This window comes from Gobio gobio, assembly GCF_949357685.1.
Source record: "Gobio gobio genome assembly, chromosome: 18".
NCBI classification, from domain to species: domain Eukaryota; kingdom Metazoa; phylum Chordata; class Actinopteri; order Cypriniformes; family Gobionidae; genus Gobio; species Gobio gobio.
This window is the reverse complement of record NC_137111.1, coordinates 23,530,563-24,683,995: the sequence shown is the minus strand read 5'-3', so window position 1 is coordinate 24,683,995 and position 1,153,433 is coordinate 23,530,563. Positions and strand designations below refer to the sequence as shown.

General features: G+C 38.6%; 19 protein-coding genes across 25 annotated transcripts; 7 read left to right on the top strand and 12 right to left on the bottom strand.

The window, feature by feature from the left end:
* Positions 1-17,448: 17,448 nt before the first annotated feature.
* Positions 17,449-65,473, top strand: jag2a (jagged canonical Notch ligand 2a). 2 transcript variants are annotated; one of them, XM_079842159.1, is made up of 26 exons: positions 17,449-17,703; positions 18,208-18,528; positions 33,194-33,254; positions 42,254-42,508; positions 44,128-44,188; positions 45,340-45,470; positions 46,462-46,581; positions 46,724-46,837; positions 46,932-47,045; positions 48,951-49,064; positions 49,596-49,642; positions 50,467-50,640; positions 50,729-50,879; positions 51,100-51,264; positions 51,358-51,471; positions 54,065-54,178; positions 54,258-54,371; positions 54,447-54,563; positions 54,789-54,816; positions 55,104-55,189; positions 56,155-56,268; positions 57,016-57,131; positions 57,365-57,619; positions 57,748-57,879; positions 60,412-60,565; positions 62,241-65,473. In XM_079842159.1, exons 1-26 carry the CDS (start codon positions 17,641-17,643, stop codon positions 62,705-62,707), a joined length of 3,702 nt encoding a protein of 1,233 aa, XP_079698285.1. In that variant the 5' UTR covers positions 17,449-17,640; the 3' UTR covers positions 62,708-65,473. The 2 variants fall into 2 exon arrangements, with proteins under 2 accessions (XP_079698285.1, XP_079698286.1); XM_079842160.1 differs by lacking the exon at positions 48,951-49,064.
* Positions 65,474-100,064: 34,591 nt separating this feature from the next.
* LOC307142320 (uncharacterized protein) lies at positions 100,065-105,209 on the top strand. Of its 2 annotated transcripts, none has more exons than XR_013818455.1 (7): positions 100,065-100,154; positions 103,057-103,130; positions 103,335-103,382; positions 103,466-103,549; positions 103,706-103,905; positions 104,073-104,232; positions 104,323-105,209. XR_013818455.1 is itself a non-coding variant. In XM_079843029.1 (7 exons), the coding sequence occupies exons 1-5, from the start codon at positions 100,737-100,739 to the stop codon at positions 103,873-103,875; spliced, it is 393 nt and encodes a 130-aa protein (XP_079699155.1). In that variant the 5' UTR covers positions 100,434-100,736; the 3' UTR covers positions 103,876-103,905; positions 104,073-104,232; positions 104,323-105,209. The 2 variants fall into 2 exon arrangements, 1 of the variants encoding a protein (XP_079699155.1); XM_079843029.1 differs by lacking the exon at positions 100,065-100,154 and adding an exon at positions 100,434-100,753.
* Positions 105,210-115,905: 10,696 nt separating this feature from the next.
* cfl1l (cofilin 1 (non-muscle), like) lies at positions 115,906-118,998 on the top strand. Its single transcript, XM_079842346.1, has 4 exons — positions 115,906-116,189; positions 117,437-117,735; positions 118,326-118,402; positions 118,559-118,998. Exons 1-4 carry the CDS (start codon positions 116,187-116,189, stop codon positions 118,669-118,671), a joined length of 492 nt encoding a protein of 163 aa, XP_079698472.1. The 5' UTR covers positions 115,906-116,186; the 3' UTR covers positions 118,672-118,998.
* A 1-nt stretch (position 118,999) lies between these two features.
* rrbp1a (ribosome binding protein 1a) lies at positions 119,000-141,915 on the bottom strand. The gene is made up of 30 exons (XM_079842345.1): positions 141,708-141,915; positions 138,420-140,093; positions 135,545-135,699; positions 135,311-135,433; positions 134,743-134,895; positions 134,284-134,402; positions 132,289-132,442; positions 130,616-130,754; positions 130,207-130,358; positions 129,609-129,643; positions 129,242-129,317; positions 129,106-129,143; positions 128,919-129,000; positions 128,800-128,837; positions 128,630-128,705; positions 127,741-127,781; positions 127,530-127,617; positions 126,462-126,554; positions 125,673-125,765; positions 125,464-125,553; positions 125,293-125,385; positions 124,896-124,967; positions 123,953-124,048; positions 123,619-123,702; positions 123,399-123,479; positions 121,955-122,038; positions 121,779-121,874; positions 121,462-121,605; positions 120,647-121,374; positions 119,000-119,306 (listed from the first exon to the last, which is right to left on the bottom strand). The coding sequence occupies exons 2-29, from the start codon at positions 140,074-140,076 to the stop codon at positions 121,336-121,338; spliced, it is 4,191 nt and encodes a 1,396-aa protein (XP_079698471.1). The 5' UTR covers positions 140,077-140,093; positions 141,708-141,915; the 3' UTR covers positions 119,000-119,306; positions 120,647-121,335.
* A 6,910-nt stretch (positions 141,916-148,825) lies between these two features.
* On the bottom strand, positions 148,826-162,860 carry snx5 (sorting nexin 5). The gene is made up of 13 exons (XM_079843085.1): positions 162,705-162,860; positions 161,847-161,951; positions 161,536-161,646; positions 161,205-161,326; positions 160,980-161,103; positions 160,462-160,557; positions 160,245-160,350; positions 160,078-160,153; positions 159,742-159,781; positions 159,551-159,637; positions 154,886-155,045; positions 154,537-154,622; positions 148,826-150,279 (listed from the first exon to the last, which is right to left on the bottom strand). The coding sequence occupies exons 1-13, from the start codon at positions 162,738-162,740 to the stop codon at positions 150,229-150,231; spliced, it is 1,200 nt and encodes a 399-aa protein (XP_079699211.1). The 5' UTR covers positions 162,741-162,860; the 3' UTR covers positions 148,826-150,228.
* Positions 162,861-163,306: 446 nt separating this feature from the next.
* mgme1 (mitochondrial genome maintenance exonuclease 1) lies at positions 163,307-167,339 on the top strand. The gene is made up of 4 exons (XM_079842362.1): positions 163,307-163,983; positions 164,059-164,281; positions 164,496-164,628; positions 167,037-167,339. The coding sequence occupies exons 1-4, from the start codon at positions 163,458-163,460 to the stop codon at positions 167,166-167,168; spliced, it is 1,014 nt and encodes a 337-aa protein (XP_079698488.1). The 5' UTR covers positions 163,307-163,457; the 3' UTR covers positions 167,169-167,339.
* On the bottom strand, positions 167,339-173,736 carry LOC307141800 (uncharacterized protein). The gene is made up of 10 exons (XM_079842254.1): positions 173,528-173,736; positions 173,324-173,431; positions 173,110-173,230; positions 172,854-172,983; positions 172,358-172,752; positions 170,564-170,718; positions 170,111-170,227; positions 169,915-170,023; positions 169,689-169,815; positions 167,339-167,863 (listed from the first exon to the last, which is right to left on the bottom strand). Exons 1-10 carry the CDS (start codon positions 173,600-173,602, stop codon positions 167,467-167,469), a joined length of 1,734 nt encoding a protein of 577 aa, XP_079698380.1. The 5' UTR covers positions 173,603-173,736; the 3' UTR covers positions 167,339-167,466.
* A 9,754-nt stretch (positions 173,737-183,490) lies between these two features.
* cst3 (cystatin C (amyloid angiopathy and cerebral hemorrhage)) lies at positions 183,491-185,754 on the bottom strand. Its single transcript, XM_079843030.1, has 3 exons — positions 185,389-185,754; positions 184,204-184,308; positions 183,491-184,112 (listed from the first exon to the last, which is right to left on the bottom strand). Exons 1-3 carry the CDS (start codon positions 185,629-185,631, stop codon positions 184,035-184,037), a joined length of 426 nt encoding a protein of 141 aa, XP_079699156.1. The 5' UTR covers positions 185,632-185,754; the 3' UTR covers positions 183,491-184,034.
* A 21,529-nt stretch (positions 185,755-207,283) lies between these two features.
* Positions 207,284-215,305, top strand: ephx5 (epoxide hydrolase 5). The gene is made up of 9 exons (XM_079842194.1): positions 207,284-207,497; positions 208,595-208,805; positions 208,948-209,128; positions 209,335-209,544; positions 212,825-212,954; positions 213,129-213,343; positions 213,453-213,561; positions 214,090-214,215; positions 214,368-215,305. Exons 1-9 carry the CDS (start codon positions 207,454-207,456, stop codon positions 214,576-214,578), a joined length of 1,437 nt encoding a protein of 478 aa, XP_079698320.1. The 5' UTR covers positions 207,284-207,453; the 3' UTR covers positions 214,579-215,305.
* Positions 214,622-218,724, bottom strand: mad2l1bp (MAD2L1 binding protein). The gene is made up of 3 exons (XM_079842195.1): positions 218,317-218,724; positions 217,605-217,879; positions 214,622-215,949 (listed from the first exon to the last, which is right to left on the bottom strand). The coding sequence occupies exons 1-3, from the start codon at positions 218,690-218,692 to the stop codon at positions 215,419-215,421; spliced, it is 1,182 nt and encodes a 393-aa protein (XP_079698321.1). The 5' UTR covers positions 218,693-218,724; the 3' UTR covers positions 214,622-215,418.
* Positions 218,725-220,369: 1,645 nt separating this feature from the next.
* Positions 220,370-881,996, top strand: macrod2 (mono-ADP ribosylhydrolase 2). Of its 4 annotated transcripts, none has more exons than XM_079842113.1 (20): positions 220,370-220,611; positions 222,664-222,768; positions 232,935-233,033; positions 384,440-384,469; positions 455,455-455,571; positions 654,120-654,241; positions 706,410-706,440; positions 733,819-733,892; positions 823,911-823,992; positions 837,466-837,510; positions 839,884-839,940; positions 847,036-847,068; positions 847,739-847,783; positions 851,155-851,214; positions 855,761-855,856; positions 858,685-858,759; positions 868,528-868,584; positions 877,254-877,298; positions 878,132-878,206; positions 880,518-881,996. In XM_079842113.1, exons 1-20 carry the CDS (start codon positions 220,575-220,577, stop codon positions 880,547-880,549), a joined length of 1,317 nt encoding a protein of 438 aa, XP_079698239.1. In that variant the 5' UTR covers positions 220,370-220,574; the 3' UTR covers positions 880,550-881,996. The 4 variants fall into 4 exon arrangements, with proteins under 4 accessions (XP_079698239.1, XP_079698238.1, XP_079698237.1 ...); XM_079842112.1 differs by having other exon boundaries at positions 851,155-851,220; positions 868,531-868,584; XM_079842111.1 differs by having other exon boundaries at positions 851,155-851,220.
* Positions 323,594-333,419, bottom strand: flrt3 (fibronectin leucine rich transmembrane 3). Its single transcript, XM_079842110.1, has 3 exons — positions 333,104-333,419; positions 326,729-327,456; positions 323,594-325,867 (listed from the first exon to the last, which is right to left on the bottom strand). The coding sequence occupies exon 3, from the start codon at positions 325,837-325,839 to the stop codon at positions 323,890-323,892; it is 1,950 nt and encodes a 649-aa protein (XP_079698236.1). The 5' UTR covers positions 325,840-325,867; positions 326,729-327,456; positions 333,104-333,419; the 3' UTR covers positions 323,594-323,889.
* LOC307141718 (uncharacterized protein) lies at positions 552,444-557,335 on the bottom strand. Its single transcript, XM_079842115.1, has 2 exons — positions 555,971-557,335; positions 552,444-552,662 (listed from the first exon to the last, which is right to left on the bottom strand). Exons 1-2 carry the CDS (start codon positions 557,075-557,077, stop codon positions 552,660-552,662), a joined length of 1,110 nt encoding a protein of 369 aa, XP_079698241.1. The 5' UTR covers positions 557,078-557,335; the 3' UTR covers positions 552,444-552,659.
* A 95,723-nt stretch (positions 881,997-977,719) lies between the features above and the next one.
* Positions 977,720-979,425, bottom strand: LOC307141799 (zona pellucida sperm-binding protein 3-like; the record flags this gene model as incomplete). The annotated part of the gene is made up of 8 exons (XM_079842253.1): positions 977,720-977,787; positions 977,857-977,945; positions 978,018-978,100; positions 978,168-978,285; positions 978,358-978,535; positions 978,605-978,708; positions 978,795-978,916; positions 979,003-979,425. 8 exons carry the CDS (start codon positions 979,423-979,425, stop codon positions 977,720-977,722), a joined length of 1,185 nt encoding a protein of 394 aa, XP_079698379.1.
* An 8,313-nt stretch (positions 979,426-987,738) lies between these two features.
* On the bottom strand, positions 987,739-989,433 carry LOC307141798 (zona pellucida sperm-binding protein 3-like; the record flags this gene model as incomplete). The annotated part of the gene is made up of 8 exons (XM_079842252.1): positions 987,739-987,806; positions 987,876-987,964; positions 988,037-988,119; positions 988,187-988,304; positions 988,377-988,554; positions 988,624-988,727; positions 988,814-988,935; positions 989,023-989,433. The coding sequence occupies 8 exons, from the start codon at positions 989,431-989,433 to the stop codon at positions 987,739-987,741; spliced, it is 1,173 nt and encodes a 390-aa protein (XP_079698378.1).
* Positions 989,434-1,012,332: 22,899 nt separating this feature from the next.
* LOC307141797 (zona pellucida sperm-binding protein 3-like) lies at positions 1,012,333-1,014,040 on the bottom strand (the record flags this gene model as incomplete). Its single annotated transcript, XM_079842251.1, has 8 exons — positions 1,012,333-1,012,400; positions 1,012,472-1,012,560; positions 1,012,633-1,012,715; positions 1,012,783-1,012,900; positions 1,012,973-1,013,150; positions 1,013,220-1,013,323; positions 1,013,410-1,013,531; positions 1,013,618-1,014,040. 8 exons carry the CDS (start codon positions 1,014,038-1,014,040, stop codon positions 1,012,333-1,012,335), a joined length of 1,185 nt encoding a protein of 394 aa, XP_079698377.1.
* Positions 1,014,041-1,028,559: 14,519 nt separating this feature from the next.
* Positions 1,028,560-1,079,592, top strand: tasp1 (taspase, threonine aspartase, 1). The gene is made up of 14 exons (XM_079843672.1): positions 1,028,560-1,028,748; positions 1,029,216-1,029,409; positions 1,030,338-1,030,405; positions 1,031,112-1,031,180; positions 1,034,560-1,034,680; positions 1,035,654-1,035,738; positions 1,037,829-1,037,908; positions 1,039,220-1,039,311; positions 1,051,277-1,051,450; positions 1,052,063-1,052,141; positions 1,057,499-1,057,609; positions 1,063,885-1,063,992; positions 1,066,560-1,066,633; positions 1,077,636-1,079,592. The coding sequence occupies exons 2-14, from the start codon at positions 1,029,286-1,029,288 to the stop codon at positions 1,077,726-1,077,728; spliced, it is 1,278 nt and encodes a 425-aa protein (XP_079699798.1). The 5' UTR covers positions 1,028,560-1,028,748; positions 1,029,216-1,029,285; the 3' UTR covers positions 1,077,729-1,079,592.
* Positions 1,079,593-1,091,758: 12,166 nt separating this feature from the next.
* Positions 1,091,759-1,114,582, bottom strand: ism1 (isthmin 1). Its single transcript, XM_079842604.1, has 7 exons — positions 1,114,473-1,114,582; positions 1,113,704-1,113,983; positions 1,100,571-1,100,786; positions 1,098,166-1,098,439; positions 1,096,377-1,096,520; positions 1,096,160-1,096,249; positions 1,091,759-1,092,961 (listed from the first exon to the last, which is right to left on the bottom strand). The coding sequence occupies exons 1-7, from the start codon at positions 1,114,508-1,114,510 to the stop codon at positions 1,092,444-1,092,446; spliced, it is 1,560 nt and encodes a 519-aa protein (XP_079698730.1). The 5' UTR covers positions 1,114,511-1,114,582; the 3' UTR covers positions 1,091,759-1,092,443.
* Positions 1,114,583-1,119,970: 5,388 nt separating this feature from the next.
* On the bottom strand, positions 1,119,971-1,153,178 carry sptlc3 (serine palmitoyltransferase, long chain base subunit 3). 2 transcript variants are annotated; one of them, XM_079842562.1, is made up of 13 exons: positions 1,152,652-1,152,918; positions 1,151,548-1,151,751; positions 1,149,859-1,150,013; positions 1,148,888-1,149,036; positions 1,141,763-1,141,887; positions 1,139,390-1,139,483; positions 1,135,578-1,135,683; positions 1,134,310-1,134,529; positions 1,132,045-1,132,171; positions 1,124,288-1,124,423; positions 1,122,876-1,123,005; positions 1,120,571-1,120,698; positions 1,119,971-1,120,368 (listed from the first exon to the last, which is right to left on the bottom strand). In XM_079842562.1, exons 1-12 carry the CDS (start codon positions 1,152,760-1,152,762, stop codon positions 1,120,585-1,120,587), a joined length of 1,671 nt encoding a protein of 556 aa, XP_079698688.1. In that variant the 5' UTR covers positions 1,152,763-1,152,918; the 3' UTR covers positions 1,119,971-1,120,368; positions 1,120,571-1,120,584. The 2 variants fall into 2 exon arrangements, with proteins under 2 accessions (XP_079698688.1, XP_079698687.1); XM_079842561.1 differs by lacking the exon at positions 1,119,971-1,120,368 and having other exon boundaries at positions 1,120,526-1,120,698; positions 1,152,652-1,153,178.
* Between the last annotated feature and the right edge of the window lie 255 nt (positions 1,153,179-1,153,433).

The window sequence follows — 1,153,433 nt, the reverse complement described above, 5'->3', positions numbered from 1 at the left end:
CATGAAATCATGATATTATTTATCATACAGACAGTGATTTACATCGTAACACTGCATTATTATGTGGTCAGGTAATAATTGGCTTCTAGCGTAAAACACTGACCGTAATACTGCGTTATGGAGCCAGACAATTTAAAATCCTACTTAAAAGACACTTCTCTGTTCACACACACTATTAAGTTAATCCATATCCAGACGTGCAGACGCACATACACACATTCTGGAGGCAAAACAGCCCTATTATTGCAATACCCACCTTCACAGATCTCTCTAAGCACAGAGAGACACTGCGTCTGTTATCGTGAGGTTTTAATGAATGATACTGTAGTTCAATGGATGTATAGGTGGTGAGTGCGTGTCTTTGATGCAGTGTGGAGACATAATGTCTAGCAGTGTTGAAGACCAGTAATGCTCAGGTAAAGGTTGTATCACCGTCATCAACCTGTCCAGTGTGTCATATACACCTAAAAGAAAAGAAAATGATCCCTACAGACAGCAGATCTGAGAAAGCCCTGGACAATTATAAAAAAAGATTGATTTATATCAGTGGTTCTAAACTGGTGGTTACTGGTGATAAACGATGCTACATGCAAAAATAATAAAATGACGTATTAATGTATGGTTAAGATGGCAAAATAAGGCTTATCACATAAAACACTTTCTATATTGATGTTTACTCACTGTAAAAAATATATTTTTTTTTAAAGTTGCTGCATTAAAAGTATACATTTGGTGGTTTAAGTCCTTTCAACTTAAATCACATTAAACTGCCTTTAAAAATGAGTTGAATCTTGTATAACTAAAAAACTTGAAAATTGCTTAATTTATTTTGATGACAAAGCAATGTAAAAACATATGTTGTCATAACTTATTGATCATTTAATTTGTTAAAGTGCTTCAACAGATCTGTTTTCAATCAAACCATAAGGTATGTTCATCAAAATAATCTATCACTTGAAAATGCATTATTCAGCACAGGATTTGTTCAACCTTGTAAATAAATATTATAGAATTGACAATATTTCCATTCAGCATATCCACTCACCTAAAGGATTATTGGGAACACCTGTTCAATTTCTCATTATTGCAATTATCTAATTAACCAATCACATGGCAGTTGCTTCAATGCATTTAGGGGTGTGGTCCTGGTCAAGACAATCTCCTGAACTCCAAACTGAATGTCAGAATGGGAAAGAAAGGTGATTTAAGCAATTTTGAGCGTGTCATGGTTGTTGGTGCCAGACGGGCCGGTCTGAGTATTTCACCTTCTGCTCAGTTACTGGGATTTTCTCTCACAACCATTTCTAGGGTTTACAAAGAATGGTGTGAAATGGGAAAAACATCCAGTATGCAGCAGTCCTGTAGGCAAAAATGCCTTGTTGATGCTAGAGGTCAGAGGAGAATGGGCCGACTGATTCAAGCTGATAGAAGAGCAACTTTGACTGAAATAACCTCTCGTTACAACCGAGGTATGCAGCAAAGCATTTGTGAAGCTACAACACGAACAACCTTGAGGCGGATGGGCTACAACAGCAGAAGACCCCACCGGGTACCACTCATCTCCACTACAAATAGAAAAAAAGAGGTTACAATTTGCTCGAGTTCACCAAAATTGGACAGTTGAAGACTGGAAAAATGTTGCCTGGTCTGATGAGTCTTGATTTCTGTTGAGACATTCAGATGGTAGAGTCAGAATTTGGCGTGAACAGAATGAGAACATGGATCCATCATGCCTTGTTACCACTGTGCAGGCTGGTGGTGGTGGTGTAATGGTGTGGGGGATGTTTTCTTGGCACACTTTAGGCCCCTTAGTGCCAATTGGGCATCGTTTAAATACCACGGCCTACCTGAGCATTGTTTCTGACCATGTCCATCCCTTTATGACCACCATGTACCCATCCTCTGATGGCTACTTCCAGCAGGATAATGCACCATGTCACAAAGCTCGAATCATTTCAAATTGGTTTCTTGAACATGACAATGAGTTCACTATACTAAAATGGCCCCCACAGTCACCAGATCTCAACCCAATTGAGCATCTTTGGGATGTGGTGGAACGGGAGCTTCGTGCACTGGATGTGCATCCCACAAATCTCCATCAACTGCAAGATTCTATCTTATCAATATGGGCCAACATTTCTAAAGAATGCTTTCAGCACCTTGTTGAATCAATGCCACGTAGAATTAAGGCAGTTCTGAAGGCGAAAGGGGGTCAAACACAGTTTTAGTATGGTGTTCCTAAAAATCCTTTAGGTGAGTGTATGTCATGTCAATCATTTTGCATATTTTTTTGGCCAATGTACAACAAAACAAGAATTGTGTTGAAATTTTGTTACAATTTTGTTTTGTAAAAGGTTTTTTTTTTTTTTTGAATTTTATTAAAACATGCTTTTTCAAAATTGTAAATAAAACAAAGATAATTGTAGTATATTTTCCAAGAAAATAAATTTCAGTTTTTCTACTCAAAGCTCGACATTAAAGGGTTAGTTCACCCAAAAAATTAAATTCTGTCATTAATTACTCACCCTCATGTCGTTCGACACCCGTAAGACCTCCGTTCATATTCGGAACACAAATGAAGATATTTTTGTTGAAAGCTGATGGCTGAAAAAGGCTTCAGATAGGCCTCCATTGGCATTCAGTACATTTCGCGGGGTTGTAAAAGGTAGTAAAAGGTAGTAAATGAAATTAGCCAAAATTAAGGCCATTAAAAAGTAGTAAACGTCATCTGACGAGGTATTACATTTTTAGAGCCACATTTTTTTTTAGATACATTTTCAATTTGTGTTAAGTACAGGCCTTTTTTTCTAAAATTCGCGTGGATTTATTTATATGTTGAGAGTAGATATCATGATATCATGTGAGGTGGTGTTCGTTCGCGCGCGCGCGCTGGCTTGCTGCCAAACATGTAACTTACGCGAGCTCGCTTCCATTCAGTAAGTAAAGCATGGGGAAATGCAAGTTCTCGGACCTCTGGCTGGAGGACTCACGATTTAAAGTCTGGCTTAGGCCAGTAGTTTGCAACAGCCGCGAGGCTTATTGCCACATCTGCAAGAAGACAATAACTTGGGTGTGAATGGCGTCAAATCGCATATGTAAGTTAATCAAATAGCCAAGATGCGTGGACGTAGCGAGCAGCTTCCCATATCAATGTTCTGCGCTACGGATGCATCAACGACCTCAACCTCCACTGCTTAGCCCTCAACCCCGACTGCTCTCCCGATTCAAACCACTGCAGTTAGCAGTAGCCTAACGTTAGTCCTAGCAGCATCATCAACAGGTGCGTGACAGACAGCAGACGCTATGCCCGATCACCACCACTACATTGCGAGCTGAGGTGTTTAGATCCTTGCAACTAAACACGACTCTCAATTTGAACGATGGCACTGAAGAGCTGTTTTGAAATATGCAAGTTGCTTAAAGCTGGGCATACACTTTGCGATTTCAGCAAGGTTACCTACTCACACTGTACGAGTAGATCGCATGCGATGTAAAGCCAAAGCTCACGGTTTATGTGCTTTATTTTTTTACGGTCTATGGCTCACACCATGGCTCGGATCGTCGAGCGCGACTTCTGCTCACTGTATGAGTGAAATATGTGGAAAAACCTATAATAGAGACATAGCCTATCAAATGCATCAGCTATCGATATCAAGAGGATTTAGCATTTACAATTTATGTATATAAATTATTATTATTATTAGGGTAGGCCTACTTTTATTATTAAATTGATATTACATTTAATTTGCCCACGTGATAATTTCATAATGCATCAATGGATAACCGACACGCTGCATAATAAAAGAATAGATAGATTAGCTTGCTCCTCATTATTTAAATACATTTTGCCCAATTAAACAAGGAATTATAGGCCTATAATTAAAATGATTATCAGTCTATAATATGTCAGAACTCTACAATAATATCAGTATTATCAGAAAGTAAGAGCAGCTTTATTTCAACATATTTCAACAATTTGTTTAACACGAAATGGGCCTATACTTCTCTTCTTATTTGTTTCACAATATGGGCCACAAGAGAAATATTAAGAAAATATAAATTCAGACAGTTATAGGCTATACGTTATCAGCATTAAAGCAGATTTATATAAATAAAGAGATATCTCTTGTCTCTGTGAGAATATGCACCGAAAGATTTTACTTTCACTTTCTGTAGTGAATAATTGACTAGGTTTGAGACTTCACCGACTCTCGCGCACATTGCGTTTTTGTGTGATGTCCACTGACTGGCCTTCATGATTTAACCCTCTGGTCCTCTTCGTTTAGGGGTCACACTTGTCTCCTTCGCGGTCAAAAGTGACCGAAGCCTTAAAATGTCACTCTTTTTTTCTTCAGGAAAACCAGTGTAATATATTTTTGTTCAATAATATTTTTTGATAATTATTTAGAATTTTGAAGGGATTCTATGGTACTATGCAATAATTATACAATTTTAATGAGCAATTTTTTCCATTAGAATTAATATTTAATTTTTAGTTTTTTTTTCCAAAAATGGAATTACAATAGACATTACAATAGAGTGCAGGCCTTTAAAATCAATTTTTTTTAAAAGTGAGAGTGCATTTGAGCGAGAGAGTCACTTTTGTATTTTTTTTTTCATTTATTGATTTTATTTAGCATATTCTTAAAGAGCACCTATCATGGCATTTAAAATGTTCCAAATATTGTTTTAGAAGTCCCCAACAACAGTTTTGCATGCATGCAATGACAAAAAAGACTTTAGTTTTCTTATAATATGCATTTATTTTTACCTGTTTTGACAGCGATTCTCAAATGATTCCTTTAGTGATTCACTTTTCAAAACCCTGCCTTTACGTGACGCTAATCTGCGGTGATTCGTCAGATGACCCAGTCAGTTGTGATTGGTATAGTCTGTGCAGATATTTTCGGAAACGGAACGCCCATCAAAGTCTTATAGTGACAGTAATTTGTTAATATGTGTCATGAGTTATGAATATGAAAACCGCGTCGGTACTGTTTGATTGTAATATGAGCCTCAGCTGATCTCATTCATAAAAAAAACTCCTCTATTCTCCTCACGAAGACTCGCGACAAATCAACATCCCTCAGGGCTTTTAGTTCAAAAGTGTGCAGATGAGGAGACATATTGATAGATTCTCATATGTCTGTGTCAAATTTCTAAACAGAGGAGTATTTTTTATTCAATACTTCCTCAAAATGGGCAGTTATAGCCTAATCATGAGCGATTGAGTCTCTTGTGTGTTGTTTTCAATTCATACTGGCAGCCGGAGGGCGCTCTGTGCACATGTAGTCCATGTACAGACAGACGAAGAAGAACCATGTGTCATAATAGAAGTCCATAATAAAAGCTTCCTGAGATCGCGAAACATACATTTGACGACTAATAAACACACAATCGCGACGATGTATGGTTTGTCTTCAAGCCACTTAGTCTTCAAATGCTCATCCTTGGGCAGATGAAAAAAAGTTTGCTTTTGAGTGGCACTTCAGAACACAGCGTCTCGTCGCCATGATGTTTTCTAGTTTTCACTGGCGTCTTAGAGCGCAATAAGTGGGCGTATCGTATTCAAATAACTTGACAAGTTGACGTCATCTAGTCAGAGAAAAAGCTTCGGTCTTCTAACGATTCTTAAAAATGACTCCGAGTCGACTCTTACTTTTGAAAGAAAATAACTATATATACGGTGCACTGTCATATTTCAAGCTATCACAGGATGTTTTTGTTCACTTAGATCTATGTTACACACTACATGAAAGGTAAATTTCTAAATTCCATGATAGGTGCTCTTTAAAATTTGCTGCTGCAGTCTTACCTGTTCATTACTGTGTGTGTGTGTGTGTGGGAGTGTGGGTGTCTAATTTGCACTCTTGACATTTTAGAGTGTCACCCTTTCATTGCTGTGCACTTTTTTTCTGCACAGTGGCTGATTTGTAGTTTGTACCACCAAAAGTTTCTCTGAGTTTTCGTATTTTTGCGTATTTCCCATTAATTTCCTAAGTCAGTCTTTTTTGACTGCGAAGGAGACAACTGTGACAAATTTTTTTACGACCCTTTAACATATCCGAATCATCTCCTTGATTTTTTTTGTGTGCTCACATAGCTAATGCAACAAAAGTCACCAAGTGTCATCCCATTCCGATAAGGCAAAAAAATGAAACATTTCAAAACGTAAAAGTTTTCTGTCATTTTTGACCGAAGAGGACCAGAGGGTTAAAATGAAAAAGAAAAAAAATCTTTATTGCGGCGTGAAAATTGCTCTCGTTTCCCTCTGTACACTGCACGAACTATGAAGATGTCTCCTTCCTCTTCTGTCTTTATTTCTATTCTCATCTCTGTGGGCAGTTGATGTTAAGTTATAATGACCTCGTTACATTGTGATGCAATATGTTATTCCATTTGGAAAGATATTTAATTTACGCTACTATAGTTGCAGCTTGAAGTCGCGCTGGTATTAAAAAATATTTTGAAGGTATTAAAAAGGTAGTAAAAGGTATTAAATTCAACTTAAGAAGTTCTGTATATACCCTGATTTACACTCCCAAGACCCATAAAAGGCACTTAAAACGTCGTTACAAAGTCCATCTCACCACAGTGACTCTACAATAATTTTACGATGCGACGACAATAGTTTTTGTGCGCAAAAAAAATCTAAATAACACCTTTATCCAACTTGTTATTGTATTCCGTGTGTGCCTCCACGACGCATGCGCGGGAATATGACGCAGATCCGGCGTTCGGACACATGACCCAGAAGCGATTTGTTTACAAGCAGAGGAAGACACGCGTGTCTAAGCTGTTGAATTCTACATTGATCGTGCTTTAGGTCTCGGTGTAGTTCTCAAAATGGGGTTAAAGTGTGCATTTCATGGATTCCCGAACGCTGGCGCTACGTCATATTCTCGCGCATGCGTCGTGGAGGCACACACGGAAGACAAGAACAAGTTGGATAAAGGTGTTATTTTGATTTTTTGCGCACAAAAACTATTGTCGTCGCATCGTAAAATTATTGTAGAGTCACTGTGGTGAGATGGACTTTGTAACGACGTTTTAAGTGCCTTTTATGGGTCTTGGGAGTATAAATGTACTGAATGCCAATGGAGGCCTATCTGAAGCATTTTCTCAGCCATCATCTTTCAACTAAAATATCTTAATTTGTGTTCCGAAGATGAACGGAGGTCTTACGGGTGTCGAACAACATGAGGGTGAGTAATTAATGACAGAATTTTCATTTTTGGGTGAACTAACCCGTTAAAAGCAGGTTCACGTGCTTGTCCTTCGGACAAGTAAATCTGTTACTCACTTGTCCGAGTAAAACATTTGCTTGTCCGGATTATTATTATTATTTTTTGTAAATATAATTTCTTCTGAAGCAATATTCTCACCAGTGTTCAATCAGCTTTGACATATTTATGATATGCATATTTGTGATATTTTTACCTTTTATAAAGGGCATTTTTTCCATAATCTTATTAAATATAGAATATGCTTAAGCTTTTTTACTTTGATCTAGAAATTAATTCAGACCAAGACACTATAGGGCTGTTACCAATCAAATTGAATATTTTACACAAAAAAAATTACAACTGCATTAAATAATGTAATGAGATTGTTTAAAATATGTTTGAATATACGAATAAGAAATAAACTAAACCACCAGTAGGTGGCAGCAGGTGACCTTTTTAATGAGTGAGTTATTGAGTCATTAATTTAAACGATTCATTCAAACGGATGATTCATTCAAGAATGAGGCAGTCGTTTACGAATAGGTAATTGAATCTTTGATTCAACCGATTCATTCAAAACACTGAATCAGTCAGTAACACTGTTGCTGTGAGAAGTGGTATGGTTCTGCTGTGATCTTTGTTTGGAACTATTTTTGCTGCTGAAATCGAACAAAAACAGTGAATATTGCATCTAAATGTAAGTAACATAATGTTAATTAATTGTTTATGGAACTGTCATATGAAATCAGTGTCATTTTCAGTCGTGATTGTATTCAGGAAAACAGCTAACGTTAGCACTCTTGGTTCTGTGATGTTTCTTAACTGTAGGCTATAATATATTATAAATATAAAAACTCGGCAATTTGTGATTTTAACCGTGTATGTTAACTGACTTTCTTTGTATGAGCTGCGCTCATTTGTTGTGATTTTTCCTCGAGAGGCTGCGCTAGCGTCAACAGGACAACCTTGTTACGTCAATTCATTATACATTATATATTATTATTCACTATCGATCACCAATTACACTAAATTAATGCTGAATTATTGTTGCATTTTGGTGATTCCCTAGCTTTTGTTATTTTATTTTTTTATGTTTTAATCAGCTTGTCCGGTCGGGCAAGTTCAATTCTCTTTCACTTGCACCTTCAAAAAATCCACTTGTCCCGGACAAGCGTTAATGTCGAGCCCTGCTACTTATTTGTTGTTTTATTTGCTCCTTCTTTGTAATTATTTGTGAAATTTACAAGCGATTTCTGAGTGAAAATAGTTTTTTAAAGTAAATCCCACATCAGTGTAGTTCATGGTAACATACATTTCAATATATTTGATGAGATGTCCAAAGGAAAATTTGGGTCATGAAACAAAACTAGTTAACTACAGTTTTTACATGAATAGAATAGAATAGAATAGAATATAACAATATAACAAGAGATGTAGCAACAAATTACCTTATCTTAAATACCTGTAGTTACAAAGTGTTTTTATCTGCTGCATTAAACTGTGTGATGAAAGCATAGCACATCATGATAAATATTCTGACTGAATGATGCGTTAATGATATTTATATCAAAACATCAGTGTGTTTTATACTAGATGAAAGTATGTAGACTGACACCACACCCATACATACTTGCTGAATATTTTCTTTCAAAACCATCATCTTAAAACCATCATTTTGCTGCTATAACAGCTTCCTCACTTCTGGGAAGGCTTTTCACTGCGTGTCGGAACACAGCTGTGGGTTTTGCTACTATTTAGACACAAGAGCATCTAGAGAGCTTAGGCGGTGATGTTGGGCGGTGAGGCCTGGTTCGCACTGTTCACCGGGCTTCAGATCTGAGCTTTAAAATGTTCTTTCAGATTCAGTAAATAATTTCTTTATGGACCACGATTGGTGCATAGGGTGAAAATTAGATGAACTCTCCTCTAACTTCTGCAGCAAAGTTGGAAGCACAGAATACAGATTCTTTTAAGGTAGCTGGTTATTTCGATCATGACATCACAGCGCTCTTTTGGCATGACACCACTAAGTTGACACATTAACATCACAGTTCATATGACAATTAGAAATGATCAATCACAGACCAACGTGTTTATCTTATGAGAGGCAAGATCCTCCCGGGAGCTTCTGAAATACAAACCACCGTGAATCTGAGCAGCGCCAAAGATCTGAGGCGTCAAAGGCAAACAGATCAGGCCCTTTAAACTCTTAACTGTCAACAAAGTTGACTCCATTTAGAACCGAATCCAGAACCCAGAGCTGTGATGTCACAAAGAGCCCTCGGAGAACTCTGGAGTGTTCTGTGCTTACAGTAAACAAAGATAAGAGCCATTCTCATCTTCTCTTGTTTGACTAGAGTTCTGTTCTGCTTTGATTGATAAGATCTGCCCAGGCATTATTTTTGGCATTGGGACAAATGTGAGTGTGCACTTTGTAGTCTTCTTGACATGTAGAGGCCAGACTTTCCTCTTCTCTAAAGCTTTCTGTCTCCGTTTCTTGGAAAATTAATACCAGAATCCTGCACATGAAAGGATTATTGCCCCACATATAAAGGTTTGCCCTTCAACATCGTGTCAAGGTTCAGGAATTTATATCATTCATGCAAAAACTTGGAATGTGATTTGGCATGGGATTGTACAGGCTGAGATTTACCGTGGAAGAGGGAGAGATATGACCTTGAGTCATGATGTGTGTTTTTCCTGTGCTGCTAAACTGAGCTGTGAAGTGTTTAGGGACAGACTGGAATGTCTTTGGAATTCCCCTCGAATCCCCTGCTGCATCATGCAGTACCTTTGATAGATTTCGCTACAAGGAAGTCTCTCGACCCTGTTCTCCTCACTTTTTTCTCTCATTCTCTCACTATTGCAGGAAATGTTACCTCATATAGAAAAATACCTCTGTGTGAAACACAATTGCACAGGATCTCTCCCTCCCCAAGAACAATTCCCTTGTTCCTACTCGAAAAAACTCGAGGACATGGAGGAGTGCACAAGTCATTAAAAAATCTTAACAAGTCTTAACAAGAGAGGAAAACATGTTTAAACACCAGGTAATAAGTGAAAGTACATGGCCTTTAAATACACGTCAAGGCTGAAGAGGAACTTAATTCGGTCTATAGATCTCAAAATAAGAATATCTCGAATATTCATGATATTTGAACCAACATGAATGTGAGTGTGATATTGCAACACACTCTCATGGCAATTCGTAACTATTTTACATTTTAACAAATTGGCGGCTAATTTGTATAAGTTTGTACAATCTCATTCGTATTTTTTTCGTGCAAACTTCCATTGATGGTTAGGTTTAGGGGGTGGGCTTTCATGTTTACATTTTTTCCTTATAAATCACATCGTACAAATTGATCCGAAATCGCATACATTTTAGACACAATATTGTCAACTTTGTCTAATTTGAGAAAAAAGTTTCAAAGGAAGCCAAAGCAGAATTAGCCGCCATGTCTTTGTTGAACACATAATAATGGTGTTCCTAAATAAATCCATGTTTTGGAAAATTTTTTGAATAAATTATTCAATTACTCACTCATAAAGACAGTCCTTTGTCCTCACCTACTGGTAAAATGATTTAACCTGCAGAAAGTCGCTGAAAAACAGTGGCCCTTAACCTTTTTTTGCCCCCTGCTGTCCAACACAATATTCCAAGGTCACCTCCCCACATATAAATTCACACAGAAAAAAATAGGTTCTTCAGCGGTTCTTTGGGGTGGTTAAAGGGTTAGTTCACCCAAAAATGAAAATTCTGTCATTAATTACTCACCCTCATGTCGTTCGACACCCGTAAGACCTCCGTTCATATTCGGAACACAAATGAAGATATTTTTGTTGAAAGCTGATGGCTGAGAAAGGCTTCAGATAGGCCTCCATTGGCATTCAGTACATTTACACTCCCAAGACCCATAAAAGGTACTTAAAACGTTGTTACAAAGTCCATCTCACCACAGTGACTCTACAATAATTTTACGATGCGACGGCAATAGTTTTTGTGCGAAAAAAAAAAATCTAAATAACACCTTTATCCAACTTGTTCTTGTCTTCCGTGTGTGCCTCCACGACGCATGCGCAAGAATATGACGTAGCGCCGGGGTTCAGGAATCCATGAAATGCACACTTTAACCCCATTTTGAGAACTACGCCGAGACCTAAAGCACGATCAATGTAGAATTCAACAGCTTAGATACGCGCGTCTTCCACTGCTTGTAAACAAATCGCTTCTGGGTCATGTGTCCGAACGCCGGATCTGCGTCATATTCTCACGCATGCGTCGTGGAGGCACACACGGAAGACAAGAACAAGTTGGATAAAGGTGTTATTTTGATTTTTTTTTGCGCACAAAAACTATTGTCGTCGCATCGTAAAATTATTGTAGAGTCACTGTGGTGAGATGGACTTTGTAACGACGTTTTAAGTGCCTTTTATGGGCCTTGGGAGTGTAAATGTACTGATTGCCAATGGAGGCCTATCTGAAGCCTTTCTCAGCCATCAGCTTTCAACAAAAATATCTTCATTTGTGTTCCGAATATGAACGGAGGTCTTACGGGTGTCGAACGACATGAGGGTGAGTAATTAATGACAGAATTTTCATTTTTGGGTGAACTAACCCTTTAAGGTGCTATATAGCACCACTGCCATACAAATAACCAGTTAAGCCCCTGTATCGTTTTTTAAATGTTCTCTAACTCTCTCTTAGTCTCTTAGTTTAGTTGGCGAAAGGATTAAAACAACATTAAAATACAATATATTTCCTGATGATAACATGGTTCTCAACATTTTTGCGCCCAAGGTCGCCCTATAAGGAAATATTCCAGGGCCCCCACACGAGACCTTTTGACCTCGGAAAAGCATAAAAGTGATTCAAATCAGATTTTGCCATTGTTGTAAATTCTCATTCAATTTATGAAAGTGGAGTAACATATCTAAAATCTAAGGAGGACAATGGGGTGGTATGCAACAAGACAGTTTGAATATTGAGAGCTGTCAGTTGCAGTTTAAATTGTGGAATACAATTGGAGGATGAGAAAAATATGGTGATTGTCTGTAGTCTTTGAATAAATGTACCTCTTATGATATAGCACCATTTGACAAAGGTTCTGTATAATAGCTCTGCCCCCTTTAAAAATAGTTGCTATAGCACTTAAAGTGGTTCCCCTATGATTACAAGCCAATTAACCACTTTTAATGCTATAAGGACCATTTTTATTTAGAGTGTATTATTGGTATTATTGACCCTTATTTTCAGACTTTTTTATTAAAAGAAACTGGGAGTATTGATATTTAGCCATGATTACTTTTGTGATTTCAGAAGTTTTAGGTTGGCCTACTGCATGTTCTTTAAAGGTATGTTATGGCAATTCTGGAGCGGCTAGAAGTCATTAAAATCATTAAAATAGAGTCATTAAAATCATTGATCCATATTGGCGGAAGTGAGAGGCTGTAAGTTTTGAATTTATATCGTCTATGTGGATTTTATACAACTCTGCATAGCCTTACGGAACCCGCTGATGACGTGATGTCTGTGCGAGCAGCATGCACGTAGGTATGGAAATACATACGTTGACAGGCTGGTAGGACATTGTATTGTATTTTATGGTCCTATGCCTTCCACAGAAGATATATACAGTGGGGAGAACAAGTATTAAATACACTGCCGATTTTGCAGGTTTGCCCACTGACAAAGCATGTAGAAAGTCTGTAATTTTTATCAAAGGTACTCTTCAACTGTGAGTGATGGAATCCAAAACAAAAATCCAGAAAATCACATTGTATGATTTTTAAGTAATTAATTTGCATTTTATTGCATGACATAAGTATTTGATCACATACCAACCAGTAAGAATTCCGGCTCTCACAGACCTGTTTGTTTTTCTTTAAGAAGCCCTCCTGTTCTCCACTCATTACCTGTATTAACTGCACCTGTTTGAACTCGTTATCTGTATAAAAGACACCTGTCCACACACTCAATCAAACAGACTCCAACCTCTCCACAATGGCCAAGACCAGAGAGCTGTGTAAGGACATCAGGGATAAAATTGTAGACCTGCACAAGGCTGGGATGGGCTACAGGACAATAGGCAAGCTGCTTGGTGAGAAGGCAACAACTGTTGGTGCAATTATTAGAAAATGGAAGAAGTTCAAGATGACGGTCAATCTCCCTCGGTCTGGGGCACCATTCAAGATCTCACCTCGTGGGGCATCAATGATCATGAGGAAGGTGAGGGATCAGCCCAGAACTACACGGCAGGACCTGGTCAATGACCTGAAGAGAGCTGGGACCACAGTCCCAAAGAAAACCATTAGTAACACACTACGCCGTCATGGATTAAAATCCTGCAGCGCACGCAAGGTCCCAAGCCAGCGCATGTCCAGGCCCGTCTGAAGTTTGCTAATGACCATCTGGAGGATCAAGAGGAGGAATGGGAGAAGGTCATGTGGTCTGATGAGACAAAAATAGAGCTTTTTGGTCTAAACTCCACTCGCCGTGTTTGGAGGAAGAAGAAGGATGAGTACAACCCCAAGAACACCATCCCAACTGTGAAGCATGGAGGTGGAAACATCATTCTTTGGGGATGCTTTGCTGCAAAGGGGACAGGACGACTGCACCATATTGAGGGGAGGATGGATGGGGCCATGTATCACTCACAGTTGAAGAGTACCTATGATAAAAATTACAGACTTCTACATGCTTTGTAAGTGGGAAAACCTGCAAAATCGGCAGTGTATCAAATACTTGTTCTCCCCACTGTATTTATATAAATATATTTAGACCTCTTAATGATTGCTATCAGGATATGAAGAGACTTTCAACCAGTTTAATGGAAAATCACCTACACTGCCTTTAATAATAATAAAAAAGACTTTATTTGAAGTTTTATTATTTTGATATATTAATAATAATTTATTAAAGTTACGTCATCCTGTGGCCCTCTTGCTGAGGTCCACTAGTGGGCCCTGGCGCCCTGCTTGCTGTAAAAGCTCCACCACTAATGCACCGACCGTCTGTCTTAAACTATCAAACAGAGACAGGTGGAGTGATAAAAACAGTGAAAAGTCCCAGTCAGTTGTATATATAATACATTATATGCACCCCCCACCCATCAAAAACACACAATAGAGAATATTCTCATGTGTAGAAGGTCACAGTCACACACAAGGGGTCCTTAGGGATTTCTCTGAGAAACACATAATCCAAGCTCAACCAGCCCTGCCTATCTCCTTCTATTCAGCACTGTATATAAGCAACACAATGTCTCATTGTGTGTGCGTGTGTATGTGAGTGTGTACTCCTCCCTCTCTTACAGCACACTAATGCAATGAATGATTGGCACAGCTGACTGAGCTGATAACAGCTCCATCCTTTACATACCCACCCACTGCTAGGCACGCACATACCCGCCTGAGGTTAACCCTCGTGGGCCGCAGACCTAAACACCGCCTGGCATCTATTCCCAGAAGCCTGGATCAAAACCACAGCTGGGCTTCAAAAAATGGCCTATGTGGCGGGGTCACATAGCTGTCTAATTACCAGCGGTTTACAGTCTCAGGCTGGATCTTGTGAAAAAAAACGTTCAGTTCAACATTCAGACATTATTTCAATTTTATTAATTGAAGGTGAAGTGTGTAATTTTTGTCACTAGCGGCACTAAACTGAATTGCAGTCTGAGCGCCCTGATAAGGCAGACATATCACTGGCTCAACTTCTGCAGTAAGTTTGGGGTGGAAACTGTCTCTTAATTTGGTTTAGTTCCACTCGTCACAGAAATTACCATAACCACAAACTTTGGTTAATTTGCTTACAAGCTGTATCAAAGTTTAGAAGAGTTTGCCAGTTCTCTCTTTGAAATACTTTAAATATATATTTCTATGATAGGCTACTTCCATAATGATGCTTCAACTCATTTTTAAAAGGATGTTTTGACTTTCTGTTTTCAGTGAAACACAAAATGTGGAACAAACCTCTGTTCATTCAAAAGTAAATGGGGACATGGGGCTCCAAAAAGGACAAAACCTGACATAAATTTAGACGACATTTAGATGACTTTTTTTTATGTACTGAAATCTTCATTCACTGAAAATCTTGCAGGGGGGAATCATAACCTTTATGCAGAACGGGTTTGCGTTTAAAAACGGGAGATAGAAAAGCTCGCAATGCTTGTCCCGCCCCCTTTGTCTTCTGATCGGTCTGCTGTTTTGCACTGTGTGCCAATTTAAATAGTGCTTTTTTTAACTGGACGCGGCGTCAGTCCGTATGTTTTCATGAGACAAATATTTACCTGAGTACACACGACATGTAGGCCTAAGTACAAATCAAGATATGCCCTGTAAAAGAGTAAACAAAAGGGATCTAAACCGTTTCAGTGCAGTCACCTCTTTAAAGAACCACAATTGGTTTCCAGAGATCAATCAGAACAGGGCAAGCTGAGGTGAGCTGTAAGATGCCTGTTCTGAAGATGACGTATCCAGGTCAGCCCATTGACATGTCGCACCCCTCCACTGACCCTAAAAGAGGCGTAGAGTGCAAACACTGAGGGAATCTGCATTAGCTGTAATAGAAGTCTGCCTTGAGGTCAGAGGTTAAGCACTCTCACACTCCATCACTGACATTTATAAACCTGAGACAGAATTTCACACCTCCCAATGACACACCTGCTTGCTAACTCTTCTGCACTTCTGTGTCTCTCTGCATCTTCAATAGGAAGCAGAGAGAACAAGATGAAGATAGACTAAATGCATATATATTTGGCCACTTAAGATATGCTTAAAATAATAGTTAGGGCCACTGCATGTATGAATGTGTTTTTACATGTGAGGTAATCTCTCATTAACAGACAAAGCTTTAATCTTTTATATCATCCTGCAACCAAACAAATCAATCAACAACAACACTGTATCAAAACCTACAATTATATTTTTAACCTCAGGCCTTATATTTGCATAGAGCAACAACTCTTTCAATTAGTCATACACTCTCAGAACCAAATAATGTGTGCATCTGTGGTGTATATATTATTCCATGTGCATTCACTGGAAAACATAACTATTTCAAAGTTTCCCACCCCCTCCCCAATCTGTACATGTTCTGTGAGCTTAACAGAATGCAGGTGCCTTTCTTTCTATCAGAGCTGCAGTGTGTCACATCCTCAGAGTGCAGCGAGCATTGTTCCCATCTAACTCCTCTGCATGTAGCTCTCGGGCTGACTTCCTTTCTTTATTCCTTTATTCTGGCTGCGGACCGGCAATAGAGGAAAGCAGGATGGAGTCTTACGGCAAGATTAGGACAGCGTCACCCATTTCCTAAAGAGAGCGAGAGAGCAGAGAAAGGACAGAGAAAGACATGGATTAACAAATAGCAGGATGTGACACAACCATACAGTAAATCTGTGATATCATCTCGTTTAGTGTATTACTAACAAACTAAGAGCAAAAGTTCAGGTCTGGCATCACAGCTCAGCTCTAAAAAACATAACAGTCCCATGTCAGGCACAAAAATTACATCAAATAATAGAGATTTCAGAGTTATATGCAAATACTAAATGCACGGTGAACACACGCAAACAGACATGTTGGTACATATCAATGAACAAAACACACAAAAAGCAGGATGTTGGCTGTTGTATGAGCCTTTCAAATTGTGCTTATTTGCCTACTTCAAATGTCCTCACAAGTTGTAGGCCTATCCTATTTATGAGGGAATTAAACAAAAACTTATTGGATTATGGTGGAATTTTGAAGGTAAAAAAAGTATCACACAACATACAAAAAAGCTTAACTCCTAGTAATCGATCACTAGAGGGCGCTCTGTATCTGTAACCCACAAAAAGTGTCAATTTGGATGGGAAAGAGTGCAAGCAGAAAAAAAATGCCCAAAAAATGCTTTAAAAAATGCTTACTGCGTAATAATCGTTTGCAAAATGTCACCATACTTCTACCAATAGCTAATTATATAACCATTCAACTGTCAAATATTATAGAATTATTCCTTTTGTGAATGATTAAAATGGATTAAATGATAACAGTACTTGTTTGAAAAATACTGAAAATCTCAACAATCTTTGTTGTTTTACTCTACAAACTAAGTCAATAATCCTGTCAGATCTATCGTTTATAGGGAGGCCCCGCCCTCTGACTATCCGATTGGCTGCCGCAGATGTTCTACTACAGCTGATGACTTGCCAATGGTTTATTGAACTGTCAGTCAAGTCCGTTCATACGTCTAATAGTTGACTGATATAGTGAGGGCAGCGCGCCGGAGAACTGAGTGGATGTATGTGTGTGACTTTCATCTCATCTTCTGGAGGTCTTGCGGAGAAAAGAATCACTTTGTATGGCTGGATTTTTGTGGATGATGCATATATTGGTTTTCTTTTTTTAACCATGTCGTATTAACTTCATAGGAGTCATGCATAACTATTTTGGAGCTTGTTTCTCAATAGTGTTACTCATTTTGACGTTTTGGACTGAGGTGAGTTAAACTTCTTTAAGCCTTTTTTTAAATCCACTTTTTCCCTTCACTGTCTATAAAGTCCATAGATTAAACAACCGCTTTACATTGCACTGAAACGAATTCACTTTTGTCAAATTAGATTTTGGGATTCTTGTCCTAATAGAATTATCCCCCTGTCAGTGGAATCATGTGATCCTCAAAGTATAAAAGCGTTTTAAAACCAGTCCGCGTTCACTGTAATGTACCGACTTTGAAACTTTAAGCATTGCCTAAATTAATAATACTAAGGCTTTTCATTATTGCACGAGCCTGTTTATTCGCGTTTGCTGCGAGTGCATTGGTAGGTATTTCTGCAATACCTGTAGAACCACAAAATCATTTCTCAAACACAAATGTAATGCACTAAATCCGCTATATTATTTTGTGTTGCATGTGCTGGAACCAGACAAATTATTCTGTGCAATCATATAAAGCCAATCTGTGTGTAATTCATATTTTAACTACTGTTTATGTTATTTTTAGGTGTGCCAGTCGTCGGGTTATTTAGAGCTCCAGTTGATCAGCGTGGAGAATGACAAGGGTGAGCTCGCGAATGGAAACTGCTGTGACGGCGCGCGGAGCGCACGAGACGGTCTGTGCGACCGGGACGAATGTGACACATATTTGAGAGTGTGTCTAAAGGAATACCAGGTGGAGGTCACCACATCTGGCTTGTGTACGTACGGCACTGGAAGCTCGAGCGTGATCGGAGGGAATACATTTCAGTTGAAAGGATTCAATGGAAACCCAAACAAGGCCAATGACCTCGGGACCGTTATCATCCCCTTTCAATTCGCCTGGCCGGTAGGTGTTTACCGATACGCTCTTTCATCAGCTCTTTAACAACAAACACTTTTTTTGGAAACACTTTTTACCTACGTGATGATATAGCCTATACAGTTATTTGTAATAGCCTACTTTATATGCTATAAACTGTTAAAAATATGCTCTTGAATGAACTTGAATTTTATTCAAAGGTGTCAGAAAGTGCAGTGAACTTGCTGGTTGTAACTTTGATTAAACTTTTTTTTTTTTAAACCTAAAGGTTGAACTTAAGGTTGAATATTTTTTTTAAGTAGGCCTATGAAGTTGTTCACGTTGTAATTGAAAACACATGATAGGCTGACAACATGACATTTGGTGAGGCTATATGTGAAAATGTCGCTGGTCTAAAATGATTAGGTTATTAGGTAGGCTAATCTATAAGCTAGCTTGACCACATTGAGGTTGTATAACCAGCTGGTAGTTTGTTTATTGTTGGTCCAATATGATCTACTACCCTTGCACTAGCTAACGACCAGTTTAGACCTGCTAGAAACCAGTTACCATGTTCCATGAATTTAAAGCAGATGGCCAAGACGCTCAAGCGAATCATGCTTGGTCTTAACAGCACCAACTGGTAGCCTGCGCATTAAACACTCATTGCAAAGCAAATGTTTGACTCGGTGGAAAGAGGAGAGCTCGGTGTCACCGTGGTCACTGGCGTTAATCGTAGAGATGATGAGTAGGGCATCTCCGGTTACGGCGCGCGTTTGGCTGCGTGAGCGGCGGCTGGTGCGTGTCTCTCTCGCGCGCTCAGTATACAGTTACACGCGTAACTGGTGGTGTTATATTTATAGGACGTAGTGTGTTTTACTTCATGCGGACAGGGCTGCAAAGTATAAAAGGAAGAAAATAGACATTCATGCGTTGTGCTTTTCTATCTATCTATCTATCTATCTATCTATCTATCTATCTATCTATCTATCTATCTATCTATCTATCTATCTATCTATCTATCTATCTATCTATCTATCTATGATGGGTCTAGCTGAGAAGTGGCCCTCTAAAACCAGTCACCTGATCAGGCTAACTTAAGTTGATTAAGGAATCATTAATGAACCTGCCATTTTTCAATAAAACACGTCTTTGCAGCATCTTAGCATATTTTTATTCAAGAATCATTAGCTATGGTGAAGGGCCACTGTTGCGTGAGTTTACAAGAATGCTGTTTTGGGCAAAAATTAGATAGTATTTTTTTTCTTTTTTGAGAAAGGCACGATTTACACAAGACAGAGTTCTTGACTAGAGCTGGCATGCTCATGGAGTTATATCACATCTGAAGAGATAGAGAAGAGAAAGAGAGAGGCAGTGGGAGTTGTCTAAACGATCATGTTTCAGATAGCAGCATTGTCGCTAAATAGACCAGAAGAGATAGATTGTAAGATAACGCAAGGCACATTACTGTGGGTAAAACATTTAACTCAAACCACACAGCGCTTACATCAGTGTGAGTTTGTTGTTGTTTTTTTTAAACCTGGTAAATCTGTTTTGTAAGTAGTGAAAAACGCTGAATCACTGCATTTGAGTCTTGTTTGCCTCCAGATTTCATTTCAGCCAACAGTAGTGTTGTGGTGAGAGCTGCCTGTGTTCTTATGTAATGTACACATGTCTTGTAAAGTGGCTTTGTTTTAAACACAGTAATCGCCCAATTGAAGATAAAACACAGTAATGTACGGAGTTGTTTTGGGACTGTACTTGAATGTTTCTATATCTCTGTGGTGATTACAGTTATTTTTATTTGGAATGTTGATCTTGGAAGAATCTGACCAGGACAGAACTTAAGACATAGGCTATTACCTAAATTGTTCAATTGGGTTGGTTTTCGTTCTATCTATCGTTCTGTTTATAGTTCTAGCTAGCATGCTCAAAGTAGTTGTTTATTTTATTTGGTTTATTTGCTTTTCTCGTATGCTGAGGAACATTTGCATTTTTGTTTCACATGTGAAACTTCGGTTTAGTTTTAGGTCTAAGCTGTGTCTCAGAACCGTTATCTGGTCACCTGCTAACGAATAGGGCTGTAAGTGCTGTTTCAGCAGTTTGGCAGGTGAGTCATTTGAGCAACAGATTTCACATTCAGCTGGTGCACATTTGAAGATTCTTCTCTGCTGTAACTGTTGAAGTCCGTGAAGTCTGCAGTCTTGTGTTAATACTGGTGAAGACAGCCCATAGTAGGAAGGAAATCCTCCAGCTGTGATGTTTAATAGTTATTTCTGGAACTGGCAAACCACAAAAATAAACACTTACTAATGGGAATAATCCTCCCATAATGTTCTTCTCTGCAGCTTGTCTGCCTTAAAGTCTTCAACAATGAATAGTAATGATGGTAGACTGCTTGATACAGTTGCTTCAACTAACTCTGCACATCATTGATATTCATATCAACATCAGCTGATTTGAAATCTGAAAAGACACTTGCATCTGCCACTGTCCATAGTTTCTTAGCGAATCGGGTGTGCCCAGGGGAGGGACGCAGTTTACGGAAGGTGATGTTTATGGACCTTATAAGTCCTGCTGTGCCTGACGTCCTACAGCTGTGAGATCTTTGATTCTCTTCCAGCATACCATCTTTTGTTTTTGGATTAAAAAAAAATCTCGTCCCACTGAGCACGCACACACATACCACAATTTGTTTTATTTAAGCTTTTCCATGTAAGAGCTCCCAAGTTCATGTTCTGTTTCACGATTAAGATGTTTTCAGTCTTTAATCTAAACCCTGAATACACAGTCAAGAAAAGAGAACTATTTACAAACCAAACAGGAATGTACAATAACAATGTATCTTTACCAAAGATAATATTAGATCTTTTTAAAGCAGTCAGTGTATCTGGTTTTTTTAGAGATATGGAGTCAGGCCACTGAAATTACTGTCTTTATCATTTATGTCTCTGTTTTATATCGCATAAATTTGGACCTGCCAAGAAGCTGCATTGAAAGTTTTACTGAAAGCGAGATGGGTGCTACTGACAAACACACTTGATTCTGTCATTCTTGACAGCTAAAACAGTTATGAGGGCCCGCATGACTTTATACTTGATCTCCTCTACTTTTTCCTTTTATTTTTGTTGTTTATTTTCAGATCTTCCCTGTCCTGCTTTCACCCCATCCTGCTTTCTTTAAATCTTGGATGAGTGTTGGGTCTCTTGTTTCACGACTGTTTCTTTCTCCTATTTTCTATGAGTGCTCAGTAGTTGGCTGAGCGTTAGATAACAGGTGTTTGATGCAGACCTGCCTTGTGACTGTGATGGCGTCTGCTGGTTACAGGACTGATAATAGTTGATATTTGACTATCAGCTTCATGTTGCTAGTTGAATGTTTCATGCAAATAACGTAAAATAATAAATAGATATTTCTGGTTCTATCTAGAAGAATAGCTTACTGTGATTATTGAAAAAGATTTGGTCATCATTTACATCTCTCACCTTGATGTCATTCCGAACGCACTTGACACTTCCAAGCTCCAAAATGACATAAAACACACTACAAATGATTTGTACACCATGTTACATGTATTCTATCTATCTGTCTGATCCCTGTCCACACCTGCGTTTTCAAGCTTTTTACAAAAGTTGCTCATCCACATTGAAACATCTGAAAATGCTTAAATCACCTTACTGCACATGCATAAAACATACTAAAAGTTCACAAAATCATACAGAGAGAGAGAGAGCAGGCATAATACAATTCTCACACTATTCTTCTGGCAGGATAATTATATTAGCAAAATATCACACCACTCAGGTTGCACTCAAAATCGCATTTTCAATCATCTTAGCAGGAATGCAATATGAAAACTGTACAAAGAAACATTTCTCTTTAGCAACACTATGAATGTACATAGTTGGCACAACAATGCCGGTATAACTATATATCTATGGGTACAAGATGCGTCACATAACTAAACATGCGTCATCGTTTTCAAATACTTCAGTTTTCAAAGTCCAGACTACAACGCGAAAACAGTGTTTTCAAATGTATCCACTTTGGAGAGTTTTTTTTCAAAAAGCTCTGTCTTCGTTGACATAAACGCTGAGGAAAGAAAGCCAAAACAGAGAGAAAAAGATGATGTATTCACGAGGTCACACTTACATCAAATTACAGTTTTTCTCAGTTGCTTTGGTACATTTGTCGAATCATACTCGACATTTGCAAAATAGTAAGTGCATTTCTCAAAACAATTCGTACAAATAGCAAAACACCATGGATTACCTGCAAAAGCCAGTCTCTTGCTCAAAATCGTCTCGGTTACGTATGGTAACCCTCGTACGTGGTAATCGACGTACCGACGAATTGGGATCACTTCAGGGAGCCCCTATCAGCTTCGAGATATAGAGAACAGGCCAATGGGCCATTGGCGTGCGAGATTTGCATCTCGCGCTCCGCCCCGCGCCGCGGGGATAAACAGGAAGCGAGAGCGAATGCACGCTGTTTTTCACTGAGGAGCCGAACTTAGTGGCTCAACCTGCAGTGATGGTACAGCAACTGTGGCGACGGGACGTACGTCTCCGTTCCCTCCTTCAGGGAACGAGGGTTACCATACGTAACCGAGACGTTCCCATTCAGTCTGTCACGTTCGACGTAAGTCGGACGTACCGACGAATTGGGATCCCCTATGGAAAACGCCACAGTTACTACCACTTCCAGCGCCCAGCGATGAGCCCCTCAGACCCCGATCTGATGCGGGCGGGAAAGTTCACGCAGGGAGAGTCCAAGCTGCTGTTCCGCAAGACCCATTCAGCTGACTGTATTGGATAACGCTGGGAAAGCGTGCCTGTGAAGGCAGCTGCGGAAGCCACATCATGCCCAGAGGGAGTTAATATGTGGAGAATACACGTATGGGCTGGCCGTGGGCAGCACAACATACGGAAGTCCCAGGGGTGGCCCCGGCCATTTCGTGGAGGGGGACAACACGTACCTGGGACGGCAGAGGACACTCTGCCGAGGGAAAGACACGGGCTCGCCGTAGGGAGCCGTACCGTGGAAGAATACACACATGGGACCGCCGTGGGGGTCACTACATATGGAACCCAGCCTAACACAAGTTCCACCAATGCATACGAGTGTTAGACCTGGCGTCGAACGCTCCGCCACGTCCGACTGCCGCGGGTTGCGGAGGACTCAACAGGGTTCGCCTATCCGGGGAACTCGACTGGAGCAGAATAAGCGCACGCATCCGTCTACCATAGGGGAGGGAATGGCGCAGCAAGCCGACACTAGAACGGGCACTTCGGTGTTACTGACTATGGGAAGTGAGCACACAGGAAGAAACCGGCTCTGCATGGAGGCTATAGAATCTAGCGAACGTGTTAGGTGTCGCCCAGCCCGCAGCTCTACAAATATCTGTCAGCGAGGCGCCACGAGCCAGCGCCCAGGAAGAGGCAACACCCCTAGAGGAGTGGGCTCTTAACCCGAGCGGGCAGGGCACATCTTGGGACTGATAAGCCAAGACGATGGCATCCACTATCCAGTGGGCCATCCTCTGCTTGGAGACAGCCTTTCCCTTCTGCTGTCCTCCGTAACAGACGAAGAACTGCTCTGAGGTCCTGAAGCTTTGCGTTCTATCCACGTAAGTCCGGAGAGCACGGACGGGACAGAGAAAAGCTAGGGCTGGGTCTGCCTCCTCCGAAGGCAGCGCTTGCAGGCTCACCACTTGGTCCCGGAAGGGAGTAGTGGGAACCTTGGGCACATATCCAGGCCGGGGTCTCATGATCACATGAGAGTTACCGGGCCCGAATTCCAGGCACGATTCGTCAACCGAAAATGCCTGCAGGTCCCCTACCCTCTTGATGGAGGCCAACGCAATCAGGAGTATTGTCTTTAACGACAGAATTTTCAACTCAGCTGACTGCAGAGGCTCAAAGGGTTCTCTCTGTAGTGCAGTTAGCACCAGAGTTAAGTCCCAAGAGGGTATGGAGGGAGGACGAGGCGGATTTAACCTCCTCGCCCCCCTAAGGAACCTGTCGACCAGATCGTGCTTACCTAGAGATTTTCCATCTACTAGCTCATGATTAGCGGCGATAGCGGCAACATAGACTTTGAGGGTGGAGGGAGACAGCCTTCGCTCCAACCCATCTTGTAGAAAGGCAAGCACAGATCCGATCGAACATCTTCGGGGGTCTTCTCGGCGAGAAGAGCACCAATCGACGAACAGGTTCCACTTCAACGCATAGAGGCGCCTCGTAGGGGGGCTCTAGCGGAAGTGATGGTGTCAACTACCGCTTGCGGTAGGTCACCTAGAACCTCTGCGTCCCGTCCAGGGACCAGACATGGAATTTCCAGAGGTCTGGACACAGGAGCCATAGGGTGCCCCGTCTCTGAGTCAGGAGGTCCTTCCTCAGAGGAATGGGCCAGGGAGGTGCTGTCGCAAGGAGCACTAGTTCCGGGAACCAAGTCCGGTTGGGCCAATATAGAGCGACCAACAGGACTTGCTCCTTGTCCTCCCTGACTTTGCACAGTGTCTGCGCAAGAAGGCTCACTGGGGGAAACGCATACTTGCGTTCTTCCCGGGGCCAGCTGTGGGCCAGGGCATCCGACCCGAGGGTTCCCTCGGTCAAGGAATAAAACCACTGACAGTGGGTCGTCTCTGGGGAGGCAAACAGGTCTACCTGTGCGGCCCCGAAACGACTCCAGATTAGCTGGACCGCCTGGGGATGGAGTCGCCATTCTCCCGGAAGCACCGGCTGACGTGACAGCTCGTCGGCTGCACGATTGAGCAGGCCCGGAAAGTGAATGGCACGAAGCGACCTCAGATGCTTCTGACTCCATAAGGGGAGATGGCGGGCGAGTTGTGATATGCGACGAGAGCGTAGACCACCCTGTTTTTTGACGTACGCAACGGTCGCAGTGTTGTCCGTACGGACCAGAACGTGCTTGCCTCTGAGCGGAACTTTGAAGCGGCTGAGTGCAAGACGAACTGCTAACAACTCGAGGCAATTGATATGCCATTGCAGTTGAGGCCCCGTCCACAGACCCGAAACTGCAAGCCCGTTGTACGTGGCACCCCAACCCATGGATGAGGCATCCGTGGAGACAACGGAGTGCCTGGACACTTGTTCTAGGGGAACTCCCGCCCGTAGAAACAAAGGGTCCGACCATGGGCCGAAGGTTTGGCGGCACCTCTGAGTCACTTGGACACGGAGGGAACCGCTGTGCCACGCCCATCTCAGGACTCGATCGTGTAGCCAGCGTTAAAGAGGTCTCATATAAAGCAATCCGAGCGGCGTTACTGTGGCTGCGGATGCCATATGCCCCAGGAGCCTCTGAAAATGTTTCAGTGGTACCGCTGTCCTGCCTTTGAACGAATTCAAGCAGTTCAACACTGACTGGACGCGCGCTCGGTGAGGCGCGCTGTCATGGCGACCGAGTCTATCTCCATACCTAGAAAAGAGATCCTCTGTGTGGGACAGAGTTTGCTCTTCTCCCAGTTGACCCGAAGTCCCAACTGGCTGAGGTGACTGAGCACCTTGTCCCTGTGTTCGCACAACTGCTCTCACGACTGGGCAAGGATCAGCCAGTCGTCGAGGTAGTTGAGAATGCGAACACCATGCTCTCTCATGGGGGCAATGGCCACCTCCGCAACCTTCGTAAAGACGCGGGCGACAGTGACAGGCCGAAGGGCAAGACGCGGTACTGACATGCCCGTCCCTCGAACACGAAGCGCAGAAAGGACCGGTCGAGGGGAAACGAGAATGAAAGTACGCGTCCTTCAGGTCGATCGCTGCAAACCAATCTTGGGGACGGACGCACCTGAAGATGTGCTTCTGCGTTAGCATTCTGAACGGCAGCCTGTGAAGGGACCGGTTCAAGAATCGCAGGTCCAAGACCGGCCATAACCCGCCGCCTTTCTTGGGTACAATGAAGTACGGGCTGTAGAACCTGGACCTCATATCGGCTGGAGGGACCGGCTCCATCGCGTCCTTCGCCAGTAGGACTGCGATCTCCGCCCGGAGCACGGGGGTATTCTCCTTCGCTACTGGAAAGTGAACGCCCCCAAACTTAGGGGGACGCCTGACGAACTGAATCGCATAGCCGAGTCTGATGGTACGGCCCCGAGACTGGCTGGGAAGCTCTAGCCAGGCTTCCAGACACCGAGCAAGGGGATTAACCACAGACGTACCCGCAGCGGGGCAGCGACGCGGAATGCAGGGATCCGACTCGGACGGCATGGAGCGGCCCGAAGTGGGATCTGAGTGTGCTGTGCAACACTTACCTGCGTCCGCGGAGGGGGCGTGCGAGTGTGGGGAGGCCGCTTGAGTGCGTTCCCACAGCCGGCGCCCCCTGCTGGCGAAGGGAGAGGCGTCTGAGGGTGGCGAGGCATGGGAGCGTCGACCACCGCCAAGCGCGCTCCCAAATGAAGGAGGGGCTGAGCGTGGCAAGGCTTTGTGGCATTGCGCACGGTGTGCCTCACCTCCTTCCTCAGCGGGGAACAAGAGTGGCGAGGCATAGCGTTGCGCACTGTTGTCCACGCACCGCTGAGAAGAGGGGAATGAGAGTGGCGAGGCTTTGTAGCGTCACACACTGCCATTCTCGCCCTCTTGTGGGGAGGGGAATGAAAGCGGCGAGGCTCTGTAGCGTCACACGCTGCCATTCCTGAACTCCCGAGACCCAGAGGTATTGGAACTGCTCTTTTTTTTTTTTTTTTTTTTTGGGTACCACTGGCTGTTTTTAACATCAGTGTTACTAATGGTTTTCCACCCGGCCCTTCTCCGGGGAAGAACAGTTCCAGACCAAATCCGGGTCAATTGTGTTTCTGGACCAGGGTGGACATCGTCTAGCCAAGGGCCAGCGCTGTGCGCAGCTCAACCTCGGCTCAGAACTACCCTCGTGCACTAAGCAGGGTGGAGGTGGCCTGCCAGTGGCACTGCCACCCCACCGATGAGGGTAGTGAGAGAGAGGAAAACTTTATACAGATTATGGCCCTATTGGTGTTCCATATTTTGGCACCAATAGTTCCAATATGCCAAAGCCTTCCAATGCACATTCGAAAAAAGGCAAGGGGCAGGCAAGGCGATTTACGCGTTGCACTATGCCTCAGCCATCCGGGAAAGCATGGCTGTCAAGTATGAATCTGATTCAGCACGAGCGCCCACTATTACGGTGGGAATCTCAGCATCATCTTCATTTTCAACACATAACAGCCCTCTCTCCGATGCAGCGATTGACATCTGTCTTCTGCTAGAGCCCCAAATGAAAAGCTAGGTCCCCTTTCAAGGACCAGCAATCCCATCTGTAAGCTACCAGCAGACACGTGAGACAGTGAACGTACGTCGAACGTGACCGACTGAATGGGAACCTTAGTTCATCTCTCAAAAGTAAATATCTGTGTCAATGAACATGTCAGTGCCATCAGAATGACAAGTCATTGTGTACGGATAAGACAGTCAAATTGCTTAGTCATGTCAATATAACAGTGTACTCTGGAGGGATGTTCTGATGTAAACTAAAGTTTTGATGACAATTATTGTAAAATTGTAGGTTACACTTTAGTGTATGTGGGAGTTTGATTGCAAGAGACTGGACAAGATTCACATTTACACTTTTACTGTTTGTACTGTAATTTGTTGACAGACCATGTCATTGCGATACAGAAAGGAAAAGACAGCACTGCATAGCACAAAGAAAAAACAAAACAAAAGTGTAAATGTGAACATAGGACAGTCTCCTTAGGGAAAACTGTGCAGTGCTGTAGGAATTAGTGCAGTCTTCCTACACCTACTCACGTTCCTGTCTGTTGGGCCACAAATTCTCATCCACATCACAACGAATATCTTTAGAAAAAAAGTCTAATGGAAATGTATGGAAATATGCTTGACACATTATGACAACTTTTTGCATGTAAAGACTTGCTATGCTATGAACTAATGCCTAAATGTTGTGGGGGGTGAGACTATTCAACAGAGACCCATTATAATACATTTTGATCAAGATGACATAAGCAATTGATAATGTAGGAAACATGATTTAATTGTAGAATAGAATTGTACATAATAATTGTAGATAATCATTTGCATGGATGTACCAAAGCATTTGCAACTTGTTCAAAGAAATGAGAAACTGCTTTTTTGATGTGCACATGTGACACAATGATGTGAAGATTGAACAGGTAGTTTTGAGAATTTCAATTCTGATCTGAGAAATGTACCAAAGCAACTGAGAAAAACTGTAAATAGAGGAAAGATTATGCATATTTGGCATGCTGCAAGGGCTCCGGGCTCGGAATTTTGGCCAGAACCCAGAGAATATAGTCGATATCAGGGCTCGATAATATTTTTTATAATAAGATAGTGATGATATTTTGTTGTTGACCAGTAGTCATTAGAATTTTGATTTATTTACAACCTTCAATCTCTACCCTGTTAACCCTGACATACACATTAAATGTTTTCTGAAGAGTTTTGCAAACTTTACGTATCAGTTGTAGCCTGTGTATATACATGTAAAAATTAACATATATAAATGTCAATGAAATGCCTTTTTTTTTCGGTTAACAGTGCAGCTTTTAGTTTTCTGTGAAATATTCCTTTTAAAAGATAAGATCATATCTTAACCATGGTAAAATTAAGTACACAACTTACCTTGGCTTATTGCTAATAAACAAACCACCACCTCTTTCATTGAAAATTGCATACAATGGGATTGCATTGTTAATTTTGTGCCACAGAAACCCAAGCACATTGAGTATGAAGTGAATTTAGAACACAGGTGTGTTATCAACCTGCACATATCACATTCAGCTTTCAGGTGGAACAGTGTGTGTTTGTGTGTGTTACTGTGCATTGATTTGCATTTGACCTGAATCCATATAGAGGTGTGTTCACACCTGGTGCGAGTGTGTGTATGTTAATGCAAGGTACATTAAGGCTAGATTCTCGCAATATACAGTACAGTACACTCCCTCCCCCCAACCCACTGTCCTCAGATGTGCAAAAACTGTGGCACTGCCTGCTCAGTGTCACTTAGGAAGTGTAATATATTCATTGCCTGTGTGTGCGTGTGTTCTGTATCTGCTGGCATGTGTATATGCATGTGGGTGTCTTATTTCCCTCTAACCAAGGAAGATAAAATCTTCCCCTCTCCTGCTACTCCCTGGACTGGTGGTTGGTGTCTGATGGCTGTCTATGGAGATTAGTAACTGTGTTACGCCACTGACCAGGTGTTTACATTAATAAACTCATGCTGCTAACTAATGCTACACAAAACCTTTCCCTTTCATTAGTGTACTGACACTGATTCCTCAATATCTCAATATTTAATGGGGTTTGGATTTTGTCCTGGATATTATAAGCAGTACACAACTCCTAGGGGGTCTGTGGCAGGGTCCGCCAATTATTGTTTCATGTCAAACTAAATGTTTGTGAAAAATATTCAATATGCATTAAAGAAAAATACAATATTAAGTTTACTTCAATCAAAGATAAGTAAAAAAACTAGTTTCATTGTCGTTCCTACAGTAATCATTTTTTTAATTGCATTGTAATGTAAGCATCATGACAAAGTATTTAAATACATTACAGTAATATTGCAGTATTGCATATACATAGTTTATATTGTAAGATGATTATGATAGTGTGTTAACACATTTTTATCAAAATAAAAAAAATGATCCAAATTGACATTGCCAAAAGTTTTGGGATGCCTGCCTTTACACGTCCATGAACTTTAATAACATCCCATTCTTAATCCGTAGGGTTTAATATGGAGTTGGCTCATCCTTTGCAGCTATAACAGCTTCAGCTCTTTTGGGAAGGCTTTCCACAAGGTTTAGGAGTGTGTTTATGGGAATTTTTGACCATTCTTTTAGAAGTGCATTTGTGAGGTCAGGCACTGATGTTGAACGAGATGGCTCGCAGTCTCTGCTCTAATTCATCCCAAAGGTGTTCTATCGGGTTGAGGTGAGGACTCTGTGCAGGCCAGTCAACTTCCTTCACACCAAACTTGCTCATCCATGTCTTTATGGACCTTGCTTTGTGAGCTGGTGCGCAGTCATGTTGGAACAGAAATGGGCCATCCCCAAACTGTTCCCACAAAGTTGTGAGCATGAAATTGTCCAAAATGTCTTGGTATGCTGAAGCATTAAGAGTTCCTTTCACTGGAACTAAGAGGCCAAGCCCAACCCCTGAAAAACAACCCCACACCATAAGCCCCCCTCCACCAAACCTTACACTTGGCACAATGCAGACAGGCAAGGACCGTTCTCCTGGCAACTGCCAAACCCAGACTTGTCCATCGGATTGCCAGGCAGAGAAGCGTGATTGGTCACTCCGGATAACACATCTCCACTGCTCTAGAGTCCAGTGGCGGCGTGCTTTACACCACTGCATCTGACGCTTTGCATTGCACTTTGTGATGTAAGGCTTCGATGCAGCTGCTGGGCCATGGAAACCCATTCTATGAAGCTCTCTACGCATTGTTCTTGAGCTAATCTGAAGGCCACACGAAGTTTGGACCTCTCTAGCTATTGACTCTGCTGAAAGTTGGCTATTTCAGCACACTGTGCACCTCAGCATGCGCTGACCCCGCTCTGTGATTTTACGCGGGCTACCACTTTGTGGCTGAGTCGCTGTTGTTCCCAATTGCTTCCACTTTGTTATAATACCACTAACAGTTGACCCTAGAATATTTAGTAGTGAGGAAATTTCACGAATGGACTTATTATTAATTCAATGATTTGGAGGGGTGTCACAATACTTTTGGCAATATAGTGTATTATGTTGCATAATATTTATTTCAAATAAATTCTGTTCTTTCGAAATTCATCAAAAAAATATTTCTACAAAAATATTTGAAGTGTCATGATCAATAAATCAAAAAGTCAAGAATGGAGTTTGTTTGAAGTTTTCAGTAGGATGTGATGATTGCAAAGAGCTCCAGGCCAAATCAAACGAACTATGAAATATTTTCGAGAAACAAAACACAGAAGATCTGGCTCAATATTAATGTAAATTCTTTTTTAAAAAGCATAGCCCTGTACACCTTTCACAATGTTCTGATTCATTTGCTAATTTCTCTAAGACATTGAAATTATGTCACAGTTATTGTCTTGCTGGCTACTTATTTTTAGGAGGGCATTCGCCCACAGGCACAGAGCATAGTTTATATAAGTTTATATAACAGGACTTGATAATATTTTTATATTTTTTATATTATGATGATGATGGTGTTTTGTAGATGACCAGTAGTTGTCCATTTACAGTGTTAAAAATTTTCCTAATAAACATTCTTCAATCTCTACCCCCGTTATAGTTTTGCATACTTTATGTATTTGTTGTAGCCTTTCTATATGCATGTAAAAATTTACATATATAAATGTCAATGAAATGGCAAAAAGATAATAAGGATTCCTGAATAGTGCTTACTGCTTAGAGGTTTAGTGAAATATTTGAAAGGTTTGAAGCCATGCCTGCATCAGGAGTCTTTCCTTCTTACCATTTACTGCATGCACCTACAAGTTTGAGCGTTTTGGCTTCACTGATGTTAGCGTGCTGATTCATGCTTCCAGAGAAAAGATGCATGAGTGTCAGCACACAAATCAATGGGCATATTTCTCATGCCGTGCTCCCGCAGTAAACCTGATCTCTGCCCGAACCAAAAAAATAAAACCTTTCAGCCAAACATACCTGCTAAAAACACCTCTTCAGAAATGTCCTCTGTTTTCCACAGTGGCTCTTTGAAACATAAAAAAGCTGTTTCATTGCATTTGTTGTCTCAACATTTTTGGGAATCTGTTATTTTAAACCATTTGCAAGACATCTGTACGGACTTAAGCTGAAGGAAAAATCTCTTTTTACTACAGAAGCTTATTACACGTATGCTATTCAGTCTTATGTCTGTCCCAGAGATTTCTTCCTAATGTTTCAGACATTTCCTGAAACGTCCATCCAGGACAATGTTTGTAATCTCAAAAGCACTTAGGTTCTGTCAGATTAAAGGAAAGAAATGCTACTACGCCTTATTTGATAAAGAACATGACCTCTCCCTCACCTCACAGTAAAATACTGCTGGTTCAGGAACCATTTGAAGTCACGCTGTTAATCGACTTGTCTTCGCAAACCATTTTCCCACACAATGAATGAACTAAAGAACATTGAAGCATGTGTCTGTGTAGAAGAAAAAACATGCATGCATAAAAATCACACAATCATTTATGAATTTGTTGACTGCGGCAGTGACCTGATGCACACTCATACAAACATCCTTGCACCATCTCATCATTCATCTGGTTTATAACCGGGCTAATCAGTCACCAGACTGTGGGAACCAGCTTATTCACATTGCTGTTATGACTTGCATCCTGTTAAAAAGGTACACACGCAGATTCACATGCTATCTAAATGAGGACATAATAGATTTCCATTGTTGTATAATGGCTACAAACTAACCCAATCCCAATGGTTTTTATTATAGTTGAATATTTCTTTGAGGATGTCTCTGGATGCCCTTCTATGTTTGGTGATGTTAATGTGAATAAAATTTTTAAATCGTACTGACCCAAACTTTTGGATGGTAGTATAATCTTTCTTTTACTTTGAATCTGTAAGCACTGCATATTATTTCATTGATATTTGCTGTTTGTTTTTTGCATAGACTTTGACTGTGGACCCCTATATGTCCGTGTATATTACCTAACCACCTCTTTCTCTCTATCTCCTAGCTAGCGTACACTTTGATCGTGGAGGCTTGGGACTGGGACAACCAAACGATCACTGACAGCAGTGAGTAATGATTTCCCACCACCTTGACACACACCACCATGCATTACTGCATACACAATCTTTAAGCCATCAGCCCTGCAGTCCCTCTCTTGAGCATGTTCACCTCTAGAAATTACACAGAAAGTCAGATTTGTGCAGGCTGGCTTTGACATTTGACTGTATGAGAAACATACCAGGATGTATAACAGGGTAAACATTCTTTCTGGAGGGAGATACAAGATGTATCCATAAAGATAAAAGCCAGTTTAGATGTACTGATGCATTAGCTTGGGTTTTGCAGTAGGGTCTGATTTACGTGACTATTAAATTCTGATTCATAGGCAGAGGGTGAACCAACTCCAGAGTAAGGCTAAAGAGATACGCTTCCCTTTTAAAACATTTAAATAGGTTTCAACAACCTACACATCTCAGCATAAATACTCCCAATAAAGGATTTGTTATTAAAGCATCAAGTTCATAAACCACTGTTAATTTTAACAGAAAAGCAAGCATACTGCGTGATTTGGCATGGCAGAAAGCGTGCAAAGTGCGCTCCCTTCATAATCACTAAAAAGCTGTAACTTATTTTAGTTAATTGCTCACAAAGTTCCCTTAAATAGAACGAAGCTGACTGCGCAATTAATCTCTTATTTATATAATGTCAACGCTTTGTTTGTTATAATGAGAAGATTTCATGAGCTTGTAGAACTCCCCACGAGCTTGTAGTTTCTTCCAACATGCGGCTGTACCTTTCAACCCGCCTCAGCCATTGTAAGTTCATGATTGAGAACATGGTCCACAATAGTGGCACTTATTTCATCAGAAACATGTCTAATATTGGCCTCTTCTACCTCTTCCACTGTTTTGCCTCTGTAACCCTTTCACCACGCATCCTTACTCCTCTTCCTCTTCCCGGCTGTTGACCCTGTTTGTTTTCTTGTTCTTCCATTGTCAGAATTTGTAACACTGTGTTGTGCTCTGTCTATGTATGCTTGATAAATGAAGCTTCTTCTAGAGAACCGGTTCTTATGCTTTACATTTCCCTCACATTTACGTTAGTGAAATTCAAAATTCACCTCCGTAATTCATCAATTCGGGACACATTTACAAAAAGAAAAGGTCTAATAGAAATTTTGCTTGACAGTTTATGACATCTAGTTCAACCATTCTGCATTTAATGACTTATGCCTATATGTTTTGAGGGGTAAGACTATTAAACAGGGAACCAGCATAGTATATTTTGATCAACATGATATAATCAATTGATAATGTAGGAAACAGCAGACAATTGTACATAATCAATTGCATGAATGTACCAAAGCATCATGTTCAAAAGAATGAGAAATTGTGAATTTTATGATGTGCACATGTGACTTTTTGAGTAGCAAGTGACTACTTTTGAAACAAGTAGTTTTGAGAATTTCAGTCGTGATCTGAGAAATGCACTAATGTGAGAAAAACTAATAAAAAGAAAGCAGGTGGATAGGGTGGCCGGTTAGAGTATTAAGTCAGAGCTAGATTCCTGTGGTCTGATGTGTCTTTGAACCATAAAGTGTTACCGGCAGGCCCATGAAGAATGTGCATGCACAGAACTCAGCAGAAAATTACACAGGTTTCTGCAGAATTCAAATGCCATCATTCATTAAATTCCACATATCCTCACTAAAATGCTCATGTTTAAATATTTTGGCTAATGCGCTGTAGTCCACTGTGTGTGTGTTGTCTTACACAGATGTGTCCTGTTTTCATCTTCTCCTCCTGTGGTTCTCCTACGCTCCATAATAAAGGATGACTCTGACAGGAAGTACCATTAATGAAGGAATTCACGTTTTCATTGTTGGCTAATCATTTACAAGCAATGAACTCTATAAACCCTAACAAGCTGAATACACTCAAAGAATTTCAGTTATTTAATTATCTTGAAGATATTTAATTAAGATATAATTAAGATACACTACCTTTCAAATGTTTGGGGTCAGTAAGTGAAAAAAAAGAATAAAAAAAAGAAATTAATATATTTATTCAGCAAGGATGAATAAAATTGATCAGAAGTGACATTGAAGAAATTGATGTTATAAAAGATTTCAAATAAATGTTTACTTTGAACTTTCCATTCGTTAATATGTATCACAGCCCACAAAAATACTAAGCAGAACAACTGTTTTCAGCATTGATAATAATTTTTTAAGCATCAAATCAGCACATTAGAATGATTTCTGGAAGATTCTTTGGAAAACGGAAAAAATGGAAAACAAATTGAAATTGTGATAATAATAGTTCACAATATTTCTGTATTAATTTACTGTATTTTTGAGGGGTAAAAATGCAGCCTCGGTGAGAATAAGATGCTTCTTTCTCTTACTGAGCTCAAACGTTTGAACAGTAGTGTATATTAAAAAAAACATAATCAATAAGCTGTTCACCTAATGTGGTCTTCACAGTGAGAAGTGAAGTAAACAACAACTAGCATTAAAGTTAACTAGCTGCAAGTAGACTTAACTCTATACGTTTTTACTGAATTCAGAATTTCAACTGTATTGATTTTAACATCAAAAGCTAAGTATTACTGATAATGGACTGGAGATTCATGTATTCGACTGAAATTAAACTGTTATTTTACTTTTATGTGTTTTTGGGAAAAACAAGTGAAGTGGATTTCAGTCAGTGCTGTTAAGAGGTTACTGGTGTGGTGATGACTGGAGTCTGTGGTTTGGTCAGAAACAAGTTATTACAAAACTGCTCTATAATAAGAAAATCCTAATCCATTATATTTAATAATCTTAAATAGTCTTATTGTATGACCTATTATTATTTTAATAAGAACAAAGTCTAAAGTAGAAGAAACAGAGAATAAACGTATAAGCCCATGTCTCCTTCAGTTCTCAAGCACACAGCAGACATCTTTATAGACACTTTACAGCAGATTTGAGTATTTGTATAAGTTAGTTTATGTTTATTTGTGTATGAATATCTAGTGTGGCTGTTTGTGGTAGTGTGCTAGTGCCCTTAATGGGGAAGGGAGGTCGTTTTAACATGCAAATGGAAACTGTTTATATTCAGCATGTCATGTTTAAAGTCCCTGGAGAGAGCTTGGGCCTAAACAAAGAGTATGAGGTCATCTCCTTGTTAAGACATTAATTACTGTTACTGTTAGTGCCGCTCGTTATTTTCCACACATGTCTGAGCTAATTATTGTCTGAGCAGCTGCAATGCTACTATTCTTCACACACACAATACACACACACGTACAAGCAAATACACCACCGCCAATTAATCATAAAGCAAAGGGCTACTGACAGGACTGGCATGAGTATACACTCTCACAAATACACACAACACTAACAAGGCATTGGTATGTTCACATACAACTTCAGACTGTCAGACAATTGGCTTTGACAATTGAAACTTCTGAAACAAAGTGTAACTTGGCATTTGCTTCAAATTCAGACTAGATCTCACACATGTGATGACAAGATGTTGATGTTGAGACATCAACCGGTAAAGAGGCAGTAAGAGTTTGTGAATGTTCCTGATGCATTAGGAGTGGAGCGATGACAGGAATTGCTGAGTAATTCAGATGAGTACAAATAACTAGGAAATTCCTTGAAGGAATTGGACTTACTACCATTGTCTGCTAAAAAAAAATGTCTATGACATAGGCATTTTATTTAAATAATACAGCTTAATCTTTAATATTTATTATTATTTAATTACTTTCTATTTAATAATTAATTATATATTTCATTTTAAATTATATATTTAATGCCGTTTGTTATTTTGTATTGTTTTACAAAATATTTATATTTTTAACTATTTTTAATATAAATACTTTTTTTTTAATTCTGTAATATTTTTCATTAAAATGCCCCTATTATGCTTTTTTGAATATTACCTTTCATTCAGTGTGTAATATAACTGTTTGTGGATGTAAAAGGTCTTCACATTTTTACAGATAAAGGTGCACGACAAATAAAGTCATTTTCTACTAAACTTTTATGCACTTTAAAATGATGAGGACTTGCGCTAGAATTGATACAGGAAAAATATGACAGCATCATGCCTGTGTATCAAGTGCAGGGGAAGCATCCGGTGAAACCTCTCTTTCTTATTTTTGTGAAAGAACTTGAAAAATACCTATTTTCAATTAAATTATCTGAGAACAAAAAAGCCATAAAAACATTATCTGTTTGAAATTATTTTCTTTTTTTCAGTGTCATGTAATTCTCATAATTTATCAATAGGTATATATTATTTCCCCCATTTTTTTTGTTGTTGTTTTTTTGTATTCTGTTATTATTTTTTATAACTTGTGTATTGTTTTGAGCATCAATTAAAACTAAAATTTTAAAAAAAGGAAGCATCCGGAGCTAAAATTCATCCACACTAAGGCTACGTCTACATTAATCCGGTTACATTTGAAAACGGCATTTTCATTTTAAACCGCTCTCCGTCCACACTAGCGTTATCAAGTGTTTTCCAAACGTTTCTTATCCACACTGAAACGTCGGAAAACGCTAAATACACATTACTGTGCATGCGTTAAACCTCATAAAAGCTCACCGAGATGACAGACAGAACAAGACATTATCAAGTTATCACACAATTCTTCTGGTAGGATCATTTTATTAAGCAAAATATCTCACCTTTCTCTGATGCATCCAGGTCGCACTCCCTCACCATTATATGTTTGGTCTAAAACGCAACTGCTGTAATGTTTTGCCACAGGACAGCAATTGTGAGTAAATTTTGTGTCATCTTTGCAGGACTGTGATATGAAGAGTGCGCAAAGTAACATATTTTATACATAGCACATAACAGGCACAATAGCGGTATAAACATGAATACCTATTGGTACAATATGCGTCTCATGACTAAACATGCGTCATTGTTTTCAAATACCTCCATTTTCACAGTCCACACAACTCGAAGACAGCGTTTTCAAATTTCTCCGCTTTGGAGAGCGTTTTCAAAAAGCTACGTTTTCGTTGACTTAAAATGCTGTCTCAATGTGGACGGCCAAAAGGGAGAGAAAAATATAAGCTTTCAGACGAAAGCGTATTAGTGTGGACGTGGCCTAATACGTTTTCTTTGAAAACTCATCTTTTTCTCTCCGTTTTGGCTTTCCGTCCACATTGAGTTTTTTGTCCTATGAAAATGGAGCTTTTTGAAAATGCTCTCCCAAGTGAATAAATTAGTTTTTGCATCGTAGTGTGGACTGTGAAAGGCTTTTGCATTCCAAGCGGGTTTTTTTTAAACGATGACGCATGTTTGTATGTCATGTAACACATATTGTACCAATAGATATCTATGTTGTGCTATTCACTTTCACACTGTTGCTAAAGTACTTTGTACACTCTTCATATCACAGCCCTGCAAAGATGACAAAATGTAGGCTACGTGCAATTGCGGTCCTGCAGCAAAACATGAGGGCAGTGGTGTTTTAGACCAAAATATATAACGGGATTGCGTGCGACCTGAAAGCATCAGTGAATGGTGAGATATTTTGCTAAATAAAATGATCCTGCCTGAAGAATAGACCCTTTTCACAGACTGTTATAAGACTGACGCGGTTTAACAGTCATCAATATCGTAAATCCTGCTAAGTTTTTTGTATTTTCATTTTTTTTTTAAATGTATGTACATTTATAACACTAATACTTTGTATTATATTACTTTTCCATCAAATTACAAAAAACAAGTTACTGCTGCTGTGAGGGTGTTTCTAATACAGCGTCTATGGGAGTCATGGTAAAATTAACATTTTTCTCTCTTTTCACTGCCGTTATAAATTACACTCTATTTTTTCCCTCTTTTTGAAAGTTGTGAAATCACTATTGTTTTCTTTTGCTATTTGAGCAAATGGGGACACAAAAAAATATTATTATATATTTAATGTATACTCTCATTAACCGCTATAAAAGTTAACCCAACAATGAGAAACCGGGAAATGTGAAAAGGGTCTATAGCGTGAGAACTTGATTCTGTCTGTATCATCTGAGGGAGCTTTTATGCGGTTTTATGAGGTTCATGCTCAGTAAAGTGAATTTAGCGTTTTCCGTCATTTCAGTGTGGATAAGAAACTAAGAAACCGCTTGAAAATGTTATTTGCAGATATGTTAATAGGTAGATATGTAGGCGGTAGACTAATCAAAACAGACTGGGCCATCTGACCGATCAGAGCAGAGTAGGCTCTCGGAAAGGAGGGGTTTAGAGAGACTGAATCTTTGAATCTTTTCAGACTCTTTGAGAAATGAGGTGATGTGCAATGTATATTATGAGAAAATAACGTTTTTTTTTTATCTTTGATGCATGCAAACCTTTTGTAGGAGACCTCTAAAACAAAACTTGGAACAAAATAGGGGCACTTTAAGTAGAAAACTTTAGGTTGTGCAAAATTGCATGCTAATGTTATTGTTTTGAATACAATATAATCGATACATTTTTAATATAAATCATCATCATTGCGGCTTTTTTTCTGTTTATATCTGTTACTGTTTTTGTTTCCTGGACACCACACATATCTGCACTCTAAAAAATGCTGGGTTGTTTTAACCCAAATTTGGGTCAAATATGAACTAACCCATCTGTTGGGTTAAATTTTTACATTACATTTTAACCCAAATGTTGGGTTTGTCCATATTTGACCCAAATTTGGGTTAAAACAACCCAGCATTTTTTAGAGTGTGCTGTCAGCAGGAGATCAATTCATCATCATGGTGTCATACCTGCCTCACGGTTTCATTTGTTTTACAAGTCTTTTTTCTTGTCTAGTTAGCTCAAAGGTGTAAATCAGGCCTTGAAGTAATAAGTCTGGCTTTTAGATGCAAGCAGCCTGTTTTGCTGTTTGCAGGGCATCAGGTAGCGGAGGCCCTTTGGAGGAGAGGGTCCTGTGGGGCTGTTTACCTTTCAGGAAGTCCGTCTCTCCAACTCTGCGTTTGGATTCTAAACAGCTCTTTCTGGCCAGCAGGTCAACTGCATTGTTCATGTATCGTCAAGGGGGAGAGAAAGGGACGTTATTGTGTTTTACTTGTACTGTAGTGCTGGCTGGTAGATCGCTAGATGGTAATAAAGTGGATAAGTGAAAAAATGCAAAAAGGAAGTGGAAGTTAAGAAAGGTGGGGTACATTATCATGGAGGAAAACTTAGAAATGAGAGAGAGAGTTGTGTAGTTTATAAGGGAAATTATTTGGCCTTGTCCGATTCTTTTGGTCTATTGTTTGTGATCTGTTATCGCCGTGGTTATAGGGGCCAAATCGCACCCATTGTGCTGGAGGCAGTGAAACAGAGCAAACTGGAGACAGACTGATGGAGAGATGTAAATAGGACAGAAAGAAAATAATAGGAAAGAAAAGAAACTAAGAAAAGACGCTTTGTTTCTAAGCCTAACAGCCGCCATCATCTGCATTTCCTGAGGTTTTTCTTTATCTAAAGCTGTTGTTTTGAGTTAAAGAGAGCCTCTCAGATCAAGGCTGAAGTTCTAGTGTTGATTGAGCTCACAGGATAAATACGACTGATTACTTCGAGAGCTGTTCATCTGCTAACCTGTTTGATAGTTAGGGCTCTTATCCATGTGTGTGACTGTGTTCTTGAGCTGGCTTATCTTTAGGGTCTCTCTCTCTCTCTCTCTCTCACACACACACACACACACACACACACACACACTACTGTGACTCTACCCAGTAACAGTCTCTAAGTGTCTCCTTCAGCTTACGGAGAGGGAGGGATTGGTGTGTATTTTTATAACTAATTGCTGTAGATGAATTAGGAGATGAGTACTATTTTTTTTAGATTTATAAGTGGGGGGAGAGTGAGAGGGGGAAGAGAGTACGGCAAAAAGGGGGGATGGCACATTTGATATGAAAGAGCTCAACAAATTACTTTTTTTAGTCAGAAAGTAGGAAAGTATGTCATAGCTTTTGTTCCACTTCTGGAATCGTGTGTCCATTTAAGGAAGAGAGCAAGTGGACTGAGATGGGGCGAGTGGGGTGATTTCGGCTGTGAGGAAGGATTCGTGAGGGAATGTGCACAAGGACGATTTATAGAGCACCTTGGCTAGCGGTCAAATATAACGACCTGTCAGAAATAACACTGCTATCTGTGATACATCCTCAATTTTCTTTGGCTTTTTCAAATATTTTCTGCATTCCTGTGGGAGTTTCTATATATATTCAAATTCAAAAGTTTGTCATAGATAAAAGTCACTTATTGCTCACCATATATACAAAAACCTTTTTCAAATACAATCAATAATATAATTCTTATGTGTTTGTTATTAATTATTTATCCATGCATATCATTATTTGCTTTACATTAAAAAACAACATTATAATATACCATTTGATTTTCCATTTTCATTCTGAGATGTTTATCTCAAATATGTATATATATACGTGTTTCAAAATGACAATCAGTACATTATAATGGTGTGATGCTTAAATTCACTTTTACAGGTTAAAAAGATCCATTTCAGAAAAATAGTATTGATAGTTTAGTACAACCCATTGGTAAAATGCAATGATTCAGCCATATCCCTATCCCTGTCATATCCCTAGACGATGATATTGCTAATTTAATCAGGTGTGAATTTCTTGTTTGGAATGGAAAGTGCTGCAATGTGAGAATCTCAAGCCAACACCCACCTTCATGAACAGCACAGATTAGAATTGAATCATTGTTGAAGTTGTGTTCTCTCGCTCTTTAAGACGCTGTTTGTCTTTTTCCCACACACCTAGTCACCCACACACACCCACATGCAGACTTTCCCTCTCCCCTACATTGCGGCTGTAGTTGTTCGCAAGGTCACCATGTTTCTATTCGCTTCTCGAGAGGGAGTTTGGGTGTGTTTGTGTTTTCTTGGAGGTGGGGGGTTCTTCCTGGTCTGTTCCTGATTGTATTATTTCCTCACTGGCTCCCAAGCAGTCTGAGACAAGTGTGTGTGTTCCACTGAAGCAGGAAAACCGGCCGTTCTTTATAATTGACGCACACACACACATAAACCAATGTTTTTGTCTCTGTCACAGGTGATGATCTGTTGATCGAGAGGAGTGTTAATCGTGGAGAAATGAACCCCGGAGAGGAGCGAAGGATCATTCAGTACAAGGGCCAAACAGCCAACATCCAGTACAGCGTGCGCGTGCGCTGCGACCGCTTTTACTACGGCAACAAGTGCAACAAACAGTGTCGCCCCCGAGATGATTACTTTGGCCATTATACATGCGATCACTTCGGCAATCACCAGTGCATGGAGGGTTGGACTGGGCCAGACTGCAAGAAAGGTGTGCAAGTGTATACATGTGTTCATGAGTAAATTTTGGTACATAATGCATACAGAGAGAAAGAAAGGTGACGAAAGCAGCCATTGGTGTTGTGACGTGGTCAGCAATGCAACCGGGCTCTGTTAAAGTCACCATGAAATCATAGTTGACCTTTTTTTTTTTTTATGGAACATTGCAGTGTTTATTATAAATGATTTATCTGTGCACATCACTATTTTTCTATATATTTTATATTTTTCTTTAACTTAATAAACGTACCCTCCCCCAAACTAATCCTTTTTCGCGCTCGCAACTATTTGAAATATCAAGCATATCGTGCACTTTATTTACTCAATCATCCATGTATTAAAGGCTCACTGAAGTGCATTGAAACGCACAGCACGATGACGTATTTTCCACTGAAACAGGAAGACAGGGCGGGACAGATCAAATAGCCCCTCCCCCTTTTTAAATAGCCAATAGCATTTTGTTTATATCACAGATCAGCCAGATCCATTCAGCTGAGTACAGCCACAGTTTCTCGTCCTAATCTCTGCCATATCGCTTTAAAATATAGCATTTTGTGCAGACTTCAAATGGGTCCGATACGTTTTCTGGTCTGTGCCGACTCACTCATAGGATCCACTCTGTGCTGTCATGTCTCTGGAGCGGAGCAGACTTTGTGCACGCTGTGGCGGTTCGCGTGACACTAACGTGAAACCAGACTTAATTTGCCCCAATGGAAAGCACATTTACACTGTTTGAATCGTTCCCTGTCCCCTGTATAGTGCACTATGTGCCATTCACCATATAGAAAATAGTAAATGTGTGAACAAGTGTCAAAATCACTGATCCATATTGGTGGAAGTGAGAAACTGTAAGCTTTGAATGCTTATATCTTCTGTTTTGGAGCACACTAGCTTATAGATGAACATTAAGACTATTCATTCTAAAAGCCAAAACAAATTTTGATTTCATGGGGACTTTAACATATTAATAACTTCAAGCAGTTCTGTCCATTGAAGGTTGCACAGATATATTTACAGACCACAATATAAACAATATAGTAAAATCTCTTTCAATTGACACTTTATATCGTTAATTGACATTTATGATCAAATTGTCCAGTTAAGGTATCGGGCAGTAAAAACTACAACCAACAATACAACTGTAACGCTGTGGTGCTGAGTGAAGCGCACAAAGGTGTACAGGGAAAAAACAGTCTTTAATATCCACAACACAGAAATCTCAGGAGATAGCAGGGATAATTACTCAAACACAACTACGTACGCATCTAGAATAATGGACAAAGAACTAAGGAAACTCAGGGCTTAAATACAAGGCGAGTAATGAGGATACAAATTAGACAACAGGTGAATGAAATCAGTAACTATGGGAACAAACTAGTGGCTGGGAAATGAGAACAAAGGAAACAGGTACTGGACCTAAAACCAAAACACAATGAACATAACATAATCCTGACAACAACCTCTGGGTGACCTCCAGCAATAAAATCATTATACAGTATGTGTGAACACCTCATTAGTGCTGTCATCAGTCTCGGACTGTAAATCACATGTCTTAATGAAGGGAGAGCAAAGGAATATAATAAGGTTCATTCATACTTCTCTGTCTTTCAGCTATCTGTAAGCAAGGCTGCAGTGAGCTTCATGGAAGCTGTGACGCTCCAGGAGAATGTGTGTAAGTGTTAGTTGATCTCTCTCTATTCTCAGATCATGCATCCTGAAGAGATGAATGAGTCTGTTCGTTAGAGTAAAATTGTTTCACACACACAACACACACATTTGCTTGCGTGCACAGCAGCTTTAAATAGTCCTGAATGAGCTGAGCAGACAACTGAAGGATAATATGATAATATTAGCTCCGCCTTCCTTATGAATGTCTGAGTGGTTGGCTATTTTCAGAAGGGAATACTGTTTACTATTTTAGTCAAATGACCTTTCTATGTTTGTCACGTGATCTCTTCACATTTGCATGTTTATTATCATCTTGCATTTATTTATTTTTGTAATTAAAAGTAAAAAAAACTAAAACATTTGGCTGTTAAATTATCAGTAAAGAAAGATGTTCAAAATGGTAGTTCATATTGGTTCACCTGTCACACTGGAAAAAGTAGACTCTGATATAGTACACATGGTGGCAAATGTAGTAGTAGGTCAAATGAGTATTACTGTACAGTACATGCATACTAAAAGTTTACATAAAGTATGCTATACTACAGAAATAGCATAGTATTGTATTATGCTGTTTTGAAAATAACCACTTATCCCTATCTCGCAAGTGTTTCTGAGTGATGTTTCTTTTCCTCTGCGGTAATTCAGAAATCTTTTAAAGTATGTGAGGTGGAAATGACCTTTGACCAGCAGTCTGTCTGGAATTCAGTGCTGTCTAAGATTAGGAAAGAGACAGAGTTCACGACCTGTGTCTGCTACTGGAAAGAAGTTTACACTCCTCTCCTGGTGATACTCAGACTTCCCTCCCTCAGAGTTACTGGTGTGGTGTACATGTGCAATGTGTGACAACATTTTCTGTGTAAATTGAAAACTGGTGTAAACTTAAACACATAGTAAGTTGACATGATTTAATAGGTCTTACTGCTGTACCGTAAATGTGTTCATTAGTATAAATTCCGTTCAGGGAGGCTTTCTACATTTTCAAAAAAATAATTCTGTATATTTTATAAGCTGTATTCATCATGGGGACCAAAAATGTCCCCACAAGGACAAGGATTTCGTATATTGCCATCTTTTGTGGGGAGATTTTGTCCCATAATGTAGGGTTTACCAGAACCACACACACACACTCCTGATCATGCTCTACTGGTGTTGTAGGTGTAAGTACGGCTGGCAGGGCCCACTGTGCGATGAGTGTTTGCCGTACCCGGGGTGTATGCATGGCACCTGTGTGAAACCCTGGACGTGCACATGTGAGAAGAACTGGGGTGGACTTCTGTGTGACAAAGGTAGGTTGAATTACTTTCTTTTTTCAGCCAAAATAGATGGAATTAAAGGGATAATTCACCCAAAAATTAAAATGACCCCATAATTTACTTACCCTCAAAAGCCATCCTAGGTATATATGAGATTCTAGTTATATTAAAAATGTCCTGGCTAATCCTAGCTTTATAATGGCAGTGAATGGGAGCCCAAAATTTGAAGCCCAAAAAAGTGCATTCATACATTATAAAAGTACTCCACACGGCTCCGGGGGGTTAATAAAATCCTTCTGAAGCGAATCGATGGGTTTTTGTAAGAAAAATATCCATATTTAAAACTTCCGCCAGAAATATCTAGCTTTCCTTACAAAGAAAGTGCAACACCTATGCAGTTCAAATGCTGACCTCATACGTAGTGTCAGTTAAGTTTTTTTTTTCATAAGTTGAATACGGATGGCGGTCTGGTGGAAGCTAGATATTTTACTTTATAATGTGTTAAATGTGAATATTTCTCATAAACAAACGCATCGCTTCGCTTCAGAAGGCCTATATTAACCCCCCGGAGCCGTGTGGATTACTTTTATAATAGATAGATACACTTTTTTGGGCTTCAAATTTTGGGCTCCTATTCACTGCCATTATAAAGCTTGGATTAGCCAGAACCTTTTTTAATATAACTCTGATTGTATTCGTCTGAAAGAAGAAAGTCATATGCACAGAGGATGGCTTGAGGGTGAGTAAATCATGGGGTAATCCCTTTAGGCAGCATATTATGTAATTTAAAAAAAATATTAGTAATTTGGTTTCCACAAAAATATTAAGCATTGCAACTTTTTTAACATTGATAATAATTAGAAATGTTACCAAATCAGCATATTAGGATCATGCGACACCAAAGACTGTAATGATGTAATGAGTAATTTTAAAAGTAAAAAGTAAAATTAAGCTTTGCTATCACAGGAATACATTACATTTGAAAATATATTAAACATGTGTTTATTTGTTTGTGTCTGTACAGATCTAAATTACTGTGGCACACACAAGCCCTGTGTAAATGGAGGCACGTGTCTGAATACAGAGCCAGATGAATATTTCTGCTCTTGCCCTGAGGGTTACTCCGGCAAAAACTGCCATATCGGTAAGAAAGCTTTCTGATACCCTGACAAAAAAGTTGTTATATAATTCTCAAAACTATTCTTAATGGTTAAAAATACACTTGCAGTATGTTTGATTTTATCAAGGTTTACCAAAACATGTGTGTGTATATTTGTACCTTACAGCCGAGCATGCGTGCATGTCAAACCCATGTGCAAATGGCGGGACATGTCATGAGCTGGCATCAGGGTTTGAGTGCCAGTGTCCCCCAGGGTGGGATGGCCCAACTTGTGCTAAAGGTCAGAAGTCACTCGCTTTTTAACTAGTCTAGATGAAGCAGACTATACTCTCAATTATGTATATCTATTTACATTTTGTTTACGTGTGTTTCAGACAAAGATGAGTGCACGTCAAATCCGTGCGCTCATGGGGGGACCTGCTTTGATCTGGAGAATGGCTTTGACTGTTTATGCCCCCCACAGTGGACTGGCAAGACCTGTCAGATAGGTGAGACCTAGTATGTGTGTGTGTTAACTGGTAATCTGATTTTATACTCAAATCTTTTGGGGGGCCACAAAACAGTACAACTTTTAACTGGATCCTATCACGTCTAAATAGGGGGCAGCATGGCACCTCTCAAATATCAGTGGTTCTCTGAGTGTGCATAGTGCTTGTTTAATGTAATGAGGTGTGTAACTGAATGTCGCGTTTAGATCTTACATCACAAATTACTCACAGGTGATTGTATTACAGCGCGAGTGTACTGTATGCTTGCATCTTTGATTGTTTTTGTGAGTGCATGAGCGTGTGATATGCCTGTGTAACTATGTATATATGTTGGCATTGCGTGCTTGTATGTTTATTTAACCTGAGTTTGCGGGTATGTACTGTATGTGTGTGATACGGAATTTTGTCTGAGGCTGTATGGTCACGGCACATAGCTGAATATTATCTGTAACCAGACCCAGGTGATTTAAGTAAAGCTAAATATATCAACGGGCCTGGCAACTGCCAAGACGGGGACTAAATTTATCTTTTTGCGGGACTATATTAGAGTGATCATGGGGTGGAGAAAGAAGCTCAAAAGGGGTGTGATGGAAGTGTTTTACTCTGCTGCGGCTAGTGCGACAGGAAATGCGTTATAACCTGTAAACAAGTGCAGTGTGGAATTGTAGCTGTGGTGTCTGGTTATAGGGGGCGGGTCAGGTTTCCCCGGTAGTGTTCCGGTCTCAGGTGTGGAGCAGGCAGGGTTACCTGTGCAGGACTAAGGAGGGAGTTCGATTTCATCCAGGGCACAACATCGGTCCCATATAGCCACACAACTTTAATCTGCTCACTTAATACACACTGTAGACTCCTGTACACATTAAACACATTTTCGCTGTGAAAAGTGTATCAGAGTAAAGCATGCAGTGCATTTCTTTATAATTATCAATTTTAAATCAATTTAATCAGTTTTATATATTTTTTATAATAAAGTTGTAATTGTATTATAAGGGAAATATATTTCAGTTTTTTTTTATAATTACAGTAAAAAAAATAAAACTATTACTACTAATAATAATACATTTTAGCATTATTTTTGACATCAGAGAACCATGGATATGCAAATATATCATTTAAATGATTAAAATTTAAAATTGAAATGGGTACTTCTCAACAGGTACTTAAATATTTTCCATCTAAGGTAAATATTTACTTAAGTAAATATTTTACATCTAAGGGGTTTGACTAACAATAAAGTTTGGAAACCCCTGCTTAAGGTCAGTGTTTTTTTACTTCAAGGCTTCCCCATCGTCCACAACAATATTCAAAGGCCCCATAACTTTTTCAGTTGTTTGTGATTTGCTGATTTTTTTTAATATATATATTTTTATTCACAATTTCTATGTGATAAAATATTTTAGAGCTTGTCATAACTAGAAAATTATAAATTAATTAGAAATATGCCCATGAAGTTATAAGATTTAATTTATTTGACTTTTCCAGGTCTAGAAATCTAGAAATCACACATATACATATAAAAATGTTGAGTAGTGAATTAAAATACTAGATTTGAGTTGTTTTCACTTATTTTAATGTCATAATGAGGCCCTCTGGTTGAAAACCAATATTTTAGGGTGTCTGAATGCTTTTAAGACAGGACATGAACATTTAGATTAGTTTCACCTCCTTTTCATGAGCTTCTGGAACGTGTTTTGGAGGCGTAAGATCATTGATACTTTACAACACACACAGTGGAATTTAAATTGAAAGCTGTTTGCACAGAGGATGTGTACATGCCACAGTGCATCATAAGAATCTGAGTTTGTTTACTTGGCTTGACACAACTGAGATCTTGTGCTTGGTGGTGGGGCTTGATCTTCCATGCTATCTCTAGCTCCCCTCATCCTCCTTTTCTCTCTCACACAGATGTGAATGAGTGTACGAGGAAACCTTGTCTAAACGCTTATGCTTGTAAAAATCTAATTGGTGGATATCATTGCAACTGCTACCCGGGCTGGGCGGGACCGAACTGTAATATCAGTCAGTATAAAAACTCTACAAAGTCTACAAAGTCTATATCTCTCAAACTTTTCCCCTCTTTTTCTGCAAAGCAGCAAACTTTTGCTCTTTGCCCTGTTGTCTAACGCTAATTAAATCGGCTTTGCTTTTTATGAAGCAGAAAAACAGCTTTAAAGGAAAAGTGCACCCCAAAAAAATACAATTGTTATCATTTGATTATCCTATTTTTGATCCAAACCCATAAGAATTTTTCTGTTCCACTATACAATAGCTTTGAATGGTGAATGGTAAAAAAGGGACTAGCAGACCAGCAGACTTTTAAACAAACTGACATTTTTAAGAAAGCCATGAGCACATTGTAAAGGAAGTGATGTATTTTCTGTCTTCAGTTATTTTGTCTCTTAAAAGTTTTCTCCTAACTGTGCATGTGTTCTGTTATTCTGCCTGCTCTCGCATGTCTAACAGCTCTGAGCCGTTTTAATCTCTTTTTCTTTGTTTTTACACATATTGGACCAGAATATTATGCTGATTGTGTTGATGATTATTTCACAGATGTCAACAGCTGTTACGGTCAGTGTCAGAATGGAGGAACCTGTCAGGTGGGCATATTCTTGTTTTATTTGGCATTTCTTTTTAGACATTCTGGGTTGAATCGGTTGTACGGCTTTTGTGCACTGTATTTTGGTACAGAAACCTGGATCTTGTTCATTATTCATTCACAATCAACACTCAGAACAGTGTGTAGAACTGTTATCTGATTTACATAATTTAATTAGGTAAACAACGTCAGTGTGTGCAAGTAAATGATGCAATCAAGGGCCAGGTTCATTACTGAATATACTGTAGACGAGACATTGGTAAATTCCTCCCTTAGTGACTGTTGGTTTCTTAGCATTTCTGTTGTAGAGTGCATGTGTTATTCACTGTGGTTGTCATTGCTCTTGAAGTTGCTTGCTACTGTAAATCTAGAAGGTCATTAAGCATATTTGGGGGATGCAGTTATTCTAAAAGGGACAGTTACATGTATAGTTTCTTTTTCTTTTGTGGAACATAAAAGTAGATATTCTGAGAAATGTCTCTGTGTGTTTTGACCACACAAAGTCAGTGGTCTTCAAAACTTTTTGGTTTCCAACATTCTTCAAAAAATATATTTTTTTGTGTTTCACAGAAGAAAGTACGTCCCTTTTCTTTCTTTCTTTCTTTCTTTCTTTCTTTCTTTCTTTCTTTCTTTCTTTCTTTCTTTCCATTTTTCTTTCAGTTTTGGGTGAATTATGCCTTTAATAAAAAAAAAAACAGTGAAATGATCAGATATCAGAGTAGATCATAATTTCTTGGTAATATACTCCCTAACTTTTACAAGCTTGCTTGGGCCTCTGCCCTGCAACACCTGTGAATCATCTCCACCTCTGATTGTATTTGTTAGGATGGTCGTCATGGTTATGTGTGCCAGTGCCAGCCGGAATTCATGGGAAGACACTGTGAAGTGCAGCAGAGCAGGTGTGCAAGCTCCCCATGCCAAAATGGTGCACGGTGCCGTTCGCAAGCCATGGGATATGAGTGTGAGTGTCTGTACGGATACACTGGGACCAACTGTGAGGTGAGGTCAATAATTACATATGCACGCAAAAAAACTTTCTCTTTCTCAGTTGGTCATTTCCTCTCTCATTCTCTCACTCCCTCTTTAGGTGCAGGTGGATCTATGCAGTCCAAACCCGTGTCAGAATAAAGCCCAGTGTCACTCTCTGCAGGAAGATTTTTACTGCGCCTGCACAGATGAATATGAGGGGAAAACATGCAGTCAGCTACGAGACCACTGCAAGACCAGCACCTGCCAAGGTAGACAAATGACCTCACTGAAGGTCTGATCAAATTTATGTTATGATGTTCCTGTAGCTCAAGTAGTAGAGCGCGGCGCTGGCGACACAAAGATTATGTTTGTATTTAATTTAAGAATAATTTTTTATTTTACTTGATATGCTCTCTTTCAAAGATCCTGGTATTACACACAAAGATGAATGACAATCTTTGTTTGATCTTGTTTTGTTTTTCCTTTTAGTGATTGACAGCTGTACTATTGCCGTGACAACCAATGGCACAACAAACACGGTACGGCACATCTTATCAAATGCGTGTGGTCCTCATGGGCGCTGCATCAGCCAGTCTGGAGGAAACTTCACCTGTGCCTGCCAACCAGGATTCACTGGCACATACTGTCATGAGAGTGAGTAATATTACACACATGCACATACACACACCATTATTAAACCTTCAATAAAAACTTACATGCAACATTCTTTTCTGCTTTCTCTCTCAGATATAAATGACTGTGCATCAACTCCATGTCACAGTGGAGGAACATGCATTGATGACATTGACTCCTTCCGCTGTGTCTGTCCTGATGGCTTTGATGGGCAACTCTGTGAGCTGGGTAAAAATATCAGCTCTATATGCTTAACTATTGTCTCTTACAGTAGTGGAGTTCTAAACCCTTTAGTCCTATGAGAGAAATGTATTTAGTGATTTACATTTTTAAATTTATCATTTGTACACTACCATTTAAAAGTTTGGGGTTTGTATGATTTAAAAAAAATAATAACTGAATACTTTTATTCAGCAAGGACACATTTAATTAATCAAATATGACAGTAAAGACATTTATAATGATACACAATATCTATATTTCAAATAAACTTTCTATTCATCAAAAAATTCTTTACAAATGTATCAGGGTTTCCACAAAAATACCAAGTAGCACAACTGTTTTCAACATTGAAAATAATAAGAAATGTTTCAGCATAAACTTTAGAACTTTAGTGTTAAAATATTTAAAAAAGTAAATAAATAGATTTATTTAAAAGACACTTTTAATATGGCGATTAGTCTCATTTTAACTATGTTGTTTTATGCAACTTTATGCCAGTCAAACTCCCAGGAAGTACAAAAACATGTGGCAGCTCATTTTGGTGAGGCAAAAAAATATAATTGTTAAAAAACGGTTTGTGTCACATTCGGATATAATAGTGCATGAAGAAGGAGTGGAGAAACAAAACAGTCTTTGATAAATACAAAACAGAAAACTCAGGAGATTACAGGACAACTTACCGGACAAAGAACTTAACAAAACACAGAGCTTAAATTCATGGGGAATGTAATCAAGGTGAAAACGGAACAGGAACAGAGCAGATAGATTGACAAAACCAAAACTGAACATAACAGAATATATTCATTACAGTATGCCCCACCCCCGGGAAGGCATGTCCTCGCGGCGTAACAGACCAACTGAGGAGGGAGGGTAGTGAATTGCAGGAAACAAGAGAAGATGATGGCGGGAGAAACCAGGGTGGCGATGATGGTGCGAGGAGCCAGGAACAGGAAGAGCCAGATGCGGACCCATACTACAGCCAGGACGAAAGCTCATGGCGGGGTTGAGGGAGGGAGGAGCCATGGTGGTAATTGGGCTGCCGACACCAGGGGGTCGACTGATGGAGTCAATGGTGGTATAGACCAAAGCAAATACGGAGAGCAGATGGGACCAAACGACACTGATGGCTTAGGAGACCAAGGTGGAGCTGCAGCGAGGTGGAGCCAGGTTGCCAGAGGACCAAGGCAGATCTAGAAGGAATGTGGACCCTGACAGAGCCGAAGGGGTGGAGGGACGAAGTGTAGCTGAAGGCCCGTAAGTCTGTGGCACAGGCAGGATGATGTCTGACCAAGGTACCTGAGGGATGAGGGCACCAAGTGAAGCCGAAAGGACGATGGTATCTGGTGGAGCTGAGGGAGGGAGGAGCCAAGGCCAAGGTTGAGTGATGGGAATTATGGTTGGAGGCGGAGCCAGGGCATCCTCTTGACTGGGCGGAGCTGGAGACCGGAAGACCTGGGTGGATGGGTACTCTGAGACATAGGAGACTTCAAGCTGGGCAGAACCAGCAGGGGCACAAGAGACTTCAAGCTGGGTGGGACCAGCAGGGGCAAAGGAGACTTCAAGTTGGGTGGGACCAGCGGAGACACAGGAGACTTGAAGCTGGGCGAGAAAAGCTGGGATGGGTGAATCAGGGAAATATCCTCTTCCAAATCCTCAAAATGATATGCAGTGGCCAGCTGCAGCTCACTCTCAGCGTGAGAGTGTAGGCATGCTCTCATACTCCACAAGCAGTTTCACGGCGAGACACGGTGTTGCCAGCTCATGCACCTGATCAGACTCACTGTGGGACTTGGGCTCGGGAAATGGTTGGCTATCCTCTTATCTGTCTCGTGCATCGCTGCAGACTCGAGCTCTCCGTCTACAGTGGGCTCTGGCATTCTGTCTGTGCAGTGAGGTGATGGCTGGCTGGGCTCTGAGTTCGGATTGGGGCTGGGCATGTCCTCCGCTGGGCAGATGGTGAACGCTGATCCTTTGTTCACCAGCACCCACTCAACAAAAGCTCAGAAGGACCGTTTCTTGGGAGGCCGCACTATCTGGACCACTCGCTCTGCGTTTTTTCTATCACCAGCCTCAGCGAGCAGTCAGGATATTGCATTAAGAGGACAAAATCCCAAGAAATGGTGTGGTCCTCCAGGGAACAGTCCTTCTGCTCCAGGCATAGTAGGGTAGGCCCATTTGTGAGGGGGAGAGGAAAAAAGAAAGAAAAAAAGGTCCTAAACTAGGAATACTAGGTCCAGTATTCTGTTACGTTCGAGTGTGATAAAGCACACAAAGAAAGTATGGAGAAACAAAACAGAACTGAACAAAATACATGGCTTAAATACATGGAGAGTGTAATCAAGGACAAAACTAAACAGGTGTGGGACTAAACAGAACTAAGGCAGGAACAGGAACAGAACAAAAAGAGTGAAAATGAAACCAAAATGGAATACAACAGAATATACATGTTACGGTGTCTTTTGCTTGTTTTTGTACTGAGATTTGGCAATACTGATCCGAGTCTGCTTGAATTTAGCTGTATGTGTAATGTTCTATATATAATCTTATCTATATCTATATATAATCGTATATATATTAATTCTTCTAATTTTTCCTTCAGAGGTGAATGAGTGCAGTGGTGAGCCTTGTCTAAATGGAGGTTTTTGTATCGATCTGCTGAATGATTTCTACTGTCGCTGCAATGACAACTGGAAAGGAAAGACGTGTAACTCGCGTAAGTGAATGTATGAATGATTTTCATTTTAGGCATCTAATTGTCTGTGCTTGCACTCAAAGTGGATTTTTTGTTACAGGAGACAATCAGTGTGATTCCAGTACATGTGCTAATGGAGGAACATGCAAGGATCTTGGAGACTCGTTCCGATGTCTGTGTCCTGTCGGCTGGGGTGGCAGTACCTGTAACACGGGTGAGATAGAAACCAAAACACCTCCATGTTGAGCTCATTTATTCTGTATCTTTCTCACTATCGCTCTCTCTCTAGCCATGAACAGCTCGTGTGAATCTCGTCCATGTCTAAATGGCGGGACTTGTATTGGAGGGGGCAGCGTCTTCACCTGTGTCTGTAAGGAAGGATGGACGGGGCCTATCTGTGCTCAGGGTAAGACCACTCACACTTATCTGTTTCCCCCTAGCGTACTCACTTTTCCAAAAATATCCGCTAACTAAAACCTTGTGCATGTGTAATTGTGATTTACTCCCACGTATATAGCTTTGATCGGGCTTCAGGTGTGCTGGCAGGCTGTGATTTGCCCTGACAGGTCTAGTTCTGATATATCCTCTGGTAGTTCTGCCTTCATGAGATATGTTTTCATTCTGTTTACAGATGTCGATGACTGCAACCCTCATCCCTGGTAAGTGATGCAATAGATAAAGTAAGTGAAGAAAAGTACAGAAAGGAAAGCAAAAAAAAACATGACAATCACTCACGCAAACAACTGAGCTTGTCATTCACAAAACTTTGGCAGAACTTAGGGAAACTCTTAGGGAGAAAGTGATAGACTATAAATGTCTAAACTCCTACATTTAGCATGAGGGCCTACTAGTTAATGTGTCTATAGCATGTTTATCTTATTAAGCTGGTCATTTAAGATCAAGTATGTATTACTCAGATGCCGTCTCTCTGTCCATCTCTCTGTAGTTATAATGGGGGACAGTGTGTGGACGGGGCCAACTGGTTTCGTTGTGAGTGCGCACCTGGATTTGCAGGGCCTGACTGTCGCATCAGTGAGTAAATACATCTGCACATACTGTATCTGTAAACATGATTCAACAACACAGCAAGAACAATGAATATTCATGACAGGACAACATTCCTTAAAGTGTTTTATTGTTAAAAAATTGAGATAAAGTACTATATAAATATTAAATAGTAGTTAACTAATGGAATGTTTACAAGTTTGCAAGTCTGTCTCCTTATGCTCTGAAATACTTAAATATTTGCATAAATAAAATATTTTGCAGTAAACGTTAAATAAATTATAAATATATGTTTTATAAATATATGTTTTATCATGTTTTATTTGATTGTCATTCACAATACTTCATGGGATTGCAGTTCTTTCCATTAAGTACACAGTCTTGTACCTTTGTCGTCTTAATATTTTTTTGCTTCAAAATAAAAGTTTGTAATGTTGTGATTCACCTCATAGCTGGTAGGCATGGTTAATGGCTTACAACCCTTTAACAAAGACTTTTTAAAAAAAAAATCCCTATGGGAAAAATGTATCAAAAATTTCCACAACCAACACCGCTGAAAAAGTGGGCGTAGACAAATGCACTCTGTTTCATTTAGAGCAAAGAGTGGTGAAAAAAATCACACATTTAACCTTTAAAACTTCAAATGGATATTCTATTTTCATCTATTTTCTAATGCATCTATATTATCTCATTGTGAACAGTTCATCCATGCATTAGTTTAATTTTTTCAATTTCTTTTGTTAAGCTCATAATTTTTTATCAAAATGTCGGTCTTCCTGTAAAACGACAGACTTCTCTCTGGTGATGTTTGGAATTCTCCAGTCATATAGTCTGCATAAGACCTGTCCCTTTCGTACAATCGTCTGCAAGCTCGCACCATAAAATAAAAACTCAGATGTTTGTCACAGTACACAAAAAAAGATCTGTCACTACTTTAGTTACATTGCGACTTAAACACACTCTCTCTACTTCTGTCTCTCACTCGATCTCAGACATAGATGAGTGTCAGTCCTCTCCCTGTTCGTATGGAGCCACATGTGTGGATGAGATTAATGGATATCGCTGTCTGTGCCCAGTGGGACGAGCTGGACCGCGCTGCCAGGAGTGTGAGTTCCCACTGACAGACCACCCTACTTGTTTGCATTATGAGAAATGAAGTGTTGAAAAACTTTGCTGTCTACTCATGTTGTGTGAACACACCTTGACTTGAGCCAAACTAAACTGGACCAGACTAAATTGCCTGTTTCAACAGGATCTGTGGCAGTACTGCAGGGGCTTCGTCAACATGTGTGTGTGTGTGTGTGTGTGTGTGTGTGTGTGTGTGTGTGTGTGTGTGGGTTACATTCAGGGAAATGTTTCATTGTCCCTCCTACATTAAAATTCATTAAGTCAAATATTATGAATATTTATTCATTTAAATGATGCCATATTATTATATTATGCATATTATTATAAGCCACGCAACACTCAATTATGGACAATATATAACAGAGGTCCCCGGGTCAATTTATTTGATATAAAATACAGTTATTTAAGAGAAGCGTTTTCTATTTTAATATATTTTTTTAATGTAATTTATTCCTGTAATGGCAAAGCTGAATTTTCAGCATCATTATTCCAGTCTTCAGTGCTCGGTAAACATTTCTTATTATTATCATCAGTATTTAAAAGTTGTGCTGTTTAATATTTTTTACTGTCAAATTTGATCAAGTTAATGCATCCCTACTGAATATTCTATTAATTTTAGGGGGGGGGGGGGTGACTGACCCCAAACTTTTGAACAGTACTGTAAATTTCAGGATCTGATCTCTCTTTCTTTCTCTGTGTTCTTCTCCATCTCTTGTCATCTGTAGTCATTGGTGTTGGAAAGGCGTGCGATCGCTCTGGGTTGCAACTTCATCACGGTGATCGTTGGGAGGATGGGTGCAACAGCTGTCAGTGCATGAACGGAAACATCAGATGCACTAAAGTGAGTCCTATGATCTACCTCAGACTGTGCTACTGTGCCAGCCTAATACTTACAGTACAATTGTAGTCACATTTAGTATAAAATGTAAATGTTGGAAGGAGTTAAAAAAGGTGAAAATGCATCTCACAAACAAAATATGAAAATTATGCCTCTGTGTAGATTTTATTTTTATATAATTATTTTAATACATTGTTTATTTTTCATTCCTCATTATGTTTTTTTTATTGTGCCAGGTGCGTTGTGGTCGTCAGCCCTGCATGTTGCAGTCCGACTCTGGTGAGCCACAGCGCCCCCTCTGTCCACTAGGACAGGAGTGTGTAGCGCATCATTTCCTGTCTTGCCTCCGTCCACCCTGCAGTCAGCTGGGGATATGCTCCACCTCTGAACGTCTACAGCCCACCAGCATTCGGTGCTTACCCAACAACGGCTACCTAGATGATAACTGTGCTCATGTGACACTTGTATTTGACCCTGACAGCGTCCCGCAGGTAAGAGTTTATCATTTAGTAAATGCTAAATGTATTGAAAGACAGATACACTACTTATTATCTCAGATAAACATGATTTTCAATCCAAACAGCAACATTTGTGGCATGTCCGTGGGTTTGTTTAACAGGGCACAACTGCTGAAGGTGTTTGCACAGAGCTAACGTATCTGCCAATCACACGAACCCTGGCCAAAGACCACACCCTTTACATTCTTTGTGACCAATCACCGTCCAACCATAATGCTGTGGAGGTTGCTATGGTGAGCTCACTCTCTTCAACCATCAGTCTTTAATCCTATGAAATTACCTCACGAGTTGAAAACAAGCCTGGTACCCATGTTCAGTCTCAGCGCTGCTAAGAAAAAAAACTACGCATCTTGACATACAACATAAAAACACTGGTAAAGTGAAAAAAAGCTGATTAAAGATTTAACTCAAAATCTACATTAAAGTGCTCAAAATGATGCACTTTACTGTATCGTTTGCACTTTAACTGATGCTTTATCTGTTTTTTTGTCTTGTGTGCCACTAGTATGTCACTGCTTGATCACGATTGCACAAAATGCATCCAAACCAAATAGTACAGTTGACATTCACAATAAAAGCTTTTTATGATCAATTAGCATCTGCTATTAATGGACACGCCTCAAACTTGGAAAGTCGGGCCTCAAAGAAAATCCCAAGTTTCCTTCTGCTAAACACAACTGTGGTTAGATTTATGTGTACTCATCTCGTAAAAGCAATCACTCTGGCATAAAACAGTATGTATCAAAATACTGAATTGTTCATCCAATAACACAGTCTTCCTGAAACCATCACATCTGTTTTCCTTCACTTTGGAGTGTTTTTTTTCTCTCTTTCCATCTCGCTTCTGCTTTAAAACATTTCCCTGCTTGTTCTCCAGTTTGCACTCCTTCAAAAAAGGCACTTTAAATACGTCAAATGGTTTCAAAAGAGTGCTTGTAAAATTTGATTCCTTTTCTTTATCTAAATGTTTGTTTCACATAAAAAAATCCAGCTTTTCACCTTTAACATACCTCACCTGTCCTGCTCTACACCCTCTCATCTTTCTCTCTCTTTTTCTCCTTCACTCGCTCTGAGACCATTGCTGTAGTAATGCAGACTCTTGGGGAAAGGTCTGGCCCTCTACTTTAAGCCCTTAATGATCAGAATCTTAGTTCTACTCTTTCTGTGATGTTGTAATGCTCTTAAGATTTATGTTGTAACACTGAAAGATTTCCGGAAAAGGAGCGGTAACCTTTTATGGTGTAAGCTCTCATAAGACTTTTGCTTTGTGCTGATGTTATAAGCTCAGCACTGGGACGTCCCCTGTTGAATCCAGTGTGGTTATACCCTGAATATTACCACAGAAAAATTATATGTGGCTGGTCATGAAATTTAAGGGAAAGGTTAATAACTTGCTCAGTCAGGTCTAACTTCTTTCATTTCTGAATTGTTTTTTTCTCTAAATTCTTCTAAGCAATAAAACAGTGCCTATTTAATGCCATCTTTCTTCTTCAGTCATTCCAATTTCCAACACGTCTCCATCATTCCTTCTTCCCTTTTCTCTGATTGTACTTTTTTTCTAGTTTTTCAAGTCCCCCTGCAGTAATTTGATCCCTTAAAACTCATCTTTGATCACCAAAATTACATATTTAAATGTTTTTTTCCTGTGAAAGTCTTCATGCCTTAAAAGAGCTTGAATGTAACTCTACACCCTTGCTTCATTAAGTATACGTGGATCCATGAATATGCAAATTAGCCCCGCCTGCACTCATTCACATCAGAGACCCACTTGCTCAACTTTTAATTCAAGTATCTGTAGTAAACGCTGCACAAAGGTTTTGCTCTTTACAGCGTCGGACCCATAATGGTAATTAATATGATTAGCATTTTTATTTGACTACGATATCAAACAGCTAATAATGTGTTGCTAATGTTACACAAACCATGTTCCTGTCCATAAAATACTCGGCAATGGTGTTGATTGATGAATTTGCGCATGGTTTGTCTGAAAGTATATTAAAAACACCACATATACATATAAACCACATAAAAAACTTGATTTTCACCACAGGGGGTCTTTCTGTTAAAATTTTAGAGTGCTTTCTTATGAAAAGCAAAAAAATATATTATTACTTCATAAAACTTTATTTCCCGGTTCAAATGAGATTTTCCCTTTTTAGTTATCTTAATAGAAAAGGGAGTTTTTAGTTGCGTGCTACATAATCAAATTTGTGTTTTATCGGTTTTATTTGTGGTTGAACTTTTCCTGGATGTCTCAATCTGTATTCTTATGGCAGTTATGTTTTCCTGTGTAAGATTGTGTCTGCTAAATCTGTACCTTGACAATGTGGCACTTGTTGTTGTTGTTGTTGTTTTCTTTTATGTGACTGTTTCTGAAATCGGAACCGCATACTAGCATACTACTTTTACTATTTCTGCCATAGAAAGATGTGGTAAAAGTAGTATGAGTAGTATACTAGTATGCAGTTCTGAATTCAGCCTGTGTAAATATAGTCTACCATTTTGTATACTGTCTGTTTTGGGCCAAATAGCATTACACTGACTCTGTTGTTGTTTTTGAGTTTCCCAACAAGTGAGATAGTTGTTTAATTAGTATTGTAATTTGGTTCTAATTAGTTTGACAATACTGTTTCCTTCCAAAGTGTAAGCGTGTTGGGGATTAGTGGATTTCCAAGTAAAACATCAGGACTAAAGCTGAGAGAAAGGACTTGAGTTTGCACATTTTCATTTGCTCTTTTTCATTCTCTCTCTTTTGTTTTCTTCAGTCATATGAGCAAAACACCTTTGTAGAGGGACGAGCTCAGATACAGGATGTTGTCCGCTCCATCATTGATGTTCTGTCCAAACCTCACAACAGCACGTTACTGTTGGCTGTGAGAGAGGTCAGAGTTGACACTCAGGACCCGCGCCCCCAAGTTGGTGAGTGAGATGTGTGTCCTTTCTCTATTCACCTGCTCATCCTTTCTTACTCTTTCAATCCTCTTTCTGATGTTGCCATTTAAACGTTTGGGGTCAGTAGGTAGAGTGGGGTAAGATGGGACATTTTTTACTTATGTGGTTCTCAAGATAAGAGAAAATAAGGCAGAAGTAAAATTAAAGTATTTAAAATAATTTCAGGATGTTTGCTATCATTTTAAATGATCAGAATACATCTATGACAAAGGGTTCAAAAAATATGGCGTTCAAGTGGCTCAGTTTACCCCAGGTTAGGGGTAAGTTGCACCATCTGGGTGTGGACCATCTAACTGAATCTGAATCAAATCCATGTGAAATTGTAAAGATAATTTACCTCTTTTAAAAACATATTCAATAATGAAATTTCCTTTTACAAATAGTCATATCTATTTTCTTAAAGCTAACTTAAACAACATAAAACTAACCAATTGAAGTTGAAATTTCAATATCTTTGCTTGCATTTCTTGCAATATGTTGAACACCAAAGTTGTAACCTTCCCAAAAACAGAGTAAACAGAGTTTGTTGAGTAAAAATCATATTTAAAATCAATAAAATAAAAACTGAATTAGAATGAATGAATAAATGTCATTGAAACTAATAAACATTTTAGTCAAAAGGTTCTTGGCATGGTATATTTTCTGCAATATCGAACATGTTAGGCCATTAGGAAGTACAGATGGAAAGACATATATGATTAAGCATCTTCTGGGTCTTATCAGAGAAGGATTTGATGTACTTGTACATTCTTCCTATCAAATAAACTCAAACAAACAAAAAAAAGTGAGAAAATTATCAAATAAACCAGTTGTGTAACAAATTATATCAGTTTATACTTCAGAGATTTAACTTAACAACAGTGCCTTATGGTGGGGTAACGATGTTAAAACTCGTTAAAATGTTGGCCCAATTTACCCCACAGCATGTGGCTCACTTTGCCTCATAGCTGCCATTTTGGATAAAACTAGCTTGCTTACCAATTCAGGCTAATATTTAGCTTAATGATTTGCATGGTTTTATACATTGCTAAATCCCCAGTATGGATCATAAATATTTTAGACCATATATATATACAAATTTGCTTTGATGCAATAGCCATTACATCTGTTATGCTATACAATTTTTTTCTACAAAGTTTTTAAAGTAAATGGTTGCCTTCCACAACTCCCATGTGCTTCTCATTTTCACAGTCTGGCAGAAATGAGAGGTTCCAAAAGATATGGTCACATGACAATAAAAGTGTACAGTAGATAAACGGGGTGGGTCAACTTACCCCCCCCCCCCCCCCCCATGTGTTTTCTTTATACAGAAGCAATGCATTAAATTGGTAAAAAGTGATAAGGACAATGTCACAAATGTTTTCAATGTTGAAAATGATAAGAAATTTCTTGACCACCAAATCAGCATATTAGAATGATTTCTGCAGGATCATGTGACAAAAAAATAAAAGACAAAACAAAACTCTGGTTATCAGCTTTGTAATGATGCTGAAAATTCAGCTTTGCCATCACAGGAATAAATTACATTTTAAAATATGTTAATATAAAAAAAGTGTTAATTTAAATGGGAATAATATTTCACAATATTACTGTTTTGACTGTATTTGTTGATGAAATAAGTGATTTTTGTCTCTCTCTACAGGTTACCTCATCCCGTTGCTGTGTGTGTTGTTTGTGGTTTTATGGATCTCATGTGTCATCGTGTGCGTGTGGTGGTTCCGAAGACGCAGGAAAGCAAGACAAAGAGAGAACACGCAGATGGAGGAGAACATCAACAACCAGCGCGGGACACTACTGAGCGCTCGCACTCCTCACAAAGACAACACGGACCCGCTGCAGGAGAACAAGAACCTGCTTTACCCTCTGGATCGGGTTGGAGATGGAGCCGAGAGAGAGGAAGAGGAGGAAGAGGGGGACGAAGAGAGCGACAGAGGGGTAGTTCTGCATAAGTGCTCATCTCTTGCGTACTCTAAAGGGGATGCAGTGTACACTATTCACACTACAGCCCAAAATCAGCCACACAGGACACAGTACAGCAGCAAAGACAACCGCTGCAAGAACAATGTGAACGAGCGCTTAAGCGAGCACGTGAAAGATCATTATGTATGAAAGAGCCAGACAAACTGGAAAAAAACACAAGTATTTTTTTTTTTTCACCGACCGATCTGAAAGCATCTGGGGCTTGTGCGATTGGTGTCGTGTAGTCAAATGAAACAGGGATTTGTGTCACATAAATGCAGCAATCAGACTTTCAAAGAATGGTTTTCAAAATCCTTTTCTTTTGTTTACACTTGCACTCACTTTCCTTAAAAAGAAGGACATTTTTACGCGAGGCTGAACTTTGAGATTATGTCTGTGAACTGTGGCGAGACCTTCGACCCTTGGGGATGAGGAGAAATCAGCGATAGGCAGCTTTAAAGTGTTTTTGATTTTGTCCAGACCTGCCCAAAGTCAAGTGTTAGGAGCCATTAAATCTTCCAGAGGTATATATATATATATATTCAAGTGCCTCATTGAACCTTCACGATAGTTCTTACACCTTTTATATACATTTTTAATGATGATACTCAGATGTTGGTTCTTATTGTTTTTGTTAAGAAATGCTACATACACACTTAAAGGGTTAGATCCCCCCCAAAAAAGGAAGATTCTGTCACCATTTACTCACCTTTGTGTCATTCTAAACCTGTATGAAAACCTTCTTTCTTCTGAGTAACACAAACATTTACATAAGAGTGTAGTTAGTCACTCAGGAACTAGAGCTTTCAAGCTGTTAGTAAATCTGGCCCCCAAGTCTTTTGGAGCCATATGTTCAATTTTGGTCTGTTCGTCACACAAAGCCAAGTCATTCACTAATATCTTGCGTCCCGTTGGGCTGTTAACTGTTGTCAATGAGTTTGAGACCAGATGAACAAATCATTCAGAGCAGTTTAACCGATTCACTGAAAAGATCAAACTCAAAACATGAATCAGACAATCTCTACTTCTCTTACCGAGGAGGGCGGATGTCAAGATATTCATTGAATAACAACTGAAGTTAGTCCCTCACACAACTCTGTTGCATGACTTCAGAAGACTTAAAAGATAAAAATTTTAACAGCCTCAATGCTCGTTCACTTTCAATGTACAGAAAAGAGAAAGAATGACATTTGGAATGACATAAGGGGGAGTAAATGATGATAGAACTATCCCTTTAAGACTGTTAAGATAAAAGGTTTACTTTTTTTATTGAAATTCACCTTTTTTGGGAATTGGTACTTGTAGTCCAGACAGTAAAAGAGTATTCTGACTGATACACTCTCATTCAGCTCTTGATAGGTGAAACTTCAGCTCATTCTTTGTGTTCTTTCACATGACAGCCATATAAACAGAACAGTCGTAATTTAAAAAAAACAAAACAAGGGCCACTTCTCTCAGCGGACTATTTTGTTGTCCCAAAACAGTTGGCTTTTTGGTCACACAGTAGGGGGAAATGATTTTAGTTCTTTAATCACTAAGATATAATTCATTATAATGACAAAATATGCATATGTACATAATGTAAATAGTGAAAAAAGACAGCTGTGTATATTTGAGTTTAGTAAGTTATGTGACACCTTTTTATTGTTGTCGTTCTTAGAATTATGACTTTTTCTTATTCTCTCCTTCAGTCGCTCTCTTTTTCAACAATGTCATTCCTTTTATTTATGTTGGTCAGAAAATGTTTTATATATAAATATGTAAAATGGCCGCAGGCTGTTACCCTGTGGGGACTCTTTAAGAAATACTCGAAACATTAGATGATCTGTCTTCATGTTATAATGGATTACCTGTTCTTTTTTATGACTTTCCTAATGAATGTCGACTAGGGATTGGACGCATTGACCATGCTGAAAGTAAAAATCAACAACAAATGTTGTCACTGATCACTACTTCCGAAGGTCTAAAGTACTTCATTGGAGAAAGACTAAACAATATGCTGTGTGTCCGAGTGGTCTCCTTGGAACATCTGCATTTTCAAGCCAATGTCAGTCATGATATAATGATGTGTTATATTAGTGTTGAAGACTGTCTGGTTTTTAAGTTGGATGTTGGAAGACTTTGGAAGATTTTATTTTTAATTATTCTTATTCTTAAATGTTTTCAGAACATCATTGCTTGGTATTATGCTACTATTCAAACCGAACCACAAACGGACCAGAGTCTCTTCATGAAACGACCCATGTCAAGAACAGAAAACACTTGAGTTTAAAGTGTATCTTCTGTCTGAGTATAGTGTTGAATATCAGATTTTATATATAAAAATGGTACTATATTACTATAATGCCATTTTACAAAATAATACTATGAGTAAAGATTTAATTATGCTACATAAAATCCTCCATTATTTGGGGTATATTTTTCCCTCCTTTATTTATGAGCTGTTGAGTCAAATCATATACAATTATTCAAGGTTTCTGGAAGGTTAGGAAATTTGTATCAGTGCATGTTGCTGTGGCTGAATGAAGGGAACAATTTATGTTTTTTCATTGTCACGTTTCATTTGGTGTCTTTAATACCGAGAAAATATTACAGTTGAATACAGAAATACCTGGATAATGCAAACTGACAGTAATTCAGATTTATTCACGTTTTGAATCATGCCACTCCTTCATTAAAGTTTCATTATTACAATATAAAAGAATCGAAACACTCTCCTTACATGAAAAAACAAACAAACTCAAAACTCCAAAAGTCCATTACATTACTGGCTGTGATTATTGTACATGCACTGATGCTCGTTCTGAATCTGGCATTTCATTTGTTACATCTGTTTGATTTTCCCAACAAGTATTTATTAAAGATTTTTTTACCTATGAGGTTTACACTTTCATTTCAATTGTAGCATCTTTCCATAAATAAAAAAAAAGACCAAAATAACAAGCTAAGGACTCATCTGTCAGCTGCTGACATCATGCATGACAGTGAAATCCAAAGCTGGAGAAGAATCCTCAAAGCTGAAGAGGCTGATAACAAGAGTTTTGTTTTGACTCAGTCAGAGTAACGATGTGTATCACCTCTTTTAAACATTAACCTGCTCTAACTCATCCTGGGACTCACGGCTTTAATTTCCCATGAAGAAAAAAAAAAGACACACCCACATTTCAATTTCTTTTCAGAAACATTCACCTCGGATTATCAAATCCTTCTGGAGGATGAAGATGTAAAGGGTTTTTTAAGGTGAACGAGGGCTTCAAAGATTTGGAATGTGTTGCATTAGGAGTTAGGAGTCATTAGGAGAACCAGTAAAGATATCTACTACCTCTATAAAGATATAGGGTCAGTAAGGATGTATTAAATCAATCAAAAGTGATTTTTTTTTATCAATAAAAACAATTAGATTTTAAATAAATGCTGTTTATTTCAACGTTCTATTCATCAAAGAATCCTGAAAAAATTAAGTTTCCCCCCCCCCAAAAAAGGGAATAACATATTAATATAACAATTATATAGAGTTTTTTTAACTGTATATTTATCAAATAAATTTGCAGCCTTTGTGAGCATAAGAGACTTTCTTACAAACACGTGAAAAAATCTTAATGACAAACTTTTGAATGGTAGGTATATTTTGTCATGTTTGTTATATGTGACCCTGGACTACAAAACCAATCATAAGTCACACAAGAATATTTGTGGCAATAGCAATAACAATATGGGTCAAAATTGTCAATTTTTCTTTTATGTCAAAAATTCATTAGGATATTAAGTAAAGATCATGTTCCATGAAGATATTTTGTAAATTTCCTACTGTAAATATATAAAACATTTATTATTAGTAGTAGTAGTAATATGTGTTGATAAGGACTGTATTTGGACAACTTTAAATGTAGAATTTTTTTTCACCCTCAGATTCCAGATTTTCAAATAGTTGTATCTCAGCCAAATATTGTTCTATCCTAATAAACCACATCAATGGAAAGCGTATACATCTCAATTTCAAAATTACCCTTATGACTGGTTTTGTGGTCCAGTGTCACATATGATCTCTTCCATGGAAAAAATACGCTGATTATGTTAATAATGAAAGTGACTGGGATGGTTGAGCTCTGAGCTCTAAAAAATATATTTGAGAGCTATTTTAATTATGGAGCCTGTATGAGAAAACAGCATGTATCATTTGTTTAAATTGTATATTTATATATTATATTTTCCTTTAACTCTTAATGGGCAGTCAGAGTGTAAGATTATACCCACTTAAAAAGTTAAACCCTTAAACCCTTGAAAATCCCATTCTTATTTTTATTTCCAATCAACCCATAATCCTCTACATCAGGGCTCTTAAACCCCAGTCCTGGAGGGCCAGTGTCTTTCTCAGTTTAGCTCTAACCCTAACCAAACACAGCAGAAGTTTATCAAGGTGTTCAGAATGACAGGTGGGTTAAAGGAACACACCGACTTTTTGGGACTTATTCACCGTATCCCCCAGAGTCTGTAAAGTCCATACATACCATTCTCATCTATTTTCAGGCACTGCGTGATATCATTGCGTCGCTGCACCAATTGTACGGCAGCAAAGTTCCTTGATTATTACGCAGGAATGAGAGAATAGTTCCTAGCCATATCAGTCTAGAAAATCTTTTCATTTTCTGTCGGTCTTAGTACACGATGTAACTACACACATCACAACATGTAAATAGGAAAATGTTGGCGTTATTTTGTCACTTATTGAGCAGTAGGCTAGATGGAGCCGTTTACCTCCAGTCTTTGTGCTAAGCTAGGCTAGCGGTGGGTGCGTGTTAAAGTCTTAAAGTCTAAAGTCTGCAGGACACTGGCCCTCCACCCTTACGAAAATTAACCATGGTTTTATTATAGTAAAAGCGTAGTAACCATGTTTTTTGCTAATTGATTACCATTTATATAACCACAGTTTTACCACAAATACCATGGTTAAAATATGGTTAGAGTAGCAAAACCATGGTTCATTTGTTGTTACCAGGGTTTAACTACAATAACCATTATTTTTTGGTTTTATTTGTAGTAAAACCATGGTTCATTTTCGTAAGGGCAGGACTGGAGTTGAAGAGCCTATCCCGATAGAACCTCGCAATCTCCGCTCTAATTCATCCCAAAAGTGTTCTATCGGGCTGAAGATGCTCTACATCTATGATATCAAACACCACAAATGGCTACAATCAACCATTCAATAGCTAATCAAAAGACTGGGTTTCAATCATGTTTCCTTTGTGGAAAAAAAACCAGGATTCGCTTAACAAAAAGATTGTCCCGTGATAAACACTGTCTTTGGTTTTTGGTTCTTTGGTTCTGGTGCCCTTGGTCTGAACTCTGGGCTTAAATGACTTTATCCTGTGGCTTTCTGTTGCACGTTTGTGGTAGTGGAAAGGCATCTATTTTAGGAGAGTGTTTTTCTCAGCGTACTGTAATATATACTTTATTGGGAGAGCAGGTGCTGGTAAGCTTACTGTATGGTGGGACAGTAAGTGTACTTGATTTTCTAATGTCAACAGTAGTCGGTTTACGTGTACTGTACGTACTTCTGCATGTGTATGAGTGAGCAAGCTTTGATTTGTTGTATGTTAGCTCTGTGCTAAGCTGTAGTATTATTGCTGTGTCAGCAGTGGTATCAGATTCACAATCCGAGCTGCATGCACAGACATAAAGAAAATAATTTAGCGAACACATTTGTTCTGCCAACAGAGGAAGCTGCCAACAGGCATCTGGCAGCTTGGACTTCAGTACCTGAAACCTGAGGTAAACCTCACATTCCGGTTTTATAAGCAGAGAGAATGGCAAAAAGAGAAAAACTAAATCAGACACTATGCTGTAAAAGGTGATCTTGCTCTTTAGTTGTCTGCACTCAAAGTTAATTTCAATATTAAACAGTCAGTACAAGTGAAGTTGTTGAGAGAACATGAATGCATTCAAATGTTAAAGTTCTCTCACCTGTTGTCTTAATAATTGTCCTAAATAACACTTATTTTTTGTCAATTTGAATTTGATTCTTTTGTTCAAGTCATAACACAAAAATAACCAAAACAACAACTAAATTTAAATTAAGTAAACAAACAAACAAAAAAAAACATAATCCTATAACAGTAACCACATCATTTATTTATGCTGCAATGCATGATGAGAAACCTATATTTTTTTCAATATGAAAATCTTTAAAACGTTGACTAGTTGAGACAGCATTTGGGAAAGTTCTGTAGGTCTAAGATGGGTTTTTAAAGGTTCAAATAATTCACGTTTCTTTGTGTTTGTGAATCAAAAGTTCCTACTGGAAAATACACTATATTACCAAAAGTTTTGGGACGGCTGCCTTTACATGCACAGGAACTTTAATGACATCCCATTCTTAATCCGTAGGGTTCAATATTGAGTTGGCCCACCCTTTGCTGCTATACAAAGCTTCAACTCTTCTGGGAAGGCTTTCCACAAGGTTTAGGAGTGTGTTTATGGGAATTTTTGACCATTCTTCTAGAAGCACATTTGTGAGGTCAGGCACTGATGTTGGACGAGAAGTCCTGGCTCGCAGTCTCCGCTCTAATTCATCCCAAAGGTGTTGGCTTGAGCTGAGGATTCTGTGCAGGCCAGTCAAGTTCTTCCACACCAAACTCGCTCATCCGTGTCTTTATGGACCTTGCTTTGTGCACTGGTGCGCAGTCATGTTGGAACAGGAAGGGGCCATCCCCAAACTGTTCCCACAAAGTTGAGAGCATTAAATTGTCCAAAATGTCTTGATGTGCTGAAGCATTAAGAGTTCCTTTCACTGGAACTAAAGGGCCAAGCCCAACCACTGAAAAAACAACCCCACACCATAAGCCCCCCCACACCAAACACATGGCACCAAACACTTACACACTGCACAATGCAGTCAGGCAAGTACCATTCTTCTGGCAACCGCCAGACTTGTCCATCGGATTGCCAGACAGAGAAGTGTGATTGGTCACTCTAGTCTAGAGAACACGTCTCCACTGCTCTAGAGTCCAGTGGCGGCGTGCTTTACACCACTGCATCCGACGGTTTGCATTGCACTTGGTGATGTAAGGCTTGGATGCAGCTGCTCAGCCATGGAAACCCATTCCATGAAGCTCTCTACGCACTGTTCTTGCGATGACAACGCTCTGTGTTTTTACGCGGGCTACCACTTCGTGGCTGAGTCGCTGTTGTTCCCAATTGCTTCCACTTTGTTATAATACCACTAACAGTTGACCGTAGAATATTTAGTAGTGAGGAAATTTCACAAATGGACTTATTGCACAGATGGCCACCTTTTTTTACATTGTGCAACTTAAACAAACAAAAAAACAGTATTGCCATTTTTGTATTATGTTGCTATGGTGGTTTACATGCATTCATCCTTCATTTTAATTGTTGATTGTAATTATTAATAAAATACAAATACACAGTATAAAAAATAAACATTTCACATCAAGTCAATGCAAATCTCTATAAGTGGAAGGAACCAATCGCTTTTTACAGAGTACTTTTATCAGCCTTTGTGTTGAGGCTGTTAAAATGTTGGACATTTTAAATGCAGACCAGTTTATAAAACACTGAGGGATCCATTCTTGGATTTCCAAGACTAAAGATGTGTCAAAGCCTGTATTTCACTTGTCTCAATACCTTAATTGTTTGTGGAAACAGCTGCTAAAGACCCTCTGCGAGTTTAAGACTCCATGTTGGCATTGAACACATCCCAGAATTCCTCTTGCTCTCAACTGAACTTCATTCATCTAGTGCTGGCAAAAAACTACAGCAGCTGCCAACCGAAACTCATCTTGTCCTAAAACTTTCATTCCTATCTGTGGTTTTACCACATACTGCAAACTTGTTGAATTATCATCCACAAAAAAAAAACAAAAAAACACCATTTGCTTCAAGCAAATAGTTGGGCATTTAAGGCGTGAGTTTCTGAGAAACTGAATGGACAATGATTATATTATTATGCTGATTAATCATTAAATTCCTGCTCTGCATTCTTGGGCATGTTTTGATCTGCCCTCTTAACTTGTGCCATATATGAAGAGCTGTGCGGGTCTACATTAAACATTCTTGAGGACTATTAAAGAAGACACCACTAACATTTCTAGCATATATCAACACTTTATCACGTCACAGAGTACAGCGATTTAGAAGCAGCCCAAGACGCTGGCATAAAGCAAGACATATAAGAGTTTTAGATTTACAGAACGGGTGCACACACACACAGATATCGAAACATAGAGATATCTTAAAACTGAATAACAACATCTGTGGATGAAATCTAGCTCTGGTTTTATCAGGTTGAGTTATGAGCTTAAACTTTGCAAACGCATCTGAGAATGTGTGTGTTCAAATGATCTTTGCTAACAAAAGTCATGTAGCGGCATGGATCACATTTTACACACGCACACTCACATACACGCCACACCCAAAATTAAATCTCTATTTGGGAAAAAGGCTGCTGGAGTGATTTTCATTTGATGTTAGGACAAGAAAAGACCTGTGTTATTCCGGGCCCTGACACAGAGGGTGTTACGTTCACTGCTCTACTGACGCGATTAAGATCTCATGTCCAGAGCTAAGCAATTCTTCCTCTTCTTTTTTCCATTTTAGGGTGGATCCATCTTCACGGTAGTGCAGAAAAGAAAAGCACTGAACACCATTTTTAACCAGTTGAGACCATTATAGGCAGGTATTTTCAATTGTATAAATAACAGAATGGAAAATAAATCCCAACATAATTGGACATTAAACACTAGTCTTGCTTAAAAACATAAAATAACACAATAAACATTTACACTCCCTATCAAGTCCCATTCAAAGCATGCGGGGAACTAAAAATGCCCAGCCTAGTTTCAGCCAAAAACGTTATTAATGTAGTCCCATTAACACAATAAAAGCTAACATGACAAAATTATCATAAAAGTAAATTGAACAACCATTTTTCCATTGTTACCATCTCTGGCCCTGCTTATTGCCACTTGTCTCCACTTACTTACTCTGAATGCTGATAGTACAACCACAACAGTCTCTAACACAGGTCGATTCCATCAAAGGTCACTTCCTAAATGAGGCCTGCACAGTTGCCAAATGTGTAATGGAGAAGATTAGCTACATAATGGGAAAAACTGATCCAAGATCAGCTCTTAATTGAAGCTCTACTCATAACAGATTGCTAAACATATACCACTCTATCTTCACTCTATCAGTGGGCTGTGTCTGAATCTGTGTGATTCAAGGCCAGGTATAGAAGTTACTCACAGATGATGTTGTGTAATGCTCAAGCTTGAGGATATTTATGGAACATGCCATTGTTCTGAAAAAAAAAATTCAAACTTTCAGATAAATCCTTCACTCTACATTTAAAAATATTGGTAACACTTTACAATAAGGTCTCGTTTGTTAACATTAGTTAATGTATGAACTAACATGAACTAATCATGAGCAATACATCTGTTAATGTATTTGTTCATCTTTGTTAACGTTAGTTATTAAAAATACAGTTGTTCATGGTATGTTCATGTTAGTTCACAGTGCATTAACTAATGCTAACAAGCTTTTAATAATGTATTAGTAAATGTTGAAATTAACATTAACAAAGAGAAATAAATGCTTTATAAGTGCAATTCATTATTAGTTCATGTTAACTAACTAATGAACCGTATTGTAAGTGTTACCAAAATATTGTTCAATGTAATAATATTGAGGGAAATGTTTCCATTGCAATACATTTATCTTCTATATCTTCATTATAACTTCTTGGCTAGAAGTAGTTCATTCAAACAGTTTTGTTGAACTAATCTGATCAATTTTAAGTTCTTAGTAAATTTATTAATATACATAATGTATGAGATCAGCACTCAATATTTGCATTAGCAAAGCTACTGTTCATAGGTGAAGCAACCACCACAGTTGTCATTCCCCCTTATGAAAAAGAAGTACACTTCAAGTTTATTTTATGAAGTATATTTTTAAGTGTACTTGATGTAGTAAGTATACTAATATTAATGTGTACTAGTAGTAAACTTGTAAGTGTACTATTTCAATACTGCTTGGGACTATATTGACCCACTTTTAGTATATAAAAGTATACGTTTAAGTGTAGCCTACTATAAGTGTAACAGTAGTAAACTTTAAGTGCACAACTAGGTTTCTCATTTGTACTACAAGTGAATTTATAAGAATAGGCTACTAGTAGTTAACTGTTTTAATACAAGTAGTATTTATAGTTTATGAAAGTACAATTTGAAACTACTAGTTTTTTAAAGTTTTCTTTAAGTGAACATAACATTATACTTATAGTTTACAATTTATATATTATTTTTGCACTTTCAGTAGGCCTATACTACTATGTTCAAATGTAGATATTATTTTTTTATACTTGAAATATACCTCTACTTTAACACATTTTTAAAACATTTTATAATAGCTTCGTGCATCCTTTTTTATCAGTACTTGAATGTGGGTAAGTTTTAAAAAGAAAGGCAGCATTTTAAACAAAAAGTTGAAAAAAATATATATCAAAAATGCGGTTTGTTTGGTTTTCTTTTTTCAAAAAAAGGAGTAATGCCTGATCAAGAACGATGATCAAAACAGATGCGGTAGATTGAATCCATCAACACCCCCAAACCTTCACAGTAGTTTCTTCTTCATGGGTTCGACATTTCATTTGGTAACATTAGGCAGTTTTGATTTACATGCTGTTTAATGTTTGATGATCACACTATTTTACATTTGCATGTGCAATCTTCCACTTGTTTCAGCTTCTTCAGCTTAATTCTCCGGAAATAAAAAAATAAAAATAAATAACGACTTTATTCAACAAGTGCTTTTCTTTCGTCTAGGCCTCAGACGTGAACTCACGAAGCAACGAAAGAATGTGCGAGAGTAGAGCCAGCGTTCTGACACATGACCGGGAAGAGAGGAGCTTTGTTTACAAGCAGAGGAAGATGCGCTGTATCTCCATCCATCCATCCATCCATCCATCATCTTCCGCTTATCCAGGGCCGGGTGGGGGCAACAGTCTAAGCAGAGACGCCCAGACTTCCCTCTCCCTAGCCACTTCCTCCAGCTCTTCCGGGGGAACCCCGAGGCGTTCCCAGGCCAGCCGGGAGACATAATCCCTCCAGCGTGTCCTAGGTCTTCCCCGGGGCCTCCTCCCAGTGGGACGTGCCTGGAACACCTCCCTGGGAAGGCGTCCAGGAGGCATCCGAAATAGATGCCTGAGCTACCTCAGCTGGCTCCTCTCGATGTGGAGGAGCAACGGCTCTACTCTGAGCTCCTCCCGAGTGACCGAGCTTCTCACCCTATCTCTAAGGGAGCAGCCAGCCACCCTACGGAGAAAGCTCATTTTGGCCACCTGTATCCGGGATCTTTTCCTTTACCCACAGCTCATGACCATAGGTGAGAGTAGGAATGTAGATCGACCGGTAAATCGAGAGCTTTGCCTTACAGCTCAGCTCCTTCTTTACCACGACAGACCGGTACATCGACTGCATTACTGCAGAAGCTGCACCGATCCATCTGTCAATCTCCCGTTCCATCCTTCCCTCACTCGTGAACAAGACCCCAAGATACCTGAAGTCCTCCACTTGAGGCAGGAACTCTCCACCAACCTGAAGTGGGCTATCCACCCTTTTCCGACTGAGAACCATGGCCTCGGACTTGGAGAAGCTGATTCTCATCCCAGCCGCTTCACACTCGGCTGCAAACCACCCCAGTGCGCACTGAAGGTCCTGGTCTGAGGAGGCCAACACGACAACATCATCCGCAAAAAGCAGCGACGAAATCATATGGTCCCCAAACCGGACACTCTCCGGCCCTTGGCTGCGCCTAGATATTCTGTCCATAAAAATTATGAACAGAACCGGTGACAAAGGGCAGCCCTGCCGGAGTCCAACATGCACCGGGAACAGGTCTGACTTACTGCCGGCAATGCGAACCAAGCTCTTGCTCCGGTTGTACAGGGACCGAACAGCCCTAAGCAGGGGGCCGCCGACCCCATACTCCCAGACAACCCTCCACAGGATGCCATGAGGAACACAGTCGAATGCCTTCTCCAAATCCACAAAACTGTGGACTGATTGGGCAAACTCCCATGAACCCTCCAGCACCCTGGAAAGGGTATAGAGCTGGTCCAGTGTTCCACGACCGGGACGAAAACTACACTGTTCCTCCTGAATCCGAGGTTCCAATATTGGCCGAATTCTCCTCTCCAGTACCCTGACATAGACTTTCCCGGGGAGGCTGAGAAGTGTGATCCCCTTATAGTTGGAACACACTCTCCGGTCCCCCTTCTTGAAAAGAGGGACCACCACCCCGGTCTGCCAGTCCAGAGGTACTGTCCCCGACCGCCATGCGATGTTGCAGAGGCGTGTCAGCCAAGACAGCCCCACAACATCCAGAGACTTGAGGTACTCAGGGCGGATCTCATCCACCCCCGGTGCCTTGCCACCGAGGAGCTTTTTAACTACCTCGATGACTTCAGCTCGGGTGATGGACGAGTCCTCCTCCGAGTCCTCAGCCACTGCTTCCTCAATGGAAGACATGTCGGTGGGATTGAGGAGATCCTCGAAGTATTCCTTCCACCGCCCGACGATATCCCCAGTTGAGGTCAACAGCTGCCCATCTCCACTGTAAACAGTGTTGGTAAGGCACTGCTTCCCCCTCCTGAGGCGTTGAATGGTTTGCCAGAATCTCTTCGAGGCCAACCGATAGTTTTTCTCCATGGCCTCACCGAACTTCTCCCAGGCACGATTTTTGCCTCCACGACTACCCGGGCTGCAGTCCGCTTGGCCTGCCGGTACGTGTCAGCTGCCTCCGGAGTCCCACAAGCCAGCCAGGCCAGATAAGACTCCTTCTTCAGCTTGACGGCATCCCTTACTTCCGGTGTCCACCACCGGGTTCGGGGATTGCCGCCTCGACAGGCACCAGGGACCTTACAGCCACAGCTCCGAGCGGCCGCATCGACAATGGAGGTGGAGAACATGGTCCACTCGGACTCAATATCTCCAGACTCCCTCGGGATCCGGTCGAAGCTCCGCCGGAGGTGGGAGTTGAAGATCTCTCTGACAGGCTTGGCCAAACGTTCCCAACAGACCCTCACAGTACGTTTGAGTCTGCCGAGTCTGTCCAGCTTCCTCCCCCGCCATCGGATCCAACTCACCACCAGGTGGTGATCAGTTGACAGCTCCACCCCTCTCTTCACCCGAGTGTCCAAGACATATGGCCGAAGGTCTGATGAGATGACCACAAAGTCGATCATCAACCTCCGGTCTAGGGTGTCCTGGTGCCACGTGCACTGATGGACACCCTTATGCTTGAATATGGTGTTCGTTATGGACAAACCGTGGCTAGCACAGAAATCCAATAACAGAACACCGCTCAGGTTTAGATCAGGGGGGCCGTTCCTCCCAATCACGCCCCTCCAGGTGTCACTGTCACTGCCCACGTGGGCGTTGAAGTCCCCCAGTAGAACAACAGAGTCTCCAGTCGTAGCACTTTCCAGAACCCCTCCCAGAGACTCCAAAAGGGCCGGGTACTCCGCACTGCCGTTCGGCCCGTAGGCACACACGACAGTGAGAGACCTACCCTCTCGTTCAATGAGGTGAACTCCAACAAATGGCGGCTGAGCTGGGGGGCTATTAGCAAACCCACTCCAGCTCTCCGCCTCTCACCATGGGCAACTCAAGAGTGGTAGAGAGTCCAGCCTCTCTCAAGAAATGTGGTTCCAGAGCCCAAGCTGTGCGTGGAGGTGAGCCCGACTATCTCTTGTCGGTACCTCTCGACCTCCCGCACAAGCTCAGGCTCCTTCCCTGCCAACGAGGTGACATTCCACGTCCCTAAAGCCAGATTCCGTGTCCAGAGATCGGGCCGTCGGGGGCCTCGCCTTCGACTGTCGCCCAATCCACTTTGCACCGGCCCCTTACGCTCCCTCCTGCAGGTGGTGAGCTCACAGGAGAGTGGCCCCACGTCACTCCTTCGGGCTGAGCCCGGCCCGGCCACATGGGGGGAGGCCCGGCCACCAGGCGCTTGCATAAGAGCCCCAACCCCGGGCCTGACTCCAGGGTGGGGCCCCGGCTGCGCCATGCCGGGCGACGTCTCGGTCCTTGTTTTAATTGTCATGAAGGCTTTGTGAACTGTTCTTAGTCTGGCCCGTCACCAAGGACCTGTTTGCCTTAGGAGACCCTACCAGGGGCATATAGCCCCAGACAACATAGCTCCCAGGATCATTCGGGTACTCAAACCTCTCCACCACGATAAGGTGACAGTTCAAGGGGAGACGCGCCGTTTCTAAGCTGTTGAATTCTACATTGATCGTGCTTTAGGTCTTGGTGTAGTGGTCAAAATGGGGCTAAAGTGTGCATTTCCTGGATGCCCGAACGCTGGCGCAACATCATATTCTTGCGCATGCGTCGTGGTGCTTTGTGAGTTCACGTCTGAGGCCTAGACGGAAGACAAGCACTTGTTGAATAAAGTCGTTATTTAGATTTTTTTTTCGCACAAAAACTATTCTGGTCGCTTCATAAAATGATTGTAGAACCACTGTAGTGAGATGGAGTTTGTAACAACGTCTTTAGTACCTTTTATGGGTCTTGTGAGTGCAAAATACATTGCTGCCAATGGAGGCCTTTCTGAGCCATCGGATTTCAACAAAAATATCTTAATTTGTGTTCCGAAGATGAACAAAGGTCTTACTGGTCTCAAACGACGTGAGGGTTAAGTAATTAATGACAGAATTTTCATTTTTGGGTGAACTAACCCTTTAAATGCTTGCGAGTTAAATTTTATTGTTCACACATTTATAAATATATATTGAAATTTTAGTTTAGAGGATATCATTCACAAATTATCCTAATTTAGTATCTTTAAAAACCAAAGTGTAAAAAAATTGCTAGAGGCAAACACGCATTTGAACTTTTGACTAGTTTTAGAAAAAACACTTTTGTGACAGCTAGCCCCATGCACCAAATTGCCCCTTATTGTATGATAAGGTGCATGTTTGTTTTTATAAACCCAACACAGTAAAAATCAGCGTCCATGAGCACATACATGTGTCTGAGCGATCGTTCAGCTGTCTTTCCCAACGCAGCTGTCCGTCGTCGTACAGGCAGCTGCCACCGTCAACCTATCAATGAATCATTACTCCTTTACATAAACAAACCATGAGTGTGTGTGCTTTTTCAAATACAAGTATTGTGTTACAGCAAATGTTAAGATTGCCTGTTCTCCTTCCTTTGGTCTGTGTGTCTGTATGTGAGTTATTTAACATATTTATGGATAATGATGGATGCATTGTAATGCATCCTTGTAACTTTGTGTGGGCTGCAGGTTCAGAATCAAAAATTAGTTTGAGAAGCTATATTGCATCTCAATTGCCTTTGTGAGAAGTACTGAACTACTGAATGCTCCAGGCTACTTTCATTTTAGTGTCAAGTGTGAAGCAATGAGAATGCAGCAGGGTAAATGGTTTCTCACAGATACAAGGTGCTCAAGAACACTTTGCACATGCATTTGTGTAAGCTGAATTCACCAGAAAAGAGACAGACCAGGGATTGAGTCAATGGTGCATCTCATTACACGCTGGCAGCTTTGCCTCCGTACAGACATGCGCACCTACAGTGCACACACAAGCATCTGTGGTAGGAGGTCTCTCTGAAACTGAAATCAGATAGTGTGTGTACAGTAACCCCACCAACGCTGAACATTTAGCTGTGGCCATTGAAGCTGTTACTATGCTATTGTAATAAGATATTTAAAAGTGAGAAAATATATTTGGAAATAAGTGTGCATGTTGTAGATCTATAACCTTACAGTGTGATAGTGTGTGACTGTACGTTAGTGTTCACTCATATCTCTGGCAATAGTTAAGTTGCAGCTGTTACTCTCAGATGAGTCCAGTCATTCCTCAGCTGTCTCACTTCTGATCACTGAACATATGCATGTGTGTGTTTCTTCAAAGGAAACTCACTAACCTCACTAAGCCACTGAAATATAGGTAAAGTTATTAACTGATATTATAGACAAATATGTTTATTCTACACACACACACACACACACACACACACACACACACACACACACACACAGCGATTAATAATGACATTTGGCATTGACTAAGTGTATCAATTTCATGTTTCAGTGACTAGTTTCACTCTGACAGCTTGGCTCTTGAGATGTAAAGTTCCTCCCACTCACTTTACCTAAACACCTTTGGGAAAAACTGTAGAAATGTTACATGGGAAAGACTCCAAAGAGATGTGCAATAACTCATCTTCACCCAAGCTGATTGGCCACTATACGGAAAGGATTGTTCTGGGGAAAAAATGGGTATGTTTGATTGTATGTGTCTGTACGTGCAATGCGCTTATTAGAACTGATAAGAACTACTAAAAAAATGTAAATTAGAAATGTTGCTTGACTGAAATCAAATAAGTTTAAATTGAAGTACTAAAATAACTAAAACTGAAAAAAATAAATAATAATAATTGAGCCAAATGGAAATATTAATATTAAATATTAATTATTTAATTAAATATTATTATTAAATATGAAATTAATTGTTTTTAGAATTAAAGCAAATGGAAATATTAAAAAATAATAATAAACTGCAAAAGTTTAGATTTTCCAAAACTTAAAAATAAAATGAAAACTGTGCAAAGTTGTACAGTTCAAATAACCCACATTGAAGGTAGACGAATGTGTGCATGCAGGTATACACACACACACACACACACACACACACACACACACACACACACACATTGATGTGTGATGTCATTGCTTACACATGTATTTTTCCCTGCAGCCGTGGAAGTGTGTGTAAGGCATGTAACTGTGCATCTCAGATGAGAATATTATGATGGTTTATTGATTTATTGTGAGTCTTCAGTTAGTCAAATCTTTATTAGGGTCTGTCATTAACCAGCTTCTGTAAGATGGAAACACACTGGCAGAGTCTGGGAACTGGCCCTAGGCTGTGGGGTGTAGCCTGGGATTGTGTGTATGTGTGTGTGTATGCGCGTGTGTGTGTGTTAATGGGTGTGGCAGACTACTGTCTCCCTCAATGAGACGCAGACTTTTCCCAGCCTTGGTAATGGAGCCAGTCCTAAAATAAACCATCTAACACACACAGATAAACACACACTGCAGCGTGTATTATTACTAGTAACTGCAGAATGCGGCACCTGAGACTGGATCCAGACAGTTCAAAGGAAACTGACCCATTCAAGTGACCACTAATAGTTGGCCGCTGTGACATTAATATAGTGTCACACTGACTGTTCCATCTGAAATGTTGCCACTCCTCACTTGTTTCTGTTACGTATTACAATGTCACATTTTGCCATCCAATCAACATTTAACAAACTCAAATAACAAAACGAGCATCATGTAAACGTTGTGTGCAATATATGCAGAGAAAAAGAGGAAAAAAAGCAAAACGTTTTGGGGCCTGGTCAAGGACATTTTCAGCACATATAGGAGGTGAGGAGATCTTTTGTCACTGCCAAGGACATAAACGAACCCCACTCACCAACAGTCACCAATAATATTCATTGTTCCCAGAGGGTGCAAAGAAAGTTAGAAAGGCCATTAACTCAGCAGGGAGTTGAGCTGGCGGTCAACAACTGACAGACATGATCGCACACACCATCTCTGGTTGTTCGAAAGGATGGTAACACTTTACAATAAGGTTCATTAGTTAACATTAGTTAACTACATTAGTTAACATGAACTAATCTGCACTTATAAAGCTATATATTCTTTGTAAATGTTGATTTCGACATTCATTTTAGTCAAATCTTGTTAGTTAATGCACTGTGAACTAATATTAACAAACCTTGAACAGCTATTTTTATTAACTAACGTTAACAAAGATTAACTAATGCTGAACAGAGGTGTTGTTCATGGTTAGTTAATGTTAACTATTGCATTAACTAATGTTAACTAATACAACCTTATTGTAAAGTGTTACCGAGAGGATTATGTAAATGAGGCTAATGACTGAAAATGCGTATAAAAATCTGTTATCTTTGAGCAAAGCTTTTAATTTGAGACTCAATATCCATATATTCTGAGACTAACAAAAAATAACAAAAGATTGTCAGCTTGTGCTTTTGTAAACACTTTGCATGCAAGTAGGGAGTGTATGAGAAAGAGAAGTGCGTCATGAGAGGAACTTTACCTTAAGATGACTGGTCCTCAGGGCGTGACGTTCCATCGGAACTGTATTCATAACAATAAGCGATAGAAGGCAAATAAATAGGGGTTATGAATCTAAAAAGGGTTTGTTTTTGTTTTGTTTTTTAAAGGATGTTTATTAAAAAAGTAAAACTGTATGTGATTCAAAAGTTAAATCTCTAGCTTTGGGAAAATACTTACTTAACTACTTAATTCAGAGAGAATTTACAATCAGCCCAATATAAAAACATTAAACTCAAGCTCCTGCGAGCAGCAGTGAAGTAAGTAACATAAATCTGGTCTTTGCAATACTTTGTTTTCTGATTTGTTCTTTTTGCTAAGAGGCTAGGATCATCTCTTCAAACTAATGCACTCTTTGGCAAGGAGCCAAGAATCAAGACGTCTCTAAAACATGACATTGATGTCTCAGAATTTCACTGCTTAGGATTTCAAATCAGCACTTGATATCTTATCAACGAATGCATTGGTTCTTTCATTCTTACCCACTTCCAGTTTTTTTCAGAGGACTATATGCAACTTGAGAACATAGTGCTAGGAGACCTATGACATATTTGCAATATTAGTAGAATTGTTTACAGGATTGGAAGGCGTTTACAGTGCAGGTGAGTTTTTGGTAATGTTGGGTAGAACTGCTGAAAAGTCAATGTGGCTTTTGTCTCCTTGAGGTTTTTATTTTTATTTAAAAGCAAAGGGCTCTATCACCAGCTTTCATTATGTGTTGTACTGCTTTGCATTGTAAAGTATGAGAAAATGGCACCATATCATCACAATACTTGATGACTCTAATCACGTAAGCAAGAATGTCATACCGTAATCCTTATAGTCCAGTCAAGTCAACTTTATTTATATAGCGCTTTTTACAATGTAGATTATTTTAAAGCAGCTTCACAGTGTTAAACAGGAAAATAATGCAACAGAATTTTATTCGGCCGTACAGCCGCTCCGGAGAAAACGGTGATGTCATCTAGCTCATTTCAACTATCATACAGTGACAATGTGGGCAGATCAGTAATTTAGTTGATATGGTTAATTTTGTTTACTTCATTAGATTTATTTGGATATTTAGTTGAAAATTTAGTGTCCCCAACTGAGCAAGCCAAGCCAAAGGCTACAGTGGCAAGGAAACCAAAACTCCATCAGGTGACCTAATGGAGAAAAATAAACCTTGGGAGAAACCAGGCTCAGTCGGGGTGCCAGTTCTCCTCTGGCCAATTAACAAACAGCGTATGATTATTATTCTGGCAACTTTACAGGTCGGGGATCATATTAGATCGGATGATCGATTCATATTAGATTCATCGGTCATATTAGATCGGAATATTAAAAAGATTGGAGGCAACGCGGCAGAAACGGGTTTATTGAGGACGACGTATTGATTAAACAATTATTAAATTGCAATATTCTAAAAATCTGAGTCATCACACCGGAGACGGGTTTATTGAGGATGACAAATCGATTAAATAATTATTACATCCGAAAAATCTGAGTCATCACGTCGGAGACGGGTTTATTGAGGATGACATATTGATTAAATAATTATTAAATAGGAATATTCAAACGATCGGAGTCATCACGCCGGAGACGGGTTTATTGAGGATGCCGTGTAGATGAGGCAATTTCAGGGGGAGTCTAATTGACACGGTCTCTGCAGACACTTCAGGGTCATTGGTTGGTCATGTCTGGGCGCAGGTCCACCATCTGATCTCGATACGGCCCGGATCCGGCTGACTGCATTATCCCTTGGGATAAAACAGAGAGATTAAAAGTAGAGTAGATGCCTTTCTTCTGATGATGTAACAAGTACATCAGGTGTTATGGGAAGTGTTCCCGGTTCCGGCTGACCTAGCTAATGCAGCCTAACAATCATTTAATTGAAAAAAGGGTTTTATGTGTCTGCCATAGTAAAGAGATGTGTTTTTAGTCTAGATTTAAACGGACAGAGTGTGTCTGCTTCCCGAACAATGCTAGGAAGACTGTTCCAGAGTTTAGGTGCTAAATAGGAAAAGGATCGACCTCCTGCAGTTGATTTCAATATTTTCTGTATTATCAGCTGGCCAGAATTTTGAGACTGCAGTAGACGTGATGGAGTATATTATGTTAAGAGCTCGCTCAAGTACTGGGGAGCTAAACCATTAAGTGCTTTGTAAGTAATAAGGAAGATTTTAAAATGTATGCAATGTTTAATAGGGAGCCAGTGCAGTGTTGACAGAACTGGGCTAATATGGTCATACTTCTTGGTTCTAGTAAGAACTCGAGCTGCTGCGTTTTGGACCAGCTGGAGTTTGTTTATTAAGCGAGCAGGGCAACCACCCAGTAGAGCATTACAATAATCTAGCCTTGAGGTCAGGAACGCATGAACTAACTGTTCAGCATTTTGCATTGAGAGCATGTCCCGTAATTTAGATATATTTTTAAGATGGTAGAATGCAGTTTTACAGATGCTAGAAACGTGGCTTTCAAATGAGAGATTGGTATCAAAGAACACCCAGGTTCCTAACTGACGACGAAGACTTGACAGAGCAGCCATCAAGTGTTATATAGTCATAATGTTCACCCACCGTAAGTCTTACCACTGCAAAAGCGGCAGCATAAGCTTTTTTACATTAGCAACTGCGGGATCGTTTTCTTTGAGATTGACCCAAGCACAAAACACCTGGAGTCTTTTAAAGAGCTATGCATTCTCATCTCAAATCTATTCAATATGATCGAGGGCTTCTTTAGAGCCCTCAAAATATCTATTTGAATCTAGGGCACATCTGCAATGCAGCTGTGATGATGCTTCATTCAACACTAGTCTATTGGATTAATCTAGAATGGCAGGTGACAGTTGGTGGGACATCACTGAAAGACTGTGACACAAACACTGACCTTTTGCCGTTTGAGTTTACATTCCATATTTTCATAGTCCTCCCCGTCCACTGCCTGGCCAATAATATTTTACAGGCATTGTTTCTCAGTGCTCAAGGTTTGGTAGTTTGTTATATTCGGTAGTTAGAGATGCAAACAGTGAAAAGTACCTCTATATGGACTAAAGATCAAACAGACCATTTCTGTATCTATGAGTAATTGGGGCAAGTTGTCACACAAGGAAGTTGTGCTATATAGAAGTAACTATAAAGTTTTGATTCTACCTACTCAAATATTTGTTTTCTAATCATTTCAGATGTGAATGAAATGGATGCTGCATCTCTCGTGTCAGTTAATACAGTAACTTCTGTCTGAATCTCTGTATTAATTATTTGTAAATGTTTGAAAATGTTTTGCCATTTTTTTTAATATGATATCCTAATAATTGTTAGATATATGCAATCCAACTGTAATGCAGCTAGACCATACACACACACATACACACACACGTTTTATGGGGACATTCCATAGGCGTAATGGTTTTTAAACCTGTATATTCAATCCCCCTACACTAACCCTACCCCTAAACCTACCCATTACAGAAAACTTTCAGCGATTTTAAATTTCAAAAAAGATAATTCCGTTTTGATCATTCTGTTATTTATAAGCTTATTTTCACATGGGGACCAAAAAAAAATGTCCCACAGAGTCAAAACCTACTGGTATTGCCATCTTTGTGCAATACCTCCCCCAAACCCGCACACACATCTTTCAATAGCTACTGAATCGTTACAGTAGTAATCAGTAAAGGTGTAATTATCTCTGTCTGTCTCTGCTGTCTATTATTTTAGGGTTCTGCTGCTTGTCTGAGAAGGGGTCAAAGTTGACCATGAGAAGAGGCCTACACAACCCCCTCTATTTCTTTCTTTCTCTCTAATTGGCTCACGTACATACAAACACACACACATCCTCTCTTTTGACATTGCTGTGTGTGTGTGTGTGTGTGTGTGTGTGTGTGTGTGTGTGTGTGTGTGTGTGTGTGTGTGTGTGTGTGTGTGTTTCAACAGCTGTTTTCAGCAGTTGCTTGTCACTTTGTCTTTGTTTTTTTCATAGTGATTTTCTCTCAGGACCGTGACCATGAATGACACACAACCAGTCACTGCACACAACTACTTGTGTGTGTAAAGTATATATAAGATTAAATACCTATTTAGCAATTCCTCTGTACACACTTAATCTGATGAAACACACATGTTTATGCTGGATGCTTTTTTGCAAATATATATTATATGTCGTGCAAAAAGTGGTAACCTGCAGTTGTTACCATAATGAGCTTTCTACCAGATTTAGCCCATAAAAATTAGTTTTGTTGGTTGAAATTAATATATTTGGTTGATTCAGTAATCAATTCAGTTTCAATCAATTCTCAACACTGGGACATTTTAGAGTCTTATGGTTCAAGTGTGTTTTTTACAGTCCTGTCACTAATGAGTGATTGCTTTATATTTTATTTTGTATCTAGTTATTATTAATTATATTCGATTTTACGTTTTAATTAATGTTTTAATTGGGTCCAAAAAACATAGTGCAGATACAGTGCAGAATTTTTTGCAAATTCACACTCCATTTGCTTGCACCAAATCAGCTTGTCTTGAATGTTCTGTTGAATCACGTTTCTGCTTTAATAATGCCGCTAGGTTGAGGCAACTTTCCAATGAATCAAAAGACATATCCGCTTTGTGTTTCATGCATTCCTTGAGATTTCTGACCTGGGTCAGCCAGCAAGTCTGGACATGCACTTCTCAGATCACACAAGCGCACACACATGTATGCACTTACACTAAAAGCACCCATAAAAAGGAGTACCTGTGTCCTTTGCCTGTTTCCTGCACATGAACCCTGCAGGTGACCAATCAGAGTCTATATGGGCTCATTCTGTGAAATTTATGTGAATATAAAACATCAGGAAAATCCCATCACGCACATCTGCGTGGGGAACACAGAACCTGCCTGAACTTTTAGAAACATGTTTTCTGTTGCATTGGTCATTGCATTAGGCTGCAAATGTACACCCTGTGCAATACGGGTTTCTTAGCAAGGGTGAATCCATGCATGATCTCTCTCTGGGAGCTCTTCGGTCTGTGTGTGTTCGTACCTGTCTGCCCGTCTGCGCTCAGTTAAGGTGTATTGTGTGTAATGGAAGCTTGGCCATTAATCTGAGTCTCAGACACTCTGTCATAAACACGTATTACTTAGCCAGAGGCTATACTTATCGAATGGGCAGTGTGTACAAATGTGTATCTGCAAGAGTGTGTATGTGTGTGTCACGCCCAGTCATAAACTCTGACTTTGGGTGCCTTCGGGCTATGCTTTTTTGTCTTTTTAATCCCAGTGTGGCGTCTTCTTGTTATTCCCTGCATCTGCACCTGCACAATTTCTCTGGCAACACTGCCTCCTGCTGGACAGGAGGGGTTTGAACGGCCATTGCTTAATGAGATTACTTTTCCAATTAGACCCCTGGCACTAAAAGACACAGACATCTTATACACCTGTTGTGTGGTCCCAGGGAGAAGTTGGCTCAGTTTATGTATTTTCCTCATGGATAGAAGAATGTGTGCCTGTGTCCATACAGAAGTGCTCTCTGTTTCTAACTGATTTCCGTGCCACACAGCTGTCAAAAGACGGCTCTAAAATCTCAAGAATTTATTAGCAACTTCTAATGCTGATGCACATTGGGGTCCTGCAGGGGATAATGTTTATCTGCTGTATTTGGTCACTTTTGTACTTGCTGCTGTCGAGTTCATTCAGAGTGAATGTTCTTGAGTGTGTTCAACATGTAGCCTATGTACGTTTTTTCCTTCTGTTCTTTTTAAATGTGCTGAGATAAAATATTAAGGTGACTCCATGGAAAAATTGCCAGCAATAAGATATGATAACAAATTTAGACACCTTTAAATCACTTGGTGAACGGGTTTTGTTTGGTGTTAAACTACTCTTCAGAAGGTTTCATGTTGCCTAACATCATTGTTCACTCAGAACTCACAAGGAGTCTTTTGTCTTCAATAAAAGCTGAATGGTTTGGTCTGGCCTACATAGCAAAACCATAAGAGACAGTAGAACACAGAACTCTGTTTGACGCAAAGTAACTGGGTGTGGATGCAAAATTCAGTCCGACATACTGGAGGAACAAAACCTCAGAGGTGGAACTGTGTCGCTTACAAGAATGACCATTCACCCCACAATGCATCAGTCAATGAGACCGCCACACTCTGAAACGATCACCTGTTATCAAGATAAGAGTATCATTTTAACATGCACTATTTCAGTGTTTTGTTTGCACTGCCAGTGAGCGATGGTGTTTGATATATATGTTTTACAGTATTTTTCATGTGGATTTATGCACAGAAACATATCATTCTTGCAAAATAACATAAACAAATCTCATTTTAAAATGTGTATACATTCTAATACATCAAATACAATGTTTTCTTTTATTTTTGTGTTTTAACTTTGCATTTTCTATATGATAAATGTTTTATTCTTTTTGTGCAAATCATTTTAATAATATCATATTTAAAACTTTACCCATAGCCCTCAAAAAACAAACTATGGCATGATGTATTGCTGTGTTGATTCCATTTGTATGCATTCAACTGGAAAAAAAACTTTTAAAAGACCATCAGATGCCGGAAGGTAAATTAGATTATTGTGCCATCACTGGAAGATTGACAGAACCGGAACCAGAGGAAAGAAATGTGACAGAAATGTGGTCATAAAAAGCGTCAGGTTATTTTATTAAGATCTATGACACACAGCTCAGCACTCAGATCTCTGAAGTTGTACAGGATGCATGTAAAGATCCCCATGCTTTGCCCTCATCCTTTCTCTGTGTATATATGTGTGTGTTTATATCCTGGGGGCTTGTTACCACATCAAGGTTCAGGAACAATGGACCCAGAGCGGATATCCTCCATATGGACAGGTGTGGTGTGAAAAACCTCAAACCCTCTTTTTCTCTCTTCCTCTTTCGGTCTTCCTCTCCATCTTTCCCTTTTGTATCTCTTTATTTCTCAGTGCATCATATCTCACCTACGATCCTTTATCACTCATCTCCGACCAACAGTTCTGTACTCCCTTTAGCTAAAGCAACCACTGTCTATTATTAGGCTCAATGTGATTCATTTTTCTATTTGTTCAATAATCTACTTGTGGAAGACTAAGGGAGGGGTAAGACAGAGCTGATGGACAGATGAGGTTTGATTGTGAAGTCAGACAGGTGGGATGTAAACTGATATTTTTGTGCCCTCAACTGCTCTCAACAGTTTCTTATCAGTTGCTGTTTTGTGGGGGAGAGGAGTGCATGTGAGCACATTTGCATGAAATAAAAGAGAATGTGTTTGGCTTACTCAGTAGTCCGGGGGCAATTTTGTGAGTTAAATCTGATGCAACTGTCCTTTGGGAATATTCAGGGGAAATTTCAATCTGAAAAATAAATATATATTTCAGGGTAACTTTTAATACAATAGTTCAAGTCCTCAAGTTTTGTATACATAGTTAGACCAGTATGGTGTGACCGTCTTGATAGGTCAGTCACGTCATTAAAGGGATAGTTCACCCAAAAACGAAAATTAGCCCATAATTTACTCACCCTCAAGTCATCCTAGGTGTATATGAAATTCTTCTTTCAGACGAATAAAATCTAAGGTATATTACAAAAGTCCAGGCTAATCCGAAGCATTAGAATAGGATTCATAGTTGCTCTTTTTTTGAAGTCCATAAAAAGTTCATCTGCCCATCAAATAACGTGCTCCACGCGGCTCTGGGGTGTTAATAAAGGCCTTCTGAAGCGAATCGATGCGTTTGTGTAAGAAAAATATCCATATTTAAAACTTTTTCAAGTAAACTTTCGGCCGACGCCTTCCCTGTTCAATTTATGGAAAAATTGTTGAAAGTTCCTCTGCCGATCGAAAGACTAACGCGACCAGGTACGCTCGTCATGACATCACGTACGCATCTTGAGTTGAATGTTGAGTTTCACTTTCAACATTCAACACTTTTCCAAGGAAATCCATCGGCTGGAACTCTACTTGATAAAGTTTTAAATATGAATATTTTTCTTACACAAACGCGTCGATTCGCTTCAGAAGACCTTTATTAACACCCCAGAGCCGCGTGGAGCACGCTACTTGACGGACAGATGCACTTTTTATGGACTTCAAAAACAGAGCAACTATGAATCCAATTCTAATTCTTGGATTAGCCTGGACTTTTGTAATATACCTCCGATTTTATTCGTCTGAAAGAAGAATGTTATATACACCTAGGATGACTTGAGGGTGAGTAAATTATGGGCTAATTTTCATTCTTGGGTGAACTATCCCTTTAATTTAACTGATTAGTTAAAAAACATTGATCCATTCTGGAACTACTGTCATCATGAGTGAATCATTGAACCAATCTCTCATCCGATTGGTTCAACCACATAGATTCATTCAAGAAAGAAACACCTGTTTGTTGCTCAAAGCCATGCTTTTTTTCCAATAGTATCCAGGCTGTTCATCTCAAGATTACTTTTTGTAAATGTTTATGTCACTCTGCATCATAATGATTTCACGAGTTCACACTACATCAAATTAAATAGAGTAAAGATTATGCGTATATGGCATGCTGTCCGGGGGAGGGCTCCAAGAGTTTTGGCCCGAACCCAGAGTATCCCCCCGTGATAGAGATAGTCTAGAACTAGACTGCATTATATTATGGATTGTGTTGACGTCTAATAAGGGTTTATTAAATCAAAGTGAGGAGTTATGCGAAAAAGCTGTCAACAAAAAGGAGGTAAATCTGCAGTATATACACCTCTTATCGTTGATTAAATTGATTAACTTTATGTGCTCCACTCGTGTTTAGTTAGGTTTAATTATCTGAATGTGCTCCTCCCGAAATGTGTTAATAAAACATCACTTGATTTAAAGCTTTGTGAACGGCTTTCAGTGGCAACTAGGATGTTTTCAACTCTCAGATGAAAAGAGCTGACTGGTGAACTCCAACGTTATTACAGACCCTTATAACAACTTTTAAAAGGCCCACTGATTTTATACTCTCAGAGTTTCTTTGCCCGTCGCAAAGGCTTTTTTTTTCAAGAGCATCCACAAGAAAGTAAGCTAGAAGAGAAAGAAGAAAAGAACAAGAGAGAAGTGGAATTACTTGGGGTTCATTGGTGGCACCAGCATCCCTTCATGTTGTTTTCCATGACACTTTTAAACAGCTCTCTGCTCTCCTTTTATGAAGTCATAAATCATTATCTGACTGCAGTGAAATAATTTTGCCGCCTCTCTGCTTTGTAACCATAGCAGCTGGTCAATAAACTGCAACTTAAACACACACACTGTGTGTGTGTGTGTGTATTCTTCATGGTAACTTGAGATTCACTCATTCACAGCTTTAAAAGTGAGGCTGTTTTTCCTTTTTACAACCTAAAATCAAATGCGGGCAGCATTAATAATATATGCTTGGATTTAGTGGCTAAAAGTTACTCACGCACACATTTCGTGTAATCTTCATCTTCAAAACTGACATTGTTAAACAACACTGTCATTTCATTTAGGGATTTTCAGCCACAAAACTGACTTCATATAACCACAACCCCCAAAGAATGTGTATGCACTGCCATTTTCAGAATAATACCATAACATAACACAGTTCCAGTGTATAACACTGTCGAGGGGAGATGTTTCCAAAGCCATCAGAAGCCAGAAATGTTCTCACATGGAGCTGGATATTTGTCATCATCTTTAATTGTTGCATATGTTGGAAATGAGCTAGGAGGGGCAAAAACAGTTGTGTTGAAATAACCTTTAACCTCTTCCCCCCTGCACTAGCTCGGGTTATGGAGTTCATAGTAGCAGATCTGTCCATAGACATGCAAACACACACACACAAATTAATGCACAGAGCTGAGGTTGATTTTGCTGGCATATTAACACACACACACACACACTAGTACTCATAGGATTGGGAAAATGTGTTGGTCACGTACAGTAGGACCCAATGGACATCAAGCCTGTTGTGTAAGCTCACAAGAGACCCCTGAACTAACAGGGTTCAAAGAGAACATCTCTTTCTGCACCAGATGAGTATCCGCCCCCTTCTCAGGAGCCAATCAGACTTTGACAATCTCTTTTATACCAACGATCCAAACGCTTCTACACAGAGTCTTTTGAGCAATCGCCACGCTTGCTTCATCTGCACGCTGTGTGTAATTCCATTTTAACAGTCACTTCGGCACAGACCTACAGAGCAACGGTTCCGTAACATAAAGACATTTTAAATTAGCATTGCAAAACTGCATAACCACACACTTACATAAGTGCACAACAAGAGAACAATTACAGTGCTGAAACTTTGAGATGATGCACAGCAAAGAAGCATTGCTCGATGCAAGTACAGTTTACAACAGGTTTCTCTGAAATAAGTTTCTTTGTCCGTTTACACAAATAATTTTCTGGTTCATATTCTGGTTAAACCTCTATAATGAAAAATACATTTTCATACTTCACGGTACATATATGTACTCAGTATAATCCAAAGAAAAAGACATGCATGGTCTTTTCTTGCTATCCTGTTGCAGGAGTACTAGTGACTGGTCTTGCCATCAATTTATTACTTTTTGTGCAATTTTGCACAGCAACTAATTTCTGACTCTGACAACAGCCCACAAAAAAAAAAAATGTATTTGCAAAAAGTAGGACACAATGAGGTGCTTATGAACGTGATTTCACAAAGTAGAACATGTTCCCGAATCAACATCCTTGTTGATCCTGGAACAATGTTCCAATCAATAAATCAGATTTAAGGGGCAAGTTTACAGTTAATGTAAATTTTAAACTTTCAACAAGGGTTAGGGGCTTCTATACCATTATTATTCACCTATCATTTCCCTCTGATTTTAGGGATAAGTTATGGGAAGGTTTTAGATTTAGGGGCGAGGACAGGGTTTGGGTTAAAAGGTTAGTTCACCCAAAAATGAAAATTCTGTCATTAATTACTCACCCTCATGTCGTTCAACACCCGTAAGACCTCCGTTCATATTCGGAACACAAATGAAGATATTTTTGTTGAAAGCTGATGGCTTAGAAATGCTTCAGATAGGCCTCCATTGGCATTCAGTACATTTACACTCCCACGACCCATAAAAGGCACTTAAAACGTCGTTACAAAGTCCATCTCACCACAGTGACTCTACAATAATTTTACGATGCGAAGCATGCGCGAGAATATGACGCAGATCCGGCGTTCGGACTCATGACCCAGAAGCGATTTGTTTACAAGCAGAGGAAGACGCGCGTATCTAAGCTGTTGGATTCTACATTGATCGTGCTTTAGGTATTGGCGTAGTTCTCAAAATGGGGTTAAAGTGTGCATTTCAGGGATTCCCGAACCCCGGCGCTACGTCATATTCTCGCGCATGCGTCGTGGAGGCACACACAGAAGACAAGAACAAGTTGGATAAAGGTGTAATTTTGATTTTTTTTTGCCCACAAAAACTATTGTCGTCGCATCGTAAAATTATTGTAGAGTCACTGTGGTGAGATAGACTTTGTAACGACGTTTTAAGTGCCTTTTATGGGTCTTGGGAGTGTAAATGTACTGAATGCCAATGGAGGCCTATCTGAAGCCTTTCTCAGCCATCAGCTTTCAACTAAAATATCTTCATTTGTGTTCCGAATATGAACGGAGGTCTTACGGGTGTCGAACGACATGAGGGTGAGTAATTAATGACAGAATTTTCATTTTTGGGTGAACTAACCCTTTAAGGCTATGTTTTTGAACAGGAATGTCGTTCCAGGAGCATGTCTTACTGCTTACACCTATCTTACTTACTTCATTATTAGACTTCTTCTAATGTTTGAAGAAAAATGCTCTCCAGAAATTAATTTCTTTAATAGATTGAGTTTACACAACTACCTGTATCATATAATTGCTTTAAAATAATATTCCTTTAATATTCATATGGTGTGTTTTGCATGCAAAATGTCATTTTGGTCACATTTTGGTCCTTATAAATTAAACAAGTGATGTTTTTTTGAAAATGTAAAAATGCAGAACGTTTTCTGTGATGGAAGGATTAGGCGTAGGTTTAGGGGACAGAATATAGTTTGCACAGTATAAAAATCATTATGTCCATTATGCCACTATTTAAGATAGCCCGTTGGCAGGCCGGGCTTACGTTTTGGTGGCCTGTCTGAAAAACACATAGGCCCGGGACGTTGGGCTTTGCGAGCCCTGGCCCATAACGAAGTCTGAGTCTGATCACGAATGAACCAATAACACCTCAAATAAAGGATTCTCCAGCCTGTGACAGCGTGCTATGACATAGTTCGAATTACACCCCCAAAGGGACAGAAATATCAGTTTTGGGGGGGTCCAAGCCATCATTAATGTTAAACGAACGAAAAAACGAAAACTAGGTGGGAAAAAACATTGTCGTTAACTGAAAAAAAAAAAAAAAACGAGGCATATATATATAAAAACCGATAACTAACTAAAACTGTAATGTGTGTTTGGCAAAACTAACTAAAATAAAATAAAATTATAGAGTAAATATCCTTAGTTTTCGTCTTTGTCAAGGTCTTTCATTTTTTAACGCTATTTAAAACACCTGTGGAAACATAAAAAGAGCCAAGTAGCCTAGGCTAAAAAGTACATGCTAGTATTTGATTTTGTTTTGAATTGGTTAGTATTGTTTTTACATTCTATTATTTCATATTTTTAGTTCGATAAATATAGTTTCATCTGAGAACATTAATACTATCTTAATAAAACTAGGATTTGATTTTATTCACAGAGACACTATGAGGAAAAGGAATGGGCACACAGACATCAGGCACTTTTTTGGTGCTAAAAGAGTAAGCAGGAAATATTAGCACTAAGATCTACAAACAATGGTAGATTGTGCGGTTAGGTTTTATACACTGAATATGTGTTAAGGAAAGGGGTGCCCAGCAGACAGGAGAGGCACCGGATGAAAGTTGCACTTGGCGATCACGGTGGGGATTGATATGGTAGTGGACCATGATGGTCATAGAAGAAGTTAAGGAGCAGTACCCCCCCAATTATGGTGGGGTAATTCGCACTCTGTGCTAAGGTATGTTAAGCTAGACACGTACACATAATCAATACGATCTGTAACAATGCAATACTATCACATATTAAAAAAAAACATGTTTTACTCACATAAGTGTGTTGCACCATTCCTGTCGGATCCAATATAGAAGGCACAGCGTTGTGTTTTAATCTCAGTATGTCTGCAAATCCAGTCTCGACCTGTATCTTGTTTACAAACGATTCCACGGTGAAATGAAGCGAACAAACGCGTAATGTCTTGCACACGTGAGCTGGAACCGGCATGTTTATTGCTCGGTAGCGCGATCCATTTAGCTCCATGAGTCGGTGGGCAGGGCTACAGAAGCAGGCGTACATATTTATCTGTTGAGGCGGCGTTTCTGCATTCTATGACCTCAATGGTCGACATATTCTGAGATTGAGCGTTTTCTGGGCCTGGTGTCAATAAAAGCTTTTCTTTGACTAACAAGGAAACTTGCAGGATATTCTTATATCACAATGAACTTTTATATATCAAAGTCTCCAGGGAAAGTTGATTTCTCAATTCATCTGAGTAATGAGAGACAGGTGTGTTGGTAGTGGGGAAGCACACAGTTTTTGACCGCACTGCAGAGTAGCGTGCAAGGTGGATTATGATTGTATTCAGTATCTACAAGGTATGGACTTGTGATTTGTATTCTGGGAACTTGAAAGAATGACACCACAGGAAGCTAACTGGAAGCAATTGTTTAATCATTTGATGCACAATAAACAAAGAAACTGTTTGCATTTTACCTCTGTCTGCATGGACTCTGTTTGTACGCTTTCTAAACTTGCTCACTCCTATTACCAACAAACGGCTTAATGGAAAGCCGCTACAGTCCCCATAAAACATGAAAACCCAATGTGTGTGTGTATGTGTGAGCGTGTGTGTGTGTGTGTGTGTGTGTGTGTGTGTGTGTGTGTGTGTGTTCAGAGTGAACTGGGGGTTATTTCATGGTTATAAAACACACTTCTTTAGTGACATTGTTGATTTTGTGGTCTAAAACAAAATGACAAATCTTTCTCGAGCAGGTCCTGTGCATCCTTGAGATGTTTCTACAACTTGATTGGAGTCCACCTGCGGTAAATTCAGTTGATTGGACATGATTTGGAAAGGCACACACCTGTCTATATATCAGTTAAAGGGTTACTTCAGCGATTTAGCATTATGCATTGCATCAGAAGAAACCCGGTAGTATATTCAAATGTTGGTACTTTCCCCCCTCATATCCCCCTATGACGAGAGAATTATGCATTTTATTTCTGGAAAAAATCCTCCGGTGACACAAATATCGTCATTTTGCGTCATCTGAGGATTTTTTGGCCAGAGGCTAAAGACTACAGCCACTAGATGGAGCTGTTCCGCATGTTATCAACCCGCTCACAGGGGAGAGATCTCACTCACAGAATGTAAATGCGTTTGGATCGGGCATTAATAACGGAGCGGTGCGGAGCAAAGTGAGTGTTTCAACTTTTCAATGAATTCCAATGAAAGTTTAGCTTCCACATACAATCTGATAACGCGCCAGACTGGACACGCGCCGTGAATGACTGCCGCGCTTACCTCAGCTCTGCTCAGCTCTTCGTCTCGTGATGAATGAGATCTGACTTTCGTTCGGCTCACTCACACTTTATTGAAAAGACACGTTTAGTTTTTAATTGTAGTGTTTATTCTCTAAATGAACGAAATTATTTTATTGCAATGAAGATCAAAACGACAGTGGGGCGGTGTGGCCTCGTAGGGCAGTGAAGCAAGTGCATTCTGGGAGTTGTTGTCTTTCATTCACATGAGACAAAAATACATTTTCTTTCTTTTCTCAGTCTAGAAGGCACCAAATTCAAAAATAATTTCACATTTCTCCTACATAAATGACCCAGTTTAAATACACATTTATCTTCCCAGCGCTGAAGTGCCTTTAACAGTGCATGTCAGAGCACAAACCCAGCCATGAAGTCCGGGGAATTGTCTGTAGACCTCAGAGACAGGATTGTATGAAGGCACAGATCTGGTGAAGGGTACAGAAAAATATCTGCAGCATTGAAGGTCCCAATGAGGACAGTGGCCTCCATCATCCATAAATGGAATAAATTTGGAACCACCAGGACTCTTCCTTGAGCTGGCCGCCCGGCCAAACTGAGCAATCGGGGGAGAAGGGCCTTAGTCAGGGAGGAGACCAAGAACCCGATGGTCACTCTGACAAAGCTCCAGCGTTTCTCTGTGGAGAGAGGAGAACCTTCCAGAAGAACAACCATCTCTGCAGCACTCCACAAATCAGGCCTGTATGGTAGAGTGGCCAGACGGAAGCAAAGGGCACATGAAAGCCCTCCTGGAGTTTGCCAAAAGGCACCTGAAGGACTCTCAGGCCATGAGAAAAGAAAATTCTCTGGTCTGATGAAACAAAGAATTCAAAGCATCATATCTGGAGGAAACCAGGCACCGCTCATCACCTGGCCAATCCTGGCCTAACCTTGTTACCGTCAGTAGCCTACGTTATACATTATATATTATTATCCACCATCGATCGCCACTTACACTAAATGAATGCAGAATCATTCTTGCATTTTGGTGAGTTATTTTACGCTAGTTATTTTTTGTTATTGAGGTTTTAATCAGGATAGGCCTACTTCTCCATCGGGCAAGTAAAATTCTCTTTCACTTGCCCCTTTAAAAAATCCTCTTGTCCCGGACAAGCGTTAATGTCGAGCCCTGCTTAAAGGCCCACTGAAGTGCTTTGAAACGTGCAGCATTATTCAATGTTTTGACGTAATTTCCACTGAAACGGCTCCAGCTGTTAGCAGCTCCTCCCCTTTTTTAAAACAGCCAATGGCGTTTCGTTAATACCACAGTTTGACTAGAGACTTTCTGTTTGGTAAAGCCAGTTTCCTCCTAATCTTTAACCATTTATCATCATATTCTCCTCCATATCGCTTTGAAATACAGCATTCTGTGCAGAATTTAAATGGGTCTGATAATTTTTTTGTCTGCACCGACTCGCGCATATGATCCGCGCTTCACTCTCGAGTATCTAACGTTAGTCTAACTTTAGACCAGAGCCGTTGGTGTGTGTGTAAAGTTATGCGTGTGCGGTGCATGTGAAACTAACGTGAAACAAAACCAGACTTCATTCGCTTCAACTGAAAGCATTACATGTCTCAATCATTTCCTATCGCATGTACAGTGCACTATGTGCCATTCTCCATGTAGAAATTAGAAAATGTGTGAACAACTGACCGATTTCAGACGCAGCTTGGGAGTCTATTTATAGTGTAGGGGGCGGGACACTTCAGATTCTAGAGAGCATTTGATTGGACAGAAGATGTGATGAGAAGATGAAGTCTGCGATGAGGTCATCAAAATCTGTGATTCATTTTAACTGAAGTGAGAGACTGTAAGTTTTGAATGCTTATATCTCCTAAATGCAAATTTTGTCATTGTTTTGTAACACACCAGCTTATTCCTAACCTTAAGGCTAACATACTAAAAGCTAAGAAACTTCAATTTTGATTTCAGGGGGCCTTTAAGAAATCCCTTGATACATTCTGGTATTAGGTCAGTAATTCTGAATTAAATTCCCACTGAAATGCCTTGAAAAGCACAGCATCTGAAGAAATTCCACACACATAATGTCTAGTGTAACCTCGGCTTTAGGGCTTTAAAATACAGCATTCTCTGTAGATTTCAAATGAGTCTGCTACACATTTGTGTGACACTGGCACAAAACCTGGCTTCATTCACCCAAACTGAAAGCATATTTACACTGCTTCAATCCTTCACTGTTGTTTCCCCTTCATTAACGGTTAATAATGTAGGGGAGGGATGCTTCAGATTCTAGAGAGTATTTGATTTGACAGAAAATCTAATGAGAAGCTGATGTGTGTAATGATGTAATCAAAATGTATTATCCGTATTGGTGGCGGGGAGAAACTGTTCATTCAATGTATAAATATCTTTTAAATGCGAATTTTGTCATGGTTTTGGAGCACACTAGCTTATACAATAGATAATATTAAGGCTAACACATTCAAACTAACTGTAAAAAAAACCTTCAGGTTTTATTTCATGGGGACTTTAACGCACTACAATTAAAGGCTTTTTAGGTAGGCTACACTGCCCTCTTCTGACTATGTGTCATAATTTTCCTTTACCTTAGAATTGGGTATCCAACTGACCTTTACACGTTTTATACATTTTATCATGTAGACTCAAATATAATTTTGATTTTCCTTTAGCTTTGTACTTCGTTAAATACATTTTTTTCCAGATTTTTTGTTTGTTGGTCTTATTTGGAAAGAAAGGAACATTCCATTTCAGAGATTGAGACAATACAATTATAAATATATTATTATTATCTAGGTGGGGAAAAAATAGTTTTCCCCACAATCCAAAGATATGCAGCATATGTGTCTTGGACACCAAATTGTCTGTGTGTAATTAATAATTGTTGAGGTAATGGAAGAGAAACCAGTTCAATGCAGTTTTTATGGCGGTGAAGTAGCGCCATCTAGTGAATAAAGTGTTATTACTGATTACTATTAATTTGAGTGACTTTCCATTAATTGCCAAATACGGTTAACATAATCGCTGTCTGTATCCCCTGAAAAGTTCCCCAAAGAGAATGTTGGTATCAAATCTCAATAGAAACATGCATCATATCAGAAACAGCTGTTGTCATAGTCATTATATATTTTCAAGAAGTGAAAGTCTCAGTGGAGTAATATCAGCATGCTGTTTCTCCAAACAAATGGCGCTAACTATAGAAAATGTAATATTAGTTAATTTGCACCTTTACAGTACGAGTGTAGAGGATATGTCTTTATCATGACTGCACATGCACACACATTCCTCCATGAGCAGAGAACCTGTCCCATCATGCTCAACTGGACCTGGTTTCAGACTTAAAAACAATGCAGAGAATTCTAGGTGTGTCGTCAGTCCCTCTAAACTTACAGAGCAAACGTGTTTACAAATTAAATACAGGTATTACGGCCTTCCATTAAGCGGCAGGTCGGTGGCAGAAGTAAAAAGCAAGTAAAATACACGTGCAAATGAAATACACACCGATGTTAAAGGGTTCGTTCACCCCAAAATGAAAATAATGTAATTTCCCAGATAGCAAAAAATATCGGCACGGCTTCTTTTTGCCGCCGGCCCTAAGCTGTCGGCTATAGGTGCGTCCCGCTGGCGGTGATGAAACGTTTGCCGCCGAATACGTCACTCCCATTTCTTGCGAGATGCCGCGGCCGACTAGCCGGCGGGCCGCCGGCTTCATTTTCTCTGGCGGTTGCCTCCGCCTAATGGACCGCGGCCGGCTGGCGGCAAGCCGCTGTGAAATACAAGGATTTCTACTCTCAAATTCGACCAGCCACGTTGGCTATGTTTGGCTTGTTGGGAAATAGAGTGGAACTGACAGCATTTTAACTAGTTCTCACATTTGAAGCGATTATAAAATCATAATAGCCTATATGTGAATTATATCAAATATTAGTTTTTTTTGCTCCAAAGCCATTAGGGTTTATAACAGATTCTTGACTCTTGATTCCATGATAAGGTTAGGTTTAGGAAATTACATTTAAATTTTCACTTGATTATTTGCATGTCGAGTGTGTTTAAACAGTGTTGGTCAATTTGACCCATAATGGATGTAATAGGCCTACTTTTTTTTTTTTTTTTAGCATAATAGGAGGGTTAAGAAAGTTTGAAAGTTCATTTTAGGATAACACTTATTTTTGTATTGCCCTTTTTTCTATTTCTTTTTGGACTGACTTTAAAATAGACATGACAAAAAATTAGAACTAACTTCATGACATTTTACTTTGTTTTCAAAACCCATATTTTTCTGAAAAACAAAAATATATTATTAATTATTTAGGAAAAATTCTACATTCATAAGACAAGAATAACTCAAAAGAAGCCCTCTAATATTACCTCTTATAAAGCTGATTTTTACAATATTTGAAACCCTCTCAAACATGAGGTCGCAAAACAAAAAGCTTACAAAAACAGAAACCTGAAAGCTTTTCAATTTCATGTGACTGCCTTAATATTATAAAGTATTTTCTATCTCAGAATTCTTATTTTTATTATTTATTTTATATACAGTGTTACATTTGTTGTTATTCTTTGTTCTACATATTCGGAACTGTACCACAATGCTTTATTATTTTTATTTTTCTCTCATTGTACTTTTTGTATTGTACTTGTCTATACATGTACTAATTTAAATAAAAATAAAATAAAAAAAAACAGAGAAGTACCTCCACCGGCCGAGAGGGGCAGTATACCTAAAAAAGGCGGAAGACAAACCGGTAAAACATACAGATTTACCAACAGCGGCCGCTCATCACATGGTTTTAGTATTTGAAGAGAGGAGATCAGAAAATATCCTCGACTACGAGCGTTTAAGTAAGTACATGTTTCCTTTTTGTGTCACACAATATTATGTTCATTTTTGATGTATATACCGGTAGGTTGTTTTAATTAGTTTGTTCAGACACGCACGCTGATATAGTGCACAATACACAGTGTTGGCTAACACGCAGGGCCGGATTAACATAAGGGCTAGGTGGGGCTGAAGCCCCAGGGCCCGAGCACGGAGGGGGCCCGTGATTGGCCGAGAAAATGATTGACAATCGATCGGGAGCACCTAAAGTTTTCCTGTTGGGCCGCTCGCAAAACCACACCACGCCCCCACAAATTAAGCGCTGTTATTTAGGCTACTGGAGTGCTGCGAGTGCATGGGAAAATCAAAAGCCAGGTGAAGAAACGGCGCTACCTGAATAAACCGCACGCGCATCCAGCAGTGGCAGCGCGAGAACAGCTGAGTCGTCGCTGACAAACTCGTTCGGCGCTTTCGCCGCTCCATTGAAGTCATAACGAGCGCCAGGCAGTCGTTTTATCCATTTGAATTTGATACAAGCTCAACATCATGTGTACAGTAAAGGCTCTGTGGCGAAATTGGCTGAACCAGACTGAAAAGCTCCGACCATGTCTGAAGTGTTGAGGTAAATATAGACTACACGATGGCCGTAGCCAGCTATGAGGTCTCCGAGGTCCGGACCGCTGTATTTTTCCGAGGTGTAGGCTACATAGCTAATAAATGTTGTGAAATAATTGACCACCAATAGAGTGCTTTATGTACACATAAGCTGCTGCGCGAGTCACGCGACGCTTCAGTAAACGGTGTGAGATGTAAGTAGCCTATACATTATAGCCAAACTAAACATTTCATATTTCAAACAACGTTCAATGTTAAACAACGAACAGACTATCAGCCAGAGCTCAGCTTTAGGAGGGGAAGAGACAGGGCAAGAGAAGGAAACTGAGAGAAAAAGAATGAGAGAGTGATGAAATGAGGAGAGAGCAGGTATGACCAGTGTTGCCAACTCTGGCAAGACAAATAAGCAACCACAGCTTCAAAAACAAGCCCAATATTATTATATTATTTATTATCATCAATATAATTTATTATCAGTTATTTTGTTATCAATAAATGAGCCTGCAACATTTTAAACTGAAACCTCTCTGAGTTTGAAAAGCAAAAACAGATGTGATTTTACAAAAAATCATCAAATTGCAATAAAGGGCATGAAATATCCTCCAATCAGCAGTGAACAGAAGAGGTTTGGAGATGGAAAAAGTGACGTGAAGGCCAATTTAGTCGGAGTTAGTGCACACATATTAGGTGCAGAGTAGTTAACACGCACTACAAACTGTGAAAAAGACAAGCCCTGCATCTCAATCTGATACTATCTGCCCTAAATAGTATTGAAAATTACTAATGTCACATGCTATTTAGGATGGATAGTATGCACATTGGGATGTATGCAAGCACTAAGGGAGTGCTGCAATATAGCCACATATTTATTATAAATTAATTGGGAACCATACCTACTGTTAGTATACTAGTTTTTATTTTTATTATAGCCTGTAATGATAAATATGTTATACAAATATTTTTTTTAATTAAATGAGGTGCCTGTCCTCCCTGTTTCCTCTCCATCTCTGTTCATCTCTGCTGGTGGCATTGTTTGTGGAAATGTATACGTCTATTTACGTCTACTAACTATCATTACGTGCATTTATAATGTCACATTGAATGCAATTTTTCTTCAATGAGGGGGAGAAGGAGGCGGGATGTGAGAACTAATTACTACAGCATTTGTATCATAGCACTGATTGGCTATTAGCTTTGAGAAGACAGTGTCAGTCAATGTATTGGACAAAACAGCGACCATAAATGTAAAGAAATGAAGTTGCTTGTCATATTTCCCTAACAAGCAAACACATTTTTTAAAATAAGCCCAAAAAACTGCAACACGTGTTTTTTTTTACACGACCTGCCATAAAAAGAAGCCCAAAGTCGCGTGTTATACTATGGGTATGACAATCTACTGCCCACCTGCATGGTTTTGAAAGCTTATTATTAAAAAAAATTTAGCCTTCAAACATCTTAAAATGCACATATATAGATCAGAGAAATCAAAATTTTCTTGGGGGACCATGCCCCCAAACCCCCCAAAATACCTCAAATTTGGGACCTCACAGGTTTTAAAACTCCTTAAGGCAGTTGTATATACTCAAAAGTTGTTGCTTTTTCTGGAAACCGGTTTGCTTTGACCTCATATCTGGAGTTAATGCATTTATGCATTTAAGGCCTACCGAATATTAAAATGGAAAATTCAGACAGTATATACTCATTGTATCTCTGTGCTTTGAAGATTTAGTTTTTAAAAAATACTAATTATTTCTGTGGTAGAAAACGTTGTGGCACTAAGATCGGCTACTATGGGGGCCCTTGGGTTTGTCATAGCCCCAGGGCCCTACATGTTCTTAATCCGGGCCTGCTAACACGTGCTGTTTCGCCTTTTTTACACACTGAGTTCAAGCATGTTCTACATGTTAAAATGTATCTAGCTACTGTAGGTAAGTTAGCCAAAGCTTTACATCTAGAAAGACTTAAGTTTAACTTTTGGTGTTTTCTAACAAAACAGAATGATGTATATAGGTTATTTAAATTATTTTGTTAGTCCGAACAAGCATGCTGCTAGGTCAGTTTTAGCAAGTGTTAGCTAACATGTGCTGTGTTGCTACTGTTCTTCTAGCATTTAAGGTCATTTATGAGTTATTTCTCTGAACTGCTGTACTTATTATGTTTGAGGACAATGCAGTTTACTTGAATCACTACACTGAATGAATACATTTTACTGTTCCACATTTGGCTGACCAGTTTTTCCCCCCACAGCATAGCTACTGTATATTCTGTATTTAACGTTAACAATGCGGTTTTGTTCACATTTTCTTGCAGATACCTTGACCAGAGCACAATCGGTTATCTTCATCCAAGAGACCTACTATTGGACAATCGTTTCGGCTTTCAAGGTAAATAAATTGTTAGTCACAATGTCTAGTTACTGGGCTATAAGGAGAAGAATATTGAAAGGAGTTGAGATGGACAAACAGGAAATTGCAGATGTTGGAAACTTTAACAGTATGGAAAATTGTGCCTGTAGTTGTTGTTTTATTTATATATATATATATATATATATATATATATATAATTAAAATAAAATATTTTTTATGTAGATTTCCAGAATGAGAACCAAGCCCTGAGGGAAAGCAATGCACGAGCAGGTGAGAACATGCACTCTTTCTTAAATTTTACTTTTTTGACTGTGATGTAGGTCCAAAATTACCAAATGCCTTTCATTTTGTAGCTTCGGATGACAGCGGCTCACTTCATGAGCAGGTGAAGCAAGTTGGGACAATGTTGACGACGTTTGCTCGTACTGGGCAATCAGGTACAACTTGCAAACAACACCTGTGGTTGTTGGTTTAATTCCCACTGGGGCCACCTGTACATGTAGTAGACCTAGTTGTAAATGTCATAGTTTAGTAGTTGAGGGACCAGGACTGACTGCTTTATTCTTTTATTCTGTGAACCCCTGTTGGTGCAGATCAGACTCTAATGCTGCGATGTCTTGGAGAGTTTGGCGATGTTGTGCGTAGCATGGACAACAAAATGGACACTATGCTGCAACATTTCAGTGCCAATGTGTCTTTTGGAGAGTTATCCCTGCCAGGGGGTCTGTTTCTCCCCCTAGACAACCCATTTGGCGTTGCTTGACAACAGTTTGAGGCAGGATAAAGAGCTCCAGTAAGTGTGCTGATTTTGTTTATAATGCTGTAGGGTAATCTAAAAAGTAAAATTTAAGATTGTACACTGCATATTCTACAGTCTGAATCACAGCCTGTCACATTTTTATATTTATGTATGAGAAGCTTCAGAGATATGTAATTTGTAACACTTTTTTGTATTTTCAGCTTCGGTTTTTGGCAATCAAATGTGGGAGGGACCTAAAGACAACCGTGTGGCGAATGCTTTAGAGTATCTTCTCTAATCACCTTTCCATTAATACAACCTGGACGGGTGTAGGGGATAAAGCATGTTTTAGAGACATGTTCCTGAAGACCATTGTTCAAAGTAATATATATATAAATTTGTTATATATTTAAGTAGATGTGTGTGGCCTTATGACATTCACATGGAATGACAGATCTGTATTTTCTACAGGAGCCATCCGGAAGAACCCGGCAACCCAGGATGCCACTGATGAGGCGGTCCAGGTTAGCGCTATGCGTTACCTGAAAGGAGCATCTGATCGTGAAGGTGGAAAAAGACGCCGCACAGCTGAGAGGGACCCACAGCCGACCTCTTATACCTAGGCTGACTACTGACACCTGGAACCCTTTCTTTATCCTGCAGTCAGTAACATCAAGACCCCTAAAGAAGCCAGAAGTTTCAGGCTACACTCACCCAATCCACACTGTTCACTGTGGAAATTACTTTTTTTTTATTCCCTGTGACCCTGCCTTGAAGGCAGCTCCTTGGATAGATATGGGATGGCAAGGTTGTTTGTCCTTTATATAGGCGCACAAGAAATCACTGAAGATAAGCCAATTTGCGCTGCCTCATTCTGGAGGTCGGGGAAAACCGGAGAACCCATAGTCAGGCTTGTTATAATGTTCTGTTCTACTACTGTTCTATTCTTCTCCAGAGCTTTACTCTAAATTATTACCATTTATGCTATTGTTAGAAATGGCTTGTTAAATGTGATGTTATACCTCGATTTATTTGGTATCCTGCACATTCTTTGGTACCAAATATCCTCATTATTTGATATAATATTTAATGGTAATTCTTTTCATCCCAGAGCTGACCTATTTGTTATTAACAAATATTGTAAGTGTTATAATTTGCTTGTAAGGCTGTTTTTTTTTTTTTTTTTTTTTAAACCAAAATTTAATTGGAAACATGCAGGTTCTTTAGTAAAAATGTTTTTTGTTATTTATAGGCCTATTTAAGCTTATTTATTGTCTGTTATATTTAATTTATATTATCTTGTATCATTGACAGTTAATGTACTTTGAAATGTGGAATAAAAATGCCAAATGGGAATTTATCTGGTTTGTTCAATTATTATCCATCATAAACTGCATGTTACAAATATATGAATAATAAATAAATATATATATTATTTATTACACAATAAGCGGAGGCAGATCGTTCGAAAAAAGCGTTTGCCTCCGCCGGGCCGCCTTCTGGTATAAAGGCGGCGGAACGGCGGTTTGCCTGCGGGCCGGCGGCGGTACGAAGGCGGTAGGAAGCGGCAGCCGCCGGCGGTGCGCCGTCAAACGTGTTTGCGATTACGCAATTCTGACGCTTCTACAGCCGCCGGATCACCGCCGGTGGTCCGCCGACTCATTGCTATCTGGGTTATTACTCACCCTCAGGCCGTTCACCAGTAAGACCTTCGTTAATCTTCGGAACACAAATAAAGATATTTCTGTTGAAATCGCTGGCTCAGCGAGGCCTGCATAGCCATTTAAATCAGTTCATGTGAGTACAGCTGTTCAATATTAATATTATAAAGCGACTAGAATATTTTTGGTGCGCCAAAAAATCTAAGCCACTTCAATGTTTGTAAACATCGAAAACCGGGGGCCTGTACCATGAAGGTAGTTGAACAAACTCAGGGTTACAGGATTGGTTTTGAGTTGACAAAACCAAACCGATGCAATCAAGCTTTATTGGTACCATGACGCAGCTCATCAACTTTCTCTGTCAACTCAGGCTTTGATCCTGAGTTTAGGATTTTAGCTGTGACATCAGTACTGAACAGCCAATCACATGCTGTGGATCAGTGAAACTGACATCTACTTCTCGCGAGAGAAGCAGCGAAATTGATTTATCTCTTCTGCAGAATATTACATGATTGAAAATATTAAGAATTTAAACAAATGTACACAGGAAGAAGAAAAGAGCTGTCTATGAAAGCTGTCAACTTTAAGAAAAATCTTACTTAGTCAGTACAAGTAAAAGTTATGAAGTTAGTTTAGTTGATATATAGAGAGAATTGAACATTTAAACTCGCATGTAGTAATTTTTATAGCTTTATTTATTGATTTTAAAGCTTATTTGTATGACCTTTATATAGGCTATTTATATTAATTTTAACTATGTGCCTATTAATGATTGATTAACTAAAATGATACATGTGTAAGTGATTAAGGGTATAATAATTACTTAAATGATATCTAAGTCATTCAAAATTATTATTATAATAAATAAGCATTGTTAAAAGCCAGACACTTTAGTCTTTTAAAACCATTTGCTATGTAGTGACCTTTAATTTGGAGTAGAAACAGGGGGAGTGACTTCATTGCATCAGAGGTGTGTCACTTTGCTCGCAGCTGGGGCCTGTACCATGATGGTAGTTTAACAAACTCAGGGTTACAGGATTAGATTCGAGTTGACAAAACCAAACCAATCTATTCAGGCTTTGTTGGTCCCATGATGCTGATCATCAACTTTCTCTGTCAACTCAGGCTTTGATCCTGAGTTTAGGAGTTTAGCTATGACATCAGCAGTGAACAGCCAATCACAGGCTGTGGATCAGTAAAACTGAGATTCACTTCTCACGAGAGAAGCAGTGTGATCCACTTCACTCTTCTGCAGAATATACATGATTGAAAAATATTAAGAATTTAAACAAATTTACACACAAGAAAAGAGCTGTCGAGGACAACTTTAAGAAAAATCTTTTACGTCAATGCAAGTAAAAGTTGTGAAGTTAGTTTAGTTGATATATAGAGAGAATTGAACATTTATGCTCACATGTAATTTTTTATAGATTTAGTTATTGAATCCAAAGCTCATTTGTATGACCTTTATATAGGCTATTTATTTTAATATTAACAAAATGCATATTAATGATTGATTTACTAAAATTATACATGTGTAATTGATTAAGGGTATAATAATTCCATAAATTATTTTTAAATAATTCAAAATTATTATTATTATAAATAAGCATTGTTAAAAGCCAGAGGCTTAAGTCTTTAATAGCCATTAGCTATGTAGTGACTTTAATTTGGAGTAGAAAAAGGGGGAGTGACTTTATTGCATCAGATATGTGTCACCTTGCTCACAGCTGATTGGTCCAATTTCAGTTTGAGATCTCTTATCCAGAACATAACCTGCCCTGGAGCAGGTTAGCTGTGGAGCGTAAGTTACTATGGAGATGAACACAGCTAAAAGCCAAACCACTTTAATGGTACCTTAAACCCAGGATTGGCACAAACTAAGCTTAAACATATCTGGCTAGCCAGCTAAACCGGCTTCATGGTATAGGCCCCCGATGGTCTAATTTCAGTTTGAGATCTCTTATCCAGAACATAACCTGCCCTGGAGCAGGTTAGCCGGGGAGCGTAAGTTACTATGGAGATGAACACTGCTAAAAGCCAAACCACTTTAATGGTACCTAAACCCCAGGATTGGCACAAACTAAGCTTAAACATATCTGGCTAGCCAGCTAAACCGGCTTCATGGTATAGGCCCCTGGTTGCGCGCAGCATGGGGTCAGAAAAACAACGCGATCTACTCTTGTTATAGTGAAAGCGCTAATGTAAAGATAGTCTGTAACTTAGCATTCCCCGGGTCACAATTATTGCCAGATATCAAACTTCACCTAACTATTAAATCAGTCTACAGTTTACAGAAACATTTTATTTACTTGCATGGCTTAACTCCACCGTTGGCACTAACACTTCGCTCTTTTTACCTTGGCTTACCTTTACCTACCGTCACTGAATTTCAGAGCACCAGGTAATGGACCAGAAGGTTCGCTGCAGAAGGCAAGTATGTATAAGGCACATATAAAACACAGAAAATGACTAGAAATATACCAATTTATGTTGTTTGTGCAGGATTAAATTACTATGCAAAAGCATCATTAGCCAAAAGTCACGAATTCAGCAGTTTGGCGGTTTGACATGCGATCAAAATCATGATTCGACACGATGATTCATAACGCTTCAAAGCTTCATGAAGCAGTGTTTTGAAATCGGCTTGAAATCACTATTCGGTTGTTAAGTCTGACGTCACGCGGCAGCGCTTCCGGGGGCCTGTACCATGATGGTAGTTTAACAAACTCAGGGTTACAGGATTAGTTTCGAGTTGACAAAACCAAACCAATCTATTCAGGCTTTGTTGGTCCCATGATGCTGATCATCAGCTTTCTCTGTCAACTCAGGCTTTGATCCTGAGTTTAGCTGTGACATCAGCAGTGAACAGCCAATCACACGCTGTGGATCAGTAAAACTGAGATTCACTTCTCACAAGAGAAGCAGTGTGATTCACTTCACTCTTCTGCAGAATATCTACATGATTGAAAAATATTAAGAATTTAAACAAATTTACACAGAAGAAAAGAGCTGTTGAGGACAACTTTAAGAAAAATCTTATACATCAATGCAAGTAAAAGTTATGAAGTTAGTTTAGTTGATATATAGAGAGAATTGAACATTTATGCTCACATGTAATTTTTTATAGATTTAGTTATTGAATTTAAAGCTTATTTGTATGACCTTTATATAGGCTATTTATTTTAATATTAACAAAATGCATATTAATGATTGATTTACTAAAATTATACATGTGTAATTGATTAAGGGTATAATAATTACATAAATTATTTTAAATAATTCAAAATTATTATTATTATAAATAAGCATTGTTAAAAGCCAGAGGTTTAAGTCTTTAATAGCCATTTGCTATGTAGTGACCTTTAATTTGGAGTAGAAAAAGGGGGAGTGACTTTATTGCATCAGATATGTGTCACTTTGCTCACAGCTGATTGGTCCAATTTCAGTTTGGAGCAGGTTAGCTGTGGAGCGTAAGTTACTATGGAGATGAACACAGCTAAAAGCCAAACCACTTTAATGGTACCTTAAACCCAGGATTGGCACAAACTAGCTTAAACATTTCAGGCTAGCCAGCTAAACTGGCTTCATGATATAGGCCCCGGGTCTCATACCACAAGAAAAACAACAAACAGTGCTAATATACACACACAATGTGGTGTAATAGCGTACTACAAAGAAAATTATAATCATAACCTTTTTGTCCATACCAAAATTCCAGATGGCCAGACAGTAATTAATCTTTTATAAATCGTTAAAATATTAATGTCTGTGACACTGTGAGCACAAAGACTGTTGTGTAGACTGTAAGTATTTAAAATATTTAACTTTTTAAAATGTTTGATGTTTAATATGAATAAATTGCGCTCATAAACGGCCATTGATGGCATTCTCAAGTGAAACGAGTTGAGGCTTGGACCCAGAAATGGCGTTCCTTATGTCACGACTTAACAAGTGGATATAATTCGTTATTTATTTATTTTTTTTCACACCATAAATAATTCTCATCGCTTTATAATATTAATATTAATTAATATTGAACCACTGTACTCACATGAACTGATTTAAATATGTTTTTAGTACATTAATGGATCTTGAGAGAGGAAATGTCATTGCTGGCTATGCAGGCCTCGCTGAGCCATAGGATTTCAACTAAATATTTTCATTTGCGTTCTGAAGATTAACAAAGGTCTTACGGGTGTGGAACGGCATGAGGGTGTGTAATAAATTACATTATTTTCATTTTTGGGTGAACTAACCCTTAAAATGCAAACTGTGTCTCTTTATTTTATTCCAATCAACAATCGCTTCAAATTAACTTCCTGTGAGCTCTCGTTCTTTACTGTTCATGATACACGAGCATAAAGTTTGTGAAGTTCATACCTTGCTACCAGAACAAACACTTTGTCCATAATCCATTGACACAGTCAGTAAGCACCCATCTGTGCGTTAAAGCACGGTCAAACTGTTTGCCTTCCTGCCACCAAACACACCTGTCGTCTCATTAACCCAGTGCATTACATATACAGCGTTACTAGAACGAGACCCAATGGACAAAACACGCATTACTTTACAATGGCTCCTACAACAGGCTGCAATTAATGAGTGATAAAATGAATGAATGTCCACACACTGCCAATATGCAACAACAGATAAATTAGGCAAGAAAACAGACATGTTTTTGTAAAAATTGTTATAAATTGAATGACTATTCTGCCTTGCAATCATCATCATCATCATCATCATCATGGTGTAACATTGATCCACTGGAGGCAAGCTTTAAGAACCCATGTGCAGTTTATTTACCAGTGAACAAAAACAAACAAGGACTTGACTTGAACAGACTCACCAACAGTGGTACAGGGAATAAACACAATACTATAGACCTCCTAAAATGAACCCAGCAGTTTGTCTGCTTAGCCTCTATCAAGGGGTTCGCTATATAGAGGACTATGTGGAGGAATTCTGCAGACTCTGTCACCTGGTTAATTTTAACGATGTGGCGTTAAAGGACATTTTTAGAAATGCTTTAAACAAACCCGTGCATTCTCAACTGCCTGGGGTGGAAATTAATTTCTCCCTTGAACAATACATTGACCATGCCCTTCTGTTGTGTGGCTTATCGTTTACTGTGGGTTTTGCGGACGAGGAGCCCCGCCATCCCACAGTACCCGCCAAACCAGAGTGTCTCTGTCTAGTCTGGGTTTGTTCACGTCATGCCTGCCAAGCCACAATCTGTCCATGTCCAGAGTCCAGCGACGTCTCTTGTCCACGTCCAGAGTCCAGCGACGTCTCCAGCCCGTGACCAGCACCACCGCCATGGTCCCCTGAACTTCCTGCACCGACATGGCTTCCTGAACTTCCTGCACCTTTATGGTCCCTTGACTTCCTGCGCCTCCATGGCTTCCTGAACTGCCTGGTTCGCCCATGCTTCACGGCCCAGGCCCGTCTCTGCCTTGCCAGGGTCCATGGCTTGCCATCCTTCCCCCAAGACCGCCCTCCTACACATTTGTTTGTTTTGGTGATGCTCTGTTGGGTGTCAGGAGGGGGAAATCTGTAATGTCTAGTGTCTAGTGTTTTGTTTTATGTTCATGTTTCATGTTCTTATTTTGTTATGTTCAATGTCATGTTTCCTTTTGTCATGTGATTCCATTGTGCCCATGTGTGATCATGGCATGTGCTTCTCTAGTCTCTTGTGTCATAGTAGCTGTGTCTCATTTCATTTCAAAGGCTGCGTCCTCCGGAGGACACATCCTGTGAAGGATGTGGTACACGGAGTGCCCTCAATCAGAATTAAACAAGACGTCCTTCGTTGGACACATTGGCAGAAAAGGAAACCGGAAGTATCACATTGCTATGCCATTGAGTTACGGAGTATGGCCCCAACAGTGCTCACTGGAACATTCAGAAGTTTTGAAATCCTTCTGTAACCAGTGCCATCAGTATGTTTTGCAACAATAAGGTTGCGAAGGTCTTGAGAGAGCTCTTTGCTTTTACCCATCATGAGTTGGGACTGAACCAGCTGATATTAATTTGCATTGACAAGGGGCAGGATTGCTTTCTAATTACTGAATGTCTTGGCTTTCCATGCCTTTTTGGACCTCCCTTTCTTCGTGTTCAATACTTTTTCCCTGTAACATTGTTACACGTTATGTATGGACATATATGGTTTGATTTCTTTGCATTTATGGATTACATGGGTTGTTACCAACATCTGGTGAAAATGTCATGTCAAAAGCACCTTTAGAAATATATTTACTGAGAAAAATGGTGACATGTTCAATACTTATTTTACCCGCTGTATATAACTGTATATATACGAAGTATACGATTTCAGACGTAGCCTCTGTCTACGGGTGTTTCTCAAACGGAGGGCTGCATCCTACCGAGACTGCGTCCATTCCTAGTCCAGTTCTTCAGAGGCTTGTAGTCTAGTGTCCTCCTCAGCAATTAAACGCTAGAATGAGACACTCTAGTAAGTGTGCAAGGCTACGTCACACATGTTCCCGCCCACACGGTAACGGCATGAAAATACTATTAAAACTTTAGATACAAATCTTTAGATTAACTGGCTTTCTATTAATGCAATGAAGGTACAGTGAAGGACAGCCCTCTGCAGTCTCCCAGTGGCTTACATCATTGTCAGTTTAGTGTTAGTGATTAATTCACAGCAAAACAAAAGATAAAATCTGATTTCATATACGAAAACATTCTTTTTGTCTTATATTTCATTATAAACTCAGACCCGCTCAGTACTGACTCATTTTCCGTCAGTTTATTTTCGTGAAATTGAATGCATCCAAAGGATTGTGGGTGATTTAAGCCTGCAAAGGATACATCCAACGTATCCTTCAAAACAGGGCGAATGTAGGACGTGAAACAAAGGCTGCCTAACGAGGATCCTTCAAATTGAGATGGCCTTCAGCGACGTTTGATGACGTGGCAGCCGAGGTATGCAGCCTTCATAGGACGCAGCCTTCCGTTTGAGAAACACCCAATAACTCTGCATAGCCATACGGAGTGTGCTGATGACGTGTGAGGTCTGCACAAGCAGCGTGCGTTGAGGTATAAAAATACATACGTGACAGGCAGGTAGGACATCATATGCAATTGTTTGATGAACATTTTTCGGTCCTGAGACTAGAAGAGAGTTTCAACCAGAATACCAAAAAGAGTTTATGAAAAAAATAGCTTACTCTACCTTTAAATTAAACTTGAATTTACATTTGCTTTTATTGTTTGAGAAAAGGTCAGGGTGAAGAAAAATAAAATGACTCCACATTTTTTTATGCTGAAAAATGTAAACAGTAAACAATTTTCAAAAATTCAGTGTCAAGCAGAAAATCTTGTAGTTTTTGGTCTTTTGACTATGGATGGTCAACTCTGATTTGTTTTGCTTTAAAATGAACACTAGATATACAGATGCTGGTCATATAATTAGAATATCATCAAAAAGTTGATTTATTTCACTAATTTCATTCAAAAAGTTAAACTTGTATATTATATTAATTCATTACATACAGACTGATATATTTCAAATTATTATTTCTTTTAATTTTGATGATTATAACTGACAACTAAGGAAAATCCCAAATTCAGTATTTCAGAAAATTTGAATATTACTTAAGACCGATATAAAGTAAGGATTTTTAGAAATCTTGGCCAACTGAAAAGTATGAACATGAAAAGTATGAGCATTTACAGCACTCAGTACTTAGCTGGGGCTCCTTTTGCCTGAATTACTGCAGCAATGCGGTGTGACATGCTTGATCAGTCTGTGGCACTGCTCAGGTGTTATGAGAGCCCAGGTTGCTCTGATAAAGGCCTTCAGCTCTTCTGCATTGTTGGGTCTGGCATATCGCATCTTCCTCTTCACAATACCCCATAGATTTTCTATGGGGTTAAGGTCAGGCGAGTTTGCTGGCCAATTAAGAACAGGGATACCATGGTCCTTAAACCAGGTACTGGTGCTTTGGCACTGTGTACAGGTGCCAAGTCCTGTTGGAAAAGGAAATCTGCATCTCCATAAATTTGGTCAGAGCAGGAAGCATTAAAGTGCTCTAAAACTTCCTGGTACACGGCTGCGTTGACCTTGGACCTCAGAAAACACAGTGGACCAACAACAGCAGATGACATGGCACCCCAAACCATCACTAACTGTGGAAACTTTACAAGCAACGTGGATTGTTTGCCTCTCCTCTCTTCCTCCAGACTCTGGGACCCTGATTTCCAAAGGAAATACAAAATGTACTTTCATCAGAGAACATAACTTTGGACCACTCAGCAGCAGTCCAGTCCTTTTAGTCTTTAGCCCAGGCGAGACGCTTCTGATGCTGTCTGTTGTTCAAGAGTGGCTTGACACAAGGAATGCGACAGCTGAAACCCATGTCTTGCAAACGTCTGTGCGTAGTGGTTCTTGAAGCACTGACTCCAGCTGCAGTCCATTCATTGTGAATCTCCCCCACATTTTTTAAAGGGTAACTAAACCCCTGCTCAGAGCTTAAGAGCTCCACCCACTGGCAATTTTTGAAAAATGCTGGACAAGTGGGCAGAGCCCAGCGGAGACAGAGGGGACGAACCGAGTGCGGGGCTGTGCGGAGGGTGTGCACCTGAGACCCGCAGTGACGGGTTGATTGACAGCTGTCAGACTCGCGAGTCACAAAGATAAGAATGGAGTGACGCCAGCTTTGCAACAGAGCGGTCATTCTCCTACCTTCACCTGAAGAGGGTGAAAGGTCTGTAGACACAGACCCGGAGCCTTATCAATGCGAGCCGCTGGCTTAAACTGCGTTAACTCCTGATGCAGACGATGCTAGTGAAGCAGCAGCGCAAGAGAACTGACCTAATCTATGAACAGTCAAATCCTTACACTGAATGCCACTAAAAATAGATCAGATATCTGATATATATACGATGTATTTTCATTCAAATTAACTGAATCCATAAGTTCAGACCTAAAAGCCTATTATAAACGGATATCCTCAAATAAGTTAGACTATATAAGCCAGCACGTAACGGTATTGTTGTTCGTTACTGAGGCAACCACTTGCGTGACAGGGTTTGAAGGCGCGTTTCATGTATGAAAATGATCTGTACACATGACGGGCGGCAATAATATCGCAAGAAAAGCCTGACGTGTACTGACAACTGCATTATTTAACCGCATTTTCTTCATTACAATGTGAAAGCAAGTGTCGGTCAGTTTCATTCATAATGTTTCTACTTCATGTAACATGACAGTTCATACTGGAGTGAAGCCGTTCTCATCATGTGATTGGGGAAAACATTTCTGAGGGCGTGGTGAGCTCGTGCCAGGGGCGCGGATAGTGAGCCGTTGGAGGTACCATCCTACGTCACGATGTACCACAACGTCCAATAGGAAAATTCAACTGCAGTAGCCACCGTTCAACCTTAAGAGGGCAGCACTTTGGTGGTTTTACACCATGTTTTATAGAATTAAAACACTTTATACTCAAATGTCAAAACATTTACTCGAATCAATGAACAGCATTAATAAAGCCCCAGTATTACAGATCATTGACTAAAAAAAGTTGGTTTAGGGTTTAGTTACCCTTTAATGGGTTTCGTTTCACAATCCTCTCCAGGGTGCGGTTATCCCTATTGCTTGTACACTTTTTTCTACCACATCTTTTCCTTCCCATCACCTCTCTATTACTGTGCTTAGACACAGAGCTCTGTGAACAGCCAGCCTCCTTTGCGATGACCTTTTGTGTCTTGCCCTCCTTGTGCAAGGTGTCAATGGTCGTCTTTTGGACAACTGTCAAGTCAGCAGTCTTTCCCATGATTGTGTAGCCTACAGAACTAGAGGCCTTTGCAGGTGTTTTGAGTTAATTAGCTGATTAGAGTGTGACATCAGGTGTCTTCAATATTGAACCTTTTTTCCTTTTCACAATATTCAATTTTTCTGAGATACTGAATTTGGGATTTTCCTTAGTTGTCAGTTATAATCATCAAAATTAAAAGAAATAAACATTTGAAATATATCAGTCTGTGTAATGAATGAATATAATATACAAGTTTCACTTTTTGAAAGGAATTAGTTAAATAAATCAACTTTTTGATGATATTCTAATTATACGACTTGCACCTGTATTGTTCAAAAACATCACGCCCCATGCCATGAGTAGCCTAACTGAGCAGTTAAATAGAACTTAATCATTAACATGAAGCATTATAAACATTTGCTGGTCTATAATAATCGTCATGATCCTACGTCAAGTGTCGTACATTTTACACCTGGATCCTCCCATCCATGCGAATGCAAATGTAATATTTGTGCCCCTCTCGCCAAATAAGGATTTTTGTAAGGCTTTCTGTCAAGATTCTGTCTTCCTTATAAGGGCGTTTTGTTCGGTCTCCACCTCCAAACTGCGTCTGAATCACCTGAACTCTTTCATGTGCCATACACACGTATCACTTTTATCTGACTTTCTTATCACAAGTACAAAATATAAATAACTGGGCGACAACAGGACACAATCATCCTGTAATTAGAGGTGTTTGCAGTTGCGGACAACAGGTGGAAAGTCGGGTCATTCGGGACTGTTCTGACTGTTCTGAAGTGGGCGTGACATCCGCGCACTCCCGAGTCTCTTCTTTACTGTTGAGAGCAACTACGCACTTCTCTCTTCCGTCTCAGAACAAGCGGCAGGCATGGTAAGTCCTCAGACTGGAGCAGTTTTCTTTCAGTGTGCATTTTGCATGCCGTTAAACCATTTGGTAAAACTGTCTCTTGTTAATGCAATGATTTGCATTAAACCCGTAGGCTACAGTGTGCTAAACCTGTGCTACAATGTGATATAGACTGCTAAACTCAGTCTATAACTATTTGAAACGGCATTATGCTACTTCCTGCTTGTGGTTTTTTTTTAATGGTCTCTTATTGATTAAAGAACTACGTGGTACATTTATTTATTTAAAAACTAAATCTGAATGAACTAGTGAAGGAATAAGGCGGTTTATGCATTTTTATTTATTAATAGTAATAATAATGATAATAAATTGTCAGGTTGGTGAAACTGGGTGGGAAAGTAATTTTTAGTGACTATAGTGATTTTTACTTATTTATTGCAATGATTACAATTTTTGGGCCACACCTTACATCAAAGTGTTCATATGTCATAAGGTCTGAGTAATGCTTATGAATTATGCAAGACCTACTGAATGTGGTATTATTTTGTGATTACAATTTCAGATTGTTCTTATTACTAGTGTTTTCAAAAAGGGGTCTGTGGTCCCTTGGATGTCCACCAAGTTACAGGGGGCATGTGGACAAAATATAGCAAATAGAACTTGAGATTTCATGACATTTAAAACTATATCCTGACATTCTAACGAATAATCGTTTGATTGTTATATAATGTAGTAATGGTAGTAAAATAAAGTTTTTTTTTTATAGTTATACTAGTGGTTCCTGGGTGAGCTGAAAGTATGACTGGGTCTACTAAGGTGGAAAACTAATACTATTGTTGCATGTAAAATTATAAACATGGACACTGTAATGGAAAGTGTTACCTAAATATTATTTAGATACATTCCTGAGTTTACTTAACCCACAGTGTCTTGAGGTGTAACCTGGCTTCTTGTTTCAACTTGTTTGTAAAGGAATGGAATGTGAAGGCCGCAAACTGGTTCAGATTTCCATCTCTTACCTTAAACTAAAGCATATATAAAGATGGGCAATACCTATCGAATGTAGATTAAAAAGAAAACAAACGTGGTTGTCCTGTGTCTGCCTAATCTAATGTAGATAATTTTATGAGGTTCATAAAATGGTCTGCTTTGTGTTTCAGTTGTGACTTCCTCAAAAGTAATCTGGAAGAAAATGGAATCCTACTTAACTGTCACAATTGTATGGTTATCACTGATGCATGTTTTATCATTCTTTCCCTTATGTCACCCAGGCCTCAGGTGTAGCCATCGATGATGAGGTGATAACCTTCTATAACTCAATCAAGGTGCGCTCCCAGGATACCCGAGCGCAAGAGAGGTTAAAACTTGTGCTCATGCGTGTTAGTGAAGATCAAAAGAGCATCATCGTGGACCAGCAAAACTGCCTGAAAGTCAAAGATGTGGAGAACTCGGGGGACATCTTCAAGATGATCATCAGTAAGCTTCCTCCCAAAGAGTGCCGCTACGCCCTGTACGACTGCAGCTATGAGAACAAGGAGAGCGTGAAGGAGGACCTGATCTTCATCAATTCGTAAGAGGCCCTTGTAACTCACTGATCAATCTTTTGCAGGCTTGTGTTCTGTGTGGCTGTGCTAAGAATATTAGTGATGTTAGTAAGAATAGTGAATGATGCCATTTCGATGAGCTACTCTTACAATAAGTGGACATATTCATTCTGTAGCTTTGTCAATTGTCAAGAATGTCTCTTAGGAATGGGCTGAAAAAATGCTGCCGAAGTCTAGCCTATGCTTCCCTTGGCAGTACATGCGCATTGTTGACATTTGAAATTGAGTTTTGTGAGCACCCAACAGAAACGCACCGAAATATAACATCAGCTCATTCTGTCATTCAGTTCACACAATGATTTTTTTCTTTTAAAAAGTCTAGCCATTGCACAATTTTATTACACTGCTAATTAATTGAATACATATAAATATATCAAATGTGGGGCTCATGCAGGACATGGGGCAACAGTCAATGGAGTCCATCTGGCACACATTTTTATAGAAAAAATATTTAAAAGCAACACAATGCATTTTGTGTGAAGCAGCCATTAGGACAGCACTTTTTCCTAACTCTTTTTTTCTCTTTCAAAATGTCACCATTTGTGTATCTTTACAGTGCCCCTGAGGACGCCCCCATGAGGAATAAAATGCTCTATGCAAGTTCAAAGAGTGCTCTCAGGGCCAAATTGCCAGGTTGGTTATTGTCCTTTTAATGTTATAATGAATATTTCAATTTATTTTAAACTTATAATATATATATATAGACTCATAATATTTCTTACAATACACATGGTTCCAAATCATAACATATGTTCATTGTTGATTTTTTGTTATTTTTATCCCCCACAGGTTTGAAATTTGAGTGGCAAATTAATGACAACGCAGACAGGGACGTATCAAGCCTTGTGGAGAAACTAGGTGGGCGGGGTGTAGTCAAATCTTTGGAGGGGAAAAGTGTGTAAAATTACACCAATAAGACTACTGACAAAACACCCCCATTATCAGTCTTTTGGTCAAAATTAAAGACTTTACCTTGGTGAAATGTGTTTTTAGGTAATAATTAGCCACTAAACTCTATTTCATTGGAACCAGTATCCGTATGTCATTTGACCAAGTGAGAACTCATTTTTATCCATATAAATTAATTATCATTATTCAGAAAATACCAACACACGACAAACCATCAAATACAGTATAGTAACAGCCAAAATGCCATGCAAGAAATTACAATTGGGCTGTTACCTAAAGCAACGTGTACTTGAAAAATAAAATCATGTGATTTTCAAAAATGTTGTCTCTCATTTTTAAAAAAAAAAGTGGGTCTCCTAATTTATTTTATTTTTTTTTCACAAAAGATACCGAAAACTTTAATGCAGTTACGGTCATATTGTTGTCTGGCTATCACCAGACCCAGCTCAATTTAAGATTGAACATTGGTATGGGGAGTCTGCTATGTATTTTCTACTGCACAAGAGGCGTGATAAACAAGCATAAATTAAATGACTATGCAATTGGATAGTCCTTCAACCATTCAGACCAGAAGAGGTGTGATCAACGGGCAATGACCCATCGCTTCTCTATCCGTCATCGCGTTAAACTAGGGCTGCTCGATTATGGAAAAAATCATAATCACGATTATTTTGGTCAATATTGAAATCACGATTATGTAACACGATTATTTCACATGACTTTGGGAATGTGTTGTATTTATTAAAAATACACCTTTCAACAATTCAATTGAAATTGTAACATTTGTTGTACTTTTTGAACTATTAAAATAAATAATATAACATATATTCGAATCAAAGTATAAAAGTATTCACGTAAAAATGATAACCACAAATAAATAAGATCAACAATATGGTTCGGCTATGCTTTTCATGTACGTCTAACATTAGTTTTCAGGTACAGAAATGTATCAAATGTAAAATAACATTGCATATTTGAGTGCATAAATTAAAGATTAATCCTATTAAACTTACAAAAGCTATTCAATCAAGAGCGGTGAGTGATGTCCTTGTCTTTTGTTGTTTGACATTAAACAGACAGCAGTAAAGGATACTGCCCCTTTAAGACCTCGCGTCTTCTTTATCGACTGTATAAAGTTCACTTAAGGCATATACAGACTATGTCTGCTAAGATACTCATCAAGATGGACATGTTGACATACGTTTTGTGTGAGTTTGTCCGTTTAAGAGCAAGACTTGAAAGAGAACTCAATATTTGCGCGCTGAGAGACGTGTGCGCGCTCTCGGATGAACGCACAGAGACACATTTTCTCACAGCGCGCGCGGCTTCTCATTCTAAACCTAAACCCTAAAGCACTAAACCCGGGTGATGACGGTGAAAACGACTGGTCATATTCGAAAATATGGCAGCACTCGCAATCTCGCATGCATTGAACAAAGTTTACAAAGAGAGAATTATTTGAAAAATATGAAGGAAAAAAAGGACGTTTACACGGCTCCCCTGCTCTCGTCAGTTTTTGTTTCTTTATTAGATTGTCATAGGTCACTCTGTTTAATTTTCAAGTGGTTAAACAAATTCGTGGTGTTGCCTTGCGTTGCAGCCACTACCATGTAGCAAATCTTGCACGAAACATATTTCTGCTATCGTCTGATTCCTCGAAGCCAAAATGTTCCCAGACAACGGAGTTGGTTTTGCCTTTTTTGCTCACCAAACGCTGCTGTAACTGCCCTCCTTCTGCCATCTTTACTCGCGCCGAGTTTTTAAATTCCAGCGGATGATATGCACACGAGACTCACGATCTGAGAGAGATTTGTGGGTTCGGGAGGGGCGGATGTGCGCGTGCGCGTTTCATTCAGAATGCAAGGCAAAATAATCGTTTTTTCTCGATTGTACTATTTTGGTGATCGTTGGGAGGCAAAATCGAAATCGAAATCGAAATTCGATTAATTGCACAGCCCTACGTTAAACCCGCCAATAGTGCGCCAGGTGGATAAGCCAGTCTGTGATTAGTTCCCGCAAAAGTGTAACAGAAGCAGTAGAAATTAATGTACAGGTTTCCAGACTGAGTTGGAGGGCGAAATCAAATCGCCAGCAGATCAGGCTGGGTTTACCCAGACTAGTCATATTGGGCATTATACAATGTTTTTCCGAAGTATTTTTTAAATTCATAATCCAGATGCACCCATGCCGAAATAAACAGCCTTTTTTGAAACACTGAAAGCCATGTTGCTATTTATTATTTATTATCAAACTTATACAGTGGTGCTGAAGCCAGCTACAGAGAGCATTCCAAATGCTGTACCCATGTACCATACAATTATGCATACTCATTCACTTACAAGTAATTAATTGCACTAGTTGATGTACGAATAACGTACATACAGTTTCCCTTTTAACACTGACATCAGAAGGAGAGATGCGAGAACACTTATAATAAGGCAGTTGAGGAATAATTTCTGACATAGTCAGAAGGTTTAAGATGGAATGTAAAGTGAAAATAGGTCCAGCACACCTCCAAAATAGTTTAGATTTCTCCAAAAGTCTTCATACAATTACTCCCAAGACTTGAATGGCAAAAAAAGGGAAGAAAATAAAAAGTTTGGAATGCTTCATTTTGGTCTTCTTAAGGCAATTTTTGGCAAAATGTTTTTTCCACCTCAAACGGAAGTGCCTTGCTTCAGCTCTCCATCACCCTCCTGGAAATCAAAGCATATAAACAACATTAATATAGACATGCAGCTATTCGTGCTACTGTACAACTTTATTTTGTGTGATGTTTTTACCTTGTCTTGGAATTGATCCTGCAGGGTTCTGACTTTCTCTTTCTCTTTGGCAAGTTGGTCCTGACTGTTTCTCAGCAGCTGCTGGAGTTTGGTGGCTGCCTGGCCCAAATCTTTGGTCATCTTCCGCTCCTTCTCTAGACACTCCTAAAACACCAAGTCACATGCATTATTTTCATGTCAGCATTTAAGGCTACATTCAAAAGTAAAAGTTCCATCCTTTGAGAGTAATTTCACACGCAACGTCAAATTCTCGAACTTGTGAACGTAAAATGAACAAAAACAGATAATGCTTATCATTTAGTCAAAATGTAGAGTACCTTCAGCTGAACAACATCACCCATGGCTGCAGTGTCTTCAGCTTCCTTCATCTGTTCTAGATGGCTCTGAAGCTGTCTTTTTAGCGTCTCCTGAGCCTAAAAGGGATGGAATAAGGAGTTGAATGAATAACAGGCTCAATAATCAAGAAAAAACAAGGTCATGTACACTGCTGTACCTGCTCCACTTCTGCAGAGAGCTGCTGGTTTAGAGCCTGTTCACCCTGCAGTTTTTCCAATGTTTGTTCCAGCTGAGCCTGGACCTGACCAAGCCAACAAAACAGTACCACGTCAGCTAACCCATGATAACTACTGCAAAACCTTTCCATGCCATCCAACACAAGAGCTGCATTAGTGCACACTGCATTCAAAAATTAGAGTGAAAACAAGCATAAAATACTCAGAAAGATGTGAGTTTCAAATACAAAAGACAAATATTAGTGGTTAAAAAGGTGAGTGTGAGAGAAAACCCAAGAGTGGAGAGATTCAGAGGTAAAAACAGGCGCCTTGGTTAACAGAAGCTGCTGAAACAAAATGCTGAAATATGAACGGTTAGAATTATGAGCATAACATCTCCTCACTGGCAGTACTGGATAGGGCAAATATGTATATGGTACATAATTATAGCCTCTAGTATAGGGGAAAATTATCCTCAAAACCCCAAAATAATACATGGTAAACTATTTGAAACAAAATATGACCAAATTTGAGACATATTAACACTGACTTTTTGTAAATAATAATAACAACATTTGGCCATTGATACAGACCGTCTCAAAACGTAGTCAGCAAATAATTTTTAAACATTAACATTTTGAGACAGCCATAGTAGAGCTGCACGATTCTGGACAAATTGAGAATCACAATTTTTTGGTTTAAAATTGAGATTGCGATTCTCCCATGATTCTGAAGAAAAAAACCTTAGAAAACTAAAACAAAATACCACAAGAGGTTGTGACAATGTCCATTGCTTCAGTCTATTTAAAAAATACATTAATTTGAACGAAATCATACATTTTTTTATTTGAATGAATAAAGGAGGAGTCATGTCTCATTCATAAAGGATTGTTTCATTATTGGATGAATCAGTATTTGTGAATGAATCTCTTGAGTCTTGAATGAATGATTCAATGACAAACACTTTGTTAAACAGTCTCTTGTCGCGACCTCCTGGCGTAATAAGCATTGACTTGAATGTATTAATACATACATGTGTCAACTCAAAATGCTTTCAAAAAGGTGATTTGAATTTTGCAGTGCGTACTTTAAAAGGGCAACCAAAGTCTTTGGTTTAAAGCCTGTTTCTCTTCACGTGTCAGCGGAGAGCGAGCAGCGCATATTTTTTTTGCTGCCCGTATCAATGAATGGCAGACTCTCTCATTCATTAACATGGGCAGCGAAAAAATATGCGCTGCTCACGGTCCGCTGACATGTATGAAGTGAAACAGCCATGGTAAAAGACATAGCGGAATCGTTGTCATTTTGAAATAAGATCTCGTGGGTATTTGAATCGAGATTGGAATCTTTTAACGATTAATCGTGCAACTCAAAGCCATAGTATTGAACAGTCTATCTAATACTGCCAAGTGAGGTGCAGGGTGCCTTTCTGCGTCGCACCCTAACCTGAAACTCCTCCGCCTCAGGCTGCCCATTCTCCGTCACTCCCTGAGCTCGCTTTGTCACGTCACTCAGTTGCTGCCTGACCTGGAAAAGGAAGCTGTCACTCAACAAAACCAACAGCTTGTTTCTTTGCAAAGCCTCGTTTTTGGCACAGGATTGAGAGTAAACAAAGCATAATGGGTGTAAACCCTTAGCAAATGTTTGGATTTCAAAGGATACCAACCTGTGAAAGTTCCTCCCTCTGTGTCTGTGCCTCCATCGTGGCCACACTCAACTGTCTTTCAGATTCTGCTAAAACCTGCTTCAACTGAAAACAAACAAAAAACCTGTTAAATGGCAGGGCAGAGCAGAACGAGCCACAAGTAGGTCATACGTTACGCATCAGAAACTTAAGACCTATTCACAATGTCAGATGAAATGTCGATCAACTCATTCACACAAACAAATTCTTATTTCTAAGAAATTGTATAATGGAATGAATGACTAAGAAGACTGTTTTGCTTTCTTGTCTCATTGTGTTTTAGTGAATAGGCCTTTCGGCAGGAGTGTGCGCTCACGTGCGTCATCTCTTCAGATTGACTCTGGTTGTCAGTTGAAGCTGACTGCAGCTGTTTCTCCAACTGGGCCTCAAGTAATGCCACTTTCTCCTCCAGCTGCACACATGGAAAAAACATGGAAAGATAAGGGTACAGATTCAATGACAAATTGAGCGCGGTTATAAATGTAATTCTTTATATACACAATTGGTTCAAACTACTCAAGTAGCATAAACCGAAACATTAGCTTGTTTCATGCAGGGTATCTGCGGGGTCTTTAAAATCAAATTTACCTGCACAAATAAGATATAGAGTGTGTATAATAAATAAATAAATTTATATTTTTTATATTATATATATATATATATATATATATATATATATATATATATATATATATATATATATATATATATATATATATATATATATATATATATATATATATATATATATATATATATATATATATATATATTTATTTTTTTTTTTATTATATATATATATATATATATATATATATATATATATATATATATATATATATATATATATATATATATATATATATATATATATATATATATATATATATATATATATATATATATATATATATATATATATATATATAGCACTCTTACAACCATCTAAAACATATTACAATAAAAACACCATAATGTAAACATTGTCATAATTCATGAACAGTATATCATAAGAAATCGCTTAGCGTGTGAACTGCACTGGAGCCACAAGCCAATAGAACGTTTGATGATTAATAATCATGTTTTAAATTTAATAGGCTGTATCGGGCCTGTATGCGGTTTTCCATTTAAGATATTAAAGACTTTATATGACCTCAAATTTTAACAATGCGAGTTAGTTAGTTGAATCCTAATATTAAATACAACAATAATACTTTACAGGGATGCACCAATATGAACATTTTGGCCTATATTTATACCTGTTGGGTGCTCTGGTTTGCCGCTCTCAAGCTCTCTGTTGTCTCTTCTAATTCCTGCACCTTTTTGAGTGCCTATGAAAACACAACATGACAGATTAAAACTTTCACACTCACTGTCCCTTGGTGGTAGAATGATCTTCCAAACTTCCGCTGAAAAGTTATCCATAAACACAGCTTGTCCGAGAAACGTTGAATAACAAAATCATAACCAAACATAAGATATTTTATATAATCAAAGAAAACTCTTCCTCTGTGTCTACAGAATTATGTGTGTGTGTGTGTGTGTGTGTGTGTGTGTGTGTGTGTGTGTGTGTGTGTGTGTGTGTGTGTGTGTGTGTGTGTGTGTGTGTGTGTGTGTGTGTGTGTGTGTGTGTGTGTGTGTGGTGTATAGACCCACCATCTTCAGTTTATCCTCTGACTCCATTATCTGGGTCCTCCACACACTCTCCTCCTCCTCTACACTCTTCTGAAGTGTTTTCAACATCCCCTCCTATAGTATAAGATGAAACAAATATGGCTCAATATCATTCCCATTAAGCTAAAACAGATTGTTAGTGTATAATCTCACCGTCTCAGCCAGTACGCTCCTGTACTGTTCACACTCAGACTGTAGTGTGCATTGACTCTCCTGGGCTGCCTGTAGTTTCCCCATTAACCCCTATATAAGAATAAAAACAGCATTGTAAAAACTACAACTATACCTTACATGTCCACTAGGGGGCGAAGAAGAGCCACTTAAAGATAATAGCACAAGGCCAGAAACTGCAGCATGCTCACCTCCATTTCTGTGCTTTGCTGGGATTCTTGGCTCTGTTGCCCCTGATTTAGCACCGCTTGTGCTTTTACAGCAAAGTCCTGCAGCCATTTGGTCTGAAGGAAAAGAAAGAGACTGATTAGATATCATTTGAGGGTGTGACTAGAGGAAGATATGTGCATCCATTTCTTAATGAAGTGACTCCACTAAATGTTAATGACATGATTAAATACACTACCATTTGGGGTAACTAAGATTTTTTGTTAGAAAGAAATTAATACTTTTAATCAGCAACGATGCATTTAATTGCTCAAAAGTGACAGTAAAGACCTTTCTGACATTACAAAAGATTTCTGTTCTTTTCAACTTTCTATTCATCAAAGAATCCTGAATAAAAATGTATCATGGTTTCCACAAAATATATTAACCAGCAAAACGGTTTTCAACATTGACAATAAAACATTTCTTGAGCAGCAAATCAGCATAATAGAATGATTTCTGTAGGATCATGTGACTGAAGACTAGAGTAATGATCCTGTCATCACAGGAATAAACTACATTTTAAAAGATATTAAAATAGAAAACAATTATTTTAAATCGTAATAATATTTAACATATGATAGTTTTTACTGTATTTTGATAACAAATGCATCCTTGGTGAGCATAAAAGGTTCAACCCCAAACTTTTGTTGTGTACGTATAGAGGGACTGAAGTTCCATGTATTTGCATTTCAAAAACAACTCAATATTACTAGTGAATCCAAAAACAAAACTGAGAAATGAAACCACAAGATAACTGAAATCCTAGACACCTGTGCTGTCTCTATGTTGAGGTGTGGAAAAAGAGAGTGAAGAACTTCTTTGGTCTCAGCCTGGAAAGATTTCAGCATACCCTCCAAACTCTCCTGCAATGACATTATATGCTCAGTGACAACTGAACGCAATATTTACATCAACAGCACAACCTCTTAAACTTGACACATCTTCTGTCTTAAGCTGGGTTCACACTGTATGATTTTGGCCACGATTTGGTCGTCTGAGACCAATTTTGAAAAGATTTCTCTGATCCTAGGCTAAAATCTGTAGTTATGTTCACCAACAGACGATTAATGACCATTGCGATCAAATTTTACCTCAGACAAAATTCTGTCAGTGTCAGAAGATTTGGCACACAGTCCTGCAGTGTGACTTCTACGACGACTGTCAAAGTGACTTGTTTTTCATGATAAGCCATGATTAAAAATAACGCTAAAGATTTCTTTGTAAGCCACCACTTCAGTCCCACGCGTAATGCAGCCCACACTCACTGAACGTGAATGGGTTGATGATGTAAAACTCAGGACAAGTTTTTAACGCCTCTTGACTGTTGTGTAGTCTGACATTAATGATAGCTGAGATCCCACAGAGTGACATGAGGATCATGTTTATACAGTCTGACAAGCAACAATCGTAAAGGTCTATTATAAAATGGTACAGTGTGCGATTAAGAGCTGAAACAGCCGAGACTCTTAGCACAACTAAACCCTGACTAAACCAAAAGAAACTAAAATAGTGATATAACAGGAAAACAATTATTTGAGTTTTCTTTGAAACTAAAAACTGTGGTGTAAAATGATAACACTTCCTTGATCAGTGTCACTATTTTCAATACCAGTAGTATGGGTCACATTAACACACACAGAAAGACCTATATATGGTATTATGTCAACAGCAACACTCCTGAAATGGAAATGCAAGATCACTGCAACAATCTGCTTTATACAGCAAGGCAAGGCCATATACCCAGCTGACATGATGAGGTGTGCCTACGCATATATTTTTTATGAATCACTGTGTACATGCAAGATAATGACACGTCCACAAAAGCCTCGGGTACTTACGTAACTCTCGCCTTGTGACTGATTTAGTTCCTTAAGCTGCTGCACTTCCTGTTGTAGTGATGTCACTAGGCTCTCTTTTTCAGATGCACTGAAAAACATCATAAAAACCACTCAACATGTGGAGGAAGACACTTATCAAAGAATGATCTTAATGTGGGTGGCTGACAGGAACATAAATATGCAGTGGCCTTCAGTAATACTGAATATGTACCTTTGATGTAGTGACTCCAGTTTGGCTGTGCTGTCTGTCAGCTGTAAATGAAGAGTGCGTTTATAGAAATGGTCCAAAACACTTTTTCAAAGGGGACCTATTATGCCCTTTTCAAAGTCTTCATATAGTTTTTAAGGTCTACTAGAATAGGTTTTTATGCTAGAATGTTCAAAAAAACACCTTAATTTTTTAAAATATTTTACATTGTTGCAGCACCTCACTTCCCAGTCTGTCTGGAACGATCTGGCTGCATCCAAAAACGTGTTATCTTGAGGAAGTTCTTACTTTAAAAAAATATGTTATATATAGTATGAATGTAATCTGGACACTACATTTGCCATGTTGACTAACTACTAGCATCAGTTGCGTCACTTCACCACCATTCACAAATCCTCTCCCATGGCCTCTCATATGCACACTTCAGAATCTCGCCGGAAGTAGTAGTTCATCTGGGTACTTTGACTATTTTATGAGTACTGTGAATTCAGATATGCTTCTTTTGTCACATACTGTTTTTCACCTTCAATATAGTAGGGAAGTACGTGATTTGGGATGTACCCTCTGTTTAGTTCCAGTCTCTTTGAAGCTCCTCCTTCCGAAAGCACAATGTGCTCTGATTAGTCCAGTATGTTGTGATTAGTCAATCGAATCAAGCGTGTTTCGGACATGTTTCATGGAGTTCAGAAACAGTGCTTACTGATATAGAGAATAACTCCCTCTGAAGTGGACTTTGTGCTTTGTAACGTTGCAGAACTTTTTCTTGTTCAAACTAAAACATTACACACTAAAGAAAGTTGAAAAAGTAAAAAAGCATAATAGGACCCCTTTAAACTAACAAATTATACACTTATACACTAAAAGTCAAACACAACAGCAGAGTCTCACTTACTTTAGTGTTGTACTGTTCTTTACACTGCCTCATCTCTTCTTCAAACAAAACCACCTGAGACTCTTTTTCTTTCAAACTACAGGGACAGGAAAGAGAACACATGGCATTAAATCTTAACAGAATGTGAAAGAAAAACCTGAATTTGAAGCTGTTACACAAATTATGCATACCTGTTTTGTAGCTTTTCCAGCATTTCTGTGTTTTCAAGCTATGAATAATTAAAAGAAATGGCATAAATGCTTAAGTCTGAATTAAATTGTTGTTTGAGGTTTGCATATGATAAACTTACTGTGTTGAGGTCTGAACTTTTTTCTTTAACCTGTTGGAGTTCTCCCTGAAGAGTTGCTATTTGCTCCTCCTTTTCTTTTATGCTTAAATTCAAATGAATAGATACAATAAACAGATTAAAATCATTCAAAATAACCAAGCACTACTGAAATGTACTAGTGAAGCAGCAGAAAACATCCTCAATTTACCTGTGCTGCAATTGCTGCATCTCTGTTGTGCTATCCACCTGAAGAGGACATAATAGGTTCAAATAGGGCAATACAATAAACTTTTTTTTTTTTTTTTAAACATGCATTACACATTACAAGTCAAATTTACAGGCACCTGATTGGTGATGGTGCTTTTGAGTTGGGTCAGCTCTTCTTCAAGAGATGAAACTGTACTTTCTTTCTCCTTCAGGCTAGAGATAAAGGGGTTCATATGATTTCATGGTCAACAATGTGCAAAGTTGATACAAATGTATTAATGTACAAAAATTGTGTGAAGTTTATGATAAAGACAATAAAATGTCAATGAAAAAAACCTAAATCCATTGTCATCTGAAAACAAGTTTTATTTTCTGCGTCTCAAGTAAATGCCCTGTCTCAAGTTAAAGTCCTGTTTTAAGGATATTTAGATATTTTTCTTGGAACACAAGACAAAACGTTGATTAAAATAAATACACAGCACATACACAGATGGTAAATCGTACCTGCTCTTTGCTTGCTCCAGTTCAGCGATCAAAGCCTGTAATGATGGTAAATGCAAATGCTTATGAAACTACTGCTCCACCATATATTCATACATCTGCATCTCACTTGTTGTATAACGCATTTGTAAGTAGCTTTAGATCAGGAGTGTCCAAACGTGGTCCTGGAGGGCAACTGTCCAGCAGAGTTTAGCTCCAACGTGCCTTAGTTTCTAGTATGCCTAGTAAGACCTTGATTAGCTGTTCAGGTGTGTTTGACTGGGGTTGAAACTAAACTTTGCAGGACTGTGGCCCTCCAGAGGCAGGATTGGACAACACTGTTTCAGATAAAAGCATCTGCTAAATTAATAAATGTAACTGAAATTATATAGACTGATAAAGATGAACAGTTATTATAAGGGATGTCAAAACTAGCGAGTTAACATGCAAATAACCAAATATTTAACTAATTTTAACCCATTTATTCAATTGGACATCTACAAATCATTTGATGAGATTTTTATATAAGGTCAATTTGAATGATTGATACACATAACATCATACATGACTATTATACAGTGACCAAGATAAATGTATTGGTACATGGAAAGTGGAGTGTCACCTCTGAATTGTGGTTTTGTTCTTTATCCTGGCTCGCCTCCAGTTGCTGCTCTCTCTCCGCCTGTATCTGTTTCAGCTGGCTTTGCAGACTCTCCAACTGTCCGGTTCTCTCTTTCAATTCCGCCTCCACACTGGCCACATGAGCTTGAGTCTCTGAAACAGTGCAGTTAGGAAGAGAACAATTATTTCTTATTATTAATTCATCATATAGCTGATGTTTTTGTCCAAAGCAACCTGAGGTTAAGTGTTTTGTTTAAGGCCACATTGGTATCACATCATGCAGGATTTGATGCTCACATAGAACCATTATCTTCCTTTTCCGGTTATACAGAAACGTTTTTGAAGCAATCTGGATCCATATTGTGGTTATACAATGTGCTTCTTTGCTTAAGAACAAAGTGGGTGCTGACCTGCTTGAGCAGTGGTGCCTTTCTGAGCTTGCTCAAGTTGTGTCTGAAGGCTGTTTCTGCTGCTCTGGGTCTGTCTGAGCTCCTCACTCACTTCCTCCAGACGCTTCTGCAGGGCCTGTTCACTGCTTACCCAGTTCGCCTGCAGGGGACAAACCATGAGAACACATTAAACACAAGTCAAGTTTGATCGCATAATTCTGCTGAATTCAGAGTCTTAATGAACAAAGCAGGTTTGATCATGTTAGTCAAGTATTTTCATACCTGCCCTCTTATGCATTACAGAATGGAGTATAACCACTTAAATGTTTAAAATCCCACTAGCTGGAAATATTACATTTACATTACATTTTATAACAAAACATCAAACCAAGTGACATCTGGGTCATTCGTTGTCAACTCAACTAGAGGTCCCCGGCAGTAAATTGTGATTTTGATATTTTTTTTCTGGTGAAAGATATACATAAATGAAGAAAGCCAAAATATTGAATGTCATGGATGGATGTATATTTACTTCGTAGAGGGGGGTCAAAATGACAGTTTATAGAAAATAAAAAGATACATTTCTGGCTTTAATATTATTAGTTCTTCAGATATTCCTCTTTAAAAGAAAAAAAAAGTATCAGCTACATGCAAAATGACCCACATTTGGTTTTTGACCACTGAAAATATGTACAATTTACTCATTGAGATCCCAATATCTCTGGGATTGAACAATATTGGGTCTTAAATTAAGATACCAAAAGAAAAGTTTGTTAAGAATCAGAATCTAAAAGGATATTAAGAGACCTTTAATACTTCTTGAGTTACAGGCATGAAAAACTTCACCGTTGGCATATATAGTAACAAAGATTGCTAAAGTCAACAGATTGTACTAATAGACCCATCAATCTCTGTGTAAAAATAAAATGATGCTGCCATCTTTCTAAAGTCATTTTAACAAATCAACATAACATGGGAACATTGACTCACTCTCCAGACATTACCCATGTCTCTCCCATGCCAGTATATCGTCAGATGCTCAAAATGAGCTCAGGAAACACTTCAACAAAAGGCTGCTTTTTATCCAGGAGCCTTTGATTTGCAGCAGTGGATTAGCGAAGAAATGCAGTTTGTTCTCAAACCTAAAGCCATTTTATCTGTGCTTCCAGTATGAATAATCAGATACTTCTGTCTGAAACTGTACTGTTTAGGCAGGCTCGCATTCCAAATCGTGCAAAGAAGTGCTTCCCTGTAGCTTGGGCCATGTTCCAACCCACGAAGCACTGCTGAGCGATCAAACTGGCAATCAAATGTTCTGCCAGCATGTGAACAATCCCATTAGTAGAGGCACCAGCACTGGGGGGTCAAAGTCTGAGCTGAGCTTTACCAGCAAGCCTAATCAAGCTTCTTTAATACACACACACACACAGATTGCAAGAAACTAAGCTTGCCTACCTGCGGATGTGCAAGGCTAAACAGCAAGTGGTAGCAGAATGCTCTAATGAGGCCAGTGCTCATGCTGGGAGAGGTTTTATAAGAATTAGAGTGGCATTTTGAACTCCTTCATAAGAGGCACTGCTTGGGCTCTTGTTGTTCAGCTCTTTGGTATAAAACTAACTATAATTCAGCAAACTAAACAGGAATGATTGGTGTCTGTGGTGCACAAAATGGTTTAAGAAGGACGGGCTTCTGACCTGCAGCTGGGTCAATTGTTTCTCAGCAGTGGTAGCTTTAGATTCCAGATTTTTTCTGAGCTGTTCTTCAGCCTGCAAGACATCATTCTTCTCCACCAGTTCCTTATTCAGCCGAATGCAGTCCTGATGCAGTTTGGCCAATTCAGCATTTTGTCTGTTTAATGGAAAGAGAGAGAGATGGAGAGGGAGAGAGAGAGAGAGAGAGAGAGAGAGAGAGAGAGAGAGAGAGAGAGAGAGAGAGACATTTTTTTTTTTAATCACCATTCTGAAGTATAGTATTAAAGTCAAAATGAAACACCATTCGCAACACATTTTACTATTGTAATCTGATATCCATCTGGAATCCATCAAAATGTATGCTATGTATCAGAATGGTGCCAGGGACTTAAATAATAAAATAAATACTAACAAGACTTTTTTAAAAAAAATATTAAATCACTGATGAATCCTGTTAAAATACAAAAGTGGAAAAAAAAGTTTGACCAATTCAGCATTTTGTCTAGACCAATAAAAAAAAAAAAAAAAAAAAAAAAAACCTTTTTTTGAACGTCATTATATTTGATAATTTATGAAGACAATTAAAAAAAATTGGAATGAGTTATGAAGAGTAGCACACACAAAGATCAGGAGTGTGCAAGTTTAAACTCAGTAGAAAACCACGGCTGCTTGGTTCCTATATTTGATATGTCATGTCAGGTTAGGGCTGTACGATTAATCGAAAAATAATTCCGGTTATTTCGGTTTTCACCTGACTCCGCCCCATCAGTCACATCAAGTGCAGTCTGCAGGCACACGGAGAGATGCAAGAGCAGTTATCTGTGTTTATAGATGCCCAGAATTACTATATTAACTGCATGTTTTACACAGTTTATATAAAGGTCAGTTAATCGCCGTTCTTATAGCCTATACGCGCTGCCATACACCCACACACACACACGGCGCGCGCAAGCCCCGAAGCCAGATCGCTTTCACTTTCGTGCTCATAAAGTTTGTCAAGTAAATGCGTTTAAAGGCTTGCCAGTTTCAACATTTAAAGCGATTGTGCACTATTAAAAAACAACAATACGTATCCGTTCAGTGCTCAGCTTCTTTCTGTGACACAGAGAGCCGAGCCGTGTCGCGTCTCTGACAACGAGCGCGCGCGCGCCCTGAAGGCAGACCTCTTTCACCTGCGTCCTCACAAAGCTTTGTCATTTGTATGTTTTTTAAGCCCTGCCAGTTTGAACATTAAAGCGAGTTTAGACCATAAGATGTGTATTATGTTGAACTAATGCCTGATATATTGTAACACGCTCAGACAGAAGCTCGCACATCACGTGAAGATCGCGCGCAGAGAGGAGCGCAGAAACACAGTGTCAACACTGTCCTGCTGTGACTAAAGTAAAGTCACTAAAGGAGCTTAGAAACTCAACCGTTATAGCATATATTTGAAGTACTTTGAAGTAAGTACAAACCACAGCTTCATAATGAATAGAGACGGTATGAGTAATTCACACACACAATCACTCTCATTAATGCATTCAAATAAATGTAATGTATGCCTACTGTGTCAATTTATCTGTATCTGATGTACAACAAACAGAAATCTGCCCCTTAGACAATAACTGCTGAAAGAGAACCGTTTCCTTCAAGTGTTTTAAAATCACAAAGAAATGCACTTTCATTAGAAAAAAAAAATTCCACCTTTAATAGTAGAAAATATTTACAGTAAAAACCTTATCAGGAACTTAATCAAAAACCTTACGAAGGAAAAAAAAAAGCAAAATAATCGTTCATTAATCGTAATCGAGGTAAAATGTTCAATTAATCGAGGTTTTTAATTTTGGTCAAATCGTTACAGCCCTATGTCAGGTAGTCTGTTGCAATGTCATTGGTAAAAAGTTTTAAACATCAAGGTGTGGTCTCTGTCTGATATTAAGCAATGTTTGTCACTATTGTGAAAATTATAAATTAAGCAAGACATTTTTGGGTTTGGCAGAAGCTGTAGGTTCATACTTGCTCTCCGTCTGACTGGTGGCTTGGTTAAGCGCATCTCTGAGGATGGAGTTCTCTTGCTGTACACGGGCCAGCTGAGCATTAGGGCCTTTCTCCAACTGGTCCTGGACAGCCAAGATCTGAGAATGAACAGAAAAGGCTTAGGCGTGTCACGTAAATATTACAGCTGCCAAAGCTCACTAATGTGATTAATTAAAAGCATCTAATCCTGTTAAATTGAATACATTTACCTAGATTGACATTACAACTAATGTTAATGACAAAACCACCATTGCTTGTACAATCTACTACAAATAATAAAAAATGATTTAACTACTCATACTTAAGCCAGTTCATTGAGGTTATCATGTTATTTACCCAAATTACTGTTCAATTATTTTAATTTACTCTCCTATTAAATAATTTTGCCCTTTCGCTACCATGCAGGTGTACAGTAGAGAACCTGAGCTGAATTCTCACTTTGGCATTAAGCTGCTGAGTCTCAGCGAGGTGGTCTTGATAACTGGCCTGCATGCGTGCTTGCAGGGCGATAATGTCCTGCTCTCGCTTGCTCAGCTGAGAGCTCAGCCTGGTCTCTACAGATGCCACCTTTGACTTCTCCATAGACAGCTCCTACACACAAACACAAACCAAACACTGCCATGAAAATAGGCCATCACTTCTTGTTCACTTCTTGTTTCTTGAGCACCAAATCAGCATATTAGAATGTTTTTAAAAGGATTATGTGACACTAAAGACTGCAGTAACTCTGCTCAAAAATTCAGCATTAGCATCACTGGAATAAATGACATTTTAAAATAGATAATAGTTGTAAACATAATTTCACAATATTACCGTTTTTGCTGTATTATTGATCACATAAATCCTGCCTTAGTGAGCGCATAGACTTCTTTCAAAAAAATTACAAAATCTTACAGACCACTAACTTTTGAATGGTATTGTAGGTTCAAACCTTGCAATTCAGAATAAATAAAAACAATTTTCAAAGGACTGTCCAATTATTCATAATTTTTTTTTCAGGCCTCACTTTAGTCAAATCCCTCAGTCGACATTTAGCAGCTGCTGAATCCTCCTGCTCAGCTGCCAGCTGCTTGTCTCGTTCCTCCAGCTGTTTCTTCAGCACAACTACCGGATCACCCTTCTGTGTGGCCTATAAACATGCACAAAACACCATTTAGACAAACTTCCTGCTTGAGTTTTAATAAAGTGATGGGTATAAGAATTCTCATTTAAAATATAAACTTTAGGAAATTGGCCATACCTTGTGCCATGTGTCTTGAATAATCCCAGTCTTATTAGACAGAATCTCAATGAGCTTCTGGGCCTCTTCTTCACTGAACACCATACTCTTCACCGTGGAAAGCAGAGCCTTATAGGGCAGGTAAAGTGGACTGTCTGCGAGGTCTGCAGCCACCGCTAGAGAGAAAGAAACAAAAACGGATTGATTATTATGGTTATGTGCGAGTAAGTCACTGTGGATGGAGATAACTTCCAACCACTGAGAAGATACAGTTGCCCCCTTCTGGAGTGCCAGTATGTGGATTTGACAGCAAATCAGAAAGTTAAGAGCAGCTTTGCAGCAGATCTGGTCGCAGCACAGTGTCTACTAAACTCTTTGTTTTTAAGAGTGATTTCTCCAATCCATTTATTACACTCCTAAACACCGACAGTATGATCAGCATCCAATTCAGATCAGCACAGTAATAAAAACAAAACAGACAGCCCCAAACAAGTGCATCTTCAAGGGAATGATGTGTAAAAAACAGTTAACTGGACTCATACAGTGGTGTGTGCATGTGCTAACATGTTCTTTATTGACTCACTGTTTTATTTAGACAGTGCCAGCATGGCATGAGTGCAGTGTGGCACCATGGTGAGATGGCACCCAGGACTTGCGATAAACTCCTATTGTCCAGTCACTAAAGGCCTTTGTGTGCTCCCCTAATGGAGCAGCCGAGGCAAAAGTATTGTTTGAACAGGGCCAAGAGGGCTGAGCTTCGTAGAGAGGCGTGGAATTATGAGTGCATTTGGAATCCCACCTGTGAGCTTCCGCAAAACTCTCTACATTTTCCCATGGTCAAAGCAGTACAACACCTCATCAAGTTTGAGATAGAATGTTTGACAAAAACTATTATTTTAGTTTCATTAATATAATATTACAGTATTTAAATTTTTATTTTATATTTTCCATTTTACTTAAAGTTTACTTATAATAAATAATTTATATATAAATAAATATATATAATTACTATTCTAACAATAGATTACCTAATGAGTGAGGTTGAGTAATTCATCTAGATGTTTTTGTGGTATTGCTTTACTTTATGCCAATTTTAACTGTAGTTTTGCACATCTGTGCAAAATGGAGACAAAATAAAGTCAAACTTCTGCATAACAGCATGAGAATCAAGGACATGGTCAGAATGTGAAACCATTCTTAAATGAAACTCAAGCCATCTCATGCGCCTAAAAGCCTGTGAACTAGCACACACGGGCATGAAATCCAGCACATGAGCAGAAGAATGCAGCTCACTGCCTCCATTCCCCTGTGAGTAGCACTTCAGACATAAACCCACTCTGAGCTCTCTGCAACCAATCAGAGCCAACATCAGCAAATAAGGACTAGTGCTATTCCAACACCCCGCCCACAAAGGAAATAGAGCACATCAGTGCTATTTGTCAGAAGAGACAATCCAGACGGTACTCGGAATTAAATGAATGACATCAGGAAGTAACACACATGCAGTATATACTTCTGAGTCAGCCACTTCACATACACCATATATTCAGGCTGTCCGGGCTCATGGAGGTTTATTACATGTAGAGGTCATCTGTGTGGTCTAGCCAAAACAGTTTTATCTCTGTGTATTAAGGGTCTGGCAAACCAATCAGAAGTATCCTGTTATTGCCTACTGAAGACAAACTTCCTTTAAGACATACCTGGGTCCTACACAAACATTTAGACTGGCTTTTATTCCATTTCCGGGTCTAAAATTAGCATCTAGTACAGTTCCAAAAATGACACTGCATCATTAACCTGATAAAGAGAACGATGATCCTGATGCAAATGTAAAATAACATAATACATTCAAATCAATATATTTATTAACTAAAGATATGAAAAACAATAAAGAGTATCTTTTTTTTTTATGGACCTAATATGGTCCACATTCAAGCATTTCATTCAATGGGCTTAAACAGCTTGCTATTTTCCTGACAGTCATGACCTAAATAGGATTTTAATTTACAATGATAAATCCTGAAATTCTGTATTAGTGATTTATTTATTTTTTTCTTTGCGCTATCAGTCACGCACATTCAAGCTCCTAGGATCTCCTATTCTTGTGAAATATTCCATTCTTCACTGCTATCGCGTCTCGGAGCAGAGACAATTTCTTCAGTACAAAATAACGAGGAACAACATATTTTTATGAAATGCGGTGGGAATGGGATATTATGCTTTGGAATGTAGTGAAGTAAAAAGAAAGTTATATTATAAAAGAGGTTGTTCTGCTATTACAAGTGTTATTTTCTTCCCAAATGTGCATAGGATATTGTGCATATTACAGAACATTTGCAATAAATAAAAAAACTCAAACTTTTACTCAATCTCCATAACATTTCGCTTGAATTTTATCGGAGCTGGAGATATTTACCTTCATTTATAAATGATCTTTCTGGTAGTTCTTAATGTATTGACATTTTAGTAATTCTTTACTTTAATAAATTTATTCAATGACAGATATTATCTTTTTCAAATAAACATATATTTTCATGAACACAGGCTATACATTTCCCCATGATATCCCATAACGCTACAGCCTAATTTAGTTTCATTAACTAAAGTGTGGTTGCTTAATTTTTTCCTTGAGTGTCCGATGCACGTGTTTTGCTTATGAGCCGGCATGCACCTCAAAAATACACACTCTAATCTTACCAATTAAAAAGGCAATTAATTGATAATTGATTAATCAATAGCATCCCTAATGCTAATTAAGTTAAATGCCTTGTTAAAAAATGTGAGTTTCAACAAGGACCAGGAGGGGGCAGCCTCCTCTACTTCCATCCGGTCTGTGTATCCTGCCTAATAATTATCTGACCACTTAACATGGGTTTTTATGGAGATAACAGCATACCTGGCTCTGCCTTTTTCTTGGATCCTGCTTTCTTCTTGGGTGGAGCATCCTGTTTGTCCTCTTCTGCTTTGGCTGGCAAAGCAGTCACTGGGGCAGCTTTAGGAGTGCCCACTGGAGGCACTGCCATAACAGGAACCTTTTTGGTAACCACCTCCAATGGAGCCACTGATTTGGGCTGAACCTCAGCAGAAACAGACTCAGCTTTGACTTTCTTCTTCCTCTTATCTTTAGGAGGTGGGGCATCTTCAGGAGTAGGATGGGATGCAGCAGGGGTAGCACCTGCAGCAACCTTTTGGGATGGGGCCGGGACAGGTGGACTGGGTTTTTGATCAGGTGGAGTGGATTTCTGGGCTGGGGCAGGTGGAGCAGCATTCTGGGCTGGTAGAGAGGATTTCTGGGCTGGAGCATTTGAAGCAGACTTCTTGGATTGTGCAGTTAGAGAGGATTTCTGGTCCGGAGCATTTGGAACAGCCTTTTGGGCTTGGGCAGATTTTTGTGTGGGGGCAGGTGGGGCAGCTTTCTGGGCTGAGGTGGGTGGAGCAGCTTTCTGGGCTGGAGCATTTGAAGCAGACTTCTGTACAGGAGCAGCTGGAATTGACTTTTGGGCTGGGGCAGGTGACACAGATTTTTGAGCAGGTGGAGGTGAAGAGGATTTCTGGACAGGAGCTTGGGAGGGTTTCTGGGCAGGAGGAGCTTGGGAGGGTTTCTGGGCAGGAGGAGCTTGGGAGGGTTTCTGGGCAGGAGGAGCTTGGGAGGGTTTCTGGGCAGGAGGAGCTTGGGAGGGTTTCTGGGCAGGAGGAGCTTGGGAGGGTTTCTGGGCAGGAGGAGCTTGGGAGGGTTTCTGGGCAGGAGGACCTTGGGAGGGTTTCTGGGCTGGAGGACCTTGGGAGGATTTCTGGGCAGGAGGACCTTGGGAGGGTTTCTGGGCAGGAGGAGCTTGGGAGGATTTCTGGGCAGGAGGACCTTGCGAGGGTTTCTGGGCAGGAGGAGCTTGGGAGGGTTTCTGGGCAGGAGGAGCTTGGGAGGGTTTCTGGGCAGGAGGAGCTTGGGAGGGTTTCTGGGCAGGAGGAGCTTGGGAGGGTTTCTGGGCAGGAGGAGCTGGAGAGGATTTCTGAGCAGGAGGAGCTGGAGAGGATTTCTGAGCAGGAGGAGCTGGGGAGGATTTCTGAGCAGGAGTTGGAGAAGACTTTTGAATCGGTGAAGCAGATTTCTGGCCCAAAGCAGGTGGAGCCAACTTCTGGGCTGGGGCAGGTGGAGTGGGCTTTTGAGAATGGGTCGGTTGGCGGGCCTGAGCTGGGGCATCTTGTTTAGGTGCCGGTGCAGCAACTTGTTCCAGGACTGGATTAATTAGAGGTCTGGGCTCGGCTGATACTTCTGAAACCTCAGGGGTGGCCTCTGACTCCAGGAGCTTCCCGTTGGGCTTATCATCCTTTTTCTTGCCACGAATTTTCTTCTCAGCTGTCTTGTCCTTTTTCTTCTTGTCTGATCGTTGACCGGATTGAGTCTTCCCTAGCTCCCTCCGCTGCTTGGCTATAGCTTCTTCATACGAGGTCTCCTTCATGGAAAATGTTGAGACAAGAGCAATCCCAATAGCTGAGAAAACCATGAAGCCACCAAACACCACTATTCCAAGGGTCTGAGGATCATAGATGTCCATGGCTTCTAGTGTACTTTCTAAAAAAAAAATGGGGGGGGGGGGTGAGGTTTGTGGCAGTTTTATATCAAATAATATTATGTTTTATATATTCAATTAAAGTTCCACATAAAGACTTTTTAACACATGAGTGGCACCTTAAGCGCTAACAATGTCCCAGTTAGGTGAAGCCATTTTACCGTAGGATTTCCTAGATTATCTTTATCAAACACATATTTTTCGCTTTACTATTTAACAATTTATTCTAGGGACATAAAAGATGGCTTTTGAATGTTGGCCTGGAGGCAAGAAAGAAAAAGCATCATCTATACCAGTGGGTCTCAAACCTATCCTGGAGTAGGCCTACCACCAGCCCTGCACATTATGTCTCCCTATATCTTACACACCCCTTTCAGGTCTTGCAGTCTCTACTAATGAGCTCATGAGTTGAATCAGGTGTGATAGATGAGAGAGACATACAAAATGTGCACGGCTGGTGGTACTCCAGGGCTGAATCCGAAATCGCCCCCTAAACCCTCATTCACTATTCCCTACGTTAGTCCACTAATATAGTTCACTTGAAGGAGTGAATGAAAACGAGTGTGTAAAGTCGGACAGCCGTTGAGTGTACATCGCCTGAAAACTCTATATCGCGGCTCAATGTGGGATTGAATGAGTGCACTCAATAACGTCCACTATGGGATCGGACACCACTACAAATGGCTGTCCCCTCAAATAATGCCCTATTTGAGAGTATAGGGGGTGATTTCGGATTCAGCCCAGGACAGCTTTGAGAACCGCTGATCTATACAATATGCAAACACTGCACTTGGTAGAAGACTGAGTTATGCAACAGAGTTTTCCATTCCACCATGTACTGCTTTCTACCAAAGCAAATTTCTATACTCTGCTGCTTCCACGGGATTCTCATTCTTGCCATACCAATCTCACACTTCAAATGTGCACCAAAACACGAAAGCATGGCCAAAAAAAACCCTCCATATTCCATATTCATCTAAATAGCCTTCAGGGAACAATACATACAATAAAGAGGTTTAGTGGCCATCTGTAACTGAACGATCCTAAGGAAATTGGCACATAAACTGCTCTATTTCGCACAGCCCTTGACTATGTTTTCCATTTTATATGTATGCTAATAAATATTAGCTGGAACAGTGTTTGTTTGTACTCCATTCGCTTGGAGGTATCTGTTGAATGAATATACAATAAGAAATCAAAAAGGTGGGAGTTTCTAAACTCAAAGGCTGTAACTTACGTTACTTTTCTCCCTGAAACGTGAACGAGCAACCAAAATTGTATTTAAACAGTTTTCGGATAATTCTTACAGACATTAAAGCAGTTATATGAGCTGAAATGTGTTATTTAATGGACCGTTTTCTATGCTAGCTCACAAAGGAAAAGCTGATATTAACTGCCTACAGCGGAGCATCACCCAAATCAAAATGTGAAACCACTTATTATAGTCATGCCATTCGCTTCGTAACTGCAATAAGATGTCTTTAACCCACCCGAGTTACGAGCAAGTTAAAGAGGAGAGTGAATAAATGGGAGAGATCAAAGTTTACGTCTAATTGCTACTGAGAATCTTGTAAGCTTTTAATGAATAACGCCATAACAAAAGCTTTAAATCTCACCTTCTCTCGCGGCAGATTTCCGTTGGATGAATAAGTTCAGGAAGAGTTTAAACAGAAGTGATTATTTCGATCTAACTGCCTTACCGCTCCAGCAAAAAAACAAACAAAACAAAAAACAAAAAAATCTAATTCCCAGTTTGAGGAGTCAGTCGATGACTGTGTGGAGTCGTGGCACTTTCTCGAGCTGGCATTACGCCGGTCAGTGGCCCACATTCCGTCCATGCAGGGGACAGCTGATTGGCTAGAGTAGAGTCAGTCAAACAGCTGCTAACCAATAGAATTTTGTCACCATAAAAGGAGGCCGATCTTTTTGACTTGATTGGGAGTTGTAGTTTTTTTTACTCGTTTTTTAACAAGGCTTTCAAAAATTACCGTCACAGACTTCATGTGACTACCAAACAATTAAATTTGGAAACCTTCTACATTATCAGTCTGATTGCTTGTCTGAATTTTAACCATTCATTTTATTTGTTTATTAATTATAGATAGATAGATATTTTAAATATTATTCTTGAAATATTCAGAAACATAGGCCTTCAATAATGTATTATTTGCAGATAAAACATGAAATATAAATGTATTTTCTTTCAAATACAGCTTTTGTTTTTACTCATTTGTTTCTCCCATGAAAATAACATTTAAATGATTGAAAGTAATAATTTCTTAAAGAAAATTAAATTAAGAAATAATACATTGCTGAATATTGCTATAAAAGAAAGTCCATATGGACACTTGTTAGACTAATGATTTACCATTTTTATCATTCTTGCAGGACCTTGTTATAGGCTAGCTATATAAGATGGACAAACAAAATGAACGTGTAAAGCAAGGTGTGAATTATTTATTGCTAAAAGTCAATGTCCTTACAGATCAATAGCATCAGTCTTTATTTGCCTTAAGCTTATATCATGATAGTCAGTTATGGAGCTGTTTATTGAATGGAGACTATCAAAAAAAAATCTTAATTTACTTTTGAAAGGTTACTCTTTGGTGTGGTGTGGTTGTGTTGGGTGTGTGGTGTCACATTCATTTGTTTAGCAGAGGGTGTGGTTTCCATCTGCAAGAACGTGGCATATTAAATTAGTGGAAATCTTTAAACATATTATTTTATATTATAAAGACGTTATTTAATTATAATTAAGAAATTCTGTACAAAGCAGAATAAAAATAACTATGAGGACAGATTCATATTTATCGAACTAAAGTTTATGGAGTGGATGCATACATTCCACATTCATTTCTTTATTGTGTGGTAGAATGGTGTAACACTACTCACATCAAGTTGAGTGCGTTGAAAAAACAAAACACAGGAGAGCAGATTGACCTGAATGTAAGTCCAAACCTTCGTGCCTATCCTTAGAAACACCTCTCAAGTAATTTCCCCTACACTCTAAAAAAAAGGCTCGTAATCATACACTCTAAAAAAAAAAGGTTCTATATTGCACCAAAAATGGTTCTTGGCTCGTAATCATAGGGGAACCTTTTTTAGTGCTATATAGCACCAATTTTGGTTCTTCAGCGGTTCTTCAGAGGTTTTTCAGAGGTTCTTCACCGGTTCTTCAGAGGTTCTTCACCGGTTCTTTGACTAAGGTGCTATATAGCACCTCTGAAGAACCGCTGAAGAACCACTGAAGCACCAAAATTGGTGCTATATAGCACTAAAAAAGGTTCCCCTATGATTACGAGCCTTTTTTTAGAGTGTAGGGGAACCTTTTTTAGTGCTATATAGCACCAATTTTGGTGCTTCAGTGGTTCTTCAGAGGTGCTATATAGCACCTTAGTCAAAGAACCGGTGAAGAACCTCTGAAGAACCGCTGAAGAACCACTGAAGCACCAAAATTGGTGCTATATAGCACTTAAAAAGGTTCCCCTATGATTACGAGCCAAGAACCATTTTTGGTGCCATATAGAACCTTTTTTTTTTTAGAGTGTATGTGTTACAGATCATACACGCTTGCAAAATGTATACTGTGAGATATAGAAGATAAAAACATTATCCTTAATAATCAAATCAATGTACATAATACTTCCAAATGTTTATTCACCCTTAGGATAAAAAAAACTGTGCCCGCCGAATGTTTCATAATCATCTTGAGTTTTACAACAGGTCCCATATGCATGTAAATGTAAGAAATATCTGGCATGAAATTGTTGACTCAGATTTATCGGTCAGCCATTCGAGGTCAAGTCAACGTGGTCTGTTTGCTTAGTGAGAGAGTCAGAGTTGCAGTAGCACATGGTCTAGAAAAGTATATGCCAAAGGAGTATTTTTAATTAATTGCAATATTGCCAAACTCTAACCTATGAATACGAAAGAATATTAACATTAAATGTTACCATTGTTTTATATTCAGAAATGCTTTCAATCCAGAAATCAAGTTGAAAGCAAAAATGTAAGAAATAAGACATTTTTGCATTTAAACATACAGTTCACCATTTAAAAGTCTTGTGCTTTGTTCTCTAGTCTAGAGCAGATGGAGGCCAGAACGTTATATAACCTATAAATGACAGCATGGCAGTGTCTCAGCTGTTACTGCAGTGTTTGATGTCTGTTCAGAGTAAACAAAACTGCTTTTCTATAATTTTATCAAGAGAAGTGGACAAACTGGTCTGCTTATTGAAGCTATATAGAAAAAGCCATATACAACAACAAATCAAGAAAAGTTGGGACATTTTGCAAAATGCAATAAAATCATCTGCGATTTGTTAATTTCCTTTCAAATGTATTTAACTGACAACAGTGCGAAGAAAAGATTTCCAATGCGTAACCTGCACGGGGCTTGTCAGAAGTGCGCATCGAGGGCGCATATTGACCTCATAGGGGGCGCTGAGCCCCCTTCTGAGACCTAAAATGACAAATGGACTTAACGGACACGCGCACGCAGCGGCCATTGTAAGTCCACAAGACCGAAAGTGCACATGAAGTGTGCCATTTGGGACAGGGCCTAAGGTGTAGAGTAGGGATTCTCAAACCTGGTCCTTGAGAACCACTGTCTTGCAGAGTTTAGCTCCAACCTTGATCAAACTCACCTGCCTGTAGCTTTCTAGTAATCCTGAAGAGCTTGATTAGCTGGTTCAGGTGTGTTTGATTAGAGTTGGAGTGCTAAACTCTGCAGGACAGTGGCCCTTGAGGACCTGGGTTGAGAACCCCTTGTGTAGAGTGTCTACTAAGGCCCTGTCCACACGAACACGGGTATTTTCAAAACCGCAGCTTTTTCTACGCGGTTTGGCTGTTCGTCCACACGCAAACGCAGTATCCGGTTACTGAAACCTGACTTTTTTGAAAACTCCGGCCAGGGTGAACTTTTTTAGAAACTCCGGTTACAGCATTGTCGTGTAGACGGTGAAACCGGAGATTTCGGCTTGTTAAGTCGAAATGTGCGCCGTTATCGCTTTTGTTTATACATGAGTGGAGTCTATGCAATGGCGGACGTAACTTTTAATAACTCTGCTAACAGCACTTATTACATATATAGATACATGCGCAGTTATCTCATTGTATTGCAGAACAGAGGCACCAGAATACAATAATACAACATAGTAAGGCAAGTGTGTGAAGCTTCATTCCACTTGAGCCCTGCCCCTGTGTATATACAGTTACCTGTCACTGAGTCCAAAGTTAACTTGTAGAAGGGGTTCACTGAGCCCATGGCATCCCTCAGTGCATCAGTGCCGTGGATGGGACCCATGTGGAAATCAAGCAGCCAATCATAGCGCGGTTTTGCGTTTTCATGTGGACGGAGATTTTTTTAAAACCGTGCTTATGTGGACGCGATTTTTTTTTTAAACGGAGGAGGAAAAACATGTAGCACATGCTGGAATTTTCTTGCTTCTCAGGAAAGATGTCATATTGATGCCCATAAATGTCTCCGTACAATCCCAATGTGCACCTTCATGTCAATACACCCCAATATACAGCTCATGCCTCCATGGTACCTTCACACACATGCAGTCACCCATGCCGTTTGCACTGATGCACCCCCATACCATGACAGATGTTTGTTTTCGCACCAGTCGCTGATGAAAGTCTGGATGGTCCTTTTCGACTGAGAACGCAATGTCCATTTTTTTCCTAAAACAACCTGCCCACAGCATACATTTCCACTGTGTTTTGGATAATCTGAGATGAGCTTGGTTCAAGTTCCATTTCTTGATGCAGCAGCAGACTGTGTTAAGTGACAATGGTTTTCTAAAGTACTCCCGAGCCCATGTGGCTATATTTAACACAGTATAATAGTTTCTCAATCAGTGCCATCTGAGGGCTCAAAGGTCACGCACATTCAACAGAGGTGTCCTGCTTTGATCAACATGTACTGGGATTTCTCTGGTCTTTTCACAATATTATGTATGTTTGATGGTGAAAGACCTACATTCTTTGCAATCTTGCATTGAGAAATATGATTTTTGAATTGTTTGACAATTCTCGTGATATTTGGCACAAAGTGATGAGTCATGACCCATCTTTGCTTTCAAAGACTGAGATGCTCCTCCTATTCACCTGCTTATTATGGACTTTTTCAAGATTTTAACTCGGATAGCCTATTCCTATACTTTTCACTTTTATTTTGCCTCTGTCCCAACTTTTTTGTGTGTAGCAGTCATCAAAATCAAAATGTGTTTATAGTTACAAAATACAATGAAGTTGTTCAGTGAAAACATTGGAAATAATTTATTTGTTCTTTTGTCAGTTAAATAAAGTTTATTCTCTGGTTTACAGCGATATTTTGTCTGTCAGTTAGGTCAAGATTATCAGTCAAAAGTAGCCCAAAAATTGGGCTGTTGAATTCTCCACTGAAATCAACCCACAAAATGTACAGCCTCTATCTCTCTCTCTCTCTCTCTCTCTCTCTCTCTCTCTCTCTCTCTCTCTCTCTCTCTCTCTCTCTCTCTCTCTCTCTCTCTCTCTCTCTCTCTTAATGCTATCAAAAGTCATTGAGGTTGGGGAACCCATTTTGCCCGTGCTGTCTCCTATTTTGTGCAGGAGCAGTCATTTTGACATAGGCTGAGACACTCTGACCCAGAATTCTGACATGTGATTAGATAGCCGAATATAAAGACAATATTTAAATTATGTAGTAAAGTAGGTCTTTAAAATGATTTTTAGATTGTGGTTAAGAGAAAACTAGGACAGAAGTAGCCTATATAAAGATTTAATGGCATCGTAAGTGCACAATGAAGGTCTATAGGTGGTGGGTGGAATTGTATTGGATGACCCACTTAACGTCTTATATTTCTGTTTCAGCTGCTCAGCTTTGCATTGTATATGTAAGGGAGAATGTAAATTCAGTCCGTGCACTTCCCTTCAGGGTCCTGATCATACTGTGGGGGTTTGCTCTGCTATTATGATCGACAGACTGACATTATTCCACTTTTTATATAATCAAATAAATAAATGGACATTCTATTTCTTTTCAAATTTTATTTCTGAAATTGTTTTTATTATGTATTGACCGCTGAATAACACGAAATACATTAAACTAGCACATCCGTTTAGGGACATTATACAAAATTATTTGGCACTGAATATCATTTTTGATCAGAATATGTAAGCTACTCCAAACAGACTTTTAAGCATATTATTTTTTAAGAGCCAAACATAATATATGTAAAACGTCAGAATGAATTATAGGAGTAGATAAAGTCTGGGGGGAAAAGTACACTAGGTTTGGTCTTTCATTATTATTTGGTGTTCAAAGTTTCGATTATGCTTTAGGGTCAAAGCACAACATTGGATAGTAAAAAAGACCATAAAACTGCATTGAGTGCTACTAGGTTGTTCCTTATTGAATTTCACATCTGATCTAATAGTCACTGGATAGCCTCCAGATATACAGCAGATGAGGAACTCTACACTTATGTACAACAATTCAAATGTAAAACCACTACATTTCCACCTCAACTGCTGACATCAACCATATCTATTGTGTGGTTTGGAAGAGCTGACCCACATCCTGACTGAAATGACAACATTTTCCAACTTGTTTGAGAATCCAGCTTCCCTTATCATTGATTTAACAAATGAAGGGGCAGAGCATGGCGCGGTGGTCTGCAATGAAATTCTTGCATCAGGACATGGACGGTTGGCCAGTCATGATGAGTCACGGGCTGTACATTACATCACTATACCACCATATGATCAACATAATGGAAAAAATAGATCCTGCAACTATAAACTGATGAAGTCAAATATGTGGAATGTCTTGTGGAAAGACCCTCCCCTGTAGTCGTTTAATATTAATGAGCTAAGCCATCAACATTTAGCAACGTCACAGCATGTTGCTGCAAATACTTTCATCATGAGACAAATACTAGTTTTTTTGTTCTTGTTTTTTTTTTTTTACATATATTAAATATGCTACTGGGAACATTAGCTAAACAATATAATTAACCAAAAATAATTAACCATGAAGTCTAAATTAAGGCCTGCAGACCTAAAGTTCACAGGCCAATGACAGGGAAACAATCACATTATGGAGAAGTAACCACTTCCTCTTTCATCGACAGAAAAATATGAATCAGTGGATAATGTTATGAGCCCAGTCCAAAAATGGCCAGCAACTCCAGCTCTAAATGCAAGGAACAAGAAGACACTGGGGAAAACTTCAATCAGTGTGCTTTTGGCAAAAGGGAATGAGGAAGTCAATGCAGTAATTGTGACTGGTAACTTTTGTGTCTGGTAAAATTGCAGCCAGGTGTGGTGGAATGTATAAAATATAATAAAGCTTCCTCCAAAGCCATCGGTAAAGGGCTATTGCTTCTTTTTAGCTGCAAGAGTGAGTCCTAACTTTTCTATCTCAGCTATGATGTTTGATATTTAGCATTCCTCACAGCAAGCAACAGATAGCCTAAGTGACACGTTATTGAAATACACAAGCAATGACACCCTCTGGTGGAAAACAAGGCTAAATTAAAACATTAATAACTGATGTTTAAAATTGCCAAATGAACATGGATTCAATTCAACATGGAGAATGAAATGTGAGAATATGTAGGTTTGTAACCACATAACATCAAGGTAAATTTTCATATCGAATTTTAGACCACTCAACATCTCATATATAAAATCGCACATTTACATAAGCATAATAAAGGAAGAATGGAAAGACATACTATTGACAAAATGGCAAAGCAGGGCATATTTATTTTCATTATTGCAAGCTTTCATACAAATGATGATACTCCATATGAAAACACTTTTTTCATCTATACAATCATTTATAAAATTGGTCGTCTTTTACAAAACAAAATCTCCATAATTAGAACAGCACAGTTACATATTTTTGTGGATTTTACATAAAACCAAACTTTGCACATGTATTGGTCCACTGAATTGAAATGAAGCAAATCTTAAACTGTTAGTAACAACATCAAGAGAAAACATTTAGTCAAGTAAAAAAATACATTTGAATAAGGAATGCTGATTTATATTTGATAGAGAAATAGTGTGGATACAAACTAAATAAACAAATTTAAACTTAAATCAGAGGCATTTTCTCACATGACTACAGGATCTGACTTCAGTCATCAGAAAAGGACGAGTTCATGGAAAACATGCAGCTTGAGGAAAACGTATATGGAAGCACAATCTTATTCATGGCTGCATAACCTTTACCACAAACAACTCTGGATTCCACAAACTACTAATAGTAACAAACAAAAAAAGTTGTGAGATTCACCCACACACACACACCAAATGGGGACATCAGAGTCAGTCTGCAATTTTACAGTCCGTCCTTAACGTTTAACATAAAACTACCCACATGCAATACAAAAAAGTGCTGTTTTTGACCCTGGCAAAGTGTAATTTGACAGAATTTGAATGTAAATTAATGTCAACATTCCATTGGTGCATTGTCTATTAATCTATGACAAATTGGGTTGTGTCTTTGGATGAATCTCAATTGAATAGAAAAATGTACTGAAGATATCTGAAGAATTCCATGTCACATAACACTTCTGAGGTTTATACTGCTGTGTTTGTCATCACACGTCATGATTTATGTAATAGTTTATGATTAGTATGCATGAGCTTTCCAGTGTGACAGCAAAAAGCAGATTAATCACATTTAAAGGTACAAAATTGCAGTCAAAAACAAAACAAGAAAATCACGTCATGCACTTTTGTTTCTTCTGTCAGTGTGGTGGTTTATAACTGTCAGTATAATCTGAGCTAAAACATCTCAGCTATTACTTGCAAGACCTGGAATACTTAAAGAAAGGGAGGCTAACGCAGCAATTGTGTTATTAAACTCAAATAAATGGGAGAGCTTAGGGTGATATCATGTTCACTGACATCTGTTTGGTGGCAAGACTCTGGCAGTAAAAACGGGCATGACAGAAAACAATAGATAAAGTGTAAACATGGTAGAGACATTGCTGGTGGTGGCTCTTTTCTTTTTACATTTTAGAGTGGTATTGAACCACATTAAGGACATTTGAAGTAGGTGCATCCAGGTTCCCCTCTAGTGGGTTGGTAACCATGCAAGGAGCTCAAGATGGTCCAGTGACCTCATCGCGTGGGTCAGTTGCTTTTGAGCATCTCAATGCTGCCTTGCAGAAGGGACACACTGTTCTGTAGTGAGTGTACAGAAGAGAGAACATAACAGAGAAAAAGAGGGAGAGAGAACAGATGGAAGAAAGTCAACATGTTGGGTCAAACCACGTTAAAAATCAAGGTTCTCACACCTTTTGATTACTATATTTTAAGGATTTTTTAAATCCTAGAAAGATGTACACAACCATTCAAAGGTTTGGGGTCAGTAAGGTTTTTAACATTTTTGAAAGAAGTCTCTTATGCTCAACAAGGCTGCATTTATTTGATCAAAAATACAATAAAATGTTTTGTAAAACATATTACTACAATTTGAAATAACTGTTTTCTATATTAATATACATTTCAAAATGTAATGTATCTCTGTGATGGCAAAGCTGAATTTTCAGCATCATCATTTGGGTCACATGATCCTTCAGAAATCATTCTAATATTTGGTGCACATGAAACATTTCTTATTATTAATAATATTAATTTATGTTAAAAACAGCTGTTCTGCTTAATATCTTAATGGAAACTGTCATCTTTTTTTTTTTTTTTTTACTATTTGATTAATAGAAAGTTCACAAAGAACAGCATTTACCTGAAATAGAAAACCTTTGGAACATTATACACTATTGTTCAAAAGTTTCGGGTCAGTAAGAAAATTCCTTTGTGAATAAAAGTATATATTTCTTTAAAAAATCGTATTTTTTCCAAAACTTTTGAACGGTAGTGTATAATTAATATAGACATTACCAGGCCTGGGCCGGTTGCATGAAAGCCCTTAAGTTAAGAAAACCCTTAGTTACAAGGTTAAGGGTACCCTTAGTGAAACATGGGTTGCAAGAAAAAACTCTAAGGGTCCACTTAAGCCTTTAAGGGAAATACTTAGTAACAGCCTTAAGATTCCTTAAGTTTTCCCTTAAGTTCTGTTATGTGTTGCAACAAAGTCCTTAGTAACCATTTAGCCCTTAAAAAATGAAGGGATCAAAATAGGTCCCTTAAGTCATCTGCTGAACTCAAACGCGATGGATGATTTCATGTTAATTGAGAAAGAATGTGCCGATGTGCATTTTTACCAATCAATTAAAATAAGCCTGTTGAAAGTATGACGTGACACGGTGTATATTGATTAAATAAACATTCAACACCAAAGTTTTCATGTTTTTTTCATTACTTCCATTGTGCACTTGAATTCATTATTTCATGGCAGGATTTCATCTTGGGTGCAAGAGTGACTGATTATAGTGGCAGGCTTGGGTGTTTTTCCCCAGTCTTAAAAAAAATGCTGTTTGTCCTTGGTCCAGTTTGTTTTAGATTTTTTTGTTTCCATTACTGTAAAGCCGGTTAGCACACGTTGCGTCTAGGACACAGAATGCGTCATTCAGTGAATAATCACCAAACTGAAGTTGTGAACAAAGTGGCGTTGATGCGTGAGTAGTACAATAACAACGAGTTGGGCATATATATAAAGTAATTTAATGGAAAACAATGCGAGTGGCGCAGCAGGATTTTGAACATCCTCCGGTCAGGTGTCATAGCTGGACTCATAAAAACAATGTGCTCGAGGACGCTCTGTGTCGTCCGTTAGACCACCTTTAATATTCTTCATAACTCAAATATTGTAGTACAGCTGTATAGTTTAGTAAATGTCAAACTTTTTAAAAAGTCAGTGGTCCGTCATGTTCTGTTTATTGCGTGAGAATCGCTTCTCCATTGCCGTGTTTTGCCAGAAACTATCGTGAAAAACTTAACATAAACACTTAGGTAAGGGTGACGGTTAAGACATTTGTTGCAACGCTCTCAAAGAAATCCCTTGCCTCAGAGATTTTTCCCCCTTAAGGCCTGTTCACACTGGGACGAATTTTGCGCGCGTTTATTGCCGACGTTTAACGCCTCGTGACTAAACAATGGGCGCCGATGTGAGTGTGCACACCGATGCGCAAAACGGCAGGCGTAAAAGCGTCATTTAAAAAATAAAAAAAAAACGCCTCGGGTTTATTTATTTTGACGCGGCGCGTTAAAAACTGTCCGACCAATGAGATCACTGCTTTTGTTCACGTGCCTGGAGCTGCTGAAGTTACAGTAAAACATGACTTGGTGGCGCTCAAGCACAAAACGGTCTTGCCGAGCACACATTGATACGACGAAGAAGCAATAAGTAGACAAAGAAGAAGATGAGCTGCTAATCCTGTTTGCCAGTTAGCAAAAAGTGTGTGAATTGTTTTGGCTATAGACATAATATGTCTATGGTTTTTGGCAACCACGTAAATACTGTCTCTCTTCTTCTTCTGACAAGCGAGTGTCAGAAACGTAAAGTGCCGCAGCACCACCTTGTGTACCGGGAGCGCCATCTACTAAATTTGCACGTTCACTCGGCGCATCGCCAAGATCGCTTGGGTGTGAACACTCAAGACGCGCCGAAAAATGACACAAAAAACGCTGGAGATAAGCGTGCACGATATTCGTCCCGGTGTGTACAGGCCTTTAGGGATACAACCACTTAAGAGGTTTCATGCAACCGGGCCTGGGGCCTCATTTATAAACGTTGCGTACGCACAAAAGAAGGCGTACGCCACTCTCTACGCAATAATTGGTATTTATAAAAAGCAAACTTGACGGGAAAATGTGCGGTCCTTCACGCAAGCTCTGACCCAGGCGTACGCACAAAAACGGGTGAAATGAGAAATGGCGACACCGTCGGCAGATGGAAGAAACACGAGAGAGTGTGTGAAACTGTAGACCGTTGTGTAAAAGAAATGGCAATACTGCCTCTCATAAATAACTTGAAGACTTCACAAAGCAAGTATTACAATTAACAGCCACAAACACCCGTTTGATCGATCTGCAGTGTAAAACAAACAAAATCAAACGAAAATTACAACAGAAATGCAAAAAAAAAACAAAAAGTGAAATATGTTCTGCAACAATATTGGCATGTTATGCAATTCATCCTCATAAATAATATGGTAAACAGAACGAAATAATGTACAAAACTGATATTCTCGTCAATGTGTCCGTCTGGCGGAGCAGATATAGATGCAATTAGATAGACAGATAGATAGATAATTAGGGAGATATATAGATAAATAGATAGATGTATTAATTGTCCACTGGGGAAAGTTGTTTTCATAGTAAAAATTTCTTCATCAGCTACGGAATCATGGTATTCATGCAAATGCCTTTAGTTTGTTTTATTTTCGATAAAATAACATATGACGTATGTCTCAACCATTCAGAAAGCGGCAAGAAATTACATTTGCACTGAACTATTTCCCATTTCCACGTAGATAATAGGGATAGGGATTAATAGGGATTCCCCAATAATTGCCGCCAGTCTCTCATCAAGAGGGGTCAGCTCCGGTGTCCCCTCTCCCCCACCCGTGGCAGACACACTCTGGTGATGGAGCGCTAGACGCTTTTTTGCCTCGACTTTGATGTCCGATCATTTCTTTTTTTTTCGGCCACGGTCCGAGGTTGTGATGCTACAGCATTTACGGCGTCTGCAACCTTTTGCCACTCAAGTGCCTTTTTGGCATTAGTAGGCTAATGCCCACACTGTGCCCTCCAAAAAATATTTTCTCCTCTTTTCCACCTCGCCAACGATAATTTCTACTTCACATTGAGTGAAGTTACGTTTTTTTGATTTCCTCTCTGTATTTGCCATGATTTCGCAATCGATAAATATTAACTTGTGGGCGTTTCACAGACTATTTATGGGCAACTATGGGCGTGACATGAAGCCGCAAAAGCTGCGCTACATTTAGAATTGATTGTGATTTATTAAGGGAAAACTGCGTAGGATGTGCGTGCGCACGGTTTTATAAATCCGAATATTTCTGTGCGTACGCATGTCCTATGTTTCATCCGTATGCCACTTCTGACGCAAATCCTGCGCAAAGTTTTATAAATGAGGCCCCTGGTAACCACAACTTTAAAATGATCTGATTTACCCAACGCTATCTCACAACCAATTCATACATATTTGTACGAGGTGGCTAATTCGTACGACCTCACTCATATGAATTCGTACGATTTGTCGACAGGTAGGTTTAGGGGCTTGGTTTCAGGTTAGGTCATTGGTACAAAATCATACGAATTGGGCAACTCCTCAAATATGTACGATTTAGCAAAAATCGTACAAATACCTACGAGTGAGCTCGTACAAAATCGTACGAATTAGTCACCTTGTAAAATACGTACGAACTGCTGTGAGATCGGGTTGGATTTACCTGGTTTTCCATGACAGTAGGAACACATGTGCCACCTGGACACATGACATTTTATCATCCTCACCTTGGCATGTTTTATTTCCAGCTCAGTCATCTCGATAAAGTTCTTACGAAAGGCTACTACACGCCTTGCCTTGAAGCTGGTGAGCTCTACAAACACATGAAATCAATGTTAGTAAGTAATTAGTCACTTAAAAGGAAGTTCACCCAATATTTGACCTCTTTTATGATATTTTTTAGATAGTTTCTAATCATAGACTGCTTGTAGACATCAAACTTACATTCTATTGGCTACCAGCCCAGATCTATAAACACCATATAACTCTTTATATATTATAAACTCAGACCATCAGAGTAATTCATTAAGGTTATTAAACAGTTAAATAAAAAGATGTTTTGATTGTACAACACACCTTTCTTGCCAGACTCGGAGAGCTTGTCAAACTTTTGCAGACACTGCTTCTGGTTCTCCTCAGCCTGTGCGATGTCCTTACCCTTCAGACGAGCCTTGTCAAGAGCTTTATTGGTATTCTCGTAATCGGCAAGAGCCCGTGCACGTCTATACAAAAGGTCCTAAAGGAAGAAATTGAATGATATATTGATAAAGATACATTTGTTTGAGTTTTGTTGGTGAACAATGACCCAAGGTGGTCAGCCAAATGCAGGTACTCTTTATTAGGGGTGTGACAAGACAATTAGGATGTGTTTACACCTGCACAAAAAAAAAAAAAAAATCTGATTTTTTTTTTACTCACATCAGACACAGATCGGAATTTATTGCACAGGTGAAAACACAAAAATCCACACGAGATCCGATTTTTACGCATCTGTTCAGAGCCAATTCCAAATGTGGTTTGAAATCAGATACATATTCAATATCCGGACATCCAACCTACATCTAAACACGAATATCCGATTTCCGTTTGAATTCCAAGCCACCACAAGGCGAGGGCGGCACACATTTTCCCACAAAGATAGCGTTTTAATGTTGTATTATGAAGCAGACGTGCATGTATGCGCTCGCTCGCAGCTTTTTTGAGGTGTACACTTTATAAAGAAAAGAAATTGCATGCGCACACAAACATTCAGGAGCTGATTTTCAACCTCTGCCCCGTGAGTTTAGAAATAAAACAGCTACACTATACTGAAAGCAACATTATATTTCTCAGTAAAGAGGTGATAACTTTGCTGTAATTAAACCAACAAGCGTCACTATTAGGCTACTCAGTCATGTGGGCTCTCGCTCTCTCTCGTTAATTCATTAAAATTTATTCTTAAGAGCTGTAGATAACAAACACAAATTATTTATTTTATTTGAGTTATTTTCCTGTCCGTTCGGTCAGATTTTGCGCTGCAAAACATCCATAACAGCTGTTATCTTGTCCATGCTGGCAAATAATCATGAATTATACAAATAATTTTAATAGGATGGCCATTCAAAACCAGAGGGTCTACCATGTGCACATTAAAGCGATCACAACAATCATTTTGAACGGGAATTCATGTAAACCCAGATATCGGATACCAGTTATTATGTCTAAAGTGAATGTAAACAGGCGAGCCCAAAAAAACCCGGATATGGTCAAAAGATCGGATCTGTGCATTATGACTTGCAGGGTAAATGCAGCCTTAGCTCACAAGACGAGATGAGACGAGAAAGATTTTTGCCCAGTATTTTTAAGAAATCCTCAATGAAAAAATTAATGACTGGAAAAATAGTCTGCAGGTGCATTCTGAAGTGTTTTAACTAATCATCATTATTTCAGTTCTACATTTTGAGTATTAATTATCATATGCATTGAAAGACAAAAATAATAAAGCACTGTAAAAGTTTTGCCACAAACTCAACTGACTGTCTTCTCTCCTGTATGATTTCACACAAGTCTCTTCAGACCTTAAATACATTAATTATGAGCTTCTTCCAGAACTTCTGACTGAGGCTGTGTGTGACCTCCTAATTGGAGTCCATTCCACAAATTGAACAAAGAAATAAAAACAGTATAAATAACAGTCTTATTAAGTGCAAACAATAAGTGCAACCATAATCAAAGTACTGTCTCAAAGGGCAAACAGAGACCAAAAAAGAGACCAGAGCTAAGAGGTGGTTACAACTACACAGACCAACCGAAGATACGTTTGATATTTGGAGCCAGGTTATTGTATGTAGACTACTTTGCATGCTTCAGTTCTTCGAATTTGCGATCGCACATACTCTGTGTATAGGGAGCAGCGGTGCTGAGCGCGCGCACTCTACAAGATAATATGATAGACATTTATCAGATGCGTAGGCTCTGTTGCGTAACAATTCTCCGCCATGGTATTGTCATTCATCTCGCCTTACTCTCATCAAGTGATCAGTGAACTGTGATACCTGCGGCACTGTGTGCGACTGCAGCGCGTGCTAAATGAGCAGAGCAGACGTTTACAATAGAAGCAAACTTTATCCAACTGAATTAAATGGTTTTTATTTCTATAAAAGCAAAACGACAGTGGAGGATGTAAACGTAGCGGTGGCATATTCCATGCTAATTTCACCCTCATGCTCTGTCATGGCGATATCACAAGACAGATTTTCACACGACAAGAGATCTCATAACACCCCAACTCTGTTTACACAGTGGTGGGCAAGCAACAGTATAAGATTTATCAAGTAAAAAATGTGTATGTCTGACTGACTGGCAAAAAAACCTAGGCAGGTCTGGTGGGCAAAAATGTGAATTTCCACCCTACAATGAACCCATTCTGGAAATAATAATGAAACATACATGAATCTAATATACCTTTTTTTTAGTGGTGGGCATAGAATAATTTTTTTAATCTAGATTAAATCTCACTGTAATCCTGGAATTAATCTAGATTAAAATGGCTCATTTGAATTCTGCCGAAGGCATTCAGAATATGTGTGCTGGTAAGTGATCGTTTGTCTTTTTGAAGTTTGAATAATAAATAACTTCTGTCCCTTTAAGACCTGACGCACGCATGGATCCCACTGTTCCTGTTAGCTGGTTACGACTGTGTTTACGTTAAAACTCACCAGGATGGGCATTGAGACATTTTTTAGTGTATTTGACCATTAATAAACTGGTTAATTGAGCTAATTTTTGCACCTGTATGTCAGAGGCGGGCTATGTGTGTGTGCGCTTCAGATGCGAGTGCGAAATCTGCGGGAATTAGTAGAATTAACGTTATGTGCAACCCCACGCGAAATTCAGACCGGTCACACCAATACTAACACGCTAAAGAAAAATCCAGCAGAACACCCGTTCGCAATGTTCAGAGGATTAACTGGACTGAATGAGAGGAGGCGGATGCGTGTCAACTCGCTGTCGGTCGGAGAGGAGAGCGCAGCTGATATACTGTAGAAAATGAGTATCGTATCGTTTCAGATATTTCAGTATCGATACATAGCGAAATATGGATATTTTTGACAACACTAGTAGGAATACACACAGGTTCATTCTCTCGCCCCCTACAGTGCAATTCGGCTAGGTACACATCCAGGGGCGTAAATCGCGGGGGGGACAGGACCCCCCCAATCTGAGGGCTGCCCCCCCCCTAAAAACCATGCTGAGTATTGTAAATAATATAATGATATACAATTAAAATAAATGTGTAAGTAGTAAAACAATACAAATGCAAACGGGACAAAAAATTTGTTTTAAGTTTAGAAACATTTTGAGTCCCCCCCCTTTGCCCCATAGTAGTTCGATCCACCGCGCACCTCAACTAACGTTACCCATAGACCGTAAAAAACTACCACACAAGTGTGGGGAGAGAACAAAGCTCTTCAGACAGCAGTTGTGAAACACCAGTTAGCTGTCAAAGCTATTTTATTCACTTTAAACATCAGATGAAGTGATTATTTTCTCTTTAATACAGATTAGGCAAAACACTGTTAACATCACTTGCCCACTGTGGCATTTCCCCGGCCGGGCCACCGTCGTTTTCACTTTTATAGTAATAAAATAATTTAGTTAGAGAACAGACACAACAATTAAAAACTGAATGTGTCTGCTCAATACAGCACGAGCCGAACGGGCAAACAGCTGACAGACAAGATGATCGCGGAAGATTTGGTTTCAAAGCGAAATGTAAAAGCGCCTATTTAAGGGAGTGTCATTGTACTGTTTTCTTGTTGTGTTTTTCATTAAGAATAATAGTCTAATGAACCCAAAATTCAACCAGCCCCCGAATTAGCGCTAATTAAACCGAAAGTATGCGCACGGTCGCTCCGTCAGATCTGTGTTGGGTTTTGCTCAATATGATCATAAGTGGCAGATCAGAGGGCTTGCTGCAGTTGAATATCTAAAGATCTGAATATAGTATAAAATACTATGTGGAGGACGCAAGATAATTTAATAATTATAAATAATATGACTGGGTAGTGAACCTTAATCGTATTAAATGCACAGATCCTAAACGGTTGTAGTTCATGCGTGTTATTTGTGGAATACAGACGTGCATCTCGTTTTAAACGGGACACTCAGAAAAAGTTATAAAAGTTTTCGTAAACAACTATCACTTTGTGTTGTTGGTCAGATAAAATGACAGAGAAAAGAAAAATGGACATTACATAATTTTTCAGTGCACCAAAACCCCAAATAAGTTTTTTTTTTTTTTTGGTACACATATCCTTACAAGTACGATTTTGGCTGTATTATTTGTGTCCCCTTCAAAAATTGCTCTTGAGAAATGTCATGTTTATTGTCCCCCCTAACTGTTAGATGAAATTTACGCCCCTGTATACATCCCCACTAAAATATCAAGGTGAAAGACATCATAGCTTGCGTAGTATAGACCCAACTCCCAACCCAACCCAACCCAACTTTGAGAATAGATTAACGGCGATATTTTTTTTTATCGCACGATAAAGAGTCTCACATTAACGCAGCACGTTAAAGCCGATAACGGCCCACCACTACTTTTTATATATATAAACATTCATAGTTGTTGAAATATTTTATAACTGAGTATATCTAAAAAGATGTGCTTTGACATACTAATACTTAATACTTGATTCAATTATGCAATCTATATAATATACAACTGATGTAACACAAACAGAGGGAAGGTTTCACCTTAGCAGCCTGGATGTCCCTTGTGTAGTATCTCAACAATTCTGTCAGCTTGAGCTCTTGATCTGATGCCACCCGGTCCTCAACTTTCTGCAAAACACAAACATGCCATAGCATGTTACTTATGATCTTATGAACAACATGGCAACAGTCGGATGGTAAGTTGGTAAGATAAATCCTACAGAGATACTCACTCGAAGCTTTTCAAACACATCAGCACATTTTTCCAAATGCCTGGAAGGTGAACAAAGATTTGGTAAAAATTCTAAATATTCAACACGTTTTGTGGGATGTATCTGTTTCAGATTTTCAGCTGATTTAAATGTTTAAATGTAAATAATATTAAAATAGTGAAAATGTTGGCAGGGCAAGTGAAAACAAAAACCCTCTAAAAAAATGCAACTACTAACTTTATTAGTTTCACTTGCATATCAATTAATTATGCTACGTGGCTTAATGTATAAGACATTTATTACTGTTCTTTGATAATGCTGTTTAATACAGCAAGCAAGATTAAATACATTTCTCACTTTTTAAAGGCAGAGTTGTTGTCTGCAGTATTGCTGTTCAGAGCCCCAGAAATGTGGTTATAATCATCAGCAACATCTAAAAAAGAAAGAGAATATTTTTGTGATTATGAATATCTCCAAGCATAAACAAATAGCCAAAATGTTTTCAGCCAGATGATCCATCTTACTTTTGTGTGAACGGGTCATTTTCTCAGCCTTAGCAGTGGCATCTTTGATTTTACCGGAATAATCCAACAGAAAAGTCTTCTCCTGTTCAAAAAACTCATCAACCTCCTGCAAAAAGAAAAGAATAAAACAACTGGCATATCATGACAAGACAAAACACTGCTGCCTGTTGTTCTAATAATAAAAAGACACCCACGGAGAGTTGATTGGCACACTGACCTTGACCCCAGAGATGAGGACCTCATCAGCAGTCTTTACCATGTTCTTAAAGAACCCACCAAACATTTCCTTGGCATTTTTCCTCCTTACGGTGAGCTAAACAACAAACAAACAGAGGATTACAAAGTCAAGCACAATATGAACCAAACAGAAGGCAGAACCATAGTGTACACTCTTTATCACCACTGGCTGAGATCCAAGGTCACGTGTCTTTGTTATCAGTATAAGTGACACTTATCAGTGCAGTACAAGACATACAGGTTATGACTGAGACCTTTTCTCTATATATAAGAAATAGCAAAAACAGTCAGAAAGTTGTGCTGAACTAAGCAGGAAGTCCCTCCCCTCTCCTCCCCCTTTATCTTCCGCACGCATCCTTCAACCTCTCTCCATCTGAGTGTAAACTGCCAACATTGCAGCTTCGCAGGAAATAAGCAATGCCAACAGTCCGTCTCACTGTCTCACTGTTTCCTGGTCGGGGAAGAACAGGACTGGCCTAGAGAAAGCGGAAGACTCACATCCTGGTCGTATTCCAGGAATATCTGGAAGTTTCTGTCCTTGCTGAAGGCTGGGTGGGAGGAGAGTCGCTGAAGAAAAACTTCATGGACCTGCACGGTCTTCTTAAAAACAGCGAGATATTCTCTGAAACGATACACTGATTTAAATATACACATTTAAATCTCAGTAATTCCACAACCTATGTGCAAAAAAAGAGGAAAAATATGATGCCGAATTTGACTTACGCCTCAAGTTCCTGCTTCATTTTGGCATATTCTTCCTTTGACATGCTCGATTCCCCCTCTCCCAATTTATGCATCTTCTCCCGGGGACCCTCGAAGTCAGGTTTTGGCGGGGCAGGAGGGATCTAAGGAATATCGAGAAGGGAGGAAGGAGGAAAGTACACTGTAAAAGCAAGCCAATTCCATTAGAGACTACTTGGCTAATGGCTATTCCAACCATGTACAATGCAAACTGATGGTCAGTAGAGAAACTCTGTGGTTTGCATGTTGGCCAACAGCAGCATTCTGTTGCTTTCATAAATCTAGACAATATGAATATGGGTTTTAAACTTACAATAAGTCCAGCATAATCCTCAGTCTCAACAATTGTGTCATGGAGCCAGATGAAATCTTCATGCTGTCGTGGCACAGAAAATTCTGGCTTCTGAAAGGAACTAAGTGTGGTCTGAGAGGAAGTGAAGAGAAAACTGACAGTATGAGTTCTAAAATAGCAGAAACTACATCAAATGTATTTAACAAAACAATCACTGAAAAACGGTCAAAGAACAAATATAGATCATGGTAAGTTACACTAAATAATACATAATGTGTGTAAGCTACTCAAGCAACGACTTATTAAATTATAAATTTGGTCTGTTGGCTCACCTTGGTGTGGACGGTAAATTTGACTTTGTCACGTTCACAGAGGGCATCAGGGATATCAATGAGGAGAGATGCATCATGGTTCAAGTCGACTGATACAGAACGCAACTATATAAAACATGATTTGTTAAAAACTCAGTTATCTTGTAATAAATCAAGAAGAGAGCTTCAAATAAAGACTGAGAACTGTAGTTATGTCTTGTCTCCTGAAGTATGAATTTTGGGGAACATTCACGGTCTATGCTTATGAAACCATGTTAGTAAAGAAAAGATGTTATTCAGTCACCTATCCATAATCCAACAAACTATTCTGTAGTTTACTAGCTACATAAACAGTGTCGTTTACTACAGTGTAGTGTACGCCATAGAGTTCGGTAGATACACTTCCTCAAATTATTTCTACAGAAAAAAAGACTATAGAATAATAATATACATCATTCAACCATTCGTTTTTACCTATTGACAAAACAAACATAACTAATGACGCATTGGCTAATATCACTACAATATAATTACACTGCCAGCTACAATATTATCATTAGTAACAGACAGACAGATGATAGATAGACAGACAGATGATAGATAGATAGATAGATAGACAGATAGATAGATAGATAGATAGATAGATAGATAGATAGATAGATAGATAGATAGATAGATAGATAGATAGATAGATAGATAGATAGATTTTACTGTTATTACTGGGGAAAGCAGCTAGTAAGAGCGACAAACGTGCGATTAAGTTACTCACTATAAAGTACAAAGCAGAGCTGGGCGGCTATTAAGCAACCGACCAAGACGAGTGCTTAAAAACAATCTTCAAACTTTGACTCTACAATAGAGAGATACGGCAACACTTACCTTCTCCTTATCACTGTCCTCTGATATAGATGTCATGTTCAGAAGATATTTCACTTATTTTATCGTCTCTTGGTTGCACATTAAACTGTACTTTTAACTTTCCAACTGCAGCTCGCGCTCCTTACTTTCCGCTCTCGCCTGTCACTGTGGACATCCGGCTGGTTATTTTTCTGGCAACACGTCAAAATAAAAGTCTTTAAAATATTGACATACCGTGGACACAATTGTTTAGTGTTTTTACGTGTAGTTACAAGCTTCGAGTGTGTGTATGTATGTATGTATGTATGTATGTATGTATGTATGTATGTATGTATGTATGTATGTATGTATATATGTATATATATGTATATATATATATATATATATATATATATATATATATATATATATATATATATATATATATATATATATATATATATATATATATATATATATATATATATATATATATATATATATATATATATATATATATATATATAAAATCTCAAAACCTAGTCCTAAAAGTTGCATAGTGGGAAATGCTGTTTTATGGGAACGTGTTCAACTTTTTTTCGATGAAGTTCAAACTACAATACCCATAATTCCCCAGTAGATCCAGTTCAAACTGCGCTCCATTTGAAAAAGGAATGTAGCAACATCGTGATCACTAACTTTTTAGTTTATTAGTTTGTGTCTATCTATCCGTTTTCCAAAGCATGCGAAAGTAGATGTAAACATTCCCATAGAAACAGGATAAGAACATTGCGTATGGCGCTTACAATGCATGTATTGAAGCTATTGATACAATGCAAGTGTGCGAGATCAATGGGCTTTTCCTCTGGTCAGTTCTCGCGTGTGAACAACTTTTCAACCAGCTGTCAATGGCGAGCACGCAAAAAGGTCAGTCAGTACAGCACAGTGGACACAGAGCGCTACTCATCTCTGGTGCGCGCGGTGTTGTCCTCAAAAACCAGCTCCCAGACTCCTGCGAGCATCGAGGATGAGGACTGTCAGCTGTACGGACCTGTAATAAGATCCAGACCGCCTTCAAAACAGCCCAAAGTACCTAAAAACCTGCATCCACTGTTAAATAAAGCCAAAGGTCAATCGGAGTATGTGCCGGGATCTTTGGCTCGTATAACATTACAGAGGAATTCTAATACGACATCTGTGCCCAGTGTGACCCGAATCCTCCAGAAGACCATGCCACCTGATCAAGCCTTTTACCTGGAGAGGTGGAAGAGAAGGATGATTGCTGAACTCGGAGAGGAAGGTTTTAAGGAATACAGCTTGAGTAAGAATATGTATTTATTTTCTTTAATTGAATATTAAAAGAACTTCCTCCTAATTAATATGTGTTGTGTTTTAGACCTTTTCAGACAAGGGAAGCTTTTCCATGCTGCCATTGAGGACAATTTCACCCAGGAAACCCCTTCTACAGAGGACCCTGGACACCCATTGGAGGTGTCCGGATATTTAGAGAGTGCATCTCATGTGCTGAATGATATAACAGGAGTGAGAGCTCTTGAGAGTGCTGTGCATCATTCTTCATTACAGTACCTGGGCATTGTAGATTGTGTTGCCCAATACAGGTAAGAATTATTCATTTGAATCAAAAAGTCATATAATAATTCATAATCAAGTTCAACATGTACTCTTTAATGTATCTGAATCCTGGATCATTTTAGAAAAATCATGTATTCTCGATGCGTTCTTACAAACATTGACATTGCTATTCAATCCTTGTTTATACATTGGTCATGTTGAATCGTCCCCTAAAACTAAAGCTCATCTGCTCTCATACAGAGGTTCATTGTGTGTCATTGACTGGAAGACCTCAGAAAAGCCTAAGCCCTTGCTTCGCCATACTTATGACAATCCATTGCAAGTAGCTGCATACATTGGAGCCTTGAACAGTGACAACAACTACAGCTACCAGGTAAACATTACTATGACTCCATTTACACCTGGGGCCCATACCATGAAGCTGGTTTAGGTGGTTAGACAGGCATGTTTCAGTTTTGTTTGTGCCAACTTTGGGTTTTAGGCACCATGAAAGTGGCTGGGCTTTTAAAAAAAAGCATGAAAGCGTACCACCCATAGGCGCGACCATTGCTAACCAAGCCATCACCTGCTGTTAGCATCCCATTGACTCCCATTCATTTTGGCCTCACTTTGACAGTGCATATCTTTACATCTGAGGCGTTTAAAGACTCCATTTGTCCATTGTTTATTTCTAAACAAACACTACAATGTATAAAAGGCTCCATTACCTTGTATCTTACACTATCGCCCTGTTGAAGCTGTTTTTGTAAAAAATAGGCTAACGATTGCGTCATAACCACGCGACTGTGTCGCGCTGTTGAGCAAATTACCGTATAGACCCGAGGAGAAGCTTGTAGGCAATCTTTTACTGTCTATGAGGCAATCGGGGGACTTGGAGGCATAAACGCAGATAGAGATGTTGCAGATCCTGCTTCATTCATCAAAAGTTGCTCCTGCTCACCCTCTCTGTCTCTGCAAGATTCGGTGATTCAGATTTTACGTTGCACAACTACTAGAAGACTTGCCACTGTCGGACAGGCTGATCACGTCACATCTACGTCGTCAAGCTCAGTCTGAGTCTGCGCAGTACGCTCAGCCATCAGGAAGTGAGTGCTTCTACCTGACTTCAATTCTCCCCGTTGAAGTCTATGGAGTCGCTCTGTCCATTTCTTTTACTGTCTATGTAATTTACCCCACAGCTAATCTGCCCCGGGGCAGACTTTTCAAACCCAAATTGAACCAATCAGCTGTGAGCAAAGTTACACATGTCTGATGCAATAAAGTCACTCCCCCTGTTTTTTCCTCCAAATTAAAGGTCATTACATAGCAAATTATTTTTAAAGACAAAATGTTCTTTTAGCCATGCTTATTTATAATAATAATTTTGTATATTTTTAATATGATTTAGATAGATATTATATTATTATTATTATTATTATACCCTTAATCCATTACACATGTACAACTTTAGTTCATCAATTATTATTATTATTAAGCTCTTAGTTTAAATGAATATAGATAAAGGCAATATAAATAAGCTTTAGAATCAATAGATAAAGCTATAAAAATGACTAACGTATGAATAAATGTTGAGATTTATAACAAAATTCAAAGTTTGTGGTCAGTAAGATATATTTCTTAAATTAAATAGTACACATCAAGTAAGATTTGTTTCAAATAAATTGTTCTTTTGAAATTTCTATTCATCAAAGAATCTTGAAAAAATGTTTCTCAACAATATTAATCAGCACAAGTGTTTTCAACATTGATTAAAATAAGAAATGTTTCTTGAGCAGCAAATCAGCATATTAGGAACAGGATGATTTCTGAAGGATCATGTGACACGGAAGATTGGAATGGCTGCTGAAAATTCAGCTTTGCCATCTCAGGAATAAATGCATTGTTGCCAACTGTCTGTAAAGTAACTAAAGCTTGCTTAAAAATGAGCTAAATGTCGCTAGATGACGTAATGCGTCAACTATCAGCACATCTGTTTTCTCTCCTAATCCATGCTCACGTACTGTATTTTTAACTCCATATATAGCCAGATGTCCAAAAAAATCTGTTCTCATTTTCATATTTTCTGTCAAACTATAAAAAGAGTATTAGTGACTGACAGAGGCGGACAGTAGTGAAGTATTCTTACTTTCCAAGTAATTTTATTTTTCAAGTATATGTACTTTATCAGTGATTTTCTTTGGAAAACTTTTGGTTCACAACATTCCAAAACATAATTTTTACTGCACTACGTTTTATATTGAATATCATTTAATACTTAATTACATAAAAAATGTAGTACTGCATACTTTTACTCAAGTAAAAGTAATTCAAAGGTTTACTTGAGTACAAGTAAGAAAGTACTACATTTTTTGTGTAATTAAGTATTAAAGGGAAAAAAAAAAAACCATTAATTTATTAAATGTAGTGCGGTAAAAAGTACGACAGATTTGTTGCTAGTCATTTCAAACCAAAAAAAGCCGCTAAAGAGGTCTGAAAAGTCACTAAAGGGAATAGACAAGTTATTTTGAATTGTAATATTTCACAAAATCAAATAAATGAAGTTTTGATGAGCATAAGAGACTTCCTGCGACATTTACAAACAGTAGTGTAATCGTTCCCCTTAAAAATGATTCAAAAGTGGTCACCTGTTATTGTTAATACCCTGTGTAAACAGTCTTGTCCGACTACTTGTGAACAGATAATCTGAGATGGATATTATTACCAGGTATAAACAGGGCCTAAAGGCATTTACTCTTTAAATGGCTTGTTTTAAGTTTTCCATCATGTTCTGTTTGTGCACAGGTAGAAAACGGTTTAATTGTGGTGGCCTACAAAGACGGATCACCCGCACATGCCCACTTCCTGAACTCGCAGCAGATCATGCCCTTCTGGGAGAAATGGCTACTTCGACTAGAAGAGTATGCAGAAAAATAAAGTGGTTTTAACTAGTATAACAGATCAAGCTGATGCTACACTGTGTGTAGTTTAACTGTAAAGGTTTGTTTTACATTTGATACAAAGAATAAATAGTTGTTGTTTTTGTACACATTTTATTAATGTAATGGTTTCCTTATTTAAATAAATCTCTCTTTTTTTTTGGTTGTTGATGTGGCCTTGTGGTAGTTTTTTAAAGTTGTATGCACATTATATCAGAAAACAGCTTTAGATAACAATACATAGCATCTCAGACAGAAGCTAAACAATTCTGATTGGTTGCTCTGATGTGGCCCAATTAAAAATCATTAAATACAAACCAGGCTGCCCTGTAATCTGGTTCCTCTTTGAAACCCAGGCTTGTGAAGAGCCTGTAGGATAAATGGTTCTCCTCCTCTATAAAACAGTACACTGGATAACCTTGAGAGTGGAGTCTCTTCGACATAATGGTGATCAGTGCTTTTGCATAGCCTTTTCCTCTATGTTCTGGAACCGTGTACAGCATTCCCAGAGCACAGGAGGGATAAGTTAATATCCAAGCTACTGGTTGATCATCTGCATCCAGGACACAACAAGAGGGAAAGTTCAAAATCATATTCTTAATCATTCGTTTGCTGTGTTCACAGCCAAACTTCCAGCTACTGTTGACTAGCGCCAGATGAGACTCGCTGAGAGAAGACAGCTTCAGTGATAAACTGCAGGAAAAAGAAAACAAATTTTAGTTTAACCTGATATTCCTCACTTTGGAGTCACACTTGCAATCCTTAAAATAAGTGTAACATTTGTTTTTACAAAATTATTGTAGTATATTTTGTTTAATATGTTGTAATTTGAGGGGATTTCATGGTACTAGATAACATAACCTCTAACTGATGCACAATGTATTTCTTTTTAAAATAGCACAAATATTAGGAAAAAAATTATGTTGGCTAGTCAGAAAGTTTGTAGTTGTTTAAAAAGCTTGAAGTTTCAAGTAGTTTTAGTTTGTTAAAGCAGCACTAGGTAACTTTTCAACCTTTATAATATATTTTCAAACCTCTTGTGATGATACATCGACTTACAATAGGTTGAATGACACGTCTGCCAAAGCCTGACGGGGTCTGTATCGTTTTTAATCGTACTTTTAAACTTCGGGTTTCGGGTAGTAACCCGAGAAAAAAAAGAACTACAAAATTCGCCTGCTTTACAGCATATACATCACTTCCACCACCACCCCCACTTCCTTAAATTCGGACGTGTGAGCCAAACTATCATTTGTTTGCCGAATGTTATAGTCATGGCCGAAGCAGCACAGAAAAATAAGAAAGCAAAGGTTTTGTCGGAGGAAAGCAAAAAGAAGAAACGAGAAAGTGATCGGATTAAAGGCAGGACGAGGATCAACATTGGGCCAGCGTTTGCTCGTTGGCGTGAGCTGGAGGAGGAGGGGCTACATTCTTGCAAGAAAATACATATAAGACGTACAAAATCATATTTTAGGATACCTAACATGTCTGTGATATTGGTTTATTTGTCTTGCCTCAAGCTATAATGCAAATCGATTTTTCAAATTTGCAGATTCATCTAGGGTAGCTTGATATTATAATATTGACGATATATGGTTATTACCTACCACTCAAACATTGAATTGAAGTATCATATAGATTCCGTAAAACGGTAACCAATAGACTAGGCTACTATAATGACGCTGGCTTGTAAACGTGAGCATCGCGATCATTTGGCGTTTGAAAAAAATAAAACCCATGAAATTATATTCATATGACATGCTGAAACATATGCCACTGTACCTGGGATGAAGACATTTCACACACAACGCAAGCAGAACACCTGAATGTGAACTCCTGCAGTGTTCAGGGCTATCATAGTTGTCATGTCAACAAATGCTCGTGCGATGCATCCCCTGATGTAGAATGACAGTTTACGACAGTAGTAGAGGACAATACTGTTTCCCAACTGTAGGGGGACCCCGAGAGCAAAAACTACCTAGTGCTGCTTTAAAAAGGCATTTATAAATCCAATGCATGGAAGGCAGATTGGTGTCATCTGGTGAGAAACATAAATAATTTTTTATTAGGTTATGCATTTGGATGTATATTTTAGATGTTATCAAATAAGACTACTTCATTGTGGCTTATTTGTAGATTGTACTGAAAAATTGCTCTGTATTTCAGATCAAATGTGTGACAATTTAAGACCATTAGCCTTTTCTAATCATGTCCACACATTTTTTGCGTTCATATAGCAAGTGGCACAAGTTTCGTACCATTTCGATAAAGTGAATTTTTTTTTTAAATGTTAAACTTAAACTTTTAAGTCTAAAATGACTGAAGACCAACAGAGGATTAAGAGTGAGATACAATGATGTTGACAACAACCAAAGTTCCATTAAAAGGTTACATGATTCGGTTACAGTGCCTGTACTCAGTGACATATTACTGCAACATAGCTTGACTTAAACTATGAACTGCCATAAAATTGTATATCTGAAGTGCGGTGTTAATGATTACAGCTGATATATTTCACCTATCAGCTTGTGACCGTTTTGATGGCTCTCGAAGAACCAACATGCGACACACTGCTTCTTTCTTCACAGGTACACCTCTGTTTATTGCCACGACTTCCAGCATCTTCTCATGATGAAGCTCAGCGGCTTGAGACAAGGGTTTAAATGGAAAAAGTGTTTGAGACCTTCAACATTTTCAGTGATTTATACTAATGTAAAGAAACTAGCAAAAAGAGATGCAAGTACCTAAGCAAATATACATTTTCCAGTCAATAACATCTGTCTGTGCCAGCAGGTCTCTGAGGTTGACATCTTTTTTTGAAAACACGGTCAAGTCTTTGAAAAGGTCTCCTGTCTGTAGAAAAAAAGGAAACGGTTCTATTGATATCCTAAAACTATTGTGTAATATCGAATCACTTATATTTCGCAATGTTCCTGATACCTCATGAAATTCTGGTTTAATGAGTAAAACTCTGAAGTCTGGCCACAGGTCAACAAACACACTAACAGGATCAGCTCTCTGTCCAGTTCTGTTGAGTTGGAAAATATATCCATATACCTGTATATATCCAGGACAAAGTAAAATATATAAACACACACATGTATGGCAGTTCTTGTCATATTTTATTACCATTTTCTAAACTATAGCGAATAAACTCTGATAATGAGAGGAAATGTTGAAGGTGTCAATAAAATTTGGTTTGACTATAGGCCTATATATATATAGTATATGTAGCCTATAGCAAGACCTAAAAATTAAAGGTTTGTACTTCTAATTTTAGTCATTTTAAGTTTGGTAGAAAACATGCTGATATTATTTGAAGGTGAGCTACTTTATTACTACTACTTTAGTAGTTATATTAGCTTGAATTACTGTATTAGCTCAATTTCAAACCTGAAGAGACTGTGGAAAGTAGTTTTTAAATAGGTCTACTTCCAGGGTCTTCAAATCCTCTGTAGTCAGTTGACGCATTGCGAGGGGTCTTCGCGCTTTGCTCGGCGCCAGCGTGTCACAGAAGAGTAGACCCAGTTCCAGGGTTGCCAAGTCCACTGTGTTCCCGCGGAAATGGGATACTTCTAAACTGTAGCCTCCGGTTGATTTTTTTTTTTTTTTTTTTTTAAGGTTTGACATATTGCATAAATGATATTTGACTGTAATATTCATTATATTCTACCAATGATACAACTGTGCTAGATGTTATGTTTTGTGAAGTAGGGCCACTGCTACCTTTGAGTTGTGTTTATTATCATACGATTTCATTTTATATAACATTGACCGTAAAATATGTATTTGCAGGTATGGGAATGACATATTTTGACATTTGGAATGTGGTCTTTGGGATAGCTTTTTTTTGATTGGCCTTTGGTCTAATATTGTAACACAGAGCTGGCAACCCTGCCCAGTATGTACTAGGTAGGCAGGAAGTGGTTGCTGTTTATGGTTTTGTAAAAGTCAAGTTAAGAGTTCACAAGTGCTAATACAATGCATAAAAACTACAGCGCCCCCGTGCCGGGACCATCATTTATTTCCTTTAGTAAGCAATATCTAATTAGAACAGTTTTATGAAATATATAGCCTACATATAGGTTAAAATTCATTGAGATCAAGTTGCACATGAGAAAATTGATCATTATGTGCATGTCTAAACGTCATGCTTATTAGTAAATTGTCAGTGCTGAACCATTTGTATATTTCACTAAAGATTAGCAATAAATGATCAAATAAAATGGATTTCCACCTAAATTAGCTGTGGGGTAAGTGTGGGTTCACTAATAGCGATATTTGTCTCTAAATGCAGGAAATATTATTTCACTGGTACCTTTGGTGAAAAAAATGTTAAGAGTAGGCCTAATCTGAGGGAGCCCTAGCCCTTTATAAATAAAACTAAAAACTTTCAAATGTCCTCCACAAAATTATGTATGCTACTCCAGTTTTTGCAACAGAGATTTGTTTTTGAGAATTATTTCACATCATTAAAATATCTCCTTCTTATTACTGGCTGGTTTACACACACGCATATATATATAATCGAGCAAAGGACTTTATGAAGAAGGTGACTCTGATGTATATATATATACACACATACATACAAGACACTATATAATTTACAAAACATTTGTGTAAATTTATTTATGTTAATTATTTTATTATTTTGCTCAAGCATTCTCCAATGACTCAACATGACACAGGCTTTCACAAACATGAGGATTGTCATTACACCATGCATGCATAATCCTCAATTCTGATTTTCAAACATAAGTTTGGTGGTTTGACCTTCATTCATAAAACATTTTTTGTGAAAGTTCTAAAAACACAATGTAATCATCAATATATATATATATATATATATATATATATATATATATATATATATATATATATATATATATATATATATATATATATATATATATATAAATTGAACTGTGTATAAAATAGATATTTTGGTATGTGACTGCACCTTAATGTAATAAGAGTTGCAAGGGGAAGGGAAAGTTAATGTTTTTGATAAAAGATTACAAGGACACACATTTTTAAAAATAATGAAACATGAATAGATCATTCATAATCAACACTGAAGTTTTTATAATAGACACTTCCATTAAAAAAAGAGGATTGTCAATTTTGATTTGATTGATGACTTTCAAGGAGGGTTTTTGGTGAGAAATGGTAAGTATTCACTCTAACAAATGAATTCGTACCAGGCAGCCCTATAAGAGGAGTCCTCTGTAAAACCAAGGTTGGTAAAAAGTTTGTAGGAAAGTTGATTGCATTCTTCAATGAAACAGTAAACAGGATAGCCTTGAGAATGGAGCTTCTTTGCCATTGTAGTGACCAGGGCTTTGGCATATCCCTTCCCACGATGCTCTGGTAGAGTGTACAACATTCCTATGGCACAGTAATCATACAACAGTACCCAGGACACCGGCTGGTTGTTCTCATCAGTAATGCAACATGTGGGGAAATGGCTGATGAGATTCAGGATGTTCCTGTAACCTTTTTCATCCCCACCAAATTTCCAAGTCTTGTTAACTACATCTGCATGTGACTCATTCAGGTCAGACACTCTGGTCTCAAGGTCACTTAGGAAGGAAGCGAAGAAACAAGGGAAATTTAAATGCATCGTAATGAAACACAATTGGATATTTATGAGTTCATTGACAACCTTAAAAAAAAATCTAACCTAGTAATGAGCTCAGGTAAATTAGTGGGATCAGATAATATCATTAGGTGCACTAAGGAGAACCCTTTCATATCGACACCCCGAGAAGCAGCAATTTCCTTCAGCATTGGTGAATGACGTAGATCACATCCTAGCATGAAGGAAATTAAGTCGCATTAATAATATAATAAATATAATATAATATAATATAATATAATATAATATAATATAATATAATATAATATAATATAATATAATATAGGGGGGAAAGACATACCTCCTACTAAGAAGTATGTGCTCCAGTCAATTGCATTTTCCACAGTCAGCATTCTTCTCAGGACTTCTTCATCTGTACTGTATAGAGTCACCTTCTTCATAAAGTCCTTTGCTCGACTATTCTAATGATTTCAGACAAACATTAGTGATGTTGACATGAATGTGGTTTATTTGGACAAAGTTTTGGATAGTCAATATAAACAACGCAATCTCACATTTGGATCTGGTCGAACAATGATAGTGGTAAAAGCTGGCCACGTATCCACCAATACTTCCAAAGTGTGTGGTTTCCGTCTGTTTATAGCAAAGACAAACCCATACACCTAAAAAAGCAGTGTATTAGATTAAATGCGACAGTAAAAGCATTTACGGTTTGCTGTGACATAAAATAAACATAGTAGGCTAATAACTTAACTTACCTTTATGGATTTGGGCAGATGAGCAAATAAAGTAGTCTCAGCTATTTTTAACTCATCTGAATTTAAAATTTGCATGTTTCATAGTAAATTCAGTCTCTCAATTATTTGAAACTGATTTTGCCAGAGGTGGCAAATATGTCTTATCCGAACAAAGACAGTCTTAAAAGACGGAAGCTTGGTGAAATGTGTAGGCTAATATTTAACCTAGGGTGACCAGACGTCGGTCACTGTTTTCTCGGGACAATCCTGGTTTTTGGTGTCCTGTCCCCGACTAGAGCAGTTTCCGTAAATATCCACGCTCGACAACATGTACAAAACACCCAGCAAATACACTGCAAATCCTGACGAACACTGTCTGCTGCTGGTTACCAGAGCAATGGTGCATATTTATTTTCACCAACAGAGGGGGCTGCAAGCTACACTAATGACGTGGTCGCAACGTTGGCCATGAAGCTGGATGAGCACTCATAAGTTATCAAAAGAGACACATGCTGCGTTCCAGTTCATTTTTATTATGCCCTTCACTTGCTAACTTCCCTCCGTCTCGTTCACTCGGATGTGCGTCTGCGTCATTGCTTACGTTGCATGAGTGCCCACTACTGGCGGAACCTTTGCATTGGACTTTGCAAGCCCCTGATCACTTCGAATCCGAGTTGATTTATTATTTATTTTTTTCCTTTACGAAATTGTTTAATGCAGCATTCTATATGTATATAGGTGTGTTTGGGTTGTTTTAAATCTTTAAAAAAGACGTATGGATGTGTAGTGGGATTGCCCTTTTAAGAGTGGGGTTTGCGCTAGTAGTAGGATGGCCCCTTTAAGAACGGTACTGCGCGGCGGGTTGTTACGTCAGGCAATCACGCACCTATATAGACACAGGTGTGATTAGTCTTCTCATGGCAGTTTACTGATGTGACCTGTTTGTGTCATGGCATTGCACTGATGTGACCTGTTCGTGTAGGTCTTGTATCTCCTTCACTCCTCTGGAAAGGTATGTTTTGTTAACGTTTGGGCTCATGGATGGGAGGGGAATTATAAATTTGTAATGTGGGTGTTTGTGGGATTTTAATTTAATTCACTCTTGATTAATGTGGTTGTTTGTCTAATTTTAGATTAGTCGGGTACGTCCAGGCATTGTTAGTGAGTATGTAAGTGTTGGGTACACAAGGTAATTTAATTTATTTTTGCCCTACCATATTGTGTGATAAAATGTTTGACAGAAGAGGAGTGGGGAGGGAGAAGAGTGCAAACGAAAATGTGTATTTGTTGTTTTGCAGAAGTTACCAGCTGCTGCTTTGCTGTACCTTAAATAGCGGTTCCATTGCTGGGACGCTGGATGTTGTGCCTTGCACGCGATATCATTGAATATCTTCAGTGCGTTAGTGCCTGGGCACCGTTACCTCGGATGCGCTGTGAAAGCAAGACCTTTGGTTCTGGCGCCACCTAGTGCTTATTGGTGCAATTTCATTGTGAATTCGCAGTCGTTCATTTGTTGGTGTACGTTGTTTAAAGCTACACTGTGTAACTTTTTTAGTCTATTCTTAACTAAAAACACTTAGTTCTTTCAAAAATATATGTGCTCATTAATGTATATTTACTTCTTTCAAGTAATAAAGTATTCTCGTAAGTTTATAATATGCCATTGAAAATACATAAGGTAATGGGATCTAACGGTGGTCGCCATGTTGCCCCTCCATCTTGAAAGTACATTAGCCAAAGAGGGACATACCCGTAAATTCAAGCTTCGCTTTTCGCGTTTTAACCGGTTTTAATACTCGATGGCACTGTACAAAATTCTCTGCCTCGCGCATGTGCGCGTCAACTTGTTCAGACTTGTCTGGTGCATGCACAGAGAGTTTTCATCTCAGCAGCGTCCAGTAACAGAGTTATACAGAGTTTTCCTGGCTTGTTTATTCCTCAAAAGTGTTTTTCCTTGTGTGGTATTTCTGTGCGTTAATAACTCCGTAAGTAATAATAGTTATTGTCATTGTAGATGTGTTTCAGAGTGTCATCGCGTAATTCAGTTGATGTCACCTCAGAAGTATTTTTGTGTCAACATACAATAGTGTAATGCTCACCTATTTGAATAATCATTCAGTTATTTTGTTATCAACAATGTTTATTCATTTATAGCAAATATTTTCTTGTAATGTATGTTGATGGAAATGTGTATCAGGTCTGATCGGCATATTAACAATTGTTATACAGAGCGCACTGCAGAGCTAACGTTAAAGCGGCGCACACACTTTTGTAACCGGACACCGCTTGTTAGCAGCGGCAGCTCCGCTCCTTTTAATGCAGCTGCCTTTAGCGCCTATATATGGTACAATAAGCTCTGGTTTACGGTTACATTATACAAATGTAACTTATAATTATAGTTATACAGTTCTTAACTGTGTATGTATATTTACCATCCTTATTTGTTCTCTCACAGAAACCACATTTATGTACATATCCACGCAAACCTGTTTATGCCTTGCAATTGGATGACTGAATAAACATTACTATCATCAAAGTTCACTCTGGATTAGCTGCAGTTCTTTCTAGCCGAATTAGGCCAGTTGATTTCCAACCATCCCACTGCGCACAGAATATCAGGCACCGTGTGGAATGTGGACGAGGTCGAACTGGAAACCATGTTAATCTTGGACTAAATCGGCCACCGTAGGAGTTGAAACGAAATCGGAATTGAGAGGAACAGAAACTTAAATTCACTGGATGGTCATATACCTTTTCACCACTAGATGGGGGAAAATATCACACAGTGTAGCTTTAAGTGTGTGTGTGTGCATTTGAGTTCGATTTAAGTTTTATTTTCTTTGTTTATTGTAATATCCTGATTAGGTTTTGTTAAAGTTATTGTTTCATGTTTTGTTTCTATTTTGTTATTTGGGTTGGTTGTATACAATTTCCTGGTCTGGTTTTACATTGATACTCAATTAAGGAGCAAGGAATTTGTGGTTTGTTTGGGTGTTTTGTTTTCTCTTTTCTTTTCCTTTTGATTGGTGTATTGTGTGGAGTGGTTTAAAATAATTATTGTATTTTTGGGTTTGTTTGGTTGGTTTGATTCTTTTCTACATATTTTGGTTCATAATTTGGGTGGTCTGTGTTGTACAACAGACATAACATCAAGGAAAGGAACAACCTTTATTTTGTATTCCCTTGTTTTGTGATTGTTTTGTTGCTTTCATTGATTGTTATTTTGTTTTCATCTTTGTTACCATTTTGTTTGGCCAGCATATGGGTGACCGATCCATGTGGTCCTACTAAACGAAGTCCATTGGACTGATGTATGTACTGTGAGTTAAGGACCTGCATATTCCACATGCGTGTTTTGGCCATAAATGCCAAAGACCGTGGGCTTGGGCTCATGCCTACTGGGTAATTTTTATACGTGAAGTGTTTTAGCATTTTTGATGTTGAGCTCAATGTTTTAGTTATTATTTGACAACAATAAACTTGTGGTTTGTGGTATTTACGTCTCTGCTTGTCCCTTTTCATTTAGTTGAAAGCTTGTTTTTGGGGAGGCTCGAAATTGGGGAGTTCACTAATATGAGCTTTATTAGTGTAAGTTGATCGGGCCCCGGTCACGGATGGATGGATGGATATATATATATATTTTTTTTTTTTTTTTTAAAGATTTATATATTTATATATCAGAGTTGTTTGTGGTGGGTAAATTAAATGCGATTTGCTGTGACGTCACATTCGTGTTGCATTGGTATATGAAGCTGTCTGAAGTGTAGATTTGAAGTAAACTCACTCCCTCGGTCAAAATCAAGGGAGCGAGGGTCTGTCCATATAAACTTAACTCGTCCATGGAACTCACTTCAAAATGGCGGCAGGGATTCCCCCGTGGGGAAGTGCTTAGGGAAGTTTGCAAGTGCGTATCTAAAACTGGAGTGGAACATTTTGTCAAAATGACAAAGTAATTAATCAGAATACTTATCAAAAGTTGCCCCTGCTCACGCTCTCCGTCTCTGCAAGATTCTGTGATTCAGATTTCACTTAGCACAACTACTAGAAGACTTACAACTGTCAGACAGGTTGCTCACATCTACGTCAACAAGCTCAGTCTGAGGCTGCGCAGTCCGCTCAGCCAGAGTCCTGCACGGGTCCGATTTTGAAAACCTGCAGTGCTTAAACCCGCATCCTACCCGTTTTCCGACAACAGCACTAAATAAAATCCGCACCCGACCCGACTCGCTTAAAATAGAACCGACACCCGACCCGCATCCGCAATAAAATCAGTTTAGCATATCACCTTACACACTTACAAAAATGTTTATTGCCAGCATACAGAAGTTATAACACAACCATTAACACAAGGACAACTTCAGCCGGGAGCTTATCGTGGCTTAATGTACTAAGACACTGTTATTAAGAGACCAAACTCAGTAAACCTAATACTAATAACGTATACTATGTACAAAAAAATCAGATGAGCCCAGAATATGAACGCAATGCGTTTAATTACACGTTAAACGTTTTCTTCCCATAGAAAACATTATTAAAAAATGCTTAACGTGGCTTAATGCACTAAGACAGTGTTACTAAGAGACCAAACTCAGGAAACATAACAAAAATACTGTTCAATAGAACTGCTTGTGCTTGGTTTGTTACCACAGTTATCTGCGTGCTTCCTCAGCGACGAAGTTCCACATTTCCGGCTATCTTTTCTTCAACTCCTAATGATCCATCCTGACGACTGCAGTGCAGGCAGATCGCCCGCGCGCGGTTGTGATTCTTCTCGCGCGCGCCACACGGCCACAGATAAACTGATATGGATTTGAAATTATTTTATCAACTTGGAATACAGGCAAGGCATATTTTTGTATATGCATATTTTTAGGAACACATCTACAAAATACATGCATATATTTTTATATATAGGCCTATATTCGTTTGCACGTGACTGTTTAAAACCAGTGTTTAGACCCGTGTTTCTCCCTTGTCCGACCCGACCCGCACCCGTATCTGACACAGTAGGATGTTTTTCACCCGTTTCAGCAATATTCGCGGGTCACCCGTCGGGTACCCGTGCAGGACTCTGCGCTCAGCCATCAGGAAGTGAGTGCTTCTAATTGACTTCACTTTTCTGCGTTGAAGTCTATGGGTCGCTGTGTCCATTTCTTTTACTGTCTATGGTTTATATGTACTATATAAACAGAAAGTAACATTTGAAAAGTTAAAAAGTTGTCACATTTTGAGTTTGTATATACCACAATGCAACACGAATGTGACGTCACTGCATATCGCGTTTAATTTACCCCACCACAAACTCTATGATATTTTAATTATTTTTAAAAAACATTTAAAACAACCCAAACACACCTATATACATATAGAATGCTGCATTAAACAATTTCTTAAAGGAAAAAAAATTATAATAAATCAACTCCATAGTGGATTCCAAGTGAACAAAGGCTTAGGACGTTCCAATTCAGTCCATTGAAAATGTTCCGCCAGTAGTGGGCACTCATGCAACGTAAGGAATGACACACATCCGAGTGAATGAGACGGAGGGAAGTTAGCAAGTGACTACCAGCGCCGCCGCTCCCACCACGTGCAGGGCACCAAGTGCTGAGGGGGGCACCAAAAGAAGACCCATCCAATTCAGTCTGATCATGGTCCTGTATTGTTTTGCGTTGATGGTTATGTGGTTGTTTTATTTCCTAGTTATTCTTCTGTTCCTTGTTTGAAGTAAGAATGAAACATTATTCCAGATGTCCCATTTCCATTCATATGTTTGTTTTTATTAAACCCAGCCCGATCTGCCTGCGATTTGATTTCGCCCTGCAGTTCAGGCTGGAAACCTGTACATATTTCTAACCTGCTTCTGTTTTTGTTTTTAAATTTTCGGGGACCAATCACAAACCGGCTTATCCACCTGGTGCACTATTGGCTGGGGCAATATTGGCGGGTTTAACACAATGACGGATTGAGAAGCGATGGATCGTGGGTCTGATTGGTTGAAGGACGATCCAATTACGTACAGAGTTATTTGAACTATGCCTGTTAATCACGCCTCTTGTGGTCTGATTGGTTGAAGGACTATCCAAGTTCGTACAGAGTCATTTGAACTATGCCAATTGATCATTGAAGTTTTTATTGCCATTCCAACATCTATATGGCTATTTTCATGGTGTCACAGTTATGTTCAGTTTTGAGTTTGTTTTCTGTCAATTCTGTTTTCCTCCGAACTGTGCTTCTGATTGCTCTCCGACTGTGCCTACCACCATTGGCTGCGTCTTCATCTGTCATCCCCATAGCTTCGTCAAGGAGATCTCTACCAGGACTCTTCCCTCCCTCGACTCGCCGTAGGACGCCATCCAGGCTAGACTCTGGTGTAGGGGAATTTACAGTTAAAGACCCAAGGACCACATACACTATATTGCCAAAAGTTTTGGGACGCCATTCTTCTAGAAACACATTTGTAAGGTCAGGCACTGATGTTGGACGAGAAGGCCTGGCTCGCAGTCTCCGCTCTAATTCATCCCAAAGGTGTTCTATTGTAGCCACTGGCAGGGCTCAATCCGAGGGGTGGGATAAACGGTTGTCTTTCAAATTCCCTCTGCACACAATAGGATAGTGCTACAACCAACCAGAACAACGAAGAAGGTGAAGCAGAGCTAGTTGATAGATTAAACTTTTGCCGTATCCGGTCGGCAAAACTCCGAACACATCTTCCTTTCTTAAGAATGACTTCAGTGCCCTTCTTTGTTCTTTTCTCAAAGAAAAGCTTAACAACAAGTCTTCCAGAGTCACTGCCAAAGCCGATTCGAAAGACCGCTGTTCGCCAGCTTCTTTGTTTACGAGTAGCATGCGGAACTGCCGCAACTCTGCCGTCATTATGTTAAGCCCGCCCACCGACTCTATACACAATGTGATTGGCCTGACCAGAGTTTGGTTTGTCCAGCTCGCAAGCCAATGGAGAGTTGCTAGACTACCCTGGCTGCAAATTAGATTTGCTGCCGCTAGGGTGCGTCTAGATTTCTAGGCTAGTTCTATTGGGTTGAGGTCAGGACTCTGTGCAGGCCAGTCAAGTTCCCCCGCAACAAACTCGCTCATCCATGTCTTTATGGACCTTGCTTTGTGCACTGGTGCACAGTCATGTTGGAACAGGAAGGGGCCATCCCCAAACTGTTCCCACAAAGTTGGGAGCATGAAATTGTCCAAAATATGATTTTACGCGGCCTACCACTTCGTGGCTGAGTTGCTTTTGCTCCAAGTTGCTTCCACTTTGTTATAATACCACTAACAGTTGACTGTGAAATATTTAGTAGTGAGGAAATTTCACGAATGGACTTATTGCACAGGTAGCAACCTATTACAGTACCACGACAGAATTCACTGAGCTCCTGAGAGCGACCCATTCTTTCACAAATGTTTGTAGAAGCCGTCTGCATGCCTAGGTGCTTGATTTTATACACCTGTGGCCATGGAAGTGATTGGAACACCTGAATTCAATGATTTGGAGGGGTGTCCCAATACTTTTGGTAATATAATGTATGATGAATGAAGACCAGGAGTTAGAAGTTCAATTAATATAAGAACATTTTAGTGAAAAATATTTTGCAGTTTCATCAGCAGAAGTCAGATTCAACACTCACAAGGAGTTTGTAGGCCGCTGTACTTACATTACATTTTCCTCCACAATTATACCTTACATCTATCATTACTTCAGGTTGAATGATTCTGATTGGCTAAGAAATAGATAAACACTGAAATTTTCCTTGAACTAAGAATTGGTCATGTAAGTGACAGGCTGAAGTGACCCCAGTGTCCTCCACTGTCTTGGTCAGCTAGAAGAGTAAATATATGTTTTAACATGAGGAGAGCATATTACATTTAACTCTATCCCCCGGTTTCACAGACAAGGCTTAAGCTAGTCCCAGACTAAAATGCATGTTTGAGCTGTTCTAACTGAAAGCAACTTGCACTGAAATATCTTAAACTGTCAGTGCCATTGTTTTGTCTCAAGACGCACATCAGTAATGTTTTTTCAAAGGCACATTTATAAACCTTTCTAAAATGTCCTAATTAAACTTAGACCTAATCCTGGCTTAATCTAAGCCCTTTATGTGAAACCAGGCCTAAAACTAAGTAAATCTCATAAGCTTGAAGAAATCCTTTAATATGTAGAAGGATAAATATGTATTATTGATTAATACCTTGATTATAAATCACTCAAAAGATATACATTGAAGCGGCAGTGGATTTCGGAATCGAACCCTTCGCTGCACCATCTGACTCCTGCTTCGGGCTCCTCCCACCATCATCAATACTCTGGTCTCTCCTTCTTTCATCTTCCCTGGCTTCCTCCTCCCTTATTTGGACTGTTGGTACAAGGTCGCGCCTTCCAGGATGGGGCGTAATGTCAGTTATGTTAAGCTTTGAGTTTGTTTTCAGTCATTTGTTTTCCTTCCTACCTGAGATCGTTATTAGTTACTATGATTACTCATTTGATAAGTCATGCTGTTCAGCTGTTGCCTAACAAGTTCCCTTTTTTTGTTCCCTTGTTTTGTTAGTGAATTGTCCAGTCTTGCCAATGTATACGTGTTGTTGCAATTTACCTGCCTTCATCTGTGTTTGACTTGTAGATTAAATATTAGACTTTATTGGAGATTCATCTTCTTCATCGTGTGTGTATATACAACCCAATTGTGACACATGGCAAGATCAATGTATTTTAAAAGAAGCAGAGTAATAACATACAGTAGTAATGAAAAACAACAATTTGCATCATTACTGAGTACTAACTAAGCTGTGCTGAAATTAAAATAATATTATGCTGCTATATACTTTACATCGCTACGGTGTAATTAGTATCAACTTTGGCCTTTATCGGAGTGTCTATTTATTTTACACCAAGTGCAAATAGCGTGCCTTGTTGGCAAGTGCTATTCGCACTAGCTCTGCCTAACCATGTCTGTTTGGGAAAAACAGATAAAAAAAATAACGGCCGTATTCGCAGTGAGTCAGTAAAGCTTAAAGGGATAGTTCACCCAAAAAAGAAAATTCTGTCATTTACTCACCCTCACTGAGTTTCTTTCTTCTGCTGAACACAAAAAAATATATTTTGAAGAATGTTTGTAACAAAGTAGATAGAGCAAACATTGACTACCATAGTATTTTTTCCCCTACTATGTTAGTCAATGGTTGCTCTATCTGCTTGGTTACAAACATTCTTCAAAATATCTTTTTTTTTGTGTTCAGCAGAAGAAAGAAACTCATACAAGTTTGGAACAACTTGAGGGTGAGTAAATGATGACAGAATTTTCATTTTTGGGTGAACTATCCCTTTAAGGCTTAAAGATCTAGGTTTTGATGTATTGACCCGGGTTCAAAACCACTTTTTTCAGAGCTCGCTCTTCTCTCTTTTCATATCACATATCACATCAGATAGGCATTTACTTTCAATAAAAATTGAGAAAATGTTCTATAAATGGAAATAAAGTGCCTAACGAAATGTTTAATAATAATAATAAAACATTTATTGGGTAGGGTTAGGTGTAGGGAGGGCTTTTATTGTCCCATTAAGGTGGCATCCATTTAATAATTTTAATAAATATAATCATTTACACTTTATTATTGCATCCTGTTTATGTACAATACAAATAGTTTGTATCTGTAAAAATGAAGTGTCCTAAATAGCATCTAATTACTATTTAAACATATTGCAAAGAACTACTTTTACATGGTGTAAATAGAATATATCACTATTTATATCACTTAGTAAAAAGCATCTACAGCTATTTGCGCTTAGTGTAAATATCATCTATCACTAAGAAAGTATGTTATTTTCAGAATCTAGTTGCTATTTACACTTTTTGTAAATACGCCATAGGGATTATTGGAACATGATAAAAAATACATTCTCATTTTTATGAGGGGAAGAAATACAAAACACTTTAAAGCTGATCAAACTCTGGCTGTGGCAAAAGAAAAGTTTCAACCCTTGTATCAATGCAGTAATTCTGCAAAGGTTTATTTCATATTCAGAGAAAAGGTGTGAATGCAAGATTGAGGGATTTATAAAACTGTAAACATTCCATTTAAATCACATACATATATCAGTTCTGGTACTTGCACTCCTATAACTTGGATTATTGTTTTCTTTATGTATACATACCACAAAATGATACACAGCATTCTCAATCCTCCAAATCAGTATGACTCCCAAAATGCATTTAACCAAAATCGCATCTCATTCAATCATGTTTTAATAAGTAAAGGACGACCAAATATCAGAAAATGTGGTTTATTATTTAGAAATTCTTACAAATTGTAGACTTTTTCAGAGTCTAATGAGAGTGTATATTATTATTGTGTTAGTAAAGCATTTTTATATCATGATTTGTTGTTGACATCAAAGGATATCATGACAAATACAATTTAGACTTCTAGTAAAGTAGCAAAGACTTCTACTTCCCCATAATTAGCAATAACAAGTACATTGTATTGCTGCATGTTAGAAAGCCCCAGAGTGCATTAGTAACATGCACTACATGCAGGTGTATTCAGTCACTTTCATAGAGTTCAACCATGGCTGGCTCCAGACTGTTATTTTGCACCGAGTGACCTAAAGGAAAAGAAAAGTCAATCTCTTTTAATATGAAAATTGAGAAATGCAAACAGGTAAGTGCAATACTGTAAATTAGACCGTGCCTTACCTGTTTTGGGGCCAGATGAATGACACACAGGTTCCCAACTGCACCCTTTCTGCAGCCGGTTCTGGCCATAATCACAGTGAAGAAGTAATTCATGCCCGAGACAACCTAGAACAACCAGAAACATGTTCCGACACAGTTGAGTCAATCCTAATGTAATGTGTCACAAAACCTACATTAAAAACATAACTTTTTAAAAGATATTTCTTACCATAAACATACCGTGATATGACCACAGAGGACATTTAAAGCAGTACATTTTCAAAAAATATTGGTCATACTTCAAGTACTCCAATACAGTTCAAAACGTCACATCTCAAGGGTTCTGAAAATGTGTTTTTTGTTTTTTACATATTAATTTTTTCATTATTATTATATTCCTTCATTATTCTTAGTATATTTTCCAACTTCTCTAGTAACTTATCATTAGATACTTAGTAATTCCTCATACCTGTGTTAATTTCTTTGCTGCAAATGTAACAATATTGACAAGTAGCCTACCTTATTCCATTACTAACAATTGTTTGCCATTAAATTCCATAGGCATGTGGAATTACAACTTAAACTGAAAAATATACTAGTCGCTACTGGATTACTATTAATAAAAAAACAGTAACATAAAATAACTAGGCTACTAGTTAGTTTTTAAGAAATAAATATTGACACAGCTATTGGTTATACAATTCTTTGTATGCAGTTAATTTGTCACACCTTTGTGACTAAAGAGGCTTATGTCAAATAAATCAGGTTTGATGACACAGTCATCGATTCAGTCATCATGACGCAGAACCTGAGTAGTATAACATGTTCCAGGATCAGCATCTTTATTGATCCTGGAACAACCTTCCAATCTCCCAATCAGATTTGCCTGAGGTTTACAGTAAATGTCAAGTGTACGTTTACAACCAAGGTTAGATGCTTCTATGCCATTCTTATCCACCTATCTTTGATTAGCTCTGACTTTAGGGATAACTAAAGGGTTGGGGTTAGGGGTATTGATATAGTTAGGAATACATTTTTGTTCCAGGATCAACAAAATATGTTGATACAATAAGGACTTGCCACCCTGACAGCGTTCTAGGAAAAAAAGTACGTTTATCACTGGGTGTGATTTAGCTAACTTACGTTCCGAGTGTGCAAGATGACAGAACAAACGTTTAAACTAACGTTAACTTTTACTTAACTTACTTGTGTTTGAACCTTGATGACTTTGGAAACCCGATACACAAACGCATCATTGCTTTGCCTGTTGTACTCGGCCACTGCGAACTGTAACGCATTCCGAGCTCCTTCGTCCATTTTTGCATCAACAACACCTCCAGCCGGACCTCCAACACCTCCAACCGGCCCTCCAACCGGCCCTCCAACCGGCCCAGCGCTATCCACGGCCAAAATCACCGCCAAAAACGGCACAATCATCTTAAGAGACATGTTCAAGTTGTATTAATTGACTCGGTGATTCTCTTGATTCTCCTTTATGTCGCCAAGTCGAAACCGTCTTGATCATGATGGAACCAAAATGCTGTCAGAGATTATATTGATCTAAAGCGCTGCGAATTGGGGCGGGGCCTCGCGCATCCACCAATCGCAGTTATAGGGAAGGACAACGGGTTTGAAAGAAAAAAAAAACAATAATTTTTTCAGCATCTCATTTTTTTTTATTTACTTTTTTAGTCTGCTTCACAATGATTTGACATCGTTTTGCTGATGATCTTTTTTTTAAACATTGGAATTACTTAATTTCTTTTTATAAGTAGGCCTATTGTATTTAATTTATTTATTTTTGTTTGTTTTCTCCTGTTGTGGTTATTTATTCAGGTATTTGCTCCACCTTGCTGAGGTGTTTGTCATAGTATTTTGATGCTTTGTTGGTTGTACATTTGAATGTTTTTTTTTTAATATTTGAACAAAACTTTATTAACTTGAAAAAATATACTTTTTAAGATAATTAATTGAACCCTAATTGAATTATCTCTACCATTCAAACTGGCCTGCCTGCTTCAGCAACTGTCAGCTGGGTTTTAATTTTTGTTTCTTAAAGTAGGAGCAAAGTAACACAAAATGACAGTCTCTGGTTCCTTCTATAACCCTTTGGGACCCAGGAATAGACTTTTGTCCACTGTAGTGGAAATTATATTTTAATGACTTTCTCTGACATCATACATGCCACAGTTTTAAAAAGAGCACAATGTTTGGAGGTTTCACCTGGACAACAACTTCTTGGTCTTTAAAAACGGCTGACATTAATGTTTAGCACTCTTATGGAAATATGATAATATTTTGCGATTATAATTTAAATCGGATTAATTTTCAAATAGTTTGTTATAAATAAACATCTCAGGAATGTTTCTAATCTAAATATGATTTTCTGTTACAAAACAGGGCATTGATTTCATAAATGTTCACTGTAGTGGACGCCAGGATTTAAATCATGTTTATCAGGCATTTTGGAGACACAAGTGAATAGGGAAAAAAATTACATATCAATATTCCTATGAAATCTTAGATATTATTATGAAAATTTTGCCAATTATTACTCCCATTATTACACTTCTATTTTCATTACGTTGCACCAAGAACACATTAATAGGCAAATTAGATGCAGTGTACTTTAGATACATTGTATTGAATGGGAAAATCCAAGTATGGCCATTTTACCCATATTGCATAAAGTAAAATGGTATATCAATGCATTCCGTTATATTTTTCATAACATAGTTCAGCATCATCTTTAAACAAAGTTTGTTTAAAAAAAATCCTGAAACCTAAAAATTGATCGGTGAATTAAAAATAAATGCCATTGTTGCCTATAGGCTACATGCAATTTCATGTCATTTTATTTTTTTAACAACTGAATCCTGGTGTCATGGAGTGATTTTTTTGCAATAATTAAACAAACAAATCCAGAATTTTGCAAACAAACACGATCTGCTTTGCAAAGGAAAACTCAACTCGCAAACAAACAGAAAGCGATGTGCAAATACAAAGGTCAGTTTGAGCGAAAACGCAGAGGAGTAAAAAATATATGTAGCCATATTGTGTTTTGCAAATAATAAATAAGTGGGCGTAAGTTACATCATATTTCACAAATAAATACAAACGATGCTACAAATTGCATGTAACCTTTGAACAAATACCAAATCTAGTCCATACAAATACCTGTCTTTTAAAATTTCTCAGTTTAATTTTCTCTCAAATGCAGTTCGCGCAGATTTTCTCACAAATGCAGTTGAGCAACTGCCTCTTCCAAAACAGCAGATTTCAGTAATAATTCACTCATCTCACATTGAGTTTGATACACAATACTGATCTTGCAATACAGTACAATACACCCACACTACTTTGAACAAATCCAAAATAGTTCAAATGGTAGGCTATAGTTTTTCATTATTACTTTTAACACAGTTAAAGTGCTAAATTTGATATTGCATCAGAGGTGAACTTAGGCTGGGCTTGGTCCTACTCCCCCATGCACAGGGAAATGGTGACAGCAGAAAATAAATATTCTTGATTCTGCTTATAATATATAGCCTACTCTGCTTAAAATATATTTTATTTTTAATTTATTAAAAATATTTATTAAAAATGGAAGCTCAAATGTGTGCCCTTCAGGATTTACCATATTTTATGTGACATTAAAATATCTCATTCAAAACTAAATCTGTCTAAACTTTAATCCACAATACATATTGTTGCATTTTTGTATTGCAATATATTGTGACACGATACACCCTTACATTATTTTGCATGTTCTTTGCGACAAAAATCTTATCATCATATGTACAAATTACATCAAAGTAAATTATTTTTTATAGGCTACACTGCAATGGATAAATGGTATGGAGGATGGATGGATGCATTTTAATGCACTGATCGGTCACAATAATATCTTCAAATGATTGTGATTTTTTTATATTGAAATAGGGTTGGCATATAATCTCAAAAAGATTAATAAACTGCATTTGTGAGAAAATCTGCCCAAACTGCATTTGTGAGAAAATCTGCCCAAACTGCATTTGTGAGATAATTAAGCTGAGAGATCGCAACAGACAGAAATGCATTTGTATTGACTATTTGTTCTAAGGTTAGCTACATGCAATTTGTAGGATGGTTGGTATTTATTTGTGAAATATGATGTACACTCACTCATTTATTATTGCAAAACACAACAGGCCTATATATTTGTTACTCCTCTGCTTTTTCGCTCAAACAGACCTTTGTATTTGCACATCGCTTTCTGTTTGTTTGCGAGTCGAGTTATCCTTTGCAAAGTAGAGCGGGTTTGTTTGCAAAATGTTGGATTTGTATTTTTAATTATGGCTCAAAATTCACTCCATATTTGGTGTCAACTACAGAATAACATATGAATAAAATATAATTCCCCCATTTGTTTCTTATGCTCTAAACAATGTAATGACATGAAAAAATACTAAATAAAAAATTTATGAAAAACATGTCTGGGTCCCAGGAGGATAAAACAAAATCCAGTGTAAAATACAATGTAAAAATAACCACTTTTTCTAAGTGGCCCCATAATTTGTCAAGTGTCAAAGTGGTGCCAGTCGCTGTAACTCTTAGGAATCTCATACAGAGTCATTCATATTTTAACTCACTGAGTAAACATGCAGGCAAAACTCATGCAAAGTCACAGTGAGTCCACAATGATTATTACAGTAAGTCTTTGGCCTGGGATTTTTTTAACCACAGTTTTTATGTTCTAAAAGAAGTAAAGTAAAACTGCTGCTCTAACTTTGTACTGTTGTATTTTTTTAATGTATTGTTTTTAAGTCACATTTGTTAAATGTTTTGTCTCAGCATACTAAATGACTAAAATAACTATATTTAATCAGTGCATTGCGTGAAATAGCCTAATGATTGATTCCTAATCTAAACTAATCACTGTTATTTGCGGAAAGTACGCCTATGAAAGAGGGAATGTGCCTGCAGTTTCCTTCCGCAGATGATCTATGATAATCTGGTAACCAGGCAAACATTGACATCGACAATCCTTTTTTGAAACAATGTGATGGTTGGAACAAACTGCTTAAGAAATCACTTACTGTAGCTATAATTGTTCAGGTATGTATAATCATTAAGATTGTTAAGCAACTGGCTGCTGTCTGAAAGATTAAGTAGATTTTAGATCAGTGTTTCCAAAAACTTTGCCCTGGAGCGCCCAGTGTCTTCAAACCCTTGAGGGGTGCGGATTCTGAAATTTACTGCTGCTTCAATATATATATCCATCCATCCATCTTCTTCCGCTTTATCCAGGGCCGGGTCGCGGGGGCAGCAGTCTAAGCAGAGATGCCCAGACTTCCCTCTCCCTAGACACTTCCTCTAGCTCTTCCGGGGGTACACAGAGGCGTTCCCAGGCCAGCCGGAAGACATAGTACCTCCAGCGTCTCCTTGGTCTTCCCCCGGGCCTCCTCCTTGAACTGCCACCTTAACGTGGTGGAGGAGTTTGAGTACCCGAATGAACCTAGGAGCTACGTTGTCCGGGGCTATATGCCCCTGGTAGGGTCTCCCAAGGCAAACAGGTCCTAGGTGACGGGTCAGACTAAGAGCAGTTCAAAAACCCCTTATGATGACCAAAAAAAGGAGGACCGTGACGTTGCCCGGTACAGCGCAGCCGGGGCCCCACCCTGGAGCCAGGCCTGGGGTTGGGGCTCGTATGCGAGCGCCTGGTGGCCGGGCCTTCCCCCACGGGGTCCGGCCGGGCTCAGCCCAAAGGAGCAACGTGGGGACACCTTCCCGTGGGCCCACCACTCACAGGAGGGACCGTAAGGGGCCGGTGCAGAGAAAATCGGGCAGCAGTCGAAGGCAGGAGCCTAGACAACCCGATCCCTGGACATGGAAACTGGCTATTGGGACATGGAATGTCACCTCACTGGCGGGGAAGGAGCCTGAGATTGTGCGTGAGGTTGAGAGGTTCCGACTAGAGATAGTCGGAATCACCTCTACGCACGGCTTGGGCTCTGGAACCACACTCCTCGAGAGAGGATGGACTCTTCACCACTCCCGAGTTGCCCATGGTGAGAGGCGGCGGGCTGGTGTGGGTTTGCTTATAGCCCCCCAGCTCTGCCGCCATGTGTTGGAGTTTACCCCGGTGAACGAAAGGGTCGTTTCCCTGCGGCTTCGGCTCAGGGATAGGTCTCTCACTGTTGTTTGTGCCTACGGGCCGAACGGCAGTGCAGAGTACCCGGCCTTCTTGGTGTCCCTGGGAGGGGTGCTGGAAAGTGCTCCGACTGGGGACTCCGTCTTTCTACTGGGGGACTTCAACGCCCACGTGGGCAATGACAGTGACACCTGGAGGGGCGTGATTGGGAGGAACGGCCCCCCTGATCTGAACCCGAGTGGTGTTCAGTTATTGGACTTCTGTGCTAGTTACAGTTTGTCCATAACGAACACCATGTTCAGGCATAAGAGTGTCCATCAGTGCACATGGCACAGGACACTCTAGGTCGTAGGTCAATGATTGACTTTGTGGTCGTTTCATCTGACCTGCGGCCGTATGTCTTGGACACTCGGGTGAAGAGAGGGGCGGAGCTGTCAACTGATCACCACCTGGTGGTGAGTTGGATCCGATGGTGGGGGAGGAAGCTGGACAGACTCGGTAGACCCAAGCGTACTGTAAGGGTCCCCTGGGAACGTTTGGCCGAGTCTCCTGTCAGAGAGATCTTCAACTCCTACCTCCGGCAGAACTTCGACCGGATCCCGAGGGAGGCTGGAGATATTGAGTCCGAAGGGACCATGTTCTCCACCTCCATTGTCAAAGCGGCCGCTCGGAGCTGTGGCCAAAAGGTCTCCGGTCCATGTCGAGGCGGCAATCCCCGAACCCGGTGGTGGACACCGGAAGTAAGGGATGCCGTCAAGCTGAAGAAGGAGTCCTATCGGGCCTGGTTGGCTTGTGGGACTCCTGAGGCAGCTGACACGTACCAGCAGGCTAAGCGGACTGCAGCCCGGGTGGTTGTGGAGGCAAAAACTCGGGCCTGGGAGGAGTTTGGTGAGGCCATGGAAAAGGATTGTCGGCTTGCGTCGAAGAGATTCTGGCAAACCGTCCGGCGCCTCAGGAGGGGGAAGCAGTGCCCTACCAACGCTGTTTACAGTGGCGATGGGCGGCTGTTGACCTCAACTGGGGATGTCGTCGGACGGTGGAAGGAATACTTCGAGGATCTCCTCAATCCCGCCATCACGTCTTCCATTGAGGAAGCAGAGGCTGGGGACTCAGAGGAGGACTCGTCCATCACCCAAGCTGAAGTCACCGAGGTGGTCAAGAAACTCCTCGGTGGCAAGGCACCGGGGGTGGATGAGATCCTCCAGAGACTTTGAGTACCTCAAGTCTCTGGATGTTGTGGGGCTGTCTTGGCTGACACGCCTCTGCAGCATCGTGTGGCGGTCGGGGACAGTGCCTCTGGGATGGCAGACCGGGGTGGTGGTCCCTCTTTTTAAGAAGGGGGACCGGAGGGTGTGTTCCAACTACAGGGGGATCACACTTCTCAGCCTCCCCGGGAAAGTCTATGCCAGGGTACTGGAGAGGAGAATACGGCCGATAGTAGAACCTCGGATTCAGGAGGAACAGTCTGGTTTTCGTCCGGGCCGTGGTACACTGGACCAGCTCTATACCCTCTACAGGGTGCTGGAGGGTTCATGGGAGTTTGCCCAACCAGTCCACATGTGTTTTGTGGATTTGGAGAAGGCATTCGACTGTGTCCCTCGCGGCATCCTGTGGAGGGTGCTCGGGGAGTATGGGGTCCGGGGTGCTTTGCTAAGGGCTGTCCGGTCCCTGTACGTAGTTTGGTCCGCATTGCCGGCAGTAAGTCAGACTTGTTCCCGGTGCATGTTGGACTCCGGCAGGGCTGCCCTTTGTCGCCGGTTCTGTTCATAATTTTTATGCACAGAATTTCTAGGCGCAGCCAGGGGCCGGAGGGTGTCAGGTTTGGGGACCACGTGGTTTCGTCTCTGCTCTTTGTGGATGACGTTGTCGTGTTGGCCCCTTCTAACCAGGACCTTCAGCATGCACTGGGACGGTTTGCAGCCGAGTGTGAAGCGGCTGGGATGAGGATCAGCACCTCCAAATCCGAGGCCATGGTCCTCAGTCGGAAAAGGGTGGTTTGCCCACTTCAGGTTGGTGGAGAGTTCCTGCCTCAAGTGGAGGAGTTCAAGTATCTAGGGGTCTTGTTCACGAGTGAGGGGAGGATGGAACGGGATATTGACAGACGGATCGGTGCAGCTTCTGCAGTATTGCGGTCGATGTACCGGTCTGTTGTGGTGAAGAAAGAGCTAAGCCGTAAGGCGAAGCTCTCGATTTACCGGTCAATCTACGTTCCTACTCTCACCTATGGTCATGAGCTTTGGGTCATGACCGAAAGGACAAGATCCCGGATACAGGCGGCCGAAATGAGCTTTCTCCGCAGGGTGGCTGGGCGCTCCCTTAGAGATAGGGTGAGAAGCTCAGTCACTCGGGAGGAACTCGGAGTAGAGCCGCTGCTCCTCCACATCGAGAGGGGTCAGCTGAGGTGGCTCGGGCATCTGTTCCGGATGCCTCCTGAACGCCTTCCCGGGAAGGTGTTTCGGGCATGTCCAATATATATATATATATATATATATATCCTAATTAAATTTATAATCAAAGCATTAATCAATATTTATCCTCCTATATTATTATAATGATTTTTCATGATTCTTTCCAGATATTACTTAAGAAAACAGTGCTTACTCACTTAGTCCGGCTGCCAGAGATGAAATATGGATTTGTCTTTCATTTTATATTATACCTTATTCATTTTATATTATTTCCGTTTACTGAAACACTAAAGAATCAAGATGAATATTGCCTGTACTATTGCCTGTACTTCTCTATGAGGAGAAGAACATGTTATCTGTATGTTTTGGAGAACTTTGCTTTCAGATGACACTCCAACTCCAACATTGGAGAAACTGTGTGTGTGTGCGTAGGATTCTGTTACAGATCAGCATTGAAGGTGTACAACGGGCATATAGGGAGAGTGACAGTATGTTGTTCTGGACAAGCTGGCACCTGCTGCAGACCTGGAAGGTCATTATTTCCGGAGTGAAAGCGTCAACAAGTGATCTATGGAGACGCAAATCTGATTAACTGACAATGTGTGGAAATGTACTATGACTATCTATCTATTTTTCTCTTAGCCAATCAGAATCCTTCGACTTGAAGTAATGACGTAGCTAGACCTTGAAAAGAGTATGAAGAATATATGAAGACACAACTTATATGAAGAAACAATAAACAATCAGTGGTTCTCTTGATTAAGTAATATCATAACTGAAAGATTCATTAAAAATCATTATAATAATATCAGAGGATAAATATTGATTAATGCTTTGATTATAAATGTAATATATATATATATATATATATATATATATATATATATATATATATATATATATATATATATATATATATATATATATATATATATATATATATATATATATATATATATATATATATATATCCAACTGTAAGAATGGATTTAATCTAAGACTGGACTCAAGAAATATAACCTGCAAAAAAACCAATAAACTTCACTCATCTGACACCCCCTCCTGACCCCTCTCACCCTTTCATTCCCCTCAGGGCCCAGACAATCATGCAAATTTCACAGATACTGCCACAAGCTGTTTGCTGGTAAAGAGGTTTCATTCCCACATCAGTAGAACAGGTCAGAATAAAGAAAACCAGAGCTTGTTCTCCTGGTGTGGGAGATGCCTCAATAAAGAGCTTTGATAACCATTTGCTGTCATACCCCAAAGCTAGGCGTGACCATTTGGGCTTGAGAAAAGGTTCAACAAAAAGCTTCATAAATATTTGGGTGCTATATGTTTTTTGTTATTTTATCCTATTTGAGTATTTAAAGGGAATTGGCAAACCACATCAGGAAGCAAGAGAGTACAAAAGGCACTATGATTCAAAATTTGACTGATTTATGGCCCTCATAAAAATACCACACCCACCCCTCCCACCGGACTGGACACCTGGGCTCCGTTTCAGAAAGGAGGTTAAGTGAAAACTCTGAGTATATTAACCCTGAAATGAGGGGAACTCTGGGTTTTCTGTTTCAGAATGGGAGGTATGTTAAACCCGGTTCTCCGGGAAAAAAAAGGCATTTGGGGGGTAAAATATGTGTTATTTTGGCAGGGCTGGCAGCTAAAATTCACATTCCTGGGTCTGTATATCACATAATTGGGGTCGCTTCAACCCGCGGACTTGGCAACACAGTGCAGTTGAGTTCTGTTGACATTTGACAACTAACGTTCTGCATCGCTCGGTCGCTCCGCTGCTCTGATTGGTTGTAGGTCTATCCAATTGAGGTCTTTCCTGGTTCGGTTGAAACACGCCCCATAATCACAGCCCAACGGAGCAGAATCAGACTCATATTCTGACTAGAATTGAGTATGACGACGTCAGGCTAGGTTTTCTTTGGTAAACCCAGAGTTTCTTTCGGTCTCCTCCCCCTTTTTAAAGTGCTAGCTGTGTTTAAATACTTAATTCATTCATTCACGCTGCACAAATGCTTTTCATACTGATTATTCTTTCTTACCCTATTGGCAGATTCAAAATCAGAAAAATGCTCTTAATTAGCTTTTTTTTCTCCTAGGAAACAAGACTAAGTACTTTTGTTTTTTCTCTTACGTAGAAAATGCACATTGATTTAAGAATCTTTAGATATTTTGACTGGAAATTACAAGACAAAATAAAAACTTTTTTTGCAGTGCAGGTACATTCATTCACTGCGAATATTTTCATCAAGAGGAAACCCGTCAAAGTGACAAAAATAGCATACTGTAGATGAGGAGGCTGCAATCATTTGTAGGGAGTTACATTCCTGTCAGGAGAGGATTTTCTTTGCTTGCTATATCCACATGCATATTTACATTTACATTTACATTTAGTCATTTAGCAGACACTTTTATCCAAAGCGACTTACAAATGAGAGCAATAGAAGCAACTACAACAGTCAGAGGCTACAGTATGCAAGTGCTGTAACAAGTCTCAGTTAATCTAACACAGAACACACAGGATTTTTTATTTTTTTTATTTTTTTATTTTTTATTTATTTATTTGAACAGTACCATGTTTTAATGATAGTTTTCTATATAATATCAGGGGTGCAGAGCATATTAGTAAGGCCGCTGTATGCAGAGAGGTAAGGAAAGTTTACCTCACTCTCACGTGAGCTCTTTCTGAATATGTTTGTGTTGTTTCCTGGGCACAAGAACTCATGAAAGAGGAGTTTCACAGGATTGCAGGTAAGTGGTGTAGAAATCAGGTTAAATGATGTTCATTTGATATCTTGCTGCAACCTCTGGAAGTAACCTAATAATTAGAATTTCCTTTAGGATTTCCAATGTGGTTGGAGGAATATTCCAATCTCACCTTCCGAAAATGAAACAGATTACTATATGGAATGGAAGAATACCAGATGGAAGTGTAGTCTGAAATACATGCCATACACCACAGGTGTTAAATGAACAAATATTATTCACAATTCTTTTGCTCATCTTTATAAATACAAAAGCATCAGTTCTTATTTTCCTGTTGGATTTTAATATTCTTCCTCCATCTCCTCTTCTTCTGTCAGTGGTGCTAGTGCAAGGTCCTACCTTCATTTTGTGAGCCTCTGCCTTCTTGCTGTTGGCTGAGCAGAAGTCAAATGTTAATTTCATTATCCTAATTCATAAATGTAACAGGTTGGATTAGAGAACATTATGTGAAAAGATCATTAGACTGAGGAAAAGCTGCTGCACATTGAAAAAGACACTGAATTATATTTATTTAATATGTCAAAAGTTTGTAAAATCATGAAATCTACACCCATGAACCTTTTATGCTTAAAGCTTTACCTGATTTAATTATGTTTTTATACTTAATTTTTAGCTGTTACCACATTCTTTTTTATTCTTTTTTTTGGCTGTGGGATGCATGAAAATGAATACTAGTTCAATAACTTGCCGTTCTGCCAGTTTTCACCACTGATATTATAACAAGGATTAAGAATTAAACTTACGTTTTACCCGGAAGTATGCAGACGTCTTTTTGTTGGGTGCTGTTGCCATGGTGAATCGTAATTTCGGAGCTCCATTGATCGTGTCTTTTCATAGTCATGCAGGCACTTAGGCCTAAAGCTGGGCATACACTGTGCGATTTTCGTCCGATTTCGAGCAGAATTCTGACTTGTGCGACTCTTTTTTGGGTCGGGCCGATTTTCTGCTTTGTCGTGCGTCGTTTGTCGTGTTCGTGCAGTGTACAGAGAGAAACGAGAGATGACAAACCTCTCGCGATCGGCAATCGGATGGTCGGATGAATTTCTGGCATGTCAGAAATTATGGTCGCTAGTCGTGAGGTTATCTCACAGCTGAAGCAGAGCTACGAACTGATTGCTCTGTTTCTCATCACTGCGCCTGCGCGAAAGCAGAAGTTAAACCATTTCATCTTTAAAGGTCCCATGGCATGGCATTTTTCTATTATTTTAATGTTTCCTGAGGTGTACTTATATTGTTAGCATGATTTTTACATCATAAAATGTCATAATTTAGAAATAAAAGGCATTTTTTTCAATACTGATGTTTGCCCTGTGGCTGAATGCCCTGTTTCAAGGGACGTGTCTGCTTTGAGACTTCAGTAAAAACGCCCACTGTTGTGATTGGCTGACATCTTTGCATTTGAAGTCGGCACCAATAGCCTCATGGGCAGTGCGCTGACATATAGCGCTGATGCGCTTCGGGCGACCCGAGTTCGAGTCCTGGCTCGTGGACCTTTCCCGATCCCGTCCCCCTCTCTCTCCCACTTTGCTTCCTGTCTACCTACTGTCCTATCATAATAATAATAAAAAAAAAAAAATCTTTGCATTTGAAATGAGCAGAGGGGGCGTGGTTTAACGAGGTCTACCAGGCACGAGCAGGCACGAGCTGCTGCCAGAGAGACGGATGGACCTGAGTTCACTTCTCATCAGTTCATCGAACTGTTGTAGTTACTAGCATATACTTCAGGTTATTCGTTTATTTCTAGTCGGAGGGGCTGTCACTCATGTCAGAAAGTTAGTAACTTTAGTAAATGATGGATCAGCGCAGACTCGAGACGCGAACCATTTAGAACGATTCAGTCCGATTTGGTGAACTGATTCGGTTCACTAAAAAGAACCAGTTCAAAAGAATGATTCGTTCGAGAACCGGACATCACTAATGTACCAGAGACTGAGCGATTGCTAACAAAGTTATTTATAGTAACTACTGAGTTGTGAGAGCGCTGAGAGTTCTGAATAAACACGAGTCCCAGTCACACCGAGTCCGTCTTCATCATTATTCTACCAACTTTGTAACACATGCAATGTACCATTACAGCTGTCGAGATGAACGAGTAAGTGTTGATTATAGCAGTATTTTTAGATATGTTCCTATCATATGAAATGTGTCAGTGATGCGCATTGAGTACACAGCGCAAAAAAGACACAACAGCAGTAATCGAATGTAATCCAGTTTATTGTGGGGAAAGCTGCCTAGCCGGATACGCTCGCGCTTACTCCCCTTCTGCTTAATCTCGCGCCGCGTAAGGCGCCTTCGCTGTGGGGCAGATGCAGTACTGGGGGTCGGGGATGTTGAAGACATCCGGTCAGTGCAGCCCGAGCTTCGGCGTGCGTGAGGTTTATCTCTAAAGATGTCACTCTGCTGATGTTGAGCAGAAACGACTGTATGCAAATTTTAGAACAGATAGACGCGACGAGGACGTACAAAAACACTGCCTCACAAGATAGAAAACACGAAAACACCGTTCTGTCGGGAGAGAGAGAAGCCGCAGCGTGTGCACGAATAATAAATAATTACCTGCACATACGAAATCACTGATCACAGATCAGAAGGAACTGAAAAAAGACTTCTGTTTTCATTTGTACATCCAAACACTGAGAAACTGCCAGCATTCACTCGTTCACAAGCCATGATCTCTCGAGGACAAATATGGCGCTTGCTTGGGCGAGCCAAATTCTCTGGGCGGAGGAAAGGGAGGTAACCGCTCCTGTTCTGATGTCAAAACAGGAGACTTCAGGATTGGCTCGTTTGTTCTGTCATTTTCTCAAGGGCAGAGAAAGACAGCCAGAACTCGGTTTTACACTGATCAACATTTCTATCCACTTGTTCCAATATTCAGGCTAGGGGAACTCATATTAATGTTGAAAAACCTCATAAAATGAAAATTTCATGCCATGGGACCTTTAATGCAGCAAGAAAGAAAACGAAAATAGGGAGATCTTTTAGTTCTGTAGGCAGCTATCAAATAGCAAAAATTGAGCAAACTGTTGTGCCTCCAGTTCGTGTCATAAAATGGATAATCTAAGTCTTTCAAACCACCGTGAAGCCTACAGCGCCTCTTTTATTAGCCTAATTCAGCTACTTGATCATTCATTTACTTGTTTTACTTTTCACTTTATTTAGCCTACTCATTTATTTAATATCAACTTAATTTTATTATCACGGGAAAATGTGAACCGTTGTCCATCATTTGGCAATTGACATCATTTGACAGAAAAATGTCACATCGCAATATTGAAATTAATTTTTTCGTTTTAAATCATGAAGGCAGGTCAGTGGATTCACTACAGAAAGTGAAAGTAAAATCTGACGAGCTCTTGGCACATATTCTCAGAAAGAGATGAACTACTTCAAACATGTTTAACTGTCTTAATTTATTTTCTTGTGTCCCATATAGCCTAGCCTATACAAATGAGAAGAAAAATAGGCCTTTCTTGTTAAACAAGTTGTTTTTGAAGTTGCTACTTTTCATTGACACTGATATTATTGCAGTGTTCTTCTGACATAAAGACAATCATTTTAATTATATGCCTTTAATTAATTGAATAATCGGCCTAAATGTTTTTAAATAATTTAATTTTGATGAGGACGAGTAAGCTAATCTAATCTTTTATTATGCAGCGTCAGTTATGCATTGATGCGTTATGAAATTGTTGCGGGGCAAATTAAATGTAATATCAATTTAATAAAAAAGTAGGCTATAATATTAGTAATAATAATTTAATGCATAAATTATAAATGATAAATCCTTTTGATATCGATAGGCTATTTGATAGGCTATCTCTCTATAGACTGCATGGTCTATCACAGGGGCTTTATCGAGCATATTTCACTCGTACAGTGTGAGCAGACAAGTCGCGCTCGATGATCGGACCGCACAGTGTGAGAACATAAATCGTGAGCTTTGGCTTTACATCGCATGCGATCTACTCGTACAGTGTGAGTAGGTAACCTTGCTGAAATCGCACAGAAATCGCACAGTGTATGCCCAGCTTCAGTCTACTCATGAGTTGATTGAACTACCTCAATTCAGCTGTTCTGAAACACAAAACTCACAGTTTCCCATCTCAGTAAGTCAACTCAGAGTTTAAACTCAGGGTTGGTTGAACCTCCTTATTGAAACAGGCCCCAGGAGAACCACCTTGCCTAACTAACTACCACACCTGTAAATATACCCAACTCCCAGTGAAGTGCCACACCTAGTGCAATACTCCCCCCAGAGGCTAAAATAAGTAATAACTAAATGAACCTGTCTAAAGGTGAATATAAATGGCTCCTACTATAATAAATACACAAAATCCATTCGTGAGTAATTGTGAAAGTTTGTAAATGTGGTTTTTTAAATTATGTTTTTATTACTCCCCTAGTACAAAAAAAAATAATCTAGTTCAGAATGCAGATGACACTTCACATTTGTGTGTTGGACTGTATGTGTTTTTTAGGTGAAGACTCTTTTTGAGAGCTGTCAACATTCAGTGTTTATAGGAATAAATACAAATAAAAAATGAAGAATTTAAGTGATAGTCTTTCTTCCCTCATTCAAAATCGTAACATGAAGCTAGAAGCAACCAAAAGGTAAACATTAAACATTTAATTTATATAAAAGTATATTTGAAGATTTTTATAAGACATGTCTGGACACAAACTGAGAAAGAAGGAAACTAAAGACAGGAAAGACAAAACCACACGAACAAAAGTGTAACCACAACTAATCATGTGTTGTGTAAGTTACAGTAGTGGCCAAAAGTGATGTCCGAAGGGGATATATGATTTTAATAACCCTACAACTGTGATTAATCATTCAAAATTTGAGGGAAATATTTTATATTTAAAGGGGTGATTAACTGCGTTTTTGTTTTGTTTTATGATGTTTCCTGGGGTGCACTTATAATGTTAGAATGTTTTTTTACATCAAAAATTGTCATTATTTATAAATAAAAGGCATTTTTTCTACCCTTATTTTAGCTTTCTGCTCTGAACGCTCCCATTAGACTTCAGCGCAAACACCCACTTCTGTGATTAGCTAACATCTTTGCATTTGAAATAGTATTACTCCCTCTTTTAGCTCGTTTTTATAATTACAGCTCTCATGGTTAACTAATCATGAAAAGTGTTGCATTACATTTAGATCTATGGCATTTTATTAAAGGGGTGGTAAAACACATTCTTTCGAAGGCTTGATTGTGTTTGTGGGAGTGCACTGTAACATGTGTTCATGCTTCGTTTTTAAAACATTTCATTATTTTTCATATATTTTACCTTTATTCTACACTGCTCTGTCCCTTCTTGTAAAAACGGTCTGATGGTTTCCGGGTTCTATGAAGCAGGTCCCTCAAAAATACGCAATGGGCTCAGATTGGTTAGCTGGCCAAGTGTGTTGTGATTCGCTAAACGCCTAGAGCACGTTTTTCAGAAACGTCACGCCCCTTACCTTTACCGGTAGACTGTGCTAATGGCGTCTATAAAACCATACCAATTTGAGCCCGAATCGGACCCAGAACATTTTAGTGAAGATGATCGAGCAGAACCTGTTCAACCTGTTCAGTCCTCAAGAGTAAAGACTGCGGATCTATAGTGACCGCAACTGAATGAACGATTATTTTTAGAACGATTATAGCCAAATATCTGTCGCAAGAACTATTAACCCAAAACGATCACTATTGGCTTTACTATAGTAACCAAATCAAACACAGAACCATGTTTAGCATGCCAGTAGATAAACAAGCATGTAGATAAACAATACATAAAAGCTCTAATTAAAGAATAATTTACACTAATTACAAGTTCGCTGTTGAGATTTTAAAAGTTTGTAACGTTAGGTGTTTGTCGGATAACGTTAAGTATGAATGAGCATTTAACAAACTGGTTTGCAGAGCCAAACAGCGTTGTCATTTGTTTACTTCCTTGCTACTACAACGTACAATTAACAATATGAACTATTACAGGAAAACACATCGAAATTTGCAGCGGGAGCCGCGCGCGCCCGTTGTGCATTCACACACTAGCAACGTTTGAACCGCGGCTTGTGTATTGCAAATACAGACGAATATTGTCCATTATGTCACATTTTCCGGTCTTCTCCTCCGACCCCTGTCTGTCTCGTGCTTTGATTTATGATGGGCAGCATACCTATATCTGCTGCAAATGCGACCGTGTTCCCCTCTGTCTCATACACACATGCATATAACATGTTGTATGTTAAACGCACTGCAACGCACCCCCGTCCCTAGGAAGGCTGAACAAAGTGGACCTGCAATCTGGATGAAAATAACAGCGTTTCGTTGGACATTGCGGCAGCAACACTCCAGCCTACTAACTATACCACAACAACTCTTCCCCACAGCAATACAAAATGGCCTCGCCCCCCCTTATTTAATATTCTCCGAGGAGGGTAGTCCCTACTGGCCGTTTGCTGTAGTCCTTAGAAATTGATTTCTTTAAAAGCAATTATCTTCCTTTGCTTTAAACTTTGAACGTTGTAACTTTGCAGATGTTGTTTATGCTCAAACAGCAACATTACACAATAGCTAAAGTTAGAAAAGTGAAATTGTGTTTTACCACCCCTTTAAGAACGTGGCATGAAAGCTTGCAGTGATGATCATTGTAGCCGATCACACATATGCTGAGTGTATGAAAGCAGTGATCTCATCATTGCAACTCAGTTTCTGTACACTAACGAATGTACATAGACAGTAAAAAAATATGGACGACGCGACTTCATTGGCTTCCGCTGAAGTAACGTCTCGGTTATGTATGTAACCTTGGTTCCCTGAGTAAGGAACGAGACACTGCGAGACCGTCGCCATGGGAACGGTGTGTGTGTGTGTGACCAATGTCTGAAGCCCTTATACCATCACACCAATTTATTGGCTAACGACGCTTAGCGCCGCCTTTAGAAATACGTCATGTATGCTTATATGCGCGAGCTAGGCGTCATCTCATCAGATTATACGATGAAGGAAGCTACCGCTTGAAGAAGGGAATGGCCGGAATTGTAGTGTCTCGTTCACTACTCAGGGAACCAAGGTTACATACGTAACCGAGACATTCCCTTTCATAGGTTCTCTCGACAGTAGTAGCTGGAAGACCGTGGAAAGCGTCCGCTCAAGCAGATAAAACCTGCGAGCTAGGAGCCATCTTCACGTCCAGGCCATAGAACTTGACAAAGATGTTTGGAGAGGACCACCCTGCCGCAACACAAATATCTTCCAAAGAAGAGCCTTTAAAGAGGGCCTGAGAAGACGCCATTCCTCTGGTTGAATGAGCGTGAACCCCTAGAGGTGAAGTGAGCCCACGTGCCTCATAGGGCTGTCAAAATTGCTCAAAAATGACGTTCGAATATACCCTCTAAAAAAAGCACGAATATTCGAACTATTCGAACATCTGGTTGCGCATTTTATCAATGACGCGCATTACGTCAATAACAGGACAAATGAATACAAAGACACATAACTACTTATATAGGTAGTCTATTTAAGTTTAAACATATTTGACAACGTATTACCTACATAAAAACAAGTAAATCAACTAATGGCTAAAGACCGCAAACCTCACTCTCTCTCGCCCTCACGCTCTCTGCTCATAACGGCTTAAATGAACAAACACATTTTGAGAGCTGATCAAGAGTTTTGTGCAAGCAATTTAAGGTCTCGACTCTTGTCCCAAATATAGCAGGCTTCATTCAGTGATTGAAACAAATATTAATATAAGTTTTACAGCATATTATTGAACGCTCCGAGCGAGCTGTGCTGTGGTAAACATGGAACTTTTCCTTGACATGAAACGGTAAATAATCAAACCAGTGGAAGCAGTGCATTTATCCTTCATTCATGCAATATCTATTCAGTCAGTACCTGTTCCATTGCTTGAGAGAACTCCCTGAAGCCTGCCCCATCCACGACACTGATCGCTCTCATGTCCTTACAAATGAACAAAATTAATTTCTCCGTTATGGCCTCTTGTCGTGTTGCAGACAAGGAGCTTGTGGCGGGCGATGCAAAGTAAGGGTGGTCCAGTTTGCACATACAAATTAGTTGCTTATATTTACAAAACGAGCCTACAAAAGCATAAAAAAGCCCGTTTAATAAAGAAAAGTTCACGAAACTAAGTGAAAACTCACTAAAGTGTTTAGTGAAATTAGGAAACATTTAGATATCATAAATTAAGTTGAATAAGTTAACGTTACATTTCTACATACATTTTGTTCTCATGTCACAAGTAATATCAAGGTTTATTTTGATCTGTTTTACATGATTCTTTTGTAGTGTGGTTTTCGGTGAAGTGTACTAAAATAAATATCGTCACCTGTGTACATTAGCCCACTTCTTCTCAACGCTTTTCCTGATAGTTTATAGAACAATTACTCCGAGTCGCCACCTGTCGTTTCAAAGAAAAGCACAATGCCGAGCGCGTCAAATATAAACACCTCGTCCGTTTGGGGAGGAGCGCGCGCAGTCAGCGTGTGTTCGCGCTCTGGAGACGGGCCAAAGTACACAAGGCTTCAGGCGCGCTAGCGCGCCCACTCGCAAAGCAGACAGCCACGACTCTACTACCGCGGGCGTTTTTTCCCCCACATTTTTTTATTTATTCGAATATTAATTTTCACCTTCGAAATTCGTTTCCTAAAAACTATTCGAATATATATTCGAATTTAGAATATTCGTTGACAGCCCTAGTGCCTCATAGGCTGCTGAAATAGCCTCAACTACCCAGTAACACATTCTCTGCTTGGTGATGGCAGCTCCTCTGTTTTTACCACCAAAGCACACAAATAATTGTTCCGATCTACGCCACTGGGCTGTACGGTCGACGTAGATCTTTAACGTCCATACCGGGCAAAGACCAGGGGGTCGTTCGTCGCTCCCAACCTCTGTGTCAGGAGGGGAAAAAGCCTCCAAAACTACCTACTGGGAACGAAAAGGGGTCGATGCAACCTTAGGAATATTGCCTGGCCTTGGTCACTGCACAACTCTGACCAACCCCGGAACAAACTCCATACAAGAGGGACTAACAGACAGGATCTGCAGGTCCCCTATTCTCTTCAGAGAGGACAACGCCATTAAAAGAACGGTCTTAAGGGTCAGAAACTTCTCTGCCACCAGTTCCAAAGGCTCAAAAAGATCCCCTGTTAGTCCTTCCAGGACGACAGAGAGATCCCATGAAGGAATTCGTGCAGGGCGGAAAGGCCTAAGCCGAAAGCGTGAAACCAGAGGGTAACGTCCAACTGAAGCACCCTCTATCTGTACATGCTCAGCAGATATAGCTGCTACATAAAGTTTCCAAGTGGCTGGGGCCACCCCTGTTGAAAATCGACTCTGTAAAAACATCAGTATCAAACCAATGGGGCAACTAACTGGGTCCAGATTACATAATGTACACCAAGAGGTGAAAAGTTTCCATTTGAGGGCATAAAGACGCCTCGTGGAGGGGGCTCTCGAGTTAAGAATAATATCAGTAATCTCCTCGGAGAGACCGGTACGTCTTAATGCGCCCCGCTCAGGGGCCACACCCACAACTTCCACAAGTCCGGACGGGGGTGCCGGATCATTCCCTGAGCTTGAGTCAACAGGTCTAGTCTGAGGGGAACCTCCCATGGAGGGCCGACTAACAAACTGACCAGGTCTGAGAACCATATCTGAGTGGGCCAATGAGGACCCACCAGCAATAGACGTTTCACCTTGTTCAATCGCACTCTGAGCAGTACCGCTGGCAGCAAGCGAATCGGTGGAAAAGCAAAGAGACTGGTTCTGGGCCATGAGTGGGCCAGAGCATCTATCCCCAGAGGGGACGGTGGTGACAGGGAAAACCAGAGCAGGCAGTGTGTAGTTGTGCTCGATGCAAATACGTCTACCTCTGCTTGACCAAACCTCTGCCATATTAGGTCTACCACCTGAGGATGCAACCTCCAGGCCCCGGGATCCAAGCCCTGCCTCGAGAGCAAGTCTGCTCCGAGGTTCAAGCGGCCCGGAATGGAAGAATTTTTCATGGAGAAAAAGTGAAGTCAAGTAGAAGCACTCACTTCCAGATGGCTGAGCGTATTGCACAGCCTCAGACTGAGCTTGACGACGTAGATGAGACATGAGCAACCTGTCTGACAGTGGCAAGTCTTCTAGTAGTTGTGCAAAGTCAAATCTGAATCACGTTGTTGAAATATTTTGTCCCGTTACTTTTGGCTCTCTATGGGCTTCTCCACATGCTTCTCCCTTAAAGGAGCTTTATGTAGGACTGTGGCCAAAACTGGTACTGCAATCACTTTCAAATTACGAAGAACGAATGAGGAATAATTTTTACCGAGGTACATTAGGCAACTGTCTCAAATACGTTTTCACATTGCAATAATAAGCGTGCTAATGTTGTTTTCCTCACCGTCCCAGCATAATGAGAGAGAAACGGGCTCTGATAATGCATTACTAATGTTAGCAATGACGACTCGCCGGTTTTATTTACCAAACAATTCTACCTTTTCAATTCAATGACCCACCTCCTCCATCTGCGCTAACCTAACGTTACTTTGCACGAACATGCATAACTTTGTTCGACTGTCATGAATATTTGAAATGTCCATTTACATTAAGTACAAGTTAGCCAAACATAGGTTAACCTTACCTGTCCAGGAGAAAATTAGCAACGTTGGCATCAGTCTTCAAATTATTCTCCGTTTTCAGCCGTCTCCATTTTTCAAAGGCATCTCTTATACAAATCCTTGTTTTATTTCGGACACTGTCACAACGTTTTTCTGATTCATAACGAGGTCGTTTAGGTTTCGTAAAGTTAGACATTGTTTATCCAAAAAGTTTGTAGCTGCAGCTGTGGTAACTAGAGCAGAGCTGGCAACCTGAATGCAGAAACACTACTGACTTCGTGATTGGTAGATAGGTGGAGGGTGGCGCTTCAGGCCAAAACACAACATGTCAACATCAACATCAGTTGAGGGCTGCAACTTCACTTTTAAAATAACAATATCTTGGCCGGACAACCGTTGTCAGTGATATAAGTATTTGAAATTAACATGATTTCTTAATGTCTAGTGACATATCAGGGCCATTTTATGATTAATTGAAATACATTTCTTACATACAGTTCCTTTAACTTTATCGGACTTTATGCCTCCACGTCCAAAATATTGCCTGCGAGCTTCTTCTTGGGTCTATACGGTAATTTCTCTAATGCGCGCCGAGAGTTTCGTGGTTATGACGCAATCGTTAGCTTATTTTTTACATAAACGGCTTCTACGGGTCGATAGTGTAAGATACAAGGTAATGGAGCCTTTTATACATTGTCGTGTTTCTTTAGAAATAAACAATGGACAAATGGAGTCTTTAAACGCCTCAGATGCAAAGTTATTTGCTGTCAAAGTGACACCAAAATGAATGGGAGTCAATGGAATGCTAACAGCAGGTGATGGCTTGGTTAGCAATGGTTATGGAAAGTACGCTTTCCGGGTGCTGGATTACCCCCTTGGCTGCCACCTACTTGTGGTTTAGTTTCATGTTTTCTTTCAAACATTTCTTATTTGTATATTGAAAAATATTTAAAACAATCTCATAACATTTTTCAGTGTAAATTATTTAATTTGATTGGCAACAGCCTAGTGTCTTATTCTAATTTAATTTATAGATCAAATTTAAGAATATAAAATGATAGAAGCATATAGCCTTTATTTAATAAGATTATGGAAAAATTTCCAAGGTAAAAATATCAAAAATATGCAGATTTAAATGTAGTTGCTATGGCGTTTCTTGAAATAGGCGTGGCTTGTAGTCTTGCCGGACGCAGACAGACCTTTCTCTCGTTTGGGGTAAAAAACAAACCGCCCCCCTTCTTTCGTGTCTTTGCACTTTGGACGTTACTATTATTTGTCAAGTTCGCAACACAGCTTTGTCTGGAAAAGGCACGGCTACAAAACATACGATGGGTTTTGAGGACTCCATTATGCAGACAGTTGAATGCATCAAGTGAGTAAAACATGGAATGTTTTACTTAGTTTAGAAATGCTAGCGCAGTCTCATGCGGTTAAACCATTTCCGTCGGTGTGCAAACTTTCCTAGTCATTTCGAGGTCATTTCATGCACTTTACCCGATTACTGCAACTCCACCACAGATCGTCTGTATAATCATGTAGCTGAGTTTTCATTGCATGTAAAACATGTATTTGCATAGCTAGTTTGAGTTTCGTTCATTCACTTAATTGTTTTAAATAATATTCATGATATTTCCATGACTTAACGTAATTGTAACTCAAGCAAATTAATTTCTTTATTTTCATATCATTCAATATAATGTGCGTTGCCTCATGAAGAGCAGAGTACTCCTCATTGTAGACCTTAAAATACAATTTTAATAGAGTAACAAACTCATCCTGACAACACCTTACTAAATGTGGGGACAAAATCAACAGCAATGTAATGAAAACTGACAAATGGTCAAACAATGCACCCATATTAAGTATTACTGCCCCAGTGCATGGTGGGAAGAGGATAGGGCCAAATCACACCAATGGGGTCAGATTTTGGGCAGTCAGAGTTGACAGATTTCACCGAAAGTGTATGATGGACACAGATTCCAAATTATTTCCATTCCATCCATTCAGATCAAACATGTTTGATATTTTGAGCCGATTTTAGAACACATGTTGTTTTGGTTTGACATGTGTCTCCCAGCAATGAGGCGGATGTTTTTGTGTAACTTTGAAATGACTAAAGTCTGTTGTATGACGCACAGTTTTTCTCTGTAACCATGTACAAAGTCGACAAGTGTATGATACCTACCTCTTGTTTCACAGACAAGGCTTAAGATAGTCCCCAGTTGTAACTGAAAGCAACTTGCACTGACATCATCTTCTATTGTTTTGTCTGAAGGCATGCTTATAAAAGCTACTTAAATGTCCAAATTAAACAAAGGTATAATCCTGGCTTAATCTAAACCCTGTTTGTGAAAACCGGCCCAAGTGTTTTAAAATCTCTTCAGATTGGTAAATCAGGAGTGTATTCCAGCCTTAAATCTTTGGTTATTTTTTCAACATTATTTGTCAACTAACTTTCTTCACGTTTAGAGAGACCCTTGGCAACCTTGATCGGTCTAAACTACAGCTCCTAGCACTCTCTTCTGCTGGAGTTGGAACTCTTTTGTGCTACTTGGCATGGAAGCAAAGCCCCAAAACGATACCAATGGGAGACGGCTGGTGGGGAGCTGGGGAGAAGCCTTTAACTGAGGACAAAATCATTCACAGATTTGAAGTGAAGACCTCGGTGGAAGAGATAGAGGTGGGTGCACACACAACCACCTAAACATAAATAATGTTTTATTCAAGTGCGTAGTGCAAAGCAGCATCTTTTGGGTGAAGAATGGCACGTGGATCAACAGTTTCAGAATCAAATAATAGGTTTTTCACACTGTTTTCCTCAGGATCTGCACAGGCGCATTGATCAAACGCGCTTCACGGATCCACTGGAGGATTCCCGGTTTCATTATGGATTTAACTCGTCTTACCTGAAACGGGTGGTCTCTTATTGGAGACAGGAGTTTGACTGGGAGAAGCAGGTGAAGGTGATTAACCAGCATCCTCATTTCAAAACCAAAATTGAGGGTAAGCACATAACACTTTTAAAGGATATAATTTACCTGACTAGATAATAACCTGTTGTAACAAAGTATGCAATTTTCACTATATCTTTCAAGTCTCACATCATGCATTCACAAAATGTGTTTAGGTGTTTTCCAAGCTGTTCTAGATTCTAGATAGAATTGTTTGTTTCTTAGAACATTTTCGTGAAATTCTGTACTGCTTCTCAGGTATAGATGTGCATTTCGTTCATGTGAGGCCTGTTCCGAAGTCTGGACAGACAGTTCTCCCTCTCATGATGGTTCACGGCTGGCCTGGTTCCTTTTATGAGTTTTACGGGATTCTGCCCCTGCTCACTAAGACCGATTCAGATGTGGTCTTTGAGGTCATCTGTCCCTCCATTCCAGGCTACGGCTACTCTGAAGCGCCACATAAAAAAGGTAAGTCTAAAAACATGCAACGGGTATCAAGAACTAATTCTACTAGACATTAGAGTGGAACAGTGCCTGTCCCCTTTTTCAGCAGAGCTGGTTGCGGAAGTATTTTTACCATTCAGTTTTCCCATAGGGATGTTTAAAAACCAAGCCATTCAGATACGAGATGAAATGCAACACTATAAACTTTGATCTGATGCAAAAGTTTTTGAAATACAAACAAAAAGACAAAGGTACTAGACTGTGTACTTGACGGCTTTAGTAGGAAAGAACTACAATCCCATGAAGCATTGCGAACATGTATGTGTGTGTATATATATAATATTTGAAGTGTATTGAAAATTATGCATATATACAAGCATGTAGGGATGTCACTGTACCAAAATTCCAGTAGTCGGTACCAATACCATAACAATTTTTACGGTACTCGGTACCAATTTCGGTACCACAGCTAAATGTTTTATTTATTTTTATTTAACTATTTAAAAAATAATTAATTAAATGTATTAAGTTTATTATTTATGATGATAATCATTATAAGTAAATAATACATAAACATTTAAAGGCTGTATGCTGCTGTTTAAAAGTAAACATTGTTTATAAAAAAAGATAAAGTGAAAAATAATCAACCATCTAGGCATTATTATTAATTATTATTAGTAGAGACAAATTATTATTACATAGAGACATAGCTAAATCTACTGTAGGCTGCAACAGTAGCCTAATATTTTGTCAATACAATTTTTTTTTAAACCAAACTTTTATTTTGACGGGTTGCCGTGAAGACCTTGAGTGTCTGTGTTCATGATATGACAGTTTTCTCAAATGGAACGGTAAATTCTCATGAAGTGATGGTTTATACGCGTTCGTGTCCTCAAGACAGCGAGCAAGTGTCGCTCGATTGCGCGTGTGTGCGCGCACCCGCGCATCTGTGGTTACACAGAGACGCAGAACATGCAGGAGTAATATTTAAATAGTATTTTGCAGTTTAATATTCACAGACACTAGTATATATTCGGCTACAGTCTGGAGCCCTGCGCTTAGATAACACGGAAGCGACTGAATGCAGCTGCGGGTACCGAATATACTCTGGAGTCGTCGACTTGGTACCGAAGTACCGGTACTTGTGACATCACTACAAGCATGTAAGTATTTTGAGAGCTTAGTGAGATCGACTCAGATTATGTAATTTGCTGTGGGTGGAGCTAAAAAACTATTTCCACATATTTTGCTTTTTCCGACTGATTGGTGTAATTTTCATAGCATCATGGGTAATGTAGGTTTTCACCAGGAATTATGCTGTTAAACACAATTATTTAAAAAATGAGCTGAAATAATGCGGGCTTACAGTTTCAGCAGAAGCAAATACCATGAATGAACAACCTCGTACTACCTCGTACTTTCACCCTGGGATTAGGCACGTATACCCCTTTTCCACCAAGGCAGTGCTAGAGCTAATTCAGAGCCAGAGCTAGTCCCAGTTCATAGTTGGTTCGACTGAGGAGCCTTCTAAGAACCGTTTGCTTTTCCACATGCTGAGAGCCACAACAGAGCCAGGTCTTACGTCACTGTATACGTCTCATCTTTTCTCAGCAACGCTAGCGAGGCAGCGGCAGTGTTGCCAAGTCCGTGGTTTTGCCGCGGGCTGTTTTTTCATGTCCGCGGGATAAAGCGACCCCAATTATGTGATATTTAGCCCCGGGAATGCGAATTTTAGTAGGCAACCATGCCAAAAAACACATATTTTACCCCCAAATGTGATTTTTACCGGGGAAGCCCCCTGAAACGCGATTGGGCTTGTTTTGAGTAGCAATTGGGTGGGTTTTGTTGTGAAAACCTGGCAACCCTGGGCAGCGGGGAAACACAAACACACCAGGCTTGTTTGAGATGCATCGGCACTGCGCAGACCAATCCACGTATGATATATATATATATATATATATATATATATATATATATATATATATATATATATATATATATATAAAACGCATGAGTGAATCAAAAGCATAAGGAGTCATATGCTCTCGCTGGACTCGTTATCATACGGCGATCGGTCTGCACAGCGCCGCTGCGAACAAGCCTTCCATCAACAATGCAAACGTTGCGTTACTATTGATTCACATGGCTTTACGATCCTACATCGGCATCAAAACACAACAAAAACACAGCGAATCCAACGCATTCATGCAGTTCGCCTTAATTTGTATAGACGGAGATCACAAACGAGCAGCAGCTGTTAGCTCCATTAGCTGCTATTTCAAACATGGCGGATCTCAAGTTTGTGTTGGCCTTGTTGACCCCGCCCCCAGCGCCTGACATAATCGGTTCTTACTTCTAGCCCTGTTCTAGCCCAGCAATGTTTTGGTGCTACTTAAGAACCACTTTTCCTGGCTCGGAGCTGGGGCTTTGGGTGTGGAAACACAAAGAACCGATTTGAAACTAGGCTCTGGCTCCGATCTAGCTCTAGCTCTGCCTTGGTGGAAAAGGGGTAGTAGTGACCTTCAAGATCTGGAGTAGGCGCCAGCTTGTCCAGAACAACATGCTATCACTCTCCCTAAGATTCCTGTTGTTCACCTTCAATACTGATCTGTAACACAGAAGACTGCACACATACACAGATACACAGATACAGTTTCTTCAAGGTTGGAGTTGGTTGAGCTCCAGTTCTGACCTGACAGTTTCCCAAAACATACTGATAACATGTGCTTTCTCTCAGTAAGAGGTACTGTCAGTATTTACCATAATTCTTTAGTGTTTCAGTAACAGGAAATAATATAAAATTAATAAAATATAATATTAAATGAAAGACAAATCCAATCCATATTTCATCTCTGGAAGCCGGGCTAAGTGAGTAAGCACTCTTACTGCACTCCTGGCATGGCCAGACCCTCAGTCACTCCTCAGAGACCAAACACAAACTTTAGAAAACATGTATGGAGAAACAGCGGTTCTATCAATTAAGTAATATCATAACTGGAAAGAATAATTAAAAATCATGATAAATATTCATTAATGCTTTGATTATAAATTGAATTGGTGTATATGGTGTATATATATAATATTAATTTTCAGAATCCGCACCCTTGAGATTTATAAATTATTATTCAAAATCTGTTTCCCTATGGAGAAAATGAATGGAGTTTTTACTTCCAGGACCCGACTGTTACACTCTGACCTGGATAACATGTTACAGACAAACAAATGGCATACAGATAATATACATCTTTAACTAGATGGAAAATGTAGAGCAGACCTGCTATTCTTTCTATTATTTCACATGAAGGTTTTAACACTATGGAGGCTGCCCGCATCTTCCATAAGCTGATGGAAAGACTGGGGTTCACAGAGTTTTATGTGCAGGGAGGAGACTGGGGAGCCTTCATTACCAACAACATGGCCCAGATGAAGCCAGAGTAGGAGTTTCACACCCTTTACTATCCTAATCGCTGTCCTTTTTACAACATGTCATGAATTCTGTCACTATATTATTTGTCACTTTTTCAATGTTTAATTAATACAGAGCAAAACATTTTATAATAGTGTTTATTGCAAATTAAAAAGTTGCCTATTGCTCTCTTTAAAATAAGGTGTGTTCGTGGTCTGCACTTGAACATGGTCCTTGCCAGGACAGACAGCCTTGGACAGCTCCTCTCCTTAGTCATTGGTCGCTACCTGCCATTCCTGGTGGGCTTCACAAAGGAAGATGTCAGACGACTCTATCCTTACATGGAGAAGAATATATTTGACATAATGAGAGAAACTGGCTATTTACACATTCAAGCCACTAAACCGGACACAGCAGGTAATGCGTGGCACATATTATACTATGCTTTGGTGTTGTCAAATTAACACTTAATTAAGCACTTAATTTATCTAAAAATATTTTTTTGTGCATTTTGTCGTTCCTGCAGGATGTGGACTGAATGACTCTCCAGTCGGATTGGCTGCCTATATCTTGGAGAAATTCTCCTCCTGGACAGACTTGGACAACAGAGACTTGGAAGATGGAGGTTTGGAGAGGTAAAGAGATATTAATTACATACAGGTGCAGTTATTTTCACACAGATATAAATATACACTACCGTTCAAAAGTTTGGGGTCGGTAAGATGTTTTTGAAATAAATACTTTATGCTTACCAAGTGCATTTATTTGATCAAAAGCACAGTAAAAAAACACAATATTACAATTTAAAATAACTCTTTTCTATTTAGAGGTCCTTTTATTTTTTTTAAAGAGTGTCACATGATCCTTCAGAAATCATTCAATTATGCTGATTTGCTGCTCAAAATTTATTTTTTTATTATCAACATTAACGGTTGTACTGTGGAATATTTTTGTGAAAAGCTGACATTTTTTAAGATTCTTTGATTAAGAGAGTTCAAAAGAAAGCACTTGAAAATACAATAGATTTGTAACATGCCCTTACTGTAATTTTTGATCCAATTTAATCCATCCATTCAATATTGAACTTGGATGAATAACTAGCAAAATCTAAAAATAAAAGGGTTTCATTAAATTTTATTTCAGTTATTTTTGTTCCATTGTAGAAAGTTCAGTCTAGACGATCTCCTTACAAATGTCATGATCTACTGGACCACATGTTCCATCATTCCCTCAATGCGTTTCTACAAAGAGAACCTGAAGAAAGACTTCAAGACGAGGGTGGACCGAGTGTAAGTTCAGAAATCTTTATAGAAACCCGAAGTGAATACTTATCATTAAAGGATGGTCAAAATGTTTGCTATAATGTTGATTTGATTTTTCAACATAAAAAATATTGCAGCCTATTAAAAAAAAAATAAAAAAATTCCCCTTTCCCTTAAAGGACAAGTGTGTTTGTGCCCACTGGCTTGGCTGCCTTTCCTGATGAGTTACTCCACTGTCCTAGAGCCTGGGCCAGCTCACGGTTTACAGATGTGCGTTCTTTCACCTACATGAGCCGAGGCGGACACTTCGCTGCTCTTGAAGAACCCCAGCTTTTGGCTAATGACATCATTCAGTTTGTGGAGAAAGTGGAGAGCAAAGTCCACAAATAACAGCTGTATTCCAGTATCTTAAGAAAAAATAATGAAGAGTTCTGATCACTTGTTTAATGTTAGAAATGCAAGGTTTATCAGTGAACCAAATTAAGGTATGTAAAGATGTTCTGTAAAATATAATTTTGTAAAAAAAATTTTGGCATATTTTGTGCATAACTCTATAGACATTCTTTTTGCTATTAAAGTCAGTAAACATTTCTGAAGTTTCAAAAGCTGAAATCTGCTTGCTAAAGAGAAACCTGATCGCATTACAATCATCACTACACTACAATCACTAATCAGTTTGATGAACCCTGACCTTAAGATGGAATGTTCTGTTGTAAGTTAATGGAAATGCAAATAAAAGCAGACAGTACAAAGATATAGCACCAAATGGAAAGTGAAGTGTTAAATTGCATTATTTTCATTAACATACATACTGACAGACTTGAAAGCCCCAAAACACATAATTCATTTTAAGTGAATTAAAAGCATGTACATTCATCAGTTTACAGAAGCTATTATTTAGCAGATGGTTTTAATTCAAAGTGACTTAAATTGGTACAAATGGTCTTAAAGTGAGTAGCAGCCCAGGTTATTAAACTACAGAAAACCACCACGATATACTGTAAAATAATGTTAGACATAGATGGATTAGCTGATAATGTAAACATGGCATAAATAATCTGAGGTTTTAAAACATTAAAGTTGACAGAATTCCTGAATAAAGCATATAAAAATCATTAAAAAAACAAAACAATAGCCCATATACTTTCTGGCCATTCATAAAGTGATCCCTGAGAATGGAGTGAATTGTATTCCAACATTCCCTGAAATCTGTTACTCTTTATTCCCTCATCATTTACAGAATCCTTTCACAGTGACAGGGGCCTGAAACCATATATAGTCCTCCAGGTCTCTCTTACTTTTTTGTAGTTCCCCGGCAAGTGACAAATCACTTGCTATAGAGATGACTTGCCTTTTCACTTTTGTGGGAAATTTAAAATCCACCTTGGGTTTAAACCCTGTCACACCACAATCCCGGTGCCCCAGAGCCATGACCGTGGTGCTCATAAGACGCACAGACTTGGCATCCGACAACAGGTCGGCCACAAATAGTGTCCGGAAAAGCTGTCTTAGACAGCTTGAGGTCCTTAAACTGTTTTCCCCAGCCCCAATAGCCAACACTTCCATGTTGACCTCATACAGCTCGGTGGGAAGAATGGTAGACCCACCCAGCAGGAAAAGCACGCGGGGAACATGACTAAGAGAGAATAAAGCCTCGAGGTGAGCCAGCACCTCATCCAGCTCCTGCAACGTCCGCTGGCATCGGCGCCAGTCCAAGCCCCCTGATGTCTTTGCAGACCTTCGGTTCACCATGTCCTCGGTCTGTGAAAAAGATAAACACTGATTCAACAAAGTTATTTTGCTTGCCTTTATGTTTAATACAGGGTTCGTACAGATACTGTAAAATGAAATCTTTCAATGACTTTTCAAGCTCAAATGTTTTGGTTTTCAAGGGCTACAATCAGATCTTACTTATCAAATAATTTCTTTATTATCTTTCAAATTAAAAACAAAATAAAGTACAAATAAAGTGCAGCAACCACTAAAAGGATACTATGACAAATATATTACGCTCATGAATATACGATTGACCTGAAGAATGAAAGTTGTATCGTATGAACAATATCACTCTCATAGCCATGCAAAATTGCTCTATATCTAATCTATATCAGACGGGCTGCAGCATTAACTTTGCAAGAAAAGATTGTTTTAGCAATCAAATTTCACATATAATGTATTTCAATAATTCAAGCACTTTTCAAAAGGTACTTATGAAAGCATGAATGCAATGTTGTGCAAACAGCAACTCGGAATGATGTTGCATTTTGGGTATAAATGGAAAAGATAAGATGACTGAGCAATAGTTATGAAATTGAGTTAGATACTTTTGTAATCAATCAAAAAAGGTTAACGAGAAGACACACAGAGGTGAAGAGAACACGCTGCAACCTCAAGTGGAGGTGAGCCAGACAAACACTTCATTGAAGAAGAGGAAGACTAGTCATGGACAGAGGAAGGACATCCGACTTAGTAAGCAAGAGATAGAGACTGATACGCCTACAGCAGGAATATTGGATCATACAGGACATTGATGAATTGATGACTAATATGGAAGTGGACTTTCCCATAAAGTAGTATAAAGGGGCGCTTAACAGCATCTCCAATATTGTTGGTTAGAGTTTGACTAGAGTTTTTAGCTTAAAGTAGTTCACTTTAAAATTAAAGTTACCCCATGATTTACTCACCCTCAAGCCATCCTAGGTGTATATGACTTCCTTCTTTCTGATTAACCCAAATTAGAGTAATATTAATAAATATCCTGACGCTTCCCAACTTTATAATGGCAGTGACGGGGGTTCATAGAGTTTAAAGCTCAAAAAAGTGCACCCATCCATTATAAAAGTACTCCACATGGCTCTGGGGGTTAAGGCCTTCTGAAACGAATCGATGGTGTTTTGTAAGAAAAATATCCATATTTAAAACTTTAATCGCAGCTTCCGGCAGACCGCCTTCCATATTCAGCTTTAAAAAAAAAAAACGTAACTGGTGCGACACATCACTAAAACGTAGCGGGAGCGTTTTGAACTGCAAGAGGCGTTACACTTTCTGCGCAAGTTGAATAAATCATGGAGTAATTTTCATTTTAAAGTGAACTACTCCTTTAAGCTGATTTAAGTTTTTTTTTATTTTATTTTGCATTAACTTCTTTGTATTGTAACCAATAAAATAAGTATTTTTATTGGTACTATTGCCGTCTGTGAGACTTTACTTAGAACTACAAACTGAACCTCAAAAAAGAACCACCACAAGGGAGTCTTCTATGTCATTCCTGAAGGACGCCAACCTGCTGGCTGGTGAGTACTTTATGGATTAGGCTAGATTTTACTAACCTTACCCTAACTGAATAATCATATGGTTAAAGGTGTAAGAAGAAAGGACAAACCAACTAACAACACATATGAGGCCTTCTGTAATACCTGAGTGGTATTATGCTGCTGTTTCTGGAGGAACACCATTTGGTCATATGTCATGGGAATCTGTTGCCGCTGGTAAAGGACACACTTCAGAAGCTCGCAAACTAATCTACAGCAAGCGTCCTGGGTGATGTGCCCAGGGAAGACGACATTCACTTGTCCTTCCTCTCTCGCTCTTCTGAATATTTCCTCATCTTCATCAACATGGTGTGCAGACATTTCACTAGATTCCCTCCGACTGCCAGAAGAACTGGCCAAAGCATGGGTCTGCTGGCAACCTTGAAATAAGACATTTACATGACATTATTAACTTAACTAAAAGAAAATTAGAAGAATTTCAGAGATTTGATCTGTTTAGTCTAAGGCGAATACTAGAATAGACAGACATAAGGGATCAATGACGCAACACATTTTTTGTCCAAATATAGGAATTGTTATTAAAAAACATTTTAACTATCACAATTATATACATTTTGTTTAGGTCATATGACAAGACTAATTCATGATATTTGCAAAGTAATAATAAATAAGCAAAAACACACATGAACTGATGTCGGTATATATTTATATACTTTTTTGAATCCTTCTCATTTGTAATCATCTTATTATTTATAAATGCCTCTTATTTAACTGACGGTGTTTGATTTTCTATCAGTTAAGTTATGTGAAGCATACACCGGAACATGTGAAGCATTAACCGTTTGCCGCTACTTACCTAACGTTACATCATGATCGTCATCTCTATGTTCTGTTCTTGCATGTGTGGGGCTACTTCTATTTTCTTTGTCCTCTGATGGGTTAAAAGACTCCACACAAACCCTGTCTCTGTCAGTCTCACCAATGTTGTCCAGCAGGCACATATTTTCCACCTGAGAACGAGGGGAGGATTCAGGATCATCGACATGGCACAAAATGTTCCTTTCCGTTTCTTCGTCAGATGAAACCTTTGTTTCTTCTTCGTGAGATGTGCATTGATTTGTGTGAATACGTTTTTCATTGTAGCTGTTGTTAGAAGTTTCGTTGGTGTTGCTGTGTTTGGTGACAGTCATGTTTGCACACTCAAACGCTCTCCTCCTCGATCCCTCTTCCATTTCTACTGTGTTTGAATTTACCCACTGGGCACGGCATCATGGGAAACACAGGAAGCGGAAATCACGGGAAATGTAATAAGAGTCTCGTTCTTTTTTATATATTTTTTTTATTTCACATTTTTATATTAAAAATGTTTCTATTAAAATGTTATTGGCAGAGCCAAATTCTAAAAATTATATTGATCTATTTTCTGTATGTCCCTGTAAATGTTTAGTTTTCTCTACGGGTTTCAAATAAGCGGTTCATTGACGCCCTCTGCAGGTTGACTTTTTCAAACAATCCTGTCAGGACCATTAGGTTATTTGACAGTAATGTAGTTTTTTTTATTGTAGTTTAAATTTTTTTTTGCATCTAGCAACATTATGTATTCTAGCCAGGAGTCCCGAACAGACTAACGTTACATTGTGGGACTTTATAGACTTTTATGTGACTAAATCATGTCTTGTCGAATAAACCTTTTTATCAATCAAATATTTACAGAGAATATGAACATGTTTTGTGTATTTTTGGAATATGCTAAGGCATTATCACCCTATGGCAAAATAAGATTTCTTGTTGACACAATTTCTTCCAACAAGACATGCAGCACACATTTTGAGCACTCAATAGTTATAAAAGAATTACACTTCTTTATAGTCAGTTACTACCTTAATAAACGGATTCTGAATGTTTCCTTATTATATCTAAAGTCATTGAACACGCTCCTCACGAGAACAGATCAATGTGTCTCATTGTATGCATTTGGGTTAAAGGCATTTGTTCAAATTCAACAAACATGTAGCTACAGAACGCAACATTTACAACCAGTTAATCGCCAATATCATTCGATTTATTACTAGATAGAGCTATGGGAACCTAAATTAGACCCAAAATAATGTTTCATCTTGTGCAGTGGAAGCAATAATTGACCCAAATGTTACAAAGTATGTTTGTATGGATTTCAAAAGTTCCAATAATTATACAAGTTAGATTACAAGTTTGTTAAAGCATGTAACTTACACCAGTCGCTAAAACGCCAACGAAACAGAAGTTGCGTTCACCAGGGGAGGTAACCATAGCAACAGTATCCCGCTCGCACGTTTTCCATTGCCATCGATTTCTGGCGGTACGCTGATAAAGGATGGCAAGTACTGGAATTTGTTTCACTTTATCAGACTAGACAGACAGACAGACAGGCAGACAGACAGACAGACAGACAGACAGACAGACAGACAGACAGACAGACAGACAGACAGACAGACAGACAGACAGACAGACAGACAGACAGACAGACAGACAGACAGACAGACAGACAGACAGATAGATAGATAGATAGATAGATAGATAGATAGATAGATAGATAGATAGATAGATAGATAGATAGATAGATAGATAGATAGATATAATATTTTATAAGTTAAATCTGGGGGGAAAGTGAGTTGATAAAGTTGCACATCACTATACAATTGTGTATCAAATATGTTCTACATCCCTGCATTACTACCACGCACGGCGCTCCAGTCTTTTAAAGCTCTTTTACTCGCTCCCCACGGTTGCTACCCTACCAGCCCTACAACGCTTTGACGCTCAACCTAGCGCACGTCAAGCGTATGCGCATTTTATCTGACTGCCGCATGAAACAATCCAATCACAACCCCACTTCCGCGTACGAATCGACCAATCGCCGAGCGCCATTTTCCACGCAGCCTCCACGGGTAGCGCTAAGATAGGTTGCGTCCCTGCACAGTCTCCCCACCAACTACAATTTGACAGTTTCTCAGGTGAGGCGTCACGCTACCGGAGCTCTTTCACTTTCTCTTGAGTTTCAGCGTGCATATCACTGTGAGCCTGGGGTTGTTTAACTCAAAAACCATTTACCAAAAGCCCTCACACCACGGCACCATGAGCAAAAAGAAAAAGGAGTGGAGAGCGGAGAAAGGTAAGGCTCTTTTGGACTCTGGTCGTGTCTCTTCCGTTTAAAGACAGTATTCATAACTGTAGTGTCAGTCTAGGTTTTGACATCCAACCGGTTGTACATGCGGTCACGTCACGTACGTGGCGGGAGAAATGTCTTCTTATACACGCTCTGCCCCTTGAATCAACAGCATGGACAGATGCACACCTTCAGATGCAGGTGGAGCATCAGTACATGATGCTGTGATCAAGGCCCTCATATGTCCAGCGTTAAATTATGTTTAAATGCAAATAAAATTCACGAATTAGTGTTTATTCTTTGTTTAAATGAACTGGCACGTGCGTTTGCTTGCTGCAGCCAGTGAAACACCGTATGATAACAAAATATCCAACAAGATGCATTCCATGAACCATTGTACCTATGACACTTTTTCTGCCCTTGATCAAGACGCCAAATGACTGTATGACTGACTCTGTGTACTGTAAGTCAGTTTATAAAATGCACAAGTTGAATTACAAATTAGAAGGGCTGTTTATGGTATAAAACAGTATCATGCAGGCATGCACTTTGCAGTGGCTCAGTCCAGGATATCCACCTTCATAAGTAGTTTAGTTCTACAACTATCGCCTACATTTTTACTTTCCAAACTGAACTCTGGTAGTATGTTTGGAGGTTCTGCACTGTCTATGCCGGTTTGATACATTAATATTTTAGCTTGATTTGATGTCAGTGCCTTAATGATTATGTTACACCAGACACTTTATCATTGGAACTTTAATTATCATTAGGTAATGACATCATTCGATTCATTTATAATAATTTTAAGTGCACAAGCACTGCCTTTCCTATCTTGACAAAAATCACTCACGGTGTGACCTGAAGTTCACGACAGCATCACAGAACGGAACAGTGTTTTCCGATTGTGTCATATGAAGTTGTAAGAGTGTAAATCATTAGGTTGACAGTGGTGCTACTTTACACACATTAATGGTATCGTTAATCAGATGCATAATAATATGATATATTATATATGATGAGAGCTGTTGAATTGTGGCCTAGTGTAATACAGTGGATTGTAGTGAACGAACATAAAATGTTTCCTTTATAATATCTTTTTTTGGTGATTTGATGAAATTAATCAGTGCTGTTGTCATGTACTATTTTAAAATACACATTGTGCTCATAAAGTAGCCCTTGTGAAAGTTATCTTCATACGTGTAGCAATAGGGAGTGCTGAAGGATAAAAACAGAAAAAATAAATTAATAAAGATGGTTGGTTATGTACATGTTAACTTCTTATCTTGCCATATAATAAATAGTAAAGCCATTACAATTTACTTTATTGAACCGATGTCTAGAAACACCAAATGTCTTTATTGAAATGCATTGCTTCAAGTAAAAAAGCATTATTAAACAGTTTTTGGAAACATTTATTTATAATAACAACAAGAAACAAAAAAAAGAAGCATTTTCTCAATTTTAACTCTTTGAAATACAAATATTTAACTCTTTCTCACTTTGAAATACAGAATTATGGTAAATAAATTTGCTGCCACATTTTTTTTTATTACTGTCCATTCTATGAAAACACCTTTACATGTTATTTAGTACAGTACTGGAGAAACAAAAGTGAAACTGAAATTGTAGGAACAAAGTTGTCAACTTGTGGATGGAGAATGAAAAGAGAAACTAGGATATAGATTGTAATCAGAAACCAACTGTGTAAACTTAAGTCTACTGCAATGAAATCAAATTCTTGTCACTTAAATATATGGAAATTTTAAAAATATTTTGTCCATGAATGCTAGATAGAACTGATCACACTCAGTTTGGTTGCATGTCAGGCCTGCAGCTGTATGCTGAACAGTGTACCCTCATTAGCCTGTCACTGCCTTCTCACACATACTTACATGGCTGCCACAATTACCACACCAAAGAGTACCACTCTGACACGATGCATAGAGCTAGTCGCAGATGTTCCTTTATGAACCCCTCTGATTCAAACTGATTAGCTTTGCTTCACAAGACATAATCTTGTCTATATACTTTGACAGTAATGTTTCTTCTGTTCCACAGAGCGCTTACTCAATCTTGGTCTTGAGGATAGGCGCAAAGATTACCGGGGAAACTATGTGGAATTGGACAAGATACCCACCTGGGCAAATCATGACAATAATACAGGTAAATTCCAAAGCCTTTCTGACGTATCTGTTTTTGACCACTAGCAGATGGAGTGGGGGTGCTTGGGAAAGCTGTTTGAAAATGATTTGTGGTTTGTTTTGATGCTAGTGGTGCAGAACACACTTTACAATTAAGTAGCCCACAAGCTTCAACAATAGTTAATTGAATACACTACCATTTAAATAAATAAATTAACAACTGACCCCAAACTTTTTAAGACATTTAATGCTTTTATTCAGCAAGGATCCATTAAACTGATCAAAAGTAACAGTGAAGACAGTTATATTGTTACAAAAGATTTATATTTCAAATAAGTGCTGTTCTTTTGATGTTTGTTATAATCTAAGGATTCTGAAAAGAATTTATCACAGTTTACACAAAATTATAAAGCAGTTTTTTTAACTATTGATAAATGATAATAAATGTTTCTTGAGCATCATATCAGCCTTTTAGAATGATTTCTGTAGGGTCATGTGACACTATGCTGTATGTAATGATGTTGAAAATTTAGCTGGCCATTACATGACTTTATTCAATTTATTTTAAATGTTAATATTATTTCACAATATTAATGTGTTTTTTTTTTTTACTGTGTTTTGATCAACAATGTGCAGCTTTATTGGTGAACATACGAGACTTGTTTCAAAAAATCTTTTCAACTATAGTGTGTCTTTTCTATTGTATAGCTTTTTCTATTGTATGGAAGTTGCAAAGTCATTCTGGAAGATGGTACTGGTTGTTTCATGTCCTTCTCTGCCAGCAGACATGATAGTCACTCTGCATGCAAGTGACTTGCTGCCCTTTTAAACGAAAAGGACACATGGATCAGTGTGACCCTGACAGCTCAGATATCATTGCTTATTTATGGATAAACCTTCCAACATTTTGAAAAGGTGTCAGCCACAATCCCTTTCATAGCATTTGGTTGTGCAGGATTGCTAATGCTAAGATAGTTGAGCTACTCTGAATCTAAGCTTATTTTTTTAATAGATTTACATATAGCAAATACATGTGATAAATAGAACAGAAAGACATAGATGGTGTTAAAGTTTTTCAATGTAGCTTTAATGCTGTTATGCACCCCCCCCCCCCCCCCCCCCACACACACACACACAATTATCTGGTCACTAAAACCCACATAGAGAAGTCTTAGAATATCAAGCATCTGAAACTATTGTTTCCTGTTTTGAGACCAGAGGTATGTTGCATAACATAGATTGGTCTACAAAAGACTAACTCTTAAAGGGATGTTCACCATAGAAAGAAAATTAAGTCATTTACTCACCACGGTGATGTTCTAATTCCATATGTCCTTTCTTTTATGGACCACAAAAGGAGAATTTGTAAAATAAAAAAATGTCCCGCTCACGCTTGTCCATATAATGGCAGTGAATAGCAATCAGAATCAAACTTTTAAAAAAACATACAACAAACATTTTTTGTTAAATAATACATTACATTTTGATTTATTTTTCACCAAACCCCGTCGTATACACCCAGAACACTTGGAAGATATGGCATGGGATCATTCTGTGAAACTTCTTCAACTTAAAAAAAGTGCTGGTCACTATTCACTGCCATTATATGAATGAGCACTACTGGGACATTAAAAAAATAAATAAATACAATGCTCCTTTTGTGGCTTTAAAGGGTTAGTTCACTCAAAAATGAAAACACCCTTTAAGGCCACAAAAGAAGAATTTTTAAAAATGTCCTCTGACCCGACATATGATGTAGGATCAGGATGTAGGAGTAGCGTAGACTTGGGTGAGAGTAGACGCCTCTCAGTTCAAACAAATAGGACTGGGCAACAAACTCAAGCTCATCTTCTCATTTCTCTTTAAAAATTCTCATTTTAGACCAGGATATTTTGTAATATAACTCTGATTGTATTCGTCTGAAAGATGAAAATCATATACAACTAGGATGGCTTGAGAGAGTAAATAATGGGATAATTTTCATTAATGGGTAAACTAACCCTTAACATAATGGCTGTGTTTATGCAACTGGCCCCAGAAGATCAGGTATTATTTTACAGGGGATGTTCACCCAGAAAAGTAAATTGACATTTACTTACTCTCGTGCCTAAACCTAACTAGTTTTGTGAAACAACAGAGAGAACGGCATCAGCACTGGTAATATAATTTAGTCTTGCTGTTTTTAAATGAAGACAACTGTGTGTTGAGCTTCAGGATGTATGGAATGCCAAAATTAAAAATAAATAAATGCATAAATAAATATACAAATAAAAATGTAAAAAAGCACAAATAAATAAATAAATAAATAAATAAATAAATATACATAGAAAAGCAAAAAAACTAAAATAAATAATTATTTATACATTTATTTCCTTATTTATGTATATATATATTTTTTCCACATTTATTTTTTTATTTCCACATTTATTTATTTATACATTTATTTATTTCACATAATCTTATAACCCGTGATATAAGACTTTAGCCATATACCTATCCAAGTCATTCATCACAGACAGCATCAACGTCAGTAGGCTATACTTATTGTATTTCGGCCACACCACAAGGTGTCACTGTGGCCCCAACGCTTCGCCCTCGTCTACTCTGAGCTCGATTGCTATGTCTGAGGTAAACCACGCCCTCCTCATTACCCTACGGACAAAGAAATGTAGAAATAAATAAATGTGGAAATAAATAAAAATAGAAATGAATAAATAAGTGTGGAAAAAAATATATACTTAAGGAAATGTATAAATAATTATTTATTTTAGTTTTTTTGCTTTTCTATGTATATTTATTTATTTATTTTTGCTTTTTTAACATTTCTTTGTATATTTCTTTATTTCTTTATTTTTAATTTTGACAGACTTCGCATTCCATACGGATGCGACACTGAACACTGAACTGAACATATACATTTGCGGCAGTTCATACATCTCGTACAGAGATACGAGCAACACATGAAGCAACCAGCATGAATGGAGTTTGCACATGCATCACCGTCATTGTGATGTGTATGTGAAATGTTTAATGGGCCTTCATATAGACTAGATATCTCCGTAATACACCATTAAAATGTTCTCAAAGCTAATCACAACAAATAGCAGAACCTAACTGTTGTGAGCGCACCTAAGTGAGCTGCATGCTTTCATTGATTTGCGTAATTTAAATCTCACAATTATCATATTTATAGGTCCTAACTTGTAAAAAAACAAGCTTTGTTACTATGATGAATGATTCGCTCAAAATGTAGATCTGTATGTGCGATGTACTTAATCTGAATTAACAGGTTTAATTTACAATTAACAGTTCCTTTGTTTTTGTTTTTTACTGTATCCTAGGGGTTTCTTAATTTTAGACTAGTTGACCTGCACACATATGCAACCTCTCCCCAGGTTGGCAAAAAAAGCATCTCAAAATGCATCAGATTGATGCTTTAAAATATGGAATATTTAAAATTTTCTTACGGGGGAGCATGCCCCCAGACCCCCCTAGAGGAGTAATATCCTTCTCACCTTTTTCACCCCTGACCCGTTTTCATGCCTGTAAGTTGCACAACAATGGATGTTTTTAGGCGTTATTATTATTATTTATATTACTATTATTTTGTTTTATAGGTTGTAGGTTTACTTTTAGGTTGTACTATGTCTTACCTTTTTAAAGTAATTTGAAATGCATTTTTATATTTTTATATATGATTTGTTTTGTATATATTTGTATTTGCATTTTGAATATAATATGGCTATTGAATGCACTCAATTGGATTTTTTTTTTTACAGATATTAATGTATGCAATTTCAGCAGTAAAGCTTAACATTTTTCTAAAAACGAATCAAATTGTAATATACGTGTCTTATGTTCTCAGTACTCTTATATTTAGTACTGCTCTTCAATAAATAAAAAGTTATTCTTATCCGATTAATCGATGGAATAATCGGTAGAATACTCGATTACTAAAATAATCGCTAGCTGCAGCCCTAGTACAGTAGCCTTTTATAGTGCTATGTTTGCATTTTAGGGGTTAAACAAAGCGTAGTTGATCCCTGGTCTGTATATATAAATAAAATAAAAACATACATACATACATACACACATATATATATATGTATGTATGTATGTATGTGTGTATATATATATATATATATATATATATATATATATATATATATATATATATATATATATATATATATATATATATATATATATATATATATATATATATATTTTACTATTGGTCAGTTTACACTACTTCCCCTCCAAACTCATGCCATTTTACGGTGTTCTTCTGGATGGGATGCTCAAAAAGTTGAGACCGTTTGATGGTATATTGTTCTACACTCTTTTGGTGGGAATCAACCTACAAATAATCTGAGCTTTGTTTAACATATTTATGCAGTTTAAATCCATTCTGTACAATTCTATCACTTTTTGTCTAAAATCAGCTGTGAAAATCATCAGATTCTGCCTGAGCCTATTATTTCCTAAAAAGTGCCCCTTTAAATAATGGATGTTTTTTTTAAAGAAATACTAAAAAAATCTGTCAAAGTCCTCAGGCCATTTTCATCTTAGTTCTGTAGTGAGAGAATGTCGGAAATGCTAAATGGAACACTTCCGTTGCCTTGGATGAGGTTTGTTCATCGCACATCCTGTGTGTGCTCCACCAAATGGCTATGCCCCATGCCAGCAGACCTGTAGATGAACTGACAGGAGCAGGTCCTTTCACATACTAATCGAAGAGGGCCATCTGTAGGATGCGCTTTATGCAATTATTCAAATAAGCGTAATGAACACTGCTTCTTTTAGCTTGCAAATGTTCATGTATTTTTTTTGTTGCATATAATTTTTCTTCAGCCTTTATGGCATTAAATAGAGCTGACTGACTGGCCAATGCCAGCAGTTTGAGGCCTGATGGTTTGGATGCTCTTTTTGTTGGATTGCTATCTGTTCTGTTAACCCATATGCATAGTGTTACATGCCAGTGCTTTAACCAGCCAGATCTGATTTCATTGCTTTTTCTACTCCGTTCTGGGAGCTTGTACAAAGCTACTTGAAAAGGGGATGTATTTGTAGATTTATATACTAACAAAATATATTTACAAATGTGTTAAAATGTGCAGTGTTCTTTCAGGTTTGGCATTTGATGCCAAAAGGAAGAATGGAGATTATAGAGTCAAAAAGCATTAAACAAAACTATCTTGGAAAGTGCATGAGATGTATGCTTATTAAATAGTGTATGTACAGGCGTTGGACAATGAAACTAAAACGTGTTTTTTTTCCCTCCCAAACCAGTTCAATGGAAACTATGCTCTGCAGCTAATTCTTAAGATTTTATTGGTTATGTTAATCACAGTATTGTTTGCCTACACAAAACACTGATTCCTAAACCTACCTGTCACTGTAACCTTAAATTGAGTCCAGAGAAAATCATTTTTTTTTTTTCTGAAATCCAGAGAAATCAGCATTTTTAAGCAGGACACGGACCGTGTCCGTGCGTCGCTTGTCAATAACGTCATATCCGCACTACCCTTGAATTCCGTAGAAATCATGGAAACACCAAAGACACTTTAATATATTATGTGTTTTATTAGACAGGTGAGCAACTGTTTGGATACATTTAAATTAGTTAAAAGAACACTCCACTTTTTTTTTTTTAACTTTTAGCATGGCTTAGCATAGATCATTGAATCTGATTAGACCGTTAGCATCTTGCTCAAAAATTACCAAAGAGTTTCAATATTTTTCCAATTTAAAACTTGACACTTCTGTAGTTACATCGTGTACTAAGACCAACGAAAAATGAAAAGTTGTGATTTTTCTAGGCCGATATGGCTAGGAACTATACTCTCATTCCTGTGTAATAATGAAGAAACTTTGCTGTACCATGGGTGCAGCGGCACAATGATATTACGCAGTGCCTGAAAATAGGCTAACTTCCGTAAACATATAACCAACGTGACAAACTGCTTGCACAGAGAGCGTGCTGGGGACTTTTTTCAGGTGCTGCGAAATATAATTGCGCCACTGCACCCATGGTACGGCAGCGAAGTTCCTTGATTATTACGCAGGAATGAGAGTACAGTTCTTAGCCACAACAGCCACAGAGCGAACACACAAAGTAATATTAAAACATACATTTCACCACACTCTTTAGATTAGATTAGATTAGATTAGATTAGATTCAACTTTATTGTCATTACACAAGTACAAGTACAAGGCAACGAAATGCAGTTTAGGTCTAACCAGAAGTGCAATAGCAGCAAGTGCAGGATATACAACGTTTGCATAAGTGCAGGACATGGATATGTACTGAGTATATATAAATATATAGTAGTGTAGTGGTTGACCGATATATCGCCACGGACGATATTTGGCTTCATAAGCAGTGTTTCAGAACAAGCTGTTCTCAGATTCTCTGCAGTGTGACATCACACTGCAAAGGCCTGCCCACAAGGTTTGACTGACACTGCCATTTTAACACAGGAGAGATGTATATGCTACGCCCTCTTCTAAAGACAGGGTGGGGATATGCAGCTCATTTACATTTAAAGCAGTACACACCAAAACAGCGCTTTTTATAAACAGGCCTCAAAATGACATTTTCAACACGTTATAATAAATGATATGTGGGGTATTTTGGGCTGAAACTTCAGACACATTTTGGGGACACCCAAGACCAATATGACATCTTGTAAAAAGGGGCATAATAGGTGCCCTTTAATACATTTGCTCATCCATGAACATGATTTCTGCCTGGCTGTGGAGCTGAAGACAACAACTCCCATGATCCCACGCTCATTCATAGTATCATTAAGCTACACCTTTGTTATGAATAAGTGACCTCTAGTGGCGAAAACCTACATACTGTGCCTTTTAAAGGGGTGATGAATTGAGAAATCAACTTTCATTTGAGTCTTTGATATATAAAATCTCACCGTGATATAAGAATATCCTGTAAGTTTCGGAGCTGAAAACTTCCTTGTTAGTCAAAGAGAAGCTTTTATTGACACCAGGCCCAGAAAACGAGAGATCTCAGAATATGTGGACCATTGACGTCATAGAATGCAGAAGCGCCGCCTCAAGCCTGCCCACTGACTCGTGGAGCTAAACGGGTCGCGCTACCGAGCAATAAACATGCCAGTTCCAGCTCACGTGTGTAACACATTGCACATTTGTTCGCTTTATTTCACTGCGGAATCGACTGTAAACAAGATACAGGTCTAGACTGGATTTGCAGACATATTGAGATTAAAACACAATACTGTGCCTTCTATATTGGATCCGACAGGAATGGTGAATAACGTTATGGGCCAAAACGTATCACCGGCCTGCCGACAGGCTATATTAACTCCCTCGATCGGCTCGCTTTTTTTCTTATCAGTGCCAAAAGAGACGCAAATAACTGTTTTTTTTTTTTTATCATTCAGGCAAGTGTTATACATCATTATAATCTGTTAAGTTTAAATTTTTTGTGTACACTCACAATAAAAACAAAATGTTTTGCTTTTTGCAAATTAAAAAAAACAAACATGATGCGCGATCTGCAGCCTCTCAAAGACGTTCATTCAGATAGTCTTCAGAAAAGGAACTCTAGCTTCGTGAATACAGGGAGTGCAGAATTATTAGGCACGTTGATTTTCTGATCATATTTTTTTTCCAGGCACATTTGACCAATTCCAAACCACAGTAATCCTAATAACTACTATTGATTTAGTATTTAATAATGTATAAGTGATATATAATTGTTCATGAAGGCTGGAAATGAAAATCACCTTATATTCAGGTGTGCAGAATTATTAGGCATGTTTTCTTTTACAGATAAATTGAGCCAAAAAAGAGATTTAACTCAGACTGAAAAGTCAAAAAGTATTAAATGCCCATGAGAAGGATGCAATACTAATGCAATACTAGACATTGCAGTTAAGGCATGACCATTGGACAGTGAAATGCTCGTTGGGTCAGCAGGATCTGACAAAAACAGGTGGTGAAGAAAAGACACCTGTTAACTGCAAAAGAATTAAGAATTAAGGTGAAGAATTAAGGGTGAAACCATCAGGAACCCTTTAGTCTCCAGCGCCACCATTTTCCAAAGCTGCAACCTACCTGGAGTCTCCAGAAGTGCAAGGTGTCAGGATCTCAGAGACTTCAGTTAGGTAAAGAATCCTAAAAAATGACCCCCGCTAGATAAGAATCACAAGCTGAAGTGTTGTAAAATACATGAAGAAGGTTTTTTATAGGCTTTATGGACAGATAGGTTGAGAGTGACTCTTGAAGGACCAGCACCACATCCTCTAGTACCACTGTTTGAAGAATTCATCTTCCAGAATCTGGCAGTACGTTTTGGGAGTTCATTTTTAGTCCATCTCTGCAAAACGGACATAGGATGGACTAAAATGAACTCCCAAAACGTACTGCCAGATTCTGGAAGATGAATTCTTCAAACAGTGGTACAGCAAATATTTTTGGTGTATGGAGAGCTGTGGTATCCAGGGTAATTATTTTGAAATGTCTGCACCTTACAGTTGCAGGAGCTCATTCAAGTTCAGGAGATAAAATATGCATTGTTACAACCGTCTAAAACATATAACTATATAAACATGGTAAAGTAAACATTGTCATTATTCATCAGCATTAGTTCATAAACAATTGCCTGGCATAAATGTGCGCTATTCATTGATTGTGAGCCGCTCTGAGCGCTGGATTGAGCCTGTAGAGAAACAGCGCCGTGTTTTCCAGCGGTTATAAATGTGTGCATCTGTTACACAGGACATCAGTTCTGACTGGATCTCTTCCCTAATCGTCCCTCCCTAACATTTTCATCTCGCTTTTATTTGTTGACGAAAATGACAGTTGATTTTCGTCATAGTTTTTGTCATCCAACACTATTTTTTATTTAGTTATTGTCTCGTTTTCGTCAGTGAAAAAAGGTCTTATTAACACTGGTTCCAGCGCTTAAATATTTACATTGGCACTGCCGTCAACTGTACAGAGTGTTGTTCGGGTTTGTTCACGTTCATGTTGTCACAACATTGCATTTTTAGAATTAAACATTTTTTTACCGGCCAGCTGGCGACTGACACAGCTAATTTTTACTCTTATTTGGCACTTGGCGAGTGTTAATTTTAGGCCCTGGTTCAAACAATGCAGCATGAAGGGGGTGCCGTGTATCAGTATGATAATGCATCAATTCACACAGCAAGACTTGTAAAAGTGAAGTTTAAGATCTCCCATGGCCTGCACAGTCATCAGATCTAAATATTTTTGAGCCACTTTGGGGTGTTTTGGAGGAGCAAGTCAGAAAACATTTTCCTCCCAGCATCACAGTGACTGACCTGGCCTCTGTTCTGGAAGAGGAATGGCTCAAAATCCCTCTGGCCACTGTGAAGGACTTGTATGTGTCATTCCCAAGACGTATTGATGCTGTATTGGCCGCAAAATGAAGCCATACACCATGCTAATAAATTATTTAATATTTATTTAAACCGGGTGTTTCAGTTTCATTGTCCAACCCCTGTATATGTGTGTACACTTTGACAGCTGTTTAAAGTTTGACATCTGTAGAGATTTTATTGTTTTTGAGAAGTCTCTTATGCTCACCAAAGCTACATTTATTTGATTAAAAATACAGTAAAAACAATAATATTGTAACTGTTATTATACATTTCTATTTTAATACATTTTAAGATGTAATTTATTCCTGTGATTGCAAAGCTGAATTTTTTAGCATTCATTACTCCAGTCTTCAGTGTCACATGATCCTTCAGAAAATTATCAGTTGAAACCTGTTATGCTGCTTGATATTATTGTGAAAACCATGATGCTTTTATATACAGTACATGGTCACAATTGATATTAAACAAATCAGTCAAATTTGTCCAAATGTTCTGCTGGTCGTATAGTTTTGCACTGAAGGTGCCTGTTCCTGAGAGGTTTTTATTTTCTTGTCTCTGACTTTGTTTTTGACCAGGGGCCACAGTGTCTCTACCACTTCTCAATTTATATAATTTAGTCCTGTTCCATCTTTCAAAACTAGTTTTGACTTTTGAGTGATTACAGATGAATGTTGGTCAGTATAGTTTTGTAAGACCTTTGATTAACCTGTTTTTTTCTGATCAATAATGAGAATCAACATGCAGTTGAAATGGTAGCTCTTGTGTAAGTTAACTTTACTTTATCTTTACTGTACAGCTACTGAGGAAGAACATCCGTCTGTCTCCATTGCTGACAAAGTGTCTCTGTACAAAGGTGACATCACCATCTTGGAATTGGATGCCATAGTGAATGCTGGTGAGTTTGCTGTTTTGGATCAATTTGAGTATCGCAGCTTTAGTACACTAGCAAGGCTATTACTGCACAAGTGTTTCTTATTTCAAGTTTAGCCTAAAGGTTTGCATAGTCTTTTATGCACTTGCATTTGTTGTGCTTGCCTGACCTCTAGTGTCTATAAGTGGTACAGACATGACTAGTTTTTTTTTTTTTTTTTCTTGTTTGTGCTGATGCAATTTACAGGATGTGATGAGATTTCTGCTTATGTATATTTATGTCTGTACAGTTCTTGTTTCTCTCTACAGTGGATTTTCCTGTTTATAACAGTTCTGTATTGATATGCCGTGAATGTTCTTGCACAGGGATGTTGCGTTTCCTTTTCAGGATGAAACAGGATACCAAGGAACAAACTTGTAAAAATGACTTTTCCTTTTGTTTGCATGGTTGGATGCTAGCTAGCTGTCTCTCTAGCTTGTTATTTGTCTTGTCATGTTGCAAAAATCTCCATTTACTTTGTGCCCATTATTGAGCTTTATTTTAGGGGCTGTCTTAAATCTATCAGTTTGTTATGAATTAAAAGGAGCAGTTCTATAGTAGATGTTCTGCACAAATGGATGCGTGTTAATTAGGTTCTGCTGCAGTGAGGGAGCAGATAGATAGCACTGTCATAGTTTACCTCAAGTCAAGGAAACTGGCAATAAAGAGAGAAATGGGAACTTCAAGTGCTTACAGGACTTTAGTATTTAGTACACTCTATATTGTGTGGGAGATTTGCCATTGATTAGATGTGTTCACTCATTGAGATGAATAGTTTAAAATTCCACTCACAAATAGTGTTGCGGTTCATGTCTGAAACTGCTGTCTGTTATAAATATTTACATTTTCATTTACTATCTGACACTTTGTAAAGTCAGGGTTGCATTATGTTGTGAATATTTGTATCCTTTTTTTTTTTTTTTGGCTGGAATTTGTGCCTACTTTTATGAAAAAATTAAGTATTTTTGGTGTTTGGAACGAAGGGCTGTTGTTTTCAGAAGTCCGGGACAGAATCGTGGATCCAGACGCAAGACTTTACCACAGAGGATCTTTAAGTTTGACTCCTCAAAGACCCTGAGAGAGTTTTCGTGTTTGTCCCTCCCTGACAACTGCTTTTGTTTACGAGACAACTTTCCCCTTAAAAACTTTCTGCAAGGTTGCAGTAAGGTCAGTCAGCAAGGAAAACAGGAAATGAGAAAGCAGGCTGAGTAGAACGCTGGTCTAATCTTGTGGTCTGACGCAATCATACCGATGTGAAACTGCAACAGTAAGCAAAATGAATCAAAATGAATCATGCATTCAGTTGCACTGTGGTTGAGTTTCTCTCTGTGCTTATTTCAACAAGTTTGTTGGCACATTCTTCATATCAGTGGTCGCTTAAAATAATACGAAATGTTTTGTAGGGTTTGTGGCATTGAATTATAAAAGTAATTGGTTTAAAGGAATATGAAGGAGACGACTTATCATGCAGACGACTGGCTGTTCATCCATCAAAGGCCAGTGGCTCAGGCTAGGAAAGTAATCGTATTATTGCAACCATGCTTTCGACTGATTCTTAAAGCCCCATTTGCTCCAGTGTTTTTGAGTTTAGATTCCTGGAATGATGTTTCCATCTCAAAGCTATAATACAATGATAAGAACAATCAGAAAGAATCTCTGCGATTGCGGGGAATTGTCTTTTAGTTTCCAGCAGTCATGCTGGAAATGGATACAGCATTGTGCTCTTGAGAAAAAACAGTTGCTGGGGAGTTTTTCAAAATTTTCCCTCCAATGTTTTAACTTGCTGTTATTTTTAAACTCAGAAATACATCAGATTACATTAAGGGTGTGAACCTACACTGGTCTCACGGTTCGGTTCGATTACGAATATCATGCCATCGATTTGGTTCAATTCAATATCACGATGCATCACAATGCATCACAATGCATTGACGATACACTGCATCCCACACTGTACACTGTATACAATTTTGTCAGTCAGTTATATGAACTTAACCTTTAATTTTACCTGCTCAAAGAAATCACGCTTCTTGCATGTATCAAACATCAAACAAAACTCAAGAACAAATACACAAAATACTAAAAGCCAGTTCACGAGGTGGTCTGGGCCGCATTACAATCAAAACTAAAGTCTAAATGCATCTGGTTGTTGAAACCAAATAATTTTATTCCTTGCAATAATGCAAAAAAAAATTACGTGTGAGAGCGTGTTATGGGCTATATGACATAGCCAGATATGACAGCGCTACTGAAGCACGCACCGCCGCAGACGAGCAGCTGCGTAGGCTATCTATCTCCAGCCAGCACACAAACTATCGAAAGTAAAGTCGTAGGTGCTCAACATACAATCATCTTCATTAAAAGTAAAGAAACTGAATGATCTTACCAAATGCTGTTGCTGCGCTCTCTCCCATTGCATTCTTTGATCTTGAAATTAGCTGGTGATCAATAAAATGCAGCTCATATCTGTTGTTTTCGGTGACGTGAACTCCAATAAATCTGCATATAATGTGGGAATTGAAGATCGAATTCATATCTGTTTTGCGGAGATACATTTATGTGCCCAAGTGTAAATAAAATAGTTTTGCTAAATCAGATACTGCGCGTGTTCTCCAGGTCGTGCTTACCAGGTCGTTCATAAAAGCCGAAATGTGCCCAGATGTCGGCTTTTAAAGTAGTCAGAGCATTTTAATTACTCGCACTCGCCTCCCTCTGCCATTGTATGCTACCGCGACAAAACACGTATGTGACAAATGAAAATTATCAGTACATTATAATCGGTTATAGTCTCTTTCTGAACCGATACAAATCGTCCTCGTCTGCATCACGATGCATCTTAGAAATATAATTTCGACACCCCTAGATTACATAAAATGGATTGTAAACACTTTACATGTTTCACTTTGTCCAATACAATCATTATTAGGTTGGATTAGTGATACATCTCGATCCTTTTCTGCAGTATTGATACACCAATACCAGCAGGAGTTCTCACTCTTTCTTCTCTCTGACTGCGAATTGACAGTTTGACACATTCCTGCCTCCTCTCACTCACTCGTCTAGACGTCTATAGGTCTTGAATTTCAGTGCAGGGTTGCGGGTGTTGTGCATTTGATTTATTCCCACTGGTTTCGCACTCAAACGCATGTGCTCCCTCTGTAAGTCTTACCATCCTGAGACCTTTCCCTCTGAGCAGACATTGAAATCTCAGACTATTTTGCCTTCCGTATTCAGTTTATGGAAAAAGTGTTGAAAGTGCCTCTGCAGTTCAAAATGCTTACACTACCAGTTACGTTCGTCAGCTATAAGCATATTGAACTGCGAGAGGCACTTTCAACACTTTTTCCACGGAAGGCGATTGGCCGGAACTTTTTACTTTATAAAGTTTTAAATATGGTTATTTTTCTTACACAAACACATCGATTTGCTTCAGAAGGCCTTTATTAACCCCCCAGAGTCGTGTGGAGCACGTTATTTGATGGACAGATAATTTTTTTTATTGACTTCAAAAACAGAGCAACAATTACTGCCATTATAAATTTTGGATTAGCCGGGACTTTTTTAATATAACTCCGATTTTATTAGTCGGAAAGAAGAATGTCATATACACCTAGGATGACTTGAAGGTGAGTAAATCATGGGTTAATTTTCATTTTTGGGTGAACTATCCCTTTAAGTCCCGTTCACACCAAGAACAATAAACTATAAAGATAACTTTAACAATAACTATATTACCGACCACACCAGTGGACGATATTGTTCTATTTATATTATCTATTATAAGCGTGCACTGCAGTTTTGTCGTCTGCTGCTTTGAATGCTCGAGTTCGTTAAAGCAAGATTGATTCTGATTTGCTGCCATTGTTTTTTTTTTATCATCCATCAGCTGTGGAAAAAACTTTCTGAAAGGGATTCCAACAATATCGTTCTTCTGTGCCATCATTTTTATTGTTGTGGTGTGAACTCTGCTATTCTTTTGCATTTATAACGATTTTTAGAACTACGTCTTTATCGTTCTCGTTATAGTTATTGCTCTTTTATAGTGTGAACAGACCTTTAGACTCTGCTTTCTCCTGCATTTAGTCTGAATACCAAATCCCCCCCCCCCAGTGTGTAGTTTTCATCATTTATTTTCCCGCACTTAGAAATCGAACACACCACGATGAGCCTGATTTCCGCTGTCCTTGCAGTCTTCTCTTCTGGCCCTTGCAAAGAAAAAAAACGTCATAAAAACTCTAAGAAAGGAGTGAAATTGACTGATTTATCATGGTTATTCTCCTAATTATGCAGAGAGGTTGGTGCAAGGACCGCCCAGTCATCATCATAAACTTTTTTTTTTTTTCCTCTTCTGATTATAAACGTTTTTACTCCTCTCCAGCGCTTTTATTGCTTTTAGCGTTGAGGAATATTACTGTAATAAAGAAACCTCTTGAGGTCCTTGCTCAAAAGGCCTACTTCAGATCATGTAATATTATATTTCATAACTTGAGTTTGAGGATTTTATTGGTGAGCAGGATTAGTTCATCCGGTGTTTATGTTCTTTCTGTATTAGAAAGGTGTGGCTGCTGACTGGCATAATTTTTTATTTAATGCTCTTAGTCTTTTCTAATAATGACTAGAAAAGCATGAAAAAGGCCAAAAAGCACCATAAAATTGGTTCATACAACTTCTTCTGAAGGCAAAAGATTTATTTATTTAGACAGAGACTAATATTTAAGATGTTCTTCACTGAAACTTTTTTTTTGTACTTCATGATGGACATTTTGGGAGTGTTTCCTGTAAAAATTTAGATATCGCAAAAATGAGACCAAGATGTGATTGCAAAGTCTGTGTACATACCACGACGGTTTACTTGTATTACTATGAATAGGAGAGAAACTACAATGCAATATGGCAAAATAATTCCCACCTTCTAAATAAAAAAAGGCCAATGGCCAATTGGTAAAGTAATCCTGTCACAGTAGCTTCCATTAGAAGCTCCGGTTCCCATCAGTGCCCACCAGTCAGTGTCCAGCGATTCGTGCATGGGGCTACACATGCACATTGGCCCAACCTCACATCTGCTCAAACAGAGTTAGAAAAGCGTATAAGAAACAACATATATGGGATAATTATTGTGAGATTTTTATTGCTGATTTGATTTTTTTTTTAATTTATGTAAATTTGTCAATAAGTTTTTGATATTTCAATATTTCCACATGCAAATAGTTATGAAATGCCTGTCTGGAGGCAGCGTCATTCTCCTTCGTTGTATTCACTCTTTTTGATTCATTTTCTGAGGAGTCTTGGAGAAATCTTTGAAATAGATCTGAAAATAAATTAACTATCAATGGTTATCCCCTTTAAATGCATGTTTATTTTAAGCCATTCATTTAATGGTTTCTGATGATTTTTGAGGTTTTCTTTTATGTAAAGGGATAGTTCATTCAATTTAAAATTGTCATTTTAAATCATTTACTGACCTTCATGATGTTCTAAACCTGTATTACTCCTTTTCTCAACTCAAAAGAAGGGGTGCGCTGTCTCTTAAAGTACACTAAATACTGTGATGATATGATGATTTATTTTCTTTTTAAAAGAATTGTACTGTAAAGATTAGCTCTACCAATCTAGCATCTAATTCTGGAGATCTCCTTGTGAGTGTTTTGTTGCCTTCACATTCATTTGAGTCACTGAAAACAAAAAACTAGTTTTAATACAGCAATATTAGTTAATAAAGTGTGTTGGTTTTACACTCAGGCCCTGTAGAGTTTGCATTGGAAATGTCAGGCAGCATGAAATTAAATGGCAACAGTAATTAATTTTGGGCGGCTTCATGCTGCATGCTGAGAGAGGTGAGGCTGTAAGCATGTTAAATGGGTTTTTAAATCACTCTCTGGATGGCCAATTATTTTTTCATAGAAATAAATTTCTTGTCAGAGCTGCTAATTGAAATAGCAACTGACATCAGGGTCGTGATAGGTGCAGACATTTTAATTGCTCTCTTGTTTTCACACAAGGTGTCGGTTCGCAAAGCAAGCAAAACAAACTCTGAATAAAAAAAATGCTGTCTGACAGAGCGGTCAGATGGTGAAGCTGTTAAATATAGCGTTGAAACTCATGCCAAAAATATCTGTCTGGCAAAAAATGAGAACAAGCAGTCAACTTAAAACTTAAACTAAAAATAAAAGTGTAAAAAAAAAACTAACCTTGAGTTGTGTGAAGCATACGGTTGAGCTCTTCACCATTTGAAAATGTCGTGCAGGCTTTGTGCTCAGGAGGGGAGAGTGTCGTTTTGTGATTATGGGAGCTGTTCAGAAAGAAACAGAAAGCTGTGTCTTTTGCCCTGTAGCCTGGTGAGACGTAGCCACAGATGAATGCAGTAATGGAGTCTAATGCACTCTGCACATTAAATGTTCTTTGAGTCACAAAGCTGAATGGAGAACCCTTGCATGTTTAACCGAAGACGGGCCTCTGCTCTTTTGTAATTGACTGCTGAAAGTGGGACTCGTGCACTGTCATCATCAAAAAAAGGGCCCTTAGAAGTAAACCGGAGCTTATGTTGCTAAAAGCACTAGAGGTATCTTTTGATTTGATAAAGTAAATTCACATTCATAAATACACTTTTACCTGTAGAACTCCTAACACTCACAAAATTCTACACATACCCCTCTCCATGCATGTTAGTTTAAAGGGGTTTTTGATTTATGATTTCACTTTTTAAACTTTAGTTAGTGTGTAATGTTGCTGTTGGAGCATAAACAATACCTGCAAAGTTACGATGCTCAAAGTTCAAAGCAAAGGGAGATATTTTCTTTTACAGAAATCACTTTTGAGGGACTACAACAAACGGCTGTTAGGGACTACACAAGCTTTCTCCCGGGTTAGTGACATCACTAACCCTGAAATGTACATAAACCCTGCCCCTGGGAACACAACAAAGGGGGTGAGATCATTCAGAAACGTTCTGTTGCATTCTACATGTTGTCACTTCTTCTCGAGTCTCTCCATCATTGTCCAACTCCGTTTTGAACATAAAAAAGGCTGAACGGTTTAATTGCCTGTCTGCATGAGGTTATCAGAGCTGTTAACCGCAGTTATTGAAGCTCCGTCCCATGAGCAGCAGCTCATTTGCATTTAAAGAGACACAAATACGGCACATGTTTTGTTTTGCTCACCCTCAAAAAAAGTGAGAATTTTAACATGCTATAAAAAAAAATCTGTAGGGTATTTTGAGCTAACATACACACTCTGGGGACATCAGAGACTTATTTTACATATTGTAAAAAGGGGTAATCAACCACCCCTTTAAATATGTGAGCAAATATCATAATATTTTCAGATACCTGTAAATAAGGCTGGGCAATATTCTTCAGTAGGACTATATCACAATACAAAAGTTAGTTTTTTTTAATACAGTAAAATACAGCAAAATGGTAATATTATGATATATTATTATAATTTAAAATGACTTTAAATGGGGGGGGGGGGGGGGTTGCGCATCAGAGATGACTTTAACACATCTCTGAATGCACAACACTGTCTGAACGTTCTTTCACAAGGAGGGATGGCACAATTACTCATGTTCTTTAGGACATGCTGTTTAGGAAACTTAATGGCCAGAGAAAACATGCATTAATCATTATGATATTCACAATATCGCTTCTTTTATATTGCCAACAAAATCATTGCAATCATATTGATAATATTTGGTATGTCACACGGCACCAGTGTTGTGATCTCAGTTCAATTTAACATGTTTTTACTAATTTTATTATTACTATTACTAATGCCTCTATGCAAAATAATTTCATAAGTCAAAAACTTTGGTCAGGCTTCTCAACTCACAATAAAGCATGTCTTGCAGAAGTTCAGTAACAGCAGACCTTGTTTCAAGGATGTTTTTCTTTTGATGTCTGTGATTGTTTTAGGGCAAGAGAGCTTGGGCAATTTAAAGACTTCAAGTCTAAGTAATTTTCAGTAGTATTGATTCTGCAGTGTTGTGAGCAAGAGAAAGAGTGTGTGTTAGAGAGTGCTTGCTGCATTGAGGAGGTGGTGGGGAGGACTGTATGTGTTTGGGCTGCAACTAACGATTATTTTTTCAATTAATTGGATGAAAAATCTAAAAATTATTATACATTATTATATTTTTTAAAATCAATCCATTATATTTCAAGTTATTTCACATCCTGTCCAGTGCTGTCCTCCAAACAATGTAATGTATAAAGCCTATGAAAACAAATATAATGAATGTATCCATGTAGGCTATTCTGATTATAAGCAAAAAAAGGGTTAAAACATTGAATTCTAAATTTAAAAACAAGTGATTGCTTAGTATTTTAAAGCAGATATGAAAATGACTAAATTAAAACTGATGATAAACAACAACAAAAGCACAAAATAGGCGCTTGTTTACTGAAGTACGTGACGTTTACCAAGACGCTTGTTGTGAGGAGAAGGGCCTGCAAATTAGTAAAACATAAAATTAATTATACAACCAGATTAATACACTCATGGTAATAACTAAATAACCTACACCCCAACCCTAAACCTTGCCCTAAACCTACTATTTCATAAAATTAAAATTTACTGTAGAATTTCAGATTTAAAATAAACACTGGGGAAAACAGGATGATTTATGTTATACGATCTATATGACTTATCACTAGGTGGTGATAGTGAAGCTTAAAAAGTGAGGAAAGTAAAGCAGAAGCAGAGCAGTACTAGTGATGACATCAGCGAATCCAGAGGGAGGGACTCTGATGACATCACACTTTTCTCAATAGGGGGCATAACTTGAGGTTGGGGGTGTAATTTGTATGGGTACTGTATGCTAAAAGGAAATTTTAAAGGCATATCCTTATCTGTAAATGTTAGAAAGACCCATGAGTAAGTTATGCGCTGAGGAAAACACTTGTTCGAGGCAGTAAACTGCACACGCATCTGTCAAAGCACGAGAGTATAAGACGTGGTAAATGCTTATGCTTTTGTTTGAAGTGCTTCTAAATACAAAGCATTCTCATTTTTCGGACAACGTGAATCATATGCCTTTTTCCGCAACAGCTTACTGTCCTCCTCTATTTTCCACATGCATTTTGCCCTTTAGAAATGGGTTAAAGTGACAGACTGGCGAATGGTTTCACGGGTACAGTGCACAGACACGACTAATCGATAATCAAATTGGTTGACGATTATTTTCATTATCGATAACGATAATAATCTATTTTTATCAGTTGTTTTGGCCCTGTGTTAGACTGGATGAAGGGACATTTTGGTTTGGTATTTCTGGTCAAGGCTTTAGCACTTAATAAAATCAGTTTTTGAAATAATGCCCTACTGACATCCGCTCTCAAGCTTATATTGATCACACACATACACACACACACACACACACACACACACACACACACACACACACACACACACACACACACACACACACACACACACACACACACACAGACACAGTTCAAATCTAAGTCCACAGTTCAGGCTGGACAGTAGAAAGTGAGTTGATGTGCAAACTTGTGATTGTTGCAATGTTGCATCAGGAATGAAAATCGATGGCCACTGCCCATGGCAGTTGCTGCTCTAATGAACAGTGAAATAACTGTGTGTGTGTGTGTGTGTGTGTGTGTGTGTGAGAGAGAGAGAGAGCGAGAGAGAGCAAGAACAGAACCAAATTCCCTTTTAAAAAGCCCTGTTAATACTGTCAGCATGATGGGATTCAGGCTCAGAGCTTTCTGTAATACTACACGCACATATTCTCTCGCTTGCCTTTTTCCACCAAATTTGCATTGCTGATTGCAAATGGAAATGAAACTGACCTCAATTGTGAAACTGTCTCGCACTCTTTGCAGATTTGTGGCTTGACCTTTTAACCTTTGAAAGCAAAAGTGCAGGGATTGTCTCAGGTATTTTCAGGATCCTTTAGGAGGCTTAGCCTTATTGTTGAAGAATTGAGTGTCATAATGTCCAAGAGGAACTTGTCAGCTCAACCTAATCTTGCGCATGTTAAATAGGGATGTCAGGAAATTCAAACAGTGCAAACTTTTACTTTTTACTTGCACTCTGTGTAACTTAACAACAGCTCCAGGGCTCCAGGCTAACTTTTGTCACTAGGAGCACAGTGGCCCCCAACTGAAAATTTTAGGGGCACAACCAGAAATTTTAGGGGCGCACACCGTAAATCAACATGCTAACCAAATCTACTAATTTCCACTGTATTACTAATAGGGATCGGTATCGTTAAGGTTTTAATGGTATTACTACTCTTACCGATACTGCTTATCGATTCGGTACTTTAACAGTATTCTTACCGGTTCTTTTTATTATAGCCTACTTTATTTTATTTTTTTTATAAGAAAAGTAAGAAAAGTAAATTATCTATAGCAAAAGAAACCCAAAGTTTGAACACAAATATAAAACATCTATTTGTAAATGGACCAGTGTGCAGGTATTTGGAAGGTCTGCTAACATTAATATTACAGTAAAGAACAAACCTACAAAGAAATCTAATAAAGTAATGAAATGTAAAATAACACTGCATAGTTTTCACTGTATAAATTGATAGATCGATGCTTATAAAAGCTAAAGTTGTTAATTCAAGAGATGTGAATATTTTCTATTTGTATTTTGTTCGATTCGAATTAATGGCTCAATCGTCAGCAGGTTTATCAGACGCTGCCCCTTTAAGACCATATAATAATAATACCATATTCTCCTATTTCTCCAAACTATTTACGCCCATTTAAGATATAAACTGTTAAAATAACTACTCTCCAATCCGGTCATTTTGACACCGGCTATTTGTTGTTTATTTGATGGTTTAGGCTTCGCACACGAAACCTAAAATATTAAGTGCAAGTCGGTCCATTTCGCAGCACACACACATAAGCCGCCTTGAAGTTTGAAACAGCGTCTCTTGCGCGGATTATTGTGCATTTAATAGCTCTTTATTATCAAACACATCCCGCAGTTTAGCAACAGTAGAGACTGCAGTTTACAACAATCACTGAATCTGACGTTTAGTTTAGGTTTAAGGAGAAATGACAGCGCAAGGCTGTGAAGGGAAGGATGTCGCGCTCGACTGAACACGGCACTGAACACTGAACATGGAATAGTTTTACCTCATACCATCTTTTTATAATTCTTGGAAGCCAAAATCGAAAATAAAATTAGATTAATATCACAGCACATCCCTAAAGTTTAAGCAGAAAAACTTATGTGTAGTTCTCTTGGCCATCGTCACTCATTAAGCTGACTGTGGTGTTGTGTTCGCTGTAGCTCCACGTGAGAGAGCTCGCTTTCTCGCTCTTCTGGATTGCGAATGGCAAAAATGCATCACGGACAAATGGTTTAATATTATCTCATATAGAAACGGCTGGCAAAGATAGAATTTGCCAGACATAACGTCTATCAATTATAATTAGTAAGTGTATTTTCTTAATTTCTCCAGTACCGACAGGCAGCAGGCAAATTTACTGGTCGCACATGTGCGACTGGATGTAAAATTCAGTCGCACACTCTCAAATTTTAGTCGCAAAATGCGACCATTTAGTCGCACTCTGGAGCCCTGAGCTCTCTGAATGTGGATTTGGTGGTCCTCCCAAACACCAGCAATGATTCTGTTTTCTCTGAATGGACCAGTCTATCTTTTACACAGTTTTTTTGTGGAAGTGTAGAGGGCTGTTTGCCCTTTCAGTATTTCCAGTTTAAGGGATAGTTCACCCAAAAATGAAAATTACCCCATGATTTACTCACCCTCAAGCCATCCTAGGTGTACATGACATTATTCTTTCAGAAGAATACAGAGTTATATAAAAAAATGTCCTGGCTCTTCCAAGCTTTATAATGGCTGAGCAAAACAAAACTTGTTTTTTGAGTCAACTAGCATATTCTCACCGGAACATCCTACGTCATATGCAACTCCAGTCATATGCAACTCTTGTAAACACACGCGTACGACAGTTTGAGATTACAGTTTGTAAAGTTTTAAATATGGATATTTTTCTTACACAAATGCATCGCTTCGCTTCAGAAGGCCTTCATTAACCCCCCCGGAGCCGTGTGGAGCAGTTATATGATGGATAGATGCACTTTTTTACTTCAAAACAAAAACGTCCATTTACTCCCATTATAAAGCTTGCCTTTAAAAGTAGCCTTTTATTCTAATAAAATGATGAAAATGCTCATTAGGGGTTCTCTTAGATCAGCTCTGCAAATGTTCATGTCCAAATATGGTTTGTGAGACAGAGATGTTAAAAACACCATGAGTATCACGCGTACTTGAGTATGTAGTACACAACACAGCACTGTTCATTCACATATAGACAGAAAAAGCAGATCATATATTTATATAGCAGTGTTTTGTGCTTTAATATTCACAGACCATGTCGTTAGTTGATTTTATTGTACAGCTCTACTTTCGATTTATTCATTCATCCATCAGTTTGCATGTTTTACGGAACATCTGTGTTATACAGTAAATTAAATTGTCATGACTAGATTCCGGGATTCCCTCTGCGTCACAGAAATAATTCGGCTTTAAGTTATAAACATACCTTTATCTGCACAGAGGGATGTGTTCCCGAACATGTTCTATGTCTTTCCTAATTTGCATTAGCATTTTTTGCAAATTGGATATCCTCTAGGACAACACCACGCTATTTTTTTTTTCTATATCCAAAGTTTTTCCAAACTAGCCAGGGGTTTACAACGGCGTTTGGCTTTCAAATATGGATGAGTTATAGAACATTTCTATTTCCCAGCATGATGATTGGATAATAATTGTATTAAGTAATTAAATAAGTGATTGAGCATTAGTGATGAACACCTGATGATAATGAGCAGAATCACGGAAGGACAACTGCCTTCAGCCACAGCCTTAGATGAAATCAACTGTAGATTAAAAGAAGACATTAAGGGTGTTTTCACTCTAGCAGTTTTGGTGCGCACCCGGGTTTGATTGACACCAGACTTCGGTACGCTTGAATGATGTGAACGCGGTCTTCCGACCTCGGGGTGTGCGGTAAAAAGGGTGGTCTGGGGTACGGTTCATGTGAACTCTGCTATGGCTTGCTGCTGATGTGAATGCAATCGTACTAAATCGCGGAAGTTAACCGCTATTAATGATGTATGATTTGATTAAAAAAAGTGTGTTTGTGTGCGTTTCACTCATTTTCCTGGCGAGTGTGACTGACGTACCGCAAGCAGAGAGCTGTAGATCTCATTTCTGCTCGGCTTCAGCATTCTTTTGCGCATTGCAGTACATTCGCGGCAGATAGATGCAAGTGCCATGACGTACTGAAGCTTTGGAGACAAAACCAACAGTTAAAAAACAAAAATATAAAAGTGAGGTGAGCAACGCTATGCATTTTGCCGCCTTCACGCTCAGTGTCGTTATTAAGCAACCGGGTAAACAGCTGCTGCTTTAATGACGTAAACGCACCCCGGTTCGGACACAAATAATATAATATGAACACAGTTCAGCGGGGGCAGGGGGAGGGGGGAGCAATCGAACTCGGGTTCGGTCCAGGCAATCGAACCAAGTGTGAAAGCACCCTTAATCTCTGAAGATCTCAGCAGAGGAGGATTAAACAACTCCACAAACAGCATTACCAGCTTAATGCATTACTAACCAGATTGACTTTATTTCTGTAATTTATCTTTTAAAGTCCTCATGAAATCAAAATCGATCTTATTTACTTTGTTAGCCCACATTACAGGTCTTAGGGTGAACAATTAATCCGTGCAAGTTAAAGCACATAAAAAAATAGTTTGCCGTGGTAATCTTTAATTAAAATCTGAAAAGTAACTTCCGGTCTGGAATGGCGTTCCCTTTCCGATGACGACTGTGTGACGGCTAGGGTTTGAATATCCTTAACCACTCCTCTCCAACCGTTAGTCTGCTATGAGCGAGAGATGGAGAAGAGGAGCGCTGAAGTGAATCCCTGCCCTCTATTCAATATTCCGGTTCACTTGGAAATACGTCACAGCACTGAAATAAAATCAGTTGCAATTTCCGGTTCACTGGGACTTTAATGAAAATAATAGTTTCAATGTTTGCTTTATTTGGGCTATTGACCCTTTCCTTTTTAGATAAAATTTTTTTCTGCCTGCTTTAACTGTGTGTTTATAAAGCCCATTTGTTATGGCAAGAAAAGCCAAGAGAAAATGTGATCAGGTGATGTTGGTTGTTTATTGCTGATGATATAATCATCATGTAGTGGCCTAAATCACTGATCTCATTCGGAGTCAACAAAACAGTTAAATCTATGATTTCTTATCATCAAATCTTTTAGTGGGGCCCAGCTTTTTGTAGATCATTTTTTAAATGTAGTCAAGTTAAGTAACTCATTTACTGATAAACCGATGTGTAGAATTCTTTGAATAAAAAGTTCAGAAGAATATTTATTTGAAATAGAAAAATCTTCTGTAACATTCTTTATTGTAAATTTTGATCAATTTAAAGCATCCTTGCTGATTTAAAAGTATTGAAACAATTTTAAAGATGTATAATTTCCTCTGAATTTGATGTTTACATTGTCTGTAGTGCAAATACGGTATTTACCAGGGATTTATCAGAGAGAGAGAAAGAGCATTTTGTCCAGCACAAATTATTGTGGCAACCTTACTTGGTAACTATATATAAAAAACACTAATATTCTGACCTTTTTTATTTGTTTTCTGAATACAGTGTGAATACTAAAGGAAAGTTTTGCAAATTAAAAAAAAAAGCAAAATGTGAAAGTGGAACATGCCAAATACTCGTAGTTTGTAAAATGCTAAGTGCAAGTATCACGTCTAACTTCACTACAATCTGAACTGGATCAGCTGGGCAGTTTGACACTTTGGCCTAAAGGGGGCACTGTGCATCCACAAGAAACCTGACCCTGACTGCAACCTGGGAAAACAGCTCAGACCTCTCCTGCAAACTGCCAGTGCTCATCTCTGTTGTTTTGACCAAATCCACAGCACTTGTTTGGATAGCTGCTTGTATTCCAGGGTTGTGACGGATGGCTCTCGTCTTTCTTTAGTCTCAGGTTACCGAGATGAGGGGATGTAGCTTGCTGTGTATATTTGTACATGTGGGCAGTTGTAGACATGGAGTTGGTTTTCTACTAAAATAAAAATAAAATTTAAACCATTTTGAAGAGAAGAAAAAAGTTAATCTCTTCAGACCTGTTCAGTCTTACAAAGGGAAGAGAGAGAAAACAGAGCATCAATCAAAACATCGTAACATCAATTTGGTTTTTTAGCGGTTTGGTGAGTGGGAACATGCTCGAGCAAAGAGAAAAACATGGCAAAAGAAGCACAGAGCGATGATGTATTCATTGCTTACCGACAGCATCCCATTCCTTCTCGTGGAAAATCATTTTCCCAGAAGTTAGTTTAGCCCAGCCACCTGCTGGTTGCCGTTGTCTGTGCCACTGCTTTGCTGCGAATTTCCCCAGATGTGTCTATGTCTTCTGTATTTTTTCCTGTCATTTTGTACATTTTTATGACTAAGCGTTAGTTTTTCAGACGTTCATTGAAGTCTGTCTTCCGAGCGACAAGACTATGGGAAACTGTGTGCCTTAGCAGAAATGCTTATTAGGTGCTTGGTTACATGCCCACGGTGGGAATATTTGCAGTAATGGCCCCTCTGAACATTTTCATAATGGCCCGTTCAGCGCTCCACAAATACAGATTTCATAAAGCATGTGCTGTTCTTGAAGGAGGTTGTTTGCAGAACGGAAGGCTTTCTTCTTCTCTTTGAAAAAGACATGTCGGTTAATGTAGACCACCAATGGGCTTATCAGAGTTATGCCTTCCAGTAATACCCCTAAAGGCCAATTTAAGGCCAATTTATACTTCTGCGTCGAGTGCACGCAGAGGGTACGGCGTACCCTACGCATAGACGCGTTGGATACGCCGTACCCTACGCCGTAGCCTGACGCGCACCTCTCCAAAAATGTAACAACGCGTCAATTCTACGCGGACCGCAAGCGCTGTGATTGGTCTGCCAGAACCCCTCCCTCAGGTCAATCAATAAATAAAAAATCTGCGATAGGAGTGTGTGTGTGTGTGTGTCAAGAAATGGGATGATAGTTCCTTACGACTGCTATAACACAATATTTTGCAGTCCAGCGATTCTTTATGGTAGTAAATAAATACATAGATCCGCTGAGTATAGTTTATTTATTTTCTCATTAAAACCAAAGATGTTAATCAGTAATTGTATACCATGAACAGGGACACATTAGGGTATATTTCGTGAATGAAGTCTCCGAAACAGCAATCGATTGCTCGAGCCACCGCTGCTGAAAACAGCGGCCACGAGCTCTGCATGATTTCACAAACACATTCCAGCGCCAGATCGCCTTATTTAACTTTACTAATCAACTAGAGATGCTTAATTTGTATTAGATACAACAACTCAAGCTGCAAGAAAAGACGCTCTCTCACTGCTGCTGATACTCCGACATGAATGCACACAGCAACAAACTGCTTCTTCTTCGGCTGTTGTCTTGATTACACCAACATGCCCGAGGACACTGCCTACTAGCTCCTGCATGTGGAATTGCACATTGACGCAGACAACAGCGCAGAAGTATAAATGCTCACGACGGCGTCGGCTACGCGCGTAGCCTACGGCGTACACTACGGCGTACTCTCGACGCAGAAGTATAAATGGGCCTTTATACTTCTGCGTCGAGTGCACGCAGAGGGTACGGCGTACCCTACGCATAGACGCGTTGGATACGCCGTACCCTACGCCGTAGCCTGACGCGCACCTCTCCAAAAATGTAACAACGCGTCAATTCTACGTGGACCGCAAGCGCTGTGATTGGTCTGCCAGAACCCTTCCCTCAGGTCAATAAATAAATAAAAAATCTGCGATAGGAGTGTGTGTGTGTATGTGTGTGTCAAGAAATGAGATGATAGTTCCTTACGACTGCTATAACACAATATTTTGCAGTCCAGCGATTCTTTATGGTAGTAAATAAATACATAGATCCGCTGAGTATAGTTTATTTATTTTCTCATTAAAACCAAAGATGTTAATCAGTAATTGTATACCATGAACAGGGACACATTAGGGTATATTTCGTGAATGAAGTCTCCGCAACAGCAATCGATTGCTCGAGCCACCGCTGCTGAAAACAGACACAATAGTGATTGATTTCACAAACACATTCCAGGGCCAGATCGCCTTATTTAACTTTACTAATCAACTAGAGATGCTTAATTTGTATTAGATACAACAACTCAAGCTGCAAGAAAAGACGCTCTCTCACTGCTGCTGATACTCCGACATGAATGCACAGCAACAAACTGCTTCTTCTTCGGCTGTTGTCTTGATTACACCAACATGCCCGAGGACACTGCCTACTAGCTCCTGCATGTGGAATTGCACATTGACGCAGACAACAGCGCAGAAGTATATGCTCACGACGGCGTCGGCTATGCGCGTAGCCTACGGCGTACACTACGGCGTACTCTCGACGCAGAAGTATAAATGGGCCTTAAGCCTGGGATACAATTGGATTTTCTTCCCCCCTTCTCCATAAAGGACCTCTCCCAATGTTCGTCGCTCATTTCATAACAGTCACTCATTCCCTCTGCTCACTCTGCTTTGTAATCAGCCTGAGAATATTTGATCTGTTGCCCATTCGTGAAACTCTTTGCAAAGTGAGCTGTTTTACACTGAAGCTCCTTCAAGTGCCTGCAATGAATTCTGGGATAAATGCAGTTGAATTGAACTTTAATTAACAGCCCATAATTATAAATCACTCAGCATTGAGCAGCATTAATGGGTAGAATTTAGACCTGATGTTTAAATTGAAAGGCGGCTGCACTTTCCTTGCGTTAGCGCGTAACTTTATCTGCGCTTCTGTGTGCGATTGCAGATCAAATGGTGGTATGAGGAAATTGATTTTGATGGTGGTGTAGCTGTCCTGCACTTTAACAGATGGAATTGAATGGATCTGTGCTTCATGGCTGTTCTCTCGTTCTCCTTCATCTGTATGCTAATACCAGACAAATGGCGTTTGTTAGAAAATGAGTTTCAATTGACTTGACAGGAGTTATATTATTGTTCTCATTGCACAACCACATAAGCCAACCTCACTTTTCAGCTTAGCACACTGAAGTTTAATGCTGTTATGGGCAGATAACATTTCAAAAGCCTGACTAATAATTCTTTGTAATCAAATCCAGGAAGTATTGCATGAAAGCAGGTCGGAAAGCACATGATGACAGGCTCTTTACACTAGATGTACGGATCTCTGCTTTAGGTGACTACAGAGGAGTGTTTGAAGTAGTTGGTGGAATTATGATCTTTAAGTATTACTAGCTTATAGGGGTGTAACGGTACACAAACCTGACGGTTTTTGTAGTACCTCGGGGGAGCGAAAACTAAATATAAAATAGCTTTTTTTTATTAAACAGTGGTTTACTGAACAAATTGCGCCTGTTCTTAAATGAACTCAATTATAGGCTAACTAAAAGTTTCTTAAAGATAAAAAAAATATCTCTGCTGCTAATGCTGTAAAGTGTTAACTATATAGGGAGCCTCTACTTGCTCATTACATAATATAACAACAGAGGCCAAATTAGCCTAAATTCAGTTGCTATTTATTTTTAGATAACCAACACATTGTATGCAAACATGTAAACTTCACATAGGCATTTTTGCATTAACTCCTAAATCTAATTATACAATTATTTCAATTATAATCCAATTTGTTGTTGAAATATAATAATTTATACAGCAGGCTGTCGTTTTAATGACAGATTTATTTAAACATATATTAAATAATCAAGACATCACTAACAGGTTAAGTAGAAAATAATGAATAAATAAGCTAATATAATGCAGATATTTAGCAAAATAATTAATTTCTCTAGTGAACTAACCAGGTTAACACTGAATGACTTGCCTGAGGTAAATGTAATGCTTCGTGACATTGTTTACAAGCTGTTTTATTGACGTCTTTCCGCCGTTAAAACACTGATTGCGCTATTACATGACATATGATACAGTTTCAGTAAGTTATAATGTATCCTTCAACATACCTTTTAGATGTTAATTCATAAGTTAGTTAATTAATTCATAGTGTTTATTCTTTGACTAGAAAGAGATGATAGCATTCACTTGCGTGCCACACTGCCGCGCCTATACAGGGATCTCTCACACCACATCAAATAGTGTCAAAACGGCATTTATCTTTTGAATTTCATGATAAAATGGACATAATACTTAATAGTTTCGTGTGGGAACTCGGATTGAAGTATGTTCTGCGTGTGAAACAATCCTACTGTTAATTGTAAAAGATTGCATGCGGTACACACGTGTCCTGTACCGAAACGGTTACTAGTTTATGCAAACATTGACGTTTTTTTAATCCGCTTCACTGCGAATGTATATGGGTTGTTCCTAAGTTAAGGGAACTTTTCTGTCCCCTAGGATGGTTTTTAATTTAAATGTTTTAAAATGCTCTAGTTTAGAAGTAGATATTATTATAACTTTAAGCATTTTTTTAACTACCTGATTTCTTGCTTGTTTTTAAAGAATGTTGAAATGTTCAATTTACAGATTTTTATTTTATTTGAACTTTTTAAAGTTTTTATTCTAATATTTTGGATTTAATTTAAAACAAAGAATTTTTGTCCACAATACTATGATCATTACCAATACCATCCAAGCATTTTAAAGAAAAATTCCCAAACTATTTTTCCAACCTATTTATGATAGAAATTAGAAGTGACAGGGCAACATTTGTCTGCCACAGCGAAGTGATAGTTTGAGGATCAGATTTTTATTTATTTATTTAAAAAAATATTTTTTACATCATGATCATAGTTTATTTGGTGATCTGAGAGTATAATTTCCAAATTGGTCAGTATTTGAAAATGTTGGTTGTTTTTATAGGCCATGAAAAGAGCCTCATTCAGTGATGCATGTTATAATGCATATAACAGAATATATTTATTTTTTCAAGATGTCAAAAGTGATTTGAAGAATCCCTATGTATCATGAAAATACACATATATGCGTAAAACATACAGTGTTTTACTTTTTATTAGAAGTTCAAAATTCATCAACACCACCTCTGTCAATTGTTTTATCAGGACATTCCATAGACACAATGATTTTTATTCTGTACAAACTATATTCTGTCCCCTAACCCTAAACCTACCCATCACAGAAAACTTTCTGAATTTTTACATTTTCAAAAAGCATAATTTTAGTCTGATTTATAAGCTGTTTTCCTCATGGGGACCAAAAATATCCCCACAAGGACAAAGATTTTGGATATTGTAATCTTTGTGGGGACTTTTTGTCCTCATAATGTAGGGTTTATCTCTCTTTATCTCTCTCGTAGGTAAAGACAAGACAGAGAGAGCTAAAGGGAAAGCATTGGTTTTCTTGTTTACAATGGGCAATGCCTGTTTTGTGTTCTGGTAGCACTATTCTTCTGTTTATTGGTTTTCTCAACTGGCCCTTCATTGAACCCACAATAACCCATGTCTTAATATCTTTTCCATGTGTTAACTGCAGGATTTTGGAAGGCACAATATCCAATAATTGAATTTCCTTAAATGGTTTCAGTTTCTTACTTTTATCACCTGGGCTGATTTGGATATTTTTAAATGAATATTAATCCTAGGATCTTTGTAAACAGGCTTGATTACTTAAATGAATTGGCCCTATGGAGACTATGGCTGAACTGTCTGAAGTACATGTGAGTGACAGTGAGAGACATGTGTAAAGTCTCTAGATCACAGGGTCATGTAGAGGAGATGCAGAAATTATGTTGATTTGCAGCACAATCCAGGAGACCTAAAGCAAGGACCACACCAAACCGACGCCGACCAACTAGTGGCAATGACTGAAAGCAGACTGCTGAGTTTGGCTCACGTTGGCTCACGTCGGCAGCTTCTGGGTCCAAAGTTGCCCTGACACACCAAGCAGACACTCGACATCCGACAGCCAAGTAGCATGTCCGTTCTGCGCCTACGTAAGAGTAAATAGCTTTCTGTACCAGCTGGTGGTGTTTTCGTTATACAAAGCGGGAAACCGGAAGAGCTACAGGGATGTAAACAAAGCACCTCATAGTCTCGCGCACCACAGACGATCACTTCTGCGTTTTTTTTCGCTAGCTGAACAACCAATCAGAATGATCAGATGGCCCGACTGACCGACAAGCGCCGACGGCGATTCAACATGTCGAATCGGCTGAAATATTGCCGACGAGGACCAACGTCAGCTGACGGTGCGGAACACACCGAGAAAACTTGGTTGGCCGATGCACGAAAACTGCCCGACGGCCGACCGTCGGCTTGGTGTGTTCCAGGCTTTACGCAAACTGCATTTGTTTAACCTCCTCTGGCTCTTCTGCACATAATGGGATGATGGCTTCTACCATTACCATGATGAAATGAGCAAATAAGTGACTTAAGCGTAGCCTCATAAGCAGCAAAGCTTGTCGGCATGCTGTTTTGATGCCCTTTGATGGTATGGTTGGCAAGCCCGTCAGATTAAGGCTGCCAATGTGACAGGAACAAGTCTTTTAAGTACTGCGGAATTATAAAAAATGTCCAACGCTCCCGTTTTGACATGCTATAAGACACAAAGGAATGTGAAAATGTCTCAGCAGATTTTTAGTGATTTGCTGTTGGACATTTTTTTTAAACTAGTTCAGAACTGGAACTGTAAACCTCACAAGACTATTGCAGATCAATCTGCTTTTTGTACTTCAGCTTTAATGTAGCCTTCTCAAATCAACAATGGCATCAGATGGGGGCACACAAGACACAAGAAACCCTGACATAAAGGATAAATTCTACGTGTTGGATAATTATAAAGGATAAATTCTACATGCTGGATAATTATTCGAGATCAATGCAAATGAAGATGCAAATTCTATGTAAAGATGCAAAACCATCACATGCTTCCTTGTTTTCTGTCAGCTCGCTGTAAGCAGTAGCCAAAACTAATAGCCCTGTTTGTTTTGAGAAAATGTGTGGCAGTAGGGCAAACAATTATTTTGACCGAGAGGGAAAAGAGCTTTTAATCAGAGCAGATAAAGATTATCCTGTAAAATGGATGAAAAAATAAGGGCAATATGGTGATTGTATTTTTTTTTGTGTTGTACATAAAGATATGAATTGGGTGATGATAAAAAGTTTAAAGGGGTCATGAACTGAGTTTAAAAAAAAAATAGTTTTATGATGTTTCCTGGGGTGCACTTATAATGTTAGAATGCTTTTTACAAAAAAAATTGTCATAATTTATAAATAAAATGAATTTTTCCTACCCTGATTTTAGCTTTCTGCTCTGAACGCTCCGTTTTAAGGGTCGTGTCCGCTGGAAGACTTCAGTGTAAACACCCACTGCTGTGATTGGCTAACGTCTTTCCATTTGAAATAGCATTACTCCCTCTTTTAGCTCGTTTTTACAATTACAGCTCTCATGGTTAACTAATCATGACAAGTGTTGCATTACATTTAGATCTATGGCATTATATTTAGATCAATGGCATTATACACTCACCTAAAGGATTATTAGGAACACCATACTAATACTGTGTTTGACCCCCTTTCGCCTTCAGAACTGCCTTAATTCTATGTGGCATTGATTCAACAAGGTGCTGAAAGCATTCTTTAGAAATGTTGGCCCATATTGATAAGATAGCATCTTGTAGTTGATGGAGATTTGTGGGATGCACATCCAGGGCACGAAGCTCCCGTTCCACCACATCCCAAAGATGCTCTATTGGGTTGAGATCTGGTGACTGTGGGGGCCATTTTAATACAGTGAACTCATTGTCATGTTCAAGAAACCAATTTGAAATGATTCGAGCTTTGTGACATGGTGCATTATCCTGCTGGAAGTAGCCATCAGAGGATGGGTACATGATGGTCATAAAGGGATGGACATGGTCAGAAACAATGCTCAGGTAGGCCGTGGCATTTAAACGATGCCCTATTGGCACTAAGGGGCCTAAAGTGTGCCAAGAAAACATCCCCCACACCATTACACCACCACCACCAGCCTGCACAGTGGTAACAAGGCATGATGGATCCATGTTCTCATTCTGTTTACGCCAAATTCTGACTCTACCATCTGAATGTCTCAACAGAAATCGAGACTCATCAGACCAGGCAACATTTTTCCAGTCTTCAACTGTCCAATTTTGGTGAGCTCGTGCAAATTGTTGCCTCTTTTTCCAAGTTGCAGTGGAGATGAGTGGTACCCGGTGGGGTCTTCTGCTGTTGTAGCCCATCCGCCTCAAGGTTGTGCGTGTTGTGGCTTCACAAATGCTTTGCTGCATACCTCGGTTGTAACGAGAGGTTATTTCAGTCAAAGTTGCTCTTCTATCAGCTTGAATCAGTCGGCCCATTCTCCTCTGACCTCTAGCCTCAACAAGGCATTTTCGCCCACAGGACTGCCGCATACTGGATGTTTTTCCCTTTTCACACCATTCTTTGTAATCCCTAGAAATGGTTGTCCGTGAAAATCCCAGTAACTGAGCAGATTGTGAAATACTCAGACCGGCCCGTCTGGCACCAACAACCATGCCATGCTCAAAATTGCTTAAATCACCTTTCTTTCCCATTCTGACATTCAGTTTGGAGTTCAGGAGATTGTCTTGACCAGGACCACACCCCTAAATGCATTGAAGCAACTGCTATGTGAGTGGTTGATTAGATAATTGCATTAACAGGGCTCCAGACTAACTTTTTTCACTAGGAGCACAGTGACCCCCAACTGAAAATTTTAGGGGCACAACCAGAAATTTTAGGGGCGCACACCGTAAATCAACATGCTAACCAAATCTACTAATTTCCACTGTATTACTAATAGGGATCGGTATCGTTAAGGTTTTAATGGTATTACTACTGGTAAAGTTATTAATTCAAGAGATGTGAATATTTTCTATTTGCCTTTTGTTCGATTCGAATTAATGGCTCAATCGTCAGCAGGTTTATTAGACGCTGCCCCTTTAAGACCGATTGAATGTATAACTAATATCATATTCTCCTATTTCTCCAAACTATTTACGCCCATTTAAGATATAAACTGTTAAAATAACTACTCTCCAATACGGTCATTTTGACACCGGCTATTTGTTGTTTATTTGATGGTTTAGGCTTTTCACACAAAGCCTAAAATATTAAGTGCAAGTCGGTCCATTTCGCAGCACACACACATAAGCCGCCTTGAAGTTGGAAACAGCGTCTCTTGCGCGGATTATTGTGCATTTAATAGCTCTTTATTATCAAACACATCCTGCAGTTTAGCAACAGTAGAGACTGCAGTTTACAACGATCACTGAATCTGACGTTTAGTTTAGGTTTAGGGAGAAATGACAGCGCAGCTGTGAAGGGAAGAATGTCGCGCTCGACTGAACACGGCACTGAACACGGAATCGTTTTACCTCATACCATCTTTTTATAATTCTTGGAAGCCAAAATCGAAAATAAAATTAGATTAATATCACAGCACATCCCTAAAGTTTAAGCAGACTAAACTTTAGTTCTTGGCCATCGTCACTCATTAAGCTGACTGTGGTGTTGTGTTCGCTGTAGCTCCACGGGAGAGAGCGCTCGCTTTCTCTCTCTTCTGGATTGCGAATGGCAAAAATGCATCACGGACAAATGGTTTAATATTATCTCATATAGAAACGGCTGGCAAAGATAGAATTTGCCAGAATAACGTCTATCAATTATAATTAGTAAGTGTATTTTCTTAATTTCTCCAGTACCGACAGCAGGCAAATTAACTGGTCACACATGTGCGACTGGATGTAAAATTCAGTCGCACACTCTCAAATTTTAGTCGCTAAATGCGACCATTTAGTCGCACTCTGGAGCCCTGATTAATGAGAAATTTAACAGGTGTTTCTAATAATCCTTTTGATGAGTGTATATAAGGCTGTGTTCACATTGCAGGGCTTAATGCTCAATTCCGATTTTTTGGAAAAAATGCGATTTTTTTTGTAAGGCCTTTCACATTTCCAATTAAATGCGACCTTTTGTGATCTCCTGTGTGAACGTGAAATGACCCAGAAGTGACCCGCATGCGCAGAAGAGTACTCAACGGTCAACGACGTCACTTGTTGTTTACGGAAGTAGCCAAATATGGGTGTCAGCATTGGAGTTCGTTCGTGCGGAGTCGCAGCCAGGAGTGGTGGGATACTGATGTGAGTGGCTTTACTGATACCGAATTCGTCAGTAACTTCAGAATGACCAGATCCACCTTCAATTATGTTTGCGAGCGCCTTCAACTAACTTTGTCACGGGAAGAGACACGTCTGCGGCGGCCCATAACAGTGCAGAAACGCGTTGGAGTTGGAGTGTATTGGCTAGCAATTGTGCCGGTAAACGGTAATACGATATACCGCAATAATGAACATGCACAATATTGTTATCGTGGGCACTTCAAAATACCGTGAATAATTATGTATTACGAATTATTCAGATTTTTAGAATGTATTTTAAGAATACTTTACCCATCAACCATTTAAAATGAACAACGCGTCAAAGAGGAACGCGCACTGATGTAAACAGACCGTTCATGAGCCGAGCACATGGCGGAAGGCGTGAAGACACACTGAAGTGCACATTCACTTTCAGACAGCAGAGGGCGCTGATGGAACAGCAGAAATACAGCCGTTTCCCCAGTAATCACAATCCGGTGCTCGTCATCACATAACCTAATACTTAAAGACTTAAAGTCATTTTCAAACTTAATTTTTTTTTTTAAATTACATGCCCTAGATATTGTTTGAATATGTTCTGACTGTTGTTCAATCACACACTTTACAATATGGCTCCATTATTTAACATTAGTTCATTCATTAACAAACTGAAAATGAAAAATACTTCTAAATTAATCTTAGTTAAAATGTACATTTCAGCATTTAATAACACATTATTAAAATCAAAAGTTGTAACTATTATTTAATGGACCTGAGCTTACACTAAACAGTTGCTTTTTTAAACTAACATTATCAAAGAAGAATAACTTCTGTAAAAATTTAGCTATTCGCTCTTTGTTAATGTTAATGCATTAACTGGCGAGACATTATTGTAAAGTGTTACCTATTGTTCTTTATAATTCTTCAGCACTTTAATCTTCAAATATTTGTTTACTTTATACATTTTTGTGTATTGCTTTATTGTATTTAAATGTTTGGTTCTTTTGTTATAAGAAAGTTTTTAAACCTGTTATAGTATGACAACACTTTTTTTGCAACTTTTTTTTTTTAAATATCGTGATAATACCGTATACCGTGATAAAAGCTTCAGCAATTAATCGCAACATGAAAATTTGATACCGGCACATGCCTACTAGCAACAGGTGCGTACTTCTTCTTTTATTGGCGGTTAGCAACTATTTCTTGTGCATTACCGCCACCACTGGACTGGAGTAAGGAACGGGAGTTACAATGATGACGTTTGTCGCGTATCAACGACGTGCGGGTCGGATACATGTGACCTGGCAGTTCAGACTGAAGACGCATTTCAAAAGATCGGATATGTATCGGATTTGGACCACATACCCAAGTGGCCTGAGTCGCATTTGAAAAGATCGGATCTGTGTCGTTCAGACTGTCATGAAAAGATCAGATACAGGTCGCATAAGGGCAAAAAAATCGGAATTGGGTCGTTTCAGCCTGCAGTGTGAACGCAGCCTAAGATCGTGGCATGAAAGGTTGCAGTGATGATCATTGTAGCCGATTACACACATGCTGAGCGCATGAAAGCAGCGATCTCATCATAGCAACTCAGTTTCTGTACACTAACGAATGCTTTCATCTTCACTTACAGTGCAAATGTGATATAGTTAAGAGATTCGTTGAATAAAACGGGAGTCACTGATAAACTCGTCACTGATAAACTCTCCTGTTTGATTGACAGGTTCAGCATGCGCTGCTCAAGCGATTGCAAAGGGAGCTTTCTTTGATCACTTTCTTTATAGAGTTGAATCACTGTTAAATAACAGATTATTTTCATCATACTTAGAGAAACAACGCAAGTTGATGTTTAGTCACTGTCTGATTTACTGATACACAGACAAAAAACATCTGACTGTACATGAATCATCACATTTCAGATCAGGCATTAGAATGAACACAGGCATTGGGACTACACAAGGGCTTAAAGAACACATTTTTGTGTGAACCTCAATTTCGACCAAAATTTACTTTTTTTCCCCACTTGTTTTGCCTCTAGCTCGAAATTAGCCTGTGCGCATTCCGACTCATTTTGCCAGCACAGGTCACATCACATATGTCTTTTTATGTATTTGCTCTGTAATTAGTTAAGAGAATAGTTAACCCAACAATGAAAAATTCTGTCAAGATTTACTCACCTATTATTTTTATATTTTTTGTCCATAGAACGAATGTCAATGGGCTCCAGGGCTGATTGAACCCTAGCATTCTTTAAAATATTTTCCAGTATAGAGTAAAATATATTTTGTGTTATACAGTTATATAGGTTTGAAATGACATGAGAGCAAGTAAATGACAATATTGTACTATCCTTTAAAATGATATATAGCAAATATCTAGTTAAAAAAAAATGTTTTTTTTTTTAAATTGACTATGAACTGATTCATGAACATGATGGTGTTTAAATATCTTTTAAAGCTGTTGTGAAATGTGAAATAAGAAAGGATTTGTAAAACTAGTCTAATGATGCTGTCTTTAGGAAAAGGGAAGTATATCATAAATATTTGATGTCACACACTAAACATTAATTTTAGAATTTCATGTTTAGATCATTGTCTTAACATGATTTTTTTCTTTAATTGTAATTTCTGAGTAAATGCATTCATGCAGCTTTAAACGGTGTAAATACTTGTTGTGCCATATATGCCACTTCAGATGCTGTTCCACTGCTGCTTTTGTACTTTAAAGACAGCAAATGTCAACAGTGCATCCATCATTATCACTGAATGAACCCCTGATAAGTTAATCTGAACCCTGAGGAGCATCGAGTAGAAGTGTTTGTATTAAATAATTTGACAGGAAATTATAATACCAGATTCACTGATCACACACAATGACCAATTTGTATGCTGATACCAAATTTCTGGGATTGTTTAGCTCAAAGCCTTTTATCTCCATAGCTAAGACTGTATGTCACTGCGTTAATTATCTCCAGTCATCTCCTGAGTTAAACATGCCATGAAACATCAGAGGCTCCATTCTTAACAACCCAACAGATACTCTCAAATGTCTCAACTCTAATGAAACAGCAAGCAGACTTGCACATTCCTCAACGCTCTCTCTCTCGCTCGCTCTCTCTCTGTCTCTCTTTCACTCCTATTCTCTGTCTCTTTTGCTTTCTCAATCCTTCCGGCAAGCAGGTGTTGATTGATCTGAAAGAATGTCATTCGCCGTTTTAATGTGAGAGCGGAAAAAAAAGGAGGGGGGAGGGGGAAGAAAGAGACTGAATAAATGTCTCCGGCGTTATTGTCGTTTGGTGGTGTTTTTTTCTTCTTCATCGTGGATTCTGTTACTTTGACAAACAGGAAGACAAGGTGTCTTTGCCTCATAGGGAAAATGTATTTTTAGTGCCATTCTCTGAAATAGCAGAAGCACGAAGAGCAAATGGAGACGTTGTTTTCCAGTCATGAGAACTTAATTGCATGGTTGTTGTGTCCACTTGCAGTTGGCGGAGCGGACCAGAGTCTAATATCGTTTGTAAAACTCGCTTTGGTGTGCATTCTGAATGAAGTGGTTTACTTCAATGATTAATTAACATAGTGTTAAGTTTAAGCAGGTGGATGGTTTAACAGGAAGTGACAAGGCTACTCTGCTGCCATCATCTTGACACATGTATGAAGCATTACTTGTCTCATCTTATTTCTGTTCTCCACTTTCACCCCATTTCTGCCTACGCCTCCACATTGCTCTTTACAAGGAACTTTGCTCAGAGCCCTCGCTGTTCACATTTGTACGGTATGGCAACAATCCCGACAGAACAAGCCCTGAATGTGAGCATCTGAGTGATGACAGTGGCCGAAGGGCTGCCGAGTGGACAGTTTAATTGAAAGCGAAGCTGTGATGCATTGGTAGTGAATAGACAGCAATGTGAGATCAAGAAGCAGGGGAAAAATTCCTCCGAGTAATTTACACCGGCTAAGAGCAGGCCCTATCGTGGAAAGCCTCTGTCACGTCGGCTTTTTTGCAGCGTCAGTTAGCAGCGAGGGGTAGACATGGAATAATTGCTCGAGGTCGCTTCTGCTTTTAAAGGCCACAATATGCCTTCACCTACCATGAGTGCAGGGCTCTGAGGATGGTGCGGGCACACCAAAATGTTTGGCACAGAAGAAGGGGACGCTTGAAGGTAGTAAGAGGGCCATAGCTCATACATTTTAGCTCATAGCTCAATTCCCCAAGGTGGCTATATAATAATAATAATGATGATGATGATGATGATGATGGTTATGTTAATAATAAAAAAATAATGCAATTAAATATTATATTTTACATAATAATAATATTTAATGTATTATTATTATTATTATGAATAATATTATTACCACCACCAGGAAGGTGTTTTAAATGTAAATTTCCTTTATAATTACTTGTATTTTAATAAAATGTAGTATTACTATTGTTGTTGTTATAAGAAAAGTATTTTAACAATTTAAATATGGGCTTGGATCTTCATGAACCGACAGAAGCTTTAATGTAAACATGCGCTAGCCGGACGCCTTTAACCTTTGCAGCGTCTTGCACATAACACGGCATTTGAGTCGTGCGTAGAACACAAAACTGAGGGGAGCTGCTCTGGTGGAGGACAGTGACTGGATCTAGAACCTTCTGATGACACACAGCTCATACCTCCATCGCTGTAAGTTAACGAATGTGTCGCATCGAACTGTGTGATGTGACAGACAGGTATAGTTGTCCAGTGCGGTTCCGTTCACACAGCTCAGGTTTTCAGAGAATGCGGTTGTGAGTCTTGAAAATGTACGTGTGTGAGTTTGGTTATAGAATGCGTTTGTCTCTCCCGTAAGTAAACCGTACCATTTGACCGTAACATTAAAGGGTTAGTTCACCCAAAAATGAAAATTTTGTCATTAATTACCCTCATGTCGTTCGACACCCGTAAGACCTCCGTTCATATTCGGAACACAAATGAAGATATTTTTGTTGAAAGCTGATGGCTGAGAAAGGCTTCAGATAGGCCTCCATTGGCATTCAGTACATTTACACTCCCAAGACCCATAAAAGGCACTTAAAACGTCGTTACAAAGTCCATCTCACCACAGTGACTCTACAATAATTTTATGATGCGACGACAATAGTTTTTGTGCGCAAAAAAAAATCAAAATAACACCTTTATCCAACTTGTTCTCGACTTCCGTGTATGCCTCCACGACGCAAGCCGCTCCGATATTTACCCCTCTTTTTACTTCGGGCTCAATCAAATTTTTTGTTTTGTCTTTTTTTATCATCGTCATCTGTCTTTTTCCGTTTACCCGTCTTTTTTTATGAGCAGGTTGCCACTCAAGGAATTGGCAGTTTGGATTGTTTGTCCGCCATAAGCAAAGCTGCGGCACACCGGTAATCTTGAATTTGAACGCCTGTACGCGCTGTGCATGAGAGGGGTGTGATCAGCGCGCACACAAGCTTTATTGACACTGTCAAGACACTCCTCCTGGCTCTGATTGGTTGTTTCTTACCGGGAGCGGTGTATTTCTGCAAATGGCAGTAGGACCACTGGGAGGAGCCAGAGGATCTTGATTTTTTTCACAGATTATCTGTCTCATATTCTACTGTCAGGACCAAGCGGCAACCTCCCGCAGTTTCTCTTGAAGCCAATACGGAAGTGCCTCAAACTGCAATTCATCGACTGGCCGCTAGGGACAGGATCCAGAAGGGAGCAGAATCTTATTGAGCCCCATGTTAAAATGGCCAACTTTAGAGCAGAATAAAACATGTTTACAGCCTGGTACAAATTGTGCTTTTGGTCTATACGGCTCCTTTTGCCCTTCATGACAACTGTGAGGGGGGTGAATTTTTTTATAACTCATTCGTTTACATTATATAAAGCCTTAAAATTCGGAATAATTAAGGGCGTGGCCATTTCGAGTGACAGGTGGATAGCCATTTATCTGCTGTCTGTTAGTCATCGCGTCACTTAAGCTCCGCCCACGTCCCGCCTTTTTGCCCATTTTCTGTTATCCGGGAGTGACGCGCGATGACGCGCTGCCAAGATGGCGCGTCCCTACTTTGCGCTTCAGAACGGCTCATCAGAATCCTATGGGTGACGTCCCGGACACTACGTCCATATTTTTTTACAGTCTATGGTCAGGACATAATGACAGGTTTAACAAATATGTAAAAAATTAATTTTTACAAAAGTTACCAACTGCAGCTTTAATACTGTAAATGACTTGTGATTGATTACTCTGTACTGGAACTCATTACAGCAGATACGGAAACATACTTCCGTCTTGTTTTTTATTTAATTTGTTACGTTGCATTTGAATAGCAGTCAATGCTCTTATATCACAGCATCTACCAGCTGCAGCTAATTGTTGAAACTATCCACCCAAACGTTGACCCCTTGGATGCAGAAAACATTGCTGCGGACATTTCCAGCACGGGGCAGTCGTGGCCTAATGGTTAGAGAGTCGGACTTGTAACCGGAAGGTTGCGGGTTCGAGTCTCTGGTCCGGCAGGAATTGTTGGTGTGGCGAGTGAATAACCAGCACCCTTCTCCCACGACTGCGGTGAGACCCTTGAGCAAGGCATCGAACCGGGCTCCCCGGGCGCCGCAGCAATATGGCTGCCCAGGAAACCTCACTGTAAGAGTAAACTGCAGATATTCTCTGTAATCATGCATTTGTTTTAACAATGAAAGCTTTGTATGCTGTTTTTTTTTTAAAGGTTTTAATTCACTCACATCCTGGTACATATCTTAATTAAGTTAAAAGCAGGTCATTAATTATAATTTTTTTTTTTACAATGCATCCCTTCAAGAGTGTGTCAACTCTAACTTCCAACCACAGTAACTTTTTTATAACATAGGCTATTATTTTTTACATTTTGTGCACAGTTTCTCTGCTCCAAACCCCCCCCCCCCCCCCCCAAACAAAACACTGTATAAAGTTTCAGAAAAATAACATGTCCTCCTAAACTTGCCAGAATCACACTTTGAGGAGAAGCAGTTATTTCACTCTGGAAGAGAGGAGCGTCAGCTATCTCCAAGGGTTTGTAATGCCTAGCGCATTGCAGAGAGGATTTCTGAATGGAATTGACTGACACCATCACACTGCCTTGTCTCCAGAGTCTCATCAATGTCAGGCACAGCAGCAGACCTGCCTGTCATCTCTGATATAGAAGCTGTCATTTGCTGTAAATCGAGCACTTGGCCCAGGCCGGTGGTTGGCCCTACGGAGGTGTAAAAAAACAAAAAGAAGCACAAACTAAACAAAATGGAGGATGGCTGTAGGTCAAAAGCAGACAGGACTGCTCCCTATTGACTATCAGTCTTTCAAGAGTCAAACCTCACAAACTCACAAACGCCAGCTGCCGTTTCAATTACAGTGTTCTGCTGTGCAATTTTAACATGGATCAACAGACTGCTGTTTGGGTTTGCCAAGTGAATCTTGGATGCAGTGGGAAGTGAATTCCTTTTTAAGTTTAGAATTTTTTGGAGTCTGTTTGCTGTTGTCTTTCTCTTGGTTTCCAAACTCTGTGATATCAGCAGTTGGCATTGCAAGTCTAGCTAATATTGAAATGAGAACTGGAACATTTCAGCTAGACAATATTATTTAGTTAAGCAGGATTGCCATATTCCAGGTCTGAAATCTGATTCCAATTGAATTATTGAACAGCAAATATATTCATGCATGTGACTACACACAGGGTCCAAAGTTAGCACTTGCCATGTGCCAAACAGTCTAATAAGTTTATTAGAAACTGCATTGTGCATCTTCTAAAAACATTAAACCTTTTTTGGAAAATGTTTCATCAAGTTTATCTAGGATGCCTTATTTTTTTCTCTCTCTCTTATTAGATCTGTGTGACACACTTAATTGTCTTTGAATTCAGCCAAAAAAACCCCCCAAACATATGAGGAACAAAATCAGGATGTGTTTTTGTGACTGGTGCAGTTTTACTAGTGTGCACTGTCACAAATATTCAAAAACCGCTGAATAGCTTTGTTTTGCAATGTTTTATTCTACATACATTTATACAAAATAGTGTCAAATTTTCATTTCAGCCATTTATTGGTAATTATACAGATTTTGTAATATCTTTGTGTCCCTATTTGGTTCACATTGATTGGTTTAACTTAAAATTAATTATCTAAGTTGATTTAACAAATGATAAAAAGTTGTGATAACATATCATGAAAGTAATTTTTACAGTGCACAGGCTAACACCACTGTATGCTTATGCATTCAGTTTACTCAGATTAACATCAGCCAAATGATGAATCATGCAGCCTTTATTTCTCTCCTTACACAAGGGCATCATGAGAGTCTGTGACAGCCAAGACAGGTTATGCAGGAAAATCAACATGCCCCCCTTTGAGCTCCCATTTCTAAAGATGAAGACCTGGTTTCCACTTATCTATTCATGTATTCCTTGTCGGGCCTTAATAAATGCAGCCTTTCTCTCCATCTCATTTTTTCCTCAAAACGTTGTCTGTCTGGTTGCATGGCTTCCGTTTTGGGGGGAGTTGGTTGGGGGCGTGAAGGATGTGCTTTTACTGTGCTCTTCTGTAATGGGTTTTCAGAGAAACTGTAGGGGCAAGAAAAAAATCAAAGACGTGAGGGTATTAATCATTATAAAAAGCCAACAGCACCGTGTCACGCATAGATCTAAAAATGGGAGATAAAGAACACATCTGAGTGAAATCAAAATGGTTGAGATATGTTACAGTGTCCTCCAAGTCTCATTATCAACTGCATCTACATGTCCACCAGAAACCTCAACTCGACCTCAATTGCTCAAGCACCCTTCCAAATGTCTGATATGTGTCTGGATCAAATTGAAAAATGAAGTTGGAGGCCTTGATTCGGGAAGAGAGCCTAAGTGCACAGTGACAATCTGAGCAGGAGCTGGAGTGGCTGTTAATGAAATGTTTTGAGGTTTAATGGAGTGGTCCAAGATTTGATCTTCATCCTTCAAGTGCCCCACTTGCTGCCAAACAACCACAAGGTTATTTCTTAATGGCACCGCACGTTCTCCTCACTTGACCATGTATGGACGGGTAATTGAATGCGATATTTTTGTGGTTCTTTTTCCGACAGGGACCGTCAGCGTAAAGCAGTAATTTTACTATCCAACTTGGTGTCATTTTCTTTTACGCTTCTGCTCATTCTCTCACCTCTTACCCAAAACATACGTGCTCACGGACCATTTGAACGCATTCCAGGAGGCTTTGATTTTCGGCATAAGCTGTTATGTCTGGTTTTCATTATGGAAATGCTCTGATTATAATTAGCGGTTAACAGATTACCCTGAACGTTACCCTCTGATTACGTTGTTTTGTTAAAAAGGCAAGATGGATAGAGTTTCATTTCGTGCCTTTTTTCAGTTTGGGCTGTTGGCTGGGTTTATGGAGGCAAACGTTTTTGAAAATACTGTAGTTGAGGGATTTTACTCTGGGAGAATTCATTCAGCTCTCTTAATTGTAATCAAGTTTTTTTTTTTTTTCAAGGATCTTGGCTTAATAGCTAACAGTGGTATTCAAAGATCTTAGTCATATGTTAGAGTTCAAGATTGTTATTCATATTTGTGTATGGTATATGAAAAAAATAGGCACACAAATTCAAATTAAGAATAAAGACTGTCTGTCCACTGAAGTCGAAGAAAGTTTTCATTTCTGAACCAGAATGGCTTACGTTCCACTGTGGCTGAAGTTGAGCTGATTTACACCACCGCTCACTGCCACAGAGTGTGTCTGCCTTACAGAGGCAGCACTGACTTCAAAAGACATTTCTCGGGGATAAATTGCCATTTGCAGGAAGAGGTGTTGACTGACTGGAGATTTTATTCATTCATATATGCATTTATGACTGCTAGGCTTGTCTTTGGAGCCTGGGCCTTGCGAAAAAGAGCATGAGGCCAAAGATGAATACCTGATAGCTTCTCTCCCCAGACATTGTTAAACGAGCAAATGGGCAGTTTACAGCGCTGCCACGGCCAAACCTGCATATTTTATAAATGAGCATTCTCAGGCATAGAGGAATATCCCCTCTCCCTCAAAATGGAGCACTATCCTGCCTATTTGATTTTAACAGCCACTTATGGGCTCTTATTACTCACTTTTTCTCTGCATTTGCTTCTGTTTCTTCAAAAACGTCCATTACGAAGGGCGGAAAAGCTTATAAAGTCTTAAACACAGCAACCTGTGATTAAATGTCATGACTTTTATTTCACAGGCCACCTGGATGGTTCTTTTGCAGAGATGGAGAGTAAAAATTAGCGTTTCCTTCACTTCTGCACTTATGAGATTGCCAAGCAGTAATAACTATTTCTGTGCTAGCGCTATTTTCATGACCTTCACTTTCACTCCAACCTCAATTATGGCTTTGTATGAGCACCGGTGTGGAGGTATGCATATGGGCTGTGTGTGTTTTATTAGTATATCTACAGTATCTTTTACTAGTCTACGTTTTGTGTGCAAATACATTTTTTAAATAATTGCAGTGTCATTATTGTGAATGTGACGGGTAATACACAGTGTCCTTAGTAATTTTTTAATTATTGATGTATATTAGAAGTGCACTTTATTTTATTTTGTTTTTACCTCAGTGGTCTTGAACTTTAAAGACATTTATATACTTCATAGAATATATGTGAGCTTCCATTGACTTCTCTTTTAGAATATGGGTTCTACCTCAATTCGACTATACCTTTCTTTATTTTCCTCAATACCTCTCTTAGGTCCTGGAGAGCCGCTTGCTGGTCTTTCTTTAGTGTGAAGCCTCTACGCGACACAATACTTGGGTCAGGGAGCCTACAGATTGCGTGTCAAGCGCTCAAGTCTCGATTAATCTCTCAGGCAGCTGTTATGGGGGCCAGGTGTCGCCCTCCTGTCGTTAAGGGTGGATGAACCTGGGGAAGAGGCGTAGACTGAAGAAATACTTTACAAAGGACTTTCAAGTTTCCAATTAACACTAGCTCCTTCTACCCCTGGTGGTAACCTGAAACCCCTCCCCAGAACACCACGGCTCTCTTCACAACATGTTCCTCACTTGAGAAATCTCTCACACTATTCTTTCCCCTACAAGCTGACCCACAGACTAAGGTCATCTCTCCGAGACAAAAACGATTCTTATCTCTGCAGTCCTGCCACACTCACTGCCGTCTCACTGTCCCTGTAGACTGAACGATGGCCCCCTCTGAAAATGGATATCAGTGATATAATCTAGGTGATGCTTTGTACGGTTTTTGAGTGGAGCCGCTCTGGCCAGCTCAGACATTCAGCCTCTGGGCTCTTAGTTTGTGTGCATGCATTTAAAAAATATATATTATTAATATTATATTTTTTTTTTTTATGTTTTAAAACTTTTTTCGTCCTATTTCCAATTCAGGAATTGTCTCATAAGCTTGTATACTCTTACTTGAAGAATTTAGCTAGATTAGAGTTTATGACCCTTATACATGACCGCAAAAGTAGTGAAGAATTTAGTTATTTATTTGCACAATCTGTTTAATGTCGTGGTGATTCATAAACGACAATGGGCGTTAGGAAGCAAGAATCTATAATTTTATCTCATATAGTGTGTCATAGTGGACGATGGTAAGAGAGACGATGGTATTGGTGATGCTAGGTGGAATTATGAAATGGAGGAATGGTTTGTGGAGCTATGGCAACAATACTTCTGCCTTTATGATGCTTCCTTAAAGGAACTAACAAAGAGTGAAAAAAGATTAATCCTGGTGAACGATAGCGGAGGTGCTTCGGTAACCCGGTGAGCACTGGGATTAGCATTTATTCGTAAAAGGCGGCAAGCGGTGATTGGTCGGAGAGCAACATGTATTCTGACTAGTGTTGTCAAAAATATCGATATTTCGATATGTATCGATACTGAAATATCGGAAATGATACCAATGCTCCTTTCTACAGCATCGATAGACCGATACCAGCTGCGCTTGCTCTCCTCTCCGACTGACAGCGAGTTGACGCGCACCTGCCTCCTCTCTTCACTCTGGTTAAATAGTGTTGGTGTGACCGGTCTGAATTTCACGTGGGATTGCACATAATTCTACTCATTCCCGCAGATTTCACGCACACATCTAAAGCGCACACACATACCGTAATAAAGCCGCCTCTGACATTCAAGTGCAAAAATGAGCTACTTTTCCCAGCTTAGGAATGGTCAAATACATTCAAAAATAATGTCACAATGCCCATCTTGGTGAGTATTAACGTAAACTCAGTCGTAAACCGTTCAGGAAGAATGTGTAAAAGGGAACAGTATTTTGGATCCATGCATGCGTCAGGTCTTAAAGGGACAGCAGCCAAATAAATATACCACTCTATGTTGTTAATGTTATTCAAACTACAAAAAGACAAACAATCACTTACTGCTCTTGAATGATTAACTTGTGTAACTTTAATGGATTAATCTGTATTTATTTTTTTACAATGAAGATTATCCAATGTTATTTTAAAATTTTAATTCAGTTTATCCTGAATACTCTTAGACCTACCTGAAAAATAAAGCAGTCCATTTAATTTGTATCTTTATTCTATTGTATTTGTGTTATTGCTAGTAATTTTTTATTTGTTCTTATTTTATTACTGTTTACTTGTCTTTTACTTGTCAATTTACCATTTGAAATCAAGCGTCCTTGTGCTGTGTGTAAGCTATTGCATTGTTTAATTATTTTGGTTGCAATTATTAAGCGCTCTATAAATAATCTTTACATACTTACTTAAAGTGATCTCTTCAGAAAATTTTGATTGGCTAGACTTTCAATAGATGGACAAAAAAATAAATAATATTAAAAATATCTATTTGACAGTATATGCAGCATTTTTTCCCCGGTGGCATCAAAATTGGTATTGAATATTGATACTTTTCCAGGTATCGCATCGAAGTTAGAAATTCCAGTATCGTGACAACACTAAGTCTATAATGTTTTTGTCCTCAACACAATACGAATTTAGGAGTCACAATCGCATAATCTGACACAGTGACTCTTGTAACAGACAAAATTTTGTCTAGTCTGAACCCCTCATTAGTATGTGTAATTTTTTTTTTTTTAGCTATATAGCTATATATTAGTGCACTCAGTACTACTACTACTACTAATACTAATAATAATAATCTTCATCATTGTCACGACTGGTATTTTTTACGACAGTATTTTTTATTTAGTGTATATATTGTTTAAATATTTTATTTTATTCAATATTTTAAAAAAAAAACATTTATTTAAGTATTTTTAGATCTGCTTTTTTCTTAATAGTTGTTAGTGCCAAATAAGTTTGTGTCACCCCCAGTCCTGGGAAAGGATCAAAATTCATTTAGTGGACAAACATGCCTACTAGTGTTGTGGTGAAGATGGATTTAAAGGGGTCCTGTTGTCCTCGTCATCTCCCTTTTAGTGACTTAAGTCTCTTCTTTGTCCAGAATCTTTTGTTAGGCCTTGGGTTAAACCACAGCTCAAAGCAGGGGAGCTGCTGTGCTTATTCCCTCCTTATAATGACAGAGCGAAGGAGGCCAAAGGGAATAATTGTATTTGTCTGTCGGCAGTAATACTGGTGCTTCTGAGATGTTGCTTAGTGTGGATGGAGATGTTAAGATGCAGGTCAGAGATGAAACTGACAGAGTTAAATGAAGAAATTAAAAGAAGTCTTTTGAAACGTTTAGGTTTCAGCTGCAAAATATTGAAGGTCATATAAATTTGTAGAACAATAACTTTTGTTCGAGGCTCAACTAAGCCCTCAGCTATCTTTTAAAGGATCATCGATCTCTTCTTAACTGCAATTTTGTCTTTTTGGCCAAAACACTACAGGAGCATGATTAAATATTCATTGAACACTCAATTGACCCTTCTCCCCTGTCATTTCTGATCAGTCAAATCAATGACAGATCTTTCAAAAGTGCTTAGAATTAGACTCCTCTGCAGTAGAAAGATCAGTGCGGGCCATTGTCTCAAGACCTTCTAATCAATTAAGTCGATCCCTATCCAACTATTTAGGGCACTTCAGATCAGACAATCTATCCTGAATGCTCAGGTTAATTCAGTCTTCGCACAGCAAGCGTCAGTCAGAAATTTCACCATGGTATCAGCTTTTTGTTCACGTGCAGCACACTGCATGCCTGGATCATCACCGAGCTGTCACCCCCCGTCCCTCATCCGCCTTATCTCTGTAGGTGTTAATACATCTGAGAGTAGAGAAAGAAGGGACAGCTGTGTCTTTCTTGCGGAATGAAGAAGATGGAAAGGTGAATGGGGAGGGAAAAGAATCAAAGAGAGGACTACAACGCTCCTGTGGCTACGGGCGCAGGGATAATAGAGTAAAATTGCACAGCCCTGACTCTGGGCAAGCCTGGCTTCCTCCCCATCCCATTGTGTCCTCAGCATGGCGGTCTTTGTGGCGACTCCTGTGTTCTGGTAATGAACATGGCAGCCCGCATGCCTGCTCCACTCAGTCTGAGAGGGTCGGGTGCAGGGAGGGGTGTGGACGAGAGCTGGTTTCATTAGCTGAGGAGAATGGGCAAATTTCAGGGCTCTGATCAAGCGTGACATGGAGGGCTAACTTTTCTTCTTTTTTGACAGACATGGTCTGAAGTTTGTGGAACTAAAGCTGTCGTTCATCCAGATGGGGTCTGCGAGCCAATGATTACGCCCTTGCCTCACAAACAATATTCTTCTTCCTCCTCCTCCTCCTCCTCCTCCTCCTCCACCTGGTCTCCACTCCCACCCCTGGACATCAGGAAGCCTCCTTGAAGTCATTTAGGACATAACATGATGTAATCTCTTCTTTTGCCACAGAGTCTTTTCTGCTTGTATGTGATACGCATAAAACCTGTCAGCCTCCCTGTAGTCACAAATGAGAATGGTGAATTTGCATTCTCTGTACTGGCATATTTTGGTGCGTTTACATTCTCTTTAAAGGTTTAATTTTCAGTTGGACTAACAGAGTGATTTGTCTTTTTAAAATGATGGTCGTGCACAATTCAGAACTTAATTTAGAACACTTTAAATTCCAAATAAGATTTTTGAATTTGAATTGAGGCAGAAAGTTGCAGTCATTACCCACCTATAGCATCAAATTTGCTATACTTCCTGTGGGGCATTTTAATTGAATTCTAATTATTTTAGTCTTTAGTCTGACTGAAATCAAACCAGTCTTTAGATAATGCGCTTGTACATTTGCTTCATCCAGCATGTAAACAATAATTCGGCTAAAATTGTCCAACACTAAAAGTGTTGTGCACTTGCTCCGAAAGACGAAAGGGAATGTGTGGCGTGTTGTATTCAGATATTTGATTGTGTTTTGTGTCATGTATACTTTGACCGATTGTACCTTGGCTACGCAAAAACCTGCTGTAGCTTGAAATATAACTGCATATGTAAATGTACTTGTGAGGTTTCTGTTCACTGAAGGGTCTTAACATGGTTTGTTGTAATAGAGTTTATGGTGCAACATACAGCAACCTCAATTTGACTGAGCGACCTCATTAAGAAGTAGCAAATAGAAAAAACAAGAAAACATCAAGCAGATAATGTGCCTGAACAGGAGAGCACTAAATTAAACCAGGATGGGAGGGTTTTAAGCTTATTCAAGTTTGTTGATTTGCTCAAGAAGTGCATTTACACGCACTGTTACAATTGAGATAAAGCAAATTTATTTGTGTAGTTGAACTATAGTCTGTCCAAATGACACAATGTATAATCGAATATGTGAAGAATTAAATTCATCACATTTGTCTTTTGGAACAAGCGCACAGAGTCCAATTGTACTCTGATTAACGTGTCAATGCTGGAAGAGGCCGAGTTACAATTGCATTTTTGAAATGGTACTAGTCCACAACTCCACATGTAGTTTTTGTGTGGCATGTAAAGATGAACTTGTGTAACTTAAATCAAACTTTTAATGTAAACATTTGTACCCCACATGTGTATTTGCAAATGGCAGTCACTCTTTTTGGCCAGGGATTCAATATGGAGTCCAGTTGCCTTCTACAGACACAGTTGACTAACTTGAAGAACTCTAGTCTCTTATCTCATGCATTCTTTTGTTTCACCTCCTTAATACTTGTGGTTCAGTCTGGGTATCTTGATCCCTGGGCTGAATCGCCTCTTACACAAATTGTCCTTTGTTGGAGGCCTTGGAAGCATGTGTGCTGCAGATGGTACAAATCTCCTGTTTAGCTTCAGGATTTAAGTATCTTATTTACTTTCACAGGTATATCCTTTGTTTTCCTTGCCCTCTTTTGTGACTGCTCTGAGCAGCATGTGAGGGAGTGTCCCAGCTTTTTGTCCTGACTTAGTTTGACTCAGCTCTTGGATATGGGCCATATGTTTGAGAGCGAGTCTTTCTTTTAAAATGTGTGACTCCTTCTCTTTATGTAAATGCCAGACCATCACTTGCCTGGTAGGAGAAGGGCCAAGCCATGATCGATTTCCTCAACGGGGACATACGAGCCAAGCCGTCCTCAGAAGGGCTGCTTATTAGCTGTGGGTTCAGCTCGTAGGTGTGGAAGAGCTTTCATGCTGCCTGCACTTGATGAAAAACCCAAAGGCTTGTGAGTGGGTTTCATATGCACGGACTGGTGCTCACACATTTCTTTTCTTTTTTCAGTCACTCCCCCTCTCTCTGTGGCCACTTGTCAATCACAGGGTAGAACAGCTGCAAGTCTGGTGGTGGGAGCATGAGAGAAACCGATGGAGCGATTGGAGCATGCATTGATGGACATTAGGAGATGAGCTCGGAGGCATCAGCTTTAACGAAACTAGTAATTTGTCATCAATAATCATGATTACTTTCTTGACCCTTTAGCCCAAAGGTCAGTGAGACCATCCCTGAGGTATCACAGGACAAGAAGCCTTTCATCCTTTGTTGAAGAGACATCAGAGCCTCCACAATCCCACTTCTTACATGATCCGTCATGCGTTATTTGCGTGCGATCATGCATCTAAATAACAGTCGAAGAATGTTGATGTCAGTCAAGTCACGGCAGTTGATTATTGCAGAATGCCACTGGGAATGACAGAGGAATAATCTCCCTTGAAAGAGTGTAAAATTCACACCTGGGTGACAAATGTCAAGCCATCCTAGCTGCAACCATGAATTTGCTGAAGCGAAAGTGAAGGGTTTCCTGGAAAGGCCAGAGCTGAACCACTTAGATGACATTTCGTCATTTTTAAGTTGCGTGCAATTGTCTGCCTGCAGTATTTGAAGACCAAAGGTTTAAAAACAAAAGGAGCGAGGTGATGGAAAAATCTGCATACATTTGCATGTATTTTCAAATGAGCGTTAATTTACAGACATTTTCCAGAACTGTGCTTGCTTATGATCTGTCTGGATAGATAATACCCTCACAGACTCAAAGTTTCTATGACTATATAAAGGTCTAGTGCTTATAGCCACGCTGAAAAAGACGCTAACATCACCCACGCAGATTCTTTGTTCTGTCTGTTCTAAATTGTATCCTAACTCCTCTCTGATTATTGTTCATTGACGCATAGCTATCAATGCCTGTGGATCTACACAAGAGAACTCATCACCAGATGCAGAGAGAGCAATCATTTATTCTCAAGGAGATATTCAGCCTCCACACCTCCATTCAGAGTCCAGAATTTAAGTAATAATGCTAGAGTTAAGCCTGTGGTGTGCTTTATTTTTGAGTCGTTACGTCTCATGCACGGTCGAGTGTTCTGGCTTTATAAAGGACTCGCCATTGACTGGACACGTTTGAAGCTACGACTGTGATACTAAGGCCACGTGTCCACCAAAGTGTTTTTTCACGCGGCTGGCTGGTGTATTCAATTGTTTTTATTTATAGAACGCCAGGAGCGTAACGAGGCACTGAGCGAGTATTTCACGCTCAAGCGCTCCGCGTTTTTTACTGGTCGGTGAGAGTTGAAGAATGTTCAACTTTGAGCAAAACGCAGAGCTCATCACTGTCACTTTTCACCCAGCCGTCCAATAACAGTGGAGGAGGGGCGGGACAAATACAACACCGACCAACTGCCACATTCTGTGTGTACAACGTCAACAGATGAAAACAAGCAGTATAATAACGGAACAAAATCATTTAATTGAGCCAGAGCAAATACTTTACATTGTATCAGCATTTTTATATAGAATCGATACAGAAACAAACTATCTGTGAAATGAAATACTAGTAACACTTCAGCGGATATTCCGTATCAAAACAAGCAAATAGTCTCAACTGAAAAAAACGCTGCGCTGCCAAAACGCTCTCAAGCGCTCACAGCGAGAGGTGGACACGCGGTCTAAGTGAATTTTCAAACTACAGTACTTCTGGCCTCCTTGTGCACAAGACAAAATGACAAGACAAAGGTGAAAACTACAACAAGTACAACATCTTGTTGCAGTTTCCACCTTTGTCTTGTGTTGGGCGGCAATGGCTCAGTGTTTCATGTAGGTTGACTACAAACCGGAAGGCCATGGATCTGTTGAAAGCGCTATATAAATGCAGTCCAGTTACCATTTTGTTTATTTTAGTTTTGGGATTTTAAGGATCAATATCGAAATCATTCGGTTGAACATCACGAATTAATCAGATAATCCAAATTTTTTGTAGCCTACCACATCAACTTCAAGAGGTTATTGACTAATGACTGATATCTTGTATGCAACCTGTAAACCTTTTTTAATGGGCACATTAAAACCACAGTTCAACATGGTCACATTTGCATCATCAGTGGAATGTTGCCAGTTGAATCCCTCGCAAGAATACGCCTACCCAGAAACAGCAAAATTTTCACCTATTCCTCTGGCCCATTACCTTGTTCGGCTAAATTAGAAAGGGGAGAGATTACAGCAGGTGCTATTTCTCCAGGCTCTGCAAATGAAGGCACCCATTTATTCTGCTTCCAGTGAGGTTTATTCTCAAGGCCACTGATAAGTCTGCCATGTTCCCTCTTTCAAACAGAGCTGCACATCCAGTCCTGATTGGGTAATGGGCTCAGACATAACGTATTGACCTACCCGATTGATGCTCATTGCAGGCTCAGGTTTTTTTAGGATCTTTTGGATCAGCTATGACTACTTCGATTGGAAGTACAGTCGGTAATGCCTCAATTGACTGGAAATTGCTGTACCCCATTGTGCTTGTGAGTAAAGTCTATCCTAAATGTGCACAAAAGCCCAAATACTATATTGCACAGACCAGAACACTCAATATGACAGCATTTGAGAAGTCAAACCACAGAATTTTCTACACTGCCTTCGGCCATTTATGTTAAATTTGTTTTACTCCATTTATCTTAGCACTTGCCAGGATACACTGTGACAAGCTATGAGGCTTTATTTTAGCTCTCGTCTTCTGACTTCGAAGTTTAATGACCACTTACCGCTCAGTTGATGCTGAATGACCTGTCATTGTATTCGATACCCTTTGGAAATAAGGGAATTTGATCACTTAGACATGTTATCTGAAAGTCACTGCAGGTCCAGACACAATTTTCTACAGAAAAAGTAGTCTCCTTCCCCATGATAACCTGAAAACTTGGTCTAAATTACCTCTTTCTGGGGAAAAAGTGTCTTTCTAAAAGAAAAGAAAAATCTATTTCTTAATTTTTCGGAGACTCGGTTCAACTCAGAAAATTAAGGCCATTATTCAGACCTGGACTTGTAATTTAATATAATTGTGGATTTTCTTTTATTCTCTCTCCCCTTATCCTCTGGTCTGTGGCGACATTCAATAATCGTAGAAAAGGAGGATGGTAGTGATGTTAATTAATCTAAATGTTGCTTTTTTCCCTCTCATCAGAGGCTGTTTAAAGTAATTGTTGGGAGCCTCTGTATGTGGTCCTGAGGGAGGGTGGGGGGCGAAATTGCAAGCACCTCACACGCCTCTGCAATCTGATCCTATTATCTGACAGTGCTCTAAAATCTGCTTCAATCACTACGTTTAGTGAGACACTGTGCCTTCCACCTTTCCATTTGTCTCCTCCTCTTTCATCTTTCTTTGTCCTCATATACACTGTAAAAAATGTCAGGCCTCTCCAATTCAAAATTTTCTAGTGACTGGTCACATCTAAATTTTTCAATTGGCCAAATTGAATTTCTGTGAATTGAATTTTATCTATTATGCACTCTAAAAAAAAAAAAGGTTCTATATGGCACCAAAAATGGTTCTTGGCTCGTAATCATCGGGGAACCTTTTTAAGTGCTATATAACACCAATTGTGGTGCTTCAGTGGTTCTTCAGCAGTTCTTTGACTAAGGTGCTATATAGCACCGCTACCATATACAGAACATGTTAAGATATGGTGCTATATAGCACCAAAAGTGGTTCCCCTATGATTACGACAAATAACCACTTTTGGTGCCATATAGAACCTTTTTTTTTTTTTAGAGTGTGCCAACAGTCTATTAACATGGGCTCAATCGAAATATGTTGAGCCAATGGAAAAATGTAATTTACCTAACTGTGAGGTTGCTCCAATTAAATATTTTAAATTGTAGTAACAATTGTTTATTTCTCACTGTCCCAAAAGACAAAAATTACTTAAAACATAAATATATTAAGCAAAATACAGAACACAGACAACAAGGTTGACATTTTATCACATTACTTTATTAACAAGTCAATTCCAACATAGGATATTTGGTGAAAATACATTATTTTCAAAAAACTCTGAATACATTTAAGAAGTCTTAATGTGGTGTAGAAAACTTGATGTGGTGAAGAAAAAGCGGCACTGCATTTGCTAAAAACCTACAAATAAAAATAACATCTCAACATAACATTAATGACAAAGTTCCCCTGTATCACATCTGGCAAGTGACAGAACAGAAGTTACATATATATAATGAGGATGAGACGAATGAATGGATGAATAAGAAAATCACGAGCTTGACGCGTTCAATATTAAAAGGCAATAAGCCCTGAAAGAGGCCAACGGCAATCTAATGGCACCGTGTTCAATGGTCGCACGGCGCATAGCCTATATCACACAAATGACTTAATTTACTTGTTACCATAATATTTTAGACATATAAGACATGAGGAAAAAAAAAAAATGGCTACCATTAAATAATTATGTGGTAACCGAGAACACACTCATGTAACCAATGAATGCATTTGAACTCGTGATTCTACAAAATGTTTTTTAAACTTCATACCGGGTCATAAGGCAAAACTCTGGACAATATTTTCAGTGCTTAATACTCACCAACGTCTTGTGACGATGAAAATCTCTATTCTCTTGGGAATGTTTGTTTCAGTCTTCAGCACCGGCTGGTTTGGCTCTGCTCGCTCTCCCGCGCATCCACATTTGAAATCTCCATACGAACGTTTTTTTCTCAGGCGAATTTTGCGCATACATTTTTTTGGATGTAGGACTTGTTCATCCAACATGGATTTTTCACTTCAACTTCATAGATTGACTGAGCACAATTAAATATGTTCGGTGAATACCTTAAGCTATAATGCATCTTTTTGCATGGGGATAATTATTTGGAAGTCATTTATTGGACCAATATGTAATTATCAATTTCCACAACAAAATTTTTCATTAAATGTTTTTTTTTTTTACATTGTAGTCTGGTGAAGAAAAGTCACTTTTTTGTCACATGGGTAGAGTTGGCAAGCTTGACATGAAGGAAGTTCTCTTTGTCTGTGGAGTGTACAGCCTCTATCCCTCCACTTACTTACCTCCAAGAACATTCTCGAAATGCTGTGTCAGAATATAATGAGCAATTTTTCCTGAGAAGTTTGACATAATTGCACTTTGTAAGACTGAAGTGCATACTGATTAAACACGATGAGTGTTGTGTTTTTTAAGTGCCTGCTGATGAGTAAATAATTGCCAGATAAATCACAATTCAAGTTATTCCTACACAAACTTTTCGAATAGCTGTTAATGAAAGAAACTGGATATTTGTTGACAGGTTGGCATGGTTTATGGCACAGTTTAGCATTTTTTTCTTAATCAAATTGTTCAGACTTTTGTTGTTTGTTACCGTTACGAGGACACTACTAAGTGTTAACTAAGCAACAACAGTTGCGTTGATTGAATTAAAAGCTAGTAATATTTGAAAACTGAAACGAATCCCAAATGCATTGTTTTATGACTGGTTTATTCATTAAAAAAAAAAAAATTGTTCATTGACTTTGTTGTTATTCAGCATTAAAATGTAAAATCAGCATTACATCCTTGACTTCAAATCACGTGAAATCATGTTTTAAAAAAGCTAATTTCTGGTCTAGCATGTTGCTTGGAGGTTAAAGAAAGTCCAATATCCTCAGCACCTGTATTGAGAGAGCTTACTGAGCACAGGCACTTAAGAAGGGTTTAGACAAATTGACCCGCTGGAAATCTAAGTGCGCGATCAGCCACCAACTCTATTCTGAAGGAGTGGGCCGTAATTACATTTGACTTGCTCTGATGGGAGGATTAATCCGTGGTCAGTCCGAACAATGGCAGGAAGAGAGTCTTATTCCACCCCACTCCCTCGCAGTCTAGCTTTAAATAATATTCATACCCTGATATTACAGAGTTTCAGATGTGACATTTTCTTGGCTGGTTCATGGCAGTGTTATTATTCGCTTTTCACAACTTGGATGTGCATTTTAAATGGCCTAGGTTTAGGTCACCAGTTTCCAAAGTAATCATTTCAGTTTAATAATAGATTTAGCAGCTTTTGGCAGTGTTCCTTATGTTTTCTTCTGAAGTCCAAGGTGCAGGCGAAAGCACAGAGCTTGATTTACATCATCTGATACTTCAGTCTCCCTCCCCACCCATTTTATTACACTTCACGTACTAATTCTATTGGATCTGAAAGATGGAATACTTAACTCTGACAAAGGTTTTAATCTCTCTTATAAAAGACAGCATTTTTCAGGTAGGTTGTCATGGAAATGGTTTTCCCTTGCATGAGGTGTCTGTCTGTATACAGGGAGAGCTTCATCAGAACGGTAATTAAGTTATTTTTCCAGCAAGCGGGAACAGGGAGTTGGAGAGCTAGAGAAGAATCAATAATGATATTGTGCTGCATGAGTCTGCCATATAATACTCCATGGTACTGGAAGTGCTTAATTTGGCTAGCGATCTGCCTATCCACCCATTGTCTGAGAATACCTGCACCCTCAATAGTGTAGAAAAGAATGGAAAATTAGAGAACTTTGTCTGTAAACAAAAAAGTTAGTCTGCTACAATGTACTGTATGTCAAGCTGCCACCTTGCTCTGTGAGACGGTGACGTATCCAAGGGATGCTTTTAATGTGTCTACTACACACCGACTTGAGTTACACCTTCAGCAGTACTGCTGGAATGTAAATAACCACTAATGGATATGGGGCCGTAAAAGTACCCGCATATATGATGGCAAAGGTTTTGCACCACCTGAATTCAAGAGCTGAAAAGATCAAACATGAGTGCCCTGGACACCTCTCACTTCTCAGAGTAGAAGATCTGGTATCTTTCACGGTTCCACTTTCATGATGGTTCATGACCGGTACACTGTACCAAACAGAGGCAGGAAGTAATCATCACATTTCAAAGTAATGTAGCTTGGATGTAACCAGACACAATATCAAAATGTATGAGCTCTTTTTTTTTGTGGCTGTTTGTTTTAAGATGGGGGTTTACTGTAATCACAAGGGCATGTATTTACCCTCCTTATCTAAAAGTTTAGCGATAAGAGATTCGTAGACAGCAGAAAAGACAGAAGTATTAGTGTTAATGTCAGACATCCATGACATTTAAGCCAAATGAAACAAAAACAATTTTGTCTCTAGATTCACTAGTATATACATGGGTTAGGTAAACTTGTGTGTGTGTGTGTGTGTGTATGTGTAAATGCAATTTATTTCATTTTCTGTAAAGGCAAAGCTGAATTTTCAGCAGTCATTACTACGGTCATCAGTGTCACATGATCCTTCAGAAATAATTCTAATATGCGGATTTGGTGCTTATTATTTTTATCAGTGTTAAAAAACAGTTGTGCTGCTTAATTTTTTTGTGGAAACCAGATATGATACACTTTTTTTTTCCAGCGTAACGTTACATAATATAATATAAAGGTACGCTGACATCAGGGTCAGGAACATTTTGAATCCCCCCTCTCTTGCCTCACAGTGGTTTGGTCTAGCACGCACTTCACCTACAAGTCCGGTTGGAAAGTACAAAGTAGTCTGTTAAGGTTATTTACTTTAAACATCGGATGAAGTGATTATTTACTCTTTAATACAGACGATGCTGAGTTATTAATAAATTAGCAATGACAAAAAAAGTCCGATATTTTTACTGATTATTGTTTGGTAGCTTGTTGTAAGTCACTCACTACAACTAACACGGCAATAAGCCTATGTGCTGTGAACTGACATTAGGCTAATATTGTAGATTTACTGCGGTGTTGGGTTTTGCTCCGTAATATGTGAAAAAAGCAAGATCATTTCATAACTGTATTACCGTGTAGTGAACTATAATAACTCCTATTTAAGCAACTAATACTTTGTGTTGCTGGCCAGATAAAATGACAGAGAATAGAAAAACGGACTTAAGATAATTTTTCAGTGCACCAAAACGCCACACGTATACTTACAAGTACAATTTTGGCTGTATTATTTGTGTCCCCTTCAAAAATTGCCTTTGAGATATTTTTTGTTTACCCCCCCCCCCCCCCCCCCCTAATTGTTAGATGAAATTAACGCACATGATATTGCCAGTAGTCACAACTTTTAAGATCAAAGAGCGTGGTCACTTTTCTACATATGGTGAGTGTGGCAGGCATTACAAAGTTCTCCCCAGTCCACCAGCCTTCCAGGCAATATCTTCAGCCAGCGTTTTAGCCTGGGGTCCTACAAAGCTCTCATCTTGTCCTCTCTATGGCCAGTCAACCAATGAGATGTGAATAGGATTAGAGCAGAGTCTGCCATGCATGATGGAACAGCTTTGATAGGCGCTCTGCCCTGCTCCCTGTACTCTGCTCTCAGAAGAACACATTTTTGATGTCACGTCTTGAGAAATGAAGGCTTCAGCTGATGGTTTTGAAATAATACAGAATGTGACAGGCACTGTGTTTGATTCTTTCTTGCTATGGCTTTTTAGATGCTGAATGAAGAAAAAAAAAACACTTGAATATAATATTCAAGTTCTTCATTCAGTATCTAAAAAGCCATAGTAGAAAAGATGTACGTTAAAATGAACCTAAACAGATCGTCCAGATTGTTTCACTTGTTTCATGAATCACTGGTGTAGTAGTATTCCACATTTGTAAGATGCTTTGGCTAAAAGCATCTGCTAAGTAAATGTAAATGTAGTGCTTTTAATAGGAAATGTCTTTCTATTCACATCACACACATTTTTAAGAAATTCTTGCTGTTGTTTAAGCGATAAAAGGCTTGTGTAAAGAATCTTGAATGCTCATCCATGTTTTTGTCTTGAGTTAGGCAGGTTTTCTGTAAATGGAGATGGCCCTCCTTCCCATTAGTGCGGCTCTGTTTCAGTCTGCACCGGGCTCTTGCCAATGTGTCAAGGTGGCGTAATAATGAATCAAATGGGTGGATGAGAAAAGAGCCAGGACTGAATACAGCCTATCGCAGAGTGCCAGGTCCTCTTCTAAACTCTGCCTAGGGAGAAGGTTCAGCTGCCTGCCATGAAAGATCACGTCTTTTTCTTTTCCTCTAACCCGCTCCTTCTTTCCAGCTTGCACGCTTTCATCTTTTCCCTCTTTCTCGTTCTCCATAGCTTAGTGAGTTTGTGAATTTGGGTCAAGAAAGACTGGCAGCCCACCTTTAGCAGCTATTAAACCCTCCTTCTGCAGATAAAGACTTCTGTGGACAGACTTTTTCGGTAAAGTTGGAGAAAAATGTTCTTTGGTTACTCAGTTACAGGAATAGTTCTGGGAACCAACTTTTTCTGGGGTCCAGCTGATTACAAAGAACAGAACACAGGTTTGAAACCAGTGTGTGAACTAATCAATATTATGCCATGTCGCGGCAAGAGGCTTTCTAAAAGCACCAGTAGCACTGCCTTTGAACTGCCTCTCAATATGTTAACTGAAATAATCAAAACTAATTAAAGGTCCCGTTCTTCGTGTTTTTTTGAAGCTTTGATTGTGTTTACAGTGTGCAATATAACATGTGTTCATGTTTCGCGTGTAAAAAAAAAATGTATTTTTAACACAATTTATTTATCTGTACACCGCTGTTTTCACTGTCCTACAAACGACTGAAGACTTCCTTTATTCTATGAAGTCCCTCCTTCAGAAACACGTAACGAGTTCTGATTGTGTCAGCGGTTCCCGTGTTGCGATTTGACAGCAGCTTAGCGAACGTAGCACGGTCCTGTGTTGTGATTCGACAGCAGCTTAGCGCACGTGGAAAGGTCACGCCTCTTAACGGGAGATATATACGCGCTTAATAATCTCTACAGCGTCCCTGGGAAAGCCAAACAAAGGTGATTTGACTCCGGGATGAAAATAACAGCGTCTCGACGACATGGCGACAAACACACTGAAACGCAGCACTTCCTTTTCTCCACGCGACGTCCTCTTCTTCTCCACGTGGGACAGCAACAAGACCACGCCCCCTTTTTTTCGCGTTTTCTTGTGGGCGGAGGTTAGTCTGTTCTACTGCTCTACTGACGTAATTAAAGCAGGAAATACCAGGATGTAGTCCTAACCAGCCGTTCGCTGTAGGCTTTGAAAGGGAACTTCTATTAAATAAAATATCTCGCTTGGCATTGAACTTTGAGCTTTATCATTTTACAGGTATTATTTATGCTCTAGCAGCAACATTACACACTAACTAAAGTTTGAACAATGGGATCACGAAGAACAGGACCTTTAAAGTGATCAATTAATTCCTTTCACTTATGCCACGAAACTGACATAATCCACAAAACTGACAATTCATCTATTATGGCCAAAAAATGTATCACAATAACATTTTTCATATCAGTCAATATCGATAATTATCATGATAAATGTAAAATCTTTATTTCTTTTTAAACATTTAATATAAGTTTAAAGGCATATTTTTGCTTCTAAGTGAAAACCAGACTGCTTTAATCTACTCTATACTGTCAGAACATGACAATCACTTCACATTTTTTAATTTTACACCGTGTTCTAACTACACATGACACGACGCCGCGGCACGCGATAAAAGGTATCTTTTCCATGTTAATTATTAATTAATTAATTAGAGTTTTTGTCCTAACCAGCCATGGTGGCGACATGCAATGATTCTATTTTAGAAATAGTCTCTATTTCTGCTACGTCGTAGCTGGAACAACAACACAAAACATAATGACATCGTGACTTTGAATATCATTTAGTGCTCCCAGCTTTGTAACGCAGTCGTACTAAAAGCAACAATGGATAATTCACCTCAGATCTTGAAATTAAACAAATTGAACCAAGAATGTTCAAACAAGTATATTCTATAACAAAGATTTATTTTTATCTATAGTAACTTTAATATTTGTGAATTTGATTATGTACTTCCATTTCTTTGCGAGTGCCGTCAAGATTAATCTCTGGTGCCGTACACTTGCTGCGAGAGCCCGCCCACACGCTGTTCTGATTGGCTGTGGTTTTTGATTGATTTGTTGCATGTTGTAGTCGCATCGCGTCTGGTGTGGACAAATAAATAGCTTGACGCTGGAATCTTATCGAATCGCGTGTAGTTGCTTTTCCAGTAATTTTTTCTTAACAAAATAAACATCTTAATAGAAAAATTTATTTCTTAGTTTTTGCATATGCTAACGGCAAGGCAGCATTGCCAACTTCATCTTTGCAGCCATACTGACTCATAAAGCACTAGTTTATTAATACATTTAAATGTCTCCTCTCCTTTTCTGACACATCCATAATCATAACATTGCTTTGCGGCAAGCTTTATGCATGCGATTTAGTGCAGAACATTATTACGTTATACACATTATTACGCCTATATATCAACTATTCTGTTAATTTGTACCAAAAAAAAAAAGAGGACAAAAAATACACATGGAATGAGAATTCTTAGTTTTAGGCCCTTGATAACTGAAAGATAACAGAAAATAACACCACATCATTCTCACTGATCTATCTGCCAATAAACCTCTTCACTTCAATTTAAAAACATCACATTACACCTGTGTAGACGTCCTTCTGAGCACTCTTTATTGAATTGTATTTCATGGGTGTCCAAACCACTATATGCTATTCCTTCATTGAGCTCCAAGTCCAGCTCTCCATAGAGGCCCAGGTGTCCACCCAGAGGACTGGTACTTCCTCCATCTCCTCCAGGCCTGCTATGAACCACACTGCTCCTAGCTGAACCTCAATTTATCTCTCTGCTGCCATCTCCCTCTTTATTATCAGTCTGGGTAGTGGGAGGAGAGGTTCCTTATTCCCTGTGGTCAGATTTACATACATGACTTATTTTGCATGAGTGGATTTCTTAACACTTCATGAGTCTTGGCTCCTATCATTTTACTCTGTCAAATACATTCCCTCCAACGCTTTTCATTAGTTGTGCTTGCTAAAGTAAGCATCACTATTACTATTACTCATACTATTACTTCAAAACCCCTAATCCAAAATACGAAACTTTGGCATGCATTTTGTCCTGCACTGCTTGTGCTATGGACATGCATAATACCTCAAATCATATGTTTCGTACCTCTTTTCCACATTGAAGGAGGGAACAGAGCCATATCTAGGGATCAGAATATCATAGAGACTTGTAGGTGGACTCTTTTGACTTTTGCTAGCAAGCAACCTTCCAGAACACCATAGCAACCACATAGCAACATGATAAATCCACTTAGAACACCTTCGCAACCTCATAGCAATGCCTGGGCAACCACCCACAAAACCCAAACATTGTGGCGGCAGCTTTTGCAATGGCAAGCACTACTTGCAATGTTTTTCAGAAAATGTTGTCTTCAGCTTATTGTTTGTTGTATCCCACAAATCCTCAGCACCAGGATGCAGAGAAGCAAACTAGTGTTCACAAACAGGATGCTGGCCTGTGAGTCTAAACAATATGTGCAGGTGATGTGGCTAAATGGAGATTAGAGGGTTCCTGACAAAAAGCTTTAATTAAACAGAAAGGTGGGATCCTCAGAAGATCTGCCAAAGCCAAAATGACGGAAGATTGCACAGACTTCCTGAGTAAACAGGTTGAGCTTTTATAACTAGCAGTACACAAAAATGAAAGGCATGTGTAATGCTACAAAATATCTTTATTTCAAATAATTGTGGTTCTTTTGAAATTTTTATTCATCAAAGAATCTTAAAAAAGGCATCACGGTTGGTTTTCGGAAAAAAATATTAAGCAGCATAATAACAAGAAATGTTTCTTGAGCTCTAAATCAGCATATTGAAATGATTTCTGAAGGATCACTTGACACTGAAGACTGAGAAGTGGCTGCTGAAAATTCAGCTTTGCCATCACAGGAATAAATATGTTGAAATTATATTAAAATGTAAAGAGTTATTTAAAATTCTGATATTTCACAATATTAATTTATTAAACCAATGCAGCCTTGATTAGTATAAGAGACTTCTTTAATAAACATTTAAAAAATCTTAACAGACCTTTTATGGAACTTTTTTAACTCCTATATTAACTAAAAACCTCTTCCACAAAGTGCCCACTTTAAATCATTAAATTAAGTTTTTGAATATTGAATATCTATATTGAATATCTTTTTAGTCAAATACATGAACTCATTATGAATGGCCGATTTTACTTTCATAGTTTTAAGATGTGTAGCCAACACACCGTTTTGAGGCTCTTCACAAATGTTTTGTTCACAGCACACGCGGCATGACGCAAAGAAACGTGTTGTGTTAGGTCATGACCATAAACTCAGCATTAGTCAGAGCCCTCGATTGTATGTCCATAGCTCTCGCAGATGGCTTCTGAAACATTTCAGTCACACGGGAGGGTGTCAGTAGTGGAAGAATCAACTCTCTCTGCTCAACATGGGTGGCGCTTGTATTTTCACAGCTGGCTGTACATGCTGGAATCAGCCATACGATGGAAGAGCCCTGAAGCTGAAGACAAGGCCTTCAAAACCCAGCAGGGCTAACAAGGGATAGCTTGTAACCTTCACCAGGCCACGCACACAGAAATACTCTCTCCCACAGGAGAGCTCGCCGTTACCGAGCAGCCCTTTGGGACTACCAAACAAGCCCTTCACAGTCTGTTCATCTGCCCCTCCGCTAGATAAACAGCTCCAACCATGCTGGTTGTTCTGCTGCTCTGAGATTCGGCAGTCTAAATACAATTCCCTGGAGAGAGGTAAAAATAGGAACCACACAAAAAGATTGACAATAATGGTGGCCATTGTTGAAGCGCATTCTCAAGACACAGTTTCCTTATCAGTATAGCATTCATCTTTTGTGATTTTGCACATGCAAAATTACTGTATTTATTTCAAACTTCCATGAAACATCAATCACCGTTCCTTAGTGAATTTCAGGAATTCAGAGAATTCTGAAGTTCTAGTGCTTTACAAACCAGGTGACTTCTTGCTTTGACTTTTCATTTGCATATTTGTTTTCTCTAAGAATAACTTCCAGGTGAGATGATTTAGCTTATTGTTTAAAGCAGTGTGAAACAAACAATGGCAAAAACAACCTGAGTGCTTTGAATGACATATGATTACTTCTCACATTTAAATGTGCAAATTAACTTAACGCATTTGTTTTTGTGCTGCCGCTCTCGGCCGTAAGCATGCGGCATGAATTCAGACAAGGTAAACATGTCTTTTGGGAGAAATTTTTGTCATAAATGCCATTTTTGCACCAGATTTAGTGATGCACTAGCAAAGTCTCTTTGCATCTTGCTACTCTTGCCAACAGAGGCAGTTCAGTATTTAGCAGTGTGTCTTTTTAAGCACATCTTCGCGCTTTCTTTTCTCTTTTCGGCTACTTTGGCCCAGCTTGGCAGGGGGAGTTAAAGACGATGAGCTCATAAAGGATTAAAATTTACTTTATTTGATTGTCTCTTCCTTGTGGGGTTCGGAGACTGTTAGGACTCCAGGAGAAGGGCACAGAGAGGGGCCTGGCCCCTAATCCGCGGATATTGAGCGGGATTCCTGGGACGCGACTGCTTTCCGCTCCTTTGCTTCTTGAGGTGTGACGGGAGATGCTGGGGAGACCGAGGATGGGTGATTTTTCTTTTTTTTGGGGGGGGAGGATGGGAGTTTCGGGAGGATTCCTCCGTATCTTTTGTTGAGACAAGTTTTCACAGTTTTGGGGCTGAGTAGTTGAGAATTGTGTGTCCAGTGGAGTGCGTCTGGAGAGGGGAGGAGGACGGCAGGGGCCTCAGAGGATTAGTCTCTCAGAGAATAATCACAGGATCAGTTCATACTGCTCAGGAGGGGGCCGCACTGAATGCATAGACAATCCTGAGAGAATGAGAGAGAGGAGAGGGAGGTTGTGATGTAACCGTGACGTAATGTGCCTGCAGTTCTTTATAAAGATTAATATTATACTAATGTCTTTAGGTAGTTGATGTCAAATTTGAAGAATTGATAGCTGTTAGATTTTAAGCAAGATTTTTAAATAGGCAGTGAGAAATGCTGTGCAAACTTTAACCCTGTATATTTTAAAGGGTTAATGTATAATTCTTGTAATATAATTATACCAGGTTATTATACAATCAGCTTTTATGACTTGCGTTATTTTAGAGTACATGGAATATGTACTTTTTAAATTAAATAAACAAAAAAAAAAAACATAATTTATTCACTATTTAAATCAATTACAGAAACATTTAAAAGACTCTTTTATATATGTAAACTTCAACCAATTAATCTTTTTAACTACCCCGTGCCTAACTTTTCGTTTATTATTTTGTGCATTACATTTACAGAAAGGTGGCCAACGTGTGTTTATGTTTCATAATACCCTTTATCAGAAGTTATGCAACTAAAAAACTTTGTAAAAAGTTTTTAAAATTAGTATTTTAGTTTGAGCCTTTGATGTAATTCAGGGAGCATTTCTTTGAGCCAGCCATTATGCATTTTTCATTTGAATACCAAAGCCAGAAGCTTCTGTAATCTGGTTTCTGTTGGCAGTAATTGGCTGATACAATAGATCTGGTGTTCTAATCCCTAATTCACTGCTATCAATATGTTGAGTGTTTAATCTAAACATGGTTGTTTTAATCTGAATGTTTGCTTTTGAGGGATTTGTTGTTGAGAGATTTAGACCTGCGTAAGCTGATACTGTAAAATCTGTGAATTATTCATGGAAGGGCTTCAGACTAGCATATGAGCATAGGAGAGCGATGGCACTGGTTACACCAAGTTCTACAGATGGTAGAAACTGATTTGGTAGCACTGGTGTGAGGCTTTTAACATGAAAAATAATAATTATGACCAATAAGTACAGTTAACAATATTACACATTTTGTCCCATAGAAACACAGACTTGACTTTTAGTTGGGATACAATATAAATGTTCTGATGTTATCAATACACATCTGTAAAAACATAATTATCACATAACTTATTTGTGCTTTTTATAGGACTAATTATTGCAGAGTTAAAATATTCTGACAGTGGGACTGAGCTGGTATTCCTTAACCAGACATTGTTTTCTTTTCTTTAGGCTCTTGGAATCTGATGGCAAACAAGGTTGTTTTTCTACAATCAGAGATAATTTAAACAAAACACAGAACAAACCTGATCTGTCTTTCATGGAGGCTTTAAAGGCCACAGGGAGTTATTGCCTGGTGTCCATACTTTATCTCTAGTGTTTGTAGTAAAACTGTTCATGGTCCCTCATTTCCATGATTGGTTGGATCTGTAGTTTCTATAAAACAAACAATGTCATTCAAATAATTTAATATTTTGCATTTATATTGTCTGTAGTAACAGACTGACAAAAAAAAAAAAAAAGAGGAAAACGTCCACACCAAATACCGAAAAGGTTTGTAAATGATAAATGGGGAAAAAAAGATTATTATCAAGTTTAACAACAAGAGGAACTCGCACACATAATCAGAAAATTGCTTATGAGGCCATAAAATTGAAAATAAAAAAAGTGCAGCATGCTTAGTGCAAAGAGATTTACATTGGCATGAGTATCACAATAGCACACCTGATTATAGAGAAAAATTAAGCCTTTATCTAATGAAATTGACTTAAAGTGAGGTTAACTTAATGCTGATATTCTCAGTGATATAAAGCATTAATTTGTCTTAACATTCATAGACATACAAAAGCTATTACTGCGTAACAATAACTTTAGGAAGAATATCAAAACCTTTTTACAAAAAAATTGTAGTCATTACATATCTGTAAGAGAATGATTTATCTAATCTGTTATCCACGCGTCATGCAAACTGATGTCATACAAAAAGTATTCCATAAAAAAATTACTTTCCAAAAATGTTCCATAATATTTATCTACGTAATATAATAGTCTTGTTTATACAAATCAAAATCAAATCAAATGGAATACGTAGATTATTATTATTTTTTAAACACATATTTCCACCCCTGCGAGGATGCTTAACTTGTTCAGTAACCAAAAAAGTCAAAGTCTAGAACAATTTCTTTACAATAACTATTTCATATTTGAGAATCGTAAGTATCTCCAAAAACAGGGTGCTGCAATGGGTTCCAAATTCTCTCCAGATTATGCCTGTCTTTTTATGGGTTATATGGTAATGCACGTTTATTTGGAATGAACTCCTTAGTTGTTACAGTTAATGTTACTATATTCAATCTATGGGCAATTTATGAAAGAATGGTGGTGTGTATTGAAAAGGTGTTCCACTTTTCAGGTTTTTGATACGTAGCAGAAAATGGTAGCATGTAACCAAAAAGAAGGGTGTAATTTAGTTGCACTGGCAGGAAAAATTGTCAAATGTTGTTGCGGTGTAGAGCCTTGTACAGCAGTGATTTTTGTGATTTATGCATGCTTATATGGCTGTGTTTAGATGTTCTATGAATTTAAAGCGATTGCAGATTGCTACCTAAAGCCAGGTTAATTTAGTCTTGAACTTCACTGATCGAAATGAGAAAACCAGAGGTGCTCCGTTGCCTTCAAATAGAATTGTATATCCTTTATGAATTGTTCCCTCTCTTCCTGGCTGCTGTGGTCACCTTGACGTTCTCAAGAATGAGATTACTGTATGGCTGGCAAAGGCAGATGCCAAGCTGAATGAGCCACATCTGTTCTTCTCATTCCCTTGATGTCTATTATACTAACAGGACAAAACCCGGAGAAACACATGGAAATTAGTTCTGCAGGCTTTTCTTTTGACAATACAGGATGATGATGGTCTAAACCTGCCAGAGCTGGCAACACCAATCAAGTGGTGCAAATACCTTGGGTGTGTAACGGACGTTTCTCCTCTCCTAAAGGTCTATCCATTGTGTAGGATGTATATCTTTTCAGCCAATCTTATATATCATTGTATCCATGAATAGGGCTGAATCATAATTTTTCTTTCGCCATTCATTAGTCTACAGTCTTTTAGATGTTGTGCTGACCTGCACGCATGCACATGCTTTCAACAGCACCAGTATTAACCCAATTAGATGTCGTCTCGTCTTATATGTTTGATTAGAATTAATGTTACATTTTTTGAGAAATATAAAACATTTGCAGTTTGATTGCAATAAGAATATTCCTACTGTTACTGTATATGCTTTATACTGTATAAGCTTGGTAACAAATAAAACAATATTATTATAATGTTTTATATATTTTGGACTATATACTTAGAATTGTCTTCTGAGACCACATGACTACTTTTTAGAGCTCTTTTAAGGACTTTTTTGGGGGGGGGGGCTGTGTGTAGATTCATCTGAATTGTCTTTTTGTTGTTGTTGTTGTTGTTGTTTTTTAAACGTTAAACGTGATGTATATTTAGTTCTCAGTAATGCACACTCCATCCTGTTTTGGGTAAAACATAGGAAAAATAATACTTTTTATTCTAGAAATGTATATGATAATCCATGTTTTTCTCCTGGATACAGGAGTTTTTTTCCCCCATAGTGAATGCATTAGAGGCTCATAGTTTATATGAAAAGACAAAGACTCTGTTTTTGATTTTTGCATACCTCCTGACAAAAAATAAGATTTATTGCCACAGATTTGTTATCACAATAGTATAATATTTTATAAGAAATCCATAGACCATTCTAATAATTTATAGTCAGCCTGCCTGCATGTTAACAGCTAACCCTGCAGTTTTTGGTGAAATGTTTTCTGTAAAATAAAAATATAATTATTATTTTCTTATTATTATATTCTTATATTTATTCTCAAATACTCCATTTCTTTTTTTAATCATGAAAGTGTTATTACAATACTAGTCTCGCGTAGCCAGACCTTCAGACTGACGGCAGAAAATCTGGACTCTATCACAGCTTTCATTGGTCAAGGACCGCCCAAGAGGACATTTGATTGACATGTGACGCAACCAATCACAGTTCGTTTTGTTCCGCATCATGTTTAGGGGCGTGAAAATGTAAAGTCCATGTCCCTGAAATAACAGACTGGCGTGCATCTGTAAATTATTCATTCAAGAACTTTTTGCACGTTTACTGCAACAATGGAGCCGCAAACTTCACATACTTTTGAAAATCCCGCATTTAGTTGATCCTGGTAAGCGCTCATTGTCATGGTTGTAAACATGACGCCGTTCTTCTTTCACGAAGGAGTTTGGCGACACGACATTTGTTTCTAGGCGGACCGTTAAAGAACGCAACACACTCGCCTCACGGACATCCTGTAGAATTCAACCAATCAGATGACGACTTCAAAAATCCTGAAGTGTTTCCAGATAAGTGTGCCATATGCATCAGACGTTCAGTCTGTGGGCGTGACGTCTGAGGCTGAGATACTGATGCTGAGATGCTGAGATGCCTATCTTCATCATCATCGGACTAGAACATGATAGACAGAATGTTAATTATTACTTTAAAGTCACTCAGAAAGGGAGTGTTTTAAAAAGTAAGTGGGTTTCATGACGTCAGCCAAAAGGAATGTTGTTTAAGAAGCAGAGAAAGGGATTACATTTTGCTAGTGGATAAATTGATGAATGGTGCCTATATTAGAATGAGTGCATCATTCCACTGTGATTTCACCATCAACATCAATTCATATCACTGTGGGTCACTCAGGAGTTTTGTTTTACTGTACTGTTTACTATCAGTAAATAAATGTTGACTATGCACATACAACCTTAGGTGCAATTGTCCCCAGAGTTTGTAGATAAAAAGAGGGTGACTTTTCCCATCATGCCTTGCATTCCTGGTGACCCAGTCTGTATAAATGGGATTTTGAAGCTCATCTGAGCATTCCGATAATGGAAGGGTGCAGGAGCCAGACCTGACAATCCCTCATGTTCGTGCAGCCTCAATTGATCACCGATCCAATTGCTAACTGCAGTAAATTGAATTTTGAGTCCTAACATTGTTCGTTAACCACAGTGCCGAAGAGATAGCGATACAGATTAATGATAATGCTGGGCCCGGGATGGCTCTCTCTCACAGTCGGCGCGATTTGATTAGCCTCAGACGGCCATGGAGACGGAGATTGGCCCTCCTCGGCTGTTACGGGGAAGCACTTAATGAAAGGCTTGTATGGAGGACTAATCGGGAAATGTTTGTCTGGCTGTCCACTTACTGTAGATGTCTGATGTCGTAGACGAGGCGTGCTAGTACATGTGTGTCACTGTACGCACACACGCTCTACCAATGAGTAATGTCCTTGAGGATAGCTGTTTATTACGCTCTCGATGTTAGTCTGTTCGCATTCAAGCCGTCTGTGATGATGTGCTGAAGGATGTTTTGTGGCTTTTAGACTCCGGGTGTCGTGAGCACATCTCTGTGTGAACATGTGCGCTGTGAATTAACTTGTCATTGACGCATCTCGTCATATTTGGGTCATTTACTCCGAGTTGCGTCTAAACTGACCGTGTTATTTGCGAACATCGTAGTGCTAATTAGTAAGCAGTTAAACATGCAGAGTGATACTTCTGTAGTGCGAGATGAATCTGTCATTACTAGAACAAGCTGGCTAAAAAAACGCATACACTTGAAACGAGATACAAGCTCTGTTCCAAAACCTTGTGAGCTGCCTACAAAGGGAGCAATTTAAGGCATCACTTCTGACACAAAGCCTAGTCCATTGTGCTACCTAAGATACCTTGGTTTGGTCGGGTTGCATTGCATGCTTTCTTTGTGGAGGTGAGATAAATGTTGGGTAAAAATTTTAAAAAATAAAGGTTTTTAACAATAGATAATGCATTAGGTACCATTAACTAACAATGAACATTATATCTGTATATACCATTCAAAAGGTCTGGGTCAGTACCGTTTTTTTTTATTGTAATATTTCACAATATAACTTTATTTTATTGCATTTCTATCAAATAAATGCAACCTTGGTGAGCATAAGATGTTTCAAAAACATTAAAACATTTTACTGACAAACGTTTGAACAGTTACGTGTGTGTATGTATAATCTGAAAGGTTAAAAATGATTTATTATATTTAGATATGAACATTTAAGGTTAATAAATGCTATAAAAGTACTGTAATTTTTATTATTTCTTGTTAGCTATTGCATTAATTGTTAGCATATATTGCCATATATTGATTATATACTGTGGTGCGTTCAGACTTTTTCAGATTTTCAGATTTGCCCTCTCCTACACTCTTAAAAATAAAGGTTCTTTGGCGAGGTGTGTGGTTCCATGAAGAACCGTGAAATATCCAAAGAACCCTTCCATTGCACAAAAAGGTTCTTTATAGCGAAGAAAGGTTCTTTAGACTATAAAATGGTTAGAAAAAAATGGTTTGTTAAAGAACCTTTCCCAAAACGGTTCTTCAGGGAACCAAAAATGGTTCTTCTGTGGCATCGCAGTGAAAACCCCTTTTTGGTTCTTCCTGGCACCTTTATATTTAAGAGTGTACACGATGCTTATCAGGCTATTTATTTGTTTTATCTATTTTCAACAGTGTGCTTAGCTTAACCACGATTGCAAATATTTTATATAGTCGCACGGAATTACTGAACATCGCATGAAGCTGCGAAGAACATGGTTTTAGCCGCCTCAATAACTATGTTTCCATCCAAAGTTGCAAAATTTAACTTGTGCAAAATTGGAATATCCCACATTTTGGAAAAATGGAAGTTGCTGCAGTAGTAGAAGCCAATGTATATAATAAATTACACTTGCCTTAGAGCGCGCAGACAAAACGCAATAAAGACCGTTCTGGTAGGTAATTATACTGAACCACTTTGACGATGCAATGCAATGAGATCGGTCTGCTGGTTAGTCCAGTTATGCCATCCCATCGCAAAGTCATGTCTTTTTTGATGCAAATTGAGGAATTTATACGGTAAATGTTTTCAATCATAATTTATGTGCATGTTTTCGTATTGGATAAAAAGTTTGTCCGACTCAATTGAACGCATTTTTAGAATTTACGCACAGTTTGGCATTTCCATCCAATGTTTTCTTCATGCAATATTCCAAAATGCGCATAAAAATAGGTGGACAGAAACATAGCTAATGACCTTTTTTAGCAACATGCTAACGTCCTATTCTATTTAATTCAGTTGGTAGTAAGTCAACCATGCAAAACTATTTTTATATGGTGTGCAGCATACTGCCTCTGTGTAAAGGATTTCAAATCGGCCACTTGCATGGTTCCATGATGCTTCCATAGGCATTGAGATAGCTACTATGCTTGGAACAGAGCTACAGTGGTTTCTTTGTCTGTGTTCTAATTCCACAACATCCTGCAGGTCAGTCCGATTTTTTTCAAAAACAAATTTAAATGCTGTATCACAACATTGAGTTTCTGGGACAGTTGGCATGCTTAAAAAAAAAAAAAAAAAACTCTAACCAACTGGCTTAGAGCATCTGTGAGATTACAGAGCGTGCTTCGGAAAATCTTTCACTTTTCCTCCCTGCAGCTTAGAGAATGTTTGGTCTGATTTCTCACAGACGAGCCCTCGCACAACTTGCACATATTTTAGTCTGTGTGTGTTAGGCATAGTATTTAAATAACTGTGTAAGCAAACCTTAAGACTTGCCACTCAATAGCCTACAGTTTGTTCTGTCTGAACCTGTGTGAACCTACTGACACAATGAGAGAAATTCAAGTTTGAAAAGAATTCTAGTGAGATGTCCTGTGTCTGTCGGCATATGGAGTATGACAGTATTTTCCATAAAGTTGAACCTCGTAACTCCATTGATTTTCATGTCATGGATCATGAAAACATACTGGTCAAAGGACAATGCCAACATGGTGCACTGTAGCATTGTCCAGAAATGTAGTTATACTACTACACACTTGTATACCTTAAGGTTGTACATGATCAAGGGATGATTTCATGATTTTGTGAATATGTTTCATCATTTTCAGTACCTACCCAGAAAGTACTGGAATTTAAATGCATAATCAGAGTTGATTTCAGTAGTTTGACATTAGCATGTTGGTAAGTGAATTACCTGATGCTCTAATAAGCGCAGACATGCTTGAAACACACAAATATTGTATGAAATAATTTTTATTTATTTTTTAAGTACAGAATATTCTTTCATATTTTAGAATATTTTTTTCATATATTTTTTTTTCATTTCATATGTATACATTTTATTCTATCAATCAGACTTTTTATTACAGAATGTTTATTTTTTACATTTCTTTCACTATCAATCAATACTATTTTTAAAAAAATATTTTTTAAACTTGTTTCTTTTTTTTTAATGTATAGTTTAGCTGTCTTGCGTAGAACTTGCAGTGCATTCTGGGACTGTTTTGTGACAGTACCAGTTTTGTCAGAAACCGGTATCTTATAAGAACCTTATGTTGCCTAGGTGGGCAGCTTGAGTAGCAAAGCTGGCAATGAGTAGCAAAGTCAGCCTGGGTTATTTACTAGCATGTTATATTTTATGATTCAATGAATTTTACTGTACACACACATGCACACTCAAATAGAAAGTGACCGTGACATTGAACATTGCACTGTTTTTGAGGGAAATATGCTTTCCCAGCAGCAATGCTGCATGACACTTTGACCTGAGGTTGTTGCGAAACAGGATTTGTTCCTGTTGGATATTAATTGTCTTGTTTAATTACAGCTTAGTAATTAGAGGGGGGCGAGACACGAATTCCCTGTTGCTAAGTCCTTGTTAATGTTTGCGTTTTCAAAGTCAAAGCTGTATGTTCTCAAGGATATGGCAACCCCCCCCCCAAACTGCCAGTTAATGGACAGAGACGAGGCTGGAGTCAGCACCTCCTTGGTGGGGGTGTGTACAGTATGTGTGTGTGCTGACATTGCAAACATTTCTGTGTTGAGAAGCAGAGAGATGTGTTGGTTAAGAACCCCACTGGTATTAACACCTGAAGATGAATGATTCCTTAACCGCTGCCCACCAGTCATGTGATCTCACCTAGACCGATTGCAACCCTGCAGACCACAACATGATTTACCTACATGTAAACATTTCTATTGAAGGAAAGCAACTTAAACCAGCCGTAGGTAGCCATCTGGTCTCCCAGACTGGACTGTTTTATTGGTTTTAAAGGTTTTTTTTGTGCACTTTTCCATCATGGTCAGGCTGGGAGGCCAGCTATCATCCTAAACCATGTTAGGCTAATTTTTAGTTAAAAAATAAACAAAAATAAATTAGCTTATACATCTGACACCTCAGCAAGCACTCAAACTAGGTTTTCTCTTATTAAGGCAAGAAATCATATATATATTATGGAAGCAAAAACTAAAAACTGATCTGTGCATGAAAAAACAATGGTTTTGCTTGTATTGTCTTGCCTTAAAATGCCTCTAATAAAAAAAAAAAAACATACCAAAAGCCAACAGTACACAACATGGTCATATGCATCTCAGTGGATGTCTGCGTGATTGTGTTTTCACTACGGCATAAACCCAATCCCTGCTTAAGCAGAGGACACGGACTATGTGTTTGTACATCTGGCTTAGTACATTGAGGCTTTTTACCCATGCAGTCACACAGAGCGATGTCATGCATTTAGCCTCAGTCTCGCGTTAGTTGTCCAGTGTCCGTCTCAGTGAGCCGTGGGCTTCCTGCAGTATTGCCGTGGGATGCAAGTTGCTGTGTTGAGATAACGGGCCCAACCCAGCTGCGTTATCACGGTCTCCCTTCCCGTTAATCGGCTTTCAGCCTAGCGCAAATAAAGTTTTAGTGTTTCTCTGCGTGATGGGGCTAGCCTGCTTAGTTAAGAGAATGCAAATGGCAGGCCAGGCAGGGTTAATTTACTCAGAGCTAGTCTCAGGGCAAACCATCCGTCATTGGCTCTAAACGCCGCTCACGTCCGCAGATTTGCTCTAGCGTGAATATAAAGACTTATTATGAACTGTTAAAAAGATCCCTGAGCCTGAAATCTGGGGTTTATTTATACAGTAGTAAGTAGAAAACAACAGCACGGTTTATGGATGCAATTTGTTATTCGTTTTTTTAGCACTGCTGTTTATTCTTCCAGAATATTCTATGCACTTTTAAGATAATTTTTACACTTTTGAAAGCTCCCTAACCCTCTTCTCTGGAGATGCCAATGAAGCGAGATGCAGACACAACTTGATTAAGTACACATAATTGTCAAAGAGCACCATAAACAGAAGTTGCTCATCAGCGCTCATGAATATGCAGCAAATATTTATAGGATTCTGCTGTTGTGTAGAACAATAAGAGCAGGGCTCATGGCAATCTGGGAAAAGGTTAATGACTCAATGAGGGAATCCAGCCATTACCTTCTTTTTTTTTTCCCTCCTAAAGCGGATCCTGACCTTTTCCGGCCCGTAACGCCGCGCTTCTGCTATCAGCGTTTCACGTGCGGCCCTCTCTTCACACTTATCAGCTGCACTTTTGCACAGAGACAAAGATATAAACACTTCAGCTTTACAGTGGTGGATAAAAATGTGTGAGAATGTTTTCACTTTCCAGTCATTAAGTGTGCCATTTAAGTAATATCACTGAAGCAAGAGTGCTGTTCGTTCAAAGGTATTTACAGCCGATCCTGTAGCCAGGGAAATCACATTAACTATGGCACAAACAAACAAAAAACAAACAAACAAAAATGATCTACTCTGCTTTCACTCAACACATTTATCACACGTATAATAATTTTAAAATAATTAATAGATTTATAATTTTTTATTTATATTATTTAGTATTTATAATAATAAATATATAAATACAAATGTTTTATTTATGTATTGGATCTGATGTAATAGTTAGAGAACCAGAGCCAATTAATAAGAATGTATGAATGAATGAAATATAACCTTATATAACAATATATATATATTTTTTTATTGGGACCTCTAATTTGATTTGAATATAAATATCTAACAGTTGAAACGCACGCTGTAAACAAAACAACCATCGCAAAAAAAAAAAATATAGTAATACAAACAATGTAGAACAGCTTGTTTACAGCGTGCGTCTCCCTCAGACTACAAACGAAGCTCTGTCGCACCAGATAACACGTCACAGCGTCTTACGTCAGCAGCGTCACTGTGGCGTCGTGAACGCGGATTCAAACAAAACCGGAAGAGAAGACAATGCTTAATAAAGTCTTAGTTTTTGTTATTTTTGGACCAAAATGTATTGTCGACGCTTCAAAAGAGTCTAACTAACCAAATGATGTCACATATGGACTACTTTGATGATGTTTTCATTACCTTTCTGGACGTGGACAGCAAAGTGTGCATACACTTACATTCAAAGGACTGAAAGCCCTTGGACTAAATCTAAAATATCTTAAACTGTGTTCCGAGGATGAACGGAGGTCTTACGGGTGTGGAAAAACATTGGGGTGAGTCATTAATGGAAGAAATTTCATTTTTGGAACTAAACCTTTAAGCATTTCCCCCTCTCTATCTTTATCTTGAGGCCCAGCAGCAAGCTTGGTTTACGGCAAATGTCTTTACGGGTACTGACTGAGGAAGTTGCCAGTGCGCTCTTCTTTACCCAGAGATTTCGAGGTGTCTGCATAAATTGACAGCACCAGAAAGAAAGTTGCTGCAGTGGATTTGGTTTGTCGTCTTTTCAAAGCAAAGTCACACAAATATGGGCCTCAATTCATCGTCAGGGGAAGAATGTTGCTATGCATCGCTTAACAAGCTAGTGTTCAAACAGAGCTTCCTCTGATTTAATGCTGATGGGGGAATGTGATTAATGCTCCCTTTTAAAACCCTTGTACTTTAGTATGTGTCGCAGCCCTACCCATTATTCCCAGGACAGCACATTATTTCAACGTTTCATGTCAGATGGCGAATCTTAGATGGTTTATAATTCTCTCGCATGATCTCCAGCCACAACAAAGTGTTTTAATTTGTAAATAAAGCAGGACAGTTTGTATCTACAGATTTTTAACTTAATTTTAAAATATTTAAATATTGTTTACATTAACATTCACGTGCTTGTTTTCTGTAAAATATGAATTCTTGATGAGAGTGATGCAATATTAGATGAAAATTATTTGCCAGCTGTGATCAGCCCCAATTCTGTCAAGGTTATTCTGTGAATTATATACACCGGCCAGATGATGTTTTGACAGATTTGACAGTTGTAGAATTTTGACAAATAAAAGCTGCCAATCCTGGAATTCACAGTTGTTCATGGTGTTGCTTGATTTTATATCATTTCTTTTGTTTAACTCATGCAAGATCTGTGCAAGAAATATGAACGTTAGCACACATCCATTGAACGCAACCTCCCACTGTGATCTAAACAAACAAGCTATTTTGCATTACCATAGGTCATTCCCATCTCTGTCTTTATCACGCTGAGTGGTTGCCGATAACTTGCCAGTGGTTTCCACTAGTTCCACTGTAAAGTTCTCATACCTTTTTAACCCCCCCCCCCCACACACACACACACACACACACACATCTGAAAGCTATATCTATGTAATTAGCATGTGAGTTGCGTGAAATGTTTTGATTTTTCCAGTTGACATTCCCATGTTTTTCAGTCTTGTAGGAGGCCCCTAACGCCGTAGCATTTTTTGCAGTAGTTTTGAGGTAAAATGGCTGCTACTATGCTTAATTCATAAGTACTGCAAGCATGCTGAGGTTAAGTGATTATGCTCCCTATCTAAGATAGTCAAGAATGCTTTATGTGAGGTCTCTCTGTCATATTTTTTCAAGGTGGGTTCCTTCTCTCCTCTCTCCATTAGCAGGCCATTAATCTGAGGGCCTGAACTCAAGTCCTGACACTAGGGCTGTTTGTATTTTCAGTCAACCTCTTTCTCTTTGTAATGACCTCCCTCCTGCCACCACTCTAATGGCTTAAATGATCTCTCTCTCTACAATATTATATGCTTTTATATATATATTATTATAGATTTAAATGTTTAGTGTACAGTTATTCAAAACTGATATTTTATATATATATATATATATATATATATATATATATATATATATATATATATATATATATATATATATATATATATATATATATATATATATATATATATATATATATATATATATATATATATATATATATATATATATATATATATAATACAAATTTTACACCAGCTGCACATATCCTTTGTGAAGACAGTCCCAGTTTCAATTAATGCATTGTGCGGATTATTTATTCAATATTTCTGTGCACTTTGTGTTTTTATGCTTATTACAATATTGTGGAGTTTGCTTAGAAGCATGCTATCATTCAACTCTATTGGAATCCATTTTAAGTCGAGTTTCCTGTGTACTTCTGGCTCTGTAGAGCATTAAAGTCTGTTGCAGAAATGTTGTAATTTATCCTGTCCAAAGCTTGTGAGAATGTAAATCGAGAACAAAAGCGACTTATTCCTAATTTACACTCGCACAACAAAAAAGTAAACAAAGTACAAAGTAACTTCAATCCTGTTTTGTTTTGTTGCGCTCTGCAGCAAATGCAGACCGACATGTTCTCCGCCTCGTTTTATCCTAGCCGCCAGACTTCTTTCCCCTCCATACCTTACCAAACTTGCAGTTTCACTCCTTTTCAAACTAATTGACTTTAATTTGCCTTTTCTTCCCTCCTTAATTATGGTCTGAATCTCCGTGTCACAGCAAGTGCCATTTTAAAAGGTATTGGCCAATAAAAAACATGAGTGTGACTGATGTTAATTAATATTCATGCTTTATGATGTGTGATACTGGTCCTTGGTGGCTCACGATACCCTTCGGCCATTTAGCATCATACGGTAAGCACCGATCTACTGACCGGGGCTAACGAGCCTTGTCCCTTGAAATGGAGCCCGGTAAGGAAATGGACCTGAGGGGTACATTATCTTAACACAATGAGTGCGTTTATACGTCCGGTGCTGAGGAACATTTTAAAGGGAATTTCATTTCCCTTCGTTAATATGTTTAGCTCAGTATTTAGAGTCTTTCGTTTTCCAAATGACTCATTAGAGGTTACATTATGACCTGCTTTATAGACAATATTTGCAGGCTTTTATTTCAGGACAGCTTAATCAATGGTACTTTGTTGCAATTTATCCTTCTTCGATTTGTCCTTTTTACTTGATTTTTTTCTTTGTTGATTAAATAATGATTATTAAATTCTGTGCAATAATACTTTTGTTGTTTCCACAAGGAAAATCTAGCATCCTCCAGAATGGGAGAGGATGTTAATTAAATCACTGCCGCTGAATCTAGCTAATTTTTGTAATGGAGCTGTATTATTTAAACGCTCCAGTCTGTGGCGTTGCAGGGCAAACAATAACCTCTTGCCGCAACCCCATATTTAAATGAGGCTTTCATAAAACCTTTCCTGGTTTACTCTTGTTCTCTGATTTCAAATGTGGAGTCGCACTTACAGTATCTGATGTTGTGGTAATTTAGGTCTGGGGTAAGAGTGCTTCTGATGCAAATGGAATCTCCAGGACCTCGGCAGACAGACAGCCGTAGTCAACTGCCTGTACTAGTGCAATTACCTGGAAACTTTGCCTGTCTTTTCACCCCTCTTGTTTCTTTATGTCAGTCACTATGGAATATTTAAGTTGCGAAATTCGCTCAAAGATTAAGTGCAGTTCACTGTCGAGTTGCCTCATCTTTTTTAATAACACAAGGAGGTCGTGAAGGCAGTCCATTTGTCCTATTTCTCCCTGCCTTGGAAAACCAGCTCAAGGTTGCTGTTTGAAATGCACATCTCCAGGCTGTGTAAATAAATTGCCTTTGAAAGTATATTCTCCGTGCTTGGGTTTAAAGACCGGGCTTTGTGCTGGTGATTTGCATTTTTCACGTGGGGAATTCTGTACGTGGTCATCAGGTTGATGATTTAAATTAATTGATTAGTACAAATCTACAGAATTCGCATTCCATCTCGTCCCAGGAATCTTAGGAACAGTGAAACTTTTAAATAACCTGTCTCCAGTGTTTTGCTCTGTTGGAGGACGAACCCCTTTCTTGTTCCATTGTCAAATCGATACGGATTACCCTGGGAGAGATTGTGAATACCAGATCTGTTCAGTAGCAACCGTTCTGCACTTCTACCCGGTGTTTATCTATTATGAACTGAAATTGAGTTTGTTCACCTGAATGGAGTTTTATTAGCCCTGTTTTACTAAAATGCGTCGCACTCAATGTTGCTTGCTTAAAATTCTGCCCTGCTGTGTGTTTTCGCATCAGAGCTTATCAAAAGTCCACTGAAATTGGAAGAGAAGTGAGTTTACCATTTTACAAGGTCACAAATCTATGAAATGCTGTTACTCATGTCTTTCCTGTTTATTTGTTCTCATAAACTGTGAAGCCTTTGCCTCTTTTGTCTGTTTTAGGCAAGTTTTTTCTTGTTTTTCAGAAATTGTCCAGTTAACAAGCTGGATCACATTGACCTGTCTAAATTTTACCCAACCCCCTCAGTCAACCTTTCTTTTATAGATGCCATAATAAAAGTGAAAACAAGGCTGTAAGGGGTAGACGTACAGTATTTATTGAGTTGACATTTTTGAAACACTTAAAATACAGTGGGGACCATGGAGAATATAACGGAGAATAAAGAAAAAAAATGGGTGACCACACAGAATATGTTAAAATGTTTTGGGAAATAAAGGGAATTTTGCTTTCACTCAAATTGTAATTTTAACCCGTGATTTTTAATAATTTTTAAAATAATGTTAGGCAAATACAAAATAGAATATTTTTCAGTAGTGTTCTCATTTGCAAAAGGGTGTTTGACTGTGGTTTTCAACTGCACACTTTTAATGACTGGCAGTGAGAGCATTATGAGGTCATGTTTTGATCCCTTCCTCTCAAAGGAAAATATTTGAGGTCTAGTCTTCCTCTCAGTAATGTACTTTTGAAACGAGTGCAATTAATGATTTTCCTAATGCATAAATATTCACGATCAAAGTATTGTGATAGAAGAAGCCAGAGCTTTAAAACTTACGGCGGTACTTTTATCAACAAAGCCAGATCTGCTTTTAAAAATACTTTTCCATTTAAATTATGTTTTAATCAATTCTATTAGCATCTCACAGGCCGTACCTTTTCTTTCAAGGGCTTTAATAATGACTGCACTGGCAAACATTAAGCTATTGACTTATGTCCTCTGGAAGCCTTTGGAATGGGCTTTTAATGGGAAATATCTGCTCTGAGGGTGTATCGGGCCTAAATCATCATTGCAGTTTGAAGTAAAGCTCTTTGTTTAGTAGTAATTGTATGAGTTTCCGAGGGCCTCCCCAGCCATAAATTAGTGATGACGGTGTTTGCAGAAACGGATTTCAGATGGATGTTGCAGTAACTGATCTCACAGCCTTTTGGTAGGGTGGGGGACGAACACGGCTAGGAGACACTTGCACTCCTTCTGCGCTTTTGCTCCTCTCTGGCAGCCTAATGGATCACAAAGCCCTTGAATATGGCACTGTGCGAACCTCCCCAGGAGGCCTTTTGATGGAAAACATCCTTGCGAGGCCACAGTTGGCGCCTGGGCATCAGGAGCCTCTCAGACGCCACAGATTTACCACCGCCTTTTAACAAAACCTTTTAATGGAGTTATAGAGTGTGTTAGTGAAGGTGTTGGATCTGATGTTTGAGCATTAACTGGTCTAGAAGAAGATTTATGAGTTTTTGAGGGAGTTGAAAGGTCTTATGTTATTCTGTATGGTGGTTTTTCATTTGTAAACATTGTTTACTGTAAATACTGAGTATTAATGACTATCTATAACAATCCAGTGGATTAAGGGGGAAATAGAGAACTTTCTGAAATGAAGTTAGCACATTTGCCTCAACTTTTTTTTTTTATTCTGATATTTCCCAGGACTCTGTCTCGCAGTCCCACCACTGGCTCTTTCTTTCAACAACTCTAACGTGCTTTAAACACATCAGGCACCTTGTCATCTCTCCCATCTGCACACTTTGTTATTTCCTGCCCTCTGTTGCTGTTGTTGGCTCCAGTGTCTGTTCCCAACTCGCTACATCTGTTGTCATTCTCTCACCCCTAGCAAAGTGTGACCTCACACTCCTGTTTGTGTGGAACGAGGTGTTTTTAAAGAGTCCTCACGCTCCCATTGGTTGTCGCTGTCAGGTAACGCCCCATGGTGCCGGTTTGTTGGTAGCTGTTCGTTCCCGAAGATGCTCTCCGTAGAAGCCCGGAAATGTCGAACAGTTAAGGTTGAATGTTCCAGTATGGAGATGGTTCTGGCCTGCCAATGGCAGTCGAATTGAGAATTTATGACCCTTTTTTGTGCTTCTTTTTAACAAATGACTCATTTTGATCATTTTCATTAGTGTCTGTGTAGTCTGTTCAGTTCCCTCAATGTACGTTATCTTGTTCAAAACAAGCTAATGGGCACATTCTAATGAAACACATCTGTTCAAATGGCTTCCTCACTGTTTGATCAATTCTAAAGCTGTTAATTAAAGTGATGGGAAAGCCTGGACGTCTTGCAAGCTCTGCTGCTGATTTCGACGCAATCGATTTCTGCAGCATTGATGAGCGGATCGAGTGTCTTGTCAATCTGTCCATTCACGCTGTGAACAGTAATTGTATGCAACGCTTACAACTGAATTTCTTTTTTTACTCAAGGCTGCACGCACTTGAATTAGAGGTCAGTGTCAGTCAGCTTCAAAGGAGAAAAGAGTGAGATGTAGCCTTTTCTCATCTGAAGTCTGTCGCTAGAGTTCACCTTCAGCCTGTTTAGTATGCCAAAGACATATAGGTGAATGCAGAGCTGGTCAGCTTCTATTTTCTCACCAGGTTGTACAGTCTGCCTCATGAAACCAGACATAGCTGTAAAACAGAGGTGACTGGACAAGGTTTTAAAGATTTAATTTGATCACTGTGGAAAATATGAACCGTTTCTGTGAATTTATTTCAATTTGATCCTACTTAAGATTCAAATTAAATACACACAGCTGCACAGAATTAGATATTTTATCTCTGATAATTTGGGGATCCAGACAAAAAAGTGACACAGGTGTCATTAGCTACTAAAATGAGAGATTTAGGTTAAAAAGATTTAGGAGGCAAATTACTTTTTTAGATGACAAATTACAGAATCGGTTGATAAAGGTGGTTCTTTTTTCAATGCTTAAGATAAAAGTCCATAACCTTTTTTTTTTTTTTTTTTTAGCTTTTAAAAAAAAAAGGGAAAAAAAGCTTTTTTAAGTATGACTGTGTGCTGTCATGATGAGACATACATTATATGTGTGTGTGTACAGTACATACATACATACAGTTTGACAAGGACCAATTTGTGATCGCTAGATGACTGGGTCAAAGCATCTCCAAAACTGCAGCTCTTGTGGGGTGTTCCTGGTCTGCAGTGGTCAGTATCTATCAAAAGTGGTCCAAGGAAGGAACAGTGGTGAACTGGCAATAGGGTCATGGGCGCAAGGCTCATTCATGCACGTGGGGAATGAAGGCTGGCCCACGTGGTCCGATCAAACAATTTGCTCAAGAAGTTAATGCTGCTTCTGATAGAAAGGTGTAAGAATGCACAGTGCATCGCAGTTTGTTGCGTATTGGGCTGCCTAGCCGCAGACCAGTCAGGGTGCCCATGCTGACCCCTGTCCAATGCCGAAAGCACCAACAGTGGTGCAGTGAGCATCAGAACTGGACAACGGAGCAATGGAAGAAAAGAAGGTGGCCTGGTCTAATGAATCACGTTTTTTTTACATCACGTGGATGGCGGGCTGCGTGTTACTAGTTTCATGAAATTGTGAGCCCTGTAATCATTTTCAATCTGTCAAATACACTCACTGTACTCAAAGGTACCCAAATGAAAAGTGTTTCATGTTTTAAGAGACTTGATTGATACGTTACTCTCTGTTCTTCCAGCTGTCCTTTTATTTGACAGTGGAGAAATGCATGCGTGAGTTGCCCTCATAAATCCAAAAAACCCTCGCCTCCCACACTTTTCGTCTGTGCGGCTTCTGGACCCTGTTGGACACTCTGGCATTCCACCCTCATCAGTGTTCCCCCGCCTCCTCTCACCTGCTATCGTCCTCTCTGTCATCGAAGGGATAATTAAGTCGATCCCCAGTTAGGGTCCAGAGGCCCCGCAGGACCGACCGTGTGCCAAAGCACGATGCCTGCTGACCTAGGAGACTTATTTCCCCACCTCCGGCCCCGTTGATAGATGGATGAATCCGTTTTGAATGGAACTGCATATTTGCTCTTTTTGTGCGTTATCTAATAATGGATTGGCCATGCATATATGTGAGGAATTACTTATGCTTGGCTAAGTGAATTAGCCCAAAACCATGGCCATCTGGCTTATGAAAATGAGCAAGGAGGGAGGGAGAAGTGCAGGAGTTAGAAACTAGATTTACATGATCAATTTGCATAGTGCTTTCTTTTTGTTTGGCACCAATGTCCACAACAAAAAGTTACTGACTACCCACACATAATCTGGCATAATTTCCATCTCCTTTTTTTTTTAGCGGGGACCTCTGGAGGTCTTGGCCTCCTATACAATTGCTAAACGAATTTGGTGCCTTATGCTCTCTTGGCTTTTTGACATAATTCGATTAGTGACCTGGTAAGCATTATTGTGAACGGACCTCTTCATACAGGTTCAAAGGCCTTTGGTGGGACGGCCCGCGTCACGTTAGACACCACCCACCGCCCCCTCAGTCTCCCACTGTTGTTGTGTCTCCACACATAGGAAAGGCATGATTAATGACCAAGCTCATGGAGACATTGTCAGCCACGAGGACAAAATAGACACCCCGTCACGTTAACCTCTTTCTCCAGAAGCGGTCGGCTGGGTGGAGGGACACAAAGTATTGTATCGAGGTTCCTCACAGGAAACTGAAGTTTAGAGATGTCGCTTGTAGACAGGAAAAATATAAAATGGGTTTTATTAGAGATGTTTCCTTACAGGAACATGGAAGGGCAGGGACACAGGGCGAGGGCTTTGACTTTTATAGGGTAAGAAAAAAATGTAAATGATCTATTGTTAGACTGACACTAGATTTGTAACCCCGCTCATCTCTCCTTAGGCAGTTCAGGCAAACATTTATAGAACCTTACTCAAGTTTTGGATCACCTCATTGATCAAACCTGTGCCTTCAAATCCCGTTCCACACAAATCACGGCCGTTTCCATTTCCAACTGACGTTTTAGAGCTTTATCTTGTGAGCAGATATTTAATGTTTCATTACAACGCAGACGCCATTAATACAAAGCCAGTTTTCCTTCCTGCTAATAATAGTAGGGCTTATTAATTGAAAATGAAGAACGGGCCTGCCAGGCAACCCGGCAGAGTTTTCCAAAACTGAGGAGAGCAGAACTTCATCTTCGTTTGTGTTTAAATGAAACGTCTGCATACTAGAGCAGGGAAATAATTAGCAACTAAGGGGGAAAAAAATCTGGGGGAAATTTTCATCCTAATCCCCCGACAGGATTTGTATTGTTGTCATGTTCTCACTGGTTGAGAAAAGAGGGCGGGAGAAAAATGCTAATGTGGGCAGAACAGAAAGGAGATTTTTTTTTTTCTTCAAGAAAATTTGAAAGGTGCTTGCCTTTGCAGGTCTTGCTGCCATGATATATCGATGTGTGTGTATGTATATATTATCAATATGTTATCAAACTGTATTATTATAATTGTACATATAAGAACACTTATAAAACCCATACATGCATAATACATGCATGAAGTATGTCTTCGCTCCCAGTGTCCCTAGAGAGAAATACCCTTCAGGAAAAAGAAGAAATTTCTCTTGTGCAGGATGAAAGTGAGTTGTAGACTGAATGCTTTGCCACTTCCTGTCGTTCCATAATCCTTTTCTTATCAGCACAGCTGTCAGCCCCTAAATGAAGTCAGGCTCCTGAACTCATTTACAACTGTGACACTCAAAACCTTCACTACTTCCTCTCACTGCATGTCACACACTGACAAGATTTTCATGTTTCATATGGTTACACCAGTGTTAGCAACATAATTCTGTTCAGACTTTTATGTTTGGGTTTTATTTTAATGATACTACCATTTATTGGAACAAAACTCTTTTGTGAATGTGTATTTGCATATATATATATATATGGACTGCATTTATATTTATATAGCGCTTTTAACAGACCTACGGCCATCCAAAGCGCTTTACATTTTGCCTCACATTCACCCATTCACACACTCATTCACACACCGACGATATATGAACGTCGATATATGAACATTACTACCAGTGTATCCCTAATGTTGTCTATTTATTGTCTCTTTGACACCTGCTATATTTAGCTATATCACATTTGCCTGCAGTGATACATGAAATATAACTGTAACTGCAAGTTGGCAATGGAAAGATTTGCGTCTAGAAACAGAGACCTTTTGTCTTTTTACTGCATCACTAGTGATGCACCGATCATGATTTTTCATGGGCGATTCCGATACCGATTTTTTACAAGCAAACTGGCTGATTCCGATACCGATTTCCGATTTTATTTTATTTAAGCAACCAACAAGAAAGAATGGAAGTATACATAAACAAGATGTTTATTTGGTATTTAACAGGCCAAACTGGCTATTGAAAACAATAACTGTAACCATCTGAAATTAACGGCACACTCAAAAAAAAGATTTTTCAGTTTTGTTCACTTTACCTGAACAATTCATGTTGAATTAATGCCATTTTGGCTATTTTTCATTTCAACATGATTGTGTCATGTTAAACTGACTTAAAACTGTCACTCGTTGGTTAAACATAAAGTTTTCATTTTGAAATAACATGTTTCAATCAAGTAACCCAAAGAAATAAGACTTTCACTACCCATCATGCTTTGCAAAGGGGCTGAATTCGGAGAGTAAATGTTTAAATAAAGTGCAATTTGATGCATTTTTAACAAGATGAGAAAATGGAGAGACTTTTTAATGCTTAATGTTTTGTTATGTTGGTGTTTAAAAGTTTGTTATGTTAGTGTTTTTGGAGGTTACCATTGTGGTGAAGTGTAGAGCATGTGCTTGGGGTGAGGACCTGCTAAATCTATTAAAGTTGTTTTAATAATATAAAGCAAGTTAATCATGTGGAAATACTTTCCATGATTTTTTTATGTTCATTCAAAGAGTAATTTTTTTGAGTGTATTTGCTGCCTCCGTAGTCATCATTGAATTATGGGGAAAACGGGTGATATTCATTAATTTATAACATAGTAGTAACTTGACTAAATGGGATTCATTGGAAGTGTTGTAAACATATCGGCTTAGCATCAAGGATTACATTTAAGATAGCATGATTAATTGAAGTTCAATAAAAAACATTAATTCAAGTTAAAAATAAGTATTTAAATCATGTTTAGTGAATGTTATCTGTTCATGTTAAATGAACACAAATATTTCAAGCTGGTTGAACATCATCCATTGTTGTTAAGATAATGTGGTGTAATCACGTGGAACCACTGTCCACGATTAAATCATGTTCAACCAATGTGCTATTTTTTTGAGTGCAGTAACTGCGAATTAAGCACATTCAATATAGATACTGACATTTAGCATCAGCATTTAGCTTTTGTTTTTAATTTGGGTTAACGTTTAAAGTACATAAAACTAGCCTTAAATTTAAACATTAACTGTAACCTTGTGTTCTGCAACCCAAACAACACAATCATCACACATTCAACAATCCAAACAAATATGTTAGGCTACTTAATCAGCATTCATTCCGCATTTTTTAAATTTTTTATTTGGTGTAAAGAAAAAAGGTCTTTACCAGTGAAACTAAATAAAACCTAAATAAATAAATTATTCCAAAAATGTTGAATCAAATAATGTGTAGTGCAACGAGTAAAACAAATATGCTACAGCAGATTCTTTTTCAATTAAATTAACTAAAATTAAATTAAAATAAAAATGTTCATATTATACAGAGATTTAGCCTACTTCTAGCTTTTCAAAACTGCATCCAAGTTCTTCTTTACAAAAATAAGCATTTCAGCTTGGTCTCAAATTAGTCTGTTTTGATTCTCATCCAACACGTGAGAAGCTGAGCTGAACAAACGTTCACTGTCTACGCTTGTGCAGGGCGCAGACAGGTTCACGAGCGACTGAAATTACAAAAATGACTTGTTCGCGAATGATAATGTAGTCTGTCGGCTGAAAATACAAAAATCAGATTTATGATCGGTCAACTGGTGCATCCCTATCCAGAATCTCAGCAGGTCCATCCTTTTATCTTACCACCCATTCTAGTAGTGTCCGAGAACTTTTGTGAGTTTTTTGGGGGGGTTAATGCCACAGATGGAAATGCTTTTGTGGTCATTATAATGTCTATTTATAGATTAACAGTCCTTATTGTATTAAATCACAAATCATTTTGCTTTTATCATGATTGGTATCTTTATGGCTCAATGTTCAGTGTGCGTTTCATTCTACTGCAATCTTTTCATGGTCTTCATTGGGACTCAGAGAAAGTATTTGACGGTCAACATCAAAGAGTCAAATTGCATGCCACTGGCTTTGTCCATGACCAAATGATCCCAAAGAGATTTGTAATGGAGTTCTTTTTTTGCCAGCTAGCGGCGCCTCATTTCCTGTCATCTCCTCACATTCATTTGACAGTGGCCTTCCGAGCGAGTGTATGTGCGTGTGTGTTTAATAATGGGTAGACAGACCACAAGAATGCCACGGTAAACCGTCATCTGTCACTTTAAGCCATATGTGTGTCCATTTAGGGACTGTCCTGACTCTCTGAGGCTTGTCATCTGGGATAGGCAGTCATAGGAAGGTCTTAAGCAGCTGAGAGACGTGGATTAGACCAGCTTATTTCCTTAGACTTTTCTAGTGGATCATTGGATTGCAGTAGCTTTCTAGATTTTTTTTCTTCATTTGAGAAATTGAAAATGAAATTTCTGTAGTGTTATTTCGCAAACACACAGATTAACCTCATTCTCATAATATTTATCGCTTAGTGGAAAATAATTGGTTTGTTGTTTGGTGTGATACAATAGCACTTAAACCTTCCTGCAGCTTAGTGTGACATACAGTAGCATCTGCTCGACCAGGCAGTCTATATTAATGCTCATGGGAAAATTTTCAGCGCCTAGAATTGTGCGACATAAAACCTAAAGTGCATAAATATGCAATCATACATGTACAGTGTGATATATAATTGACATATGGATATATAAACTACCGTTCAAACATTTGGATTTAACCGTTTTTTAAAAGTTTTTTTTTTTTAAGAAATTAATACTTTTATTAAGCAAGGAGGCATTTAATTGACTGTATCTGTAGTGTTAAAAAAATTAAATCACCAGCTGCCTACATAACACATTAGTGAACAATCTTGTTACGTTTTATAGGTAGGGCAGCACGAGTATGTCGTTTCAGCATCGACATCGCAATGTGCGAAAATCGTAGTTGATCCATGTTGGAACGGACCAGGCCCCATAGTTTGGTGTGATTTGTGGATTAATTGCAAAGTTTAACCATAGATGAACTGAAACATACGGCGCAAAAAAATTATGCCAAAATGCTCATCTCTGTAAGTATTCTCATCGCTAATGCCACTTAGTGAACGTAAACAATTGTGAAAGAATATAATTATATTAGATCCATGCATTAGGTCTTAAAGGGGACCTATTATTTTTGTTTAGAAACATAATTTATGAGACAAATGTCAGATTTATGTATGATTTATGGGGATTCAAAAAAGAGGAGTGTGGGGATTTTTACCATTTATAGGGTGGTTGTGAACACACACTGCCGTCACACATTTATGTTTAAACACCTTGTAAAAGTGAATTTTGCATAATAGGTCCCCTTTAAAGTGACAGAAGCTTAACGTACCTGTTGCCGTCTGTGTCATTAATATTAATAAAACAACAAAAGACAAAGAAAAAAAAATCACTTTTTTTAGCTGTTAACAAAGATTGATTATATTTAATTTATACAGTTAAGACTATGCAATGTTATTTTACCAATGTCAGTCTACCTGACTGCTTGTAATTTGTTTATTATTTTCTATACGGATGCACTCAAATAACCCTAGATCACCACATTTTCATATTTCGTTTATCTGCAATATAAACTGCAATAGCGCAATATATCAGTTTTTTTTCCGTTATTGTGCTGTCCTAATGCTGTAACTCTTCACATTGACCTTTATCAAGCTCCTCAGAGCTAATGCAGTACACAACCACCCATCTCTCCTCACCTAAAGCACAGGCAGTGATATAAAGACCTTGAGGCGTCGATTTGACAACGCCGATGTTCAGATAAATGGTGACAGCCAGTATTTAGAGCCTGCTGACACCACTGATTGTCCAGGAGTCGTAGTGGAGGCAGCCAGACCTACTTCCACATCGTCCCAAAGAGAGACTCAGAGGCCTTGGGGGGAGACAGGCCTGTGTTGTGGTTAAGTGTAAGTGTATTGATGCCGACTGAAATGTTGTGTAAGAAGCACCGTAGGGAGGTGGTGTTAGTCTCACAGTTCCTGCAGAAGGTCAGACTGTCACAGGCCGCATGGCACTTTTTCTTCCAGTTGTACAATTCCCTCTGAACCTGGTTTTTGTTTCTAAAAGCACTCAAAGTTCTCATTTATATGTCATCAAGGACAGAAATGGAGTAAAGAGGTTCATATGATACAAGCGAATACATGATGAGGCTGTTTATTTAAGTGTCCAGGTTTGTGATCAACAATGATTTTCTTTATCCTGAATTTTCTTTAGAATGTCTTGAGTGGAATGACTCAGTACATTGAGTCAGAACTCAGGGGCGTCATGCATCTTTTTTTGAGGGGGCGTTCTTGACTCGTTTAGTGCCCTAGGTGAGATGAGATGTAAGCAGGCCCACATGGAATCTACAACCGCAGAATTCCGACAGAGTCTAGGCAGATTTCAGCAGAATTTGATTAGATGTCATTCATAAAAGTGCATTAAATTGTTTAGTAACACTGTTCAATATGATCAATTAATTGACGTTTAATTAATGCATTTGGTATCACAAACTAGCAATGAACAATTATCATATTATTATCAATATTATTATCTATATATAATTGTTCGTTTATTCTTGTTTGTTCATAATGTTTGTAAAATTTTCATTTTACTTAATATTACCTAAATATTGAAATATTAAAATGTTTTATTACATGTGAAATTAATATTAACCTAAAATAATAAATGCAGTAAAATAATTGTTCATTGTGCATGATAACCAATGCATTAGCTAATTGATCCTTACTGTAAAGTATTTTAAATAAATTAAATGTTTTGCCAATTTTTAAGCTACCAAAAGGAGTGTAGTAATTTCAGCTCCACATTTTACTATGAATATGAATTTTTCTTCCCAATAAACAACACCAAAACAATTAGCTGGTTCCATTCAGGCCTGGACATGACCAAAGAAATGTGGCCAAAAAAACCCAACAATAGTTGTATACATGTTAGTTTAGTGGTACAGTATTGACAGGTTTCAATTGTTTCCTTTTTTTTTTATTTTATTATTTTTTTTTATAAATTGCAACTGGTATGATTGGCAGACAACTTCCAAGGCTCTTATTTTCTGAAAGGTGTATGTTTTTAACATCACATTGGCTTAGCTTGGGTGTGAACATTTAATTGAAGCTAGAAGATGTAATATGTTTCTCTCTTAAAGATAGTTTTGTTGTTTCTTGACTTATGGTTATTAGATCAATCCCCTGAAATCTTTCTGACTATCTAACATTTAGAAGTTCAAAATCAGCTTCTGGAAGGTGTTTGCAACTTCTCTCACTCTTTTGATGCTGAATAATGACCGTCACCTTTCTGATATTATTATCGTGCTTGAGTATCAAGACCAAGTCACCTTTAGCAGGTCTTTTATTTATGATGGTTGTCTTAAAATCTAAAGAGAACTCCTATTGACTAGTCCTTTTTTAGAAAATCTCCCACTGGCAGTCGCTAGGCTGTCTGACGGCATTTCACTTTCATCTGTAGATTTTAAGTGAATGCTTTGGTGTTATTTGTTGTAACAAAAATACTTCTCTATTTCCATACCAATTACACATTGACATTTATACTAAACCTTATTTGTGTCTAAATAATCTGATTGCATCTCCCTCTTGCGGGTCATATCAGAAGGCTACATCAAATCAGCATACATAACACCAATGCACCAGTTGGCATTACAGCATGTCTTCACCATCTGTCAGTTGCGTATATCTGGCGGGTCGCCTTACCGGCATGCAGATACGCCATTGACATTTAAACCTTGGCCCTTGCGCAAACGGGAATGCTAACCAGATCGAATCTGGGCCCGACACGGTCCTCAGAGGCCTAAAGGACGATTGTACCACACGGGAACTTTCCGAGGGAATGCAATGATTATTCCCAACAAGAGCAGACATTCTGGACAAATACCCCGGTGGGTTGATGCAGCGGCAGAGAACGGGCCGCACGAATTTGCTAAAGGGCACAGGAAGATATATCACCTTTTAAAAGATCATTTAAGCGAGTTAATGGATGACGTGAATTAATGTCTCTCATCTAGTAAAGTCAATTAAATGGACGTTCTCAAAACATATGATGCTCTACATCAAATTATCATACCCAGCACTCGCCTGCAGGAATCGGTCGTTGTCGCTTGTTATTGCATTAACAGATGCTGGCTGGAGGTAGGAATCCACTTCACTGCAGTTGTAAGTCATTTTCCCTGTTCAATAATTCAACCTGCTCCGTCGGCAAAGTGTCGCTGCTGTTGCCACCTTAACAGACGAGCCTTTGTTAACTTGTATTAATGTCAGATGATTTTAAGGGGAGATAGATGTATGCACGCTGTGTGCTGTCAAGCAAAAAATTGGATTCATTTAGATGATGGGAGATTGTAGTTGTTGCAGCCTTAGAGTTTCAGGTCGTTGGTCGTAATGAGGAGAAATACTAAGTCTTGTGTTTGAGAACTTAAAGGAACATAGGGAGGACTTTAGAAGATGGGGAAGAAAATGGATCGAGAGTTTGAGAGGGACATTTAAGGATGGGGAAAAAGGATAGGCCCCATTTACACTCAACATTAAGATCCGTCTCAGGTGATCCGATCAGAAGTGGTCCACTGAGACAGACACATTGCTGTTTGTACCTGGCAGGAACGTGTCTCAAATACATCTCCTGTGTTCACTTGTTTCTGTATTTCTACTTAGGACAGGTTTGAAGGCCTTAAAATATGAGAAGCATGTAGGGCTGGTTATAGAATTACTTATTAAAAATGTTATGTACACACTAGCTATGGTTCCATCCACCTATTTTTATGCGCATTTTGGGATATCGCATCAAAAAATGCTGAATGGAAACACCAAGATACGCATAAATTCTAAAAATGCGCATAAAAAAATTTATGTGCTCGTTTGAGTCGGATAAATGTTCTATCTGATATAAAAACTTGCGCATAAACTACGAAGGAAATGCATTATCGAATAAATTCCTTGATGCGCATAAAAAAAAATCATGTGACTTTCGCGATGTAACCGCATAACTGTACTAACCAGCGGGAAAATCTTGTTTGCAAAACATCTGAAATGCTGTTTTGGTCATTCAGAAGTCTGTTGTCAAAGATACTCTGTATATTTCCCTCCTGTCTTACATGACTGCGTTCCCGAACAGCAGCATCTGCCTCTGAAAGCATGACAAGTTTCTCTGAGACGCATGTAAAGACAATGTATGTAAAGTAAGTAAAGTTTTTAACTTTACATTAAAAAACAAATTTGGAATCGTTGTAGTTTTTGATTCAATAAAGAAATAGACAGGCTTATTAGAATCATTTGCACTGTGATATTTTCTCACAGCCACTAAAAACATGCATAGCCTAGCCATAAAGTAAAATATTTTAAGAAATAAGATCAGGAATGTTCAAATGAAGATTATTAATTAAGATGTAAATGAATTAATTGGAAAAAATATATTTTTACCCAGCCCTAAAGCGAAGGTATCTCAGCATTTTAGACTTTGTCATATTTTAGTTTTTTACGGTTTTCTTTATTTTTTGGACATTATCTTATGTTTGGTTCTTTAAACATTTGCTTTGACTCCTTGTATTTGTTTCACCACATGACCGTGGTGACAGCAGAGCACATGTGGCCGTGGCTCCACGCCCAGACCGCAGCTGTCTCTTCAAGACATGCAAAAGTTATGTTTTGGTTTCCATCTCTATTGGAACTTACAAAAAAGGGGAATGTATCTGTTTTTTTAAAACCGGTCTGTCCTTCTTTGGTTTGCAGTGCTTGTAATAAGAAGTGTATGAATGGATGTAAACAGTGAAAGGTCACAGAGATCTTTGATGATTAATAAGGGCTCTTCAAACCTCAAGCCTATACAAACGGAAGCACAAGCAAATGCACATGCGTAGTTTTGCACGCTCTGAAGATATACATTAGTCTGTATCATTTGTATTGATATGATTTATAAACATGCTTTGTCTGGAGTCCAGGCATGTGGGAAGCCACATTGGTGCCCAAGGTCTGACATTTTGACCTCGATTTCTCTCTCTCTCTTTTTTTTAAAGACACTCAGTGAGGGGTCTTAGCTTTGATGTGCAAGATGTCTTGGACTGAATACAAGGTGCGGAAGAAGAACAGAAAGCAAATGGCTCATTAGGAGGAATTTTTGCTATTTTATTTTGGAAAATTTTGCGCTGAGCTGTTGGAAAATGTTTTGCAGTGAACGCGAGCCCAGGCAGAATGGGAGCAAACACATCACACACTTGGGAATAGATATGCTAGAAGTTGATGACTACATCTTCCTGCAAGGTGAAACAAAATGAGATCAGAATAAGATGGTGCTTTTAAAGTCAGCTCCCTTATGGCTCTTTTGGTAAATTAAACTCTAAAAATAATTGAATGACATGTGGCTTCTGCATTTGCCAGTAATTGCCTTTCTTGTCAAAAGCAACTCTCATTACCTTATTTTAGTTGCTCTTATAAATGTTTTATGATCCAAAAAAAAAAGAAAAGAAAAAAGCAGAGCAGCTGCATTATCTTTTACACAATTCATTGTTTTAAAGAGCTAGGGGTCTGTCATTGTCCATGATAACAATGCATGACCTGATCTCTACTGTTCCCTTGCTTAAGAAATTGAGGTCAAAAGTCCAAAAAGATGAAAAATGTTCATCAGTTGCTTTACAATGGGGTCAAAAGTTGAAAAGATGAAAAATGTCTTCCAATTGGAAAAAAGGGGGGTCAAAGGTCTAAATAGATGCCAAATGTGTACCGTTTGCTTAAAAAGGGTCATATGTCTAAAAAGATGAAAAATGTTTGCTAATTGCTTTTTTATAAAAAGGGGGTCAAACATCCAGATTATCCAGCAATCTTTCATTTTTTTGGCTTGTGACCCTTGTTTCACCTGCTTTTATCTGAACTCCGATCAGTCATCGCTTTCTTTGACCACAGCAAAAGAGATGATTGAACAATTGATTGATTGATTGATCCAATTTCTTAAAGTATATTACTTAAAGCCGGATATTTTCAAGCTCCACATCATTATGTCCAAAGTTTAAGTTTTTGTTTAGAGAATTTTGTCTTGAATCTCAAGTGAAGTGCCCTATTCAAGGTAGAATTTCAAGTGTGCACCGGCCTCATGGACATCAGACCTGATCAATGGCGTTCCCTGGGCGAATGAGGTCATCTGTAAGCTCCAACAATGTGCTGACAAAGATGCCAGAGGTGAGGTCATTGTGTTAAAAGGGTCACCACAGGTCACCCTCAGTAGCAGCCGCTCATCTCGCCCTCCCCCAATACTTAAGGTTTGTGTTCAGAATAGATCATTTTAACTGGAGAATACAAATTGCTGTTTGCACTCTTGTCCAGCTGATTTGCTTTCACCATGCAGCGCATGATATTAATATTTCAAGCCGTTTTGCTCGTAGCTCAAGCGGTAAATTCTGATGGTGTTAGGAAACTGGAGATTGATTTACTGCATGCAGAACGTCCATAAAAGGAATGTGTACGCTCAAACACACTCGCACACCTGTGCTTTTTGATAATCAAAACTGCTGTGATCTCATTTCTGCTTGATACTGCTTTATACCTTCAGTTCTGGCCGACATCTTATCTCCAGAATGAATGATTTGCAAGTTACAGCAGCTGGTGTGAGTGTTGAGTTAATATGCAGAAGAGTATTACAAATTTGAATAGAGAATAGGATTTAAGGGAGAGATGAGAAATAATGAATAATAATTCTGTAATTCAGTTGTTTGAATGCATTTGATTAGACATACTGTAACACAGTATTTTGGCTATGAATTCAAGTTTAAATGTTAGGTTTTTTTTATTTATACCAAACGCAGTTTACTTTCTTACGTCTGCATTTTACATTCTTTTCCGAGGTAAAATCAATAGTACAAATGCATCCTTGATCAGACAAAGGTTAATTTGAAATAAAATGGCTCATAAAGAAAAAGCCTTCAGATTTAAAAGGAAGTGAATGAAACTTAGCAAAACCAACACTTGGCATTTGAAAAATCGCTAATACTGTGAGTCAGGGAACCACATAAACAAATGACAAGGCAAGTTGTGGAACATCAACAACATTCACATATGTGGACCCTTGCTGTACCATATGCTCACAGAGAGTGTTTACTTTAATTTCTAGCTGATACATTATATTTAGTACACACGACTGTTGAAGTATACTTAAGGTTTGGATCAGACATGCTGTTTTTAGAGGCGCCCCTGGACTGTAATTATATCTCAGGGTGTGTGCATCTATGTGTATTCATCTGTGTGCGTGCGCACACTCATGGCCCACATATATGTTGTGTAGATGAGTACACATGTACACATGCGAGCCACCTGTGTGATTCCAACTGTGATTTGGGCTGTGCCATCTACCTAATGCTATATAGTCATTAGATACATACATCTACCCCTGTGGTCGCGAGACGCATCAAAATCCAGCACAGCATCTCTCCAACGGCTTCATTTAGCTTCTGTGCTGCACTCACTGATATTTCCCACTTGGGCCAATCAGATAAGTCATACGTGGCTTAACCACACAAAAGAGCACTTGGAACCCCAAGCGGATGCTGCACTAGTATGAAGCCTCAGTATGTTTTAGATCAGTGGTTCCCTAACTTTTAACAGTGGCGTACCCCCTGAGGCATTTAACATCCTTCTGCGTATCCCTTCTTTTCCATTTAGAATGCAGTTACACCTTTTCCAATAAGGGACAATATATTTGCCCCCTTGTATCCAAAAGAGTTTGAGTCTTAAATTGTTCAAGTCCAGATTAAGTCTGTTTTTATATTTGTTTTTAAGGTACATTGAATTGTGTTTATTTTGAATAAAATTAATAATTGAAATATAGCTACGTTGAGATTTAAATATTATTCAAATGATCAGTGATTTTCTTTCTCACCTTTGACGTTGTTGCCTCTTCCATTTACATCAATTTCTGATTCTGACTGATCTAACTCTTGTTGCTTGTTGCGCTATCCTGATTAGTATTAGAAGTTCCATCTTTGGGATTTCTTTTGATCAGAAACACCATCAGCTTTACTCTGATGAAAATATGCTTGACTGTCTTTTTGACATTTTGACGACAGCATTAACTTATTTTTATTAGAATAATTTCTCAGGTATATACACTCTCCAAACTTTACACTACTCTCCAAACTTTGTTCTACTGCGTGCAAAACAATTAGCAGTAAGCTCCAACTAGTGAGAGTGATTTTGAACTTAAGAAAGCTGATTGCAAAACAACCTACAAATACATCTGCATAAACCTGTGCTCGCTTTGTCTTTCACACGCACACACTTTCACCATTTAATGCACTTGTTAATTTGATTGGATGTCATGTATTTGCCCTTTTTCATGTTTTACACTAGTCGCATTTTTCCTGTTAGCAATACAGGCTCTCTTTTAATGTTATTTTAAGTTGGGCTAGAATTAAATGAACGTCAAAATGCAGCATTTTGTTCGCATACCCCTTCTATCACCTCATGTACCCCCAGGGGTACGCGTACCTCAGTTTAGGCACCACTGCTTTAGATTAAAATTTTTGAGGACTGGAATGGAGTATGCAAAGCTTAGAGGGATTAAAAATAAATAGAAAGTATCCTTTTGGGGAAAAGGAGACCATCGAGTTGGGGTTTTATCCACTTTTATTTTGCAATATGACCAATATCCTATCATATTCAAGTGTGTATGAAAAAAGTTAAGTCACCGATTTATTTTTTTGAAAAAGCTAAATACAATAAGCATTGGATCAAGGCACATACAAGACTGGCCAAAGGGCATTCAATGCACTTTGGTCTTCAGTTGTAAAGAACAATTTAACTGTGGCAACATAAAAGTGGCTTGAATTAGAAAACAAAAATACAAATAAGAATTATATGAACAAAAAAATAGTTGACACTTTATATTCCAAATAGAAAAGAGCCCAAATGTGTTTCTTGCCATATTTTTTCTGCCCACAATATATTCCTTTTGCAGGGCAACGTTTACATGACGTGGTTAACTGTACTGAGGGATATGGTAAATGCTATTTCCCTTTGCCCAAACGAGCGATATTTAGTTCTATTCTCGTGTTTTTGCCCATCTGCTTTGATTTTACTGCAAAGTAACCTCTCATTTGATCTGTGTGCTTCGTTTGCAAAGAATTTAGGATTCTGTGCTGTGTTGCTTCCTCTTCCAGGGCAGAGAGGAATTATCTAGATATCTGCTTCCTAAACGTTGCAGTGATGTAAAGCCTGGCAGCGTTCTGAAACGGGCAACCAGGATTCCTAAAGAAACCCAGTGGTTTCTGTGACACCGGAGAAAGTCTGTGCCCGCCCTCCTTAAAATTAACAAAACACTTGTCTTTATTTCCTTAGATCAACTGTGCCCTATATTCCCGCAGCCTTGTTTTTTGTTGTATTTTTTTTTCACTGACAGCAACATAGCAATAGTTTTGACCTGTGCTTATACTACATGGTTTTCTAATATCTGATTGTTCAACACAGCAATGAAAACCCACTTTCACAGTTGACAAGTCATCATATCTCAGTAGAGCACAATGTTTTTTTAATTGGTCTAAAACCATAAGTAAAGGAAGTACAGTACAAATGACTACAAATATCTAAAATATAGAATTGCAGTTTGTGGCAGCATACACTGACGGTTCAGTGATGGCCTGCAATCGGAACCTTTTTCCTTTTAATAAATCGTCCTTAAATATAAATTATATGGCAAATGTACATAATGATGCTTTCTCAGTCTTTTCAATCCAGTGTTTTGCAAAAGACCAAGCAGCCTCCGAGTCACTCTTTAGCAATAAAATGTCTTTGTAATCCGCGCACACTATCATGAATGAGAATAGTCTGAATCTGGTATTCCACTGTCTCTGTAGCTTCTGTTGTTGATGCTGTTTTCACTGTGTGGACTCTTGTAAAGACTTAAGCCATTGGGAGGAAAAATTGTGTGTATCACAAACTCCTCCTTTGAAACAGGCATGTGATTTATGGGAATCATTTGAAAAGAGGTCTCTCTAATCTCCAAGATGGAGTTGTCCTTCTTTGTTCCAGCTTCAGCGTAATCGTCCTTCCGCCTGCGCCCTTTGTTGTATGTGCAGTTCCTGGAAAATAAGGAACCATTCCTGTGGATGTACCAGCACACCAGGGCCAGCATGATGATGGCCAAAAGGGCCACTGCTCCTCCGATGATAGCAGCTAAAGGCAGATTGGAATTTTTATAAGGCTCTTTCTCCTGCTCTCTATTCAAGGTTGTGGTGGGATTGTATGATTTCAGGGAACCAGTTTCTGTCTCTATGCAAACAGGTGTCTCGTCTGACAGGTAAATGTTACTAGTTTCCATGGGAACCATGCATATCCGATAAGAGGATTCGGGTTCCAGAGCTGTGAGCAGGTACTCGGTTCTCTCCCCTTGGACAATGGTCTCAGTTATGGATCCGAATGCAGGACTGTGGCCCAGCTTTAGCCAACTGAGCCTCAGGGCCGTCATGGGCTGAGATACTCTCCAAGATATGTGCACCGTCTCAGCACTACTGGATTTAATGCTTATTGTAATGATCTTACGACTGGACGGTGTTGTGCTACGATAGTTTCTTCCAAGGTCTGGACCCTTAACAACAGGTCTTTTAGTTACGTACAAGGGCCACTGGGGTCGGGAGGGTGGCAAAGTGTTTGAGACCGTGCTGGTCTCAAATGTGGGTGGAATCTCGGTGTCCGAGCAGCCAAACAGTTCTGTGGATAGGTCTTTGATGGCCATCCCTTTGACCTTATCGGGACCCTGGCACATGAAGCCACGCACATTAACCTTAGATGGAAGAGTGCGCAGCCAGTCACGTACCCACTTCATCTTGCAGTTGCAGTGCCAGGGATTGTTGCGCAAGAGCAGCTGGGTAAGGTTATCCAGGTCATCAAACACCCCCATGGGAAGACTGCTCAAGTTGTTGCCTGACAGATCCAAACGGTACAGCTGTCGCAGAAAAGCAAAGGCACCTGCTGGCACGTGATTGATGTGGTTGTCTTGAAGATTTAGCTTCTCCAGGCTTGTGCCCGGCAGGTTGGAGGGTGGGGATGTCAGGGAGTTTCGTACCAACGAGAGCTCGGTCAGATTGACTAAGTTCATCAAGGCCGTCTCCCCAATGCCCCTGTTGTTCAATAGGTTGCCATCCAGAACCAGTCGCTTCAGGTTTATAAGATCCTGCAGGGATGCCTCTGAGATGGACGAGATGCGGTTGTCGTCGAAGCGAAGCTCCTCAATAGTCATTGGCAGACCGGAAGGTATGGTGCTGAGATGGTTCCGGGACAAGAAGAGCAGCCTCAAATGGTTGCTGTCCCGGAACGCACCCTCTTCAATGCTGACAGCTGACACGGAATTGTCATCAAGGTGTAATTCCTCAATAAAGGGAATCTGTGCCAGGGAGGCAAGGGTGATAGTCCGGATATTGTTCTCCTGCAAATGAAGTTCCTTGACATTCAGCGGCAAGTTGGTGGGGAACTCATCAAGATTGTTGCAGTACAGGTAGATCTTTTCGACATTGTTTAGCCGTCGTAGATCCGTAGGGATTCCTGCACTTTTGATGCGGTTGTTCTGGAGAAAAAGGACTGTAGCATCCTCTGGGATGCCCGAAGGGATGGAAGTCAAATCCCGGTCATTGCAGTATATGAAAGTCCCGTCGCAACGGCACTGCGAGGGACAGGAGGCTGAGGTCACCAATGGATTGGCCAGGCCAAGCAAAAGCCCAGCTCTGATGAAGAAGACAAAGAAGGACTTGTAATTGCTTGCCATCGCTAATGTCCTCTTTGCGGTTGTTGCCCTGAGAGGAAAAAGAAGGGGAAAAGTCAAATTCATGCAGTCTGAAGAAAAGGCAATGTCCTGCTCTAATTGCTGTTTTATGTACAGTGCCTGCAGCACCTCTTTCATTGTAAATGATTAAATTTAAGAAAAATACTACTATATGTCTGCTGTTGAATTAATGAAAAAAGGCTATTAACATTTCCAATGACATGAACAAGTGAAAAAACCATGGTAGGGAAACATGCCTGGGGTGTTTATCTTGATTTAAATAATTTTTATATAAAAGAAAATACAAAGTAGGGAAAAAGAAAGGGGGATTAGCGAGGAAAATAAGAGGAAAAGGAGAGGTTCAGAAGCAAGTCTAATTTAAGTGGAAGGATATTCCCAATCAGCTGTGGATGTAGATAACAAATCCTTAAACCTCCTAGCTTTCCTTGAATGAGATGCCTGTGTGTGAGAGGTTTTATCTTTTGCTGTGTGTAATGTAATCTCTGGCTCTTGTTGTTTTACACATTTCTGCTGTTAGCCAGTGCATTTCAAGACTGCATTTCATTGCTGAAAACTGGTGGTAGAACAAAGTCAGGCCTTGTTGATTAAACGTAAAATCGGCTTGTCTTTTGCAAGATAGTTTGCAAAAGGTTTAAGGCTTGTAACTTGGAAGAAAATTAAAAGCAAATTATTCCAACCAAAATAATACTTTCAGATGCTATTAGAATATTTTTTTTTATAATAAACTTTATTATATAATTTCCGTAGGCAATTAAAGTGTGAACTTTTTTATTTATTTATTACTTTCATTTCACATTTTCCTCATTACCTCTGTTTGTGCACATGGATGGTAGAAGATAGGGCATAGCAAGAACATCCATATTTGTCATACCTGATTTAGAAATGCCAGTTAATCCTCTGCTGCCACCCAAAATCCAATGAGGCTTTAAACCTTCTTTTCTATTCTTTCAGGAGATGTTTGTCCGTCTTGTCAAAGGGGTATCTTTGGTTATATCCTGACCAGGCTGGTATTTGCTGAACTGATCCTTGTTTGTACCGCTGACCTCCTTTCTTGTATAGCAGCGTCCACAGTTCATGCAATCAAAGGCTTTGCCATGGTAGATAAACCTATAAAGCAAGCAGCTCCACTTCCAGACAGACCTCAGGCAGCCTTTCCCTGTGCAGGCATGCAGTTTCAGTAATTTAATTACAAAAAAGTACTAAAACAAAAAAAAAAGGAAATAAAAAACAGAGCAGAATCCTTTTATTTTAAGTTGCGATTCCTAATCAGACCCTTTTGTGTGTAACAGAAAGTCCTCTTTGAGAAGTGAACTGCTCCCGTCTCTCCCGAAGCAGACTGGTCATGGCGTTAAGACCACTGTCCGTCTGCAGTACGCTGGGCTCAAATCCAGGGTGGTTCGGTTCTAAAGTCAGGCTCCAAAGTTAGCCCCGAATCCTGTAGTCTCACTCCCGGCAGGAGCATGAATAAAGTATCCAGCCTCGTGGCTCGATAGCAGAATCTCCTGTGCTGCTGTAGCACTCTGGCTCCCTGGATCTCGTTTCACAAACCTGTGCCTGACGTGCAGACACCCACTCCCTTTCACATGCTGAACTTCCTACCTTGAAGGATGGAGAGAAAAGAAAAGGAAATAAGTATAAGATCAGATCCTTTTGTTATTGACGGCATGTGACATCTGGATACGTCATGACACAGGAAAAGCTACGTGGCCTCGTTGAGAATGAGTTATTGACTTTGTGTAATATGCTGTTAGGCAGCATTTATTTAATTCAGAGATGATGGTGCCAAGGCTGAGATTGAGTCAGACAGTGATGCAGCCAGCTGCAGTTGGCCACTGTCCTTCAAACAGACAGTTTCACATTGCCATCGACAATACATTGACGTAAAACGATAGCTCTTTAACTTCTGTTTTCAAGGTTTGCACCTAACATAAAAAGTACACCACAATGGATTGGATTTTCATGGATTGTTATGGCCTGTAGATCGCTTCACTGCATTTGAGACTTATCAGATTGAAGTGAGGGAAAAATAAGAGGAGTGTGTGGTTGAGATGAGATTTTGAAAGTCCCTTAAGCTTATTGGGTTTCTGTATATCAGGGGATTTCTTTGCCTCTGGGTAAATGACCACAGAGAAAAGCCCTAGGCTGCAGTCCTTTGATAGTGGACACTGTTTGTGAAACCTGGATTAGTGGAGATGTTGTGTGGATTTTTATAAAAACCTTTCTTTTTCCTCGCCATAAGCCTGTGCTGCCAGGATAGCCATGTTCATTGTTCTGTCTGCCACTAACCCTAACACCCCCCCCTCTAGTGTTCTCTATGGTGATGGCTGAAAAGAATTCCTTTGCATAAGAAAAGCGACCACGGTTTGGGCCCTGCGACAATGGCCAAAGAGCGCTCCCTCCTGCCTGGCGACGTTCTACACTGAGCTTTGCTTTCAGAGTGGCTGAAGACACTCTGGAAGGAGAAGGTGATTGTAAAAATAAGAGTCACGGTGAAGCATATTGCTGCTGAGGTGTCGAGGAGCCACCAAAGGTCCCTCGGGCTGCCTCGACAGCGCCTGAACACAACGCCCTCGCACTGCTCAAAAATGTACATGTGAGATGAACACGTTTTATGTCTTGCAAACTCATGAATACCCAAATGGGATCTTCATGCAAGTCACCTCCAGTGGCCCAAAAGAGACGTCCGTGCTGCACCTTCCATGCTCTAATTTCCCACGGTACATCTTTCCTGTTACATAGACTGACAATATACATTTCTCCAACTGACAGCCATCACCGCGGTTTGTGCCCTTGCCTGAAACCCTTCTGCTGACCTGCGGATGGTAACCTTGCTGTAAAACATGTTGGGGTATGCCAGGCAACTTTGAAACAGTTGTAGGCAGTGACAAGGAGAGATTAGGGAATTGAAGGCCCTGTAACTTAATAACAGGTCTCACCAACACGGCCTAATAGTACATCCCATCCTTATGTTGAGCCTAAGTGCTCCATGTGCCTACTATTGTATTAGTAGATAAACGAAGGCTCAGAAACAGCAGCTGTGACCCTACTTTAAGAGCAGGTGATGTTTGACAGCAAGCTTTCAGTATGCTGGCAGAGACTAAGTTGCTTCCTTTTTTGTTAAATCCTGAAACATTTGCCTCATGATTGTCAGATTTATTGAAGAGGAAAATAAGTACTTGCAGGAATGGTGAATGGTTGGTTAGTGATCGGTATGCAATTTTTCAACTGTTCTGAGGAAATGTATTGATTTAGAGAATTGCGTGTAGAGTAGCTTGCCAGAAATAACAGACTGCGAAATTGTGGAGATGGAATTGCTCTTGCTTTATGTACTATACTCAATGTAAATGACTTCTTGGCACAGGAGCGGGCAAAAGGAAGTTGGTGAAACACAAGCCGCTTTTGGGAAGAAGAAGATACTACTTTGAAAATGTAAGGGTTCACTCACAGGTGGCTGTTTATTCCATGATATTTCAACTGAGATCTTACCCAGGAGACCTTGATAAAAGCACCGGTATCTTGGGAAATATATGTGGGCCAGTATTGTGTTATGGTCGTAAAGGCCAAACAGAAAAGAAGGAAGGACATCTACCTTATACGCTTCATCTAAGCTTGTCATGCCAGCTGTCTCAATGGGTCATGCAAACCTTGATCTGGCTGGATGATTGGCTGCATTATCATTTCTTCTCCCCCCCCCCTGCTCCTCAGATTTCAATGAAGTGGCAGTGGTCCATTGTTCATTACAAGTTAAGCATAAGGGCCCCAGCCTTCGCTCTTCTGCTTTACTGAACTTCTTTCACTTAGAATTATTAGCTTTTTCACATTTGGTTAAATCTTCCAGCCCCTATCCAGCCCACTGCTCATAGCCAGAGAGAAAAGGCCACTGAATGTGACGGGCACCTCTCACTATCGTTCTAATAGGCCACATTTCCCGTTAAGAGATCGTCCTAATGGCCAGGCCTGCTTCTGCTCCATTGCTCTGCTCGAAGTGATGTTCAATCGAGCATCCTGGTTAAAATGGCCACAGCCAACTACCTTTTGCCCGTTTAGCGTCTTGAGATCAGAACACTAGGGTTGGGGAACTGAGAAATGGGTTAAAGCATTTAAGGGAAAAGGTCATATTTTAATGTGATTATGCAACATTAAAGTGCAGAAAAAGTTTTCCGGGATATTGAATAATTTTATATTTTAATACATATGAAAACTGGAATATTAAATACAGATATTTGACATTATTATAATGACAATGCTTTGCTTTTATATGTGAATGTTTCAGCATTTTTAGAGTAATTAGGCTAAACCATAAGATGGCAAACGTTGCATTATGCATCATTTTTAATTTTAGAACTGATGTTTTCTATTAGTTCCCAAAAACTGCTGTCACATTTGATCAGTGCCCATGCATGAACAGAGGCATTTAGGATGAAATTAAATTTGCACTACAGTCTTCGTTGGTAGGTCCTGGGCTATGATTATGAAAAGCAGCTCTTGTTTTCAATAGATAATAGATTCTAAACCCGAGGCAGGATTTAAGCTAAATGCCTCTTTTTGTTATGTGTTATGTCCATGAATCCATATCATGCCTCTTTTAGTGGGCCGAGAGATGAAACATTTCTGCTTACATATTTGGAAATGAGAAGATCGGTTTTAGGCACGGCTTTAACGTTAATTTAAGAGCAGGCTATTGTGTTAGTGGCTCCCCACTGTGTGCGGTTTTGGGGCAGATGATCCGCAGGTTTGTCCCTGGCTGACAGTGAGAGTGGATTCTAGGGGAGACCGGGGGTCTTTTTCTTTTGTACTGCACTGAAAAGAGAGTGGTCTGTGGCAGCTGCACTGTTTTCCCCACTTGGGGGTGGTAGGTGCTTCTGTATCAGGCCTGTGCATGCAGATACACAGACACATGGAGGCTGAACCAGCGCTTTAATTACCACATATGTACCCCCTGCCTGGATACAGAGGGCAGCAGTTGCTGGACAAGGGCAAAAAGGGATGGGTTGATTTACTGCACTGTACTTTTTTGTTTCCACTCCAAATGGGGTACATTTTATCCGTAATAAAGCTAAAATTTAAGCCCAATTTTTCTGTTTGTTACATAATTTGTCCTCAGAAAAGTATATTGCCGCTAAAGCAATAGAAAAATCTGAAAATTAACTTCTAGGCTTGTTTTTAGAAGGTACATTTTATAGAATGGCCTCACTGAGGTCAGAGGTTGGCTGCCGACATGAGGAGAATTCTACTAGACGATTTGTTTTTGTCTTCGGCACAAAGGGTGACCAGACTTTTTTCTTTAGGCCTGAAAGACATGACCATTTCATGTTGACTCTGAGTGACTGCCACGGACCACTGGATTTAGCCTCCGGCATTCATGGCTTGAAACAAAGAGTGCTATCTGCCTGCCTGCCACTAAACATACACTGGATGCTTAGATTTTTGTGTTAAAATATAGAAAGTTGGTTAATTTGCATTGCTGTGTATTAGAAAGGGAGACTGGTATTTACATCTTAAAAGCTCGGGAGGTGTATTTGTGAATCACTTGATACAAATTGTTTATGCTAGCGAAAAAGACTGCCACAGAGTGCTTTGACACGTTCAACAAAGAACAATGGGTTAGTTAATTTTATCACCCTCCTTACAAAGTCAAAACAGACCATTTGTGTATCTCTGCTATTATTGTGCTAAGAAACTAGCCTCTCTGAATACACAGTCTTTTAGGGCATTTGCACAGATGAAGCTCAAAGCTAGGGAAAACAACTTGCACTTAAAAGTATATTAGGGATTTAAAAAGAGGTTGTGTTCAATTTTTGGCATACTTGTCTAATGTGAATTTGTCTTATAAACTGATTTAATCAGCTCTGACTGAAGGCTTTGGCTCTTATCATCATCTCACAGTACCTCTTTCTTTATCTGCACAAAACTATTATTTCAATCTTGACTTTTTCTGCCTAACAGATATGAAAGCTTATCTATCAGATAACTTGGGAGGCTTAAAAGAAGGGAAATTCGTTTGATGGGAAAATCCTGAAGCAGCTGACAGCCTCAGATCTCTTTACTCCGCCACACACTCGCTCTCTCACTGAAAAGCACATTTATTGCGCGCCAATGTAATAGTCTTTTGAGTTTTCGTTAGTATTCTAAATTAGAACGCGACCCTCATAATCAACGAAGCTGTCTGCGCTTCCAGCGGCTTCTATAATGGGAGAGTTCTAGTTTTGTCGCGTCGCGCGCAGTGTACATGGAGTGTACGCGCCGCATCCCCGATTCGCCCATTCTTTATTCCAATCACTCTCTCCACACGCTTCCAGAGCAGAGGTTGCCTATTATTAATATATATATATTCTCATTTTTAATCGACGTCTGTTCGTTTCATTTAGCGATAAGCCTCTCACACAAGAACAGATTTAAGACGCACCGCGTGAAGTTTATATGTTCCTGTTGACTGCAGGCGGTAAAAAAAACAATCTGCATTGCGTTTTTTTCCCTTCTAAACGATGTTTTAAAGATCGTTATAGCAGGCGAACTGATATAGAGTGCTGATGGTGAGAATACAATGCAAGTTGTGCATCCTTAGTGCGTTTATTCTCGGCAGCGGAATGGAGACTTAAAGGGATAGTTCACCCAAAAATGAAAATGAAAATTCGTTCGTTTTCTCGCCTCCAAGTTGTTCCAAACCTATAATGACTTGTAAAATGTGATGTTAGACAGAATGTCAGCCTCGTTCGCCATTCACATTCTTTAGCCTATATGAAAAAAAGATGCATTGAAAGTGAATAGTGACTGAGCCTGTACATTTCTCCTTTACATGTCGTATTGTGTTTGAGGAAAGAAAGTCATAAAGATTTGAAACAACATACAGTTTATTAAATTATACCAGTATTTTTTAAGCGAACTATTGTTTTTGGACATTGAATTCTTAATGGCAAATTAAGGACTATATAGGCTATATGGATTTCATGACTACTGTACTTGTGAGTTTAAATTGCTATTGCACTCCCTTCAAATCTCTAAGGGTCTGCCTACATTTGAAATAAAATGCCTTTTCCTCATTGCAAACAAATGACTGGATCTGAAAGTTTACAAGTAAAGTCTACAATGTGAAGGTTTGTGAGTGACTGGAATGTAAGGGATAGATGCTAATTTTCTCTATGCATGTGTTGAAGGTATTTGATAACCTCAGGGTGATGAAATACATAAGGGAAAGGGTTAAAAATAGCCCAAGAATGAGGGGAAACCCAGAACAAAATACACTTACCTGCCAAAGCAATAATTCAAAAAGGAAAATCAAAAAGAATATCCTCAAAGAATAAAGTCAGTCCGTAGGATAAATCCAATACGATGGAAGATGATTTCAATCCCCAAAAAGAGCCCAGTGTCAGAAAGGCTCAGTAGCAGCAATGGTGCGAATAGCAGGGTGTGTTTTTATTTCCACACACACTTGTTCACATACACACACACTCCTTTGGGTCAGAGAGAGACAAGATAGAGAAGTTGGCAGAGCTGGTCAGCTGCCTGGAGCTCACTACAAGTGTGAGGTTGCATCTGCCTCCAGCTCTGCTTCAACACAGCACTGATGTCATCTGGGGGTGGAGCTTGTGGCTTCCTCCTCTCTCCCTCTCTCTCTCTCCTCTCTCTCTCTCTCTCTCTCTCTCTCTCTCTCTCTCTCTCTCTCTCTCTCATCATGCTGTACTTACTGTGGACGCTAGGGGGAGCAGGAGAAAGAAAGATGACTATTGAGCAGTCTTGAAATAGGCAGCTTGAGTAGGCATTTCATGTGTTTGTGTTGAAGGCTGCCTAAGAGTTATTTAGATGAGCTTTCCGTGTGTGTCTAAGAATTAAGTAATGGAGTTTATATGTTAGAGATGCCGAGAAAAGGCAAGGCAATTGATTAGCCCTGGTATGTGTTGTTATTTAAATAAGTGCAATGAGCTTTCTTTATTTTAGTGGTCTGTGTCTGTTAGAGAGTGTGCTGTTAGTGCCATCTAAGTTTCACAGCACATTATGAATTTTTAAGATCGGAAGTCAGGCGTTATGTTCAGCCTCATTATGCTTATTAAGTATTAAAGTGGCTCCAAATGGTGAATTTGCTCCCTCATAAACCAGCTGTACAGTCTCTGTGTGTGTCATCATCTCCGAAGGGCTTTTGAAGACCTTTGTACAGTCGGGTCTGTTCCTGACCTGAGCAGACCCTTTTGGATGAGCGGTTATTGTGTTTTGCCTCTCATGGTTCTCCCACCCTTATTGTTAAAGGGATAGTTCACCCAGGAATGAAAATTCTGTCATTAATTACTCACCCTCATGTCGTTCCAAACACATTAGACTTTATTGTTGTGCTCATGTTTACTGTGTGTAATGTGACTGGCATTTAATAGTAATAATAATACATAAAGACTTTCGTTCATCTTCAGAACACAAATGAAGATCTTTTTGATGAAATCTGAGAGCTTTCTGTTCCTCCATAGACAGCTAAATTTTTTTGGGAACCATCCCTTTAAGGATAAAGTTAATCCAAGTCATTATTTGCTAACCCTCATCAAAGTAAACTTTTTTTAAGGGAATTTTTAGGCCACTCTTTTTCATATAGTGGAAGTGAATGAGGATTGGGCTTGTCAACCTACAAAATAAAATAAAAAAAGCAACATAACACCATGGGGCATTTCTGTCATTCAGTTGCCATTATAATGAAAAGGGTGGCCAGTAAATTCTTTTAAAAAATCTGTTTCACAGAAGAAAGAAAGGCATACAGGTTTGCAATTACATTTATAGTGAGATAACAAAATAATTTTTTGCTCTAATATCTCCATCATGCAGTTTTTTTTTTCATTTGAAAAGTGAATATATTCCTCTACTATTCTGACCTTTTTTTATTGTTCAAATTATTAACACTGTTTAATTAACTACATGGAACTCTTCCAGCATACTTTACCTGCTTGTTTGATGATCTTTTACATATTTGTTTTTCTCATAAAGGAACTGATATACTGATAGAATATCAACTGATAGAATTTGGGTCTGTCACTGATTAAATGCTGGTGGCCTTTGGTAGAATAGATATGGTTGACCTGCTTTCACTACTGTGTGACTTGACTGCAAAGGTTTTGGACAGACATGAAGGTTAGCCATTTGCCCTTCACCAAGAACTGTTATATATAGTCACACTATTAATGTAATTACTAAAAATGTATGTAAAAATAATACTTTTAACAATATAACATATCAATACATATTTTTTAAATGTATTTTATTGATTATATACACTCAATTATTAATACAATATAATTATTAATATATATTTTACAATACATTATAATAATTCTTTACATTTTATATGCGCTTTTCTGTGTACTCAAAGCGCTTTACATATATAAGGGGGTAAATCTCCTCAACCACCACCAATATAACATTGTTATATCATTAATAAACCACATCTTGTTGTATAGCTTTACAAGTATTCATTGGAAGATTAAGCATCTGAATAATGTCCTATTTACCCTCTGCTTTTACAGCAGGTCTAGGTGTCTTGTTTTTAGGGTCAGAGGTGGAGAAGCAGGGCACAGTCGTAGGTGACAAGAGGTCAGTGCCGGTCATCATGGGCAGAGGCCCGTCTGTCCCCCCGCCTCGGGATGGATCATGACTCCGGCCTCTGCATCGACCCTTCCGGCACTTTTTCTCCTAAATCTGACTAGGCTTTGTCTGTCATCGGCCCTTGATTGACTCTTAAACGTACAAAGAGCCCCAGTTGAGGGCCCCAAGAGGGTCCGATTACCACTATTTCAATACAGTTGGGGGAGTCTATGGCTGGGGTCATCTGTTGTTTGGAAGGATGAGTGTTCCTCATCTTTCCAAAAGATGCCATTTATTTTATCTCTACCATCTCAATGTGTTTTGACAACAGACATGACTTTGATGGAGCTCAAGCCCTTCTCCTCCTGCTGCCCTGCTCTCGTTCGTTGTAGTTGGGGGGTGGAGATGAGCATAGCTAAGTTTATTAAAGCACTTGATGTGGTTAAGTGCAAACAAGAGAAGTTTTTTAGTTCAGGCTTTATGCTTGAAGAATGTCTGACCTCTGTTTTCAGGGATTTTCACGGTACATTCTTTCCGTGACAAGCAAATAAGTTGCATTAAATCGGGCTTTTATTCACTGACGCGTGTTTCTTATATGCCGCTCTTCACTTGAATGGAATTTACAGCAAGAGTGTGTCAAAATCAAAGCCATACCTAAAGTCACTCTTTTCAAAGACTTGTTGAAGGGTTTGTCATTCTGATCTTTACACCTCGAGTGTATATTTCATCCCCCTGGCCCATTCTCAAACAAACAATCCTGAGCTCAGCGCTGTGCTGTCCAGCTCCAGGAGATTTGTGGAATATTTTTTTAGTGTCTCCACTGACTCCACTTACACACATTCTCATGTTTACCTAGCTAGATTGGGGACATACCATAGACTTCAGTCATTTTAAATGAGCTAATTATCATTACTGCAGACAAACCCAAACCCCAACCATAGAACGAAGGAATGTTTCATAAAATTGTTTTTATTTTAAAGAATAAAAATAATGATAGCCATTTAACATTATAGTATATTTGAAAGGCACAATTTTTAACATTTTAATTGGCTTTAAAATATACAACAACTTAAAATTTTAATTAATGTCACATTTAAATGTTCCCTTAATATAGCAGGTCTCAACACTAAGGATTTTTTTCTACAAAAAAGTTATTGTTTTCATTGTTTTTGACACTTTGTATTTTAACTTTGTAACTTTAATAAAATATTTTAATAAATAAGGCTATGATACCAACACCTGACAATTCTCGATTATAATTTTTATACCACAGCAAAAACTGTTAGCCTAACAAATATAAAGTTCAAACATTTCAAGTCATTAATACAATAAGAATGAGAAGAATAAGAAGAAAAATAAACAAATTACAAGTGATAGCACAAACAAATGCAATACATTTATCAATACATCAATTCCAAATGTTTACATTTGCAAGGCATAAAAACTGATGTACAAGATGTACAACCAATGTAAGTGTCAATGCAAAACTGACCTTTCTTTTAGATTAAGATAGAGTAAGATAACTTTTGTGGTTATTCTTTCATAGCAGTTTATGATTTATTTATTTGAAAACAAATTTAGCAAAGTATTGCCACACACACACGCACACACACGCACACAATCTAGAATACATAGTTGCAGGGCTTTCTAATTGTTTGAACTCATGCCCAGTTAAAGGCAACTTGGAAAAACTTGTGCCAAATATCTGCTTAGCGTCTTATTCTTCCTATATAAACTTCTGGTTCATTTCCATAATCATTCACCACAGGCAATTAGCAGTGATCTCTGTGCTGCTGACTTCTCATCCTCCCTGCCACTTCCACAGAGACCTCCGCAGTATGGCAGAATGTGAATTGGAGGATGGGGTCTTTATGTATAAGTGTTCATGCTCATGGCAGCATGATAGAGTGGAGATGAATTATTTCCTGCCCTTTCCTGTACCGTATGACCAGCCCCATTCTGAGATGGGACTTTGCCTTACATGACAAGTCAATACTGTCTCCTCCTAACCCCTTACCCTTTCTTTTTTTAAATGCAGATCCCAGATGTTTAGCATTAACTTCCTTGGTCCCTGGAGACTAGGAATCTCCTAAACAGCAACAACAGTCTCACCAAGCTGACTTCCTGCTGTTCAAACCCGAACCAAAGGTCTGAGTCAGCGGTCAGCACTCTTGTGTATTTGTGAGGAATGAGCAAATCCTCACAAATCGCCCTCTGGGCTGTCTTCTCCGCTTTCCCCTTTGTGTCTGTCGCTTGTTTTTTCAAGGACCTTCTTGTGTTGGCCGCAGGGATGGGGGGTGGGTTTGGGTTGACTTGTCAACTGTGTGGAAACCTCTGGACCCCCCAGTGGTAAAGGAGCCTCAAAACAATGGTCTCTGATCAGATTATATAGCCCACCCCTTTAACCCCTCTCAGCCCAAACTACTCCGTTAGGCCTATCAGTATTGCAAGAGATAAAAGATGCCATCAGCACACAATGAATCCACAGTCTCACGACTCCGGCACTCTAATGTTGCTTACTCAAGCACCTCGCTCTCTTCCTCTTCAACGGTTTACTGTTTCAGCCCTAAATCTGTAATTAGCCAAATAACAATCTTCTCACTCCTTTTCAAATATAGAAGCCTCCCCGTCTTCACAGTAGGATTTTAACTGTGCAATTGAAAGTCTCTTGAGGACTTTCTCTTTTGTTTGAAACACACTCGTTTTCAAAAAGTTTACAATAGGCCTGCAGCAAACAACAATTTTTTTCTTCAATTAATATTTATCAGTTAGTTATTGCAGCCCTAATCTCCACAACTAATCTATAGGCTTGCTGCGATAGTCTGTGTTGAAAGTTACATCACTTGCCCACCGCGGCACCGCTCCCACCACAGTTGGTTAATGGCACAATCGTTTTCAGTTGCCTCAAAATAGCAACGTGCCAACAATCTGCCTGAACACACCTCGTTTTCAGACCAGCACACCCATGGGCGAACAGATGGGAACGAGTGCATTTGCTATTTAAACAATGTGGCACTGGACGTGAAAATAATGGGTGCGTCTCAATCAGTTCCCTAGCTCCCAAGCTTGTGAATCAGTATATCGTGTACACGAATTCGGGCACTGGTAAGTACAGTAAAGGACGCTGACTCACTACACATTGGGACACTGATGACTCCATTTCCAGCGACTTGATAACGTCCTCATTGTACAGCAGCAGAGCTGATATCTTTTTGACATTACTTGTAGTGTTATTTAAAGTACATTATGATAAATACTTTGCTTGTTACATATATGTGCAACATTTCAGCCTTAAATAAATTATAAATGATAGCTAGATTGTGTTCATGTCCTGTCTAACGATGTATGTTTATGCTGAAATATAATAAAATAATGGTTTCTATTTAAAAAAAAAAGCTTCAGAACTTCTATTAAGGGAGCATAGTGAGCATCGATGCACCCTGGGTTTTGCAGTGCATTGTGGGACTTTTTAGGGAGCGCACATTTCAGTGCACTGGAAGGATTCTGCGATTTGAGCAAAATGTAAAAGTGCCCATTAAAGCGAGTCATTGTACTGTTTTGTTGTAGGAATAATAGGCTAATGAACCTACCATTCAAGCAATCCGCCCCCGAATTGGCACTAATCTGAAAGCGAAAGTAAAATGTGCACGCCCACATGGGCATTCTTAACGATGCGTGCCTACTGTCGCGGAGCGAGCAGAGCAGAGCGAGCATTTTCAGTTCATTTCTATGGAAGCTTAACTTCCATAGGAAGTTGCTCCGCACTGTTATGAATGTTATGAGGTTCGCATTTTACTTTAGCTTTCAAATTGATTGATTTAAAAGCCCCCGCCCCTTGATACCAGTATCATCCATCCATCCATCCCATTCATCCGGTTTTTGTTAGTTTCGCTCCTCAGAGAGGAAGCAATGCTTAATGACATTAAAGGTTTGCTGACACAAACAGTAGAACAAATTGTAGATAAGCTTGATAAAGCAACATTCTTACTCATTACAGACCTGTCTACTTACGCTGATTTTGTTAGATTTCAGGAAGTTTTATTTGAGTGCACAAAAAGAGTTACACAATGATTAAAGCTGTTGAAGTTTATTATTTAGTATACTAGGTGCTATAACAGTCCCTCCAGGATTTCGTGATTTTTTTTTTGTGATTTTTGTGATCAAAAAGACTGATTTTGTGGTGGTAATTTCCAGAAATTTGATTTAATTAATCAAGTAAACAGTCTAATAAACTAATGACAATATAACCAGTAAATAGTACAACATAAAGATACAGATAGCCTACAAACAGTGCTTTAAGTTTGAATAGGCTACTGTTTGTTTTCCCCCTGTTGTTGTTAGATTAACATTAATGACACAGACAGGAGCGAGTATGGGCTACATTAGGTTGCTTTCACTTTAAGACCTACAGTAATGCACAGATTCAAAACTGACAGACACGTTCCAAACTTGTTCACTCAAGACATAACCGCCAAGATGGACATTTAGGCATAATTATGTGTGTATTTGTTCGTACAAAGGGCAATGAGCCTATAAATAGAACCCATTTCGATATACTTAGGCCTACGTGAGCGCTGATAGGCGGCAAACGCATGCACAGAATCCGCAGCCAGTCTGACATTGGTCCATGTGTCAGTAGCGAATTGAGTTTGTGGTATACAGCACTTTTATTAACTCTTTTTTTTTTAGTGCTATCCGGCATATCATACTTTTGTTTGGTCATTCATCCATTTTCAGTAAAAACTTCGCCGGGTCCTTGGCGTGAGACTCGCTTTCGCTTTCACACAGACCATACTGTGCAAGCACGACATCTGTAAGCTCATGAAAACAATGCATTAAAGCTTTAAATAAATTAGTCAATTAGATAATATAATTTCTATTGATCATTAAAATAATAATAATAATAATAAAAAAGCTAAATTTTGTTGATTTTGCGTTGTATTCAGCGATCGCGGAAAACTGGAGGGACTGCTATAACAGTTCATGCCTTTTGTTCCTTTGGCGTTCACTTTTATGGAGCAAGAAGAATGTAAATAGTTTTTATTTGAATCAATTTTTAATCAGTGTTGCAAATACATTTTTTCTTTAAAAACTTGCTGCTATTATGAGTAACATATACTAAGAACTTTACAGCACTTTAAAGAATTCACATCTGCTGTGAATCAGTGTGCCGGAGTAAGACAAGAATGAGCCCATTGTGTTTTCATGTTCTCCAAACGAAGCTCAAACAATGCTATGTGAGCTATGTGCTTTTACAATCACCTCCCATTGACTTATGTTGCATCTACGGGGGGGCTACATGTTTGCGTTCAGTTCCAGTCGCCTCCCTCCCCTTTTAAATAATTTAGCAGTGTTTGTAATGGAGGAAAATCATTATTGGTAATGAACATTGAATGACTGAATACTAAGTGGCTTCAGCAGAACCGTAGAAATTTAACTCTTGAGCTTCAAGCACAGTGAATTTAGGTCATCAGGCCATTGTACTGTTTACATAAAGTTGTTAATTTGCATAAAGTTAAAATTTTCTTTGTCAGTTCGCTGGTCAAGGCCACAAACTCTCTTTTAACAAACAACTTTTCGTCCTTAAAGTCATTGAAGGATAACCCTGACTTCTTCGCCCATCACTTGTTGTAGTACTTGTGAAAAGGAAGTAGGATATTACAGACTAGCGTCTCTCTCTTCTAACTCAAGTGTGTAAGACCTTGGCTTTGAACCTTCCCATAGTGAAACTTGAGTCCTTCTGTCAGATTTAGAGGTGTTTTTCTTAACACCTCAGAAGCATCTGTGTGCCTCAGCATTCTTGAGCGCTGGTGTGAGCGATGTATCAGATGTACCCCATGTCTTTGTGAAGAACGGCTCAAGAGCGGACAGGAATGGAATGATGACAGGTAAATGAGGGGAACGGTTTGTGTACACGTCTTACTTGAGCCCCAACCCCCCCCCCCCCCCCCCCTCCATTAGCGACCGTTGTTCCCAAAGTGAACTGGCAATTTGTCGCTGGTGTTTGGGACGATGAAAGCTGAGGATTAAAGAAACCGGAGAAGGTTTCTCTCTGTTGCTCTTTGTCCTTGAGTGAGGAGTTTCATTATTACGATTATTTGCGCCGTTTATCATTGCTTTGAGACCATATGTGGTTGTCTGACCTATGCTTTGTGTTGAATTTTGGCTGCAGAGATTTTTTTTTAAATTAAATTAAAAGTGACAGTAAAGACATTTTTATAATGTTACAAAATATTTCCATTATAAATAAATGCTGTTTTTTTTCTTTTTTTCTTCATTAAAGAATCCTGAAAGAAAAATCTCACAATTTTTGTTTTCCACCAAAATATTAAGCAGCGCAACTGTTTTTAACAACGTTAATAATAAATGTTTCTTGAGCACCAAATCAGTATTAGAGTGACTTCACTGTTTTTACTGTATTTTTGATCGAATTAATCCTAAAGTTATTTCATTATTAGTTTTTTTTATTACAAGTAGAAACCCTAGAGTGTGACATCATATCTTGTCCCCTGTGTCCATCATGTTCATGTTCTAGTCTGAAATAGTCTCACAAATAGCCACATTAAAGAGCTTTTTCTTTTTATTGAACGATTTTCAAACTTGAACAAGAATTTTTTTTTTTTTTTACCTTCAACATGCACTGTAAAGCAGAAACTCCCGCTAGCTTTGCCTTCAAATTGAAGGTCAGTCTAATAATGTGAGGATGACATTTCAGCCTCTCTCCTACAGTATGTGAATTACTATCCTGCTGAGATCAGCTGTGATGAAGGAAGTGAAATCACTCGTCTTTGTGCGAGGATGTCGGCCTGTGTCTGTGTGTGTGTGTGTGAGAGTGAGTGACAATGTGTGGCGCCCACCAGTCTTTGCAGGAACAATGTCTGGTTCTGTCAGTCTGTTGTTTTTACATATTCCTCACGCTGTTTTACATGTCTTAGCCTCGGCTAAAAAGGACCCATTTGCATCAGACCCACAGTGCTGAGCTCGTGCTGCAGAAACCTGGTCAGTGAGAGATGGATGAGCAGGCATGCAGAGCCCCTTTGAGGTGAAGAGGAAAGACGGATGGTGGTGGTGCTGGTGTTGATGGGAGGAGAGGAGGATGGAGGCGCCTCTGCAGTGTTGATGTATTCTCCTCTAGGGCTCTGATCGTTTCCTTTCTGTTGCTGACTCAGTGCTGTCTGGGCCCCCACCATCCCCTGCGGCCACAACCTGGTCTCTGTGTGTGTGTGTGTGTGTGTGTGTGTGTGTGTGTGTGTGTGTGTGTGTGTGACTATAGGGGCTTCACTGGAGGAACCTTTTCATAGTTCCTAGAACTAATGGCAGAAGTACCCGCTTTTTGGCGTGTTCGCACTGCAGGAACTGGGAACGATTTTAGTTCTAGGAATGCCTTTTGGGGAAACTAAATTAGCTACTCAGAGTAGGTTCTAACCCAGCACAATAGGAATGACCAGTGACGTAAGTGTACGCTGATTGGCCGAACACATACAAACCACCAGCACCCGCTATTTAAAAAGTTTATAGCCTATATACTTGCTCCACAAACTAACTTTACGAACATGGAAAATAGTGATAGATGGACCTCTCAACCTTTACACTAGGGAGAAAATCCGACCTGACTTTGAGGGGGCCAATCGAAACATTGTATTTGCTCAACTAGTGACAATGGGCTAGCCTGACAAGCCAGACCCACATCAAGATGTTGGGTCTGGGAACACACCATTGGCAGGGCTCAATCCGTGGGGCGGGATAAACGGTTGTCTTTCAAATTCCCTCTGCACGCAATAGGATAGCGCTACAACCAACCAGAGCAATGAAGAAGGTGAAGCAGAGCTAGTTGATAGATTAAACTTTCGCCGTGTCCGGTCGGCAAAACTCTGAACACATCTTCCTTTTTTTAAGAATGACTTCAGTGCCGTTCGTTGTTCTTTTCTCAAAGAAAAGCTTAACTCCAAGTCTTCCAGAGTCATGGCCAAAGCCGATTTGAAAGAACGCTGTTCACCAGCTTCTTCGTTTACAAGTAGCACGCGGAACCGCGGCAACTCTGCCGTCATTATGTTAAGCCCGCCCACCGACTCTATACACAATGTGATTGGCCTGACTAGAGTTTGTTTTTTCCAGCTTGTAAGCCAACGGAGAGTTGCTAGACGCCCTGGCAGCAAATTATATTTGCTGCTGCTAGGGTGCGTCTAGATTTCTAGGCTAACATTGGGCATCAACCAAATGGCAAACGCTAATACTTTTTCATATACTGTTTACTAGTGTTGTCACGATACTGGAAATTCTAACTTCGATGCGATACCTGGAAAAGTATTGATATTCAATACCATTTTCGATACCATGGGGGAAAAACGCTGAATATTCTGTCAAATAGATATTTTTTATATTATTTATTTTTTTGCCCATCTTTTGTCAAGTCTAGGCAATCAAACATTTCTTCTGAAGATATCACTTTATATGATAAAGCTTTTAAGCTTTTTTTTCATGTGTAAACCTTGATCAATTACCATTGCAATTATCTCACAAATATTTGCTAACTCAATGTATTTTTTACAATGGGGTAATTTTGTTGCAATAGCTTACACACAGCACAAGGACGCTTGATTTCAAATGGTAAATTGAATTTAAAAAGTAAACAGTAATAAAATAAGAACAAATAAACAAATTACTAACAAAAGCACAACTACATACAATAGAATAAAGATACAAATGAAATGGACTGCTTTATTTTTTTCAGGTAGGTCTAACAGTATTCAGGTAAGAAACTGAATACAATTTTACATTTTAATCTTCATTGTAAACAATTAAATACAGATGAATTTAATTAAACGATTAAACGATTAGACGATTAAAGTTACACAAGTTAATCATTCAAGAGCAGTAAGCGATTGTTTGTCTTTTTGTAGTTTGAAGAACATTAACAACATAGAGAGTGACACGTTTATTTGGCTGCTGTCCCTTTAAGACCTGACGCATGCATGGATCAAAAATACTGTTCCCTTTTACACATTCTTCCTGAACTGTTTACAACTGAGTTTACGTTAATACTCACCAAGATGGGCATTGTGACATTATTTTTGAGTGTATTTGACCATTACTTAGCTGGGAAAAGTAGCTCATTTTTGCACTTAAATGTCAGAGGCGGCTTTATTAAGGTATGCGTGTGAGCTTCAGATGTGAGCGTGAAATCTGCAGGAATGAGTAGAATTATGTGCAACTGCAATCCCATGTGAAATTCAGACCGTCACACCAGCACTATTTAACCGGAGTGAATGAGAGGAGGCAGTTGCGTGTCAACTCGCTGTCGGTCGGAGAGAAGAGGAGAGCAAGAAAGCGCAGCTGGGATCGGTGTATCGATACTGTAGAAAGGAGTATCGGTATCGTTTCAGATATTTCAGTATTGATACATATCAAAATATCGATATTTTTGACAACACTACTGTTTACTTTCTTTGTATAACGGTTCTATCTAATAATGTATTAAACAGGACTGGTAAACAGAACGTAAACTAATGAAGAGCGCTGTGTACTCAGGCTCTGGCATTATCAGCAGCGTCAAAATAAAAGTCACAGCAAGCACGTCTTATGTCACTTCAGATTTCCTACTGGCGGTGCTAATGCAACCAGGAAAATTGCCCTAGGGGGAACATTTAGTTCTCTGGGAACCATGCTGGTGGCTAGTTCCAATAAATACCCTGTGCGAAAGCCCCTTATGAGACTAAAACTCTAGTCTAATAAAGGTTCTTTATTGGACTTGATGGTTCCATAAAGAACCATTATCATCCATGCATTGGCATGCTACCTTTCCATTCCACAAGGTTCTTTATAATAGAAAAAGGTCTCTTTAGATTATTAAGAACTGTTATGATAATTATTCTTAATTATTTAAGAACTGTTCACTGAAAGGTTCTTTGGGGAACCAAAAATGGTTCTTCATTACATCACTGCGAAACATCAAATACAACAGCCCAAAAACTGCGTATAGTCAAACAAAGTCTTAACAGAGCCTTGATGTGTTAAAACTAGATGTGTTAAATCGTACAGCTTCATCATGGTGCCTGCATAAAAATAATGGCTGGGGTGTACAGAGAAGTGTATTCTTCTATTATGTGCACCGTAACTGAATTAAAGGCATTAAATCTGCCAGGCGCTGTACTTTTGAACTGTAATAACAGCAAGCAATAGTATCTACATTCCCTTTTTATTAGTGCAGCTCGTAAGGTTGTTGTCCAAAATTCTGGAACCACTATAGTGAAAAATATATTATATTATATTATTATGTTATGTTAGTTATGTTATGTTATGTTATGTTATGTTATGTTATGTTATGTTATGTTATGTTATGTTATGTTATGTTATGTTATGTTATGTTATGTTATGTTATGTTATGTTATGTTATGTTATGTTATGTTATGTTATGTTATGTTATGTTATGTTATGTTATGTTATGTTATGTTATGTTATGTTATGTTATGTTATGTTATGTTAAAGGGGCTATATGCAACTTTTTCCCCAAAATAAACGTAACAATAGCCTTTTTATTTTACCATTTATGACTCAAACATCTCCTGATGAGCATACTGACACCTTGTCCGCTCACAGTGGGTGCACCTATAAGCCTGTCTCCTATTTTTCCTATTTTCTGGCGGGTCGTCTTTTCCCGCGCTGTCTGCGGATGTGACGTCACCACCGCTGCGAGAGCGAGCAGAAAATGAGAGCAGTTCTGTTTTTTGGCCACAAGTGTCAGTCGCGAGTTTAAATTTCAGAAAAACGCATATAGCCCCTTTAATGTTATGTTATGTTATGTTATGTTATGTTATGTTATGTTATGTTATGTTATGTTATGTTATGTTATGTTATGTTATGTTATGTTATGTTATGTTATGTTATGTTATGTTATGTTATGTTATGTTATGTTATGTTATGTTATGTTATGTTATGTTATGTTATGTTATGTTATGTTATGTTATGTTATGTTATGTTATGTTATGTTATGTATGTTAAATTATATTCTTATTTTAATTTTAGTATAGTAATTATTTTATATTAATTATAAAGTGAATCAAGAATATCCAAAGGGATTTTGAGATTTTTTTTATTGGCCTAGAAATAATGCAGAAACGTAAATATTGTTATTAGTGCTGTCAAACGATGACATTTTTTTAACAAATGAATCACACCCTTTTCTGTGATTAATCACACATCTTTCTGTAATTAATCGTGATTAATCGTGCCTAACATTTATAGTTTTTACTATCTTTTTTTTTTATGTAGTAATACTGTTGTAATGATGGGATCTTTTTACTAGGCACTATGAATGAAGGCCAGTATCACTGATGCCAATACTGATGTCTCTATTACATGGATTTTTCCCCCTCAATTTTAGCCATTAATTATAGCCATTTAACATTGTATAATTGAAATTACACAAGTATAATTGAAAGCTATCGATTTTAACATTTAATAGGCTTTAAAACAATAGGCTAATGGGCTTTAACAACATTTAAGTGTAATGAATGTCACATAAAGGCTGTGCCTTTAATATATATATATTTTTCCAGGTGGGACAGTTCAGATTTTTTTTAACCTGCCTTGCTAAAATGCACAAAAAGCTATTGTTTTCATTGTTTTTGACCCATTTACTTTGTAAACAGTGCTTTAAGATTTTCAGGTAGGTTTAACAGGTAGCAAATATAAAGAAAATGGATAAAGTTATCTAACACTTCACAGTTTTCTCTGCATAAAAGTTAAAAATTAAATATAGATTCATCCTTATTAAAGCTACAAACATTATTCAGTCAAGAGCATTGAGTGATTTTTCTCTTTGTCTTTTGTTCTTTGATTAATATTAGCTAATCACAGATATAGTTCATTAGGTTGCTTTCACTTTAAGACCTTCCGCTCATGACACAAATCTGACAACTCTTTGTGTTCATTTAACACTTTTTCACTAATTTAAGACTGTGCTGCTTACGAGGATACTCAACAAAATGTTATGTATCATTTTGTGTGTTTTTGTACGTTTAAAGCGCGAAAGAGAACTACCGTGCTGTCGGAAGCGTCATTCTGTGCACGTGTTTTGGGTGTTTGTTCACAGAGAGCCATTTCATGGACATGCACCAGTAAATATTTGAGTTATTTTTTGCATCCTATCGCACTAGAATGGTTTAATTACACTTGAATAAATGATAGCATGAACATATACTGTAGCACCGAATGGTGACCGAAAGGATGACTGAAAAAAACAAACAGATGCTCAGTTAATTGCGTAAAATATTTCTAACACGTTAAACTGAAGAAAAAAAAATCACATGCATTAACACGCTCATTTTGACAGCACTAACTTGTATTCGTTTTCTGTCAAAACATTCCCCCCGTTTGGTTTATTTCCAGGTTTAAATCATATTATAAGTACCAAATATTTCAGTGTGTTCTCAAACTTTTGAAATGTGTATGTGAAAGAGCCACTATGTTAGTCTGTCTTGGGACATCACAACCTCTAGATGCCTTCACAGTGCTTAAGATGGCTGATTGCAAATTTTCAGCTTTGCACATACAGTGGCCATTTACAAGCCAATGTCTGGCAGCTGGCTTTGTTGTGTGTGTGGGTGGGTAAAGGTGTGTTTGTGTCGTGGCCTGCAAAAGCTCCGCACAGCTTTTCTCAGCTGTGTAAAGGTCATCTCTCCCATGCAAAAATGTCAGCTTTCTCTTTTTGGAAGCTTTTAGCAACTAAATTGTATTGCACGGTATAACCTCACAGTGCTGAAAACAATTGCATGTTAATGCTTTTCTCTCATCCTGTCACCTTATATAACCCACAGCTGAGTTAAATGAGACTTTTGTCATTTTTGAATAAGTCCACAAACTGATATGTTAATCAGACTTGAGGAACTTACAAAAAAAGTTAACATTTCAATTATCGGTTATTCCCTAATGCGAACGTAACTATTACTATTGCTCATTAGGGTGAAGGATTTAAAATTTGTCCCACACCATTTGAGATACAGATGTGAATAAGCACAACCTGTAAAATTGCAGCTGTAAAAATCCCATTCATTTTTCCCCATAGAGAAACTAATTTTTTTAATGATTCTGTATACACCTTTGAAGACTAATATACCATTAATTATTAATGTCAGAGCTCATGTTATGTTTCTGTTGAAGCCATCAGTTAGCATAACTTTTAACTTTAACTTAAAACATTTAACCGTCAAATGTGAAGAACTAAGCCCCCTATGAATAAGAAAGATCTACCAATCAGAGATTGGCAAACAAATCAGGATGAAAGACATCCACATTGAACACCCACTCCCATGAAGCATGTGTGAATGGTGTGAGCAATTATCCCGACACCCTTTATATGCAATGATTCCTACACTTTTGATATGTTTTTGTAGATACACTACCATTCAAAAGTTTCTTATTTTATTTAATGCTCACAAAAGCTTTATTTACTTAATCAAAAATACAGTAAAACAGTTATATTTTAATATACCCCCCACCCACATGAAAGATGATACTTTTGAAGAATGTAAGTTACCAAACCGATTCGGTTCATTGACTTCCATTGTATGGACTAAATTACAATGAAAGTCAATGGGAGAAGAAACTGTTTGGTAACCAACATTCTTCGAAATATCTTTTTTCTTGCTCCACAGAAAAAAGAAAATGCATACAAGTTTAGAACGACATGAAGGTAAATGAATGACAGATTTTTTGGATTTGACCACCCCTTTATATTCATACTCTTCACAATTTTTTTTTTTCAACCACATTTTCATAAAGTATTTGAGTTATTCAAGCCCAAGCAAGTCTGCTTTTAGTGCTGTGAACTGCAGTGGAACACGATTCAGAGTTTTAGAGTCCTGAGTCTCCGTTCTTGACTCGTATAAAGGAGTGCACAGGAACAGAAAGAGTGGAGGGGATTCCACTTAACCTCTGCAGGATTAGTCCTCATGCCTGCTTTAGCAAGGCTAAGAGGGAAATGTCTCAACACACTCAGTCGATATGGGCTACCCTCAGTCTACTGAGATCAACTTAAGCCCAACTTTAGACATCAAGCTGGTCTCAACTTGCCAAAAAGGGTTGATAGGCCTCTAACGGAGTGATCCGCCACTAAACCTGCTGTTACCATTCAAGTCAGGATTTAAGAATTAGCTTCAGATTGAGTGTGCGTGTGTATGTTTGTACGCCTGCCATTCCCTACCATAGCATTTGACCCCTGAAGGCATGCGGGTCGAACTACGGAGACGACCGTAGTCGAGTTGTGTTGACTCAAGACGGTCGTTGACATTCCCCCACCGTGTTTGGCTTGGCTTTCGTCAGTTTTTTTTTTTTAAACATGCCAGCAACTGCTAAAACACACACTCGCACAGGATGCCAACAGGTGAGGCCCCATTAAGCCAGTCGGAAGAGACTTTGTGTGTGTGTGCACTTACTCTCTAAGCCCCTCGGCTCATAATGCTGTCATTCACATTTAGAGTGTGAGCATGCTGTACTCTATAACAATGTTTAGTCTTGATCTCCCTCCCCGTGCGCAGTCTTTCCATGCTGTTGTGGATAGATGTGGCTCGTTGTTTGTAGTTAATGTTTATTTCAGGTGTTGTGGCACTGATATGACAGCAGAATGGGGTTTATGGATTCACAGCGCCCGAGGAAGGGGCAACCAGAACAGCTGCGCTTGTGTATTCATTCATATCCATCTCATCATCGCCCTCCCAATCACAACCCTCCGAGCCATTAATCAGACCCCAGTCAAGCCGCCACGAGTGTAGTGTCTCTGCCTCTCACTTTTTCTCTCTCCTTTTAACAATGTGGATGTCTGCCCAGAGACGCCATGTTGTGAAATTTCACACCTGTAGTGTCACTCTCGAGAAAAGAGGGTGGCGGAGGAGTGGTATATGAGAAAACAAAAGTGACGTGTCATAGTAGGCGAGAATTTAATCCGCTAAAACACCGCTGAATCTTGGAAGACTGATTTTTTCCCCCGTACGAGACCAGGTGCAGTACACCTGCAAAAGTTGTGTGTGTGTGTGTGCGTGTGCTTTCCACCTCTCTTAATTGGAGTGCGCTATCTTCACTAATGAATATTCTCTCCTCACCTCAATGTGGGTGGGAGAGGCTCGTCTGGGAATTAGCACAATCCCAGCATGCCCCCCTGAGAGTTGGAGCCGCTTTCAGTCCTTCAAGCGCTCACTCGATCCTTCTTGACCACATTATCTCAAAAGAGCCTGCTAGCAATTTCCCCGAGCCGTTTGAAATTGTGTCGGAGTCGCGTGTGAAAGCGCGAACGTTTGTTCCTGTGGAGTTTGAAATGCGCTTTCGGCGAACTGTCATAATAAAAAAGTTCTGCAGTACAGTATGTAAGGAAGGTTTTGTGATTGTGATAAGGCCAGGGGGAATTCTGGGAGAGAAATCCCTTACTTTCCCTCATATGGTGACAAGCCACATGAAAGCCTCATGAAAAATTCTCTCCCTTTCTTTTGACTTCTTGTCTTTAGGGTACGGCTTGGGGATTTTGCGTCTAGCGGGACTTGATATGTTAGGTTGATAGGTTACCGCTCGCATGAAGTACAGCATCAAAACTGCAGTAATGGGGCTTAAAGTAAAGTGTACAAATATTCAGGGTGGTCCACCTAATCCTTACCTACTCACTGTCTTTTACCTGACCCTGAAATGCCCTGTCAGAACATGTCAGTTTTGCTGGTGTGTGTGTGTGTGTGTGTGTGTGTGTATGACAACGTATACAACTGCTTATATGTGTAGGAGGAAACCCATTGTCATTATGTGTGTGTGCGTATCAGGGTTGTTCACCTTTTATAAAAAATAAGAAATATTTCTAATTAGAATTTTAGAATTTCTGGAGAATCATGTGACTATGAAGACTGAGTAATGATGCTGAAAATTCAGCTTTGGAATCACAGGAATAAATTAGATTTTATCATATAAAAACAGCTATTTTAAATTGTCATATTTCAGAATGTTTATTACTGTATTTAAAAGTAACTTCTTTCAAACACATATAAAAAGTTTTGTCAAGAAAAACCTTTGAACATACTTTGAGCAGGGTTTTGGACCAATAAGATTTTGTTAGCTTTTATTGCTGTATGAATGTGCGTGGCTGTTTAGTTGTTTGTCTGTGTGTGTTTGATTGAACATACTAAAGTCTGCCTCAGAGTTAGGAAAAAAATAGAAAGGTAATTTTGACAGTTTAAAAATGACGTGTTCACTTTATAAAATATATAATGTGACACTGTGAGATATAAAGTTACAACTGTTAAAAAAGCAATTATCATCATCAATTATTATTATTATTTATTTTTTGCTTCCATAAAATATGTACCCTTCTTTCCAACAAAATCCACTCTACTAATGTGGACATTGTGTTGTAGCCACTCTCACTCATGACACTTCCTGTCTGCGAGTAGAGCCTTTAGCCTCTGTGTTTAGTAAACGACCGTGTCCCTTTATTCACCCAGGGTTTCCCTGGAGAACTTTAGTGTGAACCCAAAGTAGAGGCAGTTTGTGTTTGTGTCATGTACGTGTCGCAGTCATATGAGAGATCAAAGCGTCATGGTTTACAGAGTTATAATGGTGCCAAGCACATTTTCATGTGCACCTCCCTATGGTGTGCTTAGATTTACGAACAAAAGTTCAGGCTGCTCACACATAATTCTGATTTACGAAGACATCTTTTGAAAGTTTGGCTCTCTGTGAATATTGTGCTACAATGCTAACACATCTAGCATGGTATCACATGGTACGTGGTGCGTTGGATAACATCGCTACGTCATTTGACTTTGGGTTTGGGAGTCCATCTGCTTGTTGTGTAAGACTGTAGCCAGACACAGCAGTTAGCCACGGCCTCATGGTGCTCTTTCTTGGTCTCCTGCTGTAAAGGCCTCTGACAACAAAACAAAACCTAACAAACAAAAAGGACAAAGATGGTGGTCTAGTAATCCTGCTGTGGCTTTTTTGGAGGGATTTTTGGAGCAGTTCCCTCCTCGCTTTCCTTCTTTTATGTCCTAAATCATAAATCACCTTTTGAATGAAGCCATTAACCCAGAGGATGATTCATTTGAGATTCGTTTTGATTCTCAAACGAGTTTCTATGATTTCTGCCAAGGAAAGAGCTGCAAAGTTCTGAGGAAGATGATTAGAAGTTTGAATATTAGTGTTCTGCACAACTGCTTGGGATGGGTGATATGACCACAACTTTATAACAGTATCTCTATATAGTTCATTTTTCAGGAAATTCATGAAGATAATAGTTTATATTTCAATAGTCCCGTGGTAATGTGTTTTTTGATAATACAATAAATGAAATACTTCACAGAATGAAAGGTATTTAATTTCATTTAATTTGTAGCCTAAAGAGCTGTTCACACCAAGAACGATAACTAAATAAAACGTTTTAACAATCATTCTAATTTTATGAGAATAGTGAAGTCCACACAACAGCTATGACAATAACAACACAGATGATCAATATTGTTGGAATCATGTTTGTAACGATTTTTTTTCCAGCTGATGAATGATAATAAAACATTAACAGCCATTTAGAATCAACCCCAAGATTGTTTTCAATAAAATTATATCAATAAAGTTGACTGACATAAAATGATTAAAACACATTATGAAAAAGTCATGTGACCGTTAGTCAAAACTAAAATAAAACTGAGATTCAATTAAATTCAAGTTTAAAATATTAATTTGACCTTTTTCTCTTCAATAGTGTTTATATTAATCTATTAGGCTATATACATTATATTTTATTTTATAGTATAGTATAGTATAGTATAGTATAGTATAGTATAGTATAGTATAGTATAGTATAGTATAGTATAGTATAGTATAGTATAGTATAGTATAACATAGCCTATTATATTATTTGCATTGTACCTCTGCTTTTGTCATCAATAAGTATTTCTTGTACATCAAATTGGTTACTAAATCATGTGGTGTTTGTTTTTTTTCCTGGCCTGAGATGCTGTTCATGTGAACCGCCAGTTGAGACTTTTATTTTTACGCTCTTAACTGTCGTTGTACACCATGTTTCTCATTAGTTTTTTGGGGTGTTATGCGGTGCTTAACAAGCTATTTGTTTATGTAGCTTCAGCAGGTGTGTCTCTGGGTTCACAAGCCGCAATGGCAAGATTGGTTTGTGTGACTGTAATTACTAATTTAGGGAAAGTGCGGCAAAAACAAACAGCGGTGGAGGGAGAAAACGCTGCTTGATTGAAGGGTAGAGAGGGAGAACGGCTTTCTCCAGCTGCCTTCAGCTCCAGTTCTGCACAGGTAATTCCTTTCAAAGCCATCGAATCAGCTCAGACGATTGAATTTCAATGCGCCTGGAAACAACAGCCCCTCTCTGCGCACTCAGCTGATTGTTGAGCTGCCGCTCTCTTAAAATGACATCTGCCCCGAGGGTGACGTCCTGCCTGTTTTTTCTTATGCCATATTTTAGATTTAAGAGGGTTCTCTCTCAATGCTCAGCAGTAATCACGTTTTTAATGTTCAGTCACAACTTCACCTTCTCAGCTTAAACCAATTCCACGTCTTGACTGACGGACATCATCACTCATATCAGCCGACTTTCCACGGTTCTCCTGAAATGTGTTTAGATTTTGCATTAGTGGAGCTGTTGACACAAACCCTTTGAGTTTACCAGCACTTGTGTGCATGTGCGCACCCTGCATCCATTTGTGAGGTCCTTTTATCAGTTTAAGACCAACAACTTCACCGCATGTGCTTACGCGGTTCACAGTGTCCTGGATTATACGTGGAAGATGACTGATTTTATCACCCCTTCTGCATCCTTTATTAGAATGCAAAGTGTCTGCCAAATTTTACACCTCTCTGAGGCTAGTAGCTCCCTCATGTTTATGCAGCAGCGGTCAGGAGCGATAAAGCTTTTCAGCGGTACTGGCTCCAGCACTTCTGATGCTGAATTTGTACCATGTCTTTAAACACGACCTACAATCCATGGTCAGTCAAACATATGAAAACCACTGAAGAGTATGAAGCTAAGCTTTAGTGTGTTTTGTGTGTCATGAATTTCGTTGTTGCTGACCTCCAACGTAATATCGGTCTAATTTATCTAGTTTTGCATCCTGTTTGGTGCTTCAGTTGAAATTAAATTCCATTTAAGGATTGGAATTGGAATTTAAAAATGCATTCTCTCTTCCATTCTGAATGGTTAACAAACCTGACAACATTCTTCTTTCTGTTTGTCATTGATTGGCTTTCAAGGAAGAAAGCAAAGGCTTTGTTCTATATCCGCTGCATTCTCTTTAACGACTACAATGTATTGTTTAGGAAACATCTGTGTTCTGCTAAATCTTTATAGTGGAACTTGATACCTAGTGTGTATCCGCATACCCTCCACTGTCGTGTGAAACAATGCTAGCTCATTAGCACACACTCACCTTTTGTGCCGTTTCCTCTGAGAATCAGAAGTGTGCATGAGGATATTGCTGACGAGGTGTCGACTGTAATCTCACTTACAAGCCCTTTTACATTCCCATCACACTTACCTCCCCCATACACTTTCTAACTTCTGTAATACCTTAGCCAAGTCTTTGAGAGATCTCTAAATGCTTATTCAACAGGTTGTTTGCTTACTTTTATCATATTGTTTACTGGTATTTGTTTATTTCGAAAAGGATAGTTCACCCAAAAATGAAAATTCTGTCATTATTTACTCACCCTAATTGTGTTCCATCACTTGCATTCTTCAGCAAAATACAATATGAGATATCTCGAAGAAATGTTTTGTCTGTTGGACCCCTTTGAACTGCAAAAAAAAAGTTTGGCTTGGTTTATTGGCCTTACAGACAGATAGAACTCTAGCGTTGTAGACAGAAAGACAGAAATGCCACCTGTAGAAATCTTTATTTAGCTTATATATTTCCTCATATTTTATTAGAACGACATTTTCAGTGAACTTTTCCTTTAGCCCAACTAAAGCACCAGACCTCGTCGCCCTTAATTGCAATGTCACTTTACAGATCAGACTACCACGACTTGTTGAGACAAGCAGGAAAGCTGACTTTTAGCCGGTCCGTGATAGCAACTGTTGAGGATGTATCACCCACTTATTAATTGAGTACATAATCAAAAGCTCAACTCTGAAATGTAATTGGATCTCCACTATGAGTGGCAGGCTCATTTATTAGGCCTTCGTGTTTACATACAGAGCTGCATTTACAGTGCTAGCATTCAGTTCCCTCGGCTATGATGAGTCAAATAGAGAGATGATGAGAGCATCTCTAATTGGCATCCAGGGTGGGATTTGATCTTCCGCAGTCAGCAGGTCTGAGGCCATTGAAGGGAATTTCGTGGCATACACAAGTTCCGTTTTGAAGGCGCACTTTTAAGAAGTCACCCGTTTGCTGATGCCTCTCACTGTACACTTTAATTTGTTCCTAAGGCTTCATCCATATTTAATGCACGATCCCTTTCGGGCACCTCGTGTTCTTAGCATTTAGTCTGATCCGCATTTATGCCAGGAGTCAATAAGATCCAACACTGTTCCCACAACTTCTCCAAGGCATTTTTCTCAAAGATCCTTTGTCTTATTCTAGATGCTTATCTACCAATTACTTAATGGTGTGTTCTAGAGCTGTGATCTTGCTTTAGTGACCAGTTGTCATAATATGGATGGAAAGAGGAGGATTTTGTGGAGTTAAAAGCTTATTGTCTCAAATGACAAAGAACAGGATTAGAGGGCAACACTGGTGACTGTTTGAGCTCTTTTACTCCGTGCCAGTAAGTTCAGCTCTCCTGATCCAGGGTCTAATCCCTGTTCTCCAGGGCTAGCGGGCTCGCTGGGAAGTAGCAAGGCTCCCGCCGTTTCTCCATAGAGGAAAAATGCTATGTGTGTCATCATTAGCTTTTCTCCTCCCTCCTCCCTCCGCCATGAAGTTAGTCAGGCCTGGACTGCTCTTTTCCAGGGCAACCACCTTTTCCACATGCATTAGTCTCCGCAGCCACTGGGCCACGTCCTAATACCTCCATTTTAGGAAAAGCTCTAATCCTCATCTGAAAAGAAGCAGAGGTTGGATTTGCAGATGGGGATGCACTCCCTAGTGTGCCTGGAAGCACATGTGGAGCGGTAAGAACTTCCTAAACTGTAATAGTTATGCTTAAGATTTGCAGCTTGTCTGAAATACTTTTTTTAGTTTATTTTTTAAATATGGTTCAGTGAAATTACACATCAGATTTACTTGACCAAACTCTTGACAATCCGACTTTTGGGTTCCGCCAAGGCTGCTTCGACTTGCAAACTATAAAACTTGCAGTCAAAGAGAGTCACTGAGCAAGGTTTTTAGTCAAACTGCATTCAAATAAATTAATTTGCTTGTCCAGTCGTTTACAGTGAAACATTGCCTTCTGTGGCTGTACATGTAGTTCTCAATGTCCAAGAGGTTTTCTTTGTGTTCTCTAGAATATAATCGCTGGTTTCATGTCTTAAACCCCCAGGCAAAAAGTGTGAATGACATTCTGATGGCCACTGCATGGCGCATTGTCCCTGTGGAGTTAGACTCCATCCTTCAGATGGAGAAGATTAGGTACGTTGTGGCATTTGGGGGCCAGAAGGATCAGTTCCAGAGATTCCACATCGCTAGCACTGCTTAAGCACCGAGTTAGTTATGGGTTATTTCATCTGCTAATTCTGCCTCATTACCTTGTAGAAATAAAAGCATCTGAAATCTCAACAAAATTCAGTGGAGATAAGAAATAGCTGACAAGTTGTCTTGAGATTATTCAAAAAGTAAATTCTGAAACATTGTTTCACCACTTAATGCTTGATACAGCATCTTGTACACTCTAAAATTGGGATTGAAACAGATCATTTTATTTGTAAGTTTCCATGTTTTCATACATTTTGTCATTACCAATAAACTGATAATTATTTTCATGTTATGGCTGATATTTAAATTCTGTACTATTTAAGTAAATTATACTAAAATAAATCTTTGCAAATGCTTCAAGAAAGGCCAGACAGCATTGTAATCAATTTTCATTTCTAAATTTTCAAAAGATTCAAGATTTAAATGTTAATTTTAGTGAATGCTTAAAGGTGCACATGTGACCATCCGCTAGAGGTCATCTGTTCAAAACAAAAGCGTAGTTTGATGACGTCCCGTTTGAGTGCAGAGTCTTGGGACGTGTGGTCTTCACCTCATAGTCGGTGGAAAAAGAATCTGAATAGGATTCGGGCAGAAATCATGTTCATGGATGGGATTTTTAATGTAACTGTAGTATGAAGCAGAGCGTCCCGAGTGTTGTGGAGCTGCGCAAGGCTGCTGGAGCGATTGTTAATAAGATGAACGCAGCACACGCCTCGCGAGTAGCGGGACTTTTATTATGACACAGTTGCCGGCTCCACTTCCGTTTTTCCGGTCATGAGTATGAGGTAACACAGCTCTGTTTATCATATTGGATACATCTGAGTGTGTTGAAAATTATGTTATGACATTACTCTGTGCGTTCACTCGGCGGCTGCTATGACACTTGTTCACACTGCAGTGTGAGAGTAAAGCGTTTCTGCAAAATAAAACCAGAAACCGAGGGGAACGCAGATATGATGCAATTGACAGGTGACTTACTCACACGTCCCGGTTTTACAAATAGTTGGAAACATTAGGGATATTGTAAGTACTCAACTGAACAAAATATATAACACTGGCCTAGTGGTTTTTGGATATTTTACTGCAAAAATGTTACATAGTGCACCTTTAATGATGAATAATAACAAAAATATAAAAATAGAATGCACAATTATATATGTAATATCAGTGTATATGTTTAATGTATATTAGTTATATATTACATAATATATATTTATACATTTCCTTGAATGCATGCTATTTTTCATTTATTTTATATAAAATATATATATAATGTATAAAATAAATGTATAAATATATATTTTGTATATGTGTGTTTAATGTAGATGGGATATATGACCAGCATGTAGCATCTCAGAACCATTATCAATGCTCATTCTCTGCAGCAAAAGTATAATTGCCAATATAAATTAGATTTCAGAGGGACACAAAGATGTTCTCTCTGGGCTATTAGGACAACAGCCAAGCAAAATGTCCTCCTTGATCATTTAGAGTCAGTTTAAACCACTCACTCTTCCTGTGGAAGGCCATTTTGCTTATTCTAAAGAGCCTACAAGTTGCTCTCATTGCTTTACAATTGGCTAGCCTTATTATCTAACACTTATGCTAAGCTAAATGGAACTGTAAATCTTCATACCACCGCCCTGGAGTAATGGACTACACCTCATTCCACAATTGAGTTAGTGCATTTAATTCTACAAATGGGCATTTGAAAATATTGCATATTTAAAAGTCAAGTCCATGCCAATCTTTGATTTATTTTGTCCATGTTCACTCACAGTATAAGCAAGGAATTATAAAATGTCATGGGCCTTCATAAAAGGTAAATTTGAACCCTGATATTGACTAAACGTTCATCACAATACTTTGTTACGGTCATGTTTGCGCCGGGTGTTAGCCTATGGTCACTTTAGCTCAATACCAAGCTTTTTTGTTGTGCAGATCTCAAGCTGAGAGCGCACTTTTTGTTTCTGAAAGGAATGGCACATTGCCTGGAGTGAGTGAAAGGAGGCTGTTTATGTAACAGCCATTTGGGAGATAAGAAAGCAAAGCATGTAGGTGTTGTTGCAGTATACCCTTCTGAGTCAGATAAAAATGCTTTTCATATTAACCATTTATGGTTTCTCATGTCATATCAGCTTGCATCACCACATCATGGGAATGACACAACATGTCTACATTGCACTTATGTATTTTAGCAGCCGTTTCTCACTCATAATCGTCTATCATGAAATGTTGTGTGTTCAGGAATATTTCAGGTGTTGTATTGCATGTTCAAAAACATAAAAAGACTGTCCATGTGACGTAAACCGCTCTGGATTTCATATTAATTTGGTTGCTAACACATTACGGCCATAAATTAGAGTATATTTGGGCATTTAATGCCCATTTTAGACCAATTTTCTTATAATGGTTTGTACAGTGAAAGATGGTCTTAGAACTCGGCACACAAGGCACAGCTTTTATTGTGAGTATTTAAATGACCTGATGAAAGGAAGAGATATGGAGAGGTCATGTGACCTAAAAATGATGCATGCAAATCAGAGATGCAATGCAAATAAGAGAGGAAACACACATCAGAGCTTTGTGTGTAGTGTGTGTTGTCTCTGTTTTCTCTCATGTTTATATTAAACCTGCAGTCTTTTGTGTTGTTGCATACAATGCAATGGAGAGTAGACGTGTCAGTTTGAATGTGAACTTTCGTTTTCTTTGTATGGTTTCCCCTAAAGTTACATCAGCACTATTAAAAAGACTGAAAGAGGAGACCGCTGATGTCACAATGAGATGCAGTCAGTGTTGTAGCAGACAAATCCCTCTCTTATTAATTAATGGGATAGTTCACCCAAAAATGAAAATTCTGCCATCATTTACTCACCCTCAAGTTGTTCCAAACCTGTATGAGTTTTTTGTTCTGCTAAACACAAAATAATATATTTTGAAGAATGTGTGTAACCAAGCATATAGAGCAGTGGTCGGGAACCTATGGCTCGCGAGCCACACCTGGCTCTTTGACAAAAATAATGTGGCTCATCTCTCACCCTGTAAATGATCGATAAAAAAAAATTAGACACATCAACAGAGATCCGCTCTCTGCAGAAAAAAAGCAGCCAATTACAATTCCCTTGTTGTACAGCCAACCGAAGTTAATGAAACGTATGATAATAACTAATATTCAAGTTGTACCGGCCGCGCACGTTCAGTGCTGTTAGCGAGTGTCGCGAGTCGCGAGTCTCGCGACAGCAAACAATAACCACTTGCGTTTCTGTGGTAACAGCTTCTGCTCTGGGATTCAAGCAGCTGTGGCTTGTTTAAGGTAACCGAAAACCATTTTTAGAACAGCAGCGAAAATATAAAAGTAGGCTATACAAACTTTAATATATCCTTTTATTGAAACTGGTGGTCTGTTGTGGAAAGAGACATTTCGAAATATTTCACCCGCGGGTACTTTCGCTTTTGCCGCAGCTAGAGACCCTTGTGATAAATAAATGTGTATTTATGATAATCCACGCAGATTTCAGTTGACGAAAATGAATGATAAAAGCGTGATAAGTCACGAAAGACAATTGAATTACTGACAGGATGTTGTGCACGCGCTCCGAGCGCAACACGGACAAGCACAGCTTTGTCCTCGGCTGCACGTCAGATTAATAGACTACAGAAATATATCAAAATGCCAAGTCGAGTATTCACGTAAACACAGTAGATGTTCACACACACAAAGAGGATTTATAACTCAACCTCACAAAGCCCTGCACAATTAATTCCATATTGCAATTTATTTATTGTTTTCTGCATATGTGTTTTTTTTAGTTATGGACCTAATAATTACTATTGTTGAAATTTTATTGGGGGAAAAAAGCATGTTTTTTAATAATAATTTAATATTATTTTTTTCTGTGGCTCTTTTGGAAAAATGCATTAACCAAAAATGAAAAAATGGCTCTTTGGTCAAAAAAGGTTCCCGACCCCTGATATAGAGCAACCATTGACTACCATAGTTGGGGAAAAAATACTATGGTAGTCAATGGTTGCTCTGTCTGCTTTGTTACAAACATCCTTCAAAATATTTGATTTTGTGTTCAGCAGAACAAAGAAACTCATACAGGTTTGGAACAACTTGAGGGTGAGTAAATGATGACAGATTTTTCATTTTTGGGTGAACTATCCCTTTAAAGACTAGTCTGCTTTTGTCTGTCCCTCTCCTACTCCGTAACTTTTCATATTGAATTTTTTGTTCGTTCATAAATGTACATTTATTTTTATGTTAGCTCTATGCTGTTTGTTTGCTTGGTAACATGTAGCGTTCATTAAAGGTATTTATGACTTGTATTTGTTCATAAACATAACAGTTTTCTGATAAATCAGTTTTTATTTATTCATTTATGGCCTGTTTTGTACGTTCTCATGTGTCACCATAATTTATGTCCTGTTCTACATACAGAGCTTTATTCTCACACTTTATTCTGATCTCAATCTACACAGTCAAGCAACCAGTTCCTTCTATTTAATGTTTCAAAGCCTTAAGTGCTTTGAAAACAGTTCTGTTTTTTTATTCATAGTTCCACATAACCCCTGAATGAATGTGTGTGCTTACTGGAACTACTTGACGTTCTTGAATCTTATGTTAGTTATAATGTTATGGTGATTTGGGAAGGGGGAAGTTCATTTTTGATACATTTTTAATCTTCTTTATAAGTTTGGCAAGTTTGGGGTTTGGTAAGATTTTTTTGTTTGTTTGTCTGTTTTTGTTGTTTCATACTGAACTCGCCAAGGCTGCATTTATTTGAAAATGCTGCAAAAAAAAACCCCCAGTAAAAACAGTAATATTACAATTTAAAATTAATATTGTCTGTCTTAACATTGTAAATACATTTTAAAATGTAATGTATTACTTAGCTGAATTCTTAAAATCAAATCCAGTGATTAACTTAATCAGTAAGCATTAATTGACTGCGTATAATGAGAGAGAGGACATTCAGTGCACATTCACGAATAGCAGAGCTATTTTAAGCAAATACGTCTCCATCAAAGAATATTAAACAGAGATACAAGCAGTGCTTTCACAGAGTTAAATACAGGCTACAGTTTTTGCTGACGTAGCAATGTTTCTCCATTAGGTAAGATGGACTGCCAGCTTACTGCGGGAGGTTGTGATGCTGATAGAGTCCTCAAGGAAATCATATTTTCATGTTTAAATTAGACGAGCGGTCTATTATTTTGAAATTGTGGGTTTTATTAACATTTGATAACATATTATAGCATGTCGGCTATAATATGCCAATGCAGAAATCTCAGAATAAGATACTGAATTAGAGAAATTGAGAAAACTTGTATGAGCAAGAAACAGTGCGAGGGAAGAGAAATTATATTTCATCACAGTACAAAAAGATTTTCCAGCACAGCAGACCGTAATCAGCATGGCATTGTAATTTGTAGCAGACAGGAAGGAGTAACCTGATTTCAAATAATAGAGACCGAGAGAGAGAGGAGAGATCGGGGTCGTCGCTGACTCAACTGTGAGTGGGCTTTTGCACTGCTGTCCTCTGTCTTTGCTGTACAGACACAATTTTACAATCACTCCAGATGGTCGGGTCTATGTATGCGTTAGCCGCGACTGCGCTCCCTATAAAACTCCCCGAAAAGCAGATGCTCTGCTTAAATGAGACTTCTGACATTAAAAACTGTTTGCCCTTTCCTAAGAGGCCTTTCTCCTCCAGCTGTTTAGGGGCTATTTCTCTCTTTAATTGGGATGGGAGAGATCATAGATAACATCAGCGCAGTAGCATCAGTCGGCTCCCTAGGCATGTCGTCCGAGCAGCGGACGTGTAAACGGGCTCCTGCTTTATCATTCCCCTTAAAAACACTCTGTTCTTCTAACTGATATGTATTTGGGTTAAGCTGATTTGTATTGCGTTTTGTGAAGTTTTCATACTGTACCCTTGCGACTAGAATCCAGAGCATGAGAGATTGTTCGTTTTTTTTTTCTTATTCAACATTTAAAGGGGAAATCTGATGCTTTAGAAGTCCAGGCAGACACTAAAGTCCATTTCATTTTATTTTCATTGCAGCAGCCGATTCTCTGAATCAATCATCTGTATCAATTCCCATTGAAATGTTCTCCCAACTGAATTTGTGTAATTGTATTTAGGTTATGACGTTTGGATATAAGAAACATTCATAATTTTTTTTTTTTTTAAATGAAACTTTTTTGTGAGGTGTCTCACACCCTTGTGACTGGAATCCAGAGCACGAAATAATGTTTTAGTCTTCTGGAATTTTTTTTTTTTGTAACCTATTTTTCATCCAGAATGGAAGCTAACTGCAAAACGAGATGCAGAGAACGCAGAGATTGAAAGATATTCATCCTCCCCCTCCTTGATTTTCCTGGAGATCTCCATGCTAGTTGTCTAGACTGTTTGATGGTAACATATCCTTGCCGTCTGGCCAGCAGTGACATATCATATATTTGCAGGAGACAATCCCCTTATTTATATATGAGTTAAATATGCCTCAGGGACCCGATCGGAGATTGCATATCTGCAACCCGAGTGCTTGCCAAGATTGACAGAGGCCTGTTACTCGATTCAAACTTGATTAAGTCCAATTGAAGAATGAATGGGTTCCACTCAGGATGGAGGGGAGAGCACGACGATGGCGACATTACATTTCCTTGAAACAGGCCCTGCAAGAAGAGAAAAACCTGGCTGCTGGGAGAGGCACTCGAGGGAACATTTGTCCAGTATAGTACTAGACTGTGCCTTTTATTCCCGTCTGGATAAAATAGTGAGGTGACATTTGATCCAGTCACTCAGGGCTCGACTTAAACTGCTCCCCTTTCACGCTGCCCGTCACATCTGCGTCTGCCCCCGTCCAACTGAAGTTCTCGCATAACTGCGGGCGCACAGGTGACCGCAGGGGGGTCCTTGAATTTGAAGGGCGATCCATTTCACTTAAGCGCGAAGGGCTTGGGGAGGTTAATCCAAGACTAGCAGCGGCCTGCTCGGGTTTCCAGGCCAGTACATGTGGAGCATTGCACGCTTTGTCATTTATGCGATATTGCTGTTTTTTTTCTTTATTTAACCAAAACCTCAAAACATCCTGATCTTCTGCGATCCATGCAGTTAACTGTAACCACAGATCTAATCGAGGGCACGTTTTAATGGGTTGTGCTTTACAGAGACATCAAGCTAAAGTGGAAGGCCAGTGCTTTAAAAGTCAGGGCAGACCACAAAGTCCTTCCTCGAACCTATTTCCACTGCCTTTTTTAATTAAAAATGGAAGTGCATTATATTCCACATCCTGAAATGCCTAGAATTGTTAGCTGTGAGTTTTATTGAATGGACCCATATTTTTATTCGGTTGGAATCTGAAACACTTTGGATTTTGTAAGGTGTCTCATACCACAACGACTGGAATCCATGACATATTGCTGTGGTCTTCTGGAAAGTTTTTCACTTTCATTTTGTCATTATGTTCCCCCGAGTGCCTCTCCCAGCTGCCAGGTTTTGCTCTGCTACCTGTTTCGAGGAAATGTAACGTCGCCGCCGTCACTCTCTCTTCTTCAATATGTTAGATGTTAGTTTCATTGAATAGCCCATCTTTTATTTTATTGGAATCTGGCCATTTTATTTTTTGTATATATACATAATTTAATCTTTTTTGCAATTTCATATTGCTTCCATTACATTTTTTTGTTAATTATTTTTAGTCATTATTTCATTTCATTATTTTATTTAAATTTTCTAGCAGCCAATCACCAGGCACCTCTATAACATGCCAGCCATCCTTGGAGGTATCGGATTGGACCATCATACTGAACAAAAATACCTTTGGGGTTTTCCTGTCACCCTGACAAGAACCTTAGCAGAGCCCAGACAGATTTCCTCCTTCAGGTCTGGCACTGGCTGATAGGACTTCACATGAAAGTGTGTCGGGAGATTTGAGGAAGAGAGGCGCTCTGGGAGTTCAATACACCAGTTTGATGGATCCACCTCAAGAACAAACAGGGTGTGCCGCCTTCTCCAGAGCTTTAGATATATGTAAACTATTTCATGTTGAATCCCTTGCTGTGTGTGGCATGCCCACATTACAGGAAGACAGAAATTAAGATGAAAGCTGAAGAGATGAGCTATAGGCTACATTTCTGCGTGTCTTAGTTAAAGAAAATGTTGAGTCTGTTTCTGTTTGTGTGTGGGAGTGAGCCTACACTCAGAGTTGAAGTGGAAGAGGGTGTAAAATATGTTTTGTGTCACTTTAGAAAAGTGAATAATATTTTACAACATAAGTCAGATCGTCTTTTCTGAGTGAGCAGTGCTCACTTGTGTATGAAAAAGGACTTTCTTGAAAAAGGAGTCTTTATCATCTATAGGTGCAGAGAGATGCCAATGAGGCACTTTTTTGAACCAAAGTTGTGCATCGTGAATGATGAGAGCTCTGGTGCATCCTCAGTAATTAGGATGTCCATTAATGATCACAAAGTCCCACTGCTTTGAAGTTCTCTTCTAATCCTACCAATGTCACATTCTTTTAGTCTGCTCAGGGAGAAATATCATAAAGAGCTTAATCTGATGCCAAATCCCAATTTAGCAGTGGTGCATCTATTATATCAAGCTGTAGGCTCTCGCTGGGCCTTTTAAATTGAATACTGAGATTGGTGGGACGAGAGCAGCATATCTAGCCTCGGGTTTAAGCGGCTTGCAGTAACATCTTACAGTCGACTAAGACTCTGCTACTGAGGTTTTGTGAATACTTGTATGAAAACAGCATTGAAGAAAAAAGTTTTAACATGCATGGTTGGTTGATAGTTTTATTTTTTGTGTGAGGAGTGTGATGCGTTTGATTTAATTGTATTATTTATATATATAACAGACAGATGACACAATATAAGTCATATTTATAAGATCAGTAACAGTAAAGGCACAGTTGGTATAGCACATTATTACTATGTTCATAGGAGCATATGTGTGTTCTTCATACCTCGTAGAAATTAACATTTTGTGCTTTTGTTGTTGTTTATTATCATTTTTAATTTAGTCGTTTTAATTTTAAATAGCAAGCAATCATTTGTTTTTGGATTTAAGTATAATGTTTTAACTCTTTTTTTGCTTATAATGTGCAGCATAGCCTACATGGATACATTCACTATATTATTACACATTGTTTGGAGGACAGCCTTGGACAGGATGTGGAACAACCTTGTTTAAAATAATGGATTAAAATGAATTTTTTATTAAAATGAATTTTTTTTAACGTGTAATAATTTTTAGACTTTTCATCCGATCAATCGATTAATCAGAAAAATAATTGACCGATTAATTGATTTATCAAAATAATCGTTAGTTATACATACTGTATATATACATTTTGATGCTTGATTTTTAAAACGATTGAGGTGTGCTAATTATTTTAGGTGAAAAGTTTAGAGTTCAACAATACATTCAGCAAGACGATGACTATAGCAATAGTAGTGCAGAATGTTAAGGTCATACGGTCCGCCCCCTGAGGAAGATGTTTATCAAGATCATGTCCAACATGGAGGCCATTTTTCACTCAGCTGCAAGTAAAGCATCCAAAAGTAATGATGACTGAATAAACTACTGAACAGATGGAGACTTTCCATGATGTTTTTATCTTGCTTTGAGAGCGAGCGAGAGAGGAAGTCAAAGAGACAGAAAGGGAGACATTTCCGACAGGTGTAGCATAAAGCTCTGGATAGTTTGGTCTACCTGCGTATGAGACATACTCTGCTCCAGAAGCCCTAATTGCATTGAGCTTTAATCACATATGCATTCAACCCATCTGTTGCTTCACTTTAATTTGCCCTCAGCCTTCTTGACTAAATGCATGTGTGGACACAAACAAAGGTGGAGGGTCACCTTAGCAGGTGACAGGTGCACCGTAGGGTCCTGACGTGTCTGAGCTTGGCGCTTGCCAGGATGTGACACTAATATTTACAGCCCCTATTCCAAAAGCCCCTAATTAATCAACAGGGATCATGGGGCTTTTTTGGCAAATGGAATCTTTCGAAATGCACTTTATTCACCCGCATCTGGTTAAGGAAAAGAAGATCAAACAAGACAGCAAACAAGCAGGCTGGGTTTTTAGAACAAGGGGCCTGTCTCGGCATGTCTAAACTGATTGGTCACTGACAGAAGAGCCAAGTTGAGTTAAGCATGTGCTGAAATGAATGCTGTGACATTCAATGCATTTCAAATGGAGTGTCCTTGAGATGCAAGGTCATGGAGGTGTACTGGTTAAAGACAGAGGCGATTCTTTCTGGGCAGCCTAAACACACAATTTTCTTGAGCTGTGATGTTTGTCCGGTAGAAATGTAGGGCAATGGAACATCTTTTCGTTCTGTCGTCAACCGTTATCACAGAGAATTCATTTGTAGAGAGCTTCACAATCTCTAGAAGAGACCGATGGTGTTTTTCATCAGAAGGAAGCAGCTAGTTTTGACTTGTCCTTATTCTCACTATTCGCATCCATCTAATGGAACCTGCCTGAAAGTGTTTCTCTTATTTGTGCCATGCTTAGCCAGTGAAGGTTTGAAAGAGGTGTTTTTCATCGGATCTTCATTTTCTGTCTGCCAGACATTTAGATTAGCATTTTGTGATCTAGACATTGAGGTTTATTTGCAGAGATACAGGACCTTATCAATGTAGGGACACTTGAACCACACTATTTATAAAAAAAAAAATGTAAACATTATTTCTTGTTTTATTTTATATTATTCTATTTCATTTATTTGAATGTATTACTATCTCACATCCTGATTCCAGCAGTTATCAGCAGGATGCCAGGATGGCATTCTTGTGAAACGGGATCTGCTTGAGCAAAAATACGTTTAGGGTTTGTCTTTTCTGTCAATGGTGATTTACAATCTGCTGTTGATATATAAAATATGCAATACATCAATTGCTAATGCCGTAGACTCTCCATAATTGAGCATAATGCTACCGTTTTAATTAATATTGTACCATTTCATTATATAGATGCTGAAGCAGTCCAAAAATATCTGGCTCCCATGTTTAGCGGCTAGAGCGAACAACATCAGGATTAGTGCTTGCGCTCTTCCTGGAGAACAGGAGGGAGTCGAATCTTGTGTCTTACTTAACCCCCACGCATATTCAAGCTCGTTATCACTTATTCTCCAATAACAATTTACTGTTTCCTGTCAGTGGCTTCTGAAAATGAATTCTGCCAGATGCTGTGGCAGCGTGATGCAAAGACGTTAGTCGTTATTTGGCCTGCGTCGGAGTTGTGGAGTTCTGAGAGGAATAAAAAGCTCATGAGACGTAAGCCAATTATCCACACTGTGGGAATTCCATTGCCGAATGCAAACTATCATTTATGTAACACACTCATATACACACACTCTCAAATGCGCTTGAACCCTTTCTAGCTTGATATTAACATTGTTTTAGAGAAGAAAATGGTCCTAAATGATTTCATCAGGCTCTCTAGATTTGGGTTGACTAGCAATGCGAGACAACTCTCCATTGTAGAGACGTTTAGATGTAGAAGGCAATGTGAAGTCAATGAAGTGAATTTTTGTTTTTCAAAAGATGAGTAAAAGGAGATGCTTAACATTCAGAAAATGTTCATTGTCATCTCCCATGGTCTCATGGTTTTATTTTATTTTCAGTTTGTGTTTACCTTTTATGCAACCCTGTTAATAAATAAACAGGGACATTTTAAAACCTTAATATTTGTGTGAATTTTAGTCACTTTATATAAGATATAGTAAGTATAATAGTAGCCAAAAGTGATTTCTGGCCTTGGAAAATTGACATCTTCAACCTTTTAATTCAAATATTATTAAAACTTTGTTTAACATTTTGTAAGCATATTGCGTAGTTGTACTTGAAGTCATTTTTTATTTGTGATAATGCAATGAAACATGCCAAATTGTACAGACATTATTTTTAGCCAGGATGTCATACAAAAGAATTATAAACACAGGCAAAAATCAGTCTACACTATTTCCTGTGATCTTTTAGTTTTTCTGTACATCTTTTTAGATCAAACCTTTTGCTGTAGTTAGCCTTTTTTGCCAAATAATACTGTCAGATATAGTACGTTAACCAAATGTAGTGTTTTGCTCTTACTTCATATTTAAAATATTTTCCTCATATTTTGATGGCTTAATTGAACTTGTAGGGTCATTAAAAACATATATGCCCTCCGGGCATCACTTTTGGCCACTACTCTACATTTAAATATTAGAATACCAAATTATGTTTTTATTTGCTGGATACTGTTGAAAAGGCCATGACGTCTTATAATCCAAAATCCAACAATAAGCATGAGATTTCTGCCTCTAATGCAGTGTTTTCTTCCAAGTGAGATACCAAAGTGTACCATTTGTTGAGTTCAGTCCTGTGTGTCATGATAAAGGAGACAGGAAGCCACTGTGAAAGCAGGATACAAATTCTTGTTCTGTGGTTGAAGCATCTGATATCTGAGTGTTTTACAAATCATTTTATCAATACAAAAGAAATCTAAGTACTACTGTACCCATAATATTCTGTTGTTTAGTGTAGTATTTTGATTGAATATTAAGAAGGGGGGAAAGCCTGCACCTGACATTTTAATAAGGCTTTCTTTTTATTTATTTATTTATTTACTTTTTATGTTCACTCGATGTAGGCTGTCAAAAATATAACCTCTCCTACTTCCATTTAGATGCCATTCAAATTCAAATAGAAGCTTATGCAAATCTCTGTCGTTAATATTCGGACTGATTGCCTTTTACTTGGCCTCCAAACTTTCCCTTTGCTTATCTCAGGCATAACATGCATCCCTCCCTCAAATACTTTCTTAACTACACTCAACTTAAAACGTGCATTTCTGAACTAAAAAAAAAAAAAAAAAACGTCATCAATGAGCTGAAGTATGTATTATCAGTGATTTTTGTGCTTGTGATTTTCTTTTTAACCCAACATACTACTTCATAAAGATTCCATATTGGCCTTCAAAAGGCCCCTTTTGAAAAAATGATTTGAAATGTCATTTGGTTCAGTCGAAACATCTGTGAAGATCTAAAGGAAGTAATCAGATCTTTTGTTTCCAGATGGAAGAGCTGGTTTCTGTTAACACTTTTTTTGTTGTTGTCTCCCCTCACTTTTTTTGTATATAATTAAAGACATCTTCAGGTTTGTTTTCACATTTCCTTAAAATTTTTAGTTTTTCCGGTCATAATCTACTTAATACGGTTACAATTACCTTGGTATTATTTTATGTTTTAAAAAGTTGCATGTTGTCTTTATTTGGTGCTCATTAAGTTTCTAAAGATAAAACTGTATGAGCTGCATGTGCTTTCGAAGTTCGCCGATGTTTCTGAATAGCGCACTGTTAATAGATGCAGAAATAAACAGGCACTACTTTCCCCTTGATGGTTTTGCATTCAGGTGAATGCTGCTGTAAGCACTCAGTGCCCATGATGCTCTGATATCGCCTTTATTTGTGTGTGGCCCTGGGCACTAATGATAGCATGCAGGTTTAGGTAATAACCTTGTTTATCTCCTCTTTATGGCTCAGCGAGTAACAGTGGGTGCCGTCAGTGTGCATTTTTAACCCAAGCATGACGCTTTTCCCTTTGAGGTGTAAAATCCAGCCTTATAGTTGTAACTTAACTTCAAGTGGCAGGAACATATAAAAATGTTTTGAAGTGAATACCAGTTTCACTGAACTCCCTACGATTGTCTTTTTTTTAATGACCCAAAATGACTATTAATACCAGAAAGAGTACAAAGCAAACTTCTTTATCCTTTAGTTTAGCTTTCATCGTGAGTTTAATGTCCTCTATGTTGGACCCCCTATTGGATTTCTTTTAACCGGGCAGCTGCGATTATTTTGCATAAAAGTTGAGATGCCTATCATGCATATGATACTTGCTTATTAAGGGATTGTTCACTGAATAATGCAAAGCTGCTGTTTTTCATACACAGCTGGTTCTTATGCACTTTCTTTATGGACATAAAGCTTAATATCTCCTCTTCCACAGTAGATAGAGATTGAGTAAATGGGTTAATGATAACATTACATTTGTGGATAATTTATATTCAAACAATTGTGTAGACTGTGGAGTATTAGTATGGCAGGTCAATGCTCTTGTTCAATTTTACAATGAAAACAGTAAAATATTTTATATTGTGTGTGTGTGTGTGTGTGTGTATAATAATATATAAATAAATATATATATATATATATATATATATATATATATATATATATATACACACACACACCGATCAGGCATAACATTATGACCACTGACAGGTGAAGTGAATAACACTGATTATCTCTTCATCACAGCATCTGTTAGTGGGTGGGATATATTAGGCAGCAAGTGAACATTTTGTCCTCAAAGTTGATGTGTTATAAGCAGGAAAAATGGGCAAGCGTAAGGATTTGAGCGAGTTTGACAAGGGCCAAATTGTGATGCCAGATGACTGGGTCCGAGCATCTCCAAAACTGCAGCTCTTGTGGGGTATTCCCGGTCTGCAGTGGTCAGGAAGGAACAGTGGTGAACCGGAGACAGGGTCATGGGCGGCCATGGCTCATTGATACACGTGGGGAGCGAAGGCTGGCCCATGTGGTCCAATCAAACAGACGAGCTACTGTAGCTCAAATTGCTCAAGAGGTTAATGCTGGTTTTGATAGAAAAGTGTCAGAATACACAGTGCATCGCAGTTTGTTGCGTATGGGGATGCATAGCCGTAGACCAGTCAGGGTGCCCATGCTGACCCCTGTCCACCACCGAAAGGGCCAACAGTGGGCACGTGAGCATCAGAACTGGACCATGGAGCAATGGAAGAAGGTGGCCTTGTCGGATGAATCACATTTTCTTTTACATCACATGGTTGGCCGGGTGCATGTGCGTCATTTACCTGGGGAACACATGGCACCAGGGTGCACTATGGAAAGAAGGCAAGCCGGTGGTGGCAGTGTGATGCTTTGGTCAAAGTTCTGCTGGGAAACCTTGGGTCCTGCCATCCATGTGGATGTTACTTTGTAGGTACCTTAAGTAGGTACCACCTACTTAAGCATTGTGCCAGACCATGTACACCCTTTCATGGAAACGGTATTCCCTGGTGGTCCCCTCGCAACTTGCGAGACTGGAAGGACCTGCTGCTAACATCTTAGTGCCAGATACCACAGCAATCCTTCAGGGGAGGCCTTGCCTCGACGGGTCCAGGCTGTTTTGGCTGCAAAATGGGGAGCAACACAATAATAGGACATAATGTTATACCTGATCGGTGTATATATACATACTTGGGTAAAGTTTATTACATTGCAACATAATTACCAATTATTATTTAAAACATTTATATACAATAAATCCAGGAATGCAATCGCCTATAGAAGCAAAGTTGATCTCAGTAAACAACAAATTGGCTAAATACAACACCAGAAAGTTTGACATTTTATGGTGCTTGTGAGCATGTGGCCATGATAGTATGTGGCTCACATAAAAGCATTTGCCTTGATTCAGGTTGCATTTTCTGCACCGTTTCTCTTATTTCTGCAGGTCCTCATGAGGTCATTTTAATCAAACTCATTTTACAATCAAAACAATAACTGCAAGTTTCACAATCTGTCTCGGCAATATATTAGCAGTAGATCTTTTCTCGTACTCATGCCTTCATGATACTAAACAAATAATTTTTTGATGAGTCTGTTCTCTTGCAGTCTTGACCCATTTCCTGCATCTTATATAAGTATTCTACATTACCTCTTTTTGAATCAACTATAATGTTGTTTCAGGGTACAAGGATAGAAGTCATTTAGGCCAGACTAACTGAAAGAGACTGTCTGTTTTTTTGTCCCTGTTATTTTATCCTATTTATTTATATATTTTTGTCTCGGATGATGAATCATAACACCTTGCAGAATGCATTAGTCCATCTTTGCATTCACCAGCCGGATCATCATTATTTTTCACCATTATTATTTGTTATTGCTTTCCCTTCTGCACATCAAATCTAAGGATCGGAAAGGGGTGCAGGAAAGATGGAAGGTGAGAATGAATTAAGCCATTGTGATGAGAAGACTATAAAGAGGTGGAAAAGAGATGATTTCAGAGATCTACAGACACAAATATACTGTAGGGATTTTTATTTTGGTCCTTTTTCTTGGTAACATTTAACACAGGTTGGCTTTAGCAAACCCTGAGCCCCCTGCGGAGTGCAGACAGAAAAAAAAACTGCTCACCGAAAATCACTCTATCCTGAACCGCTGGTCTGAACACTTCCACACCCTTTTCAGTGCTATCCTGTACAGTGCTGAGTCCTGGGTCACGTACCATCATCATCTGAGACTCCTCGAGTGTTTCTACCAGCGTTGCCTCCGCACACTCCTCAACATTTGTTGGAGTGACTTTGTCGCCAACACTGAAGTCCTCGAGTCAGAGGAGGTCATTAGCATCAAGGCCATGGTCCTCAAGATACAACTCCGCTGGGGAGGGCACATCTCCAGGATGGAGAATCACCGCTTACCAATGATCGTGCTGTACGGGGAGTTGTCCTCTGGTTACCGCAACTTTGGGGCACCACGAAAACGGTACAAAGACTCCCTGAAGAAGTCCCTCACTGCTTGCTGCACCGTCAGTGGGCAACACAAGCAGCTGATCACGACCATCAGGCCACCTCCCTCTTTGAAGATACCCGTAGGGCCACTATAGAGGACACAAGGAAACTAAGGAAGAACCGTGTCCCCTCAGTACCCATCCTGGACCAGACCTTGACCTGCAGCCGCTATGGCAGGACCTGCCTGTCCCGCATAGGCCTTGTCAGCCACCAGCGTGCCTGTAGAAGACGTGGATGTCCTTCCTAAATCTTTCGCGAATCCAAGCCATGATGATTGCAACTGAGATTTTTAATAATATTAGTTAAAGACACTATGAAGTTTAAAGTTGATTTATTTTACAGTACATGCACTTACAGTACGTGCCCTTACAATATACTTACCTAAGAAAGTACTGGGTAATGTAATGGCTCATTTCCAGCGAGCAGTACGGTTCAGTACAGTTCAGTACGGTACACTTTTTGTTGTGAATGGTACCCTAATTCCGAACCGTACCGCACCACTTTTTTTGGCAACCTTCCGCTGGGATACTTGGCCAAGTAGTCTGGTACTAAAGGGTGGAGCTAGACTCAGAGCGTTGATTGGTTGACAGAGAATCATCTCTTGCGTGTGCTTTTTCGGCTGTGTTTTTACTTGCAGCCTGCAGCATTGGCTCAAACAAAGCGTGTCTTCTTGTGACAAACAACCACATGCCGAGAAGCAAGAACAAGATCTACTGTATGTCGTCCAATGTTGTTTACTGTGTCGCTTTCTTCTTTGCGCGAGAATGCCGTTGATCGCTACACTACACCTATCATAAGCGTACTGTTGCTGGTGGAAACGCAAGCCAGATAAGGGTTAATGGTCCCGAATCTTACTGTACTGAACCGTACCGCACCACTCGGTGGAAACAAGCCATAAGATAACTACATGGGTTAAGGTTAGGTTTAGGGGTGGTACCTAGTTATTACCCAGTTATTGTAATAACTATAAGAAGTATAAAGTATGTACATGGGTGCCACTCTATATGCTAATGTTCCTTATAGTTGTCAAAATACTACTCCATAAGACCCTTTATTTTCAAAAAGTTTGTTTATTTAATGACATCTTCAATATCCCACCTCAGTTTTCTGTTTCAATAGGATATATATATCAACACAAGAACAAATTAACACAAGAACAGCATGGTTGACATGAAGACTAATCTAATGTAGGCGCACATTTCTGAATGCATCCAGTTTTACAGGATTATATTGGCTCCACCATTTTTGTATTTTTTTTCTTTTTAAAGAAATTCATATTACTCTGGTCTTTAGAGAAAAAGTAAGAGCTGCTCTCCTTCATAAAAGCACTTTTTCTTGTCCTTCAGAGGAAAACTCCAAGTTAAGAGTGGCATGAAAATTGTGCAGCTTGATGAATTATGTAGCCTAGTTTTCTCTCCCTGTGCTTTTGATGAGCACAGAGAAATGTTTCTTCACCAGGCATGGCCACCCATAATGCTTCTGACACATTTAAAAAAATAAAAAAATATAAAATGAAGCAAAGAAGGCGTTTCTATAGGCGTTCCACGTAACCATCGATGCTGCCATTATCATTTCTGAAGCCATGCCTCAGTGTTGGGTCTGCTAATTGTCTTCATTATAATATATTAATAACATAACATAACATTACTCAAATGACATTAAATGTCAATTTAACATTAAATGAACTGATCTCTTGGTTTAACTTTCTGTTGAGAAGAACATATGCTGTGGGCCATTTATTTATGAGAATGGGAAATAATGTTCTTTGATAAGTTATAAAAACAAATGTTGACCCTTGTGTAGATAGAAGAGCCTTGAAACCAGAACAACAAAAAGTATATTTTGTGCTCATTAATAGAAGTTTAAAGGTCAGTTAAGCATCGAGCAGTAGTTTGGCTTGTTATCGGCAACTGTTGTGATTGATATTGTTTATCAAGGGGTGCCTGGGTGCTTAGAAGCTTTCCTAGAGCTATGTGACCCAACCCTCTGAAACTGTGGGTTACTTGCAGTATAAAGCCATTATATCAGGGTCATCTTTAGATGTTTGTCTCATTGCCAGATTCAGACTCATGTTTAATACTATAGTATTGAAAATATCAATATTGTCACATTCATTCCCTTCAGTCAGTTTTATTTAAATGGTACAGTATCTAATTTTAGTCTATGAAAATGGTTCAGTTGACGTGAAAGTGCAAGTGTTTATGCTTTAGATATTGATTGTCAATGTTTTAGTGCGTTATGGCAAGAACGTATTTACGACATGACTAAAACGTTATTTGCATTTGCATCTGTTTGACTATGATTGGATTATTTATCAACATCAACTCCTGAACTGTGTGGAGAGGGGACTGCACACAGCAGCTCATTTGCATTTAAAGGCACATGCACAAACACAGTCTGTTTTTGACTGTAGTCAGAAATGGGTATTTACAAGATGGATTTATAAATTATTTGTGAGGTATTTTAAGCTGAACCTTCATAGACACATTCTGGGGACACCTGAGACTTAAAAATTTTCATTAATTACTAACCCTAATGTCGTTCGACACCCGTAAGACCTTTGTTCATCTTCGGAACACAAATTAAGATATTTTTGTTGAAATCCGATGGCTTGGAAAGGCCTCCATTGGCAGCAATGTATTTTGCAATCACAAGACCCATAAAAGGTACTAAAGACGTTGTCACAAAGTCCATCTCACTACAGTGGTTCTACAATAATTGTATGAAGCGACAAGAATAGTTTTGGTGCGCAAAAAACTAAACAAAATAACGACTTTATTCAACAAATGCTTGTCTTCCGTCTTGGCCTCAGACGTGAACTCACGAAGCACCACGACGCATGCGCGAGAATATGACATAGCGCCGGTGTTCGGGCATCCAGGAAATGCACACTTTAGACCCATTTTGACCACTACGCCAAGACCTAAAGCACAATCAATGTAGAATTCAACAGCTTAGATACGGCGTGTCTTCCTCTGCTTGTAAACTAAGCTCCTCGCTTCCGTGTCATGTGTCAGAACGGCGGCTCTATTCTCGCGCATGCGTCGTGGTGCTTTGTGAGTTCACGTCTGAGGCCTAGACGAAAGACAGAATCTTGTTGAATAAAGTCGTTATTTTGTTTGTTTTTTTGTGCACAAAAAATTCTCGTCGCTTCATTAAATTATTGTAGAACTACTGTAGTGAGATGGACTTTGTAACGACGTCTTTAGTACCTTTTATGGGTCTTGTGAGTGCAAAATACATTGCTGCCAATGGAGGCCTTTCTGAGCCATCGGATTTCGGAAAAAATATCTTAATTTGTGTTACGAAGATGAACAAAGGTCTTATGGGTGCGCACATCAACCAGAGCGAGAGCAAGGGCATGCAAATCAGCGAGCTTTGCTCGGGTTACAGAAGCCGTCGACAGCACTGCCATTTTGTTTTAGACCATGAAATCAATAATGTCACTAAAGAAACAATCGTTTCAAAACCTCAAAACTTTTCAAAACTGGTTTGAGCTGGCTTTGGGAGTTATGATTAATGATCTTTGGATCATCATATACTAGGATATCCAGAAGATTGAGTGTTCCTCCTTGAACAGTTGTTACAGCCAGAGATGCAGGACTGTATTGGTTTGCCTGGTGAACGGACCTCACTGATGTGGAGAAGAGGGGCTTTGATCAAGAGTGGTATGGCACTCAGTGCTTTCGGCCCTTTCCTCCCTTGACTGCTATATAACTGTACGCGTACAGAGAGAGAGAAAGAGAGACAGAGAGTGAGATGAGAGATCTGTTCTGGTCCCATACTCTCTGATTCTGCTTGTCCTGCTCTGGTGCTCAGCAGTTGCAGACGTATTCCACCGGGAATGCTAGGCGCAATAAAGAACCAAAGAGCCGAGTAGAGTTATCACACTATGCTGCGTCTGGGTCAGGCAAAACCACATGTATTTTTAATGTGCTGCAAATAAGAAATACAGCTTAGTTTTTTTCTCTCTTTCTCTTTTTCTCTCTGTCTCAGTGGCTAATAAAGAGCCTTATCATTACCCACAAGACTTGGTTCAATTTAACGCCGAGCTTTGCTGACATGAGATGGGTTCTCCCTGATATTTTCTGCCTTCAGCGATTTCGCAGGGCACTTTGTGAGTGTGTGTGTGTGTGTGTGTGTGTGTGTGTGTGTGTTGATCTACAACCCATTGCTTACTGCACTAATGACTTCACCCTAAAATTCTGGGCTGACTGGCAGACCTAGTTAAGCTGTCTTGTGGAGTGGAAAAGTCCGGTGTGTGTAAACTGAAGGGTGATTCACCTATTATCCTTATTTTGAGGTTTGCAAGCTTATTTTCACATGGCTGAACATTTGAAGTACTGAATTCCCCACTGCTGTAACTTGTTTATTCTGATCGATGCCCAGATTATTGAAAGTGGAATGTACTCTGGAATCCAGTTTTTAGCCTCCTTTATTATAAAAAGCAAATTATTTCAGTGAGATACTTGCATATTCAGTATATATGGCAGCTAAATATAGCGGCTTCATTTCTTCTGTCGACAAGCTTCTAGTTTAATTTTGTAGGAAGGTTCAAAATTATAAGAAGATTATATTGGTGTTTTGAACTTGGCATCATGAATGTAAAAAAGCTGAAGATTTGGTGTTCATCTAAAAGCAAACGCCAGGGAAAAAAAGGGGTATAAAGCCAGAGAAGAAAATCAAGTTGTTTTCCAGTAAAGCATTTTAGCTTGGTTCATTTGAGGTCCTGGCAGATCATTTTTTTTTCGTTTAGCCTCAGGTTAATGCAGACTGTGTACTTGCTTTACTCTTGCATCTTCATTCTGTTTGCCAGACGGAGTTAGTCAGTTTATCACATATTCTGATATTGTGCAACTGAGAAGAATGTGGATGAAAATGTGAAAAGTTCTGTAAGCTTGCAAAGGTTGAAAGGTTCTTATAAAATAGATTAATTAAAAAATGCAATTTCTGTTTAGAATGCTAATGGTGTACATAATGTATCTGTATCTGAAATGTACTGTACACCTTAGGGGTTGCACAGACTAGTCGACTCTAATGCTCTGCCATGGCGCTTTAAGCTTGACATCGACTAGTCGCTGATCATGGCCTATAGAGGCAGTAACAGGATAAGAATTCACTTTCACAATTGAAGTCCACTTTTACGCTCCGTTTCCAAACAGTTAAAATTACAAATAAATGCATACCCAGAGAGCGCTCCACAAGACATATTTGATTATACCATCTGGATGCTCAAAATTGATTGGGTCAATGCACGTTTTAAACAGCTTATTGTACACATAAGTTAATTGCCCTTCTGCGCTGCTGCATTGTAACGCACACTGACAGTGCGCAGATCGCACAGAAACACACAGAAACATTATCTAGAAATGTATCTGCAACACTGTTCTGTGAAAAATAAATTAGAAACTGAGAAGTTCTAGCATATATTTCTTAGTAACTTAAACCCACAGCTTCACTATTAGAGAGACGCTGCCAGGTAGAATTAATTCACATGCAATCGCTCTCTCACTAATGCATTATAAATTGAATCTGTACTGTAATCTTTACCTTATCTGTATGATTTACAATGAGCAGAAATCTGTGAGAAATATAACGACCCAATGACAAAAGAACTGATTAAATTAAGCCGTTATGTAGGAGCAGTAGCCTTGTGGGCAGCGCTGTGTCATATGCCATACCTGTGCACAAGGCAACACATGTTCGAGGTTCAGGCTTATTTGTTCATTAAAGCTACACTATGTAACTTTTCCGTCCACTAGAGGTCGCCTGTTCAAAACAAAGACGTAGTTTGATGACGCCACGTTTGAGCACAGAATCTCGGGACATGTGGTCTTCACCTCACAGCCGATGGGAAACAGTCAGGATAGGACTCGGGCAGAAATCATGTTCATGGATGCGATTATTAACATTACTGTAGTGAAGCAGAGCAGGAGCGAGTGTTGTGGAGCTGAGCAAGGCCGCTGGAGCGATTGAAGAGCGGGACTGTTATTATGTTATAGTCGCCGGCGGGACTTTTATTATGACACGGTTGCCGGCGGCACTTCCTCTTCTCCAGTGCTGAGTGTGAGGTATTAACGCAGCTCTGTTTATCGTATTAGATATATCTGAGTGTGATGAAAAGGAAGTTATGATGTTCGCTCGGCGGCTGCTATGACACTTGTTCACAATGCAGTGAGAGTAAAGTGTTTCACTGAATAAAACCGGAAACCGAGGGTGACGCAGATATGACGCAATCAACAGGCGACTCCCTCAAACGCATAGCTCACACGTCCCGGCTCCTTGGTTAAAATAGCAATTTTCTCACGATTAACAAATAGTTGAAAACATTTGGGATATTCTAAGTACTCAACTGAACAAAATATATAACACTGGCCTAGTGATTTCTGGATGTTTTACTGCAAAAATCCTACATAGTTCACCTTTAATGCGTCAACAGCGACTAGTCGACTCCTTGTCGTTCAACCCCTAGTACACTTACACTATTGTATCAGAACTACAAACTATAATGGCAATCCGTAACTATTTTATGTTTCGGCCAATTGGAGCTAATTCATATGAATCTGTACATTTTCATACAATCTGGCTACACCCTAAACAATGTATGCATATCGAGATTGTGTATATACATATATATATATATATATATATATATATATATATATATATATATATATATATATATATATATATATATATATATATATATATATATATATATATATATATATATATATATATATATATATATATATATATATATATATATATATATATATATATCTCGAGTAGATAAAGTATCCAGCATTTAAAACGGTTCATCATTATCATCTGAGTAATAGCAGTATATTATACTTCTTGTAATTGCATTAAATTACTTATCATATTCAGTGTGAACACAACATTAATTGCATCAATTACACTGCAACATGATGCTGAATAGTGTGAAATGGGAAAGAGCAACTGATAGTATTATGGGTTTTAGTTAATTATTGTTTATTTGCTTTTATTTGTCTCTTTATTGAAGGGATGTGCTTATCCATACATTTTATTTGGTCAGAAATTCCCATTGAGATTAGTTTTACTTAAGAGAGATGTACCTATATTGAAAAGGCACAGGATTCAATAGTAGTGTAATTTAAAATGCCTAATCATGACTTCAGGTCACTACAGGGGGCACTGTCCCATCAGTGTACTTTAGGATGCCTCTACTTAATGATTAATTAATTTACAGGTGAACTCTTCAGTGTTTGCCCTCCATATTTAGACATGTTCCAGTCTTTGTTGCATGTCTTCATTTTTTGCAGTCTGCCAAAAGTGTGAATTTTCTGTGATGTATTAAAACAGAATGTTTCTCTTTTTCTCTGGTGTTTTTTTTCTTTTCTGGGGGACATGCGCTATTTCCCTATGGGCCTGACAGGAAAGTGTGAGCAGCTTTTAGCTCCTTGGTATCAACCCAGAGTGCAAAAGGAAAAACACAGGAAAGATGCGATTGTGTGTGTGGAAGTGTGGGAATGTGTGAGGATGTCGTCACCGTGGAGGCCGGCGTCTGTGTTGTTTTCTGACACTAACTAATGACCGGCACAATGTCGGTGTTTCTGTATTGTTAGATTTATGAGCTTAGCGGGACGCCCACCGCTGTGAGTCCTACTGGCCCCCGTCCGTTCTCGAAGAGAGAGCAGGAAGCTTTGACTGGGATTTATGACCCAAACAGGACAGAAAAAAAACTTAATGTACAGACGGAGCTTTGTCTTTGTCTATTGAGTGTTGTAGTCTTATCAGGGGTGGACACCAAGCGGAGCAAAGGTCTAGGATGACACAGGAAGTAGCACATGTTGTCTTCCTGTCTGCTTTCTGGCAGTGTTGGTGGTTTGCTTGGTGCGTTTCACTTTTTCTTTTTCTTTTTTTTTTTCTTCTTTCAGGCAAATTCTGTGAGGCGAAAAGCACATGAGAAAAAAAGAAATGTGCGGCAGTCAGTTGTATTAATGTACAATTATCAATAAATGTGTCTTAAGTGCAATATTAGCCTATTATGGTTTCATTTTTCATTCAATCAGGTCAATCAGGTTCAATCATGACATTATATTTTGTTGACAGCCATAGATTGTAACAGTAAAAACATCAAAACCCAATCTGTATATAGTGTATGTGTGTGTGTGTGTATGTGTGTGTATATATGCATGTTTCTTATACTCACCATGGCTACATTTAGACAAAAAAAAGAAAGAAAAAAACATACAGTAAAATAGTAATTCTTAACTATTTTAAAGACAATATGTACGATTTTTGGATTCAAATATCCAAACACCACTAGAACAATGTTATATATTTTGTTGACTTGTGTACTTACAGTATCCCAAATGTTTCCAAGAATGTTTAAATCCAGAGAAACAAGCTATTTTAATCAGGACACAGACCGTATCCGTGCGTCGTCTATCATACCTGCGTTACCCTCAATTTCGGGTTTTATTTTGTAGAAACCATGGAAACACAACGCTTTATTAGACAGGTGAGCAACTGTTTGGATACATTCTTCGACAGAAGATGAAGGATTGTTATATAGTTCAACACAGTTAGTCTTATTGTTTCAATCTCCAAATACCGTGTTTTAAAATGCATAATATCGATCTAGCTTACTGTAGTGTGCAACAAGGTTAAAGACTAGAAGGGATACAGCTACGGCCACTGGGCATGCACACATCAATATTGCATCATTTAATTATTGTATTTGCATCCTTGTAAGGGAAGGTTTAGGGTTAGGGTATGACGCTGAGTAAACGCACAGAGTAGCTTTATAACATAACTTTCAACACACTCAAATGTAGCTAATATGACAAAACAGCGCTGCGTTACCCCACATACACATGACCGGAAGAAGCGATGCATTTCAGCATCATTACTCCACTCTTCAGTGTCACATGATCCTTCAGAAATCATTGTAATATGCTGATTTGGTGCTCAAACATTTCTTATTATCTGTGTTGAAAGCAGTGGTGCTGCTCAATGTTTTAGTGGAAATAGTATAAATAATGGAATGGAAATGGAAATGGAAATATGATTTTGCCTCTGGTGTGGATTTCTGTTTAGATTTTGTCTGTGGCCTGTTTGGACTCAAGTTCCTGTCACTTTTTGGATTATACTGCGAGTAACCAGTTCCACAGAACACAGCAGCACTGAGATATTCTTCTGAGAGTGCGCACGTTTTCTCTTTTACGTCTACACAGCAGCTGTTCTCCATTTGTTCTCCTGCTCGCTGTCTTATGATAAGAGATTGTTAAGAAAAAGTCCCCATCCATTTTGAGGATTTTAATGTCTCCCTTGATATCGGTTGCTGAGGGGTTAGTCTTGTTGTCGATCTCCGTGGAGGTAGCAGGTTTTTTTCATGCTTACCTAGACGTGTATTCTCTAAGAAAAAGAGCAGGAGCGAGGGGAAGAGAGATCAGAAGAATCCCACAGAGAGACTTGCTACACAAAGGGAAAGAAACATTTAAGAAAGTAAAAATAAAAGGGCCCTCGTGGGTCATTATTCTCAACTTTCTCTGCGTCCCCACTGGGATATGAAATGCCGTGCTGTCGTTGTTGGGAAAGCTCAGACAGAAGCACACAGTCGCACTATTAGGACCTTTCTCTGCTGTTAAAATGCTGATGTATATCTTAGTATTCTTTCTGAACAGTGCAGATATGTGATGTATAATTAACATAACACCATAACATTTATATGGGTGTGTATGTGTGTGTGTGTGTGTGTGTGTGTACATATCTTTTTCTTTTCCAAATCATAAGAATAAGCATTTTAATAATTTAACTTTTTTTTTTTTTTTTATCAGAATAAGATTTTGGATTTATTATTTTTTGTATTCTTTTTGATCATTGATTGATAATTTTTATCTATAGCAGATATAATCCTAGTAATTTTTAAATATTTCATTAACCCCTCTTTTTTTCTCTAATGAAACCTCTTATTAGCTTACCACTTGTAGAATAGAATAGCAGAGAAAAGGGGGGTAACACTTTATTTTACAGTGCCATTGTTACATGTAGGGTAAATACACTTTTTGCCATTGAGATGACTTGAAAAAAGGGTCCCAATTACCCCGAATTCACCCTACTTACCATAGTAATAACATTAAATTCTTCATAATTGCATGCAACTAACCCTCAACCAAACCCTAATTAATTAATTAATATTACTCAGTACTTAAATATATAATTACACTGTAACAATGTCACCGTAAAATAAAGTGCAACCAAAGGGTGTATCTGTCAGTTGTGGTGCCTCACTCTATTGTGTGGCTGATTGTTCCATTTAAGTAAAGAGGAGTGGAATATAGTTTTACTCCATCTGTTTTTAGCACTCTTATCCGGGCGGCAGGAGAGATTTCTTAGACAGGCCTCGACCCCGGGCCGCCCACTGATCGGAGATCAGAAACATGGCATCAAAGAAACACCCGGGCCCCCGCCGCTTCTGCTTAAACTCACCACAGCAGCTCTATGTGTAGCCCACTTGGCTCTGACAGGAAACACGCAGCCTAGGCGTTTAGCGCTCAATGGCGTTCATTTAGAAGTGTAATCATAGCATTCTGCAGTATGGCTGCCAGCTTACTGGTGCCTCAAACCTCTGTTCAGTGCAAACGTCTGGCTTTGGAGTGTTCTTGACCTTCAGGTTCTACATCTCTTTTGGCTCTCATCTGAATGATAGTGTGCTCTGCTTTGAGCTAAAGTGCTTCTTTTGAATGTATTCTTTCACATACTCACATACTAATTCACATACTCATGTTGTTTTTCTCTCTTTTGTTTCCTCTACAGCAAACTCTTCTCTGCTCGGCGGTGGAGGAGGTAAGTGTCTTATCTTGCTACGTTTTCACTGTGACATCATTTTGAGATTTTAGGTGGTTTCTCCATGGATTCGACAGCAGAAAACGTATCGCCGTCCACTGGCGGATGGAATCAGAGGTGTCCAACCATGTCTGGGGTTACCCGTGTGGGCGGTTGATGGCGCAACACTACCCAGGCCCTCATTTGGAAACATTTTTGCACATGCCTTGATGTGATTGAAGTAATTGCCCACAAAGTATGAGACATGGGGTAGAGAAGTGTCAGGGGTGTGGGGTCTTGAATCAAACCAATTACATCTGGAATTTTGACACACCTCACTTTTACAGAGGAATCTGTTTAGTCCCCAGATAATGAATGTAGGTCAGTCGTGTGCCCCCATTCGCATGATCCATTGTTTATCCATCTGTGCCACAGTGTCAGGGAGGGTCCCTCTCCCCTGCCACATCTCGGGAGCCGACGGCGCTTGATTGGGTCCCTCGTGAGGAAGCGATTACCACTTGTGATACACTATCCGTCTCGCATCACACTCTCCTTAGTATGGTTCTTATGTTATCTGATGTGTACTAAAAGCCCACAAACCCCCGTCTTTCTTCACCATAGCTCCAGAATAGACCCTTATCAGCCACTGTGACCGATTTCCCTGATTGGAGAAGTGGCAAAAAAAAAAAAAAAAAAGCCTGATTAAGGTTAGAGGTCACACGTCTGTGACAAAACTACTTACCACAGCACTTGTCAGTGAATCAGTGTGACCCCCACGACTGGGAGTCAAACGCTTCTGTGGCTCCGTGCTTTATTGGCACCTCGTTGTATGTCATCATGGTCCTTTTATTGATTTGTCACGATGCGAAACGTCTTGAGGGCAATTTGGTTTCTTCATTATTTTGCCGTAATTGGCTTTTGATATTGGTGTGCGTGCGCGCGTGTGTGTGTGTCAGGGAGACTATTAGAGGATGTTCATCAGCAGCGGCAGGTGAACGAAGTCTGATGTAACGCTCTGTGGGAATATTTTTGTACCTGAAAAAGATCTGTGAAAGGAAATATGCCTGTTAGCATTGCATCTGGAGGTGTTTTTTCCCCAAACATGTCAGCCTGCAAACAAAACTTGCATCCCTGATTTTAAAAAAAGAGCTCATTGTCGTGTTCAGCACTGAAGGGAGTTTAATCAAAGCCCATATCAAGAGTATTGTCTCCCCTAATTGCCATCTCCAGATGCGAGTGCTAGAAAACCAATTAACCCGTAACTATAAGACATTTGGTGTAGTGTCAAAGAAGAAAACAAAAATGCTAATCCAAGGCTGGCATAAGAAAAACTCAAAAAACAGGGGGAAGCAGTTACACTAGTTTGGGATTGCCACTGTTATGATTGGCTAATGTCATTGCATAGGAAAAAGTGTCAACATCCCCTTGCTATTGCACAAGTGTTTTGAAAACATTATCCATATAAAACTGTCATTTACTTACAGACAAACCATTGAGAAATTGTTTACTTATGATTTGGGATGTAGTTGCTGTCAGATCCAGTAGAGTTGGCTGCTTTATCTTTCAACAAAAGTTTCCTTGCAAATTCCCCATTACTGTGTCTCGTTTACAAAACGATCTTGAGTCAAATATTCCAAACAAACATATAATCCTCTGATGCGATCCGAGATGCCATTAAAAATAAGCTATCCACTTGTTCCTGACACTGAGGTCTTTTTAAAGTCTGTACATAGATGCAAACAAGCTGTTTAAACAGGACGCACCAAAGCAAATATTCTTTTACTCTTCCATTTGTCTTGTTGATGGTAGACTGAAGACTCAAGTTTGTCAGAAATCAAACAGGCGACTGTATGTTGTATCCAACATAGACAGCATTAGTAATTATTATGGGTTCTATTTTTTTTGGACGCAATGTGACTCATGTTCGGTAGGGCTTCTCATTTTTATGAAACGATATCGATTTTTAAATCCCAATAATTGATTAGTCATCCTGTTTTCAGTTGATGAATGAACAGAACTTTGTAGAGCCCCTCCCATCCAAAAAAATCGCAATAATCATTGTGCTTTGTTACTTTTGATATGAAACACAGTCTCAGACTTCAAATTACGTCCATTTTATTACGAAATGTGACGCAGCTCACGTGAACCGATCATCTCCTCCGCTTTAATACCAGTTACAGCGCAAAAAAACATTAATGAACGTCTGAAGTTATGTTGTAAGACGGAGTAGGCCTACAACTTACCAACATCCGTATCATGTCTCATGTAATCGCTCCATCAGTGCTTCAACCGCGGAAAGATATCAATAAAACAGCTTGTAAACAATGTTACATAACGTCACATTTATCTCAGAAAAACCATATTCAGTCACCATAAACTCGTTAGTCAGCTAGAAAATGAACTCTAGAGATGAGCATTTTGATAAATATAGGCACCACACTACATATTCATTATAGTTTTTAATGTTCTTTAATATTAATGCATGTTTGAATAAATCCGTCAAATTTTTATGACTGCCACCATTTAAATGTTTATATTTCAAAAAAACTAATTGGAGAAGAAATATGATTATGTAATTGTAAAGCTAGTATTATAATTGTATTAATATATTAAAAAAAACATCCTTGATTGTAATTCATGTTTGTATTTAATTTAAATCAGTTAATTTTAACCTTCAATATTAATCTAGTACCAACTGACTACCATGTATAGTGTACAGCATTAGTTGAGATTTTTTTTTCCTTAAAGGGTTAGTTCACCCAAAAATGAAAATTCTGTCATTAATTACTTACCCTCATGTCGTTCGACACCCGTAAGACCTCCGTTCATCTTCGGAACACAAATGAAGATATTTTAGTTGAAATCTGATGGCTGAAAGGCCTCCATTGGCACAATGCACGGGACACTCTCAAGACCCTTAAAAGGTACTAAAGACGTTGTTACAAAGTCCATCTCTTCGAAGCGTTATGAATCAGTGAGTTGATTCAGCAGTTTGGATCGCCAAATTTCAGCAGTTTGGCGGTTTGACACGCGATCCGAATCATGATTCGACTCACTGATTCATACCGCTTCGAAGCTTCATGATGCCGTGTTTTTTAGTCGTTATTTAGGGTTTTTTTGCACACAAAAACTATTCTCGTCACTCCATAAAGTTATTGTAGAACCACTGTAGTGAGATGGACTTTGTAACGACGTCTTTAGTACCTTTTAAGGGTCTTGAGTGTACCGTGCATTGTGCCAATGGAGGCCTTTCAGAGCCATCAGATTTCAACTAAAATATCTTAATTTGTGTTCTGAAGATGAACGGAGGTCTTACGGGTGTCGAACGACATGAGGGTAAGTAATTAATGACAGAATTTTTTGACATTTTTGGGTGAACTAACCCTTTAAGCTGGGCCTATTGTCCGATTATGTAAAACTATTCATCAGTGTCTTGCTGTATAGACAGTCATATGTAAATGTATAGCATCCCTCTGAAAACGATAATAGTCTAAATACGCATATACAGTTAAATATCTAGAATTGTCAAATAAATTGGTAATATTAACTGATACGATAAATTTAATTTCTGTTGGCTGATATATTGTGCATCTTTATCAAAAAAGAGTGCATTTGAACACTTCTTTAGAATACATTGTGCACTAAAAAAAACAATAACAACAAAAAACAACTATACTTGACATCTGAGCTTTTTTTCTGCTCAACTTAAAAAAAATGAAACTGATTTGAATAGGATGCACCAAAAATTCAGATTTTTGCTGCCTGTCTGAACAAAGCCGAGTGTAATCCTGTAGAAATAATTGCAAAACTGAAGCAAAAGCAAACTGACATGAGATCATTCAATGGATGATGATCTAGGCAGCAAGCAATCTTTGGCTTTTATCTTTGAGACTTCAATCTAAAGGTGACCCAACCCACCCCCTCTTTTTTAAAATCCGTCTCTCCTGTTTCACTCGAGACAAAGCTCTTCATTTTTTTCTCACTCTTTCCAGTCTTGTATGTCCTGGGTGGCTTTATCTTTTGACCCTACAATATCAGCAATGGGGCGGCAGATACACAAACTTGTTTTCTTTTCTCCCCCTTTCCTACCGCCTATCGTTTATCGAGGTGAGGACCTCCATCTGTGACGAGTTGAGCTCACTTGCTACCCTTAAGAAAGAAAGACGCAGGCTTCCTCTTATCTCTTGAAGGTTTTCTTGCTCTTGTTTTGCTTTCTAATGACCTAAGATCTGGCAGAAAAGCTAACTATTTAATGTAAATAGAAGGGAAAGTTTCTACTGCATCAGGCTTTGAACTCTGGGTGGGGCAAAAGGTCACAATCATTTAATTTTTCTTGTAAACTGTTCTGCCGCTTTAGCTTACCAGTATCCCACCCAGTTTTTGACTCCCACAGGGTTTCATAGCTGCGGTCGAGTGGTTTCCTGTTGTTGAGCCACAAACGCAACACACAACAAACTCAATCAAAATTAAATTGGTGTGGTCAGCAAAGCATGTTCTTTAGTTGCCACTTTAGCTATACTTATTAAATAAAAAAAATTCGACTTCATAACCTGATCGCAGTATCTTAATGTTTGCTTTCTAGTAAATAAGGCAGTTCAGAGATGCATCTGATTATATAAATGGTTTGGGGTTGTTTAGTTGGCTGGGTGTTGATGGACTACGCCTGATGTAAATAAGTCCTTATGTCTATCAGTCTGGTTGTTGGTGTAAAACATAATGATTGTGCTTTTTACTTTGATGTTATCTTTCAATGGGGGATATTGGCTCGTTTACATTCTTATCAAAATGATTTAGCCTGTTTAGCACTGAGGTTAAAATTAGACCACCCAGACTAATCACAGCATTTTAGGTGATGTTTCGTCTTAGTAAGTTTGTGCGAAACCAGAGTATGTGAGTGGAGTAGAAGTGAGAGCAGTTACCCTTCCTGCTCAAAGTATTCTTGAATCACTCTGCTATAATTCCACTCAAGAGTTTTCCAAAATTAGCACTGTTACTGCTGTTCCACTTTGAATAGTTCTTAATTGTTTTGGCATAGGACATTTTAAAAGTACATATACAATTGTGGAATTGTGGAATATACAATTTCCATATGTGAATGAAACGAAATATATTATTAGAATTTCATTAAGTGAAGTTCCAGATTCTCCTTGCTGGATGTCATGTTCCATACTTGAATTATGTCGTCTCATTCTAAGCTGTGGAGCAGTAGGTCACTTGACCTTGCAAAAAGCAATTAAGAGCGTGTGTGTTGCCAGCAACATCCGTTAGCCTACGGGCATTAATCGTTTTATTTTTTGGGGGTGGGTGGGGGGGTGTGAATGTGACTCCATTGACTGAACACAACCATTGGATAGCTTTTTAAATTGCTTTTTCACACTTTAAAGTAGCCTATTGATACCTGGCGGTTTGCACAAGCGCCATGTTGGGATTTGCATACTGTTTTAGTTTGTGAATTCATGTGTGTGGATGTGTACAGTATGTTTTGCAAATTGGCTGCAAGACACGTACTGTATAGAGCTTCTATTTTGGTCACATTCAGTACATGTTGTTATTGTTTCATCACGTATATCTCCACGGAGCCTGTACCAGCTGTACATTCTGCTTATTTTCAAAGATTATGTTTTTGCAATACAATCACAACTGAAGGGTTTGCTTTAGTCGGATTTCAGACGAATTGTTTGGGCAAAACCCCAGTTGTGCAACCTATTCACAGGCTATTGGGTCGACTATTTCTAAAATTCAAATAGACGTGTTGTGGATGTGGAAATATCTAAAAAATGCATAATGATCACTTTTACCAAGATGTGACAAAAAAAAAATGTGTTCATTGTCTGTTGATGATACCTTATCTGACCTAAGCGTGAAATAGAAGACCCGGAGTGGGTTTGGACCTTGTGATTTGAGAATTCTTTAAGTGGGGAGGGGGAAATCTCTGTCATTCCACATATTCGGCCTCAAATTCCCCAACCTTTCAACCGTTTCACAGTCTCTCTCGTTTTCAAAGGGCAGTTTAGATTGTACACATTTGTAAAAACTCTCCTTTGAATCTTTCTGGTGCAGAATGCAACCAACCGTGGGTTTTTCAGTTCATAGGGATGAAGCTGACGGTCTCTCTCCTTGCACAATTCATCCGTCCTTTCATCTTTGCTATTAATACAGAACATCATGAATCACACTTCATCTTCAGGTTACCTCAGTATTGCTTTGTAGCTAATACATCATCAGTGCTTAAAACGGTTTCATCCGTGCACCTGCTCTCATCCATACTGAGCTCACAGGCACTGGAACAAAAGCATCACACCTGCCACTTTAGCTACGACCACATCCATGCTCGAATTAACACCTGAAATGATGCAAAACCCATCCTTTTGTCCTAACTCTTACCAAAACATCCTCCACATGTGACTGTCAAAAGGCGAACGATGTGGATCTAATGGATCTCAACAAGGCCATTTTACTCTTTGATAGAGATGCTTGTTACACAAGCACATGAATGTGTATTCTTTTGGATGGTGGAGTTTTACCCATAATCCCTCACTGCATGCTTGTTCACAGGTTTTTGTAGGAGGGATCCTGAAATAGACTCTGCTATCACACTCTGGCCCAATCAGCAGTGATGGATGGACTAATTGATAGGAAATTATCACACCATTAGTGTTTGGGCTACTTTAGTGAGCTCTGTATTTAGATGTGCTGATGTGTTATGGTGACTTGGAGAGCTCTAAGAATGTAATAAAATATGTATAATATTAGTATTATTATTTACACATATACTGTATAGCATTACATATTAGTTTGGCACAAAAAAATAAATGTTGAAAATTAAAAATAAAACATAAATACAGTATAATCATTCTTATAACTATTACTATTTTAAAGTTTATGAAAACATCAAATGTGCGTGTCCATATAAGTGTCACTGATTGGTTGTGTGGTTGTAGTGGTTTTCTGGTTGTAATGAGTGTTTTTTTTTTTTTCCTATTTGTTATGTGGTTGCCTAGGGTCTTATGGATACTTGCTAGGCTAAATAGGACACCCTCAAGTCATATTTTCAAGATACTCTAGTTCCTTGAAATGGCTCGTGTTCATCCTTTAGGATACATTAATTGGCAAGTAAAAGAAATACATTAGCAAATACCACTAAATATACATACACACACACTATACATATATAAAGATGAACAAAGAGCAAGGCACCCTCCACACTACCAAAGCTTCATAAAGGACACATTAATGCAGGTGTCGGACAAGGTGGCAGGTCTACTGTCACATCTCGGTTAAAGTGTGTGGATTCTGCCGTCGATGCTGGGCTCAATGTTCGCATCACTGTTCCTTAGACCTGATGAATCATTCATCTGTGTCTCCCCACATAAATCTCCCCACTGTCATCCCATCCCCATCGGCAACCATGCCATTAGTTAGTCAATGGCATCGCTTGGGCTCTGCCTGTGTGCACAATGCCAGGAAAGTGTTTTAACTTTTACCAGCAAATTACTGTCTGCACACATGAATGCATTACTCCTGAACCCTTTCATTTAGTGAAGAAAAATAAGGATAAAATATTGGAATCCTCTGTATTTACTGGTTACAGGTGCAGGGTTTTTAGATTTATAGACGGTTGTGGATGTGCAGTATTTAGCTTTTCAGAGTAAATGTCAACAGACACTCTGACATTCCTGTGCAGCTTACATCTTCCAGTAAACACCTGAACAAACTACTTCACTGGAGCCCTTCATTCCCATGGGAATAACCCTGTTGGGGCTTGTAAATGGTTTTCCCTTCACGCATTCACAGTAAACAGTGATGATCCCAGGAAATCATGATCCGAGTAATGATGTTTGTGGAAAGCCTGAGTCATTTGTTTGATATACACCAACAGTATACACAGTTTTTTTTGTTTCTCGTCTTATTTCTGATGTTCGCACTTTTGCTACGCACCCTTTCTGTGCTGATGTGTGTAAATCTGTTATTTGCTCTGTTATTAGACACCTGAAACTTCCAGCACAATAGAGAAAAACTGTCACAGCTATCTATAATTTTATGTCTGTGCTTGTGGAGAAAATATCCTCGAGGTAATATCTTCCTCCCATTTGACCTGTGACAACATATTATTTGAGAAAGAGATGCACATGACTCCAGGTAACAGATTTCAAAGCATGTGTTACTCATAGATGGGCGTTTTACCATGTCATGAAATATGTTTTGAGAAACGGGTCAAAAAAAGCTGTGGTTATTGTTCCTCAGTGACACATCAGAAAAGTCAAGTGCAGGAGCGAGGACGTCCTCCCTCCCCTTCCGCATTATTCTGGGTCAATCGCTCAGATTTCAGACAAAGCCGAACATTCCCTTTCTGAGTGTCACTTTAGATTTGGGTCTGGAAACCCTCGTGTTTGGTGCTGCGGTCGCTGAGCCTCGCTGGCTGTGCCCACTGGGAGCCATACTTGTTTGGAAGATGAGTTGTCCTGTCAGTTTACTCATTGGTCAGTTTTTGCATCCTTTAGCCATGGGCTGTGGACAAAATTCATCCTGACAGTTTTAGGAGCAATGAGGAACAGCCCCCACAAGAACACCATAGTCTCACTAACAGGCCACTTTATAGACCTAGCATTCAAATCACCCACGATCCCTTTAACGCTGGTTTGATCTGTCAAATCAGTGGCCGCTTTTAACATCGCAAATCAGATTGAATTATATTACTTTGTCCGACACTCCAGAAAGAAGTGGTTTGCACAAGGGAAGCACATTTTAGTGATTTTTCATCAAAATTTGAGGTATTTAGCCAATAAAATTAATAGTGAGATTTTAGATAGATGGATAGATAGATAGATAGATAGATAGATAGATAGATAGATAGATAGATAGATAGATAGATAGATAGATAGATAGATAGATAGATAGATAGATAGATAGATAGATAGATAGATAGATAGATAGATAGATAGATAGATAGATAGATAGATAGATAGATAGATAGATAGATATTGGGTGCTCTTTTGTTTAAAATTGTACCTTTTTCAATTTGTGCGTTTCCCCTCCAATAGAGGTTTATTTGCAATTAAACCCTTGTGTATATAGACCATCAAAGAAACTTGAATTCGTTATCATTATTATTTATTAGAATGCATGTTCTCCTGAAATTAATTTAACACTATAATCAGAAGATATAGTGCTGGTGGCTAATAGATGGCTAAATAGATAAGCTGATGTGCCCATATACTCACTGAGCATTTATGTGATCTTTATCACCTAGATGAACATTAGCTCGTCTGGAGCACAAAGCATTAACTCAAGCATGGGATTAAATAGATTTGGGACAGAAACGATTAGGTTCAGTACTATTAGCTTTTAATGGGCTAGAGTTAGCCACAGAGCTATGGAGTATGAAGCAGGATACTTTCACTAAAGTGAAAAAGACTCAGAAGGTTTTAGTAATTACTACAAATTAATTCAATTTTAAATGGAATTTACTAAAGACAATTTTCAAGTGAAGTGTGAACTGAAGCAGACCACATTATCCAGGCAGGCTGGGATCACTGAAGGGGTGTATTTGGATGCTCCTAATGATGGCAATACAAAAGAAAACATTAGCTTTCGCTAAAACCATGCAATCCCAGTCTTGTAAAATGCCAGCGTCCATAGGAAGCAATTAGTTACTAGAGTGAAACAATGTTTGGATGTATCTGTGTGCGTGTATGTAGGTTTACATGGACACACAACATCACAACAGTGTTTCAAGTCAAAATGTCAATTCTTCTGTCATAATTGCAGCCTTTGTACTTTCACAGATGTCAAAATGGTCTTAAAAAGTTCCTAGCTTCCTAGAATAAAGGCTCATGAAGGAATATTATCCAAGACCCTTGATATTTACACAGACTGACTCACGGCAAAAGTGCGTCTTTTCTCTAAATAGACAGGACCCCCCCACCCCACAGTGTCTGTTATGTCTGTCTGTTTATGCCGTGATATTAGCAAGAAAATACAGAAGGGATTGGATAAATTGGGGTTTGGGGGTGTTAGGCAATGAAGGGGGTTGTGGGTTCAACATTGTGACACTCTTGGCACCTCCAATGAGCACACGCAGACCCGGAGTCGTGCCCTTTAGCCAAACCGTAACTGACTGTCAGCCTTTCGGTGTGTCTCAAGAGGCTGTGCTAGTTAGCGCTATCTGTCAGGTTGTGCTCTCGCCAACAAATGCCGTGTTTCTGCCCTGAGATGGAGCTGAGGAGAGAAGGGGAGCTCCAGAGAGAAGCTGTCATCTTTTTTTCACTCTCTCTCTTTCCTCTGTTACCGAAGCGAGCGAGAGAGAGCATCTTTCCTTCTGGATATTCAGCTGGTGAAGGCTGTCCTGGAGAATGCCGCATCTGTCTAGAGAGTGTCACTCAAGCAAAACAGAGACAGCTCCCACGGGGCAGAATGAATTCATTCATGCCGTTAACCCCACGGTACCGCCAGCCCTCCTGTCTGGAGCCAACATGTTACACACACACATGCGTGCACATGCACCCGTGTCTGTGTGGGTCAAATCTAAGCCTCCCTGGCTAACTGTATAGCACCACAGCGCAATAAATATCAGTTTTAATTAAAATATATTTTATTTAAATAGCACTTAAACTTGCATATAGACATTCGGTCAGTAATTATACTGATTGTTGCACAAACTGTTTAACTATAGGATCCAGTGCATACCTAAAAGTTAATGAAAATATAATTTACTCATTGTCATATTTGATTTCTTTATTGCTGAATTACTTTCACAACTGTGAGTAAATAGATGACACTCTGCAAGATCTAGTATGAAAGGTACAGGTGCTTTGAGAGACAGGATAAGGGAATGAAGAGGAAGTGAGAAGAAAAGTCGAGGAAAGCAAAATACAGAGAAAAGAAACACTAAGGAAGTTGGTTATAAAATTGCAAAGTGGGAAGCTCACAGTGGCGGATGTTATCTTAGGCAGGGTGGAAAAGTAGGCCTGATAAACTGATTTTGTGAAGAATGAGGCGGCGAGGGCCAGTAGGGAGGAGGGAACAGTGTTTTTTGGGAGGTGAGCGGATTTATGAGCCGAAGAAGAGATATTAGGAGAAAAGAAATTTTCTTCAACAATACTATCTGCACCTCTTAGTCCTAATTGGCTCTTATCTCTCAGTATCTGTAAACAGTCCGCTCTGTGAACTACGAAATGGAGAAAGAAATGGGGAGAGCGCTCACTGAAATATTCTCCATAAATTAGATTTATATTCATTACATTTCCAGAGTGGCTGTTTTAATTTGTCAGTCACCAGGAACCTTATCGTTCAGACCATTAAAGGCCTTCAAATGGTGTCTGGATCCCAATAGCCAACGAAAACATAAAGACAATTTCTCTTCATGTTCCTCATAGCTAAGAAAATAAAACAGTTTCTGACCATTTATTTGATTCTCTCAGGAGAACAAATGAAATAAAAAATAAAAAGCAGTTTTAAAGGGGAATGATATCATTACGAACTAATTAAGACAAGGTTCGTGTTTGTAGAGCAAGTACGTAATGGTATGTCATTTTTTTTCTTTGTGTATGGAGTTCTTGTTACTGTGTATTTTTTGCTGTTTCAAGTTACCTTGCATTGTATGACATATCATTTAAATATTTTAATTATATTGAAATATTGAAAGTTTTTTGTCCCTTTTTATTTTTCTAATGGAATTTTAGGAGAAACATCTAAGAAAAAGTTATTTCAAAGAAACTCCATTAAATCTCTCAGCTATGAACAGGCAATCCTCTGGGTTTTGCTTCTGTCTCTTCTTTTTCCTGAGTTTTTAATCATTTATTGGCCACTAAAAATATCATACTTTAAAAAAAAATATTCTATCAGTTTATGAAATAATAATGGCCTATGGTATGTATCTATTTGTATTGATCAGACATGTTCAAATTTCTCTTGGTGTATATGGACACTTGTGATCAAAATTATTCATACCCTTAGTAAATCTGATCAAAGAAGGCTGTGCAAAGAAATTTGCACCGGTTTTCTTTTGATCTTTTATTAAAAAATCTAACCTTTCATTAGAGAGTAAGAATTTAAAATGGTGGGAAAATCTCATTATGAAATAAATGTTTTTCTCTAATACACGTTGGCCACAATTAATCATACCCTTTTATTAAATCATTTTTGTAATCTCCTTTTGCCAAGATAACAGCTCTGGGTCCTCTCCTATAATGCCTGATGAGTTTGGAGAACACCTGACAAGAGATCAGAGACCATTCCTTCATACAGAATCTCTCCAGATCCTTCAGATTCACAGCTCCATGTTGGTGCAACTTGTCTTCAGTTCACAACACAACACTCATTTTCTATAGGGTTCAGGTTAGGGGACTGAGATGGTCATGGCAGAAGCTTCATTTTGTGCTTTTTGTGCCCAGTTTTGTTTTGATTTTGATGTTTGTTTTTGGATCATTGTCCTGCTGGAAGATCCAACCACAGCCCATTGTAAGATTTCTAGCAGGGACGGTCAGGTTTTGATTTTTTTTTAAAAATCTATTGGTATTTGCTAGAATCCATGATACCATGTACCTGAGGATGATGTCCAGGACCTCTGGCAGAAAAATAGGCCCACAAAATTAAAGATACAGAAGTATATTTAATTTTACACATGGGGTACTTTTTTTTTATCCCTGTTTGCGCCAAACCCATCTTGAAGGTTTGTTGCTAAAAAGCTAATTATTTCTAGGGGTACCAATAATTTTGGCCATTGTGTATTAGAGAAAAATATTTATTTCATAATCAGATTTTCTTTTTCTTTTATTCCTCACTTTTTTAAATTAAATTAAAGGTTAAATTGTTTTTAACCCTTTCATGCATGAATTATGAAAAACATTGTCTAGATTTTTTAAAGATTCTTTTTATTACTTTAATATGGTGCTAAAATTGAAATCAATTTTCTTTTTTTTCAAAATTCAGTTTTATAAAAAAATTATTTAACTGTCCACGTATGTGGACACCATGCAACAGGCGTAAAATTGGACAAAAAGCCACAGATGACAATATGGAACATTGTGTTTTTATTATGTCATGTTATGCTATGTATATCAGCTCAGTTACTAAAAACATTAATATTACAATATAATAACGATAAAACACATATTGTAGGAACTATAACGGTAGGAAATATGGAAACCTAATAGCCATACGGACTGGGCTTTACTGGCACTTACTCTTCATCAATGCTGTCACTGTCACTTCCACTGTCATCTGGGATATTCTGTGCTTGACCTGTGCTGTCCCTATTTGGAAGGCAAAATGCAAATTTGTCTCGGTATGTATGTGTAAAGTTGCCATTTGATGCCGCAATATGTCATTTTGGATGATATATTTATGTTGATATATTTGTTAAATGTCTGTTTTATTACAATATAAGACAATCCAGAACATATTTGCAAAAATAGAACAGATGTACTAGCAGTTTACAGAAATCACACTTGCAATCTGACTCCACTGTTGCATGATGTCCACATACGTGGACAGTTCGTTTTTGGTGTATAAAAACTACATTTTACTCTAAATCTTAGTTTATAAAATACTAACATATTCATCATGCTTTACTGTACATACAAATATTATTATTTTTTTACCTGAATTTACCTTCTTGTATAAAACTTTTTCACAGATATGCCTGGGGCATTTGGCACATGGCTATCGCTGTCAGCCATCTTGGATTAATGATGTCATCAAGCAATGAATATTTAGAATACAACACAGTAGCCACTGTTACAATATTGCTGTCAATCTACTGACACTGCCCTCAAGTAGTTTGGAGAAAATTACCATGATAAATGAACCCTAAATGGAGTTAAATTAACTGTCCCCAAATGTGGACACCTTGTTAATGAAAGATCAAATGGATAAACAACGCATATTTATTTTCACAGCCGCCTTTGATCATATTTACCAACTTAAAATGATCATGTAATCTCAATTTATATATTTTTATTAGTGGAAGCTTGGCTAGCTTTAACTAACTAGCTAATTCTAGCATTACCATAGCATAGCAATTACTGAATGAGTACAGCAATATAGAACATTTAACATTCTGCATATCTTTTCTTAAACTAAGCTCATGCTCTACTCGTCACATAATTCTGTTAAGCTCACATAACACAAACTTTTCTTAATTTGGCATAGCAAAACATTAAACACTACTGAATCTCCCACTTAACATTAAACTTGCACAAACATTATTATGTAACACTTCATTTTATTTTACTCTCCCTTTCCAGTGTCGTGGCAAAGCATGCTGGGAAAGAAACCCCAGCCCAGTCTCAGTTAAATGTAATGTTTTCTAAATTAAAATTAACAAGTTCATAAGACTCTAAACAATGAAACAAATACGATTGCTTAAAGGGGTGGTAAACCACGATTTCACTATTCTAACTTTAGCTAGCGTGTAATGTTGCTGCTTGAGCATAAGCAACATCTGCAAAGTTACAACGTTCAAAGTTTAAAGCAAAGGGAGATATTTGCTTTTAAAGAAATCAGTTTCTAAGAACTACAGCAAACGGCCAGTAGGCGACTACACACATTCCTCCAGGGCTTGCTGACATCACCAGGCTCAATATTTACATAAACCCCTCCTCCGAGAATATTAAATAAGGGGGGGTGAGGCCATTTTGTATCGCGGCGCTGTTGTGGTTAGTAGGCTGGAGTGTTGTTGCCGCGATGCCGAGGAAACGCTGTTATATTCATCCGGATTGCAGGTCTGGGGTACTTGCTCTGTTCAGCCTTCATAGGGAGAGGGGTGCGTTGCAGAGCGTTTAACATACAGCATGTTATATGCACGTGTGTTTGAGTCAGCGGGGAATCAGGCGCGCGCAGGGCTCCCTGCAGAGGAGATCTAACATCTAAGCACATCTAACAGAGGAAAACATCCACCGTCTTCGCGATTTCAATGCCAGATTTGCACAACGTCAGCTGCGTGAAAAAAACACTGCCGGTGCGTGGATGCACGACGCGCGCGCTGCACATTTCACGGAGGACAACACAAACTTCCACAAACTTCGCGAGTTCAATACAGGATATGCACAACGGCTTGTCCTGAAAGCTGGATTTACAAACAGAAGCTGTTCACGGGCCACAACCTGTAAGTCTGATTTATATTTCATCGATGTGTTTTCCTGTAATAGGTTGTAGCAAGGAAGTAAACAGATGACAACGCTGTTCTGCACACCAGTCTGTTAAATGCTCATTCATACTTAACGTTATCCGACGAACACCTAACGTTACAAACATTAACGTTAAAATCTCAACAGCGAACCTGGCATTAGTGTAAATGATTCTTTGATTAGAGCTTTTATGTATTGTTTATCTACAGGCATGCTAAACATGGTTCTGTGTGTGATTTGGCTAACTTACTAAAGTCAGTGCTTAGTGTTCGTTTTGGGTTAACGTTAGTTCTTGCGACAGATATTTGGCTATAATCGTTCTAAAAATACAAAAGTTAAAGTGCCATTCAGTAGCGATCATTATAGATCCGCAGTCTTTACTCTCGAGGACTGAACAGGTTCTGCTCGATCATCTTCACTCAAATGTTCTGGGTCTGATTCGAGCTCATATGGTTTTATTGACGCCGTTGTTTCTAATACTGAACAGCCTCCGGTAAGGGGCGTGACGTTTCCGACGTGCACTGCGGTTAGCGAATCACAACACACTGGGCCAGCTAACCAATCTGAGCCCACTGCGTATTTTTGAGGGACTGGCTTCATACAACCCGGAAAGCATCAGCATCAGACCGTTTTACAAGGAGGGACAGAGCAGTGTAGAATAAAGGTCAAATATATGACAAATAAGGCAATTTTTTTTAAAACGAAGCATGAACACATGTTACAGTGCACCCCACAAACACAGCCAAGCCTTCAAAAGAATGTGTTTTACCACCCCTTTCAAAATTACATTTTTGTGAACTCAAACAAAAAAGTTCTAAATAATTTGTTTGAACTCATTGTTTAATTTAAGTTTACTCTACTCAAACCAATTAATTATTTTGATCATTAGGGTTTACACATAATGGTAACAATAAACATGTCATGGTCATGTAATATTAACAGGTAGTGATAAAATCGTATCCGATAATCATGAATGATTTCACTGGTCAATAAACAATCTTTAAGCTTGAATCGCCTAAATTATAGACTTCATTTAACTTTAAGTGATAGTATGAGCCTTTGCTATTTTATTTGTACTTATGAAATGTAAGATTATGTGATGTGAGATTACTCCCAAATAAATATGTGAAACTCTTCCATTGAATTGTATCGATGTGATGTCATCACAAAATTTGCATACTAAATTCTTTAACCCCTTTTAGGCTCCTTTACTGCACATATTCTAGACAGAAAACAAGATGCCCACTGTGTGTCAATGAGCTGTAAACTTTCTCACACACACACACACACACACACACACACACACACACACACACACACACACACACACACACACACACACACACACACACACACACACACACACACACACACACACACACACACACACACACACACACACACACACACACACACACACACACACACACACACACACACACACACATGTTTGTTTTTGTGAAATGTGAGGACATTCCATAGGCGTAATGGTTTTTATACTGTACAAACCGTATTTTCTATCCCCTTACACTGCCCCTGCCCCTAAACCTAACCCTCACAGGAGACTGTGCAGTTCACTTTCTGTGAAAAAAACCTCATTCTGTGTGATTTATAAGCATTTTGAAAAGTGAGGACATGGGGAACGTCCTCATATTTCACCCTCTTTTTGTAATACCTATGTCATACCCATGTCATTATACACATTTGTGTCCTGATATTTCACGAAAACATGCCCACACACACACACACACACACACACACACACACACACACACACACACACACACACACACACACACACACACACACACACACACACACACACACACACACACACACACACACACACACACACACACACACACACACACACACACACACACACACACACACACACACACACACACACACACACACACACACACTGCAAACTGTGGACTCAAACCAGGAGCAGTGGGCAGCCATTGGGGGTTAGGTACCTTGCTCAAGTAATTTCCTGCCGGTATTGAGAATCGAACCCACGATTCTCAAGTTTCCAGTCTGACTCTCTACCCATTAGGCCACAACTGCCCCCTTTCATTCGACTCGAACCAGAGTTAGTTTGGTTTTGTTATGTTTTGTTCGCCCCAGGGTTCGGATGGCAGCGTTCCTAATACTTTAAAGGGGTCCTTGATTATGATTTCACTTTTTTTTTTAACTTTAGTTAGTGTGTAATGTTGCTGTTTAAGCATAAACAACATCTGCAAAGTTACGACGTTCAATGCAAAGGGAGATATTTTCTTTTACAGAAAATGCTTTTTTTAAGGACTACAACAAACACCTGGTAGGGACTACAACAAGCTTCTTCCCAGGTTAGTGACGTCACAAAACCTAAAATTTACATAAACCCTGCCCCTGGGAACAGTCCATGTTGGGCTGAGTTGTTGTAGTAGAGTGTTGTTGCCATGCCGTCGAAACGCTGTTATTTCTGTTACACAGCTGCTAGAGCATCTATTCATAAAATGTGTCATCTATTTAAACATTATAGCTGTTCTGTGTTTGGCTGTACTAATAAACTTCCAGTGTCTGAAACACTGAGGATGCAGTGGATTAATTTAATTTGTGCACAAAAGTTGCTTCTGAAAGATGGATAAAATTCAACTTCATATCCAGAACACGCAAGTACTTCACGTTATAATGTGTGTGTTTGCAAATCGCTTTTCTGAATCTGCTAATGTGGCTAAAGCTATCATTGTCTCTTAATGTATTTACAGAGACCAAATCTTGCTCACCGCCTGTACAATTCAGAAGCTCCCTTTTATTACTTCTTAAAAATAAAACTGATGGCATAGCTCTTATCTCTGTGAATACAGAGACAATGGTATATTTAGCCACCATATAGTGTCTTAACCTGCACATTCACAAAGGCGATTTGCGTACATTCACAAAATATAATCTTTATATGTTAACTTACATGTTCTGAAAATGTTCTGAAAAACAGTTGGTATTTATCAAGCGGCAACCTCCCCCAGTTTCTCTTGAAGCCAATATGGAAGTGACTTAAACTGCAATTCATCAACTGGCCGCTAGAGACAGGTTCCAGAAAGGAGCAGAATCTCATTGAGACGCATGTTAAAATGCCCAACTTTACAGCGGAAAAAAATATGTTTACAGCCTGGTACAAATTTTGACTTGACGACAGGTTGCGCAAAATCGCCGACAAATGCCCGAAATCATAGGCAAATTGGTGCTTGTGCATGTGACTGACAATCACGCAGACGCCCGTGAGAGATTTGGCATGCTAAATATCTGGACCTGTCTGCGATTTAAATATCCTGCTGTGTGAAATGAGTTCTGGCAGAAAAGAACACCGGAGATGACCAGCAGCCAATGAGAGAGCAAGATACAGGGCAGCGGGAGGTTCGGGGAGAAGTTATAGACCAGAAAATTTGTATTTTAATAGATGTATTTACAATTATATCAAACAGAAACAAACATTTTCTTGACCAGGCGCAACAGCAGCACATTCCAACATTATTTATTTACCTCCAACTCTCTTTGCAGAATACAGTCCCTGCTCCCTGTGTCTCCCCAACCATTTCCCCCGCCATTATATATATTTTCTTTTTTTCCTTTCCACTGCAAATCAGTGCACAAACAATTTGGATCACAAAATTTCTGCAGTCCATTATTTTTAATAACAATTCCAGTCTATCGTGAGAATTCCGATCTGACGCACGTGTGATCTTGCGTTGTTTCCTTGTCACTTCTTGGTGTGTTTGCTTGCTGACCGGATTGAGTTGTCAGCGATTCTTCCTCTTGAAAAGTCATGCAGTGTGAAAACCCCTGTCACCGACCCATCGTGCAGTGTGAACACAGCAGCAACTGGATGCTACCGCAGTGATCCGACGAGTTTGAAAATCGTGCAGTGTGAACTCAGCATTAGTCATCATGTCACCTCGGCTCCAGCCACGTCCCGCCTCTTTGCCCATTTTCAGTTATCTGGGAGTGACACGCTGCCAAGATGGCAATGGCAGAGTTTACGCTTCAAAACTGCTCTTCAGAAACCTACGAGTGACGTCACGGACACTACGTCCATATTTTTTTTAACAGTCTATTTATATACAGTAAATAGAGTATTTTCTACAGTATTTATCCATCTTTGCAAATTCTACTCACTGTGTGAGGTTCTCCACACTCCAGTCATTGTTTTTGTTTATCCAAACAAGCACAAGCTGCAAAGGCTCCACCCTATTGAAAAGGGGGTGGAGAGCTGCAGCTCATTTGCATTTAAAGAGATACGAAAACAGCGTGTTTTTGCTGCCACCCAAATAGGGACTTTCAAAACATCCTATAATAAATAATCCTTGGTGTGTTTTGAGCTGAAACTTCACAGACACATTCTGGGGACACCTGAGATGTATATATCTTGTAAAAAAGGGCATTATAGGGCCCCTTTAACACTTATTTTGCTGCCTTTCAAGCACTAGTATTTTCTGTACAAAATGTAAGTATAGTCTTTAGTAACAATGTGAAATAAAACACACAATAATTGTGATTATTATCCCAGTTGAGCAGGTATAAAAGGATCATTAACAGAATTGCACAGGGAAGCTGTTGCATTATAAAGGTACTGTTTCTGCACACTGCTGTGTGAATAGGAGGTGAGCTGTGCTTGGTTTGGCCCTGCATCTCACTTTCATCCCTACCATGTGGCTAAATGAACTCCAGAGGTGGGCCACCATGCCTGTGTGAAATCTGCACTTACACCTGGGTCCTCGGCGAGCCCCTGTGGACCAAAGACCCCAGCTGGAGACTGGAGGCTTAGGAGGATATCAGTGTTTATGAGGTGGGCGGTACGGCCACGGTGGTCCTACTCCAGTGACCGAAGTGTCTCTCTGTATTTGTAGTGTGGACTTGTATACGTTTACACAGCTCTGTAACCTTGAAAGCGCGAGATCAACTGCCGCTGTCCCATCAGTGTTGTTTGAAGTACCGTGGTGTGTGTGTGTGTGTTTTTTTTTTGGCCCTGAAACACTCTTCAAAGGGCTTTGGCTGTGCCCCCTGATAGACTGCAGAGAAGCTGTTTACATTGCACAGAGTTTGAAGTCTCCGAGAATCTGTGTGAGCGATTGTTTGCTCTCAAGTGATTCTGCAGGACGTGACCAGTGACGAGAACGTGTCCCACAGTAGAGATAAATCTGCCTGTCATACATATGAAATTAAATTATACATACAATATAGATTAGATTAAATACATACTGTGCTTTATAATGCAATGAAAGTTGAGCTTTAAAATGCGTTGAGGCTTATATTTCAGTTTGGCACAAAATTAAATATCTGATATTTTTAATTGGAAGAAAATGCTTCTAGCTATCAATTCTATCAGCTAAACTTTATATTCTTAAATTATATGTTGTATGGATGCATAATTTCATTTTTTTGTTTTGTTTTAAATAAAGCCCGCCCTTTAGAGGACCCCATATATAAAAATTTCCAGTGTGGGTGTATCACATTTATCGACTTCAAAAGCATTTTGTCCAACAAATCACATCAAATATGAAGTCCTTGAGTGTTTGTGTGAGTGTGTCTGTGTCTATATGCTTTGTATTGATTTGTAGTGCTGCTTTTATTGTAGGACTATACTTGATTTATCAGTTTATTGTGCTTTATTGGCATGACAAAAACTATAGATTTCCAATCTGAAGTGCAGGCATTTTAGATACCTGCACAAAAACCATACAAAGCCATACAAAAAACAATAATACATTTTAGAACCATACAAAAACAATAATAAAATAGCACAAATGGAGAAAACAATTACTATTAACAAACACTTTTACACTTAATCATGGCTTTTGAGATCTTTGTTTGTTCTCAGTGTGTGTTTTTGTTCATTTTGCACTTTACCCCATGCATGTCAAACCTTGGTTTTGTGTTAATGAAGCTATCTTACTTATGGTAGGCTATTTGTTGAAATTGATTCAGGCAAAGGACTGCATTGCAGTTGTTAATATTTTATTAACTGAGCCCAGATGAGATAAGAACAATGACTGAGTAAAATATTTCCCTATCTTTGTCATTAGCTGGTCACCTCCCCTCTCCTCAGTTTGTAACTAAACACCTCCCTTGGCCTAAGGACACATAAAATTAGTTTAAAGTCTATAAAACGTGTCAATGGAGAAACAACACTTGCAAGATGTAGTTATACATACAGTTACAAAAAAGAAATGTGCTTTATTTTCTTGTTTGTATTGGTTTGAAATGACTCAGGGCTTATGTCTGTTGTAAAAGTGTTTTTCAGTATGCAGGGCTGTGAACTCTCAGTAGGAAGTGGCTGAGATCTCTGAAGGTAAACCGCCATGATGCGGATGGTCCCTTTGATCGCACAAAATGCACATTACGCCCAAGTCCGCTCCAGCAGAGAGCAGATGGCCATTAAATTTACCGTTTTATTTTTTACAGCCTTTTTTTAAACTTAAACGTGGCTTGAAGATTTATAAGTCCTTTTATCGCTGTCGTTTAGGAGGCTGAGCACGCTGATTAGAAACATTCAACTTGCAACAAGAAGAAGAGAAATGTTTCATAAATGCTTATCAGAATCACTCATCTTGTCTCTAATTCCCGCCACACTCAAACCCCTTCCCTGTTTGGAGTCCCAAGTCTGACAAAACAAAGTCCAGCAATGGACTGGCCGTGTGAATCTGATTAAACCTGATTTTCCGGGCTTTGAACTCGGGTGGGGAAATGTAAATAACATTGCCTATAATCTGTGCTTGATCCAGGCCGCGGTAGTTTATTGGAGAATAATGTGAGTCTTTGTTTGGTTATTTTGTGCAGGGGGTCATGGCTAGTGTGTTTATGAGCGCTTCATGAAAGAGAAAAACACATTTACAGCCGTGTTTAGTTACTGTAGCTCACAGTCTTGCTGGATTATAACACTCCGCTTCCACATGTCTGCTCAGACAACAAGCGGCGAATGTCACACCTCCATTCAAGCGTGCCGCAAATACTCGTTAATCTTCATGTCAGTCTACACAGGCGTGCGGGTCTAATTACCCCAACTTGATTAGTCACAACGTGGAAAGGGAAAAAAAAATCACTTTAATAATGTCTGCCCTGTGCTCGCCTTAGCGCTAACTGACCACCTGGGAGTAGGGATAAAAGGGAAAATACAATTAAAACCCCCACATATTTCTGTTTTGCACAAACAATTGAGTGACGAATAGCAAAAGAAAAAAGAAAACAAAGGTTAAAGCAAGCATCACAAAACACAAACCGTATAGCCTGACCTACTTTGTGTCTAGCTGTCTTTGATAACTTTTTAATTTACTGCAAGAATAAGAGTAGTTTATCCTCTTATTCCAAACAGAATATTATCAGACCATCGTTTGTGATAGAAACAGACCACATCTGCGATTTGCTTAACTACATGTTGCCATTGGAATATTATGAAGCTTTATTATGCAGAATGAATAGGATTCTTTTGGATTGTACCCAGCGCCGGGATTGCAGCCACAATTCCATGTCCACCAGATTTCTGCATCGCAGTATTATCTGTGAAAATACCCTGTGGAGTTTGTCCCTTTCTTCCCCTTGTCTGATGCCACAGTGGAATAAAATCTAATATATCATGAGTCAGTGGTCTATTGTTGTACTTGCTTTCCTTTCTCAGATGCATCTGTTGTCGATAAATGTTGTGGTTTGGAATCCATCACCCAGCCAGAGTTGAAAGAATCTTCAGCAAACGTGCACACACGTTCACCGGCATCAGCACATTTGTTGTTCAGGATGCCGTCTCTGAACTTTTATCTTCCCCTATTTAACAATGGGTGGCCATTTTGGGTCAAAGGGCATTACATTACGGGGGGAAAAAGGCCAAAGTTCCTGACAGGGCAATTTGAGATTCATTCTGTGAAGGGTTAGTCCTCACAATAGTGTCCCGTGAAGGGGATAGTGAGGCCTAGTTAGTCTAATGAGTATTAATCAGAACTCACTGGTGCCCTTCACACCTCACCTGCATCCACCAAATGCAATTAAGAGAGGTGAGAAGGACTATGTCACCGTGTGTCTTGTTTATAAATAGCTAAGATTCACATGCTAACGGTTGTACGGCATTATTAAGAGGGGTTTAATATTACCTGGCATTTTATTGCATATAGCTGCATATTCACCAGCGTCTGTCTCAGTCTTTCTTTGTTTACCATTCTGTTAATTCAGTGGCTAGACAGCAAAATTGATCAGATTCTGTTTTGTCTGCTTTTAAAGCAAAAAAAAAAATCACCACTGTAGTACAACCAAGGCATGTCCAATTTCATTTTGCATGGGTTCTTTAAAATTGTATACACATTTTGGATGTGTTCATGTTGCATTGCTCATTTGCTGTACAAAATGTTTCTGCATAACATTGTTTCTTTATTGGTGATATCATGGCAAATAATTGCAATCATAATGTACGGCTAAAAGAAATATAGCCTTCTTTTCTTTCAGGGTGTTGTTAAGTGAAATCTAAAGTAATACTTCAATTATGCTAATTCTCAAGAATAATTAGATTAGAGAGTCTTAGACTAGCGCAGAAATTCCAATCAATTATTGTTGGATTCCGAAACAAAACAAAAATGAATTAGAAATGAAAACCGAGAGCAGCTTAGTAGCCTTTTTTCTTATTATATCGTAAATAAGATAGGCTCAAAAGAACAGGAGTTTAACTGACATCCTGGGAGGAGGTTATTAAATTCTAATTATAAGGATGTTCCTCTGGTGGAAACAGAGAAGCTGAAAATTCTCATTATGGCGAAAAATGAAAGAGGCCTCAGTTTTACTGTTAGCTGATTAAGGATCAGCTTCAGAAACCTTGGCAAGCCAGTCATTGTATCTGTAGTAAATATCTGAAATAAAACAGTTCAGGATTATATAATGTGTCCAAATGTACATCTGGCGTCTTTCTGAAGACATAGTTATAGTTAAGCTTGATATGCTTTGACTGAAGAAAAGTTTTTGTTTTGTGGTAAATTTAATTTGATCAGTTACGAGCAGAATGTCACCAAAGTATAGGTATTTTTTACATTTTTATTTTAATGTCTTTGAAATAAATCTCTTGGGCTCACCAAGGCTGCTGTTATTTGATAAAAAAAAAAAAACAGTAAAAACAGTAATATTGCAACAAACAAAAAATGTTTTATATAAATTGTATTTAAGTTATATAGTTTTATCAATTTTAATAAGTAATTTATTCCTGTGATGGCAATGCTGGATTTTTATTATCATTACTCCAGTCTTCGGTGTCACATGATCCTTCTGAAATCATTCTAATATGCTAATTCGGTGCTCAATTAACATGTCTTATTATTATCCCAGTTGAAAACCCAGTTGTGTTGCTTAATTTTTGTGGGAACCATGATGGACTTTTTCAGGATTAATTAATTAATAGAAAGTTCAAAATAACAGCATGTATTTAAAATATAACTCTTTTCATTTATGTCTTTACTGTCACTTAAGGTCAATGTTATGCATCCTTGCTGATTAAAAGTATTAATTTATTTTTTTAATAGTTGAATGGTAGTGTGACGCAAAGTATGCTGTATAAAATGTATTTGGTTTATTTTTTTATTAAACTCACTATACAAAACTTACCTCCAAGATAGGGTGTTGTGGGTGTTTGCCACGCCATTGCTATGCAGCAACCCAAAATCTGACGCATGGTCAAGTGCCTTTCGCATCGCAATGAAGAAGCTAAAGGTGCCCCTAGGCGTCACTATATTGACGCGCAGGGTAATCCATAGATTTCAGTTGTTTGCCCCATGCGTCAGATCAAGACGCGTTTATTTCTTTGCATTTATTAATGCATTATTAATATTTATAGGCTACTTTTATATTTTGGAGCAACTAACCCTACTCCTACCCTAAACCTACCCACTTCTAAACAATATAAAACGCGTAACGGGCGAATAAAAGTACAGCCACAGGTATTTATTGCAAAAACTGACCAAAACAGTATAAAAGTATTAACTCATGTTGCATTCCAAGTCTTCTGAAGTCATTCGATATCTTTATGTAAAGAACAGAGTTGATCTTTGTTTTAATCACTGAAATGATCCAGCCGCTCCGTGAATGCACTCATTCATATCTCATTCAAATAATGCACATGACTCTTGAGCACGACTCAATCGGTCACAAGACACGCGAGAGCCAATGCCACTTTACAATCAAAGTTGACGTAATGACGCAATTGGTCACAAGACATACGAGAGCCAATGCAATTTCACTATAAAATCTGACGTAACGTTTCTTCGGGGGGCAATTTTTGAAATTTGAATGTGTGCATGACCTTCGTCGGATGGAGACGCTGATCGCTTTTGGGGATTTTCTTCACACAAATCAATCGTTTGGCCGTGGGACACTTGGAATATTTGAACTTTTTGAATAAATTGTGCATGCTGTCTTATCTGCCTGTTATATCCTGTATATTATATCATATAATACACAAATGGGTAGGTTTAGGGATGGGATGGGGTTGGGTTACATGTTCAAACGTGTCTAAATAGCGTAAATAAAATTATGCTGGCTGATTAAATTGAGAATCACCCTCCAACATGTCATAATGGAAAATCATAACCCAATATATAATTTTATCATGTCGATAACGTTCCCATGCCCAACACGTCTGTGTATGATGCCAAAGGTTTCTCATTGAAATAATAGAGCACCCTGCGCATCGAAAAATGACGCCTAGGGGCACCTTTAGCATCTTGACCGTGCTTCAAATTGTGATGCCTTGGGAGTGAGAACGGGTTGTATGCAGTTACTAAGGTGTTTTGAGTGGTTGTTCAGTGTGTTTCTATGCGGTCACAAAGGTGTTCAGAGTGGTTACGGTGTGTTGCTATGCAATTGAATAGTTGATATACTGTACCAATGATGGTTCATTTCTCAGCCTCACTGCATGTTTTCACAAAACATCTCCTGTGCTCCAACCCTGTATCAGAGACTTAAAACTGAAAAGACTGAGGTGAAAAACAAGCTTTTTGATGATTTCACTGCACATGGAAGGCTTCCTAGGTAAAATGAAAGAGATAAAAGAGTCAAGAAACTCAGATGTACACAATTACAGAGACATGCGTAGCTACCATGTTGGTTCGCTTTGAAGCCTTGAGCATATTTGTTGGCGAGATCAATAAAGGACCTCCTGGTAAACCTCATCAGACATCAGTGAAGTGAGAAATGAGAGAATGAAAAAATAGAAATAAATAAGGAGGAAATAAAGCGGGGTTGTTGTATATCAGCAGATCCATGGCATGGGAAGGAAGAGCACTTAATCCATACACACACCCTTTACTTGACATTATCCCCATTAGAATATGCAAACATCAGGCACAGGAAGAGGTCTTTCTCTGAACCAACGATTACATTTGAATAAAGTGCGAACTATTAAAGTTGATTAAAGTATTAAACCTGTCCATTTAACCCTCTTACACAGCCTTGCAGGGTGTTCTCTCTTGGCTATTGAGTTTTGTTAATTTGAGGAGCGGCAGTCAGAATTGATCCCTGACCGGCAGTAAGAGAAATTTTACTGGCTCTCAGCGCATGCTCAAAGCCCACTTTAATAAAGCTAGCCTGTCACAAGCCGTTAAAGTTGGAGGTGAGAGCCATAAACAAACACAGATTCTGTACACGCAATCGCCTTTCACAGCAACCTTCCAAAACCACAATGCAGAGAACTAAGCCACTCTCATCATAGTCTGTACACTGCTGTAAAACCCACAGCAATTAGGTGCGCTATAATTTACATAAGCAACGGATCATTAAAGGTCCTATTAGATGTCTTTTACAGGCATATCGACTATTTTGAGTGTGTGTGTGTGTGTGTGGGTGGGGGGGGGGGTACCTCACCTTTTTTAATTAGTAGTGCTTGCAATACCTACTATTGCTCATACTGAGGATTAGGAGTTTGAACTAATCCCAAAGACTGAGTACTATGCTTTGGCAGGTAACTGGTCCCTCGTCGTTTGTGCTGCAGACATAAATGATTCCTTACATCGAGCAGTTTGTTGAGAGATGGTGTGCTGTTAGTTTTTTCAAAGCGGTTAGACTGACGATTTTCCAGTTGGGCAATAAAACGAGACCAAGAAAACATGCAACACACTAATGATAACTCAGAACACATTAAACAATTACCAACACACTAAGAACCACTCAAAACATCTTAGAAACTGAATAGCAACACATTGGCAAGCACTCAGAATAATTTAGCAACCACATAGCAACACCCTGGCAACTACCCAGGATATTCTAGTATAACTATATTTATTTGTTTGATCAGTGCCGTTGTGGGTTTTGGTTCTTTGTATCGATTCAATTCAGTAAATCCCTTTCACTGGCCCCACCACAAAAAAAGTAATACATTAATAATATAGTTATTGTTTGTTGTTTTTGATACCACAACTAAAACTACCTACTAATATACATTTTGAATACTGTTAAAAACAAGTAAACAGTCATTAATAAAAATAAACAAATAATCAAACTACAAGCAATAGCACAAATAAATAAATACAATAGAACAAAGATACAAATGAAATAAACAGTGCTTTTCAGGTTTGTCAGGTAGGTTTTGCAGTAGAAATTTTTCGGAAATTAATAAATAAATAAAAAAAATAGATTCATGGCTTTTGAGAATCGATATCGAATTGACCACATTTTTTAAAAACGATTAATCGAAAAATCTATTTTTCTTAACTTTTGCTGTTGTAGGATTGAAGTAATTTGGCGAGGTGATATGGCATGTAATGCGGTAGGGATGTCACGCTACCAAATTTCCAGTAGTCGGTATTAATACCATCAAAATTTTATGGTACTCTGTACCAATTTCTGTACCACAGCTAAAAAATTTTTTTTTAACTATTTAATTTTTTTTTTTAATGCATTAAGTTTATTATTTATGATGATAATTATTATAAGTAGATAATACATAAACATTTAAAGGCTGTATGCTGTTTAAAAGTAAACATTGTTTATAAAAAAATATCAAGTGAAAAATAATCAACCATCTAGGCATTATTATTATTAGTAGAGACGTATTATTATTACATAGAGACGTAGCTAAATCTACTGTAGGCTACAACAGTAGCCAAATACATTGCCAATTTCATTTTTTTTAAACCAAGCTTTTATTTTGACGGGTTGCCGTGAACCCCTTTTGAGTGTGACAGATATATATATATATGACAGTTTTCTCAAATGAAATGGTAAATTATCATGAAGTGACGGTTTATGCGTTCGTGTCCTCATATAGTGACACACGGCAGAGACTACAAAGACAGCGAGGGAGTGTCACATGCGTGTGTGTGTGTGTGTGTCCGTGCATCGCCCGACCGCCCGTCATTCACACAGAGACGTATGCAGGAGTAATATTGAAATAGTATTTTGCAGTTTAATATTCACAGACACTAGTATATATTCGGCTACAGTCTGGAGCCCTGCGCGTAGATAAACGAGGAAGCGACTGAACGCAGCTGTGGGTACCGAATATACTCGGGAGTCGGTACTACCGGTACTACAGAAATGCTGGTATCGTCACATTTTTATCATTTCAGTACCTACTTGGTACCGAAGTACCGGTACTTGTGACATCCCTATAATGCGGTCAAGACCTGCCTGGAACTACTTTAGTTTTCAGTTTCCCTGAAAATAATTGCCCACCTTAGAACGTTCGCCAACCAGTCAGATTCAAGGATTCAACAGCCCTGTAGTATAAATTCAATTAAAATGTAGTTTAATTCTGAAATTGCGAAACGTTGCAGTGTGAATATGAGAGGAACTGTGTTGTGGCCTCCGCAACATTGTTAGTGGTTGATGAAAGGTTGGCCTGGTCTATGCAGATAGGCCTTATCGACAGCAGAGGTGGATGAGATCTGCTCCCAGACGTGCCAGGTGAGGAGACACTGTCATGGATCAGACACTCCCACCGGTTACACAATACCACTGCACTTTATATTCAGCCTGTGAAGAATGGAGCGGAATTTCCCGAGACAGTCAATGAGGTGTTTTTCAAAAAAAAAAAAACTATAATTCTCGTGCTGTCACAACAGCGCAGAGATAGCCTTCAGCTCTGGGATTTCTCTTGTGCTTCCTGTGCGTCCGGTGATGGGGAAAAAGGATCCGTCTTCAGAAGGAACGATCTGAAATTGAATCTTCTTAACTATGGCTCTCTTGGCTGCCAGATCTGAATGTATCTCTCTTCCCATCGTTTTATTCTGTAGCTGAAATGCTGGGAAGTGTTTGTGGCACAAGTATCTGTATTCGGTTCTTTCAGTGGACACGAATGGAATGGTTTGATTTATGAGACCCTGGAGTTAATGATCAACAAGATGCCCACAGCGTCAAGGACACAGTTACTAGCTTTGAGGTTTTAACAGGAAATTGAGTCAAAACATCTGTAGGAAAATAGGTTGTCACTGGTTATAGGTGTCAACAATCAACCTGTTGAATATTAACAAGTCGATTTTGATAATGATAGTGGTTGCGCTCTGTCTATCTGTTATGTAAAGGCCTCTCTAATAAGGGTCATTTGAATAGAAACAAGCCTAATTATACAGACATTTGAGGTATTCCACCAACTAGTACATTTTTAAAATGTGTTGTTTTGCACAACCCAACTTGTGTGAGTAGTGCAAGTTTGTTTGAGCTGCTGAGAATGCCTTTTACATGACAAATTTTAAAGCTTCTGTGGTTCTAGTGGTTATTTCTGTGTTTGCATATTTCATGACATAACATTTTTAACAACAGAGCAGAAGCTATGACATCCATAGTTGTGTCACTGGGCTTCCTCTTGTTTCAGTGTTAAAGGGCCTTGGCTTGGACTTCATTTGAGATTCTTTCTCTTTCCATAAGCGTGTGTTTTCTGATTACTGATAATGATGCGTGCATAATATGAAAGACGTTAGCCAGTGTATGACTGCACCTTCATTATTCTACAGCCTCTTAAAGCCGTATGCTGAAGCTGTATTACTAATGGGCCGTATAGCGGAAGGTGACAAAAGAAATGCGACAGGAGAGAAAACACTAAAGCGACTGAATCCTTCTTTGTTGATGTGCTGTGTGAAGTTACTTTATCACATTTGGAAGTATCTGGAGTATTTTGTGTGCTGGAATCACATTTTATTTGCTATAATGCATCAGAAGTTTTTGATAGCTAAATCTGATACTTATTCAGGTTATGTTTTAGAGAAAGTCTATTGTAACTTGAATGTTGATGTTGGTAACATTTATTAATACGGACACAGTTGCACTTTTTACTAGTTTCTTCCCACAAATAGTCTGTACGACCAAATTCTTATATGCCGATTTGGCTAATTTTGTGTTGTAGTGGCATTGTATTAGCCTGGTTGCCAGCCAAATTTAGCCCGGGAAATTCGGTCTGGACTTGATCCGTTGTGAAGCAACTATGCCCGTGCTGTTCGGACCAATCAAATTGTCAGGGCGGGCTTTATACGATGATGGACAGATGATGAACAGTAACGTAGGCATTCACGTCACCAAAGAGCGTTTGGGTTGTATTCGTTCTAATCCTAAACGGAGAACTTGTTCATATATGCATTGACCTTTACTATTTCTCTCAAAAATGATGATCGTGTTGGTAAGTACTCCGTGTATCCTTAAATTCTTTTTACAACACCGGCAAAAATCGTTTACACTCATCTTCTTCTTCTACTTCTTCCGGCATGCGTGCAGTTGAGTTCTGTTGACAACTATGCGTTGCTCTGATTGGTTGTAGGTCAATTGTGGTCTTTCCTGGTTCGGTTGAAACACGCCCCATTATCCAATGGAGCAGTATCCGACTCATTTTCTGACTAGAATTGAGTATGACGACGTTTTGCTAGCATTGTATTTCAATATTATTTTGCTTGACATTCAACCTGACATTGTTTTAATTAGTACATATGTTGTAATGTCAAAAAGTACTGTATTAGGGCTGCACGATTCTTGCTAAAATGTGAATCACGATTTTTCTCCATGGGAATTGAGATCACGATTCTCTTACACGATTCTCATTTTTTCTTATACTTTAAAAAAAATGAATCAATTTTAAATAAAAGTAATTAGTTACAATTAAATTAAATGTAGAAACAACAAATGTAGACAGAATAGATTTAAATATATGCTTATTACTGTTTATTTATATTTTTATGATTATTTAATATCTTGCCTTGTGGAGAGAGGGTTTTGTTGTCTTATTTTGTTGTTTCATTTTGTTTTTGTGTTTTTGTAAAAAATGAAAACTTTAAATAATTTTTTTTTTTATAAGAAAACGCTTAACGTGGCTTAATGTACTAAGACAGTGTTACAGACATCCCAACCCGAAAAAAGTCATTTCAGGGAGGTACCCCCCCCCCCCCCCCCCTCAAAAAAAAAAAAAAAACATGAAAGGAGGAAAAGTATCCCGAATTTCACCACAGAACATGACTTTACTTGTATATTATAATATAATATATCATTAATATATAATTTCTATAGGCCTATGCAATTATTTGTAAAAAAAAATATGTAAAATTATGTAGATCACTTTTAATATTTACATAAGCTGCTTATACTATTTATGTAAACTGCTTTTATTTATATTTCATTGCAACTTTAAACAGGTCTAAGGAGTTTGTTGTTTTCATGTAGCCTTGGCAACTAGCCGACCTGAAAAATATGCACATGAAATGAAACTTGTTTAACTCAAACATAACATGTCAGTAACAAACTGTACAGTGTGCAAGATTGTTATTATGTTTATACTTTATACTTTCGTTTTTTGGGGCACTCTCCCTCTGCCATGGCGCTCCAGTTTCTAGATACACTGAACTGATTTCGGTTCGGGAGAAGAGATAAAAGCCCGCCCACACTGACAATTGATTGGTTGACTTACCGAAACAAGCCAATCAGGATGCTCTCCGTCTTACATGCGCTTCATTAGGTGCACACCAGCACACACACGCAAGGTCTCTCGCTCTCTCTCCCTCTCTGCCGTGCGCGCGTGCACAGTTTGCGGTTAATTTTTACCTCTTACCGCTACAAATCTGACTCCGTTTAGGTCTGCTCTGCAGTCTTGTTACACGTCAGTAACAGCGAAACATGGCCAATGAGGGAGAGGAGAGAAGTGGAGATTTATGATTGATTGGTTAGTGTTTTGTTATTGTGTGAGTGTGACAAGCTCTGGTGTTACCAATAACGCGTGAACGCAGCAAGATCTGAGGGAAATACACGGAAGTGAATCGCCAAAATCCGGAAAAGCAAATTCCATCCACTTTTGCCTTAACGCGGGATTATTTGGCTACGAGCCAGCGCTTTGATGGGCGTAGCCTATTGCTTTCACGCGCTCTCTCTCTCTCTCGCACGCGCGCGCTCTTCCGGTAGAATTGTCCGTACGGCCCATACAAGGAAATTCCGCCCTGTTGACGTCAAGCGGACCCATGATCGAAAAAAACTTTCCGAAACTTATGACTAACAGGAAGTACTAATTTTGGCAAAGAAATACTCCCATCAAACGTCCACCTTAGCTTTTGAAACTGTGTCCATGTTTAGCATGGGAATCCAAGTCTTTAACAGTGCAAAAAGATCAGTATGCATGAAACAGCATTTCACCCCCCCTTTAAGAAATGAGATCGCATTTATGTTTGAATCGAGATCGTGATTTTTTTTCGATTAATCGTGCAGCCCTATACTGTATTCACAGAATTTTCATAACAAATGAAACATAAGTAAATAAACAAATAAATAAATATTCAGTCATTTGTTATAGATATAAATGTGTGTATATGTATATGTATATATATAAATAAATATATATATATAATACATACAGTATATTGCTAAGTCTTACACACAGTAACAACTTAGTGAGAATGAGGGTTGTATGTTTTGGTCACATCTTTAGTGATGACCTCTCCACCTGGCCACAGAGACAGACACTCTGGGGCCATCCTGGAGCTGCTGGACACATTAAATCATGCCGTCTTCCTCTCTTCCTCTTTCTCCTTCGGCATTTCTGGCCTTTTCTTCTAGTCCCCTGGGCCGCTAGTTCAGCTGATGACCTCTGAGGTTGCCTGAACCACTATCTATTTGCCAACGTAAAGATTGTTTTTCAGCCCTTGAAATTTGATCCGTGAAGATCAGTGTTGCAGCGGGCCCATATGTCCCATGTTAGGGTTAGGGGAAGAGGTCAGACTTTGGCCCGGCACCCTGGTGAGCATTTAGGGCTATACAGGATGCTCTGGAATCCTGACTTCTGTGTCTTTTATGAGTGACAACTTTAGAGACGCTAGCTTGTTGTCCCTTTAAAATGTTTCAATTTTTTTAACATCATGGATTAGAATTTGCCCATCATTTAAGTGCCTCTCTCTCTATTTCAGCTCTCTGCATTTTACCTTATATTTTATCACCTCCAGATAAGTGAGCTGTCACAAAAAGTGACAGTCCATGATGGAGGTCATTCTCAACTTGTCAACGGACACCAGTCAGTGTCTTTTTGGCAGACGACAACCCGTTTTTTCTTTTTTCTCTCTTTCGTTTAGAATGCATTGCTACCGGGAGATGTGCTGGCCGTTCTGCGTGTTAAGCTCCTCTCACCAGAATTTAGAGTGCAGACTCAAAAAACCTCGCCTACAAGGGCATTATTCCCCCGCTCTTCTTTATCAGCCTCCACAAAAGTGGGTCTCAGTGCTGCGATTTCATGCTTTCAGCTTACTAATAGCATTATACAAAATACCATTACCCTGGGAAGGACATTGCCGCACAAAAAATGAAGGCAGAGCTTATTTTGGCCAACTGAGTGTTTTTGCAACAAAAAAGAGAGAACTTTTTCCTTGCGAATCACACTGCACTGTGATCCTTCACACAATAAAAGCTCTGATATGCTATTTTTTCCCTTTAGGTTGTTTATTGTTTACTGTGTATTTGCATGGCTGTTTTGTTGGGATCATTGGTTTCAGGCTTTCAACTTCAAGAGCAAGCAGTGATTTTCAATAGTTTATTCTAGCTTCCGTTGTAGAAAAAAAAAAAACGATCCAGCATGTTATATAAAGTAATAGTTCATCCAAAATAAAAATCTGTAATTATTTACTATTACAGTTTTTTATATTTGCATTATTATTTGCTCCTTGTTATTCCAAACCAATATGACTTAAATCGATGGAACACAAAAATGTAAATGTGAAAGTTAATGAGGATCGGGGCTGTCAAGCTTCAAAAGTACATTAAAGCACCATGAGAGTGTCATAAAAGAAGAATAGACCAAAATGTAAGTTGAAATTTTAGAAATTCCACTGATAAGCTCAGATCGATTAAAAAATCAGATGTCTTTAATGAACTCTATTAAATACACCAAAGACAGCCAGGGCTTATATTAAGGTTTTCTTCTTAAATTGTGCTCTGTTTCTTTCACAAATCTACAGTATAAGAAGACCTGGAATGTAGACTTTTATATGTAGTTTATGTAGAATGTAATAATTTTGGAGGGGCCAAGATATAGAGAACATTCACATTTTGTGTTCCACAAAAGAAATAGTCATATAGGTTTGTGAGTAAATGATGACAGAATTTTCATGATTGGATGAACTATTCCTTTAATTGATGTGCTCAATGGCACTCTGTTTACTCAGGTGCCTCTCCTTCCCTTGTTTTTCCTCTTCATCTTCTCTCTTGTTCGCTCATTCTCTCTCTCTCCCTCTCTTTGGTGAATAATGAACAAACCCTTTGAAAGCAGATGTTGCCTCTTCATCAGCCTTCTCAGAGAGACCCTCTTGAAAAAATTAGTTTGTTTAAAAAAGGAAAATGAGATAGGAGAACAGCATCAAAGTACCGAATGACTGATGTTAAAAATGGCCAAACCGTGGCGGTGTGACAGAAACAATACCTCTGGCACATCTCTGGCTAAGCACCATGAACGATAATAATATTAGACATGGCCCAATGAAAATCCCCAACCTGACCCTTGAGAAACCCTCTTCATGTGCCTTTTTTGGTCTTTTTTTTTTTTTACAGATTCGTTGTGTTTTTTTGTGATTCTGTCAATGTTTGCTCCCGCTTTCATTCATGGAACATGAAAGATTAATATACGCACAACAGAGTTTTGAAGCCATACAGAAGCTTTGCATAGCAAGTAAGCTTTTTGATGCTTTTATGGTGCTTTTGCACCTTTTTTTTTTTAAGCTTTTAAGCACCAGTCCCATTCATTGTCATTGACATTAGATCTACTTTTTTTTTTGTTTTTACTTCAAGGTCTATTCATGTTACCGGACATTTTTAACTCGTCATGATGTGAAGAAAAACAAGCAGTCAATAATTAAGCCAGGAAAGAAGGAAGGAAGGCTGGGTTAAGAGGCTAGTGTTTTATAGTAGAAACAGAAAATCTATAAAATAAATGATTCCGCCATTCTCAAGAGGTCAGCTCATGATTTTCATGGAAATGTAGCTTGAAAGAAACTTGTGCATATTAGCATGCATCAGCTCTTGTAAATCAAGAAGGCTTTGGCCTTTAGATCTAATGAGAACATATTGAAGTGTTTTAGTGGAAAACATGTCAGATTGCATATCTTTTATCCAATCAGTACTTTCCAGATTGAATCAAAATGATATGGGATAAAACTTGCAACAGCTTTTGCTCTAAACAAGCAAGAAATCAATCATGAAAAAAAATGTCTACATATGACTATTATTTTCTGTTTTGCATTCACATCCAGCTCATCAGCAGATACTCTTTGGAACAGATATGTTGTCACTTAGAAACTCTTATTTTTAGTGGTCACTTAAAAATGGCAGATTCCTGTCACAGACACAATTAGGAGTTTCCTTGGTCAGAACTGTTGCTGAATGATTAAGTTTCTCACTACAAAGTCATTGAATAGTCACATAGTTGAAAACTGGAAAGGTGATGCTCAATCTCTCTCTTTAATTCTGATTTGACTCTTGATGTGGAATGTAACAATGAACAAGCTGAATAGATGTAAGAATTGAAAAAAATAATTAGCTAACCATTGTGAAAACATTTATAAGGGCCTGAATAGCATTGCCTATAAGAACTTTCATCCAGGATTTAAAGACATTAAACATTGCATGGAACGATTCTGAGACCCTCGCCCAGGGCAGGAAATGCTGGAAAGCCCTTACTGCCCAATTTGCTACCTAGCAAGGGATGATCTAAGTGTAAGGAAGAATAGCATTGCAGGATAGAATAAGTTTAGCTTTCTATCTAATTGAGAAAAACAAGCTTTCTGACTGCAGCTCACTCATCCCAACAGGGAGGTCACAATGTGAAAGGAGCTTGCATGCCCTGCAAAGGTTGACCCTTGATGTTTCTGCTTTGTTGCACATGTTGGCGATAATAAAGTTGGAGGCATTTATTCCTGTGCCAGGACAAAAATCTTTGAAGTCATTTTATATGGAAGATTGAACAATATCAAAATGAAATACAGAGTGAAACTACTTCTAAATGTCTTAAGCTACTTTTGCTTGATTGATCACAGGTGCTTCTTGTGTTATTTTTAATGAACCACTTTTTTTCCCTCAATACAGGACGTGACCTCCCTAAAGCGTCTTCCTGAATAGTTCTGCTTGACTAGAGATTATTAATCATGTTAAATGTTCCAACCGGGTCATTTGTCAGGGGGTTAATCAGGGCGGTATTTGTCAACCTCTGACTCCAAGGTCATGTGGAACCCCAGGCCCAGTTATACAGTTCATAATCGAGATGGGTAATTGGAGCATCTGGTTGATGAAAAGAAAGAGAGAAAAAAAAAATTCCAAGTAAGCAGATAATTGGCATCTGGATTATTATCCAATCTTAAACCCTGAGATCTAATTTTTTTTAATGGATAACGGAGGTCAAATTGACCAATAGGGTTTTATTTATTTATTTTTTCAGAAAAAATATTTAGTTAATAAATATAATACTTTTTAGCCTATGTATGTCAGCGCCATGACAGGTATGAAAGTGAAGCTGTGAGGGATAGATTTACCATGTTTTCTATGGTATCTGCTGTAAAAAGCTGTATAAAGCTCCTAGATCACAAATTTTTTCCACAGCTCATGTTGTCTTGAGTATTTTTTTACTGACTTTCATCAGCAGAACAATAATAAAAAATAAAAAAAAACATTAAATAACAGTACAACCCACTGAATGTATATCCCCCAATACAGCGTCGCTTTTATTCCCGTTAATAATCAAGATGGCGCTGCTGTAAATAAGGTCTATTGCTCATTAAACTCATGAATATAATATTTTGTGTTAAAAGAATATTTTAAATTTAAAACAGTCAATATTTGTCCATAATATGCAAAGTTGCCAAAAAAGAAAAGGTAAAAAACACACCTCACATTGGTTATAGTTAGAATCAGTGTTATTTTAGTGTCATTTATATACTAGTATTTATTATTATTTTGAATTAGCTTCTATTTTTATCTTTCATTTTAATTTGTAGTAATTTTATGTGCTTTTGTCATTTTAATTCGTTTTTATGTATTTTTTTATATTCTTTTATTATTTTTATTATAGTTTTAGTCATTTTAGTACTTCAATCTAATTAGTCTAATATTTATATTTATATTATTTCAACTACAAAGTGATTGTAATAGTTTTACCTAACAATAACAACAATGGTTATAATTAGTTGTATTGCATGTATTATTGAATTTGATTTTATTATTGTACTATATGTGTACTTAAGTTAACAAATGAACAGCATTTATACTTGCGTTGTATTTGCACTAAATTGTTTACATTATTATTATACAAGGAAGTAAAGCAGCTTTATCGCACAGGTTGAGTATTGTATGTGTTGCTAGTGCTTTAGCCTCTCTTTTCTCACCTTGAAAATTGTTGCCGTCAGCTTGCCATATCTCTTGGCAAGCTAGCGTTGCTCACACTTTTCCTTCTATCGGTGATGATTTTCTGGTAATTGTTGGCATCTCACAGGTGTGTGTGAGCTCCCGTCTAGACACCGCTGGTCTTATATTAGAGATCATAAAAGAAGCATGACTGTCACTTACGGTGTGAAAACTGTGTAACGCATGTGAGTGTTCGGAGGGGGGTCTGTGTTTTTGACAATAAAATGCTGAAATAGCGTGTTTTATTGCACCTCTGCGTTTAAAAACCGAGGCCGCTGGGAGAATGTTTGTGCCTTCTGTGTGAGGAAGCGTGTTTAACAAGCAGAAAGGAGAGGGAACGGCCACCTTGTCATGAGCGCGAAGTGCACAAAACTCAGTTTCAAGTGTGAAAGTAACTCACTTAGTCAGCAGACAGGCTCTCTGTCACTTTGTGATGTACCTTTTCTGTTTGTTCTTCGAGGAACATGACATCCTGTTATTTGGCATTAGTCTTGAATTTCATCACCACCTAACATCATTCTGACAACCATTAGCATGTTTTGCATAGTCACCACTCACAAATGGATGGCATCGTATTTTTGACAACAAATCATTCTGCCAGCCTTGATAATTCACTGTGTTTTAGATTCCACAACAGTCTTCTTTTTCCATTTTTTTCAAGTTGATAGGAAGGTAGTCTAGTCTGAATGATCTTTCAGGTGTTATCCGTGCCAGTATATAAATCTTGAGACTCCAGCATGGCCCCCAGTGCCTGTGCTCTTTCTTAGACACAATTATCATTCTTTTAATGAAATGGCCTGGCGTTTAGCAAACATGTTATGAAAGGATAGTTTCTAATAGAACTGGGACACCTCCTCCCCCATCTCTGGAGGATCTAATTAAACTAAACTAGTTTCCAACCCGTTCTAAATGACTTCAGAAAAGCCCATTCATTATGTCTGCCCTCCAGTCCTGTTGGAAATATACTCAAACATTATATTTATCAATTAAATAGGTTATTAAATGGCTTAAGTGTTGTTGAGAAATATGCTGCGTCTGAACCCTGGAGAGTTGGGTTGCTTTCTGTCACATCATGAGAGTAATGTGGCTACTGGACATGAGCGTTCATGCTTAAGCCCAGAATAAATGTACTTATGAGTCCATCTCACGGCATTCAAATAATTAATCGACCGCAGGCTCTCCAAGGTAACATTTTCTGTAGTTTTTATCAAATTTGACCTGAGCGCAACAATTCGATAAACTAATCCACCTTCTCTACTCTATCTGATGAAAGTTTAAACCCATTGATCAATGACCGACTGCAAACAGAGACTTCACTCTGCTGCCATGGCAACGGTACAGACACTTTAACTGTGTGTTTACCAACTACACACATATTTTGGGTTGCCTTTGTTTTGTAGCTAAGTACGAAAACAAGGCAGCTGGCTCATACAGGACAAAGAGACATGATATGTGGAAATCCAAATGCTATAAATGGATGCTTTCTGGGACTTTGTCTCATCGCTTTTGTTTCCTCGTGCAAATGGTAGGTGGGCTCCATCCAGATCTAGTCAATGAGAGGCACAAACCCATTAGACCTCAGGTGTGGCTATGACGGTGCTAAATAAATCAATTTCTCTGCAGGCTTTCCTCATCACCACACTCGCCATAATTCATCCAGTCTCAAGTCCATTTGGCTAATAGCGATGGGGCACCGCTGTCCAACGAGGCCGCTGATTGGCTGTCCCTTGTCTATGCAGGTTCATCCAAGACCTCTTAGCTGAGGACAAGGAGGTTTATATGTTCTGACAGAGACAAATGGCTTGAGAGAGAACGAGAACGATAGAAAAAGAGAGGTAGACAGTTAGAGGTGAGATAATCTTTGAGTCGGCTGAAAACGAGCCCTGCCGGACTGCCAGGTTGTGCCTCCCTGATTAGAATTGCAGATAACCCAGACAATGAGGTGAGACTGAGCTACTGGTGCTGGAGCTTTGAGTGACAGCTGGAACAGCTCTGAAGCTCCTGGCCCAGTCTGTGTGTGTGCTCAGTCTGACGCCCAATAGACGCTTTCAAATAGATCGAGCAAGAGGAAACCATTTATTTAAAGCTCTGTGCTTGCACTGCGGTCTAAAAGATGCATTTATGAGATAAGAGGTGTTGTCTAACATCTCTGGCTGATCAGATCTGTGTTTATTGTGTAAAAGTAAGATTTAAAGCAAGGTTTAAAGCATTTAATGTGCAGAGAGGAGAGGCAAATGTCGTTTTGTCATTAACGTGATTTGCATAAAGTAAGGTTTAAACCACTAAAATGAATGATCACTAGTGCCCGACCGATCTAATGGTCTGCCGATTTTAACGGTCACAGATATATCGGCATCGGCGTATATGCCGCAGATATGAACACGCGGCCAAGCATCTCACAGCGCGCGAATATTCACACAAAATTATGTCAAAATGCCTGTCTTATCGAGTATCATCGTAAACATAGTCACTTATGTCTTAAGTGAACGTAAACATGAAATTTTCACAAGTTTCATGGCCCACAGAATATCTTGTGTGAATATCTGAACATGCAAAATATCATAAGAAAGAAAAGACCCTCTGTTTTATTCTAGCTTCATGCATTCTATTTATATATTCTATTATAAGTTTCGTGGAAAAAGCAACATTTTGAGCAAAAAGCAAAAAGACTACATACAGATGAGTTCATCAACACTACCAAAGCTTCACAGTCCTATAGCTCTTCCTGGGTAAACATTTCATACAATAATAGAGCTGTTTTGATTTATTTGTGGTTTAATGTTGATAGCCGCGTTATTTTACATATGCATCTGCTGTTTCTGCTTTTTCTTCGCCTGTGTTTTGATCAGGCGATTCAGTACTCGTTCAGAAAATGTGTAATAGCGCCCCCTACTGTCTAATAGGGAAAACCTGGAAAGCAAGATCTCTTCAATTGCAGGGAAGCGTTTTCTTATAAAAGACAGGAAAAAAATCACTCACTGCTCTTGACTGAATGACTTTTAATAAGGGTTAATCTATATTTATACATTGAAGACTATGAAGTGATATTTTACATTTGATTACTGTGATTTCTGTAGCCTACCTGAAAATCTAGTTTAGAACTAAATGAAAAGCCTGAAAAGAACAGTTTTTCATTTGTATGTTGGTTCTGTTGTATTTATGTACAATGTATGTATATTATGTATATACTGTATTATATACAGTACCAGTCAAAAGTTTGGACACATCAGTGGGAAAGTGTGTCCAAACTTTTGACTGGTACTGTACTATAATATACACACAAAGAATATCGACCGATATATCGATATCAGACTTTTTTTACTCACTAATATGGGTATCAACAAAACCCCATATCGGCTCTATCACTATCTGTTACAAGAGTCACATTTGAAGTAGGATTTGGGAAATAACTGGTTGTTTTTTTACTTGAACTAACGACTTTCATGATGTTCGATTTCATTAACGGCTTTTGCACTGGCATTCTTGCACTGATTTGGACAGGATATTGTGCAAAATAACTGCCAAAGTTTCTTGCACTTCTGTTCACTTGAGGTATTGGAGTAGAGTTTTTCTTTCCAGTAGCCATGGCCCAATGACAGGAAGTGCAACAACCTTGGCCCTTAAAGGTCAAGTTGTCTCATTCAGCATGTTTGTTTAAACAAAATGTGGTCCTTCAGACAAATGCATAGCCCCTTAAGTGACCTTCATGATATGGCTTCTAGTTTTAAGCGGCATTTCAACTGTCCGGGTCCTTTTGTAAGTTCTACTTGGAGGACAGCGGAAATGTTTCTGTGGTGTGAGTCCTTGAAGGTTTCACCCAGTGCACACACATTACCAAAACACACAGACATATTCATGAAAAAAGTGTCAGAATCCACCACATGTCATTTCCAACCGACATGCTGGACATGTTCTGTCTCTTAAATGAACCTTAGGGAATTCGCTGCTGAATATTCCTCCACTATTCGTCTGACAGGAAGCGCTAGAGTTGCCCTCGGTGCTCATGGGCAAATCTGGCACCGGTAAAGACACATGTCTCTACCTCAGCCAAACCAGCTGTCTTGGTCTGCCAACTCAGTCAATCCTTGATAAGCATGGGTAGGAATGCTGCCATTTCGGTATGTGCACACTCTAGGAGGTTTATTTATTTATTTCAATCAACAGATTGAACTAAAACATTTTGTAGTAAGATGATCCATATTTTAAGTTAAAAGCCCACTGAAGTCCCTTGAAACGTGCAATGTTTTATTCATTGTGTTGATGTAATTTCCACTGAAACCGGAAGACATATCGAACAGCTCCTCCCCTTTAAAAAAAAAAGGCCAATAGTGTTTCGTTTATATCACAGCACAGCCAGAGCCGTTGAGTTCTGCAAAGCTGCGTTTTACAGCTAATGACAGCCACAGTCTAATAGATTCCCCTTTTTAGATTTAATATGAAATGGTTACTAAAGCAAAACAGTGAACATAATCATGCTGAGGATGTGTAGTTTGAAAAGTGTGCAAGTTATGTTGGTGCGTGGCGCCACCAGTGTTATCTCTTCTATTTGTCAGTGCTGTTTCTAATGCCGAGTCTGTCTAACCGTTTCTCCTCCTAATCTCCCCCATATCACTTTAAAATATAGCATTTTGTGCAGAATTCAAATGGGTCCGATACGTTTTCTGGTCTGCGCCGACTCACTCATATGATCAACACTGTGTGCGCGCTTTGGCGGTTCTCGTGACACTAACATCAAACCAGACTTAATTCGCCCCAATGGAAAGCATATTTGTCTGAATCGTACCCTGTCCCCTGTATAGTGCACTATGTGCCATTCACCATATAGAAAATACTAATTGTGTGAACAAGTGACCTATTTCATCTGCAGCTTCTGCAACATCTATTTATAATGTAGGGTGCGGGATGCTTCAGATTCTAGAGAACATTTGATTGGACAGGAAATCTGATGAAAAGTGCAGGGTGATGTCATCACGGTGATATCACGCAAGTGAGAGACTGTACGTTTTGAACACTTGCGAATTTTGTCATTGTTTTGGAGCACACTAGCTTATAGATAACCTTAAGGCTAACATATTTATACTAAAAGCCCCCCAAAAAATCCTAAATATAAAACCAGGGGAATAATACTTGTAGATTTCATTGAGGGTCGCTCTCATTAGTCACCAAAAAGTGTTGTTATGAATATGTGCAAGATGATCCAACTAGATTATGAATGCCTCATCTGATTTCACCTCATTACCTCATTTAAATGTCATAACCTTTAACACAGCTGATTATCCCTCTCATTGAAATACTGCCACAAAGTAAAGCTTTCTCTGTGTGCGTAAAGGGCATTTAAAAGTCGTACGCGCTCAGCCCGAGAACACAAATTCTGTTCGGGCCTTTTAAATTCACACTGTGTTTCTGATTTGCTGCAGGGCTGTTGGTGCAATGACACATCAAATAATAAATCAAAAGAGAAAAATAGAAATTTTTGAAGCATATTAAAAGAGTTATAATTATACTTTTCTGTAGTTTCCATCACCATTTCTGTTTTTGGCTCAAAACGTATTTACCCTGCTGAGATAAGTTTTTTTTTTTTTTCTTTTCTTTTTTTCGCTTTTGCTAATGTGATTTTCATATCAGCTTTTGGTGCTGTGAGCAATTCATTTGTTGAATTGTGATATATTGTTTTAAGATACAACCCGTGTTAATTGGAATTCAGAGAGCAACTGCCACAGGGTTTCAGGATAATGGCTGCTGTTTCTCTTCAGTCACTCTTCAGTGGCTCTTGTACACTAAAGGCGGTTTTATAACAGGAAGTCCTGCATGGATGCTTGTGCTGAGAGCGAGAGGGTAAAGAAAAAGTGATGAGTCAGGCGTGGAGGAACACGACTGAATGAGAAGGCGACCAAGCGTGCCGGCCATTATGTGTTTCCTTCCTGTCAATCATAAGCCAGACTGACAGTTCACACAATTGCTTTAACAGATTATCTCCAGGGAGAAGACCCTCAACCTTTCTGCATTGATCATGACATATAAAAACATTTCCTTAGATGTGCAACATTTATTCTCACTTGACACAGTGTGTGGTTTAGGTAGGATCAAAGTAGTTTCATTTCGACTCCCAACTCTTTAAAACATGTACTACTTTAAATGGTCTAAATGGAGTTCTCAGTATTTGGTGTGAAAGTCCTGCAAGCATATTGGTGCTCGTCGCTCCCCCTTCCCCCATAGAAAAATGATGGTGTTAATTAAGAAGACCAGCAGGAACAGACTGGGATCAAGATGGTATAATTATTAAAGTCTTGCTTGTGCTAATGCGCTGCACTTTAGCTGTGGGCTCAGGATGGCAGAACCCTGGAAACCCACGATCTTGCCTCCATAGACATCTGTAATTTATATAAGCCAGTTCTCTTCCTCAAGAGAATCACAGGCTGCTCCTCTGTTTCATAAGCTGGGCATCGCAACAAAACATATTTAGTAAAGCACATTGACTTTTTTTGAAGTCTAAGATTTAACCTTTTGTTTTCCTGTAAAATGTAAATGTTAAATGTTAAATGACACACTTAAAGGACGAACCTTTTGGGATGTTTCACAGATTTCTTTTCCCATTTATACAGTACCATTAAAAAAATGGGGTAAGTAAGATTTGATTTGAAGGAATTAGTACTTTATATTCAGCAAGGATGCATTGAATTGATCACAAAATATTTATAATGTTACAAAACATTTCGGTTACACTTTATTTTACGGTGTAATTATATATATAAGTAATGAGTAATATTAATTAACTACATGCACTTAGTATAGGGTTATGGTAGGATTAGGGTTTGGTTGAGGGTTGCATGCAATTATGCATAATTTACTGTTATTACTATGGTAAGTACATGTAACATATGTAACAAGGACACTTTAAAATAAAGTGTTACCAACATTTCTTTTTGAACTTTTCTTTTGAACTTTCTATTCATCAAATAATCCTAAAAAGAAGTCTATACAAAAAGATTAAGCAGTACTGTTTTCACCATTGATATTTATGAAGTGTTTTTGAGCACCAAATCAGCATTTTAGAATGATTTCTGAAGGGTCATGTGAAAAATTCAGCATTGCCATCACAGGAATAAATTATAGTTTAAATATTAAAATAGAAAAGTTATTTAGAATTTTTGCTGTACTTTTGATCAAATACATGCAGCGCTGGTGAGAGTAACATACTTTCAAAAATCGTTTTAAAAAAAATGTATCGACCCCAAACTTTTGATCAATATTATATAATTGTTTTTGTAAACTTTCAAAGTTATAAAGCACAATACCGTAATGGGTGATAACACATTGAAATGACCAAATGTCTATTTTGTTTGGTTTTGTTTCAAAGGTTTTTGTTTTGGTTTCAAAAGCATAGGCCTTCAGATCATCATATTGACAGAATTCTTTCCACTCAGAAATATTTCAGTATTTAAAGACTAGTCGTCAAACTCATCTGAAGAACAAGTTAACAGTTTCAGACAGACTTCTTCCTCTAAATGTTTACACTACTCGTGTGGCACTGTTTTTTTTTTTTTTGCTTCACTCTGAAGGTTCTCCGGGCCGGTGCCGGTCAACGTGAGGCCAGTGATTTGTGCCGTACAGCTGGGCCTGCAGTGGGCGGGAGGAGGTGTGTAGGGAAGCACTGGGTGTTTTAGTGGGCAGCTGCTAATGCTTAATCTCTCCCATGCTGACACCGGCTGAATTAATTGATAGTGTTCTCTGGAAGTCTGCTGGAAAGTTGTCAGGGCCCGTCAGATAAATCACTGGACAGGATTCCTCTCTGTCGTTTACTGACTCTGGCCTCAGCCGCCTCCGTCTTTGTGTGCTCATGTGGCCAGTCACAAGAAGGGGGGTTGGAAAGAAAGAAAAATAAAGCCCAGTCAAAAGAGTGCGTTTTTGTTTGCGTGTGTTCGCTGGATTGTCCCTTTCTTTCCATCCCAGTGAGAAACTGAAATGTGTAACTGATTGTACTGAAATCACTACAGTACGTCATTGTCAGTTTCTTAATTTCCTTTTTGTGAAAGTAAAAGTGTAACTGGAAAACATGTAAATTTTGATCTCAAATGAAATGTCTACTTAAAGTTTGAGGCCTTTTAAGAAAGTAAAATGAAGATGGTAGGTTTTTATAAAGGAGGGTCACAAGGGTCCATCTTTAACCTATATTTCACAGTTAAGACATGAACTAAACATTACAAAGAAATATGCATGGCTAAGTATGACTTCCTGTTTTACAAGAATATTCCAGACCCTGTATTCATTCCCCATAATGACTGATACTTGACTAGCTAAAAACCTGGATTCTGTAGTATAATATACTTAGCCTTTACTAATTATGATCGAGAGCAGCTTAGAAGATTAGGACGATAGGAAAGAAAAATAGAAGGATTATACTAATAGTAGCTAATGTATAAACAGCAGGAATGTACATTAATTTGTTTAGTCACTACTAAAAAAGCTCTCCCAGCTCTGGCTTATGTACACATGCATTATTTCTAGAGCTCACAGTGGACACTTTGGGGAGGAGTTGATATCGGCATAGTTATTTTAAATATGACATGAAATGCTTTGGCGGGTGTAGTTTTCTTTCTTGTGTTATTGTACTTTATATTTGTAGTTCATTTTAAATGTGTAAATGCTCTAAAAGTTAATGTATACTAACATTTAAATCACTTGCATCTAATAGATATGGAATACAAATCACAAAACTTCTTTTTATTATTTCATGGGGTCTATAGATCTCCAGAGTGGCTTACAAAACCAGGTTTCTTTCTAATATTGTTTTAGGGTTGTTATTTTGTTCCTTAGTGAAAAGTGGAAAACAAACTCCTGCTGCAGTATTCTCGCACAAATAAGCTATATAATGAAGCATTGATTCAGTCTGAATGTTTACCACTGCAACAGTGTTTATTTTTGGCTTGGGCCTTATTGATGTTTACTCTCTCAACATCATCTGCACTCTTAATGAGATTAACACATACAATCAATTAATCTTTCACTAAAAATGGTGTTTAAACCAAAACAAGCGTATACCGGAGGGATATTATTTCACTGTCACATTTGGCTCTGTGATGTTGCGACCAATTCGCAATCACATTGACTGTTGAATGCCGTCTCATCCAATTTCCACACACATATTCTCTGCTAGATCAGCCTACGCAATGCCACTTTATCCTTTTTTCTTGCTTAAGTAGTGATGCGAGGCAGCAATAGCTTAACCCTGATCGATGTCAGAGTTTTTAGTTTTACAGTTCTTTTGAGCAGTTGGAATTTTAGACATCAGCATGCTGACACGTTTCAAATGCTCAGTCTGACAGGTAACATGTCTCAAAGTACAAATACTCTGAGTCTGATGTTGGCTTGTTAACCTGCATCATTTAAACTGCTGAGAAATGTCAGATGTAGGCAGCTTTGATTATTGCTTATGTTCATCCATCGTTTTTTCCCCCCACTGTGCTGCATTAATAAATACATGTAAATACAGTTGTGGTCAAAATGATTGGCACCCCTGGTAAATTAGATCAAAGATGGCTAATAAATGAATCTTCATTGTTTATCCTTTTGATCTTTTATTATAAAGAATTAGCAAAAATGTAACCTTTCATTGAAGTAAAAGGATTGAAAGTGGGGGGTGAATCATGTTATGAAATAAATGCTTTTCTCCAAAACACGTTGGCCATAATTATTAGCACCCTTTTATTAAATACTTTTTGCAACCTCCTTTTGCCAAGATAACAGCTCTGAGTCTTCTCCTATAATGCCTGATGAGTTTGGAGAACACCTGACAAGAGATCAGAGACCATTCCTTCATACAGAATCTCTCCAGATCCTTCAGATTCACAGCTCCATGTTGGTGCTTCTTCTCTTCAGTTCACCCCACTCATTTTCTATAAGGTTCAAGTCAGGGAACTGGGATGTTCACGGCAGAATCTTTATTTTGTGTTCAGTGACACGTTTTTTGTGTTGATTTTGATGTTTGTTTTGGATCGTTGTCCTGATGGAAGATCCAACCACGGCGCATTATAAGATTTCTAGCAGAGGCCGTCAGGTTTAGATTTTTATCTGTTGGTATTTGCTAGAATTCATGATACCATGTATCCGAGCAAGATGTCCAGGACCTCCAGCAAAAAAATAGGCCCACAACACTAAAGATGTATTTTTAACCGTGGACATGGGGTACTTTTTTATCCCTGTTTGTACCAAACCCATCTGATGGGTTTGCTGCCAAAAAGCTATTTTTATATTTCATCTGACCATAGAACCAGGTCCCTTTTGAAGTGTCTGACAACTGAATATGCTGGAGTTTGTTTCTGGATGAGCAAGAAGGATTTTTCTTGAATCCCTCCCAAACAACATGTGGTGATGTAGGGGTTGTTAGATTTTATTTTTAGGCTTTCTGACCCCAAGACTCAACTATATCTGTAATTCTCCATCTGTGATCCTTGGAGAGTCTTTGGCCACTCAAACTTTCCTCCTCACTGTGCATTAAGACAATAGACATACGTCCTCTTCCTGGCAGATTCGTAAACATCTTTAGTTGATTGGAATTTCTTAAAGCTACACTGTGTGATATTTTCCCCCATCTAGCGGTGAAAAGGTATATGACCATCCAGTGAATATTAGTTTCTGTTCCTCTCAATTCCGATTTAGTTTTAACTCCTACGGTGGCCGATTTAGTCCAAGATTAACATGGCTTCCAGTTCGGCCTCGTCCACATTCGACACAGTGCCATCGAGTGTTAAAACGCGAAAGGCGAAGCTTGAATTTACGGGTATGTCCCTCTTTGGCTAATGTACTTTCAAGATGGAGGGGCAACATGGCGACCGGCATTCAAACCCCTCACCCGTATGTATTTTCAATGGCATATTATAAACTTACGAGAATACTTTATTGCTTGAAAGAAGTAAATATACATTAATGAGCACATATATTTTTGAAAGAACTAAGTGTTTTTAGCTAAGAATAAACTAAAAAAGTTACACAGTGTAGCTTTAATTATTGCCCTGATGCTGGAAATGGGAATTTTCAATGCTTTAGCTATTTTCCTACAGCCATTTTCTATTTTGTGAATCTCAACAATCTTTTGCTGCACATCAGAACTATATTCTTTGGTTTTACTCATTGTGATGAAGGGAATTTGGCCTTTGTGTTTCCTCATATTTATACTCCTGTCAAACAAGACGCCATTGCTAGACAGTCACCCTGGTGTGCTAAAAAAATGTAATATTAATGGGAATAACCTTCAGATATGTTTTACTCATAAAAAATTCTAGGGGTGCCAATAATTGTGGCCAACGTGTTTTGGAGAAATGCATTTATTTCATAATGTGTTTTTCGTCCGACTTTCCATTCTTTTTCTTCAATGAAAGTTTAGATTTTTGCGAATTTTTTTATTTACATTTGACTGTATTCTTTTGAATATTCGATCAAAAGGATAAACAATGCAGATTTATTTTTACAGCCATCTTTGATCATATTTACCAGGGGTGCCAAGAATTCTGACCACAACCAGAGCTGTATTCATTCTTGCTGAAAAATGCTGTTGTACAGTATTTTTAAGTGGCACTCTTAGTCTTCCATAAATATCACTAGATTTGGAGAAAGACTTTCTGTATTTGAAAATAAATAAAAAAATCTCAAGTATACACTCCTCTTCTTTAAGTCCTGCTATCTTCGTTTAGTGTCTTTTCCTGCTGTCTGCTATGTATTGATTTTTATTTTCAACACGGCTGCTTTGGCAACTTACATTTTCAGGCCATCACATTTTCCCTGACCTTCAAACATAGAGCTGCTCTACAGGTGCGTCTTTCTCTCGTTCTCCGGTCCAATTACTCATTCCCCTCACTTCAGGCCCATGACCTTTGACACAGTACGTATGATTGCATTCTTCCGTTTTCGTTTAAGTTCATTTTATTTTGGCACAGGAGAGTCAGGCTCCATCATTCTCACAGTGGCGTCTCTGTACGCTCTGGCCTGTACACTTAGGTGAACGGCCCCACAACAGAAGCAGATGTTCATGCATTTTAATCTGAAATTGCGGCTTTTGTTTGTCTGGCTCCATCTCTCTTCATTTCCGTAATTACTGCTTCTGTGGAAAAGTCCATCTGAGAGCCAGGAACGTAGCGAGACAGAATGGTGTTTCTCTCCCCCTCTCACACTCTTTCTTTTTGATGGACAGACTCCATTTCACTTTTTGCCTGTAATTACTTGGGTTTGGCGGCCAGCGCTGTTGTCATTTTTCCAGAAATAACAAGTGAACAGAGGCCCTCTGTCCCAGGACTCACCTCTGACTGGCTGTCTATTTACCTTCACGGTACCGGGCTGAACTTAGGACAAAATTCACTTCACTGGTGTCCTTGTGATGGTTGAGACACAGCTGCTTTACTGCCTCAAATGGAAGTACAAGGGAATACTTTTTATGTCACTGATCACTGAGGATTTAATGTGTATTTTTATTCATTGACAGTGCTTGACAGCTGGGCATGCAGAGCCTGCACTACTTGTTTACTAGCTTGTTGTTTATTAACTAATGGATGTTTGTGGATTTCATGAAGTCTTATTTATTATATTAGAAACAGTTGACATAGAATGCCGAACGAGTGCTGACATGTAAACAGTTATGTATTTATGTATGTATGTATGGATATATAGCATTATTTATTAAATTCATTATTATTTATTTATTTTACATATATAATATTTAATAAATATAAATACATATATTCTTTATTTATATAATGAATATATTTTAAGTAGTTTTGAAGTCACCTGTCATGCATTAATAGAAGGTCAGCAGCTTCACACTTCATATGTTGGTATATTCATATGTGATAAATTTGAGTCTACCTGGTTCACGTGTACATATTTGTGAGAGTGAATGAATGAGTGAATGAGGCTGTGTTTGTGTTGCTCTGGCCTTGCTGGAAATGAGTAATTGCGACTATATGAAGAGGTGCCAAAGGCAATCTGACCTGAGGGTGCAGGTGATAATGGTCATATCAGCAGAGAGTTTTCTTTGTAATAAGACACTGTATGAGAAGTCAAAGGTGAAAATCACAGTTATATTGTTTGGAAGGGAAAAGGTGCGAGTTTGTTTGTTTGTTTGTTTGTTTGTTTGTTTGTTTTTGTGTGTGCGTGTGTTTGTGTGTGTACGTATGAGAGTCTGAAGGAAATCCTCATCCCTCAGTTTCTTCAGCCTTAGTGTGGCTGCATTTTGTTGAGAATGTGGACTGTCTCTTGCCCTTATTTGACAGACTCTGCTTCCTCTAGAGCCCACACCAGAAATACAAGTCTAACAAAACAGCACAAAAACATTCAGAATGACCAGCAAGTGTCAGGGCTATGGTGTCCCCAGGAATCCGGCTCCGTCGGGGTCTGGCACCGAGTCGTCCGCAGCTGTCAAAGTCTTGTGCAGCAAAACGCCAGCACCAGATGAGCTTTGGTAACCCAACCTGGCCCAGGACGCTTTATGAGCCTGGGAACAATCCTGGATTTTCTTTGAAATGCCTGACCCTACCCCCTGGGTGCTAGACACTAGTGTTATTCCAGTGCTACCCCAATGACTTTATTTTTTTCTTTCCCCCTCTTTCTTTTTTTTTTTTTTTAACGACTGTGGCCAAAACATTATAGAAAATGCATTTTGACGTGTCTGTGGATCTTCTAATCCAATAAGAATGCATGGAATGGGGTTCCTGTCTTTTTTCTCCTTCTCAGAGTTGCTTTAAGAGGCGATTTGGTTGTGTTTTCACAGGTCTGGTCTAATGACAGTGATATGTGAGTGCACAGAAAAGCGGTTTCTATCACAGTGAGAGACCAAGGACAAAATAAACAAAAATGGTCAGAGTTTCTGTCCTGACATTGTAAAACCTTTTATGAGCTCTTTGCTTCACTGAAAGAATATAGTCACAACAAAGACAGATCAAATGTAGTTTAAGGATAGTCAGGGCTGCATACACTATTTGGACTTTTTGGAAGAATGGACTTGCTTATCTTGTATAAATATACATGAAAAGATTGGCATGTCTGTGCTTTTTTTGTTTGTTTTTCCATATTGTCACCTCTAAATGTATGTAGGATGGTAATTTTTTTTGGGTTGATCTATGTCGTACTTGACCCTTTAGAGCATTTGTTTCCTACTTTGCACTCCTCTATCATGACATATGTCCAAAAGAGAGATCTACTCACCCCTGTGATATTCATCATAGCCAACATGACAGTCTAAGGCATTGTTTACACATTTTTCCTTTTTTTTTAAACCCAAAATATTTAAAAAGATTTGAAACGCAGACAATGAATAACCAAAGCATAAATCATTTGTAATATTGTATACACAATATTACAGTACGATACGATTTCAGGAGGATTTTGTTTGAATATGTTTTTGAAAAAAGTATTTTTTGCTCATCAAGGCTGCATTTATTTAATAAAAAAAATACATTAAACACTAAAATTGTGAAATATTATTATAATTTAAAGGAGTTTTAAAATGTAATTTATTCCTGTGATGGCAAGGCTGATTTCTCAGCAGCCATTGTTCCAGTTTTCAGTGTCACATTTTGTGGAAACTGATACTTTATTTTTTAGGATTCTTTGAAATTAAAAATAAAGTTCAAAAGATCAGTATTTAATTGAAATTGAAATCTTTTGTGACCTTCTTAATGTCTGTACTTTAATCAATTGAATGCTTCCTTGCTGAATAAAAGTATTATTTCTTTAATTAAAAATTACTGACCACATTTGCATGTTTGAATATTTTTTTGTGTGAACAAAATTTTTATTTTTGTGGCAATTACATTCAGAGTAAAACATGGTGTGACATGGTGAAATACTGACTTAATTTAAAGGATATTTTCGCCAAAATACAAAAACTACAGAATGTAGTTACAGAAATAACCAAAATAACAGAAATGACCTGTTCACGTGTACTGTATCTCTGAAATTGCCTTTTTTTTATCTTCACTTTAGAAGGCTGTGTACAACCGCATTTACATGTAGATAGGAGGCCTAAATGCAGACATATCCGTGTAGATGGGGCCTAAGCTCAAAGAATAAAGCCACAATTGTTATCTGTAGCTTCTCAGTCAAATCTGATATTATCATTGAGACAGGTGAGATTTTTATAATTTCCATCAGCGTTTTGAAGTGAACTTGAATAATTTCGCTCTCTTTATTCCCACTGCCTGAACAGTGAGTGTGATTAGCTAATATAACAATTCGTTGGAGCTCTGAAACTAGCGACGGGTGACGAGACGTCTAATATCTGACATTTAGAGTTCTAAGGATCTCTGATTGGCACTTGATTAGGGCCTAATTCATGCCATTATCTCCTCCAGTAGAATTAGCTGGGTATAAAATTGTGTGGTAAATCACAGGGGCTGGAAACAGGAGGTGTGGGGAGGAGCCAGGAAATAAGGCATAGAGTCGGAAACAACACTTTCAGTTACCTAATCATAAAGTTGACTGGCAGCCCAACAGAATGGCACGGGACCGCCAAGTGTTTGCCAACTTATTTGGCACTGAAGTGTTCCTCTCCGTGCAGTTAATTTAGGACAATTTACAGAGTTCTTCTTCTTGCTTTCCACCTCCAGAGTTTCTGTTTCTCACCCAGCCCACCCTAACCTACCCCGGTGTGCACTTAATGGCAGCTGCTCCCCCAGGCCTGAACTCCAAACCTCACCAGGGACGGAAAATAATTAGGGAGGGAAAATTGCGCCTGACACCATTTCTGAAAAGCAGGGTATTATAATGAAAGCAGAGCAAGGATCTTTGTGTCAGAGGGAAAAATTGAAAGCAAAGGAGTCGGAGAGAGAAAGACTTTGCGAGAAAGGCCTTTGGGGGGTTAGCGAGGCATTACTGTCTCGCCGCAGCGCTTGTGGGAGAACGTTAAAACTCATGCATGTGCCCAACAGGTATCTGAATTTTCTCTAGGCACTGTCTGCACTTCTGCAGGAGAAAGGGAAGGATATTGAGTTTGCAAGTATCTGAGAGAAGCTCCTAGACACGGTGCAGATTTGTTTTAGTTATAGTTTTTGATGAAAATATCTTTAAAATGTCACGACTGTTTCGTTCGTTTTAGTCAGCTCTACTCTTAACTGCGATGACAATTATTTTAGTCAATATAAATTAAACATATATTTAGGGGCCAAGCACCGAAGGTGCGGAGGCACCTATTGTAATCGTTAGATTTCTTATTATTAGGGGCCAAGCACCGAAGGTGCGGAGGCACCTATTGTAATCGTTAGATTTCTTATTATTATTATTAGGGGCCAAGCACCGAAGGTGCGGAGGCACCTATTGTAATCGTTAGATTTCTTATTATTATTATTATTATTATTATTATTCCGCCATGGAAGTCTATGGCAGCCCATAGAACCGTTTGCGGGAAAATTATGAAATTTGGTACACTGATAGAAGTCATTACCAATAGTACCCACACCAATTTTGGAGTCTCTAAATCAATCTCTCTAGCGCCACCACCTGTCCAAAATTTGACTCATGTTTTTGCTAATAACTTTTGAACCATAAGGGCTAGAAACAAAAATGTTTTTTCTTTCGATTCATTGGTTCAAGCCGATTCGATCGCACCCTATGACGTCATTTCCGTCATTACAATGTTCCCGCCATTTTGAATTAACCGAAACCCAACTTTTTCGAACTCCTCCTAGGCCGTTGGTCCGATTTTCACGAAAATTGAACCAGATCATCTCCAGACAGGGTTGACAAAAAAACATGGAATTCAAGTTGATTGGTTAAATCGTTTTTTATTAACACGCAAACAAATTTTACGTAACGCTTGAAAAAACACACTTAAGGCAATATCTCCGCAACGCTTTATTGTATTCAAACCAAACTTGGTACAAGTCATCACAAGCATTACCTGAGGCAACATGCAGCGTTTCGGCGCAGCGCCACCTACTGGTCCAGAAATACGAAAAATGGCTATTTTTGCTTATAACTTCTGAACTGTTTGTCCAAAAATCATAAAAGTGGTCTCGTTAGATTCAGGACGGCATGCCGAGTCGTCTGATATCCAATTTTGCCATATCGGCCATTTTGACTGTCGGCCATTTTGAATTATGTGCTAAAATGCTGTATTTTATGAACGCATGAACGGATTGTTACGAAACTCGGTATGGGTCATCAGCAAGATGCTCTGAAGTAGCCTGACAAGTTTCAAAACAGCGCCACCTAGTGGATAATTTTTTTTTTCAAACGCTTATAACTTTCGGTGGGGTTGACTTATTTTCATGGGACTAACTTATTTTTTCTCCTGAATCCTTGCCGAGTCCAACGATACCAGACTTGCCAGGTTTCGGCGTATGGTTTGCGCAGCGCGGTAATTTAGCGCATAAAAAACTTTAGCTGATATCGTCGAAACCGCTAGTCCGATCGAGACGAAACCAGCGCCAGAAAATCGAAAACATAGGTCGATAGCTATATGCTAATGGCCAAATGTCAAAATATTTATAGTAAGGGGTAGTAAAATCCAATCAAAGTCAAGTGTCAGTCATTTTTTACATGTTTTTTCATATAAATGTCTATAACTCCAAAACGAAATGAGATATTTTCACCAAAATTGACACACACATGTATGGGCTCACTCCGATGACACATAAAAAAAATTGTAGGATTTTGCCTCTTGGTGGCGCTATAATAGAACAAAACATGACATTGGCACTATACAACTCAGTGTTTTAATGTGGTGTTTTAACGGTTTTGCTTCAAATGTCTATACTCATTTTTTCAGTTGGTCTGCTGCTATCTTCCTTGTTTGCTTCTGTTGCGCTTGGCCCCGTTAATGGCTGCTTGCAGCTATATTTATTATTATTATTATTCCGCCATGGAAGTCTATGGCAGCCCATAGAACCGCTTGCGGGAAAGTTGTGAAATTTGGTACACTGATAGAGGTTATTACCAATAGTACCCACACCAATTTTGGAGTCTCTAAATCAATCTCTCTAGCGCCACCACCTGTCCAAAGTTTGACTCATGTTTTTGCTAATAACTTTTGAACCATAAGGGCTAGAAACAAAATCTTTTTTTCTTTCGATTTATTGGTTTAAGCCGATTCGATCGCACCCTATGACGTCATTTACATCATTACAATGTTCCCGCCATTTTGAATTAACCGAAACCCAACTTTTTCGAACTCCTCCTAGGCCGTTGGTCCGATTTACACGAAAATTGAACCAGATCATCTCCAGACAGTGTTGACAAAAAAACATGGAATTCAAGTTGATTCGTTAAATCGTTTTTGATTTACACGCAAACAAATTTTACGTAATGCTTGAAAAAACACACTTAAGCCAATATCTCCGCAACGCTTTATCGTATTCAAACCAAACTTGGTACAAGTCATCACAAGCATGACTTGAGGCAACATGCAGCGTTTCGGCGCAGCGCCACCTACTGGTCCGGAGATACGAAAAATGGCTATTTTTGCTTATAACTTCTGAACTATTTGTCCAAAAATCATAAAAGTGATCTCGTTAGATTCAGGACGGCATGCCGAGTCGTCTGATATCCAATTTTACCATATCGGCCATTTTGACTGTCGGCCATTTTGAATTATGTTCTAAAATGCTGTATTTTATGAACGCATGAACGGATTTTTACGAAACTCGGTATGGGTCATCAGCACGATGTTCTGAAGTAGCCTGACAAGTTTCAAAACAGCGCCACCTAGTGGATAATTTTTTTTTTTCAAACGCCTATAACTTTAAGTGGGGTTGACTTATTTTCATGGGACTAACTTTTTTTGTCTCCTGAATCCTTGCCAAGTCCAACGATACCAGACTTGCCAGGTTTCAGCGTATGGTTTGTGCAGCGCGGTAATTTAGCGCTTAAAAAACATTAGCTGATATCTTCGAAACCGCTAGTCCGATCGAGACGAAACGAGCGCCAGAAAATCGGAAACATAGGTCGATAGCTATACGTCAATGCCCAAATGTCAAAATATTGATAGTAAGGGGTAGTAAAATCCAATCAAAGTCAAGTGTCAGTCATTTTTTACATGTTTTTTCATATAAATGTCTATAACTCCAAAACGAAATGAGATATTTTCACCAAAATTGACACACACATGTATGGGCTCAATCCGATGACACATAAAAAAAATTGTAGGATTGTGCCTCTTGGTGGCGCTATAATAGAACAAAACATGACATTGGCACTGTACAACTCAATGTTTTAATGTGGTGTTTTAACGGTTTTGCTTCAAATGTCTTTACTCATTTTTTCAGTTGGTCTGCTGCTATCTTCCTTGTTTGCTTCTGTTGCGCTTGGCCCCGTTAATGGCTGCTTGCAGCTATATTTATTATTATTATTATTCCGCCATGGAAGTCTATGGCAGCCCATAGAACCGCTTGCGGGAAAGTTGTGAAATTTGGTACACTGATAGAGGTTATTACCAATAGTACCCACACCAATTTTGGAGTCTCTAAATCAATCTCTCTAGCGCCACCACCTGTCCAAAGTTTGACTCATGTTTTTGCTAATAACTTTTGAACCATAAGGGCTAGAAACAAAATCTTTTTTTCTTTCGATTTATTGGTTTAAGCCGATTCGATCGCACCCTATGACGTCATTTACATCATTACAATGTTCCCGCCATTTTGAATTAACCGAAACCCAACTTTTTCGAACTCCTCCTAGGCCGTTGGTCCGATTTACACGAAAATTGAACCAGATCATCTCCAGACAGTGTTGACAAAAAAACATGGAATTCAAGTTGATTCGTTAAATCGTTTTTGATTTACACGCAAACAAATTTTACGTAATGCTTGAAAAAACACACTTAAGCCAATATCTCCGCAACGCTTTATCGTATTCAAACCAAACTTGGTACAAGTCATCACAAGCATGACTTGAGGCAACATGCAGCGTTTCGGCGCAGCGCCACCTACTGGTCCGGAGATACGAAAAATGGCTATTTTTGCTTATAACTTCTGAACTATTTGTCCAAAAATCATAAAAGTGATCTCGTTAGATTCAGGACGGCATGCCGAGTCGTCTGATATCCAATTTTACCATATCGGCCATTTTGACTGTCGGCCATTTTGAATTATGTTCTAAAATGCTGTATTTTATGAACGCATGAACGGATTTTTACGAAACTCGGTATGGGTCATCAGCACGATGTTCTGAAGTAGCCTGACAAGTTTCAAAACAGCGCCACCTAGTGGATAATTTTTTTTTTTCAAACGCCTATAACTTTAAGTGGGGTTGACTTATTTTCATGGGACTAACTTTTTTTGTCTCCTGAATCCTTGCCAAGTCCAACGATACCAGACTTGCCAGGTTTCAGCGTATGGTTTGTGCAGCGCGGTAATTTAGCGCTTAAAAAACATTAGCTGATATCTTCGAAACCGCTAGTCCGATCGAGACGAAACGAGCGCCAGAAAATCGGAAACATAGGTCGATAGCTATACGTCAATGCCCAAATGTCAAAATATTGATAGTAAGGGGTAGTAAAATCCAATCAAAGTCAAGTGTCAGTCATTTTTTACATGTTTTTTCATATAAATGTCTATAACTCCAAAACGAAATGAGATATTTTCACCAAAATTGACACACACATGTATGGGCTCAATCCGATGACACATAAAAAAAATTGTAGGATTGTGCCTCTTGGTGGCGCTATAATAGAACAAAACATGACATTGGCACTGTACAACTCAATGTTTTAATGTGGTGTTTTAACGGTTTTGCTTCAAATGTCTTTACTCATTTTTTCAGTTGGTCTGCTGCTATCTTCCTTGTTTGCTTCTGTTGCGCTTGGCCCCGTTAATGGCTGCTTGCAGCTATATTTATTATTATTATTATTCCGCCATGGAAGTCTATGGCAGCCCATAGAACCGCTTGCGGGAAAGTTGTGAAATTTGGTACACTGATAGAGGTTATTACCAATAGTACCCACACCAATTTTGGAGTCTCTAAATCAATCTCTCTAGCGCCACCACCTGTCCAAAGTTTGACTCATGTTTTTGCTAATAACTTTTGAACCATAAGGGCTAGAAACAAAATCTTTTTTTCTTTCGATTTATTGGTTTAAGCCGATTCGATCGCACCCTATGACGTCATTTACATCATTACAATGTTCCCGCCATTTTGAATTAACCGAAACCCAACTTTTTCGAACTCCTCCTAGGCCGTTGGTCCGATTTACACGAAAATTGAACCAGATCATCTCCAGACAGTGTTGACAAAAAAACATGGAATTCAAGTTGATTCGTTAAATCGTTTTTGATTTACACGCAAACAAATTTTACGTAATGCTTGAAAAAACACACTTAAGCCAATATCTCCGCAACGCTTTATCGTATTCAAACCAAACTTGGTACAAGTCATCACAAGCATGACTTGAGGCAACATGCAGCGTTTCGGCGCAGCGCCACCTACTGGTCCGGAGATACGAAAAATGGCTATTTTTGCTTATAACTTCTGAACTATTTGTCCAAAAATCATAAAAGTGATCTCGTTAGATTCAGGACGGCATGCCGAGTCGTCTGATATCCAATTTTACCATATCGGCCATTTTGACTGTCGGCCATTTTGAATTATGTTCTAAAATGCTGTATTTTATGAACGCATGAACGGATTTTTACGAAACTCGGTATGGGTCATCAGCACGATGTTCTGAAGTAGCCTGACAAGTTTCAAAACAGCGCCACCTAGTGGATAATTTTTTTTTTTCAAACGCCTATAACTTTAAGTGGGGTTGACTTATTTTCATGGGACTAACTTTTTTTGTCTCCTGAATCCTTGCCAAGTCCAACGATACCAGACTTGCCAGGTTTCAGCGTATGGTTTGTGCAGCGCGGTAATTTAGCGCTTAAAAAACATTAGCTGATATCTTCGAAACCGCTAGTCCGATCGAGACGAAACGAGCGCCAGAAAATCGGAAACATAGGTCGATAGCTATACGTCAATGCCCAAATGTCAAAATATTGATAGTAAGGGGTAGTAAAATCCAATCAAAGTCAAGTGTCAGTCATTTTTTACATGTTTTTTCATATAAATGTCTATAACTCCAAAACGAAATGAGATATTTTCACCAAAATTGACACACACATGTATGGGCTCAATCCGATGACACATAAAAAAAATTGTAGGATTGTGCCTCTTGGTGGCGCTATAATAGAACAAAACATGACATTGGCACTGTACAACTCAATGTTTTAATGTGGTGTTTTAACGGTTTTGCTTCAAATGTCTTTACTCATTTTTTCAGTTGGTCTGCTGCTATCTTCCTTGTTTGCTTCTGTTGCGCTTGGCCCCGTTAATGGCTGCTTGCAGCTATATTTATTATTATTATTATTCCGCCATGGAAGTCTATGGCAGCCCATAGAACCGCTTGCGGGAAAGTTGTGAAATTTGGTACACTGATAGAGGTTATTACCAATAGTACCCACACCAATTTTGGAGTCTCTAAATCAATCTCTCTAGCGCCACCACCTGTCCAAAGTTTGACTCATGTTTTTGCTAATAACTTTTGAACCATAAGGGCTAGAAACAAAATCTTTTTTTCTTTCGATTTATTGGTTTAAGCCGATTCGATCGCACCCTATGACGTCATTTACATCATTACAATGTTCCCGCCATTTTGAATTAACCGAAACCCAACTTTTTCGAACTCCTCCTAGGCCGTTGGTCCGATTTACACGAAAATTGAACCAGATCATCTCCAGACAGTGTTGACAAAAAAACATGGAATTCAAGTTGATTCGTTAAATCGTTTTTGATTTACACGCAAACAAATTTTACGTAATGCTTGAAAAAACACACTTAAGCCAATATCTCCGCAACGCTTTATCGTATTCAAACCAAACTTGGTACAAGTCATCACAAGCATGACTTGAGGCAACATGCAGCGTTTCGGCGCAGCGCCACCTACTGGTCCGGAGATACGAAAAATGGCTATTTTTGCTTATAACTTCTGAACTATTTGTCCAAAAATCATAAAAGTGATCTCGTTAGATTCAGGACGGCATGCCGAGTCGTCTGATATCCAATTTTACCATATCGGCCATTTTGACTGTCGGCCATTTTGAATTATGTTCTAAAATGCTGTATTTTATGAACGCATGAACGGATTTTTACGAAACTCGGTATGGGTCATCAGCACGATGTTCTGAAGTAGCCTGACAAGTTTCAAAACAGCGCCACCTAGTGGATAATTTTTTTTTTTCAAACGCCTATAACTTTAAGTGGGGTTGACTTATTTTCATGGGACTAACTTTTTTTGTCTCCTGAATCCTTGCCAAGTCCAACGATACCAGACTTGCCAGGTTTCAGCGTATGGTTTGTGCAGCGCGGTAATTTAGCGCTTAAAAAACATTAGCTGATATCTTCGAAACCGCTAGTCCGATCGAGACGAAACGAGCGCCAGAAAATCGGAAACATAGGTCGATAGCTATACGTCAATGCCCAAATGTCAAAATATTGATAGTAAGGGGTAGTAAAATCCAATCAAAGTCAAGTGTCAGTCATTTTTTACATGTTTTTTCATATAAATGTCTATAACTCCAAAACGAAATGAGATATTTTCACCAAAATTGACACACACATGTATGGGCTCAATCCGATGACACATAAAAAAAATTGTAGGATTGTGCCTCTTGGTGGCGCTATAATAGAACAAAACATGACATTGGCACTGTACAACTCAATGTTTTAATGTGGTGTTTTAACGGTTTTGCTTCAAATGTCTTTACTCATTTTTTCAGTTGGTCTGCTGCTATCTTCCTTGTTTGCTTCTGTTGCGCTTGGCCCCGTTAATGGCTGCTTGCAGCTATATTTATATATGTGTCTGTATATGTATAAAGTGATTCCGTATGCTGGTGTAAATCATATTCTATCAACACTTCCCTTATTCAAAAAATGTTTGCAGCGTTTTTTTCTCATAATTGTTTTTCATAAAATTGATTCATTATTGTCATGATTACATTTTTTCATCTTCTCTTCATTATTATTGACACAATCAATGCAGAACACCTTCAAACTCAACTGGCGCTGAGTCACACATCCTACGGCCACATGACTGAGCGGATCGATGCAACATTAGCGGTAATGGGGAAGGAGACTTGGAATGGCGATGGTGGACAACACCAGATGCTACGCTGCATAGTAGGGGAGCGGATAAATGACAGATCCGCTGTTGAAAGGTCCAGCAGGGGCATTGTGGCTTTTGAAGAGGAGTGAAATATTACACTGGGCGGCATAGTTGCAGGATTACTACAGGCTGAAAGTGCTGTTTTTAGAGCCTTGGCAGCTGTCTTGAAAGCACGGGAAGCCAGGGGACTGCCAATTTCTTTAATAGCCAAGCGATCAGTGTTTATACTGGAACATCAACTTTAGGAGACTGCACGGATATGCTGTTGGTGAGCTTTATTTGATTACCCCTGGTTGTGATGTCACTCTAATTTGCATAATTAGCCACAGAGCAGATGATGACAACTAGCTGAAGCTCTCAAACACATCTTGCCGCCTTGAACTGCACTCAATGTGTCTTTGGTGACACCAAGCAGCCAAATAAAGAAAATGATGTTGCTTAAATGTATTGGTAAGACCATTAATTGTTAGTATTGCACCAGAAAGACACAAATAGCACACTATATCTCTTAATGACACGTTCTCCGCTCAAAGGTGACAATAACACCACACTTAGCTAATGACGATCAGAGGCTGCCTTTGTAAGTTCGCTAGCGTCGCAATCAGCAGGGAATTCTCCTTAAATCCTCCCCAGATTAGAAAATAAATTGACACCCCGGTTCGCATCTGGGTCACGCTTCTGCTGCAGCTCGGCTGAGACCTGCTTTCGGTGTTGTTAATTCATTTGTCATGAACAGAAATCATCGGAGTCGCTAGGGAACAATTGGGAACAGTAAGTCCTGCATTTGGAGCCTGACACAAATTCCCCTGGTTAGAAAGCAATGGTTATTGATTCCTGCAAAGAATTACATTGTTTTGTGCTGCGAGTTGTTGTGTCTGACTAGAAAGTCGAGGAATCGGCTGACTGGACATGATTGCGCCCGGGATCCAGGCTCAGGCCCCTGGGCTCATTACCTGGGCTGGGTGGGAGAATAGGCTCTCTGCTCTGCTTTCTCATCTCGAAAGCCATTTTTTATCGGAATTCATCTCTAAATATACCTGCGGCAGGGGAGGTGGGGGGTTAGTGAGATTACGGTTTTGAGCCGGCAGACGATTTCAGTTTTAGTGCCCAAAAGCGATTTCAGATTGCCTGTCTTTAGAGATGTATGAATGCTGGTGCATTTTGATACCTTCGCTTAGCAGTGAAAAGGGGAGCATGGGCTGCCACTCACACTGACGCTGGCATCACCTGATATGGCATCTGCTGCACCCAGCCTGCTGAACTCGTCTCCAAGCTAATGGAGTGAAATGAAACCTGAGCTACTATGATGCAAGGCCACAGAAATCAGCTGAAGCCTCTCAACGCATCTAACAGGATTTGCTGTCACAGTGAGCTGAACTCACAGATTACTTCTGAAAATCATTACTTGCATCGTACAACAATGCAATCAGTTAAATATCCTCAGGAAGGCATGTAGGTTGGTGCCAAACAGACGTTGGGTTGCGAGGCGATAGAGACCCAAAGATATGTTGCTCTGAAGCTCTTGAATCGCGGATATTTTGCAATCGGGAACTCATTTTAAACCCTGCAGTCCAGCAGCCTCTTGCCTAGAATATTGATGAGGGTCTGAAAACACCCCTAAATGTTAGTGTCGGTGTGCATGTGGGTGATAGATAATCCCATGCAGGCGGACAAAAGACGAAAGTCCAGGGACTTGAGCCCAGTGAGAAGATGATGATGATGAGGAGGATTCTGCAGCAGCTGGTGAAGGCTCCAGGGCACCCAAATACATCTTTCACCCGCCCTGGCTCTCTTCTCTCATGGGAAGAGTTCACCTAACACCTGCTGGAGGTGATCTGAAGCTCCGTAAAGAACTATATCTGCACTCTCTCCCAACCGCTCTCAATCTACCACCAATTCAGTTTTTTTTTTTTCAACTTCAGGCGGTTGCACTTCAGGTTATGCACCATATCTTGTATTTCACTCATCATTTTTCATCTCAACCATAAAGTGTGACATTGGGGGAAAAAAAAATATTTTTGCACTTGTTAAAAAAACTAACTTTAAAACATTTCCATCACTGTTATGTCCATCATACAATATTTGCTGGTTTATTTGAATGTATAATGTAATTTTATTGTACTTTCAATGTAAAAACAACTAGTACACAGTAAAGTTTTGATATAAAGCTGTTTATACAAACATTATTATTATTAGTATTATTACAATTTAATTTGTTTTCTATTTGAACATTTTAAAATGCTATTTATTCCTGTGATGGCAAAGCTGAATTTACAGTAGTCATTACTTCAGTCTTCAGTGTCACATGATCCTTCTTAAATTATTTTAAAGCATTTCATATTATGTTAAAACATATGTTGAGAACGTATTCTAGACATTAGAATGGTTGAGTGTATATTTTACTTTGGTCCATTTTAAATAGATGTTACATTTTTTGCGCGCACACACACACGCGCACGCACACACACACACACACACACACACACACACACACACACACACACACACACACACACACACACACACACACACACACACACACACACACACACACACACACACACACACACACACACACACACACACACACACACACACACACACACTCACACACACACACACATGTTGTGTTTTCATGTTTATGGGGACTTTCCATTGGCGTAATGGTTTTTATACTGTATAAACTGTATATTCTATCCCCCTACACTACCCCTACCCCTAAACCTACCCGGTTAAAAAGGACGAGGATTTCGGATATTGCCATCTTTGTGGGGACATTTTGTCACACAAAGCCACACACACACACACACACACACACACACACACACACACACACACACACACACACACACACACACACACACACACACACACACACACACACACACACACACACACACACACACTGTAAGTGGGCTGTTTTTAGTCTGAAGTCATCCCTGCCTATATGCAGTACTTTGATCAGCTATTTGATTGTGCTGCTCATTTTACAGTGTAATAGGCATTTTGCATAATTTACATTGTTGTGTCTGCTTTAACCCTGATGGTCTGTTTGTGGTCTATAATCACTGATGTCGGTGATAAACACAAACCAAGCAGCAGAAAAAAGAAGGAAAAAACACTGTTTTAGGCTGATCCAAGTGAAGATGAGTTCCAGTATGGTATGCTTGGTGTGGGATTGTGAGGAAACCGAATACATCAGCATTTGTGATGTTTCTTTGACTAGTTTGAGACATGCAGAGGGCAAAGATACGAGAGCTGCATAAGCATCAAATAATCAGACATAGATAAGAAGGCTTAACATATGCTGAAACACATTTGTTTTGTTCAGCAGCAGCATCAGGTCAAATAATAATGGGCTTTGACAGGCTTTGAGGATCATGTGCTGATTGACTTGTATCACCCGATCTCCATTCAATCCTTGGCCTACAGCTCCAGATTTTGCTGAACAGCTCTGTACAAACAGGAACCGTGGAAGTTCAGGATTTGAACTCTGGCGTAATTAGAGGGAGACGTGCTTTGTACGTGGCGTAATATAAGAGAATGTAAGAGCATCCATCACACCTACGGACTGGACTGTTGGCTGAAAGTCTGATGCATATGGCACACAAAATGGGTCGAAGTCGTCATCTGATTGGTTGAATACTCCTAGATTTCTGGGCAGTCATAATGCCAAATCCCCTTACGGAAGAAGAAAGCCGTCATGTTTACAGCCTTATCAGGATCAACTAAACGCTGGATTTTCAAAAGTATGTGAAGTTCACATCACCATTGTTAAACCATTGTTGCAGTAAACTTGCATACCATTCTTGAATGAATTGCACGCTGGTCTGTTATTGTGGAGGCATAAACTTGACATTTTTACACCCCTAAACATGACACTGAACAAAACAAGGTGTGATTGGTCGTCAGTCAGTTGTCCTCTTAGGCGGTCCTTGGCCAATGAAAGCTACAATGGATTCCAGACCTTCTGCCTTCAGTCTGAAGGTCTGGATACACGAGACTAGTTGGTTGCAAACTAGGATCAGTGAACAGACTGCAGTGTGGGATGATCCATAACGTCATCAGCTGCTCTTTTAACTGTCCTTAATGAAAAAGAAGCACTTTGCAAAGCGTTATTAATTATTACTTTTGAGTAAACACATCTTCATGAGCTTCTGCAAACAGACTGTAATTACAGGGGGTTTATTTCCTGCGTAAATGCTTTCCTCCTGCTTGAGCCCAAACATTCACACATGCATGTTGATTACCTATTCAACATACTACATGAATTTATTGCCTTTTAACTGTGCTCGCAATCTGCAATAACATGCTCCACTTCCTGTAACACTCATCTCTCAAAGGCTGTGGTGTGCTTGACCAGGCGTATTCATGAGAGGCGTGATTCACAGCCAACTGACTTTTAATGCTAAGGCATAAGAGCTGTAATAATGTACTTTACATGCAGCACAAAATATGCTGTTTTTACGGTGATGCCGTTTGCTGAGCAAGAGACTTTATGTGTAATGAACTTTGTTTACAGGGGCCGGTTATATACAGTAGACAGTGTTTAGAGTCATTCTGTGTTCAAAATTATGCAATAGTTAGTTCTAGTCCTGCAATTTGATTGGCTGAGAGTGCTGATTTGCACCACTGGGACTTTCTGCCACTTTGTGAATTAGGGATTGCTAGTGAATTTAATTTCATTACATTATTAGTAGGTTGCAACAAGTGATTAATTCATGAACAATACATGTGACTCGTCATAAATGCGTAGTTGAATCCCTCATTGAATAGATTCGTATTAAAACTATGATTCATTCATGAAATGAACAAGTGACTTTCTTTATTAGTGAAGCATTGAATCATTCACTGAATCAATTTGTTAAAAAACATTGATTCATTCAGAAACGGAACAAGTGACTCTCATATGAGTGAGTTATTGAATCAATCACAAAATACCGTTACTTTGAGACGCAATGCTGTTTTTTGCCATTGTTTGTTGCAATTTTCCTTGACAGAACAGAAGTAGTCAATGTCAAAGTTTTTTAATATTAACAACTATTTATTCAGCTGTTGTATAAAATTAATATTGATGAACTTCACTCCATGTGGTCCATGCTAAATTTCTCAGGAACTGTATAGGTATTGGAAAAATACATAGCTTCACATAACTGCAGGACATAAAGAAGTACGCCTACACGGCTCTGTCAACATGTCCATTGCATTCTGATGGCATTTGATGAGGTAATTGTCAGGCTGTCTGAGGAACCGATTCTCTCATTGCAAGCTCTGTCACTGTCTTCATCTTTCGAACTGAGTGCATTCTCAAAAGCCATCGGAATCTGTATCTGTCGACTTGCTGTCGCTCAGACCATTAAAGATGATTGATTGTGGTGGAAAAATCTTCCCACCAGCTGGTGTCTCCTACAGAAAAATGTGACAGAAAAAAACCTGTATGTCGTTTTTGTCAACTTAGGTAGAATTTCTGATAAGGAAGAAAGGGAAAAAAGGGATTTTTGTTTTTGTTTTGCCAAATCTGTTCACACTCATTTACAACGTCATTGCACAATGAATGAGTGAGTGGATCAGGTCGATCATGAAATTTAGCGCGGGCAGCCTCTCTTCTGTAACAGCGGGCTGTCTGTCATCTTTATTGCCTCTCATCTGCTTGTGTCATTAGCGTACTGAGACTGATCTCCTTTATGACATGCTGTTCATCTCTGTGCAAACCAGATCAGTGGCAGAAGCTAAAACATACATTTAGGTCACATGTATTACGACCTGTTGGCTGGGGCGTTGTGTTTTTACCGCAGGAGTGATTTGTCTTAATTTGTTTACAATCAACATGAAAACCATTTTGAATTTTCAATGCATTTAACGTCATAACATTTCAGTGTAAAAATATTAATTATGTAACTAGATTTTTGTTCTGTATGTAGACGTTTTTCCTAAATAAGTGATGTTTTTTTGCCTGATATTTCGTATGCCATGCCAAAAATGAAAAGTCTGATTGCTTTGAAAGATAGTAACACACCTATTCCCAAAAATCCATATGATTTGACAGATCGTTCATGTCCAAACACACTGTATGTGGTGCAGGAAAGTTATGTGCCAGAGCTACTTGCATAAGTATGTAACCTATAATGATGCAGGACTGGGTTAGATACTGTATGATTGGTTTATGAAAGGTTGACTGTGATATATTTGGTTAAAATGTTTCCCCAATATCACAGCCTTGATTATGCTAGAACAACAAATGTTTCACATATGGAAGACAATTATTACATTTTGACCAAATATTATCTAATGTTTTATTCTTTAGATTGATGTGTATGGTCAGTTTTAATTTCATATTCTCTTTATAACAATCTTCTTTGAGAATAGAATAGAAAAAGGTCTCTGAGGCTGTTTGTGCAAGTCCTTTATTTCTGCTTACAAGTTCTTTTTCAGATTTATTTGTTTTACTTATGACTGTACCTCTATGATGTTTCTTTGTGATTGATAATGTCCTGCTGGAGGTGTGTCATGGGCTTTTAGAGGGAGAGATACCATTTGGATTTCTATTTCTCTGCCTACTCATGTAAGCAGTACCATCAGTCAATGGCATCCTGAGCTTAACCATGTGAAATTAAAACATTGGGAGGTGGGGACAACCAAGGGAGAGCAAAATAAAACAGAAGACAAAAGCTTCTTCAAGACATATGACATTCATTTTATACATATCAACAGTGGTCAGGGACGTGAGGTGGTTAAGCACTTTTTGTAGCAGTAGTTCAAGGGTCATGCCTTCATCTACCATGAGGCCTGAGAACATGTGTCTCAGAGTTTTTGTTTAGTTTTTTTAATGTCTGTATGCATTATTTCCTTTTTTAATACATTAATTCATAAGAATAGTTCACCTCAGAATTTCTCTGTTGTTCAAAACATGCTTTTCTTTGTCTTCTGTGGAGCACAAAAGGAGAAATATGAAAGAATTTCCCATAATCACAAAAAGGTCAAGCTCAATGTTAACGCGTTAACGCATGCCATTATTTTTAAAGTAAAATAATTTAATGCAATTAACGCAAATAAATTACAGAAGTATGTGAAGCTGCGTAATTCACATAATTTTCGTCAGGCAGTTAGATGATCTTACAAGTCGGGAGTTTATCACAATCACACTGAGCATCTACAGCACCTTTAACCCTAGTAGGAGGACATTTCTATTCTAACTCTTTAACCCGATTCTGCTTCTCTGTTTGTGATCAGGCCATTTAAAGCCATTAAACTCTGGGAAAGTGTTCAGTGATCCAGTAATCGAATTCATTCAAACAGTCGAAAACAGCGCTAGTGTAAAGAAGGGCAGGCTGATTACCTCCGACATATCAGAGAGAATAGAGACTCACATTGCGTTTTTAGTGAAGTATTCATTCCAGTGTGTGCTTTGCTTTAAAACACAAGCTCTGTTGTATTCGCGGGATGGTCTGTTATATTAATGCACAAACAAACCGTGTGTGTGCGCACTCTAGATCACTGATCGCACTCTGCATTCATGTACAGTACATTCACGTTGTTTCCACACACAGTCAGGAAGGATAACGTTTGATTTGTCATCTGTACGTTGTTGTGTTTAGTAATCGTAGTTTTATACTTTATACAGTCAAGTCAAAGCGATTGATTTAGGAATTTTTGTGGCGTCTCCGTGTTGTTCTGCTCGGTATCGCAGCTCGACTCGTCTAAAATGAAAACAATCTCGTTGTTGCTCCTCTGTACACATACTAAATATACACACTGTGAATTCTGTAAAGTTTTTTTCTGTAATGTTTTTTTTTTCATGGGTGCTTAGGTGTGTATACATTTATTATATAATAGAATTTATGGACTCCTTATATATGGTTATTTGGTGTCCTTTTGGAGTCTCCAATGATCCTTGAAGCTTGCAGTTTTGTGAGAATCACCTTTTAATTTAATTGTTTACTTTGGAAATAGCATTATGACAAAATGAATGTGTTTAATGAGATAAATGGCTTATGCTTAATTTCACGATAAGTGTGCGATTAATATAATAAAAGTTGAATTTTTTTGTATTTCAGGGGAAAAAATCATTTAATATTTCTGCAAACATATCTGTTCTCACTAGGGCTGTATATTACCAATAATCTGCCGTTACAATACGTATAACGATACAGCGGTTACAATATGATATATTGCGATACTGTAAGAAAAGCGCTATAATATTGCATTATTTCTTGTTTGTTTAGGAATAGGTCATAAAGAACAAAGCACCATATACATAAAAACCTGAGCAAAACGTTTTTAATTTATCAGAACAGTGGTATCTGCATTTGCATTTATCAGTCTCTGTAACATAAAACATCAGCACTAATTTTTGTGCAGCCTGAATAAAGGAAAACTAGTAAAATGCTATTACTTTTTAGTAGTTCATCTAAACGACGTTCTTAGCAGCGTGGATGGCACCAGGATGTTATTTGAGCTCTTTAGAATTCAATGCGTTTCCCAAGTATTGGATTTTGGCATGGCTTATTTTTTCAAACAACAACATGACTCTTGCCAGTCTCGTTAGTTCTTTTCTTTATAGTGGAAGACAAAATGAGTCCATACTTCACCTCTGGACACTGTGGCGGGATCTGGTATCATTCATTGGTCTTCCATTGGTAACTAGTGAGCTGTGTTTGCTTATGCTAACGCTAGCGGGTCACCCTTGTGCTTATGTCAGTTCACGTTCTTCAGACTTCAGACCACACTTCCATCTAGCGATCAGGGTTTAAACTGAACAAAGTCATGAATCTTGGATGTAAACAAACATCAACAATGTACATCAACAATGTACATCAACAATGTGGATACAGTATTGCTAAACATAATATCATGATATTTAGGTGTATCAATATTATCTTACACCCCCTAGTTCTCACACTGGTGTTGTTTCTTTCTTTCAGTGGATGGCTGCATACACAGAGCCGCGGGTCATCTCCTGTATGAAGAGTGCCACTCGTTAAATGGCTGTGACACTGGAAAAGCCAAGATCACCTGCGGCTACGACCTCCCCGCTAAATGTAAGTATCTGCATGTTGCCCTTATTTATTTTTTTGCAGGTAAATGAAGACGGCCATGGGAACTGCAGTGCTCACAGACCCGCTCGATGGATGTCTTGCCTTGTAGTTTCTTTAAATAATAAGCATGAATTCTAGAGAAGAGTTAATTAACAGTCTAATGAGTGAGTGTTACCGCGCTTCAACTTTGTGATGTTACTGTAGCAGAGCACCCATTGTTTGCAGCGACGCACTTTGAGCGCGTATGTGTGATTAATGGAGTGATATTATTAGTGCGCTGATTATTATGATGACTTGCTGTGGTGTGCTTGGCTGGCTGAAGGGGCCATCTGTACTCCAACAAAGACATTAAGGGAACTATTAGTTTGTAATTTGATTGATATTTCATCCTTGATTTATTCCATTAGCTTATGGCATTCTCTGACTCATGTGAGTGATGATGAGTGTCACGCTGGTAGCGGCTGGAAGACGGCGTTGCTACGAGGCAGCGTCACGGGATTTCGAATGCAGGAGGGTGTCGTGTCATGTCGTTTGCCTGCTGTGGTGAAGATGTTCAAACATTAGCGGACTCTAAACTATGGACTTCTCCTGAGGTGGTCTGATGTAGATATACAAGGTCATTACTCTGCTAAACCCCATCAGATGCCAATTTGTAGTTCTTAAGATGTCTAAATAGGGTTTAGCTGGTCTCTCAGCCTAGTTAAGCGGGTGTTCCATCATCTAGGTGGCCGGACAGTTGGTTTAGCTGGTGTCCCTGCCTTACAAGCTGACAAGTGCTCTTGAAATATGTAGTTTTGCTAGTCTTAGCTAATTTAACTTTTCTCCCAGCCTGATTAAGCTGGTTTAGTTGTTCAACCAGCTGGTCTCTCAGCCTTACCAGCTGACTAGTGCTCTTAAAAGGATAGTTTAGCAAAAAATAATTTACTCACACTCAAGTTGTTCCAAACCTGTTTGAATTTCTTTTTGTCTGCTCAACACAAAAGAAGGTGTTTTGAAGAATATAGGTAACCAAACAGTTGATGGTCCACACTGACTGAAAATACTTTGTAAGTCAATGGGGTTTGTGTTCAGTAAATTAACATTGCATAGTCTTCACTGTCTTCAATTTTTATTAATTGTTGTTAAATCTACAAAAAAGGATCTTCTCTCTGTCTTTTGATTAACATTAATGACACAAACAGCAGCAGGTTTATCAGGCTGTTGTCACTTTAAGACTTAATGCACGGATCCAATATAATGATACACATCCGTTTTCTTTCTCAATTGTTTACATTCACTTAAGATATAACCAACCATGTTTACAAGGATACTCGCCAAGGCAGGCAATTTGACATCATTTTGTGTGCTTGAACGGACACAAATGGTAAAAAAGATGTCAAATTGCCTGTCTTGGCGAGTATCCTCGTAAACATGGTTGGTTATATCTTAAGTGAATGTAAACAATTGAGAAAGAAAACGGATGTGTGTCATTGATGAGAAAGATGAGAGAGAGAAGAATTCGGTGTTTGCGTGCTTTCTATGTGGCTCCGCCTGTGCAAGTTCTGAATTGGGTTCTCTTTCAAGTCATCTTGCACTCGAATGCTTTAAACTCGTGATGTTGATGCTGAAAGGATATATTGTGCAGCCCTAGTCTGCATGGGGTGAGTTATTGTGTTCTTTTATCTGCACTTTTATCTCTTTTTTTTTTTACTAGTATTTCCATATTAGCATGCGCTAGTCTGATGTTTTTAACCATTGTGACATGTAAAATTGGTTTACTTTTAAAAATGCATTTAGAGACACCTGGTATGTTTAATTTCATGTTTAATTTATGTTTAATTGAATGTTTAATTTTTTATGGGGATGGGGATATAACCTTTCAATCATAACTTAGCTTTTTTTAATGTATTTATTTGTATTCTGTATCTGTTTTTTCTTCCATTGAAATACAGGACAGCTCAAATATCTTGCATTGTTAGATGTTTTGTGTTCTGCCACCTGTCTTTTCTAACAAGGAGCCTATATTGACTAAATAAGAAGCTCTGTGGCTTTCTCCACTGTCCTTGATTTAATGTTATGTCACTTCTGAGCTAAAACAATTGAATTGGATTCAACATCATCCAGCAACCTTGAAGCAATCTTTCCGACAGTGATGCCTGAGCTAAAGCTTTTTATAGGCTTATCGAATCCTGGATGGCTGGATGATGTGATTAATTAGCGTAAAGGCAGAATCTCGGCGAGAGGAACATACTGTATGTCTCCTGTTCAGCCCTTAGGAGATTCATCAGTCCTAAAAACATCAAACGAGTAAGCTGCATTTTGTCTCTTTGTGCATCAACATTATGCCACTTCATTATTTCTCTGTCAAAGCCGACATCTACTGGAAGTCTTCGTGTTCTCACTCACCCCCCCCCCCTTCTCTCTCTGACTGTATACTCTACCCATCATTCAGTTTTCTTCTGTTAAGCATTTACTCTTTTGTGACTAATTTCCACCCACATACCCATTCTGAGACTGTCTGCGTTTTTTTTTTTTCATGTCAGAATATGTTGTTGAGGACCTTCATTCAGTTCTTGCAGAAAGTCTATTTCACAGCTTTGTTTGCAGTTTATAGAAATCATGCTTTACAAATAAGTCATACTGTGTCGCCAAGTGAAGTTGCTACCAGATTAGCATTATTAATTGTAAGCCATTGGTTCTCAGCTGGTTTTGCTCCAGGACAAAGATTATATTGGACGTCAAGTGGTGGCCCAACACAGTACTAAAATAGTTTATTTCTCAAAAGAAACAAAAATGTCTCTAGAATCATACAATAAATATTACGATGAACTAAATAGGCCTAAAAAAGGCAGCCAAAATGTACTAAAAATGTAGTAGAATTGACCCTAAATGCACAATTATTACTTTTTTTATATATTATTTTTAAGTAAATGAACATGGGAACAAACACTGCGCTCAATATTGTATTTGCATTAAGTGACAAGTAAATACAGTAAAATAACAGTAAAAGGTATGTGAAGCATGTTCTCCATTTTAAAAGTTAATAAGCCTATTTATAACTTTGCATGATTATTTTGAGAGTTTCATTTTAATATTGGCATTTAGCATAGCAACTGTTTCGCAGCAGACCTGTGATCCATTTTTGGTTTGCAACACACCATTTGAGAATAACCTCTAGTCTTGAATGAAGCATGTATAACACCTACATTTGGAAAAATAATTATGCTTTCGGTGAAAGTCAGTCATTCCAATGTGTCTGATTCTAAAATGATTGTAGATGCTTCTCAGGTTTTTGGCCACAGTGTTTATGTCCTTGATGTATTTGTAGTGCCCTCACCACGCTTGTGTTTTATCCTGCGTATACATAAAAAAAACGATGTATTAATAAATAATAAAAAAAATCTATCTACAATAATTGTAGAGAGAATCACAATGCCATGGTGAATCAACCCCCCCCCCCTCCCCACCTCTAGTCCCTATGCTTCATATGAGTTTGCTAATGCATTGGAAAACAGCTTCATTATGGCATCGTCTTTACGGTAGGGAAGGGAGGAAGCTCACCACAAACAACACTGCATAGACAAAACAGGCTGGGACTGTTGCCATGGTTATACTTGCAACCTCCAGCACATTATAATGCATATTTATCATCTCTGAGGCTCATTCTGATTGGACACACAAGCTCTTTCAGCGTCACTAACTTGTATGTTTGCGTTCCATCAGCATCTGCTGCAAGATGGTTTACTCTACTGCGCCACAGAGACAACCAGGGAGCAGGATGCAAATGGCACAGATGGTCCTTTTACCTTTTATATCTTGCCGTAGTCAAATATTTCCAGCATGGGTTTTTTATGCTTCCATAATTTGCCAGAACATAAGCCCTTTTTCCTTCCATTCTGCTCTCAGAAAGTGTATCCCTCTCTTTTGGTAGAAAAGCAGAGAAATGGAGCTCTACTACCTCGACCTTTTCTGAAGTCTTACCTGGGGGCTTCTCACTTCCCTCTGGAATTGACGAGAACAGAGATTTTACAGTGTGCAAGGCCACTTTATATCGCTCTTTCCCTTTTCTTTGCTTCCTTCCTGCGTTCCTTCCTCTAGTTTCAGTTGACCTGAGACTGCCTTATAGACTGGGGCACTAAAGTCTCTGGTGATGTAGAGTAGACGCCACAGAAAGAAATTCTGTTTATTAGTATCTTTTTTCTATTACTTTTGCTGTTGCAAAAACAAGTTACCCATGACACGTCTGCCCATTTAGATTTTTTCTTTTTCTTCTGCTGGTCTGGTGAGGCTAGTAGATGAGATTTCTGTCTACTGACAATGTATTCAGTTTAGTCAAAAATATATATTATCAATAATGTAAAATTCAATTATTCAAAACTATAAATAAATTTAGCTTTTGCAGTTAGTATTACTGAAGTAAAACCATGGTGAGTTTTGTATGGTGAGTGAGTTTTGTCACTGTTGAAAGTGCCAGTTTTAATTCATGAATAAATTCAATTCGCAAAGATGGATGATTAGAAGGCCATTGTCCCTGTCCCAGCTGGTGTAAAGATAACATATTTAATTAGATATCTTTTTGTCTTCAGCATGTTTTTTTCTTTAAATACCTGTTTGTATCTCAAAGACTTTCATTGTTGATTAAAAGTAAAATTGGACAAATAACTGGCAGGATTTGTTTGGTCAGGATGGATCTGAAATCTCTGGAACATAATTCAGTTAAAGTTGTACCTAGTGAGCTAAACTACTCCACTCATCAAATGCTCATTCCTCAAAGGCATTGGTGCTGGCTTGCGTCCCTGCTACAATCTGTCAAGGTCACCGGATGGCAAATTATATCGCCTAAGCTAATGTCGAAATTAAACGCATAAGAGAGGGGAGGAAAAACAAAACCTAAGGGATAAAATGCTTCCTTGTGTTTGGACAGAGTTGCTGAACGCTGTAAAGAACAACCCACCATCGGCCTCAGGAAAGTGCCTATAAGTAATGAGCTAAAACCTGGCTAGCCCGGCTCTTTTTCTCAGACGCATACTTTACTTGAAGCCAATGGGACATGACATCCCAAAAAGTGCCCTTTTGGATTCCTGTTCCCATCATTTGATTCTCTCTTGCCAAAGACAAGAAAATTGGGTGCTATTAGTGATCAGCAGACCTCTTTCTTCTCATTTTTTTTTCATACGTTCTCACTTTTTTGGCTTGGATAAAACCAAGACTTGTGTATCTCGGAGGCAAATGGGACACTTGTAGGATCAGGCTGTCACATGTGGCACACATTACTGAAAACTGGCCCTGGGATTATTAATAAATGACAGTAATTATCCTCCCACCATAGCGGAAAAAGGCACTAAATAAAACTGTCTGTTACCTCAATCTGACGATGAAAGCAGTGATTTATTTAGGACAATAGCTTTTTTTTCCCGTTCAGTAAATAATTTCTGACGAAAAGGTGCACTGTATACACTTGAACATTTGTATTATTTAGTAACTCTCTGTACTATATATTATTCAGAGGCCAGCTGTATGAAAAAACATGTGGAATTGATCAAATTAATTTAGTCTTTCTTAAAGGGATAGTCTGGGTTCAGTATAGTGATAATTTCGTCAGCTATTTTTGTTTATTTTGTCTCAGTCCTGTGTCACATGTGCTTTTTAGTTTTTATCATATTTAGTCAACCTTGTCCTGTTTTTGTTTAGTTAAGTTTTAGTCGACTAAATGTCTGAGCATTTTAGTCTAGTTTTCGTCAATGAAAACCTAGTCACATTTTCGTCATGCTGCATTGATAATCCTGATTATTTTGCTCAAAATTATAATAACAACGATTGTTGTAATTTGAGAAATGTATATTTACATTTAACCAGAACTGTTGCACTTTCACCCATAAGCACAAATCAAAAGAATGTCGACCCAATGGCCTCATTTATTTTACCTCATCTAGTTTAATTATTTATTATAGGCTATTCACCATATAGGCCTAATGGAAAAATAAGAAACTTCTCTAAAAATTGAAAACAGTGAAATACCACATTACTTTAAAGTTTCTCTATTAAAACAACAGAGAAAAAAAACTTTATATTGTCACACAGGTAAGTGCAGTTATTCAGCAAACACAATCGCAATAGTCGAGAGCTCTAATCGGATTTAATACAGTTCATCACTGAGAAGGTTTTGATGGCAGATTTACTCGCACAAACAGCACAAGCGGCTTGTGAGTCGTGACAGAACACAGACCGACTGAATGACACTTTCATTTAAGCAGAAAATCTCGAATGGAGATTGATGAAATGCATATTGTCAATGATATTGCATGTTGATATAGTCTCAGTTATCGTTTAAGGACGTTTGTGTTATCTTGTCTTCGTCTCGTCTTGGTCATGGGAAAAAAGATTGTGGGACCCCCCCACCCCCCGAAATGCGAGGGGGACCAAACCACCCAGTGTAAAGCAAAAATCGAGGTTATGTTGATGCAACTTAAAGGCTCCCTGAAATCAAAATGTAAGTTTTTTTTTTTTAGCTTTTAGTATGAATTTGTTTTGAATAAGCTGGTGTGTTCCAAAACAATGACAAAATTTGCATTTAGGAGATATAAGCATTCAAAACTTAGTCACTTCCGCTAAAATGGATCACAGATTTGTATGACATCACCGCAAACTTCTGCTTTTCATCACATCTTCTGTCCAATCATATGCTCTCTAGAATCTGAAGTGTCCCGCCCCCTAAATAGATGCTGAAGCTGTGGCTGAAATTGGTCACTTGTTCACACATTTACTATTTTCTACATGGTGAATGGCTCATAGTGCACTATATATGGGATAGGGAACGATTCAGCAATTATAAATATGCTTTCAGTTGAGGCAAATTAAGTCTGGTTTCATGTTAGTGTCACGCGCACCGCAACGCGCACACACACACACACACACACACACACACACACACACACACACACACACACACACACACACACACACACACACACACACACACACACACACACACACACACACAGTCTGCTTCGGTCAAGAGACACGAGAGCACTGAGGACAGCGGATCACATGTGCGAGTCAGCACAGACAACAAAATGTATCGGACCCATTTGAATTCTGCACAGAATGCTGTATTTCAAAGCGATATGGAGGAGATTATGATGAGAAACGGTTACAGATTAGGAGCAAACTGTAGTTTACTGAGCTGAGAGGCTCTAGTCAAACTGTGATATAAACAAAACACTATTGGCTGTTTAAAAAAAAGGCAAGGAGCAGCTTGGTATATCCTGCCCTGTCTTCCTTTTGGGGGAAATGATACCAACATATTGAATAAGGCTGTGCATTTCAAGGCACTTCAGTGGACCTTTAACTAAAAAATAAATTGGTCCCTTTTTGTAAAAAGCAAAGCATAATTTCATATAGTTTATGTAATTGTTAAAATTATTATGATTCCTTTTTGATTCTATCATCTTTTATTTTCATGAATTATTTTCATTATTTTCAATTTAATTGTCATGACAATGAAGATGTAAAATTGGACATAACTTTTTCATGGATTGTTGCTATAGTTTTGAAACGGCGGGCGAGTATTTATTGATTGGCCCCATTCACATTCATAATCAACATTATGCCGCAAAACTTTTAGCCTGGAATATTCTTTTAAAAGTTGAACAGAGTAAAGTTTATACAGTGTGAGTTCCTATGTATAGTTTCTTCATAAATTTCCTTTAAACAAAATCCTCCTGTACTTTTATATTCATCATATCTCTAAAACAGCCCTTTGTCTCTCGACACACTAAAAAAAGGACAAAGATTATTTGCAAAAATATCAAATATTAATGCAACGTTTGAGGGTGCTTGAATATCACTTCAAAACACTTTAGCAATGTGGTCATAAATACACTGGCTAATCAACAGGACGAATACATTAGATGAAGCATTGTTATGAATTATTGAACCATCACAGGACATCAGATTCATTTTTATGTGTGCATTTGTGTTCTCTTTTTCATTTTGAAGAAAACAAAGCATAGTTTGCTTTGTTTGTGTATATAACTGTAGCGGGTGTTCAGAGTTTGACCAAGGATATATCAGCTAACGTTAAACGCACACTCATGTTCTGTTAAAGGGGTCATATTATGCCCTTTTACGAAGTCTTGATTTTATTTTTGGGGTGTACTAGAATATGCTTTCATACTCGATTGTTCAAAAAAAATTTTCACACATTTTACATTTATTACTGCACATATCTCACCTATCTGGCTCGAGCGCATCGTTAGTTCCTATTTCGGTAAAGCCCCTCCTTCTGAAATACGAAATGTTCTGTGATGGGTTAGCTGGCCCAGTGTGTTGTGATTTGCACCTCGTGTTGGGGAGATGACACGCCCCTTATCATTCATAACCGCGAGTTTCATCTGCTCAGGTGTAAATATCAAGGATGGCATTAATTTCAAACCAATTCAATGCTGATTCAGACTTAAGAATTTTAACAAACAAGAGGATCGTCCTGAACGGTTTTCATGCACTGACTTTGCAAGCAGGCTTTTATCATTTAATCATGATATTTTTCAAAAAACTACGGTAATACAAACATTAATCGATCATAAAACCATAGTTACTTTTCCTAAGGGGCGGTGAACAGCCTTTTAAAAGCAAAAGCTTGCAAAAGCTTACAAAAGCTACTGTAAACACAACATCAATACTGTAATGTTAGTTAGCAGGGGGGCAAAGGCAACACTTTGCCCTTTGTTTACATCATAGCAACTATAAAACATAAATGGAACTGTTAATAGAAAACACAACTACAAATAATAAGACATACTAACAAGTTGTGGTCTATAAACAACAGATTGTCCCAACAAAGTGGGAACTGCTCCATTTCAGGAGAAGCTTTTGTGCGTAGCCTGCATTGTATTCATCTTAGGTTCTGGGAGCTTTTCTCCGTAAAATGTGCTGCGCACAGATTCATTTTGGGGTTATAATGTTCAGGAACTGTGTTTAAAATACATTTAACCACTCTTGTCAGCCTTAGGAAGGTCAAACAAATGAGTTTTGGAAACGGGGTGGACAAAACAGCGTCTCTTCAACATTGCGACATAACGGTGTTCTCAAGAGCAGCTCAGCCAGGCCTCGTCCGTGGGCGGGAATTATTCAAATGAGTAACATTATGACTTCACAAAGGCCGTAAAAAAACATGTTGTAGTCCTTGTCAAGTGGATTCTGTTAAATAAAATATCTCCCTTTGGAGTGGACTATGAGCTTTGTAACCTTGCAGATCTTTTATGCTCAAACAGTAACATTACACACTATCTAAAGTTGAATAAGTGAGAAAGCATAATAGGACCCCTTTAAATTATTCAATTTGACATCAAATCTTCCTTTTTTCCTGTAAAGAGGTGTTCACTCAGAGTGTTGAAGGTGAAATCTGTAGTGTGATTTTTTTTTTTTTTTTTCTTTACTAGTGAGCAAAAACACACGTTTGGATATGACCGATTGTAATGCTTTTATACATCATTTTCTACTATGATCAATATTAAATGCACTTAAATATCTCTTTAAAATGAATGCACGCTATCCAATGCTGTTCATTCATTCACTGCAGGGGCTGATTTCAGCATCCCAGTATGTTGTGGGCTACTTGAAGGAATGGAGGAGGAAGCTGATTTTATCCTCCTCCTCTTCTTTTTCGTCTCCATCTCTTCTCCTCAAAACCAGCAGGGTCTCATCTTTATTAATGCACTTGTACGTAAACAAAACTGTGCAGTGTTTAGCGTCAACTGTCTCTATGGAGCCCCAGCACATTAATTGTTAAAGCCAAAGAGGACTGCCTGGGAAAAGTTAACGTCCCTGAAGAACGTTTAAGACAGATGAGAAAAAGAACGGAGGAGGAAGAGAGGGGCTCTCACTCGCCGATCTCGTCTGAAATCACCCACTCTCTCTTTGCTTTTTGTTTTTCTCCCTGAGGCGGCTGCAGATTGACAGTTCAAAATCCTTTCTGTGTCATTTACTGTTCTGGCTTTTATTCTCATTTCTTTAAGATAAAACCTCAATGTACGCTCTAAATAATGCATTATGTGCTGGTGTTGAAATTCACTGAAACTACAGTACACATACTCCGAGGATTCAGGGTAACGTGTGTTTGCTGTTTTCATTTGTGCTGGATCGTTCGATAATTGTGGTTCTGAGTCTGTTGTGGTCATGACATTGTGTTAGACATTGCTTTGATTTTTTCAGTGTTTTTATACATGTTTATTTCTCAGATTGCCAACATAGTATCACCATTGCCAAAATGTTTTAGCACTCGAAAACTCCATCAATCATAATTGATAATGGAAATAATTGACCACAAATTTCATTATTTAGATTTTTTTTTTCTTATGTGTGATTGTCTATGTTTGAGAACAGAAAGAGTGAATAAATGTTGCTGTCAACGTTAAACTTCACAGTTAAACTTGATGTGTCAATCACTTTTTTCATACATAATTCAATCTTGAAATCCTTTATCCATGCAATTTATAGAATGTGTTTATAAAGACTTTGATTTGGCCATCGTTTAAAGCAAGTGAGCATTGGGCAATGTGTTTAATATCTAATTAATCAAAAGAAATAAGATTTCCAATCTTTCATAAATCCTTTTCTCATTTCTAAAAGATATCCAAGGTATTTAATATGATTATTTAAAATACATTTTATTTATAATAAATACCCTTGACTCGCCTGGTTCTAGCAATTGCAGGACTGTGGGGGGCCACATTTAACGCATCTGGGGTCTCAGAGGGGGCAAAAGACGTCCCTGCAGATGTTGTGTTTCAAACACCCTGCTATTAGTGTGTGTCACAGGCACAGTGTGATGGATGGACAGAAATGATTTAAGTGAGTGTTGACCAAGGCTAAAACAAGCCTCAGAGTTCGAGTGAGGAACACAGCCTGTTTGGTCTGTCTCAACTTTGACCACAAACACGCAGGGGTCACCGGCTCAACGATTAGCTCATGCAGTTTCAGACAAGCTGCTCATGGAGGGAAGTTTTATTATCGAGGCGTTCAAAAGCACACTGAATGCCTTTGAAATGAATGCAATGAAAGTTTTATAGCTTTCAGCATATATGATGAAAACTTGAAAGAAACAACAACGAAGAAATAGATTAGGGGAAAGAGGGGGGTAAGCGATGCTAGTTTTTACTTAAGTTTTCCTCTAGGCATAAAAAATAAATAATCTAGAACCTAGAACCATAGAAATATAACAACTTGTTTTGCTGAACATTATTTTCAAATATATATATAGAGATAGAGATAGAGATAGAGATAGAGATAGAGATAGAGATAGAGATAGAGATAGAGATAGAGATAGAGATAGAGATAGAGATAGAGATAGAGATAGAGATAGAGATAGAGAGAGAGATTATATTTATGCAATCAATTCCTACCTGAGAGAATACAAAATATACACACACAATTCATATCAAATACACATCAAATCAAAAATCAATACACATTCAAATCAAATCATTAAAAAAAATACAAACTGTAAACTCTCATTATTCATTTCACACAGAGCCCCCTTATAACACCAAATCAATTCAAAAGTCATAAGGTCCCCCATAGCCTTATTCCAAAAGTCAATTGAAATTCTGGATTTCACTAGATTAACAAACACAGTTTGTAAATTGCTTGAATTTCGTTAAATTCTTTTATTCCTAATATCATAAATTGCCATTTTTGCAATTATCTCCGGGTGTATTTAAAATAGGGCTGCAACGACGCGTCGACGTCGTCGATGAATACGACTACGTGCGTGAAATGCGTCGACGCGTCGGCGGCACATTATTTACGTTCTAGAATGAAACAGAAGATCTAGAATAATGGCAGCTTCTGCTCCCGGGCATAGTGAAAATGATCATTTATCATATAAAGCCAGACCGCGACATTCAAAAGTGTGGGAGTACTTTAAACAGAAGCCGAATAAAACTGTGCTTTGTTCGCTCTGTAATGCCGGTTTCACACTGCACGCAGTGGCAGAGCAGAAGCTGTGCGCGTGGAGAGCGGGAGCTTTCACACTGCAGTCAGTGTTGCCAAGTCAGCTTTTTTCCGCGGAATTGGGCTACTTCTACACTGTTGCCGCGGGCTGTGTCTTATGTCCGCGGGTTGAAGCAAAAAAACACACATATTTAACCCCCCGAACGCGATGTTTACCAGAGAACCTCCCCGAAACGCGATTGGGCTTGTTTTGGGCTAGTTTTGAGTAACGAATGGGTGGGTTTTGTTGTGTAAACCTGGCAACCCTGCTGCCAGTGTTCTCTCGCGCAGCTGAACCGTGGTGCGTGTATTGCAACAGACGGTCACATTTTCCTGGGTTCTTCTCCGACCCCAGTACGTCTCGTGCTTTTATTTATTATGGGCTGCATATATCTGCTGTTAATGCGACCTGGTTCCGCTCTGTCCCAAACACATATGCATAATAACTTGTTGTATATAGGTAGTTTACATGATTAAAGTAACATTAAAGTTAAGATATGCCTCTAGCTTTAATAATTTAAATGTGTCTTTGAAGTTTGGGCAAAAACTTCTGGCAGCTTTAGTCGTTGTTTATGCACATGTATCTTCAAAATAGACGACTAGTTATACATTAACACTATGCTGAAAGCTCCTGTATGTGAACCTTTTGCAGATAAATACAAGTGCATTTTCGTTTACTATTGACACAAATCAATAAGTAAATCATGCTCAACTACTATAGTAAACAACTTTTCCTAATTAGGCCTACTCTGTATACATTTTATGATGAATAGTATCATTATATATTATGTTTAAAAAGCTTCTTTTGTTCATATATTTCATTATAAAATGGCACACTATGTACACTACCCTTCCTGAAATACAATTAATATTGTCATCATTCATTGATTTCATGTTAAAATAATATACAAATTCACTACCCTCTTTGAAATACAATAATCAGTAAAAAAGAATAATAAGATTAATCTGGAAAAATAATCGTTAGATTAGTCGACTAATCGAAAAAATAATCGTTAGATTAGTCGACAGAAAAAATAATCGTTAGTTGCAGCTCTAATTTAAAACCACAAATAAACATTTCTGATGATAAAATCTCATCAAAATGACCAAATAAGCTCTAAAACGTGAAATAATGTTATGAGCCTGTTACGATACAAAAAACATGGCGTATATTTTCTTTCTGGAAGAAAAAAGGACATTATTTGCTAATCCCAGGGTTTATAATCGAAACTAGTACATTCACTGCAACAGCGGCATGAAGAATTCTCCATTGTAAGTCTCCCATTTTCTTCGGCAATGCTCTCCATTCTTTTTTAACATTCTGCCCTAGATGGAGAACAGTATGCAAAGGAGTACTTTTTTGTGTAAATCTTATAGAGAGTTTGATGTATATTTTCAGACTTGGAATTCATTGGTTTTAAATCATCTGTATTTATCAGTAAAGTTTTCTGACACACACAAAACCTAAATTACTTGCACATCTAAATCCATAGGCAGCTTCATATTATGAGCTCTGTCAAACTTTATAATAATGTGACAACAATGTTGCATAATGTACATTTGTTTCTCTCTGTGTAAGCAGCACAGACTGAAAAAGGTCTTGATCAGGAGCAGGGCCGGTGTGTGAGTAATGTCATGTTCATGGGCTCAGTTCAACAAGTTAATGGCTAATTATCTCAAATATGGGCGGTCTTGACTGAGCTGGTTGTTCTTTCTCCACTATGAGCTATTCATAGTGACTCATGAACTTCTCTCGCTCTCTCTCACACTCTCTCTCACACACACTCTCCCTCTCCCTCTCTCTCTCTCTCTCTCTCTCTCTCTCTCTCTCTCTCTCTCGCTCTCTCTCTCTCTCGCTCTCTCGCTCTCTCGCTCTCTCGCTCTCTCGCTCTCTCTCTCTCTCTCTCTCTCTCTCTCTCTCTCTCTCTCTCTCTCTCTCTCTCTCTCTCTCTCTCGCTCTCTCGCTCTCTCGCTCTCTCGCTCTCTCGCTCTCTCTCTCTCTCTCTCTCTCTCTCTCTCTCTCTCTCTCTCTCCACATGTAAGCTATCTGATATACATCATTCTAAAATTGTTATATTTTTGTTAAATTTAGCTTCATATATTTTAAGACTAATTTTAATCAGACTACCAGCTCTGTTTTTATTAAGGCTTGCTCTGTTTGTAAAATGACTACCCTCTTAGTTTGCTGTCCTCAATACCAATTAACATTTAACTAACTCACTGCATGCAAAATTCGATAATTACAGCAGAAAGTTAAATTGCATTGCATCAGGCGCACCACAGTGTTTATTAGCCGGTTTTGAAGGTCGTCTTATCATCATCTCCATCAGCGTCAAACTCTCACCCCAAGCCAGATGCCAGGACTCCAGTATTTACAGTAAACACACCTGGAGCAATAATACTAATCATTAGCACATGTCATAGCGAGTGTGATGAATTCAGGTGAGTTAGCAATGAGAAATCACTCGTATGCCCCGCTTCATCCAAGGACCGTCTGTTCGCCTCTCTTTACCCTGCAAATGAAAATTAATTACACCAAAGTACCCACTATTGATAAGCGACACATAGTTCATTTAGATTAAATTATCCCTCCGAATCATTATCGGTTCACTGGGTTGCATTTGTCACCCGGAGCTCCATCTTTTCATCTGATTGGACGCCTTTGACACTCCTGCAAAGATGTTTGTCCACTTTATTTGGTTATTGGTGGTCTGCCTACGGCTCTCTCTTCTGTGAATGTATTACTCTGCCCTTTTTTTTGCCATCCTCTTAGCACGACAATTTAGTCTGGACCGAAACTTTCTGCGTTGACCCTCTCTTTATGCGTGGTTATTTACTCCTAAGTGTATGTTAGTGTATTTTATGTGGATTAAATTTGTGTATGAGATGAGCTCCACTGAGAAAAGAAAAACATTAGAAGACATCCATTTATGTTGCATGTTAGAATTCAGAGAGAAATTTCTCCATTTGTTGAAGTGGCCCACGGTGCTATGTGTGATCTTTCTGAATCAAAATTTCTCACTTCATGCTTTAGTCAGAGTTTCGCCTCAGGTTCTTTTTTTTCCCCAGCTTCTCTCAGTTTAGAATTATTTGATATCTCAGCACTAAATAGGTGCTCTAATATGATATATTTTCATTATGCAACTGTGAAAAATTCTTTGTTGTTGGCAAATGCAAAAGAATATTCCACGGCTATTTCTAAACAACTTTAATTTCAATTTAGTTTATCTCAAAAAGCACAAGCATCAGAAAGTGTTCTATTTTTGGAGAATTTACCAGAAACAAGGTTTTTAGTTTCATGACTCAAATTAGCAATTCAATTACGGGTTTCTCTTTTCGAAATCCTGAATCATGCAAGTTTAAAATGAGATATTACACTTTTTTTTACATTGTAAGTGCTCTTATGTTTTTCTGGCGACTTTATGAAATGGCGATGTGGGCCCCCCTTAATTCAACAGCCACTTTCAGAGCAGAAAAGAACATGTAGGTTGGTGGCTCTGGAAGCAGCAATTGGGCACATCGTAAATGTCACCTATACACAAAAAGTTGTTTCAAACTTTATTAGAAAACAATAAAAGTCCATCGGTCCAGTCTTGCAGGCCATCATATCCTTTTATTAGCACCAGGGTGTGCAAATCATAATTGAATTGACAGTGTTTTAAATTAAAATGTATTTACTGAATTCAAATTGAGGTTGCAAACAGGAATGCAAATAGATGGATGAAGAAGTGTTGATCATTAAAGGCTTGACATTGTCATAATGGACATAAGTTTAAATGGATCTTTAAAGAAATATTTGAATGTGCTCAAACCATCTGGTGTATCGAGAGAGAGAGAGAGAGAGAGAGAGAGAGAGAGAGAGAGAGAGAGATGATTTCAGTTCCAACATTTTAATCAAAATCTGCTCTATTGCCTTATTGAACGTAATTACAGAGCAGTCACCAAAACCGTCAGAATGCTCTGTTAATTGGCTAACTGTAATTTTCTAGACTTCTCTCTTGCCTCCCTCTCTTCGTCCACCGCCACCGCCGGAATATGAGTTTCTTTTGTTGGCTGGACCTGTCAGTCGCACCAATGCCTCTGGGGGGGTTGGTATAATTTGGTAATTTTGCCTAAACGGTGATACAGTGATTATGTGGCATCAGCTGCAGGCCTGTCAGAAAGACGCTCAACGCTCATCCATCACCACAAACGTGTTACCGGGAAAAAAAAGCACTCTGATAGACTGGAGTGTAGGAGGAAAAATGCAACCGAGGGCAGGTTGGGTTGGGGGCGTAATGTGAGTGTCTAAGGGTCCCAGTTTGGCCAGCAGAGTGGCACTGGTGCTTTTTAATAAAAGGGATGCATCAGTGGTGAAAGGGATTCTGGGAAGGTCACCTTTCAAACGAAGAATGCAGAGAAGGGCGGTGGAGTACTGTGGGTCTGTCTGTTCTGCCCACATGCTCGCACAGGGCTCTATCTGTCCATTTACCCATCCTCCATTACTCTCTGCACCATCATCACTCCATCCTTTTTCCATTTCTTATCTGTCTCTCCCTGCTTGGGGAGTCTGGGTTCTGTTGGGAATGTGCGGGTCTGAATAGGTCATAATTACACTGAAAGCACACCAGAAAGGCACGTGGCTTGACTTTTCCTCCCCAGAAATCCTCCCCATCTCGTCCTCACGGAAACGGCTTTACAACCATCCAGAAATCATCCTCATGACTTTGTCAGCGGAAGTGACTTTCCGGTACTGATTTAAGACTAATATATCGCATTTGTCGAACAGTGTTTGCAATGTTGTGCAATCCCTCATTAAGCAGCCCGCCACCGTAAAAATAAGCAGCCGTTGCGCATACCGCGAGCCCCCGTGTTTAATAAAAACAGACATGGGAGAATGAGTGCGAATGCGGTCCTGCAGCTTACCAGAGCCAAAAGCAGTGCCGCCAATGCAGTCAATAATTAGGAGACAGATGGGCAAATTGGAAGCAGCCAAGTAATGAAAATCACAGAGGCAGCGCTGGGACCGTTACTGTACTGATTTAGCATCTCCCTTTTATGTTCATTAACAGAAACGCAAAAGAAAAGACACCTGAATATGATGTTTCTCAAGCTTAGCGCCTTTGTTTACCTCTTAGCGAAGATTTAGCAGCAGAGCTAATTAAGACTAGCAAGTAGGAAAGTCCTGTTGCGCCATTTTTCTGCTAATTATGTCTGAACACAGGCTGCTAAATAGTTTCTCCTCAGTCCTTGATGTTCCTTTCGCTAAATTGCAGTTGGTTCTTGTGTTACTTCCGCTCATTATGTTTTAAGGCTCAGGCTGAATTCTCGATGCCTGCGTGTTTGGGCATTTTCCTCGCACCCCTCACTCATGAAACTCTCAGCTTGACGCAAACGTAGCATTAGCGGCGGTGGCGGTTTTTATGTGACTGCTCGGCCGAGAAGAGATGTCAAGGGTCGAAGCTGAGCTGCGTTCGATGCTGAGTCGAGCAGCCGTTTCGTTTGACCTCGACGGAATCCCACAGTGCCATTTTCTGGTTTTTAATGTTGTGGGTTTAGCTCAGCACTTGCTCCTTTAAATGCCATTAACCCGCTAATAAAAGTGCATACAGCTGTCCATAAAGCCTAATGGGTGAGCCAAGACATACACTGAGCCCTTTGTGTGTGTGTTCAGGAGGGAAAACCTTGACAAATACTCAGAAATGAGACTTAATAAAACAGAAAGTAAAGTCCTCTTAAAATACACTGTCAAAACCTGTAAATTATCCGATATCTATGAAATAGTCTGCCATCTATTCAGAATTGTGGCAGGTGGTGCATTTTAACTCACTCACATATAAAACACTTGCACTGATGGTGTTGCATTTGTTTATTGACTTGCACAGAATATGGGTTAATGTCTCTCTATTTTTTTTGTGTTGCATAGAAAAGGCTACAAAATGCAAATAATGCAAACAGTGCCTGTGAAACGCAAATAATGTCCTGCTGACCCTGAAACAGCTTGCATGAAACAACATGAGAAACCCCCAGCAGAATGTAGTACATTAAAAGCTTCGAGAGCTCATTTATTCATTTATACTATTAGTATGGCTGTGTACTTCACTCATTCGGTGAATGAATTGTTAGTTTATCATCAGAACTTTCATCATATTTTCATATATATCACATGAATCACACTTTTTTTGTTCTGCAATTCATTGCTGTAAATCAGCTTTTCCGTCAGCACAGTATTTTTAAAAATGTTTTAAAATAGTTATTTGAAATTATAACAGTTTTAACTGTATTTTTTATCAAATAAATTCAACCTTGATGAGCATAAGAGACTTCTTTCAAAAAACATAAAAAGACTCCAACCCCCCTGTACATATATACTTAGTTTTTTTAGTTTTTATTTTAGCTGTGTTAACCATACAAAGAAATTAAATAAAAAAAAAACAAAAACAAATTTCATCTAAAAATAACTGATTTGGCACAGATATATTGTGCATCCCTAGTTTTAAAGCTTCTCTTCAGCTAAGATCAACAATATCAGGAGTTTTACCGTCGGATCACGTAGTTCCTGGAAAACCTGAGGCTTTTGTATTTGACCTGGAGTTGGTGAAAAACGACGAGGGCTGGCACTTTTATGGTGATCACCTTGAGCCGTTGTTTTGGGATGGAGACCAGTGTGGATAATAGATCCTCTGGGAGTCTCGAGTGGCTGAGTGGATTTATGAATCAGAGCCGGACCTGTGCTAGAAATCAATAGCCCTCCTTTTCTGCAGACCCCTATCATGAATAATGCCACATAGTTTACACAAATTGACGGACTTCTAGAAAAATACAGAGCCTGCCCAGTGCTGGTCTGAACAGTGACATTAAGTATGGAGCTAGTCAGAGTTATGTCCTGTCATGGGGTCCTTCCTTCCTGTTACCCTCTACCCTCAACGCACAAATTAATAATAGAGAAACTGCCCTTCTCTCACCTATGTGACTTTTTTCTGTTTGTACTCGATTGACAGAAAATGCTTTTTAGTTTGAATTAATTGAGGGTTTTTTTTCCCCAGAGAAAAATGAAAAGAAACTACTATTAAAAACCTGCATTCTAATAAAACATTTACTCACTAATTGGTGTTTACATTTTGCAGTGGTGATTTTGATCTGATATATTTGCAATTAGTTACACAAGCAAATAATGTAAAAAAAAGAAAGAAGAAGAAAAGAATCATGCTTACAAAAGAGTCTAGTTATAGTGAGATTTGCCTTGTAAAATGAAAAACAAAACAGTTACCCAAGACACAGAGGAGTGTGGACAGCAAATGGAGACGCTCCTGTGGGCGGCACGTTCACCGCACAGCAAGGAGAGAAAAGGAAGGAGGAGGAGGAACGGATCTGATTCTCCCTCCTGCAGCCTAATTATTGACCAACTAGTATTGTCTTTTCAATTGTCTCAATTATGATGGCACTGGTGTTTCTCTGCTCTGTGGTGTCCCAGCCTGCATAATTCATGTGCAACACCCCGGACTCCACTCAGCACTGGGGAAAATGAGGAGAATGTCAATACTGCTGGGTGGGGGTGTAGGGGAGGTAAATGCAGCTTTCAGTGGCCTCTGAACATGAGAGAAAGCGAGATAAAGTGGAGAGGCCAGATTTGTGTTGTGCGCCTGTCAGATTTTCAGTTCCTTCTGCCATGCAGTGAAAAGAGATTTGGATAAACTAAAATATTGTATGACAAATGCAACAACCAGGGTTCTCACGTTCATATGTATCAGGGAGTTTTTGGTAGCACTTTATTCGTGTTCCCCATGTACATACTATGTACTTATTAAAGTAATTATAATAACTGGGTAATAACTAGGTACTAACTCTGAAACAACCTCTAACCTAACCATGTAGTTAGCTTATATTACCCAGTACAGTAACACTGTAAGTTCACTTAAGTACACTATCTATCTATCTATCTATCTATCTATCTATCTATCTATCTATCTATCTATCTATCTATCTATCTATCTATCTATCTATCTATCTATCTATCTATCTATCTATCTATCTATCTATCTGTCTGTCTGTCTGTCTGTCTGTCTGTCTGTCTGTCTGTCTGTCTGTCTGTCTGTCTGTCTGTCTGTCTGTCTGTCTGTCTGTCTGTCTGTCTGTCTGTCTGTCTGTCTGTCTGTCTGTCTGTCTGTCTGTCTGTCTGTCTGTCTGTCTGTCTGTCTGTCTGTCTGTCTGTCTGTCTGTCTGTCTGTCTGTCTGTCTGTCTATCTATTGTTCTGTATGGCATTCTATCTGTCCATCCATCTGGGTTGTATTGGGGATGGAATCCTGAAAATTGTTTATAATTTTTTTTTTTTAAGTCTGTGCTATGTAAACTTGACTTTTTGTTTGTTGTGCTGGATAGCCCTGCCTACTGCCCATCTTATTGATCCCAATCCCTCCACATAAACATAATCTAAATACCTTCTAGTTGGCTGTGGATTTTTCACGTTGAGCAGCAATTTTGAGTGTGGATAGATAAATTGCTTAATGATGGAAACTCATACAGTAGCACTGTTAAAGCATTATGTATTTTCCCTGCACTCCCAGGAGCTTGTCGCATTGAGTGCAGTCATAGCACAAAATCTTTTGCCGTTTTTACTGTAACGTCTTTATCACAAGCAGCATCCATTTTGTTTCCAGAACATACGACAGACAGAAAGACCCCGCAAGACACTTATCGTCACACAGTGCCCGCAGAATCCTGGAGCACAGCGAGTGTCCCTTCGCATGTCGCCGTGGTTTATGTTTACAGTTATCTGATCTCAGGTCCAATTGTCACCCCAGACCCCAAATCAATAGTGTTAAATTAACAATGAGCACCAGCCGCCTGAGCCGAGATCTGCTCCAAGATGGTCCACCCCCCACCCCACCCCACCCCAGGAGGGACAGCGCCATCCGTGGGTCGACCCAACTCCCTGCGGGCAGCTCAATGGAGGGAATTCAAGTGAGATAATGGGAAAGTTGTGTTTGTGAGAAAGGATGTGAGAGCAGGTGTTCATTAGGAGATTTGAAGATGAAAGTCAGGAGTACTTTCTTTGACCGGCTGTAATGCCGTTGTAGTAGAGGTTCTCTGAGCGGAACAGAACGCTACATCTGTAAAATGCTTCATTAGCGAGCACCGCCGCTGCAGGCTCGTTGTTTACTAAAGATCGGGCAGGGAGCGAAAGAGAGGGAGCGCTGGCTATGATCAAAGGAGAAGAGAGGTGTACCTATGTGCTAAGCCTCATTTTAGCAAGGAATGATGGACCCTAATGATGCTAAAAAGACGAACCGGCGTGGATGCCCGATTATACACACACACACACACACACACACACACACACACACACACACACACACACACACACACACACACACACACACACACACACACACACACACACACACACACACACACACACACACACACACACACACACACACACACACACACACACACACACACACACACACACACACAGAGAGAGAGGGAGAGCATGAACCTACCAGAAAAAAAGTAAAGAAGATTCTGGATGCCTTTGTTTTGAACAGTTTTGTCTTTGTATCATTCTGTGCAGTTTTAAGTAACAAGAAATGATACATTTTCCAGAAATATTCTGTATCTATTTCACAGACGTACAATTTATCTCAACCAACAATAAAGACACTCAGTCTGTATTATTTACAAGAAGCATGTTCATCTGATACTAGATCATACATGCACTGCACAATTGTCTGTTCCTTGTTATGCATCCTGATCATGATGTCTGATTGAAACCCACTTAGATAAAAGACTAATATAGATAAAAGAATCTATAAAAGCCCACTTTAAGATAAAAGAATATATATATATTAGGGCTGCCAGTTTAATCGAAATCAAACAGCAATCGCTTTTTGGCTAATGTGCACAATGAATGCGCAAAGGCTGCGATTTTAATGAAATAAATAAATTCCCTGTGTGTCAGTGAAGAGTGGCTCTGTGATCAGTTGTAAACGCTGCTCCGTCTGAAAGACTGCGAGTTTGATAACACTTATTATAACGTACGCTTGAAAATGTGTGACTCAAACATCTTCACAAACTAGTAATGCGAAGCGTTCATAAACCTGTTGTCCAACAAAATACAACATTTAATAACATGTTTTAACTCACTTCATATAGTCAGTCGAGCTGATGTGGCTTCTTATCACAGAATGTCAATCAGCAGCACTGCATACTTTATTATTATGAATATACCCGAGAAGGCTTGAATACACCATATCTTGTCGCGGAAGTATTATCTTCATGTTTAATCAGTCAAAGTGTTTCTATCTTCTTTTTATTCAGCATACAGTGCTAGCTTCACATTAGGGATCTCCCATAGGGATTTCCTGAAAACGAACGATTACTTCTCTGACGCAAATGTGTCCATTTTTTTTTTTTTTACAATAAATCCTTAGACCTTTCTAATGATTTTTAGCCATTGGCGGGGTGTTCAAATGCAGTGACATTTGCATCACATTTCTGTAATGTGACGTATTTAGGAATTCACAAAGAAAGAACTTTATACATTGGAAATTGACTGGATGGTCTGAATATGCATTATGCAGTGGGTTGTGAATGACTACACCTCCAGTAACCCTTTGAAACCCTTTGAACATCAAATCAAATCTACTGTGTGTGTGCGTGTATTCTTGATGTAACCTTTGCTAATTGACCAGAATTATATTTCTTAGGGGTGCACCGAAATCTCGGCCGCCGAAAATGTTCGGCCGAAAATGGCATTATCGGTTTCGGGCCAAAATAAAAAAAACTGCCGAAAACGTAAACCGAGAGTGAATATCACCCGCCCTTCCCATCCGTGTTTATACTTTCGCCTGGCTCCGCAGCGCGAGCCTCCCCAAACGGACGAGGCGTTTATACTTGACGCGCTCGACCTTGTGCTATTATGTTTCACTCACGGTCGAGCTGTTATGACGCGACGCGTCTGCCTATCAAAGATTAAGCTATCAATAAATATATATATTAGTATAAGTTTTTAAAATAATCCATTTTCGGCTTCAGTTTTGGTTTTCGGCCAAGTGCATCCTAAATTTTCGGTTTCGGCCCAAAATGTTCATTTCGGTGCATCACTAATATTTCTGTTTCAACTCTTGGAAAGATTTAAAGGCTGCATTATGTACTACTATAGTAAAGCTTCTGGTCTTTTTAAGGAGAACTAGGGGTACCAAAAGTTCCCTTATTATGCTATTTTAACTGTTCCTAATTTAGTTTTGGAAGTATTCTGCAATAGGTTTACATGTATTAAAGGTCAAAATACTTAACACTTTCTCATAATATACATTGCACATCACCTCATCAAAGAGTCTGACGGTTAGTTCAAAGATTCAGTCCCTCTAAACCCCTCCTCTCTGAGAGAACTCTGCTCAGTCAGATGGTCTGCTGTGATTGGTCTACCGCTTACAGAGTGTGTCAGAAACAAAATTCCTACTACCATATCTTATTTTCAGCTCCGTAGGCTTCCTCAGCACTTGATACGCAGTGATATTAGATTAGATTAGATTAGATTCAACTTTATTGTCATTAAACAAGTACAAGTACAAGGCAACGAAATGCAGTTTAGGTCTAACCAGAAGTGCAATAGCAGCAAGTGCAGGATATACAACGTTTGCATAAGTGCAGGACATGGATATGTACTGAGTATATATAAATATGTCTATAAATAGAGAGATGGTTATTACTATAAACAGAATTTACAGGTGAATATGTACAGTGAATAATATACAGATGGTTAATACTATAAACAGAATTTACAGGTGGATATGTACTATGAATATAATATAATATACAGATGGCTATTACTATAAACAGAATTTTACAGATAGAGGTATACAATGATATGTTAGGCTAAAATTAGGAATATGGCAGTGGATTAAGGTAGTGCAATAAATTATGGACAGAAGCTATCCGAAAAAAAGTGTAAAAGTGCAGTGGAAGTGATTGCATATTACAGTTAGAAGTACGGTGCAAAATACAAATGTAAACAGTAGGTACTGTAAGTAACAGTCGGCAGTGCAAATGAGCATAATCCAGTTACGGTGTGGTAGTGCAAAATGAATAAGTAAACAGTTGTTACTGTAATAAAGAGTCGGTAGTGCAAATAACAAAGTGAAGGTGGATGTGAGGTAGGAGAGTTATCAGTATATGAGGGGAGTGGATCAGCGGGGGTTTGAGTTCAATAAAGAGACAGCTCTGGGGAAAAAACTGTTCTTAAGTCTGCTGGTCCTGGTCCGGTGGATCCTGAAACGCCTGCCGGAGGGCAGGAGAGAAAACAGTCTGTGGGCTGGGTGAGAGGAGTCCTTGAGGATGCTGCGAGCTCGATGCAGACAGCGTTTCCTCTGGATGTGCTCGATGGCAGGCAGTGGAGTCCCTGTGATGCGCTGGGCAGTTTTCACCACCCGCTGCAGTGCCTTGCGCTCCGCAACAGAGCAGCTCCCATACCATACTGCGACACAGTTGGTCAGGATGCTTTCTATTGCGCAGCGATAGAAGTTCACCAGGATAGCCGAGGAGAGCTGATTCTTCCTCAGTGTCCTCAGGAAGAAGAGGCGCTGGTGAGCCTTCTTGACCAGGCTGGAGGTGTTGGTCGTCCACGACATGTCCGCTGAGATGTGGATCCCCAGGAACTTGAAACTGGAGACACGTTCAACAGCCATTCCATTGATGTGGATGGTGTCGTGTGTGCCTCTTGACTCCTTCCTGAAGTCCACGATGAGCTCCTTCGTTTTGGTGGTGTTGAGGAGCAGGTTATTTTCGGTGCACCATGTGGCCAGGTGCTGGATCTCCTCCCTGTAGGCAGTCTCATCGTTGTTGCTGATGAGCCCAATCACCGTTGTGTCGTCCGCAAACTTGACGATAGAATTAGATCCATACACAGGCTTGCAGTCGGAGGTGAAGAGGGAGTAGAGAAACGGACTTAGCACACAGCCCTGTGGTACACCAGTGTTGAGTGTGATGGATGTGGAGCAGGTGGATCCTGAACGAACATTCTGGGGTCTGTCAGTTAGGAAGTCCAAAATCCAGTTGCACATTGAGGTATTGATGCCCAGGTCTCCAAGTTTGGCTATTAACTTGGATGGGATGACAGTGTTGAATGCTGAGCTGAAGTCAACAAACAGCATGCGTGCATAAGTGTTCTTATTGTCCAGGTGAGTGAGCACAGAGTGCAGTGCCATGGAAACGGCATCCTCTGTGCTCCTATTGCTGCGGTAGGCAAACTGGTGTGAGTCCAATGTGGATGGTAGAGAGTCTTTTAGGTGTTCCAGGACTAGCCGCTCAAAGCACTTCATGACGATGGGTGTGAGTGCTACAGGGCGGTAGTCGTTAGGGCACCTCGGGTTAGAGTGTTTTGGCACTGGCACAATGGACGTGCGTTTGAAGCATGAAGGTACAGCTGCTTGGGCAAGAGACAGGTTGAAAATGTCTGTAAAAACCTCAGCGAGCTGCTCCGCACATGCCCTGAGAACACGACCAGGGATGTTGTCTGGTCCAGCAGCCTTGTGCGCGCTGATCCGGCTCAGTGACTTGCAGACATCTGTGGAGGAGAGTGTGATTGGTGGGTCAGCTGAGGGTTTGAGCTTGGTGGCAGTTTCTCTGTTGTCTCTTTCAAAGCGAGCATAAAAGTGATTTAGCTCGTTCAGGAAGTTGACATCAGTGGCTGCGGGGGTGGAGTGGGTGGGTTTGTAGTCACTGATGGCCTGGATGCCCTGCCACATGCGTCGAGGGTCAGAGTTGGAAAAGTGACCCTCTATCTTTAGCTTGTAGCAGTGCTTGGCCTTTTTGATGCCCCTCTTCAGGTTAGCTCTGGATGCGCTGTAGGCTTGTGCATCTCCTGATCTGAAGGCAGTATTGCGTGACTTCAGCAGGAGTCGCACTTCCCTGTTCATCCATGGCTTCTGATTTGGGTATGTGGTGATCTGTTTCTGGGTTGTAACACTGTCAATGGTGGTATTGATATGATCCAATACAGAGGAGGTGTAGGAGTCAATGTCCGTGTGAGCGCCACTGGTGGCTTGAGAAGCAAACACACTCCAGTCTGTGTGTAGAAACCTTTCCTGGAGTGTGGAGTCAACCCCCGCAGGCCACACCTTGATGGTCTTTACTGATGGCTTCACACGGTTGATGAGGGGTGAATATTTGGGGATGAGGAACAAAGAGATGTGGTCTGACTGTCCCAGGTGGGGGAGGGGTGTCGCAACGTAAGCACCAGCCATGTTTGTGTAAACATGGTCTAAGGTTTTGTTTCCTCTGGTGTGGCAGGAAACATGCTGGTGAAACTTGGGTAGCACTGACTTTAAGTTTGAATGATTAAAGTCACCTGCAACAATAAAAGCAGCTTCCGGGTGATCAGTCTGTTGTTTACTGATGGCTGCATGAAGTTCTTTCATAGCAAGCTTGGCATCAGCATCCGGGGGAATATAGGCTGCAGTTATAATGGTGGAAGTGAACTCTCGCGGCAGATAAAACGGTCTACATTTAACCATGAGAAACTCGAGGTTAGCTGAACAATGACTCCCAACAATAGCAGAGTTTGTGCACCAGGCTTTGTTAATGTAAATGCACAATCCACCACCTCTGGTCTTACCGGAGCCATCTAATGTTCTATCCGCCCGGAGCGTGTGGCATCCCGCTAGCTCAATAGCGGTGTCCGGTATTCCGCCGTTTAGCCAGGTTTCCGTGAAGATTAGGACGTTACAGTTCAAAAGTTTCTTACTGTGTGTGATGCTGAGTCGAATCTCCTCCATTTTGTTCACTAGCGACCGTACATTGGCAAGGAAAATACTGGGTAAAGAGAGCCGATGTGGGGTAAGCTTTAGCTTTAGCCTTAGCTTAGCTCTCAGACCACCGCGTATTCCCCGCCTTTGTTTACGATCTCGGCGCCGCCTGCGAGCACTTCCGCCCGGCCGGGCAGAGTGCATAGCCTCGGGTGTTCTAGCGATCTCAGGAAGGAGTCGAAGATTGTCCATAAAACTGTCGGAAATTCGCAAACCAATATCCAAAATCTCACCACGGGTGTACGATGTTAAGGCACAACTATTCTGAACGAACAGACCCGAGATGAGCAGGAAAAATACCGCAAAATTGCAGAATCTGGAGAGACCCAGAGCCTCGCGAACTACTCGCGCCGCCATCTTGGAAGTTAATCTATGAATAATGAAGTTATTCATAGATTATATATATGAATAATGAAGTTGTTTTTCCCATATCAATTCCAGCGCGAGTCCTCATCCTTTTGAATTGCTTCAAAGTGGATTTGCAGCACGAACTAGACTCTTCCAGTCTCATCTACAACTACAGTGTTTGAGTGTGGGTCAAAGTAGACATCGTTTGTGAGCAGTCAATGAAGACATAAGCTGGCATTACATTGCAAACTAACAGGTAATACAAAAACTAATTCATTACCTCATCTGTGAATATGATTCATGAATTCCATATATCTCTGGATGGTGAAAACGAAATCTCCCATCATTCCCCTCTCCTTCAGCATCATCAAGCTTCACCTTTATCGTTCTGAAAATATGACCTCTAGCGGTGAAAACGTACAGATTGTGCCTTTAAGTGGCACTCCTACACTCTGATGTTGTCCAAAAATATAGTTATCCAAAAGTTTCAGAACTGGAGCTTTTTTTTTTCTTTCTTTCTTTTCCTATTATTCGATAGAATTCGTTATTCTTTAAGCCATTATCCGTGCCTTTTCAAATATTATATATGTATTCGGGTTCAGGCACATCTCTACTCCGAAGTATAGAACACCAGACAATCAAGACAGGAAGGGAGGGTGGCACCCTGAGGTTTTAGGCTTTTAAAATAGTGCAGAGTTTAAAATCATTTCCATTTGGCATTCTCTGACATTTTACAAATATTATCCCTTTATGCTTGCTAATTGATTTGATTTCTTCCTTATTTGGACCCCGGAAGTTCGGACAGTAAGTGGTTGTATTCTCAAAAGCTTTAAAACACATTGCCAGTCATTTGCTAAAACACTGAGAGCAAGATGTTTTAAAAGTAAAATGAGCAGAATCACTCTCAAGGACCTTGGCTTTGGGATGCTGTGCATAACACCCCAAAAGGTTGCATTGATAAATGGTTTTATTGCTGAACAGCAAGAGCTTTTACTGATGTCTCATGAGTAGGCTAGTTTTGGCTGTAGGCTAGTAAATTCTGTAAAGATGTGGGTGTAAAACATTAAATGGCTTACTGCGTTTTTTCCCCATCATTTTTGAGATATTAGACTAAGCTTGTTGAAGACACTTTGGCACTTTTGTTTGTGATCATAGTCAAATCAAAGCCAAATGTGCAGTAGTAAGCTTGGAAATGCATCCCGTCTTTTCAGATAATGGTTGAGAGTGGATAGACAAATAGATGTCTGTCTGTTTTTATATCCTTCTCTCTGCTGCTTTAATGGTCATCACTCTCTCCATCACTTTGTTAATAGCCTGTGGAAGATAAGGAGAGAGCTCATTAGGTCTTTGAGGGGTTTCAGTCACTCACATCTTTGTGGAATGCCAAGTGAAATTCATTTAAAAGCAAAGGCACTTGGTTATTGATTTGCTGAAGAAGTTTTGATCTCCACCCAGGCTTTATGAGTTGTCTTATGGTGATGAATCGTCAGCATTTAAACTTTCGCACAATGGATTGCTATGCTTGTTGTGGATGGGCCTCCTGAAAGTGAGAATTGGGGTGAAATCGCCATGGGTAAGATATTACGAAGCACTTTCATTAACCTTCTCTGACCCACATATCTTCAATGAGTCCTGCAAATCAAATCAAATCCATTTTTGTCTCCCTCAACAACCCGCTCAGTTTGGTTTTTTAATATTCGTCTTCCTTTTATTGTCATAGTTATAGTTTATGGGGAAATATATATACTTTGAGGATTTTTATTTATTTTTCTTAAACACTGCTTGATTGGGATTCCGTGTTACCTTTAATAAAGTAAAGTGAAAAAAAAAGAAAGAAAATAAATTATTTTAATTTAATTAAGAAATAATGACATCTAAGCCAAAAATAAATTATTTGTGGTTTAGATGTAATTATGTCTTATTTAAATTAAATTAGTTTTTATATTTTCGTAATTAATATTTAATTGGAAAATATTCTGTCAGATTCAGATCTCAGATTTTTTTTGTGTAAAAAATAAATAATAATATATACATTTATTGTTAAGTTTGTTATTATTATGATTTATTTATTTATTATTATTATTATTACTTTGATGTATTCAATGTATTTTTCTTTGTGTTACTTTTTTGTTTTGTTTACTAACTCTTGTTATTGTTAGATTGGAAATTACATGCTTTATTTGTGGTTTATTTGGAATTGTTTCTTATTTAATTTCATATTTGATATTTAATTGGGAAATACTCTGTTAGATGTTATTTTTTGTGTGTAAATATGAAACCTTTCATATGAATGAAAGGTTTGAATGGTCAGTAGAGTCTTTTAGTGCAGTCCGCTGGTATTGATGGTCAGCACTAGGTCTATTATTTCTATCTCAGTAGCTGTGTGGCCCACATGTGTTTTTCTAATCATCCTGATCAATATGACAGCCCTTCCCCCTTCACTTCCCTACTGCCCCCAAAACAACTCTTTCTTCACTCACCCCATTAAACGTTCACAGCTAATGCAATCGAAAAAGGCCAAGACCACCAAGACATTGATGGAGCGCTGTGTGTGTCTGCAGTGTCAAACTGACCCCTCTAAACAAAGACGGTAGTGTGTCTTTCAAAGCTGTGGGGGATTTGAGGCGATCCCTCATTAGCATCACCTGTTGTCGCAGATGGCATCATGGGAATTAGAAGGATCAGGTTGTGTGAATTTGTGGTTCTTTCTCCTGTTCTGTGACATGCAAGCATGCAGAGGTGTTTCAGAACCACTGATGCCATCTGCTGTGTTTTTGTAGGGAAAGCTTGGAATGAAGACATAGCAGTGGCCCTGATTCATAAACTTGCCTTACTTTGATATGGATTATTAGACTTTCATATTCTGTGTATATTTTAGATCTGCAATGTCAACCTATGGGGCTTGCTAGGCCCAGTTTGTTTTGACTGAATGTGTAGAGTTTGAATATAATTGTACTGTGCTGTAATGGTGTTGTTCTTTAAAATCTCTCAGTTTGTTAGAGACATGGCCTGGCAGGTAAGTGTACATGTGCCAATACATTACAGGGATGTTATAAGGACAAAATAATGTAAAATTAAAATTAAATAAACAAAAGGCTTTTGCAAAAATATATATTCAAATTTTATAAATCATTTTATTTATAAAATATACAAAAAAATATGTGCTGCTCACTTTTTCCTTTATATTTAGAATGAAAATGAGGGACATTTAACCATGCTAAGTTTGAGATGATAATGCCATTTAAATGTGCTAGTGTTATGCATTATGCATGTTCCTTCCTGTCTTTGATTTTTGTCATCTATTTGCATCATTTGGTGAATAATAAGGCACTGACTTTTAAATGAACCATGTTGCTGTGTTTATTTTCCCCTCTTCACCGTTTTAGATTTGACACTGTTGAATTAATACTGTTTGATCATCTTGTTATATTCACATTAAAAATCACAACTCAAGTGCTGTGTTAGGTGCCTTTAGTGTTTTATTTAAGCACTTCAGAAGTCCATTTCTCTTCTTTTTACTGACTTTTACACAAAGTTTCATGATTTACAAGTGCTGTAGTTCGTCTAGCAACGCTACCAATTGCATTCTCAGTAATATTATTTGTACACTATTATAAGATACGTTGGTAAGAAAATTGTGACATTTTAAAAACATGAAATAGGGCTGTTTGATTATGGCAAAAATCATAATCACGATTATTTTGGTCAATATTGAATCACGATTATTTAACACGCTTATTGGTGGGTGATATGATCAAAGTCTTATTTCACGATATGAGTCATTTTAAATTTCAGTGAAATTGTTACTATTATCGATACTTCTGCAAAAACCAATACTAAGCTAACTTATGTATGAGTAAGGTCCTCAAAATAATTATATAAGACAAGTAAACAGTCAGAAATACAACAAGAACAAAGAAAGTAATTACAAACAAAACGGACAGATAAATACAACAGGAAAATACAAATTAAATATATAGTGTTTTAAGTTTTTCAAGAAGATATTCAGATAAATAATAGCCTACAACACAAAACATGTAAAATAACACTGCATATACTGCATATAGATCAATCCTTATTAAAGCTACTTATGTTATTCAAATCATTTAGTTCAGATGAGTGAGTGATTTTCCTTTTGACATTTGTTGTTGATTACCAGCAGGTTTATTAGGCTGCTGTCACTTTAAGTGGCCTGGGGAACAGTGTCTCTTTTGTGGCTTAATGTGCTTTTAATAACAAGGTTTAATACCAAACACGTCCCACAGTTTAGCAACAGTAGACTGCATGTTAGAACTTTCACTTTTTTGTCTGATTTGGATGTTGAGTTTTGGCTTTTAGCGAGCAATGAAAGCACACCGCTGTGAAGGAAAGGAAGGTGCACTGGAAGGATGAGGCAGTGGCACAATAATCGTTTTACCTCGATTATCTTGTTTTTATAATCATTAGAAGGCAAAATCAAAATCGAAAAACCATTCCGATTAATCACAACGCCCCAACATAAATGTTATTGTAATATTGCTATTATACTGCTGGATAAATTTGTCTACAAAATGGATTTGTGCTATTTCAGCCTGCAGGCCATGAACAAACTGTTTTACCATTTAAAGACAGTCTGCCTAACAATTCCTCGTTAGAGTACATTAGCCACGTTAGTCATGTACACACGTTATTACATCTACAGAGCTCACCTATATGAAAAAGCCATATAGCATTAGCGGTCTTCTGTAATGGTTTCTCAACGGCTCATTAAGACGGTGCGAGCACAGGAGCTGCGTTAATGCTGAACAGTGTGCAGGTGTAGGTGTCATCTCTCTTAGACTGCAAGTTAACAGCACCCCCCTCCATGTGAGAGCGAGGGAGATAATGAATGCTTTCACACTTTACCTTGAAAACTGACCAAGCGGCCCTCGCGCCAATTAAGAGCTTGTTTTTCACTGGAGTGGCCATTATCAAACCTGACCTTCCAATTATTTTTCTGAATTTCCTCCGCGATTCGTCACCTCGTTGTGGCCCCTAGCCAAGCAGGCTTGGTTGAAGATGGTCCTGGAATGGGTAATAGGGCTTCACAACAGAACGGCCACGATCCACGGGCCTGGAGACACCTTTACCACAGCCAAGATATCTCTGTCTTTCTCTCTCCTTCACCCTCTCACCTTTTCCATCCTTCCCTTCTCCCTTTTTGCTCATTTTAATGACTCCTTTTCTCCCTGAGCATTTCTTCTTTCTCTCTCTTGGTTCGTTTTGAATGAACTAGCTGTCCACACTCTCCTCCCTGCATATCTTTCTCGTTCGCTCTTTACAGTTCTTTTTATTCAAGATCTTTGAAGCTGTCCCAAAGCTACAAACAACTGCAAGGTCTTGTCACAGAGGATGTTCAGGACCATCTCTATATGACTTTTTCTGCTTCTGTCTGAGATGATTTGTTTTAAAATCTTATACACTGAAACTTGAGGTCATTCCATGTGGCCATCCCTTCAACTGTATCCTTACGTGCTATGTATCACTAAAAGTGTTTGGGAAGCTGCTTTGAAACTACTGATTTGTCTGTAAGGGTACTGTCTAAACGCAGAGTTACCTGACAAATATTTTTAAAGTAAACCTGACTCTCCATTTTCTTCCACCCCAGATAGGGGATTTCATCTTTATTTTTATTTTCTTTTAATTCATATTATAACTATTATACTATATATATATTTATTTATTCACTTATGACTATTTTAACTTCATTTCTGTGTAAAGCACTTTGAATTGCCACTGTGTATGAAATGTGCTATACAAATAAACTTGCCTTGCCTTACTGATTGTTAAGTTACATGATACTTATAATTGAAAGGGGTTGATGAACTGCATTTTGTAAAAACAAGTATGTTCTTTGAGGTTAATTTATAATTTTAACAAGTTTTTAACATCCTTATTTGGAAATAATAGGCTATTTTCTATCCTGTTTTTGAACCTTTCTTAAGTCGGGTGCACACTGTGCGATTCATAATAGTCCTTTACGATCGTTCCATGTCACACTGTAAGATCTAAGTTGTCATTAATGTCAGACTGTACGATAGTCAAGGCGCGCTAAAAACGGACAGAGTTTTATATCATCAATCAATGACGTGTTCGGTGACAGTGAGTTACATTACACGCAAGATTGAAATGGTGGCTACAAAGAAATCTCAAGCGCTCATTTTGGTCATAGTTTGTCTTGAAAAACGAAGATAATTTGACGGTCGTTGTCACACTGCAGGATTGTGCACCAAATCTTCTGACACTGCCAGAATTTCGTCTGATGTATCATTAATAGGCTGCCGGTGAACATGTCAAACTAACGATCAAAGACTTCAGATTTTAGCCTAGGATCAGAGGAATCTTTTAGGATTTGCAAAATTTGTCTCAGACGGCCAAATCGTGGCCAAAATCGCACAGTGTGTTCCCAGCTTTAGAAACACTCTGTTTTGACGGGCGTGCCGCATTCAAAACTTTGAAGTAAATGGCCACTGCTATGAGTGGGTAACAGTTTTGCACATTAAACTAATTTTAACCTCCCCGCTACACGTAAACTTCCAAGGCTCGCCATATATATCTGAGCCAGAGTCTGATCCCAAGTCAGAAGATAAACCTACTAGGGGTGTAACGGTACACAAAACTGACGGTTCGGTACGTACCTCGGTTTTGAAGTCACGGTTCGGTATGAGTTCGGTACAGCAGTTTTACAAAATTGCTTTTTATTTATTTTTATTAAACAGTGGTTTACTGAAAAAGAAAACAAGTGTCTGTCCTTGAATTAATTAAATTATAACTATTGAAGATATTTCTGTAAATTATATAGGGAGCCCTTACTTGCACATTAATATTAAAGGTTAACAACAGAGCCCAAACTATTAGCCTAAATTCAGTTGCTATTTATTTTTAGGTATAATAATCAACACTCAAATAACACATTGTATGCAAACATGTAAACTTCACATGAGGCAGTTTTTGCATTAACTTCTAAATCCAATGATAAAATAGTTTTTTCTCCAATTCGTAGTTGAAATATAATCATTTATACACCGTGTCTGTCATTTTCATGACAGGTTTTTTTAACATGCATGAAATAATCAAGACATCCCTAACAGGTTAAGTAGAATATAATGAATATATAGGCTAATATAGGTCATATATTTAGTGAAAGATTTGATTTCTCTAGTGAATAAAATTCTGTGCACACTGAATGACTGCCTGAGGTAACTTAAATGTGATGCTAACGTTACATGACATTGTTTAGTTTACAAGCAGTTATATTGACGTGTTTCCGCGGTTGAAACACTGATTTAGCGATTACACCACATATGATGCGTGACATTAAGTATCCTCAGCATACCTTCAGATGGTCATTCATGTTTATTCTTTAGGAATAGATGATCGATCGGCTTCACAGATAATCGCGGTCACGCGCATGCATGTCGCAGGGCCGCTTGAATTGTGATCAGTGATCAGTCACAACACATAGAGCGTCAAAACGGCATTTATCATTTTAATTTCGTGATAAAATGGACTGAATACTTAATATGTTCGTGTGGGAACTCGGATTGAAGTGTGTTCCACGCTTAAAACAAGCCGATTGTTAACTGTTAAAGATTGCACTCGGAAGCCACTCGGTACACGCCTGCACCGAACCGAAAGCCCTGTACCGAAACGGTTCAGTACGAATACGTGTACCGTTAAACCCCTAAAACCTACACATCAAATACCAAGGATACTCCAGTCTGCAACAGCTTGGCAATTAATCATCTGTATTTATATTTATTCCTTATGTATTTGTGAGGTAGTATTGTATTTTATTTAATTATATTAGTGTTGAAACAAAGATGCTACAGAAAGGTGTTTATCTAGTTACATAGTTGAAACATTTGCCAAGTGTGAAACCTTTATGCATATTACATATGCATTAAACAGTAAGTCTTGGTTGTGGCAAATAAAGGAGTGGTATTGGAATGGCATTGGAATGGAATGGCATTTGGAGTTAATACAGTTATAGGTGACAGGATAACTTGTGGTGGTTTCGTTACGAATTATGAATGAATGGGCCATTATTTGTCGCACTGTTGTTCTTATATTCATCATTCACATCGTGGCACTGCAAAACGTTTTGTAATCCTCAGTGGCATCTCTATCGTTTTGTAACTTGAGTAATCCTGTGTTTGCATTTCTCTCGTATTTACTACTACATGTAATGTGAATTGGTGGGTGGGGCTAAAGGCAAAGCTGTAGAAGAAGGCATTGATCTTCTTTTACAGAGCCGGTCTTTAGTCGTAATATTACATCATACTGAGAAAAAATATGAGATGTGTCATGTGGAAGCTTGGTTTGAATTAAAGCTATCAACCATAGCTTGTTATTGACAGAAGCCATCAAATTTTGAGACATCAAAATTTTACAATTCTAGATTTTACTTGATGTGAGGCAGTTAACAGTGACAAAGAACCAACGTAGCAATCAGCAAGCTAATCAAACTATATTCAGAATGTTCTTTTTTCACTCTTCAAATGAGCATGCCATTTTCACATCAACATAAATGAGATCAGTGAGAAGTTATGTATATTTAAATATATGAGATGTATTAAATTATAAAAGTTTTTTTTTTTTATTCGAATGGCTGTACACACATTTTGTAGTAGGTGCAGGTTAACCTTTGAGATCAAATATTTAAGATACTTTCATTTCCAAAAGTCTCTTCCTTTGCTCTGTCCTTGCTGACACCACAACAGTGAGATTGGCTCCATATTGGGCGTTTCATCTTTCAGAGGATGTTCTGGTGTCAACAGCTCATTGATCATGTCTTTGTAAAGGAAGGAGTTTTATAACAGGCCAATGTCATCACCTTCTTCATCAGGCCTGAACTCTCAGTAAAGCAAGGGTTTCCCCTTTCATTTTTTTGGTTTCTATGTGGTTATTGACCCCTAAACTAATGTCCTGCCACTGCCTGTCTATTTTGGTTCTCAGTCATTTACAGGCATAATACGTATACCTTAAGATTCAGAACCACATTTAGCAGCAATAACTTGAAGTAATTGAAGGAATTTTGGGAAATTGAAGGAATTTTGGCCCACTCTTCTTTACAACGTTGCTTCCGTTTATTTAGGTTTGCGGGCATCTGTTTATGCACAGCTCTCTGAAGGTCCTGCCACAGCATTTCAATCAGGTCTGGACTTTGAATTGGCCATTGCAACACATCGATTCTTTTCTTTTTCAGCCATTCAGTTGTAGATTTGCTGGTGTTCTTGGGATCATTGTCCTGTTGCATGGCCCAATTTCTGGCAATTTAGCTGTCAGACAGATGGACTCCCATTTGACTCTAGAATACTTTGGTATACAGAAGAGTTCATGGTCGACTCAAAGACTGCAATGTCCTGCGGCAGCAAAACAAGCCCAAATCATCACCCCTCCACCACCGTGCTTGACCATTGGTATGAGGTGCTTGTGCTGATATGCTGTGTTTGGTTTTCGCCAAATGTGGCACTGCGTTTTATGGCCAGACATCTCCACTTTGGTCTCATTTATCCAAAGGAAATTGTTCCAGAAGTCTTGTGGTTTGTTCAGATGCAACTTTGCAACCCTAAGCCGTGCTGCCATGTTGTTTTTAGAGAGAAGAAGCTTTCTCTTGGCAACCCTTCCAAACATGTTAACTGAGGTCTGTAGAGTTTGAGGTTTAGTTCTTGTTTTTTTTTGGCAATTTCTCTGAAGCACTGCACGGTCTGACCTTGGGGTGAATTTGCTGGGACGTCCACTCCTGGGTAGATTGGCAACTGTCTTGAATGTTTTCCACTTGTGAATCTTCCTCACTGTAGAATGATGGATTTTTTTGGAAATTGCCATATAATCCTTCTCAGATTGATGGCAGCAACAATTGCTTCTCTAAAATCATTGCTGATGTATTTCCTCCTTGGCATCCTTGGCACACACCTGAATACTCCAGAGCAGCAACTGCCAAAACTTCTGTTTTTATAGAGTTGGTCATGCTGGCTGATGATCCGTTAATCAAAGTGCTTGACTGCTACTTACCCTCTTAATTCCTATGGAAGCATTAAGGGTGTACTTACTTCACACATGACTTGTTAAATAAACCATGACACGTTGTAATATGTCATGTGGTTGTTCATCTGAAGTTGCATATATCTAATTTTAAGACCCGCCAAGGACCAGATAACATATATAACTACCTTTCTTAGTAGTCGTTCACACAGAAAATGTTTTTCACTATAGGGTACAACGGGGCTAAAGGCACACCTTAAGAAAAAATTGCTTTTCATTACTCCCATAGTGTATGATTACAGAAAAGAAAAAAAGTTTGTAATGAACATTTATGGAGCAACAGATTTTGTGTGAAAATAAATCATGAAAGTTGTTTATTTTGTTTAAAAGTCTTACAAATGTATGAGGTGGAGAGGGGGGCCAATTACCCCACACACGTGGTAAAAGGCTCACCATCATGGGGCAAAAGGCACACATTATTGATACAAATACTTTAGCTAAAATAATGTTTTTAATAATGTCTAAGTTAGTACTTGTTCAAAACAATCATTTTAGCTATTTAGAAAAATAAAATAATACATTTTTGATCAATAAATATACTTTTATTAAAATATGTTAATATAGAAATATATTTAATAAATATAGAACCAAAATCATTTTAAAAAGTAAAGATTCTGAAAGCATTGAAGGATATCCCATAATAATTTAATATAGATTTACAGTAGCAACAATACATTTTATTATATGATATGATTAATATCATCATTTTTAAATATGATGGTTTCATTATAAATATGGTGATTATCTCTAAGGTGGACAACCAACTTAATATATGATATTTACAATCTTAATCGAACCATGTCATGTCAACAAATGGAAAAGTCAGAGATAAGTAAATAAGTAAATAAGGAAGCTTTTTAAACTTGAAAAGCAGATGTTTTGGAAAGTGCTGAGGCAAGTTTTTGTACCATCTAGTGGTTTAAAGGAAAATAAAATCAAAGGAGCCTTTTACCCCGTGGAGCTCTTAGCCCCGTTGTACCCTATATGTCATTGTGACCGTCCAATGTGTACAGTATGTCATACTGTACAAATGCTAATGTTTACAGTAATACGTTGTAGTGACTCCTGTCTCTTGGTGCACACATTGGCTTTTCCTTGGGGTGAAATTGTTGCCATCATCCATTCCCTGGAATCCAAAGATAATCATTTCCATTTTAATTGATTTGTCATATGTGTTTGAACACCCTCCAGCAGTCGTCCTTAGAGGGTCAGTCTGAAAGGAAGTATCTCTGGAGGTTCTGTCGGAAAGAAGAAAAAAAAAGTCAGGATGTGGGAGGAATATTCTGCTGCTCACTAGTCCTTGTAAGGACTTTCCGAGCCACCGTGATTAGGACGGAATAGATATTTGGCCTGTTTCTCATGCGCTTTGTTTGTTTTTCCTCTTTTCTTTCTCTCACTAACTTTGTTTACATCCGCTGTTTGATTTGTGTCGGGAAGAATCCTACATGACATACAATTACACACAAAGCCAGAGGCCATAGTATTCCTTCCTCCCAAAATAATCTGTTTCAAATTGGATCCTGCATTTTGTGTGATGGTGCATAAAAAAAGGCCCAAAGGTACTTCTGTAACATCTCTAAACACAAGATTTGCAGCACTGAACTACAATCAGCATGAAAAATGTGAACGTTTGAGACTATTTTATTACTTCTGTTCCGACATTAAACATGCCAGCATGTTAAAACATAAACCATTCAAGGATTCTGCCTGCATTTAGGGAATTGTCTTGCTTTTCAGGCAAATCAGCTTTATTTCCTTCAATATGATTCCACTCTAGGCTAGAATGCGTTGTGCTCTCAGATGCCATCCTGGATCTCAAAAATGGCTGCAATCAGAATTACCAATCTAAAGTGTTGACATAAACATGCAATGTTCTTGTTTATTTCTCTTCTATTCCCTTTCTAAGTTTCTGCCTTTCTTCCCTCTGACTTGAATGTCCCTGAGTATTCATCACTCTGAGATGAATAAATGATTGTATGCATTATTTACCCAGCACAGAAGCTTCTGTTGAATGCTTTGTTCGCTTTTGCCTTCACCCTGAAAAGACGTCGATATCCCTGACGGAAACCACTAACAATGCTAAAACAGACTTGCTTGTTTACGTATCTGTGCTACCTGAAAATTGTGGCCTAGTGTGCATTCTGTACAACCTCTCAAACCGACTGAAATATTTATCAGCCAGTGGCCCATTCCAGTAGCAACAGCCGTATGAAGAATGCTAAGTGGATCAACATCAATGTTTATCATCATACACTCTCTTTTGTTTGAGTTTATGATATTTGTTGAACAGTAAGGTATACTTCAGAAGGTTTAAATCTGTTATATACAAGTTTATCGATAATTAAAATCAACAACTTAAAAAAAAAAAAAAATCACATGGCACCAAGTAGTTTTTTCCCCCTAATTATTCAAAACCATAAACTAATGACATTTGAAGGACATCCCTCAGATATGTCCAAGTGTGTTTGTGTATGCGTCCTACTCTATGTGTGTATGCACATATCTATGGGCATGAATCTGTGACCTGAAGGTGTGAAATTAATGTTCGCTTCAGCAGGGTTAACTTGAATTTCACGGCAGTTTGGCTCTGGCCACCCACATTAATCTGTGCGGTATGCTCTTTGTGAGAGCGGCAAACTTTGAGTGAGTGCGGCAAACTTCGATGCAGTGATGATTGCATATTGTGTGGGCAGCAACACACCCTGCATGCTCTCTCCTGCACTTCCTGAGTGCGTGCGAGTGATGACACTTCCTGGGCCTGGAAGAGTCAAGCATTTTAAAGTAGGGGAAGTGTGTGGGTTTAAACCGACTCTAGTGGCCCATCTTAGAGATCTGGATCAAGGAGGAACGAGCGAAATGTGACTACAAATGTTTAGGGAATGAGATACTGATGTAGCCACTAGAGCAGCTCGTCTATAAGGACACCCCACCAGAATATTCATCCAAAGCATAGACCCATAAATTGAATCAATAAAAAATTGTAAAAGAGTGCAGCACTCTCGGATTATCTAGACTATTTGAAGTCGTAAAGTGAGCAGGATATATGAAAATTTAACACATGGCTTTGACAGGCATGTATCATGATACTAAGCAGGACAGAGGGTGCCTGAGTCCTCCCCCTACTCTACAGTGGCCCACAATTTTCCAATGTAAATCTGTGGTGGAAAATAGAACTGCAGCACTCTCTAATAAAGATCCATTGAGACTGCCCCGCTTATTTTTACATTACCTTACGTAAATCTTGCTCAAGACCAAGATATCAATCCGCATCAGCTATGTGTATATTAGTCAACATCAGGTCAGTAACTAGTTGCCATGTCTGTTCTTCCTATATGGAGTAGCGTAGCAAATAAATGTATGTATACATTATTTAGTATGCGAATAGCCTTTATATAGTTCTGTTGTGTTTGTTTTATGTTGATTCTGAGAATAGACATGACTTTCTTTTTCTTACCGCCGGAATTCCTCCACAACTTGCAACATTCTAAATCAACATTTAGAGGCAATAAATACTATTAAGGTAATTCTAAAATAGCATTCTGTGTGTGTGTCGTGTATTTAGAGCCTGTCAATCAACATTTTAGCGCCAATAACGCAATGACATTAGAACTGAAGATGTTTACTTGCACTAAGGACCAGAATCTGCCCTACTTAAATTTGAATTGTTGGAGAGGGTGCAGAAACCTCTGGTTTAGCCACTTCTCCCCTCGATCATTTGTCTTCCCATGTTTTGTCTCTTTGATGTTTTGTTTTATCAATTACATATATATCTGGTTCCAAACAGGGTGCTGGACGTAACGCGTCAAACTAATGTCATATCTAATACCGTTACTGGGAGACTTCGCCATTTGAACCCTCATCTAAAGAAGGTAGGAATATCGAGTGATGCAAGACCAGGCCACATCAGTCGAACAGGCCAGCTTTAACCTAGCTTTGAGGCTGATTAAAGCAATCAATGTTTCTCATTTAACGTGCCAAGATTTGTTTCTTTCTTTACCCTTCTGCCCCTACAAAGTGTTTGTTTATCAGGTTGAGCCAGATCAGTCCAATCATAGAGTTCTTTTTTCAGTTTCTATTTGCTTCTCAATAAGGAGCGAGATCATTGTTGTACCAGCCGAAGAGGTTTTGCTTTTAGAACACTCATGCTAAATCAGCCAGGAAGAATCTATAGTAAATTCTCTGTCAGCTGTATTATTTTCATTGTACTTATTAAAAAACACAGCCACTCTTAAATGGCAATTATTTCTAAGCTTGAAGGTTGTTGCACATTTTTTCCTTCCTCTTTTAAAAGAATTGTTCCTGCAAAATATTTTGGCTGTCATATTTCTGTCATAGTATTTAGTGTGATAATTTGCAGTTTATCACTGCAAACTAAATTTGTATTATGTTTTTACCTGTATCTTGGATGTGCTGTGTTCTCAGGAGTTACATGAACGCTAAAGGTGATGATACACAGGGCAACTTTTTGGAGCAATGTTGCCGGGCAAGTGATGTTGCTCAATGGGCACTTTCCCATTGAGAATGGGCAACATATTTCTCTCTGGACACTTTAGATCGGTTGTGGGCCCTGTGTCTCCCTGGTTGACAGCAATTTTGCACAAAAAGTTGCCCTGTGTATCATCACCTTACAGGATTAGTTCACTTTAAAATAAAAATGTCCTGATAATTTACTCACCCCCCCCCATCTCATCCAAGATGTTCATGTCTTTCTTTCTTCAGTCGAAAATAAATTAAGATTCTTTAGATAAGAAATATGGTTTTGCTAGATAAGACCCTATTCCTCAGCTGGGATCGTGCAGAGCCTTTGAAGCCCTTTGAAACTGCACTGATTTGGACCTTCAACATTTTGGTTGCCATTGAAGTCCATTATATGGAGAAAAATCCTGATATGTTTTCCTCAAAAAGCTTAATTTCTTTTCCACTGAAGAAAGAAAGACATGAACATCTTGGATGGCATTGGGGTGAATACATTATCAGGACATTTTAATTTTGAAGTGAACTAATCCTTTAAGAGATGGTGTGTCAGGGCTCAACAACAAAGGCTCAATTTTTTTGGCTAGCCCATTTTTGCGCTTGAAATCTCATTTCACATAATGACATTGGTAACATTTTGATCATATTATTGAGCTTTGTGTGATTGTGCTCCCTTTCAGCCATTAAGTCAGGGAAGCTTAAGAAGCCATTATGATAAAGTTAGTTTGAGGATGCTGTTGCTGTTCCTATTTTGGCTACTGCTGAAACAACATTAGGTTGTATTTCTGAATGGGAAAACCAGCCTGACTACAGTCCTTCATGAATTTGAATGGCATTGTTTGGGAGTAATGTGTCGAGCGAAAGGAGCGCTGATGCTGAAGACATCGAGAAATAGAAGGAAAGTGTCACCTCAGCTATCTTGAGAGCTTAATCCTCGCCCAATGTAATGTAATCAGCAAACCCCTGCCCATTGCTCTTTCCTTCATTATGAGGTAGCATTTCAATGCGCTACATTTACACGCCTTGCGTGACATCCCATTTATCTTCGTAAAGTTCTCTCGCTCTTCAAGCATTTTCAAGCACTGAGCAGATCGACTTACAAGTAATGAGACAAAACTTTAGCCCCACTTCAGCCAACACAAATGAATGACCATGAAGACATAAGCTTTTTTGATTGATAGATGCTTTATGCCTACATATTACCTATTTCAAACACATGCCTGTTTGTTTTATGAGTTTTGCAGTCCCGTTACTATATGATAATGGTCTTCAACTAGTTTTATCAGTAAGCAGAAGGTCATTGAAGACATGGATCTAATGTAATACTAGTTTCCATTACAGTTGCATTGATCTACACTGCAAATCCTTTTAGTCTTGGAATTGGCCTAATTGGTTTTCAGACAACCTAACTGGAAATGCTCTGTCTTAACCTTGCTTTTAGCTACAGTATGTGCATGGGCTATACGGTTAATGCATTTTTGGCCTAGGCCTTAACAGTGTAGTCTTTATTTTAACACGATTAGGTACATATGATAAGAACTGTAAGTACAGCCTCCTTCTTTACTTGTTCAGTTGTTAAGGTGTGCATTTGTGACCATAAAACTGTTACAACTTTCTAAAGGTGTTCATAACTTGATTTATCATTTCTATATTGCACTCATGTAATACAGGTTTATGAGCACATGATTAATAATGTCAGGAGTCATATTATGACCCACATGCAAAGAGAAAACAGGCCTGGAGTGGTTCAGGCAAAGGTGCATGACAGTCTTGTGAGGTCTTTGCCCTAAATCACGGCTCCTGCCTGAGATTTGAGCACTAAAAATGCCGCCTCTGGCCCTCTCGTCTAGACAACTGGGTTTTTATAGACGTAGTTGACAGGTGTTGCAGTCGCTCAGGCTCTGACTAGTGAGTTTTCACTATGTTTGTGAAGTGTTTTAATGAATGTGCTACTACGCTGAACCCAGTAGCCCTTCCAGCAGCACCCTACTGAGTCGTAGCGTCTTGTCGATCGTGGGCAGATGACTACGAGTTAAGCAGTGTTGCTGGCAACCGTCACGTTCGACTCTATTATGCTCTGTTAAGTCAATGATCATATGGTATTTGGCTAACACTTAGCTATATTAACTTCCATTCAGTAAACAAGAATTATATAAAACATTCAGGTTTGTTGACAATGCAAACAGTTTCTTAAAAAAATATGACTTCCAGTGAACAAAATCATATTAAAACTGTATGCATTTATATATTTTAGATGTTTATTTTTCTAAATGTATTTATTAATAGCATCTGTTCAGATTGAGTTTTACTGGTACTTTTTAATATCTAATAAGTTTGTAATTATTGTTATATAAGTGTAATGCATTATGGGATTGAATTTTTGTGAAGGCAACATGTACTATTGAATAATTGTAATATAGAATTTGGCTATAAGAAGGTAACTTTTGGAACAGTTTTAGTGCTTCTATGATGCCTTAAAATGCTGCCTAAGTAGTCAGCTCACTAGGTGTTGGACAGAGCCGCAGTATTGCCTAAAGCAGTGTCACTAGTACTGTGAATTGAAATTGCTTGTTCTTTAGCATAATTTGTCCTTGTTTCCCTAAAACAGCATGATGCTTTTTGAATGCGAATGCTGTTTGGGCCTGTGAGGGCACGCTTGAAGTCTCACCATTACGCAGCAGTTGCACTGTGGAAATGGAGAGGCAGAGAAGACAATAAGCTCAAGGCACTGCCTCCCGTCGCCCCTGACCTCATGCTGAAATGGCTTTTCCACACGATCCCAAAAGCCATTGGACTGCATTTTAAAGAATAATAGAATCGCTGCCTCCTCCCCGAGAAGCCATTTCAGCCCAGTAATACGGTGGCACGGGGGCATGTCTTTGAAGGTGACTTCACAGCAACTTTTTTCTCTTTCTCGCCCTCTTTCTATTTTCTGTCTTTGATTTGTTCTTGTGACACTCCGTCCAAATCATGACAAATCAAATTGTCCTTAAACAGTGCTAGCTTGCTGAGGTGTTGTGTTGTATCACTACATCAGAAAGAGCACTTGGGTGGGAACTGGGAAATGCTCTTTGCTCGCTGGTAAACTCCTCCAAAAAGTCATTTTGAAGAAGAACAGAGGAGTATGGGCATGACTGGATGGGAGTTTCCACACTATAAAGTCAGCATAAGAGAGAGAATGTACTGACATGAGCACAGAGCAGGATGGGTAATCTAGTGCTGCGTATGCTCAATCATTAATTATCCATATGAGAGCAGAGCTGCTCTGAGAGAAGCCAAAGCGTGTGACTCCTGTGTAAACACAAGTCGATTCCCTTATTGACCGAAGCTCTCATGATGAAATGGGAATGAGGTTGCTGTTCTCTTTGTGAGCCCATGCAGTCCTGATATGAATCTTTATTGAATATTTTCATGTTATTATTTTTTTTTATTTAATTTTATTTGTTTATTAATTATTGTTATGTTTTGTCCGTTTTTCATTCAGAGGACTAAAAAAAAAAAAAAAAAAAAAAAAAAAAAAATACTCGAGTACTCGGGATGTGGCGTGTACGAACTAAGTTATGTGTTAAAGCAAGAAAGTGTTACTATCATTGTGGAATGCGCTCTTCCCATAACAACACAGAAACTAAAGCTAGAAGAATTCACAACATTATATAATCGTTCTCAATTATATATATGGCAGATTGGCACTGCACTTCTTGCACTTAACTGTATTTTCATCTACTTTATCAAGTGATTCCATACATCCCTGCGCGTTTTCGAAGCCATGACGATAACTATTTTAATTAAAACATGCCTACTGTTGAAAAAAAAATTTGATGAGAACAATTACACTGCAGGATTATTAATAATAGCATCAATGTTTAATCATATATAGTCAGTAATGTCGGACATTGCAAGCTGAAACACCGGTAAACTTAAGCTTTTTGCTAGTGGGTTAATAAACTCGATCAAATGCATCTTATATGAGATTAATCAGATACTATATACAATATACAAGTAATATTACATCATTTGCGCAAAAGGACGTGGATGCGCACGTGAACTTGACTGTGCTTTTCTGAAAGTCCCTTTGTGCCGCTGTGAATGCGCTCTTCTCTTCCCGTAACAACAACACTGAAACATGGGAAACTAAAGCACAAAGAATTTATAATATTCTACAAGTGTTCTCATTATAATGTTATGTAGGCCTGTACAGTTTCACTTTGGTCTGGACGGTATGCTGTCCTAACGCTAACCAAGCAGACCTCAGGAACCACCCAAAATGGAGAGAAAAAAGTCACAGTGATCATCGCTTTCATGTCCGAGTACTCAAGTACCCGTGCGCATCCCTAGTTCATATTCATATACTGAAGTATCCGGATGTGGTTTTTGTAGAATTTGTTCAGTATTTTAAGTGAGTCAAAGTTTATTTAATTCATGCATAAAATAATTTTGTTATCGAACAATCTTGGTAGAAGTGTTGAGTATAGTGCCGGCAACATAATATTTGCCGTTTCAGCAAATTAACCTCTCATAGCTGTTTGCTTGATAGAAAAGGGTGTTCTCTCTCTCTGTTTCTATTAGTTTCAAACTGCTTATTCATCTCAACGGGGGGATCTGAGGCGAGATAGAGAGCATAGTTCTCCAGACATGCAGTATTACCAGGGGGAGCTGAAATAACTCTAATTAATCAGCGTAGCAATAATAAACAGAAGGGTTGTGGCCGGTGCTGGAACTCTTGGCCCACAATGCAACACTGCAATGTGAAAGAAAATCGAAGTAGTGAGTTTTTCTAGAGTTTGATGGCTGTAAAACATGACTTCTCATGTTCTCTTTCATGCAGAAGCTTTTGAGTGGTTGATTCTTGTATGTTTTGGATTTTAAGAAAACCCATTCCAAAAACCTTCCATCCATCCTGTCTGTCTGGCTTAACTTATTGTTTATTGTATTATTTATTTATTAGGACTAATACCACAATTGTACTGCTTCAACAAAACCTATTAGTAATTTTGTTAGAAACTATGGTTAAACTAATCGTTTTAATTAAAAATTGCCAATATTCTTTGTAGGCTATGTTTCTGTATTACACACTGAAAAACAACCTGAAGTATTTTATTGGGACCCACGGGACAGATAATGCTAATGTATCTACATGCATAAAACTAAGGACAAATCTTCAAAACAGATGAAAAATAAGGAATAAGTTGTGAAGTCCAAAGCATAGATTACTAATAGAATATGGCCCACTTCAGAGGCTGCTTAGACCTCTCTGGGAAATGGGGTGAAGAGTCAATGTCTATCGCTATATCTGGATTGATGAGCCTTTGATTGCATTGCTCATGAGCAGCTTTCATTAGCGCCAGTCAGAGTGAATTGTGAGAAATTTAAATGTGCGTGTGTGTGTGTGTGTTTGCTCCATGAGACGTCTGTGTGTGATGAGTTGTTCAAGACTGCTCTCATTATGCACCTATGGAGGACCGTAGCTTCTCTCAGACTCAAGCAGCAATGGAATCATGCCTCTAAATGGCTGATCTGATTACCTTGTTCAAGCTTTTACAGGAAGATGAGCTGGAGACCTGAAATGGGGCCTTTGTCACTCACTATGAATGTAACCTTTACTCTCATTTGCATGATATTTTTCGTAGTTGAAGAGCTTAAAGGGGGGAAAAAAGCTTAGAGCAGCCAGGTGCTCAGCTTTAGTCATTGATGAAAACGTAGCGCTTGCGTCGAGAAGGTTCAGTCATTAGGAGTGTCTGTGTGTGTGTTTCTTTGCTCCATTCTTTTGCATAATGATTCCTGCATGATCCTTTATTGAACTGTGTTGGCTTTTACTTGCAGGCCAAAAAGACTGATGCTTCATTCACACGCTCATAATTCATTTTTGAGCTTAGCCGAATGGCCACTTCCTAATGGCAGCCATTAGGTACGAAATATCTTGCTTTTAATATGCAATTTATGAGCTGAAAATGCCACATTTTCTTGTTAAAACACAAATAACATTATAGAATGCAAAAACCAGACTCTTCTGACGTATAGGAAACCTTTCTGCAGCTCTATTAAGTGGCCTGACCCAAAGCTGGAAATGTGGCTTTGTGAAAGGGGTTAGTTTATAAGCTGTAGTATGATTATATGTTGAAGCCAAATTAAAATGTAATACATAAGCTCTCAGTAGACCATTCATCCGTCAGTATGGGGCATTTATTAAAAAATCCTGCTGTGATTAATTATATTGTCACGACAAGTTTTGTGAGATTTGTGCTCTATAGTACACGCTTTCCTCTTGCGCAATTAAGGCAGCATGATTACATATGCTTGTGCACACACACACACACATACACACACGAGTGACTGTGGCTTTGCTATTTCAAGGACAGACCAACCCCGTGACCTATTCTGTAGATAAAATGAATTGATTTGTGACTGACTTTGCACTTGATAATTTCTTATCTGAGTGGGGCACGTTATTTTGCCTGTGGTCCGATCCATTTCATGTCACACTATTTTGTTTCTCTTCCTAGGTCAGCTTGATTCAAAGCAGGAAAGGTTGCAGGGAGAAGGTTGCCTTCGCATAACTCATTGTTTATTATAATTTTGAATGCTTAAATTCAAGCGTTCACGCAGCGTTCACACTCTCATTTGGGATTCATACCAGGAGCAGATGTCTTTTAAACAATGTTTTCTAATTTCAAATGAAAGCATTACCATATCAGTAGTGTGATTCAGGAAGACACAAACTTTCTAAATATGGGAGAGTATTGCTTGCTTAAATCCCTATTTGGACAGGATATGTTTTGAGGAAATTTCCCCCTAAGAAATTGTCCAACGGATGTCTGTTTATTGCCAATTCATATGGGAGGGATAAGCCATGCATGTGGATAAAGCAGTGATGGGATTGTCTAATGCATCTATGCTTTTGTCACATGCTATTGTACGGATCTTACTAGCTTTGCTAATTATGTAAGAATTATTAAATATAATTATAAATATTAAATTATATCAGATTTGGAGCTATTGGTTCCGATTTTGGACAACAAACTTTTCTTTTGTCATTTTCCCATCTCACCATTTTTGGGTATGTAAGCTTTGTACAAAAGGTCAAATGTCAATGTCACAAACTTTCTTATTTGATATGAGAAAATGTACCTATAATATAGGTATATTTATACTAATATAATAATAAAAAAACAGTGAGAGATTTTTTGAATTTTTTTAATATTTGAAAATACTTCTTTGTTTTAATTAGTTGGCTTTGACTTTAAAGACTTTTGGACTACATGCCTCATATTTAGTAATATTTAATCTACATATCGCCAATAATAATAGACAACCTACAACTTTGAAAATATCCACATACCAGCATGGCGGTTCAGATGGGACTGCTATAACCTGTAGTTAAAAACAGGTTAAAAAGCTATAGTCGGCGTGAAACGGAAGTTGAGATCGTCCTTTTCTCCTTATTGTGACGTATATCCGAGTGAAACGGCTTCTGAAATTAGAAAAAATGTAGGGCGGGACTTGAGTTCGTCCTTTGGGAATTGATTGGATTGTTGGAAGTTGGGCATTGCTAACAAAATGGAGGCAGATTTGAATGCCAGTAAAGACTCCATCTATCTCTTAAAGCTACACTGTGTGATATTTTCCCCCATCTAGCGGTTAAAAGGTTTATGACCATCCAGTGAATTTTAGTTTCTGTTCCTCTCAATTCCGATTTCATTTTAACTCCTACGGTGGCCGATTTAGTCCAAGATTAACATGGCTTCCAGTTCGACCTTGTCCACATTCGACACGGTGCCATCGAGTGTGAAAACGCGAAAGGCGAAGCTTGAATTTACGGGTATGTCCCTCTTTGGCTAATGTACTTTCAAGGTGGGGGGGCAACATGGCGACCCGCATTCGAACCCCTTACCCGTATGTATTTTCAATGGCATATTATAAACTTACGAGAATACTTTATTACTTGAAAGAAGTAAATATACATTAATGAGCACATATATTTTTGAAAGAACTAAGTGTTTTTAGCTAAGAATAAACTAAAAAAGTTACACAGTGTAGCTTTAAACAAATTTATTTTCTCTCTAAATCTTTTCTACATATGTTACTGAGAATATTTCCTCACTTTTCGGTGGTTTATGCTATAGATTTCACTAATTTTAAGCCTTTTATGGCTTTATTTTTGTAAAACTTTTTCCGCAGCGCGCCGTAAGCGCGTTCACACACGCTGCATTCCTAAGTGCGAGCTGTCACGACAAGCTGATCGTCCGACTATATTGAGTACTTTTTATGTAAACAAAGCTTTTATTTTTCATATATTTCTCTCTTTTTGACTCAAGTCCTTTCCTGTTGCTACAATCAGTGACTGTTTCTGAGAGGCGGCGCAGAAACGAGACAGAGGGCGATAGCCCCACCCTCGCGCCATGGCACATGACAGGAAGAGAAGAAAAGTTGTTTCGAGGGGGGAGGGAAGGTTAACGTATTTGATTAAAGATTATAAGGGTTAATGAATTTTTCAAAATTAATGAAGTGTACAGATAAATCAGTTATAGTAAACACAACAATATTAAATATAAAAATACGAATTGTAAAATTTGATTTCATGCCGACTTTAATCTTTGAGGGAATTTTATAGAAGACACTGTAATCTTTACCAGCACAGCAAAATTTCAAACAGGATTAAAATCACAGAGAAGCTTTGGTAATTCTTACATTACCCCATTTCCTTCCAATGTAAAATTGATCCATGTCTACTCAAGTTATAAGTAGAGAGGGTTTTTTTGGAGGGTGGGGGTGGGGGAGGGGAGTCAAATGGCTCCCAGAGGCATTAGCAGTGGCAGGATATTACCTAACTGCACATAATTGATGTTCAGTTCAGATATGTAACGATGTGACTGAGACGTTTTAAAAACAAACACTGGGTTTTCTCAAAGCTGCCTAAAGAAAACTCTGATTTGAGGCTTGTAGATGGGCGAGCTTTAGATGGCGCAGCACAAATTCTGATCTATGCACCACTGCAACGTCTGGCACGGTGTCAGAGAGGCTCACAAGAGGTATTTGCGTTCCGAACATCTCAAACACGTAATAAATGACAAAGCTCTCACACTATATTGGATAAAACCCGCCTGCCAGATCAAGGCGTTTAGAGTGGGATAAGATTAGTGACTGTTTGCTGAACAATTATACAATTTCATCCGTCTGTTTTCTTTATTTCAGATAAGACACTTGTGTGTTTGGTATTGTAGAGTTGATACTTTATAGGAGGGTCGGTTTGAGGGTTTGTAGCCGTGTGTCTGGCCACCTGCCAGGGCCTTTGCGGTAGAAGTCATCAAGCTCGAGGGTGCAGTTCTGAGATGTGCTTGTCTCAGAGCGCACAGCAGGCAACATGTTTGTGTCTGGGACTCATCTCCCCTGTCAAAACACACACTCGAGGCACCGGGACATGAAAGCTTAATGCCGTTAATAGTCTTTTTTTCTATATATAAAAGAGGGCATACATAGATCAGGATCCCCCCGCAGTGTTGGCTGTGCTCAAGAAAGTGGTCTTCCTTTCACTCTCTTTTGGTTCCTGTCAATGTTTCTCTCTGTCTGACTATGATATGCATTATAACTGCAGGCTACTGACATTTTTTGCAGTCTGCCAGCTGCTGCCATTTTGAAGTGCAATTAAGAACAACTCTCCCTCTCTTCCTCTTTCCCTTTTCTTCCCAATTTCTTCCTACATGAAAGCATTAGTGGCACATACCTGTTTGTTTTCTGCTGCCTGAGCACTCCTTAATGAGCCTTACTTAAGAAGCTTTCAAAGCATTCAATAGCTGTTATCCAGATAAAGCTGTTTGTTACAGTTGGTCTTTTTTTCCTGTTACATTTTGAGAGTTTTCTTCTCTCAAATGCATGGCATTTGCTTATTTAATTCTAATTTTATTCTTAAAGGCAAGATACTTCCTAATGGACCCCGTTGCATTTATTTAATGTTCCTGACCTTATATTCTCATTAGTGCATGTTACTACAACACATTTGTTCATTTTAATAATCTTGGAACATGATTATAAACATATACAATATGCTCATCCAGTTTAAACATGAATATTTTTGTTATTATAAGTACGTCATATTTTTAGTTGACAAAGTATTTGATTCAGTTTTTTCATGATTAAGGTTTCCGTGCTAAACAGTCAAACCAAAAAATCATTCAGACACCAGATATAATTTTTGATATTTTTTTACTAGTGGGTGCAGGACGCTATTGTTCATTTATGTAAATGAGGATAGCAAAATAAAGTAATCTGTGACATATTATACCCACAAATTCTTTATTCAGTGGACTACCAGTAAAATTGATAAAAATTTGGGACCACAATTATTCAGACACTTTGGCCGTGTGTCCACCAAAGCGTTTTTATCCAGCTGAAAACACTAGGCGCTCTGCTGAAAACACCTAGCTGTGGGCACTTGAGCGTTTTTGACAGCGCAGCGTTTTTTTTCAGTTGAGACTTTTTGCTTGTTATGATCCAGAATATCCGCGGAAGTGTTTCTAGTATCTCATTTCACAGATAGTTTGTTTCTGTATTGATTCTATATAAAAATGCAGTGAAAAAACAGTGATGAGCTCTGCATTTTACTCAAAGTTGAACAAGTTGAACAAGTTTACTCTCAGCGACCAGTAAAAAACAATACTCGCTCAGCATTCCGCTCATGGCGTTCTAAAAACGCTGCGCTCCCATTGAAAACAATTGAATTAGTCCTGACAATGTATTGCTTAAGTATTTTTTCTTGAATTGCTAATGTGACCTTTTACACCACAGACTGAACAAAAATAAGCATTGCTTGATAATTGTTTGGCCTAAATTGGTATTTTCTAATTGTGTACTTAAATTTAACAGCTGACAGCTCATTGGTTGATTGTAATCCATTACATACCTTTCTATCAAAGTTATCTGACATTATCAAGATGAATTTGTTCTGACACAGTTTAACTCTGAGTTATTGTCATATTCTTTTTTTGTTTTACCATTTTCTAAACTATAGCGAATAAACTGTGAGAAAATGTTGAAGGTGTCTGAATACATTTTGGTTTGACTGTACAATTTTTTGAAGGTTGCCTCAGATTATTCAATGTATATTTATCATTTTATAATTGTTAGTTTTATTAGCAATCAGCGAATGCCTTATTTACAGTAATCACCTCAGCCTTCTCAATGTTGTTGTCGAAAAATTAAGAAAAAAATTATAATTCCGGAGGGGAGTCCTGCCTTGCTAGTGTCAAAGGTCAAAGCCATGCTGGCTCCTTGGCTTCTTTCCCCAGTCTTCTTGGCTGGATTGCTTGATAAATGATCTTGTGGCTTACTGTAGCATTAAGCCAGTGAAACAGTGATTTATTTGTGAACCATTCTGGTTAACAGTATATGAACTAGCAGACAGAGCTCCGCTTACTAAGCAGGTGTTCTATCAGTGGAAAATACCGGCTGCAATTAGCTGCGTTAAACACAGCTTATCGGGACGAAATGCAGAGTCTGTGCTTTCCTATTGCTGTTTCTGCAGTGAAATCTCATCTGTGTGTCATGCATTTGACATGACACACAGTGTCAATTGCTTTTAGCTTTGTTGCATAAGCACTCACTAAAAAGCAAGTACTAATGTAGCATTGTTATATTCCTAGTATATCCTCCAAGAATAGTATTGTTCTACAGGCCTACAATACCACATATGGCCAAAATGCACCCACCTAGAACTTGCATACAATTCTAATTTGGATCATCTGTAGAGAGTTGGATTCCTGTGGAGTTTTGCTTCATTCTCTTTACATAGACTTCCTGTTTTTGACTCAAAGAGATTCAGTACTGTTTCATACTCTACTCCGTTTGTCTTCAAACCAGAGATGGAATGCCATTGCGGTACCTTCAGTTAAAAAACAGGCAGTTTGTTCCTGTAGTTTGTTTCCTGTAGACTCCAGTCCAGTTTTTGTTTGTTCCATTCTGTTTTCATTTTGAAAGTAAACTTTTTCAAAAACACGTTCAAAGTTTATTACATTAAACATTATGCCTCCCCCTAGTCTAGTAGAGGTGCCATGTTTGCCTACAGCATCACTGTTCTCACTGGACGTCTGTTCTAGTGAAATCATAAATAAAATGCTACTAAATGTGCACCCTTTTCTGATATATGCAGTAGCAGTTTTGCTTTTAGTTGAAGTTGTACTTTATTTATTTCGTATTTTTTGGGGTTTTATTTCTAAAAATTTTTTGTTTGTATTTTATATTTTTGGTTTTACTATTTTATTTATTTATTTATTTATTTTTTTATCACACCAGATTTTGCCATTCAATGTGTCAATAATGGTTGATTTAACTCTCTATGATTAGATCCTTCTGGCCTCCTCCGTGCAGTCTCATTTGTTATGGCTTTTTCTGAGATCGACCGACTGCATGATGGATCTAGTGAAAACTGCTGACCACCTTCCTCACCATCAGCCCCCCTCTTTTTGGCAACCGTGATGGATTTGACACCCAAACCTTCTGAACCGCGTCCGTCATTTCACCCGGCATGAGGTGGCAGAAAAAAAACCAACACGGAAGGACACAGAGCAAAGCATAAAGAAAAAGCCAGTGAGCATATTGTTCTCTGCTTCCCTGTGGTCAGCCCTCTGAGGTCGCTCACAGTTCAGCACTGGTGTAAGGTGGCTGATGATGGATTCTGTCCCTTTTTTAACTTCTCCCTCTTTTTCTAAACTTGCTACTGTTGCATCTCTTTAGAGACGGCTCTCCCGCATGGTTAGTGCTGCGATTCACATCACACCCTGAGATTGAGCCTGGCTACGGGCTCATTAGGGGACTGTAAAGACTGTTTTTTCAAGTTTCAGTTGATAGCTCATGCATGCAAGTTATCAGCGCTACAGAATCAAAGCCTGGCAGATGTAGAATATGGCTGTTTATTGTGTATACAAACAGCCTGTTATCTGTCACCCCTGTGCTGAATAGGGTTTTATTAAGGAAAAAATACAAAAGCATGCTTTAAGAAGGTCTGCCAAGTATTATTTTTCTCCTCACTCCCACAATGCCTTTCTTTGTAGTCATAAATAAAGGAAGCATCAAAACACTGAGGATATTTTTACAAAGGACAAAAGCGTCAAAAAAAGCCCTCCAAACCCACGTCAGGTTGTTATTTTATGGCGCCTTGGTGGATGAAAAGAGCGGGTTTGCCGATGCCCATTTGGACAGTTCTAGCTGGTACTTGTTTGTCACGTTTGAAGCCAAGCTCGTAATCCCGAAGAGACCTCTGATCCTGCTCCTACGCTGACGTTTGATGGAGACTTGAAATAGAATTCTTTGCTAATCTCAATGTTCTGATTTGTGAAGTTAATCAGAAGAAGAGAAAGACTTATGGAGCTTGGACTGAACTTTATGGAGGTTGGAGTGAACTTTTAGAATCAGGGACATAACATTAAATCAGTTTGAGTTCTTGGCATGCAGTCATTGGACGTTTTGGCCTGTTAGAAAATGAATTGATCAAATCATGATCAAGCAATGGCATTCCTTTGCTCTGGACTGCATCAGTATGTTACTATTTGAACTCAGTGCTAATTTGCTCTATAATCTGAACGTGAAGACTTGAAAACAAAAATTAAAAAAAGTATTTATAATGCTAAGTGAAATGTAAAGTACAAAGATAAAGGTATTTTTCTTTGTATCATTTACAAAATCCTTTCCTTAAGCCTTGAGTCATATTTCAAAATAAATTGTTTAGATTAAACATACCCATGTAAAGATTTGGGGATTTTCTTTTTTTAATGGACAAAAATGATACTATATTCAGCAGGGAAGAGGAACATACATTATTAATCCTGCAAAAGATTTCTTTTTGAAACTTTCTATTCATCAAAGAATCTTGAAAAAATCACACAAAGAACACAAAAAAATAAAGCCCCATAACTGTTTTCAACATTGATGATAAGTAATAAATAAAATGTTTCTTGTTCCCCGAATCAGCATATTGATTTGAAGATTAAATAAATGGAGAGAGGATAAGTACCAGGGTTACCGATTAGTAGATCAAACATATTTTAATATATTAGTATTATTATTATAAACAAACACATACAGTGGGCATTCAGCAAGAGGCTAGCCACTTTTCATTTGACTGAAGTAAAATCATTTTATTTACAAATAGATTGTGTCAGGGTTCCTCAAATCCAGCCCTGGGGGGCCAATGCCCTGCGTTGTTCAGCTCCAGCCATAATCAAAGACACCTGAGAAAGCTAATCAAAGTGTTTAGAGTTAGTAGAAAGTTACAGGTAGTTGGGTTTGATCAGGGTTTGAGCTAAACTCTACAGGGCAATGGCCCACCAGGGCCGGATTTGAGGAGGATATTTAGTCCTGTACACATCTCTAACAATACAAATATTATGAATTGTATTAATGTTTTAAAATAGCCCATGTAGAGAAAATTGTATTTGGCAAATGATTTTCTTGGAAGAATAAATCTGTATGTACTTTATTTCCAATTACAAATAACTGCATATTTTCACTTTTTACCTGGGCTGCCCCTTAATGTTAGTTGACTTGAAGAGGATTAGTCAACCAAAGTTTTATTAGTCAGTTGGTCACAGGGGTAAAAATAAAAAAAACTTCCAGTCCATGAGGGACAGGTCATTAACGGGCGGGTCCTTACAGTAATTACAGTGTGTCGGGCAGGAACATCATCCATCAGCCTCAAATGTGGCTTATCATTTGAGACATGCAAGTAGCAACTTTACATAGCTCTCTCTAACGTTACACTATAAATGTGCACTAGTTGCATATCCAAGTGTTTGTGCGAAGTGTGGATGCTGAAGTATAGCGCACTATAACTTTGAAACTGTAAAGTGTCTACTTTGAAACTGTAAAGTGTCTACTTTTATTTGTGTAAACTCACAATAACAAGAGAATGTTGCGCCTTTGTAAAATAAAGAAAACAAACATTATGCACTTTCTACCATCTCGGTCTCTGTGAACTGAAGTGCATCACAACAATTAACTGAAACTCAGTGAAAATGCTACTTGCCTCACAGACATGAGAAATATACCTATACAAATCTTGAGATGTCTATATAAATATATATCTATATAAGATGTCTTTTAAATGAACCAATTCAAATTGATAGATACTATCTGCTTATATAATCTGTTCTCTCTAAAGGCGTGTTATACAGCGGAGATTACGAGTCAGCGTCGTCAACCTCATCTTTGCAGCCGACACTAGTTTATTCATAAATAATTAAAATGTCTCCTTGCTTTTTTTCCCCAACACATTCATAATCATTACTTTTGCCAGTGCTTTGTGGCAAGCTTTATGTGCGTGCGTGAGCGCAGAAAAGGGTAGGAAAACAGGCAGTCCTACTTTTTACAGTTTGTACAAACCAGCAGTTTTGGAGACTTTCACTTTTTAAGATTAATTTCTTGCAATTTTACCCTTTGTTTCTAGGATTAATTTGAGGACCATTTAGTATTTATAATAAGCTGTTCACATTTTCTTCTCTTACAAGCTTTTTTAGTTACTGTAACGGTGTTATGATTGTGATTTAGCTAGGATGGAAGTGCAAAGGCTGGACTTCTTGCACTTGTTTGTACCAAAACATACAGACATGTATATGATAGCAGCTGATCAATTGCATCAACAGTCAGCACTTCAGGTTTGGGTTTAGTTGGAGAGCTGGCATTGTGTTTGTTGTCATGCGAGACATACAGTCGATTGTTTACTTGTCAGAACCGGTTTTATATGTTGATGGCACATATCCTTAAAAATGAATGAGTTTGCCTCCAGCTCAAACGAGTCTACTGTCCTAATGAACACTGGCTGTCTTTAGGATGACTCTCAAGCCTTCAATTAACAGCAGGTAGATCCTTCAATCTTTTTGCGTTCATTAAACTCAATTACCTTGAGGATATATTGTCTGTGGTGATCTACATTCAGCCTTTAACTCGCATAAACCTTTAAAACTGCACTTCGATCAGTAGCAACTGTGATGCTAATGTTTATTTCTATGCTGTTCATGGACAACAACTTGCAAATAGCACATTCAATTTTAATCTCAATTGATTCATATGGTTTGCTATTAGCATGTTTCTAAGCTAACAGCACTACTCTAATAAACGTACATAGCAAACACATGAATATTCAATAAAATGTACATTTATTACTTAAATGAATTAAACTTTAATTAATACTTGGTAGCTGTAGAAATATATGCCATGTTGGATATATATATATATATATATATATATATATATATATATATATATATATATATATATATATATATATATATATATATATATATATATATATATATATATATATATATATATATATATATATATATATATATATATATATTAGTCATTTTGTAATAGTCTGATGGCATTTTCTTCTTGCTCCATGCTTTATTTAAAATGCTAGCTGACACTTTGATGTTTTAGGGTTTTTAAAGCTCTAAAACCGCTGTAAGAAATTACACTAAGCTATACACTGAAAATCGCTATAGAAATAAAGTTGACAACTTGACTGCTGGTAGTGGCAAATGGTTCATGATCTATTTTTTCATATAGATTGAGAGGAATAGAGAGAAAGACATATAGTCTAAGAGGAAGCTACTTTTGTTTATTTGTATGTTTGAAGCTAGTGTTTTGTGTTCCTAGGTGTTAGCATGCAGTTGTGTAGTCTTATTCAGAACGCAGAAGTAAATAGATACCTTTCTTCAGTAAAGGAGCGCTGGTGTCAGTATGTATGAGGCATGTGTGCAGGGGTGAAAGGTTAAATGGATGTTAGGTGCAAAAAGAGCAATGCGAGTTTGTAATGAGCTGACATCTGATCCTCCTCTACTCCTCTCCTTCCTCTGACAACTGCCTCCCATCTGTCAGGACCAACATTGGCTAATCTTAGCCTGTCTCCGATGCCCTACCCCATCTGAAAACCGACTGTGTCAATTATTCATTTCGGACCTCCTCATACAGTTCACCTCGACCGACTGTCGGGCTGCAGAGGGACAGAGGCAAACAGTTATGTGAGCCCTGGCGCTGCGGATGTGTTGGCTAACAGCTCCTGTAATAACAGGACTTTCTTCTGCGGCTTTGTGCTGTGAGGAGTGACTAAGGAGGAAATGGGCTGTGTAAAATGGTCATGAATACACCTGGCCTGCAGACAAGACACTTTTACTAATGCACACTGCCACCTCCAGGCACACTGGCGCGTCCCCCTCGCTGTCACTACTTAGTCCGCTGTGTTGGTGGTGTTGTTTTTTTCTTTTTTTTTCTTTTCTTTTTTTTTTCTCAGATTTCTCCCTCTCTCCCTCTCCCTCTCCCTGTCTCTGTCTCTCTCTCTCTCTCTCTCTCTCTCTCTCTCTCTCTCTCTCTCTCTCTCTCTCTCTCTCTCTCTCTCTCTCTTCTCTCTCGTTCACCAGGTTTCCACAATCATTCATTGGCACAGCTTTTGCATTCATTTACATAAATGCACACTGACTGACTTAAAATGTACATATTAATTCAGCCTTTCTCTCTCGCACCCTTTCTTTATCTCATTCTCTATCAATTTTAAAGTTGCTGCATTAAAAAAATATATATATCTGGATTTAAAAAGAAATATTTTCCTGTATTATTATTATTATTATTATTATTATTATTATTATTATTATTATTATTATTATTATTATTATTATTATTATTATTATTTTTATTATATTATAGAAAATTAACTAATTAAAAACATCATAGTTGCTTATATTTTTACATTGTAATAATTTCACAGTTACAACTCAAAGACAGTATTTTTTTAATATTTGTTGTAATGGCATCTTTTTATGAATGAAGGCCAGTATCCCTAATACAGCTACTGATGTCTCTATGAAATAGATTTTTTTTAAACATTAATGATAGACATTCAACATTACGGTATAATAAAAAAATAAAAAAACTATATAAACTTAAATATTTAATAGGCTTTAAAATGTACCACTTTTAATTTAAGTGAACTTGAAACAATCTTCACATAAACCCATTATAATAAATGTCATATTTACATGTGGCCTTCCTACCTGTCTAACAGGTTAGGAAATACACATAAATTGAATAAAGTTATCAAACAGTCTTTACTGTATAAACAATCAATTAAATATAGATTAATCCTTATTAAAGCTACAATTTTTACGTTAGTGCTTTGATTAACATTAATCATTTAATTAACATTAAAACAGACATCACAGTAACTGGTTTATTAGGCTGCTGTCACTTTAAGATCTGCCACTGCCAAACATGACGTGGATTTGACGCGCTGACACTCGCATCTCATTTTCTCACAACTCTTTAAGTTAATTTAAGACTTTATTTAACTCATTTAAGACTGCTCTTATGAGAATACTCAGCAAAACTGACATTTTCGCATAATTGTGTGTTATTGTTTGTCGCAAAAGAGAACTCAATTCTGGTCTGCTGTCTGTGCGCAATACTGGCACACACCTTTCTGTATTTCAGGACATTCACAGGCAGCACATTATATTATATTATATTATATTATTTAATTATTTTATAGTATATTCATTTAATTATATGACATGATATTACATTATTATATTATTAATAAAAATATGTATTCATTTTGTTCAATTTGTTTATATGTTTAATTTTAATTTTTTTGGTAATAACTGTAAACCAACCTTGTTACCCATTCTAGGGATTTTTTTTATATAAATATATACATTAATACAATCAATTTAAATTCGATGTTTATGTACTGTTAAAAATTGTTTTACTAAAAAAATATTCAGGATTTTAAACTATATTTTGACATTTGTGCAAAAAGGTTGCAAAAATTTGCAAACATAGAAGAAAATTATTAGAGGATAAAGCATATAAAAGGGTGACAAGTGTTGATGATAAACTTCAGGAGGTCGAACTAAATATTACGTTTAGTTTCACCTGTGAATTTGAAATTAATCAACATTTTCTAAATGTTAAGACTTCTTTAAGTAAACTTTTTTTTTTTGTTTTTTTTTTTTTTTAGGGGTGTATTTTCTACCATATATTTAGTTTTTACCATGGAAACTCTCTCTCTCTCTCGTTCTCTCTCTCTCTCTCTCTCTCTCTCTCTCTCTCTCTCTCTCTCTCTCTCTCTCTCTCGTCTACTCTGCTGTGCGAAGATTAGGATGCTGTGTAGAGGTCGTTGGCGAACGGCAGTTTACTTTTCAATTACCTTGCCGCTGTTTTCATGTCGCCGGAAACAAAAAGCCCAATTTAAAATGATAATGAAGCAGTTGTCGTCTGGCAGGGACAGGGAAATGTGGCGAGCGTTGTGCGGATCGTAAATCTTGCTCTGTTACCCGCCGCGAAGAGATGAATCTCCACTCCTCTGCCTGTCTTTTTTTCTTTTCCACATTCTCTCTCTGCCCCGCATGACTCGTCTCACACAAGAGAAATGCCTCTGCGAAAGCGTTTTAATGTGGTAAACAAGTGGCCTGATTAATCGATGTGTCAGCAATGCTCGTTTAGGGCCGAAACATGGAAAGACACGATGTATAGAGAGCATTTCTTTATTTTACACACAATTTTCAAGAGTCTTTTATATTTGTAAGTATTGAATATATGTGCTGATTAGGGCAAGTTTCATGTAAAGAGATTTAATTTGAGCAGCTTTAACAATGATATTGCACACTGCTTGTGTGGGCAAGATGCAACATGTGTCTTTCCAAGAGGATGAACGATAAAAACATTGAGAGCCAATCAGAATCCACATGACTTTAACAAGCTCAGGCATTTAAAGCGGCAGACGACATAACCTCAGTGCTTACATGTTAAATAAACCGGTATCTTCCATTGCTGTGGATACCGATATAGTTATCGTTCTTAGTGTGAATTGGCCTTTAGGGTGGTCTGCCATACTGAACGTCCATTCACAGAGAGAAAATGTATGAGATGTATGAATAAGCCTCATTTAAAGTTGGTACAGACTCAGAGGAACTGGGGTCAAAGATCAGGCATGCCAACTTCAGTAATGAGGTCCATGTAGAGGTCAGAGGCTGAGAAGACTGAAAATTTCATTCACAGAAAACTTTAAAACAGTCATCCAAAATACTGTTTGGTAAGCTCTCTCAGGCCTTCAAATGATTTAAGGAGCTTCTGAATGAGAATATAAAAACTACTCAGCAGGACTGAGGTACTTTGTCAAAAATCTATAACTAGTATAGATATAGTGTGAAATTTGTATGGATATCATTCTTGTTCTGCACTTATGTTGTTTTCACACTTGGTAAATGTTCTTGTCTTGACCGTAATCTTAATGTCCCTAGTCTGTTTTCACACAGTTATGCTTTTTTTTTCTTTCTAAATTTCTATGGAATTTATGTTTATCATCATCATCATCATCATTATTATTATCATTTTGAATACCTCTGGAACCTGATGATTGAAATCTACTGTCAAATATGCAAATATATCTACTGTTTCCTATGTGGTTATCTCTACCCTAGTTTGAAAGATGGCTTTCACACTGTCAAACCAAACTTTTTGCTCAGAATTAATCAAATCTTAAAGCAGCTGTACTGCATGTATGCTTTTTTAAGTGAAAAATCATTCTGATGGTACACTAACTTCTAAAAAAGCAAATGGCTTCTGTTTCTTTCCCACACTTCCCTCTAAACGTCTGTTCTAAGAGCATGTAAGTTTGGTGAGTGGGTACGAAATTCAGTACATCTCACAATACGTCACACCAACATACACTATATTGCCAAAAGTATTGGGACACCTCTCCAAATCATGGAATTCAGGTGTTTCAATCACTTCCATGGCCACAGGTGTATAAAATCAAGCACCTAGGCATGCAGACTGCTTCTACAAACATTTGTGAAAGAATGGGTTGCTCTCAGGAGCTCAGTGAATTCAAGCGTGGTACCGTGATAGGTTGCTGTGCGATAAGTCCATTCGTGAAATTTCCTCACTACTAAATATTCTACGGTCAACTGTTAGTGGTATTATAACAAAGTGGAAGCAATTGGGAACAACAGTAACTCAGCCATGAAGTGGTAGGCCACATAAAATCACAGAGCGGGGTCAGCGCATGCTGAGGTGCACAGTGTGCTGAAGTCGCCAACTTTCAGCAGAGTCAATAGCTACAGACGTCCAAACTTCGTGTGGCCTTCAGATTAGCTCAAGAACAGTGCGTAGAGAGCTTCATGGAATGGGTTTCCATGGCCCAGCAGCTGCATCCAAGCCTTACATCACCAAGTGCAATGCAAAGCGTTGGATGCAGTGGTGTAAAGCACGCCACCACTGGACTCTTTGGAGTGATGAAACACGCTTCTCTGTCTGGCAATCCAATGGACGAGTCTGGGTTTGGCACTTGCCAGGAGAACAGTACTTGCCTGACTGCATTGTGCCAAGTGTAAAGTTTGGTGGAGGGGGGGGGGGGGGGGGGGTTATGGTGCGGAGTTGTTTTTCAGTGGTTGGGCTTGGCCCCTTAGTTCCAGTTAAAGGAACTCTTAATGCTTCAGCATACCAAGACATTTTGGACAATTGGGATGAATTAGAGCAGAGATGGCTCACAGTCTCTGCTCTAATTCATCCCAAAGGTGTTCTATGGGGTTGAGGTCAGGACTCACCCATGTCTTTATGGACTTTGCTTTGTGCACTGGTGCGCAATCGTGTTGGAACAGGAAGGGGCCACCCCCAAACTGTTCCCGCAAAGTTGGGAGCATGAAATTGTCCAAAATGTCTTGGTATGTCTTGGTAGGCCTTCTCGTCCAACAACAGTGCCTGACCTCACAAATGTGCTTCAATGGTCAAAAATTCCCATAAACACACTCCTAAACCTTGTGGAAAGCCATCCCAGGAGATTGAAATTTTTATAGCTGCAAAGGGTGGGCCAACTCTATATTAAACCCTACGAATTAAGAATGTGCATGCAAAAGCAGGCATCCCAAAACTTTTGGCAATATAGTGTAGCTTTAATGAAGGATTATTATCAGTATGGACATCATGGCAAAGGCTAGCATTATTTTAGCCTCTTTGAAACGCTTACCACAGAAGTTATATGTAAAAATGTTAGCAGAATTTCAGCAAATCAAAATATTCCCATTTTATTCCTTATCAGTCGACATGGTCCTTCTTGACTTTTAAAAGCATTCATCTTGTCAACAAATGCACGTGTGCAGCTATCCTCTGTAATTACCACAGCGGTGCAAAATTTTACTCACTTAACTGGGGGCTAAAGTCATAAAAATACACAAAACTACACACAATTGCTTCAAACAGTAGTAAAATGTTTTCATCATTTACTCGATATTACTGACTCATATAATTTCAAACCTGTATGACTTTCTTTCTTCTGCAAAAGTATTTTTATTCCATACAGTCAAAGTCAATGGGGTACAAAAAATACCACACTAAGAAAATAAAGTTATATACATTTCAACATGAGGTTGAGTAAATTATGACCGATTGTTAATTTTTGGGTCAACTTTCACTTTACTTAGCTGTTACAATGATAAACAAAGCTTAGCTTTTTTTCCAGACACATTGCTATTGTGTTTTGTAACACAGAGTCATCTCCAGATCATTCATGGTGATGTTGATTGTGATAACTTCATAATAAATTGCTGCAGATGACAGGAAATTGATCTCGTTGTGAATGATGGCTAAATCATCTGTGGCAGATGGTCAAGCTTGACCTCTCTATGCTACCTTTAAATTGGTGCGTCTTCGTCTGAGATCAGAGAGAAAGATGTGCTCTCTAAAGAGCTTGTTTTTTAGTTGTAACTGTCATAAATCCATTGGATCTTGACAGAAAAAAAGCGGCATGTGTTTCTGTGCTGGTGTGAAGTTTTTTTTCTTCTCAACCTCTGATGGCTTCAGAAACCTCCCAACAAAGAGCTAAAAGGGAAAATGAAAATACAGAGGAGAAAATGAAACGACCGAGTGGCGTAATGAGACTCGGTAGAAGCGCTTGGGCCATATTTTCACCTTATTTTTTTCTTTCACCACCTCCCTTCATTGCTGATGTGCAGCACGTTAGACTTGGTGATCTTTAGAGTCACGGCCAGGCGGATCCGGTGGGTATAGTGGGAGGACAGTTACCGTACACTTGTTGAATATTGATAAACCGCTCCATTGGGTATTCATTTTTCTCATGTTACACCATTCACACATCTTCAGAACGAGATGACGAAAACTCTTTCAAAGTTTGTCTTTTCCCACCATGTTTGTTGCTGAATATGTCGTCTTCAGGTAAAGAGAGAGGACAAGTAATAAGGATCGCATTTGTTGTCTTCTCTTTTTATTTTCTTTCAGAATTTCCAATTTATATACAGTACGTAAGAACAAAAGGCATGGAAATAATGAAATGCTAGATGAAAAAGGGTCTGTAACTTTGAACTGAATTGCAAATGTGGAAAAGCTCCAAAGATCCAAAACTTCCCATCTACTTTATCTGTCAAAGAACTTGTGGCTTTGTTCCCAATAGGGATTAAGTCTGCTTTGAAGGAATAGTTCACCCCAAAATGTAAATTCTGTCATTATTTACTCATCTCATGTCATTCCAAACCCCTATGCTGTTATATTTTGTTGTGAAACATAAAAGAAAATGTTATTTATTGAGGAATCTTTATATTGTTAGCTGTTTCTATTTATGTTCAGTCTACTGGGATGGCTCACATATGTGAGTGCATGTGATGATGCATTGTTTAAACAAACTAGCTTTTCTCACAGCCGATCGGCTGACATAAATGACATTTTTATGGGGGTGAGAGAGACAGGCAGAAAAGGATAATGGAGGATTTATGACTGAAGCACTTGAAAAAAAAAAAAAGTTTAAAATAGAATTTTGGTATCACATGTGTATTATAAAAAGGTGTTAGTCACCTGAGGCCAGGCTTTTGAGCTTTAGCAACTGTGTGTGTGGTGTGGTTTCAAAGCATTTCTTTTCTGTTGCCTCATTTGTTAATATGTGCTGGCTGTTTTTTTGATTTGCACTGATCTGCCTCAGTTACTGAGTATACTCCAGTGGTTATTCTGATTAGCCTGTTAAAAGAATAGTTTTTAAAAAGTAGTATTTATTCAACGTCATGTTGTTCCAAACCACCATACTTTGATTATGTATTTATACATGCATGCATGCATGTATGTATGTATTTATACATGCATGCATGCATGTATGTATGTATGTATGTATGTATGTATGTTTCCTTGGAACACACATCTCGGGCATTTTGATTATCTTTAAACAACTTAAATCTACAATGTAAAATATGCATATATTGACCACATCTAAAACATAAAATATTTACATATGCACAGCTTTAGAGAAATTGAGATATTTATGAAAATGTTATATAAGAACTATATTCAGTCTGTTCTATTTAAGCCCTGTTTACACCTGGTATGAAGATGCATTTTGGTCAGTTATTTATTTATTTGGATTGTCACTTTGGACTGTCTTTCATGTTAACATTTTCTTGGTTGCTTGAAAAAATGTATTCCACTTTAAAGTAATACTATTGTCTGTGATAAAAAAAAAAAGTATTATACGTAAACCAGCATGCACGATATTAATACCCTTTTCCCTGCTTTGGTATACAAAATGTCTAATTATCTGATCCCCTCAGTGTAATTGCTTTAACCTGTCAGCAGCATTGTCTGTAGCCCATATGCCCGGAGTGAACAGATAGGTCCTCACGTCTTTGAAACTATGGCTGCTATGATATTAATTGAGCTTCTGTCATTGCTGTCTATGGGAAGTTTTTGTCATCAGAGGGCCCTTAGTGTTACCATTTGACAGAATGAAAGAGAATGTGTGTGTGTGTGTGTGCACACGTTAGCAGATATGAAACAAGCGGCGCTAGCGCCACACGCCAGTCATCTAAGCCAGTCAATTAGCGGTCCCTGCAATTTTCATGATCCTTATTGTTCTCTGAAATTAGGTGGTGAGTGAATAAAAAACTGCTGTCAGCTTTGCAGCAGTGTTGACTGCTTTAATAGCCCAAACAAAGAAAGTCTCTCCCTGCCTATTCGGGCTGTTTGGTCTGGATGCACTATGAATATTTCCACGGATTTCGGAAACGTGGGTGTTTGTAGTGCTCTGAGCATCCACTTCATCTGCATCCAGGTGCATGTAGGCGAAGGAGAACTTCTTTGTTCAATGAAGGGTTATATGTTAATAGGAGGCTAACATCTGATGGAAGCATTAGAAGGATCTGTTGACCTATTGCGGCTAATGAAATCATCTGCCAGAGCCGCTTTAGATGATGCCCCATCCAAAAACTAGCTGTCCAAATTTGTTCTAAAGGCCCACAGATGTACAAGATGTCTTTTCATTGGTGGGTCGTGCTGTTTTGGACCTAATGGGATTTCAGGTATGGCTCGATGCTTTCATGTCGTTCCATGTGGCCTCTTGGGCTCAGATGATATTGAGCCATCTCCTCATCCATCTTGATTAAATGAGATAATAAGGATTCCACATCTGACCAATCGTGTGTATCCGGACCAGAACCGTCATAGGGTCAATTACTACACAGATCCTTCATTTCGTTCTTTTTTTCTCTCCTCAATAAATCAATTTCAGGCTCGTAAACAAAGGTGGCATGAAATCTGGCAGTTGATGCTATGGTTTGAAGTCTAAATGGCCTTTTTTCGCTAAGTACCTCATAGAGCTGGTTTAGGAGCTAGGTGATGCTAATTTTTCATGGCAGTTCAATTACATTCCCTCTGCCCGCTTTCCCCCCCCCTTCTTCCTTCTTTCTCTCCGTTTCTGCTTTTGGAATCCGTCTTCTGTGAGAATTCATGATGGTGAAGTGCCAAGAATAAGACCGAGCAGCAGTGCCTGAGGGATCCCTTTCATTTGTTCACAATTCACACACAGCATAGAACATGGCTCCACTCAAAGACAAGCAATATGGAGATGAGAACGCTAAAGAAGCAAGAAGCTACTTTTGAACAGGTTGCGAGTACAGCAGCGAAGAAGGTAGACAGAAGAAATGAAAGACAGGTGCATGATTCTGGAGGAAACATGCCAAGCAATGCATTTGTTTTGTGTGTCAGTTTTTTCTTTGATGAGCTTTTGTCTCTAATGAAAGAAAAAAGGGTTTCCAGCAATGGCATATTTACTTGCTCTGCTAGTATGCCATTTTATTGCAATTTTTCCCCCCATTTTATCATTTAAGTCCAGCATATCAGTGATAGCATGACTACATCAGCATCACATGTTCTTGCTGTACTATATACAGTTACATGTTTTATTAAATATATTAATAATTGATTATGCAATAATGTATGGTACACTAGCTAAACAAATATGTACGTTGTGTTTTCATGATTGTGAAACCATCTGTATTATGTTGCGCACAGTGTTAATTTCGTTGACAATTAATTTTCGTCATAATTTTCGTCAAAGACCTTTTTTCACTGACGAAAACGAGACGATAACTAAATAAAAACTAGTGTTGGATGACAAAAACTATGACGAAAACTTGCTGTCATTTTCGTCAACAAATAAAAACGAGACGAAAATGGAAAAAGGGAGGGACGATTAGGGAAGAGATCCAGTCAGAACTGATATCCTGTGTATAAGATGCACACATTTGATTTGAACGTGCTGATCTAACCGCTGGAAAACACGGCGCTGTTGCGCGCTCTACTGGCTCACGCATCCCCAATATAGCGCTCCAGAGCGGTTCACAATCAATGAATAGCGCACATTTATGCCAGGCAATTGCTTATGAACTAATGCTGATGAGTAATGACAATGTTTACTTTACCATGTTTATGTGGTAATATGTTTTAGACTTTTGGAACAATGCATATTTTAGCTCCCTCATCTGAACTTGAAGCATTCTGCAACTACAATAGTAAGGGGCAGACATTTCAAAATAAGAGTCAATGTGTGTTTCGAGCTTGTTTATAATGAAAAGTAACGCATTATATATTCGTTTTTGCTTACACAATAAACTATTTAATTTCATTCCCATTTAATTCATAGTCAGGAGGAAAGACCACTATTTGACACATATTCAATAAAGTATCAGGGTTAATAATAGTTCACTAAAATCATTAAAAAAATCTTCATTTCTTGAAATTAAAAAATAATTAACAAACTTATTTGAAGCTTTAGCTTAACCTGATATGGCCTACTAACTAAAACAGAAATACAAAGTTATACAAACTATATAGATGTTTTTAAAAAACAAACAAAAAAGTGAATAGAGCTCTCTTTCGTGTACTTTTAATGTCAAAAACAAAATTATGTCAAAAAACAATTCAGGTGACTAAAATATGACTAAAACTAAATGGCATTTTAGTCAAAAGACTATGACTAAAGCTAAATCAAAATATGCTGTCAAATTTAACACTGGTTGCGTAAATGTGTCATACAATACTTTCCATCATGACATGCACACTTCCAAACTTTTTTTTAGCAAAGGAAGGATCTGCAAACCAGTGCAAGGTAACCCATGGTTTTGTTCGCATCACATCCGCACTCGTCTGATTACAGCTCTGTGACTCCGACTCCAGACTAAGAGTGGCAAATTAATTGGCCTGTCAATCACAACAAACTCTTCGTTTCACAATAAAATACGGTGAGGTGGCGGAAAGCATCCAAAATAAGGCACTGATGCCTTTCTGTAGCAGAAGGTTGAAAATGATTTGAGGAACTGCAGAAATTTGAATGTTTTGGGGTCTTTGGTCGGGTGAGCCCATTCCTTATGATTCCATCTCTTACCTTTCGCTTTAATTCCTTAATTTGCTAGTCCTCCATTTACCCATGGCGGGCCTTTTGACTATGATCATCAATCATTCCTTTTGTGACAATAACTAGTTTAGCCTGAGAGGTCAAAGTTCAAGGTGAATGAAGGTCTCCTTCATTCTGTGAATCAAACTGATCACATTAATGAACCTACCCTGGGGGGGTTTGCATTACTTTTTGTGAGCGTTTGTGGATGTTTTGATTGAATGGAGTAATTGTTCCCAACTGTCCTAATTAATGCAGCCATCAGCTCGTAGATCAATAGAGAGTGTAGTGATTGATCTTACAACAGCAATGACAGCGAGTGTCGTTGTCCTAAAGCGAACGTGTTTTTGTGCTGTAATTGCTACAGCTTATGCAACATATGCTTTGACACGTGCATGTTTATAGTACGAGCCATACCAGCTCAGTCTGGCTTTAAAAAAACACTTGTGTTCCTTCCCTTTTTTTCCCCTTCTTCCAGGTTGAGATGTATTGTCAACATGGCCTTTTATTGCGCCGGCTGTCGTCTTTGTGCATGTTTGTGCCCTCAATGTCTTGCACTGAATTTTTCCCCTTCTAAATGTTAATTATATTGCAATGCCTCTCTTTTGTGTCTGCTTTACCATGCATGCAACGCCGGCACGCTCCTGCCTATTGACGCTTCATTCAAAATGTCAGCATTGTAGTCAAGTGTGCAGAGAGCTGTTTTCCAAGGTTCCTCTGGCACGCTGTGGTCAGGTTTCTGGCCTGCATTCAATTCTGGAGAGCGCTGTCATGTAAGGACAATGGAAGGGAAATGAATAGTGCTGTTCCGTTGACAGGTCCGAAGGAGAACGTTTACGGTGCAAGTGTCATAACCGCAAAACAGTGCATATTTGCATTATTAGATTACTGATGTATTATTATATGGACAATATTTAACCGCACTGGCTACTGACGCATATCATACAGTTTATTCAGCAGAAGTATGAAATCAGACATAAAAACAAGCAAAAAATGCACAGTGTATAAGTTTTTTTATTATAAAGAATATACAGAAGTGATTTGGTAAAAATAATTATATAAAAAAGAGGGGTCCTCCTAAGTTTGTATTTACAATTGTAATTTGTTATTAAAGCTGCAAGCAGCGATGACAGGGCCCTTGCACCCCGGGCCACCGCCACCCGGCGAATAATGGGCAACATGCATTTAAGCGGGTTTATATAAGAGAAATATTGCAAAGTCACATCGATGTGCCACACTTCGCTTTGATTATAACTGAATATTGACATGTAGATATCTTCAGGCCAGGACTATTATCAAACATATGAAGTTTAAGGCAGATTGGACATTGTATGTCTAAGTTACAACAACTTCCTGTTTCGTGGCATAAATCGCATACATTAGTACTTAGCCAAGTGCTGCATAATTTAACATGTTTCTAGCATGTTTGGTACTTCATAGCATATTTAAATGAGTTTCTGGGAGTGAATTACACTGTAAAGTGTAAAAATAAATTATTATAAAACACATTCAACAAATGTACTATCAATACTGTAGATGTTGCATCTATTGCTTTATGCCGATGGTCACATGAATAAACAGGAAAGCAGGTCTCATTGCATCTGCTTTTTGGAGAAAGTGTTAAAGGCAATACGAACGGACCGTGATATCAATGGTCTTTATTTATTTATTGTTTTTTTTTTATCTAGTTTTTTTTGTTTGTTGCCATTTTATTCTATTTAAACATCTTTGCCCCCTCCTTTGGTTTTGAGTAAAACGGCTATATAGTTAAGCAAACACATACAAAAGACCTGATCCGGAAGCGCTGGGACCTATTTTACAGAATACGGAAGTTTGTTGCACATAGCCCCCATTGCGCCTGCCATAACTCGGGGCTTAAAAAAGTTCCCCACTTGTAATTACAACTTTTGGTTGTATCATTCTAACTTTTCCGCTCATAAAGGTTATCTTTCTGACAAGTCTTGAATACACAATTAGACCAGATTCAAACCTGCATTTACAGAAAGAGCTCCATGGCATGTGTGTAGCATATGCACAAACCGCTAGGCCCAGAGTCTTAGCATTTTTATGGTATTATAAACAGGCATTTTGAATGGGTGTCACCTTTCTTGGTCTCTGTCTCTCTCTGTCTTTCTGGAGCAGTGAGAGGGTGGAGCTGAAGGACTACCATGCGTGGCAGTAATTATGGTGTCATGGTGCCGTGTTAGAGACTGGCATGTCGATGTTAATGAGCTCTCCTCTGCTTTTCTCTCCACCTCCATGGCTTTGATGTCTCCACATGTCAAATGCAGAGGCTCCAATCTTCGCTCACGTTCTTCTTCCTCTCTCTCCATCACTTCCCAGCATGTCGGAGTAGCAGTGTCTGTCTGAGCTAATGTTCCCCTTTTTCTTTCAGTCTTTCACTAGCGCTCCAGCTCTCGCTGTGCCCATCACCGAAAGGTCCTTGTTTAAGACGCAGGAAGGTGGCGGGCGGTGTGAAATTGCAGTGAAAGGTTCTCAGTGAGGGTAATGCATATTGAACCTTTTGCAGGTTCAGTCTTCATTCAACATGTATGAAGTCCATGAATAAATATAGGTAGAAAAAAAATGTGAGACTTGAGATTGTGAGACAAAATAAATATAATATTTTGTCTACCTTATATATTAAATTTTATATACTTGAAATAAATATCCTAAAATGTCGCATCCAATTTTTTTTTTATAAAAAAAAAAAATTTGTTTTAAGATTTAAAAAAATCAAAGAACGTTATGACTATATATATCTAGCTTATTACATCTCCAGATATGGTCATTTTTTTCTCATTTCATGCTTTCAGAAATGAAAAATTCAATTCCATTCTTGTGTTAACAATGGCGGAAATAACAAAAAAGATTCATCAACAGCTTAGTGTCACTTAAGAAGCCATGCTCATAAATTTGACGAAACTACTATCGAATTCCAGTCATCGCTTTGTTTCCTCTGAGCCTAACTTAGTCAGATGACCAAATTACATCACAAAGATCTAGAGCAGACTGTTGTGGGATCAGCTCATTTGTTTTAATAAGATTGTGATATTGGGTCTGATGACAGTCTAGTATGGGCGATGAGAAACAGAGAGAGAAACATAGGGATCGGTGAAGAATGAGGAGAGATGCTCATTTGTTGTCATTAAGTGCTTGTCGAGGGTCACTTGATTTGTGCGTTTCAAAACATGCATCGATCACCATGGCCATGCAAAGCACCAGACAGTGAAAGATGCGTTTAACGGGTGATGCTGTTATCTTTTCATCATTACTCAAAACTAGTTGTTAAAGGCAATTTGGCATCCTGTTCATAAACTGTCATTTGCTATTGCTGTATAGAAGACCCTTAATGCATTGTAATTGAGCGTTTTGTCATTTTTGATGGACAATCTGCTGTATCACGAAGCCATGATTTGACTCAAGTCATTTCATCATTGATTTGAATCTCATTTACAACAATGTGATGAATATGAAATGTACTATTTCCAATTCAGCTTTGCTGGTTTGGCATAGTCACGCTGCTGTTATTCATGCTTATTGGCGTTTGCTTTACACCAAAGCGGGTTTAATGTAGTTTTAATGAATGTACATTGGTGTTGCAGGCTTATATTTAAGCAGTGAGGTACTAGAGACAGTGCTGTGCCTGTAACATTAGCACTGCCTTATTGGTTGAACTGCCTAAACGGTTACTCTGCAATATGATTTTTTTTGTTTTTGTCAAAACATTATTTTAACTCATTAAGTGCAGTCCTTACATCAGAGGATACCATGTAAACAGTAACAGAGTGTGTACTCATTGCATCCTGCACAGTGAAATGCACATTAGACCATAAACGGGTGTTTTTATGTGTGTTACTTTATCCTTTATTTTAGCATGGCTGGAACGAAGTATTGACCAGTCAACATCCAGGACCAGAACTGTTTTAGGTTATATTTCGATGGTCCACTTTAGACATTCTACTAACTATAAGTAACCTTGCAACTACATGTCAACTAACTCTCATTAGAGTTTTGGTACTAAAGTAGATTAGGTTAGGGTTAGGTGTTTGGATTCAGTTTAGTACAATATGTTGACATCTTAGTCAGTAGAAGGTCTGTTGGGGTAACATCAAAATAAAGTGTTAGAAGATATTAAGCAAGCAGTCTACTAGATTAGATTCATTAGATTCAAGTTTATTGTCATTACACATGTACAAGTACAATGCAACGAAATGAGTTTGGAGCAAGCCTCCGAGCCGCAGCTATTTAAAGCGCCGCCACGCTTTATTCCGCCACTAATATTCTAATGAGGGTTTGTTGACATGCAGTTATAGAATGTCTAATGTGGACCATGGAAATAAAGTGTTACCTTGTTTTATAATGAGATGATTGATCAGGTGGTATCTTGCAGGGGAACCTGATTTGTATTTACCTGCTTCACTGTATTTTATAGTTTTTATCCAATGCACACAGAATGTTAGCATTTCTATATTATAGATAACAAAAAAGGGCCATAGCTGCTGGTATTAGGTGTTGTATTAGGTGCGAGTTATAATACTGATTGTATGTGACAGTTCTGTTGAGTGCCCCAAGAGCTGCTTTGTGTCAAATCAGAGTCTCCCATCAGCCCCTTGTGTGCCGTTGTGTCTGCAAGTCTTTCCTTACCATCACAGGAAATCTTTCAGGAGAATTCCCTCGCTTAGAGTTCCTGCTGTGATTTCTGAAAGCCGATCGTCCCTTTCCCTCATTGTGTTACTTGTTTTACTGAGTTTGGCTTCCTTTGTCGCTGTTTATTTTAGATGTGACCTGTGAAGGTACTGAAATCACAAATCAACTTCTCTCACCCGTGAAACCGGCTGGTTTTTGCAGCTTTTGAAATGTTTATGCCTGAGGGGTTGATTTTTATTATAACAGATTTTAGCAACTACTGTTTTGTGAAGGTCACATTGAAACATTGCAAAGTTTTTTTTATCATTCTATCATCATTTATTATTATTTATTTCACAACCTTTATTACATACACCTCTGAAAAATACAGAGGTCTGGACATCGTGATGGTTACGGCCATGGGTGTCAGTGAAGAGAATATGAAATAATAACAACAATAATAACCAGAATTTCCTTATTTACGATTTCCAATTTAAGTTGGTCAAATTTTGCAAAAAAGTCGGAAAATATCATTTATTTGTGTGTCTACTTGCTGTAAAATGCTAGCTGTGAAATGAGTAAAACAAACGAATTGACCATTTAATTTCCATCATAAAAATGATATTAAACGTTACGTAGTTTGAGGTGTGGTGAACATAACTTGAGGAAATGGATCAATATAGCAATGTATTTCCATGTATGTTGTTTGTTACGGGTGAGCAGCGGAGTCAATAACTGTATCTGTAACAATCTCAAAATTATTTGTATCCGTATTCGGATAAAACCGGAAGTGGGCTTGGTTTTAACAGGAAATTTGTACAATTTCTTGAGAAGTCTGTTTTAAATGTAATTATGTTCCCTTCATAGTTTTCATTAGACAAATATGCCTTGTATACCTTCTAAAATTCTTCTTCTTTATTATAATTATGCAATTTCTTTAAGTATCTATGTTTTTTTGGAGCACATAATATCCTTGTATGCAGTGCTCCGACATGTAGCACAATTGTGCTTTGAGTGACCCAAGTTCGAGTTCCTTCTTGGGGACCTTTCCCATTTCCGATAAACACATTTTAAAATGTATTCTAATTAATACAATAATATTACATGTTAAATAAAATGGATTTTATTTTCCAGATTATCGTATGTACATAGTTATGTCAGGATAATCATCCACAACCTCAAATAAGAGGACTTGAACTCTATATAAAGTATAAGTAGAGCATGAAAGTCGAAAAAAAATAAAAAAATCAGTGGTTGAACGTTGCTTAAACAACTTTTACTATGCCTACATATGCAAATCTGAACAAATTATAGGTTAAAGAATAAATAAATCCAGGAGAGAGTGAGTTAGAGAAACGTATAGGTCTACCCTCATATCGCACAAGGTTGTGAACATTTAAATAGACATATCAAGTAGTAGACAATATGTATGATTTAGTATCTTACGCCCTATTCGCACGGGATTAGTGTTACCTGGTGACCTCTAGTAATTTGTAAATAATTGCGGAGGTTGTCTGTGATTTGTATAGTAACAATTCCCCCACAAATAACCTAACATATTTCGCCGAACACTGAGGTCCTGTGATTAATATTAGTCCCGTGGGAATCGGCAAATCTGTGATTTGGTGGGTCGTATATCATTTTTGCAAGGTTTTTGTTTCCTGTGTGCATTTGTATCCATCTTTCACGAAGAATGGAGGCTGCATTCATAATGCGCACCGCTATGAATGCCTGTGCGGCTGTGTGTATTATACTTTCACTTTAGAATTAGCGTCAATTTGGGAGCGAATTGCTTGAATGGTGTGTTCAATATTATTCTTAAGACAGAACAGTACAATGACAAGCTCGCTTAAATTGGCTCTTTTGCATTTCACTTTGAAACCGAAACTTGCGCCGTCATATTGTCAGCTCCTCGTCTGTTCTCTAACTGAACTAAATAAATTCTATTACTATTAAAAAATCTAAACAACAGTGGGAAAATGATGTGACTAGTGAAACACCAACTATAGCAGCTAGCCTAGATAACATATAGCAGCATGTGGTAAGTTTATGATAGCCTATATCATATAGCTATATCTATAACGACAAAACATTTCCAAATCTTGGCATCATATCCAGGAGATAAGTCAGTAAATTCAAGTAGAATCACAGGCTTTGCTTATCCTGTGCAAATGCGCCACGTAAAATTCAGATTTATAGAGTTTACACTCATTTGTGTATCATATTGTAAAAGGTTGAAAACATTTAAAAGATAAGTTCCCTTTAAAATTACAATTTACTCACACCCATCTCATCCAAGATGGTCATCCAAGTCTTTCTTTCTTTAGTCAAGAACATTGAAGCCCTTCAAAGCCCTTTGAAACTGCACTGATTTGGACCTTCAACATTTTGGTGGCCATTGAAGTACATTATGTGAAGAAAAATCCTGGAATGTTTTCCTCCAAAAACTTAATTTCTTTTCCACTGAAGAAAGAAAGACATGAACATCTTGGATGGCACGGGGGTGAGTAAATTATCAGGACATTTTAATTTTGAAGTGAACTAATCCTTTAAATAGACGTTTCTATTAATAGAAATGTGTATGATGTAGTATTTTAGTTGATATTACTCTTGGCAAGATCTGATTTTTGAGAGATGGACAGAGACGGCAACGCAGCTTATGCGATTGCTAATTTCACTCATAAAATGTACACTCATTCACTTAACACAGCCATTATAGCGTGGTGATTTTAGATGTTTGTGTAGGCTATACTATTGTGCTGTCCCCTGGCTCACCTGTTATCCAGCAAACATGACGAGTGACTGTGTCTGTCGAATATTTTTCCTATTATCCGGTAGAATTTGTTATTCATTTTTAAGCCATTATCCGTGCCTTTCTGAATAAGGTATTTGGCTTTGGACACATCCCTTTTGTTAGTGGACAAAAAAACTGTAAGACACAAAAGTATTCAGATCTCTCACTCAATGCTTGTGTGCTCACATGACTGTTGAGCGTCTCTCTCCCTCCCTCCTCAGGTTCTGTTCTAAACTTCTCCATTGAGCGTGATTAATGGCTGTTCCAGTTGTAGTAGGGCTATGTTCCAGACCATCCTGATTATGACTCCCTCTTTCGGGCTGCGGTTCTGGCATCGCCGGCGAGTCTGCCGGGACTTGTGTGAATTTACAGCAGTTCTGTTCTGGCAGAGTGGCACTGGGACTCGGTTAGGGTTGTCCTGGGCTCTGTTATGGCACCTCTGCTGCCGCGGAACTCGTGTGCGAGCTGCTAGCAATATTACAGACAGGCCAGCGGCTGCCCACGGGAGTGCTAAAACTTATTATGCCATTCCTCTTCGCTTGACGTACGGCACGGCATGCTGGGAAGACAAAACTTCCCATCTCAACTCTCTTTGTTATGGCCCATCTCTCTCGCTTTCTTTTTATAAATTCATTTCTCTTTCTTCCTCCCTTTACCCCCCTCCATTCACGGCAGAATAAAATTTCAGCCCCTTGTCTTCTGTTTATTTGTCAGATTTGCGGATATGGATTGCGCCGCAGGAAGTCGGATGAATGAGGAATGAACTTTGACTAGCCAATCCTCATGAAATCAAGAGATATTGCGTTTCTCTCCTTGCAAGGAGCGATCGCAGTGCTTAGTACGGCGCGGCGCAGCCCAACCTCGTATCTGCATGCTGCGTGCGATTGCAAATTTAAAAGCAATTGAACAGCAGTGATTTGTAAAATGACATGAATCAGCCGTTGTCTCAAATCTCATTATTGACTTGCTTGAAATGGACTTTTTTTCCAGCAACAGCAGATGCTGCTTTGTGTATTTTTGCCTAGTGTTTTTATCTTTGCTTTAACCACAAAGTATCATTTCAAACTCTCAGTTCTCTACCTTTGTCCTTGCTCTGTGTTATCCGGTCTCAAGAACATCATGTGAGTGAGTGCCTTTGATGGGAAGAGCACACATGATAGTGGAGTGGTAACCAGTCTTGATTTCTGTTTATTCTGCCACGTTTGATGAAGTCGTTTGATCCTCTGTTTCAAAGTCATCCAGTGTCCTTGTGAGAGCCTCTATGCTTCCTACTGATAATGATGGAAGAGTCTCTCTCTCTCCCTTTGTGGGCCTTTTGAGTTGAACTCGCTGTGTTTTTGTTCTTAACAACTGTTTTGGTGGTTCTTTATAAGTAGACAAAGCCGCTCTATTCTGACACAGATATCAGTCGCTCATAATGACAGTTTCAGTGTTCAATGACTTTCTCCACTGATATAGTTAGGCAGAAATTACTTTTTCTTTCTCTTCCTTCCTTCCTTCCTTCCTTCCTTCCTTCCTTCCTTCCTTCCTTCCTTCCTTCCTTCCTTCCTTCCTTCCTTCCTTCCTTCCTTCCTTCCTTCCTTCCTTCCTTCCTTCCTTCCTTCCTTCCTTCCTTCCTTCCTTCCTTCCTTCCTTCCTTCCTTCCTTCCTTCCATCCATCCATCCATCCATCCATCCATCCATCCATCCATCCATCCATCCATCCATCCATCCATCCATCCATCCATCCATCCGTCCATCCGTCCATCCGTCCATCCGTCCATCCGTCCAGACGTCCAGACGTTCCTGATGTCACTGAAATAGACTAAAAACCCTTCACACTGACCTACTGTTGGTTGCCCTAAAGGGCTATGTTTTCTTTTAACTCCTGGATGGCAGTTAATGCATAGTAATCGAAATGCCCACAGGCCAACGGCTAGCCATGTCTCTGGAAATACAGAATAATAGCTTGAGATTATACTGTAGGAAAATGTTTTTTACCCTCCATTCAAGGAAGTTCACTCTGCCAATGGCTCACTTTGAGACCACTACACTGGAGTGTTTTGAAATGAACATGGATAGACTTCTGCAGAAGGCCAGAGAGAAAGATACTCCTCCTCCAGTTTTCTGTCATCTTCAGATGTTTCCTGCATCTTGGCTGGAGAGCTCAGTGGAGAGAGCAGTCTTGCATTATTTAGATAGGCAATCGCTCAGAAATTCCACTGTGTTTAGACGTTCCAGGGCGTACCAGGCTAAAAATATCAGTTAGGGCCCAGCTCCTGTACTCAATGTCCGTGTAATGAAATCTCCAGGTGTAGTTATTCATCTCTCGCTCGCTCTCTCCAGCGCGACCCTCTTTCTTGGTGGCATTGTTGCCTTGGAGATGGATGGATGCTCAGCCGTGGAATAAATCTGCATTCGTTTGATGACGATGCAGCCGCACAGGTGTCCAATATCCAGCATTGGTGTACTTTGTGTGGAGACCACATGAGATGCCAGCAGATGATTAGCACTGATTGGATGGACAGGGAAGAGTTATGGAGAAGCGGAATGGAAACTTACCTCCCTCTTGTGCAAACTATGAGGGTGGTTTGGGTTGTTTTATTTTGTGTGGGCTTCTCAGTTTGAAGTTTGTACACTGCTGCTGTGGACATCGATATAGGCCTAGTCAGTATCCATTCCTAATGCTCACATGTGAAGCGTTTGTAAGGACACACTCTTATTATTGCATTGATAATTATGGCTCTGTTTGTTGCTTTCCCCCCTTATTTGCAGTATTACTGTCTCATTCAAAAATGAGTATGTGTAATTTGTCTTTTGGGTTATATTGTAAACAATCCAAAACAGTTAAACAAGTGTTGCCGTTAAACAAATGTTCCTAACACGGTTTATTGTAGTGAAACCTGCCAACGCATTTTGTATTTTTTTTTATTGCAGAAACAGATGGCATTTCTTAGTACTTTTAAGAGTGTAAGAGCCTGTCTATTAAATCCAGCAACATTGGTTGATTAAGGGGTGATTTCCTGTTTAATAGTATTCAGAAATAGATTGTTGCATTTTTTTAAAGGAAAAGTGAGTGGTACTTCCTTGTGCAAAACTTGCTGTCATGATACCAGGGTGTTTTGATGGTTTCAAGGGCATTGCTATGCAGTTGCTAGGGTTTTTTGAGAGGTTGCCGGGTTGCTCAGGGGTCCGTTCTTCATACTAACTCAGTTAGCTGGATTTGATTGTTGAAGATTCAGCATGATATTGGATTGTTTGGGTCATCGACACTCATCCTGATCTTGCTGTCATAGCAAAAGGTCCGTGAACTTAAACCTGCTCGGAAGCAGACTTATTTTATGTAAACAGGATTGGTTTGCATCTTTTTAAGCGGTGTTGATACTTAAAATCTGTCCCAGCCACTGCTACTTTATTACAAGAGTTCCTTACTGAACCAGGGGCAATAATAATTTTAAATGATAATATAAACATGTATTTGAAAATAATATTATAATGTTGTGTAGTCTATAATACTATAGACAGTCTGAGAGATTTATTTGTGATGGAATAATTACTTTATTATTTTATTGGAGTTTTACACACATGCTGTACAGTTACTATGAGCCGTGCATTAATTTGAGCATTAATGTTGCTGTCTTGACGCCAGCCAATCGCTTCGTTGCTGATCGTGGTTTCGAGTATCGATGCATCTGCCCTCTTCAGGGAACACAAGAACGCGCAGTAATCTCAGACAACTTAATCCAGATATTTTAATCAAATCCACAAATTAGTTTGGAGAGCCAAATTATCCAAAGATCAGTTACCACGATTAGAAGATCTGGGGATCTGTCAAATCATCTCAGATGTAATAAGCGAGATATGAAGAACGGACCCCAGGTCTGCAAGTTGATAGTTTTGAGGTTTAATTCATGTTCATAGCTGTGGGATGATTGTGTTGCTGATTTGATTTAAAAAACATCATATTTCATTATGTTATACTATTTTGTAACATATAGACTTGCCTAAGGGCTTTTTTTCTAGAGCAGGGGGTTTCATTCTTTTAGATGCAACGGACTCCCAAATATGATCATCCTTGAGTGAGGAAATTTAAAAGACATCTATCCTTTATAAACACCCAATTTCTACACTGAAAAAAATATTATTATAAATCTAATTACATTTTTTTTTCTATTTACTATAGTAATGTACTGGTAAATATATTATTCATTTATTTGTTTATTTAATTGTAATCCAATTTTTATTTATATTGATCAAAATTGTTATTTATTATTTTTAATCTAATTTAATCTAATTTCTATTTAATAGATTAATCACGAACTATATTTTATTTTTTATCACCTTTTTAATTATTTTAATCAAATGTATTTATTTATTTATTTTTTATACATATTTTACAGTTTTTCTCTAGACTTTTCCACAGACCCCCTGTCACTCCCCACTCCCTTGCGGACCCCGGACCCCAACTTGAAAACCCCTGCTCTAGAGTGTCATACTGAACCCAGTTTTGAGCTGTAAGGTAAAGGAAGAGATGTCATTTTTTTCTACTTTTAAAAATATTTCTACTGGATGACATTGACTAGACGATATGTACTGGCCCATAGATTGTCTCCCCTCACTGTTTAATATGTCATGTTGTATGTTTACATCATTAACAACATCCGACTGATTGGTGTCACGTGATAAAGAGCAGCTGTCTCACACAGTTAGGTCTAAACCCTGCGTTCCTCCAAATACTGTCCATTTTATTTGCTAATGAAAGACAAGCACAGAGGAAATTGCTTCTTGTTAATTCCAGGCCGCTTCTGACATTGCGCATACACACTGATTTATTTGCATGCAGAGTAAGAGCAGTGAAGATCCTGAGAGCACATTAAACCTGAGACAATTAAAGAGACTCTGTCAACTCCTTCCATTTCACTCTAACATTCCCTCGCTCACATTGACACAGCAGCCAATCACTTGTTTACTGACAAATAAAGTGTCTACGAGTGAAGTAGTGAGAGTTGAAAGCTGTTGAGAGAGACAGGAAGTACATTTGAACTCATCAATGTTAACAAGATGTCCACTGAGATAGCAGGGGAAAGTTAGAGAGAGATTCCGTTTGAAATGACCGAGCTGGGCATTTATCTCGACTTTGAGCAGCAAAGGCGTATGGTAGTCCCTGGTGTAGAGCAAGGTTGTGTAGCATGCTGATGTGCACTGGCCTTCCTTCTCAACTGTGAGAGAGAGACCGAGAGATCATACAGAATAGCCAGAGATATGAAGTGACGCCCATTGGAGACTGCTGGTCACCAGTTTTACATTCTCTTCTGATTGTTTCCAGCTTACCAATGGAGTCCCATGCACATAATTGCCCTGTATTGTTTTTTTATTTAATTTTTTATTAACTCTTCTATTTTCTTGTGCAGTTCACACATTTACAGACATTTGCACACATTATTTGTATGGGACAGACTACTAAAAGATTGTGTCTATATGGTAACCCTTATTCTGTGTAATTCATGAGTTGTGCACATATTCGTTGTATGGGACAGACTACTAAAAGATTGTGTCTAGATGGTAACCCTCGTTCTGTAAAATTCATGAGTTGTGCACATATTCTTTGTATGGGACAGACTACTAAAAGATTGTGTCTAGATGGTAACCCTTATTTTGTGAAATTCATGAGTTGTGCACATATTCTTTGTATGGGACAGACTACTAAAAGATAGATGGTAACCCTCATTTTGTGAAATTCACGAGTTTTGCACATATTCTTTGTATGGGACAGACTACTAAAAGATTGTGTCTATATGGTAACCCTCGTTCTGTGAAATTCATGAATTGTGCACATATTCTTTGTATGGGACAGACTACTAAAAGATTGTGTCTATATGGTAACCCTCGTTCTGTGAAATTCATGAATTGTGCACATATTCTTTGTATGGGACAGACTACTAAAAGATTGAGTCTAGATGGTAATCCTCATTTTGTGAAATTCATGAGTTTTGCACATATTCTTTGTATGGGACAGACTACTAAAAGATTGAGTCTAGATGGTAATCCTCATTTTGTGAAATGAATGAGTTGTGCACATATTCTTTGTATGGGACAGACTACTAAAATATTGTGTCTAGATGGTAATCCTCATTTTGTGAAATTCATGAGTTTTGCACACATTCTTTGTATGGGAGAGACTACTAAAAGATTGTGTCTAGATGATTGTGTCTCATTCTGCGAAATTCAGAAAGGTTTGTTAACCCTTAATCGTCCCTCAAGTAGGGTTTACGTTTGAGTCCCTTGGGGTCAGATAGACCCCAAACTTTTACAGAGCGATTGCATAAGGAAATATTAATTTTTTTTACATGGAAAACTATATATCATTTTTTTTATTTACTTCTCAACTATACATTTATGCTGTGTTTTTGTGGGTATTTGGTAGTTTTTTACCTATTTACTGCACAAATACTTAACTATGTCATAAATTGGCTCATTAAAAATTATTTTTTTATGAAAAAATCACTTGAATGATGATCTTAAATAAATATAAATAGTTTTTGGACATTGCGATAGAATACCGCCATCTGTAGGTTTGTGGAAAAACTTTAGGAATTATAGTTTAAGAGAAAGAGAGTGCAATGACCACATTATCCACTAGAGGTCCATAGGGAAGTTATGCAAAAGTTAAGCTGCCTTTCATCTTTCTTTTATTTGCCCTTTTCCCTCTCTTTCTCATGATTGTTCCATGTTGCATTTGTGCTCTAGTATTTGTCCTTCATTTATGTATGGCATTTTTTCAGATTTATGCCAGTTTTGTTTATTTTATTTGCCAGTTTCTATAAAAATGCTCTCTGTTGCAGTCACACACGTGTGTGTTTGTGTGTGTGTGTGTGTGCGTGTGTGTATGAGACAGAAAGTTCGTTCCACTTTGTGTTTATGCTTTAGGACCAAATCTTGATATAAATGTAGACATTTTCAGATTTATACTGGATTTATTTTATTTATTTTACAAACAAAGTGAAAAAAAGCATTTTTTACATTTTCCCATTCATTGCCAAAATCCAAAAAAATGCTCCAGACACCTGTGTTTGTGTTTGTGTTTGTGTGTGTGTGTGTGTGTGTGTGTGTGTGTGTGTGTGTGTGTGTGTGTGTGTGTGTGTGTGTGTGTGTGTGTGTGTGTGTGTGTGTGTGTGTGTGTGCGTGTGAGTGAACATGCTTGTTCCATATTGCATTTGTGCTCTAGTATTAGTACTTCATTTATGTATGAAAATCTTTCAGATTTATGCCAGTTTTGTTGATTTTATTGGCCAATTTCAATAAAAATACCCTCTGTTGCAGTCACACACATGTGTGTGTTTGTGTGTGTGTGTACGTGTGTGTGTATGAGATAGAAAGTTTGTTCTACTTTGTGTTTATGCTCTAGGACCAGACCTTGATATAAATGTGGAAATTTTCAGATTTATACTGGATTTAGTTAAAATATTTTGACAAAAAAAGTGAAAAAAAAATTTTTTTTACACTTTCCCATTCATTTTCAATGTGGGGTCAATCTGACCCCGAGGGACCCCCAGATTTTTTGTGCATGTTTAGATAGATTATTTAGGAAAAGTCACAGAGTCTCATGGCCCTGAGATGAAGGGAACACTTTTAAAAAATGGAGGAAAAGTCCAGTGAGGTCAGCTGGACCCCAAGGGACGATTAAGGGTTAAATAGTTTGCCAGGTCTTCTTATGTAAATGGAAAACCTATTTAAAGATAGTGTTCCACGTTATTGAGCATGTCACGGTTCTCGTGCATTATGGGGAGGAAGAAAGATGAAAAAGCATGAATTGCCAACATGACAACAACTAATATTTGGCGAAAACTAAAATCAAACTGTCAAAAGATTTGTGAATGATTTAGAGCACAGAACAGAGCCTGTTCAGATAAAGGCTTATTAAGGAAAGTTTCAAACAAATAGATTTTTTTAAAAGGGCAGCTGTAAAAAAAAAAGCCACTTTTGAGCAGCAAACAGGTATCTGTAGGCTGACAGTTGTGCGTAAAGTTGCATTTCAGCCACCTCTGACCAAAGCTCACAAAGAGAAACGTTTATAGTGGGGGTAGAAATACACGCAGACTCATTTTTAAATAGTTTTATTCTCTGACGAATGCTGTGTTACAATGGATGGTCAGTTGGATGAATTTCTTGTTGGTGAATGGTCACCCCGTTCCAACCAGACTGTGATGTCAGCAAAGAGGTGGCGGGTGAGGATTTGGGCTGGATTATTGGGAAGTGGGAAGGAATGTCCCTTTAGAATGACTTCTGCAAGATATGTGGTTTATAACTATTTTCTGCTATGGTATAAAAAGAAGGATTGTGCCTTCTGAAATAAAATTTTCATTTTGTTATTGTTGTTGTTGTAATGATAACTTTTCTAATGACGTCACTTAGACCACACAGGTTATATTTGATAGTGTTAAATCATAGCCAAATAGCTACTTTAGTTTTTTTTTGTAGTTTTAGTGTGTGTGTGTGTGTGTGTGTGTGTGTGTGTGTGTGTGTGTGTTCTGGCTCCATTTTAGTATGAAATGCCCACTTTTCACAATCCAATCAATTCCAGATGGATAAAATGAAACCTTTTTTCCCTCTCTTTGAATATCCTGTTTCTCTTGTAAATATGCCACATTACAGAAAATGGGTTTTGCCTTGACTTTAACACAGTGAGCGTTTAAAGTATACGTCTTTGGTTGCAGCAATGTACGTGTATATCAGAATTTTGCAGAAAACTGTTACCATCTATGCACAGCACTCAGAAGATGAGGCTTTTTTGGTACCAATGAGAGTGGAAAAGGAAATGCTATTCTAATGTGTAAAGAAGAAGAAAGATACTGAGCTGTCCACATTGTATGTGCATGTATGTGTGTAAAGAACATTTGCAAATGCATGCATGTCTGGGGGACGGGAAAGCCAACTTTTTAGACCCTGGGACACATGTGGTCAAGACACTTCTTCACTCATATGGATGACATCAGCGAGCCAGACCGTCACTAATGCCAGTTTCCATTCTCAATGGTCTGGACTTCTTGCCCCTTGGCTGCCAAGCAGATGGTCACTTATTAGTGTTAATTAAAATTCCATCATTGATCATAGTTTGTAATCATATTTAATATGAGCCCTGTTAATAATTAAAGGGACAAAGATATATGGCTGTCATTTAAAAGCAGCAGGGGGATCTCAGCCACCAGCGGAATTTAATCCTTTATGCTTTTACCTGTTTTGGCGAGAAATGAGCCGTTTTACGTGCTGCTCTCCGGCTCATAGTCTCACGTTACAAAATAGTATCAACTAGATCTGGATGAGATGAAATTTGAAAACAGCCTACTTCCTCGTTCATAATTCATACACACTATTCACTCGTCGATTTATCAAAGACAGACACAGATTCAGACAGATGGCGAATAACATAAATTAATACACAGCTATTATAGATCCTGATCCTGGCTGTTATCAAGACAAAACGAAGGCCTTTAGTGTGGCTCAGACAAAGTGGTTCACAGCCATTTAAGGAACTATACAGCTTCTCTGCATGGGAAGTTGTAAGCCAACCAATTTGCTAGCATTGTCATTAGGAAGCATGGGGAAAATAGCTCAAGGCTGATTATTTGATCTTCAGAGAGGTCGACATTGATTGTTTGCAGCAGAAAAGAGAAGCAAATGATTTTACCACTCTCTCTGATAACCGAGGGCGTCAGTTCACCACCCACATCAATGCTTTAGCCATTGCTTGACAAATTCACTCTTGTAAAGAATATGGAAAAACAACTGATATATACATCTCTGGAAAAAAATAAAGAGACCCTTGACCCTTAACATTGAGAAATCCGTATTAAAAGCCATTTTAATTCGTGAAGGTGTATTTGCAACTAGGGATGCACCGGTTGACAGGCCAAAAATCGGAACCGGACGGTTTTTGCTTCTAGCGTGCAATCGGCAACCGGCCGGTTTTCTTTGTATTTTTCTGCCGATTTATCCGGAAGTGCGCCCGCGTGCACATACGCCTATATTGCAATCATTCGCGAACATGTCACTTGTGTGTTACAAATGGAAACTGGAGAACTGAGGGAAGAGACTAGATACGCTGAAGGGAATGAAGAGCCGCTTTCCTGCGCGAGCTGAAGTTGCGCGAGCTTACCTCTCTGCCCTGCACAAGCGCAGATAGTGAGCGTTTGTTCAGCTCAGCTTCTCACGTGTTGGATCGGATGAGAACGAAACAGACTAACTTGTGACAGCCTAAAGCCTTTTTGTAGCCTAAAGAAGAACATGCATGCACTTTTGAAATGAAATACTATCAGTTCTGTAGCCTAGGATGATCATTTTTATTTGGTAACACTTTAGAATAATGGTCATTAGTTAATATTAGTTAACTACATTAGTTAACATTAACTAATAATGAACTGCACTTATAAAGCGTTTATTAATCTTTGTTAATGTTAATTTCAACATTTACTAATGCATTATTAAAATCTTGTTAACATTAGTTAATGCACTGTGAACTAACATGAACAAACCATGAACAGCTGTATTTATATTAACTAACGTTAACAAAGATTAACAAATACAGTAACAAATGTACTGCTCATGGTTAGTTCATGTTAGTTAATACATTAACTAATGTTAACTAATGACCATTATTCTAAAGTGTTACCTTTTTATTTTACCTTAAAATTACATTGACTTAATTTGATTTAAAAAGCACCTGCTGTAGTATCTTAGTTTTTTTCGTTGCACTAAACATTATTTGATTTAACATTTTGGAACAAATATATACTTTGGTTTTATTTAATTTCACTGGTAAAGACTTTAAAGACCTTTTTTTCTTTACATTTAAGTAACATCTTTGTTTGGATTGCAGAATATGCAGTTGTTGCCTTTAATTTCACCTTTCAGCCTTTAAATTTCCAATTCAATTTCCTGTTAATTTCAGATTGCGGACTTGTTTTCATTAGCCAAAAGCCAATTTAGCCTGTTAAATACCAAATAAACATCTTGTTCATGTATACTTTCATTCTTTTATTGTGTAAAAAAAAAAAAAAAACGGAAATCGGTATTGGAATCGGCCAGTTTTCTTGAAAAAATTCGGTATCGGAATCGGCCATGTAAAATTATGATCGGTGCATCACTATTTGCAACAATAGTTAGTCATCTTTCTGTTTCTCTGAGGAGTAGCTGAAAAAAAAGGTTCTTGGTACCTTAAAACTAATCTCAGATTCACACTTGCTTTTCAGACTTTAATAGAGTATGTCTATTCTCTTCTCTCTCCTGTGTAACCTTCAGTTTCTATGCACAATAGTTGGACTTCATCAAACTATGGCTGAGATTACACTTGGCATTAACATGTGATCACCCTGGTCCAAAGAAGCAGATCGGTCAATATCAGTTAATCAGGACATGGCACGTTTACATTTGTTCACACCGAGAGGCCTCTGTATCTAGATAAGTGATCGGATTTCTGTTTTACGCACAACATTTAAATTAGGTCTGTAATAGGACTTTATCACGGACGTGTTTGGAAGGCAGAACCTTCAAGTTTAATTTATTTGTCAAAACTGCATCCGTCATTATATTTTTGAACAGCACTTATATGACATCGACTTGTGAATGCAAATACGACGGCTCTATTGTGTCTACGTACAGTGCGATCTGATCACAATGTGTCCTCAATTACGTCTGGACCAGGACACACGGTTCGGATAATATTCCAATCACAAATGCATTTACACTTGTCTTTTCAATGTGTATGTGGGCAAAATCTGGATATAGGTTGCATGTTCCAAGTGTAAATGCAGCCTAGCAGCTGGTAATATAATTTAGTTTTATTCGAGACTCTTTAAAAGTTTTACACCTCAAAATCACCACTTTAGTCAGAACAACATAAAAGTAGAGCTTTAAAATTAGCATATTAAAATGGAAGTTTGGATCCTCTTGAATTTATGGTCAAATTATATACTTCCATTTGTTTAATTTAATAATACTGGCTGTATTTTTGGAAAATGTAAAAAGTACAATAAAAAAAGGTATGTCCAACATCACGATTGGTGGTGAAGAACTGTTGTGAGGTGCTTCTTTTGTCTTTTCTTTTGCCACTGTGTCTATTGTTAAGTTTAATGGTCAGTTTTAGATTAAGGGCTTTTATTTACTTTGAGTCAGCGAGACACTGATAGGATGAGCTAATGACCGGAAATCCTGTCCAACTGCACCTTCACTCAATTATCGGTTTGTTGTCATGAATATTGAGTAATGTAAAAAAAAAACAAAAAAAAGTTTCTTGTCCATGTAAGCTGTACAATAGGCAATTAAAAGCAAAACTGTGAAATTAAAGTTTATGTTATGTCAGTCAAACACTAGCTGTTTTTTTATGTACTGTATAGTGTTTCATACTGACAAGATTTCTCTTTGTTTTATCATGTAAAGCGGTTATAAAAGTAAAATATTACCATTGCACAGTTTTGCATAGATTGCATACCTTGTATCAAAAGATTAAATCATGCATGATTGAGAATATGTTTATAAGTTTGTATCAGACGATCAGTAAATAGATAGAGAACACAACGCCTGGGGCTTAGACTATATGTAGCATGATGTGTGTGGAAATATGGGAAGTCAGCCCAAAATACTGAGTTTGAAGTCGACTCACATGAGGCCATAATGAAATAAATTGACTACATGAACAAATGCAATTACAACAACCAGATGTGCTCGCATGCAATTAGACAATTATGCAAGGTGAGCTTCTGTTTGATTCTGTCAGGCACATATTGTTCCACTCCATCCCTCCTGACGGTTTTCCGTGCCCTTGTTCACTTACAATAATGTGTCAGCTGCTCTAAAGCAGTAAAGTAAACAGTGTCATCAGGATAATCATCTAATATTTAGTGCTGAGAAGTCAGCATTTTCCATCAGAGGAATACATTACATTTTTAATAAAATAATAATATATATATATACACTCTAAAAAAAAAAGGTTCTATATGGCACCAAAAATGGTTCTTTGTCGTAATCATAGAGGAACCACTTTTGGTGCTATATAGCACCATATCTTAACATGTTCTGTATGGTAGTAGTACTAAATAGAACCTCTGAAGAACCGCTGAAGCACCAAAATTGGTGCCATATAGCACTTAAAAAGGTTCCCCTATGATTACAAGCCAAGAACCATTTCTGGTGCCATATAACTTTTTTTTTTTTTTTACAGTGTATATATATATATATATAATATTTAAAAATAATATTTTAAAATAATAATAATAATAAATAATAATAATATTTTTTTATATAATATATGAAAAAATAAAAACACTATTTTAACTTGCAATAATTATTTTTTTAATCAAATAGCCAATTGCACAGATACTTCTTTCAAAAACATGAAGAAAAAAAATCATACTTACCCCCAAACCCTTGAATGGTAGTTTTTATTTTTTATTATTTTATTTTATTATAATAAATGTAATTTTTATCTATGTATTCATTTATTTATTTATTTATTTATTTTTTTACATAGAACTTGTACCACCTCAAATAAACTGGTAGGGGTGTTTCAATTGAGTAAAACATTAATTATCGAACCTTCTGTGGCTGTTGTTCTGAATGCAGAGAAAGCTTTTAAAAAGCGTCCTCTTTTTATTTTTTTATTTTATTTTTTATTATTTATTTATTTTTTGGGATGTCATTCTTTAGTATCTATGTTGCATAACACATCGTGACAAACAACATAATCCAGCACCATGTGTTGTTCACCTGAGTGACATTGACAGTCAGGGGTTAGTGTTTGCAGCTTATGTAAATATCATAAATCTATGAGCATCTTCAAATGTTTGAGCACTGAACATTGTGTGCAGCCTCTGTATCTCCTCTCTACAGTAGAGCAGTAGAGTTACATTAACACTTACTTTGTATATGCAAACAGCAGTGCTCTGTATTCATACTTTTAGAAGTCTGAGGCTGTCATGGAGCATGCAAAACACAAATATCCTTTTAACTACATTGAGACCCGAGTATGAAGCATATGAGTCTCTCTCTCTGTCTCTCTCTCTCTCTCTCTCTGTCTCTCTCTCTCTCTGTCTCTCTCTCTCTCTCTCTCTCTCTCTCTCTCTCTCTCTCTCCCCCTCCCTCCCTCTCTCCTTCCCTCTGATATCTGCAGCCACCACATGCTTGTATTTTGCTGTTTTTCTCTTCTAGAAAAACATTATTCCTTTGAAAAGTGGCAATCCCTTTTTATGGCCGTATTCCTCCTTCAGCGGCGCGACGGAGCTTTTGTGCGTCGATAAGAGTTCGTGACTGAATTGTTCTTTGATCTGCCCCTAGTGGAGCAGGAACTCTTGAAGGTTTAGCAGCGAGATGCTAATGTCGGGCTCGAGCGTGCTGATATCACCCCCCAGGCCTGTTTTACAGTACAAAGACAGTCTCAGCCTTAATGCTGCCTGCTAGAGAATTCTGTTGACAAGGTTTTGGTTCTTTTTTTTCTTTTTCTTTTTACTTCCCTAAGTGGAGGTTTAAATGTAGCAAGCACATCATATGCAAAATGTATGCAAAGTAATACTACCAAATTGAAGGGGGTTTAGATGCCTTCAGAAGCAGACAGTGGGAACCTGTATAATTCTGTGCTCAAAACAGACTCCGGACTTAGAAAAAGACAAAACTCTGCTGGGAAATTACTGTACACTTACATTAATTAATGCAACTTTCCGAATAATAAAACATTCAGGAAATAACTGGCTGTAGAACTAGCTGATGCTTGGGTAAAGTGGAAAAGGGGCAATCTAATTGCTAAGTCTTGCATGAAGTAATAGCACCACAACCAATCGTTTAAAAGATGGTAATGAAGCATATATTGTGTGCAAGTATCTGTTGCCATTAGCTTTGGATTTAGTTACAGAATTTACTCTTCGCCGGGAGTTTGATTGACAAATGATCTGACCAATCATAGTACCAAATCCACCATTTTGTCCGATAAACAAACCAGACAGGAGAGTTAATAGATTAATGTTGGTGGACTGCAACTTGACAAATGGTGTGTATTGACGTCTTTCCACAGTTGAAACAACATACCTTCTGATGTTCATTAATTTTTATTTTATGCTATAACTAGTAGGAAGAGATGATCAGTTCACATGCTGCTTCAACAGAGCCACAAAACAGGATATATTGTTTGAATCTCTTAAAATAAATTGAAAGCTGAGACTTTGTTTCATATCAAAAGTAACCTCCTTTTTCTAATCTGTCGGCGCCTCTCTGCCCGCAATGTATTTTTCACTGCGTGAGAACATGATGTGTGGCGTGAGAGCACAAGGGTCAATTGGGATCAAATGTGAGCAAATTGGTTCTAACAAGGTACATTTTCACAATTAAGGAATCTGAGTTTGAAATAATGTGGAAAAAATACTTTTTTTCCCCCAAGCTACAGAAACCTACATGTTATTGATTCAATCTGAAACTGTGCTTGCATTTTAAGGTCTTTTCTTTTGACCTTTCCAGTCTCAGGAAAGCAAAGGGCACGTCATATTTACTAAGGTATGGATTGGTTCTTGGGAAAATAATTTCGGAATTCAGGAAAGACCTCCTTTTTTAGCCCATAGCGGTGGGAATTGTGTTCTTTGTCTTTTGGGTCACTTCAGAGATGAGAGTTTGAGTCCTGGAATGTTGACATTGCAGTAAAGCTCGTGGTGTATTTGTGTCTGCTGTTGTTACTTATTTTGTCATCTGGGCCTTATTCTAGTCCTTTTAAATCCCAAGAACTGATCTTTTAGTCTATGTTTTTTCAGTTGATGTATGAACAAAATTTTGTTGAGCCTCCCAGAAGGTATGCTGAAAGACACAGTACAACTCATGCAATCACTTAATCAGTGTTTCAACCGCGGAAAACATCAATACAACATATTGTTAACTGCACTGTATGTCACGTAATGTCACATTTACCTCTGAAAAACCATTCAATGACCATAAAATTGTTAGTCAGCTAGAAAAAAGGAACTTTAGAGAGGTTGAACTAGAGATGAACTTTAGCATTTTGCTAAATAAATGTATTATATTACATATTACATATTCATTAAATGTTTTACTTTACCTTTTCTTCAATATTTAATGTATGTGTGAATAATCATGAAAACAAATCAGAATACAATCAAATCGCAAGCTTGTGAATCAAAATCAAATTGTGAAATTGATCAACCCATACCAATTCCCATGAGCTGAATATTTTACTGTGGCTTCAACAAGTATTTGGACACATAAGTCACACTTAAAATGTATGACTTATTCCCCCAGTTTCAGAGACAATTTTTAGCCTAGTCCCAGACTAAAATGCATGTTTGAGCGGTTTTAACTGAAAGCGACTTTCACTGACATACCTTAAAATATGTCAGTGCCATTTTTTGTCACAAGATACACACCAGTAATGTTTTTTTTCTTCTTCTTTTTCTAAGGCATGTTTATAAAAGCTACTCAAATGTCCTAATTGAACTAAGGCCTAATCCTGGGCGCTGTCTGTGAAACCAGGCCATTATGTCTTTGCAATAGATGATAAAGTATAAAACCAAGTGGCATTTATTTGATCTAAAAAGTTTGGTTTAATATGATAAAACAATATATATATTTGTGTAAATGTAAGCCAACAGTATTTAGATTGGTAGTTAGTTGACTGAACTGAACTGAAGTTGTGTTGTGGACTTTATACATCATCTAAAAGCCACATTGACACCTTTTAATTAAAGTCATTGTAATAATAGCTCATAAATGCTTCTTAGAAAAGCTTTTGCTTTATTTGTTTCCAGATGCCACTTGTTTTGATTGTTTGTATTTAATGCAATGACATTTTTAAGTGTAACTGAAATATCCAAATACACCTTGGGCCACTGCATATTCACATTTATGTACAGTATTTACCACATGGATAAGGAACTGTTGTTGGATTCATGGGATATAACCCCTGGGGCCAGTTGCATAAACTTGAGCCCCGTTTCCACCAAAATTACCCAAAACAATTTGTCCCAGGAACTCTTTTCCCTCCAGACCTGCTGCTTTCTGCATTTCCATCACGGTCTAAAGTACCATGAAGATTAGTCCGGTGACGTAGAACTGTGTGCGACTTTCCAGAGCCCACTGGATTTCGTCCTCCGCAAATAAACTTAATAAAGTCTGAGCCTCGTCGTTGGTCCATCGGTTGTATTTTTTTAAACTCCATTGTTGATTTGAATAGCAAACGACTCTTACTGCACACACCGCAACAGACTTTTAGGTTGAAATTAAATGCTGCGTGAGCTCAACTAATCAGCATGTTCAGCACTCAAGTCCCACCCCTGAAAGTTCCTGAACTTTGAAAAAGTACTACCTCGCAAGCAGGGCCGTTTTGAGGGGGAAATCTTTACCCAGAACTTTATTTAGACCCCAGTTCCTGCGGTTGAAACACACAGAGTACCACCCCAAAGTCCCTAGTTCCTGGGGAAAGTTCCCGCGGTGGAAACGCAGCTTTAGTCACTATGTTAAGACTGTCTTATGCCTGGTACACATTGTACGATTTTGGGCTGTCCATATTCTCCACTTTCGCTTCTTCCTCTTTTTTTTTTTCCCCAAAAAATGCGATGGCTAACTTTTAAGACTAGTCTAGGCAGTTTATGCAACCGGACACTGTTTTCTTTACCTTATATGCCCATTGACCTTCTCTTGACTTAATATGTTGTTCATAATATTCTGAAGGCAGGCAGAGATGTTCCCTTCAGAGAGAAAAATAAGAAACGCATCATCATACTACTATAAAGTAATTTGGTTGTTCTGCTGCCCATGATTGTCAGTGTGAAAGCTTTACTTGCAAAAATCTAACCATCTGTTGTTGAAACGTGTACAAAACTGGACCTTGGACCGAAAACACAAGCTGTTATCCAGCCAATTATGATAGTACTGGTGGAGCAAAGAATGTAGAAATATCTCTTGTATTGGGCTGATAGCATGATATAAAGTTCAGGGTATATATCCGATAAGCGCAGGCTAGTTCATGCAAATTATATGTGAAATCTACACTTGTTTCATGTGTTACTTGTTGAAAGGTTTTATAAATATAATGGTACACTTGAATCTCTCCTTCTTTACAATACAAAACATTTTGAATGTCACAAATATTATATAAAATGGTTACAATGCCCTCAAGCTGTCTTTCTCATCTTCCCATCCACTGGACTATAACAGTAGCAGGGGGATCCAGAGTTCTTGATCCAGAGAGATGAGTCCCACGTCACGTATTGACAACTCTGAGTCAATAAATCAATTGTACAGCTCCAGTCTTCTTCTGGGTAGTTGGTGTTCTTTTCTCGTTTCTTCTTTCTCCGGTCTGTCAGTCCCAGGAATCACTCTTGCGACTAGAACAAGTTGATGTTCCAGTGTGAATCTTCATTAAGTGGTTTTCCTATTAGAAGGACTTTACTGACTGACTCGCGTGAATCTGGTTTCCATATGAGCAATCTCAAAGATTCTCATGGGGAATTTTTCATTTTATAAAAGCTCTTAACAAACTAAACTGTTTGTCTAAATGTAAAAACGTATCAGATACATACATCAATAGTTTAGTGGAGCAAGACGGCTAACTCTTGATATGACTTCAGGGTATGAGAGTAGCAAGTATAGATTTTGAATCAGCTTGTTGGAGACAGATGTAGTTCAGTGTGGTCTTATCACATCTGCTGTCTCAAAAAAACCTCCAATTACAGCAGCATCTTCCGTACTTTCAATAAGTTTTCAGCCTTGTTGGGAAAGGCTCATTCATGGGCCTGGCAGAAATAAACGCCTGTTGCCCTTTAATTCGTAAGTGTTTCTCCATTGGGTATAGGACCAAAGTGCTTTGATCATTTCTTTCCTCCCTGCTCTCTTTTCCTCAAAATTACTTTCTGTAACCATGCCAAGACAAACCAATCAATAGTTCAGCTACTGAAGTTCAAGGTGGCTCAGTTTCAGTACCTCTCGACTTATCACCCCTGGAGATCATTTCCTTTGTCCATTTTTAAAGGGCAAGTGTTTTGAGCCACCAAAGTCTCAGAGCCACATAATAAGGAGGACATCAGTGTTCCACTTTTCCAGCTTTTTTTCGAGATCAGTGATCATCCCTGCCACATTGTGCTTTTTTCCCCCCACAAATTCCTTTTATATATGATTCAGTTCAATTGTCGGTGACCACTAGTGAGAATGTTGCCATTTTTGCATTGTCTAATTTAATACAAAATGAGCACTAAGTTTTTCTTTGTATTTTTTTTTGCGTACCGAGTCCGACCACTGATCTATATAAATGCCTGGATTGCTCATGTCATTCAAAGTAAAGCCATTGCATATTGATATTCTCTAATCCCTAGTATTCCCTCACATTCTATTGAATTAATAGGAAATCATCTGAAGTTAATGAGAAAACAAATCAGCGTTTTTATATCTGAAGTCTCCAAATGTTGCAAATGTCCTAAACAAATAGTTATTTGTTTAAAGTTGGCCATTTCTCCTGCTTATTAAAAGTTAAGTTCTTCTCCATTATAGTAGTGAATATCAGATCAGCTGACGGACGAGACACCTCAGCATTTATATTACAAATGTCACAATGATACTTCTGAAATCTGAATACAGATTTATGCTTTGTAAGGCACGCACATACAGCTTTTTATTAATTTAAACGTTGGTTAAATGAATAATAAGATTAGCGTCATGAAGCTTTATGTACAAGCGTTTATACTGTTGCGCCGAGTAAGTGGATGTATGGTAAAAAAATGTAATATAATGTAGTGTAATTTAGTAATAGGGGATTATATGTATTGTAATATTTAATGTATATTCAAATACATTTCTGTTAATAATCCCAGATATGTGTTCATGCTTAATATTTACTGCATAATTATGTACATAAAGAAATACATTTTGTGTTAGTTCAGTTACCTGTGTCGGCGGTGTGCAGTAGACACACCCCATACAATTTTTTTAATAAAATCACTTATCCTGACATTAAACATTACAGAAAACGTTCAAAGTATCAATTGATGTATGTATATATTTCAAAACTATTCTTGTGTGACGGAAACGCTGCAAATCGGGTTGTAGAGGTTCGGGTAAGGAAGGCAAGGAAGAGGACACAGGGGTCGGCTGAACTACTGACGTTTTTATTAATAAACTCAAGGTCGTTTCGTGTTCGCACTAGAGTGCACTTTTAACTCATAACATTCGTTGTCAACTCATAACATCCGTCGTCAACACTTCCGGGTTGCGTCCATCCGGGAACTCAATGCACGTCAGTAGTTCCTCCTCTCTCTCTCCGTCCTCCGTTTCTCCATGGCTCTTATACTCTCCCCGCGCCCATTACTGGAATGAGAGACAGGTGTAGGTGGTTTGTGTCTAACCCACTCACTTACCGCTCGTCTCCCGCCTTTCTCTCCTGCTGCAAACCTCGCTGAACCACGCCCCCTCTGCCACATACCCCCACCGCCCGTCTCAGGCCGGGGAGCCATCCGGCCTGCGGCCCCCCCCCCATTCCTGGAGAGGAAGTCAGCCACCGCCATCTGAACACCCGGCCTGTGGATCACCTTGAACTTAAATGGCTGAAGAGCTAGATACCAACGGGTGATCCGCGCGTTGGTATCCTTCATGCGGTGGAGCCACTGCAGCGGGGCATGGTCCGAACAGAGGGTGAACTCCCGCCCCAGGAGATAATAGCGGAGGGTGAGAACGGCCCACCTGATCGCCAGGCACTCTTTCTCAATGGTGCTGTACTTAGCCTCTCTCTTAGAGAGCTTGCGGCTAATGTACAGCACCGGCCGCTCCCCCCCCTCCATCTCCTGGGACAGGACCGCGCCCAACCCCCTGTCCGACGCGTCGGTCTGCAACAAAAAAGGGAGAGAAAAGTCAGGAGAGTGTAATAACGGCCCGCCACATAGAGCAGCCTTTACCTGAGTGAAGGCCTGCTGACACAGCTCCGTCCATTGGACCGTATCTGGCACCTCCTTTTTAGTAAGGTCAGTCAGAGGGCTAGTGAGGTCCGAATAATTGGGAATAAAGCGTCTGTAATATCCCGCCAGCCCCAGGAACTGCCTTACCTCCTTTTTGGTCTTGGGGCGCGGGCAGGTCGCAATCGCAGCAGTCTTATCAATTTGGGGACGCACCTGTCCATGCCCCAAGTGGAAGCCCAGATACCTCACTTCCACACGCCCAATCGCACACTTCTTTGGATTGGCCGTGAGCCCCGCCCCTCTCAGCGACCTCAGGACGGCCCTCAAATGCTGCATATGCCGCTGCCAATCATTACTAAAAATGATGATATCATCTAGATAGGCAGCCGCATATGCCGCATGGGGCCGTAGAATCCGGTCCATGAGACGCTGAAAAGTGGCGGGTGCCCCGAACAATCCAAAAGGAAGGGTGACAAATTGGTGTAACCCAAACGGCGTTGTGAAAGCAGTCTTTTCTTTGGACAATGGAGACAAGGGGATCTGCCAATAGCCCTTTGTTAAGTCCAATGTCGAATAAAAACGAGCCGTGCCTAGCCGATCTAACAGCTCGTCAACCCGAGGCATTGGATACGCGTCGAATTTCGACACAGCATTCACCTTGCGGTAATCTACGCAGAACCGGACGGAGCCGTCTGTTTTCGGAACTAAAACTATCGGGCTGGCCCAGTCACTGTTAGATTCCTCGATTACTCCCATGTCTAACATCGCGCTCAATTCGTCCTGAACCACCTTTTTTTTATGTTCAGGTAAACGATACGGCCGACTGCGAACTACCACGCCCGGCTCGGTCTCAATGTGGTGCTGAATGAGGTTCGTACGGCCCGGTAGAGGCGAAAACACGTCGGCGAACTCCGCCTGCAATGTTGTTAAATCAATGAGTTGGGCCGGTGAGAGGTGATCTCCCCCTGGGGCCAGAGCGAAGGATTGCGGTTTGATGTTCGCCTCTGGGCCGAGATCATCCTCTCCGCTAACCACCGACGCCAACATCACTGATTCGGCCTCATTCCATTTTTTTAGGAGATTGAGGTGATATACTTGACGCGCCCCTCCTCTATCGGACCGTATAACCTCATAATCAAGATCCCCGACTTGTCGTGCGACCTCAAACGGCCCCTGCCACTTAGCCATTAATTTAGAGCTAGACGTTGGGAGTAATACGAGTACTTTCTCTCCCGGTGAAAATTTGCGCAGCCTCGTTCCCCTGTTATACAGCCGGCTTTGGCGATCCTGGGCTTGTAACAAATTCTCCCGTGATAGCCGCCCCAACGTGTGGAGTTTTGTTCTCAAGTCCAGCACATATTGAATTTCGTTTTTGCCTTGAGAAGGTCCCTCCTCCCAAGCCTCTCGCAGGACATCCAGTACCCCTCGGGGCTGGCGTCCATAGAGGAGCTCAAAGGGGGAAAACCCCGTGGAGGCTTGTGGGACTTCCCGCACAGCGAATAAGAGGGGTTCTAACCACTTGTCCCAATTTTTGGCGTCATCCTGCACGAACTTCCGGATCATGGATTTAAGCGTGCGATTAAAGCGTTCGACCAAACCGTCTGTTTGTGGGTGATAGACGCTAGTTCGAATCGATTTAACGCCCAATAACCCGTACAGTTCGCGTAACGTCCGTGACATAAACGCCGTGCCTTGATCGGTGAGGATTTCCTTTGGAACCCCCACCCGGGAGATAAGACGGAATAGCGCGTCCGCAACACTCTTCGCTGAAATGGTGCGGAGGGCTATTGCCTCCGGATACCGCGTTGCATAGTCCACTATGACTAATGCAAAGCGGTGTCCTCGTGCGGATCGCTCTAATGGCCCGATGAGGTCCATCGCAATTCTCTCGAAGGGGACCTGCATTAATGGAAGGGGGCGCAAAGGCGCTTTTGGGGCGGCCAGGGGATTCACTAACTGACATTCCGGACACGCCGCGCACCACCTGCGCACATTGTCATGAATGCCTGGCCAGAAAAATCGGGTCATGAGACGATTCAGTGTAGCCGCCTGTCCCAAATGTCCCGCCATAGGATTCGTATGAGCCGCGTGGAAAAGCATTTCCCTGCGGCTCTTCGGAACTAATAATTGGGTCGTATCTATTTTTGTCTGAGCGTCTTGGGTCACTCGATACAACCGATCTTTTATAATGGCAAAATACGGATAGGAGAGCGGGCGAGCGGGTGGGAGAGCCTGGCCATCGATGGAACGGACCTGCTGAAATGCGTGTTTTAGCGTCTCATCCTGGGACTGCTCCAGAGGAAAGTCATCCCGGTCCGAGAGAATTAGTCTCTCGATCCCGGTCGGTTCCTCTGAGGCAGCAGCCCTGGGTCCTGGCTCAGTCTCACCCAGCTGGACTCGCGCCCCCTCCTCCCGTGCCTTTTTTCCCCAAGAAGCATCCACCCTTAAAGCCCCCAATAAAACCGGAAAAGCGGGCCAATTCGTCCCCAAAATTAGTGGATGCCGGAGGTGGGGACTAACCGCCACCTCAACTCTATGCTTTTTCCCCCGAAACTGAATAGAGATTGGGACCACCGGATATTCCACCACATCCCCGTGCACACACCGCACCTTAACCACGCGGCTTGTATCCAATGCCCCCGATTGAATCAGGCTTTGATGGATGGAGGTTTGGTTGCAACCTGAATCCACCAAGGCCTGATAAGTACCCCCCTCGATACTCACAGGTATTTGGTACTCGCCCGCCTGACCGGGGGTGACCTGGGGACCGTCCGGGACCCGGACCATCAGCCCCACCTCCATCACCGGGCACCGATCGATAAAATGGTCCGGGTCGCCGCAACGCCAACAGGCCAGCCCAGACCTACCCGCCGCTCCGGTGGCGGGGAGTGGGCTGGAGACTGGGCGCGGAGAGAGCGGAGCAACGGAAGGACTGTCGCCTCCGCCCGTCGTAGGCCCCGCCCCCCTAGGCGGGAACCTGGAGGACCCGAAGTAACCTTGTCCCCGGCTCCGGGGCGGGGCCCGAGGAGGTACTGGTGGTCTCGACCTAGGCAGAGGGACAGGGCGAGAGAGAGAGGGGGAGGGAAGAGAGAGAGGGAGAGAGTTAGTGGTGGTAATGTCGCCGACCCCTGGGCACGCCACCATGTGGTCCTCCGCCAGATCGATGGCCGAGTCCAGCGACGTGGGTCGGTGGCACTGAACCCATTCGGCCGTCTTCTTGGGCAGCCGAGCGATGAACTGTTCGAGTACCACCAGATCGATAACTTGGTCCACGTCGCTTTCCTCGGCCCGGAGCCATTTGCGGCACGAGTCCCGGAGCTGTTGGGCCAACGCGAAGGGCCGGCTCGCATCGCCCCTGTCCAGAGACCGGAAGTGCTGGCGGTGTTGTTCGGGCGAGCGGCCGACCCGCTGGACAATGGCCCGCTTCAGATCGTCGAAAACGAGGAGGTTCGCGACGGGAAGTTGGTGGGCAGCCACCTGAGCTTCTCCAGACAATAACGGAATTAGGCGCATCGGCCATTGCTCACGGGGCCACCGGCCGGCTTCCGCGGATCTTTGGAACAGTTCCAGGAAGACCTCCGGGTCATCTTGCGGTCCCATCTTGTGCAGCGGGACAGTCAGCGGGACGGTGGACTGCTCGGTGGCTCCGTCGCGAACCTCCGTCCAGCTCCGGAACGTCTCGCGGTCCTCCTGCTGGGCTTGGATGATCGCCTGGAAGCGGCGTTCTTGATCCGCACGCAGGTCCAGCAGGGCTTGATGTTGTTCGCGATGTAGGACCGCGAGGGACGTGATGACATCCGCAAATGGCGAAGAGGACGGTTGTGCCTGCATGGCGGCGGCGTGGGTCCTTCTTCCTCCCGGGTTTCGGCACCAGTGTAGAGGTTCGGGTAAGGAAGGCAAGGAAGAGGACACAGGGGTCGGCTGAACTACTGACGTTTTTATTAATAAACTCAAGGTCGTTTCGTGTTCGCACTAGAGTGCACTTTTAACTCATAACATTCGTTGTCAACTCATAACATCCGTCGTCAACACTTCCGGGTTGCGTCCATCCGGGAACTCAATGCACGTCAGTAGTTCCTCCTCTCTCTCTCCGTCCTCCGTTTCTCCATGGCTCTTATACTCTCCCCGCGCCCATTACTGGAATGAGAGACAGGTGTAGGTGGTTTGTGTCTAACCCACTCACTTACCGCTCGTCTCCCGCCTTTCTCTCCTGCTGCAAACCTCGCTGAACCACGCCCCCTCTGCCACACGGGTGATTTTAGGTCATTGTTTTGGCTGTAAGTCAAGGATGCCCTCTGTTAAGGAATTGTAAGATGGCCAATTGAACACTTCCAGTGGCTTCACTACCTGCTGGTAGTTTAGAACGTAATGAGCAATCCAGTCATTTATATAGATCAGTGGTACAGACAGCAACGGTGTCAAAACGATCCCCATTCACACGGATGCACGGAAACGTCTAAAAACACTGTATTATGCTGCCAAGCCAGTAGTTGGCGATGTCACTTTGTAAAGACACACTACGCTCCTACAGACTGAACACGTAATATGCTTGCGCGTCACATCACCGTTTTCACAAATTCATGTGTTTGTAGTTCACACAGAGATGATAACATTATTGTTTACAAAAACTTGCACTTTAAACCATTTTTAAAAGTTTGCATTTTCAGCCCCCCAAAACACAGCTGTCATGTAAATGAACGGCCAAAACACAGTTGTTTAGTTTTTAGTTGAAAATGGTGTCGTGTAAAAGGCCCCTAAGACTCAGTATTTGGTATGTCCCTCCAGCAGCAGTTTCACAGGGTTGTGCAAAACTTGCTGATCAATGAGAATTTGTTCAAATGCATCTTCTTGAAGATCTATTGACTTCAGTAGGTTTGAAATGGTTAGTGTATATGTATATATTTTTGTATAAATCTTGATTAATTTAAATATATTTACTGGAATAAAATAAAATACATTTATTTTATTTGTTTTAAATCCTATACCTCTAAGTTCTAAATCGTTTTCCCCCCCCAGAATTTATGAAGTTTAAATAAAATGATAAAAGCAGATTTTCAGTGTAGTCTCAGACTTCTGGACCCCACTGTATATTTTGTGTTTGATTAGTTTCTTCATTTTCAGTGTTCATTTGGGGATATTGCCGGGTGGTTAATGAAATGCCTGCAGGCTTGGAGTTCATTGAGATCACATGCTGCTGAAGGTGCCCAGTGTGAGAGACAGATGGAGAGATCTGGATGTGACATCTCCATCAAAGATGAGAGCAGAGAAGCAGAACGTAGTTCCTTTACTCGCATACAAGTCACATGTATTACAGCTAATGTAGTACGATAAAAAGTCTAACTTGTTTATTCATTTATGAATGTGTAAAGTGTCCTCTTCTCATTATGAGAGTGTAATATGTATAATAATTTTAGAATTATTACACAGACAAATACTCCTTACAAAAATAAAATCTCCAGTGTTGTTTCCAGCAGAATAATGGAAGGAGTGAAAGGGGAAAACAGATGTTGATTGCACCTCATTTTTTATTTTCAATTACATATTTGACTTTCAAATAAATATGAAGCAGTGGGTGAAGTCCTGTGGGGGCTGGTAGTTGTTGGTAGCTCTCAAATGAGAACAACAATTATTCTTGGTTTGAGAAAAGGAAAAATAAAATATAAAATTCAGTGAATTCTGAGTTACAACAGTGCATTGTGACTAGATGCGTGCATAAATAAGGGTGTTTTAGTGTGTGGGGATTTTCTAGAGCTTTCCGGTTGGATTTGCCTCAATTTACACTGTTTTTTTTACCCTCCACAATGAAGAGGATCCAAATCTAGTGGAGCTGATGTCAGACCATGTTCTCAGCTGCTCTCTCCCATGGGTCGCTCAATCATGAGTCTTCGACCTATCAGTCACTCTGCGGGGGAAACTCCAGGCAGTTTCCTGTGCTCAGCCACATGGAAGAGATTGGTCTAAAGCTATTACACTGACATAATTGATCCCTCAATGTGGGCTTTATTAACCCGTAGATGAGTGAAGATCTATAAACATTTTCTACCTCTTGCCTCTGCTACTGTAAGAAGTCATAATAGTATTGCCTAATTCCTCATCTCAATGTCCTGTCTGTTCCTGCATGAGAGAGGTCAATGTATAGGAGCACGTTCTTTGAAATAAACAGATGGGTTTAATAACATGAGCACAGATCATTATCTTCCTCTTGCTGACTGTTAAATCTACTGGAAGCAATGGAGGATGTCCACAGCAAATGTTCCTCTATGGACAAATCTACATTACTGATCGTCCCAGTGGACCCAGGAGGTGGGTTCAGCCGTTGTAAATTTACAATAACAATGATCTCCTAAGAGGTCACCATTGAGAGACAAGATGGAGGCCTCATGGTGGAAGCAGCGCATGGCTGCAGGAGAAGCGAGAGGTTATTGATTACTGATCCCTGCCGTTCAGTTGTTCCTCATTGACCTCATGGAGCGGGACAATAGGGGTGGTATGGACTGGGGAAGTCATCCTTTCTCTGGCCATGTCAGGAGTCAGAAGGGGGTAACCTTTTGCTTGGTCTTTGCTTTTGATCCGATGAGGATGTACTGGTCAGCATGACTCTATTCATGGGCAAATTGTCTAGTCATTTTACCAGTCTAACATATGTCATCATGTTGGGAAGGATTGCTTTCCTCTCATTGTTGCATTTTTTCCCCCCTTTGCTCGGTACAATCCTCACAGCAGCTGTGGTACTTTCACGCACATGTCGGAAGATTCCTTTCCCCTAGTGACACTATAAGGGAAGGAGACAAATCACTCAGTCAAATCATAATGCTTAGTATGGCACCTGTGGGATCTGAAGTCCTGCCTTTCAGTTAAAAGAGCCAGTGGCCTTTTTGATTTTTACATTTTTTTTCCTCCTAAATAGCCTTTTCACTTTCACTCCATAACGTGCATACAAATTGACCAGCCAGTTGTTTTTTTCCTCCCAATTTTAATGATATGATGTGAAAAAAAGCAGCAACAGGGATTTTAACATCTATTTCTATTTGCTTAAATAAACAAACTGTTTATCTTTCTCTCTCTCTCTCTCTCTCTCTCACACTCTCTCACACTCACACACTCACACACACACACACACACACACACACACACACACACACACACACACGCACACACACGCATGCATACATATGGTTTATGCAAAATGTATTATACTCACAAACAGATACAAATTTTTCCTTGTTGTGTGTGTAGATTTTTTAAACCTCAGTTTGCCATTGAACACAATCTATTTACATACTAATGAATTTATATTCTTTACCATCAAGTATCCGCTCTATGTTAAATTAAGAAGCTTTTATTAGGTCGCTGATAGGACTGGAGTCTTAATCTTCTGTGAGTAGTGGACTCAACATATATATAAATAAATACTATTCATTTCTTTAGGGATAAAACTTAATAATGAGGAAAAAGGTGTGTCTCTGTATAAAAAGCTGTGAGCATGTCCTTGTATGGATGGAGTTGTATGAAGAAGAAACCCCCCTCCCCAAATGACTGAGGCAAAATTGCCAGAGGATGTTATGGTTAGTTTAAATGAGTTCTCAGAAGTTAATCCTGCAGTCTTTCTCAAATGTGTTTCTGTATACATCTGGGATTGTTGTAATGATTTCAGGGAGTAGTTCGGACTCCGCTGTCTTGACTTTCCTGCTCAACATTTGGTCTTATATTTCACCCCACATTCACTCCACTCGTAGGAAATACCTAAACTTATTAAACGTGTTATTAGTCAGAATCCTTAAGGAGTGAGGCCAGACGTCTTTAGGTGTGTTACAGATCTTGTGTTTAAAGGGAGTATCACATGAAAAAGCACTGCTTACTGTGCTTTAAAGGAATGTTCTGAGTTCAGTACAAGCTCAGTACGACAGCTTTTTTTAATTAATTAATTAATTTATTTATTTATGTATTAAATAAAAATCCTGGTTACAAAAAGGTTTAAATTTTTGTTAAATCACCTACATGAATTTGATGATTATTGAAATTATATGAAATGATATATGAAATTATTCATCACCAACATAACTCCTGTGGTTGAATTTACCTTTGTTATTTTTTTTTCTTTATCAGCTTTGTGATACAGTATTTATATTGTTTTTTTATGCTTATTAAAAAGAGGTCTGACATAATGTTGCACAGTTAAGATTAGTAACATTTAAGTGCAGGTTTTGTAAATAAAGTCTTGAGTATTTTACTATCGGTTGTGCTGCCCTGTAACTTCCATTGTAAGTACTTTTAAAACCAACTGACATTATGCCACACATGTTGCTGAGAGAGCTTCGCTGCTATTAAACCTGCAGCATTCCTTTGAAGTGCATGTGTTTGCGCTATTACAGCAGTTATTAAACCATATGTCCTTTTCTTTAGACTTGAATAATGGCTACAGTAGCCTCCTTAGGCATTTTACTTCATGTGTACTTCTGTTGTGCTGTGCTTGTCAGATTCGCTGCCTCCACCCTCCTGCTTTTCAACATGAATAAGTAAAGGCCTATTAGCAAAGTGCATGTATTGCTCGGCTCCATTTCTCTAACCCCTGATCGATACATGCTCTGCTGGGCTCGCTCACCATATTGGTAATGTCAAATTCATCAGCTGACTTCAGTAACAGGAGGCTTCTACTGCCTCACAATCATTCGCCTATTTTGGGTGGAAATCTGCACCTGAAGACTTTTGATTATGGTGGGGAATTTCTGTTATGAACCTTTTGAACTTTAACTTTTAAAAATGAATATGCTTGTGTTTTTTTAAAGAACTGTTTCTGTAAAAGGTATAGGCTAATCCAGGCTTCCAGAAATATTATTTGTTCAAGCTCAGCTACTTAAACTTAATCGATGCTTAAAAGCTTTGTTTTTTATTCATTAAATAATACATATATATAATGATAATGTAGGATTGAAAATAATCAAAGATATTTGAAAATGAACAAAGACATTTGCTTTACTGTTTCAACCCACTCTTTTGGGTTTTAGTCACATGGTCAAGGAAGGGATACAAGAAGGTTGTAACTGTTGCTCTTGGCTCTTTTTCTTTCTCTCTCTTCTTGGTTCACTGGCTCTCTCTTCTTGGGGCCTGCTCTTATTTTCGCCTTTCTTTCTACCTATTGCAATACAATATTATCACACTATGGCAACACTCGCCTACATATTTTGCTATTGTAACTGTGCTTATTTCCGTCGTTGGTATAAGTAGCAGTGGGTGGTAATAGACGATAAATGTACAGTTTTCTACCATCTTGCTAATAATGTTTCTTCAATCATTCTGCAACACTGCAGCCTGAACCACTGTAGGCGACCACCCTTACAATTATAACAGTAATGATAATAAAATACATATATTTATTTTTAAAGGATTAGTTCACTTTAAAATGAAAATTTCCTGATAATTTACTCACCCCCATCTCATCCAAGATGTTTGTGTCTTTGTTTCTTCAGTCATTTAAAAAAAAAAAAAAAAGTTTTTGAGGAAAACATTCCAGGATTTTTCTTCACACAGTGGACCTCAATGGCAACCAAAATGTTGAAGGTCCAAATCAATGCAGTTTCAAAGGGATTCGAAGAGCTTCAAAGGGCTCTGCACGATCCCAGCTGAGGAATAGGGTCTTAGCTAGCGAAACCATCGGTCATATTCAAGAAAAAAAAAAAAACATTTATATACTTTTGAACCTAAATTGCTCCTCTTGCTCTGCTCTGCGACGTGCCACGGATTGTGCAATCACGTCGGAAAGGTCACGTTAGACGTAGGCGGAAGTACCGCCCCAAGCGAACGTGCAAAGACTAATACAAACGCCCTTTACAAAAAACCTCCATCTCCAACTTCAAAATCGTCCGATGTCATTGTATAACCTTTTTTTGCTAAAGGCCGTTTGTATTAGTCTTCGCATGTGTGCTTTGTAAGCACGGGACGGTACTTCTGCCTTCGTCTAATGTGACCTTTCCGACGTGATTTTGCACTCCTTGGCAGTGCAAAATGAGCAATTTAGATTAAAAAGTATATACATTTAAAAACATGTTTTGAAAATGACAGATGGTTTCGCTAGATAAGACCCTATTCCTCAGCTGAGATTGTGCAGAGCCTTTGAAGCCCTCTGAAGCCCTTTGAAACTCCATTGATTTGGACCTTCAACGTTTTGGTTGCCATTGAAGTCCATTGTGTAGAGAAAAAAACAAAAAGCTTATTTTCTTTTCCACTGAAGAAAGAAAGACATGAACATCTTGGATGGCATGGAGGTGAGTAAAATATCAGGAAATTTTCATTTTGAAGTGAACTTTAATTATTTATTTATTAAAAATATTATAATTGCATAGCACCTGGGAACAGGACAAACATTTTCACTTTATTAGATATTGTGATACAAGAAAACTGATATGATTAGGAGTTTATTTTTATGGTTTCTCCCATTGAGACATACTATACAGCATGATGAGGACATTAAAATGTACTGAATAATATGAATGTCACTGGTATTTGCCCATTGATGGTACTTCAAGATGAGAAAGTGATGAGAAACAGCTCATTGAAAACATTTGAATTCAAAAGAGTAAATCTTCATTATGCTTATTTAAGTGGAAAAACGATCCACTCTACATGGCAGTCATGCTTAAAAGGTAGCGTATTATGATTGATCATACAGTGTTTTACACAGTAACACCTTGACCAGAAAACCTTGTAAAATGATCATTACCTGGGTCTTGTGTAGTATAAGAAAGGTTAATCTCAGGGTCATTAGTAATTACCGGTGATAAATGTCCTCACCTCTGAGTTCATTGCACGGTCAGTTCTCTGGGTTATTGTCTGGATTTCTTGTGATATTAGAATACATTTAACTAATGTAATCTGCCATACTGATGGAAATTCTCCATTCAGAGATGGATTAAGATCAATTTCTTGGTCGTAAGCGCAGTGCGGTCCAGGGAAAGTGGAGCGTAAAACCAGCCAAATGTTAATGACTCATTTGTAGGGAAATGGATTTTGCCATTGTGCTTCTACTTTAGAAAACATGACCTTTCATCTGAAATACGTAGCTTTTGGCTTGTCGGCAGCATGTTCCTTCGGTATAAAAATTGTACGGCATTTTTAACTTGACTTGGGCTTATGAGGAGTTCGGAGTGATACAAATGAGGCTTATTTTCCATTGTGTGCTGATTAAGGATAAATACATACTCCAGTGCCCCGTGGGTCATCCACTTTATTGGCCCGTGGGGTCTTGTCATGTTAAGAGCTGGTTTCTTTCTCTCGCTCTCGCTCTCGCAAGCTGAGCATATGTTTCAGGCATAACGTGAAAAGGACCCACCAAGCTAAGGAGAGTCCATAATTGCGGTGTCAATAGGATTGTGTTGCAATGAGACCCCGGGGTTGGAAAGGGATGTGTACCGAGCATCGGGTTTATGAGGACTCAAGCTGGGCAGTTAGAAGAAGAAAGAAACAGAGCTTGGCTCTTCACATCTGCACCGAGCAGCCTCAGTCGCCTAATTCCCTGATTCAACACGAGTACGAGGAGGACGCCGCCGAGAGCGTTTTAAGCAGGACTTACCCAGCTGCCTCTTAATCTGATATCTGTTTTGCAAAAGCTTGTTTCTAAGCAACAGTGATCCTTATGTTCCCGCTGTGCTCATATTCTTTGTTTTGGTAATTGCTTCCCATAGAGCACAACCTAGTATTTGTCTGTCTTTTTGTGCTATTTTTATTAGGTGTAAGGGAAAGGAGAGGCTTGTGTGCTTTTTGCGGTGCAGGAGTTTAATATACACACTAATGTTCAAAAGTTTGGGATCGGTAAGATAAAAAAAAAAAAGAAATGTATCACAAAGGCTGCATTTTTTTTGATAAAAAATGCAGTAACTTAAGTTCAAAGCTGAATTTTCAGCAGCCATCTGTGTCGCATGATCCTTCAGAAATCATTCTAATATGCCGATTCTTATTACTATGTTGAACAGTTGTGTACAATTTTTTGCAGGACTCTTTGATGAATAGAAAGTACAAACGAACAGTATTTATCTGAAATTTGTGATTTGATATGTTGTACAGCCCTACTTTTGATGTATTCGTAAATTCTGTGACGTTTCGCTCGCTATACTGTATACAGTAAGTTTCATGTGTCATACTGGATTCTGTGATTCTGTCTGCATTTTTATTGGAAATCATTTAATCACAAGGCTCTACATCAGGGGTTCTCCACTCTGGCCCTCGATATCCACTTTCCTGCAGAGTTTTGCTCCAACCCGAATCAAACACACCTGAATAAACTAACCGAGCTCTTCAGGATTACTAGAAAGCTATAGGCAGGTGAATTTGATCAAGGTTGGAGATAAACTCTGCAGGAAAATGGACCTCAGGACCAGAGTTGAGAACCCCAACTCTACATGATATTTGCAATATTAAAGAGAGTTAGTTACTGTTAGTTCTGTGTTAGTGTGGATTATTTATTGTTGTGTTATAAAGTTATAACCATTGATAAGAATTGTATGCAGTTAATAGAGGTCCCCTCTCAACACACTATAAGGCACTTCGTGGCCATTGAATAGATGCAGCAATTGTTTCAGCTACGCACTGGTATGGCAGTATTTGAAAAATACATATATTGAACAGTGGGTTTAAGTCTTACTGAATTTGATTATTGTCCCAAAGGCCCAGCAAACATGTTTGCCTCCTAGCCTAATGGTGACTGGGAGTACTGGACATCACTGATACAACTTCAGTAAAGCTCAAATGACGCTCAGTCACCTACCCAAAAAACACCATCCACTTCAGTATTTTCAGTTATATGGCTACTTTCATGGCAGATCCAGTCGATTGCTCTTTTAAAGTGCAGATGTACCTATCTGAGCCATATACATGTCTAGTAGCTTTAGGGTCAGAAAATGGCTATAACTGGTACTGTATACTACATATGCCTTAAGGGAAGCTGAGGAAATATATTTGTTCAGTGTCCTTGAATAAGTTAACAATAAGTTGAGCTCACAATAAGTGGAAGCTTTCTTGCTTTCTCCTTGCAGCGATACTGTCAGATGTGGAAAATTAAGATGAAACTGCATATACATCTGCAAAAGAAAGCTGTCTGGTTTGCTTTCTGCAAAAGTTTTTACTGGTAATAAAACAGTTTTTCACAATAAAATCAAGATACATATATGGTAAGCGCATTTAAGTTTTTCTGGGACGGCGCTGCAATCGATTCACTGAAAATACACCATCTGTTTGTGTTTTAGATTCACATGCATAGAATTTGTAGACACGATTTTTGGAGCCTTGTCCATCGTGTCCGAAAAATCCAGAGAATTCAAACCAGGAGCTGTTATCTTATGTTTTGACAGTGGATAACAGTGTTTTGGATATCATATGATTCATTTTTGCTTTCAGTTTATTTTCTGCTCACTAATGTGGCATAAATAGCATGACATAAGGTTTGAGTACCTTTATAGAATGACTATTTTGAAAGCAATGTATCTTCTTTCAGGCTTCATTGAAGCATTATGTTAAAATTTTTGTGTGCATTATATCAAGATATTATATTATATTATTTCACAGGTTAACATAAACCTTGTAATAATGTGTTTCATCTTGTTGCTCAGATGAAGCAACAAATTTCATTCTTGCTATTGTTTATTCTACCCTACATCTTACTTTGATTGAAAACAAGTGGAGGAAAAGTATTTAGATAGATTGAATATTCAATTTAGCTGTCAGAATGTGAAATATGTCCACACTAAAGAACAAGTCGGTCAGATGACAAGAATGAAACCTATTTAGTTAATTACATGTAGATTCTTGATTAGACTCATCAGGGCTCCAGACTAACATTTGAGAGGAGTGGCACCGGTACCACTAAGTTCTACAGATGGTGGCGCCAGCACCTGATTTGGTGCGCTAGAGGAAAATGTATCATTAAGTTAATTTAATCGCAAAATTACTATTGTTTTGCATTATTTTGTTGATAAGTACAGTTACTAATAATATTACATGTTTGTTTATTGAAAATTTAACAATGAAGCACTGAGCTTGAATTGATATGCAAATAAAATTAACTTTTAGTAACAACAGTAATGGGCAAAAATCTAATATTTATAGGGAAATGTAAAAATTCTACTCTTATTAAATATACTGTTCTTCTTCTAAGCAGTGGTCTTCAACTAAATTTGCTTGAGGTCCAGTAAATGGACCTCCTCACCGGCCGAGGTCCGGACAATTATATACCTAAAAACAATAATTTATGTTTATTGGCAGACTAAAGAAATTAGTGTAGATAGCATTTGTTCTTATTGAACAAAATATAATATGTTCTCATATGGACAAAACATGTCTGTTCATTATGTTAAAGCAAACATAGGTAATCCTTTTGTTGTTATGTCCTTTAAGTTGCTTTGGTACAAAATATTTAAATTCAACCAGTAACCATGTCTGACAAAAATATGATAAACTAAAAATGCCTTCATCTCTAAATCTGCACTGAAAATACACTCATTTCAACATTACTAGCAACTAAAGTGCTTTTTTTTCTGCTGAACTGAGATAAATAATAACAATCAATGAACCCAAACCCCCTGGTTTAAAAAAAAATCTGTTTATGTTCATTCACATGTATAGTCTCTACTTAACTAAATGTATCTAATATTGAACACTGTTCTCTTCTGTGCTTCAAATTGCACTGGTAAAATATCATTAGCAATATCATTCAGAAACACAAACAGGCAAAAAATAAAGTGCCACCAGTGTTGGAAAAATAAAACAGTGCAAGAAACATTTTATTTAATGTTTCCACTTTTGACAACCGCAACAGAATCAGAGCAAATGAGACACACAGGCCTCGTACAGGGTGCAGGAAGAATAAATGCATTTTTTGCCACCCATTCGCACACGCAAGCAGTGTTGGCAGGGCACAAGCAGTGCGTATGGAGAGCGGGAGCCGCGCGCGCCCGTTGTGCATTCACACACTGGCAGCGTTTGTCTCGCGCCGCTGAACCGCAGCTCGTGTATTGCAAATACAGACCAATATTGTCCATTCTGTCACATTTTCCGGTGTTCTCCTCTGACCCCTGTCTGTCTCGTGCTTTGATTTATGATGGGCAGCATACCTATATCTGCTGCAAATGCGACCGTGTTCCCCTCTGTCTCATACACACATGCATATAACATGTTGTATAAGTAGTTCACATGATAAATGTAACATTAAAGCTAAGATATGCCTCTAGTTTTAATCATTTAAACGGGCCTTTGAAGTTTGGGCAAAGACTTGTCAGTGTTGTGTTTTCGTGTATTTTATAAAAAAATTTCACAGCGCTGGATGTCATATGATGATTGTGAAACACACAGAACACTTCACTACATGATTTCATATGAAATGTGTTATTTTTCATGTTAGTCAGGACAGTTTTGATCAAGAACAATCCACTGTGGCTTCAATTCAGCGTGAGCAGCGTGGCAAAAATAGACTCGGCGCCTCTGCGTGCGGTGTGAATGCTCTAATCTGTTAACATGGGCACTGAAAAAAATATGCGCTGCTTACGCCCTGCTAACGTGCAACCCGTGGCGACATAGTACCCAAACGGTTCTACTTAGCTGCCTGATATAAATGTGATTTATACATTTTTTTTTTTTGGCATTTTTGCATTTATTTGTTTAATTACATCAAAAGGCTTCGCGGTCCGGATGGACGCATCTCGCAGTCTGGATTCGGACCGGAGTCCACTAGTTGGCGACCCCGGTTCTATAGTATCATACTGAACTAAAATGAGCACTCTTTAATTGTTATCTGTGTAATTCAGTCACAATTTGAACAAAAGTTTTTGTTTTTCATGAGAGGTTGTGACTTCCTATTTTTTTCTATATTAAGGAGTGGAAATGGCTAATAAGTCAAATAAGTGCTCCTATGCTGCCATCTACTGTTTATAGTGGTCATTTAATGTCTTTTTAAAATAAAAGTGCTTGTTTGCTTGTCTGGCTATCACCAGACCCAGCTCAATCTAAGATTGAACATGGGTCTGGGGAGTCTGCTCTGTATTTTCTACTGCACAAGAGGCGTGATAAACGAGCACAAATTAAATGACTCTGTACGCAATTGGATAGTCCTTCAACCAAACAGACCACAATAGGCGGGTTCAATGGGCAACGACCCATCGTTTCTCTATCCGTCATCGTGTTAAACCCGCAAGTAGCGCCCCAGGTGGATAAGCCATTCTGTGATTGGCTCCCGCAAAAGTGTAACAGAAGCAGTTGAAGTGGATGTATAGGTTTCCAGACTGAGTTGCAGGGTGAAATCAAATCGCCGGCAGATCAGGCTGGGTTTACCCAGTCTACTTTTTTGCCACAAAGTGGCCTATACCTATAAACGTTTAGTTTTACAAATCATCACATTATAAATAAACTTTTAAGTGCTGAAAAATGTGTGAAGCACTTGAAAGCCCTTAAGAAAGTGCTTGAATTTCACTCTCAAAAGGTTGTACGAACCCTGAGATGAATAATGTAAAAAAAACACAAACAAAAAAACATGCAACTATTTCTTCCACAATACCACGGGGTGTTACTACATTAAATCTATGGTGAGTGTTTATTTTGTGGACTGAAACCCCTGAATGTTTCAGTGTTTCTCCTGGTTTCCACACTTCCCACTAGATCTCACAGTAGCAATGCTATTAACTCTGTGGTGAATTCAAGTGAATTCTTTCTCACTGGATCCCTCAGTGCTGTGTAGTAACGATGTCACGAGATCGGCCCGTGTATGAGCTTGCGCTGTCTGTTATTGCTCCGAGCTGATAAACAGTCAGCGCAGCGCAGATAAAACGAGCAGCGTGGTTCCGTTCTACTTTCGTTTGTTTGTCGTTTGATGTTTATCATATGTGACAGAAATGGCAGCTCTTATTAGTTGGGCACTGTGGTGGTCACAAAATCTAGTCGCACCAGCCGGATAAAGGGTAGCAAAATGCGACCATTTGGTCGCAGTCTGGAGCCCTGCTCATATAGTTAGTCAGTCAGCCAGTTAACGCTTAGTTTTACTTAGTTTACCAGGCTTTATAATCTCTACATCTAGAATGTTAATCAAGTTGGATTGTCATATTTGTTCATGTTGAAAAGCAACAGATTGCACACATTAATTTGGAGTTATTCTTGAGATGATGTCCTCAATCGTATTCCAAATGTGCTTCAAATCATTGGCAAGCATTCTGTATTCTCTTAGACAGCATGACAGCATCTTACTGTCAGGATTAAGTAAGCTTTTGGCTCATAGCCATCATCGTTGACAATACCACCACTTTTTAAGGCTTAAATCTTCTAGCGGATGACAGCCGGGAATGTTCCACGGCCCACCAGCCCTTCTTCTGCTCCTCTCACAAAGCTGCTCCAATCCTGATCTGCGGCAAAATTGATTCTGTACAGAGATGATATACAGTGGAGAAGCATCACTTCAACAGATTTGCTGAGTCACATATTCCCTTTAATTTTCAAGTTCCTATTTTGTCCCTGTCACGGACAGGACGGTATTCAGGTTTGTTCTGCCAGGAGTGATAATAGGCGCTGCAGGGGAAGATGTTCTTGCTGTCCTTACAAAAGTAATGTTCTTTCAAGATGACATATTTTACCCGGCAGGAGAGTGTTTGTGTTAATTCCAAAGATTCGTCTTTAGAATATAAAACCGCATGTTGGAGTTTTAGATGCAAGACTCATGAGAAACATGAGCTTATGCATTCCTTTCCCACTGACGTCCATTTGCTCACTGCGGAAAGGAGTTGATTTTAAGTGAGGGTTGGTGATTTTAGCGACATGGACCAATTTATATAAATATTTATATGTGCCACTTGGTTTTTTATTGTGTTTTCTAATGCAATGCCTTTCATACATTTGTTAAGTGTAACTTAAGCTTAAAGTGTCCAAATACTGTTCTGGGACCACTGTAAATAGTGAAACCTACCAGCACATTAACCTTCTCTGTAGCATGCATTCAAACCCTACTGTGTTTCTCAGACATCTTGTCATTAGCCATGTCTGCCTGCAGGTCCAGCATTTATTTGTTACTATCTAGAGATGCATGTCTGGCTGTCAGCATAGTTGATTTGTGTCTTATGTCTACAGCTACACTGCTAATGGCCTTCCATTCAGAGAAAATCCTGGCTCGATACACAAGAAGCACTTCTCTGAGTGGAGCTAAAATGGCTGCCATTGTCTCAGTGTTGTAACAGTGATAAGAGGCTAATTAGCGTTTGGACTCAACTCCAGCAGAGGTCATGAATTATATACCACGGCAAGCGACACCACAAAGCTACCTGATCACTGTTAAATTAGCCCCATAAGCTTCCCTCTGTAACAAAGGCTCTTTTAATGTCAGCATAGCGTTCTTTTTAATGTTTAACCCTGAGAGGAGATGGCAGTGGTTCTCCAGTCGTCAATAAAATGGCTTAGGCGCAGTGCTGAGAGCTCTATTCTTGTGAGCATGGTAAATGAGTGACCTTTTGAATGAGCGTTCTGGGATATGGCTGAAGAATGGTGCTGCCAGGTTCCAGCTGAAGCTTTAGCCCCAGTATAACCTTGGGCAATGGTAAACAGTGGTCCCTTTTTGTGTCTGGACCTCTATTTTTCTGCTTCCTCGATGCTTTAAGGGTTGTAATGAGGAAATGGTACTTTTAGCATTCTGAGATTATGAGGTGCGCAAGGCACAGTGGATTAGAATGAGTTCTCATGTGTTATGTGATGTGATATTTCTCAGGATTTTTCCAAGCTACTCCCTATTGGGTTCTAATGAATGTATCTTCATAAACAGGCGTGTTAGCATTTTTATGCGGCTGCGACTCTCATTATTCATAATGATTTTGGAGCAGACCCGCAAGATCATGATCTATCAAATACAAAATGGGACCTTTATGATTCACGATGGTACAGTTTCCGCCAAAATAATGCAATAAATCTGTGATAATGTGGTATTTTTGGCCGAGGCTATGGTTACCATGGTAAATGTACATAAGGGAAGGTTCGTTTAAGGCATTGTTATACAATAATTTCTTACACAATAAAGAGTGCATAGAAATACACCACAGGTACACAGTTAATTATGCAAATAGAAACTATTTTGCTTGAATGAATGGATGGATGGATGGATGGATGGATGGATGGATGGATGGATGGATGGATGGATGGATGGATTGATGGATGGATGAATGCATGGGTGGATGGATGGATGGATGGATGGACGGATGGACAGACAGACGGATAGATTAGATAGATAATTAAAGTGCAACATGTAATTGAGGTTCTTGTCCATTTTAAGCTTGTTTAATTGGGTTGGCACATTACCTTTTAATTAAGCCAAGATGCCTTGCTTAGTTAGTCTGGTAATGATGATTGATGAATGTTTAAGAGAGGTCAGGCTTCTTGCTGTTTGGGTCCCATGCACCTTCTGATAGTTGCTTTTGTTCTTTGAGACATAGGAAGGTGAAAAGAAGTTCAAGGATGTAAACAGCTGTAAAATGGCCTGCCTTTCAAACGACAACATGCTTAACAGGGGCTTTTGAGGACAAATCTGATGATAAGTTCTGGGAGCCAGCAAATCACAATGCTGTTTAAGGCTCTAGGCTAATGTAAAACAGCCTCAGGACATGTCAAATTAGCATTATTTGAAATTTGATTTTGAATAGTAAGTGAGCTCATGTATTATATATGTGAAGCACTAGTTAAATTTTTACGTTTTTTTTATTAGAGCTGGGCTCAGAGAGCAGGTGAGATGACGAGACGTTAAACTCCCCCTCTCAGTGGATGATAACTTTCAAATCATAATGTTAAAAGAGTGTGAGGATTTAGGAGCTGAGGTGTCAATGTCAATGGGACTCATTGAGTTCCTGGATTAAATAGTTTTATATAAGTCGGCTTTCTTTTGTATGGCTTATGTTTGGAAATGTGTCTATACATGCTGCAGTTATGTAAGCTCAGGTCCATATGGCTTGCATCTAAATTAAACAGCAGAGAGCCACTGATGCCAAAGAGAATAAAGGAAACCAGTAGCGCTACATAGTCAGCGACACATGCTGCATAGTTTTCACTTGCTAGTCAGCAACAGCATGATGTTTTTAGGCTGTGCTATTTAGAGCAGGTAGGTGGCGAAGGCATTGTGTGTATGTGGAGTTCAGAAAAAGACAAAAGGCAATTCATTTAATCCACTAGAGGTTGAGACGACCTGCATACAGTATTATACTCAGACCAAACACACTTAAAAAAAAAAAAAAAAAACACAAAAGAAAATTTGTTTTTACAGAATAAAACTGGCAGCTGTGGTTGCCAGAATAATTCTGTAAAAAATACAGTAAAATGTAAACATATTTTCAGAACAACAAATCTGATTTATACTTTTAGCATAATGAAATCCACCATAATAACACTGGTGGTAAAGAGAAAGACACATGATGAATCAAAGTTCATCACAAGTAGCTATTAGTTATTTTCACTGTGAATTTAAGATGATTCATAAGGTTCACAAGGTTAGATCTATTACAGTTTTTCTCCATATAGTACAAGAATGTACTGTTAACCAATTAACATGTTTTTACTGTCACATTTTTCCTGTGGTGGCAAAGCTGAATTGTCAGCATCCATTACTCCAGTCTTCACTGACGCATGATAATAATAATAATTATTAGTATACTTACAGTGTACTTACCTAAGAAAGTACTGGATAATATAAGGTAACTACATAGGTTAACGTTAGGTTTAGGTTCAGGGTTAGTACCTAGTTATTATCCAGTTATTATAATTACTACAATAAGTACATAGTATGTACATGCGGAACAGGACTGTAAAATAAAATGCTACTATTATCTGTTTTTTTAACGTCTATATTGATCTTGTTGCAAAGGCTTTGTTCCTCACTCACTGTTCTTTGAAGAAGAAACACTCTAACCTGTTACAGCTTCCTGGTGATTTTTCTTTCCTATCTCTCTCTCTAACTCTGCCTTTTCCATTTCTTTTGTTTTTCTCCCTGATTACAGAGGGAAATTCCTTACATTTTCTCCTTCTTCCTCAATCCTCAGTAGCTCTCTCAGTCCAAACTGCTTCATATCCCCCTTCCCTCAAGCCCACTTGGCCCTCTCCTTACCCATGTTTCCTCTTTCATTTCCACTCTTCCCTGTTTCGTCCATCCATTTTAATGAGATGTATTTCTACAGAGAGAGGCCTTACAGATCCAGCCCCAAACGTGTGCAGTGTTCCTTTAATGCTCCGCTGACAGCTCAACATAAAACAAAACAGTCATCTCGCCCACAGAGACAGAAAATTTCAGACTTTGCTTTAACATTAATTGTTTTGTTTTCTGCATCGACATTCAGCTTTTGTACAAAACAGTCAAGGAACTCACAAAGGATAGGAGCACAGATCAAAGGGAAGTGACACACTTATGGCATGTACTCCAGCTCAGCATCACGCTCGTACCCTCCCCACCCTCATTTGACAGTTTTTTTATGTGTAAAATTAAGATTTGACAGAAGAGACTTTATTACAGTATATTTCACCCTGATTAGATTTCACCTGACAATATGTCAAAGCAAGAAACAATTTGCTCTTGGAAAAACTGAAAGATTGTAAAAGATTACTGAGAGACGATTCTCAAGGGGATAATTCATCAGTTTGGCATAAAGTCTTTCATTCATCCAATATCTGATGATTCATTCAGGATTTTATTTTTCTCCCCCTGGCACATATTTAGTTCTGAATCTGGAATGATCATCTTGAATAGTCAGGTAGCTTCTTACATGGAGCAATGGGCCAATTAGTCAACCCTTTCCTAACAGATGGATAAGGTGCTTTTTTATTTATTAAATGCTTATTATTTATTTATTTTATTTATTTTTTAAAGTAAAAGAATAAAGGCATGAGCCAACCACCCACAAAGCACAAACAGCTCTCATCCTCGGCGGCTTTGAAGTAAATATCAAAAGCATCAGACAGTCAGTTCAGGACTGATATCAGTTTGATTTCACTCCCTTGCTTCAGTCCTTGGCTTTTGTTCTTTTTTTATGTTTCTGGGGTCTTGATTACAAAAGAAGCTGAATTGTGCTGTCAGAAGAGCTCATCTGCGTCTAACATACTCTGTGTTTATGCCTTTTCTTGTGGGTGAAGTACTGTAGAGTTGTTCGCTCCTATCTATCTATCTATCTATCTATCTATCTATCTATCTATCTATCTATCTATCTATCTATCTATCTATCTATCTATCTATCTATCTATCTATCTATCTATCTATCTATCTATCTATCTATCTATCTGTCTGTCTGTCTGTCTGTCTGTCTGTCTGTCTGTCTGTCTGTCTGTCTGTCTGTCTGTCTGTCTGTCTGTCTGTCTGTCTGTCTGTCTGTCTGTCTGTCTGTCTGTCTGTCTGTCTGTCTGTCTGTCTGTCTGTCTGTCTGTCTGTCTGTCTGTCTATCTATCTACCTATCTATCTACATCAACATTGTAATGTGTTATGAATGATCATGCATAATGCATTGTTCTCTTTAATAGTGCAACATTGAATACGTGTTGTAATGTATGCATTCATTAGCATTATAGCTCCAAATACAAAATGTGTTGCTGCACTGAGCTAGCTTCTCGGTGCCAAGAATGCTCGTTTCATGTTCAAATGAAGCATTAACAATCGCAGTGATGCATGTGAAGTAAGTTGGTGAAATATATCCTGCACTTGCACAACACAGCCAATCATGAGACGGATATCAACAGTGTTCAATGAAGCAGGTGGAGGGAGTCAGAGGTGCCACATGAATTAGGTTGTGATGGGATTCAAAGCTGGTTCCGTTCGTGCTGCTAATCTGGTGACATTCACATTTAGGCTGAATCCTTATTCACATACTGTTCACACACTACCGTTCAAAAGTTTGAGGGTTAGGGAGATGTTTGGGAGAAAGAAGGAAAAAAAAGCATTTATTTGATCAAAATACAGTAAAAACAGTATTATGTGAACTATTATTAGAAATTAAAATATGTAATTTAATCCTGTGGCAAAACTGTATTTTCAGCATCATTACTCCAGTCTTCATTGTCAGATGATCCTTCGTAAATCATTCTAAGATGCTGATTTGCTGCTCAAGTAACATTGCATATTATTATCAATGTTAAAAACAGTTGTGCTGCTTAATATCTTAAAACTGATACATTTGTTTTGATGAATAGAAAGCAAAAAAACCCTGTATTTATCCAAAACATTTTGCAACCTTATAAATGTCTTTTTCAACCTGGTCTCATTGTGAAAATGTACCTCTGGCAACGTTTTTGCAAACCGCCAAAATACGTACCAATAAGTACATATATCTGCAGTTTCAAAGTGAAATGAACACTAGAGGCAGTAAAACAGCAAGAACTTTTTATCGTTTTTTTTTTTCCATGTAAATGAATAAATTTTGGAGTTTGCATCACTTAATCTGCTCCATATAATTTGCTCAGTAGCTCAGCTGGTACAGATTTGTACTTGTAATAATGAAAGCTCAGGTACGAATCCCGTGAAAGACAAGTCATGATAAAAGAGCTCAAAGATGAGTTCACACAAGCTAAAAAGACATGGTTACTATTGTATTTTTGTCACATTTGCTTTTGTTAACACTATCGGTTAGGTTTAGGGTTTAGTGTAGGTGTACGTTAAAAAAACAATGTCACAAAACGTCAGATTGACGCTCATCTGTTCCGGGAAAAAAACGAAGCTTTTGGCGGCACCCAGTGGACATATCACTTTGAAACTGCAGTGATATGTACATATTGGTACGTATTTTGGGGTTTGCAAAAACGTTGCCAGAGGTACATTTTCGCAATGAGACCAGGCTGATGTCTGGTTCTGATACCTGTTCTGTACTGAGTGGAGGCGGGACAATGGCTAATAAAGTCTCTCTCTCTCTCTATCTCTCTCTCTCTCTCTCTCTCTCTCTCTCTCTCTCTCTCTCTCTCTCTCTCTCTCTCTCTCTCTCTCTCTCTCTCTTTCGCTCTCTCTCTCTCTCATGTTGTAAGTAGATTGTAGATTTAGGAACGGACACAAGGGAAATCTAACACTTTAGTTGGGCATAGTTATGAGCTGATATGATCATCTCAAAATGGCCAAAAATCATTTCATTAATCAGTTGGTCTGTCGCTAGAAAATGGTATCTAAAAGGTGCCAGCAATGTGCACTAATCCAAGTGGATTTACAAAGTGTGTCTGTGCTTACTTTTGTGACTATTATTGTCCAAAACCTGCAACAGTTGTTTGAAGCAGTATCAAGATGCAATTTCATGATGTGGTTAGGTTTTGGTTCTAGGTTTAGGTTCTCATTTGAATTATGCATATTGGGATTCAGCCTTTTGGATTCCATGTGAAATTAGATTTTTCAGACAAGAGAATTTGTTTGGGTGCTATTGATCTGAGTCTTTGCACAATTTTACTCACTGCATGTGGCAAATACCCACTGTGCTACTTGTGAGGGAAAGGAACGGGATTAACTTGCTAATGTTGCTAATTAAAAAGAGGGATGAGTCGGCGGTGCAGTTGCAGTTGCAGTGTCGTGTCATGCGGGTTGTCTGTGTCTTCTTCTCTGTGCTAATTACCACGCAGCCTTCACTGGCTCCTATAATGACTGTGGGTAGTTGAGACCCATGAGTTACTGCTGCTGCAGCTGGTCATTAGGACCAAAAATCGGAGTAATTGAATGTAGATTGTAGAATGTAAAACCAACTGTTGCCTTTTGCTGAATGACGGCCGTCGTGAGGATATAGTAGTGGGTGACGCATAGACTGCATGTGGCTTTTTAATTCTCATCTTTCTTTCAAGAGTAGGAATATTTAGGAGATCATGGGCTAGATTCACTAACAGCTTGCTCCAGTGCAAACCAAGGGTATGCATCGACGTCAATTTCCCGGTCTGAGTGGCAGAAGAGCTGCTGCATGACTGGAATTAATAGGGGAAACGTGAGTAAAACAAACGGTTATCAGTTTAAACTAAAGGTTGGACTCGATATAGTGTTCCTTACAACTTACCAAAGATCCATGGATGTTGACATGCAGCCAGGAATCATGTTTTCCTTACATTTATATGAGCCTGATTTTGATACATAAATATTTATCTCTGTCACTCATCACAATTTCGAGAGTGAATCCCGGAGGTATATGCGGATGCATATGTATTGAAGCGTGTATGTGGCCACTTGTCAAGGATGAAAAACAAAAGTTTTATTCAAATTCTGAATATACTATAGGCCTATTTATTATGTTTTTATCGCCTAGACAGCGCACGAGCGCTCCCTTTATAACCACTAAAAGCTGTCACTCATTCAGTGAACGCGATCTCACAAAGTTCCATTGTATTAACCAATGAAGCGCACTACACAACAAATCTCTTATTTACATAATGTCTACAGATTAGCGCACGTGCAGAAATCAGCACTGGACCAAACTCGACCGGTGAGTGGATTCTAACTTCAACACCTGTGATTGGCCATTGCGTTGTAGAAATCAACAAACATGTCTTTGATTGGCTATATTACTCACCGAAGCGAAAACACGTTGGAAATTGAATCATTTGATGGGCACAAATAGAGATACACACTGGATCTTTTGCCAACTCTTTTTCGCTAATAATATGCTATTATTACGAAGAAAAAGAATCCTAGACCAGCAGTTATGGGCAGCTTTTCCCTCTAAAAGCAATCAGTAGCAGAAGCAGCAGACGGCAGTGGTCTGAGTGAGAAAATTACACTATTATCAAGTCCGTCTCCCTCAGTCCGGAGGGGGGCACAGGGATATCCATTGAGTCCATGGCCAAAACCCCCGCCCCCCCACCTCCCTCTGGCACCGGGCCTGGTTTTGTGCGTTTTCGCAGCATTCACACTATAAACAAATGCTGCCTTTCAGTCTTTTTGCCACTCAGTGCGCGTAATGGCTGTCACTCCAGCTGACGGTGACGTCACGTGCATACCTTTATTTTGAAATGTCAGGATTTACTAGAGACACGCAGTGCAAAATTGGTGCTGAAAAGGCCTGAACAGGGTTGTTTTGCAGCTGACCTTATTGCATATGCATTTGAAGGAGTTTCCCTTGCAGACTAAAAATGTATGGGAGGAGAGTATTTAACTGAATCATGCATTGTGATTTACTAAGGTTTGCGCTAGTCAATTTACTGGTGTTTGCACCATTATTTAACAGCCAAAAAAGCTTGTCTTATTTTTATTCAGATGCTAATTTGCACTGCTCTTGATAGATGGCGTTGGTCATTATGGAAATGATCCGGCTGCGCCTCTGATGTAGCATTTCTATATCATTCATTCATCATTTATATCATTCCAAAAAACAAGCCAAAACTTGGAGGGATGTTTGGCTGGTGTGTTTGGCTGTTTGCTGGTTTGTCCAAGCAGATGGTGTGAGATGGGATGTTTAATGTCTAGGCTCTGGTCACAGTTCAGAAGCTGTTAGAGTAAGTGCTGTAATAATGAACTCACTGCACATGGACATCTGCACACACTCCACCTCAAAACCACAGCCAGAAACTGTCTGTCTGTCTTGTCTGTCTGTCATTCGATCTATCTCATCTGTCTGTCTGTGGATCATTCTGTTTATCATTTTATTTATTGTTCTATCTGTTCTTTCTATCACTTTATCTGTCCGTCTCTTATTCTCTCTGTGACTCTGCCTGCTGACAGAGATCACAGAATGTGTCTCTGATGTCACTTCCTGTCTCGGGGGAATGAGAGGCTGGGAAAAGCATAGCTGTCTTTTTATATTGTGCGTTTGTCCAGGAGTGAAAGGTTCTCTGAACCCAGGCAGAGTGTGGAGAGAGATACAGAGAGTGTGTGTGTCTGTGATACTTGTTTATTGTCAGACAGTACATATTGTGTTTTTGTCAGACAGGTTTATTTTGCCCGAAAATAAGTATGCACGCCTGCTTCTGCATGTGTTTTCTACAGGAAAACATCTAGTGTGTCTGCAGAGTTATTTATATAGCTGTATTTGGCAAGCATGTCATCATCTGACTCTTTTGTCAAATCATTTCGTCATGTTATTCTGTACTAAACTTCACAATTTGTGTTCTGTTAGAAATATAGATGGCTTGTACATGTCTTTTATTAAGGACAAACACTTTTACACGGATATTGAATTACCTATAATCCATTTATCAAATGAATGGCTTATAAATGTCGCTTGCAATGACCAGGTGCCCTTGCTCAGTTGAGTAAAAAAAAATTAAAAAAAATGCTTTAACACAGAAAGAATCATTGCCCTTGAAAGAAATGATGTGGGTTAAGTTAATTGGCCCTTTTTTCATTTGGATGAATTTTCAAGAGTGAATCAAGAGGGGAAGGAAAAGCAGCTCTTCTGCCAGACCGAAAAAGCAGCAGGAAACGGTTGGAAATTAAGAGCAAAACTGCATATTATTCCTCCATCTGCGTCCTGTTAAATGCTTATCTGGCTGGCTCTTTATGGACTGTGTAGCGACGGCCAGACGTTGCACTCAGTCAGATGGGCTCCCAATTTTGGAATTGCATTTTCGCTGCCTGCAGCATCTGTTGTCAATTGTCAGGGATGTAGAAAAATGTGGCAGGAATGTTGATGTTCTACAAACTCATCCGTTGGGTTTTTGACTCTCTCTCTCTCTCTAATATCCTTCCATCACCCCTCGACATCCCTCGGTCCGTTCCCGGCACTTTTGCAGCGTGAGCCAGCTGCTATGGCAACTCTCAGACTGTCAGTGCCTGAGTATCGCGTGATTAAGCTTCTGCTCCAGTCCTGTTGATGGTCTGTAACTGTTTGAACTAGTATCTGTGAGCCAAGCTAGTCAAAATGTCAAAACACTAATACAGCTCAATAAATCAGAGGAAACATTAAAGACATGCTATAGCACAGCTGTGGCAGGTAACATATCACCAGAGGAGTGCGCAATCAAAATGGGTTGCCAAAATATCACTTTGGTCAAACGAATTGCTTGCCCCCCCCCTCCGTCCTAGTGTGGATATTGCTTCAGAGGGGCCCTAGGCAGTCAGCCTACTGTTGAAATTGATCTACTCAAGTTATAATGATGAACATCCACATGTTTAAGAAGAAAAATCCCCCTCGCGAACGCAAATATCTCAACTGTCAATTTGCACATGTTCGTTTTTTTGCTCTTGCCGCTCCGCGGTTGCAAAAAAACAGAGAGAAATGTCACGTCAACAGCGCGATGAAAACAAACTTGTCATTTCTGTCTTCAGTATCGCTAACCGCATTTTCTTCTCATTTTGTTCTCCCTCATGTTCTGCCTGCCTGGGCCTGACGGATCTACCTCACTCGGTTGAACATCATCTCAAAGGTAAGTCCCACCTATATTGCTTTTGCCCGTGTCCGATCTGATTTGATCTGATCCGATTGGAGTGTGTGTGATGGTTCCCCGCCGCCTGCTGTGGTTTGGGGCATGTGCTACTAAAACGCATCTGTGTTTTCATAAGAGGCCCCTTGCGGTAGCGAGAACACGTGTCATCTGCGACGGATTAGAACAACAAGGCGGCGTTTCCTGTGCCAGCACATTTTAGCTTGTGGTGATGCTTGGCTATTTGCTTAATTTATTATTTATTTTTCTAGTGTGTTTGTTTACCACTTAGTAGCTGGCACAGCTCTACGTAACTCTTGCGATTTGTCAGTCATTCGCTAATCACGTCGGCCTGTTTTTTTTCATTCAGTTTATTAAAATCAATATAGAACTTTTGCCAAGTTCAAACTGAGCAAATAGAGCTTCTTGGCAGCCCAAATTTGTACTTATTCCCTCAGAGCAATTCCCCCTCACTGGCATTGACTAATTAAATTAGCCTGTTACGCCCTGCTCTCATTGTTCACGACTGTTGTGCATGCGGATGACTAAAAACAATCATTTGTCTCATGACCAGCGCTTTAATTTCATTGTTTGTGTTCATTTGACTTTGACTGCTCGATACGGCAATGTAGTGGGGAGCCCGGGGGTCCGCTGTTGACAGTGAATAATTAGATATCTTTGTGTCTCGGGGCAGAGCATCTAATGAATATCTGCAAGGTTCTTCGGGCCCCTGTGTCTCTGAATAAGATACAATAGCGCTGCAGATTGTCACAGTATGGTATTGTTATAGACATGATAAGTGAATCCACGAAACTGAAAAAAAATGGCCTCCTTTAGATTCATTAATGCAGCTTTGTGTGATTTTTAATTTGCACTATTGAGGAGAGTGATGACTTTTTCAGTGCATTTTGTTGCAGAGTCACTGTGTACGGCTTTATGTGTGCAATTATTTAGCAGCAAAAACTTGGAGATGCTGTGGCTGGTTCTTATTATTGCAGATATCCATATCGACTTCATAATCTCATAATTAATTTATTCCAAGCATCATTAGCACATTGTGAATATATCAATGTTTTTGTGTACTGTGTATATATCAAGGTTTAGTCATCAGTAAGATTTTTTATGTTTTTGGAAAAAGTATCAAGGTTGCATTTATTGAATCATTAATATTGTCAAAACAGTAATATTGTGGATTATTATTACAATTTATAAGAACTGTTTTCTATATTTCGACATTAAATTTATTCATGTAATGGCAGCATCATTACTCCACTCTTGAGTGTCACATGATCTTTCAGAAATCATTCTAATACGCTGATTTGGATGCGCAAGAGAAATGCATTATTAAAGTTAAAAACAGTTGTGCTGCATACTATTTTGTGGATAGATCGATACTTTTTTTCAGGATTATTTGACGAAAAGAAAGTTTCAACATTTAATTGAAATGGAAATTGTTTGTAACATTACAAGTATCCTTACTGTTACCTTTGATCAATTTAATGCATCCTGACCCCAAATATTTAGCTTTACGTACTTTTTTGTGTGTAGTTTAAACACCATTTGTGATTCAATTCACATGTGGTTGTTGACAAAGAAAAGGATTTTGGGCTTGAATCCATGTTTTCAAAAGAGTGTAGTGTTCTCTAGAGTCATATATGAATGCACAGAATGTGTCATGAGAATAACATGCAGTATGCAACCCTTCCTTTAGAGTCTTTTATTGTAGGGTTAGAAACAGTGGCCGATGTAAGAACGCTGATGTGAGGAACAGGGTTGGCAGACTTACTGTCTTGTTTGCTGAGGCTGACTTTAGATCTGTTTGGCTGCTTGTGATGCCAGAGCCAAAACCAACAGATGGGATGAGCAAAGAAAGTGGCGCTTTAGAGTTTTTCCTATGTGCGGCACTGGGCCAGAGCACACTGACTGTTTGGCAGCCAGTCCCTGGGAAAAAAACACTTCTCCAACGGACTGTCATGGCCTGCTGGTTTACCGCATTGAGAACTTTGTCTTTGGTGTCACGAGCATGATTGCCAAAAAGCCACATGTTAAGTACAGTGAACTAGGCTCAAGATAATGTGCTTTTTTTTTGTTTGTTTGTACTGTATATCGCAGTATTTATTACCGTTACACATCTTTATAAAAACGGAAGTACTGCCTTTCAAGAGCCAATTGCCATTTTGACAGAGTTGCCACCCTGAAAATGGCATGATTCGTGCTGAAACATTTCTGTTGTGAAATATATTATTGAAACAAACTTGGAGCTTTTGGTCGCTTTTCAGTGACGTGAATAGAAGCTGTGCTTGTTATGTGTGTTATCCACTGACTGTTGGCTGAACATCAAATGCGTAAGGCACACTATTGGAGTTTTTTTTTAAGTCGTCATCTTATTGGTGGAATTTTACAGGAGTTCCAGGGGATGTGTGTCCACCTGGAAACAAAGCACTCGTGATGCCAAACCCCCCTCATGGAGGAAGAAAACTTGTGTTTAGAACTGTGAAAATGAGCGCTTATCAGAATCAACTAAACAGTGGATTTTCAGAAGTATGTGAAGTTCGTGGTGCCATTGTTGCAGTAAACTTGCACAACATTCTTGAATGAATAGTTTATTAGATGCACGTCGGTTTGTTATCGTAGGGACATCGATTTTACATTTTCACGCCCCTTAACATGACATAACAAAACTGTGATTGGTTTCATTACATGTCCTTGACCAAAAAAAACTACAATGGAGTCCAGATCAACAGTAACTGAATTTTTGTGTAATTCTGCATCCATGCCAGTAGTCGTCAGTATAAAGTCTAACACAACCTTCATATCGGCCAGTAAAACAAGCAAAAATGTACTCAGTTTGCGCAATAATTACCATTTGAATAAGACTAACATAATCAGTCAACTAATATTTCACGATAAAGCATGACGCTAGCAACACCAAGGTCATGGGTTTATTCCTAGGGAATATACTTGCTAAAAAATAGCTTTGGATACAAGTGCATGCCAAATGTATCCAGTTTAGCTTTCTATGATACAGAAGTGCTTTTATGATTCCCTTATCACACCTGCAATGCATTAGAAAAGCCCGCACCCAGCCTCTACTGAGCAAAATCCATTAGAGTTTTAATCAGGAAATATGATTGCCATATTCTTCATCTCAACGCATCGGGCCTCTGCACTTGGATCCGGCAGCACTTTACAACAACTAGCTAAGGGGGAATAGAACCAGGAAAAACAGAAGAATAGGGAAGGAAGCGTTTAATGATCTTAAATCACTCTGAGCCTCTGAGAGGTAGATGAGAGAAATATATCATCCGTTTTGCTGCTTGTGACCGTGGGGAATATTAGAGCCAGGGGAAGAAAAAGAGGTGTGATGGATCCAGTCAAGCTGATAAATCAGTCATGCCATGTTTATCTGCTGTGTGGATAGGTGTTCGACTGCTCTGGCCTTGTGCTCCTCTGCAGGGTGTAAATCTGCAGGAGAGGGAATGACTTTCGGAAGAGAGCCTAAAGCTGCTCTGCGCCGCCCCGACGGCCTTGTTTTCAACTCTGTCTTTCCTGTCTCTCCTCTCCTAACCTCCCAGTCCTCCCTTCCATTGCCATTTGTTGTCACATATCATGCCAAAATAATCAAACGCAAATATCCCTTTAGGCTCATGGGATGCAGGCTTGTCACTAATTAGGGATGTTTTGTGGGAAGTTTGGAATCCCAGGGATATTTTTTTTTTCTCTCCCTGGTGGGGCTTGCTTTTTCATCTGGATCCCAGTGTTATTCTTATGCAAGCCACATGCTATAGGTGATGGCTTTAATCTTTCCATTTCCCCCTTTTTTATGATGAAACAAGCCCAGCTCTGTTTGTTTTGTTTTCTTTCTTTCTGTTGTTATGATGATTTTTATTATCGTCCCTTAGGACAACTTCACATAGATCGCCGCCAGTGGTGTTTATTCGAGCCCACGTGCCACTCAGATTTGAACTGAGGATTTGTTTGTGTGTTTGTTTGGCCATTTTTTTAGACAGTCAAATTCAGTCACAGTGTTACTTATTTACATGCATTCATTAATTTTTTATGATTAATTCTTTAAAAATGCCAAATTACAAAGTTCTGAAAAAGTTTCTTTCTTTCTTTCTTTCTTTCTTTCTTTCTTTCTTTCTTTCTTTCTTTCTTTCTTTCTTTCTTTCTTTCTTTCTTTCTTTCTTTCTTTCTTTCTTTCTTTCTTTCTTTCTTTCTTTCTTTCTTTCACCTGTCTGTCTGTCTGTCTGTCTGTCTGTCTGTCTGTCTATCTTTATCTATTCATTTATCTTTCTTTCTTTCTTTCTTTCTTTCTTTCTTTCTTTCTTTCTTTCTTTCTTTCTTTCTTTCTTTCTTTCTATCTATCTATCTATCTATCTATCTATCTATCTATCTATCTATCTATCTATCTATCTATCTATCTATCTATCTATCTATCTATCTATCTATCTATCTATCTATCTATCTATCTATCTATCTATCTATCTATCTATCTATCTATCTATCTACCTATCTATCTATCTATCTATCTATCTATCTATCTATCTATCTATCTATCTATCTATCTATCTATCTTTCTTTCACCTGTCTTTCTTTCTTTCTTTCTTTCTTTCTTTCTTTCTTTCTTTCTTTCTTTCTTTCTTTCTTTCTTTCTTTCTTTCTTTCTTTCTTTCTTTCTTTCTTTCTTTCTTTCTTTCTTTCTTTCTTTCTTTCTTTCTTTCTTTCTTTCTTAGACAACTTAGTCTCTTTAAATGTGTATTTAAATTTAATTATACAATATTACTTTCTAAGAACCAAAATATCACACCTTATTTCAGTTGTTTATGTGAAGTTGTGTTTACCTTAAATAATTACTAAGTTTATGTTTTCCCTCGTTTGACTTATGAAGTTACCGTTCCTGATACTATGACTCACATTCAGTCTGATTATAGTTTTGCATTATGCATTTATAATAGGTTTCATTTCTCTTTCATTCCGCTTTAGATGTGGAGCTTGTTAAAGAATCTGGAAAATAGACTTATTCTTCATTTTATTAATCAGACGGAAGCAAATAGCTTGCAAGCACCTCAATGCGTGTGCACTCCTGTTGAGAATCCCTTTATAAATGTAAATTTGTCCTTGTGAAAGCACCCGCTTACTGTGAGCCCCATGCCTTTATTCAGTCTCCTCTGCTCATAAGCTTTCCACTGATTGGGACTTATTTATTTATTTGTTTAATTTATTTCATTTGAGTTTGCCTTTTTATCATTTTCGCCAAAGCCGTTCACTGTATGCATTAGTTGCGGTTGTTTTTGAAACACAGCTCACAGCTCGCAGCAGCGTGGATTACAACGGGAGATCCAAAGCACCTTTTGTCATCCATTTTCATAACAAACAGAAATGAGAGACATGCTTGATTTTCATTATGGATTAGGTGCTTTTTGCTTTAATATTTATGACAGCATGTAATCAGATTGAGGTTGAGGTCAGTTTAATTATTTTAGTAATTACTAAGTAAACAATTTGTATTAGTTCAATAATGTAAAATGCATCTTTGCACCATGCACAGGCCTATATTTCTTTTCTGAGCTAAAACATCTACTTCAATATAATGAATTGTATTGTATTATTTGTCACAAGGTGTTTCCATCCAGGTCCTCAAGATTAGAACAGTCTGAGCACATAGACCCGAATTTAAGAACAAACCGAACAAGCCTCTCCAATCCACTTCCCTGATCCAGGGCCATAACATGGTCTGGAGTGGCTTTAGTGTCGGTTATTCAAAAGACATTTTCTGAAGTGATGTTCAGATTCTAGTTGGAGATGCAGTCAAAAACTATAAAGCTGAGAGCACAATTTCAGATGACCCAGAACAGTGTGTTCTTCCATTGTCTCTGCCATGAGGGCTTTTCCTTTGGCTGTGAAGCAAACTAATGTGATAACCAACAATATAGCTCTGTTTTCTTTCTTTTTCTTCCCTTGTTTCTCTATACCTGGGGTTTCAAAAACATGCCTTGCGGGTCGAATACGATCCAATCCAATTTTGAGAAGGTACAAAGAAAAATATTAGCTGTTAAAATATATTAAGTTTGACTGAGATTGTCTGTCATTGTTTACTCACCCTCATGTCTTTCAAAAGCCTTCATTCATCTTCAGAACTCAGATTAAGATGTTTTATTGAAATCTGAGAGATTTCTGTCCAATCCACTTTCTGTCCAGCCTAAAGAACGTTTTGACGCTTCAAAAATTTCATAAAGAGATTGTAAAACAAATCCATATGAAGACATGCAGTCACTTTATATGATCAACATTGAATTTAGACCTTGTTTCAGATATAAACATTGATCAACTCACACATCAGTTAAGGTAAACAGGCTCAAACATGCTTGCTTGACGTGCGAGAACCAAGGAAGTTCATTATTGTGTTACGCAGCAGCTTCCACAAGAACCAATGAAGTTCATCCTCGTGTGTTAGGCAGCAGGTTTGAGCTTCCACAAGAACCAATGAAGTTCATCCTTGTGTGTTAGGCAGCAGGTTTGAGCTTCCACAACACTCAATGAGGTTTGTTTTGTGTGTTAGTTTTTTACAATGAAGTCAGTTGTGTAGGCTGTCAATGGAGTGACAGAAATCTCTCAGATTTCATTAAAATATCTTTTTAGGTTTGGAGGATGAACAAAAGTTTTACGTATTTGGAACGACATAAGGGTTAGGTGACTTTTTTCTTTTTTTGGGGGGTGTTTACTAACCCTTTAATGTTCATTTCTGTTAGTTTCTTATGTTAAACTAAAGTTATCTAGTTATCATTTTCGCTATATACAGTTTTATCTTAATTTTGTTGGTAAATGTAATCTAATAGCCACAGCAAGTTCCATGTATCTTAAATCGCACAAATGTAACATTTTGTCCAGTTCAGGACATAAAATGGATTTTACACCCCTTATTTTATATACTTTATTATGAAATAAAGGTTAGATGTGTCTTTTATTGATTGCCAAAAGTATAAATATTGTGAGAGAGAGAGAGAGAGAGGTCTGAAAGAATTGCAGCACTAAACACACATGCATATGTTCATAAATTTGTAGAGATCTGCAATTTGTCTGCCACACTTTGCCAGACTCCTCATTAGATGGCCCATGCCTGTAGTTAGTGGTGACTGGGTGTGGCTGTGTTTTTCTTGAGGTTCCTTTAGGCTCTTGACAGATTTAATGCGATAGTTTAGAGGATAACCCTCAGCTATGCTGTCCTCCCCGAACTCCGATAAAAGTAACCAAGACCTCCCCATTACTTGCTTACTCTGTAAAGCTTTTGAATGCAAACAAACAACCTTACCACTTTCTTCGTATTATGTCTCGCAGTTGCATCACTTCAAACGTGTTTAGACTGGAAATATTTCCAGCGGCGCAAGAGCTTCAATCCTGATCCCAGTCCTGCAGTTAACACGCAGAAACACAATAGGTGGATTTCATATTGCCTCAGCAGAGAGGGTGTTTACAGGCCTGACCTTGAATTAAACCATGTCTGGAAGATTAAAATGAATAAATGTATACTGTATATAGCCTTTCATTTATTAGTTTATTTATGCACTCTTCTTTTTTTAAGATTGCCAAAACGCGCTATTTGTAATAAGAGCTTATTGCTGTTCACTTTTTGTTTGTAGTGAATGTGAATGTAAAGTCGCTCACAGCCTCATAGGTCTGAGCTTAAAGAGGGGAAGAGTGCCAGGATGGAGCTTTGCCTTCAGTGTTGTTGATCTGTTTTAAGTGCCTGTAAGTGGTCCAGTGCTCAGACAGAATGCCCCGTACTGCTTTTTTGGTTTCTTTTTTTTGCCTTTCTTGATCATTTGGTGTCAACAACAGTGCTTGTGTATGAGAATACTTGACATTTAACAAAATGTGGCGTATGAAAGAGAAACTCACTTTAAATACAATGGAAGTTCTGCACAAAATGTAAGGATGTTATCGCACAAAGTTGTTAAAGATTTGGAGACTCAAATAATTTATATAATGCTCTGTTGTTTGTGTTTGCATGTAGTTAGGACAAACTCAGCTTTAAGAGTATAGTTCATTACGTTAGACTTATGTAGGTGACATATACGTAGAATATACATTTTGATTATTTGGATTTTTGTGGCCTACGCACATATAAACTGTTATTATTGTTACTATAGCGTAGTGAGTATTTTGTTGTATTTAAAATAAAAGAACCTATTTTTCATTCTATGCTGTCATTTTAATTTTTATCATTGACACTTTCATGCGAAACTGATTCAAATGCAACATATAATGTTTAGTAGGGGTGTGACGACGATACACTTGAGATGAAACGATATGGGTTTATGAGAGCGAGACGATATTTTTCAGAAACACAATATTTTAGAAATCTTCAACATCTACAACAATCTTGGGCTGTCACTACAGATTATTTTGGTATCGAGTAATTGATCAATTATTTTGACAATTAATTGAGTAAACGGATAGTATTTTTTGTAGTAATAAAAATAGTCAATTAATACCCTTAAAATTAACTTAAAATACATATAACAACGAGGCAATCATTTTTGGTTTAATTGGTTTAATAATTGGTTAAAATAAAGTATCAAAAGTTATTTTACAGTTTTATTGAACAACACTGTTAAAAAAATTTAATTCAAGTGTCCACTTAATATTTTTAATATTTGGTATTTAATATTTAATATAATCTTTTTTTTTTTTAGAAATGCTACAGCCATTGTAATTTCCTAAACAAGAACATGTGGACATCAAAACATGCAAACTCAGAGAGTTTCATCTTATAATGAATGTCACGTCAGTTCTACTTTCTGAGCATGAATTATCATTAAAGACAATAAAAGACAGAACAATATAATGTAAGACTGTAAAAGGTTTGGCCACAAACTCAACTCAGTCATGCTGATATCACAAGACAGCTTTTCACCTCAACGAGAAATATCATCACATTTTAATATCGCAAGATCTCATGCCACTTTTATTTGACTGACATAATATAATAAACAAAGTATTTTTACATAAAATAAAGTATTTGAAAGAATGTTTTTTTAAAAAAATACAATGAAAGTGAAAATATTCTAATCAAAATAAAGGATATGTTCCACAGTAGGTCTGCTCAGTAAAAAAAAAAATAGGAAAAAAAAAACATGGTTTCATAATTTTTCTATAGTGTCATTCACTCTTCTATATGGAACCTTGAAAGTTCTGTCAGCCACTTCATATATAGAACCTTTTAATGGATTTATTTTTATTAATAAATTATTATTATTCTTTTTAAATAACAGTTAAACATGAAAGTATTGTGCAATAATTTAAGACTGAGGTCTTCATCTCTGCTCCTGGGGACCCACTTTACTGCAGTTTCGCTCCACTCGAATCAAACACAAACGAATCCATTTCACATTTTGGGGGTTTTCAGAAGCCAACGTTTTCATAGTTGGGTAAACTTCCACAGCGGTGAATGGGAAATAGCAGCAAATATATTTTTGTATTTGCATTTTCTCTAAAAGCAAAATAAAAAATATGCAATAGCGTTTCCATGACTTTCTAAAAGAGGGAAAAAATACAGATATTTCTTACAGCGGTCAGAAGAGAGAAACGTCAAATTTGCCATCACTCGCATTTTATTAGAAACAACCTCACAGCAGCGTTATTTATTATTATTATTTTTTATTTATTTATTTACTCCAACGGTAATATGACACAAAGGATAGCGCTATATATATTTTTTTAAATTTAAATATCAAAAACTTTATTATATATGTGATGTTGATAACTGTGGAAACGCATCATCACAGTCAATGAAAAGGGTACATCAAGCTCTTCAGGATCGCTTGAAAATACACAGGCAGGTGTGCTGAAGCTGGTTAGAAATAAACGTTGCAGGACAGTGGGTCCTCAGGAGCAGGGTTGAACAACTTTGATTTAAGACATTCCTCCTTATATATAACTTTTCTGGTGTAAATCGTTCTTAAAATTGAGTCAAAAATGCTAGGGTTCTGTATAGAACCCCATTGAAGAGTATTGCTTGCTTTAGTGTAAAAGCCACACTGATGTGGTTGCATAAACCATGTAATGTTATATATCACTTTCTTAATTAAAGCTGCGCTCTAGCGGTTAATAAACAGAACTGCATGCATCTTGCGGAAGAACATTGCAGCCGGATCTACTTCTCTCTGTTTATGTCTATGGCGAGTCACGCAGGGACTGTGCTCCTCCGCAGCGGTTCCTACCAGACCGGCCAGAAATAGTCCGACTATAAACACTCTCATTATATAATTTTGAGATAGTACTTTTAGTACTATCTCAAACTATCTAAAGTACTAAATATTTAGTACTATCTAGAGTACTAAATTGAGCTCTTTCCTGTAGCTCAAACAGTAGAGCATGGCGCTAGCAACGCCAAGGTCATGGGTTCGATTCCCAGGGAAAGCAAGAAATGTAAAATGTATACCTTGAATGCAATGCAATGTAAGTCGCTTTGGATAAAAGCGTCTGCCAAATGCATAAATGTAAATGTAAATAATTTTTGTACACAAACTTGAACACAAAAAAAGTTACGGACAGCAGCTTTAAGTAAAGAAAGCTTAGTATAAGTAGAGGAAGTTTGACAGAGGCCATCAGGAATCCTTTCATGTGTGCTTTAAATCCAACATAACTTGTTTGACTTCTGGTTACCTTTTCTAGTTTTCTTTACCATTTAATGTTAGTAGCTCATTATCCCATCTCAGATTATTTGTATCCTCAACAGACAGCAGCAGTCTTCCTACTATTCCTAGCCCTGATCTATTTAGCCTACATCTCCTGTGCTGATGGTTTTTGAAGCTGACAGCTCGTCTTTGATGGCAGGATGGTGGGTAGTTGGCCCCAGGGCTCGGTCCCCTTCGCTTCTCCATCGGTAGTGTTGTGTGCGTGGGCTCGGCTGGTCTGCTCCGCAGCCTCTCAGGGGCCTGCGTGGAGGAGAGACATTCAGCACTAACCTGATGTGACAGCCTCCTTCTGCTGTTGGTAAATCCAGCACGGAGCTTGGTGAACTCTGCTCAGCAGTCCTGCTCATTCTTCGTCTCTGTTGTGTCAGACGCATGGTGCGCCATATCATAACCCCCCTTCCCTCTCTTTGTCTCTCCTCACTACCTCTTCTGTAATTATAGTCATGCTTATGATACTCAGGGAATATTGATGATGACTCTCCTAAGAGCCTCACGTCAGGGAGATGATCTGACGCAATGCACAAAGGCAAACAAATGGCATAAACTGCAATATGACTCTCCAAACTGTGTGCATTGACAGAGTAAACACTCCATTAGGCTGTCTGCTCTGCGCCACAACAGTTAATTTGCACACAATGAGAGAATGTTTCTTTTTTTAGCAGTAGCAAGTGTGGCGACTGCTGAGATCATAGAGAAATACAGTGCAGAAGTTTTTTTTTAACTATTCATTTAATTTGTTATACTCATAAGATCAATGAACAATAAAATAATTAAATGTAAAAATAAATCATTTTTATTCAACTTCTTTGTTGGCTATGCTCTGAACAATTAAATCTTTCAATTCAATTAAAAGATAAGTAAATAAAGCAGGTTAACTAGTGGCCTTTTGCACTCTGTACCATATGTGTAATTAATCTGGTTTTTTTTTTTTTTTTTGAGTCTCACTACTAGCCATTGAGCTTTGATTGACAAGAGGATTTGCTGATCTAGTTGCATTGCCCATATAAACAGAGACTGCTGCTAAACATTTCAACATTTCATTACAAACAGAGGAGGGCCTCCCGGCCCCCGAGGAAACGGCTGCCTGCTATGTCAATCATACTACTAAAGACATTTCGGTGCCAATCCGAAAACCCTGTGGGCCCGTTGCTCTGTTTTTCACTATTTCACTTCCCCCCCCCCCCCCCCCCCCCCCCTCCCGTTTTCTCATCTCGTCGCAGACTTTCTCCAGTTTATTGCTTTTGGAAAGGACGAGAGTGTGTTTAGCTAATCATGTCAGTAAGTGAGAGAGAGGGAAGATAAAATTACCTGATTCTGGCCTAAATTTTTCAAATTATCAAAATAATTTTCTGTTTTCATTCATCTTCAGTTGAGTGATGCAACACAAAAGCAGGTTTTCAGGTGCAAGTATGAAAACCTCCCACACAAAATAACCGCTTTTTATATCATGTGCTATTCCACCTGTCTGATTTTATTATTATTTATTTTAAAAATGACTAACTCCTCTAAAAATATCTCCTCCAAAAATAATTCTCATCTTTGCCCTCTCAGTAATGGTTACCGACTTGATTGGTTACTTATTATACACAAATAAAACTTATAAATGTTATTTTTACCTCATGTGAAGTCTGATGTCAATGTCTCCCCATTCTCCCAGGTCTAGGTTTACCTTTACATACTCTGTTTGGCATTCTGTGCTTGTACATGAATGCATGAAGAGAATTATATGAGACACGGGGCGGATAGCTTTTAGAGAACCGTCTCTGTAAACACACGGACGACTGGTGGTCTCAGCCTGGCTGGGGTAAAACCTGCTTTTTAAAGCATCATTCCATTTCCTCTTTTTCTGTGTTTGGAGAAGGCATTATACCCGTTCCCGTCCCAAACACACAACGTTAAAATAAGTGCTTCCCCATGTTTCCGATAGATTACATTAGAGAGGAGGGAGTCCAAATTAGGTTTCTGTACACAGCGCTGCTTCCAAACAGGAGCCTGACCTTATATGTAGCCATTTAAACTATTCTGTGCAAATTTCAGTTCAAACAAATATGTTTAAGTAAACTCTAAAAGAAAACTGAGAGCACGCTTACTACCTTTCAAAAGGTTGGGCTCGCCAAGCTCACCAATACCGCATTTTTATATATATATATACACTCACCTAAAGGATTATTAGGAACACCTGTTCAATTTCTCATTAATGCAATTATCTAAGCAACCAATCACATGGCAGTTGCTTCAATGCATTTAGGGGTGTGGTCCTGGTCAAGACAATCTCCTGAACTCCAAACTGAATGTCAGAATGGGAAAGAAAGGTGATTTAAGCCATTTTGAGCGTGGTTGTTGGTGCCAGACGGGCCGGTCTGAGTATTTCACAATCTGCTCAGTTACTGTGATTTTCACGCACAACCATTTCTAGGGTTTACGAAGAATGGTGTGAAAAGGGAAAAACATCCAGTATGCGGCAGTCCTGTGGGCGAAAATGCCTTGTTGATGCTAGAGGTCAGAGGACAATGGGCCGACTGATTCAAGCTGATAGAAGAGCAACTTTGACTGAAATAACCACTCGTTACAACCGAGGTATGCAGCAAAGCATTTGTGAAGCCACAACACGCACAACCTTGAGGCGGATGGGCTACAACAGCAGAAGACCCCACCGGGTACCACTCATCTCCACTACAAATAGGAAAAAGAGGCTACAATTTGCACAAGCTCACCAAAATTGGACAGTTGAAGACTGGAAAAATGTTGCCTGGTCTGATGAGTCTCGATTTCTGTTGAGACATTCAGATGGTAGAGTTAGAATTTGGCATAAACAGAATGAGAACATGGATCCATCATGCCTTCTTACCACTGTGCGGTGTAATGGTGTGGGGAATGTTTTTTTTGGCACACTTTAGACCCCTTAGTGCCAATTGGGCATCGTTTAAATGCCACGGCCTACCTGAGCATTGTTTCTGACCATATCCATCCCTTTATGACCACCATGTACCCATCCTCTGATGGCTACTTCCAGCAGGATAATGCACCATGTATGTCACAAAGCTCGAATCATTTCAAATTGGTTTCTTGAACATGACAATGAGTTCACTGTACTAAAATAGCCCCCACAGTCACCAGATCTCAACCCAATAGAGCATTTTTGGGATGTGGTGGAACGGGAGCTTCGTGCACTGGATGTGCATCCCACAAATCTCCATCAACTGCAAGATGCTATCCTATCAATATGGGCCAACATTTCTAAAGAATGCTTTCAGCACCTTGTTGAATCAATGCCACGTAGAATTAAGGCAGTTCTGAAGGCGAAAGGGGGTCAAACACAGTATTAGTATGGTGTTCCTAATAATCCTTTAGGTGAAAGTATCTATATGTATATGTGTATATATATATATATATATATATATATATATATATATATATATATATATATATATATATATATATATATATATATATATATATATATATATATATATATATATATATATATATATACAGGGAGTGCAGAATTATTAGGCACGTTGATTTTCTGATCATATTTTTTTTCCAGGCACATTTGACCAATTCCAAACCACAGTAATCCTAATAACTACTATTGATTTAGTATTTAATAATGTATAAGTGATATATAATTGTTCATGAAGTCTGGAAATGAAAATCACCTTATATTCAGGTGTGCAGAATTATTAGGCATGTTTTCTTTTACAGATAAATTGAGCCAAAAAAGAGATTTAACTCAGACTGAAAAGTCAAAAAGTATTAAATGCCCATGAGAAGGATGCAATACTAATGCAATACTAGACATTGCAGTTAAGGCGTGACCATTGGACAGTGAAATGCTCGTTGGGTCAGCAGGATCTGACAAAAACAGGTGGTGAAGAAAAGACACCTGTTAACTGCAAAAGAATTAAGAATTAAGGTGAAGAATTAAGGGTGAAACCATCAGGAACCCTTTAGACTCCAGCGCCACCATTTTCCAAAGCTGCAACCTACCTGGAGTCTCCAGAAGTGCAAGGTGTCAGGATCTCAGAGACTTCAGTTAGGTAAAGAATCCTAAAAAATGACCCCCACTAGATAAGAATCACAAGCTGAAGTGTTGTTAAATACATGCAGAAGGTTTTTTTATAGGCTTTATGGACAGATAGGTTGAGAGTGACTCTTGAAGGACCAGCACCACATCCTCTAGTACCACTGTTTGAAGAATTCATCTTCCAGAATCTGGCAGTACGTTTTGGGAGTTCATTTTTAGTCCATCTCTGCAAAACGGACTTCAGGATGGACTAAAATGAACTCCCAAAACGTACTGCCAGATTCTGGAAGATGAATTCTTCAAACAGTGGTACTAGAGGATGTGGTGCTGGTCCTTCAAGAGTCATTCTCAACCTATAAAACCTATAAAGCCTATAAAAAAGCAGGCTTCATGTATTTTACAACACTTCAGCTTATGATTCTTATTTAGTGGGGGTCATTTTTTAGGATTCTTTACCTAACTGAAGTCTCTGAGATCCTGACACCTTGCACTTCTGGAGACTCCAGGTAGGTTGCAGCTCTGGAAAATGGTGGCGCTGGAGACTAAAGGGTTCCTGATGGTTTCACCCTTAATTCTTCACCTTAATTCTTAATTCTTTTGCGGTTAACAGGTGTCTTTTCTCCGCCACATGTTTTTGTCTGACCCTGCTGACCCAACAAGCATTTCACTGTCCAATGGTCACGCCTTAACTGCAATGTCTAGTATTGCATTAGTATTGCATCCTTCTCATGGGCATTTAATACTTTTTGACTTTTCAGTCTGAGTTAAATCTCTTTTTTGGCTCAATTTATCTGTAAAAGAAAACATGCCTAATAATTCTGCACACCTGAATATAAGGTGTTTTTCATTTCCAGCCTTCATGAACAATTATATATCACTTATACATTATTAAATACTAAATCAATAGTAGTTATTAGGATTACTGTGGTTTGGAATTGGTCAAATGTGCCTGGAAAAAAATATGATCAGAAAATCAATGTGCCTAATAATTCTGCACTCCCTGTATATATAAACATAAATAATATATATAAACATAACATAGATAACTTGCCTTCCTTTTAGAACACATCGAGAGCACATTTATGATGCCTCCATAGGCAGCTTGCTTGGTATTGGAGCAGAGCAATTCACTCTTAATAAGTTGAGTGTCATGTGAGTATGAAAGAAGGTCACCTTCAAACCAGATCAACAGTCCTATCCTGCTATTCAAATCGCCATCCCCGCAAGTCGTGTTTGCATCGATGCAGATGAGGCAGGCCTGGGCCTATTTTCGAAGGGTACTTGTCAGCTAGGGAAAGAGTCAGAGAGCGGCTTAATCCAGGGGACATTTCCATAAGTAAATAGCTCAAAACTGACAGTATGTGCTATAAATGAACTCGGAGGAAGCGTGGCCTATCAGCCAACAGGACAAAGATGATGGGAGAGAAATGGGACATGTTGGGGCATGCTGGGTAGTTCGGTGTCGGGTGACAATGATGAATGTCTGCACCTAAATATAACTGATTTTTATGTTGTTCACTCATTTACATATTGTTTGCTTAGTTGCTTGTTTGTCTATCTGTCTCTCTTCATTCATTTTGAGAATCTGGCATGTATTGTTCAGCATGTATCTGTCTGTCTGTCTGTCTAAATGTATTAATCCATTGCTATACAAATCCATCTATCGTTATACCAAACTCATCACATTTGCTGTGTTCCCGTGTTATTCTTCAGGGTCTACACTCGTCCCATCTTTCTGGCTGGCCTCTTCAGTTGTTTTACTTAAAGTACAAGCACCATAGCAGTGTGGTAACCTCATGGAATGCAACACTGTCTTTTACTGCTAAATAGACACTTCTCTCAAACATAGCCAAGAATCGGCTGGATGTCAGCCACAACTAGTAAAATCTCCAAACACACCAGCCATAGCCATCTTCCTCTTAAACATCAACACATGACAGTGCTTCTCACACTTACATCTTATTGAACTTCTATTCTCTCTCTCTCTCTCTCTCTCTCTCTCTCTCTCTCTCTCTCTCTCTCTCTCTCTCTCTCTCTCTCTCTCTCTCTCTCTCTTTTGGCTTCCGTTTATTTTGTTGTCTTGTTTGTCTTATTTCACCAATCAGCTAATTTCCTTGTATTAATGGTACTAAAGTTGTGGTTTTAGCCTTGATGAAGCCTATAAAATTGGCAGCTCAGTTCATATGTGTTTTACTGGCAGTAAAAACATTTTTACCATGTTTGAGCATAGGGTACCTCCAATGTCACAGTTTTGCAATGTTTATGAGAACTGTGTCTCCTCTTTCCCAAACCAGAATTATATGTCTTTGATGAATTATTGCCATTATACTGCACTTACTGTTGCTTTTACCAAACAGGATGGATTGCTTATGCTAATATGTTGTGTTGTTTTGGATTTTTAACGGTTCTTTTCTCATTTTAGTAAGCTTGTAAGTGAGCAGGGCTTTTTGGTACTGCATCATAAGTTACTAAAAGGTAGAAAACTGGGGCTGTTCATAATCTCTGAGACATTTTAAGGTTTGATGAAATTTTCAGGAGTGTACTGGAGTATGGAAATGTTAATCTGTTCAACCTGATATTAATTATACCCTTGCTAATGAGTGTGACATAAAGAAAATGGGTGTATCCAAATTCATTTCTTTATGCAACTGTTATGCCAGGCAATTATGTGTATGGTTAAATAAAGAGGGAAAAATTACAGTCGCATGATGACTTCTTTAGCAAACTTTAATTCAACATATAATCACCACAACCTGGTCCTTACCTCAAGGACTAAAAATGTGTCCTTGTAAAAATATATGGAACTATTGTCAATAAATGTTTTACAACTTACAATAAAATAATACAAAAAACATTATAGATGTTAACACTAAAAATTATTTTGATACACTTAAAGCTGCACTATGTAACTTTTCCGTCCACTAGAGGTCACCTATTCAAAACAAAGGCGTAGTTTGAAGAAGCCACATTTGAGCGCAGAATCTTGGGACATGTGGTCTTCACCTCACAGCTGGTGGAAAAGAATTGGAATAGGACTCGGGCAGAAATCATGTTCATGGATGCGATTATTAACGTTAGTGTAGTATGAAGCAGAGCAGGAACGAATGTTGTTGGAGCTGAACAAGGCCGCTGGAGCGATTGTTAATAAGAAGAACGCAACACATACCTCGTGAGCATCGGGACCTTTATTATGCCACAGTCGCCGGCTCCACTTCCGCTTTTCCGGTCATGAGTATGAGGTAACGCAGCTCTGTTTATCATATTGGATACATCTGAGTGTGTTGAAAATTATGTTATGACGTTACTCTGTGCGTTCGCTCGGCTGCTGCTATGACACTGCAGTGAGAATAAAGCGTTTCTGCAGAATAAAACCGAGGAGGAACCGAGGGGAACACAGATATGACACAATTGACAGGCGATTTCCTCACACGTCCCGGTTCCTTGGTTAAAATAGCAATTTTCTCACGATTTACAAATAGTTGGAAACATTTGGGATATTAGTGGGAAGGACTCAACTGAACAAAATATGTAACACTGGCCTAGTGTTTTTTGACTATTTTACAGAAAAAAATGTACATAGTGCACCTTTAAAGTAAAATATTTTAATTTATGTGGATAGAATCAGTTTATTGTGGCCATTTAACATACAAAAACAATAACATTTAATTGAGACTTTTTTTTTTTATTAGTAGTAGTAATGTGTATTACTATTATTGTTATTTATGGTAGGGATGCTCTATTTACTACTAATAATAATACATTCATATCTACATAAATATAACATCATAAAACTATCAAATACGTCCAGAATAAAATGATTAATTTGCACATTATTTTTAAAAAATGAAACGGTTACATCAATAAAACATCAATATCAAATGTATTAATAGTTCTATATGGATCTGCACAGTGTAGCAGACTCTAGCAGATTCAGATTGTACCTTTAATTCCTCTTTTTTATTTTTATTTTTTTTTACATTCTGTGTTGCCCAGGTTTAATTTATGGACTTCCATGAGTGTTTAGCCCCTTTCAGCTTTTCTGTTGATTTTGTTTAGCTGTCTGCCAAGCGATGTAGTCGAATAATGCTTTGCTTATGACAGATTGGAGGAAAGAAGGGGAATGGGGAAAGGGGTGAGTTGCCATGGAGAGGACTGTCCCATATATAGAGATGAATCCTCTCCACCAGGCCCGCTGCGTTAACACGGCCACAACCGGACCCATAAATTACCCCTCCAGGCGTTTTATGGGCCCTGGTGAAACCTTCTTGGCTCCCTCCTCTGTTCACATCTACAGCCGAAGAGATAAATCATCTCTCTTGCTCTCTCCATCTCCCCAAAGATGCTTACTCTCGCCACTCTTTCCACCGTTCCTTACTCGGCGATGCGGTTCAAGTCCAGAGAAGGGTAAACATTGGAAAAACACAGAGCTTAGCTGGTCAGCTGCATCCGTTGGAGGAGGTAGACAGGGTTGTTATGATGCTCCTGGGAGAGCAGAGCTGGATTAAACAGGTGTGGGCAAGATTTGAAGGATGATAAAGACCCATTGCTGAGTCCCACAGCCCCTGAAGAACAGTAGCCATTAGGGGCTCTGAGGTCAGCAAGGTTGGTTGACAAAGCAGCCTCCGAACGTGCTGTTTGTAAAGGACTCATGCAGTCTTCTGGATGTATACCATGTGTACTCCACATCTTAACACTTTTAGTAGGGTTAGTTCACCCTATGAAGACAAATAGTCACTTATGTTTTGGTAAACCTAAATTATTTTCTTTCTCTAATAGAACAGAAAATAAAATATCAGAATATATAGGATAGGATATGATGGGATAGGATTGGATATGATATGTGATATGATATATGATATGTGATATGATCACTTGTGAAAAAGAGAACATCTGAAATTCTGCTGAAATTTTGTGTTCCAGGAAGGAAAGAAGGCCATTAAAGGTTATAATTACATATTAATTTAAATTATGATTTCATCATTGATGATTTCAAATGATGATTTCATTGGAAGCCATTCATCACCATTCACTTTCATTGAATGGAAAAGAGAACTTTTTTTGAAATTTGAGGAAAGAAAGCTATTCATTGTTATAATAACACATTAGATTATGACTTTTCAGTTTTTGGGGGACTTGACAGACTTTTCGGTCCTGTGGACTTCATCCAGAAAGAACTTTGGAAAAATCCAGCTGTTTCCCCTCTCATTTTCCTCATCATCTTTGTCCAGAATTATCAGTCCAAATTTCGGGGAGACATTTTGGCGGGAAGTAGATTTAAGAGGGGAAACTAATCAGCCAGACATAATTTTTCAATGTTATTTCATGCTCTAAATACTACCCCCTCACCTTCATCATTTTTCATTATATCTCTGCACAAAGAATTCAGTTCGCATTTCATGGTATAACCATTTTGATAAATTTTTGTTTTAGCCTATTTTGTGCTTCAATTGGAAAGTATAATCTGTGGTCTACTCCGATAATTGTTATACATGTTCCGCCGTGCTCCATGCTCCAGGACTTGCAGGGCTCAGGGGGCTTTTCTTTGGCCTATTGTTATATCCCTTAATAAGGATTTTTTTTTGCTTGCTTCATATATTTTGTGAATTGTGTGGAAGTGAATAGCAAGGTTAGAGATTAATGAGAGATAGAAACTATTTCTCACATCTGTAAGTGCTGCTGCTATTCCTGGGCTGTAGAAAGATTTCTGCAGAGGAGGAGAGCACCTCTAAATGAGAATACTTTTTTTTTTGTACTTGATTTTAATCTCAGGAGGCTTTCTTTTTATACTTATTACAAGAAACATTAACAGCATCCCAGCTTATACTACTAAGTATTGACAATAATTATACAATGAAACATTCCAATTCTCCCATTTTCTACTGCACTGGTTCCAAGAGCTGACTTTATGACTGTCCAATACCATTAAAGTATATTGATTCTTTTCAAATTCCACCCCATTACCATAATAGCCTATTCATCCCTTAGAACTATGTCCATGTGCATTTTTCAGAGCTGAACTCATAGAAAATACTGAAAAGTCAGTGAAATGTATTGCTGTGGGTTGTCTAGCGCGTCATTAAGAAGGGCCAGATAACAGAAAAAATAAAATAATAAAATAAATGATCTCATAATGGAGTAGCAAAGAGCTTTTAAGAGGATAAATTAGGGGCCTGTTTACTTTGTGTCTGATAAAATGCAAAAGCAATCAGCAGCTGTACAGAACACATGCCTCAGTCATGAGAGCTGCTGGTGTTGTTTGATGAGGGTGACCTTGTTCCTCTCTCTACTCAGGCACATGATATATTAACTATTACACTTATCACAAAAAAAAAAAAAAAAAAAATTCCTCATTATGAAAAGCTTTGAAAGTTGGCCTATTTGTTTGATCATTTTTAAAGTTTAAATATGCAGCACAACTTTCTGTATAATTAAGGGTGTGATATTTAAAAATATTTATGAATTAAATTATATATATATATATATATATATATATATATATATATATATATATATATATATATATATATATATATATATATATATATATATATATATATATATATATATATATATATATATATATATATATATATATATATATATATTATTTTTTTTTATTTTTTTTGTCCCAAAATTCGATCTATGTTTGATATAGGTTATACTTACTATAGTATGACTTACTTGAGAAAAGTTCTTACTTGAGAAAAATGTTTGGCAGGCTCAATATACATTATATTGCCAAAAGTTTGCCTTTACATGCACATGAACTTTAATGACATCCCATTCGTATTGGAGTTGGCCAAGGGCCCAAATATTTAGCAAATCTTTGATAACATTCTGAAGTGAGGCCATCTACACCTGCTGATTTATTAACCTTTAAGTTTTTGATAGATTCGAGAACCTCAACTAATGTGATGGAGAAATCACAAAAATCTTTATCATGAGCACTAATACAATTAATGTTACCTTACCGAGGCCATAAAGGATACAGTGCTTTCATAACAAAATTTGCTGCTACAAAGATTCTTATAGAAATCTGAACAATATTTGCCAATTTATTTTGGGTCTTCAGAGAGAGAGTTACCAATTTTGTGCTGATGAATGTTGTTTTTAGTCAGAGACTTTTCCTAAAAAATCTAAAAAAGTAAGCTGAATTGTGTTGTCCTTCAAGCCAGCGTCTTCTGGACCTTACAAAAGCACCTTCAGCTTTTCATTTATAAAATTTGTCCAATTTGTGTTGATACTATATATTACTTTCTTCCACAGATAATCTATCAGGGCATCTAGATGACAAGTATGCAGTGGTGGAAATGATGTCCTCTTCTTGGGCTCTTTTAAGTTTAGCAGTATTACTACAATAATTTCTGAAAAAATTGCCCAATTCAAATTTAAGCAACTCCCAATGTTTACCATTAACCCGTTCTGCTTTGACTTTAGTCCAAAAGGAAATAATACATTTCTAAATTTCTTGTCTCATGTTTCAGTACAGAACTATTAAGTTTCCAATAGGAGTCATACAATTTAGCAGAAGTCACTGGAAGTAGATCAATTTTGATTCGTATTGCTTTATGATCAGTTAAAGGGGTAGATAAAATATCAGTGCTAAAATTGTCTCGAAGTACGTAGGAAACTAACCATAAATCTATTCTCGATTGCTTAGACCTTGAATTAATACACCGGTAAAAGTTGTGTTATGAGGATGCTTAACTCTCCAAGCATCAATCAGATCAAATCTTTGCATTAACATTTTAAGCTTTGCATTGCACAAAATCCTGGAGGCCATCTATCAATCGCATTATCTAATGGGATATTAAAGTCACCACCCAATAGTATGTGCATTAGGGAATTTGGCTAACCAATAAACAATTCTCTCTTCTATCCTATCTAAAAGAACATAATTTTCTGCCTTTGAATTGTACCCATACACTCTAAAAAAAAAGGCTCGTAATCATAGGGGAACCTTTTTTAGTGCTATATAGCACCAATTTTGGTGCTTCAGTGGTTCTTCAGAGGTGCTATATAGCACCTTAGTCAAAGAACCGGTGAAGAACCTCTGAAGAACCGCTGAAGAACCTCTGAAGAACCGCTGAAGAACCACTGAAGCACCAAAATTGGTGCTATATAGCACTAAAAAAGGTTCCCCTATGATTACGAGCCAAGAACCATTTTTGGTGCAATATAGAACCTTTTTTTTTTTAGAGTGTAGATGTTTATGACAATAAAATTAAAGTTATGAATTTGAACAACATGACACGCATAATGTCCATTAGTATCAAAGTCTGTATAAGGAAGTTTTCCAGCGAATAAGTTCTTGAGTGTACAGACACCCGCAGAGCATTGAGAAGCATGAGAACAAAAAATGTAATTTCCCCACTGGGATTTCCAAAAAGGCACATCCTCAGAGATGCTGTGAGTCTCTTGAAGAAAACAAAAATCGTTTTACATTGTTTGGCGAATAAAAAAATGGCTTTCCATTTTAAATGGTTCCTAAGTCCCCTGGCATTGAGTGAAATTAAAGATAAAGACATCAGAATGAGAGATTCGAATAAAATAATAAAAATAGAAGTCACTTGAATAATTTTTTTCAGAACAGAAGCTCAGAGACTACTGCTAAACGTGATGAGAACAAAAAGTGCCACATCAACGGTAGTTTAGTAGGTATAAATGGACAAAATATGAACATTAGCTTGACATAATAAAACCTGGTTAATTTTCTTCACACCAACATGATGCACAGTGTCAATCACATCCGGAAGACGATCAGCGCGTTTTGGCAGTAATTTCTGACGAATACCAACCACTTCTCTCCTTACATTTCTCTCATCAATATATTCTGGCGCGCTGTATTTCAAATTCCAACGTATTATGGAATACTGCTCCAATTCAGTGATGCATGACTCTAATGTGCCGATTCGATTGCTCTCTTTCAACAGCAATGACTCGACTTGAGAAACTTTGGTATTCACCTCATTCACATCATCTCACATGGAGTTCAGCTTTTCTCTCAATCCGGCAATGTGAGAAGTGTTGACCGCAACCATCGACTACAGCTTATCAGACCGTGTGTTGATGAGAAATTAAAGTTTAGTAATAATGTCGTCAGCGGACTCATCTCTGCCTTTCTTTGAGGGAGGCTTCACGGGAGTATCAGGGAGTAAGGGGAAATCTACTTCGGACATCACCGAAAATTCTATTTTTTTACTAGGACCATAGTAATCGTGACAGTTGTCGACAAGGACGTTGTAGGCAGAAGCAGAGCTGGCTGACGACGCCTCCGTGTCAACAGCCATTTCTTTCTTCTTCGTCGCAGAGTTCTTCCTTTTCTTATCAGTTGACAATTTTCTCAAATGTGAACAAATCGTCATGCCCCAAGTAGCACTTAACATCCAAATAAGGCGCAGACTGAAATCAAAAAGTCCGTTTTATTGCTTAAAATCAACTTTGTTGATGGCCGCTATGTCTCAACACCTGTACTCACGGCGCCATCTTGCGCGCTCTTCCAACAGACTCTCTTTCATGCTCTTACTGTACGTCACCAGAAACGCTCTTCAGAAACAATCCAGAGTACGGAATACGACAGAGCTCGTGTTTTAAAGAAAAAGCACACATTGGAATGAATATTTAGCTAAAAGCGCAACGTGAGTCTCTGTTCTTTTTGATATGTCTGGTGTAATCAGCCTGGCCGTCTTTACATTAGCGCTGTTTTGGATGAAACCGATGTTTGAATGAATTTGATTACCGGATCACTGAAAACGTTCCCAGAGTTTAACGGCTTAAAATGGCCTGATCACAAACGAAGAAGCAGAATCGGGTTACAAATTTAGAATGGACATTTCCTCCTACCAGGGTTACAGGTGCTGTAGATGCTCAGTGTGATTGTGATAAAGTCCCGACTTCTAAGATCATCTAACTATAAAATACTATAATAGATATAGATCAAATATTCCCCCAAAATGTCAAATCTATCTAACAAATTGTTCTGATAATTTGCCTCATAGTATCTAGCTACACCAAAACATTGACATGGCTACATCATTTCATATGGTTATTATAGGTCTAAATATAGTTATTTTTTCAACACAGCCAATTTATTTTGTCCGACTGTGGTTACGATTCAGTAAATGAAGCTGGAAATCTATATGAAACCATCCTATAGTCTCAATGCAGTCATTGAAGTCAAAGTGAGATTTGTCAATATTTATAATGCATGTTTGTCATGTAATTTTTGTATTTGATGTATTAAGTGACAAGGAAAACACAATTTGTGATCAAATGAAAGAAATAAGCAGTTTTGTACTCTAGACTGGGTGATCTCTTTTTGTGTAATGAGACTTTGGCATAGTATTATCATTGTTCTGTGTGTGTCTATCAGTTTTTATTAAGACAGTTTGATAACTATAATTCCACAGCTTTAGATCTGATGGATAGTGACAGTTCAAGGCCTGTGTCAGAGTCTGATTATTGGATGTCGGAGATGAAACCAGATACAGTGTCTTTGTGATGGAGGCCACATTTTCAGAGTTGATAGCACTGTAATCCCATAATGGAATCATTATCAGGTTGAGGCTCTCTGGAGAAAGTATTTTAAAAGGTTTCGAAAGGTGAAATGAGGGACCAGCTGTGTTCCACCTTGAAATTCCACACCCCTGCGATGCCACGTAATGTAACGCATCACAAATCAGGTACGCTTCAGCCAACAGAACCGAAGGAATCATTTGCCTACATATGGTTACTTTCACAAAATAGAGTTTTCTTAACCTGTAGACTTTTTTTCTTTACAGCTTTGCATGCAGAATCCGTCCGACAGTTTTAAGCAAAGTTGTACTCACAGCCGTCACGCTCTGCCTATGCTTATAACCATGAATGGTTGAGTGCCGGGGAAAAGGAAAGGAACAGTTGTTAGTTTATAATAGGTGATATGCATCAGCTGAGGAATGCGTATTAAAATCGGGTTTGACATTCACTTTACTGCATGTCCAGACTGGTAGCGGGAAGCATTAGTCTCTAGTAATGCCTTGGCAGCGTCGTGCCCACGGCTTGCCTCTGAAATGTGTGGCATTAGTTTCCCATCAGTCTGTGCGCAGCTCTGGTTATCATAATTGTCACATCCCTATACGGAATGCATGTGTATGTTTGCAAAATTGTCCATTACCGTCCCTGAAATACACAAAGGTAGGGAGTGTTTTGCTGTCCAGAAGCTTTTAAAAGCAGAAACTTGAACTCCGTGAGGCCACTCTTTACGATATCAGCATTCACATTACAGGCTCATTAACAAGAAAAATGGTACTCAATAAAACCAGTCACACTGCAAAATAAACTTCAATTAAACAACCTTATTTTCCCCATTAGAGAGGTTTGCTGCCTTTAGGGGCTAGAGAAGATAACTCTGCTGCTCTCTCTCCATCTGCTGTGGCGAATGAGGCCCCTGTCTCAGACAAACACATTAGCTGGCATCTGTTTGGGGCATCAGCCTTTTTGGTTGAGTGGAAGCCGGAACAGGTAGAGAAACATAGAAAGGGGTTGTAGGGTTCCCATGGTCAGGGGCAGAAAATCACTGTATTATTCCAAAGCCTTGTTGGTTTAGTTCGGCAATAGGTGCATGAATCTACAATAGCCTGGAAGTATCGGGAATGTTAACATTTACGGACCTGGAAAAGTCATAGAAATCTTGGAAATCTAAAAACTTCTTGTAACTAAAACAGTTGAGCATAGCACTAGCAACACCAAGGTCTTGGGTCTGATTCCCAGGGAATGCATTTAATCAAATGTATACTGTTGTTAGTTGCCTTGGATAAAAGTGTCTGCCAAATTCATACATTTCAAATTAAAAGTCTTTGGTCAAAACATGTAGGTGCTGGGGTGAAAACTCAAGGTGCATCAAATAGTCAAGGTTAATGTCATATTTGCAAGTAGCAAAAATTCAGTGTAAAATATTCAGGGTAAAAATATGTGCAAAAATGATCACGTTAAATGGTTTTGGAGCATAGCGCATTATATTTTAATATTCTGTACATCTTGTTTTTAACATAATTTCCTCATTATTCAGCCAACTTCAACTGCTCACAGTTGTGGTGCTCAGGTGAGAATAACAGCAGTTTGAGCTGACGGCACTAGCTGTGACTCAGAGCCCGTCATGTGAGAAATGGCCCTGCACGGGTTTGTGTGTACATACTCAGAGGGTGAATTGAAGGATTAATGTTGCCACACACCGGATACACGCGTCTGCTCTCAGCTGTCACTTAACCTCTCCGCCTCAAGTGTGAGACATGGACCCATAGTTTCAGCATCAATGCAAGCCCCGTGTATTGATTTTGAACAGATGGTATTGTATTCTCTCTCTCTCTCTCTCTCATTCCTTTTGATAGAGAGGTTTTATTAGCCTGCTGATTAAGCACTAATCCAGTGTGTTTAACTATTATTAGTGGTATTTGCGAAGGCAAACATCCCTATTACTACACAATTTGAACAAATCCTTAAATTCAACTTTGTTGTGTACTGTAAATCGTTCTGCACCGTATGCTCTACAGACATACAGATACTTTAATCTGCAAACTGATTAGACTTTCACCTGGCAGATGATGAAACTATACCTTAGATTTCAATTAAAAATGTATTTTAATTTAGAAAAGAAGGCTGCATGTATTCACTCAGTGATTGTGTTTGCTTTTGGAAAACAAGTTTTACAACTAATAATGTGCAATAAGCAACAGCCTGTATAGCCACATACAGTTCTGCTTATAAGTTTACATACAATTAATAATATTATCAAAATAAGGAATCATAAAAATTGAATGTTATCTTTTATTTAGGACTGACCTGAATAAGCTGTTTCACATAACATTTATTGACATATACAGTCCACAGTACTGCAGCAGAACTATTTGGCACCCACCTTCAATGCTTTATCAACCACATAGCAACACTCACACCGCGTCTACACCAGACGCGACCGTTGACGTATCGCGCCACGCCGCAACAGCTAGAATCTGTCTAAACTGGACGCGACAAAGCAACCATTGCAAAGCATTTGTCCATCATGTCAGAACATCATAAATAGAGCGAGGCTTCAGTTTACTGTCTGGGATTTGTCGTGTTGTGTCGCGTCGCACCGTGCCGCGCCGCATCCAGTAGACAGTATCGCTGATTATAGTGGGTTATATTGTCTTTTGTCTATTTGTCTGGTGTAGACACGGTGTCAGAATACCTTGCACTCTCACTCTCAACACCCTAGCAACCACACTGGAACAAGTTTAAATGCTCATGACACCTTAACAACGACCAGTCAGCCTCTCTCTTAATTCAAACATTAGTTCATATTTGATATCATAAAGTGGAAGTGTCTTTTTTTTTAAAGTTCTTAATATGAAACTTTGAAATGAGACAGTTGTTGTGTATGCACGGCGTTCTGGGTGACCCTCTGCCCACTGGAGGATCTATTTGCGTAAGCGATTAATTGGGGAGAATCTGGATGAGGAGGAGGTTGGGGTGGAAGGGGGGCAGGAGCGTAATTACAGGCCTGCGAAAGTGTCAGAAGCTGCATTAGGCCACATCAAGCGCCTGTCTCCCCTATGAAAAATTAAATATGAATATATGCAAATAAGCCCCGCTCTGAGCTCTTAGGAAGGCTTCCTAGGGCATGCCGCTAACAGACTTGTTATGATTCAAAGCAGGGCCATTGTTATGTATATTCATATCACCACGCTTTAAGACTCATGGAGACAATGAGGCAGAAAGACCTCTTTGCACTTTGACTTGAGTGTGATTATGATTAATATTTGACTATGCTTCCTCAACAGAAGTGATCTAATTAATTCTGTTGCCGCGATTGACGCAGAGCGAGAGGCGAGCGAGTTTTCAGGTGAAGCTTTTTGAAGACGCCCCAAAGTTTACCCAGAGAAGTGTCACAACTCTGAGAGACAAATTACCCGTGTTCAGTCTCTTCTTTAATTGCTGCACTGTTTCTATTTGCACGGTGACCCTTGCATGCTGAATGCTGTCTACGAAGCTGATGAAACACTCCCTCCTTCTACCAACCCTTTTAAAGATGAAGCATTAAGGACAGATGGGTGGCATTGTGCGAGTGGAGTTCTTGAGCTTCACACATTCTAGGTGTTGTCAGGTTGCAGTGACACACTTTTGTGAAATGTTGGCCCATCCTCACAGATTCTCTTTCTCTCTTTTACATACACAGTTGGTTGCTTTCTTATGGCCGCTCAACAAATACCAGGCCTCTTTGCCTTTTTCAGGCCTGTTACAACATTGAAATGGCTAAGAACTAAAAAATAATGTCAAAAAGACCAACTAGCCAATATATAGAATGTATATTTGTATTTTATGTATATGTATATGTATATGTATATACACAAAAGAAAACATGACAAATTAAAGTTTCTCACTCAAATTAGCCACTTTTTTCCTTATCATTCAGATCTTTGAAAAAAACTTTACAAAGGATTTTTTTTTACGATTTTTGAGGAATAGTGTGCTTTGTGTAGCTGTAGTGTTGTAGTATAACCTTGAGCTGCAGATTCCTCGACAGTGGTAAATAACCACTTAAGGATCCTTACAATACTTGGGGTTTCACTTTCTTCATATGTCCTCTCTTATGGCCTCATAAGGCCTCTATCTCAATGCAGCACACAGTACATTGTTTCGGTTGTAACAATCTTTACAATTGCTTTGGTGATTTAACCTTGTAGTATACAAGTATAAAAGAGAAAATTCTTAGGTAACATTATCTTCCGAGGTCACCAATGGCAGATGACATATTCAATATTCCTTCCGTTCCTTTCCTGGCCATTTCCACTATCAAGCAAACTGAATCGATAAACCCCCCCTTTTTAAGGTCTAAGCTCACTTGATTCCAGTTGATTCATCTGAGTGTTTTAGGGTGAAGAAAAACTACTACAAGTTATTGCTGCCTGTGGCATTGTGAGCAGTGAAAATGTGGTATATGAACATCTCCGGTCAATTGTGTCTTCTGTACTGCTTCTCTCCGTGCGTCCTTGACATGAGCCTTTGACTGTCTCACGCCTGCACACTTGATTCTATTAGTACCGAATTATCTCTCCGTAGCAGATGACTTGTTAATGAACGGCAAAGATTCTACGCGTCCTCTGTGAATTGCGCTCAATACCGGATCTGAGCCGTTTGCCCTTCTGAATGGCCTTTCTAACTACTGTGAGGCTGTTTTTGTTTTGCACAGACTCTTTCGGCATCTCAATGCTTTTGTGGTAGTATTGTGAAACAGTCTGAGTGAGTCACTCAAAGCTGTAAGACAGTGGATGTTTGCAGATATGAATTGGGAAAATGATACTAGATGTTCTCCCTCAGCAATTCCACTTTTTCTTTGGGCCTTGGCCCCTCGAGTTTGTCTGTCTTTCACTTCAGATATGTCTCTTATCTTTTCTCTTTCTTTCTTGCAGTCTCTCTGTCTGTCTCAGTTTGAGGGCATATGACTTGCCTTACCTCCAACACCTTTCTTTTCCAAGACACTGAGTTCTGCTGGATCTCCAGCGTTCCTCATCTCTCCTCCTTTACCACCACTCTCCTGCTTCACACTAATAGATTTAGCTGCCAGGCATCAAATCACCCAGTTCTGTCCCTCATCGCTCAATTATTTAGATGCCGCTTCTTATGCAAATGATGTGCTATATAGGATATCCTTATTCCTCTTTTCCCTCTCTCTCTCCAGGCTGTTATATATGCTTACACACCAGACAACCTCCAGCCTGGTTGGATTTGACACATACCGTGTTGGGGGGATGAAGCACACTGCCTCTTCACGATCCCTCATCTCCCTGTATATGCGGCTCCATCAAACCCTGACTATTAGAGTCTGATCCAGCCAGCTCTCCGTTTACAAGCTCTAAAACTCTCCAGTGGTTTCCTAGCAACAGCTGAAAGCCGTGTTCCCGTTTTCACTGTATCCCTCTGTTGCCTAGCTACGCAAGCTTAGACACAACCGCACGTTTGATTGCCGTTCAGACTCGTGATGGTTGATTTCAGGCGCTAGAGTGATAGACTATACTCATGAAGATGTTTGTTTCAGGTAGATCAGTGGTTCCCAACCTGTGGGCCGTGGCCCACTAGGGGGCCTCAGTGATCCCCAGAGTGGGCCGCGAAATAACATAAAATTAATTTGAATATATTAATATCATTAATTTATTTTATTATTTATACGTTAAATAATAAAATATAAATTATATAAATTAAAAAATATAAATTACAACAAAGAACCACTACGTATTCTGTGATTGTTTTGGATTCGGAGCAGCCCAAGGCGTAATCGCACTGTGTGAAATACAGACTGATGGGCCTTGCAGTATTGATTCAGAGAGGAGGGGGGCCTTCGAGTAAAAAAGGGTAGACTGAGGTAGATGATGATAGCACTAGGGCTGGACCAGAATATTTGAATATTCGTTCGATGGGTTGGTATTCGATTTTCAATTTTGGGATTCGATTATTCGGTTTTCTTTTCTTTTTCTTTTTTTTTTCCGCGCACAACATGGCATCCCCTCGAAACGGTTCTCTTTCAAGCTTGGATATATTTACACTATAAAATCTGGCGAAATACACTTCTATTTTTTTTACAATTATCTTATAGCCTAGCCGTTTTTTAATAGGATGGACAGTTGAATAGGAACCCAACCTCGTTAGACTTAATAAATATATTTGCTGCTTCTTAGCATTCCCTACAACAGAGTATTCTCTGTCTAGAGCGCAGAACTGTATGAGCTTATGCCTGAGCTTGCATTTTGGGTTAAGCTGCGTTCGTTTGACATTGTGGAAAATAGAATAATATAATAACTCCTTCTGCTGATGTGCTGCGACTCTCGTTCGGCTCACGCTGCACGTTCAGTTTTTAAATGTAGTTAATCTGTTCTCTAACTGAACTACATTTTTTACTACTATAATATATCAAAACGACTGTGGGGGCGGTGCCGCGGTGGGCAAGTGATGTAACCGGTGTTATGGCTAGACACCGTTAACACTGACTATCGCAGCAAGCCTAATATTACCTGTTATTATTAATCTAAATTAATCTACTGCGAAATATAGGACCTAACAAACCGGTGTGTTTTGCATCACTAGTGCAGTGTTCGTTCTCGGAACATATAAGCCCTGCCCATGAGAGGTGCACCGCTTCTCGAGATTCCTGCCTTTATTAGAGAGAGAAATATGTAAAGCCCCCTCCGATATTCGGTGTTGATTACTACCGAAGCTTCGAAGCTCAAAAAATGGTATTCGGACCAGCCCTAGATAGATGTTCAATCGTAACCATTTTTTTGTTACTGACATACATGTCCCTCTATTTTCTGTTTACTCAAAAGTTCAGAATACAGATGTTAAATGTCTGGTCGATTATAAATAAGTTGATAATTAGTTTAATGGGTGACGCTTTATTTTACAGTGTCCTTGTTACATCTAGTAACTGTAGTTAAAACTATATATTATACATAGTTACATGCAACTCACACTAAACAAAACCCTAATCCTATTCCTAGTAAGTACATGAGGTTAATTCATTTGTCTCAGTGCTTAAATGTATAATTTCACTGTAACAAGGACATTTAAAATAAAGTGTAACCGTTTAATGTTATGACCTATAAGTGATAAATGGCTGATTTGAAAATTATATCTTTTCTCAGTAATTTAAGGCAAGATACCCTGGGTGATATAAATTAACTAACAGGTACAAGCATACATCCCCAGTTGGTTGATTACCTTAAGAAACATTATTTGCATTACAAGTGTTCTGAAATGCATTATCTAAATACATATGCACTAATTGACAGACATTTCCAAAACAGAAATCTAAACACTGGATAAAGCTAGGTTCAAAATTGTTGACATATTCGAGTTAAAATGGTCTTTAGAGATATGTAATGTAATTTAAATCTACAGATGTAATGAAGTTAACATTGAAAGGAATATTTGTTTACAACACTTAATGAAAAGCCAAATAGTCCAAAATCTCAAACTTGTGTCAAAAGTGTTTTCCCTTTAAATAGAATGAAAACATTTACAATCAGTCATCTTAAATTCTATAATATTAACATTCACTTTTCATTTAATATTGTTACTATAATTAATATTATTATAATGTACAACATGAAATATAAATATTAATTTTGAGCTAAATAATAATATTTTAGCAGTGTTTATTGTTATTAAAAACGTATCTTGTTATTTACATTAACGTGTGTGTGTGTGTGTGTGTGTGTGTGTGTGTGTGTGTGTGTGTGTGTGTGTGTGTGTGTGTGTGTGTGTGTGTGTGTGTGTGTGTGTGTGTATAATATGTAATATCAGCCAAATAAGTACAGGTATACTGTGCATCCCTGATTCAGAGAAAAACCAAAGTACATCTGCACCAACAGTGGTCAAAGGTCAAACGTGCATGGCTTACATCGTATTAACAGGCCAGCCAACAACTTAAGGGTCTCTTCTGGTCGATCATGAGCAGTGTGCTCATGAAACTCTCTTATAATCGTTGTATTTGACACCATGGGGTTATGGCTTTGGCCAAGGGCAGGAGGAACGAGGCTGGAAAGATGAGCTCTAATTAACACTCATTCAAACAGCCCGTCCTCACTATGATAACAGGAAGCCAGGCTGCTAACTCTGTTCCTCCACCCTCACCACCTGTCAGCGACCTCATTTCCTGCTCTGCCAGTTGGAAACTGTCTCCCGCCTGCCGTGACCACCAGCAGAACCCTGGATTAAAATAAAGAGATGATCTGTATTGCTTTTAGTCTGCTTAGAGGAGAAGGGGCTTGTATTGTGGAGTGCTGTTTTAGTAATTGGTGGACGTTAACCCATCTGAGGCTAGAATAGAGGACCTGTAATTGAAGGGTATTGCTTCAACTAAACTCTTCTTTTTTTTGCTCAACATGAAGCCAGGGATGCCTTTTGCTTCTTTGCAGGTGAAGAGCCCATTTTCTCATCTCGCCACACTAAAACATCTTAGCTTAAAGACATTTTGTAGGTTGACATGACCAGAGAAGCTTTTTTAGTAGATCAATGGTAACCATAAGAACATTGTGCCCTAAATTACCACAGCTATAGTTAAAGAGGACATAGAGATGATCTGACATATGACGTTGCCAAGTAACAGAACAGTTTTAGTACTAAGGGGGGCCAAATATGACCCCTTTTATATCTGTTATTTGAATGGGTTTTCAGTGATCAAATAGCACTCGACCACTATAAAGGCCAGTGTAACTACTCCCAAGATGCATTGTGATTATGGAAACCCCATTACAGGTGGTCAGGGACCGCATTCATCAATTTTGAAGACATTGTCCATGTGTATGTACAATCAGATCTTTGTTCTGATAATATTGGAGATAGAATATTACAACATTTATGCATTCAGTAGATGCTTTTATCCAAAGCAGCTCACAAGAGGAATAAAAGTGTTTCGTCAAGTAGCCAACAATATTCATAATGCCAGGTTTATTTGAGAACTACGTTTGGAAGCAAGCTAGAGAAGAGGATAAATGCAAAGAAGAAAAGTTGTGTGTGCGTAAGTGCCTTGGCTTAAGGGTGTTGTAATATTTTTAAACCTCTCATAATAACATAAAAGTTGTCTAACATAGTTTGTTTCCCACCGCATTTCTTTGAAAAAGTATCTGTCAAAAATTTACTAAAATCAAATGCACATTCAACATTTTTGAGGACATATGATTACCTTGGCTGCGTCCAAAAACTTAGATAGCTGACTTGTTGCCTCGCTGCCTAATTGACCTATCGGTAAGCCCCGCCCCCCTTAGTTACTGTTGCTAACTCGGACAAACAAACAGAGTTGCTATGTCTTACAATGTACAGCTGTCAGTGTGAAAACCTTATCCCAAGATGTTTTTGGACACAGAATGTAGCGTATACCCCGTCCGAATGATGGCCAAACTTTACTGATGGTTTATGATGTTGATTACATTGTTTTTCACTAAAAAAAATAATTGTAAGAGCTGAACAAACAAACAAAGCATAAGTGCACATTAACGTCTCATTCACAAACTCTCTCTCTCTAGCAGGCACGTGCAAGGGGGGGGGGGGGTGCTCGAGCCCCTGCCCTTTTTCAAAATGAATCAAAAGTGCCCCTCTCAGACAAATATCAATGATAATATTGTGGTTAATAAAACTAAATAAATTTGATTATAACATGACAATTTATACAATAGTAACGGACGGCTCAAAAGTCGGACAATTTTTGTTGAGGCGTTGCCATAACGCGTTGCTATGGGTTGCGTGCACTTTGATTGACAGCTGATTTTCCACTGTTCCGAAACTGCTCTCGAGCCAAATATGGTCCTTTCAGAGAGTGTGTGGCCTCACGGGAAAAAAGTAAACCAGTATTTTTTTTTCATCCATAATCAGAGCTAATGTGTTGATTTAATTACAAATCTATATATTATATATTTTAAAGTATTACACAATTCACCAATGCCCGTTTGTCATGTATATACACCAACCAATCGTGATCTGGCAAAGCAAGTTCAAATTCCATTGGGCGATGTGAAGTGGATCGGTAATTTTCTGTTATTATTCATAAATCGGTTGAAAATGACATGGACAGACGAACTAACGTTTGTGGAACGATTTCCTGATTTTATAAATTGCATCATTGACTAAATGGATTTTAACAAACAAATCACTGCACAAAACCATTCAGCAGCAGCAAAAGTCGCATTAATGGTAAGTAGTGTTAAATTCACTTGTATTTATGTATATTGATACACCGTTTACTATTTCATGAAACTATCAAAGTTAACAAAACCCAAGTGCCACCGGCACCTACAGGCCTATTATGTGAAGTGTAGGCTGGCGAAATGGTTACGTGAAAGGACTTTATTATATTAACGTTACCATTTTTGAATATTATGCAGCATTATGAAAGAAGTCTCTTATGTTCATCAAGCCTGCATTTATTTGATAAAAAACAGCAATATTGTGAAATATTATTAAAATAATGGTTTTCTATTTTAAAATAATTTAAAATATAATTTATTCCTGTGATCACAGCTGGATTTTCAGCATCATTACTCCACTCTTCAGTGTCACATGATCATTCAGAAATCATTCTAATATGAGGATTTAATGTCAATGATGGAAACTGTGATACTCTTTTCAAGATTGTTGGATTAATAAAAAGTTAAAAAGAACATAATGTAATAATATTTCACAATATTAGGCTACTGTTTTTTCTGTATTTTTGATTAAATAAAAGTAGGCTTGATGAGCTAAGGATATATATATATATATATATATATATATATATATATATATATATATATATATATATATATATATATATATATATATATATATATATATATATATATATATATATATATATATATATATATATATATATATATATATATATATATATATATATATATATATATATATATATATATATAAATATTGCCCCTTTTTTACATTTGAGCCCCTGCCCCTGAAGAACTCTCTACACGGCCCTGCTCTCTAGCCCTCTCTCCGTGGCATTACCATTAACATACACAGCAAATTACACAAAAACACTCACAGTAAACAAACATATACACAGACCTTATACTTTTCGGGGGTACAGTTAATAACTGGTGAACTTTGGATCTGTAAAACAACTTCGACAAACTGCGTGCGAGCTCTCCCTTTCACTACCCGTAGACTATAATACCCATCAAAATAAGAGTCCTCCTTATAAGACAGATAATGCAGACCTTTAAACATATCTAAACTCACAGAAATAAAATGGGAATAAAATAAATATGGTGAGAGATTAATTTGGAAGTGATGGTTTACAGATCTCAATGCAAACGGGAGAAGCCTCTTTTTACGATCGCAGATGATAACATCCAGGATCAACACTGTTCATGTACCGCAGGGTAAGATTACATAAATTCACATTTAATCAGTTTAAAATGGAGAGATGCACTGAAATGTAGACCTTCGTGTTTCTGACCTACACTGTTGCATGAGAACAGTTAGTTATAGTTAGTCGGTTTGTACGTTAGCAGGGAATTACTAACTTTAATAGTAACTTAATGAGAGTATGACACCCAGAAAATCCTCTCAGGATCCCTGGAGTCATTGTTGCAGTACCTCAGGCACGACGTTTACCATTTTTGTAGCATAAACACCATCAAACCGATGAGAGCTTCAGATTTTCCAATGTTTCTGAATGGCGCTGAAACCTAAAGATGTCCGAGTTCCGGTCCCAGCGAAACTGATACTCAACTGCCATTGGCTCATCGGTGTTCGATGGGAGGGGCTTACCGATAGGTCAATTAGGCAATGACTTTGCAGCAGTGTTTGCACATGAATGTACCACAAAAAACTGATTTAAGACAGACTTCTGAGGCTGGATGACGGTTTAACCTGTTAGCTTGCACCCCCGCTTTTGAGAAATCCCAAGAAATGGCATACCGGGACTAAAACAGATACATTTCATGAATCCTTTGCACTAAAAGCATAAGTATGGTCTCATTTGAAAACAGACACTTGGCAGTTTACTGTAAAGTCAAAATTTATTATTGTCATAATGATAAAAATTGTTATAATAAGCTCCAAATTTTTGTAAACTTAGTAGAAATGTATTTGTGTTAAATAATAATAAAATAAGTTACCTTGTAGCATTCGAGAAATGCACTGCAGCTGAAGCCACATGTCTGACCATGTTATATTTCAAATCTGAAGATGATAAGTTTAAAACTCTTTTTTTTCAAGATCATGTCATGTGATTTTATTTTGAGATTTCTCTAAAATGTTAACTGATGTTTATTGCCATCTTCTGAGCTACCATTCAGTTTATTGTCTCTATTGTTTTTAGGTGCAAACTGCCCCATTCAGATTGTCTCCCCAGCACACATTCACACCTCTCTGGCCTGGTTATGGCTCTATCTTATTCTTTTGTCTTCATTGTAATCACTGATGACTCTCTTTTCAAACTGTTCTATTCAAACCTAATTTCTTTGATCAAACTTCTCACTTCACCTTCTAAACTGCCTCAAATGCCATTTCAGTGAGTTTTACTATTTAAAATTATTAATAAAAATAACGTATTTGCCCAGATGGCAGGTGCATCTTAGGGCTAGCTAGCATGTTAGTTTAGTACATCATCAAAACACAACAATTTATGAGATTAAAACCAAGTTTTTACTCAAAACTTGCTTTATACCACAAGTCAAATGTTTTAAATAACCTTCTGTAATCTCACTTGGCTTCGGATCAAAAAATCTGACAGAAAATATATTATTTTACAATATTCTGCATAATTATATAATATATAAAACAATATTTCTCCACATCTTCACACTTTTGAACTAAAAGCCCTGAGGGATGTAGTTTCGTTGTGAGTCTTCATGACGAGCATAGAGGAGGTTTTTTTTCAGAATGGGAGCAGCTGACGCTCATATTACAATCAAAAGGTACCGGTTTTCATATTCATAACTCCTGACACATATTAACAAATAACGGTCACTATCAGACTTTGAGAATAAAACAGAGGTAAAAAATGGAATCTTGAGTCTTAGATCTTTTTAATGATGTATAGTTTGTCATGTTAATTACTTACATCTGACAGTAATTTTGAGCTAATTTAAACAAAGAAAGCTTCAGAGCGTCCACGTCCTGACGCAGGTTAATTAATAATCTACAGCAAAATAGAGAGAGCTTTGGTGATAACTAAAGTTAATATTTAATTACTACAATAGTCATTTTTTGCTAGAAATGACATCAGAAATGGAAAACGTTGGTCAAAATTGACATTTACACACAAATTGACCACAAATCGCAACATTCAGACGCCATCTTTAATTTTTTCCTCAACTGTCACAGAATGGAATGCATAGGATTGTGGGATATCAAAGGCAGTGAAGGATACATCTATGCTGCCTTCAAAAATCGATCAGATGAAGGTCTCTCAGGAGGCAGGAAGTGAAGCTAACATTGGATTCGGACATGCCTTGATGCCTTCCTACCTTGGAATGCGTCCTCCGAAGGCAGTTTTCAGACATAGTATTGCAGTAGATTTGTAATAAGACTCGTTTGTAAACCTGTTTTCACAGAAACTGCTGTTTTCTACCAAAATAAAAGTTTAACTGCAGTTTCCCGCCAAAATAAAAGCTCAAGGGTTTATTCAAATATTGTAATTTCCCTTCTTAAGTGTAAAGTAATATACTTATAATTATTTACATTCATTTTACAGTGCATATGTTTTACAATATATTACTGTCTTATGGATATGAAATGATGAAAGATATTAATTTCTACTCAACATTTCATAGTTTCAGGTTGTTTTGCCTGTGCCCTGCGTACCTGTATGGTACAGGCAGGGCATTTCTGGCATGGGAGAGAAGCTTTGTCCCTCGAAATGCAGGTTTTCTTTCTCTCCATTTTGTAGACAAATTATTCTTCAAGTTACTTATGCATGACAGAGCTGAGGTGAATTCTAAGGAGGTCACCCGCACACACACAAACTCCCCACAAACCAGGGTGCCGCTCTAGCTCCAGCGCTGCGCTCCTCCGGAGAGCCTGGCACCAGAGCTCGCTCAGGCAGCGGCGGGCGTCTGAGGCGGACCCCTCGCTGCAGAGCCCCACATAATGAAGCGCCCTGTCAAAGCCGTTCTGCTAGATGCGCAGAAAATCTCCATCCAAGTCGCAACATGGGAGAGGGCCGCCAGCCTCAAATTACTGTCCTCGCCAAGAACCAGCGAAGGGAGAAGTTTCTCTCTCGCTCTCTCTCTGTTAACCCACTCCGATGGGAAGTGGTGACTAGCTCTCCGCTCCACTGAGATAGAGTTAGCGGATTCAGGGCATGGAGCAGAATAGATTCAAAGTTTTTTGAACTGGTGGCAGATTTTAGCTTTTATTTTCTTTCCCTCAGGTAATTTTGCAGTCTGTACAATGATCCAGAGAAGACGATGAGGTATACTCCGACAAAAAGTAGTTTTGATAGGAAAATGAGGAAGTAAACAGATTTTTCCTCAAGAAGGACAATTGATTCTAATTTCTGCACCCTCAAAATATATTTAGCCTGGTATTAACTGTAACAGACTCATATCGACCGTTGCCTTAGTAACTTATCGCTCAACGGAGTGGGCTATTATCCACTATTATGTGGAGACTCATTCTCATATTAGACAAACAGCATTAGCTCAGGTAAACAGGTTTAGAAGGTGTGAGCAGCGTCCGAGAAATAAAAAACCACAAGGTGAAGGAGCCATTTAAAGTTTGAAACTTTCACTTTGGAAATTCGATCTATGATTAGCCTGTACTTTCCTTGAATTACTTTAAATTTCCTGCTTTTACTCTAAAAAAGCCTGATGATGTATGGTAAATTCAATAAGGACGACTTAATGGTGTACTTCTACCTTCATTTTGGGCCTTTGTGTCTGAATCAAGAGGTTTTTGCAGGACACTTAGAGAGATGTGACTATCTTCTATGTCTTTTAACATCTCAGGTGTTAAAATAACTGCAAGATTTCGACATTAAGGCTGAGGTCATGCTTTCCTCGGATTTCACATCCCAGAGATTCCTGTCATAGCTCTAGTGAACGAATTAAAGCCATCTAGAGAGGAGTAAGATAGCGGCGGTGTTGTTGATTCACTGTCCTGACCTTCCGAACTTGAGTCATGACTTCAGTCATGCTGCTGAACAGTGAAGTGAAATACAAATGTGTAACACCTGCAGTGGCATAAATGTGACAGTGATGCACTGCGTCAGACAGTCTATTTTGTGTGCTTTTATATTTTAGAACCTTTTTAGTTTAATCTCTTTATTTACTTTTTTTGTTTACCATACTTGTGAACTGTGCTTTTGAAAGATAACAGAACCCAAACACATCTAACTACACTATTATAGTGATAATGTATAACAGTGCCTTTTCCTTGTTGTAAAGTTAGGCTGGATTTAAAGTTCCTTTCTCATCACAGGGCCATACGTTTTTATTTCTCACATTTCATACAACAATCTTGCATTATGCTTCTAAAAGCGAATACATACTTAATATTTGTACAAACGGTACTGTGCGGTACTGTGTCTTTTGAAACTTTGAATTAATTTGTACAGAATATAAAACAAGTTGTTTTTGAAGCATAAAAGTAGCTTTTGTAATGTAATTGTCTTCTGGCTTTTTTTTTTTTTTTTTTTTTTTAAGGGCAGTGTGGTCACTGAGTGAACTGTTGTTCAAAAGGCACAGTCATTCTATAAGCATTTATACAAGGCTCACTCGGAAAAAGCTACCAGCTTGATTCAAGGACACAAGAAAGGGTTTGAGTGGACACTCATTAATCTTCGGCCCAATCTGAACCCTCCTCAAATTAATCTGAGGGGAAGCTAGAGTCATTTAACATATGGTATTTTAATTAATGAAGAAAACCAAGGCTGTGCAAACATATTTTGACACCGGTTCAATTTAAAGTCACGGCTGCTTTAGCCTTCTGTTATTGACTGGGTCAGATTTGTTTAGTGAGTTATAGTGATTTTGCATATCTAGCAGTCTCTACTGTTATACAGATAACACAATAATGCTATATACTGCATAAAACAATGGTATGCTACATTATCACACAACCTCATTACTTTGCATGTGAGAGGCATGGATTGATCATCTTGAAAATAAATATACACGATATTGCCAAAAGTTTTGGGACGCCTGCCTTTACATGCACGTGAACTTTAATTTTTGAACATTCTCCTAGAAGCGCATTGAGTCAATCACAGTGAGGTCAGGCACTGATGTTGGATGAGAAGGCCTGGCTCATAGTCTCTGCTCTAATTCATCCCAAAGGTGTTTTATCGGGTTGGGGTGAGGACTCTGTGCAGGCCAGTCAAGTTATTTTGTTTTTATGGACCATGACCATGGTCATGTTGTAACAGGAAGGGGCCACCCCCAAACTGTTCCCACAAAGTTGGGAGCATGAAATTGTCCAAAATGTCTTGATATGCTGAAGCATTAAGAGTTCCTTTCACTGGAACTAAGGGGCCAAGCCCAAGTCCTGAAAAACAACCCCACACCATAACCCCCCCTCCACCAAACTTTACACTTGGCACAATGCAGTCAGGCAAGTACGTTCTTCTGGCAACTGCCAAACCCAGACTCGTCCCTCGGCCAGACAGAGAAGCGTGATTGGTCACTCCAGAGAACACGTCTCCACTGCTCTAGAGTCCAGTGGCGGCGTGCTTTACACCACTGCATCCGACGCTTTGCATTGCACTTGGTGATGTAAGGCTTGGATGCAGCTGCTCAGCCATGGAAACCCATTCCATTAAGCTTTCTACGCACTGTTCTTGAGCTAATCTGAAGGCCACATGAAGTTTGAAGGTCTGTAGCTATTGACTCTGCAGAAAGTCGCCTCAGCATTTTACGTGGCCCATCACTTCATGGCTGAGTTGCTGTTGTTCCCAATTGCTTCCACTTTGTTATAATACCACTAACAGTTGACCGTAGAATATTTAGTAGTTAGGAAATTTCATGAATGGATTTATTGTACAGGTAGCAACCTATCACGGTACCATGGTTGAATTCAGTGAGCTCCTGAGAGCGACCCATTCTTTTACAAATGTTTGTAGAAGCCTCTGCATGCCTAGGTGCTTGATGTTATACATATTTGGCCATGGAAGTGATTGGAACACCTGAATTTGATGATTTGGAGGGGTGTCACAATACTTTTGGCAATATAGTGTATTTATTTTGCATTGTTAATGTTTTTTATTAAAAATATCCGAACACTAACAACAAGATTTACTTGAGAAGTAAAAGTGTGTAAGAAGTGTTGTCAGAGAATCTTTTATATTTCAGGCCAAATCTTTTCATTTTAGTAAGATATAATTCTAAATAAGGTAAGGTAATAATAATAAAAAAAAGGTTTTTCTTCTCTAGTAAATTTGTGATTTTGTAAGGTGTTTTGATATATTTATGAAATTCAGATATACTGTATATACAAAGATGAGTCTTTTAATATATCACACTCTTTAATACACCCAATGTTTCTTCATTGTGTGTTAAGAATATCTGAGCCTGTGTGTGCAGATAAGAAAAAACAGAAAAGATAGATAGACACAGGGAATAGAGATTTTCGATGCTGCTAAACGCTCTGTCTGAGTGACAGCTCTGATGTATGCATTGTTTTCTGAGCTATTCATCATTTCATTTCATTTCCTGTGTGCACGGCTGCTTCTAGCCCCGGCCTAACTCACTGATGTCTATGTCGGATGCATCGCCGGGACTCTGAACAAAAGACAGTGCATCTTCTTAGGATCATGTTTGTTTTGTAAAACATCACAAACGATGGAGGAATGTGTGGAGAAAAAAAACCCTCTGTCAGTTAAACTTGCAATTGCAAGACAATTTCAAAGTTTATTTCAGACCACTTATTTCATGCTTAACCCCCCATCAGTCCCCTCAGATCAGACGCAGAGCATTAGCAGAGTAGTGCTCAAGTACTCTATTAGTGCTGGTGTAATATGAATCAGACAGCGAGGCAGATCTAAAGGTCAGAGCTGAATCTGATGGCTGCTGGAGAAGCTCTTTAGACGTTCTGCTTGAGTGTAAATCATTCCAGTGAGTGCCAAGGGGGGTGTGCTGGCAGAGTCCTCCCGCTCGCTGAGGTCCATGTGATGCTGGAAGACCCATAACCTCCAACTGTACTCTCTGAGTCTTAGAGATGAAAACTTTGCCTTCTGATACCATGTGCTGAGTGGGTTTTCCAGATTAACTGCATTTTCTAAGGCAGCACAGTATTGATATTCCTCAAAGCATTCTGGTTAGGGTTTGTTCTAAACGTTTAACCCTTACACAGTGTTTAGTGTATGGTGATGTTATTTGTTATTTGGTTAAAATAAATAATCATAATAAATAATCACATTTTAACCTGTTTTCTTTAGCTTTTTTCTTTACTTTTACTTATTGATTTGCTTTAACCCCTTTGAATCTATATATTCTTTCTTTTTTTGTTTAGAATTGTAAAGCTTCTCAGCTCTTTGGCCTTATGTGATAGCTACAGCTTAGAAACTCAGTGGAAAGGCCATCTTGCTATTGTTATACTATGATACCTCTCAAAAGTTTGGGTTCGGTAAGATTTAGTTTGGTTATGTTTTTGAAAGAAGTATCTTATGCTCGAAATTTGTGAAATATTATTACAGTTTTAAACCGCTGTTTAACATTTTTTAAAATGTAATTTACTCCTGATGGCAAAACTTTCAGTTTCACATGGTCCTTCAGAAATTATTCTAATATGCTGATTTGGTGCTCAAAAAACATTCTTATTATAAATGCTGCTTAATATTTTTGTGGAAACTGTGATGCATTTTGTTTCAGGTGTTTTGTTTTGTTTTGTTTTGTGATGATGAATAGAAACTTTATTTGAAATAGACATTGTTTTTTCTTTACTTTCACTTTTGATCAAATCAATGCATCCTTGCTAAACAAAAGTATTCATTTCTTTACAAAAAAAAAAAAACAGTGTTATATAATTTACATACTGTATACTCATTGACACATTCTTTTTTTAGCTTGCTACCAGAGAACTCAGACCTACAATATTCCGTTATCCAACCATTACACCACACCCCTCATCATTATGCGTAGGGATGACTATATATATATATATTTTTTTTTTTCCCGGTTGTACAATACCTTCTTTCTTGAACAATTGTGTGTGAAAGGAACTCAAGTTCTCAAGCCGAAAGTGTATTTAACTTTAACCTCCATACTTAATTACACTGTTTAAGTGTTGAGACACTTTTTGCAGACCACACGCACTGAGATGAGAGCGGAGTTTCTTCTGTAGTTGAATAACCACCATCTCTCATTCTCTCTCTCTCTCTCTTACACGCACTCACCAAATTATCCAATCAAGCCTACATATTTGTGCAGCAGTAAGGAATGAGGGAGAAGCATCTGGCTCCTATTTCCAAATTAGGCTACTCTTCAAACAAGAGGCTGTTGTCTGAGTCTTGGGAGAGCGGTCACTCCGCCAGGCTCTTCTTCGCTCGTGAACGTCGCTTAAAACCCCAGACCTTTCGCTTGCGAGCATCATCCCGCCCCATGCCACCATCTGTGTTTGTTTAACCTGGGAAAATGGCTAAAGTCAGTATCCGTTGCCAAGATCTTTCGCATGTGCCAAACCACCATATGTTATTTCACGCTATTAATATTGGTCAGTGGAAAGATAGAGCTGCCAGTGATGATGGTGTTTGCTTTGCTTATCTGATCCATGCATGCTCTGCAGCTGTAATGGAGACAGGCTTCAGGCCATGACTTCTGACGGCTTTTTCTGATTAGATCTTATCTGTTGTTCATTGAAGCCTGGTTGTGCCTGTTACCCATTTTAGACCTTTCGGGAAAAAACGTACCAAATAAAACTTCATGGCACATTAACCAGAAAACAAACCCCTAAAAAAGTCCTCTAAATAAATAAATATATTAGAGGGCATATCAGCATGCATTGTCTTTATTTATTTGTATATATTATTTTTTTTTTAATTACACTGGTTCTCAAATACACCTAAATTATTGAATCATACGTTTAAAGTTTAAAAAAACTGATGATTACTGATTACCGATTGTTTTCTGTTCTCAATTTACCAGTTCAGCATTTATTTTTCAAGGATACTAAGACAAAGATTTAACTTTCCTCAGATGACATACAAACTGATTTATTATTATGAATACAATATTGACCTGAAGATTAAATTCTATATCAGATGCCGGTAATACACTCGCTTAGTCGATCTCTTTCTTATAATTCTCTACTCTGCATACGCTTCAATTAAGTTCTAAAGTGACATTTTAAAATTAGTAACGGAGGCTTGGGCTCACCTGTTAAACTGTCAAATTGAGATTTGCATCTGTGGCAGAAGGTAGTAGTTCCACATGCAAGAGGGTTTTTTTAAAGACACCCCATTGTTGTTCCTTATTTATTTGCACACTTGTGCCTTCGAACTGTTGTATAAACGCATTTTTCCACTCGTAGTCGTACGATTTGGCTCTATATCAGCACAGCTGTGATTTACCTACGACTGAATCACAGTCTGATATAGAGCGATATTGCACTCCTACTTGTGTGATATTGCTTATATAGATTGTCTTTTTATTCAGTCTGAAATATATGAAATATTTGATAATTGATGTGTTTTACAGTTGAGGTACAGCCGCTCTGAGCAAGCTCTTTCTTTTTTTAATGAATATATTTTATTATAGTTATGATATATCTTCTATAAATATTTACTATAATTGGCAGAGATCCACTCATGCGACTGACAGCATTGAATGGGCCTCTCAGGGAGGTGTGGCACAACCTCTATTTATTTGGATGTTGCCCACTCCTGAGCCCTGTCACCATGAACACTGATTGATGGGTGATTCTTCAGGACTCACTGCTGATTGGCTGATGTAGAGCGCTGTAGAGCTGAGATGGGGTCGACTGTCCTCCGAGACCAGACAGACCATCATTTCAACACAGGGTTGTTGCTGGCTCAGCCTCTTGAGCCACAAAGTGCATGAATATTCTCTTTGTTACTAGTGAAGGCTTCCCATCCCAAACACATTATTAAGTTTTCTCCTGAAACATGAAAATGATTTTAAAAGAGTCTTTGCTGCTTGCTAAAAACTATTTTTATATAACATCTTTACTCTCTTGCACTGTTTTAGATAATCTAGCTACATCTACCATTCAAATGATTTGTTTATTTGTACTCTGCCCTTTCATATACTAAACATCCCTTCATTTTTGATGAAATGAGTGGCTGTTTTAGGTTTGATGTTTGTCTAATGTGAGGCATAAAGGAGTGGAACAATAGGAAATAAGACTGGTGGGATTCCCCTTAAACGCCTTAACTCAGCATTTATGTGATCATAATATTCAAAATTAATAATAAGAAATGTTTCTTGAGCACAAAAGCAGCCTATCAGAAGGTTTTCTGAAGGATCATCTGACACTCAAGACTGCAGTAATGATGCTGAAAATTCAGCTTTGACATCACAGGAATAAATTATATTTTAAAAATTATTTTAAATTGTAATAATATTTCACAATATTACTTATGTTTACTTTTAAATGACTTTTAAAAACATAAAAAAAAATTAACAACCCTAAACTTTTGAGTTTAACTGTAGTGTCAATGTCAGTACAGTAATAAAAAAGGAATAATAACCTTTGAGAACGGAAAAGAGAAAGAAAAGACAAAGACAGACAGATAAAGTATAACAAAGCTAATTTAATGGTTGTTGAGCAAATATAATTTGAAATAAAAAAAGAAAAACTTGACAGCTTGACAATTTTGTCTACTACTTTACTTTGATCTCTGTCATTCCCCCAAAAAAACTAAAACCATTTTGCTCAGTCAGACGTGCAATCCCGAAAAAAAGATAACAAATGCTTGTTTTACGCTTTAAAACTCTTGAAAGTCAAAAGAGATAACCAACTCTCAATTTACACTTAAAATCAAATTGAGAAAATGGAAAAAAAGCTGAGGAAATTGTGGGTGAAAAAAGAACAGAAGTTTCTCTTGATGGGAGGATAAAGTACAGGAAAGGCAGTAAATGTGTGCGTCGAGTGCTTGAGTGCCGGGTAATGATGATGAATACAAGACATCGACTATCGTCCAAGTCCGGCTGATGAGCTGTCTCATTCATCACGTGGCTCGCAGTGGACATGCGTACGTGGAGGGGTGGAGGCAGTTTGTTTTGATTAGCCACATAATTAAAGTGGAATGACAGTCAATGATGAAGCAAATTGAATGATTGTCTTGTGGTGATTGTAGATGACAAGATGACTGAGTCGCTGTAGCATTGATGGCTCGGAGAGAATGTTCTAGATTCAAGAGACGCCGTGGGGCTCCCATCTCCTCAGCCGTGACACTGATGGTATCACTGTTCAGGTTGATGGGGAAAAGCCTGGGATCTTTTTTTCCCCCTTGTCTTAATCGACTCATTTCTGCTCTCATGAAGCAAGACAGTTCTACTTTCCTGATGCTCATCTCTCACTCTCGCATTCCTTCCCTTTTCTCACTCTAAATCTGTATCTCTATAAGTCTCTCTCTCTCTCTTTCTCTCTCTGTGAAAGAATTGCTCTTTTGAGAGTCTCAATCTCAATGAGTCAATGAAACCAATTTCAAATTGGTTTAAATGATTCATTAGTGATTAAGTCTGAATTTGAATGATTTTTAAAAATCCTTTAATCCTTTTCTAGTAATCACACATTACTGGAAAGGTCATGGAAAAGTCATGGAAACTTGATCAAATGGTGTAGGAAGCCTGAAAATTATTGCATATAGAAAGATAACACAACACAGGAAAAAAAAAAAGAATTGAATGTTGAATGAATGAAATGTTCTATCTAAGTCTAAAGCACTTCAGATGGAACAGAATGAAAGAAGAGCCTCTCAAGACTTTTATTGTATGCTTCCCGTTATGATCACGCTAATCTTTTGATCGAATCCAGACCAGGAATTTTTGGCTTATCTGTTCATTTCATCCGGTTTTCACTGCAGTGGATTGAAGCTGCAGGATGTACAATCCTCACATCATAAAGTGTAATGAGTTATTTTACGCAGTGTCTGATAAATGCTGCCATGGGTTGGAGGGAGTGGATGATGAGGATGATGGGAATGGCATCCGTGTCCTCTGAGGAGAAGGGAGTGCTAGTCCTTCCCTCCTGGTAATGATAGTCTCGGCGCTCGTGGAGATGAGATTTTTGATTTAATGTTTATTTGCTATTTGTGGACTTTATGATTGCAGTCTCACATCATGTTACTTATATTTTGTCATAAATATATTTGATGTGTGTTTGCGTAGATCCTGAAAGGTTTTCACATGTGACTTTATGGGTTAGTATCGGCATAAACCATCTGCTTTGAAGAATATTGATGCTTCTGTATTATTACTGTTCTAAAGGTTGGGGTCTGTACTGTATTTGATTAAAAATACAGTACAACCGGCAATATTGTGAAATATTTTTACAATTACAATTCTTTTTTAATAATATTGTATATGTTAAATATATTGTATGCTTTGTGTGTCATTTTGAAGCTTGGAAGCCCATGGTCACTATCTGCTTCCATTTTATGGCAAAAAACAGCATGAACAAAGGTATAAGATTTTAGTGTGTCATATTATGACCCTTTTCATTTTTAAAGGGGTCATGAACTGGCTTTTTAATTTTTTTTATACTGTTGTCTGAGGTCAATTTATGACGTTTGCGTGGATTTACATTCAAAAACATCATAATGAATAAGTAATGGGCTATTTTCTGCCCTGGTTTTGAGGCGCCCTCAAGAAACGCTCAGTTTTGATGGGCGTGCCGTACTGAAGACTAGGATTGGATAAGATTTGCATTTTTAATGAGCTTCAGCTCACCTGTGGTCAAAGGGGAAACGGCAACCAAAATGAATCTCCCACAGGGCTCGTAAAATGTCTTTATCAAACAAACACAATGATTCATCTTTCATCCACCCGTGATTGATTGGAATGTTTATTAACGTTACTTGGCCCGCCCAATCGATGAATATAACAGCGAACTGTACACACACACACGTACGCGCCCTTCAAATAACAAGTCAAGAGAGTGAACAACGCACATCAAGAAATGAATGTTATTTTACTATTTAAGATAGCCCGTCGGCAGACCAGGTTTACGTTTTGGTTGCCCGTCTGGAAAACACATAGCCCCGGGACGTTGGGCTTTGTGAGCCCTGGCCCATAAACATGTCAGAGTCTGATCCTGAATCGCAATGAACCACAAGAACACAAATAAAGGATTCTTCATTCTTCATGTTAGACATGTACACATAACCAATACTATCTGTAACAATGCAATACTACAACATATAAAAAAACATGTTTTACTCACATTAGTGTGTTGCTTCATTCATTCATGTAATCTCATCCTGTCTGCAAATCCAGTCTCTTGTTTACAAACGAATCTGTGGTTAAATGAAGGAACAGATGCGCAATGTCTTCCCCACGTGAGCTGGATATTCATTAAAAATAAATTAATCCATGCATTCATAATATTGGAATCCGAATTAAGCTTATGTGGTATGTTTACTGATTAGAAATTCGAGGCAGTTTAGCTCTATGTAGGCCTATGTCATGTTAGTGGCACGAGTCGGTGGGCGGGGCTACAGAATCAGGCGTTGTTCTTTTTCTGTTGAAGCGGTGCTTTACCACACGATGACTTGTGTGGCATATTCTGAAATCGATCATTTGCTGGGTCTGGTGTCTATAAAAGCTTTTCTTTGACTAACAATGAAGTTTTCAGCTCTGAAACTTATGATATTCTTATATTACTATGACCTTTTATATATATCAAAAGTTTTTCATGAAAAAATTCATAAATTCATGACCCCTTTAATGAACTATCCCTTTAATTCTAGTCAAAACTATCAAATATATAATTTTCTCTAGATTATATTGAGAAGATTTACTGTAAGGTTCTCAGTTCTCAGCCAAAAAGTGATTTGCACATCCTTTAATTGCTGGCGATAACTAAACATTTCAGGCGCGTGGCACGTTTTGTTGAGTAACTGCTCGCGTTAATCTTTGGACCTGCCACATCTTGCTCCATCAATTCAGCGTTTAGAGCATCTTAATTGAAATGGCTGCTAATGTATTGAGTGAAAAGAGCCTCTTCTGTCTCATCAGCTCTCCACAGCTGTTTTTTACATGAGCGCGGAACCATGTTTACTGAGTGACAACCTGAATACGCTTCATATTAGCGTCATACTCCGTTTTAATGTAACTATACAAGTAAAATAAATAGCTTTGCGAAGCCTTATAACACCATGCTAAACCAAAAGACAGATATGTGTGAACGTCCATCTCTGAAAACCCATGAGTTCAGCCAATTGAATTCACAACAGAAAAGAATCTTAACAAGGCACTGCTCAAACCCCCGTCAATGTTGTTAAATTCAATCTCTCATTCTCAGAGTGCCACTGGCCAGAGAAGATTTCTGTCTTGCCATCCCTGTGCGTGATCAGAAGTGGCCGTGGCATCGCAGCATGATCATTTACAGCGCGGCAAGCTTTAATGGCTGAAACTGACACACAGAGCGAGGAGAACCCACCAACCCAGAGCTATGAAAATGAAACGCAAAACATAAGATTGGAAATTTAAAAATGAGAGGAGGACTGAGATGGAGATGTCAGCTGCTGTGGCTGAGGTCTGAGAAAGACCTTTTGGAAAACCAATGACGCTATGTAATTGGGATGAATAGAGAACATGTTTCTGTATTTTTGGAATACAGTGATGTATGATTTATTCACAATATATTAAAAAAATATTTATCAAGTAGAAAAATAATCTTTTACAACTACTAAGTGAATAAGTAATTTGTAGTGTTTTGGGCCAACACTCAATCAAAAATGCAAATATGCATAACATTTTCTTATATTAAGATGTTTAGTAAAAATGTATGTAGGCAAACATGTCTGTTTGTTATTTATTGTTATATTGGTGGATATAAATGCAAATAATGAAAGAGTGACATGTTTTGGCATGCTTCATTAGAACTATTTTAGTTCCTACATGAAAAATTAAACGTTTAAATGTTTGGTTCCTTTGATTTAAAAAAAAAAAAAAATTGCCAATACAAATTATTTTAGAGCAAATGTAAAACTATTAATAGAATATGTTTAATATCCTCAAAAGACTTTAAATCTCCTTTGCAAAAGCTCTATGAGGCACAAATAGTCCTCACTTTAGACGAGCTTACAAAAATGGTTAACTGACAACTGCTAAATGTTTTATAACTACCTGAATTAAGATAGGAATACATGTTAATAAAGCTTTTATTAACATACTGAATAACTAAATAAATCATATGTATAAATGTGCATTTAAATAGTCTATTAATCCTTTACTTACACTTATAAAATGATCTTATGAACCACTGTCAACTTCTAATTGACTGGTTTGTAAATAATGTAGTACTTAATTTAGAAATAATAAATTGATCATTAATAAAGTATGAAAGTACAATTATTAAACACATAAAATATATGCTTATAAATCAAGAATTAAGCATTTATAGCTGTATGTATAAACTGCTTATTAGTGTCTATTAATGCCTTATAAATGATGGATTAACTATGTACTAATGCTTAACTAATGCTTCATAGTGTGCAGTTATTTTGTGTTACTGAACATTTGTCCCACTCCATATGACTTTCATAAGTCAATCAGTATGGTTGTTAAAAGGCCTGTCCGTTGCCTTCATCTCATAAATATGAATCTACAAATTTTTGATTACACAATGATTATACCTATTGTAGAATGTTTTGCAGTATGATGAGGCATCTGAGCTGTGTCTAGAACCGTCACAGCTCATGCTCAGCTTGTTGCTGGTGAGCAGGATAATGGAATAAGCATGTAAGCGTGGACGCACATGATTTATTCAAGAATCAGGTCGCCTATTTCTAAGATTCACAATGCTTTTCAGCACTATTCATTTCAGGCATGTACCACTCCAGTAGCTTTAGTTTAAAAGATAGTTCTAAAGATAGTTCAGTCTAAAGATAGTTTCGATTAAAAATAAGAAGCTTGCTTTTATTTATTCTTTTATTCTTGTTGGATTCATTTAAGGCAAATGACTCTTAAGTTGGACATTTGCCAAACTCTCTCTGTCCCTCTCTTTCATTACTTAAAATTGATGACAATTTTCTCTGATTAAAGGGTTTGGTGAAACAATGGAGGTTGTGTGTGAGGAATGCCTGTCTTTAGGATCATGTTTCTTTAGGTGGATTCTTTCTTGATTTGCTCTTTTGTCCTCCTGATTACGGCTACAGTCCACCATTTATGCAGGCGACTAATTTTATCAAGGTATTATTAGGCATGTTCATAATCGATCACTGCAAAATTGGCATGTTGACGTCATTTGCATTATTAAACTCTTGTTTGTTGAGGCTACATGGGGTTGAAAAGACAAAAATAAAACCATTAGCAGAGTGACAGTTTCACGCTCCCTGGCATTTATACGGCAGCTTCCTGTTAAAACAGGATCCGCTTCACTCGGTGTCAGACTCCGCCACATTAAACCCATTAAAGGCTATGAAAATTAAAAGGCAACTTCACAATTCATTTCATTTGTTAATTAAACAATTATCACTTTTCTACATTTAGACTGGTCTATTGAATAATGTTCTATCAAAGAGTTATCAAAGTCATATCCCCCAGGATGCACTGCACTTAAAGAAGATGATTATATTCTCAGAGAAATCGCCCTGTTTACAAAGAGCTGTATATAGTAAAGGTTCTTAATCCAGGTTAAGTAATTTATTTATCAGATCACTAATGTTAGTGTTCAGCACTACTTTTAGTCCCAGGGCTGTTGGAGGAGCAGTCAGTGTTTAGTAATGGTAAATATTTGATGTGCTGTGCTGGGGGTGTTTCTGTGTAAGCAGTGTCTCCCTGTGGACAGTCTGATCAGTGCCACTCCAACATCTGCTGCATGACCGACAGAGAGAGAGAGAGAGAGAGAGAGAGAGAGAGAGAGAGAGTGTGTGTGTGTAACTTAGAATATCATAGATACTTGGAAATATTTTCTTCAGAAACTTTATTATGCATGGTTTCGAATTACACAATGGCCTTTGGTGGGGTCAGCGAGTCCATACAGTGTGTGTGTGTATATGTATATATGTATATATATATATATATGTATATATATATATATATATATATATATATATATATATATATATATATATATATATATATATATATATATATATATATATATATATATATATATATATATATATATATATATATATATATACATATATATATATACATACATACATGCAGCAAGCGTAAGGATTTGAGCAAGTTTGACAAGGGCCAAATTGTGATGGCTAGACGACTGGGTCAGAGCCAAAAATCACCTCCAAAACTGCAGCTCTTGTGGGGTGTTCCCAGTCTACAGTGGTCAGTATCTATCAAAGGTGGTCCAAGGAAGGAACACAGATCCAACAGACGAGCTACTGTAGCTCAAATTGCTCTAGAAGTTGATGCTGGTTCTGATAGAAAGGTGCATAGCCGCAGACCAGTCAGGGTGTCCATGCTGACCCCTGTCCACCGCAGAAAGCGTTAGTGGGCATGTGAGCATCAGAGGGGAACCTGGGGAACACATGGCACCAGGATGCACTATGGGAATAAGGCAAGCCACTGGAGGCGGTGTGATGCTTTGGGCAATGTTCTGCTGGGAAACCTTGAGCCCTGCCATCCATGTGGATGTTTCTTTGACACGTACCACCTACATAAGCATTGTTGCAGACCATGTACACTCTATCATGGTGTCTGTGTCCTCTTTCTGCAGGATAATGCACCCTGTCACAAAGCAAAAATGGTTCAGGAATGGTTTGAGGATCACAACGAGTTTGAGGTGTTGGCTTGGCCTCCAAATCCCCCATATCTCAATCCAATCGAGCATCTATGGGATATGCTGAACAAACTTGTCCGATCCATGGGGGCCCCAGCTCGCAACTTACAGGACTTAAAGGATCTGCTGCTAACATCTTAGTGCCAGATACCACAGCACACCTTCAGGGGTCTAGTGGAGTCCATGCCTCGACTGGTCAATTTACTCCTGGTTCGGTTTTTATCACGGTGTGTGCATGCATCAGATGAGTGCACACACAAATCTTCTCTCAGCGGGCACGAGTTGTCTTTTGCGTCTTGCTCTTGAATGTTTGCAAGGCTTTAATGAGTTTAGTTTAAACACAAATAGCAGCGTGTGGTGTTCAGGTCTCAACTGCGCTTGCGTGCTATCAACACCCAGGTGATGACGGCCTATATGACTCACGCTCGTGCATACGGACCTAGCATACAGGAGTGACTGTTTCGTCCGCACTTTTTGATCATCGCTGTTGTAATGTATTGGGAAGCCAGAAAACGCATCCATCCTCAGAAACATACATTGGCTTATCTCTGTCTGTCTGTTTTATGCGTTTTAAAACATATTATAGATGCATTGTCAGATTTGAGATGAACCGTGCGTACCGTGGGTGGCCAACCGCATGGTTCGATTTCTATACAGAGAACTGTTAACCCCCCCCCCAAAAAGAAAAAAAAATTATATACACACACTATTATAGTACTGAACTTTCACACACAATTGATCAATAACAAATACAACTTTTGATTTGATGTTGAAATTAACATTGACTAAGATTAATAAATGCTGTAGAAGTATTGTTCATTCTTAGTTCATGTTAATGTTAAATAATATAGTTAACTAATGTAAACAAATGAAACCTTATTGTACAGTGTTACCGTAAATACTTTAGCATGTCCAGACAGCTCATTACCGCTGGTCTGCAGTCAACAAAATAAACGCCTTGTCCTCTGTCTTTCAAATGGTATGGTGGGCTTAAAGGCATAGACTTGCGTCTTTGTGTTCCCTCATTAGCTTTGTGGTCCGTTGGGAGTGCTTTTTCCAGAACAGCTTGTTGTAGCAGAGTCCTCTTTCTGTACTAATCTCAAATGCAGACGGTCCTCGTCTCTGCCTGTTTATTTATGATAATGCCCCTGTGTCTCAACAGGACTGGCAAAACTTCTTTCTTCATCTATGCAGATTAGCGTTTTGGCAGTCGCGTCCAGCAATTACTCAACGTTTACATCAATGCGTTCCACCCTGCCACTAATTAACAGGTGGCTTGGGAAAACATTAGGATCTAGGCTTTTAGGGTACGCATGTCCAATCTGATTTTTGAAATGCGTGTTCCACCTCACTTTTGTCCAACTCATGGAAGCAGTTCAGCGGTGCAGCGTTTCAAAACAAAGAAATGTTTTTGAAAGAAATTAATACTTCCATTCAGCAAGGATGCATGGAATTCATCAAAAGTGACAGTAAAGACATATAATGTTACAAAAGATATCTCATTTTAAATAAATGCTGTTCTATTGAACTTTCTATGTAACTTTCTGAAATCCAAAAATCATGTTTTCCACCAAAATATTAAGCAGCACACATCCAACATTGATAATAATAAGAAATGTTTCTTGAGCACCAAGTCAGCATATTAGAATGATTTCTGAAGGATCATGTGACACTGACGACTGGAGTAATGATGCTGGAAATTCCCCATCACAGGAAAACATTTGTTAAATTGATTGAAATCGGAAACTGTTATTTTAAATTGTAATAATATTTCACAATATTACAGTTTTTACAGATTTTTTTTCCCTAACATTAACAAATCTTACCGACCTTATTATACCGATATTATTCATCTTTACTAATTATGTTTATTAAGTTACAAAAAGGTGTTTGTCAGTGTGGCAGAATGACTTTTTTCATGTGTAACACAAGCCAGATGCCCCAATCACGCATCCTGGCTCTCATTGCAATTGATGCTATTTCTGTTTACCTGCTCTGAACCGAGAGACCCACCCAGAGACGATATGGAATTGAATTCACTGTCCCCTCAAAAATGAATGTTGTGTAGTTCGGTATTGTTGGCAAGTATCACTGGGACTACAGTGATATGGCTGGAAGGCAAACTGTCTGGCTTATATGTGAAGTGTTGGGGGACCTCAGTGAAGAGTTATGATGTGAATATGCACAGACGGTTTGTGAGAGAGGTTGCTGTTCTATTAGTGTCCTTGATCTTCCCTCCTCTCTCTCACACTCTCGTTCTCATTCACTTCTCGCTCTGGTTAGTATTGATTTTGATATTCAAAGGAAATATGGCAAAAAAAGTTAACGAGAGAGAAAGATACAGGCGATGTTGTTAGTGGTTAAATAGAGTGAACTTGACATTGCGGAGCACAAGGCAAAAAACATTAATATAAGAGATTTTAATGTAACCAGGCGCCAACCAGTCAGCATAACAAACAACTATGCGATTAAAAATATCAGCTAAACAGCAGTAACATAAAATCTGACTGAATAAAAGTTGTAATGCATTTAGAATTTAAATTTTATCTCATTATTGTCTGCGTCTTATTTTTTTCTCTTAAATAGAAAGGGACTTCATAAAGTCTTACTTTATACTTTTTCAATGATGTTTAGGGGCGGATAAATCAAAAATCAAAATGAACATACATGTATGAAAGTGAATGTTGACTATCACTGTCTCTGGTATCCATTCATTTTCATTGTTTGGAAAAGAGCAGCTTGGACATTACACTAAACATCTTATTTTAAACATCTTATAGTATATGGACTTGAGATATTTTGTCACATGATTTTGCTCATATTATGAGAGTTTAGCACTTGTATTTACTCCTTCTGCTTTTAGTAGTGGTTACAGTATCATATTGTTAAATCGGAGAAAGATCTCTGTTCTGGACTGATTATATTTAGTCAAATTTGTATGATGCTAAATAGTCATAACCATAATAGATTTTCCTTTGAGTGTCCCAGCTCCTTTGAAAATCCTCCACACCTTTGTTCTTGCACCTAATCCAGGTCCATGAATTATCATTAAAGAAAACCCTAATCCTTTTTGAAAGAAGCTTAAATTAATGCACTAACAACTGTGTCCATATTAAAAGTAATTGCCATTTACTTTACAAATTGTACGTGCACCAGTAAGGATAAAAAAGGAGGATTTCTTAAGCGAGAGCCGCAATCAACAGGGGAACTGTGACAGAACTCTGTCACCATGACAACAAGGGTTTGATCAGGTTGGGTCTGAGTGGGTGTGTTCGTTTTCGTTTTGTAATCTTTGATAACAAACATGCAAGCGGCAGCTAAGTGTGTGACGGTAGAGAGAGACTCTCTTTCCAGTGAGTGGGTACGTGCCGCCCCCGTGGACAGGGCAGAAGCGGGGATTGCTTTAACCGCTTGAGCCCCACAGGGCTCTGTCCTCCCTCCTGTTAGTTTTATTCACTCACAGCTGTGTGAAACCAGCCTGCCTGATAGAGCTAGGTAGAGGCGTTGAACCTCATGGCTGATTATGCTGAATTCTATTACCACTCGTCCATGAAGCAAATTATAAGGACAACCCACCAGTCCTGCGCGCCCCACTGACATCTCTTGCCTACCGGCTTGATTTAAACTAGACTGTAATATGTCAAATGTATATATAACGGTTCCAAAAGGTTTTTTTTTTTTGCAGCAGCAATGCCAAAACTTTTCAGTGAACTTTCCATTCTAAAGATGCGTTTTCCACCTTTTTGTGCAGTTTATATAGGTTTTAAAGTGTATATATTTGTATATCAGTACACATAATCAAACATTACATGCATTAAATAAATAAATGCAGATGTTTATATTTATTTCTTCGTGTATATTTGTTTAATAATTTGTTAGATATTGGGTATATATTACGTTATAGTTTCTTAACCAGCATCATCCACTTGAATAAGTAGATTTATGAATGTCACATGTCAGATCTATTTTAGATTTATTTTCCAGCTGTATTTTTCATGTTATGATGATTGACTGGCAATCAATAATAACACGTCTCGTCAATGTTGAGCCGGCTGTCTATTTTAAGTGTGAAAGATGGGACTAGCTGTCACATCTGCTCATGCATGGCGTTATTTCATGTTTCAGACTATTTTACACACCCATCTTCCCGTCTACATTGAATCAATACACTTATCTTTGTGTATACGACTGCCACGCTGCTTGTGTGCACATGTCTCTGCACGCAGTGTTACTGTTCGAGTCATTTTGCAACACTGATTTTTAAAATACCCTTAATTCTCTGGGGGGTTGTTCGTTTTTTTTTTTGAAGGTGCTAATTGCAGTCTGACTACAGCTTATGTAAACAACCAGATTTGTGTTGTGGTAAGTGATTTGTTTTGAAAGATATTAAAAAAATGCAGGGCCTGTTACAGATCCGTGGAATTCCAGGACTCAAATTTCCTTCCTGCATATAAAAGAGCAATAAAATGTCTACCAATATACCTTTTACGGTCAGGATTTAGGTCTATTAAGAACATGATTATTAAAAGCCGCTTTTGCTAGTTCATTGGTTTCTGCTTCACAATCAGGATGTTAAGTGTAAAGGAAATGCAGTGTCTGTTTTAGAGGACACAGAGCACTGAGTAGTTGGCGGTGCGCTCGTACAACACATGGCAACATTTAACCTCTCCCTAGATTCAGGTCAACCATTCCATGGTTTAACATGGAAAGCCTTACATGAGCTGTCATACCTAATCCATTCTGCTGAAGAAATCTGCCATTAAAGCCAGACTATTTAGGAAAATGAAAGCTTCTCATCTTCCTTTAAGAGATCAACTATCTGATGTCATGGCCAAAATATGTGCATATGCAAGGAACTGAGATCTGAAGTAATAAATGGAACCGCCAAAACAACTCTTATTTTTTAATTTAGTGTAATTTTTTTTTATTTTTTATTTTAGTTATTTATTTTACACCCATACTTTTAGCAGTTGCTATAAAAGATCAAGGATTATTCAGCCATGTTGAGATCACATGACCATTTTGTACTAATTTGAGTGGATTCGACAATGGCATTGGTAACTGAAAATTTGCTTTTGTGTGATGCTACACTAGCCTAACGTCGTCATACTCAATTCTAGTCAGGATATGAGTCTGAAACTGCTCCATTGGGCTGTGATTATGGGGTGTTTCAACCGAACCAGGAAAGACCACAATTGGATAGACCTACAACCAATCAGAGCAACGGAGCGACGCATAGTTTCAACAGAACTCAACTGCACACACGCTGGAAGAAGTAGAAGAAGAAGATGAGTGTAAACTATCTTTGCCGGTGTTGTAAAAATAATTTAAGGATACACGGAGTACTTACCAACACTATAATTTTTGAGAGAAATCGTAAAGGTCAATGCATATACGAACCAATTCTCCGTTTAGGATTAGAACGAATACAACCCAAACGCTCTTTGGTGACGTGGATGATTACCTTATGTTTATCATCTGACCATCATTGTCCTGACAATTTGATTGGTCCGAACAGCTCCTGTTCGGGCATAGTTGCTCCACAATGGATCAAGTCCGAGTGAACCGAATTTCCCGAACTCAAATGTTGTGGGCGGGGCTAAATTCATCTGGCATCCAGGCTAATGCTACCCTACATCCACTCTCCTTTCTTAGTTATTGTTCAGATTAGCTCTTGTTAGCCATATGTAGTGCTGCAGTTGTCTTAGCTTCACAGTCAGGGTTTACAAATCAAATCCTGCATGTGTCTTGGATTGACCGTCCTATTTGCGAGTTAACAGAAGAAAAAAAATGCAGAAAAATTAATTGGTTTCATGCTGTGAGAAAAGCCTTCTGTTGACTCAGAAATGTCTTAGTGTAGACATGAACACAGTGCAAAGGTTTTTCCGCTGTGGATTTTTTCTTTGTGGTGCCTGAAATTGTTGAACAGAGATACAAAGTCAAATATTATCAAACAGTGTGTGTGTGCACATGCTCCTCTAATACGGCAACAATTCAGTCAGCAAGTTAGCAGTCTCGGTTAACCCATTACGTGCCGTGGCAGCTGACTTCACCTCACAACTTGCATGGAAAGTCATTACGTGCTTTGTTGATTCTTAAGTGCAAAGATAATTGCACCAAGTAGGATGAAAGTACTTTGATTATTGTCTGGCGGTTCCTCTGAATTCTAATAGATCTAATTTTGCCTTTCCAATCCATCATCTGAGCCTCATTTCTTTTGCAAATTAACTAAGCTTTAAATGCACCACGATGAATGAGCAGGTGCCCCCTTAAAAGTAATGATAGTGTAAAATGTAATAAGTTGTATTAATGTGCCAAAGTAGCGTTAGCTCCGAAAATCCTTTGTGTTTTCCAGTGCATTTGCTGTTTCTGGCTCTCAAGAACGAGGTTGCAGGTGGAGTTTGGATTGTGGATTCAGTGGAAGCGCCTGTCTGCCCTGTCATTGTTTAATCTGCTGTTGGGATATCTTAATTAGTCTTGACTCTCATTCTCCCAGAAGTGTGCTCTAGTTCATCGGGGACCCGGGCCTCAGAGTTGGCGCAGTCCCTAACCACAACTGTTATCAAAAAAGAGACATGGAGGTCATCAAAACAAGCACTGAGCTTAATTATTTACTATGCCCATCTAAGAGCAATCGAAAAGGTGTTCAGAATATCTTATGTTGTATGATAAAGGAATATATTCATTCAAATTTTAATTCCAAAATGTTCAAAAATCTGATCTTTCCACCTTTCTTTAAAGAAATAGTTCTCCAAAATCTGTATTTTTTTCTTCTTCCATATAATTTTTTTTTGTTCAACAGTTCATAGTGACCACTTGTTGTCAAGCTCATAAAAGGATAATAATAATTGTTTGTAAATAGTTCTATTTTAAAATATTTTAAATTCTAATTTATTCCTGTGATGACAAATCTACTATGCTGATTTGGTGCAACATCATTATTATTTTCAATGTAAAAAAAAAGTTGTGCTGCTTTATATAGCTTTACTGTCACTTTTGGTCAAGTCAATGCATCCTTGCTAAATAAAAATATTAATTTATTTAAAAAACAAACAAAAAACCTTTTGAATGGTATATCCAGGGTCTTCTTAAAGGTACAATATATAATGTTTTGGGATTAATCATATTTTGTTGACTTGTGTAATTAAATTATCCCAAATGTTTCCAACAATGTTTAAATCCAGAGAAATCAGCTATTTTAATCGGTGTAGCGGCCCATGTCATTTGCGTTGCCAGTCAATGATGTAATATCTGTGTTACCCTCGATTTCTGGTGGGAACACCAAAGACGCTTAAATATATTATGCGTTTTATTAGACATGTGAGCATCGACAGAAAGCGAATCATTGTTATATAGATCAACACATTTAGTCTTATTATTTGAATCTCTTGTTTTCTTGATTTACTGCGAGTACCATGTTTGTACCATGCCTCAGAGACAATGCTGTTTTGTGGCTAACATGGCATAATCAGAAAGAGCCATTTATCAAAACAAGTCATCCAACTTTTATTAAAATAATATTATCGATCTACACTCACCTAAAGGATTATTAGGAAAACCTGTTAAATTTCTCATTAATGAAATTTTCTAATCAACCAATCACATGACAGTTGCTTCAATGCATTTAGGGGTGTGGTCCTGGTCAAGACAATCTCCTGAACTCCAAACTGAATGTCAGAATGGGAAAGAAAGGTGATTTTAAGTTATTTTGATCGTGGCATGGTTGTTGGTGCCAGACGGGCCGGTCTGAGTATTTCACAATCTGCTCAGTAACTGGGATTTTCACGCACAACCATTTCTTGGGTTTACAAAGAATGGTGTGAAAAGGGAAAAACATCCAGTATGCGGCAGTCCTGTGGGCGAAAATGCCTTGTTGATGCTAGAGGTCAGAGGAGAATGGGCCGACTGATTCAAGCTGATAAAAGAGCAACTTTGACTGAAATAACCTCTCGCTACAACCGAGGTATGCAGTAAAGCATTTGTGAAGCCACAACACGCACAACCTTGAGGCGGATGGGCTACAACAGCAGAAGACCCCACCGGGTACCACTCATCTCCACTACAAATAGGAAAAAGAGGCTACAATTTGCACGAGCTCACCAAAATTGGACAGTTGAAGACTGGAAAAATGTTGCCTGGTCTGATGAGTCTTGATTTCTGTTGAGACATTCAGATGGTATAGTCAGAATTTGGTGTAAACCGAATGAGAACATGGATCCATCATGCCTTGTTATCACTGTGCAGGCTGGTGATGGTGGTGTAATGGTGTGGGGCATGTTTTTTTGGCACACTTTAGGCCCCTTAGTGACAATTGGGCATTGTTTAAATGCCACCTGAGCATTGTTTCTGACAATGTCCATCCCTTTATGACCACCATGTACCCATCCTCTGATGGCTACTTCCAGCACGATAATGCACCATGTCACAAAGCTCGAATCATTTCAAATTGGTTTCTTGAACATGACAATGAGTTCACTGTACTAAAATGGCCCCCACAGTCACCAGATCTCAACCCAATAGAGCATCTTTGGGATGTGGTGGAAGGGGAGCTTCGTGCCCTGGATGTGCATTCAACAAATCTCCATCAACTGCAAGATGCTATCCTATCAATATGGGCCAACATTTCTAAAGAATGCATTCAGCACCTTGTTGAATCAATGCCACGTAGAATTATGGCAGTTCTGAAGGCGAAAGGGGGTCAAACACAGTATTAGTATGGTGTTCCTAATAATCCTTTAGGTGAGTGTAGCTTACTGCAATGTGCAACAAGTGTGTCATACCAGCCACATTAACATCTCTCAACACACTCAAGTGGATTTTAAGTATGACTTTTTTGACCAAGTAAAACAGCGCTGCGTTACCCCAATTTTAATTTGTCAAAAAAAGTGACCGGTATGAGTAGTAATTCAGCACTTGTGGCTGTTTTATTAGAATTAAATAAAAAAATGCATGTAACTGTAACAAAGTTCAAGTTCAGGGAAGAAGGAGGCGGACATTAAACGCAACTTTTATCGTAAAATAAACAACAAAGCGAAAGGAGCGGCAGCGGTCGAATGCGACATGTAAGCATAAAAACAGCAATGTAAAATGTCTCAGCCCTGCCTTGCTTCATACCACAGCAACATTGATAAAAACTTTAATACATTAGCTCACCAATGAATATGATTTCTGCCTGAGTCCCGTCGGATTGCTTTCCATCTGCTGTGGAGGTGAAGATGACAACTCCCACGATTCCACGCCGTCATCAAGATATGCCTTTGTTATTGTTTTGAGAAAGCGACCTCCAGCTCTATTTTAATTTTTTATTTTAAACAGATCCGAAATCAAATATTGCACACATGATGAATGCTTGACTTCATGATGTTTGGTTACCAGACTCTCAAGAAACAATATTTGATGCTGTTGACATCAAACTGAGCATCAAAATAATGACAGATTTCCATCAATTTCATCATGCAGTGCTATTGTATGGCTTCAGAAGACAGGTAGTATGCAGGTAGATATCACACACTAAAAAGCTTTAAAGCCCATGGTCACTATGAACTTTTGTTGTTTGACGACTTTTGTATGCGTGTATTTTACGGAAAACAATGAACGTGTTTTGAAAAGTAATAAATGACAGATTGTTCATTTTTAGGAGAATGATTCATTTAATCTGCCTTTGTTGACAGTGTTTTCAGCACAGAGAATAATATTTGTGTGGGAAAGTCTAGAAATAGCAATCATAGACTCTGTGCGAGTTCTGCCAAAGCAGCTCGCACATCTAAATAAGGTGTCTTGTCTCTTTGATGTGTGCGCGTTCCTTTTGGTGGTGCATCTTTTGCTACAAAGGGGCTGTAAGAACAGAAGCCGTGCTAGTCTCCCCCAAGCCGGCTGTTTGAAGGTGACGTTTGATGTACCTCACGATCAATCCCGACGCCAGCTGCCATACATGTCGCACGCTGGGGCGGTAAAGGAGGAAACGTGGGAATGGGGCTGTGCCGAACGAAAGATCTGTCCTGCCTCCGCAGAACTTTAAAAAAGGCAGCCCATCAAAGCGACGGACGGGAGGCCCTCCTGCCGAAGATCTCACCCTTGTTTTCACCCACCTTACTTTTTTTTTCAAAACCTCTCAGTTTGCTTTGGCTTTCATTTAGGTTAAATTCACACATCAAAGGATCCAATACTCGAATGTTAAATCGATCTCAGACGATGTTTTCAGAGAGCCCGGATGGCTCGCATTATCATTGCGAGCATTAACAAAACATGTGGTTCAGGTTTCGGTCGAACGGTGCTGTTAACATATATGTTAAAAGCAGATATAATGCCTCGAGATAAACTGAGCGCAGTGCTAGAATGTTGAAACCGTATATCTTTTCTGGCCTCCATCCTCACCACAGAGTTTCCAGCTAGAAAAAGAGAGGAAGTCGGCCCTCCGAGCGTAGCACCAGGAGACTCTGCGTTTCATTATTAATGCCTGTTGACGGTAGCCCATGGGCGGTGGCTTGTGTCCGTTGGAATAAGATAAGTCCCTGCTGCCCGCACCTCTGTCCTCATGGCGGCCGTCGCATATAAAACAGTCTCTCGGCTCGCTTGATTAGAACGAGGCATTGAAAAGAAGAAATGCTTGAGAGGTCAGTCAAGTAAAGTGAGCAAAAAGGCATCCATATTCAGAGCCCATGCCGTACGCTCTCCCTGGGCCCATTCTCTTATGTAAGTGCCCTTGACAGACTCATTGTGAAGTGATTGTATGCATTATTCCCGTTGATTGAGTTGAGGTGCGGGGCAGACACATCTTCCTGAGGGTGATTGCTCACCACACCTAGTGAGCCTCTACTTTTTTCAGTGTTGTCAGTCTGCTGTTCCCGTAAAAAGAATCCTTGACGGCTGTACAGAGGGAAGTTTTCCCCTCCTTTCCATTCTTACTTCTTTCAGCATTGACAGCGAGTTTCTCTCTTGCTGTATGTGTCTGTTTTTTCTTCTTCGTTCAATTATATATTTATCACCAGCTATGAAATCTATGCAAATGAAATCCCACACTGCTAAATAATAACAGAGATTAGAAAAAAGGAGGTATGTCCCTTTTACACAAAGGATATTATAAGCGAAGCTGTGTTCATTTGCATGACTAAGCTATGGCGGTTGTTTGAACGCTTTAGTCCAATCCAAACAACGGCGTCTATTTTGCGCTACAGCTAATGGGGCCTGAAAAATAGTTGCATGCACCTTTGTATTATTCAGTATTAATATGCATGGTTCCATGTTACAAGTTGCATTATCTGTGTGCATCGATTTGTGGCCCGCACATGAATAGAATAGTAAGTATGCAGACTGCAGACGTGCAAGGCTAAATTAACAATCGTTATGGTTAAATGGACTTCAATAATCAGTAACCATCAGTAATCAGTAGTCATTTAAATGTAACTTTTTTTAATTAATTTCAATTATATTATTACCATTTAAAATTTGGTGGTCGGAAACATTTTTTAATGTTTACAAAAGTCACTTATGGTCACCAAGGCTGCCTTTATTTTGACAGTAAAAACGGTTCTGTCTGTCCGTCCATCCGTCCGTCCGTCCGTCCGTCCATGTCTGTCTGTCTGTCTGTCTGTCTGTCTGTCTGTCTGTCTGTCTGTCTGTCTGTCTGTCTGTCTGTCTGTCTGTCTGTCTGTCTGTCTGTCTATCTATCTATCTATCTATCTATCTATCTATCTATCTATCTATCTATCTATCTATCTATCTATCTATCTATCTATCTATCTATCTATCTATCTATCTATCTATCTATTTATTTATTTGCCCCATGATGTTTAAGAATAGAAACATCAATAGCGTTTTACACTGAAGCTGTATGAACTGTATTTGTAAGTAAACCAAGCACCATATTACTGCAATTCATATAAACATAGTAATTGTTAATGGCAATCACCATTGAACATGTACCTTCACAGGGTTCATTCAGCGGTCAGCACTCGAAACACAACCGTAGAGAGAAACACTTCCCACAGAGAGAAACACTTCCCACAAACAGAAGCGTAAAGAAACAATCACAGGTATCGCTCAGTCAGAATAATGGCTCTTTTCCCCCCTCCACACTGGTGAGTGCTGGTCAGTCTTGCTGGCTAAATATCTTTATGAGGTGAATTATACGACCACCTCAGTGCCTCAAGTGGGAAATTACAGTAGATAAGTCAAATGGAAATGGTTGAGGAAAAAAAGGCAGCCGGGGAAGCTCATCAGCTACGGGTTATGATTGCCAGTTTATCTCCAGGGCATAGTGGACTTCCTTACTAAAGCACAGTCCATGACCTGCCAGTAACCCTGAACACACATAAACACACTTTTCTGTGAATTCAAAGGTTGATCTGTCCATGTTTTTGTTGGATGGTTCCTTTTGCAAATATCAAACCGTGGTTATATACTTGTCTGAAAGGTCTAATTTGCCCCATGCTCCTGCAATTCCGTTTGTATTCACACATAACCAGAACCAGTGATCCTCATCTCAGCTGAGAGAGCCGAGATGGTTAAGAGTGAGTGTGGTTAAGAATTCCCTTCACATGGAGATGAAGGGAAACATCACTTGTCAATCATTGTTGTTGTTGTTTTTAATGTCTCCTCCAAACATACATATTCTCCTGGGTGTTGTTTGTTTGCCAGGTGAATGCAAAGAATAGGAATAGACCATCATAAAAGCATCTTCTTAGTGTACATTTGCATTTATTCATCCTGGAGCTAGCCATGCAAGAGTAATGATAATCTTTTGTCAACATGGCCTTATTCATGCATAAGTAAATTTAATGATTGTTTTCATCTCGGCATTGTCTAATCTCATAGTCAAGGCGGTATTTTTTAGGCCGCTTTTACCGTTGTCTCAGTCATGTCTTGTTTTACACACCAGTAGATGAATGCTAATGCTGAATCAATACTTCATGTTTTTTATTTTTTTACCGGCTGCTGTTTATATTTTTGTTTTGCAAGATTGTAGAAAAAGCAAATATTGTTGGGTTTTTTTATATTTGGTTTGTTTTTTAAAGGTCCCGTTCTTCGTGTTTTTTTGAAGCTTTGATTGTGTTTACAGTGTGCAATATAACATGTGTTCATGTTTCGCTTGTAAAAAAAAACAGTATTTTTCACACAATGTACTTATCTGTATACCGCTGTTTTCACTGTCCTAAAAACGGCTGGTGATTTCCTTGTGCTATGAAGTCCCTCCTTCAGAAATACGTAACGAGTTCTGATTGTGCAAGCGGTTCCCGTGCTGTGATTCGACCACAGCTTAGCGCACGTGAAAGAGGTTCCTGTGTTGTGATTTGACAGCAGCTTAGCGCACGTTGGAAAGGTCACGCCTCTTAACGGGGAGATGTATGCGTTCAATAATCTCTACAGCGTCCCTGGGAAAGCCAAACAAAGGTGATTTGACTCCTGGATGAAAATAACAGCGTCTCGACGACATGGCGATAAACACACTCAACGCAACAGTTCCTTTTCTCCACGCGACACGTCCGCTTCTCCACGTGGGACAGCAACAAGACCGCGCCCCCTTTTTCGCGTTTCTTTTTGGGCGGAGGTTAGTCTGTTCTACTGCTCTACTGACGTAATTAAAGAAGGAAGTACCAGGATGTAGTCCAAGCCGGCCGTTCGCTGTAGGCTTTGAAAGGGAACTTCTGTTAAATAAAATATCTCGCTTGGCATTGAACTTTGAGCTTTATAATTTTACAGGTATTATTTATGCTCTAACAGCAACATTACACACTAACTAAAGTTTGAACAATGGAATCGCGAAGAAGGGGACCTTTAAATAAAGGGAAAAAACAAATACTATTGATTAAGGCCTGCATGAACCAGACTTACTGCATGGCTACCAATAAATGCATTTATTTTATTTATTTTTTAAAGATGGGGTTCCAAGAGAACAAGTACGCACTTTTCTTGTTTCGAGTGAAAAATACCTCTTGATTGGCTGTACATGTGTAGATATCATGCACACGTTGTACAGCCGTAGCTTTAGTTTCATGAATTTATAAATGGTCTGTTCTGGTCCTCCATCCTCTAGTCTAATTGAAGGGTTGTTGCTCTAGTGGTCCGGAGGTTCATGTATTATGCATAGAAAACAACTGGGCGCAGGCTACATTATGGTCCCATCATGCTAGCAGGGTCCTGCTGGTATGGGGAGAGATGATATTTCATATAGTTACAGCCTCATTAAGGGGCCACACTTATGGCCAGAACACACACACACACACCCTGGACGGCATGCTGTTTAAGCAGCACTGCTGATGTAGCCATGACCCTAGAGATCACCGCAGCTAGTATTGTCTTGTCTCATTGTCATTATGTGATATAAGTGCTGTAAGCCTCAAAACAACATGCGGTACGGTGTTCCGAGTGAAGCGAAATAAATGGTATGCCTCGATTTTGTCTCGGGAGAGTTTACCAACGACCCAACATTTTTCTGTTGGTAATCGGCGCACAAATATTGCATTGCAAGGGTTGTCAAATGAAAGGCGCACACCTTATTGATCTTTAATATATACTAGGTTAAGTTTGCGAATTTTGTGCTTTAAGGTGACCGAATGAATAGTGTAATGCAGAGGTGGACAAAGTACACAACTCTATTACTTGAGTAAAAGTAAAAGTACTACTGGTCAAATATTACTCCGTTACAAGTGAAAGTTCTAAAAACAGATTTTTACTTAAGTAAAAGTACAGAAGTATTTGTTTTTAAATGTACTTAAGTATCAAAAGTACATTTTCATTTGTATGTCAATGCATTATTTTATTATTGTTGTATAAATGCCATTATGGTGGTTTAAGCCAGTCAGTGATGCTCTATCCGAATTGCCAGCATACGACTACCTTAAACTCATTTCACAGACATCCCAACCTGCAAAATGTCATTTCATTTCATTTCAGGGAATGCATGTACCCTATACTCTGATACGCATCCGATATTCTCCCAACTGTTTACTCTTCTCTTTCTCCCAGACATTTAATTTTTTTTACATTTTATGAGACATGCATCAAGTGTATACCAACAAAACTAATCTTTAATCTTTTGAGAAAACTGAAACACACTTTTTAAGTATGGCCATGGGTGCACACACTGTGCCAAGGAACCGTCTTCTTCCATTTTGCTATAAACTGATCAGTGTTCAAAAAATTGTTAGGAAACTTCACATGACCCTACATGAGTGATTACTGATAGGCTGTCTGCAAAAAAAAAAAAAAAAAAAAAAAAACACCTTTTACAGAAGAAAAAAAAATCATCCACTGACTTTCAAAGCTGCTACAGAAACGACTTTCGTCTTCGAGCACCTTGATAGAAATGTAGTGGAGTAAAAAGTACGATATTTGCCTTTCAAATGTAGTGAAGTCAAAGTAAAAGTATCCCTAAAAAATAATACTTCAGTAAAGTACAGATACTCAAAAAGTGTACTTAAGTACAGTACTCAAGTAAATGTACTTAGTTACTGTCCACCTCTGCTGTAATGGTTGTTTTCTAATTTGCATAAGCATTATTTTGTGTCCCTCTTCACACTGTCTGCATGTCTTCCTTAGAAATGTCCCATTTTAAAAGACCGAGAAGCTATTGAAATGTGTCTGTCTGTGTAAACCCTGAAAGGCAGCTTGTCATTGGTGGAGTGAAATAAAAACTGGTGAGAACACATCAATAATTGACTGAGCTTTTATTCATAAAGAACAGGATTATGTAATGAGAAAAGCTCTCAGACTCCCCCTCACACTCCCAGCTCTCATTTGCCGAACCACTAAAGATAGAAATCTTTGACTGAATAATGCAAACACACTTCTCATTCCTGATCCTTTCTGTACACAGACTTTAGCTGAACAGATGTGTACAGGAAAGAGGAATTTATACATGTGACGATCTCTGTGCGTTCGCTATGACAGCATTAACAGCTGATCTTTGATTACAGTACAGTAACTGTTTACAAAACACAGAGAGGATTACAATAAAAACATGACGTTACAATAAACAAGTTAGAGAATGTCTGTTTGTCTGTCTGTCTGTCAATTTCTCTCCATCTTTCTATCCATCTTTCTATCGTTCTATATTTCTATCTATAGTTACAGCTATTATTCTGGCTGTCTATTTGTCTTGCTGCCTGGTTGAAATTTCTTAGATTTAGATGTATTTAAAGCTACTTTTAGGGTGCACTTCTCAGTTTCTGTTTTCTCTAATTTGTCATTAGCAATGAGCCAGTACATTTATATTTAGATCAGATTTGAATAAGCTGCACATTTCTGCTCATTCGTCCTTTTGCATTTACATAATGTCTGCAAGCTAAGAAAAGAAGATCCGGCTATTGTGAATATATATTTTAAGTGATTTGTACTTTCAAACACTGATGTTGATAGAGAGGACAGAATTCTGTAGTATACCGTTTCATCTTTTTTATTGTGTTTTATGATGTACTGTCATGTTCACTAGCCCCTTTTTAATTTCCCCTTGAATATAATAAAGTTGTAAATTAACTAGCTAGTACTGTTGTGAGAGCTGAGGCCGTGTGCCCGGTTAATGTGTCTGATCACACTGAAAAAAAGTGTTGTGTAACATGGCACAATAGCAGCCAATCTGAAAATATTTGCTATTTAAAGGGATAGTTCACTCAAAAATGAAAATTAGCCCATGATTTACTCACCCTCAAGTCATCCGAGGTGTATATGACATTCTTCTTTCAGACGAATAAAATCTGAGTTGTATTAAAAATGTTCTGGATAATCCAAGTATAATAGTTGCTCTGTTTTTGAAGTCCATAAAAAAGGCATCTGTCCGTCAAATAACGTGCTCCACGCAGCTCCGGGATGTTAATAAAGGCCTTCTGAAGCGAATCGATGCGTTTGTGTAAGAAAAATATCCATATTTAAAAATGTATTTCATTTTTTTCTATGGCTCTGCATTAGCCGTCCCCGCGCCATCACTTCCGGCGAATAAGGTCAAAATACATGCAAAATACCGGCGCGATCATAGATATATACATAGACTCCTCTTTAGTGCCTGCGCGGATCGGTCAAATGAGGCATCTATGTATATATATCTTTGATCTCGCCAGTATTTTGACCTTATTTGCCGGAAGTTATGGCACTGGGAATACTAGATTACATTCCTCTGATAAGAGGTAAAAAAAATAACATAAATACTGTTCGGTTTCTCGCAGAAACCGATCGTTTCGTGTCTTAAGACATCAATGTGTCGCCACGAGCCGCATGGTTTAATAAGGAATTGTATGTCTGTGTTTTTACTCTCGTTGCTCTCATACTCTAGAATATCCCCATTGACATGCATTATATGACTATCACACTGCAACGGTTGGAGTTAAAAATCTTCATTTGTGTTCTACTGAAGAAACAAAGACACCTACATCTTGGATGCCCTGGGGGTAAGCAGATAAACATAAAAATGTCGTTTTTGGGTGAACTATCCCTTTAATATACAGTTATGAGCAGCATGGTTTGGACCAATGAGATATCAGTAAGGGCAGGGTTCCTCAGCACGATGCAGCAGGAATAAAAACCAAGCAACTGACAAAACATTATATCGCCTAAAATGTCCCTGTTTTTCTCTTGGTAATATCTCAAATGTGCAGATTAATAGAATAAAAAAGAGAATAGTAATCTCTGAATTATGCAGAACACTCTGTAAAGTTGGCTTGTTCACTTGTAAAATGCTGACTGTAAAGGAAGTGAAGGCTACAAAAGCAACGTGAACAGACCCAGCAAAGTGACCTGTTTATTGTTATTAATTGCCCTCTGCCGCCCACCTTACAGGGCCTGGAGGAGTCAGGCAGGAAGGGCTACATTATTTCTCTCTCAGACTCATGCGCAGCTTCCTTAACTCCCCTGTCATCACTGCAATGATTTAATTAAACCAGCCCGCTTCCCTCAGCCTGCTCGCCTCAGACCAGCCTCGCCACTGACTGACTACCCAACACATTACTATGCGCAGGCAGCAGTAGGGCGGCTACGAGCAGATATGAATGTATGAATAGATAGGATAAAAGGATGGAGTAATTGATTTTCTATCTGCTCTTCCATTTCATTAACTGAATAAATGTACTTGATTTTGGGCAGTTTTTTGGCTTGTTCAAATCAGCCCCATTGTTCCATTGTTGGTTCTTGTCATTGTTGGTTGACTCTTGTTTATGTAGCATGATAACGTGTCAGAAATATAAGCTGTTTTGTACCCAGTAGAATTGGGAATGTGCGTTCCCATGATCCTCAGCAGTTCTGAAACAGTTCTATTTGTCATTCTCTTGTACGACTTGCCTTTGAAGATCTGACAAGAAGCGTTGTTTTGTTTTTGTTTGTCATGTGGGATTTGTCCTGGTGTTAAGCAGTGTCACCGTTTTAATTGGAAATTTGTGTTATCTACAGTGGCATGTATTTACATTACAAATTATACACAGAGAGGTTTACGTTTTGACAGTGTAAAGGCATAAACTGCTCTACTTTTTCTTTTTTTTTCTTCTCCCAGATGTGATCCATACTGTCGGGCCAATCACCAGAGGAAATCTGGGCCAGTCCCAAAAAGATGACCTTGAATCATGCTACAAAACCTCCCTCAAACTGATGAAGGACAACAACTTGAGATCTGTGGTGAGTTTGAGACAGATGTTAGAAACAGTCCACTGTGAAAGAGTTGACTTTTTTAAGACGGTGTTTTGAAATCTTGAAATGAACAAAATGACAGTTTTGAAGATGATTGTACAATGATGGTGTTGCTGTTAGGCACACTCCATTGTTTGCACATTTGTATTTGATTGATGGATGGTTGCAGCACAACATATGCTGCTTTTTTTTCCAGTAGGGCACAAGGGGAAAAATCAGATAAAAAGACAAACAGGCAACATTTTCTATTGGTTTCCACATGGGCTTTAGTGAATGCCCTGTCGTGACACCCTCAGTGGCTAACAGTTGCAGTTGTTGCAGTATTAATTCTCATATTTTGCATCTTGAATCAGATAAAGCCAGATGATGAACCTATTTCACACTTGGGCAATTTTAGTCAAAGTCTTTGTCTTTTGATGAAAATATTTATTTAATTGTCAAACATTTCTTATTCATTAAAATCTTGCTGTAATGGAAATTCATCCTATCGTATAAATGAGTAAGTGGTAATTTGTGCGTAAAACAGACCTACCCAAAAAACTCTCTCCGTATTCACAACTGCTCCGTAAATATCAGATTTGGTAGTTAAATGTTTGTATTTTAATAAATACATAAATAGATTCATAAATAGGTTGTGTGCACGCTCTTTCACAATTAGCATAATCCCCACCTATGAATTACAAGTACGCAAATTACGTGTCCAGGAACGCTGTAGAATCTTCTGGACTCCCTTCTCAGGTTTGGCTCCAGTGTATTGCATAAATGCTAAAGAGACTAATTGGCCATATGCCTAACAATAAATATTCAATTAACTTGTGCCCACCAAAGCGTTTTTAGCCAGCTGAAAAAATGCCAGGCACTCTTCTGACAACAGCCAGCTGGTGGCGTTTGAGAGCGTTTTGGTGCAGCGTATTTCCACCTGTGAGGCACTATGATGATACGGAAAATGCCAGGCAGTAATGTGCCATCTCATTTTGAAAAATATTACTGGATATAAAAAATGCAGTAACCAGCAATATTAACATCTCCATCGTTGTACAAGTAGGATGGTTGGTCGGTGTAGTAGGCTATTTGTCCCACCCCTCCTCCACTGTAATTGGACGGCTGGGTAAAAAGTGACAGTGACGAGTGCTGCGTTTACCCCAAGTTGAACAGTTTTCAACGCTCAGCTACAAATCAATACATAAATAAGGATAAAATGACAGGAACAAAAAAAACCAGAACAATCAAATGTTTTACTCACCATTTACATGTGGCAGGGAGAAAGTGTACGTTTCTTTCGTATCAACAAAAAAAATACGAACATTTTTATAAATCTGAAAATTTACGACAGAATGGATTGATGAACGATTTACATTTGTTCTGCTCGTGTTTCATGAATGGAAATAAATTTGAATTAAGGTATTTGGAAAATAAAAACAGTGCAAACGATAAAGAGACGACGCAATCTATATTATTTCTCTATATGAAGAGATTTATTCAAGCCACAAAAACAAACATGTTACTGAAAAATGGTTAATTCACAATCTCCTAGGCTGAAGTCAGTACGTACATATATTTGGCCGAGACCATATTTCAAGATTTTGAACAGCCGGAGTCGTAGTTAAGTGCTGTCGTTGTGAGCATGGTCATAGAAAACAATGTGCCCGGATTTGTCTCAGTGTGTGACTCTCTTCATGCGTTGTTTTGCTAATATTTGAGGCTCCTTTTAGGGGAAGGGCTCTGATAGCAATGCCGTGCAAAGTGATAGAACATATTTTATGAATCATAACCCCCCAAATTGGCTAGTGTGTTGATATGCGTTGATATGGATTTTCACCTGCGGGTGGTAATTTCAAACCCTGGTTTCACCGTATGTTGTAATTAAAATCAGTTAATTATCACCATGATTCAAATTTTTTGGTGTCGTCCTCATTAGCGCTGAGGAAAATTTTCATCAGTTGTTGTATCAGAACACTTTCAGTTGCATTGCTATATTTTGAGGGCACTTGCTGAGTTTGAGTAACTTTTTCAAGTTTCAGGGTCGATTATTGCAACTAGCTACCAACACAATTCCTAAGAAGTCATACAAGGAAATGGATTTATTTTATTCTTAGTGAATCATAACAAAGGCTTTAGTTTGCAGGCTAGCTTTTAAAGAGCCATGCGTACTGTATCTCAGATAAGCCATAGAAACAGTAGGAATGGATAAGGCTCATATTTTCCGTATTACAACTATATTCGGATTGTTTCTCAGCTCTGTAAATTGCCAGACAACCTCAGGCTTTAATGAAGCTGGCCAAAGACCAGCAGCTTTGGACCAGGAAGATGTAGAGTCTGATCGTGCACTGTTCCAGCTGCTGACCCCATCTCCACCATCTGGTGCGCATGAGTTATGGATCTGTTTTAATCCATGGTGGCCACAACCAGAGGGGCCGTGCACATGGCAGACCAATCAGCTCCTTCATCCAGACCAGCAGAGGCCCCTGAGAGGATCTCTCACAATTAGCCATGATGAGACAGTCTTTGCGGGACAAATCGCTAACTTCAGCACTTGATGGACCGCTTTAATCACACTGCGAGGATGGAGAGGTCTGCCGTCATCATCATTACAAGGGTGGAATCGTGCAGTTAAGGTTGCACGAATCACTTTTGGCTGCGAGAAATGCACATGCCTGCCACGAGTGACTGGAAGTTAAATGCTAATTAGCAATTCTGTTTACTCTGTGTTATCTTATGGCATACACAGACCTTCACTACTGCAGCCCACGTAGAAGGTCATGAATGAACTGGGGTTTGGGATATATATCTATTTACTCCCAATGCATAGCCCAGAGTCTCTTATAGGCATCGTTAGGTAGCCAGGAAAGGGGCCGTGCATCCTTTGCTCTATATTTCTTTCCCTAAGCAGTGCTGTTAGTACCCACTCTCTTACATTCCACACATGCATTTAGCTTCCCTTCTGTATTTGTTTATTCAATAATTCACGTTTTGACGTTAAACAGGGCTCTGGTTTTACTCTAAGGCAGGTCCGGTTCGGTGGGACATGTTTAAACAGCTGCTACAGATTATTGTGGACATTCAGAGAAAACGCTGCTGCCCATTTTGATTGACTGATGTCTGTCCGGTGAGTTTTGCTGGCCGTTAGGCTTGAGTGCTTTAGTGTATGCTTACATTTACCGTTAGACGCATACAGTGAAATGATCAAAATTCCCTTATTTTTATGGTCTGTGTCAGCGGCTGATTTATAGCAGAAGTTCCAGACCACTTGCCTGGTAGATCAGTGCTAAAATTGTTGGTGAATCTGTCACTTAGAAAATCAGAGTGGATGTTTCTAGAAAAAAAAAACAGTTCCCCTAGTGGGATGCCGGAGCATCGCAAGGAGCTTTGAGACATGAGAAAGAAAAGAAAACACATAAATATGTGCAACAAAAGATGGGAATTGGATGAGCTCTTGAGCTAATCCTTATTCTTGAGAGCCCAAAGACAGCCCCTGAGACAGAGAGAACCTCTGAAGCCCCTGAACATGTGCTGCGGCCCACATGTGCTGCGCAAACAAATTCCCCTTGATTATCTCAAGCGATAGGGACCCGTGAACATATTTTTAGACAGGAGGAATCCAGTGCTGAAATGTTAGTATGAGTTCCCCAACCCCCTCGCCCAGGTGACATGAGTGAAAGGTAACTGTAAAAAAAAGACAATAAACATGATTTTTTTTTTGTCAATTACAGTGAAACTATACTGTATTATTATTATTAGGCACCATATGCTGAACTTGCAATTTAAAATGTCTGACTTTTGTTTTATTTATCATTGATTGTATAGCATTTATATCACCATGGATATCTTTAGACAGGTGTATCATCTACAGGAAAGGTTAGATGGTAAGCATTGATGCGCTTGTCGCTTGCCAACAAATGCTCCCGCAGATTGGGATGAGTAATGTTTTACTGGAAGAGATAGCTTAGGGCACATTAGTTTAGCATGACACCTGTGTTTGCTCCGTGAAGCTGAATAAGGGATGAGCTTCATCTTCAGAAATGACAAGCTCTCGCAGCCAAGATGCTTAACCTCCAGAATGCGGTTTAACGCTTCTTGGACCAGGAGCAAGAGATGGAGGACTCTCACTCTTCGTCTCTGTCGGGTCTTGGCGTTTCTGCTCTGTTCCACATTAAGGTTGAGAAAGAGTCGGAGTGAGGGTCTATCTATCTATCTATCTATCTATCTATCTATCTATCTATCTATCTATCTATCTATCTATCTATCTATCTATCTATCTATCTATCTATCTATCTATCTTGTCTGTCTATTATTCTCTGTCTGTAAAATCAGAGGCTTTAAAGTTTTATAGCTTTTCTCTTTTCTTTTCTTTTTAAAGCAAATTTAGCAAATATGCTGTATAATATTGTCTTACAATTCTGCCCGCTTCCTCAATTAAATTCAGGAACTGAAATGGATTTTACAGTTTTTTTTATTCGCTTTAGTACTATTTTCACAAGTAAGGTGTACATTTTCAAAACTCTTAGTGCAAAAATCCAAACTGATCACACTTGTAACACAGCTAGTCATTCTTTCAAAACCTGATCTCATGCTTTCATTCAGTTGCACATATTTTCAGTCCATGTAATCATTGTTTCAAACACAAGATTATTATAATATATAATGAGAACATTTGGTTTAATCACTGAAACACAACAGTGTGATCTTCTTTCAGTTTAGTACTTTTAACAATCAGTTCATCCAACAGAAAACAATATAAGATACATGTTTCAAATCTCCCTCGTTGCTGAATTATCTACTGTAACAGAGGCTACATTTGCCTCATTAGAAAATACACTTACATTACCTAACTTATGTCATTGAATCCATAATGTTTGTAATAGCATTATTCAGTGTTATCAAAAGGTGTGATGAAGTTATTACACAGCCATGATGCTCTGTGCTATAACAGAGTTTGCTGCCAATACAGTAAATGTTCTCACTGTACCATATTACTCAAATCTAAAGTTGAGCTTTATAAGGGTGAGTTACAGTAATGTGGCAGACTCTACCATGGTAATCTGTTTACAGTATCACATGGCATACATACTGTAATGTAAAATGTTATATTTGATGCCATCTGTCGCCCTTCTTCTGATTTCTGATCAGTCTGATGTTACACCGTCATTGACTATTTCCTCTCCCTTATACTCTTATAATCTGTCTGGGTATACGTAGGCATAATGGTTACAAGCTATACAAACTGTATATTCTCTCCTCTTACACTAACACTAACCCTAACCCCTAAACCTACCCATCACACAAAACTTTCTGCATTTTTACATTTTCAACAAAAAAAACATTCTGTATCTATAAGTTTCCTCATGGCCATGGGGACAAAAAAAATGTCCCCGCAAGGACAAGGATTTAGGATATTGCCATTTTTATGGGGACATTTTGTCCCCGTAATGTAGAGTTTACCAGGCCCCACACACACACACACACACACACACACTTTGACAAAGTAGTTATAATCTAAGATATATCGCTTGTAATGTAAAAAGAATTCATTACATATGGTTATCCATATCGGAAATTGCAAACAAAGTAGAAACTATGTCTATATAATCAATATCTATAGAAATCTATAGGTGTACCAAATGATTCATGGATTAACCATTAAGATCAGTTGGATTAAATAATAGACAAATGTTTTAAAGTGAACGAGAAGAGATGCAAATCAAAAGTTTGATAGTAAGAGCTTTATGAAAGGCAGTTACTGTGAATGAAACATTTATAAAGAGGAAACACTTATTTTGTGTAGTGAAAAGGATACTTTGTGGTTTTGTGTATTGTATTAACACATTTGAAAATATGCTGAAATGTTTGAAAAAAGTCCACTTTTGATGATCTGTTGTGATATTAGCACTATGAGTTTTGAAAATGTACACCTTGGTTGTGAAAATAGTACCAAAGCGAATAAAAAAAAACTGTAAAAGGCATTTTCAATACTGAATGATATACAACCCAGATATTTAAAAATGTCCCAGATGCCACAAACCATACCTTCATGTAATGCAGAGCTCTTATTATTCTACTTTTGTGCATTTGTGTTATAAAGGAAAGTGTTGCTGTGTGTAAGTGAGAAAATGTGTTTAAAACCCAGCATATCTGGTCACACCACTCCCATGTGAACCCCGACTACACACTTCCACCCCTGTGCTCTGCTCATTTCTGCGACCGAGTGAGCAATCTGTCACGTTCCCCTGGAGGCCCGTTGGAGCCACGTGTGACCGCGGCCTGGTCTGAGGACATCAGCAGAGCTAACCGCACTCCAGAACGTCAGCATGGGGAATAGTGGGAACTGTGGCTCTGGCGATGTGCATTTACCATGCACCCATGAAGCCACAAAATGCTCTATGGCGCTGAGAACTGATAATTTACAGTGGCCCATGTCTCGATCGGCTGGCTAGATAAAAAAAAATTGTCGCCACAAAGGCCTCTGCTTATGTGCACCATTAGCAGTAGTTGCTCAGATGGGCGGTGCTGCAGTAAAATGGAAGGGACGGGTGAGTACAGATCTCAAAATCAGTCAAGATAATAAAACTGTCTGACCGGGCTGGGTGGGAGGAGTCTAGTGCTCTCTCAATATGTACGAGAGCAAAGAGACATTAAATGCACAACACTTGCCGGGTATTTTGGGACTGCGGGAGCTTGGGGAAGCAGAAGAGTTTTTTTGTAACATTGTTAATGAGAGAAGACTTCATAGCAGTTGTGAAGAACAGAAAGAGAATAGAATCTTATAGCAGACAGTGTTGCTGATAAAGCATTCACACTTTGTGATTAACCAGGGTGTTAATTGTCAGATTTTTTTCTAAGCCTAAAGCACCTAAATCACTTGTGGAAGAACTCGCTCTTGAAAAACACTTTAGCTAGTTAGCTACACTACAGTTCAGAAGTTTGGGTTTTAAATGATGAAAAATACTGTATATTGTGAAATATTATATATATATATATATAAAATGTAATTTATTCCTGTGATGGAAAAGCTGAATTTTCAGCAGCCATTACTCCAGTCTTCAGTGTCACATGGTCCTTCAGAAATCATTCTAAAATGCTGATTTGCTGCTCAAAAAACTATTTGTATTATTATCGATGTTGAAATCAGTCAAAAATCTTACTGGCAAAAATAAAACAGCAGTTCTATCCCGTGGTTAACAAAATTATAGCTTCAGGGAACATTTTTACAAAATTGTATCAAATGTTTCTTAAAATAAATGTTATGAATTATTTGCAATTCAAGAGACAAAATGCTTGAAAATGCTCAAATAGCGAATATATATATATGTGACTGCTTATAAAAATTTGAGTAAATAACAAATGATTAATCATTATTTAATGTGCAATTTGGGTGCACATATCTAGCATTTTTATCTACCAATATTTGGATATAAAAATTACTACAGAAAACTGGTTATTAAGACCTAGGGATCTTTTTTTTCTTCTTCTCTTTTTTTAATATATACATCGAGTCATAGCAAAGGTAGTTGTGCATGTATTTGTCGCTGTAGTCTCAATGGTCGACCCCTCAGAGAGCAGCTCATCTCCATATGGACATATTGAATGCCTGAAGCAGCTTTAGGTGGATAGGTCTCTTGTCTTCATTAGCCATGCCAGCTTGTTCTCATTCCCATCCTGTAAAAACAGCCAGTCACTCCTGCGTGAGGACAACGCCATCTGGTAGCCATTCCCCACTCCAAGGCGATTCATTTTCCCCCAAACTCATAACATACCCTCCGGTCCTGACCTTTTACAAAGAGAAATAACTATGTTTACCCAAAACATCATCATAGTCTCATTTTGCATTGATTTCTTTTGTGAGTTTTTGCTCATTATATGACATTTATGTGAGTTATTAAATTGCCAAACCTCTTATTTTGTTCTTTAAAGAACAACACCGCCCTACTAAAAGGGTCTGTTATGAAAATTTCTGGGAAACAAGTGAGATACAAAACAATGAGGGTTTTCCCCTTACGTTTGGCCCATTAAAAATATTTGATATACCTCGAATGGCTTTGTTGGACTGCTAATAGTCCCATGAGTAACAGACCTCCTCCAGGTTTTCAAAGCCCACAAGGAACCACGAGTAGGTGCTTTCCGCGGTGCTACATCATTGAGATATTTTGGTAAATTACGCATTAAACAAACTTCTGGGCGGTCTACTATCATTTCGGACAGTAATAAAGAGTCGGGCAGCATTTAGTGGCCTCTCTTTTCCCAGACAGATGTGTAATCATAGCACTAGCTTGCTTTTAGATTGTCTCAAAACCACAAATTGTTGATTGAAATACTGAAAGCCCAGCAGAATGAGTGATTGATGGTGTTGTGCGGTGAGATTGAATGTCCAGTTGTAGATAGTTTCAGAGTTTCCATTGGCTCTGTGTTGTAAGATGTGAGGATTTGTTGGCCTCCAAACCCACTTGGAGGTGCTCCTAGCGCTACCATTTCATTAAACACACCATTACATTAGTTTTGTGCATGCAAAGAGAACGTATGTGGGAGATAGGAAGCCCTTGGCTTATCCGGTTATGTATTCTAGGTCAAGAGAGAGAGAGAGACTTGGTACCTTGCATTATACAGCACAACCAGAAAAGAAGGCTTCATTTATTCTTAAAGGGATAATTTGCACAATTTCTGCCATCATTTTACTCACCGTCACGTTGTTCCAAACCTGTATGACTTTGTTTTTGTCCATACAATGAAAGTCAGTTCAGTCCAAAACAACATTAGACTCCACTGGCTTCCATTGCATGAACTAAAAACTTTTGTGTTCCACCGAGTGTCATACAGGTTTGGAGCAACGTGAGGGTGAGTAAATGATGGCAGAATTTTAATTTTACTCTTCAACGAGTGCACTGAGATAAGAGAGCTAATTCTTTGATGCAGTCGTCTGACGACAGAGAATCAATTGCAATATTATTACCTTCACTGTTTGGCAGCATTTTTTGACACCACCTCATTTACATTGTGCTTAATCGATGCATTTTGACGGACATGCATAATTAATAACCTTGCGCAATGAATGAGGTAATTAATAATTGAACTGAATGATTTTACTCAGCATTGTACCAAAGCGCCTGTGGTGATGTTTTATTGCATTAATATGTCCAGTCATGTTCCAGATTATTGAAACAAAATAGAAATTTAATGAAAAAACATATTATAAACACTCCAAATGCGGGAATGTTCCCCTGAAGAATTTTATCACAGCGTTTAAAACTGTTGTGGTGCTTCATTATTTATGCATTTAAATGTTCGCATGTAAAACCGCCACCCCATCCGCTCTTGCTTTCAGGGATTCAGCTCCCACAGTGATTAATTAATGTACATTTATGTGCTTAACGGATCACACACACTAACTTTCTCTCTGCCCCTTTCCCCCTTTCGCTCATAAATTATTGTCACTGTACGTAAGTGGGACCGCCTTCGTTTCTGGAATAGCTGTGAGTGGCATAAAGCTTTTATTGTGGGTGTGCGCGGGCAGCTCTTAAGACCGCTAAGCAAACCGCAATAAAAGGTTGACGGTATTGAAGGGTTTATGGATAGATCCATATAAACTCTCTGTTTTATTCTGTGTCCGCTGATCGACTTTTAATGCTTTTTTACTGGAACACGCCGGCACTTTCTTTAGCTGGTGCATGCTAGGATATTGAACCGTGCGATGAGCTATAATGAGGGAAATTATAACTTTTTTAATTTCATTATTTTGCTCACACTGCTCACTACATTGCGGTAAACTTAATCAGGAAAGCTTGAGGCGCAGCCTGCCGCTTTGTTTCCCATAAACCATATGCGTGGAGATGAGAGCTTTGGTAATGAGCAGCAGATTTGAATGATGATGTAAAATTACTCGGCTGCAGGACCTTTTTATCTCGGAACACTCTCGAGTTTATGGTTTTAATATCCACGCTTTCACGAGCAGCTGTAATGGCGACACACTCTCCGCCGGAGTTTGTGGCAGAGCGCAAACACGATTCCCTTCCAGTCTTCTGTGGCCAAGTTTGTTTCCTCTGCCCTACATAAAAACACCTGCATGCATCTAAAAGGTTAATTAGAGTGAGGCTTTAAAAAGGTCACTGTGTCACTTAGTGTTGTCTTTGCTATTTATCTGATCCAGAAACACAGGCAACACTAAGCCAATTAGCTCCAATTAGGGCTGTGGCGTTCGGGTTGCCTAGCACGTATTAACGAATAGGCCGTCTGTAATTTCCACAGTCGCTCTTGCTCTGAAAGTGACGAATTTGTGAGATTGCAAAGTGGGGCACGCAGGAAGTGGTGCATCCCTTGACATTTCACCCCGACCATCTATGAACCATAGTCAGGTTTGGTGTTGGCCTGAAATATGGATGTATGTAAAATGTGACATTTTACTCCAGCGGTCTAATCAAGGCTGATGAAGGGGCATAGTGGGATAAATAAAGCATGTGGCAGGCATGCGGGTGTGGCTAACTGATTACAAGCCTCGGGGAGCCATCTGTGACTGTAGCATTATCTTTCTTCCGTTTGGAGGTAGTTTTAGAGTATGTGTGAGGGGGAAAAAATGTGCAACAAAAGTTTTAAAAAAGTTTGACAAAAAGTAAAACAATTTTTGAATCTGAAAAGTTTATGCCAGCGGACTTTATTCACCTAAATGCACTGTGCTAGGCTTTGATATGTGCTGTCTGTCAACTTGTCAAGGGAATTCTCAAAGGAGCAAACTTTTGGGATCATCTAGTGAATTTCAATTGTTTGTATTCCTCTGCCACACCACAATAGGAACGACATCCAAGAGGTTGTCAGTGGAAAAATGTTGATTAAACAGATGTTGGTCTCAGTGGCTCTGTGGGAGATGAGAATTCCACAATGAGTGGATATTAATTAGACATTACCAGGGGTGGGTTTCACATTCTGAAGCAAAACAAGAGGCTTCATCTCCTTTGTGTTTCACAATGACACATGGCAGGAGGAAGAATTCTGTGTGCCAAAACGATTCCCAATGGCTCGTATAGACACAGAGATACCACCTGAGAATCTGTATTTTGATGATAGGCTGCATAACATGTGGTTGTGCTGTTTAATGCAAGGCTTTTTTTATTAAACATAATTCAAACCATACTTAATTAAACCAATAAGTTACTTTTGAAGTTTGTTTCGAAGTTTTGGGGGTAAAACAGTGGACACGCAATTCAATATATAACAAAATCGTTTGATTATGGTCTAATTTGACTGCACTGACTTGGTGATCAATCATGTCATGATCTGACAACCTCATTGACATGCAGATTTTTATACTATGATCGTAACGTGAAGGGAAGATGTTTGTTGCATATAACAGGGCTCCAGACTAATATTTGAGAGCAGTGACACCAGCACCTGATTTGGTAGCGCTGGAGGAAAATGTACCATAAAGTTAATTTAATCATAAAATTCCTATTGTTTTGTTAATAAGTGCAGTTACTAATAATATATCCTGTTTGTTTATTGGACATTTAACAGTGAAGCACTGAGCTTGAATTGATATGCAGATAAAATTTACTTTTATTAACAACAATAATGTGCAAAAAAAAAAATGTATTGGGAAAATGTAAATATTCTACTCTTATTATATGTACCGTTGTTCTTCTATAGTATCGCACTGAAATGACCGACAGCTTCAGTGATAGTAAAAGGAGCACTCTTTACTTGTTTTCTTTGTAATTCAGTCACAATTTGAGAAAAAAGTTTTTTTTTAAGAGACTTTGTGACTTCCTACTTATTTCATATATTATTACACTCTAAAAAAAAAAAGGTTATATATGACACTAAAAGTGGTTCTTTGTCGTAATCATAGAGAAACCACTTTTGGTGCTATATAGCACCATATCTTAACATGTTCATTATATGGTAGCGGTGCTATATAGCACCTTAGTCAGTGGTGCTTTATAGCGCCTTAGCTGAAGAACCACTGAATAGCATGGTGCTATACAGCACTTAAAAAGTTTCCCCTATGATTACGAGCCAATAACCAATTTTAGTGCCATATAGAACCTTTTTTTTTTTTTTAGAGTGTAAGGAGTGGCAATGGCTAATAAGTCAAATATGTGCTCCTATGCTGCCACTCACTGATTATAGTGGTAATTTCATGTCTTTATAAAATAAAAGTGCTTGTTTGCCACAAAGTGGCGAATCATCACATTTAAAAATAACATTAAAATTGGATAATATTTAGAGCTTTTAAGTGTTGGAAAAAGTGTGAAGCACTTGAAAGCCCTTGAAAAGTGCTTGAATTTCACTCTTAAAAGCTTGTACGAACCCTGAAATGAATAACTTAAAAAAACAAACAAAGACTATTTCTTCCACAATAACATGGGGTGTTGCTACCATAAATCCACGGGGAATGTTTTGTGGACTGAAACCCCTGAACTTTATTCATGCAAACAATATTTCTCCTGGTTTCCTCGTCAGCACTGTTTGATCTGATATCTATGGTTTATAACAGAGCCGACCGTTTCCCTCTAGATTTTGCAGGAGCGATGTTACTAATTCTGCTGCAAATTTGAATGCTTTCTTACTGGATCTCCCAGCGCTGTGTAGTAACAGTGTCGCGTGATCAAGACCGGCCCGTGTATGAGCTGTCTACTGTTGCTCCGAGCTGATAAACAGTCGGTGCAGCGCAGCTCAAACGAGTAGCTCGGTTCCGTTCCGCTTTTGTTTTGTTTGCCATTTCATGTTTCTCTTGTGTAACACAAATTTCAGCTCATATTAGTTGGGCACTGTGGTGGACCAGTGCGACCTCTAACAAAATCTAGTCGCAGCAATAGAAAAAAAGGTCGATTTGGTCTCAGTTTGGAGCCCTGTATAAGTTCCAAAACTTCTCTCTCTTTGTCTCTCACACGTCTAGACCATTGTAGCAACAGTGACACTGTGGGACTGCAACCCGAAATAGGTTCGAAACCTTCATCTAAGGCTAAGATTCATCGTAATGCTAATAATTGACTTTCAGTTAGCATGTCAAAACAAGCAATGTAAGATTGACAATTTTGCCTTAGAACGAAAGTAATCTTGTTGAAAGTAATTTTGCTGGTCAAGATCAGACAGTGTGCACCAGGCCTTTTGAGGTAAAAACCGATTGCCATTGAAATGCAGAGTGTAAAACCCTGAGGAACTCTTTCTTAAAAGGGGGAGGATCGTTACTTATCAGAGCCCTTGTGAGAGAGGAGCGCGTTTCATTCGTTAGAGACGTTTGGACCTGAGGTATATGAAGGTCTGTCAATGTGCGTACTGCCGCTAACACCTCCTGACAGCTTTCATCCCATGGGCGAGGCAGATTCACCCAGCTGCGAAAAGTGCAAGAAATGGCCTAATCAGTTCATGCAGTCGGAGTTCCATCTTGCCGTCATTATCACGGCCGTCGGTGTTGATTGCAGTGTGAGAGGATGGTGTGAGGTGCAAGAGGTGGTCTGTCCCTGGTGATTGTCTTAACAGATTGCTTTTCCTGTGGCAGTGGCGAGGTGGTCAGAATGGGTTCTTGTTTACATCATTACAGTTAATTAACAGACAGTGGAGCAGGAGGGAGCAGACGCCGGTGGGGCTGGACCAGACTGACACGTATATGCGCGTGCATGACATCGGTAGGGATGTCACATTTTTCCCCAATGGTGGCCGTCAGAGTTGCTCACCTCCACAAGTCCAGATCAGCTGCAGAGAGCCTGTCTAGATCTGAATGATTTGATTAGATAATCAGAGCGCCGTCAAGCATGCGAAAGCCCGTCTTTGTCTCATACCCGTCTCCTAATTCTTCCCTCCCAGTATACACTCTCATCATTACACTTCAACACAGCTACGCATGGGGGCATTTTCAATTTAATGCTCGCAGATGGATATTTTAATTATCATTGAATCAACCGTAATGGGGTCTACGAATCTGTGCATTCTTTATAACGCATTTAATTAAAGTTGCAGGGCGTGACATGGAACACGACACCGCCACTGCATCAGACAACTGCTCGACAAGTAATGAAGGAAAAACTAGCCAATTATCTCACACCAACAAATAAAAGGTTTAGTGCTTGCTTGTTTCTGTACATGGAATTAATGACTTCTTTTTTTCATACTTTTTTTCCATGAAATTGCAGTATGTTTCCCCTGTGGCTGTAACTATAGAAGTTTCCGGAGTATTGTAAAACGATCTCACGATAATTTCACAATCTCATTATATACAGTGGCAAGAAAACGTATGTAAACCCCTTGCAGAATCTGTGAAAATGTGAGTAATTTTAACAAAATAAGCGTGATCATACAAAATGCTGGGTAATTTTCTGTTAGAACTGTCCTGAATGAGATATTTTACATAAAAGGTGTTTACATATAGTCCACAAGACAAAAATTATATAATTTTAAAACAACAGTTGTTTCTACCGAGCCCCTAAAGGGACATAGTGAAGGAAAATAAATATAAAATGAAGGGGAAATTATTTGTCAATGTTTTTGCGTTCTCTCGCAAATGTTTTGCATTCCCCGAGAATATTTGAGTTCACTCACAAAACCGTTTGAGCTCTTTGTGAGCAAACTCAAGGTTTCTTTAGGGAACAAAAAGATTTTGTGAGCGAACGCAATGTTTCTCGGGGGAACGCAAAACATTTGCAAGAGAATGCAAAAGCATAACTTATAATCCCCCCCCCCATTTCATATTTTTTTCTCACCACCATGTCACTTTAAGGGCTCCGTATGTTGTGTATGTTAATAATAATATATTAATTAATATACACTAACAGTCAAATGTTTGCACACTTTAGAGAAATTGTTAGTATCTTAATGTGTATTATTAAATGAATTAAAGAAAATTGATATTTTTTAAAATTTGATGACTTAACTGTTTTTTTTTTTTAATGTGTGCGGTCCAAACTTTTCACTGGTATTGTAAATTTAAAGGTTTATTCTCGTAGTAAATTATAAATATGGAAAATTATATTAAGACGCACATGTGAACCTTTTACCAGAGGTGAGTGTCATCCACGCTATAGCACTATGTGTATGAAAACAGGTGTCCGTGGTATATTTTCACCTCCAGACTCACACAGATTGCTTTCCCACTGAGCTGCTAAAGGCCTCAGTGGTTGCCTCACATCCTGTGACATCGCTCTCCATATGCACATTAATTTATGCCTACCACAGCCGCTGACTCAGAGAAAGGAGGAAAAAATGCACCCGGCACATCTTATTAGATTTCCTTTGTAGTCCAGATATCCAGTGTTGGACATATTTAATAACCCTCAGCTAATTATAACTGCTTGTTATAGTTTTGTGCAAATTATTTTCTGGAGGGTAATGCTGACAGGTGTGCTGAGTGATTTCTATGGCTGGCTGCCATTTTGGGTTGTGATGACAGAAATGTGGACAGAGGAATGGGGTCTTGGGGAGTTTTGTTGAGGGGAGAAATAACCTGGTCTTTGTTCAGTGCTTGAGAAACACTGGAGCGATAAAGTACCTCTTTTTTTTTTGGCTGAGCAATGATGTACCAAATTAGGTTTAATCACGTTACAAGGTTTTTATCGTGTAACTGACATTTACTCCTCAACAGTTTTCCTTTGATATAGTATCTCAGCACATTTGAGCATTGCATGGGGGGGAAACATAAAAGCAGAAATTCGCCATATGGCTAGATTACTCAGCATTGACACCTCTTTTCCACTTGCAGCATATTCAACACATTTCCAAAAATAATGTCAATATTTATATCAATTTTATATCTATTTTTAAATAGTGCTGTTTTTATGCAGGCAGCAGAAGGATTTAGAGTGTGAAATATCTCTTATAATATTCATGTATGTAGCTTTCTTGTATTGAAAACAAAGACCTTTGAAACTAACTGAAATCCTTTGACATTTAAATTGGATTTGCACAATAATATATTCAGACTTTATGCAAATCATACATGCAGGTTCTGTACACACAACTTTGTTCGCGAGTGTAAATTCTCCCATAGACCGCAGTGCTACTCTTGTGTTTACTGATTTTTCGCTCCAGGCAGAAGGACTGAACGCTTTCATTTCAAAGCAAGTGATGTTTACGCCGTTGCCGTAATTCTTTAATCACAACCGTCATCCCAGCATATCACTAGGTTTAGTGGCATTACCATCTCCCAAGGTCACTTCTAACTAAGAAGGTCTTCACTTCGCCTGCAAACCATTGATTGGCTTTCAGCTTCAGTCGGGCACAAAACAAGGTCTGCTCTCACATTCATGAGGGAGCCTCGTTACATCTCAGCCGTGTTTATGAGAGACACTGCGAACCTTAATACAGAAAATGAAGGTAGATCAGCCCTATATACAAGCATGAATACCAAGAGAGGCACCACGATCCATCCTCATATATCGCTTGTGTATTCATAGGTTTCATAGCTTTAACTTGGTTTTCTCTGGTCATGCATAGGGATTAAACACAAAGTTTTCTTCAAGTTCAATGTGGTAAAGGAATAAGTTGCCTTAAAATGAAAGTTTTGTTGTCATTTACTCACCCTCATGTCATTCCAAACCTGTATGACTTTCTTTCCTCTATGGAATGCAAAAGGTACATTTTTGAAGAATAGGCTGTCAAGCTCCAAAAAGCACCATAAAAGTGCTGCCTCGTGCAGTGTTGGGGAAGCTACTTTGAAACTGCATGCCAAGTTACAAGCTATGCATTATTTACAGTAGTTAAAACTAGTATTTAAAGTACAGTCAAGCCTACCTTCCTGAAAATATAAAAGTGTATGCAAACACACGTATTTAAAAAGGTTTTTACCTGGCACAAAAACAATAAGGATATTAATTAGGGTGACAGCATTAAACTTGATACCCACTACCATTTAAAATATGAATTTATTAGCTTAAATGTAATTTATTCCTGTGATGTCAAAGTTGAATTTTCAGCATCATTACTCCAGTCTTCAGTGTCACATGATCCTTCAGAAATCATTGTAATATGCTGATTTGGAGTTGAACAGTTGAAATTTGTGGAAACCATGCTACATTTTTGTTTCAGGATTATTTGATAAGTAGAAAGTTTAACAGAACAGCATTTATTTAAAATGGGAATCTTTTGTAAAAAAAAATTATAATAATTATAAATGTCTTTTCTGTCACAATTGATCAGTTTAATGCATCTCTAAATAAAATAATTTATGAAACCTTTTTTTACTAATTTTAAGTTTTACTAGTTTTGGGTTCCCCCGAGAAATGTTTAGTTTACTCGCAAAACCTTTGCATTCTCTCGCAAAACTTTTGTGTTCTTTGCCAGTGACCGCAAAGTTTCTCTGGGGAACACAAAACATGTTGCAAGTGAAATCAAACTTTTTCGGGGAGAGAGAATGCAAAAGCATTGGCAAATAATTTTACCTATTTTTTGTTAAAGCAGACTTGGTTGCATTGTACTTACTCAAATAAGTACTGAGTAATATTATTAACTACTAACTAAGTACTTAGTATAGAGTTACGGTTAGGGTTTGGTTTAGGGTTAGTTACTTTACTCTTAATACTATAGTAAGTACATGTAGTAACTATGTCACCTTAAAGTAAAGTGTTACCTTTTTTTCTTTGCCATGTCCCTTTAGGGGCTCCATATATTTTTCACTAATAAGCACCCTAATTTAAATGTATAACTCAACTGGAAACATAGTGATAAATAGCAGTATTTAACAAAAATATGTATTTCTCAAAAACAAAAACAAAACCTTGCAATGAGTTCCAGCAAGTCATGATACTAATTATTTAAATATTCCAAATGAAGAGATTCACTGTTGCAAAGCTGTGCACATTTTAATGAGAAAAACAAAATAGTAACAGCATTTTGTGACAGTTCCCTGCTTGAAAACAGCTTATTTACTGAAAATCTTTTCTTCTAATCTTTAGCTTTCAAATCAAATATGGCACATTTAGGATTGACATCAGTGACATAAAACGTCATAGTACTTGACGTGACAAAGTGTCATTGACGTCAAAGCACGCTTGATGCATCATACGGCATTATATTTGATTTGAGAGCTACAGCAGAGGTCAAGATTTTCATCAAAAGAAAGAAGCATGGGCAACATGTCCTCTTCGGTTTGTGTGCAAATCACAGAGGAAGTCATTGTAAAAATCGAATCAGCTGTGACCACACAAGAGTGCCTATTATTTCTTTACTAGGTTGATCTGGACTCTAAGATGGTTGTAATGTTATATTTATGTTCTCTGTCACCATAGCTCACTCATAAAATGGTAAGCCATGTACCAGTTATTTAGCATATAATGAGATTCTGATATGTGACATTGAGCTCAAAATAGATCCTAGATTATAGATATTGGTCTTTTTTGGCTCTCTGCTCGTTAACAGACTGACAGCCCTTGAAGTGAATCCGTGCTCCTGCTCTTTAGAGGTAATTAAAAATTATATGGCACATTTCCATTAATCTGTCATCTAGTGCCCTGCTGATGAGTTCTTGGTGTAGTTTGACAGGTTAACCATTCGTCTCTCTGTCAGATAGTGACCTGATATTGTAAATGTAAATGTGTCCAGTCCATTTTTTGGTCCATTTTAAGCACATCTTTCTTTCTGTTCATACAGAATAAATGTGTTGTATAAATGTGTCTAATTGTAGTAAGACAAGCATATGAAACAAATGTACAGTCTGTCTTCTTTAAAGGCAAGGTCATTTCCCATGTTACGTTTCCACTATGCACAGGTCAGAGCATAGAGACACATTTCTAAAGTAAAACCTGTGATCTGTGAAGTGTAAAACCATCAACTGTGACACTGGTTATATTAGCCTATAATTCTGGCCACTGAGTCAGGAAGTCTTGCGGAGAGAGACATATAGGCATCGTTGAGGTCTCACTGCATGTACTGCTTGTAATAAATGAGCTGAACGTTCCAGGCCTCTGCATTTCGTTGACCAGAGTCAGTGTCTGAGGTGTCTTGTGGTTTGCAGGGATACAGCGTTTCTGCTGTCCTTACCTAATGAGGCAAGTGTATTCAGATGTTGATGTGCCCTCTGTTTTGCTGCTTTTATTTTATGTATTTATTTGTATTTTAAATGTAGTCGCCTTGGTGCTGGAGCTAATGTACTGGATGAAGTGGATGGAGAAATTACCGTTTAGTGATTATGTGAAATGTTGATAGCGCTCTATTTTAAAATGTAAAAAAAGCATTTGAGCAAAGAACTGTCACACCCAACAAACAAAATAACAAGACAGGAATTGCACAGATATAAGTTTCTTTAAATTCAGTTTATTTATTTTTTTGTTATTTGAAGGTCACCTTGAATCTCTCTTGAAAACCCCTTGCTATGCCTACATTTATTAAGTTGGCTTGGAAGAGCCAACTTACTGATATTGTACTTAAACTTATTATTAGTGGTGCTTGCGTAGCAAGGCATCACTATTACTATCTTGCCCCAGAACGGTTTTAGTGATGCCTTGCGCAGCAAGGCATCACCATCACTCTCAAACATACTTATTAGTGGGCCTTGCGAAGCAAGGCATCAATATTGTTATTCTCCATACTTATTAATATTCGTGGAGCTTGTTTAGCAAGGCGTATATATTATGTAACCCAGAAACGGTTCTTATTATTAGTGGTGCTTGCGTAGCAAGGCATCACTATTACTATCTAGCCCCAGAACGAGTTTTAGTGATGCCTTGCGCAGCAAGGCATCACCATCACTCTCAAACCTACTTATTAGTGATGCTTGCCAAGCAAGTCATCAATATTGTTATTCTCCATACTTAAAATTATTATTGGGGCTTGCGTAGCAAGCCATAAATATTTAATATCTCACCCAGATCGGTTTATTATTATTCTTACTTCTGGACACTTTTTCGGCGCGCTTCTCCTCCCACATTTTTTGTCACAGACCCATGAATGAGGCGTCAAATCGACCGGCCTATACGGGAATGGTGTGCTATATCTTTTCTAAGAGGTCGGGGGTGCGATGTTCGCCCCAGGGGCGAAAAAGTAGCCCAAAAATCCCATTGACTTAACATTGCAACGAATTTTGACCCCTCGTAGCTCCGAGCGAGGATTTCGTAGAAACTCGTGACTTACCACATTTGAAGAGGCTGACAGGCCCAGTAAGATGACACATCGCAATGGGGTATAAGTTGTACCCCTGGGGTGCTAGAGCTGCCCAAAATTTTATCCCATTCATTGTCTATGGGGAGGATGTCCCGTTAAGCTCGTGTATCTCTTACTATGGCAAATTGCATAGGGATTTTGTATTGACCATAGCTCTGGCTCACAGTGTCTCAGAGACAAGGGGGTGGGCTCAATTTACTCAGAGAGCCAATCACTATCTCAGGATGATTGTCAACATATGAAGCCACGCCCTAGCAACCACTTAGAGCTCCCTAGCAACTGATCCCATAGACTTCCATTGAAAGACATCAAAGTGATATCTTTGGATAGAAGTGTCATAGAAACACGAGGGTGGGTTTGTTTGACTCGGGCCATCAACAGCCAATCACAAATCACCGTCAACACTTCCTAGCCACGCCCTAGCAACCATTATCAACCTGCCTAGCAACCGTTTTACAAGACCTATATCTCTGCATCAGAACATCGTAGAGACATGGGGGTTGGTTTATATCATTCATACTGACAAGCAGTATCATCATTGGATGCTGCCAAGCCACTCCATAGCAACCAAACAGAGTACCCTAGCAACCGTATAACAAGACCTATATCTCTGCCTCAGAACATCATAGAGGCATGGGGGTTGGTTTATATCATTCATACAGACAAGCAGTATCACCATTAGATGCTGCCAAGCCCCTCCATAGCAACCAAACAGAGTAACCTAGCAACCGTTTACCAAGACCTATATCTCTGCCTCAGAACATCATAGAGACATGGGGGTTGGTTTATATCATTCATACAGACAAGCAGTATCATCATTGGATGCTGCCAAGCCCCCCTAGCAACCAAACAGAGTACCCTAGCAACCGTATACCAAGACCTATATCTCTGCTTCGGAACATCGTAGAGACATGGGGGTTGGTTTATATCATTCATACAGACAAGCAGTATCATCATTGGATGCTGCCAAGCCCCCCTAGCAACCAAACAGAGTACCCTAGCAACCGTATACCAAGACCTATATCTCTGCTTCAGAACATCATAGAGGCATGGGGGTTGGTTTATATCATTCATACAGACAAGCAGTATCATCATTGGATGCTGCCAAGCCCCCTTAGCAACCAAACAGAGTACCCTAGCAACCATATACCAAGACCTATATCTCTGCATCAGAACATCATAGAGACATGGGGGTTGGGTCTTTTGGCTCATGCTAGCAAACTGGACTTTCAACATGCTACACATGCTAGCAGTGAATAGCTACATGCTAATAATGATTAGCTAACAGCTAAATCAGGCTGAGAACATGCTAACAACTCTATAAAAACTCCATAGTAACCATTTGTGACAATTGACAACTGCCTAACAACAACATAGCGACCACCCACAATACCTTAGCAATGCCTAGCAACCACCCAGAAGACCTTAGCAACCGCCTAGCAACGCCCTAGCAACCACCCAGAATACCTTAGCAACCGCCTAGCAACCGCCCAGAACACCTTAGCAACCGCCTAGCAACGCCCTAGCAACCACCCAAAATACCTTAGCAACCACCTAGCAACCGCCCAGAACACCTTAGCAACCGCGTAGCAACGCCCTAGCAACCACCCAGAATACCTTAGCAACCGCCTAGCAACACCATAGCAACCACCCAGAATACCATAGCAACCACCTAGCAACACCCTAGCAACCACTCCGAGTACCTTAGCAACCGCCTAGCAACGCCCTAGCAACCACCCAGAACACCCTAGCAACCGCCTAGCAACCACCCAAAATACCTTAGCAACCGCCTAGCAACGCCCTAGCAACCACCCAGAATACCTTAGCAACCGCCTAGCAACACCATAGCAACCACCCAGAATACCATAGCAACCACCTAGCAACACCCTAGCAACCACTCCGAGTACCTTAGCAACCGCCTAGCAACGCCCTAGCAATCACCCAGAACACCCTAGCAACCGCCTAGCAACCACCCAAAATACCTTAGCAACCGCCTAGCAACGCCCTAGCAACCACCCAGAACACCTTAGCAACCGCCTAGCAACGCCCTAGCAACCACCCAGAATACCTTAGCAACCGCCTAGCAACGCCCTAGCAACCATCCAGAACACCCTAACAACCACCTAGCAACCACCCAGAATACCTTAGCAACCGCCTAGCAACGCCCTAGCAACCACCCAGAATACCTTAGCAACCGCCTAGCAACGCCCTAGCAACCACCCAGAATACCTTAGCAACCGCCTAGCAACCGCCCAGAACACCTTAGCAACCGCCTAGCAACGCCCCAGCAACCACCCAGAATACCTTAGCAACCGCCTAGCAACACCATAGCAACCACCCAGAATACCTTAGCAACCACCTAGCAACACCCTAGCAACCACTCCGAATACCTTAGCAACCGCCTAGCGACGCCCTAGCAACCACCCAAAACACCCTAGCGACCGCCTAGCAACCACCCAGAATACCTTAGCAACCGCCTAGCAATGCCCTTGCAACCACCCAGAATACCTTAGCAACCGCCTAGCAACCGCCCAGAACACCTTAACAACCGCCTAGCAACGCCCTAGCAACCACCCAGAACACCTTAGCAACCGTTTACCAAGACCTATATCTCTGCCTCAGAACATCATAGAGGCATGGGGGTTGGTTTATATCATTCATACAGACAAGCAGTATCATCATTGGATGCTGCCAAACCCCTCCATAGCAACCAAACAGAGTACCCTAGCAACCGTTTACCAAGACCTATATCTCTGCCTCAGAACATCCTAGAGACATGGGGGTTGGTTTATATCATTCATACAGACAAGCAGTATCATCATTGGATGCTGCCAAGCCCCTCCATAGCAACCAAACAGAGTACCCTAGCAACCGTTTACAAGGACCTATATCTCTGCATCAGAACATCGTAGAGGCATGGGGGTTGGGTCTTTTGACTCAGACTGGCAAATAGTCTTTAAATGTCACCCCATATATTGTATAGCCACTCCATAGCAACCATATAGAGTACCCTAGCAACCGTACAATCACATGAATAGGACATATCTCAGCTCCACAACATCGTATAGACTTGGGGGTGGCCTCTTTTGTTTTGGGTGAGAATCCAGTACACACAACATAGCATCCGAGAGGATTTTTTTGCCACGGCAAGCACCACTCACATTTTCTTCAGGAAATGTACATTCTAGTTATTCTTATTATTTCACACAACATTTCGGCGCGCTACTCCTCCCGCACCGTTTGTCACAGACCCATGAATGAGGTGTCAAAACGTGCGGCCTAATCGGGAATGGTGTGCTATATCTTTTCTAAGGGGTCGGGGGTGCGGTGTTCGCCCCAGGGGCGAAAAAGTAGCGAAAAAAATCCCATAGACTTAACATTGCGAAAATTTTTAACGAGTCATAACTCTGAGCGAGGATTTCGTAGAAACTCGTGTGTCACCACATTTGAAGAGGCTGACAGGCCCTGTAAGATGACACATCGCAATGGGGTATAAGTTGTACCCCTGGGGCGCTAGAGCTCCCCAAATTTCCTCAAATTTCCCCATTGACTTATAATGGGGAGGGACGTCCCATAAAACTCATGTGTTTCTCTTACTATGGGAAATTGCATAGGGATTTTGTATTGACCACAGCTCTGGCTCACAGTGTCTCAGAGACAAGGGGGTGGGCTCAATTTACTCAGACAGCCAATCACTATCTCAGGATGATTGTCAACCTATGAAGCCACGCCCTAGCAACCATTTAGAGCTCCCTAGCAACTGATCCCATAGACTTCCATTGAAAGAGATCAAAGGGATATCTTTGGATAGAAGTGTCAGAGAAACACGAGGGTGGGTTTATTTGACTCGGGGCATCAACAGCCAATCACAAATCACCGTCAACACTTCCTAGCCACGCCCTAGCAACCATTATCAAGCAGCCTAGCAACCGTTAACCAAGACCTATATCTCTGCTTCAGAACATCATAGAGGCATGGGGGTTGGTTTATATCATTCATACAGACAAGCAGTATCATCATTGGATGCTGCCAAGCCCCCTTAGCAACCAAACAGAGTACCCTAGCAACCATATACCAAGACCTATATCTCTGCCTCAGAACATCATAGAGACATGGGGGTTGGTTTATATCATTCATACAGACAAGCAGTATCATCATTGGATGCTGCCAAGCCCCCCTAGCAACCAAACAGAGTACCCTAGCAACCGTATACCAAGACCTATATCTCTGCTTCAGAACATCATAGAGGCATGGGGGTTGGTTTATATCATTCATACAGACAAGCAGTATCATCATTGGATGCTGCCAAGCCCCCTTAGCAACCAAACAGAGTACCCTAGCAACCGTATACCAAGACCTATATCTCTGCTTCAGAACATCTTAGAGGCATGGGGGTTGGTTTATATCATTCATACAGACAAGCAGTATCATCATTGGATGCTGCCAAGCCCCCTTAGCAACCAAACAGAGTACCCTAGCAACCGTATACCAAGACCTATATCTCTGCTTCAGAACATCATAGAGACATGGGGGTTGGTTTATATCATTCATACAGACAAGCAGTATCATCATTGGATGCTGCCAAGCCCCCTTAGCAACCAAACAGAGTACCCTAGCAACCGTATACCAAGACCTATATCTCTGCTTCAGAACATCATAGAGGCATGGGGGTTGGTTTATATCATTCATACAGACAAGCAGTATCATCATTGGATGCTGCCAAGCCCCCTTAGCAACCAAACAGAGTACCCTAGCAACCGTATACCAAGACCTATATCTCTGCTTCAGAACATCATAGAGACATGGGGGTTGGTTTATATCATTCATACAGACAAGCAGTATCATCATTGGATGCTGCCAAGCCCCCTTAGCAACCAAACAGAGTACCCTAGCAACCATATACCAAGACCTATATCTCTGCCTCAGAACATCATAGAGACATGGGGGTTGGTTTATATCATTCATACAGACAAGCAGTATCATCATTGGATGCTGCCAAGCCCCCCTAGCAACCAAACAGAGTACCCTAGCAACCGTATACCAAGACCTATATCTCTGCTTCGGAACATCGTAGAGACATGGGGGTTGGTTTATATCATTCATACAGACAAGCAGTATCATCATTGGATGCTGCCAAACCCCTCCATAGCAACCAAACAGAGTACCCTAGCAACCATATACCAAGACCTATATCTCTGCCTCAGAACATCATAGAGACATGGGGGTTGGTTTATATCATTCATACAGACAAGAAGTATCATCATTGGATGCTGCCAAGCCCCCCTAGCAACCAAACAGAGTACCCTAGCAACCGTATACCAAGACCTATATCTCTGCTTTAGAACATCATAGAGGCATGGGGGTTGGTTTATATCATTCATACAGACAAGCAGTATCATCATTGGATGCTGCCAAGCCCCCCTAGCAACCAAACAGAGTACCCTAGCAACCGTATACCAAGACCTATATCTCTGCTTCAGAACATCATAGAGGCATGGGAGTTGGTTTATATCATTCATACAGACAAGCAGTATCATCATTGGATGCTGCCAAGCCCCCTTAGCAACCACACAGAGTACCCTAGCAACCGTATACCAAGACCTATATCTCTGCTTCGGAACATCGTAGAGGCATGGGGGTTGGTTTATATCATTCATACAGACAAGCAGTATCATCATTGGATGCTGCCAAGCCCCCCTAGCAACCAAACAGAGTACCCTAGCAACCGTATACCAAGACCTATATCTCTGCTTCAGAACATCATAGAGGCATGGGGGTTGGTTTATATCATTCATACAGACAAGCAGTATCATCATTGGATGCTGCCAAACCCCTCCATAGCAACCAAAAAGAGTACCCTAGCAACCGTTTACCAAGACTTATATCTCAGCCTTGGAACAACATAGAGACATGGGGGTAGGTTTATATCATTCATTATGACAAGCAGTATCATCATTGGATGCTGCCATGCCACTCCATAGCAACCAAACAGAGTACCCTAGCAACCGTTTACCAAGACCTATATCTCAGCCCCAGAACATCCAAGCATTTTTTGCATTATCCGGGTGGCGAATTTTGCCACGGCAAGCACCACTCACATTTTCTTCAGGAAATGTACATTCTAGTTATTATTATTCTTCTTAGACTAAAAAACTAATTGCTACTCCTCCTAGACTGTTCAAGCTACATCCACCAAACTCGGATCAGACCTTCAGACTAGTCTGACTCGGGTTGCTTTATCTTTTTAGACTGATCCGACTTACGGTTTTCCTAAAAAAGCTGATTAAAACTTGGAAAAACTCCCATAGACTTTCATTGACGGAATGTTCAGATTTTCAAACTGTTCAACTGTCAAAAATTCAAATCTAAACACTGAAGCCCAGACTCACTCCAACTGACATTCTGTGAAATACATCTGAGCCATAGAGACTCATTAAACTCATCTATCTATCTATCTATCTATCTATCTATCTATCTATCTATCTATCTATCTATCTATCTATCTATCTATCTATCTATCTATCTATCTATCTATCTATCCGTCTATCCGTCTATCCGTCCGTCTATCCGTCTGTCTGTCTATCTATCTATCTATCTATCTATCTATCTATCTATCTATCTATCTATCTATCTATCTATCTATCTATCTATCTATCTATCTATCTATCTATCTATCTATCTATCCGTCTATCCGTCTATCCGTCCGTCTATCCGTCTGTCTGTCTATCTATCTATCTATCTATCTATCTATCTATCTATCTATCTATCTATCTATCTATCTATCTATCTATCTATCTATCTATCTATCTATCTATCTATCTATCTATCTATCTATCTATCTATCTATCATCTGACTATTTCTATCTATCTATCTATCTATCTATCTATCTATCTATCTATCTATCTATCTATCTATCTATCTATCTATCTATCTATCTATCTATCTATCTATCTATCTATCTATCTATCCGTCTATCCGTCTATCCGTCCGTCTATCCGTCTGTCTGTCTATCTATCTATCTATCTATCTATCTATCTATCTATCTATCTATCTATCTATCTATCTATCTATCTATCTATCTATCTATCTATCTATCCGTCTATCCGTCTATCCGTCCGTCTATCCGTCTGTCTGTCTATCTATCTATCTATCTATCTATCTATCTATCTATCTATCTATCTATCTATCTATCTATCTATCTATCTATCTATCTATCTATCTATCTATCTATCTATCTATCTATCTATCTATCTATCTATCATCTGACTATTTCTATCTATCTATCTATCTATCTATCTATCTATCTATCTATCTATCTATCTATCTATCTATCTATCTATCTATCTATCTATCTATCTATCTATCTATCTATCTATCTATCTATCTATCTATCTATCTATCTGACTATTTCTATCTATCTATCTATCTATCTATCTATCTATCTATCTATCTATCTATCTATCTATCTATCTATCTATCTATCTATCTATCTATCTATCTATCTATCTATCTATCTATCTATCATCTGACTATTTCTATCTATCTATCTATCTATCTATCTATCTATCTATCTATCTATCTATCTATCTATCTATCTATCTATCTATCTATCTATCTATCTATCTATCTATCTATCTATCTATCTATCTATCTATCTATCTATCTATCTATCTGACTATTTCTATCTATCTATCTATCTATCTATCTATCTATCTATCTATCTATCTATCTATCTATCTATCTATCTATCTATCTATCTATCTATCTATCTATCTATCTATCTATCTATCTATCTATCTATCTATCTATCTATCTATCTATCTATCTATCTATCTATCTATCTATCTATCATCTGACTATTTCTATCTATCTATCTATCTATCTATCTATCTATCTATCTATCTATCTATCTATCTATCTATCTATCTATCTATCTATCTATCTATCTATCTATCTATCTATCTATCATCTGACTATTTCTATCTATCTATCTATCTATCTATCTATCTATCTATCTATCTATCTATCTATCTATCTATCTATCTATCTATCTATCTATCTATCTATCTATCTATCTATCTATCTATCTGACTATTTCTATCTATCTATCTATCTATCTATCTATCTATCTATCTATCTATCTATCTATCTATCTATCTATCTATCTATCTATCTATCTATCTATCTATCTATCTATCTATCTATCTATCTATCTATCTATCTATCTATCTATCATCTGACTATTTCTATCTATCTATCTATCTATCTATCTATCTATCTATCTATCTATCTATCTATCTATCTATCTATCTATCTATCTATCTATCTATCTATCTATCTATCTATCTATCTATCTATCTATCTATCTATCTATCTATCATCTGACTATTTCTATCTATCTATCTATCTATCTATCTATCTATCTATCTATCTATCTATCTATCTATCTATCTATCTATCTATCTATCTATCTATCTATCTATCTATCTATCTATCTATCATACTAGAACGGGGTAAACTGGGGCAAATCATACTAGCGCGGGGTAAACTGGGGCAAATCATACTAGAACGGGGTAAACTGGGGCAAATCATACTAGCGCGGGGTAAACTGGGGCAAATCATACTAGAACGGGGTAAACTGGGGCAAATCATTCTAGAACGGGGTAAACTGGGGCAAATCATTCTAGAACGGGGTAAACTGGGGCAAATCATTCTAGAGCGGGGTAAACTGGGGCAAATCATACTAGAGCGGGGTAAACTGGGGCAAATCATACTAGCGCGGGGTAAACTGGGGCAAATCATTCTAGAGCGGGGTAAACTGGGGCAAATCATACTAGCACGGGGTAAACTGGGGCAAATCATTCTAGAGCGGGGTAAACTGGGGCAAATCATACTAGCACGGGGTAAACTGGGGCAAATCATTCTAGAACGGGGTAAACTGGGGCAAATCATACTAGCGCGGGGTAAACTGGGGCAAATCATTCTAGAACGGGGTAAATCATACTAGAGCACTACCTTAGCAACTGCATAGCAACCACCCTAGCAACCACATAGCAAGACCTTAGCAACCACCTGAGTACCCTAGCAACCGCACGGCAACCACCCTAGCAACCTCCTTAGTAGCCTAGCTTTCTATCTATCTATCTATCTATCTATCTATCTATCTATCTATCTATCTATCTATCTATCTATCTATCTATCTATCTATCTATCTATCATCTATCTATCTATCTATCTATCTATCTATCTATCTATCTAAACTACTAAAACTCAAACTATTTCAAACTTTAAACTTTTCAAACTATTTCAAACTATTTATTTCAAACTTTTCAAACTATTTCAAACTTTCTGGTCTAGCTTTTCCAAGCCAACTTAAAGTTTGTCTCGACGAACTTTTTTATCTAGTTTGAGTTACTTTTCACATAGTTTTTATGTATAGATTTTTTTGTTATAGATAAAATCAACAAAAATTACAGCTGTCCCACAGCTGTGGTGTCGTTTTCTCCACACCAAAATACATATTTTTGATCCAAAAAATATATTTTCATAAGTTAATATAGTTGGTTGCCAAGAAGACAACAGTGTCAGTGAAGAGCATGTATTATATGAAAAGTGAGGTACGTTGTGTGAAGAAAACAGAAAATTCAAGGTATATTCACTTGATGAAATGTTTCACTTCACTTCACAATGTTTTATTGCGCATCATTTTCAATCAAACTGTAATTTTGTAAATGCTATTTACTTATAGGATACATAAAATGTTAGCTTAGCAAGAAAATGAGTTACTTTGTTTGAGACAAAATTAAATCAGTGAAAGTGTAAATCATTTTAAGAAGGTTTGTCCACTCAGAATGAAAATTCTCCATTTTATGACTTTCTTTGTTTTGTGAAACACAAAGATATTCAACTATGGGCACTACAGTAGTTCACCCCAAAAAATAAATTCCGTCATCATTTATTTACCCTCATGTTGTTTCAAAACTGTATGGAATGATGTTTTGGGCCACATTGACTTTTGTTGTATGGACAAAAACAGTTTAGAACAGACATTCTTCAAAATTCTTCAAAAAGACATACAGGTCGAAAAATAATGACATCATTTTTACATTTTGGATAAACTGTTCCTTCCGTTTGGGCCAAAGGTGCCCATAGGTCAGGGGTGTCCAATCCTGCTCCTGGAGGGCCACAGAGTTTGGCTCCAACCCCAAATAAACACACCTGAACCAGCTAATCAAGGTCTTATTAGGCATACTAGAAACTTCCAGACAGGTGTGTTGAGGCAAGTTGGAGCTAAACTCTGCAGGACAGTGGCCCTCCAGGACCGACTTTGGACACCCCTGCCATAGTTGAAAGAATACCCATTTAACGCAAAGCTTTGGGGCCAGATTTACTAAACAGGGCAAATTAGTGTGAGAGCGCAATTCCAAAAAAGGCCAGATGAGAGTGGACAGTTCTGTGCGATCTACTGACGATGCACAAATTAATAAACACAGATGCAGCCCGATAATTTCCATAATGACCAGCGCAATCTACCCGTTAGCGTCTGGGGGGGGGGGGGGTAAATAATGGAGCAAACACCAGTAAATTGACGAGCACAAACCTTTGTAAATCACCTTGCATAATTCATTAAAATATTCTCCTTCCATGAATTTTGCGCCTGAAAGGGAAACTCATACAAATGCATATGCAATAAGGTCAGCCGCAAAAATAACCTTTTCAGCGCTAATTTATCACTGCGTGTCTTTAGTAAATCCTGACAGTAGTCAAAAGAGGGTTTGTGCTACAACCTTCTCAACTGCTAGTAACAGTCTTATGTGTTTACTTTCTATATTTTAGTATTTTTTGAATGAACTCACATCATCTTTATACAGTTTTCTATTTTGATGTGTTTTGCCAACCATCATTATACATAACTGATTACGGACTAGTGAGGCATGATATATAAAGCGATAGGGGTGATGCTTTTCTTGTCCCCCTCCATATGCTGTGCTCTCCGAGGTCTCTCTCCAGCAGTGCAGAGCTGATTAGGGACTCAGTGTGAAGTGTGTGGGTGCCTGGACAAAAGTCCCCTCTTATTGTCTTAAAATGGCCCCGAACTGTGCAGCTCTCAGATGGTGGTCTGATTATGTTTCCCTGATGACTTTTTTTCTTTCTTGTAGACTTTTTCAAGTGCTTATGACCTAGTCTCATTGGCTTTCTGTAGTTTTGTAAATTGTAAATGTCAGATGAAAATATCAGCTTTGATTTGACACAATTCATCACTTTCATCTTTGTGAAATTTAATTAAATCGCTGAAGTAGGTTTCGCACTAGCTACGTCCGAGATGTAATTTACAATTAAATGGCTAAATTTGGATCTTAATTAATGGGCCATCAATATTCATGGTGATCACCTATTAAAAGGTTTTCTGATATGACATTTTAAAGACATATGATTCTTGGGTACCAGTGTTGCAATGAACAAAATACAGATGTTTGTCTGAAAGTTTGTTGTAAGCGTGCCACACATGCATTTGGCCTTCTCACGCAAATCTCTTTATCTACAAGGTATCAACGGCTTGACAATGGCGCTCCATAACGGCATGTATGTAGGCTGGGAGATGGGGAAGGCGCTGGGCAAAGTGGCTATAATTCATAGGAACCACCTGGTGATTCCCCCAGTCACCTTCCTGTTTCCTGTGTGCCAGATGCTTCTTGCATACCCAATCAATCAGCGGTGCCGAGCTGCTGCTTACCACGGCCGACCTTGAATCACATTCCCCTGCTTCTGCGTTTTGGGGTCTCGTCCGGGAGCTTATTCCCTCCTCAGTGTTTCTCATTTGGAGACGCACCTGTGTCCAGACCCAGATAAACCGTGTCCTCCGAGACTGCTCAGGGCACTTCCCTGCCTTTCTAGAAGTGCAACAAGGCAGTACTCTGGGAGCCCCAGCCAATCATGGATTGGCCATGCAAGGTGATTTAAAATGCATTGGAGGAAGGAAGATATATAATTATGTTTCTCCGAGGGGAATAGGCTTAATAACCAGCTATAAGACAGTCAGTGTTGTTGTAAGACTCAGGCAGTGAAGGCAGGGTTCACACTTCCTGAAGCTACTGTTTTTATTCGTCTTCATTCATGGATATTTAATACTCATGGATATTTCACAGATGTTGACAAAGGCTTAATCTGTGCTTCAGGCAAAAGTCATCCGAAGCAAAATTTGTTTTGGCAGCAGAGCACTGGTTTCTGAGCGGTTATGGAATACCTGTCTCTCTGTGGCGCGCGGCTCTCCCACGCCGCACACACATCACTACAAGGCATTTCATTCGCACAATTCACACTGAAAACGGATACTTCACACACAACGATGGCTGCTGTAGTGCAAAGGCTCAGTCAGTAATGCATATTTGTCCATTGCAAAATGATTGACTTCATTTTCCAAATGACCTTGAAATATGTTTGTAAGTTAAATACAGTAACTGCTTTTCAACCTTCTAGAAATATCAGCTTCAGCCATATTGTTTTACTTAATTAATTTCCAATCTATTCTTCCTCCAGAAGCAAGCTACTTTTCATCTGAAGAGCAAATTACAGAAACCAAATATGAAAGAAACAGAATTCTTTTGAAAGTGATGCTTGGCAAGTTCAAGCATCTTTGTAGGGAAATTGCATCACTTCCCTGCTTAATGCTTTTGGCTATTTTTGATGGTGTGGAGGTGGGGCTCTGCGGTTCCACCTGAATGCCGGTGGACATCCATCTTGAGCACCTGGGCAGGGTGAAGGAGCATGTGATGCCAGGCTGGCCTTACGGTCTGATAAAGCACTTCCTCCCCTGAAGGTGACCCTCACTCCCTGGAAACTCAGCGCTGGACCCGTCGGCTGTCAGCTGTTGTGGAGCTGCCACGGTCTATTAAGCACTTTAATGATGACCACTGCCAGGGGCCAGCCTGGACAGCATTGCATGCGGATCTCCTCTGATTCCCTTTTTCCACTAGATGGTCAATAGTTTTTGAATATAGAACAACTTTTGTTTCCTTATTGTGTTTTGAATTTGAATACGGGAGATATATAAATTATAGATGTTTTTCCTGTCAAAATTGAGGTGATAAATCAAATGCTCAACTGCAGTTTTATTTCCTCATAATTGGGTGGCAAAAACTGTAACAGCAAGGAAATCAAATATACATTTTGTGTATATAATCATCTAGTACAGCACTGCCATAATTAAAAGTATAACTGAATGTTGAAATGATAAATCAAATGCTCAGACTCAAACGATGAATCAAATGAATGACTCAGACTTTGAATTAAAAGCTTAAACTGCCTGTTCAATTTATGAATCAAAAGCTCAATCTTATGAGAATTGATCAATCAAGTGTAAACTACATGCTACTTCAGTCTTGTCAATCAATGCATATGGGCAGAGTTATGTTTCATCTCAGTGAATTAAATCTCATGAACAAAGTGTCTAGTTTATTCAGTTTGTTCACATCAGTTCATCTCAGTCTGTTTGAATATGATACAGAATGTGCTTTTAAAGGGGTGATGAGTTGAGAAATCAACTTTCCTTTGAGCCTTTGGTATATAAAAGTTCATCGTGATATTAGAATATCCTGTAAGTTTCAGAGCTGAAAACTTCCTTGTTAGTCAAAGAAAAGCTTTTATAGACACCAGGCCCAGAAAATGAGAGCTCTCACAATATGTTGACCATTGACGTAATAGGACGCAGAAGCGCCGCCTCAAGCCCACCCACTGACTCGTGGAGCTAAACGATGCCGGGTCCAGCTCACATAAGCTTCATTTCAACGTGGAATTGATTGTAAACAAGATAGAGGTCGAGACTCGATTTGCAGACATATTGAGATTGAAACACAATGCTGTGCCTTCTATATTGGATCCAAAAGGAACGGTGCAACACACTTATGTGAGTAAAACATGTTTTTTTATATGTGTTAGTATTGCATTGTTACAGATCGTTTGATATTTATTTATTACATACCTTAGCACGCTGTCACAGGCTGGAGAAGGTGTTATTGGTTCATAAGTGATCAGACTGGGACTTGTAACGCCAGCTCGTAAAGCCCAAAGTCCCGGGGCTATGTGTTTTTCAGATGCACGTGCGCGCCTGTGTGTGTGTGTGTGTGTGTGTGTGTGTGTGTGTGTGTGTGTGTGTGTGTGTGTGTGTGTGTGTGTGTGTGTGTGCGGTTTGCGGTTATATTCACTGATGATCGGGTGAAATGATAACATTCCAATCAATCGCGGGTGGATGAGAGATGAATCATTGTGTTTGTTTGATAAAGACATTTTGTGAGCCCTGTCTGTGGGCTGGGCGATTCATTTCTTTTTCCATTTGCCAAGCTCATTAAATATGCAAATATTGTCCAATACTAGCCATGGGCGTTTACTTCCAAGTCTTCAGTGTGGCACGCCCATCAAAACCGACCGTGTCTTGAGAGAGCCTCAAAACCAAGGCAGAAAATAGCCTATTACTTATTCATTGTGATGTTTTTGAATTTAAAACCACGCAAACGTCATAAGTTGACCTCAGACAACAGAATAAAAAAAGCCAGTTCATGACACCTTTAAGCGATTGTTTATTGTTGCTCTCTGTTTTTCCTCAATTCCTCCAAAAACGTATTTCCACTCTATACTTCTGTATACTTCTTATCACTGTACAAGTATGACATGTTTTGTGGAATTCATTAATCCTCTGCCCATGTCCCTCTTTCTCTGTAAAGCTCTGTACATCTGTCCGTAGCATATCATTTGCATGTAGTTTATCAGTCTGATATTTGCATTCATAATTTGAACATGCAGTTAATCAATTAAGGAGATTAAATTGTATTTCAGCATTTAAATTGATAATTTTGCACATTTTACATTATTATTAATGTTATTATCAATTTATAATCGAGGCATTGAGGAATTGAACTCCATAATGAAGATTCTTTTGTGAGCATCTCATGCAGAAGGAGACAGAGTAGAGAGGTAGAGAGTTCATGGTTCTCACACATTTATTCCCGTTCACAGCTTGTCACAAAATAATACTGTCAAAGGGGGAAATCAGACTGTGAAAACAGCTTTGATCTTTCTGTGGCAGGTGTTGCAGACTTGTGGGAGAAGTCTCCTCTGTTAGAATGGTCTCAGTCACAGGGTTAGATGCACCTTTCCTTATGAACGAACAAAGTCATTTCCATTTTCCTTTTCAGTGAATGATAAACTGCATTTCTCAGTGTTTTCCCTTAGTAGACCACAGATACAACCTTAGTTTGCATGGAAAATTCAGAGTAATCACTTCCCAATCATACCAAATGAGCAACCTTTGGCTTGTAAAGTTTTTCTTTAGAATATCGTCACCATCTTTCTTTCATCATTACTCTAAAGTCGTCTTAATGTCTTGGAGAAAAAAAGAATGTAATCAAATAAAGGTCGTATGAAAATTAGGCATCAGCATGACTAATAGCGAAGGGTCTCGACATCCATTCGCTGTAGCAACAAAGCGTCACTCTCAAAGTGGGTCATTATATACTATAGCTATCAGTGACTTATGCTGTCCTTTGATCTCCCCCTTTTACAACGCTGAGGTTGCCTCAAAAGAAGTGGAATCCTCAGAGGAGAGTTTTTTTGGGGCACCATGGCATTCTCTGTTATTTTACTGAGCCAGGCTGAACAAAGTGAGCTGTCGTGTGTCGTTTTGGCTGCCTAATCTGGCCCTTCTGGGCCTGGCAGCAATGGGTCTTTGGGATCAAAGTGGCAGCACTTCGTCTGTAGAGGTGCCCCATGGCTGCCCATAGGGTGGGCTAATGTGTGTCCTGTTCATTTATGCTTTGTCCTCTGGCCAAGGACCTTTCTGGTTATGATGCTTTGTTGTGAGACAGTTTGAACACCCAGATGAAGGTTGATTGAGATATTGGATGCAACTTCTTTGATTTAAGGTCATAGTACTCTACCTTTCCTACTGTCCCAGATCATATCACAAGACCTGATATTTGTCATGCCATATTGATTGAATTTTAGTCAGTTTTACTCAGCTTTTAGTTGACAAAAAAGTGCAAAATTAATCCAAATATTCAAACATTATATATTATATTATTTCACTTGTGTATTTCACCATTTTGACTATGGTTTGATTCTTTGAAACATTCACATTCTTACCATATTACTTAAAAAATATCTTGTTTTTGCTCAAGTTTTACACTACCGTTAAAAAGGTTTATGTTTTTAAAATAAGTCTATGCTCAAAGATGCTTTTATTTGATCAAAAATACTGTAAAAAATTGAGAATGTTTATTACAAATTGGAATAACTGTTTTCTATTTTATTCCTGTGATCCTTCAGAAATCATTTTAGTATGTTGATTTAGTGCTCAAGAAACATTTCTTATTAATAAACAGTTTTTAAAAAAAGAACAGCATTTATTTGAAATATAGTTTGGACCATTATACATGTCTTCACTGTCAATTTTGATCAATTTAATGTGTTCATGCTAAGTAAAATAATAATTAAATGCAACTAACCCTAAGCCTAACCATATAGTAAGTACATTTATTTACTTGCATGTGTAATTACACTGTAACAAGGACACTTTAAAATTAAGTGTAACAAAAACAAAATATTATAGACCTCAAACTTTTGAATGGTAGGTTGCTAATTATTGTCACAGTGCACTTTTTTTTACTTTTTGTGTTTATTAAAACCACTTTTTGTCAGTAATTCTGTTTAGCAACACACAGGCTACACATATGCATCTGTTTTCAGAGATCTAAAAGTAATCTGACCGGGTCACAGTCCTGCAGAAAGGGACCTTACTACCCCCTTGGCTGATTGCTTTCATTTGAGGGATCAAGTTTATTAATGCTAATATTACTGGGGCCCTGACCCCTAATCTTTCTACAGTCAATTAGTGCTGCCGGTTCCCACCTCCAGGGCACAAGCAGATTTATGTGCTTGCATAGCGGGAGAGGGCCAACCACAACCCTGGATCTTCCCACAGACTGTGTATGCTGCACTTCTGTTCAAACACACCACACTCCCAAAGGCTCTTTCGGTCAGGGTGGGCTGACATGTTGGAAAAAAGCTTGTTTGTTCAGAGGTAAAGATGCTGCTTTGAAGTGAACTAGCAGTATTGTATACACTACGACAATGCATGCAGAGTTTTTTTAAGTTCCTTTTACCCAATGATGGCAAGGGCTATACTGTACAACAAAGTTCCAATGTGTTCTTATATGTAGACACATGTGATAGTGATTTTCAGTAACATTATCACGTTTCTGCTATTTCAGGTTGCTCTTTTATACTTTAGTTCACTACAAATATTCTTTTTATATTCAAATATGTTGGTATATATGTATCAGTATTTGTAAGTATTGATATGTGTTATTAATTATAACGCTGCATGGTGTTTTCATGCCATTTTATTTGAATTACATGGACACATTGCCATTAACCTTGTGTAGTTAAAAAAACAGGTCTGAATAATTATGGTTATAATTAGGCTTGTGGAACATAGCTGCTTGTGTTTCAAGAAAAAAAACTATTTATTGAAAGCATTCATAGGATGAATCTGTATGTGTACCACAGTCTTGGGGTCATAGTGAGAAACCGAATACAAATGCATCGTAGTTAACCGTGGTGCGCAGTATGCTAATGTTGTAAAGTACTGATTTTCTACCTCTCACCATTCTTTCTGCTTTCTATCTCTCACCATTCACAGCAACACCTAAACCAGAATTTGAAGACCTTTTTCCGGATTTAAAGATCAATTAAAGTGGCCTTTATAACTCTGATTAAGTGCAAGGAACACCGTCTAATGAATACCCTCAAGAACATTTTGAGTCTGATATTAAAACCTCTCCACACTGCAGATACATTAATTAGATATGGAATTATAAGAGCAGAATCTGTGAAGTATTTGGCTGGAAAGTCAGAGACAGAATAGCTAATGTCACCTCCTGGATATTTAATGGTCTCCAAAAGCAGAGGAGATGGTTCTCGACCACAGACACGTATCAATAAACATACTTAGGTAGCAAACAAAACACAGTTTGCTCTGTTATTTTACCTTTCGCTGTGAGTTTGTCTAGTTAACAAAGTTAGTTTTCTTTCATAACATCAATACAACTCTTAATATTACTTGCCTCTCGGCTCACGCACTGTCCCAGCATGCATCACAGAGATCGAGCTGGAACATTTAGACTCTGCACCTGAGTAACACTCCCCAATGACAGCAATCCGGTGTCCTCCTTTAGCACTGGAGGTTCGTCTAAAAATACACCCCAGATGCCGGCCAGCCATTTCTCCCTGAGCGCCACAATATCACTGACCTTTATGCCAGTGTCCTCTTCCTGATTTCCCAGCACCCCTCTAACCTCCCACAGTCCCCGCTGCCATCTTACACCCACCAGAGCAAACATCATCTCTTCTAGTATATTATATCTTAGTCTGGTTTTCTGAGATTATCACACAGATTAGTTGTAATGAAATGCCCCCTCCTGTCGTAAGTGTAATTAACGAGATATTGGGAATATAGATCTACATGTTTTTTTACGTGATACGGTTCTAATCCGCAGCTCAGATTGGTTAAAAATGAATACAGTCAAAGTAAATGATGGAAAAAGGAGGGAGACAAATTTCACCGTTTAATTTCACGGCTCCCTCCATTAGTCAAGGACAACTGTATTTTTTTTATTTTTTTTTTGCACTCATTAGTATGCCTTTAAAATGCTGGGATCGGCAAGAATCAATTATTAGAGCAGATTCAAATGAAGGCAGGAAATGTAGGGAGAGGCTCAGTCACCTTCGTGTTAGTCCTCAAGTCGTTTCATCATTTCAAATCATTAGGACAAACCCACAGACTGAAAAGCTCATTTTTACAGCACTCATGATATATCTATGCTAATAGAAAAGTGAATATGTTACTGATAGAAATAACATTCCTTATTTTTGGACATTCAGATCTCTCAGAGCTTAGTGAAACCACTCTAAACTGGCAGCCAAGTCACCCCCCCCCCCCCCCCCCCCAAATGCAGAACATTTTGGCACCTTTTGCTTTTTTCCTGCTTTTTTTTTGACTTGGGATTTTCTTTGAACCATCCTTTGATATGTGGCTTTTGAACTCCTAAAGGATGTCTTGAAAGGAGAAAATGTTTAATTAGCTGTTTTACACTGGCAGAAGAGCACAAGAGAGAAACCCACGACAATGTACGTAGAAAGGATGGCCTCTTGTCCTCTACATGATAATATGTGCAGGAAATGTCGATTTATAGATGGAATGGGCCGTGATGTCAGTTGAAAAAAGGCCTTTCATTCTTATTTAATGCTTAAAGTAGGGTTACGAGTACGACTGAAAGAAATGACTACAGATTTAATGAAGATTCCTTTTTCTGAAATGTGCAATTACTGTAAGCTTTACTCTTCGTCTTCATCCAATAATCCTCCAGGGATATGGACTTGAAAGCATTTGTATGATGTCAACTCTTTTTTTTTTTTCTTTTTTTTCTTTTTTCTTATTCTTTCCAGAAATTACATAACTGGAAAAAAAGACTTCAAAGAAATTCTGGACATCAGTCTGCAATAGGCTGGACAACAGTTTCAGAGAATGCACTCTAAAAAACAGCAATTGGGTTGTTTTAAGCAAACATTTAACCCAACCGCTGGGTTAAAACGACCCATTCACTGGGTTAAAACAACCCAATTGCTGGGTTAGTCCATTTTCAACCCAACTTGGGTTGTTTTTTAACCCAGCATTTTTATGTCACCTTTTTTTAAGCAAAACAATATAAAAACACAAAAGTTCAAACAAAATAGGAGCAGAGTTTTTTTTCTCTTGTAAATGCTGTTTTTCTTTTTTTACTGAATCTTGATATTTAATTCAAACAAACCCACCCTGTTTACATTAATATTCACCAAGACTCCCACTCTTATTATAGCAGTTTGGTATAGAATACCAATAACCATATTTTGACACCCGTAGTTTGCATTAACTAAACATCTAAATCAGAGCGAGGCATTGGAGTTTTTGAGTATAATCTGCAGTTATATACTCTTCAGTAGCTGCTGTACATGCAGAAATGCATTCATATAGTCATTTCTCACGCCATTCTTTTCTTCTCTATTCCCATTTTAACTGCTCCCCTTAAACCCCTGATTCGAATGCCATCCTCAATTTATAATGTCATAGCTCTCATGATAAATACAATAAAACATTTAATAAGACCATTAGCTACGTGTCAGAGTAAAGATCTTAATCAATGTAAAGTTCAGGGCTTTAAAGGAATTGATCTGGACATTTTGTAATGAGAGGGAGATTGTGCAGCAGATAGAGGAGAATCACTTCTATTATTCTGCCTGTCAGGGCGAAAGCGTCGTCTCCAGGGCCCTGCTGATAAACATGCTGGAGAGCTGGGCAGAACAGCCTTCATCCGCCAGCACAAACAATGCAATCAGTATGATACATTTTTTAAAGGGGGCCAGTGCTGACAACACACTGGAGCTTGAACTGTAAAATTCAGGCCGTGGACAGAATTCAAGTGACATGTTGGTGTGTTTGCGAGAACTGCTTACTGTCTCTTTGTTCCTCCTCTACTCGTATTGTTTTCGGTTGAAATGGCTCACCCGAGATGTTTGTTCTTGTGCATTTCTGGAGAGCTAGAGAGATTTACATAGTATATTTTCTTCCTGTTGTATTTTAAGGCGAATACCAGGGCAACTCTGCACTTTTTTGCATTAGAAGACCATATTGTCCACTGTCTTTTTTCTGTTATTGTTCTGTTTTATTTACATGTATGCATTTATTTATTCTCTTAGTATTTGTTCTGTCATTTTAGTTGATCCATTATAAATATTGTATTTAAAAATTGGTAACTCCTTACAATTAGGTCTCATTAACATTATTTAAAGCATTAATTAGCAACAACAATGAACAATACATTTCTTACAGTATTTATGTGTTTATGTGAAGGATAGTTAATAAAATGTAATTGTTTATTGTTAGTTCATGTTAGCTCAGGACCATTAAATAATAGGGGTAACATGGGGAAGATGCCCCCCTTAAGAACAATGTGGATTTACTCTGTAACATGTTTAGATATAAGTTTAGCATGTGCAGGACGATGATGCATTAGAAACATTTGCTAATTTAGTTGTTAAAAGATGCCCCCAAGGGATAACATTTTACTGAATGCAAAAATTACTCTTGATATAATCCTTATTAATATTTATATATATTTTTTAACGAGTCGTTAATGTGAAATACTGAATCAACTATTATATTTAAATGTTTATTGTGTTACCCCAAAGATATAATTGTATCTTTTTACTTTAAAATAAAATCTATAACTTTTACTTTGGTGTGTCCACAAATACCTCATTTACCAATAGACACCAAAAACTTTTATTTAGTTTTTTTTTTTGGATCATCTTACCCTTTGTTACCCTATTAGCAGATACTGTCATTTTAATAAGGTATTAGTAAATGTTGAAATTAACATTTGTAGCTGAATTTAATACATGCTTTAGAAGTATTTTTCATTGTTAGTCCAGAACTCATGAAGTTAACTAATGTTAACAAATGGAACCTTATTGTAAAGTGTTACCAAAAATTGCATATTGTGTCAAAAAGCACAATACATATGTATTTTCTGCGTTTCGTTTATTGGAGTGGTCAGTTCACTCATTTTCAGTCAAGCACTTGCCGTTGTTGAGTGGATATCGAACTCTTCTGTTAGACTGCTTGAAGGAGCTGCAGTTGGTCAGCCATAAAAATAGTGATTGAGTGTTAATCAAGATCATTGCACCAGTGGCTCTGTCAGTTACTGGCCTTTGTTCTCTGGCATTTCTCTGATGTTCCCCTGAGTCTGTCTGCCATTCTCATGTACCATGACGGTGTCTATCAGCATCAGCTGGACCTGCATGTGTTTTTGAACATTGGATTATAATGGAATGAGCATACAAATTCTTTATGTATTAAAATAAGTATGTAAACTCTACTGTTTATTTATTTAACTAATTATATATACAGAGTGTTTGGAAAACTTGACGCAAAAATTGCACACACATAATGTTGCAAGCATGGTATTTCTTTTATACACTTGCATTTTAGATTACTATATGGCCAGTTGCTTTTTGTCTATAACAAAACAACAAAATTGTTCCAAATGAAGCAAAAGCAGAACTAACCACTCTCGTCTCTGAGCAAAACACAGAAGTGGCATTAGTGTTTTGGATGAATTGGTAGAGTGAGTGATTCAATGATTCACTCATAAAGACAGTGGCTTCGTTCAGCATGGCATTCTCTGTTGAGTAGGTACTTATTTTGAATAAGTAATTACTTTACAAGCGCTAAAAAGGTATGTTCTATATAGTATTAATGTGTGTAGTATGAAAGTAATCTGGATATCGTCGCTGCCCGATGAAACTCACGTATGTCCAAAACGGTTACTTTTCAGGAAGTGAAAAAAACACCGTATTTCAAAAGCAGTTGAATGTAGCGTTGTCATACTTGGTACGGCATCTTAACATGTAACCATATTCTTGCCAGTGTAATGATATAATCCACATTTGACCAAAATCGAGTTTAAATGGACATTTGTGCATATTTTACAGTAACGGTGGTCGATACGCGTTCTTCCGATCATTAATTAGAATGGCCAAGTCGCGTTTCATATTGACAGAGGAATACGTGCTGGACATTCTCAGCCTCTGGCAAGCGGTGATAGCAGTATGAGTGAGGCATGTTCTAGTGACAATCATGACAGTAGCATTACAGGCTATAATTTGATCAGTTTGAATCTTATCAATGAGACCGAGTTTATTTACATACTAGCAAGCAAACTAATCTGTGAAGAACTAGATTAGAACTAAACTGTGGAGAGCTTCAATGTCGTACTTTCAGCTATCCAGTGCTGAGCTTCGATGAAACTTCACGAGACCGGCAAGACCGGCGAGATGCTTCCACAGGGCGGGAGAAACGCGGCGTGATTGACAGCTTTGACACCAAATGGATATACGTGAAAATCAGATGACATGATTTCACAACTTTTCATTGGCCATTTAGATTTGTGAAGCATACTGTATACGGAAATGAACCTGGACATTCAATCCGTCGAAAAATCTCAAAATCGGCCAAATGGACATACGTTGTTTTCATCGGACGGTGACGATTTGCAATGTTGTCATTTCACGTGACCTACCAGCATCAGTTGCGTTGCTTCGCTGGCATTAACAAATCCTCCCCCGTGGCCTCATGGGATAGTAAAGTGTCCATCATATGCACAATCTAGAATATCAGCGGTAGTAGTAGTTCATCAGGGTACTTTTTGCCTACAGTTTTATGAGTAATGTGAATTCGGACATACTTCTTTTGTCACATACTATAGGGAAGTAGGGAAGTATGTAATTTTGGGTGCAGCCAGGCACTCTCTTTATTCCTGAATGAATCATTGTTTTTGAATGAATAGATTGAGAGAATGATTCATGCCTCACTCTTAAAGACAGTCCCTTGTCGCCCCCTACTGGCACATTGATGTAATTGACAGAGAGCCACTGAAAAAGGCCCACCCCCATTATGTGAAGTTGTTTTTCCAGGTAAAATAATAACAGCAAAACATATTTTATGCTTCATGATTCATGTTTTTATTGTGTGTAGATCATAGTTATTATTGTGTCAAAAGCAAGGGTAATTTAAAATTGCCTCTGTTATTGAACACAAAAATAATCTGTTTTGACCATAATACATGTTATGGAAAATTGGATTGGAAAAATATATATATAGAGAGAGAAAGAGGGATTTACAGATTCACAGATCATTAGTTCATGTATGTAAGGTACAGAGGCAAATGATGCCTGTTTAATTCCAAGGGTGGGCGAATGCATGGAAAAGGTAAAGGTTATGTAAAGTAAAATTTAGTGTAGCATATTGCGCTGTTAAGACTTATTGATGAATATTAACTTATTTTTTGTTAAATACGTCATAGAAATCCAGTGTTTTTTTTCCCCTTGATGAATGTGACTGAGGAGCTGAAGCAGTGTTACTGTCAGTTAGACAGTGTGATTTATACTCAGTAGCTCCTTGAACAAACACACAGGACAAGACTGCGGCCGGTGGGTCACCTCTTCGGCTTTGCTGCTTTTAGCAGTGTGTTCCCATGGCAACCCGCATGCGCTGCTTCAGTTCGGGGCTGGACATGAGAACAGATCTGTGATTATGAGCAGTCAGAGCCCCTGCATGCACACACGACAGTAGAGTTGGCCATGCCAAGTGTACCAGTCCAAGTCATGGTGCGTCCTGTCCAAATGGCTTTATTTCCTTAGTGGATACACTTAAATAAAGGGATTTAAGATCTACTTTGAGATTCCACCTTTTAAGTGGATATTTCCTTTATTAGATGGATGACCTGGAGGTGTGCGTGCAGATAAAGGGATTTTTGGAGGCTTTTAGAAGGTTGTATCAGTGTTTCATCTGTACCAGTTTAGTTCCATCTCTAATCAAACACACTTGAACCAGCTAATCAAGGTCTTTGGGTTCACTTGAAAATTATAGTAAGACATGCTAGGGTGGGAGAGGTTTTAAAGGAACTTTCTCTAGTAAAAAATCATCAAATGTGTGATTTATTCTGCTTAGGAATAGGTCAATATGTTTGTTTTGTCATCCAACTACCAGCTAGTGAGTTCATCTAGATTATTTTTGGTAATGCTTTACAATAAGCCCTCACTGAAACAAGCCCCAGCATAAAGGGCCCTATTTTAATGCTCCAAGCGCTTGGTTTAAAGCACAAGTGCACTTAGGGCATGTCCGAATCCACTTTTGCGCATGGTATAAAAGGGTTGCCTCTGTTATGCAAGTCAAGAAATTGATAAAATTATTAAATAAACTTTTTTTAAATAGGCATAGCAGCAATATAATAGGCCTCTAAAATGTATTTCCACTTTCCAGTCAGTCTGGTGTCTAACAGTTGATATAAATATTCAGAAATGGAAAAGGATGCAGTCAAATGTAAAATAAAACCACTGAAGTTTCTCACTGTCTTCGTTTTTGATGATGATAATGTGCTATTTTATTAAATAAAGCTAATAAATGCATCCATCAGTGAGTTGTAGGTATTTGCGTTTTCTTGACAGTAAGCTATTGTTAAAAAAATCCCATCCGCAGCAAGTCTGTAATCCTTGTGACGCATATTTTTCTGCCTGTTATACAAAACAACAAACTACATAATAGCACAAAAAGACAAGACCATAATCGTTTGTGCGGTGCGCGCCGCGCAGGTATACAGAAATATTTACAGTACCGAAGTGCGCTGGCAGCGTCCTATTCCTGTGAAAGTAAATCGGGCAGCGAACAGATCAGGGCATGGCATCCCATCACATTGATTCCCTACAGTGCACTAAAAGAACGTTTTGATAGACTTAAACAACTTTCCTGGTCTCCCTTTCCTTTTCATGACGTTACTGGTACCCAGATTAATTTTTTTTTTCTGACATTTTCAGTCAGTCTCACTTCCACTGTAACATTACTTCTTACTTCAACTACTGTTCTCGGAGCAGCCTTAACTATGATTGGTTCTGATTACTTGCTGGGGTGGGACTTTCTGGGTCTCTCTGCTGTTTGCCGCTGATTGAGCTGAAATATATATTATAACCATCGGACTAAACCATTTTTTAGGGAGGGAAGAGGAAGGAGATTTGGAAAACTTCTTTAACTAAATTGCGTGTTTTTTTTATGGTTTTCATTGAACAATCAGGCATACAAATGTATATACTATAATGATTCATAAGAGAAGGGAAATAATTGTCACCACCTTTCACCCCACTAACGACGGCCCTGGTTATACAGTACTTCTTTAAGACCGATTGTCATTCATTCACCCCACCAACTAGTCATTTTTGAAAATCCCTACTCTGATCACCCATGAAAATATGTATATAACACTACACCACTCTGTAATGTGAACAAGCACAGAAATGCAGAAATTGTATTTGGCCTGTTGACACATGTAAACTCACCCAGCAATGCATGCAGTTAAGAGCTACTCGTAAACCTAGTGGGAGTTCCAGCAAAGAATGTGTGTCTATTATAAATAACAATAATGATCTTAATAAACAACCTGAGGAACACAATAGGAAATGATTGATTAGGGAAGAGCGATTGCAGTGGAATTGTTTCCCTTGTGACCAATTTCAACATGCTACTGCAAGCAAAACACGAAACTCAATAAGCAGGCAAAAGCAAGTGGGCCGTGAGCCTGATTCGGTCCTAATGAACTGACAGATCAGAAATAATATTCCAACCACAGGACCATAAGTCACTGCAGAAGTGTAATAATGTCAGCCTTGTTAATTAAGGCAGTGGTTTGATATAAATGCACCGGTGTAATATATATAACAAGTGTTGCTGGTCATGGTTGCAATGGCGTAACTGTGTCAAAGCTAAATCAACTAGTGAGTTCTGGGCTTCTGCAGTTGTGTATTCTGCTGCACTATGAAGCTCTTATCACCTCCACCATCTAGATATGATTAGTCAGACACACCAGCTGTGTGTTTTTGCTCACAGCGCTCAATACTGAGACTGTCTTTCTGCTCATTACATATAATTGCAAGAGGTTTAGAAATTGTACTTCCAATAATATTAGCAATATTGATCGAGTATTCGATTTGATCAATGTGTGGTCATGTAAAGCTTTGCATGTTCTTGTGTTATTTTTCTGATTACACTTGATGCTCTATTGAGCCAGTACGGTGCCTGAAAGTATACAAACATGCTGGATAACATCTAATGGGCTTTTATCTGTTGCTAAGGGCTAAACTGGGATTTATTGGAATGCATTTAATTGAAAATTGTTTAATTGATTTTGCTGATATGGTATTAATGCTCTTGAGAGAGGACATTTGCCTTTGGAACGATATTTCAGTAACACTTTACAGCAAGGCTTCATTAGTTAACTTTATGATCTATGAATGAACAATACTTTTACTTAAAATTCTATGTTAATTTAAATGTTTTACCAATACATTTCAAAAGTTCAAGTCAAAAGTTGTATTTGTTAACATTAGTTAATGCACTGTTAATGCAACTAACATGAACAAATGACTGTATTTTTCTTAACTAACATGAACACATTTTAATAATAATATTAATTATACTGTTAAATTATAAATAATAAAAAATAAATACTGTAACAGATGTATTGCCCATTGTTAGTTGCTAATGCTAACAAATGAGACCTTACTGTAAAGTGTTACCGATAATTCCAATACAGATTATATTTTCATTATACATTATAACAAGAGGACAACAGATATAAATCTGCAATAATATTAATAATAATACAAAATTCAACACACAACAAAAAAATGTGTGAATGTAGACATTTGTTCTTTCATAATATCATGCAGATATTATCATCGAACCAAAAATTATTCAGACACCAGATATAATTTTAGAAATGTTTTACTATAGTAATAGTGGGTGCAGGACACTATAGTTCATTTATGTACATGAAGATAGCAAAATAAGGTAAACTGAGACATATTATACCCAAAAATTATTTATTCAGAGGACTACCAGGAAAATGTGAACACTTTGACCTTACCAATGTTTAGTGTTTTTTCTTTAATTGCTAATGCGACCTTTTAATTAAGCATTGCTTGGTAATTGGTTGACCTAAATTGGTATTGTCTAATCATGTACTTTACTTAACTGTAATTTAACAGCTGATTGGTTGATTGTAATCCATTAGATACCTTTCTATCAAAGTTATCTGACAAAGTTCTTGTCATATTTTATTACTATTTTCTAAGCGAATAAACTGTGATAATGTGAGAAAATGTTGAAGGTGTCTGTATAAATCTTGGTTTGACAGTATTTCTGAGGGAAACTAAATATTTAAATTAGGGCTGTCAAAAGATTAATCGCGATTAATCGCATCCAAAATAAAAGTTTGTGCTTACATAATATATGTGTGTGTACTCTGTTAATTATTATTTATACATTTATACATACATTCATGTATATATTTAAGAAATATTTGCAAAAACTGTATATACATTTATATAATCTATATAAATATAAATGTTTTATATATAAAAAATAATATTTTTTTTCTTAAATATATACATGCTTGTGTGTGTATTTATATATAAATAATAATTAACAGAGTACACACACATATATTATGTAAACACAAACTTTTATTTTGGATGCGATTAATCGCGATTAATCTTTTGACAGCACTTATTTAAATAGAAAACTATAGCACAGGACTTAATTTTATGCATTTTGATTACATTTGGATAAGTGGACACTTTGATCCAGAATTGACCAGAAATGAATCAAGAAACTAAATCTGGATTTGTAGTTTTATTTTATTTGATCAAGTAGCCCTGATATCACCAGAATGACATTCCAGTATGTTGGACCTTTCTAGCATGCTGTTGTGTGTATGTTTTGTGAGCATGTCTTTATTGAACCCCTCAGGGACTCAGGCGAGTGTGCTTACATTGTGTTGAGCCGAGCAGCGCTCTAAAAATGGCACTCCTCTGCTGCTCATCATGGTGAATTTGAGCCCGAGCGAGATGTACACCTGGAAAGGTCAAAGCTTTAGTGAAAGACTCAGCTGAAATATTGATCTTGACAAGCGTTATTTTGACACAAACCTGTAAAATAATAAACAGCTAAACAAAGACCCTCCTCTCTGAAAAAAAAAAAGTAAGAAAGTACCAAAACAAACAGGAAAATATGCACGTACATTCTGGAATCAGGTGATGCACGTATGCTGGATAATGCCGTATCATCTGCCGTACGGCAGTAAGTTATGGTTTATAATCAGAGGTACACAGTTCGGCGGGAGTCTCATCTGTTACTCATTGAAAAGCTCAACTGCCTTTGATTTGTACAGCTGTCACCTGAAATTATATCGCCATTGTTTCGTGTTGTTTTTTTGTCTCTAATGGTCTGTTAGCAAGCCATTATTGCAAATGCAGTCTGTTTTGTGCTAAAGCTCTCACCGCAGCATAAAAGCTTATTTGATATGGAAAATACCTACTTTTAGCACTTCAAACATTTTTAAAACAAAGCCTTATTAGCAGCCTTTATAATGTCATTAAACAGCATCCGGCCCGGTCAGAGTGACGACAACAAACGCTGCTCGCTCCGGCATTCACACCTTTTTAATCCTTGCTTTATTACTCCTTTTCTAATCTAGATCCAAACAAACGGAAATGATAGGGAAATTTGCCTTTGTCATAATGCTGCATTAACACAGTGGTCACACTTTGTTTTTTTGTGATAAATGCTCCCCTAAAGCACAGATTCAGCTGGTTTGTGGAGACAAATGAGAGCTTTGAATTAATATCTCCTCTTTACTGTTTATTAATATACTAAAAGTGATGAATGTGGAACGGGGTATGTGGAATGCGGTCGTATGGAAAAATGATGGTTGTTGCAGCTCTAAACCTGCTCTTGAGTAATACATCTGGTGCAAAGTGCCGCAGAGCCAGACCTATTACAGTATGGTAAGTTTTTAATCTTTTAAAAAATATGGCCATAAATATCGGAGATGCTCTGTTTCTCCCTTAGTTGCTCTGGTCTTTTTTGTTCAGCGGTAGAAGAATTCTCACACACCTGTTCACAAAAATATATATCATTTATCAGCGAATACAGAGACACAAATAAACAGCCCTAAATAATCAAAGCCTTGATTTTCATCACTTTATTCACATTTTATTCTTTAATCAGGACCATTTTGCACTTTTTTCAACTTATATGTTCTTGATAAGTGAGTATTTCTCAAAAAGAGTTTCAAGAAAGTTTTCATTAACTTTAAATTCTTCTGGACCTAATTTCTAGGTTCCAAAATTATGTTCTTCCAAATAAAACGACACAAATTTTGGTAACACTTTACAATAAGGTTTCATTACTAATAATAATATGCACTTCTACAGCATTTATTCATCTTTGTTAATGGCAATTTCAACATTTACTAATACATTATTCAAATTAAAAGTTGTATTTAACATTATTAGTTAGTACATTGTTAAGTAACTTGAACAAACAATGAACAGCTGGATTTTTATGAACTAACATTAACACAGATTAACAAATACAGTAACAAATGTATTGTTCATGGTTAGTTAATCCATAAACTAATGCTAACAAATAAAACCTTATTGTAAAGTGTTATCAAAATTTTAAACACATTTATTCTATTGTTCTACAAAACTTGCATTGGATAGAAAGAAATGAAAATCGTGTCACCATTTACTCACCCTCATGTCATTTCAAAGCTGCACTACAAAATATAGTACAGCTTTGATTATATATATAAAATATATTTTGAAGAACAATGGAGTCCTTGGTATTGACAAAAAAAAAAGACAATACCAAGAATGTCAATTGGAGTCTTGTATGGACTCAAAATATATAATTTTGTTTGAAATGTCGAGAGGTTGATTTTCAAGAGTCATTTTTGGGTAACCTGTCAATTTACTGCCAACTGAATCCTGCTTTGCTCAAATATTATCAGTATATTGAGTTCATTTTTGCACCTGAATCACATTATAACCTACATTTGAGATCTTGAAATTGAATGTAGAGATCAGGGTTTGACAATAACTTTTTTGCTCACCAGCCACTGTGGCTAGTGGTTTTCCAAAGTTATTAGCCACTCAGCATTTTCACTGCCCACAATTGTGCTGTTTGGAAATTACATTTTATTTGATTAAAGTTGACTTAAATTACTTGATTTTGAATAATTTTACTTGATTTAGAAGATTTAAAACTCTGGCTAGTGGGAGTGGCTGCCTTACCCGTCACAGCTGAAATCTACCCGCATCTGGCGGGTGTTAATGTCAAGCCCTGGTAGAGATGTAACCTACAGTCCAAAAATCTTGCTCAATTCAGGTCTAAATCTCTCATTCAGTCTATCATGTGCCAAATCCATAACTGAGATAAGGCAAAAAGACACTTTGGGATCGTCATATTCACCTGTACTGTCAACACTTGCCAAAGTGTGTCGTTCTGCCTTCTAGTGTGTTGAGTTTGTAACTTTCCTCAGAGATTGTGACATTCTAGAGCTGAACTCCATCATCATAACAGATACGAACATTTCCTAGACTCCAAGTGGCTCCTATCCATGACCCTATATACCCTTCAGAATGATCCAGGATATTGTAAAGGCCATGAGTCGATCAATTATAATTTTCAGGTGTATTGAATTACTGTGAACATTTTTCTGGATGCATCCTATGACTGATGCACATTTCCCAAAGGCCACCTCTCCTTCAGCTACTATATGTGTCCTGACATACTGAAATATGACTGCATTAACTTTCGGATTAATTCGATCAACACTGGATGACAGGCAAAACGTCGCTTTTGAAGTCTCTATCTAGGTGAAGTAAATCGAAATGGATCTTTATCACCGGGTGTGTGTCAAAAGCAGGTGGCAAAGCCTACAGGTGGGGATTGTATATAGCAATAGGTTATCAAAAACTGATTCACATCAGTGGCACAGTGTCTGGGTATGCAGGGTATGCACGTGCATTTGGGGCCGGGTGAATTGGACCAGGGCACATAAATCGGGTTAAAATTTCTCTGGGATTTGGTTTTGGATACATGCATTTTACACATTTGTTATCGCTTTCAAAAGCGTGCTTGCTTTTCATTCGGCAGGGAGGGGAAGAGGGGCATGGCCCAAGAATTAACGCAAATTCAACCAAGCGGGACACCCAGTAATACATATTTGATGTTTGGTGTAAGGCTACATTAAGCAGTTATTCCCACAGGCTATTAATAAAGCATTTGACATTCGCTAAACGTCAAATTTCTCAATCACACCATTCACGCAGTAGAATTTTATACAGTTGGCTTTAAGAAATTCATGCAAGTTATCAAAATGCAAGCTTAGATGGAACTGGTAAAAGACAACTCAAGGCTGAAAAATGTATGGTTGGGCTCATTTCATTGCCTGCCCCTCTGAATACTGTACATTTAACGACTAACTTCAGGTTGTAAGGTGGTTTTCTCATTCTTGATTAGTTTGGGTCAGAATTTGATGTATTTTATATGATTTTAATTTCAGAGTTGGCTTATTTTTTTCTCCTTTTTTTCTATTACAGGCATTTCCATGCATATCGACAGGGATTTATGGTAAGCAAAATGTCTATTCATCCTCCAAACCTTTTCAGTGTATGTGTATGTGTGTGATTCTGAACAGGTGTATGAAGAAGCATGTGTGCAGTCTAGATAGCAACTTACATGAATGCTTACTAAATGTGTATGTATAATGTAGGGTTGAAATAGCCGATGATGAACAAATTACCTCTACAATCTTGAGCCTTTAAACTCTCCCAGCATTACTTTCATTTTCACAAGGTCTTGTGTTTTAGAAAGATGTATGGGGTGTGTGTGTGTGTGTGTGTGTGTGTGTGTGTGTGTGTGTGTGTGTGTGTGTGTGTGTGTGTGTGTGTGTGTGTGTGTGTGTGTGTGTGTGTGTGTGTGTGTGTGTGTGTGTGTGTGTGTGTGTGTGTGTGTGTGTGTGTGTGTGTGTGTGTGTGGTGTGTGTGTGTGGTGTGTGTGTGTGTGTGTGTGTGTGGACTATGAAATGTCCCCAAAATGTCCCCACAAAGATAGCAATATCCGAAATCCTCATCCTTGTGGGGACATTTTTAGGTCCCCATGAGGAAAACATCTTATAAATCAGACTAAGTGATGTTTTTTGAAAATGTAAAATTGCAGAATGTCTCGATCCTGTGAGGGTTAGGTTTAGGTTTAGGGGCAGTGTAAGGGGATAGAATATACGGTATGTACGGTATAAAAACCATTACGCCTATGGAAAGTCCCCATAAAACATGAAAACCCAACATGTGTGTGTGTGTGTGTGTGTGTGGTAGTAGTGGTGGTGGTGGGGAGGGATTTTGGTATTTTTTTTATGTTTTTGAAAGTCTCTTATGTTCACCAAGGCTGCATTTATTTGATTGAAAATACAATACAACAGTAATATTGTGGAATATTGTTATTATTTAAAATGACTGTTTTCTATTTTAATATATTTTAAATGTAATTTATTCCTGTGATGGCAAAGCTGAATTTTGATTACAGTCTTCAGTGTCACATGATCCTTCAGAAATCATTCTAATATGCTGGTTTGATTGTGCTGATTAATATTTTTGTGGAAACCGTGATACATTTTTTCAGGATTCTTATATATAATGAATGTTCAAAAGAACAACACATATGTAAAATACATTTTTAGATTATAATTTTTACATTTTAACATTATAAATGTCTTTACTGTCACTTTTGATCAATTTAATGCATCCTTGCTGAATGCATATAATGTGTGTGTGTGTGTGTGTGTGTGTGTGTGTGTGTGTGTGTCCCTCAAGAAAGTGCCTTTGAGATCTCAGTACTTCCGAAAGGATGCAATTTTGTGTGATTCAGTAAACATTTATTTCATATGCTTGAGCTTTCATACGCTACTGTGGCAGTCATGAATGTTTTCTTTTAAGAAGATTCCCAAATAAGCTGAAGGAACTTTGCTCGCTTCTTCACTGTGAATAAGCTAACCAAGTGAGACAAACTCAATCCATGTGGCCACATCACCAGATTAACCAGCCCCATGCACCCTGATCGAACATGTAGCGCTGTCACTCACAGCCAACCCGAGCTGACACCCCATCTCTCTTTTTTGCTGCATCATGGGAGCTGAGGTCCAGGCTGACAGATGATCGGGGGACAGAGGGTAAGGCGTAAAGGGGGTTGTTCTGTGGGGTTGGAAACGTGGACAGCAGGCAGTTAGAAAAATGAGGCCTCACTCCCAGCTGACAGTCCAATCCCTCAGCCCACACCATTAGCACAGGTAGAGCTTTCACACACATGGCGTATTGGAGGAGATGCCACCCATAAACAAACTGGAGCCTGCCGCCAGCAGAGGGGTTGGATAGTATGATGGAGGTTATTAAGTCCGACACCCATAGCCTATCAATCAATGCCACGAGAGACGGGTTAAAACAGGTTATTTCTTTTTCAGAGAGGATGGGAAGAACTGGCAAATCTATCAGTGTCTTACATAGTGCGGACACAGGCAAAGCACAGGGGTGGACAGAGGTTGCATCATCTTTTACTTTGTCTGGATCATTTACTTTTTCCTCGCTCTTTCCTGGATATGCAATTGGTTCATAAAAAAGCAACCGCTTTTTAGTGCCACATTAAATTATTCATATTTTTATTTTGAAAAAAAAAAATCTTACATCACTGTTATTGAATCTGAAAATAAAAACTATTCTTGAAGTTTTAATCTTGTAATGTTGAGATAGTTGTCAAAACATTTTTTTAAATATTTATGAATATATTTATTTTGAAATATTTATTTTGAAAATAAATATTATTGTACATTAAGAAAGTTTTTTTATTTAATTTTAACTTTTATTTTATGTATAATTGAATAGAAAAAAACAGCCTGTGAGATAGTACAAATAGCTAACAATGTTATACCAACATTTAACCAACAACCTACAGACTACATTTAAAAGTTTCAAAAGCATAATCAATTTAGACAGAAGAGTAAAAATCCTTGGATCCCTTTATTGAAAAAAATTCCTTGAAAAAAATCCCTTTTATTCTTTAAAATCAAGTGTTCTCAGGCAGAATTGCACTGAGCATGTGTCTTCACTCTTACCTGTTTTTTGATTGAAGATATTTAGTGTTACAGTTGCCCTCGGTCTCCCCTACAGTTATTCCAACTTTGACAACTTAAAGATGCTGTTCAGAACTTTTGTGTGTAAGATTCATATCAGGGAGAGCTCTAATCCAATAGCCTTGAACCCCACAGGTTAATTCCTCCATTATTATTTTAGCCTGCAGCGAGAGAGAGAGAGTGAGATAGACGGAGTCAAAAAGGAGAAAACTGCAATTACATTTGAACCATCCAGGCATCTTAACAGCCTCCTTCTTATGGCGCTGTCACAATCTGTCATGATATATCCAGCCCCGCCTTTAGATAAGCAACAAAGAGAAAATAAATTAGACCCAGGTTCATCTTTCACGGAAGCCTAGAGGAGAAAAAAAAATTCTGTGCCCGTGAGGTTTAACCGCCTGATGACTTTGTCATAGAAAGGACAGGGGCTGTCTGACATCAAAACGTGCCACTCATTAGATTATTGTCATCATCATTTGAAGAGAGCTCTTTATTACCTCATAATCCAGCTCAATGGGATATATTGACTTGAAACATTCATCACCATATCATGGTCTGGTCATTTCAGGTTTGTGTACACATGGTGATAAGGCGTGATTTATAAATTTTTTTATCCCTTAGATATTCACAGCAAAGACCTTCCTAAGGCATAAGAGGCTTTTTAATTTGGTTACATTAAAGGCTCTCTGAAAATATCGTAGACATAGCGTGATGCATTAGACTTGCTTAGAAGTTGTTACATAGAAAACTAAATGCATATACAGTATATGGACAAAAATATTGAGACACACCTCTTAATTATATTTTTCAATCATACCCATTGCCGCAAGTGTATAAAATCAAGCACTAGTCTGCATTTACAGTCTGCAATTTTTTTTTCTAATCTTCAAAACCATCATTTCAAATTTGAGGATGTTATCTCTAAAACTATTAATTGTATGAATCGTTTTCTAAGACCATGTCATGTGAGTTTTTAGAGAAGGTTGATAAGATGCTAATAAAATATTTGATTGCCCTGTAAACACCCATTTGCAGTCTATTGTCTAATATCTGGCGAGGAGAACTGTCCCATTCATGTTTCTATTGATATCACTTGACTAACCTTTTACAGCTCTGCGGGGTTGATACCTAATCTTGGTTATTCCTTTTTTAGTATTATTTTGTTTGTATTCAGCCATTATTGGCCTTTATTCTGGCATTACATGGCTTGCCCATCTATACCCCTTCGATCCCACTTTACATTAATCCACCTATTATCTTGGGACCTTATGTAAATAATTTTAACAAATAAGTTTATGGAATTGAATGGCGTGACAGGTGCAATAGAGCTGCAATTAGCATCAAGCTACATAACACAATTTAAAAAAATTATATTACAATTTTCCTTAAAACTCACTAAACTCACTAATTGAATGTTTGTATTAACTTCCGATCGCAATCTAATGTGGATATTAGTCATATGATGTTGAAAAATGTTATGTTAGCCTTTTATATGCTTTTATATGCAATGCTTAATAGATTATTGGTATTAAACCACACATAAACCATATACTATCGTAATCGTGTGTTTATTAGCTTCTTGTTTCACATGTAGAAATGTTTCTTTGGGTATGTCACGGAGCTCAGAACAAGGAAGTGTAAAGGATATTGTCATCTAGAAAAGCAGGAATGATTGACAGTAAGATAATTGACAGCTTCAAATTGAATGATCGCTCGACGAGTCATAACTCTAAGACTAAACCCGGAACAGGAGAGATAGAGCGTGCTCTGAACGTTCTTTCAGCTCTTCAGGTTGCAGTAATTATATTCTGTATGACAAAATATTTTGCAAACGTGGGAATAAATCAGTATTTCTCCAAATATGTGCACTTTTGGACTAAGAGCCCTAACAGACGCTGTCTAGAACTTCAATGTGAACAGAAATAAACCAGAGCAGTCGTGAGAGAATATGAATGAACTGAATTATTCTATTCAAAATATCGAAAATAATTTTGCACTCCTGACTTAAATTAAGAAGACTTTGGATTGTAATTAAATTGTAAAAATCCCCTCAGAATTAGATTTTTCATTTTATTCAATTCATTCCTGAATGGTGCACATCCCTGCTTGACAAATAGTTGCCCTATCTCTTAGCTGGACTAGAGGTGTGTTGACACAGAGGTGTGTGGGTTTTTTTTTTTTTGTCCGCGACTCTGGTGGTGTGAGATAGGTAATGGTAATCCAGACAATGCATCCAAACGGCTGTTTGGGGTCAGCCAGGGTAAGCCGACTACGCGTCTTCACTGTGTGATTCCCCTGTCCATCTCTGTAGTGCATTAGGACCGAACCCCTTATCTCTTTACCTTGATATCATAAAGGTTTCCCTCTCAGGATAGTGTTGTATTTAAAGCCTGAGGTTTATTCTGGGGAGTTGAAGTGTGAACACAGGCTTAGGGAGGGAGCCTTTTATGATCGCACACTGATGTGGGGTTATCTCAGCACAAGCAGAGAAAAGCAAATCTTTGAATTGCATCTTGGGAAATGGATGAAGATTTTGTGTTTTACACTTTCATGGTTTTATCATTGTCAAGTCTGACACTGCTCGAGGAAGTTTTGAGGGTTGACGACATATTTTAGAGATCACAGTTGTTTGAGAGGCATCTAAATCTACAGCCCTACGGCAACTAGATTTTATATTTTAGCTGAGCTGTGAACTTGCCGTCTTGAGTTCAATGTGACATGAGAGAAAGATTGGGTGCGGTAAGATGGTAAATAGGCAAGAAATTTCAATTGCATGTGACAACAGTAAACAGAGTGTGACAGTGTTCAGCTAGTGATGTCGGATTCGTAAACAAGTTGAGTTTGAGTTGTTTTTTATGAAATGGTCAAAGCATTGCCTGAATCAATCTGAATAAACTCACTAGTTTTCATTCTGAATCATGGAGATACTGTATGCTGAATGAATCGGACAACCAGACAGCGTAGAGTTTATTACTGATTTAGCATCTGACTCCTGCACTGAACTCATCTTGTATTCAACTGTGTTTCATAAAATAAATATATCTGACTGTAAATTCTGATTTGAACTGTTTTAAAACACAGCTCCGAAGCACATATCTATATTAAAGTAAAGGGAACACTTTATTTTAGGGTTCAATTCTCGCTATTAACTAGTTTTTTATTAGCATGCATATTACTAGGATATTGTTAATTGTAAAGCACATATTAATGCCTTATTCTACATCCCTTAAAGGGTTAGTTCACCCAAAAAGGAAAATTCTGTCATTAATTACTTACCCTCATGTCGTTCGACATCCGTAAGACCTCCGTTGATCTTCGGAACACAAATGAAGCTATTTTAGTTTAAATCTGATGGCTCTGAAAGGCCTCCATTGGCACAATACACGGTTCACTCTCAAGACCCTTAAAAGGTACTAAAGATGTCGTTACAAAGTCCATCTCACTACAGTGGTTCTACAATAACTTTATGAATCGGCGAGAATAGTTTTTGTGCGCAAAAAAACCCAAAATAACGACTTATATAGTGATGACGATTTCAAAACACGGAATCATGAAGCTTCGAAGCGTTATGAATCAGTGAGTCGAATCAGCAGTTTGGATCGCCAAATTTCAGCAGTTTGGCGGTTTGACACGCGATCCGAATCATGATTCGACTCACTGATTCATAACGCTTCAAAGCTTCATGATTCCGTGTTTTGAAATCGTCATCACTATATAAGTCGTTATTTAGGGGTTTTTTGCGCACAAAAACTATTCTCGCCGATTCATAAAGTTATTGTAGAACCACTGTAGTGAGATGGACTTTGTAACGACGTCTTTAGTACCTTTTAAGGGTCTTGAGAGTGAACTGTGCATTGTGCCAATGGAGGCCTTTCAGAGCCAATCAGATTGATCAACGGAGGTCTTACGGGTGTCGAACGACATGAGGGTAAGTAATTAATGATAGAATTTTCATTTTTGGGTGAACTCTTTAATCCTAAACTTAAATGCTACATAACTACCTTACTAACTATTAATAAGCTTTAAATTAGGAGTTTATTGAGGCAAAAGTCATAGTTAATGATGAATATGTGTTCCCCATAGTGAAGTGTTACCAATGTAAAGTTATTATCATAGGCAGAGTGTGTGTACAGCTTGGACCTGCACATTTAAACTAAATCTAGTTATAAAGTCAAAATTTTTATTAAATGAAAAGTGTCAATTGCGGCATTAAATGTAGATCTTTGCACTATAACCAATCACACATGACTCTGTTGAGCTTATGAATGCAATGGCCAATCAAAGGCGTTAAGATTAGTAATCGCTGAAATGCCTGAGTTTTGTTCAGTGCACGAGCTGAACTCACTGAATTATACATTCTCGCGAATACTCTCATCATAAACTGATAAACATAAATAGATTTGGTGATTGTTCTCTTGAGAGCGTCACAACTAATATAAATAGTTTTTTCTATTTACAATGTCTTTTTGCAGTGTTGAGCAATGTAGCCAATGACAGACACATCTGATGATTTGTTGAACGCAATGGCCAATCAGGCGTGTTTAAAGGGTTAGTTCACCCAAAAATGAAAATTCTGTCATTAATTACTCACCCTCATGTCGTTGGACACCCGTAAGACCTCCGTTCATATTCGGAACACAAATGAAGATATTTTAGTTGAAAGCTGATGGCTGAGAAAGGCTTCACACAGGCCTCCATTGGCATTCAGTACATTGACACTTCCAAGATCCATGAAAGGCACTTAAAACGTCGTTACAAAGTCTATCTCACCACAGTGGCTCTACAATAATCATACAATGCGACGACAATAGTTTTTGTGCGCAAAAAAAAATCAAAATAACACCTTTATCCAACTTGTTCTCGACTTCCGTGTATGCCTCCACGACGCATGCGCGAGAATATGACGCAGATCCGGCGTTCGGACACATGACCCAGAAGCGATTTGTTTACGAGCAGAGGAAGACGCGCGTGTCTAAGCTGTTGGATTCTACATTGATCGTGCTTTAGGTCTCGGCGTAGTGCTCAAAATGGGGCTTAAGTGTGTATTTCATCGATTCCCGAACACCGGCGCTACGTCATATTCTCGCGCATGCGTCGTGGAGGCACACACGGAAGTCGAGAACAAGTTGGATAAAGGTGTTATTTTGATTTTTTTTTGCGCACAAAAACTATTGTCGTCACATTATATGATTATTGTAGAGCCACTGTGGTGAGATAGACTTTGTAACGACGTTTTAAGTGCCTTTCATGGATCTTGGAAGTGTCAATGTACTGAATGCCAATGGAGGCCTGTGTGAAGCCTTTCTCAGCCATCAGCTTTCAACTAAAATATCTTCATTTGTGTTCCGAATATGAACGGAGGTCTTACGGGTGTCCAACGACATGAGGGTGAGTAATTAATGACAGAATTTTCATTTTTGGGTGAACTAACCCTTTAAGTTAGAATCCCCTTACCAATCAAAATACCAGTTTTTGTCCAGTGCTGAGGTATGCACACTCAAATCCTCTCAGTATAATTTAACAAAAAAGTTTGAACATTATGTAGGCTAACTAAGATATCAGTTTAATCGATTAGCAGAACTTTGTGAGATAGTGATGAATTAAGATGAGTGACAGTTTAGTGATTATAAGGGAGCGCTTTTATTTACGCGTTCTAGATGATAATCCATTCAGAGTTTGAAGAAAACGTATGTTTTGCTGCATTAGGTAAGGCAAATGGTTAGGCTATTTATTATTGCTGCCGTGGAAAAAATCACACATATGCTTGCCTGTTAAAATTATAGTGGTTTGGGAACATAATCACTTTAATAACAAGAGTTTATTCTGGGATGTGTAGGTTGTTGATAGGCAACACGTAACTAATTCATGACATTCTATTTAAATGTGCTTTTAAGGAGGAATCACATCTAGCCTTAGCCTTGTTTCACCCTCCACCTATGCTTATTATGTTTGCTTGGGAACAGTAAATAGTCTACAGTTACACTACTTAAATATACTTGTTTGTATATAGGTTTGTATATAGTATTTTATTCTGATTATTAATATTAGGCTGAATCTTAAAAAGAGGTGTCACAAAAATCAAAACAGCGGGAAAAAAAAGAAATATCTAATAATATTACATCCAGCCAGTTGTTATCGCAGAATAAACCCAGACAGGGTGATTAGGATTATTCTGCAGTAACAACCGGCTGTATGTACATTATCCCGCTTATTACACGGCTACTTGGCACATAAGTAAATAATTAGACATGAAATATTGAGTCTGAATATTTTATTAGCTCTTTAAACGCAAAGCTTCCATGGAGAGAGCAGTTGCTAGCAAGCGGCACGTTCAAACTAGACGGACATTTAACGGATACGGTACAGTCACACCACATGGTATTTCACCACATAAATAATTATGGGATAAGAGATATTGATTATAGATTAAACTGTTTTAAAATCGTACCCGTTTGTTATCTTATATCAGTTTTTACCGATTGTTATCGGGGGATAACATACGACTGGGTGACACGATTGACCAATCAGTATTCCAGTATTCCACAGAGCCGTGTAATAAAGAAAAATAACTCACAATGTGAGATTTATTTATTTAGAAATGTAGACATTTCTTTCAAGACACTTAAAGGTACAATATGTAATTTTCGCCGCTAGCTTGATGACGCCTTGACTTCTCATGGGAGTTGTTTTCTTCACTTCTACAGCCGGTGGAAAAGAATCCGACGGGACTCGTGCAGAAATCATATTGATGGATGAGCTAATGTATTAAAGATTTATTAACTTTACTGTAGTATGAAGCAGGGTTGGGCTGAAAGCCGTTGGAGCGGCACAAGGCTGCTGGAGCAACTGCTAATGAGAGACAAGCGCGACACGGTTTCAAGGCAGTGTAGCTTTTATAATGCTGCTTTTGTATATTTTGTTATACTATTATTCCGCTTCTTCCGGTCATGTGTATGTGGGGTAATGCAGCGCTGTTTTATCATATTAGATACATTTGAGTGTGCTAAAAGTTTGTGTTGAAATTTTGAAAGTTATGTTATAATGCTACTTTGCGTTCGCTCTGCGGCTACTATGAGACACTTGTTGCACACTACAGTAAGCTAGATCGATATTAGGCATGGCAAAGCATGGTACTCACAGTAAATCAAGAAAACCAGATTTAAACAATAAGACTAACTGTGTTGAGCTATATAACAAGTTAGTTTTCTGTCGATGAATGTATCCAAACAGTTGCTCACCTGTCTAATAAAACATATTTTTATCCAAAAATCTTACATATTGTGCCTTTAAGCTCATTTTACACAATTCTTGATTTCACATTCCAAAAAAACAGAAACGATGTAGGAAACACTGCTGTGGTGTACTCTCTCTCTGTCTCTGTGTGTGTGTGTGTGTGTGTGAGAGACTTGTTTTAGTGAAAAGTAAATGGTAGGTGGTAATTTTAGCATGTGGGACAAAAATGTCACCACCCATACATATGGGTTTTCAAGGTCACACACTGACAGGCTTGGTTTGGCCATTTATATGTGTGTCTCCATCCATTTTAGATGTGGGTCATATCTCCCTAAGTTTTTTCTACACCAGCATTATTCATTAAAGTTTGCTGCCTGTCTTCTGCAGTACTTTATATTCCATGTGAACATTACCCAAGACAACATCTGTTTGTGTCTGAACCTTCATCCACCAGCTGACACATTCAGCTTCTTATATTTTTATGAGCACTGTACCCACATGTCCAGTTTGACTCTGATACTGATTTGTTTGGACATCACCTCCCTCACCTTCTCACATCAGGCAAATCATGGCCATTTCAAAGTTCTTCAGTCTTTCCAGGTCCTGCAGTTCTGTCTCAGATGTTTTAGGTTTTCCACATTAATTATTTAGTATATTCTACTAGTGTCCATTCATAGGCAGTTCATATAAATATGACTTGTCATATATATGAGAACTTGCTACTGCATTCTTACCTATAAAGTTCATTTGAAATGGTCTGAGATCAGGCTTCTTGAAGCACAATGACAATAATTTAAATTTGTATTTTATGATGTTGTCATTCAGTAAGCATTTTATCACTTTAAAGAAGTTATTTAGTTGATTATAACTTTTGAACGGAAGTGGAAAGTAACCAATTACATTTACTCGCGTTGCTGTAATTGAGTAGTTTTTCTGTGTACTTCTACCTTTTTAAGTAGTTTTAAAAATCTGTAATTTTACTTTTACTTAAGTATGTTTGGTTTGAAGAATTGTACTTCGCTACATCGCAATCCGGAAACGACTGCATTGAATTGAAGGGCGGGAGAACAAACGTGCAAAAATCACAAAAGGATGGAGATGGCCAAGACCCAGCTGAAAACGATACGACGTCATGATCCACTGACTAGTATGGAAATACTTTGGATATAGAATTTATTTATTTTTTTACGTGTGGTTGTCCTGAGGATATACAGTTTGCAAAAAATGCAAATGCAAAGTGGCTGCAAAAAGAGGAAACACATAGAACATGTTTGGTGTTCACAAATCCCTCCGTGCAGATAAAAGTATGTTTATAACTTAAGGCCGAACGATGTCTGTGACGCAGAGGGCATCCCGGAATCCAGTCATGAAAATTTTATTTACAGTATAACGCAGATGTCACTTTAAACAAGCAAACTGATGGATGAATGAATAAATTGAAAGTAGAGCTGTACAATAAATCAAATCGCGACATGGTCTGTGAATATTAAAGCACAAAATACTGCTTTATAAATATATGATCTTGTTCTGTCTCTGTGAATGAGCAGCGCCGTTTCGTCTACTACATACTCAAGTAGCTACGCGTGATGCTCATGGTTTATAAAAGGATAAAAGTTTGTTACATTTTATTTGATTACCGCCGTTTTTGATGATATATTTTTGCATATATAAATATATGCATTTCATAGGACTCTATTATTCTTAAACATTTTAATAAATTAAAAAAATAAGTTGTTAATCTAATTCATAAACATTTATTGAATTTAGTTGATTAGACATGTTTTATTGAAATTTTAATAAACAAAACAAACACATGCCTTCAAGTTTGTTATAATAAAGCATTTGTTCAACCAAAAAAACAAAACAGTTTTCATTAATTTAAGAGCAATTTTAACAGATGATAATAATAGCCATAATTTAATAATACAGTTTATTTATTAAATAATTGTTTAATACTGTGATGCTGTGAAACTCTGCATGTTTTCTGAGTTGGTTATCATATCATGAGTATCTCATTCTATCACAACCCAACAGGAGAGTCCCCCACGCATGCTGTCAAAAAAAGTAAGAGTACATTTTAAATGAACTACTTTTTACTTTTACTTGAGTAGATTTTTAGACCGGTAATGTTACTTGTACTTTTTTGTACTAAATTTCATATAAGTAATAGTACTTTTAAATGTATAATATTTTCTTACTCTTTCCACCTCTGCTTTTGAATAAAGAAAAATATCAAATCTTATTTTAATGAAGCACCTAATAATATCCAAATCCTTCCATAAAGCAGTAATAAAGTCAAGAATTATATTATTTGATTATAGATTAATGTCACCTACGGATAATAACAGAAAGTGTGAACCATCCACTACATTATAATTTCATCTGTGTGAAATTTTTTGCTAAATATAAATAGGCACGTAAAACTCGATTAAGCAGAGTAAACTATACAAAATTATTTGCACTACTAAAACTATTAAAAATTAGTTTTGGCAGTAGCTTTGTGTGTGTGTGTGTGTGTGTGTGTGTGTGTGTGCGTGTGTGTGTGTGTGTGTGTGTGTGTGTGTGTGTGTGTGTGTGTGTGTGTGTGTGTGTGTGTGTGTGTGTGTGTGTGTGTGTGTGTGTGTGTGTGTGTGTGTGTGTGTGTGTGTGTGTGTGTGTGTGTGTGTGTGTGTGTGTGTGTGTGTGTGTGTGTGTGTGTGTGTGTGTGTGTGTGTGTGTGTGTGTGTGTGTGTGTGTGTGTGGCCTGAGACTTCCTTTGGCATTTGGCACTGGTCGTTTTCGCATTGCTTTATGGGTAACCAGCTAGAGTACATCAGTTTTGCACTATATATCAGAATGTGTTATATACACAACAGTGAACTATATATGGAATGAAATTGTTCACTAAGAATTTGGACAGCACTACAAAATGCTGACACCCTATATAGTGCACTGTAGAGTCTCTATCCTTCTCCTCTGTTTGTTCACATTAGAAGCAAAGGAACTCCCTGGAGTCCTCATCAGCAGCCCATACACTGGTGGGCATCCATCAGCTGACAACAGATCTTTTTGAGAAATATTTCATTCTGACCATGAAACTGTATTTTGCATTATTTTTATGCCAAATATATTTTTGTCCCTATGACAACTGAATTATTGATTTGTTTTTCCTTGTGTTTGTATATGTAGCATCATATTCAGGATGAACCTCTCACAAAAAACTAAACAAAAAAAATAGTGGCTTAAAGGCAGACTTGGTAGTTTGTTTTTCATTGAAAAAAGTTTTAAACAAGTCTTGCAAAATTTTCTTTTATGATTATTTGCTTGCTCGTGTTGAGATGTTTTACATCTCACAGCGCTTTTATGCAATTTTTTTGTGATTGCTAAGATTTATTGTTGACTGCATGTTTTATGTCTCTCAAATGCCTCCCTTTTCTATATATCCACTACAGCATTTTTCGTCAACCAAAAACTGAATCGGAATCCAAAGATTTAATGCCTATCCACTGAAAAAATTCCATGGAAGGTGTGCTTGTAGTTTGAGATTGATCCGAGATGTTTTTGTGTGTGTGTGTGTGTGTGTGTTAGCAGTCTGAAGAGAGACGTGTGATCAGAGGGACCTCTCAATGAGCTCTGACTCCTAACTTGGTTAACTCTGACCTCTAGTGAGCCTGCCTATATCTCTATAGACAGACATAACATGGCTCTCAATGACCTCTTTGGCTCACTCTCGTTTTTCCCGCTCTCTGTATAATTAATGCCTGTGAAGCACCAATCAATTTACATTAAAAACAGAAACACTCTGAAGACGTAACATGAACATGAGTCTAGTGGCCTTGGCCATGTTTTCTGCCCTTAAGACATTGTGATATGCATCAGTGTTCTCTCAAAGGGGCATGCGAGTAACAAGTGTATGTATTTATTCAGTAAACAGTTAAAGTTCAAAGCACTTTAAATAGAGGAGAGTAAAATGTTTTCATTTGCTTAGCCTAAAGCTTAGAAATGTTGCCTCTATCATATTTGATATGTCAACAGTCATTAACCATGTCAGTTAAAAAAACTTGTATGTAAAAAAAAACCAAAAAAAAAAAACAGCCAGCAATACAAAAAATGTATATACATATTTTACTACATAAACATAAACTAATGTGAAAAATAAAGTACACCCTTTTGAATTCTATGGTTCTCTTACGAGAGGTTCTCTCGTATTGCGTAAGTTCCTTACGCTACGGGAAAGTATTCTTTCTTCGAGATTTCTGAAAAACCCAAAATTATCCTTAATTTTGTAACATTGTCAACGCAGTGCGGCAGCCTGGCAGACCATAGCAGGCTATTCCAGCGTGCTATTGGCTGCTCTGCTGGCAACTGCAGCAGCCTATCGGTGAGCCCGCGTGACGTGGCGACCAATGAGGGCGCTTCGCGCCCACCTGGCTTCATTTGCCTACAGGTGGGGCGTGGCCACGTGTATATAAGCAGGGCTCACGGGCTGCATATTCGATTTTCTTTTCTTCAGCGAAGCCCTTCGCATCGCTGGATCTGGAACCCGCCGCCGTGACCGCAACAAGCAAGCAGAGGACAGCGCCTGAGGAAGCCGGCAGCATCGCGCCACCTTCAGCCATCCGTGCCTGCTCTGCTATCCGGCAGCCCATATCCTTTACGCTCAAAAGTGTTGTCGCCGCTGCGTCACACTTTTTCACAAAAAGAGCTGAGCGTTGATACAAATGTCTCGTTCCACCTGCGGCTTGTGTCACGCGCAGCTCAGCTCCGGGGACCACCACGTGATCTGCGCTCTCTGCCTGGGCCGTGATCACGCCGCCGCCGCACTCCTCGCCGGCGGATGCCAAGAGTGCGAAGAACTGATGATGTCGACCCTGCGGGCTCGACTCGTCCTGTTCGATGATGATATCTCTCCAGTCCCTGCCACGCCGCGCAGAAAGAAGCGCCGCTCGCAGCGGATTCCGGAGTTCGCCGAGAGGAGCTCGCCGGAACCTTTCCCGCCCGCTTCACTCTCGCCTTCCCCGCCCCCACCCCAGGCCGCCATTTCTGTTGCCGCCTCCGGGGATGAGGCGGATGCGGCCGCGGAACGCTCCGACAGCTGCTCCATCATGGCTTCCGACAGCGAGGACTGGTCTTCCGCGTCCTCTTCAGTCCGGGGCTCCGGACGCTCTCGAGCGGGTGAGGACGCCGAACTTTTGCGCCTTCTCACCCGGGCTGTCAAGCAGCTAGGCCTCGAATGGGCCCCGCTCAAGGTGGCAGCGCCGAACCGACTTGACGGATGCTTCCTAAACAGTCGCCGCCGTGCGCCCACCTCCAGGACTGCACCCTTTCTGCCGGAGCTTCACGAGGAGCTCGCAAAGTCCTGGAACGCGCCATTCTCCGCGAGGGTCTCGTCTCAGGCTTCTTCGACGCTCTCACAAGTTGACGGCGCGGCCGAGAAAGGCTACAACGCTATCCCTCCGGTGGAAGAGGCGGTCGCAGCGCACCTTTGCCCGCCTTCTGGTTGGCGCTCAAAGGCTGCCCTCCCGTCTAAGGCCTGCAGAGTGACGTCATCGCTGATCGGCCGCGCTTTCGCTGCCTCCGGTCAAGCTGCGTCCGCTCTGCACTCTATGGCCGTGCTGCAAATCCTCCAAGCTAATCTCCTCCGCGACCTGGACGAGAAAAGCTGTGACGCTGAGTTAATCACGGATTTGCGAAGCGCGACGGATCTCTCCCTTCGCGCCACCAAGACCGCAGCACAGGCCCTCGGACGCTCTATGGCCTCCCTCACGGTAGGTGAGCGCCACCTCTGGCTCACGCTCGCGGACATGCGAGAAACAGAGCGCGCGGCCTTCCTAAATGCCCCGCTCTCCCCGTCTGGGCTCTTTGGACCAGCGGTCAAGGGGATCGTCGACCGTTTCTCCGAAGTGCAGAAAACGACGCAGGCCATGAACCTCTTCCTGCCTCGACGCCCCGGCGCTAGCAATAGCTCCGCTGCTCGCCGTCCTCGTGACCAGCCAGCAACGAGCTCCGCGCAGCGCCCAGCGCGGCCCCCTTCGTCTCAGCGAAGACCGAGCGGCCGCCCCAGATCGCGCTCTTCCAGCCGTGGTAAGCCGCCTCCACCTCGGGGCCCCCGGCCTAGGATCGCGCTGAAGCCCGAGCCTCCAAAGTCCTCCTAGCCAGAGGCAAGAAACGACGGTTAAGTCCCGCCGCGGCCGGACCACCGTCAAAACTCTCTTTCCTGTCAGCCCCCACCACTGTGGCTGCTGCAGATGGATTTCACGCAGCCAACGAGCCGGCAAAAATGCCTTCTCGCCTGTCAATAACCGCCGTTTTTACGGCGAGCCAGAGAAATCACAAAAGTTGCATTATTTCTGGTTGCACGGCTCACGCCGTATGTGTTTCAAATGCAGTAAATGTGCCCACTTTTCTGTGTTCACCCCTGCACACAAGCACTATAAACCCCGTGTCCCCCACTCACATAAAGCGGCCACCGGCCGCTCGAGTGCTAGAGTTAGGTCACGTGTCCGCTTGTTTGCGTCCACGACTAACCACCACACGCGCTGTCACACAGCCACTCTTAACCGGTCATGTTCCACGCGTAAGAGTTGTGCCCGCTCAAACGCGCTCACACATTTTCGCGAACATTATGCCTCAGGCGCCACGCGCCGCGCCACACACCATTTGTTTTCCGCCCAGGGTGGCCGGAGCGATGAGTGTAGGGCCGCACACAAGCCACTCCCCGCTCGAAGCGGCAGAGATGCAGTGTGTAGGGCGGCCAGCCATCGCGAGCGATCGGCTGGCCCACAGCACAGAGAGCGCGCGCACTGCGCCCGCCCCTCCTATACAGGCCGTCAAACCCGCGAAGCGCGGCGTTTCGAGCCCGGAGGCCGTTCTATCCCGTGTGGCGCACGCGAGAGCGTGGGAAGCCATTCCAGGTGTATCAGAATGGGTGCTGAAAACAGTGAAGCACGGCTACACTCTGCAGTTCGCTCGCCGCCCTCCGCGCTTCTGTGCGCGTACAGAGACGAGAGTGAGCGAGGAAGTAGCACATCTACTTCGAGCAGAAATAGCCACGCTGCTGTGCAAAGGGGCTATAGAACCGGTTCCCCATTCTATGAGCAAGTCAGGCTTTTACAGCCGGTATTTTCTCGTGCCAAAAAGGGATGGGTCGCTCAGACCGATTCTGGATCTGAGGCGTCTGAACAAAGCTCTTATGAAAAGATCGTTCAAGATGCTCACGACCAAGCAGATCCTCGCGCATATTCGCCCGAGAGACTGGCTAATCTCCCTAGATTTGAAAGATGCATATTTTCAAATCAAGATAACGCCGCGTCACAGGCCATTCTTACGATTCGCCTTCGACGGCCAGGCTTATCAATACACCGTCCTTCCGTTCGGCCTGTCACTAGCACCCCGTACATTTACGAAGTGCATGGACGCGGCCCTCGCTCCTCTGAGAAATCGAGGGATGCGAGTATTGAACTATCTGGACGATTGGCTCATCCTGGCGCAGTCGGAGGCCGAGCTCCTCGCCCACAGGGCAATGCTGCTCAGCCATCTGGACAGCCTAGGGCTCACGGTCAATTGGACCAAGAGCTCATTAGTGCCCACGCAATCAACCTCATTCCTGGGTTTGAATCTGGACACTGTGGCAATGTCAGCCCGCCTGTCACCCCATCGCGCGCGCCAAGTTCGGCGCATGGCTGCGTACTTCCGGCCGGGCAAAATCGCACCTCTCAAGCTTTTTCAGAGGATGCTGGGACGTATGGCCTCAGCTGCGGCTGTGCTCCAGCTGGGCTTAATGCGCATGCGCCCGCTGCAATGCTGGTTAAACGCCCGAGTGCCTCACAGAGCCTGGGCGTCCGGTGGCTTCAGGATCAGAGTGACTCAGGGCTGCGTGTCAGCCCTGGTTAGTAGCCGACTGGTACCAGAGGGGAGTGACGATGGGAGCCATCTCACACCGCAAGGTCATCTCGACGGACGCCTCCACCACGGGTTGGGGCGCCGTTTTCGAGGGCAGATCAGCCTCGGGCCTTTGGTCGAGCGAGGAAAAACTCCTACACATAAACTGTTTGGAGATGATAGCGGTAGAGAACGCGCTCAGGCAGTTTCTCCCGCTTATACGAGGACACCATGTGTTAGTCCGGTCGGACAACACCACAGTGGTGTCCTACGTGAACCGGCAGGGCGGTGTCAGGTCCAGAGGTCTGGGCAATCTGACAGAACGCCTGCTCGTGTGGGCACACAGCTCGCTGCGCTCGCTGAGAGCTGCGCACGTGCCGGGCCACCTCAATGTGGGCCCAGACAAGCTGTCCAGGGGCCTCATTCTCCCAGGAGAATGGTCCCTGCACCCCCAGACAGTCCAGCTGGTATGGCGCCTGTTCGGCAGAGCGGAGCTCGACCTCTTTGCAACAAAAGAGAACGCCCGCTGCCCGACGTTTCTGTCCAAAAGCGAGGATGCGCTGTCCCAAACTTGGCCCAGCCTCCCGCTGTATGCTTTCCCGCCGATCTCCCTATTGCCCCAGGTCATAGCGAAAATCAGGGAAACGCGCCGTCCGGTGCTCCTTATAGCACCGCGCTGGGAGAACCAGATTTGGTACCCAGAGCTGGTGAAGCTGTCGCACTCACCCCCCTGGCCAGTTCCGCTGAGAGCAGACCTTCTCTCTCAAGCAGGAGGGTCAGTTTGGCATCCCCATCCAGAGCGATGGTCTCTGCATGTATGGGTGACCAACGGATACCCGTTGACCTGCCCGAAGGGGTTATGAACACGATTTCACACTCTAGAGCCCCCTCGACGAGGCGGTTATATAGTTCTAAGTGGTCGGTGTTCACTGAGTGGTGTGTTTCCAAGGGATTGGACCCACAGCAATGTGGGGTCCAGCGGGTGCTCTCCTTCCTCCAAGAGCTTTTGGAACGGGGCAGGTCCCCTTCCACGCTCAAAGTGTATGTGGCGGCTATAGCAGCGTTCGCTCAGACGACGCTAGGTAGCACGCTAGGAAGGAACGAGCTCATCATCCGTTTCCTCAGAGGAGCCAGACGGATGAATCCCCCGCGGCCCCCGTCGGTTCCTATATGGGATCTGGCCTTGGTCCTAGAGGCCCTGAAGGCTCATCCCTTTGAACCGCTCGAGACTGTGGAACCAAGGTTCCTTTCGCTAAAAACCGCGTTTCTGATAGCTCTGGCTTCAGTGAAACGCGTGGGGGATCTACACGCGCTCTCAGTGAGCCCGACGTGTATGGAGTTCGGTCCTAATGACTCTAAGGTCATTCTCAGACCGAGGCATGGTTATGTCCCCAAAGCGATCGGCACTCCCTTCAGGGCGCAGATTATCTCCCTCTCGGCTCTGCCAGCGTCCGATGAGGGGGACGGTGGCAATTTCCTCTGCCCTGTCAGGGCATTGAGGGTTTATGTCACACGCTCCGCCGCCTTCAGGCGTTCTGAGCAGCTTTTTGTTTCGTTTGGTGGGCGCACTAAAGGTCTCGCCTCCTCGAAACAGACCCTGTCCAGGTGGATAGTGGACGCGATTGCAGCTGCATACGCTTCCAAACACCTGCAGTGCCCGCTAGGTGTCAGAGCACACTCCACCAGAGGCATGGCCTCTTCGTGGGCTTGGGCCAGAGGGATTTCCATCCACGATATCTGTATGGCGGCAGGCTGGGCCTCCCCGTCTACGTTCGTGAGATTTTACAATCTGGAAGTTCCTGCCTTACAGGCGAAAGTGTTATCAGTTCAATAGGGCTGTTGGTTCTGCCCAGTGGTTCTGCGCAGACATAGCTCACATACTGGTAGTAAGTTCGGTACTAGGCTCATTGTGAATTTGAAGGAGACCGGCGGTGCCGTTCCCTCATTTACGAGACGAGCTGTTGTGAGTTTGAAGGTGACCGGCGGTGCCGTTACCTCACTCATATAACAAGATATTGTGAACTTGAAGGCGACCGGCGTTGCCGCTCCCTCATTCATGAGACAAGGTGTGGTGAATTTGAAGGAGACCGGCAGGTGCCGTTCCCTCATTCATGGGACAGGGTGTTGTAACCACCCGTCGTAACCACCCGTCAGTTCGAATGAAGTGTCTGTATATGTGGTGGCCCGTTTTCCTTACCGGCCACCCTGCCCGAGCAGTGTTATGGTCCCCGGTTCCCTGGGATACATATGCTGTATGCGAGGCGCGCACGGCGTTGACAATATGTTCCCGTAGCGTAAGGAACTTACGCAATACGAGAGAACCTCTCGTAAGAGAACGATACTCGGTTACTTAACGTAACCTCGGTTCTCTCTAGAAGAGGGAACGAGTATTGCATTCCTTGCCGTGCGCCCCGCGGGCTTTTATGCTTCAGAACTACGAAAACCGAATATGCAGCCCGTGAGCCCTGCTTATATACACGTGGCCACGCCCCACCTGTAGGCAAATGAAGCCAGGTGGGCGCGAAGCGCCCTCATTGGTCGCCACGTCACGCGGGCTCACCGATAGGCTGCTGCAGTTGCCAGCAGAGCAGCCAATAGCACGCTGGAATAGCCTGCTATGGTCTGCCAGGCTGCCGCACTGCGTTGACAATGTTACAAAATTAAGGATAATTTTGGGTTTTTCAGAAATCTCGAAGAAAGAATACTTTCCCGTAGCGTAAGGAACTTACGCAATACTCGTTCCCTCTTCTAGAGAGAACCGAGGTTACGTTAAGTAACCAAGTATCGTTTTATGTATCCAGACATAATAAAAAAAAATCATCTGGTCCTTTGCAGGTCTTAAAATTAGGTAAATACAACCTCAGATGAACAACAACTCATGATATATTACACTTATTTAACAAAAATAAAGCCAAAATGGAGAAGTCATGTGTGGCAATCTAAGTATACCCTTTTTGCTTCCATAGGAATTAAGAGGTTAAGTAGTAGTCAGGCGCTGATAATCAAATGCTTTATGAAAGCGGAAGTTTTGGCAGTTTGCTGGTCTGGGGCATGTGTGTTAACAATGCCAAGAAAGGAAAGACATCAGCAATGATCTTAGAGGAGTATTTGTTGCTGCCATCATTCTTGAAAGGCTTACAAGGCCATTTCCAAACAAGTCCATCATTCTACTGTGAGGAAAATTATTCACAATTGGAAAATATTTGTGCAATGCTCAGAGAAATGGCAAAAACCCCAAGAACTATACATCAAATTCTATAGGCCTCAGTTAACTCTTTAACCGCCAGCATTTTTAAAAGAAAAGTTGCCAGCCACCGCCAGGGTTTTTGATCATTTTCACAAAAATTTGATGGCCCATAGAATATTTTGTTGTATGAATATCTGAGCATGCAATATATCAAAATAAAGCGCAGACCCTCTGCTTTAAAAAAAAAATCTAGCTTTATGCATTCCTTTTTTATCAACACTTAAATATGGGTTTCATAAAAAAAGCTACATTTTGAACAAAAAGCTGTGAAATTACATTTGTGAAAGACTACATCTAGATCAGATTCAGAGTGATGATGAAACACAGATGGACCAGATCGAGTCCATCAACACCCCTAATACTTGCACAGTCCTGGGTCAACATTTCATTCTGTAACATTAGGCAGTGTTGATTTATATGCTGTTTAATGTTGATGATCACCTTATTTTACATATGCATATGATTATATACGATCGCTTGTTTTTTGCGTCTTCCTCGCCTGTGTTTTGATCAGGAGATCTTGGGGTGCGTTCCGTTCGACCGTAAGTGGACTGCGAAGTGGACTTCACAGGGTATTCCGCCATCTTAAGTGAGATTCCAATCCAAAGGGAGCGAACATGTTCAGTCCGAAGGGCACTGCGAACGGCGCAGGGAAGAAGGGAACATCGATACATCACTTCACAGGAAGTAGAGAGTGAAAATCACCCAAATGTCTTTGCGCGTCGCGTGCATCACCTGTCTGAACTTGATGGTGCAGAGCCGTTGGTTGGAAGAGTTTTTAAACAGCTCTGCGATTGAGGAGTTTACATATGCATTTGAATATTCGTAGTTATTATACAAACTAGAGTATTTATGAATGGTTATGGCAATAACTGTTACATTTGTATATTATATTTTATGAATATGTAAACAAATTAAAAGTGTTGAGAAGCACCTGAGGGCTGTCATGTTTTATATTTTATCAAATTTACCTCAGGAATGTTTACTGTGCAGCTGCACTTGGGAAAGAAAGCGCACGAGATGAGACGCTACAAAGACCAGAATAGCCTACATAGTTAACCAAATCAAAGTATTTTCATATTGAATGACAGGTGCAGCTTCAGATCTGTTCATAGTCAATACAGGTTATAAGTAGGCCTAAACTAATAAAACTAATGGACAATGTTTTGATTATATGTTTTAGATAGCAAACTGTGTGTATTATAAATGTATTTGCTTATTATATGGTTTCAATTTGAAAGTAAAGTAAATTACAATATTAATTTATGTTAGGCTATATCATAATCTGCACCCGTTGTTGCCTTTCTTTGATGACGTTGCAGGGCGTTCCAAATGAGCGATTATTGTCAGCGAAGTCCACTTCAACTTATATACCGTGTCGAATGGAATGCACCCTTGGACTCATTCAGAAGATGCGTAGTAGCGCCCCCTAGCGTCTAACAGTGAAAACACGGAAACACAGTGTTTGGCAGGGAAGTGTTTTCTCACAAATAACGGAAAATTCTGTGTTTGGCAGGGAAAGAGTTATGGAACATGGGAGTTAAAGGAACATGTTAAAGTTCATGATGGTACAATTAGAAAAAGACTGAACAAGTATGGCATGTTTGGAAGGGTTGCCGAGAGAAAGCTTTTTCTCTTTTTAAAATAACGTGGCGGGATAGCTTAGGTTTACAAAGTTGCATCTAAACAAACCACAAGACTTCTGAAGCAATGTTCTTTGGACAGAAGAGACCAAAGTGCGGGCATTTGGCCAAGATGCACAGCGTCACGTTTGGCAAAAAACAAATACATCAGCACAAACACCTCATACCAACAGTCAAGCACGGTGGAGATGATTTGGGCTTATTTTTGGGTCAACCATGTACTCCTCTGTATGCCAAAGTACTCTAGAGCCAAATGTGAGTCCATCTGTCCGACAGATAAAGCTTGGCTGAAATTGGGCCATGCAACAGGACAATGATCCCAAGAACACCAGTAAATCTACACCTGAATGGCTGAAAAGGAAAAGAATCAAGGTGTTGCAATGACCCAGTCAAAGTCCAGACCTGATTGAAATGCTGTGGCGGGACCTTCAGAGAGCTGTGCATAAACAAAATACCCGCAAACCTCAATGAACTAAAGCAACGCGGTAAAGAAGAGAGGGAAAAATTTCCTCCAGAACGATGTGAGAGACTGATAAAGTCACATTGAAAACAATTACTTCTGCTACTAAAGGTGGTTTTACTAGCTACTGAATCATAGGCTGTACTTAGTATGTCACACATGGCTTCTCCCTTTTGACTTTATTTTTGTTAAATAAACTATGACACAGTGTAAAATGTCATGTGTTGTTGTGCATCTGAGGTTGTATTTACCTAATTTTAAGTCCTGCTAAGTACCAGATGATTTTTTTATAATGATATGTAAAACCATAGAATTCAAAAGGGTGTACTTTCTTTTTCACATGACTGTATTGTAATATACATATTTTTAGTTAAATTAATCAGCTCAGAAACATAAGGTTACTGTTTAAAATTTTATAATGTGATTTATTGTAAATAAAATGATGATCCTAAAACCTCAAATTACATTTTAGGATAGTTGAAATATATAAGTAGGTTCTTCTTGAAGGAAAAAAACGAAACAAAATTAGTGTAACACTTAAGCATTTAAGTTAAACGTTGAGAAATGTGGAAATAAAAAGCAAAGGTGCAAATACCCTGTTAAAATGTGTCATCTGTTTTAGTGATATGCACATTTCATCTCACAAGAAGTAATATTTGACTTAATTAGGTAATGTTGATTTACTGCTTGTGAATTTGGGAAATCCTGTGTTCGTCTAAAGCCACTGATCCCGATGGAAGTCTTTAAAATCCTCAGTAATCTCTTGGAAACGCAGCTCTGGTCATTTTTTGATCAATTTGAATAAAGCACTAATTTAAAACTGCTATTTTACGGGTCACCTGAAGAGCAAGGAAGCACCACAGACGAGCATTTGTTTGTAAACAGCAATTTCATCTGTTTCTCTGTATTTTGTTTACTGTGAAAAGGAGCCAAACGTGTGCTTGTTTTCCTATTATTCTGGATGGGGATTATTCTCAAGAGAGATAATAGGTTTATCGGTTTCTCACGCACATTCTTGACCCAAAGTTCAGGTCTGACGGCATCCAGCCAGCAGAAGATATCATTCAGTGATTCTGCCTGTCAGAAAGAGAGAGAGAGCTAGAAGACAGCAGAAGCATACAAACAGGGAATAGATGGGGCAGAGACTGACAGGATAGGGCTGGTGTGAGACTCCCTCACATCCAATGGATCCCCAAATTATTTGGTGTTGAAAGGCCCAGACAGGACGTCAGGAGACATGGAGAGTGCTGTGTCAGGCTGCTGAGCAGATAGAGAGGTGAAACAGACAGGGAAAACATCTCCTCAGCCATGTGTTAATTACGTCTCCTATCACCCTGGCGTCAGAGGGCCGAGATGAACCTTCAGGGTCAGTGCCGCCACTCACTGGGTAACAGATGAATCATTTCTACAAAACTGGTGCTGTTTGGTCACAGTTTTCCCATGTGTTCCTATATATATATATAAAAAGCAAATGTAAAATATTGATTGTTTTTTATTTTCAACTAAACTAACTAAACAAAAAAATTCTTCACCAAGGCTTTATTTGATAAGAAAGGCAGTAAAAACTGTAATATTGTGAAATATTACTACGATTTCAAATAACTGTTTTATAATGTAAATTATTCCTCTAATGGCAAAGTTTATTGTTATCAATATTTTATAGATTTTTTTGATGAAAATAATGTTCAAAAGAACAGTATTTATTTGAAATAAGAATATTTTGTAACCTTGTTAGGCCCCACTTTATACACTCAGCTAAAGGATTATTAGGAACACATGTTCAATTTCTCATTAATGCAATTATCTAATCAACCAATCACATGGCAGTTGCTTCAATGCATTTAGAGGTGTGGTCTTGGTCAAGACAATCTCCTGAACTCCAAACTGAATGTCAGAATGGGAAAGAAAGGTGATTTAAGCAATTTTGAGCATAGCATTGTTGTTGGTGCCAGACGGGCCGGTCTGAGTATTGCACAATCTGCTCAGTTACTGGGATTTTCACGCACAACCATTTCTAGGGTTTACAAAGAATGGTGTGAAAAGGGAAAAACATCCAGTATGCGGCAGTCCTGTGGGCAAAAATGCCTTGTTGATGCTAGAGGTCAGAGGAGAATGGGCCGACTGATTCAAGCTGATAGAAGAGCAACTTTGACTGAAATAACCACTCGTTACAACCGAGGTATGCAGAAAAGCATTTGTGAAGCCACAACACGCACAACCTTGAGGCGGATGGGCTACAACAGCAGAAGACCCCACTGGGTACCACTCATCTCCACTACAAATAGGAAAAAGAGGCTACAATTTGCACGAGCTCACCAAAATTGGACAGTTGAAGACTGGAAAAATGTTGCCTGGTCTGATGAGTCTCGATTTCTGTTGAGACATTCAGATGGTAGAGTCAGAATTTGGCGTAAACAGAATGAGAACATGGATCCATCATGCCTTGTTACCACTGTGCAGGCTGGTGGTGGTGGTGTAATGGTGTGGGGGATGTTTTCTTGGCACACTTTAGGCCCCTTAGTGCCAATTGGGCATTGTTTAAATTCCACGGCCTACCTGAGCATTGTTTCTGACCATGCCCATCCCTTTATGACCACCATGTACCCATCCTCTGATGGCTACTTCCAGCAGGATAATGCACCATGTCACAAAGCTCGAATCATTTCAAATTGGTTTCTTTAACATGACAATGAGTTCACTGTACTAAAATGGCCCCCACAGTCACCAGATCTTAACCCAATAGAGCATCTTTGGGATGTGGTGGAAGGGGAGCTTCGTGCCCTGGATGTGCATCCCACAAATCTCCATCAACTGCAAGATGCTATCCTATCAATATGGGGCAACATTTCTAAAGAATTCTAAAGACCTTGTTGAATCAATGCTACGTAGAATTAAGGCAGTTCTGAAGGCGAAAGGGGGTCAAACACAGTATTAGTATGGTGTTCCTAATAATCCTTTAGGTGAGTGTATTAGTACAATGTACTTTTTGTGTTCATATTGTATTGTAAAACACTTTTGCTGATATTGAGGTGGGATACGGGTAAAGTTAGGGAAAAGTTAGTGGTGAAGTTACGGGTAAAGTTAGTGGTGGTATGGGTAAGTTTAAGTGTAGGGTTAGGTGTAAGGGAAGTGTCAACAGTGTAATTATAAATGTAACTACAGAAATTAATTACAGATGTAATTACATGCTGCTAATTTAAAAAATGCAAGTACAATGTAAAAACATGTATGTACACAATAAGTGCATTTTATCAAATGATTAATTAAAATGTTAGTACATAGTAGTTAAAGGCCACCCATTATTGGGTCCCATTATAAATGTCTTTACTGTCACTGTCGCGCCATCATTACTATAAAGTAAATAAAAGTATTAGAATAAAAGTATTAATTATTAAAGTTTTTAATTAACTACATAAAGTACCGTATTTATATAATTAATATATATTTATATATTAATATAATGCAATGTTTTAGATTATAGCATCTTGACAGGATATTCTGTATTTTTATATTGTTATTTTGCATAAAATATACCAAATATATAATTTAAAACTGTATAGAATATTAGCATTATATTTAACATTATTCTCTAACAGATTATTTTTGAAAAAATAAAAAAGTGAACAATCAAGTGAACTCTTCTCACACAATCTTTAACACTTGAACACACTTTTCTGTTAGAATGTTTACAATCTGTCGGAAATGTACTTTAAATTCACCTTTTTAAAATTGAAAAGCACCCGTTTGATGACCCCTTCTCCTCCTCCTCCTCCTCCTCTCCTCCTCCAGCGATATTAAATATTAATCTCCTCCAGTCTATTTATTCTCAATCGATACGCTGTGTTAACACCATGACCAGAGCTCAGGCTCTGGTGGTTAATAAAGCAGTTAGTGGAATCATCTCTTACATTCTCTGGTCAATGTGTCATTACTTTCTCATCAAGATCGTGGTGTGACGACCTCGGCACCTGCCACAGATGGCAGAACAGTGTAAATGATTATGTTGATGCAACTTAATGGATCAGTAAATCTACAAGGAATTGGCAAGCACCCGTGATAAATATAGCTAATAAACCACATTTGGGGAAGTGAGATAGGTATGTACAAACAGTCATGTGGATTATAGGCCTATTGTAGCAATAGTGCTGGGAAAATAATTAAAAAGTGGGCGTTTATTTGGACGGGCGAGTTGTGAGATTGTTCAGTGTTGGATTTGTGTGCATTCTCAACAGACTGTTGTTTGTAGTAACTGCTGAAAGTGTGGAGAGAGTTGAGCAGCAAACAGCCATATGGTGATGTTTGCGTATGTGTTAAAGTGTGAGTACATATGCTAGTCTTTTTCTATGGCACAAATTCAAAGCTGAATCTTTCTTCTCGCTATCCACAGGTTTTCCCAATGAGCCGGCAGCAGAAATCGCCCTGAAAACTGTGCATGAGTGGATTGTGAGCAACCAAGATGAGGTAGGAGCCGCTGGAAGCGGGAAACTCTTCTTATTTCACAGGTCGTCGGCTACGAGCTTTAAGTTAGAGGAGAACACCTGGTTTGAAGGGCAGATTTTTTATCATAGGACATGCTCATGAAAAAGAGGAAGTGTTGGAACCGAGCTCCATAGTCCATTTCCCTGATGGAAAATCAATTAAAGCTCACAGCTCTTCCAGGAGCAAAATGTGAAGTGGCAACTGCTCTCTTCAAATGTCATGTTGGTCTCTCTCTGGCTGTTTGTACCTCTCGCATGTCACGTCCAGCTGTTTATCCACTGCTAAAGACTTGTTATGATTATGCTAGAATATGCAACTTTGAGCATGTTCAGCAAACCATCAATGACCTGCCTAGTCTTATATCTGAGAAACCAGGTCTAATCAAATAAGGCAACAAATTCTTTGTAAAAACCCAAACCCAGCTGCCTTGATCATCTGCGCAGCAACTTAACTTCACACACATTGAATTAGAAGGCATTTCAGCTTGAGTAACGTCTTTACATGGTCTGTTGACTTTTAAAATGGGTTTGTGTGCTGCAAACATCTATTCAGTGCAGGAAGATGGAGAATAAGTGTGAATAAAATAAGGCTAAATGAATTTTGGAAATCAATTAAGTCGTTAGAGTGCTGTTGAGAGAGTGAACGCATGAATGTGTAGTGATTTTGACAGGTGGATGTGCTAATTAAGTGTTCGACTTGACAGGTTTATTTGTGATTATTTACGTCATTGTCTGCGCATAATTGCTTCAGTTTGTTTAGACCAAACTGACTGTGCAAAGCATATTACATGATTTGTTTTGACAGTCATAAATGATACCCCCCTTAACTTCGCATTAACTGTAGTACAACTGCTGACCTACCAGCTAATCATCCTGATGTTTGAATGAGCAAGATCAATAACTCAATCACTCAGCAATCATAATCTGTAATGTTGTGCGTACTGTTGAGTTGTTCCACTTTGATGATGAAGCATTTGGTACTGTGACAGTGTTTTTCAACAGGGGGTCCGAGGAACCCTAGTGATACATGATATAAGGGATGCATGGAATTATTTGTATTTATTAGATTAGGCCAGGATCAGGCCTTAGTTCAGGCATTTAAGTAGCTTTTATAAACGTACCCTAGAAAAAAACATTATTGGTGTGAATCTTGAGACAAATCAATGGCACTGACATATTTTAAGATATTACCAGTTTTCTGTTATTTTCCTTATTTTATCAAATATGAAGTTAATACGCTTGGAGCACAGGACCATAGTAGCTAGTTTATAAAACGTCTTTAAACTGTGTTCTAAAATGTCTGTTGTACACTAACCTTAAAGTTGCAGTATGTTTGATAGTTAGTGGTTGAAATGGGTACTGCAGTCCACAATCAAACTCAGACTCGACACTCACGCGGGTTGCCAGTTTGAGGACACATAACACATAACATTGACAATGGAAGGCGAGGAGACTTACCCACTGTAAGTTGATGAGTTGATTTATCCGTGCTTTAATGAGCTTTCGTTCATAGAGATTTTTAGATGGATGCCGAGGCTTTTTGGGTCTGGTAGAATCTGCGATCTCTGACCCAGTTTGTTTGCTGGCTTCTATGGCTGTGTTTTCCTGGTTCGCTGTGTTTTCCGCCAACTGGCAACATGTGGTGTCGAAATACTATTGGGTAAATTAGCAACGTGCGTTATCGCACAGACCAAAACAAAAACAGACATTCCGACACGGAATACGCATTTCAAAGTAGAATAACTGGCTGTCGCATTGTTTTTCAGAGAAACAAGTATGTGAAATTAGCATGTTTCCTAAATATCTTCAAACATATTATGGTATTTGTATGCTTTAGTACAGTCAAAAACTTGCATACAGCACCTTTGAACTGTGTTCTAATTTGTCTGTTGTATTGCTGGTCTTCAATGATAATTGCATGTTATTTTAATGCATTTATACCGAGAATTGATATTATTGGTTTATGCCGATGTTTCTAAAGCATTTCCAAACTTTTGAAGGGTGCTGTAGGAAACTTTCCCTTTCAAGAAAATACCAGAGAATTGACAGTACTGACCAAGATATTGTTGAGCAAGTGGTCGGACAGTTAACAGAGATTTCATGTTTTTCTGTTTAATGGGACAAGTCAAACAACGCTACTAGTGAATCTTACTAAAAACTCATTAGCTAATTAAAATATTCTCTAATTAATTAAATCTTTCATACTTTCTTCAACATGTGAATGGACTTACTGATGCTTAGCCTCTTAAAAGCCTGTTAATTTTGAATTGTTTGTTTTTTCTTAAATTATGATTTTTTTTCTGTTAAAATATAAACACTAAAATATTCATGCTGAATGATGAACATGAATATAAATGATTTGTGTGAATACTTAAAAAATATTATTATTTACTTTAGCTGGACTTGGAGTGACTAGACCTTTTCACTCTGAATCTCCTTGCTTTCAGTCATGTAACGCTGACACTGACTTTGTTTATATACTGCCGTAATCCATCTGCTGACCTCATTAAGATGCTGCAGTTAGAAATTTGCCTTCTTAGCAGTATTTTCCTATTATCTTAATCCACGTAAGATCATATATAAACTGAATTAAATTTACTTCAGCCTGCTTGTGAAAATGTAGCAGCTGCTTTGCTCATGTAAGAAGCGACAGCTCTTCACGCTGAAGATTTTGAAGGAATCCTGGCTTTTTTATAAGTAAACTCAGGGTGCACAACAGCAATATGAACAAAGTGTCTCTGTAGCTTGTAAAGAGGAATATGAATAGAGTAGTTCTACGAGCGACCTGTAGTCACGCACTGAAAAAAGAAACAAACAAACAAATAAAACTTTGTAGGCTCAGCTCTCATTCTTCCAGGCTTCTTGGAATAGATTGCATAACAGATTTCTGGGCTGCTTTTATTGAATGGCTTTTACCTGCGGGAGCAGAGGGCAGTTTAATTTATTGTGATTGTTAGGCCAAAGCAAAGCCTCCAGGTTGATTGTGAACTGAGGGGAAGTGAGAATTAATTACAGAGTATTTAGCCGGAGAGGACAAAACACAGCAAGCTGTAAGAGGGATTTATTGTTGTGTTCTAATGGCGTGTCTTCACCTGAAGTGTTACTTGATCTTTTTTACTGACTTTTAACATTGCTTCCTTCTGGCTTCTGTTTGTTTTTTTCTTTCTTTATTTGTAAACATTGTAAAAGAAAAAGTAGATGCTGTGTTGTAATTTTGTTAATATGTAGTTAATAATGTAGTTAATTTGCTTCTGCATATATAGTTTTTTCCAAATATTTTCCAATTTGTTTCATTATACGACAAATGATGATAAAGGGCCCTATCATACACCTGGCGCAATGCGACGCAAGTGCTTTTTGCTAGTTTCAGCCCGACACAGTTATCATTTTCATATCCTGTGCAACGTTGTTTAAATAGCTAATGCATGCAATGTGCGTGCTGGTCTGAAAACAAGGTGTGTACACATGCATTGTTGGTACGTTGCTATTTTGAGGCAACTGAAATAGACTGCGAACTGACCAACTGAAACCTGGTCTAAAGTCAATGGCGCAATATTTTTTTGTTATTTAAAGGTGAACTATGTAGGATTTTTGCAGTAAAATATCCAGAAACCACTAGGCCAGTGTTATATATTTTGTTCAGTTGAGTACTTAGAATATCCCAAATGTTTTAAACTATTTGTAAATCGTGAGAAATTTGCTATTTTAACCAAGGAACCGGGACGTGTGAGCTATGCGTGTGAGGGAGTCGCCTGTCGATTGCGTCATATCTGTCACCCTCGGTCTCCGGTTTTATTCAGTGAAACACTTTACTCTCACTGCATTGTGAACAAGTGTCATAGCAGCCGCCGAGCGAACGTCATAACTTCCTTTTCAACACACTCAGATATATCTAATACGATAAACAGAGTTGGGTTACCTCAGACTCATGACTGGAAAAGAGGAAGTAGCGCCGGCAACCGTGTCATAATAAAAGTCCCGCCAGCGACTATGCCATAATAACAGTCCCGCTCTTCAATCGCTCCTGCGGCCTTGCTCAGCTCCACAACACTCGGTCCTGCTCTGCTTCAGACTACAGTAATGTTAATAATCGCATCCATGAACATGATTTCTGCCCGAGTCCTATCCTGACTGTTTTCCACCGGCTGTGAGGTGAAGACCACATGTCCCGAGATTCTGCGCTCAAACGTGCCGTCATCAAACTACGCCTTTGTTTTGAACAGGCGACCTCTAGTGGACGGAAAAGTTACATAGTGTAGCTTTAAAGAGCGCGTTAGTAATATAGGCGGGTCCACAACGCACGTACTCTCTGCTTATTACACATACAGGGACGTGCAGCAGCACCCAAACATCTTTAAGTATAAAAAATAAAAGGATTCTGGAGAAGCATTCAGTTTTTCCGCTTGCAAATTCTGCCATGTAAATAGTGAATCTGCCATGGCGCGAGCGCAACTGGCTTTTAAAGGGAATGGGAGATAAGACTCGAATTGGTTTATTGCACATTACGCCCAAAACACACCCATTACTCATTAAGAGAATAGAGACAACCCTTTTAAACCATGCGCCTGGTGTGCCGACCATTTTTCCCCTTGTTAAACTAGCAAAAGTGGATTCGGACTCACCATGCGCTTTAGACCTTTAAACCATTCAAATAGGGCCCAAAGTGCCTTTATAAAGTCCTCTTTTTGTGGGATATTAATACCTTTTATAGAGACAGTGAGGATATGACAGGAAATCAGGGGATAAGAGAGGGGTGAATAGCATGGAAACATGACGCAGTCCAGACTTGAACCTATATCTAATATGAGCATGGATTCAAAGTAGACCATGGTTCTAATTCCAATCATGCTTTACAATGAACTTAAGAAAGGAGATACGCTAATAATGCTTTAGTAGTGTTTCAACACAATGATAAAGCTGTAAGAACTTCTTTAAATTATTTATAGAAAAGGACGACTGCCTTTAGCTCTTTATTGGATGTTCCCTGCTGATTGTTGCAGATGTTATCACAGTAATATTATTTCTGTTCACCCAAAAATGAAAAAATCTGTCATCATTTACTTACCCTCATGTATTTCCAAACCTGTATGACTTTCTTTCTTATGTGGAACACAAAATAAGATTTTGAAGAATGTTGTTAACCAAACAGTGTTGGTTACCATTAACTTCTATTGTATGGACAAAGACACACTATTTCTCAAAGGCTGCGTTCACACTGTCAGTTTTTGAGATTGACAACCACATTTACTTACAGGTGTGAGGCTCGATATGTCTAGATCACACAGCAACTTACAGTAGTATTTCAAGTACTGTCTGTATCAACGGGAGTCAAGCCAAAAGAAATATCAACGATGGCAAAGTTCATAAAGCTGTCTTATCACTTTTGACACGTCAAGAGTTCAATCGAGCTGTGAGTTTATCTGCAAAATCTTCATTAACCGTTAGCAGCTTTTATATATGTGTGGAGAGCGGAGCATTTGAATTGTGCTTGGAACACAAAGCTGAAAGGAGCCTTAAGTCAGGGCTGTACAGTGCGACGAAAACATCGGTTTGTGTGAGGTGAGAATTTGTTTGTGCTTGTGTGAGGTTATCGGGGCTGCACGATTGATTGAAATTAGACCAAAATCGCGATTTGGTTTAGTGAGATGATGAAATCGCAAAGGCTTCAATTTTTTATTAGATAAATAAATATATATCTGCAAGTGAAGCACAGCACTGTTCAGGGTGGATCGATCGGTTGGCAGTAAATACTGCTCTGTCTCTGCAAGCACTGTGAGTCATTGGCAGTTTAATTAATAATAATAATTAATAATTTGTTACATTTATATAGCGCTTTTCTAAGCACTCAAAGCGCTTTACATATAGAAATCTCCTCAACCACCACCAACCAGTTTAGTTCGAAACAGGGCACAGTTCACATGAAAAATTGCTAAAGTGAAAGCTGTCATGCGGAGCTCGGTGGCACTCGAAATGTGCCGCGATTCGCGTGAATGTGAAAGCAACACAGACTCGGGTGCGCACTTGTACAGGAAGAAAAGTAATCTGCACATGCATTTTAGCCAATAACAATGTATTTAGTTAAATAAAACACATGTAAGGGATGATGGTGTTGATTATTTACCTTGGATATGAGCGAGAGAGAGCCTGCAGTGTATTTGTGCATAGCGAGTGCAATCAGGGCGGCAAATGAATGGCAATCCCCTGTCTCCTCTAAAGAGTATGCGACTTACATACAGTAAACCCAAGTATCGTTTACTCAGCTGTGGATAATAGCACCAAATTAATAAAAATCATAATATATTTACCGCGGTCTGTCGCAAGATGAACGCAAATGCACCATGGGGTTCGACAGAATCAAGTTGAGTGTGAAACCAGACCAATGCTGCGAAAAGCCAAAAGCAACATTTGCCTAACATATTTCCAAACTTGTAATGAAAAGCGTCCAACAAAAGAGAACATTTAATCGAGTGTTTGAAATAACTTACTTTTGTTATCTGATGTGCTTTACATCACAGAATGAGGCAGAAATTATATTATTTTATAATATTCTGTACAGTGATAGATTTGCGGTGTATGCATAAGATTTCCTTACAAAAATGTAAACATTTAGATTTTTTTTAATCATAATTTAATATTTTATAATAAAATGGTTTACTGTAAAATATAAAAATATAATAATAATAATTGTTATTATTATATTTATTTTTTAAATGCTGCTTTGTATTTTACAGCATTTTTTTTCCAGAGATGGACGTTTTCTATCTTTAATCCCACTATAGAGAGAGGCAATGTAAAAAAGACTACTGTGATGTTGTTTCATACTTTATATAGGGGATTATTTCTTAGGTAATATGGAAGTCTCCACTCCACTATACACACAATATTTACATATTCATCTCTGTCCTCTCCAGTCAGTGCAAGAGTTGGAAGTCCATGAGCCAAGCAGTGAAAAACTGAGAGAAGATGAGATTTGACATGAACATGTGACTAGGTCCACAGACTTGTTCAATTCTATTCTATTCTATTCTATTCTATTCTATTCTATTCACTCGATTCCATTTCCTTAGTGGCATCCCAGAATACACAGTTGAAATCCCATGCATGAAGGATAATTTGCTGTGCTGAGAGTATCTCTATCCATAACAGTGAGAATGCCATTACGGGCTTGGCATGCGAGAGGTGCATTAGTTCGTCGAGAGCATCCAGGGACATAAGTGCATGTATGCACTACACTGTTAACTTCACAATAAGGTGCATTAGGCCTGGCTTGTAAATTAGGTCCTGGGCTCTTATAGCCACCTTAAGATGCCTCTGCTTATATGTGTAATATATCATGGTATAGCCGTGCTGCAGCACCTCACACTCCGACAATTGTGATTGATGACTGAAGGTTAACCTTCGCGGGCCAGGGTGTATGTTCAGTATACCGCATTGGGGAAGAGTAATGGAGATGGGGTTTTCTGATGGAAGCTGGGCTGCAGTGAGAAGGGGGCTGGGTGATTCTTCCCACAGAAACACAGTAAAGGACAGTTTCTCTTATTTTAGAGACATTTTATAATGTCTGAAAGCAACTATGCTTTACTTTATTTTTTATTTATTCAAATTTTAATATAGGTTTCAGACTTTCACATTTCTTTGTCAGTTAAAGGTATGGTATTTCTGGAAGAAATTGTATTATTATTAGTAGTAGTAGTAGTACATTAAATAAATGTTGTTCTATTCTATACCTTCTACTGAACAAAGAAACCTGAAAAATGCATCACAATTTCCAGAAAATCATTGTTAAATGATTAAAATGATTTCTAAAGGATCATGTGGCATTCAAGACAGTAATGATGCTGAAAATTTAGCTTTGAAATCACATAAATTAATTTCATTTTAATATTTTAAATTGTAATCATATTTCTAAAAAATACTGTTTTACTGTATTTTTTAACAGATAAATACAGCCTTGGTTTCAAAAACTTGCAAACCCCAAACTTTTGAACGGTATTTCTGTTTTTTTTATATTCAGCTTATGTGGATTGAGAGCGTTTAATGTAATTTACTATTTAATAAGGCACTATTGAAGGAACTCTTTCATAACACTCTCAAATAAAAGTGATGGATTGCTGTAGATTTGACATAGTGATTCAACTTTGCAGCAACTATATTCCCTCATCTCCTTTTTTAAGCGTTAACTTTCTGAAAATTCTACCCACACAAAATGTTGTTACAAACACAAAAGGGACCATAGAAATACATTCGAGCACCTCATCCCTACAGTGTGGACCGTGGTAGTCCAGGCTTTGGGGTCATGCTCACTCCGGAGGTTCTTCTTTTAATACGAGATAGATTAGCTTTGTGTTTGTCTCCTGGTCCAGCTCACCATGGCCCTGGTAGATTTACAGAGCTTCAGAGAAGGCATTTGTGCCCTGCGTGAAATCATTCTGAAAAGCCAAGCAGTGGGTGTTTTTTTTTTCCTTCCATTGTGGTAAAGTTGAGCAGAAACGGACGAGCACATCATCTTCAGCACTGCATGTTCCAGCTCTGTCATGATCTCTCACATCTGAGGGCATCAAAGTGGGAAGTCACGCTTTCATCTGCTCTTATGAGTCCAGACAACTCTGCACCCTCTTTCTCTCGGATGTATTTCTCGTCAGTATGATTTCTATATGACAGTCTATGGCAGCCGTAGACATTCAATGAGCCCCCTGCCCCAACGAACATGATGAATCAATTACAGTTGCTGCCCTGTTTTCAGAGGTTTAATAAACTGTATTGTATTATTTCAGTGCTTCTTAAAGCACTGGTCCTTAAGCCAAACGGGGTCACGTGCCTGTAAATGTTCAGTCGCGGCATGTTTTAATAATATGTGCAGTTATTTCTTAAGTAAGGTTAACTCAAATGGCAAAGAGCAAATACTTTTTTCAGTCAGATAGTTTGTGCTACTGCTACTGTTTGTTCTGCTACAAGTGGTATTTTAGTACAGTTCAAATAGATATGGTTATTCTATTATGGAGTTTTGGGGCCACTTTTTAATAGCCATCTGCCTGATAGATGGATATATATAGAGAGAGAGAGAGAGAGAGAGAGAGAGAGAGAGAGAGAGAGAGAGAGATGGAGAGAGAGCTCAGTATGATCGCAGCTGTTTTTTTTCCCCAGAAAACTCTACTTCAATCACTGCCACCGGTTGTATGTCACCAATGTGCTACATCTACCAGCTCCAGTCATCTGCTTGCTTTATTTCCCATTTTCACATCTAATTCAATGTAATTCAGGCCTACACTGCTTTAATCTACTGGTGAAAAATGCAGTGTGACACTTTATTTGGCTGTCGCTTCTAAATTTGCAACCAGCAGACGGTTTAATATAGCGTCTTGGACCCTGGTCCAGGCGGCCCACATCACCCACGCGGCTCCGACACATGAAACAGATTGTGGAGATTCCCTCCTAATAAAACCTTGACTGAACCAGGAATCCATGCCGTGCTCAGAGAAACTAAGCGTTACTAAGCGAAGCTGTTGTCACTTCACTTGTGGCTTTTAAGGACTGTGGTCTTTTTTCCTCCTCAGGGTTTCTGTGGGTCTTAATTAGCCCTTCCACAAATTAAGGCCCGTAAAAAGATCCTAAATCAGAGCATAAAGTCTTAAATTCATAAAGCCATGGCACTGAATGTTCCTTGCACTATTTTACTCAGTATTTGTGTCTTTCCAGCACAAATATCTTTAAATCAAGATACATTTACTGGAAAAGCAAAAAGAAGACATGAGGTCTAGTTTTCTGAGAAGTTAAGACAAAATTAACAGAGTTTACACTTAAAACATAAGCAAATATGTCAATGGGGTTCGAATTAAAGGGATAGTTCACCCAAAAATGAAAATTCTGTCAAGTTGTTCCAAACCTGTATGAGAATCTTTGTTCTGCTGAACACAAAAGAAGATATTTTGAAGAATGTTTGTAACCAAGCAGATCCAAGCAACCATTGACTAGCATAGCATAGTATTGTTTTTCCTACTATGGTAGCCAATGGTTCCAATGGGAATGATTACAAACATTCTTCAAAATATCTTCTTTTGCTTCTTTTTAAGCTTTGAATTAAGTTTAATGAAGTTTTCTGAGCCCATTGGCAGATATTTGTTCATTTTAATTATAAACTCATCCATTTCACAGAAAACAAGACTTGTTATATAATTTTGCCTCTCAAGGAAATGTATCTTGATTTAAGAATCTTACAATATTTGCACTGGAAAACGTGTCAAAAAGACTCGGAACACCAAGAGCATTACTTTTTTGCATTAGGATAAGAAGGTACAGTAAAAGGTATGTCCATAGTGGTTTGGAAGCTTTGTTTGTAAAATGAATTGAAAATTAATGGACATCAGTTGGTTAAACAGTTGGAACATTGTTGCTAAAACAACTTTAAATATTTTCATATAAGAACATATTAACATGTTGTGATTTCCCTTCACTTTTTCCCTTTAATTTTCTTTACTTGGTCTGAAAAAGGTCTTTAAAAAGTCTTAAAACCTTTATAAAAACTGCAGAAACCTTGCTCCTCTTTTGTTTAATTTTATAAACAGGTTTGTTTATTTGTTGCCATCTGTCATTTAAGATTGCGGATTATAAATGCAATCCCCCACAGGAGCTCTGAAAACTGAGATTGAATGGCTAATAGAAACAAATGCCTGTCGTGATGGTGCGATTTGCTATCCGAACGGTAAATATCATTTCAAGTACAGCAGGGACTGTGGCAGGTAAGACTGTAAAATGACATCAGGGAGATATTCGTTGTCATTTTTGAAAGGAAGATATATTGAGAATGTCAAACAGAGAATAGGGCAGAATGGCTTTTCGTTGTGGCTATTCCAAACAAACAGCCAGGTATACATGACCTAAAGTCATCATGAGACTCAAGCTCAAGTGCAGTTGCCTTTATTTAACAATAAATATGAGGGATGAGTGACAGAATCTGTTCCAAAACAGAGTTGCCTCTGAGGCCTCATTTTTGTGCAGAGAAGCTAATCTCAGAAGACATTGTGAAAATTCTGGAGAATTGTTGTTTATAAATGTGTAATTCATTCACTACTGAACTGTATCAATAGATTATATTTTAGAATAATAAAAACTAATTGTTTATTTAAAATGATGTACCACGTGTTTATTCTCAGTAGAGTATTGGGTCATTATCAAAACTGACAAACCTGTCCTTTGACTTTTCAGTCATGGAAAAAGATTAAAATACATAATTTTATACAGTTTATTTGGAAAAAATAAATACAATTTGACTTTATTATTATGCAAATTCTATTTTTGTCAAATGTTTGGAAAATAAAGCCTTGTCTCGTTGATCTGTTAGACATTTTTATATTTACATTTGTTTATTTGTTTACATTTTTATCATTTTTTTATCCTGGGATAAGCAGTTGTGCAAGGTCTAAGAATTTAGCAAAAACAATCACATCAAAATAAGTAATTAATAATATAAATACTTTAAAAAGAATGCTTGTACCTTTGTTGTCAGTAAGGTTATTAATGTTAAAAACTTTTATTTTGAAAATGTGCTTACTATAAGTTTTATGGGAGAGAGAATAACGGAAGTTAATTCAAAAAATTTTGTAAGTCGAAAAATCTACATTGCCTCCATGTTGAGTGTTCCAAATGATTAATTTCTGAGGTTCCCTTTACGTTAGGAGGCTGCCTTAGAAGGCAGTTGGCGGTATGGCAACTCACTAGGTTTTGGAACAGAGCTAAAGTGTTTTTAACTTAAAGGTGAAGTGCTCTTTCGTGTGGAACGGTCCGCATGTCTTTCATTGCTGTAGGTGGTCACTGGAGACAAGGCGGGGGCGTTCACCAGTTGCCAGGCGGCCCAGTTCGGTTCAGGTGAAGTCAGTAAGAAAGACACAGAAATGTCAGATGTTCCTCCTCAAGGTGCTCACCGAACTGAGACGCTGGCATCTCTTTGTATCTCACATTGGTGTCACATCTGCCATCGCTATTCTGAGTCTTGTGGTGTGCAGAGAGTCTAACTCCACAATTTCATTCAGAGTGGCTGCAGGCCTTTTTTTAAGTTGACTGGACTTTCTTTTCAAGTTTGTGCCGTGCTGCCATAGAGAAACCTGCTTAGGGTGAGGTCAAGAACAAACTGAAGACAATGAGAAACTCATGTTGTCATATGCACACACACATTTACAAACATTACCATGATGGAGTAGCTGGTAGTCCAAGTTGGAGTCACTCCAGGGTACCGCCACCAGAGACCTCTTTAAGCACTGCTCACTTTCCCTCCGTGTGTCCAATCAGAGCGCACACTGCTGAGGGTGAACATTTATTTTCCTCACTACTGACATGGAACTATCAATCTCAATAGAAAAGGTCATAACCTGTTTATCTAACACAGCCTTCTATTACTTATTCACTGTCCCTAAAGGAAACAGCTGTGGCTTTCAGAACACTTGGGTTGTGTGGTGCTATGTGTCAGCCAGTAGCATTTAGCTGTGTAGTTTATACTGTACAAATGTACGTATTTACACAGGTGTCCATGGACAGGTAAACTACCATTCCAAAAATTGGGGTTGGTGAGATTTTTTAAATGTTTCTGAAAGAAATGCTGATCAAGGCTGCATTTATTTGATCAAAGATATAATAAAAAACAGCAATATTGTGAAATAGTGGTGACAAGGTGGCAACAAGTGACAGTCTTTAAGAGTGAGTCAATTATTGTTTCATCTGATTTGTTCAAACCCACTGATTCATTCCACAACATAACAAGAGACTAGTTTTTCAGAGTGATTAATTGAATCAGTCATTTAACCGACTCATTTAAAACAGTGATTCATTCAGCAACGCCACTACCTTCTGTTTCTTGGAGACACACAACAGCTTTGTTGGCGGTGCAAAAAAACAAACAAAACAAAAGTAACTGGCAATAATGCTAAAATAAGTTTATCAGTAGTATTTTCTTGTTTTTTGAACTATTGTGCAAAAGCAATATCACATAATCGTGCTACTTCCTTGTACTCCATAGCGACTTTTCAGAAAAGGCAGTTTTCGGATTAGTAATGGAGGATTGTGCACATTGTAAGAAAGTCCCTTACTTTATAGATGTATACACATAGATGCCGCATTAGTGTTTGTTCTATGGGCCGCTATACGTAAGCCGTCTGCCGTATTATGGTGTTTGAAGCAGATAAATGTGGCATTTATTAATCTATGCCTTTCTTATTTACATACTTGTTTGTTGCACTGTTGTATAATGGCCTCGATATATGTCCATAATGTAATAATCCTCATTGTGTGATATTGTTTTAATAAAAATCCATCTGATACCATTATTTGTATATAAATATTGCTTTTAAATACACATAGTGGCTTAATTTATACATCCTAGCATCTTCTGAGGGAATTATTTGTTTGTCTCCTACAGTAATTTGATGCTAATTGGATTAAGCCGCGTTTCCACCGCAGGAACTTTCCCCAGGAACTAGGAACTTTGGGGTGGTACTCGGTGTGTTTCGACCGCAGGAACCAGGGTCTAAATTAAGTTCCGGATAAATATTTCCCCCTCCAAACGGCTCTGCTCCCGAGGTAGTACTTTTTCAAAGTTCCGGAACTGTCGGAGGTGGGACTTGGGCGCTGAACATGCTGATTGGTTGAGCTCACGCAGCATTTTATTTCAACCGGCATTTTTAAAAGTCTTGCCAGTTTCGTTCTGCATTCAGTAAATATCAGTCTTGCTCTTTCTGTCCGATGGCGCGCGTTCGTCTCAGCCATCTCACGGTCAATGTCCGTAATAGCTGATAATAACATACGTTGTCTTATTTTAAATCTAGATTTCAGAATGCGCTTTAGTATCAGTGCTCGTCTCTTTTCCGCTGTTTTGTTAATGACCTCTTTAGTAAACCAATACATAACCAGCAGAAGCAGCACAGCTTGAATCTCCTCCACTTGTTATTGTTGCAGTGTATCACAAAAGTGATTACTGTCCGTCGCTGACTGGGAGGAGCAGCCGCGCGCTGTCCTACATCACCGGACTAATTTGCCTAATCTTCACGGTACTTTAGACCGCAGTGGAAACGCAGTAGCAGGTCTGGGAGAAAAAAGTTCCTGTAAAAAAAGTTCCTGGTACAAATTGTTCCGGGTAATTTCGGTGGAAACGGGGCTTTACATATTCATTACGATAGAAACTAAACATAAAGAGAATAATAATTGAATTCAGTTGTTTAGATGTGTTGATTGTTTTTATGGCTACATTACAGTCTTCAAGAGAAGGGCGTCACCTTAGCACTTTTTCTTTGTTGACAAATAAATTGTCCTTCTGTCTCTAATGCAGTGTGTCTGACAGCCTAACATTACTTTTTTTTTTCTTCCCTTAAACATACATTTTTCATAATAATGATATTATGAAATCTGGAAATGCAAGATCTTTTTTCTTACTCGTTGATAGCAGCGCTAAATGAAAGAAATAATGTGAGAAGTGTTCTGTAAACAGGCAGTGAGGGATATAATTAATCATCAGATCATATGAGAGATATACATAGCCCAAGGTTACAGCCAATTGCTTTCACAGTGTCAATATCCCCTCCATGATATGCTTGCATGAAAATCAATTTCGATGACGCCTCTGAACTCATGAAGATAAAAGTTGATATAAAAAGACCAATTTGACTGTTCGCATATAGGAGAGAGAAACCTGCTCATCAAAAACCTGCTCATTCAAAAGACTTTTTGTTTTTGACCCATATCACGCTTGATAAAAGAATTATATATGATTTTATTGAGCTTTACTAATTGCACTTACATATTGCTCTTTTATGATGTTTGTTGCTTTACCTTCACAATTCTTAAGGGGCAAGTTGCTTCCAAAATCTCGCACCTGATCCATGAAGTTTTCATCACTTAAGCATATAGATCCCATTCGACCCTACTTATTAAATGTACGTTCAATAGAAGCTCAGAGAACTTAACGCAGAAACAACAGAGAGCCGAAGCACGTCCTCCAAAATAAAGTGATGACATCCTCGTCAGTGAGACGTTTATCATAGGGATTAATTATGCTTGCTATCTGTGGCTCGCAGAAATGGAAGATTATGAAAAATGTAATGGCCACTTTTTTGCCTCTCTCCCTGGTGATTGTATTAATATGGATTAAGCCATAAACCGCAGGCCTTAGAATAAAAAGACACTTGTCAGCATTTTCTGTCCTTCATGACAGAGGCGTTGCTATTATTGAGGATCTGTTGCATATCTTGACTGACAGGAGATTATGGAAGAATAGATCATGCTCAAGTACATCAAGTACGTTACTTAATGTCTTCCTTCCTTTCCCCCCCTGATTTTCTTCCTTTCTTTCCAGCTTTCCTTCCTTGCTGCATGCCTTCCTGTTTTTCTTTCTTCATTCTGCCCTTCTTTCTTTCTTCTGTCCTTCCTTAATTGTATCTTTCTTTTTCATTTCTTCGTTATTTATTTATTTCATTTAATATTGCTCTCCATTTCCTCATTAATGTCTTCCTTCTTGTTACCCCTTTTGGTTTCAAAATGAGGAGTTTTCTGAAAAATAAGTCAATTGAATAAACTCTGAAATGAACTCAAATTGCAGTGACAGATTTTACTTTGTATATCGATGCAGCCGTTCAAAATCCAGACTGACGCCTGTTCAATGTCACAGACAGATCAATCAATTGACTGGCCTACATTTGGAATCATTCTTTCCCTTCACTGGCTTGATGTTATATTGATATAAAAGGGACTTTGTGTGGCAAATCATAGATTACTTTCTCTATTTGGCCCTCGCTGTGGCCTTTACTGTTGCTAAAGATGGAAGCTGAGTGTTGAACTTGTCCTTTTGGGATAACCTTTTTGAAACTAGACTAGCTATGCTTCTAGAACTATTCTCTTTTATCATCATTGAATTTTCTTTTTTTTGTGTGATTTATTAATATGCCCTGTATTGACTGCTTAACTGGGCCTGTATGTTATCACTGCTTGGGGTCAGATGCTATGCTGAGTGATATATCCAGGTTAGGAAGGTGGAACGCCAGTGGGGCGGCAGTGACTGTGAATCAACAGGTAAAGGTCTCAGATCAACACAGGTGAGCCAAATGATCTTCATCTCTTACCTTGCCATTGCGAGGAATCAGAATCAGCCTCAAAGCATGGCCTGGGGCCACAGCCAGTTTGAAAGTCAATGTTTGTGCATTAATTATGTCCGCTCGAGGGGGTTTAACCAGACGTGGGTTTAGACCGCTAGCTTTAACATGGCATGCACATCAATATGCTGCCTGCTATCCGGAGGGCAACGAATCACACAGATGACAACCCCCAGCGTTAATTTGTTTGAGTGTTGTATTGGTAGGTATGTAAACATATTTTTCAATTTGAACGGGGTGAAGCCAATTACTCCTGTCTTCACAGTTGGGTCAAGTGCAATACTTTCTTTTGTTTATTCACTTTTGACTGATATTGTATTTCTGTTTTATTTTCTCATGCATAAAGATTGTGGTTACTCTCGTCCACCATTTTATTGAAAGTTAAAAGATTAGTTCCCTCAAAATGTGCTCATAGATACAGTACAGTATATACACTCTTTGTATTGTATCTGGACACATACAGTAAGATGTATTATCTAAAGCTTCAAACTATGGGATCAGGATCCCTCTTTTTTCTTGTTAGCTGTCCTTAAAGAAAAGTGGTGTCACTGTACCTCCAGCACATTATTCAACCTTTATATGGATGATTGATAACAACTCCACTGGCCTCAAGATATTTCATGTTTTCCATGTGGTGGCGCATAAGGGAAGGGAAACTGATGGGACATGCTTCCCTAAGTGGGGACAAATATGCACTCTGACCATATGAACTCCTTTGTTCAAAAGGTCAAATGTTTTACATTCTCAAATCATGCTGGAGAACACGACTATCATATTTTACCTCACTAGGTTTATGTCTCTTGGATTGTTGCTGTACATTTAGTGTTACAGTACTTTCATTTCAAATTCTGAAATTATGCTGATCATTTGTAATGGAAAAAAATATGATGACAAAACAAGGTCTATTTTCATTAGTCTTCTCAGATTTTTGACCCTGATTTTGAGTCAGTGAGGTATCCCAATGCACGTTTCCCAATGTTTCTGGTTCCATGCACATGAATTCTCTCCCAACTCACTGAATACAGACAGCATGACCCCCCTCTCTAGCCCATGTTCCTACAGGCAAAAACACATCTGGAGCATTTCTGTTCTCCCAGTGACCTGCACGAAGAGGCTGTCCTTTTATCATTTATCACATTTCACCCTTTAGTTTCTGTATGTGAAAAGAAAAAAGATTTGCAGAATAAGAGCATGCATAAAGATGCCTTTGGTGTCATACAGGGAGAGATCTTTCAGCACACATTCTGAGCTGCTCTTTGAAGACCAGGTACATCTGATGTTGCCTACTGGGTGTTTAGACATATGCCATGGAAATGCCATGATATTCTTTGAAATACTTTGGGCTACCACATAAATACCAAGGTTTGTGAATATAGTAATCATATATTAAAGTACCATGACATTATTATCTCCATTTTGGAGAAGCTACTCCAAACTTACTCATAATCAATAGCTACTCTACAAGCAATGAACAAAAAGTAGCTAACCACATTGAGGCTTTATTGAAGCCATACCTTTTTAAAATATGTAACTGTCAGGTTATATCATATATGATTATAGTCAGCAGGGTATTTATTTTATCTGACAAAAACAAAGACCTCTAAAGTGACAGCACTTAACTTGAACAGACGATTTTACATTTAATACATGTAATAAAACTAGAAATGACTCCATTTACTGTCTATAGCTGGATAAAAAAAACAACTAAAAAAACATATTGATGTAGCTGTAAATTGCCACACAGGGCTTTCTGTGCAAACTAATGTTTTTGAACTAGTTTATGCAAATGAATAGGATTTCCCAATGCTACATATGAGAGAGGACATTGTAGGAGTGTGCATTTGATTATTGCCAAGCTTACTGCATGCGCAATACAATGTGACAAAAAACAGCAATATAGCCTTTTGTCACACCGCACCACCTATGTTGGGAAACACTAGTTTATTTCTGCAAAAGATGCACTATTTTGAAAACAGCTGAGCTACTGCCACACTACTGAAAAATGTAGTTAAGTAAGTCGCATTTCTATTTTAAGTTATTTTTTTCGTAAATTCTGCACTGTACCATGGTACTACCAGAGTACTTTTCTGGAAGGATCTAAGGCACACTGAACTAAAGAGCGATTGATGTTCTTGCTTGTGCTGAAGCAGGTTAGGCAATCTTTCTCTCCGTGTTTCAGCAGCTGTAGCTGTGGCCGTACGGGGGCAGAATTAATACGCTGACCCTGTTTGGAGAGGCAGGTGGTCTTGAGAGGGGGGTCGCACCTGTCTGAAGAGAGGTCACCCTCTTCTGTTCATCTTTCTTTCTTCTTGTTCACCTTGGGCTCCTGCCAAAACACGCACATCTCTCTCTCTCTCTCTCTCTCTCTCTCTTTCTTTCTCCCTCTCTCAAGTGACTCCACAAAGTCATTCTTTTGTTACCAACTTTCCCCACAACCTGAAGAGGTGTTATCGATAACGGACAGTGAAGGTTCTGTTAAAAGCCAGGAATGGGTTGCAATCTCATTTCCAGAGAGGCATGTTTGAGGCCGCAGAGACGGCCCCGCTGTGGGAGCGCCGCTGGGCCTGGCGGTGTTCTCATTTAGGACATCTGCTCAACGAGGCCTTGGTTTTCTGCTTCTCATATGACCAATGCATTTATCAAACTCAGCCTGAACCAATATCACACTGTCACATAGGAGCACATGGCATTCTATCACTACGAAGGTCTCTGACAGGACAAGTCCTTTCCTATTATTGTCTTCCTGTGTGTGTGTTTCAGCTTGTTGAATGCTTGTACGTGTGCTGCCTGTGTCTGCCTCATCTGAACTCTTATAGATTCCTTTGGACTTTGATCAATACTCTTCTTCACTTCTTTGGCCCAAAGCATACTATTTGTAAGTATGTGAACACAGATGATTCTAACAGTGCAAGTTCGATTTCATACAATGACTACGTTTACATGTGCAACAATAATGTGATTTTTTTTTTTTTCAATAATCAATAATCAGAGAAAGGACTGAAAGGGATAGTTCACCCAAAAATGAAAATTACCCCATGATTTACTCACCCTCAAGTCATCCTAGGTGTATATGACATTCTTCATTCAGATGAATACAATCGGAGTTACATTAAAAACTGTCCTGGCTCTTCCAAGCTTAATAATGGCAGTGAATGGTTGTTTCTGTTTTGAAGTCCATGAAAGTCCATCTATCCATCATAAAAGTGCTCCACACATGCGATGCGTTTGTGTAAGAAAAATATCCATGATTAAAACTTTACAAACAGTAATCTCTAACTTCCGCTAACTGTCGTATGTGTGTTCACGAGAGACTGGCATTCCAGCGTATGACGTAGGGGGCTCCGGTAAGAATATGCTAGTTGTCGCGAGAACCAAGTTTTGTTTTGCTCCATCCTCTCCGTTTCTGCGTTCATCACCAGAACTTACTGACCCTGTGTCTAACCTCATATTTTTCTTACACAAACGCATCGCTTCGTTTCAATTTATTAACCCCCTGGAGCCGTGTGGAGCACTTTTATGATGGATAGATGGAATTTCATGGACTTCAAAACAGAAACAGCCATTCAGTTCATTTCAGTTCAGTTTGTTTATAGAGCACATTTAAAAACGGCCTCAGGCCGACCAAAGTGCTGTACACATAAAAACATAGCAAATAGTAACTAGAACCACAGATTCACAGATTAAAAAAAAAACACAAAAAAACCCCAGAAAATAAATAAGTTTTAAGATATGACTTGAACTCAGACAGAGAGGAAGTCGATCTGATATACAGTGGAAGCCTGTTCCACAGTGTGGGCCCTGACACTTCAAAAGCTTGGTTGCCCCTTGATTTTAACCGTGTTCTATGTATCTGAAGGAGAAGTTTTGTTTCAGATCCAAGACTTCTAGTTGGTGAATATAAATGCAGTAAATCCGACAGATAGGAGGGCGCCAAATCATGTAAAGATTTATATACCAATAATACAATTTTATATTCAATTCTGAAATTTATCGGAAGCCAATGGAGGGATTTCAAAAGGGGGGTGGCATGATCAAATTTCCTCTTTCCCTTCAGGAATTTAGCCGCGGCATTTTGAACAACCTACAGGCGCGATGTCTGGGATTTTGATATACCAAAATAAAGTGAGTTGCAGTAGTCCAGGCGCGAGGTGATAAGAGCATGGATCACAGTCTCCAACGAGCGCTTGAGCCAGGACATTTTTTAATATAACTCCGATTATTTGTCTGAAAGAAGAATGTCATATACACCTAGGATGACTTGAGGGTGAGTAAATCATGGGGTAATTTATATTTTTGGGTGAACTATCCCTTTAAGTCCTTTCTCTGATTATTGTACAAAATAAAAATAAAAACATTATTAGTGCACATGTAAACTTAGCCATGAAATCAAACTTGCACTGTTAGAAGCATCTGTGTTCACATACTTACAAATAGTATGCTTTGGGCCAAAGAAGTGAAGAAGAGTATTGATCAAAGTCCGATTGAATTTGTCTGAAAGAAGAATATCAAATACACCTAGGATGACTTGAGGGTGAGTAAATCATGGGCTAATTTTCATTTTTGGGTGAACTATCCCTTTAATCGCAGTAAGATGTTTACATGACACGAGCAAAACTCTTCACTCCCTAAGAAGTGTGGTTATTTTTTACCGCCATTCTTCACTTACACCAATGCATTAGCACATATGATGAACTCACATTCAGTAGATGTGGTACTGACCACAGTTTTCATCCACTTACGTCAAATGCAACTTCCAGTGCCGTGATGAACATTGCAATGTCGTTGTAACTGGGGTTGCCTGCGCTGCCGTCACGTTCTTTGCACCGTATCTGGATGAAGATAAGATGCAGAGACAAGCAGTGGGTTGTGTTGACAGAGTTCAGAGATTTGGAGTTGAGGGAAAACTTCTGAATAATGTTGTGGGGGTTATTCATGAAGTTGTGTGAATAAAACCTTTGTGTACGTCCGAGCACATGCTCACATTGGTCAGAGTGGTAATAATGCGAATAATGCAAATAAAGTCAGCAGACGCCACATAGTTTATTGTGAATATGGTACTACGATTATGAGCTTAATCGCATTGGTTTGAGCAAAGTATTGTGTTTACACAAGGTAAAGATTAATCACAATATCGCCCAAATCCTGCTATAATCACATTATGAGGGTGCATGTAAACATGCTTATTGTTGCATTTAAAATTGTCTCAAACAGCATTTCATAATGTAATCTTCTATGGCCATCTGTTGTTATAGCAGAGCTACATCTATTGTTTGAAATTGAACTGTTTAATTATCTAGGATATACTGTATATCATTATATCAAATGATGTATTACTTAACATGTTAGTTTTGTCTTATTTATTGTATGTTTGAATATATCTGTAATGAAAACTAATTCAAATGTTTATATTTTAACGATGAATTGGAGTAGAAACATATATATTCTATTATTATATAATTAAAAAGTTGCTATAACTGCCTAAAGCTTTAGTGTTAAGTATTATATATAAAAAAAACAATAGTGCGATTGAATGTAATAGTTTGGACGCAATTTTTAACATTTAATATAATATTAATGAGTCGTTTACAGCATTAGTAAAGATATTGTTTTCTACTAATGTACAATATAAATGTATACGTACTGTACCTGATATAAACCAAATGAATCAATATCGAATCAAATAAGTATATCACCCTCTACTACTGAGTACTGAGATTTGTTACCGCTACAGTAATGCAATAACACAGTATGTAAAGTATTACAGTGAGTATGTAAAATGGGAGCATGTACTTGCAATGCATTGTCCGTACATTTGTGTCTGTGTACTTGCATAGAGTATCACTTCACTAAACAGTGTGGGAATTGATTTAGTAAGGGGGTAAAATAACAAGTAAGTTATTTATTTGGGTTTATGTATGCGCATGTATGTCTGGGGAAGCACTGAGTTGACTGACACTCAATGCTGTTGTCCGCGGGCTACTTCTTGCCCCGTTCTAAGAGTGAGACAGAGAGATGGAGGAATTGTGGAGACTTGACATGCTCTCCTCCCTTTCGGTTTGTCATTCAGCAGAGGCCGTTTGAGGCTGGGTGCTCCTGTGGAGAAGGGCCACAGTGTCTCTCTGTCCCGCTCTTGACGCCTGGAGCGCTCAATTACTATTTATATGCTGATCTTTGACAGCTCATTGCTGCCTGACGCACACACTAGTGTGGAGATATAAGACACTTGTGCTCTGAGTTCTGTCTCGGACTGAGAGAAACCTCAGAATGGAGTCAGAACTAACTCGCAGATCTCACTCACAGATGTTTCTTCCGCTTCTCAGGCACTTTTTTAATGTCCCAGGAATGTATTTTAAATAAACACATTTCAACTTTTTCCCCCCTTTTTGTTACAGTATATGACGGTCACAATATCTTGGAAACATTTCTACTTATTTTACAGAGACTTTCAATCTTAAACTTCGAAAATCCATAAAAATAAATATTTTTTAAATGATTATTTAAGAATAATGGGACTTAAAGAGAAATTCAAACCATTTCAATATTTATTTTGTAAAAAATACTCCCTTTTTAAAACACCTTCCTTCCCCATCATATCTTAATCAATCAAACAAACCATTGTAGAACATAAGTACTCCCTGCAATCCTTGCTCTTGTCTTTTTTTACTATGTTAAAGGAGACCAAAAGTCATCTTTCGTCTGCAGGGGAAGGTAGACTGCCTTCCTTCTGTCATCAAGGGTAATGGAGTCCTCAAACTGTAGCAGGAAGATTGAGAGTCTCATAAATTAGACGAGAAGAAGCATAACTGCAGGACACCCAATTCATATAATCTAGCTGAAGAGTTGATTAGACTCTTATTCACTACAAGGACTGGAATATAAAGAACTAGCTCAGAGTGCAACTGTGCCAGTGAGAGAAGGACACTAAAAAAGATTAAAAGACTGGTATGGTATTTAGTATGAAGTTGCTGTGTTCTGTGCGAAAGATAATAGATATTATATCATTTTTTACAAACCCAGCCTTCACTTATAGAAATGAAAATTATCTCTCCAAACCCAAATATTATTCTTTCATTGAATTCTGAAGAAACTTTCAAAATTTCCATGCAACAATCCAACAAAATACGCCGGCACGTTTGTCGACCCCAGAGGGTTAAGTCATTAATATTAGAACAAAAGTACAAAAAAGTATATCAAATATTTTGGGGTGAAAATTATTTTAAAATATTGTTTATTTAAAGTTCCTGATTCATATGTAGATAAAGCTGAAAGCACCAACTGACTCAACTTTCATTCAACAGAAAACTAATTGGACATATGTTCTAAAGTAGGGATGCAAATATTGGACGGTTAATTTTCAACCACTGGGCACACATGCAGGAATAGATGTGCTGTGACCCTTCAAATGCACAAGCTGTGACTTATTTTGCAATTAGAATTTTTTTTTGTGACACATGACAATGTAACCGTGGCAAGCAGGACTATGCCGAGGGCAGTGAGAATGGGGCGAGGCCGGAGGTGTGATTGATAATGAGCGTCACCTGCCTCGCCCCATTGTCACGGCCCTCGGACTCGTCCTGCTTGCCACAGTAATCTAGACAGTAAAAGGATACAATTGACTGACTAAAATTGGAGAATAATATTTTTTTGTGTAGCTGTGTGATTATGTAGCAATACTTGCTCATTTGATATTGTGCATTTCATATAAATGATCTGAAAAATGAATTATTAGTTTAAATCCCAAAGTGTAGCCTATAAACGTGTTTAAATTGGCTGGACTCAGTCATCTATTAGAAAAAAAATTCTGTTTATGTGACTGTCACTGTGTGTGGGTTTTGAGTCACGCACAACAGACTCCATTTCAAACAAGGGATGAGTAGTTTGCTCTATTATTTTATGTTGCTTCATAAAAGTCGATGTTGCAGAAGATCCTGCTGATAAATAGGTTTAAAGTGCATTTTCAACATGTTTTCTGCTGAGATCAGCATGTGATGCACAAAACTGTACTTTCATTGCCGCTTTTGGGACGTTCCACCGCCCTGCTTCCACGTTCAGTGGGGATTCTGTAACCTGTTAATATGGGTGCTGAAATAAATACACACCACAGACATAGGATGTGTGAAACAGGTCTCATATAAAAATATATTTGCTTAGTATTATGTATTATAAGGGTGGATATTGCTAGGCTAGTGTTAAAGAAGATAGTTGTTCCGAAATATATTTATTTTTTTAATGCAAAATGAAAGTCAGTGGGGTCCAGTGTTGTTTTGGAGAAAGCAAACAATAGAAGCGAATGGGGCCAAGGATTTCAAAGAAATGTGAATCTTAAAGTTTTATAAAAATGCTTAAACTAATTCTTCCGTTAAAATCTGTGTATCATTTGAGCTGGAAATCTGTTCAAATAATTTTTACAGTCATTTAGGGTTTATACCATTGTTATGGAGACAAATTTTGGGCATAACTTTACACAGAAAATGTTAGTAAGCTGACTTACTTTCCCACAAAAATAGAAGAACGTGAAAAACGAAGTACCTCAATATTACAAAGATGATGTTTTTTGTTAGTTTGTTTGTTTGTTGTTTTTAAGAAAAGCAGGGATAAATGGAAATTAATTTTTGTGGTAATCAATATAATGCCATAAATGCTGATTTAGCTTAACCCGATTTAGCCTATCATATGGTCCTGTTGTATTATAGGTCAGACTAAAAACCAACTCAAAGTTTTGCCACAGCACTAGTGTAACTTAAAAACTTAGTTTTAAATGTGGTTTGTTAACAAATGCTGCTTTCACACTCTCTGGGGTTTTGGGAATGCCTGAGCAAGGTGGCTATTTATTTAAAAAGTATGAGAATGTTAAGAAGTTTGAACGTTTCTAGAGCCCTTGAAGTAGGTCTTAGTTACCTGAGGACTCTCTTGTCCTGGTTGAAGGGGATTCTTAACGTACACTTTGAAACTACTGACGCTTGACAGACTCTTGCAAGAGCCTGTCTTTACTTTCACTCTCCCACAGACCTTTGATGTTAGTACGTAGATCCAGAGTCTTATTTTTGAGATTTCTTGTCGTTTAAATTCGAGTTTGAGGTTGTTTTATTCTGTTGGTTACTCACACACTCCTTATATGCAAGTGTATGTGTGTATTTGTTTGTTTGCCACCCAAAGCTGAACATAAACCCCTGTGAGTCATTTAGATTATGCTTCTCATTGTCTCGGCATCTCCATTTACCTCTTATGTGAACTGAAAACCTCCTCATCCCAGACGCATTATAGGTAATCAGCATCCTAATAGATAATTTTGTTGCATGGCTTTTGTGGGCTCTGCCATTATTACAGCTTCAAAGAAAGCCCCCTGAATGGGTTATGTCCTGTTGTTAGAATCAATGAGCTGCAAATTATTCCATATAGAGTGAGTTAAGAACACAGAGAAGGACCTCTCAGTTAGAAAACACTGGCTAAAAGTATTGCAGACGTGTTATGTGTGCCTATGACTCTGCATTGGGGATCGGAACCAAGAACTGGTTCAAAGTAATGTTTTTAAAAACGGGAACATTTTCATGCAATCAATCACCGGTGTCATCATCAGCACAATTGCAGAATGTGATATTGGTTTTTATATGCAAACAAGAAGTTAATATTGAGATAGTCATATTTTAGACACAGTAACTTGTCTATTTTTGCTCAGCCAATGAACACAGATTCAAACAAAGCTGTTGTGCATCTCATAGCAAAACACAGCATTGTCGTATCTACAACAACAAAAAAATGAGTGGGTTTGCTGAATGTCTCACTCATAAATGGATTCACTTGTTTCATTCCTGAATCAATCTTGAGAGAGACTCTCATAAAGATGACAATGTGATTATTTGCTGAAAAATGAATTTAGTCTGAATTCATAATAGTATACATAACATGTCACAAAGCTCAAATGGCAAACATGACAAACACCAGTGTTGTTTCAATTTTATTTATTGGAGCCCAAACAAATAGATAGATAGGCCTATATTTTTAATATTAATCCAACTCTGTGGTAGCCCTACAGAACATGAAAGAATCATAAGTGCTTTATGGCTCTGATTCGGCTTTCAAGGAGGCTGCTGATAATAACATTCACAACAGTCGAGCAGGCTTTTAATTTCTCCAGCCCACCTTTCTTCCCCCTCGGTCTTATCTCAGTCTTTGTCCACTTATCAGCGCTGTCATTCTTCATAAGTGCCACGCGGGCTAATGAAAGCATCGTTTATGACGACAATGAGTCAAAGTAGGAATCGGTGTGTGCTTACCTGGAAGTGGACTGGAGATGCACATTTGGACCCAGCCTGTGCCAGCTCTACCGCTGCAGGAGAGAAGAGATACTCAGTCAAAACAAATTAACAACATGAAGGGAAGCGGTTTTCAAAGGTCAAATTCTCTTAGCCTTTTTTTCTTTTCCACATGTCTTCATCTATTATTTACTCGCGGTGATCTTCACAGTTATTGGACCATCAAACAGATGTTTATTTCCTGAGTAAATGTGAAATGAAAACCACTATTGGTGGAATTGCTATTGATATTTTCTTTCTTACAGAGCCCACAACTGCTGTATAAAAGTGGTCTTGATATAGTTGCTGGTCTGGCGGTGCATCAGTCTATCGAGGGTTGTTGTCTGTAGGCTATTGAGCTGGAGAGTAGAAACCGACACGCGGTTCGTTAACAGTAGCCCTCCACGTAACAAGTAGTATTGAAAAAGGCAGAATGAGATGTTCTTAAACATGATAAGAGTAAATAACGGTCCTGATAAGCACATTCAATTACAGTTTAACCAAAATTAACATTCATTTGAAACTGCAGCGAACAAACCGCAAACGATATTGACGTGGTTCGCAATGGAATTAATAAATGATTAGTACTAATAGAGTTGTAGGCTCACATATTTAAGTAGGCTTTTATTTAAATAAATTAAAGGTGTCTTGTTTGCTTGCAGAATTATAGTTTACAGGTTAAATACGATTACGATTTCATGCATTAATTAGTAGCACCTTTCATGAATTATTTAATTATCTCGTCAAAGACTTCCCATTCATCAAAAAAAAAAAAAACATAATTAAGTCATAATATGACATCAAATGAAATATATTAATACATTGGAGGGAAGCAAGAAGAAGAAGATTTCCCTGAAGAACATAAGATGAAAAACTGCTTTGAGCTTTTTTTAAAGTGCAATATTTAGCTTTTTTCCCCATTTGCTCCCACTGCAAAAAATATCAAATACTTTCTAGAGTCTTTACAGTCGCACCTGTAGCTTTTGTGATTTTTAAGGATTTTAATATAGGTTGAAAATATATACATTTATACAGATTTATTACATATATTTAACTGTGGTATTTGTATGACCACAACAACACTTCATTACTGTTTTGAATGTCTTGTATTGCAATTGAGTCAATAATGAAACACATTCTACTAGAATGTCCTCTTATTCTTATAAAATCTTATTCTTATGAAAAATGCAGCTTTGGTGAGCATTGGCTTGAATTGAATGGGTGCTCAAGAAACATTTCTTATTATCAGTTTTGAAGTAGCTTCGCCAACACTCATAATTGAACCCTTTTTTCCACATAGATGCATGACTTGAAAGTTAGTTTGAAACACATTTGGCATAAATCGTTGCAGGCTTTTGAATATAGATGTTGAACTAGAAGAGTTTGCCGGCATGGCCAGGGTTAATACGCGTCTTCTCTCTCTCTTTGCATTGAAATTGATCAATCACAGAACTTTTTAAGCTTTTAGAGCTATGAACTTGTCCTGCAGTCAAAAAAAAAAAAAAACCTTTTTAGTTTCTGAGACACTTGACACTAACTCAAATGACACTGTATCGACCCAAACATCAAGATGAGAGACACTGGCATCCGACAGCACGTCATTGCTCTGACAAACGGAGCTTTAGTTGAAAAATCTCATTGCTGTCCTTTAAACTGGCCAGGCTTGAAGTCTATGGCTGTGTGAAGAATAGTGTTTAGCCACCATTACTTCTCTCTGACCTTGTGACGATAGCACCAGAAAAGAGTGCTGGGTTACAGTTGAAAGTTTTAGACAGTGATGGCTGGATGTCACCTCCAACTTAAAGCTGAATTATTTAGTTGTTCTTCTCCAATTCCTGGTCTTTTGCTTTTCTCTCTCTCTCTCATCTCAAAAGTTTCCAGCACCTCCCAGAAACTCCATGATTATACAGAGCAGGATTGCATACATAGTCATAAGAGTGGTACAAAGAAAGTGTATTTAAAAATCACTGGCTTCGCTAGCTGTAATGAACCTCGCTGTTCATTTACTGTTCATTTTTATGGAATATGAATATGGTGGAAAGAAAACGATGTTTGCTTAATGAACTATTCTGAGAGACATTCTCATTTCATATCACTGAAGTTATGTGTCTTCCGGGAAAGGAAACATGTCGGCGATCCTGATTAATACGGTGGCGATGTTTTGATAGCGAGTCGCGCTTTGACTTTTGCCATTATTCACGCCTACCAATCGATTCAGCCTGGTTCTTTCACAGAGACGAAAGTTGACTTTTACTTATAATTAAAGCAATCTAGATGCAAATCAGGGCAAATACGAACGGCATATTGTGTTATGAAGCCTGCCATGCTCTCGGGAGTGCCGTATCATTACTGTCCGACCCTGATCAGACATGCCACGCACACACACACATACACTTGCATATAAATATCAGCCCTCAGCTCGTAACACACCACAGGCCTTTTTATGCACATGTACGCACATTTAAATGATATTTCGAAGCATTCCCTTTGATTAGTTGCATTCATAAAGTCTTAAAGCTTGTAATTGTCGCTCTCAACCTGTCTGCATACATTCACAGCTGGATCCTAATGTCAGGAGATGCCATTACAAGCCATTATCCCATCAAGAGTGATCCATCTTTGAGAAGCCTCAAGACTTGAGTATAAAACCACAAGTTTTCTCTGCTTTCCAGAGTCTACAGGAGCCTCAAAATGAGTCGCCTCCAAATGATTTTTGTGAGGGTTATGTGACATACATTTTCAGGATTCTTTTGTTATTAAAGTTATTCTTATATTCTCCTTAGAAATGTGCCCATTCTTTCAGAACTCTTAAGAACTTGCAACCCATTTGTTGATAGTTTTAGGGTCATATCATGAGGAATCAGATTTGCCTTGATCTTTTGAGATAAAAGAGTTGGTTGTACTATGAAAGCATATTGTAGCTTTTAGAACTCACAATTTATATCACAGTTCAGACTAAACTGCAAAATGGCTTGTTTTGCTCCTCTGCAGTTGTCCGACATCAGATAGATGAATAAGTTTGAACACATGCACACAGTTACGTGTCAGCTATTGGTCTTCAGAAACTTCAGAAAGTTATTTTTTTCAAGATCAGTTCAGTCTACTCTAAACTGAAATGATGGTTCACCCATCCGATGAAAATTCTGGGATCATTTACTCACCCTTGTGTCATCCCAAAATTGTGTGGTTTTCTTTCATCTGTGGAAAACAAATGAAAATATTCTGAAGAAAAAGTTTTTTTTTCAAAATCTTTTTAAAGTCAGTTTCATAAAAAGCTAAACCGGTCTAATTTTAATTGAAAAAGTAAGACTTGGAAAAGTAAAGTGGTTAACACAGTGGCTAAGTTTATGCAACTGACCCCTGCATTTTGACTTTCAATGTATCACTCCTGGGAACCAGGAATATACTTTTTTCCACTGTAGTGGACGTTATATTTTAGTTTATTTCTCTGACACCATACATGTCACATGTCACATTCAGAGCTTTTCAGAGATACCAAATGTTTGGAAGTTTTACCATGACAACACATTTTCTTTTGTCTTTATAAATGACTGACATTAATTTAGTGATCAAATTTAGCATTATTGCGGAAATAGGATAATAATTTGTAATTATAATTTAAATCTGACTTATTTTCAAATTGTTTGTCATAAATCAACATCTCAGGAAAATGTTGTGGGGTTTCTAATCAAAATATGACTTTCTGTTACAAAACAGGGCATTGTTTTCATACATACACCGTTGTGGACACCAGGACTTAAATCATATTTATCAGGCATTTAGGGAGACACAACAAGTGTATAGGAAAAGGAATTATATATCAATATTCCTATGAAATATTAGATATTATTATGATGAACATGAATGTTGCCAACTATTACTCCTGTTGTTAAAGTTCTTTTTTCATTACATGTATTACCCAATAATATATGTCGCAGTGTATAGATACATTGTTTTGAATGGGGCTACCAATTTATGGCCAATTTACCCACATATTGCATAAAGTAAAATGGTATATCAATTCATACTGTTACATATCTTATAACATGGTTTGGAATCATCTTTATACAAATCTTTTTTTTTTTTTTTTCTGAAATCTAGAATTAAAAAATCCCATTGTCCTGGTGTCCACTACAGTGCATATTGCATAACATATGAATAAAATATATTTAAAAAAACAAACAAATTCTAATGCTTATGCTCTCTAAACAATGTAATGACATTAAAAAATACTAAAAACTTTTTCCCCCTGATATGAACAAACACAGTTCTTTAAAATATCTTATGTTGTGTCCTGGAAAAGAAAAAATCATACAGGTTTGTAACGACATGAGGCTGATTAAATGGTGACAGCATTTTAGTTTTTTTAATATATAATTTGGAAGCACGTAAGTGCAGTAAAGTGCTGTATTTCATTTAACATGCAAAACTTATGTTTACATAGACGTCTTAAAGGCACAGCAGCTGAAAATGGCATTTTTAATTCCAAGGGTCTGAGAGGGTGAAAATTTAATACATTTTGACTGTTTTTAGCACACACAAAAAAAACTTTAGTTGCCTTACAATGAAAATCAATTACTTAAGTTGTTGTATCCCTATTGGTATACCTTTCAAGTACTTGTATCTGACTATCTTTAACTGGTAATTCAATTTTTTTTTTTACTCTTCCAAGCGGGCTTCCTGTAATGGGTTCATCAAAGATGAAGGGAAAAGTGTTTTTTGTAAGCATCGCTTTGCATGCTCCAAACACTGGGATTCTTTTCAACAGCAGCTCCATAGGAGTCAAACACGTCTGTCTGCATCAAGGGTTTGATAATTGCCATCTTTATCATTCTGAGGTGATAAACATCTCCAGATTTAGCCCAGCCCTCTCACATGCTTACCCTCTACATTTGGAAATCCATTTTAATTTTGAATCTCAATGCTGCAGCTGTTTTGGGCGCTATGTGTCAAATGGGAGACGGAGAGAGTGCAGAAAGACACGAGCGGGAGAGGACGGCCAGCAGAGATTGAGTGGCTGGGTGTGTGTTTGTGTTTGGCTTCCCATCACTTCCTATCTAATTACCACACACACATCATTAGGAGGATCCAAACAGCAGCACAATACACAGGGAAACGAGTCATTACCAGCTAGGTGGGAATCAATTAATGCCTCATTTTCGGTTTCATTGTGCACATTCTAATTAAACAGGCAGTTTGGAAAAACAGTCAAGCCTCTTTCTGTTTTGTCACAGACATGCGGGCATTCTGGTGAAAAGGGCTGCCGTTTAGTGGCACCAGCAGTTATTATGTTAGCAGGACTCTGAAAAGCAAGACTAAAACTCACATTTTGCAGTGTTCTGTATTGGGAATTCATTAAAATATCGATCAGGCCCTTCCTATCGGAGCATTCTACACAACTCCTTGTCCAAGCTCTTGTTCTATCCAGACTGGACTATTGTAATGTTCTCTTGGCAGGCCTTCCACCATGCACTTGTCAAACCTCTGCAACTGAACCAGAATGCTGCAGCGAGAATGGTCTTTAACAAGCTGAAAAGAGTGCACGTCACACCTCTCCACATAAAATTGCACTGGTTGCCAATTGCTGCCCGTGTGCATCAAATTCAAGGCACTGACTACAGAACGACCACTGGTTCTGCACCCCTATACCTAAACTCACTACTTAAGACCTCCAGAAGCTTGCGTTCTGCAAGTGAACGGCACCACAAATAGAGACCATCCCAAAGAGGCACAAAATTACTTTCATGGACCTTTACCTTAACTGTTCCAAGCTGGTGGAATGACCTGCCTAACATCACCTGAGCTTTTGAGTCTTTAGCCATTTAAAAAAAAAAAACTACTGAAGACGCATCTTTTTCGTCAACACTTGAACCATTAATACTAACACTCCCTATTCTATATATCTGTTTTTAAAAAATTATATTATCGGCCTATTGTTGGCTTGATTGCTTCTATTACTCTCCTCATTTATAAGTCGCTTTTGATAAAAGTGTCTGCTAAATGATTAAATGTAAATAGTTTTTAAGGTTTTTCTCGTGGTTGACATTTAACATCAGTTCAATTTCATGATGTTTGATACCAATTTTGAAACCAACACAATAGCGACTAATATGCTATTGATCACATTATTATTACAGCGAAATGTTAATTTAAATATTAACAAAATACATTTTCATAATAGCATATACCCTTCCGGTATTTCTCAATTAAGTGTACTTTTTTGTTTTTCAATTTTTGAGTAAATGGTCAAAAATAAAGGCAGAAGAAATATATATAATAAAGTATTAAATGATAAATTAAATAATTTATATAAATAATTCAATGTATTATTAGTGAGTTATATTTGATTTTTAACATAATTTTTAATAGTTTTTTTTTTTTGTCCCAGTACCACTTTTTGACATCCCTAGTTGCAAATGTTTATGCATCATGAGTGTTTTTTAACGGTTGTTTGATTCATTCAAACAACAAAATATTGTATTGTTTTTTTTAGTATCAATTTGGTACCAGTACTTTTGACATCCCAAGAAGCTTGTATGCATGCCTACACTATGGCTTTGTTGGCTAATTTTGTTATGTGTGCAGCCATGAGTGGCATCGTAAGAAAATCCACATCCAAATAAATTCAAATGAAGGGTGTGAATAGGGCGGTTAGAGGTTAATGTGGTGATAATTATGAATGTGATTTCCTCTTGGCTGAGAACCTGGAAATTGAAAGAAGGGGAGGGTTACGGTGTGATCATATCTAATGCATTAACTTAATGACGAGATTCAGACTCTGCCATTCTCATGCTTTATTAAACTCCACGCCGCTGTCATCTTTCTCGCCAATTTCATCCAGAGGTTGAATATGTCACTGCTTAACCAAACGCACGCACACACCCATTTTCTCAATTGACTTCATCCTGACTGCGGTACCATGTTTATATATCTGTTTTTATTTGTCATGCTTGATTTAGTGGAACTGAAGTGTGAAAAAGGTTTAGAGCTAACACGCAATGCTTGGAAATGCGATCGGGGAGGCTTCAAGGAATAACATACGTAACCTTGAGAACTTCCTGTTTATGCCATTACTGCCGCTGAGGATGATGGGACTGGACATCTGTCACAAGGGTCACAGTCACCTCAAGTACTGCAAGGTACTCTGATCTTAATGACAGCCTACAGCCATAGCCAGTGTTATTTAGTGTGAAAAGGTGTTATTTTATTGTTTCAGATAGGTATGGTTGAAGGTGAAATTTGATTAAAAAACACATAATTTAGGTAAAGTCTCTTGTGTGCTGGTTAAGCTTTATAATGCTCAGTTCAGACTACCGGAAAAAAAAAAGATAAAAGCAGATAAAATTAATGGAATATTAATTTACAAGAAAACCACTCATTTTTATTCAGTTTAATACATTAAATTATTTATATGAATGAAATTATTACTTTAACATTATTAATTTTTTTAATTTCTGAATATTTACTTGAATTATTACTGATAAAACTTGAAGCATATTATATTAATACTGAAGCTGACTTACCAAACTATTCCAACTCTGTCATGAGGCGCTTATGAAGTTCAAATCAATGATCCTGTGCGTATCTGATTAAGTTAAGTTCAGAGACAAAATCTCATGCCCCCTTCTCTATGATCTATCAAAACGATCAACAGGACTTTGGTTCTAAGCTCAAATACCTGTTACCTCTTTCATTTATCTTCAATACTTTCCATTTGAAGCTCGCAAAATTGCCTTTTGTGACACTATATCTGCAGCGCTTTTCATGTGGAGGTCAAAGCAGCGCACAATGCTTGTGTTGAGAGGTATATTTAAGCCCTGACTCACATGAAAAGCCTTTTATTTATTTCCCTTTTGTTTTGTAGTAGATTCGCTGAAGTTTTTTTTTTTATATGTTCAAAAATAGCAACTGAACTTCCATTACTCACACGGTTCACATGTTGTTTTCCAGTACACTCATCAGATATAATCCAGTCCTAAACGGCAAATAGCAAGACTTTGATTATTACAGCATGTTTTGACAACTCACTGAATTACTCTGAACCCTTTCAGTCAAATTGCCTGCATTATGTGCAGCCATAAACATACAAATTGCACAGTGCATTTGTTTATTACCCATAAACAGAGACCCCTGTAGTCTGCATTCCACTGGTGAATCTGAATCCTCTCAGTCACTGAAGTTTCCTCAGCCGCTCATTTACATACTCCTCTCTTACCTGAATGGACAGGATCATTGGCGGTAACATCAGAGTACTTAGGTCTCCTGTAAAAAGCCGGGCTGTGCATCATCTGGAGGCATTAGCCAGAAAGGCTGTAATGTTTAATGACACACACACACACACACTCTCTCTCTCTCTCTCTCTCTCTCTCTCTCTCTCTCTCTCTCTCTCTCAGTTCCTGCCTTCTAATGAGATGTTCTTCTCTTTGCATGGATGAGAGTGCTTTAGGGGGAATGTTTTGACTGAAGTGTCTGTCACCGCTTTGGCCGGAATCACTGCAGAAAGTGCAGCATTAGCAGAAAGGCTCCTGGCATCATCACGGGTGGGATGCAGCGTGGAGCTGACGGATGGGGGGTCTCTAGTCCCGCGCCTATGTTTGGTGACCGGTGACAGATGGTCCTCCTCGTACCAAAGGGTTATGTAGTTAGCCATCAGTATATGCCTTTTTATACTCTCAATTCAGCAATGTACCTTTGATTGATTATCGCAAAGTAACATATTTCATCACAGTATGCGTAAACGGGGACGCCGGAGGTCCAGTGCTCATTTTGGTGTTGTATTAGAGAGGATTTGCCTCAGCAGTTTCTTCCTGGCTCTTGAAATAGGACAGGCCATTATTTTGCAGCTTGCTATTGGAGAAATGCATAATGAAGGATGACCTCAGAGAGATACATTTTGCTGGTATTAATAAAGACAGCCATGCATAGCCGTCACAGAGGAAGTTGACTGGCCGCATGCGTCTTGTTAGCAGGAGGTTCAGGTGAGAGGTGAAGTGATTTGTATGGTCCCTCATCTGCCTGAAGGCCTGACAGCGGGCTCTACCACACAATTAAAGACCTGCAGTCTGATAAGTTTGGTGGAAGAGCCTGTTTTACTGATTTGGTAACTATCTGTCATGGTTGTACACTTTTTTTCTGATCTCATTTGCAGATTTTTTGGGTTTTGAGTTTGGGTTCAGAAAGAAGCTGTGCGATTTGTGTGATATTGATGTTATATAACGTTGCAATAAAAAATGGATGAATCTTTTTTTTAACACATCATAAAGACTTTCCAGCACCTACTTGTATAGAGATGTATTCTACAAAAAGAGAGTATCTGTTTTATTGTTTTTTTCCCAAAAAATAGCTTGTTGCAAATTTTGTAATTAAACAAATTGTGAAGAAAACGAATTTAATGAAATGTATAAATATTTTTTTCTAGCAAATATAAAAATAGATGTCTTATTTTATAGCGTGGCCAGTGAAAATTTCCGCAGAGCACATAAATTCAGAAGGAAAAATCCTTAGGCCACGTGTCCACCAAAACGTTTTTCCACGCAGCTGGCTGGCGGCGTATTCAATTGTTTTCAATGGGAGCGCCACATTTATAGAACGCCAGGAGCGTAATGAGGCTCTGAGCGAGTATTTCACGCTCAAGAGCTGAGCGCTCAGCATTTTTTACTGGTCGCAGAGAGTTGAAGAATGTTCAACTTTGAGCAAAACGTGCAGCGCTCATCACTGTCACTTTTCACCCAGCCGTCCAATAGCAGCGGAGGAGGGGCGGGACAAATACATCACCTACCAACCGCCACTTTTGTTTGTACTGTACAATATCAACAGATGACAACAAGCAGTATAATAACGGAACAAAATACTTTAAAACAAGAGCCAGAGCAAATAATTTACATTGTATCAGCATTTTTATATAGAATCAATACGGAAACAAACTATCTGTGAAATGAGATACTAGTAACCATAGAATGTATACGTAGATGCCCCATTAGCGACTGTTTCTATGGGCCGCTATACGTTAGCTGTCCGCCATTTTCGAAAGGTCAAAGCTGGTTGTGAACGCGCTTTGTGAATATTGAAATGTTACCTGTGCGTCTGCAACCGTAGTTATACACGTGCATGTATGAAATTAATATCTATACATCAATAGACTGAAGCAGATGAGTTAGGATTTTGTTTATCATAATGGTAGATAATTCTGCATATGCTAAATATATTGGTTAAAGATCATTACATTTTCTTAATATCATTAATATTGACCATCAGAGAACCCCACAGACACATTGCTCAGCTTTCAATGAACGCAGTGAACTCATTATAAACAAGTTAATTGGAAAGAAATCATAAAACATCAACCAATCAGCCATAAAAGTAAATAAATTATAAAAAATAGTAATACATTAGCTAGTAATGTGTTTAATAAACATCAATATAGCCTATTTATTCAACCCATGTTTTAAGTAATCATCATAGGTATTATCTGAAATCTTAAAATCATCCTTAAAACCATCATAAAATTATCAACATCACATACCTGAAATTAAATCGCGCCGGGCTTTGCAGAGGCTGTTGTTTTTTATGCAAGTGATGATTGACAGCATCTGAAGTGTTGACGTGTGTTGACCGTTCTAAAATGGTGGCGCGTCTACGTGCCTGGAGAGGTCAAATGGGGCATCTACGTATACATATCTATGCTAGTAACACTTCCGCGGATATTCCGTATCATAATAAGCAAAGAAAAAGAAAAAATCGCTGCGCTGCCAAAACGCACTGAAGCGCCCACAGTGAGGCGTTTTCAGCTGGATAAAAACTCTTTGGTGGACACGCTGCCTTATTGTTGAAATCCGACCTACCTTATTAAGCATGTCAGACTTGTACAGTGACGCCCAAAATGCTTAAAATTTGTTTTGGAGGGAATGCAATGCCAGGAGCTTTTAAAAGAACAGGAAGAGAGAGGGTTCCTACCTGGTCTGAACTGCACATTCCCACCCTGCATCTCTGCCACCACCTGTTCGTTGAAGCAATGCCCCAGGAACATATGCTAAATGAAATTTACACTCCTCCTGCCCAGCGATGTTGGCACTCTGATGAAATCGATGTGCCAGCATTTCTTTTATTAATAATTTTTTCAGGCCTCAATGTGGCTCTCACAGCATGACCAATGGAAAGTGGGAATGGAAGAGTCTCTTTTCTCCTTTGACTCCCAATTGATAGTCATAATTACAAAAGGTCGGAATCAATTGGCGCAAATGAAAGTGATTTGTCGCCAGCTTCAGACTCCGCTAATTACATTGATTAGCACCAGTGATCTGGAGTCCATCCACTGTAGCCCTCCCTCGGATATATAATCTATTGCTCTATCAAAGAAAACATGTTCGGGGAAAGCTCTGAGTCCAATGTGCCGAGGCAGCACTTCCTGGCCAGGAGGCTCATTTGTCCAAAGCTGGACAGGTTACGAGTGCCACACAACTCCTTTCTCTTAACTAAATGTGCCATGTGCACATCATGCAAATCTGAATATATATATATATATATATATATATATATATATATATATATATATATATATATATATATATATATATATATATATATATATAACCCTGCATGTTCCCTTAAAATAATTTTGTATAGAATAATTTAACCTGGATGGCTTGAAATATTGAGAAGTAGGGATATGAGTACTAATGAGTACTAATTAAACAAAACAAAACTAAATTAAAATACTATATACCAACGTTTGAAAGTTTGGCCTTTATTTATTATTATTGTAGACTGGATTATCAATATTAATTCTTGATACTGCTGTTAGATATCAGGTTGATGCAACTTAATTTGTATTTTTTTTCTGATTTTTTTTTTCTATTTCTTTATTTTTTTGTTTATTTTTCTTGAATAATTACTTGATAAATAATTGTGTATTTTTAATATGATGTAAAATATTGTATTATACATATACTGATATTATTTTATTATATAATAATAATATTATTATTTCTTTTACTGTGGAATAAGAATAGTGAAATTAGACTGAACTGCAAAATGTTTGGTTTTGTGACAGTTGAGAGAGAAAATGAGTATTATTCCAAAGAAGTTCAACCAGCACTCTGACTCCACATGAGCTTCTGCGTGTGTATGTGTTGTGTACAGGTTTATATTACATTGTGGGGACCACATGTGGTATAAGAATAGTAAAATTAGACCGAACTGCTTGATTTTAGATTTTTGTGACAGCCCTGTTGAGAGAGAAAATGAGCAGTATTCCACAGAAGTTCAACCAGCACTCTGACTCAGCATGAGCTTGTGTGTGTGTACAGGTTTATATTACATTATGGGGACCAAATGTTTCCACAAGGATAGTAAAACCTGAGATCAGTTACATTGTGGGGACCAGCCAATGGTACCCACGAAGGAAATGCATTAATAAACGTACAGAATGAGTTTTTGCATAAAGTTTTGTGTGATGGGTAGGTTTAGGGGTAGGGTTAGTGTAAGGGGATAGAATATACAGTTTTTTTTGTAACCTTTACGCCTATGGAGAGTCCCCACAAAGATAGCGAAACCGTGTGAGTGATTTAATCTGATAAATCTGCATTTCTTGTGTGGCTGGCTGCACCCGTCACTAAGTGAAGCCCAGAACTCCAGCTCGAGACATCTTATCTATCTGGCTCTTAATGAAGAAAGGGGAGCTGACACCAGCAAAAGGTTTAATTGGGTCACTAATTAAAAGAGCTGCTGTGTCTGGCTATAAGGAACGAGAGGATTAAATAGTGACACAGGTAGGACAGATGAGAGGACGACTAAAGCCCCACGGCTCTGTGGAAGGGCTTAGACATACTGCTGAATTAGATGGAGTCAATTATATAGACGAGATAGCCGCTGCGCTTGGTTTGAGAGTTGTGTTGTGTTGGAAATAGGATTGGCCTCATCTCAACTGGGAAATCTTACTTTTGATGCTGATAAGAATTCAAACCTGAAAAAACTTGATAACCTGACCATCTAAAACATGCTCTCTTTTTCTGATATAGTACCACCTGCAAGTGAAATGAAGGTAGATGGATGTGTGTGGAACTGGTGCATTATCAAGATGGGACTTTGAATATAGTAGAAGTGGTATACACTATATTGTGTATTTTTTTTGTAATGTTGAAAAACGTTCTTCTATCCTAGTTTAGTATGAAGAGAACTGTAGGTTAGCCACATGGGTTAATTTCCATACAAAACTGTAAACAACAACCAAAAATGTGTAGCAGTAACATGCATACACAGTTAGTATAAGGGGCTTTAAAAGCAGAAATGTGAAGCTCATATTTTTTAAAGCAATTTCATAAGTTATTCATTAAAAAAAATATGTTAATTGATCTGTAAAGTAGTCTAAATTCTCCCTTTGAGATTGGATTGCTTTTGTAAGTGGATAAACTTGCAATACCTACATAATTCAAAGGTCCTCAAAATAATCGGTAGTATAATTGGGAAAATCATAATTGAATCCTTAGATTGTTCTTAAGTGATGCTATTGCATGTAGGTGTATATTTGGACTGTCTAATGCTCATATTTAAATTGTTCGAGGGTTACCGCTATACTGTTTAAATTGTGTAATAATTGTATATTTTCAGTGTATTTTCCAGTGCTGTGCATTTGACATCCATTGTAAGTACATTTCTGTACACATTTTGTTTTCAGACTGAGAAATGAGTGGAAATTATTTTCTGTGGCAATCAACAGCAAGCCACAGATGCTGTCCATAGAGTTTAAGTTCATTTTAACTTGGCATATTCCCATTAAATGAGTTTATTTTCTATTTTATGTTCAGATAATGGTGCACCTGCCCATGTCATCCCAAAGACTAAAGCATGTCCTAGGAGTCTGGGAGAAAGCAATTACATTTTTTTTTCTGTTTCTCTCCTTCTCTTTCATTTCCCTCTGTTCCCCCCCCCCTTTTTTTTCTTTTGGCACACTGACTTAACATTAGATCACATGTTCAGGCCTTTGGAAAACGGTGATCAATCTCCTACAGCGCCCTTCTGGCCAGAGCGGCTCGCAGTCAATCTCAAATAAATGAAGGCCCCTGAAATCCACCCAAGAGCGTTTGAGTGGAGCCCTTTGAGAGACTGGCTGGTGATGGCATCCGTTACAACCCAGCAGCTGAAACGATGGCTCTGATTGGTTTTGAATACGTTGAGAACTAGTGTATGAGACGGGCAAAATCCTGAAAAAAAATCAATAAATACATAATTAGACGAACAATTTAAGAAAGGTTGAAGAAAGAGTCATGCACATGCATTTATTTATAACACAATGCCCCTTAATTAACCCAGCCAAAAATGAAAGGTTAATTACACACTCTTCTCGCCAACGTTGCAATCGGTCAATTGATTGTGTTTTATAAAAGTGTAAAGTATCTCTGAAATTGATCCAGTGAATGTTGTAATGAATCTGTTCAATGAATGGGTACATTAACCTAATTTTACATTAATTGCTATAACCAAGTCATTTTTTTATAAATTGATTTTGTAGAGGAATTAGTGGATTCCAAAATGGATGCTAGTGAAAATGGCTTTGCCATTTAGCAGAATGGATTGAGATGTACTCGGGAGCTGTATTTTACATTATCTTTATTTCAAACATTATTCGTAATAATATTTAATAATTTAATAATAATAATCTCTACTGACACTATAATTTTAACCTTTTTTTTAATGCTATAAATGTCATGGCTGTTAGTTTCTTAATTCACTCTGCATTGGCAGGTGTGGCTTAAAGTTACATTTTGTAATTTGTAATAAATAAAAGAACTCCCTCATTGGCTCTTGAGCACCACTGTTCTTTCTAGCCTTGTCCTAGTTCACCGACTGTCTTGTGGCATGATGGGTAGAGTCTCTGCCTGTGCTGCCCTAGTTCACCAGCAGTATGGAGTCAGTAGGAGGGCCCTAGTGGGTCTGCCCCTCTTGCCCCTCTCTCACAGAGGCAACGGCTGCTGGGATGCCGGTTTGCTGGAGCTCTAGAGCTCAGAGTGAGAAAGCGTTCCCAAGCAGCACTGCAGCCCGGCCCCCTCCCCTTCCCCTGGACACCCCAACGTGCCCGCTGGCACTGCCCCCTTTTTCACCCATAGAGTGAAAGAGAAAGAACAGAGACAGAGCGAGAGATGTGCTTGAGTTACCCCAGGCCTCAGAATCTCCTCTCTCCCCTTCACTGTGTTTCCGAAGTAGGGCAGCTCGTCCACATCAGTGTGACACCGCCTGTCGTCCGCCGAGTGGGACTCACTAATACACTCCACCAAGTGCACCTTTAAAGGAGAATACTTCAATGACACCACGATCACAAAAAACATGTGGTCCTTCATTAACAAAGTGCTTTTTAATCGAAACACATTCGATGGATGGAATTAAAAATTCACATATGACCGTAAAAGAAAAAAGGGCCCTATTTCGGTGTCGGCCTTGTCACTGTTAGGTTGTTAAGCATTCAGCCATGAAAGCCATGAATCAAAGGCGGCAGGAAGTGGAGTGTGTGGATGCAGAGTCCTCTTGCTCTGTCCTTGAGCTCTCAGGTGTGTGTGTCTGTGTGTGTGTGTGTGTGTGTGTGTGTGTGTGTGTGTGTGTGTGTGTGTGTGTGTGTGTGTGTGTGTGTGTGTGTGTGTGTGTGTGTGTGTGTGTGACCGCACTGATGGAGTACAACAGCTTCAGAGAAGCAGGAAGTAAATCACAGGGTCAAGTCTTTCTTCCTGCCCGCGGGGAGGGGATAGAGAGAGAGACTGCCACACACTTGAGCCCTATTCAATAAAAACAATTTTCTCAGTGTCGACTTGTTTATGATGAACTTTTGGTCCACTCTCTATGTATATTTTTCATCCAAGAACTGGTTGAAACATTGACTGGTGTAAAAGAACACGTCCATCTGAGTCAATCTGAGTTTCTCATTAAAGAGAAGGTGGTATAAAAAATGGTTGGGCGAAAACATATCCTCCTGAACTTCTTGTTGACGTGCAATTTTTCTTGCATTAAACCATCAAAATAAAAAAAACTTACTAGTATTTCTTATATCATTTTTGTGGCATAACACAAGAAAAAAATGCCTGTGTTGAAACGTAGTTTAGGAGAACTGTATAATTATTATTTGCCATTTTTATTATTAATTGTATTACTTTTGATGCGCCTTTATGGTTTTGCGACCGGTAGAAGCTTGCATATTATGCTGCAAGTAACATAATGGCCTGCGATGGGCAAAAAAAAAAGTACATTCCAAAAAAAAAATGTATGCAAAATTCAGTTGGTAAAATGCATAGCTGATAAGATTTTTTTATGGCTGGTATTTTTTTAATCAATCGCAGCTTTGGCAAAAAGTTTTGAACTTTGACATGGGATATTTTATTCCCTTTCTTCCTTTAAAAGGGAGATGTTCTCTGCCATCCCTCCGAGCACTGAGCCAACATTCCATTAACTTCTTTACATGGTCCGTCACGCTGCGCTGGTTTCACAGCCCATGCTGATATGAGACCTTCTTGATGTCATTCTGTAAACATTGTCCTCTAATCTGCGTTGGAGGCACATAAACTGTAATCATAATCTTTTGTTGTGCTTTCCATCCGAAAATTCCACAGTCATGAAATTTCGAAGCGATTACCTTCACACGTTAGCGCAGAAAATGGATGGTAATGATTATTATGATTACACTTTTGATTATTTATAGTAAATTAAATAAGCAGCACATGAGAAAATGGCATTTCGTCCAACTACAATAAAGAATGTACACTTTGTTTTACAGGAGGCATTAAGGCGCTAGTTTCCAGTTGATTACTAATAATTCCTAGTAATACCATGTATATTTTGACATATGTAAAGTTATAGCAAAAATTAGGAGTGATTAGGGTCAAAAGTAAAGCCAAAAAATGTGAGTAGATTACAAATGAACAGGGATGAACCACCAAATATGATGATTTCCTTAAAGACAGCTTTATATTTTCATCTGTATAAATGAATAAATAAATGTGGCTAAAATATTATCTGGAAAATAGTTACTTTGTTTTTACTTTCATTTGACGCGGTATCTTTTTTTCCACCCACCATTGCTGTTAGATGTACAGTTTGATGTATAAAATGAAAGAGAAAATAAATTTGAAACAAACTCTCATTTTATTTAATTCGTAAAACAATTGTTTGACAATTATTTATTTACTAATTTTATTTTTATATTTAGTTATTATTACTTTTATTATTATAATATTTTTTACCCAAATTTTCCCTAAGCCTTAGTTTGAAAACCCCTGCACTAGAACGAGTCGCATCGCTCTTCTTTTCAAGCAGAGACCCGGTGAAGCCGGATTAACTGAAAGGTTAAGACTGTGAAAAGAGTGTGAATACCACAGAATAGATGAACTAAAGAGTTCTGGAACACACACACACACACACACACACACACACACACACACATTTAAGTGCTCACCGTCCGTTTCAGCCTCGCTGAAGGTCAGGGAAATGGTACAGATGGCCTTTTGCACAAAATCAGCAACTTTTCTAAAGTGCGGTCAAATGCACACATATGTTATCAAACTCGCTTGGCTGCCCCCCCACAACACATCATTTATTTCTTTTATTTTTACTCTCCCCTCTCCCCCTCTCTGTTTTTCCGGTCCGTCTGTATCAGACACATACACACACACTCTTACATGCACTGACCTTCACACCCTCATAGAAAGCGACTCATATTTGGCGATTGAAAGAGAGAGAAGTCCTGCACTATCCCTCCATTTTCCACAAATCAGCATCTCTTTCTGTCTTTTAACAGGCGGCAGCCTTTTAAATACACTCTCTCAGTCTGTTCAGCCTCACATCTGTGATACATTTATGTCACAGAGCTAATTGCACCTGATACAAATTAGGGGATTAAATAAATGGTTTGAAATGGCACCACAATTTCACCGTCTGTGAAGACACAAAGGCCTGGTATTTTTGAGCTTGCGGTGCTCTAGCTCCACAAAGTTGTCTTTGTACTTACAGACATGGCCTTGTCGAGAGCGAAAGCGCATGTGAGTGAATTATTGGTCTTGGCGAAGCTCTGCCACCCACAATGAGAACACGTTAACGTTTATAAAGAGCTTTTATACAGGATGTTTATATACAGAACTTTTTGTAAAAATGTACAATTCCCTTTATACCAACTGCTGTGAAATCTGGTGGGATTTGTGTCTCAGGGAATCTTTTTTCTCGTCATGACTGGCTCTTGCTTCATGCTGTTGGTTCATCTCTCACACCATCTGCTGAGTCGGGTGTCTCTCTCAGTGGGCTGCTTTCCATCAAAAATCTCTGCTTCACACACACCAACGCACAAGCAATCATCTAGCACACACAGTGGCCATCCAGTCCAGGAGTTGACCGACCGTACATGTGTGTGATTTTGTGTTCAGGCATCTCCATGATCAACTGGCAGGCAGAGATGGGAGGAATACTTGAAAAATGTATTCCTGTACTAAAGACTAATCACTTACGGAAAAAAAGTGTCATCAGTAACCAGATCCAGATACCGCAAGATGAGTAACATCATCAGACTGCTTTTAGTTACTCCTCGAGGCCACATGTGCAAATAAACAAAAGAGAGAAGTGATATCAGCTAGATGAGTTTTACTCAGCCAGCAAAACAATGTTACCAGTAAAATGGCATTGAAAGCATTTTTTTCTTATTCTTTTTTTGCTTGGAAGAAACCGTATGTATCTATTAAAAGACATATGGTAGTCCAATGGTTTTTACGTTGGCCATATACTAATTATTATTATTTTTCCACTGAATGCAAGCTAAATTATTATAGCCGATATTAAAAAAATAGAAATATATTGGTACCGGAGGATGTCATAACAATTTTCTTTATCTTCTGTCCCCTGGTGGATGATCCATGTTTTTTTTTTTCAACTTTAATGATATGATAACTTTAATGTATTTCACTATAGCAGTGTGCTGATCATATCATTATCTATAATTAGTTATGCTCACCAAAGCTGTAAAATTGTATTAAAAAAAACTGTAAAATTGTATGCATTCCTGTGATGGCAAAACTTAATTTTCAGCATCATTACTCAAATCTTCAGTGTCACATGGTCCTTTAGAAATTATTCTAATATGCTGATTTGGTACTCAAGAAACATTTTTTATCGATGTTGATACTGTTTTTTTTGATAAATGAACCACATTTATTTGAAATAGACAACATTTTTTGTAACATATAAATGTCTTTATTGTCACTTCAAGCCATCAGTTTAAGCCATGCATTCATTTCTTTAATGTATGTGCATATATTAATCTATTTATTTATAACCTGGCTTCTTCCTTTGTTGGCATTAAAGAACATGTCTTTCTGTCAACATTTAGAAAGAAAAGGAATAAAAGTTCAATCAATTACAAAAATTCTTTAGCCAATCGTATGTATATTCTCAAATTCAAGACACACCGTTCACGTCAGATGTGAAAAATGTCGATGTTTTGGATGGGAAGAGTAAGGTAATATTCTTCTTTACAGCACCGTATATATAGTCTCTCTTAAGCACAGTCAAGTATGTCCCGTATATCTGTTTCTCCATCTTTATCACTGCTGTTCTAGCCTGTTTCCTTCTAGTTCTTTCATTTAGTAGTTTTGCTAAACCCCTGTTGATTTGGCAATGCGCCTTCGTTCTTCGCTTTCATGGCAGTCAGTCATGCTGGACTGCTGTTTGTTTTCGCTCGGGTCGGGGATCATCTCGTGCACGTTGTCTGTCAGAAACATCAGGATCTGTCTTTTATTGATGTGTAATTGTTGTAATTTGAATGGGAAGATAAGACGCGGCAGTGTGCGTAAGCTCTGCTATCTGCAGGATCGCATGGAGAGAGACTGAGGAACATATGGTTGGAGTTAGGCTAGGGAATGTAAGAAGCAGGGTACAGCCAGTCTTTCTGCAGGGAATGAGAGGATATTAAAGAAAGAAAGAGAAGGGGAAAAAGGAGCGTCTGAAATTGAGAAACGTGATATCAGCTCAATGAAAGGAAAACAAAGTTCTTTCAGCCTCCAGCCATTCCTGTTATTAAAATAGTATCAAGGTTTTATTGAATTTAACATGTTTAGGTTAGGAGACGCGTAAACGCCCCCGACGGTTCAGGTTTAAGCAAGAATTCCCGTCGAAAGCTGTGCAAGAGCTTCAGAGATAACCATCGACAATTTTGTTATACATGCAAAACACTTTGAGCCTTGTGTTTGTCCACGAACATGACAACCATGTATGTTTGTGTGAATGATAAATGGCCCGCAGCACCTACTTTTAAAGGTGTTATGGATGGGATTTCTCTTCAGTATCACATTAATCTGCACCTCTTTATCAAATAATCCTGTCATTTTCCAGCGCATTGCCCCCGTTAAGCAGACAATTAGCAACACGCTTCTCAGCTAGCTCCTGTACGCAGTAAAAACGGCGTCGGAGAAGGTTAATGCCACATCACAGGCATGAAAGCGAATCACTGGGAGGCGTTCATAAGGGACTCTTTGTTTGTCTCTCGTCACTTATCAAATATTAAGACTGTGAAAGTGGTGTGAAACCCAGGATTAAAATGGCAGGATGGTGGAGTCGTCGATTACAGTACTTGAGAACATGAAAGTTTGTTGTGCCTTGGAGGGAAAGGCTAACAGTGCGAACCAGGTCAATTAGCATCTGATCGCTGAAACCCAAGACTAGGAAGATGCAGAACAATATTGGAATATAAATACTGATGTTATCACTGGAATTATATGTACATTATTAAAACATGTTAAAATGTTACAAACTGAGGAATTCATAGGGGTATTTTTGACCTAAAAACAGTTATGCGTGTGTGTGTGTGTGTGTGTGTGCGTGTGCATGTGGTCTTTGTAAACCCACAAGGCTGACAATACCAGAAATCTTTGACCTTGTGGGGTCGTTTTTTGGTCCCCATGAGTAAAACAGCTTATAAATCATACAAAATGATGTTTTTTGGAAATGTAAAATTGCAGAAAGTTTTCTGTTATGGGTAGAATTATTGTAGGGGAATAGATAATGTGTTTTTTGCAGTATAACCATTACTTCTATGAAGAGTCCCAACAAAGATAGCGAAACCGATTATGTGTGTGTTTTTTGTTTTAAGGCATTGTTCTATGATGTCTTCATCCTAGAGCTTGATATACAGACTACTTAATCTATTCCCATATTCATGAGTATCATATTTATTATCTGAAACTGAAAGGCAGTGGAAAGGTAGCGATACAACCTGGTTTCCTTTCCAGCGTATTTTCAACTTCCCCTCACACTGCTAATTTGGACCATTGGCAGGTTGCTCCTTCGCCCTATTACTCTCCCGATTTGCAAAGTTTAGTAAATGCATTGACAAGGTTAAGAAAACAGTGAGATGACTTTGTGTCATCTAAACACTCTAAGCACTGCGTTCTAAACACTCATTTTTCTGTTATAGGACACAGTTATTCGGTATTAATGTGACCCACACTGGTTCAGCAAAACAAACCCACCTCCACATTGTCTGCTCAGGAAATTCAGTGGAAACCTATAGTCTCAAGACAGGGTTAAGGGTGAGCAATGTAACCATGTTATTTTCTCTGAAATCTACACTTGCTCCCCACAGTATGAGCACTGGAGCCAAAGGGAATGAATGGAAACACATGAGCAGCACTGCTATGCAGATTTAGCTGCATTTGAACCACAATACACTTCTGAAGGCTCTGCCCCTGGCCATCTTTAATGAAGACCTCTTTCACTGTATGGTACGTAGGGGAAGAGGAAGGTGGACGCCAACTTTAATGTGTAGTCAAGGAGGTATATGGCTGTATTGCCTCTTTTTGTACACTTATAGCATTGTGTACCTGATGCCTTATGGAAACGTTTTTGTACTTTCAGGGAAACCGACATACAATTTGTTTAGCCTTTGTTTTCTATAGGCTCAGTGGACGATGACGTATGAATGTTGATGCTTTCGGACTTTAGTTGGTATTACAGGCATAAATTATAAGAACAATTAATACATGTTTATATGTGGATCCTGGACCACAAAACCAGTCATAAAGGTACAATTTTTCACCTGAAAGTTGAATAAAAAAGCTTTCCATTGATGTATGGTTTGTTAATATTTAGCCGATATATAACTATTCGAAAATCTGGAATCTGAGGGTGCAATACCATAATTATTTTTGGCATAAAAGAAAAATTGATTATTTTGACCCAAACAATTTATTGTTGGCTATTGCCACAAAAATACCTGTGCGACTTATGACTGGTTTTGTGGTCCAGGGTCACATATGTGCACAAAAGCGCTGATAACTATTAGAATCAGCATACTCGATCAAAACACTAAATGTATGTCTCTCTGTTTGATCGTTTCTGCAGCTCTTTTGCATAAGCACTTGTGGAAGTACTATCTGATCTGGGCTCCCAGTGTTATGTCCAGAAGTGAAGCTTACATCCTCTTGATAGAGGTCCATCCCCACAGGTCTTGGTCTGAGGCCCAAGCTGTGTTTAGTGCCCAGGGCCTCAAAGTGGCCCCTTGCCACCTGTGATCATGATGCCAGGGACATGGACAGATAACCAGAGAACTGGACTCCTGCAGGGACGGTACTAGTTAAAGCACCGTGACATGTAATTCGATTAAAAAAAACTTCCTTACAAAAAGGAAGGGACACACCATCTTATCAGCTGTGGAAAAAATGCACCAAACTGGACCAAATTGTTTTTGTGTTGAAGCTGTGTTTTATGGCATTGACAGTAGAAATATACAAAAATATTTTTAAAGCTAATCAGTAAAGTTGCACCGATACTAAATTTCTCTGCCTATATCAATAGCCAGTTTTTCAGAATGATATCTGCCAATACCAAATGTATTATTTTTGTTAAATAAATCTCTCCCAACTATAGTGTTTTAATGTATACAGGGAACCCTCTCATTTTGTACATTGATATAATAATAGAGGTTAAAATTGATAACATAGCCCAAACTATTATTCAACTGCTATTTATTTTCAAATGTAATAATAACACTAATAAAAACTGAAATGTTTTTGTATACAACTCTGTTGCACATAAGGTAGTTTTCATACACTCTAAAATATAATGTGTTGGCTAAATAAATTGCATCAATATAATTATTTTTAATTAACAAACTATATTGAGTTAGAGGAGCTTAATAATCTATATTATAAACACAGATTTTTAAATTGATTACTTAAACAAATTGTTACTCCAACTGTATGAGTTGTAGACTAGGAATCAATTAGTCTTATCTATTTCAGTTAAAATCCACAGCTATCATAGCACATGTCAACTGTAACTTTTTAGCATGTATTTTTAATAGTGCTGGGCTAAATAACACTTGAAATAATGTGTTATTTTTTTTGTAAAGGGAAAGACCTGTTCCCTTTACTAAAAAAAATAACACCTAATTTCAACATTTGCTCTCCTTATCCATTCTTATGCAAAGCATGCTGTTAACCCAATTTCCAATGTAATGATCAACATCATGTTTAATTAAATCACAGAATTAGTGAAAATAATTATTTTGTCAGTCGATACAGATTATAGGCCGATAGATGCATCCCTACTAATCAGTTTTAAGGATGGTCTGTATATATTCATCCCATGTTTGGGTCAAATATGGACAAACCTAACCGTTGATTAAAGTTTTTTAATTATATTTTAAAAGTTTAAACAACCCAGCATGTTTTAGAGTGTAGGGTATATATCTGTATATATTCAACCTCACTAATGGACTACAGTCAATGGTTGTGAGCCATCCCTTGTGGACAGCTGAGTCACTGTATGCTGTAGAAGCAGCAATTATTGTTGTACCCAAGGTTGACAATCCAAGTGAGGACAGTGCGGTCATTGCTACATCCATTCATGCTGTGCATGCAAGACCGATCCTTACTGAGGGCAAAAAAGAATGAGTGCAAATGGCTGTGCGGTCACTCTTTTATTACCTTTTAACGGATTATAATTGTGTGCTAAGTGCTCTGTCTGCTGTCCCTCCCGGATGGAAGTTGAACCCTTAATCCTCATTCTGGAGGCCGTCCCACATGCTTGGGGTGGAGAGGTTTCCATCAGCATTTTGACTTGGCTTCTGAAGTTTCACACACACGCACACAGAACGTATACCCGTAGGATGTCTGTAAACGTCTTCTGACAGCTGGGCAGGCCGCCGAATTTTTCGAACAGTCTTTAACCTTGTTTTAATGATGATGTCTGAAAATACGTCAGCTCAACACTTTGGAAATGCTTTTCAGATGCCCCCTTCTAAAAGCTGGCAGATTTAGTAGATTCTCACCGATCAGAGTTTGGCAGATTTTGATGCTTCAAATGTGAAATGCGCTTCCTTTTTGAACAGCATTTTCTTGCTTTTAAACAGGAACAGCTGGCATAGTTGTCATTTCTAAAGAGACTCGTCTTGATTTTGTTGTATGTCCACAAAATTTTAATTAAGAGTTTGAATTGAGACACTTTCCCTTATTAAATATAATAACCGGTCTCATACAATCAATAAAGTGATTTGTTTCCATAGAATGATAGCTCACCAAAAATAAAAGGAACGTTTTTAATGAAGTTATACTCACTTTCATGTTGTTTCAACTTTTTTTCTTCTTCCATGGAACTGAAAAGGTGCATTTTCAAACAATATCCTGGACACTTTTTCCAGTCAAATTAAAGTGAAGGGGCTTTCAAAGCTGGCGCTTTCAAACTTTAAAAAGGACATTCAAGTATGTAAGGAATAAGTGATGATGGGCCATTGACACAAAGCTGACTAATTTATTGCGCTTCTTATCCCAAGCCTCTGTTACTGGTTTCCAACACATCATTTTAGAGCTAATAACAGATACTTGCATCATTAATATGCAGACTATTATAGTTAAAGAGAGAGATTGACTGATTAAAGCGTGTGAATTAACTGTGCGGATATCACCAGTGTTCGACAGCAGCGTCTTTATTAATAGCGAAGATGTAAGTTAAACTGCTTCAAGAACAACGACGTTACAACTTTGTTACTGAGAAATGTCATGTAGCTTTTCGGTTGTAAAGCTTTTTATTGATGAAGGCGCCAGGGGCGGCGTTTACCTATGGCAGAGGATGGCAGTTGAGGTACCCTGGCATTCAGACAAGCAGGGGAAATAAACAGCTGATGATGCTGCTCGTTAGTTCTGTTGCAGCTTTGAAAAGCACATTTAAACAGCCTAACACTGTGTCCTAACCAGACGCGATGCAACAAGATTTTCAGCAGCAATCCAGACTCGACCCGAGATCAATCAATCAATCAAAAAATCACAGCCAATCAGAAGAGCATGTGGGTGGGTTCTCTCTGCAAGCACACTGACTGCATTTGTAACGAAATGGATAAGTACAATATCGAATTCCTAAATCTTACACCATTTTAGCATGATTAAAAATACATACTGATTGACTGAATTTTTTTTTTTAAACCATAGAATAAACCTGTTTTTTTTCCCTTGAGTTAACAGTTTGAACATAGTTGTTTACTTTTTATTTATTTTCAAGATCTGAGGTGAATTATTCATTGCTGCTTTCAGTAAGACTATGTCTATAAAGGTAACGAAAAATTATATTCAAACTTACTTTAAATAATTTTTTACATTAAATAAAGCACGTAATCTGCAATGGTCATACTTTGCATGTTGTTCCGGCCACAACACCGCATAAATAAAAACTGTAAAATCGAATCGTCGCCATTGCGGCTGGTTAAGGAGGCTACAAAAAACTCTGATTAACATGGAAAATATATTTTTTCTCATGTGTTGCATTTGGTTAGGACACAGTGCCACACTAAGGCTTATAGGGATGTTTCAGTATTTGCATTGATTTTGAATGGTTGTTAAGTCTGTTGTTAATTTCTTTTAGTGGATGTTTGTCCACATTTTGTTTAGATATCATGTGATTATTTGGTTATGTCATTGTTGTATGGGCAGCAGGACTTGGTTTTTGTGACACGCCGCCACTGGGTAGTGCTGACCACAAGTTTCTGTGCACATGTATGTTTCCATGTGTGTGCGAGTGTGTGTTTGTACTGTATATGTGTTTTTGTATGTATGAGAGAGAGAGCGGGAGGAAGCAAGCATGCTTTCCATTTATAATAAAGCGTGATTTCATGGGAAAATCTTGGAAATAATTTTACATTTTTGTATCCTTTTGTTTGTTATATTTATTTGCATGGTTAAAGGATAAGTTCACTTCAGAATGAACATTTCCTGATAATTTACTCACCCCCATGTCATCCAAGATGTTAATGTCTTTCTTCAGTCAAAAAGAAATTACGTTTTTTTGAGGAAAACATTCCAACATTCTCCATATAGTGGACTTCAACAGCAACCAACGGGTTGAAGGTCCAAATTGCAATTTCAATGCAGCTTCAAAGGGCTCTACACGATCCCAGCTGAGGAATAAGGGTCATATCTAGCGAAATTATCAGTCATTTTCTAAAAAAAAATGTAAATAATGATATACTTTTTAACCACAAAGGCTCGTCTTGCACTGCTCTGTGATGAAAAGGTCACGCGTGATGTAGGTGGAAGTACCGAAATTTTAATTCTGAAGTAAACTAATCCTTTAATGTCTGTGGGTTCTGGTTCGTTTGCTGTTGTAGGCTGTTAAGGGCCTTTGAAATAACTACAATAAGTTGACGAAGGGATATGGAGCTGTAATGCAGTTAAGACCTGCCTAGAACTACTTTAGCGTTGTGTTTCCAGAAAAAATAATTGCACAAAAGCAATCATTCAACAGCCTGTAATTTAACATAAAAATAATAGAAGTAAATCCTAAATTCAATTCACTGATAATCCTCCCCTCCTTCCAGTGAGCTGTTGACTGCTGCCGCTGTTGTCAGTGAGTTGAACTTGACAATTGAAGTCACTTCTGACACACCTTAAAGTGACACACCTCAAGTCACTTGATCCAGATTTTGTAAACTGGATCAACCGATTCATGTAAGAGATCTGACAAAAAAAAAACAATTCAGATCTACTTCTCTCAGGAATGCCGTAGGTGTTGATCTGTCCTCACACAAAGCTATCAGATGGCTTCAGAAGACATTCAATATAGCACGTTTTTTTGGCTTTTTGGAGCTTGACAGACAGTTTTTCAGTTTCTTTAAAGAAAGACATACAGGTTTGAAACTAAGTTATCTATAGTTTTGGGGGTACTGTTTCTTTAACAATGATCAAATTATTTCCACAGCAGTTCAGAAGTGTTTCCATTCCATCATCATTGTGCAGTCATTTCCTCTTCATATCTGTCAAAGAAAATAAAGAGTAGTTCCTCTAGACTGCAGTCTATGATTCTACACTTACTTTTTTCCCCCCTCTGGGCATCTGGATGATAAAGAAGGTTACTATGTCATTTCCTGCCTGCGTGACATGGGCTGCAGTGGGTAAAGCTGTCTGCTGACCTGCCCGACTCCCCTGATCTGGAAGTGAAGTCTTACAGTGGCACATCCTGCCATCTGTCTGTGTCATGTGCTGCAGATGCCAACGGATGGGCACCATGCGGGCTGGTATGGCAACCCGAGGGTAGACAGCATGTATCGACTGATCAGCACCGCTATAGTTGCTGTGTTTACAGTGTTTTTTTAAGTGAATTTGTGTGTGTTGAAGCAGTCTGAAGTAAAAATAGCCTGGTGAAAAATCTGCTGTGCGCGTGTTGCCAGAAAATTAGCATGCCCTCAGTTGTCGTGTTATGCCCGTTGGTTATCCATTGTTTACTTAACCCGCTTCAGTCTTTTGAGAGTTTTTCTTCTCTCTCTCTCTCTCTCTCTCTCTCTCTCTCTCTCTCTCTCTCTCTCGCTCTCTCTTCTCATTGGAATAGCATTATTAGCCAATCTTGGTGGAATTAACAAAGGATCAGTGTTGCAACATTGGAGATGAGAGGAAAAGATATAGTAAACCCAAAGAAAACAGCACAGAGGCTACAGAGATAACCTAATGAAGATCACCGCAAGGAAGTTCCCTTCACCTGCGCACATGTGGTTTGGATGGGAGGGAAAAATCACGTTGAATGCCCAGACAAACACTGGCCTGGATTGAGTTACGATTGTTTTCTCTTGAGGACGGAAAACAACATAATTAGACCTAATGTTCTGTGTCTGTGTCTAAAACTGATGTACTTGGTTTGGCCCTTCTTTTGCCTTGGGAACATATCACTTTTAGAGAAGCTGCAATCCAAACACATCATTATTACAGAAACTATTGTTTCGTCCTCCTACCAGGGTTGTGCACCTTTCAGAACTGAATTGAGAATGCATTTCCAATTCCGATTTCATTCTTGAATTTTAACTTATTTGGATTGAGGCATCAAACAAGTGAATACAAGTAAGATAAATAAAAAATAATATAGCCTTACTAGAAAAGTAAAGCAACTTTGAAAGCAAACTTTTGAATGTTGGCTTGACAAGGTTTTTGACTTCTTCTTTTTTTACTTTGAAGTTTAAATAGGTCGGTTTATTTTTTCGTGTTATATATTTCACCATTTTTAAATAAATTAACTGTTAGGGACCAGGGTGGAAGAACAATACATTTCCCAGATTGCATTAGCTTTGGCTGTGTCCCAATTCGAAGGCTGCACCCAAAGGAACTTCATAGTGAGCGTTGTTAAATGGGACGGTCTAGCCTACCGTGGACTGTCCTTGTCGCCTAGCAACTGTGACAGCTGCCATACAGGGTTCACAACCTGTCTAAATATGTTCACCTTAGTCCATTTTATGTACCTTTTTTCATTTTTACATTTTGCATAATTAGATACATTAGAATTTCAAGTAAATAGAACCCAAAATTTCATTTAAAAGTGTAATCCGGCAATTTCTCCTGTCGTCACCGGTGTGCAATGAATTCTGGGGTACGCAAGGCTGCGCAGGGTCTATCTGTTGTATCCTTCAGTTCACATTTCGAGGCCACATTTTGAAGGAGCCTTCGAAATTAAGACAGTCTTCGACCTCCGAATGCGACCTTTCAATCTTTGAATTGGGACATAGCATTTAAATTGCTATTCAGTAAATTCCTTTCCCAGTCATTCTAATGCAACTTCCTGTGAGGTGTGGATATTTCCATCTCATGATTTGAAGGGGTTTAATTCCAGTTTCAAATCTCATAGACAACCACAAAACTAGACTGTATTATTTAGCAGAACTTTTTTTTCTAACACGTGATAATCTTTGATGACATACAACTTAAGCTGACTTGGTATTTAATGCAATGGAAGTGTTTGCTTTTGTATTTCTCCTGGACTGTATTTTGAATTTGGGAACGCTGCTTATGATTCCCAAACCATCACAGCCGATGGAATTGGAGACATTTTTCAGGTCATGGGTTTTTGAATCAGCTCGTCAGTTGTTCTCCATCACAATCCGCTATGATGGCTTACATGCCTGTGCCCTGTGCCCTTGGCATTATATCTGATTACCAGCCCTCCAAACCTGAAAACCAGAAGGTTCAAGGTTCCTCTCTAAATGGATGACCCCTACCTGCCTCGCTGCTGGGGAATAAAACCGCTGTCAGCGGTTTGTCAAAGCACTGAATGCCGTTTTTCAGATTGTTGCCCTCGTCCGGGGCAGACGTATGATGTGGATCAGGTGTCAGATGTTTGAATGAAGAATAGGAGTCTTTATGCAAAGCATCCTAAGGGTGCATACAACATGATTGCAGCCATCTATGTCTGGCCTCCATGGCCAAGTCCACTTACATACACAGTTGCTGTGGACTAATAACCTTGTACCGCCAGCTATATAAATGTTTTCCTCTGTAGAAGACGAGGATAGGAAAGCAGCTGTCATCTGCATCGCACCAAGATGTAAAATGTGGCTGTGTGAGCAATAGCTATTAAATAAGCCAGATTTTTTTCCCACTTTGACGACTCAAATTTATGTTTATATTTGTTTGACTGCACATGCGTTTATGCAGTTCACTTGTCTGGATGTTATGTTTTATGCCTCCTTGGCGCTTCGCTGATGTGTCAGAGTAGAAATCCAGGATTGCTCTTTTTTTCAGCATCACAGTAGAAATGCTTTGCTCCAGAAAGCAACTGTTGTTATCAGGGGCAAACCACAACTAAACGTTTTCATATGATGTTTCTTCAGCTACAGTTTGGGCAATTTTTGCCCTGTGGACTTTTTAAAAATATTTTTACACTAAAATGTATCACATTTGTCTACTAAAAATGTCTAACAATGTATATACAGAGCATACATCTCAGAAAAATTGTCATTTTTTATTTTAATTTTTTTGTTGAAATTCACAAACATTTCCAACACAGTGTCATTTCCACCACATATTAAATTATATATTATGTTTTTCAAGAATTATGTGATGGAAATTACATTTTGGACATTTAAAAATAATTGCATAATTCTTTGCTTGCTAAGAGTAATTTCACAGTTAGTATTTTGTGAATCAGAAATACAAACAATTAAATTATATTTGCACATGCTTAACATAATCTTACAAAATTGAATCAAATAATGTCCTTTTTCATGAGTGGTATTTACCTTGATTTTTCTGTTTTCTTCACACATCACCTCTCACATTTCATCTCAAGCATTTATTTATTTATTTTTTTTGTATGATGGATTTGCATAGTACATGATTTAAAGTCTGCATCTGGCTCAATTAAGAGTAAAACAAAATATATACATAAAAGGCATTTAGCATATGTAAAATTAGAGCATTTACTACAGCTAAAAAATATATTAAATATATTATTTTCTCAACCATGGCACATTAAAAGTGCCCAATACTGAAGGAACACCCATAACTGCGTCTGTGTGTGTACATCTGGAAGTAGAGAAGCAATGATGAATGCTTTAATACAGAAATAGTGTGTGTGTGTGTACTTTTAGAATACTTTTTGACTTTTCAGTCTGAGTTAAATCTCTTTTTTGGCTCAATTTATCTGTAAAAGAAAACATGCCTAATAATTCTGCACACCTGAATATAAGGTGATTTTCATTTCCAGCCTTCATGAACAATTATATATCACTTATACATTATTAAATACTAAATCAATAGTAGTTATTAGGATTACTGTGGTTTGGAATTGGTCAAATGTGCCTGGAAAAAAAATATGATCAGAAAATCAACGTGCCTAATAATTCTGCACTCCCTGTATATATATATATATGTATACTCCTTGAGTTTTTCAGCTGCCCCTCGACATCTTGAAAGCAAATAACATGTTATTAAATTTTCCAAGTAAATAAAGTAATTGTACCATCTTTGTAGGAAATGAAAGGACACCGTCAGACTTCATGCCAGTTGCTACGTCATAAGGTCAATGCAGCGGAATCAATTTCAGCAGTGTTCACAACTGAGCTCTTTTATAATATTCCGTTATTCCCCGCTGTGGCGAGTTACTGCTCTATCTGTCTCGGTATGTGTGCGTACATGTGAATTGACATTCATTATGGATGTGCTTGTCCTAATACAGGCCATGCTTGAAAGCCCTGCCTGAAATTTGATACCCTTTTTTTCCTTTATTCATCCCCTTTGGACACGGTGACCCACTTTGTCTGCAGTTGGCACTGAAGACGGTTTGAGGGTGTCCACCTGGATTTAGTTAAGGGGTGTGGAGTCGACTCGTCCCCGCGCACACATCAGCCCACTGTTTCTCCCCACCTCCCCCTCCCTTACTGGCTCTTTGCCACACTCTCTGTTTAAAGTGGCTGTTTGCCAGGTAAAGATGAATTACATTTAATTATTTTACCACTGATGCATCAACAGGGGTTCTACTTATAGATCTGGGGGTATTAAGTTAGTGCGGTTTACTCTCAGTGGAGCCGGAGAGAGGATCATGACGGAATATGTGCTCTTCTGTCTCTCTCTCTCTCCCCGTCCCCCATGATGAGGGCCCCAGCACCCACTGGCTCCTTCTACCACTGGCCTAATTAGTCCCCCGATGTGGCTTAACACTATGTATTTATCAAGAACATTAATTAGTGTCTTGGGTACATATATAATACTTAGGGATATAGCTGATGTTCCTGTTTATTAGAAGTTTAGAAAAAGGAGTCGGGAGGGACGAGATGTGGACTCTTTTTTTGTTTGTTTTAAGCAATAGCATTCTTTTTTACACTTAAAATGTCCTCACTAACTGACTGCCTTAGCCAATCAGAAACGCTATCAGGGGTGTTAAGTATATAAGTACTTCATTAGAATACTTAAGTACTATTTTACTTTACTCAAGTACTCCCGAAATGAAATAATTAACCTTTTTACTCCTTAACATTTAACTTAGACAAAAGTAGAAATTAAACGCATTAATGCTGCCTTCACGTGCTATCGGAAATGTCCTAATTCCCACTTTAGAAGTCGTGATTACGAGCTTGTTGCATTCAAGTGCTTTGTTGTCGGAGTGAACAGGAATCATGGTGGACACCAGGTTATTCTTGCCTATTTATTGGGAAAGTCTTATTAAAACCATCATCATTTGTAGTCTCCATGCACCGACAACCATAAACATTCCACATAGTCCACTTTCTGCTGATTCTGTAATTTCAGTCAAATGCAGGCTATTTTCGCTGTGTACCAAACATACAATTCACTTCATATGATTACTCACATGTAAATATGTACTACGTTAATGTCAAGACAAGACGACCAAGCTGTTTTGGACCTGCCACAGCAGTCCAGTTCTCCCCGCCACCATGTTTAAAGCTTATGACACGCCCATCTCGGGAATTGGGGTATCAAAATTATTTCCGAACTTCCCGGTGGTAAACACGACATCAGAGGGCGTTCATGTGCAATTTTTACCTAGGAAACTCGTATTTACGATAATTCCGATAGCACGTGAAGGCAGCATAAATACTGTTCAAAAGTTTGGAGTCTGTAAAATTGGTAAATGTTTTTGAAGGGAGTCTCTTATGCTTGTTAAGGCTGCGTTATTTGATCAAAAACACAATTATTACAATTCAAAATATTGGTTTTCTATTTTAATATATTTTAAAATATAATGTTTTAAAATATTCCTGTGATGACTCAAGTATTAAGTGTCACATCCTACAGAAACCTTTCTAACGCTGACTTTGTCACAGTTGAAAACAGTTGTGCTTCTCAGTATTTTAGTATCTTCTCAGATATTTTTTTTCCAGGATTCACAAGAATATTTGAAATATAAATAGTTTGTAACATTATAAATGTCCTTACAGCCAGCTTTTGTGTACAGTTTAATGTGTCCTTGCTGAATAAATATTTTTAACAACAATAAAAAATCTGACTGACCCCAAACTTTTGAGAAGTAGTGTATTTTGATGTATATCATAACTAAAAACATTATTCTGGGTTAAGTACAGGGTAAATTATATCCTCAGCATCTGTGGCTTGTGGTTGATAACCAGAAAATATTTTAAACCGTACCTCGGTTTGTGAAAAAGAACAAATATTTATTGCCTTATAATAAAAGCCTAACGGGCAAGACAGCCAGAGGGTTTAAAAGCAGAAATATGAAGCTTGTGTTTGTGTAAAAGCACTTTCATTTATTTTTCAGTTTGTTATTGCAGCTGTAATGTGTCTAAATCGACTAGGTGGAGGAATTCTAGTTATGTAATTCCTGTGGGTTCCTGAGCTTGTTCCAATTCAACAGTGCTTAATGAACAGCTGCTTTTTATTTTTTTTATTTGCATAGTTGAACAATTTTATTCATCCTTGTTTAAATACTGTCTGTCCTATTTGGTATGTGAGATTAGCATTAGAGCATCTAGGTATGCAAGGTATGTTTGTACCTTTGAAAATGGTATGCCAGTGGAAGTTTTGAAAATGTGCTTTAGAGTGTGTTCACACTTGGCAGCTTTGGTACGATTAAAACAAACTCTGGTGCGATTGCTCTGTTAGTGCGGTTCGTTTGAATAAATGTGAACGCTGCCATCCGAACCTTGGTGCGCACCAAACAAGCGGACAGAGACAAAAAGGTTAGGCTCTCAGTCCACTTCCAAACACGGTTTGAATTAAATATGAGCGCAACATAGCACAACCACAGACTTCTAAACTAACCAAAAACAGGATGTGTTGTAAAATACGACCCTAAAAAGGTCAAAATGCATAAGTATAGGCTACCTGTTTTTATTTCTCATCATAAGAGAGATGTGGCCCATTACAGCCATCTCCTTGAAGCAGATCAGGAAGAAGAAGCAGGAATTTCTCGCTGTTTTGACTCCTTTACACCATTTATAAGCTCTTCATGAGTTCTCAGCTGGTAAAAATACCATAATATGTAGTCTACGCACATACAACGAGGACATTTATCCAGGACACAGCGTTGTTTTGGATGTTCGTAAGTTCTGTCTGTTATTTTTGTTTTGGATCTTCAGGTTCAGTGTTAAAAATGACAACGTGAATGCTAAGTGAACGAGGACTAAATGTATCCTTTTCCGTTTTTTTGGTCCGAACCAAAAGAACCAAGATAACTACAAGTGTGAACACACCCTTAAAGTACAAAATGATTTAACTTTTTTTGTGTTCAAGAATTACAAAAATTATATAATGAGAATGTACAACATGAATCCCTTTTCCAAACTGTGTTTTTGTCTTACTCTGAATCATTATGGTACGCTTATATTAAGTGTTCATATTGGGACTATTTCAAGCCGGCCTGGTAGGAACTGCTGCGGAGGAGCACAGTCCCTGCATGACTCGCCATAGACATAAACAGAGAGAAGTAGATCCGGCTGCAATGTTCTTCCGCAAGACGCATGCAGTTCTGTTTATTAACCGCTAGAGCGCAAAAAGTTACGGACTGCAGCTTTAAAGGACAGTTCACCCAAAAGGGTGAACCATCCCTTTATATTTACATTGGTGCATCTGGCTTTAAAGGTGCAGTGTGTAAATTTTAGAGGCATCTAGCGGTAAGGTTGTGAATTGCAATCATTCACCCCTCCCTTTCGAAGAACATAGAGAAGCTATTTCAGTGGCCGACACAAGATAAAAATGTCGTCGTCAGAGAGTGACTAGCGCTCTGTAGAGAAGTTTGTCCGTTTAGGGCAACTGAAGAAACATGGCGGTGCAAAATGGCGATTTTACTGTAAAGGGACCTGCGGTGTATGTAGATAGAAATGGCTCATTGTAAGGTAATAAAAGCATAACGGTTCATTATGTAAGGTCTTTATACACCACTGAAAACATAGTTGCATATATTATATTGCATTTCTGTCAATAGAGCCTCATAAATACTACACACTGCACCTTTAAAGCAATCGCCACTGATTTATATGTTGATATGTCTCTCTGTCTAGTGCACCTATTTTTTATATTTTGGCACATTGCTATTTTTGCTCTATAAATATGCATGAGCATTACTACCTTTTAGCTTGTCTCAGTATTGCTGTCACAAAGTGTCACCTTCCCTGAGTATGTGTTATTCATTAAGGATCTCAATGTGTGGAATCACACTTGTGGTGTCTGGCAAAACTGGCATTCATAGCTTGAAAAAAATGTGTTTTTCTTAGCAGTTGGTTACAAAGATGGTTCCACCGGCCAGCCAATGGAAAACGCTGCCGGAGACGCCTGGGGAAATCGATTTTCTCAGCGAGACCCGGACTGAGACAGATTCGCTATTGATTAGGGAGTTCATGGGGTAGTCACAGCGAGCTCAGGGTGTGTTAGTGAAATGCTCTTAGACTGGATGCTTCATAAATCGCACACAAACCACCACGGCATAACGGCATTTCAGATACTCCCAGGATTACTCATCCCCCGTGTGCATAAACTGTCCATCAAACCCGCTGAAAGCACTGAGAAAACTACAGCCTGTGTAGCCTGTCACAATCTGACAGGAAATGGCTTGACATGTCGGGGCGTCTAAGGTAGTACTCGAAATTAAATATCGAGATCAGCAGATGGTGTCTCGAGACCTTTGAGTTCTCAGATGCTGTACTTTTAAAGAGATGCACCTGTGTTTGAGTCACATGATCCTGTGCTGTGTTTATGACATTACTGTGCTCAGACCAGTAAATGAGTTGAATGTGTCTTGTCTGAGATAGTCTATAGCTAGCGGTGAGTTAAGCAGTGAAATGCATATTACTGAAGGTTAAAAGGTCCCTTATCGAAACGAGCTGTCATTAAAAAGCTCAATGGGATATTAATCAAAAATTAGATTTAATCTTCCATTAACTGCATCTACACTGGTCCCATTTACTTTATGGCTCTATTTTAATCTCTTTTTGAGTCGTTTTCAAAAATAGATTATGTGCAGCATCCTCAAATGCAGATAAAACATTTTGAATGCAAAATGGTCTCTTGGTAGAAGAGTTTGAAAAGCTACGGACTGAGCGCAGTATTTAGAGTGGGTCCTCTTTACTGTTCGTAAAAGGATCATTTAAAGCCTATTTTCTCAAATGGCCAGCGCAGCAGCACTCGAGGGTCACTTTTGAGATGGGGTCTCTCTGTAGTGGAGGCTGATGGGTTAACCAGCACAATGCTGCATTGCCATTGGATTGAGCTTCTGGGATATACAGTACCAGTATGTGTGCATTCATAACATATACCAGCGTTAGGCAAACATTTTGAATTCAGAGTGATCTCTATCCATCTGTCTGTCTATTTAACTGTCTTTCTATCAGTCTGTCAGTATATTTGTCATTCTGTCTATCATTCTATCTGTCCATATGTCTGTCTGTCTGTCTGTCTACACTGTAAAAGATACTGTGCCCGTTTTACTCAATAAAATTGAGGCAACTATTTGCATCAGCTTTTTGAGTATTTTAAACTCATTTTATTTGTGTTTATCCTATTAGACTTTGCATGTTTTCAACTTGGACTCTTAAGTAATAGCAACTCAATTTGATCAATTTAGAAAATTATAGTTTTAAGTATATCCAATATAATCTTTTAAGTAATATTTAGAAATGTCTCCTTGTAAGCCACACATTAAGCTACTTTTTTTCTATAAATTTAATTATTTTCTACATTTTTTAAAGTACCATGAAACAGTAAACCAGCATCTCAATACAACATTTATTCACTTTAAGATGACAATGCAACAGTATAAAACACAGTAGCTTATCTTTTCACCTTTACATCTATCTGTCTGTCTGTCTGTCTCTGTCTGTCTGTCTGTCTCTATCTATCTGTCTGTCTCTATCTGTCTGTCTATCTGTCTGTCTGTCTGTCTGTATCTATCTATCTATCTATCTATCTATCTATCTATCTATCTATCTATCTATCTATCTATCTATCTATCTATCTATCTATCTATCTATCTATCTATCTATCTATCTATCTATCTATCTATCTATCTATCTATCTATCTGTCTGTCTGTCTGTCTGTCTGTCTGTCTGTCTGTCTCTGTGTGTCTGTCTGTCTGTCTGTCTATATCTATCTATCTATCTATCTATCTATCTATCTATCTATCTATCTATCTATCTATCTATCTATCTATCTATCTATCTGTCTGTCTGTCTGTCTGTCTGTCTGTCTGTCTGTCTGTCTGTCTGTCTGTCTGTCTGTCTGTCTATCTATCTATCTATCTATCTATCTATCTGTCTCGGTCTGTCTCGGTCTGTCTCTGACTGTCTATCTATCTGTCTGTATGTCTGTCTGTCTGTCTGTCTGTCTGTCTATCTGTCTGTCTGTCTATCTATCTGTCAGTATGTCTGTCTGACATCTATCTATTTATATGTCTCTCTGTCTGTCTGTCTCTGTATATCTATCTGCCTGTCTGTCTGTCTGATATCTATCTATCATCTGTCTTTCTGACATCTATCTATCGATCTATCTGTCTGTCTATCTATTTGTCTGTCTGGCTGTCTCTGTCTGTCTATCTATCAATCTAATCTATCTATCGTAATATAATTATTATTATCTACCTACCTTCCTATCATCTTTCTTTAGTTTTGTCTCTCAGTCTGCCGTTCTATCCATTTAATTAATTACATTTCACATTAATCATTTAGCAGATACTTTTATCCAAATTGTGAGTTGCAATTCTAGATTCTGTTTGCTACCTCAACTGAAATTCAGTGATTTGAATTACAATTTAAAAGACATACTCAATTCAATTCTGAACGAAATACAACCCTGACGTATACATAAACACATTTCTTCTGGTATGTAGGTTCACGTGTAATCCAATGCTTGGTTAGAATTTCAACCTGTTTTCTCAGGCCCATCTGAATAAGCAGAAGATGAACAAAACATCAGAGTGAAGCTCTCCAACCCAGGCAGAACCTGAACCGGCCAATCAAACAGAGCATTCCATGTCCTCAAGCCCTCTTTTTGACTGCCGGCATGCTAGTTTGTTCAGTCGAGCTATGAAAGCAGTGCTGCCCACCACTTAGAATTCTAATTGGATCCGCTTTCTGAATTCATTGTTTCTTTAGGTGGTTATTAGATGGTTGTGTTTGTTCATATTGATTTCCAAGAGGCAGAAGAAAAGAAAAAGAGGCCCAGCAGGAGGCCTCGCAGAGTGGAGAGAAAGGTGAGGGAAGAGAAAAGAGGGAGAGGGGAGGAGAGAGATAAAGGTCTGTCTCGGGTGTGAATGGTTTAAGAACTGCTTTAAGAGATCCTTTTTATGTTTTAAGTGGACAGGGTTTTGTTTAGTCCCAGCCTGGAGGGCAGCAGCAGCCAGCTCGCCTACAGATCAGAGCATGAAACAGTGTGAGCGGCTCACGTTAATAAATATACACATTGTTTGATTTAATGTGCTGGTGTAGAGAGAACTACAGTATCAGAAGTTTGTGCGCTTCCTAAGCATAAAAATATTTCTGAGTACCATTACACACAACAGAAACACTGACAGAACAAAAAGAAAATAATTTATTTGATAAGAAATACTTATTTAAAATAAAATATATATATTAGCATTACTGGTTCCTTATTTACATTTTTCTACCATCATTTCTTTTTCTATTACTCGTGTAATTTTTTGTGAATAAAGTTTAGATTTGTTTAACTCTTTTGGTCACTACATGATTCTCACCTTCCACCTTCGTTTGTTGTTTTGTAGACTTTTACTAATAAATACTATTAATATTATTCTAAAATGTGGAAAACAGTGATAATGAAGTATTGATCTTTTTATATGAAAGTCATGTCTTTAGGAAAGAGAAGATGAGGACGGGTGTGGTCTTGATTTCACTTCAAAGTTATTAACAAAACTTGTTTTGCTTCTGTTTTTTTTTTTTTTGGTACAAATCATCTTTGTGTTTTGTCCTGCTTTGAACTTGAACCTCAACAAAGATGCACACCTACCACAATGGCATGACACTGATTGGATTTCTTCTCTTATTATTTTTATTTTTCAGAAATGAGCATTATTTCACAATATTTTGTTAAACCAAATTCATCCCCAAAAAATGTCCAGACCCATTTTAGCATTTTTGTGCCAAATGCTTCCCTAGAGGGCACCTTAGCTTCATATTTACAGCGGAGTGTGTCTCACAGGACTCATAAGGTTAAACCATGACCCATTCCTCACTTGGAGGGAGTGGAAGGTATTTTTTTTTTTTGTGGTTTTTTTACCAGCGGGCACTAAAAGCAAACACAACTTTAATGAAGCACTTAAATTTTAGGGCTCTGGTTCCCAATTATATTTCACTTGTAAGTGTTCAGTGGCGACAGTGGAGGCACTGCAAACACATGATTATTTCAGAGCCGGTATTGTTTGAGCCTCAAGTTGTACGCCCTTGTAAAGCGGGCCACAATAAAAGTGGCATAATAGATTTAGCCAAGGACACATGAAAAATGAGTCCTGTTTTAATGAGTTTGTTAATACAGGCCAGTTGGGTGAAGTGTGATAATGTTGGTGGTACATGAGGGGACATTACAGAGGGAGGCAGGGATGATTAGTGTAATTTTGGATGAGAGAAGCTTATCGTTCTATTCATCAGATAATATTTGCAAAGTTATACACACATTTATTTCAAGGTCAGTGATTAGCAAGTTTTTATAGGATTTAATACATACTTATAGTGGAATGACCCATCTCCTGGAACACCCAGCTGCCTAAATCTCTTCTCTGATCTTCATTCTGGCCTTGAACAGATCACTTGCTGTTACTCCACAGGAGCTTGCGAGATTTGAACTAATTGTCTCTCTTGTGAAAGTCTGTAACTTTTTATGGATCAAATTGCATATTTCAGATGCTCCAAAACGTCTCGGGTTATGACTATAACCCTTGTTCCCCGAGAAGGGAACGAGACACTGCTCATCGTGACGACACTTTGGGGAACGCCCCTCGCGTAAAGCGTCTGAAGAAACTGTAGAATCAGCCCAATCCGATTGGTGTTGCGTGATGACGTAGTATGTGACGGCATACCCGGAAGATACAAAGAGACGTCTGAACGTAACAGAGATATCGTTCTTTGCGATGAAGCGAGCGCTCTGATGATTGGGTGGACACGAGACGCAGTGTCTCGTTCCCTTCTCGGGGAACAAGGGTTATAGTCATAACCCGAGACGTTCCCCTTCGAGGGAACTCGAACTGCGTCATCGTGACGACACTTTGGGGAATGAGTACCAACTATCCCGCACCAATCATACCCACCCCAGTGTGAAGCTGGAAACCAGGCACAACTAGGGGGCGAGCACTCTCGCGCCAGGCTTCTCAGGGAGATGTAGACTATAAAAACGAATGATGGTGTGAGGGGTGGCCCACCCCGCCGCCTCGCAGATCTCCTGCATAGAGGCTCCAGAAAGGAGGGCCACAGAGGAGGCCATGCTCCTAGTAGAATGGGCCCTCACGGCTAAAGGTGAAGGCAAGTTGCGCACACGATAAGCCATGGCTATAGCCTGGACAATCCAACTACTGATCGTCTGTTTGGACGCAGGCAGCCCCTTCTTGGGTGAGCCAAAACACACCAACAACTGGTCTGACCTTCTCCACTGAGCAGACTTCTCCAAATAGATCCTCAATGCCCGCACGGGGCAGAGGAGGTGAAGTCGGCTCTCTTCCGCCGTCACGTGAGGTGGAGGATGGAATGCCTGGAGAACCACTGACCTTGCCCTGTTAGATGGCACCTTGGGCACGTAGCCCTGGCTGGGATGCAAGATGGCTTTAACCATGCCAGGGGCAAACTCCAGGCAAGTCGGCGTGACCGCCAAGGCCTGGAGGTCCCCCACTCTCCTCAGAGAATGATGGCAAGGAGAAAAGCCACCTTGAAGGTCAGTATTCTCGCCTCAGCCGACTCCAGCGGCTCAAAGGGGGCCTCAGCCAACCCCTCGAGCACCACTGCCAGGTCACAGGTTGGGACCCTGGAATGAGCTGCAGTCCTCATCTTCCGAGCCCCACGGAGGAATCGTACAACCAGATGGTGCCTTCCCAATGTCGCATCACCTAAAGGTGCGTGGAAAGCCCCAATGGCAGCCACATACACCTTAAGTGTGGACGGGGAAAGACCGGCGGAGAAGCGGTCTTGAAGGAACTCCAGCACTGAAGCCACCGGGCAGTTAATTGGGTTCACCTCCCGCTCTCTACACCAAGTGGAAAATACATTCCACTTTTGGCTGTACAACCTCCTCGTGGATGGAGCTCTGGAACTGAGTAGGGTCTCCACGACACCCGCCGACAGGCCCTCTGCTAGGAACTGAGCCCCCTCAGGGGCCAGACCCAGAGATCCCATACCTCTGGCCGGGGGTAGAAAATCGTACCCCTGGCCTGAGACAGCAGGTCCCTCCTCAGAGGGACCTGCCATGGGGGACCGTCCAGCAGGTCGATGATGTCGGAGAACCATACTCGAGTGGGCCACCGGGGTGCTACTAAGAGAAGGCTGACGCCCTCCTGGCGGACACGTTCCAGAACTCCCGGGAGCAGAGCAATCGGGGGAAAAGCGTACAGACGCAGCCTCGGCCACGTCTGTGCCATGGCATCCAGCCCCAGTGGGGCCGGATGAGTGAGGGAGAACCACAGCGGGCAGTGGGACGTCTCTTGAGACGCAAATAGATCCACTTCCACCGGGCCCAACCGCTCGCACATAGCCTCCACCACCTCGGGGTGGAGTCGCCATTCCCCGGGCCTCAGCCCCTGCCTCGACAGGATGTCTGCTCCCTGATTTTGGTCCCCGGGGATGTACATCGCCCTGAGGGATGACAACTTCCCCTGGGACCACAGAAGGACCTGATGCGCCAGTCTGCAAAGAGGGCGCGACCTCAGGCCCCCCTGGTGGTTTAGATACGATACTGCCGACATGTTGTCGGATCGTATCAGGACATGGTGGCCGCGGAGGTCCGGGAGAAAGCTCCTCAGAGCCTTGTAGACCGCCAGCATTTCCAGGCAATTGATATGCCAGGAAGAATGCCGGGTCCCCCACAGACCCCTGGAAAAGCGGCCTTCCATGACCGGGCCCCAACCAGTGAGGGTAGCGTCTGTTGAAACGGACTTCCGGCAACACGATGCTCCCAACACTGGCCCTTGGGACAGGAACCAAGGTTTCTTCCACATGACGAGGGAACGAAGGCATCTGCGCGTTACCCTGATCATGCGGAAAGGATTCCCCTTGGGGGAAAACCCCTTGGTTCTCAGCCACCACTGGAGGGGTCTCATGTAGAGCAGACCGAACGGAATCACGTTGGCTGCTGCTGCCATGAGACCCAGCAGTCTCTGAAACTGCTTCACAGTGAGGCTGCGGCCCAGTTTCACTCTAGAGACCATCGCCAGTATGGACTCCACGCGTGCGGGGGACAGCTGTGCCCGCATCAGCGTCGAATCCCATACAACCCCCAGGAACGTAGTCCTCTGGGAGGGCGTCAACACGCTCTTCTTCGTGTTGAGTCTGAGACCCAAGCACCTTATGTGGGCTAGAACGACATCTCGATGTTGAACCGCCATATCGTACGACTGAGCCAAAATCAGCCAGTCGTCGATATAATTGAGTATACGGATGCCCTGGAGTCTCAACGGAGCCAGTGCTGCATCCATACACTTCGTGAAGGTGCGAGGGGAGAGAGCTAGGCCGAAAGGAAGAACCCGATACTGGTACGCTTCGCCCCCGAAAGCGAACCGCAGGAACTTCCTGTGAGCTGGAAGGATGGAGATATGGAAGTATGCGTCCTTCAGATCTATCGTGACGAACCAGTCCTCGAACTGGATCTGAGTCACGATGGCTGGAATTGTGAGCATCCTGAACCTGTATCTCCTCAGAGACCGGTTCAGATGCCTGAGATCTAAAATTGGACGCAACCCCCCATCCTTCTTGGGAACTATGAAGTACCGGCTGTAGAACCCGGACTCCCTGTCTGGTGGAGGAATATATTCTATAGCCTCCTTGACCAGCAGAGAGCGTACTTCTTGCTCCATCACCCGCACCTGCTCGGGACCGACCACAGTCCGAACCACCCCGTTGAATTTCGGGGGAGGGAAACCGAACTGCAGTCTGTAACCCCGTTCCACAGTACGCAGGGCCCACGCAGATATACCCGGAAGGCATGACCATGCGCCGAGATAATCTACTAAGGGAACTAGCCTCTCGAGGCCAGCCTCGGGTGTTAATCGAGCCTCTACCCCAACTCCCTGAAGCGGCTGACCGGCAGGGTGCCGTCGGGGAAGAGGTCCGTAGGGCGCACGCGGCTGCTGAACTGTCGCAAGTCCTAATGGAGGCGACTGGTTCAGTGCGCGCGCGCATGGAATCGATGCGGCCCGAAGCGTCTTGGACGGCGGGAGCGCAGCAACGATTCCCCGAGAGTCCCAGAGTGGGAACGACCTCGATCGCTCCACCCTGTGGGGGACGACTCTCAGCGGTCCTGCCGAAGCTAGGACCACACGGGTGCACACACAGCCTGAAACGCTCGCTCGCCATAATATAGTTTTAAACACTTTGTTTCACGTTTTCAACAACACCTTCAGACTGAACAAACAGAGCTCTCACGCTGAAGAGCAAAAAAGGTATCTCTGTTACGTTCAGACGTCTCTTTGTATCTTCCGGGTATGCCGTCACATACGACGTCATCACGCAACACCAATCGGATTGGGCTGATTCTACAGTTTCTTCAGACGCTTTACGCGAGGGGCGTTCCCCAAAGTGTCGTCACTATGACGCAGTTCGAGTTCCCTCGAAGGGGAACTGCTTGTGGAAACTTCTAATGACTCAACTGAATGCGGAAATAAACACCCACTAAGTTTCCAAAACCTCAAATATTATTGGTGGTTTCAGGCCGCATCTGTCAAAGTGAAGGCAGAAAACAGCCATATACAATTCCCAGACTTCTTAAAGGTATAGTTCACCTAAAAATAGAAAATTCTGTCATAATTTTTCCACCCTGATGTTATACCAAACCTCTATGATTTTTTTTTCATATTAAATTATTCCTTTTATTATTAACCAACAAAAAGTTAAAATTTTTGCCGGTTTAAACCTCCAAGAAACTTAGAGGACTCCTGCAGATAGAGACATCTGTTTTAAAGACTTTTTAAAACATTTAAAGCCCTAATATTTCTTGTTTTAGTAGGCTTGAGGAGGAATCTTCCTCTTTATCTTCCAGTGACAGACTTCCTTTAAGATAGAACTAAATTAAGAAATGTTCCCTATCTAAACTTTTTTTATTCTACATTTATTTTTCTTCCTTCCTATCAGAATGTGTTGAGGCTGCTCATCTATTCAGATTAGAGAGGGAAAATAACAGTCCTCCAAGAGGAAGCGCAGAGCTTTGTCATATAAATGATTGTGCGAAGATGAGAGGACAACCTCCTCCTACTCTCCCTCACAAACACCCACTTGACATTTATTGCTGCGACTGCAGTGTGGTCAATTCATGTGTGGAGAGTGGGATTTTGCCCTCAAGGATGTTTCCACACAGTGGAGCTGGAACGAGTTTTAAAGTGTCAGGTGGGGGGATGGAGCAGAAGATGGGTGCATTGTGACTATGTGGCTGAGATGTGGCCCATGAATATTAATTAGCTCTGGCTGTTGTTGATAGGTAATCTTCACAGACCGTCCAGTCACTTATCTAATTAATATTGACGAGCCAAACCTTTGACTTGTACTGTTCATAAATAAATGTATATTGTGTTCAGATGTGCTTCATTTGTATGGCCTTGCAGAAGTTCCACGCTGTTTTGGCATTGAGATGCAATACCAAAGCAGTTTTATGCTTGCTCATATACTTTTTTCATTACCTTTAAATATTAATGAATAAATAATCCAGAGATTGAGTTTGTAGTAGAGCTCGTCTCTGAGATGTCAAAACTCAAATGCCGGCAATGTAAAAACAAGATACAATTTGAAACTAAGCAATTACAGGTGTGAACAGCACACTCAATGGCTTTTTCTCTGCGTAAAGTGCCAGTTATCTGAATGTTGATTTGTGTTGTTCTTTGTGTTATTCACAAGTACATATGTACACATAATTTATTTAATTTATTCATTATTTATATTTATTTCATTCTTGTACCTTTCTTAATGTTAATTCAACAAAATTAGAATGAAAGATAGATGATAGGAAGGGAGGTAGATAGGTTTGGTAGATAGATAGATAGATAGATAGATAGATAGATAGATAGATAGATAGATAGATAGATAGATAGATAGATGGATAGATGGATGGATGGATGGATGGATGGATGGATGGATGGATGGATGGATGGATGGATGGATGGATGGATGGATGGATGGGGTGGGTGGGTGGGTTGGTAGGATGGATGGATGGATGGATGGATGAGATGGGTGGGTAGGCGGTTTGGTAGGATGGATGGATGGATGGATGGATGGGTGGATGGGTGGGTGGGTGGGTGGGTGGTTGGTTGGATGGTTGGGTGGATGGATAGATAGAATACTTGTTTGAAATTCTGCCAGGTACACTCTAAAAAAAAAAAGGTTCTATATGGCACCAAAAATAGTTCTTGGCTCGTAATCATAGGGGAACCTTTTTTAGTACTATATAGCACCATTTTTGGTGCTTCAGTGGTTCTTCAGCGGTTCTTCAGAGGTTCTTCACCGGTTCTTCAGAGGTTCTTCACCGGTTCTTCAGAGGTTCTTCACCGGTTCTTTGACTAAGGTGCTATATAGCACCTCTGAAGAACCACTGAAGCACCAAAATTGGTGCTATATAGCACTAAAAAAGGTTCCCTTATGATTACGAGACTTTTTTTTTAGAGTGTACTAAAACTACTGTGAATTATAGCCTATATTAGAAAGAGAGAGGGGATAGAGAGGTATAATAAATATGTTAATGGCCCCTTAGGGTTCCAGGGTGTCCGGTTTATTGGTTCCGGTTTATTGGTTCTATCTATCCACAGAGGAATCCATGTGGGTAAATGTATTGCCTATTTGGTGATCCTTAACACTTGTTTTGTGTTTAGTCTTTCCACAGTCATAGTTAGGAGCAAGACCCTTTTTACCAGGGCACAAACCTCAGCAAATGCATCTGTGCCCTAGTAAAATATTACCGATAAATTCTTGTCTGATAGTGGAGATATAACAACCTGAGAACTGTTTTCTTTGATAATATTTCAGCAGTGCTGTGTGTTTTCTATCAGCTCTTTAGAATCACTCTTACGATCTAATCAGTCAAATGGGTTTGCAAAAAGTTCTGAAATTGTTCACTATTCAGTTTCATTCAGACAGACAGTTCACTCACACACTCACTTATGTTTTCTCACACTGTTACGGGATATTGTATATAACAAAAAGAGGAGATGGATATTTACCTACAATCTATTGAAGGAAATGTATCTATTATCTATTAGTTTATTAGTTAAAAGCAATGTATATCCCTATATTTATAACCATATCAGAAAAAAAAAACATCAAAATATGAGGACACTTTTTCGATGGGGATTCCTTCATTTTCTCTTCAGTAGGTGGTTATATATGGCTTTGGCCCTCATCTAAGTGTGTATTTACGTGCAGGCTTTGTCAGCCACTTTCTCTGGTTTTCCTGTGCTTGTCCCACCATGTTGGATCCCTAATTTAACAGACTACCTTCGCAAAGTCGCAGGGTGGCGGATTTACCTGCTACGTCGAGTTATGAGGGAATGAAAAAGCAAGCTTTGACAGAGAAGACACTACTAGTAATTTTCTCAGGCTGACATCGCTGCTTCTCGCAAGCTGTTTAAGGAAACATGCTCGCTGATTTTGACACTTCATGTCAGGACAAGACATTCTCACATACTCTAGTTGTTTGCGAGATCCTACCCGTGGTGTCAGAAGAACTAACTCTGGATGACTACAGACAGGATAAACAAAGATAGATGAGAGAAGTGCCAGTGGCACTCCAGAGAAGACACATGTCTGTCTGTGTCATGTTTGCATCTCCAGTATACCTTGCTCCGCTCCTTTCCTGTAAGAGGACGCGCCTCCTGCAGAGGAAACCCAGCACGACTCCACATAACTGAGAAAAGAAAAGAGGTAGAGAGATGTGCTGCAAAGGTACAAACGCTACCTTACTCCCTGCAGTTATTCCAGAAGGCAAACTATATTTAGAACACAGACATATACCTGCTGTCGTTTAATCTGCAACCAGCTGAATCTATCCTCATAGTGTCGCTGAATGGTGTGGTAACGTCTTGTTGGAATAACTGGCTGAAGTCTTAGACCAGTTTTACACACCTGTGTTTGATTCATTAACCTAAAAGATAGGTATTTGCACCATGCAAATTTTGTTCAGCATAGATTTTGGAGGACATATTTACTGTTTCCTAATTTGTATTATCTGATTGATAGCTCAAGCAGTAGAGCATTGTGCTAGCAACACTAAGGTTGGCTTATCTTCAATCTTGAAAGTTGTTTTTGATAAATTGCCTTCCAAATGCATAGATGTATACACAGAATATTTTTTTAGCAAACCGGGTGCAACACATATATTGTGCAAATACAGTAGGCACAATAAAGGCCTGTTCACACCGGGACGATTTTCGCACGCGTTTATCGCCGACGTTTAACGCCTCGGGACTAAACAATGCGCGCCAATGTGAGTGTTCACACCGACGCGCAAAACGCCAGGCGTAAAAGCGTCATTTTTAAAAAAACGCCTCGGGTTCGTTTTTTTATTTAAAAAACGCGTAAAAAACTGTCCGACCAATGAGATCGGCGCTTTTGTTCACGTGCCTGGAGTTGCTGAAGTGACAGTAAAACACGACTTGGTGGCGCTCGAGCACAAAACGGTCTTGCCGAGCACACATTGATACGACGAAGAAGTAGTAAGTAGACAAAGAAGAAGGTGAACTGCTAATGCTGCTTGCCAGTTAGTAAAAAGTGTGTGAATGGTTTTGTCCATATACATAATATGTCTATGGTTTTGGCAAGCACGTAAATACTGTCTCTCTTCTCCTTCTGTGTGACAAGCGAGTGTCAGAGGCTTAAAGTGCCGCAGCACCATCTTGTGTACCGGGAGCGCATCGACTGAATGTGCACGTTCACTCGGCGCAGCGCCAGTGAAAATCGCTTGGGTGTGAACACTCAAGACGCGCCGAAAAACGGCACGAAAAACGCTGGCGATAAGCGCGCGCGATATTCGTCCCGGTGTGTACAGGCCTTAAGTTACCTGGACTGGACCATTAAAAACTATTAACTTGATTACCATCAAATACAATTAACAATCAAATGTTAAATAATTTGTATGTATTTTTTCAAACAAAGTGGAAGAATTGATCATTTACATTTATGAATATGGCAATTCAAAGCAACATTTGAACAATGGTAGCATACAACTTTCTTGACATAAATGCATTGAAGTGTCACTGAGGACCAGTAAGGATAATTTTCTTTTTGATTACATAATAATGGCAATACACATTGCTTACATGTGCATTATGAATGCTAATGCGAACCTGGCACCAAAATGTGTTTATATTCTTGTTGCAGGAACAAAATGTAGGCCTTTGAAAGCAGCTTTTAAGTATTTTTTATCTAAGAGGGAACGCGAACAAGTGGTGATTTACACTGAGTGCAGGAAGTATGCTATCATTCATGAGGAGAGGTTTGATTAAAATGCGGGGTTATGGGGGCTCTGCTGGACACCACTAGCTAGTCTTGAAAAAACTATGGAGCCCGTGGCCTCTCCACTTGTCATTTCTGGAGCATCCTTCATTAGTTGCAAAGTCCGAGACTCACTCTCTGTCTGTCTGTCTCTGTTGGAAAATAGAGGGCTGTGTGGCAGTCAGCGTGTTGGCAAATGCTATCGTGCATTCAGCTGTCATGTTAGCTGATCATTTGCAATCTTTTTCATCTGACCCCACATCAGAGGCCACTTATTAGCATTATTATCTTGTAGAGAAAGAGAGCTGTCACTGTTACAAACATAAACTGTCTCTGTTGCTCTATCCGTTTTTGCATGCAAAATATATAATATATATACACCAATCAGGCATAACATTATGACCTAATATTGTGTCCATAACATTATGTCCTAATATTGTGTCTGCCCCCCTTTTGGGGAATTTGGACACCAAGTTAACACCACAACAAAAGATAAACAGAAAATCACCCACTGCTCTTGACTGAATGAACTTTAGTAGCTTTATTAAGAACACATTTCTTAAGGCCGTTACATACTCTGCAAGAACTTCTTGCTCCCAAGGCTGCTTGTTCTCGACACATCAGCTGAGCAGAACTTTTATCTTGTGGGTGTCCGAGAACTATTGTTTGATTGGTCAGAAATGCAAATTGGACGGGGTTAATGCAGAGAAACGGAAATGTTCGGCACCTGCTTTTCTCGTGAGGTATGGAATGTCATGGCCAGAACAAATTTTGTTCTTGTTCTTGCCACCTCAAGAAAATGAACAAATGTATTTGTTCTTGTGGAGTATGTACCAAGCTTTATTGAATACTGCTGTTAATGCTCTGGCGAGGAAATAAACATGGCGGACTGTGTACTGCTCTCTGAGGGCGGGGTCTATACTAATACGGCAGTGTCCATCAACACTCGTAGGAGGGGCCTGTAAAATGTGACGTCACATTGCCCAGAATCTGCAAACGGCTTGTGTTTCTAAGGCACTGCTTATGATTTATGGGAATTAAAAAAAAAGAGTGGGTGGACTTTTACCATTATAGGGTGGTTGTATACACACACTGCCAACACACATTTATGTTCAAATTTTGCATAATAGGTGCCCTTTAGATAAGACAAAACAGTAATAATTCAATTCATAGACAGTATTTTCTTGTTTGAAAAACAAATCGGTTGAGTGAAGGATTTAGTGACTCTTTTAAAAAGTCATTCACTTTTTTTTGGATGAATTGTTTTGGTCCAGTGACTCTTGTTAGCGCCTACTGATGTAAGAGTGTAACTTTCAGAAAGAGTCGATGAAAAAATGATGCACAAATAATTATAAAGATAGCTATCATTACCTCCTGGAGAATAAATGCACTCATATATTTTTTAATTTCCTTTTTCCTTTTTTTTTTAATGAACTAATGAACAGAAATATACACGAATAGTGGTATGTGTGTTATGTGAATTTTTCCCTTTTTCTTTGGCCCCTGTTCTTTTGTTTCGACAGGCACAGTGGGGATAGCCCCTTTCATCACCTTAATTACAGTCTAACACAGCAGTCTGACATCCAGCTATAATTGATCAATGCTCTATTAGTTGTATGCTCATGTTACACTGACACACGCTTCTGTTTCCCCTCGTTTTCACAACACACCTATATCCAATCCATTAGAAAGCCAAAAAGTGGGAAATGTGTCCCTCATGAAATCGCATGTTCCTTAGCTGCAGGCTATTTTCCAAAAAAGAGACTATGGTGTTATTGTCAAATAAGCTATTAGCATTTCAGCTGAGGTGAAATGGACTCCATTTTTCATCCATTGGGAGGACAGCATGTGCTAGCTGACATTTATTTACTGGCGTATTATCTATCAGATCAAGAGCCCCAGAGTGGTCATGAAAGTTACGCCCGTGCTGTGACATTTTACAATATCCTGTATTTTAGTGTACATAAATGCAAGCTTTTCAAACGTGGCTTTCTTTACCTTCCTGAGGGAATGAATGCCGAAAAAAGCACGTCTTGTTGTTTCGCCATTGAAGTAGGGTTCTTAAGAGGAGAGTCTTCAAAAGCACTGTATTTTTGCTGAAATACAGCTTTAATGCACTCACTCACTATAATTCCCTCACATCCTCTGCATTTAATTTTATAGCTGCTATTTTAATTTTCTATTATACATCTGTGAAGAATATCTTGGCCTGCTTTAAACCCCAGGCTTGATTTACGCAGTATGGTGCTTAATTCATTATCAGTTTTTCATCTTATGGGCACAATTTAGGAACATTGCATTTGAATGTTTTATGCAGAAATTGTTATGCAATGTGGTTTTTTATAAGACAAAACACTTTTTAGCCTGTTAAAATGTCTATTATATAACTGATCCTAAATGGGTCACCATGGCATTCCAGTCGTGTCGAAATAATATTTTGCTTAATAAAATGAAAATGTGTGTCCTTAATATATTATGATGTTCAAAGTGTTTTATAAAAGTGCCAAGAACACCCTTCAGTAAATGGCTTATTACTTCTTTCGGGTTATGGTTGGCTCACATTGTCAGACATGGGATGTATAAATTAGAATATTCTAACAGATGGACATTTGCTAACATTTTTTTCATTCAGCTCCATTTAGGTGATGTTGTTTCTTTATTCAAAGGGGAGTTTAGAACACTTGACCATTGCTAATCTTCGCCCAGCACTATCTCCACAGTCCATCTGGTTTCTTAAGCAGTGTTGTGAGGCCCTTGTTCTTTGATGTATAGATCTGGCTGTTCTGTTCAAAAGACAAACCTTTCAGAAGCACATCTCTGAAATGATAATTCAGTTTTAGTTGTGATTCCAAAAACTCCCGAACCCATCTCTCTCTTTCCGGCACACAAGATCAAAACAATGTCTGGCCGACCACTGCCCAACCTTCTTAAGTGGTCTCTGTCCATCTTTGTTTTAGTGAATGCATTTGCCTCAGAAGGACTGAGAGTTTGCTGTTTTTATGCAATGTGGATATGGTGAAGTACTTGAACATTATTGCGAAATTACTTCTGGGAATTTTTCAGAACAATTGAGAGGCTGCTCACAGCAGTGCCAATGGGTGGAGATTGGCGCCCAGCTTCCCCTCTCTGGACCTAATCGATGGAGCTAAAAGACATATCCCTAACCCTAATTAGGTTAAGATCCACCCCTTGGATCCACAGAGGTGGAGCTGGATTGGGTCGGGCTCCATCCATTTGACCCATTTGTCTCTGCAGTGAGCACCACTTAAAACAGTCTGTTGGCATTAAAGTACATGGTGTTGTTACTGTTTTGGTAGTGACTGAGCTATTACAACTTTTGAATTATATCTTTAAAGGGAACCTATTATGCCCTTTTTTACAAGGTGTAATACAAGTCTCAGGTGTCTCTAGTATGTGTCTGTGAAGCTTCAGCTAAAAAAAAATACCCCACAGATAATTTATTTTAGCATGCCCTAAATGCCCCTATTTGGGTGGGAGCAAAAACACACCGTTTTCGTGTGTATCTTTAAGTAAAAATGAGCTGCTGCTCCCCGCCCACTTTCCAAGGCGGTGTCTTTACAGCTCATACTTAAGATACTACGGCAACAACAAAACTGGAGAATCGCGCAGCAAATGTGTCAGAAATGGTCAATAATGGTGTTCAGCTTCATATGTTCGACACTGATGGAGAGACACAAGAAGAAGTCATTTTTCAAATGCAAAAGGACGTTTCTGAATTTATGTAATTGTTGGAGAGTTAACTTTATTCAACTTATCGATTAGCATCATGATCAATTGTTGTACAGATATTGGCAACCAACATCCCTTGTGTTACTGAAATGTATCAGTGCTCGATGTGGGTGAAGTCTCTTATCTTTACAGAAAACATACACAGTTTTAAAAGTTAATCACCTGACTTTATTGTGTATAATAAATGTGCGTTTATGAATTATACAGACGGTGAGCGTTTTCACAGCTCTGGTCTTTGTGAATGCTTTTAACAAGCACATTCAGACAGGCAATTTGCAAACATTCACAAAATATAAAGTGTGATACTTACATGTACTGTATTTGAAGTTGGATCACGAACAGTTGGTATTGACCCATCTTTGAGAAGCAACTTTTCTGCAAATCCAACATTGATCTGACCCTTGTTTGCAAAGTAGTCCAATGTGAAATGATTCACACAAACATATTTGTCACAGTAAAGAGAAAACTGGAACAGCTCATTTTGAGATTGTTTCAGATTTATGGGGATTATAAAAAAAGGAGTGGGTGGATTTTATAGGGTTGTGTACACACACTGTGGTCACACATTTATGTTCAAACACCATGTAAAAGTGAATTTTGCATAATAGGTCCCCTTTAAGTTGTATTTGTATTGTCTTTTGAAAAAGAAGTCCAGGTTTGTCCTTCTCCCTCATTGTCAGTGCCATGACTGTACATACAGTGTAAAGTAGCATGTTATATATTACATTTTGCAACATAATATTTGATTTTACTGTTTTAAATGATTTATTTAACCACAGCTTTGTCACATGCTTGGATACATAGGGGTATATTATATAATAATATTTTATAAAAATATTTTTTATATAATTAAATTATAACAATTTTGTCATAAATGGCACCGTTCTTTTATTTTTGTTTAATGTGAAAAGGAGACACACTCATCACAATGTATTATACTGTATATTATTAAAGATTATTCAGTTTATCCAGGATTCATTTATCCAGGATTCATTATTCATTATCCAATAAGAAATCGATCTTTCGTTTTTCTACTTTTTTATTTCTTTCTTTTTTCACTTGTGTTGACCTAACTGTATTGTTTTGCATTGATCGTTATTTAATATTTATCTTGATATTATTTAATAAAAGTATAAAAAATATTATAATAAAATATTTAATCAATAAAATGATAAATAAAGCAAGAAGACGCTAGTGAAGGGTTGTTGTGTGCATTATTGTAGTGCCTTTTTTGTGCCATCAGTTAATCAGCATTTGATGTAATATTCTAGTTAGTGATCAGTCACAAGGGATTTAGTTTAAGGTTGAAAAATATTGTGTTTAGTAGTCATTAATAAAGATGACAGACTTCAAATTGCATATCTGAGGGTTCTATGCCAGCTATAAAACTGCCGTTGAGATGTTAACGGAAAGCTTTCTCCTGGTAACATAGACTGCCTCAGGTGAGATCTAAAAAGCTCACTTAGTTTTTTGCCTAGTTTGTGCTAATATTTTCAGTATAAACTGCTTCAAATTGCTCTCATGGCCTTATCTGTACATATCAGTCAGGAGAGGTATTGGCGTGCATTTGGTTGTCAAAATATTTGACCAAGGTTACTCAGAGGTTAGCATTAGCCTTTGCTAATCGGCTGCACCCCCAGGTGTGATATATTAATTCTACTGTATATATCAACATCACCTTCGCCAGTCTAATTATACATGCCTTTTAATTCGTGACCGCCACAGAGCGACATCTTCCACCCCGTTTCTCCAACGTTTCACAAATCGCCTGATGTACGCGTGTTCATTTGTATATGTTCATGCATCGTTTAATCTCGTCTGTTTATTCTCCTCTCCCTCTTTAACCATTGGCAGATCTCCGGATGTGAGCGCTATTGTGTGTGTGTGTGTGTGTGTGTGTGTGTGTGTGTGTGTGTGTGTGTGTCTCGCTCATGCCTTTCTCAACTCTTTAATTACTGTCCTGTCATGCAGGGCTGGCTCAGGTGTGTGTAATTATGCTGGTAATAAGGCCTGGAAAGTCTCCACCTGCCTCTCGCTGGGCACTCTGGCTCCACACACAGTCTTTCCTCTCTCTCTCTCCTTCTCTTTATGCTGACAGAGAGGAGTCTCTTCATCATTTCCTATCATGCCATTATGAGGCAGCTTTCTCTTACAAAGCATAGCGCTGATGCCTGTCCTTTTCCCTCATTGTCAGTGTCATGACTGTGCGTACAGTGTTGGGGTTAGTCAGATTGTCTTCAAGTAACAAGTATGTAATTACGAGTTACATGTAAAGCACATTAATATTAATATTATTAATTAATATTAATATTAATACAACTGCTATAGACAGGACGTGTATTGTTTTTGTTAAATATGTTTTCGTCAAAAATGAAACATTAGATTACTTAATAGAATTTTTTTGTTCATTGTTTATGTTAAATTTACATTATTATCTATTCAAAAGTTTGGGGTCAGTAAGATTTTTTTAATGTTTTGAAAAAAGTCTCTTATCCTTACCAAGGCTGCATTTGATTAAAAAAAAATACACTAACAACAGTAATACTGTTACAATTTAAATTAGCAGTTTTTATTCAAATATAGTTTAATGTTTTATTTATTTCTGATGGCATAGCTGAATTTTCAGCATCATTACTCCTTCAGTGTCACATGATCCTTCAGAAATCATTCTAATATGCTGATTTTCTGCTCAAGGAACATTTCTTATAATTATCAATTTTGAAAACAGTTGCATAATATTTTTGTGGAAACAGTAATACATTTTTTTCAAGATTTTTTTAATGAATAGAAAGTTTTTATTTGTAACAATTAGAATTCTTTACTGCCAGTTTGATCAGTTTAATACATCATTTTTGAATAAAAGTATTAATTTCTTTGGAATAAAAAAAAAACTTTTGATGGTTCAGCCTTTATGACATATGCAAAGTGATGACAAACTTGTCTGCAGAAACCTAATGCATTTCTTTTCGTAAAAATGTATTCTTTTATAAAAATGAGTAATGCAATATTGTAACACTTTACCTTTAATAGTAATGTTCCTCAATACTGTGCTCATAGAGTTTCAGCTGCACAGCATTGCCATAATGATGACAAATTGCTTACAGCCCACTCACATACTACAGGGAGCTACACAGCCACCTCTTTGCTAGATAATATTCATCATTTATTGAAAAAGGTACTGCAGTGTTCCAGTAATTACAATTATCGTTAAACACACATCACATCTGCGTCTTATTCATATCTCCTCCTACCTTTAGGCCGATAAACGCAGGGTCGAGAGCTGTAGCGGCCCACCCGTCGCTTTCATTACGCCTGACAGAAACAATAAGAAAATCCAAGAAGAAGATTGTACGTGCCACAGCTAGTGCGTCAAAGTTTTTCTGGCACAGTCCCCATGTAATTATGAGCCTGGGTGCCTGCCGGTGACAGATCGCTGGTAAGAGGGCCAGCTGAATGTCGTGGCACCTGCTGGGCTCCCCGAGACTTTGCTTCTGGCTGCAGCCACAGTCAAATTACAAGCAACTGTATCAGAGCGAAGGCAATGGATTGAAGCTATTCCGACCTGGCCAGGTGTTTTTCACCTAGAAATGCAGTTGTGTTGCTGCTTTGAAATTAATTAGATTGATCAATTCATACTCTCCCGAGAGGCTTTGAATATATTTGGAATGGCTGCTTTAATAAAACGGTGATGCCAGCCATTAGATAAACAATAAAATGTATGCCAGTGGTCAATAAATAATTACATTTATTAATAATATCACATTTCTCTATCATGAAGCCAGGGCTTTCTATACATTCGATGTTTCCTCAAAAATGATAATGAGAAATGTTTCCTGAGCACCAAATCAGTATATGAGAATGATTTCTGAAGGATCATGTGACACTGAAAACTGGAGTAATGTCTGTTGAAAATTCAGCCTTGCCATGACATGACACTGTATTTTTGATCAAATAAATGCCTTCAGTCAAAACACAGATTCATTCAGCAATAAAACTTCACCACTATTGTGTGTTGCCTGAAGCACAACGGTTAATTCTGCTTTGGTGCTGAGTAAAAATAGACCAACTAACTGGTAATATTGTGCCCAGAATGTAATGTTAGATCCACGTCAGATCTGACCCCGGACAGCGAATCCCTGTCAGAAGATATCCCATTTTGTCTGGTATCCAAAACTATATCAGCAGTCCTCTATCAACCTGAAAGTAAGCCAGGGAACATGAAGTGATGATGATGATGATGATGATGATGATGATGATGATGATGATGATGATGATGATGATGATGATGATGATGATGATAAAAAGAGTAGAGTTTATTGAATAAACTTAGTTGCATGTGTTTCAATGCTCAGACTTTGTCTGACCAGTACAAATCCAACAAGTGTTATTATACCATGTGACTTTAAAAACCTTGACATGGAGACATTCTTATCTCCTACTCATGAAAACAATGCAAAACACAGTCATAAGATTAAATTAAATAATAATACAATTATGATTAAATGATAAGTGATATAAATCAAATAAATACAATATAAATATGATATAAATCAAATAAATGACTAATGATTATAAAATAAAATCATATAAAAAAACAAACAAAATTAAACACAACACGCATGGTTGCTCTCTTAACATAACACACACTCAAGATGCTATTGAGAATCCTTAGATCTTTCAGTAAGTTTCTCAAAATTGTTTATTGAACTGTTGTATAACAGCAACAAGGTTTTCAGCCAAGCGAAGGTGTCAGTGAGTTATTAAAATGTACTCTGTATTCATATCTGTAGTCATGGCATGATGGATGGGACTACCTGTTGTCTGAACACAGGCAGATATGCAATTCTGTCACAGAGATACATCTTTGGTGGCAAAGCATTTCCCTTTCTGTTGCTGCTCTCCCTCCCTCTGGCAGTGGTGCTTCAATCAGGCTTGAGTTATGGCCGGTCTGGCCCGCACACAGCGATCTCTGCTTCCTCATTAGGCCTTCATTAACCCTCTCAAGCTGAGCTTCCACTCAACCTACCAGTGGATATGTTTGGACACCATTCTTCATTTCCCACAATCCCCCGCTGCTCAGCACAGTGTACGAGAACTGTGGTTCAGTGCCAGGCTTTCAGCACATTTACTGTAAAATGACATACTGGGCTCAGGGGACATACATTGACCTAATGCGATGCACAGACACATTCAGGAAGGGAAACTGCTTTTGGATGTGTCAAATGTATGTCATTATTTTGACAAATAATATCCCTTCAGTGATGCCTCAATAGCTTTAAAAATGAGACTCTTAAGCAATGAAAAATACAGCCACTCTATACCTTCATGCCCTTGTGTTCGCCTGAGGATATCTGTAATATAGATATAGAAATATTCTCAGCAGGTTTAAAAAAATGAGGTAATAATGTTTCAAAACTGCTTTTTGATCTCAGATCTCAAATTAAAAGTCATATCTGGAATGTTGGTGGCTGCCATATTAAGTTTGGGACTCTGGGAGGCTGATGTGATAAAAGTGATCATTTGATCAGTGTTAGTCCCTCAGTAGCAGTTCACTCTCTCGGTGTGTGTGTGTGTGTGTGTGTGTGTGTGTGTGTGTCCATGGCCACCGAAAACTGGAGCAGTGGTAAACTTGCATTTATTCACCTAGGACAGTTTTACATTAAATAATTAATGTTTAGGAGACTTGACTAAACATGCGAGCAAACAGTCTCCAGTGAGTATCATAACCAATTGAACAAATGAATTATTATGCTGATGAGTTAATTAGGACTATATTTCAGCAAAATTCCCCCACCACAGTTTTACTGTATATTTATATATAAATGCATGTGCTTGTGTGTGACTGTGTGTGTGTATGTATGTGTACAGGTATATGTGGTTTATAAGGACACTTCCTGTGCCCTCGTAAACCAAATGGCTTAAAAAAAACACACTAAACTGTGTTTTTTCTTTATTAAAAAAATGCCAAAAGTTTTGTATGATGGGTAGGGATTTAGGGGTATAGCGAATTTTCCGGTTTGTACTGTATAAAAAGCATTACACCTGGAGAGTCCCATGTAAACCACATATTCAAGAATGTGTGTGTATATATTATAGATATGGAAATACAGTATGTATTAAAGTTTTATATGCCTTGCCTTACTGTCTCTAGAATTAATCATATAAAGACATTACATACTATTTATCTGTATTTGTAGTATTAAAATGCATTATATATTGCGATCTAGGATTAATAGTGTGGATTGCACACTCTCTTTTACTTCCTTTCTTCATCCCTCTGTTAATTTATCCTTTATTTCACCATTGGACATCTATACTCTGGGGCCATTTGGATATAAATAGCATAAGGCAGAAACAGAAAGTTCTCTCCATCTCTCCTCTATCTCTCCTAAAGTCTAGGTGCCCCACTCTCTGAGCATAATGTCTGAAAATGATGCGGACGACCTCCTCTATCAGGACCCCTCACCTTTCCATTCACTCTCTGCCTGAGGGATGAGAGAGAGAGAGAGAGAGAGAGAGAGAGAGAGAGAGAGAGAGAGAGAGAGAGAGAGACTCAGATGTAATGATCTAAATAAACGCAGAAGAGTTCCCAGCAGGAAATGTTTCTGCCTAGTGTTTGCTGTAGTGGTTCTCAACTAGAGGGATGCAACACAAAAATGGGTCACAGGTCTGTTTTGAAAAAAACTAAACAAAAAACAATGCTAATTGCAACTAACAATGTAGCTATTTATAGTTCATATGGTGAAGTAAAAAGGTTTACGCCATCTGTCCAATAAAAAAAATCATACTATTTTGCTGCAAATTCATGTATCATTTTGGTAGATTCAAGCAAAATTAGTCAGATTCTTGTATTATATGTTGCATAAGATTTCCTCATTCTCAAGAACCATGAGAAAAAGTTAAAAAGAAGGTAATAACGTTACAAGGTAAAATAAAATGTGACCCAGACAATATTAAATACCGTCTGGGCTTAATTTTAAAGGGTGACTAAACCCCAGCTCAGCGCTTAACTCCGTAAGAGTTAAGTATGTGTATTTTCATTCAAATTAACTGAATCAATAAGCAGCGCAGGACCAATAAGTTCAAACCTAATAGCCTATTATAAACAGATTTCCTCAAATAAAAGTTAGACTATATACGCCAGCACGTTGCGGTATTGTTGTTCGTTACCGAGGCAACCACTTGCGTCTCAGGGTTTTCATACATGCTTCTCATGTATGAAAATTATCTGTGCACATGACAGGCGGCAATAATATAGCAAGAAAAGCCTGACGTGTACTGACAACTGCATTATTTAACCGCATTTTCTTCATTACAATGTTAAAGCAAGTGTCAAGTGAGTTTCATTCATTTCATTTCATACTTCATGTAACATGAGAGTTCATACTGGAGTGAAGCCATTCTCATCATGTGATTGGGGAAAACATTTCTGAGGGCGTGGTGAGCTCGTGCCAGGGGCGTGGGTAGTGAGCCGTTGGAAGAACCATCATACATCACGATGACCTACAACGTCCAATAGGAAAATTCAACTGCAGTAGCCACCGTGCAGCACTTAGACGGTTTTACACCATATATTATAGAATTAAAACACTTTATACCCAAATGTCAAAACATTTACTCGAATCAATGAACAGCATTAATAAAGCCCCAGTCTTGCAGATCATTAAAGGGTTACTTCAGCGATTAGCATTAAGCTTTGTATCGGTAGAAACTCGGTAGTATATTCAAATTATGGTAATTTTCCCCCTCATATCCCCCTGAGACGAGACAATTATGTATTTTATTTCTGGAAAAAAATCCTCCGATGATGCAAATATTGTCATTTGCCTCATCTGAGGATTTTTTGGCCAGAGGCTAGAGACTACAGCCAGTAGAAGGAGCTAGTTCCACATGTTTTCAACCCGCCCATAGTGGAGGGATCTCACTCACAGAATGTAAATGCACACGTTGGGGGCGGTGTCATGGTGGGCAAGTGATAACCAGTGGCCGTTTAGTTACCCTTTAAGGACATTTTTGACTACTTGGCCATGAAATCTGGATCCTGTTGGAAACCAGTTGAGAACCATTGGCTAACTGACATTCTATATTCTTCTGTCTTGTTCTCCATGAGCATTGAGGTTTTGAGATAGAAGCAGAGATTCCTGTGGTTGTGTTGTCCTCCTTTTGTGTCCTGGCCCTTGTCTCTCATTCTCATTCATAGTTGAAAAGATGAAGAGGTGAAAAAAGTGAGCGGGACCATTTTTTCCCTCTTTCTCTTTAAGGCTACGACACCCCCTGGAGACATTCTCCTGCACAAAAATAAAAATGTTACTAGTCTCAAGTCAAGTCTTAACATTTACTCCAAAGGGCAGGCCATAAACTATTAATAGACAGCTGTCTGTCTGCGCAAGGCTGTGAGGAAGAATGATTTTAGATTGAATCCTCGTGTGGTTTGCCGGTAAGGGGGAGAAGAGGTGGTCCGGTCTCTCGCCATCCCGCTGGGATCCAGCTTTATCTCCCTCTCCATCCAACGGCAGACGAAACGAGAGAGGCCATTACAAGGCTGTCTGGGAATATTGCAATATTCAGCAGGGCGATTATCTGACGTCTCCCTGGGAGGCACATTTCCTCTGTGGAGGGAGAGAGAGGCGTACCTGTGGCGGAGAGGGAGAGAGTGAGGCTGATAAGGACCCTTAGAGTTGACAGAGAGGAAGTATCGCCTTTCTTGTTTTTTAAAGGAGGTCTTTCAGGGCAGGAATGAATATTTATATAAGGGCTCAAAATCCTAAAGGTGATCGCCGCAGTGTTTAATAACAGTTTATAACATGTAATGCTTCTGTTTTTAATTTTTCTAGTTTATATTAACTCTTTCCCCACCGGTGACAGAATTTTCCATCATTTATGGCACGTTTCCCCACCATTAACGGCATTTTCCTGCTATCCATGTTTTCACTGTTAAACGGCTGTGGCTGCTTTTATGCATCTTCTGAAAGAGTACAGAATTGAAACACTGGTAAAAAAGCAGAAATAAGCGATAAAAGCTTTGCTTATGCACGTTTTGACATAGAGGCCATTTTCTTCAAAATATAGATTTTTATGAAACTTACCCACATTCAAGTGTTGATTAAAAAAATTATGCATGAAGTTAGAATAAAGGCTGTTTATTTTGATATATTGCATGTTTATATATTTATATTGTACAGCATATTCTGGGGGCCATGAAAGTTTTGAGAAAATGGTCAAAATCAAAAATGCTGGAAGCTCTTTATTTTTTTTAAAAAGCTGACGGGGAAAGAGTTCATATCGTTTTATTTCTTTATATAGCTATTTGAGTAAGAGGGTGGATTGAGTTGAAACAATAACATGCATTTTTTAATTTCTAGTGTTATCTGACCGTCTGTACAAAGTCATAATGGTCAAAGTCACAAATTTAGTTATGATTAATGAAGAAAAAGGTCCTTATTCATTTTACGTTTTACCTTTTTGTTTATTTTCAGATTTTCAATGTGGCCTTTTGAACCCCACTGAACATACTATGCAAATATAAAGGAAATGTTTGTTATTTAAACATTTGCTGGATCTATGATTTTGGTATTACAGTGTATATCCTACAGGTGTGTGTGTGTGTGTGTGTGTGTGTGTGTGTGTGTGTGTGTGTGTGTGTGTGTGTGTGTGTGTGTGTGTGTGTGTGTGTGTGTGTGTGTGTGTGTGTGTGTGTGTGTGTGTGTGTGTGTGTGTGTGTGTGTGTGTGTGTCTGTGTCTGTGTCTGTGTCTGTGTCTGTGTGTGTGTGTGTGTGTGTGTGTGTGTGTGTGTGTTGTTTTATACTCTTGTTCACATGAGGTCTTTGTTTTGGGAACATGGAAAGAATCAAAAGAGGGTTTTGTATTGAGATCCCTGTTGTACTAGTGTAATCATAGAGATCTTAAGCAGGATGGCTGGTCTGGGTGGTCCGGAATGGAAAGAGATGGAACTGAATTCAGGATCCGGTCTCTGCAGTGATAAGGGAGTGCTGGGAGGTTTTATGTTTTTTTGTTTTAATTTCAATCTTGATGTTCTGCTCCTAAGTGACATCGCTCGCATTCTAGTGAGCTGTGGTTAGAGATTACTAGAAGTTTGATCTTAAGTGGAGGAAATGAAGGGTGGAGGAAATTGATAATGTGTTCTCTTCTTTTGTGTATTGTTATTGTACCACTTATCTTGATCATGCTCTTGATTCAACACAATAAAACCTTAAAGAAAATTAATTGTCAGCCAGTATATTTGCAACATGTGCACACAATGCACATTTTCCTGATCCCATAATGCAATGCACTCAGCTTGATATTTTATTGCCGATGTGATTTTACCAGTTAAGAAACTCTTACATAAAATTAGGTTGTCACTGCAAATATATATATATTTTTGAATTATTTTAACGTAAGAAATTATAACTAGATGGCACTCACTGATTTAAAAGTCATCAACAATGTGACAACAATATAGCATTCTACTATTTGAAAAGACTTTTTAAAGTAGTATTCAGTGTATACTGTGCAGTATACAAAACACTATACTAGTAGTGATCAGTTGTAAATGTAGTCATAATAATTGTTCATAGTTTGTCAATGTTGGCATGTATTCTGAGTGTGTTTTCTTTTTTAGTTAAGCATAGTCATAACATCAAACACAATTCATATATTTATGATATTTATAAAATTCTTTACATGTGATTTAAATGTTTTGGCTATTTTGATGATGCCTAACTATTGCTCTGTGTATATCGATAGTTTACCAAAATTGCTTCATTAATTAAACTTGTAATACTGTTTAAGAACTAGACTAAGACTCATTTGCATTTTAAGTCTCAGTGTCATAAATGAGTCCCCTAAGCTCTAGTTATGACAAGTTTGAGTACTAGTACTTTCATATTTATTAACAGTGTTGCCTTTAGCTATGTGTTTACCAAGAGAGGCATTGATTCAGGTTTCCATTATGCTAAATGCCTGTTTTCTTCTCCTTCTGCAGATCGACCGTGTCATATTCTGCGTCTTTCTGGAGACAGATTATGAGATTTACAAGAGGAAGATGTCAGATTTCTTCTCCCCAGGTACTGTATCTTCTTATTGGAATCTTAAACTTCATTTTATTTGTCGGTTGTAACACCCACTCGGCTCAAAGCTTGTTACTTGGGTATCAGGCAGGATTCACAGTATCAGGCCGCCTTGACTGGAGTGACGTTTGTAGTAGAAACGCACAGATACAGCACAGCAGGCAGTGATTGGATTCCACATAACCAAAACCTGTTATGATAATGTACAGCCCAAGTTGTCACTAAACTGAAAACAGTTTCAACCCCACCTTTATCATAGAACGCAATCAAGATAACCACAGTCAGACTCTATTCCGAAAGGGCCAGTCCATCCAAAAATGAAAATTAAATCATTGTATACTTATTAATTGTCGTCATGTTGTTCTAAACTTGTGCAATTTCCCTTCTTCTGTGCAAAAATTCTAAAAACTGTGGTGGCTTCTTTTTAAATGAATTGCAGTGAATAGCAATATTAAATTGCTGCAGTTTCAATTTCTAAGACCCTAGTTTTTTGCGACAGTGCCACCTAATTTTTATTGTCTCTCAACCTTACTTTTAACGTAAGAGCCATTCTATTCTGACCATTTTAAACTTGTGCGTGAGGCTTTTGCTGTCAGCCGTCTCAGTTAGTCACAAAAACAGTTAATTGTGCTGCTGGATGTTGTTTGTTTTGAAATTATTTTAATTTATTAACATACTAATAAACACACTAGTTTGTAGCGCAATTGTTTAATGGTTTACTGCACTTTGTTAAGTGGTCACACATCATACGTGAAGCTTAATGAATTAAAGTCTCACATGCACAGAAAATAGTCTCTTTTCAAGAAAACTGATTTTAAAAACAGAATAAAGTTTCTCATATATTGAAACAAATTAGGTTAAATATCAAGAGGGTTACCAACTGGTATGTTTTTACAATTAAACAACTAAATCCTTCCTGAAAAATAATAATACAAATACAGAGTTGAATAGTCTAGAAACTGCAGCTTCCGGTATTCCAGGAAGACCCTATTAGTGAATAGAGAAACAAATTATTGAAAGCATCATAAAAATGCAATGCACTATATACTGAGGTCAAATGATAGCTCTGTGTGAGAAACAGACACATTTAAGTTGCTCCCTGAAATTCTTAAAATAACTCTCCTTGGTGCGTTCATAAAATCACAAATTCTTGCACAAATGGCTCTTTCTGTGCTCGATGTGACATGACGTTTATTATTGCGAGAGGACGATTATCACCTTAAATTTCCATCTGTTTTTCACACAGAAGACTTGATATATTTTGCAAGAGTTGCATTACACTTTTATGCTGCATTTTCTTTGTTTAAGCTTGAAAGCGTGAGTCCTCATTCATTATAATTGCGTGGAAAAGAGGAAGCAGCACATTTCTTAGAATCTCTCCTTTTGTTTTACACAAAAAAGTCATACAACTTTGAAATTGGACATAAGTATGAGTAAATCATGGAATCATTTCGTGCTTGAATAACTTTAAAACAAGTTTCCCAGTCTTGCCGTTGGTTGAGTCAATTACTCAAACAAACAGAATAATGTTGAAGCCGCCACAGGGGAAATAAGCCTACAAATGGCTTACTTGTAGCAAGAGAAAGCGTTTTAACATTGGAAAAAAAACATTGACATCATGTTGAAAGAAAATATTACATATATAAAAGACCCACAATATGTACACTGGGTGGAAAGGAGAGAAATAGGAAAAGCATTGGAACGTGTTTTTGCTGTCTGCATCTTACGGCTCATTGCATTCGTGTCTCAGTTTGTAACCAAACGCCTTTGAGTGATTTTTGGTGTTTTCCACAAGCTCAATTCGTAACTAAGCTCTCAGGCCCCTAGTACATCTTGCTTCGCCCTGCTGTCTGAGAATCACATGAAATACTCTAGCGTATGAGTTTAACAGGTGTGGAGTGCTTCGGCTGCTTGTATTTCACAGTACCGATTGCTTGTCTCTGAAGAGCAAACGTTATAGCCCGGAGGTCCATATGTAGAGCAGAGGCTTTGCTTCTGTCAACACCCTCAGCTATCCTGAACCTCCACAGCGAACCCCAGATGTCAGAGGCATGCAGGATGGCACCTCCTCAGTAACATTCCACCTCACACTTATGCTTGTCTGCTTCTGGTTGGATCGTGTGGGCTCTGGTGCTGGCGTTGCTTTATGTAAAGATGAACTGTCGTGTGATGGAACTTCAGAAGTCGGATCCTCAGTTTTCACTTGCTTTGTCTTGCACATTGGCCTTCTGTCAATGTCAATATGATTGTTTCGCTTTCACCCAATTCCCTCACTTTGTCTCTCTTTCATTTTTTTTACTCCCTCTCCTTCCTTATGAGACGTGGCACTAGCTAGTTCTATGGGAACTATTGTGCGCCTGTGTGGTGTTTCTCTCTCTTTAAAGGCCAAGTCTCTCTCAGGAAGCCTCTTTTCAGTCTCCCTGAGCGCTAAACAAACATATGATGTGAGTGCAGGCCGCACCGGAGCCCTTTTGGACCTTCCCAAGTGTCCTGCTGTCTCGCTCTGCCTGAAGCTCGCTGCACTTCCATGACAAGAACCCCTGGAGGTTTCCAAATGAGCCGCTGCCTAGAGGTTCATCATTTGTATGGACACGCACACACACACACACACACAAACAAACAGAGGAATCCTGAATGCACCGGGAGAATAATATAATCCACCATTACCACCCCTCGTACACACACTAGGAGTCATGGACCAGGTGGAATAATAAGTGTCAAGACACTCACTTTTTTTCCCACTTGCTGAATGTTTTGTTTCTGTCATGTTCCTCTCACACATACACACACACTTTCCTTCTTCCAGGTCTTTCTGAAAGATAGAATTCACCAGAGAATGTGTAATTATATCAGCCAGGTCCCTGTTCCTCGGGCGCGTCTCTTTGTATTAGTGTTTAGAAATGAGATGACTGAGGCACTCCTCTCTTAGTTTACAACCAATCAGAATGAACCAGTGACCCCCTTCAGCTTTCTCAGAATTAAAAGACCACATGCTCTCTTGCTTGCTATTTATTTGTGATTTAGACCTCACGGAAGTCTTAATCCAGAACTAATATAAACTACTTTTGGTCCTAAATGCTTTATCATAAGTTTAAAAGGACCGTATTTTATACTTTTGTAGTATATGAGGTATTGTTTACCTTGTTTACCTTGCATCAAGGCTTCGTGCCATGAAAAATCATCAAACAGGCGTTTTTTTTTAGGTTACTGGGCAGCAAGAAAGCAGGAAGTGTGGGAATAGGGGAAATATGGAGAAATAGGGAATGAGTCTTGTATACATCATGCAAAGTTTTTATTGGCTTTGCTTTTGAAAGGTCAGTGGCGAATGTGACATTGTTGAAGGGTCTTTATAATGTCAATCAAGATTTCTATTCAAACATGGGCAGTCAAAGGGATGCAAAATTGTGGGGAAAATGTGTGATTTAAAATGTGATTTAAAAAAAAAAATCCAGGTTGTATTATTATTATTATTATTAACAAAATAAGAATTATTACTATTGTAATATTTCAATGTAAAATAAAATAGTTACTAATAAAAATAATAATCATTGTATTATATATTAATCAAATGCACGTTCTAATTCACTGAATACTCCATTCTAATTGGCTGCAAGGTGCGCTTAATGCACAGGTAGTCAGCTGAATCACCGGTTTATATTAATGCGCTGTTTTCATTAAGCACACACAACACACATATTATGACACACGCACACACGGAAAACACTCTGCACACACACAGAAACATTCAGGTGCACAGAAACTTATCAACGCTGCCCCACGACTTTTAGTAATAAAATAGCTTTGCTACTAAATCTCTACATTGTATTTTTCAGCAAGAGTGGGCTACATCGCTATTTTGAAGTAATTCACGCTCACAGCTTTGTTGTTAATAGAGAGAGAAAGAACACTGAACAGACGCAGGTACGCATCTCTCATCTCTCTCGATAATGAATTCAAATAAATGCTATCATTCATTCATTCAAATAAATGTAATCTTACGCACTACTTTATCTCTGTGTCTGATTCAAAGCGGACAGAATGCTAGATTTGATGAAAATAACCGTCAACTTTACCCTTCCAGTCAAATATTGCGCTGCAAACATTAAAAACAGCTTTAAGTTGCTGGCAAATGACCATGGTATAAGCGGGATAAACCACGGCTAGCTGTGCATCGGGCATCCGGGCTTTTTGGGCAGTTCTCTACATTTAATGCACAGATAGCCATGGTTTATCCCTTACTTAAATTGCAGTCTTTGTGAATTGCCTATCGCAATTTTGATTAATTGTATCACAAACATTTCTGAAAGGTTGGTTTCTTACTTTGAAGCTTTTAGTTGTGAATCAGTGCTCTAAAACATTTTTCAAAATATGTCTACATACTGTTTTGCATTATATGACCTCTTAAAAAGCAATCTCAATGGTAAGGTTACAATGTAAAGAGTAATTCACAAAGTCTGAGCTTTTAGAGTTTGAGAGGTCAGGTTAATAGTTCCAAAGTCACGCAGATGGTTTTATTATTAAAATTCGGGTCGAGGAGGCAGACACAAGTGCTGCTAATAAACAGAGAGAGTGGTCTGACAGGGTCAGAGTTCAGTGATGCAGAGAAGGGGTCACCTGCAGTAATTGCAAATCTTTAGCACGCTTTATGGTCACGAGTCTTGAAATTGTTGTTGTGTTTTTTTGCCATCAAACTCTCAAATCTACCATTGAAATTGTAGTTTAATGTAATCAAAGTAGTTGTTCCTCTAATTCCGTATTTTATACATCATTTAAATTGCTTGTTCCGAGACAGTATCTGTGTTTAATCTGAGAATCGTTATGTGACATATGGAGTTATTATCTGTATTGAAGTATACTCGTCTATCTCACTGTTCAACAAGCAGCATCATTTGTGTTTCCTTAGCTACATCATTAGCATGTTTCTCTGACTGCATATTAGATATTGATTGACGCAGGAGGAGCCGGTACGGAGAGAACATTCCAGAAGAGCGAAATTATCATGAGGATGGTATATTGGGGCGAATCGTTGTGGAGTGAGTTTTGAAGTGCTTTTTAGATGGAGAGAGAGAGACAATAGGACTGAATTAGCTCTGCTGGTGTCCCTGATAGCGGCAGTTGTAAAATGTGCGAAAATAACAAGGGCCTGACAGCTCGATCCCAACACCTCATCATCATCATCATCACCATGGGAACCAGCGTGCCAAGAGCTGCGGAAGAGACGTGCTCATTTTAACTGAGCTTTAAAGCTGCACTCGCATCTCGCGCTGTGGCTACTCTCTGGCACGCCGCATGCATTTTCTCCCTCTCTCTTTCTCACCCACTCACTTACTCATGTATTCATACAAGCCCTCGTCTGCTTTTGCGTCTATACAACTGGAAAGAAAAATCGTCTTTGTTCTGGTCGCTAAACAAAAGGGAAGTTATTGTTGAACTGTCAGTTTTGCCAAGTATTCTTCTTAATACTTTTGTTTGTGTGTACCTGTTAGGATTTGTGTGTTCTTTTAATCTCTTTCTCTTACTTAGCCTTACAAGTGTGTGACAACTGGCAAATAGAAAGGAATAGTGTCGGGACATGCAAACAGGGCATTTGCATATAGGAAATTGTCTCATCAGTGTATGCCTCCCAACCAGCTGTCATTTTCACCCAAAAAAAGCAGTGCAGAAATGAGAACATTTATGTTGATAGCAAATAACAGATTTTGGATATGTGCAGTACAAGTATTTTAAAGTCTTATTTTTATGTGGTTATTTTATAGTTTCATTTTATATGTTTGATTTAGGTTAATACTAAAGAAATGTTATTCTGGATAGAAGGTTAAGAGTAGGCAGCAGTTCACTCAAAAATGAAAATTGTCATAATTTACTCACCCTCACCCCCCCCCTTGTAATCAGAAAAGCCTGCTTATTGTTTGTTGGTTTCTGCTTATTAAAGGGACAAGTTGTATTATAAATATAATAGATTTTTGGATTAATATATCCAAAAGCCACTAAAACAATCAGGGCTTGATATTAACACCCACCAAACTGCCAAATGCGGGTGGATTTCAGCAGTGACGTGTAACTATGGTGGGTTGAATTTTATATATAATATAAATATATATAAAAAAAATTCCATTGTAGTCTTTAAGTGCAATGTAGTGATGTCAAAAATATAAATGTTTCGATACATATCGATACTATAATCTGAAACACTTCCAATCCTCATTGGAAGGGAGTCCGCATAATAGACACGATACCAGCTGCGCTTTCTTGCCCTCTCATCTCTCCGACAGCGTGTTGACACACAGAAGCGCGCCTCCCCTCACTCACTCATTGAATATGCTGCGGATGAATATGGTTGGTGTTGCAGGGCTTGAATTTCGGCGTGGGATTGCGTGTATTGCGCATAATTTTACTCATTCCCTTAGATTCTGTGTTCACACCCAAATTGCGAGCAAATAAAGCCACCTTTCAGTACTAAATGTAGTTATTTTTCGCTGCTTATTGTGCTCAAAAAGTCAAATACAGACAAAAATAATGTCAAAATGCCGGTCTTCTCTGAGTATTCTCAAAAACACAGTTTGTTTTAAGTGAAGCACTTATGTTTTAAGTGAACCTAAACATTTGAGAATGAAAACGCATGTGTAACAGTATAATGGATGTATGTACCAGGTCTCAAAGTGACAGCAGCCTAATGTATCTATATGGCAGTTTTTCCCCATGGTATCGGTGTCAAAATTGTGGCAAGTGAAAAGTGGCTGGTAACTTTAAAAACCACTAGCCATCGTGGCTGGTGAGTAAAAAAGTTAATGTCAAACCCTGAAAACAATGTTATGTATTTTGTTATAGACTTTGTTATATGCAATGTTATAGACTTGTGTACTTAAATTATCCCAAATGTTTCCAACAAAGTTTAAATAGAGTGGGCTGTTTTAACCGGTGTAGCGGCCCATGTCATTGCCCGTCAGTGACGTCAAATTGGCATTACCCTTGATTCCATTTTTAATTCCATAGAAACCATGGAATCACCAAAGATGCTTGAGATGATATTATGCATTTTGTTAGATAGGTGAGCAACTTTTTGGATACATTTATCGACAGAAAACAAATCATTATTATATAGATCAACACGGTTAGTCTTATTACTTATTATTGTTAATTGCATTTCATTTATGGTTAATTTCTTTAATACACTTGTATCTGTTGTTTTGTAATGTATTTAAAGGCATGGTTGGACAAAGAGAATGTTCTTTTCAATATATTCCCCCTTTCATTTTCCTTCCTTTTACTATGCTCAGTTTGTGTGTTGGGGTTATCACTCACGTCTGTCATCCAATCACACTGCTTCTTTCTGATTACATCAGGCTCTGTGTCTTTCTGTCTCAATCTTTACAGTCTTAGACATATCAACTTCAGTATTCTATTTCTTCAAATCAAGCTTCATCTTGACATCCGATTACTGAACTCCGATTCCTCTTTCCTTTTGCCTGACCTCAGATTTTCACACTTGAATTTATATTCTAGATTTTCTCCATCTCTTCCCATCAATTGTAAAACATAATGCAATTCTTCGGTTAGTTTTAGTCTAAATGTTTAGCACAAGTTGTGCTTTCAAAGCTACTCTTTTAAAGTAGTTTAACTACTAGTAGCTTCACTATATTTTTAAAAAGCAGTTAGCTGCACTTCTAGCCAAAAAACAAAAAGTAACTAACTGTGCTGAAGCTATTTAATTGGTCGATCTTGTAAATTAAATTATTGTGTCCTTTACGCTTCTGTGCATCTTTGTGGCAGGTTCCTCATACATACTCGCATCCCCAATGGCCCAAAGTCGCCCACTCCTCCCACCGAAGACACCCTCCTAGACAAACTTTTGCTTAGGAGAGAAATCTCTTTGAAGTTCTGTCAGTTTCTGAGACAGCGCAGTCGCCTTGTCAACTCCGCTTAGCTGCGTTCCCATCCCTAGCATCCCGCTGTTATCCTCCCTTAAGAGCCTGGCCGCCCAAAAGAGCAGTCTGGGGTCCATTATGTGGGAGTTGGTGGGTTCAGGCCTGTGAGATGATTCTAAAGAATATCCAACGCTTATGTAAGCGAGTACAGCGCACATCACTGCCTGCTGTCCTTTTGCTCAGTAATTTATGAGTCAGTGAAGGGACCATGAAGAATACAGTTGTCATAGAATGAGGATGAATCCGATGTGTGAAAGAGCTTTGAGACGGTGTGCCATCTCTGTGTTTCATTATATGTCAAGACAGGATATGATTGTATTTCAATTAAGGGGTTTACAGCTATGAAAGAAGCAGGCTAAATTTATTTTATATATCTCTATTTCGTAGCGTTTCATTGTTCTTTATTGATATGATAAATAAGCAGAATATTATTAAAAAACTGTACAAAATGAGTGCTAGATAGATGGACAGACAGACATAAAGAGAGATGGAAACAGACATAGAGACAGAGATACATAGACAGACGGATGGATGGATGGACAGACGGATACAGGATTAGATAGATAGATAGATAGATAGATAGATAGATAGATAGATAGATAGATAGATAGATAGATAGATAGATAGATAGATAGATAGATAGATAGATAGATAGATAGATAGATAGATAGATAGATAGATAGATAGATAGATAGATAGATAGATAGATAGATAGATAGATAGATAGATAGATAGATAGATTTTGTTGTCATTTAAATTAATGTAATTTCATTGAAGTGTTTTATCAGATCTCGTTATATTCAGTCAGGAAATGAATCGCGGTCTCTCTCTTTCACTCTCAATCTCATTCTCACGCTCTCACTCGCTCTTGGTCCACCAGCCACATCCATATTTACATGGTGTTCACAAACGATAGCTCCCCCCTGCTATCTTTAATGGAGGCTTTCCTCTCCCCGTGTGACTGTGTCAGAAAGCCTATCATTTGAAAAGCCGGGTGTTTGCGGTGAGGCTATGGTCGTCCGCCGTAAGTCGACGGGGCCTCCTGGACCCCCGGAAGAGTTGAAAATGAAGGCTGCGCACGCAACGTCCTCAGTCTCCAGGGAACAAACGTTGAGTGTGTTACGGTGCATTAATATCATCAAACACACCATGGGAATTTTTTGAAGTGCCACCACGTGAGGGGCTTTACACAGCTAGGAATACAGCCATTATGCTAGTGGTGAGGAGCTAGCAGCGATTTAGCTGTGTTTTTTTCAAGAGATGGAATCATTAAGTACACAGCTTCTCTCACATGGCAAAATAAAATATTTCATTGCAATGGCCGAATAGTTTCTGTGGAAATTTTATCATAAGAACATCTTTAACCTGTTTCTTGCTCTGTATATTTCAAGCATTTTTAATGCCATTAAATATGGTTGTTTTTGGAAGATTTTTCTTTTTGTGTTGACAGTGTAGCATTATCCTCTCAATTATTATTATTATTATTATTTATTTTATTTTTTTTCAGCCTGGAATTTTAATCTAATTGGAAAAAATGGTGGGTGGTGAGCTGGTTTTCGTCGCACACCAGTGCTCTAATTGATTGATTAAAGTAATTGATTGGTTTGGGAGGCACTGCAACTGATTAAAATGCTTTCAGACATGAGCAGATTGAAAGGCAGCATGTTCCAGCACACTCTCTGGCCCCCAGGGGCCCATGTCTGGCTCTCCTTGAGGAGCAGAGACAGTGGATGTACGTTGGTGTCTGTGTGTGCGGTCCATCTGGTCAGTGGAATTAAAGTCTCTGGTTTGCTGGCTTACATGTGTCTTGTTTCTTTCCAAATCATTTAGACATCTATTGTTTTAGCCCACATAATCACTGCAACATTTGTTTTATTTGAAAAGAAAAAAAAATCTATCTATCTATCTATCTATCTATCTATCTATCTATCTATCTATCTATCTATCTATCTATCTATCTATCTATCTATCTATCTATCTATCTATCTATCTATCTATCTATCTATCTATCTATCATCTGGCTTTATGCTTTTATTGCTTCAATTTGTTAGAAGACATTTTTTTTATGATTTGCATTTCAATGGCTGAACAATGCAGCAAGCTCACCATCTTGCTTTTTGCATTTAACATAAATTCATGTGCAAGAAATCATAGAACAGCAGAGCAGTGCATTACATTTACAGCACTTTCATTGTGAAATTGCATAATCAACTGGCAGCTTTTATGCACAGAGGGCAGTTGTTCTTTGCTGAAGGTTGTCTAAAGGGTTTTGCTCCCTGTCCAGAATGACTCAGCATGTTATGATGCCACTGTTTTTCCCCTCTCTCCCCGTATAAATGCATGTTCTGCTTTTATTCTGTGTTAAACAAAGGGAGAAACATGGCCGCACTATCCTGAGGGAGCTTTGACAGTCTTTCTCGCGTGAACAGATGACAGGAGTGTTTTATCAAAGCAGGAGCTTTTGCTAGAGGCTGAATGTGTGAGTGTGTGAACGTGTTTTCCTGTGTGTGACCAAATGCCTGTCTGAGGATGACATGCTGATGAGGCCTGCAAGAGGCTTAGAAAATGAAATAAAAAGCGGTTTTCGAAATCACAGTGAATTGCCATTCACAGCCCACTCTACTTATGTGGTGTATGTCTGAGTTTTTGTCAATGACAAAAATTTGGATGAAATGAACACTGGAATATGGAGCTAAAACATGTAAATTTGGATATTGGTTGAATTGGAAAAGCAAGGTTGTTTTGAAGGGTGAACAATTTTTAGGAACACTTTATTTAGATAATTATTCTACTAACTATAGGTAGCTAGAGTGTTTTTTAGACTGTCAGCTTAATATCTGCTAAGACTTTATTTCCATGGTCCCCTGGAAAAAAACATGCCCTGATCACTTGTAAGTCAAGAAACATGCAGTGACTTTATGAAAAAACTTACTTCTCTTTTAGCTAGAGTTTCTTTTAAACATTTCGTTTTCTAGAAGGAGTCTAGGAGAAAAGATCTAATTATGAGTTAGTGGTGTATGAATTGGAACCTGTTTGGTTTGTGGTAATAGCTAACAGTCGTCAGGGATGGCTAACGAGCTGTAACCAGGCAGGGAACAGCCTTGGCTGCAGGCTCCGGGCTTCAGGTCCAGTAGATTTGGCATCATATGAGAAGAGAAAAGGGACTCATGCAGAAAAAGAGAGTCTCAAAATTCAGGGGACATATTGACTTCTTTGGCAAGAACTCTGAGCTAGGAGTGTAAAACAAAAAAGAATAGACAAAAAGAAAAGAGTTAAAGAGAGCCGTGGACCTGTTAGAGGAGGGAATGAGAGCGAACAAGAACAGAGGAGAGAATAAAAGAGCTGAGCACTGAAGGAATGCTGATCCCTGCATATTTAGCTGGCAGATGGCTGAAATACAGGTATGTTTTACCTACAGTCAGGTCAAATCACTCAGTTCTTATAGATCAGTGGTTCTCAACGGGTGGGTCTAGACCAAAAATAAGTCTCTGGTCTTTTCACATTAGAGGTATAAAAAATAATGTTGTTGAAAAGAGCTAGATGGACCACAAGGTTTTGAGATATATAATATATACTATTTTGAAATAATAATAAAAATATAAAATATAAAACATATGAAAATAATCATAGTTGGCTGTTGGATAAATAGTGACCCAAAAACTGTTCTCAGGTCTGTTCTGTTCACACTCGCGGGAAAGAAACAATGCTACATGTATAATCATGCATAGTTATGATAGCAAAAATCAACCTTTAAAAGAGAGGAGAAACATTTCTCATTTTTTGTTGTTGCCACGCAAGTCTGAAAGTCAGCAGTATTTTGTTGCAAATTCATTTGTCACTTGTTTGAAGCTAGTCACATCATCGAAAACTATAGGATTCAAAGTAAAAGATAAACAGAGTATCCACAACTGAGCCATTTGATTTGCCCAAGCTAGGATTTTAGCCCGGTTGTTAAGTTTACTGAAATATCATTGGCATGTTTATGCACTTAAAGGGTTACTTCACCCAAAAATGAAAATAATGTAATTTATTACTCACCCTCATGCCGTTCCACACCCGTAAGACCTCCGTTCATCTTCGGAACACAAATTAAGATATTTTTGTTGAAATCCGATGGCTCAGTGAGGCCTGCACAGCCAGAAATGAAATTTACCCTCTCAAGATCCATTAATGTACTAAAAACATATTTAAATCAGTCCATGTGAGTACAGTGTTTCAATATTAATATTATAAAGCAACGAGAATATTTTTTGTGCGCCAAAAAAAAACGAAATAACGACTTGTATAGTGATAACCGATTTCAAAACACTGCTTCATGAAGCTTTGGAGCATATCGAATCAGAGAGTTGATTCAGCGGTTCGTAGCGCGAAAGTCATGTGATTTCAGCAGTTTGGCGGTTTGACACGCGATCCAAATCATGATTCGACTCGCTGATTCGATACACTCCGAAGCTTCATGAAGCAGTGTTTTGAAATCGGTTATCACTATATAAGTCGTTATTTTATTTTTTTTGGCGCACCAAAAATATTCTTGTTGCTTTATAATATTAATATTGAACCACTGTACTCACATGAACTGATTTAAATATTTTTTTAGTACGTTAATGGATCTTGAGAGTGTAAATGTCATTGCTGCCTATGCAGGCCTCACTGAGCCATCGGATTTCAACAAAAAATATCTTAATTTGTGTTCCGAAGATGAACGGAGGTCTTACGGATGTGGAACGGCATAAGGGTGAGTAATGAATTAAATTATTTTAATTTTTGGGTGAACTAACCCTTTAATGCCAGTGCATGTCTCATATTCAGTTGTTTATTTATCCCAGAAATTGGAGAATGACTCTGTTTTAAGATGGTAAATCACACATCTGCTGCTCGCTCTTTCTGCATTTACAATCTGTATTATTCTATGCAGGTCATGGTAATGTTGCCATGTTTGATTTTAAGGAGGCTTTTGTTTCCAGTTTTGTAGAATATAACTTTTACTGTGATGGGTCATGTCCAATGTAAAACCAGTTAGGAACCACTGCTATAGACATTGAGTCTTCAACCTCAGCAGAAACAATCTCGGCACTCCGCCAAATGCTGAATTTAATTGCTGCTTGGATCATATCAAACAGCACGATTGTCTTTCCACAGATGAGCGTTTGATAGCAGCCTGAACTCAAATAATACATCAATCCAGATCAAACAGACTGCGAGCTCTCGCCTTGTCTCTGCTCAGCTTTCATTAGAACTAACTGCCTGGGGGACTCGACAAACCACATATTTTCAATCCTTAGAGAAACCTTGGATTTAATGTAAAAATCAATGCTTGTTCTGCCTCTGTTTCCTGTTCAGCTCTGTTCTGAGGTCTCGCAAAAGGGGGCATCTCTGTAAATAGACATATTGTATTCCTGCTTTGCTAAATTCTTGTTACGCCACTAATAGGGATGATCCCACGGAAATCCACACTCTCCAGGCTGTTTTTTTTTTTTTTTTTGATCATGTCAGGCTTTCCGTCTTAGCTTTTGACCTCTCCGTTTTCTCGTCCTTTCTCTCGCAGATAATGACGACCATAAGAAAGAAGAAGATGCCAAAATGGAGCAAGGTGAGTGACAGTGTTTCCTAATGCTGTGTTCACATTTGCAAACAAAGATGGGAAATTATCACATCCAATATCCTGGAGCCCAACAAAGTTTAATCCACGGCATCTAAAATGCTTGCTCCATGATTAATCGAGCCTTTTGTTGCGGATGGCAGTTCTACAATTGCCTATAAACAAGAAAACAAGAGTCTGCATTTTCTAACCCCAATGCCTGAAATAGTTTTGCTGGTGTTTTCATGCACATCTTTGGTCTTTTGGCAGGTTAATTGAGATGAAGGTTGCCAGGCGTTGTGCTTTAGCAGAACTGAATTGTTTTGGACCATAGTCAGATTGATTGAAAGCTAATCGTACTCGCTTGCCACCTTGTTAGCAATGACACAATCAAACATTATCAAATGGGATTCCAATTTGCTTTGCATGTCTACTTTTAACGGTGGTTCATTCAGATGCAAATCACCTTACCTTCTTTGTTCACCTTCAGAAAAGCAGAAAAGATTACAAGGTTTTCATCTGCAGGCCTCTTTAACAGTACATTAACAGTGGCAAAAAGGGATAGAAAATAAAGGTGTTTCTTTGTGACTAATGTGTGTTTGCTACAGAAGCTAAATAGAAGGCGGCAGGTACAGCATTACAAATGATTCAGTGCTAAGCTAATTCCCAGCGCTAGACCCTTAAATCCAGCTTACATACTCACAATGGTCCCAAACCTGCTTAAGCGACTGTCAAAAAGACAACTGAGCATCGTACAGTGCTAATCTAATCTGGGTTTATCTCTAGGTTTAGGCTGGACTACAAAACCGGCACAGGTCGGATGATACGAAAAATGAGTTACACAAAACATTTAACTAAAATTAAAATGAAAACTAAATAATAATAAATACAATACTAATAATATACAATAATAACTAACAAAGTACAGTAGGTTTTTTGTTGAGCTGGAAGACTGAACCCAGGTCAAACATCTCCAACAGTCACTTAAACTTCTTGGAATTATAAGATGGAAGTTTTTTTGGCTGGGTAACAAGGCCAGCATTGATCGTTTCCACAAAAGTTAGGTGATTGAAAATACAGAGGGTGAAAGAGAAGGAGTGCTAAATGAAGCATCTTAGAGGAGGAGAACATGTTCATGCCTCAACGACATGAAGGGGGGAAAAAAGCAGGGCTGCATGCTGTGATTTTTACTATGAATGTGAGAAGCTGTTCACAGGACTGTATCTGTAAGTCAAGACAGGCCATCAAAACCAGATCCAATCCAGAAGCGTTTTTTTCAGCACCTAGCATTGACTTTTTTTACAGCCACGTTATAAAACGGTATTCTGAAGCAGTCCAACAAGCGTCTAATAGCCCTCTGAACTACTGTAAGTCCTTGTGTTGGGGCTTTGTGTGGTTGTGTTTACTTCTGCACAAAACCAGGGAGACCAATCACCTCTTTTGTGGACGCTGTTATACCTCATTGTAAACACTGGACCGGGATGACCCGGCATGGCAACGCCTATCAGGATTCTATCTTGTTCACGACACACAAAGTATCACGTCTGCACACACACATAGCTCCGAGCACACTGCTTTTCCTGCCCCAGCAGTTTCGGCTAGCTTAGCCTTAGTTTCATTCAGTGAATGTCTGACTGGCAGCCAAGCCCTGGCCTTTAGCAGCGCTTCACTTAGCCGGGGCTCTGATTCTCTCTCTTTTTCTCTGGAACCAATTCAAAGGCTCAAATGGTTGCCATTCTCACAAGGAATTGAGCCTTTTTTCCTCTTATCCCCCTGTATCAGCTCTCTCCCACTCTCTATCAATCAATCCGTTTTCCTCCCTCTCTCTGTTTCACCTTCTCTTTCTTGCTGTCTTTCACCAAAATCCCATACACTACACTTTTACAGGCCCCATTTTTTATCAGCTGGGTTTTGCCAAGGCACACAAAAGCCTCTGTTGATGCAGAATCACCTAGTGCATGTATGCACTCCAGCAGGGCCTATACGACACAATAGCAGGATATTCCTCCGCTCATTTCACCCTTATCAGAGCTGTTCAGTATAGGCAATCTGTGCCTCGTAACCTAAGAGTTTTTTGTTTGTTTGTTTTTTGTAGTTAGCCGCCCCTTTTTCAGTTCTGAGATTAATAAAAGGTTGTTTTTCCTGTTTTTTATAAAGAGATGAGAGCTATTCAACTATATTTCTTAATATTTAACTTGAAATTTGTTAATTAGAGGTGCTTGCTTATTGTAAAATCATAAATGTATTTATTTTATTGTATTTATTTTCAGAAAACAGTAATGGCCTGGCAAATCACACAGACCACTCTTTTTAGAATGTGTAAAAATCTAGTTTTTGGATTTAAGTTCTCATGAGGGATATGATGATTTTTGATCTTCATTCCAGATAACACGCAGCCCATGGAAGGAGGGGAAGATAATGACGATGCTGCTGATAAAAAAGGTATGAGAAAATCTCGGTTCTTGTGATTTTAAGTTCAGTATCACCCATCATGCCCTTCTTCCAAACATCATTGAGGGAAAATCAGACTAAGATGGAATCTCTTCGGGATGTTCTGTCAGGGTGTGGAAACCTGTTTAAGGAGCCAATAGCTTTCGAATTCTGCCATTTCAGCCTCTTTGGTTGTGTAGCACTGAAACAATTACTCGCTTCTCAATAAGACGAACCAAAGATAATTAAATTCGTATACTGAAGGGGGATAGCAGGCTATTAACACCACAATTTCTCCATTTGTCTTAAAGCCAGAGGGTTGGAGACTGTGTTTTTTGTTTCTTTCTTTCTTTAATATTAAAGCAGGCAGCACTGATGTCTTTGGGGAAATTTCCCCAGGCTGATATCTCTCTTCAATATGCAGCACAAAGAAAGTCTTTTTTTTTGTAAACTGATACTTTAGCAAATAACAACCTACCATATATTCTCCTTCTAAATAGCAAACATATTCCAGGACGACTACCCTTACAAACATTTACCATAGTATTTGCCAAAATACTGACACTATTTAGGCCTATTTATTTTAAAAAAATATATATTATTTTATCAATTTAACATATTTTTTACAAACAAAGATTACAAATTAAGGGCCAGATTTACTAAACAGGCAAATTAGCGTGTGAGCGCAATTCCATAAAAGCGCTGATGGGAGTGGACAGTTCTGCACGTGATCTACTGACGACACGCAGATTAATGAACACAGACGCATCCGGATCATTTCCTTAAAGGAGAACTCCGGTGAATTTTTAAGTTAATCTTGATCGTTATACCTTTGTGAGTACTGTCTATAGAAAAAAAAAACGAACCGAATTGGTGCTTGCAACACGGAGCTGTTACAGTTAATGCCCAGAGCTCCCACCCAGCTTACACGGCAGCTATGGGGGCATATACATATAGAGTGTCTTTGTGCCTCTTAACAGACACAAAATGCAATTAAAATGTCTGTCCAACATGAACAGGGCCCTTACATGACAACGAGATGCGTTTAGCCACTTAGCCATTGTTTAAACTCACCGAAATAGTGTTTTAGACGGCTAGCAGTAGTCTCGCGCAGTCGCGCTGAAGTCCCGTGAGAACTCAGTTGTAGCCGGTAAAAATGTAAATAGTCCAGGGGGGAGGAGCGTTACGAACTATTTCTTCTTCACTTGTGAGCCGATCATCACCTTTTACTGTCAATGATCATCACTCTTCACACACACGACGCTCCTCCCCCCTGGACTATTTACATTTTTACCGGCTACAACTGAGTTCTCACGGGACTTCAGCGGGACTTCAGCGCGACTGCGCGAGACTACTGCTAGCCGTCTAAAACACTATTTCGGTGAGTTTAAACAATGGCTAAGTGGCTAAACGCATCTCGTTGTCATGTAAGGGCCCTGTTCATGTTTAATTGCATTTTGTGTCTGTTAAGAGGCACAAAGACACTCTTTATGTATATGCCCCCATAGCTGCCGTGTTAGCTGGGTGGGAGCTCTGGGCATTAACTGTAACAGCTCCGTGTTGCAAGCACCAATCCGTTTTTTTTCTTTTCTATAGACAGTACTCACAAAGGTATAACGATCAAGATTAACTTAAAAATTCACCGGAGTTCTCCTTTAATGTCCAACGCAGCGTCTACCCGTTTGGGCAGTAAATAATGTCGCAAACACCAGTTTATTGACAAGCGCAAACCTTTGTAAACCACCTTGCATGATTCATTTAAATACTCTCCTCCCATAAGTTTTGCGTCTGAAAGGGAAACTCCTACAAATGCATATGCAATAACGTCAGTCGCAAAAATAACCCTGTCCATGCCTTTTCAGCGCTAATTTATCACTGTCTTAGGTAAATCCTGACAGTATTTTTTTTATGCCAAAGAGAGTTTGCGCTGGTGCAAGCTGTCAGTAAATCTGACCCCAAGACTGTATTTTGTGTCACTGGTTTCATAACGTCTAGCATATATGAACGCTGATCTTAATGGGAACTAATCCAGTCCCAAACCCCCTTGTTTAACCTTCACAGGATGGCGTCAACATTAAAGCCATCTCTGCTGAAGTTAAGCTCAAACAACAAACAACAGCGTTTGTTACAAGGAAATGATGAGCAGAACAAAGCGTGTTAAAGCAGCACAGTCTATGATTTATCCACAGGTGTTAGCCACAGCCGTCCTCTAGTGCTGTCGCCAACATCAAATGCACTAGCTCTAATGCGGTGTCACTCAGAGAACAAGGTACGGCGGCACATTAAATATGTTTTTGAAATAATTTTTTGATTCATGGAAAATGAGCTGTTCCTGCACATTACCTCAGCGCCAGAGCTTGCAGCTACAGCTCGCCTATTGGATCCCCGCCGGCCGCAACTTTGTTTTTCATGAACAGAGGAAGTTGATATACAGCCGTGGTGGGATATTGCTTTGTATTACACATTCAGTACTCTCCCTGAGGGGATGCTCTCTAACTGAGGTTAGAGCAAGAGGGCCTTTTAGACAGCCCGTTAATGACAGAGAAACATTAGTGCTGTTCTCCCTAAAGCAGCACTTCATACATTCACATGCTCAGGGGACAACTGGCCCCGAAAGCACTGATCTGGAACTCTCTCCGTGTTCCTCGACGGGTTACCTGTGAGGAGTGTAAAGGAAAACAGTACCTTATTCCAGATAAGCTCCCACTTGCCTTCCTTCACAGCAAAAGAATGTGCGAATCTCAGAGGCTCTTCTTTCTGGTTGTGAGACAGACAGACTGAAGGGGTTTCCGAGGGCATTAGCTGCGGCTGGCGGGTTTAGTCTCAGTTAGTGAAGACACTCAGAAGCACGGCGGCGGCGGCGATCCGTTCGATCCGACCTATCAGCGCAGGGTTGTGGCCTAAGAGAGCCGGCGAGCTGCTTGGGTGGAGAGACTAGACTTCTTGATAGTTCTTGGGGGATAAAGTGATTTGTGATGTAATCCACATGAAATCCATACATGGGGGGGATCGGTGTGCGGAGAAATGAGAAGGATTGTTCACACAACTGGACTGAGCATTTTAGCGCCCACGGATAGCTTTTCAGATGGCCTGTGAGGTGAGTGTGTTTAGCGTGTGTGTCGTGCAGCATTTCGGAGATTAGGAGGTGATGGGTTAGATGGGTGAATCAGGACGCGGAGCATCAGGTCGAGCTGTTAACTGTGTACTCAGCAGATGTAGAAGGCAGAGGGGGCATGTTTGGAGAGGGAGCGAAAAAGAGAGCAAGTCTGCGTGCGGAGGAAAGAAAGGGATATAAGGCATTATATCTACAGCACTAAATTAATGCACATAACTCGTCTTATTCTATTTTAGCTTAACCTTCTTAATTAAGTCTTTAAAGGTGCTCTGTGTTATTCCCTTATTAAAAAAAAGATTTACTCCTGAAGAAATGAATAGCATTTTTGAAAAATATGTTTGAGGTAATGTACACTCACGTGAGATATACAGAATCCAGCATATCGGTAGCCTAATACAAATGTTTGAAATCATCACACTGAACAAAGCCTAAACTTGTTTCTTTTTTGAGCTTTACTTAGTCCCAAAAGTCGAGATAACTTTTTTATTTTGTCAATTCAAATACATAGGACAAATCAATTGGATAAACACAGTAAATTAAGTTTAGTTTACTAAAATTGATATTTATTTTATTATTTTTATTTCATATATTTTGCTTTGTTTTAACCTTATGTTTGTATTTTTATTTATTTTTACTCTATTGTAATTTTGTTTTAGAATAGAATAGAATATTTTCCACCATTTGTATTGCACACAAGCAACAATAAAACTTAGAGTGCAATATTTTTTTTCTTTTTATTAAAATTCAGTGTTGCTACTTTTATTTAAAAAAAATGTTTTCGCATCACTTGTATTTGTTTCTTATAATTTTTTTATTGCCTTTTACCCCATTCACACTATTATTATTATTATTATTATTATTTTAACATATTTTACATAATTTATTACGCACACGTTGTAAGTGTTTTGGCAGTAAAAAAATGTCATGCCATTGATGCTCAAAAAAAAATGTATATATATATATATATATATATATATATATATATATATATATATATATATATATATATATATATATATATATATATATATATATATATATATATATTAACCAAATGTGTTTGACAGAAAGAAAGATAGAATGTGTGTGTGAGAGGAAGAGGCAATGAAATTGGGGAGAAAAAAAACACTACAAGAGGGTGGGAATAAATACAGAGCGGGAGGGGTCAAGCAACAAGGAGCTTCAATGATGCATTCATACCGAGGGTGGACGGCTTTACAATTGTTTATTGTAGATAGTGGCTCAAGTGTCTCCAAGTCAGTTTTGCACAGCTGGAAACACGGCCGTTAAGCTCCGACCCTGGCAGAGAGCGAGACTCTGAATCAAAAGACTCTGCACCGCATGAGCTACGTGCAGCTCTTAAAAGTGGAAGCCAACACACACACACACACACATAAGGTAGATTCTAGGCCGCTGAGCAGCATCTGTTGATTGTGACACTCTCACTCACCTTTCTCTCTCATGTCTCATACATTTTTCATTTTTCTTCACCATGAACTGTGTTCAGAGGGCCTAACTGACAGGAAGGAGAATTCCCCACCGTGTGAAGGGAGGAAGTGCTCTGACTCTTCTGCTATTCCATTCTGTATGATTACAGATCCATAGTAATGTGACTGGAAATGTATGGCATTAGAAATATTTTCTAGATAGCTCACAGAAGCGTTTCTTGTTTGCAAGCGAGCATCCTCTTTCTGAACGTGTGCATTTATTTATGCGTACGTACAAGTGTGTGGCTGTCATTTGAACTCTGTTACACTACTGCCATCTGCTGGTGGAATGACTCACTGCTGGCTTTCTGCATTTGAGGTTCATATCCTTATTCAGCATATTAAGTTCATAAAATCATAAATTAACAACACCAAATGCGTGTTTTCACAGCGTCAAATATCCCTCCTAAGTTTGTACTCAGTCTTCATGTCTTTGCCTGCCCTAGTTATTGTAGATTAGATGTATAATAGACAAGATTTGATGGATGTTATTACTTCATACTGAGTTATTTCAATGTCTCTCTTGCAGGCTAAGATAATAAAACTGCTGGCGTAATTTTAAAATCAAGAAAATAGCTTACTCATATTTTGAAAGTTTTAAACCTTTCACATTTAGCTACTTTAGCTGCTTCCCATGTAAAAGAGGCCATCGTGAAAGCATGCATGACTCATTTTAGCTCTCGTCTCTCAGAATAATTTGGTTTTGTCTCCAGGTTATGCGCAACATCCCTCACTGGTGTACGTGGTGACCATATGACCTCGCATTGAAACTGAGAAGATTTATCGTCTTAGTATTTCAGAATCCAATTTATCTTCAGGTTCCTCACAAGAATATAATCAAAGACAATGGTGCATGTCATCCTTTTTAGCAATTAAAGCAATTTAGCCTTATCCCCACGCACAGGATCGTGGCTTAACATTTATTTGAATATACCATAATACCTTCCTTCCTTCCTATGCAGACAGCATTTTCAAGTTTCTATTACCGTAGAGTTCACAGGGGGACTAACCTCCTCCCACATAATAATTCATATAGAGGGTAAAACATTGAGCTCCAGACTCTGGATAAAAGACCTTTGCCCTCTAAATGAATAAAATGTCACTACATCATAATCTGCAGTTATTGGTTTATCAATATTGAGGAAGAAGGTCCAATGGGTGTGAAGCTGCATTCAATTGACAGCACCACTAGGCAAGGCCAATGACAAATCACGGTACTTTTAATGAAGGTCTGCCATTTCTTTTGGCATATTGTTTTTGTTTCCTTTTTTTTTTTTTTTTTTTAAGAGCGTGTGGTGAGAAAATAAATTGCTCAGACATTGGAAAATTGCTTCTCACACCAGCTTGTAAAAAAAAAGAAAAGAAAAAAAGCCAATTATGTCAGTAGCGTAATGGTCATTGTCGAGCATAGCAAATTATTTGTGTCAGGGTCTACATTTTCCAATTCATCCCATACCCTATCTGGGTTAAAGAAAGAGAGAATCTGGGAGAGTATCAGGATATCACTGAAGAGAGGAGAGAGGTAAAAGGAGATGTCGAGTTTAGAGGACTAAAGTGACTAAAATTAAAGTGACAAAATTAAACCCACCTGGGATAAACGCTTTCATGTAAACCCATGGGGCACACTGCAGTGGGCTCATGGGAGTTTGCTGTGTGGGGTTTGCTGAGATGTATTTAGCTGTCCGTTGGGACTGCACTCTGTGGAGTCTAGAGATATTCAGAAAGTGCAAAATTAGTGCAGCGATGAAACATCCAGTATGTCAGAACTATTATAAATATTTGATGTAATACATGACCATAGCAGTACCGTGTTCCTCCAGACATATGTGTGGACCACATTATTAAGGATCTTGAGGGAAGCTAAATATGCCAAACGGTATTTTAACATGCCCATCAATGTACTGGGTTTATGATGCTGTAGTAGTATTTTGTGTGTGTGTGTGTGTGTGTGTGTGTGTGTGTGTGTGTGTGTGTGTGTGTGTGTGTGTGTGTGTGTGTGTGTGTGTGTGTGTGTGTGTGTGTGTGTGTGTGTGTGTGTGTGTGTGTGTGTGTGTGTGTGTGTGTGTGTGTGTGTGTGTGTGTGTGTGTGTGTGTGTGTGTGTGTGTGTGTGTGTGTGTGTGTGTGTGTGTGTTATTCTTTTTTTGTTCTGTTTTGATAGGCTTTTTTTCTCCTTTTTCTGTTTTGTTTTGATTTTCTGTTGTCATTTTTTTGTTTTGGTTTGCTTTTATCTGCTGTTGTTGTTGTTGTTGTTTTTTTTTTTTTCATTTTGTTTTTCCGTTTAGTTTTGCTTAGATTTTTGTTGTGGTTTTATTTTTTACTATTTTGTTTTGTTTCTTTGTGTTTTTCAAATAGTTTGTTTTGCTTTTTTTCTTGTGTTTTGTTTTGTATTGCTTTTTGTTCCGTTGTATTGTTTGTGGCGGTATAATTTCAGTTGCATGTATGTTTACACTAAATACATCTGTGTTTATCTGTGACTTTTATTGTCTTTTTTTTTCTTTTTTTAGATGAAACGGAAGATGAAAGTATGAGCCAGACAGGTAGGCCTTTCATGTATGATCGTTTATAGCTGGGGGAATTTAGTTTTTCCTGTCATTGACCTTGTACAAAACCCAGAGACAAAATCATTTCTGAGTAGTTATAGTTTGCAGACAAGAAGAGCAGATCTTCTTGTCTCTTCTGAAAGACATGCCACATTTCCTGTGTCCTCTTATCCTAGTATGTTTTCGTCCTGTCACCACAATTGAGGAGCAACAGCAGTTTGTCTGAACTACATGATTTATTTGACTTGCTGATTGGTTTGTTCTTTTCAAAACTACAGAACTTAGAACCAAACAGCATCACAAGTTTAAATAGTTTGCTAACTATATTGAAGATGGGATTAAATAATCTGTGATACTGTAATATCAAAATCACACTGAAGTTTTTCATCCTCAGTTTTTCGTTAAGAAAAAGACTTGTTTGATAATCAAACATCAGCTGGAGTCTTCCCTGTTCCTCTTCACAGATGAATTTGTGGTTTCATTTCTGCTTGCCAGCAGCAGGAGTGATTAGATAACAATCATCCTCTCATCTTTAATATAGGATTAGCCACTGCAGTCTGATGAAAGGACCAGAAAAAGATTTTTCTTGCTTGTTGTTTTTTAAGAAGGGGATTTAAGAAGAAAGACACAAATCTTGTCATTAAGTTTTTCTCCCTTTTTATTTCAGAGGCATCCCATGTTGATGAGACGATGGATAGCCAGAAGCCAGAAGGTTTTTATTCATTCTCTTTTTCTTCTTAAATTTGTCTGGATTACTTCAAGATCTACTGAGCACCAATGGGATGATGCTCACCCACACAGTGGTCATTAAACCTTGAACACTTAAGAAACACTTAAAAATTTGGAAAATATCTGCACCATTTATTTGCATTTAGTTTGACATTCATTCATATTTATGACATTCATACATATTTTAGTCTCCAAAAGTTTCTTTTTCAGACCACTATATACTCCCTGATTTTGCATAATATCCAGTATAGAACAATACGAATCAGTAAACATGCAAACTAGGTCTGGCTGTGTGGTTCAGTATGCATAGATCTCCCCAAACACATGCAGTCTACATGTTAGTGAGCGAGAAAATTCACCGGGTCTCTCCACAGTCTTTACGCTTCATGTGTCACGCTGTACCCATTCACTGAAGGATCTGGATTGGCTCTGTTGTCCTTGAACTTGTCTCATTACGGACAGGGAGAGCGGCTGTCAGATACAGTTATTACCGTGACGCTGGTGTGCGTGTATGTGTGTGTTTGGGGGTGCATCTGTTTAATGAGACACCTCGCTCCAATCCACACGAGCGTACACAGACAGACATCAGAACATGTGCACCGACAGACACACACCACTGCACACGCTGAAATGATTCACCAGATCGCTTGTACACACACACATACTCTCAGAGGCGCTGCCCCGGCTCCCTCTGGGTTTTCATGTAGTGTGATAGAAACTTTACGTTCAAACCCTGAGGACAAAACCAGCCACAGCTTGTCACAGCTGCATGGCTAATGTTGAGCTTGCACTTAATGTCACTTTGACTGCAGAGCTCTGAATGGCATTTGCACACTCATAAGCCGCTGTTTTGTTTTGGGTTGGGAGTATTGACTTTGGTACCGAAGTACCGGTGCTTTTGACATCCTTATTGCTAACTTTTGATTCCCCCTACCAGCATTGACGGCTATAGCTATGAGCATTATTAATAGTAGTCTCGCCAGGCAGAGGAGGCAAAGCAAATGTTCTGCTTGGACTGAACCCAAGAGCCAGAGATACTTGCAATTATACTCCCTGGAGAAAAGAAAAACAGTGAGGTTTTTAAGACCAGGTGAGGCAGAGCTGGAGATTGTGCAGAGACAGAGGCTAAATCTGAATTTACCTTAGTACCGAGCACCTGCGACGCATGAATCATTCCCCTATCCAGACCAGCATGTAAAGATGCCTCTATATTGTGTTTCCACTTTTGTTTGCTCATTCATGAATGTTTCTCTATGTATTTGGTGTTTATTATTGTAATGTGTGCGTGTACCAAGGATGGTTCCTCCAAGGAGGTAAGGGAGGCAATGCCTCCTCAAAAAATTGGACAAAAATGTGACATTAAAACATGTATAAATCACTCGTTTTCTAAAGTAACACTGTCCAACAGTGACAACCGTGGGTAAAGTTACAGCAGGAGGCCCCGTCTCTCTTGCCTCCCCTGAGCCCATTGAGTTTTAACAGACCCCCTAAAGTGTGCGGTGGATTTGGTGGCAGGTAAATGAGAATAGATGGGGGAAAGGAGGCAATGCCTTCATCGCGCTATGATTGGATATGATATGCAAGTCACTGGTGTGTGAATATACATTTAAAATTATATATATATATATATATATATATATATATATATATATATATATATATATATATATATATATATATATATATATATATATATATATATATATATATATGTATATATATATATATATATATATATATGTATATATGTGTATATATATATATGTGTGTGTGTGTGTGTGTGTGTGTGTATACACAGGTGAAGCAAATATCATTGTTCATCTCCTAACAAGGCTGCGTATTAAGGTCAGGGTAGATTAGATGGTAAGAAAACACAAAATTCTCATAATCAACGTGTTGGATCCAGGAAAAATGGGCAATAATAAAGTTCTGAGCGACTTTGACAAGGGCCAAATCATTATGGCAAGGTGATGGGGTCAGAGTATCTGAAATGGCAAGGACTGTAGGTTGCTCTCGGTCAGCAGTGGTGAGAATTTACCAGCAGTGGTCCGAGGAGGGACAAACCATAAACCGGCGTCTGGGTGTTGGGTGCCCAAGGCTCATCAATACATGAGGGCAGTGAATACTATCCCATCTGGTCCGAGCCAACAGAAGGTGGCAACAGTACTGTGGCACAAGTCACACAACATTTTAATGATGGAATGTGTCACAGCACACAGTGCATTGTACTGTGCTGTGTATTGGGCTGCGTATCTGCAGAGCAGTCAGAGTGCTTATGATGACCCCTGTACACCATCAGAAGTGCCTACAATGGGCACGTGAGCGTCGGAACTGGACCTTTGAGACAGAACGTTGCCTGGTCTGATAAGTCCTGTTTTCTTTTAAATCACATAGTCAGCCGTGTACATGTGTGCTGTTTACCTGGGGAAGTGATGGCCAGGGTGCACTGTGGGGCGACGACAAGCCGGTGGAGGGAGTATAATGCTCTGGGCAACGATCTGCTAGGAAACCCTGGGTCCAGTCATTCATGTGGACGTCACCTACCTAAACGTTGTTGTAAACGTCCTTCATGACAATGGTGTTCTCTGATGGAAGTGGCCTCTTTCAGCAGGATAATGCACCCTGCCACACTGCACACAATGTTCAGGAATGATTTGAAGAACATGATGAAAAGTTGACCTCTGGCCTCCAAATCCCCCAGATCTCAAGCCAGTTGAGCACCAACAAGTTTGATCCGCAGTGGCTCCACCTCGCATCTACAAGACTTGAAGGATTTTGGTGCCAGAGACCACAGGAAACCTTTCTGAGGTTTCTCAACTCTGGTCCTGGAGGACCCCCAACACTGCACTCCAGGACCTGAAAGGGGTGTGACAGACAAAATGTGCTAAGAAACACTGGGGTCTGTGCTGTTATGGATAGATTATATATAGATAGATTATAGATAGATAGATAGATAGATAGATAGATAGATAGATAGATAGATAGATAGATAGATAGATAGATAGATAGATAGATAGATAGATAGATAGATAGATAGATAGATAGATAGATAGATAGATAGATAGATAGATAGATAGATAGATAGATAGATAGATAGATAGATAGATCAGCATCAAATCTTGTAGAGTTCCTCCATACAGGGGCTTTTACATAAAACTTCAAGAGTAAAATTCATATCCTACCTAAAAACATCTAATTTCAGCAGGAAAAGCAAAACAAGTTTGGGAAAATAAACAATTCATCTTGAAAATTAATGGCACCCATATTGTTGTCTCTACCTTGGTGTCTGTGTCATTCTAAGGTGCATGTGGGTCTTATGAGACAATATCACAGTTTTTCTGTTTGTTTTCTAAGATGAGGCCTGTGATGACGAACCCATGGTCCAGGAGGACAAAACACCTGCAAAGGAAGATGGTAAATGTAACATATGTAGTCTGTTTGCTCTTGCTCCAGCTTTGGTTGTAATTCAAGCAAAAACAATGTATGTTTATGTCATATTTAAATAAAACTTTACAATTTATAGTTAATGCATAAGGTGTCATTACCCAATAATGAAAAAACAAATTTTAAGAGCTAATGCACGGATCCAATATCCTGTTACACAAGTGTTTTCAGTTTTCAAATCTCAACTGTGTAAGTTTACTTAAAACACAACCCACTGTGTTTACGTGAATACTCTCCAAAAAGGCATTTCGAAATTTTTGTGTGATACGTGTTTAGGCACGTATCTGAAGCCCATTCACTTATCTTGGTTTCGGCTCTGACTCTGAGCACGCACACAGAAAGCCGCTTTGGGAACAATGTCTCATTTGTGGCTTAATTGTGATTAATATATTTTGTGATTAAAAATATATTTACAATTTAAAATAACTTAAAATAACTAGTTTTCTATTTTAATCTATTTATTCTATCTTAATCTCCTTTGTCTAACCCAAAAAAGAAACTGAAAGTGAAAAAGCTTGCTAAAACGTATCTGTTCTATATCCACCACAACTAGTGCTGCACAATATAAAGAAAAAAATACAATGTGCGATGTAATAAAAGAAAAATAATAAAGTGTGTCGGGTGAATATTTTAAGTGCATTTAAAAACAAAAAAATGACATAGACAATACGCATATGTGCAATATTTCAGTAAATGTGATATATTGCGCAGCCTTACCCACAATGTTTGTTACCTCCTGTGGTTTAAAATTAGGTAAATACCATTTTCATATTCAAATAAAACCTGCACCACTGACAGTAATTGATAAAACAGTCTTGACATCTTGGTTTTAAAATCCGAAAATCTGCTTTCCCGCACCACAGTAATACATTCACTTAAAAAAAATTAGCAATAAAGTGAGCAATCTGGACTGCTCTTGGGATGCAGTGAGATCAAGAGTCCTTGGGTGGCTGGTTATTAGAGCCGTAGTTACAAGTGTGTGTGGGGTAAAGTGTTACTTTCCTGCAGGACGCTGCATGAGTCTCGGTTTCTGTAAGTGTAGGACAGGGGCCTCCAGGGCTCCATATTGCCCAGGTGGTGCGATATGAGCCTCACACAAACAGCCAAACTACCCCACACACTTCCCACTCCTCCATTGATTATGTGAACGCATGTCTGTGTCCCTCTGAACTACGACTTCAAACGTTTTCCACGCAGATGGAGTCAGGGTGGACACGTGTGCATTAAATCCTGTTTTGTGTCTTTCATCTGATGTAGTGTGTATGTGTGTGTGGGCGAGGGCAAAATGGATGTTTTGCGGCCTTGTATCCCACTCCAGAGCAGACACAGGTGTTAGCTGGAACCGCACAGATGGATACTCTGACTCTCCATCCCTTTTAAAAGAGAGAGAGGGGTGAGATGGGAGGGAGAGAGACCTAAACACAAATTAAAGGCATTAGGCTGAAACAGCTGCTCCAGTTCACCCCAAAGTGGCGGCTAATACCGCTCAGTCTTAAGCAATGCGTCGCCTATTTCCTCTCCATTAAAACCATCATTTAGAACTCATCAAGTTAATCTGAGAGCTGGTCCAGCAATATTTCATCCTAAAATATACACAGTTATTAAATGTTATTGCACACTTCTTAGCCATTTGCTAGCTCTAACATCACATTTGTTGTATGTTTGAATATAACATTGATTAAGGGCCCTATTTTAAAGATCTGAGCGCATGGTCTAAAGCGCAATGGTCTAAAGGTCAGAATCCACTTTTGCTAGTTTAAGGACGTAAAAAAATGGTCGGCACACCAGGCGCATGATCCAAAAGGGTTGTACCCTTGGAGTCATCGGTATTTTTTGGGCGTAACATGCAATAAACCAATCAGAGTCTCATCTCCCGTTCCCTTTAAAAGCCAGTTGCGCTTGCGCCATGGCAGATTCGCTATTTACATGGTGAAATTTGCGAGTGGAAAGACTGAAAGCTTCTCCAGAGAGGAATCCTTTTATTTGTAATATTTTAAGATGTTTGTCTGCTGCTGCACATCCCTGTGTGTGTACTAAGCAGAGTGTGTTGTGTACCTGCCTATATAACGCCCTTTAAATAACACAAAATACTGCACCATTGACTTTAGACCAGACTTTTGTTGGTCAGTGGCAAAGTTGTGTTCAGTTGCCTCAAAATAGCAATGCGGCAACAATGCACCTGAATACACCTCGTTTTCAGACCAGCACGCCCATGGGTAAACAGATGGGTGTTAGTGCATTTGCTATTATAACAACGTGGACGCGAAAATGATAACTACATTTCTATAAATCCATTTAATGAATGGAATAGCAAAAAACACTTGTCGCGCCTGGCCTCACATTGCATCGGGTGTATGATAGGGCCCTAAAAAAAGCTAAGCCCAAGGAGCCTTGAACTGTAACCATTTGTTTCTTTTTGACAAGTTGCCTGTTCAAATAAAAATTAAGTGAAATGAAAGTGAAATGTGAAATGATGTAGCATAATATTATTTTATTGGCTACAAAAGATTGGCTACACTACAATTCTACAATTCACAGTAAAGTGCAAAAGTTTTGGGTCAGTACGTTTTTGTTAATACTTTTATTCAGCAAGGGTGCATTAAATTGATCAAAAGTAAGTGAAGACTTTTAAAAAAGTTTAAAACAGTTGTGCTGCATGTTATATATAAATATATATATATATATATATATAATTATAAATAAAATATAAATACAATATATATATATATATATATATATATATATATATATATATATATATATATATATATATATATATATATGATTTCTGAAGGATCATCTGACACTAAAGAAAATTCAGCTTTACCATTTTTTAAATTATAGTAAAATAGAAAACAATTTTAAAATGTAATACTATTTCATAATATTACTGTTTTACTGTATTGTTGATTATATACATTTAGTCTTGGTTAACATAAGATTTTTTTTTTTTTTTTTTTTTTTTCAGAAATATTGAAAATCTTACCCTCACCCTCAAACTTTTGAATGTTAATCTAATTCATAAAAAACATTATATCTTAATGGTTTAAATACAAAATAATAATGTCTCTTATTAAGAGCAAAAAAGAAATATCAAAAGTAACAGAAGAAACCATAAAATTAAACAAATATTTATTGTGAATCTTGCCATTTTACTAGGTTTCTTTATTATTTTTAATGATTTCACATTGGTTCATAAGAACACTTTTCATCGTGGTAAAATCACTGTAACAGTTTATCTCGCTGCTTATTGCTTTAGCGTTCAAAGGACTGTTGTAGGTGGTGTGTTTTTGGCTCTCATACTGTATTTGTTTTTTATTAAAAATGGGAACTGTGTCCACACAACAGAAGATGCTCCTCTTTTAATAACAAACATATTTTCCACATTTCTCTGTTTATTCAGCGCTCTCACTTAATGCAGTCCTCCCACTTAAAGCTGACTAAAGCCCTTAAAGCGACAGTTACTGTAACTTGAGTAAAGTTCATTGAACTTTATGTAAATTCTGGTCAGTTTCTAATTAATTTCTAGCCAATTTAATCTTTATCAAGTGTCAACAAGCTAGCCAACCCAGTTTGATTCCCCATAGAAACCACCCATAAGACACCACCTCTAATGCAAGGCTAAATCCTCATTCCTTAAGTAACTCACATACACACAGATCATTCTCATGTTCAAACCCTGAGTGCACCTGAAAGGACATGACTAATCAGAGGCTTAAGCCATGATCAGTGCCATACATACAAATCCACAAAACACAGACACACACACACACACACAGTAGAACATCTGCTGCATCTAGTCGAGTACCAGAGAAAGGGTCTCCGTCTCCCAGATGCTGGGAGTTTTTTCAGCCATCCCTGATCAATTAAACGCCTACAGCAATTGCTTGAAAGAGAGAGAGGGTGAAGGACTGAACATTTGCATTCAGTTTCTCACTGTAAAGATGTCAATCAAATATAATGCTGTGCTATTATCGTAATTACCGTAAATAAAGCTAAATATGTTTTCGAATCGCTGTTGTGGTACTTTGATGTCATACACCGATCGGTCTGCACAGTGCCCCTTCAAGCTGAACACAACTTAAATCTGCGGTGGTCAAGTGGTACAGCGGCCAAGTGGTAGCTCTCAGAAAATTATGAGTTTACATGTTGTAATTACAAGTTCTACTTTTTACAGTTTAGAATCGTTAACGTAATTACAACATGCCATGCCTTTAAAATGTGTAATGAGGTAGTTTGTGTGACTGTAGAATGCTAATAATTGAAATCCAGCTAATGTTTTGATGATAGTAGGTAAAACAATAATTCTCACGTACTTCTGACAATATTTGTTCAAGAATGTGTTCATCTGGAAGTAGGACATATTGAGTTTGTTAGTAATAACTCCTGATGATATTGTTCAAAGCATGAGATATTTATTTGGTTGCAGACTCCGTAATGTGTTTTCATTTTTACTGATATTGACATTTCTACATATATTTCCCTGATACATGTTATTTATGTGTTTGTCTTTTAGTGGAGGTGAGTCCAACAGCAAAGAAGAAACCTGAACCTGAGCCAAAAAAAGAGAAGGAGAAGAAAGAAGACAAGGGAAATGATCCACAAGTTGCAGGTGAGATTACACATCATTCGCATATTGTTTTTCCCCACAGGGTGTAGAAGTAATACACAGATTACAGAAAATAAGAAAAAGGCATAGACATAAAGCTTTGGAGAGGTAAAGGTGATGCATATATTTTATGGTATAATACTATATATTATCCAGCTTAATAGCAGGAAATTATTATAATTATAATTAGCCATTTGTAGTTTGGTTCCTCAGAAAAGTGTAAACACTGACTTAAAAGTTGATAATCGAAACATCTATATATAATAATTAGCATGACTGGTAAAATCTGATAGTTTTGTGCATCTTAATAATGGCTCCAACATTGTATCTTCTACACTTCTACCACATTGCCTAAAGGATTTATATTGTGGATCTGGTTATTCCTCTCACTGATAAGGCCAGTAATTATGTATAGATAGTTACAAGTGAAATTGCTCAAAATTCACTGAAAGTTTAATTAGATGCGGAAAGTTTTCTGGCATGTGCGACTTGATAACCATAACAACACTGATCAAAGGAAAGCTGGTAAATGAAATTAGTTCATAATGACAAAAGTCTATCAGTGATAGCGTGATTTGTTTTTTTTATTAAGTCAACTTTATTTATATAGCGCTTTTAACAATGCAGATTGGTTCAAAGCAGCTTCACAGTGTTGAACAGGAAAATAATGCAACAGAATTTTTTTCAGCCGTATAGCCGTTCTGGAGAAAACGGTGATGTCATCAGTTCATTTCAATTATCATACAGTGACAATGTGGGCTTTAGCTCAGTAATTAGATCAGTAATTTATTTTATATGGTTAATTTAGTTTAATAATAAGATTTATTTGGATATTTAGTTGAAAAATGTAGTGTCCCCAACTGAGCAAGCCAAGCCAGAGGCGACAGTGGCAAGGAAACCAAAACCCCATCAGGAATTATGTTTATGGGAACGGTAGTACAGTGGCCTAAGAAGTCTTTGCATACTTAGACCGTTAAAATTGTAGGTCATTAGATACAAAACATTAAATCTTGTGGCGTTTGCAAACAAATGATTGTCCTTTTATCAAAAATGTACTTTTCTTTTAACCAGCTGGTCTTTAATTTATTAAAAGAAAAAGAAAATCTGAGTAACCACATGTATAGTTCATCACATTATATGGATGTTTTCCAGTTAAGTCTGAAATTGTCCAAATACGTTTTATCTCAATTTGAAAAGTACACCCAAAACATAATTTTTTCCCTCTTTTAATTAATTAAAATAAGCTAAAGTAACATGATTTTTGTTTATTTTCCATTTTAAGTTTGACATAAAAAAGTATTTTTTTAAATGTATCAATTTCATTTAAACTGTATTTGTTGGACCAACTCAATTACATTTCATTGCATGAATTTGTTTTTTATGAGTTGGGGCAACACATATTTATTGGATAAATTAGAAAGAAAGAAGTGAAGTCTTTCTTAAATGTTATTTAATGTGAACCAAAGACGTTATTTATAGAACAACAGTGCACTCGTGTTACTATGAATGTGAGAAACTGCAATGTAGCGGAATAAGTCCCACCTTCTTAAAAAAAGAGCCAATTGTCACTGTAGCTGCCGTTAGAAGCGTCGGTTCCTATAGAAACAGTCAGTATTCTAGGATGCGTGCTTAGGACTGCACATGCGCATTAGCTTGCTCCAGTGTGAAAAATGCAGGTTTTTTTGTCATGATTCGAACGATCAGATTTGTCAGATTTCATTGGTGATTTCAAATATGAAATTTAATCGTAAAATTGGCGAACAGTTTTGGAGATTTTGATGTTTCCACATTCAAAGAGATAGGATGGCCGCCGAGTGGAGTGAAATGAATTGTCTTAAAATGAGTTTGTTTGAACTTTTGTTACCTAATGCAATTGCATTCATAATGAGATTCAGCATCCCTTCAAAGTCATTACTGGCTTCCTGTAAAGGAATTGAGAGCTTGGAAAGCTCTATTTTTGTCATCAAAGATGTGACAGCTGATTTTTCCCTCTCAAAAAGAATGATTTGGGGTTTCTGTTTTTTTGACTGTGTATTGATTGATTGTTTTTTATGCACTTCATATGCGTTTTGAATTCCAAATGTTCTGAAAAGAGTCCTCTGGGATGGCTTGTTTGCAGCAATTTTTTCTCAATTTGTCATGAAAATCCTATTAGTAAAGCCATTACTGATTTTCAAATCTGACATTTTGTGTGTTTAACTTTTTTTTTTTTTTAAATAGCCAAACATACGAAGCGCTGACGTCCTAATGCAAGCCTGTTATCTGTGACCACACAGCCTTGTTAAGCGCAGACAACTTAAAGCTGAAAACAAAAACCACAGTGTAGTGTTTTCTCACAGGCATATGCTGTCAAAAAGCTGTCAGGCGTTTGAGGCAGTACGAGAGGGCAGAAGAAACAGCTGTCGTGTTTTTAATGTTCTGAGTTTCATACAGGAGATCAAGTAGTCTAATGCACTTCTCCTGCATTATGCAGATAGTAAATATGCTGCATGTGTGCGCGTGCCACCTTAGGCAACAGATGAGCATCATCAAGGCCCGCTCTCTCCGTTTGCCATTTCCTTGATCGATTACTCAGCCTCAGATGAGGCTGTCCTCCCCTCACTCTCGAGGGCAGGGCTTCAAATTTGTCTCAGAGCCCCATTATTAAAAATGATAACTGTAATCTCACCGGCTGCCGGATCTGAATAAGGAAATAAAAGGACGGTAATTCTGAACTGGATGAATTATGAATGGAGCTTTTTGAGAAGTGAGCAAGTCGGAAAGGACAATGTTATTGGATTAGTATTGGTTTTTTTATCCTTTAATAAGTTAATCTGTCTCGTTCTGTCAAGGGGAAGACAAAGAGGAAAGCCCAGGAAAGAAGATGCAGACAGGCCAGACTGATGAAGCGGGAAAACAGATTGAAGGTAAGACCAGTATCATCGCCTAATTAAGAAAGCGTCTTGTCACATGTCCCATTTCTTTTTTTAAAGCTTTAGAGGCCAAATCCCATGTTTTTCATTGTAAAAACTATGAGATGTTTTATAAACTATAATATATAAATGTAATATTATTACATGATAATTTATCAAACATTTCTATATAGATCTTAAATATAGTTCTTATATATTTCTTTGATTAATTGAAAGTATGTTGGTCCCAAACTATCCGTGGGACCGATTAATTTAAATTTTAAAAGTTTTTAAAACAACTCTTTTATTTTTATATATTTTATCCATGTATTACGTTTAATTATATTTAACATTTATAATATATTACTTTTTTATATAAATAATATAATTTATTATATATTAATTATTTATTCACTATTTAATATATTGTTTATTTAATGTTAATATCCAGAAAAAATCAGGGTTTTAAATGGCAAAAACTCTGTGAAAATTAATGGAATATTAAATATCTGAGCACAAAGGATAAGAATTTGTTTCACTGACCATTTGTTTAAAAAAAAAAGAGAAAACATACATCCCTGTTCATTGTAACATTATGGCTTTATACAAAGCAGAGTTATACATAACCGGACACACAAACAGTAGTATAAATGCACTATATATAGATGAGGTGTGCCTACAACATGTTCACACATTCATTTAATTATGCCCACTATTTGTGCACAAAACCTGATTAAAGTGTTATGTACACAGATAATGGGTAACGATTCCCATTTAGACACAAGCGACAGACTAATACACACACACTTACACAAACACGCCAGTACCAGATGTTAAACACGGAGAAGGTGAGATCGATACAACATATTTAAGAGGATAAAGCCAAGCTCGTCACCTCACCATACGGTGCTTTTAACAAACACACGCTCACGTTCACACACAAACAGCGTTTCATAACACCTCAGCCGAGTGTTTTTGAACGCTGCTGGCACATGGTCGTTAGGCCATTGCTGCCAATTTCAAGCAGGTGTTTCGGCTTGTGTAACTCATAAAGTCTAATGGTTGCAGGAGTTAGCATGGGCATGGGTTCTGAATAAAAGCATCTACTAAATGACTGACTTGCATGGAAACGAGTACCACAAGCAAGGAGCCCTCAGCTCGAAAGGCTTGTTTCGACAGTCCGTATCAATAATAAAAACATAAAATTGTTTGCTCAGTAAAGTACCTAGACTTGTGTACTTTTTCACATCAAACTTGTTCACCTGCTTTTCCTCTGAGCAGCCCCTGTATGATTGATTTGATAACTTTGTGAAAGATTTATAAATTAAATAAGATTCTCTTAGCCTGAAGGCACGTATGAATAAATCTGGCTTTGCTAATGGAGTGCGTTTTTTCGGCCGTGGTGTATTGGGCTCCTGCAGTGGGAGTCGATATCGCCTCTTCGCCTGCATGCAGGTGAGATTTACTGCGACGGCTGCTGAGCCTCAGTGGCTCTGAATCCAATCAGAGTTTGTCTCCTCATCTCTATCCTTGTCTGCCTGATGAAGGTGGGGGTTTTTCACTCTGTCGCACCAACCGAGGTTTGGCCTGTTTCTGCATGTCATTTTTTGATTACATCTTGCCAATCGCAAGACATATTTTGCCTGATTAAATCTGATATTGCAGTGATAATGTGAATCGACCACAGACTATCACACATGGTGGTTGGAGCACAGGTGGATCTTAGATCTATGTCAGACATCTTGAGGAAAATGTTGTTTTTGGAAAGCTTAAGAATCCCTTGTGCTGTGTCGGTTGCTTCTGTCTGTTTAGGACTGGTGGGAGAAAGAGAGTTTGTTTTTTGTGTGAAGGACAAGCTGTAAGGCCACAAACAAGAGATGTGCCGGTGTATCGGGCGATAAAGAGGGTAGAAGTTGTGATTTGCAGCATGTAAAATATTCACATTATGATTTTCTGTTGTATTGATTATTATTAATTATCCCTTATTTTGCCTATTATAAGTAAGTATGACGTATGAAGTAAATAAGCATTAAACGATTTTAAACCGTTTGATATTTTATCACCAACAAGTGTCTGTGCTCCTGAATGTTTCTGTCTGCACAGCGCAATCTCCGTTCCCTGTGGGTGAGTGACGTGTGTGTGTGTGTGCACTTCAATGAAAACAGCACATTATAGAAACTGACCTGTGCACCCCTTAACTGTCACGGTCACCCCCCTTTTTGAGAATACACATGAAAATGCACTATCCAAACTTAAAGGGCTATAATTCAAGAATGCTTCGGAATATATACCAAAGTTTGGTCTCGTTTTATAGAAGACACTCTGCAGATTATTGCTGAAGTGATAGCAAAAATGTATGGAAGTTTAAATTTACTGTAAAGGAAAAACACTGTACTAAATATTTTTATTTCATATAAAATATATATTTTACAAAAAAAATTTACTCTAAAATTAAAGCCATGTATCTAACCAAGTTTTTTTTCCAAATTTGAAGTTTATATCACAAAAATCGAAGTTCCCATGAGATTTTGTTTAGGCGCTATACCAAAAATAGCCAACGGGTGTCATTCAAATTTCATTGATTGTTTTTTGATGCATTTTCCTGTAAATTTCTGTCCAAATATCACTTCCATCACAAAACAGTCACCAAATATGGACCCTTGAGACTCAGACCTTTCCGACAATATGTGTTTTGTCAAGATTGGAAAAGATTTTGATTATAAAGTAGTTAAAATAATTGTTGTAATATGAAACATGACACCGCCCACTTGGGGAGGAGCCTGCTTTCAAAACGGTTTTCACAGGATGAATTTTGAGTTTGTAAGCTTTCAAATGATATTTGATAAATGATAATTACCGTACTTAAATATATGATACGAAAAAAAGGTGATCAAAAAAAGAACACCAGGCATCCCACCTGTGGGACGGTGACAGTTACAGTTTTATTGCACACCTTCCAGCCAATCAGAATCGAGTATTTAGACAGACCATGGTATAATATAATGTAATATACACAAGAAGGGTGCTTTCACTAGCGTTTGTTTCGGAACCTGGTGCGTTTTCTGCCTTTGTTCGGTTCGTTTAGGCATATCTGAACGCGGCAATCGCGCTTGGATCTGCACCAAAACAACTGGAAACAAACTCTTGGACGGTTCGCTTGAGGTGTGAAAGCAATCCGACCCAACGGACCAAAGAACCAAATGGTATTATAATTCATAACTGAAAATGTGCTATAGCAGTAGTGTCTGATTCTGTGAGTCAGCACATCACAGTTGAAAACCAAGAGCACCTCTTCTTCTTAATATTGTGCTTGGTGCGAGAATGCTCTCCCGATGAAGCCTTGATTCCTGCTCTAGCTGAGTTATAACATTCGTAGAGTGTCTTGACACTGTTAACCTCTAGACAGCGCTGGGAGATCCAGAGAGAGTGTGTTTGAATTTGCTGCAGTATTAATATGAATGTAGTATATAATTTAACAGCGGGAAAGACTGCTTCATTTGTATAGTGTTTGCATGTCTCGACAGTTACAAATGAGCTACAATAAGCTCATGGAGCGAACTTGTCAATCATCTTGATGGATGATACAGAGAAAACTAAGATAAGATGTTATAACCAATAAGAGGACAGTTGTACCCGCATGTGACTTGCATGAACACATTTTGGTACGTGTTAAAAGGTTGCCTTTTGAAAGCGAACAGAACCGAAAAGAAAAGAAAATGCTACACCGTAACAAATTAAATCCCTGTTTCAGAACAAAACAAACGATCTATGAAAAAAGTATCTTATCTATATTTACGTGTCCTTGTTTATTACATTGAGAAGACTCTAGTGCATCTTTGTCATGTTGCTCACTTAAAGTGTATATTTCATTAAGTTTATAGAAATAATTACCGTAAAACTTCAAATAATAGCCGAGTCCCAAATAGACGCCTGTCTCTTTTAAACGCCTGGTGCAACGACAGGTTTGGGTAAATAAAGGCCGGTCTCAAATAGACGCCGGGTCTGTTTTTTAGTATCGGGCTGTATCTGATCTTCTCAAACCCGTCAGATCATCTATTCTATGTTTTGATTAGATTTCACGTGACAGACGGAACCGTTCATGAACGACTCATCACTATGGCAACATAACAAAGAGGTTAACGAACTTTCAGTCTTCAGTTTTTCTTAATTCTCTCAATACCACCATGGAGAAAAGTATAATTTGACATTTAAACTGACAGTTGTCAAATTTCAAGCGTGGGTAAAGCTGGATACGGAGCGGCTGAAAAATTCCTTTAATGCTTGCGCGCAGACGTGCGCGTGTTTGTGTGTGCGAGGGAGAAGGAGGAGATATATTTCATTAGCTTCGGGATGTTATCCTTAGGTATGTGGCCTGAGTAGCTTCTGATGGAAGCGGGGGGGACGTCGCCATTTTCGCATGGGGATTAACGTTATAAACGTTTCTTCCTTTTGTTTGCTTATAATTAAGTCTATTATAACTATTCACATCCTTTACTGTGGTAAAGTACAATAAAAAACTGTGGGACGAATACCTTTTTACTTCAAACTTTATTTAACACAGTTTGTTCTTGTTATTAAACTTGGTAATGCGCGTCAAGTTTGGTTTATTTGAATAGCGCATTTCACACACACGCCGCGGTGATTTTAGTTTCGTTTTCTCTGGCTGTGAATAATCAAACATTGCCTAAATGTCTTGACCTTGTGGAAGATAAAATCCGCTCTTCAGACCTTTTACAACAACTGTTGCCTTGCAACATCAGGAGAAAACACGAAGATATATTTGAAAGGTGTCTATCCAGCTTCTTCCCATTCCTCTCAAAGCGCAGAGTACGTCTTTGCGGGGAAATAGTATGAATCAAATATTTTTCTAACTAATATTAAATTTTCTTATATTCTTTAGGTAACCATTATTTACTGGAAATCGTTTAAATGTTTTATAGGCTGTGTTGTTTCACTGACGGAAGTGCTAAAATAAACACGCATGCTTATGGATGTTTCAGCCTCAAATGATTTCAAAATGTAGGCTATACATATATCTGGCATAGACTTCGGTATTTAAAATAGCATATATGCATTAGTTACATTCTCAAATTAATTTACAGAGCAATCCCTGCTAAGTTTTTAGTTTAACTATAACTATAGAAGAGGATTAGTGTGCGTCGCACTCACAACAGACTCGCAACGGGGGCGTGGCATCACGATGATATCGTCCATCGGCACAACCCTAATTTCTTACATTAAATGATTTGTTAAACACATTCGAATTAATTATAAATAAAACGTAATATAATGTGGTAACCTCCTACTGTCATGCTTGAACATCTCAACAATAAATTAAAGGCCTGTCTCTTATAGACGCCTGTTTCAAATACAAGCCGGTGCAGTTCGGTGATGTGGGTAAATAGAAGCCCGGGCTATTATTTGAAGTTTTACGTACAAATTACCGTGCTTATCGCATTTGGTACTTAAGATACTTACCGGTAAGTGTGAAATGATGATGCTTAAGCACCATAAACAGAATTTAAATATACTCAATAGTACAACTAATGCTGTAATCTTCACTTCAAGGGCACTTTTTTATTGCTTGTACAGGCCTGGTGCTTTTTGTTTCAGTGTTTTCTGTTTGTAATTGGAGATGTATTGTTTTCCCTCCTTATTTGTGGCTGTTATATGCAACACATTTTTTGCATCTCAATCTTTTATTTCATATTGAGCAAAATTTGTACTAATGCATCCCTATCTCAAATGTGAATGCAAATGCTTGGTTAACACATTACCACATGTATAGTGACCTTCATAAATCTGTTCCATTGAACTGGAAGTGTTATTATTTATGGAGCTCATTATAAGGAGTTGCTTTATTGCTGCTATATTGTTATGGAGTAACATGAAATTGAGCTTGTGTAGCTAGAAATGTCTGTTTTTATATAGTGAGTGAAGTTTGTTTCAGATCTTTGAGTCATTGAAGCCAATGTTGTGTGAGGAAAAAACTTGAGAGAAGACGAAATGGAAAGAGAGGCAGAACGAGCTTTCACTCCCGTTGTCTCTCGTTCTCAAGCACAGTGGGCAATCAGTGTTTCTCAGCGAGAAGAAGACATTTCAGATTTGTTTCATTTTGGACACTTTTATTTTAACTTGTTCTTTTACTCTCTCCCACCCTTTGTTTTCTGTCTGATGTCATGGTGAGGCTAAAATGGAGTAGTTTGCCAGTTTAACTCTTGGATATCAGTAAATATTCATCATTTTCTGTCTCGCATCCTCCGAAGTGAGATCACACGGCACCTATTCTCGTACCCATTCTTCTGCCTCTCCAAAAAAGGATTTCTATTCACACAGGAAATAATCAAAAGAAGTCATTGTTTATTTAAGTGCTATGCTCACTTATTTATTTGTTGACTTCTTCAAGCTACACCCGCAGGAATTTCCATGTAACGTTGCCCGGGTTTGGATCTGCTGGGTTTTTGTTCCTTGTGTGTTAACTATTGATTGCGGCCAAGTTTTCGAGACTGTGATAGTGACGCCATCCTAGTCCCTCCTGGTGAATGTGGCCCTGAGGCAGAAACCCAACAGTATCCTCTGTGGCCATCTGTTGCTTGTGTTGAAGCCCTGCACATTTCTAGCTTCTCAGCTCAGTAAAACCCACCGAACAACAAAGGAAGCCGCTTTTGCCAACTGCTAACATTTTGTCATCATCCGACACCACTTTTTCTTTTTTCTTTATTATTCACATTGTTTGATTTGTTGGCCTATTCTCAGTCTTGTCCCCAGGAGCTGTTTTTTTGTTTCTTTTTTTTTCTTTCAGCAGCGTGACAAAGCTGGTTTTATAATAGTGTAGCTTTTCCAGTAATGATCTGCCTTTTCCACTGAGTGGCAGTGTAGTGCGACAAAGCATTGCAGGATTTGTTACATTCTTTTGCAAGTCAGATTCATTCTATTGAATCAGTTTGTTCGGACAGTCCATGTAACTGAACTTATTAAGAAAAACTACCAAGTCTTCTTTTTATTCACCGTATCTTGCAACATGGAAGTAAGCTTGTTTCTGTGAAAGTGTCGGCACTTCCGATTCATTCAGGCGCTATAGTAAATAACAAAATGCAGTAAATGGTCAAATAATTTGCGCTACAAACCAGTGTGTTTATGATTACAATAATAGATTCAAATAATATGATATGACAAAAAGAAAAACAGAATGAGGTGAATAGATTAGATTAGTTAGATGAAACTAACTAGTTTTTGTCTCACTTATCTCACTCAGGAATTACTGTGTATTATAGTTTAATGCTGACATACGAATTTAGAATAAGAATATATGTAAAAGATTGTACCCTAAGCTTAAATGGATTTAGCAGTTTATCATAAAAGTCAAACAATATTTGCAGTTCACAATGCCAGGTTTCAAGCATAAGCTATTGCGCGCAAGCTAGAGTAGAAGTGCAATGCATTTATTTTAGAAAGTGGTTGTGAAGAGGTGTGTCTTTGGCTTCAGGTAATTCTTTATGTAGCAAATTCAGCATTATTATGTAGCAAATTCTAAGTAGTTTGTTGCATGGTTAGCTAAAATTTCACTAACACTACTCCTTCGTGGTCTTCCCGTTGTGTGAAATGGGAGACATTGACCACTCAAGTAATCTGTTTCTAGTAGAATCACTTGAGCGAGGTCAGACTTCCTCTCTCCTTTGTGACTTTCCTCTGGATGCACCCGTTGGGTAGCTCTTCTGATCCGCCATCCATAGAGGCTTTACATGTTGGAGAGACAGGTGGAGGCAACTGCCTTTTTAATTGGCTGTTTAAATGCGACTACCCTTGTTCTGTTTGTGTGCTAGGGGAGATTGTAGAGGTGAATGCAAAGCTCTGAGAGCTTCTGTCAGCCTGTGGCTAGGGCTTATCACAGCACAATTAGCTATTGCCCTGGGCTCATATATCGCAGCGGTCTTTGAAAGAGCCTGGTATTAGCCGCATTTTCTGCATAAATGCAAATATTCTTGCACTGTGTCTTCATCCTGCCCCAAAACTGTCCTCAGACTTTGCTTTGGAGCAGGACAGATTAAATAACACAAAGACAAGAACAGCATGCACTTTAGCGGCCATGTGTTTTGTACATCATCTGGGTTAGTTTGTGCAATTGTAGCCTCCCCGGAGCTGTAGCTTAGTGGCTTCTTGTGGTGCTCATTTAAAAGAAGCAGTTTCAGCCCCTCAAATAATCCTAATAAGCGGCAGAGTTATTTGTTTTGATAAAAATTAATTAAGTCAGTATATAATAATAATTAGAGATGCACAATATACATTTCTCTGTCTATATCGATAGCCGATATCAATACAAATAGTTTGGTTTTTCTTATGTTTTCAAGTTGCAAGGTAGTTTCCATAAGCATTGTCTTCATGGCAAGTGTATTCAAACATACATATATAATTAGCAGTAAATAAGCTCCTCTCTAGTGTTTTTATAGCTAACTAACAAACTGTGGATAAGCAACATTAGGTGACATTGTTTACAAGCCGTTTTATTGACATCTTTCCGCAGTTGAAACACTGATGTAGTGATTACATGAGACATGGTACGAATTCTGTCACGTCACATTTCAGAGCGTCAAAACGAGACTTATTAGATGAGAGGCGCGCTATAAATAATGTTTAGTATAGGGAAAAAGCGCAGACCTGGCAACCCTGGCTTGAACTACGGGTGATTCACAGGGTCCAATAGAGAATCTGCTAATTTAACTGTTAATGCGTTATTGCCGCATTAATTGCGTTATTGTTGCCCTAAATTCAACACGAGAGATTTTCTTATTTCTTCACGAGAGAGTGTGTGGCATATGGGCGATAGTGAAATAGCCTCCCTAATAATAATAAATCTCATTTGAATTTACAAAAAATAACAAAATATGAAACCAGTGTGAAATATGAAAACGTATTTTGAAAATATGACTTTCCAAAATTGTATTTTAATGAGCACACTATAGTGTGTAAACAATGTTTTGAATTAGTTCTGCTATATTTCTCAGGATATTGGGCAGGCTTGATGGAAACGGAGTCATATAACAGCTTTCAGGCTGAGGCGTCACTGTTGTATTAATTCACACACAAATATGACCGTCGTGAACCCTCTTCAGCCAACACAACCATCTGCTGATGGACCCTAGACTTCAAACACACCTGATTTGACTGTCATTTGTGCCCCAGCAGAGCACCCAGAATGCATTGTGTGTGCTCTCCATTATGTAGTCACCTATGGCCCACAACCCTGTTAGCATCAAAGCAGGGGGAATGCAAGAGAAGAGGAGTCCTGCTCAAATAAGCTTGGAAGGAGCATGGCTCTCACACTGTGGCTTTGAAGATCTTCTTTTGATCAGCGAGCTCGTCCCTCCCACAGCCCTCCAGACGGAGTGTGTGAAGAATATGGAGGCAGGATAAATCACAGCGAAAGTGAAGAGATTCTGAGGCACAGGGTGCAGAGCTTATATTTGATAATGGCAGTTTTGTTTTGCTCATGCCTATTCATTTTGTCCCTCTCACACATCTCTTTCCCCCTCAGACTGTGCAAAGGTGTACAAAATCCATTAAAAAGTCACAGAATTTTGATGCTTTAATGCATATTAAACATAAGAAAACAGTGAGAGGAGTAAAGCCACTCTTAGTTTGATAAGAACAGGAAACTATGTGACATAGTCACTTTGAAAACTGGTGCTGCTGATTGTATTGCTTCTTTGGAAGCTGTTCTAACCTCTTTTCCGTTTTAATGGCTGTCGTGTTCAGAATATTCTCTGTTTCTCTTCTCTGTGTCAGTAGACTCAACAAAGACGGACACCAGTCAAGAGCCTGTGGTGACCATGGAGGATCAGGGTATGGTTTTCCCAACCTTTTTTGTGTTTTATCCCTCAAATGTGTTCCTTTTAGCTCATAAAAGTAAAATCCCATGACTGAAACCCATCATTTTTACTGTACATGTTAATGAGAAGAACATTGAATGCCAGCAGCAAAAACATATTTTTACATATGTAAGGTTAAGAAGACCATATTTTTTAAGGAAATTAATACTTTTATTCAGCAAGGATGCATTAAATTGATCAAAAGTGACTGTAAAGATGAACTCTTTATTCATTAAGAAGCTGCTTGAAAAGACGTTTCCTTTGAGAAATTGAACATTTCTGTACATTGTCAGAGTGTTTGAATGTGAAAAATCTTTTTCCAGCAGGGTCTAAAGGTGCTCATGCATCCTATTTTATGCTGCTATAACCTTAAGTCACGGGTAGGTCAGGTTCAAAAGTAGTCCACACATTATGCTAAGTCACTTGCTAAGTTTTCACAACAAGCCCTGCTACCTTTGACAGCTGTACTTTAGTGGCTCCTGAGGTCATGGCAAAGGGGATGCCCTCTTTTTCTTACTTCCTTCACGTGTATTGTTGTTTTTACGTTTTTTGGAGTTTTGTGGTTTTGAATCATCCTAGTTTTTAGATTTGTAGTTATTCCCATATAATTTGAAGCAGAGAAGAGTAAAACAAAGATAAAGTTATATTTGCACTCTAACTTCTTAAACACTTTATTTAAACAGATACACTATATTGCCAAATGTTTTGGGACGCCTGCCTTTACATGCACATGTATTTAATGTAATCTCATTCTTAATCCGTAGGATTTAATATGGAGTTGGCCCACCCTTTGCAGCTATAACAGCTTCAACTCTTTTGGGAATGCTTTCCACAAGGTTTAGGAGTGTGTTTATGGGAATTTTTGACCATTCTTCTAGAAGCGCATTAGTGAGGTCAGGCCCTGAGTTGCTGTTGTTCCCAATTGTTTCCACTTTGTTATAATACCACTAACAGTTGACTGTGGAATATTTAGTAGTGAGGACATTTCACGAATGGACTTATTGCACATGTGGCAACCTATCACGGTACCACGCTTGAATTCACTGAGCTCCTGAGAACGACCCATTCTTTCAAAAATGTTTGTAGAAGCGTCTGCATGCCTAGGTGCTTGACTTTATACACCTTTGTCCATGGAAGTGATTGGAAGACCTGAATTCAATTATTTGGAGGGGTGTCCCAATACTTTTGGCAATATAGTGTTGGTCACCCCCCCAAAAATCTGTTTTGTTCACCCTCTAAAGCTATTTGATTGCTTTGTGTGATGAACAGACTAACATTTAGGTCAGTTTATGAGATGATGTTCAATTTGTAAACTTTTTTTGAGTCATTTCAGTGAATTGGAGCGAATTTGAATGATTCATTCATGAATCAGAATATCTATATATAGCCTAGATATAGCTCATGTAATGTGGGAAGATTATCAGTGAATAACAAATTAATCTTCAAACGACTTAAATAGCGCACAAGTTGTATAGAACAACTTTTCACAACCTTTTTGAAGCTTGATAGCTCTAGTCCTCATCAGTGCATTATACAAAATGTCCATTGATGAAAGAAGTCATGCAGGTGAGGGGTGTAGATTAGAGTGCGGATCGGGCCGAATTTTTCTGTCCGAGCCCGGCCCGCGTCCGACAGAGTAGTAACCGAACCCGACCCGAGCCCGACAGTCATTAAGATATTTATGTCCGAGCCCGACCCGAACCTGAATGTAGCGCACAGACTCTTCATAGTTGTGAAATTGCTGTTTTGTTTTGCACCGGCAGTGATAGGGTTAACAAAGGGAGTTCAGAGGGGCGGAAACAAATCCTGAAGACAGGTGCGCTTGAGTGAGAGTGTGTTCATCTTCGTTCTGATTAAAAGTTCAGAAACCTCCCTTGTCTGTCATTCTTCAGACATTACACTATTTTTTTAATCATACTAATGACACATGTACGTTTGTTCGTGTGGAAAGCCCGCTTTTATTAAGCAACTGTAGGAAGGAATTCTGAAATTATTACAGATGAGCGCATCAGCGCAAAGATGGGGAAACAAATACACACGTTAACACGGGGCCATATCAAATAGCCAATTGTGAAACCAAAATTAAATGAACAAAGGTCTACCAAAATGGCCCAGCTAACAGAACAAAACATCAACGTAACACAAATGCAGCTTATTGAAGTGAAAATCACTCTTACCATTTTTCTCGAAAACTATATGGCTACTAAACTGCAACATGGGATTTATTTACATAATCCATCCATCAAAGTTTAGGCTAATCCAGGTTATTATGCAGAAAAAGGATTGCATCAACTGTGGATGGCTTCAAGGCTGTCCTCTGCTCGATGGTCCTGCCAGCAGCACTGAAGTTGCGCTGTTTCAATTTCAGATGTTCAATGCCTTATTGCGCATACGTGACCGAGCCCGACCCGAACATTATTTATAAATATCTGTTCGAACCCGGCCCGGCCCGGCCCGTCGGTCTCGGGTCGGGTATCCATCCTCTAGTGTAGATGGGCGATTGCTTTCAGCTCTGAAAACACGCTTTAGACTCATGTTACATGATCAGTTTATCATATGGTTTCTAGATCGAGTGATACATTAAAAAAAGGCTGTTGTTCCCCTCCCTTCACTGCTTAATGATTTGCCACAAACCTCCCTGCTCAATTCTCCTCAGCGCTTTCAATGTGACCCTTAAACCAAGCGACCCCATGTTCTCTTTTCACATCTTTAAAAAGGTTTTTTTGTTTTGTTTTTCTAAGCATGGCCTTCTTTGCTCGAGAAAACTGGAAGCCTTTCAGACCTAGAGAGGACCTCTTTCTTGTACAATGGCAGCTCGTCAAAGCACATCTTGTAACTTTAGGCAAATGCGGCCGGCAATACAATGCTACTTGGCTCTGTAGAAACCCTTCCTCATATTTCTCACTCTTTGCTTTGAGAGGGTGGAATACAGATGAGAGGGTCCACTTGGCTTTTCACAGAGGAACGTGCATGAGAAAGATCTGTGGTATTTAGACCGAAGCCCTCCCCACTGGGTTTGTTTCGACTCAGTACCTTTTAATTGCCTCTAATTGTTTGAAGCTTCACCATCACACAACGACGCAACAGAGAGAAAAGCCTCACACACAATCAAGTGCCTCCCAGAATGCTTTTCTCGTACTCTTCCTCTCCTCAATGTTGTTCCAGAGAAAATATGCTTGCCCTCACCCCGCAACCTTTGAATATTTACATATGAAAATGAAGTTTGCTCTCCACATTTAGCACTTCATTAGCTCTCATGGTCTGGCTCTTTGAAAAGGTTGCCCGCCGTTGTTTCGCATGAATAGGCCTGGAATTACATTGATGTATGTTTAAATGATGAGCTGAACTCTAGCGTTACCTCACACAAAACGTAACAAAGGCTGTACTTGGGTCTAAAATGTGGCTATTCACTTGAAGAATACAGTATTTTACATGTTAGATGATTCATGCACAGCTTGAAGACCACCCTGAGCTTCTTTACCTGAATATATCAGGTACTTCTTACGCTGCTCATCGTTTCCAGATGAGAGGAGCTTGATTCATTATATCATATCCGGAGACCAAACATCCCCCTCCGAGTGAAGGACGACTAGATAATGCCTTCGACTTCGGAGATATCGAGTGGTTTTACTCAACAAACCTCGTGTGAATGTTCGGACGGCTGTAAGCTTGTTCTCTTTTTCTCCTTTCAGTCGAGTTCTTTTCCATTAACCTCCTGAATGACATGTGAAAACTGTCTGGCGAGGTGCTTTTGTGAGTCACTGGTTCGATTACATTGAGCCCGTGCCCCAGTTAGGCCAGGGTTATTGGTTTGGTTGTTTGTGGTCTGCTTTGAGCTCCTGTGAGAGTCAAACAGCCTTGAGAACTGAAACAATCCAGGCATTCAATAAGATGGTAAACATCGCAGGTGCCTTGACTGTAAAAAAGACTCTCTCAAACTCTGTTGAAGCGTCTCGGATGATTGGCCCTCCTAAAATAATCTAAAATCAAGTCCAGTTTGCATTTGACAGAATTTCCCTAGACATTCCTGCTTTATCAGGCATGTATGTCTTCGGAAACAGTGCAATAAAACTGTGGTGCATTTCATGTACAAATGGTTTTTCTCATTTCTAGTTCACTGTGAGATAAATAAAATGTTACTTTTTTTTTTGTTTTGTGTATACTGATGTTGTTTGATTAGGAGAAAATGCCTGCACCCTGTTAGCAGTTTTATTTTGCCAGATCCTATCTTGTGGTTCCTTCAGCATATGTATGTCTGTTGACGTATGCAAATACAACTTCCATACCATTTTTAGAACTATACACAGCACCATCAATATATACCATTAATAATACCAGCATCGATTACTCAAAATGTACATTTGAAATTATGTGAATTTGTACATTTTAATGTGTTCAAAGGACAAAATCCTTCCAAATACATTGATACGTGGTTAAATAACTAAAACTGAGCGATAATGCAAATAATAATTAATGTGTAAATCCAGAGTTGATTAGAAATGCAATGTTGCGAAAACACTTGTTTAACATACAATTGTTTATGTAAATCCATTGATCAATTGCTGTGTGTGTGTCTCAGTTTTCCATGATCGGTACATGACTAGTGGCTGGTCTATGTGTGCAATTCCACAAACCTGGAAGACCTTCTGAACGGATATAAGCAATAGGCATTTTAGGAAAGGAACATTTAAAAGATAACAAAGTAGTAGTTGGGAGAATCAATAAATGATGAATATTTGACTACCATTGTGAGAATAACAACGTAACTGTAGTCTGATTACGATTTAAAATGTAATATAATCTAATTACAAGCACTTGATTTTTGGAATCTGATTATGTAATCCAGATTATATGTAATCAGTTATTATCCATTGCTTGAGGATTACTACACTCATGCTTTGGTCTTTGTCTGAAACGTCATTTTTAGGTTTGGAGGGGACGAGAAAAGATGTTGATGCTAGCCTGACACGGTCGGTCATTATTTGTGTGGCGCAGTCGATTTATGCAGCCTAACAATAGACGCACAAGCCCCTCACGATCTCTAGAGCGAATGGTTGGTGGAGGATCTAATTTTCTGCTTGTCTGAATATGAATATGACTTACATCTGCCCCCCCCCCCCCCCCAACTAATTTCCCTCCTTTTCTCTATCTCACTTGTTTCGTCTTCCATGCTTTGTGAGTGGCCTAGCACTGACTGTAAAGATACCACCCACACAAAGACACCATCAAACTTTCATTACGCCTAAGTGCAGTTAATTTCAAGGGAAGCATATGAAGCAAAGAAAATACGACAATTTATCGAAGCTAGAGCACTCAAACGCCAGACTATCTTGAGCTCGCTCAGCCGGTGTGCAGAAGAGAATTACCAGAGTGTCCAATGGACTGCTGTCAGGATAAATAAACCAGGATAAATAACCAAAACACGTCATTTCAGGCCACTTTTATAGACTTAGTCTGATGTTTAACACCAGATGTATCCTTATTTGTGACTTGTGAAGATTTTAAATCATAATGGCGTGATACTGTGACTTCAATCAATCTATAGGCTGCTGGGTTGAGAAATGAAATTCAGTTGTTTTCTCTCACATTTCTGGAGAAACAGACTCAAGTGCCCGGCTACCCTCCGTGTCAAATTTTACACACTTTTTCCGACTTGACAGCCTCTGGCTACTTTATTTGTTTCACAGCACGCCAGACTCTCTTCCCGAAAGACTGAACTCATACTGTTGTCGGCTGTAAAGCTAAATTAGAGAGCTAGCGAATTTCGGCAGCATCTCCTAACGTACATGGCAGCAGTTGGAAGCGAGCACAGGCATTGATTGAAATTCCAGCATCTCGTTTTTTTCAAAGGCTGGTTTGTTGTTTTTTGATCAGCGCTGCTTATTAGTAGTCCAAAGTGGCAGGGCTCCCTCTCAGCCCTGACATTATTACATGGAAAGAGAGACAGACGGAGCATCAGGAGGAAGCCAAGTCTCAATTGAGTTTGCAGGTTCACTCGAGCGTTCACTCGACAGCCTTAACTTTCTCACTTTGGTGTGACTTTAAATGCAGTACTCATCTCAAAATAACGAAAAGCATTACAAAAGTGATGTGAAAGTCAGGATCTGTCCAGCAAAAGTCATTTCCTAAACATTATATAAATATATATATTAGTGCTGTCAAATCGATTAATCACGATTAAATATAAGAAATATTTGTTATATTTATATATAAAATATTTATTTGTAATATATATATATATATATATATATATATATATATATATATATATATATATATGTGTATATATATATATATATATATATATATAAATAGTACACACATATTATGTAAACACAAACTTTTATTTTGGATGCAATTAATCGATTTGATAGTACTGATATGTGTATATATAGCAATATTATATTTCATGAAAAATAAGTATTATTTTTTAAATTAAATTAATTAAATTTTAAGATCATGTATTTTATATGTATTTTAGATTTTATACTTTAGATTTTTTTTTCTTAAGCCTAATCCTCTTCTCCTCTTCCATATATCTTGAAATGAGTTTTTCTTACAAAAAAGTACAAAAAAAGCACATACGTTTAACTTTTTATGGGGTAAGAAAAAAATAAACAATAAAAAAGTATTTTTTTTCTTCTCAAGTAAAAGTTTTTTTAATGTTTACATTTTGATATTAAAGGGATAGTTCACCCAAAAATGTAAATTCTGTCATCATTTAGTCACCCTCAAGTTGTTCCAAACCTGTATGAGTTTCTTTGTTCTGCTGAACACAAAAGAAGATATTTTGAAGAATGTTGGTAACAAAGCAGATAGAGCAACCATTGACTACCATAGTATTTTTTCCCTACTTTGGTAGTCAATGGTTGCTCTATCTGCTTGGTTACAAACATTCTTTAAAATGTCTTCTTTTGTGTTCAGCAGAACAAAGAAACTCATACAGGTTTGGAACAACTTGAGGGTGAGTAAATGATGGCAGAATTTTCATTTTTGGGTGAACTATCCCTTTAATTATGTATTAGATATTTCGATATTTTCTTAAAAACATGACCAAAACACTGACAAGCAATGATTTTTTGCAGTGTACATTTCTGCACTGCAAGTGTGTGTGATTCTCTGTTTACTCCAGCTCCCCATTTTTGCAGGAACATGAGGGGAAAAAACGCAAAGCGAGGGACAGAGAAAAGACTTGCTTTTAGAAGTGGGTGGTAATGGAAACAGCGTTGTTGAATCGTATCGCACTCAGTTTCAATTTCTCCCTCTACGGTGCCGCGAGTCAAGAATGAAATGAAATCATGGCGGTGGTGTTTGCCCGTGTTCTCCCTCACCTTTCCTCATCCAGACACTCCGCTGCTGCTCCATTTCTCCAATGAAAAAAACTTTTTTTTCCCACATTCGAAACACAAATCCATCACTTGCAACTTTGCGCCATTAAATCAGTAGAATTCGAGGGCTGGCCACCAGGGAGAGCAAAGCGTCTGGGTAGCTCTCCTTCTTTAAGGTTGCATTAAAGCCACCGTCTGTAGTTGTTGAAACATTGCCACCGTAACCCGAAGAATTGTGATGAAATGAGCATGAAAGCGTGTAGCATCACAGTGAAAACACTGCCAGTGTTGTGTATTGTACGTGTAAGATGTGCCAGTTTGTCAGATGATGTTTGTGAGATTCTCATGAAGGTAAATATCATTGTTCTGCAGACAAACTCTGTTGTTCGAGTGCCGAGACAATTTGCAGCACTGAGTTGGGTGTGCTTGCATCATCCGTGTATGTATGTGCCGCAGGAAGGAGATTATTTCATGCTGTGGTTTGCTTTGGTATTTAGTCAGAGAGATAGAAGAGAGAAAATTATAGAGGGAGTTTGAAATAGTTTGAGAATAAGGCTCATGCTGATATAGACTCAAGGCAGTTTCTAATTAATTTTCTATGCTTCCCCTTTCGTCTGGGTTTGTTTTGTTCCTCTTGAATGCGAGAGGCTTTTGGACCATATTTTTCATGTTTAAATATTATGCATGGGGCTCATACCAAAGAACCAATAGCTATAACGTAATCTCTGTAACACTTTAGTTTAGGGTCCAATTCTCACTTTTAACTAGTTGCTTATTAGCATGCATATTGCTAGGATATTGGCTGTCTATTAGTACTTATAAAGCACACAGTAATGCCTTATTCTGCATGATCATATTCTACATCCCTTAATCCTGCCCAATACCTGTACTTATCAACTACCTAACTATTAATAAGCAGTAATTCAGAGTTTATCGAGGCAAAAGTTGAAGTTATTGAAGTTGTTGTCTAAACACACTACACTTGGGGTGGTGTGATGTAGTGGTTAAAGATACGGACTGGAAAGGATGTAGGTACTAGCCCCTAAAAGTTACTCCACAGAAATTGTGACTGGGTGTGTAGCTACTCTTCATAGAAATTCATAGACTATGTTCAGTGTAAAACTATGCAGCTGTGTAATGTGAACTTTTAAAGGATCTTTCATATCCATGTAAAAAAAAATATGATGTTTTGGGGGATGAACGATTGTAGCTGCTGTTCATGAGGAATACAACATACAGAACCAATATAAGTGTAAAAAAATCTAAGGAAACGAAGAATTTAACACATTGTTTTGTGACTTATGTTTTTTGTTAGATGCTGTCACAACAGCCAAGGAGAACAACACCAGCAGCACTAAAGGTAAAAACTTCTTTGGCCTTTTAGCCACTTTACATTTTCAAAGAGGGCATGACATGACCGAGCAAAAAAAAGGAAATGGGATACAAGTCCGATTCAAATACTCACTCGTTTTTTGTTTTATTTTTTGGGGACATGACTCCAAATTAAAATTCATGGTTTATTATTTTTTATGTCATACCGAAGAAAACAGAGCTGTGTATGTGCATTTTCAGATGTAAATGAATGTTTATGACCTTTTAGTTCCTTTATTTATATGGAAGTTGAGAGAGAAAATGCAAGAACCAGGATCAGAACTCATGTAACCCAGTTATTTCTGAGCATGTGCGTTAACCACTAGGTCACGACTCCAATTCAAATGAATCGTTTGTTATTTACACAGAAGAAAGAAGAACATGTGTGGATGCATTTTTAATTTGAATTTTCAGGTTATGGGCCTTTTTTGCCACTTTTTATTTCTGTGACAGTTGAGAGGAGATAACGAGAGAACGGTGTCATAAATGTTGCATTACCTCAAATGTTTGCTTTTTTATTTACACAGAGGAAAGGAGAGTGTTTTTTGATGTATTTTCAGAAGAAGCATGCACAGGTGTATCTCGTAATCCTGAGCGCTGCAGTCTCTCTGTTGCCTCAGGCATAGCCTTTAGCATCCGCTGCATTTATTTCAGCTAGGAGAAGCACAGTAGCCAATCAGATGTCACCCAGTGGTGTCTAACTTTTAATTCCTCTGCTCAGCTGTGATCTTGAGACATTCGTTCCCTTCTCTCTGCCTTGCTCCTTCTCATTGCCTTGTTTTTTTCTTTCTCTCTCTCTCTCTCTCCTCTTAATATGTCTAGTTGACGTGAAAGCCCAGGACAAGAGCTCACAAGAGCCCGACTCAACTCCAGCAGACAGCAGACCAAATTCTGAAGGTAAAAGCGATAAATCAATAAAAGCTGTGGGTAAAACTGAGAAACATACTTACGTAGTCCTCATCTTCAATACATGGCCCAGTCTCTCTCATTGTCCTCCTCGTTCAACTAAAAGCTCGCAACTTTTTCTGCCCCTTATGCTTTATCCACAATTCCTTCACTTCCTTTCTCTCTCATTCACTTTCTCTCTGCTGATCTGGAACTGTGGAGTGACCCTGATTTTTCAGAGTAAACGTGTTGGCATGCCTCCTTAAATTGAGTTTGATGAATTACCTGCATGCCCTCCTCACGGACATTAATAAATCAAACACAAAGCGTGTGTGATCGGAGCGCAGAGATGACGCAGTGCGAGAAAGCTGATAAATCATGTGTGATAAGAGTTTTGCTGTGCTGTCATTTCGGGAACCCTGGGGTCAGCTTTCCTCTTAGGGCCGCACATACAAACTCCCAGCATGGCATTTATATTCATTCCCTTTGCGTTTGACAGGAAAATATTTAGTACAGTATCTTTATGCATCTATCTATACAAACACGGGTATTGTTTGACTGTAATATATAAGTAATATTGATGCCAACACAATATTGTCAAAACAAAGTGTCCTAGCAGCAAGCGAGTTGGTTAAATTAGAGCAAGGGTGCGTGAAGCAGGGAAGTGTGACCCACGTGAATTTCGATTTGATTATTATGATTGAAATCGTAAAAAGACCTTAAACAATGACTAAATAAACTGCAAAAGGCTACGTTTTCGAATACATTTATTTCATGCACGGATTGCTTCTGACAGCGCTGCGGGACACACTTGGCATGTTAGCTGGGGTTAAAAGTGCCAAATGCGAGTAAAAATGGCCATTGGAACGGTGTTACTCGCCAGTTGCCCATTAGATTTTCCACGACAGTGCATGTTTGTGAGAATGTGATACGGCTCAAATCACAACGGTTGTGGTGTAATCATATAAATACATCGAGTAAAGCCAAAGCAGAGAATTTGAAAGCAGTGTTCATTTTCGATTCACAATAAACGCTACTCTGCAAGTGCTGCGTGTTTGAGTTGCTTATAATTTGCATTTGGGAACGAAACATCCCCCAACCATCTTCCCAAATTCGTAGGGTCAACAAAGAGAAGCATTAAGGTCTCCCTGCGGTTTTCTGCCAAAATAAAAGCTCAATGGTTTAACGTTTGAAAGAAAAACTGTCGTTCAGTTAAATAAAATAAAACAATAATACAATATAATTATACTTGTTGTTATTAATAATACTAATAACTGGTAACTTTTGTTATAATAATGATGATTATTAAATACATTTTTAAAATTAATTTACAGTACAATCTTATGTATTATTGTCATAGTAAGATATTTCTTTATTAATGTAAGCAAATAGTAATTATAATAATAGTTGCAGGGGTGGTCCTTCTTTTTGTTTTTAGCTGATTACATGCCTGATGAAGCTTCAATATAACGGAAAACAAAAGAAAGAATAAGCCTAATAGATTGAAAAATATTAATTTTGATTAAATATTGGAATAAATGTATACATAACAATTTATATATAATATAAATTAGTGTTGGGGAAAAATGAATCGTGATTCATTTTCATGATTAAAATTAATCATGAATAGTGACTCATGCAAATAAAAGTTTGTGTTTGCATAATATATGTGTGTACTGTGTATAAATATTATGTATATATAAATACACACACACATGCATGTATATATTTAAGAAATATTTGCATGTGTATATACTGTATATATAATTTATCTTATATATATTAAATATAACTTTTTAATAAAAATATGACACATTTTTCTTAAATATATACATGCATGTGTGTGTATTTATATATACAGTACATAATAATTATACACAGTACACACATATATTATGTAAACACAAACTTTTATTTTGGATGTGATTAATCACGATAATTTTTTCCCCAGCACTAATATAAATATAATAATTGTGTGTGTATATTTATATGCGTGTGTATTATATATAGAATATTATATTTTATTCAGTATAGCTTACTTATATTTCTTTATAAATATACTTTTTGGCACATAATGTATAATTAAAAAAGAAAACAGAATAAATGAAAAAAAAATTTTTTTATCTGATTAACTGATGAATCAGTTACCGTTAGTCGCAGCTCCCTTTCTAATTCATATTCAACAATAAAAGTGAACCCATGTGGTTGGAAATGGGGGGTTTGACAAAGAAAAAAGTAAATTGGCTCAATGTTGGTTTCAGGTTAATTGTTTGTTTGCTAACATGTAATTCTTCATTCTGCTTATGTGTTTGCTTTCTCCAAGACGGCCAAGGCGAAGCGGGCGCACAGGAATGAGACGACAATCAGCCTCATAGAAACGAGTGCCGGCAAACTGTGTGAAGGCAAACATCACACCAATTTTGTCCCACGCCAGGGAGTCGCCCACAAACACTGGGAAAAGAGTTGACCCCCCACTTCATTCACCATCTTTCCTTCTATTCAACCTGTATTTCCTTTCCACTTCCTCATATTGATAATAAATCAAATATATAGCTATTTAAAATGAACAAATGAGAGTTTGAATCAGAGAGAGTGCAGGAATTGTGGAGCTAGAGGAGGGCTGCTATACCTCACTTGACATGCTGCTTGATCAATAGTTGTTGTTGTTTTTAAATATGGCATCCTGGTGCTGGATTTGAGCTGGGTTAAATTAGGTAGATTGGTCAAAACGCATCCAAAAATCATCCTGACACTTTTAGTTACACACTGATTTGTAACGCTATAGATAAAGTGCAAAGCCAAGGCTGACTTTTCCTTCCCGCAGAGCACAGTAATGCAACATTCAGACCAAATGTGATTCGGTTCCACAGCCCTCTCCACCGGTTAAGATTTATTTTAGGTGAAAAACACTAAAACGGCTGTAAATGCGCCGTTTGTGCGTGAGTGAGTGTGTGTATATACCGATGATGTCACTTTAAAGAGGTTTCCGCTTTGCGTTTGAGCTTCAGCACCAAGTCAGGTCAAACGAGGAGAACATCGCTTGATTCTAATCTCCAATCGAGTGGTGACATTCCTCCCTGCTGCACGCTATATAACAGAGGCGCTCATGCGCTCCTCTGCTTTGAAACGACACGTCGCTCGCAGAGCCCCCCTTTAATCTCTCAAACGAGCATTGATCATGTTTCATCTTCAAAGCTGCTCTGACTATGCGAATGCCTGTTCAAAAAAAAAAAGAAAAAGGAAAACCTCTGTTATGTCTGACTGACGTGGCCGTTTTTGATGAGTGCGCTAACAAATTAATTCCCTCAAGTGTATCTAGATGCATGCCAGCAGTGTTTCAAATGTTTCATTTACAGTCCCTCTCTCTCTATCGGTCTCCCTCGCCCTCACATGCATAAACAGGTATCGGTTGCAAGCTCTCAATATTTTACCAGATTGTCTCTGCATCTCCAAAAATCTGCCTTATTTCACGAGATAGGTAGTACATAATCACAACTGGTGATGGCAAAAATAAAAAGCTAATAGTAAGCGTGTGGCTTTGAATGAATTTAATGCTACTTAAGATGATGAGTGATGCATTTCTGTTTTTCTGTCATTTTGTTTGGGTTTTAATTTGGTTGTTTGGTTTTCTTGCATATGATATTTTTTTGGTTTATGATAAAAAAAAAATGTATTCAAAAGGTTAATTTACTCCTTTAAGTGGTGCCATACTGTATATCAGATGAACTTCTGCCTTCATCCTTTGATGTTTGCTTTGCTATAAAACAACTATGAATAAAGTTATAAAGTTGTTTCCCTGGGCATGATGTCTGTGTGTTCCCTTGACAAAAACCCAAAAGCATTTTTCCATTGGCTTTTAGATTTATGCAGAAAATAAGGTCTGTGACTAACAAAAGCTTAGGACTCTACACATTTTGTTCATCGTAATAATCTTCACAAATGAACATATTTTGAAGCGTAAATACAATCGTCAGAAGTCAAAACGTAGGCTGTTGACTAACTACAAGTCTACATTTTACCTGAAAGTTTGAGTTGTAATAGTTTGTAAGAGCATGATTATAAACACAACGAGGATGTGAAAGCAGACTAGTGAGTAGATGAGTTTACCTGTTCGGCTGATGTTTAATGTCCCCGAAAACCTCTGTGGTCCCATTTAGCCACTTTAGAAAGTAAAAAAACTAATATGAGGGTATTAATGATGTATTTTATATCATAGAATAAAGTGTGAAAATATATTAAGCTTGTGTTCACCACAGACCTTATTTCAAGCATTTAACCAACAACCCATTCAAAAAACCCATGGACTTCAGGACAATGGAACCAGAGGTTTCCAGGTTTTGGCATACAAAACCACTCTATTATAATTGAATGTGCCTTCAGCATTCGCTTTTCAGTTTATCCAAAACACTTGATGGATAAGATCTGTTTTGTGATTGAAATCTTAAGAATTTTGTTAGTTTTCAATACAATTATATATTTAATTCAGTTTCAACTTTTATACTTTTCTGTGGTAGTAACAAATGTTAATATATGTAAATAAAAATACATTTTTCAACGTATAGTCCAGGAGCAATTTAGGAGTTCAAAATCCCAGCTAAGATCTTAATTAATTTACTTTAGGTTTTCAAAATAATGGCAAGGATGCAAGCTTCCGCAATAACCAATGAGGTTCATCCTCGTGTGTTACGCAGCACGTTTGAGCTTCCGCAATAACCAATGAGGTTCATCCTCGTGTGTTACGCAGCACGCTTGAGCTTCCGCAATAACCAATGAGGTTCATCCTCGTGTGTTACGCAGCACGTTTGAGCTTCCGCAATAACCAATGAGGTTCATCCTCGTGTGTTACGCAGCACGTTTGAGCTTCTGCAATAACCAATGAGGTTCATCCTCGTGTGTTACGCAGCACGTTTCAGCTTCCGCAATAACCAATGAGGTTCATCCTCGTGTGTTACGCAGCACGCTTGAGCTTCCGCAATAACCAATGAGGTTCATCCTCGTGTGTTACGCAGCACGTTTGAGCTTCTGCAATAACCAATGAGGTTCATCCTCATGTGTTACGCAGCACGTTTGAGCTTCTGCAATAACCAATGAGGTTCATCCTCATGTGTTACGCAGCACGTTTGAGCTTCCGCAATAACCAATGAGGTTCATCCTCGTGTGTTACGCAGCACGCTTGAGCTTCCGCAATAACCAATGAGGTTCATCCTCGTGTGTTACGCAGCACGTTTGAGCTTCCGCAATAACCAATGAGGTTCATCCTCGTGTGTTACGCAGCACGTTTGAGCTTCTGCAATAACCAATGAGTTTCATCCTCGTGTGTTACGCAGCACGTTTGAGCTTCCGCAAGAGGTTTGTTCTCGCACGTCAAGCAGGTTCGTTTAAGCTTCTGTTGTTCTGTAGGTTCACATTTACATGTAAATAAAAGCCTAAATTCAATCTGATCATCATATAAATGTTAAAGCATATAAAGTTTTACAATCTCTTTAATAACTTTTTAATGTGTCAAAGTGTCAGTTGCGTAGCTGTCAATGGAAGGACAGAAAGCTATATGATCTAGAGCAAGACTGTACAGAACAACATTGTGTTCAGATTTCATCAAAAACTTCATTTGTGTTCCGAAGATGAACGAAAGTCTTACTGGTTTGGAACGACACGAGAGTGAGTAAGTAATGACAGAATATTTATTTTCGGGTGGATTATCTTGTTAACTAATGTCCTTGTGCAAGGGCCCAAGTTATATGAAATATTCAAATCAAATCAAAACCATTTTGTTATTGTGCTACAACCCTAACCCAAAATGCCTAATCAACATTTTCATGAGTTTCTAATATCAAACTTCTGAAACGTTCTCAATCTCAAACTTGCGAGTCTCCTGTAAAAAGTCTTGTGATATCCAGAAATGAGAGGAGCATGCCGCTGTGCTTTTCCAGTCCTGACCTCCCTTTAGGAGGTGTCGAGTGCTGTTGTGTCTTACAACGGCCACAGTTCATCTTTAAAGGGATCCTACAGCCTGCATTAGAGACAGCCTGTAAATGAAAACGGCTTTGTTACTAACAGAATCATGAAAAGTTTATCTCCAAAATAAAACATTTAAAATAACTTCAAACATTTTTTCTTTATAAATAGCCTAATATTAATATCTGCTCACTTTTACAGTTATATTATTCTATTTGAGCCCAGTAACTCATTCCTGATTGATTAAACTGATGGTTTGGCTCTATACAATGAGTACAACAGCCCTTAAATGAATGTCACAGGTAAACACATTTACCTTATCAATACCTCTCAGCAGACCGACCTCCACCGACGGCACAGAGAAAAAACTCCAGCAGCCAGAGAGACACATGTAGCCTGTTCACAATGTTCTCATTGTGGTTTGCGGTAATTACTTTGCTGATAACTTGTCCCCAGGGCTGTTTCTATGAATTATTGCACACACACAGTAAATGATTTGTGTCACTTTGCTTGTCTCCTGAGCGAGAGGACACTGAATCCCCAGGATATAGATGGATGCAAAAAGCCAGTGGACTTTTAACGATCACTTGCTAGAGAGAAATTGAAAGGTGCTAAATTAGAGAATGTAACATGGTGGATTTGAACATACAAAACAAAACCTCACTTTAAATGAGTCCATTAATTACTCTTGTTAGTGAGAAAGCTATCAAAAGATTCATAAGAGGGCTATACTGTATACCCAAGCTACAGCAAAAATATGCCAAATCTCAGGCTGTAGATGGTGCTGAATATGCAATTACCAATTCATAGATAAAATGGGCCAGATCTGTGGCTTCTCAGCACGATTCATTTTTTTGCACCCTGGTTCCCTGCTGCTACCACTAACACAACATATATTTCCATAACAAATTCCCCATCTAGGTAGGATGAATAAAAGAACCCTGGCGGCCCAGCAGGACATTTGCGCAGGCCCTTCTGCCCCGTACCTCAGCTGTGCTGCATGCGATGTGGAACAGAGCATCCTGATACAGTAGGTTTCGGCAATGCAGCGAGAAAAAGATATGAGATATGTAGCTCATATGGGTCTCTCTGGCAGATGCATAATGTATCGTTTCTGATTCCATGCAGCATGTTTGATGTTTTATTGGTTTTTGACAGTGTGCAGTTCTGGGAGGTGTTAGAACACAGAACAATGTTTTCTGTATGGTCTTGCTCTAGATCATGTAGCTTTGCTAATGCTGCATACTGTGTAGCCATACAGCATCTAAATGATCTGTCATTCAGGCTTATTTTATCTTTAACATGAATGGCATATATTTTCAACCATTTTTTTAATAATTTTTCATTTTTGCTATTGTAATAACTTAAACGTTTAAAGACGATTTAAAAAATTTTTTTGATGCAGACCCGAGTAAATCTATTTGTTTGGTGTATACCAGCGAACTGCACTCTTATTTGTTTAGAAAGGCAGTTTGATTCACAAATCAAGCTGTATGTTTGATTTACTATAAACAACTGACTCATTAAAGTCATCCATCCGCAAATCAGAGTAGACTGGTTGATATTTTGAAGAATGTCGGTAACAGTTGATGGACACCATTGACTACCATTGTATTTTTTTTCTCCACTATGGAAGTCAGTGTTGGCCCATCAACTGTTTGGTTGCCCATATTCTTCAAAATATCTTCTTTTGTGTTCAGCAGAAGAAAGAAATTCGGTTACACTATTTCAAGGTATCTTTGTTACACTGTAATTATACATTTAAGTGCTGAGTAATATTAAGTAACTTCATTTACTTACTACATGGTTAGGATTAGGGTTTGGTTTGGATTAGGATTAGTTGTAATCAGGCATAATTTATAATTATTACTATAGTAACTACATGTAACAATGAAATAAGTGTTACCAGAAATTCAGGTTTGGAACAACTTGAGGGTGAGTAAATTATGATTTTGGGGTGAACTATCCTATTAAGATTTGTTTGGGAGTTAAGCTACATTTTGTCATGTGAGTCATGTGTTGGGCAATTAAGCTACTACTGTATTTTTTTTAAATGAGAAGCTGTATAGACCATAATTGTTGAAATTCCTCTTAAAACTATAGTGAAATGAACACACTCAAAAAATTAACTTTCGCTGTTCGTTTCATTCAAGCCATCCTTGTTACTTAAAAACTCATGTACATTAACTAAATTTAACTGAGTTGTTTCTACACCATAAAAAAAAAAAAAAAGAATTACATGTCAAGTGGGTTCCACGCAACTATACTAGGTAATTTGTACAAAAAACTATTTAGTTGTATGAATAAAATAAATTCAACACAGGCGCCACTCTTCTGCATAATGACAACCACTAAATTCAAAAACGTTTCAGAAACTCCTATAACTGTCCAACATAACTGAACATTAAACATTAACAAACTAACAAGCTTTCCTGTAGCTCAAACAGTAGAGCATGGCGCTAGCAACGCCAAGATCATGGGTTCGATTCCCAGGGAAAACAAGAACTCACCAAATGTAAAATGTGTACCTTGTATGCAATGTAAGTCTCTTTGGATAAAAGCGTCTGCCAAATGCATAAATGTAAATGTAACAACATATTTCCCTTTTACTGAAAAACATAAAATAACACTTAATCACTAAATTTTCTAAATCACTAAATTTAGGGAACTACGGATCCACTGCCCAGTTAGTTATGTCAACATCAATTTGTGCATTTCACTCAGCAACGTTACAAATTGTTAGTATATTAAAACACTGAGCTTATAAGTAAAGCTGACAATAAAACATTTTAGGATACTCAAGTAAACTGCACATATAAATATTATGTATAACAGTGAAAAATTCAAATGTATTTTGTATTTACTCCAAAATAAATTCAAGTGAAGATTACAATGTATTTTTCATACAACTGAATTGTTATTTTTACAGATCACTCAATATAGTTCAGTGGAACTCACTTGACACTGCTTTTTTTTTTTTAAGCAAATCCAATTATTAATTTATTTATTTAAAAACAAAAACAAATTTGAGTGCATGGTATCACATCATATATTCTGGATCTCAATCAGTATCAGTTTGATTAAATATTAGATAAATATTATGTCCTTGCATAGGAACTTGGGAGGAACAGAATCTCATGGGGTAGGAGAGAGTAAATTATAAATGTGTATAATGTTTATCTTCTTTTCTTACTTAGTACATTATTTTAATACAATTGTATTGTTATTTGTATAATGCTATGGCTATATTGTATGTAATAAAGTATTGTATTACATTACTGTATAATGATACCTAAACACATAATAAACTTTACAATGTGATTAAAAAAAGGCTACTAACTGAATGAATGAGCACTATAGGAACACAAGATGCACCCTAGCGGCAGCAAATCTAATTTGCAGCCAGGGCGTCTAGCAACTCTCCTTTGGCTTGCGAGCTGGAAAAACCAAACTCTGGTCAGGCCAATCACATCGTGTATAGAGTCGGTGGGCGGGCTTAACATAATGACGGCAGAGTTGCGGCGGTTCCATGTGCTACTTGCAGTGATGGGAATAACGACGTTACAGATAAACGTCGTTACTAACGTAATTATTTTTTTCAGTAACGAGTAATCAAACAAATTACTGTTTCTCCCGTTACAACGCCGTTAGCGTTACTGAGGGAAAAAAATGCGGCGTTAGTCGCGTTACTATAATTTAGCTCATTGAAGCGCTTTTCATCCGAACAGGCTCTGTGGACCCGCAACTTGTGTGTGTGTGTGTGTGTGTGTGTGTGTGTGTGTGTGTGTGTGTGTGTGTGTGTGTGTGTGTGTGTGTGTGTGTGTGTGTGTGCGTGTGCGTGTGCGCGCGCACCAGCCAGGCGTGTTGGGGGTGGGTGCGTTGGTACACATAACTGATGATTATCGGTGGGTGGTAGACAAGGTTGAAGTTGATAGGTTGAGTTTACACCTATTTTTTTCACGGTCTATGGTTCACACACACACACACACACACACACACACACACACCTATGACGCACACGCATATGCACATTCAGCGATGGTCCAACGACTTCAAAGGTAGCTTTCGCAAACTGGAAGTATAAGCTCTACTTTTCCCTCGTTGAGGTGAAAGGTAAGAATATTTATGTAACGTGCAACTTATGCCCAGGAAGAAAGAGTCTCTCCACGCCGGTGGCAAGTGATTCTGAAGCGCCTCACATCATCATATGCCACAAAATTAGTGGCTAAAAACCCAGGTGATAACGTGAGCTCCACTACCAAAGGAAAGTATAGTAGGCCTACTGATAATATTTACACAATATTTACACTATAGTAGGCCTACTGATAATATTTACAATAATGCATTGAATTTGATAGGTGTCTCTCACATTGTCCCACAGCAACATTACAATAGTGTACATTTAATGTTCTATTTAGTGTCCAATTCATTCATTTAACATATCTAATATTGGGGGCATCCAAGTTATTTGACATATTTGAACATTTGAGAAAAAAAGAAAAAAAAATTAACGCAGTAATTACTTTCCCTGGTAATTAGTTACTTTTATAATGATGTAACTCAGTTACTAACTCAGTTACTATTTGTAAGAAGTAACTATAACTAATTACTTTTTTAAAGTAACGTGCCCAACACTGGCTACTTGTAAACAAAGAAGCTGGCGAACAGCGGCCTTTCAAATCGGCTTTGCCCGGGCCGCGACTTGGAGCTTTTCTTTGAGAAAAGAACAAAGAACACATCTTCCTTTTTTAAGAATGACTTCAGTGCCGTTCTGAGTTTTGCTGACCGGACACGGCGAAAGTTCTATCTATCAACTAGCTCCGCTTCACCTTCTTCGTTGCTCTGGTTAGTTGTAGCGCTATCCTATTGTGTGCAGAGGGAATTTAAAAGACAACCGTTTTTCCCACCCCTCAGATTGAGCCCTGCCAAGTGTCTTGATGTGGGTCTGGCTTGTCAGGCTACTAACCTAATGGGAAACAAACACCGACAGAACACCAGTTCATACACCAGGGGTGATTTATTCTCTGAAGAGTTTTCTGACCTCTCTCTGTAACACTGTCATTGTGACTAGCACCAGCTCCTTTTTGATAACATTCAGACTTTGGGTTTTAAACAGGAGGTAGGTAGATCTTGGGTGTGGCTTACAGACAGCAAGCCAAGATGAATGCTGACAGCGTTTTCGCCTCATTTTCCGTTCTGGAGTTAAAAGCTTTCTTTCATTACGAACAAACCCACGTCTGGTTAAGTCAGTGGCTCTGGCATAAAGCTGACGAGAATCAAGATCACAATTATGATTTTCTTTCCACTTTATTCCTGTCACCTAGAACAGCAGTGCTTCACCCCTCTAATAGTCTCAAATTACAGGCTGGATCGCTCAGTCATTACGCGAGGACACAATTACTTTGTGAGAGGTGCGCTTGATTCCTAAATTACTATCTCTGCGAATAGACCTGAACAATTTCAGTGTATCAAGTGATATTTTTGCTGTCTGGACCTGATAAGTGCATTATGCTCACTTGAGACATGTAATAATGTTTTTTCATCTCGTATTCTACCTGTATTATCCTACATGTCTTCTAATCAGTAAAACAACTGATGATATGTTCACCGCAGGTTTCACAAAAGGAGGGTAAAAGTTGGGTAAAAGGGAAAAAATCTGCTCATCTATTAGCTTCTCTTCCTCTGCCGCCAGTTCATTTTAATCTGAACATCATTTGGCCAGCTCTCATTCATCTTACACACCTCGTTTAAGATCCCCTTTTTTCCTGATACAAAGCCATCATTTCGCCGAAACCAATATAGATCGTAACCACTTCATTCAAGACTTCCATCAGCGCTTGATAATGCTGCTTTTGAATATCTGTCAGGGCGCTGTCACTCCGCTATAAACTTCATGCTCCATATGTCTATTCCTCCTCTATCCCAAAGAAGAAAATAAGAAAGGGAAGAGCGACAAAAAAAATGTGCCAGAGCAAGGAAGTGAAAGGAGAAATCAATTGGCACCATTCTAAAGAGTCTCAAACACATCCTATCTCCAGGTGTGTGTGTCAGACAGAGAGACGGGTTCGTCCCTGGGGCCCCTGCCATGGATCCCAGCAGAGGCCATCAGATTACCTGACACAAAGCATTCACTTGTCACTCTCCTGAAGTGAGACGGGCCACCTCCTGTCCAGTTGGAGCCGCTGGCATGATTGATCATCTAAAGATGGAGGAGAGCACTGAGAAATTAGTCGTCATTTAGTAGTAGCAGAGTGAGGACTGACCACCTGCCAGAAGACTGATGGGAGAAGACTGTCTAGTCCATTTGATAGTGACTCAACAAATCACAAATGGATGGTATTAAACTGCATTCACATTTGCAAAGTTTTTGTGTTCAGAATATGTAAGCTTGTGTGTGTGTGGTAAACCCTACATATATGGGGACAAAATGTACTCACAAAGATAGCAATATCCTAAATCTTTGTCCTTGTGGGGAAATTTTTGGTACCCATGAGGAAAACAGCTTATAACAACTTAACGTGTATGTGTTATTAAACGCGTTGTGTTCATATTAGTATGCTGTTTACTGAGATTAGTTTGTTAATGCCACTGTCTTAGCATATTAAACCACGTTAAGCGTCTTACACGTTAAGCATTTTAGAATGTCCCAAAATCTTTTCTAACCTGCACATTATATTGTGCTGAATTGTTAAAAGACTACGACTGGAAAGTGATATACTGGAGGTCTAAATTATGGCCGAATTCCTGTTAAGGCAACATTTTAGAGTAAACACTAACCATAATAACCAAAACTAGGACAATGCAGTACTCATATTTAGTGTGTTTCTTTAATTTCTTCATTCTGCAAAAGAAAAAACACTACAGTTCAGTACATGGTAAAATATCCACCCAAACCTGTTACCTTGCTTAAGAAATCAGTCAGATCGTGGGAGTGGAAGAGGGATCAATCAGGATTTTGTGTTGCTGTGAATTTTCAGTACCTTACAAAATGCGTACAGGTTGGCAGGTTTGAAAACACAAGTGTGTGTAAGCGCACTTGATGATTTATGAGGACACACATTTGTATAATTACTTGGGAATTAGTATTACAACGGACTGTAAATGTGGTTTATGAAGACATTTCCTGATTCCTCATAATCAAAATGTCATAAAAGGGGTCACCGGATGCATATAAATGTGTCTTTGCGGTGTGGACAACCACCCTACAATGATAAAAATCCATTCACTCCTTTTTTATCATCAAAAAGCCTAAACACTCTCTATAATCAAGTCGTTGTAATTTTCTGAGCAACATGGTGTTATATTGCTCATTCTCCGCCCACGACCGCTGACGTACTGTTCCATATTAACATATTCCCACCCTCAGCCAGTTCTACACTGTCCGCGCCAAGGCAGAACTTCACGTCTACACACTCCACGGAAGGGAGGGGTGGGGTGAGCAGTAGCTCATTATCATTTAAAGAGACAAGCACCAAAACCGGGCTCTGTGAACAGGGCTGTTTTTGAGAGGTAAAAAGGGTGTTTTTTTTTTTTACACAAACATTGAGGAATTTTAACCAAAGCATGTTACAGTCGTTACATGAAGACCCTAAAGAATCATACCAACTAGTGGAAAATGGGCATCCAATGACCCCCTTTAAAAACATACTAAACAAGGCTTTATTAAAAATGTAAAAATGCTGAAAGTTTGTGTAAGGGGGATGGAATATACAGTGTGTACAGTATAAAAACCATTACGGCTATGGAGTGTCCTCGTGTGTGTGTGTGTGTGTGTGTGTGTGTGTGTGTGTGTGTATGTGTGTGTTAATGTAGCATTGCTGAAACTGAAGCATGACTTTGCAAACTTCTGCTGGTTAAAATCGCATAAATGCAATAAGCTTTCAAAAAAATTGCATTTTCATTACTGCTATCTGTGAATACCATTAAATAAATGTATTAGTGTAATATGTTTAAAGGAACACTCAACTTTTTTGAAAATAGGCTCATTTTACAAGTCCCCTAGAGTTCGTGTAGTTGCAGAGAAAGTTTCAGGCTTGCAGCCGACAAATTGTGTTGTGGATTTACCTGTGTGATTAGCCATGGTTCTGTGTGTTGTAAAGGGCTGTGATAGTAAGTCGAAGGTGTATACTACCACCATGTTTTACAGAATACCAACGAATCATTGCGCCGCTGCAGCCATGGTACGGCCGCGAAGTTTCGCGACTATTACACAGGAATGAGAAAGTAGTTCCTAGCCATATAGGTGTAGAAAATCGCAACTTTTCATTTTCAGTTGGTCTTAGCACACGATGTAACTGTAGAAGAGTCAAGTTTTAAATAGGAAAAATATTGAAAGTGTCTTTGGTCATTTTTTGAATGAGATGCTAATGGACTGATCAGAATCATTGATGTATGCTAAGCTATGCTAAAAGTGCTACCGCCAGATACAAAGATCGGCTGAATGGATTCAAAAACGGTAAAACTCAACTATTTAACTCTAGGGGACTTGTAAAATGAGCCTATTTTCAAAAAAAGTGGAGTGTTCCTTTAACTTTATAGAAAACTCTATTTAACTGCTATGCACTTAAAGATGCAGTGTGTGAATTTTAGCGGCATCTAGTGGTGAGGTTGTGAATTGCAATCACCCACTGCTCACCCCTCCCTTTCGAAGCACATAGAGAAGCTACGGGGGCCGAAACAGGACAAAAATGTAGTCGTCTGAGACAGCAGAGAGTGACTACACTCTAAAAAAAAAGGCTCGTAATCATAGGGGAACCTTTTTTAGTGCTATATAGCACCAATTTTGGTGCTTCAGTGGTTCTTCAGCGGTTCTTCAGAGGTGCTATATAGCACCTTAGTCAAAGAACCGGTGAAGAACCTCTGAAGAACCACTGAAGAACCACTGAAGAACCGCTGAAGAACCACTGAAGCACCAAAATTGGTGCTATATAGCACTAAAAAAGGTTCCCCTATGATTACGAGCCAAGAACCATTTTTGGTGCAATATAGAACCTTTTTTTTTTTAGAGTGTAGCGTTCTGTAGAGAAGTGTGTCCGTTTAGGGCTACTGTAGAAACATGACGGCGCAAAACGGCGATTTCACTTTAAGAGGACCCGCGGTGTATGATAGATAGAAATGGCTCATTCTAAGGTAATAAAAACATAACTGTACATTATGTAAGGTCTTTATACTTACTGAAAATATAGTTATGTATATTATATTGCATTTCTGTCAAAGATGCCTAGCATGGATAAGAGCAGGAAGAGCACCAATAACCCCCCTTAGGGTAAACAGAACAGAACCAACATAATGTATTGCAGATATTATGTACAAAGTGATTCAGGAATTGAGTGTGATTCAAGGCAAATCAGAATACCAAATCCTAACTGACAAGAGGAGGAGCTGGGGGTGAAGGAGGGTAAATGAGCTCTGGAGAAACGCCATCAATTGTATCCAGCTGCAGCCCCGCAGCACCGCAGAACCGGAAGTGAGCGGCGCGTGATTTTCTTTAGTTAAATAAAAGCTGTTTTCACGTGGATTTTAATCGGATCAATGTCTACAATATTTACCAGCACTACTTTTAAATAAAGTCACTTTTCATATCCATGTGTCTTTCACGTTTTATTATTAAAGCTTTTTTTGTATTTGTCAAAAGATATTATTTGTCTTAATGTTAAATAATTATTAATTAATAAAACGTATTCATTTCGTTTGCAGAAATGCCATGAGCTTAAGAGTCACAAGTTTTTGTGTTTTAAGATGATTATTTGTTGTTTGCATGTTTTTTATTATTATTATGAGCCGTTTAAATACGTTTTAAACCTATTATTTTAGAAATATTTGATAAATGTCCTATTTGTTGTCATACAGAGAAACACTTTTCACTTGTTCAAGGCCTTGTATTAAATGGTTATTTTTACTTGACATTTGAAAATTTGAAATATGCCACATTCTCTGTGTCTAAGTATTATTTGTAACAACATGAACATGAAGTAAATAATATGATTGAATATACAGTCAAATGGGAAACACTTTACAACATGTTACATGTATTAACATATTTTTCAAATAATATAAAAAAAAATGGTATAGTTGAAGTAACAGTAAACTACAGTGTTTGTGTCCATTAACATTAAATCTCCTCATAGTTTGTGTCAGTATTATTTGCAACATGGATATGAAGGAAATAATACCAACATAGGCTACACTACCGGTCAAAATTTTCAAAAGCTGCTGATAGTACTGAGGAGCTATATATATGCATGCGGTGATAGACATCATATTCCTATAGGTAGACGTGATCAGCTGACAGACAGCTGATGCCACTAACGTGACCTGCCAGAACTGAAGCTATACGCTTGATTTATGTCAATAGATCCTCATAATACTACACACTGCACTTTTAAGTTATAAAACTAACTTGAGATCAACTCTGCTAGTGTCAAACATTTATGACATTTCAAAACTTTTCTAAACATTATGACGTAACTAAGCCTCACTTGCTGAATTTTTGTTGCATGGTCAGTTTGATACAAGCTCTGAAAACATTCAGAAAGGTTTCAAAGCTCAGTGTTTCAAACATCCATCACTACAAATGGTAAGTTATATTTAACATGATATGTCTAGCTATAGCAGCAAGAGATTATTTTGAAGTAGTTTGACGTCTATTTGTATTAGGGTTTAGTCAATTCAGTTAGGTTTCTGCTACACAAGATGTTTGAGTTGAGTTTGCATTTTAATGAAACTTTCAATCTAAAATATGAAACCACTGTCCACAACTAAATTAAGTTCAGCCAAAGAATTATTTTTAAGTGTAGATCACACGAAGAGACACAAAGTGCTTGACTTTTCTCATTATCTTTTTCGAATCCAAAAAATGTGACACTTGCATCAAATAGAGATTGTATGATATCAAGCATGTGATTCATGAATTGGTGATCGAAACCAAAAGGTGATGGAATTCGTGTCTTAAATGACAATGAAACAAGGGCTCAAAGGTCAGAGGTTTCTTAATGGGAATTTCTAGCAGGGGAATATTAGTATCTGACATCCAAGAAATAACAGACTGCATGCAATCCATACACAAGCAGGATGTCAGGGGCCAAGTCAATGCCATTTCTGCTTGCACCACAGGCTGCCGTGCCCCAGGCTTTGAGACCATGCAGACGTTTCATTATCTAGTGACAGCGTTCCTTCTGCTGAACCCCTACCTGCACCATTATATAACAAAATTGATGATCAATGGATACGGCTTGGCTGGATCCTGTCACTCTTAGTGCTGATTGTTTGAGAACGCCTGGAACGCCACTTCCTTGAGTTAAGTTTCCATCCGTTCCAGTGGAGGGCGCTATATTTTGGTGTTGAATCTCGGTGACTTCATACTTGGTGCAAAAATGGAACGTAGAGACTTGAAATGAAGCCAAATTACTGTTAGTGAGATATCAAGATTTGCCACATGAGACTTCAGATGAATTCCCGAAAGGCTGTTGGGGTGCAATCGGCCCTGAGATTAGTCTATAGTTGAATCTGAAAGTTAATTTACGTAGTTTCTGCCTTAAATACAAATGACTACAGGCACAAGTGTGGGGAATTAAAATCATCCAGGACTTGAATTTAAATGAAATTCTACCATTTACTCAATGTCACGTCATTCCAAAGCTGTATGACTGACTGAACTTCTGCACTGAAAGAATATTCTGGCAGGTCTTTTCCCATGTAATGAAAGTAAATGAGTATTGAGGCATTGGATCATTTTTAAGCTTGAACGCTTCAGTCCCCAACTCCTCATTGATTATAATTGTAAAAAGAGTACTTCTGTCCAAATTTCTCTGCTGCTTGTGTTTCACAAAGTAATATAGGTTTGAAACAATGTGAGGGTGAGTATATAATAACAATATACCGTAAAAAAGCTAATATATGTATAATAATATATATTTTTAGCAGAGTTCAGGTTTGCTACAAACCTTAATCCTGCTTCCATATGAGGTCAAAAGAACCAGAGACACTATTTTTACAAAAAATACAAATAATGCGTTGACGTATTAAACCAAGATTGTCCTTGAAGTTTTAAGAGCATTTTAGGCTTTCGGCTTTTCCACACAGCCTTTAAAAGCATTTTGCTAGCAGTGTGTAGTCAGGCTCAGAAAATGATATTTGGTGGCTTGAGATGGTAGGGAAGATGATGTGTTGTTAGTGGGGTGAGACAGAGGCCTCAGACTCAGCTGGCTTTTGGTGTAATTGGGGAGGTCGTGAGGGGGGGCCGCCACGGCTGGTCAGGCCCATATGCAGCGCATGGTGGTGGGGGATCTGAGCCAAAGTCTTCTCCCTGCTGGTGGACACGCTCCAGCACATGATGCTGCTGGTGCCCAACACCTCACGCTGCTGGCCAGCTGTCATTCCTTTGACAGACCCTGACGCCCCAGTCATGCCTATTCATGACCGAGCTAGATAGAAAACCAGAGAGAGCCAAGCTATGTGATTAGAAAGGTTATCAACCTAGCCAAGGTATATTCTACGCCTTTGAAGAAATTCTGAAGTAACTTCAATATTGTTCACCATGGCAGACCAAGCAGCTGAAAAGGCATTTATATTTAAATGTGTGGCAGTTTAAATTTATGGCTCTGTCTGAAATTGCATACTCTCTTGAACAAGTTAACTTATTTTGAACAAGTTAACTTGTACCGCTAAAAAAGTATGTTCTATGTATTATGAATGTAATCTGGACGTACTACATTCGCCATGTTGCCCTTATCACGTGACCTACCAGCTTCAGTTGCGGAGCTTCAGTCACTGCAATTCACAAATACTTTCCAGTGGCCTCATGGGATAGTAAAGTGTCCATCGTATGCACACTTTAGAATCTCACCAGAAAAGTAGGTAATTTGGGTACTTTTTCTTTTTTTCCGCCTACTGTATAGTTAAGAAGTATGTGGATTTTGGAATTATGGAATCGTACACCCGGCACAATGTGACGCCAGGCACGACACAAGTGTTTTCTGCTAGTTTCAGCCCAATGCAGTTAGCATTTTCACGTCCTGTTTCACGTTTTTTAAATAGCAAATGCATTTGCGCCCATGGGCGTGCTGGTCTGAAAACAAGGTATTCTCAGGTGCGTTGCTATTTTGAGGCAACTGAAAACGACTGCAGACCAACTGAAACCTGGTCTAAAGTCAATGGCGCAATTTTTTTTGTTATTTAAAGAGCATGTTAGTTATATGCGCCTATATGCTGTTCTGCTCTCACCCTCTTCAGAAGTGTAGTATCTTTATTGGCGTACTTGACATACTACTGTTTTAAACTTGCTTTTAGTTTATTTTAGCATAGAAAATATATAAGCATTTCATTATAATAGAAGTCTGTTTCTGAAATTAAGTGAAAATATGAATCATTGAGTCATTATTTATTAGACATTATGATTATCATAATTATTTGATTTTTCGGTAACACTTAACTTTATGTATAATGCATTATAAAGGTATTCATAATGTGTTGAATTTTTCATAAATAATTGTTACCAAATTTATTTGCCGATTGCTTGTTACATCTCAAATTGGTTGTTTGTCATGCGTTTTTTTAATTTTATTTTCTAGTTTTTATTTTCTTATGTTTAATGAATAAAGTATTATAATGTATAATGGTTACAATTATTCACAAGGCCACACAATGCATTATACGTGCATTACAAGGCATAATTAATACATTAAAATACTTTTATAATGTATTTTATATATAGGCTAAAGTGTTACCGATTTTTTGGTTCTGAATTTTATAACATAAGTTAAAATAAATATGAGAAAGTTTCTTATTATTATAAGCCATAATTATGAGAAATTTTCTCAATGTCATGAGATGAACGAGCTTCTCGTTATTATGTATTACAAAATCTTCTTTTTATTTAACTGTGGTAAAACGGACTTCCATACATTCTAAATATTACAAGAAAATCTAGCATTTAAAGTTAATTAAATATGTTTTAATAACATATCTTTTTTTATTATTTTTATAAGTGACTGAATTATAATTTTTTGCCTTTTAGTTTCCATAAATGGTCTGCTCGGATTTACTTTTGCCTAACAGTAGTTATCTTAACAGTATATTCATTTCAAACAAGCAAGACATTTGTATTTTCTAGGATACATCCATCAATACAAACACTCTAATATAGGCTACATTCTAATATATGTTTAATTATAATGGATGATAACGTAAGTCTAATTTTGTTTTTGACCAGTCGTGATGTGCCGTTTACTAGGTGACATGTGGCACAATTAGAAGTGTGATGAAAATTGAGGTGAAGCCGTTGGCACAGATGCTCCCACCCCTGCCACTCTCTCTCCACCCGAGCTCCCAGCCGCCCGTCTGCCCACTGGAGCGTGTGTCAGGAGAGGAATCGATTCCCTTCACACTGGGCGCTATATTAATTAATGCTCCTCACTCCCACTGTCACAGTCCCTCTCGCCACCTTCCTGTTTTTTCTTGTTCCTGTTCCACTTCTCTGCTTGTTTTCTCTCATCTCCGGACCACTTCCTCTTTTTTAAAGACTGTTAAAGATCACACGACTGCCTTCTCTTTATAATAAAGCACCCCGGATGAGAACAATAGTTTAGTTGAGTAATGCTGACAATCACCATAAACACATGAAAAAGCAGATATATCCTCCCAGCGTCAATGTGCCATTCTTTTATTTATACTCACTGTCTTTTTCAGCAACCAGATGTCTGCAGGGCACAATTTCATTTATAGGAGAAAGACAGAAGGCGATAGAGATGGTAGAACTGTAGTGTGCTACTGCCCCCATCTGACTACATTAGTGCAGGGCTTCAAAGGCCTGAACATTCAAGTATTTAAACATGTTTAAAGACATGTAAGAAATGATATTATTCACTATGACCACACTAAACATTTTATACACACCATTTGCAACTACACACTTCATTTAGGCAAAAATATACTGTCAATGTGAGGAAGGTGAGCGAGTGGGAGTGACTGCAGGCCTCTCCGGGGAGGCTGAGAGAGATGGCTCCACTAAGCAGTGAGGGGAAAATCAGATCACCTTGAATTAGCATAAACTATCTTCAGATGGAGATACACGGTCTAAATGCAGGCAATCCCAATTGGAATAACTTCTAGTGTTGGATTACGATTGGGTTCAGCCGGGTCATTTAGCACTTAGAGAGAGTCCCCGGAGGGACCGAGAGCATTCAGGTTGGACAAATTGCACCACTGCTGTGGCAGGTCTGCACCAGAGGGAGGGCGTCTAGGGAACTCACTGGCTCAATTTACACAGTTCAGAGACGAAGCTTGGCACCTGGAAAGAGAGGTGGAGAGAACTCTGGGTAACTCAAGTGACAATTACACAGTTATGCAAAGATTGTGGATCATCACCGATTCAGATTAGGTGACCCTGACAGGGTCAGAGAGGTTGAGTCTGCCTCTGAGGGATGGGAAACTAGGTTCAGCTGATGCTTTTCAAGAGTGTGATGGCACTCATAATTAGTCAAATGTCTTGTCAGATTTATATGTATATAAAAAAGTTTCTTCAGCATTGGAATTAAAGATGCTTCTCAAGCTATTACGAAACAGAGGACGTTTTTAATGAAAATATCAGCTCAGAACTGTAGATTTACAATATTAACAAATGGTGAGTTTTTTGAAAGCTAGATTCTTCCTTCAGGTGCTATCGAAAATGTCCTCCCCACTTCTGAAGTCATCATAATTATGACTTTGTTAACAGAAATCGTGACAGTTTCAGCCTATTACTTGGGGAAATCTTATTAAAGGCCCAATGTATAGAAGAGATTTAGTCAATATCAAACATATTTTGTCCCATTTGCTGGAATCCATATCAACATTACCCGTGCTATTGTGTACATTTCCAACTTCGGATGGTTTAGATCAGTGGTCACCAACCTTTTCAAGCTAAAGATCCCTGACCTCAGCCTTGATGAAAGGCAAGATCTACAGTAACTATAGATTTTTCATGTCTGATTCAGAGTTTTTTCTTTACAAGCAAATTGGTTATTTCCGACACCAGCTGTTGATTTTTTTTTTCTTTAAGCAAATTTTTTTGTTGTTTTTTTGCTCTATAACAAAAACAGATGGACTGCATAAAAATGCAAATTCACTCTCTGACAGTAGGTGGTGCTTATGGAAAAGAAGCGTTTCTTTGAGTACCGCTGTAAAATTGCCATCGAAACTATTCTGAAGACAGTCAGTTTCGTTCAAAGATACATTCATGTAACCCTCTCCCCAATTCAATATTTATAATTTTCTTCTTATATATCAAGCATCGCGAACAGTTATCTTGCGAGGCCTATTCATACCTGGTCCACTTCATGCATTTTTACAGATCAGATATCTGATTTATCAGAACGATTACTTTTACACTTGGTCACATAAATGTGTCTCCGCAAAACGAATATAAATCCGATCTTCAAGTCCCACACTATATGCATTTTTAATGGAGTCACTGAAATCAACAAATATAAGCTGCATTTTATTGATCAAAACAAAGACCGCAATAGAAGAGAGAGTGGCATTAGCACTGGTAAGATCATTTAGTTTCTTTACTTTTAATGATGATGATTGTGTATTGAGCGTCTGCAACTTTCACTTTCATTTGCGGCAGTTTGATAAAGAGATATTCAGCTGCTCGTCTGCGGCGATGCGTGCTGCAGTAGCGCTGTCATATCTAACTATAACATGATAGCCACGCTCACATTTATTTATTAGCATTGTTGGGAGTAGTAAAATTTACATATGTGGGTTCAACAACCAGATGCATTTACACTTGTCCAAAATTAAACTAAAAACGTTAAAAACGAACTTTTTCCGATTTATGGCCGGTCGATTTGTGCAATGCGAATTTAGAGGTTGCAGAGAAAAAAGTTTTGGGAGCATATGGAGCAATTTCGAGCCTTGATAATGTGTTGTTACATATTTGTCGGTTATTTATTGGGAGCTACCGGCACAGTGATAAAGATCTACCAGTCGATCGCGATAGCTACATGTAGCTTGCAGACGATTCTGAATTTCAGTAAATGCTAGTTTTGCTGTGTAAAAAATACATACAATATGCATCAAAAATGTGTTTGGCATGGTAATAGAAATGTCAATATTGATGTTTTCAATTGGCCGAATAGATCTGCTACTCAGCTGCTGCTCTTATTGCAAGTATGGGACTTGCTACTGCCAATACACACACAACATGAGAAAGCAAGACATGCAGCTGCTAGCATACATGAATTACCCATAGCAGATCTATACAGGTGGAGCTGGGGAAGGAGGAGGGTTTCTGAAAGTGTGCTGCACTGCTGAGGCAATTCACAAGTTCACACTTACATAATCAGAACAGTAAAGCTTATTTATCGTGCTGTCTGACGGGAAGGCTCCGAGCTCGGATTTTAGCCTGAGCCTAGAGTGCACCCCTTCCCAGGCTTTAGTTAGGAGTGAAGAGGGATACTGGAAAACTGTCGAGGGACATTACTTTATATACATCCTGTTGCGCTAATTGAGTTGATTAATTGAACATGCTCCTCCCGTGCGAATTTGGTCCTCCCTAACTTTGTAATAAAACATAATTTAACATAAAAAAGCAGCGAGCTCATTGGCTACTGAGACAGCAGGAAATCAACCAATCAACCCTAAAGATGCTTAAAGTTTATAGCCTGCTCAAATTGAAAACTCAAGTATCAAAATGATCTCTATCTTGAGAGGTTTGAATCCAATTTGTGACTAGGAAACTCTTATTTAATTTAATTCCATTAGCATGTGAAGGTGACATAAATGTAATGTCATACTCCATTTAATGTCATATTCCAAATGTTATGTCTAACACGCAGTGGTATACTTAAATTGTGCTTTCAGTCAGTATATCACTGTTTCACCATTGGCTATATGTTGCCAAGTCCCGTCCATTTGGGAGTTCCACCAACCATCTTTAGAGTAGACAGGTGCTATAGAAAGCCGGGCTTCCAAGTGGGGAAAGTACATTGATTGAAAGCACAATGTCTAGTACACAACAGGTGCTTTTTCCAATGCAATTATGCTTCATTGAAGTCCTCCTGGGATACTCTTATTTGCTAGATGGGAAATCGAAGTTACATCATGATGTGTGTTGTAGTGATTTTGGTCTGAATAAAAAAAACTCGATGGACAATTTCATATATCTCTATTCACTTCTCGACAAAAGACAGTACATTTTTAGCACTAACAAAATGAAGAGAAATTATGCACATTTAGAGTATAACTGATGCATTATCTGTCTTTTGATCATATTTATTCTGCTACAGCTTTGGTTGCACAGTCTATCCAGATAGTGTATTGCTATTTTTCTTATTAAAATCCAAACTAAATTCTTACAACTTATAATTGATATCCATTTGCTTCCACTATATTAAACATATTCACACGGATTAAAGCATATTATGTTAACAGACTGAAAAGAGAAATAGTTCATGATATTAGCGTTGATGTTACATATAGTTAAACTGAGACCAAGACCAGAGTGTGTTGAGACCAGACCTCCTCAAATGGATCTAAAAGAGCCATATCCACCGTCTGAGAAATGTCTTATATTTGATCAATAAATAAAATTAGACACTATAGAGCTGTTACCAATCAAATCACTAGCAATAACACATGTGCCTGCACAAGATAAAGCGTCCTGCCACAAAGAAAAAATGGTTCAGGAATGGTTTGAGGCACAACAACAAGTTTGAGGTGTTGACTTGGCCCCAAAATTCCCCAAATCTCAATCCAATCGAGCATCTGTGGGATGTGCTGAACAAACAAGTCCGATCGATGGAGGCCCCACCTTGCAACTTACAGGACTGAAAGGATCTGTTGCTAACATCTTGGTGCTACCGTGCCAGATACCACAGCACACCTTCAGGGGTCTAGTGGAGTCCATGCCTCGATGGGTCAGGGCTGTTTTGGCAGCAAAAGGGGGACCAAAACAATGTTTTATCTGATCGGTATTATATTATCGGTAATATAGTTTAGATTCTTTGCACATAAAGCCATTTCTGGATTTCGATGACATTTTAGGGGAACTTCTTTCCCTACAGCCTTAAGGCAATCACTTATAGTCTAAACAGAGAACTTGGTGCCTGGGAACTTTTAATCTATTGTGTAAACTTGGCAGTGTTATTCTGCCGTCTGGAGAGCTGTCAAGTGTGGCGGTGGGCATTTCTCATCTTGGTTAATACAATGCATTTCTTGGCTGAAGAAGTTCTTCTGCAGGGCTGAGGTGTCTTTGTCTCCTAGTTTCAGTGGGGTTGTTTTGAAAGTCCTGATAATTAAAACAGAAATGTGCAAAATCTTCATTTTCTGTATCAAATGCAGGTGTTGTGTTATGAAGTTTATGTGAAATTACAGTGTTGACAAATCTATCAGGACAACTGAAGTCGCTTGACGTGCTATATGTTCACACTCATATAGACACAAATATAACATAACAGTTTTCCAATAACTATGTATGAGCAGCCACATAAATCCTCTCTGAATATACTCGTGAACTTGACCCATTTTTATTTTTGTCTCCTCTTCTGTTGACCTTAGCATGGAGTTAATACAGAGAAAATAAAGCTCTTAACTGCAATAAGATCACATTATCTGCCGATGCACGCCAGTAGCCATATATTCCAGCGCGAGCTGTCACTTCAATAAACGCAGATGACAGGCAATGCATCAATCATTCAAACATGCCTACTTCTCTTTCATATTTAACATGGTAAACTCCAACAGCCGAGACAAGAACCGCATGTCTCAAAGGAGGTATTAATCTACTTCATGTGGTGTTGAATATCTCAGCAGTCAGGAATAAACAGAAGCACTTGTGCAGGAAAGAGTGTGTCCTGGAGCAAACGCTGGCCTGGAGGTTGTGGACTGAATTTCATGAGCTGTGTTCGAAATCGAAAGGGAACCGAGCTGGGCTGAGGTCTAAGCTAAAAAGGTACCTTGCTGAAGATCTGGTGTTCAAAGAAAAACATAAAACCCAAAATGGATTTCTCCAAAATAAGATTTTTTATTTTTTTTATTTTTTTAGAAAAAAGGTCCTGTGCTGACCTTGTTTTATGAAATTCGATGTGCTGGAGATTTTTTGTTGGATGACGCAAGGAAGTAATATATACAGATGTGGTCAGATTTATTGGCGCCCCTGGTAAATATGATCAAATATGGCTGTAAAAATAAATCTGCATTGTTTATCCTTTTGATCTTTCATTCAAAAAATTTACAAAAACCTAACATTGAAGTAAAAAAAATGAAGTTTTCAACATTGTGAAATACAGGTTTTCAATTTAAAATAAATTCTAGGGGTGCCAATAATTATGGCCAATGTGTTAAGGGGGAAAAGCATTTTTGCGAATACAACTGTAGTCTGTGGTAATTACTGACACCTATCGGTGTGGATGCAACATCCCACAAAAGCAATATAATAGTTTCCATTACCATGAAACCCCTTCAATATTGGTCAATTCATTCCACATTTCCTTTTACACGAGCTGTTTTATAACATTTTAAATGTTAGAAATTTAAATTAATTATTGTTTTTCCACCGAGGTTCCCTGCAAAGACATAAAAACAACACATTGAGGATTTCTTACATCATTTTCCAATGTAACATTATACATACCAGTTAGGTTTGCTTGTTAGTACTAGCATCATTTTGTGTTTACAATACCATAGGCTAATTATCTGTGCAGAAAAACCTGAATAAAGAAGTTACACAACATGGTCTATGAATCAAGTTTGTTGGAAACTAATTACGGCTTCTCTTGCTTGTGCAATTTATAACGGTGTGCTGCCTGCAGTCACACTTAACTTCTGCAATGTGATTAATGACTTGACATTGGAGGTGCAGACCACAGTCAAAAAGAAATGACAGTACGATAGACTAGGAGACGGAGAGAGAAACTTCCCTGACATCAGCATTCTGATGGTGAGTCCTTCCAAACCCAGAGGCCACAAAAAGGAAAGCAAAGCAGGTTTCAGAAAACAACCTGGTCTTGTTTGTGAGAGTGCTCGAGGGCAGAGTAAATAGTATGAGTGTGCCAAGGCTCAGAGGGAGGGGAGTGAACAGAAGTTAGGTAGAGTTCATTTTCACTGGGCAAACACAGCTGTATTTATGATTTATGATTCACTACACCATACACAGTGGCGGATGCATCTGATACTGCAGGAAGCAAAAGGGCGGGTCTAATAAAAGCTGCAACAGTTGAGTGCATGAAGTGTTCAACATTACACACTTCGGCCCTGTCCCAAATGGCACACTTCAAATGCACTGATTTACGGTCTTGTGGACTTACAATGGCTGCCGCATACGTGTCTGTTAAGTCCATGAGACTGTAAGGTGTCCCATTTGTCATTGTAGGTTTCAGAAGTGTGCTCGCAAGCCGAGGCCGAAGCAAGCTCCGCAGCAGACTACTTCCCGACAGTCAAAGTGGCGTTATCCACCAAAGTGTGGACTCGTAGGAAGTTTAGGGTGCTATTTGGGACAGGGCCTTCGGCTGCGTCTGAAAGCTGAAAAATGCTGTTTTCGGAAGATCCAAGGTAGAAAGGCATTAAGGCATGTCCGAATCCAATGTTAGCTTCACTTCCTGTCTCCTTAGATACCTTAATCTGATTGATGTTTAAAGACAGCATAGATGTATCCTTTGCTGCCTTTGATATTCCACAATCCTGTGCTTTCCATTCTATGACAGTTAAGCTTACAGAAAATTAAGATGGCGTCTGAAAGATGCATTTGGTGTTCAGTTTGTGTGTAAATGTACGTTTTTGGCCAACGTTTTCCACTTTTGATGTCATCTCTAGCAGGAAATTACTATTGTAGTAATTAAATGTTCACTTTAGTTATCACCAAAGCTCTCTCTATTTTGCTGTAGATCATTAAACCATTACGCTGCCTCAGAAGTCTGTAAGAAATCAGTTTTGATAGGTACCTTTGTGTGCAAATGCTGCCTGCGAAGCCATTGCCTGACAGGACAGCGAGGCAACAATAGCCTTTGTTTTTTGGTTAAGTGTATCATCTGGATATTTAAAAAGTGTACTTTTTCCTTTTGCAATATTCAGTGTGAACACACTATTTGCACTATTTATAATACAAAATGGCATAGCATAGAGCAGTCCGTCAGTTTCTCTTTGCAAGACAAAAGTAGAAAGCTTACTCATTTAGTAAAAATCGAATTGTTCATTGATTGTTCATCTGACGTGTTCTCTGCATGGAGTGATGAATCCCTCTGTCTGGCAAGCCGATGGACGAGTCTGGGTTTGGCGGTTGCCAGGAGAACGGTACTTGCCTGACTGCATTGCGCCAAGTGTAAAGTTTGGTGTGGGGTTGTTTTTCAGGGGTTGGACTTGACCCCTTAGTTCCAGTGAAAGGAACTCTTAATGATTCAGCATACCAAGACATTTTGGACAATTTCATGCTCCCAACTTTGTGGGAACAGTTTGGGGATGGCCCCTTCCTGTTGTAACATGACTGCGCACCAGTGCACAAAGCAAGGTCCATAAAGACATGGATGAGCAGGTTTGGAGGAATTTGACTGGCCTGAACAGAGTCCTCACCTCAACCCGATAGAACACCTTTGGGATGTATTAGAGCAAAGCTAGGCCTTCTCGTCCAACAACAGGGCCTGACCTTTACAAATGCGCTTCTAGAAGAATGGTCAAAAATTCCCATAAACACACTCCTAAACCTTGTGGAAAGCCTTCCCAGAAGAGTTGAAGCTGTTATAGCTGCAAAGGGTGGGCCAACTCCATATTAAACCCTACGGATAAAGAATGGGATATCATTAAAGTTCATGTGCATGTAAAGGCAGGAGTCTCAAAACGTTTGTAGAAGTAAAAATGTATAAGAAGCTATACCTTAAGAAATAAAGTAAACAATTCAGTCAAATATACACAGTCAGTAACGGCACAGTTCAATAGCCTAAATATATAAAGTTATGAAAGTTTACTTTGTTTACCTCAGCCAAAACGAACAAATTATAGATTCATGAGACCAAAGATCACCAGTTAGATATACACAAGACAAATTATATCATGTTTAACCACTACAGAAACATGTAGCGGCAAACGTCAGAAGGAATAGCCAAGGTAAGTCTGTTCTCGGCTGGGTTAAGGAGCGCTGAACGCCCGGTGACCGCCTAAATCTCAAAACTCTGAAAACTTCAGATCAAATTTTCAAATAGGTGCTATCTTCATAATTAGATTTTAACTTTAAACAACTATATTCTTGCCTGAAAAACTCTCAAAACTACATTTCGTGACACAATAACAGTAGTATTTTTTAATTACGCAGGTTTTCTCATCCGCTATTGACGCTTGCTGGTTGGTGCAAGATGCATTCTGGGATACCTGGCTGTCTGAAGTCCGCACAAGTCACCTCTCGATGCATCCTTGATAAAATGGGCGGATCAAGAACACATCCGGGGATTTGAACTGTACTTGGCTATAGAGGTGAACTTTGAATTGGAACAGTACTTGGGCAGCGACCGATGACGTTTCACAAGTCCATAAGAACACAAGTCCAGACAAGAATGCAAATTGAGAAACGGCCCACATGAAGGCAAGATACATGAGGAGCCAGGGAACCACATGGCAAACAGGAAATGTGACTACATTTCAAAATAAAAGACATGAGAACCTAAGTATATGAACCAAAACCCAAATCCAAATGTGACAATCTGCATATTCAGATTGCACAAATGAGATTTGCGTATTATTGTTTTAGGGTAGATAAATAAAAACTTATATTTACTCTTTTATGGTGAGTTTTTCCCTTTTCCCACTTTGAAAGCATCTGGTCACCATTCATTTATATGGAATATAAATGTAAAATATTACAGTTCAACAAGACTTGCAAAACACAGCTACACAACTGCTTGAACTGTAGAAAAAATTTAATCTGACATCTATATATTCATTTGCATTTACTGAAGCTCCAATTCTCACGTTTTCATGCAGTGAGTGTTCAAAGCCGTGAGTGAAATCACAGCCCAACACCACAAGCGCCTCGAATGAACACTCCATATCTAGAGTTTGGAGTGCAGCTGGCAGCCATAGGAAGTTTTCTTAAACGACCTGCTGGCTTCAGCTACACTATCAACAGATGGAAACTGTGCCTCTGCCCCCCCAGGGCAACGGTTAAAATTGAGCTTGTGAAATCTGTCACAAAGCCGAAGTGGCAAAATGTCTCACGGTTTCTGCAAAATGCTAATGTGACTCGTGCAGAGTCCAGAAACGGGGGTTGGGGAGGGGGGGGGGGGGGGGTGACGGGATAGAGTGTTCCAATTTAAAAAATGACATCAGATGACAACATCATCTTTCTAAAGGGCAGAGAAATACGTTTGGCCAGAGGACAGACATTCACAAATGAGCCGCGGCTCAAAGAGCCGGATGACATTCAGGGTTGGCATGAGGGTGTGTGCGTCTCTCCTATGAGGCTCCCCCTAACTTGCCAAATTCCATCAGAGTGGCCTGACTACAACAGACCGAGTCTCAATAATGAGGAGAGGAATCCGGAGGTTAAAGGAACAGACCAGCGTTTCGCTAACATGAATTAACGTACAAGGAATCACTGGAGCTTTGCTGCGATTGCTCACTGTAAAGACACTCTAGAACTTAGAAAAGTGCCCTCAGCGCTTGAATAGGGAACGTCACAGACCATGAGACCGTCATTAAATTAGGGTGACCAAACGTCCTGTCCTGGCCCTAATATAAACAATTTTTCTATCCATACAGAGGGGGCATACTTTAAATGTATTGAAATTAATAAGGAATCTTTGAGTAAACTTCGAGTATCATTTGAGTATCTCATTGCCGGGCCGAGTGTCCTGGTTTTCGGTAATCAAAATATGGTCACCAGAATCTAAAAAATACTAAAGCATGTTTGCTACATTTCTTGTAAGACAGGTATCCTCAAAGTCAAAGAATCTTCCAAGATTCAAAGCACTATGTTGAGAGCAAATAAAGTTTGTGGACAGTTTCTTAATTCCCTCGCTTGCACTCTACAACTTATGTAAAAATGCATTTACACGTGCATCATTACAGTGAATAACGACTTAAAATTTGTTCTAATTCTCACTCAACGCTTGTATTATAGCTTGCGAGTCGTATGGACTAATGATACTTTAATGGTAGTTTTATGTGCTTTTTGGAGCCTGATATTTACAATCACCATCCTCACATCCCTCATCCATCTCCTTTCGCGTTCCACAGATGGGGAAAAATATGGGTTTGGAATGACATGAGGGTGAGTAAATGATGACAGAATTAAAATTTTTGAGTGAACTATACTTTTAATATTGTTCCTGCGTAGCAGTGTCGCGTTTTCATTTATTAATTTATTTTTGAACGCTTTAAAAGTCATTTTCAATAATATGTTTTATGGGGTTTTGCAAAAGAAAGTTTACAGAAACTAATCAAAATGGCAAAAAGTTTGTTTTGTATTGCAATGAAGAGTGAAACTTTTTATTATCAACAAAACAATGAAAACCGAAATGCGGGAAAAGTGATATAACATGCTTTTGTAAAAACTTTGCTGTTGGCTCTTGTATCTCCCGTTAAGTCAACAAAAGCATAATATTTTGGAAATGTTTTTTTTTTTAAGGAGATGCAAAAGTTGAAATGTGACCCTGGACCACAAAACCAGTCATAAGTCGCACGGGTATATTTGTGGCAATAGCCAACAAAATGATCGATTTTTCTTTTATGCCAAAAATCTTTAGGATATTAAGTAAAGATATTCCATGAAGATATTTAGTACATTTCGTACCGTAAATATATAAATTATTATTATTAGTAATATGCATTGCTAAGGACTTAATTTGAACTACTTGTAGGCGGTTTTCTCAATATTTAGATTTTTTTGCACCCTCAGATTTCAGATTTTCCTAGTTGTATCTTGACCAAATTGTCAATTGTCCTATCCTAACAAACCGTATTTATTCAACTTTCAGATAATGTACAGTAACAAATTGACCCTTATGACTGGTTTTGTGGTCCAGGGTCACAAATAATTGAAAACTGTTTTCTTACAAAATGGAAAATGGCACTAATTAACATGCATAAAACACAACAGCGTTATTCTTAATGTTAAATTATAACTTAATATTGTTCAATGTTCCTCATCAAAATGGTCCTGTGTTTCTTTAAGTAAGATGTTACCCATAAGCAAACATATAAACCTCCATCTGCAGGGGTATTGTTTATTCATGTCGTGTAATAACTATCGCTCATATAATTTCCTCTTTTGCTTACTAAATATGGCTTTCCTTTAAGAGGCCCTATTAGAAAGAAGCAGCACGATATTTCAATGTCATTACTGTTTAACTTAATGTAGGCTACTGTACTCTAACTTGATGGATCTTCTGGGATCAAGCAGCTAAGGTTACAAACAAAGGCATACATGCATGATTGATGGCTCTCTTAGAAATAGAGAGAGCGAAGCAACGAGGTAGCTAAAATGAGAAATTTTCTCAGGAGCTGTCAGCTCACCAAGAGGCCCCACCTGTTTCTCCCATCAGGCACTGGGCACTCCTGAAGCCATTAAAGCAGAGGAGGTGTGAAGTATATTAATGAAAGAGGACGCATCCCACCTCACAGGGCCTGCAAAGGCGAGATAAGAGGTCTCGCTGGTCCAGGCGAGAAGCTCCGCTCGTACGCACACACTTTCTCAGAAAAAGCCCCACACATCATTCCCTGCCTTTTGTCCGCTTGACCTGATCAGCGGTGCCGAGCGGGAAGAGGGTGGCTTTCTATTTGCGCTGTCATCTTGCTTTATTTGTTATATTTCAAACAGGCTTGCTTCTAATGTGATGGATAAAGCATTCAAAAAGCATCCATAAGGAGACTACAGTGGCACAGAGCCCTCTGGCCTGCACAATTTATTGACTAGCATGACAGCAATACAGCGAATACTATTGTTATCACGGTAGCTAGCAAATTTTGGGCCTCTGTTGGGTTGAATAATGGTATCCAGCATCACACAGCTCCCTGTCCTGCAATAACATTATTTGTTAGGGAGGCTTTTTATGTGATGAATCTAAATCAAATAAAACAAGCTTTTCTCTCATCACAGAGATGGATGCTTTCTCTTTATCCGCACAATACACGAGTAAAAGAATCACCCTGTAATTTATTTTATTAGTTTAATGATGCATGAGAGCTTTTGTAGCTCTAAACCTAGTGAATGGTCTCACTGTCACAGTTGAATGCTAAACCAATAATATTGTTGCAATGTTGACTGAATGTTTTTAGAATATACCATTATTAACTGACTATAATTAATGTTGTGAATATGAATCTTTGATTACACAACTTGTCTTACGAATATACATCTCAGTAGTGGTTGGTTCATTTTGATCGGATGCACTCTTTCAGTAAAGCTGATAAGCTCATAAAGATAAAAAATGGCAGCAGTTTTTATGATAACAATTTTTTTTTTTCTGTGTGGAAATTTGAGCCGCTGCATGTTAAATAAAACGGCTAAATGTAGCCGTTCAGTGAGGGAATCTGAACTCACTAAGTAAATATATATTTTATAAATCTTTTTGACTGAACCATTTTGTGGAAAAGTCATTGGTTCACGAATCGTGTTCATTCCTGAAACCGCATATATAGGCTCACAAACTTTTCCAGACACTGAAAAAAATAACATGTAGGATTTACTTGGTAAAATCGACATAATTTGCTCTAACACATTAAGTAAATTTTACTGCCACTTCTCTGTACAACTTACTTCTTGTTAAAGCTGATGTCCGTAACTTTTTTTGTGTTCAAGATTTACAAAAATTATATAAGAATGTACAACATGAATCCATTTTCCAAACCGTGTTTTTGTCTGACCCTGAATCATTATGGTACACTTATAATAAGTGTTTATATTGGGACTATTTCAGGCCAGACTGGTAGGAACTGGAAGGTCCCAATGAGCACAGTGGCCACTTTAATCCGTAAATGGAAGAAGTTTGGAACCACCAGGACTCTTCCTAGAGCTGGCCGCCCGGCCAAACTGAGCGATTGGGGAAGAAGGGCCTTAGTAAGGGAGGTGACCAAGAACCTGATGGTCACTCTGACAGAGCTCTAGTGTTTCTCTGTGGAGAGAGGAGAACCTTCCAGAAGAACAACCATCTCTACAGCACTCCATCTCAGACTGGGGCAAAGGTTCATTTTCCAACAGGACAACGACTCTATGAGAACAAAGCCAAGATAACAAAAGAAGTGGCTACGGGACAACTCTGTGAATGTCCTTGAGTGGCCCAGCCAGAGCTCAGACTTGAACCCGATTGAACATCTCTGGAGAAATCTGTTTCATGTTGTCATTATGGGGTATTGTTTGTAGAATTTTGAGGGGAAAAATTAATTGAATCCAGTTGGGAATAAGGCTGTAACATAACAAAATGTGGAAAAAGTGCAGCGCTGTGAATACTTTCCAGATGCACTGTAGGGCTTGTATGGAATTATGGAGTCTCTGATACATTAAAGCAAGCAAGAAGGTAACACTCTTTTAGTAAAGCTGATAAGAGGGAGCGGTACTCTCTGCAGATTTCACTTTAGCTCACAAAGATAAAAAATGCCAGCAGTTTTCATGATAACTGGAAATTTGACTCGCTACATGTTAAATATTCTACATGTACTTACCATAGTAATAACAATAAATTATGCATAATTACATGCAACTAACCTCAACCAAATCCTAATCCTATAGTAAGTATATGTTATTAATTAATATTACTCAGTACTTAAATATATAATTGTAACAATGACACCTTAAAATAAAGTGTAACCAAACAGCTTTTATTAAGCCACTAATATGATGACTCTTCATTTCATGTGAGTGTGCATCATTTTAAAATGATTTAACCTTTAGTTCTTCAAAATGATTACCATTCATTTATTCAAGGGTGCATCTTTAACATTATATGAATGTAAATGAAAACATGAATAAGGAAGCACAGTAGAACAATGCATGCAAATTAAAGCCTGCATAAAACATATATGAGACATTCTTTTTGCTATAAAGAAAATGACACAACAGCTGATATTACAGTCTGCCATAAAAGCATTTTTTTTTCCGGAAAAATATGTCCTTTGGACAGGGTCTTTCCATTTAGATGGTATTTCAGGTCTGAAAAAGTGAAAAGCTCTGATTTTCTGAGAAGGCACATGATGTACTTTTATTAAAAGGCACTCTCTCCATCTCTTGCTGGCATTGTCAAAGAAAAGAACTAGTTGATTGCACTGTATATCATATGCACCCATACTTTTCTACACAGTATACCATTTTTAGACAAGGGAGGAAGAAAGTCTTTTTCCTGCTCCTCTTCTTCAGTGGCATAAAGTCTACAAAAGGGAGCATGGTTGGCAAAATGGAGGCACAAGAGGACCATAACTAATATTTTACACAGCAGGATCTGGAACAAAAGGGGCCATGAAGCTATTAGCTAGCAATGTGATGCAGAGAGAACTTAAGTGACCCTGCAGGAAAAAAAAAACCTCACCTTGACCTTGGAATCTCCTCACACCATGACGAGTTCAAGAGATGCATACTGATAGCTGCTGGATGCTGCAGGCATGCAACATGCTTTTTTGTGTGAAGCAAGGCTATATGAGTCAAAGACAGGGTAGGGAAGAGTGAAAATTGAAGAGAGGAAGAAGCTGTTTTTTTGTGCAGGTTTTTTCATTTTTATGCTTGGGTGGTATATCACTGTGCAACTGAAACTGAAACAATACAACTTCAACTGTTAAATCTGAGAAAATGACCTACACTATAAAAGCATACTGGGGACGCACGGGGATAAACATGACACATCTCGTACTTTAGATTCTATAACTGGCACTGAATAGAATGAACATGAAAATTAAGGTTGAGTACAGATTCTTTAATCCCATTATACATTTTTATAGATGCATTATCCAGTACTCTGAATCAACAATCATTTTTGATCTGCCCATATAATATTGCCAAACAAACACCATTAATACTAATGCCAATAGTCTCAACTAGCCTTATGAATTTATGACCTTAATCATGGGCACTACTTTCAATGATTAAGGCCCATTCACACCAAGGACGATAACGATAAAGATATAGTTCTAAAAATCATTCTAAATATAAAAGAATAGCAGAGTCCACAACTATAATGATAACAGCACAGAGAAACAATATCGTTGGAATCACTTTCACAAGGATTTTTCCTACTGATGGACAATGAAAACATAGATAGCCATTTAGAATACGACCAGTTTAAAATAGCACAGGCATTTAAAGGAAGACATCTGCATAACTGCAGCGTGTGCTTAGAATAAACACAACAATATTGTGCTTTGGTGTGGACACTAATATAGTTATCGTTCTTGGTGTGAACGGGCCTTTACTCATCCCTTAGTCAGAAAAATGCATCACAATGCTAGTCATATGAAACTTCATGGAAAAGTAGCAAAACAATTACAAAATATCTCTCAAATCCCAGCGTCGCCGACTCATGTCATGTTTTCGGTGCACTCAGCTTTTTTTGCAGTCTCCTGTCGAATTCTCCTCACTTGGCTGTTAATTATTTTGCTGGAAGGTCCTTGATCAAATGTTTGACAAGTTATTAATCAGGAAGGTGGCCTCAGCGGCGCTGCTGAAAGTTAATTTCCACACTTCATTCCGGGGAGATGAATCAGAGTTGGTAGAAGATTGGGCAGCTGCCTCATCAGCACTGCAGACCTCTGGAGGTTGAGGGTGACCTCCAGTGCCACCGAATTTCCGGTAAACATGAGCAAAAACCACATCCAGACGCATACTGCCGTACCCCTCTCTGACCAGAACGCAACGGACGTCCAAACGCTGCCGCAGGTCTATTAGCCTGAACTGGGCCTGGCGTGCCACTATAGCTACTGAACGTGGAGGCGGGTGATAAACGGCATTCTCACGCAAGAGACACAGGTGCGTGTCGGTCAGGACAAGCTGGACAAGCTCAGAGTCTACTGGTGCCAGCTGGGAAACAGGTACAATAGGGTCAGTGTGTAGTTCGAGAGTTGATCGCTGAAATCTGACGGTCGTGTAAAGAAGTAGTTGCACATGCGCAAGTCCCGGACGTTCACCCTGCATGTTACCATGTAACAGGAAGACCAACTTAGCCAGGGTTTTCTGGAAAGAGCATGTAAGGCGCCCACCAGAGGGTAAAAGCAAATCCCTAATACGGGAGTCCCAGTCTAAGGACAAACATACTATGTCACTTGACAGTAGCGGATGGTCCAATGCACCTCTCTCAGAAGGGCAAATAGCCTCGAGTAAAGTTCGGGACAGTTCTTGACTTAAGACTGCATTGCAAGTGTGCAAGGTAAGTATGCTGTTCTCTGTGACGCCCGTCAGTCTGACAGTCTGCCCAGCAAAACCTATGTGGATCTCCTGCAGTTCCAGAAAGGATAATTCATAGAAAACATTTAAAGAGTGTGTGGGGCTGGAAGAATCAGTCAAAGGATCAAAGGTGACCACCAAAAGCTTAGTCTGGAAAAGGACAATTACTGCAGGCTGTGGATCTGGTTGAGAACAGGTGGCGACACTAAGCCAGTATAAAGCTAACACACGCTCTTCCATTAACAAGTGGGCAGGGATGACATTGTGCAGGCAGGAGAGAAGCTGCTGAGGTGGAAGGTTCTGGAGATGGAGCAGGGGTTCAGGTACAGGGTGTAGTCTTTGGCAGCATACCTTCAGTCCCTCACTTATCTGGGTGGTCACCGAATCCCTTATCCGAGTTGCCTCCAAAGGGCTCTTCCATTCATCTGTTCTGGATTGCATGGAAGGCAACGCTACACTCTGTTTTCTTACTGACACCATCTCACTATGAGACAGATTGCGTCGAAACTGGGTTGCCTCCAGAGTTGGTTTTTCATGTGGTCTTAGTGTCAATTCAAACTGGATATGGTGTACAAAGGGTAGATCCTTTACCAGTGAGCACATTTGATTGTACCAACTGCTTTCTCTACCACCAGTTTGTTCCTTCAAAGAGTTTGTAAGCACACGCCCTGCGTCCGCCAGCATCCAGGATACTCTACTTGCAAGGCTCCCCAGGCTAGAGCTGATCCCACTTCCTTCTGGATGGGCTTTGGCTTCTTGACTCTCAACAGACGTTCTGGATAAAATGTGCTCGCTAAATTGGCCCCCCATGGTAAGTGGGCTATGCCTCTGTGAAAAGTGCTCCAAGCGAGTCAAGCTGGGGACAAAGGCTGCTCCTCCTCCCGTGGCGCAGTGCCTGCTCTGTATATGGGATTTCTCAGCTAACAAGCTCCCTTCTGAGTCCACGACCGGGTGCCAGAGATACTGCTGCTCGACATCCAGAAGTCCTGAGGTCCCGTTACGGCACTCCTGAAGTATTCTAGTATCCCAGAGCCCTTCATTCACTCCTTTTTCCTCCCCCTCAGTTTCCTTATGTGTCACGTCCACTGACGGAGCTTCAGTTTCTGATTTATGAGGGGCTGACTGCTGCTTCTCCCACTGGATGTTGAGACTTGTCTGAAGCGACTTTCCAATAATTGTGGCATCTCTTGCAGGGTTGTTAGTGGCACGGTGTTCTGTAAGTGCCCCGGGTGTCACAGGAACGTGCTGAGACTCTGAAGGTCCACTGAAACTACTGTCTGTATTGTGTTGAGGAAAGAGGAAGTCTGTAGGAGCGAGAGACGTGGGAAATATCTGTAAGGAGAAAAAATTAATAGTGTCAATAGAGTTTAGTTTTTAGGTCACTACATTTTCTAATATATTTCAATAAAATGTGAAAATGTTTTATGCAAATGTTTTTGAGACTCTTTTATTACAGTTACCTTGTAAATGGAACAGCCAGGAGTGAAAGCAGTGAGAAGTAATTGGTTGGAAACACTTACTTTGTGAATCTTTATATTTTTTAGAAAGGCTCTGCATGCTATTTGTATTAGCTGCTTTTCCACAGATGAAAATATGAAAGCCATTGTGTTGATGCCCTCTCTTTCTAGGGGGTAGCCATGAAGCCATGTAAAACGCATATAATAGGTAAAAAAAATGATACATCATAATCAATGCTAACGGAGAGTGGGAAAAGGGGCATTTTAATACTCAAATTATTTAGCATTTTAATGAATTCAATTGAAGGCAAATAATGCTTAAGGAAGTCAGTTCGTATTTGTAACAAAAATAACAGCATGTTTCTGTGATAATAAGAAACAATAACACTGTCTGTAATAAAAATACCTTCAATAAAAGTTTAACCTGAACGACCAGTGATATCACTGTGGATCATTATACTTTTGATAGTTTTATTTAAAAACTGAGACAGTAGCTGTATTAATTAGGGTCTAATTATTTATAATAGACACTATGTGGCTAATATTCATTCAGTCACTGAGTTAATTAAAATAAAAATAATGAGCTCCTTGTGTGCTGAAATCAAATAACATCAAGAATAGGATAGCATGTTCACAGTTCAAGCAGAAGCTTCTGATTGACAATTTCAGCATTTTTTAATTTTCAAGTGCACACATAAAAACAGCTCTGGCTCCCACTAGGTCCCTGAGGCAGCTGCACTGCCTTCAGGCAATGGTCAACTCCATCTACGCTTGTTTATCAAAACTTAATTCTTAATTGCCTGTCCCTATACAGATACAAATCAAGCTACTGTCCAGCCAGTCACAAACAAAAGTTGGCACCTCTGGTTTTTCTCTTAGACTTAAGTATAGAAGATCATCCAGTAGTAAAACAGATCCAGTAATAAAACACTGAGTGGAGGCTAAGGCCATGTGTCCACCAAAGCGATTTTAGCCAGCTAAAAACACTAGGCGCTCTGCTGAAAATGCCTAGCTGTGGGTGCTTGAAAGCCAGGTTGAGACGATTGCTTTGCTATAATACGTAATATCTGCGGAAGTACTAGCATCTCATTTCACAGATAGTTTGTTTCTGTATTGTTTCTTTATAAAAATGTCGATACAATGTAAAGTATTCGCTCTGGCTAGTTTTAAATGATTTTGTTCTGTTATTATGCTTGTTGTCACCTGTTGACGTTGTACAAGTAGAATGAGGCGGAAGGTAGGTTTTGTATTTGTCCTGCCCCCTCCTCCACTGTGATTGGACGGCTGGGTGAAAAGTGACAGTGATGAGTGCTGCGTTTTACCCAAAGTTGAACATTCTTCAACTCTTTGCGACCGGTAAAAAACGCTGAAAACTTAGCGCTAAGTGTGAAATAGACGTTCGGCACCTCGTCACTCTGCTGCCGTTTTAAAAACACGCGCTCCCATTGAAAACAGTTGGAAAAATATGCTAGCCTCTGGAAAAAACGCTTTGGTAGACACACGGCCTAACAACACATGCTTACCCGGTGACTCTCTCCTGAGAAACAACACTCTTCTACGTCACTTTCGGGTTGATCAGAAACCTTTCTGGAACTGTAAGGGAAAACATTCTCCATTTTAGATCATTTAACAAAATAGAAACTCAATATTTGTATTTATATTACACGGATTACAGAGGGGACAAAAGCAAATATATTTTAAATGATTTACACTTAAGCATGGCCAAAAAAGAGCGAAGCAATTAGGTTTATATTCAAAACCATGCTGCTGTAGTCTTTTGTTTTGAAGAGTGATTTTAATTATTTTTGCTACGGTTATGACACAAGAGACCTCCAACAGCCGGGAAGTCAAAGAGACTAAACTGCACAATGTCCCGCATCTCCAAAAGTGTCTATTAGATTTGAATAGCAAAGGACCCAAATGTCTGGATGCGATTAGGGCCACTCAGCTAGCTGTGAAATTAAATAGAATGTGCGCATGTAGATTTGAGGATTTACATACAAGCACTTCATTCTCAGACTGTTCACACAGGGATGGAAAAGCAGCTTGTGGGAAAGGAAGACGACTTTCTGTCAAGCTCAACAGGATTTTGGTCAGAAAGCCAAAAAATTAATGGAGCCTCGTACACAACTTTTCAGGTAGCAGAGCATGTACAAGTCAAAACCCTGTAAAATGTCAGAAATGCCCCCGGTAGAAAACAACAGATCTTATACTCGAGCTTGGGTTTTTGAACAGCAGAGCACCTATTGAGAGCATTTCAGACACAAAGGTAAACACAACATATTTTACAATGCAGGTCACAAAGGCAATTTCCTAGAGTATTTCTTGGTTAGGGTGGTAAAAATGTGAAGCATAGGTTTTTAAAAAATGCAATGCATCCTTTTACTAAGGAATCGTAATTTGTAAGAACAAATTTACACTAAAATATTAGCACTGATGTTACAGCATTTAGTAGTGTGTTCAATGAACATGGTTGTCATAAGTATAGGTCAGCAAAGGTCCAGACTACACACACACACAGCATTTGATACGAGATTGAAATTCTGAACCTTGACTGGTGCCACACGCAAACCAAGCAGTGTGGATCCTTTTGGACTGTGTCCTGTATATTCACCTCTCTATCCTCTCCTCTAGCCCTGTCTGTGATCTTTTCCCTCCCAAGGTCTCAGCTGTCTTTCTGTCACCCTCTCAGTTTACAGAGGTGGATTCTTGGTGACTGGCTTCCAGCAGTTCACATTCACCACACGCAGTGGGACTCACAAAACAATTAACAACAGCATTGTTATCTTCATTATCTGCTCAGCAAACACTTGATGTGTCTATTTTTAACATTTAGCAGTACAAAGTGAATGGGTATGAATGAATCTAAGACAATTCAGTGAAATACATTTTTTCTCTGTACTAGAGAAACATTTAATTGAATATCACAACTGTGACAAGAACTGAAGCTTTCAATCAATGACTAAACAATCAGCAAAATTCAACAAAGAGCTACATCAAATACCCTAACATGCAAGTATTTAATTTACAAAAAAAAAAAGATGTATTATGCTGAAAAACTATCCACAAATAAGTATGCTATTTTCCATGTAGGCAGAGTGTGAATGAAAACCACAGCACTGTTGGTTTAAGTCAACGCCTCACTAACTAATCCCAGCAAGTTGGCATTTTAACCTGAAATGTCAAAATTTCAGGCAAATAAGAATGGGTTTGTGAGTCGATTCATACTATGGAACACTTGGTCAATTTATCCAAGACTTGTGGTACACAGTTTTAACGCAAGATTAAATGCCTTGCTCTCGTACAACAGAACAGATCCTCAATACTTGCAAAGTTCAAGCCTGCAACCTTTCAATTAATACTCCAGATATTTAAAGGGTTGTGCACTGCATTTTATTATTTTATGTTTCCTGAGGCTCACTTACACCGATCAGGCATAACATTATGACAGGTGAAGTGAACGCCAACGGTGGGCACGTGAGCATCAAAACTGGACCTTGGAGCAATTGAAGAAGGTGGCCTGGTCTGAGGAATCACGTTTTATTTTACATCACATGGATGGCTGGGTGCATGTGCGTTGCTTACATGGGGAACACATGGCACCAGGATGCACTTTGGGAAGAAAGCAAGCCGGCGGAGGCAGTGTGATGCTTTGGGCAACGTTCTGCTGGGTAACCTTGGGTCTTGCCATCCACGTAAATGTTACTTTGACACGTAACACCTACCTAAGCATTTTTGCAGACCATGTATACCCTTTCATGGAAACGGTGACAGTGGCCTCTTTCAGCAGGATAATGCGCCCTGTCACAAAGCAAAAATGGTTCAGGAATGGTTTGAGGAGCATAACAACGAGTTTGAGGTGTTGACTTGGCCTCCAAATTCTCCAGATCTCAATCAAATCGAGCATCTGTGGGATGTGCTGAACAAACAAGCCCAAACCATGGAGGCCCCACCTAGCAACTTACAAGACTTAAAGGATCTGCTGCTAACATCTTGGTGCCAGATACCACAACACACCTTCAGGGGTCTAGTGGAGTCCATGCCTCGACAGGTCAGGGCTGTTTTGGCAGCAAAAGGGGGACCAACACAATATTAGGTCATAATGTTATGCCTGATCGGTGTATAATGTTAGTATGATTTTTACATAAAAAATTGGCATCATTTAGAAATAACAGGTCATTTTCTGGCCTGATTTTAGCCTTCTGATTTGAACGCTCTGTTGGAAGTCTGCTGTGAGACTTCAAAGTAAATGCCCACTGCTATTATTGGCTAACATCTTTGTAAATAAGAGATTTATTGTGCAGTTTCGACATCGTCTAACGGGATAATAACAGGAGTTTTGGTGAGAGTCCGGAACTCAGTTATTGATAAACTCGCACTGTGTGATTGACAGCTCCAGCGATTATAAAGTGAAGGTTCTTCGATCGCTTTCTGGATATAATTTTATCACAATTTTCACGCTACTAAGAAAAACAATGTGCAGTTGACCACTTAGTCACTGGTTTTACTGATGCATGAACAGCAATAAACTCTTTGAGACAAAGAATATCTGATTCTACATGAATCATTACATATCAGAAATCACTGATCAAATTACTGTCGGTCCATATCTTACCGTAAAAAGTACCGAAATTGTGACTGAGAATCCACAGTGAAATGTGAAACAAATAATGCTCTACTTCAACATTGTGCAAATAAATAACCACACTTTCCTAGCATTAGGATCCTTCGGAAGGTAATGTTATTTTTAGCCATGAGATCCTATATCGCCTTTTCATCTCACTAATGCGTCAGTGGACAGGGCTAAAAACGTGATGATGTGTAAAAGTAGGCGTAGATCTGTTTCTGCAGGGGCGGTCTTTCGTCACACTATTGTCATAATGTGACAAAATCTGAAACGAATCATTTTCGGAGTTTGTTTCAATAAAAGCTGTTTTTGGATTAACGAGGAAGTTTTGAGTTCTGAAACTTCCAGGATGTATTTTATAAAACAATGACCTTTTAAATGTCAAAATAATTGTTCTTGTTGATCAGCAGAGCTGAACACTTTGTTTTTCCACTTGCTTGACTTTTGCTGAACCAGAAGTCTTTTATAAAAACCTTTGAAAGTAATTTTTTATCAATACAAAAAACATCATATAGCATCATATGCTGGTTTTGAAGCATTGCATCAAGATTTAGATGTAGAATGAGTCTGCTATCTTTCCCCCAATCACCTCAGCTTCCTCTCAGTTTGCAAACAGAAGGTGTGCTACTGCAAAAGTTTAATAATCTGCTAGTAAAACAGATGCTTCTCACCTGTTCTGTCACTTCGCTGGAACCTGTTTGTTTTTTCCCGCCATTTGATTATGTACATTCACAATTTAATTTAATTTTCTGGATATTGTGTAGAATTTCAACATATGAAGTGTTCAGGAGGCTTTATCTGCCATTTTATTTTCACTCACAAAAGTTCCCAAGGGCTTACAAAGGATTATCATAGCAAATGTCTTGGTAAAATGAGAAAGAAATGTCTGAGCACCTGTTCAGTGTGCTGTAAATTATTTTTGGGGGGGAATGCTGCTTTCTTTCCTGAAATGTGTTTCGAGAGAAGGGAGTACTTGCAAGGTCTTCTGCAATTTGTATAGCTTTGCCCTTTGTGAAATTTGTGCAGTGGGTCATGACTTACTTGTATGATGTTTAACTGATTTCCTTCAAAAGTCTTGTCTGAATGCATGAAATGTTGATATTTTCTTTTCAGACATTACTGTAGTTGAAGTGCTCATCTAATACAAGTCATTTTCATTTTTGGGTGAAATATTCCTATAATGTCATTGCATATTGTTTGATATATCATCATTGGCAACATGACACAAGGCCCTCATATACTCACGACAAAGTTGTTTTTTGTTCTTCACTTAGGGTTAAAAGTAGTTTGAAATACAATAGCAGCGATATACTGTTAGCGAACATCCCAATGCCGCCCACACTGCTGAGAGCGCTGTTTAGATGAATATGTAAATATGTGCTGTGCGCTTTCCTTTCAATAACAAAATAACAACAACACACAACAAAAATGACAGTGGTGAGAAAACATTAGTTACATGTTTGGACAAGCTCTGCTACTCGGCACTCTAGTAAAGTTAATACAATAGATTGTTTAAAAACAGATTTACAATATTAAACATCTCTCTTTCTAGTATAATTTTCAATTTCTACTATAAACCATAGGGCTGGGTAAACAAATATAGATTTCTCGATTTTAATCGATTCTCACTTTTACAAAACAATATCGATTCTTAAATCCCAAGAATCGATTAGTCAATTTTTTTACGAAATTAAAAAACATAAATATCGTTTTGGCGCTGTGGCGTGAGATCGCTCTGCTGCAGCTCAGCTCAAGAGAACCAGCAGCGCGGAGCAAACATGAACAGATCTTCTCTTCCGCCTTAATACCAGTAACAGTGTGAAATAAACACGAATGAGCTTCTGAAAGTGTGTTAAAAGATACAGGACAACTTACCGAAATCCGTATCATGTCACATAGAATCACTCAATCAGTGTTTCTGCCGCAGAAATATGTAAGTAAAACAGCTTACAAGTAAACAATGTCACGTCAGTTACCTCAGAAAAACCATATCCAGTGTCCATAAACTCATTTGTCAGCTAGAAAAATTAACTCTAGAGAGGAGCATTTTGCTAATTATATGCACTACATAACAGAGGATATTCATTGTCAATGTTCTTCAATATTTAATAAATCTGGCAAGTTTTTATGACAGCCACCCTTTAAATGTTTTATATTTAAAAATAAATAAATAATTGGAGTAGAATTGTGATTATGTAATTGTAAAGTTAATATTATAACTTATTTATTATATAAAAAAAAACATAATTTAGTGTCATTTAAGTGTTTGTATATAAATCAGGTAATTTTTACCTTCAATATTAGTAGACTAACGTAGTATCAACTGACTCCCATAGTTTACAACATTAGTTCAAAAATTAGTTTTCCTTGAGAAAATTTTCCATCTATTATACTTGATACATATCCAAAATAATCCATATTGAATTGAAAATAATCGAAAATCGAATCGAAAGCTTGTGAATCGAAATCAAATCGAATTGTGAAATTTGTGTCAATACCCAGCCCTAATAAACCAGCTCTCCAGTGTGCTCTGCTCAAGTTTTTACTTGCGGCCATCTGACCTCAACAGACTGAACAGAAGAAATGAACCGGAGAGTTCCACGTCAAAGTAGGTAGAGCCTCAGAGCACACCTACGTATTACGCAATCGCCACGGACTAATGGTAGTACAAACTATGAAGGCGTTTAACAGCCAGAGGGGTTTGCTTTGGAAAAAATTTCGAAATCCCGAAATGAACACAAAACAAACTATGTTTTGGCTTTTTTTTTTAAAAAAAAAAACCCAATAAACACAAGCCAAAATGTGAAAATTTTGACAATGTGACAATTCAACATCAAAACCCTCCCTCACCCAGTCACCCCAAGGTCTCTTTACAATGGATCACATTCTAGGTAGCTAATATCACAGAAAAAAAGTTACAGTAATTTTAATACATAAAGTGATAAGAAAATATAAGACAATACATAAGATAATAGGATAAAGTTGAAGTGTATTCACCCTGAGGCCTGATTTTTTCCCCCAAAATGATATCACATGAAGTACACTCATCTAAAGGATTATTAAGAACACCTATTCAATTTCTCATTAATGCAATTATCTAATCAAATCTAATCTTATCTAATCACATGGCAGTTGCTTCAATGCATTTAGGGGTGTGGTCCTGGTCAAGATAATCTCCTGAACTCCAAACCAGAGTCCTGCACGGGTGCGGGTACCCGGTGAAAAACATCCTACTGTGTCGGATACGGGTGCGGGTCGGGTCGGACAAGGGAGAACACGGGTCTAAACACAGGTTTTAAACAGTCACGTGCAAACGAAAATAGGCCTAAAAATATATGCATGTATATTGTAGATGTGTTCCTAAAAATATGCATATACAAAAATATGCCTAGCCTGTATTTCAAGTTGATAAAATAATTTCAAATCCATATCAGTTTATTTGTGGTCGCGCAGCGCGCGCCCTCCCAGGAGAATCACAACCGCGCGCGCGCTCTGCCTGCACTCGTTGAGATGGATCATGAGGAGTTGAAGAAAAGATAGCCGCAAATGTGGAGGTTCATCGCTGAGGAAGCACGCAGCTAACTGTGGTAACAAAAACAAGCACACGTAGATCAATCGAACAGTATTTTTGTTATGGTTCCTGAGTTTAGTCCCTTAATAACACTGTCTTAGTAGCCTACATTAAGCCATGTTAAGCGTTTTCTTATGGTTTTCTATGGGAGGAAAACGCTTAACGTGTAATTAAACGCGTTGCGTTCAAATTTTGGGCTCATCTGATTTTTTGTACATAGTATATGTTATTAGTATTATGTTTATTGAGTTTGGTCTCTTAATAACAGTGTCTTACCTACATTAAGCCACGTTAAGCGTTTTAGAATGTCCCGAAGTTGTCCTTAAGTTAATGGTCGTGTAATAACTTATGTATGCTGGCAATAAACATTTTTGTAAGTGTGTCTATAATGTAATATGCTAAACTGATTTTATTGCGGGTGCGGGTCGGGTGTCGGTTCTATTTTAAGCGGGTGGGGTCGGGTGCAGATTTTATTTAGTGCTGTTGTCGGAAAACGGGTCGGATGCGGTTTTAAGCACTGCGGGTACAGGCGGGTGTGGGTTTACAAAATCGGACCCGTGCAGGACTCTGCCATGTACCCATCTTCTGATGGCTACTTCCAGCAGGATAATGCACCATGTCACAAAGCTTGAATCATTTCAAATTGGTTTCTTGAACATGACAATGAGTTCACTGTACTAAAATGGCCCCCACAGTCACCAGATCTCAACCCAATAGAGCATCTTTGGGATGTGGTGGAACGGGAGCTTCATGCCCTGGATGTGCATCCCACAAATCTCCATCAACTGCAAGATGCTATCCTATCAATATGGGCCAACATTTCTAAAGAATGCTTTCAGCACTTTGTTGAATCAATGCCACGTAGAATTAAGGCAGTTCTGAAGGTGAAAGGGGGTCAAACACAGTATTAGTATGGTGTTCCTAATAATCCTTTAGGTGAGAGTATATTGGGGCTTTAAAACTACTAATGTCTGCTCCTCAATCAGAACATTTGATGAATAGAGCAATTTTAGAATAGTTTAGAGTTTCTTGAGGATGAATGTTTTATTCCCACACCACCCCCTTATTCTCTTCCTCTACGTTTGCAAACAGAAGGTTCGCCCAGTGCTTAACGGCTTCATGAACTGAGAAATCAAAATTCAACAATAAGCTTTTGATATATGTTTGTAAGCTTTCCTTAGGAAATTGTAAGACTACAAAATGACAAACACATGAATCCAAGCCAATGGACCCACAAAAAAATGTTTGATTTTGTCTTGCCCAGTAAAGCTGTACAGCACAGGATATAAATAAATAGTACAAAACTGACATATTTGGACAGTGTGATGCTTTTCTTTTTTTCCTCTGCTGGTATTTAGCCGTGTTTGATGCATGCATCAAATCCCATTGGATTTCCATTCTGATGCTTTTGCAGAAACCAAATCCACAGTCAATCACATGAAAGCCAGAACAAAATAAATTAGCAATCTGCTAGGCTTGCAGTGCTCACTTCAAACACACAAATCCATTATCTATAGAAAGCTTTGAACAACAAAGCAAAAGGCGACCAAACAAACAAAACATTTTGTAAACACCGACGAAAGGAACAATTAGGGTGAACAGCGTGCAGAACATTGCCGAAAGCGTCACACATAGATTGTGTGTACATGTGAAGAGCCTGGAGGTTCACAGATGATGCATGACATCTCCCGGCTCCAGCTGCAAGCAGTAGCACGTCAGAAAGAAGTCTCCCAGCTGGGAGTTTGGAGACTGGGAGCTTTCTTTGTTGTCATAGTTGTCGATACACAAGGCGCAGAACAGCCTGAACCTCTCTAGCTGTCCGCATGTCTTATTCTCTTTCTCATATGTGTGGAAATTCTTACACGGACTAAAACAGTGGTGTCCAATCCTGCTCCTGGAGGGTCAGTGTCCAGCAGAGTTAATCTACAACCTGTTCTAATACTAATTTCCAAAAATCCTGAAGACTTTGATTAACTGTATTTAACTAAACTCTGCAGGAATACTTGATGCCGCTGGACTAACATGACTAGTTACAAACACCTTTCACAGAAAAACACAGCAGCATCTGGCATGGTTTGCCATTCACAAGTACAAGTACATCTCACAATCGATTTACATACTGCATAATTGTTGCATTTTCCATTGAGAGCTTCGCCTGTATTACTAAACAACAGATCACATCTGTCGTAGCCATTTTTCTTTCCCCCCCTTTAATTGCATCTGCCAGAGTGAAAAAAGCTAAATCGCAGTAAAAAAAAGTCCCAAGATTAAAAAGGGGTAATAAAATTCACTGCAAGTATGAGCCAAAAATAAATTAGTAAAATGTGTGGAATGAATTCAAATGCAGATGCCATTTAAAATACAAAATGGTCAGAATGATTGGCACCCTTGGTAAATATGATCAAAGATGGCTGCAAAATTAAATGTGCATTGTTTATCTTTTTAATCTTTCATAAAAAAAAAATTCAAAAATCGAACTTTTCATTAAAATAAAATAATTGAAAATGAGGGGAAAATCGCATTATGAAATAAATGTTTTTCTCCCAAAAATGTTGGCTACAATTATTGGCACCCCTAGAATTTTTTAATGAGTAAAATATCTCTGAAGTATATTCCCATTCGTATTTAGAATTCGTTTTTTTAGCACACCAAGGTGACATGAACATAAAATTGTGTTCATGACTTCTTGTTTGACAGGAGTATAAATATGAGGAAACACAAAGGCCAAATTCCCTTAATCAATCAGCACAAGTAAAGCCAAAGAATACATTTCTGATGTGCAGCAAAAGACTGATGAGATTCACAAAACAGAAAGTGGCTCTTAATGTATGGCGAGGAGGAGAGTTTGAGTGGCCAAAGACTGTCCAAGGATCACAGATGGAGAATCGCAGATATTAGTCTAGGGGTCAGAAAGCCTAAAAAAAATGATCAAACAACCCCTACATCACAACATGTTGTTTGGGAGGGATTCAAGAAAAATCATCCTTGCTCACCAGAAAAGAAAAAAAACCCTGCATATTCAGTTGTCAGACACAACTGGAACTTCAAATGGGACCTGGTTCTATGGTCAGATGAAACAAAAAAACAGATGGGTTTGGTGCAAACAGGGATAAAAGTACCCCATGTCCACGGTTAAAAAAAACGCTGGATCTTTAATGTTGTGGGCCTATTTTTTTGATGGAGGTCCTGGACATCTTGTTCAGAGACATGGTATCATGGATTCTAGCAAATACAAACAGATTAAAAAAAAAAAAAAACTGACCGCTTCTGCTAGAAGGACAATGATCCAAAACAAACATCAAAGCGACCTGAACCCTATAGAAAAGAGAAGAAGCACCAACATGGAGCTGGGAATCTGAAGGATCTGGAGAGATTATATTTGAAGGAATTGTCTCTGATCTCTGGCCAAAGTGTTTTTGGAGAAAAACATTTATTTCATAAAGAGATTTTCCCCACATTTTCAATTATTTTACATCAATGAAAGGTTAGATTTTTGTGAATTTGTTTTGAATAAAAGATCAAAGGATCAAAGGATTAACAATGCAGATTTATTTTTTTACAGGCTTTTTTGTTCATATTTACCAGGGGTGCCAATAATTCTGACCATGATTATATTTCAATAAAAAAAACCTGAAAGCAGAACTGAAATAGAAGGAAAATGTTAGATAGGGATATTGACAAGATCAGTTTAAACTAAAAAAAGTGAAAGAAATGTTTACTTTTACAGTCCCAGGACAAACTTGAAAACAGAGGATTTGCTATTTTTTCCAACAGAGACTAGGTCATTTTTTTTGGCTGAATGGCGAACAATTCACTTACTATCCAATCATTTTTTTTTCAGAGAATGACAAAATTCAAACATTTTCAAATATGTCATACTTCCATGTTGTTTGATGGGAACAGGCCTCAAACCCCATCATAGAAGAAATTAAAAGTGTCCTAAATGTGACAATTTATATCCATCTAGTCCAGGTCTAGGTATATAAAAAGTGAAAGCACTATTAAGTGAAGCACTAAAAGTATTTTTTTCCAGGATAAGTGGTGTGCAAAATGTCTTGTGGAAGAAGATAAAGCTACCGTGCAGACTAAACGTTATATAACATAATGAATCAGAGGATGTATGGGGATACAGCACAGTCTGTCTCACAGCAGGTGTACTCACCTGAAATGACTGAAAGTGTCCACAGAGAACGCAGTGGAGTTACTCGACACGAAGAGCCCAGACTGCGGAGAACACACACACATATGGATGGTTGAGCATAGACACACAGCACTGTGGTAAAAAACACTCTCAAAACTGAAAGACAGCTGTTTCTAACACACCGCAATTACAGCACACTAATTAAAGCAAACATGCCATTAGAAAACACTACAAATCACCATCATTCAGATCGAAATGAGAGAGCAGAATGCAGGGAGACTGGTAAAAATGATTGCAACGTGCCTAAATGAGCATGGAAATAAAACTCCTTTTATAGCAAACTATCTCTGTTCTAATGAAAGTTTAAAGAGATAGTTCACACAATAATACATTTTTGGTCATCATTTACTCACCATCATTTTGTTCCAAACCCGTATGACTTTCTTTCTGCCATAGAACACACAAAGAAGATGTTTAGCAGAATGTCTGAGCTGCTCTTTTCCATACAATGAAAATGGAAGAGGACCAGGGGCAAAAAAAGAAGCAATGCATGAAGTAATTTCACAAAAATCTTTCCTTGAAAATCATTGTGTGGATAAGAGCATCTTAAGCATGCTACAAATAAACTACTTTTGGGTTTCACTCAAGACAGAAAGCCATACAGGTTCAGACATGATGAATGAATGAGTTTAGACATCTGATTCTGACAAATATGTTCAAACAAACACCTTCTTATGTACAATAATTGTGCAACTTCATTTTCAAAAGATTAATATATATACACACAGTACCGGTCAAAAGTTTGGAAGTTTTGATTGTTTTTGAAAGTCTCTTAATCTAACCAAGGCTGCATTTATTTGATAAAAAATACAGTAAAAACAGTAATACTGTAAAATATTATTACAACTTAAATTAACTGGTTTCTGTTGTAACGGGCGATTCTAGGATTTTAATTTTAGGGGGGCTCAGCCCCCAGTGACGTATGAAAAAAAAAATTCTTAAGATTTTAGTTAGGGTCCAATTCTCAGTATTAAATAGTAGCTTATTAGTATGCATATTAGGATATTGGCTGTTTATTATTTCGTTTCGGGGGCATGGCCCCCCGAGAAAATTTTGATTTCTATGATCTACATATGTGCATTTTAAGATGTTCTGAACGCCAAAAAAATTGATAACAATAGCTTGAAAACCATGTCAGTGGGCAGATATGACTGATAAAGTTTTTCCATTTTTGTCAGTGAAGAAAGTAAACATATGTTTAACAGATATTTATATGTTGTATGAATCATTTTTGAAGGCTAACAGGAAAGTTAGGTAACTAAATGTATTCAAAATATGCACACATTCATTACTAATCTTATGCCCAATACAAGCTGAAAAAAGCTGAACTTTTTTATTTACTGAGAGCTACAAATGGAATTATTAATTTACAATATGCACACATTCATTACTATTAATCTTATGGCTAATTTGAAGAAAACGTCTTTGTTAATATTTCTTGTTTGTTAATTATATTATAAATTACATTACATAGGCCTATTTCAAATCAAAATGGTGAAATTAGACAAAAGTTTATTAATTTGGCTGAATATTTTCGTCATTTGTTTAACATTTCTGACTTAAAGAAGCAGCTGTCAAATATGAAATGTTTAGTTTAGCTATACATCTCGCACTTGACGTTGAGTCATGCTGCTAAAATTCACGCTCAGCCTCAGCAGCTTCTGTGCGAACATAAAGCCCGCCTACTCTGATTTGATTGGTTTTCTCAAATATTTTGACATTGACGAGCGGTGACAGACCAATGAGGCTCAGATCAGCGCACACACCTCTGCTTCTGACGTGTGCTCTATTCGACGCCACAGCAGATTGAAGATCATGCTGATTAACGCAGATAAAAAAATGAGACGAAGCCGAAGCCTCCCGCCAGTTTCATATGTTTGAAAGGTTAATCACACATTTCAGCCCCCCTAAAAAGGGCCTAGTGACGCCCATGTGTTGTAATATATTTTAAAATGTAATTTATTCCTGTGATGGCAAAGCTGAATTTTCAGCATCATTACTCCTATTCTAAAATGCTGATTTGGTGCTAAATAAATATAAAAAAACAGTTGTGCTGCTTAATATTTTTTCAGGATTATTTGATTATTCAAAGAAATTAAAATAAATAAATAATTAGCTATGATCTTACAATGATTTCTGAAGTAATGGCTGCTGAAAATTCAGCTTTGCATCACAGGATGCATAAATTACATTTTAAAATATATTACAACAGAAACCAGTTAAGTTAAATTGTAATAAAATTTCACAGTATTACTGTTTTTATTGTATTTTTTTTCTTCAAATAAATGCAGCCTTGGTGGTGAGATTCAAAAACATAAAAAAAACTTTCCAAACTTTTCACTAGTAGTGTGTATACACACACACACACACACACACACACACACACACACACACACACACACACACACACACACACACACACACACACACACACACACACACACACACACACACACACACACACACACACACACACACACACACACACACACACACACACACACACACACACACACACACACACACACACACACACACACACACACACACACACACACACACACACACACACACACACACACACACACACACACACACACACACACACACACACACACACACACACACACAATTGCATGCTCCCTCAAAACTTGCGACATCTGTGGCATTGTGCTGTGTGATAAAACTGCACATTTTAGAGTCGCCTTTTATTGTGGCCAGCCTAAGGCACACCTGCAATAATCATGCTGTCTAATGAGCATCTTGATATGCCACACCTGTGAGGTGGATGGATTATCTCGGCAAAGGAGAAGTGCTCACTAACACAGATTTAGACAGATTTGTGAACATTATTTTAGAGAAATAGGCCTTTTGTGTACATAGAAAAAGTCTTATATAAAAACAAAAGTGTTATAATATATATATTATATATAATATATTATTTTATATTAATTAAATATATATTTATATATATATATATATATATATATATATATATATATATATATATATATATATATATATATATATATATATATATATATATATATATATATATATATATATATATATATATATATACACACACACACATACACATATACATCGATCAGGCATAACATTATGACAAGTGAAGTGAATAACACTGATTATCTCTTCATCACAGCATCTTTTACGCCCGTTTCACACATACTCCGTCTGCAGTGCGTATGCGGTGCATGTTGCGGTTCGTATGCGGTGCAGGAGCAGCACGCGCTGTTGTGCTTTCATATATGCTACGTTTGCAGCGCGCAACTGATCCGCGTACCACAAACACAGCATTTATTCATTATTTTTTTATTTCAAATCCAGAAGTTGTTACTGAACATAGCTTGTCAGAATTGCAATTCTCTTTGTTTACACTTTCATAGATGTCACGTTTTAACGTAGTACATTTAAACAACGTTTTATTCAATTAATTACTTTATATTTATATAGCCTAGTACTTTAGATTTAGCTCACACAAGTGGCAAAACATTTAAACATAGGTTATAGCCTATAAACATTTTAAATTAGAAACGTACAATAGGCTATACAAAAACAGGCGACTCTCGTCTTTTCTTTCATTTTTAAACCCTTTTAAAAGCAGGTCATAAAGACCTTTGTTTTTCCACCTCCAAGAACGTACGAGTGCTATCCATTATTTAAATTATGAAAAATCTATGAAAAAAAATCCATGTGTTGACTTTGAAACGTAGTATATTTTAAATGATATCCATCTGTGGTCAAATTACTAAATTTCCGCGTCAGTACATGTTTATTTTAATGCGAACAATGTGCTGTCACTTTAATTCAGCAGTGCAGCACAGCAAAAAATAGACTCGGTACGGAAACGATCGCCGGACTGCTGCAGACGCACCGCACCTGGAACGGACTGATGGACAGCATCCGCGTGCAGTGTGAAAGCTGTAATTCGTTAACATGGGTACGGAAATAAAATACGCACCGCATACGCACTGCAAACGGAGTATGTGTGAAACGGGCGTAAGTGGGTGGGATATATTAGGCAGCAAGTGAACATCTTGTCCTCAAACTTGTGTAAGAAGCAGAAAAAATGGGAAAGCATAAGGATTTGAGCTTGTTTGGGATTTGAGTTTGACAAGGGACAAATTGTGATGGCTAGACGACTGGGTCAGAGCATCTCTTTAAAACTGCAGCTCTTGTGGGGTGTTCCCAGTCTGCAGTGGTTAGTATCTATCAAAAGTGGTCCAAGGAAGGAACAGTGGTGAACCGGCGACAGGGTCATGGGCGGCCAAGTCTCATTGATGCACGTGGGCAGCGAAGGATTAGAGTTTGACATGGGCCAAATTGTGATGGCTAGACGACTGGGTCAGAGCATCTCTTTAAAACTACAGCTCTAGTGGGGTGTTCCCGGTATGTAGTGGTCAGTATCTATCAAAAGTGGTTCGAGGAAGGAACAGTGGTGAACTGGCGACAGGGTCATGGGCAGCGAAGGCTGGCCTGTGTGGTCCGATCAAACAGACCTTAGTAAATCATCTTGCATGATTCATTTAAATACTCTCCTCCCATAAATTTTGCATCTGAAAGGGAAATTCCTACACATGCATATTCAATAAGATCAGCTGCAAAATAACTGTCCACGCCTTTTCAGCGCTAATTTTTAACTGCCTGTCTTTAACGCCAAAAGAGGGTTTGCGCTGACGCAAGCTGTTAGTAAATCTGGCCCTAGTTGTCTTAAAAATCTGAACATGAGCCCCCGTTTAAAAGTGATTCATGGAAATAATCTTTTCCAGAAATCCCTCTCTGAACAGAATATTGGACATGTAAGATGGTATTTCATCGAAAATTGAGAAAAACTAGTATCGTGGACCTTTCATAATCTACACTAATAAATAACCATTCCAAACTGATAAAAATGGCAAGCTTTTAAACATTCATAAGGGCACAAAATATCAATGGAAACAACACTCGGATGAAGTTTGTTTATGCAAGCAATCTTTAAACTATTATGTGCCATTGTTTAATATAGAAATGAGCAGTTTGTCTGAGTAAAAACAGTTGCGCACAACAAAAATGACTGAATGATGCCGCTGAGAGCTCCGTGAAGCAAGTTAACAGTTGTTTGTGAGCGTAAGAATAGTTCACGCAGAGAGAAGGCACAGTAATCTCCGTGCACAGAAGAGGAAACAGCTGCTGTCTAACTTTACAATGAGAGACTTAACAGTCAGGAAATATTTAATTACCTGTCACAGCAGTGAGAGACAGAGAGAGGGAGGGAAAGTTAGAGAGAGTGTCAGAGGCTGCGGAGAAAGTAAGACAGAGGAGGGGAAGGTGCACACTCGCAAACCAACGACAGAGACATGTTCGGCTCTTATCAGAAGACACTGAGGTGCACAATTACTTTACCTCTCTGAGGAAATGAAGAAAAGAGGTGTAAAAGATAAAAAGAAAAAAAGAAAACTGGCACTTTGCAAACATACCAAGAGGGATTTATAATTTTAGCTTGAGGGAAGTGTATATGTGCCTCTTTGAAGAAGAAAGCTCCTGTTCTACCTCACATGGAGAAGCACACAGCCAACTGGCATAGCAATTACAACTGAGAGCAGTTTCTGATGACTTGCATTTTTTTAACATAAGTTGGTAATTGTGCTCACCCTTTATCCAGCAGCATTTTAATACATTTTTCACAAATAGCTTCAAAGGAGAATTAATTTACCCCACCTTGCGTTTCTCCCGAAGTTGGGCTGCTTCTTGAGGATGGTTGAAATGGAACATGGTGGCCTTTCCAAGTTGTATGTTCACTCCTGACAAACACAGAAACATAAACACATACTGTATGGTGAAAAAGCAATATCGATAGCACTTTATTTTACAGTCCTGTTCCCCATGTACTACATACTATGTACTTATTATAGTTATTACAATAACTGGGTTATAAATAATTAGGTACTTACCCTGAACCTACCCATAAACCTAAGCTTAACCCATGTAGTTACCTTAGATTAACCAGTATTTTCTTACACTGTAAATTTACTTACTGTGAAATAAAGAGCAACCGCAATATCTGTTAAACAATATATCAACACAATATAGTCAACAATACTATTTCACTCTTACAGTATGTGGTAAATAACTGTATACCTCTACAAAAAAATAAATATAGGCAAATCTGGCAAAAACAGAGATCACGATAGATAGACGTGAAAAGAGTAAATAGACAATCCTGACCGTGTGGCCAACCTGTCTCTTTCCTTGCTAGTAAACACATTATGCATAACATTACTGAAACATAACTTTCTCTGGGGATTGTGAGAACGATGGGTTTCCGAGCAGATGCCCATTTCTCTCTTTCTCTCCTCCCTCTTTCTGGAGTGAAAAAAACTAATCTTGCCTCTATTAATGACATCCAAGGGGTGACAAAGCCCTTGAAAGGCCTGCATCAGATGGATTTGGGCTAAGGTTGCTGTGGAAATTACTATCATTTGTTCAAAGGAAATGGCTTCAGATGCCACCGTGTCTAAAGAGGGGAACATTGGCAAATTGAAATTTGTGAAAAGGAGACTAGCTTGGTTCTCCCACTCTCTCATGAGTCTCCTTCCTTTTAGTTGGCTTTTCTTTCTCTCTCTCTCTCTCTCTTTTTTTTTTTTAAATCTTACACCCAGAATAGATCTAGCCTGTTTTGTCTGAATTCTGGAGGTTTTACCCTCTTTGAAAGGTTAATCCCACACATGCACTTCAAACCCCCTCTGCACTCTATCTGTTTCATCTGCCAATTAACTGCGGGTCGGGTGCTTTGTCCGCCAGAGTCTTAACCTCAGTCATGTTTGGCTGTTCTGGAAGTGCCGCGAGTCTCACTCTGAGATGAGAGTCGCTCTGGTGGACATGTACAAGGATAGAAGCAATAGGGTGGGACTGTTGCACTCCACGGGCATGGGAATGTAGAGAGGAGATCTGAAGTGGCAAGACACAGACATGCTCAAAGAGCTTCTTTGAATTCCAGTTAAAACCAGAGAGTTTGACATGCTTTATATTTGTACAGTTAAGGTAAGACAACAACATTGATTGTGGCTCTAAAATCTGATTGGATGTGTCATTCCAAGCTGCTGTAAATAGCTAAAACATAAACCTGTACCCATATACTGAATGTACTTGAAAGACTGTGAAAACTTGCATAACTCCATATTGTCTGGCGAAAGACAATAACTCACTGAGAGGACAGTTTTTTCGCAGCCGACTTCTTCAGTTGAGTGAATCAACTGAGAATGGCCTTCATTTGCATGTATTTACCTTGCCCCAAATATCCCCCATCTTACTCCACTTCATGTTGAGAGATCACTTAGAATTCACCCAAAATCTATTGGATTTAATGTCAATTCTCACTATACAGTGTTATATGTGTTTGATATCGTTTGAAATGTCTCAGTGCGAATGGTACAAAAATCTCATCCCCACAGAAATATACAAGAAGTTAAATAGAGTTTTTAGAGCTTTGAGATATTTTACTCATGACGGTGGGTGTGGCTTTTGGAGCCATTTGGTTTCTTCGTCCAATCCAGGCAAATGGGAACTTGATCCAATTTAAATTCCCTTTGTTATCATGTATTTCCATTTGAAAGAGGTTTCGGTCTGGTCTGAGTTACTTAAAGCGATACAGCAATGAGTTCGGGGCGCATACTGTAATGAGTTCGGCCCGTAACGCAGAGTGTCTTGACATTGCGTAATATTCAGTCAGTTATCGATATCTTATTATTTGCTACAGAGTATTTGATGTTATGTACGAATTATCTTTGAACTGATTATGTAATTGGCATTATACATTTACCTGACTGTTAATAAAATTGTTACATTTTCAATCTATTCTGACTTAATCTAATAATTCTCAAGTAAATTATGGCAACGGAGGGTTAAACGGAATGATTAAATGTGTGACTAACTATTAAATATAAGACCAAACAACCAATTGGCATTCTATCCTAAATTCGACAACTATGATAAATGGAGTCAGAAAAAGAATATTATAATTAAATCCATTTTGCCCAGCGGAAACACGAACGCACAACGGCCTTCAGTCGCAGCTCGTTACCTTCCTTGGAACGAGATTTTAGCGGTCTTACATACTGAATTTGATATCAATAAGCCACTGTGTTTACAGTGTTTTTGACAGTTAAGTTGCATGGAGTACATAAACAGCCTACAGCCTACTTACTTGGCTGAAGTGCTTGAAAAAAGAATTCAACAAGGATACATTAGAATGATCATAAGTGACAGTAACAACTCATACTGTTATGTACACTGCTAATTTTATTTTGAAAAAATATATTTCAAATAAATGCTGTTTATTTCCTATTCACCAAAGAATCCTGAAAAAAATGTATTGCGATTTCAACAAAATATTAAGCAGAACAACTGTTTTCAACCTTGATAATAATAAGAAATGTTTCTTGAGCACCGAATCAGCATAACAGAATGATTTTTGAAAGATCATGTGACACTGAAGTAATGATGTTGAAAATGTAATTTTTAATTTTAAAATACAGTAAAATAAAAAAAAAAGTTATTTAAAATGGTATTAATAGTTCAAAATATTACGTTTTTTATGGTATACTGTAGCTTGTTCAAATGAATCCAGAGACTTCTTTCAAAACATAAAAAACTTACTGACTTTAAACTTCTGATCGGTAATATTATGGTTAACAACACATTTGAAATAAGAAAAAAAGTACAGCATTTAATTTCAAGGAAGAATAAACTACAATGCTTTGTCACAGATCCAACAAAAATTAGACATAGCTGTTTATTACCCTGGGTGAGAAGGTATGGCTGGGTCACCTCCATCCCATTGATTGCACATATGGCTCCTGATAGCGGCACAAGTGTGACGGCTCCTCTCTGGTTCTCAAACACACAGTGTTCCCTCTGAAGAGCTTCACCATGGAGAACTGCAGAACAGAGAAAGCTCAAAATGAAAAACGGTCTGACATTGTTGACGGCTTCCAGTCAAGAACAAAAATCGACGCAAACAGAATGCAAACCTATATCCTGCTCTGGCTCGGTTCCTCCAGTCCCAACTGAAGTTCTACCTTCCTAAACCACAGAACAGGGAATGTTTAGAAACATCCTAACAGCAAATATCGATCCTATCAACACTTTCGTCGCTTGGGCAAAACTAACAAGCAACAACAGGTCAATGGGAGTTGAATTCAACTGTAAATGTTGGCCCTACGTTATGATGAGGTGCTGCCATACCTTCAAATGATAGAGAACAACCCCTGTGCTGAGTAGATCTTCATCAATGCAGATTAAATAGGGCATTTGGGAATCAAGAACTACACCAATACCCTCTTTTCTGAGAGCTACTGTATCTTCCTAGATACGAATCATAAAAGAAAACAGAGAAAAAGTGATTATGAGATGGATGGGGGTTGGCAAGAAAAATGATGAGCTAAACCATCAGAATGCCCTCTAAAATATGTTTGAAGAAGCGGGACCAATGCATAAAACTGAAATGACAGACATTTAATTGTAAAGCATCCGAGCAGAGGAAACAGTGTGTGTGTGTTGTTTATGACTTTGTCTTCATGCCCCAAGGCCAAGCAGAATAATATCTGGCTTTGGCTATATGTCGAAAGGTTGGGGAAACGGGGATGCTGGGAGAGAGGGAGCGATGTGAAAATAAGAAGAAAACACCATAAATCATTTAGATCACTATGGGTCCATCTCAAACTCTCAGTTTGGAAAAGGAAATCACATTCAACCACACCCCATCTCAGAGACATGTTGTTGAACCCTGTTAAAACAAGGACACATTACAGCAAATCAATTCATTACACGTTCAGAAAATAAGACTACTAAAAGATGCTTGGTATTTGAGGTGTGAACCTACTAATGTATAAAGACTTGATCCTATAGTGGAGTGAAATCTGGAGTGTGATATCACAGATATTCGAGTCATTCACAAAAACACTGTTGGGACATACTTATAGGTCAGAAGGGGTTTGACTTGTGTAACCTCCCAGAAATCAAATATTGCAAGAGAAATGAGAAAATGTGAGCCGTCATTATTAGGCAGGAGAGATTTTGGAGAGTTGTGTTGTTACTTGTGGCATGTGGCTGTATATGTTCCTCACAAACTGCAACTACAAACGTCAAATAGAGTTGCATCAAACTCTGAGTTATAAATGAGTAAAACAAGACCGTTATTCCTTAGTAACACCAATCCAGTTGGCCAATAGAAAAATGCATATTAGATTAAAAATAATGCTGTACAGAATAATCTTTTTGACATATATGGCTATAAAATATGTTTTAAATGCAGACCTTGCCCACTAAAGATGAGGAATTCATACATCCAAGCGCTCACAGCATGTGAAAAATGTTGAAACAGTGACTATTCTATACATGGCTTGTGATTAATGCTGTGATATAACACAGCGTTGATGTTTCAATTAAAAATTATTACAGTCCAACACCAACATTCCCTATCATAAACTTTAAAAGTAACAGTTAAATCAATATTCACAAGGAAAATCCATTGGAGTTGGACTGGAGGGGGGTGGGGGGGGGGGGTGGACGACGACACATAAATATGTATTTAATGGCATTTGAACAGCCTTTCACAGAACGGTAATGAGAAGCAGAAAAATTATTCTGCTGTGCGGCGCATCTTTTTTTCTTAAATATGGTGGCATGTGTCCATGCTACTCCTCTAATTTCATTCTCCGCAGAGATGGGAGGCACTTCCATGTTCGTGTTCATGTGCGCCAGCAAAGCGCACATATTCTTCAAAGGCCATTTGACATCCGTGATTGTGCACACAGATAGAATATAAAGATTAATGCATGTGCTACTTTGAGAATGTTGGCCCCAAGGGAGCGACTATCACATTGGCACGGCACATATTAAATAAATTCAGCATGCAGGGTTTAGCATGTTCATTTTCAGGATGCAAATCCTAGACATACTACATTTGCAAAAATCCTTGCTGAAAAGACCAGCTTGGAGCAGACTGGAGCTGAATTTCCAGGCTGTTTTTTTCCTGGTTAGTGCTAGTTTGGTTCTGCTCTAGATGGTTTAAGGGATAGTTTACCCAAAAATGAAATTTACTCACCCTCAAATCATCCTAGGTGTATATGACGTTCTTCTTTCAGATAAATACAATCAGAGTTATATTAAAACAAATGTCCTGGTTCTTCCCAGCTTTATAATGGCAGGGAATTGCTGTTTCTGTTTTGAAGTCCATAAAAGTGCATCTATCCATCATAAATGTAATCCATACGGCTCCTGGGGTTAATAAAGGCCTTCTGAAGCAAAGTGATGCATTTGTGTAAGAAAAATATCCATATATAAAACTTTACAATCTGTAAACTTCCGCTAGCTTCCGGTTGATCGAAAGTTTACTTGATAAAGTTTTAAATATGGATATTTTTCTTACACAAACGCATCGATTCGCTTCAGAGGGCCTTTATTAACACCCTAGAGCCGCGTGGAGCACGTTATTTGATGGGCAGATGCACTTTTTATGGACTTCAAAAACAGAGCAACTATGAATCCAATTCAACTTGGATTAGCCTGGACTTTTGTAATATAACTCAGATTTTATTCGCCTGAAAGAAGAATGTCATATACACCTAGGATGACTTGAGGGTGAGTAAATTATGGGCTAATTTTCATTTTTGGGTGAACTATCCCTTTAAGGAAAATGGTGGTAATTGGTTGATTTGACAGATTTCATGCACTATAGTGCTTTTTACGAATGCATACACTTCAAGTTATTGTATAACCTCCTATATTTTCTCATGATCTATCTATGAAACATTTCTATGCCATCCACATCGTATGCAAACATCACTAAAATGGTAGAAAGTGTCATGCCTCATCAAATAAGTACTCTGCTTTGAATAATGTGTGCTTTCACCGGGGAACACGCGTCTGTTTCCAATACGAGAAAGGAAATAATGACAACAATCCACCTGACTGAACAATGAGAAAAGACCTTCGGATGCCCTGCGCATACTGAAGCAACACAACAAAAAGAAAAACACTTGCATACCAATCTGTCCGTGAGGACGCATTCAAAATAGGAGAGGGTTAGAGGACGTCTTGAAAGGAAGTCATGGATTTGGACAGAGTCTTGGTATTAATTCAGAGATTTGGAGACTGGAGCACCAAAGGTTCTCTCTTCAGAATGAAAATTAATGTGCTTTGGTTCACTGTGCTCACTGACCTGAGTACTCTAATGTCTTTCATTCTCTGTGGAACTCTGTATAGCACAAAAGTAAGTGCTTTTAAACTTCTCACCTTTGTATGATCAAGTGATTTAACTCACAGTTAAATTGTTTCAAACTTGTTTGACTCATTTACTTTTCAAGGAACACAAAAGTGGGAATTTAACAATGTGTCACTTTTTCCAATGCAAATACTATGAATGGGAATGTCTAGGTTACTATTGTAACCCCCGTTCCCTGAAGGAGGCAACGTAGACATTATGTCAGAAGGACTGACGAATTGGAATCTGTTTGTAACCAATGTTTGTAACCAAGCAGATTTCGCCCCCATTGCCATAGTAGGAAAACAAAATATTTTGGTAGTCAATGGAGTGCGAGATCTGCTTGCTTACAAACATTCTTCCAAATATCTTCCTTTGTGTACAGCAGAACAAAGAAATGTATACAGGTTTGGAACTTGAAACTTGAGGGTGAGTAAATGATGACAGAATTTTTCATTTTTTAAGGCCGTGACTCACCCAGCCAACATCAAAGAACTAGTTGCGACAGAAGCCGACTGTGTTGTTGCATCGCGACGGCTGCATCTGGGGCAGACTAGAGCCGATGACATGTGGAACACACCGCAAAAAATAAAAGAAATATATAATTTAATAAAAATTGACATTTTTGGGTGAACTGTTCTTATAAGGCACCTTAAAACAATCAAAATAACCTTATCAGCACCCTGTTTTTTTGTTTTTAAACAAATTTGGCCGCCTTCTCCCTCATCTGCCATTCCTCTCTCATTCTCTGCCTCTTCAGGCTAGAGAGCAATGTGTCTATTTCCACCTCATTGACAGCAGCGAATGGAGCGAAATCCTTTTCTCCTAACGAAGAGGGAGAAGCATCGATTGTGTGGAGGGTCTTCTCTCCACACTTAATTAAATGAATTCTTCCAAGACTTCATTAGATGAGAGAGAGAGGGGGAAAGGCAGGGAAAAAGATAGGAACCATGTCACTTCTCTGAGGGGGAGGCAGAGAAAGAGAGAGAGAGAGAGAGAGAGAGAGAGAGAGAGAGAGAGAGAGAGAGAGAGAGAGAGAGAGAGAGAGAGAGAGAGAGAGAGAGAGAGAGAGAGAGCTAGCCTGGGAGCAAGGTACTCAGAGAACTTCTTAAAACATGGTGTGTGTGTTGGTTGTAAAATTACATGCACTCTAAACTTCTGCAGCAAATGAGATCTGGCTGAGATCATAAAACCGCTAATTTATTTCACTCTCTTGGCAAATTAAAGGTGGTACTGGTGCCCAAGACTTCAATTTGAGGCACTGAATGTTCTGAAAACAGATGCACTGGGTGAAGATTAAAAAGAGCTCTGAAAATATATGGGTTGAGAGATCAAGAGAGGATAAGAATTGCAAAATGGTGCACCACCTATAAAGAGAGAGAGCGAGTGTGTGTATGTGTGTGTGAGAGAGAGAGAGAGGAGATGGTATGTTTTGGTAATATGATATAAGGCAGAATAGACCTTATGTAGCCCCGCCTCTTTTCAACGCAATGTTTGTATTTCCACAACATGAAGGTAAGAACTTATGGATTTATGAATGAACTCTACAATAAGTAAATCCACTTCAGCAGCTAACTACTCTTCGGCTATGCCATAGAAATATACTGAGCTACCGCAAAAACAGACGTTTAAACACAACATTTTAAAATTCCATACCCAAGCAAAACTTGCAGTCATGATGCTAGGATATTGAGGTGCCAGGAGGGCATAATATGCAGTTGCTACGGTGTTCAAAATAAGTTTTAGCACGTAGCTAAGTTGTTACTGTGATGTTTTGGGTGGATGTTAGATAGTAGCCCAGTCTATTCCCAAATCCAAATATGATATTGTGGTCCCTAAATATGACTCTTATTAGGATTTTACTACGTTGCTTTGCTGGCAATAAATGCAGTGAATCCATGATAAATCCCAAGCACTAATGCTGCCTTCACGTGCTATCGGAAATTTCCTAATTCCCACTTTAGAAGTCGTGATTATGAGCTTGTTGCATTCAAGTGCTTTGTTGTCAGAGTGAACCGGAATCATGGTGGACACCAGGTTATTCTTGCCTATTTATTGGGAAAATCTTATTAAGACCAACATCCTATGTAGTGTCCCATGCACTGACAACCATATAAACATTCCAGATAGTCCGCTTTCTGCTGATTCTGTTATTTCAGTCAACAATGTGTGAAACAATATAAACACGATAACCATATGCCGACTCGAGTGTATATGTACGTTAATTGGACTCTGCTTTATTAGCGTTTTTTCCCCTTTCTTTCAGCTTGAGCTTAAATGCTTTTGTTCTTTATATTTTGTTTACACATATTGTTTAATTTAACTAAAAGAAAACCTTAAAGGTATAGCGTAAGCTTGTTGTGTATATAGCCTAATCATAAGCTTGTTCAGAAATGGTACAAAAAAACCCTTGATAAATAAAAAAAATAACATCTTTCTCGTTAAACGTCATTTAAATAAACAAATATAAATTTTTTATGCACCCAGATATTTGAATACAATATTTATGAAAAATGCCCATCCCTACCCTGTTCAACAAGCCACATGATTTGGGGTATCATTTATGTTTGTATCACAAACAAGACGTTTAATACTCAGCATTATAGCAGTCTGTTCAAATCCCTGACTCTAAGAATGAGCAATACTCATATGGACGCTTGCCTTGCCTTCACATAGACCGAGATACTAATATGTACTGAGGTCCATGTTGACAATGGCAGATTTACCAATGAAAGCACATGTTCCTTACTTTTTGCGGCTTGATATGGTTTTCAGATTGATGTGACATCCAGTGAAGAAACACTACATTATATATTCACTTCATCAGGTGGACCTTTGCAGAACTCATTAAAGGAACACTTAATTACTGCCATTTGTTGTTCCTATCCATCCCATTTTATTATCTGATGGTATTTAACACCTATCCAGGGCTGAAAAAAAAAGAAGTGTTGTAATCAAAACACTGCAATTAAACGGATGTTATGGATAATTAAAGAGTGGATTTTAATAAACACTGAAAGTAATAAAGAAGCGAGAGGAAGAAAATTTTAATTCAGAGAAATAGGAAGGGTGGGAGGAGGACAGGAAGACATTTAAGTTAATATATAAATAAATACTCTTCCAGAGCCACCTCAAGATGAGAATGAGCGCTTGTGCTAGTGTATGTGTGTGTGTGTGTGTGTGTGTGGCTCCAGGGATTTGATGCATCTTTTTTTCGAAATGAAAACAAATGGCACAATCGACTGGAAGATAAACTGCTCTGGTTAGGCCGCTATATCTGTCATCAATCCTCCTATTCCCTTCAGTTCTGTACGAGCACCCCCAAATTAACAAATGCGACGAGGGCACATCACCTCGCCAGATGCCGAAGACTGGGACAGCCACTGGACAGAATAAAATTCCCTCCCTCACTCACTCACTTTCTTTCTCTCTGAGAGTCCACTATTGAATCACGTCTTATTAACCGCTGTCCCCTCCCCATCCACCCTGTAACCAATCTACAACGGCGCAGCTGCATAACTTTGCATTCCAAATCTGCCTCAAAAAGCGAATTAAGATTCTGTTTACGTTCCAGAGCCAGAGAATTGCCGTCACTCTCTAAAAGCATCAATTTACTCCTGCGAAGCAGCGAATCAACTCACATCAACTTAGTTAACCCTGAGCGTGCTGAAAGAGTGAAAACTGAAATAGGAGTCAGAAAAGAGATTGTACGAGTTCAAATAAAAATACCATATATTACTATACATAAAATCTAAAGATGAATAGCTTGTTGTATTCTTCATTTTCAAGTTGGTTTGGATAAATCCATCTATCTCTATCTATCTATCTATCTATCTATCTATCTATCTATCTATCTATCTATCTATCTATCTATCTATCTATCTATCTATCTATCTATCTATCTATCTATCTATCTATCTATCTATCTATCTATCTATCTATCTATCTATCTATCTATCTATCTATCTATCTTTTAATTCTCACTTAAAGGGGTCATGAAATGAGAAATACAATTTTCCTTGAGCTTTTGATATATAAGAAGTCATCATACTATAAGAATATCCTGCAAGTTTCAGAACTGAAAACTTTGTTAGTCCAAAAGCAGCTTTTATTGTAACCAAACCCAGATAACGACTCATTGTGGAGTGTGCCTATAGATGAAATCATAGGCAGATGAAAATCAATGCCTACTTCATCATTGCAACTTTGGCCCCGCCCACAGGCGTGTTAGTGAGATGACGAGGAGAGAAGAGCAATTTAGGATAGACCAACAATAAAATTCCCTTCCAAAGGGTCCTAATGCTAGGAATGTGGTTATTTATTTTCAACAATGTGAATGTGTCTCAGTTGAGCATTATTTATTTGTATTCGGTACATTTCAGTGTGGATTCTTTCACTATTCGGCACTAGGGGTGGGACAAAAAATCGATATGACGATTTATCGCGATATTTCCGGCCGCGAGACGTTATCGATACTCTGGCTCCAAGTATCGATATTTTTAAAAACTGAATATTTAAATTAATGTCTACATTGTGGCTGGTTACCGCTTTGGCTTACCGGAGTGGCAGTGCCCCCAGACTTCCTGTGTTGGTGGCGTGGCGCTTCCCAGATTGCAGATGATCAGATGAACGGAACAGTGAAGAAGAAATACGAGCGCAATGGCTGGCCGACAAAAAAAATCACAAATGCACCCGCGTCTTTTAAATCAAAAGTTTGGGACCATTTTGGATTTTGTAGTGACGATACAAAAAAGCTCACTAAAGACTATGTAATCGGCAAGAACGGTCTCGGAAAAATAAAACACAATGGCAACACAACCAACATGCATTCCCACCTCGTGCACCATCAGTGAATCAGCCTACGCTGGATGACATTTGTATGGCAAAGCTACCTTTTTTGATAGAACTGCTTGTGCTTGGTTTGTTACCACAGTTATCTGTGTACTATGGTGTACTTCCTCAGCGATGAAGTTTAACATTCGCGGCTATCTTTTCTTCAACTCCTCGGGATCCATCTCGACGACTGCATTGCAGGCAGATCGCTCGCGCGGTTGTGATTCTCCTGGGAGAGCGCGCGCCGCGCGGCCACAAATAAACTGATATGGATTTGAAATTATTTTATCAACTCGAAATACAGGCATATTTATGTAGATCTGTTCCTAAAAATATGCATACATGTTTTAGGAACACATCTACAATATACATGCGCATATATATATATATATATTCGTTTGCACGTGACTGTTTAAAACCCGTGTTTAGACCCGTGTTTCTCCCTTGTCCTACCCGACCTGCACCCGTATCCGACACAGTAGGATGTTTTTCACCCGTGCAGGACTCTAACAGTGTACATGTTTAAAAGACAAGTTTATTATTGTACCGCTTGGTACTCAAATGTGACCATATTTTATTATATAAGGTTTTATACTGGGTGTGTTTTTGTACATTTTTAGTAATGTGTGCATTTTGCAATTTCTAAATATGAAATGTTGCGGCTATGAATAAGTTAGTGATGTGACCTTTCTTTATTATAAATCATTTAGTCACAGAAACTGTTCTCTCATGGCTGTTTGATAGCTTTATATGCACTTACTGTACTTTAATGCTATTTCAAAAAAGAGGAAGTTTTAATAAATTAAATACATGATCCTATGACTTTTGTGATGCTTTTTTTCCATTTACAAAATGATATTGTGATATATCGTGGGTGATTTTCTTGCAATATATCGTCTGTCACAGAATCGCTGGTATCGTGATATATCGTTATCGTGGGCAAAATATCGTGATATTATCGTATCGTGTGTTGACCTGTGATTCCCACCCCTATTCGGCACAGGCTTTACCATATGGACTCGACAATAATGTGACAACATGTAAGTAAATGTGTTAGTAATCAGTGATTTCTGATATGTAATGATTCATGTACAGTTAGATATCCTTTGTCTATGTGTCAGTAAATGAAACCAGAGACTAAACGGTCAACCTCACATAGTTTCTCTTAGTAGGATGAAAATAATCTTTTATTTAAACTGAGATTAAATTATATATAGAAAGCGATCAAAGGACGCTCCCTTTGCAATCGCTGGAGCTGTCAATCATACAGCGCGAGTTTATCAGTGACTGAGTTCCAAAACTCCTGTAATAATCAACAAATATCTTATTTACATTGTGTTTGCACGGTTATGATGAAAGCATTCATTAGTGTGCAGAAATCCAGTTGCAATGACAAGATCACTGCATTAATGCGCACAACATGTCTGTAATCGGCTGCAACCTTTCATGCCACGATCTAAATATAATGCCATAGATCTAAATAGAATGCTATAATCAACACTTTTCACGATTAGTTAACCTTGAGAGCTGTAATAGTAAAAACGTGCTAAAAGTTTTCGAGAGTTACACATGTAATACTTAGCTATTTCATATGCAAAGATTTTAGCCAATCACAACAGTGGGCATTTACACTGCAGTCTAAACAGCAAGCCCCTTAAAACAGAGCGTTCAAACCAGAGGGCTAAAATCAGGGTATGAAAATGCCTTTTATTTCTAAATGATGACAATTTTTTTAATGTAAAAATCATAATAACATTATAGCTGAGTGGACCACAGGAAACATTATAAAACAATACAACAATGCAGTTCATGACCCCTTCAACTCATAATGGTTCATTGTGAAGGGATAAAAGTTTGATCAAAAATATATCTTTGAAATCTGACATCTTTTTATTCATCAAATGTCTTCAAGATGCCATTGAGCTCATCAAAAGACAAGTGGAATAGCTTTAGTCAGTTCATTAAACACAATCAGAGGTCCAGACTGCTTGTACGATCTTTGCTGTCCGTTTGTCACATAGATACAAGTATCCATCTTGTGGACACACATCCCTTGTTTGCATGTCTGTTAGCATTCTGTTAATTTTGTTCAACACACCCACTGAGACCACGCCATGTGCTGTTAGCAAGCTAGCAATTGGAACCCCAACCGAAAAGCGATGAAAAGAATTACAACACAGCCATATTAATTAGATCACTGGATGCTCTGAGATTAATCCGCCATGTGTGACTAATCAAAATCTCTTAATTAAGGACCGTAGCATTGTCTCGCAATGAGCCTCAATGTGCTGGGCTTCTTAAATAAACTTTTTTTTTATTTTTAAGGTTTCAGTTTTAGTTCTAATAACCCTGATGCAAACGATACTCAATTCGGACAGCTTTTTTTATTGATTCATGCACTATAAGGCAACATGCTCTGAAACACTTCATCAACCTTTGGCATGTGTTCAGAGGTCTTGCGCTCACTATTCAGACCGCCAACTTTGCTTTCTGCTTAGCACTCCCTGGACAGGGTCACTATCAACATGAACAACAATTTGATTGACCGAGAGCTTTAGGAGATTAAAGTCATTTTGTAAATAGAACAAAGAGTTAGTTATATGGTGTACAACTGGACTTGTATTTTTTGTATTTGGATCCGAAATGAGACAATCAACTTAAAGGGCCAGTTTACCAAACAATGAATATTCTGTCAATGTTACTTCTTTCTTCTGTGGAACAAAACAGAAAATACTAAGGAAAATTATGTTTTTTTTTGTTTTGTTCATAGAATGGAAGTCAATGAGTGCGTTTACGTGCACGTTCTTAAGCTGATTATGCTTAATAAGCCGACAACGAACATGGTCATGTAAACACGGTAACCCGTTTTCTTTTATCGGAGTAAGGTCATAAAAGGCTTAGGCATAAACCAGTCGGAACAGGTCGTTTTTTGCCTCTTATCCCGATTTCGCGCTGCATGTAAACGCATTAACCTGCTTTCTGTCAGCTTATTGAAGTGCGCATGTGTGATAGGTGACAGAGACGCATACTTAGAGCAGATTTAAACACATCTAGACAGAGCGAGTGTTTTGCATGAAAGAAAGAAGGAAATATATCACAAACGCAGACTCTTTTAAGATCTAGAAAATTGTAAAAATGTGTTCACATCTCTCGTGCAGTAGAAGTGGTTCAGTCAAAACGCTGCATCTGTAATTGCACGAGAGAGTAATATGTGAGCCGTAAGTTTCCCGCTGACACATTGTAAGCTTTATTTAACATCACAACTGACATAACATATGGAATATTCGGATATGGAAATGATTATTTTTGACGTCACTACAAGGCAATAATCCGATTTATTAATAAAGTAATGTAAACGCGGTTTACTTGCGTTGCCAGTTTACTGGTTTGCATGTAAATGGAGAAAACTGGATTTCCAGTAAGCCTCTAAACGGAATATTTATGTTTATTTTAAGCTTAGGCTCAGCCTTTTTTTTTCTCGATAAAAATTCTGCATAGTACGATATTTTGGCCAGAGGCCACCCTATCCACCTAATATACCCACAAATCCACAAAACGCATTTCTTTCACAGAAAGGAACATTATTACATTGAAGGATCTCAATGTCCATTACTCTGAGAACATACGTTTAACTATCACGTACGGCCATTGCTCCAACTGTGCATATACACACGCTGGGTGGCAGACATTAGAGTGATTGAGGAAGAGAAACCGCAAAGCACGGTATGCATAATCTCTGTTAATATTTCTTCACCAAGAGAAGCCATTTTAATCATCTGCTGCACAAACCCCCTCCCTTCACTCTGCCACATGTTGACTTCAACATCATTAAAGCAGTTTTTATGGTGGTTGGATGACATAGTAATCTAAATAGCTTGAAAATTAAATATAAACCACGGGTAGACATTCTTTTGTTTATTTCATTGCTTCAAGTCCATGTGGAGGAACAAAAAACATCAAAGTGCTACAGTGCCATCTTTTGGTTCAACCTTTTCACCTTGCATGTCCAAAAAAAACACTGAACTAATTCAAATAAATGACATGTAACATGACAGCATTTTCTAATACTTAGTAAAAAAAAAAAAACAGTTTTACAATGTGTTACATCATATTGGGCAAGCATCACTAGCTAGGGGTTGTACAAAGGGATTTGAACAAATCCTTTACCCCAAGTACTAAACTTTGGCACATCGCTTGTCCTGCCCTACTTGTGCTAAGGACATCAACAATACCTTATTTGTGAGAGGCATGTGACTATCTTTTTTGAGCGGCAAAAAAAACTACCAGAATATTAGTCTTAAGAACCCATAGCAACCACACGTTCAAAATCATCAGAACACCTAAGCAACCACCATCCTTTGAATGCATTTTTGAATGGACAAGAACAACTCACATTCATTTAAATGTAAATATTAATATACAAATTTGGTCACACTTTAGTTTAGGAGTCTTTTAACTACAACTTTTGCCTCAATAAACTCCTAATTAATAGTTAGTAAGGTAATTGTTAAGTTTAGGTATTGGGTAGAATATGGCCATGGAGGATAAGGCATTATTATTTGCTTTATAAGTACTAACAGCCAATATCATAATATGCACATAAGTGTTACCAAAAATTCTATTTGAATCTGGTTTGATCTTGATATTTTAATATACTGTATTGTTCATTTACTTGTGTTTTACTGTCTGCCCCCAATATAATACGACATTCGCACAAGACAACAGATGCTTAATATGCAACCGCTTAATACTGCCGGGAAAAAATAACAGCCATCATCTGCCTTTAGGGGTTTGCAAAATCACATTGCATTGTTAAATCTTTTGTTTCTCAGTCAAGCTCAGAGGCGGACCAAAAAAAAGTGAGCTTTGAGACTTGTGCCTTTGTTCTTCTCTTTGTGGGCTGTCTCTTTCTCACTACAACACATTCCCATCAAAAAAGATGCCAAAGCACTTGAAAAAGGTGGCGTAGAATAAGCAGTTGAGAGGCGAAGATGCTCATTATGGTGGGGCTTGAGAAAACAGCCCTGCCGAAGTGCTATTTGAAGTGATTATCTGCAATTAAATTCAGCTGATGCATCAACGGCTCGTCCCCATGCTGTTAGGTGGCTTGGCAAGGACAGAGCAGAAATTTACTGAAGCTGATGACAAATTGATCCCTGGATATTTCCTCAACTTTCTGTCACCCCCAACACGTGCACATTGTATTCGATTGGCTAAAAGAGGGATGGTCAGAGAGGCAGTTGGCATGCTGGCATGGCGGGAAGTGAGTAATGGCTAAATAGAGGTCTGGGTTATTTGGCTCTTTGTGCCTCGTGTCTTGCTGCCTGGACTGGAGCAGATGAGCAGCTAAAAACTCAAAGAGTATGCGTGACCATCTGCCATCTCTGTTTTGCTCTCCGCTTCATAGATTTGGGTGCATATGTGTGTAAATGAGACAGGGAGGGAGGTGATGTGACGTAAACAATAAATAAATAAATAAGAGAAAAAGACGGAAAGCATCTCTCTCTCTCGCTCTTTCCTCCTCCATCACAGACTATTTCCCCATCTCCCTATCTGCTTTCACACACACACACACACACACACATATACGTGCAGGAGCAAGACAGAGGTAATAGTCTCTCATACCAATGAGCTTATGCTGTGGCATTCTGACATTTCCAGCTTGTGGCCTGAAATTGACCCCCAGACTCCAGCTACAGTCTGAAAACCTCCATTTACAACACCACAGGCTGCTACACAGAGCACCATCAAACACACAACCAGCCAAAGGCAAAAAACGTTGCAAAACCACTCCGCTTCTCAAGCTCAACACTGCCACCTGTCGGATGGAAATATATCAGCTGCTGTTAAATGTGGTATTTTTTGAAGAATCAAACTGTTTTTTATTGCCACACAACCAGAGCCAGTTGCATTTACACAACTTTTGACATAGAACATCCCCATAAATTTATTACAAGACAATCCCATTGGAACAACCTGGGGTTAAGTGCTTTGTTCAAGGGCACAGTGGTAATGACTTCTCATGGGGATCGAACCATCAAACCTTCTCAAACCACAATATCACATCAACATCGTCAAAAACAAAAAAATACTACAGCATCAGGTAAATATCTCCTACTTTTAAGCAGAATATATGCTAAAGGAGAATCTAACAGTAACTAAATTCAAGGTTTCACGTCTCTAGCATGCACTGTGCGGTGAATGATTACTTAATTTATTCAATAACAGTGTGAAGTTTTATTAGTTTAGTCAGATTATGATTAGCTTGGTTGCGAACTAAATAAAGATCAGATTTGACAAGAAATCAATGCAGAAATCAAAATATTTTTAAAGGGTTCACAAACGAATTCTTGCCACCGTACATACACCGATCAGGCATAACATTATGACCACTGACAGGTGAAGTGAACAACACTGATTATTTCCATCATGGCACCTGTTAGTGGATGGGCTATATTAGGCAGCAAGGGAGCATTTTGTCCTCAAAGTTGATGTGTTAGAAGCAGGAAAAATGGCCAAGCGTAAGGATTTGAGCGAGTTTGACAAGGGCAAAATTGTGATGGCTAGACAACTGGGTCAGAGCATCTCCAAAACTGCAGCTCTTGTGGGTTTTCCCAGTCTGCAGTGGTCAGTACCTATCAAAAGTTGTCCAAGGAAGGAAAATGAGAAAACCAGCGACAGGGTCATGGGCAGCCAAGGCTCATTGATGCACGTGGGGACCGAAGGCTGGGCCGTGTGGTCCGATCAAACAGACGAGCAACTGTAGCTCAAATTGCTCAAGAAGTTAATGCTGGTTCTGATAGAAAGGTGTCAGAATACACAGTGCATCGCAGATTGTTGCATATTGTTGCCGGTTGCATGTGCGTCACTTACCTGGGGAACACATGGCACCAGGATGCACTATGGGTAGAAGGCAAGTCGGCGGAGGCAGTGTGATGCTTTGGCCAATGTTCTGCTGGGAAACCTTGGGTCCTGCCATGACATCCTGTGCATGTTACTTTAACACGTACCACATACCTAAGCATTGTTTCAGACCATGTACACCCTTTCATGGAAATTGTATTCCCTGGTGGCTGTGGCCTCTTTCAACAGGATGATGCACCCTGCCACAAAGCAAAAATGGTTCAGGAATGGTTTGAGGAGCACAACAACAAGTTTGAGGTGTTGACTTGGCCTCCAAATTCCCCAGATCTCAATCCAATCGAGCATCTGTGGGATGTGCTGAACAGAATCCGATCCATAGAGGCCCCACCTTTAAAGGATCTGCTTATAACATCTTGGTGCCAGATACCACAGCACACCTTCAGGGGTCAAGTGGAGTCCATGCCTCGATGGGTCAGGGCTGTTTTGGCTGCAAAAGTGGGACCAACACAATATTAGGTCATAATGTTATGCCTGATAGGTGTACACACACACACACACACACACACACACACACACACACACATATACATATACATATATATATATATATATATAAAGGCATTTTTAAGACACTTGGTCCTAAGTCAGGGTAAAAATCATAGTTAAGTCATAGTTAAAGGTGAAGTGTGTGCCAAAGCCAAACAACACCAACGTATACAATTGCCCAATACAACACAACACAACACATTAAATAGGCTGAACTTCTATATTGTCATTCACATCATATTAAATAGTGTATCTACCCTGACTGAGTTCATATTCCAGACTGAAAACACCTGCATCCCTGTAGAAGCACTACTGCTCTTATATGTGTTACAAGCTCAAAAAGGCGGCGGGATATTTAACTCTCAAATAAACCAAGGACAATTTTTTGACCCATATTCACAGCACAGTTAAAAAGACAAAAGTATTAGATCAAAACTCTGCTATCAGGAAATAGAAATCTTTGTGTATGTGGCATTGTAGGAGGTTATTTAGGTGACTAACCAGCAATGTCTTCCTCTCTATTTAGCAGCACATGGAGCCACAGTGATGCACAGAGCTAAAGTGATATTGTTGCCACAGACTGACTGCCACAGTTTACACAGAAGGGCGCAGAGAAGAGCAGACTGCAATCTTGTGGATGAACAAATTAGTTATAGAGGTAGAATTGATGCTGAGCTTCTGGGATTCTGGGTAAGGACCAAACAAGCTGTGAGAGCTGAGTAACATCAAATGATAAAACCTGTTCGAGTGTAGGTAATATGTATATATTTTATGGTGTATACGCACATTAAAAAAGTGCCACATACAGGTTTGGAACAACATAAGGGTGAGTAAATAATTAGAATAATAAATAATTTATGTGAACAATCCTGAAAATTGGGACATGACACTTCATTTAACCACCATTTGCTAAAATTCATGTTTGAAAGGAAAATGTAAAGATGTATTAATAAGTGTCTGCAAGTTACCAACCCGAAGAATATTATGGATTTCTTTCCAACGACTAGCCCACTGTTTTGTCAGCTCCTGAACCTGAGAAAGAAAAGAGAGACACTTTGTATTATTTCCATAAGAGAAAATACAGATGCAGAAAAAAATAATAAAATGCTTCAACTGGATTGTGATTGTAAAGCATAAGTAAAGAGCTGCCACATTCTTTCATCACAAAAATGGGACATAAAAACAGCATTCTGAGTGTTGGGATAAATACAGCCCTCTAAAATCCCAGTTGTGAGTCATGCATATTTACATCCAAACCTAAGAGGAAGACTAAAGCAGCATAACATAAAATTAAAATAAAAACAACAATGCTGCTGCTGACCTCCTCTAGCACAAAGGCTTTAATTATCTCCCTAAATCAGCATGCATCATACTTAAACAGCCATGAGCGGTGGGGAAATCAAGGAGTGATCTGCTGCTATGCTCGGTTTTACCCAACTTTTAATCACCAGAAGATCTGCTCAAGTAGTCTGAGGATGAGCAGAGAAATTGAGACACTTACCCTGGCTTCATCCTGATGAAGCCTCTCCTCCACACTCGACCCTAAAGGCTTCTCAGATGACACCATCTGAAAGGAGGAAGACTTACGCATTTAAGTCACGTGACCACTGAGACAAAACCAAGGCTGTAATTTGACTGAGTAAAAAAGGTACTTCTGTGTATATGCCAGTATTACATTTTAATATGGCATAAAACGTATGTACAACTTTCCATACCATAAAAGGCTGTGAGCAATTATCCTAAAAACCATGCATAGACTTTGCGACAGAATGCAGGCAATTTTGACATGATTTGGGAGGCACTAATCCTTCCAGAGGAAAAAGTTATTGCTTAAGGCCATGTAAAGCCAAAGCTCACGGTTTAGGTGCTCACACTGTGCGGTCCGATCGTCGATCGCGACTTGTCTGCTCACACTGTACGAGTGAAATATGCGCGAAAAAAATCTATAATAGAGAGATAGCCTATCAAATGCATCAGCTATCGATATCAAGAGCATTTAGCATTTACAATTTATGTATATAAATGAACATTATTATTAGGGTAGGTAGCCCTTTATTATTAAATTGATATTACATTTATTGCCCCCGCGCTAATTTTATAACGCATCAATGCATAACCGATACTCTGCATAATAAAAGAATAGATAGATTAGCTTAATTACTCCTCATTATTTAAATACATTTTGCCCAATTAAACAAGGAATTATAGGCCTAGAATTAAAATGAGTTTATAATATGTCATAACACTGCAATAATATTATCAGAAAGAGCAGCAAACTGGGGTTTGAACGTCTTAGATTATCCATTATACAACACGAACTGGAGGCAAGCAACAGTTTGCTAAATTTCTGCTATTTGATAACTGCCTACATAACTTAAAGATCTCCCTCTTTTTGTTTTCTTTCTTGCTACATTAAAGATGAAATGGTTCAACTTTTGCTTTCGCGCAGTCGCAGTGATGAGAAATAGGACAATCAGTTCGTAGCTCTGCTTCAGCTGTTTAATAACCTCACGAGGAGCGACCAGAATTTCTGACATGCCAGAAATTCATCCGACCATCCAAATGCTGATCAGGAGAGGTTTGTCGCCTCTCGTTTCCCCCTGTACACTGCACGAACACCTCACGACAAACGATAAAGCAGAAAATCGTTCCGACCCAAAAAAGAGACGCATAAGTCAGAATTCGGCTAGAAATCGGACACAAATCGCACAGTTTATGCCCAGCTTTAGTTTGCTTTGTTCTCTGTCATGCACTTCCTGGTCTTGTCATGTGACTCCCATGACCTCATGTGATTTTGTGTCTTGTGCGTTTTGTCATTGGTTCATTGTTTGATCACTGTTCACAGGTTTCATTTGTCTTGTCATTAGTCTCTGTGTATTTAAGCCCTCATGTTTGCCATGTGTCTTGGTCTGATATGAATGTTGTAACCTGCTTGTTGGTGAGTCTTTGTGAGTTAAGTCTGTTTATGGCACGTTCTGCCAAGCCTTTGTTTCTGTTGAAGTCAAGTCAAGTCAAGCCAAGTCTTTGTTTTATGTTTTGGATTTTGTTAATAAAAGCTGCACTTGGGTTCTGAAACTTGCTTCTCCAGTGGAGTATGTTACACCGTGTCAAATCAACCAAATTTTGGAAACTTCCCCGGCTCATTTTTGATTTTGTTAATATTTTTTCTGTAGAAAGACAAACATAAATAGTGAAAAGCAAAAATATTAGATGCCATGGGTGTATATTTACTGAGTAATCCACTGTTTTGTAGTGAATCTAAAAGGATATTAAGATCTATTTAATACTCCTTGAGTTACAGGCATTCGAACTCGAGACAAACACGAGCTGTTTTTCCCCCATTTTTTAACTGTTACCGTTGGCATATAATGCAACAAAGATTGCTAAAGTCAACAGATTTTACTCATAGACCTACCAATCTCTCTGTAAAGATAAAATAATGATGCGGCTGTCTTTCTAAAGTCATTTTTACCCCGCTTTCATTTGGCTCCAAATCTCAGGAGAAAACCCCTCTACAAAATTACTCAATAAATATACATTTGTGACATTGAATATTTTGGCTTACATCACTATTTATGTTTGTCTTTCTAGAGAAAAAAATCAAAATTTGAACCGGGGACCTTGGTTGAATTGATGGAATTACAGTTGTATTTCTGATGAAACAAGACACTGACAGTTTTTTATGTTTAAAAACTGTTAAGCTGCTTGATTTTAAACGATCTATTGTACAAAAGTGCTATATAAATAAACATGATGTGACTTTACTAGAGTGCCGAATTGCAGAGGACGTGCAAACATATCCACATTGCTATGATCAGATGCTTTTCTTATGCTTATTTTAAAAAATGCTTGCTGTTTTCTCAATTTTGTTGTGTGTTTATTTTGTTATTGAGAGGACAGCATGCAGTACATATTTACATATTCAGTGTGGGCGGCATCGGATGTATATATATCGCTGCTCACATATTTTGAACTTTGTTTTATCCCTAAGAACATCGCTGTGAGTATATCGGGGCTTTTAAAGGTCCCATGACATGAAAGTTTCACTTTATGAGGCTTTTTAACATTAATATGAGTTCCCCTAGCCTGTATATGGTCCCCAAGTGTCTATACATTTTGATAGGTGTAAACCAAGTTCTGGGTATCCTGCTCTGCCTTTGAGAAAATGACAGTTCAGACGAGCCGATCTGGAATCTTCCCTGTATGTCGTAATACGGGGAAAGGTTACCTCCCCTTCCTCTGCTTTGCCCAGAGAATTTGGAGAAAATGGATTCAGTTTATTTTAGTCGCAATGTCAGCACAGGCTTTACAAACAGACTTTTACGATATGGATTTGACAGCACCGCCACAAACAGTAAGTAACAGTGTTCATTAAAGCCTGATCTGTGAGGCTACCTTTATTCAAGTTCACACAGACTTTCTTTCTAAATCGTTTAATACTGTTAATGCATCAGTGAATCAAGCCAGTGACTAAACAATCAACTTCACATCGTTTCTGTTAGTAGCATGAAACAAATCTGTTTTTAAAATTGTTATTAGATGCTAGATTAGCGATCAAAGAACACCCTCTTTATTATGTTCGGAGCTGTCAATCACACGTCGCGAGTATATCTGCACACTTGCCCAAACTGCCGTTATAATGAATTACCCTGTTATGCTGCAAAACGAAGCTCTTACTGTATTCATGGCGATATTGTGTTTGGTGTTAGTTGTGATGAAAGCATTTTGTGAGAGAAACAGAAAATGCGTTGCAATGACGAGATCACTGCATTCATGCGATCAAAAGACTGTCTGTCTACTCAATGCTCACTGGAGCCTTTCATGTGATTGGAAAAGATCTAAAAATAATGCTATAATCAACACTTTCACGATTCGTTAATCTCAACAGCTGTAATGGTAAAAAAAACAACGTAGTAAAAGTATTCGAGAGGGGTTCCACATGTTACAAAGTTCGGAGAATAAGGAGGAAGATGACAGGGTCGGCTTGACTGCGACTCGTGCCCCTTCAAACAGAGCATTCAAGCCAGAGGGCTAAAATCATAGTAGAAAAATGCCTTTTATTTCTAAATTATGAATTTTTTTGAAGTAAAAATCATACTAACAATATAAGTACACCTCAAGAAACAATAATAATAAATAATAATAATTAAAAAAAAAATGCCATGGGACCTTTAAAGGTAGCTTTCTTAGCTCAGGAGATTTAGTTATGTGTTAATTAGGTAAAAATTAAAAATGCACACAAAAACAATTGTTCATTGATAAATTCAAAAGGTTCATACTGAAATCGCTAACTTTTGTCAAAATCAGTTTGAGCCATTATTCAGAAACTCAAGAAGAGATATGAGAAGCTGGAGACGTCATCTCATTGCAGTATAAGAGAAACAGAGATATAAAAGAGATCTCATTTGTGATTTTTTTATTCCTTTAAGCTAATCCTGGCATACCACATAATACTGATAATATACAAATTGAAATTCAGTCCGTGATGTCTGAGGAAGATAAAGTCGAACTTAAATCACCTGATTTCCAGCAGACAGCAACGCTTTCAAGCGGGCAATCTCAGCTCGCAGCTCTCTGATAATCTTTACATTGCAGTCCTCATTCACAGTGGGCCTGTTTAAAATGTTCTTGGCCCGGCTGGCATAACGAAGGGTGTTTAGAGTTTCGCTACAGTTCACATCAGCAGGTGAGATGGCTGGAGTGACAAAAAAGATTAAGGAAAAAAGGAAATTAATTCTTAATACATAATCAAGGCGAGATGAGCTCAAATGTCCTTGCAATGGAATATTAACAAGCAGAACCACATTCATATATAGGCATGTTGAGACAATCTCAAAGATTAATCTAAATTAAAAAACTTTTTTTATAGCCTTTTATTATGCTTTTCCATGGCTTTTTAGAGCTTAACATCCCAAATTTCACTTTTGTTTCAAAATCTTGCATGTTTGGAGAAGCTTGAGGGTGTGTAGAACTATGACCGAAGTGATAAGCATGACCTATGACATACTGGCTATCATGATGGTTTTGGAGTTCCCACCAAGACTGTCCTTTAGGAGCCAGGTAAGTACGGAGTCTCGATATGGAACAAAGTTTTGCTTCCTTTTTATTCCACCGCCAATGGACAGATCAGCTGTGACAACAGAAATAACAAAGAATATCCGCTGAACAACCTCATAACAATGTCAGTCAAAGTGCATGAAACATTAAGCTGATATGAGTTCTTTGGTACGTTTTCAAAGGTTGTTAGTTTACCTAAAGTGGAGATGACGATGCCCAGTGTAACCAGAGATCTATTGATGTTGGCACCCTCCTTCAACCTAATGCCAGTAGCTTGTGTGGCATCAGCTCTTTCACTTCCTGCCAGGTCAACCAGGTGTAACTTACTCACTGTCTCACTCGGTAACTCTGCATCAAACATGGCCTACAAGGACATATTTTGGTAGACGATACAGTCAGATATTTCTCATTCTGAAATTCATAATGCAGAACCAAAATGCAAGAGGGAAAAGAAACCGGCTAAAACACTTGATTGAAACTCAAGAAAGTAAGATTGGAAATGCTTAATGCTGCATGACAGCTGATCCCTTGAAGTTTCTGAAATTATTATGAATATATTAAAACTGATAACCAACAGAACCCTATGGAGTTTAAAATATTAGTTTCATAACTGGGAAAAAAGGCTGTTTGGAGCAGCATACTACATTATATTTAGGGCCAGATTTATACAGGGTAAATTAGTGTGAGAGCGCAATTCCAAAAAAGCGCAGGTGGGAGTGCAAAGTTCTGTGCGTGATCTACTGACGACGAGCAAATTAACGAACAGAGACGAAGCCGGATCATTTTCATAATGACCAACGCAATCTACCCATTAGCGTCTGGTTTAAGACGCTTTTTTGGGGCGGTAAATAATGTCGCAAACACCAGTTAATTGACGAGCGCAAACCTTAGTAAATCACTTTGCATGATTCATTAAAATACTCTCCTCCCATACATTTTGTGTCGGAAAGGGAAACTCCTACAAATAAATATGCAATAAGGTCAGCCGCAAAAATAACCCTGTCCACGCCTTTCAGTAGGGGTGTGACGAGACACTTAGCTCACGAGACGAGACGAGACTGGGTTTACGAGAACGTGACGAGACAAGATTTTTACGTAGTATTTTTAAGAAATCCTCAATGATGAAATACACGACTAGAAAAAGAGTCTACAGGTGTATTTAAAATGTTTTAACTAATCGACTTGTAATTAATGTCATTTCAGTTCCACTTTCTGAATATGAATTATCATTTGCATTAAAAGACAACAATACTCAAGCACTGTAAAAGGTTTTGCCACAAACTCAACTGACTGGCTTCTTTCCTGTTTGATTGTCTCTTCAGAGCTTAGAACTGCACATGATTTATGAGCTTCTACAACTTTTGACCTCCTAACTGAAGTCAAATTGATACAAATTGATCATAGAGATTAAGTGCAAACAATAAGTGCAAACACATGATCAAAGTACTATCTCAAAAAAAGTGCAAATAGAGACCAAATTTTTCTTCAAGCATGATACTGAGCTAAGATATGGTTAACTACACAGCCCAGCCTAAGATAGTTTTCATATTGGGAGATATTCGCATGCCTCAGGTAGTCGCTTTCAAACAGCGGTAACTTATTGAAATCGTGTTTCAATCATTTGAATGCGCGCTCCAGTTTACTTTCACTTTCAACATCCTGCATACTCTATGAATAGGGAGCAGTGGTGCTGAACACGCATTTTAAAAGATTATGATCTGTTGCGCAACGAATCCTCCGCCACAGAGTCCTGTCAGTCTTCTTGTCACGTGCTGCGCACTATGGTCGACTCGAACAGCTCATGTTGGATGAGCTGATGGAATTGAAGCGACCGTTATCCCCTCAAATTAATTTGTTTTTATTTCTATAAAAAGCAAAAAGACATTGGAGGCGTAATGTAAATGTTGCCATGGCATATTCTATCCTTACTTCACCCTCACACGTCATGACAATATGACGCGAGACAGCTTTTCACCTCGACTAGAAATCTCGACACATTTTAATCTTGCGAGATCTCGTCACACCCCTACCTTTTAGCGAAAAATTTTCACTGCGTGTCTTTAGTAAATCCTGTAAAAACAGTCGTTTTTAGTGCCAAAAGAGGGTTTGCGTTGGCACAAGCTGTTAATGTGATTGATAAACCAGAAGTAATATCAATCATGACTTTAGCATCTCTTTCTTGACTCATTATTTGATCATACTTCCAAATGTTAAAATATCTTTATGCTGCGTTTACACCAAATGCGAATAGAGCGTCAAAATCGTGTCTACCGCGTCTAGTTGGACGCTTGAACATTTTGAATCCATTCGCGTCTACAGCTAAATAGAATAGCTAAATCTATGAAGCTAAAATAGACGCCCGTTCAAGGCGCTCCAGGAGAAATATGTCATAAAACACCACTCTGCCTCTTTTCATATTCATTAAAAATATATATCAAACATTAATTGCCACACAAATGTGGTCCAGGCAATGCACTACCTACATTATCTTCACTGCATGTATATTTAAATATCCTAAAAAATCAAGTTATGAAACTTCTCTTTGCCCTCAGTCAAAACGATTTGGCAGACAACAATGTATAGATTCATGACACCAAAGATCGCCCGTTAGATCTACACAAGACAAATTCTCTCTCATGTTTAACCACTACAGAGACATCCGAGCCAGCGGCAAACGTCAGAAGGACTGGCCGAGGAAAGGCTGCTCTCGCCGGGGTTAATGAGCGCTGAACGCCTGGTGATCGCCTGGATCTCACAACTCCAAAAACGCAAGATTATTTTTTATAAATAATCTCTTAATAAATAAACCACAGATTTGAGCTTTAAACAACTACATTCTCACCTGAAAAAGTCTTAAAACTACATTTTGTAACACAATAGTAGTATTTTTTAATTATGCTGGGTTTTTCATCACATCACTTTACCATGTGACAGCAGCAAGCAGGCTCCCGATTGGTTAACGCGGTGCGAATTGATGGCAAAGTTCAAATTTTTCAACTCGGCCTTCAGACGCGAATTTGCTTCAAACGCGTGAATGCACAGAATGCACAAAATGCACAAAAAGCACAGAGCACCACTCGCGCTTAACGCATGGTCTAATCTTTTGCTTTTGACTACGGGTGAATCTCCAGTTGTCACTGATGATTGTCATTTTGGACCTTTCTGGATTACAATCCGCCATTAAAATGATAAATTTAATTATTCCAGCTGCTGTGAGAAAAGACTATAAATGATCCGCCACCTGCAGCATCCTCACATGCGATACTATTACTAGCCAGACTGTTAATGTATATAGACATGACGTAATAATGCAAAGATGAACGGCGCCATGCTCGAATTTCCAGAGGAAAGCTACCAGTACCACTCGAATTATACCACATTATTACAAGCTTATTACAAGAGATAGTTTTGAACACTGGCTGGTTATGTACTTGCTCAAAAATTTATTTTGGATCACAGCTTTAAATAAAAACACTATAAAAATAAAATGTTCAGATAAGTTGGGAGCATTTGAAACATTCCTTGTGGAATAATGTCTAGTATTCCAAAACATAGCCAATGACACATTAACTAGTCTCAAAGGTCACTCCAGTAATGTGTGATATAACCCATGCATAAAAAAAAAAAAAAAATTCACATTGACATCTGTGTATCATTACCCAGACATCCTCAACATGCACAGAAAATGGAGAAAACTCACTGTAAAATACAAACAGTGAGATGATAACTTCAAGCTGCGACAGCTATCTGCACAAATGTACAAACAAAGAGGCAGATGGCATTCAGCAGAGGGTAAATGGACTTGTGACCTTGATGAAGCGAATGGTGAAGATGGCGTGGGATCGGCTGCTGACATGGTTCATGCCTGTGCTGGCAGTGGCACGCCTCCTGTTGCCCTCATGCATTAACCGGCCAACCTCAGTATAGCTCTGCACATGATGTCTCGAAAGGGCTGGACAACATATATGTGCACATATACAGGACATAAGAGAAACATTTCTGATAACGTTGTTTAAGCAATCAGTAAAGTAACATTAAAAAGTGAGCAAGTTGTCAGTCATCATGATGTGAGGTGTTGTTTCTGTAGTCATTTTACCATCCACATATGGTCCATCTTTAGGATGTTCTCTAACTCTCAGCTCACAGCCTTGTGTTTCTGTGCTGGGAAGAAGGTCTCGAACTCGCTCATTGTAGATTTCAAAGTAGCTGGAAGCACAAAGCATCAAAGAAAATGAAACATGTCTTTTTCTCCCATTTTAGCTCCTATTTTAGGATATAATGGGATGAAATGTTGTCACCACAAACACTTCAGCAGTGACTCGATCTAGATTAAATACACAAATAAGGCTGGTTTTAAATGACGCACATTTCAGCAATTTTGCTAAATACCACTGGTTTAGTTTATATTTTGGTTTAATAGCTCATTTGCTAGCTTATTAAATTTTCTTTGTTTTGACTAAATCACTCGTGAATCAGATGCATGGAAAACTCAAATCAATTACCTGCCGCTGTTTGAATCTAATTGTACGTGAATAAAATTATCGAAAATGCTGGCGTGGTGGAACACTTGACAAGGAATTAAATGCTACACATTTCCCTAAATCTGAATAAGCTCTGTTGTGATATACTGCTGCATATTACAGCAATTGTGGGTGAGGGGGAGAAAGTCTCGCCAGTCAGAAAAGAAATAAAATCCCACAAGACGATAAACCTATTTCGGGCTGTCTGAGAAATGTGAATGTTTAAACAGGCTCCTGAAATGAAAGACAGATTGGTCCCTCTTCATCTCCTAATGAAGCTGGAGAGAGAGAGAGAGAGAGAGACGGCATCAGTTTGAGCTCAGTAAAAACCAACAGTGAACTAATTAAAATGTGACAGTCAGACATTTTGAATGCCTCTACCGCAAGAACTGTCCCCAGTGAATGAGCACTGTTTAAAGGAGGGAATCCAGGTGGTTAAACTACAAAAACCTCTTGCAGGCATTTAGACGCCACAGTCACATGCAAGAGAAGCCAAGGGTAAAGAATCAATCAGGTTTTTTTTTCTTTTTTCAATTGATAAAGACAGGTCTCACTCAGGGGAGTGACTGGGCTGTTGGGTTTTAGTGACTGATATTCTTTTATTTGTTTCATTGAAAGAACTGGGACTTTTTCTTCTTCTTTTTTTCTACTGATGCAATTGATTTAATACACAATAACCATATTTAAGACCTCATTTATAGCACAAGTATAAGAGACGTGACTCATTAGCTTCCTTTATTACATGTCCAGAAGTCTGCACAGCCAAAAAGCTTGAAATATTCAATATTGAAAAATAATCAATATTTTGCAACATGCAACACAGCGGATTGTTACGGGTTGGTGTAGTGCCACAGGGATGAAACAGAACCGGAATTCCAAACAATAGACGGATTTATGAAATGAAGGAATCAGACTGGAACAAAACACAACGTACCAACCGACATAAGAATAACATTAAGAACGGACAAGGAGTGCAGGGAAGTGAGTCCAATATAAAGGGAGTGCAAAAGACGAGGACCAGGTGCAGGGAATCCGGGGAGAGCGGGAGAGATAATAATGGAATGAGTTCAGGTGTGGGACAGGGAGGATTATGGGAAATGGAGTCCAGGACAGGCGTGGATTGAGACATTAACTCCTCCTCCTGGTAGGCACGTCCTTGCGTCTTAGATGTAACAACGTTGGGTATAGGACATCGGGCGGCAATGGCGAGTCAGAAGCCTTGGGCGGCCATAGCGGGTCAGTAACCTCGGGCGGCCATGGTGGGTCAGGAGCCTCGGGCGGCCATGGCGGGTCAGGAGTCTCAGGAGGACATGGCGGGTCAGGAGCCTCGGGCATCCATGGCAGATAAGGAGCCTCGGGTAGCCGTGGCGGATCAGGAGCCATGGGATGCCGTGGCGGATCAGGAGCCGTGGGATGCCACGGCGGGCCAGGAGCCGTGGGATGCTATGGCGGAGCTGTAGGGTGCCATGGCGGGTCAGGAGCCGTGGGATGCCATGGCGGATCAGGAGCCGTGGAATGCAATGGCGGATCAGGAGCCGTGGGATGCCATGGCAGATCAGGAGCCGTGGGATGCCATGGCAGATCAGGAGCCCCACCCACAGGTACATAGCCCCCCCAAACCAAAAAAATTATTTAGGGAGTTTCAGGGGTGGCAGGAAGGGCTCGTGGAATGGGCCAAGTTGGTGGGCTGTAGCGGCCTCGTGGAGAACTGGAGCTGGTTCGTGGAAGACTGGAGCGGGCTCGTGGAAGACTGGAGCAACAGGTTCAGTCCAAAAGTCTATGAGCCACTGTTCTCCTTAAGTGAAGGCTCAAACTTGGCGCGGCCATCTTGGCCAGAAACGAGGGCTTCGCGGCGGCCATCTTTCTTGGTGGTTTGGGCTTCCAGGCCCATCAGAAAGCACGCGTTAAGCGGGTCATCTGGCCAGTTCACCAAACTAGACAGCTCAGCGAATTCCTCCACGTACCTCTCCAGCGGGCGACTGTCCTGCCAAAGCCTCCACAGACGTTTAAGTGTCTTCCTTGGGGAACACGGGAGAGATCGGGACCAGGAAAATACCCATCTTAGTAGAAGTCCTTCAGTTTCAGTCCGTTCTTCTGTTACGGGTTGGTGTAGTGCAGCAGGGATGAAACAAAATCGGACTTCCAAACAATAGACTGGTTTATTAAACGAAGGAATCAGACTGAAACAAAACACAACGTACCAACCAAAATAAGAATAACATTAAGAATGAACAAGGAGTGCAGGGAAGTAAGTCCAATATAAAGGGAGTGCAAAAGACGAGGACGAGGTGCAGGGAATCCGGGGAGAGCAAGAGAGATAATAATGGAGAGAGTTCAGGTGTGGGACAGGGAGGGAGGATTATGGGAAATGGAGTCCAGGACAGGCGTGGATTGTAACACAGATATTTTACAATTAATTATATATTTTTAACAATACTGTTTCTTGTCAATATTGTTGTTAATCAAGGCCTCTGAGAAACTACTAAGCTGAATACATTTCATTTGGGACTTTATTAGCGCTTTTGTCAAACATAACCTACTACCAATTTAACAGACCAACAATACCATTTCAAAATTTTGGGGTTGTATTTTAAAAAAAGAAATTAACACTTTTATCCATAAAGGACGCATTAAATTGAAAAAAGGTGACATTTATAATGTTACAAGTGATTTCTATTTCAAATAAATGCTGCCCTTTTGAACCTCCTTTTCACCAAAGATTTCACAAAAGTTACATACAAATATTAAGTAGCACTGTTTTCAACATTGATAAGCACCAAATCAACATATCAGAATCATTTCTGATGGATCATGTGACACTGAAGACTGGAGTAATGGCTGCAGAAAATTCCATTTTAAAATAGAATTAAAATAGAAAAGTGATTTTAATAAAAAAAATACTGTCATATTTTTCACAATGTTACTGTTTTTACTTACAGTACCTACATTTAACTAAACTTTACCAACCCCACATTTTTTAACAGTGGTGAATAAACATGTTCAGTGTGTAATAAAAACTTAGAAAGCAAGGCTCACAGTATATCTATGATGTTTAAAATAACATTTGATAGGTCTAGTCACACCCCTGGTCTCACTTTTTGTCTCTCTCATCTAATCTACTGCATGGGATGTTATCAAAGAAGCCACAATGATAACTGCTTGAGGTGGAAGCAGACGGAGGCTGAACACTGACCTTCCTGATCATCTGGTCGTAATTAGAGTCCTGCTATCTTACAATGCCCATAAGAAAGGACAAACTGCCAGAATAGACGCCTCATTTACACACTGCAATCTGTCTGTCCTTCTCCCTGGGATTTTGATGGGATCATCATCACCTGACCCTACAATAAACCACCATGGTGCATAGCCGTTGACAACTGTAGTCATGTGTTTAGCTCTCTTGACGTGTCGGAAATGACTTTTTACTCAGTTCTTTGGCACTCTTCCAGCAGAAATGTTTATGCCATTACCTAGAAATATTGCGTTCATACCTGACCTCCATGTGAAATGATGCCTTATCTCTTTGTAAGACTCCACTGATGTGGTGGAACAGCCCCTCACAGATCCGTGGAATCAGTCCATAATCACCCTGAAAGAAGGAAAATAGAAAATTCAGCTCACTTAGCTGGTAAATGTAGCCCGGTGGTAGAGGAACTAGACTGAAAGATCACAGGTTTTAACGCCACAAGGGATAACCCATGTGTTATAATAGTTAAAATATTGAAGAACGTTTCAACAGATTTTGTCCATACAATGCATTTCGGAACCTACTGACTTTCATTGTATGGACAAAGGAAATTAAGAGCCAATTTTCAAAATATCACATTTTTTATTTGAAATTGAGTTCTACAATTTTCCACAAAAGAAAGAAAGTCTAGAATGACATATGGGTGAGTAAATTATGACAGATTTTATTAAGGAAAACATCGAAATAAATAAAGAAATGTGTGAGCTAAATGTGGTTAAGTTGTATCTGTAATGAAAAAAATATATATTCTAAACACAGCATGGAACATATATATTGGCCATAAAAAAATTCAATAAACCACATACTCTGCAAAAACAGGGCTAAGCTTGACCAAGGTCAGAAATAATAAGTATCGTTAGAATGTCCAGTACATTAGACATTTAGTACCATTTAAGAAGGACAAGCAACTAAATGAAATTGTGCAATCAAAACCTGGAGTAAAATGTGAAGCATGTGATTTATATAACTTATTTTCATCTACAGTTTTGTACATTAAGCTAGAATAGGTAAAATAATTCCCACATCATCATCTTTAAAGACCCCCTGAGCTTAAAATCAAGTTTTTAAAATTGTTTATATGTATCTAAGTGGTGTCTAAGTGCATTTGTGGTGCGTGAATCACCGCACTGTGTGTATTGCGTGTTCCAAGATTACCAGCTGTTCCTATTATGACGCCAATGATAAAACGTTCGACCCATTTGAATTCTATTGAGATTTAAAACTCTCTAGAGAAAGTCAAACATGATCTAAAACAGCCACATAAACTAAAAAGACTGATGAAAATAGGAGAAAACATCATCTTGCACCAACTTAAATTAGAAAGCTTTTTAAACTAAATGACCACCCATACTAGAATGTCTCATATTTTAATGTATTTATTGTGGTACATTTTGAATTTTGTAGAATTTGTAATAGATAATATGTAAAAAGGAAATATCTTTTTCACTATAGATTTATATTACGACAGTGGCATGTTGTATCTATAGTTTCTACGTGTGTAGGTTGCTATTTTTCATAACAAATGCTATAGATCAATAAAAAAGTCAACATTGGCCTAAGCATGGTAAGCATGGTATTGGCCTAAGCACGGTCTTACCTGTAATTATATCCATATTGTAACAAATGCTACAGTTAAACCATTACAAGACCAATAGGACATTTTCATAAGGGCAAGTACAAATCAGGAAATCAGGAGCTTTAAAATCTGGACAGAGTTTTTGAACAAACAATTGGTTTTCCCCAAGTGTAAAATGTGTTCTGTTCTAATGATAATTAGGAAAATCCTTCATATATGAAGAGATGACAGCCAAAAATCATTAAGAGCATAGTGAACTGTTAAGGTAGGACGAGCCTGTATGAGTGAGTGAGTGGAGGCGGGGCTCATTTGCATATTAGTGTTGTAGTCAAGACCACCTGATCCGAGACCAATGTGTGTTGAGACCAAGACAAGACCAAGACTTTGAGGGGTTGAGACCAAGACAAGACCAAGACCATGGCAGGGCGAGACAGAGTCAAGACTAATGCTGCCTTCACGTGCTCTCGGAATTATCGTAAATACGAGTTTCCTAGGTAAACATTGCACATGAATGCCCTCACATTTTGAATCTTGAATGCAATGCGCTCGTAATCACGACTTCAGAAGTCGGAATCATCAAATTTCCGATAGCACGTGAAGGCAGCATAAGACCAGACCAGCAATCCTTAAATTCATTAACAACAAAATTCATCTTTGCACTGCACTTCAGATGCATCTGAATTGGTAAATTACAAATGCATAAATAGTGTTTTTTATTATCAAATGACTGAATGTTTGTATAAAAGCAATATCATGTTTACAGTCACGCTCAAATTGTGAAAACAGCTCTTTTGCTCATCAGTGTTGGGTAAGTTACTCTAAAAAAGTAATGAATTACTAGTTACTAATTTCATCTTCAATAGTGTAATCAGATTCCTGTACATATTACTCTCTCCAAAAAGTATGTAATTACTTATTACTAATTATTCTCTAAATCCTATATCACCCTCGGCTAGTTAAGTGATTCAACTTTAGACATGAAACAGCTCTTTTAATTCATTCAAATAAATATTATAAAACTACATAAATTATTCTTATTTACTGACCAAAGTATTACAAATGTGAGAAGGATACATAAAAACATTTTAAAATTAGACTTTAAATTTTGATGTTAATTCCACTAATTGTGTTAATTTGAGCATGACAAACATGATATTGTTTTTATACAAACATTCAGTAATTTGATCATAAAAAACACTATTTATGCATTTGTAATTAGTTACACCCAACACTGCTTGTGATATTGTTTAATTATATCACGTTATAATATAAAAATCCAGATCTCATACTTTTTTGCAACAATATCTTGAATTTTGTGAGCATTTTTATTAATTTTGGTGACATTTTTGACACAATCCCTTATGAATTTCTGAAACGGCAAAATAAATAAATCAAATGAGAAATAAGTTATTGATTGCATCTGAAGCAGTACGTTTTACATCCAGTCACATTAATGATTTGAATAAATAAATCAGACAATATTTAGTAATATCCCAGCAATTGTGGTATTGAAACAAAATCCAGAGTCCTCTAAGTCTGAGACCAAGACAAGACAAATGTGGTCGAGACAGAGACAAGACCTTCAAAAAATGGTCTTAAAGGGATAGTTCACCCAAAAACGAAAATTTGATGTTTTTCTGCTTTTAAGGCATCCAAGATATGGGTGTCTTTTTAAAAATTAAGATTTTTAACTCCAACCGTTGCTGTGTGTCACTCATATAATGCTTGTCAATGGGGTCTAATTCTATTAGAGTAAAAAAAACATGGACAGACAACTTCAAATTAAACCCTGCGGCTCGTGACGACACATTGATGTCTTAAGACACGAAACGATCGGTTTTTGCGAGAAACCGAACGGTATTTATGCAATTATTTCACCTCATATCAGACGAATGTCTTCAGCTCTCCAGACTGCCATCACTTCCTGTTGGTGAGGTCAAATAGCAGCCGGGTCATAGATATATACATAGATTCCTCATTAGTGCCTGCGTGGATCGCTCGAATGAGGAATCTACGTATACATATCTATGACCCGGACAGAATTTTGACCTCACTCACACGAGCCGCAGGGTTTAATTTGAAGTTGTCTGTCCATGTTTTTTACACTCTAATAGAATTAGACCCTATTGACAAGCATTATATGAGTGACACACAGCAACAGTTGGAGTTAAAAATCTTAATTTGTGTGTTCTACTGAAGAAACGAAGACACCTACATCTTGGATGCCTTAGGGGTAAGCAGAGAAACATCAAATTTTCGTTTTTGGGTGAACTATCCCTTTAAGACAAGTCTCAAAACCAAGACCAGTCTCGAGTAGTACAACAATATCACGTATACTAAATGAAGCAAGAGTGTATTTACATTTAAACTATTTTAAGGCATGAATACATTCTTTTCACATTTAAATGTCATTTTGGTGATCAAAGATGAGTTAAGGAAAAAAATATTGACAACAAGGGGACTTTAAAAGATTTTTAAGGACAAAGAATGGTTTCCCATGATGCTTTTGCCCTTCAGACATCCACATACTTGAGACTTGATTTTGATTTCATCTCTCTCTCTCTCTCTCTCTCTCTCTCTCTCTCTCTCTCTCGACTATTACTTCACTCTGCACTTTTCACCAGCACGCTGAATAAATCAGAACTCCATAAAGTCTCCACACTATTTTCCCCTCTGATCTGCAATGGAGGCTTTTAATTACAACCCAAGACAAAGAGGGGATATCAGACAGAATAGAATGAGTCTCTCGGATGATAGACCGATAACGGTTATAATTATGTGTTCTTCATATGATGCCCTTGTCACATTTTCTGATTACTCAGGAGAAGCATGCAGTGAAATAGTGGATCTGCAGCCACTGGAGTTGAGAACCACTGTGTGCATCTTCTGAGGAGTGGGAGTGTGTTACTAGCTGTGATTTGTAGGTTTTGAAATTACATTGAGAGGGAGACAGTAATGAGATGTGAAGCTTACTGGGTTGCCCATCATGGTATAGGACTTTCCTGAGCCTGTCTGGCCGTAAGCAAAGACGCATGCATTGTAACCCTCAAAAGCTGCTTGCAGGACATCAGTGCCGAGATCTTTGAATATCTGAAATGACAGATATTTTTAATACTTATCCTTGGAATCTCTATCTGCTGTACAAATGTTTCACACAAAAAAACTGTGAGCATACGTACAATTGCAGATCATATAGGTAAATCATATTATCAAAATTAGGCATTTATATTTTGATGACACTGAAAAACAAACCATTTTACAGTAAACGACTCATAAGAACAGCTAGTTCTCTGAGTGCTGGAACACTTCAAATGTTATTAGTACAGGTCACATGACAACTGCAGTGGAGTTTGTACCTTTTCCTGGGTCACAAAGTTTGGACTTGTGTTGTTCATTGAATCATAAGAGAAATCATATGAGAAAGACTTCACTCTCTCTCCAAACGCTTCTCCAGTCTCCTACAAAACATAAAATACTCCAACAAACTGACCTGCACAACTAGTGTCGATAAAGGGTGATATGGACCTTGGAATTCATTTGACCCTAATTAGGGCATATTTTTCTAACATTTATATTGTGTTGTTCATTTTTGCCAAATAGTTTAACTGATCAATAGTCACTACAATAACTAAACCATAATATGGCTAGAGTAGAATATTATAAATATTTGACATTTTAGACAGGTTTAATAAGTAAAGATTGATTTTTGTTTAAGCACTGGTTAATTTCGGATTTTGCTAGCAACTAATGCACATAAACAAGAATATGTTAAATACCGAATTACACACCTTTGTGTTAAGGACAGAGGTTTTATGTCCATTCACTTGTATAATGACTTTAGCTGAAAGGTCCTTCTCCCTGAGAGATAAAGATAAACAAATGGATATACAGACAGGAAGACATGAAAATACAGCAATATGATAACTGCCACGGACATGTATAAAGTAAAATAATTATAAAGTGAGATGCTCTCTAATGGAAAACAGTTTATTGATTGAGATTAATTAAATGATAAGTTAGACACATGAATACGTGCAGTCTTGTCAGGCTCGTTTAATCTATCGACTGTCTACTGATTAGTGCCAATTCCATATGTAATATTAAATGATAATATATATTATAATGTTATCTAATAAATAAAGTAGGCCTATGTTGTTGCTTATGTTGATTTTGAGCAGTCAGACAGACTGGACTAACCTTTGGCTCAACGGACGGACTCGCACAGCCACGCGCACAGACGCCATGGGTCATCGGTAACAGGACACTTCACCTGCTTCACGTGTATTATATATCATAACTGTAATGTTGCGCTTCCATAAACACCTGTATCCGTGAGCGCAGGCAGGTGACGTTAAAGCCCCTACTGTACAGTTCGAGAGTTCCGAAAAGGATTTTTACCATAGACTGTAAAAGTTTTTTTTTTTACCTACGAATTTCTCTTCTCTTCAACAGGTATCTATCAAGCCTGTAGTGCTCCAGTCAGAAATTGAAGCTTTCGGGCCTCGATCGCCCCCCGGTGGCCGGTCCCAGTATAGCTCCTAAACCCCGCCTCTCCATGTATTTCAATGGGCGCGAGACACACTAAACTATTTAATTACACTTCAAATAATTGTTTCCTAAAGATGGTTTCTGTCATTTTAGGCAGTTTTTATTACAATAATTTCATTTCAAGTGTTCGTTTTTTAAATAAGTTTAGTTTTAGTGAGTTATTTGATACTATAAAAACGGGGGTGTGACGTCATGATTGACAGCTGAGATTGACGGCTTCTCTGATTGAAGTTGTCACTGAGGCACTAACTGACTTTTTTCTGGATTTTTGTGAGGAGATTGGAGCTTTAGCTTTCATTTCTACACTTCCATAACTGTTTATTTCACACCAACATAATTAATTATTCTGCATCTGCGAGAGTGTGGGCGGGCTTTTGATAATCGCGCCTCTACTTCCTGTTCTCTACTGCGCAACTCCGGTCCCGAGATCGCTACTGCGCAGACTCGGTCCCAAGATGTCAGCGCCGTGAGCGGGCCTATGAAATCTTCATCTTTGGTCAGCGGAAGTCAATGGAGTCGCGTCGTCCATATTTTTTTACAGTCTATGGTATCTATCTACCAAATATAAGACAATAAACTCGGAGCGAAATAGGTTGGTTGCTGGCAAACTAGCAAGTCCCTAGTGTAGGTTTTATCTCATGAATATTTTCATATATGAACAAATATTAACATAGTTTGGTAACCAATGCAAATACTTTCTTTATGAATATGAATTGTGTTATGGCGCTCAAAGTCTAATGCTTGGCTCATACATTCTGTCACGCAACCTATCAATGGCGCAGGATTGGCTCATGAATTAGTGATGAAATTTCGGCTCTTTTTTATGAGTCGACTCGTTTGACTCAGCTCACTGAAAAGAGCCGGCTCTTTTGGCGAACAAACGGCTCTTTAAAAAATATTTTTTTTTAACTATGACTTTGACTATGATAGTTGTGAAAACAACAATTCTAATTAAATTATTAAAGGAAATCATACTCACAATGTCTAACAATTTCTTTAAAAATGCATTGATTTGTTATGAAAAAGAATAGGGGTGAGCGGGGCACAAAGTAGCCTATGCAGGTTAGTTGTAACACACATGGTTTAACACTTTGCACACATGCCAGGATGACCAAACTTAGTGTATTTACTAGTTGCCATATCAACACTATATAGAGAAAAACTTTAGAAAATATATACCAAAAAATTGCGTCAAAATTACAAAAAATCTTTGGAAAATGTCACTGAACATTTATTTAACCAAAGCAAAAGTAAATTTCTTACTTGTGTTAATTTTTCGTCTCTGTTTTTTTGTCTTTATTTAAAGTAAGGCAAATCTAATATTATTTTAATCTTATATCTGTTATTAGATGAGCTAGTTCTTTAATGCTGATCTGACAGCAGAAGACACGAGGTGGGGCATGTTGTCAAAATGAGCCCCTATTAGAAATATGATACTATTTTCTATACTTTTATGAATTCTATTGAGAAACCATGAGAAAAATGTGAATAAAGACTGAGAGTCAATTTTCAAAAATGCTTCTTTTTTTTTAAACTATGCTGTATAGCTGTGTTTCGAGCTGTGTTTGTTGTCAAACTCAAAAATGTGTTTATTTTTAATAATTAAAAAATGCCATTATTTTAGCCTATTTGAAAAAGTTAATAATTGTATTTTATTGAAAAAATATTTTAGTTTGTCTTAGATATTTTTAGATATATTTATAACATTTTAAGCTTTCATGGTCATGTTACAATGTACCCCATATGGGGCATAGTTTCGAGGGGGTGATGCGGTTTCAAAGCAAATTTGTGATGTTAGGCACTGATGTTGGACGAGAAGGCCTGGCTTGAAGTCTGCTCTAATTCACAAGGGGGTAATCCAGCACCCGGAAAGCATAACGTTACCTTCTATAGGGGCAGCCATTGCTAACCAAGCCATCACCTGCTATTAGCATTCCATTGACTCCCATTCATTTTGGCGTCACTTTGACAGCGAAAAACTTTACATCGGAGGCGTTTAAAGACTCCATTTGTCCATTGTTTATTTCTAAAGAAACACGACAATGTATAAAAGGCTCCATTACCTTGTATCTTACTATTGCCCAGTAGCAGCCGTTTTTGTAAAAATAGGCGTCATAACCATGCGACAACCGGCGCACATTAGAGAAATTACCGTGTAGACAGGAGAAGCTCGCAGGCAATCTTTTACTGTCTAAGGCAATTTATTAAAATAAATACTATGCAAAATGACAAGAATACTTATCAAAAGTTGCTCCTGCTCTCCGTTTCTGCTAAATTCGGTGATTCAGATTTCACTTTGCACAACTACTAGAAGACTTCCTTAAGGTGTTCTATCGGGTTGAGGTCAGGGCTCTTGCAGGCCAGTTAAATTCCTCCACACCAAACTTGCTCATCCCAGTCTTTGTGGACCTTGCTTTGGGCACTTGTGCAGCAATGATCAATCATGAAAACCCATGATCACCCTGACTTTGAAAAAAAAAAAAAAAAGAAGTATTTTTCTGATTTGTTATTGCGGCATTGAGCAGTACCTGAGGTCTGATTGGTTAGTGTTAGACAGCATCATAATGTTGATACATCATTATCTAGCAGTTATTTTTTTTGTATAAACATTTTTGCAACATTTAAACAGTGACTATATTTTTACTATAGTCATTATGGTTTCATAGACACGTTTGTATTAGTCAACATTAATTTTCATAAGTCTTAAAATAATCTCATCTCTTTTGTTCCCACTTTTATAATACCACTAACAGGTGACGTGGAACATTTAGTAGTGAGGAAATGTCACAAATGGATTTATTGCACAGGGAGCAACCAATCACAGTACCCATGCTTGAAAGTCACTGAGCTCCTGAGAGTGACCCATTCTTTCACAAATGTTTGTAGAAGCAGTCTACATGCCCATGTGCATGAATTGATACATCTGTGGCCATGGACTTGATTGGAACACCTGAAGTCAATGATTTGGAGGGGTGTCCCAGTACATGTTTGTGGGTGCATTCCTTTCGACAGGGTCCCTGCGCACTGTTCACTGCTCCCTACTCCCTGAGCACGGTATATCAGCTGAAGTGGACTTCGATGACAATAAGCGCTCATTTGGAACTCCCTGCAACGTCATCAAAGAAAGGCAACAACGGGTGCAGATTACGATATAACAAATTAATATTGTAATTTACTTTCGAAAACCATATACAGTTACAAAACACACAGTATAGGCTAAAACATATAATCAAAACATTGTCCATTAGTTTTATTAGTTTACTTATAACCTGTATTGACTATGAACAGATTTGAAGCTGCACCTGTCATTCAATATGAAAATACTTTGATTTGTTTAACTATACGCTATTCTTAATGGTCTTTAGCGGTCTCATCTCGTGCGCTTTCTTTCCCAAGTGCAGCTGCAGTAAACATTCCTGAGGTAAATAAAGTCAAATAAAAAACAACATGACAGCCCTCAGGTGCTTCTCAACACTTAATTTGTTTACATATTCATCAATATAATATACAAATGTAACAGTTATTACCATAACCAGTCAAATACTCTAGTTTGTATAATAACTATGAATATTCAAATGCATATGTAAACTCCTTAATCGCAGAGCTGTTTAAAAACTCTTCCAACCAACAGCTCTGCACCATCAAGCTCAGACAGGTGATGCACGCGACGCGCAAAGACATTTGGGTGATTTTCACTCTACTTCCTGTGAAGTGATGTATCGATGTTCCCTTCTGCCCTATGCAGTACCCTTCAGACTGAACATGTTCGCTCCCTTTGGATTGGAATCTCACTTAAGATGGCAGAATACCCTCTGAAGTCCACTTACGGTCGAATGGAATGCACCCTCAGTATAGTGTGCAAGTAAACAATACACAAACCAACCTTTTATGACAATTTTTATTAAGTTAACAGAAGACATAGCGTTTCCAGTTATCTTTGGCCATAGCCATATTCCTTAACATTGATGGGGCCGACAGATGCCCTTTCCCATCGTACATCTGAGGAACAAATTATTAGTGAGAACTAAAGCCATGCATGACAATAAGTTACCATAAGTTAGTCCATACCCGTAAGCAGCTGATCACTTCCACTTCTGATGCTACAAGTTGTGTCACAGCAGCCACACACCTGGTCAGAACCATCTGCAGACACCCAACTGACAAGACAAACACTCAATTCAGTTGAAAATAACCAATTAACCTGTACACCTATCTTGCAGGCAACATACCCATTAGCAGAGAATGAACAAGCTTTCTGTTCAGAACTTGGAGAAGTTGCTGCAGCCACCTCCAAAATGCATGTAATGTAGACCTGCAAAGACAGTTGTTTGTACACCATGGTTGCATATCAAAGAGCTGCACAACTACAACATGCATACCAGTCCACTGTCTTCTTGCTGGAACCTGAACGCCTCTAGCTGAAACTGTAGCTTATCACCTTGAGTCCGAGGCATAAAGTGAGACATGGAGCCTGTGAGCTTGGAATCAACCAGGCACCTGTGAACAGAACCCAGTTAGAAATCCTGCAACTTTTCTGGAAGCTGGTATACATGAGGTAGCACCTCTTACCCATCGTTCTCAATAAAGGAGTATCTGGGGACAGAAGCAACATCAGGGACTGCAGTAGCCACGCAGTTGTCCACAAACACACGGACGGGAACATGGCTGTACAAACGCACTGATGCTTCAAGATTTATCATGTCACCCAGGAAGTACTGGTTAGAAGGTCTCTCAAATCTCCAGTCATCTGCAAAGAGAGAGTGTTAACAGGTTCACAAGCACAGGCATGCTACAAATCTGTTTGGGATACACCAACCAGTCATGAGCTTGAGGGAGAAGACAAAGATTTCCTCTGCAACCTTAGTTGAGGCATATGGGATCCAAGTGGGCATTAAGGCATCGCTGCTCACATTATGCATTCTGTAGGAGTTAAACAAGCAGTCATCTCAGGTCAATAAATGGTGGGATTAGCAGATCCAGTGTGCCTGAATTAATTTAATCCTCACCTTGGATAATGACACTCGATACCAACCACCACACCACTGCTCCTGACAATAGGAACACCATATGAAACCTCTTGTGGGGTGTAGATGAGGTTGAACGTATAGACAAGCGCATCCTCAGTCACCTAAGAAGAAGAAAAAGTTAATAGAACAACATTACTCACAGGGACAATTCAAAAATACCCATGATAACATCAAAACAGAACCCTACCATTGATGTGCTGCTACATCCATGCAGATCAGACTCAAAGATGAGCACATGAGCAGAATAATCCTCTCCAGTTGCAGTACAGCCTCCCAGTCTAAAACCAGAGGACAAGAGTGGGTGCCCAGTCCCAAAGAAGTCCTGCATCACTTCCACATATACTGAATTCTCTCCACATTGAGCAGCTACACTGTTGGCAGGGACAGGATGTGGCAACTCAAAAGGGACGTCTGGCTGCTGTGGTTCCTCTGGTAGACTTGGAAAGCGCCACGTCAGTTTTGCCACTGGACCCTGCAACAACTCTTTTGATTGAACACCCAGAAAATCTTGAGAAGGCTTTCCAAAGTCAGGCCTGACTGGAGTCTGGACAGGAAACTGAGTAGGAAACCTTTGTGGGGCAAATAAAGGGTTACTGGGAACTAAAGACATCCTGGAATCAGCCTGTTGAGAAGCTTGAGCCAATGCCCTAGGCCTAAACTTGCTCGGACTCTGATGTGCTGCTCTTGCTCTCCATTGTGCTTCAGAAAATCCAACAGCAAGAATAAACACCAACCCAAATCCAACCTGCCAAAACCCCATTATTGCCAAGCTTGTTTCAATGATACATTAGGGTGCTACAATCCAAATTTATACAGATGTAAATCAGCATGGCTCCACCTTTCTCATGACGAGCATAATTTTTCTCTGTACCTGCCAATTTACTTAATCAATATGTCACAGGTGAAAGTCATTAGCTGTGTCCCAAAGTGAAGGCTGCACCCTCTGAAGGCCACATTTGAAGTGCGATTGAGTCACAGCGGCGCGATGAAGGCTGCCGCAAGTCGAAAGTGACTTCAAATGCGCCCTCCGTTTCTCAGGCAAAGGAAGGGTAGGGTACAGCAGATGGAACCCTCGCAACACTTAGCAGCCTACTGTATCCCAGAATTCATAGCACACTGGTGACTACAGGATTTGACTGGTCCGCATTCCCGTAGCACTCGATCAGATTTCTTGCGGCGCGGGATTAAATTTCCCAGTGAAAGACGGTAGCGGTCGGCAAGTCTGGATACTATTGAACACAACAGCGCAACCGCTTGAACTTGAAGTAAACAAAACGTTTAGTGCATTCGCTCAGTCCCCAGTTCCCTGCCCTGAGCAACCTGGCAAAACTTTAATTTCCCAATTTTAACTTATATGTTAACATTTAACATAAATGTTATTTATTTTTCAACCATTCTCTCAAGAAGAGGAATCAGTCCATTCTCTCCCTCTTTGCTCTTTCTTTCTTTTATCTTTTATCTTTATTTTTTCTGCACTTTCTTTAAATACAAATTAGATCTGCGCGGGGTTGTTTTTTCGTCCCACTCCCGCAATAGGATCTATTCCGCACCGCACCCTCCCGCTCGCGCTTCAAATTCACTCCGTGCTCACCCACTATAAATTATTTTATTCCCGACCCGACCGATCCAGCTAAATTTAGATTTCGTTTCCAGGATCTCTCTTTTAAAATTACCCTACAGAAAGAGAGAGACTGGGGATAACAAAAGTAATAGGCTATGTTGGCCATGCAATCCTTTATTTTATTTTTTTTTTATCATAAGCCTACTGTCAACACCGTAGGTAAAAAATGTCACAGACAAAAATAGGCTAAATCAAATGCGACATCTGTCACTTAAAACTATAAGTCAAAATGCAAATAAACGAAAACTGCTGACTTTACTAGCTGTACTGCAAAATAAAGTATTTTACATGAGTGAATGAATGAATGAATGAATGAATGAATGAATGAATGAATGAATGAATGAATGAATGAATGAATGAATGAATGAATGAATGTCGCTCACTGACGACGGTCTATTAGGCTACCGAAAGTCTCCTCCAAAGGCTGAATGTAAAGTCGTGGCCGGGATGCACAGAACAATTTCTCTATATTATTATTATTTATTTATTTTTCTGCAAGTTATTTGTAAATTAAACAAAGTAATCGCTGTCTAAATTACCCAATTACATTAATCCAAAACTAACTTAATTATTATTTTTATTTTTTATGATTAGAATAGACATTAATAGAATAAATTGTCATGCATGTACTTTTAATTCTCATAAAGTACATTTATAATTGGGTACTTTTTTTTACTTAAGTAGGGTTGTCATTGTGATACTTCTACTTTTACTAAAGTAAATATGTCTCTGGTTATTTGTAGCCTTACTTCCACCACTGGTGATAAAGAATGCGTTAGGCGTAGCTCAACAGCGGCTGGTTGGACGGCCAGCCAAGCGTCAGTATGTGATCACGTTCATTTGACTGGTTTAATTATGAGAAACCCCCCTAAAACTAGACTGGATAAACCCAGCCTGATCTGCCGGTGATTTGATTTTGCCCTGCAACTCTGTACATTAATTTCTACTGCTTCTGTTACACTTTTGCGGGAACCAATCAACGACTGGCTTATACACCTGGTGCGCTATTGGCGGGTTTAACACGATGATGGATAGAGAAGATGGGTCATTGCCTGTTTATCACACCTCTTGTGGTCTGATTGGTTGAAGGACTATCCAATTGCATAGAGTCATTTCATTTATGCCGTGATAACCTCTTGTGCAGAAGAAAATACATAGTAGCCTCCCCAGAACAATGTTCAATCTTAAATTGAGCTTGGTCTGGCGATAGCCAAACAACCCTAAAATGTCTATCATACAAAAAAATTGATTCCTGAGATTATATTCAAAACAATACAATAATGTATTTCCTTGCAAATATAGTGATAGAGAATGCGTTACTCGTAGCTCAACAGCGGCTGGCTGAACTGCGGCCTGAGTCACATTGGAGTGACATCAACTTCCCTCTTCGATTGATTGGCTAGAGGATGAGCTGTCAATCTAGAACTAGTGGACCAATGGTGATGCTAATTTAGACCCGCCCTGATTTACATGAAACTCAAACGGCAACATTTGGAAACGCAAGCGCAGAATGTGGAAACAAGAGCAAAGGAGAAAAGAGCACAGGCATACAAAACATTTAAATAAGAGCAGAAAACTTAATTTTGTGAGTGATTCAGATCATTTTAAATTCATGATAAATTTTTTAGCAATATAATTTTAACATTGTTTAAATATGTGATTTACGCTTATTATTCTTTAGTTCTGTGACTGCGTTGTTTGTGATTCTGGTTAACTTTGCATTGATTTTTCAGTTTTGTGCGTTATATTTTCACGTGTTTTTAAAATTTTAATACACGCTTATTTTTTTTATGCGTGACCGCAATACATTAGGCGGTAATCTGATCCCATACTCCATTCCATAAAAGGACAGCTGTCAAGCTCATGAAAGGACAAATACTATAACCACTAGAAAAGCACCATAAAATAGTCCACATTCTGCACATTCTGGGAAGGCTTTTCACAATATTTAGGAGTGTTTGTTGACATTTTTTACCATTCTTCTATAAGCAAATTTGTGATGTTAGGCGAGAAGGCCTGGCTTGCAGTCTCCGCTCTAATTCATCCCTAAGGTGTTCTATCGGGTTGAGGTCAGGACTCTGTGCAGGCCAGTCAAGTTCCTCCACACCAAACTCACTCATCCATGTCTTTATGGACCTTGCTTTGTGCACTGGTGCAGTCATCTTGGATCAGGAAGGGGCAATCCCAAAACTCTTCCCACAAAGTTGGGAGCATGAAATCGTCTTGGTATGCTGAAGCATTAAGGAGTTCCTTTCACTTGAACTAAGGGGCCAAGCCCAACCCCTGAAAAACACCACACCATAATCCCCCGGCACCAAACTTTACACTTGGCACAATGCAGTCAGGCAAGTACAGTTCTCCTGACAACCACCAAACCCAGACTCATCCATTGCCAGACAGAGAAGCATGATTCATCACTCCAGAGAGCATGCCTCCACTGCTCTAGAGCAGGGGTTCCCAACCACGTTCCTGGAGGACCCCCGACAGTGCACATTTTGGATGTGTCCTTTGTCTGACACACCCACATCAGGTCTTGGAGTAGCTACTAATGAGCTGATGACCTGAATCAGGTGTGTTTGATTGAGGAGACATGCAAAATGTGCACTGTTGGGGGTCCTCCAGGAACGTGGTTGGGAACCACTGCTCTAGAGCAGGGGTTTTCAAACCTGTCCTGGAGGACCCCCAGCCCTGCACATTGTATGTCTCCCATATCTGACACATCCACTTCAGGTCTTTCAGTCTCTAATAATGAGCTCATGAGTTGAATCAGGTGTGTTAGATGAGGGAGACATACAAAATGTGCAGGTTATGACAGCTTTTTTAAATAAAAATATAAACATTTTGCAACATTTAAACAACGACTGCATTTTTACTATAGTCATATGTTTTCATAGACATGTTTCCATGTTTGCAGGGCCGTGCACAGACCTTTTGAGGGGCATGTGTTGAAACTGAAAAAGGGCACCCCTTTTTTTATTATATATATATATATATATATATATATATATATATATATATATATATATATATATATATATATATATATATATATATATATATATATATATATGAATATTTGAATATACACACACACTTTTTTCTCTTTTGCACACATAAAGTTCAATACAAATATATTTTTAGCTATTCTGTTTAGTGTTATAGGCTAATTTGTATTATTTGGTTAACATGTTTATGCATGATATTGAGAAGAGGGGAAGGTAGAGCAAGTATGAGCCAAGTATTTTTGACAAACTATTTTGAAATATAATTTAAATAATTATGTCCAACACAATTCCAGATTATAAGAAACTATAGCCACATCGTTACTATAGCATATCCAACATGTATCTGATCTGCCTACCTAACAAAAACTTGATACTGTGGAGGACCAGGGATGTTTGGTCTCTTGAAGGTCTCTTATTCACTACACTTTCCCTAAAATAACCCAGCACTGAAAAAAAAAAATAGAGTGAAAAGTACAGTTGCCGTTAAAAGCAAATTAAAAAAGATTTCTGAAGGACCACGTGACACTGAAGAGTAGCTTTGGTCACAGAAAAAAAAGACATTTTAAAATATAGGCTACTCAAATAGAAAACAGTTATTTTAAATTGTAAAAATATTTCAAAATATTAGGCTACTGTTTTTGCTGTATTTTGGATCAAATAAATGAAGCCTTTGGAGAGCAGAAGAGACTCTTTTAAAAACATTTAAAAATCTTACCGTCCAAATATATATATTGCATTCTACATGATAAAATATAAATATTTCACATTGATCTGATTCTGTAATTTTTTTTTGTTACTACTACAACAAACCATGTTTTACTACATTTATACAAGACAAGCAGAGAGAGTATAGAACACTGTAGATAAAAAAATAGCTAGATAACGAATAATGTGTGCATATTAACAGCCTTGAATAATAACCATAATTTTATATTATTACCTTAACACGATTAAATGTTAATAAATCAAGTGTATCATCAGCAATCATGAATCAAAGATATGTTACCTAGGTGACGACGAGGATCACACTAGTCGCTTTGTGTAAGTTCCAGTATGAAACAGCGCGGGGCGAACAAAAAACAAATTATATGTTGTTCAGATGTTGTATTACTTATCAATATATTGTTAACATTTTACAAAAGTCAAACTCAAATGCTATGCAGTTAAGGGGGTTTTGACCAGCGAATGTGTGCAAATGTGCAATTTGTCCGTCATTAAAACGGCGCCGGCGTAACGTTACATTTTTATCAGCAGGTTTCAAACTTTTGTTGTAGCTATAATGGGCAGTTGGGCACTCTGTCTTTCCGTAAAATAAAATACATTTGGCCAAAATCTAATTTTATAAAAGATGAAATGCAACTATGTATGCACAGGCTATTTAAGTGTAGGCAAGTCTACATTTGTATTGACTAATTTAGCTAGTCTCTACTTTTCAGTCTCAGGTGGTAAGTTAGGCGGTAGTTGGTGGTCCCACCACGTCTTAGTCAGACTCAAATTCAAATAAATAAAATATGAGCCTATAGACATAGTGTTTGTTTAATACTTATTCAAACAACAAGATCTTTATTTACCCTTGCAAAACTTCGTCCAGCTGCGGTCTACTCTGCTGTGCGGCTGCAGCGGAACGTCAGTTCGTTCAGTCGAGAATGATAGAGGGGGCGGAGTTATGGTTAACTGACAGTTTGAGGATCGTCGAATAATATTTACTCAAGCTCTTTTTAAGAACTTTCATTGGCTAAATATTTGTAAAACAGACAGACGTGAAGGGTGACCAATAGCATTGATTTATAAAAAAAAAAAAAAAAACGCCACCAAAAAAAAAAGGGCACTTCGGCGTGGGCACAAAAAAGGGCATGTGCACTGCACAGGTTGAGCCCTACCTGTGCACGTGCCTGCATGTTTGTATTTGTCAACATTAATTTTCATAACAGTCTTAAATATTTCTCTTTTGTTCCCACTTTTATAATACCACTAACAGTTGATGTGGAATATTTAGTAGTGAGGAAATATCACAAGTGAGTTATTGCACAGGGAGCAACCAATCACAGTACCCATGCTTGAAATTCACTGAGCTCCTGAGAGTGACCCATTCTTTTACAAATGTTTGTAAAGCAGTCTACATGCCTATGTGCATGATTTGATACATCTGTGGTCAATGATTTGGAGGGGTGTCCCAGTACAGTACATGTTTAAGTAAAGTGTACAAGTAAACACCATACACAAAAGCAACCTTTTATGACAATTTTTATTAAATTACCAGAAGACATAGTATTTCCAGTTATCTTTGGCCATAGCCATATTCCTTAACATTGATGGGGCCGACAGATGCCCTTTCCCATTGTACATCTGAGGAACAATTTATTAGTGAGAACAAGTTAGTCCATACCCGTAAACAGCTGATCATTTCCACTTCTGATGCTACAAGTTGTGTCACAGCAGCCACACACCTGGTCAGAACCATCTGCAGACACCCAACTGACAAGACAAACACTCAATTAGGTTGAAAATAACCAATTAACCTGTACACCTATCTAGCAGGCAACATACCCATTAGCAGAGAATGAACAAGCTTTCTGTTCAGAACTTGGAGAGGTTGCTGCAGCCACCTCATGTGGGGCATGTTGTCAAAATGAGCCCCTATTAGAAATATGATACTATTTTCTATACTTTTATGAATTCTATTGAGAAACCATGAGAAAAATGTGAATAAAGACTGAGTCAATGTTCAAAAATACTTCTTTTTTTTAAAACTATGCTGTATAGCTGTGTTTCGAGCTGTGTTTGTTGTCAAACTCAAATTAGTTTATTTTTAATAATTAAAAAATGCCATTATTTTAGCCTATTTGAAAAAGTTAATAATTGTATTTTATTGAAAAAATATTTTAGTTTGTCTTAGATATTTTTAGATATATTTGTAACATTTTAAGCTGTCATGGTCATGTTACAATGTACCCCATATGGGGCATAGTTTCGAGGGGGTGATGCGGTTTCAAAGCAAATTTGTGATGTTAGGCACTGATGTTGGACGAGAAGGCCTGGCTTGAAATCTGCTCTAATTCACAAGGGGGTAATCCAGCACCCGGAAAGCGTACCTTCTATAGGGGCAGCCATTGCTAACCAAGTCATCACCTGCTATTAGCATTCCATTGACTCCCATTCATTTTGGCGTCACTTTGACAGCGAAAAACTTTACATCGGAGGCGTTTAAAGACTCCATTTGTCCATTGTTTATTTCTAAAGAAACACGACAATGTATAAAAGGCTCCGTTACCTTGTATCTTACTATTGCCCAGTAGCAGCCGTTTTTGTAAAAATAGGCTAAAAATAGGCATCATAACCATGCGACAACCGGCGCACAGTAGATAATTACCGTATAGACAGGAGGAGAAGCTCGCAGGCAATCTTTTACTGTCTAAGGCAATTTATTAAAATAAATACTATGCAAAATGACAAGAATACTTATCAAAAGTTGCTCCTGCTCTCCGTTTCTGCTAAATTCGGTGATTCAGATTTCACTTTGCACAACTACTAGAAGACTTCCTTAAGGTGTTCTATCGGGTTGAGGTCAGGGCTCTTGCAGGCCAGTTAAATTCCTCCACACCAAACTTGCTCATCCCAGTCTTTGTGGACCTTGCTTTGGGCACTTGTGCAGCAATGATCAATCATGAAAACCCATGATCACCCTGACTTTGAAAAAAAAAAAAAAAAAAAAAAAAAAAAAGTATTTTTCTGATTTATTGCAGCATTGAGCAGTACCTGAGGTCTGATTGGTTTGTGTTAGACAGCATCATAATGTTGATACATCATAATCTAGCAGTTATTTTTGTATAAACAATTTTTGCAACATTTAAACAGTGACTATATTTTTACTATAGTCATTATGGTTTCATAGACACGTTTGTATTTGTCAACATTAATTTTCATAAGTCTTAAATGATCTCATCTCTTTTGTTCCAACTTTTATAATACCACTAACAGGTGACGTGGAACATTTAGTAGTGAGGAAATGTCACAAATGGATTTATTGCACAGGGAGCAACCAATCACAGTACCCATGCTTGAAAGTCACTGAGCTCCTGAGAGTGACCCATTCTTTCACAAATGTTTGTAGAAGCAGTCTATGCCCATGTGCATGAATTGATACATCTGTGGCCATGGACTTGATTGGAACACCTGAAGTCAATGATTTGGAGGGGTGTCCCAGGACATGTTTAAGTATAGTGTGCAAATAAACAATACACAAACCAACCTTTTATGACAATTTTTATTAAGTTAACAGAAGACATAGCGTTTCCAGTTATCTTTGGCCATAGCCATATTCCTTAACATTGATGGGGCCGACAGATGCCCTTTCCCATCGTACATCTGAGGAACAAATTATTAGTGAGAACTAAAGCCATGCATGACAATAAGTTACCATAAGTTAGTCCATACCCGTAAGCAGCTGATCACTTCCACTTCTGATGCTACAAGTTGTGTCACAGCAGCCACACACCTGGTCAGAACCATCTGCAGACACCCAACTGACAAGACAAACACTCAATTCAGTTGAAAATAACCAATTAACCTGTACACCTATCTTGCAGGCAACATACCCATTAGCAGAGAATGAACATGCTTTCTGTTCAGAACTTGGAGAAGTTGCTGCAGCCACCTCCAAAATGCATGTAATGTAGACCTGCAAAGACAGTTGTTTGTACACCATGGTTGCATATCAAAGAGCTGCACAACTACAACATGCATACCAGTCCACTGTCTTCTTGCTGGAACCTAAATGCCTCTAGCTGAAACTGTAGCTTATCACCTTGAGTCCGAGGCATAAAGTGAGACATGGAGCCTGTGAGTTTGGAATCAACCAGGCACCTGTGAACAGAACCCAGTTAGAAATCCTGCAACTTTTCTGGAAGCTGGTATACATGAGGTAGCACCTCTTACCCATCGTTCTCAATAAAGGAGTATCTGGGGACAGAAGCGACATCAGGGACTGCAGTAGCCACGCAGTTGTCCACAAACACACGGACGGGAACATGGCTGTACAAATGCACTGATGCTTCAAGATTTATCATGTCACCCAGGAAGTACTGGTTAGAAGGTCTCTCAAATCTCCAGTCATCTGCAAAGAGAGCGTGTTAACAGGTTCACAAGCACAGGCATGCTACAAATCTGTTTGGGATACACCAACCAGTCATGAGCTTGAGGGAGAAGACAAAGATTTCCTCTGCAACCTTAGTTGAGGCATATGGGATCCAAGTGGGCATTAAGGCATCGCTGCTCACATTATGCATTCTGTAGGAGTTGAACAAGCAGTCATCTCAGGTCAATAAATGGTGGGATTAGCAGATCCAGTGTGCCTGAATTAATTTAATCCTCACCTTGGATAATGACACTCGATACCAACCACCACACCACTGCTCCTGACAATAGGAACACCATATGAAACCTCTTGTGGGGTGTAGATGAGGTTGAACGTATAGACAAGCGCATCCTCAGTCACCTAAGAAAAAAAAAAAAAAATTTAATAGAACATTACTCACAGGGACAATTCAAAAATACCCATGATAACATCAAAACAGAACCCTACCATTGATGTGCTGCTACATCCATGCAGTTCAGACTCAAAGATGAGCACATGAGCAGAAGAATCCTCTCCAGTTGCAGTACAGCCTCCCAGTCTAAAACCAGAGGACAAGAGTGGGTGCCCAGTCCCAAAGAAGTCCTGCATCACTTCCACATATACTGAATTCTCTCCACATTGAGCAGCTACACTGTTGGCAGGGACAGGATGTGGCAACTCAAAAGGGACGTCTGGCTGCTGTGGTTCCTCTGGTAGACTTGGAAAGCGCCACGTCAGTTTTGCCACTGGACCCTGCAACAGCTCTTTTGATTGAACACCCAGAAAATCTTGAGAAGGCTTTCCAAAGTCAGTCCTGACTGGAGTCTGGACAGGAAACTTTTGTGGGGCAAATACAGGATTACTGGGAACCAAAGACATCCTGGAATCAGCCTGTTGAGAAGCTTGAGCTAATGCCCTAGGCCTAAACTTGCTTGGACTCTGATGTGCTGCTCTTGCTCTCCATTGTGCTTCAGAAAATCCAAGAGCAATCATAACCATCAACCCGACTCCAACCTGCCAAAACCCCATTATTGCCAAGCTTGTTTCAATGATACATTAGGGTGCTAAAATCCAAATTTATACAGATGTAAATCAGCATGGCTCCACCTTTCTCATGACGAGCATAATTTTTCTCTGCACCTGCCAATTTACTTAATCAATATGTCACAGGTGAAAGTCATTAGGTGTGTTCGACATCGGCTGCGGCTGGATGCAACAGATCGGCGAGAGTAGCCGCGTGCAGGCGGGGAGGAGCTGCAAACGGAGACGTGAAGTCGGACACTTTCTGCTTCCCGCAGTGACGCTCGCGCTGTATGTTTGCATACTTTATCAGCTGAAGTGAAATAAATCCAATATTTGGCAATACACAGATGTTTCAGAGACATTATTGTCATGTAATACTTCATGTACTGCTAAATACAGGGTGTGTTTGTACAAGAATAAAGTTCAACATAGCCTACACTATCAATGAAGTGGGGTCTATGTTTTTAATCAGTTATGTTTTGATAAACATGACAATATAACATCGCGACTACATGAAAGGAGGTTTTACTGTTATAAAAAACAGATTTGTGCACATTAGTGGTGATGAAGGTTTTAGAATAAACACGAAACACACGTGATCGCTGTCATGCGGTGAATCTGGCCAATCGTGGCACGGCTGTGTCGTCATCAGAGCCCCTGCAGCCTCGAGCAGCCGCTCTGGAGAAATTGCACCGGCTGTAATCGCCGGCTGCTCTCGAATCGCTCTCGCGGCACTTTGTTGACATACGTCACTGTCACATGGCGTCGGCGCTGCCTCAAGTCGGACAAAATTTCTAACCGGCATGCACTGCTTCAAGTCAGCCGCCGATCGGTCTGCGCATCGCTGGGTGAAGTCGAACAAGCCTGTTGATTCTTTAGTGCTGCCTTCACGTGCTATCAGAATTATCGTAAAAACTAGTTTCCAATGCTGCGTTCCACTCCACTTTTAAACACGCACTTGCGAACTTCCCTAAGCACTTCCCCTGGGGGGAATCCCTGCTGCCGTTTCAAAGTGCTTTCCACTTTGTAAAGTGGACAAGGGAAGTTAATGGAGAGACCTATGAACAGTCTACTTCATATGTACACTTCAGGCAGCTTCATAAACCACAATGCAACACAAATGTGATGTCACCGCATATTGTTTGATGAATTGAGAAATCAACTTTCCTGTGAGCCATTGGTATATAAAAGTTCATCGTGATATAAGAATATCCTGTAAGTTTCAGAGCTGAAAAAGTCCTTGCTAGTCAAAGAAAACCTTTTATTGACACCAGGCCCAGAAAACGAGAGATCTCGGAATATGTCGACCACTGACGTCATAGGATGCAGAAGCACCGCCTCAAGTCGAAACACATGTTTTTATGTGTTAGTATTGCATTACAGATCATTTGATATCTATTGATTACATACCTTAGCACGCTGTCACAGGCTGGAGAAGGTGTTATTGGTTCATTCGTGATCAGACTCGGACTTGTGATGCCAGTGCTCGCAAAGCCCAACGTCCCGGGGGTATGTGTCTTTCAGACGGGCTACCAAAACGTATCACCGGCCTGCCGATGGGCTATCTTAAATATTGAAATAACATTCCTTTCTTGCGTGCATGTGTGTGTGTGTGTGTGTGTGTACGGTTCGCGGTTATATTCACTAATCAGGCCGGCCAAGTAATACAAAAATAACCAAGCCAACACGTGTATGTGGGGCCCACATGGGTTAAACATGGGCTACAGGGGTACAGAGTGGGCATGGGCTCAAAATGGGCATCTTATCTGGGGCCCTCTTGGGTCAACTAGGTAGGTCCCACATGGGCAAACCCAGCTGGGCTCCCAGCCAACACATCTATGTGGGTCCCTGAGGGGTAGCACATGGGCTGATATCTGGGGCCCACCTGGCCTACCCAACTGGGACCCAGCTAATTTTGTCCACCGTTGCCATGGAGGTCCCACATGGTTTAGCCCAGATGGATTGATGATGGGTCTCTTGATGGGCTCATACCGGGCCCATTTAGGGTAACCCAGGTAGTACCCATTTGGGGCCTACATGGGTCTGCCCATATGGGTTGATGATGGGCCACAACGGGTATTTATATGGGCTACCATATTTTCTGTTTGGGTTATCTTATTTTACAGTAAACCCCTAAATACAAACATTACATGCAATCCACTAAACTACACTAAAATGTTAAAGGTGTGCTTTTTTCCCTTTTTTATTTAGTGCTAATTCAAATAACAAATGCACGATAGATACCCAATATAGTAACACTTTAGAATACTGTTCCAAATCATTTATAATGTCTTCTGAAGGATTTGGTAATACTGAGTCCATATTAGTAGGTTACACCAGGATCTTCACTTTATAATTAACACATTTTGTGTGTCTCCCTCATCTATCATACCTGATTCAATGCATGAGCTCATTAAGTAGAGATTGCAAAACCTGGAATGGGTTTGTCATATATAGGGAGACATACAACATTTTCAGGGCTGGTGGTGCTCCAAGACAGGTTTGAAACCATAACCATTTTACAACACATCTGCTTGTGTTTCTTATTAAGTGGGGGTCATTTTTTAGGATTCTATAGCTAACTTTAGTCTCTGAGATCCTGACACCTTGCACTTCTGGAGACTCCAGTTAGGTTGCAGTTCTGGAAAATGGTTGGGCTGGAGACTAAAGGGTTCCTGGTGGTTTCACACTTAATTCTTCACTTTAATTCTTAATTATTTTGCAGTTAGCGTGTGTCGATTCTTCGCCACCTGTTTTTGACCCTGCTGAGCATTTCATCTAGATTGACTTGATATGGGGCACCAAAAGGCTTTAACTGTGAAAAGGGGAATAAAAAAGTGACACAATGGTTGATTAACCCTCTGGTGCTCTTCGTTTAGGGGTTGCATTGGTTGTCTTTCCGGTCATAAGTGACCGGACACCTAAAAATTAAACTTCCTCCACCCCAGTAAAACCAATGCAATTTAATTTTCTTCAATAATATTTTTCTTTTTAATTTTGTATTTTGAGATGATTTGATGGTATATTTTAATATTTATGCAATAATTATGGTATATTTTTGCCTTTGAAAATTATACACATTTTCTTTTTTGTAATTATTATTTTTTTTTTATTGCAGTATTTCAGGTTAAAATAGAGACTAGGCCTTCAAAATATTTTTTTTTGAAGGCAGATTAGTGCCCTCATTTGGAATTATTTAAGAAATCATGCAACCATGGGTGTAATCACTAGAGGTCTCTATGGAGAGGCTTGAGAAATCCCTAGTTCTGTTTTGAACACATTTAATGATTTTTTTGTTGTTGATGGATTTGAATATATATTTAAAAAATCTCAAAGACTATTTATTATAAAGTTTTAGATTTTTTTGTTGTTGTTAGAAATATCGATTTTTTTCTGTGAATTTGTGTTTTTGCAGATTTCCCATTCATTTCCTATGGTGTCATTTTTGACCGAAGAGCACAAGTAGGAGTATTTTGTGTGTGTGTGTGTTTACATACCTAATGCTAGAAAAGTCACCAAGTTTCATATCATTCTGATGAAGCTGTGATTTTTAAAAATTCCAAATGTGGTTCATAGGTTCAGTTTTTCATAGGTGTGTGTGTGTGTGTGTGTGTGTGTGTGTGTGTGTGTGTGTGTGTGTGTGTGTGTGTGTGTGTGTGTGTGTGTGTGTGTGTGTGTGTGTGTGTGTGTGTGTGTGTGTGTGTGTGTGTGTGTGTGTGTGTGTGTGTGTGTGTGTGTGTGTGTGTGTGTGTGTGTGTGTGTGTGTGCGTGTGTGTGTGAGTGGATGTGTCAATATCACACTCTTGATGTTTTAGAATGTCACCCCTTTATTGCTGTGTACTTTTTTCAGCATTGTGGCCGATTTGTTGTACACACAAATTCTGTGAATTTTTGTGTTTTTGCAGATTTCCCATTCATTTCCTATGGGGGTCATTTTTGACCGAATAGCACAAGTGAGTTTTTTCTTTATGACCACTTAGCATGCTCGAATCATGACCCCAATTTTTTTGTGTTTACATACCTAATGCTAGAAAAGTCACCAAGTTTCATATCATTCCGATGAAGATTTTTTACATTTCAAAACAGAACATTTTCCGGTCAGAAATGACCGAAGAGCACCAGAGGGTTCAATTGTTTTGTCTTTTTCAAAGGGTCGTTGGGAGAGTGATGATAGAGGAGTGAGGAGCTGCACTGGTTTTTTCTTTTCTTTTATTTGTTTGTGAAATACATTATCTTAGAGTGTACATATATGCATATAAACAATAACATTTTTGTCAAATTAAGTTTGTCAGGAGCTTCACTTTAACTTCAACTTTTTTTGATAATTTTGTATTATAAAGTTTTAAATGTAATAATAGTCATATTCAAATTATTCCAAATAAACCTTGCTTAATAAAATAAAGCATGAACTACGCTACTGTTCATAGAATACCTTTAACGTTTTAGTGTAGTTTAGTGGATTGCATGTAATGTTTGTATTTAGGGGTTTACTGTAAAATAAGGTAACCCAAACTGAAAATTTGATAGCCCATAGCCGTTGTGGCCCATAAGAGCCCTACATAACACCTTTCTGGGTCCCATCATCAACCCATATGGGCAGGTCCATGTAGGCCCAAATGGGTAGGCTACTACCTGGTTACCCTATGGGCCCGGTATGAGCCCATCAAGAGACCCATCATCAACCCATCTGGGCTAACCCATGTGGGACCTCCATGGAAACTGAGGACAAAATTTGCTGGGTCCCAGTTGGGTAGCCCAGGTGGGCCCCAGATATCAGCCCATGTGCAACCCCTTTGTTTGTTTGATAAAGACATTTTGCGAGTCCTGTGATCGTTTCTCCAGACACTTTCAAAACAATCCCCACATGTACTGAGGGGAGCTGAAGCTCGTTAAATATGCAAATCATATCCAATCCTAGCCGTGAATAGGAATCCTTTTTGAATGTAAAACCACCCAAACATCATAAGTTGACCTCAGACAACATTATACATTTTTTTTAAAAGCCACTTCATGACCCCTTTAAAATATAGTTTTTCGTCACGTCATCCGCGCAATCTGCGGTTTATCCACGGAGTCCGCGGCTGTAACCACCAACCGCGCATCTCTAAGGCCTACTGTCTGTGCAAGGACATATATTTGTTTACAATAATGAATATATTATGAAATATATTAATTTACACAATCAACATTTAAGAGAGGTTCATCAGAAATTGGTCAAATGCTCATGACCCCAAATAGTTGGTTAGTGCCACTCTCATTCCAAAGAAATAATTTTTTGCAGCCAGTGGTGGAATGTAACCACATTTGAATAAAAAACAATATGAGTCTATAAAACACGTCAAAACTCGACGAAGCACAACAAGCATGAGAACACTCATTTAAACAACATACACTCTAAAAAAAAAAAGGTTCTATATGGTACTAAAAGTGTTTTCTTCGTAATCAAAGAGGAGCACCATATCTTAACAGGTTCTGTATATGGTAGCAGTGCTATATAGCACCTTAGTCAGTGGTGCTATATAGCACCTTAGCAAAAGAACCGGTGAAGAACCAAAATTGGTGCTATACAGCACTTAAAAAAGGTTCCCCTATGATTACGAGCCAAGAACCACTTTTAGTGCCATATAGAACCTTTTTTTTTTATTTAGAGTGTACACACCGGGACAATTGACTGCACATCACATTTTTTACATTATTGACCCTTCTTGCAATCGTAATGCAATGGACTAGGACTAGGGTCTACATTAAACCTTTAAATAAAGGGTTATTGAGCTGTTTAAAATATACAATAAAAGAGCCTGCACAGCGACAGGAAATAAAAATGAACGCAAACACCAACCTACCCTAGAGCATGTGAACAAAGCGGATCAGAGCTCCACTCCGGAACCACTCACCGGTAAAACGATGTGCGCTCAAATCCTGCTCCGACATGAAATTTTTCTGTACTGTAGACTACTATAGGCTGCTTGTAGATATTAAAACTTTTAATTTCATATGTTCAAATATGTTTTTTTTTTATTTAATCTGCGTTGATTAGGAAAGTGAACAGGATAAGATGCGCAATGTGTCAGAAGACATGATTGACAACTTCATGAAGTTTTGTTTTGCTGAAAGCCTTTCTTTGAAGTTAATTTTGTATAAATTGTATTTAATTTATCAATGTTTTACCAACCATTTGCCTGGATTTAATAAATAATAAGCAAATATAGCAGAGTAAGCCGACAATGACATGGATGTGTCAGTCGTGAGACATTAAAGGGCACCTATTATGCAACATCCACTTTTACATGATGTTTGAACATAAGTGTGTTGACAGTGTGTAAACAACCACCCTATAACAATAAAAAGCCACCAAGTATTTTTTATTTTTTTCCACAAAAATCATAAGCAGTGTTTCAGAACAAGCTGTTCTCAGATTCTCTGCAGTGTGACATAACACTGCAAAGGCCCACTGGCAAGGTTTGTCTGACACGTTTATATTTGTCAACATTTTCATAACAGTTTTAAAATATTGTCATCTTTGTTCCCAATTTGTTATAGCTAATGCCACGAACAGTTGACGTGGAATATTTAGTATTGAAGAAACTTCACAAATGGACTTCTTGCACAGGCGGCAACCAATCACAGTACCCATGCTTGAAATTCACTGAGCTCCTGAGAGGGACCCATTCTTTCACAAATGTTTGTAGAAGCAGTCTACATGCCTATGTGCATGATTTGATACATCTGTGGTCATGGACTTGATTGGAACACCTGAAATCAATGATTTGGAGTGGTGTCCCAGTACAGTGCATGTTTAAGTGTAGTATGTGTGCAAGTAAACACCATACACAAACCAACCTTTTATGAACATTTTTATTTAATTACCAGAAGACACATAGCGCTTCGTTATCTTTGGCCATAGCCATATTCCTTAACATTGATGGGGCCGACAGATGCCCTTTCCCACCGTACATCTGAGGAACAAATTATTAGTGAGAACTAAAGCCATGCATGACAATAAGTTACCATAAGTTAGTCCATACCCGTAAGCAGCTGATCATTTCCACTTCTGATGCTACAAGTGGTGTCACAGCAGCCACACACCTGGTCAGAACCATCTGCAGACACCCAACTGACAAGACAAACAATCAATTAAGTTGAAAATAACCAATTAACCTGTACACCTATCTTGCAGGCAACATACCCATTAGCAGAGAATGAACATGCTTTCTGTTCAGAACTTGGAGCAGTTGCTGCAGCCACCTCCAAAATGCATGTAATGTAGACCTGCAAAGACAGTTGTTTGTACACCATGGTTGCATATCAAAGAGCTGCACAACTACAACATGCATACCAGTCCACTGTCTGCTTGCTGGAACCTGAACGCCTCTAGCTGAAACTGTAGCTTATCACCTTGAGTCCGAGGCATAAAGTGAGACGTGGAGCCTGTGAGTTTGGAATCAACCAGGCACCTGTGAACAGAACCCAGTTAGAAATCCTGCAACTTTTCTGGAAGCTGGTATACATGAGGTAGCACCTCTTACCCATCGTTCTCAATAAAGGAGTATCTGGGGACAGAAGCGACATCAGGGACTGCAGTAGCCACGCAGTTGTCCACAAACACACGGACGGGAACATGGCTGTACAAATGCACTGATGCTTCAAGATTTATCATGTCACCCAGGAAGTACTGGTTAGAAGGTCTCTCAAATCTCCAGTCATCTGCAAAGAGAGCGTGTTAACAGGTTCACAAGCACAGGCATGCTACAAATCTGTTTGGGATACACCAACCAGTCATGAGCTTGAGGGAGAAGACAAAGACTTCCTCTGCAACCTTAGTTGAGGCATATGGGATCCAAGTGGGCATTAAGGCATCGCTGCTCACATTATGCATTCTGTAGGAGTTGAACAAGCAGTCATCTCAGGTCCATAAATGGTGGGATTAGCAGATCCAGTGTGCCTGAATTAATTTAATCCTCACCTTGGATAATGACACTCGATACCAACCACCACACCACTGCTCCTGACAATAGGAACACCATATGAAACCTCTTGTGGGGTGTAGATGAGGTTGAACGTATAGACAAGCGCATCCTCAATCACCTAAGAAGAAAAATTTAATAGAACATTACTCACAGGAACAATTCAAAAATACCCATGATAACATCAAAACAGAACCCTACCATTGATGTGCTGCTACATCCATGCAGTTCAGACTCAAAGATGAGCACATGAGCAGAAGAATCCTCTCCAGTTGCAGTACAGCCTCCCAGTCTAAAACCAGAGGACAAGAGTGGGTGCCCAGTCCCAAAGAAATCCTGCATCACTTCCACATATACTGAATTCTCTCCACATTGAGCAGCTACACTGTTGGCAGGGACAGGATGTGGCAACTCAAAAGGGACGTCTGGCTGCTGTGGTTCCTCTGGTAGACTTGGAAAGCGCCACGTCAGTTTTGCCACTGGACCCTGCAACAGCTCTTTTGATTGAACACCCAGAAAATCTTGAGAAGGCTTTCCAAAGTCATTCCTGACTGGAGTGTGGACAGGAAACTGAATAGGAAACCTTTGTGGGGCAAATAAAGGGTTACTGGGAACAAAAGACATCCTGGAATCAGCCTGTTGAGAAGCTTTAGCTAATGCCCTAGGCCTAAACTTGCTCGGACTCTGATGTGCTGCTCTTGCTCTCCATTGTGCTTCAGAAAATCCAACAGCAAGAATAAACACCAACCCAAATCCAACCTGCCAAAACCCCATTATTGCCAAGCTTGTTTCAATGATACATTAGGGTGCTACAATCCAAATTTATACAGATGTAAATCAGCATGGCTCCACCTTTCTCATGACGAGCATAATTTTTCTCTGTACCTGCCAATTTACTTAATCAATATGTCACAGGTGAAAGTCATTAGCTGTGTCCCAAAGTGAAGGCTGCACCCTCTGAAGGCCACATTTGAAGTGCGATTGATGCACAGCGGCGCGATGAAGGCTGCCGCAAGTCGAAAGTGACTTCAAATGCGCCCTCTGTTTCTCAGGAAAAGGAAGGGTAGGGTACAGCAGATGGAACCTTCGCACAACTTAGCAGCCTATCGTATCCCAGAATTCATAGCACACTGGTGACTACAGGATTTGACTGGTCCGCATTCCCGTGGCACTCGATCAGATTTCTTGCGGCGCGGGATTAAATTTCCCAGTGAAAGACGGTAGCGGTCGGCAAGTCTGGATACTATTGAACACAACAGCGCAACCGCTTGAACTTGAAGTAAACAAAACGTTTAGTGCATTCGCTCAGTCCCCAGTTCCCTGCCCTGAGCAACCTGGCAAAACTTTAATTTCCCAATTTTAACTTATATGTTAACATTTCTCTCAAGAAGAGGAATCAGTCCATTCTCTCCCTCATCGCTCTTTCTTTCTTTTATCTTTTATCTTTCTTTTTTCTGCACTTTCTTTAAATACAAATTAGATCTGCGCGGGGCTGTTTTTTCGTCCCACTCCCGCAATAGGATCTATTCCGCACCGCACCCTCCCGCTCGCGCTTCAAATTCACTCCGTGCTCACCCACTATAAATTATTTTATTCCCGACCTGACCGATCCAGCTAAATTTAGATTTCGTTTCCAGGATCTCTCTTTTAAAATTACCCTACAGAAAGAGAGAGACTGGGGATAACAAAAGTAATAGGCTATGTTGGCCACGCAATCATTTAGGCCTATTTATTTATCTTATCATAGGCCTACTGTCAACACCGTAGGTAAAAAATGTCACAGACAAAAATAGGCTAAATCAAATGCGACATCTGTCACTTAAAACTATAAGTCAAAATGCAAATAAACGAAAACTGCTGACTTTACTAGCTGTACTGCAAAATAAAGTATTTTATATGAATGAATGAATGAATGAATGAATGAATGTCGCTCACTGACGACGGTCTATTAGGCTACCGAAAGTCTCCTCCAAAGGCTGAATGTAAAGTCGTGGCCGGGATGCACAGAACAATTTCTCTATATTATTATTATTTATTTATTTTTCTGCAAGTTATTTGTAAATTAAACAAAGTAATTTCTGTCTAAATTACCCAATTACATTAACCCAAAACTAACTTAATTATTATTTTTATTTTTTTTAATGGTTAGAATAGACATTAATAGAATAAATTGTCATGCAAGTACTTTTAATTCTCATAAAGTACATTTAAAATCGGGTACTTTTTTTTTACTTAAGTAGGGTTGTCATTGTGATACTTCTACTTTTACTAAAGTAAATATGTCTCTGGTTATTTGTAGCCTTACTTCCACCACTGGTGATAAAGAATGCGTTAGGCGTAGCTCAACAGCGGCTGGTTGGACGGCCAGCCAAGCGTCAGTATGTGATCACGTTCATTTGACTGGTTTAATTATGAGAAACCCCCCTAAAACTAGACTGGATAAACCCAGCCTGATCTGCCGGCGATTTGATTTCGCCCTGCAACTCTGTACATTAATTTCTACTGCTTCTGTTACACTTTTGCGGGAACCAATCACAGACTGGCTTATACACCTGGCGCGCTATTGGCGGGTTTAACACGATGACAGATAGAGAAGATGGGTCATTGCCTGTTGATCACGCCTCTTGTGGTTTGATTGGTTGAAGGACTATCCAATTGCATAGAGTCATTTCATTTATGCCGTGATAACATCTTGTGCAGAAGAAAATACATAGTAGCCTCCCCAGAACAATGTTCAAGCTTAAATTGAGCTTGGTCTGGCGATAGCCAGACAACCCTAAAATGTCTATCATACAAAAAAATTGATTCCTGAGATTATATTCATAACAATACAATAATGTATTTCTTTGCAGATATAGTGATAGAGAACGCTTTATACTCGTAGCTCAACAGCGGCTGCTGGACGGCCAGCCAAGCGTTAGTCAGTGATCACGTTCTTTTAACTGCTTTAATTATGAGAACCCCCCTAAAACGTCTATCATACAAGAGAATAGAGTCCTAAGATTATATTCATAACAATACAATAATGTATTTCCTTGCAAATATAGTGATAGAGAACGCGTTGTACTCGTAGCTCAACAGCGGCTGGCTGAACTGCGGCCTGAGTCACATTGGAGTGACATCAACTTCCCTCTTCGATTGATTGGCTAGAGGATGAGCTGTCAATCTAGAACTAGTGGACCAATGGTGATGCTAATTTAGACCCGCCCTAATTTACATGACACTCAAATGGCAACATTTGGAAACGCAAGCACAGAATGTGGAAACAAGAGCAAAGGAGAAAAGAGCACAGGCATACAAAAAAATTAAAATAAGAGCAGAAAACTTGATTTTGTGAGTGATTCAGATCATTTTAAAATCATGATAAATTTTTTAGCAATATAATTTTAACATTGTTTAAATATGTGATTTACGCTTATCATTCTTTAGTTCTGTGACTGCGTTGTTTGTGATTCTGGTTAACTTTGCATTGATTTTTCAGTTTTGTGCGTTATATTTTCACGTGTTTTTTAAATTTTAATACACGCTTATTTTTTTATGCGTGACCGCAATACATTAGGCGGTAATCTGATCCCATACTCCATTCCATAAAAGGACAGCTGTCAAGCTCATGAAAGGACAAATACTATAACCACTAGAAAGACACTATAAAATAGTCCACATTCTGGGAAGGCTTTTCACAATATTTAGGAGTGTTTGTTGACATTTTTTACCATTCTTCTATAAGCAAATTTGTGATGTTAGGCGAGAAGGCCTGGCTTGCAGTCTCCGCTCTAATTCATCCCTAAGGTGTTCTATCAGGTTGAGGTCAGGACTCTGTGCAGGCCAGTCAAGTTCCTCCACACCAAACTCACTCATCCATGTCTTTATGGACCTTGCTTTGTGCACTGGTGCCGTCATCTTGGATCAGGAAGGGGCAATCCCAAAACTATTCCCACAAAGTTGGGAGCATGAAATCGTCTTGGTATGCTGAAGCATTAAGGAGTTCCTTTCACTTGAACTAAGGGGCCAAGCCCAACCCCTGAAAAACACCACACCATAATCCCCCGGCACCAAACTTTACACTTGGCACAATGCAGTCAGGTAAGTAGTTCTCCTGACAACCACCAAACCCAGACTCATCCATTGCCAGACAGAAAAGCGTGATTCATCACTCCAGAGAGCATGCCTCCACTGCTCTAGAGCAGGGGTTTTCAAACCTGTCCTGGAGGACCCCCAACAGTGCACATTTTGTATGTCTCCCATATCTGACACATCCACTTCAGATCTTTCAGTCTCTAATGAGTTCATGAGTTGAATCAGGTGTGTTAGATGAGGAAGACATTCAAAATGTGCAGGTTATAACAGCTTTTTTTAATAAAAATATAAAACTTTTTGCAACACTTAAACAACGACTGCATTTTTACTATAGTCATATGTTTTCATAGACATGCATGTTTCCATGTTTGTATTTGTCAACATTAATTTTTATAAGTCTTAAATAAGCTCATCTCTTTTGTTCCCACTTTTATAATACCACTAACAGTTGACGTGGAATATTTAGTAGTGAGGAAATATCACAAGTGAGTTATTGCACAGGGAGCAACCAATCACAGTACCCATGCTTGAAATTCACTGAGCTCCTGAGAGGGACCCATTCTTTCACAAATGTTTGTAAAGCAGTCTACATGCCTATGTGCATGATTTGATACATCTGTGGTCAATGATTTGGAGGGGTGTCCCAGTACAGTGCATGTTTAACTAAAGTGTGCAAGTAAACACCATACACAAACCAACCTTTTATGACAATTTTTATTAAATTACCAGAAGACACATAGCACTTCCAGTTATCTTTGGCCATAGCCATATTCCTTAACATTGATGGGGCCGACAGATGCCCTTTCCCATCGTACATCTGAGGAACAAATTATTAGTGAGAACTAAAGCCATGCATGACAATAAGTCACCATAAGTTAGTCCATACCCGTAAGCAGCTGATCATTTCCACTTCTGATGCTACAAGTTGTGTCACAGCAGCCACACACCTGGTCAGAACCATCTGCAGACACCCAACTGACAAGACAAACACTCAATTAGGTTGAAAATAACCAATTAACCTGTACACCTATCTAGCAGGCAACATACCCATTAGCAGAGAATGAACACGCTTTCTGTTCAGAACTTGGAGAAGTTGCTGCAGCCACCTCCAAAATGCATGTAATGTAGACCTGCAAAGACAGTTGTTTGTACACCATGGTTGCATATCAAAGAGCTGCACAACTACAACATGCATACCAGTCCACTGTCTTCTTGCTGGAACCTGAACGCCTCTAGCTGAAACTGTAGCTTATCACCTTGAGTCCGAGGCATAAAGTGAGACATGGAGCCTGTGAGCTTGGAATCAACCAGGCACCTGTGAACAGAACCCAGTTAGAAATCATACAACTTTTCTGGAAGCTGGTATACATGAGGTAGCACCTCTTACCCATCGTTCTCAATAAAAGAGTATCTGGGGACAGAAGCGACATCAGGGACTGCAGTAGCCACGCAGTTGTCCACAAACACACGGACGGGAACATGGCTGTACAAATGCACTGATGCTTCAAGATTTATCATGTCACCCAGGAAGTACTGGTTAGAAGGTCTCTCAAATCTCCAGTCATCTGCAAAGAGAGCGTGTTAACAGGTTCACAAGCACAGGCATGCTACAAATCTGTTTGGGATACACCAACCAGTCATGAGCTTGAGGGAGAAGACAAAGACTTCCTCTGCAACCTTAGTTGAGGCATATGGGATCCAAGTGGGCATTAAGGCATCGCTGCTCACATTATGCATTCTGTAGGAGTTGAACAAGCAGTCATCTCAGGGCCATAAATGGTGGGATTAGCAGATCCAGTGTGCCTGAATTAATTTAATCCTCACCTTGGATAATGACACTCGATACCAACCACCACACCACTGCTCCTGACAATAGGAACACCATATGAAACCTCTTGTGGGGTGTAGATGAGGTTGAACGTATAGACAAGCGCATCCTCAGTCACCTAAGAAGAAAAAGTTAATAGAACATTACTCACAGGGACAATTCAAAAATACCCATGATAACATCAAAACAGAACCCTACCATTGATGTGCTGCTACATCCATGCAGTTCAGACTCAAAGATGAGCACATGAGCAGAAGAATCCTCTCCAGTTGCAGTACAGCCTCCCAGTCTAAAACCAGAGGACAAGAGTGGGTGCCCAGTCCCAAAGAAGTCCTGCATCACTTCCACATATACTGAATTCTCTCCACACTGAGCAGCTACACTGTTGGCAGGGACAGGATGTGGCAACTCAAAAGGGACGTCTGGCTGCTGTGGTTCCTCTGGTAGACTTGGAAAGCGCCACGTCAGTTTTGCCACTGGACCCTGCAACAGCTCTTTTGATTGAACACCCAGAAAATCTTGAGAAGGCTTTCCAAAGTCATTCCTGACTGGAGTGTGGACAGGAAACTGAATAGGAAACTTTTGTGGGGCAAATAGAGGGTTACTGGGAACAAAAGACATCCTGGAATCAGCCTGTTGAGAAGCTTGAGCTAATGCCCTAGGCCTAAACTTGCCCAGACTCTGATGTGCTGCTCTTGCGCTCCATTGTGCTTCAGAAAATCCAAGAGCAAGAATAAACACCAACCCAAATCCATCCTGCCAAAACCCCATTATTGCCAAGCTTGTTTCAATGATACAATAGGGTGCTACAATCCAAATTTATACAGATGTAAATCAGCATGGCTCCACCTTTCTCATGACGAGCATCATTTTTCTCTGTACCTGCCAATTTACTTAATCAATATGTCACAGGTGAAAGTCATTAGCTGTGTCCCAAAGTGAAGGCTGCACCCTCTGAAGGCCACGGCTGTGTCCCAATTCGGGGGCTGCATCCTTCAAAGGCCGCATTTGAAGGCCGATTGCGTCACTGCAGCTTGACGAAGGCTGTCCCAATTCGAAGGGGCCTTCAAATGCAGCCTGCCGTTCGTGTTGCCAAGTCTGCGTCTTTTCAGCCGAATTAGGCTACTTTTAAGTTGTTTCCGCGGGTGAAAAATTATTTCCGCGGGTTTGTTTCTACCCCATAAGTACGATTTCGCCGCTCCAACACCCCCAAACGTACAACTCCAGTGGAGAATTTGGCCGCTCGATGGAGAAAATCGCATTGGCAGTTTTGGACTACTTTTGTTGCAGAGACCTGGCAACCCTACCCACCGTCCTTCTCCCCGGCCGCGAAGGATAGAACCAACCAGAACAAGTGGATCATTCGCAGTGTATTCCTCTGCCCATCCCGCGGCCGAGGAATACACTTATAAATGTAAGTAGCCTATTGTGTTTTTTCATTTACTCAAATAACCAACGAAACGTTTTAAAAGCCGATGGTCTTTATTTCTGTGTTACCACTGCACGGCTTTATTCGTTACGTGATCTGATGTAATATTTCGTTTTGTTTTATGGATGAAGTTTTATGGATGACAGCTTTATTAAAATGAGGGCAGCAAATGAGTATTTATTTACCGGGCCGAAAAACTCGGCCAGTGTGGATTGGAGTACGACCCATTTGTAGTATTTCCATAGGTTCTTGTGTAGGTAGGCTATAGGGAGGCTTTATCCTATACAAACCCCACAAAAAAAAAGAATATAGAGTTTGAGTATCTATAAATATGATTTCTGGAGTTTTTTGTATGTTTGTAGGCTACTGATGCATCATATTTTTTTTAATTTTCTTAAGATTGCACCCCTGCCTTGCAGGTTAAAAAAAAATTACAACTTAAAAACAAACAAACAAAGTATGCAAGTTAACAGACACATCTTTACTGAAATGTATTGTGCTGTTGTTTGTTATTGAGTGACATGTTTATTTCCTCTGCCTTAGTTTTGAAAGTGTCCTGGGACAAGGTGAGGAATTGGGAAACTTGGCCATGGTTTGTCTTCATGAATGAGGTGTTGGGACAACCCCACTGTCCTCATTGCCTCCATCCCTGAGGACACACCAGGGCCAAGTTCAGCAGAGGATGACCAAGATGAGGAGCAACTCCACCAAGAGGAAACGAGACCGAGAGGATGAGCTGATGGAGAGACTGAGAGGATGAGCTGATGGAGATACTGAGGGAGGACATGAAGAGACAGACAGAGGAGAGCAGGGAGAGAATGGACTGATTGTTTTCTCTTCTTGAGAGATTGTTGAGAACTAAAATTTTGGTTTTGTAAATTAAAATGTGTAAATTAAATATTATCGTTCTACATATTATTTTTGTAATGCAAGTGATAATTTGTAAATGAAATAAACAATTCTGTACATTTATGTCAATTAATTTGTAAATGAAACAATAAATTGTTCTATATATTTTTATTTACAGTACTTTTTACAACTATTTACATAAGTTACGTTTAAGATTAGAAAAACAAAATACATTTTAAAATTAACAGTACATAAAACAGATGGAAGAAAATGTTTTTATGTAGTCTTTTATTGAGCTGGGCTTTATTGACCCTGGTGAAGCCTCTGTCAGCGGGACATCATCTGGGATCAGTGCATTTTCCACTGTCTGCCAACAGGTTTGCAGTGCTGACTTATTCGACGGCTGCCATGTAGCTAATATGTTTTCAGAAAGAGGGAAGAATAAATTAAATTACCTCACATCCTCAAATCAAACCATAAAATATTTTAACATGCATAACTGTTCTATGAGCTGAACTCTGACTGCAGAACAGCGGCCCTCCAAGACCAACGGTGCCTATCCCTCATCTAGAAGACATATTTATTTAAGACAGTGTATTTTATTTTTAGATTCTTTTTTAAACGATAACTAATAACGAAATCTAATAATCATGTGTAAAAAGTCAGTTTTTCATAAAACCACAATATTTGCCTCTGAGATGAAGTTGAATAAAAATCTGAGGTACTTCACAATTATACTCAAATACAGAGTAAATGCATTTCGTTACATTATTAGTAATATTTAGCAACTATTGACAGCTGCTGTTGAAGAGAACTGAAATTAACATTTATACTGGACTTTAAAGTTATAGCCTATTCAACTGCCTAAAAACAAAACCACTAAATATGTAGTAAACTATATAAAATCGTATGTTGGTAACATATTTAGTCAACATTTTATTTTTATCAGTAGATACATTAGATTACTGGAGTAAATTGAAACACAATACTAGCATTTAAAAGTGTAATCTGGCAATTTCTCTTCAAAAATGTGACGTCGCGGCGCGCAATGAATTCTGGGGTAGGCAAGGCTGTGAAGCATCCATCCAACTATCCTTCATTTCATGGGAAAAGAAGGACGCATTTGCAGGCCGTATTTTGAAGGATCATTCGAAGGACCTACGAATTGGGACAGCCTTCGTCGCGCCGCGGTGACGCAATCCGCTATACCTTCCACTGTAAACGAGTCTCGGTGCGTCCTTTGGAGGCCGCGTCGCCCGCGCACTTCAAAGGACACGGCCTTCAAAGGATGCAGTCCTTGAATTGGGACACAGCTCACGTTTGAAGTGCGATTGAGTCACAGCGGCGCGATGAAGGCAGCCACAAGTCGAAAGTGACTTCAAATGCGCCCTCCGTTTCTCAGGCAAAGGAAGGGTAGGGTACAGCAGATGGAACCCTCGCACAACTTAGCAGCCTACTGTATCCCAGAATTCATAGCACACTGGTGACTACAGGATTTGACTGGTCCGCATTCCCGTGGCACTCGATCAGATTTCTTGCGGCGCGGGATTAAATTTCCCAGTGAAAGACGGTAGCGGTCGGCAAGTCTGGATACTATTGAACACAACAGCGCAACCGCTTGAACTTGAAGTAAACAAAACGTTTAGTGCATTCGCTCAGTCCCCAGTTCCCTGCCCTGAGCAACCTGGCAAAACTTTAATTTCCCAATTTTAACTTAGCCTATATGTTAACATTTAACATAAATGTTATTTATTTCTCAACCATTCTCTCAAGAAGAGGAATCAGTCCATTCTCTCCCTCTTCGCTCTTTCTTTCTTTTATCTTTTATCTTTCTTTTTTCTGCACTTTCTTTAAATACAAATTAGATCTGCGCGGGGTTGTTTTTTCGTCCCACTCCCGCAATAGGATCTATTCCGCACCGCACCCTCCCGCTCGCGCTTCAAATTCACTCCGTGCTCACCCACTATAAATTATTTTATTCCCGACCTGACCGATCCAGCTAAATTTAGATTTCGTTTCCAGGATCTCTCTTTTAAAATTACCCTACAGAAAGAGAGAGACTGGGGATAACAAAAGTAATAGGCTATGTTGGCCACGCAATCATTTAGGCCTATTTATTTATCTTATCATAGGCCTACTGTCAACACCGTAGGTAAAAAATGTCACAGACAAAAATAGGCTAAATCAAATGCGACATCTGTCACTTAAAACTATAAGTCAAAATGCAAATAAACGAAAACTGATGACTTTACTAGCTGTACTGCAAAATAAAGTATTTTATATGAATGAATGAATGAATGAATGAATGAATGAATGAATGAATGAATGAATGAATGAATGAATGAATGAATGAATGAATGAATGTCGCTCACTGACGACGGTCTATTAGGCTACCGAAAGTCTCCTCCAAAGGCTGAATGTAAAGTCGTGGCCAGAATGCACAGAACAATTTCTCTATATTATTATTATTTATTTATTTTTCTGCAAGTTATTTGTAAATTAAACAAAGTAATCGCTGTCTAAATTACCTAATTACATTAACCCAAAACTAACTTAATAATTTTTTTTAATGATTAGAATAGACATTAATAGAATAAATTGTCATGCAAGTACTTTTAATTCTCATAAAGTACATTTAAAATCGGGTACTTTTTTTTTTTTTTACTTAAGTAGGGTTGTCATTGTGATACTTCTAATTTTACTAAAGTAAATATGTCTCTGGTTATTTGTAGCCTTACTTCCACCACTGGTGATAAAGAATGCGTTAGGCGTAGCTCAACAGCGGCTGGTTGGACGGCCAGCCAAGCGTCAGTATGTGATCACGTTCATTTGACTGGTTTAATTATGAGAAACCCCCCTAAAACTAGACTGGATAAACCCAGCCTGATCTGCCGGCGATTTGATTTCGCCCTACAACTCTGTACATTAATTTCTACTGCTTCTGTTACACTTTTGCGGGAACCAATCACAGACTGGCTTATACACCTGGCGCGCTATTGGCGGGTTTAACACGATGACAGATAGAGAAGATGGGTCATTGCCTGTTTATCACACCTCTTGTGGTCTGATTGGTTGAAGGACTATCCAATTGCATAGAGTCATTTCATTTATGCCGTGATAACATCTTGTGCAGAAGAAAATACATAGTAGCCTCCCCAGAACAATGTTCAATCTTAAATTGAGCTTGGTCTGGCGATAGCCAAACAACCCTGAAATGTCTATCATACAAAAAAATTGATTGCTGAGATTATATTCATAACAATACAATAATGTATTTCTTTGCAGATATAGTGATAGAGAACGCTCTATACTCGTAGCTCAACAGCGGCTGGCTGAACTGCGGCCTGAGTCACATTGGAGTGACATCAACTTCCCTCTTCGATTGATTGGCTAGAGGATGAGCTGTCAATCTAGAACTAGTGGACCAATGGTGATGCTAATTTAGACCCGCCCTAATTTACATGACACTCAAACGGCAACATTTGGAAACGCAAGCACAGAATGTGGAAACAAGAGCAAAGGAGAAAAGAGCACAGGCATACAAAAAAAATTAAATAAGAGCAGAAAACTTGATTTTGTGAGTGAATCAGATCATTTTAAATTCATGATTAATTTTTTAGCAATATATAATTTTTTAGCAATATAATTTTAACAATGTTTAAATATGTGATTTACGCTTATTATTCTTTAGTTCTGTGACTGCGTTGTTTGTGATTCTGGTTAACTTTGCATTGATTTTTCAGTTTTGTGCGTTATATTTTTACGTGTTTTTTAAATTTTAATACACGCTTATTTTTTTATGCGTGACCGCAATACATTAGGCGGTAATCTGATCCCATACTCCATTCCATAAAAGGACAGCTGTCAAGCTCATGAAAGGACAAATACTATAACCACTAGAAAGAAACCATAAAATAGTCCACATTCTGCACATTCTGGGAAGGCTTTTCACAATATTTAGGAGTGTTTGGTGTAGGGCTGTAATCTCCCAGTCGATTAGTCGATTATTGGTCGATACGTTCTGGCTCGACCAAAATTTTGATTGGTCGATTTTTTTGCAGCGTTCATTTAATTAGTTTTTGCCGCGTTCATTTAATCAGTTTTGCTGCGCCGCGTTCATTTAATCAGGTGGAAAGCACTAATTGCTAATGGGGGTGTTTTCAGAGCATCCCTGTTTCACAGGTATCAGTCTGCCTTCAGAACACCCCCATTGTTTTCACTTCTTTTGGATTAGCCCAACCAACTGGCGAAGAGAAGTCTCTCGCCCGTCCTTTGTTTTTCATTCCCCGCTGGCTCAAACGCACGCCCATAGCGGTAAACTTGAGGAACGCCCATCAACATACACATGAGGGGAAGCCTCACAACACCACGCTTCAGTCGTGCCGCAAAAGTGGATCTGTACTGTCCGTTTTGCCGCGTTCATTTCATCAGTTTTGCCGCGTTCATTTCATCAGTTTTGCCGCGTTCATTTCATCAGTTTTGCCGCGCCGCGTTCATTTCATCAGGTGGAAAGCACTAATTGCTAATGGGGGTGTTTTCAGAGCACCCCTGTTTCACAGGTAACAGACTGTCTTCAAAACACCCCCATTGTTTTCACTTTTGGATTAGCCCAACCCACTGGAGAAGAGAGACAGATTGAAGAAGGCTAGTTTTCTGTAACTTATATTATTTATTTAATTGTGAGAGCGTTTTTTCTGCTCTTGATCTGGCTTGTTTAATAAATATTCATTTTTTATTAAAGTGGACGTGCCTTTTGTGTTTAAGAGTAAAAGCTTTAAGTTAATAGTCTATTCGTGTCTCAGCCGTGAAGCTGAGCTCAGCTCCTGTTCGAGCTGCACAGAGCGGCTGCAATTTTACTGTCTGTCAGTTATTATAATACATATGACAAAAACAATTGTCTAAATTATGTTGCATATTCCTCAAAAGTTCTTGTGATGATATCTAGTTGACAATAGTACTATATTTTGGGAAATCATAGGCTATGATATTGCGCAGGTGCACGTGATGCAACGCTGTCAGAGCCGACAGACTCGCGTGTCAGACTCATTTCAGTGCAAAATAATCAGCTCAAAAACTATTTAATATACTGCAAATAGCCTACTAGTTTTTTATGTTTATTTATAATTCATTTATGCAGACAACAAGGCTACCAAGTACTGCGCACAGTGCGCAGCTAATTAATTTCACGGTTTTTTTCCTAACGTCATTTTTAGTCGATTTTTAGTCGAAAATTTCAGGACTTCAGTCGACCAAGATTTTCTTTGGTTGATTACAGCCCTAGTTTGGTGACATTTTTTACCATTTTTCTATAAACAAATTTGTGATGTTAGGCGAGAAGGCCTGGCTTGCAGTCTCCGCTCTAATTCATCCCTAAGGAGTTCTATCGGGTTGAGGTCAGGACTCTGTGCAGGCCAGTCAAGTTCCTCCACACCAAACTCACTCATCCATGTCTTTATGGACCTTGCTTTGTGCACTGGTGCCGTCATCTTGGATCAGGAAGGGGCAATCCCAAAACTATTCCCACAAAGTTGGGAGCATGAAATCGTCTTGGTATGCTGAAGCATTAAGGAGTTCCTTTCACTTGAACTAAGGGGCCAAGCCCAACCCCTGAAAAACACCACACCATAATCCCCCGGCACCAAACTTTACACTTGGAACAATGCAGTCAGGCCAGTAGTTCTCCTGACAACCACCAAACCCAGACTCATCCATTGCCAGACAGAGAAGCGTGATTCATCACTTCAGAGAGCATGCCTCCACTGCTCTAGAGCAGTGGTTCCCAAACACGTTCCTGGAGGACCCCCAACAGTGCACATTTTGGATGTGTCCTTTGTCTGACACACCCACATCAGGTCTTGGAGTAGCTACTAATGAGCTGATGACCTGAATCAGGTGTGTTTGATTGAGGAGACATGCAAAATGTGCACTGTTGGGGGTCCTCCAGGAACGTGGTTGGGAACCACTGCTCCAGAGCAGGGGTTTTCAAACCTGTCCTGGAGGACCCCCAGCCCTGCACATTTTGTATGTCTCCCATATCTGACACATCCCCTTCAGGTATTTCAGTCTCTAATGAGCTCATGAGTTGAATCAGATGTGTTAGATGAGGAAGACATACAAAATGTGCAGGTTGTAACTTTTTTAATAAAAATAAACATTTTTGCAACACTTAAACAACGACTGCATTTTTACTATAGTCATATGTTTTCATAGACATGCATGTTTCCATGTTTGTATTTGTCAACATTAATTTTCATAAGTCTTAAATAAGCTCATCTCTTTTGTTCCCACTTTTGTAATACCACTAACAGTTGACGTGGAATATTTAGTAGTGAGGAAATATCACAAGTGAGTTATTGCACAGGGCGCAACCAATCACAGTACCCATGCTTGAAATTCACTGAGCTCCTGAGAGTGACCCATTCTTTCACAAATGTTTGTAGAAGCAGTCTACATGCCCATGTGCATGATTTGATTAATCTGTAGTCAATGATTTGGAGGGGTGTCCCAGTACAGTGCATGTTTAACTAAAGTGCTCAAGTAAACACAATACACAAACCAACCTTTTATGACAATTTTTATTAAATTACCAGAAGACACATTGCACTTAGTTATCTTTGGCCATAGCCATATTCCTTAACATTGATGGGGCCGACAGATGCCCTTTCCCATCGTATATCTGAGGGACAAATTATTAGTGAGAACTAAATGCTTGTGCATAACAATAAGTCACCATAAGTTAGTCCATACCCGTAAGCAGCTGATCATTTCCACTTCTGATGCTACAAGTTGTGTCACAGCAGCCACACACCTGGTCAGAACCATCTGCAGACACCCAACTGACAAGACAAACACTCAATTAAGTTGAAAATAACCAATTAACCTGTACACCTATCTTGCAGGCAACATACCCATTAGCAGAGAATGAACATGCTTTCTGTTCAGAACTTGGAGAAGTTGCTGCAGCCACCTCCAAAATGCATGTAATGTAGACCTGCAAAGACAGTTGTTTGTACACCATGGTTGCATATCAAAGAGCTGCACAACTACAACATGCATACCAGTCCACTGTCTGCTTGCTGGAACCTGAACGCCTCTAGCTGAAACTGTAGCTTATCACCTTGAGTCCGAGGCATAAAGTGAGACGTGGAGCCTGTGAGTTTGGAATCAACCAGGCACCTGTGAACAGAACCCAGTTAGAAATCCTGCAACTTTTCTGGAAGCTGGTATACATGAGGTAGCACCTCTTACCCATCGTTCTCAATAAAGGAGTATCTGGGGACAGAAGCAACATCAGGGACTGCAGTAGCCACGCAGTTGTCCACAAACACACGGACGGGAACATGGCTGTACAAACGCACAGATGCTTCAAGATTTATCATGTCACCCAGGAAGTACTGGTTAGAAGGTCTCTCAAATCTCCAGTCATCTGCAAAGAGAGCGTGTTAACAGGTTCACAAGCACAGGCATGCTACAAATCTGTTTGGGATACACCAACCAGTCATGAGCTTGAGGGAGAAGACAAAGACTTCCTCTGCAACCTTAGTTGAGGTATATGGGATCCAAGTGGGCATTAAGGCGTCGCTGCTCACATTATGCATTCTGTAGGAGTTAAACAAGCAGTCATCTCAGGTCCATAAATGGTGGGATTAGCAGATCCAGTGTGCCTGAATTAATTTAATCCTCACCTTGGATAATGACACTCGATACCAACCACCACACCACTGCTCCTGACAATAGGAACACCATATGAAACCTCTTGTGGGGTGTAGATGAGGTTGAACGTATAGACAAGCGCATCCTCAGTCACCTAAGAAGAAGAAAAAGTTAATAGAAACACATTACTCACAGGGACAATTCAAAAATACCCATGATAACATCAAAACAGAACCCTACCATTGATGTGCTGCTACATCCATGCAGTTCAGACTCAAAGATGAGCACATGAGCAGAAGAATCCTCTCCAGTTGCAGTACAGCCTCCCAGTCTAAAACCAGAGGACAAGAGTGGGTGCCCAGTCCCAAAGAAGTCCTGCATCACTTCCACATATACTGAATTCTCTCCACACTGAGCAGCTACACTGTTGGCAGGGACAGGATGTGGCAACTCAAAAGGGACGTCTGGCTGCTGTGGTTCCTCTGGTAGACTTGGAAAGTGCCACGTTAGTTTTGCCACTGGACCCTGCAACAGCTCTTTTGATTGAACACCCAGAAAATCTTGAGAAGGCTTTCCAAAGTCAGTCCTGACTGGAGTCTGGACAGGAAACTGAGAAGGAAACCTTTGTGGGGCAAATAGAGGGTTACTGGGAACCAAAGACATCCTGGAATCAGCCTGTTGAGAGGCTTGAGCCAATGCCCTAGGCCTAAACTTGCCCAGACTCTGATGTGCTGCTCTTGCGCCAGTGATGTTACGTATGACACTGAAGCGTCGATGCGCGTATCGCGCATGCGACACATTTTGTAGTGAAGCTCCGTATCGGGGTGTGTATTGGTTTCCTAGAGTCACGTGACCGATGACAAATGAAGCCTCACTTTCTGTCCAATCACGTGCGCTTTTCACTTTGCGTGTCAGAAGCTTCGTTCGAACCCCCAGATCTTACTTAACAAGTCCTTGTTGCCTCAGTCTGGTTGATGGTTTTGTGAGGAGAGTGCTGTACTTTGAAAGTTAAATAATATATTACATTTAGATAAACATTTATTTGTCACTATTTACTATTTTTTGTTTGTTGGAGTTGTGTCTTTGTATTTTGGTAAAATATTTGCCTTACTGTCATTCCTACTGTTACACAAGCACTATCACTGCCAAGTGTCATAAGCACATTTAATTACAGATGATCCTATCACACAATGTCCTTATTTTGTGTGTGTGTGTGTGTGGTGTGTGTGTGTGTGTGTGTGTGTGTGTGTGTGTGTGTGTGTGTGTGTGTGTGTGTGTGGTGTGTGTGTGTGTGTGTGTGTGTGTGTGTGTGTGTGTGTGTGTGTGTGTGTGTGTGTGTGTGTGGAGAGAGAGTAGGCCTACGTTACATCTTATTGAATCATATAAGCTCATATTATATTTTATTGACACACTTTAATGGGTAAATTAATTTATTTACTGGACACATTAAACACAAACATAAGCTTTTATTTGTACACATAGCATTGAAACGATGGAGTGTGTTGTGGTTGCTTCATCTGACAGAGGTTCTTCCACAGACTTCTGCCTGCTTTATTTTAAATAAGCACCAGATGGCACTGTTCTTGACACTCTCGAAGCTTTGAATCTTTTCCCGAAACAGTCAGGGTAAAGCCTCACTGCTTCATGAGGCTTCATTTCCACATCACTATCTTGCGCTCCATTGTGCTTCAGAAAATCAAAGAGCAAGCATAAACACCAACCCAAATCCAACTTGCCAAAACCCCATTATTGCCAAACTAGTTTCAATGATACATTAAGGTGCTACAATCCGAATTTATACAGATGTAAATCAGCATGGCTCCACCTTTCTCATGACGAGCATAATTGTTCTCTGCACCTGCCAATTTACTTAATCAATATGTCACAGGTGAAAGTCATTGATTCTTTAGTGCTGCCTTCATGTGCTATGAGAATTATCGTAAAAACTAGTTTCCAATGCACTTGCGAATTTCCCTATAAGCATTTCCCCTCGGGGGAATCCCAGCTGCCATTTTGAAGTGCCACTTTGTGAAGTGGACGAGGGAAGTTTATGGACAGAACTATGAACAGTCTACTTCATATGTACTAAGGGCCGCAGCCAGCTATGAGGTCACCGAGGTCCGGACCTCGGTAATTTTTTTCATATTCAAAAATAAAATTCCAAGCTCTCTAAATGACTAATAAACCGTGTGAACCACCTCCTATAGGCTCATATGACTGTTTGCGATTCATGTTGCTACGAGAAGAGTGAACGGGACTCGAGAGCTTTTTGTAAGTTAGGCCGCCTACATGTTGCCAGATCCAGTTATTATAAACGGTTTTGGACTTGTTTTCCCACTTAACGTGACACTTTAGGAAGTTAATGTGAAGTTCAAAACATAATTTCGGGAGGAGTGAACCCATGTAATCTTTCAATTAGCAACGTACACAAACGCAAATTCGGGAGGAGTGAACCCATCTAATCTTTCAATGAACTGCTAAGCATATAAGCAGCCTCCTACCTCCTTCAGGCATCAGTCGTTTGCATCCCTCCACCTCCCCTACTCCACCTACTTACATTCATGTTTACCCTTCTCTTCTTCCTAGCACTAGTAGTCCCTGGGGGGTAAATCTAAGCTTGAGTGGAAGCGGCTTCCTCGAGCCCCTCCACCGCGGACAGCAAGCCAAATACACTTAAAACCTTATCAGCTAAAGAGTATATGGGTAAACGAACTTGTGAAAAAGTGGTAAGTTGCATGTTAGGGTTAGTTAGTGATATATTTATTTTATTCCCAAAACACAAGCTTTTTTAAACTTATTTCGGAATTACTATATTGTTTGTTTGTTTGTTTTTGCTTCTCTTTCGTAGTAATATCTGGCAACACTGCGCCACCGGCATTAATAAAAAAAAAAATCAAACTGTAATTGCTGACAGGAAGATGCCACATTCGGGAAGACAAATGCAATGATCATAATTATTATCGGTAAGAAAGGTATCAACAAAATCAAAACCAGTAGCATAATACAGATCTGTATAACAAGCAGGTTACAGAATTTCCCTGTCCTCTCAGACAGTCAATATTGTGCTCGTAGCGCGCACTCTTCAATTGCACGTGCAAACGCGGTGGATCTCACTTGTTTATAAATAAAGCGCAAAATAAACTACGAGCATGCAACAATGCATGTTAATTAGTAAGTCATGAAATTTACAAAAAGTGCCAGTAAATTAAACTCAGTATGTTTGCTGCGAATGATTTACATGCAGGTTTATGATGTTGTTCATTCATACTCAGGATCAGGTAGCCTATTCATACTGTATGTTTCATTAACAGTTAATCTTAATATTGTGTACTATTTACCATGGTAACTCTTGTTTCCTTAACCCCAAAATGCCATTTTATTTTTACTTTGGTCAACTTACAACTAATTATTGTATTAACAAAATCTCGTTTGGGACTGCTACCTTATACTGTTTATTCATCATCAGTGGCATATTCTTAATTTTTTTGTGTAGGCTATCTTACAGGTTTCTCCAATTGCTAACAAGCATTGTTCAATACTGAAACCACATTTTCAAAACTCTTCATACAATTAAATTAAATTCAATTCAAATTTATTTGTATAGCGCTTTTCACAATACACATTGTTTCAAAGCAGCTTTACAGAAAGTGCATTTCATAAATGTACATTGAAAAATGTTAGAAAGAGAATGTTAAAGAAAAATGTTAGAATAAGTTAATCAATCATGTATTAATTTAGGCCATAACAACGCTGGCGTTGAGTCGTCTCTTCACAGGCGTCGAGTCATCTCATCACAGGTGTTGGGGCATCTAAAGTCTCCATGAGAGGCTGGATACAAACTGGAGCTGACAAACTAGTTACCTCGGGACTAGTGTCCCGAGATAACAACAGAAAAGCAGATGGGAAATAATTAGCATAGCTACTGTTCAGAATATTAATGCTTTTGATCCGATTTAACTGTAAAAGGTAATTATAATGTGAATGCTTGGCTAAAGAGATGCGTCTTTAATCTAGTTTTAAACTGGGACAGCGAGTCTGAACCTCGAACAATATCAGGAAGACTATTCCAGAGTTTAGGAGCTAAATGTAAAAATGCCCTCCCTCCTTTAGTGGACTTAGATATCCTAGGAATGACCAGAAGCCTCGAGTTTAGTGATCATAAAGAGCGCGATGGATTGTAGGGCGATAGAAGATCCGTTAAATACACTGGAGCTAAACCATTTAGGGCTTTATAGGTCAGTAGCAATACTTTGTAATTGATACGGAACTTAATAGGTAACCAGTGTATAGATGATAAAATTGGTGTTATATGATCATCTTTTCTTGACCTAGTAAGAACTCTAGCAGCTGCGTTTTGGTCTAACTGTAGCTTGTTTATTGATGATGCAGGACAACCAGCTAATAAAGCATTACAGTAATCTAGTCTCGAGGTCATAAATGCATGAACTAACTTTTCTGCATCAGAAATAGATAGCATGTTACGTAGCTTAGCAATGTTTCTCAGGTGGAAAAATGCCGTTCTTGTAACATATGAAATATGATTTTCGAAAGACAAGTTGCGGTCTAATATAACACCCAGGTCTTTTACTGTAGTGGATAAAGTGACAGGACATCCTTCCAAGTTAAAGTTGTATTGTGAGAGGTTTTGTGGGCAGTTTTTTGGACCAATAAGTAATACCTCCGTTTTATCTGAATTTAATAACAGAAATTTACACATCATCCAGTATTTAATATCTTCAAAACACAGTGTCAGTTTAGATAATTTAGCTTTTTCATCTGGGGCCTCATTTATAAAACTTTGCGTAGGATTTGCGTCAGAAGTGGCGTACGGATGAAATATAGGACGTGCGTACGCACAGAAATATTCGGATTTATAAAACCGTGCGCACGCACATCCTACGCAGTTTTCCCTTAATAAATCACAATCAATTCTAAATGTAGCGCAGCTTTTGCGGCTTCATGTCACGCCCATAGTTGCCCATAAATAGTCCGTGAAACGCCCACAAATTAATATTCATCGATTGCGAAATCATGGCAAATACAGAGAGGAAATCAAAAAAACGTAACTTCACTCAATGTGAAGTAGAAATTATCGTTGGCGAGGTGGAAAAGAGGAGAAAAATATTTTTTGGAGGGCACAGTGTGGCCATTACTAATGCCAAAAAGGCACTTGAAGTGCAAAAGGTTGCAGACGCCGTAAATGCTGTAGCCTCACAACCTCGGACCGTGGCCGAAAAAAAAAGAAATGGTCGGACATCAAAGTCGAGGCAATAAAGCGTCTAGCGCTGCATCGCCAGAGTGTGTCTGCCACGGGTGGGGGAGACGGGACACCGGAGCGGACCCCTCTTGATGAGAGACTGGCGGCAATTATTGGGGAATCCCTATTAATCCCTATCCCTATTATCTACGTGTAAATGGGAAATAGTTCAGTGCAAATGTAATTTCTTGCAGCTTTCTGAGTGGTTGAGACATACGTCAGTTATTTTATCGAAAATAAAACAAACTAAAGGCATTTGCATGAATACCATGATTCCGTAGCTGATGAAGAATTTTTTACTATGAAAACAACTTTCCCCAGTGGACCATTAATACATCTATCTATCTATTTATCTATTTATCTATCTCCCTAATTATCTATCTATCTGTCTATCTAATTGCATATCTGCTCCGCCAGACGGACACATTGACGAGAATATCAGTTTTGTACATTATTTCGTTCTGTTTACCATATTATATATGAGGATGAATTGCATAACATGTCAATATTTTTGCAGAACATATTTCACTTTTTTTTTTTTTTGCATTTCTGTTGTAATTTTCGTTTGATTTTGTTTGTTTTACACTGCAGATCGATCAAACGGGTGTTCGTGTAGGCTGTTAATTGTAATACTTGTTTTGTGAAGTCTTCAAGTTATTTATGAGAGACATAGCCTATTGCCATTTCTTTTACACAACGGTCTACAGTTTCACACACTTTCACGTGTTTCTTCCATCTGCCGACGGTGTCGCCATTTCTCATTTCATCCGTTTTTGTGCGTACGCCTGGGTCAGAGCTTGCGTGAAGGACCGCACATTTTCCCGTCAAGTTTGCTTTTTATAAATACCAATTATTGCGTAGAGAGCGGCGTACGCCTTCTTTTGTGCGTACGCAACGTTTATAAATGAGGCCCCTGGTCGTGATGAATATATATAATTGAGTGTCATCAGCATAACAGTGGAAATGAATTCTATGTTTTCTTATAATATTACCAAGTGGCAGCATATATATTGAGAATAGCAGAGGGCCTAGCACGGATCCTTGCGGCACCCCATAGTCTACTGACGTTATCTTTGATTTTTCCCCATTTAGTCAGACAAAATGGTAGCGGTCTGATAAGTACGATCTAAACCAGTTTAATGCCTGTCCCTGAACACCAGTGTAATTTTGAAGTCGATCTAATAGTATTTTATGAACTATAGTATCGAACGCAGCACTAAGATCGAGTAGAACTAGTATTGAGATACAGCCTTGGTCAGAAGCTAGAAGTAAATCATTTGTGATTTTAACGAGCGCGGTTTCTGTGCTATGATGCGACCTGAATCCTGATTGAAATTTTTCATAGATATCATTTTCTTGCAAGAAAGAGCACAATTGAGCGGACACAACTTTTTCTAGTATTTTAGACATGAATGGAAGATTTGAAATTGGTCTGTAATTTGCTAGGTTATTATGATCTAATTGTGGCTTCTTAATGAGAGGTTTTATGACTGCACACTTGAATATTCTTGGAACATGACCTAAAGATAAAGACGAGTTAATAATATTGAGAAGAGGCTCTTCCACTACAGGTAACAACTCTTTCAGTAGTTTAGTGGGTATTGGATCTAATAAACATGTTGTTGGTTTAGATGCAATGATAAGTTTATTTAGCTCTTCCTGTCCTATAGTTGTAAAGCGGTGTAGTAGTTCTTGAGGGGCGATAATTGCGGTTGAATCATAAGACATCATTAAAGATTGTACATTTACAATTTTGTTTCTGATGCTTTCTATTTTCTCAGTGAAGAAATTCATAAAATCATTACTACTAAACTGTAATGGAATATTTTGCTCAGGCGATGCTTGTTTATTTGTTAGTCTAGCCACGGTGTTAAATAAAAACCTTGGATTATTTTGGTTATTTTCTATTAGTTTGCGGAGATGCTCAGCCCTGGCTGCTTTTAGGGCCTTTTTATAACGTGACATACTATCTTTCCACGCGATTCTAAAGACCTCTAAATTAGTTTGTTTCCATTTACGATCTAAGTTACGAGTTTCTCTCTTGATAACATGTGTAGCACTGTTGTACCATGGTGCTTTAGTTTTCTCTCTAACCTTTTTTAATTTAATTGGTGCAACAATTTCTAATGTACTAGAGAAAATGGTGCTCATACTGCTAGTCATTTCCTCTAGTTCATCTGTTTGTTTGGGTTCACTAAGCAGCTGAGACAGATCAGGTAAGGTATTTGAGAATCTATAGTGGTTGGAAGGATTTTTCTGCCTGGCCGATAACGTGGCGCAACATGACAGATTTCAGCAGTCCGCAGTATGCAAGTTACCATGCAATGGTCAGTGACATCAGTGACAATCTGCATTTCCAAGATTAATTTTGGCCAAACTGTTAATCTAACCCCCAAAACTCACTCAGACCAACAAAACACTTCATACATGTCTCAAAATAAGCTCGTTCCACCAATCACTGGCAACAAATTCTCCTTCAGAAAACATGCATGTCACTCAGAACACACTGACCTAAAAAAACACTAACAACAGGGAGCTAGATTTTCTATATTTCAAAATAATTTCTGCAGAAATGCTTGAAATTTGCCATCATTCTGATTTGAATGTGCTTTTATCAGTTTTGAAAGTAGTGTATAATATATAGTGCAAATATATAATTTTTTGCAGTTTGTTGCCTTTGGCTTGGCTTGCTCAGTTGGGGACACTACATTTTCAACTAAATATCCAAATAAATCTAATTAGTAAACTAAATTAACCTTATAAACTAAATTACTGATCTGCCCACATTGTCAATGATAGTTGAAATGAGCTGATGACATCACCGTTTTCTCCGGAGCGGCTGTACGGCCGAATAAAATTCTGTTGCATTATTTTCCTGTTTAACACTGTGAAGCTGCTTTGAAACAATCTGCATTGTAAGAAGCGCTATATAAAAACAATTGACTTGACTTGACTTTGTGGAGTATGAATGACAAAAGAGTTTGTGGATTTTGAAAAATGTGGTGATTGAATGCATTTTGTCTGAAAGCAATGAAAAATTATTTGCAGTTTGGTCCGTATACACTTGTGTGTCAATGAATGTGTGAAAAGTTTTGAAAATGTGGTTTCAGTATTGAACAATGCTTGTTAGCAAGTGAAAAAAACTGTAAAGGGATAGTCACCCGAAGATGCACAATTATTATAGCAGAATTCTCTCTCATTCTCACCTCACTCATTTTCAAACTCTGGTTATGGCCTTGTATGTACTGTACACTTCAGGCAGCTTCATAAACCACAATGCAACACGAATGTGATGTCACCGCAAAGCGTTTTTAATTTACCCCACCACAAACAACTGTATGATTTTTTTTTTTTTAAACATTTAAATCAACCAAAACAAACCTATATACTTATAGAATGCTGCATTAAACAATTTCGTGAAAGAAAAAAAAATAAATAAAAATAAATCGACTCCACAGTGGATTCCAAGTGATCAAGGGCTTAAGTCGTTCTAGTTCAGTCCATTGCAAAGGTTCCGCCAGTAGTGGGCACTCATGCAACGTAACCAAAGATGACGCACATCCGAGTGTGTTTTAAGACACTTGACAATGGTGCATGGTGTGCAGTGCAGTGCAAAACAGTTGTAATAAATATTCGAACTTCCAGTTACATCTGTGTTGGGCACAAAAAAGATAATCCCCGAAATGCCAGAATTTATAACATTGTAAAAGCACATATGTGAGTTAATACCTGTTTACCTGCTGTCCCTGAGCCCAAATCAACTTTGGAAGCAACATTTATGGGTACAATCTAGTAGGAAATTGGTCTGTACCATTTTATTTTATTCTATTTTTTTAAAGGGCCCCTCGGTCACCTGTTCACAGACGGTGTATTAGTTTAGTTAGGGTTACATTTTGTATGTTAAAGTTAATATATTTTATATTATTGCAGTGCTCTCAAGTTTTGAATTGAGTTCAGAGTGAGATTTTGGCGACGGCAACAGTGGTTTGGGTGGGGACAAGGTTCTGATCTGAAAAATTACACTAATGACACTAATTTGTATAAATAAATAAATAATATATATATATATATTTATTTAATTCAACATTTATTTGTGTGTGTGTGTGTGTGTGTGTGTGTGCATAGTTTTAATTCTTGCATTTCTCTATTTCAAAGATGTCAGGGAAGAGGCAAATTAATAATCCATAATAATTTGGAATATTTTTTTTCTACAGAATTTACTGTTGTAAATATAATTTATTCTGAAGCAGTAGTCTAACCACTGTTCAATCAGCTTTGAGATATTTAAATCTTCATATCTTTGATATTTTTCCTTTTATGAAGGGCATTTTCCCATAATCTTATTACATATAGGCTATGCTTCAGCTTTCATTTTATATTCTTAAATTTGATCTATAAATTAAATTAGAATAAGACACTGTAGGGCTGTTGCCAATCAAATTAAATAATTTACACTGAAACATTTTATGAGATTGTTTTAAATATTTTTGAATATACAATTAAGAAATGTTGGAAAGAAAACATTAAACTAAACCAACAGTAGGTGGCAGAATGTAAACGTTGTTGTTGCTGGAATATCTAAATCTCTCCCTTACAAATATACATGTATTTATATATATTTTATTTTATTTAATCAACTACATTTTAAATTAACTCAGAAATAAATACGGTGTGTTTAGCTTGCTGCCAAAGCAACATTTCTCATTTTAATGCAGGTCAACTTGATGCTCTAAAATAAAGTTTATAAAAGCTATGGACATATTTAAAAAAAATCAAAAACTATTAAAAATTGTTTTTGATTGTTTTTGTTTTTTTGAGTTGCACAGTTTAAGAGGTCACAAAAACCTTCTAAATAAATTGTCCTCAAGTTAAATAAATCTTTTGAGTGTTTTGGACGGTTACTGTACATCTCAGTTTAGTGCTGTGAAAATTAACAATTAAACATGTAAAGGTGAATATATATATATATATATATATATATATATTGTCAAGTTTGTTTTTATTAGCTTACAGTGTGTTTTAGTGGCTTAAACAGATGAAGTTCATGTCCTGTAGATGGCAGTCTTTCTCCAGTTTTTTTAAGAAGGCACATACACCAGCAAAATCTGTGGTCTAATTATACTCTGGCTCATAGTTCCTTTACTGTTTATTGTATTAATTCACATCTCAAAGCACTGTAAAAACATGAATTGCTAAATCTAAAATAACTGGCCCTAGTTTAACTTTATACTTTCTTATTTTAGGTAATGTTAAGTAAATAGCTACTAAGCACACACACACACACAAACCATAATAAAAGACAACATATGACAACTGAAATATTCTCTATCCCGACTACTTGGACATTATGACAGAGGAGAGCTACGCCTATCTGTTCCACTGTCACACACAGCTGCTAAGCAACAATTTCTCATTTCATAGATAATAATCTTAATTAATGTTTATGAATGTTTTTAAAGATTACTCACTGACAAATCATACTTCTGATGGGTGAAGATTCAATAAAATTCAATAAAACGTTTGTAACAGTGATGTTGAGGAGCTACATATGGATGGTTTTGTAGGTTTTGTAGTTTGTGGGTGTGCCTATAAGGACAGTATAGTCAGAGATCAGTGTATAGTTCCAATATCTATGGTAGTTTGTATTCACAACACATGTCACATTGATGCAGCCCTTTTGGTTTGAGAGACAAGACCATGTCGGGGATGCTTTGTTCATCCTTAGATCTTTCTTTAAGCGATGATTTTGTTCTTTCTTCTCCAATCACCACAGAAGAATAAAAGGGAAGGAAGCTGTCAGTCACTGATCACATGGTGCACAGACTCTATAGTGTCAGATAAAGCATTTCTTCTGCTTTTCCCCACCACATCATATCACAGCTGAAAGAGTTTCCTCAGAGAAGCTCCAGACCATGAAGTACAATCTGCTGCTTTAGCAAGGCATGATTTCATTTTTGAAAGGTATTATTACAAAAACCTCAAGAGATAGGGCCGAATTCAGGAATTCATGCGGCCCAGTATTGTTTTTATGGATGGTCCCATCCCAGCCATTTGTGGAAAGACGTGTTTTGCAGGCCTCTTTCATCACAATTCTCAAGACCACGTTCCTGATTGTCCTCCCCTGACGGCGGAGGTCCTGAGGTCCTGAGAATAGTCACAGATATCTCTTCTGGTTATGTATGAGGAATGTTTGAACACTTGAGAGATTGGAGATTGACATAGTCTGGAGTTTTTCAGTAGTCTGAGTTAATAACTTGACACAAGTAGGCGGTCCAATGTCTGATTCTTATGTCAACGAAAATGTTTTCACACAGAATCCCAGCGAAAAAGACAATATTGCCAGTGTATGACACTGTCTGTTAATTGTCTCATGTGAAAATGTATATAACCTGACACAGAACAAAATAATGTTCTTTTTTATTCATCTGAAGTGAGTTGGAAGCCGAAGATTTTTACAATCTGTAAAAAGCTTTGTTTTCATTTTGAAATTGTACATCTGGTGCTTAAAACTTTAATCTATTAAATCTAATAAGACACTGTGTCTCGGATTTTTCGATGAAAGCCAAAAAACAGCAAACAAAGAAAACGATAAGAATAACTTCAACTTAATTATGGTAAATTAGGTTGGCAAAAAGGTTCTGATATTCCGTTTTTACTTTCTAAAGTTCTGCCAGAACAAACAAGCTTTGTACCATCAACTCACTTTCTCCAAGAAACTTAAAGCAGCTTTTATTCTCTCTCTCTCTCTCTCTCTCTCTCTCTCTCTCTCTCTCTCTCTCTCTCTCTCTCTCTCTCTCTCTCTCTCTCTCTCTCTCTCTCTCTCTCTCTCTCTCTCTCTCTCTCTCTCACATCATTTTGATAGAGGCAAATACTGCAGTTCCATAAGTTGAACATAATGTTTCAGTCCCCAGCCTTATGTACACTACTGCACTAATTGAACTGTGGTGTTAGCCAACTCAAATATCATTAAGAGAACAGATGATTAAAAGAAAGTACTTGTTAGCGGGCAAATGCATAATCATCTGGATGCAATACTTGGAAGAAAACGTAGAAACCCTTCCCTTTATAAGCACTGCGAGTATGTAAATATATGTTTCTAAATATATATTTTTTCACAACAGTTACTTTTGCAGAAAGTCTATGGAAGCCAATAAGCAGATATTGAACATCAGAGAGTGGTGAAATTAAGTGCTATAACTTCAGTTGTTTCCACATGTGAAGGTCAACCGCAACCCATTTAAAAAATTTAGAAATTAGTAGAAATGTTAACACAGCTACTCATGAAATAAATATGTGGGCATGAAATATTGATTTGGATTGAAATTATTTTATAATTTTAGCTGGACTGTATATTATCCTAGGAAAAAGAAAAACAGACTGTTACAATGTACAAAACAAGCAATAAGACAAACGCTAACACTATTACAATAATATTAATATGGAGTCCTCTGAGGTCATTTTCATTACAATCAATAACTGAGACACAATATGGTGCCAGTTGCATTTGTTGGAAACAAGAGAGACCCAATCTCATGAGAAAACATAACTACGAGGTGGCAATTTTGTATGATGCTTTGTATGGAATATGATTATTACATAAGGTCCACCCACGTAAGCAGATTGCACAAAATCATACAAATGAGATCATAATAACACGAATTAGCCACAAATTTGCCAAAATGTAAAATAGTTAGTGATTTGTCACATTAAAATAATTTTAGATGTTATTATTGTTACTATTGAGTTACACATTCATTAATTCTTGGTTTTGTTTCATCACTTGTAAAGCATTGTCATTCTTTATGTCAGTAAAATTACATATTTTAGACATTATGTTTTGTTCCCGACAGCCTTGTCAAAGAAGCATAGAGCTAAATGGCAAACAAATCTATAACGCTGATATATTAAGAACAATCATCCGAGCAAAGACAATTATCTCTCAGCACCAATAAACACCATGTCTAAGAATAAAGAAAACAATAAGAGTGAAATCCATCACAATACACAGAAAGGAAATAATAACAACAGAATACATTTGTTTTTAGTTCTGACAGGCCAGTGGTTCGTAGCTCAAAAAGATGTGTGATGTATGAACTTGATCACAGAATGAATTCTGTAATTAAATCCGAACTGAATGGTGATAAAGTCGGGATGACAATCAAGCAGCTCTCTGTGTATTTAAATGTATTTTAGTTGATTTGGGATATTAGATGAGAAAAAAATCTACATATGGATTGATGTGAAACCAAATTGTTAAATGGAGATTACCATTAAGATTACAGTATTGCAGTCCACACTTTGAGACACTCTTTTAGCGGCAATTAACTGATTGTGATTTTATCTAATGAAAGGCTTTTTAATATGAAATCCCATAAAGTCTCTTGGATGTTGTGCCTCATAGACTGCTGTCCCTTTTCCACAAAGCACAAAAGGGAGTAACAACCAACCTTGAATCAACTTCTTGCATGTAACCAGTCCTACTCGATCAGCTCCGAGCGGGATTCGAACCGGCCAGGGTCTCTGGTGTGGGACCACAGCCGCTAGCGCACCTCTTGAGGCCAGGGGAGTGAGGTTTACACGCACACCTCTTACATCCGTTACACTCACCCCCCCTAAACCTCACTCCAATGGGTCACAGCACCAATGTAACCGGTCCTACTCGACCCACTCCAAGCAGTATTCGAACCGGGGTCTCCAGCATGAGAGGCAGGAGCGCTAACAAGGACACTAAAAGCCACAGCCGCTGGCGTGCCTCGTGAGGCCAGGGGAGTGAGGTTTACACGCACAGCTCTTACTGGCCTACGTCCGTTACACTCACCCCCCTAAACCTCACTCACAAAAGTCACGGCACCAATGTAACCAGTCCAATTCGGCCCATTCCAAACGGTATTCGAAACAGGGTCTCTGGTGTGGGAGGCGGGCATGCTATCAAGGATGCTAAAGGCTCTAGCGTCAGTCGCTAGCACGCTTCTTGAGGCCAGGAGAGTGTTACACGCACAGCTCTTACTGGCCTACGTCCATTACACTGGCACTATTTTTTGATTTTTCTAAAAAAGGCAAAGTTTTTTTCCCCCATACTACTTAACTTCAGTCAGAGGACATGTTTATGTAAGCAAATAGTCCCAAGAGGAGTGTTTTCAATTCCACTGCCAATGCTGGTTTACTTGACATGGAAGACCATCTGTTTAGAATAAATAGCAGCACAATAATAAATTAGCACAGACCAAACTGCTCGTAAATCCTAGAATATCAGATATGTGGAGGCCCTTGTTATCTGTTCTGTGATCTATTCTGATTTGAAACTAGACAATACGATTAAATACATTTATGTGCAGATTCAATATATAATTTTAGTTGCAGATTTTTAAACTTGTCCATTATTTTGTCCGTGCAATTGCTATTGATCTATTGACATATTTACAGTAGATTAGGTACTGTTTTAAGACTAAGGCTTCTGTTACAATACTTAAAAATACAGTGTCAATAATAATGGAAGACAGTTTGAGCAGCAAGATTGATGTTTGAGAAAATTACATTTGCTCTAGAAGTTGTGTAGCCTTCCATTTTCGTTTTAAAGTAAATTTTCTATAGGCTATATTCCCTAAAGTTCCACAACCAGCTGGGCATAAAATATCTTGATGAGACACCATAAAGAATGAAAGCTCTTTGTCATGAAATGCATGTTTTGTTTTTATATTATTAAAATATTTTTTGGTAAACACTATTATACTAATAGTAATTACTTTTATTTTAAGTAATCTTTACTTTAAAAAATACTCAAATAAATTGAATAAATTAGCCTCATTGTCTGTGTAAAAAAACTGTATGTTGTCCTTGTTCCTTTTCTATTTGATGCAACGCAGTTCATGACTCTGCCGCACGGGGACGCTGCTGCAGTCGTACGGTCACATGTGTCACTGAACCAGGAAGTATTTTGGTGTGACGAGAGCACATGCGCCGCTCGTCATCACATCACATCACAATCATGCAGCAGACACACAACTACGCTCATAATTTAGTGCAATCTGTATGTTTGTGTTATCAATAGAGATGCTGAACCATGCGTATGACTGGGGCGATGTTCTGCCGTCATGCACCTGAAGTCTTCATGCGGGTGAGTTTTGCAGTCTTCATTCTTTCATTCTGTTTTGTAGGGCTGAAATTGGCATTAGTTGATGTATATCGAAAGATTCTCAGCTGACTCTAATATAAGATTGTGAGCAAAAAGTTATTTCGTTTATAATGCTCCTCAAGGCATGTTTCTTATATGAATTGTACTTTTCAAAGCAATAGACTTCAGATGAAGCAAGACAATTTGAAGGGATGCGTTAATGTCCAAGGAATCTGTCAATGTTGCAATTGTCAATGTGTATTACTAACTTAACTGAATTCGATATAGATGTAATAACCTATATTACTTTATATATATATATATATATATATATATATATATATATATATATATATATATATATATATATATATATATATTAGTAATATAGGTTATTACATCTATATATATCATATAATATATATATATTGAATTCTGAAGGTGTGATAACTCACTTTCTTTTCTTTCAGGACTTGAAGAATTGTGTTGGAATTATGAGTGAATGATGGTTCAAAATGCAAGCTACGTTGAATACGGGTCATGGAAAATCTAGAAAACTCGACAGATTGCAAGGAGACTGTGTCTCCACTAAACAATTCAGGGTCTACACTGAACAGCACCGTCTCCCGTCATGAAGCTATGGGGTTTGTGCTGGTGCATGCAGGTGAATTTGTGTCCATTTGGGAATTATTTAGATAAACATGTTTTGGCACAAAATGTAGTTCTTACATGTTGAATGAGTAATTGTGAAGATTCCCTAAAAGGAATAGTCACTGAAAAGAAAAAGAAAAGTAATTATTTACTCTTTCATATGTCTTTCCAAACTAGTATGTTGTTATTTTTGTCCGTGGAACACACAAAATGAAAGATTTGAATACATTTCCATATAATAACACTTCATAATGGTCACGTCTGTCAAGCTTCTAAAGGAGCTAAAAAACACTGTACAAGTACAACGTCAGATGTCAATATGACTATTATTTTGAAGTTATTACTACTGATAATTTCCCCTTCTCTCAAATGTCATTCTGCAACCTTATTCAACCAGCATGCCACTTTGAGATACAACATGGCCTTTGAAACAATGGCCTTTGACGTTAAAGGGATAGTTCACCCAAAAATGAAAATTCTGTCATCATTTATTCACCCTCAAGTTATTCCAAACCTGTATGTATTTCTTTCTTCTGCTGAAAACAAAGGAAGCTATTTGGAAGAATGTTTGTAGCAAGCAGATCTCGGCAGCCATAGGCTACCATAGTATGAACTATGAATATTATCTGTCAATAACAGTCTTAAATTTAGTATTAGCTTCTGAAGAATTGAAATATAAGGGCTATGTGTATGGTACTTTTTTTTTGTGTTTTTTATACAACTTGACAGATGGTCACTATGAGCATTGTGTGGAAATGAATGGAACAAATAACAAATGGGTTTGGATTGACATGAAGGTAACTAAGTAAGGACACTAAACTTTTTTGGTAAACAATTTCTTTAATATTTAGGATCATATAGACTTGTCATTTATGAAACTACAAACTGTTAACAGCTGAAGAGCCTCACTTGTCTTATTTTTGATGGTTTTATCTCCACAGGGGCAGGGTATCATTCAGAATCCAAAGCCAAGGAATACAAACATGTGTGCAAGAGAGCTTGCCAGAGAGTGAGTTGCATGGGATTCTTTAATTCAAAACTTGATGCCTTAAGGTACTGCTGCCTTTCTGCTGTGCCCTGTAACCTTTGGATAGCTCTGCCAGAGGTCATGTCGACAAGACGTCAGTTCAATGATATAATCAGCTTTCATTCCCAGCTCAGTTTGCATGATTTCTGATATGTATTGTGTAACATTTTAAACACCCATATGAATTCTCCTTTGCTTGCTTTTGCAGACTGTTATTACATTGTCAATATACAAAATCTAAGATATGCTAACAAAATTGTAATGGATAATTTTGCAACGAACAGTAATGCATAGGTTGGCAAGTTGCAATGCTTTTCCCTGTCCAGAGTGCCGTGTAAAGGATGAAAAGAAGGGATCAGGCTGGAGTAAAACACCTGTGCCAGGGAATTCGAGTTATGTGTTGATAACATGACACCAGCAACGACCCGCGAGCTGCTGCCCGGCTTAATATACCATTCCACGCTCTCTGCTTGAAGCTTGTCAAGTGGAAAACACTGCAGCTTTATTTGCTTTTTAAGCGCTTGGTATTGAATTATCACGTTTTTATGTTTTGTCTAGATTATTTCAGTGCAATCTTTTCTGCATAAAGCTCTAGAATCCTGAAGTAGAGCAGAACACTCACTGAGTTGGTTTTAGGCGCTGGCAGACATGAGGTTGCTGTCATCAGTTGTGATTTAATGTGTTTCAGGCTGTGGACAGGCTCAGAGCTGGAGGATTGGCACTGGAGGCAGTGACAGCAGCTCTTATAGAGCTAGAGGTGATAGTGGATTACAACAACTCAATAGACTCACAAAAAAAATGGATAGAAAATGTATAGCTAACATTTGAGATGTTAATGGGATAAAGAAGTCATATTCAACACTCTATAAAAAAAATTATAATATTATTTATATATATATATATATTGAAATAGCTTTTATTTTTACAATTTCAGCTAATTTTAGCGTTTTAATACTTGTATGATGTGCTTTTGTCACTTTTACTCATTTAAAAAAATATAATTGTGAAAATATTTTCATTTCAGTTTTAGTAATTTTAGTACTTATTCCAGTTAGTTGCCAAGACAACATTTCAAATTTCCATTTAAGTTTAAGCTTATCTAATTTTATGTTTTATTTCAAATACCTAAAACATTTGTACTTTTAGTTTGCAATAAAAACACTGAAGGGATTTTACTGTTGTTGACTTACCAAAATGCCATTTCTTTTAGCTGAAGAAAAAGCTTTCAGTACATAAATCCATAAAGTCTTTAAAAGTGAGAATTATAAAAATTACTTGTGATCTAGGACCTTTATACAATGCATGATTGTAAAGACCTTAAATGTATCCTTCAAAGTCTTTCATGTGCTTAAAATTCAATATTGTGTCTACCCTGACTAAGGTCCATGACAGACTGAAAGTCTACACACATTTCCCCAAATTTCTTCAGTGTTTTCTGGTCAGTTGACATGTCAGACTACTCAATCAGGGCAGTGCTTTGAAAGTGTAGCAGCGTTTAGACTTGTCAGGGACTGCAACCTATGAATAACTTAAGTTGTGTTTGTACATTAAGCTGGGATAGGAAAGCAACATTTAGCATAAACATATTTTTAAAAAAAATGTAGGGGGTTGAGACTTTTGCCTCAAACTCCTAATTTCTGCTTATTAATAGTTAGTAAAGTACTTGTTTAGGTTTTGGGTAGGATTAAAATATGTAGAATGTGGTCATGCAAAACAAGGCATTAATATGTGCTTTATAAGTACTAATAAACAGCCAATATCCTAGTAATGTGCATGCGAATAAGGAACTAGTTAATAGTGGGAATTTAACCCTAAACTAAAGTGTTACCATTTAGGTATTTGTTTGTGTATCGTTTTCAGTGGTGGACGAAGTACACAAATCAAGTACTTGAGTAAAAGTACAGATACCCTAATAAAATATTACTCTAGTAAAAAGTCCAGTATTAAAGGGATAGTTCGCCCAAAAATGAAAATTAGCCCATAATTTACTCACCCTCAAGTCATCCTAGGTGTATATGACATTCTTCTTTCAGACGAATACAATCGGAGTTATATTTAAAAAGTCCAGGCTAATCCAAGCATTAGAATTTGATTCATAGGTGCTCTGTTTTTGAAGTCCATAAAAAGTGCATCTGTCCGTCAAATAGCGTGCTCCACGCGGCTCCAGGGTGTTAATAAATTCCTTCTGGAGCGAATCGACGCGTTTGTGCAAGAAAAATATCCATATTTAAAAATGTATCAAGTAAACTTTCGGCCGACTGATAAATACTGTAAAAATCAGTATAAATACTGATAATTCAAGTGTGTAAACAAGTAAAAATAACAAAATATACCATATATGTACCACATAGAGGAAAAACTAAATGTGTGTTGGCAAATATGAACATCATCACATAGGGAAAAATGCGTTAACGTTTTAAGAAGAACACTAAAGAAACATACTAGTTTCATATAATTTAAAACCGATACGCAGCGGGGAAGATGCATGGGCATTAATTTGTGTTATTTTAACAATATGTTTAGTTTTTTACCCAAAACCTACCTCAGACGGTAATACACAATTGTGGACACAGCAGATTTGGTTCACAAACAACTGACAGTCATGAATCTGTCTAAATATGGTTTTCATTTACAATAATACATCCTAAAATTTGGCGTTAGTAACTTCCATGTCACCAGTCATGCATGCGCTCATTCAAGCTCCGAGGATCTCCTGTTCTTGGTTAATTTTGAGTCAGACTTCAGTGAATTCAGTGAATCGTTATCCGTGGACTAGCTCTAACCAGATCATTTGAATCAGTGAGTTGTTGACTCCAGAAAAAGTGCAATCGGATCGGTCAAAAACATGAATGAATCGTTCAGTGTGATTTGCAATGGATTTAAAGTCCCCCTGCAGTCAATAATTTTATCCCTTAAAACTCATCTTTGATCACCAAAATTACATACAGTATTTAAGCGTTTTTCTTGTGAAAAAAAAATATATTCATGCCTTAAAATAGCTTGCATGTAACTCTACACCCTTGCTTTGTTTAGTATACATGGAACCATGAATATGCAAATTAGCCCCACCTCACACAGCTTGACTCAAGTTACTGTAAACGCTGTACAATGGCAAGTGGAAATACTGGTTAAATTCAACCATATATGTTTGAACAAGAAACTGTTTCAGAAGAGGAAGTGGAAGAGTGAATTATACAGGCTTGTATACAAGTCGATGTATCAGAATGGTAATGCGCTTTATGTATTGCTCTCTACAACGTCAAACACACAACGGTAATTAATATAATTAGCCATTGGCTTGACTACGTTATCAAACAGCTAATAATGTGTTGCTAATGTTACACAAACCATGTTCCCGTTCAGCCAGACAGCTGCCTCCTAAAAAGCAGCATCCTTACAAACGCTTTGAACATCATAGAAAGCCAGTGGAGAAAGGCACATAGTTCATAATAACATTGCAATATACATCATATAATTCACCCGCTATATTGCTAAATATACCTGATTTCTCATATCAACAGAAAAATATACCGGGATAACCTGGCTTCTCTTGAGATTCCCCTGCTTCAGAGAATAGTTAACGATATTCTAAAGCCCGCCCGCACGTTGACAGGATTGGTTACAAGGTAGTTTGTGACGTAAGACACACCGGCGATTTCAAACCGAGTTTTTGAGAACGTCTTTGGTTCATTGCAGCTTTAAGGAGAAAATATTCAGCAATGGTGTTGACGTGAATTTGCACATGGTTTGTCTGAAAGCACATTAAAAACACCACATAGACATATAAACAACATTAAAAGCTTGATTTTCACCACGGGGGTCTTTAACAGGTAAACAAAAAAGAATCAGCTCGTTCATGAACCAGACACTGCTATTGCGCCTCGGAGCAGGCAACGATTTCTTCACTTCAAAATAACAGGGAACGACATGTTTTTATGAAATGTAGTGTAGGAAAAAGTACGATTTTATGCTTTGGAATGTAGCAAAGTTAAAGTTTCCAAAAAATAAAAATACTCATAAAGTACAGATACTTGATAAATGTACTTAAATACATTAAGTACTGTCCATCGCTGCTTGTTTCTATTTTTTTTTTTGAAGAGAAAGAATTTTACTTTAAGGTTGATGTTTATTTACAGGACTCCCCGTTCACCAATGCGGGTACCGGTTCCAACCTTAACCTCTCGGGTGAAATTGAGTGTGATGCCAGCATTATGGATGGGAAGTCCTTAAACTATGGAGCTGTTGGAGCCTTGAGTGGTGGGTGCTGGTTTGAGATTTTTTGTCATGTGATGAAAGTGCTATTTGAATTTAAAGCAAAACAAATAAAGGCCCACTTGCAACCTCTTTAGCCTTTTATGGGAATGTGACTAATTGCCCTTTGTGTGTGTAAGAATGCTAAAATGCAAGACTAAAATATGTTTTTATTTTAATTTGTTTATTTAGATAATAAATATATCCCCCGGTTTCACAGACAAGGCTTAAGCCTAGTCCATAGGCCCTCAAATATTTAGCCAGAGAAGTCAATATGGTCATATTTCTGCAAAAGATTTGCTGAAACTTGAAGCTGGTTTGTAGCATACCAAGAATACAGACTTTGCTGTTATTAGTACCGTTATTGTTATTTATTGTAGTTGGATTAGGTGACTTGGGTTTTATTGTGAATTTGTTAAGTAAACTTGTGTTTTGTATTTATTTATATATTTCAGTATACTTTAAACTTTTAATACATTGTTCAATTTAAAGAATTGTTGTTTTTGGTCTTTTTTTCCCACTAAAAGGCCATTCTTTAATGTCATCCCCCGTCATTTTGTTGCTCTTTTTATATATATATATATATACACACCATTTAGTCACGGTACTGTTTGAAAAGTATTGATTTGGCACAGGTATCGTTAAAAACCCAAACGATACCCAACCCTACTCTTAACGAATTGAGGCTCAAAACAAGACCGATTTCACCCCATCAACCTGTTGCCATGTTGCTTAAAACAAGTATAACTTGATTTGACATGCAGTGGCTTGCAATATTCTGCTAATCCACATACAATATAAAGGAAACTTGCTTAGTTTAACACTGATATTAGTGAAACGTGTTATGTTGTTTTTCTGGTACAACAAACTTGGCATTATCCTTCAAAAAAAGTGCATGAGGAAGCCAAATGCAGGTTTCATCTACCGTATTTAAAGATGTCTTGAGCAAAAGTGATACTAATGCTGCTCTTTCTATCAGGAATCAAGAACCCAGTGCTGGTAGCCAGAAGACTATTAAGTGAAACTCAGAAGGGGAAGCTATCAGCTGGCAGGATTCCTCCCTGGTGAGTCGAGCTTCCTGGCTATCAGCTTAGACATATACACAGACTGACATACTTCAATGATGCCTCAGGGTCAGGGGAAATATTCTGGTGTAAAACGGCAGCATTTCAATCGCTATATGCACAGAATACACAAACAAGTACTAACTTTGTGCGAGACAAAATATGCTTGGACTAAATGCATTTATCTTGTTGTAACATGTATTTTCTTAGCTACAGGAAATGGGTGCCAATCATAAAGACATTTTCTGTAGATCGCAGTACCCCCAAAATAATCCTTAGATAACAAAATATCACACCAAGTAGCATTTATTTTAAGATGGCACAAAAACACTTTAAGCAAGCATTTTTATATTTGTTAGGTTGTAAATTATAATACCATATATACACTACCATTCAAAAGTTTGGGGTTGGTTGGGGTAGTTCACTTCAAAATGAAAATTTCCTGATAATTTACTCACCCCCATCTCATCCAAGACGTTAATGTCTTTCTTTCTTCAGTCGAAAATAAATGAAGGTTTTTGAGGAAAACATACCAGGATTTTTCTTCACATAATGGTTTTCAATTGCAACCAATTGTATGAAAATGTAATTTATTTCTGTGATGGCAAAGCTGAATTTTCAGCATCAGCACTCCAGTCTTCAGTGTCACATGATCCTTCAGAAATCATTCTAATATGCTGATTTGGTGCTCAAGAAACATTTATTATTATCAGTACTGTGTTATCAGTTGTGCTGCTTGAAATTGTTGTGGAAACCGTGATACCAGTGATCCGACAGTTGGATTTCTTTGATCAATAGAACATTTAAAAGAACAGCATTTATCTGAAATAGAATGTTTTCGCAACATTATAAAGAAATTACATTTATTCAGCAAGGATGCATTAAATTGATCAGAAATGACAGTAAAGACATAATGTTACAAAAGCTTTCTGTTTCAGGTAAATCCTTATCTTTGGAACTTTCTTTTCATCAAATAATCCTGAAAAAAAAAAAAAATTCTACTCTGATAATAATAATGTTTCTTGAGCAGCAAATCAGCATATTATAATAATTTCTGAAGGATCATGTGACTCTGAAGACTGGAGTAGTGATGCTAAAAGCATTTACCATCACAGGAATAAATTGAATTTTAAAATATATATTCAAATAAATGCAGCCAATCTATCTTAAAGGGTTACTTCAGCGATTTAGCAGTAAGCTTTGTATCAGTGGAAACCCGGTAGTACATTCAAATAATTCCCCCTCATATCCTCCTGAGATGAGAGAATTATGCATTTTATTTATGGAAAAATAAAATCCTGTCCCAAAAAATCATCAGATGACGCAAAATGACGATATTTGCGTCATCAGAGGATTTTTTGGCCAGAGACTATAGACTACAGCCAGTAAAAGGAGCTAGTTCCGCATGTGTTCAACCCGCCCGTAGGGGAGGGATCTCACTCACAGAATGGGCTTTAATAACAGGGCGGTACAGAGCAAAGTGAGTGTTTCAACTTTTCAACGAATTCCTATGAAAGTTAAGCTTCCATAGGCATGATCTGATAACGCGCCAGACTGGGCACGTGTCGTGAATGATGCCGCGCTTACCTCAGCTCTGCTCAGCTCTTCTCTCGCTGCATTTGAGATGTGACTTTCGTTCGGCTCACTCACTTTTTATTGAAAAGACACGTTCAGTTTTTAATTGTAGTGTCTGTTCTCTAACTGAACAAAATAATTTTATTACTATGAATATCAAAACGACGGTTGGGCGGTGCCGCGGTGGGTAAGAGATGTAACCAGTAGCCGTGGCTTTGGGAGTGTAAGGCAGCGAAGCAAGTGCATTCTGGGAGTTGTTGTCTTTCATCCTCATGAGACAAAAATACATTTTCTGTTTTTCTCGGTCTAGAAGGCACCAAATTCAAAGATAATTGTACTTTTCTACTACATAAATGTCCATGTTTAAATACACATTCATCTTCCCAGCGCTGAAGTATCCCTTTAACGTTCTAAAACTTTTAAATTAAAACAGGAAACCTCCAATATAAAAGTAGAAGGTTTTGTAGTGTGATGAAATTGCTCCTTTTATGTAAATCACATCTCTACTTTGTCAGTTTCTTAGTGGGCAAAGGAGCAGAACAGTGGGCCATCAGCCATGGGATCCCAGCATGCCCTACAGAGAAGATGACCACCAGTAAGTATCAGACCACCCAGACTCTTCTTTCAGCTGCTTTGACTGCAGTGTTTTTATTAGATTTGTATGTATTAATAAAGATCAGGACACATCTTTGGATTACTGAATATTGTGAACAACGTAATCACTTGGTGAAAGAAGCTTAAAAAGCTTCAGTAGAAATTGGAAAGTGACTTTAAACCTTTTCATTTTATGCTATATATTTTGATTTTGTGTTCATGTTATACTTGGAAATATAAGATTAAAGTTTAAAAAGTCTACAATTGACGTTATTGTTCAGCATTCATATTGTTACCTGCAGTAATGATATAATCGTGAAATTTGCATGCTTGCGTGCAATTAGTCTTCTTTCAGACTCTAGTTGTCAGGCTGAATTGTGATGGTTCGTATTCATTATATATATTTAACTATTTAGCTACATGTTGAATATTGAGTGCGACCGACCGCAAACAACCGCAAACAACACTCCCACTAATTGTCAATGACAAAGTGGCTTTGATGCAGCATTTTATTTCAGCAGTGCCTTGAAAGCACTTGTATTTCTTTTAGGGAATGAAAATCTTGTGAAGTTCTAATCTAATGACGTTCTTATTGTCCTTTAACTGAATTTCCACTGGTTATTTACCATTTAAATTAAGTATAATAGATGAGGAATCTTTTATGTTGTTGTTTTTTACCAAAACCACTGCCTTTTATCTCAGTTGTTAGTCTTGACAGTTGCACGCAATCATTTAATTCCATAATAATTGGCAAGAAGACATGTGAATCTCATCTGTTGGAGTATTTTTAAGCCATTGACTCCATTGTTATTTTTTACCAGCCCTAATTGCATTCCATCAAATTCTGCAAAATGACTTAATTGTGCCCATTTCATTGATTAAGAGATTTTCACAGGAGTGGAATGCAGTATTTGGTAAACAATGGCTTCTATACTTTAATAGAGGGGCCCCATGCCGACTCCCAGTGTGTGTCAGACAGAGATAGAGTGTGTGTTGTCAGTGTTGGAAATGATCTGATGCCAAAACCATGACCTCACTCCAACACATGTCCCATTATTTAGGGAGACTTTGAGGATTTCAACCACATTTCCACCAATAGACTGATTTATTGTGAGAATAAAGACTCCCCCGCCAAACACACACCCTTGCTGCAATATATTATCATGAATAATAATACTAATAATCTAAGCAATAAGGCCACAGGAGCAAAACATTTGTCAGCATTTAGTGGGTCTATTTTTTTTGGATTGGAAGTCAAAGCAGTGGAGGAAAATCTATTATTGATTGTCATGCCTTTTTCAACACTTTACAGAGTTCAGTTTGTCAGGCTACAAGAGGAACAAGAGGAAGATGGAGCTGGCAGAGCAGGTTGAGACGAAGAGGAGAAGACAGTCGTGCGGACGCGTGAGTGAACGTGCAAAATGATATGTTATACATGATACAATGATATCTTATCCAATCAGGTTCTAAAATAAATACCAAACAATTTATATAATTAATAATCATAATTATATTATTAACCAAAATTAGGGCTGGGCAAATTCATTTTTTCAGCTTAACGCATTAAAAATATTTAACGCAAATAACGCAGCGTCCGTTTTTATATCCATTTTTGCCTAGCGTTACATGATCACGCTCCTATTCATGTAAATGCTTCCAAGCGTGACAAAGACACAAGAGAATGCGCTGTATGTCAATGTCCTGTCTAGAGGTTGACCGATTCATCGGTTTCGCCGATTAATCGGCACGATAGCTGATTGGTGGAACAATCGGTTATCGGCAAAAATCCACACCGATAGTTTTTCCGAGTTGCGTCCGTTGCTGGAGCGGCTGAGACGGATGTGCTGTTATTACACAGTACAAGAGCTCTGAGAAGGATCTGCTGGCAGTATATAGCATGAGAGCGGCCTCTAGAGGCCAAATAAAAACTATCACTGCCTTGTATTTACATTCACACGTGAGGCTGCATGCGGCGCTGCACGGAGAGCACTCACACATCAGTTGCACGTTTAAAACACGACAGCGAAACGGTATGAATACAGAACACTATAGTACTTGTTGCCAAATCATTATAAAGTAATTAATTTCTTGACTAGATGCTGCAGTAACAGGTAAAGAACAACAGTGTATGTTTGTCAACGAGGCTGAGAGGAAGCTAACATTAGCAGTACCTCAAGCAGTTAAATCAATGTGATAACGCGCAAGTCCGACCCAAATGTTGCACATATAAAAGTAGTGATGTGAGAAAGCAAACTGTATCGTCATGCTGCCGACAGAAATATAAACAAAGCAGAAACACATTCATTTTTTTATTAAATAATCTCTTTCTAAAAAAGCAGACCGTTTAGATTGATATGAAATGGTAACACTACAATAAGATTCCATTTGTAACATTGACTAAGGTTAATAAATGCTGTGGAAGTATTGTTCATTGTTATTAGGTTCATTTCAACATTAAATTGAATTTGAATTTGTATCTGTTAACCTTGGTTAATGCACTATGAACTAACATGCATGATCAAGGTACAATTGTATTGCTCCTATTAATACATGCTGTAAAAATGTATGCATAATGCATATAGTTCATGTAAGCTAATACATCCTTGTTGCATAGGGACTTGCATAGTGTTACCTATGAAATGTACATGCATGTTTCTAGGTTATAGGTAAAGAAATACATTTGACCTGTAATATTTTAATGTTAAAAAATTATTCTGAAGAGTTTGTTCTGTTAGAACTTCTCATTTTAATATTCATATTTATACGTTTTTAATTTAGCACACTTTCATGGATTAGTACTGTTTTTTTTATTTTTTTGTTATAAAGTCCAGCACTGGTTTACATATGTTTTTTTTAATCCAGTATCCATTTAAAAAAACTACCGGTCATTAATCGGTTATCAGCAAATGCGGGCCAACCTAATTATCGGTATCGGTAAAATCCACTATCGGTCGACCTCTACTAGTCCTGTCTGTGTGGCTGCGTCTCATGTCAGCTAATCGAGGGACGCTCTGACACACACACGCACACGACCCACAGACAGACTTCTCTTTTGCTCTTGAGCAAACAATAACAACACAGAGAATTTTGAGTATTCTCATATTAGGAGTCTTAAATTAGTTAAATAACGTCTTAAATTAACTTAATGAGTTGTGAGGAAATGAGATGCGCGGGACAGCGCGTGAGATCCGCGTCATGTTCGTCAGCAGCTGTTCTTAAAGTGACAGGAGCACTGATGATTCCTGTCATTAATGTTCATCAAAGAACAACGGGAACAGAAAACTTTCGCTTTAATGATGATTAATCTATATTGAATTTATTATTCATGCTGTTAAGAAAGGTGTTTGATAACTATTACATTTCTGTATATGTCTAACAGGGAAGGCCACATGTAAAAATAACATTTATTATAATGGGTTTATGTAAAGATTGTTTTAAGTTCACTTAAATTAAAAGTTGTTTTTTTAAAGCCTAATAAATGTTGAAATTGGGAGCTTCCAGTTAAACTTTAATGTAATGTCATTAATGTTTCATAGAGGCATTAGTATCTGTGATACTGGCCTTCATTCATAAAAAGATGCCATTACAACACATATTTAAAATATACAGTCTTTAAATTGTTTCTACATCAATTTGGAAATTAACTGAAATTATTACAATATCAAAATATTAAAAACTTGCGATTAATTACAGAATTTTTTTTTATTAATTAGTTATTTTTTTTAATCGATTCCCAGCACTAACCAAAATATATTATACCCTTTTTATTATAAATATATTTAATATAATGAATATATTAAATGCTATAATATTCATTGTTGTTGTTGTTATTATACAAAATATTGTATTATTTATATACTATATTAATTTAATTATTATTTGAAGCAGCACTAGGTAGGTTTTGCTCTCGGGGTCCCCCTACAGTTGGGAAACAGTATTGTCCTCTGCTACTGTCGTAAACTGTCATTCTACATCAGTGGATGCATCGCACGTGCATTTGTTGACATGACAACTATGATAGCCCTGAACACTGCAGGAGGAGTTCACATGCAGGTGTTCTGCTTGCGTCGCGTGTGAAATGTCTTCATCCCAGGTACAGTGGCATATGTTTCAGCATGTCATATGAATATCATTTCATGGGTTTTATTTTTTTCAAACGCCAAATGATCGCGATGCTCACGTTTACAAGCCAGCGTCATTATAGTAGCCTAGTCTATTGGTTACCGTTTTAAAGGTCCCATGGCATGAAATTTTCATTTTATGAGGTTTTTCAACATTAATATGAGTTCCCCTAGCCTGAATATTGTCCCCAAGTGGATAGAAATGTTGATCGGTGTAAACCCGAGTTCTGGCTGTCTTTCTCTGCCTTTGAGAAAATGACAGGCCAGACGAGCCAATCCTGAAGTCTCCTGGTTTGACGCCCAAGCAGGAACGGTTACCTCCCTTTCCTCCGCCCAGAGAATCTGGCACGCCCATGCAAGCGCTCGAGAGATCATTCCTTGTGAACGAGTGAATGCTGGCAGTTTCTCAGTGTTTGGATATACAAATGAAAACAGAAGTCTTTTTTCAGTTCCTTCTGATCTGTGATCAGTGATTTCTGATGTGTAGCTAATTATTTATTATTCGTGCACACAATGCGGCTTCTCTCTCTCCCGACAGAACGGTGTTTTCGTGTTTTCTATCTTGTGAGTCAGTGTTTTTGTACGTCCTCGTCGCGTCTATCGGTTCTAGAATGTGCATACAGTCATGAGTTTCTGCTCAACATCGGCAGAGTAACATCTTTAGAGATAAACCTCACACACGCCGAAGCTCGGGCTGCAATGGTCGGTGGCCTCCCCCAGTACTGCATCTGGCCCACAGCGGAGGCACCAAACGCAGCGTGAGATTAAGCAGAAGGGGGGTAAGCGTGAGCATATCCGGGCTAGCCAGCTTTCCCCACAATAAACTGGATTACATTCGATTACTGCTGTTGTGTCTTTGTTTGCGCTGTGTACTCAATGCGCGTCACTGACGCTTTTATTTTATTTTTAAAATAATGCTATTATCAACACTTACTTTTAACTCGTTCATCTCGACAGCTGTAATGGTACTTTTCATGTGTTACAAAGTTGGTAATAATGATGAAGACGGACTCGGTGTGACTGGGACTCGTGTTTATTCAGAACTCTCAAATACAAACACAATAAACTCGCGCTGACTGACAGCGCTCTCATAACTCAGTAGTTACTATAAATAACTTTGTTAGCAATCGCTGAGCTCCATCTCTGGTACAGTAGTGATGTCCGGTTCGCGAACGATCTTTCTTTTGAACCAGTTCTTTTTAGTGAACCGAATCAGTTCACCAAATCGGACTGAATCGTTCTAAACGGTTCGCGTCTCCAGTCAGCGCTGATCCATAATTTACTAAAGTTACTAACTTTCTGACATGAGTGACAGTCCCTCCGACTAGAAATAGACTAATAACCTGAAGTATATGCTGTAACTACAACAGTTCAGACATGCTGAGAACTGATGTGAAGTGAACTCAGGTCCATCCGTCTCTCTGGCAGCAGCTCGTGCCTCGTAGACCTTGTTAAACCACGCCCCCTCCGCTCATTTAAAAAGCAAAGATGTCAGCCAATCACAACAGTGGGCGTTTTTACTGAAGTCTCACAGCAGACACGCCTCTTGAAACAGGCCATTCAGCCACAGGGCAAACAGCAATATAGAAAAATGCATTTTATGATGTAAAAGTCATACTAACAATATAAGTACACCTCAGGAAACATTATAAAATAATAGAAAAATGCCATGCCATGGGACCTTTAAGGAATCTATATGATACTTCAATTCAATGTTTGAGTGGTAGGTAATGACCATATATCATCAATATTATAATATCAAGCTACCATAGATGAATCTGCAAATTTGAAAAATCGATTTGCATTATAGCTTGAGGAAAGACAAATAAACCAATAGCACAGACATGTTAGGTATCCTAAAATATGATTATGTACTCTTACGTATTTACTTGCAAGAATGTAGCCCCTCCTCCTTCAGCTCACGCCAACAAGCAAACGCTGGCCCAATGTTGATCCTTGTCCTGCCTTTAATCCGATCACTTTCTCGTTTCCTTTTTTTGCTTTCCTCCGACAAAACCTTTGCTTTCTTATTTTTCTGTGCTGCTTCGGCCATGACTATAACATTCGGCAAACAAATGATAGTTTTTCTCGCACGTCCGAATTTAAGGAAGTGGGGGTGGTGGTGGAAGTGACGTATATGCCGTAAAGCAGTCGAATTTTGTAGTTCTTTTTTTTCTCGTGTTACTACACGAAACCCGAAGTTTAAAAGTATGATTAAAAACGATACAGACCCCGTCAGGCTATGGCAGACGTGTCATTCAACCTATTGTAAGTCGATGTATCATCACAAGAGGTTTGAAAATATATTATAAAGGTTGAAAAGTTACCTAGCGCTGCTTTAATAATTGTATATACCTGGAATAAATAATGCAATTGTCATATGGAAAAAAACATACATTTTAGATCCTGCTGCGTGACATGAATGTGATCAATCACATCCATATTTTATATTTAATATTCAGTTATGTGGAGAGAACCAGTGAGATTTCACTATGGCCGGGGATACCCACAGATATCCAGCCTGACTTCATAAATTAGAAATTTGACTGCATCCCAATTCATGCATCCTTCAAAGGACTCAGACTTCAGAGGCTGTATCCTTCGAAGGCTGCGAAGGTCGGAAGCTGCGCTATATTTAGTTGCCCACTTTGTCATATTCATGTAATTTTCACTGTGTGCTGTATGTAAAATTAATGTTTCCTCGTCTTTATTGGAAAAAATATGATTCACAGTATGCACAAACTTAGATTACTTAGAGCCCTTGTTACAGTTTACTTCATTTTTATTCATATTTTTTCATACTATTTCTTTGTGAAAAATACTGTAATACGATTACAGAATCAAGAAGTTGCCATCTAAAGTAAGTCTGTTTAATATAGAGATTTTTATTAAATTCATTTTCAAAGTATTTATTTCTAACAATTTCCAACTTCAAATATGTACAGTATATATCGGCTTTATATCTGCCATTGGCCAACCTGCTTTTCTAAGATATCGGCATCGGCCATAAAAAAAAAAACATATCCAACAACCACTAGTCTAAATATGTTCACCATGGTCCATCTCTATATATATAATAAAGATTATAAACTATATATAATCACATCTTAGTAAGTCAAAATTTGAACCGCTTTAAAGTTTTTATTTTTACATTTGTATCATTAGATATTTGATTAAGCTGAAACCTAATACTTATGTTTAAAGGGGTCATGAATTGAAAAATAAAACTTCCTTGAGCTTTTTATATATAAAAGTCATCGTAATATAAGAATATCCTGTAAGTTTCGGAGCTGAAAACTTCCTTTTCATTCAAATAAAAGCTTTTATTGACAGCTGGCTCATCAAACAAGATATTTGCTTGGGTTAAACCATGGAACTGATACGCAGAAGGTTGTTGGTTCGATCCCAGCGGTCACCACCAGTGTGTCCTTGAGCAAGGCACTTTACTCCATGTTGCTCCAGGAGGATATGTAATCCTCCCTGTAATAAAGGCACTGTAAGTCGCTTTGAATAAAAGCGTCTGCCAAATGCATAAATGTAAATATAAATGTCAACTGGAGACCAACACCTAATTCTGTAGTCCCGCCCACCAATTCACGCATGGTAAATAACATAGGCCTACGTAGGTTGAGGCCTACGTAGGCCTATGTTACTGTCCTAGGCCGCTGTTACAGGCTGGAGTATCCTTTGTATTTGAGGTGTTGTTGGTTCATTGTCCTGCGATTCGGGATCAGACTCTGGGTACGTGGTTGAACTTTAATTTTTAATGAAGTTTCAGCTTCACGTGGGTAAGACATTGCACGTTTGTTCGCTTCATTTCACCTCTGATTCTTTTGTAAACAAGACACCGGTCGAGACTGGATTTGCAGACAGAGTGAGATTTACAAAAACGATCCTGTGCCTTCTATATTGGATCCGACAGGAATGGTGCAACATTTTTTTTATATATATGTGATAGTAGTGCACTGTTACAGATCGTCTGATTTCAACTGATTATGTGTACGTGTCTAACTAGACATAATTAACGATAATTTACCACGCTTTCACATTTACCACAGGCTGGAGTATCCTTTGTATTTGAGGTGTTGTTGGTTCATTGTCCTGCGATTCGGGATCAGACTCTGGGTCGAACATACAGTGGGGAGAACAAGAACTGCCGATTTTGCAGATTTGTTCACTTACAAAGCATGTAGAAGTCTGTAATTTTTATCATAGGTACTCTTCAACTGTGAATGACGGAATCTAAAACAAAATACAGAAAATCACATTGTATGATTTTTTTAGTAATTAATTAGCATTTTATTGCATGACATAAGTATTTGATGCATCAGAAAAGCAGAACTTAATATGTGGTACAGAAACCTTTGTTTGCAATTACAGAGATCATACATTTCCTGTAGTTCTTGACCAGGTTTGCACACTCTGCAGCAGGGATTTTGGCCCACTCCTCCATACAGACCTTCTCCTTCAGGTTTCGGGGCTGTTGCTGGGCTATACGGACTGTCAGCTCCCTCCAAAGATTTTCTATTGGGTTCAGGTCTGGAGACTGGCTAGGCCACTCCAGGACCTTGAGATGCTTCTTACGGAGCCACTCCTTAGTTGCCCTGGCTGTGTGTTTCGGGTCGTTGTCATGCTGGAAGACCCAGCCCATCATCAATGCTCTTACTGAGGGAAGGAGGTTGTTGGCCAAAATACAGTGCAGTCATGCTGTCCCCTTTGCAGAAAAGCATCCCCAAAGAATGATTTTTCCACCTCCATGCTTCACGGTTGGGATGGTGTTCTTGGGGTTGTACTCATCCTTCTTCTTCCTCCAAACACGGCAAGTGGAGTTTAGACCAAAAAGCTCTATTTTTGTCTCATCAGACCACATGACCTTCTCCCATTCCTCCTCTGGATCATCCAGATGGTCATTGGCAAACTTCAGACAGGCCTGGACATGCGCTGGCTTGAGCAGGGGGACCTTGTGTGCGCTGCAGGATTTTAATCCATGACGGCGTAGTGTGTTACTAATGATTTTCTTTGAGACTGTGGTCCCAGCTCTCTTCGGGTCATTGACCAGGTCCTGCCGTGTAGTTCTGGGCTGATCCCTCACCTTCCTAATGATCATTGATGCCCCACGAGGTGAGATCTTGCATGGTGCCCCAGACCGAGGGAGATTGACCGTCATCTTGAACTTCTTCCATTTTCTAATAATTACACCAACAGTTGTTGCCTTCTCACCAAGCTGCTTGCCTATTGTCCTGTAGCCCATCCCAGCCTTGTGCAGGTCTACAATTTTATCCCTGATGTCCTTACACAGCTCTCTGGTCTTGGCCATTGTGGAGAGGTTGGAGTCTGTTTGATTGAGTGTGTGGACAGGTGTCTTTTATACAGGTAATGAGTTCAAACAGGTGCAGTTAATACAGGTAATGAGTGGAGAACAGGAGGGCTTCTTAAAGAAAAACTAACAGGTCTGTGAGAGACGGAATTCTTATTGGTTGGTAGGTGATCAAATACTTATGTCATGCAATAAAATGCAAATTAATTATTTAAAAATCATACAATGTGATTTTCTGGATTTTCTAGATTCCGTCTCTCACAGTTGAAGTGTACCTATGATAAAAATTACAGACCTCTACATGCTTTGTAAGTAGAAAAACCTGCAAAATCGGCTGTGTATCAAATACTTGTTCTCCCCACTGTATATGGGCGATTCATTCCGGTTGCCATTTTTCCACATTTGAAGTTAATAAAACAATTCCCCTCGTGTACTGACGAAACTCATTATAATATGCAAAACTGTTATCCAATCATAGCAGTGGGCGTTTACTTCCAAGTCTTCAATGCGGCACGCCCATAAAAACCAATTGTTTCAAGAGCTGGGCTCAAAACCAGGGTAGAAAATAGCCTATTATTTATTCATTATGATATTTTTTTAATGTAAAAACCAGGCAAACGTCATAAGTTGACTCAGACAACATATAAAAAAATGTAAAAAGCAACTGGTGCTCAAGGAGCAGGAACCTTTGAATTGGGTGATGCTGCTGTGACGAATGTGGCCTTTGAAGGATACAGCCTCTAAATTGGTACACCGCTATAGAAACCAAGCTTCCGTCAAAATGTCATGCCCTTTGTCGGTCTGGATCAGACTCGATTTTAGGAGTTTCTTTTTTGAGTTTTTTTTAATAAAAGGGAAAACTTTAACATTCAGGATATGCTGCTGATTTTTGACATATGCGCTCTTTAAACTCTGATTAAAAAAAGACTGAACTAAAATGCAAGTTTCTCCTATAAATGTTCCATGATCTATAGGTTTCCACCCTCCCATTCAGTTCAACACATTTAATTAGGCCCAAACACAGTGCAGCGGAGGCATTTGCTCTGACATTATTACTCGACTGATAACAGGATCTGCATCTGTTCAGTCCTCTAATTCAAAACCACCACATATACCCAGAGGAGGAAACCCATTGGGTAATGACGAACTTAAAGGGGGGTGTGGAGACCTCAATTACTCACAATCACAGGAAACACACATATGGATACTTGCTGCACTGCTGACATGGCACTGCACACAAGGAATTTGACTTGGGTGACACAGTTCTCTGATGCTCTTTTGTAGCTTCTTGTCACTGACCTGAAAAGCATGAGTTCACCAGGTAGACATGAAAATGTAAACTTTTATCTTTTCAAATGCATAATTTATTTTGTGGCCTCATGAATGTTGCAAGAGTTTTAAGTCAAATCGTTGATGCGATGTGAGACCATAGTGCTTCAGCACCACCCTGCTGCCCAATTTCCCACGCCAACATCTTGAAGTTATTCCACTGAATTATTTCCCGTAATGTGCTTGAACATGTTAGCGTCTCTCCTACTTTTTTGGTGAATTTTCAAGGAAGTGATTTGACAGGTACACATGGAATGCAGGTGTCGAGGGGAAAATGGCTTCCAGCACAGATCCATCCGTGATGTGACGCTTGTGTGGTCCCAATGAGAAAGCAAAACATGGGTCACTCGTGGGTCATTAGTTGCAAATTACAGAGTCTGAAAATGTGGGCGAAATGTTATTCGACAAGAAAGACAAATACGTGGCAGTCCAACTTGGTTCGGTATTTGTGTTCGGAGTTCGAACCTTGTACGGTTTGTTTTAAAGATAGTATCAGTTTGAAGTGAGTGATCACTGTTGGCTCTTTCTGCATGAATGATCTGTGCCTCTGGGATGCCACATGGTCTTTCTTCCTTCAGTTCAGTTCAGTAAAGACTTTTCTCCAAAGCTGTGCATTAAATGGTCATTAAGATAACACATCCCCCAGTCTCCTCTCAAGTGGCCTGTGGTTTGTTTGATTTTATAAGTGCCATATTTATTGTTTTACTGGGGATGTAATGCATTTGTATCGCATGGATGGCCTGGGGTCTAGGGGTTCTAGCTCAATTTTAATGCATTTAACAGGCTTCTCAGAATTAAGATGTTTCTGTAACTTCTTTTATGTGAGTGAGTGGGTGCAATATGACTTTAGAATTGAAGGTTTCCCACAGTTGTGGGAAACTCAGTAATATTAGGGAATCTCATTGTTTTATATCATTGGAGTTTTTAAGTGTCTTAGAAGTTTGCACGATGAGGGCTTTTATAAAAAAAATAATTGGTGGATTTGCAGAAGTTGGCAACTTTTGTGTCTTAGAAGTTTTGCACGGCCAGACATTAATGTGGGGTGAAAGGCAAGGTGCTTAAAAACATTTAGGGGTTCATTAAATCTATTCGAGAATCGAGACATATTCCCTGGAAGCGTAGCTCTGCTGAAGCCAATGTTTCCATGCCTGGAAATGCCATGGAATTAAGTGAATTGGGGAAAAAATTTTTTAAACAACAATAATTTTTTAAATAAAGCACGTGAAAGAAGGCGGCGCTTCCTCGCACAACTACCTATTGCGTAATCGCCATGGACCAATGGTAGTGCAAAGGTGTTTACCTGCCGTAGCAAACTTTTCTGGAAAGTTTCAGACTCCCAAAAAAACTCCAAACACAGTTTGTTTTGGCCCGATTTTGTTTGAAATGACATTGCATCAGTTTGTTCTTCAATTTCGCTTGAAGTATATATCAGAGCCTTTTAATCTACCGGAAAAACGGTAGATATTGTTAAATAAACAACAATTTATGCTATTTAAAAAAAATGGTACCTGATATGTACATTAAAATCTGCCTGAAAAGTCTCCATAAAATGGAGGAGAAAAAAAAAACGTAATCATAAGAAACTGGGAATTTAATGGCCAAAACGGGAAAACCCTGACAATTATTTTAATTATTATTTTTTTACAAAAAAAGATGACAAGGTTGGAGACATTTTACTTCTCTCACTAAGTTGATTGAAGATTTTTACCAACTTTCTTTCATGACACACCAAAAATAGAGACAGAATATGTTTTTTAGAACATAGAGGTTATACAAACAGCTACCCATTAAGCAGAGGAAAATTGATGCTTCCCTTTGGAAAGGTCTGTGAGCAGATGTTGTACTGAAGTTGATTTTGTCAGATTTATCGCTGATGGGGAGATCAATAATAACATTCTGTTTTAGCCTGTTCACTCATATTTGAGAAAATTATTGCTTGTAATAATTAGCCGAGGTCTGAAGATCCATGGCCTAGTAATGACACTCTGTTCATGGGAAGATGGAATTATAAATTATAAGTCATCACGTCCCCTTCCGCAGTTTCCCAGGATCATCCAATTTGTCAAGCGGCTCCATGACTCTTTCAGTCCACATCAACTTTCTTTCCAAAGTACACAGCAATCAGCAAATGAAAACAGTCCTTTAAAAATGACCACTTTACTCATTATAAATGAGAGCAAGAGGATCATTTTTCAGATGCTGATATGTAATTGGACTTTATTTGCTCAAGCTAGATAGCTACGTGTATTTCGGTTCCCCAGTTTGACAAAGTTCAAGTTTGGTTATGGTAGCCAGCTGGGTCTCAAAGCCTACTTCATAGACAAGAGAGAAAAAAAAACATTGCAAGAGAAGCAATGTTCAGTGTGTTTCAATCTAGCATTAATCTAGGCTTTGGAAATGTGCCTTTTTTGAAGTTGCCAGTAACCACAGTCTCTTTGTTCCTCTTTTTTGGCCCACGGTTTAGCGTGACGATACATTGACACTTACATTAGATTTTTGATTTCACTGTGTAAATTAACTCAGGATGTCAGACTGCAGAAAAGGGCTGTTTATTATCTGTGCGCGATCGGAAATTCTAATTGAATGGCAATTGTGTGCGCAGGAGAACGATTGTGGCTGCTTGGAGCCAGTAGGAGACATCATGGTGGAAGGTGAGGAGAATAACTCGGCCTGTCTGGATACAGTTGGTGCGGTCGTTGTGGATCGGGAAGGGAATGTGGCGGCTGCGGTATCCAGCGGAGGTCTGGCCATGAAACACCCGGGTCGGGTTGGACAGGTGACCTTTGTTTTTTTTCCAGAGTCTCATCATATTTTATTTGACCATCATGCTGTATATTAAATAAAATGGCATATTTTGAGCTCTTTACAGTGTTTGCAGCAGACTTTTCATAATTAAGGCCTATTCACACTGAGCACAAGTTTTTAGTATATGATGCATCTTTACATTACTGTTCAGTTTGCTGCATTTATTTGATCAAAAATACAGTAAAAAGAGTAATATTGCAAAATATTACATTTAAAATAACTGCTTTTTTATTATCAATTTGAAAACAGTTGCTGTAAGAACTGTTGAAAACAGTAATACTATTTTAAATAGTATTTTTTGTAACAATGTAAAAGTCTTTACTGTCACTTTTGATCAATTTAATGCATCTTTGCTTAATAAAATTGATTTCTTAAAAAAAAATAATATTACTGACCCTAAACTTTTGAACAGTATCATGTTGCATATGTTTGCACTAAAATCACATCTTTTCACAGTGTAGGTTATGAGTGCTTTATAAACAGGTTAGATGTGCCATTGTAAAATGTTTGAATTAATTTAATTTAACGGCAGCCAAAATATTTTTCTTCAACATATTTTTCTTCAAATTTTTCTGTGTCTCAGGCTGCTCACTATGGTTGTGGCTGCTGGGCTGAAAACGCCCGAGACGTCAGCCTTTACTCTACAGCTGTGAGTACTTCAGGTATCAAACACACCGGAGTCATATTAGTGTGACATTACTGTTCATTTACTGCTTTTTGACAGGTTTTGCAAGGGTGCAGTCGGTCACTTTTGGGTCATTGTTTAAGAAATTTGTGCACAAAAACAGTCGATTAAAATCAAATTTTCATTTTTTTCTATTGCTTTATAGCAAAAACTCGTATCAATCAAACTGTCATTTTCTGCTCATTCTTTGGACCTGTATATGGATGTCAATCCTTCAACATCTTATTGCCATTAGCCACTTGCTTTGTAGGGAAATATTTCAAGAGCAAAAGAAGAGATATTCTGCTTTACTTGGGATTCCTGCCGTGAGCGGGGCCCAAGGGCGTGCACTTCATGTTTTAAACTAATGCTTTCTGTCACATGAATAAAACAAGCTTTTCTTCCTATATTGCCTGTGCCCAAGTCAATAGGCCACAGACATGATTCACGTCTCCATACAACGCATACAAGCACACGTGTCCATTGTGCCTGCCCATAGAGGATTTCTTAAAGCAGTAATGATAAAAGACAGATTGTTTTTCGTGGCTTGGATGAGGACAAGACGATTATGTTTGAATAGATGCTATAAGAGCCATTCTCTTCATGTCAAGATGAAAGGAAGTGATGTGTTGTGATGTGACGTATACACCCAAACACAGATATCATCTTTTCTTTTATGTACGTACGATATATACTTTCTGGATATGAATATCCTTTTAGTAACTAATGGAAAGATTCAGTCAGACATGCTTTGGCTTCTTTACTGATTGGGCAGGGGTGAACGTTAAGGGTGATTCATTGTAAATTAAAATTTTAAATAAAAAAAAAAAGATATAAAACATTAATGTTAAAAAATATTTATATTTCTGTTCTTTTGAACTTTCTATTCATTAAAAATGTATCACAGTTTTCACAAAAATATTAAGCAGCACAACTGTTTTTAACATAATAAGCTTTGATAATAATTATAAAAATATTCCCTGAGCACCAAATCAGCATATTAGAAAGATTTCTGAAGGATCATGTGACTGAAGCTTTGCTCTCTAAAGAGAAAATTACATTTTAAAAGAATGCAGTTATTTTAAATTGTAATAATATTTCACAATGTAAAAATTTTTGCTGTATTTTTGATCCAATAAATTAATTCATCCTTGGTGAACATAAGAGACTTGTTTCAAAAACAATCTTACCAACACAAAACGTTTTAACAGTAGTGTATATAATTGTATTGAAATATTGTTATATGAACTATCGGTTATTTTGGGAGGAGGTAGACAGTTGAATTATGTGTGCACATACCTGATATGGACATAGTGAGTGCATTGTAGATTATGTTGATATTACATTTATTAATCGTTTAATTTATCCCATCTCCCCTATCCTGTGCAGTAAATTTGCACATATTTTAACAACCACGACATGGTGCATAACTGCACCTGTAACTTTATTGTAATATTTCACAAGGCAGCGACATTGCTTTAACAACCAGACACCTTGTAAAAAGCTCTACTTGGCTTTGAATTGTCGAACTGTAGACTCTGTTAATATGCTTCCCCATGCTATAATCACTTGCAAAACTTCCAAAGAGTGTTACATTAAGATGAAGGCCATATTTCTTTTCTTTTCCTTCATCCTTTGTTCTGCGGCACCCTTGTGTGAAAGCACCTTTGGCCTGGCCTGAGCCTTGCATTGAACACACACCTGGCCCGTTGGAGAGAGACTGTGATTCATTCAAGCTTGGCATGTTGCACAGGGGTGCAGCGTGTATGATCTCCACTGGTTAACACAAAAAAAAAAATGTTGGTGGTGGTGTTGGCCACACATGCTTTTGAGAGATTTTGGTCTGTCTATTTTGCATTTTAGTGTGGTGTTGTTTATCATCTCGCCAAAAAAAAAAAAAAATATATATATATATATATTGCATAACAAAAAATAAGTTTATTTTTAGGAAAAATTAAACATGTCCTACCTATTTTTTGTTATTTCTATTATTTTTAATGGCAATTCTCCATACTTTCTCATCACTGTAATAGAGCAAAATATTTTATGACGTAATGACAATTCAGGGGGAAATTTGTCATGATGAAATCTCTATGCAACAAATCTTAATGGTATCAAAACCGGCTTTTCAAAATGTCTGAAATATTACGAGCACTGTTTTACATGTGCTCCCTGTTGACATTTTTACTATATAATCACACAAACTCATGTGCAACAGGCACGAAACTTACATTGTGTTTTGTGCCTCTTTGTTTTTGATCGTCCGCCATTCTGAAAACAAAAGCAGAATCACACATTTTATCACCTTCTTCCCCCATGGCTGTTTCAGCATGCATTTCTCTTTCATCCTCCTCAAAATTGAAAACTCATGGCGGTGAGGACAGGCCGTTCGAGTGTGTGCTCCAGCAGTGCACCTGCTTTTCATTTCCCAACTTAAAAGGCGTTCCTATCAAAAGGAGGAGAAAAACAATCATTCTGGCTTCATACTGACACAAAGAGCTCGTTTTCTCCCAGGTCAATCCTGTTAGTCTCTGCAGCGCTCGCTGCGGTTTCGCTGAGGGCGAAAGGCGAGTCGGTGTTGATTCCTTTCGCCACGTTTGCCTGTTTCATGCCATCTCTGGTTTGTTGTGTTTTATTTACTTTCCACTGTAAATTGAGTTTGCACTATCATGGCACTGTTTGCTTGTTAAATTAACTGTTAACTTTTGCCAGTAACATCCATTTCTCAAGAGAGAACGAGAGGGTTTACGGTAACTTGAAAATAGTGAGCCAACGGTGGAGCCAATCGTTCGTTCATTCTTTTGTTAAAACAACAAAAAAGAAGAAAAGAAAAGAAATTAGCATCTAATTGTCATGGCAACAAACCCGCAAAGAGTTTTGTTGTAGTTACCTGATATTTTACGAGGCCCACGTTTGTGTTTACCGAAACAACACGGCTATTTTCTTAAGGCTTTATGGTGTCTTAGGCTTGAGAGGCTGCCAGATATTTTGTGTTCAAGGCATTTCTTTACACTCCCTCCTTTTTGAATACTGGCTGCTGTACACGTTTGCCTTTGAAAGGCAAATGACTGTGACTGTCTTGACAGTGAGATGAACTATTTTTATATTTTACATGTTCTTAGTTTCTGTGGGGACACCTGACTTGCCAAACATATGTAGTATATATAAATGCATTTAAAAATTACATACATAAAATACATATTAAAGTAAATGTTTTTCCATAATATAATATTTTAGATGTTTAATTATTATATAACACGTGTATATATAACACGGTAATGTGTAAAAAAGATGTTTAATTATTATATAACACGTGTATATATAACACGGTAATGTGTAAAAAAAAAACATTCTCAGTTTAATCTGTTAAAAATATTTAACACGATTAATGCAGCATCTGTCTTTTCCCTCCATCCTTTGGCTAGCGTTGCATTATATGATCACGCTTTTATTCATGCAAATACTTTTAAACCTTTCAAGCACGGTAAGACACAAGAGAACGCAGTGCAGTACTGGCATGCACATCTGTGAATCTCCTGTCTGTGTGACATTCTTCACACTCATGCGCACTTAAAGTCGATACAGACAGCGCTTGAACAGACAAAAACACATCTAATTATCCCAAAATGCCCCATTTGTCTAGTATCCTTGTAAGCACAGTCTTAAATAAATGAACATAAAGAGTTGTGTAAAAATTGAATGCATGTCATGTAAGCATCATGTGCGGCAGCGCCAAGCGGCAACCTCCCGCAGTTTCTCTTGAAGCCAATACGGAAGTGAGATTTACTGCAATTCATCGACTGGCCGTTAGGGACAGGCTCCAGAAGGGAGCAGAATCTCATTGAGCCCCATGTTAAAATGTCCAACTTTACAGCAGATTAAAACATGTTTACAGCCTGGTACAAATTGTGGTTTTGGTCTTTATGGCTAATTTTGCCCTTCATGACAACTGTGAGGGGGGTGAATTTTTTTATAACTCATTCGTTTACATTATATAAAGCATTAAAGTTCTGCATAATTAAGGGCGTGGCCACTTCGAGTGACCGGTGGATAGCCATTTATCTGCTGTCTGTTAGTCATCGCGTCACTTCAGCTCCGCCCACGTCCCGCCTTTTTGCCCAGTTTCTGTTATCCGGGAGTGATGCGTGATGACGCGCTGCCAAGATGGCAACGCCCATCTTGTCCATGCTTTGCGCTTCAGAATGGCTCATCAGAATCCTATGGGTGATGTCACGGACACTACGTCCATATTTTTTTTACAGTCTATGGGCAGCGCCAGGTCTTAAAGTGACAGCAACCTAATAAACCTGCTGTGATGTTAGTCATTAATGTTTCAAGTTTCAAGAGTTTTATTTGTCACATACAGTTATATACACAATATACAACTGGCAGTGAAATGTAAACAGGTCCGCTCCATGGACAGTGCAAATAACAGTTACTAAAATAAAATGTTATTCAAAGAACAAAATAAAAAGAAAATCACTCACTGCTCTTGACTGAATTAATTTTGTAGCTTTGATAAGGATTAATCATTTATGCAGTGAATATTTTAAAGCACTGTTTACAAAGTACATGGGTCAAAAACAACGAAAACAAACTTTTTTTGTGCATTTTGACAGGGCAAGTAAAAATCTGAACCGGTCTGACTGGGACAATAGAAAAAAATGAGCCCTGATATATTGAAGGGCATGTAAATGTGACTTTTATTACAGTGGGTTTATGTGAATATTGTTGTAAGCTCACTCATTTGGTGATTCAGTGTGAAATGTATTACAATATAAAAAAGATATAAAAAACTTTATTGCTAGGTGCGATTAACTCCTAAAATTGTGTGATTTAAATGTCTTTTAAAATCTCTAAAGTGCTTTCACTTAATTTAATTGTTTAATTTCAGTTCACCTTTTCAAAGCCATTCTTATAGGAATTGGTTTGATGTTACCAGTGTCCGATTCACAACAAATTACTTGTTTAAGATGATTCACAATAACGTTATTAAAAATGTAATACATTAGCTCATCCATGATTTCTGAAGTCTCTTCGGATTGCTTTCCATCAGCTGTGGAAGTGAAGACGACAACTCCCATGATTCCACACTCATTTACAGCATCACCAAGCTATGCCTTTTCTTATTGTTTTGAATAAGCAATCTCAAATTGCAATTCAGTATGAAAATAACACTTTCTGAAGTTACATGAACACAGACATCCAGAACTGGAACTAACCGTTCCAAACAAGAAATTGTAAATTTACATGCAGTTTTACAATATATACATCTTTGCATCTATATATAATTTTTGTCGAATATCAATAAATATTGAATGATTTGAATTTGGGTCTTTTTCTGTATTGTTGCAGGCTCTGGAGAGCACCTGATTCGCACCATGTTGGCCAGAGAGTGCTCTACCGCCATGGAGGCTGAAAACGCACACCAGGCCCTACTGGAGGCTATGCAAAACAAATTCATCAGTGAGTGACTCTCAGAGACTCTCTTTCCCTCCCTGCTACCCTGTTTTCATGTTTCTCTCTCTCTTTCAGCAGGCTAGCATCCCTTCACCACAGTATGTGTGAGTAAGAGTAGCTCTGAGCTAAAACTGAACAACAAAATCATTAACAACTTGCTTGACTGGAAATGAGCACTACAAAAATTCGGCAGCCGCAATGGTTTTTCTGTTTATTTGGATTTGTGGATCAATAACATTCTTTTGAATGGGCTCCACAAGTTTTTGGTTAAATCATATTTCTGTGGCCACAGTTATTTTCAGATGCCGTAAATACTCTGTTGACAGTGCATTTGAAGATGTCGCTTGCTTTCATGTTCAGAAGCTTTTCTCGTTTGGTTCCCATTCTGGGATTGTGAAATTGGGTGACCGCTTGGATTTCACATTGAATGTAACACACAAAGTACATGTGGGAATATTTGCTGGTTTTGGCCTGTGACCTCTATAGTTTTGTTGCGCGTAAATCTACAAATATGAGAATTATTATTTTTATTTTTTGAGTTTTATGTATTCCTCCAAAGCTTGGTTAATGAATATTATATTGACCCTCATAAATCTACATAAATATATAAAAAACATCGTGATGTGATAAGATTCCAGTGACAAGATGCGACCAAATAAATCACAAATCACTGCCAATCAGATGAGCATGTGGTCGGGCTCTCTCTGCAAGCTCACTGGTGAATTTAAGGTCCTTGCACAAGTTCCGACATTTTCGTATGCATTTTTCTTTCGTATTCGCCATCCTAAAAATTTGTCACGCACAGAAACCTTGAACACGGAGTCCGATGCGTATTAATGAATCTTTTGCGAGGAATTTCTCAAAGCAATACAAAATGGAGTCTTAAAGCAGTGAGGATGATTTTGTTGTCCTCTCTCTTCTTAAAAAGTAAAAAAGAAATAATAGGAAATAATGGGTCCATCCAGTCCTGAGATTGCGTAGAGAGGAAGGAGAGTTCCACCTCCTTATCAATGAGCCACGGGATTATCCTGAGCGATTCAAAGCAGGGCTTCAAAACGGAAAAAAATATCAATCGGTTCACTCCGAGCAGAATCGATATTATAGCGTTTCCGTTTTTGCGTTCCTCAATAAACATTACTGTTCCGAAAACGGTTTGATTTGAAAAAATACCGGTTAATAACGTTATTTTAATTTAGCCTATACAAATATGTATAAATAGACTTATTTTTCACTCAATAATAATAATACGCATGGTAATTAAACTTGAATATTTATTTCATAACATTTTTAAAACCACAACAGAAATACATGCATTAATTACAAAGCATAAACAGCGGACCTGCTTTAATGGACAATCGAAAGTGGCCCTCTTATGCCTAATTCTTTTCAGAAGAGTGATAACATTCTTTGTACATAACTTTTTTTCAACACGACTTGTTTTAAAAATTGCATGAATAAATAAACTGGATAACCATTGCTCTTTTAATGCCCCGTCAACTGCTAATTTCAAAGCAAACACTGCGCAACACGTCCTTGCATCACATAATCAAATTCAGTCAGCTAATAAAGCTTGATCATTTAATGCAATATAACATACCATTTAATACGAAGCATCAGCCGTCTATATAAAAAACACTGACCTGTCCTGTATTGGCAATCTGAAAGACTATAGGAAAAATGTTTGATAGATGCTAGTAGCCTACTTGGATAGGCTTAAACGGAATCCATAAACTAGCCTAAATCAGTCTATTTGAGCTTAAAGTCTGCATTGCTTATTTAAACGTTCGAAAAGAATGTCCTCCAATACCTGCACATTCATTGTAGACCTCAGCGGGGAAAGCAATGTACTTGAGGCATGAAAATGCGCGCTCACGCTGACTTGCGCACCGGTAGATTCATAGATGACTGGAGCGTGGGCATTTCACTCACGCTTGATTCGTCAACGTCACATGCTGTACTACTCAATTCATGATTGGTCACTGCCAAATTAAAATATTAAAAGAACGATAAAATAACGTTATTAACCGGTTAATGGCCATTTCAAATTAACGTTTCTGTTCAGAACGATTCAAATTGATTTTGATTTCGTTTTCGTTTTTGTTCCTCTTAATTTCGTTCATTTCCGGTTTTCGTTCTCGTTCCTTGAACCGGTTCAGAGCCCTGATTCAAAGTTTACTTCAGGATGTTAGTGGCTCAGTTTGCTAGCGACACTGGAGCCACATTAAAAAGACGACCGCCAATTTTGTTTGTAGTACAGTTTGTCATTCAACTTTGTTTGTCATACGGTGCTTTGTGTATTTTGACCTTATTCTACGGAAGTGATGGCGCGGGGACGACTGATGCAGATGCAGAGCCAAATATGGATATTTTTCTTACACAAACGCATCGATTCACTTCAGAAGGCCTTTATTAACACCCCAGAGCAGCGTGGAGCACGTTATTTGACGGACAGATGCCTTTTTTTATGGACTTCAAAAACAGAGCAACTATTAAGGCCTGTACACACCGGGACGAATATCGCGCGCGCTTATCGCCAGCGTTTTTCGTGCCGTTTTTCGGCGCGTCTTGAGTGTTCACACCCAAGCGATTTTCACTGGCGCTGCGCCGAGTGAACGTGCACATTCAGTAGATGCGCTCCCGGTACACAAGATGGTGCTGCGGCACTTTAAGCCTCTGACACTCGCTTGTCACACAGAAGGAGAAGAGAGACAGTATTTACGTGCTTGCCAAAACCACAGATATATTATGTGTATGGACAAAACCATTCACACACTTTTTGCTAACTGGCAAGCAGCATTAGCAATTCATCTTCTTCTTTGTCTACTTACTACTTCTTCGTCGTATCAATGTGTGCCAGACTGTTTTGTGCTTGAGCGCCACCAAGTCGTCTTTTACTGTCACTTCAGCAGCTCCAGGCACGTGAACAAAAGCGCCGATCTCATTGGTCGGACAGTTTTTTACGCGCCGCGTCAAAATAAAAAAACGAACCCGAGGCGTTTTTTTAAAAATGACGCTTTTACGCCTGGCGTTTTGCGCGTCGGTGTGAACACTCACATTGGCGCCCATTGTTTAGTCCCGAGGCGTTAAACGTCGGCGATAAACGCGTGCGAAAATCGTCCCGGTGTGAACAGGCCTTTATGCTATTATAATGCTTGGATTAGCCAGAACATTTATAATACAACTCAGATTTTATTCGTCTGAAAGAAGAATGTCATATACACCTCAGGTGACTTGAGGGTGAGTAAATCATGGGCTAATTTTCATTTTTGGGTGAACTATCCCTTTAAGAAGGCATCTGTTCATAGTGATGTGGATATGTTGCACAAGCTCCACAATTCACCGGTATCATGCAGACAAATGAGGTAATTAAAATTATACTGTTATATTAGTTTATGAAGTATAGACCTATGACACATTAACATTACAGAATACCTTTACTTTTAATTTTACTGATTAACAGTACAGAATCTCTATCGGCATTATCCTGAACATAAGCATTTGTTTCATATGTCATAGAACGAAAGAGAGGCTCTTGGGAGCATGCTTAAATGTCACATTCTTTTGATTCCTTTACATAAAAATCAGTCTACAGGCTTTCATAGACAGCCTAGGAAGTCAGGGAATGTCTCGTTTTTGAAGTTTCATTACAAGCTGTTCACACATTGCCAATAAAAACAAGTTATTACATATGGCCCCTTCAAAGGTAGGTTATGCAAAAAATTTTATGAACACTTAACATCCTGAAAGTAATCATTAATAGAAGTGGTCTAGGCATAACATCCTAAAATTGTGTTGGTCATAACAGCCATGACCCGTCGAGGCATTGGCTCCACTAGACCCCTAAAGGTGTGCTGCGGTATCTGTCACCAAGATGTTAGCAGCAGATCCTTTAAGTCATGTAAGTTGCGAGGTGGGGCCTCCATGGATCGGACTTGTTTGTTCAGCACATCCCACAGATGCTCGATTGGATTGAGATCGGGGGAATTTGGAGGCCAAATCAACCTCAACCTCAAACTTGTTGTGCTCCTCAAAACCATTCCTGAACCATTTTTGCTTTGTGCCAGGGCGCATTATCTGCTGAAGGCCACAGCCAACAGGGAATACCATTTCCATGAAAGGCTGTACGTGTCAAAGTAATATCCACATGGATAGCAGAACCCAAGGTTTCCCAGCAGAACATTGCCCAAAGCATCACACTGCCTCCGCCGGCATGCCTTCTTCCCATAGTGCATCCTAGTGCCATGTGTTCCCCAGGTAAGTAACGCACACGCACCCGGCCATCCAGGTGATGTAAAAGAAATCGTGATTCACTAGACCAGGCCACCTTCTACCATTGCTCCATGGTCCAGTTCTGATGCTCACGTACCGACTGTTGGTTCTTTTGGCGGTGGACAGGGGTCAGCTATGCAGCCCCATACACAACAAACTGTGATGCACTGTGTATTCTGACACCTTTCTATCAGAACCAGCATTAACTTGAGCAATTGGAGTTACAGTTGCTCGTCTGTTTGATCGGACCACATGGGCCAGCCTTCGCTCCCCACGTGCATCAATGAGCCTCAGCCACCCAAGACCCTGTCGCCAGTTCACCACTGTTCCTTCCTTGGACCACTTTTGATAGATACTGACCACTGCAGACCGGGAACACGCCGGAAGAGCTGCAGTTTTGGAGATGCTCTGACCCAGTCGTCTAGCCATCACAATTTGGCCCTTGTCAAACTCGCTCAAATCCTTACGCTTGCCTATTTTTCCTACTTCTAACACATCAACTTTGAGGACAAAATGTTCACTTGCTGACTAATATATCCCTCCAATTAACAGGTGCTGTAACGAAGAGATAATCAGTGTTATTCACTTCACCTGTCATAATGTTATGCCTGATCGGTGTATATCTTCGGTGGAAGTCTCAGGACCAAAAAATGCTTTCAGTCCACCACAAACAAACGGCAGCCGCCTTTTACAGTTCCTCCTGAACCAAAACAATGAGCTTATTCAGCGTTCACGCCATGTCACAACCGCATTTACGACATGGCAACCCGGAGTACGTCCCTCAGATTTATGCGTTGTCATCTGTCAACACTATCAACGCCGGAATCTGAATCTGCAGCAGTCAGGTGGTACAAGTTTTGAGAATTAAGGTAATAAAATGCCGTCTCTCGTGAAGCTTTGCAGATTCTGCTGTGTGCGTTCATGTGTTTTGAAGGAGGCGTGGCTTTGGAGACGCTCTGAAGGGAGGGTGGATCGAATGCTTTCAAAGTTAGCTTGCTATTGCTAGCCTCTCTGAAAATTGCCTACCCCACACTTTACATGAAAGATGTAAACACGAAATACATGCAAATACATGAAATATTGATCTAATTTAATGTGAGAAGAAAAAGATTCTGGAGGACCACTGTATTCATACTAAAATATTTTTAAAAAAATTTGCAGAATGCTGCGATTTACCAATCAGAATCAAGCAATCCTGAAAGTGGTGTAATTTGATTAAAGTGGAAATGCTTAGACTAAACAGAATGAGAAGAATAAAAGCCTTTTTAATGGATGAAGATCTTTTGAAGTGTAGTGTTAAGACATGTTCTGTGTGCAGGCTGTCCAGATTTTCATTGTAGGGTTTTAATTGAGAGGTGTTCTAAAAATAAAAAAAAAAGTTGTGTTCTGTGTAAACAAGCTGAACACAACATGATGTGCAAAATCAATATGGCATTTGTGAAACAGAGCACCTATCTGAGGTGAAATTTAAAACTCTTCTCTCCTGTGGACTGATGTTATGCTTGAGTGCTTCAAACCCAGTCCGTGTCCAGCACTCCTTTGGTTTGGAGATGCAATCATGTGAATGGGCTTGAAGCCCGTTTTTCAGGGCAAACCATTTCTGTTTTTTCCCCTTTGGAAAAGTATGAGTATTTGCTTGCTTTCTCAACAGAGTCCCTTTATCAGAGCTCCGTGAGGGGTTACAGAAATAACTCATTCCATCATTAACCTATTAAAAAGCGAGAAGTGGCTCTGCTCCCAATTTTTCTCATTTGGTTAATAAAACAAAAGCTTTGGAAAGAATAATTGTTTTCAGTCGTTTAGGTTGGCAGGGGAAAGTACGGAAATGTACGGCTTTTCCGCCCATTTCATTAACTTCTCAGAACAGAGCATAACTAATAAATCATTGACAGAATCGCTGGATTTTCTTAGATGTCTCCAACGGGCTTTCATTTCTATTTCACATCTAAATGGACTGATTGTAGTGGAAGGAGGGTCACGGTTGAAATGCAGTTGGCTTGTTTGTGTTAAAGGTTCACCGTTCCTGGCTGGCGAGGACTGTGTTCTGGGTGGGGTGATTGTTCTGAGGTGCTGCACATGTGGAGAAGCCCAGCGCTCTGAAGACATCCAGGCTCTGCTGGGTACGTGCTCCTCTGTCCTGCTTCAGCTTAAATTCAATGCACCACAACTGTGAGGATTGTACATTCAAAAACATCAAAACAGAATGGATTGTAACAGAATGCAGGGATCTCAAGACATATTTTAAGTTCATTAAAAATTATACTAATAATAATAATAATAATAAAGAATGCTATAAAGTGAAATTGATGTATTCACTATCGTTCAAATGTTTGGGATCGGTAAAGATTTGTATAGTATTTGATTGAGTTTCTAATGCTCATCAAGGCAGCATTTATTTGATAAACAAACTGCAATATTGTGAAATTATAATATTTTTCCTTTGTCAAAGCTGATTTTTCAGCATTGTTACGGTCTTCAGTGTCACATGATCCTTCTGAAATCATTATAATATTATTATCAGTGTTCAAAACTGTTGTGGCATTTAATATTTTTGTAGAAATGGTGATGCATGGTAAATGGTGAATTTGAATTTTGAATTTTTTTAAAACAGAAATATTTTGCAACATTATAAATGTATCTACTGACACTTTGGGTCTATTTAATGCACCATTGCTGAAAGTGTTATATAAAAAGGTGCTGTTTTTGATGATTTTTGAGGAATATCTGTGTCACTGAAGAGTCCCTGAAAGTCATTCGTAATGTTGTTCCCACCCTCCCATTTTTCCTTTCTGATGCCCCCCCCCCCCCCCCCCCCCACATTCTTGTCAAAGGATGCCAACTTTTTTTCAGTCGTCTTTATTTAAACATTCAGGGATAAACATGGCAGCTCCCTGCATTCACAAATAGCAGAATAAACAGGTCTCAAAGTGCGGTCTGGCCTCAGAGAATAGAGGCATTATGATAAGGGTTGACACTCAATGGAAGAACACATTCGAGATTGATATGAAACGTGCTGCACAGTTTTGAAAACTCACCTTTTTTCAATATCATTGTCCGTTGTGTTCATTAACCGTTCAATCTTGACTTCAATTTAAGTAGGCTTATTAGCCATGGGTTGGGTTCCTAATCGTAATGGGTTTTTAGTATAGCAGTTTTCCATTTTAGGATTAAAATATTAAGGGTGGGAATCTTTAGCCACCTTACAATCCGATCCAATTCCAAAACATTGCACCATTTTTCTAATTTATTACTTTATAGAAGTTATTTTTATGTTAAGAATTTAAGCTCTAAATATGGCTTCAAAACAACACAATGAAATGGTAAATAATAAAGAGGAACAAAGAAACATATTACAAAGAAACAAACAAATGGTGTTTTAAGTATCTGGACGTTTTCCAGAACAAGATCAGTGATTTTACTGATTTTGCCGTTTGATTATTACTGATGACATCATAGACAGCAGGAGATATTCACACTAACGCACAGATCTAGTTTGATATATTAGATGTTTTGTCCTGTCTGTTTAAACCCTTAAAGTGCCCCTGTAGTCAATAATTGTATCCCTTAAAACTCTTTGATCACCATAATTACATTTTTTTAACACTTTTTTTATTTTCCTGTGAGAAAAAATTATTCACGCCTTAAAATAATTTGAATGTAACTATACACCCTTGCTTCATTTAATATACGTGGATCCATAAATATACAAATTACCCCTGCCTCCACTCACACCAGCTCAGAGACCCACTCGCTCAAGTAACTGTAGTAAACACTGCACAATGGTATTGCTCTTTACAACGTCGGACACATAACAGTGATTAATATGATTTGGCTTGACTACGTTATCAAAAAGCTAATTATGTGTTGCTAATGTTACACAAGCCATGTTCCCGTTCGCCGTCTCAGTCTGCCTTCTAAAAATCAGTATCCTTAGAAGCGCTTTGAACTTCATAGAACGTCATTGGAGAAAGTCATATAGTTCATCATAAAATTAAAATATACATAATTCACCCGCTTTATTGCTATATGTACCCGAATTTTCATATCAACAGAAAAATATACTGGGATAACCTGGCTTCTCTTGAGACTCCCCTGCTTCACAGCAGTTAATGATATGCTAAAGCCCGCCCACAAATTGACATGATTGGTTACCAAGGTAGTTTGTGACGTAAGAAACACCAGCAATTTCAAACCGCTTTTTTGAGACTGTATTTGGTTCACTGGACTTTTGAGGAGAAAATCTTGACTCTTGACTTATGATTTGAACATGGTTTGTCTTAAAGCATAAAAACACCACATATACATATAAACAACATTTAAAAGCTTGGTTTTCTCTACAGGGGCTCTTTAAGACATAACTGACATTAATTTTGCATCATAAAAGCATTTTAAGATGCAAGTGCATTTAACAACTAACACGCATACTGCGAGCGCTAATCGAAGATTCGAGGGTTTGAGTATGCCATGTGTGCATATGGCGTGTTTGTGTGCGTGTGTGAGAATTGAAAGCAAATGTTTGAAGAACTAGAGCACACATAATGCCATATCAAAAATTAAAGCTATTCTAAAAATCCATTTGAAACTCCTGAAGATGCTAGTTCTCTACCAGGTTTATAGAATGTGTAATATTCTAAGCACTTTTTAGAAGCTGTATCTCACAGTTGTTGTGCCTCTCTTTTATTCACAGTGGAGTTTCTGTGGAGCCATACTACAGAGAGCATGTGTGTGGGATACATGTCTGCCCAGGACAGTAAAGCCAGGGTAAGAAGTTCCTACATCAGAACTCATCAGGGGCTCTTCACTGTCTCAGCAGTTGCTAAGGCATTCTAGGTGGTTACTTACTGGCTGAAGTCTCTGTTTTTCTGGTCTCTAGATATGGCTCAGGTCCCAGCTTCAATTTAGTCAAATACAATACTTTCGTTACAGTACTTGAGTTCCTTTTTTTTTAATACTTTACTTTTTCTACTTTCTTGAGTATAATTAAAGGGTTAGTTCACCCAAAAATGAAAATTCTGTCATTAATTACTTACCCTCATGTCGTTCGACACCCGTAAGACCTCTGTTCATCTTCGGAACAGAAATGAAGATATTTTAGTTGAAATCTGATGGCTCTGAAAGGCCTCCATTGGCACAATGGCACTTTACACTCTCAAGACCCTTAAAAGGTACTAAAGACGTCGTTACAAAGTCCATCTCACTACAGTGGTTCTAAAATAACTTTATGAATCGGCGAGAATAGTTTTTATGCGCAAAAAAACCCCCTAAATAACGACTTACATAGTGATGACGATTTCAAAACAAAGCATCATGAAGCTTCGAAGCGTTATGAATCAGTGAGTCGAATCAGCGGTTTGAATCGCCAAATTTCAGCAGTTTGGCGGTTTGACACGCGATCCGAATCATGATTCGGCTCACTGATTCATAACGCTTCGAAGCTTCATGATGCCTTGTTTTGAAATCGTCATCACTATGTAAGTCGTTATTTAGGGTTTTTTTGTGCACAAAAACTATTCTCGCCGATTCATAAAGTTATTTTAGAACCACTGTAGTCAGATGGACTTTGTAACAACGTCTTTAGTACCTTTTAAGGGTCTTGAGAGTGTAAAATGCCATTGTGCCAATGGAGGCCTTTCAGAGCCATCAGATTTCAACTAAAATATCTTCATTGCTGTTCCGAAGATGAACGGAGGTCTTACGGGTGTCGAACGACATGAGGGTAAGTAATTAATGACAGAATTTTCATTTTTGGGTGAACTAACCCTTTAAATTGTGGTATTTTTACTTGTTGAATAAAAATAAAGTATTTAACTCTGTACTTTTGGTAAAAAAAAAAAAAATGTAGCGAAGTACTTTGTCAAAGCTGCTTGCAGTGGAGCCCTGCAATATGTGTAACACCAGTGGTGTGGGTTGTTACATGCCAAAATATATTTATTAGTGCTGTCGATTTAACACATGAATAAAAGTAATTAGTTACGGTAAAAAATTGCATTTAATGCACTTACCCTGCCCCAGACCTACTTAGGTCATCTTACATTTCATACAGTTGATTAATGAAGAATATAATGTACGGCAACAACTCACTGTGTGATGCAGCTTATATGATGCAGTTAGAATGTCCCTAAAAGGCAAGATATGAGGCAAAAATGCCCCTGTTTGAGTTTGTCTCAGGGCGTTTTTACACTGGGCACGTTTGTTGTGGTCCGCGTCAGAGCTTGATTGTTCCCACCGGTGCTCTGTGCGAATACACTCGCTTGTATCCAAGGTAAATCATCAACACTCTCATCCCTTACATGTGTTTTACTGAACTAAATACATCGTCATCTGATAAAACGCATGCGCAGGTTATTTTCTTGCGCACCTGAATCCATGTTGCTTTCACATTAACATGAATCGCGGCGCAGTTTGAGCGCAACCGAACTCAGACCACCTCCTTCAGGCAGTCTCGAATTCGGTACCCCTGAGGTCCGCATGACAGGTTTCACATTACCAATTTTTCATGTTAACCATGCCCCGTTTCGAACTAAACTGCCAGTGTGAAAACGCCCTCACATTTACATCATGATATATAAGCAATATCACACGAGTTCTGTTTTTCTGTCTAGAATAGCACAAGTGCAAATGCGATACTGATCCAATGGGATTTTTTGTCTGTTTTGCTCGCTCAGTTTTTGTTTTCAACGAATATATAAAGTCAAAGCCGAACTGTTCATCTCCGATTCCAGGCAATAAACAGTGTTTCATTTCTGAATCCAAGTTTTGAACGAATCGGGTGAACCAATGATTCAGTGGACCATAAAGAGAACCATTTTCATAAAAAGACCCATTTACTTCACTTGTGAATTAACGAATCGAATGAATGAATGACTCAATTAGACATTTACTCTTTCTGATTTAGAGTATAATTTCATATTTCCATATTAATAAAAACAAATATTAAAGGTATAGTTCACCCAAAAATATTTCTTTTTTTGAAGCTACTTTGTCATGTCTTATTTGATTTTTGATTATTATTAATATATATATATATTTTTTTTTTACAAAATAATGACTTTAAATTATCTTTTGGGAGTAATTTTTCAGCCAAATTTGATGTACGTTTAATTGTGTAATTAATTAGATTGAAAAAAATAATCGTGTGACAGCCCTAATATTTATACTTAAAGGCACAATATGTAAGATTTTTGGATTAAAATATCCAAAAACCACTAGAACAATGTTATATATTTTGTTGACTTACACAGACTGTGTCCGTGCATTGCCTAAAAGTGATGTCATACCTACTGTACCTTACCCTCGATGTCCTCGTTTTTTTATATATTTTTTTATTATTTTTTTGTACAAACCATGGAAACACCAAAGACACTTTAATGTATTATATGTTTTATTAGACCAGGGAATTTTTTGGATACACTTATAGACTAGGGATGGGCAACAGTGGTCGAGTAATCGAGTACTCGAACGTGACAGCGACCATCGATCATGAGAACGATGATCGCCCGGACTTTAAAACAAAAATATTTGTCTCTTTTTTTTATTGGTTATTGCATAATTTTGTGCGGTACCTGAGGTCTGATTGGTTAGCGTTATACAGCACGCCTCCAGACCGCGGCGAAATAAAGTGAAACTGAGACGTGCACTGCAGTGATATATGGAATCACTGAACATTTAAATGTTTAGTGCAAGATGTGCAGCGCCAATATGTCATAGCCTACATAGCATTATAATGAGAACACGATGGAAATAGAATGCTGTAAATTATTTGTGCTTAGTTCCCGTGTATCAGCTGTTAAAGGAAATCCGCAGAGAAACTAGCAAGAACACTCAGACTAGCGCGTGAAGTTCATGTGCGCATTCGCGTCCTTTTCTGCAGATGCACGTTGTAAGATTACTTTTATGTTGTCTATATCTGATTAATCTAATATAAAACACATTTGGTTGAGCTTAATAAGCTAGCAAAGCGCTGCTGGCTGTGTTCATTCTCTTCAGTTTCAGCTCAAATGCATTAATGCTCGACCTGGTTTAAAGACAGTCATATTCTTTTTACATGGGCTATTTCTTTCTCAGAATCATTGATATTAGTAATGCAGCAGTGCTATACTGTTCTCGTATTTTTTAACAGTAGGCAGACCTAGTTTATTTAAAGTTGTTTTTCGTTATGAGTTCGAAAACGTGCAGTGATGTCTGTAAACACTTCGATCATGAATAATAAAATTAAGTGCATGATGTGCAGAGTCAATCTGTCATAGCATTATAATGCGAACGCGATTTTAATAAAATGTTATTTCTGTGTGTTTTCGTTGTCCGTGTTTCAGCGTTGTTAAGGGAAGAGCGCATCAAACCATTGCCTGTAAAATCTAGCACGCTGAAGTTCGCGTGTGCATTCACGTCCTTTTGTGTTGATTTAAGTTGTAATAGGTTCATATTAATCTGATATAGGGTGCGTTTGGTTGAGTTTATTAACCAGCTAGCAAGCTCTGCAGGGTGGTTATTTCACAGTTTCAGCTCAAATGCAATGCTCGATATTATTGACTTGGTTATTTGAGACGGTCATTTTATAAAGATGGTCATTTTATAAAGATGTTTCTTTTTCAAAGACATTTATGCATCATAATCTAGCAGTTATTTTTTGTTTTATATGTTCATGTTTTCATGTCACGTTTGTATTTGTCAACAACCATTTTCATAACAGTATTTTCATTATCTCAATGATGGACATGCCCCGCCCCCTGCACATGCCCCGCCCCCGAGTACTCGAGTACTCGTTTTTGAGACCTATTGGTGATCGAAATGAGAAATTGACAAAAATGCCCATCCTATTATAGAAAACTAATTATTGTTCAGTAATACATCTTTTACTCTGTCATACAATGTTTTTAAATGAATTGCATACCATTTAGCAACACAAGCCATCCAGCATTTATTAATATGATATTCTAATATTGATCTAGCTTACTGCAGTGTGCAAGTGTCTCATAGCAGTCGCGTAAAATTATAACATCAATTTCAACCCAATTAAATGTATCTAATATGATAAAACATGCTGCGTTACCCCATATACGCTTGACCAGAAGAAGAGGAAGTGGCGACTGTGGCACAATAAAATACTTTTTTTTTTGTGACCACATCTGAGGGGTTTGTTTCAAATGTGAGCAATAGTAATAGAGATGCTTGTCTTTGCAGTCCTCACAATTAAGGTTTGTTAGTGTTATTCAAAATTATTAATCCAGTATTATCAAAAGTCCAATTGGTTTAGTTTGGCAGTCAATTAAAAAAAAGATTTTATCGCCCAAAAAGTGATAAAAGCATGGCAACACCCACAAATATACTTATTATATACTTTTGCTGTTCAAAATAGAACAATCCTGTGACGGGTCTTTCCTCCAATGACTCTAAGGAAACCTTGCAGAAGAAAGACAGCAACTCATTCCTGTACTATTCCAGAAACATTCCTCCCATTCCTGCATGCATTGTGCTGCTGTGTATGTGTGTGTGTGTGTGTGTGTTTGATGAGATGAAAGCCCAGAGCTGATTGGCAGCTCAGCGAGATGGACACAGTCCAGAGCTCTTGGAGTGTGTGCCGTTTTAACCGTTTCTATTCATGCTAGTAGCTCAGAGCGTGTCTAGAAGTGTGCATTGACCCGTTTTAGAATAGTCCTTTGTTGGGTTTGTGCTCTGAACAGGGGCTCTAGTCAGTTCTTGCAGAAGCCAGTGTACTCTTTATCCGGTCTATTGTCAGTGCAGATTGGCTGGAAGCGGACCCTCTCTGTTGCTTCAAGCTCAGTGGCTTTCAAGCATGGCATTGATGAATCTCTTACATTTATCAAGTCTCTTTACCTCCAGAACTTCTCAAGCTGTTCAGTTTGCATATCTGTTAACACGGTGTTGAGCCTCTGAGTTTGGTGTACTTGCAAACATGTTGTCCGATAGATAGCCTGGAATGTGGATTGCATGTGTTTTTCTGCTAGAGCAATGATTTCAAACCTTCCAGCTCAATTCCCAAATCCACACGCATCATTGCTGTTGGAAAAGAGCTAGTTTTCTCACTTTCTCTCCTCCTTGCTCTGGGGTGCATTTCTCGTACAACGATGTAACTCACTGATTAACTACCATAGTACGATGCATCGTTGAAGAAACTAACCAACTAGTCATGATTGTTTTACGAAATCATAGTAACTCGGTCGCACCTCTGTCGTTTGAACTGCATTGGTTCAACAATAAAGGACTGTCGGCGTCACTGTTTTTGTGTCTTGTCATTTTGCTTTATTTGATGTTTGATTAATCGCAGGTTTCCTCATACTCTGGGGTTCCCTGGTGCATTTTACGCACATGCACACTCTTCGAAATCAGCTCTGATTGTTGACAAACTAAAATATATAGATTAAAATGTATATATTGACAGAACGACTGCCTCCCTCTTATCAGCGCCACCCCATCCCTACCCTAATATGGTGTTTGGGGTCTATATAACCCCAATCGACTTTTCTTTAGTTAAAGAACATGGTTCCCTTCTCAGTTGCATACATTTTTGTACGTTTTTCTACATTATCTATACACACGCACAACAAAAACTGGGCTTGTTTCGGTTGTTCTAAGGTAAAAAGTAATAATGAAAAAGAGAGGCCTGGTACTGGAGCACAAATGCAATATGGAATGAACATGATCTCTCTTGTGCACACACACACACACACACGTACACACACACACACACGTACACACGTGTGTTCACTCCTGTTCATATCTTATTGCTAATTTGTTTTTGTTTTTATTTACTACTTTGAATTAATTTCTTATTCTAATTAATAATTTGTTGACTTTTGGATTATTGAAATAACGTGATTACAATCACGTTTAGTGGTGACTTCTGTGGCATTATTGCAAATTTATGTGGCATTATTGCAAAAACAAGACTTCAAAAGACCTCAAACAATTATAAACTTTGACAAAAATACAGATTTGAATGTATTTCATGATGTTTAAATGTATATATTCACAAGATAAACATCACAGAAGCTGTTATAAGAGCAGTTGGCCACATCCAGAAAAATGAATGTATCTCTGGGCTGGATGAATATGGCAATTACTTATTTTTTCTAAAACTGTAATTCCTACAAGCTTTTCTCTAACCAGCAGATGGCAGAGAGCTGCCTCTAACACCAAGATCAATATTCAGAAACAACTCTTAGTTCATTTTGATCATCATTAGTGTTTTTATTATAAAAATGTAATATTTCATATGCATGCTAATGGTGCAGTTGAGGAATTTTACAGTAAATAGATAAAAAAAAGTACTTCATATCCCCCAAAACACAGCATAAACGTATAGATGAGAAGTGTATCATATCGACCCCAAACACCCAGAGTGTCAACTGGAAATGAACAACATGGGAGATTTAAATCCCTGCCCTTCGCCGACAAGAGTGGGTATGAGAGATAACCAAGTAACATTCAGGACTGGCAGCGTGTGATGAGGCACACCTGAATCGAATGGAGCCTTGTCACCGCAGCTGTTAAATGAAGAGCGTGCCTCTCCTCCAGTACCCCGCCTCCTCTTAACTGGTCTGAAACCCACACAACACTCCCTGCAATCAGGACTCAAGGTCACAGCAAGGACACCAGTTACACGTTATTTGCATACTTTATTAAATTTTTTGACATTTTTGTTTTATTTGATGTTAAATAAAAGCCTCTCCGAGGCCTAACGCCACATCCACTGTGTCTGACGTTGCTCCTTCCGCCACAATATTTCAATAGCATGAAAGATATAGAATGTACTGAACGTTTAAGTTGCTTGTTGTGGCCATGAGAATGATCTATTTAGTTAGTTGGAACTATGGTTTCTGAAATCGGTGAACTGTTGGTAACGTCGGAGCTTGCGGCCATAGTTGGCTAACAATGCTTTCGGGAAACGCACCCTTAGTTGTTGACTAAACGGTTAAACTGCTCGCTCTTCCATTTCTCGATTTAGCCCCTCGAAACGAGGGATGGCACATTGTGGCTGAAAAAAAAATATGTGAAAACCACAGCTGAAGCATGGCCATTGTCATAGATCTGTTTTTACACTGCAGCCCCATTTCTGGTTTAAACATTCTGGTTTTCAGCTCTTTAACACATCATACACACATTTTTACATGGCAATTAAGAGAGAATTTTAATGGCATATTTTTGGTCGCTCAAACAAAGCTGTTTTCTGATTATATCCAACTGCTTAAATGTTTGGCTTGAGTTTTGATGTCCATCTCAGTCAGTGACTCTCTGGTTTGCCACACAGAATTGAGTTTAATCTTCAGGTTGCGTTAAGACTTCATGATTATTTCCAGCAGGGGTAATTCCAACCACATGTTTAACTATTCTAGATAAAACACCATCAAGTAGATTGAAATGTGTTCAACTTCAAAACACTGTTGTCATTCATAAGAAGAAAAAGTCTGATTTACACTTAAAGATTGGAGGTGAATTAAATTTCCTCTTTTAAAGGAACACACCGTTTTTGAATCCATTCAGCCGATCTCCGGGTCTGGCGGTAGCACTTTTAGCATAGCTTAGCGTAGATCATTGAATCTGATTAGACCGTTAGCATCTCGCTCAAAAAAAAATGACCAAAGAGTTTCGAAATTTTTCCTATTTAAAACTGGACTCTTCTGTAGATACATTGTGTACTAAGACCGACGGAAAAGGACAAGTTGCGGTTTTCTAGGCCGGTATGATTAGGAACTATTCTCTCATTTCTGCGTAATAATCAAGGAATGATTATTCCGTCAGTATTTTCATTATCCGTCGATCTTAGTACACGATGTAACTACAGAAGAGTCCAGTTTTAAATAGGAAAAAATATATAGAAACTCTTTGGTCTTTTTTTTTTTTTTTTTGAGGGAGATGCTAACGGTCTAATCAGATTCAATGATCTATGCTAAGCTATGCTAAAAGTGCTACCGCCAGACCCAGAGATCGGCTGAATGGATTCGAAAATTGTAAAACTCAACTATTTAAATCTAGGGGAGTTGGAAAATGAAATTTGTTTTTGTTTTTTGGAATATTAAAAAAAAAAAAAAGTGTTCCTTTTAAGGTATGTTCAACTTAGTTCAACGAAGTAGGATTTCCAGTTTTATTTGTTTTTCATTTTTTTTATTGTTGTATTTATTTTAACTATAAATTCCAGTCTTTAAGTTGTATCCTTAATTTATGTTATGATTAAATTATAATTAATTATATTTACTTTGATTATCAATTGATTTTTGCTTGTGTTCCGTTATCTAGTTAATGTTCAAGCTTTAAAAAAAATAAAAATCACATAATTTAGTCTCACTCTTGTCTAGACTATTGTGCTACAGGCTTTAGAGAAGATGTGTGCCATTACCTTTCTAAGTGACTGTGAATTATTGCAAATGTTAGAAAGATAGAATGAAAACAAAATTATAAAACAAGTGGAAGATTCACATTGAACGAGAGATCTAAGCCATATAGTTTAGGACCGCAATATCATGGAGACTTGGGCCAATAAGCAACCACCCAGAACACCCTGGTAACCACATATCATAGCGCTAAAAACCACTCGGAACACATTGGCATCTCCCTGTTGAAACCACCCCAAGCATCTCAGCAAAAATATTGCAGAACTGTAAAGGCCAGAATATTTGGGCCATGTAATCGCACAATGTAATGGGCATGGTTAAAGGAAGGCTTTTATTTTTGTAAGGAAAACAACATTGGAACAACGTTCCATTGTGTAGCAAGAAAACCGTGAACAGTTGTGCTATGATTCCCCCTGTATCCTAGTTCCCCTAATCCTTTGCAGTAATTCATTTCATTCTCCATTCTGTCTGAATGTGTTTATTGTTACATGGGTGTGTTAGCGATTAGCAGAAACATGTTAGAAATGTTAGTGTTTTAAGCCTGTTCCTCATCTAGATTTTAAAGCTAATCTTTTTTCCGATATATTTTGGGGCTTTTTTTACTTTATTTGATAGAATAGTTGAGGATGGACAGGAGTTGGGACTCGAAATTGCGTCACCTAAAGTGTTGTCATTACTGCACAGACAAGCTAAGCTTTTTGAAATGATATTGTAGAACACGTTTCAGTTGGTGTTGTTGTGCGTACAACAATCAGTCCGATTTACACTAGATTGTTGGAAACAAATGATATGGGTCAATGACAAATAAGAAAAATAATAATTTTAAGCAAAAGTTCTAAAATGCATTTTTATGTCCAAAAAATGTATAATGTTGATTCATATTGGTTTTACAGCTTTTAAGACAGCATTAATTCATTATTAAACGATTAAAAGATTTCTGATTTTACCACCCAGAAAATGTCAGGTTGTGCGACCATATATTAATTTAAAATAATATACATATGCATTTTACATTGATTCATATGTATTGTATATCACATGGTAAATTCCCTTTCCCTTTTCTATGTATTGCCCTTTTAGTCCAATTCATATAAACGGACACTTTTCTATGTGTTCAGAACACAATTTTCCATAAGGAGTTTTTATGTTTTTTTTTTTTGTTGGTTTTTTTATTATTATTTGTATACATTATATAATGGTTTACATTTATATTTCTTACTTCATTTTGCAATTGCAGTGGGAATTGATACTTTTAAATGTTAATTTGCTGGTCGCACCACCTGACATTTTAGGTCTTTGAAACACCACAAAAAGTCAATTGAATTTCAGAAAGAGCATCTTATAAAGGAAATATTGTAGATCAATTTGATATGTGACGTATTTATTACCATTTTTTTTTTTTTAGGAAAATAATGAATTCGGACACAAAAAATACATGTCATGCCATTGACCCATATGCCAACTTTGAAGATCTTTTTTTTGTTAACTGATACAATATATCGACAGTCTTATGTTGAAGCATAGGTTCAGTTTATTGTATTGTACTTATATAATTTATATTTATTTATATTTTAGTGTCCCATAAAATCTGTTTTATTTTTAAAATCTGTTATTTATAAAATTTTTATCAAAATAGTTTTTTTTTTTTCTGGATTTATTTCAATTTATTTATCCAAATTTTGCCAGATTTTAGACATTTTGTGTTATACTCGAAATCCAGTTTTTATTACTGGATTCCAAGATTTCATCTGTGTTTTCCGCATCATGGAAATCATAGGGCCCTGTATTTTAATTATGTCATACCTATATTTACATTTATTTTGTAATTTCATTATTCATTTAATTTGATGGATTTATTATTACTTTTCACAGAGTAGGTTTTTGCTTTTATTTGTGTGTTTTTCTATTATTTAGTTTTAGTTAGTTTTGAGGGATTGTCTCCTAGCTTGCTAGTAATCTCCCTGAGCTTGTGCTGGAGGTCACATGGAGTGTGGGAGTGAGATATATGGATAACTATCATAGCATAACTGACACACATCGATGTGCCGAAAGGGGTCACAGTTTTCCACTGACTGTCACCCTATGCGTGTTGTCCCGCCACGGACCAGTGTTACCAACAGGTGGCCCGGGGCACTCTAGAATGATACCTCCACTTCTATTCTCCTTACACATGGGCAGGAGGCTGTCTGGTTCTGGCTCCCCGAGGGCCCCTTATCGTAGCCTGACAGAGAGCGCAACCAGGGTATGTGCCCGAGGCGGGTGGGCGGCAGCTGCCTTCGATTGCAATGAGGACAACTCACTCCCACCATTCAACAGCTGTGTACTTCTCTGCCACACTGTAAACACTCTCTCTTTCTCTCTCTCTCTCTCTCTCTCTCTCTTTCTCTCTCTCTCTCTCTCTCTCTGTTTGCCAGACTCACATATCCAGACTTCCTCCAGGGGCAGTGGCCGGACAGTCGCTGGCAATCGAAGGCGGAGTCTGTCGACTTGGGACCGCGAGTGACTGAAGCGGTGTGAAATCATCCTCTATTTCTGCAGCAATATGCCAGCGCCGGGATCTTTATAGCAAGAGCTTGATGTTGTCATTGTAGGACACAATTATAAAGGGACAAAAAGGTTGCAATATGTCTTTTCTTCCATCTTTTTCTTTATTGCACAGATATAAAAAAACATTTATTCACAATTTCCTTTTCTAAAACATCCCATGCTACTTTAGCGCTCCGTTCATCAGACAGTGTCATCTGCTTTACTGTCACTTGAGAGGGGGGAGGGGGGCGGGACAGGGTTAGCAGGGTAATTTAAGGCGTCTGCTAAGAAAAGGACAAGCCAAGTGCACTTCAGGACTAGTGCCCTGCTCTGGTTTTAGTGGGCTTCCAACAAACTCGGCTTCTAGTATGTGCTGGACAAGACTTGATGCACCATTTCTATTCCTCTCTGAAACGATATGCACCGTCCTTTTCATTGTAAATAAGCGAAGGGTTGTTGAAACAGGGTGGCCATTAATGTAAGCGGCTTACTTGATGTTTAATATTACTTTTACTATTATGTTTTATATATAGCTAAGATGCTTGTTTAGTGCAAATGTTCAGTTTAGTAACTAAAGGTCTGAGTGGAGATATTTGACACGTGTGCTTGATGTGAGTCTGGTTGAGTCGCAAATGCGTACGCAGCGTGGAATGCAGGATAAAATCCTTTATGAAATTTGCAAGAATTGCCTTTTCATTTGTCTTATTTTAAGCTAAGTATAGCAGTTCAGAGTAAAATTGTCATTTACTCACTCTCATCTCATTCCAAACCTGTACAACGTCTGCAGAACACAAAAGGTTAATTTTGTTAAGAGTATCCTTGTCAGTGTTTTCCATTTTAATAAGCTTTAAAATAATGAAAAAGAACCAAAGTATCATAAAAATGGTCCTGATTTGAGTCTTCAGATCTCTTACTGAACTCAAATGCCTTATTTACCTTAAAAAAAGGAATTCCCCATTTATTGAAATTGAATGGAAAAGTGCGATCCGTCTGTTCTTTTGAAATCCTTTTGTTTTTCATGCAGAAATGTGCAGATTGGAATGACGTGAGGGTGAGTCAATGAGAGAAAATCAGGTGAACTATTCCTTTAAAGAGTGGGACTATTCTCAAATCTAATGATATGCACTGTTGAAAGTATTTTGAATCGTGGTTGTTACATTCACCACAAAGTCGATGGCAGTAGGATCACAGAAAGATCTGATGAGACTAGATGCACACGCACTTTTGCTCAGCGTCTTACTAAGTAAGTGCACTACTTTTGACTAACTGCACTGCTCGTGTGTACTAAGAACATGGCGCATGTTTCACAATCCAAGTATGCATTTATTTTGCATACTTTGAGTTCACTTGACCTTATATGAAAGCTGCATAGTGCACTTCTGTGATTGAGCTGTATTAACATGTGAACAGCTTTGTGTGTTTTCTAATGCCATGTGTAGTGCTCAGGAGATGAGACCCCCCAAAAAAACCAAGCTAAAAAAATGACTGTTAGTCCATCTTTAAAAATGCAAAATATATTTTAGGTCTGTATTTTATAATGGCAGAAAAATGAGACGATCTCTGAAATGTATTTATAAATGACACTGAATCAAATATGTTGAGGGTTATTACATTGTTGAGGGTTTTTGGCAGGGCTATTATTTCAAGTTCTGCAGTTGAGAACTTTTATTTAGTTAAAATTCTTGCATTACTATAAAAATGTATGATATATATGCTTATTTTAGTTTTACTTGACCCTGCATTCATTATGAAATGTCTGTGAACGTTTCCAACAGCAGATTGTACTAACCTATTGCTATTGTAATGCTCAATAAAACTGAGATATGACGTGCAGTTGGAAGTGTCGATTGATTGATTGATTCATTCATTGACTGTCTCCTTTTACTTAGTATATATAAAAGTTTGGAACAAAGAAATACATTTTACTTTTTTACAATGATGTAAAATAAGGGTTGAATAATGACTCCTGTCAAGTATCAATAAACTACATTTTATTCTACATAAAATGGGATGCCATATCCAGCCTTTCCTTGCCATTTGAGTAATAAAAAAAAAAAACATACTCTTACACTTGAACAATGAAGTTCAAGAGAGAATGTCAGCTTGTGGTAAACAAGGTTGAATTGATTATAAACAAAACAAGCAGCAATACCGGGGCCAAGCGCAACAGAAGCAAACAAGGAAGCTAGCAGCAGACCAACTGAAAAAATGAGGGAAGACAATTTTAAGTAAAAATTTTAAAACCCCACATTAAAACATTGAGTTGTATAGAGCCAATGTCATATTTTGTTCTATTATAGCGCCACCAAGAGGCTCAATCCTACCATTTTTAATGTGTCTTCGGAGTGAGCCCATACATGTCAATTTTTGTGAAAATATCTAATTTTGTTTTGGAGTTATAGACATTTATATGAAAAAACATAAAAAAAAAGACTTACACTACTGACACTAAAAAGACTGATTTTACTACCCCTTACTATCAATATTTGGGCATTAGCTTTTGGCTATCGACCTGTTTACGAACTTCTGATGCTGGTTTCGTCTCGATCGGACTAGCGGCTTCGAAGGTATCAGCTAATGTTTTTTAAACGCTAAATTACCACGCTGCACAAACCATACGCCGAAACCTGGCAAGTCTGGTATCGTTGGACTCGGCAAGGATTCAGGAGACAAAAAAAAGTTACTCCCATGAAAATAAGTCAACCACACCCAAAGTTATAAGAGTTTGGAAAAAAAATTCTCCACTATGTGGCGCTGTTTCGAAACTTCTCAGGCTCCTTCAAGGCATCGTGCTGATGACCCATACCGAGTTTTGTAACAATCCGTTCTTGAGTTCATAAAATACAGCATTTTAGCACATAATTCAAAATGGCCGACAGCCAAAATAGCCGATATGGTAAAATTGGATATCAGACAACTCGGCATGCCATCGTGAATCGAACGAGATCACTTTATGATTTTTGGACAAACGGTTCAGAAGTTATAAGCAAAAAAAGCCATTTTTCGTATCTCCGGACCAGTAGGTGGCTTGTTACCTCAGGTCATGCTTGTGATGACATATACCAAGTTTGGTTTGAATACGATAAAGCGTTGCGGAGATATAGCCTTAAGTTTATTTTTGCAACCGCTACGTAAAATTTGTTCGCGCGTTTATCAAAAACGATATATCTGTGTGCCAAATTTCATAACTTTACCGCAAAAGGTTCTATGGGCTGCCATAGACTTCAATGGCAGAATAATCTAACGGTTTTGGTGCATAATATTATTATTATTATTATTATTATTATTATTATGTACATTGACCACACTTACCGGAAATGATGGCGCGCTGAACGGGTGTCGGACATAAATCGTTTTTGAGGTAAAAATATTATATAAATACTGTTCGGTTTCTCGCACAAACCGATCGTTTCATGTCTTAGGACATCAATGTGTCGTCACGAGCTGCGGAGTTTAATATGGATTTGTCTGTGCAGGTTTTTTTTACTCTCATAGATGATGCTAGTAGTCATGTACCATTCACATGCATTATACCACTGATAGACTGCAACGGTTGGAGTTAAAAATCTTCATTTGTGTTCTACTGAAGAAACAAAGACGCCTACATGTAAGCAGATAAACATCACATTTTCATTTTTGGGTGAACTATCCCTTTAAGCAGAAGCTGATTTTCAAAATTGTGAGTGTCAAGCGTCTTTTGGGGCTGAAAAGCTATCTTGAAGTGCTGAAAAGCCTCTCACTCTAATTTCCAGGGCTGCGTTTCCCAAAACCATCGTAAGCTTAAGTTGATCGTAGAACAATTGCCACCAATGGTCTCTACGATCAACTTAGGCTTACGATGGTTTTGGGAAACGCAGCCCAGGTCAAGGTGCTGCATTGTGGTAATTGATGCAACATGATGTCACTTCCAAAGGACCAATTAACACGTCTGACCAATTTCATGGAATGTGAAAATGAATCTCATTGGCAGAATAAATACATTTAAATTAATCTGGGCATCAGCGCAATTCAATTGGTTTGGTAATAGCAAGGGAAAATAGAATGAAGTGATCTCCAAAAAAGAAGTACTTTTTGACTGTAAATAAAATTGTGAGGAAAAAGTACTTTTTTTTCTTAAAAAATGTAATTAAGTAAAAGTATTGATTTTTAATAGTACTCAAGTAAAGAAAAAATCCCCCAAAAATAATACTTAAGTATAGTAATCAAGTACTTAACACCTCTGGTCACATTATTTTTTGCCTACTACATAGTAGGGAAGTATGTGATTTCAGATGCAGCCTGTGGTTAACTGTTTTAAGTCCTCTAAGTGCACCAAAAGTCAACAAAGTGGAAAAAAGAGCTGAATTCTCTTTGCATTCACACTCTCGGGCATTAGAAGTGGACTGGGAGCTCTTTTTGTTCCTCTTTCCAGTCGCTGTGTTTGGATGCTGAACCAATAGAATGCCTTTTATGTTAGAGACATTGTTTTATTTATTCTTTGGCCATGCTGAAACAGTCGGTTGTTTTCCCTTTATCTGGAGGTCTACTGTTCTCACTCTTTTGCTTAGTCTGAGTCTCCACGAGCCCTTGTGAAGTTCCAGACAAAAACACAGCACTATTTGTAGCATCATATTTGTTTTTGAGGCTCTAACAGACAGCACAAGTTCTATCCTTGTCTTCCCCCTGCCTTTTCTACTCCCCACATATCTTATAATCTTAACTGTGGGCTGCCAAAGATTTATAGTCTAGAAAAAAATTACACACTTGACAATAACCCAGAGGTGAAAATAGAAGCTCTCCAGAGAAGCTAAAGAAAAAATGTCTTTGTTTGATGTCAGATTGCAGAATGATGGTGTTAGTCTGTGTTTGGAAGGTTTGAGTTAATAGCGTTTTCCTTTATGATCCATATTGAATGTAACCATCCTGAGGCTATCCATATGTTGTCCTGAAATTTGTCCTAAAGTGTGTCTGTGGATTTAGAGTAATTTTATTGTGTTTGTGGTCAGTGCCACATTGACTTTTGGTTTCTTTCACCCCCTTTAAGAGTGATGCTTTTTTTCATTTCCTTTCATTGTTTGGCACAGTCTCACTTAGTCCTTTGTGCGATTTCCATTAAGGGCAATGACTACATTTGTGCTTAACGGAGTGTTTGGAATATTGACTTTTTGCGACAATATTGTATTGAAAAAGAAAACATACTTGCGAAAACAGTAAGAATGCAACGCAAAACCATTACGTTACGAACTGTGCCTACTGCCACATTTTGGAAAGGTGGAAGGATTTAGAAACCTATATTATCAGAATATAATATGATAAATTGTGTATTTGATGTGTTTTTTAGAAACATGTTTTGGAAAGTAAAGAACAATATATTATACATTTATTTTTTTAGAAGTAAAAAAAGATGTATTTTTTTGCAAACCATTTTTTCACATTTTATAAATGAAATGTATTATACATACATTTTATAAAATTAAATTATACATAAACGTTTTGGAACAAACTGAAAACAAGAAAGTTCTGAAAATGTTATAAAAATGCTGAAATATTTAGTTGTTTTTTTTTGTCAGCTAGATAAAAACTAATTATGGCAGCTAAGATAAAAATATCTTTGGAAATGTCAACGTACAAAAAAAATAGAACAGGTGAAACTTATTGTTTTACTTTTCAGTAATAAGGCTCCTTTCACCAAACCAGTTCCTTTTTTATTTATAACTCATATTTCATATTATTCAGGATTATGATTAATATTATTAAGGACAACTTTAATTTAAAAAAAAAATGACATTGTGGTGAAAAACAGATCAAGAAAACAGACCATACTGCAAAATGTACACATTGAAAAATATTTTACACATTATTTGATTTCTTAAAATTTGCATATAATTCATCAAGCATAAATGTCCATCACAAACTTAAAGGATGGTAGGTGTTAGGGCTGGGTATTTACACACATTTCATGATTCGATTCAATTTCTATTCACAAGCTTTCAATTCGATTTTGATTCGATTCGATTCAATATTGATTATTTTGGGTATATCAGATACAATACATGGATGTTCTTTTTTGAAATATAAACATTTAAATGGTGGCTTTCATAAATACTACTGATTAATTTAAACGTGTATTAAATATTAAATTATAATGAATATGTCACGTGTGCATTTTTATCAAAATGCTCCTTTAGAGTAAATTTTTCTAGCTCACTAACGAGTTTATGGTGAATATGGTTTTTCTGAGGTAAATGTGATGTAAGGACGTTGTTTACAAGCTGTTTTACTGACGTCTTTCCGCGGTTCCACTGATTGATCGATTACATAAGATGTGATACGGATTTAGGTAAGTTGTATCTTTCAACATTCATTCTGATGTTCATTCATGTTTATTTCTCTTGAACTGAGGCGCTTGCGCTTCTGCGATCTGTCACGCCACATTAAACAGTACCAAAACTATTTTTTTTTTTTTTAATTCGTCTGCAAATCAAATATTACTGCGATTTATTGGATGGGAGGAGATCTACAATGTTCCGTTCATTCATCAACTGAAAACAGGATGACTAATCAATTCTTTGGATTTAAGAATCGATATTGGTTCGTAAAAAGGAGAATCAAGATTAAAATCAAGAAATCTATATTTTTTTTACCCAGCCCTAGTAGATGTGTTGTGTTCTTCAGAAGACGTCCTCCACCTGTTGCTCTTCACAGCATGCGAAAACACATTACAAAATAATACAGCTCACCTTGAACCCTTTACACAAGCACATTCCCTGTGTCACTTTCCATTTCAGTCCTCCAATTCAGTGGCACTTTTAATGCCGTGCACGCCGTAATGTTATTTGTGAGGTTGTGGCAGTGGGGTTGCAGAGGGCCCCTTCAGCTTTGAAAAGAGATACTTGGTCTTTAAGAGGTGGCAGGGCACAGGACATTCAAGGTGTATCCAATGCCTCGCGCTCAGCGAGACCTAAAACGCAAAACAGACGTCAACGCGAGTGAAGATCAAAGACTGCAGCCGTGGCCCCGCTCGGCCTGCTGTCCACACATGCTGAACTCTCCTGTCAGAGTGAATCTCTGCCATGTGGCCTGTGTCTTTCTGCTTAAACCAGCTCACACAACAGGTAGCTACTGCTGTACCGCCACCAAAAAAAATCGGTTTTACAATGTGTGTACAGAGACACAGTCTGCTACTAATTGTATCGAATGTTGTTGTTTTATTTTTTATTTTATTTTATTTTCATATTATGTTGAATACCAAAACCAATAAAAAGACAATAGAAGAGAAATAATGTAGCAATGTGACTTTCTGGAAAGTGGGATCACTACAGGTTGATGGCAGGTGGACACAGTATAAAAAAGAATCGAGAGCGGGCGGGTCACGGGTGTGGGAGAGAACCTGGCGGGAGTCTCAAGTCATGCACAGTTGCTCACAAGAAAATCACCAATCATTGGACGTGTCAATCAAACATCAATTACGTACAGTAATGATCATGAAATATTTTGAATGGGACTCGAGTGGACTCGGGAATAAATCCAATTCCTAATATGTTTGAGTACGAGTCAATACCGAGTCCAAATGCACACGAGGGCGGCAGTGTCTCAGTGGTTCAGGTTGCCTACAAACCGGAAGGTTGGTGGTTCAATCCCCAGTTCCACCTGACCAAGTGTCGGGGTGTCCTTGAGCAAGACACCTAACCCCAGCTGCTCCCGGCGAGCTGGATGGTGACTTGCATGGCTGACACCACCATCGGTGTATGAATGGGTGAATGTGAGGCAATATGTAAAGCGCTTTGGATGGCCATGGGTCTGTTGAAAGTGCTATATAAATGCAGTCCATTTACGAGTCCGTGACAAGACCAAGACCATTCAAGACCGAGTTCGAGTACTACAACACTGCAGTCACGTACATAGAGCCTCACAGGTCGTCTTCCACTGCTCATGTCACACAAGGACTGTGCTGGAAATAGCAGGCAGACGTGGGAACTTGGCATAACTTTCTTCCCTGACTAGTTTACTTCTTTGTTGATGATGGTGGGACCGTCTCTTATTTTAAACTGGACAAATGAAAAATGAATCTACATGTTTAAGTCAAAATTAGGGCTGTTTACTTAATGTTTTTATCACACTAAATTTAGCCCACTGACCCAAACACAAACTCTGTAATAATATATTTCCTACCATTAGATTAATTCAATCCTACCACCTTCATGTTTAAAAAAATAATAATTACATTTTATATTATATACCTCATTCACCTGTTGAGTCTTTCCTTGACAATGGTATGAACAAAAACCTAATAATATATTGACTTCTAAAACACTGTGTCAATACACTGTGTCTTGGATAGACGCATTGGGGAACTCCCTCAGCGTAACCGGTGTCTGAAGCATGTGTGAAAACACGCCAAATATTATTGGCTGATGACAGTCCATGACATCATTAGTGGAGCGCCCGTGGGTATATTTGTCTGGAGGAGACATGCAGGCATACCCAAGCATGGCAACAAGACGCAGTGTTTCATTCCCCTTCTCAGGGAACCATGGTTACAGTCGTAACCTGAAGCATTCCCTTTCAAAGTGGAACTTAACACTGCGTCTTGGATTGACGTTATGGGGAACAAATACCCACTCCGCCATGCTGAGGGATTGCCTCCCTCACAATATGCACAACATGAAGGGCATAGCATAAGTTGACTCAAATCTGTGGTGCGGCGCAGTTTGGCGACCACATTAGGAGACAGTCCTTGCCCCCGATCCAGATCTCTCAGCAGGATCTAACAGGTCTGGTAGGCCTGCAACACGGCCATAGTGTGCAAGATTCCACCGATCTGTCTGCCCTGCCATTTAAACACATGGTTGTCTATAATGGCTTAGATTTCAGAGCCGGAGCCTTCAAAGAGGATGACTTGCCCTGCGATAGATAGCAAGCATCTCTTCAACAGGGGGCATCCTCACTCATTCAAACCCTCCACATTGGCATAATTTGCATGATGGAATGGATGAATATGAGCTGAATATGGTTTCTTCCACGACTTCTCCAACTCTGCGTGGAGTTCGGGAAGAAATGGAAGGCTGATGGGAGAGGGGTGATTATGGTCTGACAGGAATCGCTCGTCAATTCTTCCATGAGTGACTTCTGGTTTCTCACGCCTCCATGCCAGATCTAATCTGGCTGGCGCTTGGGCCATAAAATCTGGGGCTGGCAGGCTGAGAGGGCTCAGTACATAGAATATCCTCGTCCCCTTCAACCACATCCACCTCTTCCTGGCTGGATGGTGGCAGCAACATGCTATCTGTTGAATCAGATGACGCTAGCGATAGCACATCCTGAGCCAACAGAACGCTTGGCTGGATCCTCCATTAGATCGCCTTCACACATGCTACTACAAACAGCTTCTGAAGACAAAAAAAGTTGATGACGTGTATCACAGGCCCCCTCTTCAAATCATGGGCACTCCGCTAATGACGTCCTGGACTGTCGTCGGCCAATAATATTTGCTGTTTTCATACATGCTTCAGACACCGGTCGCGCTGAGGCCATTCCCCATAGTGTCAATCCAAAACCCAGTGTTCAAAAGGGAACCACTTTTTGTCTATTCAGATATTCCGTTTGTCTATTTGGGTATTTCTTCTTAACAAATATTGATTTATGTGATTAATTGTGTTTACAGTTATTGATTAATTGAAAGCAACTATTAGAATTTGAAAAACACTTCCAAAAGGTTAAAATTTTTAAACAGCAAATCCAAAGCTGAAAAATATACTTGTTTTTCCATATTCCTATTCTGTTATCTGTAAGGTTGCACACTTGTGGAGTGTTGTGAGGTGAAAGGCAAAGGTCACGGCTAAGGTCATAAGGTCATGTGTGCATTTTCAGCCACCTTTATTCGTTCTTATATGGACAAACCCTTGCAAGGGTTAATCTGAGCCCCAGAGCCCTTTATGGTGTTTGTCAGCTACTTGACTTGTTTGTTCAGCTGCGTGCCCCTCATTCCCAACCCCTCCCCCAGTTTTTGTGCACCCTGTGCCAACAAGCCGTCTCTAGGTCAGGCATCGGGCCAGGTAATACGCCATTCACTGCAGCACTCTCCCCGTGAGCCCAGGCATTCGAGCTAGTGCTCGCCAAACAGCGACCTGGCAGTCCAGGTCAGCTATTCCAGGTTCCACGCAGCACAGGCTGCCTTCTAATTAAGCCAGCCAAGCAGCCGCAGCCCTTGCGGCATTGCGGGCCAGACACTTCCTGAAATGTGCTACACCACCCATAAAGTGCCAGTGCTGAGAGAAAGAGTGCAAAAGCGAATTGGATTTGGTCTAAAAACAGCCTTGCTTGAAACCACAACTCTACACCTCTCATCGGAGGAGGGCGAAGAAGGTTGGCCAGCTGCGCTGTGGGATTTCTTATATAAAAGCCAAATAGTGGTTCTGCATCATTGCAAAATTTTGGGACTTGGCTCTTTAGTGTTTTTTCCTTTCTTTCTTTCTTTCTTTTTCTTTCTTTCTTTCTGTCTCTGCAATCATAGATTTACTTCTGGATTTCGAAAACAAAATATTTATATACTGTATATTAAGAAATATTACAGTATAAGTGAAGACATAACTTTGTGTGATGATCAGATTGTTCTCTATAGTCCATATTCAAAATGTCCTCTTTAGTGAACTGTTAACTGTGGCCAGATCGAGTGAGACTAAATAATTTTGATTTGTGAATGAATCATTCAGACTGGCTTTCTGAACTAGATCAAATTGATTCATTGAAAAGATCTAATACAAAAGAATGACTCATTCACACAAATCAGACTAATTTCATATTGGAGTAGAAAATTAACTCAAGATATGATAAAACCTTAAATTAAATCTTAATTTGTGTTCGACTGAAGAAACAAAGTCACCTATATCTTGGATGCCATGGGGGTAAGCAGATACACATCACATTTTCATTTTTGGGTGAACAATCCCTTTAAGTCATTAAACATGATAAAATCCCCTATAACTTTATTTATGCAACTTGATCAATTATTCATGCCTCTGTGAATGCTGGGGAATAGATTAGTTGATTTTATACTGTAGAATAAAATAGGCCAGCCTTTCATACTTTTTTTTTTTAACTTTGGGATCAATACTTAAGGACTCATTGTAAAAATATCAATTGCAAATCATTGTAAATATGTACATAATAGAGCTTAAATTTGAACATAGAATTTGCTTAATATTTTAATGTAGTCGATTAATTTATTTAATGTATGTACTGTAGTGCGTTTCAAATGTTTTAGTATTAACATGGTCAATGTACTTTCCTGAGATAAAATAAAGATGCAATCATTTGTCATTTCTCAGAATATTGTGTTTCTGCTTCAGGTAAACTACAAAGACAATTCCAAAACAAGAGGTAAGAGATGTGAATAAGGCCTGAATTTTAAGCATTTTTTTTTTTTTTTTGCAATTATAAACTGATCTAACCATTACTGTTGGGGACTAAATACCAATATACAGCATGACTGGTGCATTATCTTGTCTTTGGTTATTATAGGTTTTCACACTTACATCAAATTAAATAGAGTAAAGATTATGCGTATTTGTCGTGCTGTTCGAAGGAGAGCTCTGGGCTCGGAATTTTGTCCTGTGCCCAGAGTATCCCCCCGTGATAGAGATAGTCTGGAACTAGACTGCATTGTATTATGGATTGTGTTGACGTCTAATAAGAGTTTATTAATTCAAAGTGAGGAGATGTGGTGGTGGAGGGATGCTAAAAAACTGTCAAGGAAAGGAGGTAAATCTGCTGTGTATATACACTTCTTGTTGATTAAATGTATTATGTTTAATCAGGTTTAATTATCTGAATGTGCTCCTCCCAAAATTTGTTAATAAAACATCACTAAAATGATGCCTAAAATTTGTGAGTTTAGTATTAAGGAGATGGCTTAAAAATGACAATATAACATAAAAAATTTCAGTAAACACCTTCTGTGAAGGCAGAAGTCTGTTATTATCCACAGCCGTTAGTAAGTCAGAAGCGCAGTGGAGCTGTAAATGTTGTAAGTTCTCGGAGGACATGTGGATTGTGTGTGAGAGATAGAGCTGGTATGGGGCAGGATCTGCCACCGCTCTAACACAGGCCTGATGTTTTAAAATAAAGCAGGCTGTTTGCTTTGATGTCGAGGGGCCTCTGAAGCAGACGGTCTGATTCAATAAAGATCACTGCTGCTTATCCAGCTCCATGCTGTAAGCTTAGCCTTCACTCTGAAGTGGGAGAAGACCGGGAGAATTCACTTGATACTAACAGCAGACGTTCTTGATCTGCGTCCTGCTGATCGCGTCTTATGGAGCTCAGAACGTGGTTTTGCTCAATGTCACCTGCCTGTGGGCTGCTGTCATGAAGTTTGACCTGTTAGGGCTGTTATGTACAATCATTTGACTTACTGCGAACATGCATCACAATTTAACAACACCTGCTATAGGCACCAAATTCAGGGAGGTGGTATTGAATTTGGTAGAATGATGAACCAAGATGTTATCTAGCTGGTTATGTGTACATTTTTGATGCAAAACATTACCGTTTGGTTTGTAGATTTTAACATGTACATACACATTCTGCCTTATTTTCCAGAACAAGTGTTTGTTTATGAATTTAGTTTCATTATATCCATCAGATTAAATTTTTTTATTTATATATTATTCATTATTTAAGAGTAAAAAAATTTAAGAATAATAGTAATAATAATTATATATATATATATATATATATATATATATATATATATATATATATATATATATATATATATATATATATATATATATATATATATATATATATATATATATATATATATATATATATATATATATATATATATATATATAATTATTTAAAAAAAATTTTTTTACTATATATATATGGCAGCCGGTAAACAATTTGGGGTCAGTAATATTTTAAAAGCGATTAAAGCAATTAATACTGTTATTAAGCAAAGAGCATTAAACTTATCTATAGTGACAGTAAAGACTTTTATCTTTTTATCTATTTCAAATAAATGCTATTCTTTTGAACTTTCTATTCATCAAAGAATCCTGAAAAAAAAATTCTGTTTCCACAAAAATATTAGGCAGCATATCTGCTTTCAACATTGATAATAATAATAAATGTTTCATGCGCATCAAATTAATATATTAGAATGATTTCTGACGGATCATGTGACACTGAAGACTGGGGAAATGATGCTGAAAGGTCAGCTTTGCAATCACATAAAAATAAATTACATTTTAAAATATAGTGAAATAGAAATGTTATTTTAAATTGTAATATTGTTTTACAACTGTTTTTACTGTATTTTTAAACAAATAACTGCAGCCGTAGTGCGCATAGAGACTTCTTTCAAAAATATTAAATCTTACTGACCCAAAACTACTGAACGGTATTTTAAAAAATATATATATTGCATATTTAATTTGTGACTTAACAAAAATGTAACATATCATGAAAAAATAGAACATGTTCTAGTAAATATAAAAGTGTCTGGCTTTAAAAAAAATTGGCCAGTGAAAATCTTCATTGAAGCGGTTCTAAGTTACAAGAAACCATTTTAATTAAAGCAAAGTATCTACTTGTTTGGCATTATGTCACTGCAGAGGTCAAATGTTACCCTGGGATTGGTCTAGCAAAAAACAGCATTGATACAAACAGGTGTGTTCTGAGACAAACTGAAGGGTTTCAGCGCTGGCCCAAAGAATTCGGCCTTCTATTCATGTGATTTCATGATCATAGTCAGAGAAATTACTGAGGAATTTGAGAATATGAGCAAGCTTGCAAAAAAGACCTTGAGCCCCATTTAAAGGGGGAAGAGTATTTTGCATCAGACATCAAAAGCGGAGCTTAGGCCTGTTTCTGGATGGCGCTAATAGGAGTCTTGTGGGTTGGCTTAACGTGTTTAATATCCGAGGATGGATCTCATTTGACTGTAACATAAGGTGAAAGACCCTTGGACCTCAGCAGTTCCTATATGGAATCATCTCCTGCAGATTTTACACATTGAGAGTCGTTTGGTGGTGCTGATGTTTGTGACATGGCCTATTTATTTAGCACTCAAAATGCATCCATACATCTATATGCACAAACCCCTACCATCGACACATAACTATGACTCAATAAATACTTTGCAAAGATTATGCAGGAACTTTTGACTGTTTTGTGTTAAAAAAAAAAAAAAAAAAAAGGACAAGCGATACAACAGGACATTATATAGGAATTCTGTTCATCCAACTAGACAAATATATGCATGTTTACACAGGAACCTGAATATTGTATCCGATATCCTTGAATCTGTCCAAGAATCCTGAGGAGATGCCTTCCAACTGCATGTAGGGCATAATACAAGCATGCAAAATCATCTCTCGCTGTCAGCCCATCATTGGTGGGGGGATTCCTGATATGACTTCCCTTTAGTTTTTCCCTTTTACTCCTTATAAAAATTCAGACAGAATGGCACATATGTTGAGAAAGCCCAAGTAATATAGATAATCAATACAAAAAGAACCATGATGAGTCACTTGGTATTATTTCTTTCCATGAAAACACTCTGGAAAGAGGTTCTGAGGGCAACCGTATGAAGATGATCTGTGCTTGTTGTAGACGGTGCTGTCTGTTTCTCGTAGCAAGTCCCGTTGAAACACACAGACAGTTTTCAACATGAGTTCTACTCTGTTTTAGGAGCATAGCAGCTTCTCGGCTCAAAACTCTCTGGCCTCCTCAAACTGTTTGTAGTAGTCCTCATCCTGGGGGTTCTCCACACATCTCTGTCCGTTATTGGGCGGTCGAGCCTGGTTGTAGCGGCTCCAGTCGCCCTTACAGATGATCCATGGTAGGATGTCCACTTTGTAATGCAGGTCAGCGGAGAACTCCGTGCTGATGAGGTTGGGCGTACCGGACCCTTTTCCTCGGGTGATGAGCTTCATGTGGTCGTCGTAGCAGCAGTGTTGGGCCGCCAGCGTGGTGGATTCCAGCGTGAGCATGGAGCGGATGCAATAGCGAGCAGTGGGTTTGTAGATCTCTAGCTTCTCCTTTGGCCCGCTGGCGTCCTTCCAGCGGAAGTTGCGCCTCGTTGTGGCATCGTGGACTTCTGCAGTGCTGTAGGCCACCTCAGTTGGGTATAAGCAGGGGCAGCTGGGTAGGTCGTTGGCCACTTTGCTCATGTATTTCTTGAGGAACTCACTCTTGCAGTTCATCCAACGCTCGCAACTGTCTGTATCTGAGGGAGAGTAACCAACATCACAATCAGGATCACACAGTTAACTCTTTCCCCGCCATTGACGAGTGATCGTCTTTCATGAGAAAACAATTCCCCGCCATTGATGAGAATTTACGGCTTTCCATGTTTTCACTGTGACATGTTATGTGGCACTATCATACATCTTCTGAACGAGTACAGTATTTCCGGATCAAAACACAGACAAAGAAGAAGCAGAAATGAGTGATCTCATATGTAAGCAGATGCATATGAAAAAGAATGCGATCCTCAACAATAAACATCAAAACGGCCTAATGTTGCAGAGTGAAATGTTGACCCAGGAAGTGGTTAGAGCTGTGCAAGCATTGGGTGTGTTGATGGACTCGATCTACCCCATCTATGTAAAAATGTTCTAAATTTTTGCTCAAAATGTAGCTTTTTTTATGAAATTTACTCATATTCAAGTGTTGATAAAAAAGAATGCATGAAGATAGAATAAAACAGTTTTTTTTTTTAAAATATAGAAATAATACATTTTTTTCACTGGCAGGGAAAGAGTTAAAGTAATGTTTAAATGTCTGATTAACACTTTTCATATCTCTAATATCTACTATTGATTGCTAAGAATGATATTTGCAAGGAATTTTATTGATTCCTTAAAGGTTCATATAATGATTGTAAATGATTGTAATAAAAATGCAATACAGTAATTGACTGATTAAATATATGAAATAAAAATGCAAAACAAACATAATACTGATAGAACTATTCATATATATCTTTAACTGATTTTAGTCCCCTTAAAGAGGTACTTCAGCGCTGGGAAGATGAATGTGTATTTAAACTGGGTCATTTATGTAGTAGAAATGTGAAATTATTTTTGAATTTGGTGCCTTCTAGACTGAGAAAAGACATAAAATGCATTTTTGTCTCATGTGGATGAAAGACTACAACTCCCAGAATGCACTTGCTTCGCTGCCCAACGAGGCCACTCCCAAGCCATGGCTACTGGTTATGACTTGCCCACCATTTCACCGCCCCCATCATCGTTTTGTTTTTCATAGTAATATAATCATTTAGTTCAGTTAGAGAATAAACACTACAATTAAAAACTGAACGTGTCTTTTCAATAACGCATGAGTGAGCCGAACGGAAGGCACGGAACAAACACAGCAGGAATCAGATTTCATTCATCACGAGAGCAAAGTAAGAGCTGAGCTGAGCAGAGCTGAGGTAAGTGTGGCAGTCATTCACGGCACGTGTCCAGTCTGGTGCGTTTTCAGATCATGCCTATGGAAGCTAAACTTTCATAGGAATTCATTGAAAAGTTGAAACACTCATTTTTCTCTGCACCGCTCCATTATGAATGCCCGAGGCCGAGACGAGTGCATTTACATTCTGTGAGTGAGATCCCTCCACTATGGGCGGGTTGAAAACATGTGGAACTAGCTCCTTCTACTGGCTGTAGTCTTTTAGACTCTGGCCAAAAAATCCTCAGATGACACAAAATGACGATATTTGCGTCATCGGAGGATTTTTTCCAGAAATAAAATGCATTATTATCTCATCTCAGGGGGATATGAGCGGGGAAAGTACCATAATTTGAATATATTACCGGGTTTCTACTGATACAAAGCTTAATGCTAAATCACTGAAGTAACCCTTTAAATTCATCATAACTTGCTAGTTGAATTTGTTTGATTCACTAAAAAGAACCAACTCATGAGTCATTTGTTCGGGAATTGGTTAGACTTCCCTGGTTGTGCTGTATGGTTTTAGCTGCGCCCCAATCATGGACCGTAAAAAAATATGGACGACGCGACTTCATTCTCTTCTGCTGAAGAAGAGTGAAGACTCCGGAGGTCTGAATATGGCGCTGACATCTTGCGCAGATTTGGGACCGAGTCTGCGCAGTAGAGAGCAGGAAGTAGAGGTGCAATATCAAAAGCCCGCCCACACTCTCGCAGATGCAGAACAATTCATTATGTCGGTGTGAAATTATCAGTTATGGAAATATAGAAATTAAAGCTTAAGCTCCAATCTCCTCCCCAAAAAGTCCCTTGGTGCCTCAGTGACAACTTCACTCAGAGAAGCCGTCAATCTCAGCTGTCAATCATGACGTCACACCCCCCATTTTTAAATCTAAAACTAAACTTATTTCAAAAACGAACACTTGAAATGAAATCATCGTGATAAAACCAACTTTGGGAAAAAAATATATGAAGTGTAATTTGATTGTTTAGTTTGTCTCACCTCCATTAGAATACACAGAGGGGCGGGGGTTATGAGCTATACTGGGACCCACCACCTGGGGGCGATAGAGGCGCGTCGGCTTCATTTTTTAACACGAGTGCTGCAGGCTTGGTCCCAATTCAGAGGCTGCATCCTACCCGAGCAATGAAGGATAAAATGCTTGATGGATCCTTCGCGGCCTGCCCTACCCAGAATTCACTGTGACCAGTGCACTGGCTGATATTTTTAGAAATATTGCCAGATTACACTTTTAAACGTAAGTATTGGGTTTCAACTTTCTCAAGTAGTTGCACTATATAGTAAGAAGAAAGTCATAAGACTGGTCCGTTTCGTGAATGAATCAATCTTATGAGTTGCAACCATAGTGTGCAACTACTACTATTATGAACTACTATGAACAAATCACACTAGTTGCACTGTATAGTTTTGATTAACGAAAAAGAGCAAACTCATAAGAAATCAGATTACAAACACTAGTCACGCTGTGGATTCAGTAGTGGTGTTGTGGTATGTAAGCAACGTTTACCAAGAAATATTATTTCTATTCTACCCTTACGAAAATAAACCATGGTTTTACTACAAATAAAACCAAAAAACCATGGTTATTGTAGTAAAACCATGGTAACCGCAAATTAACCATGGTTTTGATTCTCTAACCATAGTTTAACCATGGTATTTGTGGTAAAACTGTAGTTATATAAATGGTATTCAATTAGCCAAAAAACCATGGTTACTACATTTTTACTACAATAAAACCATGGTTAATTTCCGTAAGGGTAACTATAGGCTTTTCTACATTTAGAACAGTAAGCTAGTAGGTTTTATTGGTGTATTAGAAAGCTAAGCTGTATTCCTGTCTTCTCTAATGCCATCTCTCTGCTTGACGGTCCTATAAAAGCTGGCATGGGGTTTTGGTTTTCTTAGTGACCAGTTACTCAGGTGATGTTAAATTACAAAATAACTCACCAACTCCGAAGAGCTCTGTTGCATTAAACTCTTCAGTGCCAGCAAGCAGACTGACTTCTGTCGCTGCCGTCTTGAAAGCATCTTCAATCCCTGTACATAAGAAAGTGCCATTCATGTTTAAGATGGTCATTTGGCTGCATATGCCACTTCGTAATCTAGGTACAGGAGTTTTCTTGTATAACTTTCTAAAGGATGGTCCAAGGAAAGGCTGTCTTACCGGGACAGCTGGGCATGTCACATGTCCGTGATTCTGTGGCCGTGCAGGCATAGCCGCACGATCTGGTTCGCTTCTGGTTGCCGTTTCCACAAGACACGCTGCATGGCGACCAACCGCTCCAGTCACCTTCCCCATCGATGTAGTCTGTAATAGAGGCAAGAAAACAGTCAAATTTCACACATTCACTGGCACTTGAGTGTTATGACATGACTTGAAGCACAGGTTGTGCTGTACTCCTGTCCCACTGAGTAGATCTGATTTAGACTGTATGTTTCACATACCTGAGGCGCTTAAAGTCGGTCTGCTGGCCTATACTATTAGCATACCTCTCTAATTGGCTGATACACATGGGAGTGGGTGAATGAATGAGCCAAGTCTGCATACTTACGCCAACTTCCAACTCCTTTTTAAACAATGTACTAGAACTACTCTTAAATTTCTGACTGAGTGATGAGGGGCAACCAAAACAGTTGCTGAAGTATTGAGGTGGAGTGTTCTAATGTCTTTTTCTGACATTACAGTTTTATGGTTTTTAATATAGTTTTTATATCCTGACAATGGACGTTTACAGTTGGTCTGTCAGACACAAAAAACATCTGCTTGTGTTGGATTAGCAAGCACTTTAAGTATGCCTGAAGGAGGCCAAAACAAAGCTGACATGTTAATAATAATAATCTATTTATGTTTAAAATTATTATTAATTAATAGAACATAAACAATGATTGTTAGATTAATAATATTCATTGTATTTATATGCAAAACTATTTTAAATGTATAAGCTTTTTGTATTATAATCATCATCATTATTATTTAATTTTTTTGTTTATTATTTAAAACGTTTTTTTCCCCAATATTCATTAATTCAGATAATGAAGGAAAAACAGCCAAGGGTAGCAACTATGAAAAAGCTAAATTATAAAAGCGTTTTGATTTGTTTAACATTTTCTTTTGGCCATTACATAATTCAAACTTTTCTTGTAGTGTGTATAAATACACACTCACACACACACACACACACACACACACACACACACACACACACTCACACACAAACCAACCAAGCAACCACAATCTATATCCACTCCCCCTGATGAGAGAAAAACAAAGAGCTTTGGTCTTAAAAAGACAACATTACTCTCAGCGCCGTCAAACCGCATGGTCACAGTTGAGTGCGGGCCAACTCACAGGCAACAACATGTCTGAAACCCACATGAGCCTACACACACCGCTAATGGAAACGAATAAGCCAATCAAGAGCAGATATGGCAAACCCTCAGGAATGAGTCACGGCCACAACAGGCCGTGTGTGTTGCGAGGAAAAATTATACGGAGAATTTTTTAGCTTCGGATTGATATTACCTTAACCCATTGATCAAAGACTGTTCCTCATAAGCAGAAGGGTTTAGGCAAGTGGTGACAGGGTAAGAATGTGTTTGACAGGAATTGCAGACTCTGACAGTAACACGCATTCACTCATTTAGCTCCACTTTACCAACAAAAAGACAGAAAGAGAGCTATTAGACTGGAGGAACAGATGCTCTGGATTCTCTCTTTCCTCCTTTGATGTTCAGGAGTGTTTTCTGTCGAGGAGACAGACTCTGCCACACAGGAATCTGTCTATTACAGGAAGCAATCTACAATCACAAACTCCATAAGAAGTGCTGTCCTTGTTATAGTGACGGCGTAAATCATCTGACGTGCAAATTACAGATTCCATCACCTCACGGCAGAGCCATATTTAAGCTTTGTAGAGTCCTTCATTAAGACAATAACTCAAGATGCAACGTACCGTATTCTGTCTGTGTTCTGCTTGCCGTCCCGGCAGACCCTCTTCGCTCCCAGTCTCCGAGCGGTTTGAGGAAGTTGCTGTCCTCCGTGTTGCTCTCGTAGGGGTAATCCTGTTCATCGGGCCCCTTTGGAGTGGACATGGAAGCTGAGGACGAGGAAGATGAACGCTGCCACCAGTTCCTCCAGTTAGGAGCCACCCAGCCAGGCTTGTTTTCTTTGCGTAATCCCTTCTCTGGCTCAGAACCTTCCAGGCTGTCCACCACTTCTATGGTAACCTAAAATGATTTTAAAAGATACTGTCATTAGTAGTGTTTACTAAGGCGAACATTGCTGTTGTTATTATTATTGCTCAACCTTAAAGGATTAGTTCACTTTAAAATGAAAATTAGCCCATGATTTACTCACCCTCAAGCTGTCCCAGGTGTATGACTTTATTCTTTCTGATGAACATAATCGGAGTTATATTGAAAAATATTGTGACGCTTCCAAGCTTTATAATGGCAGTACTCTATAACGTACTCCACACTGCTCCGGGGGTTAATAAAGGCCTTCTAAAGCGATGCGATGCGTTTTTGTAAGAAAAATATCCATATTTAAAACTTTATAAAGTAAAATATCTAGCTTCCGCCAGACCGTCTTCCGTATTGCAAAAAAAGCGTAACTGGCGCGACAATGATATCAGATGTAAGTGTTTTGAACTGCAAGAGGTGTTACACTTTCTTCGTAAGGTGAATACAGAAGGCGGTCTGGCGGAAGCTAGATGTTTTACTTTATTAAGTTTTAAATATGAATATTTTTCTTACAAAAACCCATTGATTTGCTTCAGAACGCCTTTATAACCCCCTCTAGCCTGTGGAGTACGTTTATGTTGGATGGATGCCCTTTTTTGAGCTTCAAACTCGTGGTCAAACAAACACAAACCGTGTCATTATAAATCTTGGCTGCTTCAGGATATTTATTAATATAACTCTGATTATGTTCATCAGAAAGAAGAAAGTCATATACACTTAGGATGGCTTGAGGGTGAGTAAATCATGGGGTAATATTTCCTTTTAAAATGAACTACTCCTTTAAGGTTAGGGATACACACACACACACACACACACACACACACACACACACACACACACACAAATGTATTTATTTATTTTAATCATTCCGTACCATGATATATCAAAGTACTATGTTATTACCATCTGATAAAATCCAAACTCCAACTATTTCCTTTTGTAAGAAACATTTCAAAACAGTAATTTCATGCTGTGCTATAAAACTAAATCAAACACTGCAGTCTGTATCGGTCCCTTTTATTGTGAATCTAATTTGTTTACTTGCACATGTTGAGAATAATCATACAGATCAAGGGTGTTTGTTGTACGGAGAGAGGTTTTGTGGAACATCAAACAGTGAGGGGTAGTGTGATGTTGTGGAGGTCCAGATGGACGTTGGCTTAGGTCATGGTCATGCTCTGAGAGGCTCTGCAGTGACACCCCCCACCCCACCCAAACACCCCACAAGTAACACATGTGCCTCCCAGATTGGGGCAGGGGGTGGGCTTCCCCTCTCTAGCCTCTCTTTCTCTCGCTCTCTCCACCTAAACATCAAGTTCAAAGGGCCTCTCAGCCTCCTTAAGACCATGAAAGCCAGATGATGCTTTGGATCAAAGATACCCATGCCCACAAGCACACCCCCCCCCCCGAGCTTCACACACACACACACACATTCACTGCCATCTTAAGACATCGATACACTCTATCCTTTCTGCCATTCTTGGTCAAGACTCGCATGTTTTTCCCTTCTGATGTGGATCGAGCCCGTGCTGGATTAGTAGGCGGCCGGTGCCGTGCAGGTGTATGTGGTTACTGAGACTCGGCCAGGTGGATGTTAGATGGTGTGTGTGTGTGTGTGTGTGCGTGAGAGAGAGAGAAGGCGGGGGGACCAAAAGGCTCTGTTTTTGAAAAGAAGTGCTGATGTGCATCAGGGCTTTCTGCCACTTTCCCTTTTTAAAAGAATTTACTTTATGTGCTTGGTCAGCCATGTCTCCTTTAAAGTCTTTGTGTTTGTGAATGTGCACAGCAAAAAAAAAAAAAAAAAATCATTTTATTATTCATTATTTTGTCTAATTCAAATAAACTTGCTTGCAGAAATGTGTAAAATAAGAGAATATTATTTAATTTACACAAGTATATTGATACGTTTATTTCTTACCTCATTGGCAAATAAGTATTCTGTTAGATTTGTGTTTTCTTAAAGTGGGGTAATAAATACATTTGGGGTGAGAAAAATAAAGATATATAGGTCATTGGCTTTTATACTGTATATAAAAAATAATATTATAAATGAAACTAACATTGCAAGCGATTTGTTAAATCTCGGAAAACGAATTGAATTTCAACATCTTCCTACCTGTATGTTGGGGTTCTGCCGATTTATATCAGCTTTGGAAAGATCAGGGAAGTTCTGCAGGTCCAGCACAAAAGCTCCTGGGCCATCTCTCTGCAGGCTTCCCCCTGTCCCACGATTCTGAGCCCAAGGCTGAGACGCTGGAATATGAGCCACTCTGGATTGTCTGTCACCCTGCCCCATCTGAACAGAGGAGCTGCTTTCTGCATTGACATTATTCTGCATGAAACAATAAGAGAAACAATGGAATATTAGATGTGTAGCTCTCAATGAGTTTTGCTTCACCTCCCTTTTAAAAGTTAATGAGTCTGTTTATTTTATCATGCTAACTATATAAGGTTAGTTGCATTTTATTGTTTGCATTTAGCATAGCTGTCCACTATCAGAATAAACCTGTGACCCAATTTTTTCCCGACCCACCAGTTGGCCCACAGACATTGAAGGACTTGAATCGTTTTGAATAAAGATAAATGTTAAAGGAAGCCATTCGGAGTGAATCATCCCTCTGTGTATAATTCTCAACTCTTTGTTGTCACAGATTCAAAAATTAATCTCAATTATCCGCTTGTTTCTTCACTGACCTCGTGAGACGATCTACAATTGATGTTAGACTCAGCGTGGAAGTATATTTACATTGTGTAACTTCGCAACAAGGAAAAAAAGCAGCGCCCCGGTATAAATACAGATGAAAGTGGTTAACATTGCTCAACATCATTAGATTCATTATTCACTGGTTAAAATGGCAGAGGTCAAGTCTCAATCAGAGGTCACCGTCAGCAGGAGCGCACAGTGGCAACCCAATCTCACGGGACAACTATTTACGAGGTGGCAATTTTGTATGAATTTGTACGATGTGAATGGTACAAAAATGTAAAATGTTTCGAAAAAAGTAAGCACCAATTCGCCAAAACTTAAAATAGTTACAAATTGCCGTGAGATTGTGTTGACAGCAGGTGACATATGGAATAGTGTTTAGCTCCAACCCTGAAAGACATCGATAGAAGTTCTTATTGAGAATTAACAGAGGTTTAGATGTTGATGTTGTATTGAAAATGTTTGGTCACCATTATGGTGATCGGTGTTTCATTTAGTTGGGCAGTTTGACTCTTGGCTTTTTATGCGAGTTTGTGGTTTTTGTTACAAAACACATAATCTGTTCAAATCAAAAGAAGCCATAATCAAAAATTGTCATGGATAAAAGTGTTTGATTAAACTCATCACTGAATAAAAATATTAATAAATAATATTCACCAACAATACTTTTTTGGCACAGATCAGACATTCTGAATTCTGATTTTTAAATACATTCAAAGGGGAAAAAGTTTAGACGCACACAGATATCAAAAACCAGCAAATGCATCTCAACAATGGTGACATACTTAATGCTGCAATGCATGCTGGGAGCCATGCGTTTTATACTGTGGTGGCTTTGTTGGAGCTAAACTCTGCAGGATATCAGCTCTCTAGGACTGAACTTGCCTACCCCTGACTTAGAGGTACAAAAATGTACCCTTAAGGTTACCACCACAGTGACGGCCACGTGTACCTTAAAAGGTACAATTTTGTACTGTTTTTTTTTTGAGAGTGTAGCTAGTTCAAGCTAGTCATCAGTGGTCATTTGCTGCTCTAGATGTTTGGTAAGATCAACTATCAGCTAGTTTTTGACCTGGTAGATCATCGTGGTCAACCTGGTTAATGCTGGTAGACCACCTTGGACTAGTCACAAACCAGCTACAATGTTCTGACCTGGTTTCTCCAGCATGATTTGTTCATTGAATCAGTTCAGGAAGTTAAGCAGGCAAATTGAGGACTTTATATAAACTTGCCAGCCAGAAATGCGTCAAAAATGGCAACCTGAGCACAGGCATCTTTTTCTTCCCACCTGAAATATGCGATTGCAACCTAGACGTCTTTAACACCCTTTAAGCCAGCCATATGTTCACGAAAGAAACCTTGAAGACTGAGATCAAGGGAAACAATACTGGTTTCATCCAGCTTAGCCCAGCACTGTTTGTTTACACTGACGGAGATTAGAGACATTAGCAGCTCCACTCACTCAATCTCACCTCAAATGGCCTAATTACCCACAGGTGCTACATTGCTCCTTATCACCCCATAATATAAACACACACACTAGAGACTTTCTGTGGATCTTATGAGAGCACTAGGAGAATAGCCCATCATTTAAAGCTGCAAGAGATCACAAAAAGCCTCATAAAAAAAGATTAGCCTGGTGAACATAATCGGGTGGAGAGAAGTTTGAATCTGATCATTTAAAGGGACTGAGGGGAAAATCTAAATTAATTATTTGATTATTATCATTATTTATATAATTAGTCGCTGTGTTTAATGCTATTCCCAGTATTGTTTGTGTTGTTGTTTTTCTGTGGAACACACACACAAAAATAAAATATAATTTGGTTCAAAAGATTTTTTTAATTATATATTTTATCAAATAATTGCAGTCTGGGTGAGTTTAAATAAGCTCATCAAAGCTGCATTTATTTGATAAAATATACAGTAAAATATTACTATTTTTACTACATAAAAACAGTAATATTGTAAAAACAAATACAATATTTTAAAATGTAATGTATTACTGTGATGGCAAATTTGAATTTTTTTCAGCATGATTAATCAAATCTTCAGTGTCACATGATCTTTCAGAAATCATTCGAATATGCTGATTTTCTGCTCAAGAAATTTTCCTTATTATTATTATTGTTAATAGTGTTGAAAACTATTTTTTGTGGAACCCCTAGTACATTTTCAGGATTATTTGATGAACAGGAGGTTTAAAAGATCATAATTTATTTGTTATAAATGTCTTTACTGTCACTTTTATCCTTGCTGAATAAAAAATTAATAGTACAGATTTATACTGACCCAAACGCGTGTATATGTGAAGATTCGGTTACAGTTTATTTTAAGGTGTCTTTGTTACAGTGTAATTATACATTTAATATTAAAGGGTTAGTTCACCCAAACTTTACACTCTCAAGACCCATAAAAGATACTAAAGACGTCGTTACAAAGTCCATCTCACTACAGTAGTTCTACAATAACTTTATGAATCGGCGAGAATAGTTTTTGTGCACAAAAAAACCCTAAATAACGACTTATATTGTGATGACCGATTTCAAAACAATGCATCATGAAGCTTCGAAGCATTATGAATCAGTGAGTCGATTCAGCGGTTTGAATCGCCATAGTCACGTGATTTCAGCAGTTTGGCGGTTTGACACACGATCCGAATCATGATTCGACACGCTGATTCATAATGCCTCGAAGCTTCATGATGCATTGTTTTGAAATCGGTCATCCCTATGTAAGTCGTTATTTAGGTTTTTTTTGCGCACAAAAACATAAAGTTATTGTAGAACCACTGTAATGAGATGGACTTTGTAACGACGTCTTTAGTACCTTTTATGGGTCTTGAGAGTGAACCGTGCATTGTGCCAATAAAGGCCTTTCTGAGCCATCAGATTACAACTAATATATCTTCATTTGTGTTCCGAAGATGAACGGAGGTCTTACGGGTGTCGAACGACATGAGGGTAAGTAATTAATGACAGAATTTGGGTCATTTTTGGGTGAACTAACCCTTTAAGTACTTACTATAGGGTTAGGATTAGAGTTTGGTTGAGGGTTAGTTGCATGTAATTATGCATAAATTATTATTATTTATTCATAAGTTATTACTATAGTAACTACATGTAACATATGTACCAAAGACACCGTAAAAAGTGTTACCGAAGATTCTTGAACCATTCAGTTCTGTTTTCCTTAAAACAGCACAAGTAAATTTTGACAATCTTATTTTTTTCTGAAAACTTTTCTTTCAAATTGGCAGCCTAATTGCAGTAAGCACAGACAATATTGACCTCATAACCTCTTATGTTTCACATCTGTCTCAACAGAGTCTGAAAACAAAACTTCTGTCTGTTTTTATGAAATGTAAAGAAGATATTCTTTAGTCATTTTAAGGAGTTGGAAACATCAAAGGCTGATGGCCTGGCTCCTGTCTTTCCTTGGATCAAGAAAGGATTTCTGGCTACAGTCCTACACGGTTCCACGCTAGAGCTGCTGAAATAGATATAGAACGAAACACATATTGCAAAATTGTTGTGTGCCTTGCTGGCTGACAGAAAAAAATATGCTTTTCCCTGTCAAAGAGGGTTGTAATTGTTTTCCTGTAAGACTGCCAAGGCATGTGTTCGCTGTCACATACACACAGAGGGGGCAATTACTCCACAATTGGACAGCTATAAGTAGCTTGTAATCATGCATACTGAGCTAGACAATAAGATCAAAGGGCACCATCAATCTTTTGTCTCTTTCTCTCCTCCCTCTCTTTCACTCAAGCCATTTTGTTTGACTGCCTAAGTGCAGAGAGCAGTAGTGCAGTGTAGAATGCATTTCGCTTCAGGTAAAAGGGGAAAACAGTCCAGCCGTTTTGGGGAAGGTACTCTGAAACAGTTGTTTTCCAAGATACTTGATTTTAAAGTGGCTAAACTATAGTCAAGCTACCCTTTTGAAAAAAGTAGTTAGACTACTAACACTTCAATAATGATAATCAGTACAGCTTTTCCTGGTTCATTTAACTGGCCCACCCAAATGAACTGGTTCATTTAAAGGAGTTAAACTTCCCAAAACAACTTTGATATGCGAGTGCTAAATAATGAACAATATGCAGTGTTTAAAAACAAGGTGATGTAAAGGACAAAGTCAGCAATACTGATGTAATATCATCTTGGTTTGACAGAAAAATAGACTGAGAAACTGTAACGATCATCAGAGTACACCAACGCCTATTCGCCTGTCAATTCAAAATCCTAGAAAATGTTGGATATACTGGATTACTACAACTGTAGCCATGACAGAACATTATACAGTTCCTACAAAGACATTACACACACCATTCTTCAAACCGTATGGGCCTCTGACTATGAAAACAGACACAAGGGTGACATACAGACGCCCCCATTACATTTCGGACTATTTCCACCTCCCGCTTCCTCTTCATTCCCTTTGCTCAAGGAGCATGACACCATTTCAATTGGGAGCCTCTCGGGGGGTCTTCTCAGCAGACTGGACAGGAAACGAAGGCTAAACACAAAGTGCAAAAGGCTTTTCAATGCAACACCTATATGAAGTCGAAAAATAATTGCTTTTCTGACTTTAGGAGGAAAATACACTACGTCTTGGAGTGTGGACAATCATGTAACCAAATATTCAAGACCAAAATGTAAAATCTTAAGGATTGTGCATTCAAAAACCTTCACTGATCGGAGAATATTAGGGCCACTAATTGGGATGTTTCCCTCAATAGCAGTACTATGGCTATGGAAGCTCGTTTCCGCCACAGAAAAATAAAAATAAAAAAAGTAATTGTGACTTTTTATCTCACAATTCTGACTTGTAATTCTTGTAATTCTAACTTTTTTTCTCAGAATTGCATGATATAAAGTCAGAATTGCGTTATATATAGTCCGAATTTTGTGATATAAAGTCAGAATTGAGTGTTATAAAGTCAGAATTGTGTGATATAAAGTCTGAATTGTGTGTTATAAAGTCAGAATTGCGTTTTATAAAGTCAGAATTGTGAGATATAAAGTCAGAATTGCGTTTTATAAAGTCAGAATTGTGTGAAATGAAGTCAGAATTGTGTGTTATAAAGTCACAATTGTGTGATATAAAGTCAGAATTGTGTGATATAAAGTCAGAATTGCGTTTTATAAAGTCAGAATTGTGTGATATAAAGTCAGAATTGTGAGTTCTAAAGTCAGAATTGTGTGATATAAAGTTAGAATTGCGTTATATAAAGTCAGAATTGAGTGTTATAAAGTCAGAATTGTCTGAAATGAAGTCTGAATTGTGTGTTATAAAGTCAGAATTGCGTTTTATAAAGTCAGAATTGTGAGATATAAAGTCAGAATTGAGTGTTATAAAGTCAGAATTGTGATATAAAGTCAGAATTGTGTGATATAAAGTCAGAATTGTGTGATATAAAGTCAGAATTGTGTGATAAAGTCAGAATTGTGTGATATAAAGTCAGAATTGTGTGATATTAAGTCAGAATTGTGTTTTATAGTCAGAATTGTGTGATATAAAGTCAGAATTGTGAGTTATAAAGTCAGAATTGCGTTATATAAAGTCGCAATAGCAAGTTATAAAGTCAGAATTGTGTGATATAAAGCCAGATTTGTGTGATATAAAGTCAGAATTGCGTTTTATAAAGTCAGAATTGTGTGATATAAAGTCAGAATTGCTTTTTATAAAGTCAGAATTGCGTTTTATAAAGTCGGAATTGTGTGATATAAAGTCAGAATTGTGTGATATAAAGTCAGAATTGCGTTTTATAAAGTCAGAATTGTGTGATATAAAGTCAGAATTGCGTTTTATAAAGTCAGAATTGTGTGATATAAAGTCAGAATAGCTTTTTATAAAGTCAGAATTGTAATATAAAGTCACAATTGCGTTTTATAAAGTCAGAATTGTGTGATATAAAGTCAGAATTGTGTGATATAAAGTCAGAATTGCGTTTTATAAAGTCAGAATTGTGTGATATAAAGTCAGAGTTGTGTGTTATAAAGTCAGAATTGTGTGATTTAAAGTCAGAATTGCTTTTTATAAAGTCAGAATTGTGTGATATAAAGTCAGAATTGCGTTTTATAAAGTCGGAATTGTGTGATATAAAGTCAGAATTGTGTGATATAAAGTCAGAATTGCGTTTTATAAAGTCAGAATTGTGTGATATAAAGTCAGATTTGTGTGATATAAAGTCAGAATTGTGTTATATAAAAACAGAATTGTGTGATATAAAGTCAGAATTGCGTTTTATAAAGTCAGAATTGTGTGATATAAAGTCAGAATTGTGATATAAAGTCAGAATTGCGTTCTATAAAGTCAGAATTGTGTGATATAAAGTCAGAATTATGAGATATAAAGTCAGATTTGTGTGATATAAAGTCAGAATTGTGTGATATAAAGTCAGAATTGTGATATTAAGTCAGAATTGTGTGATATAAAGTCAGAATTGTGTGATATAAAGTCAGAATTGCGTTTTATAAAGTCAGAATTGTGTGATATAAAGTCAGAATTGCATTTTATAAAGTCAGAATTGTGTGATATAACGTCAGAATTGCGTTTTATAAAGTCAGAATTGTGTGATATAAAGTCAGAATTGCGTTTTATAAAGTCAGAATTGTGTGATATAAAGTCAGAATAGCTTTTTATAAAGTCAGAATTGTAATATAAAGTCACAATTGCGTTTTATAAAGTCAGAATTGTGTGATATAAAGTCAGAATTGTGTGATATAAAGTCAGAATTGCGTTTTATAAAGTCAGAATTGTGTGATATAAAGTCAGAGTTGTGTGTTATAAAGTCAGAATTGTGTGATTTAAAGTCAGAATTGCTTTTTATAAAGTCAGAATTGTGTGATATAAAGTCAGAATTGCGTTTTATAAAGTCGGAATTGTGTGATATAAAGTCAGAATTGTGTGATATAAAGTCAGAATTGCGTTTTATAAAGTCAGAATTGTGTGATATAAAGTCAGATTTGTGTGATATAAAGTCAGAATTGTGTGATATAAAAACAGAATTGTGTGATATAAAGTCAGAATTGCGTTTTATAAAGTCAGAATTGTGTGATATAAAGTCAGAATTGTGATATAAAGTCAGAATTGCGTTCTATAAAGTCAGAATTGTGTGATATAAAGTCAGAATTATGAGATATAAAGTCAGATTTGTGTGATATAAAGTCAGAATTGTGTGATATAAAGTCAGAATTGTGATATTAAGTCAGAATTGTGTGATATAAAGTCAGAATTGTGTGATATAAAGTCAGAATTGCGTTTTATAAAGTCAGAATTGTGTGATATAAAGTCAGAATTGCATTTTATAAAGTCAGAATTGTGTGATATAACGTCAGAATTGCGTTTTATAAAGTCAGAATTGTGTGATATAAAGTCAGATTTGTGTGATATAAAGTCAGAATTGCGTTTTATAAAGTCAGAATTGTGTGATATAAAGTCAGAATTGTGTGATATAAAGTCAGAATTGTGATATAAAGTCACAATTGCGTTTTATAAAGTCAGAATTGTGTGATATAAAGTCAGAATTGCATTTTATAAAGTCAGAATTGTGTGATATAAAGTCAGAATTGCGTTTTATAAAGTCAGAATTGTGTGATATAAAAACAGAATTGTGTGAAATAAAGTCAGAATTGCGTTTTATAAAGTCAGAATTGTGTGATATAAAGTCAGAATTGCGTTTTATAAAGTCACAATTGTGTGATATAAAGTCAGAAATGTGTGATATAAAGTCAGAATTGTGTGATATAAAGTCAGAATTGTGTGATATAAAGTCAGAATTGTGTGATATAAAGTCAGATTTGTGTGATATAAAGTCAGATTTGTGTGATATAAAGTCAGAATTGTGTGATATAAAGTCAGAATTGTGTGATGAAGTCAGAATTGTGTGATATAAAGTCAGAATTGCGTTATAAAGTCAGAATTGTGATTTTTTCTCACAATTCTGACTTTATATCACACAATTCTGACTTTATTTTTATCACAAAATTCTGACTTTATATCACACAATTCTGACTTTAATATATCACAAAATTCTGACTATATCTCTCAATTCTGACTTTATATCACAAAATTCTGACTTCATCACACAATTCTGACTTCATCACACAATTCTGACTTTATATCTCACAATTCTGACTTTATATCACACAAATCTGACTTTATATCACACAAATCTGACTTCATCACACAATTCTGACTTTATATCACAAAATTCTGACTTTATATTCACACAATTCTGACTTTATATTTTACAATTCTGACTTAACATCACACAATTCTGACTTTATATCACACAAATCTGACTTTATATCACACAAATCTGACTTCATCACACAATTCTGACTTTATATCACACAAACCTGACTTCATCACACAATTCTGACTTTATATCACACAATTCTGACTTTATATTCACACAATTCTGACTTTATATTTTACAATTCTGACTTAATATCACACAATTCTGACTTTATATCACACAATTCTTACTTCGTCACACAATTCTGACTTCATATAACGCAATTCTGACTTTATATCACACATTTCTGACTTTATATAACGCAATTCTGACTTTATATCTCACAATTCTGAATAAAACATTCAGAATTGCAAGATGTAAACACAATTGTGAGATAAAAAGTCACAAGTATCTTTAAATGTTTTATTCTGTGGCGGAAACAAGCTTCCATACAATACACTACTATCCTTGGTATGTTTTTTTTTGTGATTGCACTATACAGTATTATACAGTATGCACATTATACAGTACTTACAGTGTACTTACCTTAGAAAGTACTGGTTATAAGTTAACTACATGGGTTAAGGTTAGGTTTATTGGTAGGTTCAGGGTTAGTACCTATAGTTATTACCCAATTATTGTAATTACTACAATAAGTACATAGGAAACAGGACTGTAAAATAAAGTGCGACCAAAAAAACATTAAGGATTATTTTCATATTTTCAACAGTAAACTGCCACTTGCAGTTCTTGTTTTGAGAATAAACAAGTGATAAACAATGGACATAAGGGTAATATGTTTTTAATCAAGATATTAAAGAATAAAATATTTTCACGATTTTGCTAAACATTTGAATTTAACTTGATTTAAAGGAGCTGTATGTAGGACTGTGGCCAAAACTGGTACTGCAATCACTTTCAAATGACTGTAGAGCGGTGTATCCCCTCTCCCCCTCCCCCTGACTCGAGGTTGCCAGATACGCTGCAGGATGCAGCAGGAACGTAGGCTGCTACACGGAGCTTTCAATGGCAAGTGACGAGTCGTACACAGTAAGTTTTTTTTCTTTCTGTTAATTATGTTTATGCTTCAAGAGTGATGTTTTGTGAAGTAATTATGAATCGCAAAAATGTACTAATGGCGATTAGCCAAATATAATCGTAAATATGAACGCTCGCATGTGACAGTACATTCCCACATGAAAAAATACTATAGTAAAATTACAGCAAAGCTAAATAACATTAGCAATGGTCATACAGGTCAACTTGCAGCATGTTTTGTCCACTATATATGCAAAGAACGAATGAGGAATCATTTTTACTGAGGTAACGTTAGGCTACTGTCTCAAATACGTTTACACGGTGCTAATAGGCGTGCTAATGTTGTTTTCCTCAGCGTCCCAGCATAATGACAGAGAAACAGGCTCTGATAATGCATTACTAATGTTAGCAATGACGACTCGCCGTTTTTATTTACCAAACAATTCCTTAACGTTACCTTTTCAGTTCAATGACCCACCTCCTCCATCTGCGCTAACCTAACGTTACTTTGCACGAACATGCATATCTTTGTTCGACTGTCATGAATATTTGAAATGTCCATTTACATTAAGTACAAGTTAGCCAAACATAGATGAACCTTACCTGTCCAGGAGAAAATTAGCAACGTTGGCATCAGTCTTCAAATTATTCTCCGTTTTCAGCCGTCTCTATCTTTCAAAGGCATCTCAAATCCTTGTTTTATTTCGGACACTGTCACGACGTTTTTCTGATTCATAACGAGGTCGTTTAGGTTTCGTGAAGTTAGACATTGTTTATCCAAAAAGTTTGCAGCTGCAGCTGTGGTAACTAGAGCAGAGCTGGCAACCCGAATGCAGAAACACTACTGACTTTGTGATTGGAAGACAGGTGGAGGGTGGCGCTTCAGGCCAAAACACAACATGTCAACATCAACATCAGTTGAGGGCTGCAACTTCACTTTTAAAATGACAATATCTTGGCCGGACAACCGTTGTCAGTGATATAAATATTTGAAATTAACATGATTTCTTAATGTCTAGTGACATATCAGGGCCATTTTATGATTAATTGAAATACATTTCTTACATACAGTTCCTTTAAGAAAGCTTACATATTTTATTGGCATTATTGTGAGAAATATTGGCTTTTAATGTATCCATTATTTATTTATTTAATTAAATTTCTGGTAAGTATGCTCTTCATTCTATATCAAAATCTTAATTTTTTTGACTATAACATTGTGAATCCTCTAGAATAAATGATAAAGAAATGATAAATAATTCAGGCTGTGGCCACTAGAATGTTTAAAGATTTGCAGGTGCTGCTGGTTCTCATTCTGTATCTGTTTATTTGGGATCAGAAGCTGCCAGTGAAGCTTTTTTGTCATCACCAAACTCTGCTGCTTCCATCCCTCACTGCTGCCCCCAACTCTCCTCAAACCTGGTTACGTTTGACACATTATATGTACATTCCAGACATATTTCCAACAGCCGTGTATGTCATAAACGTGTTCGGAAAAAAGCGAGTTCTGTCCCAGGACTCTCCGCACAAAACCACAGACTTGACCTCCAGGGCTAAACTGTAAAGACTCACTTGGGATTCATTCACTTCCTTTAGCCACTGACTGAAGCAAAACCAGTGAACAGACTGTTGAAATACAAACGTTTAGCTTTCAGCTTCTGAAATATAAATCCAAACAGCTGTTCGAGAGAGAACTACATAATAAAGCAGTCCTTTAACTCTCCACCTGAATCACATTGCTGCTGCTCCTCTACAAGAGAGCCACCATAGTGGACAAACACACATTCATCATGGTGCTATGCCAACGTTTGCTGACTGACAAAGGCATCTTGGTGTCATGCTAAAAATACATCAAAAAGCCAGCCGCAGGGTTTTTAATGCACCCAACAAAGCCCTGTTGATCTCAAACCTTTCTTGACCCCAGGGTCTGGTCTCTGGGAGCACTGCACTTGCTCCGTAAACAGATGGCAGAACACTTTTAGCCTAAATCTGCACAGACTCATTAAAGCCAGGTTTAATCTCGGCCAACAGCACTAAAGGTCTAAACTGAGAATGTTTTCTGTTGCTCCCTGAAAGTAACCCTGCTCTGTTTTAATGGCCCACAATCATGTTGTGCACCAATGGATTGAATACATAGGGTCTATATTTGGCTTTCCTGGACTGATTGTACCATAGTTTTTTTTTTTTAATCTTGGCACAGTCTAAAGCAAGAACATATTAACAGGATGCTTGGGTGACACTGATGGACCAGTGGTGATAAATGATAGCCTGCAGCTTGTTAACTGGAGGGAAAGAGACCATCTCTGACCCTGACTGCACCCCGGCTCAGTTTGAATTGTGCTATGTGAAAGCTACCTGACTATATACACAATAATCCATGAATCACTGCAACATCACAAATAATGATGTTAAAGGGATAGTTCACCCTAAAATTTTAATTCTGTCATCATTTACTCTCCCTCAACTTGCTCAAAAACCTGTATGCGTTTCTTTCTTCTACTGAACACAAAATAAGATATTTTTAAAGATATTTTTTAAGACATTTTTCCTACTATGGAAGTCAATGGGGACCATCAACTGTCTGGTTACCGACATTCGTTAAAATATCTTCTTTTGTGTTCAGTTGAAGAAAGAAACGCATACAGGTTTTGAGCAAGTTGAGGGAGAGTAAATTATTTTTCATTTCAGGGTGAACTATCCCTTTAAGGAAGTTTTATTATCGCAATGTGTGTGTATATTCTATTCATATCTATCTATCTATCTATATCTATCTATCTATCTATCTATCTATCTATCTATCTATCTATCTATCTATCTATCTATCTATCTATCTATCTATCTATCTATCTATCTATCTATCTATCTATCTATCTATCTATCTGTCTGTCTATCTGTCTGTCTGTCTGTCTGTCTGTCTGTCTGTCTGTCTGTCTATTCTTGATGACACCAAAAATATAGATATTTATTTATTTATTTTTGCTTTGTGACTTTATGCAATTTCTCGTAACTGAAATGTCAAAAAACAAAATAAGATTAAATAAATTCCCCCAAAAAAATAATGATTGCAAATAATGATGAAACATAAAAACAAAAATAAATTATGGATGATGTAAAAAATAAAATGAAAGAATGTTACACTGCAAAACATCTTAATAATCCCACAAACAGACTTACGTTTCTAAATGCAAAAAAATATAATTTCTTTTGATTTTAGAGTGAAATGTGATCTGGGCATGTCACCCGTTCTACAGACTAAACTCACCTCCGCAACCGAGCTCACAGTGTCATTTCCGTGCTGCAGCGGGCTGCTCCGCAACACCGTGATGTGTAACGTCAGAAGAAGGAGTCCCAACAGCAACAGCAGCTCCGCCGCCAGCCGCACCATCCTTTTCACTCGAGCGCTCTTAGGACCCTGCGCCACTGCCGCTGCCGGGCTTCCGCCGCCGCCTCCTGCCGCTGCAGACACTCCGATCTCCGGATCCGCCGCGGACGAGGAGCCGCCACACCACTGCGGAGCCACCTCGGGGTCCAGACCAGCAATACTCAAGGGAAAAAGAGTAACCAGCTATAAATGAACTCGAAGAATCACCCCACGTTTGAAAACCGATCAGATCAATGAGTGACCTATAGCTCCTGGCCTTAAAAATGGTATAATCCTGATGTCCAAAAAGAACGTGAATTACTTTTAAAAAATAGAAAATTAAGTCCCACAAACTCCAAAGCTGTGTACCATTCCATTGAGGTATTTACTGCTTTTTTAACATTAGTATAAAATGCAAATCAAAAGGGAAACGTGTGTGGAGAGAAGACTTTACTTCTTCATTGAGGAAAAACTGGAGTTTTACTTGTACGCAGGTAAATCAGGTACATCGGCGTAAGAACACAAGTCTCAGACCCTGCCTGCAGCATTCTTTTCCTTGAAAATAAAAACTAAAAACATGAACAAAATAGAGAAAAGTCTCCAGCTCAAAGAAATTCAAATTCTCGTGGTCTGCCCTTCACGTCTAATATAAAAATTGTGGTTTGGGTACATTTTTGCGCTCCGGTGCGTTGCGCAAAGTGCTGTCATCCTCTCCAAACGCCAATGTGTCCTCAGGGATGAAGTGTAGTTCACTACAAGCCCATCTTCAGTGTGATCAAAATCCAAAGTTCCTCCTCTGACTAACTCATCTGAGCTCTGTCCTCTGGAGGGTGTATGAGCCGCTCTTGCGCAAGAGTATCCACACACACCTTCTGCGCAAAAGCGCGCTGTCAAATAACACACGACACCACTGTTCAAGACTAGTGTGTGTGTGTGTGTGTGTGTGTTCCCTTATGTCGTTTTGAGTCTTTAGTCCAGCACAAACACAGTCAGACTCGTGCCCACGAAGCCTTTGGTGTTTTTATATCCCCCTCTTCTTTTGGTTTGCTGTCACCTCCCCTCCCCACCGAATTAACCCTTCATGTCCCATCACACCAGTGCACACATCAGCAGAACACTTTGAAAATGCCGTTCTCTGTCCTGTGTTGATTGTGAATACAGTGGTAATGGAAAGATAGATATGGAGTATTTGCAGTAGATGGCGTAACATGCATCTTATTATAGCAGTAATAGGCTACTAAAAAGACGAGAAATTAAAAATCTTACATATGACATGACACATTCCTTGTTTTTTTGTGTGTGAAATCATATGAAAGAAGTTTGTGTCTTCTTTTAAAATGGTGATCAAAACTCTTTACCTTGATTAAATATTACAAACATGTCTTAATTTGGAAATATATACATAATTTAGGCTATAGATGTATGTTTTATATTTAAATAAATAAAAAAATTAAACTATATAGAACGTTAAATTAGGATTTTTTTGTGGATCATGTCCTCCATAGTTTAAGTGAAATCAAAATCAATAAATACCTCTAGACAAAGCAAGACTCAACTCTACATCGTTTCTGCAAAATACTTCAGAATGATTGATTTAATTTCAAACACTAATTAAAAGTGATTAATGGGTTGTAGATGGTAAACTAATAGGTCTTGCCTTTGTTTGAGTGATTATAGTGCTAATGATCTTATCATAGATTCTAAGTTGAGAGGTGATGTAACTATAAGAGGGTCTCGTTCCCTCCTCCAAATGTCACACTTTCAGGAATGTGAGGATGAAGGGGACGAGGTGTGCCGTGATTTGCATTTGTTTGTTCTTCATGGGTCGTCTGAGCGCACATCAAAAAGTGCGACAAATGTTCCAGAACTTGTGTATTGGTTGGTTCAAAGGGGCATTGTGTTTTTAGTTGAACTTGGAAAGATGTTTGTTTGGACTGTCTATCTTCTGATTAATCATGCGAATCCGCATGCTATGTGGTATGCAGAGATAAATAATTATTTTATACTTCACATCTCAGTAACATTTCAATCCTCTTTCATTTGGCTAGAAGACATACTGCTCTCATTTCGAAAGGACTACGAAGAATATAGTCTCAGAATACCTTTGCAGTTAGAGTGGCACACAGTCTTGCAGTTTCAAAGGGCGGATGAGCCAGCTCGTGGGGCCCCACTACTGATGGTCAATGCTTAGACAGATGTTTTCTTGGAGAAGCACATTGCTGTGTTGGTAGCAAAGGAGATGGAAGAAGACTTGACATCTGTTCTCCAGACCGGCTAGACCCTCTGACACTCCAAGGGTGGGGGTAAACTGATGGAGAGAGACCCGTCCTGTTGCGTGTGCATGCCTATTTGTGCTCTTCTGTTGAAATGCATGTCCGTCCTTGATTTTCCTATAAACAACAAGGAATTTTTCCTATGTCGGGGTGATACATTTCCAAAAGTAATTCATCTGGGTTTACGTACCTTAATTGCAGAAGTGATAGCTCACGAGTCGTCCTTTGCGAGGTTCAAACTTTTCTGTTGCCGGCCTGATCTTTTACCCCTACACCTCAAAGACAATGCATGTTCTCAACAAGGATTTCTTCACACCGGGGTCAGATATTAACAAGAGTGGGTGAAAATGTCACAGAAAGTGACAAAAATGTTTTGTACATTTAAAATGCATCCACGGATTTAATCTGTTATCTAATATTTGATATATTTCAGAATATATTATTCTTAGGCTAATCTAGTCATGGCTTTTGTGCCTCGACAGACGCCGTAGTGACCCATAGCTGTCAGACTAGTTAAGAGAATGTGTGTATGAATACATTTTCACCTCTGAATGTTTTAAAGACACACACCTTGTTTCAAATGATTACATCACAATCTAATTAAATGTAATTAAAATGGGAAAAAAAATATTGTTGTAAATGATTTAAGAATTATATTTTAGGGCTGTCAAACGATTAATTGCATCCAAAATAAGTTTGTGTTTACATGTGTGTGTACACTGTATAATTATTATGTATTGAATTCTCACACACATACATGTATATATTTAAGAAATGTTTGCATGTATATATATATATATATATATATATATATATATATATATATATATATATATATATATATATATATATATATATATATATATATATATATATATATATATATATATATATATATATATATATATATATAATGTATATTATATATAAATATCTTATATATCAATATAACAATTTTTTCTTAAATATACTGTATACATGCATGTGTGTGTATTTACATAATTGTACACAGTACACAGACGACAGAAATTCCATGTTCATATATTATGTAAACTTTTATTTTGGTTGTATATGTATATATATATATGTATATATAATTCATTCTTAAATCATATGCATTTGGTTGATCTAAAGAGGCAGTAAAGACTTTTACAATGTTACACACATTTTCAAATAAATGCTGTTTCATTTGAACTTTATATTCATCATATTTCTATTCAAAATCCTGAAATAGGTATTAAGTTCTCTTCAAACATTTTAAGCAGCACAATTGTTTTCAATATTAAAAATAAGAGCACCATGCAATAATATTTCACAACTTTTGAATAGTAGTTTATATACATGATATGAAAGAAAAAAGAGAATTGTGAAAAAAACCTTTATAAACCCATATAAAAGTAAAAATAAAGCCTTTTTTATTTCTGACAGGTAGAGCTCTTCCACTATGGACATGTCTTAGACATCACGTATAGTAGCACAACCTTGGTATATAAATGTTGTTTAACGTCTATTTGTGAAGGGTTTCCAGTGCAACAACTATTGCACCCCCATTGCATCTCTGAAACAGAACAAAAACACACATTCTCCGACGAGTCTAGTGCCTAAGACATCCCACTAGTTTCTCACCTCACCTCAGCCTTGAGAAATCTTCATCACTATGGTGTTGGTATTCTTGAAATAACAAACATTGTTTCAAACATGAGTAAAACAAGTGTAGACTAGACCCCATCTGTCTGCAGCATTTACTATCCGTCTTGATTCCTCCCAGCATTAATCAAGCGGTTACCCCACACCTGCGGAATGTGCATCTCTGTACTAATTGCTAGTTTTAGGTGAATATTGGCCTGTGTGCAACATAGTTGGCATGTTGAGCTCCAGCATTCAGACAGTGCTTTTGGGTCTCTTTCAAATGTAACAATTAAGTGTTGTCTCATTCAAAGCAAAGAGTTTGGTAAAACGTGTGCAGACACTACTTTTTGTTCGCACAAATGTTATTTTAAAGCAAATAAGTCAAAGAGGTAATTACTATATGATTTGGCGTTTATTGTGGTAAATACAGTTTACTATAGAAACCATCTAAATGTAGAGGAGCATGTCCTGATCAAGGATGGGAATCTTAACTTCTGAGCTTGATTCTGGTTCTTTAATGGTTCAATTTTGACGAAGAAATAATTGGAACAGCATAACATAAAATAACGGTAAATTGTATGTTTAGAATTGACTCAGAGTCATTCGTCTGGGAATCGTCCGGACTGCATTGGTTGTGATCATAGACTGTAAAGAAATATGGACGTAGTGTCCGTGACGTCACCCATGGGATTCTGAAGGGCAGTTTTGAAGCGTAAAGTAGGGACGAGCTGGCCATCACGCGTCACTCCCGGATAACAGAAAATGGCCAAAGAGGCGGGACGTTGGCGGAGCAGAGGTGATGTGATGACTAACAGACAGCAGATAAACGGCTATCTACCGGTCACTTTTTTCTGCTGTAAAGTTGGGTATTTTAAAGGATTAGTTCACTTTTAAATAAACTTTTGCTGATAATTTACTCGCCCCCATGTCATCCAAGATGTCCATGTCTTTCTTTCTGCAGTCGAAAAGAAATTAAGGTTTTGGATGAAAACAGTCCAGGGGTTTCCTCCATATAATGGACTTCAGTGGGCTCCAAACGGTTCAAGATCCAAATGACAGTTTCAGTGCAGCTTCAAAGGGCTTTAAACGATACCAGACGATGAATAAGGGTCTTATCTAGCGAAACGATCAGTTTCTGCGAGAAACCGAGCAGTATTTATGCTATTATTTTACCTCTTAACAGACGAACGCGATCGTCTCTGAGCTCCGCCATAACTTCCGGAGAGTGAGGTCAAATTAGATCGTGGTCATAGATGTATACGTAGACTACTATCGATATTTCTATGACCACAATCTAATTTGACTTATTTACAGTGTTAAAGAGTTAGATTCCCTTGCTAAACATGGCCAAAAAACAAACAAAAAACAAGTTGGACATACAATGGAGTATTTCTGTGCCAAATACACTCCTTTAGGATTTGAATACGTTTCGGAAGGTTTTTTTTAGAGTATGGCCCTGTATTACGCCATAAAGTGCGGAACTGCTTGTATGGGCACTTCTCCCGGATGAGCGCGTGCGCACATCAACCAGAGCGAGTCCCAAAATAGCTTGCATCCCAAATAACCCAGCATTAAGGAAACAATGGATGCAGTTTGCTTTTCCGGAGCAGCAACAGAGTTCTGCAAGTGTGTTTGTTTGTTCCCGGTCATGCATCGAAACCACAGCCAGTGACTGAAACTGCATCAAAAGTCTGTGTTTTGTCGGCAATCTGAGCGTAAGTGCATATAATGTAAACAACAAGAACATATAGTGATTTGAAAGTTATTCAAAGATAATGCCATGATGTATTTTGTGTGTGTGTGTGCTCGTGACTCTTTAGCGCCAGCCACTGCACGCCTGCATGGTACAGTGTACCGTTTTTCTGAAAGAATCGGTACAGCGTATCTGTCTTTTATAAATGTGATAAAACTAAAGACTCTTCGGAGATATGATGGATGCAATATTACTCTATAGGTACTCAAGGTTAACATGAGATGGGCAGAAACTGTGTGTATGTACCATTTAAATGACCTCAGGAATCAGTGTTTCTTGCACTACATACGGGTCCGGTGTTTATTAAAAAGCGTTTCTGAATTATAACTGATTCTATGGCTCTCAATCCTAGTTATGTTCAAACTAAATGTTTCAATGTCTGATGAAAATCTAAATGAACATAAGTCATGCATCTGAAATATACAAACAATGACACCAACTTTCCAAGCAAACATTTGATTTACAAGTAAAATCAGTCCATAAAGTTTTTTTTTTTTTTATTATTATTATTTTATAATCAGAAGTAGTTTGTTGCACATAAAAAACAAATAAATGCCTGTCAGTGTAAATTAGAAAGACTAGGATCTGCAAGATGCTATGCATGAATGTGTAATGACTGTGAATGAGCTGCACTGGGTCTACAACGCCCAGCCTTGTTCAATCTCTTTCAATCAATGTACTTGTGGATCACACAAACACATAATCCAGCACAGAATGAAGGTCTTTCATCAGTCCATCTTAGCAGAAGGATAAAAAAAAAAAAATGGGGCCACTTCAAGGGGTTTCTTATCCACAGCTAGTTTTGATGTAGGTCAGTGTTAACAGAGGTAATTGTTTGATATATTTAGAGCAGCTTTTGATATATGTTCTATAAACAGTCGTCGTGGCCCCTCCCTTTTCCCCACAATCCCCTGAGAAAAAAAAAATCATTTAACAAACTTCACAAAACTGTGAAACAGCAGTTAAAAAAACAATTAAATATCATTTTACAATATATACATATAAAAGTCCATGCCTCATAGGACGAATTTTAAAAAGCTATTACAAACACTGCATTTTTTTCTTCTAAAAACGATTTTCACACTGAGGTGACCTTGGTGGCAACACACTCACAGTGATGAGAGTGATCAGCTGTCCAGCTCAAAGTCTGTTTCATCGTACAGCTCTGGTCGATGAGAACGTCTGTGACGGGAGAACCTCACCCTGATGTGGTCTCCAAGTTCATCAATGCTTTGGATAACCTGGAAGGAGATGAGGCTATTCAGTGAGGATATGTGAGATATTCAGAGCTTGCTAGTTTTTTTTTTTTGTCAAGAACATGCCCAAAAATAATTATTTAGCTTCTATGGCACTTTCAGGTGGTGTGTTTGAGACATTAAAGCTGCTTTGAGTTGCAAGAAAGCAACTTTTTTTGTGTTCAAAGATTTACAAAAATTATATAATGAGAATGTACAACATGAATCCATTTTCCAAACTGTGTTTTTGTCTTACCCTGAGTCATTATGGTAAACTTATAATAAGTGTTTATAGTGGGACTATTTCAGGCCAAACTGGTAGGAACCGCTGCGGAAGAGCACAGTCCCTGCGTGACTCGCCATAGACATAAACAGAGAGAAGTAGCTCCGGCTGCAATGTTCTTCCGCAAGACGCATGCAGTTCTGTTTATTAACCGCTAGAGCGCAAAAAGTTACGGACTGCAGCTTTAATAACACTAATCACTTATTAACACTGTTAATGTAATCTTGAGCAAATCTCAAAATTGAATATCTCCCTTTCAGACTGTACATTGTAATGTTGCGATTACTAAATTCACTTGCAGCAGTTAATATGATTTTTTTTTTGTTTTTGTTTTATTTTTCAATTATTTAAACAAAAGAGTACATAATTTTAACCCTCATCCTTCCCTCGCACTTTATAACAAATCCTCGTGGGTCAAAATGACCCGAAGATAAGAGAAATTATCCCCCAAATTTTTATGTCCAGAAAGCTTATTTCATTTAATTTTGATAATATTTTTTTCAATTTTTTAATGCTATTTTTTTTTATATTCTATTTACCTTTAAATTACTAGATTTAATCAATAAATCAATAATAATTTAAGCACATTCTTCACATTCTTTCAAGAAGCGAACTTAAATTCAAAATAACTCACAATTTCATGTAGCCTAGAAATCTAGATGCACCCAAGCGGCAGCAAATCTAATTTGCAGCCAGGGTAGTGGGTGGGCTTAACATAATGACGGCAGAGTTGCGGCAGTTCCACGTGCTACTCGTAAACAAAGCAGCTGGCGAACAGCGTTCTTTCGAATCGGCTTTGGCCGCAACTCTGGAAGACTTGGAGTTAAGCTTTTCTTTGAGAAAAGATCAAAGAACCGCACTGAAGTCATTCTTAAGAAAGGAAGATGTGTTTGGAGGTTTGCCGACTGGATACGGCAAAAGTTTAATCTTTCAACTAGCTCTGCTTCACCTTCTTCGTTGCTCTGGTTGGTTGTAGCGCTATCCTATTGCGTGCAGAGGGTATTTGAAAGACAACCGTTTATCCCGCCCCTCGGATTGAGCAATGCCAATGGTGAGTTCCCAGACCCAACATCTTGATGTGGGTCTGGTTTGTCAGGCTAAATTTCATGCATATCCCTTTTAATTCAGCTCAAAATATCTTACAATAGTGTCTTTGCCGACCTCTTGTGAAAAAAAAAAAAAAAAAGATGATATTTCATGACTCTTGCCACTAGATGACCTTATAGCTCTATATGGAGTAAATGAGCTGTTCCGCTGGGTCCTAAAGTCAGTTCTTGAGTTAATCTCTTCAGTATGCATTCAGAGACGCATGTAGACATTATACAATATTTTAATAGATAATAGATTTTTAGACTGAATTTTGAGCATTTTTAGCTTTTTCTATGTGTACTGAAGCGTTCATGGCATTCCATTAATTCCAATGAGGTCCAATTCACCCGCAAGGGAAGGATTTGTTACTTTTTAAAATTTCAACCACAAAACTCCTCGAATCCAGTCAATTTTTTTTGTGTATTGTTGGTTCAAGTGCGACAAAAGTCATAGGGTCTTGGACCACTCTGATGAACACTCAATATTTATTTATACATTTTTAAAATATGAGTTTCGGGTCAAAATGATCTAAAGGAATAATGAGAATGTCCCAAAATCATAACATGAAAATAATAATCTCACAGAATTTGTATATCAGTCTAACCCTATATAGAAATGTCTGAAATATACAGAATTTTCAGCTTTTTAAAAGGTTTTGGATCTGTCTTGTCTAAACACCAGTTTTCATTTCACTTGACTTGTGTAACACCAACACTGTAAAGTAAGTGTTATTAAGAAGAAGAAAAAATCTATAAAGAATACCAAAGTAGAGATATAGGTCTGTGAGTTGTTGGGTGCCGTAGTTTGTTACCTTGTCGAGCATGTCTCTGGTATGGGCGGCAGACACACAGAAGCGAGCTCTGGCTTCTGTAATGGGTGTAGCCGGGAAACCTACAACTACGACACCGATCTTCCTCTTCAACATGGCCCGTGAGAACGCCCTGTGAGCAGACAATGAACAACTTTTTGGTACAACACTATGAGTTTTAAATGAACTTTGTAAAGTGTACTACTGCCAAAGTGTCAAATGTTCTAGAACAGCTTGCATCTTCAACTTTAGTTTAGTATGATATATAATGTCATTGATTTTCACACTAACCCTGAAATCAGTAAATGCATTTCTATTGCTTGTTTCTTCCAAACCTTTTATGCCCTCAAGTTTCCAAAAGTTGTCAATGCTCTTAGTATGAAAATCTTCATTGCAAACTGAGGCCGTGATTAGATATCACATGGTCATGTACAAGTTTTCGCCTGTCTTTTAGCACATCTAGAACTCAAAGTAGAATCATTATGCAGGGTAAAGCTGTCGAGATTTCCATTCAGAGTTTGCACTGTCTGCTACCTTTCCTCACCCTTTGAGTGAAGGGAAATCCATTGTAAACCGCACAGCTGGACTGTCATTTGCATTAGCCAAAAGGGAGAAAAAAAATGGATTGACAAGGAGAGAAAGGCAAAGGGAAAGGTATAATGGAGGAGGAAAAGATTGAGAGTGAGAGGAGGAGAAAAGGCCTCCACTTTGTCAGCAGAGACGACAGCATCGAGAGAACAGAGCGGCGACGGAGAGTGAATGCTGGATTTAAAAGGCCTCACAGCTGCCGTCGTCTTTGTTGGTGTGCCAGGAAGCTGTTATCTTTGGAGGAGTCTGAAACGCCTGTGCAGTGATGAGCCTCTCGCATGTCATGTTTTCTTTCTGCCTCTCTTGTTTTTTTCCCCTCACCACTGATTCATGGATCAACTAGACCATCCAAGATGGCTACGGTCCAACGTCTTCTTGAAAAGACCACATCGTCTTCTTTGGAATGACCAGTGGAGATGACTGCAGCTTTTGTTGGGGTGTCCTCAAGCAGTCAGTACATTTTCCACATGGCATTCAAAGCTATCACCTTTGTAACCCATGTAAGCCTTGCATTGTTGTTTTATTGGCAGGCCCGAAATGTGGGCAGGTTCACAAGTTCAAAGGAGGATTACTGTAGTGTCCAGACAGCCGAAACTGTTCTTAAATCACAAAGAAGATGCACAGACGTGAAAAAAAGCTCACAAAGAAACGTAATGTTTTGCTTCTCGCTGGCCCAGCGATCTAAGCTGACGTTTTCAAATGGACTAAATAGGGTTTGTGTAAATGCGAGCCTGTTGTGTAAACTGACTCTTTTATACATGTTGTGTGAGTTGGACGCTGCTAGAATCTGTAATCCAGTCAGGTTGCTGGCTTGGGGAGCTGCTTACCCAACTTTCCCAGGTAGATAGAGCAGGAGCGGTACCACTGGAGAGTCCTGGTTGCCGTAAATGATGAAGCCCATATCCTTCAGCCGAGATCTGAAGTAGCGCGTGTTCTCAGCCAGCTGCCGAACTCTTCGCTGGCCTGCGGGGGAGATGCAGACAGAGCCGTCATCGAGGAGAATTTGTTAGCTTTCATTGGAAAAGGAGAGACATAAATGGGAGTCTACAATAAAGTAAAGGTCATGATTTACAACAGAGCAACCGTAGGTCAAAAGGAAAAGTGCAAATAATCTCAAAGTGCAAATAATCTTGATCCTCCACTGGGACTGTATTTGAAGGAATTGATTGTACTCCGGATGAGAGGGATTCAGGCTATGAAAGTATCGGTAACAGTAGATGTCCTATATTTATCTATAGACATATTACTAGTATTTTTGCACTAGTAAAAAAAAAATGGCAGTGTTCAAAGAAGAAATACTATGAAATCAACAAAGGACCCCCCCAAAAAAAACTTTTATTCATTTTAAACTATAATAGCTGAGCAACCTTATTATACTGCCATAATCAATAATTGTAATGTACAAAGGTAAATGATTTTTTTTAGACATTTCTAACCATTAATGTTTCCATTTCCATTGTGACTTTGAAAATACAAAATCTCAACTAAAGACCTGGTGACAGTTGCATAAACACATGCACTATGTTAAGACACTTTTCACTGTCAGTCCAAACCATTCTCATTGCTTATTATTCATTCCATTCCGTGCCAATCCGGCCCAGCCGGTATGGATATTGTTTCATTTTCAACTGTGGGGCTGATAACGGAGCTCTTAGATTGTATTACAAATGCGTCAAAAGTAGCTTAGGTAACGCAAGAGGAGGATGCATTTTAGAGAAAGATCAGATATTTATTTTAATTGTATTATTAACGTGTTTATTTCGCTCAAATAAAGCACTCTACAGAGAAACTGGTAGCCAGGCAACAGACAGGTGACCAATCCTGAGTGGCGATGTCACCTACACGCATGCCAGTGCGGTTCGTAGTCATACCGTGGCGAATAGTGTTGCCAATTTTGGGATTTTATAACCAAATTTTGCGACTTTCTCATTGTTACTGCCACTCCTTGTTTTGCTATAAGGAGCTATTTTGGCTGTATTTAAATAAAATGTGCGATATTTTTTATTTTTTTATTTGGGCAATTAAACTCTGGCACTGGTTGGCGAAGTCATATGGAACTGTTATGCGGTAAAGACCTGCCTGAAACTACTTTAACCGTGCGTTTCACTGAAAATAATTGCACACCTTAGACCGATCATCAACCATTCAGATTCAAGCATTCAACAGCCCTGTAGTATAATTATAAAATAATCCTTGTCTGTCATATATACAATTTGACATAAAAAAAAAAAAAAATTCCTGGCAACCTAATGCACACTCCTGAAGGAGATCTTTTGAAATAATTAATCAAATATAAAATAATGTCAAATAAAATGTGTTCAAGTTCACATATTGATCTATTTTTGAGCTGTCGAGTTGTCATAAATGGGTGTCCCACATTTCCTTCATTCATATATACAAATATGCATATCTGTTTATACCTTATTTTCATATTTGCAGACTTTTTGTGAAAAATTTTGAGTTTAGAGGGTGATGAGATTTTCAGAGAGAGGGGTTTGGCAACACTGGTGCTGAGCCAAGCCCAAATAGAAATATGACAGGAACCGTTACATACCGTTCTTAGAACCGTTCAGCCCGATGGTGGAAAAGCACCTTTTGTGTTCAGTTTCAGATTCAAATTATACTTATCTACCTTTTCATATCAGTGAGAATTCTTTTTGAGGACTAACTTGTAAGATTAGCCTAATCTAAGCAGTTTATGCAACCACCCACAGATCTTCATTTAAATACAACATATAGACTACTGCCAAAGCAGTAAAATATTATGATTAATTATTTAACATAACCTAAGAAATAGTCATAAGCTTCAGAATTTCAATACATTACAAGTAGTATGTCTGTGCAGCCGCCTTCCATCAGTCCACTAGAGCTAATCGTTAAAAGATCTCGAACTCGATTCAAACACCCACTTGATCTATAGAGGGTATGCACGTGACGTCACCGTTGGCTGTAGTGACTGTGGTTACGCCCACTGAGTGGCAAAAAGACAGTGTGGCAGCATTAGTTTTCAACGTGAATGCCGCGAAAAACACACAAAAAATACATCTAAAAGGGGAAAGAGCTTTGAGATTGACTAAACAAATATATTTGACAAGACATCTGAGGTATATTTTTTACAGACTGCCGAAAGCTACAGAAAAGAGAAGCAAATGGATCTGCATTTCAGAACAACTGGACTCCAGACAGCGAAACATGGATTTGCAATTATCATTTTGTGTCAATATGTTGAATTTTAGGGTCAAATCATACCCTATTATTGTATTGACAACTCATCAATTAAATATTTACCATCTTATATTCTGCATAATTGGATGTTTTTAAATAATCACAGACAAAAACTATAGGGCAGGACAATATGAAACTATATAACCTTGATATAAGTGATCAACCGGATTTAGACCTACCTATATTCTATTTATATAAAGCGTTCACAGGCAAATTTGCTTTCCCCGGCGTTGAAATCAGGCTCATATAGATGTCAGGAAACACAATTCCTGCATGTCAATACCCACAGATCAATGAATCTTTGGTAAGTTGTAAGGAACACTTATATCGAGTCCAACCGTTTGTTTTACTTGCATTTTCGCAGTTTCCCCTATTAAATCCAGTCATGCAGCAGGCTGTTTTGCCACTCAGTCCCGGCTGAGTAGGCGCGTTCCGGTGGGAAAAAGTGACGTCAATGCACACCCTCGATTCCTAAATGACAACGATTCTCCTGTGTCTAAACCTTTGACAACACCAGAACATTCAAATATGCATTTGTGGTGGCCGCTGAGCCAGAGAGAGCAGATGTCATGCATGAAACCGTCTTTTCAAACACACAGTATCGTCATTTCGGTGATACAAATTTTAATATTAATCACAGAATAAATTGGATAAAAGTTTATAGTTCCGGATTTAAACACTGATGGTATGGAAGCGATCACAACAGAGCAAATCACCTTTTGAAAGCAACTTGGTGCTTCAAATATCGATTGCATCATTACATTGGTACACCACAAGGTGGCGTCAAGAGACTGTTAAAAATGCATTGTCATTGAATCATTCATTCAAGAGATTCGTTCAAAAACGTTGATTCATAGAGTAATGAAACAAGTGAAGTATTTGAATGAGTTTTTTTTTTTTAAATAATTCATTCAGATTAATTAAACATTTTAAATAGACTGCAGTAATTAACATTTTGTCAGAACCTCTAGTAAATTACATTATTTTCTTTAGTTGTCTTTTAAGAAGCGTGATCTCTGGTTGAAACCAAAAAACGTGATGCTCAATTTATCCAGAATCGTGCAGCTCTACTGTCCACCCAACGCTGTGCCTATGATTTGGTCATATTTATGATATTTTGTATAAATGAGAACTGTTTGAATCTGGTGGCAATTTGAAAATACACTGAACTGTTGCCACGGCAATTGTACAGTAATTTGTAGCGATCAGAGAGTCTGCGCCCACTCTGCGGTAGCACGAACGCCAAACAGACCATGTCAGGCAGAGTCTGCAAACCATAGAACAAATATGTCTACAAACTAGTCCTAAAAACAGCTGGCACAAAGATTAACCCACTTCTTTTCCATTTTTTTTTACTACACTGTTTGCTTGCAAATTTCATAGTTGTTCTACTTAAATATAGTTGAAAACACTGGGAAAATGGCCAAGGAATTGCAACATAATGTAGTGGCATAAAGCCATACCACCAGCAGTTACTGCTCTTATGAAACAGTCTTAGCAATACCTTAACTTTCCTTTTCCTAGGCTACTGGAACATACACATTTCACCGTTATTTCTGTATGTATAATCAAGAAGAGTTTACAAACAGCTATTAGTTCCCTTTAGGATATAGACTGATTGTATGTAAAAGACTAGGAAAGGGGCCCAAAGGAGGAGACAGGAAATGACATCATCTGCTCTGCCATTCAAATCCCAGGATCGCTCTTTTAATAGCCCCTCATTAAGACCATTAAGTAGTTAATGGTCAGAGACTCTGGTGAGACAGAGTAGACTCATTCATAAAATTATCCCAAAACATAGTAACAAACAAAAACAGGAAGAAAACAGTGAAACAATAAAGTCTTATGGACATTATACGTTTTCATTACATTTTGAGGCTCATTTCTGTACTCTCTTGAAAACGCCTCAATGTGTGTGTGTGTGTGTGTGGAGTGAGTCAATGTGAAAAACAGTACCAGCTGGTTTTGTTTTGTCAGGCAGAATGGTAGACAAATTTCATTATTTGCCAAGACACTCTTGGCTTGTACATAGGATACAATGGATTTGGCACACAATTGGAGACTTGGGGTAAACTGAGAAGCACGGATTCAGATGCGCACGGTACCATGCGGTTGCCAGTAGATTAGCGGTTACCGTTCTGGACTAGTAATCCGAACTTTGGTGGTTCGAACCACAAAGATATAAATCTAACAACTAAATGTGATTGGAGATATATCAGTAGCTCAATGAACATCAATACTTTTCACTCTCGGTCTTGTTCAGTTTATGTCTACCACTCTCTCTCTTCCATTTTTAATGGTGTGAATCATGCCGTTCTGAGGGCTGGCCAGGTCCGCCTCCAGCTCTCTTTGGCACCATGGCCTGAGCTTTTGGAAAACAACAGCATGTTTGCATATAATTACCTGTGAACCGATTGGCAGGTATTTCAAAAGGAGGTGTGCTGTAAGGCCAAGCTCAAAAGGCCATATGTCAGCAGAACGAATACAACCGCAGTTAACTTTCATTACATTAGAAACTCTTTAACTGAAACACTGAACACTGGCAGACGCTAGAAGGAGCAGGTGACTCAAACCAAACAATTAGTTATAGACGAAGTACAAGTTTAGGTCTTCTGCAGCCTATTGTGTTGTAAATTCAACTCTCAGAACAGTGTGACTCACCCTCCACAGAATTGCATATCATGCCAGTTATGACACCCGTGAGCGGCTTGTCCAAGTCTGATACAAGACATCGCAGTGTTCAACAATTCAAAACAGCCTAGAAAGATTCTCTTTGGACAAGTTCGGACTAGAACCACTAGGCCACCTGAAGCAGGAGAGTTTTATTTGAAATAGTTATCTGAATTAAAAGGTGCTCTATTTAAAAAGAGTTTTGCATTACAGTCCTGAAAGACTCGGATTTAGGAGTGCCATTTTTATAAATAAACCCTATGCATGATTCTAAAGCCATGGTCACACTAGACTTTGAGCACACACAATTTCTATAGACATCGTAACGGTTGTGATATGACGTCACACTCTGTGATTTGTTTAGGAGATACTGTTTCTCTGTCACTACTGTACATATCCTCTATCCTTTATGGAAATAAGCCAATGGCTTTATTGTGTTTTTATCCTCAACAGTTTATGGGATGAAATGTATGGGATCCTTGTTATTTTTGTACAGTTTTGTAAACTTGTCAAATTCATTTCCAGTCAGGGTTAGGGGTTAGGGTTAGGGTTAGGGTTCAATTCAGCCAAGAGGTCACACTATGATGTATCAATCTTTTACTGGTCACGTCTTCATGTAATGCAAATTCGCAGGTCAGAGTTCACCAAACTTCGGAACGCATGGAAATTTAGAAACTTTTCACATGAGCTTGCATTTCCAGTCTGACACATTTGCATATGTATGAATGGAAGTCAACGGAATTAAATGTGTAGCGTGACCGCCCCTCAAAACTCATATTTTGTATATTTTATAAATACATTCCTTATATATATATTTTTTATTCACATACCAAACTTTGTTTTTTTGGGGGGTATTTTATTTGCTCTTCTGTTGACACTCTACAGTTTAAACGGTAAGCACACATTCACAAAACTATTAAAGGGGTATTTCACCACTGGCAAAATTGGCTTTTAAAAAAAGTTGGCTGCCTATACAGTAGAAAGGCGATTGGTGCTACCTGACTAGAGGAAATTATTTATGAAAATAATTTTTAGGAAAACTTTAACACCCATAATGCACTGGGCATGTTGCCGTCCAAGGTCACTCCCACCAGTCAAATATCACCTTGCTTTAGTTGGAAATACTTCTTAGCAAACATTTAGTCATAATCGTGTTGACTTGTATTGGTCCCGGGTGCAAGAACTCAAAAATTAAACGTTTAGCGGGAGTGAGTTGATGTCCTCGTGAAGAATCCAGCGAGTGACTAAAGGCTGCAAAGAATTGTAAAATACAAAGAGAACGCTGTGATGGACAATCTAATTGTAGTCAGCATTTCAAACTGAATGACCACGAAAACAGTGTTTTAGGCCAAATGGAGGGGAAAACTGAAAGAAACTGCCGTTCTGTCAGTTCCGGCCAAACCCCCGAATCAAAACGGTGTTGCATACAGGTAAAAAAAGCATTTTACCATAATGCTATTTAAAGAGTAGACATAGTACGGTACAATTTTCAGTGATAAACCTACCCCTAAAATAACTGTTCTGTTAATAACCCTCTGTTGATCTGACTTTCTGTGGGTGGGTGGGGATACAAAAATGCAGAAGTATAATAAGTAGTTTTCTTTTCATCATAGATATGTATGCGTAGATGCCACATTTGACCGCTCCAGACACGTTTGCGCACCCGCCATCTTGGAACTGTCAGCGTGTCGTCACTCACAGTAAGAATCAATGATGCCACAACATTGCGCAGCTCCTGTTTGTGAAACCGCCTAGATTTAATTTCCCGAAAAAATTCCCTTTCACAGGTGAGAATGTGTTGGTTTGTGTTTCTTTTTATATGTATTGACTCAATATTACAGGTTTTTAAACTATGGAAACTTTTTAAATGTTGTGTTAGCTAACGGCTTTGTCTTGTTGTATTGTGTTAGTTTAGCTAAATCAAATCATCTGCTATATCTATGGTTCTGGAGCACCAAATCAGCATATTAGAATAATTTCTGAAGGATCGTGTGACACTGAAGACTGGAGTAATGCCTGCAGAAAATTCAGCTTTGCCATCAGCAGAAATAATGAAATCTATTAAAATAGAAAATAGTTGATTCAATTTGTAATGTGCTGTATTTGAACTATAGTGTACTGTACTTAACTCTGCCCGTCATTGTGGTTTGAATCCTTTTCTATCATGGTGTGAACTGCAGCGAAACTAAAATGAAACACGATGTCTTCTCCAAAAACATAAATATATGGATTAACGCATATCAAAAACAGAAGGCAGCTTGGGAAAACCCTTATAACATCTGGTGCCATTCTGCGGACTCCTAATACCTGGAAATATGTGACCTTTCCTTGACTAAAGGTCTGGAGGACTCTTTAAGCCGGTCCCATTGCTTTATTGAAATCTGTTTTCCATGAGTTATACGCTGTGGTGAAATACATTTTATTTGGTTATTAAATCCATGTGAATCTCTTTCCCAATGAATCCCCCATGGTTAAGGAGAAGTGTTGGGTAGAGATTTTCAGTGTCTTCCAATATTACAATGACTGACTGGTTTGAATTGCGGGTCTCAATGTCCTCTGACACATCAAGTGTATAGTAGTGCATCTGTTGACTTCAGTCATGTGACATTCTAAAAAAAGCTGGACAGTCCCTTTCATGATTTTATGTCTTAGTATTGTTTCAGCGTCTTTGCAGTGCTTTGTTACTAACCTTCTGTTGTGCCATCGACTCCCGTGATGCATTTAATTGCCCTGATGATCTGCTCCACGACAGGTGGGGACATAGCTGTAGAGTACACTGCACTGTGAGAGTTTTCCCTCAAATAATCCACCAACTCCTGCAGAAAAACAGAACTCGTCCATTATTAAAGGAATACTTCAGCCCAAACTGAAAAAATTCATCATCTACTCATATTTGCAGTCAAACCAAAAATTATTCAAACACTATAGTGCAGGACACTATAGTTCATTTATGTAAGTGAGGATAGCAAAATAAAGTAAACTGTGACATATTTAAAAAAACAATACAACACATGCATCCCCGCTCTCATCAGCTCACTTGTGAGTTTGCTCCTGCACATACAGTACGTCACTATGTGACAGGAAGCTTGCGCTCCAGACATAAACACACTGAGGACCGCTTGCCGAGGCACCGTTTGACTTCCATTATAAAAATCACCAAGGATCACAGTTTCAGCTAAAAATCTTCTTTACATTTCTACTGAAGAGACTAAAAAGACATCTACATCTTGGATGGTCTCAGGGTGAGGAAATTAACAGCAAATGTTCATTTTTGGGTGAACGGTCCCTTTAAAATGACCTGAAACACGGTGCTGTCCGAATTACACCACTAGAGGGAGATGAAACCACACAGCACCTGAGACACTGATCATCCAGTGACCATCCAGTGACAATGACAGCTTCTCAATTCATTGTCTAATACAGGATTTGGACACTAATAACGCCTTTTCTCTACAAACTATCATAGCTGGAATTCAATGAGTTGGCACATTTTTTCCACAAACAAGCAGTTTTGGAGATTGTGCCCTGTCTGTCCTGCATCCAATAAAAAGGCTTCTGAGCAGAAGCCGGGGCCAGTATCCAGCTCTTAATCTCTGTCTTCAGACATCTGTATCGACTGTGGAGGGGTGAGGGGAGGGGACGCACCTCGCAGTGCACACGGGTCTCTGCATCCAGATGTGTCCTCTACTTTGAGGACGGGGGCGAAGGGGTTTTTAGGGGGAAAATCTGTGAAGCAAACATCTGCTTTCACTTAGAGTGCAAAATTTGCAGTGCTTTAGGTCCTGGGAGCTTTGTGGAAACAGCATAAGATAAGTCAGTTAAGAGAACGTGTCCGAAATCCACCCACATCTGTGGAGCGAGGGACTGGCTGGAGCCGTTTGGCAGCTCTCTTTGTGTACCTCCCTCTGTGCCTGTGTACAGTGTCCTTATTACTGCTGAGAACATATTTTACTCTACTGCTGTTCTACCTTTACCTTTACTCTACTGCCATCCTACCATATTTTACTCTATCGTTGCTCTACCTTTATAAAAGAAAACAGTAAACCTATGTGAAGGGAACAGAAGTTTTCTTCGACAAGTTGACAGCTATGACTAAAAAGGTTGGTCGACCAGTAACACTACATTTTTCAACAGAGACAAATGATAGAAAATTGTTGAATAGAAAAGTATTTTTTATGATGATTTTATATATATATATATACACATAGATACATATATAATTTTTTTAATTAATTTGTATTAATTAATATTAATATAAACAATTTCAAATAGAACAGTCTTATTTTACATTGTAATATTTCACGATGTTACTGATTTTACTGTATGTTTGATCAAATAAATATAGCCTTGGTGGGCATAAGTGACTTCTTACCAACCCCACTTTACATTATATACATTATAGACAGGTACCATTTTAGGAAGCATCCTGTGAAAACCTGCAATTTTGATTTGACCCATAAAACAGAGCAGGCAATCGGCCAACAGTCTCACCTTATTAACAACCCAGTCAATATTACGCAACACACACGTGGGGTCTCTCTCTCTCCCCTCTCTCTGTTCTCCAAAGCATGTGTAATTCAAAAAACCTGCAGTCTTTCTCGTTTTCAGTCTTTTATAATCAACTGCCATGTCCGTGATGTGGTTCTGAAGTGAAGTGGTCTTTTTTAATGGAGTAATGAGATGAGAGAGGGGGTGTGACAGGAGCGTGAGTGACATTTGGGTAACATATGTAGTTTCACATCATGAAATGAGACCATGTGTGCGAGTTTGAAAAAGACCGGAAGGGAGAATGATATGTATGCTGGTGCATTGTGCATTTCTGCACCACGAGCGTCACCAAACGACAAACAGTAGCTCAACGTGCCGAATTTCTGTAAAACTTTGGGCTGATTTTCTGCCTCAGGAAATGCCTTGTTAAAAGGCCAGTGATAGTAAAGTATTACATGATGCCCACCTTTTTGCCAGCTATGTACCCGCCAGCAGCCCCGAAGCTCTTAGTGAAGGTGCCCATCAGAACGTCTATTTCATTGGGGTCCACTCCAAAATGTTCTGTAACTCCCCGACCTGTGGGGCCGACGGCCCCGATGCTATGGGCCTCATCGAGGTACAGATAAGCCTTGTACTTCTTCTTTAGTGCTAAGATCTCCGGCAGCCGGACTAGAGAGCCTTCCATACTGAAAGAAGCAGAGACAAAAATATTTCAGTTAAATTGTGTGCAAGAAAAGTTAGAAGTCAGATCACTGACATTGAATGTTAACATGTAAACACAGGGTAAATATGTATAAATAATTCAAATGATTAAAATATTTAAATTGTATTATTGTGTGTGTCTGTGTATATATATATATTATATATATAAAACAAATATTATATATTAGTAAATATATAACATAAATAGTATATACTATTTTATAATATTAAAATGGATAAATAGATACACACACACATACAATTTTTTATAATTTTTTATATACATTTTAACTTTCATAATCCATAAACTTTAATATTTTAAATGTAAAATATGTTAAATGTAAAAAATACCTACAATCAATACTATTATAAAACGTCTCTACTACTTGGCAGATATCACTGAAATAAGTCCTAAAAATAAAAAATAAATCACACCTACACGCACTGTAAATGGTTTGATCTGGTTACCTGAACAGTGGTTGCAAGTTTGTGACTCATTTACAATCTTCTATAAATCACCCGTGCATTTCATATAACGTTTATGAATCTTCAGTGTTCACATCAAAGCACACTGAGCACAGATTTATGCAATAAATGACCTTACAAAAAGGGTTATCAATGCGCACGAGGCTGGAAAGGGTTACACAACCATGACTGAAGACTTTGGCCTCAATAAACCAACAATCAGACATGCAGTGTCCAAATGTGTAACATTACACATCCGAAACAAGAGTGATAAAGAGGCACAGACAATTTTGTTATCTCCACTGCAGCCAAAGTAGGTGCCACTGGTTATTAAATCCAAATGGTTGTAGCTGTTCTCCAACAATGATAGCATATTTTTGCTTTTTTTTGTGTTATTTAATTTAATTTCTGCTTCTTTGTAAAGCAATTTGAGCTATAATTTCATAAAATGTACTCTATGAATTGTGTTATTATTAAGTTGCTCAGTTACATCATCTTTTATTTGATGTAGCTGATTACATTAAGGGTGGAATGAATATGATTGTAAACATTCACAAATGTTCTGACCTGTAAATGCCCTCCACTATGATGAGAATCTTCTTCCAAGAGCGATGGGTACGAGGCTGCCCTGAGCAAACCGCTTCCTTCAGCAGCTTTTCTAGACTCTGCATGTCTGCAAACAAACACAAAACCGGCACATTATGACACAATCAGGTATTAAAGAAATACACACTGTTGAATGCTATAAAAATGATATTTTACCCAACCCAAACAAAAAGCATACTTATTTTTTAGGTCTTCTCGAAGCCAAAATAAGAAGGGTGCGTTCATAAATGCCAAGTGGTTGGATTTTATGTGCCAGTCATGAGCAGAAGAAATGTAGTTTTATTAAAACATATTTAGAAATATATATGGCTGTAATATTACATCACAAAGCTACAAACAACAGGATGTGACCAACAAGTTTTGTTCTTAGATACACCGATCAGGCATAACATTATGACCTCTTTCCTAATATTGTGTTGGTCCCCCTTTTGCTGCCAAATCAGCCCTGACCCGTCGAGGCATGGACTCCACTAGACCCCTGAAGGTGTGCAGGGGTATTTGGCACCAAGATGTTAGCAGCAGATCCTTTAAGTCCTGTAAGTTGCGAGATGGGGCCTCAATGGATCGGACTTGTTTGTTCAGCACATCCCACAGATGCTCGATTGGAATGAGATTTGGGGAATTTCGAGGCCAAGTCAACACCTCAAACACGTTGTGCTCCTCAAACCATTCCTGAACCATTTTTGCTTTGTGGCAAGGCACAAAAAGAGGCCACAGCCACCAGGGAATACCGTTTCTATAAAAAGGGTGTACATGGTCTGCAACAATGCTTAGGTAGGTGGTACGTGTCAAAGTAACATCCACATGGATGGCAGGAGCCAAGGTTTCCCAGCAGAACATTGCCCAAAGCATCACACTGCCTCTGCCGACTTGCCTTTTTCCTACAGTGCATCCTGGAGCCATGTGTTTCCCAGGTAAGCAACGCACACGCACCCGGCCATCCATGTGATGTAAAAGACAACGTGATTCATCAGACCAGGCCACCTTCTTCCATTGCTCCATGGTCCAGTTCTGATGCTCACGCGCCCACTGTTGGAGCTTTCGGCAGTTGACAGTGGTCAGCATGGGCACCCTGACTGGTCTGCAGCTATGCAGCCCAATACGCAACAAACTGTGATGCACTGTGTACTCTGACACCTTTCTATCAGAACCAGCACTAACTTCTTGATCAATTTGAGCTACAGTAGCTTGTCTGTTTGATCAGAGCACACGGGCCAGCCTTCACTCTCCACGTGCATCAATGAGCCTTGGCTGCCCACGACCCTGTCGCCGGTTCACCACTGTTCCTTCCTTGGACCACTTTTGATAGATACTGACCACTGGGAACACCCCACAAGAGCTGCAGTTTTGGAGATCCTCTTTCTGGACACCCCAGCAATGCACATCTCATCAGCTCAGTTGAAGCTGCATGAAATGAGAGACCTGAATTAAATGTGTCAGATTATGGAGACACAATCTGGCAGTGCTGCCAGACCTTGCTAGAAAAATAAGCAACATGGTCTGGCAAGATAAACCCCAAAATAAGTGACCTACCTCATCAAAATAAGCCTGTGAGAGTGTTTATGGATCAAGGAGAATTGCTTGAATTCAATAATCTGATTTATTTTGGCATAAACTTGCATAAAACAAACATTAGCCAAGGCTAAATTGCATCTTACTGCAAAAAATGCTTCCCAATAATTGTATCCTAGGGGAAGGGTTGGAAAAGGCAGAAACAGGGAAAGAAAAGGGAAATAAATTACAGTGATTAATAGCGATGTTATGTAAAATTGAGCTCTAACAGCACACTGGGATATTCAACGAAGCTATTACTGGTTGGTCATATTTTATTGTGTAAGCCCAAATGTGTGACTGTTTTCAGTAAATACACCCCCCCAAAAATCAACTCACCCACATTCATAAACAACTAGCCTACAGTCGCTTATGATAACCAGACATGGCAACACTACAAACTAGCCAACAGATGGCAGAGTTGAACTGTAAAAATCAAACATTTTAAAAGCAGAAGCTGGTTTGATTCTGGCCTGTCACACATCCTGATCTCATTCCTCCTCTCTTACTCTAAAAACGTACTGCCTTCTCTACTGTCTCTATGAATAAAAAGTGACACGAAGCCCACAGAAAAGAATGTTCCATATAGTCTCTCATTAAAGTGGCCTCATTTCAAACAGGTGAACGTATTTAGGCCAGTGAAGGCCAACACGGACGCGGCCTGCTTTCACTAGCCATGCAGTCCTGAAATACTACACTCACCTTAACAGATCTGCCAAAGGTTTCAGGTTAAGAAGAAGAAGAATGACTAGTACAATGTAATACTGGATGAAACAAGGCGTGGGGGCATAAATACTATGTTTGTTGACTTGTGTGTTATGTTATCACTAGTTTATTCAATATGACAATGACAGTAATTGCAGCTTGGTTATAGAGGTTTTTAGCCAGTTGTGTTTATAATACAAAAACATATTCAGTGTGCAGTGGAAACCTACCCACTCACTTCAAAATCTGTCTCACTGACGTGCAAAACAGCAATAATCATTATTCAAAACAATGATGTGCAGCTTTCAAATGAAACTACAAAAATATTATTCTGTGTACCATATTTTTACAACTGTAATCCTTTCCCAAGGATTGCAAGTCTTCCAGCAAATCCTTACGTAATTGATAAACTAAAAAAAGCTCAAACACAGGCCTAAATATTCCCAATGTCAGCAGCACATTCAGAGCATTTGACCAAATCGAGTCTGTTTGCGTTCGAATGCGCAAATGAGCATAAGCCGACACCAGCCAGAGAAACAGAGATAAATAATATCTACCTTCCTGCAGAATTTATGCTGGAATGTGTTGGATGTGGAATTTTCCCACTTCTGGACATTGCGCAATCCTCAGTAGATGACGGATGAAGAATCAAAATGGCAATGGTAGCGTTAGTGTGGTAGGTATTTGGCAACAAATATGTCCTAACAACCAAAATGCCTGTGATACATTCATTGTTATGCAATGCCAACGTTTATTCTGCAGGTGTATAGGTATCAACAGAGGATCATACCATATTTTACGCCCCTGTTCCTGCAAATGCTTGCTAAACAGGTTTGGATTATCATATAATTATGGACTTTGGCTAATTAATGAATTTCATTTCCTTCAAAGTAAATGTTTATCATTAGCTCATCATATCCGCCCATGTTACATCATACACCTTCGATGAAATCAAAAGTGGGAATCTCCAGGATTCCAAGTAAGAGGTTGGAATTCAAGTGACATTCCAAGCACTTTTCCAAGAAGTTAGGCATTAGTTCTCTCTCTAATCCAACACACCTAACCAAGCTAATCAAGCTTTAGTTGAATTTGAACAATGTAGTCAAGTGTAGGATCTCCTCTGTCACTTTTATCAAGACTATTTTCAGGTCAGACAGTGGCCTGTAGAGTCTCCAGGACCCACGGCCAAGTATTACATGGTACTTTAAGAGTACATGATTGCTTTTGTTCTTAATGCATCATGTATTCCTATCCATCCTCTGGAGAAAGATACACAGCGGTCATCCAGTAGCTACACAAGAATACCATTAACTACAATGGATTCCCTAAAGCACAGCCATTCTAAAACCCCAAATATGCCTCGCTGCAGGCTAATGCTTAAATTTAGTTGGCTAAGCATCACAAACTGTGAAGGTGATCACCTCAGAATGTTGAACCTTCAAGCAAGTTGTGTTGATAACTGAACGCACCGTGACCTGGTATATTTAAATTTCATAATATTGCGAATATGTACTTACTGTTGTGTTTGAAGACTCGAATGGTTGCCCCCGACAACCTGGCTCCCAGGATAAGGGACGTGTGATTTAGCTCATCGCTCAGGATCAGACAGCCCTGGAAACAGAACACATGTTACTGCATGACTCTGAACACAATATGAAGCAGGAATCTAAAGCAGGAATCCATCAATAACATGTTGTGTGAAATAATAATGTGAGGGTCAGACAAAACATAATCGCAAACAGACAAGTGTTATTTATATAGCACCTTTTAAGACACTGTTTACATACTAAATACTATACTATAGTATAAAGAGTACAAATAAAAGGATAAAATAGAACTTAAAAATAATAAAATGCAAAAAACATGGCAGATCTTGCATGCGCGTATTATACTGTACTTTTGATTTTTATTCTTATTTAATTGAATTTATCTATTTTTATAGTCTCCTCGCTCTCATTTTCTGTCATTGAATCTTAATTGTCAATTCTTTTGAGCTCATTTAATTATCTGCACCCCAGGTTCAATCCCGCCCCAGATAAGGAACGATCTGTCTGGACATTGGTCACCGATGAGGTGGTTCTTGACCTACACATATAATAGTACTAAAACTTTTAAGGAGAGAAGAGAATAAAAAAGTTAATCCTTATATTTTGTCAACAAAGAAGACTTGTCTGGGAACACTACTGAGTAATGACTTAAAGGGATAGTTCACCCAAAAATGAAAATTACCCTCAAGCCACGGAAAAAGCGCAACTGGAAAGACGATGGCGTAGGACGTAGCGTAAAAAAACGTAACTAGCATGATGATGACGTTGGACGTAGCGTAAGCATTTTGAACTGCAAGAGGCGCTACACTTTCTTCGTAAGTTGAATACGAAAGGCGGTCCACCGGTAGCTAGATATTTTACTTTATAACGTGTTAAATATGTATATTTTTCTTACGAAAACCATAAAAAAAATTCTCTTCAGAAGGCCTTTATTAACCCCCTGGAGCCATGTGGATTACTTTTATAATGGATGGATACACTTTTTTGGGTTTCAAATTTTGGGCTGCCATTCACTGCCATTATAAAGCTTGGAAGAGCCAGGACATGTTTTAATATAACTCAGATTGTATTCGCCTGAAAGAAGAATGTCATACACACCTAGAATGGCATGAGGGTGAGTAAATCATGAGGTCATTTTCATTTTTGGGCGAACCATACCTTTGTAGAAAAAAATACTATGATAGTCAAAGGAGGGCGAGATCTGCTTGGTTACAAACATCCTTCGTGTACAGCAGAACAAAGAAATGTATACAGGTTTGGAACAACTTGAGGGTGAGTAAATGATGACAAAATTGTCATTTTGTAGGTGAACTATCCCTTTTAAATCAGTTGAGTTACATTTATGCATTTAAGACACTTTTATCCAAAGCATCTAAGGGACCATTCACACAGAACACGTTTTTGCAGTTACAAACGCGAGACACAGGTCAGTGGGGCGAGAAAAAGAAACGCAAGCTCTTGAGATGCATTTTTTTCTAAAAGTTCAACTTGTTTTAACTTGAGGGCCGCATTTTTAGAACGCTGCAAGACACAAGCTCAAAGGTTACACACGTCTGTCTAGTGAATGTTTACATAGAACAACAATGGAAATGCAGTGCAGTGGAATGCAAAAAATGTATTCTGTGTGAATGGACCCTTACAGGGCATTCTATCACTGAGCATTGTTAGCCGTCACAAGCTTTAATAACTATGGGAAGCTCACTGAAATTAATCTTCAGAAACATTCTGATCTTTTGTTGTGAACTGGATGACGTAGTCTCAATATCAGCAGAGCATTGCCTGATTCAACAATTGTTGCTGTCATCTCCTCTTCACCTTGAGAGGCCTTGAACTGACACCTCTTCCAGAAGACACAAGTTGTTGGACTCAAATAACCAATACCTCAAGGCTGCAACATCATGAGGACTTTCTTAAGGGAACAACATCCCCCATCAACACAACCCAACAAGTTTTCTGAAACCTTAAGAAAGTCCCCCAGCCCTTTGGATCACATCCAGATCCTGAGGTCTTCTCATTTGAGCTGGTTATGACGACCACATCATTGGGCCCAGTATAAACAATCCCTAATGAGACACCCTAAACAAACACTGTCAGTTCAAACTGTGCTTGTTTATCTGATTGAGCATCTTTTTTTTAACAAGGGTTTGTTTAGTGTGCTGGTTCATTGGGTTATTCTGTGGTGCATGAAAAACAGTTTATAGTGGCAATTAATAGCAGGCGCCAAGAGATAACAGATTAATATACGACGCTTGTGAGCTCACTTCAGCAGATAAAACTGAGTGATTTAAGACAGATGTAAAAAAATAAAGAGGCACCGTTGTGGATTCATTTTTTAATGCTGACCTTTCCAACTAGTGCCGGAATGTTCATGGAATTGGTGGCGAAACCCATTCCAAACGCCATGGCAGACTCCATGCCCAAGAACTCAGCCACATGTTGCTCCAGTTTCTCATGGATGCTGAAGTTGCCTATTAAAATAAAGATAAAGAAATGTATAAGTTGACACTTTTATCAAAATTACTTTACAAAAGTCTCCTCTCTTTTCTTTATACAATAAAATGGAACAGAAAATGTCACAGGCCAGAACACCACAGCTTCATCCTTTGACTTTTTCTTCAGTTTCTCTGGTTTTGTGGTTAAAGGCTGAATTTGCTTGAGATGATTAATACCTTGAGGACACTTGTGAACAAATAAAATCCAAGGCAACAACTCTCCACGTCCAGCACTGAGGGTATTCAGGACCATGAATGAGTGTTAAAAGCATTCTGACAGGAGAAAAGAACAACAGTAGACCTCTCTGTTCTCATTTATTTCCCCTTTGCTAGATGTAACATTACATTAATAAAAAAATAAAATAATTACCCTTTTTGGTAAAAACACAGACATAAACTTTAAGAATTTATCAGACCACAGTCATTCCCGGTAAGATTATGCATTCTACGGCTTTGGAGGAAAATAGTTTAGAATTCTCAGCATGTCTTCTTCAGCTTTTCTAGTTTTAAAGGCTCAGAGAGCGTCATAATAGGGGAAACAAATGAGATCTGTCAGAATATGTGAGGTGAAAGGATATTAATCACTCAGTAGCTGCAGACAAAAAAATACTGTCATAATGTTAAGACAAAAACAAACAAAATATCTGATGCTGTGAGATAAAATGTGACCTGTGATATGTTAAATATAGATGTATAGGCTAAATAAATTGATATGTGCCATAAATCTCTAACGTTTTCCTTTTTATTGCTACTACAGAATGATGTTATTGTCTTTTGAAGTAATGAATAGGCCTTAGTTGAAGTTAGAAGTTTACACCAGTATTAGGAAAAACTCTGAATTTAAATAACTTTAAAGGAAGTGTTCACCCCCAAATTCCATTCTGTTATTTAATCACCATCATTTTGTTCCACATCTGTATGACTTTCTCTCTTTTGCAAAGCACAAAAGAAGATATTTTGAAGAATGTTGGTAACCATTTTGATGGCTGTACGGACAAAAACCACAGACATTTCTCAAAATATCTTCCTTTACGTTCCACAGTCATAGGGTGAGTAAATGACTGGGGTATTTCCAATTAGTTGGAATTTGAATTGAATTGGCCACACCCCTCAGGTTGTCCAAAAGGAATTTGAATTGGGATGACAGGAAGAGGAATTTACTATATCAATACATCTAATGTTTCTGTAAATCCCCTATATGTTGTCTGTATGATTATACTTATGTGTTTCAAACTAAATAAATGATTATCAACTACACTTACAGCAATTGAATTGTACTTCCTTAAATTGAAATGAACTACAGAATTTGAATTGCATTTGCAATTAAATTTGAATTACAGTTCGGCATCCTGTTTGCTGTCTTAATTCAAATTCTATTAAAATCCTGAATTCACATCTAAATGCACAACCAATTCTATTAAAATCCTGAATTCACATCTAAATGCACAATCAATTCTATTAAAATCCTGAATTCACATCTAAATGCACAACCATTTCTAAACACATACATACAATATAATATGTATGAAGTAACAAATTTAAAAACATCACCACTATACTCATGTGGGCAATGCGAGTCTTGCTCTGATCATTTCCTGATCCCATGAACCCCTCTCACCCACCAAAGTGGCAACAATACCATAAAGGTCTGACCACAGGAAATGTTTAACACCTTTAAAGGAAGACATTCTGACTAAAGATAGTTCCTACTGAATAAGACCACAGTCAAGAGTGAACGCACAACACTCAGTGTTGGTCTGTGAATAAATGCCTCTCCTTTTAAATGATTCCTATAGAGCTTTGTACTCTAAAACACCATTGATTACTCCGGACCTCTGATCATTCCCTCTCACAGCAGCAGCTGAAGCGTGATGTGTTTGATTAAACCACAATCAGGTCTGGGGCGGCTAAACTGCACTTAAATGTGATAACTGAGAAGCTCGCTCTATACAGAGGAAACACATAAGGGTCTTGACTTGTAACTGGGGTATTGTAGTAGTCTAATGAAGTGGGAAATGAGAGCGAGACCCATGAAGATCACATTCACCTGCTGAAAGTGTATACACAAGTGTAATCTGCCAATAAAACAGCAAGTTCACAAAACACCTTCACCTAATTTAATTTAAATGGATGGGAATAGCTCTGAAAACAGTAATGAGATACATTCAGGGTTAAATACAAATTAAGCTCGATCAACATCATCTGTGGCCACAGACTACCACAGGAAATCATGTTTACGGTAAAATATACAGTGGAAGTTTATGGGGAACAAGGAACTGCACCAGAATAATACACAGGAAGAGCAAAGCATAACATTTTTAACATTATGAGACTAATATGATCAAATTGCTTCCTAATCCTGTCTGCGTAAAGTTATATACAATATTTTAACTCCTGTAGCGCAAAAGTCAGTAAACACTGTAACTTTTCAATTGTTTTAAACCAAAGTTTAACACTAAATGGACGATTTACACAACCGTGCAGCATAAATACACGCATTTTCCTACAAAAGAATTCACATAATTTCAAGCGTCATATTCTTTATGTTAAGCCTTCCATAGACATTTTGTTTGTTTTTAAAAACTAAATTATTTTCTGTGGTAATCGAAAGCACACCTAAAGCTTCATTTGTTTAAATTCTGGGCTCAGTTCACACTAACTGATTATCAAAAACAAAATATATTCATATTTTAACTAGCTCCAATAAGACAAAAAAGGATGTAGCTCGATGAAAAATTCTGGTTTATGAGCCCATTTAAGCACCCACTGAGAAAGACAATAATTGTCTCATAGGAAACTAGTGTAGCCAACATTTGCCACCCACTGGTTGTACAATGGCTACATCACCATGGTGAAACATTTAGCTCTTGAAACAATAAATGTGACACTTAAATGACCCATTATGTTGTCGACTTCATACTTAAGTGCTACGTGCTTCAATGATATTAGTGTTTGACAACTGTAACTTAATGTTACACCTATCAACTCTCATGGTGACTGAAAACAAACACATATAATGAATTCTAAAGACACAAAGATACTCCAGACAGAATTTCTGTAAATTATTGATGATAGAAGTCTTAAAACCTGTCAGAAAAAAAACTAAACATGGACCTTATTGATCTTGCAGTTAGAACAAAAACATCCTGTCAAACTTGACCATAACATTGTAGTAAAACATTACCCAACATCACATACAATATTAGTAAAAGAGTAATCTAACGTAACTTGGGAGATACAATACCACTTTCCAGAACAAATTTAATGGTAGTAATTCTGATAAATTCTGTGATTTTTATTCCTGTTCCTAAATGTTCATAAATACAAATCCTCCATTAGTTAAACCCTTTAAACAGTAAAACAATTTTACTTGATTCATTTACCTATATCATTTTTATATGTATTGAAACACTGATTACTCATTTTTTATGTTTAAGTACCTTTAAGAAAAATTATTTAAAAATGCCCATCCGTAATACGCACATACATACACAGGCGTCTAATTAGAAACTGCATCTTAATAGGGAGTCGTGGGGGAAGTTATTATTCCTAATTTAACAGAGGGCCTGCAGAAATATATCCGAAAGCAACGACAGCCTTTGAGAGATGCAGAAAGAAAGAAATGAATCCCTCAAATGAATAATGAATGATACGAAAAGGACTTTACACACAAATACCCTCGATGACTCATGATCACGTGTTCTTTTTGTGTCTGTTTCTGATATTTGGCTCAGATTCACACAGTGGTGCAGTCACTGCATAGCACCGCGGATAAAACATCTCAGATTACTCACTTTACAACAGATATGATCTGATATCTAATGCATTTATACTGTGTAAGAGTGTATGTAAGATGAGAAAACAGAAAAGCAGTGACACAGAGAAAGCGAAATATGTGTGTACTTGTGCCAACTGTGCTAGCGTGATGTTTAACAGCCTTGCTGATCTCAGAACGACATGTAGCGACAACCATCAAAAACAGCTAAAAAAATGTCACATATGCAAGAAACCAGAAAAACTAGATGCCAGAACATCGGTCAAACCAAAGTACTTGAACATTTGCTACTGAACAGGTCTAATCTCTAAGCACCATCAAGGGTTTCCAACCCTTTTTACCAATGAATTTCCATGACAGTTGTTAGTGATTACACAAGCGTGTCATTTTATAGAAACTGCACTCACAAAGAGTAATTTTCAAACCGATTAAATAGAACTTAGCATTAATAAATTTAAAAAAATCTATAAATCACAACAGATTTTTCTAAGCCTGGAAGTCATGTTTTTAAAGTGCCCCTATTATGCTTTTTCAAATATTACCTTTCATGCAGTGTGTAATATAGCTATTTGTGAATGTAAAAGGAAGTTTTAAAGTACAAAGTGCATGACAAATAAAGTTATTCGGTGCTTCCCAATTCACATACTATCCGTCCTAAATAGTATTCAAAATAGAATTAGTGCAAATCCAAGTATGTTGAAATTAGTATTCTAAAGATACCCGGATGGTCTACTATTTCCGAACTGTAGTTCGATGCACACTCTAACGGCTAATATTGCCCACAACCCATTGCGAGTTGAATGAGGTTTCGATTAGAAATACAAATACAGATCAAAAATGTAAAAAAAAAATACAAACATGACGGGTGTGCGAGTCCGACAGTTAAAGGGATAGTTCACCCAAAAAATGAAAATTAGCCCATGAGTTACTCACCCTCAAGTCATCCTAGGTGTATGTGACATTCTTCTTTCAGACGAATAAAATCGGAGTTGTATTACAAAAGTCCAGACTAATCCAAGCATAATAATAGCAGTAATAGTTGCTCTGTTTTTGGAGTCCATAAAAAAATGCATCTGTCCGTCAAATAACGTGATCCACGCGGCTCCGGGGTGTTAATAAAGGCCTTCTGAAGTGAATCGATACGTTTGTGTAAGAAAAATATCCATATTTAAAACTTTATCAAGTAAACTTTCGGCCGACCGCCTTCTGTGTTCAATTTATGAAAAAAGTGTTGAAAGGTCCTCTGCCGATTGAAAGACTAACGCGACCAGGTCCGCTCGTCATGACGTCACGTACGCATCTTGAGTTTCACTTTCAACATTCAACACTTTTCCACGGAAGGCGATCGGCTGGAACTTTACTTGATAAAGTTTTAAATATGGATCTTTTTCTTACTCAAACGCATCGATTCGCTTCAGAAGGCCTTTATTAACACCCCGGAGCCGCGTTGAGCACGTTTTTCGATGGACAGGTGCATTTTTTATGGACTTCAAAAACAGAGCAACTATTACTGCAATTATAATGCTTGGATTAGCCTGGACTTTTTTAATATAACTCTGATTATATTCATCTGAAAGAAGAATGTCATATTCACCTAGAATGACTTGAGGGTGAGTAAATCATGGGCTAATTTTCATTTTTGGGTGAACTATTCCTTCAAGTATAGAGGATTAGATAAAGAGGTTTGAGTGAATAATTATCAGTATCTAACTTGACGAAAATATATTTATTTAATGTTATCCACATTATATTTTATCTGCAACAGCATTGTAATGATATGTTTGGCCATTAACTTTTAAATGTATCATTATATTGAAAATGCAAACGCACGAGGAGAGTCTCCGCATGAAAGACCCACGAATGGCAGATCAATGTTCTACTACATTTCGCTCCAATACGGAAGGAAATTAAATTAAATTGAATAAGGAGGATTTGAACTGTGACAAGATGATTGACAGGGCAGTTTACGGTGACAGGATGCACATAACTAAGCGACAGAGCTTAGTGTCCCAAAGCTTGCCTACTCTTCTGCTACACGCTCAAAGTATGTACTTTTTCTTCACAAAAAGAGTACATACTTTTAGGTCAGTATAAGTAGGGAATTGGGACGCGGCAAAAGTCTCCTAAAAGAAAGAATCGATTCTGAACTGCTGAAATTAGTTGTCAGCAATTCCATTGGCTGACCGCAAATTATGTCTACTTTGACCCGCCCTCAAACACTGTAGTTGTAGCCGAGGCCTGGAAGAGTTTGATTTGTGTTGTCAACATTTTGAGAAGACGCTGTTTTCTGCGCTGCGAATCCACTTTGATGCAGGAATAAGGATTAGGAGTCAGGATTCGCACTGGAATTGATATGGAAAAAATGATGCCATCGCTACTATTTGCATCACTGTATAGAGTGCTGAGGAAGCTGAAATTCGGATATGCTAGTGAACATGTTGTTTCTGAAATGCGATTGAAGCGGTAGACCAATCACAACAGACTGGTCCGTCTGACCAATCAGAGCAAAGTAGGCTCTCGGAAAGGAGGAGTTTAGAGAGACTGAATCTTCAAACGAGCCGTTTTCAGACTCTTTGAGAAATTAGGTGATGTGCAATGTATATTATGAGAATATTAAAGTGTTCTTTGAACTTGGATTCATGTAAACTTATTGTAGGAGACCTCCAAAACAAAATGAATCCATTTTTAAAGTAGCATTAATGGGCACTTTAAAATTCCCTGACATTTCCTGGTTTTCCATCACGTGGTAAAGATAACCATTTCACCTCTAAGCCTTAGTGCAAACAAGCCAGCTTTTAACCTACACAGTCTACATGACATTTGTAAAAAATGCACTAAGTAAACATATTGCAGCATAGAAATACGGGAAGATCATTATGAGTCATTTGATTCATCACAACACATGTAATAAACCTTTAGAGAGAGATATGAAACGGGTCAGTCAATCATCAACTTACGCTGCAAATTCAAAAACAGGTTGGGCCTTTAATAAATATATTGGTGAAGGAAGAATTCTGTGAATGCTGCTCAAAGCAGGTCAAATGGAAAAAAGGCTTTCGACGAGTTTATGGTGGCATTAACTAAACCGCAATAGTTGCTAAACAACAACCTACCATGCTTGTTCTTAAGCAAACAATGTTGGATGCCATAGTTGACCTGATTCTGTGATACGTTCAGATTGTGGTATAACCGCACAAATACCTAGTTCCTGTCTTGTGCTGCAGACGCCCACCCCATACCGTCTGGTCGCCTCTGCTACGGTTTTCAGGAAGTCAAGATTGTTTTCAGCGAAACCCAGATAGTTGTAGGAGCCCATGTTTATGACGTTCTCAATGGTTCTCCCTGTTAACCTAACAGAGAAGAAACACATCAACCAAACCTTTATTAATATTGATTTATCCTGACTAGTCTGAACTAAAATCAGTGGGTATAATATAGAAGAACTTTGTGTAATACAAAGCAGCAGTTAGTGTTAGAAAATTGAAAGAAACAATAAATAACATTAGCTCAAATTACAGAAAATGGGCCAAAAATAATATAACCGTCACTTAATATATTTCTCCTCTGATGAAATGTATTAATATGTTGATATAATGTTTTTAAAAGAAGTCTTAAATACTCATTAAGGCATTTATCAGATCCAAAATACAATAAAAGGAGCAATATTTTGAAATATTATTACAATTTCAAATAAGTGTTATCTATTTTAATATATATTATAATGTAATTTATTCCTGTTGTGTCAAAGCTGAATTTTCAGCATCATTACTCCAGTCTTCAGTGTCACATGATCCTTCGGAAATCATTCTAATATGCTGATTTGCTGCTCAAGAGACATTTCTTGTTATCATTATCAATGTTGAAAACAGTTGTGCTACTTAATATTTTTTCAGGATTCTCTGATGAACAGAAAGTTCAGAAGAACAGCATTTATATGTCTTTTTTTTTGTAACAACTTAAAAGTTGTACTGTCCCTTTTGATCAGTTTAATGCAACCATGCTGAATAAAAGTATGAATGAAAAAGCAAGTTTATGGTGGTTAGTGCTGGCCTGTTTAAAACAAAATGCATGGTCTTTCTGGTGAGGTTGGTTGACCAGTTTTACTGGTTAAGTTAGTTAAAAAGTGTGCCTTGTGCCAGAAACAGCTTGTTTTATGCAAAGCATAGATTTACCGAAACGTCCAATTGTAATCATCTGATACCCTTTCCATGAGATCAAAAACCGGACCAGGTAAACTGCATATGGGCCGGTTCCAGTTGTCCCTGACTCTCATGTACATGTTCCGGGTGTAGAAGTTTTCAAAATCTTGGTAAAGGGGAACAAAGTCCTGTAATACAAGAAATAATTTACAAAATAACAACCAGAAGCACATTTAAAACAACCGAACATCACAATTTCATGCTTCCCTTCCTCAATATTCATTCATTAAAAAGAAGAGGCACAGCTGACCCGAGATCAGCCATAAACGACACTGTTTGCATGTGGGTAGTTACAACCGGGTGAATGTTTCAAAACCATCTCCTCTGTGAGTATCAGAGTCCTGAGAGACTCGCCTTCATCTTGTCCTTAAGTAAACTGCCAAAGAACAAGGGAGAGGCTAAGCAGACTCCTCATTGTGCTCTCTTTATTAAACCTACTTTGAACTGCTCCGAATCCTAGTTATGGAGACAGTAGAAACTAACAAAGGCACAACAAACTGCCGCCTGACTTTGACAAGTTTTGTTTTGCATAAGCTTTTGACTGCCACTCATACGTTTTTCTGGTCACAGAGGAGGTGTCTGATCTTAGCCCAGCGTTTCAGATCACACATCCAAAGCGTCCCAGAGAAAGCTCCAACTAAAACGGCAATCTTATTGATTCTTATAGCCTTTTTTAGCTCTTATTTAACACAAAGAACACCGTTTAAAGCTTTGCTGGTGTGTGACTCAAACGGCAATGTAGAAACCCCTGTTAAACAGGAAAAGGGAGAATGGAAATGCTGTGAGATCACATGTAAATGTTGCTCTTAAATGCTAATGTACTGTATAGGCCTACATATCAAGCACACTCTGTGAAATGTGCAGCACTCAAGTAAAACCTGTTCTTTCCGTATATATTTATTTTCATTGGATATTAATGGCAAAAAATGGTGCTATACTAGCATTCCTACACTGAACTGATTCGTATTTGTACACTCTCAATATTACAGCTAGATTAGAAGATTTAGACAATGCCAATTTGGCTGCAGTGATCATGGAAAACATGGCAAGCACGGAACAAATTCCCAATGTGTGCACTCAAACCAATATATAACGCTATTTTACTAAAGGTGTGACTCCCTCTGAAAGCTTACCGTTTCATGGTCTTCCCAACTAAGCTTCAAAAAACTCAATTTATGCCTTTGAATAATCACATCTAATGTAATACCGCAAGCTTTGAGTGAGAAATGTGCATAAAAGAGGCATCTTTTCTCAACGGACAGACCGGGAGCAGAAATAATGAAGTCACTGTCCTTCGGGGTTTAATTGCGTCTTTAACCTCCCCAGCATCACCTCACACATTTCATGGAGATTTTCCATAGTGAACAGTGTGTACATTAAATGACATGAAAGAAAACACTTTGTGCTTGAGAATAAATGTGTCTTGCTTGCCTAATACTCATCTTTTTATTTTACAGTTATTTTTTAAACGTTAAGTATGCAACAGAACATTTGCTTTTTAGACACATACAAAGTTGTTATTCCAATCCTAAAATGACAAATCCTACCAATTCAGTAGAAGGTTTACATGAGGTAATGCAAAAAAATAATATTCAAAAACTAGCTAACTTTCTGTACATGGTGGTTACTGTGCAAAATGTATTAGATGGAGAGCAAACCTACCTTTTGCTCTTCTCTCTCCTGGGTCTGATGGCATTTCTCTAATCCAATAGCTCTTAATAAGTCTCTGAAATAGCCAAACAGGATGACAATTCCATAGCCCATGTATGTCAGGACAGCTACATACATGGGGGCCTCTTCGAATGAATCTTCACCCCTAACTCGAGGCTGATGAAAACCGTTTCCATGACCATTATTCAGCGCCACCTACAATATCACAGGTTAACAAAACATTATATGTTACAGTATATGTTAATATTATTGTAATTGTATTGTAATTTAGCAGACAAATGATACTCAAACATATACTACTCCATAAACTAAAGAGTCCAATTAACATAATTCAATAATAAATGCTATTTCTAAGTGTGCTAAAGCCATATCTTTCATAAGCTGTTCCAAACCTGTATGACTTTCTTCTGCTGAACACTAAAGATATTTGGAAGAATGTCGGTAACCAAACAGTTGATGATCCACATTGAATTCCGTAGCATTTTCCTTCCATACTCTGCTTAGAAGTCAATGTGGCCCATCAACTGTTTGGTTGCCCATATTATTCAAAATATCCTTTGTGTTCAGCAGAAGAAAGAAATTCATACAGGTTCGGAACAACTTGAGGGCGAGTAAATGATGACAGAATTTCCAGTTTTTAAGTGAACTATCCCTTTAAGAGAGAATTCGCCACCATGGTTTTGCCTGTGGGTTACTAACACAAATTTTTACAGTTAAACATGGGTATTGGTTACTATTCACATATTTTCAGAAGGGTAAACATTTATTTCATTACCAAAAGCGCCCATGAACTTTAAGCATATTTTAGTCATGACTCAAAACGAATTGGTGACTCGTTCTTCTTAAATGATTCATTAAACGAACCACCTGAACGAACCGATTCGGTGAAATGACTCGGACCTCCCAATTCAAATTCCATGCCAAGTCATACCCCTAAATATATTGTAGAAAAGTAACAGCGTTGTCTGTAAAAACTACTTCGGGTCATCTTTAAGGATTACCCCTTAATTCTAGGACTTTCATTTTTAATAGAACACGTTTAGCGACGTATTTTGCGATGAATTGAGTGATGCAGTTTGACATAGCCTAACTTACCTTTTCTTTTTTGTGATATCCATTTTTCAAATTGTTGTTTTCCTGTTGTTTCTGGTCACAATGAGACTTCAAGGTTCCGTTACGTGGATAATGTCCATCTGTTCGCATCATGTTAGCAAAGAGTCAACGCTGAATAATGAATTAGGCTATACTATTGAACTTCTCTGTTCCCCAGTTTAGAGAAGTGTGTGTGTGTCCGTTGAAGTGTAATTCCCTGATGTGAGTTCACCATCCGACAGCTCAAATGACTTTGATTTGTGTACACACAACTTTGGACCAGGAAGTATTCACGGACATCAGAGGTAGGCTACAACGCGACGCAACGCGACTGGGCGCTCCCTTTGACAGATTCGAAGATCATATAAGAGCTCCAGCTTTGTACAATGAAGACACGGCGGTACTTTCAAACTGAGAGACAATCGTTCGGAAATCGGAATCTGCGTCTGTGTTTTATAGTATTAAAAGCAAAAGTAAAACTGCTGCAGCCACTAAAACCAAGTTGTCAGTGGTAAACCTAACACGTCTATAGGCTACACGATGAAAAATGCACGTTGTGTAATATGCAAATGATGTCTATTATCTAACAGCTTGAAAATAGCTTACTGAGTTTTCATTATCCATAATTTAACTATAAGACCAAGTAACCAAAGATGGATCTTGGATGGGCCTCTGACTGCCAGGGTCCTAGATCTGAGAAGCCCCCCATAAACGAGGCACTGCAAATGTAAAATGTTTTATGTTATGAATATTATGTTATTGTCAGTGTTTCAATTAATTACATT

Coding starts and splice junctions, on each gene's coding strand:
- snx5 (XM_079843085.1), bottom strand. CDS start 162,740: ATGACATCTATATCAGAGGACAGTGATAAGGAGAAG. Junction 161,647..161,846: donor AATTTACCGTCCACACCAAG/GTGAGCCAACAG, acceptor ACTTCCTCTCAG/ACCACACTTAGTTCCTTTCA. Junction 159,782..160,077: donor AACAACTCTGCCTTTAAAAA/GTGAGAAATGTA, acceptor TTCACCTTCCAG/GCATTTGGAAAAATGTGCTG.
- LOC307141718 (XM_079842115.1), bottom strand. CDS start 557,077: ATGCAGGCACAACCGTCCTCTTCGCCATTTGCGGATGTCATCACGTCC.
- macrod2 (XM_079842111.1), top strand. CDS start 220,575: ATGAGCAAAAAGAAAAAGGAGTGGAGAGCGGAGAAAG. Junction 855,857..858,684: donor AAATGATCCACAAGTTGCAG/GTGAGATTACAC, acceptor CGTTCTGTCAAG/GGGAAGACAAAGAGGAAAGC. Junction 877,299..878,131: donor CAACACCAGCAGCACTAAAG/GTAAAAACTTCT, acceptor TAATATGTCTAG/TTGACGTGAAAGCCCAGGAC.
- rrbp1a (XM_079842345.1), bottom strand. CDS start 140,076: ATGGACATCTATGATCCTCAGACCCTTGGAATAGTGGTGTTTGGTGGC. Junction 129,144..129,241: donor AAAGCACCATCACCAATCAG/GTGCCTGTAAAT, acceptor TGTCCTCTTCAG/GTGGATAGCACAACAGAGAT. Junction 123,703..123,952: donor AATCTGAAGAGATGACGCAC/GTGAGCGCACAC, acceptor GTTTGTTTTCAG/TTGAAGCAGGTTTTAGCAGA.
- cfl1l (XM_079842346.1), top strand. Junction 117,736..118,325: donor GACCTGATCTTCATCAATTC/GTAAGAGGCCCT, acceptor GTATCTTTACAG/TGCCCCTGAGGACGCCCCCA. Junction 118,403..118,558: donor TCTCAGGGCCAAATTGCCAG/GTTGGTTATTGT, acceptor TATCCCCCACAG/GTTTGAAATTTGAGTGGCAA.
- sptlc3 (XM_079842561.1), bottom strand. CDS start 1,152,762: ATGATGCGAACAGATGGACATTATCCACGTAACGGAACCTTGAAGTCT. Junction 1,141,888..1,148,887: donor CAGCACAAGACAGGAACTAG/GTATTTGTGCGG, acceptor TTATTTTAATAG/GCAACTTCAGCATCCATGAG. Junction 1,139,484..1,141,762: donor TTCCGGCACTAGTTGGAAAG/GTCAGCATTAAA, acceptor TTCTGTTTCCAG/GGCTGTCTGATCCTGAGCGA.
- mgme1 (XM_079842362.1), top strand. CDS start 163,458: ATGGCGCTTACAATGCATGTATTGAAGCTATTGATACAATGCAAGTGT. Junction 163,984..164,058: donor TTTTAAGGAATACAGCTTGA/GTAAGAATATGT, acceptor GTTGTGTTTTAG/ACCTTTTCAGACAAGGGAAG. Junction 164,629..167,036: donor ACAACAACTACAGCTACCAG/GTAAACATTACT, acceptor GTTTGTGCACAG/GTAGAAAACGGTTTAATTGT.
- mad2l1bp (XM_079842195.1), bottom strand. CDS start 218,692: ATGGAAGAGGGATCGAGGAGGAGAGCGTTTGAGTGTGCAAACATGACT. Junction 217,880..218,316: donor CGATCATGATGTAACGTTAG/GTAAGTAGCGGC, acceptor TCTTATTTCAAG/GTTGCCAGCAGACCCATGCT. Junction 215,950..217,604: donor AGCAGCATAATACCACTCAG/GTATTACAGAAG, acceptor TCTTTTTCACAG/ACCGAGGACATGGTGAACCG.
- cst3 (XM_079843030.1), bottom strand. CDS start 185,631: ATGTCTCTTAAGATGATTGTGCCGTTTTTGGCGGTGATTTTGGCCGTG. Junction 184,309..185,388: donor TCATCAAGGTTCAAACACAA/GTAAGTTAAGTA, acceptor TGGTTGTTCTAG/GTTGTCTCGGGCATGAATTA. Junction 184,113..184,203: donor TTCATCTGGCCCCAAAACAG/GTAAGGCACGGT, acceptor CTTTTCCTTTAG/GTCACTCGGTGCAAAATAAC.
- tasp1 (XM_079843672.1), top strand. CDS start 1,029,286: ATGGAAAATCTAGAAAACTCGACAGATTGCAAGGAGACTGTGTCTCCA. Junction 1,035,739..1,037,828: donor GCTGGCAGGATTCCTCCCTG/GTGAGTCGAGCT, acceptor CTACTTTGTCAG/TTTCTTAGTGGGCAAAGGAG. Junction 1,052,142..1,057,498: donor TACAGCTGTGAGTACTTCAG/GTATCAAACACA, acceptor GTATTGTTGCAG/GCTCTGGAGAGCACCTGATT.
- ephx5 (XM_079842194.1), top strand. CDS start 207,454: ATGGGTTTTGAGGACTCCATTATGCAGACAGTTGAATGCATCAA. Junction 212,955..213,128: donor ATGGCCCAGATGAAGCCAGA/GTAGGAGTTTCA, acceptor CTTTAAAATAAG/GTGTGTTCGTGGTCTGCACT. Junction 213,344..213,452: donor CACTAAACCGGACACAGCAG/GTAATGCGTGGC, acceptor TCGTTCCTGCAG/GATGTGGACTGAATGACTCT.
- flrt3 (XM_079842110.1), bottom strand. CDS start 325,839: ATGGCAAGCAATTACAAGTCCTTCTTTGTCTTCTTCATCAGAGCTGGG.
- ism1 (XM_079842604.1), bottom strand. CDS start 1,114,510: ATGACAGCACTTTGCGCAACGCACCGGAGCGCAAAAAT. Junction 1,098,440..1,100,570: donor GGCAGAACCCCAACATACAG/GTAGGAAGATGT, acceptor AAATCATTTTAG/GTTACCATAGAAGTGGTGGA. Junction 1,092,962..1,096,159: donor AACAGAGCTCTTCGGAGTTG/GTGAGTTATTTT, acceptor ACTCTCCCTCAG/ATACAGACAGTTGCGAGCGT.
- LOC307142320 (XM_079843029.1), top strand. Junction 103,383..103,465: donor GGAAAGCAATGCACGAGCAG/GTGAGAACATGC, acceptor TTCATTTTGTAG/CTTCGGATGACAGCGGCTCA. Junction 103,550..103,705: donor TGCTCGTACTGGGCAATCAG/GTACAACTTGCA, acceptor CTGTTGGTGCAG/ATCAGACTCTAATGCTGCGA.
- jag2a (XM_079842159.1), top strand. CDS start 17,641: ATGCATAACTATTTTGGAGCTTGTTTCTCAATAGTGTTACTCATTTTG. Junction 54,179..54,257: donor AGGAAAGACGTGTAACTCGC/GTAAGTGAATGT, acceptor TTTTTGTTACAG/GAGACAATCAGTGTGATTCC. Junction 54,564..54,788: donor GGGGCCTATCTGTGCTCAGG/GTAAGACCACTC, acceptor TTCTGTTTACAG/ATGTCGATGACTGCAACCCT.
- LOC307141800 (XM_079842254.1), bottom strand. CDS start 173,602: ATGCAAATTTTAAATTCAGATGAGTTAAAAATAGCTGAGACTACTTTA. Junction 173,432..173,527: donor ATCTGCCCAAATCCATAAAG/GTAAGTTAAGTT, acceptor CTGCTTTTTTAG/GTGTATGGGTTTGTCTTTGC. Junction 172,984..173,109: donor CACATACTTCTTAGTAGGAG/GTATGTCTTTCC, acceptor CCTTCATGCTAG/GATGTGATCTACGTCATTCA.